The sequence below is a fragment of the Trachypithecus francoisi genome, unplaced genomic scaffold, assembly GCF_009764315.1.
Source record: "Trachypithecus francoisi isolate TF-2019V2 unplaced genomic scaffold, Tfra_2.0 Lachesis_group3, whole genome shotgun sequence".
In the NCBI taxonomy this organism is placed as follows: domain Eukaryota; kingdom Metazoa; phylum Chordata; class Mammalia; order Primates; family Cercopithecidae; genus Trachypithecus; species Trachypithecus francoisi.
In genome coordinates, this window is record NW_022681468.1 from 117,418,248 (window position 1) to 118,514,637 (window position 1,096,390).

General features: G+C 42.2%; 5 protein-coding genes, 1 long non-coding RNA gene and 3 pseudogenes across 15 annotated transcripts; 4 read left to right on the forward strand and 5 right to left on the reverse strand.

The window, feature by feature from the left end:
- Positions 1–4,185: 4,185 nt before the first annotated feature.
- On the reverse strand, positions 4,186–10,884 carry NR2E3 (nuclear receptor subfamily 2 group E member 3). The gene is made up of 9 exons (XM_033190868.1): positions 10,880–10,884; positions 10,359–10,501; positions 9,629–9,755; positions 9,369–9,472; positions 9,057–9,278; positions 8,725–8,900; positions 7,591–7,837; positions 7,109–7,214; positions 4,186–4,505 (listed from the first exon to the last, which is right to left on the reverse strand). Exons 1-9 carry the CDS (start codon positions 10,882–10,884, stop codon positions 4,373–4,375), a joined length of 1,263 nt encoding a protein of 420 aa, XP_033046759.1. The 3' UTR covers positions 4,186–4,372.
- Positions 10,885–35,598: 24,714 nt separating this feature from the next.
- THSD4 (thrombospondin type 1 domain containing 4) lies at positions 35,599–738,546 on the reverse strand. Of its 3 annotated transcripts, XM_033189536.1 has the most exons (18): positions 738,422–738,546; positions 712,915–713,022; positions 698,803–698,872; positions 641,997–642,358; positions 615,361–615,808; positions 601,133–601,235; positions 426,608–426,744; positions 168,844–169,048; positions 95,541–95,716; positions 93,027–93,123; positions 86,706–86,981; positions 79,220–79,349; positions 77,427–77,631; positions 75,888–76,061; positions 66,092–66,265; positions 52,530–52,709; positions 47,947–48,091; positions 35,599–41,621 (listed from the first exon to the last, which is right to left on the reverse strand). In XM_033189536.1, the coding sequence occupies exons 2-18, from the start codon at positions 712,941–712,943 to the stop codon at positions 41,479–41,481; spliced, it is 3,054 nt and encodes a 1,017-aa protein (XP_033045427.1). In that variant the 5' UTR covers positions 712,944–713,022; positions 738,422–738,546; the 3' UTR covers positions 35,599–41,478. The 3 variants fall into 3 exon arrangements, with proteins under 3 accessions (XP_033045427.1, XP_033045428.1, XP_033045429.1); XM_033189537.1 differs by lacking the exons at positions 641,997–642,358; positions 698,803–698,872; positions 712,915–713,022; positions 738,422–738,546 and adding an exon at positions 623,481–623,583; XM_033189538.1 differs by lacking the exons at positions 426,608–426,744; positions 601,133–601,235; positions 615,361–615,808; ... (2 more) ...; positions 712,915–713,022; positions 738,422–738,546 and adding an exon at positions 278,972–279,246.
- LOC117070414 lies at positions 672,475–675,873 on the forward strand. Its single transcript, XR_004431906.1, has 2 exons — positions 672,475–672,682; positions 673,902–675,873. It is a non-coding gene; the product is annotated as an uncharacterized LOC117070414 (long non-coding RNA).
- A 63,223-nt stretch (positions 738,547–801,769) lies between the features above and the next one.
- LRRC49 (leucine rich repeat containing 49) lies at positions 801,770–965,548 on the reverse strand. Of its 6 annotated transcripts, XM_033189541.1 has the most exons (17): positions 965,051–965,548; positions 964,357–964,413; positions 962,061–962,148; positions 959,535–959,623; positions 956,992–957,094; positions 953,310–953,513; positions 945,863–945,929; positions 938,387–938,530; positions 920,867–920,928; positions 885,930–886,077; positions 868,647–868,730; positions 864,244–864,407; positions 847,932–848,169; positions 846,572–846,757; positions 843,672–843,781; positions 813,747–813,900; positions 801,770–802,426 (listed from the first exon to the last, which is right to left on the reverse strand). In XM_033189541.1, exons 4-17 carry the CDS (start codon positions 959,593–959,595, stop codon positions 802,223–802,225), a joined length of 1,929 nt encoding a protein of 642 aa, XP_033045432.1. In that variant the 5' UTR covers positions 959,596–959,623; positions 962,061–962,148; positions 964,357–964,413; positions 965,051–965,548; the 3' UTR covers positions 801,770–802,222. The 6 variants fall into 6 exon arrangements, with proteins under 6 accessions (XP_033045432.1, XP_033045431.1, XP_033045435.1 ...); XM_033189540.1 differs by lacking the exon at positions 959,535–959,623 and having other exon boundaries at positions 801,779–802,426; positions 965,051–965,341; XM_033189544.1 differs by lacking the exons at positions 956,992–957,094; positions 959,535–959,623 and having other exon boundaries at positions 802,200–802,426; positions 965,051–965,174.
- Positions 965,549–965,559: 11 nt separating this feature from the next.
- Positions 965,560–977,122, forward strand: THAP10 (THAP domain containing 10). Its single transcript, XM_033189546.1, has 3 exons — positions 965,560–966,147; positions 975,705–975,852; positions 975,963–977,122. The coding sequence occupies exons 1-3, from the start codon at positions 965,719–965,721 to the stop codon at positions 976,157–976,159; spliced, it is 774 nt and encodes a 257-aa protein (XP_033045437.1). The 5' UTR covers positions 965,560–965,718; the 3' UTR covers positions 976,160–977,122.
- A 20,285-nt stretch (positions 977,123–997,407) lies between these two features.
- On the reverse strand, positions 997,408–1,003,499 carry LOC117071101 (annotated as a pseudogene).
- On the forward strand, positions 1,003,326–1,025,969 carry LARP6 (La ribonucleoprotein 6, translational regulator). Of its 3 annotated transcripts, none has more exons than XM_033189547.1 (3): positions 1,003,326–1,003,697; positions 1,020,683–1,020,893; positions 1,024,417–1,025,969. In XM_033189547.1, exons 1-3 carry the CDS (start codon positions 1,003,498–1,003,500, stop codon positions 1,025,479–1,025,481), a joined length of 1,476 nt encoding a protein of 491 aa, XP_033045438.1. In that variant the 5' UTR covers positions 1,003,326–1,003,497; the 3' UTR covers positions 1,025,482–1,025,969. The 3 variants fall into 3 exon arrangements, with proteins under 3 accessions (XP_033045438.1, XP_033045441.1, XP_033045440.1); XM_033189549.1 differs by lacking the exon at positions 1,003,326–1,003,697 and adding an exon at positions 1,003,768–1,004,217; XM_033189550.1 differs by lacking the exons at positions 1,020,683–1,020,893; positions 1,024,417–1,025,969 and adding an exon at positions 1,005,817–1,006,112 and having other exon boundaries at positions 1,003,336–1,003,697.
- Positions 1,025,970–1,061,206: 35,237 nt separating this feature from the next.
- Positions 1,061,207–1,061,747, forward strand: LOC117071102 (annotated as a pseudogene).
- Positions 1,061,748–1,067,800: 6,053 nt separating this feature from the next.
- On the reverse strand, positions 1,067,801–1,068,269 carry LOC117071593 (annotated as a pseudogene).
- Positions 1,068,270–1,096,390: the final 28,121 nt, after the last annotated feature.

Genomic DNA, 1,096,390 nt, shown 5'->3' on the forward strand with positions numbered 1-1,096,390 from the left:
CAGGCTGCTGGCTGTCAAGACTTCATTTAATCGGTTTAAGGCTAGAAGGGCAGGAAAAGCAGTAAATCTGCATTTACGATCCTCCCCTAAATTGGCCACTTGAAGAAGTAGCAAGGTTGCTAATACAGGGCTCAAGGATTCTCACTGAAAAGCAAAGCAACACATTGCAATAGAAACAGAAATTTTAACTTAGTTTGTCATTTTTGTTCTGCCACCAACTTGACTGCATGACTGGGAAAGGCATTCACTCTCTCTGAATGTTAGTTTTCTTATCTGGAAGTCAGTTCTCTTTCCCAAACTCCCATATTTGGAGAACTCCTACTGACCCACAGGTTTTAATGTAAAAGGCAGTTGTCCTGGGAAGTTTGCTCTGACCCCGTGAATTGGGTTAGAGGTCTGTGTTCTCAACAACTGTCAGTATTCACGGTGTCAAACACTTGCTGTCTTGCTGACTCTTAGATCCCAGCACCTAACAAAAGGTGCTGGGCAGATATTGGATGAGAGGATTGATTAGGATCAGTGGTTCCAAAATGCCAAATCAGGTCTAAGGTTACATGGGGAAAAAAACGTAGTGATTTTTTTTCCCTAATGCCAAATGTATTCAATTTTTAAAATTCTGGGGTCATCCTTCTCACTTCATTTTACATTAAATTTACATTTACATTTTGGCATTAAATTTATATTGAAATATGAATAGTGAGTGTTAATTGTTTAAAATTCCCTTAGTTGCCCATATAAAACCAAATACCATTTTTATTTATTTTTATTTTTTTGAGACGGAGTCTCACTCTGTCACCCAGGCTGGAATGCAGTGGCACAATCTCGGCTCACCGCAACTCCCACCTCCCAGGTTCAAGTGATTCTCCTGCCTCAGCCTCCCAAGTAGCTGGGACTACAGGTGCCTGCCACCATGCCTGGCTAATTTTTGTATTTTTAGTAGAGACGGTGTTTCACCATGTTGGCCAGGCTAGTCTCGGACTCCCAACCTCAGGTGATCTGCCCGCCTTGGCCTCCCAAAGTGCTGGGATTGCAGGTGTGAGCCACCACGCCCAGCCGAAATACCATTCTTAAAACTTGCCCCTGAGATTACTGAGTCAACAACTATTGTGATTAGGAAGACCTGAGAACAGAAAGGTACATAAGGAGAGGCAAGTTACACAGTGACCAGAGCTTTGGTTTGTTTTTTAAAATTGCTTTTGCCCCTAGAATCGATGGCAATACGGTGTCTTAGAGCCAGAGATATAACCGTGAAAGTAGATAAGGTACATGTAATATCTGACTGTTGAATCTTGTAGGTATGTCAGACTCACCGTCAAGGAGTGTATCGCCCACAGGCATTGTCCTAGGTGCTTAGGGTACATTAGTGAACAAAGATCTCTGCCCTGTGGAGCCTGCATTCTAGTGGGGAACACCAGTGATGTCCACCAGATGGAGACTAGTCATCCCACAATACCTGGGTTGACTATTGGGTTGCACTTGGCATCTTTAAGTCTTTCCCTGCCCTTCCTACCTTGAAATATCCCCTTGTGGGTAGAGAAGTGTCTTGTGAATCTAAAAACTAGCTTCATTTGAAAAGGCCCAGATAGTCCCACAGGGACTACCTCTGTGGTGCTTCATAACCAAAGACATTTCTGGCATTGAGGAATGAAAAAAAAAAAAAAGCTTTCGAATTATCTCCTCTGCTAATAAGGACCCTAAATGCAATGAAAAAGCCATTACTCATCAGAATTTCAGTAGAGCCAATCTGCAACAAAAAGTTGAATAATGGCTGTCATCCTAGGTGGTTTACAGACAGGAATTCGTATTCCTGTCTGTAAGACAGTATTACTGAGAGCTGCACCAGATTAGGAGAACAGGTGCCACTTTGTATTCCAGGTGAGATGGACTTAGTATAGAAATTAGGATCTGACAAAGGTCAGAGATACTCCCACAGGTCAAGAAAGCCAATACAAATCTCAGCTAAAAGTTCCAGAGTTCTCAAGAGCTTGCCTGGAAGCTAGTGCAATTCTAGCCAGGAGGCTGCTGTGAAATCTATTTTCCCACGACATGGCTGCAGTGTCTCCAAAGAAAAATGGCTTCTCTTTTTCCTAATGCCAAATTTAATCAGTTTGGCATTAGGGGGGAAAAATGTCCTATGAGTGCCTTTCATTAGCAAGTCCTAGGAGAAAGGGTTTCTGGGAAATGTAGTTCTTTCCTGGCATCTCTGCAATGAAGAAAAGCCCTTAGAAGTGGGGAAGGGGGTAGTATTGATGCCAGATTGACAGCAGACAATCCAGCTTATGTACTTCCTCTAATTCTCTAAGACTTCTTCTTGGAGAGCCCTCAAATCTTCCCAATGTAGATGTGCTGTGCTCACACATCCCAGATGCTAGCCTGTGAACTTCAGCAGGCTACCTTTGCAGTCTTACCATGTCCCCCAAAGCCAAACTGTAAGATAAATATGCAGGACTGGTCATGTCATATTTCAACCATGTGTCTTACTAAGGTGGCTTTGCTCAGGCCTTAGCTCATATGGATAAAACCTTTGATAGGGAATTGGACTGTATAATGGCATTTTAGACATTAGATGACCGGATTAACTGAGGCCACTCTGATACTTTCAAAAGTTGGAGAGAATCTGAAGTAGCCTGGGGGCTGAAGTAAGAAGGGCTTCAGCTGGGCAGCATTTCCCATACTCTTTCCTTTCTGGCAACAGCCCTAGCTGTTCTCAGTTGCTGAGCAGACAGGGCATTTCTGTCAGCTAAAGGAGTTCAAACACAAGCCAAAGGACAGGGAACCCCTAGGATTGCTCAGACTTCTGACATGACCCTTTCTGTCTTGATTTCAAGCGCTTATCCTTTGAAGGCAGAAAATGCGACAGAAATGTTCAGTCTTTCATTCCAAAAGTGAAGGGGGAGTGGGAAAGAGGCAGTGCCAGACTTAAGCAGCATTAGGTAGAGTCACACGAAGGTTTGAGTCCTCTCTAAACAGTTTTTTCATTTATAAATGGAGAAAATTAGCCCTTCCCTCAGAGTTAATCTGAGGATTAAATGGCAATTTTAAAAGTGCCCAGCTCACTGCCTGCTATTAATATATACATTGCCCGATCTATGTTAATGTGTTAAAATATTATTTTCACAGTCATCTGGGTCTATCTTCAAAAAGGATTAAGTTTGGCCAGGGTGCAGTGGCTCACACCTGTAATCCCAGCACTTTGGGAGGCCAAGGTGGGTGGATCACCTGAGGTCGGGAGCTCTAAACCAGCCTGACCAATGGACAAACCCCATCTCTACTGAAAATACAAAATTAACTGGGTATGGTGGTGCATACCTGCAATCCCAGCTACTCAGGAGGCTGAGGCAGGAAAATCACTTATACCTGGGAGGCGGAGGTTGTGGTGAGTCAAAATTGCGCCATTGCACTCCAGCCTGTGCAACAAGAGTGAAACTCCATCTCAAAAAAAAAGAAAAGAAAATGATGAGGGTTGTCTGAGCTGTATCTTTCCATAAGGACCTAAGAAGTGATGAAGAGTCCCTTTCACAAAAAGCACCTGTAGCTGCCTTATGTTGAGTTGCAGGGTGTTCACCTTTACTTAGGAAGGAGATGAGGGAGATAGGAGATAAAGGTTGAGACATGCTGCAGGTGATGGGATGCCATCTGGAGAGAAGCTGAGTGGTTGAATTCTATGGGAGATCCGCTGGGCTTGAATTCATTGCACCTGGTCTCTGACTTGGAGTGGAACCCAGATGGAACTCAAAGACCTTGCACTCATTCCTTCAGTGTCCTCAAAGGGAGAGCCTTGACAACACTCATTTTTCTGGGGTTTCTTTTTTTTTTTTTTTGACTTTTTTATTGAGGTCTAACAAAATACAGTAAAGTGCACAGCTCAATGAATTTTTACCTATGAATACATTTGTGAAACCACTGCCCAGATCAAAATCAACATTTCTAGTATACCAGAGGGCTCCCATGGGCCCTCTCTGAATCAATCCCCTGCCACCCAGAAGTAACCACTATTCCAACTTCTATTACTGTCAATTAGTCTTGCCTGTTCCTGAACTCTGCATAAATGGAACTTCTGCCTGGTTTCTTTCATTCAACTTTTATGTCTGTGAAGTTTACCCGTGTTGCCACATGTATCCATAATTCATTCTTTTTAAGTTATTTTTCATTATATGAATATACCACAATTTGTTAATTCATCCTACCATCAATGTACAATTTGGGGCTATTATGAATAAAGCTGCTATGAATATTCTTACAATATCTTTCAGTGGGCATCTCTGCTGGGTACACACACCTACGAGGAATTTCTGGGGCAAAGAGTAGGCAAAGGTTTCGTTTCAGTAGATTGTTTTCCAGAGTGCTTGGAAACATTTCACCTCCACCCCCACTAGTTTTTGAACATATCACAAAGGAGCTTCTCCATTGGAGTATTCCCTATGGTCTTGCGGAAAAAGAGGAGCTCGATGCGTTCCGCAGTGATAAACCTCAAAGACGGGAGGAGCAGGAGCAATTTCCCAAACCTGAACAGGAGAGAGGACGCCATCAGTTTTACAACCAGCTTCTAAGCACTAGTCCTTGGAGCAGTGCCCTCCCAGGAAAGGCAAGGGAGGAAGCAGAGGAGAGATGAGGTCCCCAGAGCGGGTCAGGAGGAATTTCAAGGAAAAGGCACATTCAGGCTGGGCGTGGTGGCTCACGCCTGTAATCCCAGCACTTTGGGAGGCCAAGGCCAGCAGATCACAAGGTCAGGAGATCAAGACCATCCTGGCTAACACAGTGAAACCCATCTCTACTAAAAATACAAAAAGTTAGCCAGGCGTGGTGGCGGGCGCCTGTAGTCCCAGCTACTCGGGAGGCTGAGGCAGGAGAATGGCATGAACCCGGGAGGCGGAGCTTGCAGTGAGCCGAGATCGCACCACTGCACTCCAGCCTGGGCGACAGAGCGAGACTCCGTCTCAAAAGGAAAAAAAAAAAAGGAAGAACTATTTGCTAAGACAGGAGTCCACAACACAAAAGACAGATGGTGAAGCCCCAAGAGACAGATGGGGGAACCAAACCTTCCCTGGGTAGGTCTGATGGCCAGGGTCAATGCCCAGCCTCAAGGAGGCTACTCCACACTGGGCTGCCCCAAGCTCCCCTCACCAGGAGTTTCCGGGAAGCCTTCCCCACCACTCAGTGATCTGCTGAACTTGCTCTGCCAACCTAAGGCCTTCCTTTCTCTTGCTAGTGCCGAGTGAGCAGCACTGAGCAAGTCATATACCCCTCCCGTCTGCCTTTCCTGCTTCTGTTTTTCTGATCTAAAGAGTGGGAGGAAGAAGACATAACTATAAAGTCAGTCAGAGAATGTTTTTTCCAAACTGCAGGTATTGCCCCACTTAGTGGGTCTGAAATTAAATTCAGTGGGTCACAATCAGCCTTTTCTAAACAAATAAAAGAGAAATATCAGGTAAATTGTACAAGGTAAGGGTAGGAATAACTTTATGGAACTTCACTCTGGTGTCTGCATGCATATCAGGGGGCGATGGTAATTGTGTTTCTTCCTGGGCATTGCAGTTTTTAAAAACCGAAATAATATGCTGGATTAGAGAACCCCAAACCACTATCTTCACACTCAAATCTGCTTGTAGTAGGCAATGAACCACTATAGAAGGGGCATAGGAAATCTTAATCAGCATTATGAAACTTGACGCATAACCAATATGCCAGGACATCTCTGGGGGCTGGTTCCATCAGAAACTTGGCAGAGAAAGGCTGCTGGTTTCTGAATGTCTCTGATGCCCACTCTTCAGATGCTAAGTCAAGTCTTAGTAGTAGCAGCGTTCTCCCTATGCTCATAAGCAGCACAAATCTTCCTGTGCTGTGTGGCATATACTTTGTATACTGTGACTTTTCTTAAAAGGAAATTACCTCTTCTCCTTGTAATCATTTCTTGGATTAGAAATGATGCAAGGATGCCCACATTAGCTCACTTCTTCAGAAAGAAACTGCTGGGAGCCCCCAAAGAATGCAGATAACATGGCCTAAAATAGCCAGTAGATGCCTGAAGGCCAAGTGTTCCAACCTTGCTGAGGCTCCATGACAACTGCCCACACTAGGCCAAACAGCGTAGTCCCAGAGCACTGGCTCCTGCCCTACCCTCGCCCAGCCACACTCAGCCTGCAGCAACTCTCCTCCAAACCTAGCCAGGGCCATCCATGTGCTTGGCATCTCTACAGGATGCTCAGTGTACCTCCAAAACACCTTGTCATCTTCCCTCAAAACCGTCTTTCCTCCTGGCTTTCCCTTTTATTGTTTTAACAACGTCTTCTCCCAAAGAGCTCCTCTTCCCTCATTCCTTACCTTCACCCAAACACTGGGTCTGACCCATTCCAACTCCTAGAGTCTCCCTTCCGCTCCCCCGGCCATGCCCAAAGATCAGAACTCCATGGAACCACCTGGAAGGTGGCAGTAGCTGCCACCCCCTTCCCAGTAGTATCCTCTGTACCCATGGCCATGCCCGTCTGCGTGAGGTCTAGCCCTGTGTATGACACACTCCTGCTCGGAAACCTTCAGTAGCTGCTCTCTGCCTCCCAAGTCAGACATGGCCTTTGGCTGGCATTCAAAGTCCTGAACGGACTGGTCCTGGCGTACTTTTCTGGCTTATTCTCCCCATTTCTCACTGGCAGGAACCTGTTATACCTTCAAGGTGGGCTCCTGTCCTAACAACATATCATGCGTGCCCCTCTCTCCCTTTGCAAATGATGTTTTCTTTTACATTTCTTCTTCCTTTCAAGTCCAGCCCTGTCTCCCCAAAGTCCCTCCCAATTCTGCTTTACGCTTCCCATGCCAAAGGGTCTCTGTCTCCTGCAGATTCATGCAACCCTCAGTACCTGGCTAGGGCAGTTTGCATCTTCAGTGCGGTCACTGCTGGTTGTCTCCAGAAGGCAGTAGCTTTGTCTTATGTACATCTTGGTCCCCACCCCTGGGACCTGGTACTGTGCCTGGGACACAGTAGATGTTGGCTCTGTGCCGCTGAACTGAGACCCTTGTGCTGTCTAATCAGTGAGCCCTGGGAGGGCGTGGGAGAGGCGGGGAAAGGGTAGAGAGGGCAGGGACAGATGAGTGGGTGGACGCATGCTCAGGTCACCTCACGGGCTGGCTGGGGTGGTGGGCCTTGCTGTGCTGGCTCAGCATCACTTGGGACTGGTCCTGCAAGGCCTCTACGTGCTCAGGATCCTTCAGGCCCCGTGTCTCTGGGGAGAAGCAGCACCAGTGAGCTTAGCACAGGTTTACGGCTGTTATAAGGCTGGCCATGAAGTGGTGGCCCAGGGCTCTGGCTGCAGACATGGGTGTGGGGCCCTGTGGGGTGGGCTTTGCCAGGGCCAGGGGAGCCATGACGGGCTCTGGCGGGGGCTCAGGGTCTCCCAGGGGCTCCCAGCCTGCCCTGTCCCCTCACAGTCAACCAGGAGTGGCCCCAAGGAGAAGGGAGTCCAGCCTCACTCCTCTCCTCCTGCCCCCCAGGATAGAGGCCTACACACATCTGCACACATGTGGGTGGTGCAGGGAGAGTGAGAGGCACAGGGAAGTCACCAGAATTCCCATTCAAGGCTTAGACAGAGACTCAGCTACCTGGCTTGAAGAGGACCAGGGCCTTCATGCAGGCGAACTCCGTGGGGTCCACCGCCAACGCCCGGAACCGAGAGATAGTTTCCCGCAGGACACGCGTCTCCATGCTGGCCAGTGTGAGCCGGCCCTGGGCACCACCAGCAGCAGAGGCCTCAGGCGATGCCAGCAGAGGACAGCTGTCCAGAGGCAGAGACCACTGGATGGCCCCGAGGAGGAAAAGTTCACTCCACGCCTCTTCCAGCAGGATCACCTGTGCTCAGAAAGGGATGCCTGTTATGGCAGACACACAGCTTCTCTGGCTCAGTCTGGAGGCTCTGCCACCCTCTCAGGTACCCAAGGAATAGAAGTGCTGTCCTGGGCCTCGAGAATGCTCTCCTGACATCAGCCAGGGGCCCAGAGCTCTGGGATTTGGCACCATCTGGCTCAGCTGCCTACCATCCGAGACACTGTCTGGGTTCCATCCAGCGCTGCAGCTGGGACATTTAGGAATGTCCAGAGTCATTTCAAGTTGGGCAGCCTCAGAGACTTGCCTCAAGAGTGTCCTAAGTTGGGTGTATTCAAGAGGCGTGGCCTGACTCTTCCGAGCTGCTCCACCCCAGCACACAGACTGGCTGAGGGCCTCAGATCCTCCTCGTGCCTCTCCTCCTCGTTTTCCCGAAAGATCTGCTTGCCCTTTAGAAGCTGAGAGGGATGGCCCAGAGCCAGAGAGACTGGACTAAAATGCAAGCCCTGAGATCGTAGGCACTTGTGCTCCAAGGGGGCCTAGAGTCAGCCACTCAGGCTGTTCAGGGTGTGTAGGTCACTTGTCACCCACGGAATGTTTGCAGGGCCTGAGGGTCTTCCAGAACTTAAGAAGACCCTGGGCCCTGTGGGTCCCTGGCCACCATCATCTCCTAGGGGTGCACCCTGACCATCATCCCTACGCCGGAGACGCATGCAACCCCACTGTCACCATCCCTGAGATGCACCCCGGCCACTGCTGGCTCAGAGGTGTGTGTGTCCCCAGCCATCACCATCCAAGCTGTGTGCACCTCCATTCATACTGGCATGGGGATGTGTGTGCCCTGTCTGGGTGACTCGAGTGGGCCACCTGACCCTAGCCCAGCCTAGCTCCCCAGCAGGCAGGCCGGTCGGTACCTGATCCCGGAAGGGCAGGCTGGAGAACACAGGCAGGTTCTTGGCCCACTTGACGGCCATGAAGAGCAGGCGAGCTGAGGTTTCATGGATGCTGTCCAGACCGCAAGGGGAGGAAGAGGAGTATGGAGAGGAGGGTAACTCGGGGTCATTGCTGGTGACATCAATATTCTCATCAGCTGTTGGAGGAGGAGGTTGTGATCTTAGCATCTGCTTCTCAGGAGGTGGCAGGGAGTGCTTGGGGCCCGGGGAAGTGAGGATCAAGGCAGGCGCTGCAGCCCCACTGTGACCCAGGTAGCCAAGCCTGCTGTGCTCTCAGCCGCTCTCCCACTTACCATCCTCTGGCTCCAGCTTAGCACAGGTTTCGGCTGTTATAAGGCTGGCCATGAAGTGGTGGCCCAGGGCTCTGGCTGCAGACATGGGCGTGGGGCCCCGTGGGCTGGGCCCTGCCGGGGTCGGGGGAGCCACCAGGGGCTCCTGCCGGGGCTCAGTGTTGGACTCCATGCTGTCCAGGCGGACCTGGGCTGTGCTTCGGGGCTGGCGCTCGTTCTGCACGGCTGGGGAGGCAGGAAGGGTCAGAACGACATGCCAGCCAGTCCCGCTGCCCATCTCTTGTCACGTCCCCCGGGGCCAGCGCCCTGCCTCACCGTCCTGGTTCATGCCCGCCTGTAGGCACTTCTTCAGCCGGCAGGCCTGGCACTGGTTGCGATGGGCCTTGTCCACGGGGCACATCCCTGCCCCCACCTGGCACCTGCAGGCGAAGACGAGACCCCGGGGGTCAGTGTCCCTCCCAGGTCCTGAACCATGGGTTTGGACATTTTTGCCCAAGCCCCTCCTCCCCTGAACGCTCCCTCACCCCTCCAGAACCCCTCAGGGGCAGGAGCCCAGCAGGGCCCACCGCCCTCACCTGTAGATGAGCCTCCGCCGCACGCTCCTTTTGAAGAAGCCACTGCAGCCGTTGCAGGCATAGATGCCGTAGTGCTTCCCGCTGCTGCTGTCTCCGCACACGCGGCACTGGAGCGAGGGGCTCACGCCTGAGGGGCAGGGGGCAGGGCTGGGCGGGGGCAGGGCCGCACGCTCCCCTCCGTCCCTCAGGTCCTTTTCCCAGTCCTCAAGCCCCGTCCACCCGCATTTAAACGAACCCACGCGTGACTCTTCCATCCGGAGAAGTGTCTCCCTCACTGTGCATGCACACCCCAGCCCCCAGCCCCATTCCCTGCCCTCTCTCCTCCCTCAGTGGAATTTTCAGCAAGAGTCCAAGCCCTGGCTCCACTTCCCCAGCTCCCATCCCTTCTCTGTGGGTGGCTTCAGGCTCCGTCCTCCCACAGAAACATTCTTGTCAACACCACTAGGGACCTCTGGGCTGTTAAGCCCTAAGGGCGCTTCTCTGTTCTTTCCTTCCCCATGGGCTGGGCTGTCCTGTCCTGGCTCTGCAGCCTGCCCACCCCTAACCCCCGTCCCCTCCCCACTGTGTTTCTAGGATTCTGGGTTTGCCCGCAGGCTACCCCACCCTTGCTCACAGCCGGTGGGGCTGGGTCTGAGTTGCTCTGGCTCCTTCCATGGTTCCTGGGAACCTCTGGCCCTCATCCTGCTCCCCAAGGGCCCAGACCTGACCCTACCTCCAGGAAAAGCCGTACCTGTTGGATCCTCCCCCAGGCCCCACCTGCCTGGAGACTCCTTCCTGGAGGCAGCCCCAGCTGCAGGCGCAACTGCAGCCACGGTGGAGCTCATGGGAGCTGTTACTCTGGTCTTGGTGGGTTCCAGGGCAGCCTCTGCCTGCCTGTGGGAGGCCTGGGTTGCTGAGCTGGGCCCAGCCTCTACCTCAGTCCATGAACCTCTGTCTCTCTGCCCCCATCTCTCTTCTCTCTCTGCTCCCACCTCTCTGTGGCAGCCCCCTCTCCCTTTGTCTCTCTCCCTGTCTCTGTCTCTCTCTGCGTCTCCACCTCTCTGTCTTCCTGCCTGAACTCTGTCTGAACTCAGGAGCTGCCCCAAGGTTCCGAAGCCCCTCACAGCAGAGGCTCTGGCTTGAGGAGATTTCTCCCGGGGCAGCCGCTGGATGCAGTTTATGATCCTCTTAATCTTTACTGTCTCCACAGGGGATCAGTCGGCCACACCTGCAGCATTACCAAGGTGCCCTGGAGCCGCTCAGTCCTGCTACCCCATGCTGGTTCCTGGGCTGCCCAACATCCCCTGGGGCCCTCCTGCCCTGTGTGCTCAGACGTTCACCATTCCATGCCACATCTTTTTTTTTTTTTTTTGAGACGGAGTCTCTCTCTGTCGCCCAGGCTGGAGTGCAGGGGCGGGATCTCAGCTCACTGCAAGCTCCGCCTCCCGGGTTTACGCCATTCTCCTGCCTCAGCCTCCCGAGTAGCTGGGACTACAGGCGCCGGCCACCTCGCCCGGCTAGTTTTTTGTATTTTTTTTTTTTAGTGGAGACGGGGTTTCACCGTGTTAGCCAGGATGGTCTCTATCTCCTGACCTCGTGATCCGCCCGTCTCGGCCTCCCAAAGTGCTGGGATTACAGGCTTGAGCCACCGCGCCCGGCCCCATGCCACATCTTGAAGAGATGTATGGACTCCACTTCTCTCAAGGACTTTAAATCTTTTTTTTTTTTTTTTTAATACAGAGTCTCGCTGTGCCGCCCAGGTTGGAGTGCAGTAGCGTGGTCTCGGCTCACTGCAAACTCTGCCTCCCGAGTTCAAGCGATTCTCCTGCCTCAGCCTCCCGGGTAGGTGGGATTATAGGCGCCTGCCACCAGGTTTGGCTAAGTTTTTTGTATTTTTAGTAGAGATGGGGTTTTGTCATGTTGGCCAGGCTGGTCTGGAACTCATGACCTCAAGTGATCTGCCTGCCTTAGCCTCCCAAAGTGCTGGGATTACAGGTGTGAGCTACTGCGCCTGGCTGGACTTTAAATTCTTTTGAGCTGCTTGGCACACGTCCGAAGGCAAGTGTGTGGCCAGTGTGTGTGTGCCTGTGCCTGTGCGGGTCCTGCCTAAGACACTCCCCTTGGGTCCTAGGTAGCTCTGGCTCTGCCCCCTGAGTTTCTCACTCCAATCCCTTGGAAAGAGACTGCTCCAGGCTCACAATTTGAGGATCCGGCCCCCACCAGAAGGCTAGCAGTCCCCAGACGCCTGGCACAGAGGATGCTCCCAGAACTGTCCCCCGAAGGGTCTGAGGCTGGCCTGGAGGAAAGAGGCCCGGAGCTCCATCTGGGGGATCTTCTTCAGGCCTGTGAGGGAGCAGAAGAGGAGCTGGCAGGCTCTTTCCTCACCCACCTGGAGAGTCAGGCCTGCAGGACAAGAGCCGGTGAGGACATAGCCACCTCAAGCCTGGCCACGGGCTCTCAGGAGGCCGCCCCTTACCCTCGAACTCGGCCTCACAGTTCCGCCGGCCTCTCGCCACGCCAGCCCCTGCACTGCCCCCAGGCCCAGCCTTCCCAGCTCAGGCCCAGCGATGCCTCTGCTCCTGTGGGAAGGAGAGGGAAGGAGGAACCTATCTGACATCCTTGTCTTATAGCAAGCCCCGGGACCCCGCAGGGAGTGTGGAGAGAGCAGAGGCAGGCCCAGGTTCAAGTCCCTTCTCCATCACCAGCCAGTCTTGTGTCCCTGAGAAAGTGACTCAACCTGTCCAAACTTCAGTTCCTCACCTGTAAAACAGGATGAGGAAAGCACCTGTCCTGTGGGTATAGTTGGGGAACTAAGACAGTGGTTCAGGAAACATGTTTCAGCGCCTGGTGCTCAGTGAGAACCTAATAAATGGTGCGTGCAGTTGATATTGTTATTATTCTTGGATTTATTGAGAAGATCACACTCAGCAGCCTTTTCTTGCCTGCTCCTCCGCCCCCAGCCCACTTGCCAGCCCCCTCTCTGCCCGGGACAGAGCTGAAAGCCCATGTTGTCCTGGAAGGGACCACTTGTCCCCAGCAGACCAGAGCTCACCTCTGGGTGAGCTGGGGTGGGGTTGGTCCAGCCTTAGACCCCAAGGGGAAGCAGGCAGAGCATGAAGCTTCTAGAAGGATCACGGAGTTAAGGGGACAGGGGGTGGGGCCTAGCCCTTATGTAAGTGGGGTTAACCCTCCCTGTGACAGAGAAGCACAATTGGGGATTTGGGAAGTCAGCTCGAGGGGCTTTGCAGGGTAATCCGCTTTCTGGGGCCTCAGAAGATCGAGGCCACCGGGCTGGGTGCTCTCACCTGTCCTCCTCTCCTCCGTCCTCACCCCTCCCTGCCTCCTCTGCCAAAAAGCCCCTCAGGACAAGGTCTCCAGCTCCACCTAAGACCGAAGCTGAGGGCATCCTCCATGAACTTGACTGGCCACTGCCTTCTTCCCGAAGCCGCTCTTTCCCATCTCTTCTGGAACACGGGTCTTTGTCTTGAACTTGTCATCGCCTCCATGTACCCAGAGGCTGGTCCCAGCAGCCCTTCCCGCTCTCTCCTCGGGCAGTCTCACACACACTCACAGCTTCCACGGCCACTTCACATCAGTTCCACTGTGGAGTCCAGCTCCACGTGCCCCAGACCAACCCACCCCCCAATTTATCTGCACAGAGGTAGCAACCCCAGGATTGGGGAGCCGCCTGGAGCAAATGCATGCAGGTTTGAAAATGCCCAAGGCTCAGCTCAAGGGCCTAAGACTGGTGGCTGCAACCAAGGACAAGCTGATGACAGAGGCGCATCAGAGATGAGACGGAAACTCAGGACAGCACTGCGCTGTCGCGGGAGCCAGGGACAGGGAGGAAGCACCAACGGTGGCGTCACCACGCAAGTGTTCTGTGTCATGCAGAAAGCAAGCATGCTGAGTTATTACACAGATCCTTCAAACCTCACAGCAGGCCTGTAAAGGAGCTGTCCTTACTAGCCTCAACTCATGGGTGAGGAAAAACAGAGTCAGAGAGGTTAAGTAATTTGCTTCAGGCCACACAGCTAGTGAGTGGTGGAGGAGGCTGGGGATGCACATGAGGATTTCAGACTGGGCCTGGCACTGCACTGGGCTTTGCCCCAGGACACCCTCCCAGGAGGGGCAGCCGCCTCCTTGAGTTTCAGCAGCAGGAGGAGCTGGTGCCCCGGGAGGGAACATGATTCAGGAGACCTGGTGGTGGGGAGGGAGCGTGGCTATGAGGGAAGGAGACGGGGCTGAGGGGTGGCAGGGAGGGTAACATTAAGGAAAGATTTTTTTTCTCTCATGAATTGAGATATTTAAAGAAAAATATTTCAGGAATGCGGTTCCTTTTAAAATGAGAGCTACAGAGGAGAAAGAGCCAGGAAGAGAGGTGGAGGTGGGTGTACCTCGAACCCTGCCCCATCCCCAGCTTCTCTAGAGAGACACCTGCAGGCTGGAGGGGGCAGCAGCCGGCAGGAGAGGAGGGGCTGCTCCGGCCTGCAGAGAGCCAGGGCTTAAGGGCAGGCTGGGGCCAGCACCCCTCCTCTCAGAGCCTGGCTGTGTGGGCTTGGGGAAGTTATTCTGCCTCTCAGTTTCATGCGCTCTGGAATGGGTAGGATGGTGTCCCGTTGGGTGGTTGTGGTGGGATTGAAGGAGGTGAACTGAAGGGGAAAGGGCAGACGGAAGGGAAGAGGCGGGGGCAGGGCTGTTGGAGGAGAGCGCTTCCTTCTCTCAGGGGCAGCAGGTACAGGGGAGGCCGCTGAGCTGGGCTGGCTTTGCCCCTCCTGCTCCATCTGCCCAGACCCTTCCCATCCCTGTAGGCCAGTCCAGGGCTCACCTCCTCCAGGCTGCCTGCCCTGACTCCTCAGGCCGCCTGTGCTCTCTGAGGGAGAGCTTGTTCGGGTGCAGATCTTGTCCTTATGTTGAACCTCACTCCAGGTCAACTTTCTCTCCTCCATCCAGATGGAAGATTCCAGGAAACAGGCTTAGAGTTTCAGGTTAGCTGGGGATGAGGATCCCAAGGCACTTAATGGACAGAGAATCTGTTTTCAAACTTGTCTGTATTTCCCTATATTCTATAGTGGATATGTATTACCTAAAAAGGCAAAAACAAAACAAGCAAAGCCACACAATAAACCTAATCTCATCTAAATGAAAGCCCCCTACAGTGTTGGACCTGCCCATTTTTACGCTGTTTAATTTGACTGTATTCTGTCACTCCATCACGGGGATGCCAGCCGAAATCCTCTCTGAGGCGGGCCCTGGGTTCTTTGGCAGGTCAGGCCAGCCAGAGCCGTGCCCTGTGCACTGTGCTGGGAGAGAGGAAGCCAAAGCCCAGCAGGGCCTGGGGGCTGGGGGGGTCTCCCCGATCTGTGATCACCAGCTGCTGGGGCAGACGCCAAAGGATTACTCAGCCCAAAGCCCTGAATCTGCTGACGAAGCTGCCAGAGGCCACCTTATCACTAATACAATTATTCCCCCAGGGGACAGGTCAGCAACTTCTTCTGACTCCCAGGATGCCTGGGCCGGGTGGGGGTGGAGTGAGAAGGCGTGACAGAGGCAGCAGGACGGACCTCTCTCTGCACGCTCAGGGCCCTGGCAAGGAATCCTCTGTCCTAGCCTCTCTAGGGGGAGCGGCTCTTCTGGCTTCTTGTCTGGGGCAAGCAGCCACAATACTGGGTCCCGGGAACAAATCTTCCAGGATTTCTTTTTTCTTTATTTTCTTTATTTATTTTTTTGAGACGGAGTCTTTCTCTGTCGCCCAGGCTGGAATACAGCGGTGTGATCTTGGCTTACCGCAACCTCTGCCTCCTGGGTTCAAGCAATTCTCCTGCCTCAGCGTTCTGAGTAGCTGGGATTACAGGCGCCCGCCATTATGCCGGGCTAATTTTTGTGTTTTTAGTAGAGACGGGGTTTCACCATGTTGGTCAGGCTGGTCTCGAACTTCTGACCTCAGGTGATCCACCCGCCTCCACCTCCCAAAATGCTGGGATTACAGGCATGAGCCACTGTACCCAGCCCTAGGATTTATTTTCCTTCCTTCCTTGCTGCCTGCCTGCCTGTCTGCCTCCCTCCCTTCTTTCTTTCTCTCGTTCTTTCTCTCTCTCTCTTTTTGAGACAGAGTCTTGCTCTGTCACATAAACTGGAGTTCAGTGGCGAGATCACAGCTCACTGCAGCCTCAATCTCCTGGGCTCAAGCGATCCTCTCACCTCAGCCTTCCGCGTAGCCAGGACTACAGGTGAACACCACCATGCCTGACTTTTTAGTTTTTCTTAGGGATGGGGTCTCCCTATCTTGCCCAGGCTGGTCTCGAACTCCTGGGCTCAAGTGATCCTCCTGCCTCAGCTTCCCAAAGTGCTGTCACCATGCCTGGCCCAGGATTTGTTTCTTAAACAGTCACCCAGTCCCACAAATTCCTGCCTACCTCCCGAATTCCTGCCCCCCACACCCAAGTGTCTTCACCTTCTTTGAAGCATAGCTAGTGGTGAGCGCACAGGCCCTGGAGCTGAGGTCTCAGCCATCCACTCCAGGAAACTATCCCTTGGAAAATTTCACAAAGATTTAATTATATGGATATGCCCTGCAGCAATTTTGTAGACAACTGGCTCAATAAGTTATGCTCCCTCCGTACAGTGGAATCCCATGTAGCCATTGCAGCTGGTGGTGTTCCTATATTCATTTATGTGGAAATATGCCCACTATGTCTCAACTTCAAAGCCACTTACAAAACAGACGTGGATAGTCTGATTTCATGTGGCCCAGGGGAATTTCTGGCTGAAGATCATGGGATGCTTTTCTCCTTGGCAGGAACTAAATGCATCAATGGTTTCTCTTTCTAGAGCAGCGAGTGGAAGGTGCAGGGCTCCGGGAGGCAGACACCAGCGGGAATGTTTCTTAATAAAGCCTCTTTCTTTTCTTTTCAAGATAACATTTAGAAATGTTCCGATATTCCCCTGCACAGTTTTCCCAGCCGTTAGGCCAGTAAAGTCTTTTTCCCCTTGAAGTCTTCTAAAGGCCTAAGCAGAGCTGGCGGGGGCCCTGCCCTGTCCTGGGACAGGCAGACAAAAAGCAGCCTGTCTGGAACATGCACCATCTGTTGCACCACCCTGGGTCACCTCTTCCTCCTTTGTACCTGAGATGACTGACAGGGACGACCTCCAGGTTAGCTTGGCCTGGCTCTCAGGCACCATGCGAGGTGGGCGTCTCAGTTCTGTAGCAGAGCTGTCACCAGACGCCACCACAGACATTCTCCCCACAGGCAAATATTTCTATTTCATTTGAATGTTTAATAAAACACATGTATTACAGCTCTAACCTGGATAAAATAAAGTTCTTTGTATTTTAAAAAAGGAGAATGGCTAATTTGAAATCAATATTACCTATAATAATAACGATAGGAAACATTTATAAAGAAATTCAGTCTTTATGTGTGAAAATGAAAAGCTCCCTATGCTTTCATTTTCTCTCCCTCTTCACCCAAGAAGAGGACTTGAATCTCTAGCGGCTGCTCTGGCCTGAGCCTTGGCTGCTCAGAACAGCTGCAGCCCCCATTGCAGAGGCCGCCTGTCCACCTGCTGCACCAGGTGTAAACCCTTTAGTTGCTGGGCCATGGGCAGATCTGGAGACCCCGGGAAGGGCCGGAACACCGGGGGCAGGCTGGGGCGGGCAGCTATTTGAAAACGAGTACAGAACTATTTTTAAAAGTTTAACAACAGGCACAACCACACCCGGGTACACGAGCTGACTGACCAGTTAATTTATGCTGGTGGTGAGGACACCATGGAGGAACAACAGCAGGCTGGGCTGTGTCCAAAAAGTTATCGGGCTCTCAGGCTCAGAGTATGCACTCTTTTTTTCTTTTCTTTTCTTTTCTTTTTTTTTTTTTTTTGAGACAGGGTTTCAGTCTGTCACCCAGGCTGGAGTGCAGTGTGGCAAGATCATGGCTCACTGCAGCCTCGACTTTCCGGGCCCAAGCAATCCTCCTGCCTCAGCCTCCTGAGTAGCTGGGACCATAGGCGTGCGCCACCACACCTGGCTAATTTTTAATTTTTTTGTAGAGATGGGGTCTACCCTATGTTGCTCAGGTTGGTCTCAAACTCCTGGGCTCCAGTGATCTTCCTGCCTTGGCCTCCAAAGTGCTTGGATTACAGGGTATAAGTCACTGTGCTTGGCCTATAATTATAATCAAGATAAAATAAAGCTTTTTTGTCTTTTTAAAAGAGACTGGTTAGTTTGACAAAAATACGAGCTGTAATAATAATGGAAAATATTTATTAAGAAATTTTATGTGCCAGACACAGTTCTAAGCGTTTATGTGTGTAAACGCATTTAATTCTCACGACAACACAATCAGATAGGCATTATCATTGTTATCCTTGTCTTATAGATGAAACTGACATTATAGAGAAGTGTAGTAATTCGTCCAACATCGCACAGCTAGTAAGTGACACAGCTGGGATTCCAACCCAGGCAGATGAGCTGGTTATGTTATGAGAATTTATCTGCTCAAGTGAAAGGAAGAAAAAATGGGTTATCATTTTAAAAACACCAAAACTTTCAAGCATTTAATAAAGAAAATCTTTTCCATACATATCTTGCCTCTCTAGGTGGGCTTAAGGAGAAAGTATATATTTTAGATTGTGGAAAGTCACTTTTGAATGGGCATTTCTATTTCCAACTTTTCTACCAGATGCAGATTCTTTTTTTTTTTTTTCTCTTGAGACGGAGTCTCGCTGTGTCGCCCAGGCTGGAGTGCAGTGGCTGGATCTCAGCTCACTGCAAGCTCCGCCTCCCGGGTTCACGCCATTCTCCTGCCTCAGCCTCCCAAGTAGCTGGGACTACAGGCACCTGCCACCATGCCTGGCTAATTTTTTGTATTTTTAGTAGAGACGGGGTTTCACTGTGTTAGCCAGGATGGTCTCGATCTCCTGACCTCGGGACCCGCCCGCCTAGCCTCCCAAAGTGCTGGGATTACAGGCATAAGCCACCACGCCTGGTCCCAGATGCAGATTCTTAAACTCAAACTATAATAAAATTTACAGAGAAAAGCCAAAGGGTTTCTCTGTAGGAGCCTTTCTCGTTGTCTATGTTCGCTTTTAAAGGCACAGCTCTGGGACTGCACGGGTGTGATGGGGGAGTTCCTGTGGCGGGTGTGTGCATGTGTGTACACACGAATGCATATGTCAGGGTAAGAACCTGTCGCATAACCATGGAGGGAGACCTGAGATGACTGGCTTGGCACAGAGATGTTGCTTGGCCTGTGTTGTGTCTTTTGTGCTTTATTCTTGAGGTCTCAGACAACATCATGACAGCTGCAAGGATTTATAGAAATTTCCCCAATCCAACTGTTTAGATGAGCAGTGTTCCACTGTAACATTTGTTGTATTTTCCTTTGTGACTTTTGATACTGAAGTAAGCTATATTTTACCTATAATTAAGTAATCAATTAATTACCTATATTAATTAAGTAATGCTAAATTGAGGTACCACATATCCAGTGTCCCTCCACAGAGACGAAGGATATGTTCTTTAGGAGGACTTTTAGCAAATGCATATGCTCAAAGCAATTCTCCCTAAGATGTGGCACAGGGGTCCCAGGTGGACCAGCCGCTGCTCCTCCTTCCAGCCTGGGCTGCACCCCGACCCCTGCCCTGTGCTCTACCCACGGTTTCCTGGACCTCTGAAAGCAGCACACTCCTTCCTAGTGGCCTCCAAAGGGCTTTGGAAGGCCTGCCCGGAATTGAATTTCTTATATAAACCCTGTATCATGGTATGCCAAGATGTTGCTTTCAGTCACCAGGCATTGGAAATAGCTAAATAGATTTTTAATCAATAAATTATGACACATTTTCAGAATGGCTTTTTTTTCTGCCATTGAAAGGGACTGTATGAAAAAATGTTATGATGAAAGAGTAAGGTACAAATTACTACAAACATGATGGTATTTGTATGCAAAAACAAAAATAGCTCTAAGTCAGAGGCATTGTGAAAAATATTAAGTTCAATATATTAAAATTAGTATTGAATTACATTTAATATATTAAATATATTAATACCAATATATTATATTTAATATATATTAAATATAAAATACATTAAATGTACGAATCTCGGCTCACTGCAACCTCTGCTTCCTGGGTTCAAGCAGTTCTCCTGCCTCAGCCTCCCGAGTAGCTGGAATTACAGGTGCGAGCCACTACACCTGGCTAATTTTTGTATTTTTATTAGACACACGGTTTCACTATGTTGGCCAAGCTGGTTTCAAACTCCCGACCTCAGGTGATCTGCCCACCTCGGTCTCCCAAAGTGCTGGGATTACAGGCGTGAGCCACCACGCCGGGCTTATTTTACCGACCTTTTATGTTTATTTAGCATAAGGAATGGTTTATTTGATAGCCTTAAAAAAAATTTTTTTTTTGAGACAGCATCTCACTTTTTCACCCAGGCTGGAGTGCAGTGGCGCCATTATATTTCACTGCAGCCTCAACTTCCTGGACTCAAGCGATCCCCCCATCCAGCCTCCCAGGTAGCTGGGACCACAGGTGTACACCAGCACACCGGCTAATTTTTATATTTTTTATTGTAGAGACGGGATCTCACCAAGTTGCCCAGGCTGGTCTCAAACTCATGGGGCTCAAGTGATCCTGCTGCCTTAGCCTCCTAAAGTGCTAGGATTACAGGCGTGCACCATGCCTGGCCTGATAGTCTACTTTCAAAGGCTAACTTACTAAATCTGTCATCTAACATTTTATTCCTGGAACACGATCTTAAGGTGAGGCTCCCAAATAAGACATGGAAACTTCAAATAACTTCTGGGCCAGGCGTGGCAACTCTCCCGAGGTCAGGAGTTCAAGATCAGCCTGGCCAACATGGTGAAACTCCCTACTAAAAACAAAAATTAGCCGGGCATGGTGGCGCGTGCCTGCAGTCCCAGCTACTCGGGAGGCTGAGGCAGGAGAATTGCTTGAACCCCGGAGGCGGATGTTGCAGTGAGCCAAAATCATGCCATTGCACTCTAGCCTGGGCGACAGAGCAAGACTCTGTCTCAAAAACAAACAAAAAACAAAACACAAACTTCTGTGGAAGTCTGGAATTATTTTGAAGATAAAATATTTAAAAACAAATATATACAATTAGAATACATTAAGGGGTTGTTATTAGTTTGTTATGACAATGGTATTGTGGATATGTTAAATTAAAAAGTAATCCTGTTAGAGATATACTCTGAGGTATTTACAGGAGAAGAGAGTCAATGTCTTGGATTTGCTTTTAAAGACGTTGGTGATTTTTTTTTTTTTTTTAACAGATGAATGAAGAAGGAGTAGATGAACTGAGGACTGAGGTTGATAGTTATTGATGTGGGTGATGGGTACATGGGTATCATGGACCTTTTATCTCTAATTGCAATTTGCGATTGAAATTTTACGTAATAAAAAGTTTAAAATATGTACGTACACACACATACAAGCCGACTACATGAACAATGAAACAAGAGGTGCCACTGATGACTTTGGACGCTTTAGAGGCTCCTCAGCTTCCACCCTTCCCATCCTACTCTGTCTCCACTGCCTATCTTCACTTTGCCTTGCAGCTTTGGAGACTCTAAACTGAACCGGGTGATGCGGCAGGCAAGAAACCCCCGCGCTGCTGGGGAACTGTCGGGTCAGTCGGTGTACCAGCGCCGCCTCCTGGAAGGAGAAAAAGCGCAGCGAGGGGGGCGGTGCCACGTTGCGCTTCCTGGAGTGCTAGCTCTCTCCTTCGCGCCTCTGGCTACTCCCGGTGCTGGCTCGGCTCGGCCTGTTCTTTCCCTCTTTCTCCAACCGACTCCTCCTCACACTTCAAGATCAGCTCCAAGGCCTCTCCTGAGAGCAGACACTCTATCATCGCCCCCGACATCCCAGGCCCTATCAGAAACGATCTTATTCCTTTATTTCTTTGTGATCACCTGGCTCCTCCAAACTGCACGGAAGCTTTGTGAGACCAGGGTCTTGTCGATCTTGTTTAAGGGTGTGACACGTAGAAGGAAACTGATAATTATTTGTGGAGCGCCTAAGCGGAGGTAAGCTTGCCCTAGTCCCAGCAGCCTGCGGCGCTTCGGCTCTCTGCCCTGCCCGGGGCGCTGCAGGCATCTCTCGGGCATCCTCCCGGGACTGGGTCCCAGCAACTGAGGGTTCTAGTGTGTCCGGAGTTGGTTCTTTCCGGTGGGTTCTTGGTCTCGCTGGCTTCAAGAATGAAGCCACGGACCTTCCCAGTGAGTGTTACAGCCCTTAAAGCTGTAACACTCATTTTGGGCACAGACCCAAAGACTGATCAGCAGCAAGATTTACCGTGAAGAGCAAATGCACAAAGACTACACAGCTTCAAAGTGGACCCCAGCAAGTTGCCGCTGCTCGCTGGGTGGTGGCCAGCTTTTATTCCCTAATTTGTCCCCGCCCATGTCCTGCTGATTGGTCCATTTTACAGAGTGCTAATTGGTCCATTTTACAGAGCACTGATTGGTCCACTTTATAGTACTGATTGGTCCATTTTATAGAGCACTGATTGGTCCATTTTATAGAGTGCTGATTGGCGAATTTTACAATCCTCTTGTAAGACAGAAAAAGTTCTCCAAGTCCCCACCTGACCCAGAAGTCTAGCAGGCTTCTGTCATCAGCACTCACGGGGCCACACCCTTGGCCTATGCGGCCGTTTATTCGGCCATGAGAGGTGTAAAATGTGTTTTAATAAAAGGTATTTACCTGGCCAGAACCTAAACTGATCGAAGCAATAAGCTACTCGGAAGGGAATGCTATTGTCCTACGGGGCTTTCCAGACTGCCACAATGATGTTCCATTACCCAAAGAAGCAGCATCCCCTGGCATAAGACTGTGGTGTCCACGGCGTGCTCAGTGAAGCTGCTGGGAAGGGTGAGTCCTTCTGCAGTCTCTACCGGAACTCCCTCTGCTTTCCATCTGTTTTATAGTCGGATTTTGTTTGAAGAAGTTTTTTTCTCTTCCTAAAGAGTGACAGGTGGGTTGCAGTGAACCTCGGGTATGAGACTGTGCACATTAGCTGGGTGGCCTCGGCCAAGTCTCTTCACGTCTCTGGACTGTTACTATGAGGAAATCATGGAGCTAATAGTGGAGCTTCAAGTCTGGGTGAAGGCAGAGGACCGAATCAGAGGACCTTTCAAGTTCTGTCTCAGATCTGATTTATTGTACCCAGAGTCACAAAATAGCAGGTAGTTGGATCCACGTGGAATATCCTGAAAGGCCACAAGATGGAAGTGTTACTCCATGAGAAAAGTTTGGCCTGCTCTGCACTGTTTCCTTCCCCAATCTGTAGCATAAGAGACTTGAGAATTTCTTCTTTGGAATTGTAGCAAAGTAAACACTTCACCAATACGCACTTGCATCTTCAGGCAGAGGATTTAAGCTCTTACTAAAGAACCCCAGCGGTTCCCTGTAGCGTTTCATGCTCAACTTTGTTTTTTTCTATCAAAGCACCAAAGAGGGGTTGAGCGACAGTCAGGAGACTGTCTGACACGGAGGTGGCATCCACGCCCCCTGGGAGTATCGCCCCATTGTGTCCTGATACACTGACTCATGTGTGTCAGAGCTCCTGACATACCGCAAACACCCAGAAAACAGCTGTTGAGTGGAGTGGATGTTGGATTTATTTAACTGAATCACGTACTTGGCATTAAAATATACAGTGTCCTCTACAGACGGTTTTCCGTGTTCCCACAGGAACTGTTGAAATGATTTTTATTTTTTATTTTTTTAGACGGAGTCCCGCTCTGTCGCCAGGCTGGAGTGCAGTGGCACGGTCTCGGCTCACTGCCACCTCTGCCTCCCGGGTTCAAGCAATACTCCTGCCTCAGCCTCCCGAGTAGCTGGGACTACAGGCGCCTGCCACCACACCTGGCTAATTTTTTGTATGTTTTGTAGAGACAGGGTTTCACCATGTTAGCCAGGATGGTCTCTATCTCCTAACCTCATGATCTGCCCATCTCGGCCTCCCAAAATGCTGGGATTACAGGTGTGAGCCACTGCACCCAGCCAGGAACTGTTGAGATGACTGGAAAATGGCTGGAGACAGACGCTTTGTCTAGAATTTGGTTTCCTGTATTCTATAAATGATTGCCTCAAGGCCCAGATTCCAGGATTTGGGGATCAGTGAGCAGGAAGGGCATTTACTGAATCAGGCCTGGGAGCAAGTGTCAGGTGAATCCTGGCAAACCTACTATGGATGAGGGTCTCACCACAGAAAGATGAGATTCTGTGCACATGCTTGGTCAGGAACCTCTGTCATGTTACACTTTGCTGGTAGGTAAAGAAAATATGAAAGCAACAGGATTAGGCAAACTTGGCTCCGGCAGGAAGGATGTGCCTTAGCAGCAGGCACTAGGAATGGAGGCAGGGTGACATGGAGGAGCGAGGGGTGTTGACTTCTCATGGCCCTGCCAGTCAGGGGAGCTGGAAAGGTACTTGGAGGAGGTGGTACAGAGGTGATGACTGCGGTCACCTGGCAGACAGTGTGAGTGATGATCAAGAGTGCATGGCCGGGCACGGTGGCTTACGCCTGCAATCCCAGCTTTGGGAGGCCAAGGCAGGCAGATCACCTAAGGTCAGGAGTTCGAGACCACCCTGGCCAACATGGCAAAACCCCGTCTCTACTAAAAATACAAAAATTAGCTGAGCGTGGGTGGTGGGCGCCTGTAATTACAGCTACATGGAAGGCTGAAGTGGGATAATCGCTTGAACCCGGGAGGTGGAGGTTGCAGTTAGCCAAGATCATACCACTGCACTCCAGCCTGGGTGACAAGAGCAAAACTCCGTCTAGAAAAAAAAAAAAAGAAAGAAAAAAAAGGTGGTTCATGCCTGTAATCCCAGCACTTTTGGAGGCTGAGGCAGGTGATTGCTTGAGCTCAGGACTTTGAGACTACCCTGGGCAAAAAAGTGAGACTCTGTCTCTAACAAAAAAAGGAAGAAAGGGAGGGAGAGAGGGAGGGAAGGAAAGAAGGAAGGAAGGAAGGAAGAAGGAAGGAAGGAAGGAAGGAAGGAAGGAAGGAAGGAAACAAGGAAGGAAGGAAGGAACGGGGGGAGGGAGAGGGGGAAGGAAGGAAGAAGGAAGGAAGGAAGGAAGGAAGGAAGGAAGGAGGGATTGACGAAAGGAAGAAAGAGTGAGTGAGTGTATGCCCGGAGCCTAAGAGCCAGAAAACTTTTTTGGATGCAGCCCTGCCTGCTGTTCCCCCACAGTGTGCTCACCACCAGCATAAATGAACTGAACCCTGAATCCTGGCTGGACCATCCTGTCAGGGCCTGTGCATGGAGGAGCCCTGGTGACCACCATGAATAGCCTGGACAGGTCCTAACTAGCTGTTTGCTACCTTGATGGCCTCCCTGACCCTTGTGGCAGCCAAGGAATGTTCAGCCCTTCCTGAGTGGACGACTGGGGATGGAGCACCAGAAAGGCTATTTTGAATTATCCCATGCTCCACGCTGTTCGTTATTCCAGTGTGTGCACACTCGAGTAACACTCAGATGTCTTTTAAAAGAAAATAATTATTTCACTGCCCTTCAATGTTGAATTAAATAAAGTTTAATTATAATATTATGGACATAAAACTAAGTAGAAGGGGTATAACTGATATAATTGTACCATCAAAATGAAATTGCTAATTAAATCAAAGCACAACTTCAAAACACAGGGTTAAAACCAACAACTTTGCTAAGATAGAGAATGCTGGGCTGAAATCCAGCTGCTCCTCATGGCATAGACAGAGGAACTCATCGGATGGCGGGCATTCTCACGGGCTAGGCGGGTAGTAACAATTAACTCGCCACTCTTCTCTGCCATCCTACTGCATTCTTCCCATATTAGCTCAGCTCGTTGCAATTAAACCAATACTACCTGATTCTGCTGCTGGAATTAAATGTGGTATTGAGATATAAGGTAATTGACTAGACAGTGGAATATATGTTCACCATTATTTTAAAAGGTTATTGTTAAAAACACAAAATTTAAGAAATTCTCATTGAAAATTTGAGACTCCTGAAGAATACTGTTTTATTAAATTCTCTCCCCAGGTTGAATTCCCAGGCATGGAACTATTCAGTGAAAACATACGTTCAGCTTCACGGCTCTAGCCTCTAATGCTAATGGTTTTACCCAGGAAATTGGTGATTTGCGCACAAAGCAGATGCACGAATCCACAGCTTACATCAGACTGCTGGCCTTAGTCAAATCCTGTTGCTCCTCTGCCCAAATCCCTTATTGGCTGGTAATCTCACTGAGAGTGAACCCCAAGTCTTTCCCCTGGGCCCCACGTCATCTGACTACACCTCTTCCCCTGCTCTGCCTTGTCCTCCTCGATCCTGAACCCTCTGCACAGGCCCTGCTGCTCAGGGCTTTCGCACATTTCCCTGCCCTACCGGGGACACCCTTATCCAGATAGCCATGTGGCTGGCTCGTTCCGCGTCCCCTAACCATCTATTTCAAATTGCAGGTCCAACCCTGTCTCTACCACTCCTTATCCATGTTTTCTACTTTGCTTTTTTTTGTTTTTGAGACAGCGTCTCACTCTCTCATCCAGGCTGGAGTGGCTGGCGTGCAGTAGCAAGGTCATAGCTCACTGCAGCCTCCACCTCCTGGTCTCAAGTGATCTTCCCACCTCAACTTCCCGAGTAGCTGGGACCACAGGCACATGCCACCATGCCTGGCTATTTTTTTTTTTCTCATAGAGACAAGGTCTTGTTACGTTGTCCTGGCTAGTCTCAAACTCCTGGGCTCAAGCGATCCTCCCACCTCGGCCTCCCAAAGTGCTGGAATTGCAGGTATGAGCCCACATATCATGCCTGACACACCACGTAGAGTGTCCTCATTTATATCTTTATTTTCTTTCTCCTTCTTTAAGATGGAAGCTCCCTGGGGACAGTCTTATGCCACCTGGTTTACTGCTACATATTCAGTGACTAGCATAGTATCAGGCACAGGGTAGATGCTCAGTTAATACTTGTTGAATGAATGAATGGGTGAGTGAATTGTTACCATGACTGGGGAGGATAGAGGCAGTTGAGATGCAGTGAATCCCGAGGGAGAGTAGCTGAGTTCTGAGGCAAAGAGAACTGAGTCAGGAGCAGGCTGAGGTAGACTCATATTCCTTCCCTTGAATGTGGGCAGGTCTACGGTTGGCTTTGACTGAGATAACAAGGCAGAAGTGTTGTCTGAATGATTCATACCACTCTTATGAGGTCAGCCTCTCGCAGCACCTGCCACACCATCTTCCTCACACCCTTATATCAACAGGAAGACCCTGAATCAGTCTTGACTTGACTTAAAATTGCCACAAGGAAAACAGCAATGCCGGCTGGCTATGGTGGCTCACGCCTGTAATCCTAGCACTTTGGAAGGCTGAGGCAGGAGAATTGCTTGAACCTGGGAGGTAGAGGTTGCAGTGAGCCAAGATCATGACACTGTACTCCAGCCTGGGCAACAGAGCAAGACTGTCTCAAAAAAAAAAAAAAGGAAAAGAAAAGAAAACAGCAATGCCTCTGGCTCTTATCAATGGGGCCAAATTTGAGAATCAGCTTGCAGGACCCAAATCTGGATGGAGGAGCCGAAGATGGAAAGAGCTAGAGTCACCAAGAGTGACGGCTACATTGCAGTGGTGCTTCTCAGCTGCCTCTTGTCACTACAAAGGCCTATTTGTGGCTTTCCAGTGTACCTCCAGGACAGGCAGGGGACAGGGACGACTGCTCATCCCCAGGCTCAGCAGACCCCTCTGAGGTCACTGAGGTGGGCCAGGTAGTGGAGTGAGTGAGAAGAGTGAGCCTTTCCCTAGGTTAGTGTGCCAGGGGTTCCAGATGCAAGAGGGATGCTTAAGGCCAGGCCTAAGAGATCTGGCAGCTCTCACTTCCTTCCTCTTGCCTATTCTTCATCCAGAGGGACCCTTGTGAAGGGGCCAAATGGAGAGGGAGAAGCAGGGGACAGGGCGGCAGCGAGAACTGAGGCCCCCTTGGCAAACCGTTCCAGTCATCTCAGCCTGATCATCAGACCTGCGAGTGAACCAGCCAGCCTGGATGGCCCAGCCCCGGTGGACTTCATGTGGAGGAGGAATGAACTATTACCAGTGTCCCGACCACATTCCTGACCCAGTGAATCGTGAGAAATACTAAAATGGTTGTTTGTTACAGAGCAAGAGATAACGCAAACGGGGGCATTACCTGAGTGTGTTGGGTGGGTGCAGGGGGCGCGGTTCTGGGCTCAGGTGAGTCGCAGGCAGGAGGGTGGCGGAAGTTAGACTGGTGGCACTGTCAGGGCACAGGTGGAGGGAGGAGCCGCCACTTCTGCTGTCAGGGTGAAAGCGTTGAGGCTGACATCGGCATCAAGTTCCAGCACACTGGATTCTTTGGGTCCCACTGGTTTTGTCCCCCACCTCCTTGGCCAGCGTCTAAACAAGATTGACCCTGGGCTTAGAAGAGATTTTTGGAATCCACACATACAAGTGGGACATAGAAATAGAGGTGGCTCCCGAAGCATTTTCCCTGGAGGCAACAGTGTTTGTGTTTGTGTATGTATATGAGTGCGTGTGTGTGTGTATGTGTATGAGTGTGCATGTGAGTGTATATGTATAAGAGTGCATATATGTGTGCATGTGTTTGTGTGTATGTGTGTGAGTGCATGTGTGTGCACGTGTGCATGGTTGTATGTGTATGAGTGTATGTGCATGTGTGTGCATGTGTATGAATGTGTACGTGTGCATTTGTGTGCATGTGTATGAATGCGTGTATACATGTGCATTTGTGTGCATATGTACATGTGTGCATGTGTGTTTGTGTGTGCGTGTCATAGGAGAAGCCCTCCTGGTGTCCCCAGGCTCTTATTCACGAAGCCACAGTGATCATCAGCAGTATCTGCTGCAATGAACACCGTATGCTCAGGGTGTCAGTCCTGGCTGAAGTAGATTTTTAAAGAGCGTTTAGTCTTCTACGTGGTGGATTCATGTGATTGTTTCCGAAAGGCCGCAGCATGCAGAGGAACCAGCATAAGCTTTGAAACCAGGCAGACTTGGGCTCAAATTCCCCAGCCACTTGCAACCTGCGTGATCACGAGCAAGTTCCCTCACCTGGCTGAGGCTTGGTTTTCCCAGCCGTAAAGCAGAGAGACCTGCAGCATCCAGCTGTTGAGGTGGCTATGAGTATGCAAGGCAAGGTCGATCATGTTGTACAGAGGAGACGCGGTAAGTTTAAGTTCTCTAACAGTCTGGTTAGAAATAAAATCTGTAGCATTACCCATTTGTCCGGAGCCATGAGGCCCGGAATTAGCCGACCTCTGTTGCTTGATCTCCGCAAAGCGGAGACAAGATGGCACATTTCCGGGTTCTTTATTGCGGACCCTTCCCGCGCGCGCCTAAACTGTTCCCGCGCGCGCCCAAAGCTTTTCCCGCGCGCGCCTAAGTTTTTCCCGCGCGCGCCTAAACTGTTCCCGCGCGCGCCCACCTTTCCCACGCGCGCGCAGACATTTTCCCGCCCAGGAAGATATGCAGCCTAGGGCGCAGGCGCGATCCCGCGCCCGGGAAAAGTACAAACCCACGGGGCATGCACGATTGTAATTTGAGAAGACCCGGCCCCCCGTCACCGCCCTGGCCCAACCTCTTCCTCTGCCAGCCTATGTAAGGCATGACCCTGCATTCAATAAACGAGACTTGATCAGGCTATTTGTCTTGTCTCCATTTCTCGTGTTTTCTTGTCTCCTCCATTCCCACTCCCCCTTCCAGGGCCCGTTCGACTGTCCTGCGGGTCGGGACACCCATTCCAGGTCTCAGCAAATGCAGAGCCAAATACGGTGTCCATTCATAGGCTGTTCGCTGCAGAAGTCTGATGCAATAGGTCTCTCTACCTGCAAGTGTTTTAGGTTGCACAGCGTTTTGTAAGTTCCATGAGATTTATGTATTTCCAATGCCCCAAACACTGCTTGGCACACAGTGTGTGCTCAATAAATATTTGCTGAATAAAGGGAGGGTGTACGACCTAAACCCATTTTAACGAGTAGCTCCTCAGTGGGCCAAAGATGAACAGACACTGTGGCGTTTTGAACTTCTGCTGTCCCTTTCTAGAAGCTTGTGCTTGGTAAGGGTGTAATAATCAGACATCCCAGGTTGTCTCACCCACATCCATCCTGTCTTTCTTCTCTGCTAATGGAACCCCCATTGGTCACAGCCAAGCGTAACAATCCCTTCTGTCTTCCTAGCTTCCTCTGCAGCCACAAATGGCCATGGAGCCCACTTTGGCCAATAAGATCTAAATAGAAGTTTGTGGGACATAGGATAGGGTTCTGGGAATGTATTTGCTTTCTTGGTAAACGGAGATACACAACTGCAATGGCCCTTCCTGCTTTCTTCCCTGAAGATGGATGTGATAGGTGGAGCTGGAGAAGCTGGCTTGCAACCACGAGGAAGAGGCCAAGGGAGCTGCAGAGAAGCTGGTCCTGAAGCTGTTGAGTTGCAGACCTGATCCAACAACTGCCTCCCTTTGAACTTCTTTTTTTATTTTTTGAGATGAGGTCTCACTCTGTCGCCCAGGCTGGAGTGCAGTAGCACAATATTGGCTCACTGTAGTCTCCGCCTCCTGGGTTCAAGCAATTCTCCCACCTCAGCCTCCAGAGTAGCTGGGATTACAGGGCCATGCCACCATGCCTGGGTAATTTTTGCATTTTTAGTGGAAGGACTTCCTGGCCAGGTGCAGTGGCTTATGCCTGTAATCCCAGCACTTTGGGAGGCCGAGGTGGGCAGATCACCTGAAGCCAGGAGTTTGAGACCAGCCTGGCCAACATGGTGAAACTCTGTTTCTATTAAAAATACAAAAATTAACTGGGCATGGTGGCATGCACGTGTAATCCCAGCTACTCGGGAGGCGGGAGGCTGAGGCATGAGAATTGCTTGAACCTGGGAGGCAGAGGTTGCAATGAGCCAAGATGACACCACTGCACTCCAACCTGGGTGACAGAGTGAAAGTCCGTCTCAGAAAACAAACAAAAAACCCACCAACAAAAACAAGTCCCCAAGTCAGTGCAGTCAAGATTTCTCTTTTGTGTGGACAGCTGAGAGCCTAAATAATACACCAATTATCTGGTAAAAAACAATAAATCACCTATGCACAAGCACAGAGGCTTAAAACTACTTCAGAGTCCCTAAGTATCATCGGTCAAATGGTGAACTAGTAGATTCAGACCTAGCACCTAGACTTCATAGAAGACTGTTTTATAAAGAAAGCAAATGGGCCGGGCGCGGTGTCTCAACCCTGTAATCCCAGCACTTTGGGAGGCCGAGACGGGTGGATCACGAGGTCAGGAGATCGAGACCCTCCTGGCTAACACGGTGAAACCCCGTCTCTACTAAAAAATACAAAAAAAAAACTAGCCGGGCGAGGTGGCGGGCGCCTGTAGTCCCAGCTACTCGGGAGGCTGAGGCAGGAGAATGGCGTAAACCTGGGAGGCGGAGCTTGCAGTGAGCTGAGATCCGGCCACTGCACTCCAGTCCCGGCGACAGAGCAAGACTCCGCCTCAAAAAAAAATAAATAAAAAATAAAAAAAAATAAAAAAAAAAAAATAAAGAAAGCAAATGACTCACAGTTCACCTGCTCACCTTCCCGGTAAATACAGGAAACCCCGCAGCATTCTGAAGGGTGAAGTGCCTCACTTTTCAGCACGGTCCTTGGACCAGCAGCATCAGCATCACCTGGGAGCATGTTAGAACTCGGGCCCCACCCCAGAATAACTGAATCAGAATCCGAAATTCAACAACATCCCCAGGCAATTCATGTGCACGTCAGAGTGGGACATCCTCTTCTCAGTGTTTTCAGCCTTAGCTAGAATTCCCTGGAGAGGTTTCAAAATATCCATGCCTGGTCCCCACCCTCAATCAACAGAAGATCAACATATCTGGGAGTAGGGTCCCCATATCACTTTTAAAAGAAGTTCCAGTTGATTTCATTAGACAGTGAGGCTTAAGGAAGACCTAAGCCACACTGTCCCACTTAACAGCTTGGTCACATTACTTCTTCTCTCTGGGCCTCAATTTATTTGTCCATAAAATGGCCCCACAAAAGTGCTTGCTTCATGAGTTGTGAAGATGAGAACTGAGTGCTGTAGAGGACTTGGACGATACCTGGCATTGAGTGGTGCTCAACCGGTCGGGGTTCCCCAGCCTTGATGAGGGGAAGGATCACCACACAGGTTCCTGTCCCCTCTCCTGGGACCTCCCCTCCCCTCCACTGGCTCCACTGTCCACTTTGGGAAGGCTTGTTCTTTGCTTCGTTAACCCATTCTACTACTGTGTCTTCTTTTCTAGCTGTTTGTAAACCCGCTTCTCTCTCTTTTCTTGGTCAGAGATACCAAGGAAACTGTTCCTGATCAAGTGAAGTAAGGCACCTTATTAGATCACACTTGAGTCTACTAAGTATTGACCATTCCTCCTCTTCTTCTCCTCCTCTTCCTCCTCCCCTCTTCCTTTCCTCCTCCTCCTCCCCTCTTCCTCCTCCCCTCTTCTTTTCCTCCTCCTCCTCCCCTCTTCCTCCTCTTCCTCCTCCCCTCCTCCTCCCCCTCCCTGCCTTCCCCTCCTCTCCCTCCTCATTCTCCTTCTCCTTCTTTCTTTCTTTTTCTCCTTCTTCCTTTCTTCTTTCCTCGTCTTCTTCTACAGGGTCTTGCTTTGGAGTGCAGTGGTGTAATCAGAGCTCACTGCAGCCTTGAACTACTAGGCTCTAGTGATCCTCCTGTCCTAGCCTCCTGAGTAGCTGGGGCTTCAGGAATGCACCACTTTGCCTGGCTAATTTTTACTTTATTTAGATATGGGGTCTCACTATGTTGCCCAGGCTGGTCTCAAGCTCCTGGGCTCAAGTGATCCTCCCACGTCAGCCTCCTAAAGTGCTGGAATTCTTTATAGGTATGAGCCACCATGCCCAGCTAGCCATTCTTCTCAAACCATAATTGGTAAATGATTCATTGAAAAAAATTCAACAAATTAAAAGCATTTGTTTGTGCACATAATTTACGTTGCTTACCTGCAAGGTTGAATGAGCACCCCGGGTAATTCTTATTAGGTAAATTTGAAAAACACAGCAAAAAAATGTTAGTTCGCTTTCTCCCGATCCCCTTTTTGTACTTTATCTCTGCCACCCACAACTTTCTATTTTAGGAAATTTCAAACCTCAGAGAAGTAGTATAATGGACACCACATACTTTCACTAATATTCACCAAAATACATCTTACCTTATCTGTGTGCATGCTCTTTCTCCATACACACATGTGCATGTGCGTGCGCGCACACACACACACACACTCACTTTTAGTGACCCATTTGAAGGTAAACAGCAGATCATGACCTTCCTGGCTAAGTACTGGAGGATCATGTACTCCTGTTTGGCCAAACACCATCCTCACGTCCAAGAAGCTTTACATGGATTCAACAATGTCTTTTTTTTTTTTTTTTGAGACCGAGTCTTGCTCTGTTGCCCAGGCTGGAGTGTAGTGGCACGATCTCAGCTCACTGCAACCTCCACCTCCCAAGTTCAAGCAATTCTCAGCCTCCAGAGTAGCTGGGATTACAGGTATCCGCCACCAGGTCTAGCTAATTTTTGTGTTTTTAGTAGAGACGGGGTTTTGCCATGTTGCTCTGTTGCCCAGGCTGGTCTCGAACTCCTAGGCTCAAGCAATCCACCCACCTTGGCCTCCCAAAGTGCTGGAATTACAGGCGTGAGCCACTGTGCCCGGCCAATGACGTCATCTTAAATACAGCCCATATTCAAATTTTCCCTCTCCTAAAATGTTCCTGATCCCTTTTTTGGGGGTCTCACTCACTCTTTTTTTTTTTTTTTTGAGACAGGATCTCACTCTGTCACCCAGGCTGGAGAGGAATGGCTCGATCTCAGCTCACTGTAACCTCTGCCACCCAGGCTCAAGTGATTCTCCCACCTCTGCCTGTTGAGTAACTGGGATTACAGGTGTGTACCACCAAGCCCAGCTAATTTTTTGCATTTTTGTAGAGACAGAGTTCTGCCATGTTGCTGAGGCTAGTTTCGAACTCCTGAGTGATCCACCTACCTTGGCCTCCCGAAGTGCTGGGATTACAGACATGAGCCACTGCCCCTGGCCCTGTCTCTTAAAGTGTCTTTTCCCACTGTTCAGCCTCTCTGATTACTGGAAACATCTCATTTTGAACAAAGTCTGACTCCTGGTCACATCCCTGCCCTGGTCAGCTGGAGGAGTCCAGGTTCTTGTCATCTGTCCCTGACATTCCTTGAAATTGTCTGAAGGTTGAAGACAGTCCTTCCAGAACCCCTCCATCCTGGTCACCATCCTACCATCCTCTGGGTTTTTTCCAGATGGTCAATCAACCTTACGACATGTGGTCCCCGAAACTGGAGGCAGAGGGTCCCAGCCTGGGTCTGACCCTCGTGCAGAGCAGGCTCACTGCCTCCCCCTGGGTGCACTCCTCCAGAAGCCACCTCAGATCACACTGGTCACAATGAGCCTGGGTAGGATCGACAGCACCAGGCTTTTTCAACCAGTCCTTGTGCGATTGTTGCCCAGTGACTGAAACTGACATGGAGAAAGAGGATGGAACTAGTATAGGCTGGAACCATATAACATGCCAGGCCCTGGGGAGATGAAGGCGGCAAAGAGACAAGCCTCAGCCTGTAGGGTAAGTGGACTGTGGAGTCCTAGCACCACCGAGTATTAGCTGGGGTACCAAACCTCTCCGAGTCTCAATATTCTCATCTGTAGAAGGAAACAATATTTGAACTTCATAGGTTTGCTGTGAAGATGAAACGAGCTTGTGTAAGTGTGCTCAGCAGAGTGGCCGGCACCTGGTGGACTCCTGTATTGAACTGTTGAAGAATGAATGGAATTTGGGGGTGATGGTTGCCCAACACTGTGGCTGCTTTAAATACTAGTGAGTTGTACATTTGGAAATGGTTAAAATGGAGGCCAGGCGCAGTGGCTCACGCCTGTCATCCTAGCATTTTGGGAGGCTGAGGGGAGCAGATTGCTTAAGCTCAGGTATTTGGGACCACCCTGGGTAACATGGTGAAACACTGCCTCTACTAAAATACAAAAAATTAGCTGGGTGTGGTGGGGTGCACCTGTAGTCCCTGCCACTTGGGAGGCTGAGGCACCAGAATCGCTTGAGCCCTGGGGGCGGAGGTTGCAGTGAGCCAAGATCACGCCACTGCACTCCAGCTTGGGCTACAGGGTGAGACTCTGTCTCAAAAAAAAAAAAAAAAAAAAAGTTAAAATAGTGAATTTTATGTACAGTGAATTTTACCATAATAATAAAGAATAAATGGAGGTTTTTCCAGGCAAAAAGGTGGATGGGAAGGGTTGGCGATAGCATTTTAGGCATAGAACTGGTTTCTGAGTTATTGATGAAATGCCGTCCAGGACAGAGTCTGCAGCAGAGCTTGTAGGCTTTGCTAGAGACTGCTCTCTAGGCCAGGGTGGCCTTCAACTGGCATCACCATCTCAGTCACGTTTCACTTTATTTCACACCAAGATCACCTGAAAGATTTTTGTCGAACACTTTGCTAAAATCAAGACCCAAGTGAAGTCAGCTAGAGGGAGATGGAAGAAGATTGATTCAAGTTAGAGATGGAGCCCCACCAAACCAGCAGAGTGGGTGCCAACCTATTTTGCACAATGTAATTACCTGGAGGAGACTTAAAAGAAACTCATGTGAGATTGCACCCTGGGCGCGGTGCACACCCTGAGGACTTCACGTTAAGCTTCTTGGGTGAGTCTAACGCAGCCTAACGCAGGACCCATGTAAGCGGGTGGGCTCATGTTCTTTCTAAGGCGTGTCTCGTTCTCTAACTGGCCCAGCTCCACCTCAAGCACCCAAAGCCAACGTCTACAAGCCGCTGACCTATCAAGGGGCCAAGTTTTCTTTTTAGAGGGGGCTATTTGCAGGAGAACAGAACGTGAATAAGGCCAGAGAAAGCACAAACTTGTCAAAAAGGCAGTTATTTCAACCGGTTTATTGTATCTTTACAATAATAAAAATAAATTAGTCACACACAAAAATAGTCATTTTTGCTGAAGAGAAAACAGACCACATTTGCTCACATAATTGGCCTTCTGCCCTTTACCTACTTACGTAATAATTTAACACTCCAGAGGGGGCACGGAGGCGATGGAATATTTAGTGGGTTCCTTGCTCCTGGCTGTGCAGTTCACAGGCCAACCACAGGCCTTGGCCCCAGCATCCCCAGCAGGGACAGTGGAGGTGTCAGGGCAGTAAATGCCATCACTTCCCTCTCAGCCTCTCCCTGTCCCCGCCAGCCACCTGCCTCATCCACAGCTCTAACCAAGCCTGCCGAGCAACTGATGCTGCCAGTCTAACAACGGGGGCAAAGCAAAGAGAAAGGGATAACAGACACCCTCCCATTTCCTTCTCCAAATGTCTGTGGGTGAGGGGAAGGCAGATTAGATGAGGAAATATAATATTTAAGATGAAAAAGTAGCAATCAGGTTCAGGTACAATGCTACCTGAATGAGTCGAAAAGCAGAGTAATTTATATTTGGCCTTAAACCTCAGGGAGCTGGACTGATTAGCATACTAAACAATTGTAACTATGGACTGAGAAAAAGACGACATCGTACAGCAACCTTCCAGGAGGCTGGGTTAGTATGATCAAATGCTTTCACACAAATGTGGATTGCATATGTAAATAAATACCTATCAGGTGCCTTTAAAATTAACACATTCTAAATAATAGAACTATTTTGGTGTAGTGACTCATTCTGCAGATAGAGTTCAGAATACATATTTCCTATAAACATCTTGTATTTACAGAGAACAAAATAATAAGTTATAACAAAGTATATCCTTCTGTCAACTGAGTCGTGGGGAAGGGATCAAGGCAGGGGGTGTTAGTTTGTGTAGCAGGTGGCTTCCGTCTCGCAAGAGAAAGGACTGAGAAAGTTGACTGGAAGTTTTCACCCTCTTGTGGTCACTTATCCTCAGCATGATGGACACCCCCCATCATTATCTGCTGAAACAAACAGGAATGGGGGTAGTTCAGGGTGGAGGGAGTTACTTTGCCCCTGCGAAGGTGCAGGGACCCAAGGCGAGCTGAGAAAGAGTGATGGTATCTATAGGGTCCCAGGCAAGCCATGGCTCTGCTTCCACCACGGTGAGTGACCCTGGGCAGGCAGCCCCCAATCCTGTTGCTCGGCTACTCCTCGATGCAGATGGCGGCTCTAACCAACTTGCCAGTGTTTCTCTGAGACATGAGACCACATTCAGCTCAGGATTTCAGTCCCACAGTGGGCTCCCCATGGCTGACAGGGTGGCAAAAGTCAGAAATGGAAAGTGCGTAGCTGTGTACTTGCCTTCCCCCACCAAACAAACCACCTAAAGCTCTTCTACTTATAGACTCCCCTAAGCCCCCCATGGGGATGGCCTTGGGCATCATGTTGCCCAGCCAGATGCTTGAATACCCTCTCCAGCATCCCTGCAAACGGCCTCTGCTGCCACCTTCAATGATGGGTGGGTCACCACCCACAAGAGTCCCTCTATCACTGGAAGGCTCCAACTTGTGAGAAGCTGGGTCTCTGCAGGAGCTAAACTGTGCCTCCCTGTAACTTCTCGGTCCTGGTCCTAGGAGAGCTCTCCTTGTGCCCTAGTCCCTTCTCCAGCCTGAAGGTTCTCATGAAGTCCTTCCTGCTGTTTCTGAGAGTCTGCACCCTTCATCGGGACGGGGCATTGATAAACTGATGTTATAGATGATCAGTTTTCTTCTTAAAGTATGGTTCCAGCAAATGCAAACAAAATGTGATGTGACCCTGACCAGTTTTCTCCTCACACGGCCTGCATGTCTGTGGGGTTTGTTTTTGCATGGTTCCATCCCACTTTCTTGACTGACACTGAGCTTAGTCAACAGAAATTCTTGCCTCTCTCCCACCTTGTATTTATAGTTTTTCGTTTTAGTCAAAATGTAGGATTTTATGTGGATTCCTGGTGAAATTTTAACATCCAAGTTTTATTCTAGTCTCCCTGATCTTTTTGGATCCAGCACGTGTCACCCAAGCCATTAGCTCTTCAACTTCATGTCATCCATACATTTTGTGAGGAAGGCATCAATATTTTCCCATCTAAACCATATTAAAATGTTTTATAATATGGCAAGGATCAAATACTAGTCTCCACCCACAAGACTGATATAGATTATAGAGCCTGTTTTAAGGGAAGTCATGTTTCTTTTTACCACTTATATTTATGTCTTCCTCCTCATTAGAAAATTGATATTCCAACTTAAAGTGGCTATCCGAATGAAAAACACTCCACAACATTGGTTTAGAAAGGTCCTGGTAATATCTGGATTTGTCTGCCACAAAACTTGATGAAAATACATCAAGCTTGTGTCTTCTCTTTTCTGTCCCTTTGTAAGGCCACTCTTTTTAAAACAAAAAGAGTGTTGAATGCTAAATACTTTGAGAATAAGTAGATGACACATACTCAAGAAAATAAAGGAAAAACCCTCCAAGAACTCTGGGCCGGAGAGGTAAGGTAAACGGACAGGTGGGCACAGTGCTGAGATGTCTTGTCATGTTCTAGCTCCCTGGAGGCGGGGACAGGCTGCCTTGCTCTCCCTGGGGTCCCCAACAGCTCGCAGGCAGCGGGCACAGAGCATGTCTTCACAGAACTGAACTGACTCCCTCTAGGGGCTGGCTTTACATGGCTTTTTCTTTTTGGTGTTTTTTGTTTCTTTGATTGTAGTATTTCTTAGGCCATCCCTTTTCTACGGAGAGAACCGTAAGTCATTGTGAGGGTGGAAAGAATCTATTGTACTAAATGTCCTTTGCCTAGGCTACAAGAGGCACAATTTCCTTTTTCAACAGGTGAAAGTAAAATAGCAAACTGTTTTTGTTTGGACTTTGTTGACTTTTGTGAGGAAACCATATAACAGCTTTAATTTATCTAATTTTAAAATTCAGAGCAAGAAAGGAGGCAATCCAGTACACAGGCCAAAATAAAAAAAAAAAACAGTATCGAGATGTAAATTTCAATTCCGCATTATGGCCAGTTAAAGGAACATGGGAAGATTAAGAAGGAGATGGCAGTGACAGAAGAAAGGAGAAGGGGAAATAATGAGCACCAAGAAAGCAGAAAGAGATACATTTGGAGGGAGATGGCCACCGAAATCTGGGCTTTTCTTAGATCTTCTCCAAGGAAAGTTATCACTGGAAATACCCAAGGCCCTGATTGTATGCATTGTGCTAGGGAGAAAGACATTCAGATGCTGAAATAAAAAACTAGGGAATTAGTAAAAATGGGATCTCTAAGACAAATAAATTGATCAAACAATAATAATAATAAACTTCTAATAATCTATAACCTCTCCAGAGATGAACTCCAAGAATAGCTCAATGGTTTGTTGAAAAGAAAAAAAAAAGAGACCCCTGGTTTATGCACTTTCTCCCCCAGGGAGACATGGGGTTGACATATTGACTTCTCTTCAATCGCACAGTTGGCAGGCTGGCCATTCTCATGGAGGGTCATTCTCCTTTTAAAGAATGGTTAGGTAACCTTCAGCAGCCATAGGGCACTTCTGAGAAAAAAGAGAAAGAGAAAGCCATCACTGACCCAGCTCAGCCATGAGAATTCCTGAGTTGGAAGAACCAGGGTGTTCGCCTCCCACTCAACAGAGAATTCCCTTGAAGGACAGAGAGCTCCCTCACGTGTCGTGGCCCTTGCCTCTGTTGGGCAGCTTTGATGGCTAAAAGGTGTTCCTTTAACTTGAGCTAAAACAGCCTTTCTCTCTTCCACTCATTCATCTTACCCTGCCCTCCAGCAGGAAAAGAAAACCTCTTCCAATGATTGGCTTGCTAGGCAAGATCTGAGAGCAGCTGCCTACAGAAACAACTCCCCTCGTGACAAGAAGCAAAACAAGTGGCGAGTGGAAAACAGCAGGCCCTGAACAGCCCCAGTCAATAGGCTTGGCCTCTCTGGTCTCTTTTCACTTTGTCAGTGTGGGAGCCTGGGCCTCTGGTAGGCTGCTTATCTGTAGGAGTTTCAAGAGAATCAGGAGAGATGGCGATGCTTTTGGCAAGTGATACCTGGGGCTCCCCAGAAGGGAAGCTGGGAAGCTACCCACAGGAAGGCCAAACAGAATTTCTGAAAGCCCCAGGTTAGTGGAAGCCTAATGAGCGTGTCAGGCCAGGTTGCCATACTGCTTCCAAAAGCTGCAAACCATCGTCACAGTAGCAGATTTGCAGCTAAAAGAGCAAATGAGGAAAACAGTTTGCTAAGAATCCAGGCTTGCTTTAAAAGGGAAATATGCCCAGGACCGTAAGACAAATTTGCTGTGAGTTTACAATTTGTTTAGCTTTGCCATTTTTCTTAATGGGTAAAACCTACATATATTCCTCTTAACTGGTTTTCGGAGGGTCCACCTTTCAACATGCACTGCATCCTCCTTCCAGGCCTGCGGCCTCTGGGACTGGAGAATTGGGGGAAGTGAATTGGAAGAGATGGGGAGGGGCTCACAGCTCCTTGTCCCAGGCCAGACACATTAATGCAGATCTTGGTGCTCAAGTCTGGGGGTTGGGGGTATGGACTGTGAGTCATGGGAGAGGGGAGGAATTTGTGGCCACAGAGAGAAATTCATAAGCAAGACCAGAATGAGACTTTTTCTAATATAGCAGTGTTTTGGCTGGGACAGGTTGGCCGGACTCTCCGGGGGCACGGTGAAGAGCGTGGGGGAGGCAGCCGAGGCAGGGCAGAGCCCAGGCTGCAGAGCTGTGTGCTTCAGAAGTTGGCTCTGCGGTGGGGAAGGCTCCACGGCCAGAAGGACCCTGGCCTTCGATTCCTTGGGAGGAATGGCACTTGGCTTGGAGTCAGAATTTCAGGCAATCGCCTGCCTCTCTCAATGGCTTTCTTGTTTCATGGACAGTTTAACAAAGCCTGAAGAGTCCTGTAACTAGGATCTGTAACTTTGGGGGGAAGGGCAAGTAGGAACAGACATCCAAAACAACTGAGTGCTGGGATAAAGGCTTGACCAGAAAGATTTCAGGGGCCTGGGCTTTGTTTGCATTCTGGGAAACTTCTCAGCCTCTTGGTCAGAAATGAAGCCGCATCCTTCACATCTAAGGACAGGCCCCAGGCTGGTTCTTGGCAGATGACTGGGGCAGGAACTCAGCTCTTCCACTGGATGGGTGAATATACCTGGCAGGTCAGTTACCTAAGCTGAGCCTCAGTTTCCCTGTTAGTAAAATGGGGATAATGAGTCATCCCCTGCCTCTCATTCTGGGATGTTGTGAGCTGCTAAGGAGCTAGTATCTGTGAATACACCTGTTAAATAAAGCACAATATTCATGTGAGATATTTGTGTCATACGGCAGGAAAACAGTCTAATGTCTTTGAGAATGAAAACAGGCACAGCTGGGCTGAGGTCACAGAGGGATGCACGCGTGTCAGCAAGGCTTAGTGGGGCGCTGGGTTGGGGGCACTGCCTCCTTGGACTCTCCAGGGCGCTAAGTTTAGAAAGGCCAGTAGCACTAGGGATGGGGCAGCGCTCAGTCAGTGGCCCATCTGCTGACTTGAAGGTGCCAGATGGGAGCAGGGCTGAGAGCTCCATGTACTTCCCACTGCTTGGCTTTCCAAGGAGGGGAATATCAGTACATGGTGATGCTTAGAGGACCAACTGTGGCTTTCAAACATTCTGTGTACAAAGCCCCTAGGTACCACGGGGTGCATTCACCGGAGGCAGGGGTGGTGACTAAGTTGGTTGGCAGTGCCTGGGCCAGGCAGCCCGTGGTGGAGCAGCAGCCAGCCAGGCGCACTGCTGAAGCCCCTGGGGCAGGCAGTGATGCTGCCCTGCTGATGGGGGTGCAGGGGTGTTATCTGCTTCCCAGGAAGCCCATCTGCCTGTTGGCCACACGGGTGCAGGAGGCACAGCAGGCGGTCTTGTAGTAGTTGTAAACACAGAGTCTTGCCTGGACCACCACGTTGCAGTTGTAGTACTTGTCCTTGCAGTTTTCGTCTGTAGCGGAAGAGAACAAACAGAAGACTCCCTGAGCACAAGAGGCAGCCTGGACCAGTGGGGAGAGAAAGGGCGGTGGCTGCGGCTTTAACCCCTGCGCTGCTGTTTATTACCTCTGTGGGGTGTGAATGTGTGCCAAGGGCTCACAGGTTTTTCTCTTTCTTTTAAACATTATAAGAGAAATAGGTATAGAGAATAAGTTACTCATCTGTGTCCTCACTTCTCTCTGATCACTTCCTCCTTCATCCTCATCCCTCCAGAGGTAATCAGAAGTCCCACATATGGCGTTTCTTATCCCCAAACATTTCTTTTTTTTTTTTTTTTTTTTTTGAGACGGAGTCTTGCTCTGTTGCCCAGGCTGGAGTGAATGGCACGATCTCGGCTCACTGCAAGCTCTGCCTCCGGGTTCACGCCATTCTCCTGCCTCAGCCTCCCGAGTAGCTGGGACTACAGGCGCCCGTCACCGCGCCCGGCTAATTTTTTGTATTTTTATAGAGACAGGGTTTCACCACGTTAGCCAGGATAGTCTCGATCTCCTGACCTTGTGATCCGCCCACCTCGACCTCCCAGAGTGCTGGGATTACAGGCGTGAGCCACCGCGCCCGGCCTCCCAAACATTTCTTTACACTTAAACTCTATATGATGGAATCCCTCACCACTCTGTGACATTTAAACATAAAAAAGATACATATTATATAAACTCCTTGGCAACTTGCTCATTGTTGAATTTGTGCGATTCATTCATATTTAATGAATGCTATAAATATTTTCATTATTGAATTTTCTTGTATATATAATTCACAATTTAATCATTTTCTATTGATGGACATTTAAGTTGGATATTAATCCAACTTTTTTTCCTAGTGCAAACAATACTTTTAAGTAGTTTTGTTACATTCTCTGCCTGGGCCTTGCTGGGTCATAAGGTATATCCAACTTTGCTAGATACAATCAGTTTGCTCTCCAAAGTCAGTATAACTGTTTAAGTTCCTGTGTTCCTGTCAGCGGAACAGAAGAATTCTTTTTTTGCCATATGTTTTAGTTTTTGCTGAGCTAGTGAATGTGAAATGATTCCCATGTGAGGCTGAACATATCATGTACATTTGCCATTCAAGCTTCCATTTCTGTGAATTGCTTTTCTGATCTTTTGCTCATTTTCTGATTTAGTTAACTTTAAAAAATGATTCACGAAAATTCTTTATATCTAATGGATCTGATCCCTTGTGAGTTACGTTATATGTGCTGCAAATATCTTCTTCAGCCCGTGACTTTTCTGATCACTTTGCTTCTGGTGTCGTTTGATAAACAGAGATTTTTAATTTTAATGTAATTGATATTATGTTTTCCTTTGTGGTTTGGAATTGTTGGTTTCATTTAAAAAACCCTTTTGTATTCTGAAATAAAATATAAATTTCCCCATTCTCTTCTAAAAGTTTTAAATGTGCTTTTCACATTCATTTGACTAATCCGCCAGGAATTAGGGTTTGTGGTGTGTATGGTATGTGTAGGATGAGAGGAGGGAGTTCAGTTTGTTTTTTTCTTTGTATATGGATAAACAGTTGTCTCATGACCATTTATTGAATTGTTCATCTTTTCCCCACAGATTCATAATGTGACCTCCATCATATATCACGCATCCTTATATGTTCATTTCTGGGCTCTCTATTCTGCTCTCTTGGATTTTTTTATCCATCCTTGTGCCAATATGCCTTGATATGTGGTAGGAAAAGTCCCTCAACATGGTTCATCAAAACAGCCTTGGCTCTTCTTGGTTCCTTGCTCTTGCTCTTCCATATAAACATTTATTTTATTATTTTATTTTATTTTACTTTATTTTGAGACGGAGTCTCACTCTATCACGCAGGCTGGAGTGCAGTGGCTCTATCTCGGCTCACTGCAACCTCTGCCTCCAGGTCTAAGCCTTTCTTCTGGCTCAGCCTCCCGAGTAGCTGGGATTATAGGTGCACGCTGCCACACTAGGCTAATTTTTTTTTTTTTTTGGTATTTTTAGTAGAGACAGGGTTTCACCATGTTGGCCAGGCTCGTCTCCAACTCCAGCTCAAGTCATCCACCCACCTCGGCCTCCCAAAGTGCTGGGATTACAGGCGTGAGCCACCGCATAAACTTTAGACACAGGTTGTCATATTTTTCTGTGAAAAACCTTGCCTGGATTTTGATTAATATGGCTTGAATTTACAGATTACCTCGGGAAAGAACTGACAATATACTTCTCAGCTGCTTGCTTTTTAAAATATTACTAATAAATATATTTAGATAATTTTTTTGTATCATAATATCTACCATCTTCTTTTTTGGGGTGTATTTTGTCCTATGTGCTGGAACATATTTAAATAAGTATTTCCTTCTATTTATAGAAATGTAATTGCTTCCAATTTTTTTTTCTTTGAGACGGAGTTTTGCTCTTGTTGCCCAGGCTGGAGTGCAATGGTGCCATCTCGGCTTGTTATTCATGAGGCAACCTCTGCCTGCCAGGTTCAAGTGATTCTCCTGCCTCAGCCTCCTGAGTAGTTGGGACTACAGGCGTGTGCCACCACACCCAGCTAATTTCATGTATTTTTAGTAGAGACGGGGTTTCACTGTGTTAGCCAGACTGGTCTCAAGCTCCTGACCTCGTGATCTGTCCTCCTTAGCCTCCCAAAGTGCTAGGATTACAGGCGTGAACCACCACGCCCGGCGTGCTTCCAACTTTTATAAGTTACAAGAAATTGTACAGTTCATTCGTTAATTCTACACAATTCATTAAGCCCATTTTCTTTTTTTCAGAGATGGGGTCTTTCTGTGTTGCTCAGGCTGAGGTGCTGGGACTGTTCCTAGGGGCAACCACAGTTCGGGTTCCTGGGCTCAGGTGATCCTCCTGCCTCTGCATCCTGAGTAGGTGGCACACCCGGTGAGCCCTATTCTTTGTGTGTGTGTGTGTGTGTATCTGTAAATTTTTGACAGCATATTTTTAGTATATATTCCTAGAAGTGAAATTATTAAGTCAAAGGTAATGAGCGCGTTGTATCTTCATAGATATTGACAAAATTCTCTCCAAAAAGATTACACCAAGTTACAAGTCGGCACTTGACTTGTTCCCCACAAGTTTACCAACACTGAACAATGTCTAATATTTTAAAAGTTTGCCAATTTTATGAAAAAACATGGACTCCCATTATTTTTAAAATTTGCATTTCTGATTACTAGTAGCTTGAGCATTTCTTCAGCCTCTTGTGGTAGATTTTTTTTTTTTTGAGACAGGGTCTCACTCTGTCACCCAGGCTGGAGTGCAGTGGGTGCAATCATGGCTCACTGCAGCCTCGACTTACTGGGCTCAGGTGATTCTCCCACCTCAGCCTCCCAAGTAGCTGGGACTACAGGCATGCACCACCACACCTGGCTAATTTTTATAATTTTTGTAGAGAAGGATTTCACCATGTTGCCCAGGCTGGTCTCAAACTCTTGGCCCGAGTGATCCACCAGTTTCAGCCTCTCAAAGCGCTGGGACTACAGGTATGAGCCACCGCACCCGGCCTTGTGGTGGGTTTGTTCATTTCTTTTATCCTTTACAAAACTGGACCATTTGTCTTTTTTAAAAATTGAGTGAGTTCTGTCTATATTGGGGATTTAATTTTCTGTCTACTTGAGTGACATTTATTTGATTTTAAGATGCTATCAATTGTAGGATGATTTATTAATGTCACTCTGGGATAAGATGAAAGATTATATGCAGACTTCAAAAAGTTGACAACAGCACACATGTACCTGTGTACTCAGGTACTATTTTCTTCTTCAGCATCGTCATCAAAATGTGCACCTGAGCCTTCTTTACCTTCAGCGCCTACACAGATTCTTGCTCTCAGCAGCCCTCTGGGATATGCTGGAGTGTGCGTCATAACTCTGGCTTGTGGCCTGGACATCTTTAGTAACTTTGGCGTTGGCAGGTATAATTTTGAGGCACATCAAAGAATACCAAGGCTTTGTGTACATCTTCTGGTTTGTCAATCTCATAGTTTCCCTTTTTTCTCTAGTTGGATTTTATATCATTAGAAGCTAGACAATTCCCCCCACTTGAAAAGACACCATAGACAAACATAGAAGACAAAAACAGTGGCAACACATTTTGTAGCACATTATATTAGTTAGAAGCCTTTGACAAAGTGGGGCAGCTAAGTGACAGCCCTTCAGAGTATATGATTTGCTAATGCCAATCATTCCTGGCTTTGAGAATTACACAATCAATTCCAAGGACCTGGTGATTTTGACTGTCTTTAGTTATATTATCTGGCCTGAGACAAACAGGAAACTTTATGTGTATAAATTTTTTTTCTTCCTTTTTTTTTTCTTTTTTTTTTGAGACATGGTCTCACTCTGTCTCCTAGGCTGGAGTGCAGTGGTGTGATTGCACCTTACTGCAGCCTTGACCTCCTGGGCTCAAGTGATCCTCCTACCTCAGCTTCCCAATTAGCTGGGACCACGGGTGTGCACTACCATGCCGAGCTAATTTTTAAGCATTTTTGATTGAGATGCAGTCTCACTATGTTTCCCAGGTTGGTCTTGAAATCCTGGGCTTAAGCAATCCTCCCATCGTGGCCTCCCAAAATGCTGGGATTGTGAGTCATTGCATCCAGTCCAAGATACTTTCTTCTAGCATTTTTACAGACTGTCTTCTCTGTTAGAGTCTTTAATCCACTAGACATTTATATATCTTATATTTTTAAAGGGATCTTCAGTGTGGTCTCAATACAATGGAAGTCTCTCCTCTCCCCACTTACTTATCACTCCCCCTTCATCAAACTTAACTTCCCTTTATAAAGGAGTCTGTTTCAGAATTCTGCATTATAACATTGGTATATGGTATGCCTACATCATATATTAGGTTTGTGCAGCTTTGAAAATAATGGCAAAAACCACAATTACTTTTGCACCAACCTAATAGTTTTCGTTTCTGTAGCTTTATAATATGTTCCAATATATGGCACATACTGCTCCCCTTGGGAACCTTCTTTTATCATCTTTATAGTATTGAGTGTTCCCATTTAGGAACATGTTAATGTTTCTATCTATTCACATTTCCCTTTATATTCAATAGCAAGGCTTTCTAATTATTTATTTTTTCTATATAGATCTTATAAACTTGTTAATTTTCTTCTTATGGAATTTATGGCTTTTTGGTAGCTACTGGGAATGGTCATCCCTATAACTTTAGTCACGGGTCACTGATGGGACAAGGAAGCTTTTGATTATAAAGCATCTATGCTGTCATTGACACATCTTCCCTGGGATAGGAAGGATGTTAGGTCAGTATACTAAAACCTTCAATTCGGTCCACAGCAGGAGGAATCTACCTCATGAAAGCTTACTGATATATTAATACACTTCCTTTAATGTTATTGTGAAGACAGAAAAGTAAATCTGTTCTTAGGAGACCGTGAAGAAGCCTAGTGAAGGGGCTCGGTGCACCTCCATTCTGGAACCAGCCCTGACTACACCTGGGGGTGCATTCTCAGTAGATTTCAGGTGGGGCTTTAGGGCATCCAATATGCTTCTGGAGACGCATCTTCACCCACCTCACACTTCCTATCTGCTCAATCTATGTGCGAGGTGCCTTCTTTGGTTTTCTGACAGTACTTGAGCTCCCCTGCTGGGCACCTTCCTCGTGAACCGCAGCCCATGAGAGGGCCTCACCTCCCTGACGCTCTCCAGTGCTTTCCTTCAGGGAACTGGCCCCTATTTCAAGGGTGCAGGTTGGGGTCTTCTGAATTACAAGACTGCTGTTCTTTGCAGGACTCTGACCATTGTGTGGCCTAGATCTTCCTGCTTCCACTCCGCCTCCTTGAGTCTGGTCACTGCATCTTTCTGGACTCAGCTTGCGCTACGCCCCTCTAAGAGACGGTCAGATCCTCCATCACTGTCTCTACCAATTCTTGGCCTCCTCCCCTTCCTCCTTTTTCTGCCAAGTCCCTGCTAAGTTCCCAGAATCTCCCCACATGGTCCAGCCTACACTGGTTTGCACCGACAATTAAAAGTTGACATTTTACTACTTTGACCTTAAGGATGATAGAGCCAAATCTTTGAAGGCATTACCATTTTAATCAATCCACACTAAAGTGTGTCTCTTGGTGGGTGGCTTAGACAGCCATTCATGCTATGAATTATCATCTTAAACTATGAAACTTATAATACCAAAAGCACCTTGACCCTCTGAACGCCACGACTGTGTGCAAGGTCACAGAAAGCCTAGAAGAGGCTTGTTATTGTCATACCAGAGAATTTGACAAGCTTAAAAAACACAAACTTTTCCCCCACGATTGAAATCTCTACTTACCAACTTCAGGGACACAGTCCTGAGGGTTACAAGATTCTCTCTCCTCTGGTTTCAACTGAGGGTCACAGAGGTTACTTAGAGTCATGTCATCTGACAGACACCGCACTTCCCGGACCCGAAAGCCACCCTGGCAGCTCTTGGAACACTGCATGGGAACAAAGGGAAAAGGTCAGATTTTTGGGCAGAGTAATAGTTCAGTACACTGGAGAAAGATGACACTGGAAAATCTCAAACATTTCCAGAAGGAGATAGAATATGAAAACAAACTCCCATGCACTTATCAATCAGCTTCAACAATCAACAACTCATGCCAGGTGTGTCCCATCCATATCCCCCAGCCCTCCTGCTCCTCCCACTATTTTGAAACAAATCTAGACATCTGATCACTCTTCCATATAATTCAGGCTGCAGCTCTAAAAGACAAGAACTCTTAACAATTACCACAATATCATTATTCTACCTAGAAATTACAATACTTTCTTATTCTCTTCAATATAGACTCACTATTCCTACTTCCGCTTATCTTGTGAATCCTATAGATTTTTTTTTTATTTTTATTTTTTGAGATGGAGTCTTGTTCTGTCGCCCAGGCTGGAGTGCAGTGGCACAATCTCGGCTCACTGTAACTCCGCCTCCCAGGTTCAAGCGATTCTCCTGCCTCAGCATCCCCAGTAGCTGGGATTACGGGCATGTGCCACCACGCCTGGCTAATTTTTGTATTTTTAGTAGAGATGGGGTTTCGCCATGTTGCCCAGGCTGGTCTCAAGCTCCTGACTTCAGGTGATTCGCCCGCCTCGGCCTCCCAAAGTGCTGGGATTACAGGTGTGAGCCAACGCGACCAGCCAAGATTTTTTAATAAATATTTTTTATCCTTTAAAAATCAGGATCTGCATCATGTCTACAAGTTGCAATTGGTCAATATGTCTTGGGCTCTTTCAATCCATAGGTTTCTCTTCCAGTGTTTTTTCCCTCCTTGCACTTAAAAAGCTTTTGGTTGCAGCGGGGTGGGGTGGAACTGAGTCATTTGTTCTGTGGTTTCCCATAGTCTGGATTTTGCTGACTGTGCTCCCATGATGTAGTTCATGTTCCTCTATGCTCTATATTTCCTGAACATTGGAAGCTGGACCTAAAAGAGGCCTGAATAGGTGCAGGGTATTTTGTGTGTGTGTGTGTGTGTGAGAGAGACTACTTCCCAGGGGCTGCCTGTCTTTTGGAGATGTTGGTGGCCACTGATGTGCAATGCTCAGATCCATTAGTTTATTGGGGGTCTGGAATTCTAATTCTAATTCTACCATTTTGCCTTTTATTAGCTGGAAATCTTTCATAAAGAATCCTTCCCTCAGCACTTTTACTCTTTGGTTACCCAGTGGTATGTTGTTTAAGAAAGAGAGTATAGCCGGGCGCGGTGGCTCAAGCCTGTAATACCAGCACTTTGGGAGGCCGAGACGGGCGGATCACGAGGTCAGGAGATCGAGACCATCCTGGCTAACACGGTGAAACCCCGTCTCTACTAAAAAATACAAAAAACTAGCCGGGTGAGGTGGCGGGTGCCTGTAGTCCCAGCTACTCGGGAGGCTGAGGCAGGAGAATGGCGTAAACCCGGGAGGTGGAGCTTGCAGTGAGCTGAGATCCGGCCACTGCACTCCAGCCTGGGTGACAGAGCGAGACTCCGTCTCAAAAAAAAAAAAAAAAAAAAAAAAAAAAAAGAGAGTATAAACACTTGAATCTTTCCCTTCATTTACCGGTTTTCATAATAATAAGTTGGTTCCCTAACATCCTATAATGATGACCTATTAGTTTTTAAAGTATTATAAACTTATTGTAAATGGATGGATTTAAACACATATAATGTGTTTCATCCAATCTATGGTATTCTTCTTACTGATGCTCACTGGCTCAGAGGAGCCTCTACAAATTGGCTCTGGGATGCTTTGGACATGAGCTCCGTTGTGTTTAAGAACTTCCTTGCTGTCTGCTAGGAAAGGATATCCCAACCTAACTTACATATATGCTGCCCCTGGTCTGGAAGCAGCCACCCCTCTGAATCTCTAGGTTGGTCACTGATTCTAGACTCTTTCAGTGGGTGAAATTAGAAAAGATTTTTAGAAAGATAACTTAATTTCTAAGTTTATACTGACACTTCCAATTCAAATTAAGGACAACAGGCTTTTTATTGAGGCCTTAAGTTGTACAATATCTATCTTGTATCTGTATCTACTTTCTCCTAAGTTGAACATCCTACTTCTCAAGGATATTGGGGCTAAAGGAATTATACTGTCATCTAATTACTCATTTACCTTCTCACACATTATATGCCCAATCATCATATCCAGTACAATACTAGCACCAAACATAGGAAAACTGCAAACAGTGTGAACATTTTTCTGCAGTAATTTTTTTAGTGATAGAATGCCAAACTACTATGTATTAAAGTTACTTGCAATAGTGCTGATGCCACCAACTGGAAACATATTTAGATTAATTTGTTTCATTGTATTTTCAGTTCTGGGGGATTGCTTTTTAAAAATTTAATTTTCCTTTATAATTATCTAAAATATTTACTTAGTTCCAAACTCAAATTTGTAAAACAAGTTACATTCAAAGAAGTCTAGCTTTCATCAGTCTTTGCTATTATAGTAACCATTGACTTCATATTTTCTAAATTTGCATCTAAAAATTTCCCTTTTTGTGGCATACAGACCTATCAGTTTTGACAAATTCATACAGTTGTGTATCTCTATAGCAAAGAAGACATGAAATCATTTCATTGCAGACAAAAAATTCCCGTGCTGCCCAGATTGCACAGATGTGGTCACTCCATCCTCCAGCAGGCACTGATTTGGCCTCTGTCTCTGTAGCTTCTCCTTTTACAGAATATTACATAGATAGACTCACACAACATGTAGTTTTTGGAACCTGGCTGTTTTTTACTTAGCAAAATGCACTGGAAGTTCATCTATATCTTTGTTGCTGAGTTTTTCGTTCCACTGTGTGGATGCACCATGGTTTGTCCGTTCACCTGTTGATGGACATTTAGGTTGTTTATAGCAGGTGTTTTTGGAATTTGTCTCCTTCGACTTGGCTCTTTGTAGACTCTCCAAATCAGATGACAAAAGAAAACTGCGATCTATTACTGTATCCTCAAGCCTTGGTCAACATCAAAATAATTAAATTCCACTTCCCAGAAGTTGACAGAATACCTTTTCAACCCACCGTCTTCATTCCCATCTGCCTCTGAGATGTGGTTTGCTACACAGCCAAATGGCTGTTATCACTGGAGCAGACACACTTTTTGGAAATGGAATTCTCAACTTTTATTCATATATTTTCTAAGCAAAATTCCCTTTTATCACCCTTGGATCATTGTGAGAAAGGCTCTGGCCCCCCTACTCTGGGCTCACTACAGCCTCTGCTTGAAGATCTTCAGTGACGAGAAGCAGAATGACCCTTCCCCCACTTCCCACCCTGACCCACAAAACTATGCCAATGGTCACCTGGGATGGGGCCGTCAGGAGGTTTTCTGGTCACCTGGAATGATGGTTTTCTGTTTTAGGAAGCTTCTTGAAAATGTACTCTTCAACTTGAAAAAAATGGATCTTATCACTATATCCATCCTTTCCCCTTTCATTTCTTAATGACTTATTTCTGTATTTATCAATCTCTCTCTTTCTTCACTTACACACTATTTCCCTCCTTACAAAAAGGATTTCAAATGACTTGAGAAAGACTTAGAGGGTCACAAGATTTTTAAAAAGTGAGAAAACTAGGACTAAAGGAAGATAAAAGTAGGAAAAAGAAAGTGAAGCCACGGGAATATTAGAACATAAAATCTACTTTGCAGGATCCGGTATACTCTCTCTTTGAGGTGAGGCATAATTGTGGCTTTGAGGTTCCTTGTAGCCAGTTCAAACAGAAAACAGAATCAGTCCCACAATCCATAATCCAAAATGTCTATAGGATTTTTTAAAACTGTATACACACACACACACACACACACTCTGTGTATGTATAATGTAGTAATTAAAAAAATTTTTTTTTTAGAGACGGGTTTTTGCTAGTTGCCCTGGCTGGTTTCAAACTCCTAGCCTCAAATGATCTTCCTACCTTGGCCTCCCAAAGTGTTGGGATTACAGGCGTGAACCACCACACCTGGCATCAGATGTAGTACTTTTAACAGCACCCTTGAATCCTCAATCCTCTATGGCAGCATTGCTCAAAATGCAGTCCAAAGACAACTCCATCCAACACACCTTAGGAACTTGCTAAAAATGCCAATCCTCGGCCAGGGTTGGCCCAGAGTTGGTCTTGTCAAACAAAATCCCCAGATCTCACACCGAAGGGCAAGAGTCACTCTTTCTACAATTTAGAAACCAAGATCATCTAGGTCTCAGGGCTCACCCACCAAGGGGAGTACCTCCACCAAGGGTGGCTCACGGGGTACCCCAGCAGCCATCACCTAAGGTAGATTGCTGTAGGGAATCTCTTTCAGGGCTGAACCCAGTGCCTGGCCCAGAGGGGTCTATAGGAATTCAGATGGAGGACAGTGTGCCAATGCAACCTCCATCAAGAGCACCATGACTTACCATGCTCCATTCGGTGCTAAACCATTTGGCTCCGCAAGGCTTGAGGTGGCAGGATTGCTGGCTGGGGGGTTTTTCCAGGAAAGAACATTCAGAGGGGTCCAATACTTGAAAGGTGTCTGCATTCTTTCTAACACAAATCACCTCCCTCTGTTGTGTCCCACTCCCACACTCGATGGAACACTGCAGAAAGAAGCAGAGAAAGATGAGTGTCACATGATGGAAAGGGGGCGGCAGCTACTGTCCATCAAGGGATGCTTATGATGGGCACTGTCAATTCTACCACCAACTCTGGGAGGAAGAACCCATGAGATTTTGGAAATGTTTCTGGAGGAGAAGTGGCATATGGATTGCAATTTCCTAACAGTTCTGTCTCCAAATGCAGACTTGGTGCCCTCATTGTCATACCTGGAGGACACTGGTCACTAAGATCTTATTGTCTTCTGTGCTGAGAGGGAAACAATTTACCATAAACTCTCCTGCAGGAACACACCAGCCAGGTCATTTGGTTGTTTCTGTCCCTTAGAATCTGACACTTCTCACAGGAGGTAAGACAATGAACTGACATTCTTATCTGTTATTTTCTTAGGAGGTGGATACTGTGACTGAATGAACTCCTAGACTCTGCACACCTGTGAACACCCAAAGCTGAGAAGAAGACCTAAGGCTTGGGAAAATGTACCCTATGGTCAACCCTCCCGTTCCAACAGGGCAGCCAACGGGAACTGTAACAGAGCCCAATCTTCTTGTTTCCTAATGTGGTGCTGAAATCTGCAACATGGAGTAGTGACCCCATAAAGAAGCCAGGCAATTCCATATGTTGGTGCATTTCATTAGTTTATGGAAATAAAATGCATATAACTGTTTGCTCATAAATTATCCCATTTAGTATCTATTACTTTGCAAAATGTTTTTTTTTTTTGCTCACGTTTGGTTTACTCAATACTTTAGTTTTTAGAGACAAGGTCTCACTCTGTCACCCAGGCTGGAGTGCACTGGTGTGATCATGGCTCACTGCAGCCTCAACCTCCTGAGCTCAAGTGGTCCTCTCACCTCAACCTCCAGAGTAGCTGGGACCACAGGTGTGCACCATCTTGCCTGGTTCTTTTTTTTTTTTTTTTTGAGACAGGATCTCACTCTGTCACCAAGGCTGGAGTGCAGTGGAGTGATCTTGGCTCACTGCAACCTCCATTCCCCAGACTCAAGTGATCGTCCCACCTCAGGCTCCAGAGTAGCTGGGAATACAGGCACGTGTCATCATGCCTGGCTAATTTTTGTATTTTTTGTAGAGATGGGGTTTTTCCATGTTGCCCAGGCTGGTCTTTTTTTTTTTTTTTTTAATCATTAAAAAAATTTTTTTTTAATTTTTTTTTTTTTTATACTTTAAGTTCTAGGGTACATGTGCATGACGTTTATATCATGTATAACTCCCCAATGCAATCCCTCCCTCCTTCCCCCTCCCCATGATAGGCCCCAGTATGTGATGTTCCCCTTCCCGAGTCCAAGTGATCTCATTGTTCAGTTCCCACCTATGAGTGAGAACATGCGGTGTTTGGTTTTCTGTTCTTGTGATAGTTTGCTAAGAATGATGGTTTCCAGCTGCATCCATGTCCCTACAAAGGACGCAAACTCATCCTTTTTGATGGCTGCATAGTATTCCATGGTGTATATGTGCCACATTTTCTTAATCCAGTCTGTCACAGATGGACATTTGGGTTGATTCCAAGTCTTTGCTATTGTGAATAGTGCCGCAATAAACATACGTGTGCATGTGTCTTTGTAGTAGAGTAATTTATAATCCTTTGGGTATATACCCAGTAGTGGGATGGCTGGGTCATATGGTACATCTAGTTCTAGATCCTTGAGGAATCGCCATACTGTTTTCCATAATGGTTGAACTAGTTTACAATCCCACCAACAGTGTAAAAGTGTTCCTATTTCTCCACATCCTCTCCAACACCTGTTGTTTCCTGACTTCTTAATGATTGCCATTCTAACTGGTGTGAGATGGTATCTCATTGTGGTTTTGATTTGCATTTCTCTGATGGCGAGTGATGATGAGCATTTTTTCATGTGTCTGTTGGCTGTATGGATGTCTTCTTTTGAGAAATGTCTGTTCATATCCTTTGCCCACTTTTTGATGGGGTTGTTTGTTTTTTTCTTCTATATTTGTTTGAGTTCTTTGTAGATTCTGGATATTAGCCCTTTGTCAGATGAGTAGGTTGCAAAAATTTTCTCCCATTCTGTAGGTTGCCTGTTCACTCTGATGGTAGTTTCTTTAGCTGTGCAAAAGCTCTTTAGTTTAATTAGATCCCATGTGTCAATTTTTGCTTTTGCTGCCGTTGCTTTTGGTGTTTTAGACATGAAGTCCTTGCCCATGCCTATGTCCTGAATGGTATTACCTAGATTTTCTTCCAGGGTTTTTATGGTATTAGGTCTAACATTTAAGTCTCTAATCCATCTTGAATTAATTTTCGTATAAGGGGTAAGGAAAGGATCCAGTTTCAGCTTTCTACTTATGGCTAGCCAATTTTCCCAGCACCATTTATTAAATAGGGAATCCTTTCCCCATTTCTTGTTTCTCTCAGGTTTGTCAAAGATCAGATGGCTGTAGATGTGTGGTATTATTTCTGAGGACTCTGTTCTGTTCCATTGGTCTATATCTCTGTTGTGGTACCAGTACCATGCTGTTTTGGTTACCGTAGCCTTGTAGTATAGTTTGAAGTCAGGTAGCGTGACGCCTCCAGCTTTGTCCTTTTGACTTAGGATTGTCTTGGCAATGCGGGCTCTTTTTTGGTTCCATATGAACTTTAAAGCCGTTTTTTCCAATTCTGTGAAGAAAGTCATTGGTAGCTTGATGGGGATGGCATTGAATCTATAAATCACCTTGGGCAGTATGGCCATTTTCACGATATTGATTCTTCCTATCCATGAGCATGGTATGTTCTTCCATTTGTTTGTGTCCTCTTTGATTTCACTGAGCAGTGGTTTGTAGTTCTCCTTGAAGAGGTCCTTTACATCCCTTGTAAGCTGGATTCCTAGGTATTTTATTCTCTTTGAAGCAATTGTGAATGGAAGTTCATTCCTGATTTGGCTCTCTGCTTGTCTGTTACTGGTGTATAAGAATGCTTGTGGTTTTTGCACATTAATTTTGTATCCTGAGACTTTGCTGAAGTTGTTTATCAGCTTAAGGAGATTTTGGGCTGAGACAATGGGGTTTTCTAATATACAATCATGTCATCTGCAAACAGGGACAATTTGACTTCTTCTTTTCCTAACTGGATACCCTTGATTTCTTTCTCTTGCCTGATTGCTCTAGCCAGAACTTCCAACACTATGTTGAATAGGAGTGGTGAGAGAGGGCATCCCTGTCTTGTGCCAGTTTTCAAAGGGAATTTTTCCAGTTTTTGCCCATTCAGTATGATATTAGCTGTGGGTTTGTCATAAATAGCTCTTATTATTTTGAGGTACGTTCCATCAATACCGAATTTATTGAGCGTTTTTAGCATAAGGGCTGTTGAATTTTGTCATAAGCCTTTTCTGCATCTATTGAGATAATCATGTGGTTCTTGTCTTTGGTTCTGTTTATATGCTGGATTACGTTTATTGATTTGCGAATGTTGAACCAGCCTTGCATCCCAGGGATGAAGCCCACTTGATCATGGTGGATAAGCTTTTTGATGTGCTGCTGAATCGGTTTGCCAGTATTTTATTGAGGATTTTTGCATCGATGTTCATCAGGATATTGGTCTAAAATTCTCTTTTTTTGTTGTGTCTCTGCCAGGCTTTGGTATCAGGATGATGCTGGCCTCATAAAAAGAGTTAGGGAGGATTCCCTCTTTTTCTGTTGATTGAAATAGTTTCAGAAGGAATGGTACCAGCTCCTCCTTGTACCTCTGGTAGAATTCAGCTGTGAATCCATCTGGTCCTGGACTTTTTTTGGTGGGTAGGCTATTAATTGTTGCCTCAATTTCAGAGCCTGCTATTGGTCTATTCAGGGATTCAACTTCTTCCTGGTTTAGTCTTGGGAGAGTGTAAGTGTCCAGGAAGTTATCCATTTCTTCTAGATTTTCTAGTTGATTTGCGTAGAGGCATTTATAGTATTCTCTGATGGTTGTTTGTATTTCTGTGGGGTCGGTGGTGATATCCCCTTTATCATTTTTTATTGCGTCTATTTGATTCCTCTCTTTTCTTCTTTATTAGTCTAGCTAGCGGTCTGTCAATTTTGTTGATCTTTTCAAAAAACCAACTCCTGGATTCATTGATTTTTTGGAGGGTTTTTTGTGTCTCTATCTCCTTCAGTTCTGCTCTGATGTTCGTTGTTTCTTGCCTTCTGCTAGCTTTTGAATGTGTTTGCTCTTGCCTCTCTAGTTCTTTTAATTGTGATGTTAGAGTGTCAATTTTAGATCTTTCCTGCTTTCTCTTGTGGGCATCTAGTGCTATAAATTTCCCTCTACACACTGCTTTAAATGTGTCCCAGAGATTCTGGTATGTTGTATCTTTGTTCTCATTGGTTTCAAAGAACATCTTTATTTCTGCTTTCATTTCGTTATGTACCCAGTAGTCATTCAGGAGCAGGTTGTTCAGTTTCCATGTAGTTGAGCGGTTTTGATTGAGTTTCTTAGTCCTGAGTTCTAGTTTGATTGCACTGTGGTCTGAGAGACAGTTTGTTATAATTTCTGTTCTTGTACATTTGCTGAGGAGTGCTTTACTTCCAATTATGTGGTCAATTTTGGAATAAGTGCGATGTGGTGCTGAGAAGAATGTATATTCTGTTGATTTGGGGTGGAGAGTTCTATAGATGTCTATTAGGTCCGCTTGGTGCAGAGATGAGTTCAATTCCTGGATATCCTTGTTAACTTTCTGTCTCGTTGATCTGTCTAATGTTGACAGTGGAGTGTTGAAGTCTCCCATTATTATTGTATGGGAGTCTAAATCTCTTTGTAGGTCTCTAAGGACTTGCTTTATGAATCTGGGTGCTCCTGTATTGGGTGCATATATATTTAGGAGAGTTAGCTCTTCCTGTTGAATTGATCCCTTTACCATTATGTAATGGCCTTCTTTGTCTCTTTTGATCTTTGATGGTTTAAAGTCTGTTTTATCAGAGACTAGGATTGCAACCCCTGCTTTTTTTTGTTCTCCATTTGCTTGGTAGATCTTCCTCCATCCCTTTATTTTGAGCCTATGTATGTCTCTGCATGTGAGATGGGTCTCCTGAATACAGCAGACTGATGGGTCTTGACTCTTTATCCAGTTTGCCAGTCTGTGTCTTTTAATTGGAGCATTTAGTCCATTTACATTTAAGGTTAATATTGTTATGTGTGAACTTGATCCTGCCATTATGATATTAACTGGTTATTTTGCTCGTTAGTTGATGCAGTTTCTTCCTAGCCTCGATGGTCTTTACATTTTGGCATGTTTTTGCAATGGCTGGTACCGGTTGTTCCTTTCCATGTTTAGGGCTTCCTTCAGGGTCTCTTGTAAGGCAGGCCTGGTGGTGACAAAATCTCTAAGCATTTGCTTATCTGTAAAGGATTTTATTTCTCCTTCACTGATGAAGCTTAGTTTGGCTGGATATGAAATTCTGGGTTGAAAATTCTTTTCTTTAAGAACGTTGAATATTGGCCCCCACTCTCTTCTGGCTTGTAGAGTTTCTGCCGAGAGGTCTGCTGTTATTCTGATGGGCTTCCCTTTGTGGGTAACCCGACCTTTCTCTCTGGCTGCCCTTAAGATTTTTTCCTTCATTTCAACTTTGGTGAATCTGGCAATTATGTGTCTTGGAGTTGCTCTTCTGGAGGAGTATCTTTGTGGCGTTCTCTGTATTTCCTGAATTTGAATGTTGGCCTGCCCTACTAGGTTGGGGAAGTTCTCCTGGATGATATCCTGAAGAGTGTTTTCCAACTTGGTTCCATTTTCCCCCTCACTTTCAGGCACCCCAATCAGACGTAGATTTGGTCTTTTTACATAATCCCATACTTCTTGCAGGCTTTGTTCATTTCTTTTTCTTCTTTTTTCTTTTGGTTTCTCTTCTCGCTTCATTTCATTCATTTGATCCTCAATCGCTGATACTCTTTCTTCCAGTTGATCGAGTCGGTTACTGAAGCTTGTGCATTTGTCACGTATTTCTCGTGTCATGGTTTTCATCTCTGTCATTTCGTTTATGATCTTCTCTGCATTAATTAGTCTAGCTGTCAATTCTTCCACTTTTTTTTCAAGATTTTTAGTTTCTTTGCGCTGGGTACGTAATTCCTCCTTTAGCTCTGAGAGGTTTGATGGACTGAAGCCTTCTTCTCTCATCTCGTCAAAGTCATTCTCTGACCAGCTTTGATCCGTTGCTGGCGATGGGCTGCGCTCCTTTGCAGGGGGAGATGCGCTCTTATTTTTTGAATTTCCAGCTTTTCTGCCCTGCTTCTTCCCCATCTTTGTGGTTTTATCTGTCTCTGGTCTTTGATGATGGTGACGTACTGATGGGGTTTTGGTATAGGTGTCCTTCCTGTTTGATAGTTTTCCGTCTGACAGTCAGAAGGACTGTCTGTTGGTCTGTTGGAGATTGCTTGAGGTCCACTCCAGACCCTGTTTGCCTGGGTATCAGCAGCAGAGGTTGCCGAAGATAGAATATTGCTGAACAGCGAGTGTACCTGTCTGATTCTTTCTTTGGAAGTTTCCTCTCAGGGGTGACTCCACCCTGTGAGGTGTGGGGTGTCAGACTGCCCCTAGTGGGGGATGTCTCCCAGCTAGGCTACTCAGGGGTCAGGGACCCACCTGAGCAGGCAGTCTGTCCGTTCTCAGATCTCAACCTCCGCGTTAGGAGATCCACGGCTCTCCCCAAAGCTGTCAGACAGAGTCGTTCGCGTCTGCACCGGTCCCCGCTCTTTCCCCTATTGGACTGCAGCTGTGCGCTGTCCGCAGAGGTAGAGTCTACAGAGACAGGCAGGCTTCCTTGAGCTGCTGTGAGCTCCACCCAGTTCGAGCTTCCCAGCGGCTTTGTTTACCTACTTAAGCCTCAGCAATGGCGGGCGCCCCTCCCCCAGCCTCGCTGCTGCCTTGCGGATAGATCGCTGCAGACGGCTGTGTTAGCAGTGAGGGAGGCTCCGTGGGCGTGGGACCCTCCCGGCCAGGTGTGGGATATATTCTCCTGGTGTGCCTGTTTCCTTAAAGCGCAGTATTGGGGTGGGAGTTACCCGATTTTCCAGGTGTTGTGTGTCTCAGTTCCCCTGGCTAGGAAAAGGGATTTCCTTCCCCCTTGCGCTTCCAGGTGAGGCGATGCCTCGCCCTGCTTCAGCTCACGCTGGTCAGGCTGCAGCAGCTGACCAGCACCGATTGTCCGGCACTCCCTAGAGAGATGACCCCAGTACCTCAGTTGAAAATGCAGAAATCACCGGTCTTCTGTGTCACTCGCGCTGGGAGTTGGAGACTGGAGCTGTTCCTATTCGGCCATCTTGCTCCACGCCCCCCCCCCCAGGCTGGTCTTGAACTCCTGAACCCAAAAGATCTGCCTGCCTTTGCCTCTCAAAGTGCTGGGATTACAGGCATGAGCCACCACACCAGGCCTTGCCTGACTAACTAAAAAAAATTTTTTTTAGAGACGGGGGCTGGGCACGGTAGCTCACTCCTATAATCCTAGCACTTTGGGAGGCCAAGGTGGTTGAATCACCTGGGGTCAGGAGGCAGAGGCAAGATAATCGCTGGAACCTGGGAGGCAGAGGTTGCAGTGAGCCAAGGTTGTGCCACTGCACTCTAGCATGGGTAACAGAGCAAGACTTCGTCTCAAAAAAAAAAAAAAATTGTTTTTAGAGATGGGGGGTCTCATTATGTTGCCAGACTGGTTCTTGAACTCCTGGCCTCAACCAATCCTCCTGCCTTGGCCTCCCATCGTTCTGGGATTACAGGCGTGAGCCACTGTACCCAGCCTTTTAATACTTTTTCATTTAAAATTGTAAAGCTGTGGTCTGTGTGCTTTTATAGACTTTAAAGAATTTACTACCTTTATAAGAAGCCTGCAACAATGTCTGCAGTTCAAACTCTAAATATTAGCTTTGCTGTCCATAGACAGCCACACAATCAAATAACAATAAGGAGAAAGAAAAACCCCTATCTATGGGAAAAAAATCATAAAACCCCCAAACCAAACAAATGATGAATTAGTCACACAGGGCATGAATTAGCAGAGGCCATCAGTTTCTGCTTTGTCTATGCCTTCTTTTTTGCCATCTTCGTAGCATTCAAAAAACTTTAAGTTTTTTATTTTAAAAAAATATATATTTTTTGAGATAGAATCTTGCTCTGTCACCCAGGCTAGAGTGCAGTGGTGCGATCTTGGCTCACTGCAACCTCTGCCTCCCAGGTTCAAGCCTCAGCCTCCTAAGTGGTTGGGGCTACAGGTGCGAGCCCCTATACCTGGCTAATTTTTGTATTTTTAGTAGAGACAGGGTTGCGTCATATTGGCCAGGGTGGTCTCGAACTCCTGACCTCCAGTGATCTGCCTGCCTTGGCCTCCCAAAGGGCTGGGATTACAGGTGTGAGCCGCCGTAACCAGCCAAAAACAAAAACAAAAACAAAAACTGTAAGATTTCCTACTCTTCCTACTCTCCTATTTTCCTCCATGTTAGTTTATGATTTGCAGTGTATTTGTGTCTTGGCCTTTTCTTTTTCTATACATGTCCTTTTCCTTTTCTATTCGTGTCTTGTCCTTTTCTCAAGTGCTGCAGGCATTGGAAGAACTGAAGGCAGGAGAAGAGCCACAAACTGCAGCAGGCAAAGGTCTGGCCTCTCCCGCAGGAGGAATGAGGATGGGACAGGGACGGGTGGCAGGGGTGGAACACTAGGCCGAAGTCAGGAGACATGGAAACTAGAGTCTAGACAGTGTCGCTAAATAGTTCTGTGTCTTTGGCCAAGACACTGCCCTTTCCCAGGTCGCTGTGGTCTTACCTGAAAAGTAAAAGTGAGGGGTTTGGAAACATGATCTGAAAGACCCCTCAATGCTATGAGATCCTACATCTGTACTAAGTGGCAGAACAGAAGACTGCACACTTTGATCAAAACCTGTCATTATCTTCTGCTATTTTTGGCAAGTCCTTGAAGAGACTGTGTACTTAAGGGAGAATGAGCACATCTCAGTCTTCTCTTACTGTAAATGCTTAGAAATGGCAGAATATGCGTGTCTGGAAAGTGAATGAATGTGTTTATGTGTATCTGTATCTGTGTGTGTGTGTGTACTCGCGCATGAGACAGCATTTGAAGACAAGAAAGGGCAATCAGCCTTGGTGGACCAGAAATTACGGGGAATCTTTGAACACTGAAAGACAGATGAGATCAAATTGAAGAAGGAAACTATAGTCCAAATGCACACAGAGGAGGAGTTCTAGCAAAGATCATGTGCTTCATTCTATATTGGTGGTAGATGGAGATCAGGATGGAGGTCTCAGGACAATGAGTGATCAGCTGAGTTACTGGCCAAGAGCAGCTGGGGTGGCCTGATTGTGCCAAGGAAGAGGAAGCAGTGAGTCATCTGCCAGAAGCATTCGTGTCAAAGTGCAAAATGAAGTCATTTTCAGGTATTCAATGGCTCAGAAACCTTACCACTTACAAATCCTATTTGAAAGACTTTCTGGGTTATAGTCTTTAGCAAAATAAAAAGAACCAGGAAGAAGACACAGGATATAAAAGAAAGAGCTGGCAAAGACACCAATAAAAGCTGTTATTACTAATGGATACCAGGTGTCTTTTTGGGACGATAACAATGTGTTGGAATTGGTTGTACAACTTTGTGAATTTACTAAAAACCAATGAATTGTATATCTTTAAAGGTTATGGTACGTGAATTATAGTTCAATAAAAAAGAATCTTTGGGGGGAAAGGAGAAAGTTTTTTTAAAATTTAAATCTATATTTTCTATAAAATTAACATTAATCTGGAGCTAGATCTAGATAATATCAACATCTTTTTGGAGATATTGTAGATTGAGAGAGTGGAGGTAAATAAAAGGGGAAGGCTTCTATTTTCTTTTAGGAGAGATGTGGTTTCTGATAACTTGACACTAATGGATACATAAAAGTTAAAATTCTGTGCTAAAAATTTGAATGTTGGCCAGGCGCGGTGGCTTAAGCCTGTAATCCCAGCACTTTGGGAGGCTGAGACGGGCAGATCACGAGGTCAGGAGATCGAGACCATCCTGGCTAACTCGGTGAAACCCCCGTGTCTACTAAAAAATGCAAAAAAACTAGCCGGGTGAGGTGGCGGGCGCCTGTAGTCCCAGCTACTCGGGAGGCTGAGGCAGGAGAATGGCGTAAACCCGGGAGGCAGAGCTCGCAGTGAGCTGAGATCCGGCCACTGCACTCCAGCCTGGGTGACAGAGCGACACTCCGTCTCAAAAAAAAAAAAAAAAAAATCTGAATGTTATCACAGAAGATATACCACTAGAAGATTGATGACTTCCAAAATGTTGGAGGGGAAAAAATGGAATTAAGAAAACCTGACTAGTAACAAACATGTTGAAAGGAAAGAGGAAAGAAGCAAGAAAGCATGGCAACAGAAAACATAAAATAAGATGGTAGGGAAAAGTCCAAACATATAAGTGATTACAATAAATATAAATGGTTAAAATTTAACTCTTAAAACACAAAGGTCTATAGATTGGGTAAAAATAAAGACAAAAATAGTCCTCCATATGAAATATATACCTTAAAAATACATAAAAAGTTTGAAAATTAAGAAACTGATGAAGATATATCAGGTGAAAATAAAAAATGAGAAACAAGATGGAGTAATTCAAATAGTAGACAAAATATAATCCACAGAAAAAAGCATACATGACACAAAGTAATATTTAATAGGGGTAAAGGCTTTCAGTGAGAAGAGATGGCAATTATGCATGTTTCTGTACCTAAAGAATTCCTGCAGCTGCACTTTGGTGGATCATTGATTCGTGAAAAGATGAGAATAAAAATATCTATTGCAATAAATGCAATCAATAAAATGCAATCCAGACCCAGAGGCAGACAAAATGGCTGCTCCTGAAGACTAGAGACTATGACAGATCTCCCCAGAACTAAGACAGTCTAAGGTTGCAGTAAACTCAGAATTGATAAGAGAAGAAAGGAAATAATTCTGGGCATAAATAATAGACTTGGTAGACTCTTATGAGTAAGAGTTGGGCTACTGTGCCTCCAGAGTAGAAAAAGACTCACTAAGCTTGATATACTCCTAGTTTCCAGGGATCTGGGAAGCAGCAGAAGTGGAATATATGCCTTTCTTGGTGGAGTCAAAAGACTCTAAAGCCAGAAACTCCTTGGTCTCTGCCTCTCCGTGGACTTACGTCTCATTCTCTCAGACTGGCTTTTTGCACAAGCCTCAGAAGGGCCACTGCCAGCACTTGAGCTCACAACCGCCTAGTGAGTCTCTTTCCTAAAACACAAATGAAAAGTCCCCGGGAAGGATTCTGTTTGGCTCAGCTTGGGTCACACGTCCACCTGTTGGGTCACATGTCTACCCCTGGACTAATCACTGTGACCAGGTTGGTGGGGTATTTGAAATGCCAACTGTCATTCAACCCATATGGTTGGAAGGAACATTTATTTTTATATTCTGAAGTCAGTTAATGTTTAAAACTTACCTTTCAAGAAATAAGCATGCTCTTATTTAGTTTTCTTTGGGGAGTCAAATTCCTAGGGCAGGGAGTTTCCATCAGGCCCTGATATCCTTATAAATCCCGAACCAAAACCTTGGCCATATTAAATTGTATCTTGACCCTTTTGGACAACAGGGCAACCAATCCTTTGCTTCTTATCTTAGCAGAAATAAAGGTTGTCTTTGCCAGGGTTCATACCACTCTTAGTTCTTTGAGCTTAGGTCTAAAGTCAATAGGAGGCCACAAGCAAAAAAGGCCCTGAATCCTGCTCCCTTCTCTTCTAAGAATGGTAGACATATGAGTTCAATTGTATTGCTTATTTCACATGTGTGACTATAATGACCTGATATGATTTCACACATCTATGGATATTTGGTATAATTGGTGTCCCATATGTAGTCACTGCTGAATTATCTTTGGGGTTTAGGTCCTATGTATTTTACTACCAGTAATGAGATAGCAATTGCTGGCAGAAAAAATAAACATAGAGCGATGGGAACTAATATTTATTAGGTATTTCTCATGTCCTAAGCAACAGGTAACTCTCTTTATGTATAGCATCTTACGAAAACCTCATAACAACCTTAGGAGGTTGGTATTATTATCTTCATATTCAGATGAGGAAACAGGCTCAGAGGTTAAATCACTCACCTAGAGCCAGAAAACTAATGAGAAGTCAAGCTGGGATCAGTTAGCAAATATGTCTAACTTTGATATTCACCAGAGTAGCACTGGAAGTACTTGAATTCTTTCAGAATTCTCTATATTTTAAGAAACATTAAAGGGAATTTGAAAAGAAAAACATTTCCCTATGCTTTTTGCATAAAAACCCTATGTTGAAGTGGTAGAGATGATAGCGTTTGGATATCTTCACATTCTATTTCTCACTTACCATTATGCCATATGCATTTTCACATCTTCCTAACGATCACTGTCATTGTCACCTTATCTTTTACTGAATTATGATATGCCATAATATCTGTAACCATCCTGCTGTCATGAACATCTCTGCTGAAAAACTTTTTTTTTCTGTTGTTAATTATTTCCTTAAAATGAATCCCCAGGAGTGGGGTGACTGGGTTAAGGCAAATGAACATTTTTATGGTTCTTGACTTTTATTGCCAAATTGCTTTCCAAAGGGCTCATATCAGTTTACAAGGACAAGGCAGCACATTTTTTTCCAAGGTCGGGTTTTAAAGCTATTTAAAAGAAATAAAATTCTATATGGAGCCAGAGGTCTTGATAATGTGTAAATCATGATCATAAGCCAAACAGTCCTTGGAGAACTAGCCAGCCCTGGGAGCCAAATGCTAAGTGGCCCAAGAACTCCAATACTGATGGTAATCAAGACAAGGCAGTCATTTCCACATTTTCTTCGTGGGGTTCACGTTCAATTTTGGAAGAGGGAAAATGTAATTCTTCAATTATTAAAGTATTCAGTATTATTTATTCTTCATAATGAATAATTCCAACTTTTAAAATTTCTGCTTCTGACACTGTCAGAAACGGAAAAAGCTGGCTTTATTTACAGGAATAATAATAGCAGCAGCCAGCATTTATTGTGTGTCAGGCACTGTGCTACATACTTTTTGTACACAATTTCATTTCTTCTAAAAATAACCTCATAAGGTACCATCATTGCCAGCATTTTATAGATGAGGAAAGCATGCTAGGCCATAAGCTCCCGGAGGGCAGGGATATTTGTGTTGCTCACTGATGTAGCCCAAGTACTTAGATGAGCACACAGTAGGTGCTCAATGAATACTGTTGACCGACTGAGGCTCCAGAAATATAAATAGCTTCTCCAGGGTCACAGGTAGACAGTGGCACAGCTGGGATTCAAAGTTGGGACACTTGACACAAAGTCCTGGTTCCTAATCCCTCTGGTATGCTGCCTTTTGCCTGGCACAGGCAGACGTACCCAGTTCTGGCCACTCACCTGACTCCAGCTCCCGGCAAACCACTCCACCTTGCCTGTGCAGGGTCCGTTGTCACATGGGGTGGCCTCTGCCGGCCGGTTGTTCCCACAGCCCTCCAAGGGCAGGCTGCTGACATGGTTGGTCATGCACACCACCGAGCGTGTCCGCACTCCGGCCCCACACTCCGCTGAGCACTGTGAGACAGGGGAAGGGCACATTAGTGGGGAGGCCCTGGCAGCTGCTGAAGCCACTTTCAAATGATGGAAAGGAGGATGGAATGCTTCATTTTCCTGCCATCTGTTTCCCCTAGAAATATCTGACAGCTTCTCATGCATAGCCTACTCCATTATGAGATATCAGTATGACAACTCCCTGTCTTAGATTTTCAGGGTTGGGCTTCATTCCAAATTCCAAATATCCAATCTCGCCACTGCAATTAATACACTTATACTTGTTAGACTATCCTTCCCAGCTTTTGCTTTCAAAAATACATTCAGCTTGGCTGGGTACGGTGGCTCACGCCTGTAGTACCAGAGCTTTGGGAGGCTGAAGTGGGACGATTGCCTGAGCTCAGGAATTTGAGACCAGCCTGGATAGCACAGTAAGACTGTCTCTACAAAAATTCAAAAAATTGGCCAGGAGCAGTAGGTGTGCACCTGTAGTCCCAACTACTCAGGAGGCTGAGGCAGGAGGATCACTTGAGCCCAGGAGTTTGAGGCTACACTGAGCTATGACTGCACCACTGCACTCCAGCCTGGGCAACAGAGTGAGAAGACCCTGTCTCTAAAAATAAAAATAAAAATAAAAATAAAAATAAAAATATATTCAGCTGAAGAGGAATGGGTACACGAAAACCTGGACACATCTCTACCTGCTAGTAGCCAAGTCTGGGCAGGGAAAAGAGGGGGACTTGGGTCTGTCACCTCAATATTGCTGCCTGATATTAAGGCAAATTGTTCTAGTCCCTGAAGGCCACAGCTATGAGAGGATTGGGAGACAGCTTGGTATAGAGGGAGAGCTTGGCTTTGGAACTAGGTGCATCAGTGTTGATATCCTCACTAGCTATGCGGCCTGGAACAAGTGACCCAGCCCCTCCTACCTTTGGCATGCTCATCTAGACAACTGGCATAGAAACACATTTCTGGCAGGGCTATGGAGACTGTATAATATGCTTTGCAGGCAGGAGGTGCTCAATAAATGGTATAAGGGGCTTCAACTCCTATATTCCCACTCCAAGATAGAGAAACAAAGCCTCATAGGGATAAAATCTTCACTTACAGCCAAATAACTATTAGTGATTTTTCTACTACAATCACACAGTCCTCTCCTAGGACACAGTGAAAACATTCCTGAGTCATAGCCCAAAGCTCTTAGAGCATTTTCCATCTGTCTTGACATACTTTGGAATGTGCCCTTATTTTGGTTCTCATCTTATCTTGTCTTTTCTTTTTTTCAAGACACGGTCTCGCTTTGCCACCGATAGGATTGCATCATCCAGGTGGCGTGATATTAGCTCACTGCAGTCTTGACCTCTTGGAGGATCAAGTGATCCTCCCACCTCAGCCTCCTGAGTAGCTCCAGGTGCTTACCACCACATCCAGCTAATTTTTATATTTTTTGTAGAGATGGGATTTTGTCACGTTGCCCAGGCTGGTCTCGAACTTCTGGCGCGAGATCGGCCTGCCTCGGCCTCCCAAAGTGTTGGGATTACAGGCGTGTGCCACCACACCTAAACTTCATCTTATCTTTTCAAACATTTTTTGGGCATCCTCAGCTGGGTGTCCTATGGGTACCCTGAATCCAGCATGTACACCTTCGCCACTGTTACCATTCCTCCTCTTATTTTTCTGATTTGCTTTCAAGTTTCTACCTGGATTTGAAAGTTGACTGTTCTCCTACCCTCTTGCTTCCAACATCTAGACAATCATTAGGTCTCACAGACTCTAGTTCTGCCACATTTCTCTAATCTGTCTTGTCCCTTTCCACCCATGGTTCCCAGCACAGTTTACTTTCTTACCCTGGACTGTGGCTGTAGCTTCCTGCTCAACCTCACCAGCTTTTCCAATGCATTGGGTTGCCAGGTGTTGAGAACTCCATGCTAAAAATTCCCTCTGAAGTCATCCCATTCCTAACAGAAGTCACATATGGACTTCCCCAACTAGCATTAAGGGTTTTCTATACTATGGCCCTAATTGACCCAATTCTTCTAGACTAATTTCCCATTATCCTATCCCACATACCTCCTGCTGGACAGACTCAGAGTGGCTGCTATTCCCTGATCACATAAAAGGCTAACAGAGTCCTTGCTCCTGCCATTCCCTCCACCCAGCATACTCTTTCCCTTCACTGGACAGATCAGAAGCCTTTAAGGCTCAGCTCAAATACCATCTCCTCCATGAAAACTATCTTGACTGCCCAATTTAAGATGTTCTTTCCAGTCTTGGAATTCTCATGGCAATCTGTGTGCTGCTTCCTGCCTTTGTATTACGGTTATTTGTGTCCGGTCTTTTTTTTGTCTTTGCTGAAGTAGGCTTGGTGAGAGCAGGAACTAATGAATCATCTCTAATTCTTTCTCAGGTCAGTGTCTTACTCATGAGTAAATCCATGAATATCAGTTGCATACAGACTTGGGCCCTGCCTTGTTCATCTATTAGCACTTTCCAATCCTAGACGTGGCCCTTTAGCACATGACCAAAGCCCTTTCTAAGGGTTTCTGGGTCTTTTCTTAAAAATAGAGTCAATGTTTGAGGTCTACCCATATTATTTTAGAAAATAAAGCAACAGAATTTTAAATAAAAATAGAGAAAAGGGAAAAACAATCCTTATGACCTCATTTCCTTATCAAAATTTCCACTTTCATTTTTGTATGCTGCCATCTAGTCTTGTAAAATCACATGTCAGTATGAGTGATCAAACATTTACCTTTCCACTGCTAAGCTGGGCTTGACCCCTTAGGGAAGAAACTCCCTCTGGAGCAAAGGGCTTGAAGGGGATCAGAACACGCCACCCCAAAATATGTTGCTTTGGCATATTATTTTGAGCTGAAGGTTATTGAGAAATAGCAGATGCAGGAAGAGCTCTCTGCCTTCCCCCTTTCTGCCTAAAAACCAGTGCATAAGTTTCCCACGAGAAAGGTGCCCTCCCAGCGCTAGGAAGAAGAGAACATTCTTGTCATTGGAGAGGGGAGTTGACTCCAAGATGAGTCTGCAAAAATAAACTTTAATAAAATAACCCTTGTCTTCTGTCAGTTTCCCCCATATTTTTCTTAGTCAATTTCTCACAACTTACTGTGCCTAGAAGCCCCAGCCCCTTTACTTTTTCTAATCACTTCTCCATAGTTTATTACCCTTTGTTAAAATGGTATATAATCCCTCAAGTCTAATTGCTTCTTTGGGGTTGTCACTTCTTTCCTATGAAGCCCGCCATGCCACTATAAAAATATTAACATCAAATAAAATTGGTATGCTCTTTGTCTGTTAATCTTTTGTCAGCTTAATTCACAGACTGCAGCCAGAGAACCTAAGAATGTAGAGGAAACATTTTTCCTCCCCTAAGGTTTGCAGACATTTTTCATGTCCTTTGCTCTATTTAGATTGTTATTAGAAATCTGGGACAATGACTCAGTCTCTCAGCTTAAAATTTGTTACAATAATTGAAATATTCTAGGCTAAAGGATTTGTCTGTTTGTTTGTTTCAGCCATGTAAGTTCTGGCTTTCTTCCTAACTTTAAAACTCAAGATATTTAAATATTCTTGTAAAGAATACAAGGTAGGCCAGGTGTGGTGGCTCACACCTGTAATCCCAGCACTTTGGGAGGCTGTGGTGGCCAGATCACCTGAGGTCGGGAGTTTGAGACCAGCCTGGCCAACATGTTGAAATCCCATCGCTACTAAAAATACAAAAATTAACTGGACATGGTGGTGCACACTTGTGATTCCAGCTACTTGGGAGGCTAAAGCAGAAGAATTGCTTGAACCTGGGAGGCGGAGATTGCAGTGATGCAGTGAGCCAAGATGGTGCCACTGCACTCCAGCCTGGGTGACAGAGTGAGACGCTATCTCAAAAAAAAAAAAAAAAAAAAAAAAAAAAAAAAAAAAAGAAGAAGAAGAAAAGGTAAATAGAATTTTAGTTATCTTCATGTTTCCAACCCTTAGACTACTTCTTTCCAGGTAATTTCCATCTGGCTAGCTAACTTAATTTTCTGCTGTCAAAACCAAGTAATGCACATGCATCTGGGAAAGTGTCTCCACATCCCCATGTACTTAACTTAAAAGAAGAATGTGAAGGACCATGCCAGTGCCCAATGGGAGGACATCACATGGATGAGGCCTGTAGAGGAGTTTCATTTTATTACAATACCTGCAGTGAAAAGCTCAACAAATGTAAATATGAAAGGAGTTCCCCACACAGAACCTGGCCCAGGAAGCCTTTCAGCAGAAGCAAGGGGAAGAAATCCCTACCAGGGAGTAGGGACTAACCTTCCAGGTGAGGCTCCAAACCACACCCACCCACTGTCCTTAAAGGATGTTCCTAAAAGAAGGACCAAATCTGCTTTGCTAGTCAGAAGAGGACATGACTTGTAATTGAACTTCTGGGCTGATAAAACACAGAAACACATGGAATTCCTAAGCAACCCTCTGGTGGGGACTGCCTTCTCACTCTAGCAACAGTTAAATCCTAAACTTGGCCCAATTGGCCCCTAAGGGACTATAAGGCTCTAATGACTATTCTTGAACTTCAGCTTTATGCATCATTTCTTGTAATTTAAGTGATTCAGTCTTTTCTTCCTGGAAAACTGTCTTAGAAATTAGGTGTTACCAAAGTAACGCTAGTGGACTTTCTAAAAGTGTTTTTTCCTGTTGTGATTGAAAACTGCACATGTGCTTAGACCTATCATTGAATTGTAGAACTGAAAAGTCACGATGCTTACTTCTGATACGGCCCACTCTCAATTAAAAGCAGCTGAAAAGATGTTTTTAAGGTGAGTCATTAAGCCAGAAGAACTTTGTGTCCCTAGAAGTTTAAGAGAAGATTCAGACTGGGGTTACAACCTCAATTCATTTAAGTAAAGATTAATTAATTTTAAATTGGGCAATAAGACACATTCTGTACTTGAAGTGTTTGCGAACTTTAATTTTCTTTGGTTTCTCCCTCTTGAGCTTATTGAATCGGGGCTGTGTCTCGTTCATGACTGGCATGGAACAGGTGCTCAACACATGTTCATTCCCAGTAATAAAAAATTTCATAGTTCAGACTGAAGCTTAACAAGGCCTTTTTTTACACAAAGCAACTATTCAAAAGTGGAAGACTGCCATCCGCTGGTCATTCCAGGGGCTGAACATTTTCTAAGACCAACTGGTGGCCCAAAGGCCCCTGGTGACATGGAGCTGAAGAAGAATGAAGCAGCCCAAAGGAAACCCTTCCCACTGTGCCAACCTCCTCTAGGTCATAGCTTCAAATATGTTACTGCAGCGGTTACTCAGCAATGTCACAGTTGAAAAAACTGAAGCTCAGTGAGTCACTAGCTGGCTCAGGGTCAAATATGAAATAAGTGGTGGTCATGGAGATGACACCAAAGCCAGTGTACTGGTGTCCCACTCATCTACTCTCAAATAAGCATGAACATTTAGAATTCATCATCTATTCTGAGGGTAGATAAGGCAAAAATTATTTACTGACATCATAGCACCCAACTTGCATGATTTAGAACATCTTTTCCAAAATGAACAAAAGAGTTCCCTGAATAGAACAAAGTGCTCATTCTTTGCTCTATTTATAATTTTAAGCCAAGTTAGATTCAGCAAGAACTTATGTTGAAATACAAAGCAAAATTACTTTAAGGGGAAATCTGCAAGTCATTATTGGAGGGAAAATAAGTAGTGTGGAAATCTTTGGAAAATTGATATGTAGCTTTTTACTGTTTTAAATAAACATGGGAGACACACAGAGGAATGAACCACTGCAGTTATTTTCCCCAGAGTTGTTTTGTCTCTGTACGTATTGTGCTCTGAACCCACTGCCTTTTCAGAGAGCGGCAAATGTAGAGACATGGAATTTACAAACTAAAGAATCACGGCAACAAAATGACTGTAAAAGCGCTCTCAGTTGCTGCTTGGAAGACTACACGGAAATAATCTTTCTGGAGAACAATTAGCTAAAGTGTATTAAGAGTTCTAAAAGCATTAATATTTTCCCATATTTTAACATGATTCCATGTCCCCACTATTTTACAGAGATAAGAAAAGGTGCACATAAAGATTAATGCACAAGAACACTTACTGAAGTCTTTCAAAATATTGTCTTTTAAACAGTAAAACATCACCCGTGTATGGAGGCTTATATCTGTAATCCCAGCTACTCAGGAGGCTAAGGTGGGAGGATCGCTAGGGCCCAGGAGTTCAAGGCTTCAGTGAGCCATGATTGTGCCACTGTACTCCAGCCTGGGCAACAGAGCAAGACCTGGTCTCTAAAAAATACAAATAAAAACTAAAAAAACCCCAAACATTTAGACATAGGAGATTGTTTCAGTCACGTAGTTCTACAGCTTATTATAATAAAAATCATGTTTTAAAGATTTTATGCTTCTAATAATTAAGTGAAAAGAGCAGGTGACCAAATTATACACACATTATGATATAAAGATACATTTATATCTTTAAAATATGTATGGGGAGAAAAAGCTATATAGGTAAAGTATTATAAGAAGAAAAAAGCTTGAAGTACAGCTTAAAATAATCTCAAATTTTCTTTTAGTGAAGAGGTTTGGAGCATACTTTTCCAAATTTCTCATATTCTTAAAACAGTACTGTGTTACTTTATAACCAGAAAATAATAAACATTATTTAGAAAAAGAATCATTCCAATATGAAAACGAAAGCCCAGCATCATTCTTTTCATCCATTTGCTGATACAGGAAATCCATCACGTTTACTGAGAACACAAATGAGTTCAGAAACCAAAGCACAAAAGGACTAGTTGAAGAAACCAGGAAGTTTTAGCCTGGAGAAAGTGGAAAGAGTGCCCCGATGGCTGTAGGGCTGTCCTTTTCTAAAGGACAGTGGGACTTAGTAAGAAACACTTTGGTTCACTGTAAAAGGAAATCTCTTGACACCTTGAGCTGTACAAGAAATAGATGTAATTGTCTGGACACAGAGTGAATTTCTGATCAAGGGTTTGGGCAAGAGCTGTGGCCTATGTCAGGGACACTGCAGAGGATTCCTCACGCTGGCAAGGAGGCTGAGCTCACAAACACCTTCCCCTACTGTGTCTGCAGTGCCACGAGCTAATGTTTGGGATGTGAGGCTTGGAAAACGGGGATACACAGAAGAACTAGGATGAGCTTTCCTGGACTCAGCTTTAGGGCAGAAGCTTGAGTCAGTGGCCAGCAGCACTTACTCTCCATCTGTTTCTCTTTGGTTAGAGCTTCCCAGATGGCCAAATTAGTGTCTGCTCCTGGGACTGGGGGCACAGTCAGATGCTCATCTTGGGGGCTCAGTATTTGCACCAAGGGCTCTCCATCTGGGGCCATCCTGGGGCTAAGGGGCAGGGGCTACATGCCATGAGGTGTGGGGAACCCACAAGAAGATGAGTCACTAGGTAAGAATCTCCAGAACCATCTCTGGAGGTGGAGTGAAGGCTGCATTTGCAGGCTTGTTGTTCTTCTTTTGCTGGATAACACTCCCTATGGAAGTGGATTGTTACGGTGGTGACAGGGACAAAATGAAGAAGGGGCATCTTACACCGTGGAGGGAGAGAAAACCTATGTGAACGCCTCTAGGGCTGATGTTCAAAATACTCAATAACAGGTGCATGGTGGCCATTGACCGGTCAGAATGGACACTGACCAGTTGGAGCCAGCCCATGTGGCAGTATGGGGCACGTCTCTTGATATCCCCAAACTGTGAAAGGGTCCTTCTTTGAGTCTGAGATACAACGGTTGTTGTTCTCATGATGCTGGGAGTTGGGATGGGTGGGGGCTCATGGGCTGCATCATGTCTCCTAAGATCCAAGAATATGGCTGGGCTCCTCTGTCTTTTTTATGGCCTTGTTACTCAGAGTGTGGTCCCTGGACCAGTGGCCTTAGAGACCCCAGGAACCTGTTAGAAATGTAGACTGTGGCCAGGCACGGTGGCTCATGCCTATAATTCTAGGGCTTCGGGAGGCCGAGGTGGCAGATCACTTGAGCCTAGGAGTTTGAGACCAGCTTGGGCAACATGGTGAAACCACAAACAAATATAAAAAATTAGCCCAGGTGGTGGCGTGCACCTATAGTCCCACCTATGTTGTGGAGGAGGTAGGGAGGGGGTGCTGAGGTGGGAGGATCGCTTGAGCCCAGGAGGTCGAGGCTGCAGTGAGCTGAGATTGCACCACTGCACCCCAGCCCAGGCAACAGAATGAGACCCTGTCTGAAAAAAAAAAAAAAGAAATAAAGAAAATAAATGTAGATTCCCTGGCTCCATCCCACACCTGCTGCCTCAGACCTGCACTTCCATGTGGTTCACAGGTAACGTGTACGCACAGGATTCTAGCAAGGGAAGTGGGGCAGAACTAGTGTATCCGAGAGGTAGGCTGCTAACCAAGGTCAGAGATAGCCAATCATGTCTTCAACCCAGGTAAACTCCCTAGATCTCCTGCAGAATCCAGAACCTGGACTTGGTGCCTCTGACAGCTATGCAGCTGCCCTGGGCAAACTCTCTGACTGTCCCCCCGCTCCCATGCCCGCAAATCCGCTGCTTCCACCAGGAAAGGAAGCACAATTCCTTACCTCCTTCCTCCTTTCTCCTCCCTGTCCCAAGGTATGTTCTACAGTTTGTTTAGCGTCTTTTCTCAAACTTTATTTTTGATTGTGGTAGAATACACACAGCATAAAATTGACCGTCGTAACCACTTTTAAGCCCACACCTCTAGGGCATTAGGTGCATTGATGCTGTTGTGTAACAAACACCACTCCAGCTCCAAAATCCCCTTTTCTTTTTTTTTTTTTTTTTTTGAGACGGAGTCTCGCTCTGTCGCCCAGGCTGGAGTGCTGTGGCCGGATCTCAGCTCACTGCAGGCTCCACCTCCCGGTTTAGGCCATTCTCCTGCCTCAGCCTCCCGAGTAGCTGGGACTACAGGCGCCCGCCACCTCACCCGGCTAATTTTTTTTTGTATTTTTAGTAGAGACGGGGTTTCACCGTGTTAGCCAGGATGGTCTCGATCTCCTGACCTCATGATCCGCCCGTCTCGGCCTCCCAAAGTGCTGGGATTACAGGCTTGAGCCACCGCGCCCGGCCCAAAATCCCCTTTTCATATAAATCTTCCTTTTGCCTTTGATAGATGAATTTAATCTATGACTGTTTTCCCTTATATCCAGGTAACTGGTGGACCACTGGTTAATTATATATGCCTTTGAGTTATTCTTTGACACCTGAGACCCCCCATGGGAGGCCAGCCTACTGGGGAGGGGACGGGGTGTGGGATGTTTTGAGTTGGCAGAAAGCAGTAGAGGGGCCTGCCATTGCTGAGTGTCTATGAGACACCAGGCACGTACAAGACATATGAACGATGGGATGTAATTATTCACTTCACCTAGTGTTATGGAGTGACCACATGGAGTGCTAAGGAGAATTCAGTCAAGTTTTTCACACCCACTCCTCACCTTTGGAGCCCCTCAGTCCTCACGTAAGGATAGAAAGCCTACGATAATTCTTCTTTGGGCCTTTTTTTCCCCCAGAGCCAGAAATCAGTCTTGGGATTCTGAGCCAGTGACTTACCTTCGTGTGGTTTTGGAGGCACCTGGCAGACCTTGGTCCCCGGAGCTCTGCCCGTCACACTCACCCTTTCGCTCCACTCGGTGAGGAACCAGCTCTTGGCACAGGGTCCCATGTCGCAGTTCTCAATGTCATTCGGTCGGAGCTTCATGTTGCATTCCTCATCGTCAACCACATCCCCGATGTTGCTCACACACTTCACATCACGCGTCCTCTGTCCCACGCCGCAGGGCACTGAGCACTGAAACACAGCACACTGACGTCAGGGGAACTAGCAGCTTCAGCTCTGGGAGAGAATCACCAGAATGGAGCCAGTAGCCTTTGTGACCAGCCCCATGAGACTGAGGCTCTTTCATGCATGTCACCACCTGGGGCAGGGATCTGAGCCCTAGAAAAAATCCTTTCCTACAAGACCACCTTAGATGCCTCGCCTACTGTAAACTAAAAATAAAATCCTAAGCCTCCCAGCTGACTGAGTGGGCCTCCTCTTGGCCAAGGAGACCCCAGAGAAACCTTTAAAACTGATTTCCTGGCCATGACAGGATGGGAGGTTGGACACACCCTGTCCTACTGCCTCCCTTTTGCAGTCTAGACACAACTGACCAGCATTAATGTTAAGAGAGAAATCATAAGACTGACAGAATGGACTCTCTGTGGCAACAAGATACCAAATTATAAACAGGACCCAACGCCATGGCAGGCAAGGGTTAAGTCATGCGCCTCTGCCCTTAAAGAATACACTATATTCTAAGTTGCCTAGGAGGAAGATCTTAGGATTCATGGCTTACATCCTGTTTTGAGTAAAGAATATTATTGTCAGTCTCTCCAATTTTATTGTGAATTCTTCAAACTTCTGACACATTGATTAATATGTAACCTGTGGACATTGAATAGGACACTGGTTTGTTTGGTTTTTTCCGAGTCATAAAGTTTTGCTGATTTATTTCTCACTCATGAAGTTTTATTGACTGTCCTGCACTTAAAACATTTTAGCCTGCATGTCGTCATCTGTAGCCAGTGATTGCAACCTCTGTGCTGTACCCTCCAATGAAAAAGATAACTCCGATTTGAGGGGTCCCCCTCTCCTCTCCTAAAGTTTCTTCTAAAAGCCTTTCAACTTGTAACAAACTTTGGAACACGTCCAACGTTGTTCGTGTGTCTTCTTGGGTTGATCCTTACATTGGCTTCCAATAAATCTTTTATCAAATTATTTCTGCCTTAATAGTCTTAATTTTGACAGACACTACTCTATTCTTCCAGGCCTCAGTCTTTTCATCTATAAAATGGGTGGGGAAAATTGGAAGGAGTTGGCTCTACCAGCAGTTGCCAACCTTCACTTCACCATGACTCATAAAACAGATGAGGCCAGTATCACAGGGCGCCCCTGGGCTCACCCATAGTTGGGTGTGGGCGGCACACACTATCCTAAACTCTATTCAACTATTGGTACATCCTGTGGTTTGCAAAAACAGCCATCCAGACCCCCAGAGGAGGGATGGGCTCCCTCCTGTGGAACTCAAGGTTACCCATCTCAGGTCTTGGTGGGCTGGAGAGTGTGGTGGGAGCTGGAGAGGGAGCTATGGAGTGGGCTGCCCTGCCTGCGTACCGAGGTCCAGTCAGTCCGGATCTGCCACTCACTGCAGATCTTGAGTTGGCAAGTGCTGGTGGTCTCGGGCTTCTCCAGGTGCTGGCAGCGGTAGGGCTGCACTGTCAGGCTGCGGTTGGCGTACACCTGGCGGCACAGAACCTGGCGGTGCTGCATGCCCAGGCCACAGGTCTTGCTGCACTCAGACCACTCCCCGATGTCCCAGCTGGTTCAAGAATGAGAGAGTGAGAGTAAGAGACAACCTTCAGTCAACAAGAAGTGAGCGTGAGCCCGCACCAGCATACACAGAATCATCAGAATCACCATGGGTGGAGTTTCTTACTAGAGCATTGCTTAAAAGTCAGCCTAGGCCAGGTGCGGTGGCGCATGCCTGTAATCCCAGGACTTTGGGAAGCTGAGGTGGGAGGATGGCTTGAGCCCAGGAGTTTGAGACCAGCCTGGGCAACATGGCAAAACCCGTCTCTACAAAAAATACCAAAGTTAGCTGGGTGTGGTGGTGTGTGCCTGTAGTCCCAGCTACTCGGGAGGCTGAGGTCGGGGTATGGCTTGAGCCTGGGAGATTGAGGCTGCAGTGAGCCATGATTATGCCACTGCACTCCAGCCTGGGCAACAGAGCAAGACCCTGTCTCAAAAAAAGAAAAGAAAAAGAAAAAGTCTGCCTAAGGGTCATCTGACTCTGTAAAGGAAGATAAATTTGCTTGACACTTGACATGCTATTTACCAGTGATTAGGGCCCAGATTCTATAAAAAGTTATAGAAAACTGAAAAGATACAAATGATTTTTATCTAATAAAAAAACCCTCCAAAGGTTAGTGTTATTACCCTGTAGATCATTAACTCACTTTTGCTACTAACTTAGAAATCTTATTCTAGCATTCTTTATTTTTCATTAACAATTCCCACATCAGTTTCACAAACCCTCCTCCATCATCTGCTCTGTTATTAGGTTAAATGAGACATCAACCCATGCTCATCATATACTTGGATGAGAATTATATTTTTATTAGTCTGAAAATTGGGTTTTGACCCTTTTAGGGCCCTTTCCCGTTGTTCTTCTTCAAGTATCCTATTTATCATTCAATAACCAGTTCAAGGCCAGGTGTGGTGGCTCACGCCCATAATCCCAGCACTTTGGGAGCCTGAGGTGGGCAGACCATTAGTGCTCAGGAGTTCAAGACCAGCCTGGCTGACATGGCAAAACCCCATCCCTACAAAAAATACAAAATTTAGCCAGGCATGGTAATGTGCACCTGTAGTCCCAGCTACTCGGGAGGCTGAAGCAGGAGAATTGCTTGAACCCAGGAGGCGGAGGAGGTTGCCGGTTGTGCTACTGCACTCTGGCCTGGGCAACAGAGCTAGACTCCGCCAAAAAACAAAAACAAAAACAAAAAAAAAAACAGTTCAAGACCTCTCCCGAGACACTTTTCTTGGCCTCTCCAGACGGATGTTTTTGTGACTTGCATTATCCTCTTTCTGTAAACAGCTCACCTACGACACTAACTACACTGGCTTTTCATTCTTTGCTTCCTCCTTTGTTTTCCTTACCAGGCTCAAACCTAATTTGCTCCAGCTTTGCCAAGGGTGGGCTTCCCAGAAGTGGGTTGAGACTATCAGCTCCTGAGTTCATCCTGAAAGACAGGTGTGCCTGCTAAACAGACTGCATTTTATGCATGGACCAAGTCTTGGATTTCTAAATCAGATTTAGACTGACTTATATCTGCTCCTAGGGTCCTGTGCTCAAGCAACCTGAAGTGACCTGGTAATAGGTGACCTAAACGGAGGGGCCATCTTACAAGGCTGGGCAAGGGAAGATGTTGCAGGGCTCCTCCTCAGGGGTCGGCTTCATGCTGGAGTCACAGTAGCTCTCAGGAGCCTCTTCATGAGTGCTTCTGTGCACACAGCGGAAAATAGGGTACTGCGATCCTGCAACAACAGGAGAATGTCTGAAGGACAGTCCCACACACTGGAAAGCTGGGCTATGGGTGGAGATGCACAGAGATTCGGGTGCTGATGAAGAGAGGGCACAGAAACAGTAAGGCCAATTCACACACACACATGCACACTTACACTCCCCCTTCATTTGAGGGTTTACACACACCTACCTCACAGGGTCTTTGCTAGGAACTGTGGGGGTACAAAGAAGAACCTGCCCTAAAAGGAATCAATAACCTATTTGTGGACACAGTCTAAATATGCTCAAAGGCAGATACAAACCATCTTCATAATAGTTCAAGATAATGAAAGAGAGGTCCCTAGGCAGGGAAATGATTATAGAATGAACACAAACAGTAACTCTTCTAAGGTTTGCTGGAAGTGTCAAAGAGAAAGTGTCCTGAAAGGGTCAAGCTTCATTCTAGAGAAAGAATTGGGCTTGGGTAGACGTGTGCCTGTGTATTTTGGAGGGAGAGGGCTGTCTAGGTCATTAAACTGGAATGAAAGTACCTGCATGACAAAATAGCCTGCTAGACCAGGTACATTTAAGGGACAGATTGAAGTGCAGAAGTAGAAGATTCAAGAAAGGACAGAAGAGCAGCTGCTTCTCCCTTTGGCAAGCATCTTACACATTCTTCTAATAAAGTACCCATCCAGTGGTATTTCAGTGATCTGAGCATATGTCTACTTCCCATGAGACAGTGAGCTTCTGAGGGACAGGGCTACCTCTTTTTTTTTTTTTTTTTGAGAGGGAATCTTGCTTTGTCGCCCAGGCTGAAGTGCAGTGGCGCAATCTCGGCTCACTGCAAGCTCCGCCTCCCGGGTTCACGCCATTCTCCTGCCTCAGCCTCCTGAGTATGCTGGGACTACAGGCACCTGCCACCACGCCTGGCTAATGTTTTGTATTTTTAGTAGAGACGGGGTTTCACTGTGGTCTCGATCTCCTGACCTTGTGATCCGCCCGCCTCGGCCTCCCAAAGTGCTGGGATTACAGGCATGAGTCACCATGCCTGGCCAGGGCTACTTCTTAATCTCTGTAGCCCCAGTACCTAGGAGAGTAGCAGGTGATAAATAAATGACTGTTGAATGAATGTTTGAATGGTGTTGAATGAATGTTTATAACAGTTGTAGTTTTTTTGTTTTACTTTCATTGGATTAATAAGGATACACCTATTTTCGATAAAAAGCCAGAATTTGTTAAATGGAATGTCTAGCTCTCAATTAAAAAAAAAAAAAAAAAAGCTCATTCATTTCTGTCTTCTTCTCTCTGCTGCCACCTGGTGGCAACACTGAGCTATTACTAATGGACGTTTATAACGTGAGATATGTAACCTCTGAACCTGACGTCTGAACAAACCACTGGAAGATCCTTCTTCACAAATAACTGTCTTCCCCACAGTCCAGGCCAGTATACAACTCCTGCCGGGAAGAATGCTGTACTTTATTCTACAACTCTGTCTTATCTCTGTTGCTAATTGGCCAGGCATTCATACTTTCTGAAGCTCCAACTCCTTACAATTTTAACTGCAACATAGGGGCTATCTTTTAACATAAACGTCTCAATATTTCATCAGTCATGAAACTGTTTCAGTGTTTTTTCAAGCTTATCTTGTATGACACACTGAGCCAGAGGGTAGTAAGAAACGTGACAGTTTGCAAGACAGTGTTGAATCTGAAACAATCATTTGTTTAAATTACCCTGGCAGTAAAAATTTACAGTGTGGCTATAACTTGAGACCATTATTTAAAATAACGTTCCAATTAAGCACAATTATTGGCTGAGTAAAAGGCAGTACTGACTGTAAAGTTAATGGGACGCAAAAACCTTTTGTGGAATTAAAGTTTGTCCAGCTACAGATCTCCTTCCATTAAATAGAACAGATTTTTAATTAAATTCAACAAACATTAAGTACACTGTGCAGTTATAAAGGTGAATACAAGGTTCACAGCTTGCAGTGGGGCTCAGCTATTAAGGGATTAAGTAAAGATCTCATTTTGCCTATTCCTTTTCCTTCAGACCATGTGGGTTTAGCTTTTCCACTTAGATGTTTGTGGATAGGAAAGCAAAAGGAACTATCTCAACCACTTGGCACTCAAATAAGGGAGAAATCAAATTCTTTTAATCAAAAGGATACAGGCTACCATAGGAAGGTTCTATGTCTTGGGAAGATGGGTCCTGCTGGGGTTGTCTAGCATCTGGCCGCTGCTTGTCTTCCCTTGACATTTTATGGCGTTTATGGACATCGTCCATGGTCCAGTTCCATGGAAATGAACTCAGAGGCCCTCTGGCTCTCTGAAGGTGGGAAAATGCCAGATCTACAAATCTTTTTTTATTTTTTTGAGACGGAGTTTCGCTCTGTCACCAGGCCGGAGTGCAATGGCACAATCTCTGCTCACCACAACCTCCACCTCCCGGGTTCAAGCGATTCTTCTGCTTCAGTCTCGCAAGTAGCTGGGATTACAGGTGTCTGCCACTGCGCCCTGCTAATTTTTGTATTTTTAGTAGAGACGCAGTTTAGCCATGTTGTTCAGGCTTGTCTTAAACTCCTGTCCTCAGGTGATTTGCCCACCTCGGCCTCCCAAAGTGCTGGGATTACAGGTGTAAGCCACTGCGCCTGGCCCATATCTACAATTCTTGAGTCTAGTGACTGCAGTGGTTTCTTTCTTTGGGTCAGTTTTAATATCTTTAGAAAGGGAGACAGCACCTGGCCACCTCCCACTGTTCACGATTGCAATTCAATTATTCCTCTACTTGCTAGCAAGCAGGAACAAGGTCGTGAGGTTAGGAGTTGGCTGGGCTTCAGGCAGCAGGAAAAATATCCGGGATCAGTTCAGTTGCCTTATATGTGGACATGTTGATCAAAATAGAAATATGTCATGTTGAAGGGGGGAACTGTACATGGGTAATTAGCAGATAATAAATGAGGTCAGTGAATTCAGGGGCTAGTGTAGAGGTCAGTGGGACATTATGGAAGAGAGACAAAATAAAGAACAAGAAAAAATTAAATGACTCTAGACTTGGAACTCTAGGAATCAAATGAAACAAGCAAAGAGTTTGACAGAGGCCTGATCAATGGCTGTGTGAGTATGGACCACTCTTGGATGCCAGCAATGGGGCCCTTCCCTGAGATGGTGATATGATGCTGGAAGCACTTAGACAAAGGGAAATTCGACCATGAAAAGCACAGAAATGTGTGGTGTGGATAGCTCCACCAGGAAGGACTGGAGAAAGGTTTGAACGAGGGTATGTGTGAAAATACACAATGGGATCACAATGGGAAAGGACTTATTCTGTGCATAAGTGACTTGGACATTGCTGGGAGGCTTGGGATTTCCTGGTCACTTGCTAGAACTGCTGATGACCATTAGATGAGCTCCATATCTGTGCCTCTACCTTGTCTCACCTACCCTGCATGTCTGGTGCCATCACCGCCTGGGAGAGAGCAAAGGAGAGGCCTCCATGGGGCAATGCCACTTGTCACATGAAAGAAAAAGGAATTAGGATTGCCAGAGAAGGGAGAGATGGGAAACAACACATCCCTAGGTTTGCTTTATTTCCAAGGCACCTCTTCAGTATCTCTTGGGCCTGAGAACTGGTGCCATTTACTGGGTGAAGAAGAGATAGACATGTTGCCTCAGACCTTCTGAGTGGCAGATGCTGAGTGTGTGTGTGTGTCTGTGTACATGCACACATGGGTGTATATGGGCTAAATATCGAAAATGGGTCTTGTGCATGCTCAGTCCAATACCTCACACTCTTGTGAATCTGTGTGTGTGTGTGTGTGTTTCTGCAATGCAAAGGACAGAAGATGAAACAAAATCATATGGAAATCTAGAGAAAAAAAAAAATATATATTTTTGGACAGAGTCTTGCTCTGTCACCCAGGCTGGAGTGCAGTGGCATGATCTTGGCTCACTGCAACCTCCACCTCCTGGGTTCAAGCAATTGTTCTGCCTCAGCCTCCCGAGTAGCTGGGATTACATATATGCATCACCATGACCAGCTAATTTTTGTATTTTTGGTAAAGACAGGGTTTTGCCATGGTGGCTGGCTGGTCTTGAACTCCAGACCTCAAGTGATACACCTGCCTTGGCCTCCCAAAATGCTTCGATTACAGGTGGGAGTCACCATGCCCAGCCGCTTATTCAGTTTCTGAAAGGTGAATCCACATTCTTTATGCTATGTTGACAGAACATGGGGCAAAGGCAATAATAGACTTGTATATCTAGGATACAATAAAGATGTAAAATCTACCCTATGTCTTTTCTAGTAGCTCATATATTCCACATTTGAAATGTGGTGATGATATATTCACTTTTTCAAAAAACACAGGAGTGCCTAGTGTGTGCTCGCTATGATGCCAGGTGCAGCGGTTGCAAAGTGTATACTCATGGAGACAGCCAAGCCAAGCAGGGCTGGGACAGAAATGTGTCCTGAATTGCTGTGAGGTCCCAAGGATGAAGTGTCTACCTGTTCTTTGCAGAATCAGGAAGGTTTGCAGAGGAGGCGGTCTCAGAGCTTGGAGTATGAGCAGGACTTTGCTGGCCAGATACCAGAGTGTCGTAAGGGAGGGATACTAGCATATAGTGAGGTAGTAACAGTTATGTGTTGCTTTCAGCCTATCAAAACCTCACTTTATTTAAATTTCAACTCCATACCTCAGTGTGGATCACACAGCTGGGGATGGATTGTGGGGACAAAAACTGGAATGTTTGGTTATGAGTTCGCTCCATTAGAGAGATCGTGGGAGCACCTGGAGGACGCACAGGGAACCAGCACATGCGTTTGCCTTCATCTCATCCTGCTCACAACGCAAGGCCTTATGGGCTCTGGACAGGGTGACAGAGAATCTTCTCCACATGGCACCCTTGGTAGAAAACCACACAATGACAATTTTTATCCTTTTAATGACTTTCCCTGTTTTCACCTAGTTCTGAGTATATCTGTGTCCTTTGATGGGCATCACACCATTACCTAAAGTAGAATATTTCAATAATAATACATTTTTATCTTGGGCTCCTATATCATTTACGTTACATACTGCTTACCTCTATAATATCGTGGAGTCTCACCAAAATGGTTTTGGCCTTAATGCAGAAATATTTCTAGCTTTCTGCCTCTGTCAAGACATATTTTATAGGCATTTAATTTTTCCTCACAAAGTATATAAAAGAAGTTGGTCCAATGAATCTACAGTCCAAATTCTTTGCACATTTATTAAGCATGAGCATAATAAAATTTGCACAATAAAACCTCTATAAATCAACACTCCAGTTACCAAATCATTATGGAATCACAGAGGTTCCAGGCACGAAAAGCTCCAGCCCCCAAGAAGAACCGAAGACCTAAATTCTAGCCTCAAAAGCCACTAAGTCAACGCTCTTATGAAAAAGATAAAAACGTTAGAAGTTGTCATGAGAGATTTTTCAGTGTGCTAATTTTGTGAGACGTTCCAGACTTTGTACTCTTAGATACAAGTACCAAGAGAAAAGAAAAGAGAAAAGAAAAGAAAAGAAAAGAAAAAAAACCACCCCAAACCAACGCTCTGGGATATCACACAGTTCCCCAGTTTGTGGAGATTCCTGGGGGATACAGCCTTCCTGTTTCTTTAGCAACCTCCCTCCCCTCAAAGAACAGCTGTTTCAGGGGATCAAACAGGACTTTACTACAAACAGGAGGCTATTATCATATATACGAAGGAAATTATAACTACACAGTTTCATAGGTGTATCTTTGCAACAAGTCAGCTTGAAACAGAAGCAGCACTGATTTTCAACCTGGAAATCAACCTGGTCTGGAATGTCAGATAAAGGGTTTCCAAACACCACATTCCACATCTATCTTAACTTCAGAGTTTTCAAGGAAACGGGACCCTGGGTCCACTTCATCATCCTGATGTGACCCCTGTAACACTGCCATGTTTTGCTTTCAGCCTATGACAACCCTGCTTTATTTAAATTTCACCTAAACTGTATCCTTCTCCCAAATCCTACAACTCTATGTTTTCTTTTGTTTGGAGGGACACCACATGCTTCCTCTGCTGTGTGGACTCCCTTGTTGTGAGGGGTCAATAAAGCTGACTCTGTTGGGCTTCAGGTTTGTCCTTGGTGGTCCTAGCGGATCAGGTTGGAATAATGGATGAATACAGGGTTGGGATTTTACTGGGATAGTATGGCAGTTGTGAGTGCTGGTCAGTGCAAAAGTCAGCTAACTAACATGCCAAGCCCCCAAAGTATGTTTTTTTTTTTTTTTTTTTTTCCTGAAATCCTGAGATTTGAGAATGAGTTTCAGCTGGGATTTGTGTAAGTCTTCCACGACCCTGACTTGGAGATTAAATTTTAGATCTTGAAGTATATGAGTGTATTCTGTTTATTAATGAATATATGTGCGCAGCAGGCCTGAGTTGCTCAAACCCTGCATATGCCAAAGACAGGCCCTTGACCAGCTCCTGAGAGAGAACCTCTAAGCCTTTGGAATATGCCACCTGATAAGAGTGTTTTTTTATGCCTGAGGTCTTGGGCCCCGTAGTATTGGTTTGGCTTCTGGGGTGGTAAAGGGAGAGTAGCTAGTGTCACTCAGGTGGGAGCTTGCATACCTAGATGAGAGACCCCAGTAAAAACCTGGACACCAAAGCTCGGATGAGCATCTCTGGTTGGCAGTACTTGGCATGTGTTCTCAGGCTCTGAGTTACATCATTTCTGAGAGAATTAAGTGCATCCCCGTGTGACTCTGCTGGAGGGGACACCTGGAAGTTGGCGCCTGGCATCTCCTGGACTTTTTCAATGCGCCTTTTCCTTTATTAACTCGAATCCCTGTCCTTTGACTGTGATGAATTGTAACAGCTCTTCTGGGCCTTGTAAGTCCTTTGAGCCAATCAGTAAGCCTAAGGGTGGTCTTGGAGGCCCAACACAATCCGTCACACCCGTCAGCCATCTCTCAGACAGGCTCACAGAGCTGAGGCTTTGCCATGTCCCTTGGGCCAGGGGCCCCCAGTCGGTACCAGTCCATGGCCTGTTAGGAACCAGGTCGCACAGCAGGAGGTGACTGGTGGGTGGGCGAGATCAGTGGTGGCGTTACATTCTCATAGGAGCGTGAACCCTATTGGGAACTGTGCGGGCAAGGGATCTAGGTTGTGCACTCCTTATGAGACTGCAACGCCTGATGATCTGTGATAGGGCAGTTTCATCCTAAAACCATCCCCCCCACCCCGCCACCATCCATGGAAAATCGTCTTCCACAAAACCAGTCCCTGGTGCCAAAAAAGTCAGGGACCACTGCCTTGGGCCACCCACACACTCCTTGCTTAGGGTTCTGCAGGGATCCACACGTCCCCCACACAGGCTCACCCTTCCCACAGGTCGTGGAGCATTCTGTCGTCCCAAGCTGCTTCCAGTTGTGATCCCGGCTGCGCCGTGGGAGCTGCGGTGCTGGTGGCACCAAGTTGTCTGGTCGACGGGGAGAAAATCTGTCCGGATGCCTGACTGGGAAGGTCTGTGCCGATTCTGAGGTGAACATCTCAGGGGCCTCCCCACGCAGGTCTTCCTTCTCCTCATTCCTCCCTTTGTCTTCTCCCTCCTCCTGGCTCCTGCCTTCTGTCACCAACTGGCCATTGAAGGGGTCCCCTAGGAGAGGTGAGCGTGCACACACAGAATTAGGATCAGTTTAGACCCTGGGTTGTAAAGAGGAAACTGCTTCGACATTAGACGCTATGTAGCATGACATCATTTCTAAGTCACAGCACATAAGCACATCTGTTTAAAATAAGCGGACACCCACTAGTGCTTTCCGTCACATGCAAAGCACTTTTGAAAATCAATAAGACAAAGATGAACGTTGCAGTAGGAATAGTAGTTGTGAGCCACAGATAGTTCATATAAAAATAAACACAAACAGCTAAAACCCATGCAAAAATCCTCAACTTTACTCCTAACTCCATAAATACATATGAAAAGAACAACACCACCACCTCTATTTATCCAACACCAAAGATTGGAAAGTTTGGAAACCCTTAAATCCCTTAACTCCTGTTGAAGGTGCAGGAAAATACACTTCCAGTCACTATGGATGAGCCTGCAAATAGATGCATGGTTTTGGAGGGAAATCTGGCATTATCTATCCAAATTTTAAATGCACATACCCTTCGACCTAACAATTCAGTATCTAGCACATCTGTTCCGCAAATATTTTCTTTTACATAAATCTGAATATACAAGTATGGTTACTGAGGTATTATTTGAAATAGCACAACAGTAGAACAGACACAAATGTTCACCAGTGGTACTGGTTAAACTACGTTATGCTACAAGTACAAAATGGAATACTATGTGATTTTTGAAAAGAATGCAGCAAATATACATTCTGACATGAAGAAATGACTGAATATTGCTTGGTGAAAGAAAAAAGCATAACACACACACATACACAAAAGTGTGGCAGGTCACTTTTTTGAGATACTAATTTGTATTTGATTTTCTATCTTTATTCCTCCACCTCCTCCTCCAGTTTGAAAGAGTAGCCAAGTCCTTAGATGTTATTGCTTTGTTTTTGTGCAGGACAGAAAACAAAAGCTGCTAGAGGTCAGCAGCTTTCCCTCCCAGGAGTGCAAGCCTAGGCTTTCATTAAGAGTAAAGTGGATGTCCTTGAGGGGCCAGCCCAGTGAGACGAGGAGGGCACATTTTGAGAGAGAGAGAGAGAGAGAGAGAGACAGAGAGCAAGACAGAGAGAGAGAGACAGACAGAGACAGAGAGCGAGAGAGTGAGAGACACAGAAACAGAGTAAGACAGAGACAGAGAGCAAGAGAGACAGAGACAGAGAGCAGGAGAGACAGAGACAGAGAGGAAGAGAGACAGAGAGGGACAGAGACAGAAAGCGAGAGAGACAGAGAGCAAGAGAGACAGAGAGAGATAGAGACAGAGAGCAAGAGAGACAGAGAGAGAGACAGACAGTGAGAGAGACAGAGAGCAAGGGAAACAGATACAGAGACAGAGAGCAAGAGAGAGACAGAGACAGAGAGCAAGAGAGACAGAGACAGAGAGCAAGAAACAGAGAGACAGAGAGCAAGAGACAGAGAAACCGAGTGTGAGAGAGAATGTGAGAAAGAGAGAGCAAAAGAGAGAGACAGAGAGTCAGAGAGGGATAGACAGAGAGAGAGACAGAGACAGAGAGTCAGTGAGCGAGAGAGAGAAAAAAAAGAGAGGTTTTCAAGGTGGAGGAGAGGTAGGAGTCTGGGGTCTTGGGTTTCCTGAGTGACATGGATCCTTAGGTGTACCAATGTCCGGTGTCCCAGGAGGAAGCCACACTTGCAGTGGGAGAGGGGGCCTGGCTGCCAGCCTCACCAGCTTCCTGTGCCCCTCATGCAGGTTGGAAGGAGCAGAGCCCTAACCTGAAGGCCCCATGAGGCAGCTCCTGGTGGCACCTCAGCGGAATTAGTATGGACAGACCACCGGGGGGGTCTAGCCAATACTTTGGCTTGTCTAAGACTCTAGATCTTTCCTTATATCTGGAGTGAGAATGTGTGTGTGTGTGTGTGTGTGTGTGTGTGTAACCCCCAAGCAGACTGCGATTGAATTATCTACTGGTTTCAAAGAAGGGTGAAGTTGAGGTCAGATTTAAATTGACTAATGGAAAATAATAATATGCAATGTTCCTTGCACTTCTGAGATTGTAGATGATGATTCCAATGACTGGAAACATGTTTGTGTATGCATAGAAAAGGGCTAGGCAAAATCCCACCAAAGGGTTAGACTCCCTCTGGGAAGGGCATGGGGTTGGGAGCTGTTGATTTTTTTTTTTTTAATAGACTATTTTTTTAGAACAGTTTTAGGTTCACAGCAAAAGTGAGTAGAAAGAACAGAGTTCCCATACACCTCCTCCCACCACACAGGCACAGGGTCCCTAACTACCATCATCCCACATAAGAGTGGTACATGTGTGACTGATGACCCTACATGGCCACGTCATTATCGTTTAGAGTTCACAGTCCATACAAGGGTTCACACCTGGGGGTGCACACTCTGTGGGTCTGGACAAGAGCACAGTGACAGGCATCCGCCAGTGTAGTATCACACAGAGTAGAGTCACTGCCCTGAAATCCTCTGTGTTCCACCTGTCTATCCCTCTGTCCTCCCAGCCACTGGCAACCACTGATCTTTTTGCTGTCTCCATAGTTTTAACTTTTCTAGAATGTCATATAGTTGGAATCAAACAATAGGTAGTCTTTTCAGATTGGCCTCTTTCATTTAGTAATATGCATGGAAGGTTTCTCCATGTCTCTTTGTGACGTGATGATGGCTCATTTATTTTTAGCCCTAAATAATATTCCATTAGTTTTTACCTATCCACCTATTGAAGGACTTCTTGGTGGCTTCCAAGTTTTGGCAATTATGTGGCAGTTGCTTTTGACTGTATATATTTCTATTTTGACTGAATATTGTTCAAGTGTGTATCATTTTAATACAAAATAAGGAGGCAAATTCTAGGGTTACTGTAGAACACAGTTAAAACTACAAGGGGGTGGCCGGGCGCAGTGGCTCACACCTGTAATCCCAGCACTTTCGGAGGCCGAGGTGGGTGGATCACAAGGTCAGGAGATCAAGACTGTCCTGGATAACACAGTGAAACCCCGTTTCTACTAAAAATACAAAATAGCCGGGGGTGTTGGTGGGCGCCTGTAGTCCCAGCTACTTGGGAGGCTGAGGCAGGAGAATGGTGTAAACCCAGGAGGCAGAGCTTGTAGTGAGCTGAGATCGAGCCACTGCACTCCAGCCTGGGTGACAGAGTGAGACTCCATCTCAAAAAAAAAAAAAAAAAAAAAAAAAAACAACAACTACAAGGCAGGTGGGTGAGGTGGCTCATGCCTGTAATCCCAACATTTTGGGAGGCTGAGGTGGGAGGATTGCTTGAGCCCAGCAGTTGAAGATCAGCCAGGGCAACATCGCAAGACCCCATTTCAGCAATAACAGCAACAAAACTGACAATAATTAGGGCTTTCTCAGCACTTTTTTTTTTTTTGAGACAGTCTCACTTTGTCACCCAGGCTGGAGTGCAGAAGGCTCACTGTACCCTGTGTCTCCCAGGTTCAAGTGATTCTTGTGTCTCAGTCTCTTGAGTACCTGGGATTACAGGTGAGTGCCACTACATCCAGCTACTTTGTGTACTTTCAGCAGAGATGGGGTTTCGCCATACGTCCAGGCTGGTCTTGAACTCCTGGGCTCAAGCAATCTGCCCACCTCGGCTTCCCAAAGTGCTGGGATCACAGGCGTGATCCACCACACCAGGCCTCTCAGCTTTTTGCCAGGGCTTTCTTACTTAGTTGGCTATTATGCTTCATGGTTTCAAATATGACATGCAAATATGACCAACAAAATCAGAATCTGGTATGTTGATATAAATGAGAACTGTCCAAGATGTTGTTGGACAAAAAAATTTAAAAAGTCTTTTCAGTGCCTTGTTCTGGGCTCTACGCGAGGATGGACAACAAATTTATTCAGTCTCTTACCATGTCCTCTCCTGTGCCAAAAACCACCTTGTAGGGTTTTTCTTCTATTTTGTACACTGGGAATCAGAGAGGTTGCTGACTCACCTGAGGGTACACAGCAAGAAGGTGTAGAGCTAGATTCCAACTCTGCCTCTGGACTCCAGTGACATGGAAGAGGAAGCCTGGTCACAATGCCCCTGCTTACTAACTTTTTACAGGTGACCCCTCTAGACCTTCCCTGTCCCACGGAGCTGATCCCAGAACCCCCATGCTATTCATGAGCTGAGACCCATCAGGTCTGACAGAAATCATCATCATCCTGATAGATCTCAAATAGTCTGTCTGGTTATCCCTGTAAACCAGCAATCTTATCCCTGTAAACCAGCAAACCAGACCCCAGAAATCTTATCCAAACTTGGTTTCTCAAACTGTGGATTGCTTCTGGACATGACATAAAAATTTTCTGTTGCACACTTTGCTGACTTGGAGTTTGGACAACACACCCACCCCATGTGCTGGGGACACACCGGCTGTTGTCCTCCCCGGTCTGTAGCAATCAGATAACCTGGTTATCCCATCCAAAGTTCAGGGAAGGGATGTGGCAGGTTTGGCATCTGTACCTTTATTTTCTTCTAGGATAGGGATTGGACCAAGTAACGTCTCAGCCATATAACAAGCACAAAGTATGGTCACACGGGCCCTCCTCAGGTCACTGCCCAGGTGTGGGACCAGGACAGTTATCAACTTATTCTACCTAAGCTTCCATTTCCTTACTCTTAAAATAAGGCTAATAATAGTACTTCCCTCCAAGTACCTACCTCTGTCATGAGAATTCAAAGAACTAATCTATGCAAAGTGCTCAGCACAGCAGTTTCTAAGCCCTTGCACACAGCAAGGACTCAGTGTGTGTGAGGTATAATTACCATGAATACTTCCGCAGACCTTCCTATTTTAAGGAAGGAAAAGACTGTCTGCATTTGGGTGGTGGGCTCCATCATCCTCTGGTAGAGAAATGTCTGCAGACTCAGAGAGCAGTCCCATGCCCAGTGCCAGCCGAGAGAAAGCTGCCCGCTCTGTCCATAAGCAGAGCCCACCAGGAAGACTCAACATGGATTGTTAGGTGTGAACTCATTATTCTTGTCTTATAGGTCAAAGTATTATTAACAGAAACAAAAGGGGAAGCAAGAGAAAAGGCATACAGTAGACAGATAATGGCCCCCTAAAGATGTCCACATCCCAATCCCTGGAATCTGTGAACATACTACCTTACATAACAAAAAGGGACTTTGCAGGTGAGACTAAATTATAGATTTTGAGAAGGAGAGATTATCCTGGATGACTTGGGTGGGCCCAGTATAATCTCAAGCGTCCTTATAAAGGAAAGAGAGAGGAAGATGAGAGTCAGAGAGGAGATGTGATGAGGCCAGGGTCAGAGAGAGATCTGAAAGCGCCACCCTGATGGCTTTGAAGGTGAAACCAAGGAAGGCAAATGGCTCCTAGAAGTTGGAAAAGGCAAGGAAGTGGGTTCTCTCCTAGAGCCTCCGGAGAGAGAGTGGCCCTGATGACACCTTCATTTTGTCCAAGTGAAACCCATTTCATACTTCTAACCTCCAGAACTTTAAGAGAGTAAATGTGAATTGTTTTTTCTTAATTTTGAGATAGGGTCTCACTCTGTCGTCCAGGCTGGAGTGCAGTGGTGCGATCACAGCTTGCTGCAGCCCCAACCTCCTTGGGCTCAGATGATTCTCCCACCTCAGCCTCCTGAGTAGCTGGGATGGTAGGCACACACCACCACGTCTGGCTCATTTCTGTATTTTTTTTTGTAGAGACAGGGGTTTCTACAAAACCAGGCTGGTCTCGAACCCCCGGGTCCAAGTGGTCCATCTGCTAGATCCCACAGTGCTAGGATTACAGGCATGAGCCCCCTTGCCTGGCCTGGAAACTAGTATAAAGCATTTCAAATGTTGAACTGGCAGGGCAGACCCAGGATGCTCATGCCATTTTTGAATCGAGTAAATGAAACAGTTTCAGGGCTCAGACAAATGGTGCAGACTGCTCCAATGTCAAGGCCCCTTGGCTTTGAAATATGCGTCCCTGGATTTTCTCTGTGTTGGATGCACAAGAATTGAGAGAGAGAGAAGGCTTACAAGGAAATGACCAGAGTCCCTGGCCACAAGACAAGGGATTCTACCTGGTCTCCTGTGGGGTGGCACCTGGGGGCTGATGGCGTTGGTCCCCATGATCACGTACTCGTAGTGCACGCCTGGGTTTGGCTGCTGGTGTATCATCTGCTGACACAAAAATCAGTGTTACTGCACTTGGCACGTACTCACACCCCTTCTCCTGCTGGCTTGGGTTTCAGTGGCATTTGCAGAACTACTGATAAATGACTGGATTGGTTCACTCTAGTAACGCATCTAGTAACATCAGTGAACCTGTGGCAGATTAAACGAAGTTATTTCCAGATGGCTTTTTATCATTTACTTTTGAAGAATGAAGAACTTAGGCTGAGCAAATCAGAAGAAAAGCAACCTAAGAGTCAAGATTTTCTAAACTCCAAAGGAGAAGATGGAACAATGGTAGCAGAACCTTTCTGTCCTTAGATTTTGCTCAGCGCTCTCGAAACGTCCAACACAGATAAATACATGTACATTGCAGGAGACCTGTTTTAACACTAGGTGGCGCGATAAAGTCATGCAAATAAGCAGCAGACCTTCTGGACAGAGTCACCCCGGGATCCTTCAGGTTCCTTCAAAGTTCTTGACCTGGCTGGTGAGGCTGGCCCCCAGGTCTGTCCCTCTCATTCACAGAAAGTCTCAGAAACACAAAGAAATGGGGTCATGAAAGCAGGTAGAAGGGACCCAAATCTTGCTGGGTCATACCTCTTAGGAATGATGACAAAAATAGGACAGCAAGCAGGAATCTACATAGGGCTGTGGAAGTCAGCAGCTGAACATTAACTGGGCTGAAAACTTATTAAATGAGCATGGCCCAATAGAAAACGTCCCTCCTTATCGGATTTTGAGCACACAGTCCTTGCTGCCCATGGCTTTCCTGAGGGGAAGCAGGGTGGTGGGCTAAACCGAGCAGCAGAATGAGAACCCACAGTGTAAATATGAGCTGTGCAAGGAGCCACGGTCAGGTTTGATGTCTCTGTCTCCGCTGCTTTACAAAGCAGCTCTCTTGCTGACCAGCTGTGTAACCTAGAGCAAGCCCCTTTGCCCCGCAGTTTTTGATTTCCTCCTTGGGAAAGGAAGAAGTTAGAATCATGTCGCTCTCAAAGATCCTTTCCAGCTAGAAGCATCTCTGAGTCTCTCCTGCATAGTGGGTCCTGTGTCTGTTCTTCCTGTTTACCACTCCCTTACCCACTTCCTCTTACCCACTCCCTACTGACGAAATGGGTCTTCATTTTATAAGTCACCCACAGGAAGGCAGACCTGAGAACCCCTGGGATTCTCCTACCCAAGAACCAATATCAAACCATCGGCGTTGCAGAAACATGGCGGTGGGCACTGAATCCCGAGGGACACAGTTGTGTGACCTCAGGTTCCTGCTGTGTATCCCTCATCCCCTTACTCCCTTTTCACACAATCTTCCTCTCGGTCTGCAGCTGGAAATCCTCCCTCCCTCTCCGGTGCCTCTTCTGCCTGAGCATTCTGCCAGTGCAAAACCTTGTCCCGTTTATGAAATTGCTGTTGGCTTCCATTCCTAGACCACCCACGGTAGGCCTTTAACAACCTGAATTTTTACCTCTGATGCCATTTGAAATGGATTCACAGTCAACCAACCAACTGGACAGTCTAAAAAAAAAAATTCAAAATCTACAACAAGACTTCCTTTGTAATTTCAAATCCACTAGGCCCAAGAGGAAAGGACATAGAACCCTGTGTAGGTGGAGAAGTGATGACAATGCAATTAATAATATTTCTAAAATTCTGACACAGCAAATATGTTAATCAGCTTAGCTTTGGGGACAGAAAGAATGTGTATACTCATGGGTGATCTCATTCTTTTTATCCAAATGTTATTTCAAGTTTTTATTTCTTATCACCCTTTATTTCCTGATCTTTTAAGAAGACTGGATTCTAGTGGTTTCCTTAAACATAAAGACCATTTAAAACTCTTGAGCAATTTAATATTTCAGTTTCACATAAAATAAATGAAGGTTTTGTCTTCTATGAAGCAGGGAGCTTCTAGTAAACCTCTCTACTGTGACTCTGAGCTTTATTGTTTCATCTGGAGGGCTCTGGAGCTCTCCTTTCTTCATTTGCTCTCAGAGTTTGAACAGGGCTGGGAGCTGGGAGCGGTCCTGCCTTCCTTTAGGTTCTTGCTTTCTTTTGCCATAAAAAGAAAACATGCCAAATTAGCATTATAAGGAAAGTGCCTGGAGGAGATCCAATGCTCATGGAATAAAGGGCATGTTTTGCCTCTGATTTGGTTCAACAAGTAAAGTTGGTTTTACTGGGTCAATAAACTCTGAAGGTAATAAGCATCTGGGGGAGCTGGAGGTTTCTATGAGCTAGGCTCATTCACAAGTAAAGGCAAAGATAAATGCCAAGCATTTAAGGGGTGCCTCCAACAGGCTCTGTTCAAAGGGTTTTTACTGAATATGGGCAATGATTTGTTGCTTATTTGTTCAGAGTATGTTCCTTTGAAGTGACAAGATTCAAAATCCAAAGAACAGTCCAGAAACATCCAAACTCACGTAGACATCCAAGATCTCATTGGTGGGACCTTCGGCCAAAAAGGACTCTCCAGCAGTGCTCGAAATCTCATTTGGACGCTTGTAGGTGAACATGGTCCCTCCGCCCTCGTATTTTCCTGGTCGATCAATTGCCCAGTTCCCATTGATGATGGAGCGTCCAGAACGACTTCGCAAGGCTGTTGAGAAAAATGAGGCAGTTCTTCGGGTAAGCCCAGGGTGTGCACAACAAACAGAACTGACTCCCCTAGTTTCTGGCTTCTTCATTCATCAAGGTTTTTGTTAGGATCCACTATGTGCCAGGCAGTGATCCAGGCCCTGGGGCACCATTAGGCATCTAGATGACATTGCCTTGGGCTTCATCACTTCTTCAACCCACTCTAATCCCTTCTATCACTTGGACTTAGTATAGAAATGCAGGGTGGGGGCTGCTTAGGTGAAAAGGATGTGGAAGCTGGGAGGGAAAGGAGAAAGAGGAGGAAGAGAAAAAAGGGGGGAAGGGAAACGGATTTCTATTATATACCATTATCTAGGTGAGAGGTTGCACATTGGCAGCCCACGAGCTGATTTTGGCCCATAGATGGGTTTAGTTTGGCTTCTCTGGTGTTATTAAAAAAAATAACTGAGCCCAATTTAAGAACTGAAATATTTTACATAAAAAATTTAGAGTTCTGGCTTCTCTTATAAACCAGGAAGACATGTTAACATTGGCTTCACACTCCCTCATTGCAGTAATCGGCTGGAGCCCAGGATGGCTGCTCCTCTCTGATGGGCCCTATATGCTCTGATTTGCCCCAGTCCTCACCCCTCCCTGTTGCCCCCCAACACTGAGGCTAAGTCTTAGTTTATTACTCCTTTATTTGTGAATATGGGTGATTTATATCATTTATCATACTTCCATTGTTCTTTTTCTTATCCGATTTTTTCTCCCCCCCACCCCACCTTTTTTTTGAGACAGGGTCTTGCTCTATCACACAGGCTGGAGTGCGGTGGTGTCATCCTGGCTCAGTGCAGCCTCAACCTCCTGGGCTCAAGGAATCCTCCTGCTTCAGCCTTCTGAGTAGCTGGGACTACAGGCACGCAACACACCTGGCTAATCTGTGTGTGTGTGTGTGTGTGTGTTTGTTATATATATATATATATGAGATGTGTGATATATATATATTATTATTATTATTAATTTTTTTTTAAGAGATGGGGTTTTGCCATGTTGCCCAGGCTGGTCTCAAACTCCTGAGCTCAAGCGATCCGCCTGCCTCAGCCTCCCAAAGTGCTGGGATTACAGGTGTTAGTCACTGTACCTGGCCCAGAATTTTTCTTATAATTCTCTCTACTTACATGTCTAGTACAAGTGGCAAAGCTAAAGCCAAGAGGGTCACATGATTTTCTCCTTACCTGGTCAGCTTCATTCATTTCTATGACCTTTCTGACTTCCTGAGCATCTGAGGCTGTGGGTAGTGTTAGATACCCCACATGCACTGTCAAATTTAATCATCACAACATTGAAGAGCAGATGTTATAATCCCCATTTTTTAGAGTGGCTCAGAGATGGGAGGGAACTTGTTCAAGTTCATGAGGCCCATCGGGGTCAGACCTGTGATTTCGAGTCTGTACTCACGAAGGTGGTATGAAAGGAGAAGGGGGCAAGGAACAAGGTGTTGGAGTTCACAGGAGAAGAAAGGGTGGCATCTGGAAATAGAACTTTTTCAGCTATCCTTGGCACCTGGAAACCCACAAGCCAATGGAGGACTGGTTTAGAGAAGGTCCTTTGTTTTTTGAGATGGAGTTTCACTCTTGTTGCCCAGGCTGGAGTGCAATGGTGCGATCTCGGCTCACTGCAACCTCCACCTCCCAGGTTCAAGTGATTCTCCTGCCTCAGCCTCCCGAGTAGCTAAGATTACAGGCACCCACCACCACGCTCTGCTAATTTTTATATTTTAGTAGAGACGGGATTTCACCATGTTGGTCAGGCCGGTCTTGAACTCCTGACCTCAGATGATCTGCCCGCCTCAGCCTCCCAAAGTGCTGGGATTACAGGTGTGAGCCACTGTGCCCAGCCGGATCACTTTTGAAGAAGTGTGGTTCTTCATAAAGACTAGCCCCAAATCTATTCTTCCTCATTTTCTACCCTTGACCCTTTTTTGCCACTCAATAAGCTGAATTGATCTTGTAACTCAGTAGTGAAACATCTGCAGCTTTGCCCTCCCTGCATCCATGGCACCAGCCAGCCCAGTGTGGAGTCTACAGGGGGAGCCCAGCAGTGGTCCATACAATATCTACCATTTTCTCACTTCCCACTAATTCCTTAACAATCTCCAATCTGGCTCCTGCCCCTATCATTCCATTGAGGAAATTTAAAATTAGTGTCACCAAGACCCCCACGTGGCTACATCCAATGGGTGTTTCCCAGGCCTCTTCTTTTCAGATGTCGTGGCAGCACTTAGCACTATTCCATCCTATCTGAAACTCTTCCCCTGGCTTCTGGGACACCACACTCCCCTTGCTTTCCTCCTGCTCTCAGGCTGCTCATTTCTGTTTTCTTTTCTGTCTCATCTTTCTCTGCCTGGCTATTAAATATCAGAATTTCTTAAGGAATGAGCAGACCTGCTTCAGGTACTGTATTCCTTTAATGAGCAGTTTCCTAGGACCATGATTTCAACTACCGTATATGAATGACTCACAAATTTATGTCGACAGGCCAAACTTTGCCTCTGCCCTTAGAATTTCATATGTAATTACCTCCTTGCCAGCTTCAGTCAGACGTCTTGTCTAAGGCTGAACCCAGCCAACTCCAGCCTCAGTGTTTCTTATCTCAGTAAATGGTACCACCATCCATGTAATCACAAACCCAGGAATCATCCTGGATACCTCCTCTCTTCCTATCCCCCGAAATCTAACCCATTATCAAATCTTATTTAACCACCTCCACCTCTCTTCATGTCCACTGCCATGATCCAGGGTCAGGCTACCATGAGATCTCATCTGGACTAATAAAATATCTTCTAATCTTCCTGTTTCTCTTCTGTTCAGCTAGAATGTTTTCAGAATGTAGATTAGATCACCAACGATGGCTCAAAATCCCAGCATTTTGGGAGGCCAAGGCAGGCGGATCACAAGGTCAGGAAATCGAGACCATCCTGGCTAAGACGGGGAAACTCCGTCTCTACTAAAAATACAAAAAATTAGCCGGGCATGGTGGTGGGTGCCTGTAGTCCCAGCTACTTGGGAGGCTGAGGCAGGAGAATGAACCTGGGAGGCGGAGCTTGCAGTGAGCTGAGATCAAGCCACTGCACTCCAACCTGGCCGACAGAGCAAGACTCTGTCTCAAAAAAAAAAAAATAAAAAAAAAAAAAATAAATAAATATATATATATCCCACTATAGAGGCCTCCTCCCCCATATGCTGCAGCCCAGCCTCATCTTGCATCACTGTTCTTCTCTCTGTGCTCTGCTCCTGGGCCTTCTTTTAGCCCACCTACAACATCATCTTCCCTCCACAGTGCTGTCCCTTCTTCCAGAAATGCTCCTCCCTCAACTCCAAGTCCTATTCATTCATTCTTCTTCTTCTTCTTCTTCTTCTTCTTCTTCTTCTTCTTCTTCTTCTTCTTCTTCTTCTTCTTCTTCTTCCTCCTCCTCCTCCTCCTCCTCCTCCTCCTCCTCCTTCTTCTTTTCTCTCTCTCTCTCTCTCTCTTTTTTTTTTTAAGACAAGGTTTCACTCCTGCCTCCCAGGCTGGAGTGCAGTGGGACGATCATGGCTTACTGTTCACTGCAACCTCCTCCTCCCAGGCTCAAGCAATGCTCCTGCCTCAGCTTCCCACAGGTGCACACCAACAGAGTCGGCTAATTTTTGTATGTTTTGTAGAGATGGGGGTTTCACCATGTTGCCCAGGCTGGGTCTTGAATTCCTAAGCTCAAGCAATCCTCCTGCCTTGGCCTCCCAAAGTGCTGGGATTACAGGTGTAAGCTACTGCGCCTGGCCCTATTCATTCTTTAGATGTCCATTTTTCCAGGGCAGTCTTCTCCCACCCCCAGTCCAGGCCCTTCTCTTCCCTGCCATGGTCTAAGAGCTGCAAGAACCTTTCTTTCAAGGCATTTAATTCAGTTTAATTCAGTTTGTCCATACACTTACTGAGAGAATTATTTGATCAATGTTTGTCTCCTAATACACTGCCAGCTCCAAAAGATTTCATCACCATTACAGTTTAAGAGTCTAGCACAGTGGTTGCCACATAGTAGGAACTGAATGTTTACACAGCAGACAAGGGCAAATAGCACAACAGAAAAGCAAAGAATAATAAATAGACAATTCACAGAAAACCAAGTGCAAGTACTCCATAAACAAATGAAAAGATGCTTTGCCTTACTTATAATTCAAGAAATGAAAATCAAAGCCACAGTGGGATCATCCTGACCATCCAAATTAGCAAACGTTTAATATTGCAAGTATTGCCAGGAGGGTAAGCAAGCAAATATCCATGGCATTGCTGGTGGGAATGTAAACAGACTCAACCATGTTGGAGGGCAATTTGATTACACGGCTAAAACTTTAAATGCCCATACACCCTGACCCCAAATCTCTACTTCTAGGAAACTACTTGAGAGATAGACTTCTGTAAGTATACAAAAATGTTTGTAACAAGGATATTATCTGCCGATTTTTTTAAAATAGAGAGAAAAAAACCTCACCTAAATGTTCATCCATAGAACATTGCTTAAGATGGTTGTAACACTGGCTATCTACACAATGGAACACCAAGTGACTCAAAAAAGAATGAGCTAGGTCTGTGTGTGTGGGTTTGGAAAGAATTCCATGATACATTTGTGAAAGAAACAAAAATTCAGAACAGTGTGTTAGGTACAATCCTGTTGGTGCACACTTTTAAATAAAAGAATAGATGTAAGATATATACATCAAATGTTTAGAGAAGGTTAGTCATAAAACTAGTAACATTTAGGACAGGAACTGGGCTTTATGTTGGGATGGGAGATGAGAAGCGAGACATTTATTTCTCATTTGATGCCTTTTACTGCCATTTACAATTTGTTTTACCATACGCATGTATTACCTTCTTTAAAGTTTAAACATTTTGAATCAATATGACGGACATGGTACAAGCAGAAATACTTGTGAAAGGTATTTTCTCTTTTTTATAGCTTCTTCTTACAATCCCATTCACAGTATCAAAAATGCAGAATTGAGGTAGGTTCTGGCTACGATTTTATTGCTTTTAATGGGAATATCGTAGAAGAGGTTATCATCTGGTAACTAAAAAGTCCATTAAAGAACCATTTGAAAGACTGCACAGGAGGAATCTGCAAGGACCTCCCTATGAGATTAAAAATTGAGACCTTGAATCTTTTTTACCATCTATACTTTTACTCACCCATTCCCTCTAAAGGTTTGGGTTAATCTTGAATCATACAATAGCAAATAATTTTTAAAATGCCACAACAGATTATTAGCAAATGTGGTCCTGATTCCATAGGTCCATGAATTGGCTTCTGAAACAGCTCAAAAACTAGCCCCCATCTGGCCTTCCATATCAAAAACAGCTGCGGCTACAATTTATATGCCTGCAAGCAGTTCCAGGGCTAGGAATGGCATCCAGAACTACCTCACAAAAGGGTGCAGGTGGCTCCGGGCTTTTCCTAGAGGCTGTGTTCACCGAAGGTCAAGCTTTAACAAAGTCTTTTTGAAGGGCAACCTCATAGCTATGTCAATATAAAGATACCTTCACTTTCATTTGACATTTGGGTTTTATTCCTTTTTTTTTTTTTTTTTTTTTGAGACAGGGTCTCAGTCTGTCACCAGGCTGGAGTGCAGTGGCACCATTACAGCTCACTGTAACCTCGAACTCCTGGGCTCAAGGAATCCTCCTGCCTTGACCTCCTCAAGTGCTGGGATTACAGGTGTGAACCATCATGCCTGGCCCCTTATTCCAGTTTTGGTGCTGGGCAAATATTTTTAGCTTAAACTGTGGGTACCAACAATGCCATTCTCCAAGATTCAGGTAACAAGAGCTTATATATGCAAGCCCTGATTATCATATACTTTAATCCCATAATCTTTTATGTATTTAGGTTTTTTTTGAGACAGAGTCTCACTCTGTTACTCAGGTTGGAGTGCAGTGGCACGATTCTCCTGGGTTTAAACAATTCTCCTGCCTCAGCCCCTTGAGTAGCTGGGATTACAGGCGTGTGCCACCACACCCAGCTAATTTTTTTTTTTTTAGACAGAATCTCACTCTGTCACCAGGCTGGAGTGCAGTGGCGCAATCTCGGCTCACTGCAACCTCTGCCTCCCGGGTTCAAGCGATTCTCCTGTCGCAGCATCCCGAGTAGCTGGACTATAGGCGCCACCACGCCCAGCTAATTTTTGTAGTTTTAGTAGAAACAGGGTTTTACCATGTTGGCCAGGATGATCTCGATCTCTTGACCTTGTGATCTGCCTGCCTCGGCCTCCCAAAGTGCTGGGATTACAGGCACAGGGGTGAGCCACCATGCCCAGTCTTTGTTTTTGTAATTTTTTTTTTTTTTATTATACTCTAAGTTCTAGGGTACATGTGCATAACGTGCAGGTTTGTTACATATGTATACTTGTGCCATGTTGGTGTGCTGCACCCATCAACTCATCAGCACCCATCAATTCATCATTTATATCAGGTATAACTCCCAATGCAATCCCTCCCTCCTCCCCCCTCCCCATGATAAGCCCCGGTGTGTGATGTTCCCCTTCCCGAGTCCAAGTGATCTCATTGTTCAGTTCCCACCTATGAGTGAGAACATGCGGTGTTTGGTTTTCTGTTCTTGTGATAGTTTGCTAAGAATGATGGTTTCCAGCTGCATCCATGTCCCTACAAAGGACGCAAACTCATCCTTTTTTATGGCTGCATAGTATTCTATGGTGTATATGTGCCACATTTTCTTAATCCAGTCTGTCACAGATGGACATTTGGGTTGATTCCAAGTCTTTGCTATTGTGAATAGTGTCGCAATAAACATACATGTGCATGTGTCTTTATAGCAGCATGATTTATAATCCTTTGGGTATATACCCAGTAGTGGGATGGCTGGGTCATATGGTACATCTAGTTCTAGATCCTTGAGGAATCGCCATACTGTTTTCCATAATGGTTGAACTAGTTTACAATCCCACCAACAGTGTAAAAGCGTTCCTATTTCTCCACATCCTCTCCAGCACCTGTTGTTGCCTGACTTTTTAATGATTGCCATTCTAACTGGTGTGAGATGGTATCTCATTGTGGTTTTGATTTGCATTTCTCTGATGGCCAGTGATGATGAGCATTTTTTCATGTGTCTGTTGGCTGTATGAATGTCTTCTTTTGAGAAATGTCTGTTCATATCCTTTGCCCACTTTTTGATGGGGTTGTTTTTTTCTTGTAAATTTGTTTGAGTTCTTTGTAGATTCTGGATATTAGCCCTTTGTCAGATGAGTAGATTGCAAAAATTTTCTCCCATTCTGTAGGTTGCCTGTTCACTCTAATGGTAGTTTCTTTTGCTGTGCAGAAGCTCTTTAGTTTAATCATATCCCATTTGTCAATTTTGGCTTTTGCTGCCATTGCTTTTGGTGTTTTAGACATGAAGTCCTTGCCCGTGCCTATGTCCTGAATGGTACTACCTAGGTTTTCTTCTAGGGTTTTTATGGTATTAGGTCTAACATTTAAGTCTCTAATCCATCTTGAATTAATTTTCATATAAGGAGTAAGGAAAGGATCCAGTTTCAGCTTTCTACTTATGGCTAGCCAATTTTCCCAGCACCATTTATTAAATAGGGAGTCCTTTCCCCATTTCTTGTTTCTCTCAGGTTTGTCAAAGATCAGATGGCTGTAGATGTGTGGTATTATTTCTGAGGACTCTGTTCTGTTCCATTGGTCTATATCTCTGTTTTGGTACCAGTACCATGCTGTTTTGGTTACTGTGGCCTTGTAGTATAGTTTGAAGTCAGGTAGTGTGATACCTCCAGCTTTGTTCTTTTGACTTAGAATTGTCTTGGCAATGCGGGCTCTTTTTTGGTTCCATATGAACTTTAAAGCTGTTTTTTCCAGTTCTGTGAAGAAACTCATTGGTAGCTTGATGGGGATGGCATTGAATCTATAAATAACCTTGGGCAGTATGGCCATTTTCACGATATTGATTCTTCCTATCCATGAGCATGGTATGTTCTTCCATTTGTTAGTGTCCTCTTTTATTTCACTGAGCAGTGGTTTGTAGTTCTCCTTGAAGAGGTCCTTTACATCCCTTGTAAGTTGGATTCCTAGGTATTTTATTCTCTTTGAAGCAATTGTGAATGGAAGTTCATTCATGATTTGGCTCTCTGTTTGTCTGTTACTGGTGTATAAGAATGCTTGTGATTTTTGCATATTGATTTTGTATCCTGAGACTTTGCTGAAGTTGCTTATCAGCTTAAGGAGATTTTGGGCTGAGACAATGGGGTTTTCTAAATATACAATCATGTCATCTGCAAACAGGGACAATTTGACTTCTTCTTTTCCTAACTGGATACCCTTGATTTCTTTCTCTTGCCTGATTGCTCTAGCCAGAACTTCCAACACGATGTTGAATAGGAGTGGTGAGAGAGGGCATCCCTGTCTTGTGCCAGTTTTCAAAGGGAATTTTTCCAGTTTTTGCCTATTCAGTATGATATTGGCTGTGGGTTTGTCATAAATAGCTCTTATGATTTTGAGGTACGTTCCATGAATACCGAATTTATTGAGTATTTTTAGCATGAAGGGGTGTTGAATTTTGTCAAAAGCCTTTTCTGCATCTATTGAGATAATCATGTGGTTCTTGTCTTTGGTTCTGTTTATATGCTGGATTACGTTTATTGATTTGCGAATGTTGAACCAGCCTTGCATCCCAGGGATGAAGCCCACTTGATCAGGGTGGATAAGCTTTCTGATGTGCTGCTGAATCCGGTTTGCCAGTATTTTATTGAGGATTTTTGCATCGATGTTCATCAGGGATATTGGTCTAAAATTTTCTTTTTTTGTTGTTTCTCTGCCAGGCTTTGGTATCAGGATGATGTTGGCCTCATAAAATGAGTTAGGGAGGATTCCCTCCTTTTCTATTGATTGGAATAGTTTCAGAAGGAATGGTACCAGCTCCTCTTTGTACCTCTGGTAGAATTCAGCTGTGAATCCTTCTGGTCCTGGACTTTTTTTGGTGGGTAGGCTATTAATTATTGCCTCAATTTCAGAGCCTGCTATTGGTCTATTCAGGGATTCAACTTCTTCCTGCTTTAGTCTTGGAAGAGTGTAAGTGTCCAGGAAATTATCCATTTCTTCTAGATTTTCTAGTTGATTTGTGTAGAGGTGTTTATAGTATTCTCTGATGGTAGTTTGTATTTCTGTGGGGTCCGTGGTGATATCCCCTTTATCATTTTTTATTGTGTCTATTTGATTCTTCTCTCTTTTCTTTTTTATTAGTCTTGCTAGCAGTCTGTCAATTTTGTTGATTTTTTCAAAAAACCAACTCCTGGATTCATTGGTTTTTTGGAGGGTTTTTTGTGTCTCTATCTCCTTCAGTTCTGCTCTGATCTTAGTTATTTCTTGCCTTCTGCTAGCTTTTGAATGTGTTTGCTCTTGCTTCTCCAGTTCTTTTAATTGTGATGTTAGAGTGTCAATTTTAGCTCTTTCCAGCTTTCTCTTGTGGGCATTTCGTGCTATAAATTTCCCTCTACATACTGCTTTAAATGTGTCCCAGAGATTCTGGTATGTTGTATCTTTGTTCTCATTGGTTTCAAAGAACATCTTTATTTCTGCCTTCATTTCGTTATGTACCCAGTAGTCATTCAGGAGCAGGTTGTTCAGTTTCCATGTAGTTGAGCGGTTTTGATTGAGTTTCTTAGTCCTGAGTTCCAGTTTGATTGCACTGTGGTCTGAGAGACAGTTTGTTATAATTTCTGTTCTTTTACATTTGCTAAGGAGTGCTTTACTTCCAATTATGTGGTCAATTTTGGAATAAGTGTGATGTGGTGCTGAGAAGAATGTATATTCTGTTGATTTGGGGTGGAGAGTTCTATAGATGTCTATTAGGTCCGCTTGGTGCAGAGATGAGTTCAATTCCTGGATATCCTTGTTAACTTTCTGTCTCGTTGATCTGTCTAATGTTGACAGTGGAGTGTTGAAGTCTCCCATTATTATTGTATGGGAGTCTAAGTCTCTTTGTAAGTCTCTGAGGGCTTGCTTTATGAATTTGGGTGCTCCTGTATTGGGTGCATATATATTTAGGATAGTTAGATCTTCCTGTTGAGTTGATCCCTTTACCATTATGTAATGGCCTTCTTTGTCTCTTTTGATCTTTGATGGTTTAAAGTCTATTTTAGCAGAGACTAGGATTGCAACCCCTGCTTTTTTTTGTTCTCCATTTGCTTGGTAGATCTTCCTCCATCCCTTTATTTTGAGCCTATGTATGTCTCTGCATGTGAGATGGGTCTCCTGAATACAGCAGACTGATGGGTCTTGACTCTTGATCCAGTTTGCCAGTCTGTGTCTTTCAATTGGAGCATTTAGTCCATTGACATTTAAGGTTAATATTGTTATGTGTGAACTTGATCCTGTCATTATGATATTAACTGGTTTTTTTGCTCGTTAGTTGATGCAGTTTCTTCCTAGCCTCGATGGTCTTTACAGTTTAGCATGTTTTTGCAATGGCTGGTACCGGTTGTTCCTTTCCATGTTTAGGGCTTCCTTCAGGGTCTCTTGTAAGGCAGGCCTGGTGGTGACAAAATCTCTAAGCATTTGCTTATCTGTAAAGGATTTTATTTCTCCTTCACTGATGAAACTTATTTTGGCTGGATATGAAATTCTGGATTTAAAATTCTTTTCTTTAAGAATGTTGAATATTGGCCCCCACTCTCTTCTGGCTTGGAGAGTTTCTGCCGAGAGGTCTGCTGTTAGTCTGATGGGCTTCCCTTTGTGGGTAACCCAACCTTTCTCTCTGGCTGCCCTTAAGATTTTTTCCTTCATTTCAACTTTGGTGAATCTGCCAATTATGTGTCTTGGAGTTGCTCTTCTCGAGGAGTATCTTTGTCGTGTTCTCTGTATTTCCTGAATTTGGATGTTGGCCTGCCCTACTAGGTTGGGGAAGTTCTCCTGGATGATATCCTGAAGAGTGTTTTCCAACTTGGTTCCATTTTCCCCCTCACTTTCAGGCACCCCAATCAGACGTAGATTTGGTCTTTTTACATAATCCCATACTTCTTGTAGGCTTTGTTCATTTCTTTTTCTTCTTTTTTCTTTTGGTTTCTCTTCTCGCTTCATTTCATTCATTTGATCCTCAATCGCTGATACTCTTTCTTCCAGTTGATCGAGTCGGTTACTGAAGCTTGTGGATTTATCACGTATTTCTCGTGTCATGGTTTTCATCTCTGTCATTTCATTTATGACCTTCTCTGCATTAATTATTCTAGCTATCAATTCTTCCACTCTTTTTTCAAGATTTTTTGTTTCTTTGCGCTGGGTATGTAATTCCTCCTTTAGGTCTGAGAAGTCTGATGGACTGAAGCCTTCTTCTCTCATCTCGTCAAAGTCATTCTCTGACCAGCTTCGATCTGTTGCTGGTGATGAGCTGCACTCCTTTGCAGGGGGAGATGCGCTCTTATTTTTTGAATTTCCAGCTTTTCTGCCCTGCTTCTTCCCCATCTTTGTGGTTTTATCTGCCTCTGGTCTTTGATGTTGGTGACGTACTGATGGGGTTTTGGTATAGGTGTTCTTCCTGTTTGATAGTTTTCCTTCTAATAGTCAGGACCCTCAGCTGTAGGTCTGTTGGAGATTGCTTGAGGTCCACTCCAGACCCTGTTTGCCTGGGTATCAGCAGCAGAGGTTGCAGAAGATAGAATATTGCTGAACAGCGAGTGTACCTGTCTGATTCTTACTTTGGGAGCTTCCTCTCAGGGGTGTACTCCACCCTGTGAGGTGTGGGGTGTCAGACTGCCCCTAGTGGGGGATGTCTCCCAGTTAGGCTACTCAGGGGTCAGGGACCCACCTGAGCAGGCAGTCTGTCCGTTCTCAGATCTCAACCTCCGTGTTGGGAGATCCACTGCTCTCTTCAAAGCTGTCAGACAGAGTCGTTCGGGTCTGCACAGGCCTCTGCTGCTTCCCCTGTTGTTTTTTCAGCTGCGCCCTGTCCCCAGAGGTGGAGTCTACAGAGACAGGCAGGTTTCCTTGAGCTGCTGTGAGCTCCACCCAGTTCGAGCTTCCCAGCGGCTTTGTTTACCTACTTAAGCCTCAGCAATGGCGGGCGCCCCTCCCCCAGTCTCGCGGCTGCCTTGCGGTTAGATTGCAGACTGCTGTGCTAGCAATGAGGGAGGCTCCGTGGCCGTGGGACCCTCCCGGCCAGGTGTGGGTATAATCTCCTGGTGTGCCCGTTTGCTTAAAGCACAGTATTGGGGTGGGAATTACCCGATTTTCCAGGTGTTGTGTGTCTCAGTTCACCTGGCTAGGAAAAGGGATTCCCTTCCCCCTTGCGCTTCGCAGGTGAGGCAATGCCTCGCCCTGCTTCAGCTCTCGCTGGTCGGGCTGCAGCAGCTGACCAGCACTGATTGTCCGGCACTCCCCAGTGAGATGACCCCAGTACCTCAGTTGAAAATGCAGAAATCACCAGTCTTCTGTGTCGCTCGAGCTGGGAGTTGGAGACTGGAGCTCTTCCTATTCGGCCATCTTGCTCCGCCCCCCAGACATCTGTTTTTGTATTTTTTTTTTTGAGACGGAGTCTCGCTCTGCTGCCCAGGCTGGAGTGCTGTGGCCGGATCTCAGCTCACTGCAAGCTCCGCCTCCCGGGTTCACGCCATTCTCCTGCCTCAGCCTCCCGAGTAGCTGGGACTACAGGCGGCCGCCACCTCGCCCGGCTAATTTTTTGTATTTTTTTTTTTTTTTTAGTAGAGACGGGGTTTCACCGTGTTAGCAAGGATGGTCTCGATCTCCTGACCTCGTGATCCGCCCGTCTCGGCCTCCCAAAGTTGTTTTTGTATTTTTTAATAGAGATGGGGTTTCACCATGTTGGTCAGGCTAGTCTCAAACTCCTGACCTCTAGTGATCCGCCTGCCTCGGCATCCCAAAGTGCTGGGATTACAGGTGTGAGCCACTATGCCTGGTCATAATCCTATAATCTTAATGCCCATTGTGATGATGACCCAACCACTTGTTCCTACAACCAAAATAAAGAAGCTGGTTTCCTTACAGCAGACACATGACTATGATCTAGACGTCTGTTTCCTCCTTTGAGAAATGAAGGTGAAGTTCTTCCTAGTTTCTGGCTGGGAGATAGGTTAGCTAAAAAAAATAAAAATAAAAAATAAAAAAAAGTTTCTCCTAGCAACAAATCCCAAGTTTTATAATGTTTCAGCAGTTCTTGGAAATCACGCTAAGTAGCCGAACAACAATACTGAAGTGGTTGGACATCACTGGCCACCAGTACAATGCCAGTTGGAGGTCAGAAGCCTGGCTTCTTTGCCATTTCTGGTCTAAAATATGAGCTTCCACGGAATTCCACACATGGGCATGAACCCAAATGGGTCTCAGAATGTGTGAGCTAATGTGGATACCCTGAAAATGAAATACAACTCTCCTTATACTGCCTTGGAAGGTTCTGTGAATTTCATCTTTCTTTTCACTAACCTTCAATTGAATTTAGCATTTAGTTTTATTATGGATGTAGGTAACAACCATAATAGTATGCAGGACTGTGACTCTATCACCGACAGAAATCACATAGATATTCATGGGCATTACAGAAGTTACTGATATTTTGAAATATTATTTAAGAACTCATAACTATTTTGAAATTATGATAATTATTAGATCCTCTAGGAGGTCTCCTATTTTAATGTTAAAGAAGCACATGGCTGGGCACAGTGCCTCATGCCTGTAATCCCAGCACTTTGGGAGGCCTAGGTGGGTGGATCCTTTAAGCCCAGGAGTTTAAGACCAGCCTGGGCAACATAGGGAGACCTTGTCTCTATCTAAAGTAGAGCAATTAGCCAGGTGTGGTGGTACACACCTGTGGTCCCAGCTACTTGGGAGGCTGAGGCGAGAGGGTCCCTTGAGCCCAGGAGGTTGAAGCTGCAGTGAGCTGTAATTGTACCACTGTACTCCAGCCTGAGAGTGGGACCCTGTCTCAAAAAAAAAAAAAAGAAAAGAAAAGAAAAAGAAAAAAAAGCCACATTATTATATAGCAAATTTGTTTTTTAAAGAGTATTTTGATGGCTGAATGCAGTGGCTCATGCTTGTAATACCAGCACTTTGGGGGGCCGAGGCAGGCAGATGGTTTGAGAGCAGGAGTTTGAGACCAGCCTGGGCAACATGCAGAAACCCCATCTCTACAAAGAATTAACAAAATAGCTAAGTGTAGTGGTACACACCTGTAGTCCCATCTACTCAGGAGGCTGAGGTGGGAGGATCGCTTGAGCCCAGGGGGTTGAGGCTGCAGTGAGCTGAGATCGTGCTACCATACTCCAGCCTGGGAGACGGAGTGAGACCTGGTCTCAAAAAATATATATTTTGATAATTGTATTTCAAGAGAATTGGTTTCCTTTGTACTCTTCCGTATTTTATTTTATGAGTTTAAAACACTGTTCTGAGAAGGTACCCATAGACTACCAAGGAGTCCTGCTTCCATCTGGATATTCCTGTTTAAAAATTCTAATCTCCAAAATGTCCTTATTTCCTTCTGACCAAAATGGCAAACACATGCGGTAATGTATTAAAATTCTGTTAAAAGAAAAGCAAACATTTCTTCTTAGGTAGACTAAGTCTAGTTTGATGTAATGTTCAAATTATGGTTTCTGTTAAACAAATATACGCAGGTATCACACAGTAATTTTTTTTCAGTCAGATTCACTTTGGTATTTTGAGTTTGGATGGATTCAAACCTGTGTGAGTTTCTAAAATATGAGGTAATACATTTGGACTGAAAATCAGAGAGGATCAGAGAAAGAAGGCTGGCTTTCTCTTTGGCACTCTAATCACAGGTTGTAAGGGGTTTGAATGAAGGGAAATGCCCAGGCTTTGTTCTTATTTCATTGCTAAATTATAGCAAAGTATATCTAATTCTCATTCTTTAAAATATTAGGCTTGATTTATTCTGACTCCAAATTTCCTTTGAATACTTACTGACTTTAAAGAACGTTTGTGTGGTTTAACTTTAAAGAAAGTTTATGTGTGGTTAAGTCTCAAATAATGTTGTATGAAATTGATCCCACCTATGGTATAATAAGAAAATAAACTGGTCAAAAAAGTACTGGGGGCTGTAAAGGTACAGCCCGTGACTTCGGGAGCTGAGTCCATGGAGCAGTCAGACACATGCTAATACAATGTGACCGGAGAGGCTGGTAAAATTTCCACAAGATGTAGAGGCTTTCAGAGAGGGGGTGGCATTTGAGCAGAGATTTGCAAGGAGAGGAGTGGGTCACCAGACAGAGGATGAGGAAAGGGCATTGGGGGCCTTGAAGAATGGCATGGACAAAGGCAGAGGCAGGAGGGGGCATGACCTTAGAAGGATGGAGAAGGGAAGTTGTGGGGTGCTGGGAGTGTGTATAGATGGGAGCCCTTGGAGATGAATTTGGATGGAAGACATCGGGCAGACTGTGAGGGCTGACTGTGGGCACTGGGATGCCTAAAAGATTTTTGATCAGGATATGACAACTGAGATCTGGTTTTAGGAGCCTACACTGGCAGCTGAATAGGAAGATGGGTAGCGTGTGATACCCAAAGTTCATTCATGCCATGAACAGTTCTCACGTACCTAGCATACCTCTCCCAGCCCATGGACAGAACCAGCCCTGCAACTGTGGCCATGTTGGGCCACGCTCCCCTCTTTAGGCTGAGCTGTCCACTTGCCACAAGCAGGGAAGGACTATGTCTGCCCTTTAGAAGGAATTCCAGGAGGCTAATTTTGCCAGTGGGTCTCATTATAGCCCAATTTATCTAGAAGAGAAACCTGATATCTTTCTCATCCCAAAGTAGTTGCTTCCCAATCCCCTCCTCTAAAAAAAGAAATTGTTCTCCCATTACTCAGATTCCAGTTTTCGCAGTCTTTTTTTCTTTTTTTTTTTGAGACAGGGTCTCGCTCTGGTGCCCAGGCTGGCTTGCAGTGGCATGATCACGGCTCACTGCAGCCTCATCTTCCCAGAATGCATCTTCCTCCCGGCACAGAGAGGGAAAACTGGAGGTGTCTAAAAAATAAGATATCAGAGGTAGGGTCAGAATTGAGCCTTTATGCCTCCTGGTCACCTGGTCAGATCAGCCCCAGAAGTCCCCAAGGAAGGACATCTGTGGTGATCTCATGGAGATGAATATTAGGATTCTACATGAGGAAAGTCCAGGATTCTATGTGAGTGATCAGACCACACGAGGAAAGAAGCATCCTGTATATACTGTAAGGGGGAAAGCCCCAAGAAGTGACACCTACTTGGTTTGAGGGAGGAAGGCCCTGGAAGTCGGTTGGAAGGGTCACAATGTGCGGTCAGATGTGCACCATGGCTGGGTAGGATGACAGCCCACTCACTGGCCTGGCATCAGCCCACAAGTACAGTCAGCTATGATCTAAAGCACTGGTCATCAGACTACAAAAAAACAAAACCAACACACACACACACACCACACTCTATAAAACAGTAAAGTGCTCTATTTTTTTTTTTTTGGATTTTTAGTAGAGACGGGGTTTCACCGTGTTAGCCAGGATGATCTCGATCTCCTGACCTCATTCATGATCTGCCCACCTCGGCCTCCCAAAGTGCTGGGATTACAGGCATGAGCCATCATGCCTGGCAAGAAGGCCTATTTTGACACCAAACAGGTGTCACTTCTTGGGGCTTCCCCCCTTACAGTATATACAGGATGCTTCTTTCCTCATATGTTCTGATCACTCACATAGAATCCTGAACTTTCCTCATGTAGAATCCTAATATTCAAAAAAATTCCCGTTTAATTATTTTGAGTGTTGAGTTGTGATTCTCGCATGCGATACTCCTGCAAGACTGAACCACTTATGTCTCTGGAGTTATAAGGGTTATGTATCTAATAATGGCAGCTTGTCCACCCACTCACTAGTGAACAAAAAGAATTCAATCAATACTCCTGTGCGATTATAGCACAGTACTGCAGTGCAATCCTATAGCACGACTGCACTGTAGTGTGGATTTACTTCTTTATGTGGTAACTGCATGGCCAAACATATCCTATACTGGGCTGAATAGTGTCTTCCCAAAATTCATATCCACCCAGAACCTGTGAATGCGACCTTATTTAGAAATAGGATCTTTGAAGATGTTATTTAGATGAGCTCATGCTGCATTAGGGTGGGTCCTAAATCCAGTATGACTGGTGTCCTTAGAAAAGAAGGCAATTTGGACAGGCAGACACAGAGACACACAGTGAGAATGCCACATGACAATGAAGGCTGGGACTGGAGTTAGGCAGCCACAAGCCAAGGGAGGCCAAGGATTGCCAGCAAGCACTGGAAGCTGATGGAGGGTCACGGAACAGATTCTTGCTCTAAGCCCCCAGGAAGGAACCAATCCTGCTGACACCTTGATTTCAGAATTCTGGTCTCCAGAACTATGAGAGAATGAATTTCTGATGTTTTAATCCACCCAGTTTGTGGTATCTTGTTATGGCAGCCACAGGTAACTAATACACATCCCTATTATCTAATTCATGTGTGTGCTTGCTTCAGGGTTGGAATGTTTGGCTGTTGTGGAGTGATAGGTGTTTTAATTGGCTTGCAACAGACTGAAACACCAATATTTGAAGCCAGTGTTAAATAGACCTATCCTAAATAGAGGAAAAAACAAACAAACAAGCAAAAAACCAGGGCCTAATTCCAAATCTTAAGCTCCAAATCTGTGGCTAAATTGCGATGACATTAGGGAGTAAGCGGAAGGGTTGATCTCAAGGTCATGGGACAGCTGATGTTTTAAATTTTATCATACTATGAACCAACATAGGATAGTTCTTTCTTTGATTTTACAACACACACACAAACACATACACACACAATGGCTTCCACATTCTGTTCTAATTACTTGCTCTCATTAAAAAAAATATAAACACACGTCTAAATTCCATTCCTGTTCTAGGCACTGTAGAATCCAAAGCCCATTCAATGCTGGGAATTTGGGTAATTAAAAAAAAAAAAATCTGAAAATTAGTGACTAAAAATAGGAAATTTGAAGTATAAGCTTGAATCCAATGAAAAGATGCAAGATTGTGAGGGGAATTTCAAATGACCCATTCAGAGTTATAACCAACAAGGCATTGTCACCATGGGTTCCAAGATGATGGCACAAATTCATTCCTGACTACCAAACAAACTGCTAATGGAAGAAGTAGTTAACCTAAAAAACACAGGATGTACATAGATGCTAATTTAACATAAGGGTTTTGTAGAGACACAAATGAACCCAAACTTTGGTGTTTTTGAGTATTAGAACTCCAAGCAAAAACTGAATATCAATTTTAATGTCTTTTGGGAACAGAGGTACATAAAAAAATTCCTGTTTAATTATTTTGAGTGTCGAGTGGTGATTCTCACATGCGACACGCCTGCAAGACTGAACCACTTATGTCTCTGGAGTTATAAGGGTTATGTATCTAATAATGGCAGCTTGTCCAACCACTCACTAGTTGAACAGGTAGGTGACATTTCTGTAACAGTAACAATTCAAGACATTATTTTTATTTGTATTTATTTATTTTTCATCTTTTTACTTTAGGATTGGGGGTACATGTGCAGGTTTGTTATGTGGGTAAATTGCGTGTTGTGGGGGTTTGGAGTACAAATATTTCATGACCAAAATAGTGACCACAGCACCTGGTAAGTAGTTTTTCGATCCTCACTCTCCTCTCACTCTCCATTTCCAATTGGGCCCCTGTGTCTACTGTTCCCCTCTTTGTGTCCATGTGTACTCCGTTTAGCTCCCACTTATAAGAGAGAACATGTGGTATTTGATTTTCTGTTCCTGCGTTAATATGCTTAGGATAACGGCCTCCAGCTGCATCCATGTTTATCATAGCATTGAGTTGATTCAACAGTTAATTCAACTTTTACAGATGTAAACTTGATGTTTTCAAATTTATTAGTTTCACGTCCTTGAAAAATTCCCCTTCCCCAGCCTTTCGTCCCTGATAACCACTGATCTGTTCTCCACACTTATGGGTTTGCCTTTTCCAGAATGTCATAACAAATGGAAGTATAGAGTATGTGGTCTTTTGAGTCTGGCTTCCTCCACTTAGCATAATGCATTTGAGAATAATCCATGTTGTGTGTATCAGTGGTTTATTCTTTTTATTGCTGGAGTAGTATTCCATTTCATGGATGTACCCTAGGTCATCCATTCCCTCATTGAGGAATAGTTGGGTTGTACTAGGTTAAAGGGTTGTGAATAGAGGTTTATCAATTTTATTGACATTTTCAAAGAACAAGTATTTTGTTTCTTAATTTTCTCTATTGTTTTTCTGTCTTAAATTTCACTGATTTCTGCTCTTATTTTTATTATTTGCTCCCTTCTGCAATTCTCCCTTCTGCAAAGCAAAATCCAAAGAAATATGATTTGGGATTAACTTGTTCTTCTTTTCCTAGTTTCTCAGAGTTGAACATTACATTATTGATTTGAGCTCTTTCTTCTTTTCCAGTATAAGCATTTAATGCCATAAATTTCTGCTAAGCACTGCTTTAGCTGCATCCCACACATTTTGACATGCTGTATTTTCACTTTCATTCAGCTGAAAATATTTTCTAAGTTGATGTGAGAATTCCTCTTTAATTCAGTGATTGTTTAGAAGTCTGTTGTCTCATTCTCATTTTTTTTTTTTTTTTAATATTTGGGGAATTTCTAGATCTCTTTCTGTTACTGATTTCCAGTTAAATTCCATCATGATGGGAAAAGCAACGTTCATATTATACATATATTAAAAATTTTCAAGTCTGTTTTATGGCCCAGAATATAGTTTATTTTAGTGACTGTTCCATGTACAGTTGAAACAAGTATGTGTTCTGCTGCTGTTGGTTGGAGTGTTGTATAAATGTCAGTTAGGTCAAGTTCTCTACTTGTTCTATCAATTATCTTAAGAAGAAGACTAAAGTCTCCAAGCATTATTGGGGATTTGTCTATTTTTCCTTTCAATGCTATCAGTTTTTGCTTCATGTGTTTTAGAGTTTCGCTGTTTGGATGCATATACATTTATGGCTGTTATGTTTTCTTGGTTAATTTCCACTTTATTATCATGTAATTTCCCTCTTCATTTTTGGTAATTTTTCCTTGTTTTGAAGTCTACTTTGTGCAATATTAATATAGCCACTCCAGCTTTTATTTGATTAGTATTTCCCCGATATATCTTTTAAAAAATTTGTTTCCTTTAAATCTATTTATATGTATCATTACATTTAGAGTGGATTTCTTATAGACAGTATATCATTGGGTCTTTCTTTTTCAATCTAATCTGACCATCCACATTTACAATGAGTAGTGATTAGATTTCGCTCTATTTTATTACTCTTCTTTTTGTCATCTTTTTTATTCCTCTGTTCTTTTTCCTTTCTTTTTGGTACTCTATGTAATTTTTAGTAATCTATATAATTTATCTATTTGCATGTTGGTCATATATCTTTGTACTATTTTTTAGTTGTTGTCTAGGTGTTAAAATATGCAAACCTAATTTGTTACAGTCTACTTTGAGTTAATATTTACCATTTCAAACAAAATGTAGAAATTTTAAAAGCAACAATGGGGAAAGCTCTGCATGTGTGGAGGCTAGGAATATAGGGGAATTTTCTGTACCTTCAATGTTTCTGTGAACCTAAAACTTATGTAAAAAATAAAGCCTATTATGCAGCCATAAAAAAGGATGAGTTTGCGTCCTTTGTAGGGACATGGATGCAGCTGGAAACCATCATTCTTAGCAAACTATCACAAGAACAGAAAACCAAACCCTGCATGTTCTCACTCATAGGTGGGAACTGAACAATGAGATCACTTGGACTCGGGAAGGGGAACATCACACACCGGGGCCTATCATGGGGAGGGGGGAGGGGGGAGGGATTGCATTGGGAGTTATACCTGATATAAATGATGAATTGAGGGGTGCTGACGAGTTGATGGGTGCAGCACACCAACATGGCACAAGTATACATATGTAACAAACCTGCACGTTGTGCACATGTACCCTAGAACTTAAAGTATAAAAAAAAAAAAAAAGCCTATTTTCAAAAAAAATCTGAAACCAAACAAACACAAAATAAAGGTCCTTTTACTCTCCCCTATTTATGTTATATTTGCCATGTGTACTTCATCTACATATATTGAAATTCTCCCAATGTTACATTTTTTTTTGCTTTCAATAATCATGCCTATTTTATAGAACTTAAGAGGATATGACTTTGGCTTTTTCTTTTAACCTCACAATAATCTTGGTAAATAGGTAAACAGATATAATGAATTCCATTTTAGAGGCAAGGAAACTAAGTTAGATACTTGTCTGCTCTGACACAGCTGGCAAAGAGTTGAACCAGGACTCAAACCTATATCCTACTTCTTTCCCCTGTACCAGGCTGCATTTTGTTCCTCATTTGTAAGTTACAGCTTTGATACAGAACTAGAGTCTGTGTGGCACAGAACGTATCAGGAAATTGTAAAGATATATTGGCAATGAGAACTAGGTTTCAGACCTGCTCTGCTCACTGCAGGTCATAAGGAAAGAGCTGAATCCAGGCTTAACACTCAACTTGTGAATGCAGAGCTTGGGAACTTTCACAAATAATAATAAAGTATTTTTCCCCTTGAAGATACCATATGAGCCAGATGAGGTGGGTCTTACATCCTCTATGTGGCACCAAGATACTAAGCCAAAATTGACCTGGGTCTAGTTTCTGAGGCACTGGGTCAACCACATTCTGGCTGATGCTGTTCATGTTCCCAACTAATAAACAGATTAGATCCATGGTCATTTATCTTGGCTCTCCTCCATTTGGGATTTGCTACTTCTATTCATCAAAATAATCAAGATTCCAACTACAGATGGCTGAGTAAAATAATCATTTCTGTGGAAATCCTATTTCCCTTCCCTTAAATTGGTGGTTTTTAAAACTGTGTTCCTTAGAGTCCACGAGATTTTCATTAAGTTTCCAGATTTCTACAAAGTGTCCTCAGAGGTCATCCTGGAACAGAGGGTGGAATGGAGTGGAGGGGGCACCTCCCTGTTGCTTTGTTTTAAATATTTTATGTTATTTGAACAAACAGTTCCTTGGAATTAAATAAATTGGAAAACTTCCACTTTGGAGCATTGACTCAGCTCCCCAGGATGGGAAAGAGCTTGAAGTTTATCTATCTTAGTCTACCTCTGTGTGGAAGGCTTGAATTCATCATCACCAAGTGACATCCAGCCTGGATCTGAGCAGCTTCAGAGGCAGGGGATTCCCCACATCCCTAGCAGCTCATCCCGTCTTGACTAGTCCTGATGCTTTTACTCCTCTGTGCATCACTGCTTCTCAAACTTGGAGGCCCATGACAAGCACCTGAAAAGGTTTTTTTTTTTTTTTTTAAACTGATGCCTAGGCCTCACTCCCAGAAACTCTGATTTAATGGGTTCAGGTACAGCCTGAGCAATGGGAGATTTGAAAGTTTCCTAGTGATTCTGATTTGTAGCAAAGTTTGGGAACTGTTGCCTTAGATAAGCTAAGATCTACACCCTACACGTGTCCACTCAGTGCTCTTACTCTTCCCTGGGAAGCAGGGATAACAAGTCAAACTATCCCCCACATAAGAACCTTAAGAAAATCTGAAGGCAGCTTCACTTTCTTCCCAGTGTTTCCAATTAAAGTCCCGGTGCTGCCTAGACACCTCCTCCTGCCACATGTCATCTGGCTGATCTATGATGTCTATAGACCAGTGAGGAGTACCCCAGAAGGTAATACCTAGGATGTGTCTGATCATGGCACGGAAGAGCAGAACCATTATGCCCCTTCTTCTCCACAGTGCACTTCGATTGCTGCAGCTCAGCTTTCCATGGAACCCCACCTACCTGATAAAAACGCTTTGATTTTTTTTCACATTGTTAAACTGCTAAACTTTCTTTCCCCCCATATTGCATTTGGTCACTAAAAGGTGCTGCTGCTAAACTTTCTTTCCCCCCATCTTGCATTTGGTCACTAATTCCTGGCTAAGGCCTAATGACAACCAGAAAACCAAATCAGCAGAACCTGCAGGCAATTCACCCTTACATCCTGTAGCATTTTACAGTTCGCAGAGTAAATTCACACACCTTATTTTAATTATCCTCCCCCTAGCTGTCCTTATTCCAATCCCGTTTTCCAGGTGAGAAAGCTAGTTTTGGAGCAAAGAATAGGCGTGCCCCCAAACCACATGGTTAGTAAGTAGCAGAGTAGGGGCTGTAATCCATTTTGTGATCCGTACACCACGCGACCCTACCTCCCACGCAACTGCACAGTCCATGGTAGGCCAGGGACGGGACCTCACAGCAGGGAAACCTCGGCTGAGTGCTGCTGCTTCGTGTGGCAGTGTTCCAGGGCCACCCACGCTCTGTGCACAGTTGTGTGCAACACCATAACCGCAGGACAAGGGCCTTTGCCACAGTGCTGAGAAAACAGGCCAGGTTTCAGGGCAACACTATTTGCCCCTCACTTTAAGTCCTGACAGAAATTAGGTGGTGACTTAAAAACTTCCTTGGAGAAAGACTGCCACATATATGGCTCAGCCAAAAACAACAAAACAAAACAAAACAAAATAAAACAAAACACACTCCAGGTCAAAATGGCAATCCGTTTGGCAAAAATTCCTAACCCAGCTCAAGATGAATTCCTTGCTGCATATACATGTGATGCCTTATTCTCCTTTTGGTTCCTGACATGGCTTTGCCCTAGGACCGAAAAATATCTAACAGCCAACATTTAAACGATATACCCTTTCAGTTAGTTTCTATATAGTTTGGTTTTCTGGTTGCACGTTTGGTATATTCTCAGGGCTCCCTCATTCAAACTCCCATTACTGACCCTACTACAGGTCTTCATTTCACTTATTTCATGGATTGGACTAAAGACAAGGCCGATAGCCCTTGGCCAGGCACTGGGCGTGGAAGGTCCCAGGTGCAGGCAATAAGGAGGTGTGTTGTCTATACAGGATTGAAAAACAGTCATAAAACTGTCTAGAAGTCATGCTTTGTATTATCATCGTGTAAAATACTCTCCCCTGCTGGGTCAGAGCACTACCACTCTCCCTCCTCCCCAGCCTTGGCAGGTCACTGAAGACGTTCAATCACAGACTTCAGACCCAATCTGCTAAGGCCTGGGATCTGTTTCTGTCCTGTGTCCCGTGAGTTTGGCAGGACAGAAGTTACATCTAACCAGGCTCGGCAGAACTTCCACAAAACTTCCCAGACAGTACAGATGGATGGGAACTCAGTTAACTCTCTTAAAAACAATATAGTCCTAAAAAATGATGCAGCTTCTATGGCAGAACCAAAAACCAGAGCAAACTGGATTTTAAGAGGCTCCAAGAACATACTCTTGCACAACACAGTGGTTATTCCCAAGCCCTGGAAAGTATCAGGCTGGAAAAAGAGGACATGAAATAGTTTTTATTTGAAAGGCATTTGTTTGGGAAAAGGATGCCTTCTCCAAGCAAAATGTTAGCTTGCTTGGTGAGAAGTTAATTACAGTATTCATTACTTAAAGCAAGCCTGGAATTTTGGCTTGAATTCTTAGGAACCTATGATTCAGGAGGGAAATGACCTATTCAACCCCAGGCCAGTGAGCTAAAAGTTAATCTGATAACGGCCTTGTTCAAAAGGGCCCAAGAGATACCAAATAAATCCCCGAGGGGGTAAAAAACAACATTGTGGTTTTAAATCCAGGAACATTATCGTAGAGATATCAGAACGTTTGTTACCGAGATTGGAGCTAAATGAGAAAATGACTTAAAAGAATAAAGTGGTTAGTCGCCTTGGTTCCCAAATTAATAATGTCCTTGTTCTTTTGATATCTCCAATACTCACATGTTGGTTTAATTAAAATATTTGGGCCCTAAAGTGCAGTGCAAGCAGGGAAATCACGCATTTGGTATGTGGCTTTAATGGACCATAGCTTATTCTAATCTGTCTTAAAAAGCAAACTTTATCCTTGTTGGTCATCTTCAGTCAGCCCTGTCTTCTGAGCTGGGGACTACTGACTAACTCGTGTGGGCCACTGGACGTCACAGCTGTTTTTCAGTTGTCCCATCCTTGATGCCTATTTCACCCTTAAATTTGGGTTTCTCCCAAGGTTGGAGTCTCGGCTTGTGGTTTTCGTGCTGCGTGAGACTGACCTGATTGCTGGGACTTCTAGGCTCCCCTGTTTCACCCTTCAGAACTGCCCTCCCATCTCAGCTCAGAGACCCTAACTCCAACTGTCAATAGGCCATGCCCTTGACCTTAACCCCTCCTGCCTCCTTTCGGATTATCCTCCATCAAGCATCCCTTCTCTCTCCCATCTCTTATCTCCCACTCTGCCAACTCCTCTCTATCCTACAGGAAACATATTCCAATTATCCTAGCCTTAAAAAAGGAAAAGACAAACCGCATCTTGCCGCAGTTCTGGTGCCCCTTAATCCTTCTCCTCCTCTTCACAATCAAACTTCCTAGATAACATTCACTCTGGCTGCCTCACACCTGCAAAGATCATGCGAGATGTTGTAGCTGCTAGATCCAGCTGTCTCTTTTCTTAGATGTCACGTTGATGGCATGTTAGCCCTTTTTGCTAGAACGTAGACTGCTTCTCCCCAAATCTCTCATCCTCAACTCCAGGGCATTGCATCCTCCAACCTCTGTCTACCTCGGAGCCAGTTCCTGGTTCTCCTCTCCAAAGGGAGCCAGTGCTACAGTCTTTAGAAGGTGGCTATGCTCACCACTGTCCACCAACAGTTACCTTCTCTGGTCAGTTTCTGTTTTTCTCTCCATTCTATCCCTTGGACAATCCCACCATCCACAATTTACATCTTTTGTCCTGAGTTCCAGCACCAGGTTTCCCCAGCCTGTTAGAGATTCCCCCTGTATGTTTTATAAACACCTCCAGTTCAACATGTCCCAAACCAAACACACCATTTTCTCTCCCATCCCTGCCTCGTCTTGTTCACTAGCTCACATGTCCTCCCAGTCATCAGGCTGGAGACCTCTGGGTTCCCCTGGCTCTTCTTTTACCTCTAGCAGTGAATTAACTACAAAACCCCATTTTCCAAGCAAGCTGCATCCTCATTCCACCATATGCAGTCAAAACTTCCACACCCCAGGTCGATGCCCACACTGTCTTGTCTGGAAGGCCAGCCCCAGATAAGGAGAGTGCTGAATAGAAAAAAACTCCGTTTCAAAACCTGCCACTTGCCAGCTTGGACCTCAGTATCCTCACATGCAAAATAAGGGGCTAGACAATCTCTGAGGCTTTGTGATTCTCTGGATGCAATTCCTCACCATGTCTGCATGTCCCAAAGCCTGTGTATCCTTCAAGATCCTTCTCCTCTCAAAGCATTCTCTGCCTCTCTCTCTGCCACCCCAACTAGAGGTAATGTCTCCCCACTCTGGATTACTGTCACAGTTTCTATATTTCTTACAGGAGGTTTAATCACTGATTACTAATCTCCCTCATTAGATGAACAGCCACTACCTCTTGGAGGGAAGGGTTCATGTCTTGCACTTTTTCTTCTTCTTTAGATTCTCCTTGTATGTAGTAGGTGACCACGATGTAGTCATTGAATGAATAAATGACTGCAAAATCTTCCCCACTGACGAAAAAGCTGCCGGAGCTTCTCATTTCCTCCTGGCTGCTGTCCTGACACAGGGCTGGAATAGCTTGCCTATTCTGAGAACTAGAATAAGGGGTGGGCCAGCCTGGCAGCTGCTGAGAGTGTTGGTCTACAGGGGGCTCTAAAACACTTCCAGGACAGCAAGATCTCACCAGATATGCAAGAAGACGATGGAACTCCTGTACATGGCAAGAAGAATGTCCTGGATAAGCTGCTCGGGGTTAGAGGAGACACTTCCCTCCCCAACAAGGCAACACTTCATTAACAATAGAAGTCAGTCCAATTCCATCTGAGGAATGCGGGTCTGGTTATCTGTGGCGTTTTAGTTTTGTTAGTTGCAGTGTGCAAATTGGGTGCTGCCCGCCTTGCTCTTCCTCTCCACACACAGGGCTCAGCCTGTCCTCAAAATGAAAGTTCAGGCCGGGCGCGATGGCTCACGCCTGTAATCCCAGCACTTTGGGAGGCCCAGGCGGGTGGATCATGAGGTCAGGAGATCGAGACCTTCCTGGCTAACACGGTGAAACCCCGTCTTGACTAAAAAATACAAAAAATTAGCCAGACGTGGTGGCGGGTACCTATAGTCCCAGCTACTCGGGAGGCTGAGGCAGGAGAATGGTGTGAACCTGGGAGGCGGAGCTTGCAGTGAGCCAAGATCAAACCACTACACTCCAGCCTGGGTGACAGAGAGAGACTCTGTCTCGAAAAAAAAAAAAAAAAAAGAAAGTTGAGGAAGTATTTGAAGACTCAGTTTGAGGGACATCTGCTGTGGGCTGGCTCCAGGTGTCCATCCCTCTGGCCCTGCTCCTTTCCCTGCAAGACCCTTCCATTCTGCCAGTTCCTTGACTGCCCTTCAGTGGCTTAGGATTATCTTCATTCTTTGGCTTCTGCATTTTCCCTTCCAAATTCTACCCATTCTTCAGGGCTAGGCCCACATTCTGCCTCCTCTACACTTCCTCTACCCTTGATCACTTCATATAGCACTGGTTTCTCTCTGATTTGAAGGCCCAAAGTGGACTTTTTATCCTTCCCGAGGCCAAACAGTTTACATCAGAGTCGGTGAAGATGGTATCACTATGTACTTCTCGTTCAGAGTGGCTAAGGCTTGCCATGTCTGCACGTCGCAGTCTGGATTCAAACTTGGGTTTAGGCTGCAACACACTTGATGTTTCCACTGCCATCATGCTTCTCCCTAGTCTGTCATACAAATCATTGTAGCTAGGGGTTGTAGCCAACTGGCCCATGTATGTCCAGGACCAAGTGCCTGGTTCATGGTGGTTGCTGGACACATGCATAATAACTGAATAAATACTTAGCTCTGAATTATATAATACAGGGTTGTATTAGTCTGTTCTCACACTGCTAATAAAGACATGCCTGAGACTGGGTAATTCATAAGGGAAAAGTGGTTTAATTGACTCACAGTTCCCCATGGCTGGGGAGGCGTCACCATCATGGTGGAAGGTGAATGAGGAGCAAAGTCATGTCTTACATGGTGGCAGGCAAGCGAGCATGTGCAGAGCAACTCCCCTTTATAAAACCATCAGATCTCATGAAACTTATTCATTGTCCCAATAGCAAGGGAAGACCCATCCCCATGATTCCATTACCTCCCACCCAGACCCTCCCACAACACGTGAGAATTATGGGAGCTGCGATCTGAGATTTGGGTGGAGACACAGCCAAACCATATCAAGGATGAATATAATGTGCTATCTTGTCACTTAGCAATTTTCATGTTAGGGTGCTAACTCTAAGAAAACTGGTTTCTTGGGGAGAAATCACTTTAAGTTCTGTTAAAAACTTTGTAGAGTTTTTCATTAAATATTGGCTAAAATTTGCCAAGATCCTTGCCCCCTCACCATAGACAGGGGCCGAATACAGCGCTGACAAGGAAGAAAGTAAGGAGGCTCCCCAGGAATTAGACCTATCTCCATCTACCCCAGGCTGTGGTAGAACCTTAGGCCTGCAGCTGAGCCACGCAGCTGGACTCAGTGCCTACATATCAGAGCACCAAGCCCCTGAGGCCCTGTCCCCAGTGCTATGTAAGACCCTGTCCCCTCTCTTTGATGTATCTCAGGTTATAACCACTCACAGGTTCCTCCCTTGCTGACTCAGGCCACTAACCAGGAATGATTGAGTGAAACATTAAGATGCCAATGGACAGCTGAGCAAATGACATAAGCTAATGGAAGTATGTTCAATCTCCCTTGTAATCTAACACAAATTAAAATAATAAAACTCTATCATTTTCACCTGCCATATAACAACAACAGAAAAATTAAATGATAATAGAGATTTCTGGGTCTACATGATGAGACAATCACATAAGAACAGGAGCCTGGCTGGGCATGGTGGCTCACGCCTGTAACCCTAGCACTTTGAGAAGCCCAGGCAGCCAGATCACCTGAGGTCAGGGGTTTGAGATCAGCCTGGCCAACATGGCAAATCCCTGTCTCTACTAAAAATACAAAAATTAGCTGGGCATGGTGCATGCCTGTAATCCCAGCTACTCAGGAGGCAGGAGAATCCTTTGAACCCAGGAGGCAGAGGTTGCAGTGAGCTGAGATCGCACTACAGCCTGGGCAACAGAGTGAGCCTCCATTTCTTTTCTTTTTTTTTATTATTATACTTTAAGTTCTAGGGTACATGTGCATAACGTGCAGGTTTGTTACATATGTATACATGTGCCATGTTGGTGTGCTGCACCCATTAACTCGTCATTTACATTAGGTATATCTCCTAATGCTATCCCCCCCAATCCCCTCCCCACAATAGGACCCAGTGTGTGATGTTCCCCTTCCTGTGTCTAAGTGATCTCAATGTTCAATTCCCATCTATGAGTGAGAACATGCGGTATTTAATTTTCTGTTCTTGCGATAGTTTGCTGAGAATGATGGTTTCCAGCTGCATCTATGTCCCTACAAAGGACACGAAATCATCCTTTTTTGTGGCTGCATAGTATTCCATGGTGAATATGTGCCACATTTTCTTAATCCAGTCTGTCACTGATGGACATTTGGGTTGATTTCAAGTCTTTGCTATTGTGAATAGTGCTGCAATAAACATATGTGTGCATGTGTCTTTACAGCAGCATGACTTATAATCCTTTGGGTATATCCCCAGTCATGGGATGGCTGGGTCAAATGGTATTTCTAGTTCTAGATCCTTGAGGAGTCGCCACACTGTTTTCCACAATGGTTGAATTAGTTTACAGTCCCACCAACAGTGTAAAAGCGTTCCTATTTCTCCACATACTCTCCAGCACCTGTTGTTTCCTGATTTTTTTTTTTTTTTTTTTGAGGCGGAGTCTCGCTCAGGGGCTGGATCTCAGCTCACTGCAAGCTCCGCCTCCCGGGTTTATGCCATTCTCCTGCCTCAGCCTCTCCAGTAGCTGGGACTACAGGCATGGCCATCTCGCCCGGCTAGTTTTTGTATTTTTAGTAGAGACGGGGTTTCACCGTGTTAGCCAGGATGGTCTCGATCTCCTGACCTCGTGATCCGCCCGTCTCGGCCTCCCAAAGTGCTGGGATTACAGGCTTGAGCCACCGCGCCCGGCCTGTTTCCTGATTTTTTAATGATCGCCATTCTAACTGGTGTGAGATGGTATCTCATTGTGGTTTTGATTTGCATTTCTCTGATGGTGAGTGATGATGAGCATTTTTTCATGTGTATGAATTTCTGCTTTTGAGAAGTGTCTGTTCATATCCTTTGCCCACTTTTTGATGGGGTTGTTTTTTTTCTTGTAAATTTGATTGAGTTCTTTATAGGTTCTGGATATTAGCCCTTTGTCAGATGAGTAGATTGCAAAAATTTTCTCCCATTCTGTAGGTTGCCTGTTCACTCTGATGGTCGTTTCTTTTGCTGTGCAGAAGCTCTTTAGTTTAATTAGATCCCATTTGTCAATTTTGGCTTTTGTTGCCGTTGCTTTTGGTGTTTTAGACATGAAGTCCCTGCCCATGCCTATGTCCTGAATGGTATTACCTAGGTTTTCTTCTAGGGTTTTTATGGTTTTAGGTCTAACATTTAAGTCTCTAATCCATCTTGAATTAATTTTTGTATAAGGAGTAAGGAAAGGATCAGTTTCAGTTTTCCACTTATGGCTAGCCAATATTCCCAGCACCATTTATTAAACAGGGAATCCTTTCCCCATTTCTTGTTTTTTTCAGGTTTGTCAAAGATCAGATGGCTGTAGATGTGTGGTATTATTTCAGAGGGTTCTGTTCTGTTCCATTGGTCTATATCTCTGTTTTGGTACCAGTACCATGCTGTTTTGGTTACTGTAGCCTTGTAGTATAGTTTGAAATTAGGTAGCATGATGCCTCCAGCTTTGTTCTTTTGGCTTAGCATTGCCTTGGCAATGTGAAGGTTGCAGTGAGCTGAGATCACACCACTGCACTACAGCCTGGGCAAGAGAGTGAGCCTCCAATTAAAAAAAAAAAAAAAAAAAAAAAGAGCAGGGGCCAGAAACCTTTCAAAACTAGGCATCAGATTTGCTCATTCACTCAAACTGTTTTTTAAGCATCCATTAATGTGCCATGGGCTGGGTGCATACAATAGTGGACAGAGAGGCATGGACTCTGCCTCCTTTGAGGGAAACCAGGTTGCTGAAAGGGAGAATGGTGGGAAGGGAGTGCAGTGGTCAGGGAAGACCTCTCCTGGGAGGTGCCTGAGTGTGGGGAAGGAGCTGGCCTTGTGAAGAGCAGGGAAGTGCATTGCAGAAAGAAAGAAGTCTGTGCAAAGGCCCTGTGGTCAGAATAACTTGATTTGAAGAAATGACAGAAAGCCCAGTTGATGACTTTTGTTCTCATGAAGAGACATAATCATGTTGGTTCTTTTGGAGGTGGATGGGTTACAGGGTGGCAATAGCATTCTCAAGTAACATTGTGCATAGGAGGGGCAGAAGTTGGCTCACATAAGAATCAAGAAATTTAATGAGGCTTAGCCCCCAAATTCAGGGTCTTAAATCTAATACAAATTATTAACCATCCTTCCCTGGGCCTCCCCTTCCTTATACATAAAATGTTAGGATTGAATGAAAGATCTCCAAGGACTCTTTAAGTGAAAAATTCTTTTAAAAGATTCAATTTAATTAAAATAATGAGTTCAGAATGATGAAATGAATCAATTAACTAAGAGTTTAAATATGACTATGAGCTCCAGAGGCTTTCTCCTGCCTTTCCCTGGTCCTGTTACAACATTCCAGGCTGCAGGGCCCAGTGGTTTTGGGGAGCCCCTGGACGAGGCCTGCCCTCAAGGAAGAATTCTGAGGAGCAGGAGCAGCAAGCAGATGGGAGCACCTGACCCTTAAGGAGGAAGTCACGGATGGATTTGCAGACAGTCAGATTTCTGAAGACTGTCAGTTCAGAATACTTCAGATGGAGAGGAGGCCTGGCAGGGGGCATCTGGTCTGAAGACGCTTTTCAGATTTGATTTATAGGCTGTGCAGCAGTGTTACCTCCGGCAGTTTTATTTTCCATATGTTTTTCATCAGCACAATTTTAATTTTTTTTTAATCACAGAAGCAATTCATGATCATTAAAAAAAATTTTAAGCCTCCTAAAGAAGTGGAAGGTCTCACTTCTTCTTCTGCTTAGCCCCAATCTCACTTCACTCCACAAAGATAACCACTTTTAACAATTAGTGAGAATTCTTCCAGATCTTTCTGTGCATGTGCAGACAGGCATAAACAAAATTATATAAGTTCATATGTAGTTTTTAATACAAAATGGGACCCTACTATAATTTTTTTAGCCCACCATCATTTTAAGGATCTTCATTTCATGTTATTAAATATAGAGCTAGTCCATTATTTGTAATGGTTACAGAGTGTTTCATAGGATGGAAATAATATCACATTTAATCATTTTTCTATTGTAGGATAGTTAGGTTGCATTTAATTTTTTCAGCTTATAAAACTGGTTGCAATGGACATTCTTGTAAAAGTCTTTGTGCTCTTAATGATTATTTTGCTAAATCAAGGCTTTGCCTACTGTGGCACATTATACTCTCAACACTTGGTGAGAGCTGTGAACTTCTCCCCCAGTCCCCTACCCCATATTGTATTTTACCATCATTTTACATTTCTGTAATCTGCCAGGTAAAATTGTACCCCATTGTAACAATCTAAATTGTCCTGATTACTAGTGGGTATAAGTATCTTTTAATATATTTAAAAATCACTGGTACTTTTCCCCCTGGGAATTACTTGCATACATCCTTTGCCTCTTTTACGTTGGGTTTTTATCTTTTCTTAGTGAACTTCAGGAGCTTTAAAAAGTATTAAGGATATTAGCTATTAGCCCTTTGTTGAAAAATATTATTTCTCATTCTATCATTTGTCTTTTTTTTTTTTTGAGACGGAATCTCGCTTTGTCGCCCAGGCTGGAGTGCAGTGGCGCAAACGCAGCTCACTGCAAGCTCCACCTCCCGGGTTCATGCCATTCTCCTGCCTCAGCCTCCCAAATAGCCGGGACCACAGGCGCCCGCCCCCACACCCAGCTAATTTATTTTTACTTTTAGTAGGAGACGGGGTTTCACCGTGTTAGTCAGGATGGTTTCGATCTCCTGACATCGTGATCTGTCCGCCTCAGCCTCCCAAAGTGGTGGGATTACAGGCATGAGCCACCGCGCCTGGCCCCTGTCATTTGTCTTTAATAGTGTCTTTTGACATACAGAAGCCTCCAATTCTTATTAAATCAAATTTGCAAACCTTTTTAATGCTTATAGAGGCCAAAAGAGTTCAGTTCTTGACAGAAAGTCTCTTCTCACCACATAACTTAAAACTATTTTCCTGGGATATTTTTATAGATTTTATTTTTCTATATTTTCTTTTGGTATATTTATAGTTTTTATCTTGGTATATATTGTGACACAGAGATCTAACATTATTTTTTAATAATAATAACTAATTATCTTAATGATTATTGTTTCCTCAATTATTTAAATGTGCCTTTATCATATACTACAAATGGGGTCTATTTCTAGATTATTTCATTTCATTACAATCTCTTTGGCATCCCTGCGCCTTCCTCACAGTATTTTAATTGCTGTGGGTTTATAAAATTTTCCTATCTTGTAGGACATATTTTCACTTCATCTTTATTCAAAACCTTTTGGTTACTCTTGAACATTTGCTCTTCCAGATGAACTTTAAAATCAGGTGATTTTCATGAAAATTCCATTGGAATATTGAGGAGCTTTAAAAATTGAATTTATGGATTAATTTGGGGGAAATTGATGACTTTTTAGTAAGGAGTTGTCTTAGACTGATATATGTTGTTTTGTCATTTAAATTTTATATCCTTTAGTAAACTTTTTTTTTCCTATGGTTCTTGTACATTTATTGTTTCATTTATTTCAACTATTTTAATATTTTTGTTGCTATAGTGAATGGCATCTTGTTAAAACTACATGATCTATATGGTTATTGCTTATATATAGGAAAATTATTGAGTTTTAAATGTTTACTTGATCTGGACACTGTCATGAATGTATGATTAGGTCTAACAGTTTTTCATAAATTGTCAACAATTTTGTTGGTAAGAAATCATGTCATACATAAAGTGGGTTTTATCCTTTTTCTACAATCTTTATACCTCATTTATTTTTCTTGTCTCATTTCATTGGCTGGAACCTTCATAGTGATATTGAGTATCCTTATCTTTTCCTTGAAATAGGATTGGCTCTCTTGTTTCACTTCTAGGTATGATGAATACTACTGAATTCCAGTAGACTTTCCTTATCAAATCAAGGAATTTTACTTCTATTTGTAGCTTTTTATTAATTTATACAGATTGGGTGGTAAATATCAAGTAATTTTTCAGTATCAATTAAGATAATATTTTTCTCTTAAAATCTTGGTGCAGTAATAGATATTCTAAAATTAACCAATCTTTTTATTCCTGGAATTATTTGGATTTTTAAAATTGACTACAATTTTCCCCCCACAAAGTCTTTCTGATGAGATTGGCCATGAAACAATATATTGTTTCATCATATTAATATAGAAAACTCATTCCATCAAGAACAGAATTCTAGACCTGCCATCTCTCAACCAATTCCTGTTGCTTGGCACTTTCAGGCATGGAAGCTCTTGATGAAAGTATGGCATAGACGGTGGCTCAAGCCTGTAATCCCAGCACTTTGGGAGGCCGAGACGGGCGGATCACGAGGTCAGGAGATCGAGACCATCCTGGCTAACACGGTGAAACCCCGTCTCTACTAAAAAATACAAAAAAACTAGCCGGGCGAGTTGGCGGGCGCCTGTAGTCCCAGCTACTCGGGAGGCTGAGGCAGGAGAATGGCGGGAACCCGGGAGGCGGAGCTTGCAGTGAGCTGAGATCCGGCCACTGCACTCCAGCCTGGGCGACAGAGCCAGACTCCGTCTAAAAATACAAAAACTAGCCGGGCGAGGTGGCGGGCGCCTGTAGTCCCAGCTACTCGGGAGGCTGAGGCAGGAGAATGGCGTGAACCCGGGAGGCGGAGCTTGCAGTGAGCTGAGATCCGGCCACTGCACTCCAGTCCGGGCGACAGAGCGAGACTCCGCCTCAAGAAAAAAAAAAAAAAGAAAGTATGGCATAGAAAGCTGTAAGAATTCAGCATGGACTCAGGTTTGGATGTGACTTTGGCAAACTCTGGGCTGTCTCTGTCAAGTAAAATGTGAAATGTCTAATGCAGACAAACAAATGGAATAACTGACTTTAAAAAAGTCACTTTACTGAGGTATAATTGACATTTAAAAAGCTGTACCTATTTAATGTATATGATAAGCTTTAGAGACTGTGACACCACCACAATCTATGCCATAAACACATTAATCACCTCCAAAAGTTTCCTCCCATCCTCTTTATTATTGCTATTTTGTGACAAGAATACTTAAAATAAGATCTACCCTTTTAACAAATTTCTAAGTATGCAATACAGTATTGTTAACTGTAAGCCCTATGCTGTATTGTAGAGCTCTAGGACTTATTAATCTTTTATAACTGAAACTTTGTACCCTTCGGATAACACCTCCCATTTCCCCCTTCCTGCCAGGCTCTAGCAACCACCACTCTACTCTTGGCTTTTATGAGTTTGGCTATTTTAGATTCCTCATGTAAGTGGTATCATGTAATACTCATCTTTCTGTGCCTGGCTTATTTCACTTGGCATAATGTCCTTCAGGTTCACCCATATTGTCACAAATATCAGAATTTCTCTCCCTTTTTAAGGCTTAATAATATTCCATTGGGTGTGTGTGTGTGTGTGTGTGTGTGTGTATTTCACAAGTTCTTTATCCATTCATCTATTGATACACATTTAGGTTGCTTCTGTGTTTTGGCTATTGTAAATAATGCTGCAAGAAACATGGGAGTTCGCTGATCTCAACTGAAATCAGGATCTCCTGATCCTGATATATATACCCAGCAACCTAGGGATTGCTGGATCATATGGTAGTTTTATTTTTCATTTTTTGAGGAACCTCCATACTGTTTTTCATAGTGGCCGCACCCATTTATATTCCCACTACCAGCGTGTAAGGGGGCACTTTTCTCCGCATCCTTGTCAACACTTATCTTTTGGTTGATAAAGGCCACTCGAACAGAGTTTATTCTCCTCCCTCAGATGCTACCTTAGCACCCAGCTGACTGCATTCCAGATGGTTGTTTAACCTTCTGTCTCTCCTCTAGACTGAGTTATGCAAGGGCAGGGAGTGGTACTTATTTATCTGTGTGGCTCCAGCATCTACTGCAATAGGCATCAGGAAGTGACAAGCACCAAATGATTTTCAAGGAGTGTGCCACATAGCCCCCAGGTCCTGGGGCAGTCCTGAGGGACTCTGCAGTGTGAGAAGGGGCTGAACTGATGAGGTGGAGGCCCTTGGCCCCCTCTTCAGTGAGAGAACGGCCTTCTGTGTTTCATTCATGTGCTAAAGTGGGGGTTCTGTGCCATATTTCATCTATAAAATATCTACCCCCATAAAAACAACAAAGAGGATTATTTCTACCATATTCCCTTTCCACACATACATAGAGAAGAAAAAACTTCAAAGATGAGACATCATATCTTGTGCTGCAAAATGAATTTATATTTTGTAACTGGAAAGATATGATGTTCTACAAATCACCAATAACATCTCCCCTGCAAAATACTTAACTCAAATGCAGATTTTGCAAACACCATAATTTTCAAACTCCTAAATGTTAATCAGTGTTACCAAAGTTGCCCTCTCTTCTTTCATTTACCTGGTGCACTTTGGACTGATCTGAATTCTGCAGCATTCCTTTTCTATGGTGTCCATAATCACCACGTGTTCCCTCCTCTCCTGTCATCTGGATACCAGTGCATACTCTTCCTTTACAGTGGAGCCCCTTGGATGTGCCCTACTTCTTCCCCTGCCTGCTGGCCCTGGGATCCTCTGGCAGAGGCTTCTGGGAGACAGGTGTGTCTCTATGTCAATGTACCTATGCACCCACTTCCCCTGAGCAGGAGTTGTCCTGAAATGAAGACCAAGTTTGACCACTGAAGCTGCTGTGTCCCAGCAAGTCCCACCCCCAACCAGCTCCTTCACACCCTAATTTCATGCACCTCTCACAGATCTTCTTCATGCTGCTGCCCTCCATCCCCTTTTCTATTCCATTATCTCACCCTCCTGCACAGCTCCTCCACCTCGTTTTCTGATTCGTTTCTTTCTAAGCTCTCTGATTTAATATTCCTTCTGGTATTCTCTCTGGCACATTTTCCCTCATGCTTCTCCATTCTATACTATAACTTGTATCTGCGGGCTCTTAACAGTGACCACTCAAATTATCCCCTTTTGCTCCTTCCCCAAGTCTTATCACCCAGCTGCCAAAGGGCACTCCCTCCTTCCTTTCTCCCATTCTTCCCACCCTAGAAGCTGTGCATTCTGAAGGCTGCCTCTCCTAGTTGCATGGACTTGTGACTGCCCTGCACACTGCACCATGACAGACCTGGACACTTTGTGTTGTATTTTCAGGCTTTGGGTGGACTTGTGGCTGGGAGTGGTTTTATATCACCTACAGGCCTCTGTACTAGTTCTCTCCTTCATTCTTCCCTATAGATCATCTCCCTTTCTCTCTGCTTCCCTCAAAGCCCTGAGTGGAGTGGGCTGGAAGGAAGCATGAGTTTTCCTGTACTTGGATTTGGTATTCTTTCTCTTTTTAGTTAAAGTTATTTTTAACTCACTGCCCTCAAGGTATGCCAAGGGTGTGATTTTTGTGTCTTTTCCTTTCTCCCTTTTTTGATCTATATCATTTGGGAAGGAAATATTGGGATGTGGGCATCTGGCTGCCACCATTATCTTCAGCTACTTGGAAGCCCCCATTTTCTCCTTTTAACTGATAATAGCGATGCCATGGTTTCAATATGCATTTCATATTGAAATGTGATCCTGAATGTGTTGGGAGGTGGTGCCTAGTGGGAGGTGTTTGGGTCATTGCGGGTGGATCCCTCAGGAATGGCTTTGTGTCCTTTTAGCTGTAGTGAGTGAATTCTCTTCTGATGAGATGGTATTAGTTCTCATGAGAAGGGATTAGTTCCCAAAAGAGTGGGTTGTTATAAAGTGAGGTTCCTCCTCCTGTTTGGTCCCTCTCTTCACATGGGTCTGCTTCTCCTCTGACCTTCACCGTGTTGTGACGTAGCACGAAAGCCCTCACCAGAGACCACAGCCATACTCTTGAACTTCTCAGCCTGCAGAACTATGAGCTAAATAAACCTCTTTTCTTTATAAATTACTCAGTCTCAGGTATTTTTAAAAGAGCAACATGAAATGGCCTAAGAAAAGGTACCATAAACAGGAATTTTCAACAAATTAGATACTTTATCTAATACCAGTAAAACTAGCCGACATTTATTGAGGCCTCTCTGTGCCCCAGGCATGTCCTGCGTGCTTTATCTGTATTAACTCATTTAGTTATCACAATCATGTTACCTCTGCTATTTACATTTTACAGATAAATTAAGTAACTTGCCAACACACACTTATTCTCTTCTATAATCTTCACAAAGTCTCTGGGTAGGCATTATTAGCTTCATTGTATAGAATGGAAGCAGAGGCTCAGACAGGCTGGGTAACTTGCCCAAGGTCACAGAGCTAACAATGAGGAAGAGGCAAGATTTGAATCTGGTTCTGAAGGTATTCTTCTCCCTGGTGAAGGAAGAAGAAAGCAACGTCTGTCCTGTCTCCTGAGTGTGCAGGGGCTGTGGCTCCCTGGGTTGGCTGGGACTCAGGCCACCTTCTTACCTGCCTCTGTGGTGGTCACCATCATCTGTACCTTCATTAGGGGAGAATGGCTCTGCAATCAGCAAAATTCACCATTATGGGAGATGTTACAATCAAATACCCTGGGCTCTAACACACACATACACGCACATGCACACACACAAATAAATATGTTATATATATACACACACACATTATTAAAAACAAAAAATCTAATGCCTGCTGCCCACATTACAGCGTCTCAAGAACATTACAAGTGTCAGGAATGGAACTTGCACACACACATACATACCGACACACTCATACATCCACACCCACACACCCACACACAATAAAAGGATAGAAGAGAGAATCTGTAGATTAGAGAGGCTTAAAGGACTTAATTAAAAATGGGCCAGGCTAAACCCTAATGCCTAGGGATGCATACTTGGGTAATAAAATTATAAAGAAATGGAAGGAAATGATTTCTCTAAAGTCAGGAGAGGAAGGGAGGGAGCAAAGATTGGGACACAGCCTGTGGAGGGGCTTCTGGGACTAGCAGAGTTCTAGTTCTTTCCCTTATAATAGCTCATTAAGCTATACACATGTTCCGTGGAAGGTTTTGGAAAGAGGGCTGTGAGGAGACAGAATGAGATATGAATTCAAGAGGCACAGAAGGCAAACTTCAAACTAAGAGAGAGCCAGGGCCGTCACAAGCACTGTTGGTTCCTTAGCGCACCTCTCCATCTCCTGTGGGCTGCTGCACTTAGGGCCATCCCGGCAGCCAGGTGCACACAGCTCCAGGTGGATGCAGGGGAGCGTTCTGGGTGGTTTGCTGCGGTCCTGTGGGGTCTAGTGTGGTTGTCTTCAGTGCTATCAAGGGGCTATGGACTGCCTCAGAGTTGTACTTCAGGCTTCTCCCGACAAAGCTACACAGAGTTATAACAGCATGTCCTGAAAATTTCACTTCAGTTCTTGGTAGCTGCACTTTTTCTTGGGATACCATAATATGGGCAGCAATTGCTGGATTTCTTGTTTTTAACAGTTCTTTTGTTTGGAAGCAGACATTTTTCACTCAGTTAAAATCTGAAATAGCACATTATTTCTTACAACTGCATATGAATTCCCAATTATTTCAATAAAAATTTCAATTAAACTATACAGAGAAATGAAAAGTTAAATTGCCAGGCAACTTGCTGAACAACTGGAAGGAAAATGTTTAATCCTTGCAAAAGCTTAACCATGTTAAAAGAAAATACGTTGACCCAGAGTCATACTTAAAAGATGCCAGACCTTTATTAAAAGTCATCAGAGACAGCAGATCTTACAGTCAACTGATGAAAAGCTAAACAGATCCAAATCTATATTTTGGGATAAAAGAGATGATAAAGAGAAAGAAACTGAAAGAAGAGAAATCCAGGTATTCTGAATGAGATGAACTAACCATGACATGACGAGAAGGATAAAGTCACCAGAACATAGATGGAAATCCATTCCATCTCTCATGGTTTTTCCAAATAGAGGATCTGACCAAGAGCATTTCTCACATGCTTTCCACCAAAGGGTCCACCTTCATCTGAAAGGAGATCTTTATGTTCGCTTCTACTCAATGTCCAACCTTGACACTGGCTTTTCTTTTCTTTTTTTTTGAAATAGGGTCTCACTCTGTCATCCAGGCCTGAGTGCAGTGGTGTGTGATTCTGTTCTCATGCTGCTAATAAAGACATACCGGAGACTGGGTAATTTATAAAGGAAAGAGGCTTAATGGACTCACAGTTCCACATGGCTGGGGAAGCCTCACAATCATGGCAGAAGATGAAGGAAGAGCAAAGGGATGTCCTACATGGCGGCAGGCATGAGAGAGTGGGAGCCAAGTGAAAAGAGAAACCCCTTATAAAATCATCAGATCTCGGGAGACTTGTTCACTACTATGAGAACAGTATGGGGGAAACCGTCCCCATGATTCAATTATCTTCCACTGGGTCTCTCCCACAACACATGGGAATTATGGGAGCTACAATTTAAGGTGAGATTTGGGTGGAGACACAGCCAAACCATATCAAGTGGTGAGATCATGGCTCACTGCAACCTCCTGGGCACAAAGCAATCCTCTCACCTCATCTTCCAAGTAGCTGGGACTACCAGTGTGCACTACAACACCCGGCTAATTTTTGGTTTTTTGTACAGACCAGGTTTCACCATGTTGACCAGGCTGGTCTTGAACTCCTGGGCTCAAGCGATCTGCCCGCCTTGGCCTCCCAAAGTGCTGGGATTACAGGTGTGAGCCCCCACGCCCAGCTGGCTTTGTTTCTTTATCCACCAATTTAGGATCCTTGCTGCTACTGGATCTAAAGAGACAGATCATGAGACTTGGACCTCCTTTTCTTTCTGCCCCACCAGAAAGAACGTATGAATCACCCCAGGATCCTTCCTACTAAGAGGAAGCATCCTGGCCTTCCACATCCTTTGATAGCAATGAGAAATGTCTATCTACTAAAAGGTTTTCCTGATTTTCCTCTCCCATAGGCTAGGTCTTCCCCCACCCTCCCCACATCCTGAAATTATTGAGCCAACATCAGGGTTGATTTCATCTTCAAACGAACCTATCACTAAACATCCAGAACCATAGCAAGAACTTTGAGACCTTTTAATCTCCCTTTAAAAGCAATTTGGACTTCACTCTCATTATCTGTTTAGGAAACTGCTCTTCCTTAAGTTATTATTCTTTGTCCACTTGGAAGTTTTATGGAATTGTAATTTCAGAAGACTGACTTGTAAATAGTTTCTTTAAATACTTAAAAGCTAGCTTTAAACATTAAAATATGACCTAGGTCAGCATTTCCCCAAATTGTCTTCCTTGGAACATGAGTCCCTTCAGAGAAAAGTGCTTCTTACTACCAGGAACACAGCCAGCAGACGTCATCTGCAGCACCTTGATGCCACTCTCTGCCTCCCCACTTTCTCCTGCTGCTTCCCTTTAAGTACTCTCAGAGGTCAGAGATCTGAGTACACTCCCTTTAAGTACACTCCCACTCAGAGATCTCGTAGTTCACTCCGTCAAGCACAGAGGAGGAGACACAGAGTTGACCACCTTGAGAGTTGGGCTCTAGTGGCTGAGCTGAGGTCACCCTGGCCAGCTCCTGACCTACAGCTTACTGGTAGCTCCCTGCATACTGCAGAGCTAAATCTTCCAACTCGGTGAATGAAACGAAACAAAAAACAAATCAAAACAAAAACAAAAAATCTACAGTGGAAGAATATATGTCTCGCCACAAAGTACAGCTTTTACTCTGGCTAAATCACCTTGGCATCCAACAATGTAGAAGTGGGGAAAAAAGTCCTGTCGTGTTTTGAGGGATGGTCTGGAATCATAATTCCAGCAAGATGACCTCATAATCTATGTAATTCTTGAAAGCCATAGCAGCAGTTCAGTTTAGAATAATAGAAACACTGAAATTAACTCATCTTCAACTTACATGTGCACATACACCCATGTCTCCTTTATCAGTTTGTATCTAGATGTTCTGGAACACTCATTTGTATATATTAATGTCCTGGTATTTTGTTACTCTTAAACTAATTATAAGGGAAACTGGCCAGATGGAGGCTCTGGTCATTTGGATAGAGAACATACCCCTGTGATTACTTGTTACTTTTGGTGAACGTCCCAGCTGGAATGTTGTTATCCCTCCCAGAGAGGTTAAACATTCCAGCCCAACCACACTGCTGTGTTTGGCTACTTGAGGTTTCCACCTGGACGACTTGATCTTCGGGAATCTTGATCCTGGTTTCGTTCTCACTCCCCTGGGGATATGCCATGCCAATCTCTCATGTATTTACCGTGTCCAGCTGCCCGGAGTCCATCTGAGCCTCCCAGCAGTGTTTCACTAGGGATCCCCAGGGCAAGGCAGTCCTGTGCTAGACAAGGGAGAGAATGTCAATCTCTTTCACACCCTAAAAAAAAGAGAAAAACTTCCCAGGGGAGGGAAGAAAAGGCACAGCTCAACTCATCATTACTAAAAGAGACCATGTGTTGAGAGCTGACTGCAAGCCAGGTCATCTACCAGGAGTTTAATCCTGTAATCATTCCCACATTAGAGATAGGGATCATAAAGGTCAGAGAAATGAAGCAATCTGAGCAAGGCTGTGCAGCCAGAAAGTGATGGCACTGACTTCACTCACCAATGCCTGGATCTAACACCTGTGCTCCTTCCCGTCCAGACAAGCTGTCCCTTAACAATCAGCTAACACCTGAACAGGCATGGTCTCCAGCCAGGTGAAGGCCCTGCCATGAGCAGTAAGATGGGTTGATGATAAAGCAAGGCGAGTGTATTCTTTTCCTATTTGCTGTTGTAACAAATTACCATACGACTTAGTGGCTTAAAGCAACACAAATGTATTATCTTGCAGTTCTGAAGGTCAGAAGTCTGAAATGGATTTCGCTGGGCTAAAATCAAGGAGTTGGCAGGGCTGTGTTCCTTTACAGAAGCTTTAGGGGAAAAATTGTTTCCTTGCCTTTCCAGCTGCTAGAGCTGTATTTCTTGCACTTCTTAGTTTGTGGCCCCTTCCTTCATCTGTAAAGCCAGCAGTTCAGCCTCATCAAATCTCTTTCTGACTCAACTCTTCTGCCTGCCCCTTCTACCTAGAAGGAGCCTTGTGGTTACACTGGACTCACCTGGATAATCCAGCATAATCTTTCCATCACAAGGGTCTTCATTAGGACTTTAATTCCATCTGCAACATTAATTCCCCTTTGCTAGGGATACAGCTTGGCTGTGTTCCCATCCAAATCTCATTTTGAATTCCCATATGTTGTGGGAGGGACCCAGTGGGAGGTAATTGAATCATGGGGGTGGGTCTTTCCCATGCTGTTCTCATGATAGTGAAGAAGTCTCACGAGATCTGATGGTTATTATAAGCGGGAGTTTCCCTGCACAAGCTCTCTTTGCCTGCCACCATCCATATAAAATGTGACTTGCTCTTCCTTGCCTTCTGCCATGATTGTGAGGCCTCCCCAACTATGTGAAACTGTAAGTCATTAAACCTCTTTCTTTTGTAAATTGCCCAGTCTTGGGTATGTCTTTATCAGCAGTGTGAAGTGGATTAATACACCATGTAACTTAACATGTTCACAGGTTGTGGGGAATAGGCTGTGGACATCTTTGGGGGGCCATTATTCTGTCTACCATAGCGAGTATCAATAAGACTTGGTTCTCCTTGCCATCTCAGGTCCCCACTCCCCAGTCAGGCATATGTACAGACTCTTGGCTCTCACCCTGCTAGACAACCTTGTGACTGTCTAGAAGTACAGACTCTGGCACCATCCCAGGAGGTGGGGAGTGGCAGCTGCAGCTGCATGCCACAAGGACCCCAGATTCTCAGCAAGGATTCTGGGCTTTCGTGATTCCAAAGAAAAGAGCCAGCAACACCAAAGAGGACAGTTCCACCAAAAGATCTTAAAAAATGTGAGGGTCAGGCAATTACCCACTAATCAAAAAGCCTTAACACAACTCCAGGGCCAGAGCCAAGGGCAAGGATGGTGCTTCTGCAAAGATCACTCTGGCTGAAATTTGCCTTATTTTTCCACCAAAGATTGACTTTGATGCTTAATTGAATCTGATTCCACTGGGATAAAAAATCTTAACTGGAGAGGAGTTTGGGGGCATTTACTCTGTTTTATGTATCACCAGTGGGAAGTTTGAAGAGGCAGATTTGGGTTACATATCAAGGACTTTTGAAGAGCAAGAGCTGTTCTGGGTTGAAGAGGCTGCCTCATGAAGAAGTCAGCTCTAAGCCTCCACTCACGTTCAGGAATGGGGAAGAACGTGGTCCAAACAGGGAGCTCCAGAAAGGATTCTGGACTCAGAACCCAAACTGGAGGGAAATAACACCCGAGGAATCTCCTCCATCGTCCAGAAGAGGTGCTGGCACTTTCATGTGTACTTCTTCTCAATCCCCATGATCTCAATAAGGGTGATGGTATCAGTGCCATTTTATGGATGAGGAAACTGAGGTGATGCATGCAGTCTTGCCCCAAGTGACACATCTCATCCAGCACAGAGCTAGGACAGCGTGGGTCTTTTTCTATCCCACACACCTCTCTGGTTAGGAGTGAAGCCTGGAGGAAGTTGGCTCTCCTTTGTGGGTTACTGATTTTATGACAGCACTGAGGGGGAAGGCTTATTTTGTATATGGAGGCAGCTTTATACAACATGATCACCTTTTGTTCTCTCTACCTTCCTCTTATCCTCACTTTATATGTGAGGAGAAGGAGAGTCACAGAGTTCAAATAACAATGCTGAAGATCACAGAGCTGCTCAGTGGCAGACACAGAATTCAGAGTCTGACTTGAGGCTCCATGTCTGGGGCTCTCTCTGCTGCCCCTTCATGGATGCTGCTTCTGGAAGCCCCTCCCGAGGAACCAGATGGTGGCTCCCAGAGCAGAACGGCCATACCAGGTTCAAAATCCATCCTTAGTCTGACTTTTTTTTTTTTTTTTTTTTAGACAGAGTTTCGCTCTGTTGCCCAGATTGGAGTGCAGTGGCACGATCTCCGCTCACTGCAAGCTCCGCCTCCCGGGTTCATGCCATTCTCCTGCCTCAGCCTCCCGAGTAGTTGGGACTACAGGCGCCCGTCACCATGCTAGGCTAATTTGTTGTATTTTTTAAGTAGAGACGGGGTTTCACCATGTTAGCCAGGATGGTCTCCATCTCCTGACCATGTGATCCGCCCACCTCGGCCTCCCAAAGTGCTGGGATTACAGGCATGAGCCACCGCGCCTGGCCTAGTTTGAGTTTTTGAGGGTTAAAAACACTTTGTAGAAATTTCCAGTAGCATTATTAGTATATTTTGGTCACATTTTAGATAAACCATCTTTCAGAATCTCATTGAGGAGGAAGTAAACTGAAGAGCTCTACAAGGCCTTATGGATGGAGTTGCAGTGTGCGGGATCCCTGGCTCTTGCCTGCCAGTCAAAGATGGACAAAAGGTGTTCCTGACCTTTATCTCATGGGCCAAGATGGAGAGGATGCAGGGAAATGGCCTTGCTCAAGAAGAACCATATGCACGTGGTTCTGGAACATCTGTCACAATGGGGAATGAAAATGTCAAAGTAAGCGAATAATTGAAAGAGAAAAAAAACACTGGCAGGGGGTGATTATTCCAAGATGTTAACATTTTGCCCTCAAACACAGGTTTTAAAAAATTACAGGCACCTCTCTCTCTTCTCTCTCACAGACACACACACACACACACACACACACACACAGACAAACAAAACAAAAAAAACTAACAACAAAAAAGAAAAAAAAACCAAAACAATGAAGATTATTAAACAGGGAACCTAATAGAAGAACATTATTATTTTTAATTACAGAGGTTTTAATTTTCCTTTTTCATCTATTATTTTTGCAAATAAGCTTCTCATCTAGGCTGGAACTGATTATGAAAAGTTGGGAAAATATTTTATTAACTGGAGTAACAACCGTTTTACACATTAGCATTTTACTTTTCATTTTTATGAATCAAATGGAATACTGAGTCTCTTAAAAAATTAGGACACAATTCAGAATATGACATCAGGATTAATTCAGCGGAGCATGTAACTGCACTCATCTTTAGGGTGAAGTCTGGGTCCCAGTGATGACTAATTCTACACAAGCTCTTAAAGGCTGAAAGGAAAATGTTCTTTGCAACCTTTGGGAACTATAGAAAAATTAACAGAAGAATTCTGGATGGGGCTCAAGACAGAAGACTGGCTTGTAAAGTCTTCCCACCAGTCAATAAATCAAAATCATATGCTAAATGCTTTATTGCATGCAGAGCATGCAGTTGGGAACTGTGCAGAATTATGAAGAATGGGAAAATACAGATTTGTGCTCAAGGAGCTTTTGAATTAAAAGGGAAGGTAGAGGCAATTTTTACATAGAATACATCTCAACACATTCGAACAAAACAAACATTTACAAGAGATTATAACTGAAGCCACAACTGCAGCCTAAAACAGACTTGGCTAATAACAGACTTAGCTCATAAAAGACTCTCAGTAAATGTTAGGTGAATGAATGAATAAGTGAAAAACAATGTATAGGTTATTTACATATTGGCATAATTTGCATTAGTAATTTCCAAATATTTGTACTGAAATAGTTTTGATTGATGAATGGTTGATACAGATGAATTTCTGAGGTGCTGGTTTCTTTTTTTTTTTTTTTTTTTTTTTTTTTTGAGGCGGAGTGTCGCTCTGTCGCCCAGGCTGGAGTGTAATGGCACGATCTCGGCTCACTGTAGCATCCGTCTCCCGGGTTCCAGCAATTCTCCTGCCTCAGCCTCCTGAGTAACTGGGATTACAGGCGCCCATCACTACGCCCAGCTAAATTTTGTATTTTTAGTAGAGACAGGGTTTCACCATGTTGGTCAGGCTGGTCTCAAACTCCTGGCTCAGGTGATCCACTTACCTTGGCCCCGCAAAGTGCTGGGATTATAGGCATGAACAATGGCGCCTGGCCAAGATGCTGGTTTTTAAGGTTAGCTTGTGAGTTCAGCCCTTTTAGTGGTTTTTCATGGTCTCTTATGCCTGTTTTCTAAAAACAGAAAGTGCTGTCAAGAGGAAGCAATAATGCTCTGGTTATAGCTTCCTGGTCCTAACAGCAAATATCTCATAACTTCTAAAAATTAAAGCATAAATTTTCATATAGAATAAAATTTAAAACAGCAAAACCTAACAACATTAAGAGGTGAACTCAATAGTCCTTAAAGAACAAATGATTAAAGAAGGTGGACATCTAGTAAGAAGTGTGTAGTTTAATTTTTATTCTCCAGGGGTTAATAGATGCCACTTGCCTCATGCTCAGAGTTGACTATGAAACTTTTTTTTGTTTTTGTTTTTGTTTTTTTTTTTGAGACGGAGTCTCGCTCTGTCGCCCAGGCTGGAGTACAGTGGCCAGATCTCAGCTCACTGCAAGCTCCGCCTCCCGGGTTTACGCCATTCTCCTGCCTCAGCCTCCCGAGTAGCTGGGACTACAGGCGCCCGCCATCTCGCCCGGCTAGTTTTTTGTAATTTTTAGTAGAGACGGGGTTTCACCATGTTAGCCAGGATGGTCTCGATCTCCTGACCTCGTGATCCGCCCGTCTCGGCCTCCCAAAGTGCTGGGATTACAGGCTTGAGCCACCGCGCCCGGCCGACTATGAAACTTTTATCAACTAAATGTTGGAAGAAGAGTGATATCCAGCTTTGGTACCTGCTAAAAGGTAGGATATGTGACTGTCCATTGCCCTGGTTACTATTCATCTGTGTGCTGGTCGAACACTCCTTTAAGATGGTCAACTGCTGTTGACTGAGATATTCCTAACTCTTAACCAGTTTCCAGACCCCTACCAGGCATTCGTTTAGTGTGGGGGTCAGCAAAACAGTCTCTGAGCCAAATATGGCCTGCCACCTGCTTTTGTAAATAAAGTTTTATTGGAATCAGTCACTGCTTTTGCATTAACAGGAGAGTTGAGTAGTTGTGACACTGTCCATGGGACCTGCAAAGCCTAAAATATTTCCTATCTGGCTGTAAATCTTCAGTTTTCCTGCTACTGCTTCCCCCCACAGAGATTGGAACAACAGAGTGCACCACGTCCTCCACCACTACTGACTTCCCCTTCCCCCCAGAATGGGAATAGGGATTCCCTCTCTTCCTTTGTCCGTATAACCCAAGCTTAGCAATATGGTGTTTGTGGGTAAAACGTCATGTCATTACTCTCACTATCCCATGTGTTCTGATTTCATGGTTTATATCAACAGACAGAGACTGATGAAGTGATGAAGAGGCAGTGCTCTGGCCATCTCAAAACAAAGGTGCTCCTATGTGGAGGGAACAGCTATCCTCTTTTTTTTTGTCTGGTATAAACTGTATATCCCCGATTCAGTAGACAGAGAGAGAAACAGTTTCCTTCTCACCTCAGTCCTCAAAATCACGCAGACCACACTCTCCAAAGCAATACAATCAGGTATTAACAGCACAAATGCAACCAATTAGGCATGTAAATATCAATAGATGCCTCAAGTAGTTTGGGTTAAGAAGTGAATCCAACTTATACATCATGGGTATAGAGTTTCAGTTTTGGAAGATGAAGAAAGTTCTATGGATGGGTGCTGGTGATGGTTGTACAATAATGTGAATGTGCTTAATGCCACGGAACTGTACATTTAAAATGGTAAAAATGGTAAATTTTACATTATATATATTTTACCATAGAGTTTAAAAAAGTTCTTATTAGGGGAGGCTGGGTGAAGAGTATATGGGAACTGCATTCTCTCTGCAACTCTTCTGTAAATTTAACATTACTTGAAAATAAAAAGTTTTAAAAAATGTACATATTTCCATTTACTTGAAAAAGCGTATCTGAAAGTATGGTCCTTAAGATCCTTTCAGGGGATCTTTGAGATTAAACCTATTTCCATATAACCCTAAGATGTTATTTGCCTTTTTTTCTCTCACTCCTGAGTATAAAGAACATGACAAGTTTATTGATGTGGTTTCAGATTTCCCACTGCAGCTAACCTTTAAGAAACTACCAGTTTTCTAGTTTGGTATCATATCAAAGGAGAAGATTCACAATGATCTGAAAAGGCCACTAAACTACATCTCTATTTTCCAACTACATATTTATGTAAAACCAGATTTTCTTCATATACTTTAGCCAAATGATCTATCACAACAGATTGGAGAAGTAGATACGAGAATCCAGCTGTCTTCTATTAGGCCAGACATTAAAAGATACAGTCTTTGCACACTGTAAAATGATGCTGCTCTTCTCAAAATGTTTTTGCTCTGGGAAATAGTTACTTTCAAAAAACTGTTACTGTATTATATAGTGAGTTTATTGTTGTTATCTGAAAGCAAATTAATACATAATTCTCAAATTTCAGTTTAAAATGTGAATACTGTAAATATTAATGAATAAATTCGTATGAACAAAAGCTCTCTCGGGTCTTCAGTTTTTAAGAGGAGAAAAGGGTCCTGAGGTGAAAACATTTGAGAACCACTGAGAAAACAGCAAAAACAAAAGTGTCACATATTGAATTTATGCAATTTAAATACTCTTATTTCTTAAAAAAAAAAAAAAGGAAACCAAGCTAGAAGTCACAAAACAGAAGTATGTGAATTCAAGAAAGAAAAACACACATAAGAACCTGAGAGCTGGTCTCCAAGATATTTTTGAAAATAAGCACATTTAATAAAAAAGCAATAAAGCCCAAATAAGAGAATACATCAGATGATGCTGAAATTATAAGTGAATTTGATATGTAATTCCATACTTCTACATTTGAAATTCTCCATGAAAAAGATACATTAAAAATTACCAAACTGATTTAAGATGAACAAGAAAACATGACAGACTCACAGTCATAGAAGAATTGTTAAAAGTTAGCAGTCATTTCTTCCAAAAATATTCTAGTGCCAGATGTTCTTTATTGGTGAGTTTTTATAGAAATATGAAGGAATAGATCATTATATAAGCTTTTCCAGAGCACATAAAAATTGGAACACTAATCTAACCTCCACCTCAGAGAGGTAGCATAAAATGAAAACAATAGGCCAATCTCACTTTGGAATACAGATTTTAGAAATACCAAATAAGGTCCTAGCAAACTGAATTCAACAGAACATTAAAAAAGCCATTGAGCAAGATGAAACAGGGTATAATCCAGGAATGCAAGGATAATATAGAACACTCTAGGGCTGGGCGTGGTGGCTCACGTCTGTAATCCCAGCACTTTGGGAGGCCGAAGCAGGCAGATCACAGGTCAGGAGTTTGAGACCATCCTGCCGAACATGGTGAAACCCTGTCTCTACTAAAAATACAAAAAAATTAGCCGGGCATGGTGGCGGGCATCTGTAGTTCCAGCTACTCGGAAGGCTGAGGCAGGAGAATGGCGTGAATCCAGGAGGCGAAGCTTGCAGTGAGCCAAGTTCGCGCCACTGTACTCCAGCCTGGGTGACAGAGCAAGACTCCATCTCAAAAAAAAAAAAAAAAAAAAAAAAAAAAAAGAAAACCCCTAAAGAAAAAAATAATGTAGGTAGGTGCTAGGTGCCAAAATGTTATTTAAAACTCATTCTGGTAAAAAAAAAAAAAAAAAAATTTCAAAATTGGAAACAGACATTGTTACCCCAATGATGAGCATGTAATCATATATTCAATTAAAATATTTATTGAGCATACATCCATTTTCCTTGCTAGTAAAAATTAGGGGCATTCACATTTAAATCAGAGATAGGTTAAGGATGTCTGCTATTCAGAGTGATTCCTCTTGGAAAGGAGGAGGCAATATTATAATTATTTCATTAGAAAATGATGAGAATCAACTCAAAATACTCAGAATTTATAAAAGCTCAACAAAGTTACCAGATAGAGATAAATATAAAAAAATCCATAACTTTTCTGTATATTGAGAAGAATTTTGGAGATAAAAAGGAACAGATTCCATTCTCGTTGTCATCATCATCATCATCATCATCATCATCATCATACCACAGCAAAATATGATTAAATACCTATGATGAATCTTTACAAAAAATGCAGAGAATCCATATGGAAAATAAATTTTCACTGGCAGATATAAGCTATTTGAATAAATGGTAATAAATGCTATGTTCTTAGACTGAATGGTCTTGTTGTTGTTTTGAGATGGAGTCTTGCTCTGTTGTCCAGGCTAGAGTGCAGTGGTATGATCTTGGCTCACTGCAACCTTGCCTCCTGGGTTCAAGTGATTCTCATGCCTCAACCTCCTGAGTAGCTGGGACTATGGGTACCTCCCACCATGCCCAGCTAATTTTTTGTATTTTTAGTACAGACGGGGTTTCACCTGTTGGCCAGGCTGGTCTCGAACTCCTGACCCCAAGTAGGTCACTCGGCTTGGCCTCCCAAAGTGCTGGGATTACAGGCGTAAGCCACTGAGCCTGGCCAGACTGAACATTTTAACCACGTCTACTCCTCCCAAACCAATTTACAGATCTAATACACTCTGGGTATGATTCAGGTTCAAATTCAAGGATCACGTTCCTTAAGACATTGACCACCTAACTCAAATAGCAGCCTGCTCTTCCAGCGAGCACTCGTTCTCCTCTTTCCCTGTTTTATTTTTTATAGCATGTCTCATCATCTGAAATTACCTTTTTGTTCTTTTGTCTCCAATCTCCCCAACTAGAATTTCATAAATGCCATCAGGGCTGGTGTGCCCTTTTCTCTAAGTATTCCCAGTACCCAGAACTCCACCTGGCACACAGTAAGGACTTAGTACATGTTTATTGTATGAATTTAACACAATCACATGAAAACACCTATAGGATTTTTTTTCCTTATATGTTACAAAATGGTTTCAAAAACTCACCTGGAATAATGCTAGATTGTCTAAAAATTGTCATTGAAAAGAAGCAAGGCTGTGTGTGATGGCTCACACCTGTAATCCCAGCACTTTGAGAGGTCAAGGCAGGCAGATTACTGTAGTCCAGGAGTTCGAGGCCAGCCTGGCCAATATGGTGAAACCTTGTCTCTACAAAAAATACAAAAATTAGCCAGGCATGGTGGTGTGAGCCTGTAGTCCCAGCTACTTGGGAGGCTGAGGTGGGAGGATCTCTTGAGCCCACGGGGGTTGAGGCTGCAGTGAGCCGTGATTGCACCACCGCACTCCAGCCTGGGCAAAGCGTGAGACCCTGTCTCAAGAAAAAAAAAGAAAAAAGAAAGAAAGAAAGTAGCAAAAGAGGGAAGAATTGCCATGCCAGATACTAAAACACATTTTAAAGCTAAGATAATCAAAATACTCTATGTGGTACAGAAATTATTTAACAGACAAGTGGAATACTATAAATAAGTCAGTAAGTATGCGACTTAGCATATTCTACACACTCAAATGTTAAATAAATGAACCACTCAACAAATTGGTTTAGAAAATTGGCTAAACATTAGGAAGAAATCTACCTTCTCATTTTATACTATACCCCAAGGTAAATGTTAAAAATGTTGAGAAAAAAAAAAGCCAGATATAAAACAGTATATGCTGTATTATTCCATTTATATAAGGTTTTTCTAAAAACAGACAAAAACTAATGTATGGTGTGAACAGTCACGGTAGTGGTTCTTTCTGCGGTGGGAAGGTTAGTGACTGAGGGGGGACACTGGAAGGGGCTTCTGGAAGCTGATCAAGTTCTATTTCTTCATCTCAGTACTAGTGACGTGACTGTGTTCACTTTGTGAAAATTCATCAAGCTGTACTTACAATTTTGAATAGAGAATTTTTCCTGTGTATTTATACTAAGCATTTCAATAAAAAGCTTATCCAACAGATAAGTAAGTGCTAAGCCAGCCAATGGCTCTGGTCAGACAGGTGTCTCTTTTTCACTTGTGCTTTGAGAAGAGGGGATAAAGTTATGTGATGAAAGTTTTTTTTTTTTTTGAGACGGGGTCTCGCTCTGTTGCCCAGGCTGGAGTGCAGTGGCCGGATCTCAGCTCACTGCAAGCTCCGCCTCCCGGGTTTACGCCATTCTCCTGCCTCAGCCTCCCGAGTAGCTGGGACTACAGGCGCCTGCCACCTCGCCCAGCTAATTTTTTATATTTTTTAGTAGAGACGGGGTTTCATCGTGTTAGCCAGGATGGTCTCGATCTCCTGACCTCGTGATCCGCCCGTCTCGGCCTCCCAAAGTGCTGGGATTACAGGCTTGAGCCACCGCGCCCGGCCAGAAAGTTTTAACTTACTTAATTGTAATGAATTCAGCAAGTCCATAAGGACCTTGGGTTGAACCATGTCTTCATCCTTTCCAGGAGAGGTCTAATATCACAGGGGCTCCAAGGGTCCCCATGCTGAACGGTACTGAGAGCCCATGCCCATGACCCTCATGTGCTGACAGCAGAAATTTCATTGATCTCTGAGGCAAGCTGAACATTTTAAAGACCAACACATCAGAGAATAGGAAGTCAGTATTCATATTAAAAGTAGAATGTCTAATAGCCCAATCCTCAGACTTGCCTAGGTCTGAAATACAAGTGTTGATCAACTTCTGTTTGCCCCCATAAACATCTTGGTACCACCTCAAGTCAATGAGCTGAGTTAGGGGACAGCATATTTACTGGATACAATTTAAACAGTGCTTAATCTTAGTTCACTATCAGTTAGTTATAAAGGCACGTGCCATGTAAAACTTTTTTTTTTTTAAGACAAAGTTTTGCTCTTTCGCCCAGGCTGGAGTGAAGTGGCACCATCTTGGCTCACTGCAACCTCCACCCCCTGGGTTCAATCGATTCTCCTGCCTCAGCCTCCCGAGTAGCTGGGATTATAAGCTCGTCACCACGCTTGGCTAATTGTTGTATTTTTAGTGGAGACAGGATTTCCCCATGTTGGCCAGGCTGGTCTGGAACGCCTGACCTCAGGTGACCCACCTGCCTTGGCCTCCCAAAGTGCTGGGATTACAGGCATGAGCCACCATGCCCAGTGTGCCATATAAAATTTTGATACTGATTGTTGGCTTGATAAGTCTAGAAAAAAACTGTCTTTTGCTTTGGAAAGTTATTTATTGTCTAGACAAAGTCTCAAAGCACAATTGTGTGGCTCTCTAACCATATAATCCTGGACTAATTTGTATAATAGTAACAACAATTAAAATGCCATAGTAGGGTCGGGAGCAGTGGCTCACGCCTGTAATCCCAGCACTTTGGGAGGCTGAGGCAGGTGATCACTTGAGGTCAGGGTTTCAAGACCACCTTAGCCCACATGGTGAAACTGTCTCTACTAAAATACAAAAATTAACTGGGCTTGATGGCACATGACTGTAATCCCAGCTACCCGGGAGGCTGCGGCAGGAGAATTGCTTGAACGTGGGAAGAAGAGGTTGCAGTGAGCCGAGACTGCGGCACTGCACTCCAGCCTGAGCAACAAAGTGAGATTCCATCTCAAAAAAAAAAAACAAACACACACACACACACACACACACTAGTAATGACATCTGATGTTTACTGAGTATTTTGTGCCAGTCATTGTGCCAGATGCTTTACCAGTTTTATCTTATTTAACCTTCCCAACAACCCTATGAGATAAATATTATTATCAATTCATCTTACAGGTAAAGAAAATGACATAGGGAGAGGTCAAGTAACTGACTGAAGGTCACAGGGCCAGGAAGTTGTGTTGCTGAGAGTAGAACTCTTAACTTGCACAATTCTGCTCATATTGAAATGTTTGAGTCAATACTTTGAGTCCTTCGGCCAGTAAAACTGATAACTCAAATTTTTCTTAAAATTCCAAGTGAGTTCCAGCCATGCACAATTTTGTAAGTTGAGAGGCTAGCAATGATGTGGTGTATTTATTTAGAAGAAATCTTAATGTAGCTGATGAAATCCTTTCTCTCTGATCAACAAATTTTTACCCTACCAATAGAAATAGTCTTACAGGTTAATGTTGGTCTTCTTGCAGCAATTCTAAAAACTCGGCAAATATGTCATTTGCTAGGGATAATTAAAAATCAAGGAATTCAACTTAAAGAATTCATGTAGGACAGGATCTATGCTGCCTGCTGAGAACCTGCTGTTTGGATTAGGACCTTTGCATGGGAGAAGCCTTAGACAACCATTTAGCTTTGGTGTTCCCAGAACTTACCAACAAGACAGGAAAGGCTGGACTAGTACTGCTTTACAGACAAGGGAAGGGATTTAGCCTCTCTCAAATGCAACCACTCCCCTCTTTTTAAAGAGGACTGATTACCTAAATTTCCAACTCCCAAAATTACTTATCCGTGTTTTCTACTCTCATTTGCTCCAGATCATCTCAAGTTTCCAAGCACAGTTTATCATTCCATGATGTAGCAATACTGTGGCGTGTATTATGTTCTTCTATCATAAGGTACTCAACCTACAGTCACTGATTAAAAACATATACAAAAACTCTAGTTTTCTAAGACGGTCAAATTTACTGTTTGGAATCACAGAGCCCACTGACATAGCAGTATCCTTGTTACTAGTCACTTCTCCTCCCTCAGACTCTTCCTATAGGCCAGGCCTTTTTACAGCAGCCTGTCCCCCTCCTCCTCTATGACTGCCCCAAACTGTCTGTAGAGCAGAGACAGGACCCTGTCACAACTCTCTTCCAGCCAAGCATCTTCAGAATGAATACAAAGGATGTGGTTCAGGATGAAGCAGGTCTAGCCGTATCCTGTATTTGCAGTCTCAAACGTCCAGGAGACCCTCACTTATTTCATAAGGCACTAAGTCCAGAACATGCCTCACATTCTTCCTTCTCGGTACCTTAGCTCGTGCTGCTTCTTCAGATGGAAATGCTCTTTCCCCTATTTCTTCTGAGAAAAGCCTACCCGTCAACCAAAACAAGGGTCGGCAAACTACAGCATGAGGGCTAAATTCGGCAGCTCGCTTTTTCGGTATATTATATTTTATTGGAGCATAGGCATACCCATTCATTCACATATTGTCTCTGCTGCTTTCTCACTACGCAGCTGAGTAGCTGTAACAGAGACCAAATGGCCTGCAAAGCCCCATATATTTACTATATGGTTTTTCCAAAAAAAGGTTGCCAACCCCTGCTCTACAAGCCCAGTTTCAATACCACCTCCCCAGATGTCTCCTCTGATTATCCTATTAGAGTTAATTTCTCCATCCTTTGCACTTCCATAGCACTCGGTCTCTTTTCAAAGTCATCAAAGGATTCTCAAATGGATAGTAAATGCCTTTCAGGGAAGGGGCTATGTATCATTCAACTCTTTCCCTTCATAATATATTATACACAGTAGGTGCTTACAGATAGCCATTGAAATGTTTAATTATCTTGCAGGAATATCAAGTCAGACAAAGAGCAATGTTTTCTTTAATCAAAGAAAGCAAATCAGTCCTGATTCACATGAAACACTAGATAATAAAGGGAAAAATAAATATTGATCAATGAGACAAATTCTGCCCCCAAAGCATAACAAATATAGGTGTGACTATAAGGCCACAAAGGAAGTTACAGGGTGGGGCTATGTGAAAGCATATTTTCCAAGGAAGAACATGAATATTGACTCAGAATACAGACAGAAGGGGTGAGTATTTCCCATGCTGACATTTATATGGTTTCTAATTCAGAGAATAGTGTCTGGCTTGGGGACAGAGTAGGGTAGAGTTAGGAGATGCCAAAAGTTATTCTTAAAGCTGTTGATGCTAAAACAGCCAGAGTAAAGCTAATAAAGGCGGTTCGTGAAAGGAGGCTTATCTTCAAAGCCCACCCCTTCAGTGACTTATCTGCAAGAATTAAAGGTTTAGAAGAAGAGCAGAATGTGCCTCGAGTTCTGCTTAATAAAAGAAGGGGAAAGGGTGCTCAACTTCTCCCATGGGAAGGTAAGGCCTGAAGAGAGAAGAGGGCAATCTTAGAAGGCAGGTTTCACATTTCCGAAGCTCTGATGCTCATGAGGAAGGAAGAGAGGCTCCCAATGAGAGCAGTAACCATGCAGAAGCAAAGGGTGGGTCGTCCCCAGCTGTTGGTTAAGAAATCTTCAAGATTACTGTTTTTCTCAGCAGTCACTTCTCTTTCATTAAGTCAACTATATTTACTAAATGTTGTTTAAACTTTAGCTATCTCTTCTTGGGGCTTAACTTTTATGAATTCCCTAATGTGGCAGCTAAGTGATCTAACATATCACAAGACTTTGATTCAAAGAGGGAAGGCTTAAATGTACTTCCAAGTGGGTTAGGGAATAGACGGATCTAGGGACAGTGTTATCCCCACTGGACTTGCAGATAATGGATTCTCAGCTATTACCCTAATCCAGGTAGGAGACCTGGGAGTGATTAACAGCCCTGCTGAAGATGTTGTCCTTAGGCACTGCTGCCTAGAGTGGGCTAGGACACAGTGTTACTCTTCATGCAAGGATAGAAGTGTCAAATCACTTCCATAAAAATTCAAGACTCAGCCAGCTCAACAGCTGTTTCCTGCATTTGAGCAAAGTATCCCATTAAGTGTAGGAAAACAGGTGTGGGCATTTTGCATATTTCTGAGACAGACCATACAATTAAAAGCAAAAACAAACCACAGCTTAACTATTCTCCCACAGAATGAAAGGCAAATCCATGTACAAACAGGCAAACTCAATCTTACGTTTCCAGGGTAGCTAGGTGCTAACTATCAATATAAAGCAGAAAATGTGAAACAATGAACAGAAGGGGGTGGGGCAGAGTTGATTTCCTTTCGTTCCAGTATATCTGAAAGCTTTTCAAGGCAAAGTGACTCTGAAAGTGAAAAGAAAGCCCCTGTAAACAGATGTAAGGACATCAGAGCTGTCCTAAATCAAAGGGAGGTGCGCTGTCAGACACAAGGTGGAAAGTATGTAATCCAAAAGTAAGTCCAGGAGTGCTAAAACAAACAACAGCATCTTTCCAAATCACAGCAAGAGGGCACAGTTTCTTTGGCATGGAATCTTTGTTTTGTGAATATTTGGTTTTGGACAAGAGTCATAAAAGCTTGTGGTGAAGAAAAGGCAAGAACTGAGTCCAAATAAAAAACAAATACTCAATGATCACTTTCCTCATCTACCAGCACTGAGGAGGAACATTCAGCCAAGAGTCAGGCTATCACTTTGAGTTGTTTGTGACTTAACCGTCTCCTGGGCTGCCATGACCTGCAGCCGGTAACAAAGCCCAGCTCAGCATCTTGTCCTGATGCCTGAGAGCAGACCACTGGTGCCTATCATATCACCTGCTTAAATACTCTTTCAAAAACACACTTGAAGTGTTGGCGAGAATGTGGAGACATTGAAACGCTGGTGGGAAGACAAAATGAGGCAGCTGCTGTAGAAAGCAGTTTGGCAGTTTCTCAAAAAGTTAAATATAGAGTTACCATATGACCCAGCAATTCCACTCCTAGGTATATACCCAAAAGAATTGGACGCAATGACTCAAACAGGTAGTTGTATGCCAATGTTCATAGCAGCATTATTCACAATAACCAAAAGAGGGAAACAGCCCAGGTGCCCATCAACAGATGAATGGATAAACAAAATGTGGCATATACATAAAAATAAAATGAAATTCTGGTACATATTACCGCAGGGATGAATCTTGAAAACATTATGCTAAGTGACATAAGCCAGACACAAAAGGACAAATATTGCGTGATTCCACTTGCATGAGGTTCCTAGAATAGGTCACTGCATGAGGCAGAGAGTTGAAGTTACCACGGGCTTGGAGGAGGGATAAGAGGGGGGCTATTGTTTATTGAGTACAGCTTTTGGGATAAGAAAATATTCTGAGGCTGGGTGCGGTGGCTCACGCCTGTAATCCCAGCACTTTGGAAGGCCGAGGCGGGCAGATCATGAGGTCAAGGGATCAAGACCATCCTGGCCAACATGGTAAAACCCCATCTCTACTAAAAATACAAAAAAAATTAGCTGGGCATGGTGGCACGTGCCTGTAGTCTCATCTACTTGGGAGGCTGAGAAAGGAGAATCACTTGAAGCCAGGAGGCAGAGGTTGCAGTGAGCCGAGATCATGCCACCACACTCCAGCCTGGGTGGCAGAGCGAGGCTCCATCTCAAAAAAAAAAATTCTGAAAATGGATCGTGGTGATAGCAGTGAATGTACTTAGGGCCACTGAATTATATAACATCATTAAAATGGTAAATGTTACGTTTATATATATTTTACCACAATAAAAAAAGAAAAAAAAAACACACTTGATGTTTTATTTCTCGAAAATGTTCTACTCTTTTTAAGAGCTGGATACTCTTTTAAAAGCTAGTTCCAGAAGAAGTCTGCTGAGGCAAGATGGTGCAAGTCTAGTGATTAGTATCTATGGAGATTTAGCCCAAGGATTCCCAAAGGGAGCATGGGTCACATGATTGTAATCAAGTTTGAGGTAGCAGTGGGGACAGGGATGGAACAGTGAGGAGGGTGCAAGACAGCTGCAAGGAATTTAGTGGAACATGTCTTTCTTCCAGTGGTTGGGGAAGGAGAAGACACAAATATCACCCCAACCCGCCATATTTTTCTTGCAAATGGCCATAGCCATAAACATGCAGTGAAGGTCATAAGTGAGGCCTGTGCCCGGGTTCAAGTCCTGACTCCACCACTCACAAATTGTTTACCACAGGCAGGTCCCTCTACTATAAAACGCAGACGATGACATTAGTTCCCACCTTGTGTGAGTGCTGTGAGGACTAGAAGAAGGAGGTGGTGGACCCAGGATTCCAACCGTCTAGTGAGTAGCAATATGACTCCAGTACCATGAGTGAGGTCTCATGATCAAGAGGGGCTAAGATGTCTGAGCAAAGAGTCCCAACACTGGCTGCACACCATGCATGGGCCTCAGGAGAGCTAGCACGACCTTCATTTCTGCATCCACACCACTCAGCACAGTTCCTGGCTCATGGTGTGTACTCCAGAGAAGAATGTCTAAGGCTGGCCTGTTTGTCTTCAAGGAGTGCACGGTCTCACCAGGAAGAGCATAGACATGTAAACAGATAAACTACAGTAAAATATACTTAAGTGCCAAGCTGGAGAGATGATCAGAGTTCTATGAGAATCTAAAGAAAAATTGACTTTCTTTGCTTTTCTTTTTTTTTCTGTCTTTTATTCTTCTGCCATGTATTAAGAAAGCAAGAAAGGACTCCAAACGCCACAGGGCCGGCTATAAAAAGGCATTTTAAGATGGTACTTCTGTTACTGGGGCTGCCTCCCAGCCATTCAGAGATAAGCAATCTAGGGGCCCACTACCAAGAATTGAGTGAAATCTGGAAAGTAAACCAAAGCAGGGGGATTGGACTGGAAGCTAAGGATTCAGAGTGAGCTGACGAATGTGAACCTAATGGTACATAAAATGGTCATTCCAAGAAAACCTTAGATATTTATTGTTATTTTAAAAACATCATTCTTAAATAAGTGACCTATAAAACTTCAGCACTGAAAGGGATCTTAGTGATCAAACAGGCCAGGGTTTCTTACTTCAGCACTATTGAGGTTTGGAGCTGAATTATTCTTTATTGTGGGAGCTGTCCTGTGCACTGTGGAAGGGTTAACAGCATCCCTGGCCTCTATCCACAGATGCCAGCAGCACCCACCTCCCTGCTTCTCTGCCTTCACTGTAACAATCAATATACCTCCAGCCATTGCCAAATGTATGGGGAGTGGGTGCAAAATAGCCCCCAGTTGACACCTACTGACATAGGGAAAAGGCCTTCTATCTAGAAAGGACATTGGAATCACCTCTAAAGTTTAAAAAAAATCCTGAAGTCCAGGCTGTCAGGCTGTGCCCCTGACCAATTAAACATGCAGGTGGGACTCAGGCATCATAATAGTTCAAACATGCCTCACATAGCATGCCTCCCATGACTGCAATGTGCAGCCAGGGTGAGAAGCACTGATCCAGGGAGATATGGGAACTAACAGTGTTGACATGCTGGGTATTATAGCTACATTTTCTCATTTAAAGTTAATAGTTCTATGAAAGTGTAATTGTTTTCCTATTTTCCCTATGGGGAAACCGAATCTCAGAAAGGTTAAGGAACTTGTCCAAGAGCATCCCAGTTGGAAACAACGGCTCTGCAAAGACCAATTTCAATGGGCAGAGCTGGACTGTAAATGGAAGACAAGGCCAAGAACTGGAGACTAGATAAGAGCAAGAGCAGAGAAATGCCACTTAGATCACTGGATGCGGCCTGGGGCTGGGTGAGTAAGGTGGGGAGGCATAAACATATCATCACACATTTATACTCCTAGAGAAATCATTCTCTGATTAGAATGAGGTCAGCACAGGAGACGTGCAGAAGAAGCATGTTTACTTTTCTTTCTCTTTTTGCTCTTCTGGGAAGAGGCAACTATTCCAACAGTCAGTTGGATGCAAAAGCCGTAAGAACACACAACTGTAGCAGTTAAATCAGGTAGGCTTTTGATGTCTAAGAAGAAAGGTATATAGCTGGGCATGGTGGTGGGCTCTTACAGTCCCAGCCACTCGAGAGGCTGAGGCAGGAGAATGGTGTGAACCTCGGAGGCAGAGCCGAGATCTTGCCACTGCACTCCAGCCTGGGCGACAGAGCAAGACTCCGTGAACAACCTGCTCCTGAATGACTACTAGGTAAATAACGAAATGAAGGCAGAAACAAAGATGTTCTCTGAAGCCAATGAGAAAGACACAATGTACCAGAATTTCTGGGACACGTTTAAAGCAGTATGTAGAGGGAAACTTATAGTACTAAATGCCCACAAGAGAAAGCAGGAAAGATCTAAAATCGACACCCTAACATCACAATTAAAAGAACTAGAGAAGCAAAGCAAACACATTCAAAAGCTAGTAGAAGGCAAGAAATAACTAAGATCAAAGCAGAACTGAAGGAGACAAGACACAAAAAAATCCTTCAAAAAATCAATGAATCCAGGAGCTGGTTTTTTGAAAAGACTGACAAAATTGATAGACTACTAGCAAGACTAATAAAGAAGAGAGAGAAGAATCAAACAGACACAATAAAAAAATGATAAAGGGGATGATATCACCACCGATCCCACAGAAATACAAACTACCATCAGAGAATACTATAAACACCTCTCTGCAAATAAACTAGGAAATCTAGAAGAAATGGATCAATTCCTGGACACATACACCCTCCCAAGACTAAACCAGGAGGAAGTTGAATCCCTGAATAGACCAATAACAGGCTCGAAATTGAGGCAATAATTAACAGCCTACCAACCAAAAAAAAGTCCAGGACCAGACAGATTCACAGCCGAATTCTACCAGTGGTACAAAGAGGGGCTGGTACCATTCCTTCTGAAACTATTCCAATCAATAGAAAAAGAGGGAATCCTCCCTAACTCATTTTATGAGACCAGCATCATCCTGATACCAAAGACTGGCAGAGACACAACAAAAAAAGAGAATTTTAGACCAATATCCCTGATGAACATCGATGCAAAAATCCTCAATAAAATACTCGCAAACTGAATCCAGCAGCACATCAAAAAGTTTGTCTGCCAAGATCAAGTTGGCTTCATCCCTGGGATGCAAGGCTGGTTCATCATACGCAAATCAATAAACTTAATCCATCGCATAAACAGAACCAATGACAAAACCACATGATTATCTCAACAGATGCAGAAAAGGCCTTTGACGAAATTCAACTGCCCTTCATGCTAAAAACTCTCAATAAACTAGGTATTGATGGAATGTATCTCAAAATAATAAGAGCTATTTATGACAAACCCACAGCCAATATCATACTGAATGGGCAAAAACTAGAAGCATTTCCTTTGAAAACTGGCACAAGACAGGGATGCCCTCTCTCACCACTCCTATTCAACATAGTCTTGGAAGTTCTGACTAGGGCATTCTGGCAAGAGAAAGAAATAAAGGGTATCCAGTTAGGAAAAGAAGAAGTCAAATTGTCCCTGTTTGCAGATGACATGATTGTATATTTAGAAAACCCCATTGTCTCAGCCCCAAATCCCCTTAAGCTGATAAACAACTTCAGCAAAGTCTCAGGATACAATATCAAGGTGCGAAAATCACAAGCATTACTATACACCAATAACAGACAAACAGAGAGCCAAAAAACCAGTGAACGCCCATTCACAATTGCTACAAAGAGAATAAAATACCTAGGAATCCAACTTACAAAGGATGTGAAGGACCTCTTCAAGGAGAACTACAAACCACTGCTCAACAAAATAAAAGAGGACACAAACAAATGGAAAAACATTCCTTGCTCAGGGATAGAATCAATATTGTGAAAATGGCCATACTGCCCTAGGTAATTTATAGATTCAATGCCATCCCCATCAAGCTACCAATGATGTTTCACAGAATTGGAAAAAACTACTTTAAAGTCATACGGAACCAAAAAAGAGCCCACATTGCCAAGACAATCCTAAGCAAAAAGAACAAAGCTGGAGGCATCATGCTACCTGACTTCAAACTATACTACAAGGCTGCAGTAACCAAAATAGCATGGTACTGGTACCAAAACAGATATATAGACCAATGGAACAGAACAGAGGTCTCAGAAATAACACCATACATCTACAACTATCTGATCTTTGACGAACCTAACAAAAGCAAGAAATGGGGAAAGGATTCCCTATTTAATAAACAGTGCTGGGAAAAATGGCTAGCCATGTGTAGAAAGCTGAAACTGGATCCCTTCCTTACATCTTATACAAAAATTAATTCAAGATGTACTCAAGACTTACATGTTAGACCTAAAACCATAAAAACTCTACAAGAAAATCTAGGTAATACCACACAGGACATAGGCATGGGCAAGGACTTCATGACTAAAACACCAAAAGCAATGGCAACAAAATCCAAAATAGACAAATGAGATCTAATTCAACGAAAGAGCTTCTGCACAGCAAAAGAAACTACCATTAGAGTGAAGAGCAACCTACAGAATGGGAGAAAATTTTTGCAATCTACCCATCTGACAAAGGGCTAATATCCAGAATCTACAAAGAACTTAAACAAATTTACAAGAAAAAAATCAACCCCATCAAAAAGTGGGCAAAGGATATGAACAGACATTTTTCAAAAGAAGCCATTTATGCAGCCAACAGACACATGAAAAAATGCTCATCATCACTGGTCATCAGAGAAATGCAAATCAAAACCACAAAGAGATACCATCTCACACCCGTTGGAATGGTGATCATTAAAAAGTCAGGAAACAACAGGTGCTGGTGAGGATGTGGAGAAACAGGAACACTTTTACACTGTTGGTGGGACTGTAAACTAGTTCAACCATTGTGGAAGACAGTGAGGTGATTCCTCAAGGATCTAGAACTAGAAATACCATTTGACCTAGCGATCCCATTACTCGGTATATACCCAAAGGATTATAACTCATGCTACTATAAAGACACATGTACCCATATGTTTATTGCAGCACTATTAAAAATAGCAATTGCAACCAACCCAAATTTCCATCAGTGATAGACTGGATTAAGAAAATATGGCATATATACACCATGGAATACTATGCAGCCATAAAAAAGGATGAGTTCATGTCCTTTGTAGGGACATGGATGAAGCTGGAAACCATCATTCGGAGCAAACTATTGCCAGGACAGAAAACCAAACACTGCATGTTCTCACTCATAGGTGGGAATTGAACAATGAGAACACTTGGACACAGGGCAGGGAACATCACACACCAGGGCCTATTGTGGGGTAGGGGGATAGGGGAGGGATAGCATTAGGAGAAATATCTAATGTAAATGACGAGTTAATGGGTGCAGCAAACCAACATGGCACGTGTATACATATGGAACAAACCTGCACGTTGTGCACATATACCCTAGAATTTAAAGTATAATAATAAAAAAAATGTACACCTGAAGTGGCATAATCCTGGAGGCTTCCTTGGCAGTGGAGCTGAAGAGAAGGCTGTTTCTTGTCATTGCAAGGAAATTGCAAGGAAAACTAAAGAGTTTTGTTAAGCAGTCACTGATACATATTAGAGCCTTGAGATAAAGCAGGGAAAATATGTATTAAAATATGTATTAAATATCATGCTAGGCAATTTGTGTTTATCCTACTGAATCCTTATATGCCTCTAAGAGAGAATGCTTTTGTATCTGTCTGCCTGTCTGTCCCCTGCCCACGCACACTCAGAGGACGCCTGCCTGACCACAGCCTGGCAGCGGGCTCTGCTCCATTTGGAGAAAAGGACTGTTGCAAAAACAGATGAAAGTAATTGTGGAGGAAAGCCACTGAATGCACCTAGAATAAGCAACTATCCATTATCTTTATAAATATAAACTGACAACTAAGGATTGATCATCAGACATTTAGAAGAAAACTAAACAAAACAAGGGCAAGTTTTAATAAAAATTCTTAAAAGCTAGTTATAGAAAGAAAAATCCTTATTTTGGTGAAAGGTATCTGTCAGAAAACCAACAGCCATAAAAAAAATGGACAAAATTGTGTATACCTATGTAACAAACCTGCACGTTCTGCACATGTACCCCAGAACTTAAAGTATAACAAAAAAGAGATTCAAATTTTTCACCACAGAGTAACAGATAATTTAAGCAGAGTTGAAATGTAAGATAAAGGCTAATATTTTGGATAGATATCGCCAAAAAATGGTTATTACTAATTATGTATATGAGTTCTTAAAATCAATAAGAAAACCACAAGTGCAATTTAAAAATGTCAAAGTCATAGAGTATAAAGAACAATAAAAATTGGTGGTCAGGAAAATGCAAATAAAAAAGATCTAGTAAGAATTAAGTACATTTGTAATTTTAGTTTTTTAAGTGTGTGAAGAAAGAGTTCTTTCACGTGCTTCTGGCGGGAGTGTAAATTGGTACAACGACTTTGGAGAGGAATTTTGCTTTATTTTCCAGAATTTTCAGTGTGCATTCCATTTGCCCTACAAATTCTCCTGCCAGGAGTCTATCCTACAGAACTATTTATATAAGTATGAAAAGATATACATATTAGGATATTCATGGAAGCAGTACTTGTTAGAGAACCTTTAAGTTTTCTTCTCCAAGAATTAGCTCAGTTTCTTCCAGAAATAACTTTTCCAGTTATTTATCTTGGGCATTATCTTTCATGCTATAGGCTTAAGAAAATGTCTAGTGATCCTTGGTTACCCATTCATGTTATTTCACTTATCCATTGGCATTTAAGACAAAAGCAATATGAAGGTTTCCTGAGAACCCTCTGTACCTTGTGAGAGTTTGTTAACAGGCTAAGTTCTCCAGAGTCAGAGAGTGCGGTACCAGTCAGCAAGCTGCCCTTTCTCCAATTCCACAATGAAGACAGAAGTCTTGCAGCACCCACCTCTCATCCATGTCCTAGTTCCTTTCCGTATTTGGATGAGGAGGCAATGCCAGCATTCTGAATGTGTGTGTCTGCTGGGAGTGGGGGTGCCTGTTCCACAGACAGGTTTTTTCACTTCTTTCCCCATTTTCAGTCACATTCTCCCCTTCTCCCCTCCCTTTTACCTGCTGTCTTCCAGGCTCAGAGCCTCTTGGGGCTTCATCTCACAGGCCAGCCCCTCCTCATCCCAGACCCCCTCTGCACACCTGGGCTGTGATTTCCTCTGCTCTGTTAGTGAACATTCTCCCATCTGCTTTCTGTCTTCCAAAAACCTGTTAAAATCATTTGCTCACTGATACCCCCACTCCAGTCTTCTTGGTGGTTTTAGGTCACATTTTTTTTTTAATTAAATCCCTTTAGTATCATTTTGAAGGAATCTTTGGAGAAAGGGAAGAAAAGCTCATGTGCTCAGTTTGCCATCTTGAACCAAAATTCTAAAGTATTATTTGTAATGTTAGAAAACTAGAGGCAATCTAAACATCCCTCAGTAGGGAAGTACCTAAATTAATAATGCTACATCCATTGTACGGAATACTCTGCACTAAAAAAATTAATAACTTAGCCTTATATGTATTAATATTAAAAGATACCCATGATATGACATTAAAATAAGGACACAAATTGCAAAAAGTATGTGTAGTAATATCAATTTTAGAAAATATCTATTTATTGGTACTTACAAAAAGGCCTGAAGAATACACAATGAACTGTGAACAGTGGTTATTTACTGTCAAGTAGTCTTTACACTTGAAGGCAGTGGATCAAGTGTGAAGTTTGTATAAAGAGGGAATTTTACCTTTTTGCTCTATTTCATTTGTCTTGCTTGAAATTTTTACAGTGAACATGCAAAAAATATTAGAAATTAATTGTCATACAAATGTAAGACATCATAGTATTTAAACGTCCAATGTTTCCCGTAAAGAAAGCTGTTCAGGCCGGGCGCGGTGGCTCAAGCCTGTAATCCTAGCACTTTGGGAGGCTGAGACGGGCGGATCACGAGGTCAGGAGATTGAGACTATCCTGGCTAACACGGTGAAACCCCGTCTCTACTAAAAAAAAATACAAAAAACTAGCCGGGCGAGGTGGCGGGTGCCTGTAGTCCCAGCTGCTCGGGAGGCTGAGGCAGGAGAATGGCGTAAATCTGGGAGGCGGAGGTTGCAGTGAGCTGAGATCCGGCCACTACTACACTCCAGCCCAGGCGACAGAGCGAGACTCCGTCTCAAAAAAAAAAAAAAAAAAAAAAAAAGAAAAGAAAGCTGTTCAATGAATAAATTAAAGCTTGCAAATTATAGGTGATCCATAATACTTGACTTTTTTCAATGCTGACCATTATTGTTGTTTAAAACTTTTAGGAGAACATGCTTAAAAGTAAGCATACTGCCAGTTTATTTTTGAAAGCTTACAGATCTTTAAAAATTCCTTCCAAGTCTAAAACTCTATGACAGTCTAACATGTTGGCAGGTAGTACATGTCTTGTATAATCAATTTGTGCTTGGGTATGCTTTTATGTCTGATTTCTTAACTGTTGCATAATGACATTAGTAAACTGAACTGACTGAACTATGCCAAACTTTGATATTTCAGCTAAAATAATTTTACAATATCTTTTACTAAGAAAAAGGCAAGTAATACAAAATGTCAATCATTTAAATAAACTTTTTTCCCCCAAATGGCAGAGTTCAGAATAATTCACATACAAAAGGAGAATTCATAGCTTACACTAAATATAGGAGTTCTAAAGTCTTTCCCATTAAAAAAAATTTAGGACTCTAGAACTCATGAAACAGTCTATATTTTGGAGCATGTAAACACATTCAAATAAACAGAAATTTGGAGCTCAAGTCTGCAGAGTTTCATTAGTTTACAACCTCAAATGAGATGAATAAATATCTTATCTCCTGAAATATGTGCACCATTAAATGTTATGATTTCTCTAGCTTTGCTTGGAGAAAAGAGTAAGCATTGTGGTGAGTTGGCCTCTTCCCCCAGCTCTACATAGGCCACTCCTCCTATGAGTTATGGCTGGGAAGGGGCCAGACCCAAGGCCTTCAGAATCTGAGTCTATTAGGCTAGACCTTGATGGTCAAACTAAATTAAGCCAGAAACTCAGAGTTAAGTTTAATGTACCATCACTATAAATGTATCAGCCAATGTTTCTGGAATATATACCTCCTTTTTCTATTTAGTTTTTAAGTTTTAAATTTCAATTTTCGTATCTTAACTCTATAATTATACCTTTAGTAAGTTTTAGTACGTCTAAAGCTTTTTGAAATAAGCAAAGTATTAATAAATAATGTCCAGTGTTAAAGATCAGAAGGACACGTATGTGAAAATGCCTTGGAGACTGAAGTATTATATATGTGTGGAATGACTACTATTATGAACTAAGTGAGAAGTCTAGGGTGGGAGGAGGGAGAGGATCAGGAAAAATAACTTAGGGGTACTAGGTTTAATACCTGGGTGACGAAATAATCTGTACAACAAACCCCCATAACACAAGTTTAACTATGTAACAAACCTGCATTTGTACCCTTAACTTAAAAGTAAAAAAAAAGAGAATCCTAGGGATGCTCATTTAAATATTGAGGGCTTTAAAAATCATTTAAAATGAGTTGATTCAAACAGAATAAAATACTGAGGAATACAGCTAACCAGGGAGGTGAAAGATATCTGAAACTTTAATTCAAAACATAACTCAAAGAAATCAGAGATGACATAAACAAATGGAAAAACATTCCATGCTCATGGATAGGAAGAATCAGTATCATTAAAATGGCCATACTGCCTAAAGCAATTTACAGATTCAATGTTATTCCTACCAAACTCCCAATTAAATTCTTCACAGAACTAGAAAACACTATTTTAAGGCCGGGCGTGGTGGCTCAAGCCTGTAATCCCAGCACTTTGGGAGGCCAAGACGGGCGGATCACGCGGTCAGGAGATCGAGACTATCCTGGCTAACACGGTGAAACTCCATCTCTACTAAAAAAATACAAAAAACTAGCCGGGAGAGGTGGCGGGCGCCTGCAGTCTCAGCTACTCGGGAGGCTGAGGCAGGAGAATAGCGTAAACTCGGGAGGCGGAGCTTGCAGTGAGCTGAGATCCGGCCACTGCACTCCAGCCTGGGTGACACAGCTAGACTCCGTCTCAAAAAAAAAAAAAAAGAAAAGAAAAAAAAAATCTATTTTAAAATTCGTATGGAACAAAACAAGAGCCCCAAAGGCCAAGGCAATCCTAAGCAAAAAGAACAAGGCTGGAAGCATCATGTTACCTGACTTTAAACTATACTACAGGGCTACAGTAATCAAAACAGAGTGGTACTGGTACAAAAACAGACACATAGGCCAGTGGAACAGAATAGAGAAATAAGGCCCAGAAATAAGGCCACACACCCACCACTATCTGATCTTCGACAAAGCTGACAAAAACAAGCAATGGGGAAAGGACTCCCTCTTCAATAAATGATGCTGGGAGAACTGGCTAGCCATATGGAGAAGATTGAAACTGGACTCCTTGCTTACACCATATGTAAAAATCAACTCAAGATGGATTAAAGACTTAAATGTAAAACCCAAAACTATAAAACCCTACAGGACAACCTAGGTAACACCATTCTGGACACAGAAACTAGCAAAGATTTCATGATGAAGATGCTAAAAGCAATTGAAACAAAAGCTAAAATTGACAAATGGGATCTAATTAAACTTAACAGCATCTGCACAGCAAAAGAAACTATCTACAGAGTAAACAGATACCATACAGAATGAGAGAAAATATTTGCAAACTATACATCAGACAAAGGTCTCATATCCAGCATCTATAAGGAACTTTCACAAATTTACAAGAAAAAAAAACCATTAAAAAGTGGGCAAAAGACATGAACAGAAGACATACTTTTCAAAAGATGACATATGTATGGCCAACAAGCACATGCAAAAAAGCTCAGTATCACTGATCATTAGAGAAATGCAAATCAAAACCACAATGAGATACCATCTTACACCAGTCAGAATGACTATTAATAAAAAGTCAAAAAAGAACAGATGCTGGCAAGGTCATGGAGAAAAGGGAACACTTACACACTGTTGCTGGAAGTGTAAATACTTTCCAACCATGGTGGAAAGTAGTGTGGTGATTCCTCAAAGAGCTAAAAACAAAACTACCATTCAACCCAGCAATCCCTTACTGGGTATATACCCAAAGGATGTAAATCATCCCACCATAAAGACACATGCATGCATATGTTCACTGCAGCACTATTCATGATAGCAAAGACATGGAATCAACCTAAATGCCCAACAATGACAGATCAGAGAAAGAAACTGTGGTATATATATACCATGGAACACTATGCAATCATAGAAAAGAATAAGACAATGTCCTTTGCAGGAACATGGGTGAAGCTGGAGATCATTATACTTCGAAAACCATGCAGGAACAGAAAACCAAATACCACATATTATCACTTACAAGTGGGAGCTAAATGATGAGAAGACATGGACACACAGAGAGAAACAACAGACACTAGGGTCTACTTGACGGTGGGAGGAGGGAGAGGATCAGAAAAAATAACTATTGGGTACTAGGCTTAGTACCTGGAGACACAATCTGTATAAAAAACCTCAGTGACATGAGTTTACCTATATAAAAACACTTCAAATAATCCCCAGAAGAACATTTCCCATTCTAGGAGGCATGATGTTTACGGAGATGTGATCTCATAGCAGTACAAAAGAAAGGAGGAAACACACAAACACTATTTTTCACTATTAAAAAGAATATACCAAGCACTCACTGGGAAACTAGGTTTTCTGCCACTCTAGTGGCTCCTGGGTTTGCCAGAACAAATTGAGCAGTTTTTCTTTGATTAGGTTTCTCTCAGAGTCCCATCTGCCATGCTTTTCTCCTCCCCGCAATAAAACCAAGTTAGTTTTGGCTGCATTTGACTAGATGGGGAAGGAAGAGCTGCAGAATACGGAGTTCCTGGGTCTGGAGTCAACTTCTGGGTGATCCTGATATTTGAAAGTTGCAGACTTAATAGTCTTTCAACTGCTGCAGCCATTGACTGCTGCATGGCCAGTGGCACACCAGAGGAACTCAGGTTCCGAGACTGCCCATGGATATCATCTTTTGACAGGCTACCACACCTGGAGCTAGACTGCCTGGGTCTGAACCTCACCTCCACCTCATTACGGCACGGTGACCTTGGCAAAGTACATAATCTCTCTGTGCCTGCTTTCTTATATGTAAAATGGGGATGGGAATAGCTTCTTTTCCCTGTTGAGATAATTCAAAGATTGAACGCATGTAAAGCATTAAGAATAGTGCTTGACACATAGTTTGTGTTAGGTAAGTTCCTGTTCAATAAATAATTAAAAGATAAAAATGAATATTGCCATTCATTAAGTAGCTTAAACAAATGGTTCCCTTATATTATTTTGTTAACTGATTTGTACATGCTTACATGTATTAGAAACTAGTAAAAGGTAATTTGTTCAAGACCAGGCGTGGTGGCTCATGCCTGTAATCCCAGCACTTTGGGAGGTCGAGGCGGGCAGACCACTTGAGGCCAGGGGTTCAAGACCAGCTTGGCCAACATGGTGAAACCCCATTTCTACTAAAAATACAAAAATTAGCTGGGCGTGGTGGTGCATGCCTGTGGTCCCAGCTATTCGGGAGGCTGAGGCAGGAGAATCACTTGAACCTGGGAGGCGGAGGCTGCAGTGAGCCGAGATCGCACCACTGCACTCGAGCCTGGGTGACAGGGCGAGATTCTGTCTCAAAAAAAAAAAAAAAAGAAAAAAAAAAAAAAGAGTAATTTGTTTGACCAGTTTGTGGTTTTTATCAGATAGAATGCAAATAGCTCAAAAGTCCAGAAGGAAGTATCAATAAAGATCTTTTTACAAAAATGGGTTAAAAATGTCCTCTCAATATTAATATTGCCCACAATGATCGCTGGAAGATTCCACAGCTTTTCAGAAGACGTGCACACTACTATGTATAGGTCTGCTATCCCAGGCAGATGAGGCAGAAAGAGGAGAAAAATAGCTTTTGCTTTAGACCTCCAGGGAGTGAAGGCATAGACAGGATCAACTGTCCCTGGCCACCTCAAATCCCAACAGAACAAACACTAGCTGGTCTCCGCACTTTGCAAAGAGCTTCTCCCATCTTAGAGCAACAATTTGGGCTGTTATCCACTTTATAACCATATTTCTCTTGGGAGAAGCAAAGGCTGGTTTAAATGTATAGATATTAAATATTTATCTGCAAGAAGGACTTTTTTTTTTTTAATGTTCTCCACCCAAGCTTCTCATTTCAAGGCGCAGGCCAGGTGGTACTTTGGCATTCCCCAGGGACACTGTCTGCATGCCCCAGGACTCTCGGCCACTGCTGTGTCTATCTCACAGTTCTGAAGGAATATATCATCTGGCAGGGACAGATGGCTTTCTCTGGAAAAAGACCAAGCTTACCCAAATAGTTGTTGCTCTTGTACATCTCCGTGATGTTGATTTTTGTGGCTCCCTGGGGAATCTCCACAACGCGGTGGTAGCCCAGGCTGGTGAGGGCATGCTTAAACACGCCCGACACAACCTGACAGCCCGTGTTGTCTCCTCCACACACCCCACATTTGTCCACGACTTTGTCGGAGCCTAGGTAGTCATCACAGCCAATGCTCTGCAAATAGGCAGAAAACAAAAGACTCTTATAGTATGTATCAGGAGCAGGCAGGAGGAAGGAGGGGAAAAGATCTCTGGGCAAGAAACTTCTTTTCTAGCTATTTATGAAATATACATTCTAGGAGTGGGGTGGGAGCCACAGACAGTAAACCAGATAAGTAAATAAAAAACAGAGTTCATTTGGTGGTGGTAAATGATCAGGAGAAAAATAACACTGGGGAAAAGACTAGGGAAGATGTAGGGTGCTAGAAATTTACTTAAACAGGTTGTACAGTGAAGTTGTTCTACAAATCCCCGTTGGACTCTGGGAGGGGAGAAGATGATCTGTGCTGGGAGTTTTATACAAAGAATCTCTCTGGAATCATGACAAGCACCACACCTGAAACTGGGGTTTGCCCCCAAGTCTTCTCATATATGCTACACTTAGCAAAGGATCACCAAAAGTAGTGTTCCCCGGACCAGTTTCTTAGGAAATTAAATTGTTTGGGAACTGAAACTCTACTGGTAACTGTGACTCTAGAGGCCTGAGAAACAGGACTTTTTCTTGTTACCCCAGAGCACTTTTCCCAGAGCAGAAGGACGAAGGTAAGCAAGAGCCAGAAACATCAACAAATGGGATCATAACCTGCTAAATCACAGAGTGCTGTTTGTGGAGCCGGTCTCATCAGTATAGAAAGGAATTCTGACGTTCCTGAATTCCCTTCCCCGACAAAAGGAATCTTCCCATTACGCATTCTAGGATCTTTTTGCTTTATCTCTCCCTCCTCATTCATGTTTCCGTTGGGACCATTTTATGTTGCATACAAAAATTAAACTTTGGGCCAGACATGGTGGCTCATGTCTGTAATCTCAGCACTTTAGGAGGCTGAGGCAGGAGGACTGCTTGAGCTCAGGACTTTGAGACCAGCCTGGGCAACACAATGAGATCTAGTCTCTATAAAAAATAAAAAATTAACCAAGTATGAGGGCACACACCTATAGTCCCAGCTACGCAGGAGGCTGAGGTGGGAGGATCACTTGAGGCCAGGAGTATGAGGTTACAGTGAGCTATGATTGCATCATTGTACTCCGGCTTGGGCAACAGAGCAGGCCTTATTTTAAAAAAACCAAAAATTAAACTTTGGAACAAAATGGAATGATCTTCACAAAATCTTTTTCCACTTCTGCAGCTTTCCACTCCTGACCTCATAGGGCTCAGGATCATGTTTCCTGAATCTAACATTGGGACTCATGTTCTGAACAAAGAATTCTGTCACTTTTCCATGAGCAGATGGAATTGAGTAGATTATGGTTTGGACAATGAAATGTTGTGAGTACAGGATTATTCACTGGGTCATGAGGATATGGAAAGATACTTGAAATCAGAATGGTATTCTAATTCTTGAGACACATGTTCTCCAAATCACAGGCTTGTCTCTTTCTTGCATTCTAACTGCAAAAATTAGACCACATCTCAAGGGCAAAGAGATCAGCAACCAGTCAAAGTCCACTTTAGATTTTGTTATGCAACCCCGGGTCTCTTCATGTAGGTCCTATAGGTCAAATCCTGTGGGCAGAGTCAAATCAAAAGGTGCTCATTCCTTCCCCTCTAGCTGCATGCCTGATTGAAACCTTCCTGCAGGCACTGCCCTTCTGCATTATTGCTTCCATATTCCCGAGCGCACATTGACCCATCAATAATGACTGGTCTCTCTTCACAAATAGCGTCTCTGTAAAACATTACCTCTGACAGTAATAGGACATCATCTCAATATGTTCATCCACATCCAATTAGCCTTTCCAAATGTCATGTTTGCTATGTATTTCTCCTCCCTCAAATCCTTCTCACCCTGCCCCATGCACATTTTAGCAGAAAAAATAAGGAGTATGTTCTCCATGCATGATATCCATAGCCCCACCCCCCTTGAATTCTCCCTTGCTTTGAAACAAAAAAAAAATGTCACCAGCAACAGGGGTTTTGAATAGTAGAACCCATGTTATCAAGGCAAGATTCCAACTGAATCAAGGAGATGCCTCTGACTTCATCAAGGGGGAAGGTGGCCAGGAGAGGTGGTCAACACCCACTGCCTGCCTTGTCTAGTGACATATCACACTCCCTCTCTTCCCAGCCTACAGTCTGTTGCTGCTACCCCTGGACTCGACTTGTCCAGACTGAGCTCATTCTCATAGGGGTCCTTCTGTTAAAGGGAGTAATGTGTACACAGGTAGGAAAGAACACAGAATGACAAGGCTGAAGTGCAAGCCTGCTGGGAGGGATAATACGAGGCTGGAGAGTTCAGCGGAATTTGTCAAGAATCTTGTTTGCCAGATTGAAGAATTAGCTTTTCATCCTATGGCATCAGCAACCCCCAGATGTCTGGAGAAGGGGACAGCCATGCTCAGACCTGCTTTTCGGTGATAACAATGGCTACAATGTGGAGCGGGCCTCACCTAGGGTGAGGACAATGAACCGTCCAGTGAGTCTCTCTCCTGTAACTAGGGTGTAGGAGATATTTCAAGAATGAATGAGAGTCACCAAAGATGGGACAGACGTCACATTAGTCACATGAATCCTCAGCCCCAGCCCAGTTAGAATGGAAGTATCACAAGGAAATTACACAAGCATGGACAGCTTCAGATAACCACAGACACAGATAAAATGTCATTTCATCTTGTCAATCAGACATTATATGAAAATGTTCTGTACAATTTGATGGACCCACCCCCACCAGATCTCCTGCACAGCATGGTTGCTCTGGATCAATCTAGACATGGGAAGGAAAGGCTGCAAGAGTTTTTCCTGGTAGATGTCCAAGTAGCCTGGAGATTGGTTTCAGTGAAGCATGTGGCTGCACAAGGTTGCCAAGAACTAAAGATGACGGCCTGTTTCCCTGCAGCCATGATCAATAGCTTCCTTAGAACACACTAGGAGCACTCTTCAGTGGTCTAGTGGCTACCCAGGCCTCTAAGACACTGAGTTCCCAAGGAGTTACCAAATAGCTCTCCTTTACTTCACAAAGCAAGAGGGACAACTCCAGAATGAGAACTAGGCAGACGACATATATTCAAGACCTTAATATATAGCTGAGGCCAAGGGCAAATTACACACATGACAACTGTCCCTTCTCCTGCACAGGGCTGTTGTGAAGATCAGATGATGTAATGAGGGACGATTTGGATTGGATGTCTAGGAGGGCATGGCTGGGGAATGACCTCTGGACTAGGATCTGAATGATATAAAGGACCTGCCATGACAAGATCAAAACACGTAAAGATGTATTTCATCACTGATACTGTTGAGTGACTACACTGAAAAGGCTGCCCAGAAAATCCCAAGCTGAATGAGACACAGGTCTTGACTTTGGGAATCTGAGTCTAACAGGAGCGATCAGACATACACACAGAGAATCACAAGCTATCAGGCAATGAGGAACCCCTGCGTGCTCTATGTCATGCTGGACAGGATCAAATCTCTTTTAGAAAGTCGATAATTAACAATTGGGTACATAGAGTCTGGAGGATGTTGCAATATCCCAGCCTGAATGAGGGGAATGGGGATAGTGTGAAGGGATTTGAGAGATGCTTACAATGCAAAATGAACAGGACTTTGTGACTGTCCTCATCCTCCTCCTTGCCATCTTCCTCAACATTATCATGTCTAACATTTATAGTCTTTAATATCTTCTAGGTCCTCTGAAACATACGTTTTTCCATTTAATCCTAAAAAACCATCTGTGAGATTGCTGAAATTTATAGGAAACTAAGACTTAGAAGAGAGGTTAGGTAATTTGCCCAAGGATAAAATGCTAATAATAGGTAGTGCTGGGATTTAAACCCAGGCCCCAAACCAAAGCCCATGTTTTTAACCATTAGGTAAAAGTTTGGAGGTCAAAGGATCGGAGGTCGTGTTGAGGGTTCTAGCTTTGTTGAAGGAGTAGTGGTAGTGACCTAGGTGCAGAGGAACAAGTTCAAAGCATGGTTACCATGAAGACTGGAGACAGCCTGGCCTAGAAGTGACTCTGACTTTCTCCTCTTGCAGGATTATGAGGGACCAACCCCATTATGTATCTCTCTTACACTGGCTCTTTTAACATTATACTTTACACACAGTGTGGGAACACATATTCTAGCCTATCTTCCTATTGCATTACTTTCTTATTGTTATAATGTTTTATTTTGAAATAGTGTAAGACTCAGAAGAAGTTTAAAATGAGTGCAGAGAGTTTCAGTGGTGTTTTACCCAGCTTTCCCTAATGATAATATCTTGCATAAACAAAGCACTTTGTCAAAACTTTGTATGCCGTTGACAGAAGTATAACACTATTAACTTAAGAATAGGCCTTGTTTGTATTTGTCATCTTTTAGATGCACTTTTTTTTGATGTTTCATGAACTATTATCACATGTATAGATTACGTGCTACGACCTTCTTTAAAGCAGCTGATATTCTCCTCCAAAACACAGCCGTATAATCATTAAGTATAATCATTAGCTGATGTCATTTATCAGGAAAAACAGTTTGTAATAATGGAAAGAATGTTGGGCTGGGAACCAGAAAACCTGGGGTGCAGTCCTGGCCCAGTCCCTGGCTTGCTGTGTGATGCTGGATTGGTCACTTGTCTTTGAGGTAGGTGCTGAAAACATTTCCACCACCATCCAGATCTTCTTCCCAAGCACAGTGTTCAGAAACGAATCTGGCCTGAATTCTGGTTTGTGTATCAGGAGGCTGATCAATTGGTCACTGACAGGGAAGACTTAGTGCTGACCTATGTCTAGACTCTTTCAGAGGCACCACTGCAGTGTCATCAGGGGGTGCTTAGGGTGGGCAAGAGAATCTGCCTTCTTGTGCTGTCTGCGGCTGATGAGTGCTGTATCTATGGACATTTTGATGAGTTGTTCTGAGCCCTGGGATTTTTTTTCTGCCTGGATAGGGATGGAGCAGCTACCCCTTAGGACTGTTGGGAAAATCAAATGAGGGAAACACAGAAGGTACTTAGCAGAATGCTGCAATATGGTGGCTTCTCAGAAAATGCTGGGTTTTGTCATCATTGTCTTCATGTATTTGATTTTGTCTGAAGTCTATTCACTTTTAAGTAAATCCCATCATCATATAACCACCCAGACCCACCCCTACTTCTGTAACACTTTCTACTTCTTCTGAGTCAGAAATATTCTCTTCTTCATTTGGTGAAATTCAGAAAACTTCAAACAGCAAAGAACAAAACAAAAATGACCAAGGTTCACCATAAAGTCAAGACACCTTGCACAGCTTCTACATTCTCACTGCTCAAACAGCACCCGTTGAAAAAGGCCAGAAAGAACATCTACTCTCTGATCTACCTTTATTTTATGTTTCTTGCTCATCATGTACTGCAGTTCAAAATAGATATTTCTTGCTGTTACAAAGACCAGTGGATAACCATCAGATGTCCTTTGTATTTTTTCCAGTGATTTTTGTAACACGTTGTAGGAAAATTTTACACATTGCAAGCCATCACAGGAGAAATTGCTCAAGAATTACCCCCAATTGTGTGCCAAAATTAACCTGAATGAAATTTCCTGAGGGAAATGAGCAATCTGGATGACATATTTGGAGGTGAATTTCACAGGGAGGAGGCCTCTGTCCGTCACGGCAGGGTAGGCTGGTGCCAGGCATTCAGATAGTGGAGGTCCTGATTCCCTAATGGGAAGCAGATGTGTCTGTGTGTGCTCAATAAACATATGAGACAGGGTAACCTCAACTGTTTGGCTAGATGACCCCCACAGGTAAAACAACGTGCCTCAATAATCATGCTGGTAGAACAGTATGGGAGAATATTAAAATGATTAGTAGCTGACACCAATTTACTTATATTTACAGTGAGCTAATTCGTGGAAATGCATATGGATGCCAGAATGTTTACTCATGACATTCTGTTGAAAGAAATCCTTTGCATATGATAAATATCTTCCTGTTATTACTGTTAGGAATGTAGATCAATACCACCTTCCTGGAAAGCAATTTAGCAGTATAGACCATTTGATCCAGTAAATTCTTCTTCTAGGAATTTATGCTAGGAAATAAGAAATCAGGCCAACAGTTTCTGTATGAAGGGCTCATCACAGTATTATTAATAAAAAATTGGAAACATCCTAAATGTTCAACATAAGGAAACAGTTAATCTATTCTGGGTGGATCTTTTTCCAGTTGTTATTCTCATTAAAATCTTCTAACACTTATGCCTGTAAAACTGACCTTCAACATAGTTCAGTAAATGTTTCCTGAGCCAACCTCAACTATGTGCCAATGCAGTGGTAGGCAGCAGAGACATGAAGGTAAAACAAACAAGGTTCTTATTTACAGTCTAAATTGGAGGTCAGCAAACTGTAGCTAGTAGGCCAAATCTGGCCCACAATCTGTTTTTATAAATAAAGATTTATTAGAACACAAACACTCCCCTTTGTTTAGTTATTGTCTACGGCTGCTTTTGTGCTGCAACAGCAGGTTGAGTAGTTGCAACACAAACAGTAAAGTCTACAAAGCCTAAAGTATTTAGATTTGGCCCTTTACAGAAAAAAAATTGCCAATCCCTGGTCTAAACTGAAAGTCAGACACAATCAAATCACTTCAATATTGTTTGTAAACGTCGAGAGGGAGATGGGCAGAGTCCTGTGCAGCCAAAACCAAGCTCAGGTAGATACTTCCAAATCTACCCTGATTGCCTTCATCCTGTATCATATACACCCACTTGATTTGTTCCAAAGTGACTCAATTGTAAAACAGAAGGCAGAGAGTTGTCTTCCACAGTAGTCTTCAACTTTTTTAAGTAGAAAAAATATACCTCAAAAATAAAATCTCATGTGGAAATCCAAAGCTCCACCACGTAAAATGAGAAAAGCAGAACTGCTTTGGTTGAAGGACTGTCAGGGTTTAGAAGCCTAGCTTTTCACCCTCCTGCCTGCTCTTCTTCCTCAAGGTGAGGCCTTCTCAACTCCAGCTCTACTGACGTTTTGGTCCTGAAAGGTCTTTCTTATGGGGGCTGCCTTATGCACTGTAGGATGTTTAGCAGCATCCCTGGCTTCCATCCACCAGATGCCAGGAGTATCCCTCTCAGTGTGACAAACAAAAATGTCTCCAAACATTGCCAAATGTTCCCCATGAGAACAAAATCACCCTCAGTTGAGAATCACTGCTCTTTATTCCAAAGCCCATGGGACACTTAGGAGCACATAACAGATTCCCCAGAAAGCTTTAAAATGATGGCAATTCCATAGAAGCACATGAACAGCCTTTGTAAATGTCAGAGAAGCTAATAAGCAAAGAACACTTAATTATCCGATTTCCAAAAATAGTTCCTTACTGCTATCAAACCTTCTCGCGTTCTTTAAGAATGCCTCTTGGCTTAACTTCAGCATGAGTATGATTATGTATTGCAAAGAGCACAGTACCTGGGACATAGTAGGTGTTTAATAAGTGTTTGTTGAATGAAAGAGCAGTTGGTTGAGGAATCAAAAGATCAAAGTTATGGGACTAACTTGCTCTTCAAACTGGCTCATCTCTAAGGTCCCTTCTGGTGCCAAATTTTTTTCTTTTAAAAGGAGATACAGCCCTGATATGAAGCATCCTGCCATGTTTAAAGGGAGGGAAATTTGCTTTATATACACAAAATTAAATTGGAAACAGGAATCAATGGAGATCAAATTGACAATGCCATTCATTTGAAGAGAAGAAATGGTCCATGGGATAAAAGGTATGTTGGCTTCCTAAACGAAAGCAATTGTAAAACAAGTGATCTGGTTTTAATCAAGCTTATGGCTGTCACATTTCAGTACCTCATCCTAGTTCATAATAGGATAGCATCTTATCAAGGGATTCAGATGAAAGAAAATGTTGGCGCTCTTGTAGGATAAAACTGGGTAAGAATCAACTGTAGCTATGTTTACAAATCTGAAGAAAGGAGTCCCGAGAGGTAAACATATATGCTGTAAGATAATTGCCACCTCCCCCAATTCCCACTAGGGTCATTGTTCTCTGGAGGGTGGCGATATCCCAAACTCTGAAATTCTAATGCTTTACTTTCATAATTTTCCTCCTCCATGGATTGAAACGGGGGAAGGAGGAGATAGGCCTGAAATAGCTTTTGACAGTGATAATTGCTCTATTATAAAAGTAAGGTAACCATATTTTTGTATAGAATACTAGAAACCTCTAAATTTTCACTTTACTTTTAATGTATAGAGCTGTAGGGTGAATTGTGTTTAAAGAGATCATAATATGTCTGACCAAATTTTATTGTAATTTTTTAGTGTGCCAGGAGGGGTGGCAGCAGGAAAAAACCACGTGGGAAACTTTCTAAGGCCTCCCCAGAGCAGATTCTGGTGCTGTACTTCCTGTACAGGCTGCAGAACTGTGAGCCAATTAAACCTATTTTTAAAATAAATAAATATATAAATTACCCAGTCTCAGGTATTTCTTTATAGTAAAACAAGGACAGTGAATACATGTCTTGCGTTAGAAGCTGTTAGAAGCTTCTGTTAGAAGCTGTGGTTTGGGGCTGATAAGGGGTCAAGACTAGGAAGTTCCTTGCAGAACAGAGCAGAGAGACACTGCCTACACCCCATAGGGCAGAGTTCTGGAAGCCAGGTTATCAGCAAAAAGGCAAGAGCAAGTTGGGTTGATGAACTCTGATCCAGAATGGAGGTTGCTTGCACACTGGCCTGATTTACAGGGCCTCCTGAGCGCAGATGGCCTGAGTCTACCACTGCAGGTCCAAGACAGAACACTCTCAGAGGACCGTCCCATGGCCAGAAGGCAATAATGGAGATTCACGCTGGCATCCTCGTCATTTCCTTAACGCACAGCCAAATGTGCCTGTTTGCATTTTTCTCCACAAGATGGCACCTCTAAGCCTTTGCAAGAGGGTACTTACCTAAACAACTAGTTTAAGTAAAAGAACCAGTGATCCAACATTTAAAAAAAAATGACTGTTGAGAAACACAAGAAGGGTGGACCCAGAGATCCAGGATGACTGCATATTTACTGTGCTCTTATGTGCAAGTTTCTGCCATGTTGTTGAGGCATGATTTCATTTCTTAAAAGTTTTTTTTGGAACATCAAAAAAAAGGTGGGTGAAATATTCAGATCTTGTAATTTCCAAAATGGTCAAGAAAAATGTTTTAAAATCTGTGTAAATGAGTTACAACATCGGGGAATAGATGGGTTTCTTAGGTATCATTGGGCCATCTCCAGGGATGGCTGAGAGGATGGACTGGGTGAGTGGGAAGAGATGATGAGAGAAAAGGCTGGCGACCAAAGTGTGGGATCTTAAATCCGAAGACTCTTGAGTGAGAAACGGCAGCCTGAAAAGCTCTTTTCAGAAGATGTCTGTCAAACACAGGCAATGGACTGGAGATGGAAGAGACTGGAGACTGGGACACACAAAGACAACTGCATTAAGATGGGCACAAAGTTATGGAGGCCTGGACTAGAGAGATGAAATTAGAATGGAGGGCAAGAGCCCACTAACATCACGCTGAAGGAATGGCCAACTGGACTGAAGACGGATGTTCTATCCAAGGTGAAGTAAGGAAGACCGCAGTTCTTGGCCTGAGAACCTGGAAGAATACTAGTGTTCTTGAGGCAGAAACTCCACTGGGGGGCAGGCGCCATCTTACAGCAAGGGTCTGAGCATGGATCTTGATACTCATTAATTAATTCATCAAATTTAGTTATAATAATTCTCCCCCATGCTTTCATCGGAACGTTCCTCTAAAACCCTACGCATTTTTACTTTAGCTTTTTGGCTAGGACTCCTTCTAAAGTCTATTTTATAATTCTCAGTTTTTTAAAAAATCAAGACTAATAAGTGTAAGGTTCTTGTGTTGGTTCGAACCCTGAGAGTGTGCCGACAGACAACACGAGGCGATGTGGAGCAACATGCTGTTTTAATGAGCGCCTGGATGTAGGCGGGCTGAGGCCTAAAATGGCGTTAGCCCAAGTGAGGACAGGGCAAAGGTTTTATAGTCTCTTGTAAACAGGAAGTGTCCTAGTCTGACATTACTGCTTCGTTGTACCTGGATGGCCTCTTTTTCGATTTTCATAGGTACGTGTCTTCTGGCCAGCTCTCTTCCTGCTTCTGCTATTTTGGTGGCACACGCTGCTGGCACAAGTAGCCTTGCGCCTTGGGACTGGGCCTGAGAAGGGAGGGGTTGTTATTCATCTCTTTAAGCTTTCAGGCCCCGGGGGAGAATCTTACAATAAGCATTGGTTTATTTTCTCTGGCCCCTTGTTACTCAGTGTGGTCCATGGACCAGCAGCGCAGGCATCATCTGGGGCATTTTAGAAGACTTGCACCAGTTCCCAGGGCTACTGAATCAGAACCTGCAGTTTAACAACATTCTCAGGTGATTCCTATGTACATTCAGGTTTGAAAGGTGCTGCTCTACACTGGGGGTCAGCAAGCTTCTTTTGTAAAGAGCCAGAGAGTAAATACCTTAGGCATTGCAGTCATATGGTCTCTGTCGCAGCCACTCTGCTGGATTGTTGCAGTGTGAGAACAGCCAATGGACAACTTATGGCTATGTTCCAATAAAACTTTATTTACACAAACAGGTGGCTGGTGGATTAGGCTCACATGCTAGATTTGGTTTACTTGCTAGATTTGGCCCATGGGCTATAACTTGCTGACTTTTGCTCTAGATGACTAAGAGACATTCTGAGGTATGAGAGATTGCCACCCTCTATATTAAGTGGGTCCAACTACTAGAAGGTCTCTGCCGTCCCTCCTCTGGATGTCAGAAGTCACTTCTTGCAGCTGGCAGTCCTTTCCTGACTTCCTTATTGGCTGTTTTCACCAGGAAATTGTTGAAGAGCAAATGAACTGTCACAGAACTGAAAGAACTCCCTGGTCAATAAATATTGCTGCCATAACTGGCTAGCCAGATGCAGAAGATTGAAACTGGACCCCTTCCTTATACCATAGAAAAAAATCAACTCAAGATGGATTAAAGACTTAAATGTAAAACCCCAAACTGCAAAAACACTGGAAGACAACCTATGTAACACCATTCTGGACGTAGGAACTGGCAAAGATTTCATGACAAAGATACAAAAAGCAATCACAATAAAAGCAAAAATTGGCAAATGGGATCTACTTAAACTTAAGAGCTTCTGCATAGCAAAAGAAACTATCAGGCTGGTGTGGTGGCTCATGCCTGTAATCCCAGCACTTTGGGAGGCTGAGGTGGGCAGATGAACTGAGGTCAGGAGTTCAAGACCAGCCTGGTCAACATGGTGAAACCCCCACCTCTACTAAAAAATACAAAAATTAGCCAGGCATGTTGGTGGGCACCTATAATCCCAGCTACTTGGGAGGCTGAGGCAGGAGAATCACTTGACCCCAGGAGGCAGAGATTGCAGTGAGTTGAGATCACACCATTGCACTGCAGCTTGGGAATAAGAACGAAACTCTGTCTCAAAAAAAACAAAAAATGAACAAAAAACCCCTGAGATCTGGCTAAATAGAAAAGCCTAGTTTTGCTTCCAGTGCTGGAGAGAGAAGAAAGGGAGAGGAGAAACGAGGAGATGGTGGAGAGCCAAAGAGAAGCTCTGAGTGATGGGCGACTCCTAAGGACCTTGAATCTGAAGTTCACTTCCTGGGATTTAAAGAATTTAACAAAAATTTCTTTTGTATGTACCATATGTTCAAAACATCCTTTCGTCTAGACACATGATGTTCACCTAAGAGCCTTCCTAATAATGCACATTACACCTGCAGGTGATATCATTTTCTGAGCCCTAGTTTTGTACCTGTAAAATGAGGGGATCAAAGTATAATTTACAAATCTCTTGTGAGGCTTAAATGAAATGTGTAAATGAAGGTACCTAATTCAGAACTGGCATGAAGTAGGGGCTGGTAAAATGATGTGCCTTTCTGTCTCCTTGAGACCTGTCCCTTGGCAGTCTGGCCATGGGATTCCCTTTTTCACACAAGCTACATATACTTCTCTACCAACAGGGGAGGCTGGTCTATTTGCACTGTCCACCGAAACCCCACTTTCTTTACACATGATTCTCAAGTGGTATTGGAAGACAGAGCTGTAACAGGTAAACTGCCACAATCTATTTGCATTTCAATAATGGTCTGGGACAATGGTGATCAAGGCTTCCAGATATTTCTTTTATCTTTGTTACTTTTCTCATTTAAAAAAATACTTAAATTTTTTTTTTTTTTTTTTTTTGGCTAGTCTTTCCTGGTTTGTCTTGGAGACCAGCTATGGAAAGCCTCAAAAACTGGAAAGGGATTGTTTTCATTTTAGAAACAGAGCAAGGGAGACTGCTGGGTGGAGCCTATGGGTTGGGCATGTTGGGTCACGGTCTTAGATGAGTTTTAGGTAGAAAACAGGTACAATCAGGGCATTCAAGCATCTCCCAGGCATTTAGACAGTAGGAGGTCCCATGGATGTATGTGACAGCTATTACGACTGAACTGCTCACCACGTGCTCAGCACCTTACCTAATATGTTATCCTGCCTAATTCTCTCAACAACCCCAGGTGGTAAGAATTACTATACCTATTTTGCCAAAGGTCCGAGAAGGTAAGTAATAGGTCAAAGCTCACACAGAAGTGATGGTGGTGGGTTTGAAATAAGTGTCTTCCGGCCCCAAAGGCTAGGATCTTTTTCCTCTGCTAGTTGTATTGTCTCTTAGGACAACAGAAACCCTTCTTGTAAGAACAGGGCCTGGTAGATGACTGACCAAGGGCCACATATACACTATATCTCTCAGGCGGCTCTCGGCTTTCCCCAACAGGCTTACACACAGGCTTTACTCCCAATCTGAGGCCTACCCTCCCACGAGGCCTGGCCACATTGCTTCAGCATCTCCTATAGCTTGATTCCATTGCAGTCCCATATTGAAGTCCCCTGAAGTCCCACATTGTGCTGATTTACCCCCCATGAAGGGACATCTATAATACCACCCTTCCTCCCATAACAATTCCTAGATCCGAAACTATTCACTGAAATAGTAATGATTTTTCTCATTTGTCATCCTGGGAATGGGAGCTATCGGTTTGTCAAGTTGAGAGGTATTTATAACTCAAGGAAAAACATCAGGTTCCTTGGGCGATGTCATTACCCAACCCGAGAGCTTGCTCTCTGAGACCAGAATGACTAAGAAATTACATAAAGATAATTTATTATTATTCTCTCTTCTAACCATAGATACATCCAATATGAATATTTCATTAGGAAATAAAGACATTGTGTTCCATGCACTGTCAGAAGGAAGAAATTTGGCCGAAATGTTTAAACATGAAGGCTCCTTCATGCTTTTCTTGAAGGATGGCTAAGAACAGGGTTATCTGTCAAACTCAATGTGTTGCTCAACAGTAATTCAGGTGGCAGCCAGATGAATGATTCTCATGCTGGCCGAGAATTCCCCTTCTCTTGCAACTTTAAACCAAAAGGTAGGGCAATGGCAGATCTGCTGCCCACACGTGGCTTCCAAGTGACTGCACTAACAATATGCACTTGTATACATAAATATTTAGGACACATAAACCAGTTGGAAAAACACTGATCCTTCACCTTCTTTAGTAGAACCTTGAAATTCTTAACTTTCACCAGTCCCTTCTTTAAAATCCAGATTGTATTTATGAGCTTTTAAATCATGCCCTGCAGATGCGTAAGCATCAAGGCTGAATGTTGTGGTTTCAGGTAATCTATACTGCATGTGGTTGTGAAATTTATCTTCCAAAGACACTGCTGTCATCATGTCATTCCTCTGACTCAAAAGGCCTCCTGATGTCAGCTGTCACTTAAACGAGCTGATTATTTCCTCCTAGGCATTATGCCTATATGTGATTCTCTGATTCCGGGTGGAAGGGGGTGCCTAGGGCTGCAGTTGCTCAAGAATAAGCCTTACTCCAGGAGTGGACAACTGAGTGAAGGTAGGGATTTTGACAATGATCCAGTGTCCTTATGCTTTGACAGCAAAAATACTTTGCTGTCATAAAGTGAAAATACATAATAATTAGTGACACTATTTATTAATTATATCTCCTAATTTACTGGGTTGGTTTTATGATGATAAAGCCAGTTTATGTTTGTAAAAAGCATCTGACACATGGAAGAAACTCAATGCATATTATGTTTTATTTAAAGTCAAGTTAAAGATAACATAGAGAGCAAATTCAAAGAAACACAACTAAATGATATCAATTCTCAGCTTAAACAGTAGCTGCTTGGAATGTTATTTAGCTAGAGACTGGCCTGAATATACTTTAAAAAATGTGAAACAGCAGCAAATATGGAAGTAAAAAGAAAAGCATTTCTCCAGTAGAGGAGAACATACTCTGGTTAAAAGAGAGAAAGAGCCAAAGTCAAAAAGAGTTTGAGGATTCCATTTTGACAACTTATGGACTCTGGTGACTTTAGGTTCCATAAGAAAAGTGTGCTCCCACTATTCAGAGAGGTCTGCAGAGGTGCTCCTGGGCATCAAGAAAAGCAATATAAAGAAATGAAACTGGTATTTGTTGGTTATCCGATACGGTGAATATATTTACTACCATTTTTATAATGGAGGAAAGAAGGAGATTAAGTAACTTGCCTGAGGTCACACAGCCAAGGGCTAGGATCTGTGCTCATACCTATCTAGTTCAAAAACTCAAAAGCAGAGTTTTAAGGTGGAAGCCACAGAGGCAAGGAGATTCATGGAGTGATTGAAACAGGGAATATAGTAGTGAATAGCAGATGCCAGCAAGTGCAGAACACCCACTGAAAGGTGCATGTGTTGGACAGGTCGAAGGATGAGGGAAAGTGGCACTGGGTAGCTTTTGAGAACTTGCTTTGTCCTGATATTTCTTGGAAAGGAGTCATCTTAATCACATCTTGAATTTCCCTTTATAAGCATGGGACACCTCCAATTTCCCAGAAGCTTTGAGTTCTCTCTTATCCATTGCCTACATGCACTGCCTGAAGTGCTGGCACTAAAACCTCTCCCAAATATTTTGTTTTCTATTGCACCAAAAGGGTGTGATAAAAGCTTTTCTCCCCAAAGCAAACCCAAAGGCCTGGGAGTTTAAATTATTTTGGACAGCTTCCATTTCTTCTGGTGGCTCACTCTGTCTCAGGCCTCCAGAATGTTCTTCAATGATCAGAAAGGGAATCTAAAACCATGGTATCATGATTTCCATGATAGGCCAGGATTTCCCCATGATATGCTTTGGCTATGTCCCCATCCAAATCTCATGTGTGGTGGGAGGAACCTGGTGGGAGGTAATTAAATCATGGGGGGCAGTTTCCCCCATGCTATTCTCATGATAGTAAGTTCTCATGAGATCTGATGGCTTTATATGAGGCTTCCCCTCTTCGCATGGCTCTCATTCTTCTCCCTCCTGCCATTATGTGAAGAAGGATGTGTTTGCTTCCCCTTCTACCATGATTGTAAGTTTCCTGAGGCTTCCTCAGCCTTGTGGAATTGTGAATCAGTTAAGCCTCTTTCCTTTATAAACTACAGAATCTTGGGCAGTCCTTCATAGCAGCATGAAAACAGGCTAATACACCCCAAGACCATCTTTCCTCTGGGTGTGAATCACCCTAGCGACGCTGGGAGCCCCATTTTGAGCCCTAAGGTACCAGCTTTGAGACTGTATTCTGTATATGATTGACGGCTGCAAGGAAATCACTGTTCAACTTGTGTTTTTAAATAATGATTCAGCCTATTCCCTTTAAGCTGAAGGAACTTCTGAAGCTCTTGAGCAGGGGAAGGCTATAAATCCATAACTTATTAGGAGTTGCTGTATTCATTTTGAACTGTTATTGCCTCCTAAGGATTCCATGAACTAACCAAGGCATTACCCCTGAGTTGAGGGGTGAAATGGACAGCTAGAGGAAGTTATTGGAAGTATCTACTTGAATACTAGAAAAATCTCTGCCTCAAATAAGTTGGTAATGGTGACATGATTGATACAAAGCCATTCAAATTAGTAACCAGTAAAATGATTTATCCACTTCTTAGGATGGCTGGAAAACCATGTCAGCAGCATAGATGAAGATATCCACCTTCCTCCTTGCTGTGGCTCAAAGTCATCAACAAATTGAAGCAGTTTTTAAAAAATAAAAGCTAAAATGTCAGAGGAACAGAATACAAAGGTGGCATAGAGCATTGACCTAGCTGGCCGTGAAAGTCAAATTTGAATTTTTTTTTTTTTGTAAATCTGCAGCTTACAGTTACCAGTTTGTATTAGGAAAAATCACAAATTCTTGCTGCTGAAGATTAGAATTCTATATTTTATACAAACTGAAATGGATATGAATAAAAATAAAATGAATTTGGGCTGGGCATGGTGGCTCATGCCTGTAATCCCAGCACTTTGGGAGGCCGAGGCGGGCGGACCACAAGGTCAGGAGATCGAGACCATCCTGGCTAACATGGTGAAACCCTGCCTCTACTAAAAAAATACAAAAAAATTAGCCGAGTGTAGTGGCAGGCACCTATAGTCCCAGCTACTCGGGAGGCTGAGGCAGGAGAATGGCGTGAACTCGGGAGGCGGAGCTTGCAGTGAGCCGAGATCGCGTCACTGCACCCCAGCCTGGGCGACAGAGCGAGACTCTGTCTCAAAAATAAATAAATAAATAAAATAAATAAAATGAATTTGGAGCAAAGGACATTTATCCTTTTCAGAAAATATAGTTCTGAAATTTCATTTCATAACAGATTTGTAGTATAGAGAAGAACAAAATGGCCTAACCAGTTGAAGGAAGAAGAGGCTGATCACAGTAAAATCAGGCTTATTGGCAAGTATTCCCACTAAACACAGAGTGCTAGAATCATAGACTCTTGGAACAGAAGAAAACAGAGAGATCATCTGGTTTAACCACAATCAGTTAGACCCTGGTGTTAGCCTGGGTCCTACTGCTTTCTGTTGAGACCTTGGACAGGCACTGGGGCTAATTTAACCTACAAATCATGTCTGCTAAAGAGATAGGTCAGTGGCTTTCAAGCTATTCCAAGGCTCTACTTCAGTATTTTCATAATCTTTAAGATATATTTTCAAAATGTGAAGAACTGTGATAAACATCATATATACTCAACCACAGTATATGCCTATGTATAACACACCGGACATCTCCACATTAACCCATTTTTATGCAGCCTTTGGAACAAACTGCTCCCATTTTTATTTAACCAAAGAGACTGTCTGTCTACAGTTTCTTGCCTATGTTAATTAAGAACTCTTCAAAGGTTGTAAATTGAAACACCATTCAGAAATAAAGTGAATGCTAAGGCATCCAAATCATTTTCCATTTTACTTGTGCTACATTTTCTAATGGACAAAATAGCCACATGCTCACTAAACGCCTGTATAAGAGTTAGATGTTAATGTTTTAATTAGAAATTATGCTAAAGAACAAGATCATGTCCTTTGCAGGAACATGGGTGATGCTAGAGGCCATCATCCTTAGCAAACTGAAGCAGGAACAGAAAACCAAATACCACATGTTCTCACAAGTGGGAGCTAAATGATGAGAACACATGGACACACAGAAGGGAACAACAGACACTGGGGTCTACTTGAGGGTGGAGGGTGGGAGAAGGGAGAGGAACAGAAAAAAATAACTATTGAGTACTAGGTTAGCAGTGGGGTAATGAAATAATCTGTACAACAAGCCCCTGTGGCATGAGTTTACCTGTATAACAAACATGCATATATACTCTTGAACCAAAAAATGATTTAAAAAAAATTAATTTATGCTAACAAAACACATTAGTGGTTTTAAAAAATGTGTTTTATGTGTTGGGATTACCTATACCTCTTTCTTTGGACACACAATCATTTTCATGAAAAAATGTTAGGACCACAGGACCAGATGACTTAGCACATTGCATGGCACTTTAAAAATGCTTTACTATTTAAATTAACTCCCTGACTCCTCCCAATACCCCAAGAGGAAAGTCATACTATTATTTCCATTTTAGAGATGAGAAAACTGAGGCAGCTGAGTAAATTGTCCAAGATGAGTAAAATGTTGAACAGGAATGTAATCCACGCATTCCAGTTCCAGAACCTAGACTTTTAATGTCAACTTTTTTTTTTTTTTTTTTTGAGACGGAGTCTCGCTCTGCCGCCCAGGCTGGAGTGCAGTGGCCGGGTCTCAGCTCACTGCAAGCTCCGCCTCCTGGGTTTACGCCATTCTCCTGCCTCAGCCTCCCAAGCAGCTGGGACTACAGGCGCCCGCCATGTCGCCCGGCTAGTTTTTTGTATTTTTTAGTAGAGACGGGGTTTCACCATGTTAGCCAGGATGGTCTCGATCTCCTGACCTCGTGATCCGCCCGTCTCGGCCTCCCAAAGTGCTGGGATTACAGGCTTGAGCCACCGCGCCCGGCCAATGTCAACTTTTAATACACCTTCAGATGACCTCCTGGTGCCTGGTAACCCTAACTTTCTAAGCCATTTCTGTCCTTGCAAGAGCCCTATCTGATTTTGTTTGAGTTTCTCCAGTGACAGGCAGCCTTCCACCTGTTAAGGAAGCCAGTTCAGCCCTGAACGGCCCTGGCTTGTAATAAATCCTCCTCTCTGCGTACCGTCCACAGTGTTCCATGTTCTGTCCTCCGAAAACCTCTGGACACTGGTCTATGCCACTTCCTTTCTAATATATTCCATTTGGTTTTATGTATTTGCCTAAAACAGGTCTTCTTCTCAGGACTACAGGGTGAGAGCACCCTGATGCAAGGAGAACCCTCGGTTTATAGCTTGAAAGTTAAATTACCTGGAATACTTTACTGTGGTATAGGTATCAATTTTTTTTTTTAAGTTTTTAAACATAATCATCATGGCTTGGCACTTTATCTATGTCATGCTGTCCTTCCTGCTCTCGGTTCTGAAGGAGTCATGTGGGTCAGGGGCCTCAACTCACATCACTAAAATTACTCCAATAAGAGAGAATTTGAGACCAGTCCCAGGCAACCCCCTGGCTCTCTTGCCATAAATTACTTCCCAGATTTGCCACAGCTGGCCCTCTAATTTCACTATATAGGATTAGAAAGTTGCCTAGGCCAGGTGCAGTGGCTCACACCTATGGTCCCAGCACTTTGGGAGGCTGAGGTGGGTGGATTGCTTGAGCCTAGGAGTTTGGAACCTCCCTGGGCAACATGGTGAAACCCTATTTCTACAAAACAATACAAAAATTAGCTGGGCATACAGGTGTGTACTTGTAGTCCTAGCTACTAGGGAGGCTGAGGTAGGAGGATTGCTTGAACCCAAGAGGTTGAGGCTACAGTGAGCTATGATCATGCCACTCCACTCCAGCCTAGGTGACAGAGTGAGACTGCCCAATAAAAGAAAAAGAAAGTTGCAAAAAAAAGTTGCCTTTGTTACTACTTTTCCAATAAGTCCCCAATACTAGTATTTTGGTGGCTAATGAACAGTACAATTTCTTTCTTGACCTATCTTTACTGAAAAATGTCAGTAATATATATCGTAAGATGTATTATTTCTCATGAAGCTAAAGTAAGTTTTATTTTGAACAAGAAAAAAACATTAACATGAGTAATATTTTTCTGGCTTGGCTTTTTTCTTTTTCTTTTTTTTTTTTTTGCTAAACAAAAAATCTATAGCTGTCTTAGACCATCCTGTAAGAATTTAGGGATAAGAACTGAGGAACAAGAACATCCAGGGATATATTGGCAGTGAGTCAGGACTATGCAAAGCCATAAAATAAAGAACATGACTTTTTGTTGATTCACAACTTAATAATAAGTTGTTTAAAATATTTAAATCATAACATCATTGTCAGTCTTGTATCATGTCCGTGTTGTTACATCTAAAGGCCCTTGAGCAAAGAAGATGCAAAATCTGACTTTGCGTTCCTTTCAGAACTGGCACACATTCAGTGAGAATAATTCTTGAATTAAGTAAAATTCTTACGACTACAATTGGGCTTCCATTCCAAATCACAGAATGCCTCAGTTAAAGAATGAAGAAATTAGAGCCCAGACCCTTGTGGAATGGAATTTTGTGGTTAGTGCATTTTGGTCCTGTATTGCAAATGGGGCATTTTACATCAAATAATGATATTCTATGAGCTTAAGTGAATGTCATTCCCAAATTACATATGGCTTTCTGGAACTCCTTCCAGCCCTCATGCAAGCTACCAGGATTTACTTCAAAAGTACAGTTTACAGATTGATGAAAGTACTAATCTTTTCACTTTAGGCAAAGGGAATGTTAGAATGGATTTCTGTTAGACATTACTGACGTTTCTCAGTATCTGGCTTCTCTACTTTCCGGGTACATGGAGGATTACAATTCTCCACTCTTCTGAAGTTAGGTTTGGCCATGTGACTAGTTCTGGCCAATGGGATGTGAGTGGGAGTGGCAGGTGTCACTTTCATGTTGAAGCATTTAACTGCTGATGCTCAATTCTTGAGCGTCAGAGCAAATTTTGCAGCTGTTGGGGGACATGACTGCAAAGATGGCTGACCTTGAAGGGAGCTTCTAAAATGGTGGAGCTTCCAACAACCTGGGTCCCTGAGGGACCATAATGAACAGGGTCCTTGCTGACTCTTTATGAACAATATGAGAGAAAAACCTTTGTATTAAGCCACTGATATTTTGTAATTACAGTAGTTGTCACTTAAGCATAATGTAGCTTATTCTGATCGGGACAGAACTTCTGCTTACATTCTTAAACCTCTAGTCCAAAAATTATGTAGAATTTCATGACAAAGTCTAGACCATACTAATTTAGAGTATCTGATACAAACTATGTCTCAAATTCTTTCTTTCAAATGCCTGAATAAGAGTGTACTGTTGCACTGATATGTCTTCATTTAAAAGTACTGAGACTACCAGAACAATTAAGGTTTTTTTTTTTTTTTTTTTTGAGACGGAGTCTCGCTCTGTCGCCCGGACTGGAGTGCAGTGGCCGGATCTCAGCTCACTGCAAGCTCCGCCTCCCGGGTTTACGCCATTCTCCTGCCTCAGCCTCCCGAGTAGCTGGGACTACAGGCGCCCGCCACCTCGCCCGGCTAATTTTTTGTATTTTTAGTAGAGACGGGGTTTCACCGTGTTAGCCAGGATGGTCTCGATCTCCTGACCTCGTGATCCGCCCGTCTCGGCCTCCCAAAGTGCTGGGATTACAGGCTTGAGCCACCGCGCCCGGCCGAGAACAATTAAGTTTTAAACTGAGTAGTTTGTTTAAAAAGATTTTTTTCTGTGTTATATAGAAAAGACAAACTGTTCATAGACATAGAAAGCTACTTGCCAATTCTATGTGCAGTTGGAATAGTTTCAGTGTTCAAGGGTTCAGAATTTACCTCTAACTCAGTGCCGCTGGGCTATGTTTCATAGTTTGGAAAGCTTCTTTTAAGACCTGCAGGACATCTATAGGACATTTCATCATAATTTTTATGTATCACACAAGTCAGAGGGAAGCCGAGGGCCCACAAGTATCCAAATGACCTTCAGACTTCTGGAAATACAACCCAGAGAATCCTGTATTCACTTGTCTACACTTTGTACTATCAGCTCAATGTTATACTACAAAAGAGTAACTGTGCCCTGCAAAAATGTAGATATTACATGTGGAATCTTCGACATTCTTCACTTTCACTGAGCTCCATGCTTGATGCTTCCTGCACTTTTTAAAACAAAAACGTGGTAAAATAAACATAATATAAAATTTACCATCTTAGCCCCTTTTAAGGTATAGTTCAGTGGTATTAAAAGATACTCTTGGCCAGGCGCAGTGGCTCACACCTGTAATCCCAGCACTTTGTGAGGCTGAGACAGGTGGATCACCTGAGGTCAGGAGTTGGAGACCAGCCTGGCCAACATGGTGAAACTCCGTCTCTACTAAAAATACAAAAACTTAGCCAGGCGTGGTGGCAGGTGCCTGTAATCCCAGCTACTCGAGAGGCTGAGGCAGGAGAATTGCTTCAACCCAGGAGGCAGAGGTTGCACTGGGCTGAGGTCACACCATTGGACTCCAGCCTGGGCAATAAGAGCTAAACTCTGCCTCAAAAAAAAAAAAAAAAAAAAAAAAAATTCATGATGTTGTGCAATCATCACACTACCATCCACCTCCACTGTGTACCCATGAAATAATAACTCCCCGTTGCTGCCTCCTCCAGCCCCTGGTGACCACAGTGCAACCACAGTGCTGGTCCCACTTCCACATAATCATTGTTCCTTTAACCTTCTGCCATGGACTGTCACCCTCACCAGGTTACTAGCATTTCTTCCTTGAAGAAGCCAATGGCTTCACTTTCCCTGCAAGTGGGGTCTTCTCAGTTCTCATCCCTCACCTCTTGAGCTATTCTCTGCCACTGCCTTCCATGATATTGAGATCATGGCTCCCCTTTTTCCCCTTTTTTCTTTCCTTTGCTGTCTCCTAGCCCTGGGCTCCAGGACTTGACTGCATTTTCTCCATGTATACAGCCCAAGATGGTTTCTGAAAGCCAAACGTTTTAAGAATTTGTAATGCAAACCATCTTAGTTATCATCTAAAATTTTAAATGCAGGTGCTCTGAAAGCAAATGAGAAGTTAAAGCTCTGTAAACAATGGTGAAAAATAATCAGACTTGAGGCCAGGCACTGTGGCTCATGCCTGTATTCCCAGCACTTTGGGAGACTGAAGCGGGAGGATCACTTGAGGTCAGGAGTTCAAGACCAGTCTGGCCAACACGGTGAAACCCTGTCTCTACTAAAAATACAAAAAAAATTAGCCAGGTGTGGTGGCAGGCGCCTGTAATCCCAGCTACTTGGGAGGCTGAGGTGGGGAAATCACTTGAACTCAGGAGGTGGAGGCTGTAGTGAGCCAAGATCACACCACTGCACTCCAGCCTGGGCGACAGAGTGAGACTTTGTCTCGGAAAAAATAAAATAGAGAGTGCGCCTGGCCCACAGATGTCAAGCCTGCAGATTTCTCACATACCTCACAGGTCCTCCTGTTTTTCAGTCATGGCATGGGAGTCTGAGGAGAGAGGTGGGAGGCTGGGAGGTCCTGGGGGACCAGTTAGGGTCAGGATTGTCAAAGGCACAGCTGCAGGCACTGCTGGGAAGAACTGAGCAAAAAAAGATTTCTCTGTGTTGGTTCCCAAGACAAAGAGCCAAGAGGAAGTGGAGAATGCAGGAACAATGTAGCGGAAGGTGGCGGGAGCTTCAGTCCAGTGACAGGAGAAAGAAATAACTGGAATGAAATGAAATGGGGGGTGGGGTACAGAATACCCCTAAACTAACACTTCTGAGTATCTCTGATTTTTGTTTATCCTTATTTCATTGAATCTGTATAGTAGCCCATGAGACAGCTATTATTTTTCTTCTTTTTTTTTTTTTTTTGGGACAGAGTCTGGCCCTGTTGCCCAGGCTGGAGTGCAGTGGCACGATCTCTGCTCACTGCAACCTCCACCTCCCCGGTTCAAGCAATTCTCACGCCTCAGCCTGCCGAGTTGCTGGGATTACAGGTGCCTGCCACCATGCCCAGTTACTTTTTTGTGTTTTTAGTAGAGATTGGGTTTCGCCATGTTGGTCAGGCTGGTCTCGAACTCCTGACCTCAAGTGATCCACCCGCCTCGGCCTCCCAAAGTGCTGGGATTATAAGTGTGACCCACTGTGCCCGGTCTATTTTCCTCATTTTACTTCAGTTGAGGAGAAGGTAAACAATTTGTTGAAGGTCCCATGACAGAATCTGGATGAAACTCTAGTCTGTCTCCAAATCCCACTTGTTTTCCACTGTACCAGGATAACAAAGGGTTATGAACGGGAACTTCATGGCAGACAGACCTCACTGAGATCTGAGTCCTGACTCTGCCATCTACCAGCTGGGTGACCTTGGGAAAATTGCTTAAGCTTGCTAAGCCTCAGTTTCCTCATCTATAAAATGGGCATATAATAACACCTAAGTTTTCAAAAGTCAAATAAGATAATTCATGAAAATGCATAAAGTGCCATGTTGTGGGCATCCAATAAATGTTAATTCCATTAATATCATGATTGTGATTATTTCCAGTCTCACCTCCAGCTCCACACGCTTGCTCCCAATCATGTAGCTGGGAGAAAATGAGTATTTGATTTTTTTTGATAACTGGCAACCTTTGTCTGGTATGTTTTTGATTTGCCATTAATTAAAGCATTTGATAACTAGAAGATCATGTTTTGCAATCAACCCATGATGTGTTTCCTTTAGAAAAAGAGAGACTGAAGAGAAAATACACTCAACTCTTAAGCCTTTTAGCAAAGTCACTGTTGTAAATTGGTCCATTTTTTTCTTTCAAAGAAAATCAAGCTGCTATCTTCAAGGCCATCTTCTCACATGATTACTTTCCCCAGACAGCTTTTCATTTTCCAGGGTGCCTCTAATAAAGTGTGTGCGTGTGTGTGTGTGTGTTCCCACCCAATAAATCTCCTGCTTGGCAGAGATTGTTGATGGTTCTGTGAAAAGGTCTTTTTGTCCCTTTTTGTCTAAGAAGCTTTTTCATTAGAAGCCTGGAAGTCAAGGTAAGTGCCACAGGGATTCGAAGATCTCTTGGCTTTTCTCTGATGTCCACATTATCTCCCAGAAAAATGAAGTCCTACATTCCCTGCAATCAGTTAATAGAAGTGACAGCTGTGAGAGCTTCAAATCTGGCCTTAATTAATAGGCAGTGCATAAATGTGACCAATGTGTATTTGCTGAGAAGAGGCTTTAAATAGCATCAAATGTTTGTGAGCAGGAGGCCATGCGATGGCAGGAAATATCTGACAGTCTTAATGGGATCAGCCTTTTGTGTGCAAACAATGGCAGCAAACCACAGCCCAGCTGAGAGCCATTAACATGGAGTATTCATTTATCATGGTGGGTAAAGGCTCTTCAATAGCTGCTAATCAAAATAGAGAAAAATGAATGTATGGCATGATGCAATGCTAATAAGACTGGGTGTCCAAATGAGTGACCCCACATAGGCATGCGTAAGGCATACATGGAATGGCCTTCTCCTTGAACTTGCTGCCACCCTGGAGCAGCGTATCTCCCTTCAGAACCTCCTCCCTTGACCTCCGAAGAGATTTTACTCTCTCATTTCTGACCGACCTTTCTTCACCTTGTTCCTCCCATCCGTCCCCTCAGTGAGACAGTCCCCCAGCCACTGCTCTCTGTTCACATTCCCTGTGTGACTGATTCCCTGGGGAAGATCCCTTCTCCTAAATCTTATGGGGATTTAAGAATGTCACTTGTCCAGCTGCAGCCAAAGTGGACATGCCATTGGGATGCAGATGTGCTTGTGCTTACCTAAATACTCATACTAAAGATGGCAAAGACAGGGACTTTTGTGTATTCATTTCTGACACTCTCATTCCCAGATACTGAGCTAGAAGCTGCTGATGCAGATACAAGACTGGTTTTCCCAAGGAACTTAAAAAACCATCCTCCCTGTCACTGCAGTGGCTGCCATGGGTTGACTATGCCAAGTACTCTGCTAATTGCTTTACTTATGCAATCCCACCTAATCCTCACAGCAACCCAGTGAGGTGGCTATTAGGATTCTTTCTTTCGTTTTTTTTTGAGACGGAGTTTCACTCTTGTCTCTTAGGCTGGAGTGCAATGGTGCGATCTCGGCTCACTGAAACCTCCACCTCCTGGGTTCAAGCCATTCTTCCGCCTCGGCGTCCCAAGTAGCCGGAATCACAGGTGTCCACTGCCACGCCCTGCTAATTTTTGTATTTTTAGTACAGATGGGGTTTTACCATGTTGGCCAGGCTGATCTAGAACTCCTGACCTCAGGTGATCCACCTGCCTTGGCCTCCCAAAGTACTGGGATTACAGGCATGAGCCACCGTGCCCAGCCAGATTCTTTGATTTCACAGATGATGGAGCTAGTTTTTTGTGGAAGGGCATAAACCAAGCCAGGAGTCTGGTAAGCAGTGGACGTAGGACTAGATCAGGCTTATCTGTTGTTAGATCCCATGCCCATATCCATTCTGCTACTCTGACTTTCCTGTTATTTAACTGCCAGTCTAGCAGAGGGAAATAGACAGGTTTACAATTTTTGATAATCATTAACTCAGCAGGAAACTAAATGAACTGAAAGACAAATAATAATTTAGACAAATATCCATTTGAGCTGTATGTTTCAAGGAATCCATATTTGTCCCTTCAAAAGAAATACTGCTTTCAGCAGGGCACAGTGGCTTATGCCTGTAGTCCCAACACTTTGGGAGGCCAAGGCAGGTGGATTGTTTGAGCCCAGGAGTTCGAGACCAGCCCAAGCAACATGGCAAAACCCCATCTCCACGAAAAATACAAAAATAAGCTGACACGGCAGCTTGTGCCTGTGGTCTCAGCTAATCGGGAGGCTGAGGTGGGAGGATGGCTTGAACCTGGTAGGTCAAGGCTGCAGTGAGCTATGATCGCACCACTGCACTTCAGCCTGGGCGACAGAGTGAGACCCTGTCTCAGAAAAAAAAAAAAAAAAGAAATACTGCTTTTGATTCAAGGCACTGTATTCCCCCAGTGAGATCTGTCTTCAGCCTCAGTGGTTTCTTTCTCACAGGTGGGGCTGATCATTTACACACACAATAGATGGGGGCTGACTTACAACAAGAACCTGAAGAGACCAACTTTGTATTGCCTAAATGCCTGCCTTTTTGTCCTCTTTTCTTTCTTGTCTCACCTTGATGCCCTGCCCCCTGAAAAAAGGCAAGCTGTCAGGTAAGCTGCCAAACTGGGGAGGCCTGTAATAAAGTAACTGCCTTTAACAAGGTCTGTTGATTAGGAGACTTGTTACAGCAATAGGCTCAGACAAGAGCTGAAAGAACTTAGATTTCAACTTCCTCTCACTCACGAATTAGCCTTTATCATCAGCCTCTGTGTCCTCAAGAGAAAATTTCACATGTAAGCTGTTTGTGTAGTCTTCTTATTAATGTAAATAAACAAGAACCTACATGAGATGCAGAAAGGAAATTAATCAGGACCAGGCAATGTTTCCAAATCACTTACAGCAGTTGCTGGGAAAACAAAATTTTATATTTAAAACATCACACACAAAAATGTGCAACACTTCAGTCTAAGACATATAAACTGTGGGTTAGGGGAGTTCACTCAACCAACACTTAGAGTGACTTGAAAACATACAGACATTTAAAACATAAGCAAGAAAAGTCAGTCAACACTCTCTGGTCATGGGAACCCAAACTAACAATTCCAACATGCTGGAGGACCACAGAGTGGCCAAAGAAGTAGGTTCTGGCCATAGAGCTTTTGGCTTTCAGCCTGTTCGTTGCAAACAATCCTTGGAAATTTGAATCAAGAGTCACATGACCCAGTAACACCTGGAGAGAGATCAACTGGGTGGCAGATCAAGGAGGGGGTCATACAGTCCTCAGGAGGGAGACGCCGAATCATCCCTCCTTTAAAGGTCTCTCCTTTTCAACCCCAAGGGTGACTGGTGGTACAGAACTCAGGCAATGCCAACAGAGATGGGAAGGAGGGGTCAGATTTTCAAAATACATTTCCAAGGAAGAGGAGAAAACAGGACTTCTTGACCCACCTGAATGTTGGGGCCAAATAACAAGAACTAATGATAGCAGCTAATATTTAGTGAGCGCTGGACTCAATGCTTTTCATGGATTATCTCACTCAGTTTTTCTGCCAGTTCTACAAGATAGGTACGATTATTATCTCCATTTTACAGATGGGAAACCCGAGGCTCAGGCAGGCCAAGTAGCTTAGTTCTCTAAGATATCTCGGCTAGTAAGACACACAGCTGAGAACTGAACCCAACTGTAGTGACTCCAAAGCCCATACTCATAATTCCCGTGCTATAGGAGGTTTTATAGCTTGGGATATGGGGCGGATTGACAGTTCCCTGAACCGAAACCCAGAGGCACCTGACACTACAGCACCCATTGTTTTTCTTCTCCTTTTCGCCTGGGATTTATGTATCCTAGAGGAAAATGGTGGGACATCACAAGACCCCAGCCAACACTGCAGAAGCAAATTCCTTACCCTCGGTTGACTGGAACCACGTGGCCAAGAAGGACTGATGGCTAAGCCCTCCTGGGCTACTTCGGCCTCTTTCTCTGAGGTCTCAAAGACTCAGCTTAGTTTTCCTTTTTAAAATCTCTAAGATACATCCTACTCCTTCAGGATTCCTCTTTCAAGCCTGGCTGTGAGGTACTACCTGGTCTCCCCAGCTCTTCCCTTCCAGCTACCCCTGAAGAAAAGAGCACAGGTCTTTTTCATTTTAAGAGTTCTACTAATCACTAACGAAGACAAAAAGAGCAAACACAGAGACTTAGTGAGGGTGTCTGCCCATTCTCAGCCTTTCCTTTTTCACCCTCTTGTTAAGGAAATTAAGATGATTCAAGGTCTCTGCTCCTCTGCAGTGGAGGTCATGAAATCCTCCCTCCTTTCAAAGCTCTCTCCTTTTCAACCCTGAGTGTATACTAGAATTACTCTGAAGGCTTTGCAAAGCTACTGATGCCCAGGCCTTACCCACAGGACTCTGACTGACTTGGGCTGGCACAGGCTTGGCCATGATAACTTGTTGAACATTTCCCAGGCGATCCTACTGTGTGCCCACGACTGTGGGGCACCCAGACTCTGCCACTTACCTAGGGGGATCCTTTTCCAAGTCATCCAATGCAGAGTTCTCAATTGCGGGGAGATCTTGCTCTCCCCAGGTGACATTGGGAAATGTCTGAGGGTGTTTTTGATTGTCCAGTTGGTGGCTGGGGAGGAGAGCGTGATGACATCTGACTGGTAGAGGCCACAGGTATTGCTAAACATCCTACAACACACAGGACAGCCCCCACCGCAAGGAACCTTCAGGGCCAAACGTGGATAGAGCTGGAGTGGAGAAACCTTTGCCATGAGGAGCCATCCTGTGCACTTTAGAATTATTGGTCTGAAATGTGAATAGTGCTGCTGTTGAAAAACCCTGCTCTCACAGAACCAGAGACACACACTGGTGCATTCAAACACCCCTGTGTCTCTGAGGGGATCCCCAGAGCTGCAAGAGACCCTCCTAGGAGGGTCTTAGTCTTTGTGAAGCTCTTTCTTTCCTGGACAGCCCAGACTGTCATTACCATTCTAGAAACAATGCAGTGAAGGTCGCTGTGCCATACCCTTACGGACTTCATGCTTGAAAAGATGGGGAAAAACCTTTCTCTGTCTTCAGAGAAGGGAACTGTGCTTTGTATTCTATTGCATAGTCATGTTCAGAGCACTCACACCTCTTTAATTATATAAAAAAAGTTTTTGAGGAAGGCATGACAAGAAACCCCAAAATTGGGGGTAAAATATAAACAAATGTTTTGGCTGATGTACTGCACATTTTTAAATCACAAAGTGTGTTTTCAGAGTGTACTGAGTCCTGCCTAGAATGGCTCAAATTAAAGATCAAAGGCAGTGCCGTGACGAGACAGAGCAGAGCTCTGTGCCAATTTAGCATCCCCGCTTCCCCTCCCAGGAAGAGCCATGTGGTCATCCATTTGCCTAAGAAGTGCTTGTCTGAAGCACCAGTTAAGACAGCAGCAAGCATTGATTAAAAGAGAATTTTCTTTTTTTGTCTGTTTGTTTTCTTTTTTATTGGGGAACTTTAGAGTGTGGTTAGATAGCAACAAATTTTAAAAAAGAAAGAACATGATTGAGAGCCAGCTTACAAAGACATACGTTTGATGCTTGGAAAGTGGAAAATATCAAGTCCAACTAGAGACAGGAGGAGCAAAGCTGGCAAGGGAGACAGAGGCCCCTCTCTGAGCACACAAGGGCCTGGCCACGTGGCTTGTGGGTACAAAGGAGTCTCCAAGGGTTCCAGAGCCAAGCCATCACTACCTTACAGACAGAGTAACCAGAGGAAATAGGCTCCTGAGAGCTAAGGTTGCAATCCACACATCCCAAATGAGAAAAAAGTACAGAAAAACAGGGCTATCAGCTAAATATAGGTTGGATTTGATTTGGGATGGGGGCAAGGCAGGTAAATAAACACAGAGAAGCGTACAGGGAGGCTGAGGCAACAATGTAGGTATGGGATGTGGAGTGGAGTAGGGGCTGGAGGTGGAAGAGGCAAGTCTACCTAACATCACAAAAGAACAACTGGGGGCCTGAGCATCTCTTTATGTGTCACGTCCTCTAGAGCTGAGTTCTCAAACTGTTCGCACTCACAGACGAGGACTGGAGATACAGCCAACGAGAGATGCAGCTGATAAGAAACTACAAATGGAAAATGTGATGGAGAGTGCCTGAGGAGGACACTTTGGCTGGGATAGCTAGGGTGGGTGATATTTAAGTGTGGCCTGAAAGACACAGGGAACACGGAGGCCCAGCAGCTGGGGAAAGTTCCTCAGGGTCCCACTGGCTCTTCTGTCTTAAAGCAGGGTCAACATCGCTAGTTCTCTCAACAGCGCTTGATGCAAAAGGGTTTGGGTCTCCTCTACTGTCTGGCCGCCCCACTCCCCGGATGAGGCCCAGTTTGTTGCAATCCCCACTGAGGTAAGGCTGGGAGATCTGAAAGCTGTCAATCGTCCAGCTTCAGCCTGACTGGGCAGAGAACGCGGGTCTCTACTGCCAGTTCAGTACGCTGCTGTTCATGCAGTGGAAGACCCCGTGAGTTTTCTGGCTGTTCCACTATATTGTTTATTCAGATTGAGCCAAACCGGTGACAGACTGGAGGGAGAGGCTGACAGAGTGAGAAAAGTCAGGGTGTTTTAAGGGTCTGGTAAGTTACACCCATAACCAAACCCTGTGATAACTGTTTTGCTTTAGACGCACACCACTAGATTATAAACTGCTTTGTTTATCTTCGCATCTCAAGTGTCTAGAACAGTCTCAGCTCACCATAGGCACTCAATAAATATTAAGTTAGACAGCTGGATGACCAACCGTATTTCTGTCACTGTCAGCCTCATTCTGCCCATTTCCCAGGGAGGCCTGGCTGGTGCCTCAGCAGGACAAGCAACAGTTGTGAGTCAAGGTGGGGGCTTCCCAAACTCGCATGGATTTTCTGTTTTCTCACCTGGGGAAGAGTCACCAAATTCATCTGTAATCAAAGACTCTTGAACGTCTCCATCAAGATCAAGATTTGATTCTCAAAGTGTATTGACACCCTTGATACTCAAAGTGTCACCTGAAAACTAACAGCGTCAACATCGCCTGGGAGTTGTTACAAATGTAGTACCTCAGGCCTCACCCTAGACCTCCTGAAGAGGAATCTGCATTTTAACCAGATCCCAAGGGGACTCGTGCATGCACCCCAAAGGGTGAGCAGCGCTGGGCTCTGCCAAATGGGCTGAGACTTGGTGCACCTTGGTTCAAATTCCGGTTCTGCTCCTTGATTGCTGTGCTACCTTGGATAAGTTAATTTCTCTGATCTCAGGTGTCTTCATATTTAATATGAGAATAAATAATGCATAGGGTTGCTATGAAACATGAGGAAGGGTGCACATAAAACTATCCAGTTAAGAAGGTTTCAGGTAAGGCTGTGTGTCATTCTCAGCCTTTTCTTTTTTACTCCCATGTTAATAAAATTAAGATGATCCAAGGCCTCTGCTCCTCTGTCAATGAAATCCTCCCTCCTTTCAAAGCTCTCTCCTTTTCAACCCTGAATGTATACTAGAATCACTTGGAGGGCTTTGAAAAGCTACTGATGCCCAGGCCTTACCCACAAGACTCTGACTGACTTGGGCTGGCATAGGCCTGGCCATGATAACTTGTTGAACATTTCTCAGGTGATCCTACTGTGTGCCCATGACTCTGCAGCACCCAGACTCTGCCACTTACCTAGGGGTAAGAGGACGCTTACCTGGAATATGGAAGGGCCTAGTGAATGTTTATCTGGTTGTCCATATGTGAACCTTTCTAAAGCTTTGTCTTCTGAATACGTAGTCTGCTGGTAACCCCCACATGAGGTTCCTGTTCTTTTTCAAAACCAAATTTCTGCCTTGACCCAGGAGATGCTCTGCTTGAAACCGCCATATAATTAAATTCTTCAGTGATGAATGACTCACAGCTCAACTGGAAAAAATCTCTCCTTACTTTGAACCAAAATCTTGCTCTCCCCTGCCCTATTGTACAATACCCTGAAAATAATCTGTAATTCTCATTCCATGGGGATTCTTAATTTATAAGAAGACAAATATTTTTCCCCTACTGCCATTTCCAGCTCAGATCCAACAGGCGGTCCTCATATGAGATTTCTGGATCCCTAGAACCTTGATCAAATTCCTCTGAAGGCAAGTAACTGGCTACTTGGTACCTATGTGTCCTTCTAAAAGCTAAACCTAGTTCTCGTCTAGTGAAGGGGTTGCCATTTACAGCCAATGGTGTTGTGGTATGGCCTGAGTTTGTGCAAACTCAGATTCTCTGAGGAAAGTCATTTCAGTAGCACTGGCCCTTTGATGCCTGGGGCTCAAGTCACTGATCAAGAAGAGCCAATGCGATTCAGCTCTACTGGCCCTGTCACAGATAAAGATGTCAGAGAGGTGACATACTACACAAACCCACAGGAGCTGAATATCTTCCTCATGAGGTTCCCTCCTTAGGATGGATGAATAGAACACACTGATCAGAGAAAGAGCATTTAACTCCCCTTCACACAGACACCTATTCTGACAGTCCTCTGCCCAGCGATGGGATGGTTCTCCTTTCCCTTCCTGTAACCTCAGGACACGTTCCGAACTTTTCTTCCGTGAACACCTAAAAAAAATGAGTGTCAAAACCAACACAAAAGAAACCGAAAATGTATACAGACCAATATTCATGAACTAAATTCATGTAACAGAGAATCCCCCTACGTCCTACCTCCCTTCCTAAAAATACTAGACATAGATAGTTTTATGGGTAAGTTCTATCAAACATTCAAGGAGCAGATAATCCCCACTTTACAAGTTGTTTCTGAGTACAGAAAAAGAAGGAAAGCTGCCCATCTCATTTAATGACATAGTATGTCCTTGATTGAAGAGCTAGATAAGAACAGTGAAAGCAGAGAAAATAACATGTCAGTGCTCCCTATTTTGAAATGTCACAATCTTGAGTAAAACACTAGATAATGAAATCCAGTGGTGTGTTAATATGGTAATGCATTATAATCAGATGATTTTTATCACAGAAGGCAAGGATAGTATAAAATCGGATAAAATCTCTAAATGTAATTCATTCCATCATTGGTACTACAGAAGAAAAATCATATGAGAATCTCAAAAGATGCAATTTAAATAAAGCATCTTTTGATGCTTTAAAAATCTGTTAAAGTTCAATGCATATTTAGTATAAAAATTCTTAGAAAAACTTAGATATAGAAGGGCATGTTCTTAATCTGAAAATGGCTATCTACCAGAACCTACCTCCACAGAAAACACTACTCTCAAAAGAGAAAATTTAATACACATTCCATTGAGGGTCTGGAAGAAGACAAAGATGCCCACAATCATCATGTTGTTCAATAAGATATAAGTGTGACAACACACAGGAAGGAAATAAGAAGTATTAGTACTGGAAAACATGAGAAAAGGTTGCCATTGTTTGCAGATGTTATGTTTTTCTTACTTAGAAAACCCAATAAAATCCAACAACTCTGAGAATTAGAGAGTACCAAAAGATTGCAAGTTACAAGATACCATAAACTGTACTTCTCTATAACCAACAATAACCAACCACAAAAAGAATATAAAATAACATACTCTTTACAATAGCATCAAACACTTTGAATTACTTAGAAATTAAGCTCACAAACACTGTATAAGATCTTTATAGAAAAATGTATAAAAATCCTCTAAAAGGATGTAAAAGAAGACCTAAATAACTGGAGAGATGTGCCACAATTTTGAATAACAAAACCATATTTTTTTACCCATTTCTAATCCTGCAGAGTCCTCCAGGAAGTCTTCCATGACTCTCTAACCAGGGATTATGGACTGCCAGTCTGTGCTGTCCCAGCTGCTGTGCCCCTCTCTACCTTAGCAATCTATCACCTCAGTCTCCACCCCCTTCACCCTGAAATTGTGAGCTCCCTGAGCAGACTACATTTTCCTCATCCTGCACTCCTAGCATTGAGTACAGTGCTTGCAATGTAGTTACTGCTCATTAATACTTATTGCATGAATGAATAAAAGAGATCAATGCTTGTTTGCATGCTCCCACTTATTTGCTATTTGTCAAGACAAACACAAGGATCACTTTCATCTGAGAGAAATGGATATGGGAATGACAGTAACTAAGAAGACCTAGGACTCTTAGAGATTTATCATAGTCTCTAGTACCCAACTCTGTCCTTTGTCCTCTTGTTTTTCTCTTTTACTTGAGTGCAGACTTTTTCAAACTTCTCTTCACCTTCTTTCTCATTTCTATATGGTACCCCTCACTTTCTCAAGAAGCTCTTTCTTTGAGATTTAGTCTCTTGAAGAGCCCCTAATATACTCAACAGGCAATCTCATCTCCAAGAACCCTGTAGAACAGACGGATTTATCAAAGGTCTTCACTGGCCCAGGCTGTGGCTGGTAGATACCTGTAATCCCAGCACTTTGGGAGGCCAAGGCGGGTGGATCACCTGAGGTCAGGAGTTCAAGACCAGCCAGGCCAACATGGTGAAACCCCATCTCTACTAAAAACACAAAAATTAGCCAGGGGTGGTAGTGCATGTCTGTAGTCCTGGCTACTCGGGAGGCTGAGGCAGGAGAATCACTTGAACCTGGGAGGTGAAGGGTACAGTGAGCTAAGATGGTGCCACTGCACTCCAGCCCGGGCAACAGAGGAAGACTCCGTCTCAAAAAAACAAAAACAAAAAACAAAAAACAAATAAACAAAAAACAAGCTCTTCACTGGCCCACTAAAAAAAAAAAAAAGTATGCCTGAAAACCATCCCAGCCACCAGGAATCAGATTCTTTAGGAGGTTAAGTCCAGGTGTACATGTATGCCCAATATTTGTCAAGATCAGTGGCAGTATAATGGATTGTTCACCACTTGATCCTAGCACAGGACATCTTTCATGTGGCTTTCTCTGCAGGCAAGGCTGACAGGGTCTTTTTGATGGGCTTGAAGGATGACTTCATGCCACCATATGAGTTGGATTTCTGGCCAATGATAACAGTCCGTGGCCTTCTTTAGACTGAAGCAAAAAGCCAGACTAGACTTCCACTTGAACAAGGCATCATAAAAAAAGAGGGCAGGTGTGAAAACAGGATTGGATTTACACATTAACACCAAATGAGTCCAAAACACAGGGTTTCAATTAAGCCACACACAAAATGCCTTCCATATTGATTATTTTCATCAAGAACTAAGGCTATCACTCCATGGAAAAGAAATATACTGGCAGATTTATTGGACATTCCCTCCCCACCAAAAATTACTTTTGAAGGAAAGTATTCCCAAAAATGTGACTTAAGGTGTTTACAAATTGAAGAGTAAATAATTCAAATATAGAATATGTTCATATATTTTGTTGTTGTGGATGCTGTGATATGTAGTCCAGATTCCTTTAAGGACGGAGGCTGGAGACTCAGAGCTGAATTCCCCCCTCAGGACTGCTTTGCTCAAGGGTTCCTCTCCCTGGGGGCAGCTGGTACCCACTGACTGGGTGATGGAGGGGCATAAAGGGCCTGTCCCCTTGCTTCTATTGGGACAACTCTGAAAGGTCATTTTGGCTCCAGAACTCCCTGTAGGATATGTTATGTTATCTGCTGGACCTGCTCATTCTTGCAGCCCTCACCCTTCATGTGTTGTTCTTGATCATTCTCCCTAGTAAACCACCTGCAGACAAATCTCAAAGTCTGTTTCCCAGGGAAGCCAATCCATGACATTTGTCTGGTTCTTGAATTACTTCACTGTTGTAAGACTTGATTATCTGATTAGATTTTTTTTTTTTTTTGAGACGGAGTTTTGCTCTTGGCATCTGGGCTGGAGGGCAATGGCGCAATCTCGGCTCACTGCAACCACCTCCCAGGTTCAAGTGATCGTCCTGCCTCAGCCTCCTGGGTAGCTGGGATTACAGGCGCCTGCCACCATGGCCGGCTAATTTTTGTATTTTTAGTAGAGATGGAGTTTTACCACATTGGCTAGGCTGGTCTTGAGCTCCTGACCTCAGGTGATTCTCCCGCTTCAGCCTCCCAAAGTGCTGGGATTACAGGTGTGAGCCACTGCGCCTGGCTGATTCTCTGATTAGATTTTAAACTCTTTTGATAAAATACTGAGTCTTAACTACTTTAATATGCCATAATTCTGAGTACAGTGCTAAGCAAAATAAATACTGACCAGTTCTCATTTCTGTATTTCAAATATTTCTAATGTTCCTCTTTTATAGCATGGGCTCAGGTATCAGAGGGCTTAGGTCAAGATCTTGGCTCTACCGTTTACTTAGGGGAAATACTTTCATGTTGCTAAATCTCAGTTTTCTCTTCTGTAAGATGGGATTAAAGTACTTCTCTCATAAGGTTATTGTGATGATTAAAGAGTATAATCTATGTAAAGCATTTAGCACAATGCCTGGCACATAAACATTCGATAAATGGTAGCTGTTATTAATGGCATAACACCGGTACTACTCTGGTAACCTTAGTTATTGTCTTAATCATCACTTTGCTGCTTGATTATTATAATAGAAACTGGTGTTCCTAACACTCAGTTTTCCTCTTCATTACTCCTTCTCTCCAATTCTTTTCAGTGGCATCAAATTAATTTTCTTAAAATATGGCTTTTATTACATTTTCCTCTGCTCAAAATTTTTCAGGGACTCTTGATTACCAAGACCTCCATAAACTGGCACTGCTGGAGCCATCCAAACAGCACTGCAACAGAAAACACTCCTCTTCATTGTCCTTGGACCAAGGCTCACTCTGGCTTGCTCTTCCTTATTTTCTTTGTCAATCCAAATCCTGCCTAGCTCAATGTAGATCCCATTGGTCAAATCTCCCCTCAATCTAGGTCCATAGCTACCTCCGCTTATCCTGAGCCTTCACTTCCCCTAGCAGTATCCCGCATTTCCAATACTGTATGATCAAAGGTCTCCCTAAACTTCTAGCTTTCCCTCAGGCTTCATAACTGACTTAAACATCTCCCTTGATAAACTCTTCATCAGGACTTCCTACAAAAGTTGCTATTCTGAGTTCTCCATTGGTCCTTAGGTGCTTTTCACATCATTAACATTTACAAAAAGATGGTAATAAAAAGTAGATTGAACATCTTGAAAAAAGTGTTTAGAACATGTTAGAAAAAAAAGTGGATCACACATGTAAATAATACACAAGACCAAATGCTAAGTTGCAATGAAGTAAAGAGACATATGGAATTTGTCGAAAAGGAGTCAACTGGCTTCCAGATTTGGGAGATTGATGCCTCTGAGTTATTTTTGCTGGTAGAAATTCCAGTTTATGAGTAATATTTGGGACATGGTATCAACAGTCAACAGTTCACAAACTCTTGAAAAAGTCTCCAGCATAAAAGGTTTAATTAAACTTGACAGAAACTACCTAGCACCTTTCATAAGTAATTGCTATTACCCAAAATAGGACCAACTCATAAATTGCTTGATTTCAGAAATGATGAATCAATAAAAATGTTTATAGAAACAATATTTTGATTAATTCCTTCAGAGTAACAAATTCATGGCACATGTGATAAATCGAGATTTCTATTGTCAATTAGGGAAACCCAGAAATAAAATCCAGTCTTCAAATACAGCCCTTCAGATAACTGATCCCAACTTTTGGCATGGGGAATTACTTTCTAAACAGCTCCTCCAAGATCACCTGCACCACACTTCTGGGCCTCATTCCTGAGACAAGTTCAAAATCACTTCGATTCTCAGTCATGCTAACAGTCAAGTAAGATTAATGATAGATAATGTATCATGATTACAAAGAAGACATGATAAATCAAGCCACAAGTTACCCATAAGTAACTAATGACTGCTTTTTCTACATATAAACTCAACAACAACAAATCATTGGCAATTGTAATAAAATAATATTTCCTCTACTACTGAGACTTAACATGAAAGTTCCATTTATCTAGAGCACAAGTGAATATTTTTGTTATATGGCACTGTGTTCATAGCAAATGACTCGAACTTCTACAAGAATCTAAAAGGCCTTTTCAGCCATCAATGAATATGAAATTATTTTCACCACAGTTTTAGTGTCCAGACATAGCTATTAATATTTGAAAATATTACTGAATGATAGCTACAGTAACATTCAGTTAATCAGAATATCAATAACTTAACCCTCCAATGGAAATGTACACATAATTATTTCACAGGTACAATATTACTATGTCATTCCTATAAACTACCTTCTTTTTTATCTCCAAAATGCTCTTCAGTTACTGAATGAGTGCACAAAACAACAAATAACTGGAATAAAGTTAATGTTTCACAGCGTGTCAGGGCTGAAAGGGGCCTTTAGGAACACCCAAATCAATCCCTTATTTGGCACAATTGTCCTAGCAACTCTTGGGTTCTTTTCCATGTTAATGATCTCCATTGAACTTACAAAAAATGCACACTCTTGACAGCAATTTTCAATTTTTCCTGTAGAAACTCATAATTAAGTAGTATTTTTTATTAGTACCTCTCACACATTTAATTATATATTGTATTTCACAGCAATCTAAATTGTCATTAATTTGGGAAATTGTAAGTTACATCCTAGCTTCTTAGATGTCAAGATGTGAAACAATTGTGCATTTTAGAATTGATAATCCATGGTACTTTGGGTGTATAATTATACTTGCAAAGGAAAAGAAATCATGAACACAGAATATGAGGCAGAAATCATCTTGTCCAACGTCCTGCCATCCTATTTTAAAGATCAAGAAATTTAGAGCCAAAGAAATTATCTGCCCAAGATAACACAATAGGAAGCAGCCAAAAAGGAGACCATAGCACAGGTTGGACTCCCAGCTAGAAATTGACCCTGCTGCTTATTAACCTTTTTAACCCTCTACCCCACCTGAGAGTTAAGACAAGTCTCCACTACTAACAGTGGTCACTGGGGCAATGAGTCTATGTTGGAGGGTGGGCAAAGTTGGAAGGATGGCATCAGATATGTGCAGGTTGAATCCTATCCACCCTGAGGCTTCATTCCTCAAGCCTTGCACAAGGTTATACACAGAGTACATAGATGTAATTATGTTACTTGTCACCACTATCATTAATAAGGTTGCTTCAGCTGAGTTAATCAGCAAGAATAATGAGCTACTCTTGGTGCCCTGCTAATGACATATCATCAGGCAAGAAGATGGCCTTGAATTTCTGGGCTCAAGTGATCCTCCTGTCTCAGTCTCCCGAGTAGCTGGGACTCCTGGCATGCACCATCATGCCCAGCGAATTTTGTTGTTGTTGTTGTTGTTGTTGTTTTGTAAAAACAGAGTTTTGCTATGTTGTCCAAGCTGATATCTAACTCCTAGTCTCAAGCAATCCTCCTACCTTGTCCCCTCGAAACTCTGGGATTACAGGCACGAACCCTCAACACCCAGCCAGACAACTATGCTTTTAAATACCAATAATATGTTAGACACTGTATTAAGCATTTTTCATTAGTTAGCTCACTTCATTCTTAACAACTCAATTTTTTGGATGAGAAAATAGGATATCAGAAATGTTAGGTAACTTTCCCAAAGCCTCACAGGTAGTAAAGTGGCAGAGACAGGCTCTGAAGCCCAGTTTGTCTGCTTCAAACACTGGGCTGTTTCTTCTATGCCTCCTTCTTAGGACTGTTAAAGGTCTTTAAACCACACATCATTACAACTTGCAGAACTTCCTATGTTTTTGCAGAACTTCCTATGTTTTTCTTCTCACTGACTTCTAGCACTGCACCTAAATTTCTAAAGAGCTATATGTAATTCTAGTCTTCTAGGCTGCTGACACTTGATGGAGAAGATGTCGAATAGATACTAGCTAACAGAAGAAATATTAAGAAACAGTTAACTTAAAGCCTTGGTCAGGATCACCAATCAGGTATCAGTTGAATTAGTTGGAAAAGTGAACTGTTACTGTCAGACAGACCTCTCTCTATGTGTATGCATTTATTTCCACCTACCAAATAAGATTCTATCTGAAACAGACAGCGGGTTGTGCCCTACACTTGTATGTTCTGTTTGGGGTTACATGTTTGAATATAATGCACAGAGAGAAGAGAAAACTTGAGCCACAAAGAAACAGAATAGATAGGAGCAACAGAAATTTCAATGTATATTATCACCAAGTGGGGGTAAAACTTTGTTTCAGGCAAGTAGAATGGGACCAGGACATAAGTCATCCAGCAGGGATTTATAGAATCTTAGGAGCAGGCTGCTGAATGAGAAAAGAATCAATTCATTCAAACGTAACTCTCCCGGTGCCTCTGTCCCTTCCGAAGACTGGGGCTATGCCTTGTTTTCCAGATGCTAACTATCCCAGCTCTCCTGGGTCCGCAGAGAAACCTTTCTGGGTGTTTGACAGTGCTTTCATCTTTTTAATTTAAATCCTGGTTTGGCTTTTTAAAAATCTGTAAGATATATAAAGATGCAGAAAGGTACAGAAAATAATCTCCAAGGCTGGGCACGGTGGCTCACCCCTGTAATCCCAGCACTTTGGGAGGCCGAGGTAGGTGGATCATCTGAGGTCAGGAGTTCAAGACCAGCCTGGCCAAAATGGCGAAACCCCATCTCTACTAAAAAAATACAAAAATTAGCTGGGCCTGGTGGTGGGCACCCGTAATCCCAGCTACTCAGGAGGTTGAGGCAGAAGAATTGTTTGAACCCAGGAGGCGGAGGTTGCAGTGAGCCAAGATTGCACCACTGCACTCCAGCCTGGGCAACAAGAGTGAAACTCAAAAATAATAATAATAATAAAATAAAATAAAAAAATCCAAGTGTCCACCAAATTAAGTTTTTGTTACTTTTGTTTAAAGTATTTTCCTTTTTGAGAAAACAAAACATTATCAATAATGTTAAAGAGGCTGTGCATGGTGGCTCATGTCTGTAATCCCAGCACTTTGAGAGGTTGAGGCAGGCGGATCACTTAGGTTCAGGAGTTCAAGACCAGCCTGGGCAACATGGCGAGACCCTGTCTCTACAAATAATTTTTTAAAAAGTCAGCTGGGTGTGGTGGCGTGCACCTGTGGCCCCAGCTACCCAAGAGGCTATGGTTGGAGGATCACCTGAGCCCAGGAGGTTGAGGTTGCAATAAGCCGTGATTGTGCCACTGCACTCCAGCCTGGGTGACAGAGTGAGACCCTATCTCTTATTAATAAAATAATATTGAAGAACCTTTTGTTGCACCATCCCCATTTCCATCCCCTCCCCAGAGGCAGCCTGTGATGCCGGGGTATATCCCTGCTTTCATATTTTATACTTTGTGTTTTCTTTAGCAATTTGCATATTGGTAACATATCTTTAGTAGCTTGCTTTCTGTGCTCTGTTGTTTTTGAGATCTATCCATGTTGACACATATGCGTACAGTTCAGTCGTTTTAACTGCTGTTACAGTGTGCACATGTGAGAGAGGTGCCCTAAAGTGTATACCTGGAAGTGAGATTGCTTACTTTTATGGTGTGTGCATTTTCAATTTTACTAGAAAGTGCCTCTGTCTGTAACTTTTGCTTGTCAATTCATGCTGTTTCTATATCTAAATAATCCAACAGCATTAGGTTAACAGAGAATTTTTATGAAAACTTAACAGGGGTTCAATGAGCATCATAATTTTCTTCAGAAGACCACTTGGATACTTCTTGGATCTTTCTAAGATCTTGGAAAGATCTTAGATCTTTCCATGACTGAAAGTGTTTCCAAGCTTTGGGCTAGGAACAAAGATGGAAAAATAAGGACCTTTGTTGTTCAGAGGTGTGTGCTGATTGTTTGAGGTCTTTGGACATCAGCTCATGCCAGCCACCAGGGAATTGGTAAATGGCCCCTTTGAGGAAAAAGATAAACAGAAATCAAGAAACGCTGGAGCTAACTGGAAAACTGTTTTCATAATTCAATTTTGTTTTACATAACCTTGCTCCCCCAAATGTTAGCAATTTAGCTGAAAGAGCTGTTAGTGTTATTAAATAGTCACTAAATGTTGCAGAGACAGCTCAGCAAAATTCACGAATGGAGAAACCATTTTATGACCATCGTTTCACCTCTGGGGGTGGCTCACTGCATTTTGTTCCAGGCCCCCAGGGCCCAGAGGTAATAACATCTGTATTTTTAAGACCAGCTTTGCACCACACCTGCATATCAATTCCCCTTTCTGACTTCTGCTTCTAAACCAAAGCCAAATGTTTGGCTACGGATTTGGTTTCCAGGGTTCGGCTGAGTATTAAAGGCAGCAGCTCCAAGACTTCACTGGTCCCACCAAAAAACTGTTTAAGTGATGTTAATTGAGTCCTGGGAAAGTTTAAAAAATTTAAATCCTTAGAGGCAAAGGAGATGAAGGGAAAGAAAGGGAGAAGAAGAAAAAGAGCAGGCAGAAATGACTGACAAAAACAGAAGTTAAATCAAATGATGGTATTAATAAAAAAAATTTAAACTAAAATCACTTAAAAATTAAAATATTTAAAAAATTATTTTAGTTTAATTTCACATACTTCCATTAATTCGTTTCTGGCTTGTATCTGATTTTATTGCAAAAGTAGAAAATTACTATTAAATGTTCTAACATCAACTGGAGGATAGGAAATTTGAGGAGTGTAAGAAATCTCAGATTGGAGTTTATGTTAGTTGGTTTATCACTATAAACTTCTGCTGACATTTGCCATGATATCACATGATGTAATATGAATCAATTGTCTAATTTATAAATTATCTTCTAATAATTAGAAGTAATTCTAGATTGGCCACTTCCTGGTAACAGGTTGGAAGTCCCTTTAAACTAATGGCTAAACCCTTTTGAGTCCCTATTACAGGCATGGGTTACTGTGAGCAGTTGACCTAGAAAACAGTGTAAATGAAGCTTTCAAGGAGATTTGTTGCACAGTGGCCCTAATCTAGAAAGCTTTCTTTTTTATTTTATTTTATTTTTTTTTTGAGACGGAGTCTTGCTCTGTCGCCCAGGCTGGAGTGCAGTGGCCCGATCTCAGCTCACTGCAAGCTCCGCCTCCCGGGTTTACGCCATTCTCCTGCCTCGGCCTCCCGAGTAGCTGGGACTACAGGCGCCCGCCACCTCGCCCGGCTAATTTTTTATTTTTATTTTTATTTTTTTAGTAGAGACGGGGTTTCACCGGGTTAGCCAGGATGGTCTCGATCTCCTGACCTCGTGATCCGCCCGTCTCGGCCTCCCAAAGTGCTGGGATTACAGGCTTGAGCCACCGCGCCCGGCTAGAAAGCTTTCTTGTAGAGAGTTAATCCTATTCATGATGAATGAAGTGGAACAGTCACAGATACTTGGAGTTGAAGACCATCCACTCCAATCCAAGCCTCTTGCCCAATGCAGGAATCTCATCTACAGCTTTCCATCCAGCTATTACTAGAACATTTCCAGTGAAAAGAGCTCTTGGCATCTGGGTGCAATTCTATTTTCTAGGAAATGCTTCCTCACAGTGGATTGAATTCAGGCCCCTTACTACTTCTACCCACTGGTCTCAGTTCTGCACTGTGAGTAGTATAGAAAAGTTCTAACTCTATTTCCCGTTTTTTGTTTTTTGTTTTTTTTTTTGAGGCGGAGTCTTGCTCTGTCGCCTGGACTGGAGTGCAGTGGCCAGATCTCAGCTCACTGCAAGCTCCGCCTCCCGGGTTTACGCCATTCTCCTGCCTCAGCCTCCCGAGTAGCTGGGACTACAGGCGCCCGCCACGCCCGGCTAGTTTTTGTATTTTTAGTAGAGAGGGGGTTTCACCGTATTAGCCAGGATGGTCTCGATCTCCTGACCTCGTGATCCGCCCGTCTCGGCCTCCCAAAGTGCTGGGATTACAGGCTTGAGCCACCGCGCCCGGCCTATTTCCCAAGTTTTAAAGATGGTACTGTTGCCACCACTTGTCTGCCTCTACCTGTTCTTCTTCAGGTTAAACCATGCCATCTCTTTCTCAATTGTCCCCTTTAGATTGGAACCCTATATTACTGGTCCTGGTCACCCTCCCTTGGGTATGTTCTAGTTTATGAGGCCTTTCATAAAATAAGAACCTAAGAATGGAAAATGATGTAGTCTGACCAGCAAAACATAAGAGGACTATGCTCAGAACCCTACCTTTCTACTAAGACATTCCACAATTCGATTCACTTTTTAAACCTTTTTCCATACTAGTGGCTTTTATTGAAGGTCTGCTCAAATTTTCTGACCATTTCTAGGTGAATTTCAGAGTTTTAAGACCAGCTATTTAAGTCTATCTGTCCTACAGGTTTTTTTTTTTTTTAAGGAACTGCCATCAAGCTTAGATATCTGAGGTTTCCAAATTATACCCACCTTCCATTTTGAAAATATGGACATTTGTCCATCTTTAGTCTTACAGTTTTTCAATCAACTGGCACATTTGTACTGTGTGTCTATCCTGGGTCAGATGTTGTGCTGTGAGGTGGGTCAGTGAACAAGACAAAATTTCTGCTCTCAAGGAGCCTCTATTCAGTGAGGAGAGTCACATGAATGCACAGAAAGTTACAGGAGCTCAGAAACAAGATGCCTCTGAGAACATATTCATCCACACTGAAGAGGTATCGTTCCCTGGGGTGCTGGGCTCAAACTGCACCCAATGAGTATTGATGGGAAGCCCAACTTCATCTCAAATGCCTGGGTCCTTCATCTTCTCACCTAGCCAGGGCTGCAGAGGCTCTTTGCACTGTTGTTTATACCCTTTCTCACGTGAAGAGCAATTTCCATCCAGGAAAATACAGAATCCAAGAGGAAACAGCTCCTATTTCCCTTTGACATTGTTAACATTATTCTTGGGGCCTAAGGAAGAAGTCTGGCCCTCTACTCTGTACCTACTTATTCTAAAGGATGATGATGATGAAGATAATGGAAAGAGAAGTAGCTTCCATTTAAAAATATTCATTCTGTTAAGGTACATTATATATATATACACAGTATAAAATACATAACTTATATATATTTGTATAATTATATTTATATAAATTTATAAATGCATGCTATATATTTAAAATTATATATCTATAAATTAAAAGATAAAACTTTAAATTATAAAATTATAAAAATTATGAATATATTTATGAATTATAAAATAAATTATAAAATAACCCATGTTTGAATTGGGTGGGGCCACTTATATGTGGATTTTTTTCACCCAAACATTGATTAAAAAATACAATATCCATGGGATGTGAAACCTGTGTATACCAAGAGATGACTGTATATATTCCTTTAATCCTTTTCAATCCTTAAAGCAACTCAATGAGGTAGATATTGTTATCCTTGTTTACAGCTGGGAAAACAAGTCTCAGTAACTTTTCCAGTGTCATATGATTAGGAAATGAGACAGCTGGACCCCAGATCCAGGATTCCCACACTTCTAATGCACATATGACCCTGACAGTTAGTTCTGCTGCCTTACTTACCTGTAGCCCAATAAGACATCCACATCATCTAGAAGTTCCTTTTCCAAAAGTCCCAATTGCTTCCAGCCTTGGCCTTCCTGGCTTTGTTTCCCTAAGTTCAACCACTGTGTCCATCCTGGGTGCATGAGCCCCTTTCGTGCCCACTGTGACCACCATTTGGCAAGCCTGAGCTTGTAGCCTCATGGGTTTCTTTGAAAGTTTTCCTCCTTACCCTGGTTCTCATTTTCTTTCAGTGACATTCCTCAGCATGGTAAAGTGGATTGAATTTATAGGTTTTTGCTTGGTTGCCTTATTAATTTACTTACCTACCTATCTACATTTTATTTTTAATCTTCCATCCTTTGGGAACCATATTTTCCTTTGGAGTCTCTGACCAGGGGACCCTGTTTATCTTTTCCAAAAATAGAGATTCCATGCATCAAAGAAATCTCATTTCCATTTCTCCATTTACATTTAAAAGGGAAAAGTGAACCAGTCTGTGGGCAGAAGTGGAGAGCTATAAAAAAATTGGCCAATTGTTTTCCCTTACAAAACCAAATCTGCACAAATCAATTTACATAGAAGGTAGTGTAATCTGAGAGCCATTCTGAATACAAGCTCTTTCTCAGGTCCTGTTTTTGAAAATTGGGCAGTAGTTTGATAGAGAGGGTGGCATCTTCCTATTCCGCTGCGACACCTCATGCACAGGCTTCTAAGAACTCATGGAAGGAAATGTGCTCCGCAGAGGTCCTAGCCAGCAGTCAGCCTCAGTTAACTTGAACCTCTGGGGTGTTTGCTTACGCTAGTGGAAACTTTTTTCCCTTTCAGGTCCAGCTGACTGTCCCTCTCCTTCAAAAGAAGGAAGAAATCATCCCCTAGTTTCCTTGTATCCCGTTGCTGCTCTCTTTGAACATTACATATTCTTCATCGCCACTGAAAATCTCATTTTTTCTTTGGAATCCTCTACCATGATCATAACCAATATTGAACTCTCATTCTCTTCCTATACTTGAACTATGTCTTATAACCAAACATTTCTGGATTTAATTAACTATTTTCAGAAACTATTATTTTAAAATTTAACATTTAGGGATGTTCTTTTCAGTGAGATGACACACTACAAGGTGGGAACCAAAAGGGATAGGTGAGATAAATGAATGGAAACATTGCACACGGAAGATGGAGACTGGTTGGGAGGACTTTAGGAGTAGGTGCGAGAACCAGGAAAACTTAGCATCTTCTCAGTCAGGAGACCAGAATTCTCCAGAAGGTTCTGAGGTGGAAAAAGCAGGTGAAAATGGCAATTGGATTTGGTAATTAGGCAACTTCTAGTGTCCTCAAGAGTAATGGTGGCCGAATCCAGGCTGGAATGGATACAGAATGAAGTAAATAGTTGTGAGGAAATGCAAGAAGTGGGTCGAATTCTTCCCAAACAGAGGTATTCTTCTCTGTACCTACTTCTACTTTTGGGAAGAAGTGTTTAATTTGGGACAGACAGAAAAATGTTTGGCCAAAATAGAGTTGCTGCATTTTATAGAAAGATAAGAATAGGGTTCTTTAGAGAACAAGTATTTATATTCTGTTCCTGCCTCAACCACAGAAACTTGCTGTCTGCAGGTGGCTTCCATGCTTAAAAGTTGCATTAATGAATATTCCTTATATTACGAGGATAGAGAAAAGGGACTATTTATTGAGTTTATGGTGTAGTCTACATGCAGCAAACCCCCATTCAGACCACAGACAGATATCAGTTACCGATACAGAAAATCCAGATGAGCTATCATCATACCCCACATAAAAGGAGGAGGCATATTGATCAGCAGGGAATTTGGCCAAAATATGATACCATTTTCCACCTAATCAGGACTGGTTTACTGGAGTACAGAGTTCCGCATGGAACCTGTGGTTTAGATGAGATATGATCCTGTGTGTACACAGAAGAAACCCTTCAGAACACAACAGCTGGTGAAGGTATGGGTTCATAACAAGTTGCAGATGAAAAAAATGAAGAATGTAGTCAGTTTAGTTTTGCTTGGGTAGATGTGGAAAGCTGTGAAAATGAGAGGGTCTAGATAAGAAAGAGAGATTTAATAGATTGTGACTTATTTTATATATGTGGCTCCATATGTATATTCCGGCTAAAGATTAACTGGCTCAACATTGTCAGAAGTTATAATAGACAATTGATAAACCCATACATCCTCCTCCTATTTATGTCCTAATTCTTCAAATCAGGGTTTCCTAAAGTGGTTCTGAATCTGCAGGACTTAAAAAAATGTTAAAAATTGAAAAAACAAACAATGGATCCAGGGACAAGTTTGGGGAATGCTAAATGATACCAAATTAACCAAGTTTCCTTAGTGCAAGATATCCTAGAGGCTTTACTACGCCAGCGAGCCTTGTGAATCTCTAAGCGGGGCACATAGTACACAGCATTTCTTGAATTTACTTGCATATAAAACTCTTCCCATGCAAGACTCACAGGGTGTGAGGTTCTGAAACGCGCTTTGGGAGAGGCTGCTTTTCTTCAGCTCTGCTTATACAAATACTACACCCTTGACTAGGGCCATTAACAAATGAAAATGCATTTGCTTTTCCATAAGTCAAGGTGAACTTCACAATGCTTTTCAATTAAGGAAGCAGACTCCACAAATCCTTTACCTGTGACCATTTACATGTGACCATGTGACAATGGCCCTTATTAAACAAACAATAACACTCAAGATAGAATTACTGCCAAAAAACTAATCTATGAGTTTACTTCTTCCTACTGATGGCAATAGAATTCTTTAGCTATAGTTAGCAATCACTAGAAACTTCAGCAAAGCAACACCCATCCCTTTTGTTCTAAGCTTTTTGGAGTACTCTGGCTTGGGCCTTTGAACCATATCAATGCATTGACTCACTGCTGGGAAATAATCTCACAGCTGGGGTCTCTTTCTGAGTGTGACCCTTTGAGTTGTCAAATTCAGAAGGCATAGCAGACATGAGAGGAAGCTGCATGGCCTCCCATTCCAGCCCCCTAGCAGTGTGTCAACAGTTGAAGCAGCTGCATATCCCTCTTGTCTCTATCAACAGCTGCAGCATGGAACCCATTCCTTTCATGGGTGTCAACCCAGAAAACAGCCTAACAGTGTTAGGTTCACACATTAACAACCTGAGCAACCTCACTGAGTCTAGGACAGCAGTTGGGCTTCCTGGGACCTGCCCTTTGAATTCCAGATCCTCCCTCTCTGTGCAACCGCTTTTTCTATGAAATATTTATTTTCAAAATCCTTCAAGGAACTTTCTTACATAAGAGGTTTGCAGAAGAAATCTGGCATCAATCCCACTGGGGAGTGATTGTTGAAATTGTGAGCTCATCCGACTGACCTTAGAGAGCCTCATTACCTCTTTTACAAAAGGCTTTAATTCCCCTTTAGTGATTACACTGACAAAAGCACAAAGATGTCGGCCATTCATGACCCCTTTCCAAAGGTCTCCCAGGCCTCCTGGCCCCTCCCTGACCACACAGCTAGTGTTTCCCAAGTCTTTGAGAGTTGTCCATTTCCAGAGAAATGGCTAAGAGGGGATATCTTCCAAATGATCCAGTTTTCCTAGGACTCCACAAGTCTTAGCTGCAGCTGGTACACAATACTCAACTGATTTAAATGCAGTTCTTGGCAAAGAGTACTCACTCAACTGCTCCGCTCAAAGCCTCCAAGACCTCACCCCTGCCCAATTTTCCAACCCAATTTACAGCCATTTCTCATCCTCCCCTCCCTACCATTTACATCCTCATCCAGCAACCCCAGGGATCCAGACATTTCAGAATATTCCCTGTTCCTTAATCCTGTCTTGCACATTCCTGACTCAGGGCTTTCACCCATGCTATAGGCTCTGCCTTATTTGTCCTCATTCGCTTGGCAAACAAAAAGCATCCTGTAATTTCCAACTGAAAATGTCATGTTCTCTGAAACCTTTCCTGGCCACCCCAGGCGGGGTTAATCCTTCTCTCTTCTCTGCACATAACATTAATGGCCCGCCTGTCATATTACACAATGGTTGCTTGTTATTGATCTGTGTCTCCTATGTCTAGACTGGGAGCTCTTTGGGGGTCCCCAGTGCTTAGCACAAAGCAGGTGTTCATAGGATGTTCACTGAAAGAGAGGAGCACTGTAGTTTTTCACTGTGAATGGGCACAGGGGTTGCTGAGTGAGAATTAGCATAGGGGTTGTTGCCAGGGGAGTGGTTGGCAGCAGGAAGTAGGCAGCAGCAAATGGAAAAGGCTGGCCTGGTCCCACCCTTCATCTCTTTCTAGAAGGAAAATGGCATTGTTTTTACGTCCAGTGAAACACTCAGGACCCTCCAAATGCCTGATGCAGAAAACAGAAGATCAGCATAGCAACACTAGGAAATCCAAAGGGCAGAGGATACAGAAGGGAAATGGAATTCATGCGCTGGAACTGGCTGTCTCTGCTATTTGTGGCATATTTACTGATTGCACAACTGCACAACTGGTAAAATGGCATAACCACAGCTCAGGCCAAGTGTATTGGCTATAAGTCCAGTGATTTTTATTTTAACATGTCTAAAAGCACTTTAAAAATTGCTAAGGCCTCTGTAAATAGTTGTATGCTGAGAATCTAGGCTAACACGCTGTTTATTCGTGCAATCTTTTCCATACTCCAGTCTTTCTCACTCCTTCTTTCCATACACACACGCACACATCTACACACATATAAATACACATGTACGCATACATGTGGATATCTACATACATCTCAACTCACGTAGGGGCACCTCTCTAGACACCCCATCCCATGACATAACTGCCCCTACTGCTGTCTGCTCCCCTCCAATTTATATCTGGAGAATGACTATCAGAGCACTACCTTTCGTTATGTAAGGAAAGAGCTATAAAGATGGGAACTTTATATAGCATGGGGAAGGAGAGTCTATTAAATGTGTCTATTGCAGTAAATATGTATATATGTATATAAGTATATACAGGTACATAAGTCACCCACGTTTACACACGAGCACAAAGAGTGTTATAAATTTCTGGAGCCAGGATGTCTGCATCCTTGTCACCACTAAGTAGAACCTGCCCCTGGTGTAATCTCCATGCTGTTGCAGGACAGACTGTTTCTCAAAGGGCAGTCCCCTTTGCTAAGTTCTGTCCTGTTGCCACAGGAGTTCTGTTGTGAAAAAATTCTCATTGCCATGAGTATGCCCCAGTGCCTCCCTAAGAACTGCAGTTCCCTGGATGATGGCGGGTCTCTATGGTTCACATATATTTATGAAATGTGACATCCTCTTGCACTGGAAGGAGCAATGAATAAAAACCAAGAGGAGAGATGAAGATGGCAGAAGGTGCCCTCTCTAAAGGAGGGGCCTGCAGTGGGCATGACACATCTCACTAGGCAAAATGCCACCATGGTTCTCTGCCTCTCTGCAACATGTACTTCCTCTGAGACATCAGTGCTGGTCATTATCAGTTACTTATCAATCTGATGCTTTCCCCTTACTTAACACCAATGTGTTCTTCTTGAAGTTAGCGAAGGAATGTGCATGACTGGATGTGCTTTGAAACAGTTCATTTGAATCTCTCTGCAAACAGTTTTCACCTCTTTATTGTCGATGACAGTCTTGGATTCCATGCCAGGCTGCCTGTATTTAATTTGGCTTGCTTACTGGGACCCAAGCATGCCTGAGCGAGTTCACTTTCTCTCAGTGCCTGGCATATAGGAAAACCTCAATACATGGTAGTTCTGGTTGTTTTTTTCTTATACTCTCTCCCTCCATGTGTGACCAAGTGAGATTACCAGCTTCTTCAATCTTCCAAGAGAGCAGATCAATGTGGCTAATCTGGCCACAGTCCAAGTTAAATCCAGAGGTGACCCTGGCCCCAGAAGTGCGTTACCTCTGACCTTCAGGTCTGAACAAAACCTGAAGAGATGTTGAGGAATCAGAGACAGGGCTGAGCTAAGTGAAATTTGACTTTATTCCTAGTGAAATGACCCCTTCCACAGTGATGAACTATACAGTGCTGTTTAGAAAGTACTGCGGTGGCTTGTATTTGTTAACTAATTTGTATGAATTCACATATGTGTTACTTATTGCATTAATAACCTACATTACATTTTCTATTCTTTTCTTCTCCCTGTCTTCACATTACCAGTCTTCAGTTCCTATATGCTCTGAAGAACAACAGTGTGTTAAGAAAGAGTTCTCTGGTGTCAGGTGGTAGTTAATGTTCTTTACATCATTACCAATAGATAAGCCAGCACTAAGGAGAGTAAGCCAAGGGGATCCTGGACTTTATGTCACTTTCCAGATTTAAAATCCTGGGGTTCATCACCTGCCCAGGGAGAGACTGATGTCCTCTTGAGTTAGCCAAACCGGGCCTTGGTTCTGACTGCCTTACTAACTCTGTAAAATGCGACTTGTGAAATCATCCACCGGCCCCACTTTCCTCATCTGCATATTGGGGATAATAGCCACTGCACTAGAATACTCATGATATGATTATATCATGAGAATTAACTGATATCAAATTTTAAATTATAATATTCATTTTTGGAGAGCACGAGGTAAGATGCTGTCAGTAGAAACAGAGATTAGAAGGACTTTTTGGAAGGCCATTTACCTTTGATAGGGATCACGAGACTTAAAATGCTCATGGCCTCTGACCCAGTCATTCCAATAATGGAAACCAATCCTACAGGCATAATCCAAAACAAGGCCAAAGATTTAAAGACAAGTATGTTTATAATAGCTTAGTTTATATTTACAGAAAACTGGAAACAACTCAAATGCACAGCATCAGGGAAATGATTAAATAAATTATTGCATGTTCATATCATGTGTGTAAGAGATTGCTTAAAATGATGTTGCCAAAGAATTTGTAATAATGTGGGAAATCCCTTTTATAATGTTAAGTAATGAAAGGATGGTAGAGAATTTATATCATCCAGAAAGAAGTACATCAGGATGCTAACAATGGAGGATTTTCTTCTTTCTACTTTTTGAGTTTTATCATTTTTCCACAATAAGTGTCTGTGTGTGTGTATTTTTTTTTGAGACGGAGTATTGCTCTGTCGCCCAGGCTGGAGGGCAGTGGCGCAATCTCGGCTCACTGCAACCTCCACCTCCCGGGTTCAAACAATTCTCCTGTCTCAGCCTCCTGAGTAGCTGGCATTACAGGAGCCTGCCACCATGCCTGGCTAATTTTTTGTATTTTCAGTAGAGACAGGGTCTCACCATGTTGGCCAGACTGGTCTTGAACTCTTGACCTTGTGATCTACCCGCCTTGGCCTCCCAAAGTGCTGGGATTCCAGGTGTGAGCCACCGAGCCCAGCCTAAGTGTATATTTTTAAAAATGGAAAGATCACAACTACACTGAAATAATATGAAAACCTTGGCAAAGAGACTGTTACAGCAGGCACATAACACATGAGTCCTGTTCTCCTCTCCCTGAGCACGCTCTATTCACTTCTTGCTCTCCTCCAGATTCTAGGCACTTCCTTAATTCTGAACTCCTACCTCCCAGGATCTCTCATGCCCTTCCACATGCCCTTGTGTTTGTCCATCTGGAAAACATCATAGGTGCCCCGTACCCATACCTCGTTAAGCCCTATTCAGTACAGCTCTAAGGCCACACCTCCATTGTGACTGGGGGTTGGGTAAGGCTCTGCCACCCCTGTGCTTCCCTTATTACCCTCCTCATTCCCCAGTTATAATCCTTATCATGCTTTATGCTGTGGTGGCCACACACTTCTGTTTCACCAGAGTGACAGGGAGCTACTTCAAGTGTGGACAACACACCTTTCTCACCATTGAATCCTCAAGTTTTGGGCATGATACTTGGGCCTTGGCAGTTAGTCAAATGAGTACAGGAGTGAGACTCTCCTATGTTAACATCTTAACTTACCATGGTCCCCTCTCAGGCTCCTTGTCACTTACAAATGCCACCATCCACTCTTGCCTTTGAGCATTTTTGCAAGCTGGACCATCTACCTGTGATCTTCCTCATTACCACTTATTCTCAAGACAGCCAAGCTGTCTTTCCCCAACCTCTAGAAAAGTTCTTAAAATTCCACTTCTCCTGTGAAACACGAGTTCCTCCACCACTTACGGTCAGAGACTCCTGGATCCATATTTAGGCATAACGGCTCTCTGGTGTCAGTTCCCAGCCAATGTCAGGGCATCTCCATTTGTATCTCCTTCAAAGGCCCCAAATGGAACTTACCATGTGGCCCCCAGCTGGCCCATCTTTTCCTACCAATACATTTCTGTTGGAGCATTGCTGAGCTTTTTGTTTCTCCAAAATCTTCAGAGTACTCCACTCATGCATCCCTAAAGCCAAGCTGTCATCCAGTCCTGCTTTTTCCTCACCTCCAAAATGTCTTCAGATTTGATCTCCCAATTTTAAGGACAGCTACAATACAATTGCCATTTGAGGCTGGGCATGGTGGCTCACACCTGTAATCCCAGCACTTTGGGAGGCCGAGGCAGGCGAATCACCTGGGGTTGGGAGTTCGAGACCAGCCTAACCCACATAGAGAAACCCCATCTCTACTAAAAATACAAAATTAGCGAGGTGTGGTGGTGCATGCCTGTAATCCCAGCTACTTGGGAGGCTGAGGCAGGAGAATCATTTGAACCTGGGAGGCAGAGGTTGTGGTGAGCTGATATCGCGCCATTGCACTCTAGCCTGGGCAACAAGAGCGAAACTCTGTCTCAATAAACAAACAAACAATTGCCATTTGAAATATGTTATTTCTGGGAGGTCTTATTCCTTTGAGGAGTTTATCCTGCCTCCTTGCTGGAGTTTGCGCCTCCAGAGTGCATTCACTTTGCCACAGAAGCTTAAGTGACAAGGAATATAAAATGAATTATCACACTGCTGCAAAATACCCCTATCCCCAAAAGGAGTCAGACACGAACAACAGAAAATAATACAACTTATGTGGTCTCTCTGCTCTGCCACTGCACAAAGTCGTTTAGAAGAGGTTTCTTGGAGAAATCACCTTTGTCTTTTGCTCTTCGCAAGAACCAAGAAGAGAGAGAGCAGAAAACAACAAAGTAACCAAAAAACAAAAACAAAACAAAAACAGAGACAGTATTTTCTCTTAAACTACCCACAGTCAAGCTTCTGCCCTCACTACATGAAGACATTTCCTTTGTCAAGGTTACCAGTGACGCCAGATTACTAAATCTGATGGCCAATGATGAGTCCTTGCTTTCCCTGACCTAACAGAACACTTGGCCCAGGTGATGACTCCTCCCCGCCTCAGATACTTTCTTCAAGCAGCCTCAGGCACAGCTTACTACGTTGGTTTTCTCTCTCTCTCTGGTTGCTACTTCTCAGTCTCCTGTGCCTTCCTCCCCATTTCTCAGACTTCAAGCATTGGAGCATCCCAGGGTTCAGTTCTTTGACCTCCAACTCTCCTCTGTTCTACACTTGGTAATCTCATCTTGCCTCCTGGCATTGAATACTACATTTGTATCTCCAACCTGAAGCTCTCCCAAACCTCAGACTTTTATACCCACTGGCTCTCTGACATCTTTACTTAGGTTTCCAAAAGGCCCCACAAACTTTACGGTCCAAAATCTAGTTATCAATCTTTCCTCCCAAAGCCGTTCTTCCCAGTCTTCCCCATCACAGCTGCTGGCTACTTCATCCTTCCCATTGTTCGGGCTGAAGGTTTTATGTTATCCCACCATGGCCACTGCTGCCATGTGGTCCAAGCCACCTTCCCCCTCACTTGGGTTTGTTCAGTACTTAGTAATGGGCACATCTTCTTCTGTTCTGTCCACTCATCGTCTGTTCCCCACATGGTAGTCAGAACAATCATATTAGAGCCAGAGCTCTGGGTGAAACCCCTCAGGGGCTCCCATCTCAATCCACCTAGAGGCCAAAGTCTTTACATGACCTATACTTAGAATGACTCCAAAGTTTCTCATCCAAACCAGGACGTTTTGAGAATATAATAATATTAGGACAGTAGGTATTAATGTGGATGGTCTCAGGCAAACAAAATATATACTTATTCTTCCTATAATGTCCTGCACAGTCTGGTGCCTGTCAACTTCAGGACATTACCTCCTTCTCTTCTCTTCCTTGATCCTCCTGTTCCAGCGACACTGGTCACCTTGTTGTTTCTTAAACATGTAAGAGATGCACCCTTCTTAGGTCTTTCTGCTTGTTATTTCCTCTACCTGGAATGTTCTCCCTTTTGTTCACATGGCAACCACCTTACCTCCTTTGGGTCTCTGAGCAATTACTGCCTTCCCAAAAAGGTCTTCCTCTACCATTCTACTTAAAACTGAGAACCCCATTCATTTCCTACTGATCTTTATTGCTTTATTTTTCTCCATAGCATTTCTTCTGCCATTGTTGATAAAGAGTATTTTCACTGGATATAGAATTCTAGGTTGACAGTTTGTTTTTTATTTTTTCGCTTTTGGCACTTCAAAGATGACACTCCCGTCTTCTGGCTTGCACACTACAAGTGACATTTTGTATAACTTAAAACAGTAAATAATTGACACTGAATGATACATAATACATTTTCTAGCCCTTGCTTGCTAGAACTTTCCTTGGGCTTCTCTAAGTTTAAATGAGGCATTTGCTGATTTGATGTGGATAACACACATTTCACCAGGTACTTGTGTGGGTGTCTTACTTTGCATTAGAATATCCCAGACCTTTCTAATTCTTCCTCTTGAATTCCCTACATCACTCATCTGAGGTCATCTCTTGGATTTAAATACATTTGGTCTGAAATTCTCAAACTGCTGAATAAAATGCCATAGTAAGTCCAACTATACGGTTCCATGTAGGGCAAAGTAACCATTGTGGAAGGATTATGATAAAACTGTGTGACAATAAATAGAATAAAAGATGGCAAAACAATCTGTAAGTTATAAAGTGTTATAAAAAGGCATTGAATTTCCAGTGTTACTGCCCTTTCATATTTCTCATTGGCACATCAATCAGAGCTTGCCTTCCTAAAGCGGAAGGAAGAAAAAGGCTGCACCTGTCTGGGCTAAAGGTCTGGGCAGAACACTAGCAAAACTTTTAATACATCTTCATGTCACCACCCTAAACTCATCATGTCCGAAGCTTATTTCATTATCTTCATTTTCCCCATGGTTTTCCTCTCTGTCATTTTTCATGCTGATCTTCAGCACCTTCATGTTTCTAGTTTTAGAAAACCCAAAGTTAAAAAGGAGAGCAACTTAAGAGTGTTCTATACCTCTTTTCTCTCCTTCATCTGTAGCCAAGGCTATTTTTTCTTTCTTCTAATTCTTGCCCATATTCAGTTCTTCTCTCCATTTCCACTATTAAAACCTTGGTCTAAATTCTCCTTAACTCATGCCTAGATGACCACAGCTAGCCTCTCTGACCACTCTTTCTTCAGCCTAACCCACCCTTTATATACTGCCAGAAGAACCTTCCAATAACAGCAGTTTTCTCCCTAATGCACCATGGCCCATGCCCACTGCGTCAAATTCAAATTCTCCCACCAGAGGGAAAGGCATTTCAAACCATTCATAGTCTGGTCCCCTTCCAAAGATCCTACCTGTCACAGCCCACTAGCTCTAGGTACCAAAAATCCCATCAGCTTGCTCAGCCAGTCCCTGAACCTGTGGGAGCCTCCATATTAGGATTCCCCTCCTGACCATGGCTGGGTGCAGATTTGGTCTTGCTCTCTTCAAAGCTAGTATCTTGGGTGTAAACTTCCACTCAAAACTTTACTATGCATCTCATGACCCACTTGGTTCCGATAGATGCAGGAGGCAGATAAGGGGGAGGGTCCCTAGAGAATCTCTGACCCACCTCTGCACTGGGAGAATGGGATGGAGCCACGGGAAGTTCGCGCCGTGTGCAGGGGAAGGAGCCTGGCTTCTTTAGTTCCTGTGTGGTGGCCTGGTATTCAATCTGTGTGGTGGGGGGCCATTAGCAGGATCCCCTCTTGCTTTGCAGAGAGTTTTTTTCTTTTCTCCTTTTTGCTCAATAAATTCCATTCCCCTCACCCTTCAATGTGTCTGTGTTTCTAATCCTTCCTGGTGGTGTGAGAAAAACCTGGTTTTAGCTGAACCAAGGAGCAAAGCTCTATATCAGTTCTACATTGTACTTGTCAGACATTGCATTTGTAGCAAAAATGCATTTTACTCTTTGACCAAAAGTTTGCAGCCAACCCCACTGCTAAGCTCTCACAGGTCCTGAAAGGACAGAAGCAACATAGCAGCGAAAGAGCACAAGCTTTGGAGCCAGAAAGTCCTGGGTTCAAACCCCAGTTTGCCTTCTTACCACTGGCTACATAACCTTGGGAATATCATTTGATCTCTTTGACAAAGCCTTAGGTTTTTTCCCCTGCTTATTTGAGATATAATTCATATACCAGACAAGTTATCCTTTTAAAATGTACAACTCAGTGGTATAATCACAAAGCGGTACAACAGTCAGAACTATCCAATTCTGGAACATCTCATCACCCCAAAAAGAAACCCCATAACCATAACCATTAGCAGTCACTGCTCATTCCCCTCTACTCCCAGACCCTGGTAGCTACCAATCTGCTTTCTGCCTGTACAGGCTTGCAGGAGCCTTGGTTTTAGTTGTCTCTAAACTGACCATAACATTTACCTTATAGGATTGCTGTGGGGATAGAGACCATCTTCCTCCCTCCCTCCCTCCCTTCCAGAGTTTTGCTCTTGTTGTCTAGGTTGGAGTCCAATGGTGCAATCTTGGCTCATCACAACCTCCGCCTCCCAGGTTCGAGTGATTCTCCTACCTCAGCCTCCTGAGTAGCTGGGATTACAGGCATGTGCCATCATGCCTGGCTAATTTTGTATTTTTAGTAGAGATGGGGTTTCTCCATGTTGGTCAGGCCGGTCTCAAACTCCTGACCTCAGGTGATCTGCCCACCTCAACCTCCCAAAGTGCTAGGATTACAGGCATCAACCACCGCGCCTGGCCAAGACCATTTTTCAAAATGTCTACATTATAATTTAGCATCTAAGAGGACTATAATAAGTTGTTAATAGTATATTAATTATTTTTGGTTCCTTCAGTGTCTCAAGTACAAAGGCCCTTAGCTCCAGACCACCCCTGTTTTTTATTACTGTCCTCACCCCTCCTGTCTACTCTTACCCTCAACTCATTTTCTGTCTCCTAGACCTCTGCCTCTCCAAACCCAACATTTAAGATCCAGCTGAAATCCCACCTCCTATATCATGTGAAGTCTTCTCCAGAATAATGCCGCTTTTCACATGGTTTTCCTAAGCTACCCTGAAGAGAAAAAAAGCCCTTTAAGTCTAACTTTTAACATTTCCAACATAATAAGATTCTGGACATGACTCCAGGCTAATCAAACTTGTGTTTATTCTAGATTTTGCTTTGTGGCACATACAGGGCTGCTCACACACACAGCTGCTTTGTCACAGTAAAGAAAAAGAGCGCTATGATATTTTCAGGAGAGATTTCTGATCTTGCAACCAAACTTCCATTACCAGATGACACTGAAGCAATAAATAGTGACATTTCAGTAGCTCTGTACCAGGCAGCTAGATTTTTTCACATCCTTGTGATTCACAAATCTAGAGTCATCAAAAATTACAGCCTCTTCAGAGTTTATTTGGTCTTGAAAACACTCTTAATGAGTTTGACATTTTTATTAAGTTCAAAGTCTTTCACCAAATCCTGGTATAATTACAGTCATTTATAAAGTAGCCAACATGAGCAGAGTCTTGGCAGGCCCATGACAATGCCTTGCAAAGTCCGGCAGCCTGGACATGCTCACCCGGTTTTCCACTCCCTTGTCTTGGAAGTGCCATGGAGGCCACAAAGGGCAACCCCTGGAGTGGGTATGAGAGTAGCTGTCCCGGAGTGCTTTCTCTAACTGCTAAAGGCTTTCATTCTAGGTTGATTTCACAAATGTATCAATTCTCCCCACTACCCCCAGCCAATCCTTGAGGCAATAAAGGGTGAGGATCTGCTCTCACACACAGCAAGAATTATTAAATGATAGTCTTTAGTAGAACAGAATGGTAATGGCTCTTGCTCTGTCATCACATGAGCCTGGACTCACATCTTGCTTCCAACATGCACCCATTTTATCATTTAATTATCTCATGGGTTGTTCGGAAAGTTATTTATTCTCACCAAAACCAAGTTTCCTCATCTTTAAGGTAGGCATGATAGGCTGGGTGTGGTGGCTCACACCTGTAATCCCAACACTTTGGGAGGCTGAGACAGGTGGATCACTGAGGTCAGGAGTTTGAGACCAGCCTGACCAACATGGTGAAATCTCGTATCTACTAAAAATACAAAAATTATCCAGGCAGGGTGGTGTGTGCCTGAAGCTACTCAGAAGGCTGAGGCAGGAGAATCGTTTGAACCTGAGAGGTGGAGGTTGCAGTAAGCTGAGATTGCGCCACAGCACTCCAGTCCAGCCTGGGTGACAGAGCAAGACTCTGTCTCAAAACAAAACAAAACAAAACAAAAGGCATGATAATAGGGGATTAACTGAGATAATGTAGGTGAAATGCAGAATGTAGTGTCTAGAATGTAGCAAGTGTTCCGTTAATGATGGCCACTGCTACTACTTTAATTGTCATTGTCATCATCATCATTGCATAACATGAACTAGTTTTGGGGGTCACTGAAAATGGTTGGGTGTAATTAATAATTCCCAATCATGCTTTTTCTACTCCAGATATTTAGAAAGTGCCTTACATATGTAAGATACTATACCAGGTACTGTGGGGCTTATGATGATTCAGACACAGATTCTTCCCTCAAGGATCTTACAGAAGAGTAAAAGTCATGTATTAAAACAAATAAGACAATGAAAAGAATTCCAAGAGAAGAGCAAACAAAACTTATGGGAATTCAGAAGGGGAGCATAGCAGAAATCAGAGAAGGCTTCCTGGAGGAGATGGTACCTGAGCTAGTAAAGATGGTAAGATCTGACCATTCAAAGACTAGAAGGCAGGTACTCCAGGAAGAGAACAAGACTTCGAAAAACAGACAGAGCTTTCTGTGTGAATAACAGTCTTGCACAGAACACTAATCCACAGTATTGACTGTAGCTAATTAGTAGCATTTCCCCAAGGCACGCTGCTATAAAATCTTAATTGCTGTTTTAGTCTTAAAAAAGAAATGCTTTGGCTGCTCAAAATCAGTCACTTTGGAAGGAAAGTAAAATAGGCTTTCCCCAGATGGAGTCATAACAGAAAGATGACACTAACCACGCCTGGATGTTTTAGAATTTGAGATGTGAGAGCTTATGGTCAGACAGAGAGCCAAAGTGCCTCTCGGTGAAAAGACCTGTGGCTCTGCAGCTGGAAAGGAGCTTCCCATACCGGGGGCCATCGTGGGGAAGACATTGGGGCTTTATGGGGCTCCCAGTGTATGGGCTCAAAGTGGGCCTCTCCACACGATGCAGAGAGATGACATTTGCCCTTGAATGCACACACATTCCTCCTGGCCCACTGCCAGAGTCCACTGGAGCAGCTGAGCAGCAGAATGGAACAGCTCTTACTTTATAAAATGCTCCTCATCAGGTTTTATGAAGAAAATGGAGCGGGGCCTGGCCAGGGGAGCACATACCACGGGCTTGATGGCATGTAATTAGCTTGCATTACTATTTGGGCAGAGTTCCTGGTTTAAGGGCCTTTCTACCCTTGAGATACTCCATAGCATTTCTATGACCTCAAGGGTGGCTAAGGTCTGCTCAGAACAACAGTTTGCCTCGTTTTGAACCTTAAATCTAGGAGCAAAGAGAAAGCATTATGATGCGGATGAACAGGGCCAAGCATATCAGGGACTCATGAGTATGTGACAATGTGAAGAAATAGTTTGATGGGAAGTAGGCTCCATGTATGATGTCAGCTCAGAGGACTTGGACTCTCTGCAGGGGACAAGCATCCATATTTCTACTTGGATGGAAAAAAAAATAGGGCAAACCAATCAAATACTTATCTTGTACATACTGTGTAACCAGCATTACACCATGCTAGAGATAATAGATTGGATTCAAAAGAAATATAAAACATAGTCTCAAAGATTTACAATTTAGCTTGGAAGACAGAACTAAGTCACATGAAATTCTTGTACCCAATAACATTTACGGTTTTACTAAGGTTTTTCAAGTGGTCCTAACTTTAAATACCGACAGTAGTGCAAGTGGAGTTCAGAGGAGGAAAAAAAGGTCAGAGCAAATTGGAGTAGCTGAAAAAGTTGTCATGAGGTGGGCAGGATTTAAGCTGGGGCGTTCCTAACATAAGTGACACATGCCTTTGTCAATCTTTAAAAAATAAGTTCTGGCCAGATGTGGTGGCTCACACTTGTAATCCCAGCACTTTGGGAGGTGGAGGTGGGAGGGCTACTTGAGCCCAGAAGTTTGAGACCAGCCTGGGCAACAGGGTGAAATCCTGTCTCTACAAAAAATACAAAAATTAGCTGGGTGGGGTGGTACGTGCCTGTAGTCCCAGCTAATAGGGAGGCTGCAGCAGGAGGATCACCTGAGCCCAGGAGATTGGGGTGGCACTGAGCTATGATCTCGCACTACAGACTGGGCTACAGAGTGAGACCCTGTCTCAAAACAAAAACAAAAACAAAACAAAAAACACCTAAGAGAAACAGTAAGAACTGTGGAAGATTCCAGCCCAAAGCACAGGATGGGGCAAAAAGACAGTGTAGCAGAAAATGGAGAAATGAACTCTGCAAAACGAGGGACCCTTCTCCCCAACCTTCAGTCAAATCCTGGCCTTTACAATGAATCCTCTAGTATATTTATACTTGATATCACATATACCTCCTGGCCTTCCTCGTCTCAGTACCCATCAATGCCTATAGTCGAAAGGTCAAACTCATGGCCTTAGGGATGTCTCTTGTTTGACTTTTAAAATGTCATGATGTCGCCACTCTAGTCAAACTAGCATTCTTCAAATGTATCACGGGCTGGATACTTTCTGCCCTTGGTACTCGCTCTTGCTACCTTGGCCTGGAAGGTTCTTCTTGCTCATCTTCCTGACCAATTCTTAGCAGTCTTTCAAGGTCTAACTTTAAAACAACTGGCTCAGCGAAGACTTTCCTAACCCCCAGGACTCTGCCCACCAAGACAGCGCGGCTTCCATCTCTCGACCTGTCCTCTTTGCTCAGCTTAGCCTGCACTAGGAGCACTTCTTGTTCCCCTGAAAGCCTGGGAGCACCTTGAAGGCCTGAACCATGACTTATTCATCTGGGTGATCCTAGGCCCCAGCACAGGACTGGGCCCATAGAAAGTGCTCACTAAATGTCTGGCGCTCACTAAACGTCTGAGGGAGAAATGAAAAGCAAGTCAAGGGAGTGCCTGAACTCACTTCCTTTGGGGCTGACACAGAGGTGTTCCCTGAGGAGACACGCATCGCAGGGTCCTGGCAGCTTGGAAGCCACACCTGGGAATGAGAAGGGATCTGCTTTCCCACCCTAGGAAGCCACAGAGGGAAGAGACACTTCTCACATAGGGCGTCGAGCTTGTTAAAAATTCATCAGTGTCATCCAATACTTGAGGGTGGGACATATGCAAGAGAAACTAAGTCATCAGAACTAGGTGGCTTGACACGGAGTCTTCTCCTCCTGTTCTTCCAAATGAAATATTAAAAGTGCTTTCTTTGTATACATGCTTTTTGGTAAAAAGCTTTTTCTTTAAAAGTCTAATGATCCTGAAAATGATCTGTTATTATGCCTTTCATAATGTATGTTGTCTACAGAAATAGCTGGCATAAACACTATGTAAAGAAGTCTAGAAGAGCTGCATTTATAATATATATGTTACCACATGTGTATTTTGATACATATACACACATATATCTGTGTGTGTGTGTGTGTGTGTGTGTGCGTGTGTGTTCCTATACCTATTTAGCAACTTTCTGAATCTCTGAAAATTTGCAAGGTATAATACATATCAATTGCTAAAGAGTCATATTGTCAGGTTCAGCCAGACTGTTCTTACACATATTCTTGCCTACTGGAGACAGGAGATTCTGGGTAGCACCAAGGAAGGCCTGTGACAAAAAACATCTCCAAGAATTTGAGAAATTTAACGCTATAATTTAGAAATAATCGAAATGGTCAATGGCCCCACCCAAAAACAAGATTAAAAGAACAATATTTTTTGGAACAATAAGAAAAGAAACAACTTCAAAGTGAAACTTGCAAACAAATAATTTGGACTCACAGAAAAAAGTGAAATCTAGTTAAATATTTTGGTTTAGCAAGAGTTCCTCTTTGCCTCACCCAGCCCTGTTCCCTTAAGCTTGTGGCTTCAATGTTCCTTGGCTGCTTTCCTTCTTCCCCACACCCTCTCTTTGGCTGCTGCTCTTAAACAACAGCATTCCAAGCCAGGAGAACCAGGGTCACCTAGGGGCCCGACAAACCACTGCCACTCTTCCACCTCCCTCTGCTGCTACATGCTTCTGCTCTCTCCAAAACAGAGTTGCGCTCCCCAGCCAGGAGGCCTCCGGATTCTAACCCTACCATGTAGAAGGGGAAACAAACAGAAGGTTGTTCTATCATTAAGAGTTTGGCCGAATTAAGCCTAAAGATTTTTGTCTTTAGGATCAACCTAGGCCCCGTCCACACCAGGAAACCTTAGAATTCAAAGAGTTCCCACAAGTGACTCAATCTGGAGTAACTAGATAGAACTAATACCTTATTCTGTCCCCATGGTGTCAGTCTTAGGTTGATACTATGGACAATTTGAATGGTAACCAAGTTTATAAAATACAAAACTCTTAGCAATAAGCTTTCAGAGCACCTTCTGGAAGATGATGCATGATGCATTTAGTGCATCAGAAAAACAGATGGCCACTTCTGGAATGTGGTGGAAGACTTTCATAAAACAAAAGGCCTTTGGATAATTATCTTGTGTTTGTACTTGGAGAAGAGGAAGAAAGAGAGAAAACCACAACAATGTCACGATCTGACTGCATTCCTACCCACAGAAGGGTGACACACACTGTATCGTTTGTGGAAGGCCACTCTCCCCTCAAATCAGTCAGCAAAATAGAAGTCACCCCAACATTTCACTCAACCACCACAGACACAGTGATTCCTCTAAAGACATGTTTTAAATAAAGGATGAAACAAATACTCACAAGATAAAAACACATAAACAAGGAATACCTCAAGGACATTCTGGTTGTGATTTTAAAATTACAAAACAAACAAAACTGAACTTTTGCTGGAAAAGAAGCAACAGTGAGGTAGGATGGAAGATGCATGTCCTGACTTTAATGGTTAGGAGATGCTGAAATAGTCACCAGTGAAAAGCTGTGCCATCTCTCTCAATCAAATCAATGTACATAGCTAACAAAAACACAGGTGCAAATCCCTCTGTCACTTATGCAGACCTTGGGCAAGTTTCTTAGCTTCTTTGGGTCTTGGTTTCCTCATCTGTAGAATGGGTATAACAGTAGCTACCATCTTTAAATGGAGGGCATTGAATTAGCAGATCTTGGGGTGATGGAGTTGGGGGAGTCTTCTGCTCAATAATTCAAGGGAGAATGTTCTCCACTTAACAGGACTCTTTGGAAACACAATCTGCATCCCCTGGACTTGCATACACACACATGCAATTTTAGGCCCTTTGAGCTTCCAAAGTTCTGAACATATGGCTTGTGTATTACTTTGTTTTCAAGTTGCTGATAAAGACATATTAGAAACTGGGAACAAAAAGAGGTTTAATCGGACTTACAGTTCCACATGGCTGGGGAGGCCTCAGAATCATGGCAGGAGGTGAAAGGCACTTCTTACATGGTGGTGGCAAGAGAAAAATGAGGAAGAAGCAAAAGCGGAAACCTCTAATAAACCCATCAGATCTTGTGAGACTTGTTAACTATCATGAGACTAGTACGGGAAAGGCCAGCCCCCATGATTCAATTACCTCCCCCTGGGTCCCTCCACAACACATGGGAATTCTGGGAGATACAATTCGAGTTGAGATTTGGATGGGGACACAGCCAAACCATATTAGCTTGTTAAAACAAATCTTTAGGATTCACAGTGTCTGACTTCCAGGCCTGTCCACCCATAGTACCTTTCCAGCCATCACCCATTACCCATGTAGAAGACAGCTTCCAATCCCAATCTGATTAGAGAGAGAAGCTCATACATCTAGTTTAGTAAGAAACTAGCTAACTTTTCAAACTCAGCTCATCTTTGCCCTCTATGCCAAACTTTTCTTGTTTACACTGTTATCACCACTCAGTTCCCACCACTGGGATTGATCGACCCGCCAGATAGCTGGCAAATGCTTCCTCCTTCTTCGACACCTAGCTCAGATGCCACCTCTTCAGAGAAGCCTTCCCCAGTCCCTTCCTCCCAAGGGAGACTCAGCTGCTCACTTATTTCTGCTTCTGAGCTTCTTGTATATCCCTCATGCATAAAATATACTTTGTTAACTTCTGTCTCTCTTTCTCCACTAGGAAGTCCTCCAGACCAAAACTGTATCTTATCTTCCCTCATGCACGTCACACAATATTGACATGAGGTAGGAAATGGGTTAATGCTTGTTAGATAAATGGAGGTCTGAGCACCAGCAATCTGGAGCACAGCTTTCCCATGTCTGCTGCTGAAGCCTGGGAAGCAGTTCAGACCGCAGGGAGGAGACCTAAGGTCTCCACCTAAGGCAATGTGGGGAGCCTCTTTGATTTGAGAAGCCTGGAACACTTGGGCACCCCTGGGTCGGGCTGGATACTCTGGAGTTCGGGCAGAGGCTGGCTCACAGAGGGCAGAAATCCCAGCTACTAAGAGGGGAGGCCGAGGTGGGTGGATCACGAGGTCAGGAGTTCAAGACCAGCCTGGCCAACATGGTGAAACCCCATCTCTACTAAAAATACAAAAATTGGCCAGGTGTGGTGGCACACGCCTGTAATCTCAGCTACTGGGGAGGCTGAGGCAGGAGAATCGCTTGAACCCGGGAGTTGGAGGTTGCAGCGAGCTGAGATCGTGCCATTGCACTCCAGCTTGGGCAACAGTGACACTTCATCTCAAAAAAAAAATAAATAAAGGCCAGGCGCAGTGGCTCAAGCCTGTAATCCCAGCACTTTGGGAGGCTGAGACAGGCAGATCACGAGATCGAGACCATCCTGGCTAACACGGTGAAACTCCGTCTCTACTAAAAAATACAAAAAACTAGCCGGGCAAGGTGGCGGGCGCCTGTAGTCCCAGCTACTCAGGAGGCTGAGGCAGGAGAATGGCATAAACCCGGGAGGCCGAGCTTGCAGTGAGCCAAGACCCGGCCACTGCACTCCAGCCTGGGCGACAGAGCGAGACTCCGTCTCAAAAAAAAAAAAAAAAAAAAAAGATCCATCCAGGCTTGGGAATAGACTAGAGTGAAAGGAAATAAGAGTCCAGTGGATCCCTGGGCTGTGGGGCAGAAGGGGCAGAGAGAGGCACCAGGCCGGAAAAGGCAACCCTCATGTTGAGCTGCATTCAGCACCACTGTGCAGCTCATGTCCAGCTGCCCCACCTCACCACCGTCTCATGTCCCTCCTGTTCCTGGGCACCTTTCCCCTCTTGCCTCTTTCTCATCAGGCCCCATTCTTAGTGATTTCAAACAGCCACTGATTTGGGTAGTAAGATTTTTTTTGGGTGGGAGGGGGGTCAGGGTCTTGTGCTGTTCTCCAGGCTGGAGTGCAGTGGCGCGATCATGGCTCACTGCAGCCTCAACCTCCCGGGCTCAAGCAATCTTCCCACCTCAGCCTCCCAAGTAGCTGGGACTACAGGCACATGCCACTATACCTGGCTAATTTTTGCATTTTTTTTCTGTAGAGACAGGGTTTTGCCATGTTGCCCAGGTTGGTCTTGAACTCCTGGGCTCCTGTAATCCACCCGCCTCGCCTCCCAAAGTGCTGGGATTCCAGGCGTGAGCCACCATTCCTCAGATGATAGCAAGAATTTGCATCCAAACACCGAGGACAGAAGAGAGATGAGCAGAGAGGCAGGGGAAGGGCAGGAACCGGTAGAAGGGCACTGTCATCCTGCCTTGTCACACAGTCTCCAGCGAATTAGGGTGCTCTTAAAAGGTCACCCATGAGGGTGTCTTACAGGCTCTTTTTACGACAATGGACAAAGAGATAAGGCTGGGGACAGGATAGAAACCTCTGCTCACTTCTCTACTTGATTTAGATTTGGCTCTGACCCTCTCTGGAAAGAACTTGAGGTTCAAACCTCTACTTTCGCTAGGTGCATATCCTTGGAAAAGTTAATGAATCTCTCTAAGATTCCAATTGCTCTGCATTAAAATGAGGATGCGCCTGCTGATGTCACAGAACTAAGCTGGAACGCCATGAGAGAGGGCAGGCAGGACAGTCGGCTCAGCACGGGGCTCATGTGGCTGCTTGCTAAATGTTACTCCTCACCCCTCTTTTCAGTCAGCACTGAAACTCAGGACTTGTAACACCTCAATGCTCAATATTCTAATGTATGCTGTCCTCAACCTAGAGGCAGGCTATGTTCCAAATATTTGAAAGCTGAACTATGAACATGTTTTCCCACAAATTGCATTCTGTAATGGTGATTGGGTTCCCAGACCTGTCTATAAATGTGAATCCAGCCCACAGTGGATTCACATTTATAGACAGGTCTGGGAACCCAATCACCATGTACAGAACAGTGACACGATTCTGTCATCGTTCTGTAGACCAGAACCCAACTACCCAGGAGGGCATGGTTTCCATGGGAAAATGTGTTCTGAATTCCAACTTGTCATGCCAGGCAAACAGCTTCTCCCGGCACCCCTATAGACAAGTAACAGCTCAATTCCTGGGGCAGCAGGGCCATGTGGCTGTGCACACGCTCAGATGGCTCTGGGGGCTGCCAACAGCCTCCTCCTCCCCGCCGCTGCATCCTGCAGCTCCTGCCCATCACGCGCTTTACTGCTGGCTGGAACATGGGGGAACAAGGCATTCACCTCAACAACTGTCAAGAACCTCAGATGGTTTCCCTGCCGAAAGATCCAAATTCCCTCTCTGCTTCTTCCCATGGTGACCACATGCTGGCTTAGAAATGTGCGCTCTTTTCTCTTTCAAAGTTACGGCTATGTGATATGGAGGAAACACTGCAAGCTATGGAGTAAAACTCTTGCTCAAATCCTGGCTGCATCACATGCTAGCCAGTGACCTTGGGCCAGGAAGCTAATCCCCCAGGTCTCTTTTCCTCATCTTTAAAATGAGGGGCATTAACACCTGCCTCATAGGGTTGGGAAAATTACATGAGATAATGTTCATGAAAACACACATGGTGCCTGTCACCCATCAGGCCCACAAACATTTGTCTTCTTCTTTTCTTCCTTTATTTCTTTCTTTCTTTTTTTTTTTGAGGCGGAGTCTCGCTCTGTCGCCCGGACTGGAGTGCAGTGGCCGGATCTCAGCTCACTGCAAGCTCCGCCTCCCGGGTTTACGCCACTCTCCTGCCTCAGCCTCCCGAGTAGCTGGGACTACAGGCGCCCGCCGCCTCGCCCGGCTAGTTTTTGTATTTTTAGTAGAGACGGGGTTTCACCGTGTTCGCCAGGATGGTCTCGATCTCCTGACCTCGTGATCCGCCCGTCTCAGCCTCCCAAAGTGCTGGGATTACAGGCTTGAGCCACCGCGCCCGGCCTTCTTCCTTTATTTCTACAATGAAACCACTTCTGAACAATATCATTCCCATTTACCGATTTACCCGCCGCCTTTTTGATATACACCCACTTTTTTGTTTCTCAGTTTTTGGTATATGGAAAATATCTGGATTTATTTATTTATTTATTGCTAAAAAAAAATCTGGCCCCAGTCTAAACATCTCTCCCACAAATAGGCTGGTTGCAAACATTCTTGCAGAAGTTTACACTGGGCCTCACACTCCCAAGAGCTGCCCTCTGACATCCCCTGGAGCTCCACCAGCGTGAATTCACCAGGTGTTTGTCCTTGAACTCTCCCTTTCAGTGCCATCTGTCACACATGGAGCATGCCGCATGTGCGATGGGGAAGCCCAGGGGATGACGTGCTCCTCTACCTTGCAGATGGGAATCAGCCAAGAGGTTGGGTAGAGCAATGCTTAGACACGTGAGCTTAGACCAAAGGTAGGTACAACAGGGCAGCCTTGAAAGGTTAGAAAAGCCATGGACAGCCAGGTTCAATTCCCAACTCCACCACACACTACTGTCTTATCTTCAGTCAACGACTTTCTCCAAATTCCAGCTTTCTGAGGTTCATAATAATAAACAATTGCCTCGCCTATTTTGTGACAACAGGTAAGAGGAAGTCTACAGAAGTGCTTTTCTATTTTGAAAAGCCCTTTCACAACACAAGATATTGTCATTACTGTTATCATTCACATTGTCATATGAGAAGGGCCTATTCTTTTTTTTTCTTCAACATTTTTTTTTGAGATGGAGTCTCACTCTGTCGCCCAGGCTGGAGTGCAGTGGCACGATCTCGGCCCACTGCAAGCTCTACCTCCTGGGTTCATGCCATTCTCCTGCCTCAGCCTCCCGAGTAGCTGGGACTACAGGCGCCTGCCACCTCGCCCAGCTAATTTTTTTTTGTATTTTTAGTAGAGAAGGGGTTTCACCATGTTAGCCAGGATGGTCTCGATCTCCTGACCTCATGATCCACCTGCCTCGGCCTCCCAAAGTGCTGGGATTACAAGCGTGAGCCATCGTGCCTGGCCCTTCTTCAACTTTTAAGTCCAGGGTACATGTGCAGGATGTGCAGGTTTGTTACACAGGTAAACATGTTCCATGGTGATCATCCCATCACCCCGGTATTAAGCCCAGCATCCATTAGCTATTCTTCCTGATGCTCTCCGTCCCCCCACCCACCCCCCCAACAGTCCCCAGTTGTTCCCCACCATGTGTCCATGTGTTCTCATCATTCAGGTACCACTTATAAGCGAGAACATGCAGTATTTGGTTTTCTGTTCCTGGGTTAGTTTGCTGAGGATAATGGTCTCCAGCTCCCTCCATGTCCCTGCAAAGGACATGATCATGTTCCTTTTTACGGCTGCACAATGAAAACGGCCTATTCCTATCATCAACCTAGACCAGGTCCACATGGCCTCAAAACTACATTATTACAAGTTGCCAAATCAGTCTTGGTCCAGCACTGGCTCATGCTGTTCTGAAATTCTGCTGTGAACAAATATATTACGGAATATTTCAAGTCTTCAGGCAAAGATAGGGAATGACACCACAAACACTTGGGTTTCCATCACTCAGATTTGTCTTAACCCAACAGATATGACTGAACGTTCTTCCCTCGACTCCATTCCCCTCTCTCCTTCATCAGCCATAACTGGTATCTTCAATTTGGCATTCATAATTTTCAGGCATATTTATATTCCTACTGATATATATAGATCTGGAAATGATTGATGGTATTGTTTTACATTTTTAAAAAGTTTCTATAAATGATACAATACATTTATAAATCAGAAACCATCTTTCTTTCACATTTGATTTCTTCTTTGTGTCCCTGATGACACATGTGGCTCTAGTTTTCCTGTTTTTAAAGTGTTACTCTGTACTTCATTACATGCATAGCCACAACTTATTTATCTATTCTCCTGGGGATGGAGATTGAGAATGTTTCCAATTATTGGTGATAATAAACAGTGCTGCTAGCAACATTATTGTACTCCTCTCTGTGCACACATGTACAAGGGTTTTTCTGGGGAGTATTTTTCAAACTTTTTACTGCAACCCACACTAAGAAATATATTTTAGGCCAAGTGTAGTGGCTCATGCCTGTAATCTCAGCACTTTGGGATGCTGAGGCAGGAGAATTGCTTGAGATCATGACCCAACTGGGTGACACAGTGGGGCCCCATCTCTACCAAAAAAAAAAAAGATTAAAAAGTTACCTGGGCATGGTGGTGCATGACTGTGGTTCCAGCTACTTGGAAGGCTGAAGTGGGAGGATCCCATGAACCCAGGAGGGCAAGGATGCAGTGAGCCATTATTGTGCCCCTGCACTCCAGTCTGAGTGACAGAGCGAGACTCTGTTTCCAAAAAATAAATACATAAATAATTTATTTTCTATCACCATACTACACAAAACACAAAATATGTATGCACACACACACACACAAATTGGAACTATCTAGAGGCACACACACACACACACACAAAAAAAAGAATAAACAAGTGTAAAGAAAGCCTACAAGACTTATGGGACACCATCAAGTGAACCAATATACGCATTATGAGAGTCAAAGAAGGAGTAGAGAAAGAGAAAAAGGCAGAAAACTTGTTTAGAGAAATAATGACAAAAAACTTTAAAATTTTGAGAAGGAAATTCAACATCCAGGTCCACGATGCCCAAGTATCCCCGAATAGACTGAACCTTAAGAGATCTTCACTGAGACACATTAAAATCAAATTGTCAAAAGTCAAATACAAAGAGAGAACTTTCAATGCAACAAAAGAAAAGTGACTCTTCACAGACAAAGGAAACTCCATGAGATTATAAGTGGATTTCTTGGCAGAAACCTTGCAGGTGAGGAGACAGTGAGGATACATTCAGAGTGCTGAAAGGAAAAAACCAACAAACAACTCTGCCAACCAAGATTACTATATCTGCTAAAATTGTCCTTCAGAAATTACGATGACACAAAGATTTTCCCAAACGACAGTTTGTTATAATTAGATCTTCCTTACAAGAAATACCAAACAGAGTTCTCCAAGCTGAAACAAAAGGATATGAATTAGCAATATGAAAACTTTTAAAGTATAAAACTCACTAATAATGGTAAGAATATAGTCAAAATCAGAATAACCCAATATTGTAATGGTGGCATATAAATTACTTTTAATTCTGGTATAAAGTGAAAAGACAAAATAGTAAAAATAACTACGGCTATAATAATTTGTTAATAGAGATACAACATAAAAGTTATAAATTATAATATCAATAACATAAAATATGGAAAACAGAAGTAAAAAATGTAGATTTTTTAATTCAATCAAAGCTTGTTATCGGCTTAAAATAGACTATTATAGCTATAATATGTTTTATGTAAGCCTCATAGAAATCACAAAGATAAAAACTGTAGTAGACACACAAAGTACAAAGAGAAAGGAATCAAAGCCTACCACCTCAAAAAATTGTCAAATCGCAAATGAGGCCATCTAGAGAGGAAGAAAGGAAAAAAGGAACTAAAAAACAGAAACAACTAACAGTAAGTTCTTAACTATCAATAATCATTTTAAAAGTAAATAGATTAAATTCTCTAATCAAAAGACACTGAATGGCTGAATGGATTAAAAAACAAGATCAACTATACATTGCCTATCAGAGACTCATTTTAGCTTTAAGGATAAACACAGGTTGAGAGAAAAAAGCCAAGGCTGGGCACGGTGGTTCATGCCTGTAATCCTAGCACTTTGGGAGGCCAAGGTGGGTGGATCACCTGAGGTCAGGAGTTTGAGACCAGCCTGGCCAATATGATGAAACCCTGTCTCTACTAAAAATACAAAAATTAACTGGGCATGGTGGTGGGTGCCTGTAATCCCAGCTACTTGGGAGGCTGAGGCAGGAGAATCACTTGAACCCAGGAGGTAGAGGCTGCAGTGAGCTGAGATCATGCCACGGCACTTCAGCCTGGGTGACAAAGTGAGACGTCATCTCAAAAAAAAAAAAAAAAAGTGAAAAAAAAATCCATGTAAATGGTAAATAAAAAAGAGTACAGGTGACTATACTTAAAATAGACTTTAAGTCAGAAACAGTCATAAGAGACAAAGAAAATTATTATATGATGATAAAGGAATCAATTCATCAGAGAATATAATAATTATAAATACATATGCACCCAAAATTGGAGCACCTAAATATATAAAGCAAGCATTGACAGAACTGAAGGTAAAAATAGATAGCATTACAATAATAGTAGGGGCCTTCAGTACCCCAATCTAACTAACAGTAGATAGATCATCCAGACACAAAATCCGTAAGAAATAGTGGACTTGAACAACACATAGACCAAATGGACCCAACAGACATGTATGGAACATTCTACCAACAGCAGGAGAATGCACATTCTTCTCAAGAGCACATAGAATCTTCTCCAGGATAGAACATATATTATGCCACAAAACAAGTCTTAACAAATTTAAGAAGAGTGAAATTATATCACGTATCTTTCTGATCAAAATAGCATGAAACTAGAAATTGCAGAAGAAAATTGAAAAGTTCACAAATATGTGGAAATTAAACAATGCACCTCTAAACTCACTCTTGAACAACCATTGAGGAAGAAATTGAAAGGGAAAATAAAATACATATTAATACAAACAAAAATGGAAACAACATATCAAAACTTACAGGATGCAGCAAAAGCAGTTCTAAGAGGAAAGTTTATAGTGACCGTGAAAAAACAAAGATCTCAAATAAACAACGTAACTTTAGAAACTTTAGCTCCTCAAAGAACTAGAAAAAAAAAACTAAGCCCAAAATTAGCAGAAGGAAAACAATAATAAAGATTATAGCAGAAACAAATGAAATAAAACTAGAAAAACAACAGAAAGATCAATGAAACTAAGAGTTGGGTTTCTGAAAAGATAAATAAAATTGAAAAACATTTAGCTAGACTATGAGAAAAGAGTCAAAGGCTCAAACAAACGGAAATGAAAGCAGAGAGATTACAACTGATATGACAGAAACAAAAAGAATCCTGAGACTACTATAAATAATTATACGCCAACAAGGTGAATAACTTAGAAGGATAAATTCTGAGACATATACCACCTACTAAGACTAAATCATAAAGAAATAGAAAATCTGAACAGGTCAATGATAAATAAAGAGATAGAATCAGTAATTAAAATCCTCTCAACAACGAGAGGTCAGGATTGGATGGCTTCACTGGTGAATTCTACCAAACCTTTAAAGAAGGATTAATGCCAACGTTTCCTAGGCCCTTTAAAAAAAACTGAAAGGGAGAGAACATTTCCAAACTCTTTTTATAAGGTCAGCATCAATATTCTTGATAGCTACAGATGCAAAAACCCTCAACAAAACACTAGCAAACTAAATTCAACAGCACATCAAAAGGATCATGTACTAGTGATAAGTCTAGTGGGACTTATCCTTGGGATGCAAGGAAGGTTCAACATGTGCAAATCAAGACGTGATATACCATATTAACAGAATGAAGGACTAAAGTTAGTTATATAATCCTCTCAACTGATGTAGAAAAAAGCATTTGACAAAATTCAACATCCCTTCATGATAAAAACTAACAAATCACGTATAGAAGATATATACCGCAACATAATGGGGCTATATATGGCAAGTCCATAGCCAAAGTCATACTCAATAGTGACAAATTGAAAGCTTTTTCTCTAAGATCAGGAACAAGACAAGGATGTCCACTCTTGCCACTTCTACTCAACATAATGCTGAACTACTAGCCGGAGCAAGTAAGCAAGAAAAAGAAATAAAAAGCATCCAAATTCGAAAGGAAAAAAATCAAACTGTCTCTGTTTGCAGATGACATGATCTTATATATAGAAAATCCTAGACCCTAACAAAAAAATCTGTTAAAACTAATAAACAAATTCAATAAAGTTGCAGGATACAACATCAGCATAAAAAAACCAGTTGCACTTTTATACATTAACAATGAACTATCCAAAAAGAATGAAGAAAATAATCTCATTTATGAAAATGAAATACTTAGGAATAAACTTAACTAAGGAGGTAAAAGACCTGTATACAGAAAACTACAAAACATTGAACAAAGAAATTGAAGAAGACAAATAAATAGAAAGATCTACATTCATGGATTGGAAGAATTAATACTGTTAAGATACCCATACTACCAAAAGTGATCTACAGAGTCAACGCAATCCTTATCGAAATGACAAAGGCATTTTTCACAGAAATAGAAAAACAATCCAAAAATTCAAGTAAAACCACAAAAACTCCTGTAGAGCCAAAGCAATCCTGAGCAAGAACAAAACTGAAAGTATCACACTTTCTGGTTTCAAAATATTATAATGCTACAGTAATCAAAACGGTATGGTATGAACATAAGAAACAGACCGACAGACCAATGGAACAGAATAGACAGCCCAGAAATAAACCCACACAGTTACAGTCAACTGATCTTCAACAAGGGTGCCAAGAACACACAATGGAGAAAGAATAGTCTCTCAATAAATGGTGCTGGGAAAACTGGATGTCCACATGCAGAAGAGTTGAATCAAACCCTTATCTCTACACAAAAATCAATGCAAATGGATTAAAGACTGAATTGTGCAAGACCTGAAACTGTAAAACTACCAAGAGAAAAGAGGAAAGAAGTTTTTTGACATTGGTCCAGGCATTAATTTTTTTGAATAAGACCAGGCAACAAAAGCAAAAACGTACAAGTGAGATTGTATCAGACTAAAAATCTTCTGCACAGCAAATGAAACAATCAACAAAATGGAAAGGCAATCTATGGAATAGAAGCTAATATTTGCAGAATATATATACTGATAAAGAATTAATATCCAAAATATATAAGGGGCTTGACTCAGTAGCAAAAAATCAAATAATAGAATAGACATTTCTCAAAACAAGGCATACAAATGATCAACAGGTACATTAAAATATGTTCAATATCACTAATCACCAGGGAAATGTAAATCAAAACAAGAATCCAATATCACCCTCACACTTGTTAGAATAACTACTGCCAAAAGACAGAAGATTAAGTGTTGGTGAGAATGTGGGGAAAAGGAAACCTTTGTACATTGTTGATGGAAATGCAAATTGGTACAGTCACTAAGGAAAACAGTATACAGGCTCTTCATAGCATTAAAAATAGAATGACCTTATAATCCAGCTATCTCTCTTCTAAGTATATATCCAAAGGAAATGAAATCATTACCTTGAAGAGTCATCTGCACTCCCATGTTCATTTCCGCATTATTCACAATAGCCAAGATATGGAAATAACTTAAGTGTCTATTGATGGATGAATGCATAAAGATAATATGGTGTGTATGTGTATCTATACACACATACACATATGTATATATACACACACACACATATATATAATGGAATATTATTCGGCTTTAAAAAAGAAGAAAATCCTGCCATTTGCAATAACATGAATGAACCTGGAGCACATTATGCTAAGTGAAATGAGTCAGATACACAAAGACAAATACTGCATGATCTCACTTATATGTGGAATGTAAAAAAAGTTGAATTCATGAAAGCAGAGATAGAATGGTGGTTACTAGGACGTTGGTGGTGGAACTTCATGTAGGAGAGGTGGGGAGGTGTTGGTCAAAAGGTACGAAGTTTCAGTTATGCAAGATAAATAATTTCTGCAGATCTAATGTACAACATGGTGACTATAGTTAGTTAGACTGTATTATCTACTTGAAATTGAGTAGATCTTACATTTTCTTACCACACACACCCACACAAAGATGTGAGGTGATGGATATGTTAATTAGCTTAATTGTGGTAATCATTTTACAATGTATACATACATCAAAACATCACATTGTATACCTTAAATATATATAATTATTATTTATCAATTATGTCAATAAATCTGGAAAAAGAAAAGCTTAGACTCTAAAGGCCAGCTGCCTTACAGTCTGCCATTTAAGGACTTAACTTCTTTTCCAATGTCATTTCTTACTCTGTAGTCTAGACAAAGCCTACATCTCTCCATGTCTCACTAGCGTTTCAAGTCCAGCTCGCAGGTAACCATGCCCATTTCCCTGAAATAATTTTCCTCTCCTTGCAACTACCCTAGCATGGCATCTATATTTCTTACTACCTGCTGTGTACAAATTACATGTATTCTTTTGTGAAAACTCTTGGGAAAGCACACATTTCTTAACAGCAGGATATTATGATGTAATTTTTTAATATCCTCAATAAGTCACAGTGTAATTTGCATCCTGTGGTTGCTTAATAAATGCTAGGTGAATGATAAATTTGTCATTTGATGCTGAGCACCACCCTCTTTAAAAAACCCCCACCGTTTATGTGTTTTAAGCCACTAACTTTGTGGTAATTTGTTATACAGCAAAAGAAAACTAAATACATAGAGCTGGGCAGGTTTGGTCACTAGCTAGGTTTTCAATTGCTCTATTTATAAACAGGTGTCTCTCATGGCTATTGTTTTACATTCCAAACCACGGTGTCTCCAATATTTTGAAAGCTATAGATGAGAAATAAAACCCAAGGGTTGAGGCTAGAGAGAGATACATGACCTACTTTGAGGGCATGTACAACGTGGAGGCATTTACTGCAGAGTGGAGTAGAACTGTCCTTCAAGAGTATAGTAGTGATCTTTTCTCAGTCCCAGGAAAGTGACTTTAATCAAATGACAGATCTTCTGACCTGAGTTAACTATAGCTGAGAAAGGGAATCTAGATTGTAGAGTTACTATTTTTCACACCTATCCTCTCCCTCTTCTGGGGACTTGTTTACTCAAAGGGATTTCTAGTTCCCTTTCTCATCGGAACTCCATAGGCTTCTGCTAGGCAGGTCATCATGAGAACAGGCGTGAGGAGCCCCTTCTCCGAACATTCTGGCTCTCAGTCATGCTCACTCACAGCTGGCCTCGAGCAAGTTAACAATAGCTACTGTACAACCATGAAGAGCCAGCAGTTATGGAGAATACAAAAGAAGTAAAGTAATAACACTGCCTTACCTAAATTCAATTTATCCCCAATTTATAAAGGCAACTTATCTTTAACTGAAAACATAATTACTGCTAGTTTCATTAAAAAGTTAATGCAATCCAGAGTCCCCAAGTCAAATTAATGTATGCAAAGACAACACCAAATATCATTAAAATGGTTTTCATTATTTACTACCATATATTATCACAATATAACTTAAACAAGTATTTTCTATCTATTATTTAATCTATCAAATGGCTGTTTACCTGCTCTTCTTAGGCCACTTAAGAAGAGTACACTTAAGAGTATATTAGGCCGGGCGCGGTGGCTCACGCCTGTAATCCCAGTACTTTGGGAGGCCAAGACGGGTGGATCACGAGGTCAGGAGATCGAGACCATCCTGGCTAACACTGTGAAACCCCGTCTCTACTAAAAAATACAAAAACTTAGCCAGGCGCAGTGGCAGGCACTTGTAGTCCCAGCTACATGGGAGGCAGAGGCAGGAGAATGGCATGAACCCGGGAGGCAGAGCTTGCAGTGAGCTGAGATCCGGCCACTGCACTCCAGCCTGGGCGACACAGTAAGACTCCGTCTCAAAAAAAAAAAAGAGTATATTATAGGCCGGGAGCAGTGGCTCACGCCTATAATCCTAGCACTTTGGGAGGCTGAGACAGGTGGATTGTCTGTGCTCAGGAGTATATGCCCAGGTAGGGGAAGGGAGCAGTGGCTTTAACTGCCAGGGTTGAGGCCACAGTAGAGGCACACAGGAAATGGTAGAGAGTAGCAGCCTCCCTCCACTGGATCATCTGAGGACAGGAGTTTGAGCCCAGCCTGGCCAACATGGTGAAATCCCATCTCTACTAAAAACACACACACAAAAAGTTAGTCGTGTGTGCTGGGAGCCTATAATCCCAGCTACTCGGGAGGCTGAGGCAGAATCACATGAACTCGGGAGGCGGAGGTTGCAGTGAGCTGAGATCATGCCACTGCACTCCAGCCTGGGCAACAGGGCAAGACACTGTCTCAAAAAAAAAAAAAAAAAAAAAGATGTACCAGTCCAGAATGGCTTTCATAAATGCCAAGACAGCCCCCTTAGGACTGATTTAGGGCATCAAGTGAAAGTTTTAGTAAAGCCAAATGGTTGTAAACCAAAGAGACATAATTTCATAGTATGTACTTTACAGTTTGTAAAGCATTTCTCCATCTCCAAAGCTTCCCCATAATACCAAATTTATTTCCAACCTCTGGGAATCTAAAAACTGTTTTTTACCTCCTCACAGTCTCCTGTCCTCCTCCTATTTTACAACTGTCAAGTCCCAGAAAGTTAGAGACCTTAGCCATCATGTTTAACATGTGAGAAGCCAAGGATTAGAGTGGTGAACAACCTGTCTTCTGGCCATCTCCTTGCACCTCCTCTGGGAAAGCTTTTCTAACTCCCCCAGAACACACAGATCAGTGGATTAGTCAATCAGTAAGTATTCATTGAGCATGTCTGATGTCCTGGCACTGATCGAGAAACTGCAAGAGATTTAAAACAACATACAAACAAAATTTCCTTCCACAAAAGGGATTACATTCTAGTTCAGGGCACAGGTGAGATAATTTTGAATAAGAGAAATTTTTAGTAAAGTACTAAACATTTTTTTGTTGTTGTTAGGACAATCATGTAATACACTCTGGAGACATTTACAGCTCATATTGCATAATCCAGTACTTTCCAAAAATACCATTTATTATATAAAACATCCTATTTATTTAAAAAGTATTTGTATATCACTCCAATATAGGCTTTGGGGAGCTCTGAATAAAAGACATTATAAGGTTGATAAAAATAGAAGAAACCAGGAAACAGAAAATATATCAAGCTTAAGGGCATAACAAAGCTGTTCTGGCTGAGTATAACACCTGACTTTGAGACCACTGGTAGCCAAGACAAAAAACGTAACATGTTATCTTTTTATCTGAAAGGGGGAGAAAAGATAAATTCAAAGGAAATTAGGAAGGATACTAAAATTTCTTAATGTCTACCGTGTGATATAAGAGAAAGTATCCTTAACATTGAGGCAGGAGAATCATTTGAACTCAGGAGGCAGAGTTTTAGTAAAATCAAATGGTTGTAAATTAAGGAGACATAACTTCATAGTATGTACTATGTACATGGCTGTCCTAACAAAAAACAAAATCAAGGCAGAAGTAGATTTTTTAATTGGCTGTTTCATCTTTCATAAAAGCTAAGAACATAGTAGCAGAATGTAGCTTTCTGGAGGTGACATGTGGAGGGGCCTGAGCTGAGGTCCAAGTATTTTGACTTGCTCAAAGAGTAGATTCAGAATTTCCAGTGAGAGGGGAGGAAGGAGAATGTTCCTTAAACTGTTTTCCTAAACATCTTTAAAAACAAACAAACAAACAAACATGGTTTTTAATAGGAGCACAATTGCAAATGCTAAGAGGTCATATTTTCTGTTAAGGTCCTGATACATGCAAATGTATTGAGAAAGATTATACTAAATATTTTTCTTTTATTCAACCACAGGTTTTCAGAATATTAGATTTTATAGAACAAAATTTCCAAAAAGAATTTTGAGGGCTGTATGGATTTGTCCACTTTTTATTGTCAAGTGAGAACTTTTTTTTTTTTTAAACAAAAAAGACTACCGTCTAATTCTTACTATCCTTTCATAAAACTGAAGAGGACATAATCTCAGAATAAAAGAGAAGTGATACAAATGAACACACTGAGCTTCGTGTAAGACTCTATGATAGTCTTCATTTTCACACTTTGCTCAGGGCCAGTGCAAACTGCATTGAGAAGGATTTAGGAACCTCTGACCTAGACTGTAAGCATCTTGCAGGCAGCAGCTAGCCCACAGACAGACAACCTCCTTTTTTCATTCTATTGCCAAATATTTGTACATTCAATCCCATGTAAATTAGAGTTTTTTGTTGTTGTTGTTGTCGTTGTTGCTTTAGAGGGGTTATTCATAAATTCCCTACAGTCCTCTGGGAAGTCCATATAACTAGTAGCTCCACTTTAGAGACAATAACGAGGGAGGGTCATCTAGTGGTAATACACGTAACTGCAGGCTTTCCAAAATAATCTTTCTAGAATTCAGTTTCCAGGTATGAATTTTGGCTCAATGTAGGACTTCAAACACAACTTATTAAAGACAAAGAAACAAAATGTCCTGATTTCCAGTGTAGTTCTGGGTATATGAAGGCACTCTTCTCGTTCATTCATTTTAGTGATTTTCTTTATCATCTACTGTATTCAAACAGGATTTTAGGCAACTAACAAAAGATGCAATTCAAAGCTACCTTCTAGTTTTTGCTCATCACTAAAACAAAATAAAATTTAAAGTATGTACAGATGAGATATGTTAAAAAGGAATAATAATATGAAGCTAAAAGTGAAATCAGCGCCAAAATACATGTCACAAGGTCTTTGTATTTGCTGGTGGTAGATCACATATTCAGCCTTAAGCTTTCCAGCAGACAACTGGAAGAGAAAAATCCATTGGCTTCCTAAGTCACAAATCCATAAAATTAAAAAAAACAAACAAGCCCAGCTTTAGAGAAGTCTAGGTTCTCCTAGCGCTGAGACAAGATAGTAATCTTTCCCATGGTGTAATAAAATGAACAATGCCCTCAACAACAAGCTGGTAGTAAAGACAACAGTGGGATGCATGAGTTCGGTTTCCTATAACTTCCTCTATACATGGCTCATGCGTTGCTAAATCCCCAAGCATAAAGGCAATTCCACAGTGGACTATAATGCTGCGGTCCAGGTATGCAGCTTCTGCCAGTCCTGCTTGGTCAGAACATATTCCAGGATATCTAGAGAAATGGACTAGATTGTAACAGTTTCAGGCAATCTCTATGGTAGATTACAAAAATGGTTATATTTGTTCATGCCTTTCCATATCAATTCCTGTGGAAATGTGACTTTGAAGCTCCTCCTGTGAAGAGATGATCATCGTCATGTATGAGATCTAAGACCTCATGTTTAGAGGTCTTGTATCACCTCTAACCTGGGCACTCCAAACTGAGGCTCAGACAGACGAACGGCCTGCTCAGGGTCACACAGCATGATGCCAGAGATGCAAACCTATGTGTGACAGTCCCTTTGACATCCTAATGTCCACCTTCATAGCCATCACTACTTACTTAGTTGGTGAAAGGAGATTCAGGACCCAGTTACTGGTACCATGAGGATCCAGGTGAGGGAATCAGTATACCTTTTAATTATATGATCTTAGTTTAGTGTTTCCAAAACTTAGTTTAGCATTAGGTATCATGAGGATCTAGGTGAGGGAGTCAGCATACCTTTTAATTATATGAAAAATAGTTTAGTGTTTCCAAGCCTCATTTTGCTTGTTGGCAAAAGGGGATGACAATAATATCTACCAAGGTTGTTGCAAGGTTCAAAACTTGAGACCACTGTAAATGTTTGCCATTGCATTGATACACAGTAGGGGCTTAATAAATGTTGAATGCATACATAAAGGGATGCATTACTCTCTAAGGCATATACTTGAACTAAGGGCTGTGGCTCACCATCAGACACTACAATACAGGGTCAGTCAGCAAATATTCACTGACTGCCTGCTGTGCACCGAGGTACCGGGATACAGTAGTGAGCTAGAGAAGTTCTGCGCTACTTTCTCAAGAATTGAAATTATGGTTTTGCCTCTTCAGTTAATACCCATCCGAACTGCAGGCATTCACTCTGACTTCTCTAAAATTCCTCTATGGAACATTTTTAAAAGATTAAAAGTCCTTCATGCAACAGACATTCATTAGAATCCTTGCTTGTCCTAGGCACTCCAGTAGGTGCTGGGGAAACAGCGAAAATCAAAAGTAATCAAAGCGACACAACTAGTATAAAGTTACTAAATGAAGTCACAACTAGTGAGGCTGCACAAAATCAATCAGAGCTCATATTGACATTTATTATAGCTCATAATCCTTCAGAAACAGTTGATTCATAACCTACCTCTACAGCAATGGAGAGCATATGAATGGAGCACATTGTAGAAGGGAAATTAGATTATCCTGTTCCCCAAAGAGTAATGAATTGATACAGTGGATTTGAGGAAATATTTTTACATTAAAACAGTATGGTGTTTAACTTATTTCACAGGTGGCATTTGAGGGAAAAACGGACCTATTGAATAGAACCCAACTGTGGAATTCACAAAGCACAGATGAAAGTTTTGAAAGGTTTAGAAACATTCCTTTGGCCAACTGGTTCCTGAAGTCAAACGCCTTTTCAAAGCTACCTTCTAGTTTGTACTCATCACTAAAAAATACAATTTGTTGGGTCGTTGGATTTCAAATTAAAAATTTCCACCCACATCCCTCCTAAATGTCTTTCTAAGAAGATCAGAATCTTCTATTCTCACTGCCACCACCCTTGGCATTCCCCGCCTGGATTCGTTTAACAAACTTTCCCAGATTTAATAAATACTGGGTGTGTCAGGCACTGTGCAAGGCCCTGGGTGAGCAGTAAACAAAAGTCATGTTTCCTGTACCTAGGAGGCTCAGATTCCTCACCCACCAACTCTCCCCAGAAACCCTGAGTTTGTTGTTCTTCCTGCAGATGCCACAGTGTTATTTCCCAAAGTGCATGTCTGCCGAGCTCAGGCCTCTATGTGTAACCCCTAGCAGCCTCACCAAGTCTTTGGGATGAAGTTGTCTTCCTTGATGGGGCATCAAAGGCCTCTCAGGGTATGTCCTCTACAGACTTCTCCAGGAACAGCTCCTGGCATGCCCTCCCAGGCGTCTTAAACTCAGGCCAGAACAAAGACCTGGCACACACCTAACCCTGCCAGGCTCCCTTTCTTGACATTGTTTGCCTTTCCTGGAATGACCTCTCCTTTACCCTCCCAACCAACCTCCTTCCTCTGTGTCGCTTGGTTCTTTGAGAAGCAGCTTGAGTCAGCTTCTCTTGGAGAGTGTTCTCCCCACCCCTAACCCTACCTTTCCAACTTGGAAAATAAAACACACAGAATCCTAATATTATACTGAACCAACTTAGTATTTGATGACTCAGCAAGCCCTTTCAGACACTGCTGTCTTCAAGGGGGTGGCTCCTAATATTAAGTATCACATTAGTAGACATGATACATGCCCAGTGCCAGAGCTCCCCACCCCTCTCCCTGAGGGCAAGCCAGTGTCTCTTCTTTCTTTACCCCAGAGCCAGCACAGTGCCAAGGCTGCACTTTCCAGCATGCAGTGCAGTTCCCAGCATGCGGGGAAGAAAGTGGTATACTCTGTAAGTGGCTACCATGCAACAGCCACCACCTAAAGGTGAGTTTGAAGTAAAAAAGTAGAAATAATCTACAATCCCAGCACAAAGGAAACAATTTAAATAACTGCTTCCCCCAGAGTATTAAATGTTATACAGTTATGAACAATCAAGGTTTTGAAGACTATTTAATGATACTCGAAAACTGCTCATTATTTAATGTAGCTATTCTCACCCAACTGAAAAGTCACATAATTGCCAAGGGTTGAGGATAAATAGCTAAAGACAAATATACTTTTGTAAATTCAAACTATAAACAACAATAAGCTTGCTGTGGTAGGATTTTATTTTATTATAAATAGCTTCTGAAATTTTTTCTCTGCAATATCCATCTCTGTTTCTCTCTCTCTGTCAACAATAAACATCAACTACTTTTATAATAAAAGACAAACATTTTAGGAGAGAGAGGTTAGGGTTGGCAGAGACAGGAAGCAAATGAAAAAACCCACTCTTCTAAGATGCTGAAGAAAGAAAATATAATTAATAGGGATATTGCCAAGGCAGCTCATACATGGCAGATTAGCTAATAAGATAAGCTGTTTGTGGCCAACCCCAGCAGCCAAATCTCCCATTGTCATGAAGGAGAACAGATGGCCACACAAAGGTGCAATATTGTACAGTTTAAAAGATCAGCGTGGGGGAATAAAGCTTGTCTGTAGGTAAAAGCTGAGACTTCCTATAGATTCTAATGCAACCATTACAACTAAATTTGAAGGAAGGGTTTCCATCTCATTTGGCTGCTCTGTCTCCTGCAGGGCTCAGAGGAGAATCCTGTCCACAGTAGGTACTCAAAATGTGTTCTAGGGGCTAAATACAGGCATTTTTCGAAAAGCATACCAGACATCTGGGGATTTGGTGAGGCGACCTTGCCTTAATGCAATGGGAACATGGAAATCACATTTTGAAATATAAGCCCAGGGATCTCTTTTTTCCATTAAATAAGGAATTTCTTGGGATTTGCTAAACATTTCTGTTTTATTCAACACAGAAACTTTTAGGCAAAGGGATGCCAGAAACAAACCTGGAGCCTAAAGCGTAGGCCAGGGTTTATTTATCTGGGCATAGGAAACGAACATGCAGCATTCTACCCCTCAGGGAAGCCCCTCCACTGAGACCCGGCTAACTTGTAAGAATTCAAGATGTGTCCATGCGATTTTTGGGCTCAGGAGAAGTTTTAAAAGGAAAGAAAAAAGTGAGTTATTCAGCAGGTCTAGTTCCAACTTCTGGCGCTTTCCACTTTGAATCCCCTCAAAAAATCCATAGAAGACAAAGTATCAAGGAAGGAACAATGAAACATGTTCTGCCGACACAGTGGAAATACCCCATAGGACATCTCAGGCTCAAAGGGAGTCCCGACGTCTCACAGCCTTTAATTCCCAGCCCACACACCCCAGCCCCAAGCAGGCTGCGGCAATGGTGAAGGTTCAATGATCCACAGAGGCGCAGCCATGACAGAGCAACTGCTAATGTGAAAATGACTGGGAACACCCTGGAGTGTAGTCTGGGAAACCGCCTGGAGCCACAGAAACCCAGAGACCAACAGGCTGTCACAGGTGGAATGAATCTTCCCAGACAAGTCATCAACCTTCTTCTTTTCCAGTTGAAGACACTGCCACTCTAGGGAGAAAAAGGACTCGCCCAACACCATACGGCCACTTAATGGCAGGCCCAGGAGTAGACACCTCACCTGAACGAACTCAGCTTAAGATCCTAAAGCCAAATGTCCATATTTCCATCACCAGGGTTTTGCTCCCAGATTATAAAGTAGTGTAAAAGGTATATCTGATGGTGAAACCCCATCTCTACTAAAAATACAAAAAGTTAGGTGGGCATGGTGGCGTGCACCTGGAGTTCCAGCTACTCGGGAGGCTGAGGCAGGAGAATCACTTGAACCCAGGAGGTGGAGGTTGCAGTGAGCCAAGATGGCGCCACTGCACTCCAGTCTGGGTGAGAGAGCAAGACTCTGTCTCAAAAAAAAAAAAAAAAAAAAGGTATATCTGAGTAATCTGGATTTATATTCCAAGTGCAACAATGATTAGCAATGTGATCTTACTTTCCTCACATAAAAATATTTTCCTGACCAATATCTCCTAGGGTTCTTGTGAGCAATTAAGTAACAACACAAATGAGAAAGCCATTTGTAAACTCTAAATTCTACTTTTAAAATATAACTGGCTTTACGGATGCATGGTGTTCTTACGCCATAATTACATTGGTTAGGTTAGTGCTTGGCATATAAGAAGTGTTCACTGATGTTAGGTGTTATGATTTGTTCTCAGTGGTACTGAGTTCTTCAGTCAAAGGGCGGATATATTCTATCCTCTTTATTTTATTCCCCCAACTTACTTAACTCAATACCTTCTCCAAATAAATTAGCTTATTTTATTTTATTTTTTTTCAGATGGAGCCTAACTTTGTCACCCAGGCTGGAGTGCAGTGGCGTGATCACAGCTCACTGGAACCTCTGCCTCCTGGGTTCAAGTGATTCTCCTGCCTCAGCTTCCTGAGTAGCTGAGATTACAGTCACACATCACCATGCCTGGCTAATTTTTGTATTTTTAGTAGAGACAGGGTTTCACCATGTTGTTCAGGATAGTCTTGCACTCCTGACCTCAAGTGATCTGCCTGCCTTGGCCTCCGAAAGTGTAAGGATTACAGGCCTGAGCCACCGTGCCTGGCCCTTCACTTATTTTTACCTATGAGTTACACATTCAATTGTTTTCTTCTTGCTTTGGCTGCTGGGGAGCTCATAGTAAAATTTTTGGCACATCCTAGTTAGACATAAAGGCATGGAGTTTAGACACCAGTCTTACTCATGTCCCATTTTTTCTTCCTAGTTTCCTCTTTGCTCCATTTTCCTCCTTTGTTTTCCTGTACATTCTATTCACTACATTTTTTTTTACAGTAAAACATGTAAGTTTATTATATGCCTGTCACATAGCAAACACTTAAGAGCTGTTATGAGTTATTACTAATCATAACAATTATTATTTATTATTATTATACTTTAAGTTCTAGGGTACATGTGCATAACATGCAGGTTTGTTACATATGTATACTTGTGCCATGTTGGTGTGCTGCACCCATCAACTCGTCAGCACCCATCAACTCGTCATTTACATCAGGTATAACTCCCAATGCAATCCCTCCCCCCTCCCCCCTCCCCATGATAGGCCCCGGTGTGTGATGTTCCCCTTCCCGAGTCCAAGTGATCTCATTGTACAGTTCCCACCTATGAGTGAGAACATGCCGTGTTTGGTTTTCTGTTCTTGTGATAGTTTGCTGAGAATGATGGTTTCCAGCTGCATCCATGTCCCTACAAAGGACACAAACTCATCCTTTTTTATGGCTGCATAATATTCCATGGTGTATATGTGCCACATTTTCTTAATCCAGTCTGTCACTGATGGACATTTGGGTTGATTACAAGTCTTTGCTACTGTGTCTGTTCACTACATTTTTAAACATTATTTTAAATTCTTTTTAGAGTAAAGGCATTATAAATAAACAACTTTTGAAAGATGCTTAGTCAATACCTTATTGATTACTGGGCCAAATAAACAAACAAGACTGGACTCTAGATTTATATGGTTTCTTTCTCCTTTCCTCTCTCCCTCTCTCTCTCCTCCTTTCTTCTTTTCCTCCCTTCTTCCCTTTAACTGTGACATCTGACTTAACACTTCCCTTGAAACACGAAACCAAATAGCAAAGAAAGCCTCAGTGTGGGTCTGCACTCACATCCATGAATATCAGAGGGCAGAATCTCCGCTGCTTCAGGGCTTCTGACCAGCAAAGGAAACAACTAAAACCTTAGATTTCTGAGTGGCAGGCCACATTTTATCCTGGATGCCTCTAGCAAAACATCTATTTTTAGAAAATAAGGTATTTGGGGGGACGTTATGGTAAAAACATATTCAGATGAGAAAACACTTTTTCATTTTCTCCCCATTTTAAAGTAATACATGCTGATTAAAGAAAATTTGTCATATACTCTATAGACAAGCAGTAAAAAAGTTAATAAAAATCATGCACAGGAGGAAATATTTTAAAGATTATCCTTAAAAAAGAGAGAAAGAGGTAAGAGTACAATGATTAAAAGTTCTGGAGGCTGCTTCTGTTGGTACTTGCACTTTATTTTTCTGTTTTTCTTGTTATGAAAAAGGTCCTAAATCCTGACTCAGCAAAACAGAATCCTGGGATCCTGAATCCTGATTCAGCAAAATAGAATCCTGGGATCCTGCTTGGCCTTCAGGGACCTCTCCTCACATCACCCATCTGCTGCATCCTATTTTATAGCATTGTGGGGATGATGGGCATCTGTTTCTATGGCCACTTTGAAGAAAACATGCATTTTGCTTTCTTTGCAGTTCCCACTACAAGCTTGATGTATGGGCAAGAATTCTGTGGTTTTCCCATGCAATCTGGGCCTTCATGTGAAGACCAGGGAATCCTCGTTAAAAAAAAAAAAAATCTTTCTGAGGTAAAACTAGCGAAGAGCCAGCAGTGTGGCAGATGCTTGTGACTAGTCCCAAGTTTGTTTCTTTTTGGTGTGTAATTGGTTTTTGTATTTATTTATACTCATCCTATACCAAGAAAGGAACTTAAGGGGACTTTCAAAGGCACAAATAGGGTAAGAATAAATATTCGAAGAAATAGAGGCAGAAGGGAAATAGGTAAGAGAAATAAAGGGTAAGGTGGGTGCAGAGATGACATTCTCTTAAGGTCTTATCCAATAGTTAGAGGTGGAGTGCAAATTGGTTCTGAGCTTCCAAATGGACAAAATCAAGAAGCAAGCATGATGGGTCATCAAAATCAGGATTCATGGGGAAGACAGACACACACCTCACCCCCCCCCCCCCACTCACTCACTCTCTCTCTCTCCAGCTGTTCTGGCTCCCTGGTTTTGACCACTGATGGTGCTTCCTCTTGTGGATCCTCTACCCATGCACTGCTACATTCCCTCCTTTCTCAGCTCCTGAAGGCAGTTTGCTAGAAACACCTGTGACTCTCCTGTGTGTGTGGGGGAGGAGGGGTTGGGCTGGGGGAGAGCGGGGACGGGGGGTGGGGGTGGGGGGGTGGCGGGCGGTGTATTTGTTTTTGTCCAGGAGCAAGTTGGAAGTGCTAAAGAGGTAACGCTCCTGTAGCAGCACTCAACTAACAATGAAAAAGGAGCTGGTGGACAAATATGCTTGCTGCCTTGCTTCATTGCTGGGTAATTCTGAGGTGTGTGCTTTACTGACTCCTAGATGTCTTCAGCAGGATTCAGCTCCGGTGCCCACAGTGGCTACTGGCTTGATAACACCCCTGTATCAGGCTGCTTCCCTTCCTGTCTCACTTCCCCTGTCCTCTGCTGGTGTTTTTGCCAGTAGAACCACCTGCCAAAGGAACCACTGGCACTCAGGTCCTTGGCTCAGCATCTGTGTCTGGGGGAACCCAAACTAAAGCAAAGATCTCTCTGAGATCTAGTGAACAGGGGTCTTAACATGCTTCCAGGAAACATCATGACTGCAATGCGCTGCCCCAATAGGGTCCTTCAGTACAGTCGAGGGCAGTTCCACATTATCAGTGCCACAGCTATCCGGGCACTGCTCTGAGTGAGGGTCCACTTCATAAATTAACTTTTAGCACTGCTATGTGAAGTTGGGCCAATTACTCTATCTGTCCTGCAGTTTCCAAATCTCTAACGAGAGAGGGTTGGTCTCATGCTCCCTTCTGGTTCCCAGATTCCTTGGCATAAATGATTCCACACCTATGTGAGTTTAAGTGTTTAGGGAGAAAAAAAAATGACAGTACTCTCAGCTCATGTGCTTTTCAAAGAATTCCAGTTAAGTCCTCAGGGTGAAAAGACAGGGAGGTGCCCCGTGGAAAGAAATGCCAATGTCTGGAGATCTCTCAGGTGATGACCAAGTGGGAATGGCAGGGGGAGCGGAGGGCAGGGGGAAAGCGGGGCCACGGAATAAGAGGCCAATTTATAAACCAGGAGAGAAAATGACCGGGCCTTTGAAGGCACAGTGAGCAAGTTATAACCAACACAATCTTGCAGGGTAGGAAAGGTAGGGATGGGGAATTACGGGGAAAACAGTCCAAGAGACCAGGATCTACAGCATAGAAACTCTCCAGGCAGCACGGTATCACTCAACATGGCTGAGGACTCCAAGCCCCATCCTTTAACAAGTCATATTCTTTTTTTTTTTTTTTTTTTGAGACGGAGTCTGGCTCTGTCGCCCAGGCTGGAGTGCAGTGGCCGGATCTCAGCTCACTGCAAGCTCCCCCTCCCGGGTTTACGCCATTCTCCTGCCTCAGCCTCCCAAGTAGCTGGGACTACAGGCGCCTGCCTCGTCGCCCGGCTAGTTTTTTGTATTCTTTAGTAGAGACGGGGTTTCACCGTATTAGCCAGGGTGGTCTCGATCTCCTGACCTTGTGATCCGCCCGTCTCGGCCTCCCAAAGTGCTGGGATTACAGGCTTGAGCCACCGCGCCCGGCCAACAAGTCATATTCAGCAAGCTAGTTATCTGTCTACCCCCACAACCCCTATCACAGAGGGGTCTGGTGGAGATTAAAGGAGAGTATCTAACACCTGACCACAAAGTAGATGCTCAGTAAGTACTGGTGTTGAAATCTGTTGGCTGATCCTGAATTAAGGAAACACATGGACATTGCCTCTGACCATAGACTTCTGGGTATTTTTACTTAATAGCTATTTCAAAAGTAGTTTGCATTTTTATTTTATTAAATCCCTGAAAAGAGATAACACACAACCTCCAAACCACGCACTGTTATAGAATAACTGTGTCTTAAGAGTACTAGAATTCACTACTGAATTTCAGCAAAAAAAGAAAAAAAGAAAGAAAGAAAAAGAAATGGTTGAGTCATTACTGTTCTTTAAGCTGTAACCTTATCAAATTTTTCCCCTCCTTGGGCCTCAGATTTCCCGTAACTAAAATCAGGGAGCGTTGGGCCAGATGCACTTGGAGTGCCCTTTCAGGTCTTGGTTGGTTTCAATTCTAGGGGCCCCTGGGAAAGCAGAGAAAAACAAGTACTTCATGAGGTCACAGAGACTTATTTCTGTCTGCCATCATCATACTTTGTTCTAAGCACCTCAGAAGCTGGCTTAGAGCCTCTAACCCTTAATGATTCCCTTGCTTTTCTTCCCTTGTCAATAAATTAAGAGGATGTTTTCCCCCTTGTTTCCATTCCTCTGTAATTTATGTCCTGTGGTTTCAGAGGTTTATTCAGGGCCCAGGAAAATCTGCCTGTTAATCCTTCCCTCCTCATGTTCAGTGTTTGTTTGCAAATAAACTTAAAAGAGAGTCCCTGGAGCAGAAATCAGAGGAATAAGGTCTCTACCATCACTTCCAACACATCCTTCCATTCGGGCTCAGCTCAAGCCCCACCTCCTCTGTGAACTTCCAGCCTGCTAAAGTCTTTTACTTCTCTAAATCATTTCAATGAATGGGTGTGCTGTACTCCATGCAATTAGCACCTTATTATGTACTTTGCTAAGTTCTAATTGTCTGTATCACATAATTGAGCAGTGGGTTACATGAGGCAGACTGTTTTCCACTGACGTGTGAGCAGCCTAGTCTGATGTGGGCTCTGGAATAGGAGAAATGATGGTCTGAATCCTGGTTCTGCTCTGGACTGCATTACACAGTCAATATTATGTGGGCACATCTGTGATACGTATGTAATTATCATTTATGATTTTTTACCTACTAAGTGTCCATTTTCCTGCAAATAGCAGGATCACTTTGTGATCCTGGCAGACTAAGCATCCTGCCATTCTAGGGTGTGCCCAGGACTTCAGCCTGGCAAACGGCACATTTATCTCCACTGGGTCAGGGATGAGCATGTGACCTAAGTCTCCTTAATGAGAGTTAGCTCTAGAAATCTGCTGGATCTGCAGCCACAGTCCTTGTATTCAAGATTTCAAGATTCAAAAAGCTTAAAAACCTAAGGTGTTCTTTTGGTTGTCATTTTTTGTTCTTTTTGTAAGTTTGGTGTTCAAACTCATTTGGCCACAAAATATGACTTAACTGATGTGACATTATTAATGACAGTCTTCATTAATCCCATTTAGTGTGACTATTCAACCTTTTCATCCTGGATATATTCGTGTATTTGACTAGAACCTGCTGCAGATGTTATATGTTACACAATATATTGTATTATATATATTATAATATACGATATGTATGATATTACACACAATGTACAGTATGTGGAATATCCAAAAGAATCCAAATTCTGAAACACATCTGAGTCTCGAGGATTTGGGGTAATGGAATCTGAACTTGTACCGACTTCCTGCCTTTGCACCTGCTTTTCCCTCTGCCCGAAAAGTTTACTTCCCTCCCCTTCCACCTCCAATCTTCTTCAACTGACAAACTCCTACTTATTCAACATGCCCTAATCTAGATGCTCTCTCTGCTGTGAAACATTCCCTGACTTTCCTTAGCAGAATCAGCCATGCTGTCATGTGTGTTCTCATGACACTTGATTCACACACAGTACAACAGTTTTCACACTGGATGACGGTCCTCTCTGGGAACCTCTGCCCCCTTGGAGGGCCTTCTAGGAGTGGGGGCCCATCTTTGAATCTTCCGTTTCTGGTATAATGCTCAACATCGGCATAGCAGCAATAGGGCATCTTACCTCTACAACTTCCTGAAGAGGGAAAAATGGGCAGAAACAGTGTAGAATCACTGAAAATACATTTGTCCGGTTTTACAAATTGGGAAACAGAAGTCTTGGCTTCTAATCTATTCTATGATGCTGCAAAAAACTATTTAGTTTTTAATATAGAAAAGTAAAATGAAGAAAACGCAGTGCAATTTGAAATTGGCTGACTGGCATGTCAACCAACACAACTGAGGGAAAAGCCCACCTCACACCCCCACAACAAGTCAGGGCTGCCTCCAATGTATGAGTCAGCACATCTAGGGTCTGGTGCATGTTAGGGCCTCAGTACGTATTTGTCACATGGGAAAAAGAGTTCACTCACCAGTTGAATATACTTAAAGGAGATGGGAGCAGTAACTGGAGAGAAAGGGGCCCTGGCTGGACAGCAACCCTTTTTGAGGCTGGACAAAGCCACATCTACTAAGGTCATTAACATACATATTCTGAAACATGAAAATCAGAGGCTAAGTAGTTACAATCAGGTTATTTGGACCCAATAAAAAGATGTGGACTTTTTCTTTACTGTCTACTTTAGTGTGTTGTCTTTATCAAGAAAAAGAGCTAAAATGATTAAGTGTTATTTGGCTTAACCATTATCATGTGTATCCGGATTTAAGCTTTGGCTTAGAATTCTATTAATTATCAAAATGCTTCATAATTAGAGGGCCGCCTTTACCTGACGATCCCAAAGTGCTTACACATAGTCCTTAGATGTTTTCAGTGGCATTTGTGATTTTAATTGCCTTTGGATAGGTTTCCAGAGCATTTAGAAGATACGGTTCCAAGTGAGCTGCCTCCAGGGTACTAACAGAGTCTTTACTACCCAGGATTTCCAGAGTGGTTTTGCTAGTGGGTCCCCCGGCAAGACTCTACCATGCCTCTTGCCTCTGATGGGGGTCCTCATTAGTCATGATACAGCTTTTCTGCTCCAGTGTGGTGATGTAAAGGTTCACTAAACATGCGCCACACTCATGCATCATGTGTCCAGTGCTGCGCACCATAGGATGATGTGGGATATAAGAGATGGTTTCCCAGTCTCAGCTGCTTACAGGCTTACTGGGAGACCAGAATGTTCATAGGGGAAAACTACTAAGAAAGCAACTGAGGTCAAACCAGGTCTGAGACTTGATGTTATAGAATATACAGCAAAGGGCATTTAAAGACCAGAGATGTACTTTGGGAGGCCGAGGCGGGTGGATCACCTGAGGTTAGGAGTTGGGAGACCAGCCTGGCTAACATGGCGAAACCCTGTTTCTACTAAACATACAAAAAATTAGCTGAGTGTGGTGGCATGCGCCTATAATCCCAGCTACTCGGGAGGCTGGGCAGGAGAATTGCTTAAACGCAGGAGGTGGAGGTTGCAGTGAGCCGAGATTGTGCCATTGTACTCCAGCTTGGGCAACAAGAGTGAAACTCCGTTTCAGAAAAAAAAAAAAAAAAAAGGACCAGAGATGGTGTGCTTAGGTGTTCTGGAAGAGGTGGGACTTGGAATAGGCGGGACTTGGAATAGGTGGGAAGCAGGAACTGTGAAATGGACATAACATCACATCTAGGCACTGGCAGTTCTCAGGTTCCTGCTTTTCTGCTACACTTCCAGGAGCAAGAGTGTCAGAATGTGAGGTTAGGATATTTGTCTGTCTGGCTTATCGGCATATATGCAAACCACTTAGAATAATGCTTGGTACATGATAGGCTCTCTGCAAATGATATGTTGATTAATCATAATATGATAAGTTGATTAATGAGGAGGCATGGTTTCACCCCTTCCCTTCCCTCCCTACCACCTTCCAACACACTCAGATGGTTGGTGTACAAATCTAACCATCTCTACAGCGCAAGCATACTTGCAGAACAAACTATGCAGCTGAGGTATCTTACAAATAGCTTTGAACACATTTAATGCATCTGATTTAAACTGTATCTGATTTAAAACCACAAATACTCTCTTCCAAGTACCCCCAAGCTTTCCCTTGCCTAAAGATCTCAGAAGCCACAACTCGGTGTGTCAAGATTATTTTGTTTCTAGACCATTCACCCTCCAGCTCTGGGTTAAGCAACTGTGTGGTCCTGGGCAAACCACATAATCTCCAAAAAATTCATTATCCTCATATGTAAAATTAGTAGGTTAGACTAGATTATCTCTAAGGTTCCTTATTAAATGATTCAAGACACTAGAATTTGGTGCTTAACATCACTTTCTGGCTCTAGAGGGGGGAGAGAGAGAGAGAGAGAAAGAGAGAGAGAAAGAGTGTGTGTGTGAGAGAGAGAGAGAGAGTGTGTGTGTGTGTGTGTGTATTTTAAAAGGAGTCCTTGGTCCACCCTTTGCCGAGAAAATCCCAGTGACTTCCCAGCCCCTCTTTCTCCACCTGGGAGGGTATGGACACTTGCAGCTTTGGAAATCCTGGTTTTTGCTCTTTCTTCTTTCTCAACTGCTCACCCTATCATCCCATTTTAAAGCATCCTAGATATTTTCTTCTGCTTTCTTTCCAATCGGAGCCTGTGGGTCATCAGATTTGGTTAAGGAATTTGGAGCTACACTCCAGATTCTTGACTGTATACCACCCCTCTTTAGGATCCCATGTTTGTCTTTTATATTCTCATGGGTGAGGCCCTCACCCCTAACTCCGTATTAATTCCCTCTCATTCTTCTCACTTTGCGTTCTACGTCAATTGGACAAATACCCGCTCACAGATTTACACAATTCCCCTAGTCTATCTAAATAATCTTTCTCCATTAGGCTTGAGAGATCAATTTTTAAATAATAATGATAGCTGCCATTCATTGAGCATATTCTTGTACCAAACATTTTATGGAAATCATCTCCTTAATCTTTACTACAACTCTATGATATTGACAAGACCCTCTCATTTTAAAGATAAAGAGAATGATGCTTAGGGAACTTACTTGTAGCCTGCCTAAGCAAGAACCAGAGATTCAAGCTCAGGCCTGTGTGTTTTAAAGCTCATGGATTTTCTCCCACTATACATAAGACATCAACACTATTCAAGGGTTTATGATATGCGTTTGTAGTTTAGTGGTTACTCCTAGATTCAGATAATGTTAAGGCTGGAACATACTTAGGAAGTCACTTAATTTTAGTGACTTCTAGTAGAACCTAAGAAATATAAGAACATACCCACATAGAGAAAAGAAATGATATAATTACATGGAAAATTGCACACGTATTATATACAACTATATTTATAATACAAATGGAAAGTACATCTTTACAAGCTTCCACAGAACATTTACAAAAATGACTTGGAATGCCTTCCTCTAATATCTGCCTACAAAACCCCTAAGCATTCTTCAATCCCATTTCAAATGCTACTTTCTCCATAAGCTGTTCCTGATCTCACAAAAGGGTGTGATATGTTTATTAGAGTAATTTATATCTTAGCCCTCACTAACCTATTTGTTGTTTCCTGTCTTTAGAGGGCAGATCGGGTCTCACCTCTTTATTAATTCCATAGCTCTCAGCACAAAACTTGACACAAAAAGTAGCACTCAATGCATGGTTGCTGAATTTAATTCAGAATTGTTTATTTTGCCTTGGTGCAATGTAGGAACATGAAAAATATTGTAGTCAGGCAGAATTCAATACATTCTAATATAAACCACTCTGTCTTTTACATCAATTACTCATTTTGTCCCTTAAATATGCCTCGGTTGAAATTCCAGCATTCTTTCTTTTGGTTCATATTAACTTTCTAAGCTAAAGTAAATAAATTTATTGAATATGCTGAATCAGCAAATAAGGTTTTTTAAGTAAAAAAATTTTATTTTTAAAGGAGAAATGCCTAATTGAGTATGCATGTCAAAAGTATGGTATAAGAAAACAGGGAGGAAAAAAGATACTCATTGTAGCATTAGTTTTTAGACTAAATAATATTTCCATTTATTAAATATGTGACTTTCTCTTAAGGTATTCAATAGTTTCTTGGCAATAAATTTTCTCAAGAAGTAACAATAAAATTTTGTCTGAGCCTCTCACGATATACCAATCACAATTAATCACTTTTCTCTAATGTAGCTGAGCTGCTTTATAACACTGGCTACACAAAATTCTGAGAGTGAGTTAAAGTAAGGAACTAAAGGCCATCCTTTGCATTTGAATAGATCTTTACAGTTTGCAAAGCACTTTCATGAACATTATCTTATTAATGTTCCTTATACATCATTGCAATATTCTTCTTCTTCCCATTTTATAGGTAGAGAAGCAGAGGTCTAGAAAAATTACTTGCCCAATAAACACTTGTTGCAAAAAAAAGGAGGAAAAGAAGGATAAAAATATGCCTTATGTAGGGTCAAGATGGCAGACTGAGCAAAAGTATTCGTTTTCTTCTTTCCTTTGCAAAATTCCATTAAAATCGCAGAAAACACACACAAGTTGTAACAACAACTATAAAACAAGAAAGGATATGATTAGCAGATAAAACATTCTGAAGAATTTCTGGATATTAGAAAGTTTATGTTGGCAAGAAACCACAGCAGAAGAAACCACCAAAACAGACTATTGCAGAGATGAAAAAATTCTAAACTCAGAAACCACAGGTACAATGAGCAAAAGCTAGAGTGGCCACTAACATCAAGGAAAGGACTGCCTGAAGAATGCTGAGGTCAGCCATGCCCCACCCCTCCACCGGTCAACAAAGATGCTGGTGGGAGGTTTCAACATGTCTTCTTCGAATACTGACAGATGAGGCAGACATACATTAGAAAAGACACAGAAGACTTGAACAACCTAATCTACAACCTTGATTTAATAGAAATATAAAAGTCTCTGAACCAATTATCAAGAATGTTCATCAAAACAAACATTTTTCTCAAGCACACTTGGCCTGTTTACAGAGGCTGTTCACATGCTAAGCCATAAAGCAAGTCTCAAAAAATATCAGAAAATCAGCATTGCACATACCACATTCTCTGACCACAACATAATCAAGTTACAAATTAATTTCGAATTTAAAAAAACACCAAAACCCTCCATACTTAAAAATATAATTAAATAATGCTTGGGTCAGAGAAAATATCATAATGACAATTTAAAAAAATATTTAAAACTGAGGCCAGGGGCAGTGGCTCACGCCTGTAATCCCAGTACTTTGGGAGGCCAAGGTGGGAGGACTACTTGAGCCCAGGAGTTCAAGATCAGCTTGGCCAACATAGAAAGACCCCATCTCTACAAAAAATTTTTAAAAATTAGTCAGACATGGTGGCGTGTATCTCTGGTCCCAGCTACTGGGGAAGCTGAGGTGGAAGGATCACTTCAGCCCAGGAGGTTGAGGCTGCATGAGCTGTGATCCTGCCACTGCCATCCAGCTTGGGCAACAGATTAAGACTGTGTCTCAAAACAAAACAAAAAACCTTAAAACTGAATAATAATAAAAATACTGTATATCAAAACTTAAGAGATGCAACATAAGTAATACTACAAGAAAAAATTGCCATCTTTAACACATTCGAACAGATTAAAGGCTAAAAATAAATGAGCTGAACACACACACACACACAAATATATATGTGTTTTTTGTTTTTTTTTTTCTGAGACAGAGTCTCATTCTGTCACCCAGGCTGGAGTGCAATGGTTCAGTTGCAGCTCAATGCAACCTCCACCTCTTGGGTTCAAGCAATTCCCCTGCCTCAGCCTCCCAAGAAGCTGGGACTATAGGTGCCAGCCACCATGCCTGATTAATTTTTACATTTTTAGTAGAGATGGTGTTTTGCCATGTTGGCCAGTCTGGTCTTGAACTCCTGACTTCAAGTATCTGCCCACCTCGACCTTCCAAAGTGCTAGGATTACATGCGTGAGCCATGCATGCGGCCCACATACATTTTAAAAGTTACTACAGTTAAAGAAAAAATGACAACATGAATAAACCCAAGGAAAGTAGAAAGAAAAATAAGAGCAGAATTGAATGGAAGAAAACAAAGCTCCAATGCAGAGGAACAACAATGCCAAAAGTTGATTTTTTTATGAAGATTAGTAAAATTTACAGTATTCTGGAAAGAATGGTTAATAAAATAAAAGGCACAATCGAACAATAGTAGGAAAGAAAAAAGGACTCTGCAGCATCTGGAGATCTGCAGATGCTGTAGATAATTAGAAGATATAATGAACATATTTATGTTAATAAACTGGAAAACGTAGATGAAATGGACAAAATTCCCAGACATATTTAACTTTTAAACATTTTCCAAGAATAAATAGAATGCCTTAATACTCCTATAATGATTAAATAAAAATAATCAGTAGTTTAAAATGTCCTTACGGGGGGAAAAGCACATCAGGCTTAGCCAGTTTTTTTAGGTGACTTTCTAGGAATAAATTATAATACTTTTATATTATAGAAAATCCTCCAGACATTAGAAAACAAGGCGGTACTTCTGAAATGAATTTATAAGACTGGTATAGCCTTATAACAAAACAGGAAAGTACAGCATAAGAAAGAAAAATTTACAGGCAGTCTCAAATACAGATTTTGAAATATAGAACCCTCTTAAAAATAGTCATGCTATAAAATTAATTTAATAAAAATAGAAATATATCATAACCAAGTTGGATTCATCCCTGGAATGCAAGGATAGTTTAACATTATAAAATCTGTTTCTCGGCCAGGCGCGGTGGCTCAAGCCTATAATCCCAGCACTTTGGGAGGCCGAGACGGGCGGATCACGAGGTCAGGAGATCGAGACCATCCTGGCTAACATGGTGAAACCCCGTCTCTACTAAAAAATACAAAAAACTAGCCGGGCGACATGGCGGGCACCTGTAGTCCCAGCTGCTTGGGAGGCTGAGGCAGGAGAATGGCGTAAACCCAGGAGGCGGAGCTTGCAGTGAGCTGAGACCCGGCCACTGCACTCCAGCCTGGGCGGCAGAGCGAGACTCCGTCTCAAAAAAAAAAAAAAAAAAAAAAAAAAATCTGTTTCTGTAATTTATCACACTGACAGATTAAAAAAGTAAAACCAAATGATCATCTTAATAGAGAAAATGTGTTAGATAAAATTCAACACATGTTCATGATTAAAAAATAAATCTCTTAGTACACTGGGAATAGAAGAGGGTTTATCAAGCTAATACAAGCATAAACTTACAGCAAACTTGATTTTTTTTTTTTTTTTTTGAGACGGAGTCTTGCTCTGCCGCCCAGGCTGGAGTGCAGTGGCCGGATCTCAGCTCACTGCAAGCTCCGCCTCCCGGGTTCACGCCATTCTCCTGTCTCAGCCTCCCGAGTAGCTGGGACTACAGGCGCCCGCCTCGTCGCCCGGCTAGTTTTTTGTACTTTTTAGTAGAGACGGGGTTTCACCGTATTAGCCAGGATGGTCTCGATCTCCTGACCTCGTGATCCGCCCGTGTCGGCCTGCAAACTTGATTTTTAATGGCAAAATGTCAGAAGTGTTCTCTTGAGCAAATCGGGAGCAAAATAGCACTGCCTCAATTCAACATTTTGCTGGAGGTTCTAGCCAGTGCAAAGGTTAAGAAATAAAAATTATAAAAATTGGAAAATAAACTTAAAATGGCCATTAAAAAAGAAATTAGATATATAAGAATTTGGAAAAGGAAAAATGGCCATTATTCACAGATTACATAATTGTGTACTAGAAATTACAAAAGTTCCTACATAAAATTGATTTAAATTAATAAGAGTTTAGAAAGCTTTTTTGATGTAAGGTCAGTTTTTTTTTTTTTTTTTTTTTTAATATAGGGTCTTACTCTGCCACCCAGGCTGGAGTGAAGTGGTGTGATCATGGCTCACTGCAGCCTCAGCCTCCCTGTGTTTAGGTAATCCTCCCACCCTAGCCTCTTCAGTAGCTGGGAATACAGGCACACACCACCATGCCTAGCTAACTTTTTTCTGTTTTTCAATTATTATTTTTTTTGTAGAGATGGGTTTCACCCAGGGCTGGTCTCAAACTCCTGGGCTCAAATGATCTGCCTGCCTCGGTATCCCAAAGTGCTACTAGCATTACAAGCATGAGCCACCACGGCCAGATGATCATTTGGACTTGTAAGCATTAGCAACCAAAAGAAAAAATTAATTAGGAAAACATACACATAATTTATAATAAAAAATAACAAGGTACCTAGGATTAAATATAAAATAAAGATGTATAAGATCTTTGTGTAGGAAATTGTAAAACTTTATTAGAAAATGTCAAAGAAGACTTAAATAAATGTAAAGCTTATATGCTATGTTCATGGATAGAATGGCTCAATATTAGAATGATTTTAGTGTTCTCATGTTAATCTATAGACTCAATACAATACTGATAAAAATTCTTAAAGGATTTTTCAAGGAAAACTGATGTGATAATTTCAAATTTCATAAGAAAGAACAAATGTCTAAGAATAACTAAGACACTCCCAAAGAATAATGTGAACTGATTTGCCCTACACAGATTGACATTTATTATAAGGCTATAGTAATTAAGACAGTAGGTTACTTGTACAGACATAGAAATGTCCAATGGAGCAAATACAGAGGCCAGAAAAAGATAAACATATATATGGAAACTTGGTACTGAAAAGAAATGGCCCTGGAAATTTGTTGAAAGGGAAAGACTACTCAATAAATGTTCCTGTAGTAACTCATTGCCAAAATGAGGAAAAAAGAAAGTTAGATCCCTTAATGAAAAATGAAATTAGATCCCTTATTTACCCTATACAGACAATTTAATTCCAAGCGTATACAAACTTAACTGTGAAGTGCAAAACTTCAATAATTTTAGAAAGCAATACAGGAGAATATGTCTATAACCTTGGGATCAATAATTTCCTAAACAGAAAAAGAGTGTGTTAACACAAAGAAATAAAATGGATACATTCAAATACACTAAAATCAAGGACTTCTGTTTAGCTAAAGACACTTTACAAGTCATAGGTGGAGAAAATATTACATGGAATAAAAAGCAGAGGGTTCATATTCAAAATACACAAAAGACTCTTAAATCAGTAGTGAAAAAGCAAAGAACTAAATTTAAAACCAGAAAATAAATACAAACAGGCATTTCACAGAAGAAGAAATGTGAATGATATGTATACACATAAACATTATACTATATCAATAGTTAATGATCAGAGAAATGTCCATTAGCATACACTAATACCATTTTATATCTTATATATAAGTAAAAATTAACCTGTCTGATAATACCTTATACTGGAAAGGAGATAAATCATTGAGAACTTTTACACTCTACAAGTGGAAATGAAAACTAATAAAACTGCTGTGGAAAGCAATCTGACATTAATTGTAGCATTAAACAAACATATTCTCCATGACTCACCAATTCAACTCCTAGGCATGCATCCTAAAGGAATCCTTGCAAAGATATATGAGGAGACATGTTACAAAGTGTTCATAGCAGCATTGTTTGTAATAGGAAAAACACCCTAGAAGGAACCCAAATATCTCTCAACAGGTAAAAAGATTATATATTCATATTGTAGAATACTATCTAGCACTGAAAATGAATGAACCACTGCTACAAATACTACCATGTCAAATAAAAAAATCAAGTTGAATAAAAAAAAATTAAGATACCATGTTTATACAACTCAAAATCAAACAAGATCAAACAGTATGTTCTTTTTGGGCTTGGTTTTTTTTTTTTTTGAGATGGAGTCTCACTGTCACCCAGGCTGGAGTACAAAGTGGCACCATCTCAGCTCACTGCAACCTCCACCTCCTGGATTCAAGTGATTCTCCTGATTCGCCTACTGAGTAGCTGGGACTACAGGTATGCAGCATCTTGCCCAGCCAAATTTTGTATTCTTTTAGTAGGGATGGGGTTTTACCATGTTGGCCAGGCTGGTCTCGAACTCCTGACCTCAAGTGATCAACCTTTCATACAAAAAAGTAGATGTCCACTTTCATTTCTCTTATTCAGTATTGTATTCTGGAAGTTCTAGCAAGCAGCCTTTCAAAGTGCTGGGATCAGAGGCATGAGCCACTGCACCTGGCCCAAACAGTATATTCTTTAGACACACATACACCTGTGATTGTATTATAGACAAAAGCAATGAAGTGAAAACCATAAAATTTAGGATGGTTGTCTCTCGTGGAGAGAAGCGAGGAGGACATGAGTGGGGAGTAGCGTACAGTACTGGGAATTTTAATTTCTTTAGTTGTGTGGTGAGTTCATAAGTGTTTGCTTTATTATTCTACTTCATAATTGCTTATATATTACATATGTTCTCCTACACATATTCAGTATTATACCTTTTTAAGAAATAAAATAAATGGTTAAAAAAATACTCAAATACTATCACTCCACTAAAGAGCTGGACGGTATTACGATTGAGTTCAGCAAACCTTCAAAAAAAAAAAAAAAAAAAAAAGTAACTCCTTGGTTGTTTAAACTGTTTCAGCGGCTGGGTGTGGTGGCTCACACCTGTACTCTTAGTACTCAAGGAGTCTGAGGTGGGAGGATCACTTGGGTCCAGGAGTTCAAGACCAGTCTGGGCAACACAGTAACACAGTGAGACCCTGTCTCTACAAAAACTAAAAAATTAGCCGGGCATGGTGGCGCATGCCTGTAGTCCCAGCAACTTGGAAGGCTGAGGCAGGAGGATTACTTGAGCCTGGGAGGTGAGGCTGCAGTGAGATGTGACTGGGGCAGTGCACTTCCAGTCTGGGTGACGGAGTGAGATCCTGTCTCAAATAAAACAAAACAAAACAAAAAAAAACCAGGCCACGTGCGGTGGCTCACGCCTGTAATCTCAGCACTTTGGGAGGCCGAGGTGGGCGGATCACAAGGTCAGGAGGTGGAGACCATCCTGGTTAACATGGTGAAACACGACTCTACTAAAAAATACAAAAAAAAAAAAATTAGCTGGGCATGGTGGCAGGCGCCTGTAGTCCCAGCTACTTGGGAGGCTGAGGCAGGAGAATGGCGTGAGGGCAACAGAGTGAGACTCTGTCTCAAAAACAAAACAAACAAACAAAAAAAACAAAACTGCTTCAAAGCATATAAAAAGATGAAAGATTTCTGAATTGATTTTACAAAACTATCAAAACCCGGTCTAGCACAATAAAATATAGCCAAGAGCCAATACCACTTATTTAAAAAGAAGAAAAAATTTAAAATATTTATAAATCAAATACAGTAGTAAATTTAATGAAGAAATCATTAAGATAGTTAATTCCAAGAATGCAAAGACAGTCCAACATTAAGAAATTCATAACATATTCACTATGTAAGTAGATTAATGGAAACAACTCATAATGAGCATTTTGACAAAGACAAACAATATTTGATAAAATTCAGCAATCACTCCTGATAAAAACTTAGAAATAAACTTGTAACTGGATAGAATGTATCTACCTGAACCTCTGACAGGTATCATACTTAGTGATGACATATTAGAAACATTCCCATTTAAGTCTGGAAGAGCTGGGCGCGGTGGCTCATCTCAGCACTTTGAGAGTTCGAGGTGGGTGGATCACCTGAGGTCAGGAGATCGAGACCAGCCTGGCCAACATGATGAAGACCAGTCTCTACTGGAAATACAAAAATTAACTGGGTATGGTGGTGGAAAACCTGTAATCCTAGCTACTCGGGAGGCTGAGGCAGGAGAATTGCTTGAACCTGGGAGGTGGAGGTTGCAGTGAGCCGAGATCACGCCATTGCACTCCAGCCTGGGCAACAAGAGCAAAACTCCATCCCCCAAAAAAAAAAAAAAAGTCTAGTAGAAGACAGGAATGTTCACTTTCATTTATCTTAAACAGTACTGTATTCTGGAAGCTCTGGCAAATGCAGTTAGACTTGAGGTAGAAACAACAAGTACAGGTATCAGAAAAGAAGGAAAAGCTGCCATTGCAAGTCATAGGCACACACATACACATATGCACATAAACCCACAGACACACACATAGGCACATACCCTTATGTTTATAAATGTACAGGAATGGTTCTAGAAGGACAGATGCTAAATTGTTGACAATGGTTTCATCTGGGCAGGGAAGGAGGATAGGGGAGAGAATGAGGGTAAAAAGGAACCTTTAACTTTTACTCTCTGTATTTGTTTGCATGAATTTGTTTTTACAACAGTTTTTATAATATAAAAAAATTGTTAGGCTGGTGCGGTGGCCTATAATACCAGTACTTTGGGAGGCCGAGGCGGGCGGATCACTTGAGGTCAGGAGTTGGAGACCAAAGTGAAACCCCATCTCTACTAAAAATACAAAAATAGCCAGCATGGTGGCAGGCACCTGTAATCCCAGCTACTCAGGAGGCTGAAGCAGAAGAATCCTTGAACCTGGGAGGCAAAGGTTTCAGTGAGCTGAGATGGCACCACTACACTCCAACCTGCATGACAGGGTGAAACTCTGTCTCAACAACAACAACAACAACAACAACAACAACAACAAAAACATTTAAATGAGAAAAGTCATATGGTGACTTTTCACCCAAGTGATTGACCCAAGGCTCAAACTTGAGTCTTGCATTAGCAAGTGAGTTCCACGTAGCTGGTTTGCTATTTTAGATACCAGAAAAAGAAAGAAAAGCGAAGCCAGGGAGAATTGTGTACCACGAAATAGTCATTAAGGTCATTACACTGACCCTTCATTTCTATTTGCCACAAATAACACTCTAGGAACGAAGAGTGACAACTAGTATTTTAAATAAACGGTGTCACTTCTTACAAAGCAGTCCTACATGAATTATTTAATTTGATTTACTCCTTAAGAAATAATTTCAATAATTTATGAAGAAAAAAATGTCCTGTAATGATGATCTAAATGACATGTCAAAAAAGGATAATCTTAAGACTGTAGATCTAGAATTTTAAGAACTTTCAAAGGCCCAGAGAAAAACTCCAGTTCTCAGGATCGAGCTGGCTGACAAATTTCCTGCCACATCCCCTCACAATGGATGCTTCTGTGATCTGAACTATGCATTGTTTCCAGAACATGCCATGTCCTTTTTTATTTCTGGGGCTCTATAGATGTTTTCCCTCTGCCTGGAATGCTCTCCCTCTTTTCCCCTTACAATGCTTACCTATCCATCAGAAAAGTTAAGATTGCAGACTTAGGCCGGGCGCGGTGGCTCAAGCCTGTAATCCCAGCACTTTGGGAGGCCGAGACGGGCGGATCACGAGGTCAGGAGATCGAGACCATCCTGGCTAACACGGTGAAACCCCGTCTCTACTAAAAAATACAAAAAACTAGCCGGGCAAGGTGGCGGGCGCCTGTAGTCCCAGCTACTCGGGAGGCTGAGGCAGGAGAATGGCATAAACCCGGGAGGCGGAGCTTGCAGTGAGCTGAGATCCGGCCACTGCACTCCAGCCTGGGCGACAGAGCGAGACTCCGTCTCAAAAAAAAAAAAAAAAAAAAAAAAATTGCAGACCTGACTGCTCTCCTTGAAAAGATCTGCTTGCCAGGCTGGCATCTGGTAACTTGAATTTGGGGAGGGTTCCCATCATTCCCAAAACTGATAAGGGTGGCATGCTTGCTGTGCCTCTGCTGTATAGACAATATGGTTTATGCTGAATACCTGCCTTCCTTGTGGGAGTCTGGAATTTTGTTAGCTGGCAGGCAGAGGCTGTGTATGTGGTCAGTCCCAGTAAAGATGCTGGGCTCTGGGCCTCTAACAAGCTTCCTAGCTGGCAACATTTCCCATGTGTCGTCATAACCCATTGCTAGGGGAAGTAAGTGGGTCCTGTGTGCCTTCCCTGGGAAAAAAAAACAAACCTTGGGAGCTTCCATCTCGTTTGCCCCAGACTTTACCCCATGAACATTTTCCCTTTGTTGATTTTCTTCATATACTTTCACTGTAATAAATAATAGCTGTGAGTGCCAATGTATGCTGAGTCACTGAATCACTGCAGATAACTGAATCATAGGAGTTGTCTTGAAGGCCCTCCAACACACAACCCTTCAAGCTTCAGTTCAAATATGTCATCATTTGTGGAATCTTTCTTTGCTTTCTTAGGTAGCTTCCCATTGTTCTTGCAATTAATGAGAGATCCTTATTGCATGATCATTAACTTGTATTCTGTGCCTCTTTTAGAGTATAAGCTCATCAAAGACAAAGATCTGGTCTTTTCACCTTTCTTTTTTCACCACAGGGTTAATATACTTGCTCGCATTTGCAATGGTGATTGTAGTCGATAGCACATTTTACACAATGGGAGCATTTTACGCACATTCAATTTGTTTTTCTTACCTAAAAGCATATCCTGGTGGTCATTTCATTGCACATCTACAGCTACCTCATTCTTTCTGAACACCTGCACAGCATGCCTTATCACTAGGACAGTAGGATGGAAAGGGCCTAATTATGACAGGTGGCTCATAGAACATTTTACACACTCAGAACAGACCTATATGATAAAAAGTCTTAGAAACCACGGACACCATACCAGGTTGTTCTGTCCTTGGACCATAGTCACCAGCGCTGACAGTGCCAGCCACAGGACGCCAAACAAGGCTTGCTTTGCATCACAACCCTCCTCTCACCACCTGCCAGGCCCTGCTTATCTGAAAGGACCTCACACCCTAGAAAACTGACTGTAAACTGCTTCCCAGAGAGTGCCGCTTGGCTTCCAGCTCCACGTTGAGAACACAGCCCTCCAAGCACCTCCAGGTGTATGACACTTTCTTACCCGTTCTTCCTTTCCTCATGTGTTTTTAGGCACGTCCAAAGGGAAGATAATTAAAACCTGCAAGAAAACTAGCTGGCAGAGAAAAGGAAAATCTTGGTGACTTAGGGACGACACCACATGTTTATGGGTAAGTTTTGTAAGTAACACGACAATAAAAAAGAGGCTCTTATAAATAAATGCCACATTCTTCAAAGCTCTGTCTAAACTACATTCTTTTTAAGGAAGAGGTGGGGGCTATTCATACTCATGCTCCTTCCTCATCACTTCATTTCCAAGAAGGAAAAAGGAATCCTAATCGTACAATTTCCTAGGAGCTCAGGCATTCTGGAGCCAACAGCACAGAAACATACACGCACACTCACATGCACACACTAGGGGAAAGAGGGAAAGCAAGAACGAAAAGAGGAAGAGGCCCAAGAGGACCTTTATGTAGCAAAGCAGAGTGGAACAAAGGGGCAGGAGGGCAGGCATCTCACTACCTTTGATCGGGTTTTCTGGCTATTCATGTTAAGCACACACACTTCTAACTCATAAGACAAAACCTCTGCCTTCTTCTCCCAAATGCTGAGCACTGTCTGAAAAGCACCAAGATTTCGGTGAGCCTGTATAATCCCTTTCAATTTTCATCTGCTTTGCTGATTGTCAGGTGAAGCAGAGCCGTTTGCCACTCTGCATGTGACACAAGGCTAGGGGCACACACATTCCAGCGTGGCCTTCCCCACAAGCCAGCTGTGTGCAGGTAACTAAAGCCTGCCCTTTGCTTGCTGCTAATAAGAATAATTGGCACGCCACTGAGGGGCTGCTGGAGCGCTGTGATTTGCTCAGTTCGGGGGTCTCCCCAGACCATATGTGCGTGCAGCGGTGATAGAAATATTTTCCATATGAGCTCTCCTCTCGCCTGCTTAAGTGCTCCAGGCTGAGTGAGGCCAGCTCATTTGTCATTTACTCTACACACTAAAAAAATCAACAGGGAAATTGCGAACTTCAACTACAACCAGAGGGCAATGGTCTGCTTTCAGCTTCCTGCATCACTCACCCATTCAGTTTCTCCTGCTCCCATTCAAGGGCTCAATCACTCCACAGGCCCAGAAAATATCTACAGAGCAGAGGACATGAGTAACTAATAGGCGAAAAGCCTACAACAAATGACCCGTTGCTGCATGTCTCTGAGCTGCATGTCTGTTTTGAACAGAGCAACAAGCCTGCTGAAACCACAGCTAGCCTTGTAGCCCTGGGCTTGGGAGCACTCCCACTTCCACTCTTCTTAGACAAGGGAAAGTAATTACATTAGGCTTTCAGAGCCTGCTTGGTCCCTGACAAGGCTAACAAAAAGCAAAGCTGTGAAGTGGCTTCATGGCCTTTTTAGGAGATACACTCTTCACTTGGCTTTTCAAAGAGGGAGATGGATGCAGGAGAAAGGCTGTCCTTTCGTTACTCAGGCATCAGGGTAAGGAAGGAAAGGAGTGGATGAGGGAAATACGACGTTGCAGGCTTGTTCGCAGGTGAGGGTGGATATACCAAGGTGCTTCCCTCTCCAGGCTCAATGATCATCTATTCCAATCTCTTTGCCTGCATCAAAAACTGACTCTGAGAGGTATCACTGATGTTAAAAAAAAAACAAAAAACAAAAAACAAAAAAAACTGTACCCAACAACCATACAAACTAAACCAATAATAATAAATCATCCTCATGAGCTTAGAACATGTCTCCCTGCTAAGGTACATCTGGGCATACTCCTAGCTCTGTTGTATATCATCATCCCTTTTCAAACCTATGGTAGAAAGTTAAACACAGATTTTTTCCAAGCACATCAAAGCAAAAAATAAAAAAAAATAATAATAATAAAAAAAAGAGAGAAGTGTTGCAAAAGCAGGGAAGAAAAGCAATTCCCCTACCATGTACATTCTCTCTGCAGCACTAGAGAAAAATTCTCAAAAGGTAACAGTCCCTGACGAAATCTGACATGGCACATCTTTTTTTTTTTCTGCTACAGCAGGAGAAATGTGCGTGCTACAGGCATCTGTCACCAAGGCCAGAGCAACTTCCCGGTGCGGCAACTGTACAGACAGCTTCAGAATGATATTTTAGAAATTATAAAATTCTTCAAGAAGAAAAGAAGTCTTCATATAAGAAAAGGCAAGAGAAGCCTACAAAAGTAATATAAAGCATTACTCTTTGCACCCCATAAAATTCCATTCCCTGATCCCTCTTGGTAGATAGAAGAGGAAATATAATGCTGAAAAAAAATACAACTTCTGACAAGATATTTTATTTGGCTTACCTCTCCCCCAGGTCTTGCTAACACTGCTGTTTGAACGTGGAGCAATGTTAATATCAGGTAGCTGACAAACATTATTACCCAAAGTTAGAACTACCCTAGAGGAGAACTCCGTCTGCCAAGTGCTAACAGCTAGCAGATGCACTTGTGTCTCGGGATTCCAGCCCTGGAGTTCCGCTAGGCACCGCGCTGGTTCCCTCGGCTCTCCCTCACTGTACTACCCGGCGCTTCGAGCTCAGCCTCTGTTCTGAAGAAAACTGGTAAGCTGATCTCTTCATGTAATAACTTCTCCCGGCTGGGGGAGGGGACAGGAGCCAGCTGGGAGCTGGGGGGCTGCCTTTAACAGAAAGCAGAAAGGGGAGGGACAGAAATGATCAATGTGGAGTTCTGCATCTGGTCTCATTCATGAAAAGGGTTCCAAAGTAAGTACTCCACATGCAGGGGGACAGCCCCTACCTCGTCAACTGAGGCAGGGAGGGGGCAGTGAATTGCAGCAGGATGAGCTCCAGGCTGGGAACGGGGAGAGCCAGGGCCTTCCTAGTCCAGGATCTGGAGCTGACAAGCTGTGTTTGCCTGGACAAATTGCCAGCCGTCTCTGGCTGCGGTTTATTTTTCTCACTTGTACAAAGGTTGGGTGAATGATGTCTGAGTGCCCTTTTAGATCTGATTTGATGGTTGCAGAAATCTAGGCAGTTAAAAGCTGCATTATCAAGGGCAGCCTCAACGGGGAAAGAAGTTACAAGGGTGATGTGTGTTTGTGCACCAATTGTATAGACACAAACTGTGGAAGCCATTATATTCCCCTCTTGCTGCATCCCTGGGTCACTACGTCTAACCAAGAGCTTGAGGAATTATTGCAGAAAATGTAAAAACAGGTGGTAAGATGGGAACAAGTGAATCCCAAATGTCAGACAGTGCTGTCAGAGTACATTGAAATGCAGGATGGTTTTAAAGAAATAAGAGCTACCTCTGAGTAGACTCACATCGACCATCAAAGTGGGGCTTGGGAGCATGGGGAGCAGGCTGGGAAAAGGGTCATCCTAAAGCCTACAGTGCACTTGAGATACACCTTACATGGTCACCTGTTATCCTGAAATAGCAGGGGTCATGGCTTAAAATGGATTACAACCCATCAAGTATGTATTCTGCCCAGAATGGGCTCAAGGTGCTATTCTGAGGCTCTTGGTGGCCACAGAGGATAGGATGACTGCATGGTGCAGTGGAAACACCCTGCGGTCCTGGAATTAGGCAGGTGTGGGTTACACTCCAGTTGTACTTCAAACTCTTCGTGTGTGTCTCTGGGTGAGTAATTAACCCTGGTGAGCCCTAGTCTCCCCTCCTGTGAAACAGGGAAATGCCATCCAATGGTCATGATGACTATCAATGAGCTCACCTAGGCACAAAATGTGGCATAGTTCCTGGCACACAATAAGTACTAAAGACACAGGCTTTCTCTTTGATCTGAAATAAGTATCAGCAGCCAGCCCCAGAAAGTAAATTAATAAACACTTGAAAAGCCTCAGGTTATGAGCATTTTCCTGCATTAATGAGGAAACTTTAAACCTAACTGCAGTTTGCAGCCATCTCAGAAACTTTATTATCACCAGTCACATGACCATTTACCAGTGGGGAGTTTTTTGGCGGGTGACTGGGAGGGAAGAATTTTCATTCCTTCTTCCAGGGCTATAAGAGAAAAACAGGTATAGTGAGGATAATATATCCAGTTAAGGAAAGAAAGGAATGAATTTTTCCTCTTCCTCCTTCTTAGTCACTGTTACTGTTCAACTTTGGGTCTGTTCTGCTACCTAACTGAAGGGGCAAGTTATCTACCGAGTAACCTCACGAGAAATGCAGGAATTATTTAAGAAAGCCAAGGTTCCTGAAAGACCAGGAGTGTTGTCTAGCCAGGGGTTGGGAAACTTTCTGTAAAAGGCCAGATGGTTTTAGGTTTTACAGACCATGTGGTCTCAGTAGCAACTACTCAACTCCGCCATTATAGCACAAAAGCAACCACAGACAACACACACATGAATGGGTGTGGCTGTGTTCCAATAAAACTTTATTTGTAAAAACAGGCAGGCGGCCAGATTTGACAGCAGTTTGCCAGCCCCTGGTCTAGAGACTTCTCAATCATCCTTCAATCCACTGCAATCTTTTGACCTCTCTGCTCTACTGCAAGGGCTCTGGAAAGGTCACCAACGGCCCCTGTGTCACAAAATTCAAAAGATAATCATGTAGCACTTATTTACTTCTCTGTAACCATGTCCTCCTTTTCTTTTAATATTGTGGTAACATATAGACAACATAAATTTATCATGTTGACCATTACTAAGTATACAATTGAGTGGCATTAAGTATATTCACAATGTTGTGCAGCCATCACCACTATTCATTTCTAGAACTTTTCCATTATCCCAAACAGAAACTCTGTATTCATTGAACACTACCTCTCCATTTCCCCTCCTCCAAGCTCCTGGCAACCTCTGTGTTACTCTCTGTCTCCATGAGTTTTCCTGGTCTAGGTACTTCATATAAGTGGAATCATATACTACAGTATTTGTCCATTTGTGTCTGACTTATTTCACATAGCATGTTCCCAAGGTTCATCCACTCTGTAACAGGTATCAAAATTTCATTCTTTTATAAGGTTAAACAATATTCCATTGTATGGATATACCACATTTTGTTTATTCATCCATCTGTTAATGGACACTTGGATTGTTTCCACCATTTGGCTGTTATGCATAATGCTGCTATGAACATGGGTGTACAAGTATCTATTTGAATCCCTGCTTTTAATTATTTTGGATATATATCTAGGAGTAGAATCACTGAATCATACGGTAATTCTATGTTTAACTTTTTGAGAAGCTACCAAACTGTTCTCCATAGTGGCGGCACCATTTTACATTCTCACCAGCAATGCACGAAGGTTCAATTTCTCTACCTCCTGACAACACTTATTATTTTCCACTTTTTTGACAATAACCATCTTAATGGGTATGAAATGTATGTCCTCCTGTTTGAACCACTCTCTTCCCACAGCTTCCAGGGCTATGGCTCTAGATTTCCTTTGCCTCTAATTAGCCAACATTCGTTGAGCACTATGAGCCCAGTATTATTAAAATTATTTTAAAAACTTTTAAAATAGATTCATGTAACCATGACAACAGGCTTATTAAATAATTTGCTCCATGTCACACAACAGTAGGTGGCAGTTGGCATTCTGACCCTAAAAGCCTTTGTCCAGAGCCTGACTCTTAATAACAGCATTGCCTTGTCACCATTTCTCTGGACTCCTTGACACATCCTGGGCCTAGCTCCTAAATTCCTATATTCTAGGCCCTGTCTCCTCTCTATCTGCCCTTGTTGGGCCATCTTATCATTCCAAAGGCCCCAACCCTTTGCACATTCATGACTCTTTTTTTATTTTTATTTTTTGAGACGGAGTTTTGCTCTTGTTGCCCAGCTGGAGTGCAATGATGCAATCTCAGCTCACAGCAACCTCCGCCTCCCGGGTTCAAACGAATCTCCTGCCTCAGCCTCCCAAGTAGCTGGGATTACAGGCTTGCACCACCACGCCTGGCTAATTTTGTATATTTTAGTAGAGATGAGGTTTCTCCATGTTGATCAGGCTGTTCTCAAACTCCTGACCTCAGGTGATCCACCTGCCTCAGCCTCCCAAAGTGCTGGGATTACAGGTATGAGCCACCACCCCCGGCCCACATCCATGACTCTCTATAATCATCTGTAGCCAGGTCTCCCTCCTGATCTGTAGGTCAATGTACCCAGTTGCCTAATGGATACTTGCATTCCTCAAATGTACTCCAAACTCAACAGGTCTGAAACGGAGCTAGTGTTTCCCCGAAACCTGTTCTTCTTCCTGTTTCCTCCATCTCAATAAATAACATCATTATCTATATAATTCTCAGGGGCTGATAACAGCCAACTCCCTCACTTTTTCAACCATCACTGGGTCTGATTGAGTTTCCTTCTAGAGGGCTCCCCAGCAGGTCTATGGCCCCATATTCCTGCTGCCCTGTTTCCATCTAGCCCTCCATCATCTCCTCTTGACTTTACGCAGCAACCTTCTTGTTCTGTTCTTTTCTCCTTCCAGCCCTCTTTCCCAGTGCAGCCACTGGGATCTTCTAAAATGTGATTCCAATCATGTCACTCTCCTGATTTTTTTCTAACTTTTTGTTTTGAAATAACTTTAGATTTACAGAATAGTTGCAAAGACAGCACAGAATATCATGGCATCTCTTCACATTGTTAACATCTCACATGACTATGATACATTTATGAAAAATAAGATGTTAACATTGGCACAATAATATTAACTAAACTACAGACTCATATTTCCCTAGTTTTTCTCCAAAATGTACTTTTTCTATTCCAGGACCCAATCCAGGAGACCACAATTACATTTAGTCATCACATTTCTGTGGTCTCTCCTGGTCTGTGACAGTTTCTCAGCCTTTCTTTGCTTTTCATGACCTTGATGCTCTTGAAGACTACTCGTCAGGTATTTTTTAGATTATCCTTCAATTTGTTTTTTTCTTTTCTTTTCTTCTCTTTTTTGAGATGGAGTCTTGCTCTGTTACAGCCCAGGCTGGAGTACAGTGGCGGGATCTTGGCTCACTGCAAGCTCCACCTCCCAGGTTCATGCCATTCTCCTGCCTCAGCCTCCCGAGTAGCTGGGACTACAGGTGCCTGCCACCATGCCCACCTAATTTTTTGTATTTTTAGTAGAGACGGGGTTTCACTGTGTTAGCCAGGATGGTCTAGATCTCCTGACCTTGTGATCCGCCTGCCTTGGCCTCCCCAGCCTCCCAAAGTGCTGGGATTACAGGCGTGAGCCATCATGCCTGGCCCAATTTGTTTTTTTTCTAACGTTTTTCCATGATTAGACAGGGGTTCATGGGTTTTTATGAAGAATACTATAGAAGCAAAATGCCCTTCTTATCACATTCGTCAGGGGTATTCTATTCCAATATGACTTATCACTGATGATGTTCACCTTGACCACGTGGTTCAGGTGGTATCTGCTAGGTTTCTCCACTGTAAAGGTAGTATTTTTCCTTTTCCATATCCTGTTCATTAGAAATGAATCAGTAAATACCACAGAATTAAGCTCTCCTTCCTGGAGGGGGAGTATCAAATAATATTTGAACATGTGTTAAAACCATCATAAATTCATAAATATTTTAGAGGAGATAATTTGAGGCTATGCAAATATCCCGTTTTCTCCGCTAATTTTAATACTCATCTGTAGATTTTGCCTGCAGCAATTATTACTGCAGTGTTCTAACAGTGATTTTCTGTTTCTCTCATGCCTTCTACACTTAATCAGAATTCAGCAGTATGATTTGTCCCTCCTCTTCCATATATTTATTAATTCAAACATTTATTTATACTCCTCTGTTCCTTAAAATCTTTTGACGGGTGTCCTTTGGGATGAAGTCCAAATCCCTTCATATGACAATTACAACAAGACTGTTTGCAATATGTTCTCTTCCTGCCCTTCCAGCCTCCTCTTCTTATCTTGTGTTCACACACACTTCATTCTCCAGCCATCTTAAGCCACAAGAAATTATCTCAAATACCATGTGTCCTTGTGCTCCATACCTTCCTTCCTGGTACTCCCTTTCTCTAGAAAGTCACTCCCCCATCCTCACTGAGCTAGCTCCCGTTGCTCTTTGTCTCTAAAAATGTAGCCCAAATTGTTCATAAGCATCAAATATTGGAAACCACTAAATGCTCATCAATAGGGACTAATTGAATAATTTGTGACCTCCATAAAATGAGGTACCCTGAAGCAACAACAAAAAAATTGAGTTTGCTTCCTATGCAATGATATGAAATATATCCAAGATTAAGTGAAAAAAGTAAGATGCACAGAGGTGTGATTACCGTCCTATTATTTGCATATGCATGTTTATAATTGCTTGTCTATGTGCTATCTGTGGTAAAACACACTTGAGACTACTAATAATGGTTACCTCTAGGGAGGGAAACTGAGTAGCTTCAGGACAGAAAGGAGAGGAAAATTTATTATTACACATCTGTGTTGTCTCATACTGCAGCCACTTACCCACACACAAATACTGAGTACTGGAAATGTAGCTATTCCAAATTGTAATATCCTGTAAGTGTAAAATGCACTTCATACAATTTGAAAACTTGGTATAAACAAAAGAATGTAAAATATCTCATTCATATATTTTTATGTTGATTTGATGTTGAAATAGTATTTTGAATATGTTGGGTTAAATAAAATATAGTATTAAAATTAATTTCATTTGTTTCATTTTACTTTTTAAAATGTGGCTATTAGAAAAATAGCCACACTGGTGGACAGCTTTTCTATATTCCCTTTCATGCTTACTGAACTGTCAAATATGTGAATGTATTGCTATTCAAAAAGTAAATAAAATGAGACCGGGCGCAGTGGCTCATGCTGGTAATCCCAGCACTTTGGGAGGCTGAGATGGGTGGATCACTTGAGGTCAGGAGTTCTAGACCAGCCTGGCCAACATGGTGAAACCCCATCTCTACTAAAAATACAAAAATTAGCTAAGTGTGGTGGCATACGCCTGTAATCCCAGCTACTCGGGAGGCTGAGGCAGGAGAATCACTTGAACTCAGGAGGTAGAGGTTGCAGTTAGCCAAGATCCCGCCACTGCACTCCAGCCTAGGTGACAGAGACTTGTCTCAAAGAAAAAAAAAAAGTAGGCAGGGCATGGTGGCTCACACCTGTAAGCCCAGCACTTTGGGAGGCCGACGCAGGCAGATCATGAGGTCAAGTGTTCAAGACCAGCCTGACAAACATGGTGAAATCCCGTCTCTACTAAAAATACAAAAATTAGCCGGGCGTGGTGGTGCACGCCTGTAATCCCAGCTACTCGGGAAGCTGAGGCAGGAGAATCACTTGAACCCAGGAGGTAGAGGTTGCAGTGAGCCAAGATCCCCCCACTGCACTCCAGCCTGGGTGACAAAGCTAGATTTCATCCCTCCCCCCAAAAAAGAAAAAAGTAAAGAAAATGAAATAATGGTCGTAATAATAGTTAAGAATAGAAATGAAGACATGCACAAGTTCTCCTTGCTCCCAATGATTCACTTAAATGTCACTTTTTCTAGGAGTTATATCTCATCAGTCTCCCTGTCAAGTTCAGGGCAGTGCCCTGACTTCTGTCCCCAGCCATCCTCTGATTATCTCCAGTGTAATATTTATCATGATGTGTTATAATTGTTAATAAATGCATTGTCTTCATCAATACAGAATGAGCCTTCCATACAAGAGATGTGTCTTTTTCTCTGTGGCCCCAAGAGTCAGCACACAGATAGCCTGATTCAGTGAATGCCAAACAAGAGCATGGATGCAAAAGTGGGCTTTACAGCAAACTCTTATCTGCTTATGACGGGAGGTCTTCTCATGGTTCGTCTTAGATACTAGAAAACGGAAAACACAGAGGCTAAATTCCCAGAAGGTATATTCCTCAAGGAAATTCAAATAATTTCAGCCTAAGTTTTGGGTGACCTAAAAAGAGAAAATGTTAGTGGTAGAAATGAGAGTATCAAAAAATAGGGAAAATGAACATATGATATCTAAAACCACACATTTCACGTAAAATATAATTGTGCACTACCTCTAACTAATAAAGAAGAGTAAACCATAGCAGATATCGCCCGTAAGGCTATTTTACTTTCTGCAAAGAATGTGTATTCCTTTATGAAGGAAGAAGGAAGATGCAGGTTTCTCCACAGAGGTCCATATTGTACGGCTTAAGTGTTCAAACTACGTTTATTTCTAATATGCTGGCATTGTGTGGAATAGGTGGAAAAAGTCTCTTGTCAAGAAAGCAGCTGGCTATCAGTCAGGGAGCTGGCCATGCAGGAAAGTAGAAGCAGAAGCAGGTGTTAGTAATTAACTCTCCCTTTGTATGAACCAAGAAGCCATTAAAGAGCCACAGAGGTGGGAAATGAGGAAAGCGAAGAGATCTCTGCTGCATTTCCAGTGATTGCTCTCCCTTCTCTTTAAAGATAAGGACAATCATGAGAATCTACAACAAAGGAAGTCGCTGCATCTTTACCATTCTCTGATTTCTGTCTGAAAGAGGCCAAAACCCGGCTGGATCAGCACTTGTAACTATCAGGGCAGTCATGCAGTTAGGTTGAGCACTTTGCAGGTTCACTGAAAGGAGAATTATGTTACTTGGCTCAACTGGGTTCAGGGATTTAAAGTCGGGCCGGGAGAAGGGCCAGAGACACAATCAGGGAGATGCTCAAAAAAAAAACCATACAGGCCCATCCTAACTCTTACAGTACACAGGGGAGCTAGTTCAGACAATGCATCAGAACCATTCTCCGTATTCTTTGTTTCAAGTATTTGCTCTAAGGCAGAGGTTCTCAACGGTGGTCCCTGGATCAGCAGCAACAGGGAACTTGTTTTAAAATGCAACTATCAGGCCTCATCCCAGACTTATGAATTAGGAACTCTGGGGGTTAAGGCCATCGATTTGTGTTATAACAAGCCCCGTGGATGCCTGCTGGTTTGGGAACCACTGCTTTAAGCAATACTTATCTGTCTAGTAAACCTTAATTCAAACTGCAGAATCATAAAGTATTATTTTATGAAATCTTATTTTCTTACAAAAGGTAACTGTCAGATACTAAAACACAGCACGAAGCCGTAATAATGAAAACAGTGGCAAAAGCAGTGACGGAAGAGACAGATCATTCACCCGACTAAACATGTAGAGGGATTTCATGTGCAATCAATGAGTCACTTCAAATCATCAAGGAAAGGAAGGCAAAGGGTTGGGAATGTGGCCAACCACTTGAGGAGTAAAGTTATTTCTCCAATTTATATCAGTGACAAACTGCGAGTGGATTATAGGTTTTATGTAAACAACAGAAGTATGAAAACAGTAAAAGGAAACGGGTCTATATTTCTATATTCTTAGTGTGGGGAAGGATTTTTAAGCAGAGCTATAATGAAGACAAAAATCACAAAAGAAAATATTTATATATTTGTATATATATTTTAAAATTCTGTAAGTTGAAAATACCATAAACAGAATTAAAAGAAAAATAGGCGGGGCACAGTGGCTCATGTCTGTAATCCCAGCACTTTGGAAGGTCAAGGTAGGTGGATCAGTTGAGGTCAGGAGTTCAAGACCAGCCTGAACATGATGAAACCTCATCTCTACTAAAAATACAAAAATTAGCCAGGCATGGTGGCATGTACCTGTAAACCTAGCTACTTGGGAGGGTGAGGCATGAAAATCACTTCAACCTAGGAGGCAGCTGCAGTGAGCCAAGAACACATGATCGTGATTGCACTCCATCCTAGGCCAGAGTGAGACTCTGTCCCAGGAAAAAAAAAAAAAAGAAAAAAAGCCAAATACACAGTAGAGAATGTATTTCACTTGTCCATTCACTGAAAATATCAGTACTTATCATCTGCTTGAACCAGAAAACAAGAGACTCAATTCTTATAATTATGGAGCTTTTGGTCTGGTGCAGGATGCCGACATTAATGAAACCCAACAAATACAATTAGAATTGCAATGTGAAAGGAATTACAAAGGAAGGATATATGGTAATATAGGAAGATTTTCCTCATTAGAGAGATTGGCTTGTGAGAGGAGCAATAATGACCTTCCTCATGACCTGAGAGGAAGGAGGTGTGGCTGAACAGAAGCAACCAAGGGGGAGTCAGCCCAGCCTCAGATGGGCTGAGGACAAAGGGAGGGGCCATGATGCAGAGACTTTGTCTTTCTCTTAATGAGAATCTACTTTAAGGGCAAGGGCAGCAGTAATAGGACCAGGTTTGCAGTTTGCAAGGGCTACTTCTGTTGTATGGCAAAGGGATTAGAGGGAGGCAAGAATGGAAGCTGGAAGACCAGTTAGAAGATTATGGCTGTAGTCTAGATGAAAAGGGCTAAAAGCTTAAACCGGGATGATGGAAAGAAGTGAATGATTTCAAAGATAACTGACAACGTTTATAGGGGGAAAAGGCTCAGGTCTACAATGTATTTTTAAAAACACAAAACCCTTAAAGACAGACAACGTTAACACTGAAGGCTTGGATTCAATGTCTAACCATAGGGGAGGTCCTAGATACACTATGGTATACCCAAAAAGTGAACTCCTATCCAGTCCTTTAGAGTGACCATGCCATTGACTGCTGATACTGACAACATTTAGATGTTACATTTTAAGACAGAAGTAGGCTACATCAATAAGAATAGTCTTTTCCACAAATGGTGTCAGGATAAGTGGATATCTACATGCAAAAGAATGAAGATAGACCCCTACCTCATCCCACACACACAAAAAAATTAACTCAAAACACATCAAAGATTCTACATCATGGTCACTATAATTATTAATAATACACACTTGGAAACTGCTAAGAGAGTAGATTTTAAGTGTTCTTATAATACATATGTGAATTAGCTTGATTTACCCAGTCACAATGTGTATATAAACCCAAAACATCATGTGGTACACCACAAATACATACAATTTTTACTTGTCCATTAAAAAAATAAATCGGCCGGGCGCGGTGGCTCAAGCCTGTAATCCCAGCACTTTGGGAGGCCGAGACGGGCGGATCACGAGGTCAGGAGATCGAGACCATCCTGGCTAACACGGTGAAACCCCGTCTCTACTAAAAAAAATTACAAAAAACTAGCCGGGCGAGGTGGCGGGCGCCTGTAGTCCCAGCTACTCGGGAGGCTGAGGCAGGAGAATGGCGTAAACCCGGGAGGCGGAGCTTGCAGTGAGCTGAGATCCGGCCACTGCACTCCAGCCTGGGCAACAGAGCGAGACTCCGTCTCAAAAAAAAAAAAATAAAAAAAATAAAAAAATAAATCATAGATCATGGTAGGCAGAATAATGTCTCCACCAAGATGTCCACGTCCTAATCCCTGAAATTTGTGAATATGTTACATTACATAGCAAAGGAAAAACAAGGTGGCAGATGAATTAACATGGTTAATCTGATGACTTTAAAATACAGAGATTATTTTAGATTATCAAGGTAGGCACAATTAATCACAAAGGTCCTTAAATGTGGAAAGGCCAGGCAAAGGAGAGAGGGTTGTGAGAAGAACTCAACCTGCCATTGCAGGCTTTGAAGATGAAGGGGAGCTGGGAACCAAGGAACATGGCAGTCTCCAGAAGCTGGAAAGAGCCAGAAGTAGGAATCCTTTCTTAGAGCCTCCATAGTGACTGCGGCTTTGCCAACACCTTGATTGCAGTGTACTGAGACCCATTTTGGATTTCTGATCTCTGGAACTGGAAGATAATAAATTTGTGATCTGATGCCACCAAATTTGTTAATTTGTTATAAAAGCCGTAGGACACTAATATATAGACCTGAGTATAAGAGCTAAGATTTTAAAAGTCTTAGAAGAAAACACAGGAGTAACTTCATGAGCTTGAGTTAGGTGACGGTTTTATAGGTGTAACACCAAAAGCACAAGTGAGAAAGGAAAAACAAATAAACGGGACTTTATCAAAATTGAAGACCCTGGTGCTGCTAATGATACCATCAAGTTGGTGAAAAGGCAATGCACAGAATGGGGGAGAAAAAAATGTACAAATCATGTCTGATAAGACACTTGTATCAGAACCTATAAAGTATTCTTATACTTTAATAATAAATGAAAACTCAATTAAAAATGGGCAAAAGGTTTGAATAGACATTTCTCCAGGAAAAAACATATAACTGGTCAATAAGCCAAGAAAAAGATGCTCAACATCAAGAGTCATTAGGGAAACGCAAATCAAAACCACTAATCAAATACACAGGCGATAACAAATATTGGCAAGGGTGTGGATAAGCTGTTATATACTGCTTGGTGGTCATGTAAAATGGTGTGGCTGCCTTGGAAAAGTCTGTAGCTGTATCAAAAAGTTAAATGTAGGATTACCATATGACCCAGTAATTCCAATTTTAGATATATACCTAAGAGAAATGACAACATATGTTCACATGTTCATAGCAGCATTATTCATAATAGCCCAAGCACAAAAGTAGACATAACTCAAATGTCCATCACCTAATGAATAGATATATATAAAATATGGTACATCCACACTACAGAATATAGTTTGGCAATACAAAGAAATGAAGCACTGATACATGCTACAAAATGGATGATCCGTGAAAAGATATCTTAAATGAAGTCAGTCACAAAAGACCATTTGTTGAATGATTTCATTTGTATGAAATGTCCAGAATAGGCAAATGTATAGAGACAGAGAGTAGATTAGTTGTTTCACAGGCCCGAGGAGGGTGAGCAGAAATGGGGAGTGACTGCTAATGGGTATAGGATTACTTTTGGGAGTGATGAAAATGTTCTAAAGTTATATTATGGTGAGAGTTGCACAACCCTATGAAGATAAATATACTAAAAAAAAAAAAATGAAATCAGTGAATTGGATGATGTATAAATTATACATGGTTTTTTGTTTTGTTTTGTTTTGTTTTTTCGAGATGGAGTCTTGCTCTGTCACCCAGGCTGGAGTGCAGAGAACGATCTTGGCTCACTGCAACCCTTGCCTCCCGGGTTCAAGTGATTCTCGTACCTCAAACACATACCCACCACCAGACCTGGCTAATTTTTGTATCTTTAGTAGAGACAGGGTTTCACCGTGTTGGCCAGGCTGGTCTTGAACTCCTGACCTCAGGTGATCTGCCCGCCTTGGCCTACCAAAGTGCTGGGATTACAAGCATGAGCCACCAAGCCTGGCCATAAATTATATCTTAATATGCTGTTTTTAAAAAGTAGGCCATAAAATACCATCCTTAATATAATTTTATTTTGAGCAAACATAAAAGGTGAGTATCACATTCTTTTAATTTTGTTTTTTTCTAATTGTTTTTACAGTGAGCAGAAAAATATAGTAACAAAAATTATTCTCATTTGGAAAAATAGTGAAATGATAAAAACGGGAATAACTATGAATAGGCAGTTCACAAATGAAGATACACAAATGCAATATGAGACTCTAATACCAAAAACAATTTAACATTAATAGTAACCAAAGATACACAAAATCAAATAACATGTTGCTACGTTCACCTGGAAAATAATTTTTATGAAGGATAAATGCCCATTACAATACCAAGTTTTCATCTTGGTATTGTTCACAATGGTGAAAAATCTTAAATAATGTAAACGTTTAATCACAAGGTCTGAATTAAATATGTCTTACTGCATGTTTTGGGATATTATTTAATTATAAAACTATGGTGTTGTAATATTTAGTGACACTGATTGGTGTTTGTTGTATTGATGTTGACAATTTACTAAGTGAAAAAAAAGTTACAAAAGGGGATTTCGAGGATGAAACCATTTTCATTACACACAGAAAAAGTGATCAGAAGGCTATTATCCAGCATGGTAATGCTGGTTATCTCCGCACGGTGATTTTTATTTTCTCCCATTTGTGAATCTATATTTTCTAGTGTTCCCACCACAAACACACAATACTTATGTGATAAGAAGGAGTAACGAAATTTATTTTGATACTGCTCAGATTACTGGGGATTTGCCTCACTGGCAACCCAGCTCAGCCAAAAGATGCAAAAGCTCCATCTAGAGGTTATTTTTATCAAACTGCAGGCACCGGATCCCGGAAACCCAGGGAAGACTCAACTGCTCAGCAAATACAACTCATATCTCAGAAGGCACACACATGGTAAGTGAAATCTCAGAAGGACTGGCTTTCTTTCCACGAGCAAAAGTGTTCATTCTGTGTCTAAATGGAAAACTTTACAACTCCCACCAGTGGAGCTGAGAATATATTACCAGTGGGAAAATGACAGTCAACCAACTCGTTGGTTTTCTTCCAAGGGTCTTCAACACACTCATTCTTTAATCTTAATTTTACTTAATTAAATATAATTTTCTGCTTCGAATAGAACAGCGATGATTATTACTTTCTGAAAAAAGAAAGAAAATGGCTTTGCATGTGTTAAGAGATTTGTCAAACATCTATATTATAAACAGCCAGCACCAAACACTCTAGTGAAAGAGTTTAATAAATATGTGGCAAGATAAATGCTTCATTAAGTAATTCCACCCTGGCTGGACGTGGTGGCTCACATCTGTAATCCCAGCAGTTTGGGAGGCCAAGGCAGGCAGATCGCAAGGTCAAGAGATTGAGACCATCCTGGCTAACATGGTGAAACCTTGTCTCTACTAAAAATACAAAAAAAATTGCTGGGCATGGAAGCATGTGCCTGTAATCCCAGCTACTTGGGAGGCTGGGGCAGGAGAATCACTTGAACCCAGGAGGCAGACGTTGCAGTGAGCTGAGATGGCACCACTGTACTCCAGCCTGGTGACAGAGTGAGACTCCGTCACACACACGCACACACACACACACACACACACAATTCCACCCTTCCTTGTTTCAGTCAGTGCTAAGAGTTTAGTGTCGGCATTGCTGATGGCTGTTACCCTTCTGGGTCATGTCTCTCTTGGTGCCTTGCTCCCTCTAGGCCAAGGCAATAGAATAAGCACCAAAGGTCCCAGTGAACACCGGTGCATGTCTATTCATGGCAGATCAATCCAACAGTGTAATCTTCCTTACTCCACAGCATGGCTTGGACCTGTATTTTAGGCTGCAGGACTTACAGAAATTGCTGAGGACTTGAAGAAAATACTGGAAAAAACTGGAAAAAGTGATCTTGCAGTAAAAGCTTAAGACTGGGGTTATGGGTGAGCTGCAAAAGAGGTACATGAAGAGGGGGTTGGTGGTTTTCAAGTTCACAAGGGATTCTACTGCAGCCCTGGTCTTCCTCCACACAGAATTCAGGCATCTTCTGCCCAGTTTCTGCATCTCTTATTTGGCAGCTGGAAAATATCGGGGAAACTAACTCAGAACAAAGAGCAAATGAAGTGATAACTGGATTGAAGAGTTACTTCCTCCTGCATTTCAACAAAAGAATAACATTTAATGAGTGCTTGATTTGTGCCACTAGGCACTGTGTTAAGAGATCATGGACGTATTTTCTCATTTAAATAACATGCCAAGTGGACAGGTCAGATCAAGGCTTGGAAAGGTCAAGTGACTTGTTCATGATCACATGACAAGTCTGCAGCAAAGCAGGGATTCAAACCCAGGGGATCTGTCTCTACAGCCGAGGCGCGCAACCACAATGCAGTAGACGAGTCTTGCTGACCGTGTTTTTGAAATATGTCTTTAATTCATACACTTCTATCCATTTTCATGTGTCCACAAATTCAAGGCATCGCACCTCCTGGGATTTTTCAGTCACCTCCTAACTGATCTCTGGGCTTCTACCTTGTGTATTTCCAACACAATTTCTACATCTTGAGTAGAGTGATATTTTAAAACAAGAGCGGAAAAAGGTCATTCCTTTATTACTTCATGGGTTTCCTATTGCCTGTAGGATGAATGAAGAAGTCCTTAGGTCTGAATTTAAGAAGTCCTTAGCCAGGCCCAGAAGCCCAGCAGGATCTAGCCCCATCCCACACTCCCCGCCCCCTTCCTTATGACCCTCTGGTCTCCCTCTAGCTCCTAGCTCTTTCCTGCCCCAAATGTTCACTCCTTTTTTCCTATGGCTCTAAACTCATCCCTTCTTTTGCCTGGCCAAGGACTATTCTTCAGGTCTCAGATAGAAGCACATTCTTCCAGAGAGGCATTCTGACTCAAAATCTAAGTTAGCACCTCTGCCCCTATCCCCTTCAATGCCCCCGCCCCCATTTAATTTCTCTCTAAGCCCCTGCACTTCACCTTCTAGACCCCTTTCCTCATCCACAACACAGATTTCTCATGTAATAATCTCTTCAAGTAGACAATAAGGTTCCTGAAGGCAGAGGTAAAGATTTTTTTGTTTTTTTTCGGGGGCTTGGCACACAGTAGGTGTCAATGCCTGTCTACCTGGTGACCACATGAGTGAAAGACAGCAAATGCTCCATTAATCCAAAGGGATACATCTCTTCAGGGTGAGATTCCTTAATCAAGGCAAACTGGATGAGGAGATATTCTGGGGAGAGATCCTTTCTAAAATTCCTCAAATCACTGACATGTCAGCTGATACCATTTCAAATAGATGTGTATATTACCGTCTTTGTGCTGGGTAATGAATGATTGGGCCTTTTAAATACGTAGACATGTCATATTTAGCGCCAAATAAGTAGTGTGTCATAAAAACTCACACCCGAAAACCACTGCTTGGCCTCCTCAATGAAGAATCGCTAAAGTTATATCTGACCCTGGCTATCCTGTCCTGCTTCAATCTCTGATCTTTACCTCCTTCCTCCCCGCTTTCTCCCAGCCACAGGAGCTGAGCTGGCAAGAAGTGTAGCAGCACCGTACTAAACTGGGGAGTTCTGACTGCTGCTAACCTCAACTTGCTGGAACCAGCCCCAATCTTGGCACTGAGTGTACTGGCCCCCAAGCTGCTGTAACTGCCATTCGGCTGGTAGTCTTCCCGGCTGGAGTGTGTTCCAGCTTGCACACAGAACTCGTTCATTTTCCGATAATAATTTCTACCAGGGGTGTTTCATTTTCTTCCCCCAATAAAAAGGATTAGAAGAAGATAGCTTTGAAGGCTGCAACTACCAGCAAAAAAAGTGGCAAGAAGAAATCAATAAAAATTGTAGAAGTAGTTACCTTAACAGAAGCACTGCCACCTAGCACCATTCCATGTTGGGATAAGCAGCCACAGATAATTTACAAGTCTCCGAGGGTGATAATTCATGTTCATAAGCATGACTCCCGAGCAAATCCCAACAAACCAGGTCATTAAGAAAGGGTAGGGTTTTAATATTTATTATGTCAGGCATTAGGCTGGGAGGTAGCTATGATCCCCATTTAATTCTCAAATCCTATAGATAAAGTATCCTTCATTTTACAGTTGATGAAGCTGAAGGCTAGAAAAGGTAAAACTATTTTCAGTACACTTTGTCCAAGAAAACATAAAATTATATAGGATACTTTAGACAAATCTTTGATGATTGTCTAATTTCTGGATTTCTGACTATTTAGAAAAAAATTACTTTTATTTCTTCTGTCTTTACTAAGCTTCCCCTTCTCAACCTAGCACCTGGCACCAGGAGTGTTTAATCTGATTGAAAACACAATAAGTGTAGTTAATCACTAACCTCAGCTTTCAACTGAGACTGTTAGGTAAAAAATCAAATAGACTTCCTGCTGACTGAGAACCTCATTCCATCTTTCTTATGATCAATATACACAGCCTATTTTGAATAGATAAGTAATTATGAAATTTGTTTTCCCACAGTAACAAAATAGAAAATGTTCAGAAGAAGGTCAAGTGCTATCATAAAAGGGGAAAGTTTAAAAAACTCACCTCCTGTTTCATCAAGTTTATTCGTTAAGGCAAAGCTAGCTGCTATAACAGATGAACCTTGACAACTCCTCCACGGCTTAACACGAAGAGCTTATTTCTTGCTAGGGTAAAACTCAGATGGTGGGCAGGGAGGGCACAGCTCCACACAACCACTTAAGGACCCAGGCTACCAGAGGCTCTATGCCCCTCAGTACATGGTTTCCAAGGTTGCACTGGACACTGATATCCACCTGGCAGATGGAGAGGGGAAAAAGTGGAGGATCACCAGGACTAGCCCATCTTCCATTGGCTACATCCAACTGCAAGAAAGCTAGGAAATATGGCCTAGCTATGGACCCAGGAGAAAAGAGACTCAGGTTTGGCAAACAACTAAAGAGTCTTTGCCATAGTAGTCAGAATCTTCCAAAGAAGTGAGTTCATCGCTGTTACCCAAATTAAATGGAGGTGTGATGTGTATTAATAATAAACTGATCATGGATAGTCCAGACTTACTCCTTACCATCCATGAAGCCTAAACACCTGCCATATATCAAGATTTCCCCCTCTGCTACTGCTTCATCTAAGCCCAGTCAGGAAATCTGAGGAATCTGTGAAAGAAGCATGTCTCCTCATCTCTATCAGTTGATTTTCAGATACTCCAGTGTCAGTAACAAAAGGCAGCCCAGGGAGGGAGCTTGTGTTTACATTACGGGATGCAGGGAGGCAAGAAAAACAACATTTATAGAGGGCCTCCTCTATAAATGATAGACATCTTATTTAATTTTAATAACCATGGGGGGAGAAATTTTATTTCCATTTTCCAGATGAGAAGACTAAGCTCACAGAAGTGGACTACTCTACTAAAGGTTGCAGCAGAATGAGTTAGACTTTGGTTTGAGTGCTATCCAAGTCCACGTACTTCTCCCATACTGCTTCCCATGGAGCTGAGGGCTGCTGGCTGCCACTGTGGGTTGTTGCCTGGAATGAGAAATTGCTGACAAAGTCCTCAGTGGCTGCTCCAGATGTTCTTAAGGGCCATGACTCTCAGAGAGTCAAGGACCCCATCCATTGTAAAAGTACGATACACAGGTAAGAGCACTTACCTCTCATTCTTTTCACTGACTCTGACAAGGGCAGAGATGGAGGGATGAGGGAGAGTTTCTAAGTTAGCTGTCTCCCATTTTCAACTTTTGTGGTTTTCAATAATAAACACTCTGGAGAGTTGGGTATTTGCCTGAGAGCAAGAGAGTCCAAGGAACTGTTGAGTCTTACTTAAGGCAATTTTCTTAGGGTTATACCTAGGATATATCAGGCAAGATATGAAGTAAACAATTGGGTGCGGTGACTCACAACTGTAATCCCAGCATCTTGGAAGGCTGAGACAGGAGGATTGCTTGAGCCTAGGAGTTTGAGACCACCAACCTGGGCAACATGGCAAGACCCTGTCTCTACAAAAAATACAAAAAGTAGCTGAGTGTGGTGGTGTGCACTGTTAGTCCTAGCTACTCAGGAGGCTGAGGTGGGAAGATCACTTGAACCTGGGAGGTTAAAGCTGCAGTGAGCCATGATTGTGCCACTGCACTCCAGCCTGGGCAACAAAGTGAGACCCTGTCTCAAAAAAAAAAAAAAAAAAGAGGATAAACATAGGAAAAAAAATCAACAAAATCTGAGTAACATCAATGAAGAAAAGCAGCAAAATTTAAAGAAAATCCAAAAGAAGAAACATTAAGGTTGTGGTGTGTGTTTGTGTGTGCACGCGTGTATGTGTTTTTATGTGTGTGTGTGTGTCAGAACCTAACTGATGATGTTGGGAATGGATCAGTGGTTTGCAACCTTTTTGCACTTTCAAACACTCAAATTTTTGGCTATACATTTGAAGGGCATAATGGTGAATACATCATGAAAAAGAAAGTGTTGGGAAGTTACAAAAACTTCCTGCTGTTGTCACATTTTTCACTTTTGTTGCCCTCCATTTGAGAATTGTTTATTGCCCTGACCACATGCCTTTTTGTATGCATCAGAGGAAGAGTCTGCATGTTTCAATAAATGGCTGTCTTAGTCAATTTTTTTCTGTTACATCAAAATACTTGAGAATGGGTAATCTATAAATAATAGAAATTTATTTATCACAGTTCTGGAGGCTGGAAGTTCAAGAACAAGGCACCAGCAGCTTTGGTGTGTGGTGAGGGCCCCGTCTCTACTTCCAAGGTGGCGCCTTGTTCCTGTGTCCTTACATGGTGAAAGGCAGAAGGGCAAAAAAGGCCGAACCCTGGGTGAAGCCTGTTTTATAACAGCCTTAACAGCATTAATCCCATTTATGAGGGATGAGCCTTCATGACCTAATCACCTCCTAAAGGACCCATGTCTTAACACGACTGCATTGGGGATTAAGTTTCAACACGGATTTTGGGGAACATTCAGACGACAGCAATAGTCATTTTTCACACATACTAACTTGACATGACACTGTGCCTCTTAGCTACAGCACCACAAATCATGCCTCATTCTGTGCCACACTCCATAACTTGCTCAGTTCAGCATACGATCCAACAGACACTATAAGAGAATCTATTCTAGCTTGAAACAAATACAAATTTTAGATACAGATCAAAATTTGGCAGAATACCTGTGTGCCATTGCTATGCAATAAGCTACCACACTAGCTCTAGGGATTCACATCACCTAATTGGAAAAGTGCCAAATCAAAGTCTCGACTCGACATTTGCGCAAGTGAGAGATTAAGCTTTATTTCACATTATACGGTTCATCCCACCCATAAACATGCCAAGAGAGAGTCAACATTGTGTTTCCAATGCAGCAACTATTCCTGGAATCAATATTCCAGTGCAACTATTCCTGAAATAGTTTCTTTCAGGAACAAAAAACTAAACACAACTTAAAAAAAAGAACCACTAAATGAAACCTAAAGACAGCACAATAAAACTGCCAAAACGACTGCATTTCTGTCTAATTGGTAGACCTCTAAGCGACTGTCTCCTAACAAGAAAGAAGTAACTTGAAAATATTCTGCCTGTGCCAGTGATGTGTGATTTAAGAGAGGAAATACTTAGAGGCTTAAGAGACCTTTGCAGGGAGTCTGGAAGCTGGCTGCAAGTTTGAAGAAATTTGCATTCTCTGGAATCCAGGCTCATTTCTCTCTGGGAACCACCAGGAAGTAAAGTCCATAAACTTAGATTTTAGAAGGTCCTTGAAACAGGCAATGAATCAGAACAAAATGAAACTCGGTTCAAGTAGGCAGTAATTTATTGTGGCGTTGTCCCCAGCCTACAGGGGGAAAATTTCAGCCGTTTACAATGAAATAGTGATGAGTCAGTGAAAACACTCTAAATTTGATAATATATCCAGGAGTAGAATGTAACTGAATAGGGTTGGTTCTTATTTCCTTGGTTCTACTAATTCACTCACTGTTTAATGAGCGTCTGCGTGTGTTGGGTGTTAGAAGCTCCTGGATGAATGAGACCCATTCCCTGTCCTTGAGGGGTTCAGGTTCTACGGGGAATGGGAAAGGTGGTGAGTCTGCAGCTAGCGATGCTAAGGCAAAGCTCTCACTACTCTCACCAAGGACCATGATTTTCTATTACACTTGCGAGACCATTGAGATGAGATGAGATGCAAAGAATGTATCTCCAAAAATCCCAAAAGATTCTGACTTTTCAGCATGATTTAGGACACAGACTTCTTCATCTGTGTCCTGTTTCCTCACAGTTGAAATGTTCTGTTCATGGACTATGATAACAAAAGTCAGTTATTTCTAACTCATTACTTAGGAAAACATCTCCCTAATACATAAAACATTTGCACAGATTTCTCTATACATTGTACATCTGTATAACTGACTCTCAACTCATAGTGTGAATAAACGTATCTGTGGGCACCTTTCAACCACCCCGACTCCCTGGCTCTGTGCCCAGGCCTGACCTTGTCCAGTTCTGTATCTTCCACTGCCTCCTGCATATTTCCACTTGCAAGTCTTACCAATGTTTCAAATCCAACACGTCTACAATTAAATCCGCAGTCTGGTGGTTATGAGTGGCAGTTTTAACATTAGCATGCTTAAAGTTAAATCCTGGTTGTACCACATACTAGCTGTGTGTTCCTGGGCTAGTAATGTAATCTCTATGTGCCTCATGTTCCTCATCTACACAATTAGATGATTGAGGGTATCTATCCCTTGAGGCTGTCACGAGAATTAAATGAGACATTACATGTAAAACACTTAGCAGGGGGCCTGATGGATAATAAGTGCTCAGTAAATATTAGCTATTTTTATTATTCATTGTGAAATTGATATCTATATTTCTGTCATTGATACCACCATTTTCCCTCTAGGTGAGGTAGGGAGAGATGAAGATTGAAGAGTCCAGGATGGCTGTATCCAAGGTGTATGAGGTAGGGAGAGATGAAGATTGAAAAGTCCAGGATGACTGTATCCAAGGTGTATGAGGTAGGGAGAGATGAAGATTGAAGAGTCCAGGATGACTGTATCCAAGGTGTATGAGGTAGGGAGAGATGAAGATTGAAGGGTCCAGGATGGCTGTATCCAAGGTGTATGAGGTAGGGGGAGATGAAGACTGAAGAGTCCAGGATGGCTGTATCCAAGGTTTATGAGGTAGGGAGAGATGAAGATTGAAGAGTCCAGGATGGCTGTATCCAAGGTGTATAACTGTTGATCTTGGTTGGCCCCTTTTGAGGCATGGAGAAGGGAGGGAGGGAGCATGGGCAAGGAAGTTCTTTGAAGTATAAAGCAAGAAGGGCTCTTAGCTCATCCCCATCCTCCTCCTGTGCTCATGGCAGACACTGCAAGTCATTTACAGCACTCTTTCCTGCACAGCCTCCTGCAGCTTAGCATCCTGCAGGCAGCATGAGAGTCAGCCATCCAATGCAGCCGAGTTGGCACACGGGGTGAAACGTACATTGCTACAACTGCTCTAAAGCAACAGCTTCTACTGTCAAGAAGATACCAGAGAAATAAGAAACCAAACCACAGGACAGTTGCACAGACTATTAAAGTCAGAGCATCACTGTGCAAACCTGCAAATGGCTTCTGCCAGTTGCCAGTTACTGGTGTCAGTCCCCATGGCTATCTTTAAGGCTGGCAGGGATCTTGGAAACAAGTCTGGCCCTCAACAGACTGTCCGATTCCAGTTTTCTTCATTCCATCTTTCTGACCGTTACTTATATTATCTTTTCTCAGAGGATGGATGCCATCAAGCAGTATTTTTCAGAGGCGTGTGGACCACTTGTTCTTCAAGATAATCTAGATAAAGCAGGCCCATGGTCAAGTAGGTATGGGAAAGACTGTCCTCTAGAAACCTTCTTTAGACATTTATGATATACATGGGGATGTTAAAGGCTGACAGAAATCCTGCAGGATAGACACCTGTTCAATGCTGTTTAATCCAGTGTCCCCCAAACGTCTTTATGTATAGAACCATTTTCCCCTCACACAATAGCTACTGATATCCCAAGATCCAACATTCTGTAGCACATACTTTGGGGAAATATGCCTTGGTGTCAAATTAGGATTTTCTCTTTCTCTTACTGACCATACCAAAATTTATCACCAACTTCTGGCAAATTCTTCCATGAAATATTTCCTGCTTCCATTTCCTCCTCTTTATTCCCATGGCTCCTGCTGTGGTCCAGTTCCTTATTTCCCCAGTCCTGGACTAAGGCCAGAGCAGCCAGTGAGCCCAGTGTCTGCACCCTACCCTTGCTGTCTTACTCCCCCTGTCAAACCATCTTCCTAATACATCAGTGCCATTGCAGTAGGTTGAAGGGTGGTCTCCCAAAAGATATATTCATGTCCCAATCCCTGGAACCTGGCCTTATTTGGAAAAAGGGTCTTTGCAGATGTGACTAAGGATCTCATGATGAGGTAATCCTGGATTGTCCAGGTGGGCCCTAAATCCAATGGCATGTTTCCTTATGAGAGATACCCAGAAGAAAAACACAGAGAGAAAAGAAGGCCGTGTGGTGATGGAGCCAGAGATTGGAGGGATGCAGCCAAGGGGCAAGGAATGCCTGGAGTCCACAGAAGCTGGAAGAGGCCAGGATTGAGTCTCCCTTGGAGCCTCAGGAGGCAGCACAGCCCTGTTGGCCTTGATTCTTGATGTCAGGTTTCCAGCACTATGAGAGAATTGATTTCTGTTGTTTCAAGCCACTGAGTTTGTGGTAATTGGTTATAGCAGTTATAGGAAGCTACTGCAGTCATCACATCTTTTTACTCATCTCTAAAAATGAAGCAACAGGAGCTAACGCTGACTTACTCCAAAGTGTTGACTCCTCTGTTCCCATAACATGCCAGATAATCAAGGAGGACCCCCACTGTGGTGGGCACATGTGTGTTGATGTGGTGCAAGGGAGGCATCTAGACAGGCTTGGCTACCTCTTTTCCGTGGTTCAGACTGGAGTCTCATTAAGTTGCTGGCTCCAAAATCTCCCTATTTTGAACTTACTAGATCTTCCTTTTCACCTTCCAGGTATACAAAACCTACTCCTTCTCTAAATAGCATCTAAAGGGAGATATCCATAAACTCTGCCACTGACACCTTTCAGTTCTACCTAGAGACACAGAGGTGTTAAATCATCCATTCCAGGAGGCACACAGAAAGTCAAGGAAGATTCTGGGTTGGCTTGCTCTCCTTGCTTTGTATTTCTCCACCCCACATTTATTCATTCAGTCAACATGTGGTTATTGGACACATATTAGGTGACAACCATGACATCCAAAATTGGTCACACTTAAGCATGAAATTCTGACTACATCTCTTTCAATCAATGAGCAATACTTTTCATTTTTCCAAACACTCATTCAGCAGTTTCATGTTCCTCTTATTGTCCTGGACCTTCCTCATCCCCACTCCTAAGCCCATACCTTCAGAGAGAAGCTATCTTCTATTATCTGTCCACAATTGTGCATGCCGTGGACTGGGGAGGCAGCCCAAAGGACAGTTTTGAGTTTGCTTCCACCATGTCACCTCAGTAAAACATGTTAGCTAATCTAAATAACTTGGTTATAATAATATTAATAGTAACATTTGGAACGGTAAATAAAGTATACAGATAACATGTAGCCTTTTATTTTAGACAGAAGAAAGTGTCCTGAAGTAGGAATTAGAAGTTCAAGGCCAGGCTTTGCCATTTCCCAGCTAGGTGGTCCCTCTGGGTAACATCACTCCCATCTTAAAGCGTAGGTATATGCCTCCATGAGGTGCAAAGCCCAAGTTCACATCAGGTGTAAAAGGGTGAAAAATTGTAACAGTGAGCTGATGATGAATATTTTATATGAGTACATTCAAGACATTAGGGCTCTAACTTTCAAGGAATTTTTGACACAAAGGGACACAGACTGGCTCACTACACAGGTGGCTGTATTTGCCCCCCCACCCATTTTTGTAATAATTTCTTCAAACAATGAACCCTTAGGAAGAAGGATCCCATCTTACTCATTTTGGCATCTGGAGTCTGATGTCACATTTAGTGACAGCAAAATCTGATCCACCAGGTAAGTAAAAAAAAAACCCAAATTGGGCTACAGGCTAATGAATTCTTTTAGAACACAAATGAGGGACTGAGAGCAACCCAAGAGGCCATCTTCTTACTCATGGCCATTTGGCAGAGAAGTTCATGGCTCTTCCACAGCGGTTCAGTTGCCTTGGAAGTCTAGGTATTTTCAAGTTGGAGAAACACAGACAAGTGATTACAAAGTAACTCTGCCAGGATCACAGAGCCTAAGAAAACTGAGATCCGATCATCTGCCCATGTTTTTGGATAGGAATAGATGAATGTCAAAGAAAATACATTTTTTAAGGGGATGAAATGAATTCAATTAAATATGATGCCTAAAGAATCTTATTTCTTTTACTTAAACAATTTCTTTAAAAAATACCCCGCATATTTGTTTTCTTTTAAAAAATAGAAAACTAAAATACCTTACCAAAAAAGTATCCATAATCCCACCATTTTTCTTGTTTGTGGGGAGAGAGGGGAAGTAGGCAGTTTTTTTAGGTGTTCCTTTAGTGGAATTGAAAGGGAGAAAAAGTATTATTTAAGTACTGTTACTTTTAGATCCAGTAGCAGAAGACAAGTTAAGTAAACCAATAATTTCCTTTCCTCTATTCACAACAATTTCCCCTTTCTCAACCTTGTTTTCCCCTCTGAGTCCATTACCTTCAGGTTTCATCTCTGATGCTGGTAATTGATCTACCAACATTTCAAAATCAGTATGGTCACAGAAGGAAGATGCTAGCCACTCACTCTCAAGGTTTGTCTTTAAACTTTGTGTTGCTACAATCACTCATTCTTTTGGAATTTACAAAGACTTCCTGGGCAGCATTGCCCAAACCTAGCAAACATGTCTTCTTCACTTGCAGCAGAGTGAGGCTATAACCTCTGGTGTCAGGTTGTAAGGTTTAAATCTCAGGTCCACCACTCACTATATAGCAAATGATGTAACCTATCTAGAGCTCGGTTAGTCCATCAGAAAAAGGGGAGCAAGAATACTAGCTATATCTATTGTGTTTATTGAAGGAATACTATATGCCAAGTGCTCAGCATAGAACCTGACACATTGCCAGTGCTTAATGAATGTTATCTATTATTATTATCTCCACATGAGAATTGCAGTAAAACATCCCAGAAATGTGTAAATATGAACATTCTCCCAACTCAAGGGCAATGGGATAAAAGCGGTCAAGACACTGCCTTGTTTAGATGACATTCTTCTTGCCCCACAAGTTGCCTAAGAAAGCAATCCCAGGAGGAGGCCCTGGGTCCCACCCCATGGGAAGCTTCAAGAAAGAGCAGTCACTCCTAGGCTCCATGCTTCCCATCTGAACTGATGGGGAAACTTCCTCTAGTATCATTCAGGGCAAATGGCATCATGGAGCAAGCTTTACCTCCATCAAAACCTCCCAGGTCACGTGTGCCATCTGGGTCTCATCTCTAGACCAGTCAACCTCTTCCTTAGTGAGAGCACGCTCCAACCCTCTCTGACAACCCCTCCAACCTTCCACTCTGACTTCTGAAATGAGTAATGCCATCCCAGCCATATTGCTTACTTGCTACAAGTTTCTTAACTCTGTGTCAGCTTCCTATGTGATATTGGGCTATAATAGTATCTACTGTTTAGGATTATCAAGAGGACTAAACAAGCTATTGCAGAAAAAGCAGTTAGAATCCTGCTAGACAGACAGTACATGTTCAATAAAAACTAGCTATCCTGTGATTTGCCACCACTGCCGCTGCAGCAAACGCCCCCAGAGCTACATCTTCTTTTCTGAATGCTACCTTCCTTTTTGCCCACTCCCTGGACCTGGCTGGCCCCTGAGGATCACTCCTCGCACCCAGGGCCTGGAGGTAGGATAAATAGTCTTTTCTCACCCACTCTCCCCCTTTGCTGTTTCCAAAGCACTATCCTCCTCCTTCAAAAACCTCCAGCCCTTCTGAAGTTCATGTTCTTCTAACCATTTTCCCCACTTCCTGTCTTGCTACTGTACACTCTATTCCATACACAGAAACCAGAGTTATCTTTTAACACTAATTCAGGCCAGGCACAGTGGTTCATTCCTGTAATTCCAGCACTTTGGGAGGCCAAGGCGGTTGGATCACTTAAGGTCAGGGGTTTGAGACCAACCTGACCAACACGGTGAAACTCTGTCTCTACTAAAAATAGAAAAATTAGCTGGGCATGGTGGTGTGCATCTGTAATCCCAGCTACTTGGGAGGCTGAGGCAGGAGAATTGCTTGAACTCAGGAGGCGGAGGCTGCAGTGAGCTGAGATCACACCATTGCACTCCAGCCTGGGTGACAGAGTGAGAGACTCGGTTTCAAAAAAGAAAAAGAAAAAAGCAATTCAGATCATATACCGCTTCTGCTTAGAACCCTGTGGTGTTCCATTACACTGGGAGCAAAATCCAAAGCCTGTCTACATCTCTAACCTTATACTGTCACTCCCCACCACCGGCTACACAGCACAACTGGCCTTCTTGCTGCTCCTGAAAGACATGGCACTCAATCACCCCAGGGCCTTTGTACTTGCTGTTTCCTCTGCTCCCAACACTGGATTCTGGATCCTTCATATCACTCAGGTCTGAGTTCAAAAGTCATCCCAGAAAATCCTTCTGAGAGCCCCCAACATAAAGCAGCCCCACATTCACTATTACTTTACTCCATCTATTGTTCTTACAGCGTTAGCAACATCTGAAATGATCATGTTATATTATTAATTGTTAAAAAATGTTATATTATTTTTTAACTTCCTGTTTTTCTGTCTTTCCTCTCCAGGGCATATGCTCCATAAGATCAGGAGTGTTGCCTTTACTGTTCATTGTGGAATCCCTGAGCAACAGTGCCTGGCCACAGTAACCATTGATAAACATTTGCTGAATAAACCAACACAGAACAATGGATCTAAAGACCACAAAACTCTGTCCTGGGTTTGAATCCAAGCTCTGACAATTTATTGGCTGTGTTGCCTTTGAGAAATTATTTGCCTCTCTGAGACTCAGATTCCTCCAATTAGAATATGGTGGTGGGGGAGAGTCACCCCATCAGGGTTGTGATGAGGATTAATGAGATTGTGTTTACAGCAGCACCTAACACACTGCTCTACAAATTCCAAGCACTCAAAAAATCGTTACAGTTATTATTTTCCAGAGATAACATAAACCTTAAAACTTTACTAAGATTAAAGTCACTTAAACTTGGATCTCTTTCTCTTTTTCAGAGTCTAGAGCAGTACAAAACCCAGCCAGAGGATATCTCTATCATTCCCACCCAGGTGCGGACTTCCACTCTTGGAAAAATGCCTCCTTTTGTCTGAGAAAGAGAGCAGATCATAACATCATTTTCCTGAGAATAGTGGATCCCATATATAACGGTTTAAAGCTGACAGATAAAAATTTCCGCCTTTCGGCTGGAACCGCCATCTTCTAGTAATTCGCCAAAATGACAAACACAAAGGGAAAGAGGAGAGGCACCCATATTCTAGGCCTTTTAGAAAACATGGAGTTGTTCCTTTGGCCACCTATATGCGAATCTATAAGAAAGGTGATATCATAGACATCAAGGGAATGGGTACTGTTGAAAAAGGAATGCCCCACAAGTGTTACCATGGCAAAACTGGGATAGTCTACAACGTTACCCAGCATGCTGTTGGCATTGTTGTAAACAAGTTAAGGGCAAGATCCTTGCCAAGAGAATTAATGTGCGTATTGAGCACAGTAAGCACTCTAAGAGCCGAGATAGCTTCCTGAAATGCGTGAAGGAAAATGATCAGAAAAAGAAAGAAGCCAAAGAGAAAAGTACCTGGGTTCAACTGAAGCGCCAGCCTGCTCCACCCAGAGAAGCACACTTTGTGAGAACCAATGGGAAGGAGCCTGAGCTGCTGGAACCGATTCCCCATGAATTCATGACATAATAGGTGTTAAAAAAAAAATAAATAAAAGACCTCTGGGCTGGAAAAAAAAAAAATTTCCAAGGTATCATAACTTCTTATATAAATTAGTAAGAGGAATTAAGTTTTCCACAGCCTAGTTGAGTACATTTAGAAGGGGTGGGGAGGTGGGGGGAAGTGAACAGGTTTCCCTACAAGAAGTAAGGGTATAGGAGTACAACTTTGTACTCCTAAGGAAGGGTCTATTTTATGGAATTGAGCAACGCATATACGTTCCCCAGAGCATCTTGGATTTCTGAGGGCTCTTGGGTCCACTTGGCCTTTCCTCCTTTCTGGAATCTCTGGATAATTAAAACAAAAAGAAGGCAGTCTAATCAGTTCTCCTCCTTGACATTCATGGACAACAGATGAAGCATAAATATGTCTACACAGCACTTCCCTCCCTGTGGGAACCTCCAGTATCCTTATGGCTCTGGAAGGAGTTCTGATTAAATAGAAGTGGCATCAAGCCTTCAAGGCAATGCCTAGCTTTTAGTCTGCTCAAGAAAGGTAACCAATGCCACAGAGCAAGGTTTGGGCCTTCTTCCAGAGGCTCGAAGAGAAGCATGGTCCAAAATTCTCTTGTTCTTTAAAGAAGACTTTGGATGAGGAGTAGAGTAAAACAATTCGTTTGTTATGGTTACATCAGTGAGCAACAGGCAGGAGTTTGAGCCGGAAATGGTTGTTTTACACGCATTCACACAGGGCTGAGATGCCAGTGAGATTTAGCACATCTTGTGGAATTCTGCTAGGAGGCATCCCTTATTCACGTTACAAATGAGAATGTCCTTTGGCCTGAAATTATTGTACTTGAAGAAGAATTTACAAAACAAAATCCAAATATACTTAGATTTTGAATAAGGGAGTGTCAGAAGGTTGGAAAGGTAAAACAGGCAGAAAGGGAGAGAAAGGACTGAGTGCTAGAATGAAAGTGAGGTTAAGACACACAGGTGAAGCAAGAAGAAGAAGAAGCATGAAAGAGAAAACACAGACACACACTGAAGAGAGACATGGACTCGGAAGGAGGGAAGAGAAGAATGGTAGTGGCGGGGATGGAGGAAGAGAGAGCCCTGAGAGAGAGTTGGTTTAGAGCAGACTGAAGTGATCCATTCAGATGCTTTGCCTTGTCTTGCTGCTTACTCGGACAGTGGTCAATGAAAAAAACTATTATCTGACATTTTTGCTAGCAGTTCTTACATTAATTCACCTTTCTTTTGATAATCTTATATGTCAGTCTAGCTCAGGCTAATGAACACAGTGAAATGTCTGCTGCTTTCAGTGCCCTGGACAAACCTTAGGCAGAGTTTGTCTGATAGAAATTCCTGTGATGCTGGAATGTTCTCAGTCTGCCCTGCCCAATATGGCAGCCATTAAGCTACATATGTCAACTCGACACTTAAAATGCAGCTAACTCAACCAAGAAACTGAATATTGAAATTTTATTTAATTTAAACTAATTTCTTAGAGTATAGTTTGTATACCAAAGGGAGAAGTGAGATACAGTACAAAAAATGAACACAAAGTTTTAACAGCTATGTGATATCATATATTAGAAAACTATAACTAGTACATTAAACTAATGATTTCAGTTACTGGAGCTCTTAGAGCAAGAAAAAAATGAAATTGTAATTTGTTTGTAAACAAATAATGTAAATAATGGTACAAGTGGTACAGAGATATGGCATAAATTGTGAAGACAGTGTGCAAATAACTAAAATAAAACTTGAAATTAATTTTAAAAATTAAAGCTTGGGAAATACTAGACTAGACAATGTTTTCCAATTGCATTATACTGAAGATTGGCAAATGACTTGAATTTATGACTATGGACTCAAACAGTAAGAAAAAAGAGTAATTTTTCAATTGTCATGGAACAGAAAGGAGGTGAGAGACTACGAACATCTGCCAAGGAAGCAGGGATTTACGGTATTTTAAGCCAAGCCATGAGGTTGTTGCAGAGGTCACTGGGCCACTCATGACCAACACTCCAACCCCTGCATTTGCTCGGTGGGTGAACTGGGACAAAATGGCAATGATGATATCCCAGGGACATTGTATAGAATAAATAAAGTAAGTTAATGTAGGCTGCAAGCTGTGGAGCACCAAATACAAATGTTGTTCTATTTTATTCTTTCTTCACTTCCATTAGCTTCATCTCCTCTTCTAGGACACCACCTATACCCCATTTCAGTGGAGAGCCAGATACTTTATTCAGAAATGCTAGCCATTACTAAGCATTCTGCTGTCCTGTTTCCTGTGGTACGTGTCCCAAAGTGTTTCCACTTGGTCAAAAACCCTTGGCATGCCTAGGCTAAGTGCTCTATTATAAAACCTAGGCCTCTGACTGTAGGCTTGATTTGGGGTATTAACATAGAGCATGTGTCCTCTTGCAAGGGGAGCAACCCGCAGGTCATTACATCTGCTGATCCTCTGAAAAAGATGCCAGGATTTTGCCAGAGTGTGCCCTGAAAAATAGCCAAGGTACAAATTAACACCCACTTTCCGGCAATGGGAACCATTCCTGAAACAAGCCACTTCCGTAAAACCCGAGGCAACCTGGAATAATCCAGGAGCCAAGACACAATTTATTACTTCACAAAGAACACAGAATTCTGATCCAGCAGCAAACTAGCTGCTGGGTTTGTTTCCTTTCCCACACAAGCTGCATTTCAAAAGGCTGCCACTCTTAATTTACAAGCCCAGCCCTTGAAAGGAATGCTTTAAATAACCGAAGATTTATAGAATGTCATAACTAAAGACAACATAGAGATTGGGCCCTCCTCAATCCCCTTGTCTTAGACATGGGGACACAGAGACCCAGACAGGGTAGGTCAGCAACTTCCTGGTGATTACACAGTTTGACAAGGACATAGTCAGCCCTGACACCCAGGTATTCTGACCTCAGGATCACTTCTGTTTCTGGCTCCTCCAATTTTTCTACTACGTTCAAATATCAATCATGTTTTCAAATTAACATTTTTAAAGAAATGGTTTTCATTTCAAACTAGCAGAATCCAAAAGGGAATTCAGGCATTGCTTGGGAGATGGAGCTAGACAACATCAAAGGTTAATTTCTAATCCTGACAGATTATGTTTCAATGAAAAGAGGTAGTATTTAGCACAGGGACTAAAATTATAGTCCACGCATTAAGGTGACACAGAATAACACATTCATTCACTGCTGGTGAGAATGTAAATTGCTAAAACCATTTTAAAAACAATAATTGACAATATGTATTAAATTCCTTAAGGATGTCCAAACTTTTTGACCTAGAATTTCCACTTCTAGAGTTTTCCTTGAGGAAACACTGAAAAAAAAATGAGCAAACGTGTTATGTTCAAGATGTTCTCTTGTAGGAGGGTAGTAGGTAGAAACTAAAAACTGGAAACAATTTAAAATATGTACCAGGAGAGGTTTGGTTAAACAAATTTGGATATATCCATCCATAGGATGTTATGTATCCAATAGAAAGTATATCCTCTGCTGGGCGTGGTGGCTCACACCTGTAATCCCAGCACTTTGGGAGGCCGAGGCAGGTGGATCACGAGGTCAGGAGACCGAGATCATCCTGGCCAACATGGTGAAACCCTGTCTTTACTAAAAATACAAAAATTAGCTGGGCGTGGTGGTAGGTGCCTGTAATCCCAGCTACTCTGGAGGCTGAGTCAGGAGAATGGCTTGAACCCAGGAGGTGGAGGTTACAGTGAGCCAAGATCATGCCACTGCACTCCAGCCTGGTGACAGAGGAAGACTCTGTCTCAAAAAAAAAAAAAAAAAAGAATTATATCCTCTGATAGAAATGTTCGTTGATATGTTGTTTAAAAGGCATATTATAAAACAGCACATATAGTACGATCCCATTTTTGTTTAAAATATTTTTATTGCCTGAAAAACAAAAACAAAGATCAGAGATTATCACGGGATAATAAGACCATAGGAAGTTTTAATTTTTTCTTCTTTTACATATATTTTCTTTCTGCAGTGGATATGTATTAATTACGTCATGAAGAATTTTTAAAAGATCTTAAGAATAAAACAAGTTTATTGTTTACTCAGCAATAAAAACCAAACTGATTCAATACCATGGATGGATCTCAGAAACATTATTTTGATCAAAAGAGGCCAAACACACAAGAATCGATTGGTAACATTCCATTGATATGCAGCTCTAGGAGAGGTGGGACTATGATGATAAAAATCCCAAGGTGGATACCAACAAGAAAATAACTTTAATACCTTCTCTACTGGCAGGCTCCACTAGTTGGATGATGATGCTTCTCTCCCCCACATCTGTTAAGCCCTCCTAATTACTCCTGCAGGTGACCTCGATGGAAGGGCCTCTTTCCATCACAGGTGCCATTATGAGTCTTATGCCCAGGACAGAAATGTGACCTCAGTGACTACTGCCCTTCCTCTCTCCTGATACCTGCCTTCCTTCTGTTCCCCGGCTGCTGTGCCTCGTTCTTCCTCACCTTCCTTCTATGCTGAGAGAGTGTGATATAGCCAGTGGGGCCCTAGCTCTGAGATCTGCTGGCCTGCGTTCAAGCGCTGGCTCACCCATTGACTTAAGCAAGTAAGTCAATTTCCCTAAATAAAGCAAGTAAGCAAGTAAGTCAGTTTCCCTAAATGGAGGCAACTACTTTCTGATTTTTATCATCACAGTTCCATGTCTCCTAGAGCTGCATATAAATGGAATGTTACAGATCAATTCTTGTGTGTTTGGCTTCTTTTGATCAACATAATGTTTCTGAGATTCATCCATGGTGTTGAACCAATAGTTTGTTTTTTATTGCTGAGTATATCTATTGCATGCATAAGCCACAACTTATCTATTTACCTACTGATAGATGTTTGTGTTGTTTCCAGTTTTGAGCTATTACGAATAGAGCTGCTAATAATATTCATGTTCAAGTTCTCTGTGTCTGTATTTTGATTTATCCTCAGTAAATACCCAGCAATTTTATTACTGGGTCAGTTGTCCAAAGTGGTTGTGCCATTTTACATGCCCATCAACAATGTGTGAGTGTTTCAGTCTCTCATCCTCACCTTGGTATTGAGAATGAATACCAACCACCTTGGTATTAGTGGTTTTGCAAGGAGGTTTTCATTTGCATTTTCCTGATGATTTATGATGTTAACCACCTTCATGTAATTATTGGCCACTCATATATCTTTGGCTAAATGTCAATTTAAGCCTTTTGCCCATTTTATTAAGTTGTTAGTCTTATTAAGATGAGTTCTTTCTATATTCTAAATACAAGTCCTTTGACATATAAAGTGGTTTTAAAGATACATTCCTAACCTATCTGAAACAGGGCGAGGAGCCAATTAGATAATGCTGTAACAGCCTATGAAACTTAAGGACAGCCTTTCTTGATAGAAATAACAATCCCGCTATGTACAAGGAACAGTAAAACCGAGGCTAAGAGCAATGCAAGGATGGCACATTTCTTAAGTACAGAGATGACAGGAAGCCTCGGTTCACGCCATCTTGGAAAGTCTCTAGCAGTGGTGTGTGGATGTCTGGTCTCCCATGAGATCCCTCTGATTCTGCATCTTCCTCAACACTACTCATTAGCTTGTGTCATGATTATCATTCCTGAGCCCTTGCTTAAATTTTGGATCAATTTCTTTGCTCTGATCTCTATGGATTTCCTGATTCCGAAAACACTGGGTTTTGAGCTTCCTGCACCAAGATGTACGTTTTCATTTTCTTCTGTGACTTGCTGCTTACTCTGAGTCCTGTCTTAGTTCCAACTTCCTTCCTGCCACCTGGCTCTGACTCATGTCTTGCTTTTATCTCCAAGGTCAAGACGTGCTTCTGCTCTGGGCAGTCTGCATAGCTTTAGGCCCTTGGTACTGTCTTGGGTCTAGCCCACTTACTTTTATTCCCTGCATGTTCTGGCTTGCTCATGACCTACAAGACCTGGTTCCTCATTCCTTAGCCTAGAGATAATATTATGAAGGATGAGGTGGATTCTGTTTCCCAGGATAAAATATTAGCTTTGGCATTTAAGGTCTTTACTAACTGACTTCTTGTCTTCTTTCCCTGTCTACTTGTAGTTGATTCATAAATAAATGTCCCAACAGGAAAACATAGTTATATCTTTCCCCATTAAATGGGAATCAATAGAAAATTGTAACCAAAGACCAAAAAAGAGTTGACAATATGTTGCTATTTCAATGACAAGTTACTCTGAGCTAGAAGAATGAATCTGGGCCCATGTGATTTCTGAGTCATACCTTCGTTCATTCATTCATTTGGCATTTACTGGTCACTTGCAAAGTGTTGAGTCTGAAACTGAAAATATAAACGACTCAGCTGCAAAACCTTATTCTGAGGTGTTCACTGACTGGTGAGGAAAGCCAACAGATAAAGAAATTTCCTTCCACAATATAAGTGCTACAGTGCAGGTACAAGGTGCCACAGGAGTTCAGGGAAGAAGCGGAATGTTTATTCCTGGAAGCCATCAGGATATTGACAGTGATGCTGATATTTCACTGGAAAAGTATTATTTGAACAGTGGATGTGTTAAAGGATAGGTAGGAATATGACAGAAAGATGAGGAAGACAGGGAACAGTAGAAACAAAAACATGTTTCTCCAAATCCTTCACCTCCCAAGATGCTCGGAATACTTGGCTACAGAAATCATACCTAAGTCATGCTGGGATGGAGTATCTCCCACTGCACTACTATTTGAGGTGAGTACATGGAGGAGAATATTGGTAAATAAGCAAGACATGGATCATCTCAGTCCCAGAGCACCCCATACTGTTCCTTCTTAACAGTAGCCAGTTTGATTGACTAAACTTTGTGCCTTGTCCACTAAGCTCTGAAAACAAAGCCCAGGTCTGTTTTGCGGTCTGTTATAATCCTAAAGCCTGTGACTGTAGGTACTTGGTATTTGTTAAAGAGTTGGGTACATGATGCCATGAACACCAGATGGGGGAGAATGGCCCTGTCTCTGCAGGCAAATCACTCGCCCTGGCTGACAGGGCATTCTAAACGTTGATTTCTAGCTTTCCATTGCTATCCTGTGTTAGCACTTTGCTTCTTTCTCTGCATATTCAGAATCATTTAAACCACTAAAATTTGAAGGTGATCTTAGAATATTTTGTGACTGTTTGAGAAAAGATTTCGGGGGAAATTTTTTTTTTTTTTTTTTTTTTTTGAGACGGAGTCTCGGTCTATCGCCCAAGCTGGAGTGCAGTGGCGCTATCTCGGCTCACTGCAAGCTCCACCTCCCGGGTTTACGCCATTCTTCTGCCTCAGCCTCCCAAGTAGCTGGGACTACAGACGCCTGCCACCTCGCCCGGCTAGTTTTTTGTATTTTTTAGTAGAGACGGGGTTTCACCGTGTTCGCCAGGATGGTCTCGATCTCCTGACCTCGTGATCTCCCCGTCTCGGCCTCCCAAAGTGCTGGGATTACAGGCTTGAGCCACCGCGCCCGGCCGGGAAATTCTTTTGTAATAGGAAATTTAAAATAGCATTTTCCTAGGACTGACTCATACTACTCTTTCCTTACGGAGGCTGCTCTTAGGGGAAGGGATCCCTATGTAGAAATCTGACCCTGAACAGTGTAAATGTAGTTGACATCTAACAAGAGCATGAAAATGGTTAGATACAATCACCCCAGCTGTCAGTTTGAAACTGTGCTACAAAAGCAATGATAGAGTAAGTGACTTCCATAATTTCTGAAGAAACAACTAAAAGGGAACCTGCTGTTTTCTTGCAAAACTGCATCCCCAGAGCAAATGTAGCAGCAGAATGGGCCTGATCAGAATGTGAATGGACAGAAGGCAAAGAGCAATGTGACATCAGGGAATTGCAAATCAAACCTACAATGAAATACTACCTCACACCTACTAGGACAACTATAATCAAATAGATAATAACAAATGCTGATGAGGACGTGGAGAAATTGGAACCCTCAGACACTGCTGATGAGAATGTTAAATGGTGCATCTGCTTTAGGTAACAGCCTGGCAGTTACAAAAACTTATAGAGTTATCTTACATACATACACATGTCAAGTCGCACATAAACACTCAAGGCAGCATTTCTCATAATACCTGTTATGGTCTGAATGTTTGTGTCACCTCCAAATTTATATGTTGAAACCTAATCCCCAATGTGATAGTATTAAGAGGTAGGGCCTTTGGGAGGTGATTAAGTCATAAGAGTCCTCATGAATGGGATGAATGCCTTTATAAAAGAGGCCAGAGGGAGTTCGTTTGCCCCCTTCACCATGTGAAGATGCAGCAAGAAAATATCATCTATGAAGCACAGAGTGATCCCTCACCAGACACTGAATGTGCTCACTCCTTGATCTTGGACTTCCCAGCCCCCAGAACTGTGAGCAATAAATTGCTGTTGTTTATCAATTACACAGTCTATGGGACTTTCATTATAGCAGCCTAAACAGACTAAGACAAAAGCCAAAAGTGGGAACAACTCAAATGACCATCAGCTAGTGAGTGGATAAACAAATGTATATTCACACAATGGAATCTTATTTTTTCATAAAAAGGAATAAGGTACTGTTACGTGCTACAACATAGGTGAGCCTTGAAAATCCTGTGCTAAGTGAAAGAAGCCAGCCAGAAAAGACCATCTATAGAAAATATCCAGAGTAGGCAATATCCATTTATATAAAATATCCAGAGTAGGCAAATCTGTAGAGACAGAAAGTAGATTAGCAGTTACCTAGTGCTAGGGTTTGGGAGTGATTGGTAATAGGTACAGACTTTCTGTGTGCGGTAATGAAAATGTTATAAAATTAATAGTGGTGAAGGTTGCCTAACCTTGGGAATATAGCAAAAACCATTGAATTGTACACTTTCAATAAATGAATTGTATGGTATATGAATTATATTGTAATAAAATTGTTATTTAAAAAATAGCAGCCGGCCGGGCGCGGTGGCTCAAGCCTGTAATCCCAGCACTTTGGGAGGCCGAGACGGGCGGATCACGAGGTCAGGAGATCGAGACCATCCTGGCTAACACAGTGAAACCCCGTCTCTACTAAAAGTACAAAAACTAGCCGGGCGAGGTGGTGGGCGCCTGTAGTCCCAGCTACTCGGGAGGCTGAGGCAGGAGAATGGCGTAAACCCGGGAGGCGGAGCTTGCAGTGAGCTGAGATCCGGCCACTGCACTCCAGTCCGGGCGACAGAGCGAGACTCCGCTTCAAAAAAAAAAAAAAAAAAAAAAAAAAAAAATAGCAGCCAAGGTGGATTACAGAAGAGAAGCAGGGACGAAGTTCAACCACAAAGGGAGATCCAAATAGTCCTGGGACTTGCCACTCCCCAGGTAAGCAGGGCTGGGGCTCACGGTAACATCAGAACCACTCTTGTATTTTAGCTGTCCTTCATTGCACATATGTGAATGTATAAGTAGGTTAACTCTTAGGAAACTATCAGTCTGTGCTAATAATCACTAGCCACGTGTGGCTATTTACATTTAAATGATTAAAAATGAAATAAAACTAAACATTCAGTTTCCCATTTGCACTAGCCACACATCAAATGCTCAACAGCCACACGTGGTTCATGTATACAACCATACCATGCAGATATAGAACATTGCCATCATCTCAGAAAGTGCTTATCAGACAGCACGGCTCATGTGGCCACTGTGGGCTCAATCATTTCCTACTAATCCTTTTTGCTACCTCCTAATGCTAGAGTTAAAAGAACTCTTTCAAGTATTGTTGCAGCTAAAAATCTGTGTCCTGACCAGGCAAAGAGGCAGGTCCCTGTAAAAAAACAGAGCTACAACAAGGTCTGCTCTCGTGCGGGTGTGTCACTCAACACTTACGCGTTTGCTCTGTCCTGCTGGGATACTGGATACTTTTTATTTGTTAAAAAAAAAAAAAAAAGGAAAAGAATTCTAGTATTGTTTTTATAATACTGGTGGAATAATAAGCAATTGTTTAATGTTCTGATCAGGGAGATTAAGCCCCTAGGGGAACAGGAGAGAAGATAAATCAATATTTACCAGTAGTCCTTATCCTATGTTAAATATTAGCTTAAACTTAAAAACCCGTGGTTTTTGTTGCGGCCTCGCCTTAAGCCCAGATTTCACTGGTCGTTTGCTCTTGTGGAGAAATAATCATTTCAGAAGCAGTGGGAAATATTTGAACCATGTCCATTATATATGTTTTACTGTCGTCTTTAATAGTTATTGTAAACGCAGGGGTCACAAGAAAACACTGCCTGGCTGAAATGGTTCAACCTTTGCAATGCAGCAACGCATAAATCTCAGTGGGAGTCAACCACTACTACTAATAAAGCTGTACAGTGACCAAAATTAAGGGTAATTTGCTAGCATTTTTGAGAAAACCTGTGAGCTACACTGGAGGTTTTGTATTTCACAGATTTGCATCAACCCTCAAAACATTGGAAGTTGCTGCCCAGGCCTGTGCAGACATCATTGGAACCTTCACACTAAAGAAGAACACATTAGGCATAGAATTTGCCATGTGTTCAGCCTGGGCGGTTACCCCCTGACTTCTTAGCTGCTGGGATAACAACAGAGAAGCCAGAGAAAGGTCTCTGTAGGGGATATGAAGCCAAAAAAATAGGTCATTATATAACATTGCCTAGACGGCCCAAACAGCAGATTGTTCATTGCATATTAAAATATTCACGTATATCACCCTCCCTGGGGTTGCCAATAAAGATCCTTTATAAACACTAACTGAATAAAACTCCTGACACCGTCTCTGTGGGGGATGTGTATTAAATACCAAGCTTTTCTTATCGATGCTAAAGCTAAGCCCTGAGAGGTGAAATAACTTGCTTTAAATCACAGTGTGCCAGGAGAAGCCCAGGTGCACTGGCATCTGAACCTGCTTTGTAAAACCTCATTATAATTGTATAAAATATGACAAGAAATACAATCATGATACAAAGAATTTGGGAAGTTAAGTGGTTATTTAATCAAAGTCACTTAAATGATTTATGGTTGGAAGGATCAAAGAATTAATGTTACAAAATTAAGCAAAGGCCAAAACAAAAGCAGTGGGAGGGGGGAAATTTGGTTTTCCCACGTTTTAATTCTTTTGTGAAAATGAACTCAACAAATGCTTAAATATTTGCAGTGAAAGTAAATCTTTTTCCTTTTTCCTGGGAGGAAGGAAAAACAACAACAAAAATCTGTGGTGTTCAATTCAGAGTGAACCCCTTGGCCTTTGAAAAGTCTGTGAATCCTCCCACCGTTATTCTCCACTTTAGCAGTAGCAGGGGAGAGAATCTATTATTCCTCCTTCATGCCCCTAAACCAAATCTGAGAAAGAGAACCTGGTGGAGACATCCCCAAACTCTGCCTCAGTCCAATACCAAATGTCTGTTAAAACGCCCCTCAAGACCAACCTGGTTACCAGTTCCACACAGGCCAAACAGTCCAACTCTCTTCCCCTTTCCTTTTTGTTCTCCCTGTTTCCCATTATTTGGTGCCCTTTCCATTTGATTGGCTCTGCCGAAAACAGAAGCCACATTTTCTTTATATTTCTCTGCACTCAGACTTCTCCCCTTGACCCTTACAGCAAAACATCTCTTTATCATACCACCAAACATAAGCTCTACCATCCTCTCACACAAAACATCACTGGATCACACCGCCAAACGCGAGCTCACCCATCCTCTCACACAAAACATCACTCGACCACACCACCAAACACAAGCTCACCCATTCTCTCACACAAAACATCACTCGATCACACCGTTAAACGCGAGCTCACCCATCCTCTCACACAAAACATCACTGGATCACACCGCCAAACGCGAGCTCACCCATCCTCTCACACAAAACATCACTGGATCACACCGCCAAACGCGAGCTCACCCATCCTCTCAAAACATCAGTCGACCACACCGCCAAACACGAGCTCACCCATCCTCTCACACAGAACATCACTGGATCACACCGCCAAACGCGAGCTCACCCATCCTCTCACACAAAACATCACTCGACCACACCGCCAAACGCGAGCTCACCCATCCTCTCACACAAAACATCACTCGATCACACCGCCAAACGCGAGCTCACCCATCCTCTCACACAAAACATCACTCGACCACACCGCCAAATGCGAGCTCACCCATCCTCTCAAAACATGACTCGACCACACCGCCAAACGCGAGCTCACCCCTCCTCTTATACAAGAGCCTGGCATGTAGCAATACTGTCACATTCAAACGAAAAGAATTACTCTACTTCTTTGACGGTAATCTGAGGTAAATAATGAAACTTTTAATTATCCTTCACAATGCCAAAGACTCTACTTGCTGTTTTTAAGCACGAGGTTTATCCCCAGACTACAAGTGAGTTAAGGTCTGTAGAGAGACCATGGTCTGTAACAGAATGAAAGGCTGGGTTACGAAGAAAACCTGGTTTGTCTTCAGGTCTGTCTCATGCTTAGTCCTAATCCAGGCAGCAGCATTGCCATATCTCCCTGCTGCTTGCTCCCCTACTGTATTCAGGTCACTCTGTAGACATCCTAACCAAGCAAAGACCTCCCTGATCACGGAATCTAGAAAAGCCCACCCACACCATCTTTCTCTCTAGCCTGTTTCTCCTATTCAACTTCTCTTCAGAGCAGCTATGGTGACTGATATTCTATGTCCGTGCATTTATTATCAATCTCCCCTCTGGAACATAAGCTCCATGAGGGCAGGTACTTTTGCCCTGTTTGCAGCTGTATCCTCAGTGCCTAGTATAGATTTGTCCATTCAGTAGGCACTCAATAAATACAGAACAAGTGAAGGATGAACAAACAGCTGTCATTCACTGGGGGAAAACATTTACCAAGTAACAAGTCATAATAAAATCTACCAATTACTGAGTGTTTACTAGACACTGTGCTGAGTGCCAGTGGCAAGCACGTTGGGTGTTCTATCAATGCAACAACTTTCTACCAATGGGCAAAGTTCTGTTTTTAATAAAATGTATCTTGCCCCGGTAGAGCAGTGACACACAGTTCGAGGGTTATTCATTACCCTCTCTTCATTCCAGCATGAAAGGCTTCTAACTTCTGCCAATATGGATATTAGAATGATTCCTACTGTATTCATTTCATTTTTAAGAACATCAACAATATTTATGCACTAGAGCCTGCTGGAGAAAAAAAATTCTTTTCAAAGCCAATTAAAACACTACAATAACCAGATTTAAATGTTTTCATCATCAACCAGTTGGGCAGCTTGGTAGAGAAATTCTCCAAATAGGTAACAGATGGTAAACTTTCCTGGGGAAAGTAGCTTCAGACTTAACACCTACCTAGGATCCACCACTTTTTAAAATGAAGAGTCAATTTGAGGTTCTCTATTAATTTTGTATCACATGGTTTCTACTGCCTGGAAGATACAGTATGGTAAAAGCAGCCAATAAAATATGTGGGATTTGGAGTCCAACAGACCCAGGTTTGATTTCTAGCTCTGCCACTAGCTGTGTAAAATTAAGTTAGATGCTTTGCTTCTTGAAGTCAAAATGTCCTTGCTGCTCATCTACCATTGTGTAACTAACATGTAACTGTTATTTGGTCTGGGGGTTGATTTTACTCCACTTACAAACTAATCAGTTAACCTATCACAGTTTCATGGATACTAGCAGAGAATCTTGGATGAGGAGACAAAGGACTTTATTACTTATGGCACAGCAAGTAGCCTGGATATCAGTGTTTGCAATTGGTTCCCACTGTCTCCAAGTCCACAGGGGCAATGCAGAGAGGTCCAGACAGATGTTGCACGTGCAGTGTGTTTGCAATGCAGCAGAGGAATACTGAGCTTGGGAATGCATTGCTTTCACAGCAAGCAATAAACAAGGCTGTTCTTCATTCTGAAGGTAGGCCTTCCCTCATTTCTAAACGTTGCTTACTGAAAACACAGTCCTGAAAAATGGGTCAGGTAAAGGGGATCATGGCCTCATATTCTGGTCATACCCAACACGGCGTGTAGAAGTGTGAGTAAACCCATGGAGGACTGTTTCCAATAATAACATGATTAAATTATCCCCCCCAGTTCCTACAACTCGGTATCTGAAGATTCCACCTGCCTCCTCCCTCTATCTCTCAGAAAGGCTTCCTTTTTTGGAAAAAAAAAATCTATCCTTTTATTTGTCTTTTTGCATCACACTAAAAGAATTCTAAAATGTTTGAGGTGGAAGGCATTTTTCAAACCAAGTAGTTGTAAAATTTTAGGTAGCTATTAAAACTTACACAGAATTTTTGTAATGCATGGAGAAATGCTTCATTGAAAAATACACTACATATACATGATAGTTTTCTGTGTTTTACAAATTCTACATTGAAAATGTATCTTACTTCTCTACTCAAAAGAAAAAGGAAATGCTCTAGCTCACCCCCTTTACTTTACAAATGAGGAACTGAGAAGCATACAGGTTAAATGACCTCCCCCAACACCCGCTCCCCACCCCCTGCCGCAGGCCCTTTGCAGAGCTGGTAAGGAAAGGCATAGTCTCTGATTTTCAGTGCTGTGACTTTGGCCCTCGCCTCTGGGGATATGGGAGGGGCAGCAGGGCAAAGCTGGGTAGGGAGGATCTGGCCAAGGTAACCATGACCGTCTGAACTTGGGGAAGAAGTCCTTTGCATTTAATGACTGTTGGCAGCTGGACTCAGGTTTCCCTGCCCATTACTATAACTGGCATGAGGGAGAAGATGAATTCCCTTAAGCCTGGGCTTCTTATGGTAAGCCACTCACTGTTCAAAGTTGGCGGCCAACTGAGATGTGGCTTAACCCAGGGCAAAACAAAGCCCTGAGACTCCAGTAGGCAGAGCTGAGGCTGGGCTCTGGCGCAAACTCCTGAAGGGCTGGCTTCAACATGAGCTATCTGAATTACTTGTCTAGACAGTTCCCATTTCACTGGATCATTAAGTGGTCCTCCTACCCTCTTAGCAATGTTCATAACTCACATAAGCATCTTTCTCAATCACAGACTTCTCTCTTTTTCCTTCACTATTATTTTCTTTTTTTTTTTTTTTTTTTTTTATTATACTTTAAGTTCTAGGGTACATGTGCATGACGTTTATATCATGTATAACTCTCCAGTGCAATCCCTCCCTCCTCCCCCCTCCCCATGATAGGCCCCAGTGTGTGATGTTCCCCTTCCCGAGTCCAAGTGATCTCATTGTTCAGTTCCCACCTATGAGTGAGAACATGCGGTGTTTGGTTTTCTCTTCTTGTGATAGTTTGCTAAGAATGATGGATTCCAGCTGCATCCATGTCCCTACAAAGGACGCAAACTCATCCTTTTTTATGGCTGCATAGTATTCCATGGTGTATATGTGCCACATTTTCTTAATCCAGTCTGTCACAGATGGACATTTGGGTTGATTCCAAGTCTTTGCTATTGTGAATAGTGCCGCAATAAACATACGTGTGCATGTGTCTTTGTAGTAGAGTAATTTATAATCCTTTGGGTATATACCCAGTAGTGGGATGGCTGGGTCATATGGTACATCTAGTTCTAGATCCTTGAGGAATCGCCATACTGTTTTCCATAATGGTTGAACTAGTTTACAATCCCACCAACAGTGTAAAAGTGTTCCTATTTCTCCACATCCTCTCCAACACCTGTTGTTTCCTGACTTCTTAATGATTGCCATTCTAACTGGTGTGAGATGGTATCTCATTGTGGTTTTGATTTGCATTTCTCTGATGGCGAGTGATGATGAGCATTTTTTCATGTGTCTGTTGGCTGTATGGATGTCTTCTTTTGAGAAATGTCTGTTCATATCCTTTGCCCACTTTTTGATGGGGTTGTTTGTTTTTTTCTTGTATATTTGTTTGAGTTCTTTGTAGATTCTGGATATTAGCCCTTTGTCAGATGAGTAGGTTGCAAAAATTTTCTCCCATTCTGTAGGTTGCCTGTTCACTCTGATGGTAGTTTCTTTTGCTGTACAAAAGCTCTTTAGTTTAATTAGATCCCATGTGTCAATTTTTGCTTTTGCTGCCGTTGCTTTTGGTGTTTTAGACATGAAGTCCTTGCCCATGCCTATGTCCTGAATGGTACTACCTAGATTTTCTTCTAGGGTTTTTATGGTATTAGGTCTAACATTTAAGTCTCTGATCCATCTTGAATTAATTTTCGTATAAGGGGTAAGGAAAGGATCCAGTTTCAGCTTTCTACTTATGGCTAGCCAATTTTCCCAGCACCATTTATTAAATAGGGAATCCTTTCCCCATTTCTTGTTTCTCTCAGGTTTGTCAAAGATCAGATGGCTGTAGATGTGTGGTATTATTTCTGAGGACTCTGTTCTGTTCCATTGGTCTATATCTCTGTTGTGGTACCAGTACCATGCTGTTTTGGTTACTGTAGCCTTGTAGTATAGTTTGAAGTCAGGTAGCGTGACGCCTCCAGCTTTGTCCTTTTGACTTAGGATTGTCTTGGCAATGCGGGCTCTTTTTTGGTTCCATATGAACTTTAAAGCCGTTTTTTCCAATTCTGTGAAGAAACTCATTGGTAGCTTGATGGGGATGGCATTGAATCTATAAATAACCTTGGGCAGTATGGCCATTTTCACGATATTGATTCTTCCTATCCATGAGCATGGTATGTTCTTCCATTTGTTTGTGTCCTCTTTGATTTCACTGAGCAATGGTTTGTAGTTCTCCTTGAAGAGGTCCTTTACATCCCTTGTAAGCTGGATTCCTAGGTATTTTATTCTCTTTGAAGCAATTGTGAATGGAAGTTCATTCCTGACTTGGCTCTCTGCTTGTCTGTTACTGGTGTATAAGAATGCTTGTGATTTTTGCACATTAATTTTGTATCCTGAGACTTTGCTGAAGTTGCTTATCAGCTTAAGGAGATTTTGGGCTGAGACAATGGGGTTTTCTAAATATACAATCATGTCATCTGCAAACAGGGACAATTTGACTTCTTCTTTTCCTAACTGGATACCCTTGATTTCTTTCTCTTGCCTGATTGCCCTAGCCAGAACTTCCAACACGATGTTGAATAGGAGTGGTGAGAGAGGGCATCCCTGTCTTGTGCCAGTTTTCAAAGGGAATTTTTCCAGTTTTTGCCCATTCAGTATGATATTAGCTGTGGGTTTGTCATAAATAGCTCTTATTATTTTGAGGTACGTTCCATCAATACCGAATTTATTGAGCGTTTTTAGCATAAAGGGCTGTTGAATTTTGTCAAAAGCCTTTTCTGCATCTATTGAGATAATCATGTGGTTCTTGTCTTTGGTTCTGTTTATATGCTGGATTACGTTTATTGATTTGCGAATGTTGAACCAGCCTTGCATCCCAGGGATGAAGCCCACTTGATCATGGTGGATAAGCTTTTTGATGTGCTGCTGAATCCGGTTTGCCAGTATTTTATTGAGAATTTTTGCATCGATGTTCATCAGGGATATTGGTCTAAAATTCTCTTTTTTTGTTGTGTCTCTGCCAGGCTTTGGTATCAGGATGATGTTGGCCTCATAAAAAGAGTTGGGGAGGATTCCCTCTTTTTCTATTGATTGAAATAGTTTCAGAAGGAATGGTACCAGCTCCTCCTTGTACCTCTGGTAGAATTCAGCTGTGAATCCATCTGGTCCTGGACTTTTTTTGGTGGGTAGGCTATTAATTGTTGCCTCAATTTCAGAGCCTGCTATTGGTCTATTCAGGGATTCAACTTCTTCCTGGTTTAGTCTTGGGAGAGTGTAAGTGTCCAGGAAATTATCCATTTCTTCTAGATTTTCTAGTTGATTTGCGTAGAGGCATTTATAGTATTCTCTGATGGTTGTTTGTATTTCTGTGGGGTCGGTGGTGATATCCCCTTTATCATTTTTTATTGCGACTATTTGATTCCTCTCTCTTTTCTTCTTTATTAGTCTTGCTAGCGGTCTGTCAATTTTGTTGATCTTTTCAAAAAACCAACTCCTGGATTCATTGATTTTTTGGAGGGTTTTTTGTGTCTCTATCTCCTTCAGTTCTGCTCTGATCTTAGTTATTTCTTGCCTTCTGCTAGCTTTTGAATGTGTTTGCTCTTGCCTCTCTAGTTCTTTTAATTGTGATGTTAGAGTGTCCATTTTAGATCTCTCCTGCTTTCTCTTGTGGGCATTTAGTGCTATAAATTTCCCTCTACACACTGCTTTAAATGTGTCCCAGAGATTCTGGTATGTTGTATCTTTGTTCTCATTGGTTTCGAAGAACATCTTTATTTCTGCTTTCATTTCGTTATGTACCCAGTAGTCATTCAGGAGCAGGTTGTTCAGTTTCCATGTAGTTGAGCGGTTTTGATTGAGTTTCTTAGTCCTGAGTTCTAGTTTGATTGCACTGTGGTCTGAGAGACAGTTTGTTATAATTTCTGTTCTTGTACATTTGCTGAGGAGTGCTTTACTTCCAATTATGTGGTCAATTTTGGAATAAGTGCGATGTGGTGCTGAGAAGAATGTATATTCTGTTGTTTTGGGGTGGAGAGTTCTATAGATGTCTATTAGGTCCGCTTGGTGCAGAGATGAGTTCAATTCCTGGATATCCTTGTTAACTTTCTGTCTCGTTGATCTGTCTAATATTGACAGTGGAGTGTTGAAGTCTCCCATTATTATTGTATGGGAGTCTAAGTCTCTTTGTAGGTCTCTAAGGACTTGCTTTATGAATCTGGGTGCTCCTGTATTGGGTGCATAGATATTTAGGAGAGTTAGCTCTTCCTGTTGAATTGATCCCTTTACCATTATGTAATGGCCTTCTTTGTCTCTTTTGATCTTTGATGGTTTAAAGTCTGTTTTATCAGAGACTAGGATTGCAACCCCTGCTTTTTTTTGTTCTCCATTTGCTTGGTAGATCTTCCTCCATCCCTTTATTTTGAGCCTATGTATGTCTCTGCATGTGAGATGTGTCTCCTGAATACAGCAGACTGATGGGTCTTGACTCTTTATCCAGTTTGCCAGTCTGTGTCTTTTAATTGGAGCATTTAGTCCATTGACATTTAAGGTTAATATTGTTATGTGTGAACTTGATCCTGTCATTATGATATTAACTGGTTATTTTGCTCGTTAGTTGATGCATTTCTTCCTAGCCTCGATGGTCTTTACATTTTGGCATGTTTTTGCAATGGCTGGTACCGGTTGTTCCTTTCCATGTTTAGGGCTTCCTTCAGGGTCTCTTGTAAGGCAGGCCTGGTGGTGACAAAATCTCTAAGCATTTGCTTATCTGTAAAGGATTTTATTTCTCCTTCACTGATGAAGCTTAGTTTGGCTGGATATGAAATTCTGGGTTGAAAATTCTTTTCTTTAAGAACGTTGAATATTGGCCCCCACTCTCTTCTGGCTTGGAGAGTTTCTGCCGAGAGGTCTGCTGTTATTCTGATGGGCTTCCCTTTGTGGGTAACCCGACCTTTCTCTCTGGCTGCCCTTAAGATTTTTTCCTTCATTTCAACTTTGGTGAATCTGGCAATTATGTGTCTTGGAGTTGCTCTTCTGGAGGAGTATCTTTGTGGAGTTCTCTGTATTTCCTGAATTTGGATGTTGGCCTGCCCTACTAGGTTGGGGAAGTTCTCCTGGATGATATCCTGAAGAGTGTTTTCCAACTTGGTTCCATTTTCCCTCTCATTTTCAGGCACCCCAATCAGACGTAGATTTGGTCTTTTTACATAATCCCATACTTCTTGCAGGCTTTGTTCATTTCTTTTTCTTCTTTTTTCTTTTGGTTTTCTCTTCTCGCTTCATTTCATTCATTTGATCCTCAATCGCTGATACTCTTTCTTCCAGTTGATCGAGTCGGTTACTGAAGCTTGTGCATTTGTCACGTATTTCTCGTGTCATGGTTTTCATCTCTGTCATTTCGTTTATGATCTTCTCTGCATTAATTAGTCTAGCTGTCAATTCTTCCACTTTTTTTTCAAGATTTTTAGTTTCTTTGCGCTGGGTACGTAATTCCTCCTTTAGCTCTGAGAGGTTTGATGGACTGAAGCCTTCTTCTCTCATCTCGTCAAAGTCATTCTCTGACCAGCTTTGATCCGTTGCTGGCGATGAGCTGCGCTCCTTTGCAGGAGGAGATGCGCTCTTATTTTTTGAATTTCCAGCTTTTCTGCCCTGCTTCTTCCCCATCTTTGTGGTTTTATCTGTCTCTGGTCTTTGATGATGGTGACGTACTGATGGGGTTTTGGTATAGGTGTCCTTCCTGTTTGATAGTTTTCCTTCTGACAGTCAGAAGGACTGTCTGTTGGTCTGTTGGAGATTGCTTGAGGTCCACTCCAGACCCTGTTTGCCTGGGTGTCAGCAGCAGAGGTTGCCGAAGATAGAATATTGCTGAACAGCGAGTGTACCTGTCTGATTCTTTCTTTGGAAGTTTCCTCTCAGGGGTGACTCCACCCTGTGAGGTGTGGGGTGTCAGACTGCCCCTAGTGGGGGATGTCTCCCAGCTAGGCTACTCAGGGGTCAGGGACCCACCTGAGCAGGCAGTCTGTCCGTTCTCAGATCTCAACCTCCGCGTTAGGAGATCCACGGCTCTCCCCAAAGCTGTCAGACAGAGTCGTTCGCGTCTGCCACGGTCCCGCTCTTTCCCCTAATGGACTGCAGCTGTGCACTGTCCGCAGAGGTAGAGTCTACAGAAACAGGCAGGCTTCCTTGAGCTGCTGTGAGCTCCACCCAGTTCGAGCTTCCCAGCGTCTTTGTTTACCTACTTAAGCCTCAGCAATGGCGGGCGCCCCTCCCCCAGCCTCGCTGCTGCCTTGCGGATAGATCTCCGCAGACGGCTGTGTTAGCAGTGAGGGAGGCTCCGTGGGCGTGGGACCCTCCCGCCAGGTATGGGATATATTCTCCTGGTGTGCCTGTTTCCTTAAAGCGCAGTATTGGGGTGGGAGTTACCCGATTTTCCAGGTGGTGTGTGTCTCAGTTCCCCTGGCTAGGAAAACGGATTTCCTTCCCCCTTGCGCTTCCAGGTGAGGCGATGCCTCGCCCTGCTTCAGCTCACGCTGGTCAGGCTGCAGCAGCTGACCAGCACCGATTGTCCGGCACTCCCTAGAGAGATGACCCCAGTACCTCAGTTGAAAATGCAGAAATCACCGGTCTTCTGTGACGCTCGCGCTGGGAGTTGAAGACTGGAGCTGTTCCTATTCGGCCATCTTGCTCCGCCCCCCCGAAAGTTATGTTTAATAAGTAGCAAGACCATATGGCCAGGTCAGATAAGCTGCCTTCAGATTTTACTCTTGAACTTCTAGTGGATAATATCTTTTCATTATAGAAAATAAAAGAGTGAACTTAGAGTTTTTTTTTTCAAAATCATTGACTGTAGGAGTTCTTTCAAGATATGATGAAAAGCAATAATTGTCTCATTTTACATTACCTTTAATTATTGCTCACCAGAAATTGATTATCTATTCAGCAACCTTTTACATTCCTCTCGGCTTTATTATGCCTGGGCAGGCTTCACTGTGAATAAGAGATCCAAGATTCAGAAATATCATCAACTTGCAATGCTTGGTCACAGGTATCCAACTGGCTTATTGTTTTTCCTTTCTTTTTTCTTTTCTCATTTATTCTCAGCTTAGTGGCTGAAGATCAACGCTGCCCCATCGCCTCGGAAGCCCAAGAGCTGGGATGGTGTCCTGTAGCCTTTCTGTCCAAATGACCTTACTGTTTTAGCCTAGCCTTCATGTCTGCACGCAGCGGCTGCCACCGTTTTAATACTGTTAGAGGCCCTAAAAATCACAAACTATGCTCAACTCTCTACAGTTCTCATAACTTCCAAAATCGATTTTCTTCCCCTAACCTTTGCTCAAGACAACGCTTATCCTTCACTATTATTTTCAAATGACATTACTGTATCATTGTACTTTTTATTTTATTTTTTGGTAGTGAAGACTTTGCTACTCCTAAACTGCAGGAGAAGAACCCAACAAAAGTCGTTAGAAGATCTCATTGGAGAAGTGGTTAATTTGCTCAGTTGAGTTAGAATGAAACCCTTGGAGTTCCATGGGGTTTGTTTCTTTTTTTTTTTTTTTTTTTGAGGCGGAGTCTCGCTCTGTCTCCCGGACTGGAGTGCAGTGGCCAGATCTCAGCTCAGTGCAAGCTCCGCCTCCCGGGTTTACGCCATTCTCCTGCCTCAGCCTCCCGAGTAGCTGGGACTACAGGCGCCCGCCACCTCGCCCGGCTCGTTTTTGTATTTTTAGTAGAGACGGGGTTTCACCGTGTTAGCCAGGATGGTCTCGATCTCCTGACCTTGTGATCCGCCCGTCTCGGCCTCCCAAAGTGCTGGGATTACAGGCTTGAGCCACCGCACCCGGCCTCCATGGGGTTTGTTTCTAAAGTCCTGCAGTCTAATTCTGGTCCTGCTTCCATGGGGAGGGCATGTGGCTTTCTGACACCTGTCAAAGACAACTCGAAGTAACATTCCAACACCAAGCCCAAGCTTTTCTCCAGGCACAAAGGATATGGAGTCCAAAGATACGGTCTTTGCCTTTCTGGAGCTTGGGGTGTAGAGGGAGGCAGATGAGGTTCAAGGTGGCAATGTGGGGAGGTAACTGCTAGAAACTGCCTGACTACTCCCCCTCCTCTCTTCAGCCCCCACTTTTCAAACTTTGGGACAACGTGGGGAACAGTGTCCCCAGCTGAGAACATACCAGAAGGGGGAGATCTGAGTGTGGTTGAAAAAAAACACACAACTAAGTACAGGCCTTTCAATATACTTCCTGAAAAATCTTGTGTTCTACAAACTAGTGCCCTAAAAATAGTGCAGTTTATGGGAGAACTAAGAGCCAACAACTCAAAATCTATGCAGCTTTTTAACCAGAAGCCAGGAAAACCCAAATTGGTTCCTGGAATATAATTTGACACCCCAAGTAAGAAACTCAGAACTCTGGAGTCTGTCTCAGGGAATATTAAAAACATACAACATCAAAAAAGTGGCACACTGACTTGCAGGTGCTGGGGCAAGGCGGTGAGACAGAGCTCTGAGCCAGTGGGGCAGCCATTACAGGCGTACAGGAGGAAGCACAACCAACTGCAGTCCTGGAGCTTCAGCAGCCTCCCCTGGGGGGAGCCCCAGGCATGCGCTCATTTTAAATTTGCCTAATACAGATCTAAAAAGGCTCCTGCCTATGCAGCCCCTTACTGAGAGTTTTGGGTAGAGTGTGTGTGTGTGTGTGTGTGTGTGTGTGTGTGTGTGTCTGTGTGTGTATGTGTTTGTCCTGTTGAAGTTTTAATTTCTGTTCCCACTATTCCACTTCCCCCTGCCTAGGAAAACTTACAGATGAACCAAACTAACTTCCACGGTACACTGATAACATTCTACCTTTTACCAGTTATTTGCGAACTAAGCAATATCGTAATACAAGTTGTAACAGAACAGCTGCAACTCACAGGGCAGCTGAGCCTGAAACACAGACCCCGTGGAGCTGACAGAAGGGTCCTGCCACGGCAGTAGCCTTGGGCCAGTTCAGACCAGGAAAGAAAACCTGCTCTTCAGGCTGCCATAAGTGGTGGAAATGGAATTGTGGGATACAATGGGATCATCTGATCCTTTAAGAAACTTGAAAGTTTAATGTGTTGTTTTGTGTAAATTACATGGATTTCTATAACCTTGTGTTGACATTCTTGTATCTGATGGGGTTTGACAAGGCAGGCCACCTGCAAACAACCTGGCCTTGGTTGGCATGGGCCTTACAGGGTAGAGCCAGATGGCAAGCTCCTCTTGACAGTACATGGGGAAGGGAGAGTGAGAGTCAGTACAATCCAATACTTAACACTGGGGGAAGGTTGGAGGGAGAGGCTGAAACAGATCACTCATCCTGATAGGTAATGCATTGTTCTAAACATCATGGTGTACAACCTAAATTACAGAAGGAAAAAAACCCAAAAAACATAAACCTGGAGGCAAAAGATATTTGACTCCCAAGATCTAGATCAGCAAAACCACAGATGGGAGTTAAGGAACAACATGGCCATAAACTCAGCAGACTATAAACTCCTTATGGGCAAGGACAACTCCTGACACCACGCCTGAACACAGAAGGTGCACGATCAATTCTTTTTGAAAGAAAACATTCAGTATGACATAGTGGGCATGAACGACATTTAGAAAACATGTTCGTGCATTTTTTTCCCCTCAAAATAAACAAAACACCATCTTACCACTTTACAAAATTACTCAAAATTTTAAAGGATTTCTTAGTTTTTCAAATTCCTTCATTGTTTGCTTCTTGAAACAAACCAAAGAACTGGATCTTCTGCTTATACAAAGAGAACTGGCCCACTTTCTAGTATTCTTAGACTTCACTAAGCCTGAGCTGATAGCTATGAATCACTTGGGTATCGCCAAGAGCTTCTGACACTTTCCAAATTATAGGACTTCCCTGTTGCAAGATCAGATAACTGTATTATTTGGCATTTCATTACCATTTGCCTTACCTATTTGAAGCTTATTTTTCCATCTATGTTTCTGTTCCCACACAAACTTGAACCACCTGAATTTCCTCTACTTTTGCAAGATTTTATTTTAAAGTTGGAAACTTGATTTTTTAACTTTTGCTTTTGACTGCTGCTTTTCCATTTTTACATTTGCTATTTTAATCACAAATTTTGCCCCTGTTTGATTTGGCTGTCTACTTTTGCCTGCCATTTTTTTTTTTAAATCTCATCTTGTTCTTTTTCTATATCTAATTTTGCATTTCAGCTCTTCAATTTTCTTCCCCAAACTCTAAGAAAGTCTTTTTAAAGTATATGTCTGTTTCATTCACTCTCTTGGACAATGTTTAAACAGATATTCAATGAACCTCTGTACAGAAAAAGATTGTTGGTACTAAAGCAAAAGAGAATAACTGTGGGGACAAGGTCTCAGTGAAGATGTAAAGGTGTGGTGTTCTGGGCATTTTAGAGAAGAATCTCTGTACCATCTAGTGTAATCCTACAAGGATGGGGAGGTGAGCATAAGGATGGGACTCTGTTGAGGTAAAGGCAAGGACTGTGCTCAAGAAAATTCATCAATGTGAATATGCCAGTACTGTCATGTGGCTATCATGTGCCCCTGAAATGATATGATAAGGACACTTCACCTGCATAGTATTCTTCCCTCAAATCCATCGCCCCAGTCCAACAAACAAAAACATCTAAAAATCCCATTTTGAGGGACACTCTACAACACACCTGACCATACTCTTCAAAACTGTCAAGGGCATGAAATACAGGGAAGACTGAGAAACTATGACAGGCCAGAAGAGACTAAGGAGACATGACGACTAAATGTAATGTTGGGTCCTGGATTGGCTCCTGGAATAGAAAAAGGACGGCAATGGAAAAACTGCTGAAATCCAATGAAAGTCTAGAATTTAGTTAATAGTAATGTACCAAGGTTGGTTTCTTAGTTTTAACAAATGTACCCTAGTAATACAAGATGTTAACACTAGGGGACACTGAAACTGGCTAAGGGGTACAGGAACTCTCTCTACTATCTTTGCAACTTTTCTGTAAACCTTAAGTTACTCCAAAATAAAAAGGTTAGTTAATAAAATTAACCCAAATAATGAAGTATTCTCAAACTCCTTGTATTTGTGGCTTTAAACCACTGGCTCCATTTTCTTCTTTTCTCCACCTTGTATAATTATTTGTAATACTTTGTTTCTGAAATGAATGTGTGACTTTAGTCTTTTATGCTCTGAAGTGTTTTATTCTAAGGTCACCTGACTTCATAAAAAGGTCCTGTAATTGTTCATCAATTCTTCTCCATAAAATCAACAGTGGTGACTATTTTTACCTTTAATTATCTCAGCTTCCTTAACCCCACATGCATGCATTCATTCATTCCCTCATGCATTTGTTCAACATATATCCAGAGCCCTATCATAGGCCAGACCCTGAGCAACCCTTCATGATCTGCTGGTGATTTGGAGTCCTAGCCCTCAAGTCATCAAGATAAACAAAGGTGAAATTCTCCATGACTTGATCATCACAAAAAAAGGGCTGGTCTCTGAAGCCTTGCTAAATCTCTAAGTATGATTTGCTATGCTATTTGAAAAGCCTTCACTTTCCATTTTTTTCCACCTCTCCCTTCCCTCCCCAAGCTAGGACCATGCTATGCTCCCCTAAAATCATAATGTACTGAGTAACTGAGTCCCACAGACTATCTGCATGAAGAGTGCCAGTATGGACTGATTCTTCATGGTCAATTGAGTGAGGAAATCATAGCACAAAGGTTCCATTTTCTTGTTTTGTGTATAACTTTCATCTTTTGAAAAAGTTAGGAGGGTTGGCTCTAGGAGTGGATTCAGTGACTCTTTTGACTTTACTATGACTGTCTCAATGCATATTGGCCCTAGAGCCAATACATTAGGCCAACAATCCCGGAGAGTGACATTCCTGAGGAGAGGGGTTGGGAGGTCTATAGAGAGGATAGTCCAGGCCCCCTTTGCTGAAGATGCACCACAGCCTGGGGGCTGAGGTGGCTCCCTGAGTATGTGGAAGGCCGGTTGGCCTCAAACTGGGTCCCAGCCAGACTGATACAATTCTGCTGGTCAAGGCTTTCTCAGCATGTTGCAGTGATGGGACACTTGTTTTGTTTTGTTTTTTCACTTGTGGACCAGACAGACTTCTAAAGGGTGGGCTGGGAATCCCAAGGTGGGACAGCTCCATGCTAAGGTGAGGTCATGAGGCTTTGGCCGTGGGGTGCTGGGGACAATGGGAAAGTGTGCTGTGGACTTGAGTCTGGGTGAAAATGCTCCCTGAGGAATAAAACCCTTTCATCCTTGCTGTGGCCTACAGAGCTGTGATGTGACGCCTATCTACCCCTCTGACCTTCTTCCCAACCACCCTCTCAACATTTTTCCATGCTTCATCAATGTTGGTCCTCTTTCTAGTCCTCAAATATGCCAGGATCATTCCAAATGTTTTTGCATATGGCTGCTCCCACTGCCTGGAATAGTCTTTTCAATAGATCTTCACAAGGCTTCATGTCAATCACAGTTCAAATGTGTCCTCAGAGAGTGCTTCTCAGCAACCAATCTAAAATTGTCCTTCAGTCACTATCACAGGAACCTATCTGAGTGGTTCTCAAACTTTCCTGGTTGATGGCACCCACATAATTGGTACGTTGTGCTGTGCTGAACTGTATTTAAGTTCATTCAACTTAACACTATACAATTCAACTGTATCTAAGTTCAGTCCACTGCAAATTGCCTGAGTAAGATGACAGACTCTGATGTGGTACCTGGCACATACAAGGGTTGAGGTAACAGCACATTTAGTGTTAGTTCTTAGCACTCTTATTATTTTGGCCATTTGTCAGAAAGACCTCATTTATAAAATGATTTCTCTCTTCAACTCTCACTTAAGACATTTCCTACCTTTATTGCCCCTAAAGATGTACAGGAGCCTGAGATGATCTTCTGGAGAAGATATTCTGCTTCTATTCAGTACATATTCCATACATAGAATATATTGTGATCTGATATGTTATTTTTCAAGTCAGCTGTTTTGCCTCTTTTATGTTGCAATGCTTTATTCGTCTTTGTTCCCAGCCACCTCTCAAAGTTCCTTCATTTCTCTAACTTGTGAAGCATAAGACTTGATATGTTACTATTGGACACAGTTCATTTAAAATTAGAAGATTTTCAGCAGATCTTTTAATTGTTAAAACATCCTTAGTATTTGCTTTTGGATAAAATATTGTGTTCCTTTTTATTGGTGATCCATGATAACCTCTAAATTGTTTTCTACCATAAAGGTTCGCAAAGAAGCACACCCATTATTTTCATTCACTTCCCCACCCTAATTTTGATTAACTTTAGTACTGTTAGTTCATTTTCATAACACATGATAAGTGTTGAGAGGCGTTTTTAAGTGCTTTCTGGGCTGAACCTGTATTATATACAAGCATCTCTAACTAGATCCAATACCTAGATGCTTGGACTTGCCCTGATTACACTCCATTCCTTTCAGTAACTATATCAACTCTAACGACCATGCTATTTATCCCTGTACAATGGGGCTCTAATTAAGGTCCAGTTCCCACAAATGTTCTGGAATTTTATGAAAATATTTCTCTATGAGATCAGTATTGTGGATTAGTTCTACTTTATTTCTAAAATCAATCAATGTCAAAGGCCTCATTCTCAGTTTTATATTTAAACATGTTCCACATTCCTGGGCAGATCTTAAACATAGTTAAATAGGTGTGTTCTCTGCATGATTTGTTCCCTCTTTGGCAGCAGAAATTATGTAACACGCATTAAATAGAGGAGGGAGATATGGGAAAGAGAAGTCAAAAGATGACTCCTTGATGACACCAAAATCAAAATTAGGGTGGGGGAATGAATGAAAACAATGGGTGTGCTGCTTCGTGGTCTTTTATGGTAGAAAACAATTTAGAGGTCATGATGGATCACAGATGAAAATGAACACAATATCTTATCCAAAAGTGGGACGAGTTATTTGCATTTTTAAATTCAAATCTGCCTTCAAACATTAGCTGTTCAAAAGATACAAGGTTTAGAGAATTAAGTCAGAGGACACTGGATTATTCCATCAGCTCAGCCTTGCTATGTTGAAATGCCTTCTCCAAATGACCTTGGCATTACCTAGCCCTGGCATGTAGGCAGTAAACAGCTCACATTGGCAGAACTGGAAAATACCAGCATAAATGAGAACAGAAAGGGAGGGGAGATTGAGAAATGAGGATGAGAATGAATAGAACACAACCTTGGTAATCAGATAAACCCACTTGAGGTATACCCAGCTTCTGCCATGTACTAGTTGTATGACCTTTGATAATTGAAGTTATTAAATGTGAGTCTCAATTTCTTTCTTTGCAAAATAAGAATACCAACACTTACATCAAGTTTATACTGAAAATAATCATATATGGATCTGTGATACACTGAAAGTGCTGAATATATGTGAATTGTTTTGTCTCTTTCTGCCTTCTCTAAAAGAAAAACACACACAGCTTTGGTGGATTTTTTTTTCACACTCATCGCCAACAACAATCTTATTTTTATATATAAAGAATTGCACTAGATGGAAAGACATATCATGTTCATGGATTAGAAGACTTAATATTGTTAAAATATCCATGCTACCCAAAGCAATCTACAAAGTCAATGTAATCTTTATCAAAATCCCAATGGTATTGCTTTGCAGAAATAGCAAAAACAATTCTAAAATTCATATGGAACCACAAAGGACCCTGAACAGCCAAACGATCTTGAGAAAGAAGAACAAAGCTGGAGACCTCACACTTCCTGGATTCAAAACATATTACAAAGCTAAGTAATCAGAACAATGTGGTACTGGCATAAAACAGACATGTAGACCAATGGAACAGAAGAGAGAGCCCAATAATAAATTCTCACATATGTGGTCAAATGATCTTCCACAAGGGTGCCAAGGTTACACAATGGAGAAAGAACAGTCTCTTCAACAACTGGTATTGGAAAAACTGGATTTCCATATGCAAAAGAATGAAGTTAGACTCTTACCTTACACTATATACAAAAATTAACTGAAAATGGATTAAAGACCTGACCATATTATCTGAAACTAGAAAACTCTTAGAAGAAACTTGACTGGAAAACCTTCATGACATTAGATTCAGCAACGATCTCTTGGAATATGACACCAACAGCACAGGCAATAAAAACAAAATAGACAAATGGTATTATATCGAACTTAAAAACTTCTGCTCAGCAATGGCAACAATAAACAAAGGACAAAGACAACCTATAAAATGGGGGAAAATATTTGCAAATGATATATCTGAGGGATTAGTATCTGAATATATGAAAAACTCCTACAACTCAACAACAACAACAAACCTAATTTAAAAATGGGCACAGGACATGAACAAACATTTCTTCAAAGACCATATACAAATGCAAAGGTGTTCAAAATTAATTATCAGGGACATACAAATCAAAACCACAATGAAATATCACCTCACATTTGGTATGGCAGCTACCACAAAAAAAAAAAAAAAACAGATAATAACAAGTGTTGGTAAGAATGTGGAGAAATTGGAACCCTTGTACACTATTAGTGGGAATGTAAAATGGTGCAGCTGCAATGGAAAACAGTAAGGTGGTTCCTCAAAAATAAAAAATTGAATTATCACAGGATCTGACAATTCCACTTCTGGGTATCTATCCAAAAGAACTGAAAACAAGACCTTGAAGAGATATTTGCACACCAATGTTCACTGCTATATGACTCATAAAAGCTAAAATGTGAACCCAACCGTAGATGAATGGATAAACTGGTGTATTCGTACAATGGAATATTATTCATCCTTAAAAAAGGGAGGAAATCTCATCATACGCTACAAATGGATAAAGCTCAAGGGCGTTGTGCTAAGTAAAATATGCCAGCACCAAAAGACAAATACTGTACGGTTCCAGTTATACGAGGCATTTAAAGTAGCCAAACTGTTAGAAACGGAGAGCAGAATGGTAGTTCCTGGGGCTGAGAGAAGGAAGAAACAAGGAGTTGTTCAATGGGAACAGAGTTTCAGTTTTGGAAGACGAAAAAGTTCTAGAGATCTTTTGCACATCGATATGCATATACAGTAATTAACACTATTGTACTATACACTTAAAAATTAAGATGGTCAATTTTATGTTAGCTTTTTTTTTTTTTACCATAATAAAAAAAAATTGTGCCAAGCACCTAAGATATCTAAACATGGTACTCAAGTTGCTTAGAAGATAAGTGTATGGAAAATATAGTACGTGGTATCCTATGTGGCATGGCAAAAATGTGCTGGGGAAAATATGTGCTTCAAAAACTCAAGTGTTTAAGAGACTGCTGCTCCTTGGGTAGTCAGGGCAAGAAGAGAGAGCCTTCCTCCTGGGCCTCGGAGGAAGGAGGTGCTGCTGGCAGAGAGGAGAGCATGAAGCAAAACTGCAATGGGAGGGCAGCAACTGGGGACCAGGAGTTGCATCAGTTAGCCCAGAGTGAAGGGTCTGTCTTTGGAAATAATGAGAGAAAAGGTGGGAAGGTAGGACCCATCTGATCAATGCCAAGCTACAGCACTTAGAATTGATTTGTCATCAATTCAATACTAATGAGGGTTCTTGAGCTTGGGGATTAGATGACCCACCCAAGGTCACCTTGTAAGACTGACCTGTGCCAGGTGTGGTGGCTCATACCTGTAATCCCAGCACTTTGGGAGGTCAAGGCAGGTGGATTGCTTGAGTTCAGGAGTTCAAGACCAGCCTGGGCAACATGGCAAAACCCCATCTCTACAAAAAATACACACAAAAAAATACAGTGTGGTGGTGTGTGCCTGTGGTCCCAACTACTTGGGAGGCTGAGGTAGGAGGATTGTTCTAGCCCAGCAGGGTGAGGCTGCAGTGAGCCATGATAATGCCACTGCTATCCAGCCTGGGTGACAAAGTGAGACCCTGTTTCAGGAAAAACAAAACAAAACAAAATTAACCTGGTTGCAGTACGCAGGATCCATGCAAAAGGCAGAAACCAGAGGCAGAGAGGGCAGCAAGGATGACTACTGCAATGTTTAGGAGCCAGTGGTGAAGCCCGGATGGAGGGTGGGCATGGGAGTGGAGGAAGGTATGACTCCAGACCAACAGAAGCTATGATTCTGTAAGGAGGAAGAGTGTTAGGAGAGGCAGTCATGGGATTTGTATTTAAAAAACAGAAAAACAATAAAGCACTGTTTCCTAACTACTATCAGCAAGACATTTATCAACACCCAAGCACAACTGGGGTGAAAAAATGCAAAATATTTAAAAACACATTTCAGGCACTTTACACAGCAGGAAGGTTTTGTGGGTTTCAACTTGCAATGGACCCTAAATGTTAGCATTTAATTAGGCGAGAAATAATCAGCTTTCTCAAGAAGCATGAGTTATTCCCCTCTTAAAGCATGATAAATTACAATACTATATGGATTATTCCCATGGATTCTTTCTGATTAGAAAGTGTTACAAAATTTAATATTGTTTTGAGGAATATAATCCAACAGCAGTGTTTCTGTTGGTTAAAAATTACTTAATCATTAAATTCGAGTGAGTATTAGATTTCTATCACCAACCCATGTTGGCTTCATGCCACCCCAGTTAGGATAAGTGCCTAAATCATTATGAGAATCACCTATAACCCACCCTCCCCTTGTCATTTTAACTCAAACATATTTAATTCCCCACTTCGAAAATCCTATTAGCAAACACCAGACGTTCTACCTGTAAATGATATGAATTTAATGATCCCAAAGCAATATTTTAATTCAGGGCATCAAACCCATATATTTTTCTAAACAATGACATTTAAAATACATTATGAGAAATCTTTACAGCCCAGTGGTTATATTCAATGACTGAAAACTTTATGTTGATAAACAGGAAAAAAAAATTTGAAGAGAGACTACAGTGGTCTGGGGACCTATACAATCCAGTGACGCTAGCTTGGCAAGTAATGCTTTTCCACAGGGCAAGTCGATCTGAAAAGATTAAACTTCATCTCTGTAGACAGGACTCCTTGAACAAAGAAGTAGGTACTACAAAATAAATTTATTAAAAATATATATTTATATATTATTCATATGTGTGTATATATATTATTTCACACACATATACCTTTTTTTTTTTTTTTTTTTTTGAGATGGAGTCTTGCTCTGTCACCCAGGCTGGTATGCAGTAGCGTGATGTTGGCTCACTGCAATCTCTGCCTTCCAGGCTCAAGTGATTCTCCTACCTCAGCTTCCTGAGTAGCTGGGACTTCAGGCACGCACCATCACACCCAGCTAACTTTTGTATTTTTTAGTAGAGACAGGGTATTGCCACCTTGGCCAGGCTGGTCTCGAACTCCTGACCTCAAGTGATCTGCCTGTGTCAGCCTCCCAGAGTGCTGGGATTACAGGCATGAGCCACCGCACCCGGCCACATATATACCTTTCAGATACATAGCCATATTCCCCTTCTCTTACTAACACAGCATTTTGGAAAACATTCAAATTTGTATAACCGTATTAACATCGCAGAAAGGTTTCATTTTGGGTGCAACAATTTCAGAAACTGCACAACATCCTTTCTTTGGCAAAATACTCTTTGGTGGTTGGAATGCAATGGCAGTGCTGGTGTTCTTATTTCTTGGATGGTGAAGTCTGCAGCATGCCCACTGTTACGTATTTCCTTCTCTCTGGCTGGTAATTAACTCATCACCCTGCTCAGAGCCCAAAGTTTCCAGCAAATGCTCCAGGAGTTGTTTATTTCATTTTTAGCTGCTACCAAACCTGTGGCATGGCTGCTACCTTCTTTCCATTTTTAGCTGGAAAGAAGGTAGGAGCCATGTCACAGTCTTTTCCTTTCTTTAATATTGCTTATGGTAGAGACTGAGTCACTTCCTCAGACTCATTCTCCCCTTCTTCCTAAGGACAGAACCCTAGCTTTATTCCAAGCATCATTGTGCCTGGTTAGATGACTATAGTTTCCACCCTTTCTTGTATCTAGAGGTGTCCAATGAGATGTCAGTAGAAGCTATAGGGTAAGTTTCTGGGAAAGGTCCTTAAGAGGGGAACAGGCAGTAACGTACTTTTTGCCTTTCTCCTCTTTCTTCACCTTGCTGCCTGGAATGTGGTTCTGTTGACAGGAGCTCCAGCAGCCACCTTGGGCCTGGAGGCAACCTGGATGGAAGCTGCAAGCTGGCAGTGATAGAACAAAAAGACTGAGGAACTTAGGATCCTCACTGCCCATACACAGACTTCTTTCAAGTGAAAGAAAAAAGAAAACTACCTTTGGGACTATAGGCTATGATTATCTTGGAATCTTCTGTTTATGAAGCCGATTCTAAATTTCAGTAACATAATAATTCATCCCAACTGCTTTCTATTGTACACTAAATCAACTTTGAATATGAAACATGAATTTTGTTGTACCATGAAGAAACATGAGCATGCAAAAGCTGTAGTTCAGGTAAGTGACAGGTACCATTACACATCCTTAAATTATCTCAGCTCAGCTCGAAGAACATCTCAGATTCACCTAGAACAAGTGATGTTCCAAACTGATCTGTAACTTAAGAAATCAAAGGATGGTATTTAGCTAAATCCATCCCTTCCTCTAAGGGAGAAACTTCTGCTAGCAGGCAGACCAGTGCCTGTGCTGGTGGTTTACTGTGTAGGGAAGAGACTGGCATGAACTGTGGCTACCCCTCCAGAATGTAAGCAGGGGAAGGCCCTGTCCTGAACACTGCCAAAGCCTGAAGTTCTAACCAGTCCCTCTAGTGATTCTACCATGGGCTTAAATGAGATGCATGGTCTTTTCCTGAAGTGAAGCCTCATGGAGTTACTAAAAACAAAAGGACACGGTGCTTGGGAGAGTTTCTGGGGACAGTGGCATGTGTTTGTAAAACAGTTTTTACCTGGGATTAAGAGGTTTTAGACTTTCTCCTCTACAGCCCACATGGGAGGTTTCTAAATCCAAATTCTTTTATGTTACAAAGATAATAATATTGACCCTTATTTTAATCCTTTACAGTGTCTGCAGTCTGCAGTTGTCATGACCTAGCAGAATTTGAGCAGGTCCTATTTGACTTGTCTGGTATCAGATGCCCCGAGCACAGGGAAGAATGCTTCATTCTTTCCTGTGTCATGTTTCTAACAAAGAGAAACTATACTTTTAGTATCCTATTTCAGTTTAGAGTGGTATTGCCAGGGTGAAGGGATGGGAAGGAGGGAATGAATATTGGGGACAACCAGTTAATCACAATAAGATGCTCAAAGTCCATTCGTTTCCTGGGGCAGACTCTGCTCTGAGAAGGGCCACTGTCTACTTGTGGGCTTTGTTCTCTGGTTAAAGGGACTTTGGTGTCTGGGTCTTTACATTTGAGGGCAGGGTTGGAACTGTTCCAAGCAGTAGGAGAGGGGGGCTCCATTTCAGCATTCTCAAAAGTAACCCAACAATTCAAATTTATGGCGAGAAAAAAAGGGCTGGGTTGCTATTGGCAGTTGTCAACTTGAATTGTTAGCAATTTCTACCTTTCGAGGAAACTGTGACTTAGGTCACTGACACCATCTCTTCTCCCCACTTTCTGAAAAGCAATAAATTGCCCACGTTTCCTCGGCCTCCCTCCTCTCACCCGTCACTGGGCCTGAGCCAGGTCAGCTGTATCAATACTCGGGGAGGTGCGTGGACCATTAAGCTGAGAGTCAGTGGAGACCTTTCCTACCAGCACCTCATCAGAGCACATAAATCTCTTCTTAGGCCCTGAAAGAGAAACAGATGCCAAAAATATGTCGATTTACAAAATGTTTTCATATCTTTAGGGTATTTTATTTCTCCTGCTTCTTGTGACATAAATAGCACATAACCCTGACCCTGGGATTTTTTAATAACCAGCTGTGAAATTTCACTAGCACTGGCATAAAATCAAGAGCTGAAAGTAATTCATCCCAATGTATGGAAGCTTCTGTCCCCCTCTGATGGGGTTTTGATTTGGTAATGGTTTATAAAGCCACTCTTCCTCCTGATCTGAAACAGAACTTAAAAGAAAAATATCAAATTCACTAATGGGCAAGAATCCAGAAGGTATTTCTCTTGGGGTCCATCGTGTGGTGGTGGTGGGGGTCAGGATATGGAAAAGTAAAGAGGAAACATTGTATAATACAGACTTCAGTTGCTTGAAAGCTTTTACAAATATTTAATTAAAAGTCAGTGTCCTATTGGGGAGCTACTTACACTTTGTGCTTGCTTTTGCAATAAGACACAGAGGCTGACAATGACTTGGGATCACTGAGACATTCAGAGCACAAGGTTTCCCAACTTGGAAGTGGGGGTTAGAAAAGAAAAGATGGGGATAGAGATGAGCTCCGCCCTTTTAAAAAAAATGTTAGTGTTCACCTAATACTAACAAATACTTAAACAAATAATGTTCTTCCCTGCAGAAGCTCAGTTTGCAAATACAAACAGTAAGTGCAAATGGAAAAATAGTTCTTCCTAAATTTTTTCACTTACAAAGGCTCAGGTGTAAATTGAAAAGACTCCCCTTGTTGGTATGCATAATTTCCTTTAAAAATTGACCCTCACAATCTTCAGCCAAATTAAAGTTAGATTATACCTGGGTGTCCCATCCATAGGTGCCACCTGAAAGCAACACTAAACTAGGAAGGTCAGAGCCGAGGTTGTGAGGGACAACCATGCGCTCATTAGTGCTCTCAAGGCCAGTCCCAGGGCCACCCAGGACAAGGTTCACATGCAGCACAACCTCTGATTAGCTGTGCTTGCTTTTGGGCAAGATGACCACTCTGAGCCCTTCTTGCCCTGGCTATGGTGATGGCAATAGCCCCTCCCTCACAAGGAAGGCAGCTGTGGCTGATATGACAGACTGGGTATGAAGTGCCTAGCAGAGTGGTGAGAAATAGTGTGAGCCCAATAAACCTTTGTCCTCTGGATGAAAGAGCTGTCCTTAAGACAAAGAAAGTTCATGCCAGCAATTCCGGGGCAATCTAATCACACTTTTCACAGTGAGTGTGAAGTGTTCACACTGAAGTGTACGGAGGTCTCAGAGTAAAGCTAAAGCCCACATTCAAACACTAATGTTGATATAGACAAGTCATACGGCCCACAGCAACACATTAAGCTTCCTGGAGCCTCAGTTTATTCAGCTATCAGATGGGGATAATAGCTACATTTTCCACACAGATGACAAAGATCACATGAAAGGAGCTCTTTGTACCTGTGGGGTGCTACATAAATATAGACTACTATTAAGTTTGAGATGGCTCCCGTCCAAACTCAGAGCAAAGGATAAAAATTATTTTTAGGCCGGGCGCGGTGGCTCAAGCCTGTAATCCCAGCACTTTGGGAGGCAGAGACGGGCGGATCACAAGGTCAGGAGATCGAGACCATCCTGGCTAACATGGTGAAACCCCGTCTCTACTAAAAAATACAAAAAACTAGCCGGGCGAGGTGGCCGGCGCCTGCAGTCCCAGCTACTCGGGAGGCTGAGGCAGGAGAATGGCGTGAACCCAAAAGGCGGAGCTTGCAGTGAGCTGAGATCCAGCCACTGCACTCCAGTTTGGGCGACAGAGCGAGACTCCGTCTCAAAAAAAAAAAAAAAAAATTATTTTTAAAAATCAAAGAAATGTAAGAGTGAGAGTTACACACACAGAACACTGCTTTGGCAGGCAAAGCTCAGAAGACACTGCAGGTGGTCTCACAATTCAATGTCAACTTTTCCAGCTCTGTCACAAAAAATCCACCAACCTCACATTATCCCAGAGCCCGTGAAATCCGACAAGGGGCAAGTTGGCTTAGCATTCATGCTTTTATATCAACCCTACTAAAGTCTTCCCAAACCATTTTTACTCTGGGTATCCCAAGCAGGTTTATTTATTTTAGGGAACAACCATATGGCTCTGAAATATCTTCTTGTCGACTCCTCTCAGTCAAGAAACCTACTTGAATTCACAACATTTTATTTGGAAAGTTTGATGAGTAGAGTGGTTTTTTGAGGGTCTACTTTCCTCATTACAGTGATTAACCCTTTTTCAACAGTTCATTTTTTTATTTGAAAAAAAAAAAAAAGACATTTCATGGAGGACAAAGGGTTTAAATGTGGTGTGCTTCAGGAATAATTCTCACCACAAACAAATCGATTCCTGCTACTAGGTTCCATGAGCATGGAATTGATTTAGGGGCTTCTTTAACAAATCGATTCCTGCTACTAGGTTCCATGAGTATGGAATTGATTTAGGGGCTTCTTTAGAAACAATGGGGAGCTTCTGCACTTTGAAAAAGACCCTGGGCTAACTCTGGACCTGGGACACAAAGGGAAAGAGGCTTCCTTTCTGGAAGCCTCCTTTCCTTACTTTCTGTTTCTTTTCTGGAAGCTTCCTTCTTTCAGGCTCATGGAGTTGGTGAAGCCAGGTCCTCGGCGGTTTTGCTTTCTCTTACAAATATGCTTCATGGGGCTTCCCTTCAAAACAAAACCTAAATAATCCCAGTACTTTGGGAGGCGGAGGTGGGTGGATCACTTGAGGTCATGAGTTCGAGACCAGGATGGCCAACTTGGTGAAACTCCCCCCTCTCTACTAAAAATACAGAACAAAATACAAATACATCTATCTATCTATCTATATATATATAAGGGTATGGTAGTGTACACCTGTGGTCCCAGCTGCTTGGGAGGCTGAGACAGGAGAATCACTTGAACCCAGAAGGCAGAGATTGCAGTGAGCCGAGACTGTGCTACTGCACTCCAGCCTGGGCGACAGAGTAAGACTTCATCTCAAAAATAACAAATAAAATAAATAAAATAAAACCTAAGACTAAGAACAGCCATACTACCTTAGACTAATGGTGTCCCATCCACTGTGGACTACATGGATGCTATTGTTTTGAGAAAAGAAAGTGTCAAAACATCAAGTGTACAACATCCATAATATATAAATAAATCTCACAGACCATGAGAAAACAGCTAACATGCCCACAGAAAAAGATGCAAATGACATGAACAGGCATTTCAAAAAGGAAATGGAAGTGATAATGAGGAAATATTCCACTTCACTTGTCATCAAAGGCAAGTGAAGCAAAAATAAGATACTGTCTTAGTCCATTTGTACTGCTATGTCAGAACACCTGAGGCTGGGTAGTTTATAAATAAAATAAATTTATTTCTTTTCTTTTTTTTCTTTTTTGAGACAGGGCCTCACTCTGTCACCCAGGCTGGAATGCAGTGGCACAATCACAGCTCACTAAAGTCTCAACCTCCCAGGCCCAAGCAATCCTCCCACCTCAGCCTCCCAAGTAGCTGGAACCACAGGTGTACAATACCTGGCTAATTAAAAAACAATTTTTTTTGTAGAGACGGGGTCTTCCTATGTTGCCCAGGCTGACCTGAAACTCCTGGGTTCAATTAATTCTCCCACCTTGGCCCCCTAAAGTGTTGGGATTACAGGCGTGAGCCACCATGCTGGGTCAGAAATTTATTTCTTACAGTTCTAGAGGCTGGGAAGTCCAATGTTGAGGAGCTACATCTGGCAAGGGCCTTCTTGCTGATGCAGACTCTCTGCCAAGTTCCAAGGCAGTGCAAGGTATCATGTGGTGAGGGGGCTGAGTGTGCTAGCTTAGGTCTCTCTCTTATGAAACCATTAATGTCCCACCCTCACGACCTCAGCTAATCCTAATTATCTCCCAGAGGTACCACCTCTCCAATACCATAGTTGGATATCCCACCCTCTAAATACTGTAACAACGGGCAAAACATTTCAACATGAGATTCAAAGGGGATCAACAATGAAACCATAGCAGATATCATTCTTTAACTTTCCAAATTTAAAACATTAAAAATATGATTATACCCAGTGTTGTCACGGGTGTGGAGGAAAAGGGCATATTTTCACATTTTAGTAGTGGAACAGTCAATCAACTTTTCTGGTGGACAACTTGACAAACGCCATAAAGATGTTTATATCCCTTTGACCAAAGTAATTCCATTTCTTGGGGTTTATACTGAGAAAATACCATACATGCACACAAAAATGAACATGTGAACATGTTCACTTTTCTGTCGTGTTAGTACAACAGAGTCTGGAAACTCTTTCTATTAAGGGCCAGGTAATATATATTTTAGGCTTGGCAGGCCACCTGGTGTCTACTGCCATTATTTAATTCTGCCATTGCAGCAAGAAACCAGTCAAAGATAATACAGAAACAAATGGGCACGGTTATATTGCAATACAACTTTATTTCCGAAACAGGTAGCAGTAGACTGGATTTGGCCCATGGACTGTACTTTGCCAACCCGTATAGTACAATTTATTTATATATATATAGCACTCCATATATATATAGACTGCATTCCAGCCTGCATTTATATATATATAAAATAAAAAATATATATATTTTATTTTACCTAGGCTGGAATGCAGTGGCACGATCTTGGCTCACTGCAACATCCACCTCCCAGGTTCAAGAAATTCTCCTGTCTCAGCCTCCCAAGTAGCTGGGATCACAGGCATGTACCACCATGCCTGGCTAATTTTTTTTTTTTGAGACGGAGTCTTGCTCTGTTGCCCAGGCTGGAGTGCAGTGGTGTGATCTCGGCTCGCTGCAACCTCTGCCTCCTGGGTTCATGCCATTCTCCTGCTTCAGCCTCCCGAGTAGCTGGGACTACAGGCATCCACCACCCCGCCCATGTTAGCCAGGATGGTCTCCATCTCCTGACCTCGTGATCCGCCTGCCTCGGCCTCCCAAAGTGTTGGGATTACAGGCGTGAACCACCACTCCTGGCCTAATTTTTTGTATTTGTAGTAGAGATGAAATTTCACCATGTTGGCCAGACTGGTCTTGAACTCCTGACCTCAGGCAATCCACCTCCCTCAGCCTCCAAAGTGCTGGGATTAGAGGCGTGAGCCACCGCACCTGGCCTATAATTTTTAAAAGTAGAATCACCTAAATGCCTAGCAATATGGAAATGGTAAAATATTTTATGTAAACATTACAACTTTTTTAGTGAAATGGGAAAATGCTCATGTGGAAAAAAAAATCAGGACACAAAACTGTAGGTTTAGAGTGATCTCAATCTTTCAAAGGAAAGAAAATATGTAAGCATGGAAAAAAGATTAGAAAGAAATACACAAAGATTTTAACAGGGATGGTGGTTTTAATTTTCTTTTTTTGTACTTCTCAGGATCCAAATTTTCTATAATGGGTATGTGTTTTATTTTCAAAATAGAAAAAAAATGTTTAAAATGACAAAAGTGGACTTCTGATGTGAAAATTATTGCCTAAGTCAGCATTCTCCCCTCCTTCATGTGGAAATAACCCAAAAATGAGAACAAAAGAAAAATCCCACCATCTTCCATTTCTGGCAAAACCAGGAGACAAACATCGAAGTTTTTTAAGGGTTACAAAATGAAAACAAATTTTCTCCAGAGGTATAGAGGAGGAAGTGTGGAGAAGTGGAGTCGGGGAGAGTCTAGAGGCAGCAGATTTCATAAAGCCCTAAAAATAATGCACTTCTGGAGTGTGAGGGGCACCCCTGAGGGACTAAGGCATATCCATTGCCTGCAGAGGAGTCCCCACAGAAGACGGTGAGCTGGGCAGCAGTTGGGGGTAGCTCCTGGGGGTTGCGGGCCTGAGATTTATGCAATTTGGGGGTAAGAACTTTTTAAAGATGAATAAGGCAACATTTTAAACATAAAATTAGCTACAATGAGAGCACTTACTTAAAATAAGCAAAGAAATCGCAATACATGTACTTTTTTAAACTGATATATTTTACACCCACCACCAAAATCCAGAAAAAGAATATGATTCTAATAACTAGTTGCAACTAACTTATTTAGCCACTTCTATAACACTCCACCTCTGTCATATTTTCTTTCCCTATTTTTTGGCCGCATAGTCATACTTCTTCATAGGACAATACTTTCTAATATTCAGGAACTCAGAGAATATTGTTCCCATGAGCTTTTCTGGGGAAATTTCTAGAAGACGTACCTCAGCCAACAGAAAGGTGACGGGGGAAGCTATGGCAAAGGGACTGGCAGGGCCCTCTGAACACACTTAACTGCAAATCTAAGATGACAGCAAATTTGGGTATTTGAAGTTAGAAAAGATAAAAGAAATAAACTGAAGAGAAGCAAAAGGAATTAATAAAAATAACATTAGATATTGGTGAGTTGGAATAACTCGCTAATAGCAGAATAAATAGAACTAAAAGCTTTTGCAGGGGCAAAATACATAATCTGCTAGCTAACTTAATTGGCAAAGGGGCGGGGGAATGGTAAATACACAAAGTAAGAAATGTTATGAGGAAATAACTACAAAACCTAAATAAATGAAAATAATCATAAAAGACTATTTGGCTAAACTCAAGACAAATATATTTAAAAACCTAAAAGAACGGACAATTTTTGGGAAAAAAAAAAAACAATTTACTTAAACTGACCCCAAAAGAAAGAGAAAATCCAAACAGGCTAACCTCCATGGAAGGAAAAAAAGAGAAGAAAGTTGCTAAAGAGCCTCATCTTCTAAAAAGTATGAGATTTGGCTGGTTTCATTTAAGATTTCCAGCAAACTTCACAGAACAGGAAATCTCAAACTTATTTAAACTATTTTAGAGTACAGGATAGAATGGAAACTTCTAAGTTTTCTGATGTGAGCAATAACATCATACAACAAAGATTTCAAAAATGAAACCATCTTATGAATTCTTATGCAAAAATTCTAAATAACTTAGTAACAAAAAGAATTCAGGACATTAGAAGAACAATGCATCCTAATTAGGTGGCATTTATGCCAGAAATACAGTTTAATATTAGGAGATATATTAATATAATTCACCATATAAATAAGTTTAAGAAGAAAAAGCATAATTCAACATTTATTCTTGTTAGAAATATTCAAAGATATTAGAATGTTCCCCTCATATAACAATAAATCTACTGCTGCCCAAGAGCTTGCATCCTGCTGAAGAGAGAAATACAATAAGCATCTTCAGTAAACTCAGGAGCAGGACAAGGATTTCACTCTTATTTAACATTGTGCTAGAAGCAGCAGCCTACATAATTGAATAAGAAAAAAGAAAGTATGGGTAAAAAATTTGATCAGGAGAAATAAAATTATCATTACTGGCAGGTGACATGGTTACATACATTGAACACCCAAGGGAAAAAAATTAAAACCACAGAAATAAAAAAGAATTTATGAAGATAAAGTATATAAAATTATAGAGAATCCAAAAACTTTCATATTTATAAATGATAACCAGATTCAAGATATATTGGAAGAAAATATTCTATTTATAATAGCATTTTAAAAAGATAAAACATAAGTCAATTTTTAAAATGTAAAAGTCACTTAGGCAAATTTTAAAATATTTCTGAAGGTCCTCAACAAACACTTGAACAACATTCTTGAATTACATACCATTTAACATGATCTTACTTTGGAGCTAGACAAATACCTACATGCAAGATTCTAAGCTGGCCATAAGGGGAACTGCAAACATAAGTCAAAGAAGAATTTTTCTATACCCTGTTGCTTTGGCCTTTATACACTGTTTGACAATTTCTTGCAGGTTACAGCTATCAACATGCTCATAAAATCCTTTGTATATCCCAAGACTTAGAAAAGGCAATTGGATTTAGCAATGAAGAGATTACTGTTGACTTTCCAGAAAACAGTTTCCACAGAGTAATGGAGTTGAAAACTAGCCTGCAGCTGTTAGCAAAAGCCATTCATTCCAGTGCTTAAGGAAAACATTCACATTCACAACAGCATTCACAACAAAGAAAATATAATTTCTTGCCTGCTTACAACAGTGTGAACTGATGCAAAAAGCCCATCTTCCATCTCCAAACAGAGAGAGAAGCTGGATAAAATACACATGTACACAAATCCCACATCACTAAATTCAGAATAAGAAAGGGAAATCCCAAGGTGTCAGAAATGACGAGGAAATGCAAGGTCAGAAGCATGTTGGACTGGCATATAGCTGAATGTCTTACAGTGGTACGAGACCCTAATAAGTCCTGCAAGGCTAGGATTTTAATGCAGTTTTAATACAGTTCACAATTGAGACTGTGGTCAACTACTTCCCTGGCTGAAAGGGAGCTACATCTGAGAGATTTTCTCAGAATAAAGCTAAAACTTTCTGAACTGGTGGGCAGACACTCAATAGGTGGCGTCTTCAAAAGCTTAGTTAACATAAATCCTGGTTTTGCAGGATCCCAAAAAGGCAAATTCAAAATATTATCATAGGTACTTCTCTTGAACCAGGGGGTTATCTCCAGGAAAAGGACCTCTGCTGCACTAGCTCACACTCCAAAATTGCAAAGCATGGGAGAATTACATCACCATGAGCCAGCATTCATAACAAAGAAATTCACACCCGGGAGCTGCAGATAAGGGGCCAATCTGAAGGAGGCTTTTAAAACTATTTCTAAAATGTGTACAGAGGTGGACAAAGATGTGGGAAATAAAAAAAAAAAAAAAACAGAAAAGAAACTTGGCATCAGGGAAGCAGACAACTAGTTCCAATGAAAGTTTCAGTAAGATGTGAGCGATAGCTGCATGCATAACCAAAATGGTAAGCCATGTATGCCACTTACACCATACGTAAGTGAGAGAATGGACATTTACGGAGAGCTGATTATATACTGGGGAGTATCCTAAAATGTAACTTTCTCATTTAATTCACATAACAAATACCCTGTGGGGTAAAATCATCATTCCCACTTTTTAGCCGGGCCTCAGAAAATTTCACTTTCCCAAGGTCCCACAAGTGGAACTGGAAATGGAATCCCAAACTAGCAAAGGGGGAGAAACTACAAGTGTTAAGGAAAAAATTCAGGACTTAATATCTCCAATGAGGCAGAAGAGGATTGGAGAAGGTTTGATTTTAAAGGAAGATGGATACCACTTCAACCCTGACTCCAAGAAAGAGAAATATTTTGAGATAGAGGGGAGGATGTGTAAGGGTGCTCAAGACTGAATGTTATATCATGCAATATATAAAACTCCACATGTCCCTAAACTGAAATCACCTCTTACTCATGCAATTATTTTAGCAGGAGAGGAAAAAATGATCTGACTTCAATTTGTTCAGCATTTATTTTCTAAAAAAGGATATTTGCCACAAGTAATTACTGTGAAGGGGAGCTATTCCTGTTTAGAAAGTTTTTAATCATGAAGTGGTATTTGACGTTCTAATTATTTCCACAGCTTGAAAAACAAACTTGTCACTGGGCTGTAGTAGTAACTAAGTATGACCATAAAAAGAAAGCTATGCACTGTTGATATACACAGCCGCTAATGTTATAGGTATAACACTAAAATATGTACTAATAAATATTTGTCATTCAGTGAGAGGTACTGTAAAATAATGTAGGAAACAGTTCTATTCTCTCTCTCTCTCTTTTTTTTTTCTTAAGAGCTGGGGGCCCTGGACAAGTGGTCTGTAGAGGGCAAGAGAAAGAGTCTAGAATCTCCAGGCACTTCTGTCTCCAATTTCCATTTTCCTTAGGCCTCCTTCTGCCCAGCAAGGCTGGTAACATCAAATGCTCTGGAGGCAATGGTCAGCTCAGTTTTCTCTTAATGATCTCAAAACATTTCAAAGTTGAATTTGTAATAAGTTCCTCTTCTACCACTGAACCATAATAATTCTGAGCCAAAAATAGTCAATGATGGTGAACTGTAATTCTACCCAGGAAGGAAAATAAATCACAGAAAAACTCTTTAGGGGGTTTCTAGTTCAACCTTCTCAGCTTAGGGATGAGGATCTGGGGTCCAGAGGTGGAGAGGGAGATGGCCACTAGGGGCAGAGCTTGGCCTAGAACTCATTTCTTATGGTCCCTCATCTAAGGCTCCATACCATGTAGATGACCAGGTCAGATGAAAAATGGCAGAACAGAAATACATATACAGATGCTGAGCCAATGGGGCCTAGAAAAAGCCATTAGCATTAATGAGGATAGCAGGAGTGGTGGTAGCGGTTATTCATTAAATACCCTTAATCAGCCCAGCCCTCTTTCTTCCAAATCTGGAAACTCTAGCCTCTGGAGGAGCTGGGGGAAAGGGTGGAGAAACAATGTATTTGAAGACACAAAATGGTTTAAATGTTTGTAGATCACCTAGCTGGTCAGCAATAGTCAGGGGTAGAAGAGAGGACTGGATCAGAAGTCTGCTTCTGAGATGATGGGACGTCTTAAGCAAACTCAACCAGAATGCATTTTTTATTAGGTCAGAAGTCCTTGACTTCTTTTAAGTTCCTATGCCTCTAAATGATTTGGAGGGGAAACTCTGGCCCCAGGTCATACTCAATCACAAGGGTTCATTTCATCACGAACTCCAGATTGCCACGGACAGGCCATTTCACGTCTCTGAGTTTCCTGTTTCCACACCTGCAAATGGGGGTTAATAAACTCACAGTTCTAACAATCTCAAAGAATTTCGACTTTTCAGAGTTCAACCCCCCACTTTGAACCTTCCCAAGTTCAAACTCCTTTTAAAGAGGGTTGTGTGAGATAAAAGGTATGCTGAAAGGATGATGAAGAAGAAGAGGAGGAAGAAGAGGAGCTTAGGTTGGTAATGGTACCTTTGATTGCTGATTAGAGCTCCGCCTCAGGACAGGACAGATCTGGTTTAAAAGCCAGGCTTCTGTGCAAAACACAAAATCTTTCTGAACCTTGGTTTCTTCAAATTTAAGTTTGGAATAATAATAGCACCTATCTAATTGGAAAAACAATGTAAGAAGAGACCCACGTTAAGTTTATTCTTCAGATCTTACTCATGAAAACAACAGCATATAGGCCCTTCTAATAATTTAGAAAAGTAGAACCATTCTCTCTGGAGGTTCCTCATGAATCAACTATGGTGGTGGAGTCAGTAAAATCAGCAGAGGGAAGTTTCCTGATGGTCAGAGCATCAGGAATTTCATAGAAAAATATTCCAAGAGTTTTCTTTCCAGACTATAGTATCTCCATCTGAGTTTCAAATCCTGAGAAAGTCCAGGTTCACAGAGAAGCTGGTTAATGGGTCCAATGTGAAATATATACCATTCTGAGATATATTTGAAAGGCCCTTTCCTCTTTACATAGTATTTTCTCACTTGTTCACACCCTGTGAGATAAGCAAAGTGAATGGTGTCTCCCTTCTCTAGAGGAAGAATCAAGGTTATATAAAAAGGAACGAGAGTTTGTCCTTTACAGGGACATAGATGGAGCTGGAGGCCATTATCTTCAGCAAACTAATGCAGGAACAGAAAACCAAACACCACATATTCTCACTTATAAGTGGGAGCTGAACAATGAGAATACATGGACAGAGGGAGGGGAACAACACACACTGAGGTCTGTCGGGGGAGGGTGGGGTCGGGGAAAGCATCAGGATACATTGCTAATGCATGCTGGGCTTAATACGTAGGTGATGGGTTGACAGGTGCAGCAAACCACCACCATGGTACACATTTACCTATGTAACACACCTGCACATCCTGCACACGTATCCCAGAACTTAACATTTAAAAATAAAATAAGTAATAAATAATAAATTAAAAAAAGAACCAAGGCTGTGCAAGTTCAAGTTACTTTCCTAAGTAAATTGCCAACCACTCAAATGCTCTTCTCATGAGACAGCACCACCTGTTACTTCATTTGATCATCATCATGAAGTTTTAGAACATCATTCTCTCTGAAATAAAATGTCCAAACAAAAACTAAACAAGCCTCGATAGGAGAAACTAATGATCTTTGACCTATTATGAAACCAACATAGATTAAAATTCATATAAAATAAAAGCCACACATTTACATATATACACACGTATGAAGACTGAGGGGAGTTTATGAAGGTACTCAAGAAGTATTGAGGTACTGGAGACTGTGACTGCATAATCAGTCTGAGGGACTCGAGCCTGTAGTCGGCCCAACTTGGCCTGTGCATCTCTCTCTTTCGTGTTTCTCTATGTCCCTGGATGGTGCTTTTATTAAATATTAAAGATAACTCTTTAATATTTTGTATTCCTTACTGTAAAAGATACTGTTTATTAGCAATCTCAATACCTATTCTCAACCTCCTTCTTTTTTTTTTTTTAAATACTCACTTTCCTAGTCTCCCTCATAGCTGGGATGTGCATGGCAATGGTTCTGGCCAATGAGATATAAGTTGAACTCTGTTGTTGGGGAGGGTGGCAGTTATGAGAAAGGTTTGCTTTTCCATTAAAAGTTACAGTACAGGCCGGGCGTGGTGGCTCATGCCTGTAATCCCAGCACTCTGGGAGGCCAAGGCAGGTGGATCACCTGAGGACAGGAGTTCGAGACCAGCCTGGTCAACATGGTGAAACCCCATCTCTACTAAAACTACAAAATATTAGCCGTGTGTGGTGGTAGCTGCCTGGAGTCTCAGCTACTCAGGAGGCTGAGGCAGGAGAATCGCTTGAACTTGGGAGGCAGAGGTTGCAGTCAGCCAAGATCGTGTCACTGTACTCCAGCCTGGGCAACCAGAGAAAAACTCTCTCTCAAAAAAAAAAAAAAAGTTACAGTACAGTCCTTTCCATCTTTCTGTCTGCCTTGAACTCAAATATGATGGCTGGAGCCACAGAAGCCCTCTTGGGACCATGGGAGAATCAGTAGAGATGATACCATTGTTAAGCCACTGTATAAACTGTAGTCACTGTCTACCTCCAGACTTCCTGTTATGATAGGAAAATAAATCTGTCTTGGTTTAAGCTGCTATAAATTGTTACTGTTACTTGAAACCAAAGCAGACTATGGTCAGAAGGAGCAGGAATCACTTTTTTACCCCATGTTTTCTAAGCTGGCTCCACATGCTGTTGCCGGACTTTTGGAAGGGCACTCATGGCTCTGGGCAATTATTCTGGTGTTTAAAGTCAAAAGGTTGAGTTTTCAAGCAATGGCTGGAAATACATAAAGAATCTCTGCCTTTTCAGTATTTACTTGGGGGAATTCACTCAAAACATGTATTTATCGGAAACCATGGTGTTCTCATAAATGTCTACAGAAGGACTGATCCACTTAATAAGGTGAGAAAATAATACTCTAGTCAATAGACATGATGAAACGATTGTCCTATCCGACTATGAGCATATACGTACATATCTTTTCTTGTCCTTCCTTTTTTTTCTTACCTTATTTCTTTTTAGGTAATTAAAGGCTCAATGAACAAATGAAAAGGGGAAAGAGGCTATAGCATGAAGAGGGGCAAAAACGAAGGATTGGCTAGAAGGAAGAGAAAAATGAGAGTTGAGAAAGAAGGTCTTGTCTTCTCCATCTGGGCTGTGTGTATCTAAGAAAGTTGTTTCTCCACTGCCACTGCCTGCTGGAATTCAGTGAAGGACTTAGCTACTCAGAAAAATCCTTGTGGTTCAGTGAAAGAATCAACCTAGTTGTATTTCCAAACTTTTATGTCTATTTTTAAAAACTTCATCATCCCAGAAATTCTCAAAGTTTTATATACACAAACATACGTGAAGGAATGACTCTGATTTTATAAGTATACCTAGAAGCTAAGAAGTAGCTATTAGTACTTTCCATAGAAGCCTAATAATACAGTATTCCAAAAGCATCAGATTGCCTTATCCTGGATCTTTGAGAACGAATCAAGGCTTCTTTTATTACAAAGTCTAAATGTTACTTTTAATGCAAGAATTTGTCACTTTTTCGAGCTTTTTTTCTTTCAATCGACTGCAGGTTTTTGTTTATTTTTGGCTTAGTGAACATCCTCCTTTGTCCCCGCCCCAAAACAATCTAACAAACTGTTTTGTTTTTAAACAAATCTAACAAGGGTGGTCCGGTCACATACATAAAAATTAAAACTTCATATACTCTTTGACATTGGACCAAATTTCAGTTCTATGAATCTGTTTTAAAAAGTCAATCAGGTATGTCAACCGCATACATGGGGTGTTCATGGATGTGTTTACAATGAAAAATGAAGATAGTCTATGGTAGATTAGATGAGTGCTTGAAAATATTTTACTATCCACTGTGCTCCTCTTCACAGGTCCAGTGCACTCCCCGTCCCCTGACTTTAGGCTGGGCCATGTGACTTACTTTGGCCAATGGAATATTTGTGACTAAGATGCAATGCAAGGCTTGAAAAACATTTCCATGATTGGGCTTTGTACTCTTGCACTTCTGTCAACTCTAGCTGGCAACGCGATGAGAAGATCCCAGGGTGTAAGAGGCTCAGGGAGCAGAGCCCCCTCCCCCTCATTATGCACCAATACCACCTCAGCCACCCTGAAAACTCATGAGCAAGAAAGAAGTGCTTATTTCTATCTGCCATATTTTTGTGGTTGTTATGCAGCAATATTATGGCAAGAGTTAACTGATATACAACTTAAATTTCAAAAATAAGGGAATTTAATAAATTGCAACACATATCACATAGTATTAAACAGTCATTATCATTATGACAATGATCTATATTTATATATACATGGGATATGTCTAAAACATTAACCAAAGAAGTGGCTGAGCACGGTGGCACATGCCTGCAATCCCAGCACTTCGAGAGGCCAAGGCGAGGACATCGTTTGAGCTCAGGAGTTCGAGACCAGCGTGGGTAACATAGTAAGACCTTGTCTCTACAAAAAATAACAAAAATGAGCCAGGCATCCTGACATGGGCCTGTGATCCCAGCTACTTGGGAGGCTTGGGTGTATCGCTTCAGCCCAGGCGGCAGAGGTTGCAGTGAGCTGAGATCCCACCACTGTACTCTAGCCTGGGTGACAGAGCGAGACTCTAGCTCAGGAAGGAAAGGAAGGAAGGAAGGATGTTACAAACAATGTATGTCCAGCATGAATTTCTTATTTTATACAATATAAATATATATGTGTGCTTACACACACAGAAAATAACCTGGACCAAAATACACAAAATGTTAACAGTGTTTCTCTCTGAGGGGGAAGAATATAAATATGTTCACTTTTTTCTTTCTCAATCACTATTTTTTTGCATTAAAAAAACTCACAGCAATTTTAAGTGCAAATGAAAATAATAAAGTTATTTCATTTGGAAAAAACAGTGAAAACTTAAGAGTTTTCTGACTGTAACCTGCCAGGTATCACTGGCCTTCAACAGGAAACACAGTGTTTTTTTTTTTTTTTCAAACCTTCTCCTAAAGAGTGAAGGGTATTTTTTTTTTTTTTTTTTTTTGAGACGGAATCTCGCTCTGTCGCCTAGGCTGGAGTGCAGTGGCCGTATCTCAGCTCACTGCAAGCTCCGCCTCCCGGGTTCACGCCATTCTCCTGCCTCAGCCTCCGGAGTAGCTGGGACTACAGGCGCCCGCCACCTCGCCCGGCTAGTTTTTTTGTATTTTTTAGTAGAGACGGGGTTTCACCGGGTTAGCCAGGATGGTCTCGATCTCCTGACCTCGTGATCTGCCCGTCTTGGCCTCCCAAAGTGCTGTGATTACAGGCTTGAGCCACCGCGCCCGGCCTAAGGGTATGTATTTTTAAAATCTGGCAACTAAAAGCTGAAGAATGCTTCAAAATTTAAACCAAATACCCATCAACATACAAAAAACAGCCCAGCCTGTTTCTTTCCCAAATTTATCTGTTTATTACACCAACTAATGAAAAGTCTCTGTTTCAGACTCTGAGTTGCGTATCTGTGAATTAGTGCTCAGTTTCACAAAAGTAAAGTTAACCTTCTTTCCTGCCTCTCACTCTTGATTTGTCCTTGATCTTCCCATAAAACCCCAAATCCAGAAGCAATGATTAGGAAACTGCAGACTCTAGTAAAAGTAATTTCATTAGTGTCAGAGAAAGAGAAAGGTTACCCAATTAAAAGCACTAAGGCTTGGCATCAGAAACAGAAGTTGTGAACATGGCAAATGACATGAACAAATGGAGATGGAGAATGTTATTTAAGCCTAATGGGAATCTGTGCAAAACATGTCCATCTAGTACCTCACTCAGGTACAGGGGAGTCATTGAAAACATGTGACCAAAAAAAAACAAAACCAAAAAACAGAAGACAGAAAGTAAAGAAAGCCACTGGTGAACAAGTGATCAGCATTTACAGATCCCAGACATGGCTTGCCAAAAAACAAAAAACAAACAAAAAAAAAACGCTTGCCTAATTTTCCTGCAGGTGTTTCTGTTCCCTTCAACTGCCACTGCACTGCTGGGGGCCCACTGCTCTCTGGTGTTAAGGATTATAGTTGTTTCAGTTAAAGGACACAAAGCAGACCTGTGGTTTCAGGAAATATTAAAGACCTGTTCGCTTGCAGAAAAATGACAGAAACTTTCATCTCTGTTAACCAGCAAACAGTCCCTTTTCTAATGGCCCATTAGGGAAGCCCAAGAGGAATAACTTCTCAGAACACTTTGCCCAGTGTCTGGAAAAGGCCCATATGATTCTTGTCCTTTGCAGTCCCCTCATTTGGTTGCCAGAGTCTTCCCTTTATCAGAAATACAGTCCCCAATATTTTATTGTTGCACATCCCATAATTACACTTGGCATAACTGTGTTTGAGGCCACACAGAAGTGATTTGAATTTTGGTTGCTACCTACCATTGAAATTCTTTCTTCTTGCCTCCTACTGACATTCAAGATCTAAATCTCTTTTCACAGTGCTGCACTGTTTTATAACAGGTTACTACAAGTGCTGTCACTTTGATTTTGTTCATCTTTTGGGTGGTGTCCACCAAATCGGGTTGTCTATAAAAAGTTGCATTTTTCTGCTTAATAAATATATCCCCACATATACTGTATGCATGTGCTTATTTACTAAAATATGAGAATAGAGGACATAATTCTGCATATGTTATGTCCCACTTTAAAGAAGACTTACATAAATATATGTAATAATACCAAATAATGTAAATTAAAATAAGTAGATCAAGACACAAGAAAGTCAGGAATGGAGTTAGCATACAACATCTATTTTTATACCTGCTTATGTACTTCCTAGAGGGAGGTCTGGGCTTTCTGGTGTAAGCTATAATATGATGTGGCATTCATAGAACCGAAACAGCCTCGCTTGTTCAGGATGAAAATATCTAATCCTACGCAGCCGACCCCAGGGGAAATTTCTCCTATGGGTCCTCATTAAGAAGCTGTTATGGAATGTAATGAGCAACATCTTTAAGGAAAACTTTGCACCAAGGCAGCAAGCAGTTGCACAGGCCTGCTTCTTGCAGTGGCCTCCAAGCCTTGGGGCTTGAGCACACCACCTCCCATCCATGGGGACCAGAACCGTTGGATGTGGGCACACAGCTCTGCTGCGTCGCGCGAGATTTGAAAGCAAGCAGTGAGATAGTTTGTAATGATTTTTAAAGCTGCAGAACCCTGTATTCAAGTGAAGATCTACTTGGGAGTGGGAAATACAGAAGGAGAATCAGGTTCAGCATAGTGAAGAAGGTGAATAAAGTGACGGTGTGAGGGATGTTGATGCAGGGCGGGAGACGGGAGGGAGACCTGGGCTGCACTGGGGGTGAAAACTGGAGAATGGCCAGCATGAAGGTGGAGGCTGAAACAATGGGAGAAGAGCTGACCCGGCTAAGGTGGTGAGAACAGGAGAGGCTGAGGACCCACAGATAGAAGAGTTGCTCAAGAAGAAAAGGAAGCAGCAGCTTTTATTTCTTTTTGCATAACATGCAGCATAATGATCCCAGTGTGGCCTCCATACTCCTAATCCCACTCCAGTAACTTTCAAGTGTCTCTTGCTGTCCGCCCATCCTTTCATTTTCCAGGCACAAGAGCTGTCTTCAGAGTGGGGAAAATGAATTCCATACCCAGGGCCTGCGGGGCAGCACATCCACTTCCTCTACCTCTGGACTCCTCTGGGCAACTTCGAACCATTCTAAACACAGTTTTGCGCACATATGCTAGCAGCTTTACTAGCAGTCTGTTTATGTTCTCATTCAACTTCACATTAAACAGAAGAAGGAGACCCCGTCTGATAGGAACCAGTGGCGTCACACCCTCACGCATTTGGCCCTGGCTGGCTCCGTGCACATCTGAAGGAGGGTGTGTGGAGCTTTCGCCTCATCTCAATGCCTTGATGTTGTAGCTCTGGTTTCTGAAATGTTGTTTTGTAAACCAGGAACTGTACTGCAAATTATCTGTATGTTTACCTTGGTGAACAGTGCTATTTGGGGGAGTTAATTTGCCTAATCATGAAACCTGAGTTTGCACATTGCTGGGAGGAAATGAGAAGTTCTCCCTACCCCAGGTGGGAGGATGCCAGTAGGTGTTCACTCATGCTCACCCTCTAGCAAAGGATTAGAAACCTATGTCTGCCCAGAGAACTGATGAAGCAGCTGGGGCTCCCAAAGGCTCACTTTTCCAAAAGTAAACATTCCAAAAGTTTGTTAAAGAGTTTGAGGGATGCGGATGCTGGGTAGAGATGGGGAGGGAGACCTGGGCTGCACTCTTTCTTGAACAACTGCTCAGCAGAGAATTTGGTAATGATTCTGCTGTGAGCTCTGTCCTCGAGGTGCTAAAAGAAAATAGTATTAGCCTTAGCTATAGATTTGGACCTAGAGGTTGCCTTGTTGCCTTGAAGACGAATAGGACATTCTACAGTACCTGCCAATCTGGAACACTGGAAATTGTCTGAAGGGAGCTAAGGGCAGCTGAGTATCAGGAATACACAAGGGGTTGGCCAAGCGTGGTGGCTCACACCTGTAATCCCAGCACTTTGGGAGGCCAAGGTGGGTGGATCACTTGTGGTCATGAGTTCGAGACCAGCCTGGTCAATACGGTGAAACCCTGTCTTTACTAAAAATACAAAAATTAGTCAAGCGTGGTGGCAGGTGCCTGTAATCCCAACTACTATGGAGGCTGAAGCAGGAGAATCGCTTGAACCCAGGAGGCAGAAGCTGCAGTGTGCCAAGATTGTGCCACTGCACCTCAGCCTGGGTGATAGTGCAAGACTCTGTCTCAAAAAAAAAGAGGAATATACAGCCGGTGGAGAAAATAGCCATTGGAATAGATAGGAGATGGGGCAAACAATTATCCCAGCTTTACTTCTTGGAATGACCATCATGAGTCAGGGCCTTTGCTAAATACTTTACATACATATGTTACCTTATTTGGTCATCATAAAACACTATGATTTAATCCCCATTTTACAGACGAAGAAGGTGAGGCTCAAGAAGATTAATAAACTTGCCCAAAGACACAGTTAGTGAATGGCTGAGTGGGGATTTGAGCCCAAGACTCATCTCTTAGCCATTTCTTTTAAAAAATTAAGAATTTCTTTTTTTTGTATAGACAGGGTCTCACTTTGTCACCCAGGCTAGAGTTGCAGTGGCATGATCCTAGCTTACTATAACCTTGAACTCCTGTACTCAAGCAATCCTCTTGCCTCAGCTTTCCAAGTGGCTAGGACTAGAGGTGTAAACCACTATGCCCAGCTAATTTTTTAAAAAAGATTTTGTAGAAATAGGGTCTTGTTATGTTGCCCAGGCTGGTCTCGAACTCCTGGCCTCAAGCAAACTTTCCACCTCAAGCTCCCAAAGCACTAAGACTAAAGGCATAAGCCACCATGCCTGGTCCCCATTTCTTTATGCTTACTCCCTAACACCTGCTACTTAGAGTGTGGTCCTTGGACTAGCAGTAGCAGAATCACCTGAGAACCTGTTAAAAATGCAGAATCTGTAGATGTGTGGTATTATTTCTGAGGACTCTGTTCTGTTCCATTGGTCTATATCTCTGTTGTGGTACCAGTACCATGCTGTTTTGGTTACTGTAGCCTTGTACTATAGTTTGAAGTCAGGTAGCGTGACGCCTCCTGCTTTGTCCTTTTGACTTAGGATTGTCTTGGCAATGCGGGCTCTTTTTTGGTTCCATATGAACTTTAAAGCAGTTTTTTCCAATTCTGTGAAGAAAGTCATTGGTAGCTTGATGGGGATGGCATTGAATCTATAAATAACCTTGGGCAGTATGGCCATTTTCACGATATTGATTCTTCCTATCCATGAGCATGGTATGTTCTTCCATTTGTTTGTGTCCTCTTTTATTTCACTGAGCAGTGGTTTGTAGTTCTCCTTGAAGAGGTCCTTTACATCTCTTGTAAGCTGGATTCCTAGGTATTTTATTCTCTTTGAAGCAATTGTGAATGGAAGTTCATTCCTGATTTGGCTCTCTGCTTGTCTGTTACTGGTGGGGCCTATCATGGGGAGGGGGGAGGAGGGAGGGATTGCACTGGGGAGTTATACATGATATAAATGATGAATTGATGGGTGCTGACGAGTTGATGGGTGCAGTACACCAACATGGCATAAGTATACATATGTAACAAACCTGCACGTTATGCACATGTACCCTAGAACTTAAAGTATAATAAAAAAAAAAAAATGCAGAATCCCAGGCTCTATCTCAGAGCTCCTAAATCAGAATCTGCATTTTAACAAGATCCCCAGATGATTTATGCAACCAAATCTGAGAAGGATGACCCTAATACACCTACTGTTTGGTTAATCAATAGTCATTAAGAGGTAACACATGTTAAAAGACCAGAAGCCACTTTAGTAAATGGAAAATTGGGACCACAAAATGGGGGACAATTTGGCAATATCTATGAAAATTTGAAATGCATGTTCCTTTTCCACAAAAATGCTATTTAAAGGAGGTTTATTCTGCTTATAAACTCACACATATGTGCAGAGATCTATAAACAAAGATCAAATTTGTTTGGAATCGCAAATGAGCAACCTAAACATCTATCCACAGGTTCATGAGGCAGGCTTTCAAGAGGAGACAGATGGCACATTCAACTTACAATAATCTGAGGCTGGCTTCATAAAAGGATTATTAGTACAGTTATGGGTTAGGGCATAAGAGGAAGGCATAATGCAGGGGGTCTCAAACTTGAGTTTGCATCAGAATCATCTGGAGGACTTGGTAAAACACAGACTGCTGGACTCTACCCTCAGGATGTCTGAATCAGTAGTTGGTCGAGGGTGGGCCTGGAAATGTGCATTCCTAACAAGTTCCCTGGTGATACTGATTTTGCTGATCCTGCAACCGCACTTTGAAAATCATTTGCATAGTGAAATAAGCCAGAACTAGAAAGTGTGGAGGAGATACTCCAGGTCCAATGGGTCAAGGGAAGAGAGAGATTGCTAGAATCCAGAAGGAGATGGTCATGTAGAGAAAGCACCTAAGATGTCCTTGCAAGGAGAGAGCCAATGGAATAAATACCCCAATCTCACTCTCCTCCCTCCTCCTATTTCATGTGGGGCTGAACCCAGAGGGACTCTAGGAGGAAAGGTTTGATGATGCAATTCACATAGAGCAGCCTTCTGCAGACAGAGAGCAGGGGATGAAAGGATGGCTGATAGATCTGGAGAAGTGAGAAGAAAATATCTGGTACAACGGTGGACTGGTTGCATGAAACCATGGAGAACTCTGCACTTGCAAGCAAAAATAAAGTAGCAGGCTGGGCACGGTGGCTCATGCCTGTAATCCCAGCACTTTGGGAGGCCAAGGTGGGTGGATCATGAGGTCAGGAGTTCAAGACCAGCCTGACCAGGATGTTGAAACCCTGTCTCTACTAAAAAAAAAAGCTACAAAAATTAGCCAGGCACAGTGGCAGGCACCTGTAATCCCAGCTACTAGGGAGGCTGAGGCAGGAGAATCACTTGAACCTGGGCAGCAATGAGTTGAGATCATGCCACTGCACTCCAGCCTGGGTGACAGAGTGAGACTCTGTCTCAAAAAAAATAAAAAATAAAGTAGCAATATGCCAAACAATATGTGCTGTAATGTTCCCATTTGTGTGCAAATAATGCAGAATGTCCCTGTAAAGGCACAAGAGGCTATGAACAGTGACTGCCTCTGCGTCTGGGGAGCAGACTAGGACACTGGGATTCCCTGAATGGATGAGGCCTGACCATGGATGAGGTCATGGGGTTCTGGGTATACCTGACCTGGGATCCACATAAGGAGTCAGCATCAAGAGACTGCCCAGCAGTGTCCAGCACAGTGAGATCCTAGGATGCTTTGAAAGCCATCATATAGGCCCTGCCCTAAATTCCAATTTAATTGGCCTAAGGTAGGACCCGGGCTGGTAGGTAAGAATGTGCCCAGGTGATACTGCACCATGCTGGTCACTTTCACTGGTGAGAACCTTCCACTGATGGTGGCCTGCACATCTGTATGCATTGCACAGCATGCACGGGGACTTTGCTAGGTCCATTCAAACTACTCCAGGCTGCAATGTCCCTTTTTCAACAGCACCCCAAAACAGGGGGCAGGGGCCTTGATACCCCGGCCCCATCCCATAGGAGCAGTGGCAATGGGAAAGAAATGTTCGCTGACTCTTTTCTCTGTATAGGATTGGGGGCACCAGTGGTAGACTACATTCCTTACAATGATATGAGCATGTTAGGCATTAGTGTTCAGGCTGTTACTATTATTAGGGTGAACAATCATTTACCAACAGGTTGCGTGGTGGATTTGAAGACTCAGAAACAGTGACAACTCCAAGTAATTCAGTGCTCAGAGTTCCAGCTGGCGTATGGCCTGGAGAAAAGGCTATAGCTTTTAAAATAATATTGAATGACCTAAAAACAGTTTATGATTCTCAAAGCGGGGCCAGGCACAGTGGCTCACACCTGTAATCCCAGCACTTTGGGAGGCTGAGGCGAGCGGATTGTTTGAGCCCAGGAGTCGGACACCAGGTTGGGCAACACGGCAAAACCCTGTCTCTACAAAAAATACAAAAATTAGCTGGGTGTGGTAGTGTGTGCCTGTAGCTCCAGCTACTTGGGAGGCTGAGGCAGGAGGATTTGCTTGTGCCTGGGAGGCGGAGGTTGCAGTGAGCCAAGATCACACCATTGTACTACAGCCCGGGCAACAGAGTGAGACTTTGTCTCAAAAAAAAAAAAAAAAAGCCAAATACAGTCAATAATTATAAAAAGACTTGGTAACATTAAGAATTTTTTTTAAAAGCACCTCATAATGCAGTATTCAAAACAGATCTCACCATTAACAGCATCTACAACAAGTCTGCGTGCACAAATCAGGTATTCTCCCTGCCAGTTACATAAAACAACACACACTGCCTCCTCCAGTGTTTCAAAGGCTACATTTCCTTCCCATGGGAGTTTTTCTAAATTTAGAATGCAAAGTTTACCACTCACACAGTTTCAATTAAGATGACATGTGCTTTATGAGAATAACACACAGTCAGCCTCCTGTGAAATCAACCTCTCTTAAAATCAAGATCCCATTTCCATGCAAGTCAGCGAGCAGGACTTCCAAGACACATCAGGAGAGGCATTGTTTCTGGAACATTCATCTTGGGAGAAAAATTCCTCAGGGAGACTTTTTCTACTTTGTCTGCTGTGGAACTCTGCCTGTTAGAGAAGCCAAGCCTCTGTTCTCTAAGAAGAGCAAAGAAATCTTCGACTGGGGGGACCTCTCATGGGCAATATGAGCGAGAGCAGAATTAAAGGCTTGCAGGGACAGTCCAAGTCTTGTTGGAAAGGATGCCTGCTCAGATGGGCCTTTCACAGATATGCAGTATAGTTACTCTAGAATGAATTAACTGTTGATGACAATAATGATAAACAGTCGTGGTTAATATGCATTGAAGGCCTAATATATCCTAGTTAGCATTTAAATATTTCACTCTGTTAAGTTTGCAAGCACAAAATCTTGACAACAATCCCATCATGTAGATACTGTTACTAACTCCATTTTACAGAGGAAGATAAAAAACTTACTAGGCCAGACGCAGTGGCTCATGCCTGTAATTCCAGCACTTTGGGAGGTTAAGGCAGGAGGGTCACTTGGACCCAGAAGTTTGAGACCAGGCTGGGAAACATAAGGAAGCCCCGTCTCTACAAAAAGCTTTAAAAAATTAGCCAGGTGTGGTGGTGCATGCCTGTGGTTCTAGCTACTCGGGAGGCTGAGGTGGGGGCATTGTTTGAGCCCAGGAGGTTGAGGCTGTAGTGAGCCATGATTGCACCACTGCACTGCAGCCTGGGTGACAGAGCAAGACCCTCTCTCAGAACAAAAACAAAAACAAAAACAGCAATGTACTCAAGCTCACATGGTTGGATGTGGCCAAGTTGGGATTCAAACCCATGGTCTGACTCTAGATCCCAAGCTCTGAACCCCTACACAGCCTGTCTCTCATAGCCAATGTTGACTGAGCACTATGGCACTATGGATGATCTTACCTGAATCCTCCTGGCCACCCAGTAAGGAAGGTTTTATGACCCCCCACTTGAGAGATAAGGAAACAGGGATGAAAAGTGTCAGGGACTTGCCTAAGGCTACATACCTGCTATAAGGCTGGGCCAGGATGTGGAGCCAGGCACGTCTGAGCAGTGCATCCTCGCTCCTGATCACTTGATCATACTTCGCCTTTCACATTGCAAAAGACAAACATCTGACTGAGTGACATAAAATGGCTAAGGGCAAGGCAAAAGAGGACAGCAGGAAGTGGTGGCTGGAGGGCCTCAGAGGGGCACATCGTATCCTTGAGATCCAGCATGACACCTCGGGGCTGGCTTAGGTGAGTAAGACGGGTGTGGGAGGGAAGAAACAGAAAGTATTAAGCACATTTACCATACCAGAGACTCAGGGCCTCCTGTAAAGGCACAGACTTTCTGGAAACTCTGTCACCTGTCCCTCCCCTCCATGGGTCTGATTTTTGGACACCTCCACCTCCTTGCTGTAGTGATTAATTCTGAACCTTAGCATGCAGAGGGCCCATGTGCTCACATCTGAGGGAAGCTAGTTGAGTGTCATGAATGGCGATGGGTCATAGAAGGGGTAGCCTGGGACTGGATGGGAGGAGGGCAGCAAAGTTCTGAGGCCCACAGCACAGGAGTTTAGGAACTGACAGGCGTCAAGTCCGAGGGGTTATCCCAAACCCAGCAAGTTCTTTTTGTTTTTGTCTCTGCTTAGCAGACAAGTTCAAACAAACAAACAAACAAACAATAACAAAAAGAAATAGCCCGATAACTTTAAATATACTGTAAAACTTTTGAACTATATATGAGTTTAAAATCCTCACTCAGCCACTTACTAGCTTTGTGATCTTGATCAAATCACTACATCTCTGTCAGTTTCCTCACCTATGAAACGGTGATAATACTAGTATCTCCTCATGAGGTCATTAGGAAAATAAAATGAATTAATATATGTAAAATGCTTATAACAGTACTCTCTGCCATAGTATTGCTGGCAATTGCTGTTGTTATTATTTTTTAGCAGTGGTTATCACTTGGGTTTTAAAAGACCTTTATATTGAGACTGTGCAGCATTCACATGGCTCCACGTAGTCAACCTCTAGGAAATAAAAATTCTCAATTTTACTGGTTCCCTCGGGTAGGGAATAGGTAGAACTCCAACAAACTACCAGGTATTTTCCATAACCCTTGAATGCAAATAATTATTCCAAAACAAAGCTCTGGCTCCTTATAAATTAGTAGTAATTATGAATCACTTCTAGAAAAAAATGAAAAGATTTAAAAAACAAAAACAAAAAACAAACTACTTTGTGAACTACAAGGTCCTTAAAGGTAAGGAACCTCTTATACTTATTGCCTGAACAGTTGAGACTGTTTCATGCCTTCACACCTTTGCATAAATCGGCTCCTCTGCCTTCATCTCTACCTCCATATGCCTAGTGAACTCCTATTTATATGTTAAAATCCAGCTTGGACATCTCCTCTGCTCGTTTGACACTGTACATATTTATATTGTATGCATTCCTCGCTATTATAACTATATGTTGTTCTCCCACTAGATTGGCTCAATTGTCTTTGTATATCATTTAGCACATGGCGTTCATTCTTCTATTCATTAAACGAACATTGATAGAAGGTCTGCTATATGTCAGGTGCCACAGGAGACATTAAGAAAGGATACAACAGCGAGACCAGCATGGTGGAGATCATGGGGAGGGAGATCACCAGACTCTGAATTTCCTGCCTTCTTGCCGAAATAGGGCAGTCTTCCAAAGATATATTCGATGCAGATGTGCTGAGCATAAGTTGAACACATATCCGGCTAAATGTATTCATGTGGGTGCTGCTTAGTAGATAAATACCACCTGTGCCTCACTTCTCTGGAAGGGGGCTCTCAGAAGAAGTTGGTTGGCAGCTTCTCAGCCTTGAAGCCAGCCATCAGCCTGTGTCTGTGGGACTGTGAGGCAGGGGAGCCAGGCCACGGACATTCTCGCATGCTGTCTCACTGTTCTCCATGAGCTGCTGACTTGAGAACCTGTAGCTGCATTCTGAGAGCTGGAAAATCTGAAAATGCAATGTTAAGTCAACTACAACTTGGGACGTGTGTGGGAAAACCAGTCCTGTGTGCAATCTGAGGATGCCCACTGGGGACGAAGCCACGACAACCCACAGGGCCTGGGCAGTGCAACACATGGAGAAGTTAGCATGGTTTATAAAATGGAGAAAAGTCTATCAAGCAGAATTCTCCTTGGAAGTGACCTGTAGGTGTTTGAGAAAAACACCCAAACAATTTCTTAGGTCAAATGTGGGGCCTGGAGGGAGCCTAATCCCATGTCAAATTAAGCAAGGCAAGAAAAGGGATAGATGTTTACTGTCACAGGTGTGACAGAGTCTGCTAGTTGCCTTCCAATATTTATTCTCCCTTTCTTCCACAGTAAGAGAGCCACCAGGTTTCAGACACGCAGATACCTGCCCAGAATAAAGACTACATTTCCCAGTCTACTTTGTAACTAGGTGTGATCATGTAACTAAGTTCTGGCAAATAGGATGGAAGCAGAAGTAGTGTGTAAAACTTTTGGGATATTCTTAAAGGGAGGGTACATGCCCTTTTTGCTGACCGGAATGTATATGTAATGGCTGGAGCTGCAGCAATCACTTTAGATGATGAGATGATCTTAAAAATAGAAGCTAAGCATGAAAGAGTAAGACAGAAGAGGGTCTAGTACTGTGGAGACCACAACTGCCCCGGACTGTTTATTCTCAGACTTACCTAATGTGAGGCAGAAATGAACTCCTTTAGATCACTGCTATTATTTTTTTCTATTATAGCTAAAACTAATGTTTTATTGTATTTACATATTTATTATTTTTCTCTTATAGCTAAAACTAATGTTAATAGGAAATAGGAACAAGGGAGTGAAGTGAGGGCTGAACCAGTGAAGGGACCTATTGCCAATCGCTTGTTAAAGCCACCTCTGGTGGTGTTTTGGACACTACCCAAAAATATGGGACTTTTAGCATATGAGCGTATTAAATATTTTCAGCAAAAGGGATCTGTGAGAGCATGTGCAGGAACGTCTCCCCACCTGTATGATTCTGTTCTCATGCTGCTAATAAAGACATACCCGAAACTGGGTAATTTATAAAGGAAAGAGGCTTAACTGACTCACAGTTACACATGGCTGGGGAGGCCTCACAACCATGATGGAAGGCGAAGGGGAAGCAAGACACATCTTACATGGCAGCAGGCAAGAGACAGTGTGTGCAGGGGAACTCCCCTTTATAAAATCATCAGATGGGCTGGGCGCGGTGACTCACGCCTGTAATCCCAGCACTTTGGGAGGCCAAGGCGGGTGGATCACCTGAGGTCAGCAGTTCGAGACCAGCCTGGCCAACATGATAAAACCCCGTCTCCACTAAAAATACAAAAATTAGCCAGGCATGGTGACGTGTGCCTGTAATCCCAGCTACTTGGGAGGCTGAGGCAGGAGAATTGCTTGAACCTGGAAGGTAGAGGTTGCAGTGAACCGAGATGGCGCCACTGCACTGCAGCTGTCTGCTGCATCCTATCTGCTGAGACTTATTCACTATCATGGGAACAGCATGGGAAAGACCCGCCCCCATGATTAAATTACCTCCCACCAGGTCCCTTCCACCACACATGGAAATTATGGAAGCTACACTTCAGATGAGATTTGGGTGGGGACACAGCCAAGCCATATCACCTTTCTCCTGCTCTTCTTCCCTGAAGCAAGTCATCACACCCAGCAAGGATTTTCTGACCCTTCCCTGAAGCAGGTCACATGACCCTCATATGGAGGTGACCTCCCTATACTCAGAGAAGAGGACCATCCTTATCTCTGAAGACACAGGGACAAGAAAAGAATCTGAACAAACAGGCCTTGCTTGTTAAGATTCCCCCAGTTTATCACCATTAGATTGCACTCTTTTGCTCTACCATATTTCTCCATGACTGCCCACTCTTCATCAAACCTGGCATAAAAATACACAGGTTTAATCATTTCTTCAGGTATTCATTTCCTTATGAAGGCTCCAGTGTCACATAAAACTTACATTAAATAAATGTGCACTTCTCTTCTCACTCTGTCTTTTGTTAAGGAGTCCTCAGCTGTGAACCGAGGATGGATGAGATATTCCCCCTTCCACACCTCTCACGATCATCCTAATCTTTGGTAAAGTTAGTCAATTCATGACAAGTTAACTCATGCCATGTGGATTTTTGTGGAAAATGGATTTGAGGAGAGACACAAAGGCAGCATGTGAGGTTGTAGAAGTGGAGAGGCAGAAAAAGCAAGCTCTGGAAGTCCCTGGAAGCCATGGAAAATGGTTTGGAACTCCTAGGCCTTTCCATTTGAATTGAACAAGACTTCTGGGGATTTGAGTTACAAATGTGAGGGCAATGCCTCACAGGGGACACCGGATTAGAGGTCTGGACAGGGAGGCTCCCTCGAAGAAGCTATCTTTTAGCTGAGGCCAGAGGCCCTTGAGGCATTCGCCCAGACCCAACAGGGCTCAGGTCCAGTCCAGTGTAGCTGGAAACGGGCTGGACAGGGCATGAGGGGAGGACTGTGGGACTAAGGGGTGATGTGAATAGAGTTCCTCCAGGTTTCATCAGAAGACTCTAAGAACAGCATTGCCTCCTAGAAAGACAGCCCTGGCTCCAGTACAGAAATCGGACGAGAGAAAAGCCAGCCGGTTACCAAGCCCCTGCCACAAACTGGGCAAAAGGTGATGGTGGCTTCTACCAAGGGATGAGAAGAAGAGGAGCATTTGAGGGAGATCCAGAAGGTGTAGCAAACCCTAGAGGGATGAGGAAGAATGAAGACTCAAGGAAGGCTCCTGAAGGTTCTGCCCTGGCACCAGCAGATAAAGGACATGACATCTTGGAGCACGCCCTCTCTGGATCGGGCCTGGAGCTGGGGGAATGCTGGGGCTCAGGTGGGTGGTCTTCAGCATATCCATGTCGGACCCTTTTTCTCTGTTACAGCTTCTCCTGGGGCCTCTATTTCCCTTTCTATTCCCCATATCTAAGTGAAAAAAGGGAAAAAAAGGATGAGGAAGAAGAAATATCCCTTAGAATTCTCAAGGAAAAGCCAGCCAGATCCTCTTCTCCACATCGATTTCATCATTGGCCTTCTTTCCCAGCCTGTCACTCACCTGCCACAGGAAACTTCAGGACCGACCCCCCATGGAGGTGCCAATCAATGCCCTGAATATGCATTCTCTTATTTGCCACTACTTTAAAACTGATGTAAAGTGACCAAAGCATTCCTTCCAGTTCCCTCCTCTCTCCAGCTGATACTGTATGCTTTACAAATAAGAAAGCAACAAAGCAGGTTTTGGGAAATAACCCATGAGATTAAACTTTTCCCAACAGGGGAGATGAATACCAACAATGCAACAGATGAGGTTTGATTGATAGGTAGGTAACTTGGGTTGCAGGGATAAAAAGTCTGGGCAAATATAAATCTTAAATTTAAATGTACATTATCCAGATTTTAAATAATGATCGTCTTTCCTTTGGGCTCATTAAATCTGAAGCCAAGGAGGGAGGCCAGGGAGAAAATAAAGCATAAATCTATCAATTAGCTTTATAATGTAGAAAGGAGTTGAAACCCCCAAAAGGTAGCAGGAACAGCTTTTAAATCCTGCCTTTTCTCTGCCCCTGTCTACCTCTCACAGCCACCCTAATTAACTGCAGCATAAGTGTCAAACTATGGAATCACAGCCAAGATGCAGTAGGAGCCTGAACTGCTGAGTTCAAAGGGAGCTCATTTGTTTATGACTATTATGTAATGACTGAGTCAATCACACTGAACATCCTGTGGGAGACCTTGTTTCCATTAATAAAAACCTTGTTTTCTTCAAAGTGAAATGCAAGTACAGATTAATACATTGAAAAATGAGTAGAAACAGGTTCATTTACTAAAGAATTTCAGTGGCTAAAAGCTAGGATTTCCTCGTGTTAAGGGCAAACATGGGGAGGTTGAGTTCCACCTTGAGTCACTCACTCACCAAGAAAAAAATAACTCAGGTAAAGGTCATACACAAGACAAATTTTACTCAATTGGGAAGGTTTAAAATGTGCATTTCTTATTCACTGGGGAATGTAAACTTATATTAAATGTGTACATATTCATTTTCCCAAGTAGGGAATTGAAGACTTAAGAGGGAGGTGGTAGTGTTTTCATGTCTTACTATAATGGAAGGTCATAGTTTTGGAAGACTATGGAACAAATGGGATGTTGGTAGCTGGCTACCCAAGGAGGGCTGATACATCAGGGTTCTGTGACTTCTCTGAAAATAGCATCCATCTCCCAAAACTGGGAAAATCATGGCAGAGGAATTTCTGATTAGGGGGTTTATGCTTAAACTTTAGAAGGGAAAGTGTCTAGGTGAGATGATGAGGTGAGAGAGATGATACTGAAAGACAATGAGTGTGTTGCAGGTAAAAGCACCAAAGCCCTATCTTTCCCATGAAAAACTCAGGGCAAGAAAATTGGGTATGCGTCATATAGCTTAAAGGACCTGCAAACCAAGACACAGACTGTGGGTAGCACGGCTACCTTGAACTGTGAGCCTTGATGGTGAGCATCTTTTCACTGGCATCACCAAGAATGATAGTTGAAACTCATTGTTACCAATCAGGGGGAGAAAAGAGTATACCTTCTTTAAACTAACAGGCAATACACAGTACTGGATTACCAGCAACTTCGGAACTGGAACCCAGTCTTCTCATCTATTTGGCCACCCACTGCCTTTCTAATCTGACAGGCAAAGGGTACAGTCTGCCATGAAGGTTCTAGAGAGGGAAACAATATATATCCTACCTATGGTGATTGGTCTGATGGAAGTTACACCCTAATGGGAAACAAGATCTAAGCCAGAGTGGACTGTCTAAACCACAATGGGATATACAAGCATGGAGTGGAGCCAAAACAAATCGCAAAGTTAGAGGTCCTAATGCAGAAGGCTGGACAACTAGGATGGTGGGGAGAGGCATGAGATTGAAGGACTTCCCAAGATAAAGCATAACTGACCAGGATGGCTTGTTATAGATTCATATTTGGGGAGTTTAGGGGTTTGTGCAGGGTGCATCAAAAAGCACTGGCATGGAATAAACATATCTTGCACAGGAACATATGACAGATAATTGAATAGTTTGTGATTTGAATTATGTAAAGACATGATCCTGATGGTAGAAGGATGGTAAAGAGCAGACAAATGAGGCTAAAAGATGAAGGTGAATGAACTCAGCATAGCTAGAAAGACAGCGGATGGGGAGTTAAGAGACTTGGAGTCAATGAGGGTAATAACACTCGTAAGAAATCAGGTACTCCCTGGTCCTAAAGGGTGAGGACAAGAGGTCAGTCAATAGACAGATCTTTGTGAACCTAGAAGTTCCCTAGGCTGACCCAGGAGTTATGTGGTTAGGGAACTTGAGCAGAGGACAAAACAGTTCCCAGCTTGCTCCATTTCCTTTCTTCCTCTGAGCAAGAAGCAGGTTAGTAGAACTGACAACTGTAAATGTCAGAGGCCCAGAATGTATTGATTAATCAGGCATTTGGCAAAGTCTTTCAGGAAATTCTTGTGGACAAGAAGGAGAAATGCAGACCAGATGACAGTATAATTTGGGCCACTCATAGTTGGCTGAAACATGTTCTCAAAGATAGCTGCTGGAAGGGGGCAGGGAGGTGACCTGGGTCTGCCAAATGGCTCTGTCACGGGTCCTATTCTACTCCTCATTACCATGTGTGACTTGGATACAAAGATAGACGGAATGCTAATCAAAACTGCAGATGACACAACACTGGGAGAAATAACTAATATGATGAAGTCAAGATTAAGAGTTAGCAAATATCAGAATGACTTCAACGGGCTGGAACAATGAGCTGGACCAACGAGAAGGAATTGGATGGAGGTGAATGTGAAGTCTTTCATTTAGGTTCAAAAAACCAACTACATGAACATAGGATTGGGAAGTCATGAACTGACAATTCCCTTCAACAAAAACTGATGATTTTAGTTGATCACAGCTAAAAATAATTCAATAGTTTCACATGTCTGCAAAAACAGCTAATGTAATCTTTGGTTATATCAATAGAAACATAACATCCAAATCAACTGGAAGAAACAATCCCACTCAACTCTGTCCTGTTAAGACATCCGGACTGGCATGGTACCTTGCCAACAGACAACATTCAGCAAATACTTGTCACACAAATGAATGGATACCACATTTTCAGATGGACCTTGAAACTAAGAGAGTTAGTTTGGAGACTATTCTTTAAAGAGAAGGCTGAACAAACATGGAATGTTTAGCCTGGAAGAAACTAAGGAGAACCACATGAGATGGGTTTTCAAATATTTGAAGAAATTTCACATTTGTTTTTACTCCAGAGAGAATAAAAATTAAAGGTCAACGGTCAGAAGATAAGCAGAGATACAACTTGGCTCCAGTAGAATATGAGAACTGTTTGAAAATCAAAGGTAGTGGTGGCATGTGTTTTATCATGAATATATTAAAGTAGAAGTGGGATGATCATCTTTCATGTCTTTAGTGTTTCAGAATATATATCTGCATACATTGAGAGTTAGGCCTGGGCTGGGCACGGTGGCTCATGCCTATAATCCCAACACTTTGGGAGGTGCAGGAGGATCACTTGAGCCCAGGAGTTTGAGACCAGCCTGGAAAACACAGGAAGACCTCATCTCTACAAGAAAAAAAAATTAGCCAGATGTGGTCGTGCTTGCTTGTAATCCTAGCTACTTGAGAGGCTGAGGTGAGGATCACTTGAACCTGAGAGTTCAAGGCTGCAGACAGCCATGATCACATCACTGTACTCCAGCCTGGGTGACAGAGTGAGGCCCTGTCTCAAAAAGAAAATGATCAGAACTAAGTTTAGAGAAGAGTTATATATTTTTAAAGATAATATGAAAAAGAAAAAAGAAAGTTAGGCCTGGAGGATCTGTTAGATTTCTTCCAACTGTAAGGTTATAAGAAAGATGATTCTACGATGCTTCTGGTCTTGTTCCTTCAGCTCTGAAGAAGCTTCCAACGCACGGGAGCTGGCTCGTCAACATACAAAGCTTCATGCCAGGCAATCTTGGCCATGTATTTCAAAGCAGCAGCTAACAAAAGAACCTGGCCTGCACTCCAGGATGGCAACCCATGAATGGTAACTTTGTGAAAGGAGGTTCACTTTTGATCTATTTGTTTAACTTTTCTCAATGCAGACACTAGGGAAGAAAAAAAAAAAAAAGAACCCTGACAGTGCCCATATGGCTTCATCATAGTGGAAGAAAATCCTGCTTGGAAATTATGATCAAAAGTGGACTTTAACCTTGACTTTTCTGGACTGTATTTTTGTTTCTTAACAAACATCATATTAAATATGTTTGGAAAGGAATAATGCTTTTCAAGGACTACATATATTTTGACACTGTTTGGTAGCCATATTTAATACTAATGGACCCTATAAATCCCAACAGGATCTATTTGCTTCTTTATTTGAAAGAACACTATGGAAATTTCCTACTAGAGGAGACTGAAAGTGCTGAAGGGCCATCGAGGGTATGCTGGCTCAGCTCTAGACAGCAACTGGTGTTCATGCCATTCTATAAGTCCCTCACACACCGAATAATGCTGACTTTGTAACCAATAAGATTGCAGAAATGACAGGGTTTGACTTCTGGACTAGGTTATAAAATATATTGGGGCTTCTACCTTGCACTTTCTTAGATCACCTGGGGAAGTCAGTGCCATATTGTGAAGACACTCCAACAGCTCTATAGAGGTGGATGTGGCAGGGATCTGAGACCTCCTACCAACAGCCAGTACCAATTAACTAAGCACATGAGAGAGACATCTTGCAAACAAATCTTCCAGCCCCAGTCAAGCCTTCAGATGACGGCAGACTCAGCTAACATCTTGACGACAACCTCATGGGAGGCCCTAAGCCAGAACCACCCAGTTAAGCTGCTCCTGAATTCTAGACTCACAGAAACTTTGTGGGATGATAAATGTTTATTATTTGATAATAAATATGATAAATATTATTGCTACCTTTGGGAATAATTTGTTATGTAGCAATAGGTAATGAATATGGGGGGTTAATATAGAGCTACCATGAGTAAAACTCAGTTTTTCTCTGTAGTGCTTAAATAGGAGGGGGACAACCAGAAGAACCAATATGTATAAACTGGCGACATAGGAAGCCATACAGAAGATACAAGTTTTGTCTTTATAGGACTGCAATGAATGATTAGGCAATGACCAGACACCAGCAAGGTAAAGTGACCTTGGCATTAAATACAAAATGTAACTATCTTGTATGCAAACAGGTAACGTTCATAATTGTCACAAGGCAGTCTTTTTCTATTTTCACTGAAGAGACAGCTACCAGTTCGTTGAGAGAAAGGTCAAACCCCAGATTCTAAAAGTGTCTGTTGACTTTAAATGGTCCAGGATAAATCAGTTCCCACAGAGTCATGGGCATTACCGTCAGCTTCTGATATGAGTTCAGGACTCGCGGTATCATAAACCATGCTAGAATGTGCAAATATGTCCACATGCCATCCAGCCCTACTGACAGGCAGAGGCATAATAAATTCAAGGTGGAATGTACACTGATCCATTAATTTGGGGAGGACAGGCATGGTACTTAAGTGCCTTTTAATATACCATTCAATCTACTCCTGGGGTTATCTGGGACCAATAGCATGCTTAAAAATAAAAAAAAACAGGCAACTTGTATTTCTTCTCCATCTTGCTTATCTACCTACATGTTTATGAATGCTGTTAAGTGATTTATTTCTTCTATTAGTGACTCGGCTCAGAACACTGGTCTAGCTTTCAACCTCTTAGCCATTCCCTTAGGGAATCTTTTCAGAATGTGCTCAAGAAAAAGAATTACCACTAGTATTGCGGGCCACAGAAATCAAGGGGATAAAAAGGGGACAGCTCCAGAGAAACATGAAAAAGGGGACTTGGCACTTATTATAGGAGAGACATTAGTGTGGCCAGAAGTAGAAAGTCAGAGACAGTCCCAGAGGTAGAGACTGCTGGTAACTTTGGGGCTGCAAAAGGTATGGTTGAATGTAGCAGAGGAGAAGTAGATCCAGGCTGTGTGAGACTGAATACATAGTCTTTAAGAGAGAACACAATCCAAAAAATTAAATGTATAAAGCTTATCTGCCTAATACCTCATCTCCCTAGAATGTATTAACCCACTCTCTACTCTCTAGTTCAAAGCAGCACACAATGAGCTAATCCTTTACAAAACCAAAATGTTATTCTTAAGTAAGGTTGGTTATTATATGTAACTTTTTAGTTTTTATATCTTCACTCCTAAGTTTCTATAGGCATATGAGGGTTCTGGTCATTTTTACTTTGGAAATGTATGTATGTGTTTCTTTTTGTATTTTTCAAATTAAAAAGCAACCTGAAAAAATACCAAGACCTGCTTCAAATATTCTACTTTATGCAAGAGATACAACTATTTGAAGAAAACCTGCCAAATAAATATTTCATTCTACTTTAAACTAAGCAAGGTGAGCAAACCCATGCCAGAGACAGTTCTGGGCCTGTTTGCTGGGTGACCAGCTCAGAGGCATGTTGACCAGACGGAAAACAAGAAAAAACAAAGAAGAGAAGAGAAGAGAAAAAGATAGCTGGGCGCGGTGGCACACGCCTGTAGTCCCAGCTACTCAGGAGGCTGAGGCAAGAGAGTCGCTTGAACCTGAGAGGTAGAGGTTACAGTAGTCGAGACTGCACCACTGCACTCCAGCCTGGGCAACAGAGGGAGACTCTGTCTCAAAAAAAAAAAAGAAAATGAAAAAGAAAAGACTGATACTACTCAAGATTCAAAGGGTCAAGCTAGGCATTCACGACAAAACTGTGTAAAGTATACCTTTCAGGTCCCTAAAATATAATTCCCAACTATCTTCAATCCAAGCTTTAATGATAAATAAAACATAGTTAAGCAGAGAAAGTTCCATCTGAGCATCTAGCAAAGTAAAGAACTTCCGACTGGCCATCCACAGTGGGTGCCATTGTAAATGAACCACAGAGTCAAGGTTTTTAAAAGGTAAATAAGTCAAAAAAAAATTCTGTGTGAAAGACTACAACCTAAAGTTGCAGAGACCTCCCAGAATAAGAATGACCCTCTTTCAGTAACATAAATGTCTTGCCTGGTTTCTCCAATAACGTCTAAGGATGAATACGGTATTTGCCTCACCTTTATTTCCCTTTTAGAAAGTCCTACGCTGTCTAGAGTCTTGATGCACGACAATTACATGATCAGTTAACATTTATATTATGCTTTATAGTTCACGAAGTACTTTTCGTACCTTACTTGTTTTGAGCTTCACAACAACCCCCAGAGGTAGGCATAGTATTTTTACTTGTGAGGAAATAGGTGTTTGGAAGCCCGTGAACATTTACTGAGTTCTTACCAGGTATGTTGGACTCTACCAAGTACTTTATATACATTATCACAGTCCTACTGCAGTCCTGTTGTTTTTTTACATTTATTATCCTAATTCTAGAGATAAGAACACTAAAGTTTAGAAAGGGAAGTATGTTGCCTTTGATAATATTGTTATAAATATAATAAAATACAAACTAAGAAAAAATAGAGCCCTTGGTTCCAAATCCCAGGCTCTTTCCACAGTATAAGAATAGATGTATGAATCATATTTCCATGTGTATTTATATCACAAAATCCTTGTTCTAAGCTCATCTGATTTTTGGCAAGTCACCGAATTTCTCTGAACTTCAGTTTTATTATCTGTGAAAGAGAAATACTAACAACAATTATAACAATTAATCCATGGTCATTAAAGAATTAAACAAATGCATATGCATATAAATGTAAATATGCAATGCATATAAATAGATTAAAATAAAATTATATTTTCACAGGATTGTTTCACTTTTAATAATTTATCCCAGGTCTAGAAAAGCCCAGGAATCCTCTGGGAAAGGATTCTGGTGACTGCTAATACCACAGATCCCCTGACTTCATTTCTTCATTCCACACATATGTGCCAGGCATTGTCATGGAACTGGAAATCCAATGGTGAGGAAGATAGACTAAGATTCTTCACTCCTGGGGCCCCCATTCTGGAGAAGAAGACAGGCCATAAACATATAACCAAAGACATACTAAGACCTCAGGTAAGAATAACAGATCTGGGAAAAAATCAGGCAATGTGAGGGGTACAGTATGGTGGTGGTGGAGGGAGAGGTGTTGGAGACAGGCTGGTCAGAGGACGACCCTCTGAATAGAAGCATCAAAGAAGTGAATGAGTGAGCCTGGCAAAGACCCCAGGGTCAAGTGTTCCAGCAAGTGTCAAGCCCCTGAGGCAGACACAGCAAGGAGTCTGGATGGCATTTCAGGTGATGAATCCATTTCCTAGCCCCAGCCAGGATGGGCAAGGTTGGAAACACTTGCATCACCATCTTCTTGGTTTTTTTTTTTTTTTTGAAGCAAGATCTCACTCTGCCACCCAGGCTGGAGTGTAGTGGCGTGATCTCGGCTCACTGCAACTTCTGCTTCCTGGGCTCAAGCAATTTTCCAGCCTCAACCTCCCAAAGCTGGGATTACAGGAGCACGCCACCAATGCCCAGCTAATTTTTGCTTTTTATAGAGACGGGGTTTCACCATGTTGCCCAGGCTGGTCTTGAACTCCTGAGCTCAGAGCAATCTGCCTGCCTCAGCCACCCAAATTGCTGGGATTGCAGGTGTGAGCCACTGTGCCTCACCCATCTTGGCTTCTCTATTGGACAGAATTCTGCATACTCTGGGGACTTTATCCTTGTTTAATGGATGTTCATGAGACAAAGTTCACAAGTCAGCCTAGAAACTGTAGCTTCTGGAGGGAAGGCCATCCATGGCCCTAAGATGTTTCCTTGAAGGGACTCTTGGAATTCCCCAGAACCCTCATTTTATCATCTTGAGCTGTAATAACACTGGTTTGTTAAAGAAGGGAATGCCTCAAGATGGTCTTTTGAAGGGAAAATTTCTTGGCTGCTGCTATGAAAAGAGGTGAAAAAGGAGGGAATTTACATGCTTTAATCCACAGCAGAAGTCTTGCCTCCCCATTTTACCCTAGCTCTATTTCAATTTCTAGAATAGGGGCTTGTTGAGAAGGAAGCAGTGCAGCCTCAAGGTGGGGCTCCCAGACTCAGAAGTTCCACTGCTGAGGTCTGATTCCTGACTCAGCCACTCACCAAGTATAAGACCTCAGGCAAACTGCTATGTACCTCAGTTTTCCCATCTGTGAAATGGGGATGGTAATAAAACCTACCTAACAAGTATGTTTTGAGATGACTGCTTGAGATGATCAGGTAATATGCTTAGCACAGTGCCGTCATCACCACCACGAAGCATGAAACAATGCTTTTTTTCCTTTTTCAACAAAGATGATCATTTTAGCATCTTCACCATCTGACCAAAATTTGAAGGCAGCTCCTTTTGCTCCTGGCAAAAATTCTTTCCAGAAGTGAAAGAAATTAGGAAAAAGAAATGCATAACTTTGTTGAAACTATGAGGTGAAGGGAGTACACAGGGCGGAAAGCATATGAATAAACATGGTATGCTGCCTTAGCACTCTCTGGATGCTTAACAGGGGACATTTTCAAGCTATTTATTTAAGTAATCCAAAAGTAAACCACAAGAGGAAAAGAGGGGAAGAGAAAAGTTCTTTCCTTATATCCAAAGCAAACACCGCAAAATAACTTTGCCATTAATAAGAGGGGATCCCATTTAAGGCAGTCAAAGCCTGACTGCTTACAAAAGGTGGCCCCCCTCTGAAAGGTCAGTGGGTCAAACAAGGCTGAGCTTGACCCCTGACTTTCGGGCAGGCTCAGAAAGAGAGGAAACTGACCTCAACGGGGCAGGATCAACGCCCTCTGTTGCTCAAGGGAAACAAAAGAACCTATCAGAATTGATGGGAAAAGCACAAAAAATTGCACTCCTTGCTTTAATCCAGGGCCACCAAAGGTGAAGAGAGCAATTTTGTCTTTGACACCTCCTACTTCCCTTTCAGCATCTACTTGTGTCAAATTTCTACCCCCCTCCTCAGTGCTCCTAATTTCTGCCTGCTACCTCTCAGCCAAATTGGGGTTCATCTGGAACGGATTACATCCACAAATTCACTTTCACACTAGGCCGAGTGTCATGCTACAGAGAACAGCATTTTATTACAGCCCAATTCCTTAGCTGGAAGGAATGAATCTCTAATGTTGGAGATGGGGCTGATGGCATATGGAGCCACCTAAAGAGACAAGCTGCCCTGGAACGTGGAATGATGGCTACTCATTAAGGGAGCGGCCTCTCCTATCCAGGAAGCAGCAAGGCCAAGGCGGTGGCTGATGGAGATAAAGAACGCTCTCCTTCAAACACACACCCTACCAAAGCCTCCAAATCAATACACAGTCAAAGCGAAAATTATAGGCTTCTCAGTAAACACGGCTACATGACGAGCCCTGTAATACCACCTTCCATGCAACCTGCTACCCTAAGTCCTTCTGACTTCATCATTGTGGTGCCGCTGCTGCATCAAGTATGAAAGCCTTCTAGCCTCAAGGGGCTTAAGACTTCTCTATCAGGCAGAAAGAGGGAAAGCAAAGTTCTGCTTTTTTCTGGCCCTCATCTCTCCTGCTCTGCAGACCTCCAACAAATACACACAGCCACAAAAGATGCCTTGGTCCAGAGAAACCAGGTAGGAATTTTTTCATGGTAGAAAATCCAACCCCACATGATCAGCAGGTTTTGCAGTCATTTGTGGGTGACAAAGGTGGGCATGGGAAGGGAGAGGGAGCCTCTAGTCAAACCAGAGAAGATTCATGTTGAAAATCAAAGCTGTAGCGGGGGTCCCATAGGCTTCTGGCTTTGGAAGGAGAGTGTGTTTATTCCTCCCATCTTGATCTCTTCAACTGGGCTTTGGGGATTTTATTGACTCAGTCAATTTAGCATGTCTTAGTAACAAATTCTTGTTAATTTTGCTCCTCTTTGGAATGACCTTAGTGTCAGTGAGAGATGTTTGGAGAGTGAGAGATTGCAAAGGGAGGGAAACTAGCCTGCCAACACTGTACTGAAAAAGCCTTCTTTTCAATTACCTTTCTGACCACTTAGAATGCATTTTAACGGGCTGTGCTTTTCCTGGGACATTTTTTCTTTGAACTCCTAGACTTCCCTTCACTGCAAGTTGCCATAATATGAACCAGATTCTTTTTCTCTCTCTTGTTTGCTTAAAAGGCGTTAACTATAAATTAGAGTATCTTAAGAGCGAGGTGTCACACGCGGGGCCTCAGGCTCCTCGGTCCTGGAGCCCCACAGCTGGGAGAGGGGCCAGGCCACCTCTTTCTTTGGTGGCCAGACTCCAAGACCCAGGCCAGGGATGATCCCACCCTTCTTTTCAAAGCTATCCAGTTACATCAACATACAGAAACTGCCTTGTTTGACTTAAGCATTAAGGTTTATTCCCTTAAAAAAAAAAAAAAAAAAAAACTTTCCTAGAGGTGCAAGAGAGGAAAGAGTGGGGATTTTTTTTTCTTTCTTTCTTTCTTTTTTTTTTTGAGATGGAGTCTCACTGTATCACCCAGGCTGGAGTGAAGTGGTGCTATCTCTGCTCACTGCAATCTCCACCTCCTGGGTTCAAGCGATTCTGCTGCCTCAGCCTCCCAAGTATCTGGAATTACAGGTATGCACCACCACACCTGGCTAATTTTTGTATTTTTAGTAGAGATTGGGTTTTGCCATGTTGACCAGGCTGGTTTCAAACTCCTAACCTCAAGTGATCCATCTGCCTCGGCCTCCCAGCGTGCAGGGATTAGAGGTATGAGACACTGCACCCAGGGAAAAGAGTAGTTTTAAATGTACATTTGAGTTATTTTCCATGCAATTCTTACACTCTAAAAAGCATGCGCCCCCCATGGAAACCAGGTTCATTTGCAAAGCTCCCATGCCTGGAAGAGACGCCTGGAGCGTCTCATCTGTGGAAGCTGCCAGCAGCCGGTTATGATGGTCACAACACAAGAAGGCAATGGCCATCACAATCCATTTTTTACAAATACCTACCATTAAATTCTCATCAGAAAATTTTTACAACTGCACATACCCGCATCCCTCAGTGCCTGGATACAATACCTCCAGGGGACACAGCCACCAACAAGCAGACAACCATTGTTCTAGTGTAATTCAGCTTTGTTGTTTGGACACTAAAATTCACAGTGGTTACTCAATCTCAAAATCTAGGTCGCCAAGCACCAATTGTTTACAGGCATAGTACTAAATAATTTCACATCTGCTCCTGTCACCAAATATGATTTCCAATTATTATCCAGTGTATTATTCCCTTGCGGCAGGTGACACCATGTTGCTCCATGGCCCTCACAGTCAGACATCCAAGGACAAAGGAGATGACAGATCAGTTCCTGAAGCCCGTTTCAGACAGAAGGGTCTGACAGCAAAACACTTTGGACTTGTAAGAACTGGATACTTCAGATCAAAGAGTTTAAGTTTTGAATTCTGAAAGGGCTTGGACTGTAAGATCACCCAAAGTTGGCATGTGTGACTGGAAGCTACATTGTAGAGAAGAGGGAAGCTATGGCATGAGGCAATGTCTTGCTGCAGGGGAAAGCGTGGTCTTAGTCTGCTCAGGTTGCCATAACAGAATACCATAGATTGGGTGGTTAAATCACGGAAGCTGATTTTCTCACAGTCCTAGAGGCTGGAAGTCCCAGATCAAGGTCTAAAAGGGTTGGGCTCTCATGAGGCTCTCTTTCTGGCTTGCAGATAGCCACCTTCTCACTGTGTCCTCACATGGCCTTTCCTCAGTGGTTGTGAGTAGAGACGGAGACACACTTACTGGTGGCTTTTCTTATAAGTGCACCAATTTCATCACAGTGGCCCCATCCTCATGACCTCATCTAAATTTACCTCCTGGTTAGGTGTGGTGGCTCATGCCTGTAATCCCAGCACTTTGGGAGGCCAAGGCAGGCAGATCACCTGAGGTCAGGAGGTCAAGATCAGCCTGGCCAACAAGATGAAACCCCGTCTCTACTAAAAATACAAAAATCATCTGGGTGTGGTGGCAGGCACCTGTAATCCCAGCTACTTGGGAGGCTGAGGCAGGAGAATCACTTCAACCCAGGAGGTGGAGGCTGCAGTGAGTGGAGATCATACTACTGTACTCCAGCCTGAGCAACAAGAGCAAAACTTCGTCTCGAAAAAATAAAAAGAATAAATAATAAATTTACCTCCTAAAGGCCCCACCTCCAAAGACCATCACCTTACGGTTAGGGCTTTAACATATGAATTTTTGTTTTGGTGGAGGGGAGCCAAAATTTCAGCCATGCCAAGGGTAAATCCCTTTGAGAGCTGAGGAAGGAGGGGAGATTGGAATGGAGGGACTAAAGTTTCAAGTGTGGAACATTTTCCTTCATCTCATGCAGCCCCCCATACCCAGACCAGGGTAGAACCACCTGGGGGTGGGAATAGAAAACTCCAATGAGTTTTGGGAACCCAAAGCCACAGGGATTTGTGTCCTCCTTCCCAAATGGGAAAATGGGAGCTGGTTAGATCACCTTGCAGAGTGACCCCAGCAATACAGGACAGCTGCAGGAGAGGAGATGCAGCACTGTGGCGAGTCCAGCAGAGAAAGGAGCTGGCACAGTGGCCACAAAGCCAGTATGTGGCTGCAGGAGATGGTTAGTCATGAGGTGGATGGCCAGAGCTGGGAGCCTGGCAGGGATTTAGGGGGAGCCTGTGAGCATCAGCTGCACTCATGAAGACCATGGTGGAGCTTTAGCTTGAGCTAGTGAGGAGGGTCCCGCGGGAGGGCTGGAGTCCACCAACCCTCAGTGGTGTGCTGCCACACAAACCAAGAGTCACATCCCTGTAACTGGAGCTGATGCAGCGAGGACATAGGGCCCAGAGACCAGGCAATGCGAAGTGCAGCTCCACTGGTCAGCAAGAACCAGCACAGAAAAACAATGGGGAGCACACCCTCTTTCCCCGGGACCACAACGCTATGTATGCTTCCTCCTCCACCCTGACCTACCCAGGAGAACAGGGTGAGAAAGGGGAAGAGAAGGGACCTGGTGAAGGAGGAAGAAACTCTGGGAGAGGGGGGAGTTTTCCAAAACAGTCCAAGTTAGTCCGAAAGAGACATCTAAATCAGACAGGACTAACTTTAACTGACTAGAAAAAATATCACCCCTCTCCCAGCTCCCATGCCTCCGTCTACCAAGTGTTAATGCAAATCATGTCTACTGAAGGAGTTCAGGAAGCGCCACCCGAAAATATGCCACTTTGGTGTGCTGATTACTTAGAACTGAAGGCACTTGGGGAGCAGCAGATGCAGGCAGGGAAAGCCCTCCTTATCTGCCTGAAGACAGATCCTGCAAAACAAACTCAATTGTCATGAATCTGCTCCCTGGGAATCTTATCAACATAGGAAGATTAACTGGGATCACAGGAGGGGAGCTTGGAGGGTGATCCCAGTCCAGACAATCGTCTCTGCTCCCAAGGGCTGCTCAGAGGCAACTTGTATTACTCAACAGACTTTTTATCTGCCTAACAAGGCTACTTTATTCACCATACAATTCCCCAACTTACCCTCCCATAACTTGTGTGCTACCACCCCCAGAAGCCCCCATTTTCTTGCTTTGAGAGGGAGTCTTGCTCTGTCGCCCAGGCTGGAGTGCAGTGGTGTGATCTTGGCTCACTGCAACCTCTGCCTCCTGGGTTTAAGTGATTCTCCTGCCTCAGCCTCCTGAGTAGCTGGAATTTTAGGTGTGTGCCACCACATCTGGCCAATCTCTGCATTTTTAGTGGAGACAGTGTTTCACCATGTTGACCAGGCTGGTCTCAAACTCCTGACCTCAAGCAATCAGTCCGCTTTGGCCTCCCAAAGGGCTGAGATTACAGGAGTGTGCTGCCATGACCGGCTCCTAGCCCTACTATTCCTTTCTGTCGCTTAGGATGCAATACAGGCTTCAGTCATCTGGCCCTTCTTTGAGTCTCAGATTTTGTGGGGCTTCCGTGTGTACTTATGCAATTAAATGTGGCTTTCCTCCTGTTAATCTGTCTTATGTCAATTTAATTCATAGCCCAGCCAAGGAACCTAGAAGGGTGAGGGGCAAGCCACATTTCCCTCCCCTACACTACCAAGTGAAACGGGGGCTTGTGAACAATTTGAGCTGAGTTATGAGTAAAGTTACACCTCCACAGACTCCAATTTGTCACTAATTTATACTTGTTACATTACCTTGGATGCTATAAGAATTATTATTTCCATTCTGCAGATGAGAAAACTGAAACCTAGAGAGCAGCAGCAGCTTGTGAATGAGCACACAACCTGTAAGTCACAGAAGCTGGATGTGAGCTGAATCTTCCGAGCCCAAACCCAAAGTGCTTTCTGCTTGTTTCCTGTTCTACTCTCCCCCAACCCTTTCTGAGTGGGCACAGCTCTCAGGTGAAAATTAGAGCAAGAAAAAAAAAAACTTCAATTGCCTACATTATTCTCATCTGGGCCTACAACTACCAGGCATCCAGAGCATGAGCCTCCACTTTTTTCCAGGCCTAAGCTTCCTCCAGGCAGCAATGCCAGTCATATGAGGCATATGGACACGCAGTCACCCAATTCACTAACTACAATGACCCAAGTCACAGCAGGTTAGTGAGAGAAGCAACAGGTCTGCCATCCTTGAGTTTTCAAACACACACTGCTGGATTTATATATTTGTCCCACACCCAATCCCTCCTTCCCTTGTTCCTTCTTTTGACTCATCCTGGATTTACACATCACAACTCCTATGGCCATCCGTGTCCACCCTGGACAGCTGCCCTAGGCTGGAGTCCCAATCCACCTCTTTGCATTGTCACAGGACCTTAATATGGGGAGTAGTTTCTTTTCCTACTTTTAATCCTAAGTAGTTTTTTGTTCCTGTCTACAAATTCTATCATGAATTTGTGGTAAAAGTTACCCAAGGAACTAGGGGGATAACAATTGGTATTAAGATGACTGCTTTTCATTTTCCAGTAGTTGGGCCTGTATATTGGGTATAAATCAATTTTCTCCCAACCAAGTCTACTTACTTCTCAAATGCTAACTTGAACTGTTAAATTTTACTTCTCAATTTTGCTCCCAACACTTTTTACAACCAAGCTAAAGTGACGATAAAATGTCTACACAGGGTGGGGACAACTGATTATCGTCATCGTCCTCTGTGACTTTCATGTCTTTAGATGGTGACAAAAATAACAGCTGATTGTATTTTTAGTACTTACAGAGTGGAAGGCACTGTAAGTACACAGAATGATCTCACTCAATCTTCACAATGACTCTGTGAAGTAGGTTCTATTATGACCTCCATATTTTCTGAGGCGCAGAGAGGTTAATTAACCTGCCCAAGGCCACACAATAGTTCGTAGGTGATGGAACCCAGACTGCAACCCAAGTCTGACTCCAAAGCTCATGTTCTTCACCAGCCTCTGAAATGTCACAAGGAAATACTGTCAATATATCCCCAAATAATTTGTTCAGTGGAACAAGAGTTTGAAATCAGAAGTACTGAATAATAGTGTATGTGTTTATGTCAACAAGAGCAATGTAAAAGCCCTAACTACTAACTCAAATCAACATATAAGCCTTCTCCATCTGAATATGAAAGTCCTGATGTGGCAACTGAGTCTCCTCTGCGATCACCATCTCAGGGAACGTGGTCAAGGAGAATAGGTTTCCCTTGACCCTCTGGGGCAGTGACCAGGCCACCCGCTGGTCAGGCAGGCACACCGGTAAGGCTGGCCAGTCCATTTTCTGGTTTGCCCACTTTGGTTGCTGTAAGGGAGAATGAACAGAAGGCAAGGGGATTTCTATATAATCATGAAATGTGTTTACAGCCAGTCCTCAGTTTTCACCACCTCTCCTTTGACCAATCTATTCACCCAGTCATGCCTGGGAGCCACCTATATTTAACTTTTCACCACCTTGACTCAAGAATTTGTCAGTTTCTACCAGGCGGTTAATATTATCAGTGACTGGTTTCCCAATCAATGCACGAGTGCCATCTGGAGTGAATGGAGGTAACTGCAGCCACAGTGTGCAAATCATTGCTACGTCTTCCTAAAAGTCCCTGCAGAGAAAGCAGGAAGGACTGCATTAAGATCATTACAGGACTCAGGGATGGATACCCCATTGTCCATCATGTGCTTGTTTCACATTGCATGCCTGTATCAAAACATCTCATGTACCCCATAATATACCTACTATGTAGCCACAAAAATTAAAATTTTAAATTTAAATTAAAAAGAATCATTACATGACTCCATACTAGGTATTACTCATAGCAAACCATGCAAATATGGTTTGTTTTTGAAGACTTTGTTATGTAAGACTGGAAAAAGAAGTTAATACATCTAATATCTATTACCTCAAGATCAAATTATGAAATGCCCCCAAATTTTTAAGGGAGTTAGACTTGAGATAAGGACTGGTTGTTTCCTAAGCAGTCTCGGCCAACAAAATATTTGATTTGGTCTTGGGCAAATGACATTTCTCTGGGCATCAGTCTTCTCAACATTGTCTTCTCAATATTCTCAATGAGGATGTGGACAATATGATAGAAGTCATTCTTACAAGGCCCATTTCTAGCATATAATACAAGACTTCCACATAACAACTTTTAATGGCTGCTGTTGTGTTTCAGCAGGCAGACGGAACAAGAAATAGAGTAAATCTTCTTGTGACCCTAACGGAACCCTGACAATGTTTGTTTTGGCATTGTCCCATAAAACCAGATCTATGCCTGGCTAATGGGATATAACCAGAAGTCAACTAAGTAGAGCTGCCAAGAAAGCTATCGTTTATCAGAGGAAAAGGTACAGATTCAATTGACAAGTACCTTGCACCTTTAGCCCTTCTTCTTGCCTGGAACATGGACTCAGGAGGTGGAAGAGCCAGGATGTGTTCATGAGAACGTGTAGTGACATGCCAAGGAGAGCAGAACAAGACTCTAGAAGGGTCCCGAGCCTGTGATGAATTGTAAGCATAGGTTTATTAGCCCGGGACCTCTTCCTATGGAGTTGTTCCATGAGAAAAACAGTATCTCTTTTGGTTATACCACTCTAGGGTGTCTGTGGCAAGCAGAAAGTCATTCCTAATTGACACAACTCAGGTTTTGTCTTTTAGTTTTATATTCAACAAATATTAGCACACATGCCTGTAGCTATGTGCCAGCAACTATGACAGATACTAAAAGACAGTCCTACCTCGCGGCATTTGTGGTCTGGTAGAATAAATTCTATAGCTGTATTAACCTGTCAGAAGGCATCAAAAGGAAGAGAGGTGGTCAGAGAAGCCTCTCCCAGGGTGACTCATTAGCTGAGTACTCAACAATTAGCCTGGCAAAGAGGAGGAAAGGGCTGGATGTGGTGGCTCACGGCTGTAATCCTAGCACTCTGGGAAGCCAAGGAGGGCAGATCCTGGCCAACATGGTGACACCCTGTCTCTACTAAAAATACAAAAATTAGCTGGGCAAGGTGGTGCATGCCTGTAGTCCCAGCTACTAGGGAGGCTGAGGCAGGAGAATTGCTTGAACCCGCGAGGCAGAGATTGCAGTGAGCTGAGATCGTATCACTGCACTCCAGACTGGCGACAGAGTGAGATTCTGTCAAGAAAGAAAGAAAGAAAAGAAAGAAAGAAAGAAAGAAAAGAAAGAAGAAAGAAAAAAGAAGAAAGAAAGAAAGAAAGAGAAAGAAAGAAAGAAAGAAAGAAAGAAAGAAAGAAAGAAAGAAAGAAAGAAAAGAAAAGAAAAGAAAAGAAAGAAGGAAAGAAAGAAAGGGGAGGTAAGAGGGCAACAGAGGACACTGTTGTTTGCAAACCCACTGGACACCTCCCCTTCCTCCATGCTAACAGTACCTTCGATTTCATTCCTGTGTCCTTTTCTCCCCTGGCCCCCTCCCCTGACTTCTTTAAATCCCTGTGCCAGTGACAGGCTACAGATGACCATGAGACTCAGTTCTCACTAATAAGACAAAAGGCAAATTCTTCTTTGAGGGCTTCTAGAAATGTCCCTGACTCTTAAAGAGCATGCACAAGAAAGAACAGGTTTCTCTTTTTTCTGCTGGACTTCATGTCTTCCCGAGATGTTCAGATCTGTGGCAGACATCCTGAAAACTAGAGGGAAGTGACCCTAAGGAGGCCACACAGAGTTTGGCAGAGTGAAAAAATGAAGAGAAACTTGGCCTTGATGACACGACCAAATTGCCGCCATAAATCAGCCCTAGAACCACCAGACACCCATCTTTATGTGCTTAAACTCTTAGTGTTTAAGCCTTTGCATTGGATTTTCTGTTACCTGCAGCCAAAGATATCCTGCTATGTAAGGCATTCTAGGAAGAAGCAGCAGAATATACTAAAGCACTGTGAAAAATGACAAAAGGTGACTTGTTTGGAAAACTAGAGGTATTCAAGACCAATGTATAAGGTAAAATAGTAGTGTGATAAACAACACTGTAGAACTAAACAGACACCTAAAGACCATGGAGGAATTACTGGAAATTTTACAGAAGGGGAGTGACACATTTTGATTTCTATTTTACAAGACGACACTGGCAATTCTGTATAAGAAAGGGCAACACTAAAGAAAGGAAGACCATTAAAGTTGTTGCTGTACAAGTAATGATGAAGGTTTAAAGAAAGGAAGTGATGGCGGGAAGAACAAACAGCAAACTAGAGAGAACTACTAAGGAGGTAGTTTCCCTGGGACAGTATCACCACGGGATAGAGCCAGGGGATGGAAAGTGGAATTGATATTGATATTTATATTTCTGGCCTGGGTAATTAGTTGGATGTTGTTCATGGAGATATAGGAGAAAGTATCCAAAGTTATTTTCTTTTGGGAGAGTTGAAGGAAATAAGAATAAATTCAGTCTTAATTACCTCAAGGTTTGAAGTCCCTGTTAGACAACTAGGCTGAGCTATCTTGCAAATGCATTTTGCTAAAGGGTATAAAACATGGATTCATCTCCACAATTAAGCTCAGCAAAATCTGTCCCATGCTTAATGCTTCAATGTACAAAAAAAGCAAAGTACATCATAAGGATTTTATATCCCATCATGGATAACATTTGAATTCTACAACCTTGAAAAGAACTTTCTGAGCCATTAGCCATGAAGATAAATCATCACCTCTTTCCAGTTGGTCAAAAGAGTGGCGCTGACCAATGCTTTGAATTTCAGACTTGGGTACCCAGCTGTCTACTTTATATCACAATTTGGAAATGATGGGAAGGATCATCAGAGAAAACAGAGAACCTCCTGTCAATCAAGTTGATGGGGATCAGTACATTGACTTTGTGCTTCTGTAAATGTGACACATCTGTACCCTGAGTTTGTGATATCCAGGGGATATCCAGGTAACACCTGGTGAAGAATGAACAGATGGTATGATAGCAGCTCCAGATGAACAGTGTTGCTTCCCACGGTGATCTCACCACTGGCTAAATAAGAGGTGGATTTGTTCATCTGAACATCTTTTGAGTAAGTATTATGCACTTACTCACTGTGCTAGATAGTGGAGGATCAAAGATGAGTAAGACAAGGTTGGTTCCTAGTTTAGGATTTTTCTGTGCATCTGTGGGGAGGTAGATATGTAAGTCAAAAAAGGCAATAAAGAATCATGGGTATCTTAAAAAAGGTCTCTTTGGGGCACAACAGGGAGAGGAAGTTACCCTCTCTGGGGACCAAGAGTAACAGCATTATAGAGGAAATGACACCTAAGCTGTGGCTTGCCAGGGAAACAGCTATTTGCCATGTGTACAGGGAGGAAAAGGTATTCCGGGTAGAAAAATAAGTAGGGACAGAGCCCAGAGGCATGGCCTATTCAGATAGCTGTACATGGTTTGGTATGGCTGAAATGTTTGCTTCAAGAATTGATAGGTAGGCAGGGGCTAGATCATGGAGCATACTGAATGCCATGCTAAGGAATTTGGACTTATTTGGACTTTTATCTGTGGACAGAGGCAGAGTGGGCACAGAGGCAGGGGAATAATTTACTCTAATTTATATTTTAGAATCCCTCTGACAGTAAAATGAAAGTTCACCTGAAAAAGAGTAAGAAAAGGCAGGAAGACTAGTTAGTAGACCACTATAATGGTCCAAAGAAGATGTGAAATGAAGCTCTTTTGAGACTTCGAGAATAAATAGAACTGGGTCACCAAGGGTCGTGGGGAGGTGGGAATGAAGAAGGCATCCAGCTGGTCTGTCACGGGGACTCACTGAATGGAGCTGTCACTCACCAAAATCAGAAACCCAAGAGCGTGCATAAGGGAGGAAGAAAATATAATGAGCTCAGGTTTAGTCATGTGCAGCGTGAGGTGCCGTGAGATGTGCGGGTGGAAATGGAAAGCAGTGAATTAGCAGATGAGTCTGGTGCTCAGGAGAGAGGCGTGGGCTACAGAGGACACATGGATTCTCTTGGTATATTTCTGTCTTCTGACTAAGAGTTACACTGATATGTGACTGGACAAGATTAACAATGACACCAGTGGCCGTAGAAGAGACGGCATCAGTCTGGGACTCTTCAGGTGGACCCCGTGCTTTAGAATTCTCCACTGAGTTCTTCTGAATTTGTGATTCGCAATATCTTAGATGGAATATCTAGCAGTGATCCTGTCCAAATCTGCACTCAGTGTGTTAACATCACTTTTTGGCACCGGTTTCTTCAGCTTACCAGTTTGTCTACACTCAGGCCAAATACCTCTCTCCGTGCCTGTCCACCCAGCAACCCACTGTTCATCATGAATTTATTAAGCACTTGCCCCATTTTAACAGGGAAAGTGTTATGACAAGGAATAGGCCATTCATTGTGGGGAAGTTCTAGTTCTTAGGACCTTTTTTTTAAAAAAAAAAAAAAAGTTGACAAAAGGTCTATTAGATCAGAAAGGACCACCTCAGCCTTGGATAACAATGAGACAGACAGATTTTCCACTGAGAAGCAGCACCTGTGCTTTAGTGGTGTGGCAGTCTTTACTTCTAGGATTTGCCTCATGGCCTTTCTTAAAACGAAATGAAATGAAATGAAATAACATAAAACAGGAGCATTTGAAGAGTGTTTGTTATGCACCTTTGCTTTAGGTTCGAAATTCTATTTTCCCATTGTGCTTTCATTCAATACAGAGCTTAACAGCTGAAGCAAAGCGTGTTGTAGGTCAGGATACAGCTTTGAACATGCACCTTTTGTGCTTTTCAAAAAGCGCAGCATGTGGAAATTTTTTAATGAGTGATCTGGGATGCTGCGGTTCTGCAAATGCCCAGCAGGGGGACCTGGAAGTGACAACACACAAGTTGTGTTTTTTGTTTCGTTTTGTCTCTGAACATGCATTTTCAAAGGGCTGTTTCAGTGCTTCCTCTTAGCAAAATTCAATGTTCTCCCTCCTTACTCTAAATTCAGAAATACACTGTAGCTTCCAAACAACATCAGGTGAAGTGCTCATATATACATAGAGAGAGGGGGGGATCTGTTTTTCTTTTAATTACAGGTTGGACATCAATCGACAGAAGCCAAGTTGGGTAAAAAGACCTGCAGAGAGAAAGGATAGCTTCACCTTTCAGTCACAAACAGCATTTATGAGCAACCAGACCAACCCAGGGAGGCCAGAGAAGGAAGGGGAGAGCCTAGGCCAATCTCCCTAAAAAGGAATGCTTTGAATGTAAAAAGAAATAACATTTTTCCTCCTCCACCTTTGTATTTGGAAAGATTTCAAACCTAAAGAAATGGTTGCAAGAATAGTTCAACCAACATTCATGTACCCTTCACCTAGATTCAGTGAACATGTTGCCACACTTGTTTCACTGTCTATCTGCTCCTCTCCTTCTCCCCGTTCTCCTGTATTTTTAGTGTATTCATAATTCTTCCAACATTTCTCAAGTACCTAATCTTCCTGGGTCTACCCTCAAGGGGCTCATGGTTTAGCAGGAGGGTTTGATGCATAAACAGTCTAGTAAGAACAAGAGGGTGTCAAGCACAAGGGACTATGGGGACTGGAAACACAGTAAAAGGAGCAACAATGTCAGCCAGAATCAGAGAGTGCTCTACCAAAGGTGACCTATGTGGGTAATAAGGGAAGAAAAAGATTTCCAGGCAGAGGGAACAGCTTATACCAAAGCAAGGAGGAAGCAGAGTCGTGTGTCTGAGTTTTGTTTGTCCTGTTTTGAAACTTCTGCTTTCATCTCCTCCCTTTATTTTTATGTATATATATTTTTTGAGACAGAGTTTTGCTCTGTCGCCCAGGCTGGAGTGCAGGGACATGATCTCGGCTCACTGAAACCTCCGCCTCCCGGGTTCAAGCGATTCTTCTGCCTCAGCCTCCCAAGTAGCTGGGATTACAGGTACGTGCCACCATGCCTGGCTAATTTTTGTATTTTTAGTAGAGACAGGGTTTCACTATGTTGGCCAGGCTGGTCTCGAACTCCTGACCTCAGACGATCTGCCCAGCTTGGCCTCCCAAAGTGCTGGGAGTACAGGTGGGAGTCACCGTGCTTGGCCTCATCTCCTCCCTTTGGATAGCAACAAGGGGCTGGGTGTGGTGGCTTACGTCTGTAATCTCAGCACTTAGGGAGGCTGAGGTGGGCGAATCATGAGGTCAGGAGATCGAGACCATCCTGGCCAACATGGTGAAAACCCAACTCTGCTAAAATACAAAAAATTAGCCAGGTGTGGTGGTGCATGCCTGTAGTCCCAGCTACTCGGGAGGCTGAGGCAGGGGGATCGCTTGAACCCAGGAGATGGAGATTGCTGTGCGCCAAGATTGCACCACTTCACTCCAGTCTGGCGACAGAGGAAGACTCCGTCTCAAAAAAAAAAAAGATAGCAACAAGGGCTACCATTTAGCTATTGCATGCTTACTAAGCCATGCCAGGCATTGTCTAAGGCTCTTTTATGCACCATCTCATTGAATCCTCACAAACCTGTGGGGTCAGTACTGCTGTCATCCCCATTTACCAGAGTGGAAAATGAGGCTCAGAAAAGTTAGGAACTTAATAAAGGAGAAGACCCAGCTCCTGAGAGGCAGGATAGCAAGTCCTATTCCATGTTACTGTATCTTCTTAAAGTTCTACAGGTGAGGCCGGGCGTGGTGGCTCACACCTGTAATCCCAGCACTTTGGGAGGCCAAGGCAGGTGGATCACGAGGTCAGCAGTTTGAGACCAGCCTGGCCAACATGGTGAAATCTCATCTCTACTAAAAATACAAAAATTAGTTGGGTATGGTAGCACATACCTGTAGTCCCAGCTACTCCAGAGGCTGAGGCAGGAGAATTGCTTAAAAATAAAAAAAGAAAAAAAAAAGAAAAAAAACAGGGGGTGGAGTTTGCGCCACTGCACTCCAGCCTGGGCAACAGAGCAAGACTCCATCTCGAAAAAAAGAAAAAAAGTTCTACAGGTGAAACACTGTCTCCAAGCACACTGAGGCTTTTTTCCATCCCTCTCTCCCACACCCTGTCACCTAAATCAGTGGGGCAGCAGGCTTCCCAACCTCGTTGCCTCCTTAGGCACTGTGTGGTTCCCTTCATCTGAGCCTCCCTCACACCAGCCACATTTGCTGCTCATATCATGACCTGCCTCCTGTTGCCCATTGATCCCAATATCCAGTTACAATATCCTGGACAACTTCTGCACCTGGTCACTGTCTGTCTTTGCTACCCCGAGACATCAAGATTCATGCAAATGACCTCCCAGACACATTCGCACACCATCACCACCATTACCCATCACCAGCACTGCTATTTATTGTTCACAATGCACCCTGCACTGAGCCCAGATCATTATCCATGAAACATCTCATTTAATTCCCTCAGAATTTTATGATGTGGACTCAGCATCTCAAATTTACAGATAAGAGGACGGTGTCTCTGAGAAATTATATGACTTGCTTAAGGTAATCTGACTAGTGAATTTATACCCACTCCTAGTCTGAGAAGAGCTAAAGAAGGACTGAACTAAACAACAACAACAAAACAGATTCAGAACTAAGTCTGAACAGCAGTTCACTTTGCACTTCCATACACAATTGCTCCCAAGTGTAATTTATAATTCTTGGTGTTATCATCAAGGAGCAATTACCCTTCTAATTCAAACTGTCCCCAGTTATTGCCCCAAGGACTCCACTTCTATTTTTGTATTTTGGCCTTTTTGGTGCATTGCCAGGACTGAATTAAACACTAATTTATGCTGGTTTCTTTATGAGCTGCTTTTGAGAAAGACATGTAATTTTAGTACTGAACACTAGATGTCACGATCAACCAGTATAAGAAAAAGTCATCACCAAGCAGTATTAAAAGTCTCACGTTTACTCGTGCTATATGATCTATATAAAAGCTGGAACACGACAATAAGGCATAGACTTTCATTTAAAAAATATTGGATGGTCTCTAGCCTCATTCTGAGGGGGATTATATATCCATCCAAAAAAGAAAGAGTTTATTTTTCCCTAAACAAGAAATAATAGCATGAGTACACCAAACATTATTGAAACACCATGCATTGTATTTTATTTATATCATATATTTGAAATCTCACATTGTATGTGTGAAGTATTTAAATTAGGCTTTTAGAAACTGACTTGAAACTCAAAGGATACAAAAATCCTTCATCCACAAGAAGTTCACCATAGCTCACAAGGGAGATAAAGCTTATATTGAGGTTTTGTTAAGCAGTTTTGAGGAAATGAGGCTAGTATTTGGAAAGCAAATGTTTGAATCCAAAATCTTTGTTCATGCATCATCATATTCAGTCCGTTTAAATGACAATCATGGCTGTTACTGATCTCCCTTTCTTAGTCCATTTGGGTGAATGTGGAGGTGGGATGAAAAAAAAAAGTATTTTTGGCTGGCAGCACTCAAGATTTGGTTAGAAGGCCGGGCGCAGTGGCTCAAGCCTGTAATCCCAGCACTTTGGGAGGCCGAGACGGGCGGATCATGAGGTCAGGAGATCAAGACCATCCTGGCTAACACAGTGAAACCCCGTCTCTACTAAAAAATACAAAAAACTAGCCGGGCGAGGTGGCGGGCACCTGTAGTCCCAGCTACTCTGGAGGCTGAGGCAGGAGAATGGCGTAAACCCGGGAGACACAGCTTGCAGTGAGCTGAGATCCGGCCACTGCACTCCAGCCTGGGTGACAGAGCGAGACTCCGTCTCAAAAAAAAAAAAAAAAAAAAAAAAGATTTGGTTAGGAAACTAGGTCCAGAATATTCTTTTTAGATTATTATTATACTTTAAGTTCTGGGGTACATGTGCAGAACGTGCAGTTTTGTTACATAGGTATACACATGCCATGGTGGTTTGCTGCACCCATCAACCTGTCACCTACATTAGGTATTTCTCCTAATGCTATCCCCTCTCCTAGCCCCCCCACCCCCACCAACAGGCCCTGGTATGTGATGTTCCCCTCTCTGTGTCCATGTGTTCTCATTGTTCAACTCCCACTTATCAGTGAGAACATGCGGTGTTTGGTTTTCTGTTCCTATGTCAGTTTGCCGAGAATGATGGTCTCCTGCTTCATCCATGTCCCTGCAAAGGACATGAACTCATCATTTTTTATGGCTGTATAGTATTCCCCGGTGTATATGTGCCATATTTTCTTTATCCAGTCTATCACTGATGGACATTTGGGTTGGTTCTAAGTCTTTGCTATTGTGAATAGTGCTGCAATAAACATACATGTGCATGTGTCTTTATAGCAAAATGATTTATAATCCTTGGATTGCTGGGTCAAATGGTATTTCTAGTTCTAGATCCTTGAGGAATTGTCACACTGTCTTCCACAATGGTTGAACTAATCTACACTCCCACCAACAGTGTAAAAGCATTCCTATTTCTCCACATCTTCTCCAGCATATTCTTAAGCACTACAATTACTAGCATTTTGCTGGGAATTGTGAAAATAGAACGCAAGAAGGGTAAGTAGAAAAAAATAGCAAATTTCAAGCCATTAGAAGATGGATTGATAAACTTTAAAAAATTGCTATGATCCATATGCAACAAAACAAAACTTGTGAAAGATACTGCCTATTTATGGAATGGCAGAAGATGGTTCCTCAACAGCTGCCTATGGGAGCACTGATTTGTTTTTCCATGGCAAATCTAGTTTGTTCTAAAAGCAAACAGCTGCCAAAATGTTTATTACGCATTTTTCAATAATTTTCCAAGTCTCTATTTTTTAATACTGTCTCTCAACCGTCCATGAGATCTTGACATGGCCTACTGTGGTTTTGTCATTTGGAATGCTTTTCATGATTGTAACTCCTGCCATTCTGGTCCAAAAACTCATAGAATATTCATTTTTCAATCAAGTAAAAATATACTGTAAACAGGAAGTCTTGTTAAGGTACCTAAATACAGGTGTCTTTTCCAAGTGACGAACAAAGAAAGGTTTCCATTTGAAGTCCATGAATGCACTAGCCCCGAGCAAAGCAAACTTACCTTTCATCACTTCAAACACCTGTGTGTTCTGCTTCTCTTTTGAAATGTATGTTCTAATATTTGTATATGAAAAGACAGAGATTAATAGAATTGAATACAAAGCCAAAAATAAATACAAGGAATAAAGAGGGAGCCTCAAAATAGTGGGGGCAAGGTGAACTATTCAATTATGGTAAAGGTAATTGGGTAATTATCCATAATTGGCTACCCATCTGAAAAAAAGTAAAATTGAATCCATACCTCACACGACACACTAGGATAAATTCCAAATGAATTAATGTAAAAATGTAAAAATACAGAACCATAAATTGCTGAAAGAAAATAGGATGATTTCTTAATAACTTCAAACTGTAGGTCTTTCTATAACATAAAATCCAGAATCACAAAAGAGAAAATTGCTAAATTTGCCATTTAAAAAATTTTAAACTTCTGCATGGCAAAAATAAACAAAATCCCATAAGCAAAGGCATAAGAAAAAAAAAAAAAACCCTGCAATTTACACCATAATCTCTTTAATGCATAAAAAACTCCTACAAGTTAAGAAAAAGATCAGTAACCCAACAGAAAAATGCGCAAAGATTATTAAAAGACAGATCACACAAAAGGAATGTAAGTGGTTCCTGGGCAAGGAGGGCACTGGGCAGGGCTGGGACCAGGGTGGGCAGGGGAGGTGCTTTGGGCACGTAAGTGAAGGAGACTCAGAGAGCTTAGTAAATGCCTCCTTAAATTCTGCACCCAAGGCACTGCACTCACTTCATCCTAGCCCAGTCCCTGAAGGTTCAGTTCTTAAGCATGTGAAAAGATGCTTGAGCTCACTCAAAATTAGATCAATGCAAATGAAAACTGATGATACTATAGGAGATACCACTTTCCCCTTATCAGACTGGCAAATAGCCAAAAAGTGGATAGCGAACCACTCTCATACATTGCTGGTGGATGTGTTAGTTGTTTCAACCACTTTGGAGGGCAATTTGCCACCTACTAGCTATCAAAATCACAAATACATATGAATTCTTGACTCCCTTTTAAGAATATATCCAACAGTTATTGCAAACATGTAAAGGTACCGAGGTACCAGTATATTAATTGCAGTGCTGGGACTCAGAAACCAATACCCCAAAATATAGCACTTTAACACGCTGGACTGAAGTAAGCACCTCAAGGTCTCTCTGACCTTACCCTACCTCCACCTCCCTTTAGCCTCTCAATGTTCTGTCTCTCCCAAAGCTGTTCTCTGGAGTTCCCTTATCTTCCTAAAGTCCACACCTGCCAAAGAAGAAAACAATTCCATCTGGTCCTTTCCTTGAGTTTTCATTAACTCATATCGCAGGAAGAAAGACTCAAGCTGTCACAAACCATCGTCTTCTATTTTGGTGCTTGATACGGTTTGGATGTGCGTCCCCTCCAAATCGCATTTGGAAACGTGATCCCCAGTGTTGGAGGTGGAGCCTAGTGGAAAGTGTTTGGATCATGGGAGAGGATCCCTCATGAATGGCTTAGCACCATACCCCAGTGATGAGTTCTCAGTTCATGTGAGATCTGATTGTTTACGAGTCTCCCCCTTTTCTCTCTTGCTGCTGCTCTTGCCATGTGATGTGCCAGCTCCCACTTCGCCTTCCACCATGACTGTAAGCTTCTTGAGGCCTGACCAGAAGCTGAGCAGATGCCAACACCATGCTTCCCGTACAGCCTGCAGAACCTTAAGCCAAATAAACCTCTTTTCTTTATAAATTACTCAGCCTCAGGTATCTCCTTTATAGCAGTGCAAAAATAATTCAGTATTTCAAAAATCATTTACCAGTCATTGTCTGCTCTGTGGGCCCAACAGACTTTGTCCCAGGTCACTGCGTGTTCTCCAAGTCCATTCATTTCCCCGTAAAAATGTTACTATCCCTCAAATTGCCACATTTCCCTCATCTCCAATTGCCTTATGAAAAAGGGGGTCTAAACATCTGTACTCCACTGGGTTGTTGGGCATTCATTCTCCTGCAATTCCCCTGTGCTACGCATGTTATAATAAATTTTGTATATTTTTTCCTATTAATCTATCTTTTGTTGATATTCACAAATCTCCAGAAAGTAAAGGGGGAAGCTTTCCCTTGGTCCCTACAGATTGGGTGCTGTGAACAGGATAACCAAAACCACTCTGCTCTTCTGGAAGCCAGATTCAGGGGAACCCCAGACCTGATATGCTAACAAAAGGGGAGAAATTCTTATCAGTCACTCTTGGTCACTCTTTGTGAAATCTGGTTGAGTAGATGGTAAAAATAACTGTTTGTCTCATTTTCCTTTTCAAATTTAAGATTAATGGGAGAAGGCCGGGCGCGGTGGCTCAAGCCTGTAATCCCAGCACTTTGGGAAGCCGAGACGGGCGGATCACGAGGTCAGGAGATCGAGACCATCCTGGCTAACATGGTGAAACCCCGTCTCTACTAAAAATACAAAAAACTAGCCGGGCGAGGTGGCGGGCGCCTGTAGTCCCAGCTACTTGGGAGGCTGAGGCAGGAGAATGGCGTGAACCTGGGAGGCGGAGCTTGCAGTGAGCTGAGATCCGGCCACTGCACTCCAGCCTGGGCGGCACAGCAAGACTCCGTCTCAAAAAAAAAAAAAAAAGATTAATGGGAGAAAAGCACTTGTTTGATTAGCATTGGGGATAGCAGCTCTCTGATGTATTTTTATTATGAATATTCATATTATCTAATCCTTCTCTTTCCAGAAATAGTCTTTGATTTTTCCTTTGTCTTTGTCTTCCTGTGTTGTTCTGTCATAAATAAGGGTATCACAGGGTAGAAGTAGGATAGAACATAGGCCTCAAACCCCTATAAGCCCATTGTCTGAGCTGACCCCCACAGACTGGTGAGTTTTATGGTTCTCATCAGACCAGCATCCATTTAAGACAAACTGTGCTGTGGGTCCCTGAAATGAAAACCGGATGAGGGTCTCCTTTCATCTTGTTTTATGCCCTTCAGAGTTGACTTGTAACCAAGAGGGAGCATTCTCCCTTGGTCTACTGCTTCTGGGGGTGTGATTTTCAGGTCATGTCCAGTGGCTAGTCTAAAAGCACTGGGAACCCTGAGCCATATAATATTTTAAGCAGCACTCTCTTTGTTTTCCCAAATGTGCCAAGCTTGCAGCAGAGTCTGTCTTAAAAGGAGTTCTATCCATGAAGGGCTTTTGTTGCCTCCATCTTTGTGCCTGGTTAGTGCTGGGAAAGTCTAATCCCTGAAGTGCCTGCCCTGTGTTACAGACATCACAGGTTGACAGGTCTGTGACTGGAGGCACCCCCATGTGCCCACATGTCCATGTGCTCATGGGGAGACCAGCTACATCATCCTTAACCGCCTGTGGCAACAGAGATCTGCTATTTTAGCTTATTTCTGGGAGTAAATTTTGGGGAGGATCATGAAGCCTGCATCTTTTGCACGCATTTAAAAAAATGCCAATTTTTGCCTGTTGTATTCTAAACCTGGAAAGTTACCTCAGGGACTTTCCACGAGAAAAGCCTTTTTGGCTTGAGTCTCTTATGAGATAAATAAATTCTCTAAATTTAAAAGACTACTCTTTAGAGAGCTATCGTCTTAAACAGCTATCTTATTGGTACCTATGAAAAGACACAAAAGAAAGATAGCCTAAAAACTCCCTTGGCAAGATTTTTAGAAGGCAGAAATTAGATTTAAAACAACGTTAAAATCCTTTGTACATGTCAACCGTCTGCTTTGGAGCCTTTGAAGAATTTGCAAAAAAGACCCTCTGGCCTGTAGTTTAGTGACTAGGATTCTGAACTTTCTCTCCTCTTTCTGGGGTGGGATTCCCAGTCAGGGAACCAGTCCCTTGGAGACATAAATCCTTTAACTAAGGAGGAAAAAAAGAGAAACATTTATAAGGATTAGTCTTATTTGTTTTGAATTTATATTTGTTTGACTCTTGACTTTTTGGAATACACATTTGTGATTGATCCTTTTCCCTGCCATGAACAGCTACTGTTGTGCTGCCCATCTTTAAGTTTCTTTTTTCTTCTCGCTGTCTTCGTGGGTGGTTCCGGGTCTTGGGAGGACTGCTTCTTTGTACCTCTTTAGAGATGAGTCATACATTCTTGGTTAAGTCATAAAAGGCTTATTGATTTGCATTCAGAATCACCTGATAGATGCCTTTAGTTTTTTTAAAAATTAAAAACCCAGAATATGTGCTGTTTGTCCCCACTGAAATCTAATAATAAGAAATTATAAAGGATTGTTTCCAAGAGAGAGGTCTATGGTTAGAAATCAGCTTCATTAAAAGCTGACATTCAGACTGTATTTTTTTTAAGCTTCTCTGTTCTCATTTGGATGTTGTTTCTCCCACAAGAACATTTTAGTCAACTAGCTTTCCTTTTCTCAAACCCATGGTAATTAAAACTTCACTGGCCTTTTGGAAAACTTCATCCCTCCCCGCTAAACTAGCTCCTCCACAACTCACTCCTCCATTTACTTCTGCCCCTGCCTTCCTTTTGCCATCTTCAATACTACGTGAAGAGATCTAGAATAGACTTCTACTAACCCTTACACCCCTTGAGAAATACAAAAAAAAAAAAAAAAAAAGGGACCACTGACCTCTTTTTGTTTTGAGATTCCCTGTCTTCCTCACAACACTCCAACAGTCGTGGGCAGGTTCCTCTCAGGTCTAAAGCTCTGCTCTTTTGCACTGGTCTTCTTGATCTCTTTGGCTTCTGTGTACATAATGTGTGTTATATGCTATGCTTGCATATATGCATATATGTATTCATGTGTTTGTATGTTGTTTACATGGTTCCAATTTAGAAATACGTAAATACTCATAATTCAAGTAAATAAGCCCAAATGCTTTTCAGGTTCAGGTTGATGTTAATAAGCCTTCGGTAAATAAAACTAGCTTTAAAATTGTTGGTAAAATAACATAAAAATGGCTTCAGAATTTAATTTGGACATTTTGCCTAGGTCTGTCAGACAAATTTATGCTATCTCTGCTCGATGTTTTAGTGTAATAAAACTACTGCTTTTGTAATAATTTGTGATGCTTGTTTTGTCTGTGAGCTAAAGCTCTAAGGGCTGGCTAATGGGCTCCCCCAAAGCCCTGTATACATCTTGCTGTGAGCTTATGCCTTTGGTTTTGAGCCTCTGAATTTTGAGGTGTAGAAAGGTGGTCATGGTGAGGCCTGGGGACATATGTGCATGTGCAGCACCTGCACCATCAGCTACATGGCAGGGCCAAGCCTAACACGGCCCTGTCCTCCCTGGCCCAACTCTGTCTATTGGCCATGTTGGGAAGGGTGGGATCCTGGGCTCTGTACCTAGTATGTGAATCCAGAACCCAGACAGGTCCTGCCCTTCATAGCCACCTGTGTGCCCACTGGGTACCTGGGACCCAGGATGACTGAGGGGACACACTGGGGAGGGTATCTATGTCCAGTATCCCAGAGGCCTTAGTCAATATGACACTGGCTAGTATAAGGATAGACTGGTTTTGCTTTTGCAAAAAAAAACAAAAAGAAAGAAAGAAAAGTTAACTTAAATGGCTAGTTTTGTTCCCCATAAGCAATTAAAATGTAATGTTAAGAACAAGTAAATTAGGTAAATATGAATGGGATAAATATTTATAGACAAATGTGTCAGTTCAAAACAATCTTTTCAGTAATTTAAAATCTTTTTTTTTTTTTTTTTTTTTTTTTTGAGACGGAGTCTCGCTCTGCCGCCCAGGCTGGAGTGCAGTGGCCGGATCTCAGCTCACTGCAAGCTCCGCCTCCTGGGTTTACGCCATTCTCCTGCCTCAGCCTCCCAAGCAGCTGGGACTACAGGCGCCCGCCACCTCGCCCGGCTAGTTTTTTTTTTGTATTTTTTAGTAGAGACGGGGTTTCATCATGTTAGCCAGGATGGTCTCGATCTCCTGACCTCGTGATCCGCCCGTCTCGGCCTCCCAAAGTGCTGGGATTACAGGCTTGAGCCACCGCGCCCGGCCTAATTTAAAATCTTAAACCCATGTTATGTTAAATAAAGATTAGCATGAAATGTCTGTGTCACATTGAAATAAATTAAAATACTAAAATATTAATTATTAAACATAAGTTTAAGCTTACATACTTTTGGCTTTTTATTTCAGAAAAGAAAGAATAAACTTATTAGTAAATATGCCATCTTCCACATTAAAAAATTGTTCTATGGAAAAGGCTGTTTCTAAAAATTATAAAATATATATTCATAAAATGTACACAGCAATTAAGTTGCTTACTTTTCAGGTTTTTCACTGAAAATTAAGGTTACTAACAGTTAAAAGTATAATTACAATATGTAATCAAAACTACTAGAAATAAAGGAAAAAATTCTGTATATAACATGTACAGGAAGGGTAGGATATGTTTTTGGTGAGGAAGATTATTAAAAAGGCATAAGGATGTGGTTTTTGTTTAAAAAGGTAATTTTGTCTACTTTAGAGGTTATTTAAAAGTTGTTCCCAAATAAAGAAATAAAAAGATGGTATAGATAAAACTGAATGAATATAAAAAGTTGAAAAAGAATAAAATAAAATTTTAAAGAGGTTATAAAAGTTTATAAAAATTGTATCATGTGTGGTCAAAGCTGACTATACAGGATAGGTTTATTTATAAGATTTCATTAAAATTAACTTTAGCATTGATACTGATGCAAAAATAAATTTTGGTTGTCTCTTGCAAACAAGATTTACAAATATTGACAAAAAAAGATTTTGTTCACTTTTTGAGTAAACTGCAAAAAAAACACAAAAAGAAGGGAGAGAAAGTAACAGTGTGACTACGTATGCTTCATGCTGTTTTTACTGTGTCTTTTGATTATTTGGAAAACCGAGTCTCCTCTATCAAAGAGTAAAGGTTTTAGCTTTTTGAAATCTCTGAATCATCACTTTGGTTAAATGAATGATTGTTTCACAAGGACCTGTGATTCTACTTTTGATGAAGTCTTTTGAACCTTTGCTTTTAAAAGACTTCAAAATCAAATTTCAAATTCTAAATTAAGTCCTTTTAACCTTGAACTAACTTTTGAACATTCCAGAAGGGCCTTTGGAAGGTCCAGGGAGACATATTAGGCTTATTTGGTGTGTTAAAATCACACGGGAAGCATTGTCAAATACAAAACGGTGTTTAGTTTTCCTTGAGTTATATTTGTATAAATGTGTAATTAATATGTGTTCCAAAATAGTATGCAATTCCTAGAAATCTGATATATCTTGGTTTATGTTACCAGTCATAATTGTAATGTTAAATCTCGTATGCCACAAAAATAACCAGATTTCTTTGTGTAGAGACAAAATGACTCCACCTTCGATGTTAATCCACCATTGACTTCTGAATGACCCCATTTCTGTGAATGCCTCCTGATTTTTTCTTAATTTATTGTCCTTAGTATAAGAATATGTGCTCACTACGAATCCCGATTTTAGATCAAAGCAACCTTGATGTTATCACATAAATTATAGGCTATGACACATATAACATTCTTGCCTGTTCTGGAGGGTTGCCTTTAATTGTCTTGCTGGAGCATGTATACCTTTCCCCTATGGTATATAAGCCTTGGGTCTGGGGAGTAACAGTGCAGATATCGACCTGTCTTGCAGTCACCCAAGACCACGCTTCTGTCTGTAAGTTCCCCTAATAAATCATCATATATCAACAAACTGGATTTATCTGCCTCATTCTTTGGTTTCTTGGCTCATTTGGCATTTGAGAACTGCTTTTTAATGTACGGATCTTTCACAGAACACCTGGTCAATTGCATCATTATTATGAACTCTCATAAGATTTTTAACCATGGCCATTTTAAGTCCTGTTGTCCACAGTAAACTGCTTTACTCTGATGCTTCTCCTGAAAGATATTTGCAAGCAAAAACAATCCTAAAGTGTTCTGCCTTCAAGAAGGTTCATGAAAAAAATAAAAAGCTTCTGACAGCTACCCTGAAAGACCTCTGCTAATGACTTTGAGATTATCCAGTTGGACTGGATAAAAATTTTAATAATTCCAGTGGAAAAAGCTGGACTCATAAAACTGTGAACTCAACAAGCAGAATAAGAAAGAATTACATGGGCATCAACTGATTAAGGATTATGATATTTTATGGCTTTTTGTTTGAACATTACTGATTCTTTTTGTTTTGTTTTCCAAAGTTAAAGAGCTTCCTTTTATTCCTCTTAAACTTTACAGCAATTGGGAATAGTTTTGTGAACAAAATTGAAACATTTGCCTTTCTCTCTACCTTATCCCTCCAAAATACTGAAATTCATGGATATTCTTATTTTATGGCAATGTAGTTATTTGCATAAGTTCAATAAGAATCTGTTCTTCTTGTAACAGAATACAATTGGAAACATTGGTTATTTTACGAAGGCCTTGACTGGAACATCATATATTCATCTACGACCAGACAGCTTTACAGAACTGAGGCTGACATTATGAAGCCAATAGAAGCCCTGGGAAAAATTGGCCTAATACCTTACATACACAATTTTTATGGCTGCCTCGTGGTAGGTAAATAATGTAACTTTCTGTTTTTTTTGTTTTTTTTTTTTTCTTAAGACAGAGTCCTGCTCTGCCACCCACGCTGGAGTGCAGAGGTGCGATCTCGGCTCACTGCAACCTCAACCTCCAGGGTTCAAGTGATTCTTGTGCCTCAGCCTCCCGAGTAGCTGGGATTACAGGCATGCACCACCATGTCCAGCTAATTTTAGTATTTTTAGTAGAGATGACATTTCACCATGTTGGCCAGGCTCAAGAAGAGAGAAATTCACTCAATTTGTGTAGTTATTACAGACGTAGTCTGAGGGCAAGTCAAATCTTTGATTTGGCTTGTAGCCTTGAGAGGCTTTTAAAAGTCTAATCTGAGATTCCTTATAAAAATTTTTAGCAAAGCCAACTTGAAAAAAGCCTATATAATAAATCATTATTCTAATTGTACTTTATGCAAATAATCAGGCCAAGTTAATAAATTTTACAAACAAATTAGTATCATTTTGAGTATCTTTAGTAGAAATGAAAGGCTGAAGAGAGAAAAGTTACATTTCAGAAGAAAACTACGGTGCATATGTTATTAGATTCTAGCCCTGTTCATTGTTTTTGAGTTTTTCTAGGAAAACTTCTGACTTAGAATCACTAAAATTAAAATTTCTTTTTTCCTAAGGCCCTACAAGCTGAAGCTAGTAAACTTGGCTTTGAAGAAAAAAATCACAACAGCTTTATTTGAACAAACTTACACACAAACTAAAATCCAGGAAAATCTATCACATTGCCACTGGCTGTCTCAGCTGACTGCCCCCATGACTCTAAAAGAAACTAGTTTATAGACCACCACAGACATTAACATTTGTTTTTCATCTGTTTCCATAAAAATATCTCTTATTAAATATCTGTTTGCCTGTGTCATGTATACAGGTCTAACTTTGAGAGCCCATCTACAATGCCATCTCTTAAAATGAGAAACTACTGTTTAATTGGATTGGCCTATTCTCAGGAAGGAGAGGCTGGTTTAATGGGATCCTTTACCATTCAGCTACTAACTCTATTTTCCTCTCCACAGTCACTAGCTCATCTTTTAACATGTGAAACGTCCAGGAAAGTCTGAGCTCAGAAACGAATATCCCAAAATGTGGCACTTTGATGTGCCAAAGAAGCAACCTGATGGCCTTGCAGATCTTCTCCCTGCTCCTGCTTCTCAACCCTCTGTCTCTCCCAAAGCACAGGATGAAGCTGTTCTCTGAAGCTCTCTTATTTGCCTAAAGTCAAGACCTACCAAAGAAAATAATTATCTCTGGCCTTTCCCTTAGTTTTCATTAACTTAACTCATATTGCTGGAAGAAAGATTCAAGTCTGTCAATACACCTGGACAGACTTTTGTCACAAACCATTGTCATCTGTTCTGGTCCTATTCAGTATTTCAGAGAGAATCATTTACCACCCATTGTCTGCTCTGTGGGCCCAACAGACTTTGTCCCAGGTCACTGGGTATTTTCCAAGTCCATTAATTTCCCCCTAACAATCGTTTACTATCCTCAAATTGCCACATATTCCCCATCTCTTTCCTCTATGGAGAAGGGTATATAAACATCTGTATTCCATTTAGCTACTGGGTAGTCACATTCTCCTCTGATTAGCCTGTGCCATTCATTTGACAATAAATGTCGTATGCCTTTTCTCCTTTTAATCTGCCTTTTGTCAGTGAACCTTCAGAGGAGGAAGTGGGAAGCTTGGTCCCTACGGCAGCATGACTGATAATGGTAAAAGACTGGAAACAACGAACATGTGCATCACAGTTAAATAAATTATGGTTGTTCCTACTGTGCAATACTACGCAAATGTAAAATGAATGAGGATGTTCTTTAGATATTGAAACAGAAAGCTCTCTAAGGTATGCTAAGGAAGACAGGCAAGGGAAAGCAATGTCCGTAATATGCTCCTGTATGTGTCAAAAAGAGGGGGAAGATAATATGAATTGGCTTGTAGATGCAGAAAAATATCTGCATTAAAAAAGAAATTATCAACCACTGGCCATTTCCTGTTGGAGCCCTGGGGAACTGAGCAGTTTTGATGTTTGAGTCATATAAATGTAGTATCTATTAAAAATAGGAAACAAATCATCCAGGTGTTTTCATCTGACACTTTTGTCCTCAAAAACCCATTTTAACCTATTTTTCTAAGGCTCTTCTATTACATTAGTGGTGCTTCTCACTACTTGATTTGACCTGAATTTTGCCAGGAATTTAAATGAGATGTCCAAATACGGTGCTCAGGTGATGAATGTTACCTTCACATCTTCACTCAGATGTCCAGGTCCTACTTGAGTCATCATTAGGCTAAGCAGCCTATGTTAAAAAATCGTAATAATAATTAAAAAGTCTGAGCCTATGTCAATATAACTGGTGAATAACAATATAAGTTGATTCTCCAAGGATGTACACAGGGGCCAAAAGGAAAGGGGGCTACTGCTTCCTTGGTCCTATTAGTCTGAACAGAGACTGCATGGAGTTTCCCCATGCAGCACAGTTTTTTTTTTTTTTCTTTTTTTTTTTTTTGAGACGGAGTCTCGCTCTGTCACCCAAGCTGGAGTGCACTGGCCAGATCTCAGCTCACTGCAAGCTCCGCCTCCCGGGTTTACGCCATTCTCCTGCCTCAGCCTCCCCGAGTAGCTAGGACTACAGGCGCCCGCCACCTCGCCCGGCTAGTTTTTTGTATTTTGTAGTAGAGACGGGGTTTCACCGTGTTAGCCAGGATGGTCTCGATCTCCTGACTTTGTGATCCGCCCGCCTCGGCCTCCCAAAGTGCTGGGATTACAGGCTTGAGCCACCGCGCCCGGCCTACAGCACAGTTTTCTAAAGTTTTATTATGTGCCTTGCGGAACAGTACCTGTAGAACTGACTTTGCATACAATGAGCATTGCATAGCTCTGTATATATACCATAACAGATCCTACTCAGACAGTGCTTCTAGACTATGCTTGGCTTAGGGTCAGGTATTGGGGTAGAAGTGGACTGTCTGGCCCAGAGGACTTTTCTCTGCTGAAGTTTCCCCTCTTTTCTCAGTTACAAATGTCAGTCACCATCCCTGCCAATTTAGACTGAACACTTCAAGTTCCCTTTGGGGGAATGCTACTCATTCCTTTATAAAGCTAGGGGAGGGGATCCTAACCACTCTTCTGTCACTTGGGTAAGAGGACCAGGTTGGATACTCTGGACATCCCATCCCAGTTTTACCTGAACAACCTCTCTTTTATCTGTTTTAATGTTGAACATCCTGGTTGACCAAAGCCTCTTCTTGACCCATTATATTATCCAATTTCCAGGGGAGTATTTTGGGCCTGGAGAATGACTTAATGGAGGGTTTCCCATTGCTAAAGCCAGCATGTGTTCAGAAAGAAGTGTGCATACCTTGGAGGAACTACGAATGGCACCACCAGAAGTAGACCAGATTAACTCAGGGGTAGAGAGCAAGGCGCAAGCACAAAATGGTCATCTCAACTTCTACCCTGAGTATCTCATATGTGCTGGGTCCTGGGCTAGAGGCTTGGCATATACTTTCTCCAATCTCTAAGATCTGGGAGGTCAGTAACATTGCCTTCACCTGTTTTCTGGACTCCTGGCCTCCCTGGAGACCTTCACCTAACACTCCATTTAATGTGTGCCCCCCACCATTTTTTCACTACCCTGTTAACTTCACAGCATTCATTCAACTTCACAGCATTCATCAACAGCATTCATCATCATATTTGTTGAACGCATTTGAATGTTTCATAGCATTCATCAATTCTTTCGCTTATTAACTGACTTTGTATTACTTTTCCCACTAGGTTTTAAGCTCAATTTGAGTAGAAACTGTGTTAATCTTTTCCACTGTTTAATCCCAATGCCTTGCCCAACGTATGGCAGTGAGCAGTTATGATTATTTGTTGTATTAATTAATTATTATGTGTATAATTTAGGTTGATTATTTTATATATCGATTAAGAAATCTAAACAGGGTTTTTATGTTGGGTAGTTGTTCTAGTGATTAAAATAAGAAAAATACTATATAATTTTTCTAAACTACATATAACAAAGCAAATTTCATCAGTTTTATATTTGGTTTCAGTTTAAGGTTTCAAGAGGTCCTAAGAACAGATCAAGTGTCCCAAAAGTTTACTTCTTAGTTAATCCTATTCATGATTATTTTCAGGAAAGGAGGTTTCACAACAAATTTCTAACTTGTTCTTTTGTTCCATTCTTGTATATATTTAAAAAACATTTATTGAATAATTTTAATCTGTTAAGCACTGAGGATATAAATACATATAATACTCAATCTCTCTCCGTTAGGAGCTAAGACACATGTCAAAATAACTATAATATAATATGATAAACTTTTGAATAGTCACAAGCAGAAAGTACTTTTAGATTAGAGTTTGCTTGGGGTGGGTGTAAAAGAGAAAGTTCACAAAGAGTCACATTAACTTGGAATTCAGGCAAATTAGAAGCTATCCACCCTCTTTCAAGGGTGAATCATGCAAATATCTTGGAAAAGAGAAGAACAATTTACCCAATCCAGTTATTCTCTTGGTTTCACTGGACTAACAATATAAAATCTAAGGAAAGCCCGCAAAGTGAAGCCAGTAAAAAAGCAATGTAGGGCCAAAGGGTCAAAAAATGAGCAGGGTCTACTTGTGTGGTTCAGCAGAGCACAATAGTGTATATATAAAGGAGGGAAATGGACATTCAACACCTGCGCGCGCGCGCGCGTACACACACACAGGGATATACTTACTCATACACACATTCATTATGTCATCCTTCCCAGTCAGGGCAACACATTGGTTCACAGCTTATCTCTCAACATTTGGAAACAGTTACCTTGCTTTAATTTATTGAATAAATATGAAACTCTCTGCCGATGTGTCCTGATGGAAGCCAAGTGGTGTCCCAGCTGGGGGAGGAGGTGTCAAGGCCCATACTGAGTGTGAGTGGATGGCGGAGCCGTAGGAAACGCCCTGCAGTGGAGGTGATGACTGACCAGAGGATGTGCCTGATATAAGGGAGGAGTTCGGGAGCCAAAAGGCGGCTTCTTTCCCTTCACCAGAAGGCACCATGGGAGCATGCACTCACACTTTCTTAGGTTCCTCTGCCATCAGCTCTGCAAGGGCTCGAGAAATTCAGAGTAAGCAACCAAAAAACAAGATGAGGCTGACAGAGGCTTGGGAGGGTGCCAAGAATTCTCCCCCACCTTCAAGGCCTTGCGTTCTGGGTATCTGGCCAAGGGGGCTTTATCTCCTTGTTTTATCTGTACTCAACTTGCCTATCCCAGGCCCCAAATGAGAAAACTCTGTGATGAATTCAAGGTTAACTTCATTTGCTGAAATTCAACATACTGAGTACCAAGTGCCTTCTTTCATTTACACATTTATTTCAAACAACCATTCAAATGGTAGGCTTTTTGCTAAAGCATGACTGGATACAGCAAGGCACTCCAGGCTGATGGGACAGTACATGCATTCCCGTGAAAGCACCAACCAGCAGGCCTGCAGGGTCAAGGACTGACACGTCCCCATTTGGCTGGCACTGGCAGCCAGGAGGCCTGGCAGGAGGCAGATGATGAAGGGTTGGGACTTTATTCCATAGGCACTGTGGAGCCGCAGGTGGAATTTAGTCAAAAGAGAGGTTCATCCTGATTTGTGTTTTGAAAAGATGGTCATTTGGAAAAAGGAGATGAGAAAAATCAACTTAGAAGAGGGAAAAGACTTAAAAACAATTTTTTCCCAACACATATAAACAGCTCTTTCTATTCTGATTAACAATTCAGCCTAAAAAGCCAATATTAATAATAACCCCCTTTGTAGCATTTAGTGTGTACAATTCACTTCATCTTCACCATAGTCCTCTGCAAAATGGGGATTAATAATACTTCTTTGATTGGGTCATTGTAAAGATAAATGAATGAACAAAATCATTTTTGTGTAAAGGATACCACCCAGGGTGCAGCACATGGTAAACTCAGAAATGGCTCCTTGCTGGCTTGCATCAGCTTCAACACCTTCCTCCCCTGTGATTTCAAAGCAGCTATTTTTTGCAAGGCACCTACTCAAGTTCTGTTCCTTCACTACCAAACACTTTTTTAGGGGGGATGGGAGTAGGCCTTGGGGTCATTCTGACTCAGGATCATTAAAGTCTGGAAGCCTGAGATTTCTGAAAGGTTGGTCTCCAGGGAGCTAAAGTTTTGGTTTATTTTTTCCTAGTGCCGTACCCACATGACCCTGTTCTTTCAAATGCCTGCTATACCTTCAAGGCAAAGTTTCATCTATTTTTATTAAGTTGTGAGCAAAAATAATACATACACCCCCAAACTATAAAATTTTGGAACATTTAAAAATAGAGTTTAAAGCTGAGATCAAGTAAAACTAACTCATAGCGTGGTTAATGTGATGTTTAACAATAGAAATTATAATTGTGCTCTCTGTTAATTAGACCTAAGTGATATTTCGCTTGTATAAATGACAGTAATGACTGGAGAGGGCTGGAGTGTCTCTGAGACCTCTCTGAAGACTGGCCAGATATTCGTTTTTGATGTCTGGCAAAAGGGATTGGGGTGAGGGAGGGAGAACTTCTGCGGGCTTCCAATACATCCTCTTGTTTTTGGAAATGACAGAATGAGAGCTCTACTTGCCCTTTCCCTTCGAGGCCTTTCGATATGCAGTAATTAGCCCAAAGCCGACATTTAGACTCCTTCCAGTCCCTGTCAAAAAGTAGGATACAGCAGCATGTAAGTCCTGAGGCCCCCATTCTAGACCATAGTTCCCAGAAGACATTTCTAGACATACCCTGGGCCAGAAGAGAACCTGCTGCCTTTAAGGGAAGGACCCAGTCCTGGCAGGATTCATCACCTGCTGACTAAAGAGCCTTTGGGCCCTGAATAATCAGCAGCAGTAACCAGGTAGCACACATCGTGGGCCTTGGGTAAGACTCTGAGATCTGCTAGCTTCAGCTGTGACTGAGGGCATTCCCAGCTGTGGTGGTTATGGAGAGAAACTCCTTCTGCTTGAGAAAAGCAGAGGCAAGAGTAAACGGGACTTTGTCTTGCAGCTTAAATACCAGTTTGGCCACAGTGGAGTACAGCACCAAGTGGGCTCTTGGAGTCCCTAATTTCTGGCTTTGGGACAGGATTTCTGCACCTGCCCGGGGCCAGAGGGGAGCCAACTGCTCTAAAGACCTTGAGTGAACATCAGCAAGAGCCTGGTAGTGCTCTCCGTGGGCCTATGGAGGTGGTGGCCACAGGGAGAGACTCCTCTGCTTGTAGAAAGGGGAAGGAAGAGTGGGAAGAACTTTGTCTTCTGTCTTGGGTGCCAGCTAAGCTGCAGTAGAATAGAGCACCAATTGATTCCTAGGTTTCTGACCTCAGGCCCTGGCTCCTGAATGGTATTTCTGAAGCAGCCCAGGGCTGGAAGGAACTTGCCACCCTAAAGGGAAGGATACAAGCCTGGCTGGCTTTGCCACCTACTGATTGTAGGCCCTAGGGTCTTGAGTGAACATAAGCAGTAGCCAGGTAGTGGTTATGGTAGGCCTTGGGCAAGACCCAGTGCTGTGCTGCCTTCAGGTCTGACCCAGCACAGTCCCAGTGGTGGTGGCCACAGGGGTGCTTATGTCACCTCTTCCCTGATTCCAAGCAGCTTATCACAGAGAGAAGCTACATTCTTGTGGGAGAAAGTAAGGGGAGACAACAGTCTCTGCCTGGTAATCCAGGGAATCCTTCTGGAACTTACACAAGACCACCAAGGTGGTACCTCTATGAGTCTGCAAGAGCCACAACATTACTATGCTTAAGGTGTCCCCTAATGCAAATATGCCTCCAGTGACCAAACACTTAGATCACAACACCCAAGTCCCTGCAAATATCCAGAAAGCCTTCCAAAGAAGGACGAGTACAAACAAACCCAGACTGTGAAGACTACAATAAATACCTAACTCTGAACTATCGAGACCCCAATGAACATCCACAAGCATCAAGACCATCCAGGAAAACATGACCTCACCAAATGAACTAAATAAGGCATCAGGGACCAATCCTGAAAAAACAGCAATATGTAACCTTCCAGTCAGAAAATTCAAAATAGCTGTCTTGAGGAAACTCAACGAAATTCAGGACAACACAGAGAAGGAATTCAGAATTCTATCAGATACATTTAACAAAGAATCAAGCAGAATTTCTGGAGCGGAAAGGCAACTGACATACTGAAGAATACATCAGAGTCTCTCAATAGCAGAACTGATCAGGCAGAAAGAAGAATTAGTGAGCTTGAAGACAAGTTATTTGAAAATACACAAGAGGAGACAAAAGAAAAAAAGTAAAAAGGAATAAAGCATGCCTATGAGATCTAGAAAATCACCTCCGAAGTGCAAATCTAAGACTTACTGGCCTTCCAGAGGAAGTAGAGACAGAAATGGGGTAGAATGTTTGTTCAAAGGGATAATAACAGAGAACTCCCCAAACCTAGGGAAAGATATCAATATTCAAGTACAAGAAGGTTACAAAAGACCAAGTAGATATAACCCAAATGACACTACCTCAAGACATTCAATAATCAAACTCTCAAAGGTCAAAGAAAAAGAAAGTTTCCTAAAAGCAGCAAGAGAAAAGAAACAAATAACATACAATGGAGCGCCATTACATCTGGCTGGCAGTGGACATTTCAGTGGAAACCTTACAGGCCAGGGGAGAGTGCCATCGCATATTTAAAATGCTAAAGGAACCACACTTTTACCATAGAATAGTATACCTGGTGAAAATACCCTTCAAATGTGATGGAGAAATAAAGACTTTCCCAGACAAACAAAAGCTAAGGGATTTTATCAACACAAGCCCTATCCTACAAGAAATACTAAAGGGAGTAGAAAGAGACTAGAAAGAAAAGGATGTTAATGAGCAATAAGAAATCAATTGAAGGTACAAAACTGGTAATAGTAAGTACACAGAAAAACACAAAATATTATACACTGTAATTGTGGTGTGTAAACTACTCCTTTTTTTTTTTCTTTGAGACAGTCTCATTCCACCACCCAGGCTGGAGTACAGTGGCACCATGTTGGCTCACTGCAACCTCTGCCTCCTGAACTCAGGCAATTCTCATGCCTGAGTACCTAGAATTATAGGTGCATGTCACCACACCCAAGTAATTTTTGTATTTTTAGTAGAGATGGGGTTTCACCATGTTGACCAGGCTGGTCTCGAACTCCTAACCACAAGTAATCCCAAAGTGCTGGGATTACAGGTGTGAGCCACTGCACCCGGCCACCACTCTTACCTTAGGTAGAAAGACTAAAAGATGAACCTATCAAAGATAATAACAATAACTCTTCAAGACATAGAGAGTACAACAAGACATAAATAGAAACAACAAAATGTTAAAAAGCAAGGAGATGAAGTTATAGTGTAAAATTTGTATTGGTTTCTCTTTGCTTGTTAATTGCAATCAATGTTAAGTGATAATCAGTTTAAAATAATGAACTGTAAGACATTATTTGCAAGCCTCATGGTAACCAAACCAAAAAACACAACATATACAAAAAGCAAAACTCAAGCAATGAAAACATACTGCCAGAGAAAATCACACTCACTAAAAGGAAGACAGGAAGGAAGGAAAGAAGGAAGACTGCCAAACAATCAGTAAACAACAAAATGGCAGAAATAAGTCATTAATTATCAATAATAACATTGAATGGAAATGGACAAAACTCACCAATCAAAAGACAGAGTGGCTGAATGGATTAAAAGAAAAAGAAAGATCCATACATCTGTTTCCTACAAGAAACACACTTCACATATAAAGACACACAAAGACTGAAAATAAAGGGATGAACAAAGATATTCTACGCAAATAGAAACCAAAAATGAACAGGAGTAGCTATACTTAGACAAACTAGATTTCAACGCAAAAACTATAAAAAGACACAAAGAACGTCATTATATGATAAAGGTGTCAATTCAGCAAAAGGATTTAACAATGATAAATATATATGCACCCAACACTGGAGTACCCAGATATATAAAGCAAATAGTACTAAAACTAATAAAAGAGAGACAGATGCCAATACATTAATAGCTGGACACTTCAACACAGCACTCTTCAGCACTGGACAGATCATCCAGACAGAAAATCAGCAAAGAAACATCAAACTTAATCTATACTACAGACCAAATGGATCTAATAGAACATTTCATCCAACAGCTACAGAATACACATCCTTTTCCTCAGCACATGCATCATTCTCTCGCTCTGTCGCCCAGGCTGGAGTGCAGTGGCCAGATCTCAGCTCACTGCAAGCTCCGCCTCCCGGGTTCATGCCATTCCGAGTAGCTGGGACTACAGACGCCCACCACCTCGCCCAGCTAGTTTTCTGTATTTTTTAGTAGAGACGAGGTTTCACCATATTAGCCAGGATGGTCTCGATCTCCTGACCTCGTGATCCGCCCGTCTCGGCCTCCCAAAGTGCTGGGATTACAGGCTTGAGCCAGCGCGCCCGGCCAGCACATGCATCATTCTTAAGGATAGACCATATGTTAGGCCACCAAACAAGTCCTAAAACATTCAAAACCACAGAAATAATATCAAGTGTCTTCTCTGACCACAATGGAATAAAACCAGAAAATAATAACAAAAGGAATTTTGGAAACTATACAAACTCATGGAAATTAAACAATTTGCTCCTGAATAATTAATGGGTCAATAAAGAAATTAAGAAGAAAACTGAAAAATTTCTTGAAACAAATGATCATGGAAACAGCACACCAAAATCTATGGGATACACTGAAAGCAGTACTAAGAGGGATGTTTATACCTATAAGCACCTACATCAAAAAAGTAGAAAAACTTCAAATAAACAACCTATTGATGCATCTTAAAGAAGTAGAAATACAAGAAAAAAACCCAAAATTAGTGAAAGATAAATAATAGGCCAGGCACAGTGCTCATGCCTATATCCCAGCACTTTGGGAGGCTGAGGCAGGAGAACTGCTTGAGCCGAGGAGTTCAACACCAGCCTAGGCATCAGAGCGAGATCCCATCTCTACAAAAATTTTAAAAATTGGTCAGGTGTGGTGGCATGCACTTGTAGTTCCAGCTACCCAGGAGGCTGAGCTGGGAGAACTGCTTGAGCCTGGAGGTCAAGGTTGCAGTGAGCTGTGATCATGCCCCTGCACTCTAGCCTCAGCAACAGAGCAAGATTCTGTCCAAAAAAAAAAAAGAAAAAGAAAAAGAAAAGAAATAATAAAGATCAGGGCAGAAATAAATGAAATTGAAATGAAGAAAACAATGCAAAAGGTCAACAAAATGAAAAGTTGGTTTTTGAAAAAGATAAAATGGACAAACCTTTACTCAGACTAAGAAAAAGAGAGAGAAGACTCAAATAAATTAAATCAGAGCTAAAAAAGGAGACATTACAACTGATACCACAGAAATTCAAAGTATCAATAGTGACTACTATGAGCAACTATATGTCAATAAACTGAAAAATGTAGAATAAATGAATAACATTCCTAGATACATACAACCTATCAAGATTAAACCATGAAGAAATCCAATACTTGAACAGACCAATAACAAGTAATGAGATAGAAACAGTAACAAAAAGTCTCCCAGTAAAGAAGATTGGGACCCATTGGCTTCACTGCTGAATTTTACCAAACGTTTAAATAAGATTAAATACACCACTCCTATTCAAACTATTCTAAAAAATAGAGGAGCAGGCAATACTTCCAAATGCATGATGCAAAAATCCTTCAGGAAAAAACTAGCAACTAAATTCAACAACACAATAAAAATATCATTCATCAGGACCAAGTGGGATTCATCCCAGGGATGCAAGGATGGTTCAACATAGGCAAATCAATCAATGTGATATCTCATAGCAACAGAATGAACAACAAAAACCATATGACCTTTCAATTGATGCTAATAAAAGCATTTGATAAAATTCAATATCCCTTCAAGATAAAAACTCTGAAAAACTTGGGTATAGAAGGAACATGCCTTAACATAATAAAGTCGTATATGACAGACCCATGGCCAGTTTCATACTGAATAGGGAAAAACCAAAAGCCTTTCCTCTAAGATCTGGAACAAGACAAGGATGTTCACTTTCACTACTGTTATTCAATGTAGTACTGGAAGTCCTAGCCAGAACAATTACACATGAGAGAGAAATAAAGGCCATCCAAATTGGAAAGGATGAAGTCAAATTACCCTTGTTCGCAGATGATATAATCTTATATTTGGAAAACACTAAAGACTCCACCAAGAATGATTAGAATTGATAAATTCAGTAAAGTTGCAAAATACAAAATCAACATCCAAAAAACAGTAACATTTCTATATGGGAACAGTGAACATACATATTTCTATATGCCGACAGCAAACAATCTGAAAAATAAATTTAAAAACTAATCCCATTTACAATAACTACAAATAAAATACCCAGGAATTAATCAAAGAAGTAAAAGATCTACAATGAAAACTATAAAACATGGATGAAAGAAGTTGAAGAGGACACAAAAGAATTGGAAAGATATCCTGTGTTCCTGGATTGGAAGAATTAATATTGTTAAAATGTCCATAAAACCAAAGCAAATTACATATTTAATGTAATACCTATCAAAATACCAACAAAATTCTTCACAGAAATAGAAAAACACAATTCTAAAATTTATATGGAACCACAAAAGATTAAGAATAGACAAAGGAATCCTGAGCAAAATGAAGAAAACTGGAGGAATTACATTACTTAATTTCAAATTATACTACAGAGCAATAGTAACCAAAACAGCATGGTACTGGCATAAAAACAGACATATAGACCAATGGAACAGAATAGAGAACCTAGAAATAAATCCATACATCTACAGTGAACTCATTTTCATTAAAGGGGTCAAGAGCATACATTAGAAAAAGGACAGTCTCCTCAAAAAAATGGTGCTGGGAAAACTGGAAATCCATATTCAGAAGAATGAAACTAAACTTTCTCACCATATACAAAAATCAAACCAAAATGGATTAAACACTTAAATCTAAGACCTCAAACTATGAAACTACTACAAGAAAACATTGGGGGAACTCTCCGGGACATAGAACTGGGCAGAGATTTCTTGAGTAATACCCCACAAACACAGGCAACCAAAGCAAAAATGGACAAATCAGACCACATTAAGTTAAAAAGTTTCTGCACAGCAAAGAAAATAATCAACAAAGTGAAGAGACAATCCACACAATGTGAGAAAATATTTGCAAACTACCCATCTGACAAGGGATTCATAAACAGAATATATAATAGCTCATACAACTCTATAGGAAAAATGTCTAATAATCTGATTTTAAAATAGGCAAAAGATTTGAATAAGCATTTCTCAAAAGAAGACATACAGATGGAAAATAGGTATATGGAAACCTGCTCAACATCATCGATCATTAGAGAAATACAAATCCAAACTACAATGAGACATTGTCTCACCCCAGTTCAAATGTGAGTGAATAACTCACTAAAAGTGAGGCAATAACAAATGTTGGTGAGGATGTGGAGTAAAGGGAACCCTCTTACACTGTAGGTAGCAATGTAAGTTAGTATAACCACTATGGAGAACAGTTTGGAGGTTCCTCAAAAAACTAAGAATAGAGCTACCATGTGATCCAGCAGTCCCACTGGTAGGCATATACCCCAAAGAAAAGAAATCAATGTATCGAAGAGATATCTGCACACTCATGTCTATTGCAACACTAGTCACAAAAGGCAAGATTTGCATCAACTTAAGTGTCCATCAACAGATGAATGTATAAAGAAAATGTGGTACATATACACAATAAAGTACTATTTAGCCACAAAGAAGAATGAGATCCTGTCATTCGCAACAACATAGATGGAAATGGAGGTCATTATGTTAAGTGAAATAAACCAGGCACAAAAAGACAAACTTCAGGTTGGGCAAGGTAGCTCACACCTGTAATCCCAGCACTTTGGGAGGCCAGGGTGGCTGGATTACCTGAGGTCAGGAGTTCGAGACCAGACTGGCCAACATGACAAAACCCTGTCTCTACTAAAAATACAAAAATTAGCCGGGTGTGGTGGCACATGCCTGTAATCCCAGCTACTCGGGAGGCTGAGACAGGAGAGTGGCTTGAACCTCCTAAGGCGAAGGCTGCGGTGAACCAAGATTGCAGCACCGCACTTCAGCCTAGGCAACAGAGCAAGGCTCCATCTAAACAAAAAAAAAAAAAAAAGAAAGAAAAGAAAAAAGACAAACTTGCCATGTTCTCACTTATTTGTGGAAGCCAAAAATTAAAACAATTGAACTCATGGAGATAGAAAGGATAATGATGGTTACCAGAGGCTAGAAGGGTAGTGGGGTTTAAGGGGGAGGTGGGGATAGTTAATGGGTACAAAAAATAGAAAGAATAAATAATATCTAGTATTTGATAGCATGACAGGGTGACTATAGTCAATAATAATGTAATTTTAAAATAACTCAGAGTATAATTGGATCATTCATAACACAAAGGATAAATGCTTGAGGGGATGGATACTCCATTTACTCTGATGTGATTATTACGTATTGTCTGCCTGTATTAAATTATCTCATGTACTCTATCTATTATGTGCCCACAAAAGTGACAAATTAAGAATTTTTTAAAAATAAATGAAACACAGGGAGCTCCAGAACTGGGTAAACATAGGCTCTAGCTTGAGCTGAAACAGAGCATTCAAGCCAGCAATGGGTGGGCCTGGGGCCTTTACTTGGCTCGATGTGAGGACGGTGCCCTCCTCTCATGAGGACTCTTTTGTAGACTCAGCTCATATTATTATGCAATGCTTGTCACCTTTCATTAACTTTTCTTGCAAGCCTGCCTATTTCTTTCAACTCTATGTGGCCAGGAGAGGCTTTGTGTCACTATGTCAGATGCAGACACACATCTTAGGGAAAACTGTCTGCAAGCCACGGCTTTCTCAGCCACAAGTCAGAGAGGTGGAGAAATCAATTCGAATTCTGGGCATCCAATCAAATATTTCGAACAGCACACGCCACCCTTTGAAAGTTGTAAAGTAAACAGAAATTCAGCCTGGGAAGCAAATGTACTTCTGATTATTTAAACTGAAGTTCTAGAGAGGACAGGATAGTCAGTGGTTCCAACAACTTCAATGAGGGAACTTCAGGCAAATGCAGAGAACAAATGCAAAGTAGTATCCAAGTAGTCCTAGTAGCATCAGAACCCTATTAATATATACTCACATCCTGGAAAACGTCTGTTTCAGGCTTTTAGCAATTATTATCTGCAAACTGTGTTGCCGTAAAGTTTGAATGTTTTTCATCAATTAGTAAGAATCCATATCCATGTCCTTATAAGTGTTTGCTTTTCTTTTGTATCATCAGCTAATAGACATTTAATGAAATACTAAGAAAACGTGTTCTCCCAGTGAAGAGACCACATTTCATATTCCTTCCAAGTCATCTCACCACCATATATTTATATTTCTGGCTCTTTGTTAACTATATTTTAATCAGTGTCCCTTAAAACCTTGCTACTCAAAATATGATCCAGGGACCAGCAGCATCAATATCACATGGAAGTTTGTTAGAAAAGCAGACTCCCAGGCCCTTCCCCAGGCTCTACTGAATCAGAATCTGCAATCCCCCAGTGATTCACACTATAGCGTGAGAGTGCTGACCCAAAAGAGCATCTGTATCTGACAGATCTATAACCAACAAGAAAAGGCAAATACTTTTGCATAGAAAATCCAGGTACAACGGTATATATGTAGGCATACGCAGCGATAATACTAATAAATGCCAGTATGCTTACTGAATGCCAGACCCTGTTATAGGGTCACGACTCTTCACCACAACACAGGATGTAGGTACCATCCTCCTTTTTTAGATGATGTACGGAAGCACAGAGAGCTTAAGTAACTTTTACAAAATCACACAGTAAATCAGTGGAAGAGGCATGACTTGAACCCAGGCAATTCGACTTCGGGGGGCAGGTCTGTAACCATTATACTCTACCATTACATTCACCATTCCTCAGCAGTGTGCACCTGTATTCAGAAATTAAACAGTTGATTTGGGATCTGAAAGATAAAGCTAGATTGCTATCAGGCCCATCATTTTAGTTCAGTAACATTTAGAAACAGAGAACATAAAAGTTGGAGATCATAAAACTCTAAGAGAATGCCCTTGGGTATTTTCTGAGGATGCTGAAGCTCTGAGACGATGTGTGAAAACCAGTGGTTTTCCCAAAGGAGCAGAAAATTGGAGGCTATGATGTTTCCCATGATGTTTCCTGCCTCTTCTATACCGCATCCTAATTCTTTCAGTGTTTGCTCTTCCAAAGATACTTCATACACATCAGATATCAAGTGACACCTTGTTCCTTTCTGAACTTGCAATCAAAATGTGAGAACAAAATCCTGTCATTTGCAATAGCATGGATAGAACTGAAGGACATTCTGTCAACTGAAATAAGCCAGGCATACAAAGACAAATAGCACATGTTCTCACTCATATGTGAAAGCTAAAAAAACCAAAATTGAACTCCTGAAGACCGAGAGTGAAATGATGGCTGCCAGAGACTGGAAAGGGTAGTAGGGACAGGGTTATAAAGTGAGGATGGTTAATGGGCAAAAAAATACAGTTAGAATGAATAAGATCAAGTGTTTGGTAGCACAATTTGGTGAATATAGCTAACAATAATTTATTGTATATTTTAAGATAACTAAAAGAGTAGAGGCTGGGCGAGGTGGCTGAGGCCTGTAATCCCAACGCTTTGGGAGGCCAAGGTGGGTGGATCACCTGAGGTTAGGGATTCAAGACCAGCCTGGCCAACATGGTGAAACCCCATCTCTATTAAAAATACAAAAAATTAGTTGGGCGTGGTGGCGTGAGCCTGTAATCCCAGCTACTTGGGAGGCTGAGGCAGGAGAATCACTTGAACCCAGGAGGCGGAGGTTGCAGTGAGCTGAGATTATGCCATTGCACTCCAGCCTGGGCAACAAGAGTGAAACTCCACCTCAAAAAATAAATAAATAAAGTAAAATAAAATAAAAGAGTAGTGCTGGAATGTTCCTAATACAAAGAAATGATAAAAGCTTGAGGTGATGGATACCCCAATTACCCAGATTTGATCATCACACATTGTATGCCTGTATGAAAATATCACATATACCTCATAAACATATACATCCATTATACACTCATAATAATTAAAAATATACTTTTTTAAAATCTGAGAATATCAATCCTGTTTTATAAGTTATTTTGCATCCTATTTGAAACCTCCTCATCCAAAATGTTATTGGGAGGGTAGGCTGTGCTCACAAATCACACCTCAATATCTCTAATATTAAACACTGTAGCAATTCATATTCAAAGTACAATAGGAACTTTCAGGTGTTACAGCCAAAGAGCTCCTCCTGTGATAAAACTTGGTCTGCCAGCTAGCTATAGAGTGCTAATTAAGATAGACTCTTCGTTTGGGCTCCAGAGTCATTTACCTGCTAAAGCTTAGCTCCACTAATACATATGTAGATGAAAGGAGGGTAGAAGTTCAAGCGCAAATTAATGTGGCTACAGACTTTGTGCCATTTCATCTAAGATGCCTATTTTTAACCAAATGGTGCTTTCTGTCAACACTGAGTATTCCACAAGGATTCTCTCAAGCCCAGAATGTTTGCAGAACGCCAGGCGGGGAGTTCCTGGAACAGACTTCAGAAGCCCAAGGAGGTTGAAAACTTCCTGTTTAAAGTACAACTTCTGCTATAAAAGGCACGAAACAACTTTCCTTTGGAAGCCTGCCCCTTCTGGGGAGAGGCAAGATAAAATATGCCATTCCCTTAAAATGCCACCCTCATGACGCCAACCATTTCTTGATTTAACCAGCAGTGCCCTTTCCGTAACTTCCATTTCACAGGCAAGGAAGGAGCTCCAGATCCAACTAGCAAAGATTGCCGTGTCCCTTGTGAAGCATGTGGTGTCAACATAAATCACTTAATAATGGAAATGCTAGAGTGGGACCTGGTGACGCACAAAGATCAAAAGCACAGTCAGGGCTGACCAAGCAGCCCCATCTCAGCCCACTCCTCCCAGAGTGCATGGTTCAGTGGCCCCGACGTGGGCTGGGGGCAGCTAGCAGCCTAGTCCCTCCCTGGAAAACAATGGAATCAGCAGTCACAGATCAAACACCCTAAGAATTCACCCTAGTTCAGGGGCACTTACCTTGCACTGCCCAGACACACAGATGGCCGTGCCGTTCTGGTCACAAGGGGTGCCATCGATGACCTTCTCAGCTTGCCGTACATAGAAGCGGTAGCCCATTGCCTGGCAGTTCAACTCACATTTGCGATTGCCTTTTACTACCAAAATAAAATAAAATAAAGGTAAGGTATAAGCAATATCATCTCTGTGGAATCAGCACCTTTTTTCTTCCTATAATTTTTATTGAGATAAAATTCGTATAACATAAAATTAAGCATTTTAACCAATTATACAGTTCAATAAGTCTTTGTATATTCACAAGGTTGCATGTCCAACCGCAACCATTATATAATTCCAAAACATTTCCATCAGCTCAAAAAGAAGCCCTGTGCCTGTGAGCTGTCATTTCAATTCCTCGCTCCCCCTAGATCTTGGCAACCACCAATCTACTTTCTGTCTCTATTGATTTGCCTATTCTAGACATTTCGCAATCACACACTCTTTAAAAGTGCATGAAAGTTATCAGCTCTCCCCATATTCGATGACAGAGGGGAAGGGATTGTATCTTGATCTATTTGCATATAGTAGTGATATAATGCTGAGTGAATATTACAAAGGAATTCTTAAAGACTCGTGCCATGCAAGTAACAGATTCTACTTTTAGACATCCTCCCATGCTTTGCCATTGTCATAATTAATTACGTTGGTCCCAAAGTAATTGCACAATTACTTTTGCACCAACCTAAATATATTTCATATATCAGCAATCACAGTGAGTACACAGTTTTTATGTTCACAAGTCTCACTCTGTAACCCAGGCTGGAGCACAGTGGCGTGATCTTGGCTCACAGCAACCTCCGCCTCCCGGGTTCAAGGGATTCTCCTGCCTCAGCCTCCCGAGTAGCTAGGATTACAGGTGCCTGCCAACACAGCCAGCTGATTTTTTTTTTGTTTTGTTTTGTATTTTTTAGTACAGACAGGGTTTCACCATGTTGGCCAGGCTGGTATTGAACTCCTGACCTCAAGTGATTCACCCACCTCGGTTTCCCAACGTGCTGGGATTACAGACATGAGCCACCACACCCAGCCATATTCTGCTTTTTTAACTTAATATCTACATGGTTATATCATCTGTATGCCTTTTTAAATGGCTGCAGCTTCCTGTAATAATTCCTCCATTATGAGATATTTAAGTGGCTTCTCCATCACTCTAGGTTGAAGTTCAAAGTTCTAAGCGACGGATAAAACCTCTTTCAAGAACGGAACCTCGCCTACCTTTATGGCCTCATTTCCTCCTGTTCTTCCTTAAATCCACATTCCTAAATACACATTCTACACACAACTAAGCACTCCCTCTCTCTAGCCGTTGCTTAACTGTTCCTTCCCTCACTTGGTTGGCCTGCATTTGTACTTTGTTTGCATTTCCAGGTCACCTCCTCAGGAAGTCCACCATGAATCTGGATCCCACCTGTACTTTTACCCCCTCTCAGGTTGATGTGTCCTCCTCTATTTCAGGGCTAACCATGCTATGTTGCAGTGTGGTTTTGCAATAATACAGGATGTCTCTGTCTTCTTCACTTTTATATCCCAGGAACCCAGCACAGAGCTTGGTACATAGCAAATGCTAAACAAATCTCTGAGGAATAAAACAAGGGATGGATAAATGAATATCAGCCTTTTCTCCCCCTTGTCTTTCTCTCCCCTCCTCCTGCTAGATATATTTCCCTACCTCAGAGTGTTTCTCTACATTTCTATCACTTCATACCAAGCCTGGCACACAGACGGTGCTCAGTAAATGCTAAATTACTTACTGCTACAAGGAACATCACAGAACAATTTAGTTGCTTCCAAAATAAGAATGAAAATAAATTTCAGGCAAGGTATATTTCTGTATCTAAAAGAGACAGACAAGCCAAGTACACACTGATTTAAAAAAACAAAACAAAACAAAACAAAAAAAAACTGTTTTGGAGACAAGACTAATGCTTTGCTCAGCCATAGCCTGTTCCAGGCTGTCTAAAATCAATTACCAGATTGGATAATACTGACTTTTTCCTACACAACACGATATAGCATATTTCCCCAGTGTGGCTGCCTGACTGTCATAGCAATAAACTTCCTTCTATTCCAAAGCCACTGAAAACCTCTAACAGGAAATAACATGGAGCCTCTGGGACCGCATGGTTCCGGATGATTGCATCATCTAGGTACTCTGAGCTCTATCTTAGAAGTTGAGAGACCTGGTTTCTTCCCTTGGCTACCCAAAAGATGTAAGAGGTGATTCGGGGGAAAAAAAAAATAAAAGAATGCCAAGATGGAAGCACCTTTGGGATTTATTTCAAACCAAATCATCATTTGATAGATTAAACAACAGGCTTAAGCAAGGAAGTGACAAGTTGGAGGCAAAACTCATCTCCTACAACTTGCTTTCTCATTTCATCTATCAAGACCCTATTCCCTGTCTCCCTAGCTCCTGAATTTCTCAAGCACTAGAACTATCCAGGTGCCTTGCACTGTAAGTAATAAAAGTGTCTGTGAAAGGCAGCCTCATCTGAGAAAGGGTTTGGGGTCCTCACTTCTCTTGGTTTCCTCCCAACTATCTCTATCCTTTGAGATACTATCTTTTGGGGCCACAATTTTATTCCTCAATATTTGCAAACATACTGCAAAACATTCTGAGGGAAAAAAAAAAAAAAAGCTAAACATGAGACAATTACAGTAGAATCTCCAAATGGCCACAAGAAAAAGAGCCCAGAGGAATGGCCTTAACTCTGGGCTCCTCCCACCAGTAGACATTGGGGACACTGCGTCCGCCTTCTCACACTTGCAACTAGGAGATAACTGAAACCTGAGGACATCGGACTTCTTAACAAAACTGCCTAGCATCCTGTTGCCTTAGAAAATACTCACCCTAGTTCTTCTCATGAAATTATGTAATGACTTCTCTAGACCCTGCATAGACTTCCTACCCACTGCCCCCACCTTTGTGTCTGTGTGAGATAGGGTCTTGTTCTATCACTCAGGCTGGAGTGCAGTGGTGCATTCTTGGCTCACTGCAATCTCGACCTCCCAGGCTCAAGCCATCTTCCCATTTCAGCCTCCTGAGTAGCTGGGACTACAGGTGTGCACCACCACACCCAGCTAACTGTTGTATTTTTTGTAGAGATGGGGTTTTGCCATGTTGCCCAGGGTGGTCTTGAACTCCTGGTCTCAAGTGATCCTTCTGCCTTGGCCTCCCAAAGTGCTAGGATTACAGGCATAAACCTCTGCCCCCCCCCGCCCCCAACTCCTTTAAAATTCCTCACAAAAATACATTTGGGCTGGGCACAGTGGCTCATGTCTGTAATGCCAATGCTATTGGAGGCTGAAGCAGGAGGACTGCTTGAGTCCAGGAGTTCGAGAGACCCTGTCTCTACCAAAATGAGACCCTGTCTCTACCAAAATGAGACCCTGTCTCTACCAAAAAAAAAAAAAAAAAAAAAATAGCTGGGCATGAGGGTGCACGCCTGTAGTCCCAGCTACTCAGGAGGCTGAGGTGAGAGGATCCTTTGAGCCCAGGAGTTTGAGGCTACAATGAGTTGTGATTGTACCACTGCACTCCAGCCTGGATGACAGAGCAAGAGCAAGATCCCATTTCAAAAACAACAACAACAACAACCTTTGAAGGGTTTCAAAGTAAGGTTTTGCATGGATATTCACTTTACTCTTTTTTTTGTTTTTTGCCTTTAAGTAAAGTACAATTCTGATGCCAGGAGACTCTTCTCTAAGCAGATTTTGTCAGGTTTTGTTGGTGCAGGGAAAGGGGGAAAACAGAAGGGGTGCCACAAGCTGGAAGCAATGGGATAAGAGGAAGTAGGCACCAACTTCTCTCCGTTTCTCTCCTTCTTTGTTCTCATCTGTTTCCTGAATGTCCTCCCTGCCTCCAAAAGGAACATTTTACCGTCCACACACTAAAGCAGTGGTTCTTACTGTGGTCCTGGGACCAGCAGCACCAGCATCACCTGTGTACTTGCTAAAAATCCAAATTCTTGGACCTCACCCCAGACATCCTGGATCAGAAACTCTGGGGATGAGGTCCAGGACATGGTCAAGTTTGGGAATCATTGCTCTAAGGAAAATCAAGCAGTGAGCCAACTTGGAAGCAGCTGACTCTTATTTTGAATCAAAGATATTCAGATCCCACGCCTGAATTTAAAAGATAATATAACCCCAAATATAGGCACTCTAATTAAATTCGGGATATTAGCAGGTATCTGGAGCCCTGATATTTAAAAGCCCTCTAATCATGGAAAAAAAAAAAATGCTGGTGACTATACAAGAAAATTTAGGTTACTAAGAGTAAAGCAACTAAAAGCTAAAGAGTTTACCCTTGAATACAAGATTTAAATCACTCATTGAATTCTGTTTCCTTGGAAAAGCCATTGATATAATAGTGGAGATTTTTTTAAAAAGTAATAAACTCAAAAGAAAAAGAAAATAGAAAAGGAGTTAACGGTTACAAAATTTAAGAAACCGGAAAGCAGAAGGACTCATTGTAATGACTAAGCCAACCCAAGAAAGCTGATCCTAAGCAGCAATAAAAGCAGCAAAGCTACGTAGCATTACGGAGTCTCCAAAAGGTAACTTTGGAAATGGGGGAGAAAGCCAACCTAAAACTGGAACAACTATGTCTAACAGTTGTAAGAAGTAGTTAGAGGTTCTGCTTTCCAGAATGGCTGTCAGTGCCTCTGAAAATCAACTCTTTCATAAAAACAAAAGGCAAAAGGCAGCTAGAGTAGCTCTACTAATATTTTGGACAAAGTAGACTTTAAGACAAAGATTGTTACTAGAGATAAGAACATTTTATAATAATAAAAGAGTCAATCCATCAGGAAGACATAACAATCAAGCCCCTAAATACATAAAGTAAAAACTGACAGGCTGGGTACGGTGGCTCATGCATGTAATCCCAACACTTTAGAAGGCCAAGGTGGGATGATCACCTGAGATCGGGAGTTTGAAACCAGCCTGGCCAACATGGAAAAACCTCATCTTTACCAAAAAATACACAAATTAGCCAGGCGTGGTGGCATGTGCCTGTAATCCCAGCTACTTGGGAAGCTGAGGCAAGAGGATTGCTTGAACTCGGGAGGCGGAGGTTGCAGTGAGCTGAGATCATGCCACTGCACTCCAGCCATGGGTGACAGAGCAAGACACCATCTCAAACATACACACACACACACACACACACACACACACCCCAAACAAACAAAACCTGACAGAATTGAAAGAAGAAATAGACAATAATACAATGGTAGTTTCAAACTTTGATATCCCACTTTCAATAATAAATAGATCAATGAGACAGAAGATCAATATGGAAATACTTGAATAACACTATAAACTAGTCTTAGATATCTACAGCAGATCAATAAGGAAATAGAATACTTGAACAACACTATAAACCAATTAGACTGAGATAGCTATAGAAGATCAATAAAGATAGAGAATACTTGAACAATACTATAAGGCAATTAGACTCAGATAGCTACAGAACACTCCACCCAACAGTAGCAGAATACACATTCTTCTCAAGCGCACATGAAACATTCTCCAGGAGGGAATAAATGTTGGGTTATAAAACAAACTTTAATAAATTTTAAAATATCAAAATAAAAAATAGCAGAAAAAAATTGGGTAACTTTTTAATACATGGAAATTAAACAACATACTCCTAAATAAAGAATCAAGAAAAAAAAACACAGGAAAATTAGAAAATACTTTGAGGGCCAGGAACGGTGCTCATGCGTGTAACCTGTAACTTCGGGAGTCCAAGGCAAGAGAATCACTTGAGGCCAGGAGTTCGAGACCAGCATGGGCAAAATAATGAGACCCTACCTCTTAATTGTATTTCTATTTACTATCAATGAGTATTCTGAAAATGAATTTGAAAAAGAAATTCAATTTACAATAGCATTAAAAAGAATAAAAATATTTAAGAATAAGTTTAAATAAAGAAGATTTATTCATTGAAAACTTCAAAATGTTGTTGAAATAAATTAAGGAAGATCTAAACAAATGGAAAGATATCACATTTTCTTGGATCTAAAGATTTAACATTGTTAATATGGCAATACTCTCCCATATTGATCTACAGATTAAACACAAACTACCAAATGGCCTTTTATTTTTCTAAAGGTAATCCTAAAATTCACACAAAAATGCAAGGGACCAAAGAAAAACAGCTGGAGGATTCATATTTCCTGATTTTAAAACTTACTACAAATCAACAGTAAGTGTGGTAGTTTCATAAGGCTAAACACATAGATCAATAGAACAGAACTTAAGAGTCTAGATATAAACCCTTACATTTATGGTCAATTGATTTTTGACACAGGTGCCAAGACAATTCAATAGGGAAAAAACACTGTTTGCAGCAAATGACAGCAGGATAACTTTGCATATCTACCATGCAAAAGAATTAAGTTGGATCTCTACCTCATACCATATATAAAAGATAACTCAAAATGGATCATCAACCTTAATGTAAAAACTAAAACTATAAAATTCCTAGAAGAAAATGGGTATAAATCCTTGTGATCCTGGATTTGGCAATGGTTTCTCAGATGAGATGATATCAAAAGAATAAGTGACAATAAATAAATAAACTGAACTTCATCATAATACTTCATTGAGAAAATGACACAATAACCCATGGAATAGGACAAAATTTTTGCTAATTGTATATCACATAAGAGACTTGTATCCAGAATCTGTAAATAACTCTTATAACTCAGCAATATAAAGACAACCCTATTTAAAAAATGGACAAAGTGTTTGAATAAACATTTCTCCAATGAGGATATACAAATGGCTAATAAGCACATGGAAAGATGCTCAATATCAATAGTCATTTCGGGCATACAAACAAAACCACAAGGAGATACAACTTCACACTCACTACGATGGCTAAAATAGACAGAGAATGACAAGTGTTGACAAGGATGTGGAAAAATTAGAACCATTATACAATGCTGGTGGGACTCTAAAATCAAATTGCCTTTTTTGAAAATATATGGCAGTTCCTCAAAATGTTAAACATAGAGTTACTACATGACCCAGCAACTCTGCTTTTAGGTTTACACTCAGAAGAAATGAAAACCTACATTAACACAAAAAAGTGTACATAACTATTCATAACAGTTGTCTTTGTTTGGGCTGCTATAACAAAACACCTTAGATTATGTCATTTATAAACAACAGAAAAGGCTGGGCATGGTGGCTCACCACCTGTAATTCCAGCACTTTGGGAGGCCGAGGCAGGCAGATTGCTTGAGATCAGGAGTTCGAGACCAGCCTAGCCAACGTGATGAAACCTTGCCTCTAATAAAAATACAAAACTTAGCCAGGCATGGTTGCACATGTCTGTAATCCCAGCAACTCAGGAGGCTGACGCAGGAGAACTGCTTGAACTCGGGAAGCAGAGGTTGTAGTGAGCCAAGATCGTGCCACTGCACTCCAGCCTGGGTGACAGAGCAAGACTGTAGAAAGAAAGAGAGGGAGAGAGGGAGAGAGGGAGAGAGGGAGAGAGAGAGAGAGAGAGAGAGAGAGAGAGAGAACAACAGAAATGGATCTCTCAGTTCCAGAGGTTGGGAAGTCCAACATCAAAGTGCCACAAGATTCAGTGTCTGGTGAAGGCTCTGTCTGCTTCACAGATGGCACCTTGTTGCTGTTACCCTTGCATATCAGAAGACACAAGGGAGCTTACTCAAGTCTCTTTTATGAGGGTACTAATCCCTTTAATGAGGTTGGAGCCCTCACGACTTAATTCCAAAAGATCCCACTTCTTAATGATATCACATTGAGTATTAGGTGCCAGCATATGAATTCTGGGGTGACACTAACAATCAGACTGTAGCACCAGCATTATTCATAACAGCTAAAAAGGGGAAACAACTGAAATGTCTCTCAACTGGTGAATGGACAAACAAAATGTGGTATATCCATACAATGGAATATTATTTGACAACAGGAAGGATTAAAGTATGGATACATGCTATAACATTGATAAATCTTCAAAACATTATGCTAAGTAAAAGAAGCCAATCATATAAGGCCACATATTGTATAATTCCATTCACATGAAATGCCCAGAATATGCAAATCCATGCAGAAAGAAAGTAAATTAGTGGTTGCCAGGGCCTGAAGAAAGGGGATAATGTGGAGTGACTGCTAATAGGTATTGGCTTTCTTCTTAGGATAAGGAAAATGTTTGCAATTATATCGTGATAATAGTTACATAATTGTGAATACACTAAAACAACTAAGCTGGTGAATTTTATGATATATGAATTTTATTTCAATAAAGTTGTAATTTTACAAAAAGGAAAAGAAGCAATTAGTTTCCCAGATTCACAGGAAATCATCAAATAAATAACTCAAGACAATTTCTGTTTCCAGATTGCAGGAGTCTATCAAGTGCCCAGGAAAATGGTGTCAGGACTGGGATTTGATCTTTCCCTACTTACAATCAATAAGTTATCCTGTTACTGCTTCATGGATACAAACAGAAGATAGAAGGTTTCTGAGTGAGAGATAAACAAGAGCAAGCAGTGTGAGCATTAGTATGTGTCAGTTTCCCTTGCCCCCAAGCTCCACAGGGGCAATGCATAAGGGCAGGGCCCATGGATACTGCATATACAGTGGCTTTGTATTGCAGCTGAAGAACACTGAAGTTGAGAGATCTATTGCTTTTATTGAAAGCAATAAGCAACCTCTCATCCCTCAAGGTTGCTCACTGCAAATACAAGCCTGAGAAATAATCTGATTTTAGGGTGGTCAAGGCCTTGCATTCTTGGTCTACTCCAAAGACTTGTAAGAGTACAAGAGACCCATGAAGAAGTGTCTCCCAATAAATAGATAAAAATAAACCCTCATGAAGGTCACATCACTTGAAATTTCAAGACACTGGGACAAAGAAAAGATAATAAAGTATCCTGAATAGAAACAAAATAGCATCGGATTTCTCAACAATAACTTTGATGGCTGAACAATAATTGAGTAATGCCTTATAATTTTTGAGGCACAGTCCTTTCAAAATTAGCATTCTATATCTAGTCAAATTATTAATCCTTAGGAGAAAATAAAGCATTTTCAGAAATGCAATTCTCACTCAATTTACCTGTCATGCACCCTTACTGGAGGATGTAGACTACCACAACAAAGGAGTAAAACAAGAAAGTAGAACGTGTGGGATCCAGGAGACAGAATACCTAAGCCAAAAAAAGAAGCAAAGAGAATGCTCAGAACTAGGAAGAAAGGAGCTCTCAACAAGACAGCTGTACACTAGGAAAAGACTAGAGCAGGTCAGAGAGTTCCAGGAGAGAATTCTTCAAGATGAAGTGGGTAGAATACCCAATACATTTTGAGATATTGAGATTTTAAGATGTTGAGACATGAAGCTACTGAAAGATGATGTAGACAATTTAGAAGAGCTTGGGTTGAATTAGTATGAAGTACGTAGAAAAGAAGGCAAACTAAAAATCAAAAGGTATTTATCAACAAAAGGAAGTCAGATTTCAGGAAAGGAAATATAATCCCAGTATATGTAATGGATGCTTCACTATGGTGCCCAGATAACCTACCCCTACCTGCCAATCCCAGTCAGTCACACCCCCCTGCAGTTAGGAGCTGGCTCACAGGTGTGAATTTCTGGAGCTTGCGCTGTGCCTGAGGGAGCTGCCTCCCCCAAGGTTAAGCTCCTCCCCAGGGACAGCTCCATGTAATGACTGGTCCTCTGGTACAAAGGCCCACCCTGTCTCAATTGCTGGTAACTCTTCAGGGCTCTCCCTGCTCAGAGCTTCCTGTAGGACAAGTTGAGGCCTTGGTGTGACTACATCACAGCCCAACTTTCCCTCTGTCCAATCCTGCCTCCCACATCCATCACAGGTGTTGTGCCCCATGGAACACTGGGCACAAATCTCTGCTTTAGGATCAGTGCTCTGGAAATCTGACCTAAGGTAGTATATCACATGGCTCCAGTGTGAAGTGCATGTACATAGTCATCATACTGTAAGCAATGGTTATTAATCTAAGCCAAATTACAACAATTATATTGAGAGGGTGTAGGATGGGGAGTGTGTATGCATGGTGAGGTCTAGGGAGAGGATAATGAAAGAGGACAAGATCTTCATTTTTTATGTTTTTTAAAAATTATTTTACTTTAAGTTCTAGGGTACATGTGCACAACGTGCAGGTTTGTTACATATGTATACATATGCTGTGTTGGTTTGCTGCACCCATTAATTTGTCATTTATATTAGGTATTCCTCCTAATGCTATCCCTCCCTCATCCCCCCACCCCACGACAGGCCCCGATGTGTGATGTTCCCCACCCTGTGTCCATGTGTTCTCATTGTTCAATTCCCACCTATGGTGAGAACATGCGGTGTTTGGTTTTCTGTCCTTGTGACAGTTTGCTCAGAATGATGGTTTCCAGCTTCATCCATGTCCCTACAAAGGACATGAACTCATCCTTTTTTATGGCTGCATAATATTCCATGGTGTATATGTGCCACATTTTCTTAATCCAGTCTCTCATTGATGGACATTTGGGTTGGTTCCAAGTCTTTGCTACTGTGAATGGCACTGCAATAAACATATGTGTGCATGTGTCTTTATAATAGCATGAATTATAATCCTTTGAGTATATACCCAGTAATGGGATCACTGGGTCAAATGGTACTTCTAGTTCTAGATCGTTGAGGAATTGTCACACTGTCTTCCACAATGGTTGAACCAGTTTACACTCCCACCAACAGTGTAAAGGCCTTCCTATTCCTCTACATCCTCTCCAGCACCTGTTGCTTCATGAAGATCTTCATTTTCAACAGAACAAATTTAAAATGTAAAAACCCAGAATTAGCCGGGCGCGGTGGCTCATGCCTGTAATCCCAGCACTTTGGGAGGCCAAGGTGGGCGGATCACGAGGTCAGGAGATGGAGACCATCCTGGCGAACACAGTGAAACCCCGTCTCTACTAAAAATACAAAAAACTAGCCGGGCAAGGTGGCAGGCACCTGTAGTCCCAGCTGCTTGGGAGGCTGAGGCAGGAGAATGGCGTGAACCCGGGAGGCGGAGCTTGCAGTGAGCAGAAATCGTGCCACTGCACTCCAGCCTGGGCGACAGAGCAAGACTCTGTCTCAAAAAAAACCAAAAAACAAACAAACAAAAAAACAAAAAACGAATTAACAATATAAGTATTATTTAGAGATAAAGTAAAAATCAGAAGAACAGCTAAAATGGTTGGGGAATAGGAAAGATTAGGGAAGTGGCAAACTTTTAGAACTATTTGACTCTATAAAACATGTACACACAGTGAAACCCCGTCTCTACTAAAAAATACAAAAAACTAGCCGGGCGAGGTGGCGGGCGCCTGTAGTCCCAGCTACTCGGGAAGCTGAGGCAGGAGAATGGCGTAAACCCGGGAGGCGGAGCTTGCAGTGAGCTGAGATCCGGCCACTGCACTCCAGCCCGGGAGATAGAGCAAGACTCCGTCTCAAAACAAAAAACAAAAAAAAACATGTACACACGTAACTTGAAAAATCAATTTTTAAAAGATCTAGAAAATAACTTTAACAATTCAGGTTCTTAGAAACAAAATCCTTCTGTGTAGTTATTATTAATGGGAGGTCCCTCTCATCTCTATTCAAAATCAACAAAAAACTACAAAACTCCTTGCTGTCTTCTTAGGAATTTTGCATAAGTGGAAGACACTTGCAAAAGGGAATGCTGCCTTCTAGGGAAGCAAAATGTTGCTAAAGTGTTGAGGTTTTGGATTTTAGGGAGCCTTGCTACTGCATAGGTTTGCATTTGCTCTCAGTCAGCAAGAAGGAGACTTTGGGAGGGAAGGGAGGGGCCAAAAAGTGGAAGGAAACCAGGTTCAAGCTTTTCCCACAACTGCACATTCTCCTGCTCTCATTTTAGTGGGGAGAAAAACTGAGGTACGAAAAGAGGAGATTCTGTGCACAAACATGTGAAGCTGTTCCTGGAGAATAGGTAGCATCTGTGCTTAGCTGCAGATCCATTCAAACTTCACAAGGTCACTTCAAGTTGAGCACTGAAGCCCTCACTTCCCAGGCTCAAGTTCTTTTCTCTTTTTGTTTTGTGGAATATACGATATCCCTGTTCAAGAATTGCAGCCTAGTAAACGCAGCTCATAAAACTTGGAGGTGGCAGGGTGCTTACCCAACACATGCTGATGAATGAAGTGTAAATGAATTAGAAACATGTGGATACAATGTTTTAAGTGTGTATGCAGGGGTTAAATAAAATAAGGTGCTTGCTCAAAGCAAAGCAATGGACCAGTTTGCAGCATTTGGTCTAGTAACTAATCCAGGAACAGCAGGAGCCACAGCAGCGCCAGGCTTCTCCTCCACTGACTGCATTATCTACATATTATTGCTCCCGTTTATGACAGAGTATCCTCCTGCCCTTGGATTCCAAATTCTGGACTAGACTCAGATGATTACTATTTAAAATGCTTTCTCCCAGACTGCATTTTCCAGGACAAAGTTACGGAAAATAAGATGAGAATGATTCTCAGAGCCCAGGCTCTTCTCTGGAATTAGAAAACTGTTCTGAAAAAGTCAGAAGAGAAGAGGGGTGAGACTAAGTCTTAGCTTTTCCTGTTCTGAAAAAGAAAACTGTTTTGAGTGCTTTCCATTATTAAAGGTTAAATGCAAAAACACACAGCTTATCAATTGCCTAATACCCCAAACCTTCCATCCCACACTTGGAATTTTTTTTTTTTTTTTGAGACAGAGTCTCGCTCTGTTGCCCAGGCTGGAGTGCAGTGGCGCTATCTTGGTTCACTGCAAGCTCCGTCTCCTGGGTTCACACCATTCTGCTGCCTCAGCCTCCCGAGTAGCTGGGACTACAGGCGCCCGCCACCTCGCCCAGCTAGTATTTTGTATTTTTTTAGTAGAGACGGGGTTTCACCATGTTAGCCAGGATGGTCTCTATCTTCTGACCTCGTGATCTGCCCACCTCGGCCTCCCAAAGTGCTGGGATTACAGGCTTGAGCCACTGCACCTGGGCCCCACACTTGGAATTTAAACTTCAGAAGTTAATACTGAATGTCCTTTAAGGGGCATTTCTAAAGGCAATGTCCTTTAGAAATGTTAGAAGTGCCCTACTGAATCTTTATTGACTGTTTTAATAGGCTTGGATATCTGGATTAGAAACAGTGAACAAAAATGTCTTTTTAAATTTTCATTTTGTTTTTCTTTCTACAGCATTACTGAGGTGTCATCACACACAAAAACATCCCTTTTAAGCCCTGAAAAAAATCACTGGCTCAATTTTCTATCAATATGCTTCTTAGCACTGCTCATACTTAAACACAGTTCTAATTGCCCACAACACTCTGATTCAGAGGCTTTCAAACTTTAATGTACATCAGAATTACCTGGGGGTCTTTTGTTAAAACAAGGCTGATGGACATGGACCCCACTCCCTGGAGTTTCTGATGCAGTAGGTCTAGTGTGGAGCCCAAGCATGTTTATTTCTAACAAGTTCCCAGGTGATGCCAGTGCTGCTGGGAGCCACACCTGGAGAACCTCTGCTCTAACTGAAGCTTCTGAACTAGGATAGAGAAAGGAAACCTTGCTTGTAACCAGGCTACTAGCTGACACCCTGGGAATGCACTGCCATAGCTAAAATACAAATTGCTGTTTTGCTACTTAAATAAAAGGTTAGTTTTATACTTGAAAGCTAGACAGTGAAGACTGCAGCCATCAGGAGGCCTTGCAAGGGGGAAGTTTCCTTTTGAATTTTCAGGTATGGTCTGTCTATGCTGTACAGAGAACAGAGGGGACAGGAACTTCTCTTCCCTTTTTAGCTGCATTTGGATTTAGCAGGCATTTGGATGTAGCTGCCTAACTTAGTCCTAACTTTTGTAAATTTTGTATGTCTAGGGTTTATTGAGCACCTACTATATGTTAGACCCTTTATATAAATTAATTCAGCCAATCCTTGCCTACGGAGGACAAGGACCCTGAGGCTCAGGCAAGTTTAGTGACTTGGTTACAACCACATGGTTGGTAAGTGGTAGAGCTCAGCTGTAAACAGGTCCACGTGACTGAAATGTCACTGTTACCACTGCACCCCCCACCTCACTACTCCGCTCTGGAATCCAAAGATACTCCAAACAGAGCTTCCCACTGCTGTGCTGTGCTGCCAATGGGCTACAGCTGTGGCACCACTGGGGCCACAAAGTCACCTGCTGCAGGCCAGATTACCTACCTACCCCCACCCTACTTGGATCTCATGGGGGCCTGGGGACTTTCTGCTTCCCCTAGGGCAGCCAGTTAAATAAAGGAAGCCTCCCTCCTACGGCCCAGAAAGTTGCCCCTGTTTCTGTTCTGGATTTCTAACACCATGCCCCTGCCTCCTACGCAATCTCCTGGTCTACTCCCATCAGCTGCAAGAAACCTGTGCAGAACTGCATGGGTCTGCCCTGGTGCTGGACATGGGAGATGGCTGTCAACCTCTCCTTCTGCTCCCTCTTTCTGCACCCCCTGGCTGCCAGCTTTCAATCTTCTGCTGGGTTGCCAGTCACTAATGCACATTTCTAGAGCACAACCCAATTTTCTCAAGGACAAGGATGCATCTCTGTCAATGGCAACAAGCATTCTAGAAAACTCTTTCAATCCCTGTTATTGGCTCTACCACCAAGCTATATCATTCATTCACTGTGAGTTCTCCTCCTCCCTTTCACTTCTTCTGCCAAATCCCAGCCCAGGCCTTCATCAGCGTGTGTTAGAGGTTACACATTCTCCTAGCTGGTCTCTCTGACTCCAAGCTCCCTGCCCTCTTCCCCATTTGTCTGGCTCAAGCTATATTATCCCCAAACCTTCCTTCTTCAGGTCACCCTCCCTTCAAGAATCTGTTGTAGCTTTATACTCCTCCTTTCCCACCACTCCTAAAGAACCACCCTCCCACCATCACCTCTTCTCCAAATGCCCTGTGCTCCTTCTCCACCACCATGGTTTTGTACACACTGTTCCCCAGGCTGGCGTGTCCCACATTCTATTCTCTCCCTAAATAAATTTTATCTGACCTTGCAGATGTGACTCCTGGAATCTTCCTCTATCATAGCCACTCCTATTAATCTTGCTATCTCTGCACTACATGGACCATCACAGCTAGAAAGACCCCAACCAATCCTTTCATTCTACACAGTAGAAAACTGACACCCAGAAAAGTGAAAATACTTGTCTAGAGTCATCCTGTTTGTCAATGACCTCACCACACTTAAAATATTGCACAGAGATTTCCTAAACTGATTATAATGACACCCAACCTGGCTAGAGTGCTTGCATTGTACCAAGTACTGTGTGAGACACTGTACATATATTAGTTCATGTCACTCTTAGAGAAGTAGATACTATTACTATCCCATTTTACAGATGAGAAACCTTTGGCTCAGAGAGATTAACTTGCTAAAACCCACACTGCTAGAAAGTGGTGGAGCCAGCAGGATTCAAATTCAGATTTGACTTAGAATTCTACTCTCAGTGCCCAATTAAACTCTTCTTTCCTCTGAGTACATATTCTCCCTCTAAGCAGATGCTCACCCTCTCAAGGTCAAGGACAGTGCCTGGCATGGTGCCATGTATGAAGCAATGCTCGTTCATTCACCAGATGTTTATTGAGCACCTGTTGTATGCCAGGCACTGTGCCAGAATCTAGAAATAAGCAAATTACTAAGACAGAGTCCCTGCCCTCATGGGACAATCGACATTTATTCATTCATGGATTTGTTTACTCAGCAAATACATATTAAGGATCTTATTCCAGATACTATACAAAGTACCAAAGAAATAATTTTATTTTATTTTATTTTATTTTATTTTATTTTTTTTTTTTTGAGGCGGAGTCTCGCTCTGTCGCCCGGACTGGAGTGCAGTGGCCGGATCTCAGCTCACTGCAAGCTCCGCCTCCCGGGTTTACGCCATTCTCCTGCCTCAGCCTCCCCAGTAGCTGGGACTACAGGCGCCCGCCATCTCACCCGGCTAGTTTTTGTATTTTTAGTAGAGACGGGGTTTCACCGTGTTAGCCAGGATGGTCTCGATCTCCTGACCTCGTGATCCGCCCGTCTCGGCCTCCCAAAGTGCTGGGATTACAGGCTTGAGCCACCGCGCCCGGCCAGAAATAATTTTAAAAGGACACCAGGTCCTCGACCTCCTGTAACTACAATTTCATGGGGAAGACAGGTATGAATTAACTAGTCACACAAATAAGTGTGAAATTATAGCTGTGAAACAGGAGTAGAAGTTTACTATGTGAAGAGGAGTGGAGGAAGGAGGAGCATTCCAGGCAGAGATATATCCAAAGGCGAGGAGCACGAAGCACACAAGATGCTGGCTGAAGTAGAAAGCACAAACTGATACCTAGTGAGGCTGCAGAGGTAAACCAGCAGCCCAGGTCATGCAAGACCATTGTTCTCATAGAAACAATGAGCAAACTTGTCTAGAGTCCTGGGAAGTGCTACAGCTTGCATCCTGCACACTTAAAACCCAAACAGGGAACAGCAGTAGCTTCCCGTTTGTAGAAAGTTCCTAGACACATAGTTTCACGGGATTTGGCTAAGCCAAGCTTGTCCAAGTTATCCAACCTTTTTCTGAAATGTTTCCTATTTCTCTCATGTCAGATTAAATCTAAAGCTGGAAAAAGTGACTGAGAACAAATGCCATTATGAAAAGGCACCATGCCGTTTAAAACTCTTCACGCTGTGTGACACGTTGTGTTACATCTTAAAATGTTATATTTAATAAAAAGTAAGTTGGAAAGGGGTTCTGCCAGTAGAAAGCCAGTCTGGCCAACTGTCAGGAAAGCGGCTTGACAGCTGCAGCAGAAGCGGGAGGTCATGGCCAGTGTTTTACGGCTTGGGAAAATGTCTAACTATCTGAGAGGATATATGTGTTAAAACACAGAATAGGCCGGGCGCGGTGGCCCAAGCCTGTAATCCCAGCACTTTGGGAGGCCGAGGTGGGCGGATCACGAGGTCAGGAGATCGAGACCATCCTGGCTAACATGGTGAAACCCCGTCTCTACTAAAAAATACAAAAAACTAGCCAGGTGAGGTGGCGGGCGCCTGTAGTCCCAGCTACTCTGGAGGCTGAGGCAGGAGAATGGCATGAACCCGGGAGGCGGAGCTTACAGTGAGCTGAGATCTGGCCACTGCACTCCAGCCCCGGCCACAGAGCAAGACTCTGTCTCCAAAAAAAAAAAAAAAAACCACAGAATAGATACGTATCCTCCAGCAAAATGATGTGGCTGGGGTTTCTCCTGTCAAGAACTGAGGCTGCTGAGAGCTATAAGAAGGATGTCAGGGAAGGGAATTCTGGTACAAACTGCCACATAAAGGTCTTAGAAACTAGAGAAAGTCAGAGGCAGAGGAAGCGGTAGCACCTCTGCAGGCAATACTTCCCATCCCCTACTATTACCATCTCAGGAAATAGGTATATGTATAGGTATGTGTGTGTGCATATGGATGCATGTACATGTTTTATGTGTGTACATGCATATATGTATATATTATGTATGCATGTGTATATATGGTATAGATGTGTGGGCATATCTGAGTATGTGTGTATTTATAGGGCATACGGGTATGTGTTTACATATATACGTGTCTACATGTGCGTATACATGTGTACATGTATATGTAGATACGTGTGTGCACATCCACACATTTCATTCAGAGTCTACTGGTACCAGGCCAAAGCACTCAACAGTGATAGGAGCATGCAGGTTCATCAGGTGGAAAAGCTTGGCACTTGAACGCGTGGGTCCACTCAGCGAATCCCGACGCCTGAACAACAGGCCGTGCGCTCAACAAAGTCTGTCTGTCTCTTTCTGTGTGTGTGTGTGTGTGTGTGTGTGTGTGTGTGTGTGTCTCTCTTCAAAACACTGAGAAGCAGACTTGGGAGACACTGGAAAAAGAAGGTTTTAGCAGGAAGAGAGTTTTGATGGCTTCAGGAAAAGAATGTTCTGGTATGACATCATCCAGGAATTCAGGGAAAACTCCAAGGAACTCCAGCTCCCATCATCTTTTTTTTGGGAGTTGGGGGACAGGTCTCACTCTGTGGCCCAAGCTGAAGTGCAGTGGCGTGATCTCAGTTGACTGGCAGCCTCTGCCTTCCGGGTTCAAGTGATTCTCCTGCCTCAGCCTCCTGAGTAGCTGGGATTATAGGCATGCACCATCATGCCCAGCTAATTTTGTATTTTTTGTAGAGATGGGATGTCACTATGTTGCCCAGGCTAGTCTCGAACTCCTGAGTTCAGGCAATCTGACCACCTTGGCCTCCCAAAGTGCTGAGATAACAGGTGTGAGTCACAGCACCCGGCCAGTCTAAACTTTTGACTGCAGAACCAGTGAGTGAGAATTGTCTGCGCCTCTGCCCAGTCCTTGTGAGCTTCTGTGCTTAGCACAGGCTTTGCACCTGGGGGGCAGCAGAGCTCAGTGGGGACTTTTAGACTGGATGTCCTCTGTCACCTTCACAGCATGTCCCTTAACAGCCTTCCAGAGGGCTCCTGGCCACTGAGCTTCCCTCTTCAACTGGGCCTGTAACTAACTACTCAATTGTTCTCCTCATTGTTACAGAAACATAGCACAGGCATTCCCATCTCAGTGGCTCTGTTTCTTCTATTCCCCTGTCCAGAATATACTTGGTTCTCCAATCTGCCTTCACAAATCCCATCTTTAGCATTGAGCTCCAGACCTACGACTCCTGGGAAGCCTTTCATGCTGACATCTGTTCAGAAATATCTGTCTAGTGCTGAGTAGAAGCAGGTGGAGATGTCAGAGGGACTGACATTAATTTTATTAAATACACAAAAATGCAAGTAACTGTATAAACACTAAATTGTGGCAAGTGCTGTGATGGCAAAGTCTCCCAGGGTATATACAATAGAGAAACGACTTAGTCCAGGGTATCAGGAAAGGTTTTACTGAGGAAGTGACTTCTGAACTGAAATCTGAAGGATGAGTAGGAGTTAGCTCTGTGAAGGAGGAGTGGGGAGGAAGGCATCCCAAGCAGTAGCACCAGCCTATGCACAGGCTCTGCGGCAGGGGGAGGAGTGAAAAGAAGGCCAATCAGGTACTGTGGCTCACGCCTGTAATCCCAGCACTCTGGGAGGCGGAGGCGGGTGGATCACTAAGTCAAGAGATCTAGACCATTCCGGCTAACACGGTAAAACTCCGTCTCTACTAAAAATACAAAAATTAGCCAGGCATGGTGGCATATGCCTGTAGTCCCAGCTACTCAGGAGGCTGGGGCAGGAGAATCGCTTGAACCCAGGAGGTGGAGGTGGCAGTGAGCTGAGATTGCGCCACTGCACTCCAGCCTGAGCAACAGAGTGAAACTCCATCTCAATAAAAAAAAAAAAAAAAAAAAAAAGACAAATGTGGCTGGACAACAGAGCGTACGACAACCCAGAGGGGAAGTTCACCTTCAAGTGTCTAGTTTGCACCATCTCTCTGGATTAGGGCTGCCAAATAAAAACACAATGCTCAGTTAAATATTTCAGATATGCAGCACACATTGGATGGGACATACTTATACTATATACAGTTTTTAAAAATTGTGTATCTGATATTCACATTTAACTGGGCATCCTGTATTATTTACAAGCAACCGTACTCTGGATACAACCAAATAACGCATTTTTCTATGTAACTCAATTATATTCTTAAATACAATGGGTCTTAATTTTTATCTGATTTGATGTCATTCCATCTTAGTGATTGCCTCAATTGGAGAACCTTGGAGCAGGAAGACTCCTTATAGAAATCAGCTAGTCTGACCTTCTCACTTCACAGATGCGAATAGGAGGCTCAGGAAGGCCCTGGAGCTGCTCAAGGTCACAGATAGAGATTCCTCTGGGGCTTCTTTCATGCTTCCCTGCTGTGCCTAGGACAGTGCTGAGCACACTATAAAGCAGCTTAATCAATTGTTCAATTGAATTAACAATCTCATTTACATGCCTCTGTACAGAGGGGGATGAATAGATACAATCCCAGACACCCAGGAGCTTTCAAAACAAAATAAATAGCAAGCCAGACAGAGTAGGAGCCATCTGCACATGCACAAACACAGGGACAGACACAAAGGACACGGGTAAGGGGTTGATTCCACCAACCAGACTCCAGCCTTTTCCCTGAGATTCTACAAAAGCCTGGGAACCAAGGCTCACCTCCCTCCCTGGCGGCGTGGTGAGTTTATTCCTGCATGAAGGCTCATTGGATTTACATGGCAAGTATGGAAAGTGATCATTTTTACCAAAAGATGGAAACTGTGACCCTGAAGGGACTCACCAGCCTCATTCATTCATCCCATTCAGACTGCAGTTATTTGCTGAGAGACTATTTCAGGCCCTCTCTGTAGGCAGAACACGTTCCATCCAAATATGCACAACCACCAAGAGAAAAAGGCAGGGGCGGGCCCCTCCACCACTATTTACCAAACGAATGCAGCCCTCCACATTCAGCTCGAACTGAATGTAGGGGGCATAATCCCCCTGAGTAAGCTTGGCTTTCATTCCTCCCCAGGACTTTAAAAGACGTCAATCCATCCCAATCACAATCAAATGCAAGCATTTCACTTCCCCAAAGATAAACAAGGATTTGGACAAATGAGAAACGGAGGTTCCCTTGTGGCTGCATGAAAAGCAAATTCAGTAGCCCCGGCTCCCTCTCAAAGGAAGCACCAGGAAGGATGTGCTTGTCGTGGCCACACAAAGCGTGGCATGAGCTCATCCTGCCAGAACCTAATTGAAACCTCAGGCTGAAACAGTATTTCGTGGTATTTGAGGGAAAAGGATGGGAAAAGACAAAAAGGAAAAACAAATGATGTGTACAGAAGACACATGAAAAGCAGCCGGCTTCTTGAATGTGGGACAATTTGGATGGTGGCCATTGAGTTAAATGAGGTGTAGCCTTCCTCTCAAGCTCTCTGAGACCCAAAGATGTTCTGCAGAACTAGCTGCTGCAGCATTATGCTTCCATAGCCAAGGCCCTTAGGGTTCATTAGAACCTTCAAAATGTAATTATATTCAAAGAAATGTGGCAGGAAGGATTCTGGTTAGGCCTTTAGGCAAACCACCTAGCACACTGGAGAATCTACGGAAAGGCATACAAGTGAAAGAGAAAGAGGATGATCTCTGCAGAGTCCTTACCTGGGTTTGAATCTGAGTTCTTCCACTTAATAAGCTTGTGTCATTGGACAAAGTAAGTCTATGAACTTTGCTTTTCTTATGTGTCAAAATTGGTATGACAAGGCTTATCTTAAAGATTTGTCTGTGAATCAAATAAGAGAATGCTTGTAAAAGCACAGGCACTCAGTAAAAGTTAACTTCCTCTCTTCTCCCATGAAACTAGATACCTAGGGAAGTAGGGAAATGTCTGCATTTGGAAGCTTTATAAGAATTGCAGGGCCGGGCGCGGTGGCTCAATCCCAGCACTTTGGGAGGCTGAGACGGGCAGATCACGAGGTCAGGAGATCGAGACCATCCTGGCTAACACAGTGAAACCCCGTCTCTAATAAAAAATACAAAAAACTAGCCGGGTGAGGTGGCAGGCGCCTGTAGTCCCAGCTACTCGGGAGGCTGAGGCAGGAGAATGGCGTAAACCCGGGAGGCGGAGCTTGCAGTGAGCTGAGATCCGGCCACTGCACTCCAGCCTGGGGGACAGAGCGAGACTCCGTCTCAAAAAAAAAAAAAAAAAAAAGATTTGCAGACATGGAAATATCGACATTTATCAATATGTGGCAACCCCTGGCAGAAAAGTTGGGGTGGGCAGTAGTCCCCAGTGGTCTCAAGGCTTCATTTGAATATTCTCTTGCTCTTAAGTAGTAAATTGATGTTCAGCTGTCATCAGAGCCCTTCTGAGCTGCCTGTTCTTTTAATTTTCTCTGATAATTATCATACAAACATGGCCAAGTTAAAATATCCCTGGAAGAAGAGTAGGGAGATGGGCTCCAGGACTTTTTGGCTGCATTTCAGGACTCCAGCTGCTCGGTAGCGAAATCTAGAAATGCTGTTGAGGGTCTCATTATTCTATTTTCCTCCGCTGTATGGTTCTTGCAAACAGCCACCTGTAAGTTTCATTTTGTTATTGGATCTGGATAGAGACCTAGTTTTAATCTTCCTTCTTGTGAGAGTCTCCTGTGTTCTGAGAGGCCATCATCTCCTGCAGTTCAATCATCGACCACTGATAAACACAAGGTCTTAATGAAGAACTCATTATTCTTTTCCCTCAGTGGAAGTTCCCACTAACAAGCATACTCAATGGAAAGCGTGTGACTACCGACTCAGATACCTGGCATGAACCCTGGTCGCTCGCCCTTCTCCTTACACTGAACATAACCATAGCCAGGAAACCTGTGTGATACTGGCTTTTTCCCTAGACTCAGTTCCCTAACTTCACCTTAAATATGTAGCAAAAGCTTGATGCTCTACTTTCTCTTGGATATATTTAGCCAACCAGTCTGGGTGCAGTGGCTCACACCTACAATCTTAGTCGTTTGGGAGGCCAAGTGCAGGAGGATCGCTTGAGGCTTGCAGCTCAACGCCAGCCTGGACAACATAGCAAGACCCTGTCTCTACAAAAAGAATTTAAAAATTAGCCAGCGTGGTGGCTTATGCCTGTAGTCGCATCTACTCAAGGGAGGATCCATTGAGCATCAGGAGCTCAAGGGTGCAGTGAGCTATGATCATGTCACTGCACTCCAGCCTGGGTGACTGAACAAGGCCCTCTCTGTACAAAAAAAAAAAAAAAAATAGATTTAGCCAATCATAATTACCTAAAAATTGAGGGGCCCGGAAAAAGAGAAAAATTATCTTTGAATGCCCAATATATTTGAGATGAAAGGATGTGATTTTTTTGGACAGTAATCCCAGTTATTCCTACTCCCCTTCCAACTGTACTTTGTAGATCAGGATTCAAGGAAAATTGCTAGGTAACTCAATATGGTAAACTACTCCTCAGGGCAGAGCTCTGACAAATGCAGACACAAGTTTAGATCAAGGACATCTGAGGTCTGTTACTGTGGGTTCAGAGGGCTAGATGTCAAAAGAGGGCTATATGACAAAGTAGACATAGGGAGATACAAGATCCAAAATTGGATTTAGCCTCCGTAGACTTATGTTAAGGAAAGGAAAGTCAAACTTGTCACAGCTTATCTATGCAATCCTGAATCTTCCCATACTTTTACCCTTTAAGTCCTCTCTATTTCCTTCCTGGTTTCCTTATCCACCTAAAGTCAAATGGACAGTTCACCAAAAACAGATAATGCCATGAAACTCAAATTAGAGAACATCAACAGAGAGAAAGTGTAATATAAGCTCTCTTAAGCCCTTGGCCTAGATTTCACTGGGTCCATCCTGTTTGGTTTTTGATAGTAGGTATATAAAGGCCAGTGTGAGCATTTCCTGATTTGTATCTATTTATTTGAAAATTCAGGGATTGCCCAGGATATGCTGCTCATTCTGATTTATTATTTCACCCTCAAAAATGGAAACTGTAATCCCAGCATTTTGGGAGGCTGAGGCAGGCGGATCACAAGGTCAGGAGTTCAAGACCAGCCTGGCCAATATGGTGAAATGCTGTCTCTACTAAAAATACAAAAATTAGCCGGGCATGGTGATGGATGCCTGTAGTCCCAGCTACTCAGGAGGCTGAGGCAGAAGAATCACCTGAACCCAGGAGGTGGAGGTTGCAGTGAGCCAAGATTGCGCCATGGCACTCTAGCCTGGGTGACAGAGTGAGACTGTGTCTCCAAAAAAAAAAAAAAGGAACCAACACCTCACACTCATTAAGATAACTACTATTAAAAAATACCCAGAAAATAGCAAGTGTTGACAAGGATGTGGATAAAACTGGAACCCTTATATACTGTTGGTGGGAATGCAAAATAGTATAGCCATGTGGAAAGCACTATGACAGTTTCTAAAAAATGTAAAAATAGAATTACCATATGATTCAACAATTCCACTACTTGGTATATACCTCAAAGAACTGGAAATAAAATCTTGAAGAGATATGTGTATGTTCATATTCATAGCAACATCATTCACAGTAACCAAAAGGTAGAAGCAACCAAGTGTCCATCAGCAGATGAGTGGGTAAACAAAATGTGATATTAACATACAGTGGAATATCATTCAGCCTTAAAAAAAAAAAGAGGAAATTCTGACACGTGCTACAACATGGATGAACCTTGAGGCGATTATGCTAAGTGAAATAAGCCAGTCACACAATGACAAAAAACATATGATTCTGCTTCTCTGAGGTACCTAGAGTAGTCAAATTCAGAGACAGGAAGTAGAATAATAGTTGCCAGGGGCCGAAGGGAGAGGGAAATGGGGAGTTTCGGTATAATGGGTATGGAGTTTTAGTTTTGGAAGATGAAAAGAATGCTGGAGATTTGTTGCACAATAATGTGAATGTACTTAACACTACTGTACACTTAAAAATTGTTAAGATGGTGTATTAATCCATTTTCAAACTGATAAAGACTGGGTAATTTATAAAGAAAAAGAGGTTTAATGGACTCACAGTTTCATGCAGCTAGGGAGGCCTAGCAATCATGGTGGAAGGTGAAAGGCATGTCTTACATGGCAGCAGGCAAGAGAGAATGAGAACCCAGCAAAAGGGGTTTCCCCTTATAAAACCATCAGATCATGAGACTTATTCACTACCATGAGAAGAGTGTGGGGAAACCACCCCCATGATTCAATTATCTCCACCGGGTCACTCCTACAACATGTGAGAATTATGGGAACTACAATTCAAGATGAGATTTGGGTGGCGACACAGCCAAACCACATTGGATGGTAAGTTTTATGTTACATATATATATATTTTTTTATATTATCGCAATTTTTTAAAAAAGGAAGCAATATGCCAGAGTCGATACAAACATCCAAAGCCTGCTCCCTCCCTACACACACACATACACATGCACATACACACACACATACACATGCACATACACACACACACCAAAGAATCAAATCAACACTCGAATGAAACAAGTAGGTAAAATTGGTGAGCAAATTACAGTAGCTGAGATGATCTCCTACTAGACCACTCTGTCCCATAGGGATTTGCTTTCTTGTCTTTATTCTTCCCCGCTTCATCTAAAGCTGAGCATACAGGAAGAGCTGAATAACAGAAAACCTTTCAGTAAGGAACACATTCTGGTAGATGGAAAAATCAGCCGTCCTTTGGAAATGAAGATGACATTACTGACCCAAAACCAATAAAGCCTGCATGAACGTTGCTGTGTTCCCCATTATTAAGGATAAATTTCCATCATTTCACCCACATTCTCCTACTATAAAGTGCATGGCACCTAGTGGGTACTCCATACAGGTTTGGTGAGCAAATTAATGAATCACCTACAGGCTAAAGGGAACAAACCAAGCAGCTATGCAGCAGAAATTTAAGAAGCCCTCAAGAGTGTTAAAAATGCAGACTGATTGCCTCTTTCTGGATGAATTCAAGGAATGATTTATGTGAAAGAAGGTAAAGTAAGTTCTTGTTAAAGTCTCAGGTTTTACTGAGAAAGTGTGATATCCTGAGTGTAGTTTTGATTTGTCTTCTGTGTATGTGTGTAAACCACAAAAGCAGTTAACTGTTGATGGCCAAAGAACAAATGCCTCTGTCTCTCTTAGGAGAGATTAAATAGCTCTGGGTTGAGGGGGGGAAAAAGATCAAAAGAAGATCCAGACATCGCTGGCTGGCAGGCAGCAAGAGGTCCCCTGGCCAAGGGAGGGTAACCTTTGCGTGAACCTAGAGCAATCTGGAAGAGGTGTTCTGGACTGAGAAAAAAATCTTTAAGATGCTTTTCCTAAGCTATGCTGACCAGGATTCTGAGCTACATGCCTGAGATTCCCTGACCAGACCATAATATTTACTTCTAAACCTTTGTTGTATATACTTAGAATCAACAAGAAAGATTTCTCTTTTTTTTAAGGATAGCACATAAAGCAAGTTTGGGATGAAAGTTTTATCTTCATATGACTGGTACAGCTTTTGGGAAAGTAAGACAGATATCAGGCAACATAATTCATACCCACCGACCCATTCATCCCCCTCCTGGAATTTGTTCTAAGGCTAAAATCTAAAACAGCATATTTCCTTTTTTCCTGAAAATGTATTTGAATGAATTTTGAGTTATTTTGTTTATACATATTAGGAAAAAGACTCTAGGGAAGAAAAACAAGTTCTAAAAAATGATACCCTTTAAATCTCAAGGCACGTCGTCTACAGTGGATCCCCGTGTAAGCCCCGATTCTTGGGTACCATTTGGTTCGGACAGAAGCACCAAACCACAGCATCCTGAGCAGATAATGTAAATGTTTCCCTAACACCTGAGATCACCCAGACAACAATGTCAGTCAAAAAGATCCCTTTCTATAGTCCCTCAGCCTGTTTTTTTGTTGTTGTTGTTGTTTTTTAATGTTAATGAGTGAGGCCTAACGGCTAGTTTCCAGTGCACAGCTATTCATTCTTCAAACGTGATAAAAGCATCCGGCCTGAGTCCTCAGAAGCCTAAAACAAAACGCAAGCAAACTGTGAAAACAACTTGACCCTATGCCCATGGGCTGCAAAGGAATCTCTAGAGACCAGAAAAGAAAAAGACAACATGAACCAAAACAAAAAATCCTGAAACCTTGACTCCTAAAGTAGCAAGTAGTGTAATGCAAATACATGTGGATTACAGGGCGAACAGAATCCTTTTCTGTTCTGTTTCCAAACACAAAGCTTAGAAAACAAATGATTTTTGCCAAATTCTTCTAAAACAAGGAAACAACTGGCGAATGCTTTCATCATTTAAAAAGCTAACTAGGCTGGGCGCGGTGGCTCAAGCCTGTAATCCCAGCACTTTGGGAGGCCGAGACGGGCGGATCACGAGGTCAGGAGATCGAGACCATCCTGGCTAACACGGTGAAACCCCGTCTCTAATAAAAAATACAAAAAACTAGCCGGGCGAGGTGGCGGGCGCCTGTAGTCCCAGCTACTGGGGAGGCTGAGGCAGGAGAATGGCGTAAACCCGGGAGGCGGAGCTTGCAGTGAACTGAGATCCGGCCACTGCACTCCAGCCCGGGTGACAGAGCGAGACTCCGTCTCAAAAAAAAAAAAAAAAAAAAAAAAAAGCTAACTAACCCTCTGAATTAGGAACTCAGGTAACACTTAAAGTTCCTTTAAAAAGTCTTATTTACTTAAAGCTCAGGCGTCTACATATTTTAGGGGTCTTCTCTTTGTCTCACTCCTAAGAAACAAACCATCATGTTTCAGAAAGCGAAGGTGGCTCCACCTGTCAAACTTCTCTTTCACGTGGTAACATCTCCATCTGCTGGAAATTTAAATGTCTGCATTAAAGGCAGATAATGTTAGTTTTATTTTTCTATAAATCTACGTCTAATTCACATTTCCATTTTCTCTTACCTGTGTCAGTATTTCATTGAAAATATATGCCCCCTTTTCCTTTTCTCTGAGATTCCCAGTGGTCTTTATCGGTACGGTATTTGCAGCCCCTCCCCTAACCCCCTCTCGGCCTCCTCTACATGGTTTGGGCAGGTCCTCATCAGTCTTTTGTTACAATTGTACATCCTTAGGTTAGTCCTGGAACCCTTGGCTGACTCTGGAAATTGCTTACCTGTCCTCCTTGGGTAGCATTCCTTTGAACTATGATCTTAGCTGCTCACAACATGAGCTTCTTTATTTGGCTGGCAAACCGTTAAATAGCTGCCTGTTTTGTCTTTGATTTTTTTTTTTTTTTTTTCTTTTTTGAGACGGAGTCTCGCTCTGTCGCCCAGGCTGGAGTGCAGTGGCACAATCTCAGCTCACGGCAAGCTCCGCCTCTTGGGTTTACACCATTCTCCAGCCTCAGCCTCCGGAGTAGCTGGGACTACAGGCGCCCGCCACCTCGCCCGGCTAGTTTTTTTTTTTGTATTTTTTATTAGAGACGGGGTTTCACCGTGTTAGCCAGGATGGTCTCGATCTCCTGACCTTGTGATCCGCCCGCCTCGGCCTCCCAAAGTGCTGGGATTACAGGCTTGAGCCACCGCACCCGGCCTTGTCTTTGATTTTTAATGGAAGTCAACCCATCAACATTTGGGCAGCAGGGACAAGGCTGTGTTTGTCACTCTCTGATTTCTGGTGTTGCTTTTCTGTACGTTGGCATTTATTCAATCTTCATTAAGCACCTATTCAGTAAACAGTCCCAGGAAATACTGTGCCTATGGGACACAGGATATGATTTCTTCTCTGTCATTTCTGTTGCTTCGCTAGCTTTCCTAATTTTTCCTTAAGAGTTCTGCCTCCATTCTGCCATTGCTTTCTTTAGCGCACAATTCTACTGATAAATTGTTGTTTCCTCATGTTAAACTTACAGTATGAACATCAGCAGCTTTCTGGACCCCCATCTCTTGATCTGTACAGGAAGGAGGTTAAGATGATCTCTTAAGTTCATCCTATTTATGAAGGTGTTAAATTAAACTTGACTTGAGAAAGTCTCCATATTTGCATACTCAAGCCCTTATGTAACCACAACCTAACTCTGTAAACAAACCATAAACCTAATTTAGGAATTTGGCTTTGTAACAGATAACTGAGTCTCAGCCAATCAGGGCAGCCAACTTTCAGTCAATCACAGGTGGCCACATATTCAAACAAGATTCAAATAAAGCAAACTCCAAGCTTTAACTGAGTCAGCTGTCTCTATACGTCACTTCTGTTTTCTGTACAACCCTTCCCTTTTTGTGTCCATAAATGTCCAGTCATGTGGCAGCTCCAGTCTTTCTGAAGCTGTTCTGCTTTCAAGGGCTACCCAATTCACCAACTGTTATTTACTCAATTAAACTCTTATTTGTCTAAGGTTTTTCTTTTAAGAGAATAGTGTCACAAGTGGGACTCAAAGTCAGACTCCAACGACTCCCAGAAACACCAGGCAACCAGGTGAGGTATCCGTGGAGCCCAGTGTGCTCACTGCTCTCCTGTTTGTAACTGGAGGTCATGGGTTAGTTTTTCTCTCGAGTTCTGAACTCCACAGAGTTGTGTCTAGAGCACTCCTACTTTATATGAGCAGTTCTTTTAAACTGAATTGGGTTCGGAAGTCACGAAAGCAACTGGACTGGATCCAGGATTGGACTGGATCCAATAATTAACTGGATTGGATCCAGCTAGAGGCCTCAGATGTCTGACAGAATCAAACGGAAACTGGCAGTAAATGGCAATTACTGCAGGGGATGCAAACTCCAGCTTTCAGAAATTTGCAGAGATTTTGTGTCCTATCCTCATCATTTCTTTTTCTTGCATTTAGGTAAAGAAAAATCATTGGCTAAGTTGGTTAAGGAGATCTGACAGCCAAGGCCAACATTCAACGTAAAAATGGGATCCTTAACTTTGGAAGGATTGAGTACTCCACTTTCTTGTCATGTCTACTTTTACATGTATTAGTATTAGGCCCTGAAAGGCAAAGTCTTACTAAAGATAATTTAAATTTACAATGCCATTATGTGGATGGTTCCAAATGAACAGCACTGCACTTTAAGAAGTGCATTTTAAAATGTGGGCTCGCTGGGCGCAGTGGCTCAAGCCTGTAATCCCAGCACTTTGGGAGGCCGAGACGGGTGGATCACGAGGTCAGGAGATTGAGACCATCCTGGCTAACACGGTGAAACCCCGACTCTACTAAAAAAAAATACAAAAATCTAGCCGGGCGAGGTGGTGGCGCCTGTAATCCCAGCTACTCGGAAGGCTGAGGCAGGAGAATGGCATAAACCTGGGAGGCGGAGCTTGCCTTGAGCTGAGATCAGGCCACTGCACTACAGCCTGGGTGACAGAGCGAGACTCCGTCTCAAAAAAAATAAATAAATAAAAAATAAAATAAAATGCGGGCTCCAGAACTAGGCTCACCCGGGAAGCCTACTGATGTGCAAATGCTTCTAGAAAGGTTTCAAAAATTTTATTGCCTCTTTTAAAAGACTATTTACAAAAGGCAAAAAAAAAAAAAAAAACTGAAGCAACTAATTGAAAGAAAAACTGAATCTGCTAACCTTTTGGCTTAGCTACTACCTCATCCAGAAGGTAGAAAGAAAGCTAGATAAAGTGTTTATAAGAGGTAGACCTTCAGATAAAAGAAGCCTTCATCTTTTTCAGTGCTATCCATGCTGAATCCAGGCACACAAAATAGTTTCTTTGCCCTGTTTGTTAATGAGCTCTGCCCTGAACTCAGTAATTTTAGCTAAGAAACAAGATAAGTTGCGAAGACCACCTATTGAACTAAATTGGTCTCCAAAATACAGTCATTCCTCAATATCCACTCCTGCAGGACTTCCTGCAGATATAAAATCTGCAGATGATCAAGTCTCCTATGTAAAATGGCATATTATATAAACTACGCACATCCTCTTGTATACTTTAAATCATTTCTATATTACTTATAATACCTAATACAATATGAATGTTATGTAAATGATTGTTATCCTGTATTTTTATTTGTATGACTCTTTATGATTGTATTGTTATATTTTATACTGTTTTTTCTTCCTGAATGTTTTTGATCCATGGTTAGTGGAATCCATGAATGCGGAAGCAGATACAGAGGGCCAACTGTACACTTTTCTGGCATTTAGCTGGCTATTTTGAAATCCTTTTGTAAAAGAAATTTACATCTATTTAAAAAATCTACATTTGTAAGGTTGTCAGCCTCTGTACCAGGAACAGAGGAAGGACCCAGTCATTTGAAACTCTCAAAATGGAAAAGACACTGGTTTAAATCTTTATTGCAATATATCACAATATCACAGTGGACATTTTGCCTTAACTAGGCCTTAAAGTATGCCCTTCTTTCTTGATTTCGGCAAATGATGGTATTTGAGCCTGAAGTCTCAGCTACGTGCCTTTGAGATATAAATGTTCTACCCAGCTTTGCTTAAGCCATCACTTTGGAAATGCAAATTAAGGGGAAAAAAATCATTAGATGGTTATGAAAAAAGAGGATAAGGCCGGGCGCCGGCGGCTCACCCCTATAATCCCAGCACTTTGGGAGGCCGAGGTGGGCAGATCATGAGGTCAAGAGATCGAGACCATCCTGGCCAACATGCTGAAACCCCGTCTCTACTGAAAATATAAAAATTAGCCGAGCATGATGGCACTCACCTGTAGTCCCAGCTACTTGGGAGGCTGAGGCAGGAGAATTGCTTGAATTCGGGAGGCGGAGGTTGCAGTGAGCCGAGATTGCGCAACTGCACTCCAGCCTGCCAATAGAGAGAGACTCCGTCTCAAAAAAAAAGAAAGAAAAAAAAAAAGAAAAAAGAGGATATGAAAGAACACATTCCTCCATATATCTCGACTTCCTGAGCCCAACACAAACACATTCACACATTCCTCAGCCCTGAGCCCAGCACAAACACATTCCTCCATATATCTCAACTTTGGAAAAACACCACCTGGAGAGTCCCCCGATAAGGTCACAACCGTTTGTGGTTTTACTGAAAGCACGGGAACCAATAGAAAACTACTAAATGTATAACTTAAAATGACAACCAATTGTAATGCTGTAACCAAAAGAATACCCTCGTTCCTCTGTAACTTAGCATATCCTGTTTACATCGGGCTACAAAAAGCGAGCACACGTATCGTTCGGGGCCCTCTTGTACGTTGTGGAATGGAGGGACCAAGTTCAAACTTGCAGTAAAGATCCTTGCCGCTTGGCTTTGACTCGGGACTCTGGTGGTCTTCTTCGGGGAATAAACAGTCTGGGCATAACATTTGGGGGCTCGTCTGGGATTCCCCAAGCCCACCAGACCCCTGGTCAACGGATCTACCAGGAGCTGCGGATAGGTGAGCCGGCTCGTCTCTGTTTGTCTTGTTTGTCTGTATCTGTTCTGAACCTGTGTCTGTGACTCGCGAGGTCTGAAACTGAAGCTGACACAGTCCTGGCGGACGCGCTATAGGACAGCCAGCGGAGACCAGTGGGAGACGTCCCCTGGCTCTCGCCTGATTTAGATTTTTATCTGAACTGATTCTGACCCGGGCTTCCAGAGCGCGCTTGCGGCTAGATATTATAGATACTCCAGTTTTCCTTTGCAGGAATCCTAACCCATATTCTTTTGCAGGAAGAGACTACAAACTATTACAGAATGGGTAATACCCAGAGCACACCCCTATCTCTCTTATAAATAATTTCAAGGATGTTAGGGCAAGGGGCCATGATCTTAGTGTGGAAATCAGGAGAAGAAAGCTAATTACTCTGTGCCATTCCGAATGGCCCGCCTTTAATGTAGGGTGGCCACCCGAAGGGACATTCTGTCTTCCCGTCATCACTAGAGTAAAGTCCAAGGTTTTCCTACCTGGGCGGGCTGGCCACCCGGATCAAATCCCATATATCCTCATTTGGCAGGACCTTGTTGAGAACCCGCCCCCTTGCCTGTCCCCTTTCCTACTAGCCCCTGGACCCTGTAAGACACTGGTTGCTTGGCCGCTAAAATCCAAGCAACCGACTGCCCCCCCCATCCCGTTTTACCTGATAGTGAGGACCCACTGTCCACAGAACCCCCTCCGTACCCCTTCGGGCCCCAGGCCCCAGCGCCCCGGGCTGAGCCACAGGAAGAGGCAGGCGGACGGGAGGTGGCCGGCGCACCCGAGCCCACTGAAAGCGAAAGTAACTCTGAAGAGCCGGCGGCGCGAACGCGAGGGCGCACTTTGCAGATTAGCCCCCCCCAGCCGCCTGACTCCACAGTGGCTCTACCCCTTCAGGAAATAGGACCCCCAGATGACACGGGAATCCCCAGGTCCAGTACTGGCCATTCTCCACCAGTGATCTGTATAACTGGAAGACTCAGAGTGCCCGGTTTTCAGACAACCCCAAAGATTTAATGGCTTTACTAGACAGTGTCATGTTCACCCACCAGCCCACTTGGGATAACTGTCAGCAGCTCCTCCGAATCTTGTTCACAACGGAGGAGCGAGAGAGAATACAGGTAGAAGCTAGAAAGCTGGTCCCGGGGGACGACGGTCAACCGACTGCCAACCCCGACCTCATAAATGCGACTTTTCCTCTGACCAGGCCGGCGTGGGACTGCAACACAGCAGAAGGTAGGGGACAGCTACACCTTTATCGCCAGACTCTAATGGCGGGTCTCCGGGCAGCTGCTCGCAAGCCCACTAATTTGGCTAAAGTATACTCTGTTCTGCAGGGAAAGGCAGAAAGCCCAGCTACATACCTAGAAAGAGTAATGGAAGCTTTTAGACAGTACACCCCCATAGACCCAGAGGCCCCAGGAAGTCAGGCAGCTGTTTTAATGTCTTTTGTAAATCAGGCGGCCCCAGATATTAAGAAGAAACTCCAGAAATTAGAAGACTTAGAGGGAAAACAGATTCAGGACCTTCTTCAGATAGCCCAGCGAGTTTACAATAATAGAGATACTCCAGAGGAAAGGCAATTTAAGGCCACTGAAAAAATGACCAAGGTCCTGGCAGCAGTAGTACAGAAAGAGCATCTACAGCCAGAGAACACCCAACCTAGGCGGTCCCCCAGACATGATAATCTGAGCAAAGACCAATGTGCCTACTGTAAGGAGGCTGGCCACTGGGTAAAAGACTGCCCCAAAAAGAAACAACGCAGACGACAGGGACCCCCTAGGTCTACACCCGTACTAGTCACTCAAGATGAAGACTAGGGAAGACGGGGTTCGGACCCCCTCCCCGAACCTAGGGTAACTTTGCAAGTGGAGGGGTCCCCAGTTCAGTTTTTGGTCGATACGGGAGCACACACTCGGTCCTAGTTAAAACCAATGGAAAATTATCCTCCAAGTCAAAACCAATGGAAAATTATCCTCCAAGTCCTCGTGGGTGCAAAGGGCCACAGGGATTAAGAAATACCCCTGGACGACCCAAAGAACAGTAAACCTCGGAGCCAGGAATGTAACCCATTCTTTCCTGGTCATCCCTGAGAGCCCCTGTCCCCTACTAGGGAGAGACCTGCTAACTAAAATGGGAGCGCAGATCCATTTCCTCCCTGAGGGGCCCATCGTGACCAACTCCCAAAATCAGCCCGTGTCCATCCTGACCATAACCCTAGAAGATGAGTACCGGCTCCACCAGGAGTGAGCGGCCCCTGACCAGGACATAGCAACCTGGCTCCAGCAATATCCAGGAGCTTGGGCGGAAACGGGGGGCTTAGGATTAGCAAAACACCGTCCTGCCTTGTTTGTTGAACTCAAGCCTGGGACAGACCCTGTCCAGGTACGCCAATACCCGATGCCCCTAGAGGCCAAAGAAGGGATTGCACCACATATTCGCCGGCTCCTCGACCAAGGGGTCCTTCGCCCATGTCACTCGCCCTGGAATAATCCATTGTTGCCGGTACGGAAACCCAATAGTGGAGAGTACAGACCTGTACAAGACTTGAGAGAAGTCAATAAGAGGGTTATGGACATACATCCAACTGTGCCTAACCCGTACACCCTCCTGAGTACCCTAAACCCTAAACATCAATGGTACACTGTTTTGGATTTGAAAGATGCTTTCTTCAGTTTGCCTTTAGCCCCTCAGAGTCAAAAGCTCTTCGCCTTCGAGTGGACTGACCCTGAGAGGGGCATAAGTGGCCAACTGACATGGACCAGACTGCCGCAGGGATTCAAAAACTCCCCTACCCTGTTCGATGAAGCTCTCCATGAAGACCCAGGTGAGTACCGACGCAAACACCCTGAAATAACCTTACTACAGTATGTTGATGACCTCCTGATTGCGGCCGAAACCCAAGAAGCTTGCATCCAAGGGACCAAGGGTCTCTTACAAGCTCTAGGAGATCTGGGCTACCGAGCCTCGGCAAGAAAGGCTCAAATCTGTAAACCACAAGTAACATATCTGGGGTACCTGCTAAGAGGAGGGCAACGCTGGTCAACGGACACCCGGAAGCAGACTGTTCTGCAGATCCCCAGGCCACAGTCCACCCGACAAGTAAGGGAATTCCTGGGATCGGCGGGATTTTGTAGACTAGGGATCCCTGGGTTCACAGAGATGGCTAAACCCTTGTATCAGGCAACACGGGGACAACAGCCATTTAATTGGACAGAAGAAGCCGAGTCGGCTTTCCAACAGATCAAAACCACCCTACTCTCTGCACCCGCCCTGGGACTACCTGATGTCACCAAGCCCTTCCACTTATACGTGGATGAGAGCAAAGGTGTCGCCAAGGCGGTGCTAACTCAGAACTTAGGCCCCTGGCGGAGGCCAGTTGCCTACCTGTCAAAGAAATTAGACAAGGGTGGCCCCCTTGTCTCCAAATGATTGCAGCCACAGCCCTGATGGTACAAGATGCTGATAAACTTGTCATGGGTCAAGAATTATGGGTCGTTACCCCACATGCCATCGAGGGTGTACTCAAACAGCCACCTGATCGATGGATAAGTAACGCCCGGCTCACCCACTATCAAGGACTACTACTAAACCCCCTCAGGATAACTTTCCTGCCCCCAACAACCTTAAACCCTGCCTCGCTGCTGCCCAACCCGGACCTAAACGCCCCGCTCCATGATTGCACCGAGATACTAGCTCAGGTACACGGAATTCGAGAAGACCTGCAGGACCGCCCACTTCCTGATGCTGACCTCGTTTGGTTCACCGATGGGAGCAGCTTCATACACCAAGGCCAGAGGTATGCTGGAGCAGCAGTGACTTCAGAGACCGAGGTAATCTGGGCGGGGACCTCGGCCCAGAGGGCCGAACTGATAGCACTCATCCAAGCTCTCACCTTAGGGGCAGGAAAGAAACTGACAGTATACACAGACAGCCGATATGCTTTTGCTACGGCGCATATACATGGGGCCATTTACAGGGAGCAAGGGTTACTAACAGCTGAAGGAAAAGAGATAAAAAACAAAAAAGAGATTCTAGCCCTGTTAACAGCCCTATGGAAACCGGAAAAATTGGCTATTGTACATTGCCCAGGGCATCAGAAACCAATCACTCCGATTGCTCGAGGCAACTCTCTGGCAGACCAAACCGCAAGGAGTATGGCAAAGGCTCCCAGCCAACTCCTTGCACTCCAGCTCCCTGATCCGGGCCCCCGGGACTTGCCATATCTCCCTGATTATTCAGAAAAAGATCTCCAGTGGATCGACAAACTTCCCCTGAAACGGATCCAGAATGGGTGGTGGACTGATACTAATGACCAAACTATCCTACCGGAAAAATTAGGACAAATGTTAGAACACATCCACCGAACCACCCACCTGGGTGCCCGGCGGATGACAGACCTGATCAGACGCTCCAAGCTCAAAATCAGACGTATAGCCGAGACGGCCAGCAGCATCGTGACAAGTTGCAAAGTCTGCCGGCTTAGCAACGCCTATCCCCAACCTCAGGCTGCAACGGGAACTAGGCTCAGGGGAACCCAGCCCGGTATCTACTGGGAAGTAGATTTTACTGAGATAAAGCCAGGAAAATACAGATATCGGTACTTACTTGTCTTTGTAGATACTTTCTCAGGGTGGACTGAAGCATTCCCAACCAAAAGAGAAACCGCTCAGGTTGTAGCAAAGAAAATTCTGGAAGACATCCTCCCCAGGTATGGCTTCCCCGTCCAGATAGGGTCAGATAATGGGCCGGCCTTCGTTGCTAAGGTAAGTCAGGATTTGGCTTCCCTCCTTGGGGCAAATTGGAAACTACATTGCGCTTACAGGCCCCAAAGTTCAGGACAGGTAGAAAGGATGAATCGGACCTTAAAAGAGACCTTAACTAAACTGACTATGGAGACTGGCGCTAATTGGGTGGTCCTCCTCCCCTACGCTCTGTTCCGGGCCCGTAATACCCCTTACAGACTGGGCCTTACCCCTTATGAAATCATGTATGGCAGACCCCCACCCCTGGTTCCTAGCCTAAAAGATGATTTGCTCAAATCTGAAACAGAAAATGTCTCTGAACTCTTATTTTCCCTACAAGCCTTGCAGAAAATTCATCAAGAAATCTGGCCCAAGCTGAAGGAACTGTATGAGACCGGTCCTCCACCGACACCCCATCCGTACCAGCTGGGAGACTGGGTCCTGGTTAAGCGACACCGACAAGAGACCCTAGAACCCAGGTGGAAGGGACCACTCCAGGTACTCCTAACCACACCCACCACCCTGAAGGTAGACGGCATCACGTCGTGGATCCACTACATCCATGTCAAACCAGTGGACCCGACCTCCGACCTTCTTGGGCCAATCACGGCAGCGACTGGAGCACCGGCCACGTGGACTGTGGACAGAGCTAAGAACAACCCCTTAAAACTCACCCTGCGCCGGCAGCATAGCTCACTGCAAACATGCAGCAAGGTAGTTTAACCGTAACGTTAGTCGCCCTAGTGGCCGCTGGGGCAAGCACAAAGCCAGCTCCTAATCCGTTTGTCTGGAGATTCTGGCTTTATGAAAACCAAACCCACCCTGGGCAACCTCATAAGCCCGGGAAATTGTTGGCCAGTGCTGATTGCCCCTCCTCAGGGTGCAATGACCCAATCCTGCTAAATTTTACTGGTTTTCAGATAGCCAAACCAATGGTGCCAATAATATGTTTTGAGTTTGATCAGACTGAATACAATTGTAAACACTATTGGTGGCACCAAAACGCAGGCTGCCCCTATGGCTACTGCAACATGCACAAACCTCGGGTGTGGAGGCCAGACACAGAAGGCTGGAGGCCAAGATCCAAGAACTGGAATTTCAGGCAAGGCACCCAAGACACAGGTAAAATGTATACCTGGATAGTTAAGGACCCTTGGAACTCCGCTGGACCATGCCTCAACATGGGGCCGTATACTATTCTTCTTCCTCTACGTGGCCTAGCAGTCACCTCTATCTGTGGCGTGGCCTAGTTCAGGTACGGCCCCTGGTCCATGGAGATATCCGACGACAGGAGAACAGACTAACACAAGATTTACGTCCTTTCTCCTGGTTAGAGTTATTACAAGAAGGATTAGAACTTGCTAACCTTACAGGACTTCACAGCTTGTCTGGCTGCTTTCTGTGTGCCACCCTAGGGCGCCCACCACTAACCGCTGTCCCTCTGCCATGGGAATCCTCTACCCAAACTAACAACCTTCATAATCCCTTGAATGCCCCTATTCCTAATGTGCCACTGTACCTGAACCCCAGTCAGGAGAAGTTTCCCTACTGTTTTTCAGGCACTAACTCCAGCCTCTGCAACATCACGGTAACGCCCCCTAATACCACCCTAAGGGCCCCGCCGGGCATATTCTTTTGGTGTAATGGAACATTATCTAAGAACCTATCTGGTCCCTCTGTTACCACCCTACTGTGTCTTCCTGTCACATTAGTTCCCTGGTTAACTCTACTAACTGCCGGCGAGTTCCTGGGGTACACCGGCAACTGGACTAGTACTGCTATTCACCCAGCTCCTAGACCGAGACCAGCATGAGCCATATTTCTCCCCCTCATTGCGGGAATCTCCCTTACCTCATCCCTCATTGCGGCCGGACTGGCAGGGGGAGCCCTAGGTCACACCCTCATAGAAAGCAACAAATTGCACCAACAATTTGCCATTGCTATGGAGGAGTCGGCTGAGTCCCTTGCTTCCCTTCAGCGACAGCTCACATCCCTAGCTCAGGTAACCTTGCAGAACCGGAGGGCCCTAGACCTACTCACTACTGAAAAAGGTGGTACATGTATGTTCCTAAAGGAAGACTGTTGTTTCTACATAAATGAGTCAGGGCTTGTAGAGAACCGGGTCCAACAGCTACGCAAGTTAAGCATAGAAATGAAAAAACAGCAATTTGCCTCAGCTGCAAACCAATGGTGGAATTCCTCTATGTTTTCTCTGTTAGCCCCCTTCCTTGACCCCTGCTAAGCCTACTATTTCTGTTTACCGTAGGACCCTGTGTTATTAACCGAATTTTGCAGTTTGTCAGGGAAAGGTTTGACACCATACAGCTTATGGGCCTCAAAGCCCAATACCAACCTGTAGACACTGAAACAGAATCAGACTTATAAGACCCAAGATTGGCTCCAGAGGTACCTGAGAAAGGGGGGAATGAAAGAACACATTCCTCCATATATCTCAACTTCCTGAGCCCAACACAAACACATTCACACATTCCTCAGCCCTGGGCCCAGCACAAACACATTCCTCCATATATCTCAACTTTGGAAAAACACCACCTGGAGAGTCCCCCGATAAGGTCACAACCGTTTGTGGTTTTACTGAAAGCACGGGAACCAATAGAAAACTACTAAATGTATAACTTAAAATGACAACCAATTGTAATGCTGTAACCAAAAGAATACCCTTGTTCCTCTGTAACTTAGCATATTCTGTTTGCACCGGGCTATAAAAAGCGAGCACACGTATCGTTCGGGGCCCTCTTGTACGTTGTGGAATGGAGGGACCAAGTTCGAACTTGCAGTAAAGATCCTTGCCACTTGGCTTTGACTCTGGACTCTGGTGGTCTTCTTTGGGGAATAAACGGTCTGGGCATAACAGATAAGTCAAACAGACTTCTGAGGTTAAAACAAAGGCCAAATCTGTCAAAGTCTGGACAGACGAGAGGGACCCTTGCTGGTCCCCCAAAATTACAAGGTCCAAAACCAGTTTGCTCTGTTTACAGCAATTTGGAGAAATTCAAAAAGTAGGAACACAGAAATTACAATAAGCAACCTAAAAATTGCTTAGGGCAATAATCCAACAGGTTAATTTTTAAAAAAATGATGGGGGAAAGGGTCCCTTGACTCAACCCCAACCCCTTGTTAGGATGGGATAAACTTGTTTCAAAATTCATTGTGTCGGCCGGGCGCGGTGGCTCAAGCCTGTAATCCCAGCACTTTGGGAGGCCGAGACGGGCGGATCACGAGGTCAGGAGATCGAGACCATCCTGGCTAACACGGTGAAACCCCGTCTCTACTAAAATATACAAAAAATTAGCCGGGCGAGATGGCGGGCGCCTGTAGTCCCAGCTACTCCGGAGGCTGAGGCAGGAGAATGGCGTAAACCCGGGAGGCGGAGCTTGCAGTGAGCTGAGATCCGGCCACTGCACTCCAGCCTGGGCGACAGAGCGAGACTCCGTCTCAAAAAAAAAAAAAAAAAAAAAAAAAAAAAAAAAAAAATTCATTGTGTCAAAATTATTTTCCAGTAACTTAATGTCTTAAAATCATGTTAAATTAAGTAATAGATACTTATTAAATGTCTAAGTAAGTTAAAATATTGGAACATTAATTGCTAGACATAGGTTTACAGTATATATACTTCCACATTTTTTTATACAGTATAGAGAAGCTAAATATATTTGGGTCTATTAGGAAACATAAAAAATTGTGTGCTATGAGAAAATACATTTCTAAAAATTATAAAATTGTATCATCTCAGTTCAAAATTATTCCATGAGAAATTAAGGTTAATAGTTTAAAATTCTAATTAATATATGGTAATTAAAACGAGATATAATAAGGGAAACAGGGAAAGCAAGATGTGTTTTTGGTGAGAAAAATTAGAAGAAAGGCATGAGGATGTGTTATATTTTTAAGGAAAAGATTAGTTTTGTCTAGTTTGGAGGTGGTTTCAGAAGGAATGAAGAAAGAAAAGAATGACTGGATAAAACTAAACGGATAAGAAGTTGTAGAAAGTTTGTGAAATATGCATATTATAAAAGGAATTTTATATGTGATCAAGTTGGCTAAAATTAGAAGTAAATTATTTATAAGTTTTTCTAAAATTGAGTGTTAATATCAAAAGTACACTGATGCAAAACTAGCATTTGGTCCTCTCTGTTAAAAGAACAAGGTTTTCTTGGAATATTGGCTTCTGCTCTTAACAGGAAATTGTGAAAAGTTTTTCTTTACCTTTTAGGTATTTGGCCTAGAAAACAAAAATTCTATGTTTTACCAAAATATTTTCCTGTCCTTCACGTTGTCCTTCTTAGGTCTTTGATTACTCAAGAAAACCAGGTCTTCTCTATTAAAAGTTAAGATGTTTCCTACAACTATGTAACCTTCTGTATTTGTCCCTAAAATATCTTATTGTCATCTTGATTAAATACGTAACCAAGGTCATATTTAAGTGTTTTAAGCTTTTTGACATTTTTGACAAACTTCCCAAAATCAAATCTAAATTAATTTAATTAACTTTGTGACTTCTCAGTAGGGCCCCTGGAAAATCTCAAAGGATATATCTCTCACCTTTTAAAAAAAGAAACATTAAACTGAATAGACTTATTTGATATGTTAACTACATGGGAAGCATTGTCAAATAAGAAATAATGTTTAACATTTAAATTACTTTTATGGATATGATATTAATATGAGTGTTCCAAAAATTGTATGGGATTAATAAAAATCTAATATGGCAGCAGTAATAATTTTGGTTATGTTAAAATGTTCTATGCCACAGAAATCACCAAGTTTTCTTTTCAATTGCTGGTTATAATGAACTCTCATTAGATTTTTAACATGGACATGTTAAGTCTTTTGTCATCCACAGTTAAGTATTCATAATCCAAAAGTGCTTTGTGTCCAAGGAGGTTCATGGAAAGGACGGAAAGGACTCTGACAAGTACAGGTTTCTGATAACCTTAAGATAATTCCACTGGAATGGTAATAATTCCCAGAATGCTTAGGAAGAAAATGACTGTCTTTATAAAACTGCTAGCCCAACATCAAGCAGAGCAAAACTTAATTAAATATTAACACCAAGGAAATGCTTTGGCAGCTTTTTATGTTAAGTCAGCCAATACTAAAATTGTTAAGATATGCAATTTGAATGACCTCTATAAGATTCATCCAAATCAAATTACCTATGACAATCTATTTAATAAATGGTACTAAGTACCTGAACTGGAAAAACAAAATTGATATTTAAAAGGATGCAAATTCAGTGTTAAGCGTGGACTCATGGAGGCCCTGGGGTCTTTCCTGAGTCCTTAAAGTTTCCATTATTACAAGTTCTGCACTCTGTAACTCATCAAGCAGTAGGCAAAATGATATAAACTATGAAAAATATTAGTGTGGTGACTATTCTAAGCTTGCTAAAATGGTCTATAACCAATGTTTGGCTTGTCAAGTCCATAATCCTAGGAAGACAATCAAAACTGTAGGTGGTGCATTTTCACTATCTGATGGGCCATTTGAGCATTTACAGAGGGACTACATTAAATTGCCACCCTCAATGGGATGACAATAAACATATTATGCGTTCCTTTCCCATAAGAGAAAGGGAAAGGAACGCATAATATTAATATGTTTATGGAAGCAGCTAACAGTTGGTTTGGAGGCATCCTAAGTGGTGGATGGCAAGCTTGGCTTTTCAAAGTTTCCAATCTGTGTTTCTTCTCCTGCGTCTCCAGATTGCGATGACATGTGTGGCCAGGCTAACTACCAAGATGGATATCTCTTCGAGTCAGACTATTTTGCAACAAGATAGGGTCCCTTGATTGCCATCAAAACCAAAACAGGGGCTATGATCAGTTAGACCCAGCTATGATTGAACTGCCTCAATTTCCAGAAGTTTGGTTTGTTTGATTTAGATTGATTTGTTAGGGTTTCTTGTTAAGGAGTATACTTTGGTCTTTTGATATTATTCTCTTGACAGTCCATCACACTCCTCCACAGTCCACAGTCCTCCACAGTCCACAACTCTCCTGGGTGTGTTGTACCCTCTCAAGTCTTAAATGTTTGTATGCAGCCATTCACTGAGCTTTGAACAGCTGCATTTTGACTAGATTAGCAAGAACATAAAAAATTATTCAACTGATGACATGACACTGTGACTTGTGAATTCCATACTGTGACCAAATAAGAGTTATGAGTTCTGCACTGAGACCAAATAAGCCCTTTTATGATGATGACAGAGAGTGGCACCAATGCCCAAAGTTTTGATCAGTCTCTCAAAATTTGGCTGACCAAAAGAAGAAGGGAATTGTTAAATTCAACTAAATTTGGCTTGAGAAAGCCTCTGTACTTGCATACTTTAGTCCTTACATAACTGCAACCAGCTTAGTACGTAAACAAAAATGAAAACCTAACTTTGGAATTTGCCTTTGTAATAAATAGCTGAGTCTCAGCCGATCACAGCAGCCAACCTTCAGTTAATCACAGGGGGCTGTAAGGCAAACTCCAAGCTTTAACCAATCCAGCTTTCTCTGTACCTCACTTCTGTTTTCTATATCTCTCTCCCCTTTTTGTGTTCGTAAATATTATTCAGCCATATAGCAGCCCTGGTCTTTCTGAACCTGTTCTGGTTCCAAGGGCTACTCCATTTGTGAATCGTTCTATTAAATTCTGTTAACTTTAATTTTCCTGAAGTTTTTTTTTTTTTTAAACAAAGGTCAGAGAATAAACACACACATGTGTAAAGAAGCCATTTGCTTCAGTAATTTCTCATAAACTACAAACTTAATGGAGTCAGAGGTTGGAAGGAAAACTGTCCTCCTCTTAGGAATGGAGGGCTGGTGAAGGACAAGCTAGATATGAGAACAGCTGACAGCTGACTATAAGAAAACAGTAGCCATGTAAACCCAAGAGAACCAGAATCCCCTTAGAACTGAAAAGATGGGTAGGATGACCTTTCCTTGTTCTCTGTAACCGACAGCTAAGATGCACTTTAACAATGAGAAAAGCTGAAGAAACCCTCCCCACCCACACACACCAGTGCTGCCTAATCCTGAAGCAGAAGTCTTAAAAAGCTTTTGATCTCAACAACTGCCTTAAAACAAGTTACCCTCTGGCCAGGCATAGTGGCTCTTGCCTATAATCTCAGCACTCTGGGAGGCCGACACAGGAGGACTGCTTGAGCCCAGGAGTTTAAGACCAGCCTAGGCAACACAGTGAGACCCTGTCTCTACATAAAATAAAAAGATTAGCCCAGCATGGTGGCATGCAACTGTAGTCCCAGCTACTCAAGAGGCTGAGGCAGGAGGATCCTTCAAGCCCAGGAGTTCGAGGCTGCAGTAAGCCATGAGCACACCACTGTACTGCAGCCTGGGCAACAGAGTAAGACCCTGTCTCAAAAAAATAAAATAACAAAAAACAGTAATGACAACAACAACTTTGCCTTCTCATATCTAGAAGAAAGAATTAGGTTTATTAAGCAGTGACTCACAACCATAAAAGATTTAAAATTATGGATAATATTTAAGCTTATTCCACTAAAAAAAAGTAAAGCATAATGGAGTGGAACAGTGGATCTGGCAGGACGAAGCATCCCCTGGTACTTCATATATGCAATTACTGCATTATATTGTTTTCCTACCTGTGTTCCCATTGAAATTCTGAGTTCCTCGAGGATGACGGACCTTTGTCTTTCTCATCCTTATAGCCTAGACAGAGGTCTTCTCACACGACAAGTGTTTCGTAATTGATTGTTCAATTAGAATGAATCGATCAGCACCCGTTCTGATGGTCCACATCTGGAGAGAAGCTGGCTAACCATCTACTCACCAAAGCCTCCACTCCTCATTCATCTGGTGGGAGCTCTTCAGGCCACCTTCGTCATGCCTTTACAAGGATAGTGAAGGCATCCCTTTCTCAGCATCTTTATTTCGACCCAATAGAAAATTGTCATAATGTATTGATATTATTAGAAAAAGTCACTTTACTGTTACCTGCCAGAAAGCTGTTCTAATAAATATACACATCACTCATCTTTAGAATAGTTAAAATATGAAAAAAATCCAAATAAAATATATCTACAATGTAAATGCTGTCCCCTTAGATGAAGTACCCTGTGCAGTGCACAACCTGAACAACTATACAAGGCAGATAATTCCTTCCCGACATCTCAGTAGCTAGCCTTGAACAACTAAGCCTATAAGTAGGTGGAAAATGGCAGGACAATTTACGTTCTGCTGTTTTCAGGTTGGCTTTCAGAAGAGTCACTGATGGAAATAGGTGAGAGTGTGAGTGTTGTGGATATGTCTGGCAACAGAGAAGAGGGCAATGTCAGGCCTCTGAGCCCAAGCCAAGCCATCACATCCCCTGTGACTTGCTCGTATATACGCCCAGATGACCTGAAGTAACTGAAGAATCCCAAAAGAAGTGCAAATGCCCTGCCCCGCCTTAACTGATGACATTCCACCACAAAAGAAGTGAAAATGACCGGTCCTTGCCTTAAGCGATGACATTATCTTGTGAAATTCCTTTTCCTGGCTCAAAAAGCTCCCCCACTGAGCACCTTGTGATCCCCACTCCTGCCTGCCAGAGAACTCCCTTTGACTGTAATTTTCCTTTATCTACCCAAATCCTATAAAACGGCCCCACCCTCATCTCCCTTTGCTGACTCTCTTTTCGGACTCAGCCCGCCTGCACCCAGGTGATTTTTTTTTTTTTTTTTTTTTTTTTTTGAGACGGAGTCTTGCTCTGCCACCCAGGCTGGAGTACAGTGGCCGGCTCTCAGCTCACTGCAAGCTCCGCCTCCCGGGTTCACGCCATTCTCCTGTCTCAGCCTCCAGAGTAGCTGGGACTACAGGCACCCGCCTCGTCGCCCGGCTAGTTTTTTGTATTTTTTAGTAGAGACGGGGTTTCACCATATTAGCCAGGATGGTCTCGATCTCCTGACCTCGTGATCCGCCCGTCTCAGCCTCCCAAAGTGCTGGGATTACAGGCTTGAGCCACCGCGCCCGGCCAGATGATTAAAAAGCTTTATTGCACACACAAAGCCTGTTTGGTGGTCTCTTCACATGGACGTGCATGGCGCATGACAGGCAAGAGTGTGATCACAAGTAGGAAAGAATAGGACTTTAAAGAATGACTTCTGTATATCACAAAGTTCTCAGGCCCAGGATGGCCTGCAGCCTTGTCAGCAAAAGAGTTTCCCTGGAGATACACAGTTAGCTTAGGTCCCAAATAGCTACCCTGATACCGAATGGCCTGCTGCATCCCGGGTGTTGTCTCTAAACCCACAGGCATGCCTCATCACATCTGCCCTCTTTCTCTTATCCTCCCTGTAGCACGAACACTGCAGACGACTACCTTTTCCTCAATGTTCTCCTGTCCCTTTGCATCCCTGTCACTGCAGCCCCCTGGTTCCCTTCCCCTGGGGTTGTTCCTTCCCTGATTCTACTTTTTCCTCCACCTCAATGCAGACATTCCCCAAGGATCATGCCTCAAAGTCCATAGCTCCTTCCTCCCCTCTCCCCTTTCCTGCTGTCTCCTAGGATGGGGAACACCCATATTCCTGTTCATCCTAGCCTATATACTGCCTGTGGTCCTGAATTTCCATTCACCTCCTCAGCATTCCCACCAGGATTCCCTGCTTTCACCTCAAACCCATTTATTGTTCATTTCAAGTCCTCAACTTCCTCTCACATCTGTTCTTCCCCACTGGATGTCCCTCTTTGTGTCAGGGTTGTTGTTATTCCAGTCACCTTGACTCTTCTCTGTCCCTTAACCGCTTCATGAAATCAGCCATCCTGCCCCACTGATTCCCTCCCGGGAGTGTCTCCAGAATTCTTTTCATATGTCCATTTCTTTCCTCTTCCCACAATCAGTGCCACATCAGGCCTGGATAACTGTGGCCACCTCCTTTCGGTCCCTTCTTGCACATCACCCTGCACACATCTGCTAGCTGAGTATTCGAACAGCATCTCCTTAAGGTGTCACCACCTTCCCCAACCCAGAGCCTTTAGTAGCTCCCTCCTAGGGCATGAAGTGTAAGCTCTGGAGCTGGGGGATTAAGACCCTCAAAATCTGATCTTACCAATTGTTTGCTAATGTTTCAAATTCAATATGTCTCAGCATGAGTTCTTAACCCAGCCAGACTGATCTACTTACAGACCTACTCATATTTTTCATATTCTGACCTCATGCCTTTGCTTATACTGGTCCTATCACCTGGGATCCCTTTCTTGGATAACTGGCGCAGGTTGAGGAGATAGCAGAGACTAGGAGTCTGTGAACATAAGTTGGCCTGATTTGGGCAAAGAGTTTGCAAATGGGAGCAAGGGGGAAAGATTTGTTTTTCTCAGGGCAGATCAGAATTATGTGTGTCCCAGGGGAGATTCAAATGATCTGACCCAGCCACAGAAGAAGGGCTTAAGAATGGCCAGAAAAAGGTTGCAAGTCAGAACAAAGGTTGGTGGCCTGGTCAAACAGTGACAGGAAAGACTATCAATCAAGATCCAGAAGAGTGGTGGTATGAAGGAGGTGAGTATGGGACTGGTGCGGGAGACTCAATCATGGTAAGAACAGTGTCAAGAAACAGGACGCCTAAAGCATAAGGAAGGAGGCTGGGTCCTAAAAATTCAGAGCATGAAGGTCAGAAGAGAGCCTGCAGCCAGGCCCACAGACCTGAGCACTGCCTTCATCTTCTCCTACATACATTCAGGATTGGCTCCAGTCAGAGACAGCACGTGCAAGAGGTGTGAGCAAAGGACATGAGTACTCCTCCTCCTGCACCCATGACAGACCTTACTAATCAATTGTGGCACTCTTTCACCTTGGGCACAGTCATGGTCTCAGAATCTCTTTTTTTTTTTTCAAGACGGAGTCTTGCTAAAGTGCAGTGGCAAGATCTTGACTCACTGCAAGCTCCCCCTCCCAGGTTCACGCCATTCTCCTGCCTCAGTCTCCCGAGGAGTTGGGACTACAGGCGCCTGCTGCCACGCCCGGCTAATTTTTTGTATATTTTTAGTAGAGAGGGGGTTTCACCGTGTTCGCCAGGATGGTCTCGATCTCCTGACCTCGTGATCCGCCCGCCTTGGCCTCCCAAAGTGCTGAGATTACAGGCGTGAGCCACTGTGCCTGGCCCAGAATCTCTTGCATAAGAACTCTTGCCATCAATCAACTGAAAGTAGCAGGACACGAATTCTATTTGTTATGCATAATCCCAAAGTCGCAGGTAGGGCCAAGTCGGTATGTGATAGTACATTGGTCTCAGTGATAAATAATTCAGAGTCATAGTAGAAAAGGGCTAGGTCAGTTGTTCTCAAACTTTGAAGTTCATCATAATCATTTGGAGGGCTTATTAAAACCCAGATTGCCAGGGTCCTCCTCCAGAGCCTCTGATTTAGTAGGTGTGGAATGCAATGGAATGTGAAAGCAAATTTGGGAGTAAGGCCCAAATTTGCATTTCTAACAAGTTCCCAGGTGATGCTGATGCTGTTGGTCCAGGGACCCCACTTGGAGAAACACTGCACTAGATAAAACCGTATCTTCTCTCCTCTTGTTCTTATCTTTCAGGGCTGGCTGAAATCCGTTCTCCTGGGCTTCAAATGACCCCTTTCATCTCCACTCACAGAGGACATCATCAATACTGCTTGTGGAATCTGTCAACAAACATGTATTGTGCCAGGAGTAACACAGACAGGCAACGTCCCTGCTCCCAAAAAAGACACAGTAGGGGGTTGGGGAAGAATGATCCAAACAACTGAACAGGCAATTACAATTCTGTGTGAAAGTGATGGGAGGGGAGAAGTACAGGCAGCGGTGAGAACACAGAACCAGAGCATCCAACTCGGTCTTGGAAGGTCAGAAAAGGCTGCTCAGAGGAAGGCACCATTGAGGTTGAGATGAAGATGGAGAGAAGTTGTCAGGAAGAGGGAAAGGAAACATCACTGTCTTGGGCTACTTCCCTTTTGCACACATATGTGTCCACATGCACATACTCTGCCTCATCTCTCCATGTACACTGTAAGATACTTCGATGAAAAGATCATCTGTAGTGTACACAGTCCTCGCGGTGCTCGGTCCCTAGCAGACATGCAGTTTTTATTCATTAAGTGAATGCATACATTTGCAACATCCTGGACTTGTTCTACATTTAGGAAGGTGGGGGAAATGGGGAAAGAGAAGTGTGAGGAGATGTGGATTTGTCTGAAATCCCCTCCGTGAGCCTCTGGGGATTTCTGTGGCCGTGAGGATTTCTCTAAATACCCACAGGACAGGTGATTCCACATTAAGCCCCTATAGTATACCCTTTCTTAGCCTGGGAGGCTCACTTCTACCAGGCAGCATATCTGTGCATGGTGATTAATGGTCTGTTGTCCTAGTCGCTGTGTCTACTCCCAGCCCAAGCCACCATCTGTGAATAGTCTCTGACTTGAGTAATAGCCTTGTCTAGCAAATTGTTTTGCACGTTTATAAACAGAGATTGGGCGTTTTCCCTTGCTGCCTTAATTTCAAGTGATTAGGCTGAGGTCATTCCTGCAAGCAACTTCTTTCCTAGAATTCAAAGTCTGAAGGTCAGGGCCATTGCTTACCCTCAAGATTCATTCCTCAATGCAGTCTCTGAAGAAGCTAGAGGGAGGCCCAGAGCTCTGATGATGTAGAGGCAGCCTTCCTGACAGTGGAACTGGTAGAACTTCACTCCTTCCCCTAGAACCACCACTTTCTGATTTGGATATTTAGATGAATATTTTCTTACCATATCCCCTTCTTATTGCATCCAATTATTCATATATAGAATGTGATTAGCTCATGTCCCACTTTAGGTGGGATAAGAAGTAACAGATACTCACTTGGCTCATCTCTCTCTTATCCAGCTGTCTCCCCAGAAGATAGCACAGCCTGATGTATACTGAGTGCTTGACAGATGAGAAGTGAATGAAATAATGAAGATTTCATGGTACATTTGAATTGAAGAAAATGAACTGAGTGCTTTGCAAAGGAAGGTACACTTCCCTCTGCATCCCCCATTTGACAGTTTCTACCACTCCACCGTCAAGGACATCGGGGCAGAAGGACTGCAGTGCTGAGCACTAGAAACATGTGTTTGCATCACTTTGGAAGAGGACACACATCACCCAGCCCATGCTCAGCTGTTCCACACAAGAAAATACAAGCCAGGGCCGGGCGTGTTGGCTCAAGCCTGTAATCCCAGCACTTTGGGAGGCCAAGATGGGCGGATCACAAGGTCAGGAGATCGAGACCATCCTGGCTAACACGGTGAAACCCCATCTCTACTGAAAAAATACAAAAAACTAGCCGGGCAAGGTGGCGGGTGCCTGTAGTCCCAGCTACTCGGGAGGCTGAGGCAGGATAATGGCGTGAACCCAGGAGGCGGAGCTTGCAGTGAGCTGAGATCCGGCCATTGCACTCCAGCCTGGGTGACAGAGCAAGACTCCGTCTCAAAAAAGAAAATACAAGCCAGTATTTTGCATATCATTCCAGGTCTACCTTCTTGACCTAGTTTGTAGTTGAATTCAGTCCAGTGTTCACATAACATCCTGAGGGAAGGATTGTCCCAGTGACTTTACAACTGATTGCAGAGCAGCAGTTTCAGAATTTTTAAAGTAATGATTTTTAATTCTCAGGGACCAGCATGCAGCATCCGCGTGTATATAACGCTTTCTCCAAGAAACACTCACTCACCCTCAACGGGAACACCGTCTTTCATGAACGGCCTGTGACCTTCAGGATGAAAAGCCAGAGACTCACCACACAGAGTCACAGATTTGGGAAGCAGAATGGACTTTGACAACATCTGCCTGGACCCTTGTAGTTCATGGAGAGGCAATTTGGCCAGGAGCAAGTCAGTGGCAGAGTAGGGCCAAGAACTCGAGTTTCCTGACTCACCATGCGAAGTTGTCTTTTAGAAGCTGAAGGAAAGCGTCACCACTAGAGCTTATGGATCCAGAAAAGATCCCAAAAATACAGTTGGGTTTGAGGTATGTCAATGTGTTTCAATGATGATTTGCTATTTGAGTCATAAGCACCTCCAAAATGTCTTTGTTTCAGCCACTGGCATAACCTATGTATTAGACCCTAAAATAGGAGCCGTGGAAGTTCAAGTTAGGAGAAAGCCAGAGAACTCTGCACCCAATAAAGAAAGCAAATAACACAGTCTTTTCAAAGACTCATGAAACAGCCACTAAAACTGCCCATGTATTAGGCCATAATACAAAATTCACTACATTTTAAAAGTTCAAACTTATTCAGGGCTATATTTCTGACCCCAGAAGCAGTAACACTAGAAATTAATAAGAATTATTTTTAATCCATCCACTTGCAAGTTACAGATATTCTTCTAAATAACCTTTTGATTAAAGAGACAGTTAAGACTGAAATTATGAACTATTTAGACAAACTGTTCCCAACCCCAACCCTAATGCTATCTGAATATTCTTAGAAAAGCCTTAAAATCTCTCGATTTTCTTCTAAAAGGAGGTTGTTGCAAGAATGAAAAGAGATAACAAGAAAGAGAGCCTAGCATGAAGTAATTGTTCAACAAATGTGATGACAACATCAAGGCCAACCTTGTGTAACAGGGTGTTATAATATAATGGGTTGTTCCTGTGTCCTGAAAAGCGTGGAAGCTACATTTTGAAGGACCGCTATGCAAAAATTTCAAAGTTGATGAGCCAAAACTCATTAATGATTCTTGAATCCCTTGTTCACACTGAGGATGGAATATGTTTTGAGAAAATGGAGCTTGAAAGAGGACCTCTTTGGAGAGTGCTGGCATTTCCCTCTGCCAAGGAGAAGGGTCAGGGTCCTCTCCTTCACAGTATGAGAAAGGAGCTTCACTGAGACCATTAGAGGGTTCGATTTGGTCTCCCTACAATTGTTGGGACACAGGGTACTGGGTCTAATTCCCACCTGAAAATCTAAAAGATTGAGTGTTCAGTGGTATGAGCAAAGGAGAGGTGCCTGTTGAGTACTGTTCTCTTGGAGATGATCAGAGCAAATAATGTGGGAGTGTTTCTCATGAAGAGAAGGCAGACTGGGGAGAGAGCCAGACGCATTGATTTGAAATCCCACCTCAGAGGATTCTGTGAGAAAGTGACTGACCCTAAATGAGAGGGCCCAGATAGAGTGGGCCATTGGGAAAAACAGCCAGAGGAAAATGCAACATGTGTTGTCAGGGGAAATATAGTTTAATGTTTCCAGTAGGAGCCTCAGAAGAACCCTCAAAAGAGCCCATGAGAGAAGGAGTCACCTCTAAAGACCTTCCAGGTCAACCCAGTGGAGGCATCACAATGGTACTCATCAAGCAGCAGCAGCTCTTCTTCCCTCTGTACACCCAGCAGAGTAAAAACCTTGGACACCAGTATGAGGGAAGATGTGGGAAAGGACAGCAAGAAGAAACCTCCAACTCTTCTCACCTGAGACAAGTTCTAGTTTAGAAAGGAGAGTGGTAATTTAACTTTAAAGCAAGTTTTGATCATTACACAGGCTGGATGGATACTTTTGGTAACTGAATTGCAACTGTGACTGTGTTGGCAACTTCTAGTGGTCCTAGGAGTCTTGATGACTTGAGAGTGATCAAAAAAGTCATGAGACTACCTGAGTTTTCAACCAAGAACAGTGAAAGAACTTCTCCTACTAAATTACTTTTAAAGGGACAATGAAAGAGAGAGGGAGGAAAGTTGCTTGCAGTTACATGCCATCAGTTGGCAGGCTGCACTTAACAATCCAAATCCAATGCAAACAGAACCCACTTCGGGAAGCTGTGATATCATAAGGCCTCCCAAGCAAGCAAGAGAACAGAACAGACCTCCTTTCATTTCATAAAACCTCTTCTTTGTCCCCCACACCACCCCCCTACATTTTTTATAAAGCATCAGCAGATTGTGCTGTTTAAGGTTGACTTTGGGAGACAGGGAAATACATGAGAGCATCCCAAGCAGGCAGAAAGGCAGAGTAGAAGGATGGAGTGGAGGGGCACCCTGGGGTTAGGCTCCTACTCTGGAGTCATGCCTGGGCCACCATTTTGGTGGTTTTGTTATGGTTACATCAGCAACAGTGACAGGAAGGAGACTGACAATTACAAGGCAAGCTGAGAAAGTCAGTACCTACAGTTTTCTTTACTTCACCTGGAAATCCTCATGCAAAGTCCTTTAGTCACTACACACCCAATCACATGGATTATTGGCTCGCCCTCTCTCTTCTCTTCGCTCTCTCTCTCTCTCTCTCTCACACACACACACACACAGACACAAAAGGGGGGTTATATTTTCATGAACTACAAGTAAAGTGAGTATCATTTCCAAGAGTCTGATAAATGATTTTTGTATCATCTCTGGAAAAGAGAAACTCTAGGAGATGCAGTTTAGGTGCCAAAACAATAGAATTCTTAGGATATTTTATAGTTTAGGTGGAAGCAATGGGTCAAAATATTTGTGATTAGGGCTGTCTCAAAAAACTGCAATTTAACAGAGCTTTAAAAAACTATTAATTCACATGCATACAAGTTCCATTTCTAACCCACCTCACAATCAGCTTCCAGCAATTTCATACTGTTTCCCATTTACTTTGACCACAATGTATGCCCCTCACCAAGACATGCTTTAAAGCTCAGCGCTATGCAAATGCTAAAAAGAAAACATGAGTGTTTCAAGAATAGGAATAGGTGACGGAATAAAATAAAACTAAACTATGTGCATACTAATGATTCGAAATATGAGATCTGGAAACGTTGATGTACAAAGCATCTGTTCATCCATTAGGAACTGACACACAGATCACCTCTTCTATAAAGCCTTCTTGAATCCCTATGGGAAAACTAGTATTTGCTAGAACCACTACCTGGTAGTTTTTTCTTTAGTTACTCTGTGAGGGAGATATCATTTTCCGCCTTTGAACAGGTAAAGAGTGTCAGGCCTCTGAGCCAAAGCTAAGCCATCACATCCCCTGTGACCTGCACGTACACATCCAGATGGCTGGTTCCAGCCTTAACTGATGACATTCCACCACAAAAGAAGTGAAAATGGCCTGTTTCTGCCTTAACTGATGATATTACCTTGTGAAATTCCTTTTCCTGGCTCATCCTGGCTCAAAAGCTCCCCTACCGAGCACCTTGTGACCCCTACCCCTGCCCGCCAGGGAACAACCCTCTTTGACTGTAATTTTCCTTTACTTACCCAAATCCTATAAAACGGCCCCACCTTTATCTCCCTTTGCTGACTCTTTTCGGACTCAGCCCGCCTGCACCCAGGTGATTAAAAAGCTTTATTGCTCACACAAAGCCTGTTTGGTGGTCTCTTCACACGCAGGCACGTGACAAAGAGAGCTGAAGTAACTTGCTCAAGGGCACATAGCTAATGTCTAGCAAGTGTCCCAGATAAGGTGGGAAATTAATCTGCATTATAAACAGCTATTACCAGGCAAAGTGCTAAGTAATTAAATATGTGCCTTCTCATTTAATACAATGGCCTCTGAGGCAGTTCATCTTACCACCCAACTACAGATGAGCAAACTTGTCCAGACTTGCCCAGTGTTGCATGAATGATATGTAGCAGGCTGGGGCTCCCAGGCAGGATTGCTGACTCCCATCCCATGTGATTCCATGTCATCATGCTGCCTTTTCTGTAACAGCTTCTGAAATTGTCCACCCCACCCCATCCACTGGCCAAACCTCAGCCCTCATCTAGGTTACTTCTGGTAAATGCGTCTCTTTTCACCTTGTATTCCACAGGCTCTATCAGAAAACCTCCTGCCTAGAGTTCAACCATCTTCTATTGCCTAGAGTAACACGATTTTAATGAATACTATTTCTATCAGACAAAATTAGGAACAATTTGGAAAAGAGTAAAGAAAAGATTTCTGAATATCTTTTCTGGGGAATAATGAGGCATTGTTCAAGGAACCCTTTCTGCACCATCTCATTTTATAGGTCTGCATCTTTCATTACTTTAACTGAGTTACTTTACAACTCTATAAATTGTAGAAAACTGATAGTAATGCAAATGAATTTTGTCAGCAGAGATGCAAATGGAAACCTTGCCTAGTCCCCAAGAGGCCAATTTTCCTTAGCAAATTCCTTTCCGCATTCCTGATGGCCTCTATATGTGTCTGTTCTCTCCTTTGAACCAGTTGTAACATCATACTGGTTCCCTTACTCATTAATGAGTTAAATAAAATCTTTGACACATGTTCGTTTTGTCTTTGAAAAGGAGTCATGATTTCACTGTTTGTTCTTAATATTCTTTAACATTTTCCACCGCTACCTGAGACACTTGCAAGTCAGCCTGGGTTACTCTATTCCAGAAATGCAGTATGCTCATTCCTTCCCTTTTCAGGTCTCCCCTGCCCAGGGATCACCAACACACACATGTACACACACACACACACACACACACACACACACGAAGCAGTGAGCAGACTTCTAGGGAAAGATAAGGAAAGGTGAGACGGTGAGAAAGCAAAAAGGGAATATAACAGCCAATTAGACCAAGGTTGGCAAACTATGGCCCTTGGGCACAAACTGGTTTACTACTTTGTTTTTTAAAATTTTTATTGCAATGCAGCCACATCCATTCACTTATGTACTATCTATGGCTGCTTTTGTGTGACCACAGCAGAGTTGGGTAGTTGTGACAGAGACTGGCCTACAGTCTCAAATATTCACTAGCTGGCCCTTTATAGAAGTTTGCCGACTTCTGAATTAGACTCACTCTGTACCCTTTACAGCAAGCTTGTCCACCTGCCGTCCACAGGCCACATGCAGCCCAGGATGGCTTTGAATGTGGCCCAATACAAATTCACGAGCTTTCTTAAAACATTGAGAGATTTTTTTAAGCTCATCAGCTATCATTCATGTTAGTGTATTTTACTAATTCACAATTCTTCTTCCAATGTGGCCCAGGGAAGCCAAAAGATTGGACACCCCTGCTTTACAGCATTTATAATTTGGTGAAGGGAAGCAGTGAGTATACATAGACAAGAATACAAAACAATGAAATAAAGTGGATCTCCATATGTGTGGAGGGAGGGGCAGGATGAAATTAGAGTGGGAATGCTGTGTGCGGAGGAAAACGGAACTCACTGTTGGCAGTAACTCCGGGGCATAGCACCAGGGCCATGCATGGAAATTAATTATTGATTGCAATTTTTCTTTTTTATTGCAAAATAGTTCAAGAATACTAAAAAGTGGTATGATCGATGTATGTACTTACCTTAACTCACTTTAACATTTTGTCATTTTGTCATATTTGCTTCTAATTTTATTTTCACAGTCTTTAATCTAGGAAGATGAGGCTAGGCTTTTCTCTCTCAATTGACTGTAAAATGAAAGGCAATTCATGGAATATTTATTCTACCCCAGATCAAAAGAAGCTCCTAGTGGTAATGATTTATTTGTTTTACAATCTTGCCTTTGTTTTGTCTCATTCTTATTTCTGAAAACTATGATGCATATGGTTCAAAATTCAAAAGGTACAAACGAATAAACAATGAGATTCTCCTCCTACTTCTGTACCCCAGCCACTCATTATTATTATTTTTTTTTTTTGAGACCTAGTCTCGCTCTGTCGCCCAGGCTGGAGTGCAGTGGCACCATCTTGGCTCACTGTAATCTCCACCTCCCGGGTTCAAGCGATTCTCCTGCCTCCGTGTCCCGAGTACCTGGGATTACAGGCATGCACCACCATGCCCAGCTAATTATTTTGTATTTTTAGTAGAGACAGGGTTTTGCGATGTTGGCCAGGCTGGTCTCAAATTCCCTGCCCTCAAGTGATCTACCTGCCTTGGCCTCCCAAAGTGCTGGGATTATAGGCATGAACCACTACATCCAGTTCCACTCATTATTCTGAATAATATAAATTTCTTATGTTTCCTTCCAGATATATTTAATGCATATTTGACCAAATATGTATATATATTTATTTGTCTGCCTCTTTTTACACATTTTTCGTGTTCACTCAACACTTTGTTTTGGTGACTCGTCCAGATCAGCACACACAGAAAGTCTCATTTTCTGTTTTCAGGATTTCGTAGCACTCCTTTGTATGGATGAAATATAATTTGACCCGTTTTTTCTCCGATAGCATTGATACTGTTTCCAATCTTTTGTGATGACAAACAAGGCCACAGTGGATGATCATGTGCATTTATTTCTTCCTCCAAACAGTGAAATATTTGTAGGTTAAAGGTAGAATTGCTAGGTCAAAAAAAAAGTGCATTTATAATTTTGATAGATATGACCAAATTGCTTTCCACAGAGAAGTTCCCCAAACTACACTTCCATCGGAAATGTATGAGGAAGCCCACATCCTCAACGATCACAGGTGATATTAGCATTTTTGATCTTCGCCACTCTGAGGTGACAATAGCTTTAAGTTCCATTTTCCTCATAACGAATAAGGCTGAGCATCTTTTCATACAGTCAAGTCATTTGTATCTGCACCTTTAAGAACTGTATGTCAAGTATTTTTGTTATCTTTTCTTTTGGGTGATTGGCCTTTTTTGGGAGGTAGCACTTTAAAATCCATCCAAAGTGACATGGTCACGACAGAATCTAGGCACAGAGAAGTAGGTCAGCTAATAGTCACTTTTAAGCTCTTTCCCAATAAATGTTAAAAATACATGGATGGCCTTCTCCTTCAGTGGCTCCCCATTACCTACAGAATCAAGTCCTGGTCCCTCAGTAGGACACCCAGGGCCCTCCATGCTTTACAAACACCAGACAGCACGTGCCACCCTTGCCTGCTCACCTCCTCACCTTTTTCTTTCAGGACACTCCCTCGATCCACTTTTCTTTGCCTAGATAATTCTTCTCTCTATACTTGGTGATTCAGTTCAAGTGTCACATTCTCCAAGAAATCTTCCCTGAAACCCAAATTGTATGATATACCTCTCTACTAAGCTTCAATGGGATCATATGCATACTTCCATTAAAATTATCTCTAAGATATTCATCTCCCCTGTTAAACAATAGGCTCTTCAGGGTCTTCTTTCTGTTTATGCTTCTGGCTCAAGGAAGGCAGCTTAAGTGCTGACTGACCTGAAACTCTATTAAACATTAATCACATGATTTTGAAAATGCTCCTGTGTAAAGTGAGAAAGTGAGATTAGATAATTTCTAAAGCCCTCCTTGGATCTATGAATACATGAACCGTGGATGAAAAAGGCATCTGAGGAAGAGTCATATGCTAGCAAAATACACAATTGGATTAGATGCTGGGGAGAGAGTCCGAGTACCGTAGTGAACCAAAAACGATGCACAACAGAATTGGACCCTACTAAGGTGGCAGTAGTAGACTAGAATGGCTAAGACGGATTGTTTTTAGGCAAAAATATTTCTGGGTCTTTATCATATAAGGATGGCCACCATCAATTTCTTCCCTCACTGTATGCATATGCCGCTTCTCATATGAAGAGATAGAGCCTAATAACCCATCCTGTTGAATCTGGACTGGCCTTAGTAACTTTCTTGACCAATAAAATGTGCTGGAAGTGAAGACCTGAGATTCTAAATAGGTCATAAGAAACACTGCAGCTTCCAACTGGATCTTTTAGAATGCTTGTTCTGGGGAAAGTTCACTGCCATGTAGGAAATTTGACTACTCTAAGACCACCATGTTGTAGGGAAGCCAACACAACATGGGAAGGGAGAAATTCTCCATCAGCCCCCAGCTCTTCCCCACGTGCCAGATAAGTGCACGAAGAAGCCTTCAGATGAATCCAGCCTCAGCCACCATCTGAGTACAGCTGCAGAAAAGACCAAGCAGGAATCTCCCAGCTGAGTGCAGTCAACCCCCAGAACCACGAGAGATAATAAACTGTTCTTTAAGCTACTCAATTTTGGGGTGGTCTGTTATACAGCAATAGACAGCCAAAACACAGAGGAAGCAGCAGACACAAGATAACAAAGTGGGAACGACAGAAGATGAATTCTCACATCTTTCCTTCTCTTTTTTTTTTTTTGGTTTTATTGCTTTTTTGTTTGTTTGTTTGTTTTTGAGACAGAGTCTTGCTCTGTCGCCCAGGCTTGAGTGCAGTGGCAAGATCTTGGCTCACTGCAACCTCTGCCTCCCCGGCCCAAGCGATCCTCTCACCTCAGCCTTCTGAGTAGCTGAGACTACAGACGTAGTCTGAGACTACAGACTACACCACCACACCTGGCTAGTTTTTCATATTTTTGGTAGAGATGGGGTTTCCTCATGTTGCCCAGGCTGTTCTCAAACTCTTGAACTCAAGCAATCTACCCCCCTTGCCCTCCCAAAGTGCTGGGATTACAGGCGTGAGCCACCACACCCGGCCACATACCTAGATTTCAATCCTAGCTTGGCTTATTACTAAGTGACCTTTGGGAAGGCTCTTAATCTCACTAAGCCTCAGTTTGTTCATCTGTAAAATGGTATGAATACAGCTCCTACCTATCAGGGTTACTGTGAAAACCAATGAGATAACATAGGTAATGTTTTTACTAAATAGAAGGTACTATATCAATAGAGGCAGAATCAAAGATAACTCAAGATTAGTAAGAGAACAGTGATGCGAATGATGCAATGGGGGTCCGAAAAGAGTTTTAAGCACGTTAAGCCTGACCACAAAAAGAGTGCCTTACACATCTGTGCCCCTATGCCTCCTCGCACTGTCCTGGCTGTGTACAAGGTTCTTGTGACTGAGTAATTCACAGCAGAAGAGAAGATGCAAAGGGGAGGACTGGAGGGTGGGAAAAGGTGTCGACTCTTTCGACTGAGGATTACATTAACTTATACCAAATTAAAATTAGTAACAAGGATTATTCTTACCATTACACAGCCAGCTTCGCTATGGTAAAATGAATCCTCTATCTAAATAGCTGTAAGGGTGGGCTACGCTTAGGCAGGGCGTGCTGGGGAGGGACAGGGGAACTCATTTTTGCCATTTCCACTGGGTGTCAGGCCCTAAGCTGACTGTCTTCACATTCTCTCTCTTAATCTTCTTGGCAACCCCCACTAGTATCATCCCCATTTTACACAGAAGGAAGCCAAGGTTCAGAGACGCTAAGTCACTTGCACTGGGCCACCCAGATAGTAAAGAAAGATGATGACGACAGCGGTGCTGATGATGTTAAGTGATACTAATTGAGCAGGCACTATTTTACGCATTTTACATGTATTATTCAGTTAATTCTCATAGCAACCAGAGGTAAATCCTATTTTTGCTTCCCTTTTACAGATGGGGAAACCCATGCACAGTGAAGTGAAGTCTTTGTCCAAGGCCATGCTGTTGATAAGTGGCTCAGCCAGAATACGAATTTATGAAATCTGGCCCCAGAGCTGAAGCTCTTGAAAGCCTCACGCTTGTTCCTGTCTGTCACGCTGTGAGGATAGGTCAGTCCTATCAAATGATTCTAAATGGACACCCATCTGATGGGATTTCTGTTGGATGGCTGCCCCAAGTCCTCTCTTATGACACTCCACAATTAAAGTACAGTTACTAACAGTCACTAAATAGTCCCTGGACTGATTATACAGAGGTTTTGCCATATGGGAAACCCTGATATGGGAACTCTCCATTAAATCACCAAAAAAAGAGGCCAGGGCAGAATTTTAAGGAACAATTTGGAAGGAGGGGAGGGAGGCTGACACCATATCCTGGGGTGAGACAGGCACCTTTGAGGCTCTCCAGCCAAATGTGACTACGCCCTTCAAAGCCTAGAGAAGGGGAAGGTCAGGAAGACGGTGCTACGGGCACTTGTCTGGAAAAGAGGGAGAAGCCAGCTAAGACCTGAAAATGGGATCTGGCCACCCCTTCCCAAGGAGGCTGGGCCTCCAGTTCTCATGTCCATAGCTGAGTCCCACAATCTTCACAGCCAGCAAAGCCACCTCTTAGAACCTCACCCAAGTCTGAGATATTTGGTAGGAATCACCGCAGCACAAGGCCAGCATGAACGCTTTTTCCTCCTCTTCGAATAAGTAAGGCAGTTGGTAGTGTGAAGGGAAACAAGAAAAACCTCAAAACAGATTATTTTACAAAATAATATAACTCAATTATTTTCAGACAGCAGAAGGGGAAAATCCATTTCTCGCCACATTTAATTTTCTCACTCTCTTTCCTTTATCCTTCCCAAATCTCCATCCCTGCATCTGGAATGTGATCCTGATGTGCACTCCCCTTCCTCTGCCAGAAAGGACTCCGGTTGCTGGATTCTGCCCAAGACACTTAATCCAGGCCCCACCCTTATTAAAACTGCAGGCAGGAGAGCGAGGAGGGGAAAGGGAGCAAGGGCGTGGGGCTCTGCACAGCCTCCCCAATGCCTCAAATACTTTCTCGAAACCTGGCAGCCGCACCCACAGCTCTTGACTGCTGCAGCCCACGCCCTCTCAGAGAAGCCAGTCTGCAGGGAGTCCCACTGGGTGGACTTGCTGAAATACACACTGCAGAGTGAGCCTGTCAGCTCCCACCAGGGACAGGAGTGGTGGCCAAGGAAACAAAGGCCTCCCAGCCCAGCCCTCTCAGCAACACCCCAGTGATGGGGTCTAGCGCAGGGAATGACACCCTCTCACAACCAAGTTTAGAGTCCCTGCAGTGCAGATGTCCTACAGTCGGCTACCTGTTCATGTAGTGGTCACCAAATCTAAAGACTATTGGAAGCCACAGGGCCAGCTAGGATGCAAGGCAAGAAGGCAGGAGGTAGAAAGACATTCCTTTGTACTCTCTCCATCACCTAGGGCATGCCTGGAAGCAGTTTTCTTGGCCCACAAGTCACAGGGCACAAGTGGAGCAGCTGCCATGCCCTGTGCACCTACTAATGCTGGGAGCACTGACATAGATATGCTCTTCTTACCCCAAATCCACAAGGCCAATGTCATCTCTCACACTTTTGATGTGCACAGCCATGGTCTCTCTCTGCTGCCCCCTGGGCTGGACTCAGTGACCATCTTATGCGTTGTCCCCTGGTGTCTTCCTGGTATACAGTGCTACTGGTGCTCTAGGAATAAAATTCCCCGTAGAGAAGGGGCTGTGAATGTGAAGAAAGTCGGGGGAGGGAGAAAAGAGCAGATCCAGGCTCCCAGCTACGAAAGACCCCCATGTGCCCTAAGGCAGGGCTGCGGGGCTCCAGGGAGTAAATGGACCACCATAAGAGAGGGCAGTGCCCTGCATGAGCCCTGAGAATTTTGGTCTCCTCAGCCCCAGCTGCTTAATAAAAGAGTTAGTACCCCTGCTAAAGCCTCCTCCCTCCCTGCCTTCCTTCACTCTCTTTCCCTTTCCTCCCTTCCTTTTCTCCCTTTCCTTCCTTTTCTCCATTCTTCTGTTCACTCATTCAACAAAGTTTGATTTAGCACCTACTATGTACCAAGTATTTTTTCTAGGCTCTGGGGATACAGCAGAGGAAGAGGTCAATAGGTCCCAGTCCTCAAAGAGCTTCCATTCCACTGAGGCTGAAGAAAGGCAATAAATTAACAAGAAAAAATGACCTCCTTCTATGTTGGACTGTAATAAGTGTGCAATAAGTGTGAGAGCACAGAGGGGAGTGACTGCATGGCCACCTCAGGCTAGGTGCTCCTGGAAGGGCTTCAGGCCCCAGAAGCAACAATGTGCAGAGAGTAGCCATCAGCTCAGTGGGAGAATAAACTAATTAGAATCTTCTGGAGAAGAACCTCATTAGACTAATTAGAAGAAAGTAAATTAGGGCCAGGCACAGTGGCTCACCCCTGTAAGCTCAGCACTTTGGGAGACTGAGGTGGGCTGATCACTTGTGGTCAGGAGTTCGAGACCAGCTTGGGCAACATGGTGAAACCCTATCTCTACTAAAAATACAAAAATTGGGCCGGGCGCGGTGGCTCAAGCCTGTAATCCCAGCACTTTGGGAGGCCGAGACGGGCGGATCACTAGGTCAGGAGATCGAGACCATCCTGGCTAACACAGTGAAACCCCATCTCTAATAAAAAATACAAAAAACTAGCTGGGCGAGGTGGCGGGCGCCTGTAGTCCCAGCTACTCGGGAGGCTGAGGCAGGAGAATGGCGTAAACCCGGGAGGCGGAGCTTGTAGTGAGCTGAGATCCGGCCACTGCACTCCAGCCTGAGCGACAGAGTGAGACTCCGTCCCCAAAAAAAAAAAAATTAGCCAGGTGTGGTGATGCATGCCTGTAGTCCCAGCTACTCAGGAGGTTGAGGCAGGAGAATCGGTGAAACCCAGGAGGCAGAGGTTGCAGTGAGCCAAGATCATGCCACTGCCCTCCAGCCTGGTCAAGAGTGAGACTCTGTCTCAAAAATACAATACAATACAATACGAAAAACCTAAATTAGAAAACTTGGAAAAGGGTTACTCTAAGACTCAATTTTTTTATCTGTGAAGAAAAAACTTCATCCCTGACCCTGGGTCCTGCTGATTCAAACTCAGTCAAGCCAGCAGCACCCTCTTTGGGCCACTTCCATCCATTAATTCAGCTCTCCACAGACCCAGCCTGACTGCTCAAGAGCATGTTCTCCGCTGAGCAGGGGCTGAGCCTGCAGCCTCTTTCCTCTCGTAACTGACCAGCACCCAGGACAGTCCTCTTTTCATCATTCCTCTAGGCACCACTGAACAACACACAATCCAGTAATACTCAAGGCTACAGGTCCACATTTGTCTTGAAAACAAGAAACAACTTCCTGGGTAGATAGGGAAATGCAATAAACTGAGAGACATTCTTTTGGAGCCTCTCTTTGGAGCAAGTATCTGCATTCACACACAGGCACATGCATGCACACACACATACGAGACACACAGCCTTCACACTAGCTGGAGGAAAGCATGTCTTGCTCAGAAAAGCATCAGGTTTGGAAGCCAATTTCAAATAAAGAAGAGCTCCTTGGTGAGCTGGGTGTAAGCAGGCCAGGATTAACACTCACCTTATGTAATAAGCATGTTGTATCAGTCTTTTATTGCATGTGGTTTTGCTCCAGGAAAACCTTTATTTGAAACATGATTTGATCTGCAGTACATAGAAATCTCCAGAAAGAGGACTTTCAGCCCAAACAACGTCGTGGATATGAAAGACTCTAACATAGGGCTTGACTCATGGTCAGCATTCGGCAAATGTTATTTTTGTTTTACAAAACATTTGTTAATGCTTCCATGTTAAAACAACAGGATTCCCTGGGGTTGGGAGGGATAATCCTCAGATGCAATAGGTTTGTCCATTCACTAAACATAAGTACAGGCACAGGAAATTCAAGGAAGAACAAGAGGAGTGTGAAGTTTACTAGAGGGACATCATACAAGATGAATGTTCTAAGCATAACCAGAGTTTTGCATATGGAAGGCATTTATTGGCCACCACTCTCAGCGTGCATCTTGTCTGGGCAGTGATGTAGGACTTATCTGGACTAGGGAAAGTTAAGATAATCTAGTCTTCACGCTTAAACCCGAAGAGGTCATGTGGCCTGCCCAAAGCCACACAGCAGGCCTATCTATTTTCTGATTCGGAAATTCTATGCTTAGCAACCACAGGGCTAGAAATAATGTTAGAGCCCAAAGTGTTTAAAGGTGAGACCTCATGAACCAAGCTCCTTCAATGGCTTTATTTGGCACATACAGGGCATTTAACAAATTTATGTTGAATTAATAAAAGAGGAGTCTTTTTAGTTAATGAGATACTTTCTTAGTCACAATTTGGAAAACTCTCCACCTAGGTTGACAATGAAAAAACAAAGATGGCTTCTCATTCCTTACCTAGGTAGATCAGTCTAAAGCCACTCTGATCCCCGCTGCTTAACACTCTCTCTTCTGGACACTTTTCCCTTCTGGTTTTTATCGGAGTTCCCTGGCCTCTCCCCTCAGTCTGCTTCATCAGTCCCCTTTTCTTTTCTTTATATAAAGACAGGGTCTCGATCAGGCTGGAGTGCAGTGGCATGATTATGGCTCAATTCAGCCTCAACCTCCTAGACTCAAGTGATCCTCCTGCCTCAGCTTCCCAATAGCGGGGACTACAAGTATACGCTACTACGCCTGGCTAAATTTTTTAACCTTTTTTAGAGATGAGGTCTGTTGCCTAGGCTGGTCTGGAACTCTTGGGCTCAAGCAATCCTCCCACCTTGGCCTCCTGGGTAGCTGGGATTACGGGCATGAGCCATCACATCCAGGTGGCCCCTTTTCCAGACAGCCCCTGAAATTCTGATGTTCCTCACGGTTCTATCTTCAGTGTCTTCCTTCCTCAATCACCTGGCAATCTCATCTGCTCTCTTTACTCATACGTGTAATAATCTTATCTGTTCCCATATTACTTGCTACATTTAAAGAGGAGGGAACTAAAGCTCAGAGGTCACACAAACAGCAAATGGCAGAGGCAGCATTTGAATACCAAGTCTGATTCTTAAGTCCATGCCTCCCATGCAAACAAGCAGGGATTTTATCATCCCGGCATTGAAATAGTTGGGACAGTGCATTCTATAGATAAACCATAAATCCTGGCTCCTCTTTCTTTGGGCTAACCGACTCTGTTGAGAATTGTATAAAAGCATGGGCTTTCTCCAGAAAAGCTGCACACGGGAATGTGTTCACAGAGAAAACATTTTGTATACAATATAAAGGGTGTCCTGGATCCCTGGAAGCTCATCAATGACTCCTTCTGGGTCAGGGACCTCAGATGTAAGAATTTATCACATAAAGACTCAGAAAACACCTTTGAAGTACTTTAAAGGAAACCACAGTTTAGGTGTTCTTTCTCATCTGCTCTGACTTGCTCTAGTAAGCAAACTGAAGACTGAATCACATTATGGTTTGTTTTGCAACCAGATTTAAGTGTTTGCTAACAAAAAGTGGACATAATTATTATCAACATGGCTTGTTTATCAAACAATTACATTTGGCCCAAACCAGCTAAAGATGTTGTATCACATACAGATTATATGTTCCTCATCCCACACTGCTGTTCTCAGAGTGACATCCCTGGGTGAAAATAAAGTAGGCTTAAAGTGTAGCACATTGCTTCTGCTTCACATGTCAACGTCTGTTGATGTCAGAAGAGTCTGACTGGGATGCACGCTCACTATATGAAGCCTCATGTATAGAGTGCTCGGAAAAGTGTCTGGTACATGAGATAGTGTTGAACGAATGTGAGTTATCGCCTGCAAGGTCCTTGGAAAGCCTTTATAGCCTCCTCTCCCAATCCTCACACCTACCCAACCTCTGGACCAGTCTCAAGGATGACGCAGCACTTCCCAGAACTTTTGGGCTTCTGAGCCATTGCTCATGATGCTCCCTTCTCCTAGAATGCCCTTCCACCCATGTCCCTGTGGACAATTCCATTAAGACTCAGCTTAAATGTTAAGCTTTCCTCTATCCCCTCCCAAGACTCTGGTTGGAATTCATTTTTCTTTCATCAGGGCTCATAAAAGTAATATGGATAAGCCTCAATCATAGCACATAGGACATTGTGTTACAATTATTCATTTCTTTTCTCCTGGTATCTCTGAGCTCTTTGAGAACGGGACCCATATGTCTAAAATTTGTATCCCTAACTGACAACATAGGCTCTCAATAAAATTAAAATTTGAAATGAACTCAACTGTATCAGCCCATCCTTTCTAAGTCCTAGGGTGTCTAGAAGCTTTAGTAAAGTTCCACCATTTCCCAATTTACCTGGTTTTTAAAGACCCATACTTTTTAACTCCACTCCTAACAGTTTCAGCATACACAGTAACCCCAGCTACTTGGTTACAGGGCCATGACCGTGGGAAACATCCTGTAATTTATCTCCATACAAAGTTGTTGGCAAGGGAAAGAAACATGTCTGCTTCTCAGGAAGAATGGCTGGCAACCATCAGGGCTTTGGATAAACTCCGGCCATGTGTCTTCAGCCAGAAGTTTGCCTTGTGGACCCATCATCAAACCTTAACCTGGCTGAGGACTGCACGTAATAGTAACACCAGAAGTGACGGTCCTGGAAGCTTCAGTCTTTCCAAATGAACATTCAGCATGTTCCTGGTTGGGAAAGGATATTAAAAGACAAAGAGGACAAAGAGGACAGGAAAGCATCAACTCTGACAGAATCATGAACCTGCCAAAAATAAACTGACATGGCAATCTTTTTGTTTAATTACAAGGCTCACTTTGGAAGCCAAAAAGGACAGATGTGAGAGTACAGGGTTGACATGGTTCTTCAGAGAGGCTTTTACACAAGTGTATCAAGGAGTGTCAAAGAGAACCAGGGCAGGCAAAGTGTGCCTGGTAAAGCCAAATGACAGAAGGTACTGGGTTTCCTAAATGCAGACAAGGGTAAACACATTACCATTACTTGGTAATTGACTTCTGAATCTATATGGCCTCAGGAAGCGGGTAGGGAGATAAAAAGCAAAGGCATGGACGAAGTTGGGAGAAGTGTTGCAGAAAGGAAACTTGTTTCCATGTTGTTTTCAGTCCAATCTAGCCATAGAGAACCATCACCAGCCCAGCAGAGAGGCCATGCAAACACCATCTCCACTCATTGGTGACAGTCGCAATAAGACAATGGAGATTGCTGTGTCCTAGAGCTTGTAAGCCTTGCCACAGATAATGTAAGCAAAGAGCACATGTGAGAAGCATTTTGATATTTTGAGGTTATAAAAGATTTGCTTGGTTTGTGTACAAGAAGAAACTCAAAAGCAGATGGCTAGGAGATGCAGCAAGGCGGAAGGCCTGATGAAATCCATAATTTGAGAGGAAAAAACAGGGTGAAATCAATCAACAGAAGAAATGTTGGTTAAGGGTCTGTAGTACATGTGTGTTTTCTGTATGTATAGTTTCCCTAAAGAAGGGATTTTTCTTTTCCTTTTGCAATCATGATATATGGCGTATTATGGTGGGAAATGCAGAAAGCTCAGCTCGGCACCAGGTATCAGATTGGTCCTGCCCCTCACCAGCTAGGTTTGGGGCTCTGCTCTACAAAAGACAGGCTTGCAGCAGATGATCTCCAAAACCTCTTGCAGTGCTCACGGCCTGTGATTGATTTACCATGCAATGTTTAATTGTGGTGCAGAGGCTGTTTTCCCACAGAATGCAGATGGACTTCTGCTACTCCCCAGGGCAGTTCCCCAGCCACTGACCTGATACCCCAGGACCACAGCTGGCCTTGGAAAGAACTTCCCAAACAGAGGTCATCGGTGCCCCAACCGATGCAAAGCTCTTCCCACCACAGCATGTTGACAGACTTGTCTGACTATGCACCTTGAACACAGGGACTTGAGTGGCCTCACGTTATCAGGTCAGCTTAAAGGTAATAAAACAGCCACTGCCAGTGAGGTTTCTTAGAAGAGTTATGAACAAGCTTAATACAATAAAAAGTGTGGAAGTGTGGCCACGTGGCTCGCCTGGAATGATACACTTGCACACAGGAGACGCCCCGAATCTGGTGATGGCACACCCTTGTTCTCAGCTCTGTTATTTTTCCATGTGCCCTCCCCCAAGGCCTCAGCTCACCTCCCCTCCTCTCCTCTGCATCATCCTCCTAAACTTCCATAGACAGCTCAAGCTTGTTGGCCATTCTTTCTAGCTGAATTTCTTTCAAATTAAGGAAATTAAACTTCAGAGTTTTATAAATGGCTATGTTGGGAGATTTTTATTTGAAGCGATGAAGAAGAAAGAAAAATAAAAATTCAAGTAAAAAAATAGTCATTTTTAGGAGTTGCAACATCTTGGTTCCTTATGTGCCAGAGAGCCAGAGGGGAGGTCACTTAAGCGGTCACTGGCAGCCCCAGGTGCAGAACTCAGGGGTCCTGATTCCCAGTGAAGGGTTCATTCCTGTTCCACTTCTCTGCTCAGCATGGAATGACTACATTCTAGGGCTCCCCACCAGGAATGTGTGCTTCAAAGTGAAGGTGCCAAAAACGAACATTAAACAGACACCAATATCCCTTCTTGTTATATGCTGAAAAGCATAACTTTGAGATATTTTTAGTGAGTGAATGTGGTCAAACTCAAGGACAAAGCTGAGTTCAACTTAATGAAGTTTACATTAATATATCCCACCTTGTTTTTGGCATGAACGTTCACTTTTTTTTTTTTTTTTTTTTTTTTTAGTAATTTGCAGTGTATGTAATTATAAGGCTGGAAATCTATCACCCTAGCTGAGCAAGGATACACTATAAATGTGCTAGAATAAAATATAGATGGAGATTTAATTATCATGCTACTCATGCTTTTTAAATAACAGCATGTCAGCACTTCCATAAACCGATTTGCATTACGTTAAAATTAATGGACTGGAAAACTTTGCTTCTGCTGAAATGGACCATCCCCATCTTTCCCTCTCGCCCTCCACCTCCTTCCTAAGACCAGCTGTGTTTCAGCTCCCCCTTCCCTGGGACCACACTGAATCTCTGCTACCCTTACAAACTCCTGCTGCCTCTAAGAGTGAGGGCCGCTATCCCATCCCAAACTCAAACCTAAGCACATGCAACCTCATCCCATTTCTCCAAAACACATGAAAGCAAAAGAAAATCAAAAACTAACTCAGCAATCTTGCCCTTCCTCTTTGGCTACTGCTGGGTATGGCCCACTTTCACCTGTGAGAGGGCCATCCAGTGAAGAGATGATGGGAATGCTACCTCCCAGAGGTGAGCCCAGTAGGGAAAATACAGGCTTCTCAAGGCTAAGGGCGTGTGCTCAGGGGTCAGGGGTCACTGACAGGTGCTAGGTAGACAGAAAGGTGATGCAAGCAGCCACTGGCCACACCTTCAAGACTTGTTGATCGGGGCAGAGGGAGATGGACTAGCATGTGGAGAAGTGAACAGGCTCCTGTCATCTTTGTTTTCTACATTGTGCAAATGTACGCATGTGAATGAAGAAGGAATGAATTAAGAAAATAAGGAACTAATACTAAAGAGAAAAAAATAAGAAAGGGAAACAACAATTTTCGGTGCTTTTCTGGGCTGGCCACTTCTGTATCCGATTTACCCTTTGTATACAATATATCTACTTTAATCCCTGTAACTCAGAGTAGCCTTGTTTTTAATTAGAATGCTGAAGGTCAGAGAAGTTAAGAAATTTGTCTGTGATCTCACTGCTAAGAATTGAAACGGGATTTGAAGCTGGGTCAGCTTGCTCCTATGTCGTGGTTTTCCTACCACTCCACGTGGCAAAATATTGGAAGATGGAGTGGACTTGTGTACACAGATAGGAAGCATGGCCCAGAAAAAGAGAATTTATGTCTGAAATACAGAATGGATAACTATAGAGATTACAATACAAGAGTAACTTTAAAGGAGAGTAGATTTCATTAAAAAATGCAAGAACCTGTATATCCAAATGACAGCATTGCTTCCCTTTAGCAGGGTTCCTCTGGAGGCTTGGCACTTACTCTAAAGATGCTGCTGTCTCGAAACATTTATGTACCTCCTTGTTAGAATGCAGTTACACAGCAAGTGACACATTCCTTCTAAATAGCTCAGTGGTAACAGTGTTCATCCTTTAGCAGGTAAATGTGGTTTTTGGTAGCAGTTGTATCCTTTGGAACCAAATCTGGAGCAAAAATTTGTATTGGGAAGCATAAGTTTTAATCAACGGCTACAACAGCCATTAGATTAGGTGTGACTATAAAATAGAGAGTTGTCTCTTCTATAGCTCAATCTGGCTCTGAATACAACTAAGAGCTAAGCTCTGAGCTATTTTCTGGAGTGGTGGCATTGCCAGAGTACGGACTCACAAGATATCTCTGTTGAAAACCAACACTCACCTGGATGTATACAGGTCATGGTGAGCAGGTGTTCTGAGGGAAGACAAAAGAAAAGCAGGGGGAGTGTTGACCATTCTGAGCTTCAACATCACAGACATTCAGGGCCTGCTGGCATGGTCCTCAGAGCAGCAACGACAGCCTCAATTGAGGTTCATTAAAATGCAGAATCACAGGTTCATATGGACCTACTGAATCAGAATCCACATTCTAACAACAGTTTTCAGTGGTTCTTCTGCACATTAAAGTTTGAAAAGCACTGGTCTGGAGGAGGAGGCTCTACAAAAGGGTTGAGTATTGAGGAGCTGTAAAGACAACCTGGAATTGAGATTCCCAGGGATGACCTGAAAACAAGCATTTCAAAAGCTCAGAAAAGTAGGAGTTTGACTACTCTCATTTTATCACAACTACATGTCCAAGATTTTACAAAATAGTCTGAGTTTCAAACACTCTGTTTCATTTGCAGATCATGTATTATGGATGGTCTGCGGTAACAGGGATAGACCCATGGGTATTGGGAATGAGTATGCAGGGGGTGAGATTAGTGAAATTGTTACTATGTGGGTATGGAGACAGGCTAGTTAGCATGAAGGACTGCTGAGTGTTTGGATGGTCCGGCTGATCATCTGAACACTGAAAAATTAAGTTGAAGTCAGGGAAGGATCAATGTTAAGTTAGGAGAATAAGAGAACTTTCTGTGATGATGGAAATGTTCTATAACTATACTGTCCAACATGGTAGCCACTAGTCATATGTGGCTATTGAGCACTAAAAACACAGCTAGCAGAAGTGAGAAACTGAATTTTAAATTTTGATACAGGACTACTGGCTAGCACATTGGACAGCACAGGTATATAAAAACCCCATGGCAGCCCCTGTACCTGCCTCAAATCTAAAGAGGACCAGGAGGATCCCCGCCAAAAGAAGGGTAATCGGTGGGACACTAAAGGTATCAGTCAAGTAAGGCAGAAAGGCTTGAATGAATAAATGTATATAGATAGAAAGTGGAGACCTTGATAAAGTCAAACTCCTTGCCTTTACAAGTGTGTGTTCAGCAGCCAAACAGGGAGATGTCCATATGGGGTGACCTAGGGCAAGGTGTCAGAGCCCTAGTGCAGGGAGATAGCATCCATGTATGGGGGAGGGTGATATGGTGCTAACTGGGCATCTACACAGGGCAGGGGGACAGTGGTGATGTGAAATTGATTACATTCAGGGTGATGGAGTACACAGTAAAGATATAAAAGATAATGGAATCTAGATTTCTCACGGCCAGACAGTTACAACTACAGAAAGAGAGAAAATGAGAATGAGCCGGGCACGGTGGCTCACACCTGCAATCCCAGCACTTTGGGACACCGAGGCGGGTGATCGTCTGAGGTCAGGAGTTCGAGACAAGCCTGGCCAGCACGGTGAAACCCCAACTCTACTAAAAACACAAAAATTAGCCAGGCGTGGTGGCGGGAGCCTGTAATCTCAGCTACTCGGGAAGTGGAAGCAGGAGAATCGCTTGAACCCGGAAGGCAGAGGTTGCGGTGAGCCGAGATTGCACCATTGTACTCCAGCCTGGGCAACAGAGTGAGACTCCATCTCAAAAAAAAAAAAGAAAAAGAAAAAAGAAAATGAAAATGAAACTTATGATGCTATATTGGAATTTGAGATGTGTGTAAACTGACAATTTTTAATATATAGATGAATACATACACACATAATAAATATGTGCATATATACATAAGACGTATTGCCCAGCTCTGTGACTGAAAGGATCTAGGAGCAGCAACACCACAAGAGCAACAGGTAATTTATTGCCCAGATTTTGGCTTGTAAATACTATTCTCCAAAAAACTGGACCAGGGCTCCTTGGAAAAATGGCTGATTCCAGGGCTAGGTCTGGAAAAATACAATACAAGCTTGGAACATCTTGTCATACCTGAAAGTGAGGAACTGCTCAAAGAGTGATGGAGATGTGTCAAAAAAGACACTGAAGCCAGACCAAAGTGGTTCTCACTAGCTAAACATGGGGCAATTAGAGCTTCAAAATAAATAATAATGGTAACAGCTGAAAACCCATGGAGTAGAAGGGAAATCCATGAATAAATGGCTGAATAAAGGAGCAAACGCACAAGTTGTATCACCTGATAGGATACAATAAGAATACCCCATCACCTTCATGATTTTCCTGCCAAAAATTCATCGACTGAATCTAATCATGAGGAAACACTGGACAAACCCAAACTGAGGGCCACGCTACCTAATAATGGTTTATATTCTTCAAACATGTCAAGGTCATGTCATGAAAGTGAACAAGGGAATAAGAAATCCTTCCAGGCTGGAGGAGGCCAAAGACATGGGACAACTAAATACAGTGTGTGATTCTGAATCAGATCCTTCCACTCTAAGAACATTATCGGGATACTCAGGACAACTGGTGAAACTGGAATGATGTTTGGGGACTGGGTGCTAGCAATATATCAATATGAATGTCCTGATTCTGACGGTTGCTTTGTGGTTATGAGAATTTTTTTGTTTACAGGAAATCTGGGGGAGTGGCAATGTATCACATTGGCAACTTACGCTCAAATAAGTCCGAAAACAAAAAACCTCTTGGTACAGGGCTTTAACTATAAGTTTGAGACTGTTTCAAAGTAAAATAATTTAAAAAAAAACAAACCTATAATCCCAGCACTTTGGGAGGCCGAGACGGGCGGATCACGAGGTCAGGAGTTCGAGACCATCCTGGCTAACACGGTGAAACCCCGTCTCTACTAAAAAATACAAAAAGCTAGCCGGGCGAGGTGGCTGGCGCCTGTAGTCCCAGCTCCTCGGAGGCTGAGGCAGGAGAATGGCGTAAACCCGGGAGGCGGAGCTTGCAGTGAGCTGAGATCCAGCCACTGCACTCCAGCCTGGGCGACAGCGAGACTCGGTCCCAAAAAAAAAAAAAAAACCCCAAAGAATTACGTTCACTTATTCTAGCCAAGGTACTCTAAAGGAACATCTTTAGGGACATCTTAGAAAGATGTTCTTCTCTAGTATCAACTGCCTAAAGGAAAAGTGCTTCCTTTCCACTGACATAGACATTTACCCATCAAAGCTGAGGCCTGGAGCTGTCACAATCATTTTGCAAATAGGGAAAAGCCACTGAAAGTCATCCCAGAGATCTGCCATTGTTGAGCTGCTAAATTAGCAAGCCCTCAGACTGGTTACCTCCAGATTTCTTGTTATGTGTGATTTATTACCAAATCCAAATTGTTTAAGTTAAAAAAAATCTTAATCTGCTTTCAGACAGCACCAGCTCTGCTTGAAGAAAGGGGCCAATCACAGAGGTAAACACTCTCCTCTCACAGGCAGCCCGGGGTACGTTTGGCCCTACCTTGCCCCAGTATCAGACTCCCTCCTACACACCCTCTGGCCCAGGATGGGAGCTGCTGGCACTTGAAAAGCCCTTTCTATCTGGCAGGCTACTAGTATACAACTCCTCCTTATTCACAATCAATCCTTCCCTTTGCCCCCTACCCCCTTCACCCCCCACCACTTGCATACTGAAACAGAACAAAAACACACCATACAGAAACAAGAAATCACATATATAATTACAGCCAATGTCACAGACCCAGGCTACACCAGGAAAGGACCAAGGATAAAGATGAAGAACCCTGAGAACAGTTTCCTTTTGGACTTTGTCTCTTGATTTTCTCTGTGACTCTTTTGCCTGATGTAACCCACACACTGTCTCCCACATGACCACTCACATACTCAGAATTCTTGGCTCACTTTTCTGCCATCATACCTAAAGGGCATCTCCCACCTTGGCAGATCTCACGAGCTGGACCTGAGACACAGACATGGAGAACACACCATTTTCAAAATTCTTCCCATGGCCCCAAAGATGCTGGTTTGCCAAGGCTACATTTGTTGAGTAGACCTTGTACATCCATGGAAGTAGGCACAAGAAATCTTTGTGAATGCTCATGATACAACTTGGTGTTTCTACATTTTTTTTTTCTGATTATGAAAGAATGCCCCTACCTTGAGCCCAGAGAAATTTTCACCCAATTTATTATTTTTCCTAAATTAGCATGTTTGGCATGAAACAAAGATATGCTTAGTTTCCGTGCTGAGTACTGTGGAGGACATAAAGGATAAAGGATGTGAGGTCTATGGAGCAGGCATCCAGCCAGCCCCCTGCATGTATGCTCCCTGAGGCAGATGAAACATGTTTGGAGAGGTTGTCAATGCTCCATAAGGTGGAAGTGGTGAGCTGAATGGTGCCCTCCTTCTCCCAAAATGCTCCCAAATCCTGACCCTGAAATCTGCACATATCACCTTAGTTGGAATTAGAATCTTTGCAGATGTTATTAAGAATCCTGGCTGGGTACAGTGGCTCACACCTGTAACCCCCCCACCCCCATCACTTTGGGAGGTTGAGGTGGGCTGACTGCTTAAGCCCAGGAGTTTAAGACCAGCCTGGGCAACATGGCGAGACCCCGTCTCTACGCAAAATACAAAAAATTAGCTGGGTGTGGTGGTGCGTGCCTGTAGTCCCAGCCACTTGGGAGGCTGAGGTAGGAGGATCATCTGAGCCTGGGAGGCTGAGGCCGCAGTGAGCCATTTTGCCACTGCACTCCAACCTGGGTAACAGAGCAACACCCTGCCTCAAAAAAAAAAAAAAAAAAAAAATCCTGAGATGAGATTATCCTAGATTTAGGCCGGCCCTAAATCCAATAATAGGTGTCCTTATAAGAGAAAAGCACAGGGATATTTCAGTAACAGAAACACACAGAGTAGAAGGTCACGTGAAGACAAAGGCAGAGGCTTGAGCGACGTGCCTAAAAGTCAAGGAAGGACAGTGATTGCTGGGTGCCACCAGAAGCTGGAAGAGGAAAGATTCACCCTCAGAGTCTCCAGAAGAAGCCAACCCTGATGACACCTTGACTTTGGACTTCTTCCCTCTGAAATGGTTAGAAAACAGTTTCTGTTGTTTTAAACCACGAGGTTTACAGTCATCTGTTATGGCATCCCCTGGAAACTAATACAGTGGGCAAGACAGGCTATTTATTATCTATCAATCAATCAAGACAGGGTCTATCTAATCTATCTAATTCATCTAACATATCCATCTATCTCTCTATATATCTAATATATCCATCTATCTACTTACCTACCTACCTACCTACCTACCTACCTACTAAAGATAGGGTCTCACTATATTATCCAGGCTGGTCTTGAACTCCTGGCTTTAAGAGATCCTCTGCCTCTGCCTCCCAAAATGTTGGGATTACAGGCATGAGCCACTGGCTTGGTCAAGGCAGATCATTTAGGGGTGGACTGACTTTGTCTAGAGAAGAAATGATTTTCCCTCCCAGCTCTGATAACATACGCCCAGTAAGCACAAAGGCCCTGGCATATGGGTAAAGTGGAACCTTTTAGCATATGGCAAAGGCTGTCTCTTAAGACCCTCCTGTACACAAGATGGACCAGTGGGGAGGAAGAGAGCAGAAAAACTCGGGCACAAACAGGGAACTCAAAGACCTTCTGAAGCTCAACACTTGTTGACTGTCTCTGAGGATCTGGGTGTGCCTGGCACAAAAGGCCTCAAAAGAGAATTCGCCACAAGAAAGAAGACATCTAATTGGTATCCAAGGGCCCCCACCAGTTGCTGTGGGGTGGGGAGGGCTGCTCCAGGCACCGTCCACGGCGGAAGTGGCATCCCCTCCAACACGGCTGCCTGGAGAACAAGGACGAACATGTCAGAGTAGCCAAAGTGGCTGCACCCACGGAATGTCCCCAAGGGCCACTGTGCAGACTCTGCAGGGTCTGTGCCTGCCAGAGCACACCAGGGCAGGGGCAGAAGGAAACACTAGGGGGCGGGGGGCAGGGAGGAGGCAAGGAAACCCAGAGAGAAAGCTATTAACCTGCATGGCAGTCAGCTCAAGGTGGGGGTCAGAGGAGGGAGGGACTCCCACGCTGAGACTGCACCTCTGTTGTTTCTTCTCTCCTGTTTTCAGGCTGTCCTCTGACTTCAGGCTCTCCAAGTGTCTGCAGGCAGAAGACCAAGGGTGCAAGCCCAGCACAGGCCCCCATTTGTTGCTTCTATGCATCATGTGCACCATGAGTACTGTGCACTTCCCGTGGCAGTCTCTGTAACACAAACTCTCTCTGTTCCAGATTCCCAAAGCATATTTTAAAACCTCATCAGCTATGTTATTTTTAAACTCCAGGACATACATGGGATTTAGTAGATGTTATTAAGTAACACCTACTGTCCCCGCTTTTTTTTTTTTTATGAAAAAGTGTTTCAGTCAATCAATCAAAGGATGTATCGGTTTCTACATCTGCATGTCCACCCCTCAATCCACTTATCCTACCCCTCCCCACCTACTGTTAAAGACAGCTATCCTCACCTACTGTTAACAAGAGTTAATCCTCTGTGGTGGGATGTGGAGTAATTTTTTACTGTCTTTTTGACTTTCAATTGGATTGTTTGAATACTTTATATTGAACACAAGCTACTTTTAGGAAAAAAAAAGAGCATTAAGGTCATTATTCTAGATGAAATAATAAAAACCTAGTAGGTGGAAATAAACCAAATGAAAGGAAAGGAAGGAAGGAAGGAAGAAAAGAAGGTTGTGAGGGAGGTAGGAGAAAAAAGGAAGAAAAGAAAGGGGAGAGAGAGGGAAGAGAGAAAAAAGAGAGGATAGAAAAGAAAAGACAAGGCAACAAAAGAAAAAAGAAATGAGAAGAGGAAATGCAACACACTGGGAAACAATGAGGAGACCATTACCTGTACATCTACCTCAGGAACTCTAGAGACCAGTGTAGACTCTCCCACTCCATTTTCACAAGTGAACTCCCAGGAAAGCTTATGAAAAGAAATCTCTGGGGCCCTGGCAGGGTGGCTCACGCCTGTAATCCTAGCATTTTGGGAGGCCGAGGCAGGTGGATCACCTGAGCTCAAGTGTTTGAGACTACCCTGGTCAACATCGCAAAACCCTGTCTCTAGTAGGAGGCTGAGGCAGGAAAATGGCGTAAACCTGGGAGGCGGAGCTTGCAGTGAGCTGAGATCCGGCCACTGCACTCCAGCCTGGGCGGCACAGCAAGACTCCGTCTCAAAAAAAAAAAAAGATTAATGGAGAAAAGCACTTGTTTGATTAGCATTGGGGATAGCAGCTCTCTGATGTATTTTTATTATGAATATTCATATTATCTAATCCTTCTCTTTCCAGAAATAGTCTTTGATTTTTCCTTTGTCTTTGTCTTCCTGTGTTGTTCTGTCATAAATAAGGGTATCACAGGGTAGAAGTAGGATAGAACATAGGCCTCAACCCCTATAAGCCCATTGTCTGAGCTGACCCCCACAGACTGGTGAGTTTTATGGTTCTCATCAGACCAGCATCCATTTAAGACAAACTGTGCTGTGGGTCCCTGAAATGAAAACCGGATGAGGGTCTCCTTTCATCTTGTTTTATGCCCTTCAGAGTTGACTTGTAACCAAGAGGGAGCATTCTCCCTTGGTCTACTGCTTCTGGGGGTGTGATTTTCAGGTCATGTCCAGTGGCTAGTCTAAAAGCACTGGGAACCCTGAGCCATATAATATTTAAGCAGCACTCTCTTTGTTTTCCCAAATGTGCCAAGCTTGCAGCAGAGTCTGTCTTAAAAGGAGTTCTATCCATGAAGGGCTTTTGTTGCTTCCATCTTTGTGCCTGGTTAGTGCTGGGAAAGTCTAATCCCTGAAGTGCCTGCCCTGTGTTACAGACATCACAGGTTGACAGGTCTGTGACTGGAGGCACCCCCATGTGCCTGGGCGACAGAGCGAGACTCCGTCTCAGAAAAAAAAAAAAAAAATTAGCCAGGTGTGGTGGTGGTCGTCTATAATCTCAGCTACTCAGGAGATTGAGGCAAGAGAATTGCTTGAACCCAGGAGGCAGAGGTCGCACCGAGCAGAGATTGTGCCACTGCACTCCAGCCTGGATGACAGAGTGAAACTGTGTCTCAAAAAAAAAAAAAAACGAAAAACAGAAAAAGAAAAAAAAAGTCTCTGGATGCTCATTAAGGCCCAAACATAGACCTACAAAAGACAGCCTGGGAAGTGGAAGGCAGTCATGGCAAGGGAGCTCCAGAGGGTGAGCGAGCTCCCAGCACAGCGGGAAACGGGCCACACAGCCTGGCTTGTCCAGCTCATCCCTCAAGGCTTTGGTTTGACAGGCCAGAACCTTAAAGCTACAGGATGGATGGCATTTTGGAAGCACTGGTCTAAGCTCCCACTCAGTTCCAGGACTTCTACCATATTCTGGTCTTTAAAGTGACCTTCAGCAAGTCCTTCAACCTCTCTGAGCCTCAAGTTCCTCATCTATGAAATGGGGATGAGAGACCCATCCTGGCAAGATGTACAGCCAAGGTGTATGCCAACGAGCAGGTGTACCCACACGATGCCTGAGCAAGCACAGGGTCCAGTCAGAGAGACACGCAATACAAAGCCAATCTGCAAACATCTACTGACAAAGTGTTAAGGTCCAAATGCAGTGAACGAAGCCTAGAAATTCGGATCAACATCAAGAATAACTAAGACTTGGCCAGGCGCAGTGGCTCATGTCTATAATCCCAACACTTTGGGAGGGCAAGGCAGGCGGATCACCTGAGGTCAGGAGTTCGAGACCAGCCTGGACAACATGACAAAAGCCCATCTCTACTAAAAATACAAAACTTAGCTGGGCATGATGGAGTGTGCCTGTAATTTTAGCTACTCGGGAGGCTGAGGCAGGAGAATTGCTTGAACCCAGGAGGCCGAGGTTGCAGTGAGCGGAGATAGCGCCACTGCACTCTAGCCTGGGTGACAGAGTGAGACTCATCAAAAAAAAAAAAAAAAGTTAAGACCTACTGAGCAGTTATCTGCTTTACACATATTTACCATTTAATCCTCATAACATCTTTATGAGATAGCTACTTTATTATTTCAGTTTTAGAGATTAGGAAACTGAGGCACAGGGAGGTTAAGAACTTACCTCAAGTTATGGTAGAGAAGTTCCTACCACTTCTCTAGGTAGTGCTGCAATTTCAATGCGGGCAACCCATCTGTTTAACACTACACCTCATACCTAATCTATAATAAATAATGTATGGCTCTCATTTTTAATGAGGTTATATTGTTAGATAGTGACAAGGCAAGTAAAAAAATATAAAGTAATGTACTGTGATCAGTTTCATGGGACATTTGTGCAAAGTACAGAGGTGACAGTGGGGGGAGGGGATAATTAAATATCTGAGAGGGTCGGCAAAGATTCCCCAAGAGTCATTAAACGTAATAAGGGGTTTGGAAGGATGAGTAGGAGTATTTCTGGATTAAAAACATCAATCAAAGGGAGGCCCAGGCAGAAGTAACAGTTTGGGTAGACAGAAGCAAAAAATGCAAAAAACCCAGCATAGAACACTGAAAAAGTTTAATGGAGATAAAACATACTAAGAATGCTAAAATGCTATGAAGAGCCCAGAGGCAGTGATATCTTAAGCGCAGAACACAAAGCTAACAAAAAGATCTGGGGGCAGGTGAGGTCAGGACAAAATGGCCTGAGAAGAGGTGAGGCTGCAGAGATGGCCAGTGGCTGAAGCAAGACACAGTGTGATGCCCTGCAAGGAGCCTGCTTTTATCCCGTAAACACTGGTCACTCAGGCGCCTATTTCTATAGGAACAGAGGTGACCTTTAGGACAGACAGCTCTTCACTGACAGCCCCACAACTCCAACTCTGGTTTCCAGACAATGGCCAGACCCTGACCTCAGTTCTGGCTACATCAAACTGGAGATTTCAGTCTTTCATAGGTCCACTCGGTAGGGTTGAGTTGGAAGGTCTTTTCTCCCTTGTCCCATTTCCCCCTTCTCTTACCTCCCACCAAGTGTCTGTTACTGCAAGAGGCCAGTTAAGAGTATCTTTTCCTTCTAATAATCTCAATGTTCAGGCACAGATTAACCAAACCCAAACAACAGAACTAACTCAAAAACAAAAGCTAAGCTCCAGCCCTGATGCAGTGAATACACGTGTTTGTAACTCAACTACCTCCTAACCTCCTGCTTGTCTCTAAAGACACCATAAAAGGAGAAATCAGAGCCGAAAGAACCTCACTGCAGAGCAGAACAGTGCATTAATTTATAACAGTTCACATACTCTCGGCATTACCTCATGGCCCAATTCTAGGATCCACGCGCGAGTATGAACTGGAGCAATGTGAACCTCCCTGGTATCTATTAAGTGTTCAGACTCAGGTCCAAAGAGCTTTTCATGCTACATGAAGCAGACCCCTTGCTTTCAGATCCTCCTGTCCTACTGCTGAGTGTTTGGGAAGAAGCTCAGAGTGGGGCTGGGGGTTGGGGGGGTCTGAGCCATCACCTGGAGAATCCTCCCATTTCATGGGATGCCAAGACCGTGGGATTGGCTCAAGGTCACACAGTTAATTAGGGAAACTCCAGGATTCAAAGCTCAAACTTCTGATTCTTCAGTGTTTGAACCCATATTTTGAACATAGTTCTTAGAGATAAATAAGCAGATAAGATTTTGGGGGCATTGCTGGGGGAACAGTTTAATGATAGAACAGGGAAGAAAAATACGAGCACAATTCTTTTCTAGGTACAACTAGGCATTTTACTTACATTTTCCTAATTAATCTTCATAATCCTTCCAGGAACTTATCGGTTCCACCAGTTTACACAGAGAAGGCGCTGAGTTTGGAAAGACCAGAAAGTTGCCCACAGTCATTCGTAAATGAGAGCCCCATTTGACCTTCAAATTGCCCATTCTGCCTACATCACACTGCATGCAGAAATCACTTTCCTAACCTTCACTCAAGCCTGCTGGGAACGTCTCCGGTGGCCTCAGCCTCTACTAGGTTCACCTGGGGTACACAAAGGCCCTCCTCAAGTCTGCAGGCATAGCCTCATCTTCCAGGCTGGCTGAGGGGCCATCTCTCCCAGAGCCTAATAAGAATTTGCATAATGAATGACCTGCGGGCCAGAATGTCCAAGGCCTCTCTCATCCCATCTCTGACTGGGAAACATTTAGCTATTTATCAGGCCAGACCTGTTTATCCACTTTCCATTTAGGACAACTTTTTACATGTTAACTAGCTGATCCTTGTTAAGCTAGGGTTTGGGCTCACAAGGCAAGTATTTGTGGTTTTTCTCCTGGGCTGAAACACTGAGTAAGGAGCACCAAGCCCTACAGGGGCAGGTTTCCTCCCACTGCCTCGGGCTCTGCCCACTTTTCACTCCTGGCTCCCACAGGGGCACTAGGCCTGGCTCTACTCTGGGTCCCCCTGGACTGGAATGTAGCCACATGTTGTGTGTCTAGGTGGGGCCACTCCAGACCCTACCTCGGCCTGACTGCTGCAGCCACTACCACCCCTTACAGTTCTTGGGTTGGAAAATGACCACTTCATGTTGTTAGTGTTGTACCCAACTAAGATACATCCACATGCACAGGCTTCCTCAGTCTAGCCCAGGACCAGGGCGGTCACTACATCATTACAGTCCTCTTTCCTCCTCGCCTCTCACTTCTCTCCAAAACAAAGCACGTGCATGCACGCACACACCCCCTCTCCCACGTCTCTCTCTCTCTGATTTAGCCCAAGGACTGGAAGGCCCTCAAGTAAACTGCGCCTTGCAAATACCGCCCTTTGCCATCCTAAGGCATGTACTAAAATGTGATCAGTTACCTTCCGTTGACATGAATGAACAGCATTTTCCACTGGTGAAAGTGTGAACGTCTAGCTCATTTTGACAGGTTTGACAGGGTTGCATGTCATTCTTAGACCCTCCTACTTCTTACAGAAAAATTAGATTGAGGTTAAATCCATTTACTGCTTCAGACACTGTATCCGAATTGCCAAGTAAGGGGAAATAAGTCATAAATTAAAATTGATACTTTAAGGAACAGAAATGATAAATTTTTAGATTTGGGTTTGGAAAGTACCACTTAGAGAAATGTAATACTTTATGTCTCTTACCACTGAGAGTTATTTCTTTGAACATGTGATACTTCAAAACAAACTCAGATATGGTTTCACGTGGAATATAACTCATGACCAGTGATAACTCCAAACATTCTGGATGCTGATCTTCAACTTTAAGAAAAACAATCACATCCAGATTACTTTTTTTCCTTAACCGTTAAAATGATAAAGTATAAAATTCCTTGCTTTAAATATTGCTAATTAGAAATTTTAACTTTTCTATAACTTGAATTTGAATCGCTTCTGTTTAAATGACAACTGAATTTCAGATTTAACAAAATACTATAAACGCATAATAAAGGGTATTAATGTATTTGTTATCTCTACCACTTCCTTCCCTGTATCATTGGGCCCTCGTGACTCAGACCAAGGCTGTAACATTTATTTTTATTCTAGACGTTGAAAAACACTGCCCTAAATCCCTTACTTGATTAAACACATTCTAGAAGCTTGAGCATTTTGTGGGGAGAGGGAGACAGTGTGTGAACATGCCTCACATGTGTTGGCTGAGCAGGGGATGGCCTCCATCACTGTATTTCCTCTCCCTAATAGATTGCAATGCGAAAGGCCATCCACCAAGGTGATCTCTCCCCAATGATTGAGATTTTTTTTTTTTCATTGACTGTGTACTGCTGCAGTCCAGCCCCTCAGGTTTGGCCTTCCACAACATTCCCCCACAAGCGATCCCTATGCCCTTCTACAAGAAGGATGACCTTAAGTGCGAAATAATCTCCAGCATCTGTTTGGGGCTTTGATTTTGTGGGTTTATTTTACACATCCTAATTCTGCAGGAAACTCCCTGCAGATGTAGAGGAGCCCTCAGTCACTGACCTCTTGTTAAAAGAAACAGCCAGAAACCAGAAACATGACTGGGAAGATAAACAGCTGTTGAGGTCTCAGCTGCTCTCCTGAGTGGCATCATCTTCGGAAATAAGCCTTGCATTCATCTTCATCGAGGAAGTTGGGCCTTGAAGTTCGTTTAGAGATGGTAAAAGCATGGCACACATACCCCCCACCCTTCTCTCGCACCCATGAAAGACATCACTAATCAATCACTATATCCTTTTCCTCCAGGCCTGAAATCAGCCCCAGAATTCTCCTCAAAAAGGGGTCCAGACAAACTCTGTAAAACCATATTAAATATATTTGTCATTCTAGAAGTCTAGGTTTTAAGGGATAAAGATTCTGAAAAGAAAAATTAAAATCTGTGCATTTTGTTGGGAGGGGTTGGAGGGAAGTTAGGGGGTACTTGGCTCAAGTCCTAAAGAGAGTAGGAAATTCTGTTTCCTTGAAATACCATCTCAAAGCCCACAATACTGATTTAAGAGTCCTCAACTAAAAGCAGAAGTTGTTGCTGATGCTGACAAGTATTTGCATTTCCTGAATGTAAGCTGTGTTCCAGGCACTGCTCTAAGCACCTCACATGTATTGTCTCGTGTAATTAATAGAAGATGATTCTGATGCTAACATGACCCAGGATTCAAGACTCATTTCTCAGATCCAACATGATTCACAGACGAGTGCAGCACAAGTCACACAAGACAGCTGCCTGCCAAGAGTGTGCTCACCCTCCCCGGACCTGAGCTCCATTAATTCTGCTCAGGAAGGAGGACCTTTTTCAAATCCAGCACATGGCCCATCTGTTCCAGTGTGTCACTTAGCCATAATCTGTTTCTGAAAGTGCAGCTTCAAAAAGCAGATTTTGTAATAGATTCCCCCTTTGTCCCAGATAGACGGCACAACTTTCATGAAAGATGTACATCTTCCTTCTTCCAGTGAAGAAGGTCTACTGACAGTTCTGAGTGCTATGAGGGCCACAGGTCTATCCTGCAACAAACAGATCAGGCTAAGGGCTTACTTTCTTTTCTTTTTTTTTTTTTGAGACGGAGTCTTGCTCTGTCACCCAGGCTGGAGTGCAGTGGCCGGATCTCAGGATCTCAGCTCACTGCAAGCTCCGCCTCCCGGGTTTACGCCATTCTCCCGCCTCAGCCTCCCGAGTAGCTGGGACTACAGGCACCCGCCACCTCGCCCGGCTAGTTTTTTGGTATTTTTTAGTAGAGACGGGGTTTCACCGTGTTAGCCAGGATGGTCTCAATCTCCTGACCTCGTGATCCACCCGTCTCGGCCTCCCAAAGTGCTGGGATTACAGGCTTGAGCCACCGCGCCAGGCCAAGGGCTTACTTTCAAAGAACTAGAGAGAGGGAGACTGTTTTGTTTCTTCTCCTAGGCTTGGGTCAGACATTGGCAAGCTGAGTCATTTGCCTTGATGGGCTGGTAGTTGGCCACAGCCTTGGTCAATGCCAATTTCAGCATTATTTGGCCCTTGTGGATTCTCCATGGATCCTGGGTGACAGCCTTGCACCAACTGCCCCCAGAGTTGGGGAATGAGAAAATGACATGAACAATGATAAAAATAATAAAAATGATGGCCAGGCACGGTGGCTCAAGCCTGTAATCCCAGCACTTTGGGAGGCCGAGACGGGCGGATCACGAGGTCAGGAGATTGAGACCATCCTGGCTAACACGGTGAAACCCCGTCTCTACTAAAAAAAATACAAAAATCTAGCCGGGCGAGGTGGCGGGCGCCTGTAGTCCCAGCTCCTCCGGAGGCTGAGGCAGGAGAATGGCGTAAATCCGGGAGGCGGAGCTTGCAGTGAGCTGAGATCCGGCCACTGCACTCACTCCAGCCCGGGCGACAGAGCGAGACTCTGTCTCAAAAAAAAAAAAAAAATAATAATAATAATAATAATAAAAATGAGAGCTGACTTACTGGATGTTTAGTAAGCACTCAGAAAATGTGCCAAAGGCTTCACATACACTCTCACGCTGAATCCCCAAATTCTTCTGTGACCAGTTCATCTAGAAAGCTGCCGATGTCCACCTCTTAGAGAAAGGGTTCTGTGGTAGTCAAGTGTTGGTTTCAAAGCTAGGATTTTGAAGAAGTCCTTTAACTCTGTTTCCCCATTTATGAAAAGGGATTACCCTTGTTTTTCATGTTATGTGTCATGAAGAAAAATGATCCACAAAAATATGCCTTGGCTATTCTGTGGAAAAGAATGAAATAAGTTCTCAGTTTATGACTGCTATGGTTGCTGATATAGTGCTCTGGCTTCCGGTTTGCTGGGTGTATCTTATCACAGTGTCCTCCATATGTGAATCCTAAACCTTAAAAACAGTGTTTCTTTACTTTCATCAACTCAACTCGAAACTAAAACAACAGGCTGGGAGGCAGTGAGTTTCTTGAGGGCAGAGGTTGTGTCTTACTCATCTCTGAATTCCACATATTTGGTTTAAAAGAAACAGCCGAAAATGTTATTTGAGGATAAAGACCAGAGGGAGGTAGAGAAAGGGAAGAAAGAAGCCACAACCTTCTGTAGCATTATCTTGTCAACGAAAGTTCATATTTTTTCAATAAGCATCTACTAAGCCCCATAAGAGAAAAAGGTTTGTTGTCTGCTTGGTGCTACCTTAAACACTGGGTGTTTGATGCAGTCATTGCCTTTATTGAGTGGGAAATAGCCTATAGTAAAGTGAGAAGCAAGACTTAATAAGTCCTTAACGACAGTCACAACCATTTGTACCCTCAGTCTGGCTGATTCTTGGAAAAATTAAAAATGCCCATGCTGATGCCAGGGAATGTCCCCTAAGATCACTGCCTTTCTGCACTCTATCAGTCGCCAGCCACTCAAATCTCCAAAATTACAGATGCCAGAATGACAAGGCTTTTGGCCAAGAAAAAAACAAAGGCTCAGCCTAATTAAAGTATGTTGAGGGTGAGAAAGCTAAAGTCTAAGAGGCCCACATATCAGAAATGGGAAACTAGAATAGACATCTGTTTGGAATCTCCATGGGCAATTCTCTATGATCACAATGAGCTTAACAACTGCAAGGACAGTAACAAGGGGGCTTTAGGTTGGCTCTGCCACTCCCTCTCTTCCCCCATAAATGCCTGCTCTGAAAGCCAAAACTCAGAATGCCCCTCCCAAGACCCTTTCAGCCTCAAGACTCCAGAGAAAGGAAGCTCACACTCTTGGGCTGAGCTGCTAACGCTTGCATTGCACCTGCTTTTCCAGCCACAACACACAAGTGGCTCTTTATGCCCCCACCTCGTGGGCAGCAAAAAGGGAAGATGTCCTTCTCACCCAAGCATCCCAGTCTCCCCATAGGAAGAGCACTATTAGGGAGGTCTAAAGGGGGGAATATTCAAATGGAGCCTGGTGAGCTAGACAGACACCAAGCTTAAAGGCAGAAGTGTCCAGTCTTCCCTGGGCCACACTGGAAGAACTGTCTGGGGCCACACATAAAATACACTAACACTAACAATAGCTGATGAGCTAAAAAAAAAAAAAAAAAAAAAACACTCAATGTTTTAAGAAAGTTTACAAATTTACATTCCGTCTTGAGCCACATGTGGTCCACAGGACGCAGGTTGGACAAGCTTGTTTAAAGGGCTCAGCTTGCAGTTAATGAATTCATCACTCAAATATTTGGCGAGTACTCTCTGCATGTCAGGCGTAATTCTAGGTATGGCAAAAGAGAGACAGACATCTGCTGTCAGGGTGAAATGTCCCTATCTTAAGCTTGTGACAGCAATCTGGCCATAAAATGTTAACGTCACAAGACTTCAACTGGGGTTCAAATCCCAGGCATGCTGCAGTCTAACTTTGTGACCTTGGGCACCTGACTTCCCTGAGTTAAGGGAAGGATCAAATTAAGGGGCAAATTTGAAGACCAGGGGCAGAATCCTTTTCTCCTTCTAGCATTCCTGATTCCATGGCTGGTGTTACTCCTGCATTTTACAGCCAAGAATATATACATAAACACATACCCATGTACACATATACCTCATCCTTTAAATAAGACTTACCATACCTTACATTTCTCTCTTATCCTCATAGTCATCTGACCGTGTAGGTATTTGTGGTGCCCATGAGAATGAATGCTGTTCGCAGACCTCCCACTATAGGCAATGAAATTGACCAAGGGCTCCAGCTGCTGTGCTCTGAAATCCATCACTGTAACTGTGTTGGTACCAGACTGCACTTCTCATGGGCTGGTTCCAGAGGCAACAGCGGAACCCAGCAGGGGTACTGAGACAAACCTATTCCTGGGAGACACAGGACTCCTCTGACAGCTGAGTTTGGCTGCAGGACTCCCTGATGGCATTGTGGACCCTTCTTGGCAATCTAGGACCCTTCCCTACAACTGCTCCTTCCTCTTTCCTTCAGTAGAGATCAGACTTTGCATTGCTATCTGACCATTCTCCTAACCTGTTTCTTTTAATAAAATCCTGGAATGTACGGTCCTGTCTTGATGCCTGCTTCTTGGAAGATGGTGACAAACAGAATTTTATCATGTCTGTATTACAGATGAGAAAGCTGAAGCTCAAGGGACAAATAGGCAACCCAATGTCACGGTGTTGCGGGGGCTGGCAAGGAATGCACTGTAATTCAATATTAGCTATTTGTGAATCAAAATGCCACAGAGGCCTCCCATTCCCTCCACAAAAAGTCCTGGAGACAGGCCCTGAGGTGTTCTCTGCGAAGCAGTATGCCTTTCCCCATTTCCCTAGGTCCTAAAACTGACTAGTGGTGGGCCAAGATCAAAGCCTAGGTTTTCAGCATCTAAATCAGGGGTTCCTCCTCCCAGCCCACCATGCTCTGGGAGCCAGACTGCAGAGCAATCCCAGCTAGAGTGAAGCTCTGCAGCTCACCCTGCCCCATGGTGCCTGTGGAGCCACAGCAGGTTTTTGCATTTAGTTAGTGTGTTTGGAGACAATCATTTCATAAAAGTTAATCTGTTCTGGGCTAGAACCAGCTGAGACTGATAACTCCAAGTCTCCCCAAATGAGAACTTCAAATGCAAAGTCACATTTCTTCCCAGTGATCTTGGCCGCCTGAGACCCGACTGCCTTCAGATGAAACCAGGCATTCATGTATCCACATCCAAATTTTCTTGGCCTACCCCAGCTGGAGATTTCAGAGCTGCTTCTTCAATGCCAGAAAAAGTAAGAGGAAGGGCAGCTGCCCCTCTGTCACCATCACAAGCCAAACACGCTCCCTCTGTACCTAGGTGGCTGGGGAGATGCCCAAACAGCACCTCAGGAAAACTAATCAACATTGTCCAAATGGCTGTAGCAGAAAACTAGAAAGGGAGACAAACAGCTTTGCCAGCCAAAGGCCACTGAGAGGAGCGCAGGAGAAAGGAGCTCAAAGCTCTGTCTACATCCGGGAGCCACACAGGTGGGAGAACAAATTAGCACAGCCTCCCTTCCTCCTCGACAAGGCCAGATCACCAATGGCACCCGGTAAACGGGTTAGTGTCCGTGTCACTCAAACCTCTGCTCTGTGTGTAGACTGGTGTCTGTTTTATTTGAAATTACTTACCAACCTAGTCTCTCTCTTACTCTTGGCAACCAACAGAGTGACGGACTCGTGACAGCAGCAGCAGAGGCAGAAAGAGAAAGTGAGAAAAAATGAGTGGGTTTATACAAGAGTATTGTACATCAGAAGGAACAGAGCACAGGACTGTTCTCTTCAACTGGGTCCTGGAAGAACTGAGAGGGGCAGGAAGGAAAGCGCTAATAGTTATTGAGGGGTTTACTGCATGCCAGACACTGCTAATGGATTTACATGCCTTATGTCATCTAATCCTCATAGTAACTATAGAAAGCTGATACTATTGTTATTACTTCCATTTTACAGAAGAAGAAACTGAAGTTCAGAATGGCAAAGCAACTTTCCCAAGGCTTCCCAACGAATCACAGTCCTGGCCTGGATTTTAGCAGAGTTAGTGTAACTTGAGAGCTTCCTCTATTGACCACCACAATACATAATTCCCCATGTTTGCTGAATGCCTACTGTGTGCTACGTGTTTTAGTTAATGACAACTGCATGCCATTCTTAGAATAGCTTTAGAAAGTACGTCATACCCATTTCTGAGGAGTGGGGACTGAGACTCAAAGATGAAATTAACAAAGGTCCTATAACTAGGAAGTAGGGGAGCTCAGGTTGAAAGTACGTCTGAGTGACTCTACAAGACCATGAGGCCCTCCTCATAGGCACACCCAGGGCAGCTCCCACCTCTCCTCATTTGGCCCAGGAGGGCACAACAGTAAACAATACTAGAACAATCATGGTGGTCTTTTTTTTTTTTTTCCTTTGGAGACAAGGTCTTGCTCTGTGGCCCAGTTTGGATCGTGCAGTGGCGCTATCACAGCTCACTGCAGCCTCGACCTCCCAGGCTCAAGTGATCCTCCCACTCCATCTTCCCTAGTTGCTGGGACTACAGGCACGTGCCACTATGCCTGGCTAATTTTTTTTTTTTTGTAGAGCTGAAGTTTCACCATGTTGCCCAGGCTGGTCTCAAACTCTTGGGCTCAAGCGATTCACCTGCCTTGGCCTCCTAAAGTGCTGGGATTATAGGCGTGAGCCACCGCGCCCAGCCCATAGCAATAATGGAACACTGCCTGAGGATTTTCAATGTGCTAAGCACCCTTCATTTTATTGTTACCACAGCCCTGTCTGTGAGTGAGTGGCTTGACCTCAATTTCACGATGAGTAATTCGAGGCTTAGAAGGGCAGGGCACACGAGTCACCTGAGCAGAGCTGGCATCTTGGGAATATCCAGCATACTGCCTGAGACATGACATCTCACAGGGGACAACAACGACTCCATCCTCTCCTTTCCACTCTACAGACATTCGCCTTTTGGCTGAAGAAATTCTCTAATGCAAATTGTTAAGGAGGCAGCAAAAGATGTTTCAGGGTTTCATTTCTAAGCAGGTTTCCCTAAAAGAACCTTCTAGAAGTTATAGGCAATGTGGGTCACTCAAAGGTCTGGCAACCTTTCTCTCCAACTTGAACTTTCCTCAGGCTGAAGCCTCCCACATTCTGCCGCAGACATCCCAGGAAACGTCTCTGTCCTTTCAAGTCCGTGAGATTCCAGCCGAGGCCTGACCTCACACTCAGCCTGGCCCGCTCCCTGTCGCCAGGCAGCCAGTTCCTTGTTTTTCCTCCCATGATGATGGATACAACCTGTCAGGAAAGCTGGGAATATTTTTAGCTCCTAACTGATTTTTATCTAATTTTAACTCTGAGCCACAGCACAGCATCAGCAGACTTGCATCCGGAGGGCAGCCAACGTTTTCATGGCGACACATCACAACGGAGGCTTGGTATTTCTCAGATGCCCTGGCTCAGCTTGAAGCTAAAATAAGACAAACGGCTCTTTAGGAAAAGGATCTTGATCTTGTAGTACTGGAACCATCAGACTGTAGAGTTGGACAGAAACTTAGATTTATCCAACCTCCTCATTTTACAGATCAGGAAACTGAGGCCCAGCAAGCACAGGCCACTTGAACCGCAAAGCTCGGTCTTGTTTTTTTCACACCACCACATTGCCTCTAAGGAAAACAATGAGCAAATCAGATGGGACATTTGCAGAGGGCCATAACTTTTTATTTTGTAAATCATAAAATCAAATGTTCTGGGTCATGGAGCCAAAGCTGGTTGAACCCTGATCTCTAGTAAACAGTACCAACTGTCTGATTCAGCACATTTAGTAAGCCCATGGAAAGTGGACTTTTTCCAAGGTTCAGAGTCTAAAAAAAGTTCCAACTGAAACAATTCAGTAAGTCATTCTCTCTCGCCAGAATGCTGGCTCCTGGAGAGGGGGGCATTATCAGTTTGATTCACTGTTCTATCTCCGAAGCCTGGAATCACACCTGGAACACAGTGGATGCTTGATAAATATATATTGAATGGCAGACTGAATGAATGAACAAACAAACAAATGAATAATTAGGAGGAACAGAATCATTAGGCCTGAACGACTGCTTGTAGGAAAGGGAGGGCAAAGTCACCAGCAAAATAAAGTGAGATTGTGCTTTTCCATTCTTTACCCATCAAGTTATGCAGAAATCGATATCTTCTAGGAATTAGATAAAATGTTCTGCATGGCCATACAATAAAAGGCAGATGGAGATTCCCAAGTGGCCACCATCATTCACACACTTGATTGAAGACTGGACTCAAAAGAAAAAGAAATAGAAGAACAATAAAAACAAGAAGCATGAAAATATAGTGTCCCAGCCGGGGCCATGACCCAGAGAGTCACCATGGATCTCCCGGCAGAATGAAGCAGTGAACTAGAGGCCTCGCCTCTGAGCCAGCGTTTGAGAAAGGAGGACACAGCCTATTGTAAGGGCGGAAAGAGGGTGGCTTTACCTTTGTCCCATTCCTCACTTAGTATCTTTGTGCGGAAAGAGGCCATCATTGCTACAGTACATTTAATTGAAAAATCACCATTCTTGCATAGACCCGACTGAATGAATACATTCTGAGGCTCAAATGGTATCATGTGTCCTAGGCCCCACATTGTAACACATTTATTTTCACAAGCGGGTCACTATATATTATACAAAAGATTGTATTTGTGTATATTTGAAGGCACATGATATGGGGAGTAGGGTGAAGCAAAAGGGGCAAGAGAAAAATCAGGATTTATAAAAAAGAAATCCAAATACAGCTTTATTTATTGAATGCCATATACATTCAGCATTGTGCTTTAAAGAATTTTTTTTTTTTCCTGCAGTGGGTGGGGGATGACAAGGGGGTGGGGATTTCTAAAAGAAAGGAAATGACATTCAAAAAGTGAATAAAATAGAATTCTTGACTTCTTAGAGCTTTAACTTATTAGGAAGACAAGACAAACACAATGAAACATTCACAGATAAAATAAACATTATATATATTAAAACATAATAAAGCATTAGTGAATTGGTTTTATAAAATGTGTGGTTCAGGGAATCCCAAGAAAGGAAGTTCTAGGTGGGTCAGGTCAGTCAGGGAAGGCTTCCCAAGGGAGGTTCCAGAACCTGGTGGAAGAAGGCTAAGGTTTAGTTGACAGGAGCTGTTTGAAACAGTGAGATTTGCCATAATGTATTTTACATGCGTATTATTCGAATTACTCAGGGGTGAGGAAAAAAAGATCCCAGTAAAAATCTTCGGACTTTTTTGGTTCTGGTTTTGATGTTGTCATAACCTATAGGTGTCCCCTGGACAAACTATCTAGAGTTCTTGGAGATTTTTTTTGTTATTCTTTAATTAGCATCATACATAAAAGTCAAATGGGCTCTAATTTAGCATTTCCTCTGACTAATCTCTGACCTGGGCTTGGCATTTCAATAGCTGAGCCCCAATCACAAGAGGTTTGAAAAAAAAATTCCTAAGCAGTCAGTATTGACAGCCCATTGTACAAATGTGGAAATTGAGGTTTGCAATAATCACAAATCATGTAACCTTGTACTCTGACTTGAGTTCCAGGGAGGACTGGGACTGTGACATGTCCCACTTTTGAACTCCCTTAGAACATTCGCTGGACATTTCTGGTATCCAGGTTCCTCACATCCTTTTCATCCCCACACTCACCTCCTTCCTTTCACTGGGCTGTGAGCGCTACATGCAGACAAAATCAGTTTCTTGGCCATCTCTCTATAACCAGTGCCAGCCTCAGGACTGGTTGGCACTGGGTAAGTACTCAGGGACTGTTGAACTGAGGAATAAAGAGAAAGCTGATGGTCTTGCAATGCAAGGAAAAGGAGAATAGCATACTGGAGGTTACAGATAAGAGTCATTTTTCTGGATGAGAGAAATGATTACTGTACATGTATGAGGAGTTTCTTACAACACTGGGCATGACAAGTCAAATCTGTATATAATCCATATCTTCAGCAAGAAGGGTTGGTTATATAAATTATCATATAATGGGAGCAAATTATATGAACAGACATTTCTCAAAAGAAGATATGCAAATGGCCAACAAACATGAAAAAATGCTCTACATCACTAATCATCAGGGAAATGCAAATTAAAACCATAATGAGATACGTACATACTCCTGCAAGAATGGCCATTAAAAAGTCAGAAAACAATAGGTGTTGGCATGGATGTGGTGAAAAGGAAACACTTATACACAGCTGGTGGGAATGTAAATTAGTACAACCTCTATAGGAAACAGTCTGGAAATTGCTTACATAACTAAAAGTAGATCTACCCTTCCATCCAGCAATCCTACTAAGGGGTATCTACCCAAAGGAAAATAAGTCATTATGTCAAAAAGACACCTGCACATGTATGTTTTACTGCAGCACAATTCATGATAGGAAAGCTATGGAACCAACCTAAGTGTCCATAGGCCAGTGTTTGGATAAAGAAAATGTGGTATATATACACCATGGAATAGTACTCAGCCATAAAAAAAGGAGCAAAATAATGTCTTTGCAGCAACTTGGATGGAGCTGGAGGCCATTATTCCAAGTGAAGTAACTCAGGAATGGAAAACCAAATACTACGCTATGCTATGCTATGTGTACACAAAGGCATACAGAGTGATATAATCAACTATGGAGACTCAAAATGGGGAGGATGGGAGAGAGAGCAAAGAATTAAAAAAGTACATATTGGGTACAATGTACACTACTCAGGTGACAGGTGGGCTCAAATCTCAGACTTCACCACTCTACGATTCATCTACATAACCAAAAACTACCTGTACTCCAAAAGCGATTGAAATAAGAAAAATATTTTTTAAAAATTATTGCACACTCATATAATGAAATACTATAAAGCTGTATATGGTGCTATTGTGCATGCATTGTCAAAGGGCCAAACATTTGTTCTTGGGAGGTTAAAAAAAAAAAAAACAGGTATCACAATTATTTGCTGCCTTCCAAAGGACCCCAGTATATAAACAGATACAGAGTATACCTGCGGTATTAACATTTCATGCTGGTATTCAAAAGGCTCCTATGGGAGCAGTAATGAAGAGAGGGTTGGGAAACAGTGCTGTAGTAGAATCATTCACAACAGAGACAGATGCTGAAGATGAGTGCTGCATGAGAAAAGCAGGTTACAGAGGTGCAGCACAACTTTGGTAAAATTCATGCACACAAACACAATAATACACACACACACACACACACACAATGATACACTTATATCATGGGAAAACATGGAAACCATAATTGTAGTAGCATTCTTTGAACAGTGGGGTTGCAGATTATTTTTACTTTCTTCTTGCTTATCTGCATTCTCTAAAGTTGCTACCATAAATACATTCCTTATGAGAAAAACAACTCTGTGTGTGTGTTTCTAAGAGTCAGATCATTGCATTACTCTGGTGTTCTGCCAAAGGAATATATAGGCAGCCCTTGATTTTTGCTGCTTCATTCTCTATCTTTCTTCCTATCAATAAGCTTGTGTACTGCCACCTCAGGACACCCACACAAGTTAATAAGGATCCATCCGCTCTGGCACCCACAGCTTTAAGCTCAAGACGACCCACCTGGAACCCAAACCCGCCTGCAGCTCTTCAACCAGTTTTGAGGGAACCTGAGAGAATGGAATAGGCTTTTCTACCTGCCCCCTTCTCACTCTGTCCTGCTGCGCTCCTCCTCAGCTCCTCACTGGCTCTCTGAACAGTCCCAGCTTCTTTTCAGTTGGCCTCAATGGCTTAAGCTCCTTCTTTCTCCTTTTCTAAGCTGCCACCACGTTGTCTATTTCCTAGGCTTCCCCCTGCAAGGCTGGCCACAGGCAAACATGAGATTTCTGTGTTCTCTTCAAGACCTTTAATCTTTGGTTGTGGCAGTCAGCTTCTGAAACGGTCCCCAGCGATTGGTGCCTTCTCGTATCCATGCTTTTCGGCAGTCTCTTCACATACTGAATCTGCACTAGTTTGTGTAACCAACAGAGAATGATGAAGTAAGCACTTCATAACTTTCAAGATGAGGTTAAGGATTAGGAGACTAGGTTTTTTTTGTTTTGTTTTGTTTTTTTAAGACAGGGTCTCACTCCAACAACCAGGCTTGAGTGCAGTGGCCCAGTCATGGCTCACTGCAGCCGCATCCTCCCACCTCAGCCACTGGAGTAGCTGGGACTACAGGTGTGTGTTACCACGTCCAACTAATTTTTGGAGTTTTACTCGAGACTGAGTTTTGCCATGTTATCCAGGTTGGTCTTGAACTCCTGGGCTCAAGCGATCCCCCAACCTAAGCCTTTTAGGTGCTGGGATTACAGGTGTGAGCCACCATACCTGGCCACCACCCGGACTCTTTGATTGGCTGCCTTGAGGAAGGCCAGTCACCGTGTCAGGAGTACACTCAAGCAGCCTTGTGGAGAGGCCCATGTGGAGAGGAACTAAGGCCTCCTGCCCATAGCCAGCAACAGGGAGTGAGCCACTTTGGAAGTCCATCCTCCAGCGCCAGCCAACCTGACTGCAACCCCATGACACACCCTGAACCAGAACCACCCAGCCAAGCCACTTCTCAATTCCTGACCTATAGAAACGTTTTAAGATAATAAATATTTGTTGCTGTTTTTAAGCCACTAGGTTTTAGAATAATTTGTTATGCAGTCATAGACAACGAATACATTTGTGTTTTTAGAATTCTATTACCCCATACCAGGTGAAATAGACAAAATTTAAAATAGAAGGAAGTCACAAAGATTTAACAGGCCTAGTAAGTTTTTCTGATCTGTTCCTTGGACTAAATTTCCTCACTTTTTTCTGACACATTTTTCTGGATGGTTTTAATAACTAAATATCCTCCAGCAAGGGTTGAGTGTTGTCTAGTTTGCCCACCTACAGTCTTAGCCTCTCAGACACTTCAACTCATGGTAATCCTGTTTCCTAGCGAGCGAGTCAGCAGGTACAAATCAGGAGACCAAGGAGACATTTCCTCAAAGTTCCTAAAAAGTCACTGATCCCTTCCAGGTTAAATTCCGTAACACTGTATAAATGTCAATGAATTTTTAAAAACCATTATTAGGTGCATTTTAATGTACTCCAAGCTTGTTTTCAACTTAATTTGACCCACTTTTTTTTTTTCAAGTCTATGTGATCATTTTACTCAGTTGTACATTTGCCCTTTAGTTCTAATGGTCTTTGATTGTTGTTAATATTTGCAGTTGTTGACTCTGGCTTTTATTTGTTTTCGCTGCTTTTCGGGGTCTTAAGAAAGTAAAATTTTTTGCCCATATTGAATTGACTATAATATTTTAAGATTCTTTTAAATATTGCTCACATTAGCCCATTTGTTGTTTTAATAGGTCTTAAGTTGTTTCAGCTGTTTTTCAGTTAAATATTTTAACTTAAAAAAAACTGTCTGAAGTTATAGCATTTTAAGAATGCAATTACATTTATTTCAGCACTCTCACATTCATAACTGCTTTTAATATTTTAATAACTTAGTTATTAAATAAATCTATTCTTGGAATATGATTTCAAAATGCTGCAGGGAGGGGAAAACAATTTTAAAAGATTCTGTTAACCCTATGTTTTAAGAGAAGGCTGGCTGGGCGCGGTCGCTCACGCCTGTAATCTCAGCACTTTGGGAGGCTGAGGTGGGCAGATCACAAGGTCAGGAGATCGAGACCATTCTGGCTAACACGGTGAAACCCTGTCTCTATTAAAAATACAAAAAAATTACCCTGGCGTGGTGGTGGGCACCTGTAGTCTCAGCTACTCGGGAGGCTGAGGCAGGAGAATGGTGTGAACCCAGGAGGTGGAGCTTGCAATGAGCCGAGACCACTCCACTGCACTCTAGCCTGGGCAACAGAGCGAGACTTCATGTCAAAAAAAATAATAAAATAAAATAAAATAAATAAATAAAAGAGAAGGCTGATACTAAAGCTTTTTCGTTTTTTTTTTTGGAGACAGAAACTCGCTCTGTTGCCCAAGCTGGAGTGCAATGGTGCCATCTTGGCTCACTGCAACCTCTGTCTCCCAGATTCAAGAGATTCTCCTGTCTCAGCCTCCCGAGTAGCTGAAATTACAGGCGCCTGCCACCATGCCCAGCTAATTTTTGTATTTTTAGTAGAGACGGGGTTTCACCATGTTGGCTAGGCTGGTCTCGAACTCCTGACCTCAGGTGATTCGCCTGCCTCAGCTTCCCAAAGTGCTGGGATTACAGGTGTGAGCCACCATGCCCAGCCTGATACAAAAGTTTTACAGAGGGAATACGTGAAGCTGCAGAAGATCTTGGGTCCAGCTCTGGTTATCTCAGTCAAATAACTGGCACATCACTGAGGCAGTCATTTCATCTCTGCTAGAGTAAGCTGATACATCTGTAAAACCGGGAATCATATGTTTTGGGTCAACTTTAGAAGGTTACAAGGCAGCTGTTAGGACAGCAATTCTGATCTTCCCAATATACTCTTATTTGTTTAAATGTTTTAACGTTTATTTTCAAAACAAATTTTATCTTGCCATGGAATATGGAAAAGCTACATCACTTTCCATGGATAAAAAGTTATAGTAAAATAAATACAAAAGAAAATGAAACAATGTTATTAAATCCTAGCTAGACACAGTTGAAGACTAGCTCAATTTGAGAATTGTTAAAGACATAACTAGCATAACACCTTCCTTGATGTTGAAAAAAAAGATGTATGGAGTTGAAAGAGAACTGAAAAAGGAATGACTTTCTCATTCTAGGATTCAGTGTTATTTGATGTGGTTTCTTGGTTCCACTAAATCAAGGGACAAGCAGTATGAGTCCCACATTTTTTAATTCTTTAAAAAGCTTTCGTGAGGAAAGATATGGATGGAGCAAAAAGTTTGATCATGTTCCAGGAACAGGCTTTCTTGGGCTACTTAGATCTTTTTTTTTCTCACATGTTGTCTGTCTCTTTACCAATCTAAGGTGGGCTACATTGTATGAAAAGGCCAAAAATGTGAGCTAACCCATTTTAAATCTTAGTAACATCTGGGACCTTTAGGAGAAGGAAATAATTTGTGATCCAAAGGAGAATTCAGCTTGCTAGAAGCTGGTATCCCCATGGAAAAAGGAAAATGGACCTGCTCGTGGGAAGCGGAGTTGCTGTAATATGGAGATGTTCAGAAGATTATAAATAACTTTGAGGTTGTTTTAGTGTAAGTTAACTTGTGGTCTTTAGTACATTCCAAATATAAAAAGATGTTTTATGAGTTTACAACTTATACAAAACATAAGGCATTATGGAATTGTACCATTAAACTGTGAAGTGGTTATCATGAGTGACTGCACAATGATCCTCACACAGTTCACCCTGATGCGGGAAGAGGACTCATCCAGTCCAACTTTAGGAACCAGAAGTTCACCTAGGGGTGACCCGGTGGACTCTGGGCTCAGTAAACATGAATCTGAGTCAGCATTTCCCTAAGCATATTCTCAAGAATGTTACTGCCAAGAGATCTAACAACAACAACAACAACAACAAAAATTTAAAAACGGTTCTATGATCCTTTTGCGGGAGTCTAGTTACTATACCCTCCTGCTGAAGATTTATAATTCATGTCAGCACAGTAAGAGCTCTGATAACTCCTGTAATAAAGAATTTGCTTACCTCTGCTTCATCACGTGTTTGTAACACTTGTTGGCCAAATAAACAGTCATCAACAACCTAGCAAAACTCATATTCAGGACCATTCTAACTGACTTTTAACAGGGCAGCGCCACGAACAGGGCAATTTAGAATCAAAACAAAGCAAAACACTGAGTTCTATTTTCTTAAATACTTTAAAGAAGAGTGGATTTATCTGGAATTAACTTAAAAGAGTATTTGCTGAAGATTTCAAGATGGATTTTTGGACATTTTAAAGAGATTTTAGAATCCTTGTTTGATGTCAACATTGTAGTGTTCCCCATTTCCTTGATTAGACATAGCAGAAGTGTCCTAAGGTATCAGTCCTGATCATGGTGTGCTGGAAACAGGCCTGGAACAAATGTCATCAAATGTGATCCCTTAAGAGAAGTATGGGCCGGGCGCGGTGGCTCAAGCCTGTAATCCCAGCACTTTGGGAGGCCGAGACGGGCGGATCACGAGGTCAGGAGATCGAGACCATCCTGGCTAACACGGTGAAACCCCGTCTCTACTAAAAAAAATACAAAAAATTAGCCGGGCGAGATGGCGGGCGCCTGTAGTCCCAGCTACTGGGAGGCTGAGGCGAGAGAATGGCGTAAACCGGGAGGCGGAGCTTGCAGTGAGCTGAGATCCGGCCACTGCACTCCAGCCTGGGCGACAGAGCGAGACTCCGTCTCAACAAAAAAAAAAAAAAAAAAAAAAAAAAAAAAAAAAAAAAAAAAGAGAAGTATGTTGCAAGCACCAATGTCCAGCACAAGCATAAATTGTTACTTCCAGGAGATCTGGTTCTAAATCAAGTTCTGCCATTAACCAACATTATGACCTAGGGCATGATCATCTACATTTTGAAGATAAGGAAACTGAAACTCTGAGAAATACAACAAATTATCCAAAGCTAAACCCCAAGCTAGGAGAATCGTACTGCACCCACGGCCAGGGCTCCAGCTCTCAGCTCAGTGTTCTCTCCACTGCTGTACTCTGCCTCCCCAGCCCTCCTGCCTCTCAGGTTCACACTTGGGATCATCTGACTCTTCTTCAGGTAACCTGGATGTCTGTGCTCCTTCTGTTCTAAGTCTTAGATTCATTGCTCCTGCTTCCCCTAGGATCTTCATTCCAGTCATTTCCAACCCAGAATGAAATGATCCAGTGTGGTTCTGGCCCTTCTGATTGCTGATGGGCTGAGTCCCAGCCTCAGCTATAGGCCCCTGGTTTGTGTTGGTCTGAATCACCTTAACAACTCTTGACCCATCAATGACTGTGGCCAAACCCTGAGTGCCTCCAAGAGGCTTTAGCTTTTCCCATTAGGATACTTATTCCAGGAGCCTTTATGTTGGGCTAGGAACTTAATGACTAAAGGACAAATAGTGGCTCCTTCCCACTAAGATTCCATCTCTCAGTGTGATAAAGGAACAAAGGTCCCAGGTGTAGAAAACACCGAACTAACTCCACTTCAAACCATGCTCCACCCTATGCCTACTGCCACTCCCTGGCTCTCTGTCTCCACTCCTGACACCCTCGGCCTTCATTCTGGTGGTCATCCATGCTGCCTCTGTCCTAGTCTGTGGTGACTTTGGAGGCTCAGTTGTCTTGAATCTCTGTCTTCCCAAATTCACTGCCTTATCTCTGGCTCATGGCATGCCTCCTGGGAAGGAACTGGGACTGTTCTTCATGAACTTCCCCCAAAGGCAGACCAAGCAGATTAGGAACATGTAACTCCATGCTCCCTGAATCCTTTTTCCCTTCCCTACTGCCCCCTCAAAAGCCACTGGTAGGTGGGTGTTGGGCAAGAAGCACCATCCTCCTGGGCATATAAATTCTAAGCTCCACCACCTCCTCCCTTAATAAAACAGCAGTGAGGATCACAAGGGACACTGACACTTACTCAGCCCTGACCAAATACCAGGCATTTGCTAACCAACTGCGTTAGGTAGTGTATCTCATTTAATGCCATGAAAATTCTATGAAGGGTAGGTATTATGAATTTCTCCATGTTTACAGACGTGGAAAATAAAGCTGGAAGAAGTTGAGCAATTTGTCAAATGTAAATACTAAGTAATGGATCCAGGATTTGAAACCAGACCATTTCCAGTCCTCAATTATCCCACTGTCCCCCTACACAGGCAGCCTCTTCCTTGGAATCATATGAAAAAACAAACTTCCCAAAGGGTACATTTTGCCTTCTGATATGGTTTAGCTCTCTGTCCCCACCCAAATCTCACCTTGAATTGTAATAACTTCCATATATCATGGGAGGGACCTAGTGAAAGGTAACTGAATCATGGGGGTGTGTTTTTCCCCTGCTGTTCTCATGATAGTGAATAAGTCTCATGAGATTTGATGGTTTTATAAAGGGCAGTTCCCCCTCACACGCTCTCTTGCCTGCCGCCATGTGAGACATGCCTTTGCTCCTCCCTCACCTTCTGCCATGACTGTGAAGCCTCCCGAGCCATGTGGAACTAAGTCCATTAAACCTCTTTTTCTTTACAAATTACCAGCCTTGGGTATGTCTTTATTAGCAGGGTAAGAATGGACTAATACACCATCTTCAAAAACATTCTACCCTGTGTACACAGAAATGGGTTCACAGGAGACAACATCCTTTTTCCTTTTATGGCTACTCCTCACTTCTAATGCTCTCCATCACAAATACATTTCAGAGATTAAGGGATTGGAGGTTTAGTCGCTTGTATGTTGACTATTTTAAACACCAATATCCAGCTCTGAAAATTCTCCCTCTGCAGTTTATTCAGACTATTATTATACAAAGCAAACACTTAGGCAATCTAATCTGTCTAAACATTTATATCCCACCCAATCTTTTTAAAACTTTGGGCTCTGCCAAGCACTTTCTAAAGAACCTTGAAAGGCAGTTCCCATGGCTCATTTTGTGTCACATGAAAATATAAATGTCAGCATTGACAATGGTTTATTAGGTCCCACTGACAACTACAAAGTATAATACATTGGTATTTTCCCAACATGGGCTCAGTCCTCAGATTTCGGCCCTAATACCCATTACATTTGTGTTCTCAGAACTTCACTGAGATGCTTGGACCATTAATCTTCCAGCCAGATCCTGTTGCTTGTTGGGGGCCCAGCCTTCCCCAGGTCCAGGGAGCCCCACTCTGGTCAGCTGCTGGAACTGAGGAAGCTTGCCCCAGGTTCAGTTGTATCTAGGCCTTCAGCCACCAAGCCAGGCCTGGAAGCACGACGGGTCCCCCTCCGTAGCAGCAATGGGCCTAGGGCCTAGGTTGGTGTGTAGTATATTAAAGAAGCCAAAATGACACCTAGACCTCTGTAGAGTGACAGTTTTGTACCACTCACCCTAAATAAAGGTAGACTTGCGCTTGGCCTACCAATTCCACAAAAGTGGACCAATCACCATAATGCCTTGGGGATAACTTCAACATTGTAAAATACGTGACTGGAGATGTCCCATCAGTATTGTCTTAACGTAACCCCTTGATTGGAGTAGGGGGGTTAAGGTTTGTCAGTGTTTGTTTTGAAAAGATGGGTTTAGGTTTAGATGTACGTAATTGGAAGTAAAGTTGAGCTATTAAAGGCGGGGCTGTTTAGCAGAAGTTAGAGATGTGAGAATGAAGACCAGAAGAGAGGGCAGTAATGGCAACAGACATAAATGACTGTTTCAGCTTAATCAAGTGGTATGTGACTTCAGTCATAGCCAAGAGCCTGTTTTGCAAGCAGATTTCCATACAGGCTAACAGGGATAACTCTGAAGTTATCTCCAACTCCTTACTCTGCTCATACCCACTGAACCCAAAAGTCTTACTAAGATTTCTTCTATAATTTCTATTTTACTTCTCATTCACCTTGACTTCTAATTTGAAAGTCATCCTACATTCACTTTTGAGGATGAGGTTATATATATACACACACACATATATACACACATATATATACACATATATACACACATATATACACACACACAGTCATTTGTTATTAATCAGTACATTTTACTACTAAGAATGTAGAAGGACAATTTTTTTTTTGTGGTGGAGAGATACAATCTAATATATTTTTATTCCTTGTGTTCCTACTTCCCTAAATCTCTCCACCTCCTGAAACTGAAGCATCTACATCCTCCTTCACAGCAAGGACAGATAACAACTTTGAACAAGGGAGTCATTCCTAATCCCGAAAGTTTAAAATAGTGTTTTCTAAATTCCTAGTCTAGAGACTTATCTGCAAACAAAGCCTGCCCCCTCCAACCCTCAGTAACAATAATCAGGCTTTGTTCAAAATAAAATAAAATATATATATTTGTCGGTTTCAAGGAGGCAGAGCCTGGAGGACTGACCAGAGGACACAGCTGACCTCCTATCCTGGGTGCTTTGCTTCCCATTTGGAACTCTGGGAGAAGACCACCCCCTGTGTGCCCTACATCAACAAGAGCTGGCCATGGTGGAGTAGAGAAGACAGAATGTCATGCAGGCTTTGAAATATCTCCCTGGATTCCCACAGCCTAGAGAGAGGTGAACCAGGAGCTCATGCATGGCTCAGTTTTGTAATAAAAGTGTGAAGGGGGTCTGTGGATGATTAAAAGTCCAGGTTTTGGGCAAGATTGGCTGAAAACCAAGGCAGGGATGGTCACCAGCTGCACAATTAGAGCCAGCCCAAAGCACAGGTGAATGCAGGTATATCAGCCAGAGATGAGGAGATGAAGGCAGGCAGCCTAGGCCATGCTGGGAGGACAAAGGGCACCTCTAGGATGCCAACAAGGACCCAGAGGGCAGAGTGTGTACTTAACAGTCCTCCCTGTTACCACTGCCATCAACATACTCCTGATTGCAGAGGTCATCCTGGGGAGTGGGGGCAGGAGGCAGAGAACCCCAGGTGGAAAATAGCCCTGGAGCTTGAATTAACTATGAGCCTGAATCTTTAGAAAAATTATCCCCAGAAAACTGTTTTAAACTAGATAAGAGAGTGAAAGTATGAGAATATTTGAAAGTTTAAGTTTATATTCTACTGTCTTTGAAAATAAGACATAATAAGTTATGTTCGTTTAAAATAGAAATATTTTTAAAGTAATCGTTCTCTTTATTTGAGTCTATCGCAGAAATTTAAAACCTGCTGCAAGAGGTGTGTTTAGCATTCAAAATATCTAACCTGCACTACAGCACACTGAACCCAAGGTGTGGCGATACCTGGATCACAACTGTGTGATACAAATAATAAGATTATGTTGTAGGCATGGTTTCTCTGAGGCTGAAAGCACAACTACTTTTCTCTTTCAAAAGAATAAAAATGGCCAGGCGTGGTGGGTGGCTCATGCCTGTAATCCCAGCACTTTGGGAGGCCAAGACAGATGGACCATCAGAGGTCAGGAGTTCAAGACCAGCCTGACCAACATGGTGAAACCCCATCTCCACTAAAAATACAAAAATTAGCTGGGCATGGTGGTGCACACCTGTATTCCCAGCTACCCAGGAGGCTGAGGCAGGAGAATCACTTGGACCGAGGAGTCGGAGGTTGCAGTGAGCCGAGATCATGCCACTGCACTCCAGCCTGGGTGACAGAGTGAGACTTCACCTCCAATAAAAAAAAAAGAATAAAAATATAATATTTTCTTATAGTAACTTATCAAAATTGATATTACTAGGCTAAGTTTCGAGATAAGTTCTTTCAGCCTAAATCAAACAAAAGAAAAAAATCAAGGTATAATTCAACCTCTTTCTCAATAAACTGTAACTGTTATTAAACCTTTAAAAAAAGCTATAATCATATGGCTAAAATGATATTTTCCAACTCACTCAGAAACACTTCTTAGGATAAATATTCTCAAACCACTGAGAAAAGCCGCAAGACTTTCAGCACATTTGCGTTCAAAGCCCCTCTGGACAGAAGAATTCCTCCAATAAAAGCCTTCCTATGCCTCATCGTCTGTACAGAGCATTGGAACTAATTAACTGAAAAGATGGCTTTAATCTGCTTTAGGAGCTCGTGCCATGTTTTTTTCTAACTACCTAAGTCCTCATTCTAATAGGAACAATTGATGCCAGTAATGATACCAGCAATAGCATGAAAGCTATGGAGAGTCCCCAGTCGCTACAAACCTGCAGAGATGGAGGGAGCCAGCGAGCCACAGCCAGCAGGTCAGCTGCTTTGGGGGAGGGGTACGTATGAAAAAATCAAAAAGTAACAAATGACATGCTCCTCCTAAGAAACACTTTTATGAAAAGCAGACTCTCTCCTTCCCTCAAAGCAGTATTTTTAAGATTTTGAAATAGTCTATATATTAAAACTAATTTTACATAGGTAAACATGTGCCATGGTGGTTTGCTGCACCTATCAACCCATGACCTAGGTATTAAGCCCAGCATGCATTAGCTATTTGTCCTAATGCTCTCCCCTGACCCTCCCTCAACAAGCTCCAGGGTGTGTTATTCCCCAAAAATAAAAATACCAAAAAATAAAATAAAAAAGTACCAGAGCTTAATCCCAGCACTTTGGGAGGCCGAGATGGGCGGATCACGAGGTCAGGAGATCGAGATCATCCTGGCTAACACGGTGAAACCCTGTCTCTACTAAAAAACACAAAAAACTAGCCAGGTGAGGTGGCGGGCACCTGTAGTCCCAGCTACTTGGGAGGTTGAGACAGGAGAATGGCGTAAACCCGGGAAGCGGAGCTTGCAGTGAGCTGAGATCCGGCCACTGCACTCCAGCCTGGGCCACAGAGAGAGACTCTGTCTCAAAAAAAAAAAAAAAAGTACCAGAGCTCCTTGAAGAAATGGCTGATTTGATAACTGGGGCAGGGAATACCCAAGTTGAACCTGGAGCATCTTGTAGTGCCAGAGAGTAAGGAAGTACTAAACACATGCACACACACACACACATATGTGAGCACATGCACGTACACACACAGAATGATGGGGTTGTGCCAAAGGGATACCAGAGGCCAACTCAATTCAGTGACTAAGGCTTTAACAATTTGAGCAATAAATAAAGTAGAAGTGAACTGTAGCCTAAAGTATAAAATAAATATCCATGAGTCCATACTGATATCAATAAATAAATGATACTGATATAAATAAATACATAGGGAAAAACCCTAATTTTATCATACATCTACTTATTCATTCCAATGAAATATTCATTAAGTGCTGTTATATGCCAGGCACTGTTTCAGCGAGTGAAGATGTGGCAGTGAACAAGACAGAGGAAGTCCCTGCTCTCGCAGAGCTTTCATTCTAGGGGAATAAATAAACCAACTCCAAAAATTTCAGATACTTGAGTGGTGAGGTATGACAGTGAAGGTCTCTTGCAGGAGGGGACAATCAGAAAAGGGGCCTGAATAATAAGGAGGAAGCCATAGGAAGATCTGGGGGTCAGAACATTCCCAGAAGCACGAAGAGCAAGTGCAAGGGCCCTGTGGGGTGGTGGGGAAATGGGGAGAGGGAACCAGAGTCGTGCTAGAGTGGAGTGAGAAAAGCAGAGGAAGTTATGAGGCCAGAGGTAACTGATCATGTGTGGCTTGGCAGGTTATATGAGTTTTCTAGGGTTGCCATAATGAAATATCACAGAGTGGGTGGCTTAAATAAGGGAAATTTATTTTCTCAGTTCTGGAGGCTGGAAGTCTAAGATCAAGGTGCCTGCAGGAGTGGTTTCCTTCAAGGCCTCTCCTCGGCTCACAGATGGTCGACCCCCTGTGCATATGCAGCCCTGGTGTCTCTGCCTGTCATAATCTCCTCTTCTTAAAAGGACACTAGTCAGATTAGGTTAAGACCCACCCTGACAGCCTCATTTTAACTCAATTACCCTTTTTTTTCTCTCTCTCGAGACGGAGTCTTGCTCTGTAACCCAGACTGGAGTGCAGTGGTGTGATCTCGGCTCACTGCAAGCTCCGCCTTCCCAGGTTCAAGTGATTCTCCTGCCTCAGTCTCCCGAGTAGCTGGGATTACAGGCAGCCTCAATTACCTCTTTAAAGATCTTATTTCCAAATACAGTTACAATCTGAGGTACTGGGATCTAGGGCTAAACATGAATTTGAGGGGGATACTATTCAGTCCCTACAACAGAGGGCAGGGAAAAAAGAGAACTCTGGATTTTTCTGAAGCACAACAGGAAGGCCACGGAGGGTCTGCAGTAGGACAGTGTCACAAAAGATAACTGCCTATGGTGCTGTGTGGAGCACGGGCTATTGGGAGGGGTTAGTAGGAGCGAAAGCCAGAGGCCAGGTGTGAGGGTGGCTGCAGCTGCCCAGCTGGAGACAATGGGGTACGCACTAGGGTGACAGCATGAAGATGGAAAGAGGAGGACAGATATAGGGCCTGGGAAGAAGAAAAGACAGGATCTGCTGATGGACTGAAGAGGGACGAGAGAAAGGCTATTCTTCAGGATGACTCCCGAGCATTTGGCTTGCGCAATGGGTAGATGGTGGTGCCATTTACCGAGGTGAAAACAGATGTTATTATATGATACACATGGATAAAAGGGAAACATGATATCAACATACAATGCTAGGTTTGTCATCTGTAAGTCTAGAAAGAGGACATGTGGACGTGGAAGGCAAGGCTCAGTGCACAGTTAGAAAGTGAAGCAGCAACTGTACTATGAAACCCCAGGATCAGACAAAGAGGGGCAGGGAGCACATCACTCTTCTAATTAGTTCAAAGAATGTCTTGGAGGAGGCTGGATTCTAAAAGCTGTTCAAATGATGCACCCATGCCAGAGAATGTCGGATGTCTTCCAAAACCCATTATCTTCCAAAACAATAGACTTTTTAGCTGAGCTTATGGCTATCCCCTTCTAAGATGACATTTCCAGGCCTTCCTTGAAGCTAGGTGTTGCCAGTGGGGTGCATTTCTGGCCAGTGCATTGTAAGTAGAGGTGGCCTATGACAACTTCCTGGAAATCTATGTTAACAAACAGCAGGTCTATGGCCTTTGCTCATTGTCCTCCCTTTTTATTCTCTATCTGTATGAAATTGAAATACGATGGTTGGAACTTTGACGGCCTCTTGGAATGTTAAAATTAGGACCGAACCCAAGGGGTAGAAGAGTAAGAAATTGGAAGGCTCCAGGCCCTGAGGACTCTGTGGAGTACAGCCACCTTTAATCCACTTCTGTCATGTTTAAGTCACTTTATTTTGGGTCTCTGCTACTTAACACTGAACTAAATCTGAGTGGACACAAGCTAGGTAATAACGGGCACATGGTGGGGGAGATGTTGGGGCTCAGTAAACAATACCCCAAAACAAAGGCCTCAGAAGTAAAAGGTTTTCTCTGACATCCACCTGCCCCACTGTCTCTCAGTCCCATTCTCTACCAAGGCTAGACAGAGAAACTGAATCCCTCTTCTCCCAGGTGGGTCACAGAAACCAGAACCTCTTTTCCCCAAAGCCAACCATAAAACCTAAAAATACATCTCTAACTTTCCCAATGGCTTTCTGTGTAAAAACTGGCCACAAAGAAATTATCTGACCTACCTTGTTTGACAGTCATAAGAACCCCACTCCATTCCAGAGAAGGTCCTACCCACACTCAGAAGGAATGAATGCAAGCTTAGAGAAGCCAAGAAGAATCTAGACAGGCAGGCCCTGCTGAGTTTCCCTTCAGTCTGTTAGCATTAGATCATATCCTTTTTGTCAACCATGTTTCTACATGGCTGTCCATACTTTGTTGAACCTAAGCATAAAAATGGATACTTTAAAAATATGGACACTTTTCCCTATATCTTTAGGTCTTCGTTCTGAAGGCTCCTATGTACACGTTTCCCCAATTAATCTGGCTTTTGTGAGCTGCTTTCTCAGTGAACCTTCAGAAGGCAAAGGGGAAGTTTCCTTGGCCCCCCCAGAGACATTTACATATGTTCCAGGCATCCTTTCAACTTAGTGATAAACTGGATTCTAACGGATCTCTCCTACTCCCATAGCATAAGAGAATCATAAGGTCTGTGTTGATTTTCTAAAATGAAATCATGCTAAAAGATAGATAGGTAGGTAAAATAATAAAAGCAGAAGTACTTGGATTAGAGGAGGCAGGGTATCAAGGACCACAGTATGAAAACCACCTAAATGACAGTGATGCTAGCATTATCCAACGATAGCTTTCTATGGTATGCCAGCTGACATCCTTCCCCAACCTTTTAGGAGTTGTATGACTAATACATATTTGCAGGGTGAAGACAAGCTGTATAGGTGGAGAACCATCAATGCTGGGTGTCCATCTGGAGTACATGACGTAGGGAGGAAAGCAGCAGAGGTCAGCACTGGGGCTGTTTCAGGCAGACCATATTCTCTGTGTAACATGGCCTGCATGCCACACCTTCCGCTGTCAAGTATATATATATATATATATTTTTTTATACTTTAAGTTCTAGGGTACATGTGCATAACGTGCAGGTTTGTTACATATGTATACTTGTGCCATGTTGGTGTGCTGCACCCATCAACTCGTCAGCACCCATCAATTCGTCATTTATATCAGGTATAACTCCCAATGCAATCCCTCCCCACTCCCCCCTCCCCATGATAGGCCCCGTGTGTGTTGTTCCCCTTCCCGAGTCCAAGTGATCTCATTGTTCAGTTCCCACCTATGAGTGAGAACATGCGGTGTTTGGTTTTCTCTTCTTGTGATAGTTTGCTAAGAATGATGGTTTCCAGCTGCATCCATGTCCCTACAAAGGATGCAAACTCATCCTTTTTTATGGCTGCATAGTATTCCATGGTGTATATGTGCCACATTTTCTTAATCCAGTCTGTCACAGATGGACATTTGGGTTGATTCCAAGTCTTTGCTATTGTGAATAGTGCCGCAATAAACATACATGTGCATGTGTCTTTATAGCAGTATGATTTATAATCCTTTGGGTATATACCCAGTAGTGGGATGGCTGGGTCATATGGTACATCTAGTTCTAGATCCTTGAGGAATTGCCATACTGTTTTCCATAATGGTTGAACTAGTTTACAATCCAACCAACAGTGTAAAAGTGTTCCTGTTTCTCCACATCCTCTCCAGCACCTGTTCTTTCCTGACTTTTTAATGATTGCCATTCTAACTGGTGTGAGATGGTATCTCATTGTGGTTTTGATTTGCATTTCTCTGATGGCGAGTGATGATGAGCATTTTTTCATGTGTCTGTTGGCTGTATGAATGTCTTCTTTTGAGAAATGTCTGTTCATATCCTTTGCCCACATAGTGTTGGAAGTTCTGGCTAGGGCAATCAGGCAAGAGAAAGAAATAAAGGGTATTCAGTTAGGAAAAGAAGAAGTCAAACTGTCCCCGTTTGCAGATGACATGATTGTATATTTAGAAAGCCCCATTGTCAAGAGGGCGGAGCAAGATGGCCAAATAGGAACAGCTCCACTCTCCAACTCCCAGTGCGAGTGACACAGAAGACCGGTGATTTCTGCATTTTCATCTGAGGTACTGGGGTCATCTCACTAGGGAGTGCCGGACAATCGGTGCTGGTCAGCTGCTGCAGCCCAACCAGCGAGAGTTGAAGCAGGGCGAGGCATCACCTCACCTGGGAAGCGCAAGGGGGAAGGGAATCCCTTTTCCTAGCCAGGGGAACTGAGACACACAACACCTGGAAAATCGGGTAACTCCCACCCCAATACTGCGCTTTAAGCAAACGGGCACACCAGGAGATTATACCCACCCCTGGCTGGGAGGGTCCCACGGCCACGGAGCCTCCCTCATTGCTAGCACAGGAGTCTGCGATCTAACCGCAAGTCAGCAGTGAGGCTGGGGGAGGGGCGCCCGCCATTGCTGAGGCTTAAGTAGGTAAACAAAGCCGCTGGGAAGCTCCAACTGGGTGGAGCTCACAGCAGCTCAAGGAAACCTGCCTGTCTCTGTAGACTCCACCTCTGGGGACAGGGCGCAGCTAAACAATAACAACAAAAAAAGCAGCAGAAACCTGCCCAGACACAAACGACTCTGTCTGACAGCTTTGAAGAGAGCAGTGGATCTCCCAACATGGAGGTTGAGATCTGAGAACGGACAGACTGCCTGCTCAAGTGGGTCCCTGACCCCTGAGTAGCCTAACTGGGAGACATCCCCAACTAAGGGCAGTCTGACACCCCACACCTCACAGGGTGGAGTACACCCCTGAGAGGAAGCTCCCAAAGTAAGAATCAGACAGGTACACTCACTGTTCAGCAATATTCTATCTTCTGCAAACTCTGCTGCTGATACCCAGGCAAACAGGGTCTGGAGTGGACCTCAAGCAATCTCCAACAGACCTACAGCTGAGGGTCCTGACTATTAGAAGGAAAACTATCAAACAGGAAGAACACCTATATCAAAACCCCATCAGTACGTCACCATCATCAAACACCAGAGGCAGATAAAACCACAAAGATGGGGAAGAAGCAGGGCAGAAAAGCTGGAAATTCAAAAAATAAGAGCGCATCTCCCCCTGCGAAGGAGCGCAGCTCATCGCCAGCAATGGATCGAAGCTGGTCAGAGAAGGACTTTGACGAGATGAGAGAAGAAGGCTTCAGTCCATCAAACTTCTCAGAGCTAAAGGAGGAATTACATACTTAGCGCAAAGAAACTAAAAATCTTGAAAAAAGAGTGGAAGAATTGATAGCTAGAATAATTACTGCAGAGAAGGTCATAAACGAAATGACAGAGATGAAAACCATGACATGAGAAATACGTGACAAATGCACAAGCTTCAGTAACCGACTCGATCAACTGGAAGAAAGAGTATCAGCGATTGAGGATCAAATGAATGAAATGAAGCGAGAAGAGAAACCAAAAGAAAAAAGAAGAAAAAGAAATGAACAAAGCCTGCAAGAAGTATGGGATTATGTAAAAAGACCAAATCTACGTCTGATTGGGGTGCCTGAAAGTGAGGGGGAAAATGGAACCAAGTTGGAAAACACTCTTCAGGATATCATCCAGGAGAACTTCCCCAACCTAGTAGGGAAGGCCAACATTCAAATTCAGGAGATACAGAGTACACCACAAAGATACTCCTCCAGAAGAGCAACTCCAAGACACATAATTGCCAGATTCACCAAAGTTGAAATGAAGGAAAAAATCTTAAGGGCAGCCAGAGAGAAAGGTCAGGTTACCAACAAAGGGAAGCCCATCAGACTAACAGCAGACCTCTCGGCAGAAACTCTCCAAGCCAGAAGAGAGTGGGGGCCAATATTCAACATTCTTAAAGAAAAGAATTTTCAACCCAGAATTTCATATCCAGACAAACTAAGTTTCATCAGTGAAGGAGAAATAAAATCCTTTACAGATAAGCAAATGCTTAGAGATTTTGTCACCACCAGGCCTGCCTCACAAGAGACCCTGAAGGAAGCCCTAAACATGGAAAGGAACAACTGGTGCCAGCCATTGCAAAAACATGCCAAAATGTAAAGACCATCGAGGCTAGGAAGAAACTGCATCAACTAACGAGCAAAATAACCAGTTAATATCATAATGACAGGATCAAGTTCACACATAACAATATTAACCGTAAATGTAAATGGACTAAATGCTCCAATTAAAAGACACAGACTGGCAAACTGGATCAAGAGTCAAGATCCATCAGTCTGCTGTATCAGGAGACCCATCTCACATGCAGAGACATACATAGGCTCAAAATAAAGGGATGGAGGAAGATTACCAAGCAAATGGAAAACAAAAAAAAACCGGGGTTGCAATCCTAGTCTCTGATAAAACAGACTTTAAACCATCAAAGATCAAAAGAGACAAAGAAGGCCATTACATAATGGTAAAGGGATCAATTCAACAGGAAGAGCTAACTCTCCTAAATATATATGCACCCAATACAGGAGCACCAAAATTCATAAAGCAAGTCCTTAGAGACTTACAAAGAGACTTAGACTCCCATACAATAATAATGGGAGACTTCAACACTCCACTGTCAATATTAGGCAGATTAACGAGACAGAAAGTTAACAAGGATATCCAGGAATTGAACTCATCTCTGCACCAAGCGGACCTAATAGGCATCTATAGAACTCTCCACCCCAAATCAACAGAATATACATTCTTCTCAGCACCACATCGCACTTATTCCAAAATTGACCACATAATTGGAAGTAAAGCACTCCTTAGCAAATGTAAAAGAACAGAAATTATAACAAACTGTCTCTCAGACCACAGTGCAATCAAACTAGAACTCAGGACTAAGAAACTCAATCAAAACCGCTCAACTACATGGAAACTGAACACCTGCTCCTGAATGACTACTGGGTACATAACGAAATGAAGGCAGAAATAAAGATGTTCTTTGAAACCAATGAGAACAAAGATACAACATACCAGAATCTCTGGGACACATTTAAAGCAGTGTGTAGAGGGAAATTTATAGCACTAAATGCCCACAAGAGAAAGCTGGAAAAATCTAAAATTGACACTCTAACATCACAATTAAAAGAACTGGAGAAGCAAGAGCAAACACATTCAAAAGCTAGCAGAAGGCAAGAAATAACTAAGATCAGAGCAGAACTGAGGAAATAGAGACACAAAAAAACCTCCAAAAAATCAATGAATCCAGGAGTTGGTTTTTTGAAAAAATCAACAAAATTGACAGACCACTAGCAAGACTAATAAAGAAGAAAAGAGAGAAGTGGCCGGGCGCGGTGGCTCAAGCCTGTAATCCCAGCACTTTGGGAGGCCGAGGCGGGCGGATCACGAGGTCAGGAGATCGAGACCCTCCTGGCTAACACGGTGAAACCCCGTCTCTACTAAAAAAAAAATACAAAAAACTAGCCGGGCGCGGTGGCGGGCGCCTGTAGTCCCTGCTACTCAGAGGCTGAGGCGGGAGAATGGCTGGAACCCGGGAGGCGGAGCTTGCAGTGAGCCGAGATCGTGCCACTGCACTCCAGCCTGGGCGACACAGTGAGACTCCGTCTCAAAAAAAAAAAAAAAAGAAAAGAGAGAAGAATCAAATACACGCAATAAAAAATGATAAAGGGGATATCACCACCGACCCCACAGAAATACAAACTACCATCAGAGAATACTATAAACACCTCTACGCAAATAAACTAGAAAATCTAGAAGAAATGGATAATTTCCTGGACACTTACACTCTTCCAAAACTAAACCAGGAAGAAGTTGAATCCCTGAATAGACCAATAGCAGGCTCTGAAATTGAGGCAATAATTAATAGCCTATCAACCAAAAAAAGTCCAGGACCAGATGGATTCACAGCTGAATTCTACCAGAGGTACAAGGAGGAGCTGGTACCATTCCTTCTGAAACTATTCCAATCAATAGAAAAAGAGGGAATCCTCCCTAACTCTTTTTATGAGGCCAACATCATCCTGATACCAAAGCCTGGCAGAGACACAACAAAAAAAGAAAATTTTAGACCAATATCCCTGATGAACATCGATGCAAAAATCCTCAATAAAATACTGGCAAACCGGATTCAGCAGCACATCAAAAAGCTTATCCACCATGATCAAGTGGGCTTCATCCCTGGGATGCAAGGCTGGTTCAACATTCGCAAATCAATAAACGTAATCCAGCATATAAACAGAACCAAAGACAAGAACCACATGATTATCTCAATAGATGCAGAAAAGGCTTTTGACAAAATTCAACAGCCCTTCATGCTAAAAACACTCAATAAATTCGGTATTCATGGAACGTACCTCAAAATAATAAGAGCTATTTATGACAGACCCACAGCCAATATCATACTGAATGGGCAAAAACTGGAAAAATTACCTTTGAAAACTGGTACAAGACAGGGATGCCCTCTCTCACCACTCCTATTCAACATAGTCTTGGAAGTTCTGGCTAGGGCAATCAGGCAAGAGAAAGAAATCAAGGGTATCCAGTTAGGAAAAGAAGAAGTCAAATTGTCCCTGTTTGCAGATGACATGATTGTGTATTTAGAAAACCCCATTGTCGGCTGGGTGCGGTGGCTCAAGCCTGTAATCCCAGCACTTTGGGAGGCCGAGACGGGCGGATCACGAGGTCAGGAGATCGAGACCATCCTGACTAACACGGTGAAACCCCGTCTCTACTAAAAATACAAAAACTAGCTGGGCGAGGTGGCGGGCACCTGTAGTCCCAGCTACTCGGGAGGCTGAGGCAGGAGAATGGCGTGAACCCGGGAGGCGGAGCTTGCAGTGAGCTGAGATCCGGCCACTGCACTCCAGCCCTGGCGACAGAGTGAGACTCCGCCTCAAAAAAAAAAAAAAATAGAAAACCCCATTGTCTCAGCCCAAAATCTCCTTAAGCTGATAAGCAACTTCAGCAAAGTCTCAGGATACAAAATCAATGTGCAAAAATCACAAGCATTCTTATACACCAGTAATAGACAAACAGAGAGCCAAATCAGGAATGAACTTCCATTCACAATTGCTTCAAAGAGAATAAAATACCTAGGAATTCAACTTACAAGGGATGTAAAGGACCTCTTCAAGGAGAACTACAAACCACTGCTCAGTGAAATCAAAGAGGACACTAACAAATGGAAGAACATACCATGCTCATGGATAGGAAGAATCAATATCGTGAAAATGGCCATACTGCCCAAGGTGATTTATAGATTCAATGCATCCCCATCAAGCTACCAATGACTTTCTTCACAGAATTGGAAAAAACGGCTTTAAAGTTCATATGGAACCAAAAAACAGCCCGCATTGCCAAGACAATCCTAAGTCAAAAGGACAAAGCTGGAGGCGTCACGCTACCTGACTTCAAACTATACTACAAGGCTACGGTAACCAAAACAGCATGGTACTGGTACCAAAACAGAGATATAGACCAATGGAACAGAACAGAGTCCTCAGAAATAATACCACACATCTACAGCCATCTGATCTTTGACAAACCTGAGAGAAACAAGAAATGGGGAAAGGATTCCCTAGTTAATAAATGGTGCTGGGAAAATTGGCTAGCCATAAGTAGAAAGCTGAAACTGGATCCTTTCCTTACTCCTTATATGAAAATTAATTCAAGATGGATTAGAGACTTAAATGTTAGACCTAATACCATAAAAACCCTAGAAGAAAATCTAGGTAGTACCATTCAGGACATAGGCATGGGCAAGGACTTCATGTCTAAAACACCAAAAGCAACGGCAGCAAAAGCCAAAATTGACAAATGGGATCTAATTAAACTAAAGAGCTTCTGCACAGCAAAAGAAACTACCATCAGAGTGAACAGGCAACCTACAGAATGGGAGAATATTTTTGCAATCTACTCATCTGACAAAGGGCTAATATCCAGAATCTACAAAGAACTCAAACAAATTTACAAGAAAAAAACAAGTATATCTTTTTATTAAGAAAGAAACAGAAAACAAGCCCATACATATATGGTCAACAAGAGTGCCCAAATCATTCAATTGGTTGAAAAATTATCTCTTCAACAAATTGTGCTTTGACAACTGGATATCCACATGCAAAAGAATGAAACTGGACCACTTTCTCACACTATTTACAAATATTAACTCAAAATGGGTAAGGGATCTAAAACTATAAATCTCAGAAAGAAACCTAAGTGTAAATCGTTATGACCTCAGTCTAGGTAATGGTTCTTAAATACAATACCAGACGTATACGCAGCCAAAAAAAAAAGGTAAATTAGACTTCATCAAAATTTAAAACTTTTGTGCTTAAAAGGACACTATTAAGAAAGTGAAGAGACAATCCCAAATTGGAAGACAATATCTGCAAAGTATATATCTGGTAAGTATTCAGATATATAAAGAATGCTTACAACTTAATAATAAAAAGACAGGCAACCTAATTTACAGGTGGGTAAAGGATTTGAATAGATATTTTTCCAAAGAGGACATATAAATGGTCAGTAAGATGCTCAACATTAGTCATTGAGAATAAAACAGGCCGGGTGTGGTGTCTTATGCCTATAATCCTAGCACTTTGGGAGACTGAGACAGGCGGATTGCCTGAGCTCAGGAGGTCGAGACCAGTCTAGCCAACATGGTGAACCCCATCTTTACTGAAAATACAAAAATTTAGCTGGGCGTGGTGGCATGCATCTGTAATCCCAGCTACTTGGGAGGCTGAGGTGGGAGAATCGCTTGAGCCTGGGAGGCAGAAGTTGCAGTGAGCTGAGATAGTGCCACTGCACTCCAGCCTGGGCGACCAAATGAGTCTCCAAAAAACAAAAGCACGAGAAACCACTTCACTCCCCACTAGGATTACTAGAGTTAAAAAGATGGACAATAACAAAGGTTGACAAGAATGTGGAAAACCTGGAACCCTCATACGTTGCTGGTGGAAATGAAAATGCTGCAGCTGCTGTGGAAAACAATTTAGCAGTTCTTCAAAAAGGTAACTGTGGAGTTATCCTATGGCCAGGCAATTCCTCTCTCAGGTATATACCCAAGGCCACACAATAACTTGCCCATAAATATTCATAGCAGCATTATTCATAATAGCTAAAAAGTGGAAACAACCCATGTCCATAAACAGATGAATGGATAAACAAAATGATATATCCATATCATGGAATATTACTTGGCAATTAAAATGAAGAACTGATCCATATGAACACATGGACGGCCACTGAACTGCACAACGTAAAATGGCTCTGTTATGTTCTATGAATTTTACCTCAGTAAAAAATAAAGAAAACAAAATAAAAAGCAAGGAAGGAGACAGGGCTCTCCTGATCTTTCAAACCAAGCCCAAATATTGTCTTCCATATTTCAACAAGCACCCTAGCAGGAAAAAGAATCAATGTGAGGAACCTGTTATTTGACTTGAATTCAATCATTCTAAGAAAAGTAGCAACTTAAAAGGACAGGTTAAGCCTGAGTAGGCAGGAAATGGTTAAGAAAAAGCTAACTCAGCAGGCCTGTGATGCTCAAACCTTGCATATTCCAGAGAAAGGCTTGCCTCAAGGACTGACCCTTGGAGGCTTCTGGGAGGTAATCTCTGGGTCCTTGGAATACTGTCCTGAGAAGAGTGTTTTTGTATGTCTGAGAACACAGACCACCCAGTATTCAGGGTGAATGACTGTTTTTCCTGGGGGGGTAGAGGAGGTTGGGTTGGGAGAAACTAGAGGTCAGTCACACAGGTGCTGCATGACTCTATGACTGGCCCCAATAAAAACCCTGGACACCAAGGCTCTGGCATGCTTCCCTGGAGGGCAGAATTTCACATGTATCATCATACATCATTGCTGGGAGAATTAAGCACATCCCTGTGCAACTCCACTGGGAGGAGATCCCTAGAATCCTGTGCCTGATTTCTCCTGGACTTGGCTCCATATGCCTTCTCCCTTTGCTAATTTTTATTTGTATCCTTTCACTGTAATAAACCATAAGTGTGAGTATGAAAGCATTTTTTGTTTGTTTTTGAGACACAGTCTTGCTCTGTTGCCCAAGCTGAAGAGTGCAGTGGCGTGATCTCTGCTCACTGCAACCTCCACCTCCCAGGTTCAAGCAATTCTCTGCCTCAGCCTCCTGAGTTGCTGGGATTACAAGCTCCCACCACCATGCCCAGCTAATTTTTGTATTCTTAGTAGAGACTAGGTTTCACCATGTTGACCAGGCTGGTCTTGAACTCCTGGCCTCATGATCTACCTGCCTCAGTCTCCCAAAGTGCTGGGATTACAAGCATGAGCCACCGTGCCTGGCCTGAATGCATTTTTGCGTACTGTGCTTCCTTTTAATAAATCATCAAGCCTGAGGATGATCTTGAGGGCCCTTGACACACTTAGGTCTTAAAAATTCAGTATGCTGGCACATCCAATGAACTTAACATACACATCAATCACACAGATGTAGAAACTGGGTAAAATACCAAGCTACATGTGGGAAGATGGTGACACAGAGGCCACACAGCCACCGTCATAACTAGGGCTAGATGACAACCTAACTTTCCATCACGGAGGACCTGCGCATATTTACTCAGCCAGCCTTAACAAGTGGCTAGTGAGGAGGTGTTCAGCAACCAACAGGCCAGAAAAGTAGGGGTGTCAGTTAAGAAGAGCAACTTTCACAGGCTGGAGCTCCAAAGAATCCCCAAGAACGAGGCAGGCAAATTTGTCCCAATGCCTGGAAGGAAAGTATTTTCCCCAAGAGTATGGCTTGAGAGAGGACTGCAGAGCAAGACCTGGAGAGAAGATAAGGGAGAAAATTCTGGGAGAGTGCCTGAATATTCTCCTAGACTGGAACATGATGCCAATTTTAAAATTTGAGAAATTTATGCTTGTACTTCAAACTGGTATTTTTTTTTTTTTTTTTTTTTGAGACAGAGTCTTGCTCTGTCACCCAGGCTGGAGTGCAGTGGCGCAATCTCGGCTCACTGCAAGCTCCCTCTCCCGGGTTCACATCATTCTCCTGCCTCAGCCTCCTGAGTAGCTGGGACTACAAGCATCTACCACCACGCCCGGCTAATTTTTTTTTGCATTTTTAGTAGCGACGGGGTTTCACCATGTTAGCCAGGATGGTCTCGATCTCCTGACCTTGTGAACCACTTGCCTCAGCCTCCCAGAGGGCTGGGATTATAGGTGTAAAGCCCGGCCTCAAAATGGTACTTCTAAAGAATGCTCTGTGAAGGAGAAGTGCAACAAGGATATTAATACGCGTTTCACATATACAGGGGTCTATGTTTGGGAAACAGTAGGTTAAGCAATTTTATGTTTTGGGGTTGTTTTTAACTGCAGGACTTCTCAGAACCTTTAAAATGATAATTTGCACTATGCATTGTCAAGATGGTAAGATTACATGCAGCACTCCTGACTTTATTTGGCCACAGAATTCTCCTTCAAGCAGGATTTCAGAGATGTATGGCTCTAACAGACACCAGGGTTGAGAAAATTGCTTATCTAGTGGATTAGACATCTATACTTCATAAAACACAAAGGCTTCCTTTCTGAACCCTGTTTTCATTTGTGCTGCTTTGTTTACCTTAATTTCTCAGTAAAGATAACTGAGAAGCAAGAAGTGTACTGGAATGAGCACAGGCTTTGAAGAAAGATAAATCTGGGTGTGACCTCTGTTATTATGAGGATGAAAATGAGATAAAATAGTTTAGTAAGATACTGGCCATAAGAAAAGGCATCAAAAACATATAATTCCATTCCTCTTTTTTTTTTTTTTGGAGGCAGAGTCTTGCTCTTATCACCCAGGCTGGAGTGCAGTGGCACAATCTTGGCTCACTGCAACTTCCACCTCCTGGGTTCAAGTGATTCTCCTGCCTCAGCCTCCCGAGTGGCTGGGATTACAGGCGCCTGCCACCATGCCTGGCTAATTTTTGCATTTTTAGTAGAGAAGAGGTTTCGCCATGTTGACCAGGCTAGTCTCGAACTCCCGACCTCGTGATCTGCCCACCCCGGCCTCCCAAAGTGCTGGGATTACAAACATGAACCACTGTGCCTGCCCCGTCTCTCATCTTAATGGCTTCAAGCTCCTACATAATCGTTTGAGGGAAAAAGTTATCTTCACACTTCCTCCAGTATTAAAGGGAAAATGTGCACTCTGGTCATCCACATATGATGGTCCCAGAAAATCTGGAAGGCTGGAGATTCCAGTGAGTGGGAATTCGAGGACAATAGATTTGGACTGGGCTACAAGGGGAGGCCTGTCCCAGCAGGGCAGGCCCCTTGGTTAGTGACACACGTGAGGCTCATTCCACTATTAAGAGCAAACAGCTTTCCCTCTACTCATCCATTTCTCCTGGACTGCATCAGTCCCCATCCGGAATACCCTTTCTAGGAAGGGTGACAAGAGCTACCACATCTTAGTGCATCTTAGGTGGTGGGCAGTTTACGATAACAATCTCATTCATTCTCCCAGCAACTTGGAGTTAAGGAATAAAGAAAATGGACTCAGAAAGGTAGAATACCTTTGAAGGTCTTAACTATTAAGTGGCAGAGTCAGGATAGGAACTTGTATGTGTCTGACTCCAACCCCATGTTAACCACTGCCCTCAACTCACTATGAACTCCATCCTCCCTCCAATGGGCCCCCTCTGCTTTCCAGCCCTGCAGCCAACTCCCGGGGGTGATCTTGGGAAGACAGCTCACCTACATCAAGAACCTGGGGCTTGATGATAACTGAATACGCCTTCATCTTTCCACCATTCCATCCTTACAGAACAGATTGCAGGGCGTCCTCTAAGACTCCAGTCCTCTGGGGACTGGTGCTGTCTTGGATTGAAATTGGTACTTTGATGTGTTGGGTAAGAAGATTAATAGAGAAAAATGTCTGTTCCATGCTGGTACACGATTAGCCAAGTGATTTCCATTTTCCTATCACCCATCATCTCTGGGTCATGGGGAAACATCTCCTACCTCATTAGGGTTTTCCCCAGAATCCTCATCAGAAGACGTATCCACTTTTCGCCAGGGAAAGAGGTGAAAAGAATATAGGTCGGACCAGTGTGATTCACGGAAAAGAGGTGTTATAAACAAGCCTTGTGTGTTTATTGCCTGAGCAAGAACAAAAAATAGTCTTTATTGGAAAGATATATTTGAGAGCATCTGGATCCATTTAGTAAGCATATTTATTTCATAACAATATGAGCTCATGATGCCAGGATGATTAATGAGCTTTTATATTCGACCACTCTTTTTGCCTAAATCTGCAAGTCTGATAGTTAGTATAATTATCTAAGATGGGGCAAATATGCATTTTGGTTACTTTTTGTTGGAGGGAACCTCTTACGTGGAATTTATTTTACCATAGATGAGGTTGGAGAACACTGGAAACTCCTTTAGGCATCTTCAAAATCAGCAGCATCTGAATTCTCTGAAAATAATTTCGAGGTTCTTAGGCAATGTTCTTGCGTTTCCCCTGGGGGAAATACTGACCAAATCTTCCGACTGGGGAAGAAGAAGAAAGGAGGAAAAGAATTTGGGCTAAAATTTTAATAAGACTGAAAAATTTACTACCAAACGTATTTTTAAATAGGCAGGATAATATCATATATTATGACTACATTGGAATAGAGATGCTATTCTCTCCATGGCAAACTTCAGAATAAATTACATCTCTCTTAAACTCCAAGCAGGAGCCTTTAGGGCTTAGAGAAACTAGACAGTTTGGACAGTGTCACGGCACTGTCCGACCTCTGAAAGGAGCACAAGGCTCCTTCTTTCTCCTTCATTCCTCACCTGGTGAGAAGCAGCACAGATAGTCCTGACCAAAGGCCCAGTTGGTCACAGCCAGATGGGGCAGAGCTTGTGCCATGTTTCACACAGAAGAGAGAGTTCTTGCCCTTTGCATGGTGCAGCCCTTTCAATGTGCCTCCCAGAGCAAGTTCACCTCCTGGTGGTATCAGGGATGAGATGTCCACCACTGCTAGAGGCATCTTACCCATAAAAAGGCCAGGAATGAACAGCTCCAGCCAGTTCTGCCCAGTGGCTCTTAGTGCTCTATCTTGGAGACATGTCCTTCTCGACTTCTTGCCCTCTGATCCTGAAGGTCATAGCCAGAGTGAACCAGGGAAGAACAACCAAAGAGGCCTGCTTTGGGCTAGGCAAAGAGGTCCTTGTGACCCAAAGTGGAACAGCCCAAGGTTCCTAGTGTGAGGAACTCCTGGGACGGGTCTGGAGACACAAGGGCCAGCCAGTGTTAAAGGGTCTATATTTGCCTGGTGGTGTTCCCAAGGTAACCATGCCAGAGTCACTACAATAGGCTATGACTAATCCAGCGCACCAGGAAATTATCCTCCCAAGGACCCAAGATGTCAGCATAAGGCCCAGTTTATAAGAGTTACCACCTAGAGAGAGCACTGAATGCAAGAAATAGTAAGCTGGGAACACTGGAAAAGGAAGATTCTGGAAGAGATAACACATTCAAGACCCAAATATCAACTTCTGTCAGGCCCACAGCCCTGGCTTTTCCTCCAAAAACAAAAAGAAACAAGCAGGAATCTCATCTTCAGTGTACTGCTTTCTCCATAGAACTGGCTTGTCTGAGTTCCACATAACACATTATTCTTTGCAACTTTAGAGGCCATTTGTCATTTGCCTCCCCATTCCCTCTTTAGCCAAAGCAGACAACACTGTCTGCCAGAGATCTGTAAAAAACTTAGCTCATGCTGACTGCCCTCTTCCTGCCCAGGCAGCTCTTTAATCTGAGTGTATGTGGGCCCTTCCTGAAGTGTTAGCCACTGTCCTGGCTGAAGCAGGGAAATGTACGGTGCCCAGAGCTAGTGATGCCTGTGTGTCTGTGCACAGTCATTCTGTGCTGGCTGCCAGAACCACTTGGGGAGTTTGTGTAAACAGTTTCCAGTGTTTCACCTTGAGAAGCTTATTCATCAGCATGGCGAGGAGCTATGTGATGCAAACAACTCATAAATGTAGACCTCATATCAGAGGTGGGCAGGCCTGAGGCTGCATGCAGCCTTCTCCACATGCAGGCTGCCATTTCTAGGGACCAAACCAAGAATTTGCAACAAGTGTGTGGATGACTACAAGACCCTCCTGTCTTAATGTTGAGTGGCAGGGTTAAATGAGGAGCCAGGAGGTGCAGCATCTTGGGGGCCATGGTGTTGGAAGAAGGGGGAAGGTGTGTACCATTCAGTTGTTCAGCTGATAATCTATCAGCTGAAGCAGGGTGACAGATCATGACATGCCACTGCACCACCAACCAAGCAGACTTCCTGCTGGCCCCAGGAAGGGAAGCTCCCACTGGGCTAAGCATGGGCAGGAGTATGTGTGGAGACATAACCAAAAATCTGCATTGCCTGCTTCCCCTGCTCACTCCCCCCAGCACCACATCCCAACCCTCAACCCCACTCCACAAAACCATTCCGCTTGGAAAAATCCAAGTAAGTGGATGTGAGGAGGTTCTTTTGCAGGTGATGTGGCCACATCTCATACACTAAGGCAGAAATGGGGCCTGCTCCGAGCAGCAGCCCAGAGCCTCCCTGTGGGATGGGACCTGCTACTCTGTTGTGTCCCAGACTCAGCCATTTCTAGCTGTGTGTTCTGGCTCAGTGCCTGCATCGGCCCCTTTGGTTCTGGTGATCCCCTGGCCTTCCCTGGTAGGCTTATCAGACCTGGTCTTCTCTATTTGGGTCTCAGCCTTGCTCTGCCTACCCCAATCCTTTGCCACCTCTGGTGTGCTCTCCAACCTGGGATGAGAAACTCTGTCTAGCCCCAAGCCTATGGAATCTGATCAAACAAGGATGGAAAACCCTGCCAGGGAAAGGGTTTTCCCTTTCCAATGACACTTGGCAGCTCAACTCTTACATGTGGAATGCGTTTCTGGGTTTGAGCATGCTACTTCAAATCTCAGTCTCTGGAAATAGATCCCAAAATAAACCAACCCTAAGCTTGCTCCCACAGGCAGACCCTCTAGTCTGACCAAGAAATCAGAAGGCCCTGAAATTGCTGTGGTAGACCAGTGTGGGCATCAGCCAGTGGAGTTCAGCCCCCCAGAAACCCACCACACTAAAGGGCTCAAAAGGCATCCCATCTTTCTAACATGATGCACTGCAAAGATTGAGTGATGCTTCCTCTCCTCCCTACAAGTTCCACTGGCTAGAAGAGAGGATATCTCCCTTGCAGGTATCCAGGCAGGATATAAGTACAACTAAGCACATGCTCAACTTCAAAACTCTGCATTGTAACTCGAATCACATTACCAGAGGGGGTCTCCAGGTAGCCCAGAGAAAATTCTTTTTAAAAGATAATAAATTATTTCTCAAAAGAAAACACAAGCATCAATTTAATGCTCATCTGGAGAAAGGACAGCCCAGAACAGCTAGGAGAATCTCGGAAAAGGCAGAGTACTAAAGGGGAACTAGGTCTTGCAGATATTAACACATATTACAAAAGAGTTATAATGGAATCATATTAATGGAATGTAATAGGCAGTTTTAAAATACATCTTATAATACAGAGCTATTCTCACAAGTGTTTTCTAACACTTATTGATCACTTGCTAACTGACAGTCATTGTTCTAAATTATTTACATACATTCAATCATTTATCCTAAGAGGTAGGTACTATTTTATCATCCCCATTTTACAGATAAGGAAACTGAGGTCTAGAGAAGTTAGGCAACTTGCTCAAAGTCAAAGTCATAGAAATACTAAGTCAAACCCAGGCTGTCTAAAACCAGAGTCAATGTTTATATCCACTACACTCAGCTGCCTCCCTTATAAAATCAACAGGAATGTTCATTGATAGGATATGTTTCATATAAGTTATTGTCAGGACACTCAAAACAGCATTTCACAGGCCTAAAATGGTGGTTATTAAATGAAGAAGCAATTTGGAAAACTGCTTATGATGTAATGTGAAATGAAAAGAAAGCAGAATAAGGGATGGACAGAAATTTCCGAGTAAAGTCATGAAAATAATACCAATGGGACAAACTGGAAGAAAATATAAATGTATGGAAGCATGCATAATGATTGGCCTAGTGTAGAGCAATGGTCCCACCCCATACCAATTAAACCACCGTCTGGAATTGGGCGCCAGGCTCCAGGAGTTTTTAAAGATTCCCAGGAAATTGAGAGGACCAGGGAAAAGCAACCATGATGTACCGTCATGTTTGGGAACCTCTGGTCTAAAATTCTGAGAAGGTAAAGGAGCCTAAATAGAACAAGACTTTTTTCCTCCCCAGTAAATGAGAGTAAATAAAAGGTCTATAGAAATCTAAAGAAAAATTGTAATTTGCAAAAAAAAAAATTCACAAAAAGAGAAATATAGTCAGAAAATGCAAAGTTGCTCAAAAAAATTAAGATCTCATTTTTTACCCAATAGAATAGCAAAGAGGGAAAGAATGATTATCCCCAAAACACAAAGGTATATGTTCAAAGGCAGTCACTAGCACATTGTTTTAAATAGCAACATGCTAATAAAATAATTATTAATAAAATATATTATGATCCATCCATTAAATGAGATACTTGGAGCCGTGAAAAATCATGGACTAAGTCTTTATTGGCCTAAAAGCTGTTTACAATATATTGTTAAATGCAGAAAGACAGATTAAACAACATTATATATATATAGGTTTTGTTAAAAAACTAAATAATGTATAGAACAAAATATTAATGGAAGTTATTTCTGAGTGGTGAAATTGGAGCTGATTTTTTTCTCTTGCTTTTAGTCCCTATTTCTGCTGAACAACAAACAACAACAGAAAAACCCTCCAACCTTTAATGAAAGAAAAATTTAGGCAATTAGAAAATAATTATCCTAGGGCAGAGCAATTTCTCTTGCCCTGCAGCAAAGGCCCAGATTATTTTAAATAAAACAGGACCTGTCCGGACAACACCTACTTTAGCAAATTCTTGTGTTCTAAAAGAAAATTATCTAATTAAACCCGTATTCCTTTGGACAATGGTAAAATCTCAGCAAAAAGATTCCCCTGGCTGTGATTTCAGAAGCTGGGAGTTGGTTCCTCAGGAAGATGTTTATCAAAGGTACTTTGATGCTCTATTGGAACTTGCCAGCACAATGCATTTATTTTATTATCTTGCTTGTCATTTCTTAATTTGGAACTTAATCAAGTTCTCGTATAATGTTCTCCTGCCAGACATTTCACTGAGAGTTTAAACTAGACAATGCAATCAAAAAAGAACACACTATACACTCTAGATTTTTACTGTAGTTTTTACTATTATACGACAGCATCTTCATAGATAATTTTGGGCGGGATTCATAAGAGTTTAAAAAGCTGAACCCTGCCTAGAATATGTGCTGAGGAATTTAGTGAGAAAAGTGATGAGAAACTTCTATAAATGCAGCATCTGATCCAAAAACATCAACCAAGCCAATCCCTCACAATCAGCAATCAAACCATCTCAAGTTCCCGGCTGTCCCTATGTGGCTTTGAAAGCCCCTGAACGTTAGGAAAACCTAACCAGAGAGAGAAAATACTACTTTCCAGAACTCCTTCCAAGGAGGGTTCTGTAGATGGTTGTAAGTCCTCTGATAAGGGGGCCTGTGGCCATGACAACCACAGAGGTATGCCTGAGCGACAGGAGAGGGTCACCAAAATGCTTTCTGCTTTCTAAGGTGGGTTCCCCTTAAGCACATTATTTTCTTGTTTCTTGGTGAAGGGGTGTGGTTGTTAAACTGTTCTCTTTTTTGGCTGGGCGCGGTGGCTCAAGCCTGTAATCCCAGCACTTTGGGAGGCCGAGACGGGCGGATCATGAGGTCAGGAGATCGAGACCATCCTGGCTAACACGGTGAAACCCCATCTCTACTAAAAAAAATACAAAAAAAACTAGCTGGGTGTGGTGGCGGGCACCTGTAGTCCCAGCTACTCGGGAGGCTGAGGCAGGAGAATGGTGTAAACCTGGGAGGCGGAGCTTGCAGTGAGCTGAGATCCGGCCACTGCACTCCAGCCTGGGCGACAGAGCAAGACTCCGCCTCAAAAAAAAACTGTTCTCTTTTTTTAAAAAATTAATTTTATATTTAAATTTAATTTTTTTATTTTTATTTTATTTTTTAGAGACAAGGTCTTGCTCTGTTGCCCACACTGGAGTGCGGTGGCACAGTCATAGCTTACTGCAGCCTCGAAGCCTTGAGCTCAAGCAATTCTCTCACCTCAGCCTCCTGAGTCACTGGGACCACAGATGCCTGCCACCACCCATGGCTAATTTTTTTTTTTTTTTTTTTTTTTTTTAATAGAGACAGGGTCTCATTATGATGCCCAGGCTGGTCTGAAACTCCTGGCCTCAAACAATCCTCCTGCCTGGGCCTCCCAAGCTGCTGGGATTACAAGCGTGAGCTATCACGTCCAGTCCAATGTTATTTTCAATTGACATATAAGAAATGTATGAATTTTATGGGGTACAACGTGTGTTATGGCACATGTATACATTGCAAAATGATTAAATCAGGCAAATTAACATGCCCATCACCTAAGATACTTATCATTTCTTAGTGATAAGGACAATTGAAGTCTACTCTTTTAGTAATTTTGAAATACACATTATTATTAATTGTAGTCATCATGTTGTGCAATACATCACTAGAACCTATTCCTTCTAACGGAAACTTTGTACCCTTTGACTAACAGCTCCCTTTTCCCCATTATAGCCACCATTCTCTACTCTCTGCTTCTATGAACTCAACTCTTTGCATTCCATGTACAAGTGAAATCATGCAGTATTTGTGTTTTTCTGCCTGGCTTATTTCACTTAGCATAAAGTCCTCTAGCTTCATGCACGCTGTCACAAAGCACCTTGTTTTTATTTTGGTCAATGCAGCATGCAAGTTTCAGAGCAGAGGTGAAATACCCAGAACAGAGGAGTGGCTGCCCACAGTGGTCTCCCTTTCTTCCTTTTCACCTAGCACAGCTTCTTCTCTAACCAGTGTGGAGTGAATAGTTGAAGAATACGGAAGCATCCACAATTCTTAACATACTCCAATGAAGAAACCAAGAATTTTAAATTAAAACTGCAAGATGGCTTAAGTTTTAAAACTTCAAAACATAGTAAAACATTTAGATGAGTACCATCAACAGTCACGCTACCTCATTCCCTCCTCTTTTAATGGTCATACCCTCTGTGGTTATTGTTCCTCCTGTCCAACTCAGAGCGATAAAGGACGACTCAGACCAGAGACTCATGAAATAACAGGGCAGAACCTGAGAGCACCAGGCAGGTGCTGAGGGTGTACCACGGACTCAACAACAAAGGTTCTGCTTCTCTAGCCATCGAGGAGATTGAAATAAAAGGTCAGCTCTGGGCCGGGTGTAGTGGCTCATGCCTATAATCCTGGCATTTTGGGAGGCCGAGGTGGGCGGATTTCCCGAGCTCAGGAGTTCGAGACCAGCCTGGGCAACACAGTAAAACCTTGTCTCTACTAAAACACAAAAAATAACCAGGTGTGGCGGCATGTGCTTGTAGTCCCAGCTACTCAGGAGGCTGAGGCAGGAGAATTGCTTGAACCCAGGAGGGAGAGATTGCAGTTAGCTGAGATCGCACCACTGCACTCCAGCCTGGGCAACAGAGCAAGACTGTCTCCAAAAAAAAAAAAAAAAAAGTCAGCACATACCCAGGGTCAGTCTCAGTCTCATTGAAGGAGGGAAATATCTAGGGGGAGACTAGAAAAGAAGAAATAAAGCCTCATCTGGTGGAAAAAGAATAGAGATACCAGATACGTGTAGCTAATTTTACAGTATACATAGCTGATACTCTGGTCTAGTAGCAAAATAATAGTGGTATGGCTGGTTAATAACAGAAGAGGGCTTTTAAAAAGAACAAAGTTGGAAGACTTACACCTCCTGATATAAAATGTGCTACAAAGCTACAGTAATGAAGACAGTAGAGTGTTATCATAAGGCCAGACATATAGACTAATGAAATAGAATTGAGAGTCCAAAGAAATCCTTACATGTAAGATGAGTTGGTTTTGGATAAGGGTACCAAGACCATTTAAAGGGACACAGTCTCTTCAACAAATGGTGCTGGGACAACTGAACAGCCCCCATAAGAATGAAGTAATGAAGTTAGAACTCTACAAAAATTGACTCGAAATGAATCAAAGCCCTAAATTTAAGTGCTAAAATTATAAAACTCTTAGAAGAAAACACAGGGGTAAATCTTGACATCCTTAGATTTGGGCAATGAATTCTTAGATATGACACCAAAAACACAAGCAACAAAAAGAAAAAAACAGATAAATCAAACTTTATCAAAATAAAAATTTTTATGCATCAAAGGACTCTATCAAGAAAGTGAGAAGACGAATGGCAGAATGGGAAAATATTTGCAAATTATACATCTGATAATGCTCTAGTATCCAGAACATACAAAAAACTCTTAAAACTCAACAACAAAAAGACAACCCAATGTAAAAATGGGCAAAAGAGCAGGCGCAGTCATGTGCAGCTGCAGTCCCAGCTACTCGAGAGGCTGAGGTAGGAGGATTGCTTAAGTCCAGGAGCTGGAATCCAGCCTGGACAACATAAGACAGACCACCCTTCAGTCTTTAAAAAAGGAGAGGAGGAAAAGGTCAGGCACGACAGTTCACTCCTGTAATCCCAGCACTTTGGGAGGCCAAGGTAGGTGGATCACGAGGTCAGGAGTTCAAAACCAGCTTGACCAACATGGTGAAACCCCGTCTCTACTAAAAATACAAAAATTAGCCAGGCGTGGTGAAGCATGCCTGTAATCCTAGCTACTCAGGAGGCTGGGGCAGGAGAATCGCTTGTACTTGGGAGGTGGCGGTTGCAGTGAGCTGAGATTACACCACTGCACTCCAACCTGGGTTACAGAGCGAGACTCCGTCTCAAAAGAAAAAAAAAAAAAAAGAAGAGGAGAGCAAAGGACTTGAATAAATATTTTTCTGCAAATAAGATATACGAATGGCCAATAAGCACACGAAAACATGAAAAGAAACTCATCATTAGCCATTCAAGAAATGCAAATCAGAACCACAATGAATACCACTTCACACCCACTACTAGGATGACTATAATTCAAAAAAAAAGAAAAGAAAAGAAAAGAAAATAACAAGGATGTGAAGAAAATGGGTTAATGTTGTGCTATGTGAATTTCACCTCATTAAAAATAGAAGACATATAAATAGGCAATAAGCACATGAAAAGATATACAATAATGGAAGCAGGGATGGGGCAGAAAGAGCAAAAAGAAAGAAAACAGCATTGAGGTCCATTATAGTAGCATTTCTTTTTTTTTTTTTTTTTTTTTTTTTTGAGGCGGAGTCTCGCTCTGTCGCCCGGACTGGAGTGCAGTGGCCAGATCTCAGCTCACTGCAAGCTCCGCCTCCGGGTTTACGCCATTCTCCTGCCTCAGCCTCCTGAGTAGCTGGGACTACAGGCGCCCGCCACCTCGCCCGGCTAGTTTTTGTATTTTTAGTAGAGATGGGGTTTCACCGTGTTAGCCAGGATGGTCTCGATCTCCTGACCTCGTGATCCACCCGTCTCAGCCTCCCAAAGTGCTGGGATGACAGGCTTGAGCCACCGCGCCCGGCCTATAGTAGCATTTCACAGGTTATCTCATTTAATCCTTTCAAGAGACTTCATGAGGTCGATGTTATTAATCTCATTTTGCAGATAAGAAAACAGAAGCTCAGAGCAATTAAAAATCTAGTTATAGCTAATAAATGGCAGGGTTGGGATGAGGCTTCTCAACAAGGTACCAAAATGACTGCAACCAAGATTATAACTTAAAGGAATAGGACATTTGCAGATGCACTGAAAACTGGACCCTTGATTTTATGGCACTTTTACAATGTGATAACACATAAAAACCTGTGATAAAATTTTTATGTCCGTGAAGCCAGGGACGCAAAGCCTTGGCCAGTGTGGAGGATAATGCAGGACAGGTGTTGCACAGTTATACACGCTGCTTGGCCAACTCCCTCAGCCCTGCTCTGTGTACTGATTCTCTGATCCAAAGACAAACACCCAGAAAGGCTTGGCAGGAATGTGCGTCTTACCCGAGAGGCACAGACTAATAGAGACAACAGGCCTTAGGGAAGCTTCAGAGGTCATCTGGTCTTAGTGGGCTGAAACACACATCCATGAACCAGATGTATCTGAATTTCCCGGGGAGCTCATAAAATGCAGATTCCTGGGCCCCGTGCCAGACCTCAGGTGGGTAGGGCCCAGAAATGAGAATTTTTAAAAAGCTCCCCAGAGGGTAACCCTTATCTATTGTTGGTGGGAATGTAAAATGGCATGGCCACTTTGGGAAACAGTTTGGGTATTTTCTGAAAAGTTAAACATAATAGTTACCATTTGACCCAGTAATTCCATGTCTAGGTATATACACAAGAGAAATGAAAACATACGCCCTCACAAAAATGTGTCCATGAATGTTCTAAGCAGCATCACTCATAATTCATCAACTGGACCAAATATCCATCAACTGATAAGCAGATAAATAACATGTGGCATATCATACAATTGCCATATTATTGAGCAATAGAAAGGAATAGGCTATCAATACACGCTACAGCATTAATGAACCTCAAGGATGTTATATTAAGTAACAGAAGCCAGATGCAAGAGACTACACAGTGCATGATTCTATTTACATGAAATGTCCAGAAGAGGTAAATCTACAGGGGCAGAAAGTACATAGCTTACTTGTTGCCTGCGGCAGGGAGTGGGAATGGATGGGGATATTACTGACATGATAAAAATATTCTATTAATGATTTATGCTGATAGTTGCATAACTTGGTAAATTTACTAAAAATCATTAATTGTACATTTGAAATGAGTGAACTTTATTGTATGTAAAATGTAATTCAAAAGAGCTGTTTTTTTTTTTTTTTTTTTTGAGACGGAGTCTCGCTCTGTCGCCCAGGCTGGAGTGCAGTGGCCGGATCTCAGTTCACTGCAAGCTCCGCCTCCCGGGTTCACGCCATTCTCCTGCCTCAGCCTCCCGAGTAGCTGGGACTGCAGGCGCCCGCCACTCGCCCGGCTCGTTTTTTGTATTTTTTAGTAGAGACGGGGTTTCACCGTGTTAGCCAGGATGGTCTCGATCTCCTGACCTTGTGATCCGCCCGTCTCGGCCTCCCAAAGTGCTGGGATTACAGGTTTGAGCCACCGCGCCCAGCCTTTTTTTTTTTTTTTTTTTTTTTTTAAAGAAAAGGTCCCCAGGTGATGCTGACATTCCAGCAGATTTGAGAACCAATGAATTCCAATATACTCACTGTGCAGTGAGGAACCTGAAACCCAGAGAGGGAAATGATTCACCCAGAGCTACAAAGTGAGTTCATACAGAGCCAGATTGCCTCTGATCTGTGTCTCCACAAAAGGAAATGGAATGCTGGGAGAGAACCTGATGAAATTAACCAAAGGGGACTGCCAACCTCAATGAGTCAGTCCCCATTAAACCCTTTTCCCCCTTAACTTGCAGGAAGCTGGTTTGTTTTGCTTGAGTGAACCAGGAAAGGGGCTCAGGAAGCAGCTGTAGGGCAGTGAAAGGACTATAGGCTTGGAGTCAGAAGGCCTGGGTTCAAACTTGGCCCTGAGAGTTCATTGCGATCCTGGGCCAGTCACTTCACTTCCCAGGGAGTCTTCTGGTTCATCCATCTGTAAACAAAGCCGATCATATCACCCTCCCAGGATCACTGCAGGACCAGTAAGGAAGATATTGAGTAATCCAGGTAGGAGATGATTTCCTTCCTGCCTAATCTGAAACCACAGATGTCCAGCCCAATCTGTTTATCTTAAGGCTATAACCAGAGCATCCCTTCCAGCCTGTGGGGCACTCACATTCCCTGACGCAGGCGCCACTCACCCACCCTGATTTTGGACCCAGTTCCAGCTTGATCCCAGTTCCCAGGTGCCATAAAATTCTGAAAAGGTGGAAACAAGACTTTTTTTTTTTTTTTTTTTTTTTTTACAGCTATGAGAACTGCAGACTGAGAACAATAAGCATTTTTAAAATAACAACTTTTCGAGTGGCCACCGACACATCAAATACTGGATTGGGCGTGGTGTTATTATAAGACCAAGAGAATGTAAAACATCCTGTAACATATCTTAGTAGAAGATCTTTGCCAAGGGAAAGAAATCTGTCTTCTATCTAAGAGGAATGTTTGGTAATTGTTTGGGCCTTGGATAAACTCAGGCCATACGTCTTGGGCCAGGCATTTTACATTACGGACTAATCATAGAGCCCTGCAGTGAATACAGACATTGTGGAGTAAGAGTAAGTTACCGAGATGGTCATGGCAGCTTTGACACTCACAGAGACATGCAGCCTGTGTCCGGATGGGGAACATTCAGGCCAAGACACTTTCTTAAAACGAAAAACGTGAACACTGGTATCCCCTGAACGGACCCCATCTAAGTGGATCCTGAACTCCCAGCCTGTGTCATCAGATAATAATGTCAATGTGGCAGAGGGCAAAAGTAAGAAGGGACCCATCCAACTCTGCCTGCTTAGGTCACATTTTGTTGGCTCTATCAGCTGCAAGAGAAATCTCACTTCTCTGAGGGACCTGTGGGTGTCATTCTCAGTGACTCCTGGTAACTGAGTTAGACAGTGAAAAACAGGCATTCTCTGTAAAAGGGCACCTGGGACTGACAAGAAGACAGAAGAAACAGAAGCTTGCCACTCATGACAGCAGCACAGGCTTAGGCTGGGAGAAAAAAAGATGAACTTGAGAGCCTCAGGTTCAGAGAGGTGTTACAGACTTGCTAAAAATGGAACTTCAAGCAGCAGCAGAAGATAAATAAGAACAGAAGGAGCTAGAAGGGAAATGGACTAAAGCAGGAAAAATACAAAGAAAAGCAAAGGCTAGGAGATCAAACATCGAAAACAATACTAGCAAACACATAGCACATGTACTGCAAGTGCCCTGCCCCAGGATTCATGGTGGCCTCACACCCTCCAGGGACCCATCCCCCAGGCAGCCACTGGGAGGGACTGTTTCATGTGCACCTCCCAGGCCTGAAGAGAAAGCCTAGACTTTCCACTTCCAGTTAAACATGGAAGAGTGACCATCTCACCTCCTCTCACTTCCAAAACCCTACTAAATTGCCTACTGTTAGGGAATTTTAAAATATTTTAACCTATGAGGACAAAGCAAAAAGAGAGGAGATATCCACAAATAAAGATTTCAGCAAACTTGGAGAAAAGTAGAGGAAAGCATTGTAATTGAGTGTAAGTTGCAAACCTTCATATCCACTGTGGAGGAAACTTGAGAACAAAGTCATCTGGACTGACAGACACCCCAGTAGCCCAGCCCTCGGAGACACAGGAACCATGAAGGAGGAGGCTCCAGTTCATGACGGAAAACTGAGCTACTAAGCCCATGTTACGCAGCCAGGCTACTATGTAACCCCCATGCTCCTCTCCAAGCAGGGGAGACTCAGGAAACAGGCACCCTGGAGAACAGAGCTCAGGGCGAGGGGCACCCAAAACACCAACCACACGTCCACATCTCCAGGCAGGAGATCCAAAGATTCTTCTCTGGAGAAAACCAACCACCTCAGAGAAAAAACATCTACATAATGACAGTTGTGTGCAGGGTTACAATAAAAAAAGATAGCTCAAAATATGTTCTCCTAAAGAAAAGCTCATCAACCAACTACCCCACCTATGCATGCTGAGCTGCATGGCACGGGGCATCTGCAGCACGTGCACACAGAACTTTCAACCTGTCCAATATGGATATGCTCTAAAAGCTGACAGCTGTCTAGGGAGAGCCCCTGACAAGAAAGGCAGGGTTAACACAAACACAAAAAGAACCTGGAGGTGGGGGGGATAGGCAGGGAAAATAAAAAGAACTTTGAAAATCCTGTTATATTTGGCCAGGCGTGGTGGCTCACATCTGTAATCCCAGCACTTTGGGAGGCCAAGGTGGGTGGATCACAAGGTCAAGAGATCGAGACTATCCTGGCTAACACGGTGAAACCCCGTCTCTACTAAAAATACAAAAAATCAGCCAGGCATGGTGGTGGGTGCCTGTAGTCCCAGCTACTCAGGAGGTTGAGGCAGGAGAATGGTGTGAACCTGGGAGGCAGAGCTTGCAGTAAGCTGAGATAGTGCCACTGTACTCCAGCCTGGGCAACAGAGCGAGACTCTCAAAAAAAAAAAAAAAAAAAATTCTGTTATATTCTTAAAGAATGTTAATTAAAGTATGTTAAGATAGTGCATCCATGAAACAAGAACAGAATGCTTTGTGAAGGAAATAATCAGAAACTAGAAAGGTCTTGGAAATTACATGGTCATAAAAATTAAAGAGTTCAGCAGAGAATTTAGAAGACAGACAAGCAAATGCCCCAGAAAGGAGAACCAAAAATAAAAACAACAGAAAATAGGAAAGACAAGGAAATTTGAGATGTTATCCAAAACAGCATTCCAGAAATAAAGAACAGAGAATATACAAAGAAGGAAAGTATCAAAGAGATATTGAAAGAAACTACACAAGCACCTCTAGCTTGAAAGGGTTCATCGAAAGGGATGCATAGGAGACAACAGATGTTCAAAGGCCCTCCCCAAGGTACCTCATCATGAAGTATGGGAATGCCAGAAATCAACAGAAGACCTGAAAAGCATCCAGAGGCAAAATGCAATCACTCGCAAAACAAAGAGCATCAGAATGGCATTGGTCTTATCACAAGTAGAATGCTGGAAGACAATGGTGGAATACCTTCAGAACTCTAAGAAACAAATGATTTCCAACAGCAATTTCCAAAACTGGTTTAATTATAAGTCAAGTCTGGGGTACAATCAACACATTTTAGATATGCAAAAGTGAAAACAATACTTCCCTTGCACCCTTCCTTAGGAAGCTATTAGAGGATGTGTTTCCAGTAACCAAGAAAGCAGAAGGATGTGGTAGACAGGGGCCACCACAATAGAGAATGCTAGCTATGCGCCCAGCCTAGAACACAACCAGTCCAGATTGGAGTAGGAGGGTGGAAGACTAAGGGTAGGAGGCCTCCAAGAAAAAGCAAAATGCAAATGGTAGGTTACTTTATGTGTCTGAGTACTCGGAAAAATGGATAGATGTCAGAAAGATATTGCATTGATTAATTTTATGTGTCAACTTCACTGGGTCATAGGGTGCCCAGATATTTGGTCAAGCATTATTCTGGTAATAATATGTGTGACTTTGAGGGTGTTTTTGGATGAGATTAACATTGGAATCGGTAGACTGAGTAAAGCAGATGGCCCTCCTCAAGGTAGGTGGGCATCATCCAATCAGTTGAAGGCCAGAATAGAACAAAAAAGCTGACCCTCCCTCAAGCAAGTGGGAACTCCTCCTGCCTGATTGCTTGTGTTGGAATTTCTGTCTCTTCTTGCCTTCAGACTTGAACTGAATTATTGGCTCTTCCTGAGTCTCAACACTTCAGGCTTTCAGAATGGAACTACACCATCGACCCTCCTGGGTCCCCAACTTGCCAAATGTAGTAGATCTTGGGACTTCTCAGCCTCCATAACTATGTAAGGCTGTTCCTTATAATGAACCTATTTCTATATATGCATACTATTGGCTTTGTTTCTCTGGAGAACCCTGACTAATACAGATACACAGAAATGTTTAGAAAGTGATATATGTGATAACATACGAAAGAACTGCAGTGAACTGTTTTTTCATAGTCACAATAGTCATAATAATATAAACAATAACTATTTAAAAGTTCATTTGTAACTACATGGGAGTGATTAGGGTGCAGAAGTGAGGCTGGGGGAGTGATTGATATAGGAGTGCTCAATCCAGTTACCTTACAAGAAGTCAAGAAGGAATATCCAAACTGGATAATTCACATTGTCTAGAAAAATTAAGGAAAATGCCAGAAGACAGTTTAAGAAGCTTGTGATAGTTGCCTCTGGGGAGTGGGATGGAATTTGGGGGAATACTGTTTTTCATTATAAGCCTTTTTGGGCTATTTGACTTTTAAATTATACGCATGTGTCTATAAGTAAAAGTGAACTAAAAAAAAAAAAGGAAACCAGGTTTGCAGACATCAATTACAATGTGATTATACATGTTAAAAATAAGTTGATGATTATAGTTGGCAGTAGGAACAAACCTATTAGCCACCTTTAGCACGTGATGACAAAGTTACTTATTTGTAGCCAGCAGCTTTTTATCCAGTTGAGTGTCTTATGGGTTATAAGCAAACTACAAAGGTAACTAATTTATGTATTATGACCAAAATACTTTTTAAATTAAGCACAAGTGAATGATGTATCTCTGCACTTCTTAGTAATCAAAGCCTGAAATAAATTTAATTACAATGCATTTAGTTTGCTCTTGGCAACAAATAACCTTTACAAGTGTTGAATGTCGTTGTAAACAACAGTAGTTTTTAAAAGCAATGCAAGCAATCCATTGATAGATATGGAGATCCCAAAAAGACACTAATAGGACAAACAGAGGGAAAAAAATCTAAACGACAACAAATGAAAGCCTGGGACTTAGCATAAAATTTCAGGGATTTAAAAAGTGCTCTCTTGGTCTGTTGCAAATAGAACCCACCCTAGCTGGTTTCAGGGGAAAATATATTTAAAGGACATCAGGCAGCTAGCAGAACCTCCAGGAGAGCCAGCTTGGAAGCTACTTAGCCAGGAACAGAGGACATGCTGTGCCAGCACTAGGCCTAAGGGTACAGACATGTCTCATACACGGTCGCCCATGGTCACCAGCACTACGTAGTAACAAGACAAAGTAGGGAGGACTAAGGCAGCTGGATCCCAAGCAAAGCTTCCAATACACTTCTCCCAATTCCATCTACTGCTGGAAATAAAGAACTGTGAAATGTTCTTTGGGAGTGACATGTATCTGCTCTGGAGAAGGGTGGGTGAGGAGGTTATCAGCACACGTGGATACTCCCCCTGCCCTGGCACCATCATCCCATTCTGGATTGTAGGGAGGGATCATCTAGCTAGGAAAATGGAAAAGTGAATCCCAGTTACTTCTCCCTTGTCAGAAGGAAGCTAGCGGCAAGCAGGAGATGAAAGGGCAAGAGAAGCCAGGGTATTTATTTTGACTTTTCCTATTCCTCCCTTGTTCCTGGCAGGTCATAAAGGAAAGGAATGAGCCCCAGATGAGGGTTGAGAAGGCATCAGGTGAGGCTAGGAAGGCAGGTTAGGGTTCTACGCACTATGATTCTTTGTTCTTAACACAGATCGGCATTTGTTTTTTGAGCCAAAGAGGTATCCAGATAATTATAATAATCGAATTACAAATTGGTCTACTTAATGTCTTCACATACTCATTTTGCAGTTGCCCAATCAGTTCCTTTGAAAACTGGACCTCAAAAGAGAACCCCCAAAAGGCAGTCCCTGGTATCTATCTCAGCCTGGGTTCCCTGAAGCAGAGCCACTACTTTATTCAGGGAGGAGGGCAATGGAGAGTGTGGCAGGGAAGGAGGGGGAGAAAACAGGATGGGGCATGTTCCCCAGCTGACCTCTGCTTGGCATCCAATGCAACTGAGCCTGGGATCATGAGGGACCATCATAAAGGCAGCATCAAGACAGTCCATTCAGAGAGGGGTAAGCAAAAGAACTTTACTAATTCCCATCTCCCACCAGTGGGATGTTCACCCCAGAGGTACCACCTCCCAACCCTCCTGGTTGCACATGTCTCAGCATCCATGGGGCCCTGGGAGTCTTGCCCTCAGAGTCAACAGGGAGCCCCAAGGTGGCAGACATGAGGCTAGGAGCTGTGGCGTCTGTCCACATGAGGACAGTTTTCGCGGTGACTGAGCCAAGACTCCTGAGATTACAGTCAAGAGGACCTGGGGCAGCACAGGAAAGATGTCTCATACAGTGTCTAGCTCATAATTAAAACCCTCATTCCAACTTCTGGCAACATTTAGCTATCTTCCTAAAAGATAGAGTTGATTTTACTTTCAAAAAGCAGTACTAATAAACAGACACCTCTTCCAGTTGGGATTTGTCCATTGAGTGTTTTATTGCATTCTGCAGAAATCCCCCATGCAGAAGACCACGGATCCCTGGAAGGTCCTGATATTGCTGTCAGAGAAGCCTGAACCCATACACTGCACCAAACGTCAGCACACTTGTTATGTAAACAAGTATCACACATGCATATAGGCACTATTTTAAATGTACGTGGATGCTGTTGTGATCAGTAAGATATGGAAATTTACTGAATAAACAGATGACTGCATTCCTAAAGGATCTTTTTATTCTGTAATCACTGTGCTGATTGTTCTCTGCCTTGCCGGATCTTTTCTCTGCCATTATTTGTCCTATTCTATGTCCAAGAAAGGAGCCCTTGCCCTTTGGCCTCCAGCTGGATTTGACAAGCACGAGATGGATTGGTAAGAGAAGTCAGGGTATTTATTTTGACTTTCAGCCCCCACCCTCACTTGTTCCTAGAAGGTCATTAGACATCTCCGAGCGTCGGTTTCCCCAAATGTACAATGAGAGAGTTAATCAGATAATCTCTAAGGTGGTTTTTCAGTTGCTGGCCCATGTTTTCACTTCCTGGATCGTCTGAAAGAATAGTTATTCACATTTGCCAAATCAAATAGGTATGAATTCCAAGCTGATATCTCCTCATTGCTGTCAGGATGCTTTCTTTCAAAAATGGATCAAAATGACAGGATAAGAAAGCTTCCAGTTTGCCTTTATCTCTTTTCACATTAAGTGTTTACTGTGGACTGATTCCTTTTTATCATCTAAAGGCAGAATCAAATTTAGTAAATACCAAGCAAATGGTTGTGTGGGACTGTACAATTCATTTATTTTAATAAGCATTTTACATGTTTCATCAGGTGCAAACTAGAACATCTGCAGTATAAAATATCACCTAGTGCACTTTGTAGGTGGCCTATCTGTATTTACAGGGCATGTTGTGCATAGTGTATAAAGTTACTCAAATGTGAAAAAGACTCAATTTCTTCTCAAAAAAATTTCCCAAATTGATTTGAGGGAATATATTAGCCCTCAGCCATAGAAATCATTTTTAAACATAGAAGAGTTTAAAATTCCTTCTTGAATTCAACATCTGGGAACATGGTTTATCAATCCAAGGAGAGCTGCACCTAACTCAACCAGCTCAGAACATCAAAAACAAAATATGAAGCATCTGAAATATGCAAGTACATCCTCCTGGCATCAGACCACAGATGGTCCTGGACTCCTGGGTGGTGGGGGGTTCATCCTAGTTTCAAAATTGTGTAAGACGATTTTCACCAAGTTGCATTTGCCTCACAAAAGGCTATTTTTAAAGTTTCTATCTGGTTTTAAGCCTTCTAGCCAAGGGCTTTTCCCAGGAACATATCCCTCATTCTCTTCACCATGTAAAGCTTGATTATTTTTGTGGGTAGTGTCTGGAACTGTTTTGGATATAAACATTTAAATTTAAAAATATCCTCATGCATATCAAAGAATGGAAGAACATCAGTATTATTCCATAATGCTTATTACAGATATTGCAATGGGTAAAAGTCTAGATCTGTAGGTTTATATAAAAACATTGTGGGATAATAAGATTATTTTCAGTTTTTCTTGGACACTAGTACAATTTTCAAAATATCAAGTATTAACACAACATGATGAAATGACTAAAATGATGAACTTTCTCCCATTTCCTTCTGTAAAGACAAGCATCTAACACTGCCATATTAAGCCACCCAAAAGGCTACTCCTGTACTTTTACATTCTAAGTATTTCATTGCGTTGAGTATATTTTCCAGGCAGTCACACTGTTCAGTATTAATTCCTTTGTGACTATGACTTTGACTCAAATATCATTCTTCTTAAACAGGAATATGTTTACTCATAGGAATGTTGTTTGTTAAAGACTGAAAATTTGAGGTATACATGACCAAAAATGTGAAAGATAACAGGCAAAATTCAAAATAACCCCACATCAGCAAAAGTTATAGTGAAATTTCCCTACTATAAAATTGACAATAACAAGCACATTTTTTAAAAGCTCAGCATCACTGATCAGAGAAATATAAATCAAAGCCACAATGAGATACCATATTACACCAGTCACAATGGCTATTACCAAAATGTCAAAAAATAACAGATGCTGACGAGGTTGTGAAAAAAAAGGAATGCTTATACACTCCTTTGGGGGAGTATAAATTAGTTCAACCATTGTGGAAGACAGTGTGGCAATTCCTCAAAGACCTAATGTCAGAAATACCATTTGACCCAGCAATCTCATTACTGGGTATATACCCAAAGGAAAGTAAATTGTTCTGTTATAAAGCCACATGCATGCATATGTTCATTGCAGCACTATTCACAATAGCAAAGTCATGGAACCTAAATGCCCATCAAGGATAGACTGAATAAAGAAAATGTGGTACATACACACTATGGAGTACTATGCAGCCATAAAAAAGAACAAGATCATGTCCTTTGTAGGGCCATGGATGGAGCTGTGGGCCATTATTTTTAGTAAACTAACATAGGAACAGAAAACCAAATACTGCATGTTCTCACTTATGAGTGGGAGCGAAATGATGAGAACACATGGATACATAGAGGGGAACACCACACACTGGGGCTTATGGGAGGGCAGAGGGAGGGAGGAGGAAGAGAATCAGGAAAAATAACTAATGGATACTAGGCTTAACACCTGGGTGATATAGTAATCTGTACAACAAACCCCCATGACACACATTTACCCATGGAACAAACCTGCACATCCTGCACATGTATCCCTGAACTTAAAAGTTAAAAATAAAATAAAGTTGGTAACAAATAACAATAACAGTAATCGGAAAAACAACAGTAACAGCATGACCCCAAACCCAACTTAAGAGTAAATGGTCACAATCTAAGATGCGTAGAACAAATACATCAAATAAAGTGTTTATCACTGTGGATATATAAATGTGCCTAAACCTCACTTTGAAAAAATTGGTAGAAAAACACCTGAGTATTAGCTGCATGAAAAAAACTTTTTGCAATGATATTAATAAAGAAACTATGCACATTTTTAAAGAAAAATCACTAAAATTTTTTTTCTTTTTTTTCTTTGAGACAGAATCTTGCTCTGTCATCGAGGCTGGAGTACAGTGGCGCAATTTTAGCTCACTGCAACCTCTGTCTCCCAGGTTCAAGCAATTCTTCTGTCTTAGTCTCTTGAGTAGCTGGGACTACAGGCGCATGCCACTATGCCCAGCTAATTTTTGTATTTTTAGTAGAGACAGGGTTTCACCATATTGGCCAGACTGGTCTCGAACTCTTGACGTAGTGATCCACCTGCCTCGGCGTCCCAAAGTGTTGGGATTACAGGCGTGAGCCACCATGCTCGGCCGTTTTTTAATAAAAGAGAAAAGTTGGGATTTGGAACAATCCATGGGAAAACAATTAGTGAAGTACTTAGTTGCTTGAAATTTTATTCGGAGTTAGTTTCAGAAACACTTTAGGAGGTGAAGCTCAATCCACGAGAATATTTGGTGAAGCCCTGTCATGTAGACACAAACTATCCTGGTTTGGAGCAAAAAGAGACAGCTAAGCCAAAAATCAGTAATACCACCAAACAACACATTTTAAACTACTCAACAGACACAAGTGAAGGAATAGTAACAGGACTTTCCAGTTGGCTGGGAGGTTTTATATTAGTAATGAGTCCATTTAATGATCTTCGCTTGTTCTGTTTATAATATTATTTGTGAAGGCTTGTTAGTGTGCAAAATGCTTAGCTATAAATTATTTGATGGAGTAATGTTTAATCAAGTATTATTATTCCATTCCATTCATAGTAAGAATAGTGTTTACATCTCTGAAGATGTAGAGCTGATGGTTAAAATTGAGAATAGCAGCCTGGACAGAGGCTGGTGAAGGCACCCACAGCTTCAGTAGAGAACAAAACACTCTAAAAAAGAAACAAGTCAATGCAGACAGTGGTTGAATATCAGTTTGTAGAAACATTGCAACAAAAAGTGCCTCCTAGGAAAGCTTGCTTTATTATCCACTTGAATACTAGCTATGGGGAGGGGGAAGGACTGGGTAAATCATGACTAGTGTTCTTTAACTTACTGTTGAATTGTTTTTCTTAATGAGAAAATAAATGTTCTCAAAACACAAAGGTAAAGACCTGGATACAATGAATTATTTTGTTATTCAGAAATTGACTTATTTAGGACATTTTTTTCTTTCATAGCTGAAAAGGTTTGAGAGTTTTTCATGAAGAGCTCAGATCCAGAGGTCTATAAGTCTTTGAGTTAGGTTATTTACATGTGAAGACAAGATAATTATTTACATGGGTCAAAATAAAGAGCAACAGTTGTTGTTGTTACTAAAATTAGAAACACTTTGGGTCCATGATATTACAGAAGTAACCTGGCTCCTCAGCATGAAGAAGTACTGAAATTCCTATATGTAATTCCTGTTCCTGGAAATGTAGCATGGAACCACTTCTTTGGCAACATGCTGAGCATCTCCCTAGGTGGAATGCCCCAACACTTATGTGTATGAGTTTCTGTTCTCAATATATAATACCAACAAAGAGAGAGAGGCTGCCTGGACCCAGAACTTATTTTAATGCAGCATTAGCACTCTTTTTATCAACCCAATTTTAAAATATCCAAAAACCTATCTTTTTTCCTCAATAGCAAGGAATATAAAAGCATTTTTCTATTAAGACAAACAGGCATACATTACTGTGCACAATGAAAACCCCACATGCATTCATAAAAATGTGTAGACATCTCTAGCCTTTCTTTGTACTACTTGGGGTCACATTTCCAGGGTTCTCATTCATTTGAGTCTGGAGCTAAGGGCACTTAAGAGAAAAAGCATTGTACCTCTTGTTTAAGTAGAATATGATGGTACTGACATAAAATGTGAAATTCTGGCAAGAGATACATAAGGCTGCTCTTTTCTAAAGTAAAGGATCCAAACAGGACAAAGGACTAGCTCTTTCCCTCCCCCACCAGAGTCTCCATTTACCATCCATGGGCATTGAGATCTCAACATAGCAGATCTTCCCCTTGCCCCCAAACCCAGTAATGCAGCCCACTGCCTTCCACTTGTAAGCTATGTAGAAATACGACCATCCTAGCTAGCACGGTGAAACCCCGTCTCTACTAAAAAATACAAAAAACTAGCCGGGCGAGGTGGCAGGCGCCTATAGTCCCAGCTACTTGGGAGGCTGAGGCAGGAGAATGGCGTGAACCCGGGAGGCGCAGCTTGCAGTGAGCTGAGATCCGGCCACTGCACTCCAGCCTCCAGCCCGGGCGACAGAGCAAGACTCCGTCTCAAAAAAAAAAAAAAAAAATAGGGCGAAACATTTCCCATGATAACCAGTCTTTGTGATGAGATAAAGCTGCTTACTAGCTACTGGATCTATCTGATCTTAGCAAGTTGCTACACCTCCCTAAACCTAAACTTAATAATGTCCTTTGTTTTACAGAAGTGCTGTGAGGACTGTGTAAGATGTTTCTTGTAAAGAAGCCCAGCACACTGCCTGCACATAGTAAATATTCAATAAACATTACTACTACTCGGTACCAAGTCTTTGATGAGCTAGGTTCAGGGTCAAATGCCATTAACAGGTTCTGAAGTAAAACACATCTCTCTCAACATCAAAAATACTACAGACTACTTAAGGAGATAATATTAACATTCATGAAACAACAAGTGATCTAAAACCATATGTGAGCAATAGGGCTGGTAGACTTGGTGTGTTCAAGTTTAGTCTCGCTGGCCAAATGAGCTTGATCAAGTAACTGTATACAATAGAGTTACAAAGATCTGACCTGGCCGGGTGCGATGGCTCACGCCTGTAATCCCAGCACTTTGGGAGGTCGAGGCTGGCGGATCACGAGGTCAGGAGATGGAGACCATCCTGGCTAACACAGTGAAACCCTGTCTCTACTAAAAATACAAAAAATTAGCCAGGTGTGGTGGCATGCACCTGTAGTCCCAGCTACGTGGGAGGCTGAGGCAGGAGAATCATTTGAACCTGGGAGGTGGAGGTTGCAGTGAGCCGAGATCACACCACTGCACTCCAGCCTGGGTGACAGGGCAAGACTCCATCAAAAAAAAAAAAAAAAAAAAAAAAATCTGACCTGCCCACCTCACAGGTCAAAGAAATAACATACAAGAAAATCCTCTGTGGGCTAGAGAACTTAATGTGCATGTTTGTAAGTATTACTGTGACTATAATTAATTAAAATAGGGTACTCTGTTATAGGGCCCAGGCTGAAAAGGATACACAAGTTGAATAAGGAAGAAATCAGTGAGGAATCAGGTAGTTAGGGATGCCTTCGTGGATCTGGTAAGCTTTGAGTTGGACCCTGAAGATTTGATAGAATCTGAGTAAATGAACAGCACTGGCAGAAATCCTAGCGGGAGTCACTACATGAGCAAGTTCACAGTGAAGCGCTTGGTTGAGTGTAAAGTGGAATGGTGGGAAAGTACGTGTGGGTTAACTCTGGGTGTCAGCCTATGTGGACCGTCAAAGTCAAGGAGCAGAGCTTAGCTAGGATATGTCAGAACGAAGGCAGCGCTGGACAAGCAAGTGGCTACTCCTAGAAATAAGACCGGGACAGCTACAGGACCAACCTCACATTTATACACAACTAACATATCTCCTTGTCTTCTTTTTTCCTTTCTTTCTATTTCTTCCCTTTTTAAATTATATTTCTTACAACTATATCAGGTTATGGTACAGCTGGACAGGGATATAAATCAGTGAACCTTTAAAACACTTTTAATCCAAGCACCAAATAATGGAGCATTTCCTGTGACTGCTGGATGCCACAGTTTAAGTGAGATGCCAAGCATTCCTCATTTGGGAAAATGAACAATAGTCCACAGAGAGAACAAAATCAAAACGTGAAAAGTTGAATGAAAAACACTCCTTTGGAAATAAAATATTACTCAGCATAAGTTAGCTGACCTCATCTTTGGGACTAGAAAAATAACAGTAAATAGTATTAACAGCTAACATTTATTGAGCCCATACCAGGTGTCAGGTGTAGGAACTATTTCATTTAATCTTCTCCCAAACCTTTGAGGGGGGATACTACTATTATCCTCCTTTCCCTAATGGGGAATCTGAGACCTTTGGTCCCAGAGCAGGTGAACATCAGTCAGGGTTTTAATGGTTATTCTACGTGAGCCAAAGCCAAAGGACAGTGAACATGCTGATGGCTGAACACAACAAATAGGAAACTTTTTCATCAAACAGTTTTGAAAATTAGTCATCCAGTATACAAAATTCCTCATGGTAAAAAACCAAATCTATAATTACTGAACAAGTGCCTTTCATATATACAAACTCATTTATCAAATGGAGAACAGATTATCTTAAAATTTCTTCATGCTATCGAGAAAGGATCCCACTTACCACAATATATATATCCAGAAAGTCATATGTGCTGAATTTCTGTAAATCAAGTACTATATTTACTAAAGAACCTCTCTAGGGTAAATTTGCAGTAAATATTTAATAAAATGAAGAATCGTTTTGCAACCTGAATAGTCATTCAATAATTTATCTGTTTTGTAAATTTGGATATACAGCAGACTCTTGACATTCCTGAGGCATACATCCGAAACCTTCTCGAATTCCCAGATTCACAAATACAAGAATGTGTATAGAGGCTCCCAGCTTTCCCTTGAATCACATTTCCATGGAGAGCCATAAGCATTTTCCTGTGCATAGCCTCATACTATACACTACAAGTTAACCCTACTTTCAGATTTCACTAAATGTCGCTCTCACCTGATGGCCGTTTTTCCGCAGACACAACACAATGTTTTAATTAACAAGCACTGTTACAAATGCACGAGTGAGCAGAACAATAAGGATAAATGACTCTTTTCCATAACATGTATCTTGCAAAGTACACTTCTCAAATTCATACCTCAACCCAACTCTGTGCCACAAACCCAGAGGAGAACCCACAAAGAATCACAGATCTGTGAGTTCAATCCATGCACACCTAAGGTCTGAACACATTTACTAAGTTTGCCTGGGCAGGGACGTGGGACATATCTATAGAATCCACTTGCTAACCCACAAGTTACAGAAGTTGACTGAACCTTTTGGTGATGAGTCCAGAAAGTTCAATTGTAGAAACACTGCCCCCATGAATTCCAATGATTTGCCTACAAATTCAAAATACCGATATTTTGTATGATGAGAGTTGAAGATCAAACTTGGGTAATTTCACAGCCTTCAGTAATGCAGCCCACTCACAGCTGGTACACTGGGCACAAAAACCAGCAGATGGACCTTTCTGAAGGACTGTCCTGGAACTCACAATCCCTGGCTGGGTTTTATACACCCGGAAAACACCACTAACCATGAAAGACAGACAGAACAGGGCAAACAGTGAGGGAGGGACTGGGTGAGTGAGAAAGGAAGAGACGCTGAAACCAAGAGAAACAATGAAAGGAACAGAAACACAGGAAAAATGAGAGAGGGAGGGAGGGAGGGAGGGAGGGAATGCGGAAAAGAAAAGAGAACGAGAGAAAGAATGAATAAGGAATTTGACTGCTGTGCAGGAACAAAAAAAAAGAACGACGTTATCATTTCAAAATACATATTATGGCTTACACATTTCAGAACATATTTGAAAACATGACTGCCAAATTTTCAAATTATTTATTTTTACCCCTTTTGTTCCAAAGAGGTTTTGCAGGATTTGCTGCCAGATTAATTTTCCTGAAGCTCAGCTCTGATCATATTATTCTCCTGCTTACAAACCCCAATAACTCCTCACTGCCTATTAAAGGCAGTCCAGTTTCCTTAGCCTTCTATTTGAGGCCCTCTATAATCTGGCCTGAAACTTCCAGGCCAACCTTATCCTACACTGCTCCCCTTTATAAGTTCTTTGCTCCAGTGGAAGCACTCGCCGATGCTTCCCAACACCTGTATTTTCTGCCCAAGCACCTTTGCTACTGTGGTTCCCTCTGCCTGGAACACCCTTCCCCTACATCTGCACACGTCCAGACCCACTCGCTCTCGGAGGATAAGCATACAGCAGGCACTCAGTCACCAATAGCGGAATGTCCAACACTGACACAAGTGCTTTAAACATGGCATCTCGCTGGAACCTCACAACGAGAGGAAGTTATTTCTTAATTTTCTAGATATGCAACCGTGTCCAAGAGAGTCCAGGGCTGTTGCCCTGGGGTTGTATCCTTTGCCCATTGCTCTTCCTGCTACCCCAAGGCCACTGTTTGCACAGAAAAACAAAAAGTGGCTGCATGAATCAATGCCAACATGTTGTAGCAATCTTTTTTTTTTTTAAAGGGGAAAAAGTGCACCTTTCCATTCTGTGTGAACTCGAATTTGCTTGTCCAGTCCTGAGTCACAGTTTCATTTGGGAACCCCTGTGCTGCCCTTGCCAGTTTCCACAAGGCAGGACACTCCACTAGCTGATTCAGACAGGCAGAGGCTGCAGAGGCCCAAGAAGCCAGGGCAGTACGGATACCCCAGGTGTCCTCCACACTCCCCTCCTGGAGATGCCATGAGAACATACACAGAAGGAGGCTGATAACCACCAAAGATGTCAATGGATCCCGTTCTACTCCTTCGCATCCTAAGAATGTGCCAAAGGATTTTTAAAGGTGCCATTTATCACCAAGGGTGGGAGAGCAGATTGCTAACACTATTTACACAATCTCCAAAGCCAGCTTAAACAAACATGGCAACTGGGTGTAGGACCAGGCATCACGACTGATTGATGGGGGCCTACTAAGAACGCAAAGCCGCCAATATCTACATGCTCACTGGACACGGGCCAAAGCTATTACATGATGAGCTGTTATGTAACCTTAAGTACAAATGGAATTTGAGTTGTACACATCTGATACGCTTCCCCTTTCTAATTTTTGGCATCAAGAGGCTACATGAATTGACTGGAATGTAGGAGTCCTCCCCTCCATTTTCTCCTTTTCCTGATGACAGGCAGGCCACGTGATCACAGCAGAACATCTCATAATAGTTACTGATGTACTCAAAGTTTCCTCAAACCAAACGTTCCACTGTCCTGTTGAAATCTGACCTATTTTTAATAGGCTGCTCCGTTTAAAATCAACATAATTTGCTAGAGCATGACTTTAAATGAAAGCTGTTTCCCTGGGATGAATCCAAACTTCAAATCAATCCCCTGGACAAATCTCAACTCAGCCCATAATAAATTATGGCTCACTCGATAAAATTTTAAAGCAAAAAGAAATTAATCCAATAACCATATGAAATCTATGGTTGCCCTGCCAGTTTCTTGCCCCTACTCATTTGTTGACTTCTGGGCTCACTAAACTCGTGACAAGGTTTATCTGCCTTGCGTTTCTTACCCCTGCAATACCTGGCTCTCTCCATCCCTCTAACCTGTCATATTTCAGGCTGGCACAATCGAATGCCCCATCAGAGACTACTCACCTTGCGTCCACAAAGAAATAGCATCTGCAGTAAGGTTTCAAAGAAAAACATCAGCGGAGCACAATGTAGAACTTTGTTTCCCCCAACTTTTCTTATTAATTACTAAATAGCGATCTTGAGTTGCAACTTCTGTTGAACAGCTCCAGAGCTATGAGTTATTAATCACCTACATTTTAAAAATCTCTATTGGGGCAGGTTGAGGCAGGTGGATTGCTTGAGCCTAGGAGTTCAAGACCAGCTGGACAACATGGCGAAACCCTGTCTCTATAAAAAGTACAAAAATGTATAGTGTATGACTGTATTCCCAGCTACTTGGGAGGCTGAGGTGGGAGGATCACTGACCCCAGGGAGATCAAGGCTACAATGAGCCATGATCGTACCACTGCACTCCAGCCTGGGTGACAGAGTGAGACCCTGTCTCAGCAAAACAAAACAAAAACAAACACTCTGTTGGCTTCTAGCAGTCTTCAGTTTGAAATTAGAATGTGGGACTGCTCCCTGTTTTATTTCTGAATCATTAAACATAACTAAGCAGACATCTGTCAACAAAGTTATACAGTGCTTTCCTCACAAGGGGCAGGGGTGGGGGGACAGTAGTGGTGGCGTGTTTATATTTGGCAATGCAAAAGAAAGAATAAAAAATATAGATTAAAAACTAAGCACTACCCAGTGGAGGGTGCTGCTATACAGGAGGAATCATACAAAGTGGGTAGTGATGATAGCTTCTGCTTTGGCCAGGGGGAGCTACAGAATACTGTATGTGCCATCTTAGTCCTGGCACAGAAAGGGCTGGGAGGTATCTACCTTCAGTGGACCATCCAAAGATCACTGGACGCCACCGGGACAAAAGTGATTCCAATAGAGCAGTGACAGTCAGAGAATAGGAAAGAGAAAAGCAAAAATCCAGAAATGTCTCCCACTTTAAACAGAAATGGCTGTGAATGAGAGCATTCTATTCTAGGATAACACACATCACAAGTAGTAATCTTAAAGAAAAATATATCCCTATATATACTCAATTACTGAGTATTTGGGTTACTAAGTAAAAGGACCTCAAATAGTTAACTGATGGTGAAGCCTAGGTTTGCAGCTAAGAGGTGTGATAATTATGTCTCTTGACTTCAGGATATGATAAGTGCTTGCCACTGTTTAGGCTGAAGGCAGCTGGGTTTGGAAACAGAATAATTCAGGTACAGGCCAGACACGGTGGCTCACACCTGTAATCCCAGCCCTTTGGGAGGTCGAGGTGGGCGGATCACCTGAGGTCGAGAGTTTGAGACCAACCTGGCCAACATGGTGAAACCCTGTCTCTACTAAAAATACAAAAATTAGCTGGGTGTGGTGGCAGGCACCTGTAATCCCAGCTACTCAGGAGGCTGAGACAGGAGAATCACTTGAACCTGGGAGGCAGAGGTTGCAGTGAGCCCAAATCGCACCATTGCACTCCAGCCTGGGTGACAAGAGTGAAATTCCGTTTCAAAAAAAAAAAGAAGAAGAATTCAAATACAAATAATTGCCAGTACCTCAATTTTATTATTCTGCAGTGGATAGGGCCTCAGATGCAAACAGGAAATGCAATCAAAATAATTAAACCTATTTAATACAGAGCCACTGGATGATCCAGTTTTTAAAACTATCCTTGATTCAGTTCCTCCACCTCTGGATACACTGCCCCCAATAAGAGAATCCTTAATTTAAAGGATTATTCTGGGAAACCAGGCCAGCCCCCAACAATTTCAGCCATCCTAAGGTCATCTCTTGAAAAATTACAATCAGCTACATACTGTTTTTTACTTACATTTTAAACGTGAATACATTTAGACAATGTACGATAACCTGTTCATATTTATTTGCATCATTCTCTACCATTAAAAAATGCATACAGGCATTTGTAGTCAAATCTAATGCAATATTGTGAACATTTATGAAGCTCATCTTCTTTAATAAAGAATAAAGACTCATCTCAAATTTTCAAGCAACTAGCAGGATTAATTGGCACCTCCGTAACCATGATTGGAAAGATTGAAAAACCATAGAGACAGCAAAGAGGCAGCACAGATGTAGCCATTTCCCCCTTCCCATGCTCAAGCAAGGCATCATTAATCAATCCCAATAACATTCCTTGTTTCCAAGCCCAGCATATCAGAGCTCACACAGGTGAGGAGACCTGCGTGTTATGACTCATTTACCACACTCTAAAGGGAACAGCCAGGATGATAAACAAACAGCAAGCCCCAAAGCATAGAAATCAGTTTAAGGAAATAAAATTATTCAGCAGGCTGGCAAAAAGAAGATGCAGGGTGACAAGATGATTGTTTTAAAATATCTGAAGAGGTACATTGGATATTGTGCTCAACATGGCTCCAGAGGGTAGCTAGGCAATAAATACTCATTCTTATGATGGTGGCATCATAAGAATCAAGGCAGATTTTACCCAGATAAAAGGAAAGAGGGGTGCACCTTCACCTCAGTCTACAGATATACAAGTGAGTTTTCTTTTAACCTTTTGTAAACAAGTCCCACTGATTCATGGAATGTTCTCACATAAATTTCTAAGAAATGGAGACTGGCAGGTATGGTAGCTGTTTAACAGCTTTAGGGGAAGGACAGCGTATTAGTCCATTCTCATGCTGCTAATAAAGACATACCCTAGACTGGGTAATTTACAAAGGAAAGAAGTTTAATTGACTGGAGAGACCTCAGGAAACTTACAATCATGGTGGAAGGGGAAGCAAACACAACCTTCCTCACGTGGTGGCAGCACAGTGAAATGTCAAGCAAAAGGGGGAAAAGCCCCTTATAAAACCAACAGATCTCGTGAGAACTAACTCATTATCACGAGAACAGCAGCAAGGTGTAACTGCCCCCATGACTCAATTATCCCTACCTGATCCCTCCCATGACAGGTGGGGATTACGGAACTACAACTCAAGATGAGATTTAGGTGGGAACACAGAGCCAAGACAAATCAGACTGTATCAGTAGGGGGAGAATGTCTGATAAATATGTAAAGCATGGGCTGAATTTATAATTTAAATATAAGCATGGGCTGAATTTGTAATTTAAATATAAGTTGCATATTCACTGATCACACTGTAGCTGCAAATCTAACTCTGAAAACCTCTCGATACGGGTCAGATACTAATATCTCAAGGTCTATGCAAGGTACAACAAAATGTCCCAACTACTCCTTTAGGACATGTCCCTACCAATTTACAACATGGTGACCTCTGCTCGGAGAGTGAGAGAACTCTGCTACAAGAGATTAAGACAGAGACCCAGGATTTCCTGGAGAAGTCTTAGTAGTCTTGATGTAAAAACACATTTGTTTGTTTTTAAAGGAAATGAATCAGTCATGGCTTGGATGGATGGAGGGAGAAATTCTTCTGCAGGCCCTCAGGCAAATCGCTGCTCTCAGCTTGGTGGGCTGTGCTTATGTAACTTCTCAGTGACTCTGATTCTTCTCTGTTGTTCTGTGACCCAGGGCAGACCATCCTACCCCTGTGAGTCTCTGTTCCTGCATCTGTTGAATAGGAACACTAGAATAATGACACCCTGACCGGCCACACGATGAGGACTGAGCAAGGCAGTCTTTGTAGAAAGCTGAGTTCTTGGAAGAGAGAAACAATAGGATCTGGTCTCATTATTTAATATTTTGCAATGGGTTTAAGCGCTATGCTTGGTTTCAAGTCCTTAAAACCATTCCTGGCCGGGCGCGGTGGCTCAAGCCTGTAATCCCAGCACTTTGGGAGGCCAAGACGGGCGGATCACGAGGTCAGGAGATCGAGACCATCTTGGCTAACATGGTGAAACCCCGTCTCTACTAAAAATACAAAAAAACTAGCCGGGCGAGGTAGCGGGCGCCTGTAGTCCCAGCTACTCGGGAGGCTGAGGCAGGAGAATGGCGTAAACCCGGGAGGCGGAGCTTGCAGTGAGCTGAGATCCGGCCACTGCACTCCAGTCCGGGCGACAGAGCGAGACTCCGCCTCAAAAAAAAAAAAAAAAAAAAAAAAAACCATTCCTATTTAGTTTAATCTGCTCATTAGATGTTGAAATACACCCTGAGGCTTTTCTTTACTAACTACCCAGAATGAAATGGGTTCAAGTGTCAGGAAAGAAACTGCTTTTATAAGAATCATTTACACCTGCTAGAATACCCTAGAACAGAAGCAATTTTCTCCCTCAAACAATCTTTCCTTTCTCATATCCTACATTTTCCAGTGGAAAGACTTACAGAGGTAGGTGATAACCATTTGCCCCATCCTGCATCCTCCTTCCTCCTTAGCTAGAGAGAGAAACATGGTGTGGGTGTGAGAAGTAGGCCTGTCCCAGAGACATTTCACACATACACTCCTACTTGGCAGCAGTGGTGGGAGGAGAGCTAGACCAGCGACCAGGATTACAGGAATCAGTGGGGAGGGAATAGAATCATTCCTCACTCCCATCCTAAGGTCACGCCCCCTTATGATGCAGTGGCCCATGCCCCTGTGTAAATACACACTGGTCAACCTGAATTATACCAGCATCACATTTGGGATCAGAGGGGATCTACACAGGTCTTGTCCGTACAATCTTCAGAAATGCAAACGCAACAAGAAGGAAGAAAGAATGATATTTGTGTGTTACATTCAATTTCAACAATCCCCCAAAGGTGTCAGGAAGCCCTACCAGCTGAATAATGAAATAACAGTTGACAAGCCAGGCGGCTACCCTGACATGAGTTTCAGTCACAGACACTAATCATTTTTGTTCATCCCATATTTCCCTTCTTTCTAGATTTCCTATTTGAAAATTACTTCTCCCCTCTGTGTGTAGTCTTGCTGAGACTGTCACTCAGGGTGTCCCAGCTCCCCTTGGCCAAGGTGTGGGATGTGGCCTACACAAAGTCCTTGTTACCAGGACTTTGACTCTTCAATGGAGAAATCTGCTGGAATTTTCCATTGCAGCAGCAGCATACTAATGAGACTGTCAGTTCTGTCCACCTGGAAGCCCAAGGCTTCCCAGTTTCCATCCTTTACCAAGTCTACTTCTCCATGCTTCCTGTTGGGTCTCTGAGATATTGGATATCCTCCTGATAAAATCCTTTTGTGTTTGACTTAGCCAAAATTGGTGTCTGTTGCTTGCAAAATAAGAAAGTTAACTAATACAGATGTCTGGCTTGCTTCCTCGGATTCCGACCTATTAGAGGATTCCTGCACCCAGCAAAGCCCTATCATTCTTTTTTTTTTTTTTTTTTTTGAGACGGAGTCTCGCTCTGTCGCCCAGGCTGGAGTGCAGTGGCCGGATCTCAGCTCACTGCAAGCTCCGCCTCCCGGGTTTACGCCATTCTCCTGCCTCAGCCTGCCGAGTAGCTGGGACCACAGGCGCCCGCCACCTCGCCCGGCTAATTTTTTTTATTTTTTAGTAGAGACGGGGTTTCATCGGGTTAGCCAGGATGGTCTCGATCTCCTGACCTCGTGATCCGCCCGTCTTGGCCTCCCAAAGTGCTGGGATTACAGGCTTGAGCCACCGCGCCCGGCCAAAGCCCTATCATTCTAAATGAGTCTCTGATACTGCATATTTTTAAATTTTGATTGATATTTGTATATATTTATGGGGTTTCAATACATGTATACATTGTGGAATAAGAAAATCTGGTGAATTAACATATCCATCACCTCATACTTATTTCTTTGTTGTGAGAACATTTAGAATATACTCTTTCAGCAACTTTGAAATATACATTATTATTAATTATAGTCACCTTGTTGTGCAATACATCACCAAAACTTATTCCTCCTATCTCACTGAAACTTTGTGCCCTTTGACCAATATTTTACTTTTCACCACCCACTCCCACCCTCCTTAGCCTCTGGTAACTGTCATTCTACTCTCTACTTCTGAGTTCAAAGTTTTACATTCCATATCTAATACTCATCTTTCTGTGCCTGGCTTATTTCAAATAGCATAACGCCCTCCAGGTTCACCCATGTTGTCACAAATTACAGAATTTCATTCTTCTCTCAGGCTGAATAGTATTCTCTCATGTACACAGACCACATGTTTAAATCCTTTCATCTGTCGATGGGCACTTAGGTTGTTTCCATATCTTGGCATGTGAATAATGCTGCAGTGAACCTGAAAGTGGAGACATCTCATCAACACACTGCTTTACATTCCTGTGGCTATATACCCAGAAGTGGGACTGCAGAATGACGGTAACTACATTTTTAGATTTTTTGAGAAACTTCCATACTGTTTTCCAAAATGGCTGTTCTAACTCACATTCCCACCATCTGTAGACAAAAGTTCCCTTTTCTCCATATCCTTGTCAACACTTACAATTTTTCTTTCTTTCCTTTTTTTTTTCTTTTTGAGACAGAGTCTCACTCTATCACCCAGGCTGGAGAGCAATGGCACGATCTTGGCTCACTGCAACCTCCGCCTCCCGGGTTCAAGTGATTCTCCTGCCTCAGCCTCCTGAGTAGCTGGGATTACAGGCGCATGCTACCACACCTGGCTAATTTTTTTGTGTTTTTAGTAGAGACGGGGCTTCACTACGTGGCCACGACGAATTCCTGACCTTAAGTGATCTGCCTGCCTTGGCCTCCCAACACTTAACCATCTTTCATCTTTTCTCTAATGGCCATTCTAACAGGCATGAGATGATAGCTTATTGCGGTTTTACTTTGCATTTCCCTGCTGATTAGTGGTATTGAGCATTTTAACATATATCTGTTGGCCTGTTTTATGTCTTCTTTTGAGAAATATCTATTCAGGTCCTTTGCCACCCCCTTCCCCCCCTTTTTTTTGAGACGGAGTCTCAGAGTCTCACTTTGTCACCCAGGCTGGAGTGCAGTGGCATGGTCTCAGCTCACTGCAATCTCCACCTCCTGGGTTCAAGCGATTCTCTTGCCTCAGCCTCCCAAGTAGCTGGGACTACAGGTGTGTGCCACCACACCTGGCTAATGTTTGCTTTTTTTTTTTTTTTTTGAGACAGAGTCTTACTCTGTCACCCAGGCTGGAGTGCAGTGGCCGGATCTCAGCTCACTGCTGCAAGCTCCGCCTCCCGTGTTTACACCATTCTCCTGCCTCAGCCTCCCGAGTAGCTGCAATTACAGGCGCCCGCCACCTCGCCCGGCTATTTTTTTGTATTTTTTTAGTAGAGACAGGGTTTCACCGTGTTCACCAGGATGGTCTCGATCTCCTGACCTTGTGATCCCCCCGTCTCAGCCTCCCAAAGTACTGGGATTACAGGCTTGAGCCACCGCGCCCGGCCTAATGTTTGCATTTTTAGTAGTGATGGGGTTTCACTATGTTGGCCAGGCTGGTCTCCAATTTCTGACCTCACGATCCGCCCACCTCAGCCTCCCAAAGTGCTGGGATTACAGGTGTGAGCCACTGCGCCCAGTCCCTTTGCCCATTTTTAGGAGTTGTTTTCTTGCTAGTGAGTGGTTTGAGTTTCTTGCATATTTTGGGTTTGAGCCCCTGATCTGATGTATGATTTGCAAATATTTTCTCCCAATCCCGAGGGTTGTCTGTTCACTCTATTCGTTGTTTCTTTTGCTATGCAGAAGCGTTTTAGTTTGATATAATCTCATTTGTCTATTTTGCATTTGTCTGTGCTTTTGAGGTCATATGCAAGAAATCATTCCCTAGACTAACGTCTTATAGTGTTTCTCTTATGTTTTCTCCTAGTAGTTGTATAGTTGATACTATGCATTTTTGAGTCTAATAGAGAGAAACTAGAAAGACTTAGAATAGTTCTACAATGTGACATTTATACTGGCTCTAAAAGTCTCCTTCAGGAATTGGAGAGACAGAGTGAGAATGAAAGGCAGAGAGTGAGACAATGAGAGAGAAAGAGAAGGGGGAAGAGAACCATAAGGTTTTTAAAATATAGTTTATATTATACACAATAAAAACGACATAAGCGTATAGTTCAATGGATTTTGATAACTGTATACACCCATGTGTATATAATGTCAATCATGACATAAACCATTACCATCATTCTAGAAGGTTCTATCATGCCCTTTCCAGCTATAATATTCCTCCCACCTGCATAGGCAAACACTGTTTTGATTTCTATCGCCACAGTCCAATTCTTCCTATTGTAGAACACCATATAAATGGAATCAGACAGTATGTGCTCTTGTATTTAGCTTATTTTGTTCAACATAAGGTTTTTGAGATTAATCCAGGATTTTGTATGTGTCAGTAGTGTGTTCTTTTTTCACTTTGGAGTAATACTCCATTGTATGAATGTACCACAATTTGTTTATTCAGTCTCCTGTTGATGGATATTTGGGTTGTTTCCAGTATGAAGCTAATATGAAAAAAAGGTGCTGTGAACATTCTTGGGCAAATTGTTTTTTTATAGCAATACAATTAATTTCATTTCTCTTGCATGAATTAAATTTTATTAAATGATGAAGAAGCTTTTTATAAAAGCTTGCAGAGAAGCAATAATACACATTCTACAGGAAGAAAAAATGCCCACTTTGCATCTTTTCTTTTAGGATGGGACAGGTTCAGAGATATTCTATTAAATCTATACTCCCTCGCTACAAGCTACATCCTCGCATCTACAGAACATCCTCATTCCTTTACCATTCTAGACAAACCTTTCTCTTCTCCTTAAAGTAGCATACACTCCTAATATGCCATCTACATGGCCATTTAAAAAAAAAAAAAAAGAGATGGCTATACTCACTGACCACCTGACCATTCTCTTTAATTCCCTTCCTGCAGGGTTCCGAACAGCCCATCCTTATTTTCTCATTTATTTCCCTTGACCTCTTGCAATGTTCAGCAGTGTTGCCCACCTCTCCTTCTGAAAACCCTTTTCTTGGCTTCAATATACATATGAGTAGAGATTCCTGTAGCCATACTTTGGAGTTTGAACCTGGCTCAATCACTCACTAGCTAGGTGACCTTGGGCAAGTTAGTTAACTAGTCTAGGTCTTTGTTGTATCTATAAGATGAAGGTAAAAACGAGTTACCACCTGATAGGGTCATTGTGAGGATTAAATGAGTCAACACTTCATACTGTGCCTATAATATAGTAAGTGATCAATAAACATAAGTGATTTTTGTCATTTCATTTATCATCATTGCTTTAGTTTGCTTGAGCTGTCATAATAAAATACTACAGGCTGGGTGGCTTAAACAACAGAAATTTATTTTTCATAGTTCTGGAGGCTGGAATTCCAAGGTAAAGGTGCTGATAAGATAGGCTTAATTTGAGGCCTCTTCTCTTAGGTTCTAGGTGGCCATCTCCTTTCTGTGTATTCATGTGACATCTTCTTTGTGTGTTCTCAGAGAGAGAGAGAGAGAGAAAGAGAGAGATTCAGTGTCTGTTCCTTTTTTTTTTTATTTTTTAATACTTTAAGTTCTGGGATACATATGCAGAACATACAGGTTTATTACATAGGTATATACATGCCATGGTGGTTTGCTGCACCCATCAACCCGTCATCTACATTAGGTATTTCCCCTAATGATATCCCTCCCCTAGCCCCCCACCACCCAACAGACCCCAGTGTGTGATGTTCCCCTCCCTGTGTCCATATGTTCTCATTGCTCAACTCCCACTTATGAGTGAGAATATGTAGTGTTTGATTTTCTGTTCCTGTGTTAGTTTGCTGAGAATGATGGTTTCCAGTTTCATCCATGTCCCTGCAAAGGACATGGACTCATCGTTTTTCATGGCTGCATAGTATTCCATGGTGTATATGTGCCACATTTTCTTTATCTAGTCTGTCATTGATGGGCATTTGGGTTGGTTCCAAGTCTTTGCTATTGTGAACAGTGCTGCAATAAACATGCATGTGCATGTGTCTTTATAGTAGAATGATTTATAATCCTTGGGGTATATACCCCGAATGGGATTGCTGAGTCAAACGGTATTTCTAATTCTAGATCTTTAAGGAATTGGCACACTGTTGTCCACAATGGTTGAACTAATTCACACTCCCACCAACAGTGTAAAAGCATTCCTATTTCTCCACATTATCGCCAGCATCTGTTGTTTCCTGACTTTTTAATGATCGCCATTCTGTCGTGAGATGGTATCGCATTGTGGTTTTGATTTGTATTTCTCTAATAACCAGTGATGATGAGCTTTTTTTAAAATATGTTTGTTGGTCACATAAATGTCTTCTTTTGAAAAGTGTTCATCGGCCGGGCGCGGTGGCTCAAGCCTGTAATCCCAGCACTTTGGGAGGCCGAGACGGGCGGATCACGAGGTCAGGAGATCGAGACCATCCTGGCTAACACAGTGAAACCCCGTCTCTACTAAAAATACAAAAAAACTAGCCGGGCGAGGTGGCGGGCGCCTGTAGTCCCAGCTACTCGGGAGGCTGAGGCAGGAGAATGGCGTAAACCCGGGAGGCGGAGCTTGCAGTGAGCTGAGATCCGGCCACTGCACTCCAGTCCGGGCGACAGAGCGAGACTCCGCCTCAAAAAAAAAAAAAAAAAAGTGTTCATATTCTTCATCCACTTTTTGATGGGATTGTTTTTTTCTTATAAATTTGTTTAAGTTCTGTGTAGATTCTGGATATTAGACCTTTGTCAGATGGATAAATTGCAAAACTTCTCTCTCATTCTGTAGGTTGTCTGTTCACTCTGATGATAGTTTCTTTTGCTGTGCAGAAACTCTTTAGTTTAATTAGATCCCATTTGTCTATTTTGGCTTTTGTTGCCATTGCTTTTGGTGTTTAGTCATTAAGTCTTTGCCCATGCCTATGTCCTGAATGGTATTGCCTAGGTTTTTTTCTAAGGTTTTTATGGTTTTAGGTCTTATATTTAAGTCTTTAATCCATCTTGAGTTAATTTTTGTATAAGATGTAAGGAAGGGGTCCAGTTTCTGTTTTCTGCATGTGGCTAGCCAGTTTTCTCAACAGCATTCATTAAATAGGGAATCCTTTCCCCATTGCTTGTTTTTGTCAGATTTGTCAAAGATCAGGTGGTTGTGGATGTGTAGCATTATTTCTGAGGCCTCTGTTCTGTTCCGTTCATCTACATATCTGTTTTGGTACCAATATCATGCTGTTTTGGTTACTGTAGCCTTGTAATATAGTTTGAAGTCAGGTAGTGCGATGCCTCCAGCTTTGTTCTTTTTGCTTAAGATTATCTTGGCTATACGGGCTCCTTTTGGGTTTTATATGAAATTTAAAGTGTTTTTTTTCCAAATCTGTGAAGAAAGTCAGCGGTAGTTTGCTGGGGATAGCATTGAATCTATAAATCACTTTGGGCAGTATGGTCATTTCTACAATATTGATTTTTCCTATCCATAAGCATGGAATGTTTTTCCATTTGTTTGTGTTCTCTCTTATTTCCTTGAGCAGAGGTTTGTAGTTCTTCTTGAAGAGGTCCTTCACATCCCTTGAAAGTTGTATTACTAGGTACTTTATTTATTCTCTTTGCAGCAATTGTGAATGGGAGTTCACTCATGATTTGGCTCTCTGTTTGTCTGTTACTGGTGTATAAGAATGCTTGCGATTTTTGCACATTGATTTTGATTTTGTATCCTGAGACTTTGCTGAAGTTGCTTATCAGCTTAAGATTTTGGGCTGAGACGATGGAGTTTTCTAAATATACAGTCATGTCATCTGCAGACAATTTGACATCCTCTTTTCCTATCTGAATACCATTTATTTCCTTCTCTTGCCTAATTGCCCTGGCCAGAACTTCCAATACTATGTTGAATATGAGTGGTGAGAGAGGGCATTCTTGTCTTGTGCTGGTTTTCAAAGGGAATGCTTCCAGCTTTTGCCCATTCAATATGATATTGGCTGTGAATTTGTCATAAATAGCTCTTATTATTTTGAGACACATTCCATCAATACCTAGTTTATTGAGAGTTTTTAGCATGAAGGGTGTTTACTTTTATCAAAAACCTTTTCTGCATCTGTTGAGATAATCACGTGGTTTTTGTCATTGGTTTTGTTTATGTGATGGATTATGTTTATTGATTTGTGTATGTTGAACCAGCCTTGCATCCCAGGAATGAAGTTAACTTGATTGCAATGGATAAGCTTTTTGATGTGCTGCTGGATTCAGTTTGCCAGTATTTTATTGAGAATTTTCACATCGATGTTCATCAGGGTTATTGGCCTGAAATTTTCTTTTTTTGTTGTGTCTCTGCCAGGTTTTGATATCAGAATGATGCTGGCCTCATAAAATAAGTTAGGGAGGAGTTCCTCTTTTTCTATTGTTTGGAATAGTTTCAGAAGGAATGGTACCAGCTCCTGTTTGTACCTCTGGTAGAATTCAGCTGTGAATCCATCTGGTCCTGGACTTTTTTTAGTTGGTAGGCTATTAATTACTGCCTCAATTTCAGATCTTGTTAGCGGTATATTCAGGGATTTGACTTCTTCCTGGTTCAGTCTTGGGAGGGTGTATGTGTCCAGGAATTTATCCATTTCTTCTAGATTTTCTAGTTTATTTGCATAGAGGTATTTATAGTATTCTCTGATGGTAGTTTGTATTTCTGTGGGATCAGTGGTGATCTGCCCTTTATATTTTTTTACTGTGTCTGTTTGATTCTTCTCTTTTTTTATTAGTCTGGCTAGCTGCCTATCTATTTCATTAATCTTTTCAAAAAACCAGTTCCTGGATTCATTGATTTTTTGAAGGGTTTTTCATGTCTCTATCTCCTTCAGTTCTGCTCTGATCTTAGTTATTTCTTCTCTTCTGCTAGCTTTTGAATTTATTTGCTATTGCTTCTCTAGTTCTTTTAATTGTGATGTCAGGGTGTCGATTTTAGATCTTTCCTGCTTTCTCCTGTGGGCATTTAGTGCTATAAATTTCCCTGTAAACACTGCTTTAGCTGTGTCCCAAAGATTCTGGTACATTGTGTCTTTGTTCTCATTGGTTTCAAACAACTTCTTTATTTCTGCCTTAATTTTGTTATTTACCCAGTAGTCATTCAGGAGAAGGTTGTTCAGTTTCCACGTAGTTGTGCAGTTTTGAGTGAGTTTCTTAATCCTGAGTTCTATTTTGATTGCACTGTGGTGTGAGAGATGGTTTGTTATGGTTTCCATTCTTTTGCATTTGCTGAGGAGTGCTTTACTTCCAATTATGTGGTCAATTTTAAAAAAGGTCCGATGTGGTGCTGAGAAGAATGTATATTCTGTTGATTTGGGGTGGAGAGTTCTGTAGATGTCTATTAAGTCCACTTGTTCCAGAGCTGAGTTCAAGTCCTGAATATCCTTGTTAATTTTCTCTCATTGATTTGATATTGACAGTGGGTTGTTAAAGTATCCCACTATTATTGTGTGGGAGTCTAAGTCTCTTTGTATGTCTCTAAGAAGCTGTTTTATGAATCTGGTTGCTCCTGTATTGAGTGCATATATATTTAGGTTAGCTCTTCTTGTTGCATTGATCCCTTTACCATTATGTAATGCCCTTGTCTTTTTTTATTTTTGCTGGTTTAAAGTCTGTTTTATCAGAGACTAGGATTGCAATCTGTTTTGTTGTTGTTGTTTTGCTTTCCATTTGCTTGGTAAATATTCCTCCATCCCTTTATTTTGAGCCTATGTGTGTCTTTGCACACGAGATGGGTCTCTTGAATACAGCACACTGATGGGTGTTGACTCTTTATCCAATTTGCCAATCTGTGTCTTTTAATTGGGGCATTTAGTCCATTTACATTTAAGGTTAATATTGTTGTGTGTGAATTTGATCCTGTCATCATGATGCTAGCTGGTTATTTTGCCCATTAGTTGATGCAGTTTCTTCATAGTGTCAATGGTCTTTACAATTTGGTATGTTTTTGCAGTGGCTGTTACTGGTTTTTCCTTTCCATATTTAGTGCTTGCTTCAGGAGCTCCTGTAAGGCAAGCCTGGTGATGACAAAATCCAGCATTTGCTTGTCTGTAAAGGATTTCATTTCTCCTTCACTTATGAAGCTTAGTTTGGCTGGATATGTAATTCTGGGTTGAAAATTCTTTTCTTTAAGAATGTTGAATATTGGCCCCCACTCTCTCCTGGCTTGTAGGGTTTCTGCAGAAAGATCCACTGTTAGTCTGATGGACTTCCCTTTGTGGGTAATCCAACCTTTCTCTAGCTGCCATTAACATTTTTTCCTTCATTTCAACCTTTGTGAATCTGGTGATTAAATGTCTTGGGGTTGCTCTTCTCGAGCGGTATCTTGTGGTATTCTCTGTATTTCCTGAATTTGAATGTTGGCCTGTCTTGCTAGGTTGGGGAAGTTCTCCTGGATAGTATCCTAAAGAGTGTTTTCCAACTTGATTCCATTCTTCCCATCACTTTCAGGTACACCAATCAAATGTATGCTTGGCCTTTTCATATAGTCCTATATTTCTTGGAGCCTTTGTTCATTCCTTTTCATTCTCTTTTCTCTAATCTTGTCTTCATGCTGTATTTCATTAAGTTGATCTTCAATCTCTGACATCCTTTCTTCTGCTTGATTGATTCAGCTATTGATATTTGTATATGCTTCATGAAGTTCGCGTGCTGTGTTTTTCGGCTCAATCAGGTCATTTATATTCTTCTCTAAACTGGTTATTTTAGTTAGCAATTCCTCTAACCTTTTTTCAAAGTTCTTAGCTTCCTTCCATTGGATTAGAACATGCTCCTTTAGCTTGGAGGGGTTTGTTATTACCCACCTTCTGAAGCCTACTTTTGTCAATTCATCAAACTCATTCTCCATTCAGTTTTGTTCCCTTGCTGGCAAGGACCTGTGATCCTTTGGAGGCGAAGAGGCGTTCTGGTTTTTGAAATTTTCAGCCTTTTTGCACTGGTTTTTCCTCACCTTTGTGGATTTATCTACCTTTGTTCTTTGATGTTGGTGACCTTTAGAAGTGGTTTTTACGTGGATGTCCTTTTTGTTGATGTTGATGCTATTCCTTTTTGTTTGTTAGTTTTCCTTCTAACAGGCCCCTCTTCTGCAGGTCTGCTGGAGTTTGTTGGAGGTCCACTCCAGATCCTACGTACCTAGGTATCACCAGCAGAGGCTGTAGAACAGCAAAGATTGCTGCCTGTTCCTTCCTCTGGAAGCTTTATCTCAAAGGGAACTCCACCAGATGCCAGCTGGTGCTCTCTTGTATGAGGTATCTGTCCACCCCCACTGGGAGGTGTCTTCCAGTCAGGAGGCACAGGGGTCAGGGACCCACTTGAGGAGGCAGTCTGTCCCTTACCAGAACTCAAGTGCTGTGCTGGCACATCCACTGCTCTCTTCAGAGTCAGCAGGCAAGAATGTTTAAATCTGCTGAAGCTGTGCCCACATCTACCCCTTCTCCCAGGCGCTCTGCCCCAGGGAGATGGGGATTTTGTCTGTAAGCCCTCGAATGGGGCTGTTACCTTTCCTTCAGAGATACCCTGCCCAGTGAGGGGGAATCTACAGAGGCAGTCTGGTTACAGCGACTTTCCTGAGCTGCGGTAGGCTCTGTCCAGCTCCAACTTCCCGGTGGCTTTGTTTACACTGTGAGGGGAAAACTGCCTCAGTAATGGCAGATGCCTCTCCCCCGACCAAGCTCAAGCATCTGAGGTCAACTTCAGACTTCTGTGCTGGCACCGAGAATTTCAAGCCAGTGGACCTTAGCTTGCTGGGCTCCATGGCAGTGGAATCTGCTGAGCTAGACCACTTGGCTCCCTGGCTTCAGACCCCTTTCCAGGAGAGTGAACAGTTTTATCTCACTGGCATTCCAGGGGCCACTGGGGTATGAAAAAAAACTCCTGCAGCTAGCTGGGTGTCTGCCCAAATGACTGCCCAGTTTTGTGCTTGAAACCCTGGGCCCTGGTGGTGTAGACACCGGAGGGAATCTCCTGGTCTGCAGGTTGTGAAGACCATGGCAAAAGTGTAGTATCTGGGCCAGAGTGAACCATTCCTCATGGTAGAGTGCCTCACGGCTTCCCTTGACTGGCGAGGGGAGTTCCCCAACCCCTTGTGCTTCCTGGGGGATGCAGCGCCCCACCCTGCTTTGGCTCAGCCTCCATGGGCTGCACCCACTGTCTAACCAGTCCCTGTGTGATGAGCCAGGTACCTCAGTTGGAAATGCAGAACTCACTTGCCTTCTGCGTTGATCTTGCTAGGAGCTGCAGACCGGAGCTGCTCCTACTTGACCATCTTGCCAGCCGCCTCTGTTCCTCTTATAAGAACACTAATCCTATCAGATCAGGGCCCTGCCCTTAAGATCTCATTTAATCTTAATTAGTTCCTTAGAGGCCCCATCTTCAAAGATGCTGGGGGTTAGGGCTTTAACATATGAATTTTAGACAGACATAAACATTTAGTCCATAGCATTCATTGTGTTGTGTGTATTAGCAGAACTTTATATACCACAATAAGCTTTATTAACATAAGAAATGATACATGGGATGATAATGCCTTGGTGCCTCTCCTATACCTGGATCACCTTCTCAGTGTCCTTTAATGGCTGAGACTCTTTCCCCTGCTTCCTTAATGTAACATACTCCAAAGCTCATTTCCTAGTCCTTGTAAAACCCATTTTGTTATTCTACGTTTTCTTGAAGGTCTTATCCACTAATCTCACCAAGGCTGTTGATTGCAAGTATGGGTCTACAACCCTATGATATCTCCCTAAACTTCAGAACCTTGCATCCCCAATCTCCTGTTGGGTCCCACCATTCATTCAGACTCAACATATACAAGAGCAAAACCATCATTTTCAAATGTTTTCACAAAAAAGTTGCCCCCTGGGCTTTGTCCCCAGTGATATGCTCATCCTCAAAGCAAACATGGCCTAGTCTTGCCAGGTATCCCCTGGCACGTACAAGAGAGCTCTGAGAATGGATCTTGTTGGGGGCATCCCAGATCCACCCTTAACGAAATAGAAACTGCCTCTCATTGCCCTAAGGTCTGTCCCTTCCACTCTGAACGTTCACAGTGATTATGGATTATCTATGCACAGGGGTGGGCTGTAGGAATGAGAGTGCCTATGAATAAAGTGGCTTCATTAAAATGTGAACACTCTAATCCCAGGCCCACTGGCACTTAGTCATAAGCCTCCCTCCCTCATATATTACAGTTCTGATAATATTGTCTATGTTTTTATCTGACAGTGCCCTCCGCCCCGTCATGTCCCACCATGGTGTCTGTGTTAGACCAGACTGCTGGACTGGTGGAGGAGTCAGAAGCATGCCTGGGGTCTTGGCCTCCAGCATTCCATCTTTGGCCCCTCAGAGCCTTAATCAAGGGGTAGATCTTGACTGAAGTGGCTCAGGGCTCTGTGGATATCAGACTGTGTGGTGGCACCTTTAATATTCTCTGGAGCAACAGCTACTTTTCTTGCAAACAACCTAATAAAAGTCACCTGGACTTAGAAGGCACGTATTCAGGGAATTTCACTGGAGCTTTCTGCCTGCTAGTCACTAGGGCCAGCCACAGATATTCCATTTCTCCTCCTTTGAGCACATAGTGGGAGGGTACCTCCCTTCCTCCTTGGAATCACACCTCCTAGGTGTGATTCGTGACTTGCTTTGGCCAATGAGATGTGAGCAGAAACAATGTGGATCAATTCTAATTGAAGTTTTAAGAACCTGAGTCTGTATGGATGGCTATTGTTAAGTCAAAAATAACAAGATTCTAGTAAGGTTGTGGAGAAAAAGGAACACTTACACACTGCTGGTGGGAGTGTAAATTAGTTCACCCATTGCGGAAGACAGTGTGGCAATTCCTCAAGGATCTAGAGACAGAAATACCATTCAGCCCAGCCATCCCACTTCTGGGTATATACCCAAAGGAATATAAATCATTCTATTATAAAGACACATGCATGTGTTATTCACAAAAGCAAAGACATTGAATCAACCTAAATGCCCATCAATGATAAACTTGATAAAGAAAATGTATACATACACCATGGAATACTATGCAGCCATAAAAAAGAATGAGATCATATCCTTTGCAGGGACATGGATAGAGGTGGAGGCCATTATCCCTAGCAAACTAATTCAGGAACAGAAAACCAAATACTGCATATTCTCACTTATAAGTGGGAGCTAAATGAGGAGAACACATGGACACAGAGAGGGGAACAACACACACTGGAGCCTATCAGAGGACAGAGACTGGGAGGAGGGAGAAGATCGGGAAAAGTAACTAATGGATACTAGGCTCAATAACTGGGTGATGAAATAATCTGTACAACAACCCCCCAGGACACATTTGCCTATGTAATAAACCTGCACATCCTGCACGTGTACCCCTGAACTTAAAATAAAACTTAGAAAACAAACAAACAAACAAAGAACTTGAGCCTGGGTCACTTGTTCCCTTTCCCTACCTCAGTGAAAGCATGAGTTGAGATACAGCTTCTACCAGCCTGGGTCCCCAGGTAAGCAAAATATACCCATCCTTACACATGGAAGGTGAACAGGAGGCAAGCTTTTGTCACGTTAAGTCATTTGGATTTGGGGGTTGTTACTGTAACATAAGCCAGCCACTGCTGACAGATACAATCACTCTGTTCATGTCACCAGTTGGCGCCCTTCACTTTCTGACTCAGCCTCCCCTCTGGCTTTTCAATTGCCACTCTCTTTAGTTCAGCTCTCGGGGACACACAGTGCACTCAAGCTACCCAAAATAAAGCTGCCACCTATCAGTTTTAAGGATTAACACTGATACCTGATGCCCTACAGCCTATAGCAACCCAGCAAAACTCCAGTCTCATGGTGTCCAGCCCCATTACCCTTGGCATGAAAACAGGTAGAATTTTCTCCAATCTCAGCACCTAAACAAGTGGCTTCCTATGAAACTGCCGATGCTAGGTGGAATGGCTATACACACACAAACACACACATACACACACACACACACACATATATATATTTGCTGTCCAAGACAAAGAGTGAAAGGGGACTGGGACAACAGGCATAAATTATCACTGTCCTGGGTGAACTGGGATGCACAGGCACCCTAATTCCACTTTTGCCATCTTTACAGTAATAGGTCCTGGGCTATGAGAAAAATTCCTGGAGGCATTATCTAAGGATAGGTCACCAAATCCAGGAAATGCAATTAAAGGCTTAAGAGGAACATCTGGTAAAATTAATGTGTTTATCAGAGAGTAGACTCTGCTTTTACTATTCTATGTGGCATTGCACTGAATGAGTGCAGCTGTTTCCCTAAGTAGGCACATGTGAATAGCAGTAGACATCCAAACAAAACCAAGAGCCCGACGCAAAATCCAGCCGTAAAGCATGAACACCCTGCAGAAATATTAGCAGTGTCTTCCTCCCGCCGGTCAGCCTGGGAGCCATCTAAGAGGAGGAAGGATAAAATCAAGAAAACAATCTTAGCAGCAAAAAGAATTATTTAAACAAAGCCAAAGTAAACTCAACTTCAGTGACCATAGGCTTCCTCTCTCCTTCTAGGCATGTGAAAAATATCAATGTCAGTGACTATTTTAAAAGACTGCATTATTTTCTAGTAACACTTTGTAAAGAATAGCTGATTAATCCACATTAGGATGGTAATTAGTTGATTCAACGTCTCAGTGGCTTCCAGTAAAGTAGTATGCACTGATTTTGGTAGAAGAATGTTTTCCTGTCTGTCTCAATCCCCACTTCCCTATCTCCCCTTCATGTGATGTGGGTCCTCCACCACAGGGTTGGTCACATGACCTGTGCTAACCCAAGTACCCCATCCCCCAAACTAGGTTCCAGGGATGGGAACAGGATCTAAACAAGACCATGGTACAGTTTGTCTGGGATTGGAACAGTCACTAGGTATATTAGTTTCCTAGGACTGATGTAACATATCACACAAACTGGTTGGCGTCCTGTTGAACACAAACAAGAGAAATGTATTCTCTCACAGTTCTGGAGGCTAGAAATCCAAAACCAATGTGTTGGTAGGGTCACTCTTCCTCCAAAGTCTCTGGAGGAAGGATCCTTCCACGCATCTTCCTGGTTTCTGGAAGGTGCTGGCAATTCTTGGTGTTCTTTGGCTCATAGCTGCATCACTCCCATGTCTGCCTCTGCCTTCACATGGGCTGTCTTCCCCGTCTGCGTCTTCCCATGGTGTTCTCTGTGTGGGTCCCCAGTCACAATGGATTAAGGCCTATTCTACTCCACTGTGACCTCTTCTAAACTTACATCTTAATTAGATCTGCAAAGACCCTCTTTCCAAAAGAAGGTTACATCACAGGTACCAGGGGGACCCTTTCTTTTTTTGAGACGGAGGTTTGCTCTTGTTGCCTAGGCTGGAGCGCAATGGCACAATCTCGGCTCACCACAACCTCTGCCTCCTGGGTTCAAGTGATTCTCCTGCCTCAGCCTCCTGAGTAGCTGGGATTACAGGCATGTGCCACCACATCCGGGTAATTTTTTGTATTTTTAGTAGAGATGGGGTTTCACCATGGTGTTCAGGCTGGTCACGAACTCCCAACCTCAGGTGATCAACCCGCCTCGGCCTCCCAAAGTGCTGGGATTACAGGCATGAGCCACCGCACCTGGCCTAGGGGTACCTTTAATAAATCTTTTTGGGGGGTACAATTCAGCCCACAAGACCAGGTGAGAAAGTCCCTCCCACTATGATTGCAAGTTCAAACCCACGGTAAGCCTGCTCGCCTGCCCGAGACGAAGTAAACAGAACCTAGAGATGGAGAAAGATGAGAAAGGCAGGGTCCTAATGTTACCGATTCCATGGAATGCAGCCACATCTGAATCCCAGGACACCTCTTGCATTTCCCAGTAACATGACCAACAAAATACCTTTCTGATCAAAATGTATTTAGTTTGGGTTTCTGTCACTTACAACCAAGAGTTCCAATTAATATATCCACCAATGAATAATGCTCTGTAATGTGAATTCAAGTAGTTTCCCATAATCTGGGTGGAAGAGAGAGAGGATGGAAATATTTGTGAAAAAGATTGGTTATGTGCTGATAACTAATGGAATTAAGTGGGTACGTAGGAGCTTATCACACTATTATACTATTCTCCCTACTTTACCTATGTTTGAAATTTTCCAAAGAATCAGTTAAATCAAATGTTCAAAAAACAAGTTCTTTTAGGTCTCATACTTAAAGTCTAGCACAAATCAGAGGGGAAAAAATGACAGAAAAAGTAGATTCATACATGAGCCAGACAATAGCAGGCATCCACATGAAATACACGAAAACATTAGCAAAGTTTTCTTTGTGGTCTGCATAGGGCTATCAATATAAGACCTGCATCTACCAGACCTCAAGGTCTTAGACAACAACAGCTGGCTGATGGCCACCTCAGACCATACAGAAAAGGTCTGGCACTGCAGCTTTTTTTTTTTTTTTTGAGACGGAGTTTTGCTCTGTCGCCCAGGCTGGAGTGCAGTGGCCGGATCTCAGCTCACTACAAGCTCCGCCTCCCAGGTTTACGCCATTCTCCTGCCTCAGCCTCCCCAGTAGCTGGGACTACAGGCGCCCGCCACCTCGCCTGGCTAGTTTTTGTATTTTTAGTAGAGATGGGGTTTCACCGTGTTAGCCAGGATGGTCTCGATCTCCTGACCTTGTGATCTGCCCATCTCGGCCTCCCAAAGTGCTGGGATTACAGGCTTGAGCCACTGCGCCCGGCCTTGGCACGGCAGCTTCTGCTCCTGGTGAAATAACAGAATGCACACTACTCAGTGTAGTGTGGAATTCATCTTTCCCCCCAGGTAATCACAATAAAGCAGCTATTATCCACAGCCAGCCATAAAGCAAGGGTGCAGCTCAGACAAAAGATGGGGTCACTTCTTATCTAAATGTTCACTGAAAAGCATTGTTGTTCTGACACAAGAATGTATTTCATGATTTATCAAATATCCATGATTCTGTCCTTCGATGTAGGCTAGAGTCATCCCCTCTTGGATTAGAGGTTCTCTACCCTAGCTACCCATAAGAATCACCTGGGATCTTTAAAAAATCCTGATGTCCAGGCTGCACCCCAGACCAATTAAATCACAATCTCTGGGGAGAGGTCTAGGCATCAGTGTTTCTAGGAGGCTCCTCAGTGATTCTAATGAGCAACGAGAGCTGAGAACCACTGCGCTGGACAGACCTACATCTGCGAGGCAGTTGAGGCAGCTGCTCACTTTGGATATGTGCCTCACTTCTCTAAGGCATCTGCTACTATGGGTCGGAGCAAATTCACTTCTGGATCTACTCTAGTGAGTAGATCTCAATCAATCCAGAACCTTGTTCCTCCCTCTTTGTATTAGTTTCCTAGAGCTGTATGACAAAATACCATAAACTTGATGACTGCAGACAAGAGAAATTTATTCTCACAGTTCTAGAGGCTGAGAGTCGAAAATCACGGTGTTGGCAGGGCCATGCCCACTTTGAAGGCTCTAGGCAAGGATGCTTCCTTGTCTCTTCCTAGCTCTTGCTGGCTGCCAGCAATCCCTGGTGTTACCTTGTAGAAGCATCACTCCAATCTCTGTCTTCATCATCACTTGGCATCCTCCCTGTATGCCTGTGTCCTTTCTCCTCTTCTTTTGTTTTTGTTTTTGTTTTTGTTTTTGTTTTTGAGACAGAGTTGCACTCTTGTTGCTCAGGCTGCAGTGCAATGGCACGATCTCAGCTCACCGCAACCTCCACTTCCCAGGTTCAAGTGATTCTCCTGCCTCAGCCTCCTGAGTAGCTGGGATTACAGGCATGCGCCACCACACCCAGCTAATTTTGTATTTTTTAGTAGAGAGAGGGATTCTCCATGTTGGTCAGTCTGGTCTCGAACTCCTGACCTCAGGTGATCCACCCGCCTTGGCCTCCCAACTTTCTCCTCTTCTTATCAGAACACCAGTCTTTCTAGATTAAGAGCCCACCCTACTCCAATATGAACTCAACATAACTGATTACATCTGCACTGACTCTATTTCCAAATAAGGTCACATTCTAAGGTTCCAGGAAGAATACTAATTTGGGTGGTGAGCAGAGGCAGTATTTAACCCAGTGCATTCTTCCTCACCCATATTAAGTGAGTTTTACACTTTGTCTTCACCAGAATGCATGTAAGACATAACTAATTGGGAGTACAATGCCTTTAATAAATTTTATTTTGAAATCATTTTAGATTTATAGGAAAGTTACAAAGATAGTACAAAAGTTCCTGTATACCCTTTACCCAGCTTCGCCTAACGTTAACATGTTGCAAAACCATTTATAGGCTGGGTACGGTGTCTCACGTCTGTAATCCCAGTACTTTGGGAGGCTGAGGTGGGTGAATCACTTGAGGTCAGGAGTTTGAGGCTAGACTGGCCAACATGGCAAGACCCCATCTCTACTAAAAATACAAAAATTAGCCAGGCGTAATGGTGCACACCTGTAATCCCAGCTACTCAGGAGGCTAAGGCAGGAGAATCGCTTGAACCCAGGAGGCGGAGGTTGCAGTGGCCTGAGATTGTGCCACCTCACTCTAGCCTGGGCGACAGTACAAGACCCCATCTCAAAAACAAAACAAAAACAAAAAACAAACCATTCATAAAAACTAAGACATTAACTCTGGTACAATGCTATTAACTAAACTATACACTTTATGCCTATTTCACCAGGTTTTCCAACAATGCCGTTTTTCTGTTTCAGGATTCAAATCAGGATACCACCTTAAATTTAACATAATGCTCTTCAAAATGAAACGGGTCAGAACCAAGCTCTATTTACAGAATCAAATCAAAACTTCACTTTGGCATCCTTCTTTTGCTCACGCTTCACCCTGTTCCCCACCCCATGTATTTGCATTCAGCTAGTTCTATGTTTCCTCTGTATATCCTTCCTGCTTGAATTTGATAGTCTCAATTTTTTAGTCAAGTTAGTTCTTAACATGGGACCACTCTGAGAATCTAACAGAAGCCACGGAGTCACTGAGAATGCTGCACAATTTGGCATCCAATTTCAGAGCAGTCAGATACTAATCCACTTCCCTCCTCCCCAAGGGCTTCTACCTAAGTATAGAACCACCTTGCAGAGTTTGGCTTCCCCAGGCATTGATTCTGCAATGAAATCATCACGGCCGGGCGCGGTGGCTCAAGCCTGTAATCCCAGCACTTTGGGAGGCCGAGACGGGCGGATCACGAGGTCAGGAGATCGAGACCATCCTGGCTAACACAGTGAAACCCCGTCTCTACTAAAAATACAAAAACTAGCCGGGCGAGGTGGCGGGCGCCTGTAGTCCCAGCTACTCGGGAGGCTGAGGCAGGAGAATGGCGTAAACCCGGGAGGCGGAGCTTGCAGTGAGCTGAGATCCGGCCACTGCACTCCAGTCCGGGCGACAGAGCGAGACTCCGCCTCAAAAAAAAAAAAAAAAAAAAGAAATCATCACAACTCACTATCAATCTCTCTTCCAAGGCAATTTCTCCAGATCCTGGACATAGTGCAGTGCTCCATACTCTGGGTCTTGGCCAACCTTAGCTGTCCCAGCCACTGCCTCAGGCTGAGGCTGAGTAGGGCTGGCTGTGCAGAGCTCTCCCACTGGGCCCTGAAGGCAGCTGGACTCCCTCTCCAGCCAACTTGGCTGTAAGCATCGAACCCCCACAAGTTCTGCTTGACCCAACACCTCTTCTGAGCCCACTTTCTCCATGAGTGGGAAGAAATATCTCAGAATGTTAACACTTCTCAGTCCACAAGCCATGTTATCATCTGAATTTCAACAAAGAAAAGTGACTCCAGCACGCAGTGGGATCAACTTGCTCTACCAACTTTGGATCTTCTGTTATTTGGAAATGACGGGGATCTTGGACTCACAGCAATGCCTGCCTACTATTATCTTTGGAATCAATATGTGAGGCCCCCTAGAGGAGAGAAACATACAAATGTACAACCCCACATGTTCTCTTAAGCTCCCATATCAGCCCTTGTAGCAGTAACCAAGGAAAGGGAAACTCCATCTGCACTCACAGCTCACAACCTTATGTTTGAACCTCTTCTCCAACTGACTCCTTGAACCCTGTTCTGACCCCCTCACCCTGCCATCCTTGGATGTTGCTTGTTTCCATCAACGCCTCACCCATCTGACTCATGCTGAAGATGGTCCAGGTGTCACCTGAGCTTTGCTACCTTTGGTAACGACCTGTGCAGGCTTCTCTTTGCCCTGGAGTCACACTTTGTCCCCTACTGACACCCCAGCCAGGATCACACCAATACCTCCAACATCAATCAGAAGTCAGCAAGAATGGAAAATAGACTAAAGTAACTTCTATGGACAGGGCTGGGTCTATTCTTACCTTCTGCAAATGGTTCCCATTCATAAAACCGGCCCATGAATGGCTTGTTGTTGTAGGATGCACACTGTACCTCCCGGATACTTCTACTGCTTTCTGGACATACCTAATAAAGCAGATATTAAATATGCAATTAGTGTCCATACTGTTCATAGCTCCAGGATACATCTCCAAACTCTGGATACCTTTCCAACTTTATTTATTTTTTATTTTTATTCTTATTTATTTTGGGGGGTGCAGTGGCCCAATCTCGACTCACTGCAAACTCCACCTCCCAGGTTCAAGTGATTCTCCTGCCTCAGCCTCCCACGTAGCTGGAATTACAGGCACCCACCACCATACCTGGCTAATATTTGTATTTTTTGTAGAGATGGGCTTTCACTATGTTGGTCAGGCTGGTTTTGAACTCCTGACCTCAGGTGATCCACCCACCTCAGCCTCCCAAAGTGCTGGGATTACAGGCGTAAGCCATCGTGCCCGGCCCATTTCCAACTTTAAATACCAGCCCTCTTCTACCTAAACTACTGAGTTTCTGATCATTTGCTCATAACCTGCATGAAAAAGTTTAAATGCAGATCCCCAGGTTTCACGTATGCCAACTCAATCGTTATAGGGGCAAGAAATTTTTAACAAGCTCCCCAGATTATTTTTTTGCACACTGTAATTTGAAAACCACTGATCTAAACCTTCTACTCCTGACAAGTCAGTCTACTCCATTCTCTCAAAGAGGCCATCTGCTTCTGTTTGACTTTGTTCATGCCATTCCCCTTGCATGGAATAGTAGTCACAGCAGACACGTTCAGAGCCCTTACCTTTGCCAGGCACTACTTCAAACATGTTCCACATACGAACTCATTTAATCTTCACAACAACCAATGAGGTAAACACTGTAGTTTTACAGATTTTTCATGAGAGCAAACTGAGGCATGGAGGAGTCACACAGCCAGTGAGGTGTGGGGCCTGGATTTAAATGCAAGCAGCCTGGTTCCCACCAGGCTGTCTCTCATTGTCCTCCCCATCTTCTCTAAATTCTAGTTTAAATTCTGTCCCACCTAAAGCAGGAATTTCCGACCTTCTGCGTGCAAAACAATCACCCAGAGATCCTTTGGGAAATGCAAACTTCTGGATCCCTCCATGAAGGATTATTATTCAGTAAATCTGGGATGAAATCCAGAGATCTGTATTTTATCAAGTTTATCCAGGTGATTCTGATGCACTAGACTACTCAAGGAAAACATACTGCTCCCTCTGGCTTTTTTCTTCCTCATTTATAAATGGTAAATATGAGCAAAGTGTGGTATAGAGTAAATAAGTATGAGACAGAAAATAATAAGATCAGAATCTCTAATTCATATTGTGGATAAAGTATGATCTAGCTTTGTTGAACCCAAACTATACTCTAAGAGAGTGTGTGTGTGTGAATAATCAGAAGGAAAAGAAGCCTGGCCCCTGAAACATCAAACAGTACTGTGTAGAAGAAGTCTCTGGAATAAACTGCTAATAGGATAGTTCAAAGTCTTCAAGGATTTGTAGAGAAATCTACTGTATGTATCAGAAATATTAGGTCTCCTGGAAGATGAGGGACCAGAGGAAGGACTGAAAATAGGTGTGAGGGTAAACATCTCCTGTTTGACTAAGGACAGTCGCAGCTGGGGAGGCTGCTGGTACAAACGTGCAGCGTGGCCATTACCCTGCTGTGGTCTGAGCCGAACCATATGGAGCAAGAAGCCCTCTAAAGCAGAACATGATGGAAACTGGTAGGAAAAAACAGGCAGGGTGAACACGCAGGGTGGGCTGAGCTCTGACAATCAGTGAGGGTCAGACAGGCCGCGGAAGCCTGTCTCCTAGGGCTCTGGAAGCCAACCTGCTGGCAACCCTGAAGCTGGGCCCATGTAAGCTTCCAGCAACACCAGCTGTCTCCATGAAGGGTTTTGAGTTAACTAAGATGCTTTTCACAGCCCTTTGGCCTGAGCCAAAGTTCGAGTAGGATGTGAACAGCTGGGTGACTTGGAGAGGCCACCTTCCCTGTAGCAGTCCCCAAGTACAGCTTCGAGAAAGAAACCTTAAGGAGTTTGTTAAAAATGCAGATTCTCAAGCCTCACTCTGGCAGGAGAGTGGGGAAAAGAGCCCAGGAATATATGCTTGAAGTGCTCCTTGGGTGATTCTGGTGCAGCCTGTGCATCCTAACCTGTGCAGCAGCGATGAAGAGTCACGCCCAAGCCCCATCTCACTCACTCCAAACTACTTAACACAGAATCACAGAGTGCTAGAGCAAAAGAAAAAATCAAATCCAACCCCTTTCATTTACAGATGAGGGAACTGAGACCTGGAGATGTGGCAAGCCTTGCCAAAGGCTCCACAGTGACACAGAAGCAGAGCCCAGAGCGCTGATGGCCCACTCTGTCCATAATCAGAACTAGAGATCAGCTGCTGGGCTGCAGGTCTTCATAACAGAAACAGACCAGCACAAGCGGCTGAAGGTCCTGTTCCTCAAATAACTACACCTAAGTAAAGCCAAGGTCCTCCACAACGAGGCTGCAGCTAGAAGCCACCCTTCATTAACCTGGTGGCAGTTACTAGAACTGGAAGCTGTAGACTACAAAGACTTAGACAGTCTGCTTAACCTCTCTCTCTCAATGAGTAAAACGGGCCGGGCGCGGTGGCTCAAGCCTGTAATCCCAGCACTTTGGGAGGCCGAGACGGGCGGATCACAAGGTCAGGAGATCGAGACCATCCTGGCTAACACGGTGAAACCCTGTCTCTACTAAAAAATACAAAAAAAACTAGCCGGGCGAGGTGGCGGGCGCCTGTAGTCCCAGCTACTCGGGAGGCTGAGGCAGGAGAATGGCGTGAACCCGGGAGGCGGAGCTTGCAGTGAGCTGAGATCCGGCCACTGCACTCCAGCCTGGGCGACAGAGCGAGACTCCGTCTCAAAAAAAAAAAATGAGTAAAACGGCTAATAGGCTAGACCACAAACCAATGCACATTCAGAATTATCTAGAATTGCTCAGTACTTGATAACATAAATGTCTATTTCATGACTGAGAAAGCAGTCCACAATCCATTAAGTTATCAGTGTTAAAAAGACTATGTGTGTGGAGTGTGTGTGTACATACATAGAGAGAGGTTAAAAGTGTTATTTCTGGAAGGTGACATTATAGATGTTGTTAATTTATAATTAATTGTTAGTCTATTTGTTTTATTTATTTTTTTCTGCAATAAACATGTAATATTTATGTAATAAAAGCGACAACTGGCCAGGCAGGTGCAGTGGCTCATGGTTGTAATCCCCTAGCACTTTGGGAGGCCAAGGCAGGCAGATCACTTGAGGTCTGGAGTTTGAGATCAGCCTGCCAACATAGTGTAACCCTGTCTCTACTAAAAGTACAAAAAATTAGCTGGGTGTGGTGGCATGCAACTGTGATCCCAGCTACTCGGGAGGCTGAGGCATGAGAATCACTTAAACCTGTGAGGAAGAGGTTGCAATGAGCTGAGATCGTGCCTCTGCACTCTAGCCTGGGTGACAAAGCAAGACTCTGTCTCAAAAAAAAAAAAGTGACAATGTATCAGAATTGTGCCCTTCCAAATACACTAGCCCTTAGCTAGCTTTGCATGTCCTTGCAGTTTAAGGTATGGCTTAATACTCCACTAATGCCCAGTTTAGGGTATGGCTTAATATTCCACTAATGCCCAGTGCTCTCACATCCATACACATTTGCCAACCCAACTTACTGTGGATCATTCAGGATATCCTGTCCCTTGGTCACCATTAAGTCATTCACATCTAAGCATAGCCCGGTTCCTATCTAAGGCAGAAGAGCTTAACATGGCATCAGAGCCACAATGGTCAGCAGATCCACCTGCAGTTGCCAGGAGTCAGCTGAGCCTAGTAGGAGGTAACGAGGTGTCCTGGTAGACGGGCATGGCCCTGTGTGTGACTCCAGCAAGGACGCACATGACGCCAGGCAAACTGCATGGGCATGGCCCTGTGTGTGACTCCAGCAAGGACTCACATGACGCCAGGCAAACTGCAAGCCTGGAGGGCAGAGGGATGTGGCCAGAGAAATGCAAGGCTTCTTGGGCCTGGACGTGGAAGTGGGTTATTGAGGCAGCATTATGGTATAGGCAAGGAAGGCAGAAGCCTGGACTGATGATACTGATGATGATAATGATGATGATACCTAACTTTTATTGAGCATTTATTAAATGTTAGACATTCCACTATGTGATTTACATATATTCAGCTCATTTAGTCCTCACAATAACTATTATACCCATTTTACAGACGAGGAACCCAAGGCAACAAAAAGTTAAATGAGCAGCATTAGGTCACAGGGCTTGTAAGTGGTGAAATCAAGATTTGAACCCTGACACTTTGCATCTGGAATCCATCATAGTAACCACTATGCCACGGTGCCCTCCTTGACTGTGTAGACAATAAAGTTAATTTGTGATGGGTCCTCAGACAAGAGAGCCATAACTGTGTCTTGTCTATTGTCAGGATAGGGCTAAAGGCAAAAGCTGGAAGCAGTCCCTAAGGTCTGGTGAAGTGGCTGGCCTCTGCTACAAGGAGCATGGAGCTGTGGAGTGAGAAGGAAAACCAAGCAGGGCCTGGGAAATCCTGTTTCATGTCTCTTTTATAGATTACATCTGTTTGTACTTGTCATACTATTATCGGGATGCGATCTCCTCTCATTTTAACAGACTCTCTGAAGTTAAAACTTCCAGGTTACAGATCCTTTTACCCCTTCTTAGGTTTTAAATTGTTAGGTTTTAAATTGGTTGTTTCCTGATGTCATGGACTGAGTCACCTTCACCTTATCAGTAATCGTCTGTACATTACACTGTGAACTGGCCCTGGGGACAGGTTTCTTGCAGATAGCTAGCGGATCCTTTCCATGGGCAGAGATTCTTGCAATCTTCAGGCCAGAAAACTGAGACGGGGAAAAGCCATGTAGATAGAGATCAGGCTCATTCAGGATGAGACTAACAAAGTCTGGAGATTTAGAGCCAAGTAATGCCCCTAGGAGATAACCTCCCTTCAAATGACTCCCACCCAAAAGAGGGAGGGATGTTTCCACTGGACTTTTAATGGAAGAGAAATAAAGATGTACTTTAATATGATTAGCTGACTCCTTATAAAGCAGTATGAGCCCTATCCAAAGTTCCATCTAGACAACTGCCTGGGGTTGCTATGAGTCACAAATAGTATTATGGAAACTCCAGCTACATTTCTAGTGACCCTGGTTAATCTGAAATGACAACTGCCTGTACCCAACTTCACTGCTCAAGAGGCCACCATCAGTGATCAGAAACTTACCTTTTGGTAATTAATTACTGTCATCTCCCCAGGAGATGAACAGCATCATCTCCAATGTAGCGTGCCAAGGAACATGACCTTGAAGTCTGCCTGCGTCAGATACGCAATTTTTTTTATCCTTTTCATTGCTATGAATTCAATCAAAAGACCAGCTACCATAGCAACATGTGATATATTTAACGTCACCACAGTCATGAAACCTTTAAAAAATAATAAATCTAGAAAATGTCCCTGCACTGTCATGAGAAAGTGGCTGTGTGACCTTGGGAAAAACATTTAGCTTCTCAAAGTCTAAACTACCACAATTGAATAACAAGCCCTGTACCACCTTCCAGGCCCCAATCCCCAGGGGGTTTTATGGGGATTTTTAAGTGGTAATATATTAATGTTTCCAGCTCTCTGTAATGCTCAATAAATGTTTGCTGAAGTGGAGACACCAAATGTCCACTGTGGAGAATCCAGTAGTTCCAGAAGCCGTACATGCCTGAAAACTATGTGTTCTGAGCAAACATGCCCTTCCTTCCTTTCTCAGCTACAGCTGGAAAATGGGCTTGTTTTCTAGCTATAGAGAAATAGCTCCGGTTATCTTGTACATTTTTCAAATATATTTAATATCTCCTTTCTCAAATTACACAGAACAAACTCAACCTCACAAAAACCTTTGACACCTTCCACCACAGACATTTTCCAGTTAGGGAATTAACTGGTTTGTCCAAAGAGTTGGGTAAAGGCTTTGGATGTTTTGTTTGTTTGTTTTGTTTTGTTTTAATCTGAGATTTTCTTAATTCTCAAACGCTTTTTTTTTTTTTCCATCCAAGGGAAGTTCATAATGTTCTCCTAGGGAGAGGTGTTTCCCTCTCATTCAATACCTACATCAAAGCCCCAAAGGATGTTAATGTGACACTAAGCCCAGCCATTCACCCAGGCCAATCTTAGATTTTTAAATATCCAAGATCCCTTCAAATCTAGGCCTATCTCAAGAGTGCTTACTTATGACTGCCTATTTATATTATTTACATATCTCTATGTCTGTAAGAAGACCTAAAAAAGAATTCCGTTTTCCCTAACTAATCAGGAAGCACATGGCAAAATGTAAACTTGTTAAAAAAGTTAGTCTCTGCAGTGTGGCCCATGCCTGTGATCCCAGCACTTTTGGAGGCTAAATTGGGAGCATGCTTGAGTGCAGAAGTTCAAGACCACCATGGGCAACATAGCAAGAACCCATCTCTACACAAAATAAAAATAAGCTGAGCATAGTAGTGCATGCCTGTAGGCTGAGGCAGAAGGATTGTTTGAATCCAGGAGTTTGAGGCTGTAGTGAGCTATGATCATGCCGCTGCACTCCAACCTGGACAACACGGTGAGACCCTGTCTCAAGCAAAACCAAAACCAAAAATCAAAAACCAAACCACCTTACTCTCCCAGGGAGCACACATTTCCTAGTGGCTATTTCCGGTATCACACTAATAAGACTGGCTTCCTTCCCCTCTGCTATCTGCTGAGGCAGGGTGTAAAATTCCATTCAAAGGCAAATATTCATTGCAGCGCTCCACGTGTCAGGTGTTGACAGTAATGAGGATACAAAGAAGAATCTGCCATAACAGCCTCCCTCAGGGACTTATAGGCCAACTCAAGAAAAATACATAAACAAAAATGTATAATGCATGGAAAGGAATGTAGTGAATTGTTTGGACACAACATTTCTAATCTTGCAAAGGAAGGAGTTAACTGATTTTTCCTAATGTTGAAAAATCAAGAAAATAAAAATTGTTAATATACTACATATAGCCAAAAATATGAGTTAAAATAAAAAATGTGGCTAGTGTAGATCAGCAGGAGTGGAAGGAAATGGGGTCATTTATTCATCTTCTGGAATAAGGAGTTGATGCAGAAAATTTAAGTTGATATATCGAGAAGCAGGGGTATTAATATGCCATTTCGAGTTATAGAGAGAATGAACATAAGAACAAGTTAAAAATCACTGGCTGTGATTACATCTTGAGAGACAGACTAGGATATACATGTCTTTGCTGTTCTGATATTTCTTACTCTTGTTTGTACAACTTTTTATAATCATGAAAAATGACAACTGTTAACAATTCTTGTGTATATATATTTGTGTGTGTGTGTATATAAATATACACAGGTTTATGTATACACATATGTGTGTGGTGTGTGTATACACACATATACATGTTTAAATATACATATATGTGTGTGATTCATGTAAATGTATATGTGTGTGTGTGTGTGTATATATATATATACATGAAAAAGTAAGAGAATTTTCTATGGAAATTCCAAGTGGTCTGAGAAGACAGAAAGAAAAATGCTGCAAAAAGCACTGATTCTCACACATATTTCCTAGATGAGGAGGCTAGTGATAAGCTCATGAAAAGAGAAACTAGTGTTGAAACCCCCAGTCTGCCCATCCAGTAACTGGCCTCATGGTTCCTGGCAAGCTTTACACCTTACAGAACTGTACTCGATTCTTACTTGGCCCGTTTACTAAGTTTTTGCTTAAAATTGCAGTCCGAAAGTTGTTAGCTCCTCTTTCATTCAATATCAGACTAGAGATGGAGTAGAATTAGAATCTGCCTGCAGAGAGTGCACCCAGCTAGATTTAAGATTTGGCTAACACCTTCCCCTTATTTGCACTTACTTTGGGGCAGAAACAACTACACATGGATAAATCCATTGTCAAAAGCCAGTCCTACCCCAGGGAAATTCACTGGAGAGTCATTGATACCAGAACTCATCACATCCATGTTTGCTATAAGTTGCTTTTGTCCCCAGGAGTTTCTCCCTCATAATGTTAAGTGCACTCTGTCTAAACTCAGGATCACGCCTCCTTTGGCAGCAAAGCCCCTTAAAAACTCATAATTTTGTCCCTGCCTTGCACTACAGCCTCCCTCCTCCAGAAGAGGTCAGAGTATCAATCAGTCTCCTCTCCAGGGAGAAAATGTTGCATTCAGAGCGCCTAGGAGAAAGCGTTCAATTCGGAGTACCTAAGAGAAAGTGGGAAGAGAGACACCTAAGCCTCCAGGACAAAGGCAGAAAGTTTTTTTGTTGTTGTTGTTGTTTTAGAGGCAAGGTATTGCTCTGCCCCCCAGGCTGGAGTACAGTGGTGTGATCATAGTTCAAAGCATCCTCCAACTCCTGGGCTCAAACAATCCTCCCATCTCAAGCCTCCTAAGTAACTGGGACCATAGGCCCACACCATCAACCTCAGCTGTTCTTCAAATTTTTTGCAGTGACAAGGTCTCACTATGTTCCCCAGGCTGGTCTTGGACTCCTGGCCTCTGGCCTCAAGCAGTCCTCCCACCACGGCCTCTCCCAGTGCTGGGATTACAGGCACGAGCCAATTAAGCCCAACTGAGCCTGGCCAGAAAAGGGTTGTTTTTTTTTAATCAACTGCATCCCCTCAGGCACCAGAGGAATTGAGGTTTGATTTCTCCTTCCTCTGTTGCAATCCCTATAAAAACTCTAGCTATCAAGTCTTGGAATTCAATGAGCTTCCATGAAGAAGGAACTTAACTGCTTACTCTGTTCCTTGAGTTCCTATTACTTTTAGCCCTCATTGAGAAAGTGCAGGGCTGCGGATTAATCATGGCTCCCGCCCTGTGTTGCCGCTTCACTGCTGAAGACAAACTTGCAGGTGAAGTCTTCACTCACTAGAAACACATCTGATTCCACCAAGAGGTCCTTGAGTGCCTCCTCCTTGCTCCTCAGCACTTACAGGACTGCAAAGGGCCTGCAGGACCCCTGTCACTTGCTCTTCCTAAAGCATCCTCCCTCGCCTGGATAATCCGCACTCGAACTCCACCCAAGCCAGGTTAATTTCCACTGTGTGGGGATTTGAAAGGACCTATGTGGCATGTGCAATGGCACATATGATCTACACTGTTAATGCCTTTTTATGAGTCTATCCCTCTTACTGAACTCGAGTTGCATAAGGCAAGAGGCTGCTCCCATCTCACTGTCTCCAACCACAGCCTAACATCTCACCCCACGCAATCAATGTCAATGTTATGCTTATGGACTCCAAGCAAAAACCTTCTCTTGGGAGTACTTAAAAGACTTTGTGCCACTGCACTCCAACCTGTGCAACAGAGCGAGACTCTGTCTCAAAACACAAAACACAAAAAACAAAACAAACACACACACACACAAAAACAACGCCGGGTGCAGTGGTTCATGCCTGTTATCACAGCACTTTGGGGGGCCGAGGTAGGCAGATCACCTGAGGTCAGGAGCTGGAGACCAGCCTGGCCAAGATGGTGAAACTCTGTCTCTACTAAAAATACAAAAATTAGCTGGGTATGGCGGTGTGCACCTGTAATTCCAGCTACTTGGGAGGGTGAGGTAGAAGAATGGCTTGAACCCGGGAAGCGGAGGTTGTAGTGAGCTGAGATCGCACCACCGTACTCTAGCCTGGGCGACAGAGTGAGACTCTATCTCAAAAAAAAAAAAAAAAAAAAAAAGACTTTGGACCAGATTGCGTCCACCACAGTCCACCACATACAGTCTGCTGAAGGAGAGTGTTGCACTAGCTGATGTTTGAGATTGGTGCTGGAAAAGACCATAGATTCTCCATCTGTACTAGGATGTGTCACCTGAACTTCCTAATACACATTGTAGGCAAAAAAAAATAGTAATATTTCCTTATCTTTAAAGTCTACATTCAGAAATCTTACATGAATTGAACAATCTCAGAGACATGTTGGAATGCTTAAAATTCCTAGATCACACCATAAGATAGGTCTTAATATTAAACGTGCACATCGGAAGATGTAAATAACTCACTATCATGAAGTTGGTTATCTATAATTTCAGTCTTATCACTTTAAAGTCACCATGACCCAAGGCTTATAACACTGAAACTAAATCACAGCTGAATTGTTGGGTCTCTTGGCAATCTCGTTTTGTCACTGTGTAAAGGTAAAGGAGCCTCAATTGCAGCTAACACGGGACTGAGGACAACTCTGAGCAAGTCTGATCATTTCATCCACGCATTTCTTCAGTTACCACTGAGAACCTGGAAGATGTTCAGATATGGGGAGACCTTACTTCATTCCCATCTAAAGGGGGGTATGCCAGTCCCGTTTATTTCCTAACAATGTGTCAGCACCATGCCTTCCATGTGTGGCTGCCATGCCAGCTCTTCTATATGCCATCATGTCTGAACCTGACATCAACCCTACAGGGGAAGGATTATTAGCCCACTTTACAGATGGTCCTCAGGGTGTTAAGTGACTTGCCCAAGGAAACTCAGCTCCTCTGTGTCAAAGCTTGGCATCTGTATACCTTTTCCTCTTTGAGCAGGAATACTTACATAATTGGGGCATTCATGTCCTCTCTTGATGCTGGACATCAGAGAGGACAAAGAAATGTCTACCTGAGGTCATTGATGCTGAGATGCTGGGGCATATGGGTCCATCTGGGGAGTATATAAAAAAAGCAATAGGCCGGGCGCGGTGCCTCAAGCCTGTAATCCCAGCACTTTGGGAGGCCGAGACGGGCGGATCACGAGGTCAGGAGATCGAGACCATCCTGGCTAACACAGTGAAACGCCATCTCTACTAAAACAATACAAAAAACTAGCCGGGCGAGGTGGCGGGCGCCTGTAGTCCCAGCTACCCTGGAGGCTGAGGCAGGAGAATGGCGTGAACCCGGGAGGCGGAGCTTGCAGTGAGCTGAAATCCGGCTACTGTACTCCAGCCTGGGCGACAGAGCCAGACTCCGTCTCAAAAAAAAAAAAAAAAAGCAATATAGCTGAACTGAGACTACTCCCCTTAGAAAGGCCTGTTTGCAAGGCTGGTCCATGGCTGGCATCTGGGAATTTGAATCTCAGGGCAGTTCTCAGCACTCCCTAAATGACAGGAGTGGCTCACCGTGCCTAAATATAGCTTATGCTAAATACCTGATTTCTTTCTGGGAGTCTGGAATTTTGATATGTGGCAGGCAAAGGGTGCCTATGTGACCAGCCCTCAGTACAAACCCTGGGCACAGTGGGGGCTTCTCTGGTAGACAACTTTTACATGTTGTAACAAGTCATTGCAGAGGAATTAAGCAAGTCCTGTGTGGCTTCATTGATTCTGGAGAGCTTATGCCTGGTTTCCTATGCTCTTTGGCCTATGTGCCTTTCCTTTAGTGATTTTGCTTTGTTTATTCAATCCTTTGGCTGTAATAAGTCGTAACTGTGAGTGTGACTATAGGCTGAGTCTCATGAGTCCTCCTAGGAAATCATCAAACCCAGGAATGGTCTTGGGGACCTCTGACAGAGGGAATTTTAAAGAGATCATGGGGGTGTGGTCCAAGTCACAAGAAGCCATGGGCTTATGAAAAAAATATACACAATAATGGAACCTCTAAGGAATAACATCTCTCAATAAGGGTAAACAGGATGTGGACTTGGGACAGTGGGGTGCACTGGGGAGGACACTATGCACATGTCACAGGGAAGAGAAGGGAACTACACCTATACAATCCCATGTCAACATGTACTTCTTTGGCCTGGGTTAGGGGCTTTATTTTGCCTTCTTCCAAAATGCCAGAAGACACCATGACCTCACAAGAAGTTTCTAGGATTCCTTGCCATTCAGTCTCCTCAGTGGTGCCATTACCCCAGCACCCAGGGAAGCACAGCTTCTACACGGGGAGAACAACCCTGCTGTTGGCAGCACAGGTCTGGCAAAAGGGGCACGCTTTACAAAAGTAAGTTAAATGCAAGAAATGCTAAGCGGGCATCAGCTCCACATGGATGCCAAATGCCCCCTCTTTTACTTTCTCCCTATGGTTTGCTTGGTCTTCAAAACTAAAAGATATATTAGTCAATGGGAGAAAGTGTTCTATATTACAAATGAGTTCATTTCGTTTTAAAAGAACAGCAATAGATATTGAGGAACAAGGGCATGTCTGACCACGAAACCAAGCAGTTCTTTACTTTTTGATTTACAAAGTACTTTCCTACCATCACCTCATTTGATCCTCAAAGCAATGCTAGGAGGTAGATACCACGACTTTTCTCTGTTATTCTCCATGACACCTACTCTGTTACAAGACAAGCAATGATGCTCAATGAAGACTTACTGGTTGACTGATCAGCAAGGGCCTTAGAAAAATTACTGCTTTTTAAAATTAATGATTCCTGAAGTCCGACAGTGGAAGAATAAGCTAAAAAGCAACCCAGGCATTCAATGAAATTATTAAGATCACAAATTAAGTCATTTCTATGGACTCTATATATATATATATATATTTTTTTTTTTTTTTTTTTTTTGAGACGGAGTCTCGCTCTGTCACCCAAGCTGGAGTGCACTGGCCAGATCTCAGCTCACTGCAAGCTCCACCTCCCGGGTTCACGCCATTCTCCTGCCTCAGCCTCCTGAGTAGCTGGGACTACAGGCGCCCGCCACCTCGCCCGGCTAGTTTTTTTTTGTATTTTTTAGTAGAGACGGGGTTTCACTGGGTTAGCCAGGATGGTCTCGATCTCCTGACCTTGTGATCCGCCCGCTTCGGCCTCCCAAAGTGCTGGGATTACAGGCTTGAGCCACCGCGCCCGGCCAGGAAATATATTTTTAATGAGGAAATTGAAGCTAATATAGAGCAGCTATCCTGTTACCCAGCAACAGAGTATTAAGGCAGATTAAATTATTAATGAAAAATATCGCGACTCAGAAATTTAACCTCTTAACATCCTCTCGTTCACTTCTCTTTAATACACAGTCTTTAAACCGATATTTTTAAAAATTCCTTTGGTCATCAAATACAGTTAACATTGATAGTTTGTTCTACTACTCACTAGCTGTGGCATCTTTAGCAAGTTATTTTACCTCTCTTTGCAACTATAAAATGAAGAGAAGAGCAAACTCATGGTGAAGGAGATTAAGTGGAGTAAGTAGAAAAAGTGCTGAGCACAGGCCAGGTGCGGTGGCTCACACCTGTAATCCCAGCACTTTGGGAGGCAGAGGTGGGCAGATCACAAAGTGAAGAGATCAAGACCATCCTGGCCAACATAGTGAAACCCCATCTCTACTGAAATAATAGAAAAATTAGCTTGGTGTAGTGGTACACACCTGTAGTCCCAGCTATTCGGGAGGCTGAGGCAGGAAAATCACTTGAACCCGGGAGGTGGAGGTTGCAGTGAGACGAGATTGCGCCACTGCTCTCCAGCCTGGGTGACAAAGCAAGACTCCATCTCAAGAAAAAAAAAAAAAAAAAAAGTGCTGAGCACAAGGCCTGGCTTATGAGTTTTTTTATAATGGTAGATATTATTTAAATGCATGAATATAAAATCAATAAATATTTATTGAACTGATATCCAAAGTGGGTATACCTATATATATATATGCATGAGTATAGCTATACAGGTCCTTAAAATAACAACATACTTTCACACCGCTTAGGAATTTACTGCTGCCCAGAGGCCCCTGTGCACCATCCATCACCCCAGCTGTCCCAGCTTTTCCCCAAAGGGAAGACTCTTTACAATTTCACTCTCAGACTTCTTCATGCTACAATACCTAGTGTTTACACCTGGAATAGCAGAGAACCTCTGGGAAACTTATATATTGCACTTGAGCAAAGAATAAATATTGTTAACATGAGTCACTGAGAATTTGGGGGTTGTTTGTTTTGCAGCAATAGCTATTAATAATTAATACCACCATTAAGCGACTGTCAATAAGCAATTCAAGAAGCAGTGTATAAGTTACTAAAGCAATAACTTTAAAAAAAGGAAAACTATGTGGGAGAATACATGGAAAGAAAAGAGAAAGGAGGAAGACTAAAAGGTGTGTTAACATGGCCCAGACACTATATGCTTGCTATCTTCACCATGCTTAGTGCCAAATGACAGAAAAATGAGGTGCAGCTGTTTCCAGGCCCAGTGTGGGTTGTGTGTACTCACGTTGGTGTTGCACAGCTTGTATTGCCGATAGGCCCCGATGCATGAGATTGCAGTAGATCGGGCAGGCTGGGAGAAGCTCTGAGTTGCCCCATGAATCCCCACACCGTGGTTGTTGCTTGTTTCCGGGCTGTGAAAGAGACTTGAAGCTGCAGGGAAGCCTTGATTGTGAGTCAAAGGCAGCTGGTAGATGGAGGCCTCTGCAGCCTGCAGTCCAGAGCGAGGGCCACTGTCACTTTGGTACAAAGGCCCATGTTGGGGGACCTGGTGGGCTGGTGAGCTGTAGCCATGCCTAGCAGAAGATGCCTCCTGGGACCTGGAATGCCGGGATGAGGGCTTCTGTCTCCGGAGCCTCTGTGGCGTGTGTGCAGTGTCTGTCTGCAGTGGTAAGATATATGGGGCCTTACCATACCCATACTTGCCAGGGCCGATGGGACCGCGGGTCCTGCTCCTAAAGAGAGATAGACAAGAGAGGAGATGATCAGAGTTGGATGAATTTCGTGTTAACTCAGAAGCTCTGGTCCATGGTGGAGATGAATTTCGTGTTAACTCAGAAGCTTGGGAAAGGGTCTATGGTAGACCTGGGAAGTAGGGGGAGCACATTTTAGAAGGGACCATTGTGGAAGCTGGAACAGAGTCTCCATAAAGGCTGGAAAGTAGAATGAAAGAGGGAATCAACAGAGGATGAACAGTGGATGATGCAAGTGGTTGGAAATGAGATTAGAACAGTAAACTGTGTGGTCAGCGTGTAATTTTTATGTAAAGAGTCTGGGCATTTTTGTAGGTCACCGGGAGCCACTGAAGGTTTTCGGAGAAGTATAAATATATGATTGCAATTTCAGTCACAGTAACTTTCCTGTTCACCTTTTTTTTTCTAATAATGTATTTTTTGCTCATTCAACTAACTGTGGTATTTCAGACCCTGTTTCCTTCACCATTCATACTCAAAGAGCTCTTCTAGGTAATGGAACTTAGATAAGCAACCAAATTCTAGTGCAGTCCTAAGGCCTCACTTGCACTGACTTTAATCCTGAAAATACTCAAGGGCATTAAACACTCGGCTCCTCCATCACTCTTGAAGCAGCCCACGCTAAGCAATGGGTAAATGGCCATCTTCACATTGGTTTAGAAGAAGAATTGTCTTGGGTCACACAAAAAATACACTAGCAACAGCTGATGAGCTAAAAACATGTATTGCAAAAAAAATCTCATGATGTTTCAAGAAAGTTTAGGAATTTGTGTCGGGCTGCATTCAAAGCCATCCTGGACCACATGAGGCCCATGGGCCGTGGGTTGGACAAGCCTGGTTTAGATCTTTAGATTTTTGTAAAGACCCACTGCCCTGTGGTGGGATGGGGTGGGGGGAATGGGCAGGACAGGGTAGAAGCCCTGATTTGTAGCATTTGCCCACTCCTATGGTGTAAATACTTCCAACATGGCTGATATCAAGCTACCAATGTGAAGACACATTGAGCTCTGGTGAGCAGGTAAAAACCAGCTCCAGAACACCACTGCATGTATACTTATTGTGCAACTATTCAAAAACTAATCATCCATAGTTTTCAAGACCCCAACCTTACAACTGAAAGCAACTAGATCACAATGCAGGGTGGGGTAAGGGCCTTAGAGGCCATGCAATAAATGTTGCTTTGGGAAATTCTGGGGTAAGAAAAAGCACTTCTGTCTGGAGGGATCAGAAAAGATTTCACCTTCACTGGCATTAGAGTTGAGGAGCGCAGGTTCCAAATCTCTGTGGAAGGACTTAAGTCAGTGAACTAACTCTTACTTTAAGATGACTGAGCTGGATTAAATGACCGCCAAGGTCGCTCCAACTCTAAAATTATACGCTTCCATAATAATTAATTCTACATTTACGTAAAATTGGAAATGTGCCCAAGGGTTTCTACAGGATGGCCCCATTAAAATAAGCACATTAAAATAGCAATCAAGGTGAAACATTGATTTCTGCCCTCATGAGAAAATTCTTTCTTCACTCTCCACATAATCACTGAACATAAAATTTAATAGACCACAACTAATTATTAACATCTTTATTACTAATTGCACCTTCATTCTTAGCTGATACAGAATTAAACCACGCCACAGTGTTTATTTTGCATTTAGGTCTTTCTCAATTAATCTTGGCAACACTTGGGACTCTGTTAATGATGGGGGCTTTAAGAGATGCAATTAAGTTAGTCATATATATGTATATGTGTGTGTGTATATATATATATATACACACACACACATATATATATAAAACTTGGATGTAATTTGCCTTTTTCTTTCTTGTGGCAGGCCAGGTAAAATGAATTACATCATGCAAAGGCAAAGGAAAGAATTTCTGCGTATGTGTGTGTTTTTTTAAGATCTGAAAGTCTACCAAAAAATTCTAGCTTCAAAGTAAGTACTGGATGGAGACCCTAGCTGAAGGTAACAGAGAAATGGACATGTGGAACAGCACTTCTCAAACTTGAGTGTTCACAGGCATCACCTGGGATCTTGTTAAGCTGCAAATTCTGGATCTAGGACATCTAGGGTGTGACCTGAGAGTCTGCATTTCCAACAAGCTCCCGGGAGATGCCAATGCTGCTGGTCCACAGACCCACAGCTTTGATAATCAGTCATAGAATAAAATAGAAATTCCAAACAAAAGGGCAAAAATTCAACACTGCAATTGATCGTTTTTAATGAAGGAAAAATGGCAATGAAATTCAAACCAAAAACCTCTGAGTTGGAGGCAGACACAAAAGATCTGCTGGCCCGGGACAGGCTGCCCTGCTGGAGCTCACTCAGTGAGCACTGATGAACCAAAACTGACTTGAGCTTCCTCTTGGGGAGCAGAAGAACCTGCTGTTGGCTGATGACTTGTGTAAGCATCTTCCCAAAGGCTGCCATCACCCCTGAGGGGAGTAACATATACAAGCACCAATGTATATTTGTGTATTCATATTGCCTTGTGGGAAGCTCTGCCTAAATTGGAGAACCATTCAAAACCCACTGACACAGCAACATCATTGGAAAGGTGATGAAAAGAATGCAAATGCCCAGTTAATTCTAAAAGACCAAAGAGAATGAGCAACCAAATCGGGTGTGTTTATGAGAGATCTGATTTCTGAGTATTTGACTCAGAACATTTGGACAAGTGGCGGAGTCATTCTGGCTTGGCCAGGAGAACGTTTGTTTTCCTTACAGCTGGTCGGAGCTAATAATCCTGATGGGTCTGAATGGCCTCTTCTCCAACAGGACAGAGTCCATCTGGCCGCTTGCAGGGGGGCCTCCACGAAACTGGGCAGATTTATGCAGAGTTGTGATAATAAGTACAGATGTGGCGATGGGATCCGTGTGGCCAGTAAACTCCTCCAGGAGAATCATGTGGTAGGTGCCTGGGGGAGCTGCTAAGTAGTTCTGCTTGGTCTCCCCAGCACCCATCTCTGGGATTTTACTTTGGCTCCACTTGTCAAAGCACTGGCTAATTTCTGAAAGTTATGTCTTGAGAAAGAAATGGAAAAGGCACAGTTTGCAGACCAGAGATGTGGGAGTCAGCGTAGGTTAGTGGTTCACCACATGGACCCTGAGGCCAGCTTTCTGGGGTTTGAATCCCAGCTCTGCTACTTGCTAGTTTGGAAACTTTGGGTAAGTTACCCAATGTTTGTATGCCTCAGTTTTTTCAAACAGGACCAGGATTAAGATGAGGCCAGTGAAGCACCTAGGATGCAATATTTAAAGAGATAACAGTCAGGGTCGTGGAAGTGCTGGTAGGAACCTGAGAGTAATGTCTTCTTAAATGTTGCCCCCTAAGAACCTCTCTAGCTGTACTCCAAGCCCAGTTCTGGCCTTGTATTCATTTACAAATAAACACAATAATAGTACCTTTGTTACAGATAGTTGCAAAGATTAAATGACTTTAGAGCAAAATACCTAATGCTTCACACAGAGTATGCATCATACAAGTATTTGCCTTTATGTAAGAAAACCTCTAGTTTGGCTATTTAATAGCTCTACCAACTTTGGCAAATAATGCACCTTCAGTTTTCTCACCTGTAAAATGAGAGTATGACCATTTCACATTCACTAGGATGGCTATACTCAAAAAAGACAGATAACAGTGTGTTGGGAAAGATAAATTGGTAACCTCATATATTCCTAGTGGGAAGGTAAAATGGCATAGTCACTTTGGAAAACTACCTGCAAGCTCCTCAAAATACTAAATGTAGTGCTACCACAGGACCTAGCAATTCCAGTCCTATGCCCAAGAGAAATGAAAACATACATTTATATATAAACTTATACATGAATGTTCATAGTTACCTTATTCATAACAGCCAAACTGCAGAAACAACCCAAATGCCTATCAACTGATGTATAGATAAATAAAACATTGGTATATCTATAGAGTGGATTATTATTCAGCCATAAGAGAGGTGAAGTGCTGATATATACCGTAACATAGATAAACCTGCAAAACATTCTAAGTGAAAGAAGCCAGACACATATGATTCCATTTCTATAGAATGTCCAGAACAGGCAAATCCATAGAGACAGAGAGTGGTTTCCAGGGGTTGGGGAGAGAGGGGAAAAGAGAGCGACTGCCAAAGGGATGGAGTGTCTTTTTAGGATGATGGAACTGTTCTGCAATTAGACAGTCATGACAGTCACGCAATCTTGTAAATACACCAAAACTATTGAGTTATATAGTATTTTTAAATGATTAATTTTATGGTATGTAAGTTATATCTCCATAAAGCTTTTTTAATGAAAGCGTGTTTACTTACAAGGATGTTGTAAAGTCAAATCGAAGTTACTGACAGAAATGCGTTTTTTTAATCTGAAAGCAATTTTTAATCATTTGTTTCAACAATATTTAACAAACCTTCATTGAGCAACTTCTATGAGCGCCTATTGAGCATCGTGTGTAATTTTTTTTTCTACTTGTTCCTGTTGTTCCAGCCCTGACAACATAAGTAAATGGAACTTACCCCCCGCCCCCACCCCACCATAAAGTAGGGTTCTATGAGAAGAACATGAGAGTGCACAGTAAGGGTTCTAAGACCAGGTTCCAGGCCCAGTTCATCCAATGGGTGTCTGGGAAAATTGCTGTTGCTTTAATAGTTGTTGAGATAATGGCTGCAAACAGCATGCTTTCCTTACAACAGGCTGGCTGCCATCCAGGGCTAATGCGTGATCTTCCACAGCTCCACAAAGTCAATGCTAAGCAGTCAGTGTGATGACTCAAGCAAAGTCACTCCATCCAGTCTCCCTTCCTACACACTCACCCTGGAGATGTGTCATCTGCAATCATCACCTGGAACTGACAACTCCCACCTTTTTGTTTCCTGCCGAGATCCCTCTCCTGAGCATCAACCCCATGTGCCTAGCTAACCTCCAGACTAGAGCCTGGAGAGCGCACATAAGTTACCCGGGGGTCTCATTAAAATCCAGCTTCTGCTTCAGTGGGTCTGGGGTAGGCCTCTGGTTCATTTGTAACAAGCTCCCAGGTGAAGCCGATGCAGTAGGTCCTGGGACTCCACTTTGCTAGTTCCATGCGTCACTTCAAAGTCAACACACTCAAGTCTGAATTGACCATCTTTCCTCCATAAAACTGATGCCCCCCTAGCTCTTCCCATATTCTCTATCTTAGTAGTCCTTAAACTTGAACAAGCATCAGACTCAGCTAGAAGACTTGTTACAATAGACTGTTAAGCCCCACCTGCAAAAACTCCGATTCAAGAGGTCTAGGGCAGGGACTGAGAATCTGCATTTCGAACAAGTTCTCAGGTGATGCCGATGCTCTTGGTCTGTGGGCCACAGCGAGAACCGCTGCTCTGTCTTACTCCCAAGTACCACCATCCCCTGAAGACGGCTGGCTCTTCCACTCACCCCTTATCTCTGCATTCCATCCAAACTCCTTGGCTTAGCCACTCAACCTATACAGCCTGGCTCCTGCGGTATCTCTTGTCAGCCCTGGCCCCGCACGGACCACCCACACCACACTCCTTGCAGCTCCTCAGTAGGCCAATGGACTTTATTCTCCATGCTTTGACCTATGCTGTTTCCTCCTCAACTGCTTTCTCCAGCACCATTTCCCAAAATAATGACCTAGTCACCCTTCAGGACTCAGCTGACGCATTTTGGTGTCAGTGAAGTTTTTCCTGGTCCAAACCGCCCTCTAACCCTCTCCTTCAAAGAATCGATGCCCTTCTCTTTTGTCCTTCCACTGGGCTTCATGTAACTGTCACAGCACAATCTTTTATTGTGCTTATTGTTTGCATATCTGCCTCAGTTTACCAGACTGCAGGCTCCTTCAGGGCAGGGACTATGTCTTATTTCTTATATCCCTATAGCCTACTACAATAACTAGCACGTAACAGGTGCTCAGTTAATGGACCCTAGAAAAGCTGACATAACAAACGAATGGCTCAAACCACCACTGCCAAAGCGAGAAAAATCTCCCCTCAGCATTATTGTGCCTGTTTAGTTTCTGTTATATGAAATATTACATCTTATTAAAAGACTGTTAAATTATTACGGCCCTGAAGACAAAGCCACCTCCTTCTATGTAGAAATAAAACTCTCATTTATTGTGTGAAAGCATTTCTGGTATCAAACACCTAGAGAAGAGACAGGTCCTTAGAATGGAGGGGGACCCAGCAGAGGCTAAGACTCAGCCTTTATTTTCAAAAGGAGTGAAGAATTAAGAGCTCAAGAGCTGTCACAGCTGGAAAGCCACCCAGGCAAAGCTGTCAGCAGCCTGCAGCTAGAGGGGGGCTTCCTACCTCTCAGTTTCCAGGACAGAGGGGAGTGGGCAGAGTGACAGCCCTGCCCTCCACAGCCAGGCTGTTTGTGTCTCTTAGGCTCTCCATGTTTATTTACATCTTGTTTTCCCTTAGAGCCCAGTCAAGTTCCTTTGAGGGGCCCTGCCTCTCTCAGCTGGCTAACATGAACCCCACATGGACCACAGCATCCTACAGAGCAGCAGCCCCAGGGACTGCCCTCGAGGAACCAGAGGAGTGGAGCCCGAGAAACCCACGGGAAAGCAGAACTCCACGAAAGATGGGCAATGAGGCTGGCCACCCCGCTCGCGTGGAAAGTCTCCTTGCGTTGTTTAACCTTGGAGGTCCTGAGTTGTATAGCATTAAGAGCAGTGGCATTTCAGCCAGCATGGTGGCTCACACCTGTAATCCCAGCACTTTTGGAGGCTGAGGCGGGCAGATCACTTAAGGCCAGGAGTTCCAGAGTTCCAGACCAGCCTGGCCAACATGGCAAAACCCCACCTCTACTAAAAATACAAAAAATTAGCCAGGCATGATGGGTGCACACCTGTGGTCCCAGCTACTCAGGAGGCTGAGGCACAAGATTTGCTTGAACTAAGAGGCAGAGATGGCAGTGAGCTGAGATCATGCCAGTGCACGCCAGCCTGGGAAACAGAGCAAGACCCAGTCTCCAAAAAAAAGAGAGCGAGGTGGCATTACTTGCATCTTGGTACCTAAGTTGAGCTGCTACATAAACAGAAATAAATTCTTCCATAGGGAAGATGGGAAGGAAGCTCATGAGATGAAAGACTATTTATTGTTGGAGAAAGCTGTTAAGTTAGCAGGGAATCTAAGTCCCCGTACTAGATTCTGCGGAGAAAATCTAAGATATTACTGGATTTTACTATGTCTAATGAATAATGTCCATGTGGCTTAAAGAGAGCCTTTATGCCACATTTGCATTTGAACTGTGACTATATAGCAAGGCTAAACTCCCAAGGCAAAGTTTTGGGGCAAATTTCCTGGAGACTAAGTATCACAGGGTCCTGGTTACAAATGTGGAGGTACTGCATGTGAGGGCTGCCTCAGTGCCAGCCTCCGAAATGTGGACAGACACTCCTCTATTTCTCCTGGCATTGAGACAAAGCATTGGCACTTTAAGCTAGGAGAAGGAGGAGGGAGATGTAATTCACAATGACTATCAAGTGAAATGCTTTTTGCCAAAATATTTTAGTATGACCACATGTATCTTTTCAAAAGATTTTTATAGACATCAAAACAATACTAAGTGGTAGAAATTATACCTAGGAATTCTCCTTCTCAAGTGCTTATAAGAGCACACAGAGACGTGAGTGTGGGGATCCTCACCGCAGCCCTGGGGAGCTAGCAGGACACCTGAAACCACAGCAGGACAGTGATCTGAGGAACTGGCCAGTGCACTTCAGTCGTTCCTTCTTTCCACACAGTTCTTCTAGAATGAGACTGAAGATTATAGCTCCAGAGAAAGGAAGAGTCAAAGATCAGAATGAGAAAAGGTTTCTTTTTTTTTTTTTTTGAGACAGAGTTTCACTCATGTTGCCCAGGCTGTAGTGCAATGGTGTGATCTTGGCTCACTGCAACCTCCACCTCCCAGGTCCTGGGACAAGCAGTTCTCCTGCCCAGCCTCCTGATTTGCTGGAATTACAGGCACGTGCCACCACACGCAGCTAATTTTTGTATTTTTAGTAGAGACGGGGTTTCACCATGTTGGCCAGGCTGGTCTCGAACTCCTGACCTCATGATCCGCCTGCCTCAGCCTCCCAAAGTGCTAGGATTACAGGCGTGAGCCACCATGCCCAGTGAAAAGGTTTCTTTAAATTGGAAAAACTGAGCTTTATCCGTCAAGAGCCAACTGGAGCACAGCAGGCAGATGTAGAGCTTATACTACAGACTATGAAGAAGTGTTATCACCTTGGAATAACCTTTCTGAATCCAAGGAAATTAAGAGTTTGACTAGCAGGCTGGGTGTGGTGGCTCACACCTGTAATCCCAGGACTTTGGGAGGCCGAAGCAGGTGGATCACCTGAGGTCAGGAGTTCAAGACCAGCCTGGCCAACATGGTGAAACCCCATCTCTACTAAAAATACAAAAACTAGCTGGGCGTGGTGGGTATATGCCTGTGGCTGAGGCACAAGAATTGCTTGAATCGGGAAGTGGAGGTTGCAGTGAGCCAAGATCACACCATTGCACTCCAGCCTGGGCGAGTGGAGAGTTTGACTAGCAGGCAGGTGAGGGAGGAACCAAAAGGCAGTATTCAGAGATTAGGACAGAATGCAGTGGCCTGGGCTGGGGAGCAATAGAAATCCCAGATGTGTTTAGGGGCCTGAGAACAGAAGGGACTTGCACGCTTTATGGGGAAGCCAGTGTCCAACATGGCACCTGACTAGGATGTGGGAGGGAGGCGTCAAGGTGGAGGGGCCCACCTGAGAGTGGGTGGGCCACCCCTTTGTGGTTCCACAGAGTATGTGGCCCTTGGTGACAGAAGGCCAGGAGGGTATATGCAGATATTTCAGCAGCAGCCACAGCAAGGGTGGAAGGTGAAGCTTGAAGCATGCCCAACAGCTTGCTTCCTTTGCCAAGCCTGCACAGGTGCCCCTCACCTGGGGATCCAGGTCACACCTCCTGGGAAGAGGAGAGGAGAGAGTCCTAACTGAGTTGAGCATAAACCCTGAATTGATCATGCTTAACATGGAGTGTCTGAGCATCTGAGTCTCCTGGAATTGGCAAAGTTTTCCTTCAGCAATAGAAGCAGAGGCTCATGAACCACATTTAGTTACAGAAAAATAAATTGTGTTCTGCATACCTGAGTGGTGGTTGTAAATTGTAAATCTGAAAGACAATCTAAGTATCCTTAAACAGGAACATAAGGAGCTAGCTCAATTATGGTGCATTCAGATACCGGAGTACCATGCAGCTGTTTAAAAGAATGAGGCAGCTGTGTATATACTGATATAGAAAGATCTCAAAAACATAGTTAAGTGAAAAAGAATAAGACAGTAAATATACTAAGCTGAGGACACTAAACATGCTTTCATTTGCATGTGGTTTTTTTTTTTTAAAGAAAAAATGTACACAGTATATAAAAAATGTACAAAATATATACAGAATATATTTCTGAATTGATCAAAAGGAAACTCTGGGCAATGATTTCCCCTGGGCAGCAGACCCAGTGAGGTGGAGTTGAAGCAGACTCATTTGTCATTTCTTACCCTTTCATGCTGCTGTGTAAGCAGTGTCAAAAAGAGAAACCAAATCAGTAATCTTAATGCGTAAACATGCAGACATTTCAATTTGGACATAAAATGCCCACTTATAAATATACTGTAAGCCCCAAAGACCAGAGGGACAGAAATAGCTCAGGGACAAAATATTCCTCTGAACTATCTCCATCAAGAACAGAAAAGTCACATACTCCCAGAAATATTTTAGATCAGCAAAGACCAGCATCAAGCTCATGCCGAGACAGAAGCTTCTTAAGTGTCTGAATATGCTTGAATCTCATAGCCTGTGGGAAGAACAACAATGACTCTATGATATCTAGTCTAATCTTTTCAATGATGACAAACACCCCAGTGCATATTCCTAGTGCGGCCAACAACATCCCCACCTGTCAGGTACCCAAGTAAGGAACCTCACACACTTCTGACTTCCCTCTCCACTGGATTTATCTTTCTAAGCACAGCCCTGGTCATTACTCTCTATTTGAAAGACCCACCTGGCTCATCTCTGCCTAGAACATAAAGTTCAAACTTAGATAGTTTTAGGGCACATTTGGTTTGATATCACATTCCATTCTTCATCATCTGGTTTCAGTCTGTCTTCCCAGATTCAACTCCAGTCTTCATCTCCCTCCCCTGTATCCTGCCCACAACCCTACACTTTCCAACCATCACTAATGACTCACCATTTCCCAAACACACAGGGCTCTTGTGCTGCAAGACTCCCTCCTGGAACCCTACCCTACCTAATTCTGTACTTCCAGGCCCAACATAAACACTAGCGCCCATGTGCTCTCCCCACTGTTAGTACTCTCGGGGGCAGTCTGCTCACCCCTTTGCCACATTAGCACTGTACTAGTAAGCTTCATTCTCCAGGGCTACGCTCCCTGTTTCTTATTGGTGTGTGCCTGATCCCTGAGACTAGCTCTGAGTCTGACATAGAGGCATCCCGGGAATGTATGCTTAAGTGACACATGGGTGGGCCCAGAGCCTCGTTGCTCAGCATCTCTAACGAATGGGTCAATAAAGGCTACTGCTTTGGATTAATTCAAATCAGTAGACAAAAAGGCTAGGAGTTTCCATACGCAAGAAGTCAAGGCATCCCCACACATCTGGGTGGGAATTAAAGGGAGCTAGGAAAATTAGATCAGTAGCCAGTGGCTACCTAGAGCGACCTGAGAGCTGAAACTAAAGGGAGGAAAAATGGGAGGGAGCAGCAGCTGAGGACCAGAAACATGTGTGTTCACCAAGGAGCCGCTTGAGCCAAGGCAAGCTGGGCGGAAGGGAGCGTGCAGCCTCGAGCTGGAAAGAGAGCCCTGTTTTCCTAAAACCCGCCCTGTTCCACTAGATCACCTGCCAAAGGGAGAAAGGATATCATGTGCTAAGTTCAAAGAGGCTGCGAGCAAATGGTTTAGGTTGAGTGCAGATGTCTTCTTAAAAGTTCTAAGACTGAAATTCCTGCCAGGGCTGTTCTGGGTAATAAATTACCTGGTGTCTACAGAAGATAAGAGGTGAAACTCTGACCACTTAGGGAAATAAAAATTAAGATGATGAAAACTTTCGAAAGCTTCCCTGGTCGCCTACTGTGCAGCACACAGTGTCACACACGTTAGCTGCAGGTTTGACCAGATCTGCTGCTGCTGCTCCCCACAAGGTGCTGATCTGAGTTTAAAGCCAGCATGAGAATCAGCTGACAGGTTCGCTCGGAGTCTTTAGGAAAGAAGGACCCCACAGGCTTATGGGAGATATGGCCACAGGGAGGAATGACAAATGTGTTCCATAAAGTGAAAAGAAAGAGGTCTTTTCACAGATGGATTCAGGAGCTCTTCCAGGAATCAAGAGGCAAGCCACCTAGGCAGAGAAAGCAGAAAGGTGGTTTTAGAGCCACTTAGATGTTTAAAGGCTTTTTTTGCACCAGGAGGTCAAGCCTCTAGAAGACCCTATCCTCAGTGACCCACCCATCAGCCTCCCAGGATGTGAGTTCCATGGGGGTGTCCCCCAACACCAGCTGCCAAAATAAAACAGAGCAGCAACCTTAAGAATAAAGAACTCAGACCTTCTGGGGGAAATGACCCTAGGAGATGATGTAGACTCGCACCCCTAGATACTGCCATCAGGTGGCCTCTCTTCTTCTAGGATTGTGTTTGAAAATCAGCCAAGTTTCCGGAAGAACAAGCCAACCACAGTGCTCACGGGTGCTGCTGTGCATCAGAGTGATCTGGGTTTCCAGAACTGACCTTCAGGTGCCTTATTCAGTGTGGGCCCAGAGGAGCGGAATAAGGACAAGTGAGTGGGTGTTCAAGGGAACCAATTCTAGTGCCACAGAAATCAATGGTGGAGAGGCTGCAAGGATGTCACCTACAGTTGAGCAGACTACTCACTACACAATGACAACTGGGAGTTGAAATCCAGTGTGTCCTCCCAGCAGGCAGATGAATCTGACCAGAGGAAGAGGCATCTTTTTGGATTCGCACAAAGGTAAGAAATGAATCAGTGGAAGTTTCCAGCTAAGGCTGAGAGAATATTAGATAGCTCAGAGCAAAGATGATTTTCTTACCCTATTTTGTGCTGGGAAAGACATCTCTGAAGGTGAAGAGAGTACGAGACCAACAGGGACAGAGGTGGTAACATGGGATGGTAGAAAGAGCCCAGGTATTCCATCAGACAGGCCAAATTAGCCACTAATTACCTGTGTCACTGTGGGCAAGTCATTCCACACCCTCTCTCCAGCAGCAAAATGGAGAAAACAATGCCTCCCACCCTTGGCTGCTGTGCAGATAAACACAATGATTCAGGGAAAGCGCCGAGCACAGGGCTTGGCCCTCAGTGGATGCTCTGTAAATGGTAGTTATCGTGATGGCTGCATTGCCCTGAAGGTAAAAAACACAGAGTCTCCAATGTGATATGTGAGAACTGTTGCAGGGGCAGGTAGCCAAACATGAGACTGAGGAGTACGGAGGCGGTTTTGCATGAAAGAACAGTAAATGCATTCATTTCTCCAGCGTAACTAAGAGAAGCCCTCTTAGGAGTCACGTCTGTTGTTAGTATGGGTTGTAATCTGAACCTGAGTGGCCCTCCAGGACTACGGGGGTTAGAGGAGACTACATGAGTTTACCTGTGGGGCCCAGTGCCTGGCCAGAGCAGGTGCTAAGCAAATGCGAGCTCCTATCCCCTCTCTCCCGGGGAATGTCAAACAGTGCCTTCTGCCCTAGCGGCCGACCCCCAGCAGGTTGAAGGAACCTGAAGAACTATTTTCAGCAGTAAGTTCTGCTAAATACATTAATACAACAGCAATAATGATTATAACACAACTATACTTCTTGAGCATCTTTTATGTGAAAGGCTCGTGGAGGAAGCAATGGTATTTCTCTCATATTCTGGATGTTTCTCCCAGTCTGAATTTCTGTATCACTGCCTATGTACCCACTTACTCTATATCACTTCTATTTCTTTCTTTATTATAGGTATGAAGCATCTCAAGTATAACTATCAATAATGATAATAAGAAGAGGCAAAACTTTCTTCCTTGCATTAAAAGTTATTTAGGTGCAAGTCTGTCACCTTCAGTTAATTAAAGCCAGGAGAGAACTGTATTCGAGTTTACCCATCCCTAAAAATACTTAGCACAGTGTGTAGTCAGCCATATCCATGAGTTCCGCATCTGTGGATTCAACGAACTGTGGATCAAAAATATTGTGAAAAAACATGGATGGTTGCCTCAATATTGAACATACATAGACTCTTTTCTTGTCATTATTCCCTAAACAATACAGCACAACTATTTACAAAGTATTTACATTGTATTAGTATCATATATAATTGAGGAATGATTTAAAGTATAGGAGGATGTGTGTAGGTTAGATGCAAATACTACACCATCTTATAAAAGGGGCTTGTACATCCTCAGATTTTGGTGTCTGCAGGGGAGTCCTGGAATCAATATCAATCCCCACTGGACACCAAGGGACAAATGTATTTAAATAATACATTCTGTATGTAGATGGCTATGCTGTATCAAACACCTGCTAAATGCATTATGTGTGTAATCCCATTTAACCAACACTGTAAACAGCAAAGTAGGCCATTACTTTATTTTACAGATGAGGAAACTGAGTCTAAGAGACATTGAAGAACCTGTCCAAGCTAGTAAGTAAGTCTGTGTGAACAGATATTGACAAACGTGACTGAATGAATAAAAGCAAGCCTCTAAAGAGCTTAACAATTGCAATACAGCACAGCTTTTAAATACCAAATTCCCATTCATGGAGGATTACAGGGATGGACTATTTCAAGTAAGGACTTACTGTAAATGGGAAAAATTATTGTTTCCCCCCAAATCAAGAAAAGAAACGTTCTCAGCAGTAGCCCACAATGAACTGTGGTCCAATCACTGAGGAAAAGGGCAATCTTAATTGCTACTGGATCCATGTGGCCCATAGGAGAACCCAATGCTTCTGCATGAAAAAAGATTCATGAGGGAAGATGAAATACATTGTGTGCTTGGAAGCTAAACCGTAAGTGGGGAAAGGAAGGCTCTGAGGCAAGGCCTGACCTGGCATAAGGGCGAGAATGGAGTTGGGAGCAGGAAGGCAGAATAACTCTGTGTTACAAGCTGGGCCTTAAAGCCAGGTTCTCTGGTCTAAATTCCTGCTCTGCAGCCTACTAGCTACTAGCTCTAGGACCCAGAGCTCATCATATTGTCGCTATAAGCACAGAATTCTTCTCATGTTACACAAGACACACTAAAGATAGTTTATGCATAAGGGTCCTATGAGGTTTAGCTCAGAGCCTCCTACAGTGCACTAGTTTCTGTAGCTGCTGTAACAGGGTACCACAAACTTGGTGATTTAAAACAATAGAAATCTATTCTTTTACAGCTCTGGAGGCCGGAAGTTTGAAATCAGCATCACTAGGCTGAAATCTAGGTGGCAGCAGGGCTGTGCTCCTTTCAGAGGCTGTAGGGGAGGATCTGTTTCCTGGCCTCTTCCAGCTTCTGGTGGCTGCCAGCATGCCTTGGCTGTGGCTATATCATTATAGTCTTCAAGAGCTGCATCTTCAAGTCTCTCTCTATTCTGTCTTCACATCAGCCTCCTCATTGTGTGCCTACATATTACATCTCCCTCTGCTTGTCTCTTATAAGGACATTCATAATTGCACATAGAACTCACCTGAATAACCCAGAATACTCTCCCCATCTCAAGATACTTAATCACATCCGCAAAGACCCTTTTTCCAAATACATTAGCATTTACAGGCTCCAGGACTAGGACCTGCTATCTTTGAGGACTGAGTGGGAGAGGGCAGGGAATTATTCAGCCTACTACAGAGGAAACCATCGATAAACATCAGCTGTCATTGCTCTTGTTACTATTAATAGAAATGAGACAAAAGGACTACACATCCAGAAAAGGGCTTATGGATTGACAAGCAAGTGAGGACCTAAAAAGTCCTTGAGGGATGTGAGCACTTTATCCTGAGAACCAACAGGGAGACCATGTGTATTACAGGTCAACCACAGCAAGTGTCCCCTAAACCTCACGTAAATTACCTGTGTCCACACTGTGGGCTCAGGGTGGCAATAAGAAGAGCAAGGATGTTACGGTCAGGGAACCCTGCACTCAAATCCCATTCCGTTCCTTCCTGGAGCAGGATGCTGGGGACTTCTTTACCTCAGTTCAGTGTCCTCTGTAAACTGGAGCTGGCTGAGGTTCAACTAGTACATGTCAATGATGTGGCACATAGTAGGTCCTGCAAAAATGGCTGTGATGACTATGACTGAATCGACAACACGTGCAGGCTCCTGCAGGTAGGATGAGCAAAGGAAACAACAGTAACCCCCACATGCGGGAAACTCCTTCCTCCCATCCTTATATGAAGGCATCGCAGACAGGCACCAGGTGTGCACTGGAGGAAAAGCCTTAGTGGATTCCAGATGCAGAACTGAGATCCTCGTTCTGGGACACACAAATTGTAGTCAGGCTTTTTCCATAGCCCATCGCATCTTTCTTCTGGAAATAGAGTTATGAAGGCCTTGGAAAAAGTTCAATGCAGCATTCTTATGGCGAATGTGATCTTTGTTCTGATAACTAATGAAATACTTCTGACACTTAATGAAATACCGCAATAAATGAACAAGGGCTCTTTGAAGCCTTGTCTGAGATCAGAGTAACTCAAGCTTAAAATCTGGCTCCAATCCTTCCTAACCTACAGGCAGAAATGTACATACCATCGGGCCTAGCTCTGCTACAAACTCTGTTACTGAAAAGGGCTAAGGTTTCTGATTTAGAAATCAAAGCATATTAGAACACCGTTTATCTGCTTAACATCAACAGGTAACTTCTTGTCAAACAATTCAGGGACTAAGTGCTATTCCTGCTTCGGAAGGTAAAAAAACAAAAATTCCCTTGAAGTAGGAAAACGAAAAATGCCAAAAACAAAGAGTATACATTTCAAACACTTGTATCCGCTTTCTCTGCTGACTACCCAGGATGGTCAGGGAGGTTTTCCAAGGAGAAACACAGATAAGGCCAAAGATTTCCCTTCTTGCTATGTGGTTTCTGCCCCCCTGTAGGTAACAAGACTCCCTGGGTATCGACTTAAGGTCAGGAAATCAGCATGTGGCTTTGTGAAGTTTAATTAACAGCAAGTTTTCCTATCCAGCATCATGAAGAGGCCCAGTCAGCTCTAGGAGCCCCCAGGAAAGAAACAAAATGTTGCTCCAAAGTTATTACCGATGAAGTGCAAGTAGCCTCCACAAAGCACACGAAAGGAGGAGCTGAAAAAACAAATGATTCCTACCTGCAGCCAGGGACAGTTTCCAGGGGAGGTGGGAATGTGTGGGTAAAACTTGTGATCCAGGCCTGATGCAGGCTGACCTGTTTCAAAACGAATGAACCTTTCAAACAAACACACATACATCCATGTGTGCACATGCAAATACACACACACGTGCTCCTGCACACACATGAACATGGACACACAGACAACAAATTACAGAAAGGGATACACGTCTCTAAATCCCAAAAATTACCTAGTCAATGGTAATAAAACAATCAAGCCATGTTGTTCTGGAATAGTGTCTTTATGTTTTTCAAAGTACTTTTACAGCTGTTACCTCATTTGACCCTCACAACAAGTCTTGTGTGGTAGCCAGAGGACATATAATTATTCATATTTTATAGATTACATTGTGATTCCCATAGGTCACCCAGTTAGCAGATGATGGAGCTGAGACAGGAAGTGGGGTCTAATGATTCCCAGCCCAGGGGTTTCTATAAGGCACGAAATAATGATCCCGTCCATGGAAGGGGGCTGTCCAAGAGACTAGCAAAAGGAGGACAGATGTGTGAACAACACTTTTAAGAAAAACTCATGAGACAAAAGTCTGAATGGAGGGATTTGAAGAGGTACAGTGTCAGTGCATCTACAGAGAAAAACCATCACATTCCAGAAGCATGTTTGGAAAGGTGTTTGAGGCCCAGCACGGTAGCTCACGCCTTTAATCCCAATACTCTGGGAGGCCCAGACAAGCAGATCACTTGAGGTCAGGAGTTCGAGACCAACCTGGCCAACATGGTGAAACCCTGTCCCTACTAAAAACAAAGATTTGCCAAGTGTGGTGGCGCACGCCGGTAGTCCCAGCTACTCAGGAGGCTGAGGCAGGAGAATCATCTGAATCCAGGAGGCAGAGGTTACAGTGAACCAAGACTGTGCCACTGCACTCCCGCCTGGGCAACAGAGCGAGACTCCATCTCAAAAAATAAAAAAAAAAAGAAAAAGAAAATGTGTTTAAGAGCTGCGGCCGGGCGCGGTGGCTCAAGCCTGTAATCCCAGCACTTTGGGAGGCCGAGACGGGCGGATCATGAGGTCAGGAGATCGAGACCATCCTGGCGAACACAGTGAAACCCCGTCTCTACTAAAAATACAAAAAACTAGCCGGGCGAGGTGGCGGGCGCCTGTAGTCCCAGCTTCTCGGGAGGCTGAGGCAGGAGAATGGCGTAAACCCGGGAGGCGGAGCTTGCAGTGAGCTGAGATCCGGCCACTGCACTCCAGCCTGGGCGACAGAGCGAGACTCCGTCTCAACAAAAAAAAAAAAAAAAAAAAAAAAAAAAAAGAGCTGCGTTTCCTACTCACCTTCTCTTCCCATTACTCTGGGTGGCAGAAAAGATGACAGGAACATTTAAAACAGCAGTTGGTCTCAATAATACATCAATAAAAAGCAAGACCCCTTAATGACTAGAATAAGGACCTCTTTATTTTATGAATGTAGAAACTCAGGCCTAGAGAAATGAGGTGACTTGTCCAGGATAAAGCATTCATAAGAGCTGAGGACTGAACTCTGAACTTGGGGTACAAAACTCTTTATACTGGCTGCTATTTTTAACTTCATTATTGTCACTGTCCTTCAAAAACACTTCTAAAGAATGCTTAAGGGTAGGGTGGGGATGCATGGTTTTTCCTCTTCATCATTTTTCTGGGAAACAGGATCACTAAATTTCCCATAAACAACAACCAGAGTGGATGGGGGAAAGTGGCAGGTGGTCCTGCTGGCACAGAAGTTGTCCTATTGCTTGAGTAATCATAAGACCCCAAAATGCAAGTAGTATTATGGTAGACTGATAACGTCCCCCTTCCCTTCCAAAGATGTCTACATCCTAAACCCCAGAACCTGTGAATGTTACTTTATATGGTAATGGGACTTTGTGTTGATTATTAAATTAAATATTTTGTGATGGGGGTTATCCTGGATTACCTGGGTGGGCCCAGTGTAATCACAAGGGTCCTCCTTATAAGTGGGACGTAGGAGGAGAAGAGTCAGAGAAGGAGATGAGATTACAGAAGCAAGAGATCAGAGTAATGGGAGGAGAGGCCACCAGCCAATGCATGTAGGCAGCCTCTCAGAGCTGGAGAAGGGAAGGACACAGTTTCTCCTTGAAGCCCCCAGAAGGAATGCAGTCCTGCTAACACCCCCAGAAGGAATGCAGTCCTGCTAACACCTTGACTTCGGCCTTCTGACTTCCAGAACTGTAAGTGAATAAAGTGGTATGTTTTTTTAAGCAACTAAGTGTGTAGCGAGTTTTCCAACACCAACGGGAAACTAATAAACCTGTTACAAAACTACAGGATCAAGCCTTAGCCCCCAGACAATTAACCCTGTCTTCCTAGATTGACAGAGATGGGGTGGTGGATGGCATAGCCAAACAGTCTGAAAAGCACAGGGCATTAAGGAGAAATTTAGATGGGCTTTACACTATATACATCATCTCACAGAAAAAAATGTTGGCCATCCGTGTTTATAGGGACTGTCTTACTCTGAGAATTTCGTGTTCAGTCCCCTTAGGACTGCTTTAAAGTTCCTCTCTGGAAAGGAGCCTGTGGACTTCCCCAGTCTCGCCTGGACACTCCCCCATTTACAGGCTGTGCTGCAGCCCCACCAGACCATTTATGAACACGACATGCTCACTCACACCTCCAGGTCTCCACCCTGACGATTTGCTCTTTGCAGGAAGGCCCTCCTCATTCTTGGGCTTTGCTAAAATCTTTCCTTTTCAAAGCACAGCTCAATTATTCCTCCAAAGGCTTCCCTGGCTCCCCCAGTCCTCCGCTGTCTTCCCCTCTCCTCCCTGGGTACTTGACTTGTAAATGCCTGCTTGTCTTCCTGCTCCACCCCACCAGCATGAGCCGCTCAAAGGTAAGGAGCACTTCTTCTCCACTTTGTGTGGGCAAACCACCTCATCCCCCAGCCACACCAAGCCTTTCCCAGCTCTTTCCCATCTTTTCCACCTAAAAAATGCAAACTGATCATTCAAGAAAGTACCCTCCACCATTAAGTGACCTTGTTCCCCAAGAATTAGTCCCACCTCTCTGCTCCCACAGCCCTCGGCTCATCCCCCAGGTAGAACACTCATCACATTCCCTTAGGTGTTCATACCTGAGCTATTTCCTCATCAGACACGGAGGCTGTGGAAAACCACGCCTCTTTCACCTATCTACCCCTCCTGTGTCGAGCACAGTGTCTGGCCCAAAGCAAATACACAAAAATATTGGCTGAATTCAAATGAAAACAAAACTTTAAACAAGGCAATGTCTATTAAGACCTGAGATCCAGAGGCAGCCTTAACAACAAATAACTATGTGAATGAAGACTTTGCAGGGCCAGCTTCTAACGACAGCGAGTAGTGTTTCCTCTGGGCTTCTGGAGTTCACAGTGGAGCCAGTTTCAGGGTTCCTATATAACATTAAAAGCTTTGGGAATAATTAGAGAAATATTTCATTTTCCATCTCAAAGAGGTGTTAGTTTATCAAACTTAGCTAAATTGATGAGTGTTACCTTTCACTTTGAAAAGGGCTTTCTAGAAAAGCAGGTCTGAAAGGAGCAAGATGTCACACAGGCTTGTGCTCTCTCACTTGCCTTCTGCATGACCTTGAAGGAGATACTTATTCCCTGACCCTTGAGTTTGGCATCCATAAATGAGAACACTACATATCTGTCACATGGGTTGTAATGAAGACAAGATAAAATGCTGCAGGTCAAACAACTGCCAATGTGTCTGGCACGTGGAAGGCATTGAGACGCCTTTACTGAGCACTTAGGAGATACTGTGCTAAGCATGTGGTATGAGTTATCCAACTCACAGCAACTCAGTGAGGTAGGTGTATTATTATTCCCACTAGGGAAAAGTTAAGTAACTTCGGCAGGATACACAGCCAGCAAGTGGCAGGGTCAGATGGAGCATCCAAACCTGTCAATTCCAGAAGCTGCACTCATAACTATCCTGTAGTTTACAGCCTTTCAGGGTGTGTAGCTCCTGTTCTTCTAGATTCTAATAAAGCACTGTATTTCAAAGCCCCAGGCATTGAGAGCTGGCCACAAACTGCTCTTGAAGTGTGGGTCTGCATGCCTGGGCAAGAGTTTTCCTTGCCCCACCAGACTCCGTCCCAAAAGGAAATCAGCTCTACAGAAAAACTTCTATAGGAAACTCCTCTGGGAAGTTCCGGGAAGCCCACCCTCCTCAACCTCTTTCTACCCCCAAACGCCTGAGGAATATGACACACTCCCGTCAGTGGGAACAGGGTCATGATTTTCATAGTCGAGGCTTTCATATCCCAGCCATCCACAACTGTCTCCAGGAGAAGAAAGTGTCAACCTGGCACTACCTAGTCCAAATTCATATTTGAAAATCTGAATTAACGCCATCGAATATCCCATTCCCCAGATGCCAGCTGGTTAATGAGTGTGATGAATGACCAGAAAAGCTGGCTAATGTAGGCGAATGTAAGGAAGTCCAGTGGGAAGGAAAGCCTACCAAATATCAGGCTCTTTAGCATCAGAGTGGTGAAAAAAATCACCTGAAGTCCTCAAATAAGAGAGGGCGCTGCTCTCATAGCCTGTCTTTTTGGAAGCTGAGTGATATTGACCAACAGACATTTGCAACGCATTTCTGTTAGGTTGCATACTTGGGTTCTGGGCCACAGGGCGTCTTTCTGGATGCCATTTTCCCTAGACATTTTGGGAATGGGAAGAAATCCACCTTGCTTTCAGTGTTATAAAAGGGAAGGTCTTCAAAGGACTTAACAGACATTTTTCCAAAGAAGATACACAAACAGGCATTAAGTACATAAAAAAAAGTTCAACATCACTAATCATTAGGGAAATGCAAACCAAACTACAATGAGATACCACCCCACAGCTATTAGGATGGGCACTATCAAAAAAACGGAAAACAAGTGTTGGTGAGGATGGAATCCTTGTGCACTGTTGTGGGAAGGTAAAATAGTGCAGCTGCTATAGAAAACAGTATGGCAGTTCTTCAAAAATCTAAAAATATGATTACCCTATGATCCAGCAATTCCACTTCCCAATTTCTACCCAAAAGAACTGAAAATGCCCACGTTCGTAGCAGTGTTATTCACAATTCCTAAAATGTGGAAGCAACCTAAATGTCCACTGACGGATGAAAGGATAAGCAAAATGTGGTCTATACATGCAACGAAATACTATTCAGCCCCAAAAAGGAAAATGCTACAATGTGGAATAAACCTCGAGGACATTATGTTGAGTGAAATAAGCCAGTCACAAAAAAGACAAATACATGAGATACTTAAGAGTAGTCAAAATCATAGTGGAAGAAAGTAGAATGATGGTTGGCTGAGGGCTGGGGTGGGGGAAGGAAGGAATGTGAAGTTATTGTTTCATGGGTACAGTTTCAGTTTTGAAAGATTTTAAAGAGTTCTGTGAATGGATGGTGGTGATGGTAGCATAACAGTATGAATATAGTCAATGTCACTGAACCGTATGCTTAAAAATAGTTAAGATGGGCCAGGTGCAGTGGCTCAAGCCTGTAATCCCAGCACTTTGGGAGGCCAAGGCGGGCGGATCACGAGGTCAGGAGATCGAGACCAGCCTGGGTAACACGGTGAAACCCCGTCTCTACTAAAAAAATATAAAAAACTAGCCGGGCAAGGTGGAGGGTGCCTGTAGTCCCAGCTACTCTGGAGGCTGAGGCAGGAGAATGGCGTAAACCCGGCAGGCGGAGCTTGCAGTGAGCTGAGATCCGGCCACTGCACTCCAGCCTGGGTGACAGAGCGAGACTCGGTCTCAAAAAAATAAAAAATAATTAAGATGGTCTATTTTATGTTACGTGTATTTTAACACAATAAAATTGGAGGAAGAAAAGGTGAAGGTGGGTCCTATAGTAACAGGGGCTCCTGCCAGCACCCTCTAGTCTACAGGTACCCATTTCCAGCAATTGAGGGGGAAGTCGCTCCTACCAAGGAGTATCTTCGGTTTCACAGGTGTGAGTTGCCACAATGCGGCGTGCTTTGCAGGACTCACCTAACACCCTACTTCCCTACTCGCCCCTTGCCCTTTAGCCATCATGGGGACACAGCCTTGGGTCTAGGGTGAAAGATGACTTGGTTGAGTGCCATTATGGAATCTGTTGGCCAAGACCTGAAGGATGAACCCCCTAGCCTGGAACCTCCTCTGCCATTGCCCTAACTAAATCACAGGGGAACGCCACCCTTTGTGGAGGATTTTTCTGAGCAACCCACACTAAGAAGGGGCAGAGAGCAAGGAGCACAGACACTAGGGCCTCGGCTGCACCCAGTCTGTGCTGCCCAGAGTCCCGCCCCTCTGGACAGGAGCTCAGTTCCTGGCTCCATCTTCCTGAGTGGCCCCAGTTCACCTGATCCCTTCTGCTGCACTTGAGTTCTAACTGGAACTCTGTCTAACACATTATCTAGCAACAGCCTTCAGACCCATGAGAGTTACAGTGTCTGCTATGAGCGCCCACTATGGGCCAGGCAATATGAATGTATTTGATGAGCGTCCGCTATGGGCCAGGCAATATGAATGTATCATTTCATTGAATTACTCAACCCCACAAGATAGGTATTACTATTACTCTCATTTGAAAGATGAAGCCTCTGAGGCTCCGAGAAGTTTAACTTTCCTAAGCTCTGAATCCTTGGGAGAGCTCCAATGAAGATTGACTTTATTTCTGAGGCTTTTTAGAGTAGGATTTATACTACGTATGTGCTTGTTTTAACGAGACGAACACCTGGTATGGAAGCAAGTGGACTCAAGAAGTTTCCAGATATATTCCAGCTAAGTAAATTCTATTTATTCATCAAGGGCAGGTTCAAATCCTACCTGCTCTGTGCAGTCTTCCCTGACTGTTCCATTCCACAAAGATTCCTTCTTCCTGAACCCTGGTCATAGCTCTACTGTCTCCCAGGGTGGGCAGTGTTTTGTGGGTTTGCCCTTCTCCACCACCAAAGTGTAAGCACCCCCCAAGAATACAGATTGTGGTTTCTAATTTTTTTTTGAACTCATGTGATGCCTAGGATTAGATGCAAAGAAGATTATCCTGGTTAAAGGAGCTGAACATTGCAAGGAAGAGATGCAGCTCATTCTAAGCCTTCACTATTAAATCCTATCCGTTTGTCAAGACATGGCTCAGACAGCCCAACCTCCAAGCACCTTTTCTGAACACACCGGCTGTAAGTCAGCAGCTTCATTTTCAGAATACCCATTTCAGTGAAAACAACTTTAGAGCCAGACTCTGGCAGACCTCTTTTGAATTCTAGTGCTGTTGCTTCTCAAGTGGTAATCTTGAGCAAGTCACTTCATTCCTCCCAGCCTCAGTTTCATTGTTTATAAAATGTGAATAATAGTTTCTGCCTCACAGGGTTGTGTAACTGTAAATGTTGTCATGCATTTGAAAGAATGCCTGCACAGAAGGCATGCTTCAACATGGGAGCCCTTGTCACTATTATCTCATCAGACTGCCTTATATTGAAGGCATCTAGATGTGCATCTTTTCCAACCCTCTAGAGTAGTGGTTCTCAAACTCTAGGCTATATTAGAAGCATATAAAATGAAGATACATAGGACATATAACTGACCTACAAATCAGAATCCCCGTTAGGCATAGGAGATGGCATGGACTTGGCAACTCTTTTTAACAAGCCACCCACTCCACGGCAAGTGATTCTGATACGTGCTCACTAAACTTGGAAAATTCTGCTAGACAATATTTGATTCCCAAAATCTTTCCCATGGAAACTTGAGTCTCCAAAGAGCTTCATCCAGACCAGTGCTTCCCAAACTTGGCTGGAATGGAATCATACCAACATCTGAGGGTGGCCCCTAGAGATTCTGATGCTGGTTTGGAGTGTGATGTGGGTGTCAGGATTTCTAGAAGATTGGAAAAAAAATTCTAACGGTCAGTCGAGGTTGAAAACCACTGTTCCACTGGATCTTGACCCCAGGTTTCTATACCTCTGAGGCTTCAACCAAAGCAACTCAGATTTTACGAGTGTTGTTACATAAACTAAGCCTCCATCTAAGATTGATTTTGCAGAAAGGATTCTTCTGCTTAAAAAAAAAAATAGTAACTTTGCAAACAACTGCTCTAGCCTGTCAGTAAGAGCCATGAGGTCCCAAAACCTGGCTTTTATTCACCTTTGTGTATGTCTCAGGGTCTTACAACATAGTAGATGTTTAATAAATATCTGGTGGAAGGTTGAATAGTTTCATTTGTTATCTGACTCCAATTAAGTTTCCTGTTGCCTAGCAGAGCAACCTAACAATTTCTTAAACATCTAAACTCCGACAGCCTTTGCCTCAAACCTCAAACCCGAAACAGAGAGTAGAGCAGACAGCCATCCTAAAAACATGCTGACATTTCTCCTTGGGGTCAAATATACTATGCAAGTACCTAATGACTGATGAATATAAGCAAATGTGATTTTCATCAGCCAGGAGGAGCATGACATTTGTAGGCAGCACAGGCCTCCCAGGCTAATATTTGGATTATTTCATCAGTAACTGTCAAATCACAAGAGCATGATAAAAACTTGCAGGAACTTCATAGTAAACAGTTTAACTGGCCCCCGTCAATACATTTGAAGAAAAAAATTTCCTGCTGCCAAAACACACAGGCACAATGCCTGCAGCACAGGCCTGTGGCCAACAGAGCCTGATCCACAGGCAGCTCTTCTAGGTTCTCAACCACAGAGGCTGTCAAGAAGCCTCTTTCCCACTCAGGCCCCACCCAAATCCAGCCCTCCATCCCTTCAGCTGGCACCCACAGGAGGATGAGTACTGCAGGGATCTGGGGGTGAGCAGCACCACCTTCAAAACTCAGTTTGTCCACTGGCTCTAGGTCCTCTGATTCCTCATGTGCAGCATCTATTTCATCAGGGCTGGGCATTAACAGGGCTTGACAAATGAATTATGCATTTCTTAAGCACGGAGAGCACATCTTACACTTTTTGTTCTTGTCCATGTTTGTTTTTTGTTACTGTTTTTGCATTAGTATTCCCCCAGGATCTATCAGGAACCTAGGCACTAAGACACCCAACAAATACTGAGGGATGAATGCAGTGATCTGTTAATATCTGTTGCTTCACTCACTGACAAGCTCTTCTCAGCACCTATATCCCTACCTTTCCCAAGGCACTGCCTACTTTGGCATATTTATGCTTCTTAGAACTATACCACTATTTTGATGGCACTATGCCATTTCTAGAGTTTACGTTTTATGGACTCTGAAACAGTTTAGGTCCTTAGACATATCCTCAAACCAGTGTGTTGACTCAAAAAACTTTCGAGAAACTTACTAGAAAAGTTCACAAAATCTGGAAGCCTACAGCTTTGGAGCCTTCTAAGACTCCAAACATTCAACTTATCCTAGGATTGGCAACTCATATCAGCTCTCGGGTTAGATACACGTCTTCTTGTCTTGTGTCCTCAGCTCTAATCCACACAACCTGAGGATCTCTCCTTCCCGGCACCAGGACAGCACTCCCCTCCTGCTTTCACCCCTCTAGGAGGTCTCCCTAAAATTCTTTGTAAGGGCATTCTCAGAATTAGCCTCTCTTTGAAGATTATTCAGAACCACAGAGTGAGGTGGGAGTGGCCTCAACGCTTTACAAGGCTGCAAAATAAATCAAAAGGTGAAAGGAGCTTCGTAGAGCCCAGAGCTCCTTTCCACCTGGCAGAGCAATGCATTAGTCGCACTGTCTGTGGTGCAGAGCAGCGTCCGAGGCAGGGGCAGGGACAGGGGCAGAAACTGAGACAGGGACAGGGGGAGGGACACAGGCAAGGGCGTGAGTGTACCTTCTGTCCGCGGTGACTTCGCGGCCCTGGGGCTGTGGGTGCCGGCTGCCCCGCAGCACGGTGGGGCCCTGGCGGCTGGCGTCCGTGCCGGCCAGGGCCGGCGTCTTGTCGCCGCTCCGGTGTAGTGGCACCGACGTGCGCACGGCCGACACCACGTGGTCCGCGAAGGCGCGCGTGGGGGTGCCAGGCCGCTGGCCGCTGCGCAGGCGGTAGGAGAGGGGCAGGCAGGGCCGCGTCTGCTCCATCACTCCGCCGCTGCAGCTACGCGAACAGGCGGACCAGGGGCCCCAGGCGCCCCACACTCCCGGGGCACCGCCGCCGCCATCCTCAGGGGCGCCCTCTGCCGCCATCCGCTGCGGGACCTGCGAAGACAGAGGCGGGTTAGGGCACCAGAACACCAATTCTCTCTTCACCGGAAGAAGGCTTTGAGCAGGGTCGACTTATCCATCGGGCACAAGTAGGCACAGTCTGTTTCAAAGAGGAGTATTAATACAATCCAGCCTGGCTTAGAGTTGGTTTTTGGAGGAAAGAGGGCTCCGCGAAGGCAAAAATGGCTAGGGCCCGCGAAAGCCATAATGCGGCCCTGGCTTTGGGTGTCACGGCCTTGGAGAGCTTCAAGTGCACGGTACCCTCACCTCTTATGTGGTTTCAGGAGTCCCACTTAAGCTCCAACTCGTCTTCCGGATTCCCGCCAGAGGGACCGGACTTCCTGCCTTGTGTCTCCCTGACGGAACGGCAAGGAACCTAACACAGTGGTTGAGAGGCCACCGCTTCAGAGCCAGGCTGCCTATGGTTCACATCCCTGCCACCACACTTCCTAGTGTGTCAGGAGTTTGTTCCTTCCAGTGGGTTCGTGGTCTCGCTGACTTCAAGAACGAAGCTGCAGACCTTCACAGTGAGTGTTACAGCTCTTAAAGGTGGTGTCATGGACTTTCTTCTTACGGGTGAGTTCCTGGTCTTGCTGATTTCAAGAATGAAGCCGCGGACCTTTGCTGTGAGTGTTACAGCTCTCAAAGGTGGCACAGACTCCAACAGTGAGCAACAGCAAGAATTTCTGTGACGAGTGAAAGAACAAAGCTTCCACAGCATATAAGAGAACCTGAGCGAGTTGCCGCTACTGGCTGGATGGGGCGGTCAGCCAGCTTTTATTCCCTTACTTGTCCCCGCCCACATCCTGCTGACTGGTCCATTTTACAGAGTGCTGATTGGTCCATTTTACAGAGTGCTGATTGGTCCATTTTACAGAGTGCTGATTGGTGCATATACAATCCTCTAGCTAGACACAGAGCACTGATTGGTGCGTTTTTACAGAGTGCTGTTTGGTGCATTTACAATCCTTTAGCTAGACACAGAGCCCTGTGTTTGGTGTGTTTACAATCCTCTAGCTAGACAGAAATGTTCCCCAAGTCCCCACTCGACCCAGGAAGTCCAGCTGGCTTTACCTCTCACTGGTAGTGTGACTGGGAAGTTTCTGAATCTCTCTGAGGCTCACTGTGCTTTAAAGATGGATAGTACCAGTACCTATCTTGTAAGCTGTAATGGGATTTAAGTTAGGCCATCCATGTGCATAGCAAAGAACTTGGCACTAAACAAATATTTGTTAGTAATGATAATAATGTCCCTGCTGCCATGGTGCCGTGGAAGAGGCGAAAAATGTCAGAAGGTTCAAAAGCTCTATCCAAAGAGTGATCTACACCCTCACTTAACTGGTCATTTCAGAGACCTACTGTGCCAGGCTCCTTGCCAAGAGCAAGCACACTGTAGGTTATTCATTATGCAGACATACTCTGAGCACCAGCTGTATGCCAGCACTGAGCCAGGCCCAGAAGACAAGGGGAAACGCACCACAGGTCCACACAAGTGGCTTAGACCCAGCAGCAGATGAGCTCTATGCAGCCAGTACAAGATTGTGGTAGGCTCTTGGAAGGGACTGGCTGTCCTGGCTGGGCAGGGTGAGGGTGGGGAGAATTGAAAAGACCTCAGAAGAGGAAACAGGAGTCACAGTCATAACTGTAATTGTTCAGGCACCTACTCGGTGCCAAATTACATAGCTCATCTCAAGAAGAGATCATTCTAGGTAAGCCAGGTGGGCCCTAAATCCAATGACAAGTGCCCTTATAAGATGGAAGAGAAGACACGGACACAGACACAAAGGCAGTGTGACCCCTGAAGCAGAGATTGGAGTAGTGAAACCACAAGCCAAGGAATACCTGGAGCCACCAGAAGCTGGAAGAGGCAAGGAAGGATTCTCCCCCCAGTAACTTTGGAAGGAGCGTGGCCCTAGTGACACCGATTTTGAACTGCTGATCTTCAGAATTTCAAGAGAGTAAATGTCTGGTGTTTTAAGCAATCCAGTTTGTGGTAATTCATTCTGGCAGCCCTAGGAAAATAATGGAGTGTGCTTATACTTGGAGAACAAGGAAGGAAAATGGGCCGGCATAGGCCGCACTCCTCCTCTATGTCCCATGCTGCGCAGACTGCACATGTGTAAATGGCCTGGCTCTGCGGCACAGGCAGCACTAGTGCCAGTTCCACGTTCCAGGGCCCCTCAGCACCCCTAGCCACCCAGAGAGGGTGATGTTATATGGCTCCTTTTAGAGGGAAGAAACTGAGAACCTAGGAGACTTTATGACTTGTCCTTGGTCTCAGGCTAGTGCAGGGCACAGACAGGACTAAAATTGTCTCCTGACTCCTGGTCTAGTATTCATTTTTCCCCCTGCAGCATGTGGCCTCCTTGCCTATGTTGTTACTAGAAAACAGAAGGTTAAAATGAGTAGAAATAAAACCACTTCGATAATTGTTCTAGTGGAAGGATCACTGGGATAAATGAACAAAGGCAGAAATACATCTCTGGTACATTTGGAGATTTCAGTTATCCACCGCCTCCTGATCTCTCATTAACACAGATAACTAAGACACTGCCCATAATAGTTGGATTAGACATGCAGCTATACTCAAAATCCACTTCCTAGAACTAATCCCACCCTTAATTTAGTTCCTATTGCCAAATTGGGCAAGGTCCCTGGGGGAAGAAAACATGAAACCACATTCCGTCCTATTCTATTCATAATAATTCTCTAATTTATAGTCGAATTATGGTGAGTGACTTGAAATTCCATTTGAGTCCCCATGGTGGGAAACTAACCACATGCTCCAGAATTGTATTTTTATAGTATGTAGCCAGAAACAAACAAACAAACAAACAAAAACATAGAAAAACAGAAAGGAAGGAAGGAGGAGAAACAGAAAGAGAAGCCAATCAAAGAAAAAAATGAGGGGATGAGGGCTTGAGATGTTAGCCTGCTAGTTGCATCGACCTCCCAGGCTCCCTCCACTCCTTCCTGATCCTCCTAACAATTCTCTCCCCTTCTTCTGTTCTGATAGTCAAGGAGTTTTCTGTAAGGCAAGATGCAAGACAGGATAACTTTCAAGATATGTTTCAAGACATAATATTCCTAAAATTAGGACGAACTAACAGGATCTCTGTTAGTGGCAGGCAGCAAAACCAAATAATAAATCATGGTAAGAGACAAAAATAACTGAACCTTGAAACTTTATAATGTGCCAGCGTGCTGCCCCATCCCCTATACATACTGACATGTGAAGTCCGATGCAGAAAACCTGTTCTAAAATGCACCCTAAACTGCCGGTTTTCTTCATTTATAAATAATTCTAACAAATCAATAAGAAACAGACAACACAGTGGAGATAGGAACTAAGGGTATGAACAGGTGGTTCATAGGTGTTGTGGACTGAATGTGTCCCTCCCCACCATTCATATGCTGAAGCCCAAATCCTCAGTATGGTTGTATTTGGAGGTGGGGCCTTTGGGAGGTAATTAGATTTAGATAAGGTCATGAGGGTAAGGCCCCATGATAGAATTCATGTCCTTATAAGCAGAAAAGAAGCCAGAGTGAGGAAGATAAACCAGTTTTCTCCCTGTCTCTCTTAGGCCCACTCCCCACCCCACTATGTGAGAACAAGGGAGAAGGCAGCCCTCTGTAAGCCAGGAAGAGAACCCTCACCAGGAAACCAAATCGCCCAACACCTTGATCTTGGACTTCCCAGCCTCCAGAACTATGAGAAATAAATTCCTGTTGCTTAAGCACCCAATCTATGATTTTTTGTTACAGCAGCTCAAGCTAATATACAATGGGAAAATAAATAATATGTGAAAATTGTTTAACATCACATATAGTGAAAATAATGCAAAATAAAGCACCAAAATTCAATTTAAAACCCATTAGATTAGCGAATATTATAAAGTTTGACAATACTGACATGGCAAGAATGTTCACTGCTGATTAGAATCTAACTTTGGGCAGCTTCTTGGGAGAGAACTTTACAATACCTATCACAATTTCTAATGCACATACTCTTTCACCAGCAGCTCTACTTTTAGTAGTTCATCTTACAGATATACTCAAAAATACTGTATAAAGTTATATATATATACACACAAAGACATATTGCATCATATTTTGTAAGAACAACAATGAATAAAAGGAAGCAACCTAAATGTTCATGAATAGGAGCTTGGCTAAAATGAAATCTATCCAAACAATGGAATGTAATTTATCTGGTAGGATGAGGTAGATTTACATCTGTTAAAATGGACAGTTCTCCATACATTTTTTCACTATATTAATTAGTGTGAAAAACAAAACAAGAAATAGGACAGTATAAGAGAATAAACCTATTTGTTGATATCACTTTTTTTTTTTTTTTTGAGACGGAGTCTCGCTCTGTCGCCCAGGCTGGAGTACAGTGGCCGGATCTCGGCTCACTGCAAGCTCCGCCTTCCGGGTTCACGCCATTCTCCTGCCTCAGTCTCCCGAGCAGCTGGGACTACAGGCGCCCGCCACCTCGCCCGGCTAGTTTTTTGTATTTTTTAGTAGAGATGGGGTTTCACCGTGTTAACCAGGATGGTCTCGATCTCCTGACCTTGTGATCCACCCGTCTCGGCCTCCCAAAGTGCTGGGATTACAGGCTTGAGCCACCGCGCTTGGCCTGATATCACTCTTTAAGTGTTCAGTTGAAACATTAAAAAATCACTGATATTTGACCATTTTTGATGTACAAAAATGCAATTTCATATGATTAATACTTTTTCATATGATTCAATCTAATATGAGTAGTTTTCCGACCTTGGCAACTAACAGAGCCCAACTAGAAAATCTTTTCCCACCAAACAAGGCAGTAGGAATGATAAGGCAGAATGCAGTGTGTCTCTTCACCCACCCCTCACCACTTCCTATACTAGCCAGTTGCCCTGGGGATCACATCAACACCTTGCAGCAGCTGGCAAGGCCTATTAGTAGGTGTTTGACAGTGACACCAATAACAACCATTTATTTAGTAACAGAATGCAGGGCAACCAAAGGCTAATTACTTTATACATATTATCTAATTAATCTCAAAACACCCACCTAAAGAAACTATCATCATCTCCCTTTACAGATGAAAAACTGAGGCTTAGAGTTTGTTTCTAGAGTTCAAAAAATTCATAACTGTTCATGAGCACCCAGGATACCTCCTGTGATTTCCAGCAAGGCTTAGAGTGACCTTAGGAGTGGCTAAGATTCTGCACTGTGTACATGTGAACAGAAGGTCACAAAAATTGGAGTGATTGTGTTTGAATGACTTTATACTTAATGTATTAATCCATTTTCATGCTGATAATAAAGACATACCCAAGACTGGGCAGTTCACAAAAGAAAGAGGTTTATTGGACTCACAGTTCCACAATCATGGTGGAAGTTCACGTGAAAGGCACATCTCAAGAGAGAAGAACAAGAGAAGACAAGAAAATTGTACAGGGAAACTCCCCTTTATAAAATCATCAGCTCTCGTGAAACTTATTCACTATCATGAGAATAGCACAGGAAAGACCCGTCCCCATGATTCAATTGCCTCCCACCAGGTCCCTCCCACAACACATGGGAATTGTGAGACCTACAATTCAAGATGAGATTTGGGTGGGAACACAACCATATCACCCATAGACTGGTGGGTCCTAAGAAAATCTAGGGTAAAGTTATTTAAATGATCAGAAAAAGAAAACAAACAAAAGAGATCTTCCATTATGGAAAACAACATGCTGGTGTAAGGAAAGGAGTGGAGGATGAAGTTCACATTGGATGGCTTCAGCCTTCTATGAAAGAGGTAAGGTCTGCCACTGAGGGAAGGGAAGAGATATGCTGGAGGATTACAGACAGAACAAGCCCAGTGGATGAGCAAAAATACCCCTTATCTGCCCTAACTGCTTTAACACAAACCCTCTGATACTCACAAGATTCATTTTAAGGATGTATATTTCCATTTTGCAGATGTAGTCATGGAGGTTCAGAATGTCCGTGTGGTCTAGTGGATGATGTGGGCTTTGAAAATATATGTGAGATAAAACAATGCGAATCTGCTAGTATTGCTTGGTAGATGGAATGAAATAGCTAGGAAAGGCATCTAACATGCCCCCAGGCCCCCAGCAGGGACAGAGGAAATCTCCACTTTGTCCCTTCATTGGGAGAATGTACATTACCATTCAGAAGCTTTCTAACGTGTAAGACACAGATCTAACCCTAGAATCAAATCAGTGCTCTCTCCACTTCACTGGAGGTTTTAAAGGATGGGGGCGAGGTGGGTGTCAGGGTAACATAACAGAAGAGGAGCTTGTTCAAAGCACACATGCCATGCTGTGACCCTTCCCCCCAGAGATTATGACCTGCCCCGCATGGGGTGAGGCTGGGGTTAGGGGGGCCATGTATTTTGGATGAAATCCTCCAAATCTGATATCCCCCTCCTCATTTAAAAACTACTGCTTGATATTATGGTGCCTCTCTAAATAGTCATGATGGGGCATGAGCCAGGGAGCAGGAAACAGAAACGACTTCCAGGGCCTGGCGAGGTAGCTCATACCTGTAATCCCAGTACTTTGGGAGGCTGAGGCGGGTGGATCATTTGAGATCAGGAGATCATGACCAGCCTGGCCAACATGGTGAAACCCCATCTCTACTGAAAATACAAAAATTAGCTGGGCATGGTAGTGGACGCCTGTAATCTCAGCTACTCAGGAGGGTGAGGCAGGAGAATCTCTTGAGCCCAGGGGGCAGAGGTTGCTGTGAGTCGAGATTTCACCACTGCACTCTAGCCTGGGCGACAGAGAAAGACTCCATCTCAAAAAAAAAAAAAAAAGAAATAGCATCTAGAGAAGTTAGAGAAGCATTGTAGATTGTAGTCCCCTTCCCATTTAACTCAACTTGGGCTGTGCAAGAGACTGTGACAGTGTTAGAGGAAAATGGAAATCCCCCCAAAGACTTTGGATTTGGAGCTGGATGCCCTAACTGACCACATTTTGAGATCAGCTCTATGGAGGTGTTGGTTAATGTTAGGCAGGGACCTTTGCATAAATATATATCCATAGGAAGGTGTATATATGGGGCAGCATTCCCCTTTCCTTGTGTCTTTAGTCACCTCTCCACATTGGATTAAATGTGGTGGGAATGTATTCAGGGGTCCTACCAGCTAAAGCCAAGGTGGGTCAATGGACACTTCCTCCCTGGAATTTGAATTTCCAGCAAATTGGCCAGCAGACCAAATGTCTTTGGGTCCTTGGCTCCAGCAGCAAATCCTTTGAACTCGCTGTTTATGCTGAGACCAATCCTGTGCAATTGCTATCTGATGTGCCTCACTTCCCATCTGCTTCCTAGACTCATTATTGTAAATTTCCTGTTGTTTATGTTAGTTTCTGTTGCTTGCAGTAAAGAACCCTAAATGATATCTAAATCAGTGGTCCCCAAACTTTCTGGCACCAGGAACCAGTTCCATGAAAGACAATTTTTCCACAGATGTGGTGGTGGGGGGGTAGGGATGGTTTCAGGATGAAACTGTTAAATCTCAAATCATCAGACATTGGATTCGCATAAGGAGTGTACAACCTAGATCCCTCACATGTGCAGTTCACAATAGGGTTCGCGCTCCTGTGAGAATCTAATGCCAATGCGCATGTGACAGGAGGCGGAGCTCAGATGGTAATGCCTGCTGGCCCACCGCTCACCTCCTGCTGTGCGGCTGGGTTCCTAACACGCTGCAGCCCAGTACTGGTCCACAGCCCAGGGTTTGAAGACCCCTGAACTAAATGATTGCAAATATTATAATATACACATAAAATGTGGTAATCAAAGTAATGTGGAATGAACTGGGTCTGCCTTTGGCACAGGACTTGGAGGAGAGAAAGCAGCTACTGGAAAAAGCAAAGGCTGGGAGAGGTGGTCTGGACTTGGCAGAAGTCTCATGATTAAGCGAGCCCAGGGCAGAAAGAGTCATTTAGCGGCAGTAATTGACCACAGCCAGAGTAACTAGAGAACATGGTCTCCATGAAACATGATGGGGCCAAGTGAATCAGAGGCTCACAGGAGAGACAGCAGGCGAGCTTTGAGAAGAACAGGAGAGGTAATTATCAGAGCAATTGTGGATGGGGTTTATTTCATCATAGCCTTTTTATGGGAAATGAACATAAATGAACAAAATATAAGGATGGTCAAATAAATGAGGGTCAAATGACTCCACGAAGCATCATAACCATGAACAATACAGAGCAATATGGAAATAGTCTTGTAATACAATATTAATTGAAAAATGTCAAATACAAACTTATAACGACACCATGATTATAGTAATGTAAAGATTCTGTAGCACAGGAACAGAGCCTGGAAGGGGACGTGGAAAAATGAAAACATACGATCTGTTACTGAAGCTGGACCCAGGGTAAGTTTTCTTGTAATTTAAAAAATTTCAGTCATGGTTACAATATTGCTTGCTCAATAAATAAAAATAAATAGATTAAATGGAGAAAGATTTGGAGCAGATTGTGGAGAGTGGGAGGCACAGAGTGAACTAAGAGTTGGTGATAGTCTTGTCACAGAAAACCCTGGAAATTTCTCATCGCCACCAGTAAATTCATAACCAGGAACAGCTCTCAATGTTTTCAATGGATTTGGTTTCTGTACTAATGTGAAATCATGTAAGGTTTCACTGGTTTCTAATTCTCTTTCTACAAAATAAACCTCCCATCTGTTCTTCATAGAAAACGAGTCACATGCAAAGTCTGAAATTCTAAAGTCTCATTCTAGGTGAGATTGGAAAAAGTAGGTTTAGTTTTAGCCACATAACCAAGTCAACATTCTAAAGCAAACGTTTCAAAAATACACCTTGAAGTTCGAGCCCTGAGAACAAAGTTTTGGGAACCTGAGAGCAAATGAAAGCAGGAACATATAGCTGGCTGCTCAGCTAGGACAACCTGGGGCCCGTGCAGGAGCTCGGGGAGGTGGGACCACTTCATAGAGAATCTCCAAACTTAGCCAGGCACAGTGGCTCATGCCTGTAATGCCAGCACTTTGAGAGGCCGAGTCTGGTGGATCACCTGAGGTCAGGAGTTCCAGACTAGCCTGGCCAACGTGGTGAAACCCTGTCTCTACTAAAAATACAAAAATTAGCCAGGCGTGGTGGTACACACTTGTAACCCCAGCTACTCGGGAGGCTGAGGCAGGAGAATCGCTTGAACCCGAAGGAGGAGACTTTAGACATTAAATGAGACTTTAGAATTTCAGACTTTGCATGTGACCCATTTTCTATGAAGAACAGATGGGAGGTTTATTTTGTAGAAAGAGAATTAGAAACCAGTGAAATCTTACATTTCAAGCGAGGAGGAGGAGGTTGTAGTGAGCCGAGATTGCGCCACTGCACTCCGGCCTGGGCGAAAAGAGCAAAACTCCGTCTCAAAAAAAAAAGAACCTCCAGACTCCAGCCAGATCTAAATTCAGGATTATCACCATGGTTTTCTCTGAGACAGATGATTTCATGTTACATCTTGATCAACTATCTAGACTCTGACATGACACACTGCAAACGGCCCCACATCTTACCTTTCAGCATTCATGTTAATGCCAGCAGCTGCAGTATCAGTGTGAGAACCTCACAATATGGAAGACGGGAGCACAATACATTTAGCCTTGATGATTGGATCAGAATTGCCCCAATAGTAATTATTATGTAAATGAGTTCTACAAATGCATTTCAGGAACAGTTAAATGAGGTATTTGCACAAAACCAAAACGAAGGAGGAGTGGGTAGAGGCCAAGGGAAACCAAGATAAATGAGGAATGAGAAAGCCACGCTTTAGAGAAAATGTGAACCACTTAGAGCAAAGCACCACTGACATGCAGCCACCCAGCCGCTAAGCAGTTCTGAGTCTGGTGTTCTGCACTTTCCAGCTCTACTCAAAGGCTTTCTCTCAATACCTGTGTCCTCCCAGTTGGAAAATTCTCACAGTAAATGATCTCAGACACACAAACTCCACAATACTCCTCCAAATATATGTTATTGAGTGTATACTCTGAACACATAGACATACCCCTGTCCTATTTCTCCTACTGCTGTGCTATGCTTCTCAAGGTAAGAGCCACAGGGTAATTTGCAACACAATCTACCTGACGTGTAACTTGAGAAATGCAGATTCCTGGCTCCTACACCAAACCTAGTGAATAAGAACCTCTGGGGCAAGTCCCTGAATATGCATTTTAAATAATCTCCCCAGTGATTTGAATGCATCCTCTGGTTTGGAAATCACTGGCCACTGGACACCCCTATGTGTGACTCAAAGATGAAAGGGCTAAACTGAGCTCACCCTCCAGGCTTTGGATTTGTACCACAGGCTGCTACTTCCTTAGCCCCCAAATGCTCTAGCCACATGATTTTATTACCCTCAGATTTCCTGCATGTTGAACCACCCCTTCTACTTCTGCCATTCAAGTTGAGGCCAACTCAGAGTTTATCATATAAGACAAGGAAACATTCATGGACTGAGAACTGCCCCTCACATGATATGTAAACTAAGCAGATTCCACTGGAAATACTGTATACTTTTAATAAAAGAGGTATAACGCAAACAGGAAATGTAGAAAGATGAAAGAAGAGGAAAGGGTGGACTCGTGGGAAGCTCTGGACTGGACCCTGCAGGCTGGTCCCAAGTCTGCTGTCCCTCTCTTTGTGATCTGAGGCCAGCCGGTCTGTGGCTCAGGACCTCAGTTTCCTTATCAGTAAAATGAGCTGGTTGGACTTAATGAGGGCTGAGGTCTCTTCCAGTGCTAACAGCCTCAGATTTTTCCTGGAAACACGCTTACATTTCTTGCTACTTATTGATTCGCTTCAAGTACCACAATAGGGAGAGGCAATCCTAGGTTGTACCCAGGGCTCCCCACTGCCAGCAAAGAGGCTCTGAGCACAGATCTTCCCTAAATGCAGTGCAAAGGAGGCCCGGGTGCATTTCCATGATCTTCAAAATCAGGGCCTAGCCAAAACTAAGATGCAATGAGGTAAACATTTGGATGTGATCTGCATAATCGGAAACACTCTTCTTTCTGAAATTGACCTGACTCTTTCATCACCAGCCACATGGAAATTGTACTTCGTTGTAACTAGAAAATAACACAGAGCATGTGCCTTGTACCCATTCGGCCCTGTGTTGCTGCACAGTTACTCAGGAAGCAGAAGCAGATGTCTCTGTGCAGTGCCTGGTGTGGTTTTTTTTGGGCTAGCCTCATGCTCTCCACAGAAAGTGGCTATTTGCAACCGCAGCCAACTAGGACAGTCAAAATAACGAGGAATGCATGAAATAAAGAGTGCTGGCTTCTGGACCCAGAGGCTCATTTGGGGAACAGCAATCTTCCAGCAGAAGAGTCTGCCTGGTGACGGCTGTCTGCATCTGGGTCAATATTCAGCACTCCCCAGGAAGCCCCTAGGATCAGCAGGCCGCTTAACAAAGGCAAGCCGAAAGCATTTTCACGGAAAGCATCAGCATCCAGCACAGAACAGAGCACGCAGCAAGTGTTCAACAAACACCTGCTGAGTGAAACAGGCTGCAAATGGATTGAGATTTGACGCTACCCAGATTCCCTGCCTTAGCCTTTCCCTCACCCACTCAGGCTTCCCTGTAACACCAAAGGTATTTTTTTATAAGACGGAGTCTCGCTGTGTCGCCCAGGCTGGAGCACTGTGGCACAATCTCGACTCACTACAACCTTCGACTCGAGTTCAACGTTCAAGCGATTCTCCTGCCTCAGCCTCCTGAGTAGCTGGGATTACAGGCACACACCATCATGCTCAGCTAATATTTTTGTGTGTATTTTTGGTAGAGACGGGGTTTCATCATGTTGGCCAGGCTGGTCTTGAACTCCTGACCTCAAGTGATCTGCTCACCTTGGTCTCCCGAAGTGCTGAGATTACAGGCATGATCACGTCTGGCCACCAAAGCTATTTTCTTAAAACCTAGCCCTATTGTGTTACTCTCTTGCTTACCAATGTTTCTTGGGTCCTCACTCTCCAAAAGATGAAATCCAAAATTTTTCTTTGCCATGGCATCCTAAACCTGTCATCATCTGGCCTCAGGCTTCCTTTCCAGCTTCAACTCGTCACTGTCCCCCCATGCTCACACCACGCAAGACGTAGGACACACCCTCTCTCCCTGCCCACCTTCACCTGGCCATTCTCTCAGCTCCAATGCTCTCTCTTCTCCTCTTCCTATGAGCATACCTTTCCCATCCAAGTCAAGCAGTCTCTCTCCCATTCTCCAGGGCCAGTACACACCCTTCTCCATAGCACTTACCACCTGGCACTGTCATTATCTTTATACACAGCTATCTCCCCACCAGCACTGTGAGCTCCCCAGGGCAGGAATTATGTCTTATTTATCTTTGTGTTCTACTCACTCTCTCTAACAGAGAGTCTGTCACCTGGCAGGCACTCAGGAAATATTTGAGGGACAGGTGAATAAACCCATGGATGAACGAATGACAAATTTCCCAATGGCTTGGTCTCCTGCCCACCTGCTTTGTGAAACATCAAACACCTCCTCTCCCTAGCAGCACATGCCATGTTCAGCCACTTGGCTGGTGACCAGATGCCTCTACTATTTTCCTCACTCCATGTGCCTAAATGTCAGGAAGCTGACAGTCTAAAGAACAGTTCTGTCTCTTCAAAGCAATCCGTTCAGTATTTGACCCCCAGCTATCCTCTGCTTGTTGAAATGCTCTCTCTCCTTGACTTTCAGGACACCATATTGTCCTGGTTCTTCTAAACTTCTGTCTGTCTCTTTGCTGGCTTCCCCTCCTCTACCTTCCCCGCAAATGCTGGAGTTCCATTCTTGGTTTTCCACTTTTTTAATCCAAACCTTCTTTCAGGAAAGACATTGTAGCACGAGCAATGATCTTTATGCTGATGTCTCCCCTATTCATGGATAGCCCCCAAACTCGCTTCCAAGCACCGGATCTACATTCTGAAAAACCTGGTTGAAATATCTACCAGGGTGACCTAAGGGCTTTTCCTACTCCATCTGTCACCTAATAAGGACATGAACACCTGCTCCATCATGAATTCTCAATCTTCTGGCCTATACAGATGTGGTCCCATCTCCCACTGCCCTCCTCCAATTGGACACAAAACCCTGCCAGTTCTACCTCAGAAATATTTCCAGACTCTGTCCCACTTTCTCCAGCCCGCAGTCCATGGTTTGGTCCTCATTCCCAATCTGCTGTTACCTGATCTCTACCCATCCAGTCCCTCCTCCCCATACTTCCATGTTCATGGTCATTCCTGAGCTCCTCTCCACCTCTAGGACCACTCCAGCCCCCAGCCAGGTTTATAAGGCCCTTCCTTCTTTGGCCTCCACCTGCAGCCTCCCCACCAGCACATCCTTGTTCTTAACTTCTTACTCAACCACACCAAGCCTCTACATCACTCTGTACCTTGGACGATCTCGAAAGCCCCCCTTCTCCCCCAACCTTACTTTACCTGATAAATTCCTGCTTCTCCTTTGAGACTTGCCAAATGCTATTTTACACCCTCCTTACTCCCAAGTAAGGATGGTGGCTCTGCCCTTTAGGCATCCATTGTGAATACACTATATTTCACTATAATTTCTGTTTTTGTGTGTCCCATACCCCAAGTTGTGAAACAAAATCAGGTATAAATTCCTTACACCTATTTTGCTCTTACCCAACTATAAAACTAAAAACAACTTATGAATGAAATAACTACAAAACTGAAAACTAATAAAAATTCAAATTAACAATACGAATTTAATGGGATGGATGGTTAATGGGATGGGTGGTTAATAGACATCGTTGGGCATGACTGCAGGATGTATTTAAGCCTTTTAAGTTTCACTTATTGACAGATTCTTTTGAGCATGACAGATCATCATTTGATTTATTTTTTTTCTTTTGAAAAATGAACTTGTTTTAAATTACCCATCCATTATTTTGAAGGGCTAATCCATAAGGCTAAAATTTAAAATGCTGCTTAATGCAAAAAAAATTCACTAATATTTAGCACTACACTTATTGCTAATGAGCTACTGTGAGCTGGGCCACAAAAGACAGAACCTGTACAATACAGCTGAAAGGTGCACATGCCATGATCTCTGTGGGATGGAGTATTTGGAGATCGGTAACCCTTTCATGGATTCAAAATTTAAAAATCTTTTCTCACTGAAACCAAGGTACTCAATCAATTGTCATTCAGATTATCCAGAACAGACTCATATTCACATTTTCAAGTTATCACCCAAATGAAAATCCTAAACTAAAAAAAGTCAAATTTAAGTTCCAAACCACCAAGAATATGCTCCGGGGGGTATATTCAAGACTCCAGTGGGTATGGGTCCTCAGCTCATAAATCATTGTTTGTTTGTTTTTTTTTTAATTTTAAGAGACTTTATTTTTAGAGCAGTTTTAGGTTCACGGCAAAATTGAAAGGAAGGTTAAAAGATAGCCCATATTCTCTCTGTCCCCATATATACATAGCCTCCCCTCATTATCAGTATCTTCCACCAAAGTGGTACATTTGTTGCAATTGATGAACCTATATTGCTAAATCATAATCACCCAAAGTCCACAGATTACATTAGAGTTGACTCTTGGTGTAGCATGTTCTCTGGGTCTAGACAAATGCATAATGACATGCACCTATCAGTATAATATCTTATAGAGCCTTTTCACCACCCTAAAAATCTTCTCTGCTCTATTCATCCTTCCCTTGCCTCAACCCCTGGCAACTGCTGATCTTTTTAGTATCCCTATTGTTTGTTTTAATTTTTTAAAAATTATAGCCGAGGCTCAGAATCAGGATTGAACCCAGGTTTGGCTGATTCTGAAGATCAGACTCTTCTTTCTCACTGCCCCTGGTACTTAATTCTTTTTTTTTTTTTTTTTTTTTTTTGAGACGGAGTCTCGCTCTGTCGCCCGGGCTGGAGTGCAGTGGCCGGATCTCAGCTCACTGCAAGCTCCGCCTTCCGGGTTCACGACATTCTCCTGCCTCAGCCTCCCGAGTAGCTGGGACTATAGGCGCCCGCCACGTTGCCGGCTAGTTTTTTGTATTTTTTAGTAGAGACGGGGTTTCACCGTGTTAGCCAGGATGGTCTCGATCTCCTGACCTCGTGATCCGCCCGTCTCGGCCTCCCAAAGTGCTGGGATTACAGGCTTGAGCCACCGCGCCCGGCCTGGTACTTAATTCTTAAGGCTGCTGTGAGTTCCAAATACTAAGTATGAAAGGGCTTTGTAGACCAAAAAGTCCTGTATGCTTGTTAGTTTAGGGTTTAGTTATTCTTATTTTTATGTATAAAAGAATAATACTTTAGAAAAGGAGCTGGCATATTTTAGAAAATGTGCTGTCTTGCAAAGAACAGTACCTCCCTAAGGAGATAATAATGATGTTACTCTTCCCATATACTTAACTGGCTACAGTGCAAACCTGGTATGAGTCAGTTAAGGAAATGAAGATATTTACATGCTCTGTGGGAGCAGGTCATGGCAACAGGTGAGTAAAAAAACAAAATACCTGGGCCTCTCCAACAAAGGAAAAGATACTAAGTATCAAGGGCCCCGGTGCTAACTCAATAGAAAAATCCTCTCACAAAGGTGTACCACTGAGTAGCCATCCCTGAAACAGGTGCCACAATTTGGGATGCAAACACATTTTCTGACTGTATTATTTCCAAAATATTCACACAGTTGAATTCCATGGGTGCCCTTTTGAGATCTTTCCAGTCACATCTAACAACCTATAAAATCGATTTCCCCTTGTTTAAATATTTCTTTGCTTCTTGAAGAAACAGAAGCAATGCCTGCTAAGCCCCTCCCACATTGCCAGCACTTTACTAACTTACTTTATTTAATCATCGCAGTTAGCTCCACTTTATCAATCAGACCTGAATTCACATATCATGTCTTCAAAGAGGCCTCCGCTGACCACACCATCTACACTAGTGAGCGTGTATGGGTGCACACACACACACAACCACATTGCTGTGTTTCATTTTCCTCATAGTCATTACAGTCTGAAATGTTCTTATTTGCTTTCCCGTTTATTGTCCATTCCTTCCATTTGAAATAGAAATGCCTCATTCTATGGAGGAACCTTGTGTGCCCTATTCCTTTCTAGCCCAGCTCCTATAACAGCACCTGGCACATAGTAGGTACTCAGTGGTTGCTGAATAAATGCACCCTGCCAGATGGGAAGAGCTGAGAAGCTGATGTAATCTGCTGAAGGTGACGCTGCTGGGAAGCAATGCTGCGAGAATTCAAACTCAGTTCGGCCTGCTCCAGAAACCAAGAGATGCCCCCCCGCCCCACAACCAGGCTTCTCTAGCTGGGGTTGCTAGCAGCATGTCAAGAAGCACCAGACAGTACCCCAAGAAAGCACGTGGCATCTTCCCAGGTTATCAGATTCCTCAAGGACTTTTTATAAAATGGAGGGAAAACAGTTGAATTTTTTTCCTGATGATAAGTAATTTAAAACATTGTTTTAAAAATTAGAACAACCAGTTATCTTTTGGGAACAGATGTCACATTTTGATGAATGTTTAAATAAAATAGTAGCCTTCAAGAAAATTCTGAGCCTTCAATAGGCCACTTTGGGCTTCCCCAGGCCATCTGTGTACGTGTGTGTATGGGTGCATATATTCACACTCTTTTGCTGGCGGGGCATTTTGGTGGAGATGTTTGAGAAACACTGCACTGTCCTGGCCACTACCCAAAAGTGCTAGAGTTGAAATGATTTAGCAGACAGGAAAGTAGCCAAGAGATGGCCACCCTAAACAATGACCTTCAAGTCCACAAAGAGCAGTTCTACAGAGAGAAAGGTAAACAGGCCTCAGCTAAAGAGATTCAGGTGACAAGACAAAGGCACAGATCATTACAAACAGACAATGTTACCAAGGAGGGGGATGCAAAGTCCCCTTCCCAGAGCAGTTCCAGATTGAACAGATCTGTCTTTCAGGGATGGCTTAGGTGTGGTCTCCCCTGAAAGAGAAAATCTCTGGAAATTACTTCCATCTCGAGAACTCTACGGTCCAGACCACCAACAACAGCCAAACTGGGAGCTCCCACCACTATTTCTGCCATGAGAAAAAGGGGCCCCTCTTAATAGATCTTTGGCTTGATCTGAATCTTCTGGCCCCGGATCTTCACAGGAGAAGTTGCCCAGGCCAGATTCCTTGCTCTGGCAAAGAACTGAGCACTGCAGCAGTGCCTGTGCTACCAAGGCGGGCTCCTCTTGCCTTCTGCCCATGTCGACATGAACCATATGTACAGCAGAAAGGAGTCTCTCTCAGCAGCCCTCCTAGGCTTCCCCAAACATTTCAAGTCCCCCTGGCTCAGAGCCAAGAATCCCTCTCAGAGCCAACAGCTTACAGCTCATTGAAAACCCTGTGCAAATGCAAACACTCTCTCCATTAGACAAGGAAGAAACAAGAACCACGCCTTGGGACTGAGCTAGCAGTTGTTGAAACTAGACGAGGGGCTGGAGTCCCTGAAGAGGAAATATCACTGTATTAAAAACCACAGCTATTTCCAATACTCACAGTCAATTACACGGGAGACCAAAGGTGCCCTTGGAGGCACTGCATGGGCAAGCCGATTCTGCCACGTTACAGGCAGTACCAGTTTGGAGAGATGGGGAGGTAACTTTGGATTTTCTAGCTGTCTGAGGCCTGAGACCCAGTGTGTTTAATAGTAAAAATTCTACATGAGTACATTCATAAAGTCATTTAATCCACACCCTGAGCCTGTGAGATCAATATCATCCTCATTTGATCCATAGGAGAGTTGCTAATGTGTTTAGCATCCCAGATGGCCAAATAGACCACATTTATCGGTGAGCAGAAGTACCATTATGAAAGCCCTCATCCTCCTGGCCCTTTCTTCTACATCATGGAGTCCTCCATCTCTTTTTTTTTTAAACAACCACTTGGGAATGTTGGTCATTGGGCCTAAAGAAGACAGAAGGCTCTATTTAGGCCTCAAGTTCAGGCTACACATGACACTTGACTTTAATGGAAGTCAGCACTGGGGGTCATTAGGCACCAACCCAGATAGTGTTTCCAGGCATTTGATTCACAGCGTAAGTCTTTATACTGTGAACTCAATATAATGGGAATGATTACAAGTGAGCACAGTCACCATCACATGGATATAGGGCACAAAGAGATTCGCAAAGGGAAGCCAGCTTGGGGCATGGGAAAGGCGGCTGCTCGCGAGACACGACACAGTTCCATCGTGGGCTTGCCACCAACATATGGCATCTCACACATCTGTTGCCCTTGATGGTTGTGGATGGAGCTGCATTGCATTTTCACTCTGTGCATCCCCACATCTTATTTCAATTGTATACTTTATTGGTTATAACAATGGATTATGATGGTCATGGCCTACAAAGTTTACTAAAATATACTTTGTGGCCACTAAAAGCATTTATTAATTAAATTCTTAGAGAAAAAAATTATTTGGTTACTACAAGTATAAAACTTTCAAACACTTAACCCTTTTCAGAACCATTATTCAGAACAATGGCTTTGAGCACTTGATAATTAGCACAAGACCTCTCAGCAACATAACTAGTGCATTATTACAAGACACATCAGACTTTGTTTCCCATTTGCTACTATTCTCAGATTCTTTTTCCTTTGATAATCCCACAAGCAGGCTTCAGGCATTTCAAGGTCCTCGGCCATAATACCATCCGATAACGTGAAAAGTTCACCAGGATCCGGTGCCAATATTACAGACAAAGCACTCTAAGCCACACCGCCAGTGAGAAGCCAATCCAGGACAGCAGTTCAGGATGTCCTGTGCTCCATCCACCACCCTCCCCCGAGTCAACACAACATGCAAAGTCAGAGAAGCTGCAGACGAGCCTGTCTGGAACAACAAGGACTCGGCGAACAACAGACCCATGTGAGAAGCGATGTGGTTTCTGGCTAAAAGAAGAGTCACAAAACTGAAAGGGAAGCGTGCTGGACTCAGGAATGTGGAGGGAGTGCTGGAAAATGCCCTCCACCACCCCTAGCACTCCGATACTCCCGACTGAAGGAGAAGCCTGGGGATGGCTGCCGAGGCCTCTGAAATACCTATGACTGCGGCTGCTTCTAGAACAACAGTTCTCAACCAGAGGCAATTGTGCCCACCAGGAGACGTGAGACAATTCAGACACCCTGCCATATGCACACACACACACACACACATCACATGCACCACACACACACACACACCCCCCACACGCACCACACACACACCACACACACACCACACACACCACACACCACACATGCATCACACACACACACCACACACACATACACACACCACACACATACACACACCCCACATGCACCACACACACACCACACACCACACACATACACACACCACACATGCATCACACACACACACCATACATGCACCACACACACCACCCACACACCATACACACACCACACATCACACACACCACACACCACACACACTACACAAACACCACACACACACCACACACACACCACACACACCACACACATCACTCACATCACACACACACACTACACCACACACACACCACTGACATGCCATACACACACACCACACACACCACACACACACCACTCACACACCACACACACACACCACACCACACACACACACCACACATGCATCACACAAACACACCACACAGGCACCACACACACCACCCACACACCATACACACACACCACACACACCACATACCACACACACACCACACACACACCACTGACATGCCATACACACACACCACACACACCACACACACACCACACACACACCACACACACACACCACACCACACACACACACCACACATGCATCACACAAACACACCACACAGGCACCACACACACCACCCACACACCATACACACACCACACACACCACATACCACACACACACACCACACACACACCACACACACTACACAAACACACACACCACACACACACCACACACCCACCACTCACACACCACACACACTACACCACACAGACACACCACTGACACGCCATACACACACACCACATACACACCACTCACACACCACACACACACACCACACATGCATCACACACATGCACCACACATGCACCACACACCACTCACACACCATACACACACCACACACACCACACACCACACATACCACTCATATGCCACACATACACACATACCACACCCACACCACTCACACACACACACATACACACACACACACACACACACAGTTATCTGGCCCAAAATATCAACAGTGTCTCGGGTGAGAAAACCCACTCTACAATAAGCCAGGCGTGTCCTGGACATCTCTCAGCCTTCTTCTCTGCAGAGCCCCAGTTCTGACTTATGCAGAGAAGAGAAAAGCAAAAGAATCTAGTCCCCAGAGCATGGCCATCGCAACTGAAAGGAGGAAGGGGGTGGGGCACAAAATCATAGGGAGCAAAGATTCAAAAAGAAAGGGTCCAAAGGGAATGGGATTGTGGGAGGACACATGGGGACCCCGAGTAGTATCCCTGGATCTGCCTCTAATGTGCTGTGGCATCCATGCAAAGAGTCCAGGGAGGCCAGTTTGTTTCTTGGTGCATCACTAGTGGCTGTTGACATAGGCTATTTTTAAATAAGGTCACTAATAAAATACACAGTAGGGGATTCCCAGGGAATCTACTATTAGGAGAACTTCTTAAGCCAGTTGACTAAACTTGATACTAATAAAGTTAAATTGTGAATATACTCAGACTAGGGCTGGCCAAGTAGGATGAAAAGGAATGTCGCTCTGATTCATTAAATGGTAGAGGCAGAGTCCTTGCAATAATTGGGTTATAGGGGAAGTTTTATTCAAAGACATAGAGGCCATCCCTATTAGTGGATGGTGGAGTGTCCCCACATGCCTGGCTACAAGAGTTAACTCTACCTAGAGCCCACATATGTCAGCCGGGGCTCCCGGATGCCAGGGACACCTGGCCAGGAGGAGGAGGTAGACCGTGAAAGATTAGCAACCTCCTTACCATGGGTTTGAGCATCCTTCCGACCCACAACACCCTCTAGGCCAAAACTACACTTGAAATGACACTAAGATAGTGATTTGGGTGAACTGAGGCAACTGTTCAACTAGGAAAAGGAGAAAGTAAGGGAGGAACGGGTGACCCCTGAAGGTCCTCCCAGCCTGATATGCAAGAATTCTCAGTGTCCTTGATATAGGCCTAAGACAGGCTTACTACCAAGAAAGGGGACACAGCTGTCTGCCAGGAAGAGCCAAGTGAAGAAAGTGGCGTTTGGGCAGAACAGTCTTCTGTGCCAGCCTCAGGGGCCACAACCTTGTTGGCTTTTCCCATTCCTGCTTTGATTTCTTTTCCCCACTGCATTCTCCAGCCCTTTTTCTCTCTAAAGACAGTGTCTTGCTCTCTTGCCCAGGCTGGAGTGCAGTGGCACAACTGTGATCATAGCTCACTGCAGCCTCAAACTTCTGGGCTCAAGCAATCCTCCAGCCTCAGCCTCCCAGGTAGCTGGGTCTATAGGTTCATGGCACCATACCTGGTCAATTTGTTTATTTTTATTTTTTGTAGAGACGGGGTCTCACTATATTGTCCAGGCTAGTCGCACACTCCTGAGCTCAAGTGATCCTCCCACCTTGGCCTCCCAAAGTGTTGGGATTACAAGCATGAGCCACCATGCCTGACTGCATTCTCCAGCTTCTAAGTCACACATGTATATTCCTCTGAGAGCCTTTCCATTTGTGGCATCAACCCCATCCCCATACCCCAGTCACCCAAGAGTGCCAAACACATATACAGCCAGCACCCTATAACCACTTGCTCACTTCTCAGAGCCCAGTAAGGCTATTCAGGGGGCAGACAAGTGGCAGGTATTCAGTGAGACCCTCAGGCAGAGAAACACAGAACCTGACAGTCCAGTGGGGGCAGCAGGTGCAACCTTCTTCTTGGTGGCCCGTGGAGAACAAAGGCCAATCCACAAAGCACCGAACTCAGCCAGTGGAGCTCACTCTGCTGTCCTAAGCCTTGGAGCACTCTGGGGACCCTCTCATCTGCCAGGAAGCATACCGGGTGCTTTCCCACGATGACAAATGAGAGCTCTACCAACTTGTGGAAGGGGGTCTGATCGTTGAACTTGGGAGATGAAAATGAAAGGGAGCACTGTTGGAACATCTGGGCTTCAAAACACATTTAAGGCATGAGCTCTAGAAACAGGAGATTCTTTTTAGTACTGAAAAGCCACATGAGGCAGCAGAAGTCAAGGGTGTTGGACTGAACTGCCCAAACCATTGAGGAGAGGGCCACTCTCAAGGAAGGTAGGCTTCCCTGCTTCTGGTAGGAAGGCCCCAGAAACAGTCCTCTCTTATTTGTCCTTATGGGTTCTAAGCATAATCGAGCGATCACACTCTAGGGACTATGCTAAGTGCTGGCCATACATCAGCCCTGATTCCCAGGATAACCCTGTGGGGCAGGTCTCAGTAGGTTTGTAAAGGAAACAGAAGTCAGAGAATAGCTCTCTTGCACTAAGTAGAAGGGCACATTTCAACCCAGGTCTGTTTTAAGAAAGTTTTCTGGGGCTTTTAAGAGCAGAGAGACTCATCTTTCTCTTTTTCTTGCCCCAAATACAAGGCCAGGCAGATGGAAACTACCTAATGAATGCATAGTGGGTTGAATGAGTCCTTCCACCTTCATGCAGGAGTCCTAGCCTTGACTTCCCTGAAATGTATGGCAGTCTTGACAACCCACCTGGAACCAACTCCTCCACTGGTTTCTGCCACGCACACCATGAGGCCATCTTCCTCCTCTCCCTGCCTCTCTGACATCTGCTTCTGCTGCTATTCCTCATTTAGAATCTCCCCCTAACACCAGAAGCTTTCTCTTTCCCATGTTCCTGCTTGCCCATGCTCACAGCTTGTCTAGAACGTAAGCCAGAGAATATGACTGACAACAGTTGCCTGGCATTTCTGCCACCATCTTGATTGCCACATTTCTGAAACTCATCTCACTATCTTCTCATCTGATCCACTCAAGAGCACCTCTTCCTGATGATACTTGGTGTCTGGTGGCAATACTGCCACTGTCCTTAAAGCCAAGGCCACAAAGTGGAGTCATTCTTTTTCTCTCTCTGTCTCCTTCACTCCTCCAACCTGGTCAGTTATCAAGTCTTCTGGATTCTTTCAATAATCTCTCTTTTTCAATTTGATTAGAATTCCCCTAATTTGGATCATAGAGTGCTTAGCAGAAAACTTTACCTACTGTAGCCTGGCTTTGAAAGCACGCAGTCCTGAGTTCAAATGCTTGTTCTGTGATTTATAAGCTCTGGGACTCTGGGTGGCTGCTATGGTTTCAATGTGTCTCCTTCAAAATTCAGGTGCTGCCAATGTGATAATATTAAGAAGTGGGGCCTCTAGGAGGTGATTAGGCCTTGAAGATCCCTCCCTCATGAATGGGATTAAGGGCCTTATAAAAGAGCCTTCTGCCACCTTCAGCTGGCTTGCTCTTCTGCCCTGTGAGGACTCAGCCGTCAGCCCTTTCAACCTTCTGCTTTCCACTATGTGAGGATACAGCAAGAAGGCCCTCACCTGATGCTAGCACCTGGAACTTGGACTTTTCAGCCCCTAGAACTGCAAGAAATAAGTTTCTGTTCTTTATAAACTGCCCAGTCTCAGGCATTTTGTTATAGCAACACAAATGGGTGGACGCAGTGGCTATTCAACATGAATAAGCCTTAGTTTCCTCATTGGTCAAGTGTACTCAACTTGCAGGTATTGAATATGACAGATATCACATTGTACAGTGTCCTGAACATAGGGGGTGCTCAATAACTGGTAGCTATTACCAGTATTATTATGACTCCCAGGTGGTCTCCTTGCCACCAGTCTCTCCCCCCACCCCATCCACCTGACACACACCTCCAGAGAAATCCTCCTAAAATACCACCTTTATCAGTGTCTCCCCCTTAGCTCAAAGGGCTTCAGTGGATCCTCAGTACCAGAAGGATAAAGTCTATCTTGCCTAACCTGGTATTTAAGGTCTCTCTAGTATGGACTCAACCTGCCCTTTTAACTGGACTTGTTACTGGCCCTCCCCTGGCCACCCCCTACCTCCAATCTACAAACACAAATTCCTTCTGTGCACCCTAGAGGGGTCTACTTGGTATTGTCAGAAAACCTCATTCATTCTCACCTTCCGACTACACCCTTCTAGTGACCAGATAATTGTCCTCCCTCCCTGGCTCCATCTGCTAGACTCTTCCCATTTCTGCCATCCACTCTGCATCCCAGAAGAGAGGTTGTCTTTTGCTAAACTCAACATTTCTTCATTGTCTTTTTATATATGCTAGAGTTGCCCTTCCTAGGATTGACTTATTTTGTTCGTACTCTTTTTATATTTTGGGATGGAAAACATCCCATATAGGGATGTATATACATCTCTATAGATTTTAATACTTCTTAGTGTCTCCCGTAGACTGAGTACAGTTATGTATCTTCCCAAACATTATTGCTTTTCTACCCTCTACAGTGAATTAATACGAGGCCTCTCCCATAAAAGTAGTGGATAAATATTTACCGATTTGGAAAAACAGCCCCTAGTGAGAGTGTGGAGGGCCCATTCCACACGGTGGACTATGACAGACGTGGTCCTAGCCCCGTGCTGGGCTCCGGAATGCCAGGCTGTGCTTCATTCCTGTTTCTGCTTCTCTGGTGGCCACGGGCTTTCCCAGGGCAGCTTCTCCAACTGGAATTCCAGATGTAACATCCCACAAGGTATAACTATGTGTAGTTTTCATTCCTCTGCAGAAGAGCCATGGGCTGTGTCTTATAATCCAACAGTGTAGGTAGGAGCCACCGAGGTGAATGTGCACTGAAGGCCGGGAACAGCTGGTATCCAGAAGCCAGAGTTATGTATGGTTTTTGAGGCACTTAAAGGATACCATGAACAAGGAGCTGCTTTGGAGATGGGACTGGTAGGATCTAAATGAATTTGTAGGGGCCTTTCCAAATGGGGCCTGCATGCGGGGTCAAGCCTTGGCTTTAGTAAGAGAATGAGTGACACATAGGAACCAGGCCCAGCGGGGCAACAGGCCACACGAGATGGGGTCGGTAGAGAAATTATACCCTTACACTCCCACAGGTGCCCAGAGGGGCCAAATCCATGCCCCCACCCTGATTGTGGAAATGGCAGACTATTTCCAGACCCCTCTGCAGTGCCCTTAGTACCAAGGACTTGAGTGAGCTGGGCTTCTCAGTCGCAGGTGGCCGGGGCCAAGCTGGAGGAGGCAACATCTACTCAGTGGAAAGAAGACCAACCTCGGTTTGTGAAAACAGATGTAGGTGTCTGTTTCTCTCACCTATTAGAGAAAAGAAACAGAACATACCTAGACTGTACTTCTGTATTCTCACCAACTGTGTTAGTCCTTTTTCAAGCTGCTGATAAAGACATACCTGAGACTGGGAATTTATAAAGAAAAAGAGGTTTAACAAACTCACAGTACCACATGGCTGAGGAGGCCTCACAATCATGGCAGAAGGATAAAGGCATACCTTACGTGGCAGCAGGCAAGAGAAAGTGAGAGCCAGGTGAAAGGGGAAGCGCCTTATGAAACCATTAGCTCTCACAAGACTTACTACCATGAGAACAGTATGGGGGAATCCCCTCCTTGATTCAATTATCTCCACCGGCTCCCTCCCACAACATGTAGGAATTATGGATGAGATATGGGTGGGGGCCAAACCATATCACCAACCCTGCCAAACCATATCACCAACCCTGGCTGTTCTTCCTTTAGGTAACCAAGGTTCTGTGACCTGGGCCTGGAACGAAGTCCAAGCAGTCAGGAGAATCTGGAAATCCTAAGTCACGATCATTACAGTTGTCCCAAGGGTACCTAGAGGTATTTCCCTCTGCGTCATGTCTCAGTGTAATGCATGTTAATATTGTTAATCCTGTTCTGTTCAAGTTTAAGTGCTTGTGAAAATTATGCTCATAGTTCCGTATGGCCCATACCTCTACCACCACCCTAATCATCATGCTGTGCCAGTCAGTGAGAAGCAAGCTTATAGGAAAGAGGGGGTCCTTTCTGAGTGTGGACACCCAGTAAGAAACCCCAGACGATAACAGAGCAGGAGGACCATTTGAGAGTTGTGCCAACACTCAGATTTCCAAAGCTGGCCCAGCTCCTGATCAAAAGCAGGAATGGAGAACGTCCCCCAGGATCCCCACCCATCCAATCAGAAGTCATTCGTATTCCTGTGCAGTCAGCGGTTTGCAGCCAGGTTTGGCTGGGGAGGTCCCACCACTCATTTCTCTCCTAAACCTCCCTGGTGTGCAGCCAAGTCTCCATTTTATGCAAACTTTAAAAACAGAAATGTAGGAAGAAAAACGATTCCCATGAAGGATGGAAAACTAATCTAACAAGAGATTACAGCAGTGCAGAGGGCTGTTGGGGGATCCAGGCACCTTAGCAGAACAGCTCCCTGAGGGTAGGGCAGCATCTCACATCCTTATTCATATTGTCCTGCACACAGACAGCTGTCATGGACAAGAGCATGAAGTCAAAATAAGTCAACTCTAGGAAGGTCAGCTCTAGCAAGGAAGCATGTTAGGAACTGCAGGACACTGAAATAAGTATAGTTCCCATCCTAAAGAGTTTATAACTCGTCTAGGAGAATAACGCTGAAATACCTGAAAAAATTGTTGAAAGCAGGTTCACTTCAAAATTCACCAAAGGAGCTAGGTGCAGTGGTTCACACCTGTAATCCCAACACTTTGGGAGGGAGGCCAAGGCAAGCAGACTTGAGGCCAGGAGTTCAAGACTGGCCTGGCCAACATGGTGAAACCCTGCCTCTACTAAAAATATAAAAATTATTGGGGCATTGTGGCACGCGCCTGTAATCCCAGCTACTTGGGTGCCTGAGGCAAGAGAATCACTTGAACCTGGGAGGTGGTGATTGCAGCGAGCCGAGACGGCTCCACTGCACACCAGCCTGGGTGACAGAGCTCCATCTCAATAAATAAATAAATAAATAAATAAAATAAAATCCACCAAAGGAATTTAAAACATAAGAGAGTACACACCAAAAAAAAGGCTTTTGGAATATGGATAGTTTGGAAAGGTCAAGAAGGCCGGGCACGGTGGCTCACACCTGTAATCCCAGCATTTTGGGAGGCTGAGGCGGGCAAATCATGAGGTCAGGAGTTCGAGACCAGCCTGGCCAACATGGTGAAACCCCGTCTCTACTACAAATACAAAAAAAAAAAATTAGCTGGGCCTAGTGGTGGGCACCTGTAATCCCAGGTACTCAGGAGGCTGAGACAGGAGAACTGCTTCAACCCGGGAGGCAGAAGTTGCAGTGAGCTGAGATCCTGCCACTACACTCTAGCCCAGGTGACAGAGTGAGATTCCATCTCAAAAAATATAAATAAATAAAAAGAAGGCTAAGCATATGAGGTGGTGCTGCCTTTGGTGTATCAGATGTCACCAAGGATTTGGGCAAAAATGTAGAGGAGGAAAAGAATGAAGAGACCCTGAGACCTGGGAGTAAACCGGTTCATGTGGGACTGACTCATACATGGAAGGATAAAAGGAGATGAGATTGCAACAGTGGGCTAGGGTAGATCTAGAAGTGCCTTGTGTGCTGATCCAGGGGCCTAAGTCTTTATTCCCTGTGCGCTGGGAAGCCACTGAGAGCAGCGGCAAGGAGGTAGCAACCGAGTACGGCACTGAACAGTGAGAGCGCGGAGGCTCAGGATGAGCTTGAATTTCTGTTCCATCAGTAGTCAGTCAAGGTTCCTATCCATCTCCAGGGCTGTCTCTTCAGAGACAAAACAGGGATAATAATAATCCTGTCCACTGATTCATAAGGTCGCTGTGAAGTTTAACTGGAATAACAGATGTACGTAGCACTATGCCCGGCATGCAGCAAATAATTAACAGATGGGCAAAGGCAGGAATGGCCAATGTGAGAGGCAGCACAAAGGAAAGGCGAACCAGACATGAACCGGATAACAGAGTTTAACGCATCCAAGAGCCCATGTCTAGGAGATCAGCATAGACACTGGTGCCCAGAAGGAAAATGGGGGAATCCAGAGACAGGGCCAATTTAGTGGGCACCAGAAGTTCTACAGACACTGTTGGGAGACTGGGACTCAGAACATCAGTCAGACCTGTGCCATGGATCTGGGGAAGGGATCCCAGGGGAAGGAGAGTGTGTAGAGAAGTGCTATGGGACAAAGATGGTGGCCCTGGGGAAATGCTCCCACTAAGGAGCAGGAGAAGGCAAAGAGGTTAGTAAAGGACACAGAGAAGGAATGGAGAGGAAGCAGAAAAATTAGGTCCCCAGGAACAGACAGAGTGATCGACAGAGTCGGATGGTTCAGGGAGAGCAAAGAGAAGAAGTGCTGTTTAGGGTGTGTTGGTGACTTCCACAATGAGCAATTTAGTAAAGCACGAGTGGCAGCCGTGAAGGGGGCGCAAGTCTAAATTTGGGAGGCCAGCCACTGAGCAGAGAGGAAAACCGTGGGGCTGAGAGTTGAGGAGTCTCTGTGTGAAAACATTTCCTCTCGATGGGACCCTCTGCATTCCAAAATTCACAAAAGGCAAAGAAAGCGAGGGGAGTGACACCTTCTGCTGTTAGAGATGAGTTTTTTGGGAACTGCTCCAGAAACATGGCTCCTTTCCAGCTATTCTAGGACAGTGGCTGCCGCCCATTTCAGCCTCCTGTCAGGAAGCCTCTGAGACAACAATGTTGTCAACAGGTCTTTGGCTGCTTCTCCTTTCTATTCTGTTTGGCAGAAAAATAAAGAGGTGCATAGAAGAGAAGGGGATGCTCTGCAAGGGGAATCTTCAGGGAGAGGACAGGAGTTAGCAACTAGTTTTAGAGTTTGCACAGCTTCTAGCAACCCCTCCATCCGATAGCTGCCAATCCTAACCATACCTTAGAATCACCTGTGATGCTCATAAAGCTGCTAGCAGCTGGACCCCACCTCAGACATGGAAGGGAACCCAATAGTCTGGTTTTCTTTTTGTTTTGAATTTACTAGGAGATTCTAATGTGCAGCCAAGGTCAAGAACCACTCCCCAAGGGGTTCCCTCTCATGAACACTTAAGGCACACGTGCCACAAACAAACAGAATTTTTCAATGACTGATTTTGGAAGTGCTGGTTAGAAAGTCTAGCTTAGCAAACAATAATAGGTTTGGCTTGTGAGCCAACACCATTTGATTGGTATGGGCGGGCTACAGAGAGATGAGAGGGACCCTGAGCCAGGACTCAGTCAAAAAGAGCACAGTGGTCAGTGAATGATGTCTACCCCAGGTTTTGAGGAAGGGGGGATGGCTCATATGTAGCCACCCTGGGTCTAGCTCCTCTAATCCTATCATGGCCTCCACAAAATAGACTCAAACCATCTGAGCTTGCAGAGTCCAGGAGCCCTCCACCCCAGCAGCTCCTGGGCAGGAGGAGCATTAGCAACCTCTCTGGCAGCAGTTCTGTGTCCTCTGCAGAGTAGCAGCATGGAATGCAATGCTCAGGCCCACCAGAGACCTCCTCAATCAGACTCTCAGGGGCTGGAGTCCAGAATCTGTGTTTCAACAATGCATACATACTATCGTTGAAGAACTATTACTCTAGTGGACTTAAAAAAAACAATGCACAGATTCTTAAGCTCCACCAGGAGTCACTAAAACAGAACCTTTGGGGACAGAGCCCAGAAACATGTATTTTTTAAGTACCTAGTGCTGAAATGGTGCTAATGCACAGTCAGGCTTGAGTATCACTGACCTAGTATTGCTCTCTGTTGGTTTCATTTCCTCAACAGCATTACTAGAAATAATCAAACTATTCACAGAGACCTGCTTGATGATAATTACCCTGGCAAGGTGCTCAACAATGCATACAGCTGGTCACCTCCAGCAGTTCCCCTACCCTCTCGGCAGCTTATTTTCTCCATCTGCAAAATGAAGATGCTCTGATCTCACAAGACTGGGTTGCTGTGGCGACCATGGAGTGAGAGCACCTGGCTTAGGGTGTGTCCATGTGTTGAGTACTCAATGATTCTAGTTGAAAGAAAGAAAAAAGGAAGGAAGAAAGGAGGAAGAGGCAGGCACAAGACAAAATGAATCTCTTCGATGTGCACATGGAGCCTTAGCTTTGATTCCAGTTGAGTAAAATTATGAAGAAGATGATTCCCCATATGGAGCACAGATAAACACCCTGTGGTGAGTCACTCACTCCCCGAAGGCCCTCTGAAGGATCACGCATGTCCTGACTGCACAGCCTGCTCCTGTAAGTGTATCCTTTTGTTTTGTTCCTGTCAGAAATCATGCTACAATAATTATTTTAACTGATGTTAAAAGAGCAAGCTCATGTCTACTCTTGGCTGGAGGCTTCTGGAAACCAAGACACCAGAACATCCATTTGCCTCACCCTGTCACGGGTGAAAATATTTAATTTACCTAGGAAATCGAGCAGGCCATGGGAGAGGGGCAGGCAGCATGGTGTGATGGTCTGGAGGCAGCTTCTGCAGGTCAGATCCTCTGTCTTCAGCTGGTGGTGGAATGACCAGTCCTACAACAGGACCAGTTGAATCCTCCTGTTCACCTTGGCTATTTCATGCCAGTTTCTCTATGGCTTCCTTCAGTCCCCAGGGTAAAGCACGAGTTCCTCACCTGCCTTTCAAGCCTTCCAGATCTGTCCCTCCCCTCTCACAGCTCCCACTCTCCTCTTCCCAGAAGAAGCTCCACCTAGGTGACCCTTTGAGAGCCATGGAAAATACCCTTAACTCACATGGCTCCCATACCTTTGCCAGCCTCTCTCCCCCTTTTTTGAGTCATCCTCATCCTTCGAAGCCAAGGCCAAGTCCTAGAACTAAATGAGCCTCCTCTATCACTCTCAGCCCCAGTGGCTCCCTTCCTTCTGCAAACACCTAACTCCTCTGCCTCCAATCTCTACCTTGTTTTGAAATTACCGTATTTACCTTCATCCTTTCCACCCCTTTTATCTTATGAACACTTGACAGACATGAGTAGGGTGACCTAGTAATTCATTGTCTAATCAGGATCACTTTTGAAAAGAGGCACTATTAATAATTGTATCAGGATAACAAGCATAAGCAATGATTGTCCCAGACAAAGCAGGACGTGTGGTTACCTTAAAATTAGTCCCATCCTAAGTCTGTTTATATCCCTCTCAGCACCTGGGCCTTATAAACATGAGTTGATACAGTGAAATGCTGGGAACTAAACTCACTGTTGATGGAGGTTTAGGAAGATTAATCTGGCAGTGCTGTGTAGGGTAGATGAGAGCTAGAATAACAGCTCACAGTTATGAATAGAAATGAGTAAGTGACATGCTGCTTTTATTTCATTCTCTATAGAAATGCAAATGCAGCTCAAGGGCTGATGTAAGGTTGAAACAAGCCTTGCATGAGAAATGCAGTTTGCATAGTTTAATACAATTTAATATCTACTCATGGCCAGCTACGCATCTGTCTCTAATTCCACAGCCACAGTCCTTTCAAAGTCACTGCCTTTGGATGTAAGTTTCTCAGAGAGAATGAGCCTTGTGTCCAATGCCTGGAAAGCAACAGCATTTGGCCACCAAGTTCCTCTTCATCCTCACCAAGCAGCTTTTCCTGTTTTGTTTTAGCTCGAACGTTAGGACAATGGACAAGTCAATCAGTCCAGATTACCCTGCACCAGGGAGGAGAGACACCTGACAGCTATACCCTTCACCAAGATCATGGGGACAAAGGCACAAGGGTAATAGAAGCTGCAGGGAGAACGCAATTCTCATCAACCCTTGGGATTGCCGCATTGTTTTTGCTCTGTTTTCCAGAAAGTCTTTAACGGAGGAGAAAGGGTGTGGAGGAAGGGAGGGCCTTGCCTATTAGTAGATATTTCAATGCAGTCATCACCCTCCCGCCATTCAATGTCAGGGATCAGCCCTTGCAAAGGAGCAGTCATTGGACAATGGGCACAATCAGGGCTCTGGGCTTTTCTGTCCTGCTGCACATTAGACCCGCCTTCCTCTGCTGAAAAGGCTGCTTTTCCACTAGGCATGCCCTATGTATGGAAAAAACTTCTACCTCTGGTTTGCTCTCATTTGTACCCACCCACTGCAAACTAAAATTGCATGAAGCAGGGGCCAAGACGGTTTTCCTAGTACAACGAATATCTGCCAACTCTAAATACAAAGACTTAGATCAATGATGACTAGTCAATTATGGAAACTTGAGAAAGGGGACTATTTATTTATTCCTTACCTTTCACTGAGCAGTTTAGAGGCTTTCATTGGAAATATCATTAATCATCTAAAATGCCTTGCAATAATACTGGTATCCCCATTTTACAGTTTATCATGTACTAGGCTCTGTGGTAGGTTCTGGGGATACAGACTTGAACCAGACATAGTCTTTGCTTTCAGGGCATCTGCAGGACAAAGCAAATGTCACAGAAGTTAAGTGACTTGTTCAAGGCCCCTTGAAGTCCAGCTTGGGAGACTAAGAACTCAACATCCCTGTGGATCCTGCCAGCCCTGCCAACTTTCCCAGAGAGGCCCAGCTGTTGAGCTTAATCTCAGAGTCACCGGAACAACCACTTCAAGGTTGAATTAGTCACCCCAATCACATGGGAACATTACCTAATTAAGTGGCTCTGCCACTTGAGGGGCAAGGAGAACTGAAGTCGGATGTTGGGAAGCACAGGTTACTCTTCCATGACAACAGGTCACACGGTTGAAATCCCGGAACCATGGGCAGGACCAGGTTGCATAAATGAGGTTCAGCTGCCCCGGCTCCCACTGCCACCCTGGCACACAAAGGTCATCTCATCCATTTGCTCCGTGTCTTCATATTTGCTATTCCTCATCCCAGAATCATGGCCTCTTCCTTCTTCCCTCTGGATAATGCCTCTTTTCCCCGCATTGCATCTTACTTATTTATTTTTTAAATTGTCCCTGGATAATTCTTACTTGGCTTTTAAGATTCAACTTAGAAATCTTCTCTTTGAGTCTCAATTTCTTCCTTTGTATTAAGGGGACAATAGTAGCTTCTACTACACAAAGTTGTTCTGAGGATTAAAAAATAGATAATGTGTAGAAAGCACAGTGCCCAGGATATACAAAATGTTTAATAAACATTGGTTGTCACTGTCATCATCGTCACTCTGCTCTGTGATCCCAAACTCTGGCCAGACTTTAACCATTGCAATGCACCTCCTGACTGCACTGCACTCGTTTATTCCTGTCTTCCCCATTAGGCTCCGGGCTCTTCCATGGAGGGAAGCATATCTCCAGTGCCTGGCACACAGTAGGTGTTCAATAAACCTCCTGCATTATTTGAATCAGCGAATAAATCCATACTAAACAATAAGCCCTCCTCCTGCGGGTCTGTGTGTCTCTGTGACCTGTCCTCCCTGTGAAAGGCACAGGAAGAAAATAAAGGAAAAGAACAGAATGTTCTTGATGCTACTCAGAAATATTCTCAGACAAAGATTCTACAAAATTCATTTGTACTTTGACATTTTATGGCCTTCATTTTCTCTGAGTGCTTTCTATAGATGCTGTTGTTATTTTTTTCACTCTAAGGACAATGCTCTCAAAGCCACGGTTATAAGAGAAAGTGGAAAATTAAAGCAGGCCGGGTGCGGTGGCTCAAGCCTGTAATCCCAGCACTTTGGGAGGCCGAGACCAGCGGCGGATCACGAGGTCAGGAGATTGAGACCATCCTGGCTAACACAGTGAAACCCCGTCTCTACTAAAAAAAATACAAAAAAACTAGCCAGGCGAGGTGGCGGGCGCCTGTAGTCCCAGCTACTTGGGAGGCTGAGGCAGGAGAATGGCGTAAACCCGGGAGGCAGAGCTTGCAGGGAGCTGAGATCCGGCCACTGCACTCCAGCCTGGGCGTCAGAGCGAGACTCCGTCTCAAAAAAAAAAAAAAAATTAAAGCAGATCCATGTGGCCTCAGCACAATGAAAGCAAGGTAGGCCAAAGAGAAGTCAGGTAATGCATGGACTTATGGTCCAAATCATAACGTGTTCGCATAAACCACCAACGTCACAGGAGGAAATTCCAGTGGCAACATATTTTGAACAATATTCAATACAATATAATTCCAGTAAAGGCCCTTTGAATTAGGTATAATCTTTTTCCATCCTAAGATCTTTATATTTGACTTAAATGGAATCCTGTATCTGGAAAGAAGCTGAACGTGTATTAAAAGTGACCACTATTTGCTTAGAGAACTAACAGTTTTAAAGAGGTTAGTCTTAGGGAAATGTAGGTGTTAGGAAACCTGCTGCCAGCAACGTAAACTCTGTGGCCAATGGGTTTAGCTCAAAGGTTTTAATGCAATTTAAAAGGTCAGTTTACGCCTCACGGGAGACTTATCAGTTAGTAGAAGCTCAAGGTCAGCCTAAAGGCAGGGAAGAAATGGGTTTAGTGTTCAACATAGGGAGAACCAAAAAATAGGGTTTGGAGAGCGGGTAAATCTCAGTGACATTACTACCATGAAAACAAAACAAAACAACAAAACGAAACTACTTCTATCACATTTCAGGTCAGCGTGAAGGTAATCTAATGACGGACAGTTGTATATGACCAGGATGGAATGTAGGAGCCTAAATCTAACTACAGCAGAAACAGGAGACAGTCCAAGGAGCAAGCTGCCACTTTCTAGAGACCAAGGGAGATGGTGCCATGTGAGCAGATGGGAGGATATGCATCACTGGGGTTCAGAACTTTGCAGTCAGATGCCTGCATTTAAATCCATGCTTCTGCCGCTTGGTAGCAGTGGATTTAATGTCTCTATGCTGAGGTCTCCTCATCTGTGAAATTGAGACAAAAATATCTGCCTTAGATGGCAAATGTGAAAAATTAACAGGCCAATCCTTATAAAGTGCTTAGCCCAGGGTCTGGGACATGGTGAGCATTCGATCAACATTAACCATCTGTGTCACTCTTAACAAGGGCAAGGGGCATTGAGAACCTGGACCAAGAACCATACTGCCCCATCTCACATAGCAAGATTTCCCAAGTGTGAGATTTTGAGACACCTGCCTCTTCTCCGTAGTGATAAGCAGTAAATTCCTTAAGCTACAAGGGCTGGGAGGCTTGTCTTCAAGGGCAGCCACAATCAGAAGTCCGAATAAGGCTATGTGCTTTCTTCCTCTTTCCAGAAAAGCCCGAGATTGAGAAGGGGGAGAATACTTTAAAGAGGAGTCCCTCCTACTACAGAGACCTCAGTATAACAGCAGAAATGACCCTGTGCCTCCAAACATGTGGTTCAAGAGGCAGATCTAACACGACTCTTCAAACTCTTCATACTCTCCGATTGTGTGGGTTTCTGTGAAGCAGGCAAATTCAAGAATAAGAGAAATATTCCAGGCATCAAAAACAAGCCCAGGGAGAAGAGAAGATGACAACATGTAACCAGCAGCTGCCTTAGAATGCAGGGGGCAGCCACAGTGCCACCTCTGCAGGAGGATTTACTAGTTTAAATAGGTGGTTCTCAAAACCGCAGGCAATTTTGTCCACAGAGGGACATTTCGCAAAGTCTGGGACATTTTTTGCTTGTCACAGCTGAAAGAGTTTCTTACTGGCATCTATTGGGTAGAGACCATGGATGCTGCTAAAATTCTAACAGGACAATCCCACAAGAAATAATTATCTGGTCCACAAAACCAACAGCTTCAAGGCTGGGGAACTCTGATGTGGATAAATCAGGCCTGAGTAGACAGTACCCATGACATTAGAAGGAAAGTGCCTTGAGAAGAAACATGTTTGGGTACCCAGCTTTAAAGAGGTTGGTCTTAGGGAAACTGATGTGCCAACAAGGTAAATTCCATGGCCTGGCATTTGTTGCAGCAACAATAGTAACAACACCACCTACATAGTATTTACTATGAGTCAAACAATATTCTAAACCCCTTATCTGTAACTCATGCAATCCTCAAGACAACCTATGTGATAGGTACTATTATTACCCTCATTTTACAGATGAGGAAACTGAGGCACTGGACCTTGCCCAAGGTTCAGAATTACTAAGCAGCAGAACTGAGGTATTAACCAGGGAATCTGGCTTCAGAGTCTGCTATGGTTTCGCTGTGTCCCCATCCAAATCTCATCCTAAACTGTAGCTCTCATAATTTCCACATGTCGTGGGAGGGACTGAGTGGGAGGTAACTGAATCATGGGGCAGTTTCCCCATACTATTCTCATGGTAGTGAATTAAGTCTCACAAGCTCTGATGGTTTTACAAATGGGATTTCCCCGGCACAAGCTCTCTCTTGCCTGCCGCCATGTAAGGCATTCCTTTGCTCCTGCTTTGCCTTCCACCATGACTGGGAGACCTCCCCAACCATGTGGAACTGTGAGTCAATCAAATCTCTTTCCTTTATAAATTACCCAGTCTCAGGTATGTCTTCATTAGTAGCATGAGAACAGACTAATACAGAGTCCAGGTTCACATGGTAAGCACTTGATACATGTGTGATGAGTTAATGGGGAAAAATAAATGGACATGGCTATAAACAAAAGCATGCTTCAAATGTATAAAAAAATACAAAGAGAATACAATTAGGAACAAAAGGACATTGACTTCTGCTCTGTTTCTCCAAACTAACGAAGGAGTGTGCATCCCTGGTAGGGAAGGAAGACAGTTGACATGGGAAGTCTCCACTTGCCAAATTCCTACGTCATCAAAAATCAGATCACATCATCACTGGGAGGAAAAGATAGACCACTAACATACAAAGACAGTGCCCAGAAGACTGTGCTATGATTCATTTTGTTCCCCAAAGACTAAGATTTGTGGCCTAAGTGATAAGTTATTCTGTCTGTCAAAACTTTGTTTTAACTGTAATCTGGCCTGGAAACATAACATAGTGGGGAATTTATAAGTTATTTTAAAAACACCTTTTTATGGTTTGGGTTTTGTGTGTATAAGTGTGGGAGGGAATGGAAATTTTGAGAAAAAAATTAAAGTACATAAAATACTCATTTTTTCTTAGAACTATTTATAGTCCTAAAGTCACTGTGTTACGGTCGAAATGCACAAAAATATCTACTCTGTATAACTTGGATTTATTTATAAGAAGACCACATTTACGATATGGGTATCAGAGTAGAGTTTGTTCAGACACTAATAACAAATTTATAATGTATTTATTTTTCAATATTGCTATAAATTGAATGACAAGCTTCCAAAGGAAGGAATTTGTACTCTCAGATTGTGTAGGTTTCTGTGAAGCAGGCAAACTCTAGAACAAGAGAAATATTCATATATAGAAAAACTAAGGTTTTTTTGCCTTTGAACTTAGTAGTGATTAAATACTAAAAAGAGTTATTTAAGAAATCAGGGCAGAGGGGGTGTTACAGAGAAGGAACACTCAAAAGTCAATGTGTATCGTTTTTGCCATAAAAAATGGGTGCCGGTAGCCCCAGTTTTCCTCGTGTCTCCAGCTTACATCATCCCCAATGTCCACTTCCTCTGATGGTCTCTCAACATCTTCTGCAAACAGAATCGGTGACCCAAGATTTTTTTAGGTCTCATATTTCATTTCTTGATTTGGAGCTCACCCACCAGGGAACAACTCCTTTCACAATCTAGAGATGGAGGGATGTGAAGGAGGCAAGAGTTAACAATAGGAGTCAGGCAGATCTGCCTTGATGGAAGAGGAATCATTATGGCTTCTTTCTGGTCTTCCTGTCACCAGGTTAACACTAGGATGGCCAGGACCAAGACTCCTCCACAGGAGACAGTTGGTAGATACCACTAGGATGGGAGAGTGAAATACCAATTAAAGTCAAGTCAGCCAAAGTTGGGGATGGCAAAGAGGGACTCTGTCCACAGTGGAGAAGGCCGTAAGCATTAGTAGAGATGTTCCTTCTATGTTCCACTTTATGCCTCCAACTCATGGGTACAAGCATACTCAGAAACAAGTCAGAAATTTGAAGAGGAATCCTGGCCCTAAACAAAGAAGAGGCTAAGATGCTAGGACTGTACCATTATTCCCAAACTAAAAGCCTGAAGATGTTCTCCTTCTGCAACATGGTAAAGGGCTTTCCAAACACAGACACAAAGTTTTAAGTTTATTGCTCCATTTTTAATAGAAGCAAATTAGATTTTTTCTGCTGTTGACTTTGAATCCAAGAAATTTAGAGCAGCATGAATTAGTGAACACTGAAATTCTTTTCTTAAAAAGGTCTTTTTACTCCAATTTCTTTATTTTTTCATAAGCAGAAATGCTCTTAATTTTTCAGCAGCAGTCAGTTATATTTATGCCATTAGAAACAGAAGGCTTGACAAACACCAGCTGGAAGAGACACAGTGTCTGCTTTAGAATCAGCTTCCAATTCTTAGGGGTTCTGGGCTGGACACTCTCAAATGAGAGTATGCCTTATGCTATTCTTTAAAAAGCATCTTTGTTTTCTGGTCACTCCCAAGGGGCAATCTCATGCTGTTCCAGAGACTTTTATTGCCATTTCAGTACTGGCATTTGATTCACTGCATTGTCTTCTTCCTCCTTTTCCTCCTCTTCTTTTTTTTTAATTGAGGTATACATAAAGTTCATAAACTATTTTCACTGTAAATGTATGAATTCTTATACTTTTAAGACCCATGTAATCCCCACCCTTGTCAAGATTTAGAATATTTCCAACACCCTGGAAGGTTCCCTCATGCCCCTCACTATTCAATTGCCACCCTCACCCCCTGTTGGTATCCAATATTCTGATTTTATTTTCATCAAAAACTATCTTTGTCTATTCTTGAACTAAATATACATGGAATGATACTGTACATACTTTTGCATCTGGCTTCTTATTGCCAATATAATGGCTCTGAAATTATTTTGGTCGTTGCTCATATCAGTAGTTCATTTTAAACAGTTTCATTGAGGTATAATTGACACATAATCAATTATACATATGGAAGTGTACAATTTGATAAGTTTTCTCATATGTATTCACCCATGAAACCACCACCACAATCAGATAATGCACATATCCATCACCCAAAAGTTTTTGTATCCGTTGGTAATCCTCATTTCTTCCCTTACTCTCATCCCTCCTAAACACTGAACATCTTTTTATGTGCTTATTGACCATTTGTATATCTTCTTTGGAGAAATGTTTATTCAAGTCCTTTGCTCATTTATGAATCATGCTGTTTGCTTTGCTGTTGTTGAATTTTTTTTTTTTTGAGACGGAGTCTTGCTCTGTCACCCGGGCTGGAGTGCAGTGGCCGGATCTCAGCTCACTGCAAGCTCCGCCTCCCGGGTTCACGCCATTCTCCTGCCTCAGCCTCCCAAGGAGCTGGGACTACAGGCGCCGCCACCTCGCCCGGCTAGTTTTTTGTATTTTTTTAGTAGAGACGGGGTTTCACTGTGTTAGCCGGGATGGTCTCGATCTCCTGACCTCGTGATGCTGTTGTTGAATTTTAGAAGTTCTCTATATACTCTGGATATCAATCCCTTATCAGATATATGATTTGCTAATACTTTCTTCCATTCTGTGAGTTGCTTTTATACTCTGTTGATAGTGTCCTTTTGAGGCACAAAATTTTAATATTCATAAAGTCCAGTTGGCTATTTTTCTTTTGTTCCTGGTGCCTTTGGTGTCATATCCAAGAAATCATTGCCAAAACCAATATCATGAAGATTTTGCTCTACGTTTTCTTCTAAGAGTTTTATAGTTTCAGGTTTTACATTGAAATGTTTGATCCACTTTGAATTAATTTTTATACATGATGTCTTTTCCCATTGAATGGTCTTGGCACCATTGTCAAAAATCATTTGATCATATATTCTAGGGTTTAATTCTCGGCTGTCTATTCTATTCCATTGACCTCCATGTCTGTCTTTATGCCAGTGTCACACTGTTTTGATTACTATAGCTCTGCAGTAAGTTTTGAAATCAGAAAGTATGAGTCCTCCAACTTTGTTATTTTTTTCAAGATTATTTTGACTATTTGGGGTCCTTTGAGACTCCATATAAATTTCAGAATGGCTTTTTTCTATTTCTTTCAAATAGAAAGTTGTCCATATATATGTCTAAAGATCAATTGTCCATACATATATGTGTGTGTGTGTGTATGGGTCTATTTTTATGCTCTATTCTATTCCATTATCTATTTGCCTATCTTTACACCAATAACAACTGGGATTTTGATAGGAATTGCATTAAATCCATAGATTGCTTTGCATAGTACTGATACCTTAACAATACTAAGTTTTCCAATTCATGAACATGGGATGTCTTTATACTTCTTTATGTGTTTAATTTCTTTCAGCAATGCTTTGTAGTTTTCATTGTACAAGTTTTTCACCTCCTTGATTAAGTTCATCGCCAAGTTCTTTATTCTTTTGATGCTATTGTAAACAGAATTGTTAACTTGATTTGCTTTTCAGATTGATCTTTTTAGTATATAGAAATGCAATTGATTTTTGCATGTTGACCTTGTATCCTGCTACTTTGGTGAATTTATTTATTAGTTCTAACAATCTTTTTGTGGATACTTTAGGATTCTACATATAAGATCATATCATCTGTGAAGAGGAAAAGTATTCCTTCTTCATTTCCAATTTGGAAGCCTTTTATTTCTTTTTCTTGCCTAATTGCTTTTCCTAGAACTTCCAGTTCTGTGTTAAATAGAAGTGGCAAAAGCGAGCATCCTTATTTTGTTCTTGCTTTCACCATTGAGTATGATGTTCACCATAGGTTTTTCTTATACGGTCTTTATTATATTGGAGTAATTTCCTTCTATTCTTAGGTTGTTGAGTCTAAGTTAGTTTTTGTATATTGTACAAGATATGGATTGAAGTTCACATTTTTGTTAAAAAGACTACTTTTCTCCTTTATAAAAATCAATTGTCCACATATATATATATGTGTGTGTAGGACTATTTTCACGCTCTATTCTATTCCATTATCTATTTGCCTATCTTTACACCAATAACATGCTATCTTGATTACTGGAGCTGATAATATATAGATTACAGAGTACAAGTCTTGCAATTTTCTTCTTCTTTTTAAAATTTGTTTTGGCTATTCTAGGGCTTCTACATTTTAATAAGTATTTTTAATCAGTTTGTCAATTTATATTAAAAGTCTGCTAAGAATTGTATTAGAATTGTGTTAAATCCAAAGGTCAATTTGAAGAGAATGGTTATCATAACAATATTGAGTTTCTTGACCCATAAACATGGTACATTTATCCATTTATTTGAAATTTTTTTTTTGAGATGGAGTTTCACTCTGTCACCCAGGCTGGAGTGCAGTGGCATGATCTTGGCTTACTGCAACCTCTGCCTCCCAGGTTCAAGCAATTCCCTTACCTCAGCCTACTGAGTAGCTGGGATTACAGGCATGTGCCACCACACCCTGCTAATTTTTGTACTTTCAGTAGAGATGGGGTTTTGCTATGTTGGCCAGGCTGGTCTCGAACTCCTGACCTCAGGTGATCCACCCACATCAGCCTCCCAAAGTGCTGGGATTACAGGTGATATTTGAATATTTTTAGGATTCCATTTTATTTCATTTCTGGCATATAAGCTAAAATGCTTTATTTTGTCACTTTGATGGCTGTTTTAGGGTTTATAAACTTACATCTTTAACTTATCACAGTATACCTTCAAGTAACGTGATACCATTTTACATGCATCATAATAAGAACCTTATAATATCATACTTCCTTTTATGATAGTCTTCCAATTCACGAACATGGCATGTCTTTATACTTATTTATGACTTCTTTAATTTCTTTTAGCAATGCTTTGTAGTTTTCATTGTACAAGTTTTTCACCTCCTTATTTATCCTTTTCAGACATTTATACTATTACTGTTATACATAATTTACTTATACATATGTTATAAACTCTACAACAGATGAGTATTATTTGTATTTAAAGAGTCAATCTTTAAAAGATGCTTAATTTAGGAGAAATTTTTAAAATATGGTTACCTATGTAGTTATCATTTTTGGTGCAGTCATTCCTTTGAGAAAATCCATATTTCCATCTGATATTTTCCTTCAGCCTAAAGAACTTCCTGCAACAATTCTTATGGGGCAGGTGTAGTGTAGCATTTGTATGTCTGAAAATGTCTTTATTTTACCTTCATTTTTAAAAGATATTTTTGCTGGGTATGAGATTTTAGGTTAACAATTTTATTCTTTTAGTACTTTAAAGATGTTGCTTCACTTGCATGAATGACAGGAGGTAGAGAATTTACTGTCATTCTTAACTTTGTTCCCATGTACGTAATATGTCTATTTTTCCTAAGGGCTTTTAAATTTTTTTTCTGTATCAGTGGTCTTGAGCAATTTGATTATGATGTGACTTGATGCCATTTTTTTTTCATGTTTCTAGTACTTGGAGTTTATTGACATTCTTGGATTTATAGTTTTCATCAAGTTTGGAAACTTTTCTATTATTTTTTCAAATATTTTTTCTGTCACCCCTATCTCTTCTCCTTTTGGTACTCTAATTGCCCATATATTAGCCAACCTGAAGTGGTCCCAGAGTTCACTGATGCTCTGTTCATCTTTTTTGAATTCTATTTTTCCTTTTTATATTTCACTTTGGAGAGTTTCTGCTGTAATATCTTCAAGTTCACTTGTTTTTTTCTTCTGCAAAGTCTAATCTGCCATTAATCCCATCCAGTATATTTTTCATCTCAGATCTTGTCATTTTCATCTCAAGAAGTTAGATTTGGGTGTCTTTTTAATATCTTCCATGCTTCTACTTAACTTTATGAATATATGGAATATGGTTTTAGTAATTTTTAATATCTTTGTTTCCATATTCTAAAATATGTGCCAGTTCTGAATTGCTTTCAATTGCGTGATTATTCTCCTCATTACGGGGAATAATGTTAATATTTTTCTGCTTCTGTGCAAGCCTGGTAATCTTTGACTAAATGCTAGACATCTTGAATTGTACCTTGTTGGGTGCTGGATATTTTTATATTCCCATACTTTGTGCTAGGATACAGTTAAGTTATTTAGAAACAGATTAATCATTTCAGTATAGATGTCATAATTTATTAGATCCAGAGCAGGACACAGTCTAGGGTTAACTATTCCCCCAATACTGAGGTGAAAGCTTCCTGAGTATTCTATTCAATGCCTCCTGGATTATGAGTTTTTAAAGTATGCCTAGTGGGAACAGTCACTGTTCTTGGTCGTGAATGAATGTTGGGCACTGTTCTTTTTCATTCTCTTGGAAGAATCTTTCCTCAACCTCAGATTGTTTCCTCAAATGTGTGTGCTCATCACTCGTATGCTGCATCCTTATGGAGGATCTCCTGCAGAGCTCCATAGTCTTCTGTCTGTGTAGTTCTCTCCTCTCTGGTACTCTGTCCTGCAGACCATCATCACTTGGACTTGCCGGACTCTTTTTTTTTTTTTTCCTAGACAAAGTCTCACTCTGTTGCCCGGTGAGATCTCGGTTGACTGCAACCTCTGCCTCCTGGGTTCAAGAGATTCTCCTGCTTCAGCCTCCCGAGTAGCTGGGATTACAGGCACTCACCATTATGCCTGGCTAACGTTTGTATTTTTGGTAGAGATGGGGTTTCACCATGTTGGCCAGTCTGGTCTTGAACTCCTGACCTCAGGTGATCCGCCTGCCTTGGCCTCCCAAAGTGCTGGGATTACAGGCTTGAGCCACCATGCCCAGCCATCTTGCTGAACTCTTAAGTCTATCTCCTTAACTCAAGATGTCTAACAGGTTCTGCCTAGCATACCCCTCCCTGCAGCAAGACTAGGAAACTCCCAAGGCAGTAAGCTGGGGACATTTTATGACTCAATTCATTTATTTTCTATCTCTGAGTGATAACTATCTTTTGTTGTCTAAAGTTCTAGGTTTGGAAAAACATTTCATATACATTATCTGGGTATTTTTGGTTGTTTCAAGTGAGAAGGTAAATCCAATCCCTGCTGCTTTATCTTGGCTAGAAACAAGTTATTTTCTCTTTACTGTTGTTTGGTTTTCTCTTGTATAAACATACTATAATGTATTTCTCCATTCTCTTATTGACGGACTTTTGGGTTATTTCCAGTTTGCAGTTATTGTAAATGAAACTACTATGAATATTGTTATCCATGTGTTTTGGTGGATATATGTCCATATTTATCTTGGCTAAATACCTAGGAATACAGTAGCCAGATCATAGCATGGGCAATGTTTAGCTTTAAGATACATTGACAGTTTTTCAAAGTGGTTTACCATTTAAACTCCCACCAGCAGTGTATGAAAGTTCCAATTGCTCCCTATCCTCACCAACACTTGGTAGTGTTTTTCATTTCAGCCATTCTGACAGTGTCACACTGAGATTTTAATTTGTAGTTACCTAAGGACTAAAGATTTTGATTGACTACCTTTTCACATGCTTAGCAGCCATTTGGATATCCCCTCATATGAACTGTCTGTTTAAGCCATTTAAATTGAATGGCTTAACTTTTTCTTAATGATCTGTAGGGGTTCTTTATATATTCTGAATAAAAATCTTTTACCAATATATTGTTGTAATGTCTTTACCCTGTCCATGGTTTATCTTTTCACTCTTTTTATGATGTGTTTCCATTTTTAAACATCCTCAACTCAAATGTAGTACAATTGTTTTATGGTTACTGATTTTTTTTTTTTTTTTTTTGGTTACTGATTTTTGTGTCTTGTTTAAGAACCTTTGCCTGAAATTATGAAGCTATTCTCATATGTTTTCCTCTAGGTGCATTACTGTTTTTTCCTTTCTTCCTATTGAATATAGAAGCAATAATTTGAGTTTTATTAACCTGAAATCTTTTCCCTTCTATAGGCTTTCTGTTCAACATCCAACGGCAAGACATTGTCAAGGGGCAATCTAAAGTCACTGGTTGCACATCCTACTGCATTAATAATGCCTGTAACCCATCACAAGGTCCTCCGCTGTTCGCATTGTGACTTGCTTATCAGTTAGCAAGACAAATATTTTACCTCACCCTTATTTCATTCTACAGTATCTCCGTTATCTCAGAGTTTCTATAAATAACAGTTTAAAAAAGCAGTTCCCCTTGGCTGGTGGCCATGACAATGAGATTTTAGTTCCTCTAGTTTTCATTGTTTCTAAATTCTCTATAATAAACATAAGTATTTTTAATTTAAAAAGTTAACAAAAAACGTTTGAGCAGTTGTGATTAAAGTGTATGTATGATTTTTCATATGTGGAACTAAAAAATACAATGTCTCACAATCTTTTCTGCGTACAGTATGTTGACCATACACATTATGACTTGTAAAACAACTTGTTCGTGGAGTGTCTGCTGGGCAGACAGTAGAACAGTTCATTTATTTTAAAGCATTCTACAATCGACGTATTTTCCCTTACTTAAAACTTATTGTTTTATTAAAGTCTTGCTCAACTTTTTTCCTACTCTTGGTTTCACTTTATCCACAAATGAAGCTACAGAAAGTTTTAAAAATATAGTCATTTGCCAAGTATCTTTAATTAATTACCAAGAATAGAAGTTGAACAGCTCTTTGTGATACTGTTCATATTGCAGGAACATGAGGATGACTTCTGGGCAGAAACATCTGGAAAGAGCTACTTAAACTCTACACCAGGGTCCTCTTTTCCTGCACTGTTATGGGACAGTTTTTGCAGAGATGTATCAAGTCACCTAAGCAGCATGTGGAAATGCAGAGTTTACTTGACAGCATTTACAAATTATGTCTTTTCCTCAGAATAACTTACATTGTAGAAATGCTTCCATATGCTAAAGTTGGACACACCATTGTGCTGAGAAAAAAAAAAGCGATGTCTTTTAGTAGCAGTTTTCATATACATACTAAACTACAGTGTATACAAATTAATAATGTTGTCTCTTAAGAATTTACCATAAATGGTTTTCTCATTCTTTATGCCCCAGCTGTCTGCTAAAGACTGCAAGTAGATTTTGCCACAAAACAATGGGTCAGCAAAAATTCAATTATGATTATCTAAGTAATGAAAACAATTTGATCACAATCGTAAGTCTCATGCTTTGATTAAAAAAATACTTTTTCCCAAAATCTTCTGTGTTTCTTAAAGTCCCAGGAGCAGAAAATTTTCAACTTCAAATTCCAAAACATGTATACTTGCAGTTAACGCCTTTCTATCCTGACTTTAGAGCAAGAGTTGGCAAACTGTGTCCCATGGGCCAAATCTGGCTCACCACCTGTTTGTGTAAATAAAGTTTTATTGGAACACAGCCATGCTTATTCATTTACACATTGTCTATGGCTGCCTTTGTGCTGCAAAGGAAGATTTGAAGAATTGTGACAGACTTTATAGCACAGAAAGCCTAAAATGTTCACAACAACCCTTTATTTAAAAACATGTTGACTCCTGTTTTAATAAGCATTTCCTCATTTCACATCTTGCAGGAAAAAATGGATGTTACTACTGCTAGTACTGCTTCTGCGGCCAAGTTTTTGAGCACTTAATCAGGATGACAGCCACAGTTCCACAAAGCTCTGATAAAACATCAAAAAGAAACTCACCACCAAGGAAAACAGTGAATCCTTTCTTGTCTTGAGTGAATGGCAATGATCTTAGTGGCCAAGATAACAAGTACACATATTTATTATATTCAAAAACTATTCTAAAATGTATGTTCTCTATATAAAGTAATCTCCACATGATTCTGAGGAAAAGGTTTAATCTGTCTTTCTACTACAAAGTTCTTAGTACTGCTTTGACAAGGAGGTACCACATCCCAAGATGTGATACTTTTTGCTCAGTTTTTAAATTAAACATTCTAGAGTAACTTATAGAGTGATGTCAGCATGATGGCCAACTAGAGTTGCATGACACAAAAAGGTACCAAAACAATAAATAAACTATGCTTTGACTGGAGTTACTGATGAAGTACACTGGAAAGCACCAGGGGAGCAACAAAATTTCTATAGAGCATGGAAGCCCAGGATAGCACCACAGAGAGGGAAATGAGATATCCTCCCTCTGCCATATGCTATCCCCCACCGGGATCAGCTCAGAGGCAGGGAAACTTCTTCTCACGGGGAAAAAGTAAGCTGGAATCCTTCGCCCCATCACCTCCACAGACAGGAACAGTCATTGCTATAAAAGGGTCTCCTGGTACTTACAGGACCAGAAACCCACGTGGAGAGTTACTGGGCGTTCATGTGGCTGCATTGCCCCAGAACAGGAACCACATTTTGGCATTCCAACCCCCATGACCTCAGCTGCTACAGCATGGTGCCATCTTGAAACTTGACCTATTGCTGGAGTGCATCTTGTGTTGTGGGTCAGTAGCCACCAATCCCCTCCATCTCTGAGGTTCCACCGTCATTCCACTACATTCATAAGGGTGCCTGCAGCACCAATACGCCAGCTGCCCAGAGCCTAGGCCCAAAGGAACAACCAAGACCACAACATCTGAATTCATCAGGTACCCTATTCCCCAGGGAAACAAGCAAACCTTCACAGTGGGGAAACCCTGTGAAGTCACCCAGCTCATGTGCTCTCACACCCATCATAACAGCCAGCTTGAAAGTGGCTCTACCCACTGGTGAGATCCTGGCACAGCTGCCTAGCCACCTCTGGTCCAATAGCTGACCTAGAGATGTCTCACCTCCCTCTCCCCACAGAGAAAGCACCACGTAACCACTCAGGCCCCCCTCCACATACCTTTGGCCTGACAGCTTGACTGGAGGTGGCCCAGAAAGAGCCCCATGCAGTCATGCAGCACACCACACCACAACTCAACAGCCATTGCAGCAGTGGCTCCACCTTCCTGGAAAGCCCACCAAACAGCCTGCTGGCCCACCACACCCACACATGCTTAGCCTGACAAGTAATCTGGCACCCCCACTGCCAGCAAACCTGCACCACTGCATCACAAATTCCTACAGCCTAGGCCATTGAGAAAATTGCAGATACCACAGATGAGGATCACAGTTGAAAAATCTGTACAGAGACCACGTTACTGAATCCACCCAGAACCAAAGTCAACATACCATTCCTGACCAACATCCCAGGATCCATCTGCAGGGAAAAGGCTCTTCCTACGAAAGTTAATCCACAAAATTACAAAAATGACTGTTTTACTAGATGCACAGACATCAACAGAGGGATACAAGAAACATGAAAAAGCAAGGAAATATTGTACCCCTAAAGGAGCATAATGAGTCTTCATTAACTGACCCCAAAGAAAAGGATATTTATGAAATGCCCAAAAAGCAATTCAAAATAATGATTTTAAAGAAACTCAGTAAGATACAAAAGAATACAGACAAGTCAATGAAATCAGGAAAACAATTCATAAGCTGAATTAGAAATTCAATAAAGAGACAGATATATAAAAAAGAACCAAATAAATCTTAGAGTTAATGAATTCAATGAATGAATTTAAAAATACAATTAAGAGCTTCAACAACAGACCAGATCAAGCAGAAGAAAGAATTTCTGAATTTGAGGCAAGCCTTTTGAAATAACCCAGTCGGAAGGGAAAAAAGAAATAAGAATTAACAAGAACAAAGAAAGCACATGGGACTTACAGGACACCATTAAGGGTACAAATATTTGCATTATAGGACTTCAGAAAGAGAAGAAACAGAGAAAGGCACAGGAAATCGATTTAACCACAACAACAATACTCTCTAAGTCTTGGGAGAGATGTAGACATCCCTATTCAGGAAGGTCAAATGTCTTTAATGAGATTCAACCCACAAAAACCCTCTCTGAGGCACATTACAAACAAACTGCCAAAAGTCAAAGACAGAATTGTAAAAGCTTCAAGAGAAAAACATCAAGTTACATATAAGTTACATGTAAGAGTATCTCCATTAGACTACCAGCAGATTTTTTTGAGCAGAAACCTTGCATGCCAGGAGAGAATGAAATGATCTATTCAAAGTGTTGAAAGAAGAATAAGCTGTCAACCAACTAAGAATATTATTTCCAGCAAAGCTGTTTTTCAGAAATGAAGAAGAAATAAAGGTCTTCCCAGACAAGCAAAACCTGAGAGAATTCATCGAGAAATCCTTATGGAATTGCTATAGCTGGAAACAGAAAGACAATAATTACCATCATGAAAACATGTGAAAATACAAAACCAGTCTGGGTAAATCCATAGTCATACTCTGAATACCCTAGTGCTGTAATGGTGTTATGAAAATCTTTCAGTTCCCTAGTATGAAGGTTTAAAGCCAAAAAAAGTAAAAAACATCAACAACTACAATTAGTGGCTGAGGAACATACAAAAGATATAGATGTAAATTAAGGCAACCAAAACACAAATTGGGGGTGAAGGAAAAATGTAAAGTACTTTAATACAACTAAAGTTAAGTTGTTTTAAGCTTGAAATAGTTTATTATAACTGTTTATGCTGCTCCCATGGTAACCACAAAGAAAGAAATTACAACAGATACACAAATAAACATGAGAAAAGAAACAAAGCTTAGCACCACAGAAACCCACTAAACCACACACGTAAACAAGCAAGGAAGAAAGAAACAAAGATCTTCAAAATAACCAGGAAACAATTAACGAAATGGCAGAAAACTTTACCTATCAATAACAACCTTGAATGTAAATGGATTAAATGCTCTAATTTAAAAAAATAGAGTGGCTGAATGGATTAAAAAAACACAAGATCCCACTATATGGTGCCTAAAAGAAACTCACCTCGCCATTAAAGACAAACACAGACTGAAAGTGAAGAGGCAGAAAAACATATTCCATGCCAACGGAAACCAAAGGCAAGCAGGAGCAGCCATTCTTACATCAGATGAAACAGACTTGAAATCCAAAACTGCAAAAAGAAGGTCATTATATAATGATAAAGGTGTCACTTCAATAAGAGGATATAATTATAAATATGTATGCACCCAACACTGGAGCATCTAAATATATAAAGCAAATATTATTATATCAATATTAGAGATAGACTGCAATACAATGGTAGAAGGGGTCTTCAACACCCCACTTTCAACAACAGACAGATCATCCAGACAGACAATCAACAAAGAAAAGCTGGACTTAGACTGCACCATAGACCAAATGGACCTAACAGATAATTACAGAACATTCCATCCAAGAGATGCAGAATACACATTCTTCTCAATTGCACATGGAACATTCCCCAGTTAGATCACATGTCAGGCCACAAAACAAGTCTTAACAAATTTAAAAAGATAATGTAACATGTATCTTTTCACACCACCATGAAGTAAAACTAGAAATCAACAAGAAAATCTTTGAAAACCTTACAAATACACGAACATTAAACAACATGCTTCTGAGTAACCAGTAGGTCAATGAAGAAATTAAAAGGGAAATTTAAAAATTCCTTCAGACAAGCAAGAATGGTTAATAGGTTTTTTGGTGATTTTCTCCATTACCTCCTGTAACTCCTACTTCAAAAAACAAGAAAGATTTCTAATAAATAATTTAACCATGGACCTCAAGAACAAACTAAACCCAAAATTGGTAGAAGGAAGGAAATAATAAAGCTCAGAGTAGAAATGAACGAAAGACACACACACACAAAATTAAAGATCAAAAAATAAAGAGTTTGTGTTTGAAAAGGCGAACAAAATTGACAAACTTTAGGTACACTAAGAAAAAAAAAGAGAAAAGACTCAAATAAATAAAATCAGGTATGAAAAAGGAGACATGACAACTGATAAACAGAAAAAGACTATTATGAACAACTATACAATAAATTTAAGAACACAGAAGAAATGGATAAATTCTTGGACATATACAGCCTACCAAGATTAAATTATAAAAAGACAGGAAATCTGAAGAGATCGATAGCATGTAAGGAAGTTGAATCAGTAATAAAATGTCTTTAATCAAAATAAAACCCAGGACCAGATGGCTTCACTGTTCTATTCTACAAACAATTTAAAGAAGAACCAACACCAATTCTCTTCAAACTCTTCCAGAAAATTGAAGAAGGAGAAACACTTCCAAATTCATTTTACAAGACCAGAATTATCCTGATTCCAAAACCAGACAAGGATACAACAAAAAAAGAAAACTATAAGCCAATATTTCTGATGAACATAGATGCAAAAATTCTCAAAAACACACTAGCAAACTGAATTCAATAGCATATTATAAAGATTATTCACTAATATCAAGTGAGATTCATCTCAGGGATGGAAGGATGATTCAATATATGTAAATCAATACATGTGACACACCACATGAACAGAAAGACAAAAACCATATGATCATTCCAAAAGATGCAGAAAAAGCAACTGACAAAATTCAACATTCCTTCATGATAATAACTGTCAACAAATTAAGTATAGAAGGTATGTACCATAACACAACAAAGGTCATACATGACAAAGCCACAGCTAACATTATACTGAATAATGTATACTGAATAGTATAAATTATATTAACATTATACTGAGCAAAGCTTTCACCTTTTCCTCTAAGAACAGGAACAAAGTAAGGATGCCCACCTTCACCACCCTAATCAACATAGGGATTCCTAGCCAGAGTAATTAGGCAAGAGAAAAAAATAAAGGGCATCCAAATTGGAAAGAAGGAAATCATATTGTCCCCGTTTGCCATGACACAATCTTACATACAGAAAACTCTAAAGACTCTACCAAAAAACTCTTAGAACTAATTAATTCAGTAAAGTCAGAGGACACAAAAAATCAAAATTCAAAAATCAGTAGCATTTCCATATGCTAACTACAAACTATCTGAAAAAGAAATCAAGAAAATAATTCCATTTACAATAGTATACACAAACAAAAATAAGATACCTAGGAATAAACTTAAGTAAGGAGGTGAAAGATCTCTACACTGAAAACTTCAAAAACAGTGGAATAATATCCCATGTTCATAGATTGGAAGAATTAATATTGTTAAAATGGCCATGCAAGCCAAAGCAATTTACAGATTTAATGTAGTTCTTATCAAAATAATAATGACATTATTCACAGAAATTGAAAAAATAATCCTAAAATTCATATGGAACCACAAAAGACCCCAAATAGCCACAGTAATCCTGAGCAAAAAGAAGCATCACACTACCTGACTTCAAAATATACTACACACCTGCAATAACCAAAGCAGCACGGTACTGGCATAAAAACAGACACACACGCCAATGGAACAGAACAGAGAGGCCAGAAATAAATTCACACACCACCTGATCTTCAACAAAGGTGCCAGGAACACATATTGAGGAAAAGACAATCTCTTCAGTAAATAATGCTGGGAAAACTAGATATCCACCTGACAAGAAGAGACTAGACCCCTACCTACTAAGATCAACTAAAAATGGATTAAAGATTCAAATACAAAACCCAAAATTATGAAACTACTAGAATAAAACATAAGGGAAATGCTTTATGACACTGGGCTGAGCAAGGATTTTAGAAATAAGATCTCAAAAGCACAGGAAACAAAAGCAAAGATAAACAAATGGAATGACATCAAACTTTGCTTCTGCACAGCAATGGAAACAGTGAAGTGAGGGAGTATAAATTTCCACAATAAACTGAAAAGACAACATACAGGAGAAAATATTTGCAACTATACATCTGACAAGGGGCTAATATCCGGCATATATAAAGAACTTAAATAATTCAACATCAAAAAAAAAAAAAAATCAACTCAACAATCTGATTAAATAGGCAAATGATCTGAATAGACATTTATCAAAAGAAGACATACAAATGGCCAAAAAATATATTTTGAAAGGCTCAACATCACTAATCATCAGGGAAATGCAAATCAAAACCACAGTGAGATACCACCTCCCTCCAGTTAGAACAGCTATTATCAAAACGACAGAAGAAAACAAGTGTTGGCCAGGTGTGGTGGCTCCTGCCTGTAATCCCAACACTTTGGAAGGCTGAGGTGGGCGGATCACCTGAGGTCGGGAGTTCAAGACCAGCCTGATCAACATGGAGAAACCCTGTCTCTACTAAAAATACAAAATTAGCCAGATGTGGTGGTACATGCCTGTAATCCTAGCCACTCAGGAGGCTGAGGCAGGAGAATCACTTGAGCCCAGGAGGCAGAGGTTGCAGTGAGTTGAGATCGTGCCACTGCACTCCCGCCCGGGAGACAATGCAAGACTCCATTAAAAAATAAATAAATAAATAAAGATAAAAGACAAAACAAATGTTTGGTAAGGATATGGAAGAAAATGAACACTTACATACTGTTGGTGGGACTGTAAATTAGTACAGCCACCATGGACAACATTAGGAGGCTCCTTAATAAACTAAACATAGAACCACCATAGGATCCAGCAATCCCACTATTGCATATATATCCAAAGGAAATGAAATCAGAATGTTCAAGAAACATCTGTGCCCCTATGTTTATTGCAGCACTATTCACATTAACCAAAGTATGGATTCAGTCCAAGTGTCCAACAACAAATGAACAGCAAAGAAAATGTGGTGTATATATACACAATGGAAATATTATTTGGCCATTAAAAAGTGAAATCTTTTCATTTGGGACAACATGGATGGACCTGGAGGTTATTATGTTTAAAGTGAAATAAGCTGGACACAGAAAGACAAATACCACAGATCTCGCTCATATGTGGAATCTGAAAAAAAAAAAGAAAAAAAGAGCTGATATAGAAGCAGAAAGGAGAACAGAGGTTACCAGAGACTGAGGAGAAGAGGGGAAAGAAAAGAGGTGAGAGTGGGGAGAGGTTGGTCAACGGGTACAAAGTTACCAAAGACAGGCGGAGTAAGTTCTGGTGTTCTATTACACAGTAGCTTGATGATGGTTAATGGTAAGGTATTATATATGACAAAATAGCTAGAAGAGAGGCTTTTGAATATTCTCACCACAAAAAAAAAAAAAAATGATAAATGCATGAGGTGACTAGAATGCTAAATACCCTGACTGAATCATTGTATAATACACATGTATTGAAACACCAAATTGTATGCATAAATCTGTACAATTACTACATCAATTAAAAAATTTTAATGATAAAATAACTCATAAATCTTTGTTTCCCCATTTCTCAGAGCAAACACTTGAAGAAAGATGAGAGTGCTACCTATTTGGGGACCTTTTGTTCAGGTGACTCACATATCATTCAGGTTAACTTGAAAAATTACAGGAGACAGCAAAGTAAATTGATCATGTATAAGGTATTTTCAGTTATGATAGCCTATTTGAGTAACAACAACAAGAGGAACACAGTAAATTGATTCAACTGTTAGGATTAACAAACCTGGTAATTCTAAACATTAATAAATAATACAACTTCATAATAAAAGTAGGCAGTTGTCCTTTCTGAGTCCTGATATTATGAATAGAGATGATGCAGCAGAGTAAGCGGGGTGCGGGGGGGGGGGGGGGGGGGGGGGGCGGTGCAAATTTCCAGGTGAATCCAATGAAATGATGCTTAGACCTTGGCCAGGTTTTCCATTCAGTCAGTCAGTCGTTCAACAAGGATTTTATTGAGCACCTACAACATGCCAGGCTCTATTCTAGGAGCTGGGAATAGGGCCATGAACAAGACTAGTAAGTTCCTACTTTCATGGAGCTTACATCCTAGTGGGAGATACAGTACAGTAGAGGTTTATACCTGGTCCAGAAAAACAGACTGAAACAGAAAAGAAATTAGACTATAATCAGATAAAAACACGAAGAACTGCTCCCAAGAAGGGTCATATTTAGCCAAATATGTGCACATACTCTTTTTTCTTGGCCCCCTTCTGTCCTGAATTTCCCCTATGAAAACCCTCTCTCAGGCCAGTGCAGTGGCTCACGCCTATAATCCCAGCACTTTGGGAGGCCGAGGTGGGTGGATCAATCACCTGATTGAGGTCAGGAGTTCGAGACTAGCCTGTCAACATGGTGAAACCCCGTTTCTACTGTTAAAACAAAAAAAAGCAGCTGGGTGTGGTGGCGCAGGCCTGTAATCTCAGCTACTCAGGAGGATGAGGCAGAAGAATCACTTGAACCCGGGAGGTGGAGGTTGCAGTGAGCCGAGATCGTGCCATTGCACTCCAGCCTGGGTGACAAGAGCGAAACTCCATCTCAAAAACAAAGAAAAAGAAAAGAAAACCCTCTCTCAGGAAAGGAGTCAACCAACTTGGTCATACTTGGATACAAATAACTGATCTCTTCTCAGGAGTCTGAATTTGATTCCAGGTAGACAGGAGGAGCTCCTAGGTAGCAGGAAGGGCTTCTAGGGACTTTCTAAGAGTCCTGTCATGTATTGTTTCTAAGGAAACATTGATCAAGGACCTGCTCAGTTGCAGTGCACCATTAGGCTTATTCAGGCAATGGTGGATGGTTCATTTACTATAAAACACACAAAGCCTGAAGGGAAGCGTATGCAATACTGTCCATTTGCTCCTTTAGATGCTGTCTACCCTTCTCCACCCAGTCCTGTGGCCCAGGAGGCTGGCCTTTGGGGACTGCATCAAAGCCTTCTTATCTTCTGCCTTCTGCTTGGTTTGGCCAAAGGGAGTCACCAACAGGAAATGAGGGGTGAGAGGAAAGAGAAGGTGAGGTTCTTATTTCGCAGTTCCATCCCTGCCTGGCCATCAGTTGGCAGTGACTGTGTCCCTCTACTGAAGATCATGACTCCCTGTCAGGGGGTTCTCTTGCATAGCAACAGCCACAGCTACAGCTGCAACTCTATCCCTGCCCTTGACCTTGAAGGTGCCCCAAGAGAGGGTAAAAGCTCCATACTGGTCTCCTCCATTTCCAAGTGGGTTCCTTAAGTTCTGCCCATGCCTTTGTAGAATGCTCCCACTGACCTCTCAGCTGTCCATTGTAGCGAACACATGTTGCAAAGTTGCCATTGCTCTCAAATCAGAGACCGACTCCAGGCACCAGCTTCACATTTTAAGCTCCATGATAGGGTTCGGATCTGTGTCCCCACCCAAATCTCATGTCAAATTGTAATCTCCAAAGTTGGAGGCGGGGCCTGGTGGAAGGTGATTGGATCATAGGGATGATTCCTCATGGTTTAACACTATCCCCCTTGGTGCAGTCATGGCAATAATGAGTTCTCGTGAGATCTGGTTGTTTAAAAGTATATGGCACCTCCCCGTTCTCTCTCTTGCTTCTTCTCCAGCCATGTGAAGTGCTGTTCCCACTTTGTCTTCCATCATAATTGTAAGCTTCCTGAAGCCTCCACAGAAGCCATGCAGATGGCCAGCATCATGCTTCCTGTACAGCCTGCGGAACTGTGGGCCAATAAAACCTCTTTGTAAATTTCCCACTCTCAGGTATTTCTTTATAGCAATGCGAGAACAGAATAGTACACTCCACATTCTGTAAACTGTGCTTCCTTTCAGGATCAGTGGTGACTCACCTTCAAATAGAACAAAGTTCAGGGCAGTGACCAGAGTGACCCTAGCCTCTTGGGCAGAGAAGAAAACCTCTGGATGGCCATGGCTTACCTTCCTGTGTTGAGTGGAGGGCTGTGGGCAGACGAACTGGAATCCAAGCAGCAGGAGGGAACCCAGGACACTGAAAAGGGAAAATAGCAACAGGCAAGATGGTGAGTATGTTCCAGGCAACAGCACCCAGTGGAAGGCAGCATCACCATCTTATCAGTGGATGGGGGGGAACAGCCCAACCCAGGCCCTGGGACGTGACCCAGTGAAGACACAAACTGTTGGCCCTATAGGAGGGAGGCAGCATGGTGCTGTGGCAAGACATGGCATGGGGCAGGTGTGGGATCACATCCCAGCCTTCCTGCTTACCCTCAGGGGTGTTCTAGGTCAGAGTTTTAACCTCTCTAAGTCTCAGTCTCCTCCCCTGAAAAATGGGGATAACAACAGGAACTGGCTCAGAGGTTCAGGGGAGAACTGAGTAAGAGGATGCACCATGCCTGGCAGAGGGAGTGCTAGTGCAGCCCACATGCGGTCCTTCACGGGTGGTAGGGTCAGGGAAACGTGTGGGCTTTGAGCCTGCCAGGGAAGTTCCTCTCCTTACAGCTCATGCTTTCCTGGGAACCATTCCTCTGCCTCTTTCCAGCCTTTTGATGTCACATATGTTCTCCATGGGTGGGATTAGCTGTGCTAAGCCTCACTGTCACCAGCCCTGATTAGGGAATGTCATCAAATAAAGAGGAGGTGGGGAAATAGGAGCCGGCTGAGACAGCAGGGTGTGCTGGAGAGGGCATGGAGCCAGGCTAGAATCCCAGCTCCATCGTTCCCATCTGGGTGATCTCGGGTCAGTTAGCATTTCCATGCCTCAAACATTCTCACCTTCTGTGAGGATCACTGAATATGACAGAGGTAAAACAATTGGCATGGTTAGTAAGTTAAGAAGGTGAGGGAAGGAGCAGAGTTGACCAGGCAACCTGGAATGCAGGTCCTCTGAGTCAGAGGAAAACCTAGATCTTTCACTCCCTCTCCTGCCCCAAGTCCCATCTGAATGTGATTGGAAATGCAACCTCAGACCAAAGGCGAGACAAGCACTGTCAATTAATTTAAATGCCCAAGGTCTCATGATTTCAAATCATCAGTGTCATTATTTTAAGCATCCCGGCAATGAGGCCGCTGTATCTTTTGACCATTTGTCAAACCGTATTTAACCTAAGTTAAATAATGTAGTGGTTCCCAACCTTTTTGAGACTTGCAACACAACTGAGAGATGTGAAACACTGCCCCAGACCAAGAAAAACCACCACATCAGGGTGGAGATGAGGAAAACCTGCCTGAAGCTGGGAGTTAGGTCTTGTGGAGTTGGATAAAGCATCCACCATTTCTAAGAATCCAAAATTCCACCCGAGCTCCTGTTTTGTAAGTAAGTGACCAAGCAGACTACACAGAACAGACATGGACAGACTGGCTAGAGACTGTGCAATGTGGTGAGAAGCAGGGAAGATGGTCTCTGTAATATGGTGTTGCAGGCATCCTTCATGCTGTAGTCATGGAGTTGCAGCTGAGGATCCAGAGCTCAGAACATGGGTACTAAGTATGCACACATTCCAAAGAGCTGCACTGCCTATCGAGGAACGACAAAGTGGGTGCTTGTCATCCCCTCACTCACCTCCCACCTGTATGCACAAGGAGGCTGGAGGATGGAGTTTGCTGGGTGTGGATTTCCCTGAAGACAATGTAGGAGAGCTGCATACAGCCCCTCCACTCCCCTATGGGGAAGGAAAAGTAGGAGCTCTTCCCCAAGCCAAGCAAGAGGGACAACACATTCAGAGCTTGATCCAGATGCCCTGGTATCCGGGGGTACAAGGATTAGTGCCTGATTCTCCTCTGAAAAACATCTAAAGGCCAAACCTTAGCTGGAGTATCCAAGAGGGAAGAATGGAGAGAGGGCTAGGTGGGAACAGTCTGTATTTTTAGAGCCTGGAGGGGCAGGAGATGCTGTTTTAGCACCATGGAAAGACACGGAACTTAGGTTATCTGGAAAGGAATCTACCAAAGATTTTCACCAGAAAGATTTTACTTTCTACGTTTCCTAGAAAGTAAGCCTGCGGCTTATACCCATGGAGTACAGGAGCTAGGTGAGGGAGGTGGACCTTAAGGAGTCAGCAGATTTGCATAGCCTGCACGAGGGCATGGTGCAGCAGGAGAGCCTAGTGAGGGGGAAATTCTCCAAAGTGCCCCAAGAGAGGAGAATCTGGAACTTGGACATCTCCCAACCAAGGACAGCAGCACCAGATTACAAGGAACACCAGTCCCACTGGGAACCTCTTTGCCGGTTACCTCTCCTCTCCTCTCCTGTGCCTCACCCTGAAGGAATTCACAATGACAGTGAGTGGGCAGGGCAGGAAACTAGGAGTGTGAAGGAACCAACCAAACCCCCTCTTCCCTACTACAGGCGTCTGAGGCTACAACAGGACCAGCTTAGAGGAGAAAAGAAGTTTTTAACTGGATGAGAGATCAAAATGTTTGTATCTGACTAGACTTTTCTTTTCTTTTCTTTTTTTCTTTGAAACAGAGTCTCATTCTGTCTCTCAGGCTGGAGTGCAGTGGCTTGATCTCGGCTCACTGCAATCTCTGCCTCCCGGGCTCAAGTGATTCTCCTGCCTCAGCCTCCCCAGTAGCTGGAATTACAGGCGGCACCACCACGCCTGGCTAATTTTTATATTTTTAGTGGAGATGGGGTTTCACCATGTTGGCCAGGCTGGTCTCGAACGCCTGACCTCAGATGATCCACCCGCCTTGGCCTCTCAAAGTGCTAGGATTACAGGCATGAGCACCGTGCACAGCCTAGACTTTCCTTTTAATATACTGTATTTATAACAACATTCTTCCAAACAAGGGATGTATTCGGGACAATAATATGAAATTAGTGGGGAGAAGAATAAAAGAGTTGAAGTATAACTTGCTGAGGATCTAAAGCAGCACTGTCCCATAGAGTTTTCTACGATGATGGAAACATTTTCTGTCTGTACTGTCCAGTGCAGATACACAGATCTGTGCTATTCAGGACACAGGAAGCTAATGGTTCAGGTCTAGATGGTGATGTTACCGATGTCCTGGATAACTTCTAAAATTATTCCCCTTCTTACTCCCACCACACACAACTTCCTTTGGACTTTTTAATACTTGAAAATGAGCCTGTTCATTACACACATAATGTACTGGAAATATTGATCAAGATGTCTTCCAGCAATAGGGCAGGAGAATTAAAGAGAGCGGGTTCCCAGACAGCGGTGGCAAAAAGACAGTAATCTTATAGCTGTATCACTACTGGATCCAATTTGACCTCTAAACCAAGAACATGTGCATCACAACTCACAAGTCCATGCTCCATGGTTGCATGACCTTGGGCAAATCACCTTCTCTTGCTGTGCCTCAGTTTCCTCATCTGTAAAATGGGAATTATATAATCTGTCTTCCTACCTCAAATGAGTTAATATGCAAGAAAGCACATTATGAACCCAGGCCTACAAATGTGAATCATTTGTAACACATTCTGGCACTGCTTACTCATTTAAAAAGAAAACCAGATTGGTGTGGTTTTGTTAAAAGAAAGAAAAAAAAAAACAGCAGCTTCATAAACGTGTTACACCTCAGTGCCTCAAAGCTCTTGGCACACACAGTAGCCACATATTTGTACGGAGCAGTTTTGGATAATCACTGATCTGAGGTTGCACTTCCATAGCATTCAGGGGGACTTGGGGCAGGAGAGGGAGTGAGATCACATCTAGGTTTTCCTCTGACTTGGAGGAACTGCATTCCAGGTTGCCTGGTCAATTCTACTCATTCCCTCACTTCTTAAGGTCTCTGCCCAAAGGATCTTGTCTGTACAGGGCTTCCTTGAGCCTACAAAAAACAGTGGTCCCTCTCCCAGCCCAGTCCTTTTCTCCATAGCACTTACTATCTAACACACTGTCTTTATTTAAATTTCTCTCTCTCTAGCCAAGGGAATGTAAGCCCCATGAGATCAGGGAGTTTGTTTTGTCACTACTGAATTCCCCAGCACCTAGCAGAGTGGCTGCTATATAGCAGTAGCTTAATTCACTGGATTAAAGAATGATGCTTCACCATCCTGGTGACCCCTGAAATCTCAAGATTAAGTGAAAATACTGTGAATTAACATATTCAAAAGTGTCCAAAGCCACTTCGGGAGCTTTTACAACTTTCTTTTATGAGGGATTTATAAAAATCAGATCTGCTTTTGAATTTCTATGTTACCCCTCTCCAAAAAACCATCCTTAGAAGATGACAAGATATGGCAGCAAAATGTTTGCTGGTGCCTCTTGTTACAAAAGTGCGACACAAATTATATTTAGATGTTCAAATGCTTCTTTTCTTCATTTACTGGGCCCTAGTGAAGCTAAAATGCATAGGGGTACCCAACAAAATTCATTCTGGAGTAGAATCTGAGATATTAAATGGTCTCTGCTCTGAATGGAATAGAATAAATTCCCCCAGAGGGGCAATTATTCTTTGGGCTACAATAACAGCAGGCACAGCAATATATAACCCCAGGGGCCAGAGGAAACTCTGCCAAGGGCTGCAAGTTTCTCACCCCTGCTCAGCACACTCTGTTTTAGGATACCTCACCCTGCTTGCGCATACTTAGCTAATTGGTATCTGTAGCTGTGCCCACCTCTTTTCAAAACACCAACAATCTAGCCCAAATCCTTGTTCCTCCTGACCCAATTCAAAATTAATGTTTGGAGAATGAGAGAGCATGCATGTGTCTCTGTGTGTGCAACTCGTGTGTTATTTCACTTTGATAGTTTGCTTTGGCAAACCGCTCCCAGCTTGCAACGTTTTGACAGATTGAAGGCTACCAGGGCCTTTGGCAAACAAATCACACACTCCTTTCCAAGTGGCGGGGGGAAGCTACATTCCTACCAAGACTTTCCGATTCACCTTGCAGTCGAAATAACCTAACATTTCACACCAACCAAAAAAAAAAAAAGTTATGCCATCTACCCAGTGCTGTTCTAGGTTTTAAACACTCCATCATTTCATTTCCCCGTGTAGAAAATAATGCTCACTGAAATTTGGTACAAGATTTACATCATGGAACGGGAGCTCTGGGCTTCTGTATTTGCCTTGGCCAATCCCACTCTCCATGCCCCCTACCATCTCAGCTGTAATGAGGGGTGGATACTGTCACAGCCCCTGTGTACCTCGAATTACCTCAATGAACAACACCACTTGGGCATATCAAGTAACAAAACAAGGAAAACAAGAAAAAAAAAAAAAAACTACTTCCTTTCTTCCTCAGTTAATACAACCCAAGAGATATCTTGGGAGCAACCAGATCACTAATAAAATTATATCGACCTTAGCAAAAGAGAGCCAAAATCTTAGCATTGAAGTGAAATCCTGCCTAGTGCACTCTGGAGATAACAAATGTTTGCTGGCCAGGCACGGCGGCCCACCTCTGTAAGCCTACCACTTTGGGAGGCCGAGGCAGGCAGATCTTTTGAGGTCACAAGTTTGAGACCAGCCTGGCCAACACAGTGAAACCCGTCTCCACTAAAAACACAAAATTTAGCTGGGCATGGTGGTGTGTGCCTGTAATCCCAGCTACTCATGAGGCTAAGGCAGGAGAATCGCTTGAACCCAAGAGGTGGAGGTTGCAATGAGCCGTGATTGCACCACTGCCCTCCAGCCTGGGCAACACAGCAAGACTCTGTCTCAGAAAAACAAAAATATTTGCTAAGCATGCATTTTCACTGTGCTCAGCTCTGCCCTCTGCCTTCTTCTGACAACAGCTAAGCGCCTGTAGTCCCAGCTACTCGGGAGGCTGAGGCAGGAGAATGGCATGAACCCAGGAGGCAGAGCTTGCAGTGAGCTGATATCGCACCACTGCACTCCAGCCTGGGTGACAGAGCGAGACTCTGTCTCAAAAAAAAAAAAAAAAAGAGTAAAGGCAGCAAGGAAGGGGGATGGGTTACCAATATGACATTAGCCAACAAAGAACTGATTGCTACCATTGATCTCAGGGCTCACAAGTAGTACTTCACAACCATCCTATCAGACACTTACATTATACCCATTTTGCAGGTAAGGAATTTGAGGCAAAGAGAGATTAAGTCATTTGCCAAAGAGCCACACATACCTACTAAGTGGTAAAGCTTGATTTCTAAGACCAGCAGTCAGACTCTTGGCCTGGACTCCTAACGACTGTGCCGCAGGGCCTCATTAGGACACAACACGTTTTTACAAAACAAGCATTTGCCATTTGATTACATCCACTTTCTTCCCCACTCTGCATGAGGTAGGGAAGCCTGGTGGCTTCACAGCCTCCTTTATTTTCTGCCACTGCTTGCAAGAATCATCAGAAACTAGGTGGATGCAATAAAGTTGCAGTCATCCAGTCCCACCAGAGGACATTCTAAATTTCAAAATAAATGAAGCTAACCACATAAATCCCAAACTTAAAAAAATGCATTCTATTTATTTCCTCTGTTTTCTTACACAAATTAATCTGAGCTTCAGTAACCTTTCTTTGATGGCTCAGAGGCACCAAGTTGAGTATCAATCAATTTGTGCAGCTCAAGGTGGCGGTCTTCGGTCTTAGGCGTACAGCAGCCTGGGGCTTGAGATCCTCAGACCCTTAGGGCTTTTGGAATCTGGCTGGCATTTAGCTGTCTCCTTCCTGCTATCAGGTGTTGTTTACTGTACTGTCAGTGACCCTGTGTCCTCTTAACTGGGCTCCCTCTGGATCTGCCTTGGTCTTGGAAACATTCAGATACCAAGCTGCAGCCAAACCAAGACCAACAGGCCCTGTGAAAACGCCTGCCTGGCTCGTGCAGAGTGAAATATTTCCATTATAGAGCGTGGACTTAAGGACACATATTCTAACTGCAAATTGGTTTTTATCACTTGTTTCCAGGTTCTTAGGTCTTGCAGCCATTTGTATTTTCTCGACCAGTACCTCTGGCAATGTAAGGTGTTCTAACACAGCACAGCCTTTTTTCCTTTTTTTTTTTTTTTTGAGACAGAGTCTTGCTCTGTCACCAAGGCGGAGTGCAGTGGCAAGATCACAGCTCACCACAGCCTCGATCTCCCAGGCTCAAGTGATCCTCCCACATCAGCCTCCTGAAAAGCTGGGACCACAGGTGTATGCAACCACACCCAGTTAATTGTTTGTTTGTTTCTGTAGAGACACGGTTTCATTATGTTGCCCAGCCTGGCCTTGAACTCCCGGGCTCGAGTGAACTGCCTGCCTCGGCCTCCCAAAGTTCTGGGACTACAGTGAGCCACTGTGCTGGCCTACACAGCACAGCTTTTTTTTTTTTTTTTTTTTTTTTTTTTTTTTTTTTTGAGACGGAGTCTCGCTCTGTCGCCCAGGCTGGAGTGCAGTGGCCGGATCTCAGCTCACTGCAAGCTCCGCCTCCCGGGTTTACGCCATTCTCCTGCCTCAGCCTCCCGAGTAGCTGGGACTACAGGCGCCCGCCACCTCGCCCGGCTAATTTTTTGTATTTTTTTAGTAGAGACGGTGTTTCATCATGTTAGCCAGGATGGTCTCGATCTCCTGACCTCGTGATCCGCCCGTCTCGGCCTCCCAAAGTGCTGGGATTACAGGCTTGAGCCACCGCGCCCGGACACAGCACAGCTTTTAAAGACACAACACCCTTTGGTAAATTTCCCTCCTCAATGGCAGGTTTCTTGAAGAAATGGTTTCTGATACACCTTTGCAGTCTCATCCTCAAGACTAATAAATATCAAGTGAACAACAGAATGGAAGGATAGAATAAAGTGAAGGCAGAAAAGGAGAAAGAGAGGAGGGAGGAAATACCAGTCACTAAAGAAAGTGCTGCTGTCCAGGAGTTTAAGATCAGCCTGGACAAGATGGTGAGACCACATCTGTACAAAAAAAAATTTTTTAAGTTAGCTGGGCCTGGTGGCACGCATCTGTAGTCTAAGCTACTCAGGAGGTTGAGGTGAGAGGGTCGTTTGAGCCCAGGTATTTGAGGTGGCAGTGAGCTATGACTGTGCCTGCACTCCAGCCTGGGCAACAAAGAGAGACCCTGTCTCTAAAAAATAAAAATTAAAAAAAAAGTGCTGCTCTGTGACAGTTTTCATCAAGAAAATATTTTCTAAGTTCATCCCAGAATTCCCTGTTGGAAAAACCAAAGAGCTAGGAAAAGGACGACACTGGTAAAAAGCAGATTTCTACAAATTGGAATTACTGGTTCTAATCCCTGGCAGGAAGAGAAGGGGTCAATGTTAACCCAAGGCATAAAAATCCACTTAGAGATGTAAGGAATGGGTAATTGGCAGCCCAGTGATCACACCTTGACTCCACTGAACCTTTTTGGGTACAGAATGTTCTAGCAAATCCCACAGTCAAGGAGTGAGTGATGAGGACAGGATCCAGGTACAGGCCTGTGCCAGGCATAAAGAAAAATCAATACTGTCTGAATGCTTGCCGTCATTTTATAGATGGGGGTTTGCCAGGGCAGCCCTCCAAAAATCTATTTTATTTCCTCCTAGCCTGTATGCCTACCACTTAGATGGCTCCTCCCAAGCTTCCCACAGACAAGACTCTGGCAGATTCTTCCGTGGGACACTTGCACCCTCCTGCACCCCGGAGATGTGCTGTGTTCACATAGTGTCAACCATGTTCGCATACCTGTTTATGCCAGTTGCTATTGCTTTGTAATGACATAAGTATTCAAATAGTACACAAACCCATGAAAGCAAGCACAAGAAGAAAGAGCATTTGTTAGTTGTTTCTACAAAAATGAAGTTAATTGCTTTGGAAAGATCCAATAAAGGCAAGCAGCCAAGATTAAAAAAAAAAAAAAAACTACTGGCAAATTAGGTGTGGATGAGACAACTGCAAATGATTAGGGGCAAAAATAATAAAAATCCAGAATCATTCTGGTACTCAGACTGCTTTGCAAATGTCTTTAAATTCTCACTGCACTTTAAAGAAACCCAAATGGAAACCTCAGATAATGCGTATGGGTATGGTTTGTGCAAGAAAGACAATCAGGGGTTCATGAGCAAAGAAAGGCCCATGGCCCCAAATCAAAAAACTGGTGAATGGATGTACATGTGTTTTAAGTTAAAAGCAAACTGTTGAAGGTGTGTGTGTGTCATTTGTTTGATTTCCATGCTTCACCCTACTTTTGTAATTAACTAGCTAACCATCCTGGTCAGGAAAGAGAAAATTTCAACCTTATCTATTGTACATAAAAGGCAGTAATTAATCTATTCATTTACTCTTCAACAAATATTTATTAAGCATCAACCAAGTAGTAGTTTAGATGTAAGTTACACAAATTCTGGCCTGCCTTATTAATACCATGAAGTTTAATACTTGTGATCCAGGCCTGGCCTTCCTTCCCTTTGCTCCTCTTCCCCTCCTCCTCCTCCTCCTTCTCCTTCCCTCTTCTTCCTCCACTCCCTCCTCCCCATCCTCTTTCTCCCCATTTCCTGATCACTAGCACAGAGACACTGATTGACTCCATGACCCCACACAATTATCACATAGTTCTTTACCCCTGAGGGAAATTTCAGTTTTCAATGATCAATTGTACCTGAAATATCACTACTTGGGACATTCTCTTTCTCACACATACAAACACGTTTTTTGAACCCCTTTCTTCCTTTCTGTACTCAGGATCTTTTTCAATTACCCCTAAGAACAGCCACCTTTCTCTTTCTCATTTCCTCAACTCTTTTGGTTGTATTTCTAAGTGCAGTAGCTGACAGGCATTAAAGTAATAATACTTTACTGAAGTATGTATCAAGGAAAAGAAAAACTTTAAGTTTCAGAAGACTAAAACCAGACACTTGACCTAGGGCCATCAACCTGTAAAACCCTTAAAATAATCCAGAAGTCTCCCTCATAAGATCTATAAAAATCACCTTCTAACTCTGTAATCACTCTCATTACATCTGTAATTCTTCAAAAACTACTGTTCAAAATAAAAATCACCAAAATCAATTTTATTTCCTGCCAATTTCACTACTTGTTTGGCATTTGATAGTTCTGTTTTTTTCTTCACTTTCACTTGAAACAGAAAATATGTCAACCCTACGAAAGCACTCCTTGAAGTAAAGGAAGAGCATCCGGTCAAGCAGACTGGCTCCAGAGATTTTGTTGGACAAGTCAGGTAGCCATCAGCATTTATTGTACTGTTCTAGGGACAAAATTGTGTTTCCCTCCTATCACTCACTGAACAAACAAATAAAGACGTAATTGTGCATCCAAAAAAAAAAGGTGCATAAATTGGAACAAGTCTTTAAGAAACATAAATAATTCTATATCATTTAGTGCCATTTCCTTTCTAATTTTTAACAGATGACAAACATTCCTAAACTAGGGTTAGCCTACCCTTTGGTCCACATGGACTTTAATTGCCCTGAATTTTGCATGGCATCCAGAACTTGTCCAAGATTCAGTGATAATCCCCAACCAGAACCATCGAGAGTTAAAATCTTAGTGCCTCTTCTGCTACTAGGTTTAACTGTGATTCTTTTTATTACTACACACTCTGAACAAGGCAGAGATACTCTTGAGATGTTAATGCCCAGGATTCTCTGTCTCCTTCAATGAGAAGGAAGCTGGTTTTCTATTTCTCTGTGGCTTGGCAAAAATTGCGGAGGGATTTTTAAATGAAATCTCTGTGTATCAGAGTTGTGACTCCCCTTAAATGTTCTTTCAGGGATTTTCTCGGCAGCTAATTCCTAATTTTAACCTGTTTTCTCTTTAGGTAGAGAAATTCTCCAGCTTTTCCAATTGATCTTTATGCATTTAGTTGCCTTGATAAATATTAAAAATCCCTTAACATGTGTGTACGTGTGTGTGTGCTTCCCATCTACCACTTTTGTCAAAGACCTTTCACTCTTAAAGTAATCATAGCCCTTTTCCCCATAACATTCTGAAAAGCATTTAATCAAAAGACACTCTAGTTTTGCTTCTTTTTCTCTTAAAAATATATTTACATGGCCCTAAAAACACGGATGCAAAATGGTCGGTGTGCACCTGGTTTATGAAGAAGGGAGTTTGACGGAAATCTCAAGCTGAGATCTCCTAAAGAATCAGCCATCCTCGTAATTCACATTTTCTTTCTCTAGTACTGACAGCAGAATTCTTGGCAAAATGTCCTGCTGAGAAGCCCTGTTCAAACAATTCCTGCAGCAGGACTCTCGTGCTGGAGGCCTGTCAAGGCTTCCAGAGTGCCACCACAAGGGTAGCATCTAGCTTTCAACTACTCCCATCCTGCTAATTTCTCTTTTGTGGGCAATTTCCTTGAAATAATGCACAGTTTAGAGGTGAGTTCCCCAGGCCTCCCGCAAAGGGAGATGACCTCCATACCACACACCCTGCTCAGATCATTACAGGAGGCTAACTGTTTGCAGGGGCATTAATTAAAATTCCAGGACATAGCTATTCATACTTGGGAGGCAGAGGTGGAGGATCGCTTGAGCCCAGAAGTTCAAGGTTACAGTGAGCTATGATTGCACCACTGTACTCCAGCCTGGGTGACAAGCAAAATCCTGTCTCTTTAAAAACAAAAAAGAAAGAAGAAAGAAAGAAAGAAAGAAAGAGAAAGAAGAAAGAAAGAAAGAAAGAAGAAGAAAGAAAGAAAGAAAGAAAGAAAGAAAAAAGAAAGAAAGAAGGAAAGAAGGAAGAAGGAAAGAAGGAAAGAAGAAAGAAGAAAGAAGGAAAGAAGGAAAGAAGGAAAGAAGGAAAGAAGGAAGGAAGGAAGAAGGAAGGAAGGAGGAAGGAGGGAGGGAGGGAAGGAAGGAAGGAGGGAAGGAAGGAAGGAGGGAAGGAAGGAAGGAGGGAGGGAAAGAAAAAAACAAAACAATCCAAGACATTAAGAAAAAACTTTGCAAAAGGGACTTCCTCCCAAGAAACTCCCTGCCTGTGCAGCCTGGGTGGCCACATTTTTGAGGGTCCTCAAGCACTTTAGGTCTTTTTGATGACAGCCAGACTTACACGAGCTTAGCACGTGGTGAACCTACCTTTCATAATCTGCTTGCCCTTTTCGAACCAGTTCAATAACCGACTGTGACCTCAACTTCTTTGTCCCACATGGGGTCCTGGTGCTTAAAATGCCGTGGTCCTACAGTGACCCTGTGGGCCAATTGCGTTTCTCACTACCCTGTGGTTTTACAACAGTATTTTGGAACTTCCACAAACTAGATGCATATTTCATGTCTTGAAATATCTTTTAAACTCTTTTTTAAACTATAGTTTTAAATACAAAAAATTAGCCGTGCGAGGTGGCAGTCGCCGTAGTCCCAGCTACTCGGGAGACTGAGGCAAGAGAATGGCGTGAACCCGGGAGGCGGAGCTTGCAGTGAGCCGAGATCGCGCCACTGCACTCCAGCCTGGGCGACAGAGCGAGACTCCGTCTCAAAAAAAAACAAAAAAACAAAAAAAAAACTATAGTTTTAAAAAAGGACACATGCTAATTTGTACTAGATGCCAACTTCTATCCTGAAAAGACCACCAAACATTATGAATATGGGCTGTCCTCCTCACGGCTCAATATCATACGGCCTTCAGAATGAAGCTTTTTCTTTCTTTTCTGACCATATGTGACATGCATGTGAATATGTCATTGACAAAGAGGTTTGCAGTTCTCTGCGGGTATTTGGACTGCAGGCCTACACACGTCTGCTCATGTAAAATTATACAAGCAACTACATACTGAAGCTCACACACATGCACCGTACTCAGTTAAACGCCAGGCATTAGCCCAAGGGCATCCGCTTGGCAAATGCTCTAGCCCTGGTTGGCCAACCACCTGTGGCAGCATCATATATAATATGTTATATATTACAGAGCATTTTACTTTCTGTTGTAAGTTCTAGGCATTTGGGATTAATGTACAGTTATGAAAAAAAGACTACAAGATATTGTAATGATTCAACTTTGAAACAAAACTTTCTTCCTTCCCCCATTCCAGATTCTCAATCAATTCATTTAAATAGTATCCTAAAATAGTAAGATGAGCTTCATCACAGAATTGTTACCAACTGCAAGTACTTACCTGTATGGGCTGGATTTTCTTAATGTATGCAGCTAAAACAGCTGCGAAATAAACTAGATGCCAGGGCAGATATTTAAGCTGCCAACCATAAATCCTGATTTCAAATGTTGGTATTTATCAAAATTAATGCATTGATCTCATAATGTATAAATATTATAAATTTAAACTTATAAAGTACATTTATATTAATAAAATACTGTCATTGTCTATTTTATATATTGAGATTTTGCATAGGATTTTGATGGAGGAATTTTTAAAAGGCTCTGTCAACCTTTTTAAAAAGTTTGAAAACAACCTCAATAACATGGACTACAGTTCCAATGCTCAGAGCCCTTATTCTAATTCTGCACATAAAGGAAGGCAACAGTCATGATGAAAGCTCTCTGAGCATTAGTTTTCTGATCTACACAAAAGGGATAATAGTACTAACTCAACTTGTCACGCATGGTTGATATGAAGATTGAATTTTAAAATGCAAGTGAAAGTCAAAAATGTTTTGCACATAAGGGACAAGAGGGAGCATCATTTTAAAATACCAGATTCAATCAAAATCTATGGTGTTGCAACCAGAGAACAATTTTTTAAAAGTTCTTTAGACAATTCTATTATGCAACCATGGTAAATATACATTGATCTGACCCCGCCTCCAGGGTTCAAGTGATTCTCCTGCCTCAGCCTCCCAAGTAGCTGGAATTACAGGTGCCCACCGCCATGCCCAGCTAATTTTGTATTTTTAATAGAGATGGGGTTTCACCACATTGGCTAGACTGGTCTTGAACTCCTGACCTCAGGTGATCCACCCGCCTCAGTCTCCCAAAATGCTGGGATTACAGGTGTGAGCCACCACGCCCGGCCTAGAAAAAATTTCTTGAAGCCTAGAGAAGGTCTCCCAGAAGGCAGTAGATTGACTTCAACCCCAAGCCATTCAGCATAGCACACAACTCCCAAGGCCCTTCTGAATAGCAAACTTTGACACATGTCGACGTATTATATCAAAAATATCGGTCAGCTTCAGACCATAAAGGTCACTTACTTTAAGAAACAACATAGTACAATGCAAATACCAAATTTCGTATTCTCCTATTTCTTTAAAAAAAGGTTCTTCACTTACCTGAGAGACCCCATGAAATGGAAAACCATGATGCTGAGGGTCCAGGCAAAAGCAAGGGCTCTTCAGAGACGTTACCAATTTTCTGCAATTGGGAGTGGCGTTCAAGTCCTACAGAAATGAACAATGTTATTTTTAGCAACATTTACTTAGGAAGATTCTAGAAGCATAACTGGGTCAGCAAAACCAGAAATGAGCAAATGGAAGATACTAAAACAAAAGTGCCCAGTTATGGTTACCAGGATTTCCCAACTGAAATCCAATTATATATGAACATGAGGTAACAAGTTTACAAGACAACCAGCACAGTGCCTGACCCACAGAAGATGTTCAGTACATTACTATCAGAGCGATCACCTCAGACTCTGAGCTAATAGGGGAGCTGGTGCTAGGCACACTAGTGCTGGAAATCCAGCCCCATCTATTACAAGCTATTTGACCATAGATGTCATGTCACATTCATGTGTCTTGGTGTCCCTATCTGTGCAAGTTGAGTAAAACTATTGCCTAACAACAAAAAGAAATAAAGTACTCACACATGCTACAATGGGGATGAACCTTGAAAACATTATGTTAAGTGAAAAGAGCCAGATACAAAAATAGCATGCATTATATGATTCCATTTATAGGTAATACCGAGAATAGGCAAATCTATAGGGACAGAAAGTAGATTCGTGGTTGCCAGGGATTGGGGGTTGGAGGAGTTCATGGGAGGGTACAATGTTTCTTCCTGGAGTAACAAATATGTTCCAAAATTAGATTGTGGTGATGGTTGTACAACCCTGTAAATATATTAAAAACCACTGAATTGTACACAAAATTGTGAAACGTATGGGAAACGAATTATATCTCAATAAAACTTATTTAAAAGATACTGTCTAAAGAATTCCTGCAGGTTGTTGTAAAGATTAAATGAAGGGATACATGTGACATGCTTAGACAGTGGCTGGGACAGGGTCACTCTCAGTAAATAGTAGCTCTGATGATGCTGAGAGTTTGGATACTCGTCCTCTTCCAATCTCATGCTGAAAACTGATTTCCAGTATTAGAGGTGGGGCCCATTGGAGGTGTTTGGTCATGCAGGTGGGTCCCTCATGAATGCCCTGATGCCCTCCTTGTGGTAATGAGTGAGTTCTCGCTCTATGAGGGTGAGATCTGACTGTTTAAAAGAGCCTAAAAAGAGTGTGGCACCTCCTCCCTTCTCTCTCGCTCCCTCTCTTGCCATGTGACACACTGACTGTCCTTCCTCCTCCACCATGATTGAAAGCTTCCGGAGGTCCTCACCAGAAGCCGATGCCAGCCAGCACCATGCTTCTTGTACAGCCTGCAGAACTGGGAGCCAAATAAACCTTTCTATAAATTACCCAGTCTTAAGCATTCCTTTATAGCAACACAAAATGAACTAATACAGTGATGCAAGAAGAGGTCAAGCAACACTTAAAATATGTTGTCACAGTGAAAACAGGGAGGTAAAACCTCTTGCCCACAAATACTACTTCATTCAGAAGCCCTCACTAAACAAAATTTCTAAAAATTGTCAAGAGAGCCAATAGTTTCAAAGGCAAGTTATAAACAGCACCAGAAAGCCCAGGATGGGCAGATTGGTTGCAATGTAATAAAACTTGAGAATAAAAGAGAGCATGGTCCAGTCTCCTCTCCTGCTGCATCTCCTTGAAGGGAAAGACAAATGAAGCAAGGTTCCAAGGTGGGCCAGGGATCCTTTCTAATAAAGGCAGAGTTCTCTAAGATCATTATTTTCTTGTTTCTTCCAGGGACTTCAGACTTTCTTTTCACCAGAAAAGGCGGGTGGGAAGATAAATGACAAGGATTTATGAAAAGATAGTCATGAGAACCAGACAATTCCATTCTCAAGGGAAAAGAATCAAGATTTTAAGTTACCACAGGCCCTTTCTGGGGATTATTAAGAAAGGAAAGCCTCTTAACTGTAATCATCCCTAATTAGCCATCAGCAACTCATGAAATTACTCCTGGTATTGAAGACCCTTAAATTCTTGGCTCTCAGCCAGAAATTACGCTGAGATTCACCAGGAAGAAGGCCAACAAGTGCAAATTGGAACAGTTAAAATGCTTTTGAATCGAAGGTACGGTCTTCTTGCTCTTGGCTGCAGAACAGGTCTGCACCAAGTCAGGGGATTTAACTTGGAAGTAAAATGAAGTCTTTGCCAAGTCCCTGATAACCATCAACTAATCAGTAAGTATTTATTCAATAGGTGGTAGGCTCAGGTCCTCTCCAGTGCTGTGGGAATGGTTCGGGAGATGGACTGTGGGGAAAATGATGGTGTTATCATCCAGAACAACACAGGGTAAACTGTTCATTCAGATCCTAAGTACAACTCAGACTAGCACAAGAAGAAGAATGGCTGTAGAGGGATGGTCTGGCATAAGCAAGGTAGATGGGACTTAAATTCAAGCCTTAGCCTAATAAGTTAATACATGAACTATCTAGAGCTGTTGGTAAGTGTGCACACTGTAACTGGAAAGAAATGGGTATTAGGTCAGCATTCACATTTATTAACCAGCTGACTTTTGGCAATTAACCTTTCTTCATCTGTAAAATGCCGGGGGCATACTGTTTGTAACTACCTCATAGGATTGTTGTATTAAATATTTGTCTAGACTGTATGGCCTAGGTGCTGAAACACACACATACACATCAAGAAATTACAGCCTCGATGCTGGAGAACTACACTCTTTAAACAAACTAAACCATAAATAAGTATAAAAATAAAATTGCAGTAAAAGCCATCAAAGTCCAAGGTGCCTCAGAAAGTGCCCTGGGCAGTGATCAGGGAAGATCCCTCTGAGGCAGTGGCCTCTATGTGGGGGCTTGAGGGGTGAGTAGGAGTTGGCCTTGTGGAGAGGGGAGAGAAGCATCCCAGGAGAGGGAGGCTCTTGTGAGGAGTGGGAGGAAAAAGGAAGCAATGTGGCAGAAGAAAGTGGGAAGAGCTGACTGTCTACTGGGCAGTCAAGTCCCCAGAACACAGTAAGTGAATGGTTGAGGAGACAAGAGAAAGAGAGGTGTCAAAGACAACTCCCTCTAGATTTCTGGGGGACAGAAGGAGCAAATGAAGATTTTGTGGTTGACATGGTTTGGTTCTGTGTCTCCACCTAAATCTTATCTCGAATTGTAATCCCTATTACCCCCAAATGCCAAGGGAGGGACCAGGTGGGAAGTGACTGGATCATGGGGGCAATTTCCCCCATGCTGTTCTTGTGATAGGGAGTGAGGGCCCACAAGATCTGATGGTTTTATAAGGTAGTTTTCCCTGCTCTTGCTTGTTCTCTCTCACCTGCCGCCATGTAATATGTGCCTGCTTCCCCTTCCACCATGATTGTAAGTTTCCTGAGGCCTCCCCAGCAATGCAGAACTATGAGTCAATTAAATTTCCTTTACTTATAAATGACCCAGTCTTGGGTAGATCTTTACAGCAGTGTGAGAACAGACTGATACAGTGGTTATGTCAGGAAAGGAAGGGCAATATAGAAGGAAGAAGGTTTTGGGAAGAGCAGTTGTCTCCAGAGTGGGGAGACTGCCTGAACAGATCTGATGAGATGTCACCCGGAAAAACATCTGAAATTATTAAAACCTTTGAAAACAGATTTGCAACCTTACCGTTGATAGTAACAAAATAAACAACCAGACAAATATTGAAGGTGTATGCTCAAACATTTTTTTACTGAGGCAAAAATTTTTATAATCAGTGCAATCAGAAAAAAAAAAAATTGGAGGCCACTGCTCTAGTATGTTTTTGGACCAACTTCTTATCAGATTTGATTTGTCACTTCTCCCTCAGGATACGGCTGATGAGTTTGCACTGGCAGTTTCCAGCTCTGCCATTCTTCTTGACTCTCACTTGAGCTTCTGTGATTAGTATTGTGTTAAATCAGCCCTGCTTTTCAAACTGGGGGTCACCACTCATGAGTTTGCCATGAAATTAATTTCTTGGGTCACAAACAGCATTCTTTTTTTTTTTTTTTTTTTTTTTGAGATGGAGTCTCGCTCTGTCGCCCGGGCTGGAGGGCAGTGGCCGGATCTCAGCTCAACTGCAAGCTCCGCCTCCCGGGTTCCCGCCATTCTCCTGCCTCAGCCTCCCGAGTAGCTGGGACTACAGGCGCCCACCACCTTGCCAGGCTAGTTTTTTGATTTTTTTAGTAGAGACGGGGTTTCACCGTGTTAGCCAGGATGGTCTCGATATCCGACCTCGTGATCCACCCGTCTCGGCCTCCCAAAGTGCTGGGATTACAGGCTTGAGCCACCGCGCCCAGCATTTCTTAATAAGTAAAAAAGAATGAAAGATAAGAGAAAAAAAATACCTGCACTCATCACGCATAATAAGGATAAGTATTTCTTACTGTGGCTCCCAGCCAGAAAAGTTTAAAAGTCCTCATTCTGGAAGACCAGAGGGCAGCGGAGGACTAGAACTGTGATTGTGGGGAATTAAACCTAGAAGCCGAGGCAAAGCCAAACGTTATCTCAGGCCCTGAAAGGTGGCGCCCGGCCAATGTTGACAAGATGGGCAAGAAAGAGCCATTATAGGTTGTGGAGTAGGGAGGGACCTGGAAAGAGTGAGGGTTCCCAAATATCCGTCTGGCAAGGGTGCACCGAGAGGGCTGAGCACACGTGCTGTCTGCAGAGCTCTGTCCGCCTTTTGAGGTTTGCTCCTGTTGATTTATAACCTTTCTTGACAGTGAACAAAAAATCTAACAATCTCGTTTCTGTTAGAACATATGCTCCTTGGGGCATGGAGGCCCCACCTTCTCTGCCTTCCACAATGATCCTACAGGAAGCTTGAATGAGTCACCCAATTTGGTTCAGGCCAAAGTGGCCGTCCCCACACACCAGGGGGAGGCACAACAGGCCCAAGGCTCAGGACAGCGGGGTCAGACAGAGGGCCAGGATCATCAAACTAAGGGTGGAAAAGGGTTCCCTGACCCGAAAGGAGGCCATGCTGCCTGATCTGTGACACCATTCTGCCACCCCTTACACACAGGCTCACCTCTGAGTATCCTTTCTGCCCTTTCACCTCAGGGCCTGACCAGAACTCCTGGAGGACCCCCTCCTGGAGGAACCCATGCCTCAGAAGACAAGGATCTGCTCAGTCTCTCAAGTCGGGGTTCAGGAAGGCCTCACTGCAGGCACCAGTTCCACCTTCCTCCCTCCTTCCCTCCTACACACGCTGCCCTCTGGAACTCCCACAGTGTAAAGCAACTACTCAAACAAAAGCACTCATCCCTGGGGAGGGGAAGTGACTCACTGGCAAGGAATGAGGACCAGAGATGTTAGAAGGAAGTAGCTCCAGACCCCAAATCCAACACCCAGTCACATGTGGTGAGGACAAGTTCTCAGAACCTGCCTGTTTCCCAGGAAAGCTGTCCCTGAAGGTCCTGACAGGACAAGACAGGAGCCTCCACCACTGGAGCCTTGTCCTGTCTGTACCAACATCACCAACACACACTCCTCTCCTGCCAACATTTACGCAAACTCTCCTCACGCAACCTTGACCTTCTGTCTGCAGCGCCCTTACCGTCCCCAGTCTGACATTCTAGGCATGGTGGATAAAAGCACTTTTTTCTTGCATGATGAGAAAAGAGTCGGGAATTGGCTTTTACTGGATCATCCCATCTGAGATGGGACGTTAAGTCATGCTATACAATCCTCACAGCAAACCGAGGCCACAGAGTGGGTCCAGGGTAGCTCAGGCACAGGGAACCAGCACCTGGATAAGTAACGGGGTTTGAAGAAAGATGATTGGTTGAGTGGACAGGAAAGCTTCTGGAGTCTTAAAAAAAAAAAAAAAAAAAGCTAAACTAAAACAAAAAACCAAGGGACTTGTGTGTTTGGGGAATGAACGAACCCCATAGTGGAGAAAGAGCCCAGTGTGTATGACGGAGGACAGGACCAGGGATCCAACAAGGCCCTTGGAGCCAACAGGGGAGGAGGAGAAGGGGCAAAGCATGGAGGTGGAAGCCAAGGAAGGCATTGGGAGGAGGCTGCCCCACACTGCATGGAGGTGGGGGCAGGCCCAGGACAACATATGCAGAGTGTCCCCTCCACCCCGACCTGAGAAAACTCAGTACACTGGAGAAAGAGCTTTGGCTGGAGAAGGCAGCCAAGAAGAATGGCCCAAAAGCAAGAGGCAGAAAAAGGGATGCCCTTATTTCTTCAAGTTACCCCCTGATTAAATGGAGATTATCCACAGCAAGCGGGAAAAGTGGAGGGAGGCATAGGCTTTAAATCATCCTCATAAACAATATGGTGGGCAGACTTGCTAGCTGACAATGACAGGCACAGGACAGAGTCTAGAAGTTCAAAGAGAGGAGATCATCTTCCTTAATAGATACTAGACATACCTGTTCACACTTGCCCCTCACTGGATGGGAAGCGTCTTAAAGGTAAAGGACTCTTTCAGTCCTCTTTACAAATGCCCTTCCATTAGACTTGATGCCAACACAGGGCGGGCATGCAATCACAGTTGGATGAATGAATGAATGGGTGAATGGGTGAAGAATGAACAGCATGAGTTTCTTATAGACTTTTCCCTCTTAGAAAGCAGGATCTCCATGTGATTTCTCTCTCACTGCTTTTGCCAATGTTCAGCCAATGTCTAGACTGCCCTAGGGAGAGAATGAAGGCGCTGAAGGCGCTAACCCACTGCAGATGCACACTGCCTCTGTGGAGGTCCCACCCTCCCGAGCTCTCTGGTGGCGGTCATCAACTGTCACAGCCCTTTCAGGAAATCCTGTCCCAGGCCAGAGGTATTCAGGGACGCTGACCTTGGAGCCCCAGGCCTGGTCACATTTCCAGCTGCTCCCTGCCTGTGAGGACAGCCAGAGGAATGTTCCCCTAACATGTCCTTGGCTCACAGTCCTTTCTCCTACCACCTCACAGAGGCTGTCCTTTTTGTTCCTGCCATATCCAAACTCAGCTGCAGAACTCATTTCTTCCCATGGAACCCCCACACTGCAGACTGGCTGGCCTGCCCAGAGCAGCGTGAAAACCCACAGAATCTGGATTAGGACTAAACCTTGAGAAGGTCTATTAAAACTCCCTGGCAGCTTTCAAGCAAACACATTACAGCGGGTTTTGTTACTCATTAAGGAAAACACCTTGCTTCTCTATCCTCACCTGGAGAAATTAGGTAATCAGCACAGATTAGTTAAGGATTTCAATGCAAATTGCATCATTTTCATGGTCATTAACATTGGTGTGGTTTATATCTGTTTTCAGTCCTAAAAAAACGTTTCCCAGGTAACTAAAGAAAATATTCAAGGGCAGAAATATCAGGCGGGCAGGATATTTAAAATAAATGAGCCATTTGTTCCTGCTTCTGTATAAAGTTGCTTTTTCAATTTCAGATGACGTGATACTGCAGATCAAAGTGGGGAAAAACCTTTGGAGTAAGAGCACTTTTCTTCCCCAGATATGACTGACTTCGTTGCTTGATTTACAGCACTTGATTAACCTGGTTAAATGTCTTTGCTTCTGTGCAAGTCTCAGATGCAGAACTAGGGATCGTCACAGCGTATCATTATGATTTGGGCTTGTCTTTCCTCCCTCACAACAAAGGACCTCTTCCTCAAATACTTACTTGTTATAGTTCTGGTGTCTAGAACAGCACCTGGGGTGCAGTAGGTGTTCCCAGTGACAGAAAGGCCTTCCACTCAAACTCAGGTGGGGGCTTTCTCTTCCATGCAGGATTGTGCTGCCTGTCTGAGGCACCACTGCCCAGCCCAGGATCCAAACAGCAACTCCATTCTTCTGCTAACTGTTTCTGAAATTAACATGACATTCTCCCACTCCTAAAGACCACAACACCCAAATAAACAGCAGTGATGAGATGCAGGCCACCTTACCTAGGAATCAAAGACACCTAGACACACTCCAACCTTCCCCCTTCTCAGACTCAACCTCTCCCCAGCATCCGCTGCCAAGAGCAGTTTATAATCCCTGGGTCATAGTTACCAAAGAAAAAAAACATCAGACTACCATGGCTGAGCTCTGCATGGGAGCTGCAGCTTTTCTGATGTGCTGCCCTTTCTCCAAGATGATGATCCATCTCATTCCAAAAACCAATATTCTTCAGCTGCCTTGGCCAAAAGCAGGTGGCCAGGGGAGAAAAAGGCAGCTGGGGGCTCAGGCCTTCCTCCCTGCTTTCCAATACAAGGCCTCAGTCCTACTATCTACAAATGGCCTCTTACCACTCTGGTGAGCACCTGTGTACATCTGTGCATGAGCATACACACACACACACACGTGTTGGGGAAGGAAGGTGTAACAAAGGCACTAACACTAAAAGAATAAACACAGTAAATACCAAATTCATTCACAAGGTGAGGATTCAGGGCTGAAACACAGCCAATGAGGTATTCTTTTGGAAAAAAAATCTGTCTATAAAATTTATTAAGGAAATCTATTTATTAAGGAAAGTTCGAAACTACAGAAAAATATAAAGAGGAAAACCAAAATTACTCATTGTAATTGTATTACCTAATAATCCAAGTTACTCACCATTAAACCTTTTGATGTTCTTATTTATTTTTTCTATGCGTAATGCTTATATGTATTATCTGCATATTTTACATATACTATTTCTACAAAACAAAATCACACATGTAGTTTTGGATTCTATTTTTACCTTACATCCTAAGCATCTCATTAGTAATATTCAAAATCATTTCTAATCGCTGCAAAATAATCCACCCTATGAATGCCTGGATAACACACCTAATAATGTTCCCTTATTGTTGGAATATATGATGAACATCTTTGTATAAAATCCCTTATTTGCTACTCTTCCTTGTTCCTTAGGATAAATTCCTAAAAAATGAAATCGTTAAGCCAAAAAGTATGACTAAGGTCCTTCACGATGAATCCTTTTCAAAAAGAATTGTATCAACCTAGAATCTCTCATGTAGTGTATGAAATAAACACATTTGCCAATAATGCTATGATTGTAATCTCTCCTAAATTGATAAGTAATTAGTTAGGGCAGGGTAACTCTGCCACAAACCCCCTCAAAATGTCAATGGCTTAACACAATAAAAGGATTTTTGCTCAAGTCACTATCTGATGCAGGTTGTCAAGAACATTCTACTTCACACAGTCATGCAGGCATCCAGGGACCCTTTTTCCATCGAGTGATTCCACCATCGTCTAGGGCCTCATCGTCTTCACCTGGGTTCTTTCCAGCCAGTGACCAAACAAAGGGAAAGAGAAGGCATAGAGGACTGAGCTAGCAGCTTCACTAAGGCAGCTTAAATCACTGTGCCTGGTATTCCATTACCCAGTTTAGTCATATGGCAGTATACCTACCTGGAAAGGATTGTGGGAAACACAGTCTATCTCTATTTCCAGGAGGAAATCTTCTGGTGAACAACTAGCCAACGTTTGTCACAATAGGGAAAAAATTGGTAAAAATCATTTTAACATGTACTCCTTTGATTATTGCTAAAGTTGGAATCGATTTTCATTTTTATTAGCCATGTACACTGTCTCTTCTGTGAATTTTTTACAACCTCCTTTGCGCATTTTTCTGTAGGGCTCATAATGTTTGAAATGATTTTTTTTCTTTTCTTTTTTTTTTTTGAGATGGAGTCTTGCTCTGTCGCCCAGACTGGAGTGCAGTGGCGCAATCGCGGCTCACTGCAACCTCCACCTCCTGAGTTCGTGCCATTCTCCTGTGTCAGCCTCCTGATTAGCTGGGACTACAGGCGTGTGCCACCACGCCTGGTTGATTTTTTGTATTTTTTTTTAGTAGAGACAGGGTTTCATATGTTAGCCAGGATGGTCTCAATCTCCTGACCTTGTGATCCACCCGCCTCGGCCTCCCAATGTGCTGGGATTATAGGCATGAGCCATCGTGCCCAGCCATGTTTTGAAATGATTTTTAAGAGCTCTTTCTTCATTAAGGTTGTTAGCCCTTATTTTGTCAAGTTAGGACCTTGTTTTCATTTGCTTTTCATCTTCTAATTTTATTTATGATTATTAAATAGATACATTTTTATTTAATGTATTCAAATCAATCATTTCCACTGTGATTTTCTGTTGGATATCTCATCACAAGGCAAACCTACACATACAAAAAACTAGGCAATTCTAATCCAACTCCCCAATGTCATTATTTTGTCATCATGATTCAAAGATGAATAAACTGATAGGTAAAGAAACCACATGACTGGTACAAGGTATCACAGCTACTTAGAGTCAAAGCTAGGACTAAAGATTTTAAAAGTTAACATTTATTGCCCGGGCACAGTGGCTCAGGCCTGTAATCCCAGCACTTTGGGAGGCCGAGGCGGGTGGATCACCAAGTCAGGAGACAAAGACCATCCTGGCTAACACGGTGAAACCCCGTCTCTACTAAAAAGACAAAACATTAGCCGGGCGTGGTGGCCGCGCCTGTAGTCCCAGCTACTCAGGAGGCTGAGGCAGGAAAATGGTGTGAACCCGGGAGGCGGAGCTTGCAGTGAGCCCTGATTGTGCCACTGCTGTCCAGCCTGGGCAACAGAGCAAGATTCCATGTCAAAAAAAAAAAAAATTAACATTTATTAAGTGTATAATATGTGACAGGCTGTGCTGAATGCTTTTTAAACATTAATTAATTTAAGAGACAACCCTATGAAGCAAGTGTATTTCTATCCCCATTTTACAGAGAAGGAAACTGAGGCTGCAAGCACTGAAACAACAAGCCTACTCAGAGTCACACAGGTAGTAAGTGGCAGCAGCATGATTTGAATGCAAGCTCACCTGATTGTTGGAGTCATGGCTTGTCTTAGCACTAAATTAAACTGTCTCTCAGGGCCGGGCGCAGTGGCTCATGGCTGTAATCCCAGCACTTTGGGAGGCCAAGGTTGAGAATCACTTGAGCTCAGGAGTTCGAGACCAGCCTGGACAACATGGCGAAACTCCATCTCTACAAAGAATACAAAAAATAGCTGGGCATGGTGGCACATGCCTGTGGTCTTAGCTACTCAGGAGGCTGAGGTGGGAGGATCGACTGAGCCGGAGAGCTCAAGGCTGCAATGAACCGAGACTGTGCCACTGCACTCAAGTCTGGTCAACAGAGAAAGACTCTGTCTCAAAAAAATAAAAATAAACTGTCTCTTGAGTCTCCTGACACACTGTATCAAATGCATCTTTTCAGGAGAGTTGCTTGGGTTCACATTTACCTGGTACACAGCATGCAGGCTGCAGCCTGGGCCCCAGCCAGGCAAGATACAGGGTGTGAGGTTGTGAGGTTGTGCTCTGCCCCATTCACTCTGGGACAGCTCTGCCCTTGAGTCCAGGATATTTTCTTAGTGCCCCCATGCATTTGCCCATCCAGAATGCATCCTAACTCAGTGTGCCTCAGCCACTGTAAATCAGCCAACCACACATGCTACCCTTGATGCCTCTGAATATCAAGGGAAAGGATTTGCCTCATCCTGCTCTGCTCCTGAGGCTTGCGCATCGACGTTTGAGTTATGTCATTATTTTTTTAAGCGATAGAAATCTAGTCAATGATTTGTAGCAATCACCACTGTGCAATGTGTGCTGAAAAATTCTGTCTATCCTTTCAGAAGGAGGGAGAAACCTAGCAAATTAGTCTGATTTCCTTGATACAATTCTGTGATGGGCCAGTATGAGGTAAGGCTGAAATCAGGTGCTGTGATTAAAAGATTATGACAATGTGAAAAAGTCAGTCATCACATCAATTAGAAAATGTTTTCAAGGAAACCAAGAGAGATACATCCTTGGAGGTCAAGGGTCACCCAGAGGTCAAGAAGGACTGTAAAGGGCATTTAGGATTAGATAGAATAGGCTGTCACTATCCCCTTTTTCTTGAACGTTGCCATCAATGGCTATGATGCCCTACACACCTGCTCTCTTCCTGTCTCTTTTGTCTTCCTTGTTGGCTCTCCCTGTGACTCAAACCAGAACTAGAAAAATGTCAACAAGAACCAACCCTCACTATCAAAGTGTGTACTCTGGAGAAATACTCTTACACTCCAACCTCTTTATTATGTCAGGCTAAGGTCTCAAAAACCCAACACCTCAAGACCTGCACGCTCATTCAGGCTGCTTCCCTGGTCTTCGAGTTTCCTCCTGCTGCTGATGGCCCAAGGTGAATAAAAGGAGCCATCACCAGCTCATGCCAAGCCCTCCTTCTTCAGCGGTGGCATCACCGTCCTTCCAGGAAATGACTCTCCAAGCTTTCCTGGGCCTCTGGGACACCCTCTCCTGTGTGCCTTGGGCCCACTCTCTTGCCAACTCTCAATTCTTCGTGTGAACTATCTCTCAGATAGCCTCTTTCTTCTCCATGCCATCCTCCACCAGCCTCATCTAAACCATCATCCAGATAACTGCAGTTAATGTTCTCTGATTTCCCTATGCACCTTTGTCAAAAGTCAGATGGGTGTATTTCCAGGTTGTGTATAGTATTCCACTAATCTACGTGCCTTTCCCTCACCAATACAACACTGTCTTCATTGTTATAGCTATGTATGTCTTAAAACCAGGAACACTCATTCCCCCTCCTTTATTCTTCTTTTTCAAGTTTGTTTTCAGAAGTTTGACTATGGTATGTCTTGGTATAACTTTCTTTCTATTTAGGGTTTGCTCAATTTCTTGAAACTCTAAGTTTGGGTCTTATGCTCAATTTGGGAAGTTTTCAACCAGTATTTCATTGAGTAGTTTTTCATCCCACTCTCTTTTTCCTCCTCCTTTGTCTTCAAAGACAAAAATGTTAGATCTTTTGTTATAGCCTTTTTTGTTTTTTTTTTTTTTTGAGGCAGAGTTTCACTCTGTCACCCAGGCCAGACTGCAGTGGCACGATCTTGGCTCACGGCAACCTCTGCCTCCTGAGTTCAAGTGATTCTCCTGCCTTAGCCTCTGAAGTAGCTGGGATTACAGACATGTGCCACCATGCCTGGCTGATTTTTGTATTTTCAGTAGAGACGAGGTTTCACCATGTTGGTCAAGCTGGTCTCAAACTCCTGACCTCAGGTGATCCACCCACCTTGGCCTCCCAAAGTGCTGGGATTACATGTTATAGTCTTACAGGTCCCTGAGACTCTATTCTTTTTCTTTTTTTTTTCCTTTTTTCCCCAGACTATTTTTATCTCTGTTGCTCAGGTTGGGTAAATTTTATCGTTACATCTTCCAATCCACTGGTTCTAAAATTTCCATTTGGGATTAAAGACTTAAATGTAATGCTAGAAGCTGTAAAATTACTAGAAGAAAACATAGGAGAAATACTACAAGACACTGGCCTGGAATAATTGTTTGTATTTAACCCCAAAAGTGCAGGCAAAAATAGACAAATGGGATTACATGAAACTAAAAAGCTTCGGCACAGCAAAAGAAACAACTAATAGCGTAAAGAGACAACCCACAGAATGGGACAAAATATTTGAAAGCCAAACATCCGATAAGGGGTTAATACCCAAAATATATAAGGAACTCAAACAACTCAACAGTAAGAAAATAAAAAACCCAATTAAAAAATGGGCAGAGGACCTGAATAGACATTTCTCAAACAAAGATATGCAAACAGCCCACAGGTATATCAAAAGATCCTCAACATCGCTAAGCTTTAGGGAAATGCAAATTAAAACCACAGTGAGATGTCATCTCACACACACCTGTCAGAATGGTTATTATCAAAAAGACAAAATAAATCAAGTGTTGGTGAGTATGTGGAGAAAAAGAAAATCTCGTATACTATTGGTGGGAGTGTAAATTAGTACAGCCATTATGGAAAATTATATAGAGCTTCCTCAAAAAAACTAAAAGTGGAGTTACCATATGATCCAGCAATCCCACTTCTGGGTATTTACCCAAAAGATTTGAAATCAGTTTGTCAAGAGAGATCTAGAGAGATCTGCACTCCCATGTTCAATGCAGCACTATTCACAATACCCAAGTTATGGAATCAATCTGTGTGTCCATCAACAGATGAACATGGTATACCTATGCATATAATGGGACATTATTCAACCTTAAAAAGGAAGAAAATTCTACATGCTACAACATGGATGAATCTGCAGGACGTTACGCTAAATGAAATAAGCCAGGTACAGAAAGACAAATATCACATGTTTTTACTTATATGTAGAATCTAAAACATCAAACTCACAGAAGCAGAGAGTAGAATGGTGGTTACAGAGGCTGGAGGGTGGGGGGAATAGTGAGGTTATGGTCAAAGAGTAGAGAAACTCAGACAGGAGGAATAAGCCCTTTTTGAGATCTATTGCATAGTGTAGTGAAAATAGTTAATAACAGCATTTTGTACATTTCAAACTTGCTAAGAGTAAATTTCAGATATTCTCACTACAAAAAATAATAAGTATTTGAGGTAAGGAATATGTTAGGTTGATTTCATTATTCCACATTGTATTCATAAATCATAGCATCACTTTGTACCCCATAAGAGAATGCAGTTACAAATGTCAATCTACAATAAAATGTTTTACAATTTTTTTGAAAATAAAATTTCCATTTGCTTCTTCTATTTCTTTGCTGAGACTTCTCATTTATATTTTATTTATTTGTCTCAGGCGTGGTCATAATTGCCCCTTGAAGCATTTTTATGATGGCCACTTCAAAGTCTTTGTCAGATATTCCCACATCTCTGTCAACTCAGTGCTGGCATGAACTGTCTTTTTCATTCAGTGTGAGATCTTCCTAGTTCTCAGTGTGATGAGTGATTTTCCATTGAAACCTGGACATTTTAGGTATTATGGTATGAGGTGCTAGATCTTATTTAAACCTTCCCTTTTCCCTGGCTTCTTCTGACACTGCTCCAGCAAGGAAGGGGGGCCTCTGTCATTATGGCCACGTGGGAATAGAAGGCCAGGTTCCCCACTTGGCCTCCAGTAACACCAGAGAGGAAAAGGGGAGTCATCATTGCTTCTGGGTAGAAGTGGGAGTTCCAGCTCCCCACCAGGTCCCCACTGACATGTCCCTGGCTTGGAGGGGCAGGAGAGTCTCCTGTGGCCTGTGCTGGTACTACAGCAGGAAGGCTCAGAGCGATGCATGACTTCGTTACTGCTGGGTGGTGGCAAGAGTCCTAAGTGTCCACTAGGCCTCCTCTGACCACCCCAGTAGGAATTAAGAATTAGTGTCCTAGAGATGGAAATGGATTGCTGGACATCAAACAAGAAGTTAGTGACAAAGCTGGGGCTCAACGCCCATGCCCTTGGCTACAAGACCATTTGCTTCTAAACGAAACACACAGGAAGAATGCCAGCCCCCTGCCCAACAGAATAATGAAAGATCTCACAAGCCAAAGGACAGCGGCTGCCTCCCTTCACATCCTGCCAGACCCCAGACCAGAAAGCACGTGTGGCTGTGCGCCACCACCCCCTAAACAACACAAACACACGTCTACTTAGGACGAGTCTCCCATCCAACATACACAGCAAAAACATGTTCCCGAGCCAAGAACCACAGCATCACAGTCACCTTTGGGGCTGGTGGTCTTCCATCTGGAGAGGTTCTGGCTTTCCTACTGTTGGAATCTCTGAAACCAAGATACACCCAGGAGCAGCCAGCAGGACCGGCGCCCCCATCCTGACTGCAGAGCTGGGTCTGCATCCAGCTAGAGGCGCCTTCTTCGGACCTGGGGCCTCCCTCTGGCCCTGGCCAGCCAGCCGCGGTCTCAGCACAGCACTGCTTATTCTCCAGTAAGGGAAACCTGGTGACCCAGGAGGGGAAACTCTGCTTTCTAACAGTCTTTGTTTTTGTTTCCATTTAAAAAGGTTAGTGACTTTATTGCATGTGGAAAGAACCAAAGTAACAATTTCAAAGAGGCTCAGCATGTTTTGGATCTGACCAAATATACAGAACTTTCGAGTGAGGAGGAAAGAAAAGGGAAAAGAGGGAGCAAAAGTTTATTCCACATTCATTGTATGCCAGACACAAGCCTTGGTGCTCCGTCCATGCTCTCGCCTGCCTTTCACAATAAAAAAATTCCAGCTAGAATCAAGTTCCAAACTCCAGTCAGCAGGCTGCTGGGAGTCAGGCAGAGCTGCTGGACTCCAGGAGAGTACACAATAATAAACCAGTGTAGGGTATAAAATTTTTTCTTTTCTTCTCTTTTCTCTTTTCTTTTCCTTTCCTTTCCCTTGCCTTCCTTTCTCCTTCCCTTTCCCTTTCCTCTTCTCTTCTCTTCTCTTCTTTTCTCTTTCTGGCTGGGACTCACTCTGTCCTCCAGGTTGGATTGCAGTGGCATGAACATGGCTCACTGCAGCCTCAAAATTCTTGGGCTCAAGCAATCCTCCTACTTTAGCCTCCCATATATGTAGCTGGGACCACAGGTGCACACCACCAGCTGGGACCACAAGTGCACACCACCCTGCCTGGCTAATAGTTTGATGTTTTGTAGAGATGGGGTCTCACTTTGTTGCCCAGGCTGGTCTTGAACTCCTGGGCTCAAGCGATCTTCCCATCCTGGCCTCCCAAAGTGCCAGGATTACAGGCATGAGCCACCGTGCCTAGCCAGGGTATACAATTTAAATCATGAAATAGAATGATAATAACAATATTAATAAGGTCATTGGGTGCCGAAATTTTGAAACAATATGATTTAAAATTTTTAATTCGCTAGAATAACTACCTAAATAATTTAAAATTGTATTAAAGTAACTGCCTATGTTGGTACCATTCAAGCTGATAAATACCCCAATCTTTTGATAGAACTTGTGAATTAAGCTTTATTCTTATGAGCACTGGAATGTCTATGAATGATTTTGTTGACTATCAGGATATTTTAACATTCACTCTTCCTACAATTTAAAACAATTTTCAAACATTATAATCATCTAGACAAGGGGTCCACAAACTCTGGCCCACAGGTTAAACCTGACCCTCTGCCTGTTTTTGCCACATTTTCAAATGATCGAATAAAAATCAAGAGAAGAACATTTTATGGCATATAAAAATTACATGAAATTAAAATTGTGGTGCCCGTAAATCAGTTTTACTGGAACACAGTCCTGCCCATTCATTTATCTATTGTCTATGGCGTCTTTCGTGCTCAAAAGGCAAAGCTGATTAGCTGCAACAAAGACCACACAATCTGCAAAGTCAAAATATTGTTTGGCCCTTTAGAAAATGTGCAGACCCCCAATCTAGACAGTCTGTCAAATGGTGGTGCTGGTGTCAGACTGAAAACATATCGAGACGATGATGATGATGATGATGAGAACAGCAACAACCACCAGCTTGGCAAATGAGAAAGCCAAAAAAGCATCACGAGATACCGAATGGGTAACTTATGAGTGAGCCCACTGTACAATGTGAGAGAGAGTGTGACTGTATGAGAAGCGACAGCACAAAGTTATGTGTTTTGAGACCATATCAAGTAAATGCACACTCTACATTTATTCTGTAGGGGCAAAAGTCTGAATGACGAGAGAGCTGAACTCTGAGAGGTCTTCAAGAATGTAACCATCCCATAAAATACAACAGGCTTCTACTTCCTTTCTCCTTCTTCCTTCTCCCCCAACCTTGTTTCCTCCTCTTGGGACGCAGATCCCACCCCAAATCTTTCTGAATTCCCACCAATCTGAATCTGATGCCTGTGTGGGTCCCCCAGCCTCTCTGTGGCATGTTTATCACAGTGACTTTCCTCTCACCTGCCCCCTGCTAAGGCTGTAAGTATATTACTCCCCACCTCTCACACCACCAAGCAAGAACACACCTTCTTCATCTGTAAGAAGAAAGAAGTTCTAGTGTTCACCTGCACAAGAGTTGGCCCTTCATTGCGTTGGAGGCTTGAGCAAACACCGTACCTATGTTCTCTCCTCTAACTCCTAGAGCACGTACAGAGACTGTTAGCCCATTTCACACACGAGGAAACTGAAGTTTAAAGAGATTAAGCCGCCCAAGGCCACACACACAGAGTCAGGTCTGGAATTCACACACTTTACAGTGCATGATGCTGCCACCTGATGCACAGTAGGGGCTCAGAAGGCACTGGATGCCTGAGTGAATGACTACATAGCCATGCCCACACAGGACCACTAACACACAGCAGCGCAATCTCAGAAGCTGCCAAGACCTTCCACTCCATGGGACCTCTGTGAACACTGAAATAACTTCCCTCTCTGGAACCCAGAAAGTCACCACTTGAACAGTACCTCTCACACCCCTTGCTAAGAGTGAGGTATCAAGTTCCTCCAATCTGAGCCTCAGGAAAGAACAGTAACTAGTGAGGAAAGGAAGAGTAGGCAGAAAACAAGCACCTGTTCTGTTTCTGGGTCCCCCCTCATCTGGGCCTCCCAGCTGCAATTTCTCTGAAGACCCCATGAGCAGCACGGACCACGCTTATTACAGTTCCTGCTTTTGACCTGGTAATCACATGGCCGGGAAGTGTATTTCCAAAGCAAAACGTGAGATCAGAAATAAATAAACATCAGCAAATTGAACATTCATGTTGGTAGTGCCGATTTTTAGATTGGGAGAAACTAGAAACAACCTAGATCCTTAATAGAGGGTGGGGAACGGCTAAGGAAACCGCGATGGAGCAAAATGATGGAAAGCGTCATTGTGCTTTACAAAATGGGAACCCTGCTTAGGTGGAAAGTGGGAAATGTTGACACAAAATCATATTAGTGGAAAAGACAAATCTGCATGTGCTAAACTAAAATATAAGCCTATATCAAGGAGAAAGCAGAGCAATATTGGCGCGGCATTATGCACACGTGTTCCTGTGAAAGAGGCCAAGAAGAGAGAGCATCCTGCGAGAGGCTGAGAGCAGGGAGAGACCTTTCCTCCCTGAGGTACTCACTAACCGGCCTGATAGCTCCTCCCCCGGGGCCCCACCGCCAGCATTTGTTTTGGAGTCAGATGACTTGAAATTCAAACATCACTCTGATGTCTACTTGCTGTGTGAGCCTGTGAACATTCCTTAGCCTCTCTGAGCCTCAGTTTTCTAGCTGTAGAGTAGAAATAATAGTGTCTAGTTCGCACAGGTTGTTGAGAGGATTAAATAAAAGAAGCCAGGTAAATCCCAGTACCTGACACGGAGTTCTGTAAATGGCAGCTCCTCCCTGCTTAGCTGACCAGAAGATCCTCTGAACTTCAAGCAGAATGAAATCCTGGGCCTCAACTAAAACATCACTCAAGTCAAGCAGGTCCTGGGTACTTGTCAGCTCTGGAAAAGACACTAAATGGGGCTAAAGGCTATACTGTCACTACACGCCCTATAATGAGACTTCAGAACTTGAAGACACAGCTCTACCCTCAGGGCTCACCTTATGACCAGCAATAAACTCTCCTACATAGTTCCCAAGGGGCCTCATGTGCATGGCTGGATTGGATCCTCCTGTCAATCATTAGGTAAGTACAACTATTATTATCCCCCACCAAGAACAAGGCAATGAGAGGGCAGAGAAACCAGAAAAGAGAGCAGAGTGGGGATTTGCATCCAGGCCAGACGGCCTCCACGGCTCCTGATTTTGCTCTCAAGACAGCTGCATTCTCTACCCTCAGCCACTTGGCTAGGGACTGTCAGGTCACAGCAAAGCTAGCAAGGAGCAGAGCCAGTGCAGAACTGGCCAGCACCACGGAGGACACAACAGATGTCAGTGCCCAGCCCACAAGTAGTCTGACAACCTAGCATGAGGGCAGGAGACAAGGGGCAGGGTAATGTCATCAAAGCGGCAGCTGGAAACCACGGAACTGGAGCAAAGGGAGGAGCAAGCCAGACAGAATCCAAGGCATGTGAGGGTCAGGGGTCAAACAAAGGAGATCAATCAAAGAGTCAGTCGTCAATTCACCCAAAGCAAGCCTTGGGGCTCTGGAAGAGAAGTTGCTTCTGTCCTTCCCAAAGGAGATGCAGGCTCAGGACTCAGCCAAAGTGGGGGAAAAAAAAGTGACAGCTAACATTCAAGTGGCACTTTTCTACACGCCTGAGATACTTTTGAGCATTTTCCAGGTGGAAAAACTACAGCCCCAGAGGCCAAGGAACCTGTTCAAGGCCCAAAACTTGGTAGAGCCAAGGCTCAAACTCAGGACCTGGCTCCAGAGTGCTCTCCTCCTCAGCACCACCGTGCTGCTGCCTGACCTGGGAAAGGAGGTGGGCTCCTCTTCCTTCACATCACAAGTGATCAGAGACGCTACATTTCAGGGGGAAAAGTATGTCTGGTAACTACAAATTTGCAACTTGCTGATATGAGTGGAGGGTTTCCAAGAAGGAAGCAGGTAGGGCAGCCTCCCAGCAGTCCGTTTATCCTTTTTCATAGGAAATTAACCTTCTTCTCTCTTTTGACTCTGCCTCTAAGAAAAATGGTTAAGTCAAAGACATGGCTGTCACCCTCCCACTCCTGTAGTCACGTGGCTGCATCTCTGCCATAAATCAAAGCTGATGCCCCCTTTCATCAGATGCCTGCAGATAATTCCCCTGCGATTTCCCTGCTGGGGCTCAGAGGACCAAGGCCTAAAGGGTTAACATCTCATTTCCTCTTGTCTTTCAAGCCTTAATCCCCATCCTGAGCTGGGTGCATTCCAAGCCCACCTGGAGCAGGTCATGACGAGCTCCCAGCCCATGGCTGGCCCTTCATTTCCCCTGGCAGGAGATTAGATGGGGCGCCTATTAATCACTCAATGCTTTGGTCCTCACTGCTGGCCAGGTCTTAGGCAGCTGGCCAAGGGCCGGGAGGTTAGAGCAGGCCACATGCTGCCCACCTGGTTGTGGGCTGCCCAGTGCTACCCTCCAGGGACAAAACACAGTGGCACTGTGAGCCTGGCTCACTGCCCTCGGACCACGCCCTAGAGAAGCAGGGATAAGTGGCACCTCTGCCTGGGGTGCCACCTCAGTGATCAGCTTTGGAAAGGCTGGTAGGAGAAGACAACACGGGCAGTACACTCAGCTGAAAGACTGGGTAGACAGGAAAAGAGGTAAACAGAAAGAGACCACTTTCCCAAGACAACCATCAATACACAGAACTGCTGCCTCTTGTTCCTCGGGTTCTTCTTTGGGGAATCTAAAGGGAAGCTGGGGAAGGGGAGTGGGGTGAGCAGGGATGTTGGATGGATAATTTGTTGTTATTATTATCACCGCACAGCTGGGAGTGCTTATTTGCTGGGTTTGAATACACAGTTGTAACATTCAGCCCTATGCTGTTCAGACACAAACTCCTGGATCTGAGGGGGCCTGAGATTATATATATTTTTCCTACAGCGATATATTGAGCTCCAATTGTCTCAAGCACCGATCAGGCACGGAGTAAAGAAATGGGGCAAGAACTGACACTGAGCGCCTGCTATGTGACAGGGCTTTGCCTTAAGCTCTGCATACCCATGCACTGGTCCCCCACCAGCCCGCCAGGCTTTGGCCATCCTCCTGTTACACAAGGGGAAACTGAGGCTGGGTGGGTGGGGAGTGGAGCAAGGCCTGTTGAATGAAAGAGATCTGTCAACAGCCAGATCCCATTCTGGGAAAGGAGGTTCAACTCACCGTGCCTGCAGGGAGGAAGGGGCTGGCTTTGCCTGTCTAGCCCTATTTGGGGAGTCCCAACCCAAGCAACTTGGGGCTCTTGAACAAACCCACCCTGGCCTTTCTCCCTCGGTGCTCACTCAGGCCGCAAAAGAAATTCACAGTGAGTCTGATGGTGGGCAGGCTTACATGCCTTCAAGTAGGCTGAGGGGGCTGGGCCTTCAGGACTGAACTAAATACCCCTCAAACCAAAGGAGAGGACCCTCCTCCTGGCCTTGGCCACAGTTCTCCATTGCTCACTCCTTAGAGTCAAGGTCAGGGCCTCTGTCAAAAAGGAACATGCTGCCTGGGATAAAGTGGCATATTAACCCACCACCTGTCAGTAGAACCACATTGTAAAGGAAGCCCAGGGCAGTGGTCTCCAAACCTGGGTGTGCAGAAGAATCGCCTGAGGCAACCCGAAAAATGCCAGTTCTCAAGCCCTGCTTCCACCCTGGAGCCTGTGTTTTTCTTTTGCTAGATCTGAATTTTGATTCAGATGTTCCTAGGACAACTGTTTCAGGAAATAATGATATAGTGGAAAGAACACCAGACTTAGAGAGCTGGGTTTAAGATTTCAGCTCTAAACCTGAGCTGCTGACCTCAGGCAAGTAAGCCTCAATTTTCTTCCTGTACAATGCAGATGCTGATGCCTCCCTTATAGGGGGCTGGGAGGATTAAAAGAGAAACCACTGAAAGCCCCAGGCATCGCACACACCAGTGCTCACTAAGCATGGCCCCAGTGAGGCTAACAAGCCAGCGAGGCTGTGGGCACAGAAAAAAGTTTTGATGGTAGGAGGAAAAGAGGGCAAAATAGGCCCAGATGATGAAGGGGTGTCCCAGACTCAGCACGGCGGTCCTGCGGAGGAGTAAAATTGGAGGATCCCAAGAGGGGGCCAGAGGCAGCAAAGCAGCCTAAAGTCAGAGCTTCCCCTGAATCTCCTCCTCGCTTGTGTCGGCCTGCGTCATGTGTTAGCTCCCAGCATGACATTTTTAATCCATTTTCACAGCGAGGATATTCAGCAAATACACATGAAACCTTTACATCTGCACAGAAGTAAACATCACGATTCTGCATACACACGCAAAGAAAGAGAAAAGGTGGGAAAACCAGAAAGGAGACGGAAGGGAAAAGTGAGATGGGGGGGTCAAACCCAGGAAAGTAGTCACGTGCTTTCAAGTGTGTTGGGGCCATTAACATGCGGACAGTGTGTTCCATGACCTGGAGAGGCCCAAGGAGGCTGTTCGGGGGAAACCTCTGAGTGGCTGGGAAGGCGAGGCTCATCCAGGCTGAACATAGAGCAGGTGCAAAGAATGCAGGGAAGAGACACAGGAGTCTGTGCAAGAAAGGCTGGGTGGGATATACCGTCTGGCAAAATTTACATCAGAAGAGAGGAAATCTGAATTTCTGAGCTGGGGATGGGAGGTGTGGGGAGGGCAGATAAGACCATGATAAAGAAACTGGGTGAGTGGAGGGATGGCCTTCAAGCAGGAAGGCGTTGGGATGGCTCTTAGATCAATAAAGTAGACTGGGATTAGGAAACATTTTAAATGCCCTGATGAAAATTAACTTTGATTCAACCATGTCCATATAGTACTTTTCTATCTCTCAGTCTTTCCTCAAGCTCTTTCCTCTGCTTGGCCTGTCCTCTCTCCCCACCAGCCTTTCCCATCTCCCTGAACTCCTCCTTAGGCTTCAAAGCCTAGTGGTAACTGCCGTAGCTCCCCTCACGCAGAATCGATTTCTCCCTCATCCGCATCTCCTTGATGTTTTGCACATCCCCCTTGTATTGCGGTTATTTCTTTACTCCCCTTTCTCCCCTGGGCGGTTATTTATCATCTGCTAGCCTGTGGACTCCCTGAAGGCAATGATACTGTCTTGTTCAGAGCGTAACAGTCCCCAGCACATAGTAACAGTCCCTGGCACGTAGCAGATGCTCAGAAATATCTGTTGGAGAAAAATTAAATAGAAGCGAATACTGGGGAGCCATTGTGATTTCTTGAGAGAAATGATGTGGTGAAATCAGAATTTTAGAAATATTAATCTGTCAGCATGAAAGAAGATGCATTAAAATGAAGAAAGCAACCCGTGGCTGGGAGTCAAGAGGGGAGATTATTACTGTAATTTGGACATGGTTGAAGGTGGGGGCAGTGAGAATGGAGACAGGGAAATAATTCCTCAGATATCACAAAAGAATGTGGAAGACATTTTGTGATGAATGAGCTATAAATGTGGGGGACAGAATGGGAGTGCTGGGGACATTTAAACATTGAGACTCCGAGCAATTAGGATAAAAGTGGTGGGAGGATGGAGAAGAAGGCAATACACAGCCTCTGTGTAGGATAACTGATTGCAATCTCCACAAGTTTTTCCAGGCAAAAACAAAAACAAACTCCAAGTCAAAAATCTCCCCACCCCTGATCTTCCTCCCAAACTCTGAGCTGTATTTTTCTTTCCCTAACAGCCAGTAAGAAACATTTCCTCATGGCATAGAGACTGAAAAGAAGGTAATGCCAATCTGGTGCCCTGCCCAGTGCTGGGCACAGAGGAGATCACATGAATTCAACTGGCCAGCCTCCCCACAAGGGACCAAAGCAGTTGCGTATTCAGAAGGGGTTCCAGTATCCTGCTCACCCAAACTCATTTCCCAGGCCCAGACCTCTGGGAAATCCCTGCTCCAGCACTACAGAGATTTCTAGGAAAGTCCCAGATCGCCCATCTGTTTCCTCACATTAATTTCAGGGCTAGGATTTTGTTTTCTAAAGGAATTCAACTATGATGCCAACGAAAATCTATAGGAATTGAGGAGTTCCGTATTTAAGTCACATTTTTAAAATGTTTGCTTCTTTGTATATTGAGACCCAGTAAGACCCTAGTAAGCCCAGTTACCCTATCACCTCCAACAATATCAATCAAGTAGAAGACATGCAGGTTTTAAAAGCCGTGTGATCCTTGAAAAATCTTTAGACTGTTCTGGGTCCTGGGTGCATCCAGCTGTGAATGGAGGGTTGGACAAGGTGATTGCTTAGATCTCTCTCGGGTCTCTATTTCTCTAATTCCAAATTCCAACAGGCATCCAGTGATCGCTATCCACGTCCAAGTTTTAGACTCATAGCCCGAAAAGGGCGAAGCGCAGCGTGGTAGAGGTCGCAAAGGAGACAGGAAGAGAAGCAAGCATGCACTTTTAATAAGACGGCAAAGGAGGCTGGGAGGCACGGTGCTGGGTGTGGACTGCTTAAAAAACTCATTAGACCACAAATTCCAGACACTTAGGTGGGCCCGAGAACGCCCTGAAATCCCCTTCCCAAGTCAGGGCTGATGTTATTTCAAAGAAAAAGAAAACTTAACTTCCAGATCTGAAGAGCTCCAAGGTGAGCTCGCTGTGCAAAAACTACTTCTGTAAGTGCGCCAAGGGGCCGCAGGTACTTGGACTGCACTTGAGGAAGTGTCCAGAGTTGGCGGAAACAACTCATCCACTCGGGCTCCCGGCGCTCGCTGGGTTGCAGCAACTAAGCTGAGACAGACGGACACACAGATGCGGGGGCCCAGGCCAAGGCTCAAGTAGCGCTGACCGAGACTTGCCCGGCTCTCGGGCCCCAGGCGGGAGGGAGGCGAGGCTGAGGTGGGGGACGCACGGGCTGGGTGTGCACTCGCCGGTCCCCCTCCGACCCGACCCGGGGAGCACGGGGCCCCGACCCGGGGACGACTGAGGTGGATTGTCCCTAGAGTTTAAGACTGTCCCTAGAGTCGAGGGTGGAGGGGTGAGTGCTGGCGCCAGCACAGAGCAAGACTCCCAGCAAGGAAGAGAACCAGAGAAGGAGGCGCAGCCGTCCGCACGGACCAGGCGCGCCCTGGCTCCCCGAGCCCGGAGCGGCGCAGCCCGCCGCGCCCCGGACACACCCACTGGGTTGCCGGCGCCAGCCCGCCCCGCCGGCCAGAGTGCTGGGGCCGGAGCCGGGGCAGCGGAAGCCGTGTCGGGGAGGCGCGGACGGCGCGCAGGGGGCGCGGGGCGCGTGGCTCTGCTCACCTGGCGGTCCGCGTCCCGGAGCGACCGGCGGCCGCCTCGCCTCGCCCCCGCGTGGTTCCCGGCGCCGGGCAGCCCGGAGCGCCGCCGCATGGACGGCCGCCGCCGTCCCGCCGTCCCGCGCCCGCCCTGTACGGGCTCCCGCTGTGCCCAGATTCCGCGTCGGGCTGCGCGGGCGGCCAGCGGTTCAGGAGCGCGCGGAGAGATCTGGCTCGAAGTTTGCGATCCGAGAGCGGGATCCGCGCTCCGTCGGTCCCTCCTCCCTCCCCCTTTGCGGCCTCCCGCTGTCATCTGGAGCCGCTCCTGCCGCCCCCTGGCGGCCGCCGCGGGAAGGACCGGCCCCCATCTGCCCCCCACCCGCAGACCCCCGAGGTCAACAACAGGATGGTCCCTGGGTCCCAGGGGAAGATACATCACCCAGTAGGAGGTAGCACGGTCTAGACAGAGGCCACGAAGGCGGGAGGGGGCGACAGTGGACAGGAGAGTGACCCAGCTGGCCAGGGCTAAGTGAGAGGAAAAGGGAGAGGGCGGTTGAGACCAGGCCCTGAATTCCGCGTTCGTCTTATCCTGAGGTCTGTGGGGACCTATTGAAGGACTGGGGCACGGGACGGACGTGGGCGTCCTTCCATTTGGAACAGCCATTCCGGCAGCATCAGGATAGGGGGAGGCAAAGCGGGGAGCGGACGAGGCAAGTGGTGCTGTAAACCTGTGCGAGAAGGGGGCGGTGACTCTAAGGGCAGGAAGGAGCCCTGGTCACACACACACTCCCACGCAAGGTAGGTCGCGCTGGGCTCCTTCTGAGGCCAAGGGAAAAGGACAAGAGCCCTCCAAATTCCAACTGGGGTTAGACAGCATGGGGAGGAGACACACACACCCTGACAGCCAGAGCCGTTCGGGATTCTTTCTTGTCTTATTCAGGGTAATATTTTGTTGGGGAAAAAATGCCTGCTACCAAAAAATATATATATTATTATTATTGTCATTAATAATGATAAAAATCAAACTTTGATACCTTCGTTTTACAAATTGGGAAATTATTGCCCCCAAAAAGGCATAACCAAAGAGATGCGGTTAGTTAATGGCGGGAAAATTACTAGGGCCCAGTTTCTTGAGTCCTAATTCAGAGCCAAATTCTTTACATTCGAGCCAAGGTGTTCAGAGCTGGGAAGGCAGGAAATAGAGTCACTGTGTGGAACTGTCTCCTCTTTCCCCCAGAGCAGGGAGGGGGTGACAAATATTTGAAGAGGCTCTCCAGATACAGGCGTTTCCCTAAATTTGAGTCAGCCTGTTTGTTTATCGCTGCCTCTAAAGCTTGCCTGCAGGGGTTGTTTTGAAAGTGCAGGTGTACCGAGAGGACAATGAAGGAGGTGGCAGAATGCAAGCTCCCTGCCCCAGAGCCAGGCTGCACCAGGGCTGGGTGCTGGGTGCTTCGTGGGAGCAGAAGGGAGCCCCCAGGGAAGACTGTCCTCCAGAAAAAAAAATTAAAAGGGAAAGTGGCAACCCAAGAGATTAGGCCAAAGAAACACCACTTTGAGTGCTGACTACTGGCCCAGAGGCTGGCAGAGCCAGTTCTGACTTATTCAAGAGCTGGTTCCAATGGGATGAAACAATTCCACACTTTATCAAACAGATTTTGATGGGACGCACCTGGTGTAAATGGGATTAGATTAATTCTGAGTGTCACCAGTCTCATGGGTCCAAATTAAGTCGATCTAACAGCTCTAGTAACTACTGGCCAGTTTAAACCATTTAGAACTGATTAAAAAAAAAAAAAAACCTGCACAACCTTAGAATGTACTTAATGTCACTGAATTGTACACTTAAAAATGGTGAAAATGGAAATTTTATGTTATGTACATTTTACCATAATTTTAAAAAAGAAAGCAAAACTAATAAGATTTGTTCAAAGATTTATTAATTCATTTGAGACACGTATTTAGTGCCTTGGTGTGGCCTTGGTGCTAGGATTCAAAGATGAAAGGAAGAAAACTTTCCATTCTAAAAGAAACTCCATGTAAGGTGAAGAAGATGAAATACAGCCAGAAAACCATACCAGTAGGTGGTAAGTATATGCAGAAGTATTTAGGAGCTCATACAGGAGTGCCTGCCTCAGGACAGGGAATCTGGGATGTTGTGCTAAGCTGAATCTTAAAGAATTGAGTGAGTTCATCGAATAAGGGCTGGGGCAAACAGGGCTTAGGAGCAAAGGATGTGGTTTTGTCTTTTTGTTTTTTTATTTTTTAATTTTGAAATAATTTTAGACAAATTTGACAAATAGTACAAAGAATCCCCTTATATCCCCCACCCTCTTCCTCTAATGTTAACATCCTACATAACCCAAGTACGATTATTAGTGAGCAAACTTGATTCGACAGACCTAGACTGGTTCCTCAGAAGTAATTCCAGTCCATTTCAACTTTGGTCAAATTGTTTTGACTAAATTTTGCTTATATGTCACAGGAAAGTCTCTTTCTTTAAAGTCAAGATAATACTTGTTTTATTTGTTTATTTATTTTGAGAGGGTCTCGCTCTGTCACCCAGGCTGGGGTGCAGTGGCACGATTGCAGCTCACTGCAGCCTCCATCTCCTGGGCTCAAGCAGTCCTCTCACTGCAGCCTCCCAAGTAGCTGAGACTACAGGCTTATGCCACTACACTTGGCTAATTTTTTTTTTTTTCATTTTTTATTTTCAGTAGAAAGGAGAGCTCGCTGTGTTACCCAGGCTGGTCTCAAACTCCTGAGCTCAAGTGATCCTCCGTTCTCGGCCTCCCAAAGTGCTGGGATTATAGGCGTGAGCCACAGAGACCAGCCTATACTCATTTTCAACAAAGAGATATTTACATTATGTGTAAGCATCAGTGAATATTAAGTATGCTAAAACAGCAAGTTTTAATCTTTCAGTCCTATTATATTTCTACTTTTATCCAAATGTGTCTCTTATGTATGAATCAGAGGAGCAGAATTTGATCCTTGCGTGTAAAATATCTTACTGACCCTCACCAAAAGAGACAGCCAAGAATAGGTGCTTCAGATCACAGTCAGAGGCTGACCTGTGCTTACCCAGGCTGGGGGCCTGCCTGGCATATCAGTGTCATCTGTACACAGCATCTTGGAGGGTGGGTACCCCTTTGCATATCTGATGTGATGAACTGCTCACTGCCTCATAAACTAGCCCACATTGTTTTTAGAGGCTCTTTGTTAGAAAGTCCCTTGTAATTTTGACCTGAAACCTTTTGCCCTGTGATTATTATCCATTGGCCCTAGAGGCAGCTCCTAAATGCACAGACAAGAAACTGTCACGTGTCACTTCTGTCTATGTAAGACAGCTCTAGCTTACACCTGTTGTCCTATTATAATTATTAATTATTAATAGTGTCCCCCTTCATTCTCTTGTCCTAGTTAAGGTGATAAATTATGCATATGACATCCTATAGAAGACTGTCACCGGCCCACCTCACTGATCAGCTCTCTGCCTACAGCCACACCCACAGAACATTCAGCCATTTCTCCTGTGGTTCCCAGCCTGCGCACAGCGTCTGCACATGGTGAGGCCTCCCAGATCTCTGAGGAATGAATGGCTCACTGCTGAGAGCAACTTCCTGGGAGTTCAGGGCATGTGGAATTGGAATAAGAGCAACGTGTGAACAGATTACAGGAAGGCAATATGGGACAGCCAGCCCCTTTGTGGGGAACTTTATGGGGAGCACAGTTTTCTCACTTACAAGCACTGAGATTGCCTGAGAGGGGAGAGATGATGCAGAGTGTCCCCGATTTATTTGACCTGGAATCCTTTTTACCAGCGAAACATCTATTGGGCCTAGAGTTCTGAAAATTGCACTTTGAAAAACACTGCTCTCAGCTCTTACAAACACTCGTGTTTTCATCCTAACTGTGCTTCAGAGAATTGTATCCCAGCAGGGCAGGAAAACCCTGTATAATTCCCTCCGTTGCTAGTATTTGAAGGTGGGATGAAAATGGACCTACATTCAAACCCCTAATTTCAGGCTCTGAAGGAGGTACCAGGATGCATTACGATGCTTGTAAAATTGTTCCTTTCATTTTCCTGGTTGTAAACTTATGTGGACAGTAAAGTCAAGGCAAGCCTGTGCCCAGCAAATAATAAGAAAATAAGGGATGCATGGTAAACAAAACAAAACACTTCGAGAGCTGGTCAACTTGCTGTTGTTTTGAGCTGTTTCTAAGAATCTCAGGGTAGATTCCCTCCCCTGCGTGCCTCCTTAACCCAGTCCTTTTTCTTCCTCCTCCAGGGACTCTGGAATGCTGACCTACAGTCTGAGTTCCCGTGCCCTTGTCTGGGGCTGACGCTCTACTTGACCTGTAACCCACAACTGGGCAAGAGAAAATTCTGCAGCCACAGCTCTGAGGACATGAGCAAAATGGTTTCCAGATGGAATGTCAAGGATTCACATGAAGTGGCAGGGAGTCTTCAGGCCACACTTCAGGTTATCTCCTTCTCTTTCCCTTTTCTGCTTCACTCTTGCTCTCATCCTCTTTCTCGCCCCACATCTGGTCAGAGGAGATAGGAAGGGTCTTGTTACCTGGTACAAGACAACTTTTGGAATCCCAGATATTCAGATTATTTCCCCTTTTCCTCTTTGCAAATGATAATACTCACAGCCAAGAGGCATCACCCGGATCTGAGGCTGCTTCTCCTTAGGACTTGCAGAGAGAAGGAGAAGGTGGGGCTGGCAGCCTCCAGTCCACAGCCTTCCTTTCTCCTCCTGGCGATGATTAACTAGGCCTAGACAATGGAGATCTATGGCGTATGCCCATGTGCCAGGGCCTCCTCCTCTCAAGCATGGCTGATCAGTCACTCGCCTGTCTATCCTTTATTTATTGAAGCCAACTATGAATGACTAAAGGAAGGATGAGAAAAGTCACCCAAGGTCAAAGGGGACAGTGTGGGAGACTGTTCTAGACAGAAGGAAGCACCTTTGCAAAGGCCCTGAGGAAGGCAGGGCACTCTCAAGGAGCAGAAGAGCTGTGTGGCCTCAGAATCCACAAGAGAGAGAGAAGGTGGGGAAGCAAAGCAAGGCAGGGCGGCCTGGGGTCTGACTGCACAGAGTCTACTGGGCCTGGTTAATCATCCCCTGACGGCCACAAAGGCATGGGCCTGTCCCATCAGAGCAGATACAGGACACTGGCTGGAGCAGGCCCTGGAGCCCGCTGCTGTCCTGGAGGCCTTGGGGAGACCCAGGGTTCCCAGAGTGGAAGAAGGAGGGGGCAGCTTGACATAGTGGCTGTTGATCAGCTGATATGGAAGTGCATCATTTTATTAACAATTAAGAAAGCAGTGCTGTGCAATTCTATTCAATGCCGGTGATGCTTTCGGCCGTTTTTATGAATTGTGTCATTTTCAAATGAGCAAGAGGAAGCCTCTAAGGGGGTTTAAGCTGGGGCAGATGTAATCAGATCTGTGTTTTTCCAGAGAGAGAGAGGGGGAAAAAACCCATTTGTTATTTTTTTAAAAAGGTAATGCAAAAGCATCATTCCACAATTCTCTTGTAATGAAAAAAATAAATGCAAATTTAAGCAAATCCATCATTCTGAAAGAATGCCCTGTGTCTGCCTTTTCCTTCCTGGGAGACCCTCATAATGAGGTCCTGTCCTTCACCCATTGCTCACACTGCCGCCTGCTACCTCTTGTGACCAGGATTGCAAATCTCCAAGACCACTGGAGCAGGGTGGGAGAGCTCAGCCAGGAAGCAGTTTCTCTGTTTGAGGCTAATCAGCTTACACTGTGCTTGAAATTGCTGTCACCTTGGCCTTGTTGGCAATTTTCCCTCTTCAGCAAACCGGTTTTCTTGTTGAATGAATTAATTTTTATAAAATCTCAGAGATAGGGCATATCCAGTGAACACTGGCCAGATATGGCTTATGCATAAAACCAGGGCACTACAAATGACAAAGTCACACGGTCTCCAAGTTCATGGCTTTGCCTTGCCTCACTCACCTTCATCCTGCCTCTCTTCAGCACACAGAGCACCTACTATGTGCCAGTTGTAACGGCTCGCCCGACAGTGCTGCCAGAGTGTTTCTGGGCCCCATATTCCGTTTTGTTTGTTTGTTTGTTTTTGTTTTTAAATGTTTCCTTTCACCACTCTGTGTGTGATGGCGGAAACTTTTGCTTCTAAGCAGCAGTTTGGTGTCATAAAAGAAAGCAGTCAGTCCCCCAACCACTACACTGCCATTACTCTCTGGCCATCCCATCGTAGAAGTCACCAACCTTTGAACTGCAGTCGCCTCCCCTGTGGAATGGCAAGAACCTAATTATACCTGTTGGGAGAGTATTGAACAGGCTCACACCACCTCGTATAGCCCCTTCCAGTTCTCATATCCACGAATCTCTCAGAAACTCTGCAACAGGAAAATTATGTGACTCGTTTTGGATCCATCTGGGAAAAGATGACATACTCAGAGAAGTATGTGACTTCTTTTTTAAAAATTTCAAGCTGGGTTTGGAATAGCTTCTTTTATTCCCTGTAATGCAGAGAATTACCATGCAGCTCTAGTGCCACATCATGGCTTACAGACAAAACTCTCCATGATCCGTGTCTTGAGTCATGAAGACATTGACAGAGCTGCTGTGTTTGTTGACTTTGGTAGGATGAGAGAACACCTGAGTGGGTGACCCTGAAATGGCTCCTCTATTCCTCTGGTATTAGGTGTTTATCCAGAAGCTACAGGATCTGTGTTCAGGGCCAGCTTCTTCCTAAGTTCTTCTTTCCCTATTTAAAATCTCAGAATTCTAGAGGTAGAAGAGAGTATTTTCTCTTCCGGTTTTTTGTTTGTTTGTTTGTTTGTTTGTTTGTTTTTGAGACAGTCTCACTCTGTCACCCAGGCTGGAATGCAGTGGCACGATCTTGGCTCACTGGAACCTCCACCTCTCGCATTCAGGAAATCCTCCTGCCTCAGCCTCCTGAGTAGCTGGGACTACAGGCACACGCCACCACACCCAGCTAATTTTTGTATTTATTTAGTAGAGATGGAGTTTCACCATGCTGGCCAGGATGGTCTCCATTGCTTGACCTCATGATCCACCTGCCTCAGCCTCCCAAAGTGCTGGGATTACAGGCGTGAGCCACCGCGCCCGGTCCTATTTTCTCTTATTCAGATAAAAAAACAGAGGCCTAGGGGAAAAAATGAGTTGCAGACATTCACACCATGAGTATGTTGTCGATCAGAAATAAGAACCCACCTGATGGGCCTTGAGCTATTCCAGTGAGCCCCCTCCCCATTGTCCTGTCCCTCAGAAGTCCATGGGTGGAGAAAACCAAGGGCCTCAGGCTGTCAGAAATAGCCATGGAAACTACTTAGGACATCTTGAATTCCAAATATCATACACATTAAAGCTAAGGATCTTCCCCGCTCAAAGCATATTTAAATATTAAAAATAATATTTATTTTTCTTCTTTGGAGTTAAAATAGAAGCCTTGTGGGTTCTCCCTCATGGGCTTGTCCCAAAGCTTAGCCCAGCAATGTGGACCCCAGTCTCTGCTACTATTGGTGCCGCTTTCCAGAACTCAGCCTCTTGCCAGAACTCCTCTTCTATGAACCTCGGGTTTGTTCAGGAAGAGTTTCGAGGGCTGAGAAGCATTTCTTCTATAGTACTAGGACAGCTCCCACCTCTAGTCCCCAGCAACCTGAGCCCTACGGTGGCCACCTCATCTCTATGCCTCCATTGTAAAAAGCTGCACCTATCCTCGTATCTGCCAGCAAGCAGGCCACGTGGAGGTGGAAGGCATCAGAGGAGGCAGAGGAGACCTGAATTGTCTCAATGCTTCGGGCACAGGTTTCCCAGGAGGAGAGATGGAAGGTTGCAGGGTGGAATGGACAGAAAATGAAGCAGTGATTTGGAAAAAAATCATAGCAGCTGGTTTTCATCTGGGTACTAGCCTTGTGACCTTGAGCAGTGGCTTAACCTGCTGAGCCTGTTTCCTCATCTGCAGAACTGGCTTGACACTCACTAACTGCTGACTTCTCTCAAGGGGGAAAATGGGGAGAGAACACTCTCGTGTCCTGTGTCTTCTCCATTAACATCCTTAGTCAGAGAGAAGTTGGTCTGTTCTTGGTCTGTCCCTTTTGTCTGGCTAGCTATATTGCCATTCTTCTGTTGTCACGGGAACATTCCAAAGGATGAATGAAGGGTATGGGATCAAGCAGAGGCAAACATGAGCAAGAACAAGTGTGTAGATTAAGATACAAACTTCTCCTGACCCAGTCCTGTGAGTGGAAAATACCACACAATGGAAAAGAAACCAAATCACCCTGACATGCGCTCAGATATTGTGGTGTAGGTCCAAGGGTGGGCCAAAAGGCTTGGTTTCTTTTTCTTTTTCTTTTTTTTTTTTTTTTGAGACGGAGTCTCACTCTGTCGCCCAGGCTGGAGTGCAGTGGCCGGATCTCAGCTCACTGCAAGCTCCGCCTCCCGGGTTTACGCCATTCTCCTGCCTCAGCCTCCCGAGTAGCTGGGACTACCTCGCCCGGCTAGGTTTTTGTATTTTTTAGTAGAGACGGGGTTTCACAGTGTTAGCCAGGATGGTCTCGATCTCCCGACCTCGTGATCCGCCCGTCTTGGCCTCCCAAAGTGCTGGGATTACAGGCTTGAGCCACCGCGCCAGGCTGGTTTCTTTTTCTTTCCTTTCTTTTCTTTTTCCTTTTGTTCTCTTCTCTTCTTTCTTTCTTTCTTTTCTTTTGCTTTCTTTCTTTTCTTTTTCTTTCTTTTCTCCTTCCTTCCTTCCTTCTTCCTTTCCTTCTTTCTTTCTTTTCCTTCTTTCTTTCTTTTTTTCCTTCTTTCTTTCCTTCTTTTAAAAACAGGTTGTTGCAAAAGGAAAGAAAACAGGAACACATTGTTTCTTTTTGATTGATTAAGTCAATTGGACATATCAAACTTTTACTTGTGAGCATCTGAAGTTCCCTTGAAGCTAATAAGATCTTTCTTCTGGATAACATTTTCGTGAAGACAACACATCAGGTTGTGAAAGGTTTTACAGTTAAACAAATGTGCACTTGGAGCCTTGCTCTACTAGCTTCCTGACTGTGTGACTTGGAAAAGTGACTTACTAGTCTGAGTTTTTCAACTCTCCTGTGGCTATAATGATTTTAGAGGGCATGGTTGTGGTAGTCATGACTGAAGTTCACCAATTCACCTTCAGGGACGAGATTTCACTTCCCCTTCCTTTGAAGTTAAATGTGGCCATGTGACTTGCTGTGGCAAATGGAATGTGACTTCTCGTTTTAATTTTTTTTTTTAAGTTGGTAGCAGCTTTAAGACTCAATGTACAAATCATCGTGTTCCTTCCCACTGGTGCTAGGGTTGTGGAATGCTTGGCTAGCCTGGGTCTCAGAGGACTGTGATCCACAAGCACCCGCACCATTCATTGAATGTACAGCATCAAATCTCCCACTGAGATTCGAGTTTGCTACTGCAGCAAAACCTAGCATATCATGACTGATATAATGGGTGACACAATACAATAGGATGACATTTGTAAATACAACTTGGCAATGGTAAAGTGATCGGAAAGCCTTGTTGTTTTCGTGTTCAGAGGTAATTGTGCTGATTAGTAGGCCCAATGTAAGGGATAAATATTCCTGCATGGGTCAGGCAGGCTGCAACTTTACCCCAGATCATTTTTCTCCACCAGGGGCCAGAATCAGGAAAATCTGAAAAAACTCCCCAACAGATCTGCCATGGTACCCAAATACCAGTTCTGCCTTGAGATAAAGGCCAATCTGAGTACTGAAAGTGGGAGCTTAGGGAAATTCATCAGGCTCTGGGAGTGGAGAATACTGAGGAATGGTGGAGAGGCACAGTAGTGGGAGTGGTCTTGAAGAGCAGCCATGGAGAACTGAGGCATGTGTCACGGTGGGAAGTCCTTGCAATGTGAAGGTTAAGCACACCATGCACGAGGTCCCTGGCCCTCTTCTCTCACCATGATACATACCCTGTCCTCTCATGATAATTTTCTCCTGTAGCCCTTCCACAACAATTTATTCCAAGTCATTCTTTATGCCACCCAAGTCTGACCTCTGCCCCTCACCTCCAGGCTCCCATTTCCTGGATATTTTGGCAGGTGCTTCAAGCGCAATGTGTTATGGATAGAACATATCACTTCCTGTCCCACCTCCAAATCCTCTTTCTTATTCCATACTCCATATCTGGATGAAGAGCTATCATCTTCCCAATCATTCCAGCTCAACATCTCAAGAGTGCTCATGGCCTTGGAATACTCTTTTTTTCTCTATTAATATGAAAGGGGAAAATGCAAGCCAGAAAAACAGTTGAAGGCATTGTGCGGGCCAGGTGAGGTTGTGGTTCAATCTTGGTGTGAATGTGTTCGTTTGAGAATTCGTCTTTGGGTGGAATACCTCCAATTGTGGATTCAGAAAATAGGATGAAATTTAGAGGAAAAGAAAATAGGATAGTGTGGTGTGATAAGAAGTATATCTGGTCTTTGTCCCAGGTCCTGGCACAAAGAATCTAAAACCCTTGGAATTTCCTCAGTCATGGGGTGTCCTTTCTTATTTTTAAGGAGCCCCTTTGAAGCACACCTGAGTTTATACTAAAGAGATAATTTAGGGTAGGACCACAGATAGCCTCAGGATGGGACTGGACACCAGAAAAACTAAGGGATTAGAAGGTTGAAACTTTCAGCCCTACCCACTGACCTCCAGGAATGGGATGGGGGTAAATTAAATTCTATAAAAACTCTGGGAAAGTGGGGTACCCCAATTCCACAAGGACAAAAGCTCCTATGCTTGGGACCCTTCTAGACCTCACCTAAGTCTTCATCTGTATCCTTTATAATAAACAAGTAAACGGCCTGAGTTCTGTGAGCTATCCCAGCAAAGTATTGAACCTGAGGAGGTGGGTAGGGGGAACCCCCATTTATAGCTGGTTGGTCAAAAGTACTAGAGACCTGGGCTTGTGATTGACATCTGAAGTAGAGGCTGAAAACTAAAAATAAAATCCTAAGCCCCTCACTGGCTGAACAGACCCCCTCTCGGCTATGGGGACCCTAGAAAATCCTTAAAAATGGAATTCCCAGCATGACACAAAGGGAGGTGATATATCCCCACCTTTTTGGAGTTTAGGTACAACTGACCATCATTAATGTTAAAATGCAGATCACAAGATTAACAAAACAGATTCCGTGTGACAATAAGATATCAAATTATGAAGAGGACATAAGGCCATGCCGGACAAGGGCTAAGTCACTCACCCCTGTGGGTCACTCTGACCTCAAATATTGGTTCACATACTTCCTTATCTTAACTTAAAACATTCTTTTCTGTTGACTCCAAATTTTTACACAAAACTCTACTCCTTTAATCAATTGCAAATTAAAGAATCTCTGAATCCGCCTGGAACCTATATGCTCCCTCTTCAAGATATCCTACCTTTTCAGGCCAAACCAATGTATACCTTCCATGTATGAATTTATGTCTTTGCCTATAACTCCTGCCTCCCTAAAATGTATACGACCAAACTGTAATCTGACTGACACAGACACGCTTTCTCAGGACCTATTGAGACTCTGTTCTCTAGGCCATGGTCGCTCATATTGGCTCAGAATAAACCTCTTGAAAACATTTTCAGAGTTTGGTTTTTCCATTAACAGGGCAATCTTGTGAGACTGAGACCTAACCCCATGGGATCTGATGCTTAATTCCAGGTAGACAGTGTCAAAATCGAATTAAATTGTAGGGCATGCAGCTGATGGCAGCAGAATTGGAGAACTGCTTGGTGTGGAAAAAAAAAAAAAGCCCCACATGTTTGCTGTCAGAAGTATTGTGTGAGCGAAGAGAAACAGTCTGTTTTCTCCAGATAGACTGCCTAATTCTTTCCGGCCATATAATAAAGAGTTATTGCTAGTCAATAAGTTTTGTTTTTTATGGAACTTTGGGAGGGGGTGGACAGTAAGTGCCATGCATATAAACGAAGATATCATTTTCCACATAGCAAATGATTGATGATTTAAAAAGCAAAAGGAGAGCCTTATTCCAGAAAAGATGGAATAAGGAAGGACACACTAAATGTAACTGTAAATCCTGAACAGAATGGATGGAGGTGCTATCTGAGAGTTCTGAAACATAAATCATAGCAGGTGGCTTTGGGAAGGAGACAAGAATTCAAAGTCCAACTAAATCAGTAGTGAGTTTGCCTTTTTTTCCCTTCCAGTATCAGCCAGCCTAGACTAAAAGGCAGCCAGAAAGCTGGAAGTATGAACCAGAGGAAGACAGAAAGAGCTGTAAGAGAAGACCTCTCTAAAAAACAAGAAAGGAGATTCTGAAGAGTCAGAGAGAGAGTAGGGTGCATGGGAACCCCTGGCTTTTATTATTTTTTTCCTTCTTTCCAGCCTCAGCCCACAGGCAATATTGTAGCAGCAGTGTTGGTGGCAGGGGCTGAGGGGGTGGGAGTGGAGCTTGGCAGTCATCTAAGACTCCAAGAGAGGGGAATTATTCTGTTTGACTGGAGGAGCAGTGTTCACAAGAGTGTGTGGCAAATCCTTCTTCCTTTTTTTTTCACCTTCTCTCCTCCTGCCACTTGACTCCAAACACAGAAACAGTCATGGTAAGTGTGGCAGAGCAGAGAAACTGAAGCCCAAGCTTGCTCACTGGAGGGCTAAAAAGGGAGGCCCCAAGGAGCCAGAGGGTGTTGGGGAGATCATGGAGAGTAGGGAGCTTAAGACAGAAATCCCACAAACTTATGTTTTAGCTCCTGGGCTCACCTCCAGGCTGCACATGTATGGATCTGATCCTAAACACCCTACCACATGTTTGAAGAACTGAAACTGCAAGGTAGAGCCCAATCCAGGCCCATGACTGGCCACTGGGTGGCACACACACAGGACTGATCTGAATAGTACTGCACTCTGAAATCAGAAATGATTTTGAAACCACAGCCCAAGAGGCAGGTTTGGACTTGCAAAAATAATATAATCTGTTTCATTTCCTGCTTCAGAAGAAAATAAAAAGCCCTCTTTTTAGGATTTAAATCAGACCTGGGGTCCTGTAATATTCAAAATGTCCAGAATATAATCCCAAATTACTCAGCATATGAAGAACCATGAAAGTCTCAACTGACAAGGAACAAGACAATCAACAGACACTAACCCTGAGAAGATACAGATGTTAGAATTATCAAACCTTTTTTAAAGCAGCAATTATAACCATGTTCCATAAAGTAAGGGAAAGTGCTCCTGAAACAAATGGAAATACAGAAATTCTCAGGGGGAAAAAAAGAAGATATAAAAACAGGCCTGGTGGAGCAGCTCACACCTGTAATCCCAGCACTTTGGGAGGCCAAGGCAAGTGGATCACCTGAGGTCAGGAGTTCGAGATCAGCCTGGGCAACATAGTGAAACCCTGTCTCCACTAAAAATACAAAAAAATTAGCTGGGCAGGGTGGCAGGCACCTGTAATCCCAGCTACTCAGGAGACTGAGGCAGAAGAACCTCTTGAACCCGGGAAGTGGAGGTTGCAGTGAGCCAAGATCACACCATTGTACTCCAACCTGGGCAACAAAAGCAAAACTGTCTCAAAATTTTTTTTAAAAAGGAAGATATAAAAGCAAACCAAATGGAAATATTAGAACAGAGAAAGAGAAGGACACTAACTTAAATTTCAGATTCACTGGATGAAAATTAACTTAAAGATAGATCAATAGAAATTATCTAATCTGAAGAACAAAAGAAAGAAAATTGAAAAAGAAACCCAGCAGAACCTTAGGGGCCTGTGCGAAAAAAATACCAAAAAGCTTAATATTTGTGTCATTACACTCCTAGAAGGAAAATAAAAAGGATGTTGAATGGGAAAAAAATATTTTAAGAAATAATGGTGGAAAAACTTATTGCATTTCACAAAAGACATGAACATGGAGATTTAAGAGACTCAGTGAATCCCAAACAGGATAAAATCAAAGACATTCACACATTATAATCAAACTTATGAAAACTGTTAAAATAAAGAAGATATCCTGAAAGCAACCAAAGACAAATGACTCATTTCAGGTAGAAAAACAATGATTTAAATGACTGTGCATTTCTCATCAGAAACCACGGAAGCTGGAGGGAAGTGGAATAACATTTTTAACATACAGAAAGAAAAGAACTATAGGCCCTGCACAGTGGCTTATGCCTGCAATCCCAGCACTTTGGGAGGCCAAGGTGGGCAGATCGCCTGAGCTCAGGAGTTTGAGACCACCCTGGGCAACATGGTGAAACCCCGTCTCTACTAAAACACAAAAAATTAGCCAGGCATGGTGGCACGCACCTGTAGTCCCAGCTACTTGGGAGTCTGAGGCACAAGAATCGCTTGAGCCCGGGAGTTGGAGGTTGCAGTGAGCTGAGATCATGCCACTGCACTCCAGCCTGAGCTATAGAGTGAGACTCTTGTCTCAAAATAAATAAATAAATAAAATAGAAAAGAAAACTATCAATCCAGAATCTCATATCCAGTGGACACATCTTTCATGAATGACAATGAAATAAGGACATTCTCAGATAAACAGAAAGTAAGGAAATTCTTTGATACCAGACTTCTTCTATAAGAAATGCTAAGGAGAATTCTTCAGACTACAAGGAAATTAAATCAGAGGGAAACTTTAACAATAGTAATGAAATAAGAGCAACTGAAACGGTAGATACCTGGGAAAACATAATAGAATTTAAGTTCTTTGAAATATGTGAAAGCACAAATTGTAACACTGACTGATGAAATCTTCAATGTATGTAGTCATCATAGTACATGATACTATAATGACTACATAAAGAGGGGATGCCAAAGGTACCTATATGTTGAGAAGGTTTCCGTACTCCACTTGAAATTGTAAAATATAAGTAGACCATATACTGTAATCTCTAGAACATCTACTAAAATTTTTTTATAGAGATATAGTAAAAATATCAATAGAAAATTAAAATAGAAGACAAAAATATTCAAATATTTCAGAGGAAAGTAGGAAAGGGAAAATGAAAATCAGAAGACACAAACATAAAATATATGATAAAATGGTGATCTAAGTACAAACATATCTATTTTATTTTATTTTATTTTTATTTATTTCTTTATTTTGTGTGTGACAGCATCTCACTGTGTCACCCAGGATGAAGGGCAGTGGTGCAATCATGGCTCACTGCAACCTTAACCTCCCAGGCTCAGGTGATTCTCCAACCTCAGCCTCCAGAGCAGCTGAGACCACAGGTGTGCATGCCACCATGCCTGGCTATTTTTGTATTTTTTTGTAGAGACAGGGTTTTGCCATGTTGCCCAGGCTGGTCTCAAACTCCTGGGCTCAAGTGATCCATTTGCTTTAGTCTCCCAAAATGCTGGAATTACAGTCATGAGCCACTGCACCCAGCTCTCAATTCTTACATTAAATAGTATAAATACATAATGATATAAATATTAGATATCTGCTTCTATGTAACAAATTATCACAAACTTAGCTTAAAATAACATATGTGGCAGGTGTGGTGGCTCAAGCCTATAATCCCAGCACTTTGGGAGGCCGAAACGGGCGGATCACGAGGTCAGGAGATCGAGACCATCCTGGCTAACACAGTGAAACCCCATCTCTACTAAAAAATACAAAAAACTAGCCGGGCGAGGTGGTGGGCGCCTGTAGTCCCAGATACTCGGGAGGCTGAGGCAGGAGAATGGTGTAAAAACTTGGGAGGCGGAGCTTGCAGTGAGCTGAGATCCGGCCACTGCACTCCAGCCTGGGTGACAGAGCGAGACTCCATCTCAAAAAAAATAAAAATAAAAAAATAATAAAAATAAAAAATAACATATGCTTATTATCTCAGTTTCTGTGGGTCAGGAATCCAGGCATGGCTAAGTTATGTCCTCTGCTCCAGGGTCTTTCATGAAGCTACAACCAAGGTGTTGTCCAGGGCTGAGGTCACATTTGAAGGCTTTACTGGGGAACAATCTGATTCTAAGCTTGCATGCACAGCTATTGAGACAATTTCATTTCTTTTGGGCTGTTGGATTGAAGGCCTCAGTTTCTTGCGATGTGAGCCTCCCCAACATGGCAACTTACTTCATCAAAGCCAGCAAGAGAGTGAGTCTATAGAGAAAGACTGCTAGCAAGACAGAAGTTACAATCTTAGATAGCATAATCACAAAAGTGACATTCCATCACCCTTACCATATTCTATTGGTTGGAAACAACTCGCGGGACCTCTCCAAACCTATTCATTCTTAAGGAGTGGAGATTAAGCAACAATATAAATCCCAGAGGTAGGACTCAATAGAGGCCATGTTGGAGTCTGTCCACCAGACCTACCAGTTAAAAGACAAAGACTGAATGAATTCAAAACAAACAAACAAAGAAAACTAAGACACAACTACATACTGCCTAAGAGAAGCTCACTTTATTATTTTTTAACTTTTTGAGACAATATCTAAATTCAAAACAAAACTGTCACCCAGGCTAAATGACTGTACATGGCACAATCACGGCTCACTGCAACCTCGACTTTCTGGGTTCAGGTGATTCTTCCACCTCTGCCTCCCAGTGGAACCACAGGTGTGTGCCACCACGACTGGCTAATTTTTGTATTTTTTGTAGGGAAGGGGTTTTACCATGTTGTCCAGGCTGGTCTCAAATCCCTGGGTTCAAGTGATCTGCCCCCCTTGGTCTCCCAAAGTGCTGGGATTACAGGTGTGAGCCACCATGCCCAGCAAAACCCACTTTAAATATAATAATATATCTATGAACAGAATGAAAATTAAAATATAGAAAGAAAGCTAAACCATATAAACACTAATCAAAAGAAACCTGGAATATGATTTTATCATTAAAATAGACTTTAGAACAAGGAAAATTACCAAGGATAAAGAGGACACATTGCATAATAATAAAAAGAGCCAATTCACTGAGAAGACATAGCAATCCTAACAGTATGTATATCTAACAATAGAATTTCAGAATACCAAATCCAAAAACTGATAAAACTGAATGGAGAAATGAGAAGCCCATAGAGTTGAAGACATCAAAGCTCCCCCCTCAGGAACTGATAGTATAAGTAGACAGAAAATCAGCAAAGACATTGAAGAACTGAGCAACACCACCAACCAACTGATTCTAATGGACACTTACAGGTCCACTCCATGGCAGAATACACATTTCTTTCAAGTGTCCATGGAACATTTTGGGCATCTGATGTACAATACAACTCTTCCCCAGACCACCAGGAGGTAAGGTCTGTGGCCAGAGAAACACAGAAGTAGTGGTCATGGTGTGGAGTACGAGGCATTTTCTCACTTCATCCTCTAACCATCCATCCCTGACTCTCTTAAAGGTCGCTGTCAGACCATGGTGAGTGCAAACTGAAATGAAAAGGTGGTTCTCGTTGTAATCCAATTGCAACCAGCTTAAACAATTCAGAACAAATTTTATTTGCATACAATTATTCAAGCACGTTTGATTGGATCAGACCTGGATTTTAGACTTGCAGGTGTCTGGTTTTGAAACACAAAATCCAATATTTTCTGCCTGGGAAATATATATATATATTTTTTTTAGTGTAGTTATATAAATTACCTTTCCATTTCAGTTTGACTATTAATTGCATTGTAACTTAATTTGTATTCTTATTAAGTCTCTGCGTGTTTTCTTCCACTTCTGTACTAGTTTACCATTTGGATAAGTATATTATATATCAGTCCAGGTGGCTCCCAGGCAGTCAACATAATTCTGCATTCATTTTCATACTGCCCATCAGCCAGGAAGTTGCGACTAAGTAAAAATGATGAATGTCCCAATATCCAATGATGATTTAGTTCATAAATTTTTTAAATAAAAAATGTGGGGCCAGGTGCAGTGGCTCACACCTGTAATCCTAGCACTCTGGGAGGCCAAGGCGGGCCAATCACTTGAGTCCAGCAGTTTAAGACCAGCCTGGGCAATATGGCGAAATCCTGTCTCTACAAAAATATAAATTATGAAATCATGTCTCTACAAAAATACAAAAATTATGAAATCCCATCTCTACAAAAATACAAAAAATTAGCTGGGTGTGGTCTCACAGGCCTGTAGTCCCAGCTACTCGAGAGGCTGAGGTGGGAGGATCACCTGAGTCCAGGAAGATGAGGTTGCAGTGAGCCATGATCACGGCACTCCAGCCTGGGTGACAGAGCGGGACCCTCTCTCCCTCCAAAAAAAAAAAAGTGAAAGAATTTTTATTGGAAAGTTATATTCAGGTTATAGAAGAACTGTTCCGCAGCTCACATAAGCAACATAGTTGCCATAAAAGCAGCACTGCCTTGGGACACAGCGTGCACACAGATCTGGAGAAACAAGTTCTCTTTGACAATGTGCCCTATTGTGGGTCTGGCTCCTATGAAGTAATGCAAGTGTATTGTCCCTATGAAGAAAGATGTTTCCCCAAAAACATCACTGCAAGAAGGTCAGCACTGGACATGAAGTTTATTCCCATAGAGGGAAGCTCATGTCTAGATAATTGGGGGACAATTTTTTTGGCAAACAACTTGCTTCAGTTTCATTAAAACTCACGACAGTCATCAGTGTAAGAAATAATTTTAGTGTCAAGAGTAATCCATAGAGCAATGAACATTACAGATTGTGTGCTGAATCAGGAAAGAGTGCTTTGGACTTAAAAAACAAATATATATATATATATACACATCTTTCTGTGACCTATGAAAGCAAAATGTAAATTATAAGATATAATGTATAACAACATCTATAACCTGTTTCTTTTTTCCTCCTCAATAAATAGGCTTCTTTGTTGTTTCATTTGGTTGGGTTTTTCTTTTCTTTTCTTTTTTTTTTTTTTTGAGACAGAGTCTCGCTTTGTCACTCAGGCTGGAGTGCCGTAGTGCTCTCTTGGCTGACTGCAACCTTGATCTCCTAAGCTCAAGCAATCCACCAACCTTAGCCTCTGGAGTAGCTGGGACCACAGGCATACGCCACCACTATCTGGTTAATTTTTGTATTTTTTGTAGAGACGGAAACCCCGTCTCCATGGGGCACCATGTTGCCCAGGCTGGTAGCGAACTCCTATACTCAAGCAATCTGCCCACCTCAGCCTCCCAAAGTGCTGGTATTACAGGCATGAACCACCAAGCCCAGCCTTTCCCCTCAATAAATAGTTAATAATATATTTTGAAGGCTATTTAGCAATGCTGCCAGGTTGATCTGGTTTAAACTCTTCAAAGCTGGTTGAATAGTTTCAGTGTTTTTCCCAACTAAGGGAAAAGCTATTGAAATTAGAGCTGATTTGATCCAGTTTGAACCAGCCTATTTTGACAAAAGTGACTTTAAACAGTTTTAATTTCGTTAGGATCTGTTTGTTCTACTAAGAATCACTTTACACTGTTTTCCCCTAATATAAAGCATTATCACTTGCCTGAATCCAGTTTCCTTCTTCTGAACTGCTGTGATTCAATTCACGTTGGTCTGATCCAGTAAGGACAAGTTAGATACAGGCTTATCTGGTCTTGACCAGCAGGAACTGCTTGGAATCTGATGTGTGTCAGTTTGGGACTGTTTTATCCTGTTCGAGCTGGCTTTACCCAGTATGATCCAGGAAGGTTGGCTTGGCCTGATTAGAACCAATTTAAGCAGGTTTTAACCAACTTGGAATCAGTTTGTTTCTTAAAAAACTAGTTGGCTTTCCTTAGAAGTCTGATGTTCGGAATGACTTAGCTTATCTGAGCCTATTGTGAACCACACTGAGTGAGGTTACATCAGCTAGAACTCTTCCACCTGTTCTGAAACACAAAAATGTGGAAATGCTAGAAGGCCAGATTACAACAGGGTTAGAGTATAAAGGAGGTGGGAGAAAATGGAAGGTATTGCATTTATACTCTTCTAGATACAGGTTGAAAGAGAAACTCAGGGTCAAGAGATGATTTTTTGTTGGTTTGTTTTTAAATATGGAGGAAGGTCCCCAGAGAGGTAGGAGGGCACAGACTAGAGGGAATGAGTTGGAAACCAAGCAGGATCAAATGTATATTGTAATTACCTTAGGGGGTTATACTGAAAGGGTAATGGGTAGTGCTAATATAAAAGAAAATTTTTATCTTTTATCATAGAACTATAACTTTGGTTAAACAATGTATGTAGCTGATTATATTCTTTTGACGATTCTATCAAATTTCCAAGAGTAATAGTTTTCTCCCTTCCCTCAAGACATTTGGAGAGCACATGGACATCTGTGTCCCAGCCTCATGGTACCTCCTTCATCCCCACAGAAAGAGGAAGATGAGAGAAGGGAGGGAGGCCTTTGGCAGCCAAGGGAAGACAATCTCCCACCCCCAGTGAAGACCCTACCCGAAGGTCTTATGTCCTGAGCTATGTTGAGTGACTGCCTTGTTACCACTCCCTACTGTTATGTGGCAAGTGTCAGGGCTGTGGCAAAGGTCAGGCTATCATTATCGGCCCCTTCAGTAGACTGACCCTAGTGTTAGGGCAACCATATGTCCCTGTGTGCCTAAGACAATCCTAGTTCACATCTGAGGCCCCAGTGTCACTATTAATAGTGACCTCCTTTCACTCTCAAAGCTGTTCCAGTGTGGGCAACGAATTATATAATCAAAGGCCCCATCTCCTTTCATCTGTCTGTCTTTTTTTCCCTTCCATAGACATTGTATCCATCCCCACAGCTTAAAATTCTTTCCCTCTGAAGATAACTACTGAATTTTCATCTCTGTCTTTTTTCCCTGAGTCCACAATTTCCACTTGGATACTGAAACAGTCACCCTCTCAGTGCTGGTGCAAATGACACAAACTGACAAGTAGTGATTTAGCCTCATTCCCATCACTCACCCCTGCACCCCTGCCACCCAGAAAACTGTCACCTGAGTATTTATTGTATGCAGCCCCAACACTAAAGAAAGATCGGAAATATTTGTTCCCATGGTGGAAAATAAAGGGCTATTTGCCCATGTTGCCAGGCTTTCTCTGGAAAGCATCCGGGAATCATTCCAGAAATTTCATTTCCAGGTGTGTGTTTCTTTAAGGAAATATTGTGGAGCAGAGAAGGAACGCACTGTGCAGGTGCCATTGGCTGTGGGTATTGCTATAGCAGATCAGCCTTATTACTGAATAGCAAAGGAAGGAGTCACCGGGAAAACACAACATGAACAGGCAGAGTGCACACGCCATGGCCCCAGGAAGCCACAATCATGTGGCTGACATGGTTCCAGAGTGTGGCACTAGGGAGGCCAACTTTCTGAGCTGCAGGTTCACAGCCTGTCCATGCGGGCAGGGAAGACATGCTGTACTCCAGGATCAAGGAGCAAGGCCATATTTCCTCTTGATTCTGGGACTCCCTCTTGAGACTGATTGGCTCCAACATTAGCTCTTGAGAAAACCGGGGTCCCTGCCTTCCTGGGGAGCCTGAAAAGAAGTTTTGCTGTCCACAGCATCTGGAGCGTACAGGAGACAGGTCAGCAGCTGCGATCAGCAGAGGCACACACACCAGCCCCTGGAGATGGGTGGTTTGTCCTGAGCCAAAGCTGAGCTGGTTTATAAACCGCACCTGTGAAGAGAAGAGGGATGACTCCAGTGGGACATTCCTGAACCATGTGCACCTATTCACCTAGGAGAAGGAACGGCTGGAGCTGCATCTATCTTTCTGTTTATGAAATATGGGCCCAACTCCAGTGACAACATAATTTTTAGACCATTTAGTGGAATAATAAAAGTCAAAAGAGAAAAGAGAACTTACATGGACTTGCATGCTTAGCTGTCTGCTAGGTGCATTATAGAAAAGAGCTTATTGAATTCTTACGCAAACACCTGAGGATGAAAGTCCGCTGACCTGGAGTCTTGAGAGCCAGGTACTTAATTCACCTCCCTGAGCCTCAGTTTTCGTGTGTGTGAAGTGGGCTGACCCTACCTAACCAGTGTCTATTGCAGAATGATGAGGACACTGAATGAAATGATGGCTGAAGCTGTGCCCTTCCAGCTCACTGAGATGTCATTTAACCTGTGTTTGGGGGAAGATGGTCTGGTTCTTGGGATGTGACTCCTGGATACTGTTTGTTTCCACAGGTGGTGCAGATTTAGGAGAAGTCCATCTCGGGTCAGGTTTCCCCAAAGGCAGATCTGAGATGATGATTCCAGGACATATCACTTACTTGGGAGGTGAGCTCAGGAAGCAAGGGAGACAGCAGGGGATAAGGCCGGGAAGGAAGGAGACTCCGTGCATGCTGTGTACTTGGGAGGGTTACTTCCATGGGCAACAGGGGCTCAGTCCCCCTAGGGACCCTCTAGGAAATGGTGCAACCCCCCTCAGAGTGGCACTGCTGAGAGGGGTGGAGCGGGGGGTTTATTCACCAACTCCTGTTCCTCCCGGTAGAGACTCACTCCGACAGCCTTAACTTACCTGCACCCCTGGCCTGAGGAACGGTTTGCAGGCAACCTCTGGGGCATGCAGTTGGGGGACCAAAATGCCTGCGAAACAGAGTTCCCCCCACGTCCAGAAAAGGAGAGAGAGGAGACAGAGGAAACTGAAGGTGGAGAGTTAAGACATCTGGAAAACATGTGGCGTCTGCCCTACATCAAAGCTGAAACCTAGAAGATTAGAAATTCGTGCTTCCAGGATAGAGTGCTTCTCCCCGCTTCCACTCATACTCCAGCACCCTCCTGTCCAACCACTCCACTTGCAATAGGCACCCATTTACGGAGTAGAGGGTGGGAGAACTGGAGCTAGCTCAGTGCTGTTGGACAATGAAAGGAGCACTTACGGTGCCTCGTGCAGCATTCATTAGCAGAGAATCTTAAACCGATGTCACTGGGACTTTGACTGATAGGCTGCTGTCATTGGGGGCAGTATAATCCTGTGGTTATGAGCAGGAGTTTTGGAGTGAGACCAAACTGGGGTCAAGGTCTAGTTCCATACCTTGTTAACTGTATAAACTTAGGTAAATTACTTCATCATCATCTATGTATTTATCTATTTATTTTTAGAGACAGGATCTCACTCTGTCACCCAGGCTGGAGTGAGGTGGTGCAACCATAGCTCACTGCAGTCTTGAACTCCTGGGCTCAAGTAATCCTCCCAGCTCAGCCTCCCAAGTAGTTGGGACTACAGGCACAGACTGCTGTGCCTAGCGAATTAAATTTTGTTTTTTGTTTGTTTGTTTGTTTGTTTTTTGTAGAGGCAGAGTTTCCTTATGTTGCCCAGGCTGGCCTCAAAGTCCTGGCCTCTAACCATCCTCCTGCCTTGGCCTCCCAAAGTGCAGGAATTACAGGAGAGAGCCCCTACACCTGGTCATTACTTTGTCTTTTTATGCTGAAGTTTCCTCATCTGTAAAATGGGGTAAAAAGTACTAAACTTGTTATAGAACTGCTGTGAGAGTTAAATGAGATAATGCTCTTATCACAGTATCTGACACATAATGAACACTCAATAAACTCTGGCTAATATTCTCACTCATTCCACAAATATTTATTGAGTATTTTCTGTGTGCCAGGCCCTATTTCAGGTACCAGTGATACACCAATGAATTGAGATAGATTCAATCTAATTTGTTATAAAATTTAGATTCTATTGCCTTAAAGACAGACAATAAACAAGAAAATAAGTTGATAACTAGCCATTATAATTTCACATAATAATATGGTTTGGATGTGTGTCCCCTACGAATCTCATGTTGAAATATAATCCTCCATGTTGGAGGTGGGGCCTGTTGGGAGGTGACTGGATCATGGAGGCAGATTTCTCATGACTGTCTTAGAATCCTCTCAGTGACATGTGAGTTCTCCCTCAGTAGGTTCACGTGAGATCCGCTTGTTTAAAAGAGTCTGGGACCTCCCTCTTCTCTCCTCTTGCCCCCACATCTCACCATGTGATGCACCTGCTCTTCCTGTGCCTTCCACCATGATTGGACGCTTCCCAAGACCCTTACCAGGAGCAGATCCCAGCACCATGCTTCCTGTCCAGCCTGCAGAACTGAGAGCCAATTAAACCTCTTTTCTTAATAAATTACCCAGCCTCAGGTATTTCTTTATTGCAATGCAAAAGAAGACTAACACAGGTAATAAGAAGTGCTTGAGCAGAGATCTAAAGAAGTGAGGACGCAAGGATCCTGGGACAGCATTCTAGGGAGTGGGTGCAGGAAATATGAAAGCCATGCAATGAGAATACTTTATTCTCATAAATAAAGTGGTTTATGAGTACTTGCTATAAAGAGTACAAAATACAGTAATAGATGAAAGAGGAATTGGAGATTGAAAAGAGATTTATTGATTTCTTAATTAATTACTTAATATAATATAGGATGTTATCACATATTGGTATGCCAATGGGATGAACCACAAGAAATAGGAAAATCAATGATACAAGAGAAAGATGTCATGTCCTTGATTAGGAGAGAGGGTTAGGGCCCTGTGTACAGGTGGCAGATGCCCTGGACTGAGGCTGTGGCAGGCCATCCCTTGCAGCAGGGAGAAATGCAGAGGATAAAAATACAGCCACAGAAAACATTCCTGGATGCTTAGGGAAATTGCTTTTCTCTTAAAAATTTCCAAAAATTCACCTTAAGCACCTATTAAATGGCTCATCTGGAGCTGAAGGTTTTGTGCTACCTGCCAAGCAATGATTTGGGGTTCACAGCCAATCCCAAGAGAGTAAAAGTGGGGACAGGAGGTCAGAGAGCACATTCTCTTCCATCTGTGCACGCCTTCAATAAACGTTGGATTGACTGGAATTATGAGAAACTGAAATCAGTTATTGAAGATCTGCTTAAAAGATATTTACAGATGGTGCAGAAAACCATTATCCCGAGGAAGGAATGACAGCCTCCACAGACAGTATTGGAACTGTCCTGAGAAGATCGGTCTGAAGGTGGGAACCCTGTCCTCATGGGATGTTTCACTACTGAGAACTGGGCCGGGTCCATTGACTCGGTATCTGTTTAATGACATGGCCTCTTCTTAGGCAGCAAGTTCCCTGAAGGAAGTGGTTGTGTCTTAGCTAATACTCAGTGGTTTCTCCAACCACTCCAGAAGCTCAGCCAAGGAATGGCAGCACAAACAACAACCAGGCCTGCAGCTCACAGTTGTTAAGGATGGAGAGCAGATCTCCCAGAGAGAAAAGGAGACCCTCTTCACATCATGTTCTCTCATTGGCTTCTTCCTGAAGTCTGAGGCCTAAACCCCCAAACACTGCTAATAAAAAGATTTTTTTAAAATTAAAATTAAAATTTTAGAATCGGGGGTACATGTGCAGGTTTGTTACAAGGGTCTGTTGCGTGATGCTGGGGTTTGGATTTGTATTGATCCCATCACCCAGATAGTGAACATAGTACCTAATAGGAAGATTTTCAGCCCTTGCTCTCCTCCCTCTCTCCCTCTTGGAGTCCCCACTGTCTATGGAAGGGTATTTCCTAGGTTTTCTTCTAGGATTTCAAAGTTTGAGGTCTTACATTTAAAGGTTTAATCCATCTTGAGTTAATTTGTGTATGTGGTGATAGGTAGGGGTCCAGTTTCATTCTTCTGCATATGGCTAGACAGCTATCCCAGCATCATTTATTGAATAGGTAGTTTTCCCTATTACTTATCCCCTTTCCCCTATTTCCCTATTCTCTTTTCCCCGTTGCTTATTTTTGTCAACTGTCAAAGATCAGTTTGTTGTAGGTGTATGGCTTTGTTTCCAGGTTTGGTATTTTGTTTCAATGATCTGTGTGTCTGTTTTTGTACCTGTACCATGCTGCTTTGGCTACTGTAGCCTTGTAGTATAGTTTGAAGTCAGGTAATGTGATGCCTCTGGCTTTGTTCTTTTTGTTTAGGATTGCTTTGACTTTTCAGGCTCCTTTTTGGTCCCATATGAATTTTAAAATAGTTTTTTGAAATTCTGTGAAAAAATGACATTGGTAATTTGATATAAATAGCATTGAATTTGTAGATTGCTTTGGACAGTATAGCCATTTTAACAATATTGATTATTCTAATCTATGAGCATGGGATATTTTTCCATTTGTTTGTGTTGTTGTCAATGATTTCTTTCAGCAGTGTTTTGTGATTCCCATCATAGACATCCTTCACCTCCTTGGTTAAATGTATTTCTAGTCATTTTATTTTGGTGGGCGGCTGTTGTAAATGGGATTATATTCTTGATTTGGCTCTCAATTTTAATGTTACTGGTGTATAGAAATGCTGCTCATATTTGCATATTGATTTTGTATCTGGAAAGTTTACTGAAGTTGTTTATCAGTTCTAGACCTTCTGGTGGAGTCTATGGGGTTTTCTAGGTATAAAATTATATTGCCTATGAATGAAGATAGTTTGACTTCCTCTATTCCTATTTGAATGCCTTTTATTTCTTTCTCTTGCCTGATTGCTCTGGCCAGGACTTCCAATTCTATGTTGTATAGAAGTGAGAATGGGCATCCTTGTCTTTTTTTTCATTTCTCAAGGGGAATGTTTCCAGCTTGTGTACATTTGGTATGATATTGGCTGTGGGTTTATCATAAATGGCTCTTATTATTTTTAGATATGTTCCTTCAACTCCTAGTGTGTCGAGGGTTTTTATCACGAAGGGATGTTGGGTTTTGTTTAAAGCTTTTTCTACATCTATTGAAATGGTCACATGGTTTTTGTTAATTCTGCTTAGGTGGTGAATTCATTTATTGATTTCTGTATGCTGAACCAACTTTGTATCCCAGGAATAAAGCTCACGGATTGTGGTGAATTAATTTTTGATGTGCTGCTGGGCTTGGTTTTCTAGGATTTTGTTGAGGATTTTCATGTCTATGTTCATCAGGGATATTGGCCTGTAGTTTTGTTTTTTCACTGTGCCTTTGTCAGATTTTGGTATCAGGATAATACTGGTTTCCTAGAATGAGTTTGGGAAGAATCCTTCCTCCTCAGTCTTTTGGGATAGTTTCAATAGGATGGTACCAGTTCTTCTTTGTATGTCTAGTAGAATACGGCTATGAATCAATCTAGCCCAGTACTTTTATGAGTTGGTAGGTTTTTTATTACCGATTCAATTTCAGAACATATTAATGGTCTGTTCAGAGTTTCATTTTCTTCCTGATTCAATCTTGGCAGGTTGTGTGCTTCCAGGAATTTATCCATTTTCTCTAGGTTTTCTAGCTTGTGTACATAGAGGCGTTCATAATAGTCTCTCAGGATCTTTAGTATTTCTGTGAGATCAGTTTTAACATCACCTTTGTCATTTCTGATTGTGCTTATTTGGATCCTTCCTTTCTTCCTTCCTTCCTTCCTTCCTTCCTTCCTTCCTTCCTTCCTTCCTTTCTCTCTTTCTCTCTTTCTTCTTTCTTTTTTGTCAGTCTAGCTAGTGGTCTGTCAATCTTGTTTATTCTTTCAAAAAAACAACTCTTCGTTTTGTGGATCCTTTGTAAGTTTTGGGAGGGGTCTTAATTTTGTTTAGTTCTGTTCTATTTTAGTTATTTCTTTTCTTCTGCTAGTTTTGAGATTAGCTTGTTCTTTGTTTTTCTAGTTCCTTTATGTGTAATGTAATGTTAGATCGCTAACTTGAGATCTTTCTATTTTCTTGATATAGGCATTCAGTGCTGTAAACTTTCCTCTTAACACTGCTTTTGCCTCATGCCAGAGATTTTGGAATATTGTTTGCATTTGTTTCAAAGAATTTGATAAAAAGTCTTTTGAAATTAACAATGAGTGGAGGCTTCCATCTTGGAAGTCTGGAGTTTTAGTATATTCCTCTGGTGATCTAGCACTTCCTGCAGTGGGAATTGTGGGATTTTCCTGTGATGCTTCTAATGTTGGAAGAATGGTCAGTACATTACTCAAGAGTCTTACTCTATGCCTATCAATCACACAGAGGCAGGAGAGTATGTTGACTAGTTTCTCACTTTGGACTTGAAGCTACTTATAACAACCCACAAAGGCCCACATTGGGCCAACAAGCATAAGGAGTCCCTTGATCTATCTCCACTGCACAGTGCGGTGATAATACTTTGTCCTGAAAAGCCCTTGGAATTTCACATACCCTTTCCTTGTCCTCCAGGAGCTGCGTCACCCATGGACACTCTTTCTTTCCTACCTTCACCACTTCCTGTGCTCACCTGGATACTCCTGCTCCCTCACTCCCCTTAGCTGCCCACTCAGGAGTCTCACATTTCTTTGGCCTTCTATGGGGGCTGTCAGAACCATGTTCTGCTTTCATCTAAAGATGACTAAATGGGGGCTGCAGACACAGGAAGGTAGAGGAGGAAATTTAGAAAACCAGCTCTAAAAGTTCTATAACATAGTCAAATCTTTCATATTTTCAAGAATGTCCTCCTCTTAGCGCAACTCCTCTGCCTTCTTCTCATCTCCCCACTGACATCTGCCATGTCCGCAGAAGGGAGTGAGGGTGAAGAAACAGACCCACCCTGCCAGAAAACCTTCACATCACAGTGGCTGTCCGGGAACCTAGAACTGGGTACATAGCAGGTTGATTTCTAAGACCCTGGACAGCACATGCAAGCTAAAATCTTGCTTTTCTCTATGGGATGGTCCAGAAAGTATACCATGCTTCAAAGCAATTCTGTATACAAGGTGGTAATTGCAGCTTGGGGAAGGGACCACAAGTGAGGAGTGCCCCCAGGATGTGGATCAAGTTGCCTTAAGCGCACAATTAACACAGCAGGTTACAGACCTTACAGAAGTGAAGGCTCACAGGCCAGAGCAAAGCTCTGTGTTAGTTAATTGATTACATTAGCATAGCTAAAGAAAGACTCCATCGAAACCAAGTAGAACTATGTCTGCTTGGAATCTAGAAACAGCTCAAGCAGAAAGGCAAACTTAAGAAAGCCTTGCTAAGGGAGTCAGTCCTGAACTGTAGCAGAGTCCAGCTGTTCAATTACCCTCCCACTGGCTTAGGAGGGGAAATGCAAACACCCATGGAGTCCCCAGCCTCTACCACTGATAGATCCATACACTCTTGTCTTGTCTCTGCTCTGCCTCTGCTTCCATGATAGGTAGGTTGAGACTGAGAACAGTGTGCACCCAGGAGCAAGGGTCCTGCGATTGCTTTATGAGATGGGGCATGGGACAAGAGCACCAAGTACAAGGTCAACAGAATTATCCAGACTGAAATCAACACCCCTTTTCATCCCACCTGGTTAAAGCCTTTTTACAAATTCTTTAGTAAACAGGAATCAGGTCATTAACTTTAGAACTCTGCCCTAGAGTATCGGTGATTTAGTTGCATCAGGGATCCCCAAGGCCACCACCAGGCTCAGTGATTTGCTAGGAGAACTCACAGGATTCCACATATAGCCATGCTCACAGTTAAGACTGATTACAGCAAAAGGATACAAAACATTGTTCATGAGCAAAGGGAACAGGCACATGGGGAGAAATCTAGAAAGAGCCAGGTGCAAGCTCCCGAGAGTCTGCTCCCAGTGAATTCACACAGGACACACTTAAGTCCTCTAGCAACAAATTCTAACTACACATGTGAAGTATTGTCTGTCAGGACAGCTCATTAGAGACTCAGTGCTTAAGATTTTGTATTGGGGTTTTGTCATGCAGGCACCTGCTGCCTAGCATGGAACAAAACTCCAGGCTCTCAGAAGGAAGGCAGGCGCTCAGCACAAACCATTTTGTTTGTACAAACGGTGTAAGTCCAATGAGCCACCTTATCACTGATGGAAGTTTTCCATCAATGTAGGGAATTATTCGCTGGCCAAGCTCCCGGATGCCCGCCAGGGGCCAACTTTGCAAACAGACCTTTCTAAGGACAGCAGTCTCAGGCAGCCATGGTGACTGTTTCCTGCACAGGTGTATACAATTAAACTCATGTTATCCATACAGTAACACTATAAAGTTCTCACTCATAAGCATAGGTTCAAGCCTGAACAAATCCTTTGCTATCTTCTTAAAGTCCCAAGATAAAACTTTCCTCCAAATATTGATGTGGACTTTTTTTTTTTTCCACCAAGAGGAGCCCATATGCTACTGCCAACAAGATTCTAGTGCTCCAGTTAGCCAGGTGTGGTGGTGTATGCCTGTATTCCTAGTTACTCAGGAGGCTGATGCTGGAGGATCACTTAAGCCTTGGAGTTCGAGGATGCAGTGAGCTATGATTGCACCACTAAACTCCAGCCTGGGTGACAGAGCGAGACCCTGTGTCTATAAATAAATAAATAAAGATTCTAGTGTTCCAAGTTGGCAAAACCCACCTCAATCCCACCCCTCCTTTCTACCACTTCCTTGTATCCTGGCCCTTCCCTGAGTTCAAGCTTTCAAGCCGTCCACCTGATTTGGGGTGCTAAATGTTATTCACAAACTGTCTCTTTCTCACCCTTCCGCAAGCCAGAATTGATCAGCATGGCCTCAGCCCTGGTTTGCAGACCCAGAGGAGGTCACGGTGCTGAAGAAGTGCTTCAGAGGACCCCCTGGAGGCTGCGCACAGTGAAGCCTAGAAGACAGCCCTTCCCTCTCAGTTATTTAAAGGCGTCTCTACTCTGCTCGTCTTCTCTCCTTGCTCCCCCACCTCCTTCTACAGCTGGGACATTATTGTCTTACTTTTGCCCTTCAGAAGCAAACTGTCAACCCAGCTCAGGCTGGGGCACAGTGACCTTTTCTTTTTTCTTTTTCTTTCTTTTCTTTTCTTTTTTCTTTTTTTGAGACGGAGTCTGGCTCTGTTGCCCAGGCTGGAGTGCAGTGGTGCGATCTCTGCTCACTGCAAGCTCCGCCTCCCAGGTTCATGCCATTCTCCTGCCTCAGCCTCCCGAGTAGCTAGCTGGGTATACAGGCGCCTGCCACCACGTCCGGCTAATTTTTTGTATTTTTAGTAGAAACGGGGTTTCACTGTGTTAGCCAAGATGGTCTCGATCTCCTGACCACGTTATCCACCCGCCTCGGCCTCCCAAAGTGCTGGGATTGCAGGCATGGGCCACCGCGCCCGGCCGACTTTTTCTTTAGACAGTTGTTCAAATATTCTGTGATACATGAATTGAGCCACCCTGAAGTCAACCTCGAATCTACTCAATGGTAATGACTTGATTGCTCTTGGACCCGTGGAAATCCTAATCCTCAGCCCCATTTCTCACAGTGATGAAATTTTCTTTGCGCAGTTTATTTTCTTTTTTCAAAGGACGGCGTTAGAGAAGCGGTGAGGGGGAGATTACCCCTTTCTGTCTACCTAGCTCAATCAGTCCATTCATAAAGGCCAAATTGGGAGCCCTTCCACACTCAGATCATTACCTCAGTAGGAATTCCCCTTCTGCTCTGTGTGTGTGTGTGTGTGTGTGTGTGTTTTCTCCAAGTGTAGAATCTGGACTGTCTGTGTATGAGGGGCTGGGGGTGTTTCAGGACAAATGACATCATGTAGACCCGTAGAAACAGATGTTCAGATTTTCTGTACTTCATGAACTCAGTTTCGTGCCATCTACTGGAATGGAAACTGGCCAGGCCATCCGGAGGGAGCTTCTAAGACGAGTGGGTGGGACCTCACTGCTTTCCTTTCACTGAAACAGGAAGGGCCTGGGCTGGAATATCTTAGTGAGCACATCCAGAAATGGGCATGGAAAACCAGTGCTCAACCCACAGACTCCAGCTCCACCGAGCAGATTTGTAAGCGAGATGCTGAAATAATTTTTCCGCTCCACTTCCCCCCTCCCCTGCCCCCAGAAAGGCATGAGATATTTTTAGCAGGAAAAATAAATGCCCCATAAAAATGAACATAAAAATACCATATGAGGGACAGGGCACCCTCCCACAGGTTTCCAAAAGATCCCTGGAGTGACCATTAAATTAAACAGGCTTTGAAGCCAGCATTGGAGGAGTGGATGGGTACAGGCCAGCCCTGGTCTGAAAAGAGCTGGGGAGGGGAATAGAAAGAAGAAACTGGCCAAAAGAATCCTGTGCTTAATGAAGGAGAGTGTGGGACTAGGGAGAAATTCACAAAGCACACCATGTGCCTCTTCTGTGAGCTCATGACCAATTTGCCTGCCAAGTCCAATGACCTTCCCTCCACGCACATCTCCCTGACCTTTCCGTGGCATCTGATCCATTCCTCCCGCCGTTGGCCTCTGTGAAACTGTCCTTTCTTCATGCTCCTCCTACATTTCTGCCTCAAGCTTAACAGAATAAAACCTGAGGTCCTCATTTTCTTCCCAAACCTGCTTATTTCTTTATTTCCCCCTCAGTGAAAGGCATTTCCAGTTCCTCAGGCCAAAACCTTGAAGTCATCCTTGACTTCTCTCTCTCACACCCCACATCCAATCTGTCAGCTGATCCTGCTGCTCCTCTCTCCAAATACATCCGGACCTGACCGCTTCTCACCCCTCCCCCATTCCCGCCTGGTCCAAGCCCTCGTCGTCTCTCACCTGGCTTATTGCACGGGCTTCCCGCTTCACCTTCCTGCTCTGCCCTTGCCCCCTTGGACCATGGATTCTCAACACAGACATCAGACCCATATTGTTAACATGAAAGTCAGAGGGCAATCTCTGCTCAAAGCCTTTGAAAGACTTCCAATCCTACCTAGAAGGGAACCTCAAGTCCTTACAACGGCCTTCAAGGCCTCAAGTGGTCTAGCCCTGTGTTAACTCTGTGTTAACTCTGGCCTCTTCTCTTCCTAGCGAGCCCTGTTAAGCTCTGCTACAGCCACCTGGGCTCCATGCTAGTTCTCTCATCTCCAGGCCCTTGGACATGTGATTCTCTCACCCAAAAATGCTTTCCCCACCAGACGTCTTCACAACTCACTCCCTCACTTGCTTCAGGTCTTTACTTGAATGCCACTTTCTTGGTTACTCCATCTAAAACTGCAACCATCTTGAAACAAACAAACAAACAAAAAAATCCCTTCCTTCATTTCTCACCTTACCACTTATCCCCATCTAAACTATTATAGAGGAAACTGACTGTCTTGCTTATGTTCTGCCCGCCCTCCACTAGAATGTAAGTTCCATGAAGGTACAAATCCTTGTGTCTTTTGTTTCCTTGTTTGTTTTTGCTGCTGAGTCTTCAGCAGAACCTTTTATTGAATAAATAGAATGAATGAAGGAGTGGATGTATCTGCTAAAATCCACAACCGCTCCCAACCTCCCTGCTCTTGATATTGACACCAGTACTTGTCACATCTTCCAGCTCATGGGAGCGGTTCTGGCCCATGCCCCTCCTGTGCCACTAGCCACTAACCAGACACCGTCTCCTCCGCCATGGATCTTCCTTCTGAGAAACCCGGTGGTGTGATGAGGCAGCTCAGTCTCTGCTCTAGTCACCAAAACCAGGACAAACTTTTCAAAATGCTTCAGAGCAAGTGGCTTTGGTAAACTCCAAACCTCTGGTGCTTCATCTGTAAAGTGGGTTTAATAACACCGACATCCATTAGGTTATTGTGAGAATGACATGGGGTAACCTGTCTATCATGTTTCTCCTGGTGCCTGATAGAATCACCACTTCCCTTCCCACTGTGTTTGTGCCATTCTAAATGCCTCTGACTCTGATGGGTACCAGATTCTCTTGAGGGTCTCTTCAGTCTTTTCACTGGGCTACCCCCCTTGTCCACTGCTGCATAATTTCTCCAGGTTTCTTCCTGGTTCAAAAATCTTTGTGTGGTCAGGTGCAATGGCTCATGCCTGTGATCCCAGCTCTTTGGGATACCTAAGTAGAAGGATCACTTGAGCCCAGGAGTTTGAGACCAGCGTGGGCAACAAAGCAAGACTTCACCTCTACAAAAAATAATTTTAAAAAGTTAGGTGGGCATGGTGGCACATACCTGTAGTCTCAGCTACTCAAGAGGCTGAGGCAGGAGTATGGCTTGAGCCAAAAGTTGGAGGCTATGGTTACTCCAATGCACTCTAGCCTGATGACAGAGCAAAACCCATCTCAAAAACAAGCAAAACCCCAAAATCTTTGCATTCCTTCCAAAGGATGAACAATTACATTTAACCCAGCCACATGGGGTTAAATATGATCAAACCAAACACATTTCATGTGTTTTGCTCAAGCAAGCTGATTTCTTCCAGGAGCTGCCCAGTAAATGCTTCAGTGAAGCCCACCATGATGTGGGTGGCGTCAGTTCATCAGCTGAGCTGTTTGAACCGCTTACAGACTTACAAACCAGCCCTACGTGTTCTTCCTTGTCTCTGAGTCATTGTAAAAGCTGCCCCCGAACCTAGAATACCCTTTGACTCTTTCCTCTCCCCCTCTTTACCCACTAAGTAGCACTGCACTCACCAGAGTCCCAGCCACTCGTGGGGCTGAGGCAAGAGGATCACTTGAGGCCAGGAGTTTGAGGCTGCAGTGAGCCATGACCACGCCTGTGAATAGTCACTGCACTCCAGCCTGGGCAATACAATGAGATCCTGTCTCTTACAAAAAAGCAAAAAATAAAAAAAAACACCACACCTTTCAGCAGCCTTAAGGCAGACCCTCCTTTCAAAAGCCCACTGTGCCTCCTCCCTCAGGTGGGCTTCGCTGCCTCTCTGCTGTGCTCCCACCACATCCGTGCTTACTCCAAAGAGGCACATACTATGTTGAACTGCATTTGCCTGTTTAGTCATCTACCTCTTCAACCCAGGCTCTGAGCCCTGGTGGGCAGGGCCCATGCCCTATTCATCTGAGTGAACTGGAGCCAAATACAATATTTGGTACATGGTAGGTGTGGAATAAAGACTTTCTGAATGAATGAGCAGGTGAGTAAGTGAGGAATGGATGATTCAATGACTAAATGAAGAAATGCAACACTCCATCAGCCCAACCATCAGTGAAGGTTTATGAGGTCATGAAAAGAATGGAAAAAGCAAGCCTGTTAGGAACAGACCCAAAACAGCAACCCCTCCCGCCCCCACCTCCTTGCTTTCTGTCCTGGTCCTCTCCTCTCCGCCCTGCACACACTTGTTTTCCATGAGCCACCTCACCCATCCCGGAGGCTTCTGTTCCCCTCTGAGAGTCACTAATTGCCAAAGCAACGGTCCCAAATTCTGTGCCAAACTTAAGGCAAACTTTTCAAAAAATTCGTTTCTTGCCTGTGCCTTTTCCATATGAATTTTTACAGCTACCACTTCCTCCACGAGATGACTTGTATTCTGGATTGGAAGTGTGTCTGCATTTCAGGAACAAGCAACGTTTCTCTGTGGCTACAGGTTGTACTCTGAACCCCCACCATCAGAAAGGCAACTCCTGCTACGTCCTCTTCAGAAAGGATTTGAGCAGGTTTGGTGAAGGTAAATGCATTCCTATTGCCATGGAGACATGGTATTTCTCAGTGACAGAGAACAGAGAAGCAAAGTTAACTTGCATCGCAATATAGTAGAAAAAGTAAAAACTCAGAGCCTGGATGTGTAGGGCAGGCATGGGGAACTTCTGGCTTCCAGCTCTTGGCTCAATTTTCTTCCAGCCTTTGGCAAACATGACAAACCATGGCTACATTAACAAAGAATGATACTTATCAGTCAGATACCAGCCTGTGCTGGAAAGGCCCCACAGCCAGTTGGAAGGCAGTGGCTGGTGACACATTTTACAAGCACGTACTCATTGTTCTACTCCATTTCAGAATTCATTTGGGCTTCCTACATTTCAGGTTAACTGTCTTTTTGAAATGCCTGTAGATTCTCCAGAGTCTGTGCTAAGTTTTAGGGCCTTTTTTTTTTTTTCTTTTTTCTTTTTGCCTTTTGCCCTTGTTTTATATTGTTGACCAAAGCCATAAAGTCATAAGCTGTGAAAGATGAAAAGACCTTTAGAGATTATCTGATCTAACCCCCTCATTTTACAGGCTAAGGAGCTGTCAGAAGTGACTTTAACTTTGAATTTTACGAGGTCTGTTTGTGTTGACAACATAATTGATTGCTCTGCTTCTGAGACTGAGGATTTGCAAGGGGAAATATTTTTAAAAAGTCAGTGCTCTTCCTGATTGGTGGGAGAGTAGGGTAAAAGCTTTTATTTCCATAACTGTTTCTCTGTCACACACTCCACCAGATGGAATGCAAGACCTCTCTACCTGGTTTAAGTCTACCACTGTCAGAATAACCACAGGAGGAATACCTGTAGACTGTTGCTACTCCCCTTAGGAAAGTATCCAATGATCAGAGGTCACTTCCCCACTTGAGGGTGTTCAGACTGACAGAAAAGACTAAAGACCTCCCAAACAATGACACGTCCAAGCAGTCAACAGCACCCACTGTTCCCAAAGAGAGTTTCTCTTGGGGACTCTGGCCAGTTGGACTTCTTAATAAATCAGCTCCTGCATACAACAACTATGCGTATCTCTGCCTCTGTTGAGCAGGCACTGCATGTGGCCGAAGCAGGCTCCATGACAATGAGGCATGGACTGGTCTGGGAGCTGTAGATGCCTTACGCTGTTGTGTATGAAGCTGGAAGGCTGATCCCTAGAATCACTCTGGAAAAGGCACAAAGTTCAGAGCTAGAAAAGCAAAATCGAAACCCGTTTGCAGAGCCAATGGATAAGATCAGGAACGGCAAACAGGTTTCACATCAACTCTGATTGGTGGTGCCTGTCTGGGGTATGGTACTGAGAAGGGTTGTGAAGCCGTGAGTCAGAGGAAAGGCACAGAGCTATGGATTAGGAATGCCTGCATTAGGGCTAAGTGGGGGAGAGCAGCAAGCGTACTATGTATTTTTCTTTTTTTTTTAATATCATTTTATTTTAGCCAAGAATTACCTGTATAAAGTCAAAAAGTGCTTCCAATGATGCAACACAGCCGTCCTTTTCAGGTAATCTTCCCAGCAGGCTCCCTTTTCTCATGGAAGAGCCATGTTAACAATAAACTTCGGCTAGAGGGTGCTGTGGAAATGGTAAAATATGGAGATCATTCTGTGAAAAATTATGGGCAATTTGAGAGTAAAAGCAAGAAGCTATTGGCACTAGGCAGAATATATAAAAAATAAAACATAAACTCACTTTTGTACTCAATCCAGGATGGCACGGATTGACAAGGGTGCATGGTTGAATGGTCAACACTCTTCTCCTGCCAGTGCAGAGCCCTAAAATGAACACTTAACCACCATCAAGGGTGAGAGGCAGCTCTTTGACGGTGGTGGTCGGGGTGGGGGCGGTGGTGTCAGTCTCTTTAACCAGGGCAGTGAGGGTTGGCTGAAGTATCTCACCACCGGAAATTCTATTGTCTCAGCTCAGTTGAGGAAACCAGTAGCCTTAAATAGGGCATAAAACTGATGGACCAGGCAGCAGGTGGGGCCATCACACAGAGCAGGACTGGGATGTCCCTATCAAGGCAAAAGGAGGCCCTCCCTGTCCACTCATTGATGGTAGAGCCAGTTCAGAAGCACAAGCCCAGAAGCAACCTGGGTGTCTACATAGAGGAATGATTCTTGTCACTCCCAAGACTGTTATAGATCCCATTCCCTGATATTCTTCCCATGTGTGTGGGACACAGGGGAGGCTGGGAAGGGTGGCACAAGTACTTTTTCTGTATCTATTCAGATCATTTAATGTTTCTTTTCTAGTTCTTACCATGATGAGTTACACTGATTGATCTTTCAAATGTTAGGCCAACTTTACATTCCTGGGATGAAATCTACTTGGTCATGACCTATTATCTTCTTATGTATCATTGGATTTGATTCACTAAATTACTGCTAAGAAGTTTTGTGTCTATGCTTGTTGTAAGAAAATAGCCCATTGCATGGCAAGAGTGGTGCCATCTTGAATTGAAACTGCCATGATGACTGCTGTTTGACTCTTGCATGCCAAGGTGGTCTGCAACAAGGTCTTTAAACAATGCCCATAGCTTAGATAACCCCTCATAAAGATGCTTATCTAACCTCCCCAGTGGTCTTGAGTTTCACAAGAAACACAGATATGACTAGCTACCACATATTTTACCAAAAGAACTTGTTATATGACAGATATTTTCTAAAAGGTGAGTGCAGGGATCCACTGCCTAACGGCCACCCAAGACATCACTCCTGTTCATAAGTTCCTATTAAATGTTTCTTTTTAAGAAACTGGATTTTTCTTCCTTTTTATTTAGCCTCTCAGCTCCCTCAGCCTTTGGGGGCAGGTTTACATATACCTACTCACTGTGGAACATTTGTCTTGGTCTGTTTCGTGTTGCTATAACAGAATATCATAGACTGGATATTTATAAAGAAAAGAGACTTATTTTGCTCACAGTTCTGAAGGCTAGGAAGTTCTATAGCATACTACCTACATCTGGTGAGGGCCTTCTTGCTGCATCATAACTTGGCAGAAGGGCAAGAGAGCATGTGAGACAGAGAGGCACCAGGTGCTGGACCCACTTTTATGTCTGCCCACTCTTGTGACAACTGACCCATAATAACTACATCAATTCATTCATGAGGGCTTCACCCTCATGATCCAATCCCCGCTTAATAAATCCCACCTCCCAAGACTGTTGCATTGGGGATTAAGCTTCTAACACATGAACTTTTGGGGGACACATTCAGACTGACACAATGTTCATGAGAGATTCTGGACTGAAATTTTCTTTCTTATAATGTGTTTGGTATTGGTATTAGACTAGCATTGAACTTAAAGCATGAGTTAGGAAGTATTTCCTCCTCTTTAATTTTCTGGAAGAGTTTGTGTAGAATTAATATTATTTCTTTCTGAAATATTTGATAGGATTTACTAGTGATGCCATCTGAGCCTGGAGTTTTCTTTCTGGGAAGGATTTTTAAAAAAATATACAGTCTTGCTCTGTCACCCAGGCTGGAGTGTAGTGGTGCAATCATGGCTTACTGAAGCCTTGACCTCCTGGGCTCAAGTGATCCTCTCACCTCAGCCCTCCCAGTAGCTGGGATTACAGGCACACTCCACCATGCCTGGCTAATTTTTTATTTTTATTTTTTGTAGAGACAGGGTCTTGCTATGTTGTTTAGGTTGGTCTGGAACTCCTGGACTCAAGCAATCCTCTCACATTGGCCTCCCAAAGTGCTGGGATTACAGGCATGAGCCACCATACTCAGTCTCTTTGTGGGAAGGGTTCTAAGTAAAAATTCAGTTTCTTTAGTAGCTATAAGGCTACTTGGATTATATATTTCTTCTTGAATGGGCTTTAGTAGTATCTTTCAAGCAACTGGTATATTTTGTCTAGGTTGTTAAATTTATATGTGTATAATTATTTATACTATTCCCTTATCCTTTTAATGTCTGTAGAAACTAATTATGTCACCTCCTATTTCTTGATATTGGTAAATTATGTTTTATCTCCTTTCGTTTTAATCAATCTGACTAGCGATTTATCAATTTTGCTAGTGTTTGGTTTCATTGGTTTTCTCTCTGGTTTTGAGATTTAACTTGCTCTTCTTTTTCTGCTTTCTTAAGGTGGAAGCAGAGGTTATTAATTTGAAACTGTTCTATATATCCCCTCTCAGCCTTATTTTATCAGCATCTTTTAATATTTGGTATAATACGTTTAATTTCAAAATGCATTCTAATTTTATGTGTGTTACTTTCCAAATATTTGGGGATTTTCCAGATATCTTTATCTCGTTGTTTTTTGTTTTTGTTGCTTTGTTTGAGACAGGTCTCACTCTCTTGCCCAGGCTGGAGTGCAGTGGTGCGATTTCAGCTCACTGCAACCTCGACCTCCTGAGCTCAACAGATCCTGCCACCTCAGCCTCCTGAGTAGCTGGGACCACAGGTGGGCAACACCATGCCCAGCTAATTTGTGTATGCTTTGTAGACATGGAGTTTTGTCACGTTGTCCAGGCTGGTCTCAAACTCCTGGGCTTAAGTGATCCAACTGCCTTGGCCTCCCAAAGTGCTAGGATTACAGGCGTGAGCCACCATGCTCAGCTATCTTATTGTGTGTGTGTGTGGTTTTTAAATTTAATTTCATTAAAGTCAGAAAACATACTTTGAGTTGAATTGTTTTCAATTTATGAAGGCTTGTTTTATATCACAGAATATTGTCTACCTTAATCCATATTTCCTATGCACCTGAAAAGAATGTGTATTATGTTGTTGTTGAGTGGAATACTCTATGAATATACACATAAAAATAGTTTGGTTTATCATATCTATTTTATTTTTCGTCTTTTGTGTCCTTACTGATTTTCTACTTGTGCTATCAATTACTGAAAGAAGATTCTGAAATCTCTGACTTTAATTGTAAATTTGTCTATTTCTTCTTTCATGTTCAATCAGTTTTTACTTTATATATTTTGATCTTCTGTTACTTGGTGCAAAAAAATTGAGAATTGTTATGTCCTTTTAGACATAAATGACCCCTTTATCATTTTAAATGGCCCTCCTTATCTCTGCTAATATTATTTGTCCTGAAATCTACTTTGTCTGGTATTAGTATAGATACTCCAACTTTGTTTTGATCAGAATTATTTTGATGTATTGTTTTCATTCTTTCACTCTTGATTTATTATGCCTTTACATTTAAAGTGGATTGTTTGTATGCAGGATATAGTTAGATGTTGTTTTATTATCCAGTCTTACCATCTCTGCCTTTTAATTTGGCATTTATACCATTTACCTTTAATGCAATTGGCTATATGTTTATACTTTACTGTTTGATTTCTACTTATTCAGTCTATTATATGTAAAGCTTTTTCTATTTTATTGACTTCTTTTGAACTAATTAAATATTTTATAAATCTTTTTTTCCTCCTTTGGGTGACTACTAGTTATAACACTGTTTCATATTTAATAGTTGTCTTAGGGTTAATTTCAAAAAGTTCTAATTACCATAATCTACATTTAAATAATTTAATATATGTATATACGCATATATACACTAAAATGTGTGTGTGTGTGTGTGTGCATGTATGTCTTGTAGAGTTTCACTCTATGCTTATATATCTTAGTATCAAACAAAGACTGGAGCTGTTTTTCTACATAATTCTCTCTTCTCTGAAATTCTGCTTTACAGCTTCTAGCTACCTTAGAGTCTTTGAACTCAAATCTCTGCTCCTCAATGCAGAGAGACCACTGTGTTTTGCTTGGGATTATCCTACTCACTCTGCTTTACAGAATGTACCTTGGGGTAGAAAGGCACAGAGAATATTGGACTTACCTCATTTGCTGCCTTTCTTTCTTGCATTACAGTCCTAATCTCCCTATTGTCCAATATTTTAATACAGTTGTTCCACATGTTTTTCCAGTTATTCTCATTAAGGCAAGAGAGTAAATCTGGTTCCATGACATATTTTTAATACTCCATTGAATTCCTTGAATTAATAAGGGGGATTTTTCAATTCATTTTTGTAACTGAACATGACTTATATATGTAGAGGAGTACATTTTACTTTTGAATATAAATACATACATATGTGTATATAAGTATATGATACGTGTATGTGTGTGTGTGTTCTTATCCAGTTTTAGATTAGAAAATTCTTAAAATGCTATAATGAGCTGGGAAGTTTTTTCTCTTTTTCCATTTTCTTGAATAAGATTAGGAAATGTTTCTCAACCTTTTTTTTTTTTCCATTATACTCACTCCCTCCCCCAGGGCCTTTTTAGGTGTATTTTTTTTCTAATCTTCTACCATAAAATTTAATACCACATACTGTATCTGTGTACCATGACCCTTTACAGGGCAGAGACTATTTTAATATGTAAGATTTTTTTACCTCCTCCTCTAAAACTAATTGATTTTAATCCCATTGAGTTTGTAAAGCTTTCACCTAGAAAACTTCCAAATGGAAAACCTTCTGGATTACAGGTTTTGGGAACAGGAGAGCTTTGATTACCATTCCACTTTTTGAATGCTTGCTGTTCTAGTTGATGTTTGTATTTCTTCTTGGGCCAATTGGGAATTTAACTTTGATCCCAGAAATACAGAGCTGGTACATACTAGTATGGCATCCTTTCTGGTGGGTCAAGTGTCCATCTTGATGAGTCAGTGCCTAAGATTTACGTGTTGTCGAGTAATTTAAATACTTGTAGAACAAAATCTACCTAATCTAAGATTTAAAATATATTAAAATATAGTTATTCACAATACTATTTTATTTTTAAAACATTTCTTATGCATCTGCTATTATTTCCCCATTTATAATTCTGTTTTGTTTATTTATATCATCTTTCCTTTATCTTGAAGAGTCTTTCCAGAAGACCATCTTGCTTATTTATTTATTTATTTATTTTGAGACGGAGTCTTGCTCTGTTGCCCAGGCTGCAGTGAAGTGGCACATCTCGGCTCACTGCAAGCTCTGCCTCCCGGGTTCCCACCATTCTCCTGCCTCAGCCTCCCGAGTAGCTGGGACTACAGGCGCCCACCACCACGCCCGGCTAATTTTTTGTATTTTTAGTACAGACGGGGTTTCACTGTGTTAGCCAGGATGGTCTCGAACTCCTGACCTTGTGATCCGCCCGCCTTGGCCTCCCAAAGTGCTGGGATTACAGGCGTGAGCCACCGTACCCGGCCTTGTTTATCTTTTTAAAGAAGCAACTTTTAATTTTGTTATTTTGTCCTTGGTAAGGTTTTCCTTTTAACAAAAACCAGCCCCGGCCGGGCGCGGTGGCTCAAGCCTGTAATCCCAGCACTTTGGGAGGCCGAGGCGGGTGGATCACAAGGTCAGGAGATCGAGACCATCCTGGCTAACATGGTGAAACCCCGTCTCTACTAAAAAGTACAAAAAACACTAGCCGGGCGAGGTGGCGGGCGCCTGTAGTCCCAGCTACTCGGGAGGCTGAGGCAGGAGAATGGCGTGAACCCGGGAGGCAGAGCTTGCAGTGAGCTGAGATCCGACCGCTGCACTCCAGCTTGGGCGACAGAGCAAGACTCCGTCTCAAAAAATAAATAAATAAATAAAATAAAAAAAATAAAAACCAGCCCCAAAATAATCTCTTTTCTAATAAAAAGCAGCCAGAAAAATCAAGCTGCAAGCATAGATAAACAAGCTGCAAGCTTATATAGGTAAGTGCCAGCAGCTGTGCCAATTGAAAAAGAATACCTGGAAGCCAAGTGTATTCAACATGGAGGTTTCCTCTTCCCTTTTCTTTGTCTCCACGTGTTCAGATAACATGGCTCTGGCCAGGTAAAGACGCCATTTGCATAATAAAAACTTAGGGTGGGTTGGCCAGTTCTTCACAGCCTATGTAAATGGCACACCTGGTCCAACCAATCCACTACGCCCTATGTAAATCAGACACTGCCTCCTCAAGTTCGTTTGTAAAACCAACTGCATCTCACCCTAAACCCAGAAACCCGCTCGGGCCTTCCTCTGCAAAAGGAAACTCTCTCTCCTTTATTTCACCTATTAAACTTCTGCTTTTAAACTCACACCTGTGTGTCTGCATCTTCGATTTCCTTAGTGCAAGACAACGAATCTTGGGTATTTCCCCAAACGACGCCACTTCAGTATTACTGTTTTTCATGTTCTTTACTTTGGTTCCTGCCCTTAATATTTCCATATTTCTAATATCTTTAGTTTGTTCTAATCTTTCTTCTTCTTGAATTAAACATTTGGCTCATTAGTTTTCAATCTTTATTCATTCGTGATAAATTTATTTAGATTTATAAATTTCCCTCTATTACTTTAGCTATGTTCATATATTTTGGATTAAATGCTTTCAGTTTATTTTGTTTAATATTTTGTGAGCTTCTTTTTAATCTATTGATTATTTAGTTTTATGCTATTTAATATCCAGAGTTATGGGATTTTTAAAAAGTTATTACCAAGAACTGTGAAGAGTATTAAATTTTATCTTACTTGCAAGTTAACAAACCAGCCAGTCACAGTTTCAAAAATGCTGGCAGAAGACATGAGACTCCTGGATCAGAGACAAATAATTTAATTACTTCATTTTCTCATTAGTTCCCCTTGCTTCACAAGCCCCACAAGAGTGATACATACATGGGTCCAGGAGGATGCTGGAGGTGGGATTAAGTCACAGCTGAGGAACCCTGAGTTTAGGAAACTTCAATAAGGAGGCTATGAGCCAACCCACCCAACTGCTGCCCCAGTGGGAGATATTATCTTCATTTTACTGGACAGCAAACAAACCTGCCCTCTGCCATGAAGGGAGATACTATCTTTATTTTCCAAGGCTGTTTGCTATATAAACATCTTTGAAAATACAGTCCAGAACAAAAGTTAACAATGCCTTTGCTCAAAAGATATGCAGAAACATGAGAAATCCATGCAGCATTCTCTCCCAACAATTATTCTTTTGTAATTTATTTCTAACAAAATTGCACTGTGGTCAGAGAACATAGTCTGTGCAATATAGATCTTTAGAACTATTTATGCAGAAGGGTGGGGAAAGTTTCCATGAGTTTGAGCACCACACACCACACAACCTGCAGACCAACTTCGTTCCCAGTATCCACACCAGGCATCTCCTCTTTCAGGGAATCTTCCTTAAATATTAGGTTGCAATCCATTTTGTTGAGGGCCTGGAGAGAAGGGGAATGAGGAAATAAATGCCTTTGGACAACTAGTCATCATAACATGTATTCTCACCAGATTCTCAACCTGGCAGGATCTTGAGGTTGCAATGATATTCTCCCCACCTCCCCAACCTTTCTGTCTCACCTTCCAACACACACGCACGCATGCACGCACACCCCTGGCATCTGGGCTGCTCTTGCTAATTTCTGTTCTACAGAAGTGATGAGGCTAGAAAAGTGATCCTGCCAAAGCAATGTAGGGGACAGGTAAGAGCAAAATTTATCCTCCACAGCTGCACCTACTGCCCCACTGTGTCCCAATCCCAGACTGCTATGAGCTTCTAAACCAGCTCACAACTGTCTTTGGTCTCCTCTGGCCTTCTCAGAGTTTTTATGTTAATTCCTCAGACCATGGCTTCTTTCCCACTTTCAGTTTCTCAACCCTGGCTGCATATTAGAAGGACTTGAAAGGTATTTTTAAAATGCCATTGTCCAGATTCTGCTTCTGGAGATTCTCATACAATTGGTCCAAGGAGGGATCCAGATTAGCAATAGATTTCAGACCTTCTTGGGTGATTCTAATGGGCAACAAAGGTTTTCAATCATTGTCTGTAATTTCTACTGGGTCAGTTTTGGGAAAGGGACCTCACAGCCCAGGTTTCTTAATTTTCTTGTTCAGGAACTAAAAACCTGTATTTTGTTTAATGCTGAAATTATTGAACTCGTATACCTAATAAATACAAATTTTAACAAGAAGTTATCTTGATGATTTAAGATGACTATAATTTGATTACATTATCTTAAATCATTTAAAACGCAATTATAAATTCACTATGGTTGATTTTTTCCCAACACTTCAAATATCATAAAACATTCACAAATGCAATGACTACAAAACTTATTATTAATATTACACTTACACTTGAACTTATTCTAAAGTCTCAGAACAATGGACTTATTCATTTCTTTGATAATTTATGTGCTTGTTTTATACCTTCCTGGGGGATATTAGTATACTTATTTTAATATCTTCCTAGGGTTTCAGTAATATATTTTTATTTCTTCCCAGGAGTGGAGTAATATTACTAGACCCAAAAGAAAAAGTATACGTGCTTGGCCCAGCCAAGGCTGCAGGATCTGGATTACTGACTGATCCATTTTTGGTCTGGCCTCAGGACTCATCATCAGGCTGAGTTAACTCCTGGTGTTACTACAATACAATTTTTAAAGTCACACCTTCACTTAGGTTTTATTTTTTTACAACCTGGTGTCTTTCAGGAAATGATGTACTTTTAAAATCTCACTTGGCCCAAGTTACAAAATCTTGCAAGGCCCTATCCGTATGATATATTGACTTGGTCTGCTACCTTTTTAAAGAATTACATATTCCTTATTGATGTTTTATTAAAATGAGCAGGGCCATCTAGTGGTTTCATTTCCTGTGAGATGAGACATTGTGTGTGCGTAGTATACTCTTTCTCTTTGGGACATTTGACTAATTCCTCTGTTTGGAAGACCCTTGCTATGGACAAAATGTTTGTGTTCCCCCCAAATGTATATGCTGAGATTCTAATCCCAATATGATGAGATTAGGAGGTAGGGGCCTTTGGGGGTGATTAAATTATAACTGTTCTCATGAATGGGATTAGTGCCCAGGTAAAAGCAAACCCAGAGGCTTATTCATCCCCAGCACCATGTGAGGACACAGCAAGAAGGTGCCATCTATGAGAAACAGGCTCTCATCAGACACCAAATCTGCTTGCACCTTGATCTTTGTCTTCCCAGCCTCTGGAACTTTGAGAAATCAGTATTTGTTGTTTATAAGCCACCCAATCTATGGCATTTTGTTATAGTAGCCCAAATGCACTAAGACAACCCTGCTGGATCTTTCTTCTACTTGGTAATTTTGTGTGATCATTTATCTTGATTAAATATGGAATTTTTTGTCGCTTACATTATCATATGTTAATCCCAGTACCAACCAATTCAGTCCTCCCTCTTCTTGAAGGAGGTTACTTGGTTCCATAATTTTATTTTTTCCTCAGAAATAAATATGTGCATATATATCTTTTATAAGAAAGTAATTCAATACGAGAAATAAAATCACCATATACAAACAATGCTCACTTGTTAAAATCCATTAACAAAAAACATATTCATAATTGGTTACCTATTTTTTATTACAACCATATTTTTGTACTAATTATGTCCATTGTTGAGTATAATTATGAATCCGTGGACTTTTATAGACTTAACATGTTCCAAGTAACCATAATAATAATATTTCACACTAAAATTATCACAGCTTGGTCTATGGAAACCTTGAATTGGATCTTTGGCTTTTTGATATTGTCCCTAACATTTTAAAAATAAGATTTTTACTTTCTGGTAATAACAGGATATTCTAGGCTCATTCTGATTTTTTTAAATTTCCCTGAACAAAGAGTCATCTGTCCTCTGTAGAGTTCTGGTTTCTGTTACTTGACAATAGCATTAGAATGGTGGTTATGGGTGGATGCATAAAAAAGGAGACGGGCAAAAGTCCTGCCAAAGCTGTTGACCTACTTGCACTTGAACATGGGACTTTAAAAAATAAATCATGGTTTCCAAAGATTTTTCAAATTTAAAGATATATGTATTAGTCCGTTCTCACACCGCTATAAAGAACTGCCTACGACTAGGTAATTTATACAGAGAAGAGGTTTAATTGACTCATAGTTCCATGTGGCTGGGGAAGCCCCAGGAAACTTATAATCATGGTGGAAGGGGAAGAGGCACTTCTTACATGGCAGCAAGTGAGAGAGAGAGTGAAGGAGGAACTGTCGGACACTTATAAAACCATCTGATCTGGTGAGAACTCACTCACTATCACAAGAACAGCATGGGGTGTCGACACTGCCCATGATCCAATCACCTCTCACCCAGTATCTTCTTTGATATGTGGGTATTATAAGGATTGCAATTCAAGATTTGGGTGGGGACACAAAGCCATATCAATGTTATATTGCTGAACTCTACTTTCCTTACAGTAAATGGTATTATCTGATACTAAGACTTTCTTCCCAGTAATAGCAGCCAGGTTAATAAACATATATGCCCCTAACACAGTCCAAGCACTATCTCTGCTTTGAGGGCTGCAGGAGAGCATGAGATAAGCTGGATATAGCATGTTCCCCTTCTCCTTGTCATAGGGCCTTAGCTGTTCCTTGTCAGAATAGCTTACATGCCTTGCCACGTAATACCACTGGAAATAACTTTGTAGAGATTGAGATTAATAGAGGGATTTTTTTTTTTTATGGCCACGAAGGTCTTGGAAGATGAGGACACAGAGAAAGACTGAAATCTGCAGACATTCAGACACAAAGGGACAAAACGATGACATCCAGAGAAGAATGGAATGAGAGGGAGGGAGTTGTGTTTTCATGATGAGGAATGTGTGGGAGAGTAAGCACTGAGGGGATGGAAGAGAAGATAGCAAGAGGGCTACAGAGAGATTTGGGACAAAAAACAAAGGGAGAGATGACACAGTTGGAGAAAATGATTGATGTTGAGAGAGGATTTGCAGCAAGATATGAGAAGATATGAAAAAACAATGTGGAGAGACTAAAGGAAGAAAAGTGGAAAGAAGAGAAAAAAAGAGCGAGATGCTTACATAGTTTCTGTTTGGGACAATAAATACAAGCTGTAAATTCACTGACTGAAACAACCAGCTAGATTTGAATGGTTTTAGCGGAACTCAAATCCATTATGTAGGATATAGACTAATTAAGGTCTGAGCTCTGTGGGATTAGGGACATATTTCCATTTTCTCTTTTGCTTGGCTCTGCTGGGTATCAATCATCAGGCTCATGTTTGGCTGCAGCATCTTCAAGTCCATCTCATTGGTCATTGTAGAGTAACAGGCTATATAAGTTCAGCTACTACACCTCACTTCCCACCAACCATGGTGCCGATGACCTCTGCATTCTTACATTCCGTGCTGGGATTAGCTGAAAGTCAAAGGTCTTGCTTGCCACACACATGGTTGATGAGTTCTATCATGTTCCCATCTCCATCACTGTCAGCAGTCTATTCCACAGGGTGGAAGTCAGAAACATGAATCTTACTAATACTTAAAGCCTTCAGTCTGCATCACAGTCTTATGAAATGCTTGGCTACTGGCCACCTTCTCTTCCCATACACCAATTCATGTTCAGCTGGACACATGACTAGTGATTAACATAGAAGTGTTGGAAGAATGACTTCCCAAATCTGCTACTCCAATGTTGGCTTGGGAAGAACGGCATAGGCCTTGTACATTTAAAAATGTGTAAAGTTAGCATTTTCAAAGCTGATTGCGAAATTTCTTTGGATTTTTCTTCTGGTTCTCTTGTTGCAAATTGTTAATTTTGTTAATTGAGACTTGTATCACTGGGGCCCCACCCAAAGTGAGACTTGCATCACTTTCTCATGGTGGTGAGTCTAATGTGGACTCCTTTCCAGACTTCAGGGAGAGGGAAAAGGGGTAATGGGTCCAGGGTCAGCATCTTCCTAAGCATTGGACCCACAACTTGGTATGCAGAAGACTCATCTGGGAGCCTGTTAAAAATGCTGGGACCCACCCACAGAGATTGGGTCTGAGGAAATGGAATGGAGGCAGGCAATCAAACTGTAAGATTCCCGCAAGTGGTGCTGAGATAGGTGTCCCAAGGTCATTCTTTTTTTAAAACATGAGTTTTATTATTATTTTTTATTGACATATAATAATTGCACATATTTATGGGGTCTAGTGTTACATTTGAATACATGCATTGAAACATGTATACAGCGTAACTAGCGTATTACTCAGGCCATTCTTTGAGAAATGTTTCCCAGGATAATGACAGTAGGTCTTTGCTTACAAGGTATCTTGCCAGTCCTAAAAACACCTGTATGATCCCCTGCTTGTGACAGGCACAGATGCATCTAAGTTTTCCTCTCAGACCACATTTCTTACTGTCACCATGGTCAACATCAGTTCTCAAGACAGACACCTGATCACTATTAAACTTCACCTGCATCGCTAATGTAGACTCTTCATGAGCCTCACACGTTATTTAGTATAGGTGGTCCTATCTTTTACTGCACAATGAGTCCCTGTATATCTGCTAAGAATCCAAAAGTTCAAGAGGAAAATTTATGTGTTATGGAAGACTTTCATTCCCAGAGAGCCAAAACAAAAAAAAAGATAAAATCCATAGTAACATGTCCTGCCTTTTGGATTCCATCTTTGATAATATATTTCCAGCATTTTGTACATGTTCTTTACATTTTGTTCTTTTCTTGCTCTTTATGGCACTTTCATCATGTTTAATGATATCCATCTTTGACTCTATTGTAGTACCTGTGAGGTTTCACTTCTTATCACCAGTATCAGATTTACTTTTTTTTTTCTACTCTCTGTGCTGTGCACACATGGTGATGCTTACAAGACTGAACAGTTAGCTGCCAGGCAGAGCCACAATGGAGTAGCTCAGAATGTTCTTTGATGGCTGGCTTATAAAAGCCTGAACTTCACATCTGGGAGATGCATGGGACTCAAAACTGCAGGATGTAAGGATGTTAAAAGTCAGAAGTTGAGAATTGTCTCTGAAATAGGAATCCAGCTTAAATGAAACTAATTTGTCTAGGCAAAACCCAAGATAAAGCTTTATTACTCATTCAGATATTTTTCTTTTGGGGAGGTTGGGAGGGGAGACAGAATCTCACTCTGTCACCCATGCTGGAGTGTGATGGCACGATCTCAGCTCACTGCAGCCTCCACCTTTCAGATTCAAGCAATTCTTGTGCCTCAGCCTCCCGAGTAGTTGGGCTTACAGGCACGCATCACCATTTCCAGCTAATTTTTGTATTTTTAGTAGAGACAGGGTTTCACCATTTTGACCAGGCTGGTCTCGAACTTCTGGCCTCAAGTGATCTGCCCACCTCGGCCTCTCAAAGTGCTGGGATTTTGGGTGTGAGCCACCATGCCTGGCCTCATCCAGATATTTTTCTAAGTGCTGGAGATACAGCCATGAAGGAAGGAGACAGACATGGGTAGGGAACTTACAGACTGGAGGATGAGACAGGTAGGTAGGAGGGAAATTACAAATAAACTCTGTGAAAGATGCTCAGGATATTAATTAAGAAGTGCATTCGGAAAACAAAAAACAAAAACCAGCTCTTAAAAATTAAAATTATAATAGCAAAAAATTAAAAATTCAACATGGGAACTTTCTGCTTTTAGTAATGGAGGACTATGTTATTTGAATTAACTATGCCATGGGATAAAAATTTTAAACAGTTAGATAAAACATATTAAAACTTTTAAAATCATCGAAGACAAAACATGACTGTAAGGAATTATAAAGTCAAAGTAAAGTAAAAATGTGAATCCAGAAAGGTAAAAGAGCACGGAAGACACATTGACCCTCTGATGCTTGCCAGTCCTGGAAAACTAGGACTTTTGTTTTGATAACATCACAGAGAGATGGAAACAGAACTAAGAATCCAACAACCATAAAATTAAATTTCAAGCCCTGAACTTGGGTTTAAGATGGTCCCATACTAGTAGTGACCCCATAGTAGACTTTACTATATGATTGTTACATTCTAATGAAGCTTTTTTGAAAAATGAAGGTGAAATAAAGATATTTTCAGATTTAAAAAACCTGGCTGGGCATGGTGGCTCAAGCACGTAATCTCAGCACTTTGGGAGGCCAAGGTGGGCGAATCACGAGGTCAGGAGTTCGAGACCAGCCTGGCTAACATGGTGAAACACATCTCCACTAAAAATACAAAAAAATTTAGCCAGGCATGGTGGTGCACGCCTGTAGTCCCAGCTACTCGGGAGGCTGAGGCAGGAGAATCACATGAACATGTGAGGTGGAGGTTGCAGTGAGCCCAGATTGTGCTGCTGCACTCCAGCTTGGGCAACAGAGTGAGACTTCATCTCAAAAAAAAAAAAAAAAAAAAACAGAAAAAAAACCTTAGAGAGTTCTCCATTACAAGGACAGCACTAAAAATTTCTAAAGGCTATGTAATATTTAGATTATAAAAGAGTTGATTCCAGAAGGAAGTTCCGAGTTACAAGAAGGAATGAAGAGCAAAATATGTGGTGAATATATGAGGAGCTCTAAATGATTACTGACTTTAAAAAAACAATAATATCCAATGGGATTGAAATATATTGGATTAAAATATACATTAATAATGCCATATAGCCTTTCCGCCCCCTAGCGTTGCTGGGCCTGCAGGTCTCTGTCGAGCCGCCAACGCGGGTCTTTTATTCCGCAGGATGGGGTTTGTTAAAGTTGTTAAGAATAAGGCCTACTTTAAGAGATACCAAATCAGTATGGTATTGGTATAAAAACAAACATATAAACCAATGGAAGAGAATAGAAAATCCAGAAATAAATTCGCATATTCACAGCCAACTGATTTTTGACAAAGGCACCAAAAACATACATTGAGGAAAGGACACCCTTTTCAATAATAGTGCTGGGAGAACTAAATAGCCATATGCAGAATAAAATTAGACCCCCTACCTGTCACCAAATATAAAAATCAACATAAAATGGAGTAAAGACTTAAACATGAAACAAAAAACTATAAAAATAAGAGAAGTGCCTCATGACATTGATCTTGGAAAAAATGTTACGTATAAGACTTTAAAAACATAAACAACAAAAGCAAAAATTGACAAATGGTATTACATGAACTAAAAATCTTCCATACAACAAAGGAAACAACAGAGGGAAGAGACAACTGTAGAAAGGAAGAAAATATTTGCAAATTATTCATCCAACAAGGCACTAATATTCAGAATATGAAAGGAACTCAGACAACAGGAAAAAAAATCCAATCAAAAAGTGGGCAAAGGAAATAAATAGATGTTTCTCAAAAGAAGATATACAAAAGTCCAAAAATGTATTTTAAAATGTTCAACCTCCACTAGTCATCAGGGAAATGCAAATCAAAACCACAAGGAGTATCATCTCACCTCAATTAGAATGGCTATTATTACACACACACACACACACACACACACACACACATACACAAACACACACGCTGGTGAGGATGCAGAGAAAAGGAACTATTATATATTGTTGGTGGGAACTTAAATTAGTACAGCCATTATGGAAAACAGTGTGGGGATGTCCCAAAAAACTAAAGATAGAACTACCACATGATCCAATGACCCCACTGCTGGATTTTTATCCAAAAAAGAGAAAATCAGTGTATCAAAGGAATACCAATAGCTGTACCCTTGTTTATTGCAGCACTACTCACAATAGCTAAGATATGGAATCAACCTAAATGTCCACCAACAGACAAATGAATAAAGAAAATGTGATATATATACACATTGAAATATTATTCAGCGGCCGGGCGCGGTGGCTCAAGCCTGTAATCCCAGCACTTTGGGAGGCCGAGACGGGCGGATCACGAGGTCAGGAGATCGAGACCATCCTGGCTAACACGGTGAAACCCCGTCTCTACTAAAAAAATACAAAAAACTAGCCGGGCGAGGTGGCAGGCGCCTGTAGTCCCAGCTACTCGGGAGGCTGAGGCAGGAGAATGGCATAAATCCGGGAGGCGGAGCTTGCGATGAGCTGAGATCCGGCCACTGCACTCCAGCCTCCAGCCCGGGCGACAGAGCGAGACTCCGTCTCCAAAAAAAAAAAAAAAAAAATATTATTCAGCCATAAAAAAGAATGAAATCCTGTCATTCATAGCAACAACGATGTGCCTGGAGCACATTATGTTAAGCAAAATAAGTTAGCCACAGAAAGATAAATGTTGCATGTTCTCAATCAGATGTGGGAGCTAAACATTTTTTTAGCTCATGGAAGTCATGAGTAGAATTGTGGGTATTGGAGGCTAGGAAGGGTAGCAGGGAGGGGAACGTGGGGAGAGATTGATTAACAAATACAAAATTACAGCTAGATGGAAGGAGTAAGTTCTGGTGTTCTACAGCACTGTAGGGTAAATACGGTTAATGATAATTTATTGTACATTTTCAAAAGACTAAAAGAGAATTTTGAATGCTCACAACACAAAGAAATGATAAACGCTGAGGTGATGGAATGCTATTTATCCTGATTTGATCATTACACATTGTATACACGCATAGAAATTCATTCAATATCCCATAAATGATTATTATGTATCAACTGAAAATAAAAAGAAAAAAATGCCATATTAAAAAAAGAGAGGGGAAGTAGTTTGAGTGAAACTGTTCCAAGGTCCTTGTATTTTCCAGCAGGATGCTAAAGATACTGATTAACATTAGAAACCAATGTTAATCAATGAGAAGGTAAAGATCTGTGATATAAGTTCTAGGGAAATCATTTACAAAATAAGAAACTGAGTGTATAACTTCTTAATTCATAGAGGGGAAACATGGTTAAAAAATACCCAGTAATTTTTAAAAAGTAATTGAAGGGAAAAAAGAAGTAAAACAAAACATGGAATAGGTGGCACAAGTAAAAACACGTATCAAAATGTTTAATTTAAACTCAGTTGATTTTGTTCTAAAAAACTAATTTCAACTTTTAAAAGGCTAGATTGTTGAATTGGATACAAATATAAATTTAAATTATATATTATTTAAAAGAAACATATCTACAACATAAGAATATAGAAAGGTGGAAATTAAATCATGCAAAAAGATCTCATTCAAATATTAATTTTAAAAAGTTGGTATACCTATGTTAATATTGAACAAATTAGAATTTAAGGCAAAAAGAATTTTTAGAGATAGAAGACTCATTTCATGTCAAAAACATCAATTCAACAGGAAGATATGTCAGTTTTCAATTTGTATATACCTAATAACATGCCCTTAATAAATGCATAAAGCAAAAAATAATAGAGTACTAGCAGAAACAGACAAATCCACAGTCTTAGTGGAGATCTGAGTCTTTCAATAACTGGTAAGAACAGCCAGAAAAGAAGACAGATGATTTGAACACTATACTTAAGAATTTTCACCTAATTAATATATACAAATGTTATGGTCACCTTTTGGGAATGAGACAGACCCCTCAGTCAAACTTTGGTTGAGATGTTAATACTGATGACACCACACAAACACATACACCAAATAAGCCATGAAATGGTTTATTACTCACATAATGGGGCCAAATACTTGGAAACTGAACAATATACCTATAAGTAACCTCTGAGTTAGGGAAGAAATCACAAGAAAATTTAGGATATATTTCAAAGAATATGGCTTTTCCACTTTTCTTTTAGAAAACAGAGTAGGAGAGAACACAAGGCACAACAGAAAATTTTTACAGACCAATATCACTAATAAACACAGACACAAACATTTTTAAACAAATATTAGCAAATAATACTCAGAAATATGTTAAAGGTTAATATATAATTACATTATCCTAGTAATGCAAGGTTGGTTTAACATTTGAAAATCAATCAATGTAATCAATAACATAAGAATAAGGGAGAAGGACTATATGATTATTTCAATAGATGTAGAAAAATACCTGATAAAAGTCAATATTCTTTCATTCATGATAAAAGATTATCAGTGAAGTAGGAATAATAGGAAACTTTCTCAGCCTGATAAAGGCTATCTGTGAAAACCCTACAGCTGGCTGAGTATGGTGGCTCATGCCTGTAATCCCAGCACTTTCGGAGGCTGAAGTGAGTGGACTGCTTGAGCTCAGGAGTTTAAGACCAGCCTGGGAAACATGGTGAAACCCCATCTCTACTAAAAATACAAAAATTAGCTGGACACGGTGGTGTGTGCCTGTTGTCCCAACTACTTGGGAGGCTGAGGTGGGAGGATCCCTCGATCCCAGGAGACAGAGGCTAGAATGAGCCATGATTGTACTACTGTACTCCAGCCAGAGCAACAGAGTGAGACCCTGTCAAAAAAAAAAAAAGAAAGAAAAAAGAAAAAGAAATAGAGAAAGAAACAAAAGAAAAATTAAAACCTACAGGTAAACTTATAATTGAACATTTTCACTCTAAGATTAGGTAAAGAGAGAAAGGACAATAATGACCACTCTTACCACTTTTTAAAAAGACATCGAACTGGCAGTCCTAGCCTGTGCAATGAGGCAAGAAAAAGAAACAAAATGTATACAGACTGGAAAGGAAGATGTAACACAATCTTTATTTGTAGAAAAAATGATTTTATCTGTGTGGAAAATCCTAAGCAATTAATATTGCACGTTTACAGAATACAAAGTCAATATAGTAAATTCTCATTATTTATGGTAAATATGGTCTCTAAAGTTGTCCTGAACATAAAATGAGTGAATACTACTGAACATTTGCTCTGATGGGAAATATAGGTTTAAGTTCCTGTAAGACTCTGGAACAATATTTTTAGTCAACTAATACTTAAACTTTTTATATGTGTGTTTCTGTTTAACGGCATCATGAAAAAAATATATATATATGTAATTGATTTATCAACATCAAACTCATGGCCAACAGCACTGTAACTCATGCTTCAACAAAGCTTATCTAACACATGTCATTCCTCTGTGATGTCAGGCACATCACCACCTTCTTATGCTTGGGAGCATTAGAGAGCACTTCAGGCCTACCCCTGGGGGGCACTGTAAAGAGCAAAGTCAAAAAGCACAAAATGCACAAAAAGCACAAAAAGCAACAAAAAGCACAAAATGCAATAAACATGGCATTAAATATACTGTGAAAAGGATACTTGTTTACTTTCTGATAACTGAAACAAGAAGGGAGAGTATTGCCTTGATTAACCTCAGCTGGGAACATGTGGACTGGGGGCTCAAATTTGTCATCACTTTGTATATATCCACAAATGAATGTGGGGACTACAAATGAATTTTAGTGAGTAGGCAAATTATACAAAATCTGCAAATAACGAGGATCAACTATATATAAAAGTCAACTGTATTACTATGCATTTGCAAAAAAAACTTGGGAATGATAATTTAAAATAACTTTAAAATAGCAAAAAATATAAAATGCTTAGGAATAAATCTGCTTCAGAATAAAATTTAAACTGAAACCTACTAAATTTTGCTTTAAAAATGATCTAAATGAATGAAGAGCTATCCCATGTTCATGGATTGGAAGATCTTCTCCAATTCATCTATAAATTTAATATAATCCCATTAAAAATCCTAAAAGTCATTTTAAAAATAAGTTGCCAAGCTGATTCTAAAATTTATATGGAAATGCAAAGACCTAGACTCACTAAAACAATTACAACAATTTTGTAAAACAACAAAATTTGAGGGGTTATAGTACCTGTCTCCAAGGCTTACATAGAGCTACAGCAATCAAAACTGTGCAGTAAAATTTGTGTAAAAATAGAAAACATAAATAAATGAAATAGAATAGTAAGTCTAGAAAGAGACCTGCACATATATTGGTCAATTAATTTTCCAAAAATAAAATTGCCAAAGCAATTCAATGGGCAAAAAAAAAAAAAACACTTTTTGCACCAAATTTTGCTGGAATGCTGGGTTTCTATAGAGAAAAGAAAATGAAGTTGTATCTCTACCTCAAACCATTCACAAAAATTAATTCAAGAACAATTATGGTCATGAATGTAATAACTATAAAGCTTCTAGAAGAAAGTAGAGGAGAATGTCTTTGTAAACTTGGGGCAGGAAAACTGTTTTAGAGAGATTATAAAAGGCACTTGACATAGAAAATTGATGAATTGGACTTTCTCATAATTCAAAACAAAAGCATTGTACCTAGTGTGTATAAAGAACTTACACATATCAATAATAGACAATTCAAGTTAGAAAAGTGGGCAACAGATCTGAACATTTACTTCATAAAAGAAGATATAAAAATGACCAAAAGACACATAAAAATGTGATCAACATCATTACACATCAAGGAAAATAAAATTAAAGCAACAACCTGAAGAGGCCATACTAGAATAGCTGAAAATTTAAAAGTTCAAAACAACAGATGTTGGCACATATGTGGAGCTACCAGAACTCTCTATACATTGATGGAAGGAGTGTAAAATTGTACAATCACTATTTAAAAAATGGCAGTTTCTTATGAAGTTAAACTTCAACTATTCTGACTCAGCAGCTCCACTGCACAAAAGGATTTGTACAAACATGTCTTCAATCACAAGACCCCCAAATTGGAAACAACTCAATAGAATGGATAAGAAAACCATAATACGTTTATACTAAGAAATAAAAAATTATTGATACATGAAACAATATGAATGATTCTCAAAAACATTGTTGGGTAAAACAAGTCAGACACAAAAGAGTACCTATTATATGCTCCCATTTACAGAAAGTTCCAGAACAGACAAAACTAATCAATGGTGAAAGAAATTAGAGCAATATTTGCTTATAGGGGATGGCCAAGGATTGACTAAGAAAACTTTTCTGAAGTGATTAAAATGTTGGAATTCTTAATTGGGATGTTGATATTTTCAAAATTCATCAAATTATACACTTATGTGCACTTCTCCATATGTAAACTTTATCTTTTAAAAAAATCCTTGAAAGATCTCTTCTGTACACAAAAAGCCACTTTCAAGTACACACACACACACACACACACACAGGCTCACTAACACATTAGATTGTAAAAAAATGAAAGTCCTAATTGTTAGTGAATATATGGAACAACTGGAAGTTGTATTCTCTACTTGTGGGAGTGTAAACTGATACGAATCACTTTAGAAAGCAATTTGACAATATTTAATGCAGTTGAATGTGTCCATATGGCTCAGCAATTCCACAGTTAATTGTGTACTCCTAAAGCACGCATGTGAACAGGCATATTCAATGCAGCATTGTCTGTACTAGTTTTAAACTAGAAATCTCCTGATGCCTACCAACAGGAAAACAGATACATAAATCACTCATGAGCTGTACAACCCAATATCAAATAGCAACAAAAATGAAAGAAGTGGAACTACTCCCATCAATGAGTATAATCCTCAGGAACATAATATTGAGTGAAAAAATGCAGAAGAATACATATTGCATGGCCCCATTTATATAAAATTAGAAAATATAAAAACTTAATTCAATAAGCTCCCTATGCATTTATGCATAAATAGGAACAGCCAGAAAATATGAATGAGGCCAGGTGCAGTGGCTCATGCCTGTAATCCCAGCACTTTAGGAGGCAGAGGCGGGCAGATCACAAGGTTAGGAGATTGAGACCATCCTGGCTAACATGGTGAAACCCTGTCTCTACTAAAAATACAAACATTAGCTGGGCATGGTTGTGTGCTCCTGTAATCCCAGCTGCTTAGGAGGCTGAGGCAGGAGAATCGCTTGAACCTGAGAGGCAGAGGTTTCAGTGAGCCAAGATCATGCCACTGTACTCCAGCCAGGCAACAGAGCAAGACTTTGTATCAAAAAAGAAGAAGAAGAAGAAGAAGAAGAAGAGAAGAAGAAGAAGAAGAAGAAGAAGAAGAAGAAGAAGAAGAAGAAGAAGAAGAAGAATATGCATGAATAAGCATAAAATTCAGAATAGTGGTTACCTGGAGGGAGGGAAAGAAGGTGCACAGGGGCTCCATGTTTACTCGTAATGTTTGATTTTTAAAATCTGAAGCAAATGTGGAAAAATATTAAGATGTTATGCTTGGTGGTAGATACAGGGCATTTATTTGAGATACGATTCTTCAGGCATTTCTGCACACTGAAATATTTCAAGATAAACAAAGAGAAGAAGTCAACTCTCTGAGGGCTCAGGCTTAGAGGCACTTGTATATGGGATTAATAGATAGTTTCATTGTCTCCTGAAGAGAAATGGCAAACTATTCCACTCCCCAAGGAGTACATTTATTATTTAGGAGTAATTTATTCTTTGGAGCTTTGAATATACCTTAACTCTTTCCATAAAAGATTTGAGGTATTTTGCAACAAAAGACACATACAATGAATCATGAAAACATAAACATAAGTAGAAAAGCAGGATCAAATATACTAAACATTCCATCAATACTGGTTAACACAGTTGCTGTGATTAAATTTCAAATTTGGCTCTGAAGTTCTTGGCAACAGTAACCACTCCATCTCCATCTGACCCATAAAAGCAGATTATAAAAACTAACCTTTGTTCTTCAAGATTTAAATAAAATATTTTCCTGAATAGTCTGTCTTTATTCTATTTTGCATTTTGCCTGCGGCTAACTAGCCAGATTCTCTGTCCCCCTTCTTTCTCTTTTCTTTCCTTTTTAAATTTATTAAATAAACTGTGAGATGGGAGAATAAAGCCCAGGTTTGCCCAAAGAGATGAATAGGATGTTTTTTGGTTTGTCAACAAACTGTTAATGATAGAAAATCATGGAATCAAACCAAGAGAAAATATAGGTGAATCATTAACTGCTTTCTGAATAAGCAGTAAATTCTGAATTATGATGAATGAAATCACAAAGAAAAACAATAGGAGAAAAACAGAAGAAAAATCACAAAGAAAAACAGAAGGAAAAACTCAGATAAAAATCAAAATAAAAAGGCAAGTACAGATCGGGTGTGGTGGCTGATGCCTGTAACACCACACTTTGGGAGGTCAGGAAATCGAGACAAGGTCACAAGGTCAGCAAATCGAGACCATCCTGGCTAACACGGTGAAACTCCGTCTCTACTAAAAATACAAAATAATTAGCCGGGCGTGGTGGCAGATGCCTGTAGTCCCAGCTACTTAGGAGGCTGAGGCAGGAGAATTGCTTGAACCCAGGAAGCAGAGGTTGCAGTGAGCTGAGATTGCGCCACAGCACTCCAGCCTGGGCGACAGAGTTAGACTCTGTCTCAAAAAAAAAAAAAAAAGGAAAAGAAAAGGCAAGTACACTATGATAACCTTATTTAGCAAGTGAAAGGTTTATTCTCTTAAATATAAAGATAGCATAAACAAGTACTGCTATATGCCAATGACTCCAAATTCTACAATTCTAGCCCAATCTATACTTCTCAACTCTCAACTCATATTCACACCTACTTAACACCTGCACTTGGATATTTAACAACCATCTCAACATATGCTGAGATGTGTGGTATATTTTCTATATATTGTACATGTTGAGATACATTGTGTATTCCATATGATGGAATTCCTGATCCTTCCTCCCAACAGATGCTCCATTCACAGATTGTTTTCATCTCAGTTGATGGCAACTCAATCTTTTCGGTAGTCCGAGCCAAAAACCTTGGGGCCATCACTGACTAATGTTTCTCATACTCCATATCCAATTCTGTCAGTAAAGCTTGTTGGCTTTATCTTTAAAATACACCCATGATCCAACTACTTTTTGACACCTCTGCCGCTACCACTTTGATCCAAGTCACAATTATCTCTTGCCTAGAACAGTGCAGCACCTTCCAAATGGTCCCCCTAATTTATTTATTGCCCCCTCCTGAAGTTGATTCTCTACACATTATTGCAATGAATCCAGCTGCCAATATTTTATACTTTAATATGTATATCCTTAAATAATACACAGTATTATACATGTGCACTTATACATTTATGCTAGTATTTATACTGCACATAATGTCTACAATATGCTTCACATGTAGACACAGTTGAGAAATTCTCATCTTTTATTTGCTATTCCTCAGCACAATGACAAAACATGAAAGTAGATCAGGAATGACCATGGGCATCAAAATTCTTCCCAGATGCCAGATCCTTAAGACTAACAGTGAATGTGGGTGCTGTTTACTATTTATTGGCTGAAATACCCTTAGGTATTTTTTTTTGTCTTCTCTATGCCTCAGTTTTCTAGTGTTCAAATGGGATTGCTATCATATATATATTGCAGCATTAGGAAATTAAATGAGAATGTATACAAAGAGCTTATAATAGTGCAAGACACTGCTCAACGAATCTTTGTTGTTAAGATGATTACTCACTGAAGAGAATATGAATCCCAATGCACTCCCTGCCCGATCCGGAATAGATCAGGAGCATGGTAGGGCTGTACTGTCTTATGTGCCAGGCCTTCAGTGGAATGATGCTCAGGAAGTGAGGAGCTGATACCAGCACCATCCTCCGACTCAGCAGCACAGTTAACCAGCCTCAGGTCCACCTGCACACTTGGTAACCATCACCAGGTCTAGCAGCACACTTCACCATCCAGCCACTGTACCAGAACATGGGGTAGAGTATCTCCCTAAATGGGGGTACTGAAAGCTTCTGCTTTTGAGGCAAATGCAATATTGTTTCTGCATAAGATCCCTTTTGGAAAAAAGCAATTCTTCAGCACACATTAACCTAGAGAGTCTCAGACTGTGGATCTGCATCTCTTCCCCTTCCCTGAAAACCCTGGAAAATTCCAAGTAGAAATGGCAATTTGTTCCCTAGATCACCACTCACTCACAACATAGGACTCTCACTTGATCCCTAACCCAGCAGACCCAGGTCTCTTTGTCTTTTTATCTGGGGATTATCTTCACCGAGGAACTTCAGAAAGCAAAATGAGCTTGGAGGGTAAAACTAGATGGGAGGACTGCCATTGGAAGTTTGAGACCAGACAAAATAAGGATTCAAGAAGTAGAAATCAGTATGGGATAGTGGGAGCAGGTAGGAGCGAAAGGGAACTCAGGTAGGAAGGAAGGAGAGACGAAAGCTGAGGAAAAAAGAGGCGTGGTTTCAGGAACAAGAGAAAGACCCTATTACCAGGCCTGAAGCAGGTCTGGGTAGAGCCAGCAGTGGCTGGGACGGCTTGCTGCCATTTCATTGAATGCTGACTTAGTGTTCCTAAAATTCCCAGGATGGCTGGGCCAAGAAAGCATGTGAGTGTTAAGTCTCTTTAGCATCAGGGATGGGAGGGTTAGGGGAGGAGAGACATGCAAGAAGCTGGACAGATTATTAAACAGCCAGGCCATTCATCTGCAAAGCCTAGAGTGGGAAGACTCTCGAAGAGTCACAAGTTCCTACATCTTTCCAATCTGGCAGAAGTCCACAGACAATATACTTTTGGTTTTCCTCTCAATATCACCTTCAAGCTGGATCTCATTTCTATACCAAACAAGACATAAGCCCCAGGAGAGATAACTGTTTACTAGCCAGATGAGAAATGGTCCATATGTTTCAGTTTGGAGAGGCTAAAGGATCAGAAAGCAAGGCTAATAGCTCCTCTGTCCTAGGGCACCAACCCTATCATTCAACCTACATCCAAAAGAGTAATAATTAAAGCTCAATGTATTGGGTGTTTGCTGTGTGCCAGGCATGAGGAGAAATGCTTTACATGTATTGTTTCTTTTGACCCTCATGACTATCTTATGAAGTGTGTGCTATTAGGAGGAAACTGAGGTTACACACTAGTAAGCTGATGGCCTAAGTGCCAAGATGAAAAAACCAGGACAGCCTTTTAAGGCTATGATCAGAAAAATGGTAACCTGTTAAAGTCAAGCACTCCTTCTGGGAGAAGAGTAATTAAGAGATCTTAAGGATGTGGGTCTTTCTCAGAACCTCAATAGCAGCTTACCTAGCTTCCTTTCAGGTGTCTCTGCAAGTCTCTGCAAGTCTTTGCTGTCGTACATCTTCTAGTCCTGTTTTCCCATATCCTGGTGGTCCTGCTGACATAATAGCTGCTAGGTAAAATCTAAGCAAACTGAAGAATTCAGTTTATTTATTAAGATTGTTTTTCTGAAGTGGCATAATCTCTAGCTATGGTAATAGGCTCCTACTACCCTTCTCACCAGCATGAATTTGATCTTTGAATGAAATTTAAAAAATTAGAACCCTTCACTCATGTCTCCCTAATACTTCTGAGGCACAGGTACACATGCCTGTCTATTAAAAGAGCCCCTGAGAGCTAACAATGGAAGGAAACACCTTGCAGAGAAGCAGACTTACTAATTTATAACAGCATTTTACAGTCACTCAGGATCTCCTAAGACAAAACATTTTCTTCCTATCCCAGTTTTGACTCATTTTCATATTTTCTGTCCATAGTGATTCCCAGGACCTCTTGTGGCTCCCTGAGAATGCATCCCTAGAAGAATGGGGCATCCTCCATATAGGTGAACAGCAGGGACCGTATCTAACTAAAGAGGAACATACAATAAATATGACAATTCTGACCGAATTGAGGCAAACATACTTTATTTTTACTAATTTATTAGTAAGTTTATTCTTCACTCATAAAAAGAACATATTTTTGGTTTTGAAATCATGACATAAAATAAAAAGGGAAATAACTGAAAATTATCAGCTAAAAGTAGGTAGATGCAGCTCATGCTGAATCATCAGCAAATACTACGTGCTTTGGGCTGTAGCAGGGCACCAATCAAAGCAAGAACCAAGGATGCAGTGCCACGCCAGCTCTGAAAACTGCTTAGCTCCCAGAGGTTGTTTGGTCATCACATACAGGAAATTAATCCTTCCTTTCTCCTTATTTCCTTCTTAACTTTTAGCTATGAGAACAGTGGGCAATAATGCTTTAATACTAGTCTTTCTAGTTTATAGGATAGTGTTGTTTTAACATGTATAACCTGCATATTTTCAACCTTCAAAAAATAAAACTGCCAAAATCAACTGTAACTAAAGGCCATCTTTATTTTTGGTCTGTTATCTGCTGTAGGCAGAGCTTCATATAGGAATTTTTATTGCGAATTTCTATAACTGCATCCCTAACAAGCTCAATGAACATCTGTGGCCAAAGCTTCTGCAAAGCCTCATTTTTCATGTTGATTTCTGTGGCTTCCTTCACAAGGTCTTCTATATACGTTTTACAGAATTTCTTCTTTTCCTTTATTTCCTGTTTAAAAAAAGGAAAGTTTTGCATTAAATCATAACTAATCCAAAAGTCAAAGCAACAATTAGCTGAACCACAAAAAATGGAAATAATTTATTCTGACCCCCTATCCCTCCCCTACCTACTCCTCAGAGCAGGAATTCTTTCCTAGTCACTGCTGACAGAGAGTTCTGCTTGAGTAAAGATAACAACAAGGGCCTCAGTCCTTCTCAGTCTACTCCTACCTCTGTCGGACAGCTCTGCTAGAAAATGTGTTTCTTTACTGGAATTGTTGAATCATAACTACTATTTCTCCTATCTCAGTTCAGGTCATTTAGCTCATACAAGTCAGCTGAATGCAGACTCACAGATTCCTGTGGTAAATGTATCAAGATACAGATAGTGATAATTTCAATTGGTATGATACTAGTTAATATCTATGTAATACTTTAAGTACCTATACTCTGAATTTACCCTCTATTACGGAAAAGCATAAAATGGTACACTACACTGACTTACGCAGCCTTGACCATTTGGAGAAAGTTGGCGGAAAGTGTACAAGGAGGAAGAGTAAACATATATAAACCTGGGATCCAGTACATTGCCTTCTAAAGAAATAGGTCTCCCACTCAACTTCTGGGTCTGGCAGTGTGCAAATGAAAAACCTGGTTCTAAACACAACAGAGGAATTTTGGGGCCAGAGGATATTTGAGCATTGTGCCCCAATTTCATCACAGAGGCTAAAACAAAGTGATTTTGTTTAATGCAAGAATTTAACATTTATTTTGGCTATTGATACTTCTGGAGAGCATCAAGGCATGATCATAGAAAGTAAAATATATATGTAAGAATCAATGTAACACATCAGATAATCAGAATTATAAGGGAAGTAATGCACATCAATGAAGAAGGAAAGTAATAAATATCAATGAGACAATAGATTTAACTACTTGGAAAAGGATCCATTTAAATCTCCAACTTAAGTCAAAACACCAAAATAATTTCAAGATAAATTAAATGAGTTAAATTTAAAATATCATAGGCCAGGCATGGTAGCTCACATCTGTAATCCCAGCACTTTGGGAGGCCAAGGCAGGAGGATCGCTTAAGGCCAAGAACTCAAGACCAGCCTGGGCAACATAGTGAGACTCCATCTCTACAGAAAAACAAGAATAAAAAATTTAGCCAGGTTTAATAGCACATACCTATAGTTCCAGGTACTTGGGAGGCTGAGGTGGGAGAATCGTTTGAGCCCAGGAGTTCAAGGCTATAGTTTCAGCTATGATCATGCCATTGCACTCCAGCTTGAGTAACAGAGTGAGACCCTGTTTCTATAAAAAAAAGAAAAAAAATTTGGCCCAGTGCAGTGGCTCACACCTGTAATCCCAGCACTTTGGGAGGCCAAGGCGGGTGGATCACTTGAGTCAGGAGTTCGAGACTAGCCTGGCCAGCATGGTGAAACCCCATCTCTACTAAAAACATAAAAATTAGCTAGCATTGTGGCACACGCCTGTAGTCCCAGCTACACGGGAGGCTGAGGCAGGAGAACTGCTTGAACCTAGGAGACGGAAGTTGTAGTGAGCTGAGGTCACAGCACTGCACTCCACCTGGGTGACAGAGCAAGACTCTGTCTCAAAAAACAAAACAAAACAAACAAACAAACAAACAAAATGCTAAAAATCGCAGATATTGTCATTAAAACTATACCTACGAAGATTTCTAGGAGGTCCTAGCCAGAACGGTCAGGTAAGAGAAAGAAATGAAAAAGCATCTAAATAGGAAAAGAAGTCAAACTCTCTCTCTTTGCCGACAATATAATTTCTATACCTAGAAAATCCTAAAGACTCTGCCAAAAGGCTCTTGAATTGAAACAACTTTAGTAAAGCTTCAGGATATAAAATCAATGTACAAAATTCAGTAGCGTTTCTATACACCAACAACATCCAGGCTGAGAATGAAATCAAGAACACAATCCCACTTACAATAGCCACAAAGACAATGAAATACCTAGGTGTATTCTAACTGTATTCTAGCTGTATTCTAACTAAGAAGGTGAAAGATCTCTACAAGGAGAACTACAAGACACTGCTGAAAGAAATCAGAGATGATACAAATAAATGGAAAAACATTCCCTGCTGATGGATTGGAAGAATCAATATCATAAAAATGGCCATATTGCCCAAAGCAATTTACAGTTCAATGCTATTTATATCAAATTCCCAATGTCATTCTTCACAGAATTAGAAAAAACATTCTAAAATTCATATGGAACCAAAAAAGAGCCCAAATAGCCAAAGCAATCCTAAGCAAAAACAAACAAACAAACAAAAAAACAAAACAAAACAAAGCCAGAGGCATTATGCTACCTGACTCCAAACTATACTATTAAGCCACAGTAACCAAAACAGCTTGGTACTGGTAAAAAACAGACACATAGACCAATGGAACAGAATAGAAAACTCAGAAATAAAGCTGCATACCAAAAACCATCCGGTCTTCAACAAGGTTGACAAAAACAAGCAATGGGGAAAGGACTCCCTATTCCATAAATGGTGCTGAGATAACTGGCTAGCTATATGCAGAAGACTGAAGCTTTCCTATCTTTCACCATATACAAAAATTAAAAGGAATTAAAAATTTAAATGTAAGACCTCAAACTATAAAAATTCTGGAAAACTCTTCTCGATGTTGGCCTTGGCAAAGAATTTTTGGCTAAGTCCCCAAAAGTAATTGCAACAAAAACAAAAACGGACAAATGGGACTTAATTAAACTAAAGAGCTTTTGCACAGCAAAAGAAACTATCAAGAGAGCAGACAACCTACAGAATGGGAGAAGATATTTGCAAATTATGTATCTGACAAAGGCTTAATATCCAGAATCTATAGGGAATTTAAATCATCAAGCAAAAACCAAATAACCCCATTTAAAAAATGGGCAAAGGACAGGAACAGATACTTCTCAAAGAAAAACATACAAGTGGCCAACAAGGATACGAAAAAGTGCTCAGCATCACTAATCATCAGAGAAATGCAAATCAAAACCACAGTGAGATACCATCTCACACCAGTCAGAATGGCTATTACTAAAAAGTGAAAAGACAACAGATGCTGGCAAGGCTGTGGAGAAAAAGGAACTCTCATACACTGCTGGTGGGAATATAATTAAGTTAGTCCAGCCACTGTGGAAAGCAGTCTGGTGATTTCTTAAATAACTTAAAACAGAGCTACCATTTGGCCCAACAATCCCATTACTGGGTATATACTACAAAGAAAATAAATCATTCTACCAAAAAGACACATGCAGTCGTATGTTCTCTGCTGCACTATTCACAATAGCAAAGACACGGAATCAACCCAGGTGCCCATCAATGGTAGACTGGATAAAGAGAATATAGTATATATACACCATGGAATACTAACTACACAGCCATAACAAAGAGTGAAATCCTGTCCTTTGCAGCAACATAGATGGAACTGGAGGCCATAACCTTAAGCAAATTAATGCAGAAACAGAAAACCAAGTTGCATATTCTCACTTATAAGTGGGAGCTAAGCACTGAGCACACATGGAAGACAGGAACAACATAAATATGGGAACAACATAGAGGGTAGTAGGGGTGTGGGTTAAATAACTACCTATCTGGTACTATGCTCATTACTAGGGTGACAGGATCCATACTCCAAAACCCAGCATCACATAATACTCTCATGTAACAAATCTGCACTGTACCCCATATCTAAAAGATAAAATATTTAAAAGTAAAATAAAATAAAAATAAGAAAGATTCATAATAAGAAAAAATGCTTACATCATAATGTTATGTGAAAAAAATAAAAATGTTTTGATAGGGTTTGGGTTATATGAATGTATGATTTGTCAAAACTCAGCAATTGTACACCTAAGATTTACATTTCACTATATAAGTTTTACCTCTAAATGGTAAAATTTACAAAGAAAAATACTCTATAGAATACTGAATTCCAATTAATGAAATGCACGCTGAATTATTTAGGCAGAAGCATACTAATGTCTGCAATCACTGTGAAATGAATTTAAAAAATCCCAAGGTAGACTGATGGATGGATAGATACATAGATATGTGATAAAGTAAGTACACTGTATAGTATGATGCTAACAGTTGAGTGTAGGTTTTGGATGTATGGATGTTTACTGTAAAATTCTTTCAACTTTGCTGTATGTTTGAAGTTTTTATTAAAAAGTTAGAAAAGAATGCATAAAAACTATTGAAGGAAATATATTGAAGTCTCATTAAGATTGTTTCTGAGTTCTTGGCTCACGCCTGTAATCCCAGCACTTTGGGAGGCTGAGGCGGGTGGATCACGAGGTCTGGAGATTGAGACCGTCCTGGTTAACACGGTGAAACCCCATCTCTACTAAAAAAAACACAAAAAATTAGCCGGGTGTGGTGGTAGGTGCCTGTAGTCCTAGCTACGCAGGAGGCTGAGGCAGGAAATGGAGTGAACCCAGGAGGTAGAGCTTGTAGTGAGCCAAGATCGCGCCACTGGACTCCAGCCTGGGTGACAGAGTGAGACTCGGTCTAAAAAATGGAAAGAAAGAAAGAAAAGAAAGAAAAAAGAAAGAAAGAAAGAAAGAAAGAAAGAAAGAAAGAAAGAAAGAAAGAAAGAAAAAGAAAAGATTGTTTCTGAGTTCTGAGAACATTAGTATGCTTTCCTCCTTTTTAATATTTTTCTTCTTTTTCCCAATGCTTATGATTTTTAATTTAATTTAATTTAATTTAATGTAACTTAATTTATTTTTTGGAGACAGGGTCTCACTCTGATGTCCAGGCTAAAGTGTAGTGGCATGATCTCCGCTCACTGCAACCTCTGCCTCCCAGGCTCAAGCGACCCTCCCACCTCACCTTCTTGAGCAGTTGTGACCACAGGTGTGCACCACCACACCCAGCTAATTTTTATATTTTTTTGTAGAGACGTGGCTGTGCCATGTTGCCTAGGCTGGTCTCAAACTCTTGAACTCAAGAAATCCACCCACCTCAGCCTCCCAAAGAGCTGGGATTACAGGCATGAGCCACCACACCTGGCCCAAATGCTTATGATTTTTAAAACAAAATATGTTTTAAATTCCTGATTAATTAATGTAAGTTAATAATAAGTCCAAATTGCACTAACTTTCCTTAACAGAGGCATATTTTAAGAATTTTCTTACGATATATAAGGCACCTCTAAGTAATCACTCACCATTCACGGGTCAACATGCTGATTTGATATAGTCATGTACTAAAACAATAAGTCATAGATTGACCTATCATAGAAATATGTACAGATTTTGATGTGTGATAAGCAACAAATGGTTCCAGCTGGCCTCTTCTCTGATGAACTTCTCTCACTCTGAAATACTACAATTTGAACCTTAGCCACCTATATATACTAAGTTAGCTTGTTGATGAGAACAGAATGTAGCTGCTCCCTTTTAGCACTCAGTAAATCTGCACTACAGAGGAACTCCTACAAAGAAGGACAAGTGTGAATCACTAGAGATCAGCAACATTTTAGTTTGCTCATTTTAGAGCAATATTTTACAAGCAATGCATTTACAAGTAGAAGGCATAGAGCACATTTAGTGAATGCTTCTTTTACAGATTCCTGAATTGCTTAAAATAGAATTTTGGATTTAAAAAGACAAAATTCTATAAAGATTGGAAGATTTTTTATAATAATTTAGGATAACAAAAATTAAAACAAGTAAATGATATATTTTGTTAAATCATTTACATATTATACAAATGAAAATAAATTATTCATAATTGGCACAGTATAATTTACAGTCCTTTAAAATTTTCTGCTATAGTTACTTCCATTGTTTCTCTAGGAACATGTTGATACAAAATTGTATCTTCTATAATAATCCTTAATTTAGTAACTGTGTTTGAAAGCATTTTTACTTCATCATTTCTCCTCTCCTCCAAGCCAATTATTCTGCATCTCCTTACAATATACCCTATAACTCATCAGGTGTCTGCCAGGACAACTCACTCTGCCTGTCCAGGATGATCCCATTGAAAGCACGTTAGAGACACCTCTCTTGCCCTGACTCGTCAAGGAGTTGTTGCTCCTTGAGTAATGCTTTTTCCATTCCCAAATGCTTTCATATACTCATCTCTTTTTGTCTCACAATATCCCTGTGGGATTCATAAAGCAAGTATTTTACAAGTTCAATCCTGATGAGGTAAACTCTATACAATATTGTTTATATTATTTCATTAAACTACAATTTTGTTGTTATGAAGATGGTTTGGGAAAAAGAAGGTCAACAGTGGGGTTTGTTATAGAGCAATTTTAACTATAATGGTACTTGTATTAGGATTTAATCCATATCTCCATTTTATAAATGGGAAATAAGGTCTATAGAGATTGAGAGATCTGCTCAGGATTAAGCATCTTCTATTAATACTTCCGTAGAGAAAACTCTCTAATCTAGCCCTTGAAGAACTTACAGTCTAGTTGGGAGATGGCCTGCACATACAAAAAGTCAACTAAAAACATAAAACAGTAGATACATGCTGAGTAAAATGTTCAGACAGCAAATTACAAACAGTGTTCAGAAAAGAGAGAGCCCTTTGCAATGGGGTGGTCAAGAAAACTTGAGAAAGCACCATGATATATTGTGAACGTGTTCAAGGTCAGAATTAGGACTCCATTCTAGAGGTGGCTCAGTCAATAATTCAACATGACCCTCAGTAACTCGTCTGAGTTTCCAGTTTTCCTCATCTAAGAATAGGATTACATTCTTTAAAGTCCCTTTCGGCACTATGATTCTACGTCCATCTTAAATCTTTTTTAGATGAGTCAGGAGAATAGATGGACAACTACCAAGCAACAGATTTATGACATGTATAATGAAAGGATCTGCTTAACCTGATTTGGAAGAACTTACCTCAATTAATTTTCTCAATAACTCAGGATGTATGGAAGAGAAACTGAGCACTTTGTGCTGCAGTGATTTAAATATTTTTCAAGATGTAAGGAGCGTGGTATAAGTGAAGGAATGCTGGGCTGTGAGTCGAGAGAGTGATTAAGGGACTTGAGCAAGGTCTTTCAAGTACTCAGAAGTAGAATTAGGGGCTCAAATCCACATCTCCTGATTGTTAGATTAGTGTTTCTTTCCAAATATTTTGGGGCTTCAGATTCCTTCTTTCCTCTTTAAAATTTCTCAAAGCAGGAGTCAACATTCCCTGTCTTTACTTCCTCTCTTGCCCTGACCCGTCAAGGAGTTGTTGCTCCTTGGGTAATGCTTTTTCCATTTCCAAATGCTTTCATATACTCATCTCTTTTTGTCTCACAAGATCCCTGTGGGGTTCATAAAGCAAGTATTTTACAAGTTCAATCCTGATGAGATAAACTCTATACAATATGGTTTATATTATTTCATTAAACTAGAATTTTGTTGTTATCAAGATGGTTTGGGAAAAAGAAGGTCAACAGTGGGGTTTGTTACAGAGTAATTTTAACTATAATGGTACTTGTATTAGGATTTAATCCATATCTCCATTTTATAAATGGGAAACAAGGTTTACATGACTGCATTGAAGCTATCTGTTTTTAAAAATCTGCATGCCTGTAGTTTCGGCTACTTGGAAGGACGAGGTAGGAGGATTTCTTATGCCTAGGAGTTCAGGGACAGACTGGGCAATGTAGAAAAAAAAAACCACAATCACCTTGGATGACTGTCCAGTTTACCAAAACATTTTCCTTTATGGTTTGTGCATCTATGGTGTTAAAAAATCATAGCCAATCCAATCAAGATCATAAAGATTTCTCTTCTTATTAAAATAAAAACTTGAAACTTTTGCTTTTAATACTTGGGTTTTTATTTGGTCTGGAGTTAATTTTTTGTTGCATGGTGCAAAGAAGGGGTTCAATATGCTTTTCTGCTTGAATATCCCATTTCCTCAGTATCATTTATCCCAGTAGACTATTTCTTTACAACCACTCTGTTTTAATTGATAGGTATTTATAATATGCCTTAATATCTAATAGTGCTAGCCTTCTTCTCATTGTTCTTCTTTTTCGGAGTTTTTGTAGCTAATTATGTTTATTTTTCCACATGTACTATAGTATCAACTTGTCAAAAAGCCTCAACAAAAAAGTTTTTGGTATTTTCATTGAGATTAAATGAAATTTTTAAGTTAACTTAAGGAAAATTGACATATTTTGCTTGAGATTCTTATCCAAAACATGGTATGTTTTTCCATTTGTATAAATCTTTTGTATGCTTCACTAATGTTTGAAAAGTTTTCTTTTTATAGATCCTGCATATTTATTATTAGGTTATTGTAAGATACATTATCTTTCTGTGTTGCTACTGTGAGTTCGGTTTTTCCTTATATCTTCTTTCTGCTTATTATTTGTAATATGGAAGCTGTTGACTTCTGCTACATTACTGAATTTTCTTATAGCTTTTTATGATTTCTAAATTAATATTCTTGGGATTTCCAGGTATTCAATAATATTATTTGCAAATATAAGTTTACTTCCTTCTTTTCAAATAACCATTGATTTCCTTCTCTTGTTTCATTTGTATTATCTGTATTGAGAAAAATATAATAGTGATATTAGGCATCCTTGCTTGATACTTACTTCAGTGATGCATTGGTATTCTAGTCCTGTCTAACAAATTACCTCAAACTTGACAGCTTAAAAGAACGTGCATCTATCAGCTCAGTTTCCATGTTTCAGGAACGCAGGCACAGCTTAGCTGGCTATTCTGCTCACGACTTCATAAAGCTGAAATGAAGGTGTTGGCTAGGTTGTGTTTATTTCTGAAGCTCAGAGTCCTCTTCTAAGCCTAAGTGGTTGTTGGCAGAATTCAGTTCCTTGTAGCTGTGGGAATGAAATCCCTGTTTTCTTGTTGGCTGCTGGTCTGGGGCTGTTCTCAGGTCCTAAAAGCTTCTTGCAGTTCCCTGCCATGTGAGCCTCTCAAAACATGGGGGCTTATTTCTTCAAAGCCAACAGAAAAATCTTTCAGGGAAAGCTTGAATCCTCTCCTTTTTGTTTTTGAGAAGGAGTTTCACTCTGTTGCCCAGGCTGGAGCGCAGTGGTGCGATCTCGGCTCAGTGCAAGCTTCGCCTCCCAGGTTCACGCCATTCTCCTGCCTCAGCCTCCCAAGTAGCTGGGACTACAGGCGCCTGCCACCATGCCTGGCTAATTTTTTTGTATTTTTAGTAGAGATGGGGTTTCACCGTGTTAGCCAGGATGGTCTCCATCTCCTGACCTCGTGATCCGCCCGCCTCGGCCTCCCAAAGTGCTGGGATTACAGGCGTGAGCCACCGCGCCCGGCCTCTTGAATCCTCTTTTAAAGGACTTGCTAGATTAAGTCAGACTCACTCAGGATGATCTCCCTCTTCATTAACTCGAAGTCAACTGATTAGGGATATTAATCATGTCTGCAAAACCCCTTTACCCTTGCCATATTCCACTGGTTAAAGGCAAGACACGGGTTTTACCTACACCCATACAAGGTATGGATACCGGGGTGTGGGGATCACAGAGGCCACCTTAGTTAGAATTCTGCCTACTACTTAAGCTAGTGTTTCCAGACTTTCCCCATCAAGCATAACACTTACTATCCAATTTCCATTTATCCTATATATTGAGTTACAAAATTAAGAATAGGTATTGAATTGTGTGAAATTTCTTTTCAATATAGAAATAATCATGATTTTTCACATTAAATTTATTAATTCACTAATACTGAATTTTTCCTGCCTTTCTAGGATAAACTACTCTTGGGTATAATGTTTGTTATTCATTTAATGTTCTGCTGTATTCTGGCTGACAATATTTTAAAGAGTTTTGCACCAATATTTTTAAATGTATGGTTTGGCTTTTCTTTTCCTATGCAATGCTGGCATTTTTGGAATCAATGTTATGCTGTCTGTATTGAAAACATGGAAGAGTTTTCCTTCTTTTTCAATACTCTCAAACAATTTTAAAATCATTAGAATTCTCTGTTTCTTAAAGAGTTGGTAGTTTTTACTGTGAAACTGTTCTTGGTTTAAATGCAGCTCTTTGATGTTTTACTAAATTTCTTTAATGTAAATTGGCATGTTTAGATTTACTAAATATAATTGGCCCTCCATATCCATGGGTTCTGCATCTGTGGATTCAAACAACTGCAGATTGAAAATTTTTTTTTTAAATCGCATCTGTATAGACTTTTCTTGTCATTATTCCCTAAACAATACGGTATAACAACTATTTACATGGCATTTGCATTGTAGTATTATAAGTAATCTAGAAATGATTTAAAGTATATGGGAGGATGTGCCTTGACTACATGCAATATGTACTATGTCATTTTTTATCAGGGACTTGAGCATCTGTGCATTTTGGTATCTGCAGGAGGTCCTGAAACCAATCCCCCATAGACACCAAACACAACTATAAACATATTAATTTTTTCACTCATAGAACCAGCTGTATTCAGGAAGAGAAGGAGACATAATCCTGCCACCTTGGCTTTCATTTTCTTCTTTTGGCAACACTGGGAAACCCCTACTGGCCAAAGGATTACATTCAAACTCTTTCGCATTGTTCTCTTACTATCTTTCTGGTCTCATCTTTTAATACTGTCTACCTCAATCTCTGAACTTCCACAACGATGACCTGCTTATAGTTCCTGGCCCTCTCCTTACATGTTTTATACTTCTATGCCTTATTTGCACTGTGCTATTTGCCAGAACTGCCTCTTTCCCCTTTGCAATATAGCTATATTTTATCTTTTAAGACTCATAAACAAAACACTCTGAACCTCTGACCACATAAAACATAACGGTTTAGTTCCCATTTTCCTGGCTAAGTAGCTATATTAGGAATAGAACAGGTTGAAATTGTATGATTAAGTAATTATACGAAAATGGTGTAGAATGAAAGATATGAATTAAAACATCTACAGCCCCAGTAAGGAGAACACAAATGGAGGTCCTGCTGTGTTCTCTGATGGTCTGGCATGATGTGGCTAAGTACCTACAGCAAGCCTATAACCTACTTCTTACACAGATTGGGACCCTTGGTTCTGCTTTGGTCTAGATTTTTGCTACAGATTTACAGTACAGATTTCTTTTGAACATTTTTTTCTTCTGCTGAAATAACAATATTGAAACCCTGGGTTCTTCTTCATTTCAGGGCTCTATTTCTCCCTAATTGCCGGGGTACCTTCTGTCCCCGGCTTTGTAATATAAGGTTGACAAATATTCCAAAACAAAAAGTTAACTTAACTAAGGGTAAAATGTACAAACCCCAAATTCCAAGCCATGTGGGATATATCCTGGCAATAAATCGCTAAGATTAACAGTAGTTTTACCTCTAGCTTTTCATTATAAAAGTCTCTTGTAGTATAATTTAATGTAGCACGATTTGTGTTTTCTCCTACAGGTCTTTTGCTGTCATTATTTTCTTCGTTGATAATACCAGGTTTTTTTCCTTTGGATTCTAGCAGATACCGAAATTGCTTTTTCCTATAGAAAGACAGTAAAGAGATTTAGAGAGTTACTTATCAGACTTACTAAAACATGTCTATTTTTTGTTGACTTTAGAGGGGAACATATACTTTTTTGAACATATATTTTAATGAGTTTGAGTTTATGATTTATTTTAGTTCAGTTTGGTAACCCAATCTTTCTACTAACTAAGCTATTCAACCCCAATTTTTTTATCCATAACTACCAGTCATCAATGAAAATATGTCTCAAGCATTTCTAAAATGGAAAACACTCTCCTTTAATAAAAATCAATAGAAAAATTAATCACAGAGCACAAAACAACCCAAAAAGATATAGTAGGTCAAACTTTCAAAGTCTTTATGTCCTATAAAACATGCTAATTACCACTTATAAATCACACAAATGGTTAATAATTCCATTATGCAGTTTAGTAATATTACTCATAGCTAGAAAATGGAAGGGGATCTTGGCTTAAGTTTAGGCAAAACCAAAATAACCCAAAAACCAAAAACTTCCGATTGTGAGCATATCATGGCAAGATTCTAGTAGCAGGTTAAATATTGAAACAAGAAGCCTCGTTTGATTATGAAGAGGAACATATACAGTGATCACAGTATAACTTACAGAGCCATCAGCCATGATTCATCCTCATGAAGGTGGATTTTTGGTTTCCACCACTTAGGGTGTCTCAAAATGATACTACTACTTTACTGTGAACTGTATACTGAAGATTGAGGGCTGAAGAGGAATATAACTTTTTTAAAAATTTATTTTTCTCTGATCTAAAAGTATAACACAATCATTTTAGAGATTTTAGGAAGTACAAATTTGAAAAGTATAAAGAAATGGATAAAAACCACCCATAAGTTTTCATAAATTAATGATGTTCACATTTGAACAGGTAACCTACAGAATGGGAGAACATTTTTGCAACCTATCCATCTGACAAAGGACTTATTTAGAATCTAGAAAGAACTTAAACAAATTTAGAAGAAAAAAAAAACCAACCCCATCAAAACGTGGGCAAAGGATATAACACACACTTCTCAAAAGAAGACATTTATGCAGCCAAAAGACATATGAAAAAATGCTCATCATCACTGGTCATTAGAGAAATGCAAATCAAAACCACAATGAGATACCATCTCACACCAGTTAGAGTGGCGATCATTAAAAAGTCAGGAAACAACAGATGCTGGAGAGGATGTGGAAGAATAGGAGTTCTTTTACAATGTTAGTAGGAGTGTAAATTAGTTCAACCATTGTGGAAGACAGTGTGGCAACTCCTCAAGGATCTAGAACTAGAAATACCATTTGACCCAGCAATCATTACTGGGTATATACCCAAAGTATTATAAGTCATTCTACTATAAAGGCACATGTATACAAATGTTTATTGCAGCACTATTCACAATAGCAAAGACTTGGAACCAAAATGCTCATCAATCTTTTTTTTTTTTTTTATTATACTTTAAGTTCTAGGGTACATGTGCACAACGTGCAGGTTTGTTACATATGTATACTTGTGCCATGTTGGTGTGCTGCACCCATCAACTCGTCAGCACCCATCAATTCGTCATTTATATCAGGTTTAACTCCCAATGCAATCCCTCCCCTCTCCCCCCTCCCCATGATAGGCCCCGGTGTGTGATGTTCCCCTTCCCGAGTCCAAGTGATCTCATTGTTCAGTTCCCACCTATGAGTGAGAACATGCGGTGTTTGGTTTTCTGTTCTTGTGATAGTTTGCTAAGAATGATGGTTTCCAGCTGCATCCATGTCCCTACAAAGGATGCAAACTCATCCTTTTTTATGGCTGCATAGTATTCCATGGTGTATATGTGCCACATTTTCCTAATCCAGTCTGTCACAGATGGACAAAAAATGCCCATCAATCTTAGGCTGGATAAAGAAAATGTGGCACATATACATCATGGAATACTATGCAGCCATAAAAAAGAATGAGTTCATGTCCTTCGCAGGGACATGGATGAAGCTGGAAACCATCATTCTCAGCAAACTAACACAGGAACAGAAAACCAAACATCACATGTTCTCACTCATAAGTGGGAGTTGAACAATGAGAACACATGGACATAGGGAGGGGAACATCACACACCGGCGCCTGTCAGGGGGTGGAGGGCTAGGGGAGGGATACTATTAGGAGAAATACCTAATGTAGGTGATGAGTTGATGGGTGGAGCAAACCGCCATGGCACGTGTATACCTATGTAACAAAACTGCACATTCTGCACATGTACCCCAGAACTTAAAGTAGAAAAAAAAGATCTTTAAAAAACTAATAATAATGTTCACATTTGACATATTTCCTTGCAAACTTTTTCTATACATTTTTGTGAAAAATTAAGATTGTACTAAACATACAACTTTGTATACTGTTTTCACTTAATGCTATATAAGTATTTTCTATATCATTAAAAATTACAATTTTAATACCTGAATAAAAATCAACTGTGATATATATCACAATTTACTTAATTGGTTCCTCTTATAGGATAGTTACATAGTATAATTTTCTCACCTTTGTAAAGAAAAATGTGAATAACATATAGATCTTTATTTCTATTTATTTTATTTTAAGTTCCAGGATACCTGTGCAGGATGTGCAGCTTTGTTACACAGGGAAACATGTATCATAGTGGTTTGCTGCACCTGTCAACCCATCACTAGGTATTAAGTCCCACATGCATTAGCTATTTATCCTGATGCTCTCCCTCCTCCTGCCCCCTGGTAGGCCCCAGTGTGTGTTGTTCCCCTCCCTGTGACCATATGTTCTCATTGTTCAGCTCCTACTTATAAATAAGAACATGTGGAGTTTGGTTGTCTCTTCCTGTGTTAGTTTGCTGAGGCTAAAGGCTTCCATCTCCATCCATGTCCTTGCAAGGGACATGACCTCATTTCTTTTTATGATTGCATAGTATTCCATGGTATATATGTACCATAATTTCTTTATCCAGTCTATTGCTGATGGGCATTTGGGTTGATTCCATGTCTTTGTTATTGTGAATAGTCCTGCAACAAACATACATGTACATGTTATAATAGAATGGTTTATATTCCTTTGGGTATATATCCACTAATAGAATTTCTGGGTCAAATTGTACTTCTGGTTCCAGGTCTTCGAAGAATCACCACACTGTCCTCCACAATGGTTGAACTAACTTACATTCCCACTAACAGTGTCAAAAAGTGTTCCTATTTCTCCACAGCTTCACCAGCTTCTGTTGTGTCTTGATTTTTTAATAATTGCCATTCTGAATGTCATGCAATAGTATTTCATTGTTGTTTCGATTTGCATTTCTCTAATCAGTGATGTTGACCTTTTTTTCATATGTGTGTTGGCCACATAAACGTCCTCTTTTGAGAAGTGTCTGTTCATGTTCTTTGCCCACTTTTTGATGGGGTTTGTTTTTTTCTTGTAAATTTGTTTAAGTTCCTTGTAGATTCAGGATATTAGGCCTTTGTCAGATGGGTGGCTTGCAAAAATTTTCTCCCATTCTGTAGGTTGCCTTGTTTGCTCTGATGATAGTTTCTTTTGCTGTGCAGAAGCTCTTTAATTTGTTTAGATCCCATTTGTCAATTTTTGCTTTTGTTGCAATTACTTTTGATGTTTTCATCATGAAATCTTTGCTCATGCCTATGCCCTGAATGGTAATGCCTAGATTTTCTTCTAGGGTTTTTATAGTTTTGGGTTTTACATTTAAGTCTTTAATCTATCTTGAGTTAATTTTTGTGTAAGGTGTAAGGAAGGGGTCCAGTCTCAATTTTCTGCACATGGTTAGCCAGTTTTCCCAGCATCATTTATTAAATAGGGAATCCCTTCCCCATTGCTTGTTTTTGTAAAGCTTGTTGAAGATCAGATGGTTGTAGATGTATGGTCTTATTTCTGAGATTTCTATTCTGTTCCATTGGTGTATATGTCTATTTTGGTACCAGTACCATGCTGTTTTGGTTACTGTAGACTTGTAGTATAGTTTGAAGTCAGGTAGCTTGATGCCTCCAGCTTTGTTCTTTTGCTTAGGATTGTCTTGGCTATATGGACTTTTTTTTGGTGCCCTATAAGTTTTAAAGTAGTTTTTTCTAATTCTGTGAAGAATGTCTATGGTAGTTTAACGGAAGTAGCATTGAATCTATAAATTACTTTGGGCAGTATGGCTGTTTTCATGATATTGATTCTTCTTATCCATGAGCATGGAATGTTTTCCATTTGTTTGTGTCCTCTCTGATTTCCTTCAGCAGTGGTTTACAGTTCTCCTTGAAGAAGTCCTTCACTTCCCTTGTGGGCTGTATTCCCAGGTATTTTATTCTCTTTGTAGCAATTGTAAATCGGAGTCCATTCATGATTTGGGTCTCTGCTTATCTAATATTGGTGTGTAGGAATGCTTGTAATTTTTGCATATTGATTTTGTATGCTGAGACTTTGCTGAAAAGTTGCTTACCAGCTTAAGAAGCTTTTGAGCTGAGACAATGGGGTTTTCTAGATATAGGATCATGTCATCTGCAAACAGAGACAGTTTGACTTCCTCTCTTCCTATTTGAATATGCTTTATTTCTTTCTCTTGTCTGATTGCCCTGGCCAGAACTTCCAATACTATGTTGAATAGGAGTGGTGAGAGAGGGCATCCTTATCTTGTGCTGGTTTTCAAGGAGAATACTTCCAGCTTTTGACCATTCATTATGATATTGGCTATCATAAATGACTCCTATTATTTTGAGGTACGTTCCATCAATGCTTGGTTTATTGAGCGTTTTTAACATGAAGGGATGTGGAATTTTATTAAAGGCCTTTTCGGCACCTATTGAGATAATCATGTGGTTTTGGTCTTTAGTTCTGTTTATGTGATGAATTACGTTTACTGATTTGCCTATCTGAACCAACCGTGCATCCCGGGGATGAAGCCAAAGTGATGGTGTTGAATAAGCTTTTTGATGTGATGCTTGATTTGGTTTGCCAGTATTTGACTGAAGATTTTTGTATTAATGTTCATCAGGAATATTGGCCTGAGGTTTTCTATTTTGTTGTACCTCTGCCAGGTTTTGGTATCAGGATGATAATGGCCTCATAAAATGAGACAGGGAGAAGTCCCTCCTTTTCAATTGTTTGGAATAGTTTTGGAAGAAATAGTACAGAATAGAAGGAGCCAAGAGGGCCGAATAGGAACAGTTCCAGTCTGCAGCTCCCAGCTAGACCAACACAGAAGGCGGATGATTTCTGCATTTCCAACTAAGGTACCCAGTTCATCTCATTGGGACTGGTTAGGCAGTGGGTCCAACCCACAGAGGGTGAGCAGAAGTAGGGTGGGGCATTGCTTCACCCGGGAAGTGCAAGGAGCCAGGGACCTCCCTCCCAGAGCCAAGGGAAGCTGTGAGGGACTGTGCTACCCAGCTGGGTTACTACGCTTTTCCCATGAATATGCAATCTGCTGATCAGGAGATTACCTTATGTGCCTACACCACCAGGCTTCTGAGTTTCAAGCACAAAACTGGGCAGCTGCTTGGGAAGACATTGAGCTAGCTGCAGGAGTATTTTTTCATACTCCAATGGTGCTGGGAACCCCAGTGAGACAGAACCGTTCACTCCCCTGGAAAGGGGTCTGAAGCCAGGAAGCCAAGTGGTCTCACTCAGTGGGTCCCACTCCCACGGAGTCCAGCAGGCTAAGAACCACTGGCTTGAAATTCTCACTGCCAGCACAGTAGGCTGAAGTTGACCTGGGAGGATCAAGCTTGGTGGGGGGAGGGGTGTCCACCATTACTGAGGTTTTATTTGGCAGTTTTCCCCTGACAGTGCTAAGGAGGCTGGGAGGTCTAGGCTGGGCATGGCAAAGTGACTCTGGCCAGACTGCTTCTCCAGATTCCTCCTCACTGAGCAGGGCATCTCTGAAGGAAAGGTAGCAGCCCTATTCAGGGGCTTACAGACAAAATCCCCATCTTCCTGGGACAGAGCACCTGGGGAAGGGGTGGCTGTAGGCACAGCTTCAGCAGATTTAATCATTCCTGCCTGCCAGCTCTGAAGAGAGCAGCTGATCCTGACAAGAGAGATTCTCCCAGCACAGTGCACAAGCTCTGCTAAGGGAAAGACTGCCTCCTCAAGTGGGGTCCCTGACCCCCGTGCCTCCTGAATGGGAGAAACCTCTCAACAGGGGCCAACAGACACCTCATACAGGGGAGTGCTGGCTGGCATTAGGCCAATGCCCCTCTAGGATGAAGCTTCCAGAGGAAGGAGCAGGCAGCAAACTTTGCTGTTCTGCAGCTTCTGCTGGTGATACTCAGGTGAACAGGGTCTGGAGTGGACCTCCAGCAAACTGCAGCAGATATGCAGAAGAGGGGACTGACTGTTAGAAGAAAAACTACAAACAGAAAGCAATAACATCAACATAAAGGATCCCCACATAAAAACCCCATCCAAAGGTCATTAGCCTCAAAGATCAAAGGTAGATAAATCCACAAAGATGAGGGAAATCCTAAAACCAGAATGCCCCTTCTCCAAATGATTGCAACTCCTCCCCAGCAATGGCACAAATCTGGACAGAGAATGAGACTGACAAATTGACAGAAGTAGCCTTCGGAAGTTAATATTGTTATGCTCCTAAAAGTTAATATTGACTGCTCCTAAATGACTACTGGGTAAATAATGAAATTAAGGCAGAAATTAAGGCAGAAATAAAGAAGTTCTTTAAACCCAATGAGAACAAATAGACAACGTACCAGAATCTCTGGGACACAGCTAAAGCAGTGTTAAGAGGAAAATGTATAGCACTAAATGCCCACAATGGAAAGCTGGAAAGATATAAAATTGACATCCTAACATTACAATTAAAAGAACTAGAGAAGCAAGAGCAAAGAAATTCTAAAACTAGCAGAAGACAAGAAATAACAAAGATCAGAGCAGAACTGAAGGAGATAGAGACATGAAAAGCCCTTCAAAAGATCAATGAATCCAGGAGCTGGTTTTTTGAAATGATTAACAAAGTAGATGGACTGCTAGCCAGACTAATAAAGAAGAAAAGAGAGAGGAATCAAATAGACACAATAAAAAATAATAAAGGGGAAGTCACCTCTGATCCCACAGAAATACAAACTACCATCAGAGAATACTATCAACACCTATAATGCAAATAAACTAGAAAACCTAGAAGAAACGGATAAATTCCTGGACACATACAGCCTCCCAAGACTAAACCAGGAAAAAGTTGAATCTCTGAAAAGACCACTAACAACTTCTGAAATTAAGGCAGTAATTAATAGCCTACCAACCAAAAAAGTCCAGGTCCAGATGGATTCACAGCTGAATTCTACCAGAGGTACAAAGAGGAGCCAGTACCATTCCTTCTGAAACTACTCCAAACAATAGAAAAAGAGGGACTCCTCCCTAACTCATTTTATGAGGCCAGCATTATCCTGATACTGAAACCTGGCAGACACACAACAAAAAAAGAAAATTTCAAGCCAATATCAATGATGAATATCGATACAAAAATTCTCAATATAATACTGGCCAACTGAATCCAGCAGGACATCAAAAAGCTTATCCAGCAAGATCAAGTTGGCTTTATCCCTGGGATGCAAGGCTGGTTCAACATATACAAATCAATAAATGTAATCCATCACATAAACAAAACCAATGACAAAACCACATGATTATCTCAACAGATGCAGAAAAGGCCTTTGATAAAATTAAACATCTCTTCATGCTAAAAACACTCAATAAATTGGTTATTGATGGAATATATCTCAAAATAATAAGAGCTATTTATGACAAACCCATAGCCAGTATTATACTGAATTGGCAAAAGCTGGAAGCATTCCCATTGATAACTGGCATGAGACAAGGATGCCCTCTCTCACCACTCCTATTCAACAAAGTATTGGAAGTACTGGCCAGGGCAATCAGGTAAGAGAAAGAAATAAAGCGTATTCAAATAGGAAGATAGGAAGTCAAATTGTTTCTGTTTGCAGATGACATGATTGTTTATTTAGAAAACCCCATTGTCTCAGCCCAAAAACTCCTTAAGCTGATAAGCAACTTTTCAGCAAAGTCTCAGGATACAAAATCATTGTGCAAAAATCACAAGCATTCCTATACACCAACAACAGACAAGCAGAGAGCCAAATCATGAGTGAACTACCATTCACAATTGCTACAAAGAGAATAAAACACCTAGGAGTACAACTTACAAGGGACGTGAAGGACCTCTTCAAGGAGAGCTACAAAGAATCAAATAGGCAATAAAAGAGGACACAAGCAAATGGAAAAACATTCCATGCTCATGGATAGAAGGAAACAGTATCATGAAAATGGCCATACTGCCCAAAGTAATTTATAGATTCAATGCTATTCCCATCAAGCTACCAGTGAGTTTCTTTGTAGAATTAGATAAAAGTACTTTAAATTCCGTATGGGACCAAAAAAGATCCCTTATAGGCAAGGTGATCCTAAGCAAAAAGAACAAAGCTGGAGGCATCAGGCTACCTGACTTCAAACTATGCTACACGGCTACAGTAACCAAAACAGCATGGTACTGGTACCAAAACAGACATATACATGAATGGAACAGAACAGAGACCTCAGAAATAACACCACACATGTACAACCATCTGATCTTCAACAAATTTGACAAAAACAAGCAATGGGGACAGGATTCCCTATTTAATAAATAGTGCTGGGAAAACTGGCTAGCCATATGCAGAAAATTGAAAGTGGACCTTTTCCTTACACCTTATACAAAAATTAACTCAAGATGCATTAAAGACTTAAATGTAAAACCCCAAATCATAAAACCCCTAGAAGAAAACCTAGGCAATACCATTCAGAATATAGGCATGGGCAAAGAATTCATGATTAAAACACCGAAAGCAATGGCAACAAAAGCCAAAATTGACAAATGGGATCTAATCAAACTATAGAGTTTCTGCACAGCAAAAGAACTATCATCAGAGTGAACAGGCAACCTACAGAATGGGAGAAAATTTTTGCAAGCGACCCATCTGACAAAGGTCTAATACTCAGAATGTACAAGGAACTTAAACAAATTTACAAGAAAAACACAGACAACCCCATCAAAAAGAGGCCAAGGATATGAAAAGACACTTCTCAAAAGAAGACATTTATGCGGCCAAAAAATATATGAAAAAAAAGCTCATCATCACTGGTTATTAGAGAAATGCAAATCCAAACCACAATGAGATAATATCTCACGTCAGTTAGAATGGCGATTATTAAAAAGTCAAGAGGGGCACGTCCAAGATGGTCTAATAGGAACAGCTCCAGCCTCCAGCTCCCAGTGTGAGCGACACAGAAGATGGGTGATTTCTGCCTTTTCAACTGAGGTACCGGGTTCATCTCACTGGGTCGTGTCAGACGGTTGGCGCTGGTCCATGGGTGCAGCCTGACCAGCAAGAGCTGAAGCAGGGTGAGGCATCACCTCACCTGGGAAGCGCAAGGGGAAAGGGAATTCCTTTTCCTAGCCAAAGGAAATTGAGACACACAACACCTGGAAAAGCGGTTAACTTCCACCCTAACACTTGCGCTTTACCAAGGGTCTTAGCAAATGGCACACCAGGAGATTATATCCCACACCTGGCCTGGAGGGTCCCACGCCCACGCAGACTCCCTCATTGCTAGCACAGCAGTCTGAGATCTAACTGCAAGGCGGCAGTGAGGCTGGAGGAGGGCACCCGCCATTGCTGAGGCTTAAGTAGGTAAACAAAGCCACCAGGAAGCTCAAATTGGGTGGAGCCCACCACAGCTCAAGGAGGCCGGCCTGCCTCTGTAGACTCCTCCTCTGGGTCATAGCTAAACAAAAAGCAGGAGAAACCTCGGCAGAGGTAAATGCCCCCATCTGACAGCTTTGAAGAGAGCAGTGGATCTCCCAGCACGGAGGTTGAGATCTGAGAATGGACAGACTGCCTGCTCAAGTGGGTCCCTGACCCCTGAGTAGCCTAACTGGGAGACATCCCCTACTAGGTGCAGACTGACACCTCACACCTCACACGGTGGGGTACACCCCTGAGACAAAGCTTCCAGAGCAAGAATCAGACAGCAACACTCGCTGTTCAGCAATATTCTATCTTCTGCAGCCTCTGCTGCTGGTACCCAGGCAAACACGGTCTGGAGTGGACCTCAAGCAAACTCCAACAGACCTACAGCTGAGGGTCCTGACTGTTAGAAGGAAAACTAACAAACAGAAAGGACACCCACACCAAAACTCCATCAGTATGTCACCATCATCAAAGACCAAAGGCAGATAAAACCACAAAGATGGGGAAAAAGCAGTGCAGAAAAGCTGGAAATTCAAAAACTCAGAGCGCATCTCCCCCTCCAAAGGAACGCAGTTCATCGCCAGCAACGGAACAAAGTTGGATGGAGAATGACTTTGATGAGTTGAGAGAAGAAGGCTTCAATCAAACTTCTCAGAGCTAAAGAAGGAACTACGTAACCAGCAAAAAGAAACTAAAAACCTTGAAAAAATATTTGACAAATGGCTAACTAGAATAATCAATCTAGAGAAGTCCTTAAAAGAACTGATAGAGACGAAAACCATAACATGAGAACTACATGACAAATGCACAAGCTTCAGTAACCGACTCGATCATCTGGAAGAAAAAGTATCAGCAATTGAAGATCAAATGAATGAAATGAAGCGAGAAGAAAAGTGTAGAGAAAAAAGGGTAGAAAGAAATGAACAAAGCCTCCAAGAAATACAGGATTATGTGAAACGACCAAATCTACATCTGATTGGTGTGCCTGAAAGTGACGGGGAAAATAGAACTAAGTTGGAAAACACTCTGCAGGATATCATCCAGGAGAACTTCCCCAACCTAGTAAGGCAGGCCAACATTCAAATTCAGGAAATACAGAGAATGCCACAAAGATACTCCTCGAGAAGAACAACTCCAAGACACATAATTGTCAGATTCACCAAAGTTGAAATGAAGGAAAAAATGTTAAGGGCAGCCAGAGAGAAATTTCGGGTTACACACAAAGGGAAGCCCATCAGACTAACAGCAGATGTCTCGGCAGAAACTCTCCAAGCCAGAAGAGAGTGGGGACCAATATTCAACATTCTTAAAGGAAAGAATTTTCAACCCAGAATTTCATATCCAGCCAAACTAAGTTTCATAAGTGAAGGAGAAATAAAATCCTTTACAGACAAGCAAATGCTTAGAGATTTTGTCACCACCAGGCCTGCCCTACAAGAGATCCTGAAGGAAGCACTAAACATGGAAAGGAACAACAGGTACCAGCCATTGCAAAAACATGTCAAAATGTAAAGTCCATCAATGCTAGGAAGAAATTGCATCAACTAGCGAGCAAAATAACCAGCTAATATCATAATGACAGGATCAAGTTTACACATAACAATATTAACCTTAAATGTAAATGGACTAAATGGTCCAATTAAAAGACACAGACTGGTAAATTGGATAAAGAGTCAAGACCCATCAGTTTGCTGTATTCAGGAGACCCATCTCACATGCAGAGACACACACAGGCTCAAAACAAAGGGATGGAGGAAGATCTACCAAGCAAATGGTAAACAAACAAACAAAAAAAGCAGGGGTTGCAATCCTAGTCTCTGATAAAACAGACTTTAAACCATCAAAGATCAAAAGAGACAAAGAAGGCCATTATATAATGGTAAAGGGATCAATTCATCAGGAAGAGCTAACTATCCTAAATATATATGCACCCAATACAGGAGCACCCAGATTCATAAAGCAAGTCCTTAGAGACTTACAAAGAGACTTAGACTCCCATACAATAATAATGGGAGACTTTAACACCCCACTGTCAACATTAGACAGATCAACGAGACAGAAAGTCAACAAAGATATCCAGGAATTGAACTCAACTCTGCACCAAGTGGACCTAATAGACATCTACAGAACTCTCCAACCCAAATCAACAGAATACACATTCTTCTCAGCACCACATTGCACTTACTCCAAAATTGACCACATAGTTGGAAGCACTCCTCAGCAAATGTAAAATAACAGAAATTATAACAAACTGTCTCTCAGACCACAGTGCAATCAAACTAGAACTCAGGACTAAGAAACTCAATCCAAACCACTCAACTACATGGAAACTGAACAACCTGCTCCTGAATGACTACTGGGTACATAACGAAATGAAGGCAGAAATAAAGATGTTCTTTGAAACCAATGAGAACAAAGATACAACATACCAGAATCTCTGGGACACATTTAAAGCAGTGTGTAGAGGGAAATTTATAGCACTAAATGCCCACAAGAGAAAGCAGGAAAGATCTAAAATTGACACCCTAGCATCACAATTAAAAGAACTAGAGAAGCAAGAGCAAACACATTCAACAGCTAGCAGAAGGCAAGAAATAACTAAGATCAGAGCAGAACTGAAGGAGATAGAGATACAAAAAGCCCTCCAAAAAAAATCAATGAATCCAGGAGCTGGTTTTTTGAAAAGATCAACAAAATTGATAGACTGCTAGCAAGACTAATAAAGAAGAAAAGAAAGAAGAATCAAATAGATGCAATAAAAAATGGGGATATCACCACCGACCCCACAGAAATACAAACTACCATCAGAGAATACTATAAACACCTCTACGCAAATAAACTAGAAAACCTAGAAGAAATGGATAATTTCCTGGATACTTACATTCTCCCAAGACTAAACCAGGAAGAAGTTGAATCCCTGAATAGACCAATAGCAGGCTCTGAAATTGAGGCAATAATTAAGAGCCTACCAACCAAAAAAAGTCCAAGACCAGACCGATTCACAGCCAAATTCTACCAGAGGTACAAGGAGGAGTTGGTACAATTCCTTTGGAAACTATTCCTATCAATAGAAAAAGAGGGAATCCTCCCTAACTCATTTTATGAGGCCAACATCATCCTGATACCAAAGCCTGACAGAGATACAACAAAAAAAGAGAATTTTAGACCAATATCCCTGATGAACATTGATGCAAAAATCCTCAATAAAATACTGACAAACCGAATCCAGCAGCACATCAAAAAGCTTATCCACCATGATCAAGTGGGCTTCATCCCTGGGACGCAAGGTTGGTTCGACATATGCAAATCAATAAAAGTAATCCAGCATATAAACAGAACCAAAGAAAAATCACACGATTATCTCAATAGATGCAGAAAAGGCCTTGACAAAATTCAACAGTCCTTCATGCTAAAAACTCTCAATAAATTTGGTATTGATGGAACATACCTCAAAATAATAAGAGCTATTTATGACAAACCCACAGCCAATATCATACTGAATGGGCAAAAACTGGAAGCATTCTCTTTGAAAACTGGCACAAGACAGGGATGCCCTCTCTCACCACTCCTATTCAACATAGTGTTGGAAGTTCTGGCTAGGGCAATCAGGCAAGAGAAAGAAATAAAGGGTATTCAGTTAGGAAAAGAAGAAGTCAAATTGTCCCTGTTTGCAGATGACATGATTGTATATTTAGAAAACCCCATTGTCTCAGCCCAGAATCTCCTTAAGCTGATAAGCAACTTCAGCAAAGTCTCAGGATACAAAATCAATGTGCAAAAATCACAAGCATTCTTATACACCAGTAACAGACAAACAGAGAGCCAAATCATGAATGAACTCCCATTCACAATAGCTTCAAAGAGAAAAAAATACCTAGGAATCTAACACACAAGGGATGCAAAGGCCCTCTTCAAGGAGCACTACAAACCACTGCTCAGTGAAATAAAAGAAGACACAAATAAATAGAAGAACATACCATGCTCATGGATAGGAAGAATCAACATTGTGAAAATGGCCATACTGCCCAACATAATTTATAGATTCAATGCCATCCCCATTAAGCTACCAATGAGTTTCTTCACAGAATTGGAAAAAACTGCTTTAAAGTTCATATGGAACCAAAAAAGACCCTGCATTGCCAAGACAATCTTAAGGCAAAAGAATAAAGTTGGAGGCATCACGCTACCTGACTTCAAACTATATTACAAGGCTACAGTAACCAAAACAGCATGGTGCTGGTACCAAAACAGAGATATAGACCAATGGAACAGAAGAGAGCCCTCTGAAGTAATACCACACATCTACAGCCATCTGATCTTTGACAAACCTGACAAAAACAAGAAATGGGGAAAGGATTCCCTATTTAATAAATGGGGCTGGGAAAATTAGGTAGCCATAAGTAGAAAGCTGAAACTGGATCCTTTCCTTACTCCGTATATGAAAATTAATTCAAGATGGATTAGAGACTTAAATGTTAGACCTAAAACCATAAAAACCCTAGAAGAAAACCTAGGTAATACCATTCAGGACATAGGCATGGGCAAGGACTTCATGTCTAAAACACCAAAAGCAACGGCAACAAAAGCCAAAATTGACAAATGGGATCTAATTAAACTAAAGAGCTTTTCTGCACAGCAAAAGAAACCACCATCAGGGTGAGCAGGCAACCTACAGAATGGGAGAAAATTTTTGCAATCTACTCATCTGACAAGGGCTAATATCCAGAACCTATAAAGAACTCAATCAAATTTACAAGAAAAAAAACAAATAACCCCATCAAAAAGTGGACAAAGGACATGAACAGACACTTCTCAAAAGAAGACATTCACGCAGCCAACAGACACATGAAAAAATGCTCATCATCACTCGCCATCAGAGAAATACAAATCAAAACCACAATGAGATACCATCTCACACCAGTTAGAATGGCAATCGTTAAAAAATCAGGAAACAACAGGTGCTGGAGAGGATGTAAAGAAATACGAACACTTTTACACTGTTGGTGGGACTGTAAACATAATTTATAGATTCATTGTGGAAAACAGTGTGGCGATTCCTCAAGGATCTAGAACTAGAAATACCATTTGACCCAGCCATCCCATTACTGGGGATATACCCAAAGGATTATAAGTCATGCTGCTATAAAGACACATGCACACGTATGTTTATTGCAGCACTATTCACAATAGCAAAGACTTGGAATCAACCCAAATGTCCATCAGTGACAGACTGAATTAAGAAAATGTGGCACATATACACCATGGAATACTATGCAGCCATAAAAAAGGATGAGTTCGTGTCCTTTGTAGGAACATAGATGCAGCTGGAAACCATCATTCTCAGCAAACTATTACAAGAACAGAAAACCAAATACCATATGTTCTCACTCATAGGTGGGAACTGAACAATGAGATCACTTGGACACAGGAAGGGGAACGTCACACACCGGGTCCTATTGTGGGGAAGAGGGAAGGGGAGGGATAGCATTAGGAGATATACCTAATGTAAATGACGAGTTAATGGGTGCAGCACACCAACATGGCACATGTATACATATGTAACAAACCTTCACCTTGTGTACATGTACCCTAGAACTTAAAGTATAATAAGAAAAAAAAAAAAAAGAATTCTTAGAAAAGTGAAAAAAAAAAGTAATAGTAATTTTAGTAAAAGGTGCCTTAAATTTATTCTCTTTAAAATGAAAAAAATGAAAATGGAAAGTTGAAATACAATCAAATCTTAAATATCTTTATTTTAGAAAGCTTAATAAATATTTTTATTTCTACAAAAAAAAAGTCAAGAAACAGCAGATGCTGGTGAAGCTGGGGAGAAATAGGAGTTCTTTCACACTGTTGGTGGGAGTGTAAATTAGTTCAACCATTGTGGGAGACAGTGTAGTGATTCCTCAAGGATCTAGAACCAGAAATACCATTTGACCCAGCAATCCCATTACTGGGTATATACCCAAAGGATTATAAATCATTCTACTATAAAGACACATGCACATGTATGTTTACTGCAGCACTGTTTATAATAGCAAGACTTGGAACCAACCCAAATGCCCATCAGTGATAGACTGAATAAAAAAATGTGGCACATATACACCATGGAATACTATGCAGCCATAAAAAAGAATGAATTCATGTCCTTTGCAGGGACACAGATGAAGCTGGAAGGCATCATTCTCAGCAAACCAACAGAGAAGCAGAAAACCAAACACCGCATGTTCTCACTCATAGGTGGGAGTTGAAAAATGAGAACACAAGGACACAGAGGGGGAACATCACACACTGGGGCCTGTCGGGGGTGGGGGCAAGGGGAGGGAGAGCATTAGGACAAATGCCTAATGCATGCAGGCCTTAAAGCCTGGATGACAGCTTGGTGGGTGCAGTCAACCATCATGGCACATGTATACCTATGTAACAAACCTGCATGTTCTGCACATGTATCCCAGAACTTAAAGTGAGAAAAAAAAAAAAAGTACAGAATAAAAGCTCCTCTTTGTATCTCTGGTAGAATTCAGCTGTAAATCCATCTGGTCCTGGGCTTTTTTTTTTTGATTGGTAGGCTATTTATTATTGCCTCAATTTCAGAACTTGTTATTGGTCTATTCAGGAATTCAACTTCTTCCCGATTAAGTCTTGGCAGGGTGTATGTGTCCAGGAATTTATCCATTTCCTCTAGATTTTCTAGTTTATTTATTTTCTAGTTATTTTATTTATAGTATTCTCTGATGGTTGTTTGTATTTCTGTGGGGCCAATGATAAAAACTTTATCATTTTTTATTGTGTCTATTGGATTCTTCTCTCTTTTGTTCTTTATTAGTCTAGATAAAGGTCTATTTTATTAATTTTTTCCAAAAAAACAGCTCCTGGATTCATTGATTTTTTTAAAGGGGTTTTCATGTCTCTATCTCCTTCAGTTCTGCTCTGATCTTTGTTATTTCTTGTCTTCTGCTGGCTTTGGGGTTTATTTGCTCTTGCTTCTCTAGTTCTTTTAATTGTGATGTTAGGGTGTTGATTTGAGATCTTTTTAGCTTTTTGATGTGGGCATTTAGTGCTATAAATTTCCCTTTTAACACTACTTTAGCTGTGTCCTAGAGCTTCTGGTATATTGACTCTTTGTTCTCAACGGTTTCAAATAACTTCTTGGTTTCTGCCTTAATTAATTATTTATCCAGAAGTCATTCAGGAGTAGGTTGTTCCATTTCCATGTAGTTGTGTGGTTTTGAGTGAGTTTCTTAATCCTGAGTTCTAATTTGATTGAGCTGTGGTCCAAGAGACAGGTTATTATGATTTCACTTCTTCTGTATTTGCTGAGGAGTGTTTTACTTCCAATTATGTGATCAATTTTAGAGTAAATACCATGTGGTGCTGAGAATAATGTATATTCTGTTGTTTTTGGGTGGAGAGTTCTGTAGATCTATAAGGTCCACTCGATCCAGAGCTGAGTTCAAGTTCTGAAAATCCTTGTTAATTTTCTGTCTCAATGATCTAATGTTGACAGTGGGGTGTTAAAGTCTCCCACTATTATTGTGTGGGAGTCTACGTCTCTTTGTAGGTCTCTAAGAAGGTGTTTTATGAATCTGGGTGCTCCTGTATTGGGTGTATATATATTTAGGATAGTTAGCTCTTCTTGTTGTATTGATCCATTTACTATTATGTAATGCCCTTCTCTGTCTTTTTTGATCTGTGTTGGTTTAAAGTCCATTTTGTCAGAAACTAGGATTGCAACCCCTGCTTTTGTTTTTCTTTCAATTTGCTTGGTAAATTTTCCTCCATCCCTTTATTTTATTATTTCATTTTATTTTATTTTGTGTGTCTTTGCACGTGAGATGGGTCTCTTGAATACAGCACACAGATGGGTCTTGACTCTTTATCCAGCTTGCCATTCTGTGTCTTTTAATTGGGGCATTTAGCCCATTTAAGGTTAATATTGTTATGTGTGAATTTGGTCCTGTCATCATGATGCTATCAGGTTATTTTGCAGACTTGTTGATGTACTTGCTTCATAGTGTCATTGGTCTTTGTACTTCAGTGTGTTTTTGCAGTGGCTGGTGATGGCTTTTCCTCCAATCTCTTCTGGCTTGTAGGCTTTCTGCTGAGAGGTCCACTGTTAGTCTGATAGGCTTCCCTTTGTAGGTGACTGGCCCTTCTCTCTGGCTGCCCTTAACATTTTTTCCTTCATTTCAACCTTGGAGAATCTGTTAATTATGTGTCTTGGGGTTGATCTTCTCATGGAGTATCTTACTGGAGTTCTCTGGATTTCCTGAATATGAATGTTAGCCTGTCTTGTTAGGTAGGGAAATTTCTCCTGGATGATATCCTGAAGTATGTTTTCTAACTTGGTTCCATTCTCCCTGTCTCTTTCAGGTTCCCCAGTCAGTTGTAGGTTTTGTCTTTTTACATAATCCCCTAGTTCTCAGAGGTTTTGTTCATTCCTTTTCATTCTTTTTTCTCTAATCTTGTCTGCCTGTCTTATTTCATCAAGACAGTCTTCAAGCTCTGAAATTCTTTCCTCTGCTTGGTATCAGTTCCATCAGGCCTTTTATGTTCCTCTCTAAACTGGTTATTCTGGTTAACAGCTCCTGCAATCTTTTAGCATAGTTCTTGGCTTCTTTGCATTATTTTGTCAATTCATCCATATCACCCTCCACCCAGTTCTGTGTCCTTGCTGGAGAGGTGTTGGGATAATTTGGAGGAGGAGAGGTATTCTAGCTTTTTGAGTTTTCAGTGTTTTTTTCATTGATTCTTTCTCATCTTCAAAGCTAAATAAGCTTTGATCTTTGAGGCTGCTAACCTTTGGATGGGGTTTCTATGGGGACTTTTTTGTTGTGCTGTTGTTGTTGTTGTTTTTTGTTTGCTTTTTTTCAACAGTCAGCCCCTCTTATGTAAGGCTACTGTGGTTTGTGGGGGTCCACTCCAGACCCTATTTGCCTGGGTCCCTCCTGCACTTGGAGGTGTCATCAGTGGAGGTTGCAAAACAGTAGAGATGACTGCCTGCTTCTTCCTCTGGGACCTCTGTCCTAGAGGGGCACCAGTATGATGCCAGTGGGAATGCTCCTGTATTAGGTGTCTGGCAACCCTTGTTGGGGGGAGTCCCACCCACTCAGGAGGCATGGGATCCAGCACCTGCTTAATGAAGCACTCTGGCTGTCCCTTAGTGGAAGGGGTGCACTGCACTGGGAGGAATCCCACTTGTCTGGACTACCCAGATACCTCAGAGCCAGCAGGAGAAAGACTAACTCTGCTGATCTGTGGACACTATGGCTGCCCCTCAGGGGCTCAGTCCCAGGGAGATCAGAGTTCTGTCCCTAAACCCCTGGCTGGAGTTGCTGAAATTCCTGCAGGGAGGCCCCACCTAGTAAGCAGGATGGGTTACTGCAGTGATGGCTGCCACCCCTCTCTCTGGGAGCTCAGTGGTCTTAGGCAGCAGTCAGATGCAGTGATGGCATCTGCCCCTCCCCTGGGGAGCTCAGGCAGCTGCAGTGAATCTGTCCCAAGGAGGCAGCAGGCAGCCTCACTGATGGTGACTGCCTCTCCCCGGAGGAACTTGGTAGCCTTAGGCAGTATCCAGCCAAGTGGTCACTGAGAATATGCACAGCTCTGTGCTTGAGATCCAAGGCCCTGGTGGCATGGGCTCATGAGGGGGATCTCCTGGTCTGTGGGTTGCACAGAGCCATGGAAAAAGTGTGGTTTCCGAGGCAGGGTAGTGCAATCACTCACTGCCTCCCTTTGCTGGGGGTGGGAGCTCCCCTTGCCCTGTGTGGCTCTCAGGTGGGCCATCGCACCACCCTGCTTTTCCTCTCTCCATGGGTCATGCCAAATGCCCAGTCAGTCCCAATAACAGGGCCTGGATACCTCAGTTGCCGGTGCAGGATTCACTCACCATTTTGTTCTTCTCAGTGGGAGTCTCCGACTGCAGCTACTGCTAATTTGCCATCTTGGCCCCTATTTCCATTTACTTTCTTTACTGATTTTCTTTAAATTACAAAAGTAATGCCTATACACATCTTATATCACTTTTATTAGTCTTTTCACATAATCAACTTTACATTAATACTGTTTTAACATCATTTCTTTTTTTTAACTTTCTTCTGGATTATTTTGCTGCTCTTTTGCTACCTTGGTGAGATAAGTGTTTTAGCGCATTCATTTTCAGCTTTTATTCTTTCCTACTACACCCATGTCAAGGCTGTCTCCATTTAGCACCACTTTAACTTGATCCCACAAGTTTTGAAACGGGTATTTTTATTATATTTCAGTTCAAGGTAGTTTCAGATTTCTATTATGAAATTATCTTTAACCTGTGGGTTATTTAGAAATGTGTTTCTTAATTTTCAAATATATGGAAATTTCCTGGTTATCATTTTGTAGTCAGGTTAAAGATTGACTGCATTTTGAATAGAAAACATGCTCCATGTGATTTCAATTCTTTGCAATCTCTGGACATTTGCTTTATGAATAGTATTTGGTCAATTTTTAAAAATGTTCCATGTATGCTTGACAAGAATGTGCAGCTGCTGGGGCAATGTTCTCTAAGTGGTAATTAGGTCAAATTTATCACATTATTCAAGCATTTTATATCCTTTTTCTATTAATTACTCAGAGATGTATTAAAACTTCCCACTAATTGTAATTGTGGATTTGTAGTTCTGTCAATTTTGGGGTTATACATTTTTAAGGTTATGCTAATAAGTGCATACAAATTTAAATGTCCTATAGTTTTCTAGTGAACTTGAACCTATTATCATTTTGAAATGATCCTTTTTATTTCTAGTATTACTTTCAACTTTCAAGTATTGAGTCCTCAATAGCTACTCCATTTTTATTTTGGTAGTATTTATGTTGTTTATCTTTTCTCACTTTTTTGCTTTCAATATTTATGTAAACATATTTCAGATGTATCTCTTGTAAACAACATATAGTTGAACTTAATTTTTTATTCAGTCTGACAATCTTAGCATTTTATTTTTTTGTTTTTTTTTTTTGGAGATAGGGTCTTGCTCTGTCACCTAGGCTGAGGTGCAGCTGCACCGTCTCAGCTCACTGTAACCTCTGCCTCCTGGGTTCAAGTGATTCTCATGCCTCAGCCTCCTGAGTAGCTGGGATTACAGGCACGTTCCACCACACCTGGATAATTTTTGTATTTTTAGTAGAGACAGGGTTTCACAATGTTGGCCAGGTTGGTCTTGAACTCCTGATCTCAGGTGATCTGCCTGTCTTGGTCTCCCAAAGTGCTGGGATTACAGGCATGAGCCACCAGGCCCAGCCAATCTTTGCATTTTAATCAGAACAATTAGTATATTTGCATTTTATCATTAAGATAGATTCATTACATTGATGGTTGTATTATGGCTTCCTTGCATCCATGTCCTTTACAATGTGATTTTACAGCTACATAAGGCCTACTCTCAGGTCCCTTAAGTGTTGCTCTGTTATCTGATTTGACCAAAGGAATGTGGGTGAAATGATGGTATGTCAGTTCTTAGCATAGGACTCAAGAGGCCTTGCATATTTCTACTTTTTCTTTGAACCCTGCCTCTGCCATGAGAACAAGCCCAGGCGGATTTCTGGAGTATGAGAGACCATGTGTAGCAGAGACAAGTTGTCTCAGCTAAGGCCTTCCTAGACCAGGTTACAGCCAGCCAACCCTCAAACAAGTGAGAGAGCCAAGGTTAGATCAGCAGATCTACCTTGCCTACCAATCCACAGGTGACTACTGATACATGAGGACCCCAGCTGAAGGCAGAAGATCCACCTAGCTGACCTATAGACTCAAAGAAAAAAATAAATGCTTCTTGTTTTAAGCCACTAAGATTTGGGGTGTTTGTTACACAGTACTGGTAGTGATAGGAACATACATGCTGATATATCACTATTTATGTTTAAATCTACCATTTTCTTTTCTTTCTGCTTAATCCACATGTTCTATTTTTCGTTTTCTCTTTGCCTACCTTACTAATTTAGAAGCTATATATTTGCTTATTATTTGGTTACCATAGAAATTACAACATGAACAACATTAACCCACTAATATATAAAGTTAATCACTATATTTATCTCCATCCCAGATAATACGAGGTCCTAAAATACAATATCTCCATTTACTCCTTCCTGCTACATATACTACTGTTGCAGTGTATTTTAATTTTATATTTTTAAACCCCACAAAATGTTGTTACTGTTGATCTCTATCAACCTTGTCCAACCTGTGGCTGACGGGCCACCACATGTGGTCTAGGATGGCTTTGAATGTGGTCCAACATAAATTTGTAAACTTTCTTATGAGATTTTTTTGTGATTTTTTTTCTAGCTCATCAGCTATCATTAGTGTTAGTGTATTTTACATGTAGCCCAAGGCAATTCTTCCAATGTGGCCCAAGGAAACCAAAAGATTGGATATCCCTAATTTATATGGCCAATGTTCATTTAGCCTTATCCAACATATTTAGTACTTTCCTTGCTCTTTAGCTTTTCTTGCATCTCAGACCATCTAACTGGGGTCACTGTCCTCCCTTAATTATAAGCTTTATAATTTCTTTTAGTATAAGAATACTAACGGGAATTCTCTTAGATTTTGTTTTTATTATTTTGTTTGAAATGTCTTTATTTCACCTTCATTCTTAAAAGACATATTTGCTGTGCATAGAATTCTAGGTTGGTAATTTCCTTTAGTACATTGAACACATCATTCATTATCCTATCTTCTGGCTTCCACCGCTGCTGTTATGAAATCAATTTGTTGATCTCCACTCTTTCCAAGGTAACCTCTCTTTTCCTGGTTGTTTTAAAAACCTTTCACCTTATATTTAGAATTCTGTAGTTTCACTGTGATGTGACTAGGTGTAGATTTCTTTTCATTTATCCTTTTTGTGATTAGCTGGGCTTATTTAATGTGTGGTTTGTATATTTCATCAGTTCTGAACAATATTTGCCATTAGCTGTTTTAATATTGCCTCTACTCTATGCTCTCCATTGTGTCTTTTTGAAACTTCAGTCAGATGTTAAACCTTCTAACTCACTTTGTCCTCCAAATTTCTTAGCCACTTTCTCATATACTCTATCTTCTTTTCTTTTTGTACTACATTCCAGAAAATCTCTTCTAGTCTGTCTCTCAGTTTATGGATCTCTTTTCAACTGTGTCTAGTCAGCTGTTAAGCCTCCTAATTAAATTTTAACTTTGTGTATTACATTTTTCATTTATATAATTTCTTTTCATGTCTGCTGGATCATTTTTTACAATTTCTTATTCTCTTCAGATATTTTCAAGCTTATCTTGTATATCATGACATATACTAGGCACAGTCATTTTATAGTCTATGCATGATAATACCAATATTTAAAGTATTCATGGATCTCCTTCTGTAGTCTGTTTTTTCCTTCTAGTTCTTTTACATGATGTCTTATTTTCTTGTGTGACTGGTTATTTATATTTTCATTGTATGCTGGTAATTGCCCTTAAAAATTAGCCATGAGGATTCTTTGAGACAAGGTGAAAGTAGCTTCTTCCAGAGAGGAGGTACATTTGCTTTTTCCAGATATTTACAGACAGTGATATTTAAACCTTTATATTATTTTAAACTAGCTATGTGTTATGAATTCAGGCTGTACATCTATATGAGGACTGCTTTTTGTTTACATTTGCTTAGGGACAACTTTCCTCTTTTCTGCTCATATCAAGGCAACTTTCCTTGGAAATTCCTGAGTGGGGAGAAGAGGTAGGCTTATTTCTGACCTGATAGTATAGCCACTGGGGTTTCATCTTAATGTTAGAAAGACGTCAATTTATATTTACCACTTTAGATGGAGCCCTGGGCTTTGATTTCCATCATTTCTACTGTTCTAGGCTAGCAGAACAAAAACGTATGTTTCCTTGAAATGCCTCTGGATCAAACAGTCTCTATGATATGATAAAATATACATTTGGTCTTTGTCCATCCCTGTACTCTCTCCATTCCCATTTCCTGGCAAAAAGTTCCTAAAACCCTTGGAATTGCAGGAGTAATGAGAATGTTTTTATGCTAATGAGATGGCTGGTACCTGGGGTGTGTGAGCAAGATAGCTTTAGGATGGGGGTTGGGCACTGGAAAGGCCAAGGCATAATTAGAGGGGTGGGACCTCCAGCCCCATTGCCAACCTCAGGGGAGGGGAGAGGAGCTGAAAATTGACTTGATTACCAATAGCCAATGATTTCATTTATCATGTCTACATAATGAAGTCTCCATAAAAACCCAAAAGGACAAGATTCAGAGAACTTCTGGATAGATGAACACGTGGAGGTTCCTGAAGTGTGGTATGCCTGGAGACAGCATGGAAGCTCTGTGTCCCTTCCCACATGCCTTGCTCGATGCATTTTTTCCATCTGGCTGTTCATTTGTATCCTTTGTGACATCCTTTATAATAACTGGGTAAATGTAACTAAAGTGTTTCCTTGTATTCTGTGAGCCACTCTAAGCAAACTAATAGAACCCCCCCAAGAAGGGGGTTGTCAGAATCTCAATTTATAGCTGATCAGTCAGAAGCATAGGTCACAACTTGTGCTTGCAACTGGCATGTGATGTAGGGAGGCTGGGTTTGGTGGGGAGGAGCTGTCTTGTGGGACTGATCGTTCAACCTGTGGGATCTGACACTATCTCCAGGTAGGCAGTGTCCGAATTAAATTGAATTAGAGGGCACCCAGCTGATGTCTGCTGCTGAATTGCCAGGCTGGTGTGTGGGGAAAACCCCCTCACTTATCTGGCATCGGAAGTGTTGAATGGTGTGTAAAAGCAGGAAAAGTAAGTTTGGTTCTAAGAGCTTTGTGTCTACCTTAATTTTCAATGTTCTCCTTTTCCCATAGATTCTGGCCTGGTAATTATGTTATACCTTACTGGCTCCCCAAAACTTTTATGAAGGTTTTTATTTTGTCTAGCATTTTGTATTGCTTTTAACTCAAGGAATAGTAAAAACAACCAAACTCATCATTTTCAGAAACAGAAGTTCAATATATTCCTAATCTTATACAGATATATACAGAGTAAAACTCAAAAACTACTCTTTTCAAACTGTACAGACATAGAATAAAACCTGAAAATCATTCTTCAACTACTCTACCGCCACTCCTCATATCTATATCCTCCCAGGTGTTCATCCTGTCAACTCCCTTTCTGTTTTCATATTTTTATGTCTACGTATTTATTATGTTGTTTTAAATAACATTGGGTCATAATGTAAATAGTTTTATGCTGTATTTCATTTAATGAGCTGTCTCTGGATCATTTAATGTCAGAACAGGAGATTTACCTCAATCTTTCTCCCCCTCCTCCTCCTTCTTTTACAGTCATATTATCTACTGTAATATAAATAGTATCAGATAGATTCTACATCTGTAAATGTAGAAGTACTATGATATACTTAGTTTTACCAATTATTTGGCATTTGTTTACTTTCCAAAGTTAAGTAACTACAAACAATAAAGCATGGCAGCCTACTACATAAATAACTTGTGCATATGTGTATTTCAATAGACTATATGCCTAGTACTAAAACTACAGGGTTCAAATATATGTATGCTTTAAATTTTGATAGACATTGCAAAACTACCTTCCACCAAGTCATATTACACTTCTACCAACATGTACAGTGTACATCGTCCTAAATACTAAAAAGTCATTGATATTATTGCTTTTTAAATTTTTAAGTCAATCTCATTGGCAAAAACGACATCTCATTATTTTAATTTAAGCTGTATTTCTCTGATGACAAGTGAGTTTAGGCTTACATTATCTGGTTATTCATATTTCTTCTTGTGAGTTTTCTCTTTATATGCTTTGCCTTTTTTTTTCTATTATCTCAACTGTCTTTTTTCTTACTAAATTTGTAGGATTTCTTAAAAATTTTGTTAAACATGCTGCAAATATATTCTCTTGTCTGCTTATGTATTTTTCTGTATGATGATCATATAAAACTGTAAAAATGTGAGCTACATGTTACAAACCTTCGGGAAGTATGAGAAAGTATAGTAGAACATTTTCATTAACATGAGATGATAAATGCCTTTCTAAGATATAAAATATACCTTATTTTAGGTTCCTGAGAAATCATATTGGGATTTTTTATTGAGAATTAAGTAAATTTATAATTTAATTTGGATAAATTGGCATCTTTACAATATTAAGTCTTGGAATTTAACATTGTAAATATTCATTTTTAAACTTCCTTTTTGTTCTTAATTGTATTTTCATTTATTTATTTATTTATTTAAGAGACAGAGTCTTGCTCTGTCACCCAGATCAGAGTACAGTGGCACAGATCATGGCTCACTGCAGCCTCAGCCTCCCACGCTCAAGCGATCCTCCCTCCTGCCTCAGCCCCAACAAGTAGTTGGGACCACAGGCGCAAGCCACATGCCTGGTTAGTCTTTGTGTTTTTTCTAGAGATGGAGTCTTGCCATTTTGCCCAGGCTGGTCTCAAACTCCTGGGCTCAAGCGATCCACCTGCCTCAGCCTCCCAAAGTGCTAGGACTACAGGCATGAGCCACCATGCCAGGCCTGTTCCCAATTTTACTGTGTATGTCAGAGTTACTTTTTATAAGGTGTATTTTCTGGTATTTCATAGTTTCTTTGCCTCTATAAATGGGGTACTAATACTATTTTCAACAGCTTATTATTGGTATGAAGAAATATTAATTATTTTGATATGTTAATCTAGTATCTGGCCTCATTGTTATATATCCCGATTGATTCAAAAAGTTTAATAGTTGAATTCTTAGATTTTCTGGAGAGTCAGTGTTTGCTTTTATTGGTCAACTATTCTCTTTCAAATTCTTATTTCTTTAAAAGCTGCTATTATCTTTATAAACTTTTTTTTTCCAATTTTTAAAATTTTGCCTTACTTTGGTATTTCTCTAGGTTCGTGAAGTAAAAGCTTCATTCATTACTTTCTAATCTTTTTTATTTTTTATTTTTTATTTTTTTTGAGGCGGAGTCTCGCTCTGTCGCCCGGACTGGAGTGCAGTGGCCGGATCTCAGCTCACTGCAAGCTCCGCCTCCCGGGTTTACGCCATTCTCCTGCCTCAGCCTCCCGAGTAGCTGGGACTACAGGCGCCCGCCACCTCGCCCGGCTAATTTTTTGTATTTTTAGTAGAGACGGGGTTTCACCGTGTTAGCCAGGATGGTCTCGATCTCCTGACCTCGTGATCCGCCCGTCTCGGCCTCCCAAAGTGCTGGGATTACAGGCTTGAGCCACCGCGCCCGGCCTCTTTTTTATTTTTTAATAACTACATTAAAGATATACAATTTCCCATCAGCACAGCTCTGGTCACATCCCAGAGGTTTTGACATACAGTATTCTTATTGTCAAACTCATTTATATATGATTTATTATTTTAGCTTTAATTTCCTCTTTAATTCAAAAGCATTAAAGTATTTTTAAATGCTTTTTAAAAAAGGATAAAAACCAAAAAAAACAAGATAGAACAAAAAGCAAGAAGATAATTCAAGAGGTTCACAGAAACATAGAGTAAAAATATCTATGTACTTTGGAATCCTAGTGTCTCCCTCCAATTCAACACTTAGAGGTAAGCATTTTGAAAAAATCAACTGTCCATGGCAAAATTGTCTTTCATGAAACCAGTCCCTGGTGCCAAAAAGGTTGAGGACTGCTGCTGCATATCATCAAACTTCTAGTCTTTTCCCACAAAGTTATCTCATTATTTTAAAATTTGGTTGTCTATGACTTTGATCAAACATCCTCTTTTTTAAGTTTAAAGACATTTGTATTTTGTTTTCTGGAAGCTTGCATCTGCTGTCTACCCCACTTCCCATCCCAATTCCAACTAGATAAGTTTTTGGCTATCCTGACCCATTATTTTCTAATTTTATAATATTATGATTAGAAAATGTGATTTGTATGAGTATGCTTTTTGAGATACTTGAAGATTTACTTTGAGTTTAATATATGGTCACCTTTTACAAACATTCCATAGATGTTTGAATAAAATACGTGTTTTTTTTTCTGAACTGGGAATAAGGTTGTCAGTATAAGATTTTAAGTATATTTATTTGATAAAATGTGTTAACTATGTTATTCAAATCCTCTATAGTCTTTCTTATTTTAGTTGATTTGATCTGATTTATGACAGAAGCATATTAATGTCTATTACAATAACTGAAAAACTTGTCAATATATGCTTCTATTTGTTGATATGTTTAAAAGCTGTAGTCTTAGTTACACTGTTTCATAACTATTTTCTGGTGGATTGTAATTTTTAGTGTCATCAATTCTATCATTATTAATCACTAATATTCCTGCATTTGTTTGTTGTTGGCATTTAGCTCATTATACATTTCCCATCCCTTTGCTTTAAGCCTTTAGGGGTTTTTTAGAGGTATCTCTGAAAAAACATGTTTTTAATTCAATCTGAGAGTTAGTATCTATTAATAGAAGACTTTATTAATATTTATGGTGATAACCCAAATGCTATTTTTTTCCTTCCTGCTTTTTGTTGATCACCTTTTTCCTTTTAGTAGTTTAGAAATTATCCATCTAATCTTTTTCTAATGAAAACCCTTAATATTTTAATACACACAAATGTGTATTTTTCCATCAATTTTTGTTTTTAATTAGTACCTATTATCTCTCCTAAACAGGGAAAGAAAGTAAACTTTAACTTCCATTCTCTTAGGATTTTCTTGGATTTTTATTTTTAGGTTATTTAATCTTTTTAACATTATACATTAATACTTATTCAGACAACTATAATTTTTACTGATTTCTTTCTACATCATTGTTTCTTGAATTCAATGCCTCCTTTTTTTTTTTTCAGAATGGTTTTGTGGGTTTTAGATGGGATTTATATTCCATCAATCAGATACACCTGGGTAAGATTTAAATTCAGAACTGGGCTAAGTGGGGAAGTAGGAGTAGCATGCAAAGACTCACTTTGTTAGTGTAAATTATAGTAGGGTAACATGATTCTGGAGCCAGATTCTGGGGAGCAGAGTAGGGAACTTCCTTATCCCCAGCGCAGTTAAAGTGGTATGATCCTGGTGCTCACAGCTGGGACAACAGTCTCCTGTTGTCCTTGACTGTAGCAAAGTGTTCCATGACCATAGCAAGGAGGCAGTTTCCTTTGTGGGCTTGTTCTATGGTATTCTTGGAGACATCTCTGGAGGCTCAGTCTAGAAACTGCTTCCTCAACACTTTCAAATATTTTGTAGATGTCTAATTCCTTGCTTACTTTAACCAGAGTGACATGTATGATCTGTAACTGAATCATGGCTGGTCAACCATCCTTGACTATTTCTTCATCCCTGCTCCACCTCGTCAGTTAGTGTGTTCTGTCAGGTTTCCCCTTCTCCATCTTGCTGCCTTGACTCAGGCCCTCATAATCTCTCCTGGCCTACAGAGTAACCACTTGATTGGTCTTCATTACTTCAACCTCTACCTGCTCAAATGGCAGTCTTCTAGAATGTAAATCCAATTATATGATTGCTTGTGCTTCATTACAAAACACACATTTTCATTTTTGCTTGGCATGGATTGGAAAGCTCTTCGAAGTCAGACCACAATCAGTCTTTCTAGCTTCATTTCCTATCACTTATTCATAATCATCCCATGTTCCGATTATACTGAGCTATTTACAATTACTTGTGCTTTTGCAGATATCTTTCCCCATATCCTCTACCTGAAAACTACTCATTCCCAAAGAACTAGATAAAATGTTATCTCCTTTGTGAAGCCTTCCCCAGTGTTCTTCCAAAATGTGGTTAGTCTCTCCTACGGCCCTCCCTTATAGTACCTGAAACATTATGTTTTAATTACTTGTGTATATCTTTAACTTATTAGACTATAAGCCATATGAGAATAAGGATCATCTTATTTAATATCCCCAACACTTTCAATAGGGCTAGTCTAGGATACATGTTTATGGAACACATAATTAGCATAGTTAAGAGGTATGTGGATTTATTTCTTTTTCTAGTGTAACAGTGATTCTATAAAAAACTATAAAAATTAAAGGTTACCTGGCATCACCCAGAATGGAAATCAGACGATACTGGGGTAACTCAGAAGATGCTACATGTGCTAGGATTCCAAAGAGCCTTTCAGCCATTATCATATCATTCTGTGTCACCTGAAGAGATACGATAGAAAGGGGTAAAAAAAATGACACCATCTCTTAGCTGGATAAAACTAATATAATCCCAAAGAGAGATCCAGATTAAATATTATCTTGTAAGCCCACAAAAGCACATTCTCCTGTGCTGTAGAAAGAAGAGTTTTCATTGATATTTTTCTTTCTTGAGTTAAAAGAAGATGTACAATTGTGGTTCATGATGATGGAAGTTGATTGGAGGTGATGAGTTAGCTCTGATTTAGAAGCTCTCTTTCCTGAGAATTACACTTCAATTTTTAGTAATTTTTTTTTCAGAAATTCTATAGCTTCTTGGATTAGAATGATTTAGAGGAAAAAAATTCCCAAGTGTCAATGGGATAGATGCATTTTAATAATGTATCAAAGATAAGCCAAAGTGTTGGACATACCTTGCTCCTTTAGGGAGAATTTTGTCCCTTCCTGAGAGATGGAACTTCACTGAATTAGCAAGGATGCTCCCATTCATTCTATCAGTCTTTAACCCCAAAAAGAATAACTTGTCACAAGTATACCCTATGAGGACCCATTCTTACATTAACCAAAAAAGTACTAAAAGCTGAAAGCAGTACGGTATTACTATCTGGGGATATTTTCTTTAATACAAAATAGGGTTGCTTACATCTTAAATATTGTTTTTTTGTCATAATTCAATGATCCCAGCCAAGAGCCATTTTGCACCCTACAGAACAATCAGCAATGTCTGGAGACATGTTTAGTTATTTCTGGACATTACGGGCATCTAGTGGGTAGAGACCAGGGTTGCTGTTAAACATGCCACAATGCAGAGGACAGCCCCCACAAGAAAGAATTATCTGGCTCAAAATGTCAACAGAGCCAAGATTTAGAAACCCTGGTATAATTATATTTTAGATCTTTTGAAAATTTGTTCCTGACACTAGCTGTAATACTCTTCACAGGCATTTTCTTAAAAACAAACCAGTAATTCACAAACATCTTATACATATGAATCAGTGCAGGCTAGCTCTCTTCCCTTCCCTGGATCTTAACAGTTAAGGAGGCTTCTGTCATTTCAAATCCTTCCTTAGCTAATAACTAAGTTGTGTTTGGTCCAATATAGTCACCTAGTGGCCAATGCAGGCCACTACTCCATGTTTTCTTCTTGATGCTCATAATTCAATTTAATTCTACCTCAAGCAATATCATTCTTTTTTATACACGGAGAAGTAAAAATGCAGTGTAACATTACTATGTAAGGTCAAGGACTTTACAAACAGGAATATATATTAGGTATTTTAATAAAGTGTCAAATATCCCTGGCATTGAGATTTTCAGAAATTTAAATCAGAATAAATTATATTGGTTCTTTCTAATTCTTTCTAATTCTTCTCCACTTTACATAACTATACTATTCCTTCCTAATTCAAAGTTTCATAATAATGGGTATTCTTCTAGTAATGATCCATATCTGGGTAAATACACTATTTAGGGTTAACTGAGGTAACAGTTTGTTACCTCAATTAAGGGAGAATCACTCACCCATAGTAAAAATAACCATTCTATTTCCAGTCTGGGCTAACTTTAGAAACCTTTAGGACTAATTATTAGGTCCTTCCAGGGACTCACAACCTCACCTCTGGGGAAGGACCAAATAGTATACATGAATACACAAGACTGAGCCAACCCTCTTGAGAACTAGCTGGAGAAATTAAAAGTCATCTGAAGATTCAGATTTACCCAACATGTTCAGCAGATGGCTGATTCTGAGGTTATAGAAATACCATGGTTGATGCAAATTTCATATAGCTGCTTGTACATTGATCCAGAGATGTACAGTCTCCTCATAGTATGCTGAATTTTTGGAATTAAGTATCAGCTGCAGGGAAATACAGTTACTGTGCCAGAAAGTTGATTACAGTTAATCTTACAATAAAGAGGTCTTCCAAATTTCAAGAGATATTGTAATAAGACTAACAACATATTAAATTTTTTTTTCCTTTGGAGGAGTGTTTAAATTCAGTAGAGGTAGAAGCATAGCTTCTCTCTTTTCTTCCAAATTAGTATTTTAAAAGAACATGGCTTTTGAGTAGCTGGGGGATTACCTTGTGACAAGCTTAGCAGAATCTATCTAAAAATAACTTTTCACTAATAATTTTCCAGCTATTCAGCTCCAGACCTGAGTTACCCAATGTAGTCATGGCACAGTGGTTGCTACCAGCTATTAACAGAGCAGTCCAGACATTTACTTATACTTATTTTATTTTATTTTTCTCTTATTTTCACTTTCTTTTATCTTTCTTCCTGGCTTATTTCTCCTTTTCATCTCTTCTTTTTGTAAATCATGTTCTTCCTCCCCTTTTTTTTTCCATTTTATTCTTCCCTTTCTCTACCACAATACCCTTATTAGTTGACATTTAGGTTTTACTTCCTTATCCCCTCTTGCATACCAGGCAGTCTGCAAAGTACTTTGAAAAATACAAAGATCACATTACTTATAAAACAGTTATTTTTTATTTTTATTTTTAACTGTCGCCCCACCATTTTATTTCACTGAATGCTTACAAACAACAGTATAAGCATTTGCCATTCACTATAACCTGGTTACTATTTTATTTTTACAATTTGTTTAGTTCTTTGGAAGTTTTAAAATAGATTCTTAGGTTTTTTGACATTTTAAATGTCTATATTAAAAAAAAAACATTATGTCTCAAATGTTCTATCATGGTTACTTAAATTTCTAACCATTTAACATAACTATTTCCCCTAAGAAGGAATATTTTTATTCTATAGTTCATCTAGTTTTTAGCTTACCTCTGTTCCATTTATTTTCTGCATACTAAAATGGCTTAACCTAAACAGTACATAATATTTCCAGAGTGTAAAATTGACAACTGGATTTCCTTGAGGATCAATTGTCAACTGGTCAATACGACGGAGTTGTGCTAGTGCATTAAATTGCTGCAGCATTACAAGATTTGTTTCCTTGAATTTAAGGTGCTGCAATGATAAAACACAAATGCAGATTGGAACATTAATTTTAACCATATTGAAATATTAACATTAAAGCTTCACTAATCATTCCCCAAGTAAATATGTAAACTTTAGGCTTAGCAAGTATGTCTTCAATTACATTAAATCAACTGAATGTACTAAACTTACGTAACTTTAATTCATCCAATGCACCATTGATGGAATCCATCCAGTATTGAATTCTGGGTGACTCCTTCTATAAATGACAGTCTCACTTATAAACAAACATTCTTTAAAGTTACATAAATATCAAATAATACAGATTCAGGAATTATTGATTTTATGTGCTTTACATTGACATTAAATAAATGTTTTAAAAAAGACTAGAAATGAAAATTTCAGAGCTTTATAAATACAGGCCCCACAATTTTCCTGAGAAGAACTAGTTAGTTGTGATTACTTGTATCTTGCCAAACACTATGTAGGATAGTTACACTGGCTACAGAAAAATCAAATCACTAAAACTGCAATGTTAATGCAAGCATTCTGTCTGTGAATCTAGATGCTCTTTTCTAAACATACTGTCTCCACCCCTATCTTTTTTAGGGAGAATGAAGTGAAAATAAAAACAAAAACCCACCAAAAAGGCAGGTGAGGGAAGTCTCTTGGCTGACAGAGAAAAACACAACAATAATAAGAGAGAGCTCATTATAGAAATCACGGTTTCTACAAATGCATACTAAATAATACAATGGCACCATAATTGAGGAAGGCTAATTTCTCAAAGTAATTTTAATGAGCTATTAAAATTATTTTCAACACTGTTAGGGGACAACTGTAAAAATTATATAATAAATATACATTTCACCATTACCAGGTATAACAGGTGAATACATAAGGCTATGTGTTAAGGTGAATCCTTTATAAAGTAGAAATAAATAACTTGAATAAAATTATATCAGTCTTTTTCTACTCCACAAAGGATCTTTTTTTTCGAGATTCAATTTCAAATGTTAACATAAAACTTCAAGGCCATTTATGAATACTAATTTAAATCCTAGCTCAAGAAAATCAACACAAAACTTTAATCTTCCTGCCAGACAGAAACTACATAAATAAAAGTTAAAACAGGTCTTTGGCCTGAACACACAACTCATTGACTAAGAATAATTCAAATATACTACTAAAAGGAAATATTTACCAGAGAATTAGGAAACTTAATCTTCAGTTTAGGAAGCACATGGACGATTTCATCAAATTCTATGAAAGTGAAGGAGACAGTTGTGATCATTCCTGCCGTCTGAACGCTCCAATTCCTATCCAGAGATTCCAGTGCTCCTGAGCCATATAGGGAAAGTGTATCCCCGTCCACTTCAACAAGGTATGTGTCTATGACAGATAAACCTTGTAAAGCATTGTTGAGTCCTGAGTCTAGAGGCCTGGAAAATCCAAAGTATGATTTTAAATGAAAGACATCATGCAGAATACCTAACAGTATAATTACCTGTCAGAAAAGCTCTTCACAATTTTATATTATTTTTTCATTTCAATAATTAAATCTAGAGCATTAAAGACTAATTTTCAATAGACTATCTGGAAGTTTTGTATTATTCTAATCATATATTTTAATTTAAAAAGAGGCACATTATGAACAAAAAGATCACCTCTAAACCCAAATTATTTCTATCCATGACAGATAACTAACAGTCCCTTTAGTTTTAAAACAATCTGTTCACTACATTATGGTTATCGTTTCATTTCAATACGGATAGGTTTTCCCAATCTATAAACTTTTCTGACTAGAAAAAAAGTGCAGTTTACAAATTAGTATTTCTTTTCTTTTCTTTTTTTTTTTTTGAGACGGAGTCTTGCTCTGTCGCCCAGGCTGGAGTGCAGTGGCACAATCTCCACTCACTGCAAGCTCCGCTTCCCGGGTTCACACCATTCTCCTGCCTCAGCCTCCCGTGTAGCTGGGACTACAGGCGCCCGCCACCACGCCCAGCTAATTTTTTAAAATGTATTTAGTAGAGACGGGGTTTCACCGCATTAGCCAGGATGGTCTCGATCTCCTGACCTCATGATTCGCCCGTCTCGGCCGCCCAAAGTGCTAGGATTACAGGCGTGAGCCACCGCGCCTGGCCACAAATTAGTATTTCTATAGTAAGAACCATACATATAAAAATATGTTTACAAACCAAGTAATAACTGCTAAAAATAGTTTATTTCTCAGAGGTTGTATTAGGGGGTAACTCTAACTTTCTACTTTTGGATACTTCAATGGTTTTTGAAATTTTTAAAGTGTATACTATAGTTATAATCAGTAAAATCAGTGTAGATTTCCTCCTCACTTTGAAATAAGAAATAGTGAGAAGGAATCATTATTTATATGATATATACACACTATATATATATATAGAGAGAGAGAGGGAAATGATGTTGTTCCACATCATATATTTAAAAGTGTCTTGCCTTTCTTTTTCCACATAATTAAAAGTTTAAGAATATAAGTTCCACAATAAAAAGTCTGTCATCAGAAAGGGATTATTTATTTTGTGTAAAGGGCTTGTCAAGTAAACTGTTCAGGAAACAAGTGACATAATAAACAAGGCTACATTCAGCAAAACAGTGACATGGTTACAAAACAAAGCAGAATTTCCAATTTATATAGCTATCACATGCCCATTTGGTAAAAACAAATGGCAAGTCTCCTGGGCTGCAGACAGGCTCATCTTTTTCACTAGGAAACGTAGCACCTAGTAAATAGGCCATATAGCACCTAACCCATTTCAGTTATTTTCTGAAGGAAGCTTTTGAGTTTAGCCTTAAACTATGGCCAATGTTTACAAATTTGCTCCTCTGGGAAAGTGTGTTCGGAGCTCTATGAAAAAATGACTTAGCTTGCCAAACAATGTTTATATATTGGGGATTGTTCTTCTAGTTTTCCCTGTGTCCGTAGCAGATATGGGCACATCTTTTTAGTTATACATACACACATATTAATTAATTAACTAATTAATTCTTTCTTTCTTTCATTCACCAAACATATCCTGAAAGCCCACTATCTACAAAACACTGTGCTAAGAATTTTGGCAAATGCCTCTAAATCATGTGTATTGATAAGACCAATCAACGATGAGATCATACAAAGGTTTCTGGATGGCCGGGCGCGGTGGCTCAGGCCGGGCGCGGTGGCTCAAGCCTGTAATCCCAGCACTTTGGGAGGCCGAGACGGGCGGATCACGAGGTCAGGAGATCGAGACCATCCTGGCTAACACCGTGAAACCCCGTCTCTACTAAAAAATACAAAAAACTAGCCGGGCGAGGTGGCGGGCGCCTGTAGTCCCAGCTACTCGGGAGGCTGAGGCAGGAGAATGGCCTAAACCCAGGAGGCGGAGCTTGCAGTGAGCTGAGATTCCGCCACTGCACTCCAGCCTGGGCCACAGAGCGAGACTCCGTCTCAAAAAAAAAAAAAAAAAAAAAAAGGTTTCTGGATATAGCAAAATTATTGCTCACTTTTACTGGGTGATAGTTTCAGAAATATAACTGCTCTAATCCTACTCTGCAATCAACCTAACAAACACATGGGATATAATTTTTAAACTAAAATGACCTCAATATCACATTAAACAAATAGGTTTTTGTGGAGAGCTTATTATGTGTCAGATATTGTGTTAAGCATTGGGGATATAAAAATAAATCAAGATATATTTGCCCTCAAAGAGCTCTCAATCTGGATGGGTGGGGTGGAGAGGAAGATGAATATATATATTAAATATAATATAATGTGCTTATTGTAATATAATGAATATTTAAACCATATGCTAAGGGAACACAGAAAAGGAAAGACTAATTCTTCCAGAGGGGAAAAGTCAAGTTTAAAAAGGAAGGTTGCATTCGAACTGATCCTTGAGAGATAAATAGCAGATTTTTAGCAGGAGCAGAAGTTGGGAAAACAGAATGAAGAAGGGCACTGGAATGATTACTTTAAGTTCAGGGGCACATGTGCAAACCTGACACAGATTTTATTTTGTATGGAAAATAAAACCTGATTATGTATAATATATTTATGTAAGAATAATTTCTTTTTTAAACTTTTAAGTTCAGGGGTATATGTACAGGTTTGTAACATAGGCAAACTGTGTCATGGGGGTTTATTGTATAGATTATTTCATCACCCAGGTATTAAGCCTAGTACCCATTAGTTATTTTTCCTCCTCCTTCCACCTTCCACCATCCAATAGGCCCTGGTGTGTCTTTCCACTCAGTGTGTCCATGTGTTCTCATCATTTAGCTCCCACTTGTAAGTGAGAACATGTGGTATTTGATTTTCTGTTCTGTGTTAGTTTGCTAACGATAATGGTCTCCAGCTCCATCCATGTCCCTGCAAATAACATGATCTCATTCTTTTTTATGGCTGTATAGTATTCCTTGGTGTATATGTACCACATATTCTCTCTTTCTTTCTTTTTCTTTTCTTTTCTTTTTTTTTTTTTTTAAACACAGTTTCACTCTGTCGCCCAGGCTGGAGTGCTGTGGCATAATCTCAGCCCACTGCAACCTCCGCCTCTCGGGTTCAAGAGATTCTCGTGTCTCAGCCTCCTAAGTAGCTGGGATTACAGACATGTGCCACCATGACCAGCTAACTTTTGTATTTTTAGTAGAGACGGGGTTTCACCATATTGGCCAGGCTGGTCACGAATGCCTGACCTCAAGTGATCTGCCTGCCTCGGCCTCCCACATTTTGTTTATCCAGTATATCACTGATGGGCATTCATATTGATTCCATATCTTTGCTATTGTGAATAGTGCTGCAATGAACATACATGGGCATGTGTCTTTATACTAGAGTGATTTATATTCCTTTGGGTATATACTCAATAATGGGATTGCTGGGTTGAACAATATTTCTATGGCTGGAACACTAAAATACAGGGCAGGAACATTGAAACATGGAAGGGAGAAGGAGCTGGAGATGAGCCTGAAAAGTCAGATTTTATCTTGCATGGTTCAGAAGCAGAAAAAGGTTTTAAAATTTAAAAAGTGATGAGATTTAAGCACCTCCAAAGTACCATGCATGAATCTAGGTACTGGTGTTAGGGATACAAAGATGAATAAGATATGCACTCTGCTCTCAAAGACCCAATTCAGACAGATAAGTCAATCAACTTTGTGGAGGACATAGTAGGGAGAGGCTGAATGTAGGGGATGAGCAAGAAGACCATTGCAAAAGTGTCAACTAGACCATATGCAGGCATAACAAAAAATGGTATGGTATAGTAGAAATGGCAATGTCAAGAAAATGAGATAGACTTTAGTTCAAATTCCAGATCTGCTATTGGTAACTGATGACTTCTGGGGCAAGTTACTTAATTATTTGAGTTTCAGTTTCCTTGTATGTAAATGATTATCATAATACACATATTTTCAGAGTTGTGAAGATTAGAAAAAAATATTCTAAACTATGCCTCATACTTAGCTCAGTACATTTTCATGATTATTAATAAGAGAACTTAGATTTATCAGACATTTAAGAATAAATAAAAGTAAGACTTAGTGATTGACTAGAGAATGAAGGAAAGGGTGGAATTAAGTGTGACTCAAATTTCTAGAGTGGGCAACTGGTCATCTGACCCAGTTTCCTACCTCTGTCTACTCTAAATTTGTACTCTAAGAAAGCTGGTATTCTTCTCTGGAGGATCTGTTTAAAATTTGTTTTCCCATAAAGTCCAATACATTTCCAATTACATTCTCCAACTGAAATATTAATTATATAATAGCAGGCAGAATGACATCAAATATGAATTCTCTTCAAGATTTTTAGTGGTTAATTTTAAGCCCAAAGTTTCATCTATTCAACTTGATCTTTACATAAGAATAAGTCAGGAGGCTGGGCACAGTGGCTTATGCCTGTAATCCCAGCTCTCTGGGAGGCCGAGGTGGGTGGATCACAAAGTCAGGAGTTAGAGATCAGCCTGGTCAATATGATGAAACCCCATCTCCATTAAAAATACAAAATTAGCTGGGCATGGTGGCGCATGCCTGTAATCCCAGCTACTTGGGAGGCTGAGGCAGGAGAATCGCTTGAACCCGGGAGGCAGAGGTTGTGGTGAGCCGAGATTGCACCATTGCACTCCAGCCTTGGTAACAAGAGTGAAACTCCATCTCAAAAAATAAATAAATAAATTTTTAAAAGTCAGGAAAATACCCTATGCCTTTTCAATAAAGGACCCTAAGAAAAGACAGGGTGACTAGCTCAATGCAATAAAGTAATGACTCTGAAAGCCAGGCTAAATGTAGAACATACTCTTAAATGTCTAGATGAAAAGAGACATTATTTAGGAGGATTATTATTATTTTTTTAACCTTTAGGCTTTTCATAACAGGCCTGAACACAAAGACTTAAAGTATTGCAGAAGATTCTTTTCCCAATGAATAAGTGGTGCTGATTCCTATAATAATTTATTTTATGAATTTCTATTACAACATTCATACGTGTGAAAATTCATTGTATGCATTATATTTTATTATAGTAGTGTTGGCTAAAATACCACAATGTTCGTAGACAGGAAATGACCAAAAATAAACCAGCTTCACTGCATGCATCCAATGTAAGCAAAAAAAAAAAAAAAATTACACCAAGTACTTTCCAATTTCTGCCAGAGAAAAGAAACCTGCAATATGTAATTTTACTGGAGAGCTGTTCCAAGTACAGTGAACAGTGAAATCATTAGTGGGATATAGCAAAGTTGTAGAGAATTTCTTCCCTTTTTGTGTCTATAATTTTTTCATGGACACTGTTTCCAGGCATTTAGTTACACACCCATAAGCCAAAGGTTACGGAACATTGTAACCCAACAATTATCCACTTTTTTGGCATTATGAAATACTAAAGACTATAAATATAAATGATTACTAAAAATGGAAAACCTTATGTAGTATTAAAACACGAATGGAAACACTAGGTAAGAAACTTTGCGGCCCTCTGACTAGCTTTGTATGTTCAGAAACAGTTAAATTGTATCATTCAGGGTCCCGAATGATAAAATTTAATTATCTTTTTGAAGACTTACAGAAAATGTAGAAATATAACCTCTAATGTTTAAAATTCTTTACTTTGTACTTTCAGATAAAAATAAGCACATGTGTTTAAAACCTCTCCCTCCAAGACCCCATTGAAGAATAGTAAAGTAATCAAAAAGACATAAACCCACAACAACAAGCGCAGCAGGGGAAGACTATTGGCAGCAGGAGATTTCAGAAAATTTCTGGAAGCTAGAAAGAAAAAGTGTTAAATGATGAAGAAGGATAAAAAAGGGCTGTATTCTCAAATATGCCCTGGAAATAAGAAAAAGATGGCAGCCAAATTGCTCAGTGGAACTCTGGAAAGCAACAAACAGTAAGTATGATGGAGGATGGGAGTGAGAAGTGAGACTGAACACGGGGCATTAATTGAAGATCTGTAAAAGGTCTCTCCCACCTACTTATCTCACTGCCAACAAAAGTCTCACAGAGTGGCATTGCAGTTCAGTGAGAAAGGAAGAACACTCAATAAATAGCACTAGGGTAACTGATTATTCCTATGCAAGGAAAACCCCTCCCCACCCAAATCAGACCTTAGCCTCAGATATAAATATCAATTACTGGTATAATAAAAAGTTAAATATAAAAAGGCCAAATGTTAAACCTTTAGGAAGACAAAATGGGAGAATGTTTTTAAAATTTCAATGTGGTAAAGGAATTGTTTTCCTAAACACAATCTAAGTGGGTAAACCATAAAGGAACAGGTATATATTTTTGTCTTCAGTATATAAATGGTATTTAAAGTCAAAGCCATGTAGGAGACTGCCTAGGGGGAAAGCAGAGAGTGTAAAGACAGCCCAGGACCAAAACCCGAAGAACTCTACCATCAAGAGGTTGAGAGGACAGAAATACTTGAAGATATGAGAAAGACACATAATATAAGAAAAAATCAAAGGCTACTAATAATATGATATAAAATGATAAACTATAAAGAATGGCCAAAAGCAAATGAAGAGTCTAAATTAGATTACAGAGACAGGCTTCAAAAAGAGTAGATTCTAGAAGTCAGAAATGGAGAAACAACAGTAAATTTCTTTGTTCAATTTTTTTAAAAAGGCAATCAGAAACTCCAGAAAAAAACAAACTATATATGAAAAGCATGGCTCAAATATGAAACAAACTAAAATGTGGCATGGGTTTGAACAACTTTTAAGGTATAATGAAGAGGGGTCCATTTGAATTTGATGCTATGACTATCCTTAGAGTGGCTTAGGAAGCAGAAAAGGAGACATAATCATAGCTTAATCCTTTACCATAAAGTAAAAGATTGTTATATTATAGAAACTTAAATACTGTTTACCAGTTTTCAAGTTTTAAATGCTACCAACTGACAAAGTTTTATAATTATAGAACAGATATTAATCTTGAAATGTAAAAGTATAGCTCATAGAATATAGCCAAATTGGAATCCCAAAGAGAAAGCAAAAATGCTAGAGTAGGGAACTCCAAAACACTCCATCCCTCCACAAAAGCAACAAATATGCTAGCAACAAAAAACCCCCCAAAACAAAATCAACTTTTTCAGAAATCTGGAATCTAATAAATTACAAAACCAGGGAAACAATGAAGAAAAGAAAAACTGTTGAATTTCAATAAGAGAGTTCTGAAGCATTTTAACTTACCCGTTACCACTCCCCACTCCCCAGTTTGGTGGTGGCCTTGAAGTTGAACAGCCCACATTCCTGGTACAGGCTGCTGGCAACAGACGAAGCAATATAGACCATATTCTCAAAAAACTGCAGTTGTGTGTTTTGACATTTTGGTGACTCTCTGAAGGATTAGCTCAAGGGCTTGCCTTTGGATCACTTGCCTTGGAGCTTCCCTAGGGCTGAGGTGGCTTCTAAGTGGCATTTGTTGAAAGTATTGAAAGGCAAAAATGTATTAGCTGCCACCACACTGGACAAGGGACAGTAGCTGCAGCAAGCAACAAACAGATCAAAAAGGCTGAGAAGGAAGAGGCTAGGGAAGGAGATGTCTGGGAGAATAGAGTTTTAAGAAGCTCCTGTGAGTCCAGGGAATCGAAAAGGCCACATGCATGTCCAGGGTCAGACACATGTTTGGAAAAGACCTGAGAAGACACTAATCTTAACCCTAAACCTAACCCCTGGCTGATCTTCAGGTTTTACACAAGCAGGAATGAAGGTTAAGGCAGAGTGGCAAACTGTCTAGATAAGCCGTGAAAGACTGCCTCAAAACAGAACCAATCTATAGAGGCTGGGAGAGGTTTATTTTTTCCTTTTTTCTCCAGGCATTTAAGAAAATCTCTGAAAATCACTAACTGACCACTAAGCTAATGGAACAGAGATTTCAGTGGGTATACATGATAAATAATGTAGTCTTCACAGAAATAATTAGGAAAGTCATTAAACAAATAGAAGACAACAATCACAACAAGCAGCAACAATAAACCCTGGGGGGAGGAATGATCTGATCTCCAGAGTTGTCACATAAATGTCCAGTTTCAACAAAAAATACGATGCATACAAAGAAACAAGAAAGTCTAACCCACTCACAGGAAAAAAAGAAATGAACAGAAACTGTCTCTGAGGAAGCCCAGGCATTAGACTTACTAGACAAAAACTTTTAAGTCACCTATTTTAAATATGCTGAAATAACTATGGAAAACCAGGAGAATGATGTCTCACCAAATAAAGAATATCAATAAAGAGATGGAAATTAAAAAGGAATCAAATAGCAATTCTGGAGTTGAAAAGTACAATGACTAAAAAGCTCTCTAGAGGGTTTCAACAGCAGATTTTAGTAGGCAGGAGAAAGAATCAGTAAACTTAGGTCAATTAAATTACATAGGAGTGAGGGAAAATAAAGAGTAAAGATAAATGAACAGAACCAGGAAAACTATCCAGCATACCAACATAAACATAATGAGGGTTTCAGAAGGACAGACATGAGAGAAAAAAAAGCAGAAAGAATATTTGAAAAAACAATGGCCAGAAACTTCCCAAATTTGATAAAAGACATAAAACAACATATCCAAGAGGCTCAATGAACTCTGACTAGGATAAACTCATAGATCCACACCAAGACACATTATAATCAAACTACTGAAAGACAAAAATAAAGAGACAATCTTGAAAGCAGTGAGAGAGAAGTGACTCATAATGGACAAGGGATCCTCGATAAGAATAACAGCTGATTTCTCATCAGAAATCATGGAGACCAGAAGGTAGTGGATGACATATTTAAAGTGCTGAAAGAAAAAAAAAAAACCTGTCAACCCAGAATTATATAGGGCAAAACTGGACTTCACAAATAAGAGAGAAATTAAGACATTCTTTGATAAACAAAAGCTGAGGGAGTTTATTGTTAGTATACCTGACCTACAGGAAATGCTAAAGGAAGTTCTCTGGAAATTAAAGAACACTAGCTGGTAACTTGAAGTCATATGAAGAAATAAATAACATCAAGAAAGGTAATTACACAGGTACATAATAAAAGCCAGTATTACTGAATTTTTAGGTGGTAATTCCTTTTGTTAAAATATGATTCAAAAGAAAAATGCATAAAAATATTTATAAATCTATAATGTTCACACAATGTTTAAAGATGTAATTTCTGAAAATAGTAACAGAAAAGGGAGTAGAGCTAAACAGAAGCGAAGTTTTTATATACTATTACAACTAGATTGGTATTAATTCTAACTAGCTAAATTAAAATGTTAATTGTAATCCCCAGGGTAACAACTAAGAAAATAGCAAGGAAATGTATAGTAAAAGGAACAAGAAGGGGATCAAAAATGGTACACTAAGAAAATCAGCTAAATACAAAAGAAGAAAACAATGAAGGAATTGAGGAAGCAAAAAACGATATACAACAGATAGAAAGCAAATAACAAGATGGAAGACATGTGTCTTTCCTTATCAGGACTTCAAAGATTAAACTACTCAAATTAAAAGGCAGAAATTAGCAGAAAGGATTTTCTTGTTTTCGAGATGGAGTCTTACTGTGTTGCCCAGGCTAGAGTGCAATGGTGCAATCTTGGCTTACTGCAACCTCAGCCTCCTGGGTTCAAGTGATTCTCCTGCCTCAGCCTCTTGAGTAGCTGGGATTACAGCATGTGCCACCACGTCTGGCTAATTTTCATATTTTTAGTAGAGATGGGGTTTCACCATGTTGGCCAGGCTGGTCTCGAACTCCTGACCTCAGGTGATCCACCCACCTCAGGCTCCCAAAGTGCTAGGATTACAGGTGCGAACCACCACTCCCAGCCAGGATTTTTTTTTTTTAAAGATCCAAGTATATGCTTTCTACAAGATTAAAAGACACAAATAGGATGAAATGGAAAGAATAGAAACAGATATTCCATGCAAACAGTAACCAAGAGAGCCAGAGTATCTACTAATATTATGTAAAAAAGATTTTATATCAAATATTTTTATGAGAGTCATGGAACAACATTTTATCTTGAAAAATCGGTCAATCCATAAGGAAGGTATAACAATTATAAAGGTATATGCACTTAACACCTAAAATATATGAAGCAAAATGGACAAAGTTGAAAGAAGAAACAGTTCTACAATAACAGTTGGAGACTTCAATACTCTACCTTCAATAATGGATAGAACAACCAGAGAGAAGATCAACAAGTAAACAGAGGACTTGAAGTACACTATAAAACCAACTAGCATTTATGTACAGAAAACCCCACCCAACAACAGCAGAATACATATTCTTCTCAAGTATGCATGGAAAATTCTCTGGGATAGACCATATGTTCATCCATAAAGCAAGTCTCAATCTATTTAAAAAGACTAAATTCTACAAAATATCTTCTCTGACCACAATGAACAAATCTGGAAAATTCACAAATTAAACACTGCAGTCTTAAACAACCATTGGATGAAAGAAGAAATCACAAGGAAAATTACAAAAGTACAGTTGATAGAAGTTGCAATGTACAAAGTGGGAAAAATAAAAAGGATAGACTCATCTTGCAAATGCAGACTTGAGGGCTATTGCCTATAGTGGATGAAACAAACAAAAAAAAATTTAGATACATATTACAAAAGCTACCAATAAAGCAACTATAGATACATAGTTTTGGGAGGAAAAGAGGTGAGGAAGCTGAATCTTCATCTATTATAGCAAGTAGTATATCTAAATCTTACAAATTTAAAGAACTGCATAATATACATTTAAAGATGTGGTAGAAAAGGAGCCAGTAAAATACCACTTAAAAAAAAAAAGAGTAGCCACATACATAAAAGGAAAATCAGGTGAATGAGGAGTTTCAACTACGTCAAATGCTGTAAGGGGGTCAAGTAAAATAAGGACTTACAGTTCAAAAAGTCAAACTGAATGCTCTGGTTAAGAATTCCTTGTTTAGACAAAATGCAAGATACAATAAGTTCTTTTAGAAATATCTCTAAATTTCAGTTCTAGGAGATTTTACAGGAATCAGATAACTACAAACTAAACTGAAGAAAAATCTACAACCAGTAGAAGTTATAAGTAACTGATTTTGCATTATAATCCCTACGAGTTATATACTATCTGTCCTAAAATTTTATTTTTCTGCCTTCATGTATAAATATCTTCTGTGGCTACTCAACTTGCTAGTTTTTAGGTCATTAAAAAAAAAGAATCAAACTAAGAGGATGTAATAGTGTTTCCATGACACTTTAAACATACATTCGTAGAAAGTAAATCTTTTGCCAGAAATTGTGGATCCCTTTCCTAATGATTCATCATTACTCTTTACATCCTCTCCATTGAACCCCCACATCACTTCTCCCATCTCTCCCAAACTCTTTCTCTATGCTTCCTTCTTAAAAGCTAATGACTTTGTGGAACTCCTAATAAAAATTCTGAAACTCTTGGCAGTAAGCATAAGGCACAACAATTTTCACTAACAGATACTTCCTCTTTCTCTTGGAACAGCTTGCTTGTTTTTGAGACCATAAAGACCCTATGATTTTAAATTATTTTAGAGGGTCATAAAATGTTTGGCCATATGCCACTTTAAAAGTTCAAAATGTCATGAAAGCCATGTTAACAGTCTGCAATCCACTGATCAGAGATAGTTTTGCCAGATAAAAGAGTCATTTAATAAAAAAGATACTCCTGCATTCACTGAAGCTGCCAAAACTAGCAAAACTTAAACAGTGAATAGCCCTGTCACAAGAGAACAGGATGCATGGCCTCTGGTACCGTACCATACCTTGTTCTACCATCAGTAACTTCAATATCTACAATAATGACTTCAACGGATCTTCTTTCTTCTGGTGATCTTCACTTCTACTCTTTTCCAACAATCCACTCTGATAACCATAATAATGGCTTCCATATTGCTTAGATTTCATTACTTAAATGTGTTCTACCTCTAAAATATTTAACCTCAAAAACTTACTTTGACCATAAATTTCCACCATTCCATCTCTTTTTTTTTTTTTTTTTTTTTTTTTTTTTTTTTTTTTTTTTTTTTTTTTTTGAGACGGAGTCTCGCTCTGCCGCCCAGGCTGGAGTGCAGTGGCCGGGTCTCAGCTCACTGCAAGCTCCGCCTCCTGGGTTTACGCCATTCTCCTGCCTCAGCCTCCCAAGCAGCTGGGACTACAGGCGCCCGCCATGTCGCCCGGCTAGTTTTTTTTGTATTTTTTAGTAGAGACGGGGTTTCACCATGTTAGCCAGGATGGTCTCGATCTCCTGACCTCGTGATCCGCCCGTCTCGGCCTCCCAAAGTGCTGGGATTACAGGCTTGAGCCACCGCGCCCGGCCCCATCTCATTTTTAATGCTCTTACTTTACATGCTCCTCATCTGCAACTTTAATCAGACTTCCAGCCCCAGAAACAATTTTTTCTTCCAATCTGTTGCCAACCTTCTGTTTTTTAATTCCTTAAAATCTCGCCTAGACTATCTGACCCATCATTTCTATCTTTTCCTTTATCATCACACTTGAATATTTTTATTCCTTGCCTTTGATCCCTTGTCTCTTTGTTGTTTATCAGACATTTAGCTTCTCTTCTGTTATACTTAGATACTCTGCGCTCTTGGAATAAACTCACTCAACCATTCAGGCTAAAGTTGCTATAATTTCATGGTCTCTAACCTCATTTAGTTCCTCAGAATTTTCCTTCAGTCTTTCAACATTTTCCCAATTAGCTCCCTCTGGATATCAAACAAGACCTGTTTCTTAAAAAAGTGTCACTACTGTTATAACAATGCTAATTCTTCTGAAATTAATAAGTAAACTTAAATGTGATTTGAACAAGATTCTCACCATTTCTTTTCTATTTAGGTTAACTGATTTTAAAGTTCATATGAGGCTGGGCACAGTGGCTCATGGCTGTAATCCCAGTACTTTGGGAGGTCAAGGCGGGCACATCATTTGAGCCTAAGAGTTCAAGACCAGCCTGAGCAACATGGCAAAACTCCATCTCTACAAAAATTACAAAAATTAGCTGGACATAGCGGTATGCGCCTATAGTCCCAGCTATTAGGGAGGCTAAGGTGGGAGGATTGCTTCAGCCCGGGAGGCGGAGGTTGCAGTGAGCCAAGATCACACCACTGCACTTCAGCCTGCGAAACAGAATGAGGCCCTGTCACAATAAATAAATAAAGTTCATATGGAAGAATAGGTGTGTGACAATTGAACTTGAAAAGAACAGTGGAAACCTATTTCCCTTACAAGTTGTGAAAACTTACTATGAAATTATTATAATCAAAAGAGTCTGGTGTTGGCATTAAAACAGGTAAGTGAAATGGGTAGTCCAGAAATATATGCACATATTTACAAAATCTTAACGTGAGATAAAGATGGCATTCTCATGAAAAAAGAATAGTTTAATTTTTATTTATTTTGTTTATTTTTTTCTGAGACGATATCTTGCTCTGTCACCCAGGCTGGAGTGCAGTGGCGTGATCTCGGCTCACTGCAAGCTCTGCCTCCCAGGTTCACGCCATTCTCCAGCCTCAGCCTCCTGAGTAGCTGGGACTACAGGCGCCCGCCACCACGCCCATCTAATTTTTTTGTATTTTTTGTAGAGACGGGGTTTCACTGTGTTAGCCAGGATGGTCTCGATCTCCTGACCTCGTGATCCACCCGCCTCGGCCTCCCAAAGTGCTGGGATTACAGGTGTGAGCCACCGTGCCTGGTCAGAAGAATAGTTTAATTTTTAAAACGTTATTAGCAAATTGACTAGTCAATTGAAATAAAATCAAGTTAGACCCTTATCTAACACTGTGTATAAAAATAAGTTTGAGGCCATGTGTGGTGGATCACGCTTGTAATCCTAGCACTTTGGGAAACTGAGGCAGGAGGATCACTTGACGTCGGGAGTTCAATACCAGCCTGTTCAACATGGTGACACCCCATCTCTATTAAAAATACAAAAATTAGCCAGGTGTGGTGGTGGGCACCTGTAAAGTCTCAGCTACTCAGGAGGATGAGGCAGGAGAACCACTTGAACCTGGGAGGCGAAGGTTGCCGTGAGCCAACATCGCACCACTGCCCTCCAGCCTGGGTGACAGAGCGAGACTCCATCTCCAAAAAAAAAAAAAAAAATTGATGGATTGAAGGACTTTTAGAACCTTACTATAATTTTAGAATAAAAAATTCCAGATTACTTGGATAAACTTGAAACTGAAAAAAATAATTTTTAAAAAAGAAATTAGAAATAGAACTGACATTTATTATTTCATAAATCTAAAGCCCAACGCTATAAAGTTTTAACATTATAAAGTGTTATAGTTCTAACCAAGTAAAATTATATTTTGCCATTTAAATAGCCACTCCAGGGCTATATAAGAGTGGTATATTAGTTATATAAATTGTCACTTCATTAGAATTTTTATTCTTGCTTTATTTTTGTAGCTGAAAGAGCTGAGGAGGTCTACATGTGGATCCCAAGTGAGCTGAAGGAAATACACTGATATAAGTTAATTCTATAGTTAAAAGTTAAAAAGCATATTTGCCTAAATATATGTTAGACTCTAACTGCAGACAATTTCCAAAACATTATTCTCATGTCACTCAAATTACTTCCTTTACTATATATTTTTTGCATATGAAAGGCTTAAAGAATTCCAGCTAAAAACCTGAAGTAAAAGCTATATTATATTTAATTTTAAAAGGTGTTTCAATCAGAGTTTAGCTAAGGTAATAAGACACATATGCTTCATCAAATTAAACAAAATTAAAACGTATTCTATCTTTGATTTTTAGGCTTTATTTTAAAATTATGTAAATATAGTCAGCCCTCAGTATCAGTGGGTTCTGCATCCATAGATTAAACCAAATGGATCAAAAATATCTGAAAAAAATTCCACAAAGTTCCAAAAGCAAAAGTTGAACTTGCCACATGCTGAGTACTATAACAAATTCATGCAAATCGAGTGATGTGTAGGTACTGTATTAGATACTATTTAAGTAACATAGAGATGATTTCAAGTATATGGCAGGAAGAGTGTAGGTTATATGCAAATACTATCCCATTTTATATAAGGGAATTGAGTATCTGCAGATTTGGGTATTTGCAGGGGTCCTGGAATCAATCCCCTGTGGATACTGAGGGGCAGCTGTACAAATATATATTTAAATTATACATGCACTATAAAGATATAGATGCTTTATGTCCCTCTGAATTTACTTGATTCCAATATGCTTTTCTGAGGGAAGAGAAACATGTGGAGTCTAGATAGTGCACTCAGCATTGCTCATAAACCTAGGGATATGTTATCATGTGATAAATGTATCATAGAAGAAAAGAGGTTGTGAGCCACTGGAATAGAAGTACAGATCACAGCTGGAGTAACTTTCAGATTACATGCCCTGTTGTTTACTACGAGTAATTAAAGAGTAAGGTTTTGTGCTGGCTGCTGAGGACACAGCAGGAGTCAAGCCAATCAGGCAGGATTCCTTTCCTTATGAAGCTTACATTCTAATGGGGAAGACACACATGAAACAACTATCTACCAACTTGGAGTTAGGGAAGGCTTTTTTGGAAGACGTGAATTTTAAACTTCAGACCTTTATGGGTGAGCTGAAGTTAGCTAGGCTGGGATCAGAGAAATACTGCAGGGAAGTGATTGGTGTCAGGGCAGAAAAACACTATTCCTATAAGAAAAGTTCTGAAGTAGGAAGTAACTGAACTGAAAGACAGTGATGCTGCAATAGCAGAAGAACATGGTTGATGGCATGGGATAAAAGAGATGAAGTGGGCAAAAGACATCATAGACTATATTAAGCAATCTAGACTTTTCCCTATAAAAAAATATGAAATGCCCTATGAAGGGTTTTGTATTAGGAGAGTGTTATAGTAAGATTTATATTTTCAATTTTTCCATCTTAATTTCTAATTTCAGCAAGTTTTCTTAAGAAAACTCTTTTAAAATAATTATACGTAAAATGATTTCTAATTCCCACTCCAAATTCAATTATCTAAAGATGCTCGTATCTTGAAAGAATACCATTGCATACCCTGTTTCCTCTGGGAATGCAGAGAGGGTGCTTCCATCAATCTGACAGGGATCCTGAGCAGAGTCAGAATCTTTTCTATCTTCATCTGTAGCAATATTGGCTACTCGTTGTTGTTGCAAGTCCCACTGTCGAGCTACGTTGTTAATTGTTAACCTTTTCTTCTCCTATTAAAAAGTTAATTGTGACAAAAGTTATATAATGCAATTTTTGTAGCAGAAGTGACATCTAAGGGGCATATTGTTTGTACCTTCTTATAATACTTTTAAAAGGAACCTGTTCCTTATAAGTAGATACCCAATACATTCTAAAGCAAGATTCAAGAGGCCTGTATTTACTCTCTGCATCCAAAATCTCAATAATCATCTAACACTCTAACGGAAAAAAAATATGCAAACAATTATTGCTCTTTAGGAACTTAATTTTATTAAAAATAAATATACAACCAATTAGAGATTAAAAATTCAAAATCTGAAATTTTAATTTCACAGACATTTTTACATACTTAATGTTATCTGAAGTTTTAAACAGAAATTTATATGCCTCTAACACAGTAAGAAAAACCTAATGATATTTTAGTTTTTCTACTCAGTAATTAAGACTGGTAAGGTGAAATAATCTTGGAGGGTGGAAGGGAAGGAGTTGATCAATGTTCCAAGTTTCTCAGAATAAATTATAATGTCTGAAATTTAAAAATTATTCTCTAGACTATTAAAAGAAATTGTAGGCCGGGCGCGGTGGCTCAAGCCTGTAATCCCAGCACTTTGGGAGGCCGAGACGGGTGGATCACAAGGTCAGGAGATCAAGACCATCCTGGCAAACATGGTGAAACCCCATCTCTACTAAAAATACAAAAAAACTAGCCGAGCGAGGTGGCAGGCGCCTGTAGTCCCAGCTACTTGAGAGGCTGAGGCAGGAGAATGGCGTAAACCCGGGAGGTGGAGTTTGCAGTGAGCTGAGACCCGGCCACGGCACTCCAGCCTGGGCGACACAGCGACACTCCATCTCAAAAAAAAAAAAAAAAAAAAAGAAAGAAAGAAATTGTACTGGGTTGAAGTGTCTCTAGATAACTAGTACCATTCCAGATGAATAGGAAAGAAATTAATTCATTATAAGCAATGGATGCCTTAAGGTAGTGGTTCTCAAATTTCAGGGTACCTCAAATCACCTGGAGGTTAAAATGATTGCTGACTTAGAGTTTTTGGAATAGTGTTTGAGAATTTGAATTTCCACCAGGCTCCTAAGTATTCTAATATTGCTAGTTCATGGACCTCACTTTGAGAACCACTGACTTACAGCATTGGAGCTCAATCCTCTCATAGAAACCCTGTTGTGAAAAAGCAGATCTAGACTACTGAAAGAAATTGTGCTAAATTGAAACGTTTCTATTCAATTTATATACATTAATAGAAAAAAAATCCCTATTCTGGTAAAGTTTCCATTATCAAAAGATACTACTTAATTACAGTTTATCAATTAGATCAGAATGCTGAAAATAGACTTTCCTTTTCCTCTTTACTAAGACTACAATCCTGCATTGAAAAATCAGCTGAGTGTGACACTGACCCCTCTTCACCTGCTGGCCCTGGAGCCAGAGAAGGCTAGTAGGAAGATTCTCTGTCCACTCCTTCAGTACACGTAGAATAATTCTTTGTAGTTGTACCTGTCTGCATATATTTGAGTAATTTTTGGTTATCTAAGATTTTAGCATGTATGCATGACATTAGATAGGAATAAAAAGTGATATGGCTTGTTTAATTAAAACTAAAGTTTTAAAAGTTCTATTTCTGATTTAAAAATGTTTTTTGGGGGAGCGCAGTGGTGCATACTTGAAATCTCAACTACTTGGGAGGCTAACGCAGGAGGACTGCTTGCAGGAGTTGAAGGCTGTAGTGTGCTATGGTCACACCTGTGAACTGCATTCCAGCCTGGGCAACACAGCAAGACCCCATCTCAAAAAAAAAAATGTTTTGGGCCTGGCTTTCTTTTTTTCTGTTTTTTGGTGTTTCAAATTTGTGTCTACAATTCAGCGGGTTATATTTAATATGTATATACTTTGGGGACTTTTTGACATTCTACGCATGTGCTCCTTATATAAAGCAAGTAGAAATCTGTGATTTTTAAATAAAAACATTTTTCCCTATTCTATAATAAAAAGGCTTCTTACTTTAAGGAATTCTATTTAAGTTACTTGCTGATGACTATGTCAACCCAATGTTTAATCTAAGCAACTCTGTTTTTTTTTTTTTTTTTTTACTCAGTATCAAGGCCACTTTGAAAGAGGCCAGGGCGGTGAGTTAACGGATGATGGTTTTCATGTTGGCTTCATGCATTTGAATTTCTGGCTGGCAGGGGTAGGTGAAAGAAATATTCGGAATGAGGTAGATATAGCAGTGCTTAGAAAAGGGGCATAAAATATCTTTAGACCACTGAGTATGTTAACAAATTTATAACAAGATAGTCTTTGAAAATGCAAATGTTTTCCTATATTAGTGCCAAAGTTAAGCTTCTTTAATTTGGGTTATTAAAATCAGATAATTACCAGGTTGACTAAGAGAATGATTAATTTTACTGGGGCCAGGAAAAGGGAAGATATATTTTAAGACAGGAGTATAGCCTGTCTTAATGTCAGGTGGGGATTAACAGCTGGCCGGGAGGACATATAAGGGCTCTGGGCATCTGTGGACGAAAAAAAAAAAAAAAGAAGCAAAAGAAAGGTTAGAGAATGCTAGAGATTCTGCAAGGCATAAGGGGGTACCCAAAGTAAAGTGTAAAGATCACAGAGTCATTTGGGATATCAGCAACAATTATGTTTCTAATAGCTAGGTGCCAATAAATGGCCAAGTCTGTGCTAAAGTGACAAATATTTTAGAAGGTGCCAAATTCCAATTTCTGCCATTTAAGTCTATTTTTCATCGTCTAGGCAAGACCACACCAGTATATGCCATAAGTTTCACTTTCCTTCACTTCTAAGGTTACAAGGAAAATAAAAAGATAGAAAAGCAACAAGGCAGAAGACAGTATCTATACACTCTTCCTGTACCCAATCCATTCCATTTTCTTTTTTTCTTTTTTTTTTGCATTCTTCTTTTTTTTTAAATTGTACTTTAAGTTCTGGGATACACGTGCAGAACGTGCAGGTTTGTTACATAGGTATACACATGCCATAGTGGTTTGCTGTACCCATCAATCCGTCATCTACATTAGGTATTTCTCCTAATGCTATCCGTCCCCTAGCCCCCCGACCCTCTGACAGGCCCCGGTGTGTGATGTTCCCCTCCCTGTGTCCATGTGTTCTCATTGTTCATCTCCCACTTATGAGTGAGAATATACAGTGTTTGGTTTTCTCTTCCTGTGTTAGTTTGCTGAGAATGTCCATCCCATTTTCTTAATGATCAATATCTAGAGTTGCATGAGCAATCCTCAGCAAATGCTGAGGGTCTGTTGTATCATGATTCCAAATCTGAGCTAGGGCTAGAACCTAGGTCTCCTGATTCTCCCATGCTTTTCCCCTTACTAAAAATAAATATAAGGAGTAAACCTCATAACTAAAGAGTCCTATTTAGTGACATTTTGTTTTGTCTCACTTATTTTCCTCGGGCTGGACTTAATTCCTGGACTCAAGCAATCCTCTGTCTTAGCCTCCCAAGTAGTTAAAACTTCAGGTACATACCACCTTGCCTGGCTAGTCATTTCTTTTGAATTCTGAGTGCCATTTTAATTTTAAAAAGAAAAGCATCTATATAGAATATGAATGAGTAGTGATAATCAGGGTGATGTCCTTAATTTTAGAACATAGCATGATACATATTATGAACTATAAACTTTAAGCTGTCTTTACTTATACTTTGTGATGTTAATATAAAATATTTAAAAGAGAATATTTTATTTAAGGAAATTAATATCTGCTAAATCACTTAAAACCAGTTTAAAACAAATTTGCATTCCTAAGTTCCACAAAATCTTTATCACTTCTATATCATAAACTTTTTAAATTTAAAAAGCTATCATAAAAAAACATAGCAGAGCTCATTAAAATATATCAGTAAAGATGACAGTCAATTACAGTACATTCCAAAATGAAGTGAATATGCCATGGGATACACAAGATGATGCACTGGTATGAACTAAAAGTATTATAACTTCAATTATATTTATTTTTCATCTCTTCCTTTTAAAACTAGCTTTTGCATTTATTCTATAATGTATATAATACTGTATTTCTTAAGTACAGGTTTACTTATAGATAATAACTTGTAAAACTTTTAGGGGTGCATACATTCTGTTGATAGGAATAAAAAACTTACAAAGTTTAGAAACCACTTTTCCAGTAGACTAGCTAGCCAGCTTTGGGGTATGTGTGTCTATGTGTGCACACACATCCACGTAGACATCAGAGAAAATACCTTAAGCAAAGATTGTTTATGACTTTCCCGCTTCTTCTCTTCCTCTTTTTTGGCTAAAACAGATGCCATACGCCTTTCTTCTTCCTAAAAGACATTTTCCAAAAAGTATTATGAAGAGTTTAACCATTTTTTAATGCTAAATATCATTGGTCCTATTAAGTACAGCTTTCTTCTTGAGAGGCATAGTATTTGCTAGCAGAAAATACACTCTCAAAGAAAAAGTTAGTATGTTTTTCTTTATTTTCTTCTTCCCTCCTAATGCTAAAAATCTGTGCATTCCTAACTCTGTTCCCAGCTCTGGAGGTGACGCGAACCTAGCTCATACAAGAAAGGAAAAAGAATGAGAAGAAAAGGAGATGTATGTTTGCATAATTTTCCTTTTGTACTCTGTGCATCATGGTTCCACATAGGTTTAAACTTTCCATCATCAAGGTAAGAAGGATAAAAGTAATACATCTAACAATATTGACTGGATCTGTGATAGAAAATCAGAACTTTTTTGATTAAAAAAACAAGGGTAAATATCTTTTAAAACTCCAATTATATTAATAAATTATTCTCCATTAATATAATTACTTTTGGTTTGTTTTTAAGTTGTGTTGCCCAGTCTCATTTTTTAAATTCTAAAAGCTATGAAATATAGCATGATGACCGTAGTTAATAATCCTGTATTATAATCTTGGCATTTGCTAAGAGAATAGATCTTAAATGTTCTCACTACAAAAAAAAAAAATAGATAATTAGGTGAAGTGATAGAAATGTTAACTAACTTGATTGTGGTAATCATTTTATAATATATATCAAATCACCACACTGTACACCTTAATTTTATATAGTTTTGTCAATCATACCTCAACAAAGCTCGAAAAAGTAGAATCCACAAAATAACATAGACAGTTTACAAAAATGTTTAAAAATCAGTCATAATCCCATACACCTCACTCAAATCTTACAATTTCTGTGCATCAGTTGATAATATTCACTATGAGCAATTTTTTAAAGGTTATAATCTATATACACAATCTGGACCATTTTTCCCCCTGAAGACTGTCTGATTTTAATAAATTATAACCACGTAACTTTTAATTTTCATTACCAAAAGATTTTCAGATTCTCAAAATGATAAGATAATTTGAGAAAACAATTTATTCATAAAAGACAAGCTTGAAAACATCTTCAGAGGTAGGAAACCATAACAAGTAACTTAGCAGATTTGAAGAATTACTCTTTTAGAAACAAAAAATTCTAAGAATTGAAATTTAAAATTCAACAAAGGGAGATTTAATAGCAGATTATACACAGCTGAAGACAGGATCAGTCAACTGGAAAACAGAGGATGAGAATGTTTTCTATATGTTTTAGTATCACCCTACATACTTCTCTATCATAGCACTTAACCTGTTTCATTTTAATTATTTCTGGTGCTATCCCTCATGCCTCCCATGCCATAAAATAAGCTCTATGAATGTGTGAACCATGTCTGTTCAGTAATTTATTAAACCTGAAACTGCTACATCAAATGGTAGACATATTTCTATCCTTTTGATATGTCTGCAAACTGCCCTCCATAAATGCAGTTCTAATTTACACTCCTACCAGATTTCAACATTTGATTTAAAACCTGATGGTTAGTCATGAAAGCTGTTCACCAAATATTCTTGTGTCGTCACATGTCCAAGACACATTGTGAGATAGCACTTCTAGCCCCTTTGAAGTTAGATGTGGCCATGTGACTTGCTTTGGCCAATGTCATATGGACAAAAGTGACATGTATTTACTTCTGGTTGAAAACTTTCAAAGACAATGTATGATACAACTATGCTGTCTCTCACCTTGCTATAGCACCTGCAAAATTCCACAGGTGGGTACTTTGAAAGCCTGAGTACTAGAATGAGGACAACACAGAGCAAAGATCCAAAATTACACATCATAAGCAGACAGGTATTAGAAGCCTGAAATAAACTTTGTTGTTTTAATTCACTGAAGTTAAAGAAGTTGTTATTGCAGCACAATCTAGCCTATGCAGACCAGTATATATATGTTATATTAGAATTAAAAAAGGTCAGAGACTATGAAAATGTGTTCTAGAGGATGGGCCATTATACATGCTCCTGAAAACAAAGAAAAACCCTAGATTAAATAATTATATTTAAAAATGCACAAACAGAAACCAACACAGAGTTAAAAAAGAAAACTGAGAAAGCATACACTAGACAATTCTAATTTTAGAAATAAGGAAACGAATGCTCCAAGACATTAGTAACTTATATGAGGTCACATAGCTAGTGACAAGGCCAGGATCAGGACCAGAAGCCATGGCCTGCTAGAAACAAAATTCATATTTTTTTATAATAAAGATATATTTAAATTAATTTTACTGATTTTAGATAGATAAAGAAGAGTTTAGAACTCAGAAGTGATCTGCCATATGTTTTAGTTGTTTTAAAGGAAATGGAAATGGAAATGTAATGTAATTTTAGTGACTTTTAAGTGTCTTTTACAATATGGAAAATAATAATAAGAATTATTATTTTTTTAAGACAGAGTCTTGCGTCTTGCTTGTTGCCCAGGCTGGAGTGCCGTGGTGCAATGTCGACTCACTGCAATCTCCATCTCCTGGGTTCAAGCAATTCTCATGTCTTAGCCTCCCGAGAAGCTGGGATTACAGGCATGTGCCACCATGCCAGGCTAATTTTTATATTTTTAGTGGAGACAGGGTTTTACCATGTTGGCCAGGCTGGTCTCAAACTCCTATCCTCAAGTAATCTGCCCACTTCAGCCTCCCAAAGTGCTACAGTTACAGGCATGAGCCACCAATGCCCTGCTGGAAAATAATTATTCTTAACTTTTAAAAACTAAATAGAGGTAATGAGGAGAAATAAACTAAATTAAAAATGCAGAACTTTGAATCCTAGCCTCACACAATAGCTGGTTTAATAATTCTGTTAAATTCTTTTATTCAGTAAATACTGATTTGGTACCTACAGAGTACAATGTATTTCAGAATAAAGTGTTTAAAAGAGCAAAATATATTGATGTTCAATTGTTGACTCATCTATAAAATGTGAACTAGAAACAGATTGTTTTTTCAAAGAGTCAATTTCAAACAGTACTGGAAACTGTATGGATCACGTACTACACATACTTATGAGATGATTTCATCAGATTTTTGAAAAGAATTTGAGCTTCTATTAAAGGCAGTAGGGCTTTAAAGGAAAGCTAAACCTTGGAAAACTGGATTTACACCAAATCAATTCAAATACTGAATGTTTTAAGGAATTTATGTATCTGAGAGCTATATTTCAGCCCAAATAATTACTGAGTAACTAAACTTAGAAATAAAAATAAACCTCTAATTGTGAAGATAAGTTATAAATCTGTTGGTAAGAAAGAAAAACTAAAATTCTGGCATCTTCTTGATAATAGTCCAATTTCTGGGACAAAAGCCATATTCTTTATACAGCAAAAAATAAAAAAAAAAAAATAAATAAGTTGGGGGGGAATCTGGGACAAAAAATTACTTTTTTCCTCACTTTGTTTTGGCCATGTAGACCCAATATAGAAGTGATTTCAAGTCAATGAAGCCAAGCAGTGATTTAATAGGTGTTTGATAACCTAGATTATACTTTGTTAGCAGATATTAAGGCCAAAACAATGTATATATTACACAAGAAGATTTGATCCAAAATAAATAATAGTAGTCCTAATATAGGCAGCAATTTATTTTATGAAATTTTAAAAATCAAATGGCAAGGTGTGTTTTAACCATATACTTTAGTTATAAACATTATTTTCTTTGAACATATAAAATATTAAAACAGACTTTAAAATCATAAGGTTTTTTCCCTCAAAGAGATGGTCAATAATTTTTACTCAAATAATCACTTTTAGCAAACAAAACTGACTTTTTTGCAGGGTCACACCTAGTGTTAGAGTGAAGATTAGAAGTCATGTCCCCTGACTTCTGGTCCAGGGATACTAGCTGTAAGAGGGAAATAGCCAGAACAGGGTAGGTTATGTTGCTGTAACAACTTCAAAACTTTCACTGGCTTATGATTTTAAAAAAGTTTAGTTCTTGATCACGCAAAGAACACTGCAACTGTCTTCAATGTAGTGGCTAAGTATTCCTGAGTGCTACGATCTGATGGCATCCTCAACTTTATATAGGCTTCCACAGTGACTACTACATGGGAAGGGAGCATGAGAATTACGCTTTTAAATGCTTCTGCCTGGAAATTATATACATTATTTCTGCTCACATTTCATTGGCCAAACATCTTCCCGCATGTCAAAAAGGAGAGGAACCAGAGCATATTGGTGAACACTAAGTAATGTCTACCAAAACAGAAAACTTACATCTGAGATGAGATGAGCTCCAATTTTTTTTTTTTTTTTTTTTTTTTTTGTGAAGAGCAAATTGTAAACAAGTTCACACTAAGCCAATTAAATGTGAGCTTGAGGTGAAAACTTTAGACATTGTTTGTTTCTGAACTGTGTTGTTGTTTTGTTTTGAGACAGGGTCTCATTCTGTCCCCCAGGCTTGAGTACAGTGGCGAGATCTTGGCTCACTGCAGCTTTGACCTCCTGCGTTCAAGTGATCCTCCTGCCTCAGTCCCCCAAGTCTCTGGGACTACAGGTGCGTGCCTCCACACTCGGCTAAATTTTTTGTATTTTTGGTAGAGACAGGGTTTTGCCATGTTAGCCAGGCTGGGCTTGAACTCCTGACCTCAAGCAATCTACCTGCCTCAGCTTCCCAAAGTGCCGCATGAGCCACCATGCCCGGCCCTGTTTCAGAATTGTGAGAATACTGCCTGCATTCACAAAATGCTGCCTTAGAAATAAAAAAGAGAAAATTCTGCCTCCCAGAATTTTCTATACAAGGGTCCTTGTTCTAGCCCCTCAACATGTGTCTATTCTCTCTTTTTGTGAATAGTTGTGAAAACAGGTGAAGATCACTGGGATATCTTCCTATGTCTTCTCCTTTGTCAACTAATCATGTCAGATTCTTTGGAAATGCCCTAGTTTGTTGTCTGCCCTCTACAACTAGGAATAGTTCAGGTGTAATCTGACCATTGTAGAAAAAAATGGGATGGGACTGTCTCCATTTTCTGAATTCTCTTTTTCCATAAATGAATAGTTTTAAGCCATATTAACTTTTAATAATCACATCTCATAATTAATTCAACTTGAATTTGGCAATTCCAAGTCACTTTAACACATGCTGCTAAGTGTAATCTTCTATAATACCACGTTTGTACTAAGAATTGTTTTGCTTGATTGTTGTTATGGAATAAAGTCCAGGATTTTCAATTCATCTATTTTTTTATGTAGTTAAATTCTGCTTACTTTTCTAGACTAGGCATAAACAAACTTTTTTCTGTAAAGAATCAGATAGTATAATAAATATTTTAGGCTTTGTGAGCTATATGTGATCTCTATCTCATATCCTTCTTTGTTGTTCTTTCTTTCTTTCTTTCTTTCTTTCTTTTTACAATGCCTTGAAAATATAAAAACCATTATTAGCTTGAGACTTGTACAAAAAGTGGGCTGCCAGATGGATCTAGCTCATAGGCTGTAGTTTGCCAGAAGCTGTTCTAGACTACCGAGATACTTTTGGATTCTCATTTGATCAACCAATATATCAAGAACTCTAATTTCTCTAGTTTCTGTCATTCACATACTCTACCAGAAAAACGAATATTTTCTCTTAGACATTAATAAAAATGTGAATAGAATGGGCCTGAGGAAAAAAGCCTCATGGCATGCCAGTACAGATTTCTCTAAAGGCTAGCATTAATCCATTACTTCATATTCTGTAAGTACACTTGAATCAAAAATCTATATAACCATGTCATATAATTTACTCAAAATGATGCCATGAAAGACTTTGTCAAATGTTTTGCTTAAATACCAAAACACTGTCTATAGCACTCCTCTGACAAGGTTTATTTGTAATTTCGAGGGCAGGAAACTAATTTTTTTTCTGGCATGAATTGTTTTTTAGTGAGCTAATGCTGCCTCCTAGTGACCAATTCCTAAGTACTCACAAACCATCTTTTTATTTTATTTTATTACTTTCTTTTGAGACAGAGTCTGCTTCTGTCGCCAGGCTGGAGTGCAGTGGCGTGATCTTGGCTCACCGCAACCTCCAACTCCCTGGTTCAAGTGATTCTCCAGCCTCAGGCTCCTGAGTAGCTGGGATTTCAGGCACACACCACCATGCTCAGTTATTTTTTGTATTTTTAGTAGAGATGGGATTTTACCATGTTGGCCAGGATGGTCTCAATCTCCTGACCTCATGATCTGCCCACCTCAACCTCCCAAAGTACTGGGATTACAGGAGTGAGCCACCATGCTGGGCCACAAACCATCTTTTAATAATGCAATTTAAATTTATTTCATAATCAACATCAAGTTGACTGCCACGATTTGTGGAATTTACATTCTCTACTTTTGAGATAAGAAAACCCACCATGCTGCAAAGTCACTGTAGACAGACTGCCTCTCTACATTCCTCCTCTCTGAGCACAGCATCTCTGAAAGAAAGGCAGCAGCCACACTCAGGGGTTTATAGATAGAACTCCCATCTCCCTGGGACAGAGCACCTGCGGGAAGTGGTGGTTGTGGGTGCAGCTTCAGCAAACTTAAATGTTCCTGCCTCCCAGCTCTGAAGAGAGCAGCAGATCTCCCAGCAGAGTGCTCGAGCTCTGCTAAAGGACAGACTGCCTCCTCAAGTGGGTCCATGACCCCCTTGCCTCCTGATGGGGAGACACCTCCCAGCAGGGGTTGATAGACACTTCATACAGGAGAGCTCCGTCTAGCACCTGGCGGGTGCCCCTCCGGGACGAAGCTTCCAGAGGAAAGAGCAGGCAGCAATGTTTGCTGTTCTGCAGCCTCTGCTGGTGACACCCAGGCAAACAAGGTCTGGAGTGGACCTCCAGCAAACTCCAGTAGACCTGCAGAAGAGGGGCCTGACTATTACAAGGAAAACAAACAAACAGAAAGCAATAGCATCAACATCAACAAAAAGGACAACCACGCAAAAACTCCATCCGAAGGTCACCAACAGCAAAGACCAAAGGTAGATAAATCTACGAAGATGAGGAAAAACCAGCGCAAAAAGGCTGAAAATTCCAAAAACCAGAATGCCTCTTCTCCAAAGGATCACAACTCCTCACCAGCAAGGGAACAAAACTGGACGGAGAATGAGTTTGACAAACTGACAGAAGTAGGCTTCAGAAGGTGGGTAGTAACAAACTCCTCCAGGCTAAAGGAGCATGTTCTAACCCAATGGAATGAAGCTAAGAACCTTGAAAAAATGTTATAGGAACTGCTAACAAGAATAACCAGTTTAGAGAAGAATATAAATGACCTGATGGAGCTGAAAAACACAGCACAAGAATTTCATGAAGCATACACAAGTATCAATAGCTGAATCGATCATGCAGAAGAAAGGATATCAGAGACTGAAGATCAACTTGATGAAATGAAGCGTGAAGACAAGATTAGAGAAAAAAAAGAGTGAAAAGGAATGAACAAAGCAGCCAAGAAATATGGGACTATGTGAAAAGACCAAAGCTACATTTGATTGCTGTACCTAAAAGTGATGGGGAGAATGAAAGCAACCTGGAAAACACACTTCAGGATATTATCCAGGGGAACTTCCCCAACCTAGCAAGACAGGCCAACATTCAATTCAGGAAATACACAGAACACCACAAAGATACTCCTTGAGAAAATCAACCTCAAGACACATAATTGTCAGATACACCAAGGTTGAAATGAAGGAAAACATGTTAAGCACAGCCAGAGAGAAAGGTTGGGTTATCCACAAAAGGGAGCCCATCAGACTAATATTGGATCTCCCCGCAGAAACCCTACAAGCCATAAGAGAGTGTGGGCCAATATTCAACATTCTTAAAGAAAAGAATTTTCAACCCAGAATTTCATATCCAGCCAAGCTAAGCTTCATAAGCGAAGGAGAAATAAAATCCTTTACAGACAAGCAAATGCTGAGCGATTTTGTCACCACCAGACCTGCCTTACAAGACCTCCTAAAGGAAGCACTAAATATGGAAAGGAAAAAACAGTACCAGCCACTGCAAAAACAAACCAAAATGTAAAGACCATCGACACTATGAAGAAACTGTATCAACTAATGGACAAAAAACCCCGCTAGCATCATAATTACAGGATCAAGTTCACACATAACAATATTAACCTTAAATGTAAACAGGTTAAATGCCCCAATTAAAAGAAACAGACTGGCAAATTGGATAAAGAGTCAAGACTCAAATCGGTGTGCTATATTCAGGAGACCCATCTCATGTGCAAAGACACACATAGGCTCAAAATAAAGGGACAGAGGAAGATTTACCAAGGAAAATAAAGCAAAAAAAAAAAAAAAAAAAAAAAAAAAGCAGGGGTTGCAATCCTAGTCTCTGACAAAATAGACTTTAAACCAACAAAGATCAAAAAAGACAAAGAAGGGCATTGCATAATAATAAAGGGATCAATGCAACAAGAAGAGCTAACCATCCTAAATATATATGCACCCAATATAGGAGCACCCAGATTCATAAAACAAGTTCTTAGAGACCCACAAGGAGACTTAGACTCCCACAGAATAATAGTGGGACACTTTAACACCCCATTGTCAATATTAGACAGATCAACGAGACAGAAATTTAACAAGGATATTCAGGACTTGAACTCAGCTCTGGACCATGTGGACCTAATAGACATCTATAGAACTCTCCACACCAAATCAACAGAATATACATTCTTCTCAGCACCACATCACACTTATTCTAAAATCGGCCACATAATTGGGAGTAAAACATTCCTCAGCAAATGCAAAAGAATGGAAATCATAACAAACAGTCTCTCAGACCACAGTGCAATAAAATTAGAACTCAGGATTCAGAAACTCACTCAAAATCGCAAAACTACATGGAAACTGAACAACCCGCACCTGAATGACTACTGGGTAAATAACGAATCTAAAGGAGAAATAAAGAAGTTCTTTGAAACCAATGAGAACAAAGATATGATGTACCAGAATCTGAGTGCTAACACAGTGTTTAGAGGGAAATTTATAGCATTAAATAGCCATAAGGAAAAGTGGGAAATATCTAAAATTGACACCCTAACATCACAATTGAAAGAATTAGAGAAGCAAGAGCAAACAAATTCAAAAGGTAGTAGAAGACATGAAATAACTTAAGATCAGATCAGAACTGAAGGAGATAGAGACATGAAAAACCCTTGAAAGAAAATCAATGAATCCAGGAGCTGGTTTTTTGAAAAGATCAACAAAATAGATAGACTGCTAGCCAGACTAATAAAGAAGAAGAAGAAGAGAGACGAATCAAATATACACAATAAAAAATGATAAAGGGGAGATCACCACTGATCCCAAAGAAATACAAACTACCATCAGAGAATACTGTAAACACCTCTATGCAAATAAACTAGAAAATCTAGAAGAAATAGATAAATTCCTGGACACACACACCCTCCCAAGACTAAATCATGAAGAAGTTGAATCCCCGAATAGACCAATAACAAGTTCTGTAATTGAGGCAGTAATTAATAGCCTACCAACGAAAAAAAAGCCCAGGACCAGACGGATTCATAGCTGAATTCTACCAGAGGTACAAAGAGGAGCTGGTACTATCTCTTCTGAAACTACTCTAAACAACAGAAAAGAGGGACTCCTCCCTAACTCATTTTTATGAGGCCAGCATCATCCTGATACTAAAACCTGGCAGAGACAAAACAAAAAAAAAAAGAAAATTTCAGGCCAACATCCCTGATAAACATCAATGCAAAAATCCTCAATAAAATACTGGCAAACTGAATCCAGCAGTACATTAAAAAGCTTATCCACCACGATCAACTTGGCTTCATCCCTGGGATGCGAGGCTGGTTCAACATATGCAAATCAATAAATATAATCCATCACATAAACAGAACCAATGACAAAAACCACATGATTATCTCAATAGATGCAGAAAAGGCCTTTGATAAAATTCAACACCGCTTCATGCTAAAAACACTCAACAAACTAGGTACTGATAGAACATATTGCAAAATAATAAGAGTTATTTATGATAAACCCATAGCCAATATCATACTGAATGGGCAAAAGCTGGACGCATTCCCTTTGAAAACCGGCACAAGACAAGGATGCCCTCTCTCACCACTCCTACTCAACACAGTATTGGAAGTTCTGGCCAGGGCAATCAGGCAAGAGAAAGAAATAAAGCATATTCAGATAGGAAGAGAGGAAGCCAAATTATCTCTGTTTGCAGATGACATGATTGTATGTTTAGAAAAATCCATCGTCTCAGCCCAAAAACTCCTTAAGCTAATAAGCAACATCAGCAAAGTCTCAGGATACAAAATCAATGTCCAAAAATCAAAAGCATTCCTATACACCAATAATAGACAAACAGAGAGCCAAATCATGAGCAAACTCCCATTCACAATTGCTACAAACAGGATAAAATACCTAGGAATACAACTTACAAGGGATGTGAAGGAGCTCTTCAAGGAGAACTAAAAACCACTGCTCAAGGAAATAAGAGAGGACACAAACAAATGGAAAAATGTTCCATGCTTGTGGATAGGAAGAATCAACATCGGGAAAATGGCCATACTGCCCAAAGTAATTTATATATTTAATGCTATTCCCATCAAGCATTCAAATTCAAATATACCACTGTCTTGGGAGGGTGTGTGTGTCCAGGAATTTATCTATTTCTTCTAGATTTTCTAGTTTATTTGCATAGAGGTGTTTACAGTATTCTCTGATGGTAGTTTGTATTTCTTTGGGATCAGTGGTGATCTCCCCTTTATCATTTTTTATTGTGTATATTTGATTCATCTCTCTTCTTCTTCTTTATTAGTCTGGCTAGCAGTCTATCTATTTTGTTGATCTTTTCAAAAAACCAGCTCCTGGATTCATTGATTTTCTTTCAAGGGTTTTTCATGTCTCTATCTCCTTCAGTTCTGATCTGATCTTAGTTATTTCATGTCTTCTACTACCTTTTGAATTTGTTCATTCCCATATACCACTGACTTTCTTCATAGAATTAGAAAAAATTACTTTAAATTTCATATGTAACCAAAAAAGAGCACACATAGCCAAGACAATCCTAAGAAAATGAATAAAGTTTGAGGCATCATGCTACCTGACTTCAAACTATGCTACAAGGCTACAGTAACCAAAACAACATGGTACTGGTACCAAAACTGATATATAGACCAATGGAACAGAACAGAGGCCTCAGAAATAATGCCACACATCTACAACCATCTGATCTTTGACAAATTTGACAAAAACAAGCAATGGGTAAAGGATTCCCAATTTAATAAATGGTGTTGGGAAAAGTGGCTAGCCATATGCAGAAAACTGAAACTGGACCCCTTCCTTACACCTTACACAAAAATCAACTCAAAAGAGATTAAAGACTTAAATGTAAGACCTAAAACCATGAAAACCCTAGAAGACAACCTAGGCAATACCATTCAGGACATAGGCATGGGCAAAGACTTCATGACTAAAACACCAAAAGCAATGGCAACAAAAGCCAAAATTGACAAATGGGATCTAACGAAACTAAAGAGCTTCTGCACAGCAAAAGAAACTATCATCCGAGTGAACAGGCAACCTACAGAACAGAAGAAAATTTTTGCAATCGATCCATCCGACAAAGGGCTAATATCCAGAATCTACAAGGAACATAAACAAATTTACAAGAGAAAAACAAACAACCCCATGAGAAAGTGAGGGAAGCATATGAACAGACACTTCTCAAAAGAAGACATTTATGCAGCCAACAAACATGAAGAAAAGCTCATCATCACTGGTCATTAGAGAAATGCAAATCAAACCACAATGAGATACCATCTCACACCAGTTAGAATGGTGATCATTAAAAAGTCAGGAAACAGCAGACGCTGGAGAGAATGTGGAGAAATAGGAATGCTTTTACACTGTTGGTGGGAGTGTAAATTAGTTCAACCATTGTGGAAGACAGTGTGGCAATTCCTCAAGGATCTAGAACTAGAAATACCATTTGACCCAGCCATCCCATTACTGGGTATATACCCGAAGTATTATAAGTCATTCTACTATAAAGACACATGCATACATATGTTTATTGCAGCACTATTCACAATAGCAAAGACTTGGAACCAAAATGCCCATCAATCTTAGGCTGGATAAAGAAAATGTGGCACATATACACCATGGAATACTACGCAACCATAAAAAAGAATGAGTTCATGTCCTTTGCAGGGACATGGATGAAGCTGGAAACCATCATTCTCAGCAAACTAACACAGGAACAGAAAACCAAACACTGCATATTCTCACTCATAAGTGGGAGTTTAACAATGAGAACACATGGGCACAGGGAGGGGAACATCACACAGCAGGGCCTGTTGGGGTATGGAGGCAAGGAGAGGGATAGCATTAGGAGAAATATCTAATGCAGATTACGCATTGATGGGTGCAGCAAACCACCATGGCACATGTATACCTATGTAACAAACCTGCACGTTCCGCACATGTATCCCAGAACTTAAAGTATAATAAAAAATAAATAAATAAATAAAGTAATATTGCAAAAAAAAAAAAAAGTTAGTTCATCTTACCTTTCAGTTGCTCCATTATTCTATACCCCTACCTAGACACAACTCTCAATGGCTCAGCGATTTATTCAGTGCTCTAGATTAAGGACTGCCAAACTCTAGGCCACAGGCCAAAGTCAGTCACCTGTTTTTCTAAATAACATTCTCTTGGAACAGAGTCATGCTTATTCATATATGTATTGCCCATGCCTTTTTTCATACTACAATGGGAGAACTGAGTAGTTTCAACAGAGAATATGCAGGCCCCAAAGACTAAAATATTTACTATCAGGTCCTTTATAGATAAAATTTGCCAACCCTTGCTCTAGATGTGGGCCTGAGTTCCAACTTATTTATTCACCTATCCTAAGTTTCACTTTTATCTTATTAATCTTTATGTAATCTTTACAAACTAAAACCCATTCTTCTTAAGAAAGATAAAGCAAAATAGGAGTTGAGGCCAGTGATAGATGGCATCATATTATCTCTTGCCATTCCTCTGGATCAGATGCCCAGAGTCTTACTCTGATTAATCTCCTTGCTTCTCATCTCATCACCCATCACATCCTCTCCAATCCATCTTCAAGGCTGAACCCAGAAACACAGTCTTCTTAATAGGCAAATCCAATTTAACTACCTTAAACTCTTCAAGGGCTTCTCCTACTATGTCCAAGACAAAAATCTAAACTCCTTATTATGATATAAAATGCCCTAGCCCTTGCCTGTCCTTGCCTGTCAGACATATTTGTCTCCCTCTATGCCCCTCAGCCATGTACATTCAATGCTTAGCCATTTTAAACTGCTATCAGCTGCTATATTCTCTCAGCTTCCTTCTGCATTTTGCATGCCTTTATTCTCCACAAATACATTCTCCTTCTTCTTTACCACTCTTAAAGTCTTGAGTCAATCATTTTCTCCTTTGGAACTTTTTTGTTTTTCAGGTAGACTTGGGATTGCTTTGCTCTTTGATATCACTTTGCCCTGAGTATAAGTGTGTTGACACAAACATATATCTCTATTGATCCATCTAGCAATCTCATCTCTCTAGATTGCCATTTTGCATTGTAATCCGGCTGCATGGTTGCCTCTGCAGATGACTGCAAGTAACTTTAGAGCATGAACTGTGATTTTGCTCTTTTCATCTATATTGTCTAATATATATCCTAGTACAGAAACTCCTGAGTTCAAGATACCTAAGAAGCTCAGGGATTTTTTCCCAGTACCTCTAGGCCAAAAGAAATATGTGACAACTCTGTTTACTAAATAGTTAGGTCCAAACAATTTAGTATGTATTCATGGTCTAGCAATTTAGTAGCAATTAAAAAATAATATATGTAAATAGAAAGAAAAAATTTATATCATTTTTAAATAACCACAACTACTTATCAATGGAATGTGTAGAACCAGGAGGATGTTATACAACTTCTCAAACAGAGAATCATATTGGACACTGCCACCCTCATTTCCTGTTCCACACTGATTTTGGCAAGGTATTTATTTTTATTACAACTACTAAAAATTCAGCTTTTCAAAGACAGGATGTGATTGAAAGAAATATAGTGTGAACTAATGTTGAAATGGTAAACTGTTTGAGCTACTAATTTGCTCACAGTCTCACAGATGTCAAATCTCACTGTTTCCCTTGGAAGTTAAAAATAGTCACTCCCTATGAGTTCACTGCAGCATCCTCTGCATGCAGTTTAGGAACCACTGCCCCAATGCACAGAAGTTCATTAAATATTTGTGTAATCCACCACGGTGAGAATGTTTATATGGTAATTTACACAAAAATTCCATTAAGATATTGTTTCTTGGCCGGGCGCGGTGGCTCAAGCCTGCAATCCCAGCACTTTGGGAGGCCGAGACGGGCGGATCACAAGGTCAGGAGATCGAGACCATCCTGGCTAATACGGTGAAACCCCGTCTCTACTAAAGAATACAAAAAACTAGCCGGGCGACGAGGCGGGCGCCTATAGTCCCAGCTACTTGGGAGGCGGAGGCAGGAAAATGACGTAAACCTGGGAGGCGGAGCTTGCAGTGAGCTGACATCTGGCCACCACACTCCAGCCTGGGCGACAGAGCCAGACTTCGTCTCCAAAAAAAAAAAAAAAAAATATTGTTTCTTAAAAAGCAAAAATAGTTATTGGCATCAGCAAACTTTTCAGCCAGATAATAAATATTTTGGGCTTGTAGGCCATATAGTATCCATAGCAACTACCTGACTCTGCCATTGCAGCATCAAAGCAGACATAGATAATACATAAATGAATGGGCATCACTGTGTTCCAATACAACTTTATTTACAAAAACAGGTAGCCAGCTCATAGGCTGTTTGCTGATATTTGAGTCCTTTAAAAAGCTACAGTTTCCACATTAAAATTACTAAAAAGTTATAAACAAAAGGTGAGACTAAATACCATAAGTCCATATAGATATGAATGAATGAATAAATTTAAATTTTTATGAGGAATGGGATTACAAAGAGAAAAAGAGAAACTTCACAAAGAAAAGTTTGACAGAAATCTTCCTAAAGTAAGCATCCTCAATAAAGAGATAAATATGAATAACATGTTGTAAAACATGCTGGTCTAAGATGCAATGAGAAGAATACAAAATCACTAATATGATATTAATGCCAAAAACCTATAAGTAAAAATTAATCATGAGGAAACATCAAAAAATCTGAATTGAGGGTCATTCTACAAAAAAACTGACCTGTGGCCGGGCGCGGTGGCTCAAGCCTGTAATCCCAGCACTTTGGGAGGCCGAGACGGGCGGATCACGAGGTCAGGAGATCGAGACCATCCTGGCTAACACGGTGAAACCCTGTCTCTACTAAAAAATACAAAAAACTAGCCGGGCGAGGTGGCGGGCGCCTGTAGTCCCAGCTACTCGGGAGGCTGAGGCAGGAGAATGGCGGGAACCCGGGAGGCGGAGCTTGCAGTGAGCTGAGACCCGGCCACTGCACTCCAGCCTGGGCGGCAGAGCGAGACTCCGCCTCAAAAAAAAAAAAAAAAAAAAAAAAACTGACCTGTAATCTTCATAAATATCAGTCACAAAAATCAAAGAAAGAATGAGAAAGAGTTCCAGAAAAATGATGACTTTAGAGACATGACAACAAAATTCATCTATAATGCAATGTATAATTCTAAATTGCATCTTTATGCTATAAAGAACAATATTGATATAACTAGTAAAAGTTGAATGTGGTGTGAGAATTAGATGTTAGTAATCTGTAGGTGCCAGGCAAGAAAGAAGAATGGTTTCTCCCCTTAAAGACTATATATTGTTTGGGTAGACAAGACTGACAAATAAATTCACTATGAGGAACATACCACATAATTAAGTGCTAATTTATATAAATGAGCTAGCTCTAAATCTTATCCCACTCATCTCAACCTCATTAGAAAGAGCAATTTAAGAAGTAGCAAAGATGCTTAACTAAGAAAGACATGGCGATAAGGATAAAGAGTCACCACAAAAGTATGAAACAGTGTTGACACTATAGAGCCAAATTAACTAAGAGGACAAAGAACCATAGCTCCACCATGGAATAGAGAGAGGCAGAACCCTAGAAGACCTCTGGTATCCATCAATTCATCCACACTTTTAGTTATTCGCTAGCCACCTTAGAGGTCCACAGTATTGCTGAGCCATAAATGAAACCTGCACACATTGTGATCCTAATATACAAAGAAATAGGTCAGGTGGCAACTGCATAAACCTAGGTGATCATCAGAATTCACACGAAAAACAGCAGTTCAAAAGAGAGAAAATAGGTAGAGGCTTAGGATATTTTTCTAGGTCAGAGACTATCGAACTGAGATTATTAAAATGCATTTTCTAATAACAAATAAACCTGGTCAAAGAAACAAAGTTAAATAAGTTTATTTAATTACAGAACTTCTTGGAGCCCATAATATGCTAATACACATTGTACACCTAAAAAGAGGGGGATATTATGCATAGCATTCCACTTAGATCAGAAACCATATTAAAACATCTAAGTGTAGAAAATATCTTAACATGGAGATACAATGAATAAAAAGAGGTAGCTACTTTGGGAGGTATAACATCAACAATAACAACTACATACAAATGCCTCCTAAGAGCCTCGCAGTCTAAGGTGTAGTACCTTATTTTCTAAGGTGTAGTACTTTATTTTATCTTCACGACAACACTATGACATAATTCTGATCCCCATTTTACTTTGAGTAAAATGAGGTATACAAAGGTTAAATACATTGTCAAAGGCCTATGGCTAGAAAGCAGTCAAGCCAGAATTCAGATGCAGGCAATCTGGCTCCAGTGTCCATGCTCTTAACCACTACGCTTTGTAACTTAACAAAATTCTCACTCATTCATTTCAAAATAAATTATTAGTTGGATATTAAGCAAGAATGAAAAATAAACATGATGATTAATTTAAATAGAAGGCTAAGAATTTTTAAAGTCCTGCTCAATTAAACTGAGGATGGGGTCAGGCAGTAAAAACTACATAACTGCAATTATGAAGTATACAATCATGATAACCCATAGTTCAGTAAAATTAAGAAGCATTTCAAGCAAATAATATGCCCCCCAATTTCCTAATCCACACTAAGGACAACAACATGGTGAACACTTTGGAAGGGTTCTCACCGTGATTCTCTTCATATCTAGCTGGCGCAGCTGCATCATATTCTGAAGGACAGTGTGTTTGTACCATGACTCTTGAGCTATGGGATTGCCATCAAAGGTGATGTCAGAGAGGGAAGAAGAGTCAGCAAGGCAGGAAACACTGTCAAAACTGCAGGAGAGACACAAACCACTGGATTATTCTGAGGTCTTAAAATGATGTTTTCATTTTTAATAGACTTTATTTTTAGGACAGTTTTAGATTTACAGAAAAATTAACAAGATAGTACAGAGAGTTCTCATATACCCCATACCCAGTTTCCCCTATTGTTAACATCTTGTGTTGGTCTAGTACATTTGTTACAATTAATCAACCAATATAAACATATTCTTAGTAGCTAAAGCCCCTATTTTATCCAGGTTTCCCTTAGTTTTTTATCTAATGTCCTTTTTCTGTTCCAGGATCCCATGGAGGATACCATATTACATTTAGTTGTCATACCTCCTGAGGCTCCTCTTGGCTGTGACAATTTCTCAGACTTGCCTTGTTTTTGATGACTTGACAGTTTTGAGGAATACCCATCAGTTATTTTGTAGGATGACCCTCTATTACGATTTGTCTGATATTTTTCTCATGATTAGATGGAGGTTAAGATAACTCCTTTTTTTTTTTTTTTTTGAGACCAGGTCTCACTCTGTCATCCAGGCTGGGTTTCAGTGGTGCAATCATAGCTCATCCTAACCTCAAACTCTTGGGCTCAAGCACTCCTCCCACCTGAGCAACCCAAGTAGTTGGAACTACAGGTGTGTACCATCATGCGTGGCTAATGTTTTACTTTTTATTTTGTCTACAAAATGAAAAGGGTCTCACTATGTTGCCCAGGCTGGTCTTGAACTCCTTGGCCCCCCAAAGTGCTGGAATTGACAGGCATGACCACTATGCCCAGCTGGTATATATTATTAATATGACTTATTACTGTTGATGTTGACTCTGATCAACATGTTCAAGGCTGAGGCTGAGATTATGTTCTTCAGGTTTCTCCAATGTAAAGTTACCATTGCACCCTCTCCTTTTCATACTCAACTATTTATTTGTAAGGAAGTCACCATGTGCAGCCCACACTTAGGGAGTGGGAAGTTAAGCTCCTCCTCCTTGAGGACAGAGAGTCTGAACTCATGTATATTTATTTTATGCTTTGGGTTATTATCCAATACAATTTTACTATTTTGTTGTTCAAATTGTTCCAGCTTTGGCCATTGGAAGCTCTTTCAATTGGCTCCTATGTCCCTTTGGCTCCCATCGATGTGGATTTTTTTTTTCTTTTTCTGAGCACTTTCTTACTTTCTGGCACTACAAAATTTTCTAGACTCAAGTATTTTCTAGACTAACTCCTGCCATGGTCCTAGAATCAGCCATTTCTGAGGAGCCATAGTTCATTTTATTGGAGGCTAGTATTAGAAACAAAGATCTGGGGGCTAAGTGTACTTCTTGCTACTGTGGGGTCATTTCCTTTAATCCCTCTCAGCTGACACAGCAAAAAAATATATGTGTGTACAAAAACCTGTGTATATGCATATATCTATAAATATTTCTCTAAGTAACCATCTGTGCCATCTGTGTCTATATTAAGCTAAAGATGAGTTCATACTGATGTTTCCAGCTCTAATCCATCACCAAATGAACCATTCCAGCCTCTTTCCCTTGCTTATCTGAAAGTTTCTACTTCAACAAGAAGTTTGGCTTCAAACCATCAACTCTCCATTTACTTAATTATTCAATTCCAGTATGTATGTATAGAGGTATCAGAATTTTTAATGTGTACCCCCAATGAGAATTTTTATCAACTAAAGTACAATGATTAGGTGTAATTGCTTTTGCATTTAGTCTTACAGGCTCATTTCCAAAGTTTCTTAGGTCAGTGCCTTTTCCCCCACCCCTTTAGGAAGGTTGTTTCATATATTTGTAATGCAGTTAGATTCTCTTGTCAGTCTGCATTCCTTTCTGAGATCCTCTAAACTCCTAAGTGATTTTTTAAATTTGCATATATTAAGGCTTACTTTTTATTATGTAAATTTCTACAGGCTTTGACAAATGCATAATGTCATGTATCCACCATTAAAGTATCTTAGAGAACCGTTTCATGACACCAGAAAAATCTGCTGTACTTTAGCCGTTTGATCTCCTCTCCTCCTCCCAAATCACTGGCAACCACTGATCTTTCTACTGTCACTACAGTTCTGCCATTTCTAGAATGTTGTATACTTGGAATCATGTAATATGTAGCCTTTTCAGATTGACTTCTTTCACTTAGCAATATGCATTTAAGTTTCATCCATGTCTTTCTGTGCCTTCATAGCTCATTTCTTTTCCTCACTGAGCAATATTCCATTGTATGGATGTACCATAGGTTCTTTATCCACTCACCTACTGAGGACATCTTGGCTGCTTCCATTTTTTGTTGATTATGAATAAAGCTGTTGTAAATATTCACCTGCAACTTTTTGTGTGGGCATAAGTTTTCAACCCAAATGGATAAACACCCAAGAGTATAACTGCTGGATATTACAGTAAGACTATGTTTATTTTAGCTTTGTAAGAAACTGCCAAACTGCCTGCCAAAGTGGCTGTATCATCTTGCAATCTTAACAGCTCCCCATCCTCACCAGCATTTGGTATCTGTGTTCTGGGATTTCAGCCACTCCAAGAGGTACGTAGTGGTATCTCATTGTTTTAATATGCAATTCCCTAATGACAAAAGATGCTGAGCATTTTTTCATATGTATACTTGCCATCCGTATATCTTCTTTGTGTTTTCAGTTCTTTTGCCCATTTTAAATTGGATTCTTTCTTTTCTTACTGGGGAATTTTAGGATTTTTTTGAAAATTTGGATACAATTCTTTTATGAGATATATGTTTTGCAAATATTTATCCCAGTCTGTGGCTTGTCTTTTCATTCTCTTAACAGTGTCTTTCACAGGACAGATGTTTTTAATTTTAGCGATGCCCAACTTAACAATTTTCTCTTTCATGGATTCTACTTTTTGGTCTTGTATCTAAAAACAAATTGCCAAATCCAAGGTTGTCTGGATTTTCTCCTAAGTTTTCTTTAGAAGTTTAATAGTTTTGTGTTTTACAGTTAAGTCTATGATCCATTTTGAGTTAATTTAGTGAAAGGTGTAAGGTCCCTGTCTATATTCCTTTCTCTTTTTCATATGGACATCCAATTGTTCCAGTACCATTTGTTGAAAAGACTATCCTTTCTCTATTGACTTGCTTTTGCTCCTTTATCAAAGATCACCTGACTATATTTATATGGGTCTATTTCTGGCCCTTTTATTTGGTTCCATTGATATATGTGTCTACTCTTTCACCAATACCACACTGTCATGATGACTGTAGTTTTATACGGGATCTTTATTATGTAGCTTTGAAATGATTTAAACACTTAGTTTATTTACTACATGAATGACACATGTTTTGCTGTGATAAGAACATGAAGTTTAATTCCTCTCCCTGTAAGAATGTTCTATCACTCCTCATCAGACCACATACATGAGTTATTGGGCTTAATTCCTGGACTCTAAAAACACATATAAACCCAAGATTTTGACAGATTGGTAACTTAGGCTTTGTCAGGGCTACTCTATGTCAGACACTTCTCCAAAGACCAAAATATCAGACTAGCAGGGTTGCTGTCTGGCAGCCTTTGAACTATCCTCCAAAGCCCAGCAACACTGGCACTGCTTGCTAGTGTTGAGGGACCTTGCACATTGTTATGGATGTACCCTGTGGTGATCAAACCATCCCTCTTGAAACCACATAGAGAAAAGTACTCGCCAAACTTTGATTAGACTTTACATCTGCAGAGGCATGCTTCCATCCTAATTTAGCAACTAAACTTTAATAACTGGACTCTAAACTAAAATGGAACTCGTTCAATATGTGGATAATATACTTTATCTATTGAGTATATTCCCTGTGATGTTTGTTCCTGTTATTCTTCCATTCTTTGAGCATTATGAATAAAAATGATAAGCTCTTTGTATGGCAATAAACTGTGTGATTTGTGAAAACATACTTTGATCATCTGTTTATTTTAACCATAGAAAACATTCTTGCAAAAGGTTAGTGTGAATCCTCCAACTTTATTCTTCAGTATTGTGTCACTATTCTAGGTCTGGCCTTTTCATATAAACTTTAGAATCCAACTGTTGATATCTATAACCTATGAGATTTTGACCGGGATTTCCTTCCCTCCTTCCCTTCCTCTTTCCCTCCCTTCCTTCCTTCCTTCCTTTCTTCCTTCCTTCCTTTCTCTCATGGAGTTTCGCTCTAGTTGCCCAGGCTGGAGTGCAATGGCACAATCTCGGCTCACTGCAACCTCCGCCTCCCGGGTTCAAGCAATTTTCCTGTCTCAGCCTCCCGAGTAGCTTGCATTATAGGCATGCACCACCACGCCCAGCTAGTTATTTGTTTTTTTGTTTTTTTTTTTGAGACGGAGTCTCGCTCTGTTGCCCAGGCTGGAGTGCAGTGGCTGGATCTCAGCTCACTACAAGCTCCGCCTCCCGGGTTTTCGCCATTCTCCTGCCTCAGCCTCCCGAGTAGCTGGGACTACAGGTGCCCGCCACCTGGCCCAGCTAGTTTTTTTTTTGTATTTTTTAGTAGAGACGGGGTTTCACCGCATTAGCCAGGATGGTCTCGATCTCCTGACCTCGTGATCCGCCCGTCTCGGCCTCTCAAAGTGCTGGGATTACAGGCTTGAGCCACCGCGCCCGGCCTAATTATTTGTATTTTTAGTAGAGACAAGGTTTCACCCTGGCCAGGCTGGTCTTGAACTCCTGATCTCAGGTGATCCATCCGCCTCGGCCTCCCAGAGTGCTGGGATTACAGTCATGAGCCACCACTCCTGGCCAGGATTTTCATTTTTTAAAGAAATAATCACTTTTCTAAATAAGACCACAGGACACCTTGGTAAAACTCATTTATATTAGAGTCGTTCTCATTCAGTACACAAATACTTTACAAATACTTTATTTATTCAGGCACTAAATTACCAGTACTTTATAGTACTATAAATACTTTATTTATTCAGGCACTAAATTAAATATCTCTTCTCACTGTGTCAAGAAAAGCTAGATTATACAGAATATTCATGGTATAGAAAATAATAAATAGGTACTAACAAGGTTGAGGCAAGTTATACAGCAAGAATAAAGTTCGCTGTTTTTATTGTCATATTTAAATATTTATTCTATGTTTTCCTCACACTGAATGTAAAAAGACACCCTGCTATTAATTATTTTACTTCAGAGCTTATCTTTACCAATTTGAAAGGTAAACTTCACGATTTATATGCAACTCATAGTGTTCGAGACATGTTTAGATAAATATGGGAAGGCATTTTTTTTTAACAAACTAGTATATGAAGGTGAAAATGCGAGTTTATAAATTTAAACTTAATCATCACTTCAAGTATAAACAAGCTTGAACAAACATAATTTTTCCCACCTAGCATTGCCAAAATTCATTTTCTTCATCAATATAAAAATCTCAGAACAGTTTCTGGTATTTGTGATGGCTTTTTATCTCTTTCCCCCATAGTTGTATACATAAAGCTTGAATCAAATAAAAATGCTTCAGGGGGGCGGAGCAAGATGGCCGAATAGGAACAGCTCCAGTCTCCAGCTCCCAGCGCGAGTGACACAGAAGACCGGTGATTTCTGCATTTTCAACTGAGGTACTGGGGTCATCTCTCTAGGGAGTGCCGGACAATCGGTGCTGGTCAGCTGCTGCAGCCTGACCAGCGTGAGCTGAAGCAGGGCGAGGCATCGCCTCACCTGGAAGCGCAAGGGGGAAGGAAATCCGTTTTCCTAGCCGGGGAACTGAGACACATAACACCTGGAAAATCGGGTAACTCCCACCCCAATACTGCGCTTTAAGGAAACAGGCACACCAGGAGAATATATCCCACACCTGGCCGGGAGGGTCCCACGCCCACGGAGCCTCCCTCACTGCTAACACAGCAGTCTGCGGCGATCTATCCGCAAGGTAACAGCGAGGCTGGGGGAGGGGCGCCCGCCATTGCTGAGGCTTAAGTAGGTAAACAAAGCTGCTGGGAAGCTGGAACTGGGTGGAGCTCACAGCAGCTCAAGGAAACCTGCCTGTCTCTGTAGACTCCACCTCTGGGGACAGCCCACAGCTGAGGTCCAATAGGGAAAGCAGCGGGGGCCGGTGCAGAGGCGAACGACTCTGTCTGACAGCTTTGGGGAGAGCCGTGGATCTCCAACGCGGAGGTTGAGATCCGAGAACGGACAGACTGCCTGCTCAGGTGGGTCCCTGACCCCTGAGTAGCCTAGCTGGGAGACATCCCCCACTAGGGGCAGTCTGACACCCCACACCTCACAGGGTGGAGTCATCCCTGAGAGTAAACTTCCAAAGGAAGAATCAGACAGGTACACTCGCTGTTCAGCAATATTCTATCTTCGGCAACCTCTGCTGCTGATACCCAGGCAAACAGGGTCTGGAGTGGACCTCAAGCAATCTCCAACAGACCAACAGACAGTCCTTCTCACTGTCAGACGGAAAACTATCAAACAGGAAGGACACCTACACCAAAACCCCATCAGTACGTCACCGACATCAAAGACCAGAGACAGATAAAACCACAAAGATGGGGAAGAAGCAGGGCAGAAAAGCTGGAAATTCAAAAAATAAGAGCGCATCTCCCCCTGCAAAGGAGCGCTGCCCATCGCCAGCAACGGATCAAAGCTGGTCAGAGAATGACTTTGACGAGATGAGAGAAGAAGGCTTCAGCCCATCAAACTTCTCAGAGCTAAAGGAGGAATTACGTAGCCAGCGCAAAGAAACTAAAAATCTTGAAAAAAGAGTGGAAGAATTGACAGCTAGACTAATTAATGCAGAGAAGATCATAACGAAATGACAGAGATGAAAACCATGACACGAGAAATATGTGACAAATGCACAAGCTTCGGTAACCGACTCGATCAACTGGAAGAAAGAGTATCAGCGATTGAGGATCAATGAATGAAATGAAGCGAGAAGAGAAACCAAAAGAAAAAAGAAGAAAAAGAAATGAACAAAGCCTGCAAGAAGTATGGGATTATGTAAAAAGACCAAATCTACGTCTGATTGGGGTGCCTGAAAGTGAGGGGGAAAATGGAACCAAGTTGGAAAACACTCTTCAGGATATCATCCAGGAGAACTTCCCCAACCTAGTAGGGCAGGCCAACATTCAAATTCAGGAAATACAGAGAACGCCACAAAGATACTCCTCGAGAAGAGCAACTCCAAGACACATAATTGCCAGATTCACCAAAGTGGAAATGAAGGAAAAAATCTTAAGGGCACCAGAGAGAAAGGTCGGGTTACCCACAAAGGGAAGCCCATCAGACTAACAGCAGATCTCTCAGCAGAAACTCTACAAGCCAGAAGAGAGTGGGGGCCAATATTCAACGTTCTTAAAGAAAAGAATTTTAAACCCAGAATTTCATATCCAGCCAAACTAAGTTTCATCAGTGAAGGAGAAATAAAATCCTTTACAGATAAGCAAATGCTTAGAGATTTTGTCACCACCAGGCCTGCCTTACAAGAGACCCTGAAGGAAGCCCTAAACATGGAAAGGAACAACCGGTACCAGCCGTTGCAAAAACATGCCAAAATGTAAAGACCATCGAGGCTAGGAAGAAACTGCATCAACTAATGAGCAAAATAACCAGTTAATATCATAATGACAGGATCAAGTTCACACATAACAATATTAACCTTAAATGTAAATGGACTAAATGCTCCAATTAAAAGACACAGACTGGCAAACTGGATAAAGAGTCAAGACCCATCAGTCTGCTGTATTCAGGAGACCCATCTCACATGCAGAGACATACATAGGCTCAAAATAAAGGGATGGAGGAAGATGTACCAAGCAAATGGAGAACAAAAAAAAGCAGGGGTTGCAATCCTAGTCTCTGATAAAACAGACTTTAAACCATCAAAGATCAAAAGAGACAAAGAAGGCCATTACATAATGGTAAAGGGTCAATTCAACAGGAAGAGCTAACTCTCCTAAATATATATGCACCCAATACAGGAGCACCCAGATTCATAAAGCAAGTCCTTAGAGACCTACAAAGAGACTTAGACTCCCATACAATAATAATGGGAGATTTCAACACTCCACTGTCAACATTAGAGATCAACGAGACAGAAAGTTAACAAGGATATCCAGGAATTGAACTCATCTCTGCACCAAGCGGACCTAATAGACATCTATAGAACTCTCCACCCCAAATCAACAGAATATACATTCTTCTCAGCACCACATCGCACTTATTCCAAAATTGACCACATAATGGAAGTAAAGCACTCCTCAGCAAATGTACAAGAACTGAAATTATAACAAACTGTCTCTCAGACCACAGTGCAATCAAACTAGAACTCAGGACTAAGAAACTCAATCAAAACCGCTCAACTACATGGAAACTGAACAACCTGCTCCTGAATGACTACTGGGTACATAACGAAATGAAAGCAGAAATAAAGATGTTCTTTGAAACCAATGAGAACAAAGATACAACATACCAGAATCTCTGGGACACATTTAAAGCAGTGTGTAGAGGGAAATTTATAGCACTAAATGCCCACAAGAGAAAGCAGGAAAGATCTAAAATTGACACTTTAACATCACAATTAAAAGAACTAGAGAGGCAAGAGCAAACACATTCAAAAGCTAGCAGAAGGCAAGAAATAACTAAGATCAGAGCAGAACTGAAGGAGATAGAGTCACAAAAAACCCTCCAAAAAATCAATGAATCCAGGAGTTGGTTTTTTGAAAAGATCAACAAAATTGACAGACCGCTAGCAAGACTAATAAAGAAGAAAAGAGAGAGGAATCAAATAGACGCAATAAAAAATGATAAAGGGGATATCACCACCGACCCCACAGAAATACAAACAACCATCAGAGAATACTATAAATGCCTCTACGCAAATCAACTAGAAAATCTAGAAGAAATGGATAATTTCCTGGACACTTACACTCTCCCAAGACTGAACCAGGAAGAAGTTGAATCCCTGAATAGACCAATAACAGGCTCTGAAATTGAGGCAACAATTAATAGCCTACCCACGAAAAAAAGTCCAGGACCAGATGGATTCACAGCTGAATTCTACCAGAGGTACAAGGAGGAGCTGGTACCATTCCTTCTGAAACTATTCCAATCAATAGAAAAAGAGGGAATCCTCCCTAACTCATTTTATGAGGCCAACATCATCCTGATACCAAAGCCTGGCAGAGACACAACAAAAAAAGAGAATTTTAGACCAATATCCCTGATGAACATCGATGCAAAAATTCTCAATAAAATACTGGCAAACCGGATTCAGCAGCACATCAAAAGGCTTATCCACCATGATCAAGTGGGCTTCATCCCTGGGATGCAAGGCTGGTTCAACATTCGCAAATCAATAAACGTAATCCAGCATATAAACAGAACCAAAGACAAGAATCACATGATTATCTCAATAGATGCAGAAAAGGCTTTTGACAAAATTCAACAGCCCTTTATGCTAAAAACGCTCAATAAATTCGGTATTGATGGAACGTACCTCAAAATAATAAGAGCTATTTACGACAAACCCACAGCTAATATCATACTGAATGGGCAAAAACTGGAAAAATTCCCTTTGAAAACTGGCACAAGACAGGGATGCCCTCTCTCACCACTCCTATTCAACATAGTGTTGGAAGTTCTGGCTAGGGCAATCAGGCAAGAGAAAGAAATCAAGGGTATCCAGTTAGGAAAAGAAGAAGTCAAATTGTCCCTGTTTGCAGATGACATGATGGTATATTTAGAAAACCCCATCGTCTCAGCCCAAAATCTCCTTAAGCTGATAAGCAACTTCAGCAAAGTCTCAGGATACAAAATTAATGTGCAAAAATCCCAAGCATTCTTATACACCAGTAACAGACAAGCAGAGAGCCAAATCAGGAATGAACTTCCATTCACAATTGCTTCAAAGAGAATAAAATACCTAGGAATCCAGCTTACAAGGGATGTAAAGGACCTCTTCAAGGAGAACTACAAACCACTGGTCAGTGAAATCAAAGAGGACACAAACAAATGGAAGAACATACCATGCTCATGGATAGGAAGAATCAATATCGTGAAAATGGCCATACTGCCCAAGGTGATTTATAGATTCAATGCCATCCCCATCAAGCTACCAATGACTTTCTTCACAGAATTGGAAAAAACTGCTTTAAAGTTCATATGGAACCAAAAAAGAGCCCGCATTGCCAAGACAATCCTAGGTCAAAAGGACAAAGCTGGAGGTGTCACGCTACCTGACTTCAAACTATACTACAAGGCTACAGTAACCAAAACAGCATGGTACTGGTACCACAACAGAGATATAGACCAATGGAACAGAACAGAGTCCTCAGAAATAATACCACACATCTACAGCCATCTGATCTTTGACAAACCTGAGAGAAACCAGAAATGGGGAAAGGATTCCCTATTTAATAAATGGTGCTGGGAAAATCGGCTAGCCATAAGTAGAAAGCTGAAACTGGATCCTTTCCTTACCCCTTATACGAAAATTAATTCAAGATGGATTAGAGACTTAAATGTTAGACCTAATACCATAAAAACCCTAGAAGAAAATCTAGGTAGTACCATTCAGGACATAGGCATGGGCAAGGACTTCATGTCTAAAACACCAAAAGCAACGGCAGCAAAAGCCAAAATTGACAAATGGGATCTAATTAAACTAAAGAGCTTTTGCACAGCAAAAGAAACTACCATCAGAGTGAACAGGCAACCTACAGAATGGGAGAAAATTTTTGCAACCTACTCATCTGACAAAGGGCTAATATCCAGAATCTACAAAGAACTCAAACAAATATACAAGAAAAAAACAAACAACCCCATCAAAAAGTGGGCAAAGGATATGAACAGACATTTCTCAAAAGAAGACATCCATACAGCCAAAAGACACATGAAAAAATGCTCGTCATCACTCGCCATCAGAGAAATGCAAATCAAAACCACAATGAGATACCATCTCACACCAGTTAGAATGGCAATCATTAAGAAGTCAGGAAACAATAGATGTTGGAGAGGATGTGGAGAAATAGGAACACTTTTACACTGTTGGTGGGATTGTAAACTAGTTCAACCATTATGGAAAACAGTATGGCGATTCCTCAAGGATCTAGAACTAGATGTACCATATGACCCAGCCATCCCACTACTGGGTATATACCCAAAGGATTATAAATTACTCTACTACAAAGACACATGCACACGTATGTTTATTGCGGCACTATTCACAATAGCAAAGACTTGGAATCAACCCAAATGTCCATCTGTGACAGACTGGATTAAGAAAATGTGGCACATATACACCATGGAATACTATGCAGCCATCAAAAAGGATGAGTTTGCATCCTTTGTAGGGACATGGATGCAGCTGGAAACCATCATTCTTAGCAAACTATCACAAGAAGAGAAAACCAAACACCACATGTTCTCACTCATAGGTGGGAACTGAACAATGAGATCACTTGGACTCGGGAAGGGGAACATCACACACTGGGGCCTATCAGGGGGAGGGGGGAGGAGGGAGGGATTGCATTGGGGAGTTATACATGATATAAACGTTATGCACATGTACCCTAGAACTTAAAGTATAATAAAAAAAAAAAATGCTTCAGAAGGCAATGTTTTATTTCTTCCACTTTGTTAAAGTGAACTAACTCATCACCTTCCCTCCACAAATCTGCTTCTCTATGTGTATTTTCTATCTGAAAAATGATGTCACCATCAAACCAATAATTGAGAATGGGAACTCTAAAGAGTCATGAAGCGATTTTAAGCAAGGTGGGTAATATGATCAGAATAGTATTTTAGAAAAATCACAACTTAATAAAGTCATGGAGGGCATATGAAAAAGAAAAGAGGTAAGAATCAAAAGCTAGTTATAAAGTAGATTGCAGTAATAGAGGTGAAAAACAGGGCTTAACATGTTAAAAACCAAGGTAGTAGTCAGGAGAGTAAAGAAGGGATAGGTTCTATGGAAGTTTAGAGAATAGCATGGACAGAAATTAGTAATCATTTGGATGTGATAAAGAAAGGAATCCAGAATAACTCCAAGTTTCTCTCTCAAGTGAACAACTAGAGTTATGGTTACAAGGGTTCATACTCTGTCAAAATTCATTGAACTCCACACTTAAAATGTGTTCATTTTATTATATGTAAATTATATCTTTAAAAATTGACTTACAGAGAAATTTTAAATTATAAAAAATATATATTTGACAGATTATCTTTTCATCTATCAAGTCTCCTTTTCCTGGAACGCTGTTATGTTGGTGGACAATGGCTATTAAGATACAATTCAAAAGGGTTTTCACTAAGTTTTCCTGCAGCTACCATAGGATGGGTTCACTAATTTCAAACTTAAGGTGTTAACTAATGTGAAGAGCAGAGGTAAGAGAACCAGTAGATGTTGAAGAGCATTTTTTTTCCAATACTTGGCCTAACTCAATAGAATTAAACTGTAAGTTTCTTGAAGACTGGAAAGATACTGTGACCACCGCTCCAACACCTAACTTAAGACCTATCTTTAGTAAGTGTGCAATAAAGTTTTGGTGAATGAATGAAAAAATGTGATGAATTGAAATTATTCCAAAGGGCTTATCCTTGATTTTAAAAAAGTGAATGAGTGAATTTTCTTACACTTTTCTTGGAATTATTATTTAAAAGATAACATGATATTTAAGTATCATTACAATATATATTACTAATTAGGCAGATGCACTTAAAAGTGAAAATAATATATACAAAAGCACAGACAAGCTGGAAAACTTAATTTTATTATAGACAGATTCTAATTTTATTGCTATTTACTATTTATTTACAAGCTAGATTGTAGAGTCTACGATTCGTTTCTTATTGCTAAGTATAATTTTAAACTAAAGTGATTGTAACTGTTCCCAGCCCTGTCTCTCAAGTATTCCTTTGGGGAATTAAATTGATCTAATAATTGCCAATGGAATTGGTCTAATAATGGGTGGTGTCACACACAAAACTAAACAGTATCTTCATTTAATTAAATACAAAGCACTTTTTTATGTATAGAAGAAAACAGTATGCCCAGTACACATTATAAAGAACTTCAGAGATCTAAAAGACCTGTAGATGCCCATATGGTCTATGTCTATAATTCAAGCACAACAAAAAAGTGGCATCAGGAATGGGGACACCACTGCGATCCTCAGTAGGTACTATCCAGGCAACTGCTCCCAGATCAGCTACTACTGTTGACAGTCAGACTGAAGTCTTTATGCTTTGAATAGTTTTATTAAAGTAAAAATAAATCTGGATTTGATCCAGAAAATTCCTCACAAAATTTTACTTCCATCTGCCAGGCATTTGACCAATAAACATGCCAGACATTCCTAGAAGCTCACTGACAAAGACCATATGATTTTAAAGACATTCGCTAACCAAATAAAACAATACTCTTAAGTACAAATACAGGCTAATGATGGGTTATGTTTTACCCAACCAAAGAAAATCAAAAGTAGACTGTTTAAAAAAGGAAACAAATCTGGAAATAAAATAGTAAGTATAGTGAAATACTAGCTTTTAAAAACAGTCTCTATCTCTTTAGAGTACCAAGAATGAAAAAGCTTTGGTCTAAAGGCTGACATTTAACTTATAATTGACTTTAATCTTTTTCCAGATTACTCATACATTTGTTCTTCCCCTAGTAGTCTCCTCACATTGCTGCATCTGCTTCCTATCTGCTAAAGAACCTGTAGAGAAACAATCTGTCCCTACTGACCAAAATTCATATCCCAAAAGGAAAAGAAAATATTTTAGTCCATTTTATGCTTACTTCATAAAATACAGAGAAAGAAATAAAATTCCCATATATGCATGTATCACACAACATAGATATTTAACTAACAATTCCTAAATATCAGTCAAATATCTCCAACTAGAAATTTTCCCCCTCTAAGTAAGCTAAGTACTTTAGAAAAGGGGGTTTTACTCTTTTATACCAGCAAGGTACCATGATCTCTGAAATAATCTTAATAAAAAGCTCACTTATTTTATATTGATCAGTGAGAATTTTACTATTTGCCTAGAGGGCTGAAGTGAAATGGAACAATAGAATAAATCATCAACTGTGCTCACAAGGACTGAAATATACATAACTGACAAACATAAAATAACTAGAAAGATGTATAATATATGATCAAATATTAAAGAGCAATGCACAGTTAAAGAAAAGTGCACATAATGCAGGTATTTGTATTCTGAGAGAATGATGAACTAAAACTACTGGTCTCAAATGCATTCATGATCTGCTAAAAAAAAAATGAGGACTACATAGAAAAATAAATCAATAAATAAACGTAGGAACCCAGAGAGGGAAACAGAATGTAGAAACTGACCTTTATGCTGTGACAGCATTTTGCTAAACCTAATGAAATTGAGATTTGGTTTACATGATCTTCAAGGCTGAGAGATAGAAGACAATCCTAGGAGCCACTCAAGTTGGAGAGTCTAACTAGTAGACACCTGTTGATAAATCTGGGACCCTAAGAGCAAGATCCTCAAAATTTGATTAGTTATAAACTTTCTTACTGACAGCCCCTGAAATATTGCCTATCTCAAAGCTTGAGGCTAAGACTAGAAAGGGTAGAAAACTTTTCCCTGATTACTTGTAACCACAGACCACAACTGTCCCAGGGAAAAGTCTTCAGGGGCTTTATCTGCTAAGATAACATGGAGCTGTCATCTTCTAAGATAACAATCCATGGAGCTGTCATCTCCTAAGATAATAATGCCTTCTTCTGGAATACTTCTTGAAGGACCTGCCTGAGGCTGTTTTACAGTTAACTTTTTTTTAATAAGTAGAAATATACTCAAAAATAACAGTAAAATGTATGGTACAGTTGGCTCTCCATATCCATGGGTTCTACATCTGTGAATTCAATCAACCTCAGATTTAAAAAAAAAGAAAATTCCAGGCCTCCTGCCTGTGGCACCTCCAGCCACAGCAACCCACCCACCCATGGTTTACCCCTGCAGAAGCGACCCTGCCCACAGCACCCCAAGTTGGAGTGCCTCCCGGCCACAACGCCTCCACCACCTCTGCTGGAGCACACCTCCCAAGCCCACGGTGCCCCCTACCAGAGCACCTCCCACCCTCAGTGCCCCTGCCAGAGTGCCTTTTGCTCACATCATTGCCCACTGGAGCACATCCTGCCCACAGTGCCCCTGCTGCTCCTGTTGGAGCACCTACACCCATGCCCCATTTGCTGCCCCCTATGGAGTGCTGTTGTCCATGGTCTGGGAACACCTCAGCCTCTCTACCCCAGCCAAAGCTCAACCGTGAGAGACCAGAGGACAAAGCTGCTGACCCAGTCCCAGTACCACAGGGCTAGAGCATGCATCGCAGTAGTGTAGAGCTGAGCCTTGCCCCCCAAAAGCATCCAGAAATGAAGCGATTCAACTATATCCAACTTACACCACAGTCAAAAAACCCTAAGGGCAATAAAGATCATAAAAACAAAAAGCCTCACCCAAAGGACAACAACTTCAAATAATAAAGAATCATCAACTGTCACAGAAGAAAGACCCAGCACAAGATCTCTGGCAACTGTAAAAGCCAGTGTGTCTTCTTACCTCCAGATGATCACACTAGCTCCCCAGTAGTGGATCCTAACCAGAATGAAATGGCTGAAATGCCAGGCAGAGAATTCAGAACCTGGATGATAATGAAGCACACTGAGATACAAGAAAAGGTTGAAACCCAACCCAGGGAAAACATTAAAACAACCCAATAGTTGAAAGATGACATAACCATTTAAAAAAAGACCAAACTGAACTTCTGGAAATGAAAAATTCCAGGAATTTCAAAATACAATTGGATGCATTAAAAGCAGAACAGACCAAGATGAGAAAAGAATCTTGCAGCTTGGCCAGGCACGGTGGCTCACACCTGTAATCCCAGCACTTTGGGAGGCCAAGGCAGGTGAATCATCTGAGGTCAGGAGTTTGAGACCAGCCTGTCCAACATGGCAAACCCCATCTCTATGAAAAATACAAAAATTAGCTGGGTGTGGTGGCACATGCTTGTAGTCCCAAGTACTCGGGAGACTGAGGCTGAAGAATCACTTGAACCCACGAGATGGAGGTTGCAGTGAACCAAGATCATGCCACTGCACTACAGTCTGGGTGACAGAGCAAGACTCTGTCAAAAAAAAACCACAAAAAAACAAAAAAACAAAAAAACCCTCACAGCTTGAAGGCCACTCCTTTGAAGCAACACAGGCAGACAAAAATGAAGAAAAAATAATTTAAAAAAATAACGGAATCTCTGAGAAATAGGGGATTACAAAGAGACCAAACCTATAACTCATTTGCATTTCAGAAAGAGGAGAAACAACAAGCAACTTGGAAAATGTATTTGAGGATATAGTCCAAGAAAATTTTCCCAATCTTGCTTGAGAGGGTGACATACAAATTCAAGAAATTCAGAGAACCTCTGTGAGATACTATGCAAGATGACCATCCCCAAAACATAGTCATCAGATTCTCCAAGGTCAATGCAAAAGAAAAAAATCTTAAATGCAGCTAGAGAAAAACTTACAAAGGGAACCCCATCAGGTTAACAATGTACCTTTTAGTAGAAACCTTATAAGCCAGAAGAGATTTGGGGTCTGTTTTCAATATCCTTGAAGAAAAGAAATTCCAACCAAGAATTTCATATCATTCCAAACTAAACCTCATAAGCAAAGGAGAAATGAAATCCTTTCCAGACGAGCAAAAGCTAAGGGTATTCATTACCCCTAGACCTGCCTTATAAGAGCTTCTAAAGGAAGTGCTAAACATGGAAATTAATGAATGATACCTGCCACCATAAAGACATACTTAAGCACATACTTAACTGATATTATAAAGCAACTATGTGATCAAGTCTACATAGTAGCCAGCTAATAGCATGATGACAAAATCAAATCCTCACAGTCCAATACTGGAATGTGTCCAATACCTGAATGGAAATGGGCTAAATGCCCCCACTTAAAAGGGATGGAGTGCCAAGTTAGATAAAGAAGCACAAACCAACTGACTACAGTCTTCAAGAGACACATCTCACAAGTAATAACATATATAGGCTCAAAGTAAAGAAACGGAGAAAGATCTATCAGGCTAATAGGAAACAAAAAACAGGGGTAGCTATTCATATATCAGATAAAACAGGTTTTAAGCCAACAATGATCAAAAAGCACAAAGAAAGGGTATTACATAATGATAAAGGGCTCAATCCAATAAGAATACTTAATTATTCTAAATATATACACACCCAACCCAACAGTGGAGCACCCAGATTAAAAAAAAAGTTCTTAGCAATCTGTGAAGAGATTCAGACAACCAATCAATAATACTCAGAACTTCAACCTCCACTAATAACATTAGACAGATCATCAAGGCAGTAAACCAGCAAAGATATTCTGGACTTAAACTTGACACTTGACTAATTGGACCTAATAAGACATCTACAGAACACTCCAACCACCAACAAGAAAAATATACATTCTTCTTGTCTGCATATGGCATATACTCTAAGACTGACTACATGCTCAGCCATAAGGCAAGTCTCAGGAAATTCAAAAATCAAAATCAAATGAACCACACAGGTGGACAACAGCACAATAAAAATAGCAATCAATATTGAGGAGATCTAACAAAACCATACAATTACATGGAAGTTAAACAACTTGCTCCTAAATGACTTTTGTGTAAAGAACAAAACTAAGGAAGAAATCAAAAAATTCTTTGAAACTAATGAAAATGGAGACATAACATATCAGAATCTTTGGGACACAACTAAAGCAGTGCTAAGAGGAAAATTTATAGCACTAAATGTCCACATCAAGAAGTTAGAAATATCTCAAACTAACAACCTAATGTACCTAGAGGAACTAGAAAAACAAGAGCAAACCAACCCCAAAGCTAGCAGAAGAAAAGAAAAGAAATAACCAAAATCAGAGTTGAACTGAATGACATTGACTGAATGACAAAAATCCATACAAAAGATCAATGAAACCAAATGGTGGTTCTTCAAAAGATTAAAGATTTTAAAAAGATTGAAAAGATTCATAGACCACTAGATAGATTAATAAAGGAAAAAAAAAGAAGACCCAAATAAACACAATCAGAAATGACAAAGGTAACATTACAACCAACTCCACAGAAATACAAAAAAATCATCACATTATTGCTAATACCACTATGCACACAAACTAGAAAACCTAAAAGAAATGAATAAATTCCTGGAAACACACAGCCTCCCAAGATTGAACCAGGAAGAAATTAAAGCCCTGAACAGCCCAATAATGAGCTCAGAAATTAAATCAATAATAAAAAGTCTACCAAACAAAAAAAGCCCTAGACCAGATGGATTCACAGTTGAATTCTTCCAGATATACAAAGAAGAGCTAGTACAATCCTACTAAATGTATTTCAAAACATTGAGAAGGAGGGACTACTCCCTAATTCAGACTACAAAGCCAGCATCATTCTGATACCAAAGCCTAGCAGAGACACAGAAAAAAAAAAAAAAAAAAGCTTCACATCAACATCTCTGATGAACACAGATGCAAAAATCCTCAACAAAATATAAGCAAATCCAGAAGCACATCAAAAATCTAATTCACCATGATCAAGTAGGCTTTATTCCTGGAATGCAATGTTGGTTCAACATATACAAATCAATCAATGTGATTCACCACATAATCTGAATTAATTACAAAAACCATATGACCATCTCAATAGACACAGAAAAGGCCTTCACAAAAATTCAAAATCCCTTCATGTGTTAAAAACCATCAACAAATTAGGCAACGAAGGAACACACTTCAAAATAATAAGACCCATATAACATAAACCTATAGCCAACATCATCATACTGAATGGGCAAAAGCTGGAAGCATTCCCCTTGAGAACTGGAAAAAGACAAGGATGCCCATTTTCACTACTCCTATTCGACATAGTACTAGAAGTCCTAACCAGAGCTATCAGGCAAGAAAAAGAAATAAAAGGCATCTAAATTAGGGAGACAGAAAGTTAAACTGTCTATCTGCACAGACAATATAATTCAATACCTAGGAAAACCCGTAGACTCCATCACAAGGCTTCTAGAACTGATAAACAACTTTAGTAAAGTTTCAGGATACAAAATCAATGTACAAAAATCAGTACTATTTCTATACACCAATAATGTCTAGGCTCAGCAAAATCAAGAACACAATCCCATTTATTGTAGCCAGAAAAAGAATAAAATACCTAGGGATACAACGTACCAAGGAGGGGAAAGATGTCTGCAATGAGCAATACAATGCATTGCTGAGAAATCAGAGGCAACATAAACAAATGGAAGCACATTCCATGCTCATGGATAAGAAGAATCAACATTGTTAAAATAACCATACTACCCAAAGCAATTTACAGATTCAATGCCATTCCTATAATACTACCAATGTCATTTTTCATAGAATTAGAAAAACTATTCTAAAAATCATATGGAGGAACCAAAAGAGAGCTGGAATAGCCAAAGCAATCCTAATAAAAAGAATGAATCCAGAGGCGTCACATTACCTGACCTCAAACTATACTACAAAGCTACAGTAACTGAAACAGCATGGTACTGGTACAAAAACAGACACATGGACCAATGGAACAGGATAGAGAACCCAGAAATAAAGCCATACACCTACAACTACCTGATCATTGACAAAGTCAACAATAACTACCATAGGGAAAGTATTCCCTATTCAATAAATGGTGTTGAGATAACTTGCTAGCCACATGTAGAAGATTGAAACTAGACCCCTTCCTCTCACCATATTCAAAAATTAACTCAACATGGATTAAACACTTAAATCTAAGACCTAAACCAATAAAAACCCTAGGAGAAAACCTAGGAAATACCATTCTGAACACTGGCCTTGGCAAATAATTTATGACTATGTCTTCAAAAACAATGCAACAAAACAAAAAATTGACAAGTAGGACCTAATTAAACTAAAAAGCTTCTGCACAGCAAAGAAACTACCAACAGAGTAAATAGACAACCTATAGAATGGGAGAAAATATTGGCAGACTATGCATCTGACAAAGGTCTAATATCCAGAATCTATAAAAAACTTGAATCAGCAAGCAAAAAACAAATAACCCCATTATAAAATGGTCAAAGAACATGAACAGACATTTCTTAAAAGAAGACATACATGTGGCCAACAAATATATGAAAAAATGCTCATATCATCACTAATCACTAGAGAAATGCAAATCAAAACCACAATGAGATGCTGGTGAAAAGGGAGAACACTTATACAATGGAGAAAAGGGAACACATACACTGCTGGTGGGAATGTAAAATAGTCAATCCATTGTGGAAAGCAGTATGGAGATCCCTCAAAGAACTTAAAACAGAATTACCATTTGACCCAACAATACCACTATCGGGTATATATCCAAAGGAAAATAAATCATTCTACCAAAAAGACACATGTTCATCACAGCACTATTCACAAAAGCAGACATGGAATCAACCAAGATGCCCATCATCAGTGGACTGGATAAAGAAAATGTGGTACATATACACCATAGAATACTACACAGCCATAAAAAAAAAAATGAAATGTCTTTTGCAGCAACATGGATGCAGCTAGACTCCATTATCCTAAGCAAACTAACATAAGAACAGAAAACCAAATATTGCATGTTCTCACTTATAAGTGGGAGCCAAACAATGAATACACATGAACACAAAGAAGAGAACAAAGACACTGGGGACCACTTGATGGGGGAGGGTGGAGAGAAGGCATATCTTGGAAGTCCACCTATCTGGTACTGTGCTCACTACCTTGGTAATGGGATCATTCACATACCAAGCCTCAGCGACCCGCAATTTACCCACGTAAAAAACGTGCACATGTACCCCTGAACTTAAAATTTTTAAAATAAATAAAAATAAAATATAAAATAAAAAATTCCACAAAGTTCCAAAAAGTAAAACTTGAATTTACTGTGTGCCAAGTACTACGTTGTATTCACACAAATGAAGTGATGTGTAGGTATTGTAATAGGCATTGTAAGTAATCTAGGGATGATTTAAAGTATACAGAAGGATGTACATAGGTTATACACAAATATTATGCCATTTTATATTGGGGAGCATTGGTGGATTTTGGTATCCATGGGAGGGGGCGAGTGGATTCCTAGAAACAATCCCACAAAGATACGGAGGGAAAACTATATAGTACATCATAAACCAAAAACATGGTCACTTATTATAATTAACAAGTATTGTGTGCCATACATAACTGCATATGCTATGCTTTGATATGACTGGCAGCTCAGTAGGTATGTTTACATCAGGATCACCAAAAACACATATGTAATGAGTTGCGCCATGATGTTATGATGGCTATGATATCACTAGACAATAGGAGTTTTTCAGCTCCTATATAGTCTAGGTAACCACCATTGTAAATGTGGTCCATCATTGACCAAAATGTTGTTATGCAGTGTATGACTATATAGGTATGTGTGTTGTATGTAAACCTAAAGTGTTTCGGAAAGACCAGGGCTTGGCAAACTACAGCCCACAGGCCAAATATGCTCTATCACCTGTTTTTGTATGGTTCACAAGTTAATAATGGCCTCCATGTTTTTAAATGGTTAGAAAAAATGTCAAAAAAGACTATGTCATAAGTGAAAATGATACGAAACACAAATGTCAGTGTCCATAAATAAGTTTTATTTAAATACAGCTCTGCCCATTCATTTACATATTATTTAGGGCTGCTTTTGTGTTACATAGGAAAAGTTAAGTACTTGAAACAGAGACCACCTGGCCTGCAAAGAATCATGTACATGATACCAATCTAAGTTATCTAAATACACACATACACACATACATATACACATGCATATTTCCTAATTCTATCCACTGAGATGGCCCACAAACAACGATACCTCAAAAAGGATAAGCACACCTTGTACTCAAATCTTAGTTTCTAAACAGCATTCTCCACTAAAAGTCATTAGAACTCCTTGGAGAAATGGCTGATTCCAGAGCTAGGATTGCAAAAGTATAAGATGAGCCTGGAACATCTTGTTGGGCCAGAAGGGAAGAAGGAACTTAAAGAATGAGGACACATCAAAAGAGAACAGGAGTCTGCTTGAGAAATCAGAGAAAATTTGAACATCAAAATAAATAATAATAGTAAAGGATTACATCCCTCTTTTGTTCCCTGTATAAAAAAAAACTTTGCTAATAGAATCATAATTCCTGAGAGCTAAAAGTATGACCCCCTGTAATATTAATACAAGTACATTTTAACAGATATTCACAGCTTTAAAAGGCGTGACTCGAAGGATTAATGCCTTGGAGAATGAAAAGCAGTGGGTAAAGCAAACATGTTCTATCAGGAGTGCAATGAGGTAAAGTTAGACTTAGACAGAGGTATGTGTGTGCTTATCTATAATGTGTTAATATATATTTGAGAGAGATGAACTCTCTGAGAGGGACAGAACCATGCTGTGGAGTAAGGAAGAACCTCTAATATCTAGGTCAGGCAGACAGATGGCAAAGAGGGGTGGAGAATTGAAAGTAGAACACACATGAACACATACACGTGTGCACACACATACACACACACAGGAAATGGGACGAAATGACCCAAAGTAATGGAGTTGGCTAGTTCTAACACTAATGTGAGCAAAGGCATGAAAGAGGAAATAAGTTTATTGGACATCTATTGTTATTATCTTCTTTCCCAACTTCCCTTCCCTTGGTAACAAAACACCCTTTTCCTGTAGTAAATCCAGTCCACAAACTGATCCCACTCCCATTGTCCTAGGGGATAAGGACCATAGGTCCCAAGATTCAGTATGTTATGTATGTCCCTGGCTGCGGTGATTCATTCCAAGTGAGCACCTGACGTAAACAAACACAATCAGAATCCTCTATAGCAGTGCTTCCCGGACTGTAATGTGCATTTAAATCAGCAGGGGACCTTTTTAAAATGACAGTTCTCACCCAGAAGGTCTAGGGTAGGGCTTGAGATCCTGGGCTTCCAATGAGCTTCCCAGTGATGCTAATACTGCTGGTTCAGAGACACAATTTTGAACATTAAGGCTCTTCAGAACCTTCTGCCAGAGCAATCAGGGACGAAGCACTCTTTATACTAGAGCTGCTAAGTGACAGACTGTGATTCTCAGGCTGTTGGCTTTTCCAAAAGCTGCAAGGTTTTTTTTCATATTTCTGTCACTCACATCTTTGTGTGTTCTCTGTCATTAGGTTACATACTCATAGAAAACAAAAGTCATATGTTTAACTTCTGTTACTCTCCACAATGCCTTTTTTGGTGTTTTATACATAAAGACGCATAATCAATGTTCTCCAACAACCAACTTGGAAAAAAACTTGAATTCTTTAGATGAAAGAGATGGAGAAGGTATTTTAATGAAATTGTAAAGGACAGGAAGGAGGAGGATCAGCTACTAGCTATCACTATTGAGGTAAAAATAACACATCCTCAGGATATCCCTAAGATAACCTTAGATCCTAAAGCCACCCAGCTATGAAAAACTGGCATCACTCATAATCCCTGAAGTAGGTCATTTTGGAGAATAACAAGCCAATACCCATGAAATGCCAAAAAGCAAGCCCCAAAAACAAGTTCAAAGAAACTAGCAGAAAAATATTATTAATTTTATTTCACATTTACTGAGTGCTTCCCAGGATATTCCTAAACCAAAAACTACGGTCTCTAACCTGGGGGCCTACAACTGACATTGTCTATTTCTTTTTAAGCCATAAAAAGGAAGTTTTATGGAAATAAAGTGGACTATAATAGAAATTTCCCAAAAGAGGATTATAAATGGCCAAAATATAGATGAAAAAACTCAATCAAGGAAATTCGTTAAATTAAAAACACAATGAGATATCATCTCACACCTGTCAGGATGGGTATTTTATCAAAAAGACAAGAGATAAGTGTGGGTGAGGATGTGGAGAGAAGAAAACCCTTGTACATTGTTGCTGGCAATATAAATTAGTACAATCATTATAAAAAAGAGTATGGAGGTTCCTAAAAATATTAAAATTAGAGCATTGAACCAGCAATCCCATTTCTGGGTATATTCCAAAGGAAATTTATCCCATATGAACCAGCAATCCCATTTCTGGGTATATTCCAAAGGAAATAAAGTTAATATGTTGAAAAGATATCTGTACTCCCATGTTCACTGCAGCATTATTCACAATAACCAAGATACGAAATCAACCTAAGCATCCTTAAATAGATGAATGGATAAAGAAAATGTAGTATATACGCACAGTGGAATACGGTTTAGCCTCAAACAGAAGTAAATCTTTTAATTTTTGACAACATGGACAAACCTGGAGGATATTATGCTAAGTAAAATAAGCCAGGCACAGAAAGACAAATACAACATGATCTCACTCATACGAGGAATCTAAAAAAGTTGAACTTAGAGGAGCCAAGAGTAGAATGGTAGTTATCAGGGGCTATGCTATGATCATGTAGGGTGATTGGGGAGATGTTGGTCAAAGGATACAAAATTTCGGTTGGACGGGAGGAATTAGTTCAACATGGTGATTATATTTAATAACAATGTATTGTATACTTGAAAATTGCTAAGACTTCAAATGTTCTTTAATAAAATCTTTAAATAAGACTTTAAATGTTCTTATTACAAAAAAAGATAAGTATGTGAAATAACATATATGTTAATCAGTTTTAGTCATTCTATAATGTGTATATACATATCTCAAAACATTATCTTCTATACCACAAATATATACAACTTTTATTTGTTCATTTTAAAAATGTTTAAAAACACAAAACCAAACAATGCCCAGAGACTAGCTGACAGTTCTAAACTACTCTTTTAAGATATTTCGGGGTGTATAATTAAGTCACTGTGATACCTTTCTGTGTATCCAGAATAAACAAGCCTAACTGTTTCACTTCCAGAAGTATCCTCCTTATGGAGAATCCCAACTTCCTTACTGGCATGCAAGCAAAAATTTTTAAAGAAGAAAATAGCCTCCTCTTTTAACCAAGCCCAGTGCCCTTAGTGATCAGACAATTATTTTCCTTCCTGAGCAAGCTGAGTTTCATCCCTACAAAAAAAAGTCATCTATAATACTAAAAACAAATATAAAGGAAACAAATTCAACTCATCTAATAACCTAGACAGACACAAACACACACCCCACCCACACACACACACACAGGTTGTTAAATACAGAAATAATGTATTGTTGATTTAAAGGGAATTAATATTCTTTAAGTACCAGACAGGTAAACGGCAGAGATGATATACAATCATGACAATTTGAAAATCTAGTAGATAGAGCTTCCAATTTTTGCCATAACAGCATCAGACTCACCTTCCCAATGTAAACAACTATGAAACTGGACAAAATATATGAAGCAGATGCTGAACAACAGACAGCTCAGGGCTGTGATCCTTGGGAGAAGACAGACATATAAAAGCCACATTCATCTTGGCTTTCTGCCTGAAGATACTTTCCAGATCATAGCACAGGGAAGGGGAGCTAGAGGGAGAACAGAGGTGTCACTGGGTAGACGAAATAGAAGTCAGAATTTGGGTCTGCTGAGGCTACCGGAATTTAGGTGAAGGGGAATGGAGAGGAGGGAATCTTATAGAGAAGGAACTCCAGAAGTCTGCACAGGGGTCTCTTGAGTATTTGGCTAAATATTAGGATGTGGGTACACAGGGTGTAATTCCACAAAGCCTAGCAAAATATAACTATTGAGGGGCTGTGAGATGAAGGGTATCTATGGGTCACATGGAACTGGGAGACACTGCAATTCCAACCAAACACAGTGAAGAGACATCAATGAATACCCAGATTATATATCTGAAGTCCAAGAACGGCCATGCCTTAGGTGTAAGGCGACTCCGTGTCAAGAAACAATGTGAATATCTTCATGTTTCTGCATGGTAAGGGCTTTCTGAGCAAAGAAAATTGGCACTTTGATTAAAGGGTGACTGAATAGATAGAAATGATAAGAGCAATGTGGACATTCAGGCCGGGCACAGTGGTTCACACCTGTAATCCCAGCACGTTGGGAGGCCGAGGCAGGCAGATCATCTCAGGTCAGGAGTTTGAGACCAGCATGGCCAACATGGTAAAACCCTGTCTCTACTAAAAGTAAAAAAGTAAGTCGGGTATGGTGGCGCACACCTGTAGTCTCAGCTACTTGGGAGGCTGAGGCAGGAGAATTGCTTGAACCCTGGAGGCGCAGGTTGCAGTGAACCAAGATTGCGCCAGTGCACTCCAGCCTGGGCGATAGAGCAGTGAGACTGGGTCTCAAAGAAAAAAAAAAGAGTAATATAGAAATTTATCTCTAAGTACTATGTGTTTACATTTCAAAGGGTATCAAAATGTGGAGCCATTTGCTTACATTCCAAAACATTATTGGCCAAAACACCTTTGACTTTTCTCTTCATAGAGGATTTGTTTACATTAGGAAGATAAGGTCTCAGTTTCTCTCTGTGTTCTCTCTTTCTTTCCTGGAGGGGAGAAGGTACAGTTGTGTAAGCAGTTTCTACATAAGCTTCAAGATTAATAATTTGGGGTTTCTCTCATGCACTAGAGGCCCCTCCTCATACATGCAGATGACATATGCATTTATCACATAGCACCATGGGAAAAAAAATGGAGCATGGGAAACTAATACAAGATATTCTGCAGGTAAATAATCAGTCTACTTTGGATACACAAATCTTGTGTTTACTGTCATAACAAAAAAATATATATACATATGTTACAGTAAGTAGCTAGCCAGGCTTGAGTGGGGCTGTAGAGGGCTCCCCAGCAACCAGGAATGTCAGGCGACCTTCAGGTGATGGTCAGGCAGTTGTTACACTGTTTCTCTAAAATAAGAATTGGTTGCAGCAGGCACCAGGGAAAGGCAATCTCCTAATAGATAGAAAAAAACCCTGAAACTGATCATTAGTAGCTTCCCAATAAGATCTACTGATAATTAGTAGCTTCCCACTGGAGTTGGGCCAGTGGGTTCAAGCACGTGCATTAAGAGGCAAAATGTCAGAGTTTAACTGGTATATGACCTTCTAGGAACAGTTGACTGGTAAGGGAAGAATGCCTCAAGTGAGCATGTGTACGACTCCAGTAAACACACTGCGCATGCAGCCTCTCCCAAATGCAGGCAGGCCACTGTGCATGTGGACAGCCCACCGCAAGGGAATAATCAGGGGAGAAGGGATGCAAGACCTGGGAAGTATGCCAACGTATAAAACTCTAAATCAAAGGCCAAACTAGGCACTTGATCTCCCAAGTTGCCCACTTGGCCCTCTTCCAAGTGTAATTTACTCCCTTTCATTACTGCCCTAAAGCTTTTTAAAAAACTTTCACTCCTGCTCTAAAACTTGCCTTGGTCTCTCTTTTTGCCTTATACCCCTCAGTCAAATTCTTTCTTCTGAGGAGGCAAGAACTGAGATTGCTGCAGACCCATACAGATTTGCCACTGGTAACAGATATAAAAACATATTACTCTAGCTCTATAAGAAAGATCACTTTAGATCTTCCTTTAAAAAAAAAAAAAAAACTAAACTAAACTAAAAATAAACCTCAACAGGATCAACCTGATTCTCTAGTAGTTATCAAAACAAAACTCAATAATCCTTAAATCTCTCAACAGAACATCCACAATGCCCAGAATATAATAAAAAGAATTGCCAGATGAGGAAGAAGCAATAAAAATTGAAACATATTATTAACGAGGAAAAAAAGTCACTATAACAGTACCAGAGATGACACAAATGTTGGAATTAGTAGATAAGAACTTTAAAACAGCTATTTTTATAGATTTTAAAAATCTATACAATCAGGTAGACATTTTTGCTTCTGACAGAGGACTATCTTACCTTTGCATCAAATGAGTTAGGAAACAGCTGGAACAAGGTCTCTATTTTTCTCTCCCAACTTCGAGTTGTCCCGCCTTTCTGGACCAAACCAATGTATTTCTTAAATGTATTTGATTGATGCCTCGTGCCTCCCTAAAATGTATGAAACCAAGCTGCACCCCGACTACCTTGTGCACATGTTCTTGGGACCTCCTGAGGGCTGTGTCATGGGCCATGGCCACTCATATTTGGCTTAGAATAAATCTCTTCAAATATTTTACAGAGTTTGACTCTTTTTATTGACACTACCTCAAATGCCTTTTGGAAGTATTTCTATAATATAAGTACAAGAAATGCACTAGGGGAAACTAGTTATATATCTTAAGTTTGCTTCTAAGTGGATTTTGAATTTAATCTACTTATACTTTGTTTCTGAATATTCTTTGAATTTCCATGCCTTTGTAAAACAAAATACAAAGAAAATCATAAAACATATGTTGGTCTCAATTTATCATACCTGTTTATTTCGGAACCTAGAAACACCACCTAATATGTAATCATGAGTAATTTTAAGGCCCTTGTCTTTAATAATATGCACCAACATTTTTCCTGCAACTTTTAGAACCTTCACATGAATAAAATCCAAAGGGACCTTTGGTACATCAGTGTTTTCAAAACTGCTACCTCACTGCCATGAATAGCTATCAGCCTCTTAACTATGTATGTGTGAACTCAGACTGACACAAGGTATGCAAGCAGCCTGCTCCCAGGCCTTAGTTTAATTTTAGTTCAAGAAGCCTTTTTTTTAGAAAAACTCTCTCTCTCTCTTACACACACACACACACACATACACACACACACCCTTTACAGTAATGAAAATGGAGCCTTACAATTATAGAAGAGTATCTGGAAAATTTCCTGTGAGTTTGCAATCATATATATATTTATAAGTTGGTTGAGAAGGTACAGGTAAAAAACCCTCCAATCAACTCATAATGTCCATTAAAGAAAGGCAACCTTTTAGTAGAAAACAATTACAATTTTGGAAAGATTAATTTCAACAACATTTTATAAAATGGAGTTGGAGAGCATACATGGTATCACTCCCCACTCTACAATGTTATAAATAAAATCCATGAGAGTATCTGTATGTATTTTTGTATTTACAGAATTAATGCTTTAAATGGTTATAGGTGCTGATATAAGGAAGATAATAAAAGAAGGTATGTAATAATAATTTAAAAAGTGACTGCTATCCATTAGATTTTTTTGCTTTTTCTCTGCTTCAAAGGTAATGCAAAAGGAATACAACAAATATAATAGAGGGTCCCCAGTTTCCCCATTACCTTGTACATTGGCCCCCTTTTCTTTTCTTTTTTCTTTTTTTTACTGTCTACTACCCCTGCCCCACGAACTCTGACTCTTCAGTAAATTGCAAGGCTTGCAGAAAAATCGTCCTCAGAAACTATCATTCTGATGTTTATTGGGACCTCATACAAGAGGCATGAAAACAGGAAAACCCTCAACAGTGAGGGGTGGTTAAATCCAAAAACTGCTGCTTAAGATAAAATCACAAGGTCACATACTCAACTTTTCAATAGCCTATACAAACTCTGACTCTGTTTCAATCACAGAGTCACCTGGTTTTCAGGGGCCCCCTAAAAATACATCCAAATGAAGCCTTTAACCTCTGTTCCTGTCACTTATATAATTTCAAGATGGCAGTAAACTCTACACGCAATTTAGTAAATTAGAAGATATAAAGCAAATGTATTCTGTTCATTTTAAATGCTAGTTTAAAGCAAATAAACTTATAAAATTTACAACTGTGCAAAATGCTGTAAAGATGTGTATGGCATATAAAGAAATTGATTTCTAATGCTCATTTACCTCTACAGAAACATTAATAGAATAATCTTACAAGTGTAAATGGCAGTAATGCTGGTTCCCTTAAATCAGAAGAAAATCTCCAGTGTCTTCAATCTTACTGCCACTTGACAAGAGTACGTGGTGTTAACATCCTGCCTATATAGTCAATAATCTGTCTAGCATGAGATCAACAAATACATATGAACTAATAGGAATAAGAAGTCATTTTGACTATAATACAAAAATAAAACAATAAAACAAAATAAAAATTAACTAAACTGAGTAATCTTTAACTTGTGTAAAAAAATTAAAATAAGACCTTATATTAGACTATAAAGCATTACAACCAGAACACAATCATCTATAACAAACTGAATGTCCTAAGAACAATGAGGAAAATAAAGTTGGTTTATTTTAAACATATTTCTATTTTATAACATTTTAGAATAATTTTTGCTTTTGATCTCTAAAAGGAAATACAGCACTTTAATGAAGTAGCATTGAAATAAGATACAATGAAAAACTATAGAAAAATTATTTTAGTATAAATGCTATGTTTCAAATAAAATAAATTTCGACCCAATAATTACATCATCCCTGAGGATGGTCAAACAAATTGATCTTACCTCAACGTCTATTTTTCTGAAGTGGTAGAACATATCTGTCATTAGTTGTGAATATCTCTTTTCACCTATTTTCTGACTGAAAGAATTCAAAAGCTGTAGCTAGGCTTTACAGTCAGACCTACTAATGCACTACATGCCACCTTATCATACTCGGAGGGGTTTACTGACAAAGAAGGAATAAAGCAGCATGGATGAAAACAAATGTCCCTATTTTTAAATCTTGTTTTTGTGCCCATTACATTATGCCCATCACATTTAGAAATATGCAATTAAATGTTTGTCTGAAGGTGAATCACACGTCAACCACTTGGTAAACCCCTCAAGAGGAGTTCAGTAGATAAATGGGTACTGATAATGAAATTTCCTTGACAAGCATGTAGTCATTTCTCAGATTTAAAACTTAGCAGATGGTCAGAAAATATCTGTCAATAGTTGATTTCCTCTGTTTAACTCAGTAAGAAGATTTGCATATCATTGGTTATCTGCTCACAAAGGAAAAGTAAAGGCATTCTAACAGTATGCTGCATACTAGAACTAAGGGAAATGAATTTCCGTCAAGCCAAAATAACGTAAGTGACACGTGCAATCCTGGAAGGTACAGGAGTAAAATCTTATATCTCATCTACAGGAATACTATCTAACAACTTGAGCTCATAAAAAATATCCATATATTCTGAAGGTCAGTGAAATAATTTCCTCCTTAAAATATCAACCAGTACTAAATTAGACACCTGCAGGGCAGTTTAAGTTTTCCTAAATAGAAATAAATTCTTTTCTAGAAATATAATTGATATAGGGTGATTTATCAAGTTGAAATATAGCTTAAGAAAAATGCAAAGAGAACGATTTCCTGATAAAGGTAAAATTATAAACCATTTTCAGTAAAATTTTGAAAATAGCCTAGAGGATTATCTTGACTTGGAGAATAGAGAAGAAGGAAAAGTCACACCCCAAAGCGTGTGCTTCAGTGACCTTTAACCATACCATATGTACTAACAAAGGTCATTAGAGAACTTAAAACAGCATTCCTTCCTCAAAACAAAAAAAAAAAAGAGAAAGAAACCTAGTTTAAAATTTTCAGTGACATCATAAAGAAAGAGCTAAGTCCAAACAACATTGTCTTACTAAAGTAAGAAAAGAGGTATGAGAGGTCACCCTGGCAGAGAAGAGTATTTTATCAGTGACATAGGTTAGAAATTCCAGTACAAGGTGACAATAAAAAGCAACACTATTTTTGTCAGTTTTGTTGTTTTTAAATGCCTTACAGACAATGAACCTCCTTAATGTCTGTATCCTGGGGCACACCACACCCACCACGCTAACCCTGATACACCCCACCGCATAAATAAAAGGTTTAGTTTCTCTAGAAATTACGGGCAAGATCCTTACTGACAAATCAGTAAACTAACCTGGAATCCCAAAACAACTGCCAAGAGAACTTTGTTTTGCTTATGGCTTTAAACCTCACAGGTCCGCGCATTAAACACAGACTAAATGACCTAGTAATAACATAAAAAAGGACATACCAGAGTTCTTAGATCACACAGAAAACTATTTCTGTTTGAGGAATTAAATTATCCTTATACATCTTTTTTTTTCTTTTTTTTTTTTTTTTTGAGACGGAGTCTCACTCTGTTGCCCAGCCTGGAGTGCAGTGGCGCGATCTTGGCTCACTGCAACCTCTGCCTCCCAGGTTCACGTCATTCTCCTGCCTCAGCCTCCCAAGTAGCTGGGACTACAGGCGCCCGCCACCACGCCCAGCTAATTTTCTTATTGTATTTTTAGTAGAGACGGGATTTCACCCTGTTAGCCAGGATGGTCTCGATCTCCTGACCTTGTGATCCGCCCGCCTTGGCCTCCCAAAGTGCTGGGATTACAGGTGTGAGCCACTGGGCCCGGCCTCTCCTTATGAATCTTTTAAATACAGCTAGTAACACCTATACTAAGAACACATACATGCTAGATACTGAAGAGGCTGTAGTGAGCAGTATAGACATATTCTTCTGCCTTTGTCAAGCTTACAGTCTAACAGAAGGGACAATATAAAATGAAAGTACAATAAACTCTAACACTGCAATAATAGTGGAAATATAGGAAGCTATAAATGCATGTAGCAAGATCTCACAGAATTTTTCAAATTTTTTCATCTAACCCATAGTGAGAAACATATTTACATTGTAACCCAGTTTCCACATTGTCTATAGTAAAATAACATGCATACATATGCATACATAGACATACCCATATATAATTAAGACTGGAAAATTTTTATGAAACAGTGTATGCTCTTAAAATGTGTGACAAACTCTGATATTTTCCATTCTATTTTAATTTACCTGGTTTTAAACCACTAAATTGATCTTAGGATCCCTATATGGGTTTTGACCTGAAGTTAAAAAACACAGACCATTGGTATTTTTAAGTCAGCTGCATTTTTAAAATAAAGGTACAAATTCCTGAGCCCTACTTAAACTACTGAATTAGGGTCCATGATAGATAGGTCCCAGAAAGCTGGGACTGTAAAACCTGGCAACTCTATTGTGCCAGGATATAGAAGAACAATTGTGCCTTGAATATATACTGTAGCTATCACTACAGGTTATCTGACAGCCCAGCTATCTGAGATATCTGTATCTTGAGTAAAGTTCACAGAAATGTTTTCAAAGTTGCTCTCTCTGATTTTTCCCTCCTCAGATCTAATATATTCGCTATACCACCTCCTGGACCACAAGCATCAACAAAAACAGAGCAGGAAATGCACTATGCCTCAAAAGCAGATCTGCTGGAAATACTAGATGAAGGTATACTGTGAAAGCTATATAAAAACACAGAGAAAGCAATTACAGAGAGAATAAAAGCCTCAAAATTGTTGGCTCACTTCTATCTTTATTTTCTTGAGAAATCACACTTTTTAAAGAAAGTTATAAATACTAATCTCATTAATCTTAACTTTATTTTGCTGGGTGAGTGGAACTCCTTTCCAGGTTGGGAAGAAAGTTTTCCAGATACAGGCAACCAACACCAACTTCCTACAGAGGTAGGCATTTAGGAGTTCAGAAATTCAGATATCCTGGCAACCTGGGAACATCATAACCCCTATATAACCAAATTTACATCTCTCTTTAAATTACTCCCCATAAACAAGAAGCAAAAGAAGCAATGAGTTCCGCCACAGGTGGGGGGAATCTATACGTTTGCAGTATTTTAAACAGAGAATATTTCACATATTGTAAAAATGAGAGACTATCTCTTCTCCAAAGAGTTGTTCATGATTTTTAGGAAGAAATTTCCTTAAAAAAAATGAGTGACCCTTCCATTGCCATTGAAAAGAAATTCTACCTCCCCAACAAGACAGAATGGCACCTGGAATGTCGCATTCAAAATACACTAAGAAGAATATGAAAAGTCTATCAAAAAACTTTAATATTTTTTTCCCACAGAAGAGAAAAAAGAGAAAGAGTAACAGTATTTTCTTTAAAATAATGTCTATTTGCAAAGCTCACTGTCTTTAGATAATTTCTATCTTTTAGAGACATAGTACAGGATGATTGGGTTAAAACAAGTCTGATGGCAGACATGCAAAAAACATGCCAACAGACAACACACAAAAATTAAACTGGTTTTTAATACAGAAGCATAGACCTGGAGTTCAGAAAAAGATATGCTCTAAATCTTTTTATATATGTTTTTTACCTTCTTATAAAAGCAGATTCAAAGAACAGCCTTAAAGTGAAACTAAAGAACGGGGGGCATTAAAAAGCCCAGTTCAAACTAAGTGGCTCCTGGGAAGGAGGAGAAGGAAAGAATTAGAGAAAAAGTAGGGGCCCTTTTGCATTGAAAAGTCTTACTGTATGTCTCAGCTCCAATTCTAAATGAGACATCATCACAATATAAAGGATAATATGCTTCAAATCGTTAGAAAACTAAATGTATACATTTCTATATTCTAATCCACTGTCTCTTAGCAGCATTAATTTTAAGTAGAGATACTAAGCTAGAAGGCAGTTTGGCCTAATTAGCAAGTGGCTCAGTGACAAATATAGCCTGCTGTATTAAAATTGCTTAGTAGCTATACAAATTGCAGCTGATAATTTATGAAAGAAATTCTAATTCAACTGACCAGTGCTGTGAATGTCAAAGGACAGCAAAATATATGTTGAATTTTCCATGTACTCATGTTTTACAAAAGGACAACTCTAAAGCATAATTAAATCAAAAGCACATGCTATATTAATTTCATCATCTTAGTATTACAGGCAAGAATACACACAAGAGCTTTGCTTTTCCACAAAGAACTTTGTCTTATCATTTTCTAATTTAAAATCTTCCATGCTAGTAAAATTCTCCAAGGTATTTCCAATCTTAATCTAAAGCGCTAGAATCCATACAATCAAGTTATAATAAATGACAACTTGAGAGTTTCCACTTACCTAGATATATTGTTGAAGCTGAGAAAGAGATGTTGGAGGCAGGGCAAATTATCCACATCTCTCTGGAAGAAAACAGAAAGCAAAAATTAATCAGATGAAAGAAAAAAATACTATAAATATCTTCTTGCTAAGCTATTGAAATATATAATCATTTCTATTTACTGCAACATTGCTACCTCACTGATTTCTACTGGTCAGTGAGCTCCATTCTCCTCCACTGCAGATTAAATGGGAGGGTTTCAGTACATCCGCAGAACAAGCTGCACCACTCGCAAGGTAAAAAGCACTGAGGAGACAGAGAGAGATGCTGCCGCTAGCCTCTTTAAGCATGCTTTTGGGAAAGATGCCAAAATGCTACTTCAGCATTTCAGCTGTAGCACAAATACAGTATGATCAAACATTTGTTAAAAAATCACTGTTAAAAAGAAGCCATTCAAAAGCCTTAACATTTAAATTTATACAGTTAGCCTTCTAAACAATAGTGAGAATTTTAAAGCTATTTAACTCACTATTCTGAAAACCTTGGAAATAAACCATCAGTTACAAATGAACCAATACACTAATGATTCCCCCAGAAACTAAAAGCAAATCATGGTGTCACTGAAGGGCACTGTAAGGGCAATTTCTCATCTAAGCTCATATCAGAGGTTCTTACAATAGGAAATCTACCCTGTTATATTTATGTACACCACTCCAAAAACACACCACTGCTGTTTAAATACAGTTAACCTTAACAAATATTGAATTGTTTAGGACCAAATTATTAAAAACAAAAACAAAAACAAAAAATAAAGTAAAAGCTACCTAATCATGAAAAGACATAAAACTTCTGAAAAGATTTATATATAACGGAGTAACAGAATCTTACAGAAGCCTTTGTAATTACCAAGTCTACAACCTTATTATTCGCCTAGAAAAGTGACCAGTTGAGGTTATTGCAGGGGAAGAAGAAGGGTATGGTGGGAAGGTGGCCCAGGAGTACATACAGTCAGTCCCTAGAGGCTGAGACAGGGAAAGATTCCAGTTATCCTGACTTCCAGTGCTCTGCTGCTTAAAGTATTATATACTGCCATGTCTCATATAAAATGTTTTTCAAGGGCAGCATCATTTGCAGTAATTCTCAGTTATATTAATTTGAATAATACAAAAATAAGCACATTTGACATGTTATTGTGACCAATATTTAAACCTAAATCAAAACTTGTTTTACTGTTTCCATAAATCTTTGTCTCTTTCTCCCCCTCCTTTTCTTCCCTCTATTTGAAAACTACCATTTCTAAGACCTGAGTAAGAGTTTAGGCAAGTGCATTAAAATTATTGACAAACCTAGCTTTTCCCAAAATGCTGTATTTTTTGTTATTAAAAGAAAATATAAAAGTGATAGAATTAGGACAGAACCACTTTTTAATGGTTTTTCAGAGAGCAAAGGAAAAATGAACCTGCCTTGTTTTTCTACCTTCCCTATGTACTATTCTCCAAACTTCTCTCAACCCTTTAGACCCTAAACAGTGTAAAATCAATACAATAGTCCATGATCAAAACACTGGCTATGTATACCATTCGTTTGACATTATCATTCTCAGGCCCACTCCCACAAAGCCTATTCTGCAGATGTGAGATAATGATTTTTAGAGCTTTTCATGGCCAAGGAGTAAGTCTGCGGAAACAGGAGGGCAGCCAAATTTCCCTCAGTAGGTGATATACTTCAAATGTTGGCAAACTTATAAAATCATCTCTTTCAGCTAATTCTCTCTGATATTCTCACAAATGGAGGAGGAGTGATAGACTAGTGGTATAGGGCTCATTTCACTCCAGGGCCCTAGTTTCCAAAGGAAATGGCAGCCTACTGTCTATCTGGTCTCTAGAAACATGAAGTCACAGCCAGACTGAAAACTCTCTCTGTAATCCTGGGGAAATCTCTTCTCCCAAATTCTTCCTGGAATCTACCTGATATATTTCTAGGCACAATCATTGTTACTGGCACTCAACCTGGAGAAACGGAGAGGCAGCAGCTTTTTAAAATACATTTTAAATCCTTTGAATCAAGGCATCTCATTTAAAAAATACATTTGTCCCTTTGAGCTCCAGCATGCCATCTTCAGAGATCATAAACACCTTCTAAGACATAACTTTTGTCAATTAAAATATAAAACTCAAATTCCGTCAGGATATAATTTGTGAAAAAAGTTTTTTAAGTTTGATAAAATTATAATTATTTAATCTTTATGAGATAAAATTTTACAAGTCTTTATCAAATTTTCAAAATCATTAAATGTCATTGCCTAGTAGAGTTATCAAAAATATAAAAATATTCACAAGTTGAAACATTAAAATACATAATTCAATTCTGTATATCCTCATAATCACTTACATAGATAGCTTTCCAGAACTTTAAAAAGCAAATAATTACCCACAATCATTTTTTTGTTCCAAATTTCATTTCTGTAAGAAAACATTAATTTTCTCCAAATTTTTAGCAATTCTGTGATATACTTTTGTAAAGAAATTCTAGCATTATAATAGACAAAAAGAAAACACCATATTTACCATATCAATTATCTATGTATGCATTATTTACAGAAGAAAGACTCATTAAAAACTACTAGGGGATGGCTCCTCTAATATGAGAGAGTAAACAAAAGATGGGATATATATAAGATCGAGGGAGTACAATTTGTCATCCAGGAGAAGCAAAGAGAAATCCAACGATGAAATCTGTATAGCAGGGCTAAATGCAAGCACGCCACATTAGACAGAGGACAGGAGGCTCTAGAAGGGTATCTCCAAGAGGTAAAAATGAAACATAGATCACCTGAAGTCTTTGCCCATACAAAGAGGAATTTTAGGGTTCTGTTGAAGAGTTTGGACATTAATTAATGATAGTTAAGCCCTAAATTGAGACAGTTCTTAATCTCAGGGAAAACAAAAGTTTAACATCATGGTCCAAGACTCACTTTGAAAACCTCACCTTGCTTTGTCAACCATCCTAATCTATTCTATCATAAATGTATCCATTTTCATTAAGCTCCTGCACTGAAAGACCTATCCTAAACCAGAACCCCAAGAAATTTCAAACTAAATCTCCTGTCTTTGCCTTTGAAGATACAGCCAAGGCTATGTCAAGGCAGTGTGCTTTTACTTGCCAGTAATAAATTCTCCTTTGCTTTATCAACTAGTCATTCTGGTGGTACTCTGCAGGAGCCAGCACTCAATCTGCTTACCTAAAAATTATTTTGGAATGACAGGGAAAGTGGAAATGGGGGTTAGGGATAATGTAAGAAAGCCAAATTCTCAACTCTTTAAGAAAAAGTATTTATTTTACTGTCAAGCATTAAATACCCCTAACATTTCTTTTCTGGAGGTAACTATTTCAGCATCAGAGAAACTATAACAAAGCAGCCAGAATGTTAACATACCTAAGATGAGAGGGAAAAAATGAAATAAAATGTTTACATGTAGGGGAATATTTATAGTTCATCTGTTATTAATTTCTTCATTATCTTAAATTTATTACTTTTAATAGAACATAATACTGAAAATAGTATTCAAAACTTGTTTGAAGTAAAATTAAAAACTATTTCATGTATTTGGAAAATATAATCCTTTGAAAAATAGACAAAATTATTTACCACAAGATTATCTGAGAGGATTATAATTCTTTATTTTTCAAAAGAATACTGACTTGTTTTCTGAGAAAAATGCTTGTCCTACTCTGCTCAGGCACTGTTGTCCATATCCCTAAACTGCGCAAAAGAACTAAATGGCCAGGTGCGGTGGCTCGCATCTGTAATCCCAGCACTTTGGGAGGCTGAGGCAGGTGAATCACCTGAAGTAAGGATTTCGAGACCAACCTGACCAATATGGTGAAACCCCATCTCTACTAAAAATAAAAAATTAGCCAGGCATGGTGGCATGTGCCTGTAGTCCCAGCTACTCAGGAGGCTGAGACGGGAGAATTGTTTGAACCCGGGAGGCGGAGGTTGCAGTTAGTTGAGATCGTGCCTCTGTACTCCAGCCTGGGTGACAGAGCAAGACTCCATCTCAAAAAAAAAAAAAAAAAAAAAAGAATTAAATGATTCAGCAATCTGACCACATGGGGAACATCTATCACTGGAGCTATTTTTAGAGCAGCTTCCTCTAGAGGAATAAGGAAGAAGAAAGGTGAACAGATAAGGATTTTGACATGCACCATGTAGGGCAAAGATGACTATAATAAAATCCCAGCTACCCTCATTTTTACTATGTAGGCTTTCATATGAAACAAGTTAGAGTAAAAATATACAGGGGTAATTATTCTAACTTTGAGAGCTGTAAACAGATCCATTCACGAAGCATCAAACAAGCTTGGAAACAAAAAACAACAAAGTATTCCTTTTTATAAGAAGACTTATTAAATTAATTCCAAAATACCTACGTGCTTCACCCATCACTTTGTGACACAGACACATATTATATGAGGACTAATAGCTGCAAGCCATCATATGAAAACTCTAATCATATATATAAATGCCAATGAAAAAAGTCCATTACTTGGCTCTGTTATCCAAAGGCATTAATGTGCTTATCCAGTTTTTGTGCTTGTTTACTACCCATTACACAGCAATAGATATCAGTCAATTCAGCTACATCTTACTCTTCCGGTCTGATTTTCTTCTACACACTGTTTTAATACCCCAGAGCAAAAACTGAAAGGGAACTTAAAACCAGACCAGTAAGAAGGTACTGATATGCTAACTAATTAGGGAAATGTCCAGTCTTTATAATCTAGGAGAGCTAGATTGAACAGCTTTGAGGAAATCAACAAAAAGCTTCAATTTTATAACCATAGGCTTTCCCTCACTGGAATTTACAGTTCAAATTTACATCACAAACATCATCTAAAAAGACCCCTCATAAAAAACGGTACCTGGCATTCATGACCCTAACACTCCTGGCAAAACTGTCTGGAAAGACACGAATTCAACCCAGGCTTTGCAACATCCTGACTATTCCAAACTACTAGACTATAAAGAAAAAATTACCATGAGTAACAGTCAGTAGAACTTTCAGGCAACAGATGTGGAAATGCCAAAAAATTAAGAAAATATAGTAACTTGATAAAGACTATGGAATATTTATTTTTAAATTTATAAGAGCAATCAAAGAAATGAAAAACAAGAAAAAATAAGGTACATATATGCCTCGTTTAATCATGCTTTGCAGATATTGTGCTTTTTTAAAATTTTACACATTGAAGGTTTGTGGCAATCCTGTATCAACCAAGTCTATCAGTGCCATTTTTCCAACAGCAGGTGCTCACTTCACATGTCACATTTTGGTAGTTCTCACAATATTTCAAGTTTTATTATTATTATTATATTAGTTATGATTATCCATGATCAGTGATCTATGATATTACTATTGTAATTGTTTTGGGGCACTACAAACCGTGCCCATAGAAGGTGGCAAACTTAATCAACAAATGTGTCTTCTGACTGCTCCACTCACTGGCACTTCCCCCATGTCTCTCCCTCTCCTTGGGCCTACCTTTGCCTTGAGGCACAACAATATTAAAACTAGGCCAATTAATAAACCCTACAATGGTCTCTAAGTGTTCAAGTGATAAAACGAGTCACAAGTCTCTCACTTTAAATCAAAAGCTAGAAATGGTTAAGCTTAGTGAGAAAGGCATGTCGAAAGCTGAGATAGGCTGAAAACCAGGCCTCTTTCGCCAGTTAGCCAAGTTGTGAATGCAAAGGAAAAGTTCTTGGAGAAAACCAAAAGTGCTACTCTAGTGGAACACACAACTAATAAATAAAAACAACAGGAAGAAAGTTTGAATGGTCTGGAAGGATCAAACCAGCAACAATATTCTCTTAAGCCAAAGCCTAATCCAGAACAAGGCCTTAACTCTCAACAATTCTAAAAAGGCTGAGAGAAATGAGGAAGCTGCAGAAGAAAAGCTGGAAACTAGCAACGGTTGGTTCATGAGGTTTAAGGACAGAAGTCATCTCAATAACATAAAAGGGCAAGGTGAAGTAGCAGCAAGTGCTGATGTCAAAGCTGCAGCAAGTTACCTAGAAGATCCAGCTAAGATAACTGATGAAGGTGGCTACCCTAAACAACAGATTTTCAATATAGATGAAACAGCCTTCTATTGGAAGAAGATGCCATCTAGGACTTTCATAGATGGAGAGGCGAAGTCAGTAACTAACTTCAAAGCTTCAAAAGACATGCTGACTCTCTCGTTAGGAGCTAACAAAGTTGTTGACATTAAGATGAAGCCAATGATCCTCTGCCATTGCAAAAATACCATGGCCCTTAAGAAATGTGCTAAATCTACTGTGCTTGTGCTCTATAAACAGAATAACAAAGTTGTATGCTGATGACAGTATTTCTGTCTGCAGCATGGTTTACTGAATATTTTAAGCCCACCACTGAGATCTGCTCAGGAAAAATTTTTCCTTTCAAAATATTACTGCTCATTAACAAAGCACCTGGTCACCCAAGAGCCCTGATGGAGATATACAAGGAGATTAATATTGTTTTCATACCTGCTAACGCAACATCCATTCTGCAGTCCATGGAGCAAGGAGTAATATCAACTTTCAAGGATTATTATTTAAGATATACATTTCATAATGCTTTAGCTGCCTTAAATAATGATTCCTCTACTGGACCCGGGCAAAGTAGATTGAAAACTTTCCAGAAAGAATTGACCATTCTAGATGCCATTAAGAACATTCATGATTCATGGGAGGAGGTTAAAATATCAACATTAACAGGAGTTTGGAAGAAGTTGATCCCAACCCTCATGGATGACTTTGAGGGGTTCAAGACTTCAGTGGAGGAAGAAACTACAGATGTGGTAGAATGGGCAAAAGAACTAGAACTGAAAGTGGAGCCTAAAGATGTGACTGAATCGCTGCAATCTCATGACCAAACTTGAATAGATGAAGAGTGACTTCTTATGGATGAGGAAAGAAAATCGTTTCTTAAGATGGAAACTGCTCCTAGTGAAAAGATGCTATGAACATTGCTGAAATGACAACAAACAATTTAGAATATCACATTAACTTAGTTGATAAAGCACCAGCGGAGTTTGAGAGGATGGATTTCAATTCCAAAAGAAGTCTTACTGTAAGTAAAATGCTATCAGACAGTATCTCATGCTACAGAGAAATCTTTCATGAAAAGAAGGGTCAATGAGGCAAACTTCATTGTTGTCTGATTTTTACGCCACAGTCATCCCAACCTTCAGCAACCACCACCTTGATCTGTCAGCAGCCATTAACATCATGGCAAGACCCTCCCTCCACTGCAAAAAGATTACAAGTTGCTGAAAGATCAGATGATCATTAGTACTTTTTAGTACTAAAGTATTTTTGAATTAAGGTATGTACATTGTTTTTAAAGACATAATGCTATAGCACATTTAATAGACTACAGTATAGAGTAAACATAACTTTTGTATGCACTGGGAAACTAAAAACTTCATATAACTCACTTTATTCCTACATTTGCTTTATTGTGGTGGTCTGGAACCGAACCCATAGTATCTCTAAGGTATGCCTACATTAGAAATAAAGAAATCTGGGCATTTATGAAAAAAATTCATGTAGAACTTCTACAAAGAAAAAACTATGATCATTTTTAAAAACTCAATGGATGGACTAAAAATCAAATTCGACAACTTGAGGATAAAGTCAGTGAATTCAAAGGTAGAACCAGATAAGTGACAAGAATGAAGAAACGAAGCAGAGAAAAATAAGAATGATGAAAATTATAGAGAGATTAGGAAACAAAGAATAGAATGAAAAAGTCCATACTATATCTAGTAGGTGTTTAAGAAGTAGAACGAGAGAAAATGGAAGTGCAATATTTGAAAATATAAAGACTCAGAATGTTCCCATAATAAATGAAAGATATGTGCCAGGTGCGGGGGGCTCATGCCTGTAATCCCAACACTTTGGGAGGCTGAGGCAGGTGGATCATTTGAGATCAGGAGTTCGAGACCAGCCTGACCAACATGGTGAAACCCCATTTCTACTAAAAATACAAAATTAGCCGGGCATGGTGGTGCACATCTGTAATCCCAGCTACTCAGGAGGCTGAGGCAGGAGAATGGCTTGAACCCGGGAGGTGGAGCTTGCAGTGAGACAAGATCACACCCTTGTACTCCAGCACAGGCAACAAGAGTGAAACTCTGTTTCAAAAAGAATGAATAAAAGAAAATAAATAAATAAATAAATGTTACAAATCTGCAGATTTAGGAAACACAAATATTAGGTATGCTAATAAAATTACCACATTTTATTAAATCTAACATTATCTTACAACTATTTTATTCAGCACTTGGGGAAAATATAATTAACTTATAGTAGAATAATATATCACTTAAAATTTGTATTTATTACTGAAAAAAACTCTTTTAGATTTACTTAACCAGATTTTTTTTTACTGAATATCATTTTTATGCATACATAAAAAGTAAGTTACACAAAATAAAGTTGAACTTCTAAAATATCTCCACTTACTATATAGATGTGGTAGAAAGGGCAAAAGAACTAGAACTAAAAGTGGAGCCTAAAGATGTGATTGGATCTGGTATATAGTAAGTAGACAAATAGATGGAACAGAATAGAGGGTCCAGAAAAAAGATCCATTTGATTAGTACTAGATTTCAACAAAGACAACAACAATTTAATTCAGTGGGGAAAGCAAGTTTTCTTAAATAAAAGGTAATGAAGAAAATAGATATTCCTATGTGGGAAAAATGAACTATAATCCCCTACCTCACAGCATACACAAACTTAATCAAAAATGGATTACAGGCTGGGCATGGTGATTCATGCCTGTAAACTCTGACACTGTAAGAGGCCAAGATGGGAGGATCACTTGATCCCAGGTGTTCGAGACCAGCCTAGGCAACATGACAAGACCCTGTCTCTACAAAAAGTTAAAAAATTAGCCAGGTGTGGTGGCCTGTGCCTGTAGTCCCAGCTACACGGAAGGCTGAGGTGGGAGGATTGCTTCAGCCCAGGAGGTCAAGGCTGCAGTGTGCTATGTTCGAGCCACTGCACTCCAACCTGGGCAACAGAGTGAAATTCTGTCTCAAATAAATAAACAAACAAATGAAAATAAAAATGAATCACATACCTAAATAGAAAGGTAAAACTATAAACCTTCTGGAGGAAAATGTAGATGAACATAGTCATGATATTGGGATAGGCAAAGATTTCTCAGACTGGACACAAAAGATAAAAACAACTAAAAACAATAAATTGATAAACTGAGCTTCACTAAAATTAGAAGTTTCTACACATCAAAAACACTGTTAAGAGAGTAAAAAGGCAAGCCATGGAGAAAATACACACTCTCTCTCTACATGTATATATCTCAAACAAAGGACCTGAATCTAGAATGATAAAAAGATAACCTAATTTTTTCAAACAGGTAACAAATTTGAACCGATACTTCATAAAAGATGAAAAGATGCTTGAAAAGATGTACAGCATCATTAGTTATAAAGAAAATGCAAATTAAAAGAACAATGAGAATCATAGAATTGCTAAAATTATAAAGACTGACAAACTTTGGCAAGGATATTGAGCAATGAGAACTCTCTATTGCTACTGGGAGTATAAAATGGTCTAATCACTTCATAAAACTGGTAATTTCGAATAAATTTAGACACCCACCTAAATTTATGACTCATGCCTGTAATTCCAGCACTTTGGGAGACTAAGGCAGGAGGATCAGTTGAGCCCAGGAGTTCAAAACGAGCCTGGGCAACATAATGAGAACCTACCTCTAAATAAATAAATAATTTTTTAAAAGTGCAAGAATATCCACAGCAGCTTTATTTGTAAGAATCAAAAATTGGAAATAACCAATGTGTCTGTGAACAGAAAAATGAATAAGCAAATTGTATGATATTTCTACAATGGAATACAGCTCAGTAATTTTTTAAACTACTGTTATGCACAACAACATGGATGAATATTAAGACATTTATGTTGAATATACAAAAGAGTACATAATCTTTACATATGTGCTGTTCAAAAACAGGTAAAATTAATCCACAGGGATAGAAGTCAGAATATCTGTGGGGCAGGGGAGGGTACTGACTAGAAAGAGGCACAAGGGAACTTTTTGAGGTGATAGAAATATTTTATATTTTGATCTGAGTGACAGTCACATGCAATTACTCAGATTAAATAGAAGTTATTGAACTGTACAGTTGATTGTGTATTTTATTGTACCTAAATTATCCCTCAATAAAGTACAGAGGAAAAGTCTTCATATTTGGATTTAAACTTCTCAATCACTTTTCAACTAATAATGTCCATGCTTTTCACACAATATTGTCTTCTATGCCATTAAGAACATTGATGATGCAGTATATCCTAAAAGTGTCTTCCATTATTGTCTATGGGATTTTCTTCCAAATACTGATACCCATTCTATATGTTTTGATTTTGTAAGATAAGGAAAGCACCAACATGAATTGTTCACACAGCTTCTTGTTATTTTGAAATTTCTTTCATCTATTCCAAGGGGTTTCCTCAATTTATTCTGCCTTCAGTTGCACTGCTTGATACATGATAGGCAATCTCTCTGAATCTATCTCAGTAACAAATGTAATACAGCTTCAACAATACATGGTTATCTTCCTTTTAAAGTATTTGATTGTTAATTAGCAAGAGAAGGTAGAATCGGGACCATTCTTCCAATGAAAAATAATTTTTCTCATTAATATTAAACTTAATGTCTTTGCTGCTCTATTTCCATAGGTTTTTGAATAGAATGTTTCATTTCAATGCCAAATCATGGTGTAATATTTTAAAATGCATTTTGAACAGTGACAAAACTCAAAACATATAGTACCAACAACTGAAATGACAATAGTATAAACAGCTATAACCAAGTCCACATACATTTAAGCAATGAAATTGCTGTAGCCTGTATAACACTGATTTAAGCATGCTATAGATTGTAAGACATATCTAGATTTCAGAGTTGTTGGAATATGGAAAATGTGTGTTTCAAATTAATAAAATAAGATAGTTTCACACCTAAACATATCATAGTAAATCTGAAGGACTTCAAAAAGAAATTTTACAATCCTAAAGGCAACCAGAGGAAGGAAAAGAAGATACCCTACACACACACACAAATGGTAGTAGACATTTTAATGACAACAACAGAAGCTCAAAGACAATGGAATATGATATTCAAACATCTGGGAAAAAATAACTGTCAATCAAGTCAAATCATCAATCATGAATAAAAGCAAAATAAACTCTTTTTTTTTTTTTTTTTTTTTTTTTTTGAGACGGAGTCTTGCTCTGTCACCCAGGCTGGAGTGCAGTGGCTGGATCTCAGCTCACTGCAAGCTCCGCCTCCCGGGTTCACGCCATTCTCCTGCCTCAGCCTCCCGAGTAGCTGGGACTACAGGCGCCTGCCACCTCGCCCGGCTAGTTTTTTGTATTTTTAGTAGAGACGGGGTTTCACCGTGTTAGCCAGGATGGTCTGGATCTCCTGACCTCGTGATCCGCCCGTCTTGGCCTCCCAAAGTGCTGGGATTACAGGCTTGAGCCACCGCGCCCGGCCAATAAACTCATTTTTTAATAAACAAAAACCGAGAGACTTCAGAGTTATCTTAAATAAACCTTTTCTAAATGATATATTTTGGGAAGAAGGATAGACAGAGATGCAGAAAGGAGTGGTGAACCCAAACAAGCATGTGAGTGAATCCAAATAAGCACTGACTGGAAACAATAGCAATTAAAATGTCTAATTTGGGGGTTAAAAGAATAAAAAGAAAATACTAGGCAACAAAAACATGTAAAATGGAAAGGTTACTGTATTAAATGATTCTAAGGTCCTTATCTGATAAGAGGGTAGAGATGTATATTAACTCTGTGATTTAAGTGAAGTGTATGTTTTAAAATGCTAAGAGTAACCATTAAAGTGAATGAGAAAGAACAGAGAAAACACCATCAACTCAAAATAAGACAGAAGAAAATAAAAACATAGGGAAAACATAAGTAAGAAGCATAAAATAACATCAAAGTAAAAAATCTAAATATATCAGTAATCATAATTAGTATAATAGACTAAAGTCTCTGGTTATGACAGATTCTCAGATTATATGTTTAAAAAGGAGGCTATGCATTCTTTATAAGAAAAAGGTTGGAAGTTAAAGAATACATACTTGATATACACTGGAAAAAAAACTCAGCATCTTTTCTCTGATATTCCTGCCATACTCTTCACAAATGTCAACGTCATGAAATACATAAAAAGACTCTTCCAGATTAAAGAAGACTAAGGAGATATAACAATTGAATGCAATGCATGTCTTGTATTTTCTTTTGCTATAAAGGACATTATTGGGACAAATGGCAAAATCCAAATGAGGTCTATAGATTAGATAAATGGCATCATATCAATGTTAATTTCCTGAGTTTGACAGTGGTACTATTGTTATAAGACAATTTCTTGTTTTTAGGAAATACATACAGAAGTATGTGGCAATAAAGAGGCATCATGCCAGCAACTTACTCTTAAATGGTTGAAAAAAAGTATATATTAACTGATATACAGATAAGGAAGAAGGGAGAAAGTAAGCAAGAGAGAAGATAAAGCAGATGTAGCAAAATGTTATCATTTAGAGAATCTGGGTGCATTTTGTACTGGGAATTCTTTATCCTATTATTACAACATTTTCTGAAATTATATCAAATTAAAAATTTTTCTTAAAAGGTTAGGAAATAAAAAAGATATACCAAGGAAAAATAACCAGAAAAGCCTGGTATTAACATTAAATAAACATTAAGGTAATAAGTATTATTAGTGTCCTGTTATATACCAACTACCTAGAACAATGCCTGGCATATAGCCCATACTCGTAAAATACTTGCTTAATTAAGGAGTGAGTAATAAAGAGAGTTAATACATAACAATAAAAGCAACAATTACCAAGAAGATATATTAAGTTTAAACTTGTATGCTTCTAGAAACATAGCTTCAAAATACTGACAAATAGTAGACAAATATATTGACAGTGAGCATCAACTATGGATACTGACCACATACCAGGCAATAAATAAGTAAATAAAAACCTCAGTAAACTTTAAAGTACCAATTACACATACTCTACATTTACTGGTCACAATGCAATTAAATTAGAAAAGAATGACCATAGAATAAAAAATCCATACATTTCAAAATGTTAAGGTGTACTTCCAAATAACACATGGATCAAAAAAGAAATCGCAATGAAACATAGAACTTAGAAAATGCTTAGAACTAAACAATAAGAAAAATACTAAATTTCAAGACTTAATAGAAGAAGCTGAAGTGATTTTTAGAGAGAAATTTATAGGCTTAAATGCTTTTATGAGAAAATTTAAAAGACTGAAAACTAATATACAAAATATCCAACACAAAACTTGAGAAAGAAACAGATAAAACAAAGGACATATACAATTGTTGGTAATATTAGTTCCTATTATTTTGGGGATATCTGAAATGTTTCAGGATTTTTTTTAGTTTTATTAATTTTTTGCTTTAAAATTTTTTATTATTAATTTTAATAATAAAAAATTTTTGTGGGTACATAGTAGGTATAGGTATTTATAGGGTACATGAGATGTTTTGATAGAGGCAGGCAATGTGTAATAAGCACATCATGGACAATGGGGTATCCATCCCCTCAAGCATTTATCTTTTGAATTACAAACAATCCACTTACATTATTTTAAAATATACAATTATTATTGACTATAGTCACCCTATTGTGCAATAAAATGGTAGGTTTTATTCATTCTTTCTATTTTTTTGTACCCATTAACCACCTCCACCTCCCCTCAACACTCCACTACCCTTCTCAGCCTCTGATAACCATCCTCCTACTCTCTATGTCTATGAGTTCAATTGATTTGATTTTTAGATCCCACAAATAAGTGATAACATGCGATGTGTATCTTTCCATTCCTGGCTTATTTCGCTTAACGTGATCTCCAGTTCATTCATATTGTGGGAAATGACTGGATCTCATCCTTTTTTATGGCTGATTACTACTCCACTGTGTATATGTACCACATTTTCTTTATCCATTCATCTGTTGATGGACACTTAGGTTGTTCCCAAATCTTAGCTATTGCAAACAGTGCTGCAACAAACATAGGAGTGCAGATATCTCTTCCATATACTGACTTCCTTTCTTTTGGGAATATACCCAACACTAGGACTGCTGGATCGTATGGTAGCTCAATTTTTAGTTTTCTTAGAAACCTCTAAACTGTTTTCCACAGTGGTTGTACTAATTTACATTCCCACCAACAATATACAAGGGTTCCCTTTTCTCCACATTCCTGCCAGCATTTGTTATTGCCTGTCTTTTGGATATAAGACACTTCATAATTTTTAAAGAGAAAGATGCCATACAAACTAAAAATATTTGGTTTGAAATTTATAAAATTTCAAAAACAAAGATTGGTAAATAAACAAGCAATAACTTTTCTACATCAAAAACATCACAGAACGTTTCTCTTCAAGAAGGCAAGTAGGTTGCATTTGTTTCACCTTCTTTCCAAGATTCAATGGGTGAAGCAATAAAAATACGCACAAATGAGAACATTCATGAAAATCCTAACAAAAGAGTTATCATTAACTGACCAACACTTCTGATGAATTTCAGGCAGTTGAAAAGCTGATGGAATCTTACTGGAGATAACCCTGAGCAGGAAGAACTGCAGCTCAAAACTGCAAGAGAGATGTTGTACTCAAAGGCAGCAATTCTTTCTGACTGAATGCCATCTTACTCCATGCTGGGTCAGTGCATACAATGAACAAGCATGGACTATGGTGAACTGTGCTGAATCAAGTAGGTGTATAATTAAAGATCTGTCTACTCAACAGCTATTTTTAGAATACCAACAAACTCACCCACTCCCACTCCTGTCATGAATATAAACATGTACAGAGCAGCTGGCTGAAGAAATCCTCAGCTAGAGCCTAAGGAACTGTTCTCCAAACAAAATAGAGTATTTGTCAAAAAAGGATGGAAAGTGTGGGTGTTTTATCTATAGAGATGATTAACCACCTCTACATAAGAATCAGAGGGAAAAAATAAATGGCAGTTTCACCTGGCACAAATGAAAACAAAGTCTTTCTACCCCTGAAAGTAAAGTCTTATTTTGGCAGTCACTGAGTGAGTCTGCCTTTTCCCTTTCACTTACCCTAAAAGGAAATTCACAAATGTGTGGGATTCAAGAACTTACACAAATCTAGCCATCATTCTAGAGCAAGATCTTATGGTTAAAAAGATCTACTCAACTGTACAGGATACCCAGATACTCCTTAACATGGTCCTTCATTTAAAGATTACCAGCTACTGAGGAAAATCAAAACCATGAAAGAAAAAAAAGCAAAAAGAGTAAGTGTGGTGATTGATCCTGGAGAAAAAAATGATGGGAAAAAAAGTATCCTCAGATTTTAAAGTCCCTTGAATATTTTAAGAAAGAGATGCTTTGAAAAAGAAATAAGAGTTGGATGAAGTTTATTTATCCATATATTTCACATGGATATAGTAAATTTGATATGTAGCAAATGACTATAATTAATATGCATGATACTTATTGGCTTTTTAACTTATAGAAATTAATACAATTTCCTCTTCCATCAGCTGTTTACTGCTGCCTAAACTATAACAGTAGTGATTAAATCTAATTCTCAATGGGGAATTCAGTAAGCAATTTCCTGAATACGCATTATGCACTTTCCAAACGAAAGCCAAAATATAGGCAGGAATATGCTAGGGCCAGTAGATTCCTGTTCCCTACTCTAACAAAATGTTTTGGAATCTTACCAGACCCAAGGTCCTAAGGACAAATTAAGTCCTGACTGAGCAGTTCTTGGAGATTTAGCAACATAACAGGTTATCCCAATCTGAATGTCTTTTAAATAAACAGTCCAGTTCCAGTATTATATCTAATCTGGGAAGGGCTCGACAGAAAGTAGAAGTTCTGGAATAAATCTGTATCTTGGATAGCATGCTAAAATTGTCCTAACCTTCTAGAAGAGATGAGCATTACCTGACTCATATTTTCTGGGAAACCTTCAAAATAAAACCAATCTGTACTATGAGACCTATAAATAAGGTATCATCTGTCCCCCAGCCTTTTCAAGTGTACCATTTACAGTACACTTAATTCTTTACAAGGGAACTCAATGTTGAAAGAGTTAAGAGGTATATTGTGTCTTTCAAAGTGCATAAATGATACCAGAGAGAACCTAATGCAGTTTTTCTATAGCATTTAAACAAAGGAAACTTCTTAAAAGAGCAAATAATGTTCCTCATTACCTGTATCATATCACAAAGCAGAACAGTTATATTTCTAATGCTCTTCACATATGTACAAATACAAACTATCTCAGCATCAAGTTTCCATTTAGTTGCTGACCTTCAGCAAAATCATAAATTTGACCAAGTTCATCTCAGAGTTCCAGAATTCCCTTTCCATAGTTTTGACCCCACAATCGAACTCCTTTTCCTCCTGCTCACATGCCAGTTCTCTGCCATATCCATGTCTTTTTTCAGAGTCAATAAACCAAAAAACACCCTAGAGTCAAACTGGTTCAATGTCCTCCTTTTAGAAAAAGCTAAACTGAGGCCATGAGAGTTGTGATTTACCCAAGGTCACACAGCTAATGAGGGATGAAGCTAAGACCAGAACTAGGCCTCTGATGCCCTATGCAATGCTTTTCCCACCATACCAAGCTGCCTCTTTAAAAACTGCAAAGCATACAGTATTTATGTGTATCTTCACAACTCTCAACCTCACCTCTCTGTGCCTTTTCCCTCTTAGTACAATAATTTCTCAACTTTCAGTCACTAGTAACCCTCTTTCTTACTAATTCTATACCCAAGACAAAACAGAAAAGGATTTACTACTCATTCACACCAAATGATTCGTTTTCTGATAACACTTCTATTGTGTTTCTAACATTGTATTTATTCTTTAAAATGGAAAATACCTCAATACCTCCCAAATCAACATATTACAGAGCTTAATAATTACTCCACAATTTAAATTCAGAAAAAAACTAAATAATCATAGATTCTTTTTTTTTTTTTTTTGAGACGGAGTCTCGCTCTGCCGCCCAGGCTGGAGTGCAGTGGCCGGATCTCAGCTCACTGCAAGCTCCGCCTCCCGGGTTTATGCCATTCTCCTGCCTCAGCCTCCCAAGTAGCTGGGACTACAGGCGGCCGCCACCTCGCCCGGCTAGTTTTTTGTATTTTTTTTTAGTAGAGACGGGGTTTCACCATGTTAGCCAGGATGGTCTCGATCTCCTGACCTCGTGATCCACCCGCCTCGGCCTCCCAAAGTGCTGGGATTACAGGCTTGAGCCACCGCGCCCGGCCAATAATCATAGATTCTTACTTTGCAGAAAGTCATATTACAGCATTTGTTTCAATTCCTTGAAGAAAAGCCACAAAGTACATATCAATTCCATTTTAATACTCACCACGAAAGTGATTTGATTGTGTCGCAAGTTCAGTTCAGTTAGTGAATCCAGCCCATTAAGATTATCAACATGACTTAAAAAGTTCCTAGCAAGATTTAAAACTCTCAACTCACACAAATGATTAATATTTTCAATTTTGGTAATCTGTTAAAAAAAATAGGAGAAGGGTGATTAGCAGTCAAAAACCTAAAATACACATCTTCTAAAAACCCTAAAAATAAAATATTCAAAGTCACTGGATTCAGTGGCAAGTTTATATGTAGATATTTAAAAATCTATTTTCAATTTCCTATGTTGCAGATAACATGAAGTCACATAACTTGTGAACATTAGCTAAAAGATCATATTTTACAATTTGACCATAGTAAACACTTGAAGTAAATGTCATCAAATAATCAACGAGTCCATTGGGCAACTTTAAGTGCCCAATCTGTCCCAGGTTCTGTGCAGGCTACATACTACCTGCCAAATAGAAACATACTGTGATCCCAAGGCGTAAGCTCATCATGTTTTAATAAAGCAAGTTTGGCCTCTGACAGAAAAGGCAAGGGAAAGGAATGACATCAAGTTACCCTTGTTAATTCTATTTAAACTGCAAGATCTTGAGAGCAGTCAAGTCTGAATGCAAAGGGTCAAGGAACTAGGATTCCCAGTAGAAGATGAGGGTAATTTTTTTTTAATTAATTGAAAGCTGCTACATTAATAAAGACGGAAAATATTTAGTGAGGGTACAAAATGGTGAACACTGTTTAAAACAAGAGGACTTGAATCATGGAATATGCATGTGCATATAATGTTACGGGATCTTTGGGGTGTCATTTTTCTGACCAGAAACCTCTGTGGCCAATGGCGCCTTTGCCCAAGTTTTGTTCTGGCCCACTGAGCTCATTTCACCTAACTGCCCTGGCAGGCTGCGCTCAGCTCATGCTGCTGGCCTGGGTCCCATGTCTGCTAAGGGCAAGTCAGGTGTGGAACTGAGAAGGGAGTGAGTGAGCGTGGGGTCTGGCCACTGTGCACAGTCAGACATGCTGGCTGCTACGGCGGGGCAGGCAGCTCCAGGTGCTGACACGGGCACCAGCTCTCTGCAAGGCTGCGGCTGGACCAGGAACACTGCAAACAGCTTCCACAGCTGGCACTGAGGAACACGGTGGCACCCAGAAGCTTGGATATGCGAGGAACCTCAGGGTCCCAAAGAGGGAGTCACAGCCCTGGTTTGGGGAGCTCCCAAGTCTAGGTGACCCGAAGGGCCACAGTTTCCTTCTCTTTGCCTGCAACATGACGAGCGAAGGGCATGTCTCAGCCCTGTTGTGTTATAGCTCTTTTAGCCTCACAATTCTGTGGGTCCCAAATTCTGTGGGTCCCAGGTTCTTGTCCTGCGACCAGGAAGAATGAGGTATACAGACAAGTGGAGGGTTAGCAAGAAAAACAGGAACTTTCTTAAGTGATAGAACAGCTCAGAGGAAACCCACAGGGAGCAGCTCCTTTCCACAGCCAGGGTGTTCTGATGAGTGTTCAACTCCTAGCAGAGAGGGTGGCTCCTCTCTACCAAGAAAGTCATCTTGACAAGTGTTCAGCTATCAGCAGAAAGGGCAGCCCCTCTTTGCAACTGGTTATCCCATCATCTCTGCAGCTGTCAGCAGAGAGGAGGCCCTAGAGCACTTTGCTCCTCTCTACAGCTGGTTATCCCAATGTCTGCTCAGCACTTGTTGAGTCCGGGGCTTTTATGGGCTTCAGGGTAGAGGAAGTGTGTGCTGATTGGTCCATGGGCAGTCATTGGCAGACTCAGAAAAGGTACCACAAGTTCCCACTCCAGTCAGTGGGACTGGCAGCCTGGCCTGAAGGTGGGGAGTCACCAGGGACCTGCCTGCTTCTGCTCAGGAAACTGTCTGCCTCCTGCTGCTGTTCATGGCGCCCAGGCTATAGGTATGAAGGGGCACCTGCAGGCCAGCACCTAGCTGTCCTCAGCCCCCCTCGGATTCCCTTCTATGCTTGTTGGTGCCAAAAATTCAAAGGAAGCTGAGGTGACAAAGGGCTGGTGTGTAAACACTGCCCCAAGCATGTGCATACTTGGCCAGGCTGCCACAGCACCCAGGCTTAACCACAACTTTGCTCTGAGATTGGAGCAGGCACTGACAGCAGGGAGAAGCCAGACAGCAGAAGCAGACACTTCAGAATCTGTTGGGAGAGCAGCGGGGGAGCCTCCTGGGTCCGCAAGAGTGCAGAGATGCCTGGGTCCACGGCTTCAGTTTGGGAGGCTGCAGCTGTACCCAGGAGGGCAAGGCTCCTGCCTGCTTCCTAGCCCCAACAGCACAGGGATGCCCAGGTCTGCAGCCATGGCTTGGGTGGCTGTAGCAGCACCCGGGGAGCTCCTGCTCCAACTCGGAAGGGGTGGGGCTCCCACTTGTCCCCAGCTCCGGCTGGCTCCATGGAGCCTGCATCCCCGGCCACGCCTCCCTGCCGCAGCTGGCCTGATGGCAGCAGCCACTCCAGATGGCCTGCTGCTGCCATTAATAATCAGCACTAAGGCCAGGCATGGTGGCTGACACCTGTAATCCCAGCATTTTGGGAGGCTGAGGTGGGTGGATCACTTGAGGTCAGGAGTTTGAGACCAGCCTGACCAACATGATGAAACCCCATCTCTACTAAAAATACAAAAGTTAGCTCGGCGCGGTGGCGTGTGCCTGTAATCCCAGCTACTCAGGAGGCTGAGGTAAGAGAATCACTTCAACTCAGGAGGCAGAGGTTGCAGTGAGCCAAGATCGCGCCCCTGCACTCCAGCCTGGGCGACAGAGCGAAACTCCATCTCAAAAATAATAATAATAAAAAATAATAATCAGCTCTGAACTGCAGCAGAGAAGTTTGAGCTGTACACTAAGGAGAAGGTAAGTAAAAACTAACACTGTGAAGTGATGAGAGCTCAAAGTGATGTTAAGCCCCACTATTATAAAACAGCAAGTATAGCAAATGGGATGAGTTACTGCGTGACACAAGGTAAAAGTCCTCATGGAGGACTTCATCAACCTGATGAACATTAAAATGAATTTCACAGTCACTGGAGATTAATTTGCTCATTTGTATTGCCATCACAGTATATTTGAAATTTTTTACTAACATTTCAAAGCAGATGTTAGCTAAAATAACTTTTCTCAGATGTCTAATCTATATTTCACATTGTTATTTGGACACTCTTATATTCAAGAAACACCATCTAGGTTCCATCCAGTTTCCAGAAAAGAAACGTTAATTATAAATTCAATAATACATAAAAGTAACCTATGACCACATTTAAAATGTGTTCTAAGATTTTTGATTTAACTAATGTGAAATAAGATAAAATTATATAAAATTTGAAAAAGAAGAAACAAGATTATCAGTATTTACAGATTATAAAACTGTATAATAAGACACGGAGTAAAACATTTTAAAACTAAACAAGTGATAGAATTCAAAATGCAAGAAGCCAGTAAAAAGCAAAATAGATACCATAGAAAAAGAAATCAGCAATGTCAGCACAAGCTTAGAAATCCTCCCAAAATGCTAAGGCAAAACAGAGAGGAAGAATAAAAGATAAAATGGAGACATGGAAGACAAACAATATAGATATAACAAACATAAATGGAAAAGAAGGAGTGTTTAAATATAGAAAACTTTCCTGAGCTCAAGAAATATATAAATATATAGAGTTATGGGGGACAATTGTTGTATGATCTGCATGGTATGTTTTCTCCCTTCTGCTAATAGTTCTGGACATTTCCTTTAGAAAACGACCCTTCCACATGGTCCTGGTGGGGTTTACAATTAGAATGCCTGCATTTAGTTACCTTCTAGTTAGAAAAGTCTGAAAAGAAACAGGGTTAATTCCTGTATATAGACCCATATTTTAAAAATCACTAAGAATATTATTTGGCTTCTTGGTTTAAAACCCAATAGGCCAGAATCATGTACAACATCTGCTATGGAATAAGGTCAATTACTTGTTACAACCATGGACAAAGTCACAAGCATAAAGCAGATAATAGAAGCATCAGGCAAAGGGTTGTATAAAGTGACAGCATAGGTCTTGATTGATTGATATACTTCACAGCAAGAAAAAAGATGATGGGAATGTTGGAAAGCCCATTTATGGGTCACACGGATCAGATAGAGTCCCAATATAGACTGCAGGGCTGCTTAACACATCTAGGAAAGCTGTATACTCCAGTATTAACCTTTGTGTATGAGAGTAACCTAGATTGCTCTGCTTGGATAAAGATAACCTTCCCCCCTAGCAATACAGAAAGGGCAAGTGTTTGCTTTCACGTTAGCAGCCACAGAAATAGGCTCTCCCTGGAGGAAAAGATACCACTGAAAGAACAGATTCTTCTTGAAGCACATCTGTGTCTATGCTAAGGCAAAAATTCACTGAGAGAAAAAATTACAGTTAACCAACACAAGATCTAGGTTAGAAACTCCTAGTCAACCTCCTAGATCCCTCTGTATTCACTACTCACATACAATTAATTGCTAAGTCTTGATGTTTCTACTTTTTAAATATTTATCCAGTCTGCCCCTTTATCATATCTTAATGCTACTACTTTAGTTCATGCCGCCATCTCATCAAGATTATTATAATTAGTTTCTCTCAACTATTCTGTCTCCATTTCCCCTCCTTCCGTCTCTACTTCCCAATCCATTTCCTGAACACCACCATCATTACTCAGAATGATTTTACATCCATAAACCAATTATGTTTTATTTCACAGTGTGCACCAAGCATATTTTTATTTCCAATAGAAGTAAATTCAAATGACAATAAACATTCACTTAATGTCTTTTAGCTTTTTTACTATAAGATGCTAAATGTTTAGAATTGAACATTAGTTGTTTCATCTAGAATAGTTCCTTCCTGGCTTTTTAGAAACCTAAGGTCACTAAGACTATATCTCTGCTTTGAAATACTGTGAAATTTTGCTTATTGGATTCATATATTATGAAACAAGACTAAGATTTCATTTAAAACTTCCTTCTTCCAGTTATAGAACATTTGTACTGCACAAATTACTTCTCAAGGTTCTTCCAGTTGTAGAACTTGAGAAGTAATTTGTGCAGTACAAATGTTTAACACACACAATATCACAAACATACACTGAAATTATAAAATACATAACACAGGTCAGCTAACAAGGAACAGACATTTTGCGTCAACATAATGATTGGTAACTAATGCCTATACATAAGGTACACATGAAATGATATGGTATTCTTTATCAGGTGCTTTTGAAGATCTTGGGTAGTACTCACAAATTCTTAAAGATATATTAGAATTTGAAAATCATATGTTTATTATTGCTCATATATACACTTTAAAATAAACAAGAAAAATACTGCTATCATAAAATGTTTAATTTATAAACAGTTTTTAAAATAGAGGATAAAACACCAATTCATTTGCCTGGCATACAAAGCCCTCCACAATCTAGTCGTTGCCTACCTTTCTAGTCTCTTCTCTCAACATCCTTCCACACATGCTCTGTTCTCTGGTGGTAAATACTTATTGTGTTGTTTTCCATCTCAGTGCCTTTGCATATGATATTCTTTTACTGTCAATACTCTAATTCCTCTTCCCCTTCCACCACCATCTAACCGGATAACTTCCCCTCTATTGGACAGACAGTAACTAACCTGCAGAGCCATACAATTCCCAGGCCACCATCACTCCTCCCACTCACTACATGCACACACAAACACATGAGGCTGCAACTAGATTCGAACCTAATAGATGTGGCCTATTAAATCTATCAAGGTTTTTATTAATTACGTTAGCTTTTCACCAAAACTACCGGAACTAACAGCTGTTAGAAAGCCTAGACGGATCACACTGAGGTTTGCACCTGACCAACTGTAAGCAGCTGTGAAAGATCTTGTTCATCAACAGGCAGGGATTACCAGATCATCCCAGGATGTAGGCTTATCACTGCAGAAGAGACTTTACATTCTGCATGAGTATGTAGCTCAATGTAACTATTTATAAATATTACATTTCTTTTTTTCTTTTTTTTTTCTTTTTTTTTTCAAGACGGAGTCTCGCTCTGTCGCCCAGGCTGGTGTGCAGTGGCGCGATCTCGGCTCACTGCAAGCTCCGCCTCCCGGGTTCAAGCCATTCTCCTGCCTCAGCCTCCCGAGCAGATGGGACTATAGGTGCCCGCCACCACGCCCGGCTAATTTTTTGGCTATTTTTTTGTATTTTTTAGTAGAGATGGGATTTCACCGTGACCGTGTTAGCCAGGACGGTCTCGATCTCCTGACTTCGTGATCCACCCATCTCGGCCATAAATAATACATTTCAAAGACAAAAATTTAAATGGATGAGCAAAGGACTGAAAAACAGCCAATAGGATCTGACAGTGAAGAATAAAGAGAGGGAACATAAAAAATAGATACAGAAATTCAGACAGATACAGGAGTAGACAAATTGAACATAATTGGGAGCCTAGATTATATAGTTATCAGGAAAATATAAATCAAAACCACAACGTGATACCACTTTATACCAATTCAATCAGAAAAAAATTAAGAAGTCTGACAAGTCCAAATGTTGAAAAGAATAGGAAACAACAGGATTATGTATTAGTGGTATGAGTACCAACTGGTACAATCCCTCTGGAAAGCAATTTGGCATTATCTTCTAAAGTTAAACATTTAAATAGCCTATGACTCATGAGTTTCATTCCTATATACTCTAGAGTACATATGGAACATGTAGAAGAGGAGACATGTACAAGAAAGTTCGTAGAAGTACTGTTCATAATGGCAAAACAACAAGATAAAACAAATGACAACAACAACAAAAACAGGAAACAACCCAAATGTCTATCAATAAGACACTGAAGTCAAAAGGTTTTGTATAGTCTTACCATGGAACATACAACTATAAATAAAACTATAGCTACTTGAAATAGTTAAATCTCAGTAATATAATGCTGTATTCAAAAAGCAAACACTAGATGACAACATATAGTATACCTTTTTTAAGTTAAGAGACAATACTACTAAAGAATATATTATTTAGACACACCTATATGTGACAAAACCAACTGAAAAACCCACAAAGGAATGAAAAACATGAAATCTAGAATAGTGGTTACCTGTGATGCAGAAGTAAGGAGATGGAATAAAAAAAGAAATACCTAAGTAGACGAAAGTCAGTAATATTCTAGGTCTTGGATTGAGGTTGCAAAATGTGTACTTTAAAAATAAGTTAACAAAAACCAAAATTGTCATAACTATAAGAATTCCAAATGTTTTATAAGCTGTATCTGTCATTTACTGCTGAGGAGTTACCAAATCTTCTATAAATAACCTTGACACCTTAGAAATTTCAGTGAATCAATAAAGAAACTCTTGAAAAATTCAATGCAAGTATGATTCTTAAAACTTTTATACCATTTTCCTGAACTTTTTTTCAAAAAAGAGAGAAATGAAAGGGCTTTACAATACCTGATTTCCATGAAGATCCAAGACATCTAAGCTTTTTAGATTCTCCAGATTTGAGATTTTCTTGATTCTGAAAACCAGAATAAGTAGAATAGAAATATGGATGTATCACATCTATCTGTAAATCAAAGTATGCTAAGCCGTAAAGGTGTAACTCATTTTAATTTACCCTATCTACATATATAGTTATATATATTCAACAATAATATATTTCCCTCTGATTTATTATAATTTTTAAAAATGCGATACCACTCAAGAGAAAGAGAGTTTAAATGTCATCATTAGAAAAGAGCAATCCTATGTCTAAGAACCTTAAGTCAATGCACTTATTCAAGGCAGTTCTTCACATTAGAATATAATCTAAACTCCTTACTTCTGCCTACAAGGCACTAACCTGGCTGCTGACTCTTCCGTCAGCCTTATCTCCTACCACAGGCTCACTCACTCACTCTGCTCCAGCTACAGAGGCATTCTTGCTGTACCTCTAACCTGACAAGTACATTTCCACCTTAGGGTATTTATTCTTGCTGTTCCTACTCCCCTAATGTTCTTCCCTCAAAACTTCACTTTATTCAGGTCTCAGATCAAACAACTCTTCAAAGTTGCTTCCAGATGACCCTATTTAAAATAGTTTTCCCTTCCTGTCCCCATTACACTGTTTCCTTTCTCTGCTTTGACTTCACAGAATTGATCATAGCCTAAAATTATATTATTTTGTGTTTACATTAAAAAAAAACTCTCTTGCCAAATCAAAATGTGAGCTTTAAGAGGACATTCTGACATGTTCTCTACTCTATCCCCAGCACTTATAACAGTGCCTAGTGCCAAGTAAGTACCCAATAAATATTTGTTTAGTGAATGAACGAACATACTAACTAAATGAATAAGTTGTATGCACAAGGTATTCATAATAGGATTCTTTATGACAGAGACAAATTGCATACCACCTAAATTCTTTCTACTGGGACCTGCTCAGTTTGTAAAACGCTTATATTTATTTGAAATTTTTGATATGCCAGATGAGAGTAATGGCAAAAAAAAAAGAACAAAAAATGAAGTTCATACAACCCATCTTTATCACTATATATTTATCACCATCGATTTTTGTTGTCCTTGTTTACTGCCTCAAAGAACCATTTCCACCTCTCTAAGTGTTTTCAGAACTTGGATCATCCACTGAATAATATATATGTTATCTATACATAGTGTGTATATATGTGAGATATATATATAGTGTATATGTATACACATACATACTGATCATTACCATGTAAACATAATGCAGACTTAAACTTAATTAATTTCTGTCTGCACTTGATCTCAGTTATCTTATATCATTGCCAAATCAAGAATTATATTACAAGCCAATTCAATCCAATTTCATTTATAAAAATATTTCTCATATGCTCACCATGTATCATCGCTGTGTAGCTGTAGATCTTCCTCACTCCCTTATCACACACACACACACACCACACTGCCTTATGACCACCACCTCCTCATCAGTCTCCTCTCACATCATCACCCTGACAGAATCTGTATCCTACCCCCTGAACACTCCTATCTCACTTCGTCCAAACCATCAGCATTCTTCCAGACTCACTGGACTTTCACTAGCCTTCACCTACTGCCAGGCATTTAATACTATCCTGTCTAGAATTTAAATCTCTCAAATAGCTAAATTAATAGCCCAACCAGATAGGAAAACAGGTACAACTTTCTTTTTTTCTTTTCTTTTCTTTTTTTTTTTTTTTTTTTTTTTTTTTTTTGAGATGGAGTCTCACTCTGTCACCAGGCTGGAGTGCAGTGGCACAATCTCGACTCACTGCAACCTCCATCTCCCGGGTTAAAGTGATTCTCCTGCTTCAGCCTCCCGAGAAGCTATGACCACACATGCGCACCACTATGCCCAGCCAATTGTTGTATTTTTAGTAGAGATGGGGTTTCACCATGTTGGCCAGGATGATCTTGATCTCTTGACCTGGTGGTCCACCCACCTCGCCCTCCCAAAGTGCTGGGATTCCAGGCATGAGCCACTGCGCCTGGCCCAGGTACAACTTTCAACACAATTTTTCCTCTGCTTGCTTTGCTCCTGAAATACCTAAAACAGTTGCAGAAAATTATAATACCCTAATCATACAGCTTAGGACAGAGTCAGGCATTCTAATAGTAACCTGACCTCATAGCTATTAGAGAAGCCTTTTATTCCATTCCCTTATACTTCCAAGTTCACATTCCCTAAAACAGTGGTTCTCAAATTTCCGGATTTATCAGAATCACCTGGAGTGCCTGTAAAAACACTGTTTATTAGTTTCTCTTACTCTCCTTTGAACCAGCTTTGTCATCCTGCTGGTTCCCACATTATTGAATTAATTAAAATGCTGGCCTGTGATTACTATTTGTCTGAGAATTATATTTTTAACACTTTGAAAATTATACATCAGGGATAATGGAGATTATATCAGCCCAAAGTTCTCTGATTTGAAGAACCAATGTAGTCTGTTTCTGTCTTTATCAGAAATCCTGAGCACCTTTAAGGCCCTTCAATCAGAGAAACCATCATGTGCAGTATGTGTTCCCTCAGAATTCCACCAGGGCCTCACATATTCACTCCCTATCTGTTGTGACTGCAACTACCTTTGCAAAATTGAGAAATCTAACATAACTGACTCCATCTTGCTTCTAGTCATACAAGCTAACTGTCTTTGCTCATTCCTGCACATAGGCCAAGCTAACTATGGGAAAAAATTTAGTTTACAGTTTAACTTTAAACCAAGGATCATAATAGTCCCTTCCTGAAACTAACCTCATTTTTGTTCAAGAACCAAAAACATCTTCATAAAACTAATGAAAGACCAACCACAAGGTTAGAATTACGTTAGGAGCCTGAATTCTGCTAAGACTGAGGCATAATTAAATGATAACCAGTCCTTGTTTTCTAAGCTGCCTTTTTGTAATTGCTTACTGCTCAGGAATCACAGAGCCAATGGTAATAAGATTTGTGACTTCCCCAATTTCCCCTATAGATAACATTGTTAATGAAACCTAAGACTGGTGTTTGAGATATTTTTCAGATATATTTTCAGATTCTGGTAGACCAACTGATACCACCCAGACTGGTGATTTCCACTCAGGACCTGACTCAGTGCAAGAAGACAGATTCAACACTCCTGTGATTCCACCCCCAATCCAACCAATAAGCAGAACCCATATTCCCTAGCCTCCTGCCTGCCAAACAAGCCATGACAATCCTAGTCTCCAAATTCTTAGGGAGGCAGATTTGAGAAATATCTCCTTCTCCATCCTGCTCACTTGACTGCCTTGTGATTATTAAATCCTTACTCAGTTGCAACACCTACTGTCTCAGTATATTGGCTTTTCTGTGCAGCAGGCAAGAAGAACCCACTGGGCTATAACATGACTTCTGGTATTAGTTTAGCTTTGACACATAGCTGCTTTATGACTCTCACATCAGATTTGGATCACCCAGGTGAACAGGAAGAAAAACAGACAAGACGTTCAATCAGTTAAACCCAAGACCAACCAAACATCTTGCTCTCTTGTTCTCATGAGTTGCCTTTGCCATAAATTCTCTTCCCACCCCCAAACACCTGAAATGACCTAAAAACATACCCAATTCTAAAGAATTCGGAGGTAAACGAAGGCATCACTTGACCTAGAAGGCCCCCACTGGTCAGATTATGTATTGAGGTGAGGAATTTGCAAAATCCTAGCCAGTGCCCCCAAATTTGACCATTTTTACATTAACACCAATGTGACCTGAAAGATTTATTTAAAAAAGAAGCTCTTCCATTGAATAGAAACTGAAACTAGAAAAAGATGAGGCCCACCCATCACCTGAGACCTCTAGGGATATATCAAACCCTGTCTCTGCAGGCCACATTATGTTATCGATGCCAGGATAAAGACCTCATACAGGACCTATAAGAAGGCTCAGCTTTTCAGGTGTCAGAAACAAATCCTTAAGTGGGAAACTTCAAGGAGTCAAAAGGAAAGAAACAGAGAATCCCAGGTTCTAACAGAGAGTTTTGATCTCTAATCCTGGGTGATCAGAATAAAATGCAGAGAAGTTCTCTGCATTCGCCTGTAATGACAAGGGTGGCAGAGGACCTGGAGAGGATAAGCAGGAGATACTGAAGGCAGAACAATTAGAGAACAAGAACTTTGACAGCAATGTGGGGTTGGGAGTTCTTTAGTATCAACGGAAACCTTACATACAGAACCTGAGCAAGGTTCTTTCTTAGCTTTAGAGTAGAAATCTTTGTTGGAGTTGCCTGAACCCAGAGGCATGTGATTGCCCTGGATTTCCATATATGGTTCTACTGCCTTGGACCAAAAGACAATGCAGAGTAATGTGGAAAGGAGAAAGCTTTCTGAAGTTGACCAGCAGGAAGCAACAAATCATCTAACGCAAACGCATGAAGAGACAGGGTAGCAGATGTATTTCCCTCTTTACCAGCATCCTCAGCCAGGTTTGCCTAATGTTGACAAAGTACTAACCCAGGATAGATTTCCATCTTCACAGCTCAAAGGCCCCTTGCTGTGACAAAGTCAGCTGGCTGGAGAGCACTTGGCATTTGTTTTAGGGATCAGACTTGCATTTTACTGACACTTCAAAAACATGCAATAGGGGAAAATATGGAAAGTTTTCTTCTGATTCATTTTCTTTTTGATCCAAGAACACTAATAGTTCCAGAACTGTTCAATAGCTACTCCTTTATGTGAAAAATAAAATAAGATTAAAACCAAACAAATAACAAATAAAAAAGATGAAAGAGTAGAAAGAGGAAGAAGAGACAGCATTAGATTGCTTTTACTTCACTAACATAATGATATAGTAGAAAGGCATTAAGTCTCTTAGACTTGAAAGAACAAAAAGACCTTAAATAAAGTCAGAAGCTCAGATAGACTGGTGGCTTCAAGGCACAAGTTATCAAAAACGGCAACTTAAAGGGTTAATTCTAAGAAGCCAGAGAAGCGGAAAAGTACAAATAGGAAGATAGAACAGATGGAAAGATGACTTAAAATGGTAGGAACCAGGAACAGCGCTCAAATACTAGAGAAAGTGATTTTAAATATCACTAAAAATATTAACTCAAGGACTAAAAGGAGGGAATAATGACAATGGTATTAAAGAATAATTATAAGCAAGGCAAAGAAATCAGTAACTCTGAGGATCGGAAACTAGTAAAGAAATCTCTGGGCAAGAGAATAGGGAGCACCTGGGCAAGAGAATAGGGAGACTAGGGAATGCCTTAAATGTATGAAAAGTGAACTTCCCTTCTCACCTTACTCAGTGAACTGCTCTGGTGGCATACCCTTATTGTATAGACTTTGTATATATCTAACTTTGCAAAACTCACTTTGCCTTTCCATTTCTCCATCTGTAAAAAGAGGAAGCTACTCTATGAGGTCACTTCAAACTCTAATACTCTATGATTCTATAATCTCCCTGCTATGGTTTGAGTATCTGACCCCACTGAACATCATGTTAAAATTTGGCCCCCAATGGGTTGCCTAATAGTAACATAAACAGACTAAGATATGCTCCAAATTTGCTCAGACTACATAATGCTTAGCTTAACACTTGAACTAATTGTGGGTAATAAACTATGGAGGACAAACAAGAGACTAGAACTCTGGGACATGATATTGGGAAAAGTATCTTATATTATCACTGGGTAGTGAGAATAAAGACAGCCAAGGCTCAGTACACAACACCCCAAACTATGGCACAGTGGCATACTGAGTAATTTAAGCTGAAGGAAATTGAGAAAATCATATAAGGAGGAAGCTCAGGCTGGGCGTGGTGGCTCACGCCTGTAATCCCAGCACTTTGGGAGGCCAAGGCAGGCAGATCACAAGGTCAAGAAATCAAGACCATTCTGGCCAACACGATGAAACCTTGTCTCTACTAAATATACAAAAATTAGCTGGACGTGGTGGCACATGCCTATAGTTCCAGATACTCGCTACTCAGGAGGCTGAGGCAGGAGAATCACTTGAACCTGGGAGGCAGAGATTGCAGTGAGCCAATATGGCGCCACTGTCCTCCAGCCTGGCGACAGTGCGAGACTCCATCTCAAAAAAAAAAAAGGAGGAAGCTCACTCTCTGACCTTCTCCCATCTTTCTTCCCTGAGGCCACAAAAGGAATTCTCTGATCTACCTACCCTACCTTAAATTTAAGATACCTTTCCTAAGCTCGCTCTGTGAGCTTCTCTCACCTTTCTCCCCTGAGGCCATAAAAAGAATTCTCTGATCTATCTTCCAGATAGACAGAAGTATCCAATCTATCCCTTCCCTTTGTGGGTATAGGGCAGGAGTCCTCTGGAATGAGGGTCTTATGACCCTCATGGAAGGAAGCAATGGAAGTAAAATACATAATATACCCCAAAAAAGGGAATGGAGACACAGAGACACCAAGAAGAATCTGAACAAACAGACCTTGCTCAGTTTCCCCAGTTTATTACCATTAGCTCATACCTCCTTTTGTCCAATCATACTGTCCACTTGCTACCAAACCTAAGCATAAAAATACACAGTCTTCCCTGTTTTGGAGGATATTCATTTATGAGGGCTCTTGTGTCATGTAAAAGTTGTATTAAATAAATTGTTAATGCTTTTCTCTTGTTAATCTTTGTTACAGAGTGTCAGCCATGAACCTTGAGACGGGTGAGGAAAAGATATTACTTTTTTTCCCTGCAAGGAGTAATCCAAGATCCATGCTAGGGTGGAAGGCAGGGAAAGATGGGGGAGGAGAACCTAGCCTGGTTATGATACTATATCTAAACTTCTTCATTTGATAATATAAAAATCATTTTTGGATTTTACTATAAAGCCCTTCTTTGTAGGCATTGCAAAAGCTATTCAGTAAAACAGAATGAAAAGTAATGAATGAATCTCAAAGAAATAAGTCAAGAACTGTATAGTTGCACTACATAATAGAGTTGTATAAAAGGAACTGGGGAAGTTCATATAGGATGTAATGTTAGATACAAACTGAAACTACCGTCTGAAAAAGAATCAATTTGTGATTTGATAATCAAAAAGTATCGAGTGTCTACCCTTAGTCAAACACTGGGAAGAGTCACAAGTGAAATACATAAGCCTAAAGTGAATACACATGTTTAAAGTAAGTTCTAAGCAAACAAAATCAAGGCCAAAGTCTGCTATTTACTTCCCTATAAGATATGGCACTGAAAAGCAATGGAAGTAAAATACATAATAAATGTTACTTGGTGTGACAAATTGTCAAACTGAATCTCATGAAACGAATTATGACTGGATCTTAGTCCACTCAAATAATTCAAATAATTTTTTAAAATTTTTAGCCTATTCGTTTCTTAAGTATTATTCAATTCTGTCATCTCCACATTAATCCTACACATAACATTAGGTTACAAACAAACACTGCTCTACAAAGAATACCTGTTTTTCCCCAACAGAAGGACACGAAGGCATCTCAGAGTAGAAAGCCCACTGATTTCTTCAATCTGGTTATCATATAAATCCAAGGATATTAACTTCTGTAGATTAGAAATATTTTGTATCCGAGTTATAAAATTGTGTTGAAAGTTCAACAAACGAAGGTGGTCTTCCCCATTGATGATAGGACACACGGTCAGCTTTTGTCTAGAAAAAAATGTTAAAAAGTTAATTAGGTCATGATTCAGCCGCCTACCTCCTCTTACAAATATTAGTAGTAGTATCTTTGTGCTCTCATTCTGTGAGGAGAAAAAAATAAGTTGGACCACTTCCAACCCCCATGAACTAAGCGACCTATATTTAATTGTAAATCATTCACAAAAAAAAACCCAATAGACTTTAACAGGGTTTATTATTAAAATTATGTCTAAGCTCTCATTAAAAAACTCAAATATAATTTATTTCACATGAAATTGACTTAACATGAGAAAACATTCAACATAATTGTCTTTTGTGATAGAGGTTTAAATGACTGAATCTTGTCACTTAACCAGACAAGTGCCCTTGGCATCAATTCACTGATACAACAACTGCCCAGGCAACTAAGTCATCAGAGTTAAAAACATATAAAAGGGTCTCTCAGGGAATCACAGACTGTTGAGCTAGATGACATCTTCAAAAGAGCAAGAAATTCAGCCATCTACAGTTCGATTTGATTAAAAAAAATTTATACTGAGATTTATTAATGGCAAAATGGTCCTTAACATTTCCTCAGAAACTAAGACTTTATGTATATGTTTACATGCTCCACACTTTGAACTTTGCAGAACATTTAGAGTCCTACAGGGTAGGAAACCTTAAAAATATATGCTTTCAGCAGTATTTAAAACAGTAAGCCTCTATTATGCAAAATGTTGTAACGTATTACATGTGAAGTAAGTAAGTTCAGGTCCCTTTAAGAATTCTAGTAGGCCGGGCGCGCTGGCTCAAGCCTGTAATCCCAGCACTTTGGGAGGCCGAGACGGGCGGATCACAAGGTCAGGAGATCGAGACCATCCTGGCTAACATGGTGAAACCCCATCTCTACTAAAAATACAAAAAACTAGCCGGGCAAGGTGGCGGGCGCCTGTAGTCCCAGCTACTCAGGAGGCTGAGGCAGGAGAATGGCGTAAACCCGGGAGGCGGAGCTTGCAGTGAGCTGAGATCCGGCCACTGCACTCCAGCCTGGGCGGCAGAGCGAGACTCTGTCTCAACAAAAAAAAAAAAAAAAAAAAAAAAAAAAAAGATAAAGGAAAAGAAAAGGAAATTTTGGGCAATAGTTTAATTCTTTTAATGTATGGTTAATTTTATAATTCATTTCATGTATTCAATTATTTTATCACAGAATATTTAAAATTCACTTATATATTCAATTATTTTATCACAATACTTTATCCAATTATTTTATCACAATATTTTATCAACTATTTTATCACAACTGTGATAAATAAATAAATTTAGTATATAAATCATAAATTAATAAATTATAAGTATTCTACCTTAAAATTTGTATCTTTGTGCATCAGCTTAGCAAAAAATTGAAATCGTCTCACTTCTGCTTCAGTCTTTTTCTTTTTCTCTTAAACTTACTGGTATTCCCCAACTTCTATTTCATCCAGTTCTTGAATCGGTCATCACTAAGATAGGAAAATAAATAACCTACAACCTCCCTCTTACATAAGCTACCATAGATTGAAATAAAGTCACTTTCTCTGATACTAAACACAGTGGTTAAGTCCCAGTGCCAAGGTTCACTTGTATACCACTTAACCCCACAAACCTCTGTCACTCCAACAAAACAAGCAAGCAAACATACATAATAACCAGAGAACCAGTGCCCTCAAGGGGAGTTTCTAGGCCTACAAAACTCTTGAGTTGCTACACCTCCTACCCCATTACCGATACATCTATTGGACTATGCCTTTGCTTCTGTGTTTCCTTCTGGGTGCCCCATAAGCTGTCTTTCTGGTACTCCAGGGCTAACCTAACACCCAAAAGAGCCAGAGCCTAGCTCTTCCAAGTAGTTCTTCTCAGAGTTGGATTCTGCTCTTGACCCCTCAGTCTCCTAGCTAAGAAGCTGCAAAGCATGGCATATCTGTCTTTGGAAATCACTGGCACTACCCACTGGCTCTCAAAAATGATCCCTGAGCTAGTTTCTTGCTGCTAGCCAAACTTGCTTGACTGCACATCCTGATTCTTGTCAAACGGTGCCTAACTTTATATCTTTGTGATTCTGTCATTTCACAACCAATGAAGTAGAGTCAGTTCTCTTAATCCTGACTTTCTTGATAAGCAAGTCTCTGCCGGATCAAAGTTTGCTTCTCCACCCCAGAGGCCCATGCCATTAAGGACCCATCTTCACAATTGCCTGAGTCACCCCAAGCTGGCTCCTGTTAATATCAAGTAACACGAAACGGAAGGAAGCTGAGGTACTATTCTTAGCCAGTCTTTCAGAGATCAAAAGAAAAGTTACCAACAAAATCCCTCAAAACATTTTAAAATATAAAATATAATGAAAGTTATAAATATTAGCATTCTCAAAAACCATCTATACTGCAAAGATGTCATAAGCGATATTGCCCTTCAGTGTTACTTTCCATACAAAAGAACATGTTGGAACCTCCAGCAGTTTTTCCCAACTATAAACACAGATAGTTCATTATAATTTGTTGTCAGGTGTGCACTGCTAAGCTAAAGGTATGCATAGCAGAGATGTTTTCTCTACTGGTTACACCACTGGGGTAGAGGTTGGGATCCTTCATCCATCATGCTACTGTGGATAGTTTCCTAGATGTAAAGATGGGGATCAAGTTCTAAATATATTCATTCATTAAAAAATTTTTATCAAGAGCGTGTTTTGTACCAGGTTCTGTTCTAAATATCAAGAATACAGAACTGGACAAAAATTTCTGTGCTTATGGAACCTGTATTCTAGCAGGAGACAGACAATAAACATAGTAAGTAAATAGTTATTATGTTATAGGGTAAAAAATGCTAAGAAGAAAAATAATGAAAGCAGAGAAGGGGGCTGGAGACTTCAGTGTGTAAGGGGTTGCAATTTTGGAGAGGATGGCCAGAGAAAATCATCCCTGAAATGATGACATTTGAGCAAAGATCTGAAGGCAGTAAGGGAATGAACCTAAAGATATGAGGAGGAACAGCATTCCAGGCAGAGGGAATAGCAAGTACCAAATTCCTGAGGTATAATCACTCTTGGTGTATTCAAGGAACAGCTAGGAGGCAGGTATGATTGGAGCAGTGAGTGAAGGAGAGTGTAGGAAGAGATGAAGCCAGTGAAGTAACAGGAAACTAGACTGGATAGGGCCCAGGAAGCTCATGTGAGGATTATATTGTAGTTTTTTTCTATACTAAAATCCATTTTTCATCAATGTCATATTTTAGAATTGCTGTAGTACTCTTGCGGAGTATAGTCAAGCTCTTTTATTTATATAGATATAAAATCCCTCACCATACCTCAGGAAGGAGAAGCAAAAAGTTGGTAAAAAAAAAAAATGATTATATCTAAACAGGAGAATTGAATAACTGGGGAACAGTAGGAAGGAGGGAGACTTGCATCTTTCAAATCTTGTACCATGTCTATGTATTACCTAGTCAAAAAAAAGAAAATAAAATAAATTGTCCTCACCTTTCTAGGCTCAACCTGTCTGAGTAAAGAATTTTCTCTTCAGAAGAACGTTGAAGAATAGGAAATGATGACAATGATGAGCTCACCAAATTAATATGATCACCTATTAAAAATGATATACAAATTACTTAATTAAGAAAAACCTTCAAAGTCTTGAAACTAAAGTCACCTTATACTTGGAGAATTTTGGCACCATAAATATCTTATCTAGCAAGTATAGTTTCCATAGCTCTCCACACTTGAAATTAATTACTAAGTTGAATCTGTTTCTTTCATTCTTAAACCTAAACTATGTGTTTCATGTATGCCAAATAATTTTTCCCTTGCCTTACAGATTGGTTAAAAGTACAGAACTACTCCAGTGCTATCTTTATCCCTTTGGAATCCTAACTTCTTGTCTTAAATTCTAACTCTCTATAACTCAAATGATAGTCCCTCATTACCAGATATATTTGGGCCAGCGCTATGACAGCCCTGCCAGATTCTGGATTTTGAAGGTATCTTAATGGAAGAATCTCCAAATGCTGACAAGGAGCTCATGGTAGTTTTCATTTCCAGCCCATATAGTTCTGTCACATTTGTTGTGGATGAGATGCATAGGAAATACACAAAAAGTAGTTCTGGATAGCAGATGTAAACCTCGCATCATCTCTTTCTTTGTATGTTCAGCCACTATTAGTAGAGAATATTGCCAAGATACCAAAGTAGATGTCAGTAAATCTAGTATTCTCATAGTTAGGGTCCACGGAGTATATGACACCCCTCTAAGGTTTATAGGCTGTTTGTTAGATTGTGTGCTTGCCATTATGTAGCCTTCAATCTAACAGACTGAAATTAATAAATACACATATGAAATTCAAAAATAGAACAACATACATAAATGCCGAATAAAAAGAATACCTATTTGTAAATTCACACATAAGTGTGTCTGGTTATTTTTTACTTAATGAAGGTGGTTACAGATGGGTTTGGGGGGAGGTGAATATTAAGATATTTTCTAAAGAACTAGAAGAATGTAAATGGTCAAGAAGGAACGATGAGAAGTTTCAGAAATGAGGTAAGATTTGAGTAATGGGTCAAATGTGACAGTTTGAATGCCAGAGGAAATCTACCATATTTTCCTCTATAAAAAGAAAATCTTCTGAGCAGCAACTGATGTTGAAATGCTTGAAGGCAGCAGTAAGTATAATACTAAAATAGAACCTGAGGTTACCACAGAATTCTGCTGTTGAAACTAACAAAAAGATCAAAACCGAATCTAGAAAGCTAACCTACTTTTTGGGAGGTCACCAGACAATATAATGACAACTTAAAATCAAGTTATATATAAATCATATTAAAAAGCTATAAGGCAATGGCATTTGCTAGCTTCCTCAGGTCTGCAAGGCATAAACTGAAGTATCTCACCCCTAGTTTCTTGAACAAAATAATCAGTGCTCACATCCCACTTTTCTGAATATTGTGAAATATCAAGATAATAATGATGTTCTAGAGCATAAGCATTCAGAATTGACATCATATTCACCAACGAACTGATTTTCTGGCATGACCACATGCTAGCAGGATACCTAAAAGCAACCACAAGTCAGTAAATTGATTTGGATATCAAGTCAAGATGGTTAAAAAAAACAAAAACAAAACAAACAAAAACCAGTCTAAAGACTGACTGCAGTCTAAGAATTAACTAATTAAAGATTAATTGGTCAACTAAAGATAAAAGATTGAAAAACTCCAAGCAGCAGACAACCTCAATTTCTCTTGTTAGCATTAGTTAGGTTTTGTGAATTATTTTGTTAAGGCTTCAGGGCAATCCTCAATTTTTAAGAGGCAAATTTAAACTTTACAAGACTTGAGATACAGAGGCAATAATCAAAGATTAAATTTAATTTACACTCAGTGAATAAAGAAATTTTATCCTTAAACTTTCTAGCTCTTTTTATATACAGAAGTCATAATCAATATCAGCATAATGAACTTACTATCAATGTGATATACTGCTTACAATAAATAGAAAGCCATAAGAATGATTAGGGTAAAAGGCCTTAAATCTACCACACAACAAGATCTTCTAAATAACTGGGAACCAGAGAGATCCCCAGTTAAAATATCCACATATATATGGGTATATAAACACCCACATAAAAACTACATTACTATATGGCAAAATTTTCTTTGTAACAGTTTGTTACTGTTTATTTGATTTTTCTTCCTTTTTGAGACAGGGTCTTGCTCTGTCACCCAGGCTGGAATGCAGCATGGCATGATTACTGCTCCCTGCAGCCTCAAACTCCTGGGCTCAAGTGATCCTCCTACCTCAGCCTCTCGAACAGCTGGGACTACAGGCATGTGCCACCACACCCAGCTAATTTACGTATTTTTTTACAGATGGGGTTTCATCTTATTGACCATGTTCAAGATGGGGTCTTGAACTCCTGGGCTCAAGCAATCCACCCACCTTGGCCTCCCAAAGTGCTGGGATTACAGGTGTGAGCCATAGCAACTGGCCTGTTATTATTTATTTCTTATATTACTATTTAACTTACCAGATATGTAGCCCTTGTCTTCCCAATTAAATTTACAAACTCCTTGGGTGATGAACCTCATTTTACATTCTTTATATTCTTGGTAAAGTCTAAATTCAGTAGGCAATCAATAGACAAATTAATTGTTTTTCCAGTTTACTAAGACTTAATTGAAAATCTATTTTGTGTGTCTTATTTCTGTTTTAAAAAATCTCAATATAAATAGCATCTCAAAGTGTTAAGAAGTATAATGGTCTAAATTTGGTAAGAGTGTTCACTGCACTGTTTGCTAGATACACAGATGGCTGGATGGCTGGTTGGATATATGAATATATAGATGAGGAGATGGATGCATGGATGGATAAATGAACAGATGGGTGGATGGACAGACAGGTGGATGGATGGATGGCATAGTACATATTGCCATATATGTGCATCCATTCGGCCCTGTCTTTGAGATTGTTTTGGTAACGAAAATCTTAACTCTAGATTTTCCAGTGATTTATCATTATCTTAAGAGCAAAGTATTGCCTCTTCCCTTCTACACACATATTTTAAAATTCCTAATTAAGGGATTTAATCAATAAGGTCAGGTTAACTGAAATTTTATTATATAGTAGTTCCTGCAATATATGGCGCTTATAGAATCTCAAAGACACAGGGGTTAACTCTTAGTATTCTAAGAAGCCTAAAAGAAATCACATATCAAGTTTTAAACTCACTAACTTAAATAAAATATCAAGTGTCTTTACTTTTGACTGAGAGTACCACTGGTTAATTTGTGTGGACAGGCTATCATATGTTTGATTAATTTTGAAAAATAAGAAATGACTGAAATTAATTATAATGTTTAGGTATCAAGATAGTTTATTAGACAGACATCCCTAAGCTTTTCCTGATGAAGTGCTACTTATAATTTTTCCAAAATTTTATGCCCGTGGAAGTAAAATTTGAGTACAAAAGTCAAGAAAAGAATTAAGTTGTCTGGCCTTCTTTGCACGAAACTGCCTGGAACTATTGAGGGAGCACATTGAAAGCAACCAGGTACACATTTAAGACATTTCAAATGAGTGTCCTATCACAGAACCTAATTTTGAATAAATTTTTTAAATGAAAAACCAATTAGGTTTTTTTTTCCCTAAAGAGTTAATTCATACTAAATGGGTCATTACTTATGTATAAAACTTTATTCATCTCTCAAGTTCACAAAATTCAATACATCCATGCTATTTCCTCATAAGCAAATATCTAGTAACACTTTACCACTTAAATAAATTTGCCTGGCCAGCTGTCCTCAAATCTGTTTACTAACTCCCTACTTTAACTCAAGAAAAGCTTAGTGAAAGTACTTAATTTTGATTCGTGTTTTCGGGAAAACTTTTAAGATATTGTTACTAAAAATGTTAAGGAAATTCACAATGCAAGCATAAAAACCCTTGTTGAAGCTTCACATCTATAATTCTGTACCTAAAAGAGTGACTGGCATATAATACTTGCTTTATAAATATGTACTGAACTGAATCAAAGAAAGCAAAAACAGATGCTTCCTGAACTGTGGAATTGCAGTTAGGCTGATGTCATGTCCAGCAATTGGTCAAGACAAGAGTGTAGAATGTAGGAAAGAGAAAAGATATGTCAGATTAGATGGGTCCAAGAAGTCAGCCCAGAAATAAAAAGAGAGAGAAAATTACCCAATATTTAAAATCACCATATGTTCCCACAGTAATAACATGAACAACCTAGAAAGGCCTATATTGATCAGCCCTCTCATATAAACTCCTAAGAGGTAAAGGCAGTTTTGTATATGTGGATTCAGAAGTGTTTAACATGAGCACATTACACAAAGCTAATGGCTGTCAGCAACAAACCAAGATTCAAATGTGAAGGAAATTTTTCCTTGATTTGAAAAATATATTTCAGAAATATAACCAGATCATATGAGGCACTATTTGTCAAAGGATGACCCACAAACCATATACCTCAGAATCACTTGTGACATTATTAAAATGCACATTTCCAAATCCCACTCAAGACCTACAAAATCAGAATGGGGAAGATGGAGGGGGAGCACTAAGAATGTGCATTTGTAACAAGATCCCAAGTGATAGACACTAAAGTTTAAAGCCTTTAATATAAAATCTATTATTATATGTGATAGTAACAGGGAAAGATTGTTTCTTCTCTACTGCTGACTTTCCATTCTTTCCTTATTTCCTTAATATTTGTGTTACCATACGCTTACTCTCTCTAATTAGTGACTTCCAAATACTGTTCTAATACAGTATCTGAAACATTCTTTTTCCATTCTCTAGTGTATAGCCCACCCTTAAAGGAAAATAATAACAGCTTTTTCCTATATTGGAAATAATCTACTATGCTACATATATACAACCAATGATTTTTTTAAAAATACCAAACCAATTTGGTCCCAGTGAACCATTTCATTTTAAATTCAAGTTTATTTGGATCTAGTAATTCAACATTATTAAACAGTTAATATTATTCAAAGATGATGAACCACATCTGATCTCTACTCACTGACAATACCTTGCCTACTGGAGTAGTTTCTTTCAAGGTCATGTTGTGAAAGTCTACCGGGGAATGACGATGTGTCTTTATTTAGCTTGAATTCAACCTGAAAAACATTATTAAAGAAAAAAATATTTGGAGGCGAATTTAACACTAAGCAATGAAGATAATTAAAAAAACATATAATAACTGATACACATGGTACAATGTGGATGAACCTTGAAAACATCATGCTAAGTGAAAGAAAACTGACACAAAATACCACATAGGCAAATCCATAGAGATGCAAAGCATATTTGTGGCTTCCAGGCATTTAAGGGAAGCAGGGAATGAAAAGTAACTGCTTAATGGCTATAGGGATTCCACTTAGAATGATGAAAAAATTCTGGAACTAGATAGAGGTGATGACTGCACCTCTATCATTGTATTTTACCACGCACAAAATCAGGGTCAATTTTATGAGGTCAGATAAAAGATACTCCAAGCTGAGACACTTCCGATCCCTCCATGCTCTCACCACAAATACAATGATTAAAAGAACCATTTGCTACAAAAAAAAGCACACAATATAAATAAAATGCTGTTGAAAAACATCACTGTTTTGATCATTATAATCCCTTTAAATGTCCTATTATAACATAATACAATTGTATATTTAAGTCTTCTAAGAAGGGTTTTCACTTGATCTAAAACTGATCTAAAATAATTATCTGGTAGGAGGAATGAGAAAAACAAAACCAAAACAACTTCTTATGATTAGCCACAAAAAAACCCAAATATGTACCTTGAATAAATTAAGATGCTTCTAATGTATCCATACTATAAACATTATGTTGGCATTTGCATTATATCCTTAGGAATTATAAGACCTGAAGGTATTTTCTCTGAATAGATGTCCACACAAGAGAAAGTGAATGGTTTCGAAAAAATGTTTGGATGAGGCACACAGTCCCTAGAAACATTATAATGGTGGGAAAGGACTTGTCCAGAGAAATCAATTAGGAAAGCTCTGGAGGGAATCCATTATGCTCAATTACAATAAAGAATATTTTTCAATTAATCTAACTGATGTTTATTTGAGATGATCAAATGATCTATTTTCCGAGTGTTCACTATTTTCATATTCATATATAATGTCATCAACAGCTGCCTCCTTGACTAACGATATCCTTCCATTTACCTTCCTCATGCCTTTTTTTACCCTTCTTCATGCTGTTATGTGTGAACTCTGCCCTTCACTTTAGAGTTCTTCCAGTGACGCCTATTTAATAACTTTTTAGGAAACACCTGAATTGTGATGGTTAGAGGTTTCCAACATGGTCAAAGGAGGAAAAGTCATGTTGTGTCTTGAGACATAGTGTGTAGAAAGTAGGTGAGTATAAATGCTGAGGTGAGACAGAAGGGAAAGACAAACATGTTTATCTTAAAATCTCAAAAATTAAATCAAAAGCCAGAAATTCTAGAAATGCTAGAGACATTATGGGCAAATAGTCTGGGGGAAAAAAATCTCATATTCATATTGTAACTTCTAAATAACATTAAGTCTAACATGTGTCCACTGCTAACCTCTCTTTTTCTTCCCTGATTTTAAATGGGATGTGTGGATATGCCCTCCCAATTACCATTTTATCTAAGGTGTCATCAGTAGTAAGACATACCATTATTTTACCCTCTACTAAGAAAGAAAAAAAACCTCCCCAATTAAACTATGACATGCCATCAATTTTAAGAAGGCTCCTGATTTCAGAAATGTGTAAGTATCACTGGGTGTGGTGGCTGTCGCCTGTAATCCCAGCACTTTGCGAGGCCAAGGCAGGTGGATCGCTTCAGCTCAGGAGCTCGAGAACAGCCTGGGGAACATGGTGAAACCTGTCTCTACAAAAAATACAAAAATATTAGCCAGGCTTGGTGGCATGCACCTGTGGTCCCAGCTACTCAGGAGGCTGAGGTAGGAGGATCGCTTGAGCCTGGGAGGCAGAGGTTGCAGTGAACCAAAATTGTGCCCCAGTGCCCCAGCCTGGGTGACAGAGCTAGACCCTGTCTCAAGAAAAAAAAAAAAAGTGTAAATGTCAAAACACACACACACACACACACACACAAATCTTACCTTTTGTAATCAATAAAATAACACTAAGTTTTTTAAAGAGGGTTATTTTGGCTTTATGTAGGCAGAAAGTAAGAACTAGCTTTAAACTGGAAATCAAAGTAAATCTACTTAAATTTTTCAGTTTAGAATCTACTCTTAAAACATGCTGCTATTTGCGTAGAAAATAAAACAATCTTCTATTTAAAGGCCAACCTTCTTAAGTCTTACTTTGTTTTTTTCAGGAAGCGATGATGTTTGAATAACCAGATGAAGCCCACAGTTCACCTGAAATGTAAAAATTAAACCATAAAATTTGCTCTTCATACACAGACACATATTTCAAAAAAAAAAAAGGGGGGTACACATAAAAATATAACAAAAAATTAGAACAGAATGCTCGATTTCTGTTTCTGGTAAATGATCTTGTTCTGAGGATTTGGTGAAAACAATAAAATCACATCTAAGAATTAAAAGATTTCATTGATTTATTTTCCAAAATGTCGGCAGCAATTTAACCCTCTAGTTAGTACTCAGGCTTTCGACATTTGCCATTCAGGTCTAAATAAATATCTCAATGGGAGACGTGAAGGAGGTGGGAGTCCCTAATGATAAATTCTCTTCACAGTCAAAAGGAAAAGAAAAGAAAAAGGAATTGGCCAAACGAATTTAAATAAATCCGAACCTTTCACAGCTGACCAGCTCCACCTTCTGGGGAGCCCAGATCCTGGACAAGACTGAGTACCCATCATACAATATTAAATTGTGCCTTGGTTCAGCCCACGAACCTCAAACCCCGGTCAGACAATAGCTTGAGCAGACCCAGCGGCCCCGGTCCCAATAATACAGCCCATCTCCTAGGACAAAGACGCCAGTCAGAAAGAGTACCAACGGGAAGAAAGAGAAAGTAGAAGGCCCAGCTTACGTTGTTCGCAGCCCGGCCAGAAACAGAGCGATATTTCCCGGGAATCATGATAGGAGACAGTCCAGGATCTCTGTTAGATCTGCCTTCGAGGTGACGCTACAGCAGATTCAGAGAGACCCGAAAGAGGTCATCTCCCAGGCAACCGGCTCAGGGTTACCATGGAAACGGCCATTTCCGGTCTGGACCTCTCCCGAATCCATAGGGCCACACAGTTGTTGTAGCTTTTGGTTGTATTCGTGAGCGCCCAGTGCGTCACCACTTCCTCGTTCTATTTTCCCGGCCTCATAAAAACAGAGCGGGAGTATTGGGAGGAGGATAAGCTTAGGAAGAGCCTGGCCACATTGGTGGCTATGACAACCACCACTTCCGGTCCGTTCCTCTTTACGGCCCACCTCAGCGCTGCCCGCGCGAAATTTGTATCCCTCTGCTTGTGTCCACCTGCTCCTGGGGAGCAGTGCAGGGAGGAGGAGGAGGAAGATATCGAAGAGCCCTCCCATTGGGGGCCCCAGATCGCCACTTCCGGTGGCCAGAGGTAGGGAAGGAAACGATCCCGACCCAGAGGGGACAGGTGAGGAGGAAAGGACGTGCCACGCCGAGGCAGCTGCGAGGAGCGTGCCCAAGGGCGAAGGTCCAGGGAGCCCGGCTCCCGCGCACCGAAGACGACCGCCATGCCGGCCCGTTGTGTGGCCGCCCACTGCGGCAACACCACCAAGTCTGGGAAGTCGCTGTTCCGCTTCCCCAAAGACCGGGCCGTTCGGCTGCTCTGGGACCGCTTCGTGCGGGGCTGCCGCGCCGACTGGTACGGAGGCAATGACCGCTCGGTCATCTGCTCTGACCACTTTGCCCCAGCCTGTTTTGACGTCTCTTCTGTTATCCAGAAGAACCTGCGCTTCTCCCAGCGCCTGAGGCTAGTGGCAGGCGCCGTGCCCACCCTGCACCGAGTGCCCGCCCCGGCACCTAAGAGGGAAGAGGAGAGAGACCAAGCAGGCCGCCCGGACACGGGAGGAGAGCTCCAGGCAGCCAGGCATTCTGAGACTGTCCCAGATCTAGTCTCCTGTACACGTCCACGAGCTGGGAAGCAGGCTGCGGCTTCACAGGTAAAGAGAGACCACTGAGGGTTGTGGAAGGACCCCTGGACTCTGACTGGGCTCCTCCACTTAGTGTCACCTTGGGAAAAGCACCTCATCTCGAAAGTTCCTGTTTTCTAATCAGCAAATTTAGGAGTGTACTTTAGAGGTTATCTTCGAGGTCCCATTTAGCACTAACACTTTGGAATTAAGTAACCCAGTTAATTCCTTCTAACTGCTCCTCCCCAAAACACACACACACACACACACACACACACACACAGTCTTGTCCTGCAGAGTATTGAGTTGCTTTCACTCCCCGCTCCAGGGTTTTTAAATAAAAAGGGTTTAATTTGAGCAAATCTCCAGGATTGGAGTGCTTGAAACTGCGTTTGCACAACATTACATAAGCTTGAGGAAAGTCCCTTATTTGTGTCACAGATGATGGGGCGAAGGACATGTGGAGCTACAGATGAAGATGGAGCTTGCTAATAAATCCCTTCCCACCCCTAAACTTCCTTTTGACTGGTACTAGCTCTAGCTGCCTTTAAATTCAGTATCCCTGGTGAGCTGAATTTCCCCATCTTGCTCTCTTCTGCCTACTTTTCTGTTCCTTCTTCTATTGTTTGCACTTATTTTGCATCTGGTTACTACTACCTTCTTTCCCACTTACCATTTTAAAGAAAACTTTCCAGCCTTCCTTGTGATAAACTTTCCAGCCTTACCACCATGACAGATTAAATTATAGCAAGAGGTTAGTAATTTCCTCAGGAGTTTGTAATCCTTACTTAGGTCCGGTTGCCAGACCAACACTCTTTCTGCAGTACTAACCTGCTTCCTACATTGGGGTGGGTGTTTAAGACCCTTTAATGGCATCCTGCAATTATTAAGATAAAGAACAAAATTATTAACCCAATTTACATGGCCCTGCATGCTTTTTCCCCCTGCATACCACACTAGCCCTATCCAAGGCCAGTGTCCCTGTTGCTCACCGTGTACCATCATGCTGACCTTTCAGTTCTTGGACATACTATATTACTTCCTACCAACAAGACTTTGCTCAGTTGTTCCATGTATTATAATATCCTGGAACTATGCCCCTCCCACTCCCATCATTACCGATTAAGTCTTTTTCCCTTAAAAATCAGCTAAACATCTTTCCCCTTGATCACTTAGTTATGTACTCTCATTCTTCATGTACTCCACGTGATTCAATAGTATAGATACTTCAGTAGCATTTACCATAATTGCCATAAAATAATTGTGTAGTTTACTTAATATTTGTTTCTCACATTAGAATGTAAGCTCCATGAGAGCTAGGATCATGTCTGATTTCTTTGCCATTGTATTGCAGTGCCTAAAACAATATTTTACAAATTTAAGTAGTTCAATAAAAATTTATGAAATGATTACATGATTATAAGAACAATTTTTTTGCATTATAATTGAATTTTCAATTATCTGCCAGTTTCCCTCCTCACCAAGCTGTATATCTGTCAAGATAGCTGTCCTTTCCTTGAACCATCTGTCTACCATCACCACCTATGCAAACTTTGCCCAAACATGTATATCCATGTACATATATATGTGTGTAGCAAGAGAGATAAATACTAAACATGTGCCACACACATCCCCCTACACCATTTTTCTTCTTCATAATTATACAACCTAACCAAAAACTGGGGGAAGAAAAGTCAAGCTAGTCAAACAACCAAAGTCTTTATAACCCATAAAAACTAACCATTGGGAAACAGATCCAGCATACATAATAAATCTGTTTTCCATTTGGTAAGTGTAACCAGCCAACATTTATAACAATCCATAGTACATTAATATACTTGCTGAATTACGAGAAAAATACGTGTGAGTTCTAAAATAGTCACTTTAAAAGTATATAAGGTTAAAAAAAAAGATTTTGAGTTAATAGCAATAAATGTTCAGCCTGGTCTGGATAGAGAACCCTAATCACATTGCTAAAAAATTGGCTTGTCTATCTGACTTCTTCCCCCACCCAATGTTTTTCTTCCTAATCCCAGGACTAGCTGTCTACAAATCATATTTCCAGTCATTCTCCAACATTTATTGAAGAGCTATTGTAGTCACTGTTCTGGGTGCTTGGTGCTATATATAGATAAATACAAATGTGAATGTTAAATATCCTTAGGGGGCTTCAGAAAAGATAAGACACCACTTCCAAGGAAAGAAAGGGGCTTGATTATTGTTTTCCCTTAACTGTTAATTGTGCATTCTTTTTTTAAAAACGCAACTGAATTTTTTAAAATTGTTTACTTGAACTATAGCAAATACACAGAAAAGTGAACAAATCTTAAGTGGACAAGTCATTAAATTATCATAAACTGAACATGTATAACCACAACCCAGGTCAGAGAAACAGAACATTGCTAGCACCCCAGGAGTCACTATATCACCCCATATCCAGCCCCTCCCCTCTCCTCAAAGGTAACCAAGTTTGCTTTTTTTTTTTTTTGGATTTCATATAAATCAAATCATACTGTAGCCATTTTCTGTGTCTGGCTTCTTTTGTTCAACATGATATATTTGAGATTCATCCATATTGTTGCATATAACAGTAGTTCATTTTCATTGTTACGTAGTATTCCATTGTATGAATATACCAAAATTTGTCTGTCTATCGTTGAACATTTGGGTTGTTACCCATTGGGGATATCATAAGTAATACTACTATAAACTCTCTTGTACATGTCTTTTGGTCCACATGTGCACACATTTCTGAGGATATCTACCTAGAATTGCTGGGTCATAGTATTAAACTTCAGTAGATAATACCAAATCGTTTTCTAAAATACTTGTACAAATTTACACTTCTGCCAGAAGTATGATAGTTTCCATTGTTCCACATTCTTGCCCATACGTGGGATTTCTAGTCTTTCACATCTGAGTCCATTTGCAGAGTTGGTAGTAGTGTTTTTGTTTTTCATCCCCTGATTACTGATGAAATTACTAAGGAAATACCTTTTCAAATATTAATTGGATATGTGGGTAGCCTTCAGTGACTTGCCCTTTTAAATCTAGCCCATTTTTCTGTTGGATCGTCTGGCTTTTCTTGTTGATTTAGAATTTTTAATAGATTCTACCTTGAAGTCCTTTTTCAGTTAAATGTTTTTATCATCACCCACTATGGGTTGCCTCTTGGTTCTTAATAATGTCTTTTGATGTACTGAAGTTCTTAATTCTGATGTAGTCCAAATTACCAATAATTTTCTTTATGCTTAATACTTAAAACATTCTACTATGCTGTTCATAATAAACTTTGTTGTTTTTACTTTTTATATTTAGATCTAATTCAGAATTGATTTTTGTGTTTGGTGTGAGGTAGGATTTAAGTTTCATTTTTCCCAACATTGATACCCATTTGACTCAGCATCTTTTATTGAAACTACTAGCATTTCTTCTTGGCCTTGCAATATCAACTTTGTCACAAATCAGGTGCCCTTTATATGCATAGGTCTGTTTCCACATACTTTATTCTGTTTCACTTATCTGTTTGCCTGTCTTAGCAAAAATATCACAGTGTCTTATATAGCTTTATTAAGAATTAATATCAAGTTGATTAATACCTCTTGTTCATGTTTGTGGATATTTTGACTATGTTGGGCTCTTTAGATTTCTAGATACATTTCAGAATTGGTTTGTCAATTTTCACAAATTACGTACTAGGATTTTGATTATGACTCCATGGAATTCATAAATGAGTGTGGGAATAAATGGCATATTGACAATATTGATTCTTCTAATCCATGAACATATATCTCCATTTATTTGGGTTTTTAAATTTCTCTTAAAAGTTACTCATGGTATTTGATGTAGAGGTCTTATATATCTTTCATTAGATTTATTCACAGCTATTTGATTTTGCTACTATAAGTGGTATTTTAAATTTTATAATCTATAAGTGTATATTGATAATTTTTGTTGAACTTGTATCCAAAAATCTTGTTGAACTCACTTATTAATTTCAATAGTTTATAAATTCTCTTGAATTTTATACATGTACAAAAATATCATCTGAAAAAAGTGTTTGATGTTCGTGTTTTTATTTCATATTCTTCCTGTTGCACTGGCTTGAACCTCCAGTACAGTGTGGGGAACAGAAGAGGTGAGGGGAATCCTTTTCTCATTCCTAATTTCAGAGGGAAAACCTTTAATATTTCCCCATTTGATATGATTTTTACTATACTTTTTTATAACTCTCTTTGTAATAAAAAGAAATGTTCCCCTTTATTCCTAATTTAAATTATAAATAATGGTGAATTTTATCAAATGGTTGTTTGGAATCTATTAAGGATAACATTTTTATTATGTTAATATAGTAAATTATATTGCTTGATTTTAAAATATAGAATCAAACTTGCATGGCTAAAATAAACTCAATTTGGTCAAAGTGCTTTATTCCTTTCCCATATTGCTTAATAAAATATTAGCTAAAATAAAATATTTAGGATTTTTGTATCTGTGTGCATGAGTGAAACTGGTGTACAGTTTTTTTCTTTCTTGGAATGCCTTTCTCAGGTTTGGTATGAAGATTATGCCAACAGATTTGGAATTGTTCTCTCTTTTTTCATTCTCTGAAATGTTTATATAAAATGCCATTATATATGCATTAATAAATTTGGTAGAACTCATTGATAAGACAGGAGTTTTCCTTTTGGAAAGGTTTTTTATGATGGATTCAATTCCTTTGTTATAATGTTATTCAGAGTTCTATTGTTTATCCATATTGATAAATAGTATTTTGTTTATCCATTTTGATAAATAGTGTTTTTTAATTTGTCTGTTCCATCTAAATTTTTAAATGTATTGACACAAAACCTTCATGATAATCTTGTATTTGAAAAAATTCTGTTTGAGCCGAGGTAATTTTTGCTTTCTCATTTTTTCTTGATCAGCTTCACCTGATGGTTTATTGATTTTTTTTTTTTTTTTCTTTTTTAGATGGAGGCTCACTCTGTCACACAGATTAGAGTGCAGTGGCTCAATCTCGGCTCACTACAACCTCTGCCACCTGGGTTCAAGTATTTCTCCTGTCTCAGCCTCCCGAGTAGCTGGGATTACAGGTGCCCGCCACCATTTCCGGCTAATTTTTGTATTTTTAGTAGAGATGGGGTTTCACCATCTTGGCCAGGCTGGTCTCAAACTACTGACCTCCAGTGATCCACCTGCCTCAGCCTCCGAAAGTGCTGGGATTACAGGCATGAGCCACCGTACCCCACCAGTTTATTGATTTTTATTAGTTTTTTCAAAGAACAAAGTTTGCCTTGTTGATCTTCTTTCTAGAATTTTTTTTCATTTATTTCGCTTATTCATTATTCCCTTCCTCTACATTTTAAAATTTTGTCCACTGCTCTGTTTTTAACTTCTTAAGAAGTTAAATTATATCATTGATTTTCAGAATTTTTATGGTGAATGGTAAATGGCGCAGCTAAGTTTCACAAGCTGATTTCCCAAATGTAGAATTCGGTAGAATGGTGTTGATAGAGGAAAACCTGGGTCCTGAGAGGGGGATATGTTCGAGATATTTTGTGGAATACTTTTTGCATGATATTAATAAATCTAACCTAAATTAAGCCCAATTAATTTTTCCATCCTAATATGTGCATTAAAGATTATAAGTCCCGACCTAACATGACTTTATTGAATCTTACAAGTTTTAAGTATGGAGTATTTTTATTATTATTTAGTATAAATTATCTAATTTCCATCATGATTTTATATTTTATTTGAGGGTTAATTAGAAGTATATTTTTTAATTGCCATATCTCCGGGCATTTTTAGTTAAATTTTTGCAATAGATTTCTAGGTCAATTACACTACTGCCAGAGAAAATACAATATATGGACTTAATCTTTTGAAATTTGTTGCAACTTGTAATATGCCCAAAATAGTATTTTAAATGTTCCATATGTACTTGAGATGAATGTGCGTATTGCACTTGGATAGTGTTCTGCTGATGTCTATTAATCATATTTAAATTTCCTATATCCTTTTGGAATTTTTATCTGATTCAATTAATTACTAAGAAAGTGATGTTGCCATCTTCCACTGCGATTTTGAATTTACATATTAATCTTCAAATTCTACCCATTTTGTGGTATATATCTTGAAGTCATTAGGTTATTAGCAATGTTATTAGGTATGTATATATTTTGAAGCTATGTTGCTAGGTATATAGTGCTAATATAGCAACACCAGGTTTCTTTAACTTAGTGTTTGCATAGTACATCTGTTTCCATCCTTCTACTTTCTTTTTTTTTTTTTTTTTTTGAGACGGAGTCTTGCTCTGTCGCCCAGGCTGGAGTGCAGTGGCCGGATCTCAGCTCACTGCAAGCTCCGCCTCCCGGGTTGACGCCATTCTCTTGCCTCAGCCTCCCGAGTAGCTGGGACTACAGGCGCCCGCAACCTCGCCCGGCTAGTTTTTTTTTTGTATTTTTTTAGTAGAGACGGGGTTTCACCGGGTTAGCCAGGATGGTCTCGATCTCCTGACCTCGTGATCCGCCCATCTCGGCCTCCCAAAGTGCTGGGATTACAGGCGTGAGCCACCGCGCCCGGCCCATCCTTCTATTTTCAATCTTTCTGTGTTGTCCTTAAAAGTTTAGGCATGGCCGGGCGCGGTGGCTCACGCCTGTAATCCCAGCACTTTGGGAGGCCAAGGCGGGCGGATCACGAGGTCAGGAGATCCAGACCATCCTGGCTAACACGGTGAAACCCCGTCTCTACTAAAAATGCAAAAAATTAGCCGGGCGAGGTGGCGGGCGCCTGTAGTCCCAGCTACTCGGGAGGCTGAGGCAGGAGAATGGCGTGAACCCGGGAGGCAGAGCTTGCAGTGAGCCGAGATCGCGCCACTGCACTCCAGCCTGGGCGACTGAGCGAGACTCCCTCTCAAAGGAAAAAAAAAAAAAAAAGTTTAGGCATTATTCTGTCTTATGGTTACTCCATTGAAGAGAATGTATCTTTTTTCCTCAGACTGCTGTTAAGTTTTTCTCTTCATTTTCCAGTTTTACTGTAGTGTGCATAGGTTTGGTTTCTGTTGTTTTTATTTTGATAAATAGAAAGGGTTTATAGTACTTTTGCAAAACCATGACTTAATGCCTTCTATCCATTTTGATAAATTCTCAGCTGTTATTTGTTCAAATACTGCGTCTGCCCCATTTTATGTTATACTCTGAAATCTTACCCCTATGTCTATCATGACATTTTCTGTATTTTCTGTCTTCCTTTTGTCTCTTTCTGCCTCATTCTAGATATTTTCTTTTGACTCATGTTCTAGTGGATTAATACATGCCTGGAAATTCTGCCACTAAGCTTTTAATCTGAAGAAGCAATCAGATATCTACACAAGAGATTTATGTTCAAATATTTCTAGTAATACGGATTGTTTTAATAAATTGTAGTATATCTGTATAATACATTCCTATGTGGCAATAAAAATTATGATGTAGAATATTTAATAACATAGAAAGATGATATATAAAATAAGTGGCAAAACTAGGTTATAAAGCATTATATTATCTCAATTTTTAAAAATATACAGAAAAAGACAAAAAACATCAAAATATAAAGTTTTAGCTATGGATTGTGAGATTATGACTAATCTTTAGTTTATTTTTGCTTCTCTGTATGATGCAAATTTTTGCAGTAAAAAAATGCATTATTGTTATAAAGGGAACAAAAGTTATTTTTCAAACCCTGATTAAATTTCTAAAACTCTATTTTATCCAGAGTACACCTTTTTGTAAAGAAATATGTGCTTATTCTGGACTTTGACAATTCTTGACTTAGACGTAGATATAACTAGTGAAAATTGGTCATGATTTTTTAAACATGGAGATAAACCCTTTAAATAAGAATCGTGTTACAAAGGAACTCTTCACAAGAATTTCTTTATAAAGTATCTTTTCTTTTCTTTTTTTTGTTTTGTGTGTGTGGGTATGTGTGTGTTTGAAACAGAGTCTCACTCTGTTGCCCAGGCTGGAGTGCAGTGGTGTGATCACTGCAACAACCTCTGCCTCCCGGTTTCAAGCAATTGTTGTGCCTCAGCCTCCCAAGTAGCTGATGTGCCACCACATCAGCTAATTTTTGTATTTTAGTAGAGACGGGGTTTCACTATGTTGGCCAGACTGATCTCGAAATCCTGACCTCAAGTAATCCACCTGCCTCCGTCTCTCGAAGTGCTGGGAGGCATGAGCTACCGTGCCTGGCCACAAAGTTTCTTTAACTTGGGTATCAATAGCCTGTGGCCTATAGTACAGCCACCAAAGACACCTACTAAAATATTTTTTCAGTGGTTTGAAGGCAGCTGCCACTACTGCTAAACACTTTAATTTTGTTTTCATTTCTCTATCACTTATTTTCTCTCCTCCCAGGCCCTCTTAACTTTTCCAGACATCTTTTCTTACCCTCTTCCACATAGTCTCTAGGTACCCTTTCTTATATTACCTTTTACATATCGAAACCCTCCCTCTTTCTACCTCTTACCCATATTACTTCCCCCACAAATCAAATTTCACCGCCTGGCACAATGGCACACGCCTGTAATCCCAGCACTTTGGGAGGCTGAGGCAGGCGGATCACTTGAGGTCAGGAGTTTGAGACCAGCCTGGTCACCATGGTGAAACATTGTCTACTAAAAATACAAAAAATTAGCCAGGCATGGTGGCAGGCACCTGTAATCCCAGCTACTTGGGAGGCTGAGGCATGAGAATTGCTTGAACCCAGGAGGTAGATGTTGCAGTGAGCCAAGATCATGCCTCTACACTCCGGCCTGGGTGACGGAGGGAGACCTCTGTCTCAAAAAAAAAAAAAAAAAAAATCCATTTCACAATGTAATTTTTCTCAGGAAAGTATTAAAAGTCATTTATCTTATTAAAGGAGTCCTCTATAAAGTATAAAGAACAAATGATTAGGTTTTCTAGAATAATATGACTGCTAAGGTATCAAATAAGTTAATACTAATAATATTATCTCAGGTGGGCGCGGTGCCTCACGCCCGTAATCCTAACACTTTGGGAGGCCGAGGCGGGCGGATCACCTGAGGTCAGGAGTTTGAGACCAGCCTGGCTAGCATGGTGAAACCCTGATTCTACTAAAAATACAAAAAAATTAGCCAGGCATGGTGGCACCTGCCTGTAATCCCAGCTACTTGGGAAGCTGAGGCAGGAGAATCAATTGAACCCGGGAGGCGGAGATTGCAGTGAGCTGAGATCGCACCATTGTACTCCAGCTTGGACAACAAGAGCAAAACTCTGTCTCAAAAAAAAAAAGTATTATGTCTTCTAGCTGTTGATTTAAGAAACAAATAATTAGTTGTAAGCAAATAGCTTATACATTCTGGCTGACCAGAGTTCATGATTTATAAGTGGAAAAAAGACAGTATGGCAGAATTTATGAAAGCTTGGACTATAGATTCACCTTGCCTAGGTTCAAGTATCAGCCTTACTAATATGTGACTGAAAATTTTCAGCTATACTCTTTTACTACTTGTAACTTTTGAAAGATAAAACCCTATAAGGTAGACTTTAATATGTTTCTCCTCCGATTTGTATTTTTAGATTACGTGTGAAAATAAAGTTGTGCAAACCCAGCCCCATGCTGATAATCCATCGAATACTGTCACTTCAGTACCTACTCACTGTGAAGAAGGCCCAGTGCATAAAAGTACACAAATTTCTTTGAAAAGGCCCCATCACCGTAGTGTGGGTATGTTTTGACTCTTCAATGGATTAAGCAATTGAATCGATCTTTTGTATATTAAAGATATATGAAAAGCAAAGTCTAACTCATAGGTACTTATGCTTATTCTCTTTCAGGTATTCAAGCCAAACTGAAAGTGTTTGGAAAAAGACTGTGTAATGCAACTACTCAGACAGATGAATTGTGGTCTAGAACTTCCTCTCTCTTTGACATTTACTCCAGTGATTCAGAAACAGATACAGACTGGGATATCAAGAGTAAACAGAGTGATTTGTCTTATATAGCTGTACAGGTGAAAGAAGAAACATGTTAAAAACTCAATATCAAATGCTCTGATGTGCTATAGATTTTCAAATCTTTACTCACATAATTATCTCTTTGCTATTATAAATCTTTCACCTCAGGATAATTTGACAGTTGAGTATCAGCAAAATTTGTTTCGCTCTAAGGCAAAATTTGCTTGCTTGCCAACACAATGAAGATAATCCCTACCCACAAACATGCCTGTTCTCTGCTTTCACCTTTTTTTTCTTTCTTTTAATCCTTTTGGTAGAAATCAGATTACAAAGCAAAACCACAATATCAACAACATTTCCTAATCAAAATTAAGCATTGAATATTTATTTAAGCTTAGTTCAGAAGCAGTGCTCCTACGGGACTTGACATGTGCTAGTTAGAATGTCACTGCTCTTCTAAATAATTTGAAGGTATAGAGCAATAACACAGTAACAGTGAGCACAGCCAAGCCTGACACTATTAAATGATTTGGTAGTGAAGCCAGGACATCTACCCGTGATTATTTTTTATGTTGTTTACTTATTAGTTTGTCCATTTGTAACATATATGGATCTGTCCTGTGAGCATTTCTGATGGTTCTTACAGAAATTTTTCAAAGGGAATCAATTTAGAGAGAGAGTTTTCATATACTTACATTAACTTATTAATGAAATCTGTTTGCATCAGTGCTTACTGCAACACATTAATTAGCTTGATTAATTTAGATTAGAATCATTAACATCATGAAAAAAAAGTACTACATTTCTAACATATTCCCATTGCAGGTGTTAGGTTTTCTTTCGTCAACACTTCTCTTTTGAATTCTACATTTGAGAAATAAACATGGAAATATTAGCTGCCCCATCTGCCATTCACCAGGAAAAATTTCTATGGCAATTTTGTACCATGAAGTAAACTGTTACAATAGTTTCTGAGAACCATACTATAACTTTGATCTTCCATTGAGAATAACAAAAATAAATATCCATTTTACACCTCATATGTCTTCTTAGTTCTGGATGATTAGAAGAACTTGCATGTATTTTTATCCTCGAAGGTTTAAATAATACATCAAAGTTATTATCTAATTTTATGCCTGCTTTAATTTGAATAGTGTAATTTTAATTTTAAGGAAAATAAAATAAAATATTAATAGAAGTCATGATTACAATGATTGTGTAAAAACATAGCATTATTATTACTTTCATTATTGTTATTGCTATTTTGACTTGAATTTGAGATGACTGTTTTTTGTTTGTTTGCTTGTTTGTTTTAGAGACAGGGTCTTGTTCTGTCACCCAGACTGGAATGTAGTGGTGCAATCATAGCTCATTGTAACCTCAAACTCCTGGGCTCAGACGATCCTCCCACCTCAGTCTCCCAAGCACCTTGGACTATAGGTGTGTGCCACCATACCCAGCTAATTTGTGTTTTAAATTTTTTGTAAAGATGAGGTCTCACTACGTTGCCTAGACTGGTCTCAAACTCCTGGCCTCAAGCAATCCTGCCACTCGGTCTCCCAGAGTGCTGGGATTACAGGCATGAGTCACTGGACCTGGCCTGTTTTAAGAGAGCATTATGTTTTAAAATGAATCACATAAATCTTCTGAAGCTAAATACCATCAATAAGTACCCTTTGAGCTTTGAAATAACCTATCTCCTTAATTCAAACCATAATGAAGTTACATGCCCATTTGTCCCCAAATTTCACTGCCATCAATCTACTTCATTTCTACATGTTAAACAGTTTTGACAGCCATGTCAACACTGTTTTTTCACTCTTCACTTAGTTTCCTTCTTCTACCAATTGAGTATTTATACTTGATTTGTTGATTTACATGATTTCATAATTTATTGTATAATGTTTCACTGCCCTACACAGTAAAAGGAAATACTGGCTTTATTTTAAATGACATATAAGGAACTCATAGTTTATATTATACTGCTTGATTTTTGCACAAATATTTTTAATTTATTTTGTTGCTAGATCAGTTTAGTGGGGGGGAAATTTAGATTTACCTTAGTACCTCCCATCTCATTCTTCATTTATTTATTCATAAGTATTTATCAAACATATACTCTACGCCGGACAACTGTTCACTAAGGATACATTGGTGATTAAGACAAAGATTCTGGCCTCTTGGTGCTTACCTTTTAGTGGGGGAGCCAGACAATTAACAAGAAAACAAATGAATAATTTCAGATAGTGATTAGTGCTTTGAAGAAGATAAAGTAGAAGATGTTAATTGAGGTGGGGGGAGAGGTTTGTTGAGCTGTTTTTGATAGGGTAATCAGAAAAGACCTCTCCAAGGAGAGTGTATATGATCAGAGACCTAGATATCAGAAGGAGTGACCATGCAATGATCTAAGGGAAGAGAATTCCAGGTGATAGGAATAGCAGTTGCTCTGGTGTGTTTGAGGAACAGTAAGAAGACTAGGGTGGCTAGAGATAATGAACGAGGCAAAGAATGGTAAGAGATGAAGTTGGAGTGGTATATAGGACCAGACCACGTTACGGTACCAGAGGCTACAATCAGGAATTTTTATTCTGGGCTTAAATTCTATTTTAAATGTGTTCTTATGACTGGTTTAATTATCTGCCAGTATTTATTTCTTAAACTTACTTGGAAATACATGAAAAATCATTGGACTTCAGGTGAGAGAAGAGGGACATGTCAAGAGTATGTGAAGGTAAATTTTTTTTTTTTTTTTTTTTTTGTTGAGGCGGAGTCTCGCTCTGTCGCCCGGACTGGAGTGCAGTGGCCAGATCTCAGCTCACTGCAAGCTCCGCCTCCTGGGTTTACGCCATTCTCCTCCCTCAGCCTCCTCAGTAGCTGGGACTACAGGCGCCCGCCACCTCGCCTGGCTAGTTTTTGTATTTTTAGTAGAGATGGGGTTTCACCGTGTTAGCCAGGATGGTCTCGATCTCCTGACCTCGTGATCCGCCCGTCTCGGCCTCCCAAAGTGCTGGGATTACAGGCTTGAGCCACCGCGCCCGGCCACGTAAATCTTATTCAGTCAAAAATATTCCTTTGTGGGACTTCTGGAAAGCTACAGTCTTATTGGCCTGAGGAATCAGAGGTAGGAATTCAGTGCTGCCAGAGTGAAAAGTGATGGGGCAAGTCATGGAAAAGAGGAAACCCAGAGGGGAGGAGGCCCCAAATCTCTTATAAACTCCACCCAAATCTCTGACTAATCATGAGCTATGCCTTGTGCTGTGACCTCTGGGGGCCCAGCATAAAACAACAGGTGCAAGTCTTAGCATCACAGGGGAAATAGAGTTTGGAGTTTGAGTCCAGCCAAGTTAACCAGCTGTTACAACAAAATTCAAGTGTTTAGGAAGAAGATAACAATTTATCATCCAAAATGTCCAGTGTCAGATATAAAATTACTAGTCGTGTGAAGAAATTAGGAAGTGTGACCTAATATCAAGACAGAAAGGAATCAATAGAAACCAACCTCAAGATGACCAGAAGTTGGAATTGGTAGACAAGAACTTTAAAGCAGTCATTATAAATATATTCCAAGAGGAAAATGTAATCACAATGAAGAGATAGGAGGAATCTCAACAGAGAAATGGAAACTAAAAAAGGAACCACATGGAAATTCTAGAACTAAAGCAGACAAGCTATTGAAACTGGCACAGGGAGAAACAGAAAGTCTGAAGTGCCTGTATCTGTTAAAAGAATTGAATTTGTAATTAAAATCCTTTCTACAAGGAAAACTCTAGGCCCAGAAGACTTCACTTTTAAATTCTATCAAATAACGTAAGAAAGAATACCAACATTATACAAGCTCTTCCAAGAGAAAAGGACTAGAGAACACTTTCCATCTCATGAGTTCAGCATTAACCTACCAAAACTAGACAAAGGCATTGCAAGAAAGAAATTATAAACCAACATCCCTTGTGAAGTTATATGTGTATCTTAACAAACTATTTTTTTTTTTTTTTTTTTTTTTTTTTTTGAGACAGAGTCTCGCTCTGCCGCCCAGGCTGGAGTGCAGTGGCCGGATCTCAGCTCACTGCAAGCTCCGCCTCCCGGGTTCACGCCATTCTCCTGCCTCAGCCTCCCGAGTAGCTGGGACTACAGGCGCCCGCCACGTCGCCCGGCTAGTTTTTTTGTATTTTTAGTAGAGACGGGGTTTCACCATGTTAGCCAGGATGGTCTCGATCTTCTGACCTCGTGATCCGCCCGTCTCGGCCTCCCAAAGTGCTGGGATTACAGGCTTGAGCCACCGCGCCCGGCCCTTAACAAACTATTAGCAAACATATCCTGCAATATATTATAGAAATAATATATCACATCTAAGTAGAGTTTAGCTCAGCCACACAAGGTCGGTTTCACATTCAACAATCAATCAATGTAATTCACCATATTAAGAGAATGAAAGAGAAAAATCATGTCACCTTCATCTTACTAGATTTAAAAAACATTTGACAAAAGTCAACATCTATTCATGATAAAACCTACCAACAAACTAAGAATAGAAAGGAATTTACTTTCTTCACCTAATAGCAGCCATGAATATACGCCACTGATATCCATAGTTAATGTTCCCTTACAAGCTTTATCCCTATATCAAGAAAAAGGTGAGGATGTCCATTCTTCAACACTTTTATTCAACATCATACTGAAGATCCTAGTCGGTGCAATAAAGGCAAGGGGAAAAAAAGGAAAGAAGGCAGAAAGGAAGAAAGATGGAAAAACAAAATGCATAGATGTTTAAAAGGAGGAAATAAAGTTGTCCTTTTTTTAGAGACGATATGATTATGTATGTAGAACCTCCTAATAAATCTATTAAAAAGCTACTAGAACCAATAAGTGAGTTTAGCAAACCAAATGTGCAAAAATCAACTTTATTTCTATATGCTAGCAATGAACAGTTGGAAAGTGAGATAAAAAACCGGTTTCATTTACAATATGGAAAATGCAAAGAATTTAAAATAACAAAGTGTTGGAGAGCAATAGCAACTGGAACTCTCCTACATTGCTGGTAGTAATATAAAAATACTACAAGCACTTTGGAAAACAATGTGGCAAACTTTCATGAAGGTAACATACCCATATCATTCAACCAAACAATTTCACTCCTGGGTACTTTCCCAAGAGAAAATACATATCCACACAAAGACTTTTACACAAATGCTCATAAGAGCCGAAGTCTGAAAACTCAAATGTCCATCAACAGGTGAGTGGATAAGGAAATTGAAGTATAACCAAATAATGATCTCTTAGAAATAAAACAAACATATGCAAAACAACCTGGATGAATTTTGAAAGCATTATGCTGAGCGAAAAAAATCCAGGCACAAATAAAAGTACACATTCTATATTTCTATTTGTATAAAATTCCAGAAAAGAAAAAATCAAATCTATAGTGACAGAAAGGAACTCATCAGTGGTTGCTTGGGACTAGGGCGGGGGGACATTCCCTGCAAAAGTAAGCAAGGAAATGTTTAGGGCAGATGGAATGTTTTATACCCCAATGTGATAAGGGTTACATTAACACATGAATTGTATTAATAGTTGTACGTAAATTATACCTTTATAAAGCATGTTAAAGAAAAAGCAATACACTATTATTTTGCCAAATGACTAGTTCAAGCAATAAAATCTGTAGTTTCTTAAAGTAGGCTTCACAAAATAGGTGAAATTGTAATGGTCCTTTAAGGAGAGGGAGGATATAAATATGCTTTAAAAACCAACAGAAAGAACTGAAGGCACAGAAAAAGTCAATAGAGACACGGATGCTTAAAAAGCAAAGGATGAGTGAGAAGAGGGGTGGCATCATTAGACTGAAGATTTACAAGGGAATTCTGAAAGATTCAGACCGACAAGCAGAATGTTGCCAGAACAAGAGGAATGGCCTTTAACCTTTGGGCACTGAATGAACTTTTCAGATTTGAAGGCAGGAAAGTATGTCAGACAAATGAATCTGGAGCATAGTGCAGGAAGAATTGGAATGGATTAAATTTGTTAGAGGTGGCATGCCTTTGCAATACTCCTGGCTTGACACGGTAAAAGATTGACCTAGAGTGAGGGAAGGCAAAAAAAAAAAAAAAAAAAGGAGAAGATAGAAAAGGAAGAATTGACTGGACAGGGTGGTTACTTTATGGATTTGTGAACAAGGAAAGAGTAAACAATGAGTTTTCAAGCGTGGGTAACAAGAACTGGCAGTACTGTTAGTAGACGTAAGAAGGAGCCAGTCTGGGGAGAAAGGTGCTGACTTCAATTTTAGAAATGAGTTGCCTGAGAAACTTACCCTGACCCTACCCTTACCTTCTCTGAAGACTGGATGAAATGTCACTGCAGACTACCAAAGCATGTCATGCATAGCCCATCACGGCATTTATCACCTTGTCTTGTAAGAAACTGTTTACTAATCTCCCCCACTGGACTCTGTACAATCTGAAGGTAAAGACAGTAGTTAACTGTGCCAAGCACTGTTCTAAGGGTCTAAGGGGTTTCCAAATGTTCTTCCTATATAGTAAGTGTTTATGAGTATTTGCTAAATGAATACTGAATGTTGAGTTTCAGAAGATAATGAAACAGGAAAGCGGATGTGTTTATCAGGCAATTAGAGTAGTTAGCCATAGAGATGCAGCCTTCAAAGGCATTTACATGAAAGTGATCCTTGAAACCATCATGTAGGATCCCCTAAAGGAGAATTTTTAAACCTCCTGTGGCACTTAAAGTCTTCATTATTTACCTGGCAAAACTGATCCGAAAATGAGAAGCAGGAGAGACCAAGAAAATGCACCCAAGCCTGTCTTATCCATTAATTGAATTAACTTCTGAATATTCAAGAGTTGGCTCTGCAGATAATATGCTAAAAAAAAAAAAAAAAGAAAGAAAGAAAGAAAAAAAGAAAAAAACTGTCTAGCACTTGCTGCTTGCATCTTCCCTTTATGTACCAAGAATCATGATTGGTGACATTTAGGAAAGTGGGAGAAAAAAATTCTTGGGACATGGCAACAGCCTGGATGCTTCCTTCACCCTGGCTGAATACTGAAGTTCCAATCTAGGCTCCAAGACACTTACCAGCTATCGTGTAGTTAGATAAATTACATTATCTCTCTGGGCCTGAGTCTACTCCCATGCAAAATTGTGATTTTAGTATCTACATCATATTTCTGTTGAGAGGATTAAACGAGTTACAATAGGAAAACCCTTAGAACACTGCTGGGCACATGGTAAGTGTTCCACAACTCTTAGCTAGAGGCAGGAAAGGATATTGACCAGGAAGATGGACTTTGTAACCCACTACCTAGGCTTCCATTCTAGTTCTGCCAATTGCTAGGCAGGTTACTATGACTTTCTGGGCCGTTCCCTCATCTGTAAAGTAGGGATGTTTCTAGTTCCTCGATCATAGGTTTGTTGTGAGAATGAAATATATGCTAACCACTTAGAACAGCACCTGACACATTGTAAACATTATGTTAAATATGACGTATAACCCATCAACCCCTTGCCCATATATCCTGATTCTGAGGCCGGCCTTCAGTTATGTCCAGTCTCTTTAGTGGTCTCTCATTTTAGTGAATAGTTAGTACACTGGATGTTTTCTAAGCTCATTTCACAGAGACACTAGGTGGAGTTGCTGAGCTAAAGCACCTAAGAACTGCTGGACAGCTGAATTGGAATTTTGGAGCTGAATGGAACTTTAGGGATGATCTAGTTCACACTTTTTATTTTGTAGATGAAGAAACTGAAGATCAGAGAAGTTATCTGGTATAATCCCTGCCTGCAAAATGAAGCTGGATGTGCTTGCAACTCTTACTTAGTGAAATCGTCTAGAACCATTTGATCAAACTCAAATGATCCTGTAAGCGCCACAGGGGCATGCTGCTGTTGTTGTTCACTGACTGCTCTGTCTACAATGCCTAGCATGTCATTCAGTTAATGTTTGTTGAAGAATTATAGGGATCTATCATGTTTTTAAAGCTTTAGAGATTGAAAATCTTCCTTGGTACTTGTTCCAATGCTTTCTGAAGGGGATTCCTCCTAATGTAGACTTATTCCTTTCATATATATGTCAGTCCTTTTCTTCTTTTTCTAGATTCCCAGAAGGTGTTATAGCTAGAAAAATCTTCCAGTTAAAATGCCTCGTTTTGTCAATGAGAGAATTAACTGAGGCAATTTGTCCCTACTCACATAACTGATTAGTGGCAGAAATGAGATTAGAATTTTCTGTCATCTAAAAACCAAAAAACGCAAACCGCTTCAAGAAACTGTCAAACTTCTTCCACCTGCCCTTTAAATGTTCCCTAACCTTGTCTCCAGGTCATAGTCTCCAGCTTATTATCAAATTATCAATTTGATTGCTTCCCTCTTGGAGCAGGCTTACTATTTACATCCTTCCTTTTCCTGACCCCAGTTCAAATAACTAGCCTACTCTATCATTGCTGCCCACCCACCTGCCCTTTGTACCTCCTGGCTCTTAATCCTTGTCTTTGAGAAGAAAAGGTAGATCCTCTTTCTCACCTGAACCAGCAGGGATGGGTTTGCAGATATCCCTCCCTGATTAGCATCAGAACAGAAGGATCCCAGACGTCTAGAACACTTCCAGGATTGTTTCAAGATGGTGTTTGCAGTTCTGATCAGAGTCTCAAAAGTTATGTTGGGCTCTGAGATAACATAACCCAGGGAAATCCCCAAACAGAAGGTTCCCTAGCTGGACTAAATGACATTCACAGACTGGTTTGCTAACAACACCCAGGAAATGTAGAGTTTCTACAGTCAAGGACTCTATCCTTGATATCTCAATCTTTTTCTACAGTTCCATGTACCTATTGGTTTATTTCTTTACTAACCTTACCACCTAGTTGCAGTAGATTGTAAAAACAGCCAAAAATTCTTCCACTCCCATCAAGAGGTAAAATCGATTTCTCCACTTCTTGACTTTGGTTTGGTCATGTGACTTACTTTTGCCAATAGGACATCAGCAAAGGTAATATAAACTGAGGCTTTAAAAGTGGCTTATCCTCTTGCTGTGTTTGGAACTCTAGGACTACCATGTGATTGAGTTCAAGCTAGCCCACTGTGGATGAGACTCCATGTGGAGAAGCAACTGGTCCCTTGCAAAGAGCCCTCCGACTGTCAGACACATGAGGGAAGTCATTCTAGATCATCTGGCTGCCTCCCACATGCTAGCTGACCAGAGAAGGATGAGAAAGTCCAGCAAATCTGCTGAGCATGCCCAGACAGAAGAGCTGCCCAGTCAGCCCATGCAACTGTGAGATGAATTAGTGGTTGTGTTTTAGGCCATTAAATTGTAGGGCTGTTTGTCATGCAGCAAGCACTACCTGATACACTAGTGGTAAAGACTCCCTAAGGAAAAGGCAATCACTATCTTCATGTTCCCTCCTCACCATGACCCTCAGTTTTTTATTCTTGTATAACAGCTTTAGTTAGTATTTTGACCATATATGATGTTTTAGTTCAGTGAGGGGATAGCAGAGCATAATTGTTACACAAAATTACGTCAACTGAAAGTGTAGACTTACCTCATCTTGGCAATCCATCTTTAAAAGTTATGTCAAGTTGGCCGGGCACGGTGGCTAACACCTGTAATCCTAACACCTTGGGAGGCCAAGGTGGGTGGATCACTTGAGGTCAGGAATTCAAGACCAGCCTGGCCAAGATGGTGAAACCCCGTCTCTACCAAAAATACAAAAATGAGCTGGGCCTGGTGGTGGGCACCTGTAATCCCAGCTACTTGGGAGGCTGAGGCAGAGAATTGCTTGAAACCAAGAGGCGGAGGTTGCAGTGAGCCGAGATCGCACCACAGCACTCCAGCCTAGGTGACAGAGTGAGACTCGGTCTCAAAAAAAAAGTTATGTCAAGTTTATAAGACATTTGGAGCCAGAGTCGGTTCTCTCACAAGTCTTAGAATCTCTTGGAGAAAAGGTCCTCTTTCTCTCTAGGGTCTCCATGGCTGAACATGCAAATCACTCTCCTTGGTGGATATGGAGCTTTCTGAGATGCTGCCTATGGAACTTCTCTGGTCTCAATTTCCTCTTTTTTAGAAATGTCAGCAATTTTTCCTTCTTGACAATTACCTCATCCTTTTAGAACACATACTTTTGGAAACCCTAAAGTCTATCACAACTTTATCTTCGACATCATCTCAAGCTTCTAAATCCAGTCCCAGAAATGGACACTTTGGAAAGTTACTTCCCAAGCACTTATTCCCTAGGCTCATCTCTTAGCATCAATATGAATGTTTTTTCAGTCATTCAACAAACCACAGATAAAACTAAGCATGGCAGAATCCGTCTCTGCCCTCAAATATCTTACAGCATATCTTTCTTAAAACAAGTTGCGGCCGGGCGCGGTGGCTCAAGCCTGTAATCCCAGCACTTTGGGAGGCCGAGACGGGTGGATCACGAGGTCAGGAGATCGAGACCATCCTGGCTAACATGGTGAAACCCCGTGCCTACTAAAAAAAATACAAAAAACTAGCCGGGCGAGGTGGCGGGCGCCTGTAGTCCCAGCTACTTGGGAGGCTGAGGCAGGAAAATGGCATAAACCCGGGAGGCGGAGCTTGCAGTGAGCTGAGATCCGGCCACTGCACTCCAGCCTGGGTGACAGAGCGAGACTCCGTCTCAAAAAAAAAAAAAAACAAGTTGCAATCATTTTTCAGTTACAATTTGATTCCCAGTGGGGAAGAAATTGAGATGATGACCTTGAAAGGGTTAAGAATTACCTACTGCTGGCCGGGCGTGGTGGCTCACACCTGTAATCCCAACACTCTGGGAGGCCGAGGCAGGAAAATCACCTGAGGTCAGGAGTTTGAGGCCAGCCTGACCAACATGGAGAAACCGTCTCTACTAAAAATACAAAATTAGCCAGGCATGGTGGCACATGCCTGTAATCCCAGCTACTCGGAAGGCTGAGGCAGGAGAATCACTTGAACCTGGGAGGCGGAGGTTTCGGTGAGCCGAGATTAATTACATGCCATTGCACTCCAGCCTGGGTAACAAGAGCAAAACTCCATCTCAAAAAAGAAATTACCTACTGCTTATGCCAAATGGTCCTGTCTTGAAGTGTATCACTCTTTGGGATTGATACAACTTCACATGAACCTCAAGTGTCACAAAAAAGTGGTAACCAACTATAGTGCATTTGCTCATGTTTCTAAAAATGGTAAACCACAGTTGAGCTAGTGTGATACTGCAGCAGAATTTTTATGACAAAGTGTGGGCTGCTCTGCAGCAATCCCTCCCAATTCAATTTGCTGATGACTCATCCATCCCAATCTTCATGTTTATAAATCGATGGAGAAAACCATGCTCTATATCTTTTATTCTGCATCGGTCTTTGCTGTTGGAATCCTCTTAGCTCAGTACAGAAAAAGAATTTTGCCTGGACACATTCCAAACTTAAATTGTCCTCTGGATTTTGTACCAAACTGAAAGAAACCAAAGAGAACCTCTCAGTTTCTGAAGCTCAGAGTGTCAGAAATAAAAGGGTCTGGATGTAGGGGCTAGTGAGCAAAGAGGAAACTTTCACTAAATAATTTTTTTTTTTTAGCTGCAGCTCATGATTTTAATTTTAATATTTTTCTGTTAATAAAATCAGTAATAAACTCAGTGTGGGAAATTGATTTTAAAAAAACAAACACATACAAATAAGCAAATAAAAATCACCTGTTAATTTAGGACTCAATTGCAAAGAAGAGAAACCCATTCTCATTAGCTCAAGGCAAAAAGGGAGAATATTGGAAGCATAACAGGGACAAGAGTATTACAGTTTAATATTTACAACTTCTCCCCATTGCCTGCTTTTTAAGAAGGATTTGTGCCTGTGTGGGTGGGCTCCTGCATGTGTGTGCTACTTAGCTCCTGGGCCTATATTGTACTAACAGTAATCTATAATAAAACAGCAGACCTGTAGTAGCCCCCTCTGCTTGCATACAGCCTAAAATGCCCACCAGCCCTACTTCAATATATGTACATCCCACAGCTATCTAGCCCTAGTTTCTGGGTTTAGCAGTAAAGTGTTTGATAGACACTCACTAGTAGGTTCACCTTGGGTCACATGTCCATACAGCCAATCGCCTACCACTGAAAGGGTGGGATCATTTGGTTTAAATATGTCAACCTAAGAGCTCCTTCCAGAAGAGGATATTATGAAGAGGGGAGGCTTCGAGTGGGATAGATTATTTTAGAAGATTAGGCAGGCAAGAAGTAAATGGCATCCTAGAACAAATATAATACTATCCAGAAATCATCACTGTTAACATGTCAGTGTGTTTCCTTAGTTAGTATGCTGTTTGTAGAAGTATATATGTATTATATAGTTGATAAATGATACATGTAGCTCTATGACCTGAGCTTTTCATGTATTACAATAATTTATCATAAACATTTCTTCTTATCATTAAATTTTTTTCTCTAATTACTTTAATGGTGGCATAACACTCCACTGTAGAGATACTATTATAATTGATAAACTATTGGATATTTATGTGATTTCTAAGTATCTATCATTTTATGTAAAGCTGCAGTAGACATCCCTGTACCTTAATCTTCGTGCATATTTCTGATTATTTTCTTAGAGATACCTAGAAGTGTAATCAATGCCTACAAATATTTATTTACTACCAATTTGTTTTCTAAAATGTTTATACCAACCTGTACTCCCAGCGACAATGATTAGATGGAGTCATCTCATCTTAGCATCAGCTCTTACCTATTTAGAAAAACAAAACAAAGCATGAAACTGAAGCTTGTCACTGTATATAGTTTTTGCCTCTCCTTGTGTTGTATTCAATTCCGCATTTGGGTTGACCCAAGTTTTAAAAAAGTTTAAAGCTGAGATTCTTACTGTCCCCAGACCAGCTGCATCAGCATCACCCAGGAACCTGTTAGAAATGCAAATTCTCAGGCTCTACCCTAGACCTACTGAGTCAGAAACTCTGGGGATGGGAGCCAGAAATCTGAGTTTCGACAATCCCTTTGGGTGATTCTGATGCATGCTCAAGTTCGAGAGCCACCAGTTGAAAGCATTGAAGCCCTCACAGTGTTTCCCCAATTCTGAGCACCCAAATACAATTTTCGGGGCCCTGACCATTTATAAGGGACAGTGTGATGTAACATAAGGGTAAGGGGTTTTAGTTTAGAGGTCCTGAGTTGTAAGAACTGGATGGCTCCCTACTGGGTGTGCATCCAAGCACTTGTCGTGATAACTTGTTACACTGTCATAGCTTACATTTCAAGGTGAAAATTTCTCTATATCATTGAGCCCAAATACGACACTGGAAAGAAGTTTTAGCTAAGGTTACCCCAGATGTTTCATGGTTACACAAGAATACAAAACAAAACATGTTTTCCCCACAGAATGAAAACACAATATAAGTTTTCTTTAGCAGCTGTGGCTGGAGATTGCAAAATGGAATAGTCTGGCCACCCTCCAAGCCATTAGCACCCCCTCCCTTTCCCTCAAGGGTGAAAGACAATCAAGCCAAAGAGAAGGAAAAACACTCTGCTCTCAACTTCACAGCTAATACCCAGAAATGGAGCTGCCGGAGAATCTGGGATGTGTCAAAATAGAGATGACAGAGAGGAGTACAGAGCACCTCACCCCACAACCTCTAGATCAGACTAGTCCACTTTGAATGGCTCTCAGAGGCAGGACCCCAATACTCATCTCAAAGAAATGCGTGCCAAGATTGCAGGCATTGTGGTAGATGTGGTAGAGAAAATTGGGGAGCAAAAGTCTTTCCAGTGCCTTTCATATAGCACTCCAGCAATATTGTCTTTTTCACCTGGATTTAATAATGTCCCCACTTCTGAGACTGTTTAGGACTGTTACGCCATGGCATCTTCAGAAGAGTGCAGGGTGGGATGGTGGGAACAGCATAGATTTGGAGTCTGACAGCGTGAGGATAAATCTTTATGCGCTTCCATATCCCAGCCATATAACCTTTAGCTGGTTACTTAATTTTGCTGAGCCTCAGTTTTCTAACAATACCTCACTGGGATCATTGTGACTTGGAACTGCTGCAAGGGTTAAATGAGGTCATAGGCCGAATACACAGTAATTGCTCCAAAAATGGCCATTCTCGTCATCTCCTGGCCAGTACTTTGATGTCTTCTTCACCCTGATGTGAAGAACACGAAAAATACTCTGTGGATGCTCAGAAGAAAGAAACAAATCTCGTGATGCATTTCAAAACTTCTTCACAGGAAGTTCTTTTCTTCTCTATGCTCTTGTCTATCATTCTTTTGATATTCATGGTGAAGTATCACCTCTTTCTCCGGAGAGTGTCTGATATGAGGATTGCTGTCACAAAGGCGGGCCTACATGACTCAGCATGGGTCTCAACTGGACCTTCTTCCAAAGAGGGTGCATGGAATGAGAGAGCAGGCATTGAGATGTGCTATCTTCTGCTTGGACCTTGATAGCCTTGGGCACTTGGCCTTCAGGATTCCATTCCGATCAGCCTCCACCTGAATTCTCTATAATCAGGTACCCAATGCTACAATAAGTCCATTACCAAATCTTTAACCCCAAAGACTTTCCAAAGGCCAGACCTGGCCTTGAGTCGATCTGGAGTTCAGGCCAGGTTCAGAATTACACCTTATTTCAACTTCCCAACCCTACTTCTCCTTGTCCAATCATTTAATGACCCTGGGGGATTCAAATCTGGAGAATAAGGCAAGGACTGAATGAAATTATTATGTTAATTTCTGTCCAGTTTAACTAAATCTTCTTAAGGTGTGATTGATTTCCTTAGGACCTTGGTATATGGTCCAGTGCTGCTTAGCCAATGGATTAAGTATCTCCAGATTCCCAGATATTTTTCTACCCTTATCTGTATCCCCTCACTGCATGAAGACCCTGAGGACTTAGAAGTTAAGGTCTTAATTTGATCTTGAAGATGATTTAAACTTCTGGAGTCTCATCTGTAAGGCCAGGACAGTTGCACAGAATGCTTGTTAAGATTTCTATGCAGGAACCTAACCTAATAATACTCAGTGAACAGGGGTATGGAAATTACCAGTAGGCTGCAGCCTTACTATTTCAACATGTCTTAGTGGCCGGACGTGGTCGCTCACACCTGTAATTCCAGCACTGGGGAGTCTGAAGTGGGTGGATCATGAGATCAAGAGATGGAGACCATCCTGGCCAACATGGTGAAACCCCATCTCTACTAAAAATACAAAAAATTAGCCAGGCGTGGTGGCGCACGCCTGTAGTCCCAGCAACTTGGGAGACTGAGGCAGGAGAATCACTTGAACCTGGAGGCAGAGGTTGCAGTAAGCCAAGATCGCACCACTGCACTCCAGCCTGGATGACAGAGCGAGACTCCATCTCAAAAATAAATAAATAAATAAGTAAATAAATACTTGACATGTACCAGAACTATGGGAATACAATGAGATTAGAGTAATGAGAAAGATATACATGTCTCTGCCTTCGTGGAGTTTACTACCTATTGGGAAATTCAGGCGTCAAACAGAGTAAAAAATATGATGCATATTGCAAGAGTATAACCACAGGATGTTATAAACCTACCTATTAACCAAGTGTGGCTGAATAATATTGGATTATTCATTTTAAAAAATGTTTCACTCTATGCCTTGCAACAATTCAAGCAAATATCCAATTCCATACCTCCTTGCCTCTAGGGTGACCAATTCATCTTGGCTTGCCCAGGACTTTCTTGATTTTGACATTGAAAGTCCCATGGCCAGGGAAAACTCTCAGTCCTCGAAAAACCAGACAGGTAGGTTATACTTCTTGCCTCAGGGAAAGTCTGGAGGCAGAGTTCTCTGGCTTTTGTTTTCAAAAGCCTAAATTCTTTAGGATAACGGACATGAATCCTTCAAAAATTCAATGTCATGAAGCAACAATAACAATATAAAATGGTGGAGGGATTATTCTAGATGTGAATAAACTAGAAGGACATAAACAGCAAATGCAATGTGTGACTCTAAATTGGATCCTGGTTTTTCTTCTGAAGCATAACAAACATTCTTGGAATGAAACGTTTTGGGGAAATGAGTATGAACAAGATATTAGATAATTTTACGGAGCTATCAACAGTTCTGTTAGATGCAACCACAGTATTGTGGTTTTGTAGGTGAATGTCTTTCTCTTTAGAAGACAGGCTTTAGTTTTGAGAGGTGAAAAAAAGATGGTGATAAAGTTTTAAAGATTTTCGAATTCAATAGAGTGTATAAGAATGTTCATTTTATTATTATTTCAACCTTTCTGTATTTATGAAACTAATACAAAGTTTTGGACAAGAAGTCAGTAACCACTGAGGAGAATAGGGATTTGGGTTAAGAGAAACGGCCAGGCACGGGGCCCACACCTGTAATCCCAGCACTGTGAGAGATCGAGGCAGGAGGATTGCTGGAGGATCCAAGTTCGAGATGAAAGAAATTTGTCCCTGAATTGGAAAAGGCTTCTTCCAGAACGGAAGCAGGAGAAAAAAGGAAGAAAATGACTGTGTGCTGGTGGTGTTGACTCTAGGCACATGGGATTATAGAGGGCCTAGCAAAGACCCTAGTGCCCCAAATTTGGCACTGAAGCAGCTAAGAGAGCCCTGACTTAATGATATGGACATCTCAGTGGATAGATTCCTGGACACACAGATGACTGATGAGCAGACACCTGGAATTTTGACCTTAGCCCAAGTTATGAGAAGAACCCAAATTGAAATTGAGATTCCATTTCCATCACCCCAAAGAGTTACATTTTCTCCACATCTGAGTTTATGGACGGCATTGAATGTCCTGTACACTAATCTGGCAAACCCAGAAACGTTCCCCTGAGTGATATCTCAGCTAAAATCTGAAAGATTAGAAGTTGGCCAGGTAAAAAGGAGAGAATAAACATGTCACACATCTGAAACCGCACATTTAAAGGACAGAAGAGTGGTGCCTTGAGATAAACTAAGAGAAATTCAGTATGGCCAGAGCAGAGGGAATGAGGGCAAGATGGACACGAGATGAGGGTGGAAAGGCAGCCTGGAGCCAGAATGCTCTAGACCTTCCAAACTAGGCAAAGGAAATCACTCACACCTCTCCCCTCAGGAACTCCAGGGCCCTGCTCCTTCCCTCCCAATGCCCCATCCATCCTGGTGTCCATGCCTCAGTGCGTTTCAGTGTCTTTAGAATGTGCAGTCTGGGCTACAAATTAGCAGTCATCCTGATTAGGCACCAATTTCTTGCTGTAAAAGTGATGACAAATGGAGAGAAAGCAAGTCTGTCACCCATTCCGGGGGGAGCTCTTTCCACTTGCCTCCTTTTACCCACTAATGTTATTAATACATGATCCTAGCCCCTCAAACACTGCCCAAGTATCTGTGGACATTCCCTGGGGATGTCTCATATGTGTTCATAGATGAATCTAGCTAGTGCAGGTGGTCTCTCCTTTACTGCCCCAGCCTCTGCCAGATAATACCCTGTCCAATGGGCACTACAGGCACTTCCCTGGGCACAACTGTGTCCACCAGGCACCAGAGTCTCCTCCTGCAGCTGATGAGTGGCACAGGAGGTGCCAAAGCTGTGAGATGTTATTGTGAGCAGTGGCAAAAAATGCCTCCCCTTGTGATGTGCACCCTCAGATAGTGAGGTCCCAAAGTCATATTCCTTCTGCTGAAATAGTTTATAGGGAGATAGGGAAAAAGGTCAGTTTTCATGTGTAGTCCCCTAGCTTTCCATGGGGCTCAGATATATGACCACAGAGGTTGGGTAGCAGGGCCTTGGCCCACAGGCAAACAAACACATATCAGATACTAGTCTGTCCCCCAAATCACTCATCCTTTCTGACAATGGAGACTTTGTTAGTGGATCGGGCTTGTGGTGCCTGGCTCCTATTTCTCTGGGATGACTATTCTTCTCGGAGGAGCTTCAGTCCCTCCTGTAGGGAGTTTTGGATCTGCTAACTGGTTCTGTGAATATGCCAGATATCTGAACTCCAGCAGAGGTCATAGTTTGGGCTCCTCCTGGGACCCACAGCTTTTGTCTGTCTTCTATTAGACCAGAATACTTGAGGAAAGGATGGGGTCTTATTCACTCTCATATCCTTGAATGGTGGCATGGGCCTGGCATGTAGGAGATGTTCAGTTTGTTATTTTTATTGAAAGACCATTCCATACCTTCGGTCAGTGGCCACCAAACTTCAGCTTGATGGAAACCACTTGGGAGATTGTTAAATACACATATTTCTAGATTGTATCTTCAGAGATACGACTCATTCGATCTGGAGTGAAGACGCAGGAATATACATTTAAATAAGCTCCTTAGTAATTCTGATGCACGTGGTCCTCGAATTTCACTTTGCCTCTACCTTAGGCAGGCCTGAACCAGGGCCACTATTAGCACAAAGGGCCACTTCAGCTCACTGGGGAGAAATGGAAATAGTTATTCTTCCCCCTCTAATTGCACCAAGTCCAAGGCCAGGGTGACAGATTGGTGAGCACAGTTTAGGCAGTCATTTCATCTCTTTATCCCATTTGCTAAGCATTCTTGTGCTGTGCACAACCTGAACAATTGTTTGCAGCAGCCTGGTCTGATGCCTACTCCTGCGAAGAAATAGTGCACATGAGAAATGCATCTTGGAGTCACCCAGTCCCTCAGTAAACTCTAGGAAGATACTGGGGTTGAATTGTGCTGGTTACTTGCACCTGGAGATCAGATGAACCAGTAGCCAGCGTCTCCAGACCTGTTGGGAGGAACCTGAAAAATACGGCTTGAAAGATCAAACACAGAGGTCTTGAATTTGGCTGCATGTTGGAATCATTTTGGGAGCTTTGAAAACTAGGTCTGATGCGTGATGCTTGATGCCTCGGTCTTAACCCAGAACTTAATTGGCAGGGCATCAGAATTTGTTTTGCTTTTTTTTTTTTTTTTGAGATGGAGTCTTGCTCTGTCACCCAGGCTGGAGTGCAGTGGTACAATCTCAGCTCACTGCAACCTCTGCCTCCAGGGTTCAAGCGATTCTCCTGCCTCAGCCTCCTGAGTAGCTGGGACTACAGGCACATACCACCATGCCCAGCTAATTTTTTGTATTTTAAGTAGAGACAGGGTTTCACCATGTTAGCCAGGATGGTCTCGATCTCCTGACCTCGTGATTCGCCTGCCTTGGCCTCCCAAAGTTCTGGGATTACAGGCATGAGCCACCGTGCCTGGCCAGCATCAGAATTTTTAAAAGCCCCCCAGGTGATTCTAAAATTCTAACATGCAGCTTAAGTTGAGAATCGCTGACCTAATGGAGCCCTCACCGTGATCAGGGAGAAGCATTGACTGCTGTGTGTCTTCCTGGGGAATGGAGGACCAGGGTGGGCTCGCTCTTCAGGCTGGAGTAGGCAGCTGGCTCTCTTGCTGTATGTGGTCCAGCTTTGTATAAGTTCTTCAGGTTTTCCCTCAAGAAAAAAGTAAGTACCTGTGCCTGTGTTTCTCGGAATTTCTACCAATCACCTTTATACCTGTGGTTACTGATCACTCACCTAGATCTAGTCCTTCTTTCACCCCTTTAAAATAGAACCCATCTGTTTTTTGTTTTGTTTTGTTTTGTTTTGTTTTTTTAAGACAGAGTCTCACTCTGTCGCCCAGGCTGGAGTGCAGTGGTGTGATCTTGGCTCACTGCAACCTCCACCTCCCGGGTTCAAGCCATTCTCCTGCCTCAGCCTCCCGAGTAGCTGGGACTACAGGTGTGTGCCACCACGCCCGGCTTAGGGTCTCCATCTATTTTTAACATGTGACATTCCACATCAGTTTGATAAACCAATCCTCCACAAGACATAAATGGCAGGTAAAGCTCAAATATAAGCTCCAAACTATGTGTCAAAGCAATTTGATAATATGCTACACAGAAATTAATGAGAGCAAGATGTTATTTTTAAATGGTGGGACCCAAACTGGGGATGTTGTTGCTTTGTGGGGAGCACCTCAAACTTAGGGGAGTGGGAGACAGTACTGAGGGCCTTTTAGAAAACCCCACTGTTTTTACCACCTGCAGCAATGACCTGACTTCCATTGACAATGCTGATAATGCTATTCTTCTGAAGGGAGAGAAGAAGAAGGAATAAAGAATCTAGTTCCCCCACTAGAACACGTGCTTCTGTGCTAATGGGGGAACTACATTCTATTCCTTTTGGACTCCTGCATCATTCTTACCACATAATTTGCATGCTTTTGCCATGCAATAAATATTTAAGTTGTTACATTCAAATTCAACACCAATTTATTGAGTAGCTACTATATCCTAGGCCCTGAACTAGGTACTTTCATGTGTTATACAACTCAATCTTGTATTAATATTAGGCATTAGTATTAGATATTAAGTAGGATATAGGTTAAGTCTGTGACAAAAATATCTCAAAATACAGTCTATTAGACAAGGTATGAGATTCTTTCTTTCTAAAATAATGATGCAGATTATGGCCCAGCGAACAAGCACAGAGCGTGTTTGTTGCTTCAACTCTCCTTAACATGTGACTTCCATCCTTGGATTAGACAAGGCAACTTTAGCCAATGGGTAGAGGAAAAAGCCAGAGACGCAAAACCCAGAAGTGCCATAAAACATTTCTGTTCACATCCTATTGGCCAGAATTTAGTCACACGATTATACCAATATGCAAGGCAGGTTAGGAAATGTAATCACTAATTAAGTGGCCATATAGCCGTCTAAGACTGGGGATTGATATTGTTAGACAAGAAAGAATAAATATTAATGGACAATTCTCATGAAAATCTCACACCTATGCATAACTATCTTAATTCATATTGAAGTTAGAAATAAACTACAGGGCAGAGTACAATGCCATATACCTGTAATTCCAGAACTTTGGGAGGCCAAGAGTTAGAAACCAGCCTGGACAACATAGAAAGACTCTATCTCTACAAAAAACTTAAACTGGTCAGGTGTGTTGGCATGCCTGTAGTCCCAGCTACTTGGGAGGCTGAGGCAGGAAAAAGCTTGAACCCAGGAGTTTGAGGATACAGTGAACTATGATCACTGCACTGCACTCGAGCCTGGGTGACAGAGTGAGACTCCGTCTCTCTCTTTTTTTTGACAGTTGGCAGGGCTAGCTGAGGTTTTATTTTTGGACCAAAAAAAAAAAAAAAAAAAGCAATTGGATTGTTTTGTAGCTGGAGGCACAGGCAAGGGAGGTCCCCAGGCAGTAAACTCCCCCACAGGTGGGCTGAGGGCTAGGGCTGAGCCTCAGGTGGGTCTCCTGTGATACCCTGCACAGCGGCCTCCCTCCAGGGCACTGGGGCAGCCGCAGGAGGGGTAGGCTGGGAGGGGCTGCTGCATCTGTTCACTTAGGCAGGACATCAGAGGACTGGGACACCAGCTTCCCATCACGGGTCTCCATCTTCTTCAACCACAGCCCTGGTGGAGCTGGTGCGGCTGAAGGAAAGCTGGAGTCCGCGCCAGAGCCAAAGCTGGAGCCCAGGCTGTAGCTGAGGCCAGGGCTTGTGAGGCCCCCATAGGTCGAGCTTAGACCACCTGTATAGCCGCTGGTGGTCTTCGTATGGATACTCATGTTCTGCATCCCAGACTCCAGCCGGCTCTCCTTGGCATCCAGCAGCTTCCTGTAGGTGCTGATTTCGATGTCCAGGGCCAGCTTGACATTCATCAGCTCCCGGTATTCACGCAGCTGCCACACCATATCCTGCCTGGCCCACTGCAGAGCAGCCTCCAGCTCGGACAGGTTGGCGTTGGCATCCTTAACGGCCAGGTCCCCACGCTGCTCTACATCTGCAATGGTGGCCTCCAGGGAAGCCCTCTGGCCTTTAAGGCCCTTAATCTCAGCCTGGAGCCAGCTGATGCTCCGGTTCATCTCGGAGATCTCAGTCTTTATAAGCCACAGGTCATCCCTGGGCTTCCCAGCCAGCGTCTGCAGCTCCTCATACTTGATCTGGTGCATGCTCTCAGCGTCTGCCCGGCTGCAGTTGGCGATCTCCTCGTACTGCGCCTTGACCTCAGCAATGATGCTGTCCGTGTCCAGGAAGCGGCTGTTGTCCATGCACCACACACATGCAGCACCACACACATGTCGGAGATCTGAGACTGCAGCTCCCGTATCTCCTCTTCATACAGCTGCCTGAGGAAGTTGATCTCGTCAGTCTTCCAGGGAAGACTCCAGCTCTACCTGGTTTGTGTAAGCTTCATCCACATCCTTCTTGATGAGGACAAATTCATTCTCCATCTCTGTATGCTTATTGATCTCATCCTCATACTTGTTCTTGAAGTGCTCCACCAGCCCCTGCATGTTGCCAAGCTCCACCTCCAGCTTCAGCTTCTCCTGGCTCAGAGTCTCCAGCTGCTGCTTAAGGTTGTTGATGTAGCTCTGGAACATGTTGTCTATGTTGCTCCAAGCCGTCTTCCGCTGCTGCAGGAGGCTCCACTTGGTCTCCAGCATCTCGTTCTGCTGCTCCAGGAACGGTACTTTGTCTATGAAGGAGGCAAACTTCTTGTTGAGGGTCTCGATCTACTCCTTCTCCTGGATGTGGACAGCCTGGATGTTGGGGTCCACCTCCAGGTTAAGGAGGCTCAGCAGGCTCTGGATGACCGTGACAGCGGTGACACACACCCATACTGCTGGCCTCACCACCCGGCCTCCACCCAGGCCACCCCAGAAGCTGCTGCTACCCACTTGGGAGAAGCTCAAGGAGCTGATGCGGGCACTGGGCCCACTTGTGTAGGAGCAGCTGCTGAAGGCCCTGGGGACCAGAGGTTGACACCCTGTAGGACTTCTGGGTCACCCTGATGGACACGGTGGAGGCAGGAGTAGAGGCAGGTGGACTGAATAAGGCAGAGATTCCAGAAGGAGCAGAGAAGCTTCTTCTTGGTCCTTTTTTTGTTTTTTTAACTGAGATCTAGTGTCACTTTGTCACCCAGGCTGGAGTGCAATGGCACAATTTCGGCTCACTGCAACCTCCACCTCCCAGGTTCAAGCAATTTTCCTGCCTCACCCTCCCGAGTAGCTGGGACTACAGGCACCTGCCACCATGCCCGGCTAAATTTTTTTAATTTTTAGCAGAGACAGAGTTTCTACTACTACTACTGCTGGCCAGGCTGGTCTTGAACTCCTGACCTCGAATGATTTGCCTGCCTCGGCCTCCCAAAGTGCTGGGATTACAGGCGTGAGCCTCTGCACCCAGCCGTGAGACCCTGTCTCAAAACATAAAAGGAAAAAAAGACACTATAGAAACATGCTGGTTTCTGGCCCAGGGAAGTCCTCCATTTTGTCAGTGTATTCAGGATTAGATTGGCTCTGAAGTAACACTTCTGCAGACCAGATTCAACTTATAAGAGTATGTCATCTAGAAAAAAAACCTGATTTATTAATTTACAATGGAGCAATATATACATTCAGCAACTAGAATGTTTGTGTTTCCAATTCAGGTTAAGGTTTTCCTGGTATGAAGGTTCTTGGAAGGCTGCATCATAATCTACTAGCACACACTGAGTGTCTAATCTGGGCCAGGTCTTTGCTAGACATTTTTCACAAACAACCTAGTTTGATCTGTGTGCCCAACTCAATTAAGTGAGGATCATTCGGAACATTTTACAGGTAAGAAAACTGAACAGCAGAGAGGTTATGAAACCAAGAAGCAGCAAGGCTGGAGTCTGAATTCAGATCTATTCGATAACAAAGTGAGCATGTTTCCATTATACCCTGCTGCTTATGTGTGAGCTTTTCTAGTCAGTTTCAAAGCATCCTTGGGGATGTTTTCACTGGCTGTGCCTCCCTATATGGATTTCTGTCACAGCATTTAGTGCATAGACACCGTCTTATTATTGAAGGCTGTCTTTCCTAGGCTCCCTCCATCTCTTGGTATTCATGGATCATGTCTTAGGCATTTTACAAAATTGAGTATAGCACAGGTCCTGGTATTTGGTACATGCTTAAACAAATGATTAAATGACTCGTCTTAACCTACAGTTAAAACAGACCTCTTTTTTTTTTTTCTTTAATTTGAAGATGGAGTCTCTTTCTGTTGCCCAAGCTGGAGTGCAGTGGTGCCATCATGGTTCACTGCAGCCTCGACCTCCTGGGATTAAGGGCTCCTCCTGCCTCAGTCTCCCGAGTAGCTGGGATTGTACTTCTTCTCTTCAACACTTAGCCTTGTCCCAACTTCCCAGCTTCACCACAATATTTTATTCCAAGTCCTTTGTTTCCAGCTGTAGTGCCAGGCACACTCAAAAATATTTCCAATTGATTCCAAACAACACCCTTGTATATACTGGAAAGGTCTTCTAGGGTTGAGTTTTTCCTTCAACCTAATCTCAGTCCATCCTGATGGCTTGTCAATGTATTTCCTTTTGTTTCATCCTCAGGAGCTATGGAAAAAGCTGTTTCCCGTTGTGAGTTTACTATGAAAATGAGCTGTCAAGATTCCAGGGAAGGGAAAGATGCCAGCTCCAGGCTGAGGTCATAATTTTGTTTAAAGAGGCTTTGCTAATCATCTCAGTGGTGATGCAAACTCCCTGCAGTAATGTTCAAGACAGGCCTGGGTGGGACTGGTCTCCTTCCCCTGCCACAGCTCTGGGGAGGAACAAGCTGGAAACCGGAAGGAGCTCTTTAAAAGCCCTGGTTTCTTCACCAGTGACACAAATGGTGGGTATGTGGGTAGGACTAATCAAAGCAAATCAGCAAGTGTTCCCAGATGCAAGGCTCCCTGCTAGACAAAATGGGGTGCAACAAAGTGGAAGAAGAGGCCCTTCCCTCTAAGCCTCACTGAGACTCACTCTCCTCATCGCAAAAGTGATCAAGTTGGACTTCTCCTATGAAGTACCCCTAGTGCAGATGAGGGTTTCTGTCCTCCGCTGCTCTAGGCATTATTCTAAGCCAACTACTATAAATGAGAAACTTATGTGAGTTGCCTTAAACATTCTGTGCAAGTTTTGCATTTGATTTCACAGATATTACAAGTTGTTTTAATATATATGTTGTGGCTCTTCTCTCAAATATCTAAGTAAAATTGATACCCCAGAAAGATGCCCCATATTTATCCTATGACTTAATGGGTACCCCCAAGAGTACCCATTCTTGGGTACTCTGCCAGACTACCCATTCCCTACCAGGAGCAGCTCTGAGCTGGATGATGTCTGACATTCTTTCTAGATCCAAAATTCCTTTATGAGGAGTCAGAAATAAGTAATAACAGAAACAACATAGGCAGATATGTTTGAATGTAAGGGCATATAAATTCAATTTCTTTTTTTCAAAACTCTCACCAAGTAAAACACTTCTGCAGCCCAGATTCACCCACCAACTGTCAGTTTTCAAACTATATTTTCAGAATCTGTATTTTAAGAAAAGTCCCCAGGGGACTCTTATGATCAGGCATTTGGAAACCCTGAAATGACATGTATGAATTGTTCATAAACTATAAAACCTGAGACGAATGTGAGCCATCACTGTGGGTAGGGATAATAACCCCTGATGTCTTTGCCACACGAGATGGCTTAAATGAGATAGATAATGGGTATCACTTTGTGAAATTCAGGAACCGAAATTATCAAACTGGAAGGCATGGTGGCTGCTGCAGCTGTGTCCTTCTGAGCCTCATCACAGGTCTATGCAGAGGACTTATAGCCTCTGTAGCCCTGGAGGGAGGCACAGCTGGCTGGAAAAAGATGTGGTCAACCCCTTGCCTCTTCCTTTCCCAATAGCTCAGATCCAGGGCTGTGAGCTGTTCTGGTGCACAAACAGCAAGAGCAGCAAAGGTCTCTCTCTCTCCCTTTACTTACTTATTTTAGGACCTCTTCTATCAAAAGAGAGATCTGAGAAAGAAAGGGACACAGATTCTAGTGTCCTTAAGAAGAGGGGCTGTCCTCGCTGGGCCCCTGGGTCTCTCCCAAGCCTTGCCCAGAAACCCAGGACCCTATACACAGTGTTCTTTCACAAGGACATTGCCCTCCAGGAGGCCTCATTTCCTGAGCCTATCCTAACTTGCTTTCCTATATCAAAATAAATGTATTGGTCCAGGGTTCTGTTGTTTGGGGGTCCCAGTGTGGCAAATTAATATGATAAATTATGTTTAAGGCTCTAAATAAAGTGCTACATGAAAGCAGATTCAGGTCTTATTCATTTGCCCTGCTCTGCCCTGCCTTGCCTTGCCTTTTCTTTTCTTTCTCGGAGTCTGGCTCTGTTGCCCAGGCTGGAGTGCAGTGGCACGATCTTGGCTCACTGCAACCTCCGCCTCCCAGGTTCAAGTGATTCTCCTGCCTCAGCCTCCCGAGTAGCTGGGACTACAGGGGCACGCCACCACGTCCAGCTACTTTTTGTATTTTTTTAGTAAAGACAGGGTTTCACCATGTTGGCCAGAATGATCTCAATCTCTTGACCTCGTGATCCGCCCGCCTCGGCCTCCCAAAATGCTGAGGTTACAGGTGTGAGCTACTGCGCCCGACTGGTCTTATTCATTTCTATGCTCCTGTCCCTAGTTTCTGGGTCACATTTGGAGGGGTGAGATGGAACTCAATTTGAAGCTACACGTGTAAAGGTGGCAGTGTTTTAGAACATCCTGACGTTTCAATAGCTCCCTTTATTCATTCAACAAATATCTGAGAACATACTATGTGCAGGGCATACTCTATAGGCCATCGGCTTTCGAACTTTTGTGAACTTCAGCATCACCTAGAGGCCTTGTTAAAACACAAAGTTCTGAATAATAGATTCTGCTTGAGGAGGTCTGGATGAGCCCTAAGAATTCAATTTCTAACAAGTTCCCAGGTACAGCTGATGCTCCTGATCTGGGAACCACACTTGGAGAAAAACTGATACAGGGCATGGCAGGAGCCGAGCCCCTGATCTAAGACACGATCGAGGGTGGTTATTATGTCAAAGAGACTAACGATGGAGATTTTCTCATCTTGGCACGTCAGTGGGGAAGACACGCAGGAGGCCTGGAAGCCCCTGGAGCTGTGGTCTGCGCCTGCCACCCCCGGAGTCAAGCACAAACAGAAGTCAGCTGTGCTGTGCCCATCCCTGCGGCGCCGTGAAAGAAGGCGCAGGAGGAGGGAGCCCTGACGCCTCTTCTCCGGCTGGGGCCCCACAGCGGCGAGAGGACTGAGGGAGGGATCCGGGGTCGCGGGGATCCTTCCGGGACAGGCCTCCGCGGGAGGAGCGCCGGAAAGCCGCCCTCCACCTCCGAGGCCCCGCCTGCGCGCGCGCTCCACTAGCGGTCGGGGTGGTGGTGGTGGCGGTGGTGGCGGTGGTGGCGGCGGCGGCGGCGGCGGCGGCGCGGGGCGGGGCGCCGCGACCCCTGTCCCTCCCCCGGGCCGAGCGGCGGGCGCGCTCGCACCGCCCCCGCCCCCTCGTTGCAGTCGCTGCCGACCGGCTGGCTGGGCCTCGCGGCTTGAGGACCCCGGCGGCGCCGCAGTCCCGCGAGCCATGGCCCAGTCTGGCGGGATGGCTCGGCCCGGGCCTGAGACGGCGGTGCAGATCCGCGTTGCCATCCAGGAGGCCGAGGACGTGGACGAGTTGGAGGACGAGGAGGAGGGGGCGGAGACGCGGGGCTCCGGGGACCTGGCCCGGTACCTCAGCCCCGGCTGGGGCAGCGCCAGCGAGGAGGAGCCGAGCCGCGGGCACAGGTAGGCGCGGCGGCCGGCCAGGAAGGTGGGCCCGGAGGGGGCGCCGGGCCGCGCGCGAGTTTGGGGCGCTGACTGCGCGCGACAACTCAGTGGGCAGAGGGGGTTGAGCAGCTCCGGGCCGAGCCCCTGAGTCAGAACCGGCCCGTGGAGGCAGCCGGTGCCCCAGTCCGCAGCTTCGTCGCCCCACCGAGGTTCCCAGGGCTGGCGGCCGGGATCTGAGGGGCCCGGACGTGGGGATGTTCAGGGATCCAGGAGGAGGACTTTCACGGGCCATCCAAACCACCCGCTCCTCTGGAGGAGGCCTCTTCTCTGTGGGCTCCCTCAAGACACCACCCCCCATCCCCGCAAAGTCCATCCCTGCCCGCCTTCCCCTCTCCTTGCGAGTGGCCCCACTTACCCTTCACTGCCAGCATCGCCCAGCCTTTCCCAGTCCCGCTGGCTGCGCTCAGTCTTTAGGTGGTAGCAGGCCAGGTACAGCGGACACTTGCTGATGGGGGATTCCAGGAGGTGGGATTTCATGGTAATTTGAGACGGATACAGGACTTGCTGCTTTACATCCTCCCGCTCTGGGGGATTCCCATTTTCACACAGCCTTTCCCACCCGACCTTTATGTTTGCATCATCATCTTGCTGCCTTGGGTGGGTGGGTTCCTGGGTTTTGGGTAGTTTGGAGCTGCTATGGCACCTGTCTAACCTTGTCCTGGGTCCTGAGCTTTGTCCTTAGGCACCTTGGCTCCTGTCCACTAATGCCCAGACCCTTAAGGACTGGGGTTTTGTTCCTGCTGTTGAAAGGAGATACAACATAGACATAGACATGAGAGTGGGGAAATGACAGAACTTGCACATTCTGGGGGATGCCAACAGGCACTTGTTAGGAGCTTTCTTTCTTCTAGGACCCTGTCCCAGGCGTTTAGCTGTTAAGGTTCTGCAGGATTGTCCTGGCAAGCGTATATCTACTTCATTGGGAGAATACTCAACTCAAGGGTGGATGAATACTGGGCCCAGAGCCATTCTCTATTACTGGCTGACCCTTCCCCAGGTTAAAGGGTCAGATTTCTGGACCCCGAGATTCGAGGCAGACCAGTAGAGACAGTTATTAGGGGAGAAAAGTCAGCCCACCAGGGTAGGGCAGGAAAGCTGGACCATAGCATATGACACGGTAGATAGATCTGTGCTTTATAATGCAAGGCCTGATTCATTTAGCTCTGTGCTAAGTACCGAGAACGTAAAAATGATGAACCCGTGGTCACTGACAGCTCACAGTCTTGAGAAGGCAGTCACCTAGTCAGATTATATCAGAGTACGTAAAATAGCCCCGAGTAGTTTATCCTTATAACTTTATTTTCCTGCGGCAGTGGCAAATAGCCATCCCTATCCTGAGGCCAAATTTGTGAGATTGTATCATTAGCCAGGATTAAAGCTCTACTTAGTTTAAGGCCTGAAAAGATCCCCTATGGAGGTCTAGGAGAAACCAAGCTTCAGTACGGGTGGGCCTCTTGCCTGAACCCCTCTTGCTCTTCCTCCAGAATTCCCAGCTCCCATGGCTTGAGTCTCAGCAAGTGTTCAGTCTGAAACCCTTCCTGCTGCCCACTGGCATAGAGTTGACCCCAGAAAATCCCTGGGGTTCTTCAGGGAGCCGACAGAGCCCAGTGGGCAGGCACCCAAAGCACAAGGAGATGTAGCCAAGAACAGGATTCACACTATCCCCTGTTTGGGCCCAGCCTCGCATGGCAGCAGCCATCATCTGATGTGAATGTTCTCAGCTCCTAGAGCCTACAGGAGAAAGCCCAGATTCCTCAATCTGCTCATTAAGATGCGACACCCACTCACATCATCTCCTCAGCCCATTGCTTCCTTCCCTGCTCCCGCGATTCCGTCTAGTTCCCTGAGCACAGGGGGCTATTTTGTGTCTACATGTCTCTGCACCCCCACCTCTAGGTCCTCTGATTGACTAATTTCTAGTCAGCCTTTAAAACATCGACGCCTGTTCTCCACCCACCCCCAATCCCCACCCCAGAGCTGGCTGTGTTTCCTTTCTTCTCTGTTGCTGTAGTACTCTGTACATTTTATGCCTAGCACCTTCCACAATTGTGATTCTATCATTGTGTCTCCCTCACAGGGATAGGAGCTCGGTGAATTCAAGGACCATGCTTACTTCCTTCGTTGTATCTTCAGCACCTAGCACAGCACCCAGCACATAGGACATATTTGTTGATCGAATGCATATCTCTGTCATCACACTCACTCCATGGTGTTGAGATATTTGTGTTTCCCCTCCCCTAGACAGTGAGATCCTTGAAGGCAGCTGCCTTATCTTACTCCTTTTCATATTTCCATACCTAGCCTAATACCTGGCTTATATAAGGGAACAGAGAATAAATGAACAATAAAGAAAAGCCTTTACAGCCTCTAAAATGTTCATGGATCGTCTCCCCACATCTCATTCATTAAAAAGATGCCTTTCCTTTTATTCTCACCTTTTTAACATACATATTTTCAAACATAAAGAAAATATGAAAAAACAGTACTATGAGCATTCATAGACCCATCATCTAGATTTAACACTTAATATTTTGCCATATTTAGTGAATGGATATATAATGTACGTGTTTTCCCCCAAACCATTTGAGGTATGTTTTACACAAGATTATACCTTAAATACTTCACTTTGTAACTCCTAATAATGACATTCCCTATAAAGCCCTAACACTATTATTGCAACTGAGAAAATTACCTATCATTCCCTAATATAATCCTGAAGATAAGCTAATTGCCAAGTTCCACATTCAGGATTCCCCAGATTGTTCCACAATTGTCTTTTACAGCTGTTTCTTTTTTCCCCTCAAACCAGAATATGGTCTGGGTTGAGGAATTTGCTTCTTATGTCTCTAGAATCTATTTATCTAGAAATTTCCACCATTTTTTTCCCTAATGCTTTGCTATTTTGGACAGAAGAGGCCAGATATCTTGTTGAATGTCTCACATTTTGGATTAGTCTGGTCATGTTCTCATGGTCTTATTTTACTTGCTCCTTTGTACCATGTGCTTCTTATAAACTGGAAGTTAGGGCTAAGATTTTGATTTGAATCTGTTTAAACATTTTGGCAAGAATGCCTCATACTCTGTGCCTGGAACTTTATGTTGCATCACCTCAGGAGCCATCTCACCTTTAGCGATACTAAATTTGACCATTCGATTAAGGAGATTTCTCCATCATACAGGTTGTCTTTCCCTTTGCAGTTAACAAGTTATTTGTGGGCTTCTCATCCTGGGTTCTGTTAAGTTGATGTATCACATGTATTGATTTGCATATGTAGATCCATGCATGCATCCCAGGGATAGATCTCACCTGACCATGGTGAATGATTCTTTTAAGATGCTGTCGAATTCAGTTTGCTAATATTATGCCGAGGATTTTTGCATCTATGTTCATCAGGGATATTGGCCCATAGTTTTCTTTTCCTTGTCTGGCTTTATATCAGGGTTATGCTGGCCTTTTGAAATGAGTTTGGAAGCATTCCCTCCTCTTCAAAGTTTTAGAAGAGTTTGAGAAGTATTGGTATTAGTTGTTCTTTAAATGTTTGGTGGAATTCAGCAATGAAGCCATCAGGCCTTGAGCTTTTCTTTGGTAGGAAATTTTTTATTCCTGATTCAATCTCCTTACTTGTTATTGGTCTGTTCAGATTTTCTGTCTCTTCATAATTTAGTCTTGGTAGGTTGCATGTTTCTAGGAATTTGTGCATTTCTTCTAAGTTATCCATTCCTCTTGCAATATTATTTCCCCAGTGACTTTTCATCTAATTATTTTAGCATCTATTGATGATCCTTACCTAAGTTGGTTATTTCACTGGGGACTGGAAATTGAGGATTTTCTAATTTTCACATTTTTTTGTACACTTATTAGCTAGAATTGCTCTTTTTTTTAAAGAGTTTTGTCTCATCATCTGGATTGAACAAAAGTTTCTTGTAAAGAGGCAAAAAAATGCTTAAGTATTTCCCTTTAATTACAGTTTTCAAAGAGATAATTTGATATAATAGTTACACTAAATAATTTAAATGAGGGCTCTTCCTCAAGCTCATACTCTCCCTCTCTCTCCAATTCATGTATTTGTATTTATTCACTTTTTAATAATTAGTCACAGTCATTTTTGGTGCTCAAAATGCCTATATTGCAGCTAGCAGACCTCCTTGAAGCTGGTCTCCTTGTGTCTTTTTGTAACATGCCCATTAGTCTTTAAGCATTTCCTTGCTTTCTGGTACTAGATATTCCAGGCATAAGTTGTACTTTTCCTACTCCAGTCATGGAATTCAGCCATTTCCACAGGAATCTCTAGTTTTTTCAAATACTAATAAGAAAGTATTTAGAAACCAAGACCTGGAATTAAGAAAGCTAACTTCTGCCAGAGTATTGTTGCTTTCAGAGCCTTTCAGTGGACAGAACTAAGATATATATATATATAATTTTTTTTTTTGAGACAGAGTCTTGCTCTTGTCGTCCAGGCTGGAGTGCAATGGCCCAATCTTGGCTCACTGCAACCTTCACCTCCTGGGTTCAAGCAATTCTCCTGCCTCAGCCTCCTGAGTAGCTGGGATTACAGGTGCCTGCCACCATGCCTGGCTAATTTTTGTATTTTTAGTCGAGATGGGGTTTCACCATGTTGGCCAGGCTAGTCTCGAACTCCTGAACTCAAGTAATCTGGCCGCCTTGGCCTCCCAGAGTGCTGGGATTACAGGCATGAGCCACCAACCCTGGTCTCTACTTTTTTGTTAATGTCAATTTTTTGTCAGATGTGGAACTAAGTGCGTTATATATGTAGTCTCTACTCCGTACTACAAATCATTATTTAGACCTGCAGAGACATCCACTAGTTGTATATCCCTTTCCCAGGCTCAAGGGCTTATGCCAGAACAGCATTGCAGAAGACAGGGTCAGAGAGGAAGTTCATGTCTCTGTAATAAATATATAAGAACTAGGCCGGGCGCGGTGGCTCAAGCCTGTAATCCCAGCACTTTGGGAGGCCGAGACGGGCGGATCACGAGGTCAGGAGATCCAGACCATCCTGGCTAACACGGTGAAACCCCGTCTCTACTAAAAAATACAAAAAACTAGCCGGGCGAGGTGGCGGGCGCCTGTAGTCCCAGCTACTCGGGAGGCTGAGGCAGGAAAATGGCGTAAACCCGGGAGGCGGAGCTTGCAGTGAGCTGAGATCTGGCCACTGCACTCCAGCCTGGGCGACAGAGCGAAACTCCATCTCAAAAAAAAAAACCCATGGGCCACCCAAGCATAAGATGTGACCCTGCTAGCACCATCCAAAATATGGCTTGTAAAAGGGTGATGCCTTTAACAAAGTTGAGAACATACCTGTATATGTTTTTAATCTGTCTCAGTGAAGAATCTTTATCTTTTGAATCTACCCTGGTGTTTTTATATTGCATTATCAATTTGTCCTTTTTGAACCATTTCACATTGATTATCTTGTTCTAGAGGTGAGTCAAAAGAAATCTCACACAGACAGGACCTGGACCCTAATGTTTTTCAGAAATGATGTTTCTCTTTTGTGTTTGGTACCTTCCTTATTGGTGTCCACCATTTTCTTGGTCTTGGTGGTCAAAATACCATATTCCGCCATCTGCAATGATAGATGATGCGTCTGAGAAATCATTCCTGGATTGAAAGTTGTGGTGAGGGTCTCATTATTCCACCATCTTAGTTTGGATATTTTCCTCCTGTAGGGTATTATTTGATTAACCGCGCAATCAGTGTAACCAGATTCGATATTTTATGAAAAGAGTAGCCTTGGATGTTTTATGCTACAAATCATTTTGTTTCTCTAAATCATTTACAAATATGATACACCTGTAATCCCAGCACTTTGGGAGACCAAGATGGGCAGATCGCAAAGTTAGGAGTTTGAGACCAGCTGGCCAATATGATGAAAGCCTGTCTCTACTAAAAAATACAAAAATTAGCCAGGCATGGTGGCACACACATGTAGTCCCAGCTACTCAGGAGGCTGAGGCAGGAGAATCGCTTGAACCCAGGAGGCAGAGGTTGCAGTGAGCCAAGATCGTGCCACTGCACTCCAGCCTGGGTGACAGAGTGAGACAACATGCAAAACAAAAAAAAAAAAAATGAATTCAACACTGATTCATGGAACCCAATTATCTGTTTTAAAATGTACCCCTTTATTTCTACCCTTTTCTCGCAGGTTTATAGCTATAACAAAATACTTCATCACTCCCAGTTTACAATATTTTACAATGTTTTATTAAAAAACAAAACAAAGCAAAACCTTAAGTGTAAAACTTTTTCAAGCCTCCTTGAAAGGCTGCTGAGAACATATTCATCAGAAACCATACTTCCTCCCTCCTGATAGCATCCTGATAGGTATGATTTGCCCTCAAAACTGTTTGCTTTACATTGGTAATACATTTTAAATTCCCATTACGTGCGAGGCTCTGGGGTAATACTATAATGAAAGAAACCAGCTCGAGTTCTACTCTCAACTCAGTGTTCAGGCTGCTAATAAAATATGCACACAAGTAGCTATAATACAAATACAGATAAGTGTTGGGAAAAGTAGAAATGATTTTTTTTTTCCTAGGAGAATTGCATTTAAGATGGACCTTAAAGTGTGACTAGAATTTAGACCTGAGAGAGAGGAGCAAGGCATTCAGAGACAGAAACAGCAAGCTCAAAGGCACAGAGTCCAGAAAGTTTGTGACACTTACAGATAACTATGTCTTTCTGTTTGTTTGGAGCAAAGGATCTGAAGGGACACCGATGGAAATAAGTTTTGACGCTGGTTACAGCCAGATTCTAAATGAATCTGAATAAGGAACTGAAGACTTTGTGGTTTTTTTTTTTATTATGTATGTATGTATGTATGTAGTTTTTGAGACAGGGTCTCACTCTGTCACTCAGACTGGAGTGCAGTGGTGTGGTCATGGCTCACTGTAGCCTCGACCTCGTGGGCTCAAGCAATCCTCCCACCTCAGCCTCCCAAATAGCCTGGACTACAGATGTGCACGACCATACCTGGCTAATTTTTAAATTTTTTGTAGAGACAGGGTCTTGCTACGTTGCCCAAGCTAGTCTCGAATTCCTGGTCTCAAATGACCCTCCTGCCCTGGCCTCCTAAAGTGCTGGGATTACAGGTGTGAGCCACCATGCCTGGTTGGGAGCTGAAGACTTTGAATTTTATTTAACAGGAAATAGAAAACCTTTTATTATTACTATTAAAGTAAATCAGTGACATCAAGTAAAGCAGTGACATATTCTAGCTGTTCTTCAAAACATTTAATACAGCACAGAGTGGAGGAGGCTGTAGCCTAAAATATAACACGGGAGGTGGCAGGAGGTGGGAAGACAGAACCCTCGAAAGACTCTGGTTGGGAAATATACCAAAGATGCAGGAGTAAAAAGGGCTACAAATATCTGAAAGGTAATTTAAATTCTTCCTTTAGAACCATTTCCTAGCCTCTATGTCTGCCAGTAAAAAGTAGCAGGTATTTTATTTTTAAGGGAGAAAAAGAAAAGACAAGATTATTTTCTAAAGGGATTGAATGAGCTCACTACGGAGATCTAGGGATGCGAAAGCAGAGCTGGCAGCTGCAGAGTAAAGCCTTCCCCATTTGAGTAGAGCCCCCAGCTTGATGATTCCCTGCCTGTTCACCCGCGTGTGAAGCCTGCCACTTGGCATGCCCCACCTGTGTACATAGCGCCATCTAGGAAGAAAACCAGTGGAAGTGTACAACTTACAGCCCTCCAAAAAAAAGCACATGTACCTTTTGCCTTCACAGTGAATGGCTGTGGAGTATAACTCCCCACACCCTAAGTGTGGGCTGTGTACACTGACCTTCTTCCAAAGAGCACAGTATGGGAATGGGGATAAAGGCAGTAGTTTTACAGGGGAGAAACCTGACAAATACTACCTCAGATAGCTGATCAAGGTTAACTTCCACAGTGATCATTCATGTTGATAGCATGTACCCTGACAGGATGTGCTGAGAATGGAAATTTGTCTCTGTGGTCCTCCTCCCCAAAACCCGTAATCCCAATCTAATCGTGACAAAGAGCATCAGAAAAATCCCAATTGAGGGGCATTCCACAAAATACCTAACCAGTACTTCTCAACGCTGTCAAGGTCATCAAAAACAAGGAAAACCGTCACAGCCAAGAGGAGCCTCAGGAGACATGACAGCTTAATGTATTAATGTATTGTGGTGTCCTGGATGGGATCCTGGAACAGAAAAAGGGACAGTAGGCAAAAACTAAGGAAATCTGAATAAAATATAGACTTTAGCTAATAATAATATATAATGAACTAATGAACTAATTGCAATTAGTTCATCGGTTGTAACACATGAAACATACTAATGCAAGATATTTATAACAGAGCAAGCCTGGGTGTATATATGGGAGCTCTCTGTACAATTTTCACAACTTTTCTGTAAATCTAAAACTATTCGAAAATAAGTTTATTAAACTCTTTAATAAAGAAAAAATGGATTATTAGTCACATGAAGAAAATCAGTGGCATGAAAGTTAAATGGAAGAACTGACCCCAAAGGATACAGAGGTGATGATGTTGAAACAAAGGACTCAAAAATGTATACTCCAACTAGCACCCTGAGAGTGAATTTAAGATACTGCATCCACAGAATAAGAGTAGGAAGCTCTTAGAAGGCCATGATCTGAGGACCAAAAAGAGTTCTTAGAAACTAAATAAATGACTACTAAAATTTAAAAATTCCATAAGAAAGGTTAGAATATAATGTCAAAGAAATCTCTTAGTGTGTAAATTACAAACAAAGACAAGGACAGATCATATGAAAGAAAAAATAAACATAGAGGACCAATCCAGGTGGTCAGTCAACTAATAGAACTTTAGGACAAGAAATATAATCTTAGCAAATGACTTAGCCCTATTAGGAAACAGTGTTTACATAGTCATAATAATAAAATACAACTGATTGACTTTCAATTTTCAGCACGTAGCTATAGATAAAATATGGAATGTTAGTTACCTAAGAGAATGAAATATTACGAACCATGGCAAAATGAAATAAAAGTACATCTGATGCAATATGGAAGGTTGGAAAAAGTGAGATGGAAGAGAGGATAGGACAGTAGTGTGTATTAATATATCATATGTAGCAAGGAATTGAAAAATACTTTTTAATGTTTATGAAATAAGTAACCACTTAAAGTATATTATTTTAAAACATAAATAGGGCCGGGCATGGTGGCTCACACCTGTAATCCCAGCACATTAGGAGGCTGAGGCAGGCAGATCACATGAGGTCAGGAGTTTGAGACCAGCCTGGCCAACATGGTGAAACTCCGTCTCTACTAAAACTACAAAAATTAGCCGGGTGTGGTGTTGCGTGCCAGTAGTCCCAGCTACTTGAGAGGCTGAGGTGGGAGAATCGCTTGAACCTGGGAGGCAGAGGTCGCAGTGAGCCGAGATCGCACCACTGTACTCCAGCCTGGGCGACAGTTGAGACCGTCTTAAAAAAAAAAAAAAAAGGCCGGGTGTGATTGTTCATGCCTTAATCCTAGCACTTTGGGAGGCCAAGGTGGGCAGATTGCCTGAGCTCAGGAGTTTGAGGCCAGCCTGGGCAACACAGTGAAACCCTGTCTCTACTAAAATACAAAAAATTAGCCAAGCATGGCAGCGTGCCCCTGTAATCCCAGCTACTCAGGAGGCTGACACAGAAGAATCATTTAAACCCAGGAGGTGGAGGTTGCAGTGAGCCAAGATCATGCCACTGCACTCTAGCCTGGGCGACAGAGTGAGACTCCGTCTCAAAAAAAAGAAAGAAGAAAAACACCAGAACCACAAATAGAAGGCTAATAGAAGAACCAAAATGAAAAGAAAATTTTAAAAATTTGAAGAAGGGATTATTTAGGGACATAAGTCATAAGTGACCCCAAATCCTCATTTTATATAGTAAGACATGAATAGAGAATGACTACAGTTAGCAAGTGAGAAATAGAGCTATAAGCATATTTTATAGAGCTATGAGATAACTCTCCTAAGAACTAAATGGCCGAAGAGAAGTTACCTCTAGGGAGGAAGGGTGGAGTGGGGAATTGTTGGTTTCTTTATAAGTTCCCTACTATTTTATTTTAGTTTTTGCTATGTTTATCTATTACTTTAATTTTTTGGAATCATGTTTTGATGAGATATTGTGTCCAAGGGAGAAATAATGAGGATGGTTGGACTGGCAAAGAGAAAACAGATGGGAGACCCTTCAAAATGAAATAAGCACTTTATAATTGACTAAATGTGGGGACAAAAGAGAGAGTGAAAGGATACATCCTATGTCTTGAGCTTAAGTACATAGAAGAGTGAATAGGGAAAGTAGTTGGTGGGGTGGATTGGGAGGGAAGATATATGATTTTCACAGGATGGTTGTAATCGACAAAAAGTTGACAATATTCAGACTTAAAGGATATAAACTTAATATTCTTAAAAGATATGGTATCTTTTCCCTTTTGAAGGCTATTTCACAAACAGGAAACAATGCAGCCTGCTCCTGGATATAACATGGGCTTTCCAACTCCCCCAAGATCCCCCTTTGGATACGCACAGTTGCTGCTGACAGCACTCATGCAGAGGGTGGAGTCCTCCAAGCCCAAGAAGCTCACCTCTGCACTTGCATAGGGGTTTATGTCACCTCCACAGTATCACCCACCTGTTCTGGAATCTCTGGCTATCTCCCTGTCTGCTCAGTGGGTGCAAATAATTGATGCAGAGTCACCCCCAATACATTATGGATAGTCTACTGTGAGACTGTGTGAAAGGAAGGTCAATTTCCCAGATAGAATGCCTGTTGATAGGCCCAGGCTTCAGTCCTGCCTGAGGTCAGGTTCTGCAGAAGGTGAGAAGTTAGATTGTGGACATATTTAATCTGATGTTACATCAGATTGTCCTAGTGGAAATGTCTGGCATGCAGTTAGGAATTGAGGACTGGAGCTCAGGAAGGAGAGGAGGGTGTGGGGCTGACAGGCTGGTGGGGGTAGATTTGAATTTGATGAGCTTATAGGAGCTGAAGTGTAGAGGTTGCTAGGGGATAAAGTGTCAGGGATAGATACTTGGGTAACACCTACACTTTGAAATGAAGAGAGACCAGGCATGGTGGCTCATACCTATAATCCCACCCCTTTGGGAGGCTGAGGTGGGTGGATCACTTGAGCCCAGGGTTTCAAGACTAGTCTGAGCAACAAGGCAAAACCCCATCTCTACAAAAAAAAAAAAAAATAGAAAAATTAGCCAGGCATGATGGCACATGCCTGTAGCCCCAGCTACTTGGGAGGCTGAGGTGGGAGGATTGCTTGAGCTTGGGAGGCTGAGGCTGCAGTGAGCTGTGTTCGTGCCACTGCATTCCAACGTGAGGCGACAGAGCAAGATCCAGTCTCAAAAAAATAAATAAATAAATAAATAAAATAAAATAAATGGAGAGAGAAAGAGGAGACATAGAAGGCAGTAAAATGGGGAGAAGAATCAGAAAAGAATAAGTCACATAAGCCCAGGGGGAGAGTATCAAGAAGAAGATGGTCAATAGTGTCAGATCCTGCATTGGGGCAAGAGGACTGTGTGAGGCCGTTCTTGCATTGCTGTAAAGAAATATCTGAGCACTTTGGGAGGCCGAGACGGGCGGATCACGAGGTCAGGAGATCGAGACCATCCTGGCTAACATGGTGAAACCCCGTCTCTACTAAAAAATACAAAAAACTAGCCGGGCGAGGTGGCGGGCGCCTGTAGTCCCAGCTACTCGGGAGGCTGAGGCAGGAGAATGGTGTAAAGCCGGGAGGCGGAGCTTGCAGTGAGCTGAGATCCAGCCACCGCACTCCAGCCTGGGCAACAGAGCGAGACTCTGTCTCAAAAAAAAAAAAAAAAAGAAAAAGAAAAGAAATATCTGAGACTCGGTAATTTATAAGAAAAGAGGCTTGATTGATTGGCTCTTGGCTCTGCAGACTGTATAGGAAACATGGCACTAGCATCTGCTTCTGAGGAGGCCTCAGCAAGCTTACAATCGTGGTATAGAAAGTGAAGGGAGAACAGGCACATCACATCACGAAAGCAGGATCAAGAGAGAGAGTTGGTGATGGTGGGGGTGGGGGGAAGTACCACATACTTTTAAATGACCAGGTCTTACAATAACTCACTATCAAGAGGGCAGCACCAAGAGGATGATGCTAAACCATTCATGAGAAACCACCCCTTGATTCAACCACCTCCCACCAGGCCCCACCTCCAACACTGGGGATTACAATTCAACATGAGATCTGGCTAAGACGTACATTCAAACTATATCAAGAACCAAGATGGAGAAGAGACACCTGGATATGGCTACAAGTTCTTTGATGGATGTCTAGAGACACAGAACAAGCTGGAGCAAAGGTTGGGAAAAGGGAGAAGGGGTTGCCCAATGAAGGTCCAGAGAAGCTTGATTGGATGAACTCCATCTTCTCCATCCAGTCTGAGATAGAATCATCTGCAGGGAGTTAAGCAGACATGGCAGGCCTTGGGAAGACTGGGAAGTTCTGGAATAAGCATTAGAGAGATTGAGAAATTATACTGTCTTCCTTCCGTTATGCTTTATTTGTTTATGAGTTTACCTTTTGTAACAGCATCTATTGCTGTGGTTTGGGAGTAGGACTAACTTGTCTGTGGCTCCCTTTGGTGGTGCAGTCACTTCTGAGATACTAGCTATTTGTAGTAAGTTAGACCATTTTGCCAATACTCCTGAGTCTGCTCAAAACTCTTCACTGGCCATTAGCACACACCTGGCCCCATCCCCTGTGATTTACTGACATCTTTGTTAGCTGGGCCGGGAATTCCCTTTGCATTTGTAGTTATTTTGCCTGTTATATTCAACCCATCTGTTTTTTGTTGTTGTTGTTGTTGTTGTTTGTTTGTTTGTTTTGAGACAGAGTTTCGCTCTTGTCACCCAGGCTGGAGTGTAGTTGTGCAATCCTGGCTCACTGCAACCTCCATCCCCTGGGTTCAAGCGATTCTCCTGCCTCAGCCTCCCAAGTAGCTGGGATTACAGGCGACCACCACCACATCAAGCTAATTTTTATAGTTTTGTTACAGGTGGGATTTCACCATGTTTGCCAGGCTGGCCTCAAACTCCTAACCTCAGGTGATCCACCCGCCTCAGCCTCCCAAAGTGCTGGGATTACAGGCGTTAGCCACCGTGCCCAGCCTCAACCCATCTGTTTTAATTACTGTTTAGGGGGTAAACTTTCCCTAATAAAGTGAAATTTGTTCTGTCCTTTTTGCATCTCCTTTTTCATCCTATTGGTTGTCCCACTGATGTTTTGCCTTCGGGATGTTTTGAGGACCTCTTTTCTCCATGTAGTGTTGCTGAGGCTACTATTGTATTTGGCTGTTTAAGTAATAGAAAACCCAACAAGTGAATTAAACAAATTGGATTTGATCTTTCTCATGTAATAATAAAAAATCTGCAGGTAGATAGTTATAAGAGCTTATCCAACAACTTAATAATGTCAGGGCCAATAATGTCAACAAATCAGGCCAAGCTGATTCTCTTGGCCTTTTCCTTATGGTAGTAAAATGGCTGCTACAGATTCAACCATCACATCCACATTCAAAGAAGATAAAAGGGGAAGGGGCAGGGCCAAGAGATTTTCACTTAAGTATTACCAGCCATAACATTTAGTTTTTATAGCCTCTAGAATAAAGACAGCAATTGAAGCTGGGCATGGTGGAGGGAGCCTGTAGTCCTATCTACTCGGGAGGCTGAGGCAGGAGAATGGTGTGAGCCCAGTAGGCAGAGCTTGCAGTGAGTCGAGATCCCGCCACTGCACTCCAGCCTGGGCAACGAAGCGAGACTCTTTCTCAAAAAAAAAAAAAAAAGAAAAGAAAAAAGAAAAGAAGAAGAAGAAGAAAGCAATTGAGAAAGTGTTTGCTATTGGATGTTGGGTGAGTCAGCTTAATACCTGATTTTTATCATCCCATTTTAACAAGACTTAAAAAAAAAACTTTAAAATTGAGTCTACCTGTTATTTTCTTCACTATACTTTTTTTTTTTTTTGAGGCAGTCTCACTGTGTCACCCAGACTGGAGTGCAGTGGTGTGATTTCCGCTCACTGCTACCTCCACCTCCCAAGTTCAAGGGATTCTCCTGCCTCAGCCTCCCGAGTAGCTGGGATTACAGGCGTGCACCACCACATCCAGCTACTTTTTTGTATTTTTAGTAGAGATGGGCTTTCACCATGTTAGCCAGGCTGGTCTTGAACTTCTAACCTCAAGTAATCCACCCCCCTCAGCCTCCCAAAGTGCTGGGTTACAGGTGTGAGCCACCGCACCTGGCCTCTTCACTCCGCATTTACCTTGAAACATCAATAAGGTATTTTAAAAGCCATTCCCAGGCTGCCTACAGGCAAATAGCTAAAACTCTTTATTTTTAATCAACCAATGCCTATATTTTATACTAATTATAATTTCTGAATTTGAAAAATTATTAAATAGCTTTATTTGCTTTGTTCTCTCTTGCCAGAATATGTTTTTCCTTCATTTTGAGTATTCCACAGTTGCTTCTTTTCTTTTTTTTCTTTGTGAGGCTGAGAGCCAATGAAAATTTTGTTGAAGGACATATATGTATGTGTCTTTTCCAGCTTTAAGCGATCACTGTAATAGGCCTGTTGAGATTACTGGTCCTGACATTGAGTTGCTAAACCAACTCCTATAACTACCTACCTGCAACTTTCTGGTAACTTCTAATAATGGCATCAGTTATGATGTAGATAATCAGTATTCTCTAAATGTTTATTGGTTTGAAATTGTTATAATCCCCTTATGAAAGATTAGCCTTCCTAAGGAAGCTCTGTCCAGGATTGCTTTGGCTTGTTCCCGTCACCTAATGTTCTTAGGGAGAGGGAGAGGAGGAAGTCTACCCAGGTGGCGCTGCTGGTGGTGGTGGGCTTTATTAAGAAGGGCCCGGTGACAGGATTGTTTCCAGAGTCCATTGCAGGAAGGGTCCTAGCAAAACATATAAGCTATTATGTATACTGGATTTGGAGACAGAGGATTTGAGTTTAAATCCTAGATCTGCCTCTTATGAACGAGTGAAGGAATTTATCTGTGCCTACTGAGCTTTAAGGGTGTGCTAGGCACTCTTCTGGATATTTTCATGTATTAATTCATTGAATCTTCACAACACTCCCATGAGGGTAGGGACTATCATGATTCCCAATTTACAGGTGATGGAACTGAAGTGAGATGCAGTGGAGTTCCTTGCCTAAATTTACTTAACTAATAAACAGTGGTACAGGTTGAACATCCTTAATAAAAAAATTCAAAATCTGGAATGCTGTAAAATCAGAAACATTTTGAGCCACCATGACACCACAGATTTAACATGGGTTAAAAACTGAGACAGTGACACCTTTGCTTTCCACTGGTTCAGAAACTTTGTTTCATGCACAAAATTATTAAAAATATTGCGTAAGATTACCTCAGGTTATCTGTACAAGGTGTATATGATACATAAATGAATTTGCGTTTAGACTTGGGTCCCATCCTTGAGATATCTCATTACGTATATGCAGATATTCCAAACTCTGGAAAAATCGGAAACCTGAAACACTTCTGGTCCCAGGCATTTTGGATAAGGGATACTCAGTCTGAACCAAGCATTTGGACCCAGGCAGTCTTAACTCTAAAGTCAGGACTCCTAGAGCCAGCAGCCCTAGGAAATTACACTCCCATCTGTAATTCCAGCACTTTGGGAGGCCAAGGCAGGTGGCTTGAGAGGCAGTGATCATGTATCCACATGGAAATCGCACCACTGCAGTGACTCCTGAGAGGCAGTGATCATGTATCCACATGGAGATCGCACCACTGCACTCCAGGTCTTGTCCTGAACCAGCTAAGAAATCAAGCTTTTTTTCTTTAATAAATATGGAAGATCTTACTGAAAGGTCAAGTGACTCTGCTATACTGTCTTCTAGAAACTAGGATTTGAGGGGGTGGAGTAGAAGAGGAAGAATAAGAGAGTATATGTGAAAAACATTTTGCCATATGTGAAAAACATATGGTGGCAGAGCGCCACATACATGTCAGCAGAGGGTGTTGTTATAATAATTATTATTCTTATTTTGAGACAGGGTCTCACTCTATCAACCAGTCTGAGGTGCAGTGGTGCAATCTTGGCTCACTGCGACTTAGACCTCCCGGGCTCAAGCTCTCCTCCCACCTCAGCCTCCCAAGTGGCTGGTACTATAGGCCTGCACCACCACACCTGGCTAATATTTTTGTGTTTTTTGTAGTGGCAGGGGTCCCACTATGTTGTCCAGGCTGGTCTCAAACTCCTGGGCTCAGGCTGCCTGCCTTGGCCTCCCAAAGTGCTGGGATTACAGATGGGAGCCACGATGCCTGGCCAGTTATTATTTTTATGATCCTCCATACTTGTTAGAAACAAAAGATTGACTTCTTAGCTGTTTGGGGGCAAATCTCTCCTTCTGTGACCATGTGACCCAGTGTCATCACCTAGGGCTGCTGTAACAAAATACCATGAGCTGGATGGTTTAGAACAACAGAAATATATTGTTTCATGGTTCTGGAGGCCTGAAGCCTGAAATCAAGTGCCCTCTGAAAGTACTAGAAATGGATCCATTTCAGGCATCTTTCCTCACTTCTAGTGGCAGTCTTTGGCGTTCCTTGGGTTTTGCTGCCTCACCCCAGTGTCTCCCTTCGCCTTCACATGATGTTCTCTCTGTATGCATGTCTGTGTTCAAATTTCCCCTTTTGATAAGGACTCCAGTTGTGTTGGATTAGGGGGTCTACCCTACTCCAGTAAGACCTATCTTAATTAATTGTATCTGCAGTGACCCCCATTTCCAAATAACATCATATTCCAACGTACTGGGGGTCAGGACTTTAACATATGAATTTTGGGGGGACACAGTTCAACCCCTAACACCCAGTGTCTCCTTCTGGTCTCAGTGGCACCACTGCAAGTGGAGGCGAGAATGAGCGTGAGGACCTGGAGCAGGAGTGGAAGCCCCCGGACGAGGAGTTGATCAAGAAACTGGTGGATCAGATCGAATTCTACTTTTCAGATGAAAACCTGGAGAAGGACGCCTTTTTGCTAAAGCACGTGAGGAGGAACAAGCTGGGATATGTGAGCGTTAAGCTACTCACGTCCTTTAAAAAGGTGAGGCTTGGTTCTCAGAAGCTGCTTCAAGGATTTCAAGTGTGTTTTGGGTTGTGGTTCTAAACATTTATTTTTTTACTCCCTTGAAACCTGATGATGAACAATTTTCAAAATTAAGTCTGTGCCTGAAAAAGAGAAAAATAGCTAGGAGAAGGGATTTAGGATTGTTAGGAATACACTCCCACACTATTAAAAGGGTCCTGGGCATTGGGACAAATCTCAGCTGGCAGCAGTTATGAAACAATATTACTTGTTCTTAGTAAAGTTCAGGCACTTTTGCCAGGCAAGTGGGTGGCCAGGAGGATGCAGTACCAGGACAGAGGGACTCGAAGGCCTTGAGAGATACCTGCCAGACCTAAAATTATATGAAATCCAAGCTTTTCATTTGTCAAGTTGAATAAGTAAAGGGAGAGAATGAGCACCCAGCACTACCAGAAATGAGCCTTCTCTAAGACACAAATGCTCTGCCTGTGTGACGCCATCATCCTCATCTATACAATAGGGAGATGAGATTTGTAATTATTGCTGCCATCTGGGCAGCAGACTGCTTGTCCCTGCCGTATATAGATCCAGTGTTTGGGCTGTGTACTGTCTACTTCTCAGAGAGTTGACAGACTAGTTGGAATAAGAACTCTGTGTCTCCCTTGGGGAAAGTGCATTTACTAGAATGGAAAAGCACCACGCAGCCTGTTGCATAACGGGATGCGTAACAAGTGGGTCCCGGCCAAGTTGTCTGTGTACTTTGTCAGAGAGCACTGGAGGAGAGCTTTTCTCGTTGGACCTCTTCCCTGCCTCACCCACTGGTGTACTCTGCCTGGCCCTCTCACTCTTTTTCCTTTATTCATTCATCAAATATACTCATTGTCTCTGCTGAGTGCTGTGCTAGGCGCAGGAGGTACAGAATGAAGATGGTACTCCCCCTGTCCTTGACAAGCTCGCAGTCCAATAAAGGAGAGAGATCTGAAAGATTACAATGTGACCACATACAGTAGGACAAAAGAGAGAACACAGTATTGTTGGGTGCTAGTTGATCAGAGCAACTAACCCTGTCTGGAGACTTGAGAAGTCTTCCCAGAGAAGGTGACATTGAAATAGGATTTTGGAGGATGAGTAGGAGTTTTCTAGGTACAGGGGAATGGAAGGGATATTTTAATGGCCAGAGAACAGTGAGCAAGCCTTCATATGAAAAGTGTTTGTGGGGGATTCCAAAATGAAGCAGCCAGTGGAATCATCCCGCACGTCTCTTTGTTCCTCCCCAGGGACCCCGAGAGTCAGCCTGTTTTACTTTCCTCTTTAAGCTGCCACTTATGGACCAATTTAGGAATGTTCTTCTCTGTTGAAACCTGGCTGCAGAGTACAGACAGACTCCCTAACACCTCCAAAATCAAAGCAAAGATCCTTTTCATTCTGAAGGATTTCCTGTTAATCACAAAAGGGAAACATACATGACAAAGGTAAAAAACACAGGCAAATTACAATGTTTCTGAAACCTTAGAGTTCTTCTAGTAATTGCACAAGGATGAAAGCTCCCCGGTCCCTTTTCTCAGGTGCTACCTGGACCTTCCTTATGAATGGTCATGGACCCAGGCTTAGGATGCTCGGACTGTAACCGAGATTTTCCAGTGGACCTTGCTTCTGGCTCAGGAGGGATATTCAGTCTTTGCAGAGCCTGCTTCTCTTGCAATGAGATGTGGTCCCCCACAGACTTCTGTAGCCCTCTGAGTAAGGCAGTGCTGTGCTTTCCTCAGGTGCTCCTAGCTCAAGCTTCATGCTTAGGAAATTGTTTCTTTTTATCTCCCAAGTGCTCCCTCCCTAGCTGTGTTTGGAGAAGGCTCCACCATGTTTCACCCCACAGTGAGCCACTGCCTGGCTTTCCCCCAGCCTCACACTCACCTGCAGTCATCAGCTTCACCCTTTCTGGATTCCTCGACTCTGTCCACCTGAAATCCGACCCTTGGCCTGGGCCTTCTTCTCTGTGCCCTTGGCCCCGTGTTCTTCTAGTAGCCTAAGTCTGAGCCGTTTCACCCAGAGGCTGCAGGCTATACAGTGGACAGTACTATCTCTCTAGGAGCCTGTGTATAGTCATGGGTCTGCCAGGGTTTCACCATCCTGCCCAGTGAGTGAGCCTTTCCTTCTTGAATTTCATGAAGTTCCTGTTTTATGCTCAGAGGCACCTGGAGTTCCCAGTTCTTTTGCAGAGCAGCTATGTTGGCCTATTCTCAGAGGACTTAGGGGGATCTCGCCATTACGGGCTCAGGTCACCCACCCCACCCACCTTCACTATTTCTTTGGGATGACTCATTCCCCCTGGCATTCCCTTCACTGGAAGTGGGTCTCTAGAAAATTACTGTTTTACAGTATAAATATAGCTTTCTTTTTTTTTTTTTTTTTTTTTTTTTTTGAGACGGAGTCTCGCTCTGTCACCCAGGCTGGAGTGCAGTGGCCGGATCTCAGCTCACTGCAAGCTCCGCCTCCCGGGTTTATGCCATTCTCCTGCCTCAGCCTCCCGAGTAGCTGGGACTACAGGCGCCCGCCACCTCGCCTGGCTAGTTTTTTGTATTTTTTAGTAGAGACGGGGTTTCACTGTGTTAGCCAGGATGGTCTCGATCTCCTGACCTCGTGATTCGCCCGTTTTGGCCTCCCAAAGTGCTGGGATTACAGGCTTGAGCCACCGCACCCGGCCAAATATAGCTTTCATATACTGCAACATTGATACACACAATTTCCACCAACAGAGGAGGAGGGAGGGATTATTTCACCGTTCTTAGTGAGGCCCAAGTTGGATTTAATTTCAAGTTGAAATAGTTCAATGTCATTCTCAGGAGATATTGCAGTAAAATGTGAAAGATCTTTTGGAACCTTCTCTGTATCAAATGCCAAAATGCAGAAATACTGCTTTAGAGAAGCATTTGAATGTTAAAATCTCCAAATCCTATCAAAGTGATGACACGTAATATTTGAAATAATGATAGCACATGATAATTGAGTACTCACTGTGAGCTAGACACTATTCTGTTTTATATGTAAATGAGTTTGTATGTGTCTGTACATACATATGTACATGTATATATTTATTCGTTTAATCTTCAGGACAGCTCTTTGAGATGGCACTATTAACATCTCCATTTTCCAGGGCAAGTTGAGGCACTAAGAGGTTGAATAACTTTCCAAGTCTTACTGCAAGCTAGAGGTGGGTCTTTGATTTGTGTATACAACAGCCTTGTTCCAGAGCCTGCAGTTTAACCTCTAAACTTGCACAGAATAGAATATTTCCATTTTCATGGAGAGTTCTGTTGGACAACACTGCTGTGGTGCCCTTGTTTGAAATTGTAGAACTTGTTTTCGTTCACTTATTCATTCACTAGATTTTTGAGTGTTTACACATACTACGTATGATTCTAGACAGTAGAATACAGGGATTCTGGTGTTACAGGGATAAGGAAGTGAGGGAGGGAGCTTATAGTGTACACCAGGAGGGACAAGGGCATTAGATACTATTTCAGATTTGCTTTCTGTTCTGCAGGTGAAACACCTTACACGGGACTGGAGAACCACAGCACATGCCTTGAAGTATTCAGTGGTCCTTGAGTTGAATGAGGACCACCGGAAGGTGAGGAGGACCACCCCTGTCCCACTGTTCCCCAACGAGAACCTCCCCAGCAAGATGCTCCTGGTCTATGATCTCTACCTGTCTCCTAAGCTGTGGGCTCTGGCCACCCCCCAGAAGAATGGAAGGGTGCAGGAGAAGGTGATGGAACACCTGCTCAAGCTTTTTGGGACTTTTGGAGTCATCTCATCAGTGCGGATCCTCAAACCTGGGAGAGAGCTGCCCCCTGACATCCGGAGGATCAGCAGCCGCTACAGCCAAGTGGGGACCCAGGAGTGCGCCATCGTGGAGTTTGAGGAGGTGGAAGCAGCCATCAAAGCCCATGAGTTCATGATCACAGAATCTCAGGGCAAAGAGAACATGAAAGCTGTCCTGATTGGTATGAAGCCACCCAAAAAGAAACCTGCCAAAGACAAAAATCACGACGAGGAGCCCCCTGCGAGCATCCACCTGAACAAGTCCCTGAACAAGAGAGTGGAAGAGCTTCAGTACATGGGTGATGAGTCTTCCGCCAACAGCTCCTCTGACCCCGAGAGCAACCCCACGTCCCCTATGGCGGGCCGACGGCACATGGCCACCAACAAGCTCAGCCCTTCTGGCCACCAGAATCTCTTTCTGAGTCCAAATGCCTCCCCGTGCACAAGTCCTTGGAGCAGCCCTTTGGCCCAACGCAAAGGCGTTTCCAGAAAGTCCCCACTGGCGGAGGAAGGTAGACTGAACTGCAGCACCAGCCCTGAGATCTTCCGCAAGTGTATGGATTATTCCTCTGACAGCAGCGTCACTCCCTCTGGCAGCCCCTGGGTCCGGAGGCGCCGCCAAGCCGAGATGGGGACCCAGGAGAAAAGCCCCGGTGTGAGTCCCCTGCTCTCCCGGAAGATGCAGACTGCAGATGGGTTACCTGTGGGGGTGCTGAGGTTGCCCAGGGGCCCTGACAACACCAGAGGATTTCATGGCCATGAGAGAAGCAGGGCCTGTGTATAAATACCTTCTATTTTTAATACCAGCTCCACTGAAAACCACCTTCGTTTTCAAGTTTCTGACAAATATCTGGCATGACAGGATGGAATTCATTCCTCTTTGAGAGATTTTGTATACATATAGACCTCTTAATTTATCTATCTGTAATATATATAAACCGGTACGCCATGGTTTGAAGACCACGTTGTAGTTTAGGACACCTGTTCTTCCCAGCGTGGCCACTATTTTGATGATGTGAGTGAGTGTGATGGCCCTGAAGGGCTGTGGGATGGAGGTTCCCTTGGGAAACTCTGGCAGCATCTCTCTTTTTTGGTATGGAGTTTTTCCCTTCAGTGACTGAGCTGTCCTTGATAGGCCATGCAAGGGCTTCCTAAGAGTCCAGGAGAGTTACCTTGTACAACAACAAGTAGTTAAGCCTTTAGCATGGTGTCTTATAGGACCAAATCGATGTTATCTGTCAAGTAAATAAATAATAAAACAACCCACTGGGAGTGCTGACTTTGAGGTTATAGACTGTGCCTGACAAAAGTCTGTGCCTATCTAACAGAGCTGTGGGTGGTATGTCATGAGGCCCTGAGGCGGTTAGCAGAGACATCTTTCTTTTCTTTAAGAGAACATTTAAAATTTTTTTTATTTGTACACATTTATGGGCTACATGAGAAACTTTGTTACATGTTTATAATGCATAGTGATCAAGTCAGGGCACTTAGGGTTCCTCACTATACCCCAGGGCAGTCCCAGGGTTCTCCTTGGGCTCCTGGCAGCCTGCGAGGTGTCTCATCACAATGAATTTTACTGAGCAAAGGCCGCTTGGCATATACTGAGGGTGTACAGTCCAGGACCCACAGCGTCGATCTTACCCGGGAACTTGTTAGAAATCCAGATTCTCAGGCCAACCCCAGGCCCACTGAATTAGAAAGTCTGGGAGAAAGGTCTGGAATTTGGGTTTTAACAAGCCCTGCAGGTGATTCTGATGCACGCTAGAGAACCACTGGATGGACAAAGGCTGCAGGACTTGAGGTCAGTCCATTTGACCCCCACATCTCTCACTATTTTGTGATCTTGGGAAGGTTACTAAGCCCCATGAACCTCATCATCTCCCTGTGAATTGCTTTGTCATGATGTCCGTGTCTGGAATGCAGCTGGCCCTCCCTAAATGTTAGCTCTCTTCCCTTCTCACTTGGGTTCATGTTTGTTATCATCAGGAGCTGCCTTGGTGTAGTAGAAAGAGCACTGGCCTAGATTCCAGTGTTGGCTTATGCACTGGCTATTTGGCAGGATCTAATAGAGCTTGTTAATAATTATTGAACAGTGATTAGGTGCCAGGGACCATGCTAACAGCTTTCCATGCATTATCTCATTTAATCTGCCCAACAAGTACAAGAGAAGTGTTCAGGTATTATCTCTATTTTATTCCAGAAAAAAACAGACTTCACTTGGGTAATTAACTTGCCCAAGGCTGAACAGCTAGATTGGTAGAGTTGGGCTTGAAACTAGTGGTCTGGCTTTGGAGCCCACATTGTTTAACCACTAAGTGGTGGTCAACATTTCTGATCTTTACTATCTACATTCAAAAAAACAATCCACTATTAAAAGGTGCTAATATTTATTCAGCTGCTTCCTACGTGCTAGGCATTTGGTTAGACATATTTCACTTACTCTCAGTGTCCATCATAAGGTATTATTATGCCAGTATCACACATGCAGCTACTGAGGTAAGAAAATAATACCCTAAACTTGTGAAAATGGACAAAGATAGTATATCCTAAATGACACAGGTCTATACAAATTAGCAGGTGATTATCATCTGGATAGTAAGGTGCTGTGTCCCTTAAGATGCAGAAGAGTTCCAATAAACTGGCAAATGCCTCCAGGAATGTCCTGGATTTGCCATTTCCACCACTACCAGCTGTAGGTGCCTGAAGGCTTGTGTCTGGACCGCCAGGCCTCCTGACCTTGGGCAATGCCAGGGCCCCTTCCAGCCCCGCCCTATACTTCCCTCCCTGACTCTGCTCCCATCGCCTCCTGCCTGCTCCTTCCCTGCAGCCACTCCACCTGCTCCTTGGCCATCGGGCCATCTGGGCTTCACCAGCTCTTCTTGGCCAGTGACATTCAAGGCTGTTCCACCCTATTATGCCTGTTACACAAGCCACAGCTCTATTTTTAGATTAACCCTCGTGGATCATAATTACTTTCAAAAATATCTACACCCTCACCTTTACATGTGAATACAGATGAACTTGGCCTTCCTTGGGTCGCATTGCCCTGTGTGACATTATAAAAGAACACTGCAGTGGGGGTCAGCAGATCTCAGGTCGAGTCGTGGCTTTTCTACTAAACGACTGTGACCTTCAGCAAGTCATTTGTTTTATTGGTTCACAGTTTTTCCCACAAACCAGTGAATAACAATAAGATGTTCCTTAAATAAGGTCATATATGTGCAAGTGCTTTCTGAATGGAAAAGTACTTTGTATGCATTACTCACTACTTATCCTGCTCTCTGATCATCACCTCCAAAGACAAGCCTCCTTTTGCTGCAATTCTTAACCCTGGCCTCACATTAGAGTCACCTAAAGAGCTTTTAAAAACTGCCTATGGGGCCAGGCATGGTGGCTCATGCCTGTAATCCCAGCGCTTTGGGAGGCCGAGGTGGGCAGATCACGAGGTCAGGAGATCGAGACCATCCTGGCTAATGTGGTAAAACCCCATCTCTACTAAAAATACAAAAAAATTAGCCGGGCATGATGGAACGCACCTGTAATCCCAGCTACTCGGGAGGCTGAGGCAGTATAATTGCTTGAACCCGGGAGGCAGAGGTTGCAGTGAGCCGAGATCGCAACACTACATTCCAGCCTGGACAACAGAATGAGACTCTGTCTCAAAAAAAAAAAAACCTGCCTATGGGCCAGGCATGGTGGCTCATGCCTGTAATCCCAGCACTTTAGAGTCTCTTGAGACCAGGAGTTTGAGACAGCCTGGGCCACATAGCAAGACCATGGCTCTACAAAGATAAAAAATTAGCTGGGTGTGGTGATGTTTGCCTGTAGTCCCAGCTGCTAGGGAGACGGGTGGGAGGCTCGCTTGAGCCCAGGAGGTCAAGGCTGCAGTGAGCCAAGATCACGCCACTGTACCCAGCCTGGGTGACAGAGTGAGACCCTGTCTCAGACAAAACAAAAGAAAACAACCAACTGCCTCTGGCCATCCCTGAGATATTCTGATGTAATTGGTTCTGGGGTGAGGCCAGGGCATGAGCATTTTTTAAAACCCCTAGTGATTCCTGCCTGTAATCCCAGCTACTCAGGAGGCTGAGGCAGAATTGCTTGAACCTGGGAGGCAGAGGTTGCAGTGAGCTGAGATAGTCCCACCGAACTCCAGCCTGGGTGACAGAGCGAGACTCCGTCTCAAAAAAATAAAATTAAAACAAAAATTAAAAAACTCGGCCAGGCATGGTGGCTCACGCCTGTAATCCCAGCACTTTGTAATGCCGAAGCAGGTGGATCACGTGGGGTCAGGAGTTCGAGACCAGCCTGGCTAACACAGTGAAACCCCGTCTCTACTAAAACAAACAAAAAAAGTAGCTGGGCGTGGTGGCAGGCGCCTGTAGCCCCAGCTACTCAGGAGGCTGAGGCAGGTGAATGGCTTGAACCCCGGAGGTGGAGCTTGCAGTGAGCCAAGATCGTGCCACTGCACTCCAGCCTGGGCGACAGAGCAAGACTCTGTCTCAAAAAAAAGAAAAATACAAAAATTAGCCAGGCGTGGTGGTGTGGGCCTGTAATCCCAGCTACTCTGGAGGCTGAAGCAGGAGAATCACTTGAACCTGGGAGGCAGAGGTTGCAGTGAGCCGAGATTGTGCCATTGAACTCCAGCCTGGGCAACGAGAGCAAAAGTCCGTCTCAAAAGAAAATTTAAAAATGAAAAACTTCTAGGTGATTCTAACGGGCAGGCAGCATTGGAAAGCTCTCGCCCACTGGAATGAGGAGCACATTAATTCCCTCCTCCTTTTTCTTTCTTTTTTTTCCCTCCTCCTTTTTCAAGGCTTAGTCCTGGTCTCTTGTAGGTGTTCCAGGGGTCTGAGCACTTTGTTGATGAACCTGCTCCTTTTAACTCTCTGGCCAAATCTTCAGCTGGGGCATGGGCTTCCTGTTTGTTAGCATAGCCAACTTTTCTTAAATAGCTTGACTGAGAAACTCAGCCAACGGTATTTTTACAGATGTTTCATTGTTTTTAATGAAAACCAGTTCCCTCTCCACGCTAGGACACGAGGCCTGCTGACCATCTCCACTTGAGGTGCTGGCAGAACATCTACAAGCTACACATATCCAGAACACTACCTTGTCTACCCTCCCTCCCGCTCCATACACATGCCCATCTGCTTCTTCTCTTGACTTCCCTATCTCAGCCAGTGGCATCACCATCTCCCGTGTCACCCAGACTGGAGACGAGGCCATGTGGAATATGTGAAGAATGCAGGCTCTGAAGACCAAGTGACCTCTGACTAACGACTGAGCCTCCCTATGTCTCAGTTTCCTCTCCACTAAATAATAGATAATAATAGTAGATAATAATAATTCCTATTTCATACAATTTGTTAGAATTAAATGAGTCAGGCCAGGCGTGGTGGCTCATGCTTGTAATCCCAGCACTTTGGGAGGCCGAGGCGGGTGGATCACTTGAGGTCAGCAGTTCAAGACCAGCCTGACCAACATGGTGAAACTCTGACTCTAGTAAAAATACAAAAATTAGCCAGGCCTGGTGGTGCATGCTTGTAGTCCCAGCTACTCAGGAGGCTAAGGCAGGAGAATCGCTTGGACCTGGGAGGCAGAGTTTGCAGCGAGCTGATATCAAGCCACTACACTCCAACCTGGATGACAAAGTGAGACTCCATTTCAAAAAAAAAAAAAAAAAATTAAATGAGTCAATGCCTGTAAAATGCTTAGTAATTTGCCCATGGTAAATGCTCAAAGAACGTGAGGCTACCATATTTATACTTTTACCTTCCAAATCTCCCGTATTCAATCAACAATCTAGAACTTCCATTTTTGGCTCTGAAATATTTCTTACATGCTCCCTTCTCCCTCACTGCTTACTTAGTTCCACATACCCTCCTCCCAAGGTCTCTCTGTCTCTAAGCCTCTGCGTTAACTCATCCGCCATCATGATACCAAACCTATCTTACTAAAATAGGGTTCTGGTCACATAACTTCCTTATTTCAAAAAAGAAAAATAAAAAATTGCTGTCTGCCGCTTCCTGTACAGAGAAAAAGAGCCCAACTGCCTGTTATGCCCTGCTGTGCTGTGTGCTTTGTGGGGAAGGCTCTCTAGATCAAGAACATTCCTCCCTGATCCACCACCCGTCCGACTCTGGGGTAACTTCCTGAGCTGGCAGGCCTGCTTCATATCCCAAATATGTGACCATGCCTGTGTCTCATTTACTATTGCATCACTCCAGGGTGTGGCTGGGTTGAAAAAGGCTCTGTTTGGTTTCTGCCACACAAGACAGACACATGAGCAAGTACTCATTGAAGACATATTGTTCATCGATTATTTTTAAATACTTTTGCCGTAAAATGTGAGCTAGCTTTCCCCAGTAATTTTCATCCATATACTCTACTCCTTGTAAGTTGTAAACATGACAGAAAAGCTACCTAGAAACTAACAGCAAAGATCTAAGGAAGAAAGGATTGAATCAACAAGGAGTGTTGACTTTTTATTCCTAACACTGACATAGATCCTGGTGAGTGCTAGCTCCCGTAATGAAAAAATAATCCTGGGCCAGGCGTGGTGGCTCACACCTGTAATCCCAGCACTTCGGGAGGCCGAGGCAGGTAGATCACCTGAAGTCAGAAGTTTGAAACCAGCTTGGTCAACGGGGTGAAATCCCATCTCTACTGAAAAATGCAAAAAATTAGCCAGGCATGGTGGCATGCGCCTATACTTGGGGGGCTGAGACACGAGAATCACTTGAAACTGGGAGGCAGAGATTACAGTAAGCCAAGATCTCACCACTGCACTCCAGCCTGGGGGACAAAAGCGAAACTCCCTCTCAAATAATAATAATAATCCTGTAAATGACAATCTTAGTACTTCATCCTCATGAAGCATCCCTCAGGATGACAGTCATGTTGATTGCATCAGTCCTTTGCGATTCATTCTGGGTCAGTGGGAGATATATGAGATATATCTGGAGTGTGTAGACAGCCCATTGGTGAACCAAGCTACCTTCATTTGGACCAATGTCCAGTTGAGCAGCTGTTTGCACAACACCCCAGATTTGGAATCAGCTGTGGGATGAGCAGAAGCCAGCTAGATATGTGCCTTGTGATGGCAGGCAGATATTCAGTTCAATTTCACAAAGATTTTGGCCGGGTGTGGTGGCTCACGCCTGTAATCCCAGCACTTTGCTAGGCCGAGGCGGGCAGATCACGAGGTCAGGAAATCGAGACCATCCTGCCTAACACGGTGAAACCCCATCTCTACTGAAAAAAAAAAAATACAAAAAATTAGCCGGACGTGGTGGCGGGCGCCTGTAGTCCCAGCTACTCGGGAGGCTGAGGCAGGAGAATGGCGTGAACCCGGGAGGCGGAGCTTGCAGTGAGCCGAGATCGTGCCACTGCACTGCAGCCTGGGCGACAGAGTGAGACTCTGTCTCAAAAAAAAATTTTTTTTTCACAAAGATTTCTGAGCAACTACTATGGGTAAAAGCAGCAGGAGGCTGAAGTGCTTTGGATGAAAGATAAATCCTAGGTGATCCTTTTCCTTACCTGTAACTGGAGAGTACAGTAGGTGCAGACCTGCCTTCCCAATGCTGTATTTACAGTTAACTCGCCTTCAAAGATGAATTTGGGAAGTTCAATTTGTTATGGTTGTTCAAAGTGGTAGCCGGAGGCAAATTCCTCCCATTGTTTTGCTATCTCGGTGCCCTCTAGTGTCCAACCGGGACATAGCTTTATCTAAACATGATAGCCTGGCACCTGCTCCGAGCTAGGGTATGCTCCTGTGGTCGGGGAACAAGAAAGACCAGTTGAAATTCCAGCGTTGCCACTTGCAGAACTCTCAGGCCTGTCTCACCTCTCTAAGCTTCAGTTCCCTCACTTGTAAAATAAGGATGATAATGCCTACAACATGAGGTTTTTTGTAAGGAATTAAGGGATGATACGTGGAAAGCATGACACCATCCTACCATAAAGAAATTGCTTCCAAAAATATGCCATCACTAAAGCTCCCAGACGTAAACTCATCCTAAGTAGGCAGGATGGGAAAGACTAATCTAGCACACTCCTCCCTCTGCATTTTAACCGGTTGTTTATGCATCATTTCCTTGCTGAATTATGAACAATGAGGTAAGAGACCATGTATCTCCACACATCTTACAGTGCCGGGTCGATGGAAAAATCTCAGAAAATATTTGTTGAAGAGGTACTGAATAAAAATGATTCTTCCTGGCCTTAAAAATATTGCAGGGTGTAATATAAATTCATCATTTCCAAATATCCAAGCCTACTCTCTTGCAGAGCATGTAAATCCTAAGTGCTCTATAATTCAACACTGTTTGGCAACTTCTCCTTGTCCTGAAATACTCCAGCTCTGGAATACACCTTGGGGTAGCTGTAGGTCTCATGGTAAGCTATGGAAAAGCATATTCAGCATGATAAAATCTGGGATGAGAACTCTTGAGCTCTGACCCCCCCGATGCATCTGAAAAAAATGAGTGAGCTCCTGGGATGAATGGGAAGAGCTTGGTTAATAAGAGTGGTGGCCAAAGGCCAGTAGGGACCTTCAGAAGTCAGGACCCAAGAGACCTCCTATATTGCCTCTCTTATGTGTAAAATGAGAGTGATGGTCCCATCCTGAAGTCGCTGGAATACACTTTGATGGGCCAACTCAATCAACAAGTGCCCAGATGATTTTTTTTTTTTTTTTTGAGACGGAGTCTTGCTGGGTTGCCCAGGCTGGAGTGCAGTGGTGCGATCTCAGCTCACTGCAATCTCCGCCTTCTGGATTCACACCATTCTCCTGTCTCAGCCTCCCAAGTAGCTCGGACTACAGGCGCCCGCCACCACACCCGGCTAATTTTTTTGTCTTTTTTAGTAGAGACGGGGTTTCACCGTGTTAGCCAGGATGGTCTCGATCTCCTGACCTTGTGATCCACCTGCCTCGGCCTCCCAAAGTGCTAGGATTACAGGCATGAGCCACCGTGCCCGGCCCAGATGACTTCAATTATAGAAATGTGATCAAGGCAGGTGCGGATCACCTGAGGTCAGGAGTTCGAAACCAGCCTGGCCAACATGGTGAAACCCTGTCTCTACTAAAAATACAAAACTTAGCCGGCGTGGTGGCAGGCACCTGTAATCCCAGCTACTCAGGAGGCTGAGGCAGGAGAATCGCTTGAACCCGGCAGGCGGAGGTTGCATTGAGCTGAGATTGCACCGCTGCACTCCAGCCTGGCAACAAGAGTGAGACTCGGTCCCCCCTCACAGAAAAAGAAAAAAATATAGTCGAGTCTGTCGTGTGTTAAGTCGGCCATGACTTCAGACTTCAGTGAAGAACATATAGCAACTGTTACGAATATGAATACATATTTTCTTTATACAAAAGTTATTCTTCTAACACCATAAGTCTACAAACCCACAGTAAATAAAAGAAAATAAACAAGGCTGGGCGCAGTGGCTTACGCCTGTAATCCCAGCACTTTGGGAGGCCGAGGAGGGTGGATCACCTGAGGTCAGGAGTTCGAGATCAACCTGGCCAACATGGTGAAACCTCTTCTCTACTGAAAATACAAAAATTAGCCAGGTGTGGTGGCAGGTGCCTGTAATCCCAGCTACTCAGGAGGTTGAGGCAGGAGAATCGCTTGAACCCGGGAGGTGGTGGTTGCAGTGAGCCAAGATTGCACCACTGCACTCCAGCCTGGGGGACAGAGCGAGACTCCATCTCAAAAAAAAAAAAGGAAATGAGAAAGAAAATAAACAAGACAGACTAGTACATCAGTTTCACTTTTTTTTTTTTGAGACGAGTCTTCACAAGAGGAAGAAGCAGACTTTGACATTAAGAACCGATCAGAAGCTGGTAATCACAGATTTATGGAGTGCAACATCTGTTGTTCATTTAGTATAGCCTTAAAACAATTAAAGGAAGATTGAGGCTATGAAACCTCCAAGTTCTTAAAAAATAACAACCTCACAGGGGAACTTAACAGTTGGTCAAATTAAAGTGCTGGGCCTTGTAGCCTTTACTGATTGGCAAATAACCAGATTTGGGGTCATGAAACGGTTGTGAAGAACTCTGGAGGGGATTTTGTCTCTGCATCAATCCAAATCATGCTGTCCATGCAAGGAGAAAAGAGCTGGGTCGCTTATGTAAAAAGCCGAGATCCCTTTGGGACAAAAAGTAGAGCTGTACTAAGATCTTATTGTTTAAAAAACATCAAAAATAAATTACCCATCAACTACAGCACACTACCTGTTTGAAAAATCATGTTACTTGTAATGTGCTGGTAAAATTAATTGAACATCTGCTCCCTGCCAGGAACTGTTTGAGTTGCTAGGAAAAGAGGAATGAATAAGACTCAGGTACATCCTATGTTTATTGTGCTTATATTCTTCTGGGGGGAGGCAGGCAATATACAAGTAAATGAGATAATTTCAGACAATCGTTTGGAAAAAATAAAACCATATAAAGGGGTAGAGAATGACAGTAGGTAGGAGTGCAGAGCTATTTTTAATTTTTATTATGAAAAATTTTCAAGGACATAAAAATGGAGAATATTGTGAACTCTAGTATGTTCCCTAGATTCAACAGTTATCAATTTTTTCTACATTTACTTTTGTTGTCCCTTTTCCTATCTGTCTCGCTTTCTTTTTTTTTTTGCTAAGGTGTTTTAAAACAAATCCCAGCCATCATTCATTTCATCACTATATATGTTAAGTATGCATCTCTAAGGGTCAGACAAGGTTTTAAAAAACTGCCTTAAATAAATTTACAATTCATAAAAATTATATTCTATAAATTATAAACTTATAAATAATATAATAATATATAACTTGACATTTTAATGGTAATTATAGTTATATAAATTATATCTCATATAATTATGAAATTAGAAGTTATAAAATGATTACTAACCATTATATAATAACATTTTTAAAATTATATAAATAGCCCATAATCACTTGAACTTGGTAACTGAATTTAGGTGCTTGTTTTTCCATCTTTCAAAAAATTATCTTTATTACAATATAACATGCTGTGGAAAAGTAAACAGACCGGGCAGGGTGGCTCACGACATTTATAATAACTCCAAAAAGCATGATATACTCAGCTATAACTCTAACAAAGTATATATGCAGGATGAATGTGCTAAAAACTACAAATTACCAAAGACCTAAAAAATGAGGAGATATCCTGTTCATGCTTTAGAAGAGTTATTGGCCGGGCACGGTGGCTCACGCCTGTAATCCCAGCACTTTGGGAGGTGGAGGTGGGCAGATCACGAGGTCAGGAGATCTAGACCATCCTGGCTAACATGGTGAAACCCCGTCTCTACTAAAAATACAAAAAATTAGCCAGGCGTGGTGGCGGGCGCCTGTAGTCCCAGCTACTCAGGAGCCTGAGGCAGGAGAATGGCGTCAACCCAGGAGGCGGAGCTTGCAGTGAATCGAGATCGCGCCACTGCACTCCAGCCTGGGCGGCAGAGCGAGACTCCGAGAATCGTCTCAAAAAAAAAGACATACTATAAAATAAAACCACAGTGATCATAACAGTGTAGTATTGACTAGAGGATAGATACAGAGATCAATAAAACACAATAGAGATTCTAGAAATAGATTCATAAAATATGGTAATTTTAAGGCGTTTCATTGAAGTATAATTGACTTACAAGAAACCGCACATATTTATAGTATAAAGACTGATACATTTTGACATATGTATACATATGTAAAACCATCAGCCCAATCAAAATAATAAACATATACATTATCCCCAAAAGTTTCTTTGTGTCCTTTAGTAATCCCTTCTTTCCTCCCCACTCTACTTCTCCACCTCATCTCCTGGCAATCACTGATCTGCTTTATATCATTTATATTTGTTTATATTCCTTGAAACTTTATATTAATGAAATCATATAAAATGTACTTGTTCGTCTTGCTTTCTGATGATTCTTTTGAGAATCATCCATGTTGTAGCATGTATTAATAGTCCATTCTTTTTTATTGCTCTGAGGTATTCCATCGTATTCATGTACCATATTTTGCTTATCTATTCACTTGTTGATGGGCATTCAGGGGTATGCTGTTTTGGCTGTTACAAATAAACCTGATATAACATTCATGTACAAGTCTTGTATGGACATATGCTTTCATTTCTCTTAGATAAATATCTAGGAGTTGGAATGGCTGGATCATATGGTAACTATGTGTTTAACTTTTTTTTTTTTTTTTGAGATGGGGTCTCGCTGTTTTGCCCAGGCTGGAGTGCAGTGGCGCTATCTCGGCTCACTGCACGCTCCACCTCCCAGGTTCATGCCATTCTCCTGCCTCAGCCTCCCGAGTAGCTGGGACTACAGGTGCCTGCCACCATGCCCAGCTATTTTTTTGTATTTTTAGTAGAGACAGGGTTTTATCACATTAGCCAGGATGGTCTCCATCTCCTGACATTGTGATCCACCTGCCTCAGCCTCCCAAAGTGCTGGGATTACAGGCGTGAGCCACTGTGCCCGGCCTATGTGTTTAACTTTTAAAGAAACTGGCAAACTGTTTTCCAAAGTGGTTGTATCATCTTACATGCTCATCAGAAGTGTATGATTGTTCCAGCTTCATTACACCCTTACCAACACTTAGTATGGTTAGTCTTTTTAGCCAGTCTAAAAGATGTGTGGTGGTAACTCATGGTTTTAATTTTCATTTTTCAAATATTGATGATCTTTTCTGAATGTTAAAGATTTTTTAATATGCTTATTTGTCATCTATCTTCTTTAGTGAATTAAGTGTTCAAAGTTTTGACAAAGTTATGAAAACACTTCAACAGATAGTGCTGGAACAACTGTATATTCATATGCAAAGTTTGAATCTCAACCTATATGTCACATAATATACAAAATTTAACTGTAAATGAACCATAGAACTAAATGTGAATTTTTAAAGCTATAAAAGTATTATTTTTATAAGTGTAAAAAAAAAGAGAAAGGCCGGGCGCAGTGGCTCAAGCCTGTAATCCCAGCACTTTGGGAGGCCGAGACAGGCGGATCACGAGGTCAGGAGATCGAGACCCTCCTGGCTAACACGGTGAAACCCCGTCTCTACTAAAAAATACAAAAAACTAGCCGGGCGCAGTGGCGGGCGCCTGTGGTCCCAGCTACTCCGAGGCTGAGACGGGAGAATGGCGGGAACCCGGGAGGCGGAGCTTGCAGTGAGCCGAGATCGCGCCACTGCACTCCAGCCTGGGCGACACAGCGAGACTCCGTCTCAAAAAAAAATAAATAAATAAGAGAAAATCTACTGTGATTTTGGCTCACAAAACAAGATTTAAAAAAAGATAAACTAGACCAGGCATGGTGACTCACACCTGTAATCCAAGCATTTTGGGAGGTTGAGGCAGGTGGATCATGAAGGCCAGGAGTTCAAGACCAACCTGGCCAAGGTGGTGAAACCCCATCTCCATTAAAACTACAAAAATTGGCCGGGCACGGTAGCTCAAGCCTGTAATCCCAGCACTTTGGGAGACCGAGACGGGCGGATCACGAGGTCAGGAGATCGAGACCATCCTGGCTAACACGGTGAAACCCCATCTCTACTAAAAATACAAAAAAATAGCTGGGCGAGGTGGCGGACGCCTGTGGTCCCAGCTACTCGGGAGGCTGAGGCAGGAGAATGGCGTGAACCTGGGAGGCGGAGGTTGCAGTGAGCTGAGACCCGGCCACTGCACTACAGCCCAGGTGACAAAGCAAGACTCCGTCTCAAAAAAAAAAAAAAAAAAAAACTACAAAAATTAGCCAGGTGCGATGGCAGGCACCTGTAATCCCAGCTACATGGGAGGCTGAGGCAGAAGAATCGCTTGAACTTGAGCAGCAGAGGTTGCAGTGAGCCAAGATCATGCCACTGCACTCTAGCCTGGGCAACAGAGTAAAACTCTGTATCAATAAATAAATAAACTAGAATTCATTTAATTAAAAACTTTTGCTCTGTGAAAGACACTAAGAAAATGAAAAGATAAGTCAAATATTTGCAAATCACATATCTGAAAAAGAATTTGTGCCCAGAGTATATAAAGAACTCTCAAAACTCAACAATAAGAAAACAATATATTTTTTTAAATGAATAAAAGATTTGAATATGCACTTCATCAAAGAAAATATATACATGAGGCCGGGCGCGGTGGCTCAAGCCTGTAATCCCAGCACTTTGGGAGGCCGAGACGGGCGGATCACGAGGTCAGGAGATCAAGACCATCCTGGCTAACACGGTGAAACCCCATCTCTACTAAAAATACAAAAACTAGCCAGGCGAAGTGGCAGGCGCCTGTAGTCCCAGCTACTCGGGAGGCTGAGGCAGGAGAATGGCGTAAACCCGGGAGGCGGAGCTTGCAGTGAGCTGAGATCCGGCCACTGCACTCCAGTCCGGGCGACAGAGCGAGACTCTGCCTCAAAAAAAAAAAAAAAAGAAAATATATACATGGGAAATAAACATATGAACAGTTGTTCAACATCATTAGTCATTAGAAAAATGCAGATTGAAAACCACAATGAGATACCATTATCCTCTGGATATATCCTCTAATATACCAATTAGAATGGTAAGTATAAGAAATTCTGATAATACCGAGTGCTGAAAGATGTGGAGCAACTGGAACTCTCATATGTGACTGGTTGGAATGCAAAATGGTGCAGGATGGGCACTCTAGAAAAGGCTGATATTTTCTTACAAAATTAAAAATACATTTACCATTTGACTCAGAAATATCATTTGTCAGTATTTCTTATTCAGAAATGAAAACCCACATTCACAGAAAAATCTGTACTTAATAATGGTGGCATTATTCAGAATTGCACCAAACTGAAAACTACCCAAATATTAGTCAACAAATAAATGGATAAACAAACTGTGGTACATCCACATAATGGAATACTACTCAACAATAAAAAGGAATGAGCTACTAATACACTCAACAGTATAGATGAATATTGAATGCCTTATGCTAAGTGAAAGATACCAGTCTCAAAAGATTTTTTTTTTTTTTTTTTTTTTTTTTTTTTTGAGATGGACTCTTGCTCTGCCGCCCGGACTGGAGTGCAGTGGCCGGCTCTCAGCTCACTGCAAGCTCCGCCTCCCGGGTTCACGCCATTATCCTGTCTCAGCCTCCCGAGTAGCTGGGACTACAGGCGCCCACCTCGTCGCCCGGCTAGTTTTTTGTATTTTTTAGTAGAGACGGGGTTTCACCATATTAGCCAGGATGGTCTCGATCTCCTGACCTTGTGATCCACCCGTCTCGGCCTCCCAAAGTGCTGGGATTACAGGCTTGAGCCACCGCGCCCGGCCTCAAAAGATTTATACTGTCTGATTCCATTTGTGTGGCTGTCTGGAAAAGGCAAAACTATAGGAATAGAAAACAGACCAGTGGTTGCCAGAGTATGGGAGGAAAACTGACTGACTACAAAAGGCCAGCATGAAGGAATTCTATTAAATACTGAAATTGTTTTGTATCCTGTTTGTGGTGGTGATTACAAGACTCTATGCATGTGTGAAATATCATAGAACTGGACAACAATGGGAGTGAAGTTTACTGTAAGTTTTTAAAAGTAATAAAGGGCTGGATGTGGTGGCTCACGCCTGTAATCCCAGCAGTTTGGGAGGCCAAGGTAGGCAGATCACGAGGTCAGGAGTTTGAGACCAGCCTGGCCAATACTATGAAACCCTGCCTTTAATAAAAATACAAAAATTAGCCGGGCATGGTGGCGTACGCCTGTAGTCCCAGCTACTTGGGAGGCTGAGGCAGGAGAATTGCTTGAACCTGGGAGGCGGAGGTTGCAGTGAGCCGAGATCACACCACTGCACTCCAACCTGGAAAACAGAGCAAGACTGTCTCAAAATAAATAAATAAATGTAATAAAAATGATTGATTTGTGGTTTCAGGTGTGTATGCAGCCTCACCTATCCTTATAAGTTCCCTGAACCTGAAGTGCTTGGTGCATAAACTAAAGGCCAGTGTGGCTGGAGCTCAAAGAGCTTGGGGGAGAGTGTCACACAGCAAAGTCAAAGAGATGGGCAGGGTCAGCCCATGTAGTGCCATAGAAACACTTGGAAAGGAATCTATGCCTCTTAAAGATCATTCTGGCTACTATGTGGAGAATGGGTATATAATAGTAAATTATGGGAAAGGTGCTTTTCCATTTTAAAAAAGTGATAAAGAGAAAAGCAATCTTATTTTGAGAAGAGAGACCCAAATAATTGAAACATTTAACTGTGACTGAGGACTGGGAAGGAGAAGAAAACAGTTTGGCCTTTAAAATGAGGTTCAGCTTTGTGGTTAGAGTTTCCTTGTTTGGCCAGCTCCACTGGTGCAGGACAGGGCTTCTTCCAATGTGTTTTCTTGGCCTTCTGTTTCAGAATAAACAAACATGGTGTCTCCAAACTATTCAAAGGGTCCCAGGTATTCAGGGTGGCCCGATCCAGACCACAGAAGCTTTCTTACAGGTCACAGCTTGGGCCCTGTTGCTATAAACACAAGATACAGGAGGCCCAAGCAAGTCTGAACACCTCCCAGAGCTGTTTTCGATGCCATCCCAAGTCCTCATGGACGAATGAGGCTTAACCACGGAGAGTAGAGCTTCACGGGTAGGGCTAGCAACTCTGAACTCAGAAACACTGGAAAATGAGTGTGGTCAAGGCTGTTTGGGAGCCCCACGAATCACTGCTTGAGGGGGCTTGACATGGGATGGCTGGCAGTGCAGACAGGAGATGATAGTTGAGAGCCAACAGAGGAATCTGTTGGACCCTCTAGCTGGCAGCAAAAATGCCAACCCAAACCCCCAAGTCCTTTCATAAAATGGCTGCAAAGACATTAATCCTGATTTTTGAAAAGAGAAAGACTTCAGCCTGAGCTGAGGGAGGCTGATTCCTCCTCCTTTGCAGTTGTGGGATAGCTGCAAAAAAATTGTGAGATTATTCAAAATTTGATAGGCTGTGAGCATAAAAAGAAAAAAGTCTCAATAAATGCATAACAACAATTTTTAAAAGTAACATCTACTCCTAATAGCAATGTTTTATATAAGAATAGTAGGATACCTTGTGTAACGGGGGTGCCAAAATCTCAGAAATCGCCATGAGATAACTTTTCCGTGCAACCAGAGCACCAAAAAAAGAATAGAAGGATAGTTCCATAATATAACCAAAAAGCTTCCACATGCACATCAAATGACTGCTGGCATCACACTCAAAGGGAAGACACTCATGAGCATTCCTGTGGCATCAGAGAAAAGACAAAGGCAACTGGCATTAGCACTGCTTTTGTATTCTCTTCTGGAAGTGCTATCAAAGTCACTAAGAAAGAGGATGAAATAAGAAATATAAATATTAGGAAAAGAAACAAGATCATCAATTTTTGCACATTTTATAATCTTCTACCTAATGAAGAAAAAAACAAGAAAATAAATTTAAAATCTGTTAGAGGCCAGGCGCAGTTGCTCAGGCCCGTAATCCCAGCACTTTGGGAGGCCAAGGCAAGCAAATCACCTGACGTCAGGAGTTCAAGACCAGCCTGGCCAACATGGCGAAACCTCTACTAAAAATACAAAAATTAGTCAGGCCTGGTGGCAGGCAGCTGTAATCCCAGCTACTCGAGAGGCTGAGGCGGGAGAATCGCTTGAGCCCAGGAGGCGGAGGTTGCAGTGAGCCAAGATCACACCACTGCACTCCAGTCTGGGTGACAGAGCAAGACTCTGTCTCAAAAAAAAAAAAAAACTGTTAGAAATAATAACAATGGCCATTCAAAGAGGTCATTTCATTTGGTTCCTGGGATGCCTCTGAACCTTTCCTGCTTTATTTCTCCACTTGGTAATGGGCAAACATCTCCTCCATAAAAAGGCTAGCCTGTCCCCATTGACATCTCTTAGCATGAGGACTGCAGCCAAGCCCCATGGCTCAATTTCAGTTTCCCTTTTAAATGGAAACCGTTTGATACCTTTTGCTCATGCAGTCCTGAAATCTTTGAATATGCTGAAAGAAAGCAGGGAGTTCTGACTCAGAGATTTAACCCTCTGTCTACACAAACATTGGTGACTACTCTACTAAAAAGCAAAAAGAGCAAAAAAAAAATTTTTTTTAACCAATAACACAAGAAAACTCAATAAAAGACTATTGGTTAGTGGGTTCCCCAGCGTGTCCCCCAAAGTGTTTTTCATGTGTTCACCATTGTCCGTGTTCAGATTACCAGGACCAAAATGACACCTGGGCAAACAGAAAACAAAAACAAGACCTGAGCTGGGAGTGAGGAGAGGCAGAGTCAAACCATGGATGCCAGGAGGAGTAGCTCTGTTGCCTCGAGGATGTCAGTAGTCCTTGACACACTCTGGTCTCAGTTTCCTCATATATAAAATAAAGGTCTAGGACTTGGTCTATGACTTCAAACCTGTCATATCTGGACAAGTTTCATTCTGCTTACATTTTCCAATTTTTACCACTGGTCTTAAATTCGCATCTTCTCCTTATCACATATGTCTTCATATATATGGGAAGTCTCTGCTTGAATATCCTGCTGTCACCCAAAATGAATTGAGTTAAAAATCATAACTCTAGACCAGCCTTCTCTGTCAACCACCTTTCTCTTTCCCATTTGTGAAAGGAAAATATCTTGGGCCCCCAAAATCACTAAACTAAAGGGAAAAGTCAAGCTGGGAACTGCTTAGGGCAAACCTGCCTCGCATTCTATTCAGTCACCTCTCGGGTCACTGAGATCAATGCATATCTGATTGTCACTTTGGAGAGGTTAATCAGAAACTCAAAAGAATGCAACCATTTGCCTCTTATCTACCTACCATAAGAGGTAGCCCCCTGCCTAGCTTCCAGTTGTCCCACCTTTCTGGACCAGACAGAGCCAATGTTCATCTTACATATGGTGATTGATGTCTTATGTCTCTATAAAATGTATAAAACCAAACTGTGCTCTATCCATCTTTGGCACACGTCACCAGGACCTCCTGAGACTGTGTCACAGGTCTGCATCCTCAACCTTGGCAAAGTAGACTTTCTAAATGAACTGAGACCTGTATCAAATTTTCAGGGTTCACACCTTTATCTCAGTAATAAAGGAATTTATGCTGTAACCTAAATGGCAGCTTTCTCTTCTTAAGGGTCACATGCTCCTGTATTTGGTGGTGGTGGGGTGCAGTTGTCTTCCTACTCCCACATCTCAGTTTTCCCCTGGCCTCCATCCCTCTGAGCTCTTTTGTCTTCCGGCAGCTCTGGGTTCCTTGTGGTCCCAGGCTCAGGTCATCACGGGGCAAGCCTGCCCCAGCATCCTGCTGCTTCCTGCGCAATGGTCTCCGAGAACTGGGAGGCAGGGAATGTGTCTCTCCTCTCTTCACGACATAATGACACAAAAGTGAATAAATACATCCAACTTTACTCAAGGTGAGAAAATTAAAGAAAGTCACAACATATAACAGAAAATGTTAAATGGCCACCAATACCATTTTTCTTGTGTTCCCAAGAAAAACCATTCAACGAATTAAATGTTTCATTGAATGATTTTCCGTAGAAAACCGGAGACTCTTTAGGTGGTGCTCTTCAGTTTTTAATCTTGATCTTTTGACTTTATATCTACCTTTCTTTCAGAGACACAGCCTCCTTCAAACCTCCCCCCTCTGGGGTGTTGCGGTGGTTCAAATGTGTCCCCCAAAAGACATTAAGCTTAATCCCCAGTGTAACAGTATTAAGAGGTGGGACCTCTAAGAGATGATGAGGCCATGTGGGCTGTACCCGGTGAGTGGATTGACACTGTTATTGTGAGATTGGGTTCATTATCGCAGGAATGGGCTCCTCAGGAGAAGATGACTTCAGCCCCCTTCCCTCTCACGCGTGTGCACTCTTGCCTGTGTGATGCCCTACACCATGTTACGACAGCAAGAAGGTCTTCCCAGGTGTGGCAACTAGATCTTGGACTTCCCAGCCTCCAGAACCATAAGCCAAATAAATTTCTGTTCATCATAAATTACCCGGTCTATGGTATTCTGCTGTAGCAGCAAAAAGTCCACTAAGACAGGTATGTATCCTCTCCTGTGTCGGAGAGACTTCACCTCCCACCTATAGGGACTGGTCTGTCACACAAGGCTCTCCCACACCCTACCCAACTCCCCGCGAGAGTTTATTTAGCCAAGTCTTAGTTATTTAATTCAGAATGGCACCTGGTAGCTCAGCAAACTGGTCCAAGATGAACTTGGGCTCTCCAAGTCCCTCAGAGCCAGACAAGCTCTGGGGGATGTGGGGATTCATGCTTGTTCCCCTTTAAGTTGTCCCTACCAAAGTGAATGGAAAAGAGATGTCTTTATTCTTCCTAATGCTCCTAGAATAATTGTTGGTGCATGCACACACTCTCCTCCTGACAAACATTAATTCCCAGAAACAGTATAGATTTTACCCTTAAAAAGAAAACAAACCTTTTTTTATCAAACTGTCCATACTCTACCAGGCTGTTCCTTGGAGTTTCACTTTACATTGTTTTGGTGCCCAGAATGTATTCCTTTGCTCAATTATCCATCCATCCTACTTTCAAATGGTGCTCCCTTTGACTGACCAAGAATAAGAAAAGGGGCCTGTTGACCATATACCTTCACTAGTAACTTGTAGAGCTTCTCAAAGATCCCCCGTTGCCCCAGAAGCTTGGAAAGTATTATTTATAATGTGAGAGAAAAATGAAGTTTTTAGATGTTGGAGCCATGCATGCTGTTCTCCAATTTCTGTCCCAATGTGGTGAGGGGGCAGAGGTGTGTGCGTGTGTGTGTGTGTGTGTGTGCGCATGCAGGAATGTTGAGAGGGTAATTCTTCCAGTTATAATAGCAATAAAAGTGGTGATGCCTGACCCATCCTAAATTTTATAGCATCTCTCATTCCTGACCCAGAGAGCTGTAAAAATACCAATGCCTCACCCTGAGCTATTAAATCAGAGTCTCTGGGAGGTGAGGCCTGGGCATTGTGCTTTTTAAAAGCCTGCAGGTGATTCCAGTGTGCAGCCAGGGCTGAGAACCGCTGATGTGTAGGGCTGGGAAATTGCCACAGCTGGAAAAAATCACCTTTTGAGTCACCTGAAATGAATGATGCAGCATAAGGCAGCACTGTTCCATCAGGCTTCTTTTAGCATCCAAGATTCCGGGTAAAATTTCAAATAGAATGGGGTGTGAGGGTACTGGCTTTCCACGATGCAGTTGGTATGGAGGGTCTGGAATGGCAGCCACCACCAATCCCAGGGAGAGGCTCCCACAGCATAGGCAGACCCTTGTTCTTAACGTAAAGTTATGACTGCAATTACTCTACAGTGCCTAATACAGACCGGACCTCAACAAATAGAGTACTTGAAATAAATACGACCAGAGAGTAAACAGGCAGTTACTCTCTTCTACCACAAGATGGCAACATATCAAGACTCACTCCAGAACAATGCTCAAGTCTCAACTGCCAAAATGAAAGGGATGTACGGTTGATAAACGATGAAGCGTAGGTGGGTTTTAATTGATTCTTATTTTTCACCCTTTATCTTTTTAAATAAGTGGATCTGGGAGCAATGGCTCGTGCCTGTAAATCCTAGCACTTTGGGAGGCCGAGGCAGGAGGATTGCTTGAGCCCAGGAGTTCCAGACCAGCCTGGGTAACATAGTGAGACCAATATCTCTACAAAAAATAATTTTAAAAAATTAGCTGGGTGTGGTGGCATATGCCTGTAGTCCCAGCTACTCCAGAGGCTGAGGTGGGAGGATTGCTTGAGCCTGGGAGGTCAAGGCTGCAGTGAGACGTGATTGTACCACTGCACTCCAGCCTGGGCAACAGAGTAACACCCTGTCTCAAAAAAAAAAAAAAAAAAAATGGTGAGAACATAGTGAGTTCACATGGCTCATGTCTCTCCTACAAGGCTGAGCTGCTTAGTTGACATCTGTATGCTCATGGGATCTTGGAAAGGTAGGTCAGTCCCAAGCATGAAACTATTTTACGTAAGGACAGTAAATGACCCCAATTTGGTTTTTCTGCCAATAAATCATCTGCTGTATGCCATGAGACACATTTCCAAGTCACCCTGGTCCCTAGCTTTTTTCATGCACAGGGGGACTTTTGAGAAACAACTGATTTGCAGAAACACAGATACATTTGGGTATATATCAATTAAATAAGACCTCTGAGAACAAGCTCCCCTTAATAAAGCTGGCCTTGGGACCAGGGAGGTTGCCCTTGGCACCAGGGAGGTTGGCCTTCTCTGTGTGTTGGAGAGGAAGCACAGTGACCTCTCATGACCAGCTTTTGATTGATTGGCTGAGATCTGGGCCCAGCTGCATGAAGGACTATACTCCCGGTGTTTAAAAAGCCCATAAACTCAGACAATCAGGGCCCTCACTCTGTGTTGGCTGTGTGCGGCCCCCGGGGGGTCCATGTGCAGGGGTCACAGACAGACAGATCATGCCAAAGAGGCAGGGGTGACCTACTTGGCCATCTGCCCCTGCAGCATCTGAGCTGCCGGCAAGACAAGTCACTTGACCCTGGGGGCAGAGGAAGATGAAGTGGCACACAGGGGTGTGTTGGCCTGATGGTGTGAGCCACTTACCTTCTGACTGAGCCACTTACCTTTTGACTGCTCCCAGGAGATGAATTAGAAAGGTCTGGGCTTAATAACTATTTAGACATGAAGCATTGATCAAGATACTTTCCATAGTGATGTCTGTAGGTCTCATCCATAGGTAGCAATCCTGGGGCTAATTCCATCCTCTACCTTTTTGGACCCCAGGTCTGTACTGCTCAATGCTGCTCAGGGATAAATTGTAAATTCACAGTCCTCGGTGCAACTGTGCAATCCTTTGAACTGCCTCTAGGAAGCATCCTTTTCCATCACCACGATGGCTATTCCAGACCTTTCCCACTACTCCTTAATTTCCATCCTTACCTCAAGTCCCCTCTCAGCAGATGGCTTTGCCTACTAGCTCCCAGAAAAAATTGAGACCATCCTGCCTGGTCATCCTGCCTGATCATGCCTGTAATCCCAGCACTTTAGGAGGCTGAGGTGGGTGGATCACCTGAGGTCAGGAGTTTGAGACCAGCCTGGCCAACATGGTGAAACACTGTCTCTACTAAAAATACAAAAATTAGCCAGGTATGGTGGTGCGCGCCTGTAGTCGCAGTTACTCAGGAGGTTGAAGCAGGAGAATTGCTTGAACCCGGGAGGCGGAGGTTACAGTGAGTCAAGATAGTGCCACTGCACTCTAGCCTGGGTGACAGAGCGAGACTCGAAAGAGAGAAAGAAAGAAAGAGAGAGAGAGTGAGAGAGAGAGAGAGAGAAAGAAAGAAAGAAAGAAAGAAAGAAAGAAAGAAAGAAAGAAAATTGAGAACATCTGGCACGAAATCCCTCAACTTCCAGCCTCCCTCCCACGAAAGTATTTAGGTCTGCCAGCCCTCACATCCTCCCCACCAATGTCAGGGAACTGGGTGTGCCATCTATATAGAGACCAAAATCTCTTCCCCCATGCCCTGGATTCCAGTGCCTTCACCCCTCATGTGTTTCCTTGGGGTCTTTGTTCTACCAGCTTTCATCTCTCTCTCTCTCTCTCTCTCTCTCTCTCTGGCTCTTTCCATGTGCATGCTCCCCTATCATAAAAAATTAAAATAAAAAAAAGCAGAATGAAACAAAGGCCTCCCTTAAGGCTGTCGATGACCTGTAGTAGCACATTCTCCAGCCTGCTTCAGTTCCCTCAAACTCAACTGCTTAGCTCCAGATGTGGGGCAGCAGTAAAGACACAGGGAAATGGGATGGAGTAGAAACTCCTTCCCCTCTCCTTCCCGCCCTTCCCCACTGGTAGTCTGTTACCACCAGTAGCAGTAGAACAATAAAAATAAACAAAGGGGTCAAGCAGTAGCACCACCATGCACATGTGATAATGACCTTGTAGTCTCTGACATCCAAGTTGGCATCAGACGTGTCTGCAGGCTGCTGAGGCTGTGGGCAGCAAGAGCCTCTGTCCTAGGTTGCCCTGGGCTTTACCTTCTGCCAAATCATGCCTTTAGCTTTCAATACCAAGGCCACAGTGAAAACAAACAGGCAAGAAGCCTGTCCTTTCTGAGGATGAAATGGGGACAGGAGCAGCAGTGGAAATAGCATTCAGGGATGGGAGGTGGATCTGCTCCGGGCTGAGGTCAGCGTGGGTGGCTCAGTGGGTCTATGCAGCCTTGCAGATGAAAGGGGTTCCAGGGGAGACCTGGATTATTGTTCATGTCATTCCCCATCTCCACACTCAGAATCTAGTGTGGGAAATCTTCCAGACTGGCCTTAGCCACCGGCATTTTGCCCCTCCCTCAGGCCTGAGTCCTGCAGTCCCTCTCTGCAGTTACTGTTCCCAGGGCACTGACTCAAAAGCCTCCTATACTTCAATTTTCCTAATCATTACAACAAAAACATCCTTGCCAGCTCATCCTGTATGTCCAGCAATATGCTAGGTAACCCACGTACATCATCTCATTTAATTTAATCACCCCTGACTCAATGGAGTACGTTTGATTATCTTCATCTCATGGAGGAGGAAACTAAGAGATGGAGAAGTCAAGTCTTCTTAGAGAACTTTACAGAGCTAGTGAGCGACGGGACTAGGATTCGAAGCCTGGCCTGTTTGACTCCATGCTCTCTTCATTCTACTGCCCAAATATTTGTAAGGAGTATGAGTTTATTCTAACACACTCAGAAGCAAGAAATGTAACATTACAACTGTGATTAACCCTCACTAGACAGGGCCAGCAAGATGGCCAGTATCTTTTTTTATTTTTGTATTTTTAGTAGAGAAGGGATTTTGTCATGTTGGCCAGGCTGGCCTCAAACTCCTGACCTCAAGTGATCCGCCCGCCTCAGACTCTCAAAGCTGATCTCAATGCTGAGATCACAGACATGAGCCACCTTGCCTGGCCCACTATCATAACCCATTTCTCCAAAAAAAAAAAAAAAAAAAAGGCAGCACTCACATGATAAAGCCTTATGAAGTGTGAGATGAAGTGAGGCAGAGAAATAGTGAAAACTAGACAGGTGCAGTGTCTCACACCTGTAATCCCAGCACTTTGGGAGACTGAGGCAGGTGGATCATTTGAAGTCAGGAGTTCAAGATCAGCCTGAGCAACATGGTGAAACCCTGTCTCTACCAAAAATACAAAAAAAGTAGCTGGGCGTGGTGGCGCATGCCTGTAATCCCAGCTACTCAGGAGGGTAAGGCAGGAGAATCGCTTGAACCTGTGAGGTGGAGGTTGCAGTGAGCCAATATTGTGCCACTGCACTCCAGCCTGGGCGACAGAGCAAGACTCTGTCTAAAAAAAAAAAAAAAAAGAAGAAGAAGAAGAAGAAAAGAAAAGAAAAAAATAAATAGTGAAAACCAACAAAGTGGGATAATAAAGCTGGCTGTGGCACCCCATGAAATAGAATCACCAAGCCACACTAGAGCCTCTGGGGAGGCCACATAAAACCACTGCACCTCAGAGCAGTGTGTTGGGGAGAAGCATCAAGAACCTGTCTGTTGCTTGGGTCTCTCACTGCTCAAAGTTCACACCATGGGGCATTAGCTGCCCCCACTTTGGGCTGCGTACCTGGGCCAGCCTCAGTGGACCTAGGTAAGGTTGGACATTGAAGTGGGTACTGGAGCTGTTTCAGCTCCTTCCCATCGCAGTAGGCATAATGAAGGCCATGCCAAAACCCAGCACTCACCCCTAGAGTGGCTGAGACAGCCTGCTGTGTTGGGAAGTGGGGTATCGGTGGCAGCAGGGGCTCTCCCTTGTGCAAGTGGCCAGGAGAAGGCCTTGCGGGCAGGCAAGTGACCTCAGGCAGATCCGGCTCTCCATTTCTTTCAATAACAAGTCTAAATTCCTTATCATGGCATCCAAGGCTCTCACCCTTTCTTTCCGACCTGGTCCTCTGTGCCTCCACACCACCTCACTTCGATGCCACTGCCTGCCCACGAAACTCCTACATATAAAGGAGAAAAAGGGACCTCTCTGAGTGGTCCCAGCTCCAGAGGCTGTGGGTTTGGCTGGCAGAACAATGTTTTGGTGTAAACTGGAAAAATTAAACAATTGTTCTTCCTGGTTTCAGCTCATGCCAGAGTGCGCAGTGGATTTCAACATGCCCCTTGGCCACCCATGCATGGAGGCCTTGCCAATCATACTAAATCCCAGGTGAGGAAACATGCCAGAGAGGTGGAGGCTCTTGCCCAGGTCACACAATCACTTAATGGCAGACCCAGAGTGGGGACTCAGCTCCTGACTTGAACTGGGCTTCTTTGCCTCCAGCTGGGCAGCCTTGAGATCACCCCACCCCCATCCCACATGAAAACAGTTTTTGAAAATTTCCAGGTGTGTCTGGCATTGACCCTGTGTTCTGCCCTGTTTGGTGCCCATGGCTATGAGAAAAGTCCTGCGTCCCAGCTTTCCCTTCCCCACCCATGACCCGTAGAGAAGAGGCCCCCGGGCCTTTGCCAATGACCTCATGGGGAACTGCTGCCTGCTGCTGACTTCCTGTTTTTATATTCTTTCTCCTGTGCTTATTTTTTCTGCTTTGTTGTTCTTTGGTCATTTATGGTTCTCCTCCAGTAGCCTACTCTGCAAAAACTGAACTTTATTTTTTTGTGATTATTTTAAATACATGTTTCGATAGAGACATTATACTTTCTTTTTTCCTTTGAGGAACTGGAGTTGAGTGTTATTTCTCCCCCCTCTTTATCTCCCTCCTCTTTCCCATGCTTCATTTCCAAAACTAGAGTCTTTAGGTTTCATAGCTTAGAAGAAACAAACTCAAAAGCTGTGTCTACAAGTACCATGTGAATTCCAGGATTCTCTCTCTAGTAGAGATCCCTCTTCTGCTGGATGCTGGAAGAGTCAAACAGGAAGAGGTCTCCTAGCCTTCCCACCATTGAAATTCTTAGCTATCAAATTTACAAGTCCCTGCTTGAAAACTGTGTGGGCTCTCCATTTCTTCCAAGATGAAGCCCAAATTCCTAAGTGTGAGACCTGCCAGAGAGCCCAGTGAAGCTTTCCAACTTGATTCACCATTATTCCATTTGTTTCTACACCCTCTCTTCCACCCCGTTTCCTCTATTCCAGCCACAGTGCAGTTCTCACCTTTACCGAAACCACTGTGCTCCTTCATGTCTCTGTACTTCTGCACCTGCTCTTCCTCTGCCTGGAATCCTTTTCCCATGGACTCTTATTCATCCTTCAAGTCCTAATTCAAATTTCACCTCCTCAGGAATGCCTCAGCCAACACCTCCAAGCTGAGTTTACTACTCTTTCCTCTATGTTCCTTCTACACTTTGTCCTGAAGAGTAAATATAAATGTATTTGAGAGCCATTTTTATTATTCTAGTCTCCTCTTTCATTGGATTACTCATAGGTATTTATATCTACTTATAAGTGTTTCTGTCAGGTATAAATAGCTTTCTTACCTATTCTGTGTATGCACATAAGTGTGCAAAGCCCTTGGGGGAAGGTGTGAACTGAAAGGTTGGCCATTCATATGTTGATTTCCCAGAGAGAGGTTGTAGATCATTTAACAAGAAACCAGAGCCTGGGGCAGGTAGAAAAAGAAATGCTGTGTCTTTAGGGCCATGCCTGTCAAAACATAGTTTATGAACCACCTATGTCAGAATCACCTGGTGGGGCAACTTTTGAAAAGTTCTGATTCCTGGGGCTGGCCTTAAATCTTATGAATCCAGGTTCATAGGTTCCAGGAATCTGCGTTTCCATAAACCATCAAAAGATTCTCTTGTACTAGAGTTTGAAAACCACTGATTCGGGTGCTTTGAGAGCTAGAGTTCATATGCCACAAAACTGTGCTTGTCAAGACCATTAGTTGTCAAACTTCCTGAATGTCTACCTTAGTGGCTGCTTTTCAAGCCTCATCTGAATGCTGTCTTGGTGGTGGTATCTGATGCACTTGAGCATTGCCTGATTTTGGAAACTCTTCACTCCCTCACTTTCTATGATACCGCTTGTTCTTGGTTCATACCTTAGCTCTTTAATCCCTCATTTCCACAGTCCCTGTCTGGGTCCTCTTCCTCTTAATGGCTCTTCACTCTTGGTTCTTCTCTTGGGTCTTGACCGTGGCCCCATCCGTGATATTCCATACCAGACCTACAGCTTCCACTGCCACATGGAGATGCTGGTGATGTTTAAACTATTTCCAGGCAGATGCTCTCCTTGGCCTCCCTCCTGTACATACAACTCCTTCCTGGAACTCTCCACCGGATGGCCCCAGGCATCTCAAATCACACATTTCTAAAACTATTCTATGTATCTTCCTGTGGTTTCCTACCTTTGTGGGAGACAAAGATAGGAAAGATAGGCCCCTGCCTCTGACTAGCTGCATCAGCTTGGACAAGTTACTTATTTTTCTCTGCCTGGGTTTCCTCACCTGAAATACAGACATATGGCAGTGCCTGGTTCATTGGGTTGTGAGGATTAAATGAATTCATGCTTATAAAGTGCTTAGAACAGTGGTATGCTGGAAGCGTTTAATAAATGCAGGCTATTAGGCTGGGTGCAGTGGCTCACACCTGTAATCCCAGCACTTTGGGAGGCTGAGGCAGGTGGATCACTGGAGGTCAGTAGTTTGAGATCAGCCTGGCCAACATGGCGAAACCCCGTCTCTACTAAAAATACAAAAATTAGCCAGGCATGGTGGCAGATGCCTGTAATCTCAGCTACTCAGAAGACTAAGGCATGAGAATCACTCGAACCCAGGAGATGGAGGTTGCAGTGAGCCAAGATTGCGCCACTGCACTCTAGCCTGGGTAACAGAGCAAGACTCTGTCTCAAAAATAACTAACTAACTAAATAAATAAATAAATAAATGCAGGCTGTTAACAATGACGATGATGACACTAATAAATATTTAGTAGTTAACATTCATTTTTATCATCCTGGTCTCCTGCTCCCTCATTGCCCACCAACAAGGCAGTCGCTAAATCTGTTTTCTGTCTTTAGCATCTCTCCTTCTCTGATACCTGCCACTGTTTCCCTATCACACCAGCTCTACCTTAGGCAGAATGTCCTCATTTCTTCCCTGTTCTTGTCTCAGGCTGGTCTCTCACCTAGACTCCTGTCTCTTTTCTCGCCTCTGAGGCTCTTTGGAGGCAAGAGCCATGCTTTACTCAAACTCTTAACCTCCTCCAGCACCAACTGACTGTATATTAGGAATTTATTGAATAAACAGACGAAATAGAACAAATAGGTATAAGGATGGATGGACAAAATCATTGCATTACATGGAAATCTTCAAAGGGGTAAGATGCCATGGTAGGCTGGGCACTGTGGCTCATGTCTATAATCCCAGTACTCTGGAGGACCAAGGTGGGTGGATCACTTAAGGTCAGGAGTTCGAGACCAGCCTGGCCAACATAGTGAAACCCTGTCTCTACTAAAAATACAAAAATTAGCCGGGCGTGATGGCAGGCACCTGTAATCCCAGCTACTCAGGAGGTTGAGGCAGGAGAATTGCTTGAACCCGGGAGGCAGAGGTTGTGGTGAGCCGAGATCGTGCCACTGCACTCCAGCCTGGGGGACAAGAGCGAGACTTCCTCTCAAAAAATAAATAAATAAATAAATAAATAAAATCAAAGTGGTAATGGATAATCAGGGATTTGGAAAAACAAAATTCTAATTATGGTATAATCCCCAGAAGGTGTTTCTGAACAGAAAAGTAGCAATGGCCTAATCAATGATGTTAATGTGTTGGAGGAAGCAGGTCTCCCAGAAGAAATGAGGTCTGCAGAGATGTCAGAAGGGGAACAAATGTCTGCAAGTGGTCAGCGTTCCTCCAGTTATGCTCAAGAGACAGAGACGCTGGGCCTGAGGTCAGGGCTTTTCCCACTGCTGAAGAGAGCACTGTTGTGGGGCAGAGATGCTCCATCCGGCCTTCTTGACTCGTGTGAAATGTTCCCTCTGAATCTTCTCACTTCCTTTCTTCTCACTCCATGCTTTTCACAGGACCAAGCCTTTCTGATGACTCACTTAGTCTGGGGAGCAGATAAGAATTGCCGTATCCCAGGAAGTCTTTGCATTTCATTTTGCTGTCAGTCTCTCATGAACATGATTCTTGTAGGTCTGTTCTCAAGAGTCCAGTCAGCTCTGGATACACCAACAGCACTGAGTTTCTGGACCTACGAGGCTGATGACACGATGGAGCCATGGTAAATACACTCTCAAACTGCCCCAGGTAAACTGCTAGTCAATCAAAGTCCCAAATTGTGAGCCTCTTCAGTATATAATTGTGTTCTCCAGTGATGTAAATAATGCTTGGTTGTGTCTACTCAAAGTGTTCTGCCTTCACTGTCACTGTTCCTGGAAAATGTGACCTAATTCACTGGAAAAATTCCTTGCCAGTTGGCCCACCTAACATTCAACTTGAATAGTTCTGCTTTTTTGGCCTGGTGCGGTGGCTCATACCTGTAATCCCAGGACTTTGGGAGGCTGAGGTGGGCGGATCACCTGAGGTCAGGAGTTTGAGACCAGCCAGGACAATGTGGTGAAACCCCCTCTCTACTAAAAATACAAAAATGATTGGGAGGCTGAGGCGGGTGGATCATGAGATCAGGAGATCGAGACTATCTGGGCTAACATGGTGAAACCCTGTCTCTACTAAAAATATAAAAAATTAGCTGAGCGTGGTGGCGGGTGCCTCTAGTCCCAGCTACTTGGGAGGCTGAGGCAGGAGAATGGCGTGAACCTGGGAGGCGGAAGCTGCAGTGAGCCGAGATCGTGCCACTGCACTCCAGCCTGGGCGACAGAGTGAGACTCGGTCACAAAAAAAAAAAAAAAAAATGAGCCAGGCATAGTGGTAGGTGCCTGTAATCGCAGCTACTTGGGAGGCTGAGGCAGGAGAATCGCTTGAACCGGAAGGTAGAGATTGCAGTGAGCTGAGATTGCATCATTGCACTTCAGCCTGGGCAACAAGAGCAAAACTCCATCTCAAAAAACAAACAAACAAACAAACAAACAAACAAAATAATCCTGCTTTTTAAATTCATTGACCTGTGATTGATAATATGGAACAAGAATGGCAAATATATAGCATATATATAGTCTCCACTCCTGTCCATGTTCTTTGCACACACCACTAATGAATTTGACTTTCTTTTCCATTTGTTTTGCTTGTTTATTTGTTGCTTTTGTTATTGTTGTTGTTTTTAGATGGAACCTCACTCTGTCACCCAGGCTGGAGTGCAGTGGCATGATCTCAGATCACTGCAAACTCTGCCTCCCAGATTCAAGTGATTCTCCTGCCTCAGCCTCGAGTAGCTGGGACTACAGGTGTGCACCACCATGCTCAGCTAATTTTTGTATTTTTAATAGAGATGGGGTTTCACTATCTTGGCCAGGCTGGTCTCGACCTCCTGACCTCAGGTGATCAACCCGCCTCAGCCTCCCAAAGTGCTGGGATTACAGGAGTGAGCCATTGCGGCTGGCTGGCTTTCTTTTCCATTAATTTAGCCTTCAAATTCTTCTTATGACAGTCGTCCAAGAAAACACTACCAAAGTCAATAGATGAGCTATAACATAATATTTACTATTTCTCACTTAAAGGTTTCTATTAATTTTCTAAAAAGAAGTGGCATCCCAGTGATATATTACTGCATAACACATGAAAATTCAGTGGCTTAAGACTACAATTTTACTTGTTCATGATTCTAAAGGTCAGCAATTTGGGCTGGGCTCAGCTGGGCAATTCTGCCGACTTTGGCTGCAATCATTTGGTGGTTTGATGAGGACTGGACGCTCTAACATGGCCTCAGTCACATGACCTGTCGTGAGAGCTGGCTGTTGACTGGGCCAGGTATCTGCAGCAGGCTCACTTAGACTTCTTCACATGGTATTTATGTTTCAGTGTATAAGCACATTTCAAGTTCTTGCTTATAATGTGTTTGCTAAGGTCCAATTGGCCAAAGCAAGTTACGTGGTGGAGCCCAGAGTCAGTGTGAAAGTGACTCCATAAGCACATGGATTGAGAGAGGCATGATTCACTGGGAGCCATTATGGTCATGATATACCCCAGACAGGGTGGTATTTCATTTATCAGAAACTTACTGAGTGCCTACTATACTGTGCTTGGCACTGAGTATTAAAAGACAAAGCAATTGGGAAGAACTTTGAAGAATGGAAAGGCTCTAACTTGTTGGGAAGGGGGAAGAAGAACACACCAAACACCCTAGCGGAATCACTGTGGATGAAATAATCCTCTTGTTTATGTATGTGTATGTGCCAGAAAAAAGAGGAGTGTTGAATTACTTAGATAATTTTTTCTATTCGCCATTTTATGCACATTTGTTCAGTCTAGGTTGAATGAGTAACTCTATTGCTTTCCATTGGGATAAGTGTTCCTTAAAGCTTTTCTTCAGACTCTTAAAATATTGAAAACAATTGCATAAGTGTATCCTTCATGACCACAAAGAGCTACTTGAGATTATTTTTTTCCCCTAGAATCTTGGCCAACTCTGAGACTGAGGCCCAGGCTTGCAAACTCTGATATTTCCTCCCTCTCTGCATTCCTGCCACCCACAGCTGCTCCAGTCCAGAATGAAAGTTCAGAGGCCAAATACTTATGATTCAAACAGCCTCTCCAGCAGTGATGGCAAAGAGACAGCTTCACTTAGGAAAACAAACAATCATGCCTTCCATTTATATAGCTCTTTAGCTATTTTTTTCAAGAAATATTCACATCCTTTCTCTCATCAGATTATCCCCAAAACTGAGGTGGGCAGGGCATGTTTTAACTGATGGGGAAACTGAGGCCCAGACAGGTGAATTGACTTCTGCAATAGGTGACAAGGCTGAAGATAGAGCTCTGGCTTCTTGATTCTACACCTTGGTTTGCCCTGTAGACCACACTGCCATGAACACAGATGCATGCTAGCTCCAGTTCTAAGAAGCCTGCTTTCAAAACCCTTCTGGAAGCCAGGAGCAGTGGCTCATGCCTGTAATCCCAGCACATTGGGAGGCCGAAGCAGGTGGATCATATGAGATCAGGAGCTCGAGACCAGCGTGGCCAACATGGCGAAACCCCGTACCTAATGAAAAATACAAAAATTAGCCAGGTGTGGTGGAGGGCACCCGTAATCCCACCTACTCTGGAGGCTGAGGCAGGGAGAACTGCTTGAACCCGGGAGGCGGAGGTTGCAGTGAGCCAATATCGCACCACTGCACTCCAGCCTGGCAACAGAGCAAGACTCTGTCTCAAAACGAACCAACTAACCTTTCTGGAGTTTTCTGCTCCTCACCTTAGAGTTCCTCTAATAACCACCCCACACTTCTTTTACTTCCCACTCACATCAAAAGAATGAGGAAAACACATCAAACCCTTCCCTCGGTGCTAGCTTCTAAATCTTTTCCTTCCAGAAAATAATGGATTGTGTTTGAAGTCCCAACTTCCAGCCCACAGTGGTCCAGCCAGTTTCTCCTGCTGGAAAACAGAGGCTCAAGGCCACTTTCACTGTGAGTTCTCACCTTACCTATCAAAATAAAACAGGAGAAAAGTTAAAATTAACATCCAGAGAAGGCTTGGAGAGGATAAGCCACCATCCAAGAGTAACACACAGTTTGAGAAAATGCAGTGTCCAGGTGAGAGGAGACACCTCACTTCCATGATGCTAGAAGGTTTTGGGTGAGACGCACACCTCCTTTTACAGCACTGGTCACCTTCTGCTCAAGCTCACCTTCACTAAGACGGATGATTTTCTGCATCCCCGCCCTGAAGCACAGGAACCTATTGGAAAGCTAGGACGTGCAAATTTATTGATTCTCATAAACTAGGTCAGGAAGAGTGAGAAATGGCAGTAATGGCACCTCCTCCCCATGTTCCTTGCTCGTGGCAGACATGGGAATCTTTCTGGCTGAGAATGGAAGTCGCCTTAGAGTGCTTTTCAGTAGGACCGTGGAGGCAGCCGCCACCACTTGATTAGGCTGGCATGCTGGATGAAATCTATCTGCCAACTCTGTAGTTCCTGGTGGCCAAAGCCTTGCAGAAATTGAGTAGAAGTGGGGGAATTCTCCAGGTATACATGAAGTGGACATTCCTAGCTCCTGGAGGCCCCCATGTTCCAGGCTTTAAAAGCAAGGGAATATGGTCACCTATAAACAAGAGCTTGTTGCTATCCGAGAGGCTTTTGGAAACTGAAGGGCTTTGACAATAGCGAAAGTCAAAGCTTGACTGGCTAACTCTCTAAGGCATTCAGATGCGATCAGTTACTGGGCAGCCCATTTACAAGATTCAGAAAGTGTAAAAGACTGTCAAAAGTCATGAAACAATGCTCTGAACCACAATCCATTATTTTCTGGAAGGAAAAGGTTTAGAAGCTAGCACCGAGGGAAGGGTTTGATGTGTTCTCCTCATTCTTTTGATGTGAGTGGGAAAATTACTAGAAAATTATTAAATGAGTGAGGAAAAGAGCAAAGTAGTGAGAACAGGACAGGATGGTAGCACTGAAAGAACACATTCCTCAACACATCACAGCCTTGAGCACATCACATCCCCCCACATGCCTCCCGACACAAACACATTAAGAAAAACAACACCTGGAGAAGCTCCAATAAGGTTACAACCGTTTGTAAAAGCGCAGGAACCAATAAGAAGGCTGCTAAAAGCATAACTTAACATTAACATGTAAACCAATTGTAATGCTGTAGCCTAGAGAAATGCCTTGTTCCTCTGTAACCTGACAAGCCCTGTTTACCTCGAGCTATAAAAAGCAAGCGCACGCATTGTTTGGGGCCCTCTTGTATGTTGTAGAACGGAGGGACCAAGTTCGAACTTGCATTAAAGATCCTTGCCGCTTGGCTTTGACTCTGGACTCTGGTGGTCTTCTTCGGGGAATAAACGGTCTGAGCATAACAGCACCTGGTTAAATGATGAAGAAACAGGAGCAAAGTAGGGAGGCAACTTCCTCAAAGACGCACCTTACATCACTGGCAGAACTGGAACCCAGTTTCCTTACTCCCAAGCCAACTCTCTTTCAACTTCAATGCACATCTTCCTCTTTCCTCTACAGTCCCCCTTGTATTCCTCTACAATTCCTTACCTGCCCCAGCAACTCACCCAGCCGCCATTCTCCTTGGGGGAGGATTATTAGCTTACAGATTTAGTCACAAGCTGACTCAGTTTAAATTGTGTTTCTAAGGTGGGGTTGGGGTTGGGGGTGGCGATCTCGATCTGCTTTCTACTTTTTTTTTTTGGAGACAGTCTCACTCTGTCACCCAGACTGGAGTGCAGTGGCACAATCTTGGCTCACTGCAACCTCCGCCTCCCGGGTTCAAGAGATTCTCGTGCCTCAGCCTCCCAAGTAGCTGAGATTATAGGTGCCTGCTGCCATGCCCGGCTGATTTTTATATTTTTATTATTTATTTATTTATTTATTTATTTATTTATTTTTTTGAGACGGAGTCTGGCTCTGTTGCCCAGGCTGGAGTGCAGTGGCCGGATCTCAGCTCACTGCAAGCTCCACCTCCCGGGTTTACGCCATTCTCCTGCCTCAGCCTCCCGAGTAGCTGGGACTACAGGCACCCGCCAACTCGCCCGGCTAGTTTTTTGTAGTTTTTAGTAGAGACGGGGTTTCACCGTGTTAGCCAGGATGGTCTCGATCTCCTGACCTCGTGATCCGCCCATCTCGGCCTCCCAAAGTGCTGGGATTACAGGCTTGAGCCACCGCGCCCGGCCGCGGCCTATATTTTTAATAGAGAGAGGGTTTCACTGTTGGCCAGGCTAGTCTCACATTCCTGACCTCAAGTGATCTGCCTGCCTCAGCCTCCCAAACTGCTGGGATTACAGGTGTGAGCCACCTCATGCAGTTTTGATCTGCTTTCTACTGGATATGACAATTTGTGCTTCTATTCTGAGGCCTTTGAATTGCACTCCAAATACCCTTAGGGCAGAGATGTTAAGTGAGAAGCAGGAACTATTTGATAATGGGCCAGGACATTCCTATAGAATTTCAAAAACCATTTATATTCCAATTCACCTGTGGCCAGCAGAGAAGAAGGTATGCAAAGAGAAGAGAAAGAAGGATGCAATGTCCATGCATGCTAAAGATAGGTAAGTATGACAGGTCTGATACACATGCATGCATTCCAAAGTATCCCACACTTGAGGCTCCAGAAGATGGATAACTCCCATAGATGGCTTTTAATGAAGAGCCCTTACTTTTACAAGAAGTTATAATTGTGGCTTCCATTCTCACAGCTGGTATCTCCAACAGTCACATGAGGATGGAGAGTCTCTTCCTTGTACAGAGCAAACAGCACGGCCCCTGGAGCTCACTGGCATGGGTTGTCCAGCTCCCCACTGAAGGCTGGGAACCTTTGAGTGTTAATTCAGTATTTTAGGCCAATATCTGGGTTTATTTTTCCCAACAAAGAAATATGAAGGAGCTTCAGCAATTTAACTTCTGGGAATTTATCCAATGAAGGGGTTAAGAATTTATGCAAGCTCTTCCGGTTCTAGGAGCTTTGGGAGCCGTGGCTTACAGTGCAGACATGGCCAAGTCCAAGAACCACACCACACACGACCAGTTCCAAAAATGGCACAGAAATGGGGGTGGACCCCAAGTTCCTGAGGAACATGCCCTTTGCCAAGAAGCACAACAAGGAGGGCCTAAAGAAGATGCAGGCCAACAGTGCCAAGACCATGAGTGCACGTGCCAAGACTATCAAGACCCTCATAAAGCCCAAAGAGGTTAAGCCCAAGATCCCAAAGGGTGTCAGCCGCAAGCTCAGTCGGCTTGCCTACATTGGCCACCCCAAGCTTGGGAAGCATGCTCGTGCCCGCATTGCCAAGGCGCTCAGGCTGTGCCAGCCAGAGGCCAAGGCCAAGGATCAAACCAAGGCCCAGGCTGCAGCTCCAGCTTCAGTTCCAGCTCAGGCTCCCAAAGGTGCCCAGGCCCCCTACAAAGGCTTCAGAGTAGAGATCTCTGTCCGCCAACGTGAGGACAGAAGGACTGATGTGACCCCCCGGGCTGCCGTCTGCAGGGGCCTGGTGTCCTCCTGTGCTATTTGTACCAATAAACCTGAGGCATGAAAAAAAAAAGAATTTATGCAAAGATTTAGCTGCATTGATGTTCATTATAACAATTATAATTGAGAAAAAGTTGCAACAACCTAAGTGTCCAACAACAGGGAACTGGCTAAATCAACTTAGTACTTCAGGTGGTAGGAAAATATGCAGCCATTAAATGATGCTGGCAAATGTATCTACAGCCACAGAAAATGTTAGATAAAAGAGGAGAAATAAAGCACAAAGCCATACTACAGGATGGACCCGTTTTTGTTTGAAAAAAGTACATTAGTGTGTGTATCATATATGTTATATATACTCAAATATATTACATATATACATATATATATATTTACCTCAGAGGGTGTACTAATAATCTAAAGTGGCATTAATAGTGATGTTTAAGAGAGATTGTGAGTACTTTAACATTTATTAGTATTTTCTGATTTTTCTGTAATGAGAAGTAATACCTTTTTTTTTTTTTTTTTGAAATGAAGTCTTGCTTTGTAGCCCAGGCTGGAGTGCAGTGGTTCGATCTCAGCTCACTGCAACCTTTGCTTCCCAGGTTCAAGAGATTCTCTCCTCTTGAGTAGCTGGGATTACACGTGTGCACCACCACGCGTGGCTAATTTTTTGTTTTATTAATAGAGACGGGCTTTCACCACTTTGGCCAGGCTGGTCTCGAATTCCTGACCTCAAGTGATCCACCTACCTCAACCTCCCAAAATGCTGGGATTACAGGCATGAACCACTGTGCCCGTGGAGCAGTGGTACTTTTTAATAAGAAAAAGCAATAAAAGAAACTTTATCTTGAAAAAGACAGATCTTTGCCTATGATCACTAAAGTTCAATCAGGCTCAAGAATTCTATAAGGAAACAATAATCCGGCCGGGTGCGGTGGCTCAAGCCTGTAATCCCAGCACTTTGGGAGGCCGAGACGGGCGGATCACGAGGTCAGGAGATCGAGACCATCCTGGCTAACACGGTGAAACCCCGTCTCTACTAAAAAAATACAAAAAACTAGCCGGGCAAGGTGGCAGGCGCCTGTAGTCCCAGCCACTCGGGAGGCTGAGGCAGGGGAATGGCGTAAACCCGGGAGGCGGAGCTTGCAGTGAGCTGAGGTCCGGCCACTGCACTCCAGCCTGGGTGACAGAGCGAGACTCCGTCTCAAAAAAAAAAAAAAAAAAAAAGGAAACAATAATCCCTATAGAACAGGGGTGGGTGGGAGGAGAGCAGGAGGCCACCTCCTGTTGAGAGACCTGGAGAAGGAATCATTTCCCTTCTACGTTGGCCCGTGCGCTCCACGTAAATATCTTCTCCACCCAGGTCTTGTTCTGTCCTGGACTTACTCATCACTAGCTTATTACTGGCCTTATTTTGACTCACTGTTCAAACATCATTGAAAAGGAATTTCTTTTTAACCACAGCATCCACATGAAGAATTCTGCTAAAACTCCATTTTAACTGAATTTCGGCACACAGATGACTTAAATTAGCTACACTGGTCTGGGAAGAAGCCCTCAAATCCCCAACACCCGGAGCAATTGCTGCTGGTAGGCTGGATCAGCTGGTGGATAAACCCCATCTCCTGTCCCCACCCTCCCCCAGCCTCTCCACCCACAAAGCCCAGGCAGCAATTTGTGAGATGTTTCTCTCTCTTCTTGAATTTCCATCGTGAACTGGTTACTGTGGTTCACGCCTGACATGCCTCTGTCTCTGCTCAAGTGGTTAAAAGTAGAGAAACTTGTTGCTTCAGAGGCCAGAGAGATTTAGGATGAGAGCGAGCTGTGGGTGAACTGTGAGATCTCGTGTAACCGCCCACCCTGGACGTTTGGGGATAGCCTCCATTCCCTCATCCTCTCCTCTGAATGGTGATTTTCCTCTTTATCCTTCTTCTCAGTCACCCTCGAGGGAAGCTCTCCCACTCCAATTGTTAAAGAACTTCTGCGTGGGCTTCAACATTCTCTTGGCTGGCCCCTTGGGAGGGCCTTGATACATTCTTATTTTTTCCTTGTATGTTTAAGGCCCCCTGGGACCCTCTTGACCCTTGTGGGCTGGTTACATTTGGCTCAAGCCTGAACTCCATTGCCTGGGACCACAGGCAGAGTAGGGGTGGTGGGAATGAGGTGGGGAGGGTTTTCCTACATTCTTAAAGATAATATAATAACATCGTGGCTAAGATGGAAATATGTTAGAGGAAGCAAGATTGTGGGAAAGATGGAGGAAAGCAGCTCCCACCACTCCACCAACCGATGGTGAGGACTCTGCTGCCCCAAACCCTGCCAAGTCTGAGCCACGCCTAATTGTGGCCTAGATTGTGGATGTGTGCCTACCCACCAAGAGGAAAGCCAGAACATGCCTGCATGGATAGAAGGGATTCCCTCTTAGTTGAGCGGTGAAGGGGTGTGGGAGAGCAGGGAACCGTGACACACCATGTGTCTCTTCCCAAAGGGGAGAAGCCCCTGTGAACCTACCTCAGGGGTCTGCTTGATGAGGCCAACCCTATCCTACTCTTTGTCTTTCATTGGACAGCATTTGTCAAGCATCCACCATACGTCAGGTCCAAGGTTCCATGCTAACTGGGGAAAGTGAGGCGATCAAGCAGCTTATCTAAGGCTTATCCTCCAGCCTAGTTGGTAGAAGAGCTGGAAGACAATAGTGGCTCTCACTCCAGAGCCCTCACACTTCACCTCTATGCCAGATGTTTGAATGAAGGGAAGATCTCCTATGTGTTTCCCAGGCTTTGTCCAGGCTGCCTGCAACATCTGCCTGTGGGATCTGACTTCCCAGCAGCTGGGATCAGCCATCCTACAGAGCAAGCAGCGCACCCTAAGAGTCTCTAGTGGGGTTGCCCACCTGGTTGCCTCCTGGTCTCAGCAGACTCCTGCTGGTGGTGCGCAGGCTGGGTATTTGTGTGGACAAGTGAGTGTTCACCTCCAGTTCTCAGGACAAACAGTGCCACACCAGCTGGCTGGGATGTTTGGAACTGGTGTTTCCACTCAACAGCATAACCCAGATTTAGGTTCCCAAAACTTTCTAAGCAGCCGCCCCCTTGGATCTTTAATCCTTCCTCCTATGTCCTTCCTGCCACCTGTAGTCTAAATTTAGTGACAAGCACAGCAGAGCACCTTCCGCCTGGGCCACTTTGGCAGGTCATGGAGCCACTAATAAGTGTGTACATGTTCCATCTCTTCAGGGCCACCCATGCGGGTGAAGAGCTTCTGGGGAGCCCCAAGATTATCTTCCTGGTAGGGTCTCCTGCCCTGTGAGTTTGCTTTTTTCTTTTCTTTTTTCTTTTTGAGATGGAGTCTTGCTCTGTTGCCCAGGCTGGAATGCAGTGGCAAGATCTCGGCTCACTGCAACTTCTGCCTCATGGGTTCAAGGGATTCTCCTGTCTCAGACTCCCGAGTAGCCGGGATTACAGGCGTGCACCACCACGCCCACCTAATTTTTGCATTTTTAGTGGAAACGGGGTTTTGCCATGTTAGCCAGGCTGTTCTCAAGCTCCTGAGCTCAGGTGATTCGCCCGCCTCGGCCTCCAAAAGTGCTGGGATTACAGGCAGGAGCCACTGCACCTGGCCAGTATTTTTGTTTTGATAACAATAAAAGTTTGTTAATAAAAATATTAGATGAATATAAGCAAGAGAGAATCCCAGCATCCGGAAATACCACTGTTAACATTTTGGTCTATTTCTTTTTTCTATTCATTTTGTTTGTTTATGGAATTGAAATCGCAAGATACAATCAATTTTGTTTGCCTGGTTGTTTGTTTTTTTGAGAAGGAGTCTTGCTTTTGTCACCCAGGCTGGAGCACAATCGTGCAATCTCAGCTCACTGCAACCTTCGCCTCCCAGGTTCAAGCGATTCTCCTGCCTCAGCCTCCTGTGTAGCTGGGATTACAGGCATGGGCCACCATGCCCAGCTAATTTTGTATTTTTAGTAGAGATGTGGTTTCACCATGTTGGCCAGGCTGGTCTTGAACTCTTGACCTCAGGTGACCTGCCCTCCTCGGCCTCCCAAAGTGCTGGGATTACAGGCGTGAGCCACTGCGCCCGGCCTAATTTTGTATCTCATATTCTTGACTTATCATTTTTCGAAATAAGTGGTCTTCAGGTCTCTGTTTCAAACTGTTGAACACCATTTGTTAACACAATATTTAATCGTTTCGACATGCCATGACTTCTTCACCATTCCTCTGTTCTGCAAGTGTAGGTTGCTTCCAGTTTTGTAGTTATACAACTCAGTGATGAGCATCCTCATGCCTAAATCTGTAATGACATTTAGAATTACTTTCTTAAGATTGATTTCTGGAAGTAAGATTATAAGATAAAAAGCTACGAACATTTTTTTTTTTTTTTGAGGCGGAGTCTCGCTCTGTCGCCTGGACTGGAGTGCAGTGGCCGGATCTCAGCTCACTGCAAGCTCCATCTCCCAGGTTTACGCCATTCTCCTGCCTCAGCCTCCCGAGTAGCTGGGACTACAGGCGCCGCCACCTCGCCCGGCTAGTTTTTTTGTATTTTTAGTAGAGGCGGGGTTTCACCCTGTTAGCCAGGATGGTCTCGATCTCCTGACCTCGTGATCCGCCCGTCTCGGCCTCCCAAAGTGCTGGGATTACAGGCTTGAGCCACCGCGCCCGGCCGCTACGAACATTTTTAAGCATTGTGATCTTTCATGCCAAAATATTTTTCGAAAGAGGCATCATCTTAGATGATTTCCTCCCAGCAGTGCAGGGAGTGAATAGGCAGCATTTCTTATGTGAGTGAAACCAGGTTCAAAAAGAAAAAGAAGGAAAGAAAGAAGGAAAGAAGGAAGGAAGGAAGGAAGGAAGGAAGGAAGGAAGGAAGGAAGGAAGGAAGGAAGGAAGGAAGGAAAGAAAGATAGATCAGGTTCACCGGCAAATTTTAGCCTAAAGGGACAGGTCAAAAAGGGAGAAAGTGAAGCTTCACTTCTTGCAGAGAAACAACTTTTACGAAAGGGTTATGGAAATGACAGCCTATTGAGACTTATTCCACATCAAATGAGGAAGCCATCTCTTCCTCTGCTCGCCTCCCTAGGCAAATCCTCTATCCACTTCTAGAACACAGGGCTAGAGCAGTGGCACCAGCCAGCTCCTTGGGAACAGATGGCTCTGCTCATCATAGTCATCATCCAAAAGGTAGAAACATACTAGTAGGAAGAGACCTTAAAGATTCTTTGGTCCAATCCCTCCCTTTATCAGATCAAAGTCTAGCAGAATGCGGTGACTTACTCAAGAAGTGATTCACTGCTGGTTTATGGCATTCCATATCTCCATTCACATTTGATGACAAATAAAAACAGTTGGACTTGATTTGAAGGCACAATCCTTTTATGCATGATTCCTTGTACACATGTGTTCTTGTATTCATGTTTCCCTTAAGATTTGAGGGTGTGGCTGATGTCACACAGGTGTCTACAGCGCTTAGAAGATTAAAAATCTGATTTAATAGGTTTCAGAGTGTCCTGGCTGATTGGTATGCATTACTAGGGTGAATTGTTTCTCATGTCCTTGCTAATTTTCTGGATGCTCTCAAAGGAAGTTAATTAACCTGAGGCCTCCATCCAGCTGTGCTCCAATTCAGCTGATCTTGAGGTATCAAGACCTGTCAGGGAAAGAATTATAACATGTAGGTATGAAGCTTTCTCCTTTCATATACACTGGGACACCTGAAATGGGTTGAATCTCAGACATATCCTTGCTGTTAAAAACTTAATCATTATTCAAAGCTGAGTTCAAATCCCATCCTTTGCAGGGAAAAAAAAAAAATCTATTGAACCACCTAGGCTAAAATGTTCACTTTGTTTTCTAAATTATAGCTGTCTATGCCAGTGGTTTGAACAAACTCTATTTGAGCATGATGGTTTTTAACTTCAAAAAAATGATCACAGAACCTGCATAATAATTGTTCTTTTAGCATCTATGTATGTACGTATATGTATGTATTTTTCCTGCCTCACGTTTATTCATGCAAATAGCACAGGAGGGCACCAGCCCCAAGCAGACAGCAGCCCAGAGGTCACACCAGTCCTTCTGTTCTCATTCTGGCAGACACAGGCCTCTACTCGGGAGCCTTCGTGGGTGCCTGAGCACATTTGGGACCCTGAGCTGGAGCCAGAACTGAGGCTGGAGCTGAAGCCATGGTCTGAGCCTTGTTTTGAGCCTTGGCCTTTGGTCAGCAGAGCCTGAGACTCCTGGCAATGTGGGCATCAGCACACTTTCCAAGCTTGGGGTGGGCACTGCAGGCAAGTTGGTGGGGCTTGCAGATGACACCCTTTGCGATCTTGGGCGTAACCTCCTTGGGTTTTACGAGGGCCTCAATAGCCTTGGCTCTCGCACACATGGCCTTGGCATTGCTGGCCTGCATCTTCTTCAGGCCCTTCTTGCTGTGCTTCAAAACACATGTTCCTCAGGAACTTGAGGTCCACCCCCTTAAGAGATTCATATGTTTGTGATCAGGGTTTCTTGATGCCACTTTTTTACCATTTGGGGGACTGGTTGTGTGTGGTATGGTTCGTGGAATTGGCCATGTCGGCATTATAACTCACAGCTTTAAAGCTCCTGGGACGGGAAGAGTAGCATCTGTCTTAAAAGTTCACGATGAACAAAGGATAGCATGAAATCCTAGGCTTTTATGAGACTATATATTTTGCCAATCACAACATATATTTGAAAAATAAGTACAATAGTCCCCCCATTATCTGTGGCAGACACATTCCAGGACCCTTCATGGATGCCTGAAACCTTGGATAAACCCAATTGCCATCAGTTGAAACATGTTCTGTACATGTCTTCCACCCACAAAAATTAATGCCTTTTCCATCTTAACTAGGCACTTACCACACACTGTGGCAGTAACTTTTGCAGTTTGAAGTGTGACAGCAAAACTAGTACAAACTCCTTATCATAGCTTTTTCCTTTTTTTTTCTTTCTTTCTTTATTGTTTTTTAGACAGAGTCTTGATCTGTCACCCAGGCTGGGGTAAGAGGCGCGATCTGGGCTCACTGCAACCTCCACCTCTTAGGTTCAAGCGATTCTCCTGCCTCTGCCTCCTGAGCAGCTGGGATTACAGGTATGCACCACCACACCCAGCTAAATTTGTTTGTATTTTTAGTAGATAGGGTTTTGCCATGTTGGCCAGGCTAGTCTCGAACTCCTGGCCTCAAGTGATCCACCTGCTTTGGCCTCCCAAAGTGCTGGGATTACAGATGTGTGCCACCATTCCTGGCCTTTATCATAGATTTAAACAACCTCATCATGCAATATCTTTTCTTTCCTTATTAAGTGGAGAACTTTTTTTTTTTTTTTTTTTGAGACGGAGTCTCGCTCTGTTGCCCAAGCTGGAGTGCAGTGGCCAGATCTCAGCTCACTGCAAGCTCCGCCTCCTGGGTTCACGCCATTCTCCTGCCTCAGCCTCCCGAGTAGCTGGGACTACAGGCGCCCGCCACCTCGCCCGGCTAGTTTTTTGTACTTTTTAGTAGAGACGGGGTTTCACCGTGTTAGCCAGGATGGTCTCGATCTCCTGACCTTGTGATCCGCCCGCCTCGGCCTCCCAAAGTGCTGGGATTACAGGGTTGAGCCACCGCACCCGGCCAAGTGGAGAACTTTTATCTCTTCACTCAAAGAAACACTTGATGTCCTCTCTTTGGCATACCCAAATTGCCAGCACCACTACTCTTTATGCTTTGGGGCCATTAAGTGCAGTAAGGCCTCACTTAACATCATCAGTAGGTTTTCGGAAACTAGGACTTTAGGCCGGGTGCCATGGCTTACGCCTGTAATCTCAGCACTTCGGGAGGACGAGGCGGGCGGATCACCTGAGGTCGGGAGTTCAAGACCAGCCTGGCCAACATGGAGAAACCCCTTCTCTACTAAAAATACAAAATTACAGGCATAGTGGCGCATGCCTGTAATCCCAGCTACTGGGGAGGCTGAGGCAGGAGAATTGCTTGAACCCGGGAGGCGGAGGTTGTGGTGAGCTGAGATTGTGTCACTGCACTCCAGCCTGGGCAACAAGAATAAACCTCCACCTCAAAAAAAAAAAAAGAAAGAAACTATGACTTTAAGTGAAACAACATATGAAGAAATCAATTTTACCATAGGTTAGTGATACAAACAATAGTTCAGTTCCCTCAGCATATTTCTGGTGACAAAACTATCACTAAACTTCTAACTATAAGCCAAACTACTCATATTAAACCTTACAATAAATGTGAGCTATGCATGTATTTAAGAAAGATTATTAAAAGCAAGTAAGATAATTATTTACCTTTTTATTGCAGTTTAGAGTCATGGGTAGCTGGAGTCTGTACCAGCAACTCAGGGTGCAAGGTGGGAACCCGCCCGGGAGAGGGTGCCATTATCTCACAGGGTGCACCCACACCCACACTCACTCATCCTGAGATGAGGTAGACATGCAAATTCACCTTATGTGCATATCTTTTGGATGTGGGAGGAAACCCACGCAGACATGAGGAGAACAAGCAAACTCCACACAAATGTCGGCCCCAGACAGGAATAGATTTTTTTTTTCTTATCAACATTGTAACAGAGGCTGGGCGCAGTGGCTCATGCCTGTAATCCCAGCACTTTGAGAGGCTGAGGCAGGCAGAGCACTTGAGGTCAGGAATTTGAGACCGGGATCTCTACTAAAAATACAAAAATTAGCCGGGTGTGGTGGTACGTGCCTGTAATTCCAACTGCTCCAGGGGCTGAGGTAGGAGAATTGCTGGAACCCAGGAGGCGGAGGTTGAAGTGAGCTGAGATCAAGCCACTGAACTCCAGAACTCCAGCCTGGGTGACAGAACGAGACTCCAACTAAAAAAAAAAAAAGAACAACATTATTCAAGGACTTGTTATCCTGTAAAATAAGGGTAACTTGAACACAAGCACCATGATACCGTGACAGTCGTCTTATAACAGAGATGGCTACCTAGTGACTAATGAGCAGGTAGCGTCTGCAGTGTGGATCCGCTGAACACAGGGAGGGTCCACATCCCAGGCTGGATAAAGTGGGACAGTTCACATTTTAAAACTCATCAAATGGTTATTTCTGGAATTTTCCATTTCATATTTTTGAACCTTGGCTGACTATGGGTAACAAGTGTCAGAAAGCCAAACCATAGATAACAGGGGAGGGGACTACCATCTGAGACATGTCTGAGTCATCTTACAGATAGAAGGATTTGTGATGCTTAGTGTAACCCGTAGTTTACAAGAGGTCCAGGGTCCAAAGGTTGGGAACCAGTGACCTATTGCATTTATTGACAATGAATCACAGGCCTGGCAATGTTGCTTGCAACTGTCACCTAACTCTTCAGGTCGCACTGTCTCCCTTAATTACACTGAATCTTTCCTGAGGACAGGATCCACTTACATGCCTTTGTACACCCACAACGCTAATGGACCCACCCGTTAAGGACCATTAATTGAGGACTACCCATGAGGAGGACACTGAATTAGATCCTGTGGGAGGTAGAAAGTGCAGGGTCCAGTTTCTGCCCTTCAGATCTCACATCTGATTAGAAATATGGCAAATGACTTTGAGAAATGAGGTAACAATTTAATGGCTAAACTCTAGACTGAAAGAGAGATTATGGGATAGATTAGGAAATGAGTTGAACAGATGCTGACTGCTGTGAGTACAGAAAAGGAGGAGGAGTTAGAGTATGCCGCTGAGCCGGAAAACTATGTAGAGGAGGGGTTTGAGTGTGTGAGCCTGAAAAAAGATTAGTTCTCAGGCACTTCTTTCAAGCCCTGGAGGGGCTCAGAGAATAACTGAATGAATACATGCATAAGAGAAACACTTTTGGTCATTTGCTCCGAGATAGGCACAAAGTGAAATGCTTACTTTTTTTTTTTTTTTTTTTTGAGACGGAGTCTTGCTCTGTCTCTCAGGCTGGAGTGCAGTGGAGTGATCTCAGCTCACTGCAACCTCTGCCTCCTGGGTTCAAGTGATTCTCCTGCCTCAGCCTCTCGAGTAGCTGGGATTACCCACCACCAGGCCCGGCTAATTTTTGTATTTTTAGTAGAGACAAGGTTTTGCCATGTTGGCCAGCTGGTCTTAAACCCCTGACCTCAGGTGATCCACCCCCCTCAGCCTCCCAAAGTGCTGGGATTACAGGTGTGAGGCAATGCACTTGGCTGTGAAACCCTTACTCTTTAAGAATAACATTTACTCTGAAACATACAGAAGTCAATTTTTTGAAGGTGGCAGTGGAGATGTGCCCTGAATCCCACAATCTCTTAAGATGTTGCTGGGGTCCAGAAATTGTTTAGGTGAAACTTTCACGGAAGAGAGCACTGATGCTCCAATAGTGAAGTGAGTTGGCCAGGATCATACAATCAGTCAGTAGCAGAGCTGGACTTGACCCCTGAGAGCTGGACTTCAGGGCTAGTGTTCTTTCCACTTGATCTTGTTACTCCTAGAATCCCCTCCTTTTTCTTGAACCTGTCAAAACAATTTGTCTAAAAGGAGTTTGCCCAAGCCGAATCCATCGCATCACCCTGTTCTAATTGAAATGCTAGACTGGTTTTTCTTCTCTTACTATCTGAACATGCCTTTATCAGAAATTAGGAGCAACTCCTGGGTCCTGGCCAATGCTTCAGAGAATCTGTATTGGCACCCGCCATGCTAAAACCATCGTTGTTAAAGACAAACTGCTAATTACAAAATCCAAACCACTGCTTTGTGGGTTGTGGGGATCTCAAGAGAGTGGGTGGGAGATGGGGCCAGTTCTGGAGGGGCCTCCTTTATTGCCATTGATTTTTTATTTTTGGCCACGACAGAGAACTGCATCCTCTTTTTTTTTTGAGACAGAGTTTCTCTCTTGTTGCCCAGGCTGGAGTGCAGTGGCGCGAACTCAGCTCACCGCAACATCCGCCTCCTGGGCTCAAGCAATTTTCCTGCCTCAGCCTCCCGAGTAGCTGGGATTACAGGTGCCCGCCACCATGCCCAGCTAATTTTTTGTAGTTTTAGTAGAGATGGGGTTTCACCATGTTGGCCACGCCAGGCCGAGCTGCTTCCTCTTGGATGCCACAAACCAATTAGGTTGGGGACCCTTCCAGGAAGCCGCCTCCATCTGGTAAATATTTGGTCAGCCGGGGTGATCTGAAAAGTCACTGGGGGGATTGCACAGTGGCTCATGCCTGTAATCCCAGCACTTTGGGAGGCCGAGGTGGGTGCATTACCTGAGGTCAGGAGTTTGAGACCATCCTGGCTAACACAGTGAAACACTGTCTCTAATAAAATTACAAAAAATTAGCTGGGTGTGGTGGCAGGCACCTGTAATCCCAGCTACTTAGGGGGCTGAGACAGGAGAATCTCTTGAACCTGGGAGGCGGAGGTTGCAGTGAGCCGAGATCATGCCATCGTACTCCAGCTTGGGCAACAAGAGCGAAACTCTGTCTCAGAAAAAAAAGAAAAAAAAATTCAACCCCAAATCACCAGATCATCTATAGGCTGAAGTCAAGCTGCTGGGTTAGTCTGTTCCATTAAGAAGTAACTGGCAAATTATCTGCCAAGGGATCTTGGTCTCTCCTGCATGGTTTTCTTATCTCACTGATAACTTACTTTATCATTATGAAAGACTCTACACTTTCATACTTCCTCTTCCCTGAACTTCCCCAACCAAGCCTTGCCCTCAGAGCCATAATTCATTAATTCACTCACTCAACACATTTCTACGCAACCCTTCTTATATTCCAGTCATTGAGCTGGGTGACTACAGTGTAGTCACTACTGATATTGTCTACTAGGTGATACGGCTTCCACCTCTAATTCTACCAGTCACTGTGTGAAAGGCAAGACATTTGCTTTTCCGGTCCCTCTCCCTGTCCCTCTGGTTCAATCTCCTCACCTATAAAGTGATGGAATTGTAGAAAATGGTTCCTTTTGATTCTCTCTGTATCCTTCAGGGTCCGGTTAGAAGAAAGAAATCACACAGTATTTGGAACAAAAGTTTAACACAAAAAATTATTAACTAGGGCCGGGCGTGGTGGCTTATGCCTGTTATCCCAGCACTTTGGGAGGCTGAGGCGGGTGGATCACGAGGTCAGGAATTCGAAACCAGCCTGACCAACAAGGTGAAACCCTGTCTCTACTAAAAATACAAAACTTGGGCCGGTGCGGTGGCTCAAGCCTGTAATCCCAGCACTTTGGGAGGCCGAGACGGGCGGATCACGAGGTCAGGAGATCGAGACCATCCTGGCTAACACGGCGAAACCCCATCTCTACTAAAAATACAAAAAACTAGCCGGGCGAGGTGGCGGGCGCCTGTAGTCCCAGCTACTGGGGAGGCTGAGGCACGACAATGGCGTAAACCCCGGAGGCGGAGCTTGCATCGAGCTGAGATCCAGCCACTGCACTCCAGCCCGGGCGACAGAGCAAGACTCCGTCTCAAAAAAAAAAAAAGAACAAAAAACCGCAAAAACAAAAATTGGCTGGGCATGGTGGTGCACGCCTGTAATCCCAGCTACTCAGAGGCTGAGCCAAGAGAATGGCTTGAAACCTGGAGGCCGAGGTTGCAGTGAGCTGAGATCGCACCATTGCACTCTGGATGATGAAGCGAGACTCCATCTCAAAAAAAAAAAATATTAACTAATAGCAGGGAGTCAGCTATTAAAGGCTAAAGTGAACTCTGAAGAATACAGGGATAGCAGATAGAGAGAGCAGCTTAGGGTCCCCCCTAGGGCTGAAACAGAGAACCCAAGAAAGGGACAAATCTGGCGAGTCTCCACCCCTATGTGGAGACAGAGACCTTACAGAGAAGGTCCAGCTGTCACTAATGAATGGCAGAGGGAGTTGCTGGGTGTGGCAGACTGGGGTTGGCAGGCAAGCAGGCATCCACTGGGTGCTAAAAAATCTTGTTGAAAGGTCAGGAGATCGAGACCATCCTGGCTAACATGGTGAAACTCCATCTCTACTAAAACTACAAAAAAATTAGCCAGGCGTGGTGGCGGGCGCCTGTAGTCCCAGCTACTCCAGAGGCTGAGGCAGGAGAATGGTGTGAACCCCGAAGGCAGAGCTTGCAGTGAGCCGAGATCGTGTCACTGCACTCCAGCCTGGGTGACAGAGCAAGACTCTGTCTCAAAAAAAAAAAAAAGGCCGGGCGCGGTGGCTCAAGCCTGTAATCCCAGCACTTTGGGAGGCCGAGACGGGCGGATCACAAGGTCGGGAGATCGAGACCATCCTGGCTTATACGGTGAAACCCCGTCTCTACTAAAGAATACAAAAAACGGCCGGGCGCGGTGGCTCAAGCCCGTAATCCCAGCACTTTGGGAGGCCGAGACGGGCGGATCACGAGGTCAGGAGATCGAGACCATCCTGGCTAATACGGTGAAACCCTGTCTCTACTTAAAAATACAAAAAACTAGCCGGGCGACAAGGCGGGCGCCTGTAGTCCCAGCTACTTGGGAGGCTGAGGCAGGAGAATGGCATAAACCCGGGAGGTGGAGCTTGCAGTGAGCTGAGATCCGGCCACTGCACTCCAGCCTGGGTGGCAGAGCAAGACTCCGTCTCAAAAAAAAAAAAAAAAAAAAAAAAAAAACTAGCCGGGGGAGGAGGCGGGGCCTGTAGTCCCAGCTACTTGGGAGGCGGAGGCAGGAGAATGGCGTAAACCTGGGAGGCGGAGCTTGCAGTGAGCTGAGATCCCACCACTCCAGCCTGGGCAACAGAGCCAGACTCTGTCTCAAAAAAAAAAAAAAAGAAAAAAAATATTGTTGAGAAGCTGCACATGGGAGTGCTGAGAAGCCAGCCAGGACACTTGTGGAACTTGCCAGAAGCTGCCTCTGGGGTTAAAGTGAAACTTGCTGAGTCCCATCCTTGACCACAGGGGAGCCACCGGAGGAAGAAGAAAAGAAAGCACCTGAGAACCAGGAAGAGAGGCCCCTTTCTCCTGCAGTATCCCTCCAGAACCCTCCACTGACAAAGCTTAGCATTATGCCATCAGGTGAAGAGACACGTTTCTGGGATCCAGCACCAGTATCACAAGCAGGGGAAGTGAAGTGAAGAGGGGTGTGAAGATGGAAGTGATAAATCAATAACCAGCATGCTGTCATTCTATACTATATGATTCTTTGAAATTTAACCTTAATGTATGAAAGAAGTGAATGAGTTGTATTGTACAGGTGAGTTATGATCTTAGCCTGTTCTTCTATACCTTCCTCACCTCTATTCCTCAATCATTAAGAAATTTCTTCAGAATGAAACCAATCCTGATTAGGATGGCATTTCACCTCAAAACTTTAAACATGCCATAATCATGTCCATATATGATTATATGTGTATATTGTACATATTATTATATGCTTAGTATAATAGTTACATAATAACTAAACATCTATACCAAGAACAGAGGTGGGTCTAAGCTTCTAAAAGAATAAATAAAAGATGCCAAATATTTCAATATGCTTCCTGATGACAGCAAGTAACATCGAGGGGAAATAAGATCCAGTGAAGTCAATCTCAAAATAAATATTATCAAAAATCAGGTGAGTGACACAGAAAATGTGATGCAAGTTTACAGCAAGGAAAAAGGCCCATAAGCTGAAATGGCCAAAGAAAGATTTGTGCCCGGCAATAAAGTCAGAGAAGAATGTTTAGCAATGGATAGAAGTTGTTCGTAAAGTTGAATGGGAATAGACTAAGATGTGGCTACAGAATGAGAAACACAGACTAACTGGTCCCTTGGCTCTGAATTTGCTAGCCTTAGGTTTGAACTAAGCCAGTCAGTTGCAGATGTGTTATGCGCATAGGACAGATGCCAGGAAGATGAGCACACATGACCTCAAAGACTTGCTGGATCCCGTAAGGCCTTGTTGAAGGAAACATCATTATACAGACTTCTCCATCATTTAGATGAACCTGTGGTTTCCGTATCAGTGGACTGAGCATTTGCTAGTATAGAGGATTTGCTGCTATAATATTCAATTTCTGCTCTTCACATTGCTTAAGTGAAATGCTGAAATACTGGCTGGGCACAATGACTCATGCCTGTAATCCCAGCACTTTGGTCCTAGCTACTCACTCACTCGGGAAGCTGAGGTGGGAGGATCTCTTGAGCCTGAGAAGTCAAGGCTGCAGTGAGCAAGGCTGCAGTGAACTGTGGCTCCACTACTGCCCTCCAGCCTGGGTGACAGAGCAGGATGCTTTTTACAAAAAAAAAAAAGAAAAAGAAAAAGAAAAGAAAAATCCTTAATAGAGACTTCCTTTTCCCCTATCAAAAGAATAGGCCCACACTGATACTCTTCCCCAGGTGTCTCTTTGCTGGTGGGTGGATGTTTTCCAGGGTGTTTTTTCACAGAAGACTCAGCTCTCTGATAAAATACCTGATAAAATATACCTGTAAAATATTGCATTTCCTACTTACAGGGCATGACATGGGGCTCTGACAAATAGAATGCAAAGGAGATCACCGGTATCAGTCCACATAGTAAATATTAGAGAAGCTAATTTTTTTTTGCAAGTTTTAGAAAGAAAATAATTGGAAATAGACATTTTTATTTTTATTTGTACCTTTCCTCAAGGCACCACCCCAAGGTGGTGTCTCCTGTCTCCAGGCTCTACCAGGAAGCTGCAGTGACTGCGGTGGCAGCTCTGGGCTTTATTTCCTTCTTTGGTTTTGGCCCTGGGAATTGCCCTGACTTTCTTAGAAACTCTGTTATGCATTAGCAATAATTATTCTTTTCAACATCACTAAATGTTTTATAGCATGATAGTTTTCTATTTTCTTTTTCTTTTTCTTTTTTTTTTTTTTTTTTTGAGATGGAATCTCACTCTATTGCCCAGGCTGAAGTGTAGGGGTACGATCTCGACTCACTGCAACCGCCACCTCCCGGGTTCAAGTGATTCTCTCGCTTCAGCCTCCAAAGTAGCTAGGACTACAGGCGCCTACCTCCACACCCAGCTAATTTTTGTGTTTTTGGTAGAGACGGGATCTCACCATTTTGGCCAGGCTGATCTCAAACTCCTGACCTCAGGTGATCCACCCGCCTCGGCCTCCCAGAGTGCTGGCATTATAGGCATGAGCCACCGTGCCCGACCAGCATGATCGTTTTAGGGTCATGTTGTCATCCTTCTTGCCAGAAATGAAAGGCTATAAGAGTTTTGGAAAGACACATGGTTATTTTATCTAACAGTGGAAACATTTTCAAATGTCCATTTTCAATATGCTCTCCACATGAGTGCCTTTTGAAAAAAATCTATTTCTTATTCATTGTTAAAATATCGCATTTATCTTGAAGGGATACACTCAGAAGTTTTGTTTTTTCCATACCATTTGCTAGGTAGCATACTACTTATTGTTATTTGCCATCATGAAAAAAGGCTAGCAAAATTGGAAAATTTGTAGTTTTGTAAAATAGAGTGCAACCTCATGTTTAAGTTGAATTTTAAAGTACTTTTATGATCATGCTTCATCTCAGGACAAAGTAGTGTAAAGAGTCTACTATTTAAACATCTTGTTTTCATAAAAGTAGCCAATTAATGATACTCCAAAGCACACCAATTGCAATATGTGGCAACATGCTGAAATTGAACAAGAATCAGAGGCTCCATTGTCATCCTCTCAGCGCTAAGGAAAGTCTACTATTCCTTTAGCTTTCACCACTCACTGGGCATGACACGGGGCTCTGACAAACAGAATACAGGAGAGGCCACCGTTATCAGTCCACATATTAAATATTATTAGTAACGCTTAATTTTTTTATCTTTTAGAAAAAAAAAGTAGAGGCCGGGCGCGGTGGCTCAAGTCTGTAATCCCAGCACTTTGGGAGGCCGAGACGGGCGGATCACGAGGTCAGGAGATCGAGACCATCCTGGCTAACGCGGTGAAACCCCGTCTCTACTAAAAAATACAAAAAACTAGCCGGGCGAGGTGGCGGACGCCTGTAGTCCCAGCTACTCCGGAGGCTGAGGCAGGAGAATGGCGTAAACCCGGGAGGCGGAGCTTGCAGTGAGCTGAGATCCGGCCACTGCACTCCAGCCTGGGCGACAGAGCGAGACTCCGTCTCAAAAAAAAAAAAAAAAAAAGAAAGAAAAAAAAGTAGAAATAGAAATTTCTTTCCTTTTCTCAAAGGATTATCTCATACACTCTGAGACGGGTCCCACCCTATTTTGTAGACCACTGTTTTATGGGAAGTGTTGTGGCTTGAACTGTGTCCCCAAGAAAGACATGTTCAAGTCCTAACCAGTGGTACCTGTGAATGTGACTTTGTTTGGAAATAGGGTCATTGCAGATATAATTAGTTAAGATGAGGTCATACTGGCGTAAGATGCAATATGACTGGTGTCCTCATAAGACAAGAAAAAGACAAGTTTATTAAAAAGATGACATAGAAAAACAGCCATGTGATTTTGGAGGCAGAGCTTGGAGCAACCCATCTACAAGGGCAGCATACCAGGAATTGCTGGCAAACACCAGAAGCTAGAAGAGGCAAGGAAGGATTCTACTCTATGGCTTTCAGAGAGAACATGGCTCCTCCAACACCTCGCTTTTAGACTTCTGGCCTCCAGAACTGTGCGATGATACATTTCTGTTGCTTAAGCCACACAGTTTGCAGTACTTTGTTATGACGGGCCTAGCCAATGAATTTAGAGAATGAAGAAAGTTCAGAGAGGTAGTAGAAGTACCAGTAGAGCAAGGAGACCCAGAGACCTGGACAGGTGAGAGCTTAGGAGAGAGGGTGTGTCAATGGTTTCAAATGCATCCCAGAAAACAAGAGGACATGAGCAAAGGCCCTGGAATGTGCCTGCTTAGGGCTAGGGGCTGGGAGAGGAAACTTTCCTGCTCAGAGGGGTGAGGCACTCAGGGAAGTAGAGGAAGATGCATTGGTACCAGGCAGGGTAGCTCAGGCCTGTAATCCCAGCACTTTGGGAGGCTGAGGTGGGCGGATCACTTGAGGTCAGGAGTTTGAGATTAGCCTGGGCAACATGGCGAAACCCCCGTCTGTACTAAAAATATAAAAATTAGCCAGGTATGGTGGTGGGCACCTGTAATGTCAGCTGCTCAGGGGGCTGAGGCAGGAGAATCACCCGAACCTGGGAGGCGAAGTTTGCATTGAGCCGAGATCACACCAGTGCACTCCAGCATGGGTGACAGAGTAAGACTCTATTTCAAAAAAAAAAAAAAAGAAAGAAAGAAAAGAAAAGAAAAAGAAAAGGAAGATGCATTGGAGCACCGGGACAGGTTGGGTCCAGACGGCTGTGAAGAGCCCTGAGTGCCCACTCCTTTTGCTTTGCTGGCTTTCCCTCTTTTGGCGTCTGCATTCCCGCTCCCTTCTACTCATTGCAACCCTGTATACATTGTTTTCCTTGAGATTTTCTTGTGACACGTATCTAGGCTTCCACGTGCCCCACCAACACTACAGATCTCTCTATTGCCTTTCCCACACACAGGACTGCTCATATTCTCTCTGCCTCAAATGCTGAAATTCTGCCACACTCAAGTCATCCCTTGAGAGCCTGATTTATAAAGGTTTGCTAAGTTGTTGTACCTCTATTTAATGGTATGCTAAAGCCGCTGTTGGAAAGATTGATACTGTTAATTAAAAAGCAAGGTGTAGAGGCCGGGCGCGGTGGCTCACGCCTGTAATCCCAGCACTTTGGGAGGCCAAGGCGGGTGGATCACGAGGTCAGGCGATTCAGACCATCCTGGCTAACACGGTGAAACCCCGTCTCTACTAAATATACAAAAAATTAGCTGGGCGAGGTGGCAGGTGCCTGTAGTCCCAGCTACTCGGGAGGCTGAGGCAGGAGAATGGCGTGAACCCGGGAGGCGGAGCGTGCAGTGAGCCGAGATCGGGCCACCGCACTCCAGCCTGGGCGACAGAGCGAGACCCCGTCTCAAAAAAAAAAAAAAAAAAGCAAAGTGTAGAAAAGGGATTTTTTTTTTTAGGAGGCTTCTGTGTTTATATGAAAAAGTTGCACATGCATAGAGTATGCCTATTAGATTACACTTCTTCCCTCAAAATAAAAACAAGCAAACCAACGAGTAGAAGACGTTGCCTCTGGAAGGAAACTAGGTATCAGGAACAGGCGTGAACGCCAATTTGCTTTTCAATATATATGCTTTTATACTTAAAACTTTTTGTGCTGTGAAAGGAAAATAAATCTTGGGGCCCCCAAATCACTAAGCTAAAGGGAAAGATTAAGCTGAGAACTGCTTAGGGCCAACCTGCCTCCCATTCTATTCAAAGTTACCCTTCTGCTCACTGAGGTAAATGCATATCTGACTGTCTCATTGGGAGAGGCTAATCAGAAACTCAAAAGAATGCAATCCTTTGTCTCCTATCTACCTATGCCCTGGAAGCACCCTCCCCACTTTGAGCTGCCCTACCTTTCTGGACTGAACCAATGTACATCTTACACATATTGAATGTCTCATGTCTCCCTAAAATGTATAAAACCAAGCTCTGGGGCCGGGTGTGGTGGCTCACACCTGTAATTCCAGCACTTTGGGAGGCCACGGCAAGGGGATCACTAGGTCAGGAGATTGAGACCATCCTGGCTAACAAGGTGAAACTTCGTCTCTACTAAAAATACAAAAAATTAGCTGGGCGTGGTGGCAGGTGCCTGTAATCCCAGCTACTCGGGAGGCTGAGGCAGGAGAATGGCGTGAACCCAGGAGTTGGAGATTGCAGTGAGCCGAGATGGTGCGGGGCGACAGAGCGAGACTCCGTCTCAAAAAAAATAAAATAAAATAAAAGTAAACATGTCCTTCCATGTTTATAAAAATTAAACATGTCCTTCCAGTCATAAAATCACTAACAGCTTAATGTGAATTAGCATAGCAGATGGCATGAACTCAGTGGGTGCCTCAGGGAAAAGATGTGCTAAAGGTAGACTCAGTCGCTGAAAGAAGTAACAAGGCAAGGAAGATAAACTGGCCCCGCTCCTGGAGAAGGAGCCACATTTCCATTAAGGGAGTGAGATTATCTGCTGAGGTCAAAGAAGAGATCTGCTCGGGCAGCTCACATGATAGAATAGGTTTACCCACTTATTTATTCATTCAGCCACTCAACAAATATTTATTGAGCACCTACTTCGTGTCTTGTGCTAGGTGCTGGGAATGCAGTGAAGAACAAAGGTGCAACAGTTTCTGCTCTCATACAGAGATTACAATTCCTTAAGGAAGTCAGGCCTTTGGAATGCAGTAGGACAAATGCCATGAGACAAAAAATGTATAAGGCTTGTATTCCAGACATTTGTTTATTTATGTGTGAGTCGCTGGATATCATGGGCAGTATAATGACACACAATGATGTCCACGTTGTAATCCCCAGAACCTGTGAATAACTTACCATATACAGGACAGAGGGGTCTTTGTAGATGTGATTAAATTAAGGACTTTGAGATGGAGAGATTACCCTGGATAATCTGGGTGGGTCCAATCTAATTACCTGCCTCCTTAAAATAAAAAAATCTTTCCTAGCTGAGTTCAGAGTCAGAGAGAGATGTGACTGTGGAAACATGGTCAGAGAGATGGAAGGATGCTGATTTTGGAGATAAGAAAGGAGCCATGAGCCAAGGAATGAGGGCAGCCTCTAGAAGCAGACAAAGGCAACAAAGGAACACCCTGCCAGAGCTTGATTCTAGCTCAGTGAGGACTGTGTTAGACTTCTAACTTATAGAGCTGTGTTGTTTTAAGCTGCTACATTCGTGGCGATTTGCTGCAGCTATGATACAAAGCGAGTAGTTTGGGTTAGCCTATGGGCATCTAAAGTTTGAGTAAAAAGAGTTTCCTGTTCTCAAGAGTTTTTTTTTTTTTGAGACCAGGTCTCATTCTGTCACCCCAGGCTGGCGTGCAATGGCACGATCACAGCTCACTGCAGCCTTGAACTCCTGGGCTCAGGTGATCCTCCCTCCTCAGCCTCCTGGGTAGTTGGGACTATAGGCCCATGTCACCATGCCTGACTAATTTTTGTATTTTTTGTAGGGATGGAATTTTGCCATGTTGCCCAGGCTGGAAGAATGTATATATTATTACAAATTATTAGGGGAGACAAACATGTAAATGGAATAATACAAGTGCTAAAGTTGGGGTGTGTACATGTAACCATGTATACAAAATTTGCTTGGAGACATTCTGTTACCATCTCCCATCTTAGAAAAACTTCTCCACCACGTCTGCCCCATTTTCTCACTCCCCGTTGCAGCAAAACTTGAAGAAGTTGCTTATTAATGTAGTCTCCAATTCTTTTCCTCCAATTTCCTCTTAAAGCCACTGAGTCACTTTTGTTCTCACTTCCCCCTCAACACTACTTGCCCATGGTCCAGGTTACCAATGGCTTGCTTCCATCATGCTAAATGCAATGGTAATTTAAGCCCTCACCCAGCACACTGATTAGCAGCAGAGACACAGCTGACCGTGACCTCTTCCTTGATATACTTCCTTTACTTGGCTGCCAGGGCTCCATACACTTTGGTTTTCCTTTTTCTTCGTTGTATGGCACTTTTCCTTCTCTTTTGTAGGATCCTTGTCTTCCAATTGGTTGATACTGGAGTGTCCCAGAGCTTAGTCCTTGGCCTCTTTATCTTTCCTCCTTTGGTGACCTCACGCAGTCTCCTACCAGCTGTATGTTGATGACTCCCATATTTATCTCTCCATCTGATATGTCCCTCCTGGCTTCCAGAATCATTTCTCAAACCTGCTACGTGTCATCTCCATTTGGATGTGTAATAGACATCTCATAATAAACATGGCTAATACCAAACTCCTGATCTTCTCTATTTCCTCCCCACAACCCACTCCACCCACAGCCTTCCCCATCTCAGTTAATGACAACTCTGTCCTTCCAGGCACTCAGTTTCATAATTGACTCTCTCACATTTCACATCAATTCTTGTTGGCTCAACCTTCAAGATCTATCAGAATCCAGTCATTTCTCTACTGCTACTAACCTGGTCTGGTCATCATTGCTTCTCACCTGGATTACTGCAAAACCCTGATGTGGTTTCCCATGCACCTCAAATAAAAGCCCTGAGCTCTTACGATACTCTGCTAGGCACTACGTGATCTAGACTCCTGCTCCTACTATATCTCTCGGGTCATTTCCTCCCTCTCTTACCCTTTCTCACCCTGTTCCAATCACTCCAGCATTTATAACTTTTTGATACACTATATATAATCGGTGTAGTATTTCAGAAGGTAACATGTATGCCAGTGCTATGGAAAAAAAAATAGTGGACTGAGAAGCAGCAGGGATGGGGAAGGCAGAATAGGTCAAGGACTCCATGAAAAGATGCCATTTAGGCTGAGTGTGGCGGCTCGTGCCTGTTATCCCAGCACTTTGGGAGACTGAGGCAGGTGGATCATCTGAGGTCAGGAGTTTGAGACCAGTCTGGCCAACATGGTGAAACCCCATCTCTACTAAAAATACAAAAAATTAGCCAGGCATGGTGGCGTTTGCCTGTAATCCCAACTGCTCGAGAGGCTGAGGCAGGAGAATCGCTTGAACCTGGGAGGCGGAGGTTGCAGTGAGCTGAGATCGTGCCACTGCACTCCAGCCTGGGTGACAACGTGAGACTTCATCTCAAAAAAAAAGAAAAAAAAAGACATTTGAGGGACATAAGGCAGTTAGTCATGTGGATATATCCGAGGAAAACAGGAATCTTTGTCCTTTGGAGGCAATGATGAAACTCAAAGATTCTGCACAGTGCCTGGCACTTAATAAGTAAATACTCAGCAAATATTTAATGAATAAATAAATTAATTTTCTCTGTCATAAGTTCTCATGTTGCTTAAAATTTCCCTGTTTTTAATAATATTTTTTGTTATTCATTTGTTTTTTGAGATATTTATCTAGAATCTCAATTTTAGGCAGCATTGACTAGTTTTTTTGTTGGAGGTGACAGAAGAATGCAGTGTTCCTATAACACCAGGAACTCTGATATTTTTTAAAATCTATGGGAAAAGTTTGAAAGAAAACTTGATTCTACCCTAGACCCTTGTTTCAATCCTAGAGTCTAAACCATACCTGTTTGGATGTGAATCAAGAATGAAACTGGAAAGACATAATTCTGAAAGTTCATATAACAATCACCCATGACTTTATAAATGCACTGTTTGGTGAGTACTAATGAACTTGAAATTAGGTCACTGAATCCTTTAAGATGGCATTAAGTTAAATTTCTATGCGTGAGTCGTTTTCACACACAAAACTCAGTCACTTATCCAATAAATCAACACCAACTTCTCAGGCGCTCACATGGGGAAGCTGTGTAAGTACGGTTTAGGAATACAGGCATGGAATCACACCAGCATGTTGAAACACAGGAAGTGATCAATCTGACAATCTCTATATCCAATGTTCATGTTCATTTTAATATCTGATTGTATTTTATTCAATTAAGCTTTTCAATACATTGGAAAAAAAGAGAGAAAACACAAGCAAAAAGCAAAGATTGAAACAAGATGGTCTCTCATACCTATTCCTAACTCCAATATCAAAAATACATTAGAATCAGCATAATTCATGCCCCGTGTTCCTTTTTTACTTCATTTGTTTGGTCCATAGGAGAAGGGCTGAAACCTCAGGCTGACTGCAGTTCTGAGATCCCAAAGTTATCCTTGCTAGACATACCCAAGGAAACATGAGGTCTGGTGGTGCCAGAGGGTTCATATCAGCTTCTTCCAGTGGAGTGCTGGAACTGACTCACAAGAGCTGACTGGTAGATTTTCAAGAATTTTTGAGGGATGATTGATGTCACACTGAAAGTTTGAATTCCGTGGTGGACGTATTTATACCATTGAAATTGGCAATTGCTATAAATTAGGCCCCCTATTCCCACCTATAAAAAAAACAGCTGTCTAACAGGTTACCAGTATACTACTGGTTGAGTCTCTTTTTCAACAGACCTTGTTCTGTCAACAGGGTTTTCCAAATTTCCATTTTTCAGTTGGGACTTTCTGTCTGAAGTATTTTAATTTTTCTTTTTTTTCTTTTTTGAGACAGGGTCTTACTCTGTCACCCAGGCTGGAATGATGTAGCGTGATCATGGCTCACTGCAGCCTCTGCCTCCCAGGCTCAAGTGATCCTTCCATCTTGGCCTCCCCCGACCAGTACCTGGGACTACAGGTGTGTACCACTATGTCTAGCTAATTTTAATTTTTTTTTTTTTTGTAGAGATGGGGTCTCACTACATTTCCGAGGTTGGTCTAGAACTCCTGGCCTGAAGTAATCCCCCCACCTTGGCCTCCAAAAGTGCTGGGATTACAAGTGTCAGCCACTGCACCAAGCCTATTTTAACTTTCTATAGTGAATCATTATAGGTATAAATCATTTTAATCAAGTCTTGTTTTTTTTTTTTGTATGTGGGCAAACTATTTACAAGCATAAATACCTTACTAGGTTTTGGTTTGACACTTAATTATACAACTCCACTCATAACTACATGACATGATTGATAATAGTTAATTATCTGTCCTTCCCATTTCATGGACAACTGCATGGTCTTTAATACTGATATAATTTAGCGTTTGGAAGCTTCACCTTCATCATTCATAAAACTAGGATAATAGTAGTATATACTGCTCATTTCTTTGCTGGGAGTATTAAAAGAAATAAACTTTTTACTTTCAGTAAACTTTAGTGATTGTGTAGTAATAGTAATAGTAGTACTTTGTGCTGTGGGGTAGACATACAGAAAAGGGTGAGATGTGGTGCTTTGCTGAATATATGCTTTGGCCAATCCTTCTATAGCTTAGGAACATTAATTAAGCATTTGCTATTTGGTGGCTTAGATATTGGCAGTTCCTGTACAAGCTAATCCCTTTGCTAGTAGAAAGACTGAGACATTATCAATTGAGAAATTCTTCACACTCTCAGAATCACATTGGGTATTTCATAGATCAGGCAGACCAAGTTGATATTTTGGAATTGTAAGACTGAAAAATATTGGCTATTTCATATATTCTTATCTGTCCTCAAATTTCCAAAAGTGGTGTTTCTTCATTGCCCATCTCCCTCTAAAGTGATGATCATGATTTATGAGAAAATAGAAGTAGGCCAGTTGGGACCTTCGTCTTTTCCTTCCACTGAATATACCACCGTACACTTATCTGTACCTGCATTTTTTTGCCTTTATCCTGTTACTGCAGATGATATGTCCAAGCTCCTAACTGAGGGATCAAATCCCCTTTGACCTCAAAGACTTAACTCCTACAGATGTCCCCCTTCTCTGTTTCATTAGTCCTTTCCCCTCTACTGGATCATTCTCCTCCCAGCCTACAAAAAATGTTTTAGTTTCTCCCACCTTAAACTAAAAAACTTTCCACTGATACCTTGTCATTGTCCAGCTGCTATCCCTATTTCTCTGCTCTCCTTCAGAACACCCGATCACCTCCCATTGTCTCTCCAGTCTACTTTCTTTTTTTTTTTTTTTTTTGAGACAGAGTCTCGCTCTGTCGCCCAGGCTGGAGTGCAGTGGCCGGATCTCAGCTCACTACAAGCTCCGCCTCCTGGGTTCACGCCATTCTCCTGCCTCAGCCTCCCGAGTAGCTGGGACTACAGGCGCCCGCCATCTCGCCTGGCTAATTTTTTGTATTTTTTAGTAGAGACAGTCTACTTTCATTAGCTTCTGTCCCCAAAAGTGATGGAAATTGTTTGGTAAAGGCTATTAATAACACCCTTTGCTGCGAAACCCAGTGGTTGCTCCTCTGTCTCTGTGATTCTCCATCTTTCAGTGGTGTTTGGTAGAATCGACCTTTGAAAAACCACCCTGTCCTGGCTGCTGTGTCACATTCTCTAGTTTCTGCCTATTCTCTAGCCATTTCCTCTCAGTCTTCTTGGCTGGTACCTTTTTTCTCTGTTTGATTTCTTTTTTCTTTTTTTTGAGATGAAGTCTTGCTCTGTCGCCTAGGCTGGAATGCAGTGGCGCAATCCTCCTTCAGCCTCCCGAGTAGCTGGGATTACATATGCCTGCCACCATGCCCAGCTAATTTTTGTATTTTTAGTAGAGATGGGGTTTCGAACTCTTAACCCCAGGTGATCCGCCTTTGCCTTCCAAAGTGCTGGCACTACAGGCGTGAGCCACCGCACCTAGTTTTCTGTTTGATTTCTAAAGGTTGCAGTATCCACATCTAGGCCCTTGGCCCTCTTCTTCCATGACAGATTTTATCTGGCCTCATGGCTTTAAATTACACTTATTTGGCCATAACTTCCAAATTAATGAATTTCACTCTTGCTATCTAGGCCTCCTACTTAATATATCCTCACTTGGATGCTCAATGGGTGACTTAAACCAGTATAACTGAAACAGAACTCTTGACTTTCCCTTGGAAACATAGCTCCCATAGTCATCCCCATTCAGTAAGCAGCACCATCTACCTACCTAGATTCTTAATGTCTTACTCCCTGCATCCAGTCTACCAGTGAGGCAGCTCTATTTCTAGACTATATCCCAGTCCTGCTCATGCCTTCCTGCTTTCCCCTTTGGTCTTTTATGATCAGTTATCTCCCTAGCAGCAGAAATATCTTTTTAGTATATAAATAAGATCACATCATCCCCTACTTAGTTAGCTTCCTATCAGAACACAATTCGAAATCCTTTGTTGGTCCACCAGGCCCTCTTTGTGCTGGCCCCAGCCTGTCTCTCCAACTTTCTCTTGCCCATATTCTTCTCCCACTATGCTCCAGCCACACTGGCCTTCAGTATGCTCCTGCAACAAGCCAAGCCATACCGCACTGCTTAGGGCCGTTGCATTTGCTGTTTTCTTTGCCTGGAGTGTTCTGCCTCCACATCTATGCTTGACAGGCTCCTTTCTGTAATTCAGACCTTAGTTCAAAGTCACTTCTCCAGAAAGACTTTCCTCAACTACCCAATCTACAATCATTCTCTCTACCCCTGCCTCCCACTTTGTTCTCTAGTACATTATCCTTTTTATTTTCCTCATATAACATTCTCTGAATTGATCTTGGTCACTTACTTATTTGTTTGTTTACTTGTTCCCTGCTGATTCCTCAGTATCATCTCACACATCATCTGAGAACCAACACTTGCTGGAGGAATGAACACTCTGGACACCCAATAAAGATATTTCTTATAGTTGAGGGGGTTGTCTATTCCATTGCTCACTGTCCTGTAAGTAAAGGCACACTCATACGAGAAATTTATTGCAGAATGTAGCAGCAGGAAAGCATTATCTCTGTTGAGAATTTTCAGCGCCTTTTCCTTTCCTGGTTTTAAAGCTGTCACTGTTAGTTTCTATTTTTTGTTTTGCCTTGGTTATTAGGAAGCTGAAAGCCAAATTTCAAACTCGAGGATGAATATCATGCTCTCTCCAATAGTGAACATAAGTTCTTCCTTCCTGAGGTTGATTTCCTCCCTTTGTTGTCAGGAAGTATGGTAATGAAATTTGTTACAAGTTGCCTCAATTTCTTTCTGGATGGAAGTGTGATTTAAACAAAAGCATTCAAATTGTTAACATTTTGGTATAGACTGCACAGCTACCTGTCAAGGAATGTTGACTTGGAGTCATGTAGTATTGAATGGGAGCTCTCTGGCTGTAAGAGTTTATAAGCATCCTTTATTGTTGTTAGGTGATTTGCTGTGATTCATATTTGGGAATTCCCCAAGGTAGTTTTAGCTGGGGTTTGACTTGCCTAATAAGAGCTCAACCCCCTGGGTGTTAGGGGTTTTAGGCTTTTTTGTATTTGTTGACTTGATGAGTGTCACTTCAGAGTTATGAACCAAAAAGTTCATGGATCTCGAGAGTTTATTGTTCTCTTAGAGATCAATGTCTCAGTAGTAGAAGAAATACGCCTTTTAGTTTAGCCTTAAAATGGGATGTCTTGATCTCAAGTAAATTCATGGACTACACCCTTCTAAGGTTCAAAGGAACTGTTCTTAATTATTGTTTAGGTCCAGGGAGGGTTTTGAAGTTTATGGAGCATAAAACATGCTTCTCCCTAGCCTGGCAAAATTAAAATGTAGCTCTTTTGAAGTTCAGCATGTGTTGGTATTTTAATTTATTGGCTACTTTAAATATTTTGTTTGTGGCAACAACATTCATAAAACAGCAAGAGGGAAAGCATACACTGATTCATTATTATCAAATATTTTTGATATTTGTACTAAATAGATGATGTAAAGAATATATCTATCTGGTTAATCCATGAAGGCATAAGAGTGGACAAATCTCTTTGAATAAAATATGCTATTAAAATAGTCTTGATGGCCTAAATGCAATGTGGAATAATGCTACTGTATATAAGAATTGTATCTTAATTTAAACGTTTCTCCCAAATAAAAGTTGTAGTTAAGTATTACTTAACAATTGGATACAAAATTATATTTTAATTTTTAATGAAAACAAACATTGATTCAAGTAGTTTTGAAGAAGGAGCATGCAGAAAATACTTTTCACGAACTATTTCCTTCCAGAAAGGGAAGGGAATGGGTCTTTTGGTAATCAAATGTTAAAAAAGTCAATCAATCAATCATGTATTATATCATGCAGTAAGTAATTTTTTAAATTAACCTTTTAAAACACACACTTCTTTTCTTTCTTTCTTTCTTTTTTTTTTTGAGAGGGAGTCTTGCTGTGTCGCCCAGGCTGGAGTGGAATGGCGCAATCTCCACTCACTGCAACTTCTGCCTCCCCTCCCAGGTTCAAGCAATTCTCCTGCCTCAGCCTCCCGAGTAGCTGGGATTACAGGCGCCCACCACCGTGCCTGGCCAATTTTTGTATTTTTAGTAGAGATGGGGTTTCACCACATTGGCCAGGCTGGTCTTGAACTCCTGATCTCAAATGATCTGCCTGACTTGGCCTCCCAAAATGCTGGGATTACAGACGTGACTGTGCCTGGCCTAAGACACACATTTTATCTACACTTATATGGGTTCCTTTTTAATGTAAAAATCAGGATTTACTTACATATATATTAATTTATAAGGATATTTGATGAAAGAATTCCAAATAGTACATTTAAAGCGTATGATACTAGTGATAATTTTATGATATAAAATATAATAAAATATGTTTATATATAACTTTATTAGAACATTTGTATATCCAGATTTTATCTATGACCTTCCCTTTCCCTTTCCCATAACTGAAACCAATATAGTCAATAGCAATTTCAATTTAAATGACTGTAAAGCCATTGTTCATCATCCACCATAAAGCTTGGGTCATCTCCCAAGTACATTTTAAAGTGAGATTTATCTTAACTTATTCTGTCTGCTGTGTTCTTTTGTTAGGATGAGTAGCAAAGGTTGTCATGGAGTAACTGGTGGTATTGAACCAGCATGTAATTTACTAGTAATTGATAATTCAGTTAAGAGTATTTATCGAACACCTCACCAGAATTTTAAAAGTCTCCTTGGAGATCTGGAGGGGAAAAAATACAAGCAGGACAAGTAAAACCATCATTTAAAATCTATAGAGATAGCCTTTATCTGCCATATTTTAAATTTAAAAGCAAGAAACTTTTCTATCCAACTTATTTGACAGTGCTGAAGTTTTGAAAGTTTTTCGGCTCATTGCACATATCTTGGTATCCTGGCCAAGATACGAAAACTCCAAGGTCCAGGAAAGTTTACTGTGGAGTAAGATGGTTACTGATCCCAGAACCAAATTCCTGGTGTTTATCTGGGCTCCAGGATGAGTAGCCTGTTTTAAAAGAGGCAATCAAGAGGTTTTTTTTTGCCTTTCAACCATAAGCACTCAGAGCCATCAGTCTTACCATTAAAGTGAAGCCAAGGGTACTTCTGGATTGTCTGTAATGAAGACTTGATGTTAAACCTAAATCCAAAGAAATCACAGTGGTTATCTCAACTGCTTTTAGGTATGAGGTCAATTATGCTGGGGAAGTCTAGTATGGAAACTAATGGCACACTTGGTGTGTCATAAGTGAATGACAGTCTATAAATGCCAGGGAAGACAGAGAGAGGTAGAAAGCAGCCTTCTTTGGAAGATAAGTGGTAAACTCAAGATCGCTATAGCTAAATGCATAACAATCCTCAACAGGGGAGATGAAAGAAGTTGCTTCTGTAAGAAGGAATTGATATCCCTTGAAGTTTTACTGCTGAGTAATTAAGAAAACTTACATGAGGGTCTATGGTTATATGGAGCAGACACCATCTTCCTTCCCCCTTTTCTTCTTCTCATTCTAGTTTTCTAAGATGCAGCCTTTGGCAAGTTAACTAAAAATACAGATTGTTTTAAAGTTAGTGCCAAAGATGACCTATTTATTTTATTTTTAAAGCTCGTTTATGCAATATTTTAATTTTCAATGTGGCAAAAGAAGAGGGTGTGAGAACTGCGTCAAGTCTCTCATTTCCTGGGCTGCCTATGACTTCCGGGTAGAGGTGCCCTTCCTCATGACTGTGGCCACACGTGGTTCTGCCAGCCATTCGCTTTGGCATCTGAGCTGGGAGAGAATGACTGATGTCATGGGCCCCTTCATGGAATTATTCACTGGCTTTGTTCACTGGGTCCTCGGGGCTACTAGGAGCAGCAAGAAGTTCTGAAAATGAAGAGAAGTCATTGGATATAGAATTCATAACTAAAGTTTGTCTGGAAGGAGATCTTTATGTCTGAAAAGGACTCATTTTATGTGTAAATTTTAGACTTTGTATGTCAATTCTTTTTTTTTTTTTTTTTGAGATAAAGTCTTGCTCTGTCACCCAGGCTGGATTGCAGTGGCATTATCCTGGCTCACTGCAACCTCTGCCTCCTGGGTTCAAGTGATTCTCCTGCCTCAGCCTCCCCAGTAGCTGGGATAACAGGCTCCCACCACCACGCCCAGCTAATTTTTGTATTTTAGTAGGGATGGGGTTTTGCCATGTTCGCCAGGCTGGTCTTGAACTCCTGACCTCAAGTGATCTGCCCACTTCGGCCTCCCAAAGTGTTGGAATTACAGGCATGAGCCACCACGCCCCACCTGTGTGTGGAATCTTTTTTCTTTTCTTTTCTTTTTTTTTTTTTGAGATGGAGTCTTGCTCTGTCACCCAGGCTGGAGTGCAGTGGTGAAATCTCGGCTCACTGCAAGCTCCGCCTCCTGGGTTCATGCCATTCTCCTGTCTCAGCCTCCTGAGTAGCTGGGACTACAGGCGCCCACCACCTCGCCTGACTAATTTTTTGTATTTTTGGTAGAGACGGGGTTTCACCATGTTGGCCAGGATGGTCTTGATCTCCTGACCCCGTGATCCACCCACCTCGGCTTCCCAAAGTGCAGGGATTACAGGCGTGAGCCACTGCGCCTGGCCCTGTGTGTGGATTCTTTATTCTTTTTCTGAGAAATCATATTTGTCATCATTTTTGCTGTTATTATCATCTGAGTTATCAGTGAGCATCTGTCAACTGTGTTCTCTTCCCTGTTCTGGCAGGTCCCCTGGGTATCCTCTGCCTATCTGGTATTACTTCTCACCTGTTCGTATTCATTGAATGGATACTCAACCTTAGATAGCCTCCCTTCAGGCAAACTTATCTGTTGATCTTTTCCTTCCCTAAATACCATCTGCAGTCCTACTACACGATTCAGTAAGTGATTGTCCAGTTAAGCCGTATGTGTTAGCATACAGCTTACACATTTGTTCTCTAATCCAGAACACAAGTTCCTTAACAGCAGGGATCAAAATATAGGGGTGGTAAGCAGATTAACTTGCTCCATTTGTATCATTTGAGATTACCATGTGTATATATAATCTATTAAAGTAATTTTAAAAAATGCATTACCCTTTCTGGTATATATTGTAAATAAATAAATATTGGAAAAAATAAGAAGTGAAATAAAAACAGTATTTTATTTAGGCTCAATGTGATAACAAACAAAAGTTCACCTAGGTTTGATAAGTGCCCTTTGCTCCGAAGGGAAGATAAAAATAAATAATAGTGATAAGAGTTAACAAAGTAAAACCCAACCTGTCTGGTTGAATGCGAATAATAGTGGCTTTATTTCATATAGGCAGCTTCCAGATCAATGTAAAAAAGCTTTACGGAATATTCAGACCAGTGCTATTTACTTAGCTGCTCTCAAATGGGAATAAGCAGACATCAGCTATCAAATTTCTAGGCTGGAAAAATCCGTAAAGGCCACTGGACACAGACACCATGGGGACATCATCCAGACAGTTCATAAAAATAACTTGCCCAACATTTTTGGAATCTGATGCAAGCTATACTTGTGGTTCTGTCTGTTTCCTTTGCTTTATCCAGTAACAACAGAAAAGGAGGCTGGTCACCAGGACTATGACAACTTGGATGTTACAGGAGACAACCAGTACAGGAGACATGCAATACAACTGCAATTAATAACTCAACAGCCAGTTACTGAGACAGTGCTCGTGTAAGCAATTAACACATAACATTCAGTCAGAGGACTAGATGGTAAATGAGTGCTTATCTTAAGTCCAGAGCAAAGGAGTTGATTGAGACACAAATATTTGAGGAGGATCACAGCCTCAGATCATTTCATCTGTGTTCACAATAGGGGGAATCCCAATCCTGTGTCACATAAATACATAGAACAAACAACCGTAATTTGCTATGGTAGTCAATAAGAGTGCGTCAATTCATTCAGAAATATTTATTAAACACCTGTAACATGCTAAGCATTCTAGGGAATTCAAATATATGTCAGTTATTCCCTAATTTTTTTTTTTTTTTGAGACGAAGTCTTGCTCTGTCGCCCAGGCTGGAGTGCAGTGGAGCGATCTCGGCTCACAGCAAGTTCCGCCTCCCGGGTTCATGCCATTCTCCTGCCTTAGCCTCCTGAGTAGCTGGGATTACAGGTGCCCGCCACCTCGCCTGGCTAGTTTTTTGTATTTTTTAGTAGAGACGGGGTTTCACCGGGTTAGCCAGGATGGTCTGGATCTATTGACCTCCTGATCCGCCCACGTCGGCCTCCCAAAGTGCTGAGATTACAGGCTTGAGCCACCACGCCCGGCCAGTTATTCCCTAATTTTAAGTAAATTGAAGTCCAGTAGTGAAATAAGGTTTGCTCAGCACATATGTGTTAGTATTGTATGAGAGGTATAATTGCTGTAACTATTTGGAGGATGCAGAGATCACTTCCAGTTACTTAATCAGGGAAGGTTCTATAGCCAGGAGGGCACTTGGAAGGGGCATACACTTAAAAACAAACTTTTTGTTAAAGCATAACACACACATAAAAGAGTATATATTGTATACAGTACAGGCTCACTGAATTTTCACAATCTGAAAACACTAGATATGTAACCAGCACCCAGAGAGAATAGTACAGTATTCCAGAAGCCCCCCATGTCCCCTGCCAATCACTCTTGGGGGAGTAGGATTTTCTGAGATGAATGTAGACAGACAGAAGATTATTGGAGGAAGGATCAGTATGCATAAAGATGTGGAAATTGAAAGCCATGACCCATGTTTGGAGAATGGGCTGAAGAGTAATTTGCTTGGGATGTTGGCTACAGAACAGGGTCGCGTCCACGTTATACAGCTTTAAATGCCAAGTAGAGGAGTTAGATTTTATTTGTTAGCTGCTGAAGGCTTTTGAGCAAGAGGATTATTTTTGTAAGACTTTTTGATGATGGCTGATAATTTACTGGTGATGTGACAATTGAGAGACTAAGGTTGGGAGACTGGCTGGGAACTTCTGTAATAATAGTCCGGGTATGAGATAATTTTGGCTCTGCAGTGGCAGTGAGAACAGAGTAACTGACCATACACAGACACTTTAAAGAGAACTTTAAACAAGAACTAAATGACTGGAGATCTAGAGGAAGGGGGAGGAGTCAAAGAAAATTTTCTTCCAACGATCTAATCAAGATGAAATTTAGTAATTTTTTTTTTTGGGTAGTTAGTTGTTATTTACTTGTTGTATAGGGTTAACACAGTCTTTGAATGCTGTCTCTCCAAGAAATTCTGAAAACTTTCTTACAGTATTTGAAGAAAACCTTGAGTTAATATAAAGAAACTCTAAAGAAAGCAACTGACCTTTCATACAAAAAGAGTCCTTTGTTAGTCAGGAAATGTGGACTGTTTGTCTTTTCAAACGGATGCATGCGACAATAAACGTTTCGCTGGGGCGAAAAATGACTCCAAAGAAGACTTTTGAAGATGTCACACGAACAGCAAATTATTGGGTGCTGAACACCTTCCTGTTTCTTCAACCTCTTCATTTTTATTAACCCAGATTTCTAGGTAGGATGATTTAACTTCATCTTATACGTTTACGTGTAATGTGTTTCTACAGAAAACAAAAAAACCTTTTTGAAGAAAAAAGGGCGTAACTTTTTTTTGACAACTTACATTACTGGCTATGGGAGTCATTTTTAATTGATGGCACCTCTTCTACCTCCCGCCCCGCCCCCATTCCATCCCTTTGCTTCCAATACGGCGGGTTCCTCACTCAATACATAATCGAGCACGTAACTGGTACTGTAACTTATAACGTCTTTCAAGGTCTTTCTTAACTGTACGTTTTTCTGCACAATCAGCACCTTATTTCTTAGAGACTGTTCATTTCTGGAATTTTTGATGCACGTGGTGGTTTCCAGGCACCAGGATTTGGTAGTAAAACAGGAGACTGAAGAGAAGTTGCTCCCGAAAGCTGTTCTGTGCGCAGGTAACCAAGAATCAGAAATTTCTGAGACCAGACCAAGGGAAGGAACTTTACTTGGTATACAGCACGTGGGTGCACAGAGGAGGGGAGTCCGGGAAGATGAGAG

What these genes read in the sequence shown, in the direction of transcription:
- NR2E3 (XM_033190868.1), bottom strand. An exon ending in GGCGGGCATGAACCAGGACG is followed by an intron (nt 9,279 to 9,368) that starts GTGAGGCAGGGC and finishes CTGCCTCCCCAG; the next exon opens with CCGTGCAGAACGAGCGCCAG. An exon ending in GCCTGCCCTTCCGGGATCAG is followed by an intron (nt 7,838 to 8,724) that starts GTACCGACCGGC and finishes TTCTGAGCACAG; the next exon opens with GTGATCCTGCTGGAAGAGGC.
- THSD4 (XM_033189536.1), bottom strand. Translation starts at nt 712,943, where the DNA reads ATGGTTTTCCATTTCATGGGGTCTCTCAG. An exon ending in CATTTCATGGGGTCTCTCAG is followed by an intron (nt 698,873 to 712,914) that starts GTAAGTGAAGAA and finishes TTCCCTTTTCAG; the next exon opens with TGTCCTGGGTTCCCTCCTGC. An exon ending in CAAGAGCAACAACTATTTGG is followed by an intron (nt 95,717 to 168,843) that starts GTAAGCTTGGTC and finishes TTTTCTCAACAG; the next exon opens with CCTTGCGAAGTCGTTCTGGA.
- LRRC49 (XM_033189540.1), bottom strand. Translation starts at nt 965,098, where the DNA reads ATGATTCCCGGGAAATATCGCTCTGTTTCTGGCCGGGCTGCGAACAAC. An exon ending in AAACTACTCCAGTAGGCAAG is followed by an intron (nt 957,095 to 962,060) that starts GTATTGTCAGTG and finishes CATTTTTAATAG; the next exon opens with GTGATCATATTAATTTGGTG. An exon ending in GACAGGTTGAGCCTAGAAAG is followed by an intron (nt 953,514 to 956,991) that starts GTGAGGACAATT and finishes ATTTTTTTCTAG; the next exon opens with ACAAAAGCTGACCGTGTGTC.
- THAP10 (XM_033189546.1), top strand. Translation starts at nt 965,719, where the DNA reads ATGCCGGCCCGTTGTGTGGCCGCCCACTGCGGCAACACCACCAAGTCT. An exon ending in AGCAGGCTGCGGCTTCACAG is followed by an intron (nt 966,148 to 975,704) that starts GTAAAGAGAGAC and finishes TTGTATTTTTAG; the next exon opens with ATTACGTGTGAAAATAAAGT. An exon ending in GCCCCATCACCGTAGTGTGG is followed by an intron (nt 975,853 to 975,962) that starts GTATGTTTTGAC and finishes ATTCTCTTTCAG; the next exon opens with GTATTCAAGCCAAACTGAAA.
- LARP6 (XM_033189547.1), top strand. Translation starts at nt 1,003,498, where the DNA reads ATGGCCCAGTCTGGCGGGATGGCTCGGCCCGGGCCTGAGACGGCGGTG. An exon ending in GAGCCGAGCCGCGGGCACAG is followed by an intron (nt 1,003,698 to 1,020,682) that starts GTAGGCGCGGCG and finishes TTCTGGTCTCAG; the next exon opens with TGGCACCACTGCAAGTGGAG. An exon ending in TACTCACGTCCTTTAAAAAG is followed by an intron (nt 1,020,894 to 1,024,416) that starts GTGAGGCTTGGT and finishes TCTGTTCTGCAG; the next exon opens with GTGAAACACCTTACACGGGA.